This window comes from Tympanuchus pallidicinctus, unplaced genomic scaffold (assembly GCF_026119805.1).
Source record: "Tympanuchus pallidicinctus isolate F22 unplaced genomic scaffold, pur_lepc_1.0 scaffold15, whole genome shotgun sequence".
NCBI lineage: Eukaryota > Metazoa > Chordata > Aves > Galliformes > Phasianidae > Tympanuchus > Tympanuchus pallidicinctus.
In genome coordinates, this window is record NW_026294669.1 from 25,228,800 (window position 1) to 26,244,286 (window position 1,015,487).

The 1,015,487-nt window shown below is 40.0% G+C and overlaps 29 protein-coding genes, 2 long non-coding RNA genes and 4 other non-coding genes across 111 annotated transcripts; 11 read left to right on the forward strand and 24 right to left on the reverse strand.

Moving 5' to 3' along the window:
• Positions 1–9,215: 9,215 nt before the first annotated feature.
• FAM117B (family with sequence similarity 117 member B) lies at positions 9,216–38,468 on the reverse strand. The gene is made up of 8 exons (XM_052675699.1): positions 37,834–38,468; positions 32,000–32,151; positions 26,607–26,699; positions 25,998–26,111; positions 19,624–19,767; positions 18,400–18,622; positions 17,485–17,605; positions 9,216–15,324 (listed from the first exon to the last, which is right to left on the reverse strand). The coding sequence occupies exons 1-8, from the start codon at positions 38,369–38,371 to the stop codon at positions 15,006–15,008; spliced, it is 1,704 nt and encodes a 567-aa protein (XP_052531659.1). The 5' UTR covers positions 38,372–38,468; the 3' UTR covers positions 9,216–15,005.
• Positions 38,469–45,028: 6,560 nt separating this feature from the next.
• On the reverse strand, positions 45,029–147,211 carry BMPR2 (bone morphogenetic protein receptor type 2). 3 transcript variants are annotated; one of them, XM_052676302.1, is made up of 14 exons: positions 146,686–147,211; positions 97,531–97,704; positions 96,104–96,283; positions 71,198–71,308; positions 70,602–70,693; positions 68,492–68,722; positions 64,515–64,629; positions 62,783–62,943; positions 61,219–61,366; positions 60,144–60,280; positions 56,551–56,723; positions 54,193–55,472; positions 52,717–52,797; positions 52,380–52,492 (listed from the first exon to the last, which is right to left on the reverse strand). In XM_052676302.1, the coding sequence occupies exons 1-13, from the start codon at positions 146,765–146,767 to the stop codon at positions 52,748–52,750; spliced, it is 2,934 nt and encodes a 977-aa protein (XP_052532262.1). In that variant the 5' UTR covers positions 146,768–147,211; the 3' UTR covers positions 52,380–52,492; positions 52,717–52,747. The 3 variants fall into 3 exon arrangements, with proteins under 3 accessions (XP_052532260.1, XP_052532262.1, XP_052532261.1); XM_052676301.1 differs by having other exon boundaries at positions 52,383–52,495; XM_052676300.1 differs by lacking the exon at positions 52,717–52,797 and having other exon boundaries at positions 45,029–52,495; positions 146,686–147,209.
• Positions 147,212–166,429: 19,218 nt separating this feature from the next.
• NOP58 (NOP58 ribonucleoprotein) lies at positions 166,430–190,925 on the reverse strand. Its single transcript, XM_052676341.1, has 15 exons — positions 190,764–190,925; positions 187,764–187,840; positions 186,125–186,177; positions 183,856–183,980; positions 182,980–183,116; positions 181,756–181,820; positions 179,801–179,935; positions 178,904–179,049; positions 177,847–177,973; positions 177,067–177,230; positions 176,217–176,351; positions 174,922–174,983; positions 172,432–172,565; positions 167,499–167,620; positions 166,430–166,773 (listed from the first exon to the last, which is right to left on the reverse strand). Exons 1-15 carry the CDS (start codon positions 190,806–190,808, stop codon positions 166,717–166,719), a joined length of 1,584 nt encoding a protein of 527 aa, XP_052532301.1. The 5' UTR covers positions 190,809–190,925; the 3' UTR covers positions 166,430–166,716.
• Positions 177,629–177,713, reverse strand: LOC128077378 (small nucleolar RNA SNORD11). Its single transcript, XR_008204953.1, has one exon. It is a non-coding gene; the product is annotated as a small nucleolar RNA SNORD11 (small nucleolar RNA).
• Positions 178,717–178,800, reverse strand: LOC128077379 (small nucleolar RNA SNORD11B). The gene has a single exon (XR_008204954.1). It is a non-coding gene; the product is annotated as a small nucleolar RNA SNORD11B (small nucleolar RNA).
• LOC128077382 (small nucleolar RNA SNORD70) lies at positions 181,081–181,168 on the reverse strand. Its single transcript, XR_008204957.1, has one exon. It is a non-coding gene; the product is annotated as a small nucleolar RNA SNORD70 (small nucleolar RNA).
• LOC128077381 (small nucleolar RNA SNORD70) lies at positions 185,748–185,836 on the reverse strand. Its single transcript, XR_008204956.1, has one exon. It is a non-coding gene; the product is annotated as a small nucleolar RNA SNORD70 (small nucleolar RNA).
• A 420-nt stretch (positions 190,926–191,345) lies between the features above and the next one.
• On the forward strand, positions 191,346–203,170 carry SUMO1 (small ubiquitin like modifier 1). 3 transcript variants are annotated; one of them, XM_052676372.1, is made up of 6 exons: positions 191,346–191,398; positions 192,116–192,293; positions 198,375–198,449; positions 199,550–199,627; positions 201,280–201,351; positions 202,297–203,170. In XM_052676372.1, the coding sequence occupies exons 1-6, from the start codon at positions 191,361–191,363 to the stop codon at positions 202,363–202,365; spliced, it is 510 nt and encodes a 169-aa protein (XP_052532332.1). In that variant the 5' UTR covers positions 191,346–191,360; the 3' UTR covers positions 202,366–203,170. The 3 variants fall into 3 exon arrangements, with proteins under 3 accessions (XP_052532332.1, XP_052532333.1, XP_052532334.1); XM_052676373.1 differs by lacking the exons at positions 191,346–191,398; positions 192,116–192,293 and adding an exon at positions 192,711–192,847; XM_052676374.1 differs by lacking the exons at positions 191,346–191,398; positions 192,116–192,293 and adding an exon at positions 195,935–195,955.
• A 76,686-nt stretch (positions 203,171–279,856) lies between these two features.
• On the reverse strand, positions 279,857–283,241 carry FZD7 (frizzled class receptor 7). Its single transcript, XM_052676340.1, has one exon. It carries the CDS (start codon positions 283,224–283,226, stop codon positions 281,526–281,528), a length of 1,701 nt encoding a protein of 566 aa, XP_052532300.1. The 5' UTR covers positions 283,227–283,241; the 3' UTR covers positions 279,857–281,525.
• A 22,349-nt stretch (positions 283,242–305,590) lies between these two features.
• On the forward strand, positions 305,591–345,287 carry LOC128077315 (uncharacterized). The gene is made up of 4 exons (XR_008204923.1): positions 305,591–305,701; positions 307,694–307,824; positions 343,017–343,142; positions 345,189–345,287. It is a non-coding gene; the product is annotated as an uncharacterized LOC128077315 (long non-coding RNA).
• Positions 345,288–347,956: 2,669 nt separating this feature from the next.
• Positions 347,957–382,702, reverse strand: CDK15 (cyclin dependent kinase 15). 7 transcript variants are annotated; one of them, XM_052676354.1, is made up of 14 exons: positions 382,640–382,702; positions 380,866–381,015; positions 380,618–380,715; positions 379,919–379,998; positions 375,788–375,882; positions 374,950–375,012; positions 372,866–372,989; positions 372,176–372,299; positions 365,527–365,620; positions 363,266–363,329; positions 356,439–356,487; positions 353,852–353,991; positions 348,896–349,001; positions 347,957–348,790 (listed from the first exon to the last, which is right to left on the reverse strand). In XM_052676354.1, the coding sequence occupies exons 1-14, from the start codon at positions 382,694–382,696 to the stop codon at positions 348,766–348,768; spliced, it is 1,269 nt and encodes a 422-aa protein (XP_052532314.1). In that variant the 5' UTR covers positions 382,697–382,702; the 3' UTR covers positions 347,957–348,765. The 7 variants fall into 7 exon arrangements, 6 of the variants coding, with proteins under 6 accessions (XP_052532314.1, XP_052532312.1, XP_052532313.1 ...); XM_052676352.1 differs by lacking the exon at positions 382,640–382,702 and adding an exon at positions 381,914–382,086; XM_052676353.1 differs by lacking the exon at positions 382,640–382,702 and adding an exon at positions 381,914–382,083 and having other exon boundaries at positions 372,176–372,296.
• On the forward strand, positions 365,533–420,295 carry ALS2 (alsin Rho guanine nucleotide exchange factor ALS2). 5 transcript variants are annotated; one of them, XM_052676297.1, is made up of 35 exons: positions 365,533–365,636; positions 378,756–378,936; positions 386,407–386,493; positions 388,617–388,771; positions 389,320–390,239; positions 392,164–392,524; positions 393,205–393,373; positions 393,803–393,899; positions 394,291–394,368; positions 395,332–395,505; positions 396,484–396,655; positions 397,046–397,226; positions 399,021–399,086; positions 401,665–401,827; positions 402,608–402,739; positions 402,981–403,109; positions 403,471–403,541; positions 403,903–403,969; positions 404,163–404,365; positions 404,510–404,575; positions 406,300–406,398; positions 406,792–406,956; positions 407,821–407,932; positions 408,239–408,316; positions 408,421–408,554; positions 410,366–410,533; positions 411,534–411,651; positions 412,195–412,352; positions 413,070–413,192; positions 414,078–414,254; positions 414,652–414,697; positions 416,454–416,515; positions 417,098–417,247; positions 417,539–417,635; positions 419,018–420,295. In XM_052676297.1, the coding sequence occupies exons 3-35, from the start codon at positions 386,474–386,476 to the stop codon at positions 419,054–419,056; spliced, it is 4,950 nt and encodes a 1,649-aa protein (XP_052532257.1). In that variant the 5' UTR covers positions 365,533–365,636; positions 378,756–378,936; positions 386,407–386,473; the 3' UTR covers positions 419,057–420,295. The 5 variants fall into 5 exon arrangements, 4 of the variants coding, with proteins under 4 accessions (XP_052532257.1, XP_052532255.1, XP_052532259.1 ...); XM_052676295.1 differs by lacking the exons at positions 365,533–365,636; positions 378,756–378,936 and adding an exon at positions 382,800–382,859; XM_052676298.1 differs by lacking the exons at positions 365,533–365,636; positions 378,756–378,936 and adding an exon at positions 383,075–383,176.
• Positions 420,296–420,402: 107 nt separating this feature from the next.
• MPP4 (MAGUK p55 scaffold protein 4) lies at positions 420,403–444,797 on the forward strand. The gene is made up of 21 exons (XM_052676380.1): positions 420,403–425,244; positions 426,307–426,428; positions 427,339–427,416; positions 428,096–428,176; positions 428,727–428,858; positions 429,483–429,564; positions 430,830–430,915; positions 431,705–431,776; positions 432,216–432,412; positions 433,472–433,536; positions 434,251–434,268; positions 435,242–435,280; positions 436,525–436,545; positions 437,516–437,530; positions 438,381–438,422; positions 439,209–439,379; positions 440,438–440,518; positions 441,217–441,310; positions 442,060–442,168; positions 443,260–443,394; positions 444,334–444,797. The coding sequence occupies exons 1-21, from the start codon at positions 425,184–425,186 to the stop codon at positions 444,523–444,525; spliced, it is 1,893 nt and encodes a 630-aa protein (XP_052532340.1). The 5' UTR covers positions 420,403–425,183; the 3' UTR covers positions 444,526–444,797.
• Positions 444,798–446,730: 1,933 nt separating this feature from the next.
• TMEM237 (transmembrane protein 237) lies at positions 446,731–459,813 on the forward strand. Of its 4 annotated transcripts, none has more exons than XM_052676368.1 (13): positions 446,731–446,805; positions 448,199–448,230; positions 449,193–449,203; positions 449,723–449,779; positions 451,173–451,286; positions 451,549–451,663; positions 452,360–452,520; positions 453,110–453,233; positions 454,259–454,450; positions 455,262–455,335; positions 455,658–455,751; positions 456,635–456,756; positions 457,715–459,813. In XM_052676368.1, the coding sequence occupies exons 1-13, from the start codon at positions 446,776–446,778 to the stop codon at positions 457,780–457,782; spliced, it is 1,194 nt and encodes a 397-aa protein (XP_052532328.1). In that variant the 5' UTR covers positions 446,731–446,775; the 3' UTR covers positions 457,783–459,813. The 4 variants fall into 4 exon arrangements, with proteins under 4 accessions (XP_052532328.1, XP_052532327.1, XP_052532329.1 ...); XM_052676369.1 differs by lacking the exon at positions 446,731–446,805 and adding an exon at positions 447,314–447,798; XM_052676370.1 differs by lacking the exons at positions 446,731–446,805; positions 449,193–449,203 and adding an exon at positions 447,314–447,798.
• A 1,538-nt stretch (positions 459,814–461,351) lies between these two features.
• STRADB (STE20 related adaptor beta) lies at positions 461,352–473,094 on the reverse strand. Of its 4 annotated transcripts, none has more exons than XM_052676365.1 (13): positions 472,973–473,094; positions 472,099–472,193; positions 470,981–471,037; positions 470,574–470,654; positions 470,083–470,182; positions 468,615–468,736; positions 468,063–468,141; positions 467,381–467,504; positions 466,772–466,943; positions 466,283–466,387; positions 465,817–466,046; positions 465,173–465,215; positions 461,352–464,720 (listed from the first exon to the last, which is right to left on the reverse strand). In XM_052676365.1, the coding sequence occupies exons 3-13, from the start codon at positions 470,990–470,992 to the stop codon at positions 464,568–464,570; spliced, it is 1,221 nt and encodes a 406-aa protein (XP_052532325.1). In that variant the 5' UTR covers positions 470,993–471,037; positions 472,099–472,193; positions 472,973–473,094; the 3' UTR covers positions 461,352–464,567. The 4 variants fall into 4 exon arrangements, with proteins under 4 accessions (XP_052532325.1, XP_052532323.1, XP_052532324.1 ...); XM_052676363.1 differs by having other exon boundaries at positions 468,063–468,171; XM_052676364.1 differs by having other exon boundaries at positions 468,063–468,171; positions 472,853–472,975.
• Positions 470,578–534,883, forward strand: TRAK2 (trafficking kinesin protein 2). Of its 11 annotated transcripts, none has more exons than XR_008204917.1 (20): positions 470,578–470,671; positions 472,486–472,598; positions 481,947–482,271; positions 483,151–483,345; positions 488,736–488,789; positions 489,323–489,393; positions 489,999–490,115; positions 491,407–491,616; positions 492,152–492,230; positions 493,790–493,920; positions 494,116–494,190; positions 495,040–495,156; positions 496,068–496,147; positions 496,755–496,955; positions 497,090–497,388; positions 497,731–498,006; positions 499,169–499,268; positions 499,780–502,310; positions 505,454–505,562; positions 534,714–534,883. XR_008204917.1 is itself a non-coding variant. In XM_052676312.1 (20 exons), exons 3-19 carry the CDS (start codon positions 482,235–482,237, stop codon positions 501,115–501,117), a joined length of 2,241 nt encoding a protein of 746 aa, XP_052532272.1. In that variant the 5' UTR covers positions 470,578–470,671; positions 472,486–472,598; positions 481,947–482,234; the 3' UTR covers positions 501,118–501,163; positions 502,138–503,687. The 11 variants fall into 11 exon arrangements, 9 of the variants coding, with proteins under 9 accessions (XP_052532272.1, XP_052532271.1, XP_052532263.1 ...); XM_052676312.1 differs by lacking the exons at positions 505,454–505,562; positions 534,714–534,883 and having other exon boundaries at positions 499,780–499,969; positions 501,109–501,163; positions 502,138–503,687; XR_008204918.1 differs by lacking the exons at positions 505,454–505,562; positions 534,714–534,883 and having other exon boundaries at positions 499,780–501,163; positions 502,138–503,687.
• Positions 506,914–513,206, reverse strand: CASP8 (caspase 8). The gene is made up of 8 exons (XM_052676349.1): positions 512,472–513,206; positions 511,600–511,705; positions 510,379–510,517; positions 510,232–510,288; positions 509,968–510,035; positions 509,350–509,485; positions 507,705–508,206; positions 506,914–507,404 (listed from the first exon to the last, which is right to left on the reverse strand). The coding sequence occupies exons 1-8, from the start codon at positions 512,774–512,776 to the stop codon at positions 507,269–507,271; spliced, it is 1,449 nt and encodes a 482-aa protein (XP_052532309.1). The 5' UTR covers positions 512,777–513,206; the 3' UTR covers positions 506,914–507,268.
• On the reverse strand, positions 517,869–527,144 carry LOC128077304 (caspase-8-like). 2 transcript variants are annotated; one of them, XM_052676351.1, is made up of 8 exons: positions 526,353–527,144; positions 524,258–524,587; positions 523,939–524,044; positions 522,774–522,912; positions 521,724–521,800; positions 520,958–521,069; positions 519,376–519,865; positions 517,869–518,817 (listed from the first exon to the last, which is right to left on the reverse strand). In XM_052676351.1, exons 2-8 carry the CDS (start codon positions 524,566–524,568, stop codon positions 518,658–518,660), a joined length of 1,395 nt encoding a protein of 464 aa, XP_052532311.1. In that variant the 5' UTR covers positions 524,569–524,587; positions 526,353–527,144; the 3' UTR covers positions 517,869–518,657. The 2 variants fall into 2 exon arrangements, with proteins under 2 accessions (XP_052532311.1, XP_052532310.1); XM_052676350.1 differs by lacking the exon at positions 526,353–527,144 and adding an exon at positions 525,454–526,313.
• Positions 528,894–540,843, reverse strand: LOC128077294 (caspase-10-like). Of its 3 annotated transcripts, XM_052676324.1 has the most exons (12): positions 540,717–540,843; positions 539,344–539,462; positions 538,082–538,419; positions 537,852–537,951; positions 537,415–537,550; positions 536,540–536,628; positions 535,409–535,445; positions 534,923–534,994; positions 533,420–533,508; positions 531,888–531,996; positions 530,705–531,209; positions 528,894–530,017 (listed from the first exon to the last, which is right to left on the reverse strand). In XM_052676324.1, exons 3-12 carry the CDS (start codon positions 538,393–538,395, stop codon positions 529,861–529,863), a joined length of 1,608 nt encoding a protein of 535 aa, XP_052532284.1. In that variant the 5' UTR covers positions 538,396–538,419; positions 539,344–539,462; positions 540,717–540,843; the 3' UTR covers positions 528,894–529,860. The 3 variants fall into 3 exon arrangements, with proteins under 3 accessions (XP_052532284.1, XP_052532285.1, XP_052532283.1); XM_052676325.1 differs by lacking the exon at positions 539,344–539,462 and having other exon boundaries at positions 540,717–540,840; XM_052676323.1 differs by lacking the exons at positions 539,344–539,462; positions 540,717–540,843 and adding an exon at positions 538,730–538,858.
• A 798-nt stretch (positions 540,844–541,641) lies between these two features.
• Positions 541,642–562,276, reverse strand: CFLAR (CASP8 and FADD like apoptosis regulator). 8 transcript variants are annotated; one of them, XR_008204921.1, is made up of 11 exons: positions 556,882–557,313; positions 555,955–556,060; positions 554,654–554,789; positions 554,390–554,487; positions 553,271–553,322; positions 552,463–552,512; positions 551,581–551,656; positions 547,191–547,701; positions 545,862–546,239; positions 544,607–544,670; positions 541,642–543,532 (listed from the first exon to the last, which is right to left on the reverse strand). XR_008204921.1 is itself a non-coding variant. In XM_052676346.1 (10 exons), exons 2-10 carry the CDS (start codon positions 557,175–557,177, stop codon positions 546,101–546,103), a joined length of 1,464 nt encoding a protein of 487 aa, XP_052532306.1. In that variant the 5' UTR covers positions 557,178–557,313; positions 562,143–562,276; the 3' UTR covers positions 541,642–546,100. The 8 variants fall into 8 exon arrangements, 5 of the variants coding, with proteins under 5 accessions (XP_052532306.1, XP_052532303.1, XP_052532305.1 ...); XR_008204920.1 differs by having other exon boundaries at positions 541,642–544,670; XR_008204919.1 differs by having other exon boundaries at positions 544,607–546,239.
• Positions 562,277–564,736: 2,460 nt separating this feature from the next.
• On the reverse strand, positions 564,737–568,327 carry NDUFB3 (NADH:ubiquinone oxidoreductase subunit B3). 5 transcript variants are annotated; one of them, XM_052676378.1, is made up of 3 exons: positions 568,309–568,327; positions 565,374–565,515; positions 564,737–564,990 (listed from the first exon to the last, which is right to left on the reverse strand). In XM_052676378.1, exons 2-3 carry the CDS (start codon positions 565,511–565,513, stop codon positions 564,834–564,836), a joined length of 297 nt encoding a protein of 98 aa, XP_052532338.1. In that variant the 5' UTR covers positions 565,514–565,515; positions 568,309–568,327; the 3' UTR covers positions 564,737–564,833. The 5 variants fall into 5 exon arrangements, with proteins under 5 accessions (XP_052532338.1, XP_052532335.1, XP_052532336.1 ...); XM_052676375.1 differs by lacking the exon at positions 568,309–568,327 and adding an exon at positions 568,092–568,233; XM_052676376.1 differs by lacking the exon at positions 568,309–568,327 and adding an exon at positions 568,092–568,203 and having other exon boundaries at positions 565,374–565,588.
• A 39-nt stretch (positions 568,328–568,366) lies between these two features.
• Positions 568,367–622,548, forward strand: HYCC2 (hyccin PI4KA lipid kinase complex subunit 2). 9 transcript variants are annotated; one of them, XM_052676316.1, is made up of 14 exons: positions 568,367–568,509; positions 575,360–575,488; positions 587,466–587,570; positions 590,097–590,175; positions 591,107–591,208; positions 596,063–596,242; positions 598,564–598,644; positions 599,569–599,684; positions 600,519–600,638; positions 603,209–603,325; positions 604,001–604,088; positions 608,441–608,600; positions 609,815–609,982; positions 614,682–622,548. In XM_052676316.1, exons 4-14 carry the CDS (start codon positions 590,125–590,127, stop codon positions 615,284–615,286), a joined length of 1,788 nt encoding a protein of 595 aa, XP_052532276.1. In that variant the 5' UTR covers positions 568,367–568,509; positions 575,360–575,488; positions 587,466–587,570; positions 590,097–590,124; the 3' UTR covers positions 615,287–622,548. The 9 variants fall into 9 exon arrangements, with proteins under 9 accessions (XP_052532276.1, XP_052532277.1, XP_052532273.1 ...); XM_052676317.1 differs by lacking the exon at positions 575,360–575,488 and adding an exon at positions 585,661–585,787; XM_052676313.1 differs by lacking the exon at positions 575,360–575,488.
• Positions 622,549–622,661: 113 nt separating this feature from the next.
• ORC2 (origin recognition complex subunit 2) lies at positions 622,662–638,595 on the forward strand. Of its 5 annotated transcripts, none has more exons than XM_052676335.1 (16): positions 622,662–623,163; positions 624,045–624,188; positions 624,485–624,571; positions 626,087–626,176; positions 627,406–627,437; positions 628,050–628,107; positions 629,045–629,226; positions 629,821–629,919; positions 631,509–631,618; positions 632,301–632,433; positions 632,836–632,932; positions 634,609–634,755; positions 635,357–635,528; positions 635,833–635,894; positions 636,653–636,771; positions 637,453–638,595. In XM_052676335.1, the coding sequence occupies exons 1-16, from the start codon at positions 623,073–623,075 to the stop codon at positions 637,537–637,539; spliced, it is 1,710 nt and encodes a 569-aa protein (XP_052532295.1). In that variant the 5' UTR covers positions 622,662–623,072; the 3' UTR covers positions 637,540–638,595. The 5 variants fall into 5 exon arrangements, with proteins under 5 accessions (XP_052532295.1, XP_052532298.1, XP_052532296.1 ...); XM_052676336.1 differs by lacking the exon at positions 622,662–623,163 and adding an exon at positions 623,715–623,787; XM_052676337.1 differs by lacking the exon at positions 622,662–623,163 and adding an exon at positions 623,715–623,751.
• A 3,511-nt stretch (positions 638,596–642,106) lies between these two features.
• Positions 642,107–647,714, reverse strand: NIF3L1 (NGG1 interacting factor 3 like 1). Its single transcript, XM_052676342.1, has 6 exons — positions 646,844–647,714; positions 646,067–646,232; positions 645,499–645,625; positions 644,989–645,127; positions 643,514–643,597; positions 642,107–642,550 (listed from the first exon to the last, which is right to left on the reverse strand). Exons 1-6 carry the CDS (start codon positions 647,712–647,714, stop codon positions 642,366–642,368), a joined length of 1,572 nt encoding a protein of 523 aa, XP_052532302.1. The 3' UTR covers positions 642,107–642,365.
• On the forward strand, positions 643,497–660,787 carry LOC128077296 (peptidyl-prolyl cis-trans isomerase-like 3). Of its 7 annotated transcripts, XM_052676327.1 has the most exons (18): positions 643,497–643,611; positions 646,838–646,903; positions 647,668–647,715; positions 649,865–649,939; positions 651,270–651,363; positions 652,029–652,096; positions 652,706–652,824; positions 656,011–656,245; positions 657,336–657,426; positions 657,852–657,918; positions 658,366–658,482; positions 658,630–658,796; positions 658,880–658,974; positions 659,057–659,186; positions 659,492–659,574; positions 659,980–660,059; positions 660,293–660,383; positions 660,466–660,787. In XM_052676327.1, the coding sequence occupies exons 3-18, from the start codon at positions 647,713–647,715 to the stop codon at positions 660,679–660,681; spliced, it is 1,731 nt and encodes a 576-aa protein (XP_052532287.1). In that variant the 5' UTR covers positions 643,497–643,611; positions 646,838–646,903; positions 647,668–647,712; the 3' UTR covers positions 660,682–660,787. The 7 variants fall into 7 exon arrangements, with proteins under 7 accessions (XP_052532287.1, XP_052532294.1, XP_052532286.1 ...); XM_052676326.1 differs by lacking the exons at positions 643,497–643,611; positions 646,838–646,903 and having other exon boundaries at positions 647,446–647,715; XM_052676328.1 differs by lacking the exons at positions 643,497–643,611; positions 646,838–646,903; positions 647,668–647,715 and adding an exon at positions 647,446–647,636.
• A 193-nt stretch (positions 660,788–660,980) lies between these two features.
• Positions 660,981–681,147, reverse strand: BZW1 (basic leucine zipper and W2 domains 1). 4 transcript variants are annotated; one of them, XM_052676359.1, is made up of 12 exons: positions 680,972–681,147; positions 678,939–679,009; positions 676,136–676,312; positions 673,778–673,872; positions 670,061–670,126; positions 669,701–669,836; positions 668,217–668,326; positions 667,929–668,099; positions 663,815–663,961; positions 663,320–663,458; positions 662,420–662,542; positions 660,981–662,211 (listed from the first exon to the last, which is right to left on the reverse strand). In XM_052676359.1, coding segments are annotated over exons 1-12 (1,269 nt in total). In that variant the 5' UTR covers positions 680,974–681,147; the 3' UTR covers positions 660,981–662,179. The 4 variants fall into 4 exon arrangements, with proteins under 4 accessions (XP_052532319.1, XP_052532320.1, XP_052532321.1 ...); XM_052676360.1 differs by lacking the exon at positions 680,972–681,147 and adding an exon at positions 679,302–679,424; XM_052676361.1 differs by lacking the exon at positions 680,972–681,147 and adding an exon at positions 679,306–679,413.
• Positions 681,148–683,497: 2,350 nt separating this feature from the next.
• LOC128077316 (aldehyde oxidase 2-like) lies at positions 683,498–731,543 on the reverse strand. Of its 3 annotated transcripts, XM_052676381.1 has the most exons (36): positions 731,420–731,543; positions 726,316–726,388; positions 724,535–724,592; positions 722,942–723,038; positions 721,900–722,008; positions 720,809–720,935; positions 719,796–719,857; positions 719,227–719,313; positions 717,180–717,260; positions 714,690–714,834; positions 713,349–713,441; positions 712,012–712,163; positions 710,781–710,874; positions 709,547–709,656; positions 707,550–707,734; positions 707,161–707,323; positions 706,857–706,949; positions 705,260–705,429; positions 704,629–704,743; positions 703,961–704,080; positions 703,307–703,403; positions 702,075–702,199; positions 701,606–701,739; positions 700,811–700,898; positions 697,638–697,724; positions 696,908–697,099; positions 695,744–695,971; positions 694,784–694,879; positions 693,751–693,879; positions 692,879–692,953; positions 692,456–692,508; positions 691,796–691,910; positions 690,749–690,814; positions 689,222–689,410; positions 687,906–688,073; positions 683,498–685,412 (listed from the first exon to the last, which is right to left on the reverse strand). In XM_052676381.1, the coding sequence occupies exons 2-36, from the start codon at positions 726,370–726,372 to the stop codon at positions 685,359–685,361; spliced, it is 4,014 nt and encodes a 1,337-aa protein (XP_052532341.1). In that variant the 5' UTR covers positions 726,373–726,388; positions 731,420–731,543; the 3' UTR covers positions 683,498–685,358. The 3 variants fall into 3 exon arrangements, with proteins under 3 accessions (XP_052532341.1, XP_052532342.1, XP_052532343.1); XM_052676382.1 differs by lacking the exons at positions 722,942–723,038; positions 726,316–726,388; positions 731,420–731,543 and adding an exon at positions 725,155–725,195; XM_052676383.1 differs by lacking the exons at positions 719,796–719,857; positions 721,900–722,008; positions 722,942–723,038; ... (1 more) ...; positions 726,316–726,388; positions 731,420–731,543 and having other exon boundaries at positions 720,809–720,906.
• On the reverse strand, positions 728,741–768,462 carry AOX1 (aldehyde oxidase 1). Its single transcript, XM_052676406.1, has 35 exons — positions 768,321–768,462; positions 767,243–767,296; positions 765,427–765,523; positions 764,129–764,237; positions 763,497–763,623; positions 762,373–762,434; positions 761,591–761,671; positions 760,867–760,947; positions 759,320–759,464; positions 759,072–759,164; positions 757,173–757,324; positions 756,817–756,910; positions 754,437–754,546; positions 753,956–754,140; positions 753,259–753,421; positions 752,319–752,411; positions 750,291–750,460; positions 748,594–748,720; positions 747,446–747,568; positions 746,570–746,666; positions 745,525–745,649; positions 744,348–744,481; positions 743,592–743,679; positions 742,531–742,617; positions 740,096–740,287; positions 739,576–739,803; positions 738,522–738,617; positions 737,705–737,833; positions 737,116–737,190; positions 735,480–735,532; positions 734,786–734,900; positions 734,109–734,174; positions 733,365–733,553; positions 731,427–731,594; positions 728,741–730,373 (listed from the first exon to the last, which is right to left on the reverse strand). The coding sequence occupies exons 1-35, from the start codon at positions 768,382–768,384 to the stop codon at positions 730,317–730,319; spliced, it is 4,029 nt and encodes a 1,342-aa protein (XP_052532366.1). The 5' UTR covers positions 768,385–768,462; the 3' UTR covers positions 728,741–730,316.
• Positions 768,463–771,885: 3,423 nt separating this feature from the next.
• Positions 771,886–784,618, reverse strand: SGO2 (shugoshin 2). Of its 6 annotated transcripts, none has more exons than XM_052676389.1 (10): positions 784,506–784,618; positions 783,622–783,755; positions 781,917–782,102; positions 780,079–780,254; positions 779,624–779,701; positions 779,250–779,332; positions 778,809–778,867; positions 776,125–778,104; positions 773,966–774,113; positions 771,886–772,474 (listed from the first exon to the last, which is right to left on the reverse strand). In XM_052676389.1, the coding sequence occupies exons 3-10, from the start codon at positions 782,053–782,055 to the stop codon at positions 772,369–772,371; spliced, it is 2,769 nt and encodes a 922-aa protein (XP_052532349.1). In that variant the 5' UTR covers positions 782,056–782,102; positions 783,622–783,755; positions 784,506–784,618; the 3' UTR covers positions 771,886–772,368. The 6 variants fall into 6 exon arrangements, with proteins under 6 accessions (XP_052532349.1, XP_052532348.1, XP_052532350.1 ...); XM_052676388.1 differs by having other exon boundaries at positions 783,622–783,758; positions 784,506–784,614; XM_052676390.1 differs by lacking the exon at positions 784,506–784,618 and adding an exon at positions 784,016–784,476.
• A 26-nt stretch (positions 784,619–784,644) lies between these two features.
• KCTD18 (potassium channel tetramerization domain containing 18) lies at positions 784,645–791,683 on the forward strand. Of its 2 annotated transcripts, XM_052676401.1 has the most exons (7): positions 784,645–784,748; positions 785,183–785,379; positions 786,536–786,747; positions 787,356–787,549; positions 788,710–788,804; positions 789,256–789,358; positions 791,156–791,683. In XM_052676401.1, the coding sequence occupies exons 2-7, from the start codon at positions 785,223–785,225 to the stop codon at positions 791,679–791,681; spliced, it is 1,287 nt and encodes a 428-aa protein (XP_052532361.1). In that variant the 5' UTR covers positions 784,645–784,748; positions 785,183–785,222; the 3' UTR covers positions 791,682–791,683. The 2 variants fall into 2 exon arrangements, with proteins under 2 accessions (XP_052532361.1, XP_052532362.1); XM_052676402.1 differs by lacking the exon at positions 784,645–784,748 and having other exon boundaries at positions 785,274–785,379; positions 786,643–786,747.
• A 5,492-nt stretch (positions 791,684–797,175) lies between these two features.
• On the reverse strand, positions 797,176–887,877 carry SPATS2L (spermatogenesis associated serine rich 2 like). Of its 4 annotated transcripts, XM_052676396.1 has the most exons (14): positions 861,192–861,289; positions 860,353–860,466; positions 854,071–854,129; positions 834,148–834,209; positions 823,416–823,524; positions 819,410–819,459; positions 818,255–818,495; positions 815,882–816,082; positions 815,329–815,464; positions 806,619–806,677; positions 803,358–803,467; positions 802,703–802,805; positions 798,951–799,174; positions 797,176–798,619 (listed from the first exon to the last, which is right to left on the reverse strand). In XM_052676396.1, the coding sequence occupies exons 1-14, from the start codon at positions 861,221–861,223 to the stop codon at positions 798,224–798,226; spliced, it is 1,896 nt and encodes a 631-aa protein (XP_052532356.1). In that variant the 5' UTR covers positions 861,224–861,289; the 3' UTR covers positions 797,176–798,223. The 4 variants fall into 4 exon arrangements, with proteins under 4 accessions (XP_052532356.1, XP_052532357.1, XP_052532360.1 ...); XM_052676397.1 differs by lacking the exons at positions 860,353–860,466; positions 861,192–861,289 and adding an exon at positions 887,777–887,877; XM_052676400.1 differs by lacking the exons at positions 860,353–860,466; positions 861,192–861,289 and adding an exon at positions 881,213–881,235.
• Positions 887,878–907,780: 19,903 nt separating this feature from the next.
• On the reverse strand, positions 907,781–917,296 carry LOC128077327 (uncharacterized). The gene is made up of 4 exons (XR_008204925.1): positions 917,207–917,296; positions 910,581–910,666; positions 908,759–908,840; positions 907,781–907,850 (listed from the first exon to the last, which is right to left on the reverse strand). It is a non-coding gene; the product is annotated as an uncharacterized LOC128077327 (long non-coding RNA).
• A 14,195-nt stretch (positions 917,297–931,491) lies between these two features.
• Positions 931,492–935,912, reverse strand: MAIP1 (matrix AAA peptidase interacting protein 1). Its single transcript, XM_052676405.1, has 5 exons — positions 935,577–935,912; positions 934,796–934,867; positions 933,365–933,491; positions 932,032–932,182; positions 931,492–931,752 (listed from the first exon to the last, which is right to left on the reverse strand). The coding sequence occupies exons 1-5, from the start codon at positions 935,895–935,897 to the stop codon at positions 931,674–931,676; spliced, it is 750 nt and encodes a 249-aa protein (XP_052532365.1). The 5' UTR covers positions 935,898–935,912; the 3' UTR covers positions 931,492–931,673.
• Positions 935,913–936,054: 142 nt separating this feature from the next.
• Positions 936,055–942,392, forward strand: TYW5 (tRNA-yW synthesizing protein 5). Its single transcript, XM_052676404.1, has 8 exons — positions 936,055–936,253; positions 937,066–937,220; positions 937,992–938,061; positions 938,899–938,943; positions 939,437–939,574; positions 940,190–940,277; positions 940,786–940,902; positions 941,056–942,392. Exons 1-8 carry the CDS (start codon positions 936,167–936,169, stop codon positions 941,310–941,312), a joined length of 957 nt encoding a protein of 318 aa, XP_052532364.1. The 5' UTR covers positions 936,055–936,166; the 3' UTR covers positions 941,313–942,392.
• Positions 942,393–948,035: 5,643 nt separating this feature from the next.
• On the reverse strand, positions 948,036–953,026 carry CUNH2orf69 (chromosome unknown C2orf69 homolog). Its single transcript, XM_052676403.1, has 2 exons — positions 952,670–953,026; positions 948,036–951,363 (listed from the first exon to the last, which is right to left on the reverse strand). Exons 1-2 carry the CDS (start codon positions 952,985–952,987, stop codon positions 950,524–950,526), a joined length of 1,158 nt encoding a protein of 385 aa, XP_052532363.1. The 5' UTR covers positions 952,988–953,026; the 3' UTR covers positions 948,036–950,523.
• Between the last annotated feature and the right edge of the window lie 62,461 nt (positions 953,027–1,015,487).

Consider the following 1,015,487-nt stretch of genomic DNA (forward strand, 5'->3'; position numbering starts at 1 on the left):
AGTGTGCTCATCCACCCTTGAATCTTCCAGTGTTCCTTCTACACAAAAACACAAACACAATTATCCAGACACAAGTACTATATGCTTAGTACCAACATTCTGGCATATCCTCATCTTCCTGCAGAAATATAACCAGCCTGGTTTTACTCTCAAAGTAACTCTCAGTCTTAGGTCCTCCTCACAGGTGAGCAGCTGCACAGGAGAGGTGACAGCCCCAAAACCAACAACTGAGCAGTGGGGATACAGTTGGCACATGCAAAAAAATGGGTCTGTTTTCACCCATACCATGCCTGGGAGGGAGACAAAACAGTTTTGTTTTTATTCTTGTTTCAATGGCAGCTGTGAGAGAGCAGCTCAGCAGTTTGGAATGTCGCAAACAGTCCCTTTGGAGCTGGATTAGATGGAGAAAGCCAAAAGCACTAAGCAGATAGCTGTGTAACCATGGAGTAAAACTTACTGCACATTTAGAGATATAAAGATCTATATTGTTTGACATATATAGCTCACTGTCAAGCCACACAAGGAGACAAGGAGGCACTGAATTGCCTTTTTTTTTTTTTTTTTTTTTTAAAAGAACTCATATAATCCGCTTTCACCAAGTAACTGTGTAAGATAGATATTGGTAAAAACAACTCTAAAAATAAATCTGCCAGTCCTTCTGGAGGGGAAGCTGCAATTTTCGCAAGACAACATAAATAATTATTTTTCATCTACTTAAAGCCCAGGAAAAATAGCCACATTTGCCAAATAAAAAAAGAAAGAAAACTGATGGGAACGGAAAATGCTTTCATGCCAAAAGAGGATACTATAAACAATGGAGACTCAAAGTCAAATCTCTCATCCTTTTTAAAGGACCTTTCCAAAATTCGTGCAAGAATTGTACAACCTTTAGTAACCTTAATATTACTGCAAATACTTCGTCATCTCACCTCTATGTAATTATTTCTTTAAGAAATAGCAGTGCTACTGACTCACCCCATGCATACACATTTATTTGAGAATTTCTTCTGGCCTGCTGGCTTTAATTTTCAGTTCTTTTAGCAGTATTTTTTCAACTCGGGCCTATTTTTATTTCTGGAGTTATTCCAGAAGTTCAGAAAAGAGAAGTTCAAGGAAGAAACAACGTGCAGATAAGCAAGCTTGACAATTCTCAGCTTTTAAGCACAGAAAAATGTAAGAAAAAAAATAATCAGGTAACCACGAACACTTTAAATACCTGCATTCAAATCACTTTTTGACATTTCTTGTTACTATTATTCAGAACAGTGGGCCCTCTGAAGACCCTTTTTATAGACAGAGCAGTTTCTTTCCATGAGATCAGACTAGATTATACCCTTTGGTTAACGTACACAGCAACACGAGATGCAGAAATCATTACTCCTCACCTGCCGCCCAGATGGTTTGAAAAACTCAACTGTTGCATTCCGAAGCACATGAACTAAACAACATTTTTTAGAGTGCTGCAGGAGGGGGTGTTTCAGTCTGCTGGAATATGAGTCACACCAGCTGAGAAGCCAGGATACATTTTCAAGTGCCTTCCAGTCAGCGGCAACTGCCTTAAACTGTCACAAAAGAGAAACAGTCAACTGTCACCTGCAGGCACACCTAACATTAGGATGAATCCAACTAGGTTTAAAACGTCCCAAAAGCGCTAAAAAGAACATAAACTTTGTTCTGTTCACCACGTAGCAAACTAGTTCTACATCACTTGCAGATTTAGTTAATTCAAAGCATAACAAAATATCTTAAAGACCCTGGATTTCTCAAATGAGAGCGTGCAGGCATTTAAGAAATGCAATCTGAAATCCAGTGCTACAAGCGGACAAAAATTTTGTTATGTATAAGAAACAGTTTTTCTTCCTTAAAGTAGGTTACGTTATAGTTTTTGGAGTAAGTTTACAGATAAAGATGTTACATTCTACTATCCTACTTCAATAATTGTTACATTTTCTAGGATAGAAAACAACTTAAGAATCATAGGAAAATAAGTAAAAATCTGCCACATGTATAAACAATTAGAAAATTGAATGAATAGAAAGTAGTAAATTCTCAGCTTTCCTAAGAGTACTTTAAGAGTCTGGACTTCTAACTAAATCATTGAACATTCCTATTCATAATTTACAGATGAGAATACAATGCGAAGGGCAAGTATTTGCAGACAGCAGGGCTATTATGCTTATTTTGGGGTTTATATTTTTATTTGTTCTTCTTTTTAGAAGTCTGAGAAGCCAGAGAACATAGAAAAAAACATGAATAAGAGATGCTGCAACATGCACAGGTGCAAGCCAGCACAGTCCAGAAAAAATGACTTAAGTTGCCATTACAAGAAATCAACTCCAAGCAGGACACTTTTGAACCTGGAAAAGAGGACAGAAGTGTCTACAGTAAAAGCCAAAATAAGTAGTTTTCCAAACATTCTCAGTTTCTCAGACTCTTAACTTCATAAATTAATTCCATAAATTTAAATTACTGAGTGCTTTACAGCATCCTACTCAGGAAACACAAGCACTTGCATTACAGTAACTCATTTCAGAGACTACCTGACTTTCAGGTGCCATTGAAAACAAGTAGATGTTTTTGTTTTTTGTTTTTTCTTCCCCTGATCTGCTCTTTCTGCAGGGTTATGTGCTTCTACTGAAGAGAAAGATACCAGCATCTCTCAGGATTAAGCAGTAGGAAGGGTGGGAATACCAAGCACAGAACACATTCGCACATCTTCACAGTCAGAACGTAGATATGGTACTCCTTACCACACAGCATATTAACAAGTCACACACAGTGACATTTTCACTGTGAAAAAATGTGATTAGGAAAAAATTTAAACACATCAGAGAAGAAAACAGAATACACAGCTACATTTTTCAGACTTACACAGACTTTCAAGCTCAATTCCAAGTGAAGTTTGCCTTCTTAGATTAACATAATACACTTACATCTATGTTTGCATATCAGTTTTCAAACAAGATAGGAGTCTGGACACCATGCACACAAGAAATGATATTCAGAGCTTTTAGTCTAAATGAACAGAACAAAGTTACCTTTCCCTCCAGACCATTTATTTCCTATCCGGGACAAATATTTCTATGCAGCAGTATAAGTCAAGAGTTCATGTATTCACACAGTGCTGCAATGGGGACAGGGCTTTCTTAATCACGTAATTAAAAACTTAAAAATAAATAAAAACAGGGATAAATATAAGGAACGCAAACTGTATTGCGAACTCAAAAATGAAAATACCTTATTTTCCTCTTTACATTTCCAAAAGATGCCTTATTTCTGGGCCCCTTACCCCTTATCATTTCATTCACTGTTGGAAATACCATCCAAACTGAAAATACACGTTCAAGCTCTTCAAAGTTGGAAGTCATCAGAGAAACACAGCCATTTTTTTCTGGCTTCCTAACTTTACAGTGTACTGAAAATTTCAGGAGCATCTGCAAAACATCATAGGACCACAACTATTTTTTGTACAGAAAAATAAGCCTTATTTTCACCGAAAACAACAGCAAGATTCTCACAGCAAAATGATTTACTCTATAATTAACATTACTTAAGTCAAACCTACATCATCGAGTAAACAATAATACTAGCATCTTTCAGACTATAAAAGCATGTTGAGAAATATTTAGTCTAAATATTTAGAAGTAAATTCAGTTGCTGCAGATGAGGAAGCTACTCAGTCACTATGTAGCCTGACACACAAGTGTCATAGGGGACAGAGGCAAGGAACAATCTGCATCCCTCTGCTGCCTCAGCATCTGCGATTGCACTACTGGCTAATGCAAACAGGAAATATCTTTGTGGACCACCCTCTCCTCCTGGAACAGAACTGTATCCTTTCAAACACTTCTCAAAAAAACACTGTTGGATTCAGAATTTTACAACTCAGATGCACACAGTTCAAACATACATTTTTAAATACTCATCCAGGTTGCTTTTTCCTGGGCTGTTGCAGTACAAGAAAATAGGCACTGGATCTAGTAGCTGTCACACTGCAACATGTTGGGCTTGGAGTCCACCTGCAGCTCATTACTTCTTAGCTGGACATACTGATGGCACCTGTGCAGTCTGTTGCACATTCACTGCTTTCTGATCAGCTCTTTCCTTCACACAGCAGTTCAAACTCATGATCAACATACAGGTTACTTCTGCATCAGTGCTGCAACTACGTTGTTCATAAGGAGTAAAAATACTTTGCCTCACTAGTCCAAGCAGTATTTTGCAGGTGATACACAAATGGACAGGTGATGGCACTATTTCTGCTTCTGAATAGTTAATAAAAAAAGAATTTAAGCACTTGAATCTCTTTATTAAGTCCTTCTAAATTTCTTTCATATTGGTTCCCAGTAGATTCTGCTAGAAATTGGAATACTTCATCATCAGCAGGCCAAATACCCTACCTGTGGTAATAACCAAGGAAAACCTTTCAAAATGGGACTTGAAGAAAGGCATTAGACTTCTAGAACTGCCACACATTTTTATACAGCACCTACAGAATATGCTACGGGTGTTTCACTATTCATGTGCATGTATGCTTTTCTTGTCACACAGAACATTAACAGACTGCAGCACAAAGAGGAAGTTCTTAAGATTCACATCACAGTTTGACTTCATTAGTGATACTTAGAACTTCTTTGACATGTCCTTAAGTCTCATGTATAGCCTATATCTGTATACAATAGCAGGGTTTCACTACCATTAGTAAGCCCACACGTTCTTCAGATATATGTGCATACATACACATAAGCAAGCTGCAGTAGAAGTTTCTATAGGTTTCACATAGCGCTACATAACACACACAAAGACTTGTTGCTCTAACAGAATTTGGATAGCTTAAGGACAGTTTGTTCTCCACTGATAGGCATTCACAAATGTCTATTCAAAGCTAATTGCCACAGCTAACTTCATACTGAGCTGAGAGAACACTTAGGTTTGACCAGCCAGACTAGGCAACAGCACAGTGCATACAACGCCCCTCTACACAGAATGCAGCTGTGCTAGCCAAGCACGTCTCTCACAGATATCTTTGCATCTGACTGAGGGACAGAGAAAATGTTTACGCAGATTGCATTCTACTTTTTTTTTTTTTTTTTTCTTCTCCTTGTAAGCACTGCCAGAGCTTCTATTTCCACAGGTTCTTAACTATAGAAGATCCAGAACATACTTTACATTGTATTCCATTTGTGAAGGAACTTTTTTCTCCCACTTCATTGCATTCACCAATCCAAGTCAGGCCAGTATTTCTAGCTTGTTGAGAGACAGGAAAATACATCAATTATTTATTTGCCTACAGAAATATCCTGAGGTCAACTTGAATAATGTATTCTAAAGTGTCTTATTAGATAAAAATAAGCATCTCATCTTTCTTTCTGTAGCTGTTCAGAATACTATTGAAGCTGTATCAGTACAGCTCAATCTTCTTGCAGATCTGGACATCCTTTCAAAGCCAGCTATAACTGAATATTTAAAACTGCTTAATGTTTTCAGTTATCCAATGGGGAAATTTTTATGCTATTTTGTTACAACGGTCCCTCAAAACAATCTGATTTCATTTTACCATAACAGATAGTGATTGAAATCCTATTCCAAACATACATTGTCACGTGACATGATCTTCCAAGTGGTTAAACTTCAAGGAGAACAGCATTAAAGATACTACTACAAACTTTAAGAGCTATTCAGTCTCTAGCATTTAGAGACTGTTCAAAAGCTTGAAGTCCAAGAAAATCCCCTACAGCAAATAATGGATTCTTTTTTGTTTCCTGTTCAAGGAAATTGTATACTTCAGACTCACACCTCTGGAACAGCTAAACTGCATTCAGGCCATAACAGCAGATACGATGACAGTGTCACTTCATAACACTAAAGCAGCCATGACTTTCCACCCTTCAGTGCACTTCAAAATCTTCATAATTATTTTGCTAGCTATCTGCAATTTCACAGCACTTTTTCTGGGCAATAAATGCAAGACTGAGTACAGGTTCTGTACTCCTACTACAGTTAAAAACTGTACAAACTGTAAAAACTTGATCCAGTACACTAAAACAACAACAACAACAAAAAAAACAAACAACTACAGAACACTGTGGTTAAAATTTTGATTTTGCCAGTGGAAAAAAAAAAAAAAACCCAAGCTGGATCAGGTGCAGCCCATTAGTGAATTTGTTTTGCTCAAGATTACGTTGACACAACGACCGGCCAAATTCTGCCAAGACTTGTAATTAACTTCTTGCAGCTGGAATAACAGCACCAATCCCCTGAACGTTCAAGTAAACTTTAGGGCCATGGAGAATTACACCATAGGACACAGCCTGAACATTTTAGCTTAGCTTATGCAGACCAGCTGCTCTTATTTCAGATTCTGTTAGTTCTGACCCCAAAGCCACGGGTTTTAAAGGCTGCGTACAAAGCAAATAAGAAGGCAGGCAATACTGCTTTAAACAAACAATGCAACTGAAAACACAATTGGCAAACTGTGATCTGTGATTAGCAGTACATATTTGCTGTACAGAAGTCTCAGTTTAAGATTATAGACTCGTAACAGTTGGAAGCGACCACTAAGGTAATCTAGTCCAGCTATCAGCCCATCACCACCTTGCCCACTAAGCGTCTCTCAGTGCCTCATCTACCATTTTCTTGAAAACCCATTTTGTCAGTTCTGAACTAAATTACCTATTGCTCTGAACTAATTTGGCTTAAGTTGTGGATGGATATTGTTTTTTGGAATTTGGCAGCTTTTACACACCTGTAGAAGAATGCTTCCACCTATCCTATTCTCTAGACATACCTTGCAGTTTTATTTAAAAAAAGTGTTGAACTTCAGCAAACAATGCCAAAAAACCAGAAATGCAACTTTTGTGAAGACACAAAAGTTCAACTTGCATAAAAAAAACAGTAAGTCCATTTTCAAGGTGGAAAAAGGCAATTGTTCCACATGTCCTGCAGAAGCTGCTGCTAGCAACTTCTAAAAAGAAGATTAAAATGAACAATTTGGGAAAAGTTGCAAATGGACCAAACTTCTTTTTTAAACTGTTCTATTTAAACAGAGAACTGAAACAAAAACTTAATCTCCAGAGAAATAACTTAATTGTGACGACTTAGATTAGTTTATAGTTTCCCAGTTGATATTAGCTGCATTTACTCTGTCAGTTATGGATAATTTTACCTGCAAACTACAAACCAAACTATTCATCAACTCTATACAGCATTTAACTCTGAACGTGTCTTGCAGCTGAGTAGTAGTTCTGTAAATGCTGTATATAGGAGCAATATTTTAATGCAGGATTTTGAATAAGCCATGCAGAAGATCTGAGTAGATAAGGTGTTAGTCTTTTTGCTAGTTTTCCAAAAGCACAAAGAGTAAAGATTCTTTTCTGCCTAACACACATTCAATTAGACAAATTCTGGCATGCTTCCTTGTTCTGCTCACAAAGAAGCCAAACTGCTTCTGAAAGATTCCCAGTGATACTAGACAAAGTATTTGTAGGTAGGCAGTTGTCATAGAATCACGGAACCACCAAGGTTGGAAGAGACCTACAAGATCCAGGCCAACCATTACCAATAGTTCTCTCTAAACCATGTCCCTCAACAGAACATCTAAACTTTCCTTTAACACCTCCAGGGTCAGTGACTGCACCACCTCCCTGTGCAGCCCATTCCAGTGCCTGACCACTCATTCAAAAAAAGTAGTGTTTCTTAACATCCAGCCTGAATTTCCCCCAGCACAACTTGAGCCCTATTGCTAGCTACACTAGAGAAGAGGGAGACCCCCAGCTCAATAAAATCTCCCTTCAGGTAGTTATAGAGAGCAAGTCTCATACAGAAAGAATAACGGCACTCACCCAACTGGTGAAGGGGCTCCTGGCTGTGCAGCGCTCCTCCTCAAAAGCAATCCGGGTCCAAGAGAGCTCTCCCTTCAGAGGCTGGCCCTTTTATGAGCCCAGGGGGCTCCACCTGCATCCACCACTCCTGGTCAGCTGGGAAGCACAGATGCAAACAATCTGCTGTGCTCCCTGGGCAGACACAGCCCTGCACCAGGTGCTCCATCACCACTTCAAGCCCTGACTTGTTCCCCTACATGCGTATTCACAGAAGTGAGTAAAAGCTCCTGGTAGGAGGATACCTCTCTAATTGCCATATCAATCAATGGTTAAATGTGCTCATATTGATCAGCTACACATACAGCATCAGCAAAAACATCCACAATGTATGGTGTAACAAAATTTCTCAATGAACAGCTTAATCAGACCACATATGTACCCCAACTCAGAAGTGTAGGGATTAACGAAGTATTCTGCTTTCCTTGCAGTAATTAGTTTTCACACTGATAATGATTTCTTTTTCCTTCCTAAAACTAATGTTACCACAGCATGAAAGCATTATTCATTACAGACACGTTCCTGCAGCACAAGCACCAGCCACAGGCCATCATTCAAGGACTCCCTTAAACACAAGTACAGGAAACAGGGTTCCGTAAATGGAAAATGCAGGAGGCAGCAAATAAGGTTTATTTGGAACAAGTAAATATTGGGAAAAGGGTACACATGGTGGCAATGAATCCATCCTATTTCAAGTGTGAGAGAATATCACCTGAATTATTTCCTCCACTATAATCTGTAATTAAGTTTACCTTGCACAGCACTGGACTCCATTCATGTATGATTGCTCAGCAGTGCTTCCGTAAATACCCTAAATAGAAGGAATATGTTAAGAGAGCAGTAACTTGCCAAAAATTGAGAGAAGATTCAACATAAAGTAAAATGACAACAAGGGAACAGGAAAAAAACACAAGCAGCCTTAGTTTATAACTTCTATACTAATTTGTTGTACATTCAAACCTAATTCTAAAGAAAAACTGAGATACCTGAGGAAACCCTTCCAGCAGGTATTCTGCCTGATTCTATCTCACTATGTAAATAAACAATATGAACAGCTTTTTAACTGAAGAACATAACTTCTTACAGTGAAAACAGTGAATTGAAGGATTGTCACTTCTCACTATGCAGTTACTCCTTCGCTTTCATAGATTATCTTCATCTCTTCTTAACATGTCTTGTAGTTTACCTGTATGCAATACATGGTGTGAAAAGAATTTGAAGACTGAAAGTGCATATTTTATTTAAGAGCTACTACACAGTAAATTCTGACACAAATCTTCAAGTTGTCAAAGCACATAAAACTTCACTACTAAAAACAAATACAAAATTAGCCCATGATGGAAGTGATGACTTTTTATTTTAGGCAAAAAATAAAATAAAAATCCCAAAAACATTCCACTATTGCAGTTTGTAAAAATTTTTACTGTTTCTAGTGGAAACAGTTCACAATTCAGTACTCAAGATTTAAAACAACATTGTGCAAAATAGTACTGGCATAACTACACATAGCAAAGACTAGCGAAAATCAAGAATTCCATAGAAATGAGTAGAGCTGCTCCAGTTTTACACCAGTGTACATCACTTCAGAATAGGCCCTTTATGCATATCATCCCCGGAATTCCTCTTGCTTACAAAAATAGCCTTACATGCAACAAGTAACTGATCTGTACAACACACACAAGAAGACCTCCACAAATTAATCACAGTGTAACAGAGGAAAACACATCAGCCAATTTCATATAGAGACCAATCTAATGGCAGTTCTGCACAGCCTTTAACTGTTACTCTCAAAAATTGCACATTTCAGTAAATGAAAGAATAAAGCCAAGCAGTATTCTTTGACTATTAATCTAATGAAAATGAGGGTGACTGAGTCCAAAGAGTGTTGTTTGGTTTCTGCTTTTCAGCTTACTAGATTTATCCAAAGAGTTCTATCAGAATAAATCTGTGTAAGAAACTTCTAGTGTTTTCAGGTCAAGTCCTCTTCTGCAATTCAGATACACCTGTCAACACTACGAAAGTCTCCATAGTCAAATACAAATCCCAGTGAGGAACTAATAAGCCAAGACCATACCTAAGTACTTACTGATGACATGCAATGAATCAAGAAAAAATTAAGAGGACACCATTTCCAGCTGGAGCACTCAGAAAGAATGTTGCAGTCCAGCTGATATACAGGACTGGATTTTCACCAAACACTCCTGAATAGTTAGCATTCTTTCCCAACTTAACAAGTAACACAACAGAATCAAAACAATGCATCTAGATCATTCCTTGCATAAATAAACGTTCAATAGCAAGACTGACTCCCAGCATTGTTGAACACTCAAATTCAAGAAAATATACAGATACATCTTGCAGTGAATGGTCATTTTGTTTTCCTAAATATCCAGATAAAGGAAAACAATTTCATATGAACTCTTCAAACATAAAGAAATCAATTTTCCACAGTGCTTCCCATTCCATAGTTTAAGGGAAAATGAGCTTTCTATTATCTTTCTAAGAGCTAAACTTTTTCTTTTAATGCATCAACTTGCTTGAGACTAAGTCATCACAACATCATTAGGCTCTGACATTTGATGAAGTGCACTTATACTACAAAACCACATGGAAAAAAAGCACAGTCCTGACATTCTCAAGTGTCTGTGTGCTTGTATAGCAAGGATCTTTTTTTTGCAGGTTATATTAATGGTATATTAATTTCATGAGAACAAGAATGACAAACAAGCTTTGCTTTGAAGATATTTTTCTATTAAAATTATGTATCAGTTCTGTATGAGTAAAGTTTTGAAAAACTATCCATAAAAAAAGATTGTCTAAAATACCAAATCCTACAGTTTACAGAAGCAGGCCTACGCAGACTGCGTGTGCGTACACAATGAGACAATGGAAATTAAAATATCTCAGAAGTCACTCAGCAGCAACGATCTTGGTAACTACAAGTTACTGGTGTCTATGTGTTCTCCTCACTCCCCTTTCAGTTTCGTGGAGAAGCTGTCAGATATCCCACAAGAAAACAGATTTCACTAGCAGTGAGTTACTGTAAAGACAGATGGGCAAGAGAGATAGCTCACGTTTCAGCAACAAATTAATAGAATTAATTGGTATGGCAGTAAACTCCATAAGCAAAAAGAAGTTAGGCCTGAGGCAGAAGAAAGGTTAATGGATTTGACTTCTTTGCATTTCCACCCCCCGCGCTATTCAGAAAGTTGCATGTTCCTTGTTTCAAGTCGTAGCAACAGTAATTCTGAGTATCAAGATCAGAAGCAGCAAGCTTTTTATATGGTAGGACAATGAATCTTCAAAGATATTTCCCAGTAGGTTTATGTTAATACTGAAAACATTTCCAGCTATTACAGCAATAAAATGATGCAAGTAGCTATTTTTAGAAGCATTTTTCTTCCCAAAAGGCTCAGACTTCAGTGATCTTAGAAAATCATAAGCTTTCAATTTCAGTAAACTGCATCTTAGAACAAACAAAAGAAAGCCCTGAGAGTAAACATACTTTTTAAGAGCTGATTTACATAATGCAACAGCAAATGCATCAAACACTTCCACAGTACGGTGTATTTAATTTGCACTCCCTTTTTTCTCTCAAGATATGTGCATGCAAGCAAGAATTTCCTCCTAAGCTCTATGTACTCAATATTTTTTATTATTATTTTCTTACTTTTCCATGTACTTAAATTTGTTGCTACATGATTACAGCACCAAGAAAAGAGTGAATAGCTAAATCACGTTACAGTTTAATGAGAAGTCCTCTTCCTCGTGCCTCAGATTTTTAAAGTAAAGAGTCCAGTCATAGCTGCCAGCATAGACCTTCATTAAAACAACAACAACCTCCTTGTGAGTTATGTGAAATTTACAACTGGAGGAACATTAGTTAGAATATCTCAAAAGATCAACTGTCAGTGTCACTGAACACCGCTATCAGCCTTCAAAGTTGGGCTAGAAGTGTAAAATATCAGGAAAACAGTATCAAGTGTGTCAAGTTGTATGTAAAAATAGACCTTTTACATATTTAAGCTACAAAGTAGGTAATCAAGGAACTGACTGGGTCTATGCATAGTTAGGATTTGAAGAATGCCAAAAGAACTAGAAACCTTTCAGTATAACTGTGATTGAGCCATATGTTAACCCCTCATAAAACTGAGTATCTCAACTCTATATACAAATGAGTTGTTTGTTTGTTTTTTTCTTTTAAGTTATATACACCCTCAAACCTACCTTTAATCTGATTTAAATACTTTACCTTGCAGCTCTGCAATGGCACAAGACAGCACATACGAAGTTTAAGGCTAAGTTTTATATGCATACTTGTAAAAGCTGGTCTTGGTACAAGAGCTGTTATATTTTCTTAATTCTGAGTCCTTAGTGTGGATTCACATGAAAGTAGAGCTGCCACAGCAATGAACAGTCCTGTACATTAAAAAAAAAAAGTCATCCTGAATCCAATTTGTTTTGATAAAAACAAATCCCTCATATACTTCTATTTGCATTTTTAACAGATGGGCTCGGTAATACATGCAGTACATTGTCCAATAATATACAATGTGAGCTACTGAAGAGATGCTTGAGTACTACAGCAAGAGGAAAAAAAAAGTTCCAGGTTAAGAAAGCTTGCTACTGTTTGAGAGATCACTCTGATTAAAACAAACATCAGAATGCAGTTTTGGTTAAATCAGTTAAGTCTCAAGGCCATAACAAAGGCTATTTGTTAACTTTAGCCCTTCAGTTCTTAACTATTTAGTTAAGATCTCCTGAAAAAGCACTATGCATTTTGGCACTGATGGAGAAACTCTTTACATGCTACTGCTACAGAAAAAAGTAGATTTACAACAACTTCCTTCACCTGAATGATCCCATCTCTCATGAATCCAGCCACACCAGCTTTAAACAACCTGTCTAAAGCAGTACATACTAGTCTTCAAATTTCACTGGAACTCCTTCAGAAGAAAAAGATTAATACCACAAAGCCTCATTAACTGATCATAGCACAGAAATTTAGTGCACAAAGTCTTCTCCTCTCCAACAACTTTTTCAGTGTAAATCAGAGCTGCCACTCAAAACCAGAGCTTTTTAGTCCCGTCTGTATGATGCTATCTATTTTGATGAGAAGAAAAACGGTATATTAGATTATATTCATTCGCTAATTTAACAGATGAAGTATTTTCAGACTTCCTGGAACATTTTTAATTTGCTGAAGTTCTACATTATGTTTTAAAGAGGGGGCTTAACATACACTCTAAATGCAGGACTTGTGTAGGCCACTGTGATTTACACTTACCTGCTCAGTGAAGTTTATTGCTATCAGACAGTTATTTACTCTGGATTTAGAGGAACAGTATGTGTGCATCAGAACTGTGACTATTATCTGCAAAAGTACGAAGATTATTTTTTTCTCCTAGTGAAATGTCTGCAACCAAATTCAGCATATTAAACACTGAGCAAAGCTGGTATATTTACAGTACAATCTTTAGATAGATGTAATTAGGGAGGGATCTGAGACTGCAACTCAGCCAGGGAAGCAATGCATCTGCAAGTCAGTAGGAATGACTCATGCTTAACAGACCAATATTCAGACCCACAAAATATCCACAATTATATTAATTTGAAATGACTGAATTTACCTCTGTAAAAGAGGCTAGAAGGCAAACATTTTATAGGATGATATGACATTGGCATTCAAGTCACTGCAGGTTTTTTTGCACTTATCTATATTGTATTTACTCAAATACATAAAATGAACCCTTGGAACACAAGAGAAACCTCACTGAAGTCTCTGAATAGCTTTCATTTGAAATAGCCCCTTCCCTTACAACTTCAAAGGAACCATAAACTGCTGCAGATGAGGACAGAATAAGCGTCAAAAAATCCTGTTTTACACACCAGCCTAAGTTGCTAGTCAAAAAGGGAGAACATGTCTGCTGCAGTAAACTGCTGTGTAACAAATACCATGGCTGACAAGCCAACACATTCAACATACGCAGAAAACACCACTATGACAAAAAGAGAGGAAATCATGCACAGGTATTTCAGTATCACATAGCCAGGGTCTATAATACAGTGAAGAGTCACAACAGAGCAGATTTTTGTCAAGAGTGATCAACAATTCATGGCAACTAACTCTGCAAGTAACCAAGCAAACCTGTAAGAGGTAAGCGGCACATTTTCTGGAATAACAGGGAACCAGAACATAACATGTTTTTTCCCCACTCCTGTACAAAAATTCCATGCACAAGTGGAACACTGCTGGGACAAGTGCCTTAAAATACAATTCTCCAGCCAATAAACCATCACTGACAGCAGCCAGGTGAAGGAAGGAGTTTTAAGAATGCGACTTACGGGAAGTACAAACTTACAGTATCAATTTAAAAAATACACTACGCATTAACACTGCTTTCTGGATACTCTACTGTTTTAAAGTTTTCAAACACATTAACTTGTCTTACTTAGGGCTGAGGCTGTTCAGGAAGGTCACATAATTTGAGATTGCTTAAATACTTCAGCAATCCTTTGGTCCCAGCAGCTGTAAAACAGTGAATTAAAATGAATCTTATCTTCTCTACTGTAAAATAAAACAAACAAAAAAAAGAGATGGTGGAACATAGGGGGGAATTGTCACCAGAAATACGTCTTTTAAACACTACCCACTACACATCAGAAAAGGCAAGTCTTTGTTATAAAATTCATGTTTTCATACAAAAGACATTTTGCAAAACCACTTGATTGCCCATCCCCTCTGCAGGTTGCATGGTAAAATGGGGTCAGCTGATTGGTCTCAATATTTTTCTTTTAGTGGGAAACAGTCGAAGGGCACACAGTATCACATCAATTGGTCCTGTAAATGGCAGAGGATTACAACAGTCTTAGCTTTCATCAGTATTTAAAAAAAAAAAAAAGCAGGTGGTAAACAGAACTGAAGTCTTCATAAGTAGGATGTGCAACAGAGTATCAGCTGCTGCATCATCCTGAATTTCTCAATGTACCAAACTGTCATTATACAAACAGTTCAATTATAACAGTGCCATAAGTTGTTAAAACAATGCAAATAGCGCAATCAGAAAGATCCAGTCAACTGGTTGCAATTTTTTTCCCCAGTAGTTGCCCAGAAAAATGCCAAGACATCTATCCTTCAGCTTCCTCAATACGTCCTGTTTGCTGGAGTATAGAGGTCTGTGGTATTACTGTACTTGTTCCACGAGAGATCCTGTCTTGATCTGTGTTCGCAGACAAGGAAGCCATAGAGATGGGCTGTAACAAACTGGGTGTCATGCCAGATGAGACAGTCAGGCTGTGTGTAGTGCCCTTCAACGTAAGATCCTGTGTGGGAAGAAGTGGCTTGAGGATGCTGACAAGGCAGAAAGCAGAGCCACTTTTAGGTATGAAATTCACTTTGTTTTTGTCAGGGCAGTAGAAGGCTGGAATTTCATGCAATGGCTTTGGCCTAGAAATAAAACGCACAAAATTGTTTTAAAACAACATTGAACAACCAAATTCTGTCAATGGCAGGTATGTGTACTGCAGATATGTATCACCAGAGGCAAGATAAGGTTTAAATATGAAATATTTCAGCTAGCCAATGTTGTCCAATCCACATTAAACAGAAACGTTCAAACTCCAACATGCATTGATTCAGCTATTTACTATCAACCATCATCAATTCAACAAATATTAATTTTAAAAAATCCAGTGACAAACCAGCATAGAAGAAAATTTTAGGAAAAATTGTAGGGGCTCAGTCCAGCTCTGATGCCACTCCCTGCAAAAGACAACGCTGGGCATAATCTGATTAGTCTTAATAACAAACTGGGGGAAAGAAAGACTGGGGACAGAAGAGCTAAGTTATATGTTGGTGCCTCACAAAACAAAGAAAGAAACCTTGCCAAAGAAAAGGCTACTCCTTTCTGGAATGGATTTATAAACCGTACAGTTTAGTTTCCAAAATGCACAGTACTTTCAAGTGCTGAGTAGCTTCAGCACGAAACCTGAAGGTTCAAAATCTTATGAAGCATCCACTTAGGTTTTAACACAAATATAATTGGAAATTTGACATTAGGATTATAATTATACTCATGAATGGTTAATGGCCTGTAGCTTCTCAGTTATTTACAAACAAGTAGGATTTTAAGCATACTTATTCCTTCCCTGGCAAGTTCTTTTTTTGTTTGTTTGTTTGCTTTTGTTTTTTGTTATTTGTTTTTTAAAGAAAAGAGTTGGAAACTGTAGGGAAAAAAATACAACAAAAGCCAGTAACCAAATCAGTTAAAAAAAAGAATATGAGGAATCAACCTTCACATTTTGTTTACAGATTTTCTTTATGATGTGAATAAAAGTCAGTCTGAGAGGAAACACATTCTGTCTGTCCAATCAGCAAGAATGAACAGCAATTTGACCTCCCAGGCTTGCTTGGGTATGGATCTGGCAATGCTGAAAGGAGATTCAAATGCAAGGCAAGCATTGATGTGCAAACAAGTCCAGAGCCAGTTACTGGAGCACAGTTCATGGTCTTCTTTTTATAAAGAAGAAACAGGTTCTAATCTGAACCCTACAGCAATGCAAGTAACAAATTCCCTGCCAGTGTCTGAACCGAGCTCAGAGTAGAACTGCAGAGGCAGAGGTCAGGCACCATTATGTAAAGGATAGTCTTGGTAAAGGCAGAGAGACTGTGGAAACAACATCACAGTAGCACAGCACCTGATCAACTTCATAAATTTGGTGGAGAAGGGTAAGATGCAGGAGGAGAGATGGCACTACCCTGCCAAGAATCTAGCATGGAATACTAATAGTCTAAGGATGAAGGCCCATTTCTAATGCATACACAGGCACAGCCTGAGGCCCAGTTGGAATGACAAGGGTTTACGTTAAGGTGGAAGTATCTTCCTGGGGAGTAGCATTGAGATTTCAAGAGGAGATCCCATAATCTAGGTCTACCTCAACCTGATTTTCACCATGAAGGAAACTGTGAGGACTTGCCTCAACTAAGACATCCTTGGTCTTCAGATAGTTGAGTGTAAAAATAGACATTTCTTTCTGCAACAATTTCCTTAGGTTCAGTAAGTTGCCACTGATCCACTACTAACAACCTGTACATAACCTAGTCAACAGGTTATGTTACATCTGCATTAACAGCTTCTACGTAATTCTCTTCGTGAATGATTATTTGAGTTTTTCCCCCACTGATTGCCAAGTAATAATCTTCTCAAGCTATGCTGGTTTTGCCATAAAAAGATGGTTGGAATAAAGCTCACCCTTAAGTTTCCAAGGAGCTAGCATCTAGTAATTTTTTCAGAGAAACTGTGAAAATTAAGAATGGACAAGTCAATGCAGCAGAGTCCTAAGCTACCAGCTTGTAAAGTTATCTTTGAACAAGTCCCTCCACCACCCCCCCTCCCAGACCACATGCCAAAATTCTGATCTTAACACACAGCCTTGGTAATGTAATACTCATGTATATACCAGTACACAGTCGCACAAAACAGAGACCAAGTTATTAGCACAGTTTTAGTAAATGGGTTAATAATTATCACCTGATATTAAAATCAATAAACAAATGAGTAACTCTAAACATTAACTGTTATTTATTATGTAGTATAGATCAACTTACAAGCTTTCCTCAAAGACTTTCACCTTCTCACAGCCCTCTGGTGGTTCCCGTTTGAACATGTAGCTGTTGTTGGGTTTTGGTGAGGTAGCATATTTTGGCAAGGGGGAATTATTCCCATTCTCTGCAGGAACAGAGCATTCTGTTTATTTAGATACATTACACTATAAAAATCACTAAACAAGCTATAATCACTATCCAAAAACATCCCTTAAATTGAATAGAATAATTTTGTTATCAATGCTATAAAATTAAGAAAAATTATCATCCGTTTCCAAATCTTCATTTACAAATAAGCTTTCTTGTGTCAGTCCCTTTCCTCCTTCTCATTTCCTTACATCATATGCAGATAACTCAAATTGTTTATTCCTGGACATTTTCAGTTTGTAACTGCTGACCTCAGTCTATGGCCCTGTACTGTCAATGTCCAGCCAAAAGCATTGAACAGTCACATCCCTTAAAAAACAAAGAGAAAAAAACAAACAGAAACAGAATATATTTCTGTTGTTCTATCTCAGAAGGCTTCTACTAAAAATCAAACTTCTAGAGACCCATGTATGAAAACTTGGATAGTGCTCATTTTGTCCTGGATCATCAAAACAATCTGACAGAACCACCAGGACTAATCTATTTTGCTGTTCCACTCACTGTACATTCTTGCATCCCTAGTTTACTTAAAGTACTTGAAGAATATTTATATGAAGAAAAACTTTTTTGGGAAACATAGTGCTCATCCAGAATCAATTATGGAAGACCAGATGCGTGCATGGTTTTTAAAGCAACCTGGAACAATTAGATCATTTACAAAGAACAAGTCCTACCACTTCTCCATGCTTGCGGGAAATTGTTACAATGCACTCACCTACGTGGAGGTGAGTTAAAGTTTAGCACTGTTGAACGTTTAAAGTTACACAGTACCTTTATCTCTGGAATCAACAAGATCTTCTGCTGAACAAGGACTTTCCTCACTGCTCTCATTACAGATGGTAAGAAATGAGGTTGGAGACACTGACTGAGAACGGCTGCTGTTGTTACTACCCTTCTCTGCTCCACCAGGTGTTTGGGTATCGATGCTGCGAGTACTACTGCTACGCTGAATCAATGGAGGAGGTGCACGGTGCCCATCTGGAATATCTTGAGGCTGTTAAAAATAAAGGGCATTAAGTGGCTGCTCTTATCTGGTTAGCTATTTTGTTAAATCCACAGTGTTAAAAGTTTTTTTTTTTTTTCCTGTTTAATTAAACTGAAAATGAAAGGACAAAACAAGTCGGGTTTTGAAACTAAGCACAATAATTTTCAAGACTTCACAGAATCAAAGAAATCTTGAGGCTGGATGGGACTTCTTGAAACTACCTGGGCCACATGTCCTGTTCAAGCAGAGTCAGCCAGACCAGGCTGCTCAGGATTGTGTCCAGTCACATTTTGAGTGTCTCCACAGACATTAACTCCACAACCTGTATTGGGCAACCTGTTCCAGTTTTGAGCACCATCATGCTAAAGAAAAACTATTATCTTCTTGTGTTCAAATTAAATTTCATGTATTTTAATTTGTGCCCACTGCCTCTTGTCCCGTTAGTGGGAACTACTGAGAAGAGTTTTGCTCCCTCTTCCTCATTTGATATTTATATACATTTATACAGTTTCCAGATTTTCTATAGGCTTAACAGTCTCAATCTCTCCATACAAAATACTGTTCTAGTCCCTTAATTGCATTCATAGCACTTATTTCTGGTACTTTATTTTATTATTAACTTTACCTATAAAAAAAAACAAAACAACAGAACCTAAAAATAAAATCAAAAATTACTAAGTTGCTTCAGCTGGGATGGAGACACTCCTTTAGTGCTGGCAAAGGGAAGAGAAAGTTACTACAGAAGCTCTAAAAACAGGCCTCTTATCTGTTATCTCATTAGTTGAAGTTTCTTATTTTACTGGAAACAACTACATGACAGCCATCACAAAAGAAAAATGTTCAGACTCAAGCTTGAATTCTTCTTTTTGCTTTTCATGAGACTTTTCAAATATATTTATTAGTAAAGCAAAAACCCAGGCAATTTTAAAATTACAAAATGGTGCAAAATAAAGGTAATAACTTCAAAGTAACAATAACGATAGAGAGCAATCTTGGTGGCAGATACATACAACAAGCTGTTCTTCTTTGTCTCCAGTCTCCTTAATTATTATCTCAATTTCTTGATTTAGTCCTTCTACACTGTTTCGGAATCGTGATCCTGTTGATTTGGTAATAGGTATCACAGGAACAAGAGCACTCTTCGGGATTGGAGCCTGAACAGCAAGACAGAGTAACACAGATTTACTGAAGACATTACTGCTACTTGGAAGTGAACCTTTGTATAGAACACATCTACTCCCTTGTCCCAAGGACTTAAAACAAAACTACAGCGGCGGTGTTAAAATGCGTAACTTAAACGAAGACACAGACATCCTAATTTTTGTTCTCATTTCTAGCAGAAAAAGCTTTCAACTGTCTAGCCTCAGAACTTCTTTTCATATGGTCTGCCTTCAGCTCTACATTGCTTTGCAAGTGAAAATCAAGCAGTGAACATTGACATGTAAATAATTTTGACACCTTTAAAAGATATTTCCGTCCCTTTTGATGTGAGCTGTAGCATAATTTCACTTCCCCCTCTGGATCTATTATTTGTAATTTCATTAAAATTGTGTTTTAATCAAAGTGTGCTGTCACATACAGTACCATGACAAATGCAGGAGGAAAAATTATTCTCAAATGCAAGACTTCACTGACCAAGAAATGAAAACCTGAAATAGCCACTTAAGTCTCCCCTTTAGTTCAGATCAGGCAGTCCTCAGAGAGAAAGTACATTCCTAGATTTCTCAAAACATTGATCAAGCAGAGCATACTGTGCTGTGGCCTGCTAATGAAAAACTACTATAATTTTGTTTTTAAACATGAATTAACTTTACTGGGTTTATCTACCTTACACGCAGAAGTGTGGAACACCATCTCAGTCTGTTACATACAGCATGTGTTATTATTTCAATAACAAAGATATTGAATGAGCAGTTGTAAACATACACATTACAAAGCAACCAAAATGGAGTTCTGTGCAATTCAACATATTTGAAAGTACTGTTGGCTTTTACAGTACAAAGTTTCAGTACAAAGTTTAGGAGATTTATGATGCTAGTAGAGACTTATTACAATGTAAGCTTTTTTTTTTTTCTTAATATATGCAAGACTGATCTACAAGTTCGGTAGAAGTACAAGTATTTTGGAAATTACATTTAACCTTCCCAACTTCTCACCAAATATAAGAAACACTGGCAGAGTCTTGTTCTTTTCTGGCTCCAAATGAAAGGATCATCTGTTATTTTTAGATAATTACCGCACACAGTTTTTAAGGTACTCATTGCAGCAGTCACAAAGGCTTCCCACCATGCTCCAGCACAAGTCGCATATGAACACCTAAAACTATGCCACTGTCAAGCTCTTTAACACAGTAACTCATGGTACAAGTGAATTCTCTACCTTCCTGATTATACAAGTCTTGATTCATCCCCCAAGAACACTTTCTGGTATAACTGTAACTCAGAACAGGTTGAACGATGATGAAGATAAAGCACTTGACCAGATTCTCATCTGGTTTTCAAAGCCTTCTCCCTCCCCTTCCTTCTAAGTAACACACACCAAACCACTGTGACATGACAAAAAGCATGTAAAATTTGTATGGCAGGAAGACAATGACTACTTCAGAAAAATGAGTGCAAACAACAGAGTTCTAAATGAAGATATGTACCACAATGCAGACATTCTCACACTGATAGATCCCTAAGCTGGGAAATGTTTACTAATTGTATTGGCTTTGCTTTAAACACTAGGATAGCTATAAAAAGGAACTTGCATAAGGACTGCAAGAACTTATATTCTCAGGAAATTCTCATGACTCACAGTTGATGCCAATGAAATCTCTACATCATTAGAGTAGTCAAACTTGGAAAGACTTTGAAAAGCCTTGCCCAAAGAGAAAACAGAAACCATGGGATACGGGTACAAAAAATTCCCAACCATACTAATTGTGTTCCAAACAAAGTCTTGGATCAACTGTCAGGTGAACTAATACAGGTTAATATATATTCAGAATGCAGGTAAATCAGCACAAGTTGAGACACTAATAAACACTGATTGTGCAACCATTTATTTCATTTGGATGCTCCTATGAGAAACTGATGTAAACAAGTAGAAAGCTGAATGTCTTTATCACTTAATCATAATCACCTACCACAGAAAATCCTAAAGCCACAGCACTACATGAAGATTTCAACATAAAAAGCACTAATTGTCCAAAAATACCTCATTACAGCTTGATACACCACTTCTTACTTGCAAAAGAAATAATATTCTGTACATGATGAAGGTGACTTGCTAACCTGAATGGTGGAAGCAGAAGGAGGCATTGTTATGGGACTGGAACAACCAGCCTCAGAACAGGAACCTATACTGTAGAAACACTGCCTTCAACAAGTGTCTGCACAGAGCTAGCCTGTGACATACAGCTAGAGAATGTTTTTGACTATTCATCAGCAGATTTTCGAATGCACAAAACAAGGTGCCAAATACAGGATAACAACACAGCGCTCACTAATTATCAATATTCTCATTAATATTCTGCCCAGGAGTCTCGGTGCAGAAGAGCTCTGAAACCTATAGAGACAGCATGAGCCCAGGAAATACCAAATACGGGTGGCAAATCCAAACTGTTCACATGTGTTTCAGAAAAATCATCTAAACTTCCAATTTTTCAGAACTTCAAATAAAATCCAATGGTTTTTGATACTTCTGTACATTAACATCAAACTACTCTGTGTTTGAATGCATCACGTTCCACTTAAGAATGTAACATTCTACCTATGTAAGATGCTAAAGCTGAAACAAAAAGAAAATCCACTGCAAACTAGATGCAACTGATCTCAGTATTAATGGCCAGTTAGGATCAACCTATTGGTACGACTATAAGGAAACACACTTCCCAGAAATGTGAGAGAAGGGGGCTTAACATCATCAAGTAACAGCATAACTTCAGCCAAGAACACCAAGAAAATCAAATTATTTTGAAAGACCAAATCAATTTATTCTTCCATCTAGCATCTCCAGTGTCTGTGTTACTTAACACTGAGAATAAAGGACCACTCCACTGATTTGGCTTTTTTTTTTTTTTTAAAAAATAGATTTGCTACCATGTAATAAATTGAAAATCCAGTATCCTCAGAAGCATACTGAGATCACCTGAGGAGGATGCAACTGTTCTGCAAACACCACTTGTAAAAAGAGGCAGTATGAAAAACTGTTGGCATTACGGAAAAAGAACAACTACATACCACAAGAAAAACCAAAACCTATTCAATTGTTTTTGGGGAAAAAAAACAACAACATAACAAAACAACAAAAAATGAAGTAAATCCTTGTTTGCCACTGATTATTTCCCAATTCTGAGTAGAGGGATAGAAATAGCTAACAAGCTCATTCTATAAAAGCAGTACGGTTTTCTTAAAGACATTGTTAAAACTCAAGAAATTGTGGGAAAACTTAAATGATTGTTAATAGGGAAAAGAGACGAAATAGACTGACCACAACTACTACCTTTAGTGTTAACTTGGATAGTTATTTCCAACAGGACACAGAGTTCACGCAATCTCTGAACAGACTACCAACGAGACCTCCCTCTAGTACTGTTTCTCATTCATATCAGGAATTCCATTAGTTGAGCTCAGAAATCTTCACATGACCCTAAAGATTCAACAACTGCAATTCTCCTTCAAGTTGGAAATGTAGAATCTAAATATTCTAATAACTAATAACTAACTTCAAGTGCTCCTATGCAATCCTTGCCACAAAAGCTACAGGAAATGACCCACTGCCAGAAATTCTAGTTTAGTAATTCCCTAGAAAAGAACCAGAAAGCTGACAAATTTCAGCCTTCAAGCCTGCAGTTACAGATTTTTCACTCTGACTCATAAAGTGCCTCTAAATGCCATTAATGCAACCCTTAGCTCACCCTTTCTGAAGCCTTCTGTAAATTCAACCCTTTGCAAGTGGCTCATGACACTGGCACAAAATTTACCAAAGGAAACAATGGTTTGCTCTTCAACACAATGCTGGAAAAGCTGCAGTGTCTCAGTTTGTATTTTATAGCCTATTTCACAAGGCCAAAAACTAATTACCCATTTTGAAATATTTTATTTACATACTTCAAGTTTTGGTAGAATGCGAAAAGCCTCTCCATGCAGAAGATAAAATGTTAAGAAGACTGTCATTATGATACCAAAATTTTCTTTTTTTTTTTGTATTTTTTCAAAGTAAAATCACTGCTCATTTTCAATATTAAAACAGCATAAAATGCATTTACATTAAGCTGAAAATAGCTTAGTAATCTGAAGTTTTCTACCAAGAGAAATCCGTCAGATAACATGTTAGTTCTACACTGCAGTGAAATGCCTACACAAATGTCTCCTGGTTTTAATTTTGTTACTGTTGTGTTTCAGTTAAAATGTTTCAGTTCTCTTAACAAGTACAAAACAAGTATCCAAAGAAATTCCACAGATTTTGATAAAATACCTACAGCAAGTATTGTGACCACCCAGTATTCTGCATTACAGACACACATATAACACATAAGCATATATAACATATGCATACGTATGCATCCACACTTTGAAGCCTCTCACCAATTGTCACGAACTACCTCAGAAATTCCTAACTAGGAACTGGCTCATTTCTTTATCTTCTTTCATCATTTTGTAATGTTCTGGCTTGAGTCACTGTAATCCGTAAGTTTAGCAACATGTTCTAATGCATCCATACTTAAGCAAACTGGATCTAAATGTAGGAATTTGTACAAGACAGCTTGTTTCAAATTCAAACTGTTCTCCTTTCTAATTTACAGGCTAACTGTTTGCTACATCAAAGAGGAGGAGAAAAGCTTTTGTATGGAAATTTGAAGCGCTTGAAGAACTAATATTTAAATTATGTCAAAAATATAAAAAAAATCCTCAATAAAATACTTCCTAGTAGCACAGAATTTGACCTAATAACAAACCGAATTCAAGGTGCACTCACGTCTTGAAAATTCATGACTGTATAGTAAATGAAATACAGCAGAAATAATTTAAGATCTCAGAAATAAGGCATTATCGATTTTTATACAAACTAGGAATTGCGAACAGCACCAGAAACTCAAAACACTGTTCCTCTTTCTTATTTCCAGTACTGGAGCATCACAAGTTCTCTCAGGTACCCAATTCCTAATCACAAAAGAACCTGGATCCTCAAGAATGTACGTGCAGTTCTCCCTTCTCATTTCATCCTTCGTTAGAACCGGTCAGTACCTGTATTTACACAGATGTTGCAACAGTTTCCTTCCTAGACCAAAATTATTTCTGGAAGGATGGAAGGACAGAAGGGAAGCAGTCAACAAATTACTGTATTTATTAAAAACAAAAACAAACAACGCTAACTGCATTTTAGTAGCCATTGGGAATATTAAGTTCAAACAGGAGCTTCAAAGCTGAAGTATTTTCTAAATTTACAGTATTAACAGTTCCACATTGACTTGCATTATTAATTATGAAATACTTGTTCTTTTTGTAACTGTAAAAAAAAAAAATGTTGCATCTTAAATAAACATTGAGATATCAGTGTGGAAAAACTAATCAAACTCTCCTATTGATTTTTTTCTTTAAGTTTACTCAAGCAAAACAGACTGCAAATAATGATTTGTGTGCATAAGGGCAGGCATTTCCTCCCCCTCCTTTCCACCTCTCGCCTTCCCACTCAGCTGCAAACATTACCTCCCTGTGAACGTGATCTCAACAACAGCCTCAACATAAAACTACAACTGCATACCAAACGTGGTATGGTGCAATCATCTCAATTTTTTAAATGATTACTACTGTAAGTCTCAAAGCATAATGAACTGCAGAAAGCAAGCTTAGAAAGGCTGAATGCATCCATTAGGAGCACAAACACTTAATAAAGTACATTTTAAAAGTTTTACAGTCGCTCGTCAGGCCAGTTCTCTAAATCTGTTCATTACAGGATTTAACAAGTGCTACAGTTGAGACAAAACGTCATCAGCATTAACTACAACTTTCAGCCAATAAAATTTTACTGCCAATTTGCTCCACGCTGTATTTATTCCACATGCAAATTCATAATTGATACTGCAACTCTCAATTAAAAAAATAAAAATATATCCCTGGTTTCAGATTAAGCTTACCTGTCTATTTTTTGGAGGCTGCAGAGTACACAGTGTTCCTGAAGGAAAGATCTAACTATCTGAAATTTACAGACTGAGTCCAGAGCTAGCCTAGCCAGATAACAAAAAGATCTGGGACCCTTTCTGCTCCATGCATTCAGAGGAAACGGACCTACTTAATAGAATTCAACAATAGCTACAACATACATAAAGCACATGGTACTTCTAAGTTTGCTTTAAGCTAAGACAGCAGTATCTACCCAACATATACAGAGCACTCACCTGACTATGGTTAATGGCTGCATGGTTACCATGAAAAGGAGAGTGTCTTTCTTTATCCCGATGGTGCCTGCTGCTGTGTTTGCTTCTCTGCAACTGCTGACGCAATTTTGCAATCTAATTAAGAAAAAAAATCACATTAGATTTCACCAGATATGTTCCACTACACGGTGTTTCATTAATTTATTCTAATACCTAGCTAAGATTCTTTACTACCACAACTTTCATAATTACTGGCAGCACAAAATTAGACTCAAGTTCTTAACAAAATTAACGTGTTATTTACCATTTCAACTCAATCCCAGAAAATATCTCTGGAGATTTAATCAAAGCACTTGAAATATACAAAGCAGTTATGCCACTGCTGGATTTCTTCCTCTGACAAAGAATATTATCTGAAAATAATACTCTTCCTCTCTTCAGCTTAAATGTTTTAATGGTTCAACATTTCTACGAGAAATCAGTACCACAAGAATAGATATCACTTTCTATCAAGCCCAAGGATTATACACTAAAGCAGTACAATAGTCACACCTTCCTGAAAATTCGTGTTAACAGTGCATGCCAGCAGCAAGCGTATTCAAATGTATCTCAAATAATTGCACTCCTGACCTCCTTGAGTTGTTCCGTGCTGCCCCATGATGCTGAGCGCTTGTGGGAGCTTCTCTTCTTTTCCAAATATTCTTCAGCCCAGGCACTTTCAGTCTGCGGCAAAAAGATTACAAGATTATTTTTGTGTGTTTAAATACATTGTTTCTATTTTCTGGAAGAATATACATAGAAAAATTACAAGAGAGAACAGTGTTAAAGTCTGCTAGATTTCGAGCTGTGAGTAAAAAGCTATCACTGACTAGGAGCCTTCCTGATAAGTAAAATATGAACATGTGGAGTAAAACTATGTATTTATAAGTTTTCAGACCTACTCCCAGTGCAGGAATATATTCTAGTTCTCCTCCTACTTGACTGAAAATTGATAAGGTGGTATTAACAACCAGATGTACCACAAGCTGCTACAATGCTCTGAAGAACCTGTAGCAACCAATGCAACATGTGGGTGTTCTTTCCTACACAGATGCTGACCTTGTTATTTCTGATGCATCACCAAGATTAGTTTAGAAGTTGGGAAAGCCTGCACCAGCACACCTTCAAAACCATTTTCAAGCTCAGAAGATTGAGAAAAAGGCAGGCACCTTTTCTGAGCACCAGCAGAGCTACTGCAAAGAAGGGAATTCACTAATGCCTCTAAGAGCTTCAGGTTCATAGCTGTCTCAGGTCAAACAGAAACCAACCAACATAAAACCAAGCTAGTTTCACTAAGTCAACAAAGCTATCTATGTTTCATAAGGATGCAAACACATAGTGAAAAGCCTTAACATCACCTGCAACAGGTTTTACGTTTGATATGAACAGCCTGCAAGCTAACCTTACTTACCTCATCTATTCTGAGAACAAAAACTTGCAAGGGCTTTGAAGATGTAGAATAATCCCTATTTTGCAGGGAAAATGGAGGTCTAACTCCAAACATACAGCTTCAATACCCATCAACTTCAGTTATGGTATAAGTGTCACGTACATGCAACCTCCACAACCAGTAATTTTTCACCTTCACCATTCCAACTCAAAAACTAACCAGGATGAATCTGAATAATGAAGTTATTCAGATTCATCCTGGTTAGTTTTTGAGTGAAAATGAATGAATAATGAAGTTAGTGCAGTTGCTTGGGAATTCCTACTTCATAGCAAAGTTAGAAACCACAGTTTTCAGAAATCCCCCATCTTCACCACAAGATCATCCTTTCAGTCTTTTACATTGCATAAACACTTTCAAACTTCAAAAACTAAGATTAAAAGAGAACGACTGACAAACCCAATTTATGAACTCACCATGTTAGCAATTCCCAAACCTCAATCTGGACTGTCATCCTATCCTCTAGCTCCTGGAACAATTAGTTTTGGCCAACTCAGAGTAACTATGACTCTTGTCTACAGGAATCTCATTAACATTCTAATCAGTCTTTGCATTTAGTTTATATTGGATACTTCGCCTTAAGATTCACCACACTTCATACGTTGATGTCTGACTCATTTTAAAGGGCCAAAGGTCTCTTTCCTGCTCATCTTCAAAACCCAGTTAGAAATATTTTTAGAGCAAAAATAAGAAATCGAAGGGCTTCCTATAAATTAATAAGACAGAAATATAATATTATTTTAATAGATCTCCTACATCTTTGTCATACTTTGTTTTTAATACGTATTTTCAAGAAACATAGACCAACAGCCACAGAGGGAGATTTCTGGTTCTCTAAGCTATTAACATACTACACATGCTGGTTACTTGTTATCATTCACAACATTCTTCTGCCCATTCCAGAATTAGGGGGAGAAATAAGCTTAAAGCTAATTTTATTTAAAATTATTACTTTAAATTTGGTTTTCAGTCTTTCCAAGTGCACTTGCAAGCAACCATTCAAGTTAGGTCCAATTTTCAAATTGGATCTAAAATTCAAAATTCAAATAAGTGTTCTTTATTAAGAACACTTAATAAAGTAGTCTTAATTCCAACTACAGAGTTTTGGTTTCCAAGTACTTTTTTAAGAATTCAAAAAATCCAAAACTACTGTCTCACGTTAAGCTGTGCTTTGATGTAGCTTTAATTCGAACAACTACAGGCAAAGCCAAACTGGTCCAATTTAAAGAAAAAGACTTAGAAATACTTGCTCCAGCAGTGTTTAAAACAATACCCATATCTACACATTCTGACCAGAGCCTAAGGTGCTCAATAATACCATACTCATCAGTCAGTAACATTCTACATGTACTTAATTCAGTCTGGTTTTTATAGGTGGGTTTCACCAAAAGCAGTTGAAAACTGTACGGGCTGCTATATAGACAGTCCCTACTTCATCTCTTATACATTTTGCCAGTTATGACCTATGGGCATCTAGAAAGGTCTTCAAGTCCAAAGTATGTTGCTAATTGCTGCCTCCTCCCAGTTTGCCTCCTGAATGACTCTACTTTCAATGCCATAAACCTGCAGAACCAAGATCCATCACTTACTCAAGTTGAAAATCTTTTATATTAGTCAATCCAATTCATACTCCCTGAAGTTTTGCAATCTAAACACAGTGACCATACTGCTGAAAGGCAGTTCCACCAGCAGCACAGTCATATTGTACACACAGAAATAAGCTTTAGCTATCAGTTTTCCCAGATGTGACATTCTTCTTTTGATCTGAACATGAAGGTAATTGCAGTCATTCCCTTCACACACAGTCTGAAACACAAGCGTTTTGAAGTGTTGTATTCTGAACAGTAATTTCCAAACACTTGTAAATGGTATAGAATTGGGTGCATACATTCATCTGTTACATACTGACACACCACCTGTGTTATCAGAACTCAGACTGTGATGCCAGCCAGAATTCAGTAAGTCACACCTAGAAAAGCCACATCAGACACACAGACCTAAAGAAGTAGGTGAAATGAGGGACACATCAGACTTCCTGAAACTCCCCACTGGACCCAAGATATGTTGTAAGTGACACTTCATCCCAACGTCACACCTTCAGAAACTAAATAATACCACTGGATAGCCAATGCCTCCTTGGAAAAATAATAATTGTAAATCATGTTTGAAAATCGGGCCTAACTTGAATGGTTGCTTGTAAGTGCATTAGGAAAGACTGAAAACCAAAAAGCCTCAGTGTCACACCAACAAAAGGTTTGGACATACAGATGTACACCTGTATCCCAGAATTTTCTCCACATTTGCTGTATTTTCAAGAAGAAATGAAAACAGATTGTTATTTCCTTCAACAGTATGCTAACATCAATCACCATTAAATATAATCATTGCAAGGAAATACACAATGCCTGTCCCACAGATCTTTGTTTCCTTTTATATATAAAAACACAATTACTATTTCAGTTAGGTGTGGCAGAATTAGAAGAAAAAAATAAAAAGAAAAATGTATCTAATCTATCTGAAAAAAAAACCCCATATAATAAAAAGCCAACCACAACTCAAATTAAAATGAAACTAAGCAAAAAGAAATGAACTGAATATTGCAAATACTTTGGCAGTAGCATAGAAATAATTATTTTGAGAAAAGTGTTATTCTAAGAATTCAAGTGTGAAAATAAATAGTTAAGACACCACAGAGGTTTGGTTCTGCTGTTTGATGGTGTCTTTTAACAGCTGGGCATGAATAGCCATTTCTTATATATATCATACACCTTCCTGTATCCTCCCCCTCTTACTATGATTTGCTTACCCTTTTAGCCCAGTCTTCCAATCATTTCTCCTGTTCATTTTCAAGAAAACTTGTTTTTCAGCTCTCCTTTTTTTCATCAGTTTCTATTTCCACCTTATCCACACAGACTTACTCCTCTACAAACCACCTTCCTTTACTACTGAACTAGTTTTTGGGTTGTGCAGACTTTAGTTTTTTGCACTAAATGTCAAGAAAGCCATACGGTAACAACCAACACTGTAGACATCTGCTCAACATCCAATACGTTTGAGGACACAGCACACAAATCTATTACAGCTATTCTTCTATTATTGCTACCAAACACAAGGCAGGCTCAGTCTCAAGTATGTCCCAGATGTTGCCAGTTTATCTTCCAACTATCATTCTCTTATATTCTTTGGAACTGGTAGAGACCCATTGTTCAAACCATGCACTAGGATTAGGGATTAAAAACTTGAGATACTTGGCTCTTTCTTTCACTCTAAGATTGGGAAATGCGCTGCCCAAATGCACCCAGAGAACACGGGAAGAAATGCCAATATCTGATGGAAATGCATTTATATATTTTTAAAAAGTGACCTGAATCACTTTTGTATGGATTCTGAATCGATATAAAGCAATAGCTCCCTACAAGGGGAATGATAAGCATCACACCCTTGTAACGGAGCTTCGCTTAATTGTTTGTCTTTACAGATTCCACAGTTACAAACCATTAAAAACTTGTGTATGATTTGTCAAAAAGTTGTAACAGCTTCAGAGAATTTCACATCACTGTTTTGATGCTCTGCAGTTCAGTTAAACACGAGCATCAGTCACGCTTCTGTGAAGCAGGTTCTCAATGCACGTGCTTCTGCTCTATATGCATACATTCCAGGTGAATATTAAAGGCCTTTTGCAATCACAGGATCAACTGTCTATTAAGGAAAAGGCTACAGTAACTTCTATGAAGGCACTAGAGAAGCTTTTTTACTAAGTTTGGAGACAGACAGACATATAAAGAGTCATTTTAAGTTCCTTTGTGTAAATTAAGACACAAAAACATTTAACACCAGAGCATTCCAGTGTCCTGCACACAGTCAGAACAATGAGAAAACAGATCATACAATCATATATTGGCTTGAGTTGGAAGGGACCTCAAAAATCATCTAGTTCCAACCCCCTACTGTGGGCAGCATCGCCACCTGCTCGATCGGGCACCAGCTCAGGCTGCCCAGGATCTCTTCCAACCTGGCCTTGAACACCTCTAGGGATGAGACATCCTCAACTTCCATGGGCAGCCTGTTCCACAACTTCGCCTCCCTTTCAGTGAAAAATATCTCCGACAAATAATCTACATCTCCTCTCTTCTAGCTCAAAACCATTTCCCCTTGTCCTATCACTATCTACTCACATAAAAAGTTGATTTCCCTCCTGCTTATAAGCTGCATTTAAGTGCTGAAAAGCTGCTATCAGGTCTTCCTTGTACCTTCTCCAAGCTAAACAAGCCCAACTCCCTCAGCAGATGTGCAATGCACAAATGCCTTTCTGAGATAATAAAGTGGAACTCATAAAATGTATCACAGTTCACGATTTTAGAGAATGCAAATAACTCAAATACATCATTGCAAAGGCACAATTTCTGCAACTTGAAAGCAAACAGGAGCTTGTGAGCAAGAAAGCCAAAGCGAATGCTCAGAAGGGAATAACCCTCTTACATCTAAACACTGTCCTTATACTTAAATACGCTGACGTAAAATAAATGATCTGACCAACCTGTGTGGCTTTGTCTCTCATACATGGAACAGCTTGTCCATGATTATCACGAGGCCACTGTCCAGCAAGGTAGGGAGCAGCAAGTGTATCCAATGAGGAAGTCCGGCGAATAATACTGGAAGGGCTTGATGAAGGTGGCCTTGATTTGTCTGCTAGAGTAATAACATCTGATTAGAAAGCAAGAAAAAAAGCTTAATTCTTTTAATTGCCTACAATAAGTCATATAAAACTAGATACTATTATATACTCTAGCACTACTAGAACTACAAGATTATTCAAGATACAAAACATAATTTTAGTGGAAGAATTGTTCACTTTTCCAAGTTCTGATCAGTTATAACACGCAGTGAAATGTCACAAACACTGCATCAGTACCCAAGCACCAGCAGTTATTCCCTCAGAGGTGCAACAGCTACTAAGTGACGAAGGCTCAGATGAAAAATGGCTAGGCTCCTCACATCCACCAACAACTAACCAAGTGCCAAACTTCTTCAATTTAATGCTTAAATTAATGCATTAATTCCTTCCCCTGCACCTACGTGAATTCAAGGGATGTTGTGGCTGAAGTGTTTTATTCCCTGCCCAACATATGATACACAGCAGATTTGCAAAGAGTTCTATCTAACTCCCAGTTCCGTAAGTCAGCTTTGATAAGGTAACGATCTACACTTCACAAGATAATCAACACATTTCCTCCCTTTACACACTGCTTGGTAACTATATTCGTATTTGCCTGACACTAGAGCTTCTGCAACTCTTGCATTTTGATGTTTACACCGATATCACTTCTCAGAACAATTTAGACACTAACACGAGCCTCCTCTGAAAGAGATTTAAAATAACAAAGATAGGAAGCAAAATGAGGCATAGGAACATGGTTAAAAGAAATCCGCATCTGCCAACAATATTTTAAAGCTGCAGTTAGAAGACTGTAAGCTAGTAAGTGTCAACTGCACACAGAAAGGTCCCTCAAAATTAAGGGGTGACATTTACCATATTAAACAAAATTACAGATAAGAAAGACACAGGCCTCAGATATACATATATTCTCATATGCTATTTGTTCTAGATGTAAAATTCAAACTCAGAAATCAAAATGATCTAACTAGCACACTCTTTACTGCCCACAGAATTATACCTGAACCTATAGAGAATACAGAGGCCTAAGATGAGTGGTTAAAACACAGCAAGCAGTATAAAGAGATCAGAAGAAAGCTTTAGAAGGGCTCTGGAAAAGCTCAGTCATACATCCTCTTCCTGACTACGTCTCTGGACAAGTTCCATACTAAAAGCAGAAATACCATGGCAATTTGTATTCTACATAAATTCATCCATGTGCAAAAGAAGCTGTGCTCCGATTACTGTCAGACTGCTAGTCATAAGATAAAACCACTGCCATTAAAAGTCCAGAATTCAATTTCTGTGCCGTTTCAATGTATTAAAGATACACAGAGACTAATAAAACCTGTTAGTTACAGAGGTTCAGTGGCGTGGACAACATTCCCAGAATGCCAGTCTTTTAAATGTAAGTCTACCGACATTCTGTATTAATTATCCTCATACAAACACTGCATTAGGAATATACATTAAAACCATGAAGCACTATAATTATCCACATTAACATAAAGCAGTCCGGGAACCTCATCTGTTTTATTATTTCTAATTGCACCAACGAAGATCAAACTCTGTGTACTGAGCCGAGTGCCGATCTGCTCTCAGGGAGTAGCAACAAAGCTCAGTTTTCAAGTTACCATGCACTTGAAGAGTCCTGTATCAAAGCAAGTCTCTACTACTACCATTCAGCACACCAGAGCGTCTCTTTCTATCAGAAGATTTCAAAATGATTCCTTTTGTCTGCACCATGGGAGAATGTGGCGTGCTAATACAACATGCAAGTCCTTACAAATGATTGCTTCCCACGTTACATCAAACACATTATTTCTCTGAGAAAAACCTGCCGTAGTGCTCTTACTTATTTTTCTTCTGAATTATCACTATTCCTCTTCAAGAAGCTTCTCTCTTCTTTACCAAGAGGAAACAGAAAGGATGTGAGAAAAAATAATCAGGAAGCGCATGGAGTCACTCACATCATCTGCAAGGCAACTGCATCAGACAGCTTCACAATTGAAGAAGCAGAAGCTGCTACTGCCTCCCCTCCCCCGCCAAAATGGTGAGGATGGGGCGAACGGCGGGGCAGAAAGCTGCTTATTATTTAAGTTCAAGGGAAGCAGCATATTTCAAGCTACAAAACCTATGAATATCATAAATTAAAAGAAAAAGACTTTCCCTCAGTGAATTTGGATGTCAGAAGACTGCCTTAATTTAGATAGTAAAGGATAATGGCACACGTTTACTTCCTTTCCACTCTCACAACACGTCTGGACATAAATTGCCACAGACTTCAACTCCACGCTGTTTCAAAACACTTCAATGGAAACACATGCAGCGCCTTCATTGCATTTTCCTCTACAGTACTCCAAGTGCTCAGCTGCTATTTTCCCTTGATGTGACCTACATAACAAGAGATCTGCCTCCATAGAGATAACAGTTACAACAGCTGTGGCTGATGAAAAACAATGGAGATGTTTCATCAAACATACAGTTCTTAAATATTAGATCTGTTTTAATTGCCCCGATTACCTCTTTAAACAAATGTCTGTGGAAAGCATCAACCCTCCTACCCGTCCCCTACTGCCCTAAATAAACCCGCTTAGAATCAAAGTCTTTCTGCAAGCTGGTTTCCAACAAAGCAAAATAAGAGAACAAGATATAAACAGGACACACACAGCACAAATCAACAAGGTCCACAACGTGGGAAAATACCCAGTAGTTACTGCATCTTCATGAGCCACTGCAGCACTACTGAGAGACAGCAAGCCACCTATCCATACATCTAACACACGCATCAAGTGAGCATCCTCGGAAGGCCATTTAAGCTAAGGCAGCATGACAGTGAGACTGGAGAGCAAAATTGAGCAGAGATGCGTAGCAATAACCAACTGAAAAGTAGGAAAGATAACACTGCCTTGGGGTGGGTCTTCCTAACATATCAGTCCCACAACTACAGTCACATTGGTTTCCTTTCTCAGTCGTAAGACTGCACACCTTTGCACTGGAGACCTCACAAAGGAATAATGCCGCAGAGAGAAACTTGTTTATGTTGCACTGCAAGCATTCATCAGGCTCAAATGGCACTGAGACACACAGTACAACCATATGTTTTCCCTCTGGAAGGCAGTCTTGGCTGCTACCTTCCCTTAGATGTAGAAGAGCTACTCACTCATTTGCTTCTAGCAACTCAAAACGATGCCTGGGTAGGAGAATGACTCACTGTTTTACAAAATCAAACCTCTGGGAAAAGTATACAAAACCAAGACTCAGAAAGCCCAAGATGCTCACGTTACTTAATTCCAGTGCATGAAAACACTTCTAATTTAAACACTCTCCCTGGCAGTGCTGGCCACAAGAAATCTAAATTATGATGTTGCAAAAAAGGAGTTCACTTTCTGTACACATATCATTTGCTAAACAGCTTACGCAAGCAAAGCAGTCATCTGATGATACACAAAGCCTTTTGTACTCTCTTAACCTACAGTCACGTCTTCTTTAAGTACTGCAACATTCGGCAATTAATGTTGATAGGTCTGCAGCTATTATTTTGCTTTTCACTAAGTTTTAGAAATAAAGAAATTCTACAGTGACATTTAGGTGTGATGGAGTTCCACATCCTCTCCCTCCAGCCAGGACAAGTTCACATCCAAGCTTGATGACTTCCTGATATTACATTCTAACAGTCTCTTTCACTTCCTTTCACACAAGTGGGCTTTAGTGTCACTTTTTCATGTACTACTCTAAATAATTAAAATACAAAGTAGTTTGAGATAGATGTAAAAGGGAAGAAAGTCACCAGGCTTTACAGATGCCAAACTTGTTATGTAGAAAAGGAAGATGTGCTGAGAGAAAGGGAAAAAAACATGACCAAGTTCCTCTAACAGAGGTGTGCAGATGAGTAAAGATGCCTATGAAAGAACGGAACCACAACTGGAGATGGCAGGAGACAGCATAGGAATGAGGGTTAAAAGTTAGTCATCATGCAGGTGACAGGAACTACAGCACAAAATCAGCACTGATTAATATGGAAGCAGAAGCCAAAGCCTGTGAAATCAGTGCTGGAGACTGCAGGGAGAGAGTATCAGAGAACAAAACAGTGTTTTGTGTTGTGAAAAGATCTAAACTCTTGGTCTTACCTTGGGAGGAAGCAGGAAGAAAAACACAGAAATGGAGGGACCGTGCTACCACACCTCCAGCTTATAGTTACCCCATCATCAATAGCAAATTCAGCTAAGTGTTTTGAACATCTAGTTGCAATTCTGCTTGGGTTAGAATACCTAGATCTAAAGCAGACAAACCAAACCAGAAAATACACACCCAGAGAAAGAACCTATTGAATTAACATTTTCTATATCTAACTTGGAGCTCCTATATATTAAGGAAGATGATAAAAAATCCCAGTTCAAAGTTATTCAGAACATTCAGAATTATTCAGGTGTTCAGAAAAGAATGCCTGAAAACCATGAAGTTAAGCCTAAAGCGTACAATCTGAAGAATCAGTAGTGAAGTTCAGAAGCAGCTACCATTCGTCTAACCTTAAGGTTCCTTTCAATCTAAAGAAACAAACAAAAACAGTAATCCAAAACCACAACGTGGGTGCAGCTATAAGAACAAACAGAAGCCACCAAAAACTGAAAACAAGAAGCAGGAAAACCTGTTATTCAGTAGTAGGCTCTGAATGTTACCCTACAGTGTCCTGCACAACTCCAGCCCCACACAAAGCTGAAAGTTCCACTTCCACATTCCAGCATGCTGCTACATTTTCTCAGCTAGATGAGGAAAGTGAAGCTGGCTCAGGGTCTGTCAAGCACTGGACTACACTAGACAAATATTAAGCAGTACGAACCAGCCAATTTGCATTTTGGGTCCACGTGAGCACTGCTCAGAAATGTAATCAGGTGGCAGAAAGTAAACAGACACCACTCATCAATCTCTGCACATCTTGTAAGAAGCCAGAAGTTCTGTAAGCATGTGGGTGATGAAGTTACCCGGTTTCTCTCTGTAAGCTAGTTCTCAGATCTGGTAAAGAAGTTCACTAAGCAGCATGGCTCCAGCAGCCCTGACATCCTGACCTGCAGACAGTACGACTTCCACACCCTCAGCAGCCTGATGCACTTTTGAACCTGGCTGTCAGGAGCGGCCGTCCTCCTCCTTGATTTCCAGGTCAGGAGTCTGTGTCTCAGATGAGAGCTTCAATACCATTTCCAGGAAGAAGATTAATGATTAGCAACAGTCTCCAGTGAAGAATATAGACATTCTTCAATCCAGAGCCTCAGAACGCAACCTTCAGTAAAGCAAATCCTATCCGCAAAGCTGGACATCTAAAGCAGAGCCTAAACGCCTCTGTGGCACTGCTCCATACCATACCATACACCTGCTCCCCCAAAATGCATCAGAAAAGTACCTCTGAAAAGAAAGCAAAACAAAGCTAACGCCTGCTTTGTTGAAGCACAGCACCAAGTGATTACGACCAGGTAATGTGGCAGCACTCCTCCTCAGGGGCCAAGATGGGAAATACACAGAGTCCGCCTATAAACGTGCTTTTAGATGAAGGAAAAGCAACAAAAGGAAAGGCGCACGATTTCCGCACGTTACTCAGTGCCCCGCGACGCCCTCACGGAACGGCTGCCGCGGCTTCGGATCCTCGAGCGCCCCTCAGGCAGCGGCCGCGCGCCCCCCGCCCCCTCAGGCAACGGCCGCCGGGCGCCCGGGGCAGCGCTCACCTTTGCGGCCCGGCGAACCGGGACTCTTCCTCTCCGGCGAGCTCCTGCCTCGCTCCGGGGAGTGCCGCGGGTGCCGGACCCTGCCCGCCGCGGAACCGCCCTCCGGCAGCGGCGAGGAGCACGGCGAGGACCCGCAAGCGGCCGGCGGGGGCGGCGGGGGGGGAGGCGGCGGCGGCAGCTGGTGCGGCCGCGGGGGGCTGCCCCGGGCCCCGCCGCCGCGCGTAGGGCTGCCGCCTCCCCCCGGCGTCTGCGCGGCCGCGGCGGGGCCGGCCCGCCCGCCAGTGGGCGCCGCGCGCGTGGGGCTGATGCTGCGCGAGGCGGCCGCCGCGCGCGCGAGACCCCCGCCCGGGGCGCTGGCGCCGCTCCTCGTGGGGCTGCCATGTTGCTGCTGCTGTTTGAGCTGGAAGGGCACCGTGGCCCGCATGGGCTGCAGACGGCCGCCCGCTCCCGCTCCGCCGCCCGCCGCCGCCGCGCCCCCTCCCCCGGGGGAGGCGGCGGGGGTCGGGGAGCCGCCGCGCCGCACGCGCTGGTGGGACATCGTCCGCCGGGGCCGGCGGCGGGAAGCCGAGAGAAGGGCGAGGGGCGCGGGCGGGTCCTCGCGGGGATTCGACGCCTCGGGCGGCCGCCGTGCCGCGCTCCGCTCGCGCCCGGCCCCGAGCTCCGCACGCTGCCCGCCGCGCCGCCGTGCGCCTCATCAACAATAGTGCCCCGGCCGCCCGCCCCGCCCCGCCCGCCCCGCGAGCACTCCCATTGGCCGCGCCGCCGCTCGGCTCGCGCAGTTACGGCGCGCCCATTGGCTGCGGGGCGCGCTGCGGAGCGGCCGGGCCTGCGCGGGGAGCGGGAGAGGGCCGCGCTTAAAGCGACACGCGGCCCCGCGCCGCCCCGGCACGTGCCGCGGGGCTGTGGCTGCGGGCGATCCCCGCGGGCCGGGCGGCGGGGGCGGCGCAGCGGCTCCGGGCCCCGCGGGGAGAGCCGTCGCGTGGGAGCCCGCGACCCGGCGGGGAACGGTGACCCGCGAGCGGGAGCTCGTCACGGGAGGCGGCCGCGCGGCAGCGGTAGGCTGCCAGCGCGGCGCTGGGAAGGGCGAGGGCTCAGCGGCGGCTTATCCAATCGCCTCGCCACCGGCTTAGCGCTACTGATATGTGGGTAATATCTGGGCAGACTTGGCCCTCCTTCCCCTTAATCGCTGTGTTTACTGCTCTTCGCCAGGTTCGTTGTGTCTTCTCCTCGGTACTTTAAGGGTAGCGGGTGGCTGCAGGCGTTCTCTTAGCCTGATGTGTCCTTTGGCGAAGAGAATGCAGCTTTGTGTCAGGCTGCTGCTCATATGCTGAATCCCTTAGATGCGAGACGAGCGGCCCTCAGCACCTGCAGGCCACGAAGGAATCCATCAGTTCTATTCTTTGTTGTCTGTGCCAGTCCTGTGCTACATATGAGGACTGTCCTGAACCAAACGCCAAGTTCTCGTCAGTATTGCTCTGCAAGATGTGTCCTACAGTTGAGTACCACTGCCATGACACAAATGGTGTGACAACAAATTACGTGCTGCTCTCCCTTGGACAGGTGGCTTATTTCTCCTCTCTCTGGTGCTGTTTCTGATTGAAACCCCCTTCGCTGAAAAGCCCCATCCCCTTTTGCAGAGCTCCATTTGTGTAGCTGACACTTTTGACAAGCTTGAAAAGCAAGTTGCTGTGTGTAGGCCCTTTGTAACAGTGCTTGGGCACAGGTCTAATTCAAGCCTTGGGAGTGGCAATCAATTTTTGCAATGGGAAATCAGACTGGCAGAAGAGAACAGGGTTGATGTGTGACTAGAGGAGGTTGCTATGAAGCTAGTCGGCTCTGGTGCACTGAAATAATTAAACTTTGTTCAAAGCTCATGATGCTTGCTCACAGGCTACATAATGGCAATGTAGACTCCATGACAGCAGATGGGTTAGCCAAAGCTGTGTTCAGCATTGAGAACTGTTCTGGGCTACAGGTTAACCTATGTATACTTGGCTTTGTTGTTGCAATTTTCAATCTAGAGCAGAAAATGTACTCGACTGACCTTCCCGCTGTGCCATCACCCACGGCCAGTGCAGTTGCTCAGCAGGTTTTCATTCCTTGGGTTATTTATCTTCTCCAGAAATACTGGGGTTGTTTGGAAGAGACATGTCATAAAGGTATTCTTAAGGCATTAAATATTATGAACAAATTCTAATTCCTGTTGCTGTTTTGAAGAGGCAAAAAATGAAAGGTATTGATTTATATCTTTTTTGTATGATGTGCTTTTTGGATCCAAGTCACAATATTTGTGACAATTACAGTGCTTCCTGCATTCTTGTCACAACTGCAAACATGGCACTGCCATGCACAGTTCTGTATAAAGCAAAGCATTTACATGTGCTGTTTCTCAGCAGCCGTGTTGCTTTGCGTGTGTTAGAGATGAACATTCGACGTGTAAAATCGTGTACTCAGACCGAATCAGACTGTATGTGCTTCATACATTCATTTGCTTAAACTAACAAATGTGTTGCAACAGGATCTTACTCCTACACCCTATGGAAATAAAAGAAACAGCTAAAGCAGTATTATGAATTACTTGCGAGTAGTTCAGAAACGTTCTTAATAAGACAAAAGTCAAAGTAATGCCCCCCTGCAGTGGTTTGCATCCAGACGTCCCCCCCTGCTGGCAGTGCACATCTCCCCACACCTGGATTTATCCCAGCTGTCACACGGCTTCCCACATTCTGACCTGCTGGATGGTGCCCGGGCTCCGCTCCACACATTTCATTCAGCTTCATGCAGCACCTGTAGGCTGTGCATTCGTCCCATCAGTGGCTCTTACTCTGCCCATAACACCTGATGTGATGGTGCCAACAGGAATCCAAATAAAAAAACAAATGAAAACGATTGTCACAAAGGCTGTGAGCCTTCTTCCATCATCTCCCAAACCAGCCCTTTCATCAGTCAGACAAGGGCCGGGGAGGTATAACTAAGTTCATAAGCCCCAGTCCCGGTGTACTCTCTACAAAGAAAACTAATACTTAAGGAACTTTGCTGTCCTGAGGACCAAAGGTTTATTAGTAGAATCACTCACTGCTCATAATAATGCATATGAAAAACCTACTGTTAAAAATATCAGAACGAGCAAACCTGATGGAAAACAAATGCACTCCAAGTAGCTTCAAATGTGTTCTTGTCTTATTCCGAAATTAAATAAATGCAAAGCAGCACACATAAAGGAGAGCTCTTCTGCCTATAATTGTTACAGCTAAAGTAGTTGCAAGTAATGTTGAGGGTTGAAAGATTAAAGACTCCAGGAGTCTAATCTAAACAGTAAATTATGCCCCAGGATATTTTGCTGCATTTCCCATCTCTCCCCTGCAGAGTGGGTTAGCTTTGTTTGTCTGAGAGTTCAACAGCAACAAGGGAAAAAGACATTTTGAGGTAGGACAAATATAATGGAATTTGCTTCTCACAAAGCCTTTAAGATTCCACTTAATACTGCAGAATATCTGGGGGGATCTGGGAAAGCAGGCAGATTGAAAATAAGGTATTAAGATTAAAACAATAAAAACAACAGATGGGGTCTAGGACATAAGTCAAGCTTCATGTAGTAAGTAAAAGGCAACTCAAAGCAAAATATACATACCACATGTTATAAGGTTACACTCTTTAAGAAAAGTAATATGGTGAGGTGTCAATCCCTCACTGGCATTAAAATAGTACGTTGCACATAACTCCTTCCTTCCAACAACAAAGATTTCCTTCCCTTTAGGTGGTAGTTCTTTAAAAAGTATGCTCCAAAACCTTATTATTTATAGCACAAAAGCACAGAGCTTGCAAAATAATACCAAGGTTTGTGTGCATTTGTACTATGTGTAGAGATGTAACATTTCTGTATTCCTAGTCCATAGGCAGAACAATGCATATGAACTGTAGAAGAAAACTCTTGGCCTAAGAATATCTAACACTGCTCTCACAAGCCACAGACACAATTTCTACTCTATTCTATGAGTATAATGTGTTACTGTTAGTAAAGTGTTTATTTCAATCATCAAAATTGTCAATTAACTAGATAATGGAAATATTTCAATAATGAATGTTTTATGGCCATGTTACAGAATGATAAACATTCCGTATATGTGATTAATAGGCACAGATCTGTAAATGCTATTCACTTAAGAGAACCTAGAAGACAGAAAGGTTCTTCTCATTCATATCTACAAACTTGACTTGCTTCTGTTTGTTTTCATAGCATTTATAAAAGCCCAAGAAGTTGTGAAAAGCATTCTAGCAGCATGGTTTATTGGTTCACTATGAAGGAGAGATGAAATAACATGACTTCTCTCTCCACATACATATAGTAACCTTGCTGTTGCTAGTTTAATTTACTTTAGCAGAGTGTGTGATGCGGTGGGGGCATGGGACTCTGAATTGAGAAAATACCTATTCAGAGAACAAGTATCAAGTAGTGCTCTGAAGCCTCCTTGCATTGAGCCCTGAGAAGTATGGGAGGTTTTAATTAGCCTGGTCACGCCTATCAGTGTGTCTCTGTGCTATCCCATCCTCATGCATCACACCTTGCATTCAGCCTGACTTTGCCTCAAGGATGGCCAGAGAGAGAACATGGTCTTTGAGAAGAAGAAAATAAAGCCAAGCTAGATAAAGCTCCATGTCCCAGTGCAGCTAGCAGCCCCTCATCCAACACGCAGCCAAAATCAGACAAGCTCCATTTAAAGTTTGTGTGCTCATTCTAAAAATGTGCTTGGGCTGTGATGAACTGCCTTAGGAAGATGCTGCCCTTCTCATAGGAATTGAAATGCATCTAGATCTGTTGTTTCCAGACTTTCTCATTATTTGCTTCCTTGAATTTTGCCCCGTGCTCCTGTGATCCCCCATCTAGAAATGCTGCTTACTCAGATGCTGCCCAGTAAATAGAGACATGCTTTCCTTAATCATCTTCCATTGCTCCCTCCCTGCAGACAGGGCTTCCCCAGAGCCTACCAGCTGCATTCAGGCAGAGTTAGCCACTCAGGACCACATTTGTGCATCTCTCCCAGACTTTCCCTATAGTGCTGGAATCTGAAGAGAGGAACATCCTCTGACATAAAAGTGAAAGGCTTAAGAGTACCATTTAAATTCCAGAAATTAAAACATTTTAACTCACTGAAGGGGAATGACAACCTTTTGGGCCAATATGAAAAGGTGATTTTTATACACATGCAAATATTTTGTTATGCTGGATTTTTCCCATCCGTGTAAAATTAACCTTCTTATCCAATAGAATGTGCTTTGTATCACGCCAGAGAGCAGATGTCCATAATCTCTTGCACACGGAGAATTTACATAACATCAGAATTAGCAAGAAGTAAGTGGGGAGGGGGAACCTGAATGGAAACAAGTGGAAGACTGATGTGGCTGTGTTCCACAAAGTACATTCAGCAGCTGCATCGCTGCTCTGGAACAAAAGGGAATACAATTATTGTTGTTTTACTTTCATTTCCCAGCAGCAAAGCAAAAGCTGAATGACAGTGGTTATTTTTGCAGGAGAGCTGGCTCAAGCATGCACATGAGGTCCTGCAGGGAAATCTCTGAGGAGAATATTCCTTAGCACTGAATAGCTCACACGCCCAGTAAAAAATAGATCAGTAAAATTCACCAGTAACACGTTGTTATTGCAGAGCTGACTCAAGGGTTCTTGGATGCCCCGAGGATAAGACTCCGCCACACCTGCTGGGTTAGGGCAGGACTTGGCTGCTCTTGCTGTCTGCAAGGAGTGATAATAGCTGAGGGGGTGGAGGGCATCTACTACTTTCCACACAGCTGCCCCACACACAGGTTCCCAGACTTTCTTGGGAGCAACAGTCCAGCTTTCCAGGGTACTAGCAAAGGTAAAAGAGGCACACAATTCCTGGTTTTGCTGACAATCAGCATTCCCCCAACTTGCTGTAGAGCTGCCACCAGCATCTCCCTCATGCCAGAAGGAGAGGGAAGGGAGCTGCCTGCAACAGGAAATGAGCTGTGTGTGCTTCCCAACATATGAGAGCTCCAGGTGGCCCCAGCCTACAATGACTCTTCCCAACTACAGCCTGATGGGAAAGTGTCAATTTCTTGGAGCTCACCCTGAGAGGACTTAAAAGAGCTCAAGCTCCCATCACTGTCACCAAGACATCTGGATAAAAAAACGAGCCCTGTGAGCCTGTCCTTAAAGCTTTAAACGTAAGTAATAAAATCTGGTTTGCTAGCCTCTCTTCTCCTGTGATCTGGGATTGCTCAGTTATCCTGAGCCAAGAGCAAGCCACAGCATGCAAGCACAGTGCTGTCTTTCAAGGAGGGACCTTCTCCTTGTCAATAACTGTTTTAATCTCCTAATCCTTTTCATGCAGAAACCCCCCAGGGAGCTGCAGATCCAGCCTGGAACATCGTGGGAGGCTGAGGCTGCTTCCTGCTCCCAGGAGAGGTGAGGCTTGTAATGGTCCCTCCCTATAGCCAGGGGTTCATGAATTCATTTGTGATACTGTGTTGATTTACAGTATAGGCAGGAGTTCAACCTGTGCACTACTTGCCTCAGTTTGTTACTTCATCCTTATTTACGATGGCAAGAAAGCTATTCATGCTGTGTCTTTCATTTGCATTTTGGAGGTAGTCCTCTGGCCAAGGAAGTGTCAAACTTGCAACACCATCTCGTTTGCTTGCAAAAATCATTATCACTGTGGGTACAGAAAAATAGACAGGAATTAAGTAAGGAAATGTAAACACCAAAGCAACTGAGGTGTGCAGGATGGGCCCCACCAATCTATGTCTAACAGGAAGAGCTAAAGCCAGTGAGGTCTCACCATACAGTGCTTGGTGCTGTAAGGTGCAAGATGCCTGATGCAGCACTCTCAGATGCACACAAATGCTATTTAGTTGCCAATGCAAGCATCTTAATTGCTGACCAGTGAGAATGGTCAAAACAGCAAGAAGAGACACTGCATTAATGTAGCAAAGGCAAGCTTTGGTTATTTCACAGTCATCTGATAACAGTGCAAAGTACCATCTGTCACATGCCCAAGGTATCCCAAAGTCTTGTTCAGCTCTCAGTGATGATGTAATTCCTCATCCTTCCATCCACCAACAAAACAGATCTGCAATAGTTCCACTCCTCCAATCCTGGGAGTGTGTCTTATTACTCATGGCCAGTAACACCACAGAAACCCACAAAAGACTATGCTTTTTGTCATTAATATGATCTTTAATAAATGGAATAATGCACCATTTTACAGCAAGCCTTTTCTTTTAGACCTAAAGAATAGCCTTTTAAATGTTCTTATCCCATGTCTCTGTATCAATACAATCTCTTTATTTAGGTTTATATATAACAAAGCAATTCTTACAAGTATTCATAGAAAACTCTGTAGTGGCTTTAACAATGTCAGCTTTCATAGTGGCATCCACAGATGATTAAAAAACAAAACTTAGCTTTTATTTCATACTCACACTGTTCCATGAAACACAACTTATACAGCATAGCAAGGGTACTGGGCAGCTTATACAAAAGAAATAACTGAAAGCAATTATTTATAAATTCATACATGATATTTACTCAATCATTTGAGAGAAAAAAACAAAAATACCCGTTAACAAAAGGGTTCTGATGAGAATCCATATTCTAGGGTTTCTCCCCCTCTTCCCCAGAAAAGCTCGCTCAGAAATTAATGCTCTCTTTACCATCCATCATAAGGAAAATGTCAGTTTCACATATCCTTATTTCAGCTTCTACAGAAGACCAAACCCTAGAAATTTGTTTCTGCTGTGTTCATTTTCCTCTGCATTTGGGGGAAAAATAATCGGCAGCAATTGTAAAGTATGATTCCAGCTTATATAAATGTGAATAGAGCACACTCTTCTCTAGAGACAAAAAGCAGACAAGAAACATTATAGACAAACCTTTTTAAATACATTTCAACATTGTGAAAGAGGAGTCACAAAAATAAAGAAATTCAAAAGTGACCAATGAAAGCAGTAACATGGATTTGCCTGTTTGTGTTCCTCTGACCTAAAGATTACAGAAACATCTATTATTTTCTTTCCATTTGAATAAACAAGATGGAAGTGTGATACTTCATGATACAGTTCTGAAGCACAAAAGAAAAAAAGTGAATCAAGTGCTCTAGAAATATAAACCTCACGCATTTTTGTTGCTTTAAAAACTAGTGAATGATTTAAAAAAAATAACTTTTACGGGATCTAAAAACCAGTAAATGATAAGGGTAGTTATTTTTGCTTTAAAATAATTACCAGGCAAGATCTGTGGTCCTGACAGAGGTAATCTATCTGCAGAAGCCTGTAAGAGCTTTGAAGAAATCCTTCCTTGCTGTGACAGTAGGGTGTGACCTGTGCACTGAAGTTAACCAACTGAATGACCTGCAACTTCACACAATTACTGATTAGTAGGGCTTTTAAAACAATCTGACTTCTACACTACAAATTAGCGTAACTCCAATCAGTTCTTGACTGTTATGCACATATGTAATTAAACCATAGTGAAATAAATAGAATTGGCCATAAAAAGTAATTCCATATTACTAACACACCGTAACAGCCACTAAATCAGACCTGCGTTAAGCCCAGATGAACATCAAAGGGGTTTGGTGTGAATGAGGATTTACCTGAAAACCTGGCACTGCCCTCCCACTGGTGCAGTCCCATTTCTCAACAATAACCACAGCTGAACTGGTGCTGACCTGCTGTGGAAGCCTGAACCAAGTCACCAGGTAGCAGCCCTAAGAATACCAGCAGTCAGGGTTAGCCCACGAGGCCCAGCGTTCCACACTGGCTTTCTCACAGCTAATCCTAAGTTTTCAAACCAGCGCCAGCTCTTCTTTGCTCCTAACTGATGGCAGACACCTCTCTCATTTCAATAGCATTTGGCTCAAGCACCAGCTTGTTTGTGGCGTCCGTGTTTGTGATGCATAGATTTCCCTGGATAAGTTTGTGCCAAATGGGACTCCCATTGCGATTCAAAGGAGGGCCTAAATCTCTTCTGCAGAAGCAGAAGTTCCACTACCAGTTTTACTCAGTTCAAAAGAAACCTAAAAATGAGAAATCTGGTTTCTTACTATTTCACATAAAAACTGAACATAATTAGGGGAAAAGAATAAATAAAAAATGAAATGGATGCATGTCTACAGCTTGAGTTTTTCTAGGATAACATAGAAGCCTAAAATGCAATTGGATTTAATGGCCTAAACCTCCCCCCCACAATCAAAGGGTTACCACAGACTTCACTACAGCAGCTACTGCATAAAAAAGCCTTGTAAAAATTATAGTGGATTAAAAATGATGAGGGTTGGTTTGTTGTTGTTTTTTTCCAACTTGAAAGGAGAAATCTTAAATCGGTGACAAAGTGACAAGCATGTCATGAGGGATCTTACACTGCTGGATTATGTCACAGCCTGAGCCCAATTTTATTATAAAGACAATTTAAGAACGATATCTGAAAAAGACCATTATATTTGCTACCAGTGCTACCATCTGATGCCGTAACTCAAGAAGTTAATCCTGGAATTTCTGCATGACATACGTATGCATCTAAATACATACAGAGTTTACAAAAAAATAGATATATTTGGCTCCGCTGCAATAGATTTTTCTTTGAAGAAAGGAATAAAGTTGAACAAAAATTAGTAAGAACATTAAAAAAAAAAAGAGATTAATATATTTACCTGGCAAAATGCATAGTGGGAGACTGTTGAGAAAAGTTCAAATAATGCAAATTTATGCAAAATACAAAGTCATCCACTCTATAACCCAACTTTCATAGACTAATCAAACCTATTTCAATCTTTAGTAAGCTGCCCCAAATTTCATATATACTTGGTCATGCATATATACTACTGTGCTAGGTAATTATTATTTTTATGACTTTAAAAAAGCTAATTTTCAGCATTGAGAACTTCATCATTTTCATACAAGTAAAAACTACAGCATGATACAATTTTTCCCATATTAACTGCAACATGAATTTAAAAAAAATCCTTAATTAGGCTGGAACTTTCCATTATTATGTTTCAGTGGCAGAATGGCTACGATCTTGTGAATATTATTTTAAAGGAAGAAAATTATCACCTGAACACTGACTCAGCAGTATTATAGAGGTCTTCTGTTGCTGTTTTAAACACTTATAAATACTTCAGAGATATCAGAAAAGAAAAATACAGGATGACTGAATACTGAAATTATGGCATATACTGGTGTACAATGTATATGTATTTTCTATGCAGCAATTCATTATTGTTAAATTTTGCCCAATAATCCATTCCAAACAAATACAGGACATCCTTATTTTCCTTTCTGAGGCAGGCAGAATTAATGAATGATTTTTAAGAGAGTTGACAGATGGAAAGATACACACTTCATAAGCGGATTTATAAGGGTTTTTGTTTGATTTTTCTTTTCCAGAAGCCTGACAGCATCCATCTTGTATTGCTTTTTGTACCCTGTACTGGGAAAAAAAATATCTTGATTGCCTGTGGAAATGAGATTATTTTGTAAACGGAAACAAGACTGACATGAATAAAAGTAAGAAAGCACAATATAGAAAAAATGTCAGAGAATTTCTAAACATTTCTAAACAAATTTCAGAGAATATTCTAAACGTGATGATATTAACTGGTCTTCCTTTAAATTAGGAATTTCTTTATCTTTTAGCTGTGCAATTTAAGTGCATCTCAGAGTTAGAAGAAAGACACAATAAATGTTTAGCACATGAAACTATCAAGCTTTATAAGCAAAGTCAGGGAAATGTTTCAGATAACTTTACTTGCAAATTTCCAATTTAGAAGAGAATACAATTGACTATGCTTGCATGTCTGTTCAAATGGTTAGAATTCACATTCTAAAAACCACGTAATATTGGTGAGGAAACATAGGAAGCAGAAAAAGAGATACCTAACTAACTCATTTAACTTCTACTAGCATGTCATTTTTTTAAAAAAACCAATAAGCTTTTGGATTTTGGTTATATATACAAACATCACAAATGTTTGCTATAATATTTTACTTGAATTATACATTATAAATTACCATAGCAAATATTCTACTGTTGCCTATTTGACAGTGGCACAACTCATAGGTATTTACACTATCAGTCTTTTTTTCATTTTTTCTACTTTTAGCTTATCTGCAGTATACATGAGATGTTGATAGAATATTATCAACTGTCATCATTATCCTAAAACAAACAAACAGAACCATTTGTGTCCCTTGATTGCAGTACATTTACCACCTATCTCCACGTGTCTGATCTGTAGAATTCTCTCTTACATGCATTTTATTTGGTTAAGGATGATTCCCCAGGACACGAGATGAGATTCAGTATCATTTAATTTACAGAGAAAGTATTCTGCGGAGACTGGATTATGCACTGTGAGTAAAAAATAAAATTGGACATTAATAAAATAAGCATTAAAAACAAACTAATAATCTGATCTCATCTAGCTGTGCAGAATTACAATATTTTGTTGTGCACTTAAGAGTTTGTTTTGACTGACCTTTACAAATAAATACTTTTTCTCTACGTAATCTATAGGATATTCTGTGATAAAGTACACATTTCTGTTGTGCTACAAATAATATTTATCCATGGTAGGTTACAAATCCAATACCTTTTACTAATTAAAATTCATCCCCAAAAGGTTTTCCAGGAAGTGACAGAAAAAAGATAGAGGAAATGAAATTTTTATGCATGCTTAAAAAATGTTCAACAAAAACTGCACAAGAATCTTCATCTGGTATCAAAATTATTTTGATTGCATTAAGCATAACAAAAGTTGGGTTTCATACAAAGGATTGGTCTGAAAAGAAAGGCTAGAATTTCACAGCAAACCTGTCTTAGCAGAAAGAACTAGTCAGAGCAAATAACTTTTCTATCCCCAGAGTCTGTCACGTTAGATAAGTGTCCTAAATATGCTTTTCAGCCCACATTCTGAAATGCTGATGGATGATACATATGTAAGGCAAACCAGAAAGTCACTGGAAAATGAGTGAAGAGTCTTCAATATGCATGATACAGTAACCATCCCAAGTCAACATACTGTACATCAAATGCAGATTTGAAGAAGTCCAAAAGAGATGAAAAACGTGGCCAACATTATGAACAGAATGCCAAAAATTCTGATTGAGGTCTTGAAACCCAGCTGAGCAACTGGCAGGTTTTCAACATCTGGGATGCAAGATTGTAGCAGATGGGAAGCAGGGGAGTGAATTGAAAGTAAAACCAGAGAAAGGCTGTATTTTCTGAAGAGGGAAAGAATAGCTATATATTTATACATCATGATAACAGAACTGCACCTCAGAGTTATTATTTAAGCTGGTGCTTAAAGAGCACAGGGAGCCCAAACTATATCTCATAGCTTGAATTTCCACAACTACACTGAATCAAAAATTTGGATTTAGAGTTATCTCTTGGAGATACGTACAAGAATATAAGAAAAATGTAGAACCATTGAAGGAGAAAATCATAAAGCACAAGCAAGATTTTGAGAAATAGCAAGAATCAGATGTAGCAAGGTATATATTATACCAGTTATATCAGATGTACAAAACAGACCTAGCAATTTTACCTCATGGGGAAAAATAATACAACAGCAAGGAAACAAACAAGCTTGAGAGCACAGAGCTCCTTTTTCTGGCTGCCACAAGAAGGTAGGTTGGGAGAGGCAAGTGACTGCTGCCAGTATCCTACCACAGGAGTTTGGCAGGATGGCTACATAGAATTTATTTTATTTTTTGAACATCACCAGTTTTCTGAAGTAAAACTTGACCTCATTACCAAAGACTGACATGTGTTTTACACACACACACACACACACACACACACACACACACACAAATATATATATTTAATTTAAACAGTTTTTACTGAAGTATTTTCCATCAGAGTACTTCTCAGGTGGATGAATAATTCTTAAGTGAAAGGAAGGCCTGGCCAGTAAGGAAATTAGTTTGCTTTCAGTAGACAGTAAAAATGATTATTCTAAGAAAAGATCTATATAAGATGGTGAAAAAAATAATCTCAATACATATTAGATTCACATTCACTGACAGCTAAAATCAACGTGTGGAGTGTTACATACAAACTGAAAGAAGTGTTTAACCAGAAAAAAAACAACCTTCCCAGCCAAACACTCATACCCATGAATTTTAAAAGCATGCAGTAGATTCTACCAAGACGAATGAAGGGCTTTGAAAACCTGAGGGGAAGAAACGTTTAAGCTCAGCAACAGCAACCAGTGAGGACGCACCTTCTTGCAAAGGTCATCAGGCTGATTTTACCCAGACTGTCTGGAAGGTGTTCAGTCAGGAAAGATTTGTGCCAGATAAGATTCATACTTGTTCCTCTTTGTTAATAAAAAACGTTCACAACCTATCTTCACTAAAGCTCTTACGAATGACAGTTACTTAGGTTTCTGTTTGAGTTGCATTTTTCAACGTACACTAGTAGTGATCTGGTTTTACATAAATACAAAGGGTGAAACTGTACACAAAATAAAGTACAAAAGTGGCTGACATTGTTTCCTTACATTTGTTCAACAATTGGTTACTCAGAACTTGACAGGCTGGCATCTACCACCATTAACGAAACTCACTTCGGTTGAGAAGGATCAGAGGAAAGGTACTGAACTCAATTTTTGTTCCTTTTAAAGAGCCCTTTCAAGCTGGGGAAAGTTCATACATTGTCACCTCAGAGCACGATGCGATACAGGCAGCAGCTTTGAGCTGGCTACGGTGTGCAAAGTTCATTGTCACAACTGGCTGACTGCTCAACTGTCAGGGAAAACATAATAAAGACAAAAACGGGAACATGTGGCAGTTTTAGAAACACTTTCTCAATAAAGCATACTGTGAACTATAGACTATTGCACATTTCAACATGACACAAGAAAAATGGAGGGGCAAAAGAGAATACACTTTGTAACATAGAAATATACAGACTAGCTCGCGCACAGAAATCAAAACATGGTTACAAGACACCACCGCAGTCAAACCTGTCTTATAGTCTGCTTATGATCTTAGTGACCTTAAGAAACTGGTCCAAACTGATTATCAGCAATACCTTTTTTTGTTTTTTTTTAAAAAAATATTTTGAGACCACATTTTTGATACACATATATATATTCCGTGGTCAAAACAGACAGACTTAACTTTAGCGATACTAAATAAAAGTGCAAAAATGTTCAAAAAATAAATCAAAATAAAAAAATATGGAAGCATAAGCTAAAAATTTTCTGCATAGCTGAAATCTATTTAAAGCGAGTCCTTGATAGGGGTTGCTGACAGGAGGAGAAAGCAGTTTTTTAAAATGTCTTCTGTATGTTTGTTTCAAATAATGGAAAAAAAGAAAAGAACAGAAAAGAAAAAAGTCACTTGTCGGCTTTTAAAGTATTTCACAGGCAGTTCACTCCTGCGTCCTTAGATACCATTGTGGTGGCAGTGCCTCCTTCTGCAAGGTAAACAGCAGTGCTGGATTTGGAGTGCACTGCCCGGTCACCGCCGTTGTTGTTGACCTCGCAGTGCAGCGGCTCAGTGGAGATGACCCACGTGGAAGGACGCCATCGCTTCAGCGAGTAAGGAGTTTTCACACGTTTCTTGATCTTTTCTCCTGAGCCCGATTTGCTGTCCTGTGAGGAGTCACCTACTGAACAACAATAACAAAAAGTAGAAAAATAGTATTACAGGAAAGAATAGACTGGAGAATCCAGGGCTGTTACTCATGCAGAACAGAAGAAAAAGCAGAAAATCCTACTAAGTTAAGCAGCTGTATGGCAGAGACATGGCAGCGGATAGTGCTGTCACTAAAACAAGGGGGCAGATTCTGTTCTCTGTCAGAAATTACTTCAGTGAAGTAATTTGTGTTACCTTGAATGCACATTGGCATCAAACAGCAGAATCAGCATTTGATATTTGAGGGGCTTTTGCAATCATAGTATCTTACATTACCTGTAATGGAAGGTACAAAGAAAAAAAATGTAGCTAATACAGGACACCAAAGGCTAAACATTTAATAGCACAATTAAATCGCAGATCTCTTAATCCTGCTTGGCCTCGCAAAGCAGTTCTTTACATACAAAACCCCAGGCAGAGCTCAGGCCTTTGCCAGGAGGCTAACAGTCCATTTTCTCTATTAGGATCCTGAATCAGGATTTGGGATGTTGCACTGCAAAACTGGAAAAAACGCTTGTCAACTTCAAACACGATAAAAATTCAGCAGTAGAAATCTGATCTTAACCTTCAAATATTTTATTTTCTTCTTAACTTTCGATTAAAGAAAGTTACTCTGATCTTTTTTTTTTTTTCAATAAATTCAATAAAATTTCAACTCCTGTTAATGAGTAAAGACAAAAAATAAGGTTCCCTACTTAAAAGGAAAGCTTAAACATTCAATTGCTGAATACTCAACTACATTTCTTGAAAGATCTGTTCTAGCTCATTTATAAACTTTTTCTTTCCATGCATGCAACACCTGGCACCCCAGGTTAATTTGTTAGTATGACAGGTTCTACCTAAACATAGTCAGAAGTTTGCAAGTATCTTTTGATGATGACAGTGTATTCTGGAGCACATTATCTAGGAAGTCTCTCCAATAGCCCATGGACTCCAAAGAAACATTTTATGTACTCAACTATAACTGCATTCTTACTGAGGAGATTCTCATGTAACCTCTTACATTTTTAGGCTTAAAAATCTAAGTTTTTCTGAGGAAGTCTACTAAAATTCATTCTCTAACTACTTTGGTTATTTTTTAATATGTAAGTGGTAAACTGACAAAGGATTGCTTTATCTGCTGAAGCTCAGAGAGCAAGCTAGAGAATGCCTGACGGCCCATCTAGGCTGGACTAATACAGCAATATCAGTTGCTTTAAAAGTTACGAAGACATATCGTAAGTGTATAATAAAAATAATTTGAACCAATGCATCTTAGAGCCAGTTACTCTTATGAATGATGAAAAATATGGAAAAGAAGACACAGTGTGTCCCTGAAGAAAGAAACAGGAGACATTTCAATAACCTTTGCCACTGCCTCACAACAAATAACAAGAGTAGAAATTGCTCCCTTCCCTGAATCGAAGTAGACAGAATAGAAAGGGACAGATTTTTTCCATGTATGTGGAAAGCAGATAGTGACCTTTTGGACATTATGGAGCTGATGAGAACAGAACGCAGGGCTTTATTGAGAAGACTGAAATAGTTCTGATAGAAATTGAATGTATATGAGATTAGTAGGCATACTTTGAGGAGTGAAAGGGGACACAGGAGTATTTTCAAGCAGATATACGTAGTTATTCAGCAAAAAAACGCATCAGAGAAACTTGTTCAAGTTCTGCTGGCACTTACACTGCATACTACTGCTATCCAAACTATTTGTGGCAGATAGATCCAGCGAATTAGGCCTCTGTGCTCTTCTAGTCTGAGTCTGCCCAGGATTTCTGGCTACATTCTGGATAGTGAGTGTAGCTGTGTCTTGCACTGGACACGGATTACTGTTATTGTTATTAACATTTGTTCGGCCATTATCAAGTTGTCGCTCTCTCCTGTCTACTAGGCGGTCCAGAACACCTTCATCATGGCCAACCTGCTGCTCCCGCCTCAACAAGGGCTCATGCTCATCAGGGCTTGAATTAATATTCAGACGACTATCCTCTCCACTGAACTGGTTCTGAAGCATTTCCTGGGCCCTCTGTGCTACTGAACTGGCTGTCTGGCCAGACGGCACTGCCCCATTGGCATACTGGGTCGTGCCAGTATGAGAGTTTATGCCGTGGGTTCTACCAGCCACTCCATTCATGGTAACGGTCACCACATGAGGTTCTGCGGCATTGATAGTGTTCATCTTGGCAACGCCTGTTTCAACTTGCTTCAAGTTTGATTTGTGCTTGCCACCAAATTTTAACCGTGGCTCCTTTGTTGAATTTTTGGTGTTTAGAGGGAGGCTAGTAGGCCTCTTCGGAAGGTTCTGCTGCTTGGGTAAAGGATAGACCTGAGCAGATGGGACATCTGGAATCAAACATGCTTGACCATTGCTAGCTTGCGTGAAATCCTGTTGTCCTGTCACCTCTACTGCAAGTTTTATCAGTGGATAAAGCAAGCTGGAACTAGTGCTGCTGAGTGGATCTGGCCCACTAAACTGCTTGAGTGAATGTTCCATCAGATTCTCATCAGAACTTTCTTTCAGGTTCTTATCTACTTCTTTTGGATCCAGTTTATTTGTCTCTAGATCCTCCTCTGTTAGCTGCAGACAAACTGGCGTGGGCCCACCTGGCTGCATGACGTTTGTAGTATGTACGTTTGTTTCATCTGAATAAGGTATTTCAGATATGGTGGTCATGCCAGTGCTAGGAGTGAGGCCAGTTGTATTGGTGGTAGTAGTATTGGTGGACAAACTGGTGACACTTGTCTCAGGACTAGGGATGCGAGCTTGTGCTTGTTGCCGCTCATAATTAATGGAGTTTCTATTCTTTTCCCCTGAAGTCAGAGGTGTAGTGGACATTGAATGTTCAGACGAAATGTTCTTCACTATGCTGTCAGTGTGGTGGATTGAATCTTCAATGTAGGAAGAAGAGGAGTAATCTGGATATGGCCTTATTTTTGACACTCGTCTATGATGTGACAGGTTCCTTTAAGAAAAAAATCAGTGATATTAAGATCATATAAGTAAATATTGCTGTATATCATAAAGCCTCTAATTTAAAAGAGCTGAATGTCTATTCCTTTTCATGCATAAACTAAGGACAGATACAATAAAAAAAACTGAGATCCTCTTTGAAAAATCCTGGGAAACAGAACATCATTTTACTAGGACAGCATTTTTGTCACAAACATTATTTATACAAGTATATCACGCAACAGTAATTTTCTTCTATTTGTCCAATACTTGTATTTGTGCAGTTCACTGATAAGATACTGCTGTAGTGGCAAATGATGCTGAAGAAGGCAAACAAGAACTATACTCAAGAGCATAGGATGCAGAAAAGGATGCTAGGAAAGAGTCACAAGCTCCTAAGCCATGAAAAATATATAATAATGTTAACAATTTATGTGTTCCATGCTTGAAACGGAAATTTTTCATGACAATGTGCCAATGCTACCCTGCTTTCAAATCCAGATCTCTGGTGTGTATTATTTTAGCACTAATGTCAGTTCTGCAAATTCTCACTCTTGCATCATTTATAATCAGAAAAGGGATGTGCCCATCACCCCTCTCACTGGACCAAAATAACAATGACTTTAACAAGGGCTCTGTAGTTCTTAAACTGAACAGCTATAAATTCGAGTCCTGGTGAGTTCCTGAACTCTTACTGCCTGAACTCATAGCTTATAGCAGAACATTTTAAACAGAAGTTCAACACATCACTTAGAAAAGAGTCTTTAAACACAATTGATAGTCACTTCATATCTTTTTAAACTTGTTTGGATAGTTTGTCTAAACTCAGCTTAACAGGCCTCACTGTGATAAAAACAATTGTTCACATACAAGGAGCCTGAATCCAGTGCCATAAAAATGCTTATTTTGTGGACTCATGCAACACAAAACAATCAGGATCTTACACAGAATCCATATGCAGACTAGCTCCCAAAACACATTTAAACATTACGCAGAAACATTAAGTGAATAGTGTGCTCTAGCTTCCTTCCTGGAGTGAGCTAAGCATTGGACATTCATTGCCAACTAAAATCAAGTTTTTCTCTTCTTACCGCTCATTTTGCATGGCAGTTGACATTGGATTGACTGTTGGACTAACTGATTTATTTCTCTCCCAAATCATCATGAGTTCTGCCATTCTCTCCTCAGCACATTGGGCAGTTAATCGAGCTTCAGCATCTTGATCCCAACAGTCTTCGATTGTTTCTTTAAGTGACCTCACAGCCTGCCGGGAGACAGACAAAAACACATTTTCTTAAATTATTTTCCCTTTATACTGTGCTTCTAAATTACTGTTCTATGACAGCATTCTGCATAGATGAAAAAAGAAAGACACACAACACAATTTCTCTCAATGCTACTTTATGCTACTAACAATAGTGGTACAGGACTAGTATTATCATAACTCATATGCACAAACTGAAAAAATAATTATTTAGGAAAAATTAGAGTTGTTCATGCAACCTTCTGCCTGCCATTGCTGATGTACATATGCTCATTCTCCCTGCTTTATGAAAGTCCTGTACGAAGGATTGACGGTGGCTCTGGAAACCCTGTCACTGGCATCCTCCCAATTCAGCTAATGGTCCCTGCTTTGCCGCCCTGCACTGTATGCAATTGACACAGCCTTGCCCAGTTCATCAAGCTTTTCATTTTCTGTCAACTAATGTAACATTAAATACCTCATAAATATCAGTGAATTTGTCTGCACTATGAGAGGAGGTTATTGCTGCCCTTGTTTAACAGACGGAGAAATGGAAACAGACACACTTTCCTGGGATCACACTATGGGGTGAATGGGGCAGTCAGGATTAGAGTTCAAGACTATCAAATCATGCTGCCATATGGTCAAAGACCTGGAGAGTAGACAACTGAAATTATGAGCACTGAACATTTGTACTTCTACAGATACTGAGCACAGAAAACAGGCAGACGTTTATGGGCCCCTGCTGCCTGTTGACGGGCCACCGTTTGCCAGGATGTCTCACATCTCAGCTCAGCTTTAATCTCTCCTGCACCAATGACTGTGAACAGTCCCAGCTGGGCACTGAGGCATTCAGTGGGGCCTGCTGATTGTTTTTGTGCCAGAACTGCCTTGTTAGCTTCTGGCAGGAAAAGCCAGGAGTGGCTCTGCCTGCTAGTGAAGAGCTCCTCGCCCACAGAGCAGGCTTCTGGCATCACTTGCATCTGGCAAGTCACTGCTGCTCAGTGATGCAGCTATGGCTGCACAGGTGGGGATGAGCTCCCACACAAGGAAATCTTCTAACTCCCTTCCCACAATCAATCAGAGAGGCTAAGCAGTTAAATCACTTGCAGCTGAGGGATGCAAGTTTGAAAACACCATCAGGGACAATGCCAGGATAGAATAGGGGATATGTTTTCTCTACCAAAATAAAAGGCTTCAATCAGTTTTTAGTATTTCAGTTAGTTGCCATCTAGTTGCATCTTTAAGTTAGTGGACACCCTAATCTCATTTCTTGCCCCTATCTAAAGCTCTGCCCTACAGGTTTCACCAGCTGTAAATGTAATCATTATTAAATTTACTAGACTCTCGTCCAGCAAATCTTCTTCTTTTAATGTTTGAAGGATACTGAAAGGAACAGTGATGACAGATAGTTAATGCAGACAACACAGTACAGATAGTGACCAAGACTGAAGTTCTAAAGCTTCACATTTATCATAGTAATGTATTTTCTATCAATTTCAGATTCAAAGAGATCTACTTTAAAATTCATGATTGAGAAATCCTACAATTCATAAAAAAGATGAAAGACAGAAAAAAGATGAAAGATAGCAAGTTGCATTATTCTTATTCTACTGATATATTTCCATTACAACATTTGAAATCAAGTGTAGTCCCTGGTTTGGGGTTGGCAAGTAAAACAGAAATGCTGGTAACATCCCAACTCACTTTATAGCCCTAGATTATCTTATGCACATCATGTGCTCAAATTGTTGATTCATACCGTGTAAAACAATACCACTAGTCAAGGTCTGTATCATAACGAGTGTTCAAGAAGCAGACTGAGACTGCATATGTAATCATAAAATGGGGATTTCACATCTTTAGAATGCCCTAATTATGTGACCTAAACAATTTTATTTGTATCTCTAAAAGGAAAAGAGTATATACATTTCTCTAATAGATCAATACGCATGGAAGTGTTTTAATCTAACATGTCAACACAGCTTTAAATACTGGAGAGAAGCCTTTTATCTCCATGTGTACCTTACATCTTATGTGTAAGGAGGTAAGGCCCTGGGTCCAGGGTGAGATTATTTTTTTAAGACATCTCTTCTACAGTGCTTACTGAGATATTATCCTAGACTAGCATTGGGTGGAGCTTGTTTTTTAATACCTATTAGAGAACTGCAGGTTACTGTTTTTTATTTCTTCTCTTGTAAAGTGATGATATACATCCATCCTTAAAGCTGAACATTTTATCATTATTTTGGGTTAGTAAAAAAATGTTAGTAACACCACAAAGAATGTGTTAAACAGTTTAAATACAGGGATCATAATACTAGGTCAGTATCTACTAATATTGGAATCTATCAATTTATAAGAACACAATTGGCATTTAAAATGGTAGCCTGCAAAACAAAACAAACCTTAAAATGCTTGTTTCAACTGTCTTCAAAAATAGCTATTAAGCTCAGGTTCTTCCAACACCACATTTGCCAACATGGCTGTAGTTAAAACAGTTGCTGCTTGATTTGCTGTACAGTTTGGGTGTGGATTTTTACTTTTTAGCTTTTGTTAAGACTGGCCCAAACTGTGCAGTAAGAGAAGCTCTCTATGAAACTCCCAACTCAGTTGCAACATGTTTTAAAGCACTGTAATACCAGAGGCTATGCTCCTCTCTGAAAATGGTTTCATACATATTTACGAGTACCAGCAGAGATGAGGCCTTAGGCTCCCCATTATCTGCACAGTAGCTACATACTTATCAACTAGCAAAGTCTCTGAAGATTAAAAGGCTTAATTTCACAGAAAGTGAATTCCTAAAAACTATCTTTTTAGATGAGTCAAATATGTCAACTTCCCTGCTTTCTTAAATAAGCCATCATGCTATCAGATAGAACCCAGAAACTGTTGACATTTCACTTTGCTTGTAATATAAGAAACAACCTTCACTATGCTAAGGGGAGTCATAATTACCTCACCTTTGCTGCAGATGAAAGCAAGCACACAGAGTCTTACCAGAGTTCAGCTGACTTGCAGTAACTTGTCAGCCTGCAGCAGCAAGCAAGGTTCTAAGCTGTAGCAATACTAATTCAAAACAACAAACAGAATTATTCTGCTGTTACTTTTGCAAATAAAAACTGTAGATCAAATGAAGCCACATAAATTTTTGAATGTAGTTATAATTGCTATAAACTGTAGCCACTACAAATTCTGAAGACTATACTTCTGAAGTATATGCTTATGAAAGCTTATGAAATGTCAGTATTGGAGGATTACAATTTGCCTATTAAGTGTGCTACTAGTCTGTAAGATTTAAAAGGCATAAAATGTTTCTCATCCAGCATCCAGAGGAAATGTGGGCACTTGATGCAAGTACAAAGATTGCTTTTAAGAAATGATACCACCGTATAGCCAGCTCGTTTGTTTCTTAGTACACAGTACTTAGTAGTATCTCACCAGGCTGTTCTCTTTCCATGCTTCTGGGAATTTTGGTCTTTGCTTTTCCCTGGACACCAAGACTTGCATATCTTCAAAAGTGGGATGGTTTCCGACTTCTGTCTGGAAAGCCATCTGGTACTCTGGCACAGATTCCCCTGTTAGCACAAGAAAGAATGAAGAAAGTCACAGATTTGGGGGGAGGAAAAAAAAAAAAAAAAAGGCAGGGCAAGGGCTTTCAAGTGATGAAAGGTAGCATCAAAGTCGTTGCCTATCAAGATATTCTGACTCCACCCCTCAAACCCACACTCTTCCGCTTCCCTCCCTCTCCCCAGAAACACTGAATTAACCACAAATGAATTAAGTCTTGTTTGAAAACCTCTCAAAACATTTTCAAATTTTACTGACTGAGGGGCACCTTCAGAATGTCCTGGAGCCTGAGGATGACATCTAATGTCTGTGAAATGTCAACACTAAGCATACTTCAGGAGAAAATCCAAACAGACTACAAGCCACTGCATGTACTGTGCAGCTGTTTAACTACAGAGGGAATACTGCATGTCAGCTTAACTCTGTACGCTACAGCTCAGGAAGAAGATGGAGGTCACTATACTTTTTTTGCTTGTTAACAGTTTATTTCCTCAAGTTATCTGAATTTTTCATGTCACTATCATAAATAAAAGTATGAATGGCTAAACACCTCATTAAATTACAGCACTTTTCCATCCACTTGTTCATGAGGAAGGTCTGAAAGATATTTTGGGCACTATCTCATCAAGTCTAAGCACTGAAAGTAGTGCCTTTGCCACCAACCCAACTACCAGTGATCGTGAGCTCTGGACAATAACAGCAGTGCTCAAACAGCACTGCCATGTGGCCTACAAAATGCTTTAACAGGCAATCTGAAGTCTGCCAGCATGATCCTCGCAGCCCCACTAACACAGCGTATTGTTAACAATAACCATCTCAAACGCTAGATGGCACCAGCTTAACAGCAAAAAACTAATGCTAAATTACTTCCCTTCTTCACTTTAAAAAGCCTTGACTAGGGACTAACATTTCCTCTATTTTTGTTTCTTCTAGTTCCTTTAGTTACCTGGGAAGAGGTCTGTACATCGCATAAATATCTCCCAGTAGATGAGGCCTAGTGCATACATATCTACTTGTTTCAAAGCAGATTCACAGTCCCTTAAGTTCACTGCTCCTTCTAGCACTTCTGGGGCCATGTAGCGGATCGTACCGACCTGGAAAGTCAAAATCAAAGCTTTAAATCAAGAAGTAATTTCCAAATTCAATTTTATTATAAAGGTTTCGAGTTCTTCAGCAATTTCTTTTTGGTGCATACATGGTGTGGTTTTGTTGTCGTCGTTGGTTTTTTGTTTGTTTGTTTGTTTTTTTGTCTTGTTTTTAATTTACTTCAATGTTTTCTAGAAGTTGAGATAGAAATTTCTCTTCTAATCAGTGCCCTCAGCTGCTACTCTTACTGGTGGTCTAGTCTTACTAAAACATATGTTAGATTAGAGCAGTTATTCATCAGTCCTTATGTGACAGTATTTTGTCAAAGGACTATTGCACATGCCTGTATTTTAAATGGTGGTTTCCCCATTCCTTTGTTCAGCAAGAGGGCATCTAAAAAAAGCATTTGTGCACAAGGATGCTGATCAGCACTGTGAAACATTCTGTGAATGAAATGCAAAGACTGTAAAAGCACAGATGACAATTATCCTAAGGCAGTAGTGGGCTTTCAGTCTTCGTTTAAACTGTTTTTTGAGCAGCCTATATTCAGATGTCTGTACATTTACACTTATTAAAAAAATAAGAAAAAGCGAACATTTTCCAAATCATTGCATCATCGAAAACAAAGCTTAAGAACTCAGTTTCCTCTTCCTGCCCAGAAACCATTCTAATCCATTCCTAGCAGATGTTCTTCCACTGTGTTCCTTAAAATCACAGGATGCAAATTCTATAATCTTCCCTGGTAGTCCCTGAATTCTGCAGATTCAAAAGATTTCTTCACAACTAACCTAAACTTTCCCACCTACAAAATAATCCCATTACCTTTCTTCCTATCAAAGCTGAATGCAAACAGTTTGTTCCTTTCTCTTTGTAGCACTTGTTTACATATTTGAAGACTTGCTTCCATCTTTACTTCACTAGACTAAACAACTTTAATTATTTCAATCTCTTCTCATAGGTTACTCTTTCAAGCTTCCCTCATTATTCATTCTCAATTGTTCCATGCCTTTCTACACACGTTTATTTTCCCTGTCGTAACTATTTAAAATCCACCAAATTACAGATGACACCCAGAGAAATAAGTGGTTGTAGGACATGGAAGGGGAGGGAAAAAAAAAAAAAAAAAAAAGAAAAATTTAACTACCTCAGCTTCCAAAGACTGTTTGGGCTTAAGTAATGTTTGCAGTAGAAGACTCATGGGGCTTGCACCCACATCTTTGTAACCTCTGCAACCATACACACCTTGCATACATCATCTCCCACATACAAAGCTTCCACCTCTAAGGCTGCTTCTCTACTGCAGCAATTCCCCATCAAAAGAATTGTACCACCGTAACATTCATCTTAAAACAACTATTTCTCAATGTTATTCCCATACTGATTTTTCATCCTTTACATGCTGGCTTATCTTTATTCGTACTTACCTCACTAATGGCTGCATTATCTTCCTCACCTGGGCGCACCAGCCTGTTTCCAGTTAACTTCATGGAGAGCCCAAAATCGCTAATTACACATGTTCCATCATTCTTTACCAGTACATTGCGGCTGTTCAAGTCACGATGGGATATTGCAGGTTTGTAATGGTCTATTTGGACATACGAAAGTGCTTGTTATTATTTGAGCAGTTCTACTGTTTGACAAAATGAGAGAACCTCATTAAGTCTGCTCACCTATTATAAACAGAAAACCAACTTACCTTGTAGAAAGCTAGTATATTTGCTTCTTTATAAGGAGCTCTGCAGTATGCTATCTACAGAAAACTGACTGTCACTCATAGCTTCACTGCCTTTAAACATTATACTGGGTTACCATTACATACAGCTTCAGTGTTTGCCAGTAAGCTTCTTTCCAAAGGATATTGCAGCATGATTTTGGCAGGGAAGACATTATGTACTTAAGCACAGACCAACTGCCACAGCCCTGACAGCTATTCCAAACGTTCTTTCTCATATGCACAGTCCCCTGTTAAGTTCAATATCAGCTACTGAAATTATAATTGGGATTGGCACCAATTCAGAAGATATGTAGACAATATCACTCCAGAAAATCTGTACATGTTATTCCTGCAAGGGATTTGATCTTTCCCAAAGAGTAATCTCAGTTGTTCCTCACTTATATGCAATTTACCTAGTAAAACAACAAGCACTACAGAACCAGTTTAACTATGCAGTTTATTCTACTTCCGTGAGCTCATATAGTTCAGTCTATGGCTGTCTCTCCTTTATGATAGAGGGCTTACACATTTTCTGGCTGCTAATGCACACACTTGTCTGCACATTTCTAAGTGATGATGTTAAGATGATAGCTGCAGATTCAATCACATGTAGGAATACTGATTTAGGTATTTTCAGCCTCACACTTTTAACAGTATCATTGGTTTCCACTCTTAACATTTGAGATACATGGTTTAGGACTTTAATTTCAACATTAGCACCTTCATTTAGAATTAATACTGTCTTTTTTTTTTTTTTTTTTTTTTTTTTTTTGCCAAAAAGCTAATGCTTCAATGCCAGGCCACGTTCTGCAGCCTGTTACAGCACAGAATACCTGTTATATAATTGTGATACTTTACTGGCTGAAATGGTGGGCTGAAGCAAATGAGCAGAGATAAAATAGATACATCAACATGTTGTCAGATCCAGAGCTCTAATAAATCACTAAAAAATCCAGGGATCTCACCCTTCGACAAAAATCAAGAGATATGGATAAAACTACAGTGGAGTTAAGAAATGTAGTTATTTTTCACATACACAGTTCACACACAAACTAAAAATTGCTTTGCTGGTTTGTGTCGGAACTGCAGTAAACAAACAGAACACTCCATCTGCTCGCTCTCTATTAGACAGACACCAGTGCTTCAGGTCTCCAGTAATCTGTTGCCATGATACAGCAGCACTGCACAGCTCTGCCTCCTCCTCTTGTCTGTCTCTGGGACACTGCTGGCTCTTACTCCCTGTTTTCGTGCAAGCATCACTGGCGCAGCCCATGACAGGGAACTGCTCAAAAGGAAAAGCATATCAGAAGTTGTGAGGAATCTGTATTTGGATTAAACATTTCCTACTCACTGTACTGTCACAAATGAAAAATAAAGGCAGCAATCTTCTATCTGACAGAAATGGCAACATCTTGAACACTGGCATCCCTTCTTGGCCTTACCTCCTCGAGGTAGCTCTGTGTGCAGGTACGCCAAGCCCCTGGTTATAGAATGTGCCAGCCGGCAAGAGCTCACCCAGTCACTTGTGTGGAGACTCAGATATTTGCACAGTGAACCCTATCGAAAATGAAATAACAAATACTAGATTAAAATTATTACCAAGTAGCAAAATGAGCAATCAAGTCAAAATCTTGAAGAAAGATAGTTTTATCCCTTGCTCTTGAAAGTCATATTCCTGCAACTGCTTCTCTGTGTACCCAGACGTTATAAAACACAAGATCGGAGCAAAGTTTCATTAATTTTCAGTGGTGCCATTCAGTTTATGTAAGGAAACTGAAAAGGAAATGTAACATACATAATGATAAATATTGCCTTTATGAGTAAAGTATCACAAACAAAAGCAAAATACTGTTTTCTTTTATTCTTAAAAAATTGTTACTGAATAACAGAAGAAGGGTACCTGCAGCCATAACAGCTGGGATTACTAATTAGTGGACTTTGAACCTTTACAGAAGAACACTGAACATCTCTCACTGGCATCTCACCTGCTGTGATTAGTTCAGTCATTGAAACAAAAAAGCCCAAAGAAGGCTCAGAATAGGAGCGAGTCAACACACACTGAAGAAATGGGAAAAAGAATTTCATACTTTTTTTAAATAGAGAATTTAAACATGAATAAAATGCTGGTTCTTTTTTTTTTTCTTTTCTTTTTAAGAAATAATTATCTTTTGCAGTGATCTTAAAAACAAAGGAAGAGTGTCAACTATGACAGTGAAATATTCTAGAAACACAGACAAAATGACAAGAGGGACAGATCCACAACTATCATGTCTTTGTGCATTTTTATGCACAGTCCTCAGTAACAATATCCTTGGTTTAAACAAAGCAAATCCCCACACATAAAGAACAAGAGGTCCAGGCTTCTCTGCATACACATTATAACGGTTATTCATGACTATGTCTACCATCTTTTGCCTGTTTAAATTTTTAATCATAAAGATGCACTAACATGTAACGTCTTACTATCATAGCTGCAAATAAAAACACTTGATTGACATATCTGTTAAGTAACATTTGGTTAAAAAATAACTGCAGATATTTGCCATTTGAGTCCATTTGGAGTCAGTATTCAGTTAATACATGCACAGCTCAGATGGATGCACACAGATAGCCAACATTTAAAATGACCAAAGACTATTTTTTTAATTCAGTGCTAAAACTAAAAGCCAATTATTGACATTCCTTAATAAAATTACAGAAGTGTTGCAGCTTTTCAAATTTAGACTGTATGGAATAAGGAATCCATAAACAGACAACCTCCTTGGTAAAAACAGACCAAACATCACTATGCAACTTGTAAACTCCAATGAGAATTTTTTTTTTAAGCTGTTTAAAATACTGTCCTACAAACTTCCAATAGATTTTGGTAAAAACAATCTGAGAATTCATTTACAAGTGAGTTACAAAGCTGTAAACAATAAGAAAAATGCAAAATTATTTACAAGAAGGACTCCTACTAACTTCCTGTCAGCTGTACTACAGCAATAAATCCCAAATCCAAAACAAGAGGTTCACAAAAATTCCTGTCACTACGCCAGGCCTAAGTGTCAGGTGCAGTCCTCTCCACATGTGATGGAGTCCACATGTGATAAGGCAAAACTGTAAAATGCGAAATACACAACTGAAATGGTTTGCTTATCTATAGACTTAAATTTTATGAAGGTAAACTGCACAGTCCAATATGGAACACATATCTTATTCTGATATATAAATCTCCACTTTATCCCTAATGCCAGCCCATTCTAAAAAAGATAACAAGACTGTTGTTGTGGCCTAAGTGGGAAACACCATATAATGATCTCAGAGCTTTCTAACTACCACTTATTTTTAAGCTGGCTAAGAGCTGTGATTTTATGCTCTCAGTCAAGTTCAGTATAAATGACAACTAGGAAAAGTTTCAGTTAAGATTTTGAGAGGGAGATTTATACTTGAGCCAACACATATATCCCCCATTTTATTACTTGCTCCCATACATTCATCTGTCTGGTATTCAGATAATATAGTGATTTGGTGTAATTTAAACTGTCTTGCTTTCACCCAAGCAATGCCAAAAACAATTTTCTATGTTAAAATGTTCTGGTTTGTGTATTTCCACTTCCAAGAAGGAAATTTTCTTTCTCAGATGTTTTGGATGTGGAATATTTCAGCTGCACGTCTTGCATGGGTTACCTCTTACTGAAGCAAGTTTTATGACTACAGTTTGAATGGCACCATTCCCTTCTAGTAGCACTTCCACAGCAGGGTTCCTTCCCTGCTGTTAGCTCAGCACACAGCAGAACATCTGCTCACTGAATTAAGGATGGTACTGTGCATTAATTACACCTGCTGTGCACTTTTTCCAATGACTTCCAAATCACTAGTGGATTGATTTCAGGCTAATGTTGCTGTTTTCAACACCATATCGGGAAAGTATCCGATAATATGTTGTAAGCCTCATCTGTGCATTCAAGTAGATTGTTAACAGATCCTGTTTATAGAAGACACAAAACAATTTCCAATCAAATTACATGTCAACCAAATATCTTTCATTCAAGAAAACAGCAAAACCAGATCGCCTGTTAAGACGATTATGCTGTGCCCTCTCAGGAACAGAATTCTTTCTTGACTTCACTTAACTTCGTTGAAAGCAAGCCTGCTCTGTCACAGTAGGTCATACACGCGGTATAGACATGCTTGAGCTTTCCTGCAGTCACTTCTCATCTCTGCAATCTCTTCTTAGATTTTCAATCCTTATGAACTGACAGAATCAAGTGTGTTCTTACTTTAAGAGTTTCAGTCAGGACACTCTTTCTATGTTTGTGAAATGATATGTTGTCTCCTCAAATTTGCATATATATTTAGATATTTATATACATGCATGCATTTAACTTTCAACACAAACATATATAGAGTACCTGAAACATCTTAATAGAGAAGCATCATTACTTTTATTTATTGCTGTTCTATTTCTTTTTGCTACTTAATAAGCTGCTTTTGTCCTACTGTCCCCATAACAAATCAACCTGCAGTCATCACCTTTACACACTGGAATAACTACAATGCCTTTGTTTACTTGAGACCAAAAAGCTCACTGAAGTATGGTTTAATTGAACAGTTAAAGTCCTTTTCTATACAACAGGAAAACAATGCCTCATATGTTACATTTCATGATTTTTCATGATAAGCAGCTCACATTTTGTGTTGTACATTTTCAACATACTTTTGTTTTATGTACACATCCATGTATACACACACACACACAGTACTGAACTCAGAGCAATGAGTTTGAGGGATGTAGCACACAGCTCAGGAGAACTGAAGATATGGTTCTGCAAAGCAACACTGCTTTAAGACTTCTTCAGTATCAATGTACAGTATAACAAAACAAACAGGGTATGCCACAGGAAGCTTTAAAGAAAGTAGCTGTATAAAAACACCTCATGATTTATAGTGCCACAAACAGTAATACTGGATGCCTTATGTTTTCTTGTAGAAAACCCTTGCCATCTGCAGCTATAGAGTGACGTTGCAAGGACCTTGATGGAGGTGTAATGTTTTTAACATCAAGTAGTTTTACGTTTACTGATAATTTTTTTTAAGTAAAAACAATTCTTCAAATATTGCCCTTGATTATTCCACAGCTGATTTAAAAAAACTGCAATATAACCAAGAGCAAAATATTACAGCCAAGAGTTTGTAAGACTACATTTGGTAGCAGTAACTGGGCAACCTTAAAGGGTACTACAGGAAACCAAACCATACTATGGTTCATTAAAATTGTACCATTAAAAATTCATTAAAAATGATATGGATCATTTTTACATTACACCAGTCCAAGGTGACTACTGTGCAAGAATCATCAGAGGCTGAAGTACATCCTTTTTACGTGGTTATTCTTAGGAATCTAACCAAATCCAATTGATTTCTCTGAAGCACTTACATTGGGATAATACTCCATCACCAATAAATATTCCATACGCCCATCTGCAGTGAATCTCTCATCTCCCACAATGAAGCGGGCAATATTGTCGTGTTCCATCAGTGGAATCCTGTAAATATTCCTCTCATTGACAAAGTTCTGACGATTAGCAAAAGAAAATACTTTCACAGCAACGGGGCGTTCATCCAAGGAGCCTTTGTACACTGCTCCGTATCGTCCCCGGCCAATCAACTGCAAAAAAAACAGGAAATAATTAGTTCATTCATAAATAAGTAAAGGCAAAAACCAGAGTTCTCACTCAACAAAGATTATATACCAACTTTAATACTCAATTACACTGTGGGAAATAGCAAATATTTTGTACTGAAGACCGGAATTAGAACACTGTCATAAAACATTTTGAAGCTGGAAATCTTAGGATAAACCCATTTAGATCTATATTACTATATTGACCTATAGTCTGCATACCCATTAAATAAATTGTAAATAACCTATTCAGCCATTTTATATAGAACATTAATAAATCCAGCGCATTATGCTGATAATTCTCCAATTAAACCTTTGACTACTAAACATTTATAGCTTTTATGTGATCAATTCTAATTAACTCCAGCTATACATTTTACCTTTAGGATAGCTTTACAAGCTGTACATTTTAGGTTAATAATGCTCTACATGCATTTGCAGCGCAACACAGATTCCAAAGGAGATAAACAGGTTTTAATAGGAAGACATAATCAACTCTGTGCTACCTGTAAATCTTTATTCTAGCTCCCACAATGTTAGACTGCCTTTACAGAAAAGCCTTTTCCATCTCCATGGCAACTGAAGAAAGATGCAATCTCTGCTCTAAACCAGAGCACTGGACCACCTTCAAAAAGAGTTCTAGTTTGTAAAGCTCAAAACACTCTAACTACATAAGAATTTAAGTCTATTGCATTCAAATAGTTTACAGGTAGACATGAATGTGAAACTGTAAGGTTTTCATGGACAAGTATCTTTTCACTGTTAGAAACACATACATTATAATCTAATGATTCTAAAAATGATAATATTGTCTAGCAGAAAGTATCTTTTAACAGATAATACTTTCCATTTCTCAGTCCTCCAACGTCAGAGAGTCCTCATAGTGGACTGTAAAGTCAGTTCAAGGTACAAACACACAGTATGTTCACATCTCTACCAGAGATGTGGAAAAGCAAACACAGGTGAAGACAATTTGTTCTGTGACACCCTATGACTGAAAGTGAGATGTCAACTCCTTAATGTTTGAGAAAGAAGACAGAAGACCCTGCAGTAGATTTCTCCAACAAAGCTGATGCTTTTTCCAAGACTACCTATCAGTATGAGTATTTCATCTGAGGCTTTACACACTTTTACAATACGTGCCTTCGAACTCTAGTGAATTCTGCCTCCAATACTTTTTGTTGGCAGAGGGCACCCAAGTTTCTTTGCTGGTTAGCTTCCCCATTGCCCGGAGCACACTGCAGTGAGAATACCATGCCTGCAGCCAGCATCTCTGATTGTGATTTCTGACGGGCAACAGGAAGAAAAGTACCTCTCTCTATCTCTTTCACAGCCACTATACTGATTTTTCTAGCAAAAAGCTTTTACAAATTCTATACAAGTTCCACTAAGTATATCAATTGAAAGTATAATCTTTTTCAGGTTTCTGACGATGCATTGGCACTAAGCTCAGTGGAAGGTTCTAGTTAGCCCTAGTTGCCATGGAAATAGAGAGTGCTCCACTGTGATTAATGACAATACCTAAAAGCACTACAATGGAAATACACGGCCCTATCTGCAGTAAATTCTATACTCCAATAGGTGTTACTAAAGCATTTCAAGTGACTATTGTAGGATATTGTACTTAAAGTGACCAGAGTTGAGTAAAAGAAAAGGAGTTTGATGCAGTGCTGAAATGCAGCACATTTAAATTCTCTTCATCCCCATTAATCACTTTCCAGTGTTTAATATTTTCTTTTCAAGATAGAATGTGCTCTAGCTAATGCAATACTGCTAACAAAACCAGGCAAAATAAAACTGCTGTAACATTTTTTTTTTCTTACATTGGAAAAAAAAGAAGATTAAGAAACAGTTGAACATTTACCTCCAGTAACTTAAGATTGTCTAGGTCCAATGAGGGCTCTGATGCTGCTGCCTCCATCATGTTCATACTATGCAATCCTTGTTTACGGTCTCCTGTACAGAAAGGGATGGAAAGGAAATCAGACACTTTCTGATTTTGTGACATAACTGTAAGTGAAAATGCAAACTTGCCTTGAACTTGGCACTAACACATAATGTAGGTAAATAGAAGGGAATCCTCTAAATTCTTCTGAGTTAGTAAAATCAGCAGCGAAGGTGCTGACAGCTACAACCTTAAAGCAACCTGCTACAGACTGTTTTGATAATTAAATATCATTGGTAGCAGCTGTCAAACACGTTTACAACAACACTTATGTGCTGAGTAGAGGATATGTCGAGGAAAAGCAGGCCCCAAAATGCCAACTTGGAAAACGAATCATAAATCTCTCTGAACTGTTATGAAAGGAATATCACCAAAAAATGCTAGAGAGGATAAAGGGGAGCATTACATACAAACTTGTAAGAGAGACTAGGGAAGAAAACTAAACATAAGCATAATTTTGAGAAACAGTATTAACAGTAAGAACAACACTAAAAAAAACGGTCAGCCAACTCTACCTGCAAGCATTCTGTATCCAAAGAACAGAGCAGCAATCAAGACAGCTAGTACAGACACAGATGCAAGGGCAATAACTATCGTCTCATCCCGATGAAAAGAATGAGAAGAATCTGAAAGAAAACAAGATGAAGACTCTAATTGTAAATTTGAAAAAGTCACATTTGTAAAAACATGTTATTACAGTGAGGAAAAAAACCCAACATACACTTGATTATAAGACATTACACTAAACTCTTTTTCTTCTTAAAATCAAAGGATGACAGGGTAGCCGATCATCGCAAGCCCAGCTGATCTGTAGCTTTCCCTACTCCTTCAGTTCCATCAAAGGGCACCACAGAGAGGCACTGAAACCTGAAAGTGAATCTCCTTTCTATCTGCAAAAGCTCAGCACAGGCATCCAAGGTGAAACTAATGCACTCCTGCTCAGCTAACAATTTCTTAATCAAGTTTCCTGTTACAAATCAGGCTTACAAACTTAACCTTATTTTTTATTATTATTCCAACACTGGAATGAAAATCTCACTAAAAAAAAGTAAAATAAAAAGTTAATAATGTTGCAATGTGATGAATAATTAATCTTTTGTATTCAAACATCCCTATGTTCGTTAGATGCAAGATCTTTTGTGCTAGGGCTTCAAAGTTCTTTTGTTTTTTCTGATTTGTGTCAGTGCTCTGATCAGTTTTATCATGATTCTCACTATGTAAACCAAACTAGACAGATGTTTCCAAAAACAACAGCGGAACAGCGAACAACTTGAAACAACAGTAAAACACTGAAAACTAAATGACTGGTTTAATTTAGCCTTTTAAAAACTTTTTTTCTTAACAAAAATCAAATTTGGTTTAAATGCATCTCACTGCTTTCTGAGGAAGGGGGAAAGAGTTTTAATGTAAACATTTGTTATTGTCTTCAGTGGTTACCTTACTGCTTTTCCACATCAGATCCCAATCTTGTTTCTTTCAAGTATGTAAATATTCAGCCACTTTAGCAGAGAAATTTCTTACTGCAGATATTCCTCTGATGTCAGAATCACTGGAATGTGGCATTACAAGACCTCATTTACCTTGGCTTTAAAACCAAGTTTGCAAACTATGTTTAAACTTGTCTCGTATACTGCTAAAAGTACTCCTTAAAAGACTCAAAACAAGACCTAACTATTCTAAAACCACAAAACATATAATGCACACAAGGCTTAAACATTAGGTAAATTCTTAGGTGAGACTGAAATAAAATTTATCCCAGTCTACACTAACTGAATAAACAGACAAATTCACTGCTCAAACTGCATTTACAGTAAGTTAAACACAATTCATTTATTCCAGTTCCCAGCATGGATGAACACTAGAGAAAAAGATAAGAAAAGAAATCAAGTGTGAAAGACATCAGCTTCCATTTTTACAAAATTGTAGTGGTAAGCAGAACTACTAAAAAGTTGGTAAAACAAACAAAACAACATCAACAAAACAAGCAAACAAAAAAGCATTTGAGATGTGGTTATTTACCTGAAAAATTACCCCTCAAAAACAACATGCAGCACATATCAGAGAAAGCCTTCAAATGGTATTCATGACACTATCAAATTTCAAGTTGTTCTGACAAAAGAAATAACCACCACCAATGGTTTTGGTGAGAGTTTCACAGGGAAAATAAACTACTGCCACAGAGCATTGTGCTATGCCATCATAGTTGGGATTTCTATCATTTGGAGACTAAAAACCTGAGATTCCAGTTTTCACCTAGATTATGAATTCTAGCTATGTACCTATACACACCCAGCCACATAATATATGTTTAAAAAAATACAGCATAAAAGAACCTTACATGACACAAAGCAATATAAAATACTGTATAAGTGTATGAAAATGTATAACTGTCGGCAGGAAAGTTGTAATTTTGACTATTCTATTTTTTGAATAGAATATCTTAATGCTTTTTGCTTATCTAGAAAAATACAGACACCAACACACACATATACTTGCATATACATAATGTTGTTTGGTTTCTTTTATATCAGTCCAAGATGGTGCTAGATACCATCTTGATATTAAGAAAGTGCAGGTTTTGAGGGGCTGAGGTTCCTGCTGTAACCTCTGCTGTATTTCCTGGACCACAAAATCGGTGTGTAGTCATTTACAGACTTCCTACTGCCTATATAGTAGTCATGTCCACAACTGTTTCCCGAACGTTATCCAATACCCAAGTCTGATTGCTCCATTCTTGCCACTCTTACAATCCAAGGGCTGACAGCACAACCCTATCCACCATCCTGCTGCCTTCCTGCCTTCTGGAACAGGATTTTGCTGTTCCTCCACTCCTAGCATGGGCCAGAGAAGGCTATTCTGAGCTGCACCAACTACTTAGAGAGTCTGGCAGCATTTCTGCACTGGCTTTCTCTCATTAGAAGCATGTGAGTAAATGTATTATGGGGCCTGGCAGCAACAAAAAGTCCCAAGTAACAGTTTTGTGGAGATCAGTAGTAGAAAAACATGTTGAGAAAAATGATCACAGCATTCTTGGTCCTTGATGGACCATTCCCTCTGGAAACTTTTTATCTTCAGTGGTATCTCTGCATTTGCCAAATAACTGTAAAGAACTTTCCTGCAGCTCAACAGGAAAATAAACTTTCTTTTTTTTTTTTTTTTTTTTAAGCAGAGTTGTTTCTTAACAAAACACAAAACTGGCTTATACTGAACCAGTTTTTACTTCTTATAAACACTTTAAAACAACGTTGTCAACTATTCATGTAGTCATAGTCAGTCCTACAGTAGGAATTACTACTGCCGGGCTGTCAAGCACCTTTTACAAATTTAAGGATAATTTCCTGAATGATGGTAACCAAACATTTCAACAGATTAGTAATATGCAGTTCAACTTAATACGGGTGGGGAAAACACTGCTTTGAACATGCATAACTGCTGCTCAATAATCAGATTCGATCTTTTGGGATCATCATCGATATTTGGGTATTTCTTCAGTGATAAATGGAAGGACATGCATCAACTTTTTTGTCACTATCTTCAAATTTCAGACCAAGAATATTGATATCCCAATATTATTCCCAAACCATTGTATTGCTTAAAAAAATGACAGTCCAAGTTTATAGGATGACACACTGAGAGGATGAACTGCAGTCTGTAGGAAATGTAATGATTGCAGAGTTGACTACGGAGCACAAGTCTACCCGCACTTGTACACAAAACATCAGCAAAACTCCCTCAAGTGCTTCTTCATTGTGAAATTTTTGTTTCTACTGAGCATTCTTTATAGAGAATGAAAAAAATTCCTATTTCAGCTTCCAATCTAAAACAGAACTGCTTGAAACAAGAATAAGTCACCAAAAGCTGCGGTAAGGCCCAAGACACCAGAGCCAACCTGTTTGGGTGGGAAAGGGAGAACAGGGCGACTTCAAGCAGCAGCTTAAAGAAACGAAGTGTGACCAATGCCTGTGCTACTTAGAAGGCATCCAGCTCTTCTGTCTTGAAAAAATTCTACCTGTAACTCCGATGTAATATTTTCTGAAGTGCACCAATTACATCATGAAGAAATATCATGACAAATAGTATCAGCAGCCTTCAAAAAAATAAAAAATAAAAAAGGAGCAGCACAAGTGATTAAAATAGAGATGCCCTCCTCCTGGCTGGGGAGCAGCTGGTAACCCGCAGAGCGCTGCTCCCAGCAGTGCGCCGACCCTGCCAGCAGCACAGAGCTTGTTTCTGTGTTCCAAACCCCAAATACAACAGACCCTGTGTAGGGAGAGAATTTCGTCAAAGGCACTCACCAATAAGGCATTTCAGAGCAACGCTTCCAGTGCTTGGTCAGAAACGAGTTGCTAGGCTGAACCTGGCCCTGCACTTCTGATTCTCCCTACGCACGTTGCTACCACATGAGGCATTTCTCTTTCTTCCCCTAAGACATGTCTGCCATAATAGCTGCCAAACACTGCTACGATATCCTTGGTAAATTAGATTTTAAAATTAAGCTTCCATATTGCCACACACAATTTTCCTACTCCTGCTTTCCTAGCTTTCCTCAGAAATGACAATGAAAGAAAAATGCCGACAGTGCTAATGACATCATGAGGAATAATATTTTTCCTTCCAATTAATTTTTCCACTATAAACATAAGCCTGTAATATTAATCAGTACTGGAGTATTGCGATCTATGCGTCTATGGTTGAAACTGCTTCTTCTTTTATTTTTCTGTAATTTAACTTTCAAAAATGAAAGCCTCTTCTGTATGCTTTTTGTTTCCATATTTTAAAAATCAGCATTTATCATATTACCAAAGAACATTCTGAGGAAAAAAAGGAAATGGGGACAAAATCAGGTAACGATGGCCAGTGGCAAAAGAGCCTGTAAACATCACAGCAGTCCTCCTTTGGAGCCAGAAAAAAGGTGCAGGATTCCTGTGCCTTCCCTTCCCATCAGCAAACTCCATGACACCTCTGGCCATCTGTCCCCCCCTGCCCTTGCCCATCCCTCCAGATAAATTGATCAGATATATGGAAGAAGTTTATTACACTAAGGGTAGTGAGGCACTGGAGCAGGGTGCCCAAAGAGGCAGTGGATGCCCCGTCCCTTTAGGCATGGGGTTCTGAGCAACCTGATCTAGCTGTAGGCGTCCATGTTCATTACAGGGGAGTTGGACCAGATGCTCTTTAAGGGACTCTACCAACTCAAACAATCCAGCATTTCTCTGACAAAGCCTTCGTTATCCACCACCATCTGTGTTACTGTCAGTTCAAGTGCCATAGTTCGTGCTGTGTGAAGGTAAAACATTCCAGTCTTGGTTGGGACCACGGGAATCCACACAGAATTGCCACATTTTCCAATTCATAGTGCATCAGACTCTAAAACTACTACTGAAAGTGCAAGATATCAAAGTGGAAAATCAGGAGAAGAAAGCACCAAAGCTGCTACAGCACTGTAGCCCAAGGGCTCACTGTTGCTTTCTGCAAGATCTTCATCCCCTGGACATCAAACTTGGGACACAGCAGAGATCACTGTTAGGATAAGAAATCTTCAGGAAGCTATAAGAACAGCAAGTGTTTGCCATGTTCAAAAGCCAGGAATCCCATGGGGAAATATTTGGTTATGTAAATAAGACTGAATCACACAAAGCTAAACAAGGAGATGCCCTTAGAACGATGAAAGCAATTACATTGTTTCCTACTCTTTAGATGATTGAATATAAAACTCTAGACTTTGAAATTTTTGCACATTAAGTATAGGGATGTACACACACACGTACACTATATATGAGTATCTACATATGTAGTATGAAAACAACCCCAAATTCCTGGAGAAATTTTTATTCTGGTAACTGTAATTTGGAAATGGAGGTTTCCACGTAATACACGATGGTTGCACATGAAACCACTTTCTGCCAGACCCTTGTATTGCTATTAAAGTTTTTCATTCAAATTTTTAAAAATCAGCTGCCCACTTTTCGAGTAAATGACTCACAGCTGCGTATTTGTCACATCATAGTAAATAACTCTAGTAAATACATGTGTTGTGTTTAAGCTTAGATAAGTATTATGTAACAGCATGTTAGAGAAACACTACAATTACTGCCTATAATGAAAACCAGTTTTTAAAAATTTACCTGTGTTCCCACTGAATTTCTGGTATCAACACGTTGCAGAGGCCAAGTAGTATTCCAATTGGTACCAAAATATTAAACTATCTTAACACCAAGTAACTACCAAGTTCTGGTAGTCACCAAAATATAAGGTGAACACCATCCTTCAACCTTCACAGCATTGTAACATCTGATTCTTCAAAACAACTCCAGCTGCCTGGACTCTGATCAAAGTCAGCACAATTACACAGGGACTCAGAGATCTGCCCATGCAGATCGCTTTAAAAAGAAGTGGAGGCTTAACGCCATCCTACAACTATTTCTTTGATGTGATCAATTCAATATGTTCATTGCCAGTCTGTTACAGAAGTTGCTTTTCTATTTAGGAATGATAATGATTTTAAGGATGAGATCAGAAGCATGAAGGAAGCCTTATATTTAAATCATAAACACAACCCACGAGGAAAGGCTGAAGCATGTAGACAGTATGGCCTTTGGCTGTAGATGACTGCAAACTTACTCTGCAAATTGCAAAAGGGACTCTAAGCATGATTAATTCTACTTGTGTTTCAAGCTTCATTTTTTCTCTCAGTCGCTGTGTATAACTTTTATGACAACAAAGTCTCAGCTTTTTGAAAAAGCATACAATTATCAACTATTCCAAAAGCACATAGGTTTAAATTTCTTTGTATTTTCTGCCAGGTTAAAAATGTCTTGGCAAACATGCTTTATTTCCCACTTTCTGCATTAAAAAAAGAAAAAATACTTATTTGTACTTATATGATTATCAATTTTTTTTATAATTTAAATACTTTGTGGTTGCTTACAAAATTTCTGTGCATAATGTATAAAGAATGATCTGTTTGTCTGCTCAGCCTACATATAGTTATATGAAATGGACCTTACTATGCAAGCCAGGCCAACCATTTTTCATCGAGCACTACCTCATTGCTGATCCACCATCTTGCAGGGTGAGAGCTCAGTCTTCAGCATGTCAGAGTAAATAACAAGAAAACCTCCGATATAAACAACATATCAAAACGACTCAAATTACTTAAGTGAATCTTAAATTTAGTTCAGGGAAGAACATGTAGAAGAAAAAAAATTAAGCAGAGAACTTGTAAGAAAGAAACATACATTAGTGGCCTTTTAGATATTATGGTAGGCTTTTCAACACGCAAAGAAGAAACCCAGCCACACAACTAAATGCATTCAAACCCACATTCTCAGTTAAGCTGATACCACAAGGCTTCAATACGTCTCTTAAGTCACTCTCCACAGATCTCCACACTGAACTCCAGCAGGAGCTATTTCCAGTTTTCCATAAAAATATTCAATCGCAGAACAGCTGAGATTGGAAGTTCCAACCCACCTGCCACAGGCTGGGTTCCCCAAGGCAAACCTTGCTGCCCATATGGCCGGCTGTGAATAATTAAAGGAAAAATAACAGCATTTCCTAAACTTTTCTTTCCCTGCAAATTTTTGCCATGCACCTAAACTTTTATAGGTACATGCTTTAAAACAACTATTACCTTATTTCTGTTTTAAGCATCTGTAAATTTGAGGTGAGACAGTATCCTTCTATCCTTACTTGACAAATTATTAATAAAATTAAATCCCCATCAATATAATAACCATAATAATCTAAGACAATGTAAAATATAATAAAACATATAATACAAATCACCGTGACCACCATCAAAAATCAAAGCAAGGTTCAAGCAGGAAGCAGTATTTTATATCCAAGTGTCTGAGTACGCAATGGCTGAGGTTAGCAAAGAAACTTCTGTGGAAGATGAGTGAGCATGTGGTGCTGGCACAGATGAAAAGCACAATGGGAAGAGTATTTTTGTGTGAGATGGTGCGACATTCCTTAGCAAAACAACCCTGCCAAGCAGTAAACCTAAGGCGATTTTATTTCAAAACTGAAAATGAATGTTTCTTGCCCAGACTCAAGAGCACTTCAGAAACTTGGTTTCTACTGCAGACTGAAAAGCTCAGTGAGAGCATAAAGTTTGCACTATTTCCAGTCATCTCATTATTTGAAGAAAATGTTTAAGCAGTCACCAGTATCTTTCCAGTTTGCATTCAATGTCATATTTTTATATAAAATCATCATTATACTGTTACGAAGTGTCCATCACGGCATCTGTTTGTGTTTTTCTCCACTCTGGATACCTCACATTTCTATTTGTATTTCAGAGGTGAACAGAATCAGACATCCACTCCTGGGCTTTCAGTAATCACCAGATCCCTATAAGTGCCGCAGTAATATCCTGACCTGGCAACAATGCATCACAGATCCCCTGAGTTCCTCAGAGAATGCCTGAACATACAGAATTTACAGCTTAAGCTGTATAATTTTCCATAGCATGCTCCAAAGGAAGTCTGCTACAGCTAAAGTCAGGCAGACATCTTTGGAAACCTGCGGTCAAGTCTGCAGGTCAGATGGGAGTTCTCTGGGCCTTTTCTCAAAGGGAGCTCCCTGTACCTGAGTGGTCAAAGGTAGATTCCCTTCCCGAGTCCCCATCCTCTTCTGCAGGAGCATCTACCAACAGTCCAGGCAGCACATATTGGATTCATTGTCTTTGTTTTGAAAACTGAGGGCTGCACAGATACATGAAATTTAAGAATTAAGTATGTGTGGTAATTTCTTTGGCAGAGAAGTGGGTTATGCAATCTCTAACGGCTCTTCCTTTGATGAGTAGATACAGAGACACAAATTAACAGCCTGTCACCTTCCCGGAGAAATAACTCCTGAGTAGATAAAAACTCAACCCAACTTTGCTTTTTCTTCCATGAGTTTTCAGTGCCATTTCTAACACTGCTTGAATACTCCCTTCAAATAATGACGTAGGTAGATTTAATAGCAACTCAAAACCAATCGCAGATTTAGATTACCTTTCTGAAGTGTCCTAGACACAGCTAAGTATTCACTAACTAAAGAAAGAAAAGAAATATCTTACTTCAAGCAAAAGGCACTTCAGTACAGATCTGAACCCTGCATTCAAGCTTAACCAAATGCTGACTTGGACAATAAATCATGTACTAGAAACATCTTCCATGAAAAAAATATAATAGCTGTGATTTTTTTCAATAATAAAATGGCTGAAAAAACATCTACATTATCCCCTTCTAAGACTTGTGAACCTGACAGCCTTCCTCCTCATCACATCATGTGATGACAGTGGCAGCAACATAATGGCACTGAGCCACGGTCTGTAGAAACTGGAACAAAAAAGCGCATGTGCTGCAACAGAGAAAAAAGCGTGCTTCATAAAGTCTCTTTAAAGTTATTTGAAATCCAGCTGGCTCAATAGCTACATATTTCATATTCTTAATGTTCCCAAGCATATTGCTCTACTAAAAATAAAGCACAAAAATGACATCAAAACACTGAATGTGTATTTTCATATGAGCATGTGAACCCAAAACCACAAATTCCTTTAAAGGAGGCAGCTGCAATCCAGCACTCCCGCACGTTCTGTGTCTTTGATTGCTGTGAGCACAGGATGGCCATCCCCGAGCTGGAGGTGCTGCCTTGCTCCGTCAGCCTGGGGCTGCAGGCAGGAGGGCCGTGCCAGGGCTGAGCAGAGCAGCCGGGCCTGTACAAGCAGGCGCTTCCTGCATGCACACCAGTCAGGCAGCCACTGCCTGCCACGCCGGAGCCTCGGATGTTGCTGTTTACAGAGCGTGGAGCCAGGACGCGGCTGAGGCTGGAGGCACACTGTCTGCTTCCGTGCAATGCTTGCTTTGTCTGGGGCTGCCACTGAGAGCAAGGCCGTGCTGCTTGCGCAGCTGCTCCTGCCCTGCTTGTGGGGCTCCCGGCCTTGTACTGGACCTGGGCACCACTGAGCGAGGAGTCGGGATGTTTTTCCTCTGTCAGCTTTTGTAACACGCAATGAGAACTGAACCGATTTGTCAGACATGACTGCGTGGTGTGGTGTTTCAAAAATCACTGCCCCAACTGTGCACCAAAATCTTAATTAGGGCACAATTGTAGGCAGCTAATCTGTTCAACTGAAAAACCAACATCTACACAAAATGATGTGATAATAAGTTCAACAAAACCCTTCATAACACTTCTGGTTTCTGCCCCAGTCTTTTGGAATTAGTGTCCTAAATCAGCTTAATGTTGTAATCCTTAAGTTTAGTCAGTATTTTGGTATTAAAACTTAGATCTTCTGACTCCAGAACATTTTTCTGTACTTTTGGTACAGTGCACATTCTTGTGTGTACATGGTTCTGCAACTTTAGATTCTGAAGTACCTGTCAAAAGGAGTGAGGTAAACCTGTCTGATATTTCAGCAAGTTACTAAAGATAGCGTTTGTCTGGCTAATGCCAACCCAAACGCCACATGGTATTTCATAGCATGCATCTGCTCCAGCTTCTCCTATCATGATTTACGAGGACAAAGTCTAGAGGAAAGCATGTGCTCTGTTTTCCCCCTAATCCTTACTCATACTCCCTGTTTTTCCCCGTTGTCTTCTCTGTAGGGCCAAATAATTCCTAATATTCACCAGATTCCCCCTCATGTTTCCCAGATGAAATTCCTTTTGGAAGCTATTGAGCGATGAAACAGAAAGCCCCAACTCCCTCTCCTCCTTGCTCTAAGATCCTTGAGAAATGCAATGAACATTCTCTTCTCCTCCTTTACTTGAGACATAGGCACTCTCAGTCAGCATCAGTACATTTTCATCCCTCTTTCATTCCCATTCCTCATTCTGCTGTCATCCAGACACTGGCATTATCCACGTCTATGCCTGTGTGCCTGTAGCCAACAACCCACTGAACCTCCGTGGTTACTGCTGAAGGATGTATTTTCCCCAGCTAAGAGACCTTCACAAGAGCTATTTCCCTCAAATCCTACCCTTGGTTAACACTGAAATTCAGCCAACTCCTGTCAGAAAGAACCACCTTCTCAAAGACATTTCACATACAAGAGATGACAGGTATTTGGGGACATCCTTAAGTAGAAGGAAACTAAGAGAAGAACAGGAGAGGGTGCGGAAACCTGCAAACACAACAGAGCATGGCAGAACTAGGCAAAGGCATACCCACCAAACAGCGGGCAAAAAGGCAATGGGTACAAGGACACAGTGAAGGAACGGCCTTTCCCTCAGGCAGACCCCAGCAAGATCAGTAGTCTCCACTGACACTCAGCTTCTGTTTCCAAGGTGTTGGCTGAAGTGTCCTCCTTCAGATACATAACTACAGCTCAGAAGAGGGCACACAAGTGCACATGTTATGTATTTGTCAATGGAATTTTTTCCCCTTCAAGGAAGGAAGCACTTTCCAGAACTTGAACTATAAAGCTGGCTTTGATACTGAATAACCTGATCTTAGGTAGGTTACTTTGTTTCTCTGTGCTTTCGTTTAGCCAGTTATACAACGTAGAAACAGTAACTTCCCTAACTTCAAAGGACATTCTGATTATTTTAAAATAACATGAAGATGGAAAAGGCAATAATGATAAATAGCAATCTTTAGTTTGCACTTATGCAAAAATTGTTCTACAGATCTAGGTACTTGACTTCAGATGAAATGCAGACATCGTTTGATGTTCATTTCTTCCAGCATGAGTGCCAGCTCAAGCTTTGCTCCCTGCCTCCTGCTCCAGGTGCATGTTCCACCCCAGCAGTGCCACCAGCTGCACAGCACAACCACAGTTATGTTAAGCAGTGAGCTGGGTGAGAAAGCCAGCAGGGAGATCATGAGGAGCTGGATGGAAGGAATATCTGGAAGGCAGCACCCCTGCCAAAGCAAATGCACATCAATCCAGTGCGAAGGCGGCTATCAAAACCATCAATTTGTGTTACACCGTGGGCATATGAGAAATACAGCTGGCCTTACTTGTATAACATGCTCCGTCTGCCCCACAGTAACAAGCTTGTTTCAAACCAGCAATAAATATTTCAACACAAATTCAAATAGGTAATGTGGAGATACTGAACTATCCTATGGAACTGATTTTTTTTTTAGCAGTGTTGGAATCTGTGTGATTTCTAGATTCTTTTCAGAGACTGAACAAAACCCTTCTGCATACTAAACTATACCGTATCCGTAGCTCTTCTGTTTTAAATATGCTTTCAATGTAATTAAAAGAATTCTTAAATCAAACCCTGATGTTGACACAGCCCTGTGTACAGATTTTAACTGTTTTAATGACATTGTACAATTAAATTTTAAGATTGGTAACTTCAGAAGATATGCTTATACAAATGCTTGCTTCAAACGTTATAAAATTAGAATGGGAAACAGCCTCTTTAAAAATGAATATAAAGCAGGCTTCTGTCAATCTAATTTACTCAAGTCCTGAACATACCATGAAATCCTGTTAAATGAATGGCAAAAAACTGAAGTCCCACAAAATGAATAGAAATCTTTTTTGTCAAACAAAACTAATTTAAACTTGAGAATGACTCCTTCCTGACAGGTGTGCTTGCTTTAACACATCACAAGCAGCCATAGCCAAGGTTTTGATATGACTCATTTGGTTCCCAGCTGGGCACCAAAGGACTTTTAGATTTCAAAGTCACTATGAAATTTGCCCACTTTAATACGTATTTGTCACCCAAAATTAAGACAATAGGCTTGTGAATTTTTTTTGCCCACCATTCTCACACTAGTCTTAAATCAGATTTAGCAATATGTAACTCTATAACCCCCACTAACTGACTGTCAATAGAAACAGAGGACTTTAATAGACTTCACACTTTCAGCTTGCACTTTATTTATTTATTTATTTTTCTTTCTAAAACAACTCTTTGCTTAAAACTTCAAATCCACAGGTTTGTGAGAAATCCAGAGCACTGCTATAATGTCCTTTGAAGTTAGGGAAGTTACTGTTTCTACGTTGTATAACTGGCTAGCTATCAAGAACATGTATAGAGACTATGTTCTAATGTAGCTATATTTCAGCAGTAAGTAGACATTGAAACTTGAAAAGTCATTATACTTGCTTCACAATAAGTAAAAAACTGCAGTTAGCAACACTTGTTACTATTTGGCTGTATCATAATCTTGAAAGAATGGAAAAGCTTACCTATCAAATTCAAGAGCTCCATCATAACACAGAACTTCACTGTATCAATAGCACTTTTGGGAATAAGACACTGCTACTGACACAACACAACAGCAATTACAAATACCAATATCACAGAGAACAATCACATTGTGTGCTTTTGACATCACTGTGATAGTGGATATGCTTTAAGTCCTGCTTGAGTAACAACTGTAAATCACTAAACTACATGGATTCTTGAATTCTTACACAGACTGCTAAAAAAATCTCAAAACTTAGCAGTTCATGCTCGCCTTCCAACTGACAAGTTAGCAAGCAAGCAAGCAGTCATAAAATGAGCATGACTTTGATAAACACATAAATGATCCTAGCGCGCTAATTAAATATTTAGCTCAGCACATCCCCTGCTATTGGAAACTTCTATTCCTTAGCATGTATAATGTGATGACCACCCAGCTGGACTCTTACTGAATGCAGGACTGTACACGCTTCTGTTCCCTGCTCTGCAGAGTCTACTACAGCCTCTAAAACCACACAATAATTCAGTGCTGGACCAAGTCCAGCAAAGTTGGGAGTCGCTGTACAGACATACCTTGGTACCTTAGCTCACTTGTCTATTCTGGAATAGTCAGTAAAATATACACGATTTACAATTGATGAGTTTTTTTCCAGTAGCAAAATTTAAACATTATTGTCTTTGTAACAGATATTTAACACTCTGAGCCTACTATGAAAACTTCCTCCCCTCAGCAGAGCTTGGTGGTCTCTGTAAAAACAAAAAAAATTATAAATCACATCTAATTGATCTGTATCAAAATAAGAAAAACAAACATCTGAGCTACAGAAAATCTCAAGTAAAGTTTAAAAACAACTCCTTGATGCAGACTCTCCTACTGCCATTACACACTAAGTACTCTCTATTTAGGGCAGGATGTAAGAAGCCTCCTATTTCCAAAGCTGAGCACGTCTTTCACGGCACTCTGTCACTGAGTGTGCCTGTACAAGAACTCTGCAAGAGCTGCAAGGCCTGAGGACAGCATGCCTCCCCGAGCTCCTGGCACCGCTTTCAGGAGATGCGCAACACTTTTGGTTTACAGTGTGTATTTATTTCACCCACACACATTTTTAGTTTGCTCCGAAGATGCTATGAATGGCTCTGCAGTTGGGAGTGTCCAATGTGGGTGTGTGCAGTGTTCCACACACGAAACCTACACGTGGTGGTGAATGTTTCCCATTTGCACTGCTTGCAAGTGTGTGATTGATCTGCTGTCAGTGTCCGCAAAGGCAGGGAAGCTTGAGTTACTCTGCAGAGTCATTAAAAAACTTGTTCAAAAAACAATTAAGATATTTTCTACATGTTCATCTAGCCATGACTGCTGGTGTTTTTCTGTGTTTTATTTTGCAATATGTTTTCACCAAGCTTTCTCTGCTTCCTCATGCCATCTTGGAGACAGCAGTGTCTCAACCTACACTCAGAGGAAGAACACTGCTACATGTAATTCACAATAGCTCAACCAGCACCATCCATTTTGCCTTACTTGCTGCAATTATATCCATGGAGAACAGAAATGAAGGGAAAAAGAACAACACTTGAAGTATAATCACTTAGCATGCACTGCAGCTTAGATAACTACCTTCCAGAAGTTTGTGCTTATGTTTATGTTTTATAACATTCATACTAATTTGCTGAGTTTTAAAACTACTTTTCTAACTACTCTTATGGTGAGTTGCTTCTTTAACAGGAGAAACAGAACTGTGACAAAGCAACAGTGATCTCACCGGCTCCACACAGAAGGTCTGGCTAGGGCTAGCTAGAGCTAGCTAGAGCACCATGTATTCCTCAGACACACACATCTTGCTTCTGCACACATCAACATACATGGCTATGAGTCACCACTCAGTGATACATGGGAAGATTTTGGTTCTGCATAGGAAAGGGTCATCTAGCACTCTTATTTCTGTTCCAAGTGTTACTATAGTGAAATATGCTTTTATGCAGTCTGCAATGATCCCTCACCCTTGCTCAGAGTATATTTAGCTTAAAGTCAATACAAATGTCTGGAACAAGGAATTTTTTTGCTAGCCTAGGAAAATATTTACAGGCTTGCAGACACTTCTAAATGAGCTTCATGCTACCAACCTAAAGGAAGCCAAAATCCAGGCCAAAATAAAAAGCTGTGTAATATTATCTATACATACTTTAGAAATTTTCATGAAATAACTATTCTGGCACCAAGAAGGATACATGCTTCTTGTTACTAGGATTAAGCTTTAAGATGCATAAAACAACCTTCAAAGGTATTCAAAATTATTAAATGCTTCAGTTCAGTCTCAATGCAATTTTGTATCATGTCTTAGAAAACTAAGACCTCCCTCTTGCCTCTGAAAATGCCAAATCTTACCTTCGATGCTAAAATAAAAAAGCTACAGCAATGTTAAGTCTTTACACTTCCCTCTTCACAATTCACTTGCCCTTTCAAATAGAATTTCTAACTTCCCTGCTTTAGACATATCTGCACAACTAACATACAAAAATGTAATACCCAAATTAACTGAAATAAACTAGAATTTAAGTTAGATTCTAAGACTAACATATTCAGTTCAAACTATCCCATGTTGCAGAATAAATATCTTAATGTCCCAAATGAAAACACAGATGATCAAAAGAGATATATAAACTTTCTACAGAAATCTGATTACACTCACTATTCAAAAGATCCATACCCATTCTGACATGGAAAGTGTGAAAGCCAAAATCACACATTCTGCAATCCCCCAGCAGCTGACATTTAAAACTTTATCTCCTCTCAGAAATTCAGTCACAATGAGAATTGCAACAAAGGAAAGTGCTTCACACACACAAACGCACACCATCGCCCCACTCACATGCAATCATAGAATGGCTTGCGGCGGAAGGACTCTAACGATCATCTAGTCACACACAGCCCTTCCATGAGCAGAGTAGGGTTACCAAACAATACGTTAGGCTGCTTGAAGCCTCATCCAACCTGACCTTGAACACCTACATGGATAGGGTACACCTGCAGGGGTGAGGAAACCTATTTCATTTTGGTGTACCAAAATTATGTAGAGGATTATTGTGGGAGTTACTGAAAAACACCTGAAAGACAACACAGACACTGGTCACTGACAACATGGGTTCACAATGGAAAGGCCCTGTTTAACAAATGTAATTCCCTTTTATTCCAAGGTTACGCACTTTGGCAACCAAGAAAAGCGGGCTGATGAAAGCTTTTTGAATTTCAATACTGTTTCTCACACAATCCTTCTGGACAAAATGTAGACAAATAGACAACATGATGGATGAACAACTGGATGATGGGCTGGGCTCCAATAACTAGAATAAATGGAGCTACAACAGCCTGGTGGCCAGCCACTGGTTGAGTTCCTCTGACTTCATGTTAGGCCCAGTTTTCTAGTGGTTATATAAATGATCTCAATAGAGGACTCGAATGCACACTTAGTAAAGTTGCAGATTACACTAAAACAGGAGTTGTTGATTCCCTCATGCTGAGGAACCAGCGTCGATTATAACGGGGCACTGTTCATTTTATTTATTAAATATGAAGCAGTGAAGATAATAATGCATAGTATATATCAACAACTATTTCAAAAAACACAGAAGTAACATCCCAACTGCAATGTGTCAGGAAAGAGTAATGCACACAAACACTTCAAAACAAAGGAATACAGAAAGTTTCGGTACACATACAGTATACAGGAAAAATTACAGATAGAGGAGCTGTATTCTTCGTATTTCATACATGTCTACTACATGCACTTTAATGAATTTCCTTCACTCTGATTTACTCTACTAGCAACAGTCAGCATTCCTGTTTATAAAACCAACACAAATAGGTTTTTATTATCATCTTGAATCTCTTTCAACAGCATAATTGCATCCACTGGTGCTCTGTGAAGATTTCAATGTCATCATCTCCTGTTTAGATAGCAACAAAACAACAGCACCGAACTGAAAATTTAGGAGCACACTGACATGATGCTTTCCTGTTTGTGTGGCCTCCCCTGGGTGCTCTATGATCTTCTGTCTGTTCTTTTGAGCCCATGGTTCCTGTTAGCCAGAAAGGCAACAGAACACCTCAGGTCTGTGTCTTCAGAATATTCCAGACAGCTCAGTTCCTAAGAACAAAACGGAGATGCCTGTAGTCAGGATGACACATGCATCTTTTCAGGAGCTAGACACCCAGTTATAAAACTCCATGTTCTAATTGTACAGCCAGTCGCTCATTCACAATTCAGTACCTGAGGCACTCACTGGAATTTGCCATTCACTTCATTAATGAAAAGGATGTAAGCCCTTCTTCATAAGGAATAAATAAATAAATGAATAAAATCCTGATTCTCGGTATCCTTCCACATAAAGAGATTTTGCCTGACAAGATGGAAGAAGACAAACTCTAGCTTCCATGAAATACAGCTCCTGCCCTTGGTTATACTCCCAACAGAAGACTTGGGGGGCCTGGACACAGTGCCCCCAGCCCCTGCCTGGCAGGAAGGCAGCCTGCTCCATGCCTGCCTCTGCAGGAGCCCGCTGACATCTGACTGACTGAATTCAAGCTGTTTTAAGAACACTTGGTCTAAAAACAATTCACATGCTCCTACAAGCAGCTTACTATGTTATTAAAAACCTAGAGGATTAATTTACTAGACTCTAAAACACCACTGTTGGTTTACCTCCTGGTAATCTCCCATTTGAAGAGTCACTGCACATCATTTCATAAAGACAGGAGCTAGAAAATAACACATATAGAATTTTCAGGTTCACCATATTTGTCAGATAAAGAAATTGACCAAAAAAGGCCCACAAAAGACCAGTGATAAAAGACCAGTTCTGCAGAGCACACATCCCACTGTACCCACCCTGCAAACCTGTCTCTCCACAGGGGACTGAGCTCCCTGGTGCCAATGTATGCATGTACTGCAGGGGAGCCTGCAAGGCAGCTGAGCTCACAGAGGACTGTTCCAGTCACACTGCATGTGCCAAACTCCTAAAGCTTTCTTTCAAAACTGCATCAGTTCCAGGATCGAGAGTGTAAGTTGTCTTAGACAGAACCATGACATAGGATTAGATACTTTTGTCAGCCAACTGAGCGTATAGTACAGTAATAAGCAAGGCTTAGAGAAAACGTCCAATTAAGGAGTAAGAAAAATACATAGAAGTCTTTTTGTGATCGAAATATTAATCCACACAGATAATTCTATTAGTACTGAACAGCCAACAATAGACTTAATATTTATAAGCAATGTTCAGTTTTGTGCTTAACATTCCCACTCCCAATCCTGCTTCCCACTGTTCTAGCGGCCTGCAGTCACAAACCTTTCTCACTAGCAATCTATCAGGAGCAGACAAAACTGGGAGTGGGAATTTATCAGATGCTGCTGGCAGCACCTAGCGTGCTTTGTAACTGAGCTTTGCTGAGCTCTTGTTCCTTCTCGTCTAAACTCCATTAATTTCAACCTTTAAAAAAGGAACAACAGAGTAGAACCACGGTTGAAATTAATAAATAAATCAAGTATGAGGAATGCAACCAGTCTAACATAACCTTTTACTGAGTAATGCCAACAGAGTACGATATCTTGCTAGTTAAGTCAATATAACTGGCTAGGGCAGCCCACTCTGGTAACGTTTCACTGAGTGCAGTGTCATCAACTTAAAAACACAGAAGACTGGAACAGCAAACTGCTGAACTTGTCACTGATGCTTTCTCATGTTTTGTACTCAAAACTTCAAGGTAATAAACAATTATCTCATACCTTCGCATTAGACACACCAGATATGACTACTCCTGACTGAATTATAATCATATGTAACTCATTCTGATCTTTTAAGATTCACAGCATGCAGTCTTAAAATTTTAGGGGTGCAGAAATAAAAGAGCTAGAAATCAGTAAGTATTCATTATTAATACTTAATCATTGCGGAGAAAGCATTTATTAGAAATCTACTAATGCTACTATATCAGAAAACCCACCAATCACAAACGTCTGCAAAAAGCATCCTGCTATGTCCATTCACCTTCCAGTGAGCTCTCATTCCCCCTCAAGACATACGGGCAGTGCATGGTTTGTTTAGAATTATGTTTATTGTATACTGTAGCATCTGAATAAAGACTAAAAGTACATCAATCTTGCTTGCTCCTCTTCTAACTTTAAGGAGAGAGGAATAAAAATACTACTACCTTTTTCTAGTCTCTGTTATTTACATGTTGAGTTCCACTCTCGTCAGTCTTATCTATTTGTATCTTGCATCTATAAAGTATTCACAATAAAGCTCCAAAATGCATTGTCACAACAGATATAGGCTAATTAAGTCATATTATTAATATCAATATGGAAGTCAGAAAATAGCATTTCAAAATTTCAGCATTTCAAAAAAAATTGGAACACATTATTTGTATTCCAAAGATATTTGCGTATCTTTAAACTTAGAGAAGTGCATGAGACATACCAACTCTAAGCAGCTGACTTCCAGTAGAGATGCAAATGAAGAACTCAAGAACTGCACAATGCAAGAAATGTGAATCACCTGTTTACAGACTCTAGTTAGTCTACTACACATGCTTTCACTAATTCTGAAGAAGGCACAAGATCACTAGTTACGCTTCAGAAACTGATGCTTCTTGACTTCATTCTGGGTCTGAAACTCAAATAAAATATTTGCAATGTGGTACTAGAAATATACAGGAAATGTCAAAGATGACTACAATGCTGTTCAGATGATTTTAAGTTATGCCCACATGTACTTGAAGAGTTGAGCTCTCTATGGATTCTGAAGTACAATGCTTTAAGCCCTCTGAAACAAAGTGCAACTATAGTACAGCACTTCACTAACACATCAGCACAATTGTGTAATATGCACTATTATTGCAATATTTCAAGATAAAAGTTGTGGTTTTTTTAGTTTCTAACATATTTTTAAAAGAAGTTTGCAGAAGCTCTTGTTCTTGAAACTCCTGGTCATAAAATGGTTTGTTAGCACAGCTCTGAAGTTACCTTGTCCAGCTTTCCTACCTGGTGCAGACTGATAAAGCAACAGGAAATACAGTATAAAACTTATGGGTTTTCTGGCAGTAAAAATAATACTTGAAATGTTTCTCTAATTTAAAATAAGAACAAACATTTATTTAGCACAGTTTTCAGTGTTTTGTAGCTTTGTGGTGCATAGTAAAAGCTTTGCAACATTTCCAAACATTTCCAAAATATTTAAATCTCAGCATAAACATTTCAATTTCACCTTCCTGATTAAATGCTTCTGTAAGAGAAAAAAATTTACATGTGCAGCTTTTCTAAGTAGACTTTGCCTTCATATTCAAGTTCCAATTGTACATCAAAGCTTTAATTTTAAATTCAGTAAAGACGCCAGTTTAATCTCAAAAGAATATGATGTCTTAGAAGTTAAAACATTAAGTGCAGCTAACAGCAATCTGTAAGAGATTCTGCTTTTGATATAGCTGTTTGTAATGAGAATCACTGAAGTTACTCAACAAGCATTACCTGTTATCTTCAGTGACTTGTGAAACCTTCTACTGATTGTACAGAAACTAAGGCTTTTGCTTGAATTTCTGCATAACCATCTAGAAAGATCACTAATTGCTATAATACCTCTTGTTTGTTCCCATAGCAACTCTCACTTCTACTTTTTCTCCCCTTGTAATTCCATTTTCTACAATGTCCCAGTAAAATAACTTCCTAGAAGGCATATTATTGTCCTCCTACTCACAATAAAGCTAGGCCCTTAACTACTGCCTTAATATTTACTGCTACTTTCCCACATACATTTCCCTGCCTCATAACATAGTGAAGATACAAAGATGACATACAGCATTGTAACCCTTAGCTGTGTAAGATGTGTTTGATTTACTTCCCACTATTTCAAGGGTGTAAATGTTAGTCCTCATGTGGATCATTCCTGCCTCTGTTTTCAAAATAGAAAGTCAGATATATTGCAATGGTTTGTAATTTTCCATTTCCCACAGATCAAAATCATCAGAAGGACAAGTATTATACAAATAGGGGAGAATGTTCATTTACAGTGTTTTCTTACATGACGCAGAAATGGAAGAACTGCTCAAACAACTGCTAAAAACTTTGCTGACCAAGCTCTGCACTTGCCAAGAAAAATCCAGCTGAAATAAAAGGCATTTCAACTACAAATTAATATTGGATGTTACTCTCTCAGAACAAGCAATCCAAGATAAGAACTGAGAGAGAACAGTGTTACGACTTTGCAAAATTAGCATGACGTGATCTAATTCAACTTCAGTAGAGCTAGGTTGGGCCACATGCCCACAGCAACATGAGTCTAACTGCTACCTCTCAAAAGTAGTAGCTGAATCAAAACTTTCTATTACTACCTTAATTAACCTGACCCAGTCATGCACTTCAATAATTACATGATTTAAAAATGGTAGCTTTCCTTAGCTAAATTTCCACAGAATTCTATGAGCACTTAAAACCGACACATATGTAGCAAGAAGCTGGCCAAGAAAGGCCAAGAGAAGATAAATCAATCTATCAGTGGTTTAGAATAAAGAAACACCAGCTTCTTTTATTGCATGAGGCAGCAGCTTCTTTGTAACCAAATTTCAGTGCTCTTACGTAACATAAGTTTTTAGGTTCTTCAAAAGCACAGCCACCATTTGTTGTTAAGAGGAAAAAAACACCTATATTGTTTCAACAACAGTATGAAACAGCAATGCTCAGCTCTTGCTGCCAGGGAATTTTCCCATGCATCCTGCAAATGCATTACCCGCCATGCAAAGATGTATACTTAACACCCAGTTGCTGTGAGATTAATTTATGCACAGTGCCAGGAATGCAGCCTTGAGGAAAAAAAGAAACCATAATTAAAAATGGCTTTGTTTTTTTGATCCTGATGTTATTTTAACTTCAATGATTAATTACAACAATATATCTATGACCCATGAGGAAGAACACTTACCTCTGTTTAAATGGTCATTACAAATGAATGAAGTTACCTTCAAATTAACTCAGAATTTGGAAAGTATTCTGTAGACACAAGGGGCAGGTAGCTTACAAGAGTCTCAAAATAAATGCTGGACAAAGACAATAGAGTAAATAAATTTCAGAACATTTACCCAAAGAAATAGCTGGCCCTTTTAAAGTGGAGTTAGAGAGTATATACAGATACTTACTGAACGTAAGATGGTGGAGCTCTTTTTGTGAAAACAGATGTAAGAATAACGAATCTACCTGGGGTAATTTCTCAAAGCACGAGAAAGTACTTCCACCCACTCTGACTGAAAAGTGAGAGCTGAGGATGCAAACTAATTCTGAAACTTCTGCATTTAAGTAGCCCTAAACTACACAGGTAAAATCTTCAGATCTGAAACGAATACCAGGCTACTTCTGCTAATTCAGGAATCAGCTAACCGAATCTTTTCATTTTTAATATCTCAAGACTGTGGTCTCTAGACTACACAGCATCCTACAGCATCTGCAAAATTCTATCTGGAGGGACAGCCAATCAATTAATAACTACTTGAATCTTTCCAGGTTACTTTTAAGATAGAACAAAATAATATTATGACTACTCAAATGTATGACTGCCTACCACCTGCAAATTAAGAAGCGGAAAGGATTAAAATTCAGGCTTCAAAAACCAGTTCGACCTCGACCTTATTTGTCATGTTTATAAGTGTTTTCTTACAAGATAGGATGGATCTTCCGTATTTGTGTTCTGACAAAATGAGAATTAACCTACACAAAAAGAACGTACTCCATTCCATGAAGATATGGTTATGATACAAATTTTTTTTATATTCTAAAAGACATAAAAATTAAGCGTAATTTTTGTGAGAAGACTTTGTGAATTTTATGAGAACAATGGTTTGTTGTATTTAACATGTCTAAAAATTCTGATTAACTTCTAGTCTTGAAACATCTATATTCTAGCTACATCTTTCAACGAGCTACTGTTATTTGTCCTATGTAACAACCAAGTGATCATACAAATTCGTATTTTATTCTTTTTCGGGGGATAGCTTTATCTCAAGAGTTTAACAGTTTGCACAGATCCTACAGATTGACTGTTGGCTGAAATCATTAGGCTTCATACAATTAATCACATACTATTCAAACATGCCTTGAAATTTATAGCATCATCAAGATAAATACAGTTCTATCAGTCCAAGAAGCTTATTTTCTGTCATTGAAGATCTTTCCACATGCACTATTTTTAAAATTTTATTAAAGAAATATAGGTGAATATGTATAATTCAGAGGTTATACTGAAATAACAAGAAGATTTTCCATAGCACTTGTGCAATAATTTTGTCCTCAGTATTGAGGACAGCATCAAAATGGGTTTTAGAAAGAGTTAAGAGGGCTGGGAAAGGGACAGTCAAACTCCAGAGAAACTGCAGGAGTTTGTGGAGAAGCCTTTTTCTTTGTTCATACTTCTAACTTTCTAGAACATCTGCCTCCACAGTGCTGAGCGTGTATGGAATTTACACTGCCAGAAGCAGCCCAGTCTCCACAAATGCAGCAGTAGAGTTTTATAAATAAAGTATCAGAATAGTAAATAAGGTCATCCTTCGTGCTGGAACAGCCAATCTCCATCTCTAGCACAGCCAACACAGGCAAACAACTGTGTCAGAAAGCAACCTACTTTGCTTATGTCTAAAACAAAATTTGCATATTATGAAAATGGGAGGCAATACAATAACATAAAACAGTTTCAGTCAGCAGAAATGTATGCTGCAACACTCAATTGCAGCTGGGTGAATTGAGGACTGTGTTACACATTTAATATGTTTTTCCTCTCACTTTGCAAGTCAGGCTAGACTTTTTTTAGTATTAGAAGTTCAATCTAAAAATTATTTGGAAATGTTATCATGAAATAAATTAATTCCGACCGTAATTTTTACCCTTAGAGAAGCACAAACACAAGTTGTTTTATCAAAACTTTATCTCCCTACTGTGGAGGATAGATAGGGAAAAAAAGAACTACATGCTTTTTTTCCTTCCTGTCTGAATTTCCTGCACAGCAGTAACACCAGTCATATTTGAGGAGCTCTATCACACAGCTATTACCAGAGTCAAGCAATGTCTTGTTCTGTACAGTACTGAGCTCTGACAAAAGTTCCAAACAGTGATGCTTACTGTACAAATAGTATTATCAGACAAAAGGTGCCATACATCTTGCCAGCTCACTTTACCCGGTGCATTTTCCCAATAAAAGGTTACTTCTCTTTTTTTCTCATTAACATGCCAGGCCCTCATTTTGCCCATAATTGCTTATAAAAACTCTATCCTACAACTACTTTTGAAGGCATCAACATCATCACTATGCAAATTATTTGAATTATCATTCCTAAATACAAACTGCTTTTTTCTTGCTGTAAATACCATCCCATTAAAGTCATCTTCATTTCACAAACCACTTTCCTATGACAAAGAACTTTCAGTATGCTGAAGCAGTTGCATTACCATTTACAAGCCTGCCACTATTCAATTTTTCCTTCACAGTTTGTATTTAGAAAAGGCTATCCAGAAGTTTACATTAGGTTAAACAACTGTGTTTCTTAATGCTTGGAAGGCAGCATCACAGAGCATCTGTAAGTCATGACCCTCATTCTGAAATACAAGGTTAAGGGGTTAATATATTGATTTGGATAATATATTGATTTGGATCAATGCACTATGTTCACTTTATAATAAATAAAAATATAGATAATCTAATTTGAATGAAAACTAAATTGCTCAAACTAGTACTCTTTGATTGCTAAATCAAAGTTAATCTCAAGGTATACAAAAGAAAAGTCAGATTTCAAAGGACTGTAAGACTGTTAGAATCTATGCGGCCCGATCACTTTCTCTTAGGACTGTTCCATGAAACAGAACTGAATAGATGTGGCAGACTTTTCAAACGTGCCATAACTTTAATGAACTTCCTAGCTCGTTTTTAAGTCAAGTCTGAATTCTTCTGAATATCCCCACAGGCTTCTGCAGTTAGGCACCCAAACACCCAACCACCCAAGATTAGAGAGCATTTTAGTAAACATAATATGCATTCAGCAGTTTCCTAAACAAATACTTGTAAGCATTTAACTCATTCTTTGCAGAGCACCATGGAATAAATAAACACATTAAACTTCACATGGAAAAGATCTGTTTGGTGTTTCTGCTGCGTTAGAAAGGTCACATTTCATATTTTACAGTGCACAAAAGAAAAATCATTCTCTAAATGACTTCAACCATGAAATGACAGAAACTGAAACCTCTGACTTACTGTAAGGTGTTGTATCAGTTGGGTCAGGAGGTGGGAAGTTTTCAGTGAAGTTGACATTACATAAGTCAGTGCTACAACAGCAGAACCGATATGTTCCATTCTGAATCAAGGAAGGGGTGGTTGTAACTATGCACTCCTCAAAGTGACACTCCTGTGGGTCTCCTATATGAGACCAGCATCCTGTAAACAGAGGTAAATTATAATTATTCTTGTATAGGGGGCATTAAATTAATTAAATTAATTAAATTAATTAAATTAATTTTATTGCATGGACAATTTAAGCACATCAGTAAAAATCAGTACCATATAATACTGAATTATACGATGCAATGGAGCAGAAACAGTTACCATAATTTGTTTCATGATTTCACTACTATCTTTTAAACCAACAACTGATAATTTCTTTCAGAATCTGTGATAGACAAGGAGAAGAAACAGAGGCAGTGGTACAGATCAACATTAAAGGTGTTTACCCCAGTATGACAAAACCTGAGTTCTTGAGCATTCTAAGCAGATATATCCTACTCTCCACTTCTCTGATACCAAGACAATACCACTACCACCTGATCCACAGCCAAGACAAAACTGTAACTTAGTTGTCTTCTTACAGCTAGAAAACAAGACCACATCAATAATTTGGTGCTTCTGGCACAACTTCTAACAATTTTGTCCTTCTCATTGTCAACTGGAATCTTACTGGAATCTTCTACCACATCTTATTTCCTGCATAGTGCAGGCTTTGTTTTCCTACAGCAATTGTCCCTTCTCAAATACAGCCAATGACAATTAAGCATTGTTTATGAACAAGTGCCTGGAACAGAAGAAGGCAGAGTAGGGGCAGAAGCAAGCAACCAAACTGAACTGCACATGTTTGGTCACTGGTTTTCATTCTGTTCATACATTATACTACATTAACTTGTACCCAAATAACCTAGCAGAGTCCCTGAAACTGGAAATCAAAGCTCACCTTCAGCAACTGCATGACATTCCTGCCATCATGCTCTCAACAAAAGAATAATGAATTAAGAAACAGTATGGCACAGTTTTGTTCTAGAGCTGCAGTTCCCTTTGTTAACAAACATCCAATCAACCTGAATGTACATTTTTAAAAAGACATTCACTTTTGAATTTATCATAACATCAATAAGTATACTAAAGTACACTCAAGACAGTTATCTTCCTCTGGACGTCCTAAACAACGAGTAATATGAGTTTTATTTCCTTTAACTGTATACTGTGCTCTTTCAGAAATAGTTTATTTCAAAAAACTTCCTGTTCATTTTCAAAATTGCTAAATGGGAAGTCTAATTACATTGCACAAACAAAACAACCAATTTTGCAGAAGAGCATCCTCAGATTTATTTGCTGCATCACAAAAAGCTGAAGAGTAGCAAAAACTAGCGCACTTACCACAAAATACCACATACCTTGCTTTACCAGATGTATGTCTCCTTCCCGTGTTTTTTCCCAAAGTCCATAGCAGGTACTGCCTTTCATGCACAAAATGGTGCCATTCTCTTGGGAGATTCGGCTCTCACTGATCCCATGGTCCTGCTGATACGGGTCCTTAAATGCACACAGCCGCTCCTCACTCTGCGCAGCTTTAGACAAAGAAAGAAAAATATTTTTTGTCACTGACTTCATTCATAAAATTCTAGCTTTAATTACAGGAAGACTACTGTCTTCTGGAAACCTATGTTTCACAACATCATGGACTACAAATTTTCATTCTTTAAACTGTACTCCAACTTCAGGATAAAAATCCTGAAGTTACTTCTATAAAAAGGTCAGAAAAACCTCAGACGCTGTTTCAAAATAGATCTGCAAATGTTTGAAGAAAATTTCATTGCACAGCCTGCATCATTTGTTCACAAGAGTAAGTTATGCAACTGTTAGCTGGTTTCTTCTGCAAACACGAGTTACTTAATTCTTCCCAGGTTGTAAACTAAGCCAACCTTGTTCGGAGTGCCATCCAACCCAGTGCTACCTTACCACAGTGTCATGTTCTCCCTTCACTGATCGCTATTTTTTTTTCCACATTTTTTCCATAAGTTGCACTGACTTCTTTTTCCTCAGCAGCCCACTAATTTGGGCTATTTCATACAACATTTATAACCACCAGCAGAAATACAAACAGCTGAGTGAAATCCATACACTCCAACCAATGAATCTGTGGAACACTGAGTGTATGTAAGAGCAAAGCTGTACAAAGGCTATCCCCACAGAACATCCAGCAGGAAGACCTTACGTACCAAACGAGCACAAAAGTTAATACACATGATCACCTGAGAAAATCCGTGAGTTTTTTATTTAATTTAAAAAAAAAAAAATCACAGAGAGCACACTGATTTTAAGAATATTTGATTGACAAGCTTCAAAAATTGAGTATCCTAAAAAGTCAGATGTTTTACACAAAATTACTGTGGGAATTTTTGTTTATGTTGCCTTCAGTAAAGGACTCAACCAAGTTGATAGGCCTCTATCATCTTTTCTCTAGGGAGAAAAAACACATTCAAATAACAAAGTCTTTAGAAAAACAAGTCCAAGAAAAATAAATCCTACATTTGTAGTGAATATGTTATTTAGACTATTTTCATTCTTCACTAGGATATGATTTTATAAAATGCTTGGAAAATCAGATGTAACACAATAAATGTTATTCAGAAGTACAGCTCTGCAAAGACCCCATCTCAGATGCACTCTGCATCTCAACGAGTAGACTTCATCCTGCTCGTAGACTCACGTGAAAGCATTGGGAGCAGAAAAATACAAGGTTGAGTAGGTAACAAGTGGTATTTTGGGAAAAGTGATTCTGAACTTACAATAAAATTGTAGAATATTATTGTCAATTACTAAAGGTACTGGCTACCTGCAAAATAGCTGAGATTCTGCAAGGCAGACTTACTGCAAAAATGCTGTTTCATTGTACTATTGGTGCAGATGATTTGGTAACAGAAAGACAAAACGAGATCTAGATTCAGATATGTGTCTCACTTGTAAAGCTGCTGCTATTCATTGAAGAGTCAAAACTCAATATTCTCTTTTGCTGAGGCAACTAAAAATAGCTATACTATCGAGAGAAGCCATCTGACAGTGACTCCTAGCTCATTCTGCAGCAGCAGTAATTAAAACAGCACAACTTAGTGTGCTTTTTAATGGTCTGGTGGGGTGTATATGATCAGTTGAGCAGGTCAGCTTAGTAGCAGTACAACCCTCAGCGGACTTGACAGGAACTTCTTAACTCCACTGTAATTCAATCACTTGCAGCTCCACACAGCACTAATCTAGGCTACGCTATTCATCTGCCTTCCTATGCACTGATCAGTGTACAATTTATCCTTTACATCTGCAACCTGAGCTTTGAGGCATTCATTCATTAAAAGCAGGAGCTGCACATTGAGAAACTCAGTTGCACAAATTTCAGATCTAACTCTTTCTTTCTAAACGAGTAGAATTAATTGAGTTACTGAGGACAAGAAGGTCATATTTTAAGATCCAGTATGTGCTGCCTCAAGCAGCCCTTGCCAGTAGCACGCAGTACTTTTATTCTCAGGAACAGCTGAGTATGCCAGGCGTGAAGCATCTGTCCTACATTCCCTGCTCCACGACTCTGGGCTGGACAAGAAATAATGTAGGAAAGGGTAGCAATCCACTACTGCAAGAGAACAGGAGCTGTCTAACTTTGAAAATCAGAAAGGAAAAAGATTACCATTGACATATAATTTTCAAGAAGGGAATAGGACAGAACCACAGGTTCTTATGAAACATGATGCATCTGCTCCAAGGGATACTATGAAGGTTTTTAAATCAGTTGAGTGCAATAGCAGAATGGGACGAAGGTCACTCGTATTGTTGCTTGTTTTACTGACTGCTTAAAATTGCTACAGGATGAGCTTCCATGATTTGCCCTTATTGGGAAAAATAGATTAAAAAGAACTGAATGTACAAAACAGATTTGATTATCAAAATCAGACAGATTTGGTTATCAAGAATCTGTCTTATTTTATGTTTTTGTTTTTTGTTTTTTGTTTTTTTTTAATTATAATTTTTTTGGGGGAAAACTAAAACTCCATGGAATTCCAAGAAAAGACCAGTTTCATAATACCTCAACTGATTAAAAAAAAAAGAAAAAAAGAAAAAAAAAAAAGCTTTCTCTCAGAACTAAGCAGGATGGAGTGGGGAATTATTGCTGTTATCATTATCATTATTTTATTTTCCACAAACAAATTTATACGGTACAGCATGTCCTGAGGCATACACCACTTCAACTACTATTTTTCTGGACTCTTCACTTTACCACTTTTCTAGCTACCTATTAGCATCACGTTTGAGAGGCAAGGGCTTGATGAAGCCACTTGTAAAAACACAAGTTGTTAACTGTTGTGCTTGATGCTGTCCAACTGCACACTACAGAAAACAATCATCACTACTAAAGGTTTTTTCTGATTAGAAGAAAATGTACAACAATATCTGCAGAGGTAAGGAAGAGGTAAGCATGAGAAAACGACAGCATATAAGTGCCTGTCTTTATCAGTTTTCTAGCATGCCAATAAAAATGCAAGTTCACTTGCCACAGTTTAATGCCAGATGATCTCAGCGGGAAACTTTTCCAATGCTAATAAAGGTTACATACCCAAGAACTAGAGTTTTCACCCTGACCTCTGCACATTCATGCATCGATTATAACTGAGAGTAGCACAGCCCCTATGGGAGCAGTACCCACAGCAACACTCTGCTGAACTCTGCCCCTTCCCTGATGGCTTGGAACATCTGGGGAGCAGGAGTTCTTTCTATGGTCTGTGTAGGTTCATTGTTGCAGTTCTAATGCCACGGAGAATTGGGTGGGACATTCAGATCTCGAGAAACCATCCGGAAGAACCACAGAATAGATGAGTCACTTCAATTTCCTTGCACGGTTTCTGCACATTCCTGCTCTGGGAATCTGGTAATACAGTTTCATCTGCCAGTCAGTGGAACAAGTCAGTTCCAAAAACTTTTAGTATCGGAAAACCTGAAGTCAGGCCCTGGAAGCAGTCACTAGCCTACATGAGTTTGCCTAAAACCTTCCTTCACCAAAAATGGAGATGCCACTATGAAAAAACACGAGGGTGCTGGGGTGTCCTAAGTTGTATTCCAACAGAACTCTCAGTCTTCATGCACAATGCTGCTGCTCCTCTGCCTGTAGGCATGCTCCTCGTAGCCGACCTTCTCTGTCAGCTTCAGTCTGCTCAGGGGCCAAGAGCCGAGCCAGGTGCAGGCTGAGCTGGGCCTCAGACACCTCTCTGCATCTTCAAACCAGTGAAAGAGGCCACTTACAGGTTAAGCTAAGCATCTCCTCAGACTGGAAATGCCCAGCACTGCGCTCTGCTAACAAACCCGACACCTAGCACCAGAGCAAGCAGTGGAACATGTTTTCAAGGTGTTGGTAGCACTGCTGAAGCCATTTTTCAGAGCTCTCCTCTTATTAAGAGATATCCTGTAGCAACCCTGTGACAGCCCCCTTCATCTTTTTACTTCTGCACAAGCTAAGCATCATGAAAACAACTGCACTAAAACCATTCATTACAGCAGTTGCTCTAATTAATGTGGAAGTCTGTAGCAACTCTTTCATCGCTAGGGCTAAAACATAACAGAGAAAAAAATGCCAAATATGTGTACGTTCTTCCAAAGATTCCACACCTACTGGATCAAATAAACAACCTTTTTTGGTTGAGAAAGTGGGGTGGCAGGGAAGAGTCCTCTGGAGAGCGTTCACTGTACTTAAATCAAAACTATCTGATCAATCAGTATGCAATCAAAGTAATAATTTCCATATTTCTGAAATTACAAAGAAAAGGAAGAAGACACATTAAATGCTACTGCCAAAATGGGAAAAAAACACTTTTTTTAAAGTATGTAAGAAGAAGGATTTTTGAGGCTTTCATTGTCATTTAAAAAATGTGGGTTTTTTGTCACACAGAACTCATACATTCAGATCTTTTCTAATTCACTTTCAATAACACATGCAGTGAGATTTTCAAACAAATGACAAGGGAGTGCTTACATGTCATAAACCACTGAAAAATTTGCCATTTCAGACAACTGGAAATAGATGGGGCTAATGATGAAAGGGACAAAAGAGTAAAATTTGAACAACTAGTAAAAAAGATTTGAAATGCCTATTTTCCATTTCCCTTGAACTTGTGTGCCAAACTATAACAAAATAATTTAATAAAAATAATGAAGTTAGCTCAAAATTCAGTTCTCTCATCCAGCAGGGTTTTCCAACAAAAACAAGAATGAAAGGCACCATTCCCAAGAAGTGGAGCAAGCGCTTTACCTCCTTATCACAGAAAGGAAAAAAAAAAAAGAAAAAAGTTGGTTTTCCCAGCCCATTTTACATTTCCATTTCATGCAAAAATGAACTTTACAAAGCTAGTTTCAAAGTTTCATGTTTAAAACATGAGCAGCATTAAACCGGGTGCTCAAGTAAGTAACCTAAGGAACACCACGTGCACTCAGCTTTCTTGTCTGGTGTTGTTCCTGCTGCACCTGATGATCACACACACTGTAACAGACTTTTTGAAGACACCAAAACCTTACTGCCATATTCTGACAGAAGAATGGGGAATCAGACCAAGTTAAACTATTTCCCTAAGTTCCTGTAGGAAGTAAGAATTAACAATAGTTTCCCTGGACCATTCTTTTACTCCCACTATGTTCTGTAGAGGGACATAATTCCAGACAGCAAAGAGTTGAAAAAATAAAATAAAAATGAATTTACTAGTGTATCTACTGTGTCAGAAATCTTACATGCTATGAATATGATTCATCTACACTACAATGAATTTATACAGATGTATATGTTGCTACTGCTTATAATATACTAATACGCTCATACTTCTGTGTTTTTGGAGAACATAATTACTGAAAACAATTACAGCAGAAATACCAACAGTTACAGGCACCAACTGCAAATCCTTGAAACATGACTCATGTTTTTATTAATAGCATAGGAAGCCAGTTCCATTAGTATTTAATCAACCTTTCCTGTCCTTACATCTATTCAGTGCTGTACATGGAACTTGCATCAAGTGTAGAGGGAAGGGGAAAGGAAGGAAATGCTACAGAGAATTATTTTACTCTCTGTTCTAATTGTCAGGATAAACACCAGAATTTTCAGCTCTACAATCGATGTCAGCCAATGCATTTCATGATGTAGAAATCATGAATTAAAGAATCTGAGCTTGTTATCAGAAGATAGATTTGCACATAACCTCGGCAAACAGATTTGCTGGCATCAGAGACATATAGATGCCATTTTGTTAATTAAGTCCAACTGCAGTCGTGACCATGTAGGTGTGGAATTGGAAAAAAAAAAAAAAAAAAAAAAAAAAAAGGAAAAGGATTCTGAACATTTGCTTGCCTTTAATAGGATTTATTTAAATATAGGCCACTATGCATTCAACTGGGAACCTCATTAGGCTGCAACAGATTTTTTGAAATGATTAAGATTTTTTTCCTGTAAGTTGTCCTTTTAATTAGTGAGATTTTAATCAGAAGGGCCAAGACATACAAGTTCTTTTATTTCGATCCTGCCAGCTCTCTGTGAAGTTCTTTTATGTGCACAATCCGGGGCAGCATCTTCACCCTAGAGGCTGGGTTATGAGATAGCACGTGTCCTCAGAATGCAAGCTAGCAAAACAAAGGTGATTAAAATACCACCTGAAAGTATATCAGGAGGCTCCTTTGACAATATCTTTTCAACTACTGACAGCTGTGTTCTTACGTGATGTAGGGAGAAAAAGAACCTTGAAGAAATCATTACCTAGCATGTTCTTCACTAATGCCTTTTTCATCTTTTTCTCCTTAGAGAGACTCTAACTACAAATAAATCTGAACGTGTACACGCTTGCAGGAAAATGTCACATGCAGACTTCTTTTGAAACTAGATGTTCTTCTGCACACCATCTTTAATACTCATGAACTGGGATGAAAAAAACTGAATTGATTGTGATCTTCCCCATACTTACGCTTCCAAAATACTGTCTTGTAGCACATTTGATTGAATATGCTGTAGAATTCGGGATTGACTGGTCAGGAAGGGAGGCAAGTTTCCTGCTTGAGAGCTAGGAATGTGAGCGTAAAGGTCTAAAACCCACATAAAATGGCCTGGGGACTTTTTGAGTAACAGGTCATAAGCAGCACCATGTAACACCCAGCCAGGAAAGCACAGACCACTGACTTATGGGGAAGATCTGTTCCAGAGGCTCTCATCATAGGCTGCATAAACACAAATGCTGTATTCATATTCTAAAGAGAAGCAGTAAGAAAGAAGGGAAACTTGGGAGGAGAAAATACAGAAGGAAATCCCAGGAGGGAAGCAGGAAAGTAAAGGTGCCTCAGAAAGTTACACTTGCTGTTACAAACTTTTGTCTCCTTCTAAAAACGTGAGGAAATAAACATCACAATCATTACAATTTCCTCCAATGTCTTACAGGACATAGTATGTACCTCAAGATACACTGAAAAATACATTATGACAACAAACCCCTGACAGTTTATACTTAACGTTAAAATCTGGAATAATCTATTCACAATATTGCACGTTCCTAGTCTTCATTGACAAAAGTTATTTTGGTTTTCTCTGCTTTTGCTGTACAACATATCAGTTTCAAATGCTGGCAATTACATGAAGCCAGGCTTTGATTGAGGACTGGTGCCAAAACTAAAATGACTGCTAGCACTGATATCAATTTTCAAGTGATGAAGTAACTGAGCACACATATGATTAAATCATTTATGCTTGTTGTAAGACCCTTTTCTATTAAAATCATTTGACACTAGAAAATTCCAGTGCCTTTTTTTCTGCACTTTGGTCTTTCATTTTCCTCAATCTAGTCTTTAAGAAAGTAAGCAATTTTAAAATCTCTTTTCCCTTTAGTTGCTTCCTAGCACAGTGTTGTCTGCTGATAAACACTATCAGCAATAACAGCGATGCCAACTTTTCCCTGTTGTATTCTTAATCAGTCCTTGCACAAACTGGTATATCAACTGCATTCAGAAGTACTGGCGGTCTGCTGCCTTCAGGTGACTAAAGGAATAAAACAGAACCAGGTCACTTGGCAGCATAATGTATACAAGCTTCACAGCTTGTTTCCCACTCAGGCACCATCACGGCAGCACACGAATTGTGGCCTCCTCTTGAACTGGGCTGACCCAGAGCAAAGAGCCTCACCGCCAGCCTGCCCCCAACACACATTCTCTTTGCAGCCCACATTCACCATACAAGGGGTTTCATGAATTACAACTGACATAAATAGGGAAGCATGGATTGGCCAAAAAGTACATAATTCAAGTTCTTCAATGAAGGCCTTGCTCTCCCTTGCCTCAAATTTACTCTAAAAGGAAGCGCTACCTTAGAAGGTCCCAGTTTAAGTGAGAGCAGCCCTGAGGGAGAGAGACAGGACAGCAGAGATTTACTGCTAGCAGCTGACATTATGCAGTCCACATACATCGGCAGACTTTAAGCAGCAGGTAGCTGAGCTTACTGTCCATGCACTCTTTCAGGGCATTTTTTCCTCAGCTTTCTAAATGTTTCAGAGGACAACCAGACCACTTTGCCATGCAAACCCCATGTGAGTCATGAACTGCCACAAAATTTGTTTTGATCCACCTAGCATGAGCACAGGATACAGTGATTAAACTGCCTACACAACAGTCGCAAGAAAGCTAAGGATGCCTGTGTTCCAGCATAAAAACTGATGAGGCAAAAATCAATCATCTTAAGCAAATGTGAAGCAGCAGCAGAGTTAATACTGGTTCGTGGTTTACATCATGAGGTTTTGGCATTTTTCATTTGGCGCAAGAACGAGATCAAGCTGAATCTAACAAAGAGATATCACATTGACTCAGCCAGGGTCACAGGAGGATACACTAGAGAATTAAAATCAAGTATCCTAAAGTCTAAATGACAGCCCTATCAACATGTCCTTCTATTACCTCTACTTTGCCCTACCTCCCTTCACAACTTCTTCCAGAAAATACATGTCTGAACAAGAAGCTACAGTCCTAGATGATTCTTTAAGCTTCTGTTGTTATGCACTGCTGGTATACACTGAGGACATACATTTTTACTGTAAGTCTGTTTAGCTCAGTAGGTTCCCCCTTCCATCTTCTTTCCCTATGCTAACTTACCATCAATTTTTCACAAGCCAGTGAAAAGGAAGTGCATGCAACAAACAGGTAGTGGAGGAATGCCATCAGTCTGACCAACATGAAATTCCTAGTGTATCAGTGGCTAGCAGTGAAAAGCTGGCATGCTAAAAAAGATAATGTTATCTTGACTCAATGATGACACAATACTGACCACGTTCAATCACAGTTTTTCACTTAGAGGCTTTGCATGTATTTGCATGCATTTGTTCAGTTTTTCTTTCATACTTCTATTTATTTTTTGCAGTGTTTAAGAAATAAAATAAAAACCATAACATGTTAACATTCGCTTTCATTGCCTCAAAATACTCAGATTGCAACTTACAGGCAGCTTACAACAATTTCCAAAAAACTTCTCATTCCCTATTAAAGCACATTCAGCCAGCACATCCTGTGTGTCAATGCGTGGATCCAAGACTACTCAAACAGCCTTTTGAGAAGTTGTCAAATCTTACAATATTGGAAACTATAAAACTTAAATGATTAGACTATTAGATACTGTGGAAGTATCAAATCAGGGAATACGTTTAACACTCACTTCTGAAGGAGACTAAATATATTAGTGGAGGACAACACAAAAAGAAATTGCTCTGGAGTCCTACTGCTTGCTTTTTGCAATAGTCTTAGAGCTTTAACCGAATTTGAAGAAGCAGATTTGCTGGGAGGTGTTCAAACCAAATGTTTTCACATCGAATTGTCCAATCTGCACAGCCTTCTGCTCTCCCATCACCTTATCTCAAGATGAAGCAGTTGCTTATCTTATGAGCTGATAGGAATCATAGTCTGCGCATGTACATCAATCAGCTCAGAAAGAATCTACTCAAGCACTCACTATGTTGGTCAAAAGAAAATGGTATAAGTAAAAAACAAAAAAAGGTTTTGTAAGCCAGCTTTAATACATAACTTCAACATTATGTAAGTAGGTCTTACAACACAGACTCAAGGCCATTTAAGCCTAGATTTGCAGAAAAAATGGGGAAGTAAGTAGCTGGCTTTCACTGACTCCATGGGATTTTAGACATCCAACTCCTCCAGGCCTCCTGGAAAAATCCCAGCCTACATTAATCTTCTGAAAGCGTGAAACAGCACGTTACAGGATTTAAACAAACCTAGCATTTTTTCCTCATCTTTTTTCCTTTCTTTTTAATATTATTCACTTCCTAAATAACTATGTCTGTATTCAGAGAAAAGTAAGAATACTAATGTTTCTGTTAAGCAATTATGTCAGAACAGAAAACATCACAGACTTAGACACACACAATCTTGTCCACTGGTCAATGTCTACTCACAGAGCTGAAAGAGCCTGGATTCTTTATCTTTGCCCTAGACTGGAGTTCAGGGATTTTTTCTGGGTATGAGTGTCTGGCTTCTGTTTATCTGGGCTGTCAAACTGAAATATTTGCATGGAATAACACAGGAAACTCTGCAGCAAAAGCAACAGTAAAGCAAACTAATGATGTGGTATTTCTCCCCAAAATAAGATGTAACAAACTTTCCAGAGCAAAATCCATTATTTTAAAGTCTATTTCAAATTGCACTGAAAAAAGTCTGTTACTGGGTATTGCTTATGGCCATGTGGCTACATTCACTTTCTTTGTAAGCTCAGATGCCTTTTCCTCTGGGTATATTATGACAAAGATTCTCTAGAATACTTTTCAGTATCTTCAGTTTGGAGCAAGATAATATCCCTACTGTCTGTCCTTCACAGTATGTTACAAAAGTTCTCCTTATAGCATTTGTAGGAAGTTTACACTACTGGTGATACATTGAAACATCTGAAAACAGGGAAACTTTCTGTGATTTGAATGTACAATGAAATTAAGATCCAAAAAAGTAATTGTATTTTGTCCTCAGTAATACAATTTAAGTTACCATTTGGCTGACTACAGAAATGTAGTCTATTTGGCTCTGAAGTCTTAAACCCTGAGACAAATGACAAGAGAGCAGAAGGCAGAAACAAGCTTTCATGCTGCTCTGCTTTCCAAGTGTGCCAAGGCTCTCAGTTTTTTTGGAATTCCACAAAAATATACCTGCCAGTTCAAAAACTCTCAAGCCCTTACCTTCAAGACAACTTGTTGGTGTGTCACAAAACATCCCACAAACCAACAATACAGCACAACTACTCCCCAGGTCCCTTAGACACAGCCAATGTAAGATGAAAGCTGACTTACAGAGCGCTAATGAGGACTAAGGCTGCAGGCTGCTGCAAGAACTGGGACCCACTTCAAACATTTCTGCACCACCTTCCTCACCTGACAGGAGGTACGGAAAGAACTGCGAGCTCAAGATACTTCTGTATCATGTGTTTGTTGAAATGGGCAAAACCAGAAAACAGTGACCTCTGACAAACCCCAAAGTTACCAGCCCCCTGAACAGAGGCATCGTTCATATATTTCTTGATGTTACGTTATGGTGTTAGAAATTCATGGCCACAGCACTAAACCATATAAATAGATTCATGTATTTTCTTTATGCATTGTTTCATATTTAAATCTTCCTTATACCAATAACTACATCAGCCAAGAGGATGATAAAAGCCAACTTTAGCAAACGTTCCACAGAGATAAAAGTCAGCATCAAGTAAAAACAAGCTTTTCCTTAATTTCTGGCTTCTATAGCTATGTAGTTAAAAAGGGAACAGCTGGTACATGCAGACAAACCAGTGCTGAACACACTCATTTCAAGGATTTCCTGTCTATGGAACTGAAGTACTGTGGCTCACACCACAGAAACAAACTTCAGGGCAGAAGGAAACAAAACAAAAAAAGCCACTATTTTTTCACAAAGATAAGTTTGCTTTCAATGATCCTAGTTGACTGCTCTGTCATTTCAGTTTTCTTCCATTTGAAGGTCCTTGCCCTTAGCTGATGGCTTTACGCCTGTCACAACTGTCCCCCGTACCAGCATTCCCAGGCTAATGGCATGTAACATGGAAGAGAGAGTCCTCCAAAACACAGACACCTAAAGAGAAGGCTGCGATCCATCTGTTTCACATTTTCTATTACTGACTACAATTATGCTCTCAAGACCATCCTAAGCCCACACCCCGCTCAGATAGCATGGGTTAAAACATCTTGCAAGATATAAGAGCAGAAAACATCAAGTTTTTGAGGCCATTAGCAAGTGAGGCCACAGCCCAGAATGCACAGGTGGTGAGCACAGAGACCCCTTGTAGGGGCTGCCCCACACACCGCCCAGCTCCCCGCCACAGGCACAGGGAGCACTTGTCCATGACCTCTGGAGTTCACACACGTTCTGAACTAGATGTGGTCTACTGGCAGGAAATAAGCACAAATAGCATCTCGGCTATGGGAAGAAGAAGGAAGCAACAAAGACAAACCTTATCTAACAGAAAAAAATACATATTTTTCCCTTCCAAACTTCTGGCTTTTTTGAAAGACCTTAGCCTTCTGGTATACAGGAACACTGGACAAGTATTATTTGTTTGGTTTAGATGGCTCTAGAAAGAAAACTACAATCAAAAATGTTGTCAGCCACTACGAACGATATTAATAGTTTATGAACTGAGTAAGTCAAACTTTTATATTTAATTTGAAGTAAAAACATTAGAAAGCAATGTAACTTGCAACAAACCTTTAAACAGCAGCTTAAGAAATTCAGATCAGACTTTTTAATTTCTATACTTCCTTTTGAGCAAGCTGGCTCTACTCTGAAAATTAGAGCATAACATGGCAAAACATGCTTTCACATGCATTTTTATGTTCAACTATTTTGTTTATGAAGAAACATTAATACTCTAATATAAGCATCATTTGTATAACGGAAATCCTATTTGCAACATCTAACTAATAGATCCTGATCTGAGTCTGAATTACTTGACATGGTGATTAGCCAGATAAGAACTATTTCTGGTGATTAAGTTACAAATCCTTCCAATGTTAAATGAATTTAAGTCCTCTTTTTTTTTTTTTTTTTTTTTAACAAACATTTTTAGAACATGGCATTAAAAAAAGGTCCACAAGCACAGAGAAAATAAACAGCTCATAACCTGAACATTTTAGAGTCTTAAGACAACAACTAATTTATTCCACTAACTTCACCAAACACATTAACAGGATCAGACAGGTTTTCAGAATCTGAGACAAACTAATACTGCAATCAAAGTATTAAGAAACCAGCTGCCTCCGTCCCATCACAGCTGATTATCATAGACTATAGATGGCTGCCTCATTTGGAAAGTGTTTTCACAAATACGTCATTGTTGAGAAATGGGTACATCAGAATAATATTACACTAACTCTTTAATTATACATTAAAAAAGGAACCTTAAGAATATAAATTACGTGCACTTTTGGAAAGTGTTATGAACTGCATTTACAGTGAAAGATGACAGAATGAACAAGCAAAGAGAAATACTGAATTGTCAGGCTGCACAGTTAAAGTTTGACTTCTCAATCTTTTCCCCAAATCTCACCAAAAATAAAACCAATGCCAAACTCCTACATGCTAGGAGACTCTAGGATACAATAATGGAAAGACTAAAACTGTACTATTTGGAAGATGCAGATTTGTATTCAAAATGTTCTCAAATGGTTTTTCAGTTCAAGTGCAGAAAAAATGGTAAAATTTAAACTCCCAGTACCCCTCAACAAATGAAGTATCTTTAATATTAAGAACTGTTCAAATACTATGACAGCACCTTAATGCCCAAACACCCCTTCAGGTTATGAGAACTAATTATTGTTCTGCCAGGAGACTGTGCTGCTGGTGACCAGGAAAGCAGCAGAACCCAGCATTTAAGATACTCAGGTGTTTATAGCACTGCTAACAAAAACCAGGAAACATCCTTAGATTTCCTGCTAACATCTTACGCTTCAGTGTCATCTTCTTTCAACATTATCTTTATGAGTTGCAACACTGGTAATAGCAGAATGACTGCATCACTCCAACTTAATACAACTATAAAGGAAATTTACAATTTATTAACTATAAAGAAAATTCAGATGTGGAAGGAAATTACATTAGTGATTCATTTGTCCGGTAACTTCCCCCCTTTCAGATGATACCGAAGCAAACCCAAGACCAAGAACCAATTGAATTAATGCCTCCGGTAGGTAATTTTAATGGACCATAAAACTGTATCTTGCTATCAGAAATATAAATGTGCTATTTTTGTTGCTGTGCATGGTTTGCTTTGACTAACACTGGCTTGGTCTACATCATTTGGAATGAGATACTGAATCCTAGGACTCCGGGGGGAAAAACAAAGTCATCTTGATCATATTTCTACCTGTTGATATGGATATGGCCCTCATATCTCAAAAGAAGCAGCTAAAGTCCTAATTTCACAGTCAGATGAGAAAAAATTGACAGCCTTGGGTAACTGCAGGAGTATAAATATGCGCCAGTTACTTATTCAAAGTATGGTTTTCCAGAAATCTCTTAGATTAGATAGCTTATTCTTCCCTTCCTTGTCTCTTCTCTAGCTTGTCTTCTTTCCCTCACCTTCTAAAGATTTAAAAGTCTTTAAACATCTTCCCAGGAGATGAAACAACTGCCATTCACAGTTTGTAAGTGCTCTGCCTCAATGAAGTAGGGTAGTCTAAAGAAGCTTACCAGAGATATTATTATTATTTTTTTTTTTTTTAAGTAAAAACAGTTGAGGATAAAAGTTATTTCTCTAAGTCTTATTGTTGTCTTTATGCTATTTAAAAGGTAAATCTTTCAAGCTTGAATTTTTTTTATTTTTTTTATTTTTTTTTTTTGAACTCCTATGTAAAAGCTTTTGGAACCCTTTGTCTTGATCCGTCTATACAAGTAAAGATTGCCAAGAGGGTCTACAAAAGACTTAATTCTGAGCTTCATTAGCAACTCCACTTTTATAAGCTATTTTACTTCTGTTTTTTATTCTTCTAAATCATAGTTGCATGTCAGTGAGGACAATGAAGACAAGTAAACAGGAAATAATTTGATTCATGTGGGTTGTAATGTTACCTAGTCACTGTATTTTTCAGGGACCAGAAAATACTAACAGAAGTTGAAATGAAGAAACTCACAACAACAAAGTTAGCTTGATTTCAGAAAGAAGAAAAAGCATCTCAAACTCAGCTTCATTATTTTTTCCTAATTAGTGTGACGCAAGTTCCCTTTGAGAACACTGAACTGTGAAGTGCGTATGACATGGGTGCTGATGCAAAACTGGAAGTAAAATAATGAAAATATTGGCAAACAAGTAAATCTGTTCTCTGTAAAAGGAAGAATAAAACACAAAACAAGAAAAAAAAACATAGGTCATGTTTAGGGTGCAACCATTCTCATCTGTGACAGAAGGCGTGAATGCCACTTACAGGGAAACAGGAGCATCTCATGGACAAAACACAAGGAATTCTGTTCAGTACTGGCTACAATTTCTCTACACAGCTAAAGAGTACATAAACTACAGAAAGTCTTTCAGCAGAAGGCCACCATTCCCTTCAGCTGAATTCTTCTCAATCCACTATTAAGCTAAATAAGGGGGGAGAGGGGGAGAAAAAAGAGAGAAGGTAAATAAAGTCCTAAACAAAAATCAATTCTTCTATATCAAAATCAAGTTTGAGGGTATTTTCAACATTACAGAAGAATGTTCACCAAACATGACAGCTCACAGATTTTGCAAAATTACTGATTTGTAACTGAAAAGATACAGACAATATAAATGAAGTACAACAAAACTCAGCAATCTCTGAATACACTCATAGTATACCATCAGAGCAGTATTTGGACTTTGAATGCTACTGAAAACATGAGTGCAGGATCTGTCTCATAACATTTAAATGTACATTCTCCTCTCCAGTGCAGAGTTCATTATTATGTTCCCTTCTATTTTGCCTTCAAAGCCTTTGAACAGTAAGGTGCCCTCTCCATCTTGTCAATCATACGTAATGGGAAAAAGAACATCTTGATCCAAACAGTCAAAACAAAAGTTCTTATCTTATTGTTACTTATTACCTCATAGCACTTTTTCTGTCTCCCTAAAATACGCCATCTACCATTTTCTTTCTGAACAGGTCTCATTTTTTCATCATACTTCCATCTTTGCTTTCAAAGCCCTACCACATTCAGTCTCTCACTTGTTTTTCCATCTGTCATTTCCTTACTGTTCCCCTATGATGCATTTGACAGCAGCTGCCAGTTTCTTCCACAAGTCACCTTTTATAGGTCACTCTCTGCATGTACAGTATGGTTTCTAAGACTGACTGCCAAATCGCCAAGTCACTCGATACCTTTCATTCAATTCTACCACAACTTATATCTATCATGTGGAAATGAGTTCACTCCCTTTTCTAGCCATCAAAGAAAAAGCATCAACAAAGCCCCCTTGCTGATGTGTGTTAAACTGAACACAGCTTCTGTGTTAGTGGCTTTGGCATTCTTCAGCCTGAGACCTCACATCCCCATTTGGGCATTACTGCCCCTGGTCATTACACCATGCCTTTGCTTTGAGTAGAAAAACTGGGACAGGGATCAATTCATGGTTAAAAAATGAGAATGCACTGAAAATGGGAGACAGTTCGGAAAGGTCCTTTTATCATTACATTGCCTATTACTAAGAAGTGTTTATCAGTCCCTATGGTTCTCTCATTTCATGAGTAACACTTCTGTATCTTCAAAATCGGGGAAAGTACGATAAGAATCAGGGCCTGCAAGTATTCACCAAATGAGCACAGTGCTGCACGTCCATCCATGGAGATTTCTCCCACATTGGTTTGTTCCTACCTGCACCGAAATGCAACAATCCCCTCCTTAACCACATTTGCTCTGTAGCTCAGATGGTGAGAGAAAAAAATACTTTTTTTTATGCTCAGTCATACAGAAAAGTATAGCACAGTTGCTATTTTCAACTTGTTTGACAAAAAATGTTAAGACCTCCTGGACACTAATTTCCAAAGAGAAATGAGTGAAGGTAAAAGGCAGCACAATCGCTCCAGCTGACAGCAGAGACTCTTCAGGGGAAAGGAAGATTACCTCTAGGTGCCTCCTATTCAGTACAGCACAAGGGCTTTCAGAGGAGCCCTGGCAAGCAGGCCATACAGAAGCTGGCAAAGCTTCTCCCATCACCGGATTTAATCCCCATTTCTCACCATACAACATTTTAGTATACACCCTTCTACATTTACACTTAGCTTAGACCGTACTGAAGTTAATTAATTCCAGTCAAGTGCCAAATACCAGTGTTACAGTCAGATAACGTCAGGGCAGACACTGGGAAACACTGTGACATTCTGCTCCTTTTTGGAGCAGCCATGCTGGAGTTGCAACAGAGACCACTTGGACAAGGGAACAGGAGAGGAAATGGAAGAAGAAGAACATGAAATGTCTTGCCATGCTGTAATCTAAAATAGGAAATAAGCTCCTTGTAGCAGTGCCTGTTTAGAAAGCATTACAAACAATTGAATTCCCTTGGGATCTATGCACACACCCCTAACACCTTCTTCTGAAGCATAAACTAATCCTACTCCAGCACTAGTAATATCTTAAAGGAATTTAGATTTTTTTTTTTTTTTTTAATTAAAAAGAACTTGCTTTTGGCAGCAGGAGAAACAGAACATTCTTTCCATTTTATACAGTTTTCCCGATATGCATATATTGATTTAAAAGATTCCACACAAGCCACAGTTTAAAGCTAAATGAGTCCTAGGCTGTCAACTTTTATTTTCTTAATCTTTACTTTTAATATGTGTTCAAAGAAAATAAGTTCTGAAAAACATCACTGCAATTACTATAGCAACTAGCTCTTGAAGTCTCCTTGATGCAGTGCTCTCAGATTCCAGATGGAACAAAATGCCATGTCTATCTTGCTTTTTATAAGGTGTCTCTCTCTCCTGCAAAGCCTCCAAAGACTAGCAGAGACAGCTGGTGCAGAATTTTCTCTTGCAAAGACCACACAGACTCAGATATATTCACCTATTTTCACAGTACTGAAACAAAAATACAATATCGTGACATTTGCACCCAAATGCCAGCATGAAGTGCCTCTAAAACAAGGAAAGAATTACAAAGGGTATTTATTCAAGTCCCTTTACAACCAAAGAGTTGCTGACCTCATTAAAGTCAGTGGCAGTTTTGCCACATATTTCAACGGAACCAGAATTGCAGCCTTCACATGAAATTTCTGCAGTAGCCCAGCTCTCTAACTCACAGAACTGCCTTCTAAATAATTCCTAGTGCTTCACAATGCCTGCTGCCTATGAGCTCTGCCTAACTACTTGGATGTAATTTGTAGAAATGGCTGTGCATCACTGAATCAAAGCCTTAAAAAGTAGTGAAATTAGGTATGATGGGAGCAAGAACAACCTAAAGATCTTTGTACTACTACAAACTATAACTGCTATTACAATATTCAGGTAAAAATGAGCACTTCACCAAAATGCATCAGTTCTCCATTTTACTCCCACTGCAAAAAACACATGAAAAAAACAATGAAAATTTGTGACCAATTTCATGGCTTGGCATTCTAACCTGAAAAATAATTAGCAAGATGTACATTCGGTTCTCTGCTTGTAGAAGCCATCTCACAGTTCCAACATGAACTTCTAGCATTTATGCACCCTTAAAAAATGTTTAATTAAAAAAAAAATCTTTTTTTCTTTTTAAATTTCCTTTCTTTTTAGCATGCGGCCTGAATTAAGTGGTGGGAGTATGGTATGAAGAGTGAGGAACCACCTACCATCGCTCACAGCAGGAACAGATGCCAGAGTTTTACATGACTTTTGCAAGCCTCACTTTTCAAATAGGAATATGGTTGTGTGCTAGCAATATGTTTATGCTCCGAAGTTTCAGCACTTCCTCCCTATTTCACAGAAATGAAATAAGTTCTTCTCATGGAAAATTTTCTTCTTATCTCAAATTTCTGTTACAGCTGAGATGGTTCAGTTACTTAGAGTTGAGGCAAAATTTTTAACTAGCACGTCCCCAAATACTTGGAACTTCCTCGGTAAGCCTAATAAGGAATTCAAGAATAGGAAAAATGGGAGCAGTACAAAAAATATTGGAGGAAATCATACAGATCAAGTAATTAATTAGCACAATCATGGTTACAGTTGAAAAATATTAAATGGAATACACCTACGTATTTCCTTCTAGAGTTCTGGGCTTCAATATTGAAATTCACCTTGGTTGACTCATTACGTTTCTGCAATTTCCAATGAATGTCCTGTAACGTGAAGTTCAGGTTTGAGAAACAGCTTAGCATTAGCAAAATCTAATCTGAAAGCAATCACAAGAGACCGATTCATAGCAATACTAACCAAGAACATTTCTTAAAATGTTGTCTAAATTTTTATATCAAAATATCCAAACAAAAAACATTTTCTAAATTACATACATGGAAATTTAGTTACTGAATGCAAATCCAGACATGTAAATTTGATTACATGTTTCTGGCATACCATCAAGGCAGAGAAAAAAATGCTACATATACTTGTCTGGCTAATTTAAACTAGACATGATTCAGATCATAGCTATTCAGAACCTTCAAAACTTCAAGGAAAGCCACAATCTTCTAAACTATCAAATGCGAGGGATATATGTTATTTTGAAGCTACGAAAAAGATGAAGAACCAAAAAATTTCAGGATGTTTTGAATTTTTTTTTTTGTACTTCAGATTATAAAATGCATCTGGATGTAGGAGTTTTTAACAATCATACTGGAAAAAATGAGTATATTTAGCTCTATAATAAAATTCAGACAGACATCAGAAACTCTGATTCAAATAGATATCTTCTTAGGGAAAACAGGTCTTGAAATATTCCAAATTCATTGGACAAAGATGTAACCAATTAAAAAGGACTGCACTTCATCAAGTTTTTCAATCAATGTGAGTTAAAATTTTGTGAAGTACTTCACTTCTTTCCCCTCAATCTTCCATTCTAGCATTAGTAAACAAGCTGCTGCAGTTAGTGATATTTTTCCTACAAATTTTTATCCATAACTGTTGAACATTTCTTCTGTGTGGTATTAACATTGTAAATATTCAAAATAGCATATTTTTTTTTAGACTGGGAGGAAAAATTTGAGGTTTTCAGCTTGGCTAGCAATATTTCCAATTTTTATCTTTTTCCTATGTTGTTTTAGATATTTTCAGAACTAGCTTTTCTTGTGAAAACAAGTACAGGCTTCCTGCTCTAAGGCTGGCAACTCTCCTAAAATTAAACTAGTTCTACAGGACAGTATCAATTCCCCCTGCTCAAAGTATCATATGCTGATGACACATGACTACTGCTTTCATCTCTCTATATTCTTATTTCTTCCCATATCCTAAGATGTATGAACAGAAGACAGTAACATTGCATTTACTCAAAATCAATTTGTGCAATTCTTACAATCTTACTACCAATTTGTTACAATTCTTCTAACTCTAAGTTGCTTTGACAAGGTGAACAAGAAGCACATTTTCTCTCAGACGACACAGAAAATTTGTCTGCACTGAAAAACAAATGCTTTAAAAACTAACTGTAACCACTCATTAAGACTGCAACTTGCATTGCCCCTCTTCGAGAAAACAATTAACAGCATAGTATGGGACAGGATGTTTTCTCTTCCATAATCAGCCCAGCTAAGGACACACACAATTTTCAGACAATATAAGACTATTCAGATTCCCTTTCTGGTCTGGTTCTTTGCATTAAAAAAAAATAACAACAAAACCCAGCAGGCCTCTATTAACTGATCTGCAGCTGAATAAACAGCAGTATTTTACCATTTTACCATTCCACAAGCTCCTTGTCTATAATTTATCTCATTCAGTAGCATTTCCATAAGCCTAAACAAGCCCAACATCTGAAAAACAGCTACAAACACCTTCAAGACATACTCCTCACTATGCAAAAAGATAGGCCTGACACAGAAAACTGCAATATCCATTCATTAAGTGCATGACAGTCTTTCTGCTGCACCTCTAAAAGGTTTTTGACTGAAATTGCAAGTGCTAGGGGAGTTTAAGGAGCCAAGTGTTAGTTTTATGAATATTCAGGCTCATTATCAGGTTCTGTTCTCAAAACAACACTTTAAAGACTTTGGCATGTACTTAGTACAACCAACAACAAAAGTCACAATTTATTTCTGAAGGACAAAGTTGCCCTATGTGATCTGAGAATGCTATCATTTCCCTAGATAAATTATTAAACCAACACGCAGTCTAATTTCTAAAGTGAGCTCTGGAAAAGAGTTGTTTTCTGCAAATTTGCAGCACAAGTCAGCTGACACGAGCAAGTAGTAGTAGTACCTTGCACAGCTGACAGTCCTGGCTGGAACCACGTTGTAACTAATTTTCATGCTTCCCCATACCTCCTCTCCCATTTCTGGGAGCACTTTTGTATATAAAAAAAAAACACAAAAGAGACAAAAGAGACTGATCCAGACACATCCAAGTAACACACTCATCCAATCCACTGCTAAAGCCATTCACATTATAATGGCTCAGCTACTGGAACACTAAATTATCCCGGGTTGCCTTCCTACTGATATCTGAGGGCACAGTTTTGTATTTGAGTTGTTCAAAACATCCAACAGCATAGTACTTAAATGAAAAGCATTTTATTTTGGCATCACCCAGAGCTACCATGTTTTTTGAAAGCCTTATGTCTTACCCAGATCACGGTTAAATACAGAACGAAAAAAGTGGCAGCAAAGTTGCAAATCCTTTGGGTATGACTGCAGAACCTCGTTTCAGAAAGCAATCTTTTTTTTTTTTTTTTTTTAACCTCTCAAGATGCATTTGTATCATTTACAGAATATTTCAGAAAAGTTACAAATCATGTGTCCCTTTTCCCCATATCTGTGACTGATACGCAGAATAACCTTTTAATATTAGCAAAAACTTGCTTTATGCTCTACAGAAATTATGATTTGAGTCACAGTTTAAGAACAAGAATTTATTACAATACCTATTTTTAGGAAAGAATCTGTAGCTTGTAATAAATGAGAACCGTGAAAACTAGAGTACTGGTAACAATTCATGTCTCCTTATTTTTCTAAGGTAGCAACGTTCACCTCTTTAATATACACTGTTTCTCAGTTAATTTAGAAAATGGCACGAGAGAAGTTCATTTTACTAAGAATATCAGAAGACCTTTGAACATCCTGTTGCAATTATTGTCCCATTAACGCAAAAGGAAAAAGGAGAGGGACAGGAGGGAACACATTCAACTTTACAACAGCTTGAGAAAGTTACAGGACAAGCTCACTTCCAAGAATTGAAGTAACCCTTTTAGCACAATAACACACAGCAGACATTTCTTTCTTCCCCTCCCTTTTGGAATGGCTTCTCTTCACTCAGAAGAGAACACAGCGCTCCATGGCCCCAAATGGCTGGCTGTGCTCCCAGCAGCCTGACCCAGGGCCTGCAGCTCCCAGCTCTGCAGATGCCTCCCGGGTATCACAGCAGCCAGCCCCAGGCAGGCACCAACCATGCCAAAGTTGCACCCCACAGCTGGGATTCTCCTTCCCAGCAGAGCCGTACTTGGCACAGGCTGCCCACCGAGCAGGGGAACCACGTTGGCTCAGCACTTCTGGAGGCCGAGCCGGTGCTGACACGCTACAGCAATTAACATTTGCAAGTAGTGCTGTACAAGTCAACTCAGAGTAGATAGAAAAAAAATCTTTCTAACTTAAAATGTTAGGAATCTACATAACTAAAAAATTTCATAATTGAAACGAAAAAAAGAGAAGAAAAAAGTAACTCAACTAGTTCTGATGAATTTTTTAAAATAGGCATGACTGGTAGGGCAAGTTGCGGAAACGGAAACCACCTTCCAGAGGAGATTCTTTTCTTAAACCAGTTGTGTTCTTCTCAGCTAACAAGCAAAGCAGCAGTGACACCAATCTAACTCATTCCAAACTCCACTCATAGTGCCACTTGTTAAATTACAATAATTAATATTCATGCTTCTATCCCTATTTTAGATAATCTCCCTTTATGACTGACTACAAGCTTGATTAAAGAGAGCTGAGAGCACGACCCAGCTATACCACAGATAGCAGTTTCTTTGGTTCCAGCTGCATCAGCATCCAGTTTCAGATTTCAAAAAATGACTAAAGATATTATGAACCACGCACACAAAGCGCTTTTTCTTATCTGCTTATTGAAGATTTTTCCTGTTTAGGTCAGGGGTTTACTCTTTGGAAATAAATACCAGTTTTTTTTTCCTGCAGTAATTTGCAAACTCTTATTAAAATTATCATTTAATTGGTTTTGACCTGCTATCACGTTACAGAGTATAAGCTAAATCCCTGCTAACAAAGCCCAGAACATTTCCTTTCGAGAAGGCTGCTCACACACAAGAGACACGTTGCATGAAGCCGTACGTTCAGATCCCACTGGCAGCCAGGCCCCAGCTGCAAAGTGTAACTTCAGTACCTCAGCAGCAGAGAACCCAGGACAACCCAGCCTCCTTGGGCTCTGCGCTGGTGCTGTCTGTGCTTTGAAGTAACATGCAGGAAGTTTACTTCCTCTACCATCAGTACCTGACCAGTATCTCATTTTGAGAGCAGTTCTCAGCCTAAGTCCTTTGTTTTACGCATACAAATTACATACATACAGTAAGCATACATTATTTAGCAAGAGCAGTTGCTCTTCAAAGCTTACATTAAAAGACAGAGCCACACTCTGTTTGCAATGCCTAATGAACATACCAAGCAAAACATAGGTTAGGACCAGCACTGCCCTCGAGACACATTTGCTCTTTCTTCTCAGACAAGCTCTGTTCAGATGGAGCAAGTTCTTCCAAAGGTAAGGAGGAAGGTTACTGCTTGATCACGTATGACTGAACATGGGAACCAGATTCCTGTGTTTCACATTGTTATTACATAAATATGAAACCGTACCTAATAGAACACGAGGATAAGCTTTAATAAGCACAAAACCAAGTCATAATAAATGCTCTTGACCTAACAACACCCTGCTGCAGGGAGAGGCGGAAGGGCAGTGCAGGCCCCTCCAGCTGACACTTGACAGGAAGGCTTTGCCTCCTATGAAGGGCATTTCATGGCATGTTGTTCAAGGAAGCTCTACATCTGGATAATTCTGCAAAGGTAAACATTTAATTAAATACAGGAGTAAGTGCTGGGAAAGCATGGGAAATCTGAAAACCAAATAAGGGAAAGGACACGTGAAGGGAGGGCATAAAGGTCAAGAAAAAAAATGCCAGAAGATAGCAGATAAGTCCATTTCTCCCCCATAAATTGTAAAGCTCTGCCCTGGCTACCACTGAAGTAGAAATGAAGTTGTCACAGCAATCGCAAATCATATTTCAATTTGTGCACACCACTGCTACCAACTGAAATAAGAAACTACATTTTCACCAAAATAATGACTTTACATATTAGGTATCACTCGTTTTAAATTCAATTAGCAACCTACAGGTACTGAAGAAAAGCTTTGCACAAACATCACCACGCCACTTTGGTAATTTCAGACTATAAAATACATACAAATGAACACCTATGAAATGCAAAAATAAGGACTTATAAGTTAGCATCTCCAAGAAGAGACATCAATTCTGCATAATTAACAGCATGGAGGAGACGGAAATGTTTGCTCTTCTTAACAACATCCAGCAACCCGTAATTTAGCAGGCTGTTATCATGAAAAACCTGTTTTTCTATTTAATATTTTCTTGCCAAACTCGACAAAAATTTTAGTCTGGATTTCATTTAAATCTGCCTTGTAACGGTGCAGTCAAATACAGTTCCATAATCACACCAGCTAATATTTGCAACGCAGACTGTATTTTGAGAGAGAAGGAGGTGGAAGACCTTTTCCTTTAGATAAACTCGAGCAGGCTTTGAATCAGACCAAGGGCCTGAGAACGAAAAGGCACCAGCAATGCACACATCAAGGTAACAAAGCAGGATCAGCAGCAGTACAGCAATGATCTGCAGAGTCTGGATCTCCCCCAATGAAGCAGGAGGGCACCCAGCACCTACATGACCCTGCTGGGCTTGCTGCACTGCACAGTGACTGCTGGGGAAGGCCTTCCGCAAGCGCTCCCTCTTCACAAGGTGATGGCATGCTTCTGGAAGATGCACTCCTTACTTACTTGTACCACCACCCTTCCGTAGCGCCAACACAAACAAGATGGAAAAATCTCACGACGCCGACTCCTCAGCATTCATAACAAACAGGAATGATTTTCCCATAGATATCAGACCCGTTTCTTCAATATTTTCAAAGATTCTTCCTATTGACCTAATGCACATCTTTTACAAGCATTATTATGCAGCTGGTTAAAAGACATCTCAGCTAGCTGACTGTTACATTAATTCCCCCCCAGCTAGTTGTTCCATGCCAGTGACAGTATTTTTTTAAATCCTAAACTTACAGTGCATATGTATTTTGAATGATTTCCAATACTGACTGGTTTCATATGTTAGACACAAACATATGATGTTTTCCAGTGTAGTTTACTGGCCTCAAACCATCTGCAGCTTAGGAATCTCCAAGCTTTTTGTTTAAAAAGGTATATATTGAATGTTTCTCCTTTTTACCATTGTATTCTATTCTGCACATCTACATCTTAAACAAACCATCTGTATCAAATCACAACTTGCACAGAAAAAAATCCTATGAAAGGATTTACTTTTCACAGCATTTACTGAGCTGAAATGCAAATGTGAGATCTGAAGTGCAATTCAGTACTTTTTAATATCATTAATCAGCTTTCTCTTCAGGAAGGAAATGGCATAAAATAGCTTGCATTAAAAACACCGCATTTTGTTAGCAATGATCTCTTTCAATCTTTAAAATGACTTACATCTTTCCCTAGGGTTGAAGAAGCAAACCGCCCCAGTATGTGTAAGCTTTTGCTACTAAAAACATTTGTTTACCAGGTCACATAAAAATATAATAATAATAAAAGAATTATCCAACTGTATAAAACTAGTTATAAAACATTACTTTATTAAAAGCAATTAACACCAAGAAAAGTCCAACTTGCTGTAAATCCAAGCCACTTATTATGAATAGAAGATAAATGTCTTGGTTTGGCTTAACATTCAAAACCAGTATTCAGCAGAACATAAGAACATCCTTATGTTCTCAGTTTTGAGCATAATAGTATGGATTCATTAATTTACCACTGTATGTGCCTCAAGGAAATATGATTTTGAAACTAATATTCATTACAACTGCAGCAGATCACAAATACACTGTGATAAAACCAAACCTTATTTTATTTCCCTGACACTAGTATCTCTCAAACTGCAGAGCTGTCTGTTTGTAGCAGTCTCCTATTATTTTTCCATAAATGCAAAAAAAAAAAAAAAAATTACTTGCAGATTCTTTTTTTTGTGTGATGTTTACAGTCAGTACATACACAAAACTGGAGTAGCAGCTTGTGTCCATTAGGCAGTTATCCTCTTGCAAAATAATCCAAGAAGGAACAAAAGATGAAGTGGAGGAGGAAAAAAGCCTCCTATCAATTGATCAGTAGGAAATCTATAAAGGTTTACAGCTTATTTGTAGTGCAAAGAATTGTATTGATCATTTGTTTTAAGTAAGTAGGGTGGTTTTGTTTTGTTTTTAAGAATCTGTAACAGTATTAACTCCTTTCATCACCTGTCAATTTAGAAGACATCAAAGGTGATTCAGCAGTAGAGCTAGAAACAGTTCCTTAGAGCTTTGTAATTTGGCTATTCAAATGTATCCTCGTATCTCCTCCACTTTATTCTAGGAGTATTTTAAAAGCAAACTAGGTCTGCCATAAGCTTCTTGGCAAATGATTATGCACATCATTTACTTATCTTTATTATTTACATTTTCTTATTATCTAAGCAACCAAGGGCACACAAAACCAAAAAGTTTAAAATGCTCTTATCCTCCTGCTGCCAGGGATTAACATATTTAAGTATTCTACAGAGGCCCCATGAAACAAAAGAGGAGAGCTGGGAAGCACCACAAAGCAGTGCTTCTCAAGTAAAAATGGGTTCTTACTAATAAAAGAAAAACAGAAACTCCCCACTTACACATTCCCACCACTTGCTACTTATGCAGTGACTGAAAGAGTTAAAAATATAAATAAATCACTGCAGAAATTCAAAAAGATAATGAAAGTCAGTGTATCGAACACAAGCTCAAAGCCATTCCGCTCCCTTTGCCCGGCAGAGAAGGGCCACCCCAAAGCTCACTACAAGGCACAATATAGCCAAGTCCCAAGTGAGCCTCCTCCTCCTATAAATTAAGGACAAGACCAATGGGAACAGAGGATGAAAGAAAGAGCTTTTTATCTTCAGACAAGAATTTACCCAAACATCAGCTCTTAAAACTGAGCTTCTAATTGAGGCAATGCAGTTTTGAATTGTTTCATATGGTGTTACACTACTCACTGTCTCACACTCCACAGACCCAGCTCTGGTTAGACAAAGATTTTTTCTCATCAACTGTTCAATAACTCTAGACAACCCTGTTATTCAGTAATCCAAGAATAATACCCTCTTTCTCTCAGGGCCATTAGGCTGCCTCTTAAACCAACCTAAAGTGGGATTAGCCCAATTTTGTCTCCCTCGCCCCCTTCCCCCTCCTCTTCCTCTTTCCCCCCCCCCTTCTCCCCCCCCCTCAAAACTTACTGCTGTTTCTTGAGCCAGCCTTGACACACAACTGCACAGTGAACCAATTCAGAGATGATCTGGGGAAAAACAAGCTGGAGGAGCAGGGAAAGCTAAGTTTTCAAAGGTCAGCTCTGCACACTGAAGCACAGATGCCTGCATGTGAGAGAAGGTGAGTCAAACCACTTATGGAGCACACGGGAAGCAGGTGATGGGAAGCAAGGTGGTACCTGGCAGGTGCACACAGGTTGAGATCAGCTTCAGCTCTCACAGAACTGCAGTGCACCCTCATCTTCACTGCTTCCTTCAAAAGCAAACCAATGTATAGCAGTGCTACAATTGCAAAGTAATCGATATCTTACAGTCACCCATCAGATCACAAAAATCAAAACCTGCACTTATCAAACACTGACCAGAGAGTGTTGCAAGAGGTGTTTGCAAACAACAAGCAGTACATGTCAGCTGATTGTTTCAGTGTCCCGCTATGTGATGTCATGCATACTTCAACTAACTCAGAAGAACATCTTTTAATGAGGAAATTATTCTTAAATCATCCATCAACTCAAATGTTACAGTAGTTTTATGGGAATCTTATTGAAGTTCAACCTGTAATACTGTCCTATATTGTGTAGTCATTGTATAGAATTGTAGGACTAATAAAATATAAAACCTCAGTACAGAACAATGCAAAGGACTTCTTTCTCAGCTTCAGTCCAGTTGAAAGTCTACTCCTCCTTGTTTATAGCAACCCACTACTAAGTACAGCCACCAGTAGATGAAGAAATGCCAAATTTCCTTTTTATGAAGAAATGAAAATAGTTAGAATCTGGTATCACTTCACAACACAAAATCTTTACTTGGTTCAATTCATATAAACTATTTCAATACATTTCTGATAGCTCAGTGAATGGACTTGGGGGAAGTCAGTTTGCATATATCTTGACGAAATATGCAAAGAGGTTCTCTGAAGATCCCTTTATATAAACTACAGAGAAAACAGTCATTATTTCAGCAAGTGCAGATTATAGAAGCTGTCCCAGACAAATAAGAGATGAAATATAACCTCTGTATTGAAATACAATTGGATTATTTATTGGTAGTGTTATTTCCTTCCTAAAAAACATTTCACACTCATCTCCGACAAGCCATTAGAAACCTTCGGAAACCAATTAAAAAGTAATGAAATCTTAAACAGTTGTGTTTTAAACCGAAAACTTGCAGGGGGAAAAAACAAACAAACATAAAACAACCACACAAAAAAATACAAAAAAGTATTGAAAAGTATAGTGATTATATTGATATATATTGATATATTGATATATATTGATATAAATTGATATATATTGAAAAGTATACTAGGTCATTGGGCAATAATCACCCAAAAAATCAGCAGAGGGCCTGCTAGCAACAGGTGTTTGGATTCTCCCCAGATCTTAAAACTCTTTGGTTCTGGCCTTTTCAGACTTCCTATTCCCAAAGAGTTTCCTGCATGTCATTACCTTGCAAAGGCATTTCCGAGACGTTTCTTAGTAGTAAATCCGTCTCTTTCCTCTTTATACTGACCCCAAGTAACTTCACTCTTAATGATCTGGGCAAACACCAGTGGGTATTAGAACACCAAGTGTTGCTTTTCCTTATACACAAGCATCCATGAAATTCAAGACAACTTTGCACTGTATTCCAGTGCAAACATCTCATGTCTTCCCCTAAGATAAGGTAAAAAGAGGGAGAGTTTCACACAGAGCTGACACATGAAGATAGATTACTAAGTCAACTATAGTATCATGCAACAAAGGGAGTCTAAACTAGTTTTATGGGAATTAATTCTGACAACAATAGAAGATAAAAGGTGTTTCATCACTCAACATAATGTTAAATGTTGAAATCAGTCTACATAATGTGAATGGTTATGAAAATATGAAAACAAACAAACAAACAGGCCAACTACCGGAAAAAATACACAGCTACCTACACTCTTTTTTTTCCTGTTAAGTCTTAAAAATGTGTATCTTATGAGCTTAACCAATTAATCACCCAGGTCATACTAAGCATTACCAAGCATTTCTGGTATCTTATAATGCGTGAACTATTTTTCACATCGTACAAATTCTTTATTATTCTACAACACTCTATTCTACAACGTAAGTATTAAATTTCTTCTTTGTTATAATGCCACCTAATTCTGTAATGCTACAGTTGTTCAGCTCATTGTCAGTAGGATCACACTTTAAAACAGACACAAATTATGCCCATCAGTCTGAAGCACTTGTGTTTTACAGTGCAAGCTCAGGTAGCCAGCTATGAAATTTTGGCCTGAGAATGAGAACTAAGTTATGCAATTCATCCTGCAGCAGAGGGAAGTGTCATAGGCTCTTGAAATTTAAAACAGGTTTCAGATGTGTATTATTAAGACACCTAGCCACTCACATAATTTAAGTACATGCACAGATATGGTTCTAATACCAATAATCGTGGAGTTCACGAGTAAATACAGGTGAGATGTAAGGAGGAAATTCTTTGTTCACAGAGTGGTGAGGCACGGGAACAGGTTGCCCTGTTGTGGAACTGTTGCAGATGCCCCATCCCTGGAGGAGTTTCAGGCCAGCACAGAGGCAGCAATCTGACCTGGGGGAAGGATGTCCCTGCCCATTGCAGGGAGTTGGACTAGGTGATCTTCAAAGGTCCCTTCCAATGCAAAACATTCTATGTTTCTATGAAAAACAGCAAGCAGGCAGAACTAAATTTCCTTCTCAGAATAATTGCCAGTAATATTAAACCTTTTAAAGCAAGAACATTAGGGATATAGGCTTTTTTACTGTATCAATTCATTAACTGTCAGAGCTCAGCTTCAGAACTAATGAACTTCCTGTTTTACTGGAAAGAGCAACCACTTTCTTTTCCTTCCCACAGTAAATTTTACCAGAGTCAGCATCCTTTAAACACTAAAACCAAGGTGCCATCATCCTTTTTCCTCTCTTCCCAACAATGCAATAAATCCAGATCCCATTTTTATTTCCGAGAACAACACAATTTGTTAGCATAGCCAGCATTCCTAACAGTAGATTTCATGGCACTATTTCATATCTGAATTGGTAATAATCCTTCAGATAGCACACAAAACCTGAAACAGTGCAGAGTTCCTCAAGCGGGGTGGAAACTTCCTTTGTTACTAAAAGCCAGTGAATCCTATGTGGGATAACACTAACCAATTGAAACATTTAATGTACACTTTTGTTAAATTTAGCAACCAAAGAAATCAATTTTCAACAAAGCTAAGCTCAAAATAAAAAGATCTTGCTGTTATGCTGTCCTAAGCCTGTAACAAACTTCAGGTGTAAAAGTCAGACTTGTCTCCAGTTGAGTCATTGCCTGTTAAAACAGGATATTATACAGATTGCACATTACGTGAATTTTTTAGGCTGAAAGTATCGTCTTCCTTCAAACACTGAAAGCCTTTAGGTAAGCTTCAGCACTGACTGTACCAGAAATTCTCTCTGGTACTCTGAAATTTTCATTGCAGTTTCAACTTCTTTGTTTCATGTGCTAAGTATCCCATAAAATCTTGTACTTTACTAAGATACTGAAAGCACTGAATGCTGAAGCTTAGGTCAAGACCTACACAAGAGTTACAGAAGAAAACTGAAGGTGTCCCTCAAAGCAGCAATCATGTCAGGCCCCCAGCCCCTCTTCCCCCTGCTGCTGCACACTCCCATTGTTTAGCAAGCTGACCCACACCACAGCAGGAGCCCCACGGGCTGTTATAATTTGCAAGTCTAGCAAAAACAGGCCAGTAGTCCCACAAACACACTATTTACATTTCTGTCAGGTTAGTGACTTAAAGTTGCTTAATGAAGAGTTCAGAATGAGTACAAAGTAAAAGATGGAATACAGAGCAAGGAGCAGGAGGGAGGTGGAACAGAAAAATCTATATCCATATTTTCTAAATGAGTTTGATTTGAACCGACCTCAACTCGCCAGGCTTGCTGGCAACACTCAGCCAGAGAGGATCTGTGAATCACTTGCACATTCTTGATAAGCAAAAATGTCAGACCAATTATTAGAAGATGCTATGGCAATCATACATTTCAGCCACCTTATAAACTAAACCAGAAAGCTCCACAAGCTTCCAGGGCTGCAGCATCAGATCATGGAAACAAATGCCAGCAGTACCTCAGACAACCCGATCTGGCCTTCTGGCTGCCTGCCACAAAATCTTTCCTTCATTTAAATTCCGCTCTAATTCTACTCTCCATTGTTTCACTGCTTTAGGGAGCTTTCACTTCACAATAAGGGCATCTCTGCCAATCTAGCCCTGCCTCTGTAAATCATTTACTAGTTACATGATTTCATCATATGCAGTGACAGAAACTGCATTCTGGAATTTCAAACATGAGTGTCAAAGTACATGCCTAACGGCGCCCCGAGCCCCACCAGCAGCCCACAGCAGTGGCTTCAAAGAACCACAGCGAATCAGCTCATCAACACAGGCATGAAACACCACGCCAAGAAGGGTAACTTATAGCCACTGTAAGCTTCAAATGTTGGTTAAGAGAGGGTGAGAGGCACTCTCACTTGTTTTGGTGTTTTTTTCCCCCCTAGTTCACTCCACAATAGTGTTTGGTTTTCAGCCCTGTGTCTTGGAGCCAGTCTCTCACATTCCTTATAAGACCTGTTATGCCTCATACTCAGAAAAAAATAGTCAAGGTCAATTAATAAGCATAAAGCCTCTTTCTGGCTCCCTTAAAATAAACTGCCTCATGCAGGGTCTTAAGAATGTGGAGCGACAAGCACTCAAGCTGGCCAAGGGTACCACCTCACCTGGTTGAACTAGTTAAGAACTGCACCATTGTCTCCGCAAGAGGAATGATGGCAATCTCATGCATCCTGCAACACCTTTGGAACAATCTTTCATGTGCAAAACTACTTGTCAAACACAGTTCCAGAGAGAGGATACAAACTCTCCACAGGGATGTAAGTTTTTGTTATTTGAAAGTGCCCCCCAAAGACCCAGAGCACTGCAGCTCTGAAGAAATCCATGCTCTGCATATGAATGGATCCATTACAAACATTCAGAGAGTAGAAATCTCTCCGCCTACAGAGGAGAAAGTAAGGTGGGGCACAGCCACTGGGATACAAACGTCCCCAGCCAGCAGCTTCTGAGAATGTCCAAAGCGGGAGCAAACTGCAGAGCAAGCGTGCCATGAATTCAGCCTCTATAAGTAATGCCAGCGCTCATCATCTTCACAAACACTTTGCCAGGAGTTAGTGATTTTTCCCTGCAATTCCAGTGAAATCGTTTTACCAAATGCTGCATTTTTAATTACTTTTATATCATTTCAAAAACAAATTCGAACAGAAAGAGTGTTTTCACCAAAACTGCAAAACACTGGAAGGCATTCAGGTTGAACAGTTTATGAATATTTGCAATAACAAATGATTTGTTGTTGGTTTTTTATCATGATTTGGTTTTCTTAAACTGACCATCACCACAGGTATTCCTGTTCCAGTTCATCTTCACTTTATTTCATCTCAGAATGTTTGTATACATAACCTGAAATTCAAGTTTTAGCATCTCTTCTAAACTAATTGCGCTATTAACCATCTTTTTAATATTAGCCCACTAAGGATGGCATTGAAGGACAGTTGGATTGATTTTATTTACATTCACTTACTTTTAAATTTAAATTGAGAGGGGAGAATATTTATTATAACCAAGCCTGGAACTCCACCTGCAATTGAGGTTTCTGACACATCTTCGAAGAACTCTATTTTTCAGCTGCTTAAGACATTTACTAAATTATCATTGTGGTCAACGATTGCACACAGCAGGTGTTTTGCTCTTATTTTACTTAAAAGTCCAAAACAGATTCAGTTAAAATGCTTCTGTCACGTCTGCTAGAGTAAAGCTAGAAAAAAATAGCTTGTGAAGTCCATATTAAAATACTTGTTGCAAGTATTTTGTTGACACATTCTAAAACTGGAAGAGCTGGAGCAGAATTTAAGATGTGGCAGACAGGCCGCCTCATCCCAAGGGTGTGGCCTCTGGTTGGTTTGTGGCTGGCTCTTTTTTTCTTTGGGGGAAGTGGAAGGGGAACAGAGGGAGGATTGCTCACTTTCTTCACCAAGAACCAAAATTATAGGCCTCTGAAAAACTTCAGAAGATGCTGTCAGTTTGGAAACCCAATTTTTCACAAACCGGCAGCACTGGACATGCTTTACAGCCTTTCAGTTGTGCACACGCTGCTTCCATAGCAGGTAAAAATATGCTCAGCTGCATTACAAACAAGATGAGATGAACTCATCCTCCCACAGCCAAGCACCTACTCTGGTAAAACTGGAATAAAAACAAGATTCTCTCCTATGCTCCTTGCTCTTGCTAAGGGAGCACACAAAATAGAAAGAAACAAAAACATTAATACTGATATGTGGAAACCAGAGAGAAGGCAGCCAAGGGAGAAAGCAGCAGTGGTGCTACTGCTCAAAGAAGCAGGCTCAAGTAAGGGAGGCAAGTGAAAAAGAGAAAAGGCACAAATGTGATTCTGGTCATAACATTCTGCTCAGGAAAATAAATACTATAAACAAAATAAATATTACATTAAGAAATTGTAAGAAATAAACAGCTAGGTTCAAAACATGCAAGACAGCTTTTTGTTGCTGTTGTTTGTTTGCTTTCCATTTAATGATAACTAGTTTTCAACATAAGGCTCTTTGTTTTCCCCCTACTCTTTTTTAATTAATTGCTTCCACACTCTTATTGAAGGCAGCTCTCACCATGGTACTTGGAAGAAAGAAAGCCTGTAAAACTGACTTCATAGTATTTTTATTCATCTTCCTTCAGACCCTTTGTGGGCTCTTTCTCAGTACTGAGCAGTATTAGGTCTCAAAACTTTAAAAACCTCAAACGCTCCTCTAATTCATCCAAAGATACCGATGAAGTATTCAACGTGATCTATGGAGAATCAGCATTACAGAGAAGGTGCAACTCTTCAAGAGAAAAAGGCTGTGAAAATGTGGACTCTGAAGTTTCCAGCAGTGCACATTTACAGAACCAAACAATCTCTCATCAAGATCAACAGCATTTTTCAAACTGGAACCAAAAGAAATTCTTGTCCCATAGAGTGAAATCATTTGGGCGGAGCCCAGGAATATAAGAACTACCCAATAGTTACAGTAGTTGAGCACAAGCACAGAACTCAAGTCAGTGTTCCACCAAAGACAGCCAAAGGTGATTTGAGGTAAGCTACCTTCTGTGCCTTTGTTCCTAATCAGAAAAATAAGAAGATAACACAGCCCTATCTCACTGGCATATCACCACTGCAAGTTGTCTGACACTCAGAATAATTCAGACTAAGAACTTTACTATTCTCCAGCATTCACGGGGACAGAAGTAGCAAGAAATATTTGTTTTAAAGAAGACAAAAGTTTACAGACACTTCATTAAAATAAAGTGCCTATCCTCAGCAGGGCTTTATCTTTCAAATGAAAAATGGCAAAATCTGAGTAAACCCATGTAATCTAGTTTTATTGATTCTCACACAACAAATGTTAACAGTGTGTTTATTAACACAGTCACCAGAAGAAAATTACTAAGTATCAGATGGTCCATTAAGGAGAGTTGGTATTACGCACTGTCATGGGAGTGTGGCAAATCAGAGCATTTGAAGTGGAGAAATACCTAATGCATGCCAAGACTCTTCCAAAAGCAGGACAAGCTCACCGTTTACTGTTGGTTAACTGCCACCTTGAACTGAAACACTGCTTGTCTCTAGGGCTTACCTTTCTTTGTCAGAGGGCAGCCACAATGCAGAATAGCAATGGGGAAGAGCTAAGGGAGAAAAGAAGGAAGGAAAAGAAGTGCAAGCAACAAAAATCTCATTGATTCTTCAAGTTCACAGCTGTTCTTCATTAATATTTTTCACTAAGTAATACAACACCAATACTTACAAATGAGTTCTACAACATATACATTGAAGCCCACCAGACTCTCACACATTAAACGATTCACTACTTCAGATGTGAAAAATGAACAGCTTAACAAAATGTTCTCAGGGTTTTGTATGCTTGTTGAAAAGTTCTTTATGCCTAGGCATCTCCTAACAACTTCACTGAAGACATACTGCACATGTACCAGTATTAGACACCAAAACATTCTAGCACCATAATTGAAGGACGCTGAGGCTCAGGTTACCACTTCACTCTCCTACAGACAGAACAGGCACTTGAAGAACATCTGACTGGAAAAAAAGTGAAGAAACATAACGGTAATATAAAAAGATGAAGAAAGGAAATAAGAGTAATGAATTTTCAGCTAAGTGTGCACATCCCTACCCTTCTTCGTTACACTTGCAATGAAAACCAAGGATACTCAGTATCAAAAGGAAAGCAAATAAAAGAATACATAGTAACTTTCTCAGCTTACTGTAGCTTTGAGAACAGAGAAACGAAAGCACGTCTGAGTACAGACACTTGGATTTCCCAATTTAGAAAGAGAAGCAGCTCAATATTAGAAATTCACTTTCATCTAAAATAAGGAACATCTACCACGTGCCTTCCAAATATACACCTTTTTTGCTGCATCATTAAATATAGTTACAGAATTGGACGACTGCACACACTACCAAGAAAACTACTTGGTCATTTGTTCAGTTGTTTACTAAACTTCATGGGAACAGCTCAGTTGACAGAAAATAAATAGATTATAGAAAACAACAGATATTTGGATTCTGTGGACTGCTTGGAATTACAAGTAGATAAAATTGAGAGGTCAGGAATGATCATGACAACTTCAGTTTCACAGCAGAATTCAAAGAGCAGTAACATAAAACAATATATTTCAAATGAAAACATTTTCTGGTTTTGAACTATGTGTATAGAATAGAAACAGAGTAGTTAACAGTGGTAAGAAATTAATAAGTGTGGTTGCAAAATTTCTAAAGCCAAAGTTTCATTTGAAGTTGGTATCTCTAATGGTTGAATGTTTTACAGCTTTTCACTTCTCTCCATAGCTGTAGTTGTAGTAAGTTATTTTTCACAATTGACTTTCAGTTATGAGAAGTATCAAAAACAACCACCAGTTTGGGATCATAATTAAAGAAATCCCAAATGGTGATGTAGATGACAGGGGAGCAGTAGCCAGCAAACCTAAGATATGTCCCTGCAGAATGCTTATCAGATAGGTTCTTCATCTGACTGTGCTCCTCCTTCCACCTTTATCCATACCCTTTTTAAGCACTCTGCTGCTTTTTCAAATTACAGTGACAGTTGAGCCTCAGTGCTTAATACATACCTATATCTGTACTGCAATAGTTGGTGGTATGTGCAGAACAAGTTCTCAAAACACAACTGGCATTTCAGAAAAGAAAATCCAGGGAAGGAGAGTCGCCTCCAACTTCCAAGAAACAACAATGTTTATGTAACGTAGACAATTGCTTACAAAATAAAAGAAGTTATTTTTAACTCTTTAGCTTAGTGGCTGCACTGGAGGGAGGCTCCCAATTCCTTTCTTCATCTGGCTACTATTTCCTTTTCACTCCGCTTTTACGAAGAATCTGGGCTTGCTGGCAACAAGCCATTGCAAAAGCTGAATACTACCTGAAAACCAACTTCTGCCTTAAAGGGCAGCAGTCAGCTTTACTTTTGAATGCATCTATTTCTGTTCCATACAGAAATAGCAATCCTGAATTAGGGAAGGCCTGAGCATGAACCACCAGGCCAGTCAGCTCCTGACAGACTCACACTGCCACTGCTCCTACCAGTATGAACAAAGGAGGTACAGACCTCACACAAACATATCTACCCTTTGCTTAAGCATTGCCACTTGGTGTGATCTCTTACACTTGAGACAACATGAGAATCTGTATGCACCATCATACACAAGTCATAAGCAATACGACTTATCAGTTGATAATCAAAGCCAAATATTTTGTCCATCATGAAAGAGGAATCTAAAAGCTTTTCTCTGTGAATATCATTGCAAGAAACCTAGTTAATGCTGACCATTTATTTTAGCATCAGTAAATTTTATTGTCATGAACTAAAACAAGTCTTCCTCACTTCTGAACAGAGCTGGGTAAATGCTAGTGTGTGGCAGGTATGGAGGGGAGAAAGAATGTCTATGGAATTCTATCTTTGTCTTCAAACAAAGACTTGTGAGATGAAGAGGGTCTTTGTGTTCACATTTGTATACATTTGGTGAATAGAAACCGGAAGGATAGGAAGGGCAGAGCAAGCAAAGGCTGCTCCAGTTCTAAGCTAGCTTCCAAAGCTTGATCTCATTAGTCTTACACAATACACATGTGAAGACAAAGATGGGAACTCAAAACGACTTTAGCAGAGCTATGAAGGAAAGATATCCAGTGCCATTTCAATCTGCCACCTCATTCACGAGTAGACCATCTCCAAAACAAGGTAATTACACTCTTTTTTCTGGAACTGTCACCTTATTTCTCCCACATATTCAGTAGTTAAAAACACTTTTTTTTTTTCCCCTACATATAGCAGAAAAAATAAACTATCAGCTTGCCTTTCAAGTATCCTTGAATGTTCTGATTAATGCACTGCAGGAGAAATTGTTAGGAATTCTATGGCATAGAACCCTTACAATTCCTAATGATCTGAAGAGCACTTCAAAAATTTTTATCCCAGCTGGCTCCCTTCCTCCCCCTGCAATCCTAACCTAAGCTTCACGTGATTCTTTTGAAATCATTGCTTAAATATATGCATCTGAGAGCACTTCCTCAATCACTTACTCAAGCACATGCACCTTTAAAGTTCAGTAGATGAGCCACCTCTCAAAAGATACGAGCCAAGTTAACTTAGGCAACGACTGTCCTATGCTGCCTCTCATCTACCTTCTTTTCTGCACATCACCCCACCGCATCTCCCCCCATCAAACGACGCATTCACAGAGGATCTGTTATCTGTGTTATCTGCTAATCAAGATTCTCATAGTTTGCGCTCTGCTAGATAATAAAAAAGACAGAGAAAGAGAATGACCCACTTTTAGAAAGCATACCAGAAGAGTCAAGGAAGCTGAGCATTCCTTAGGGGAAGAATAAACTTCAGTCTTTTGCACTTCCTTTATGCATCCCTGTTGACCTGAGCACTTATCAAAGATCTCTTTTTACTAACATGATACAGCTTGTTTCTTTTCACTGCAGCAAAGAAAAGCATAAAACTGCAATATTCAATTTTTAAAATGTCTTTCAAAATAATTGAAATAAGGGGAATAAGTGAAAATGAAGAAGAGAGAATACCAGGGAAGAAGCACATGTAAAGAATCACCTCCAAACTGGGGGAAATAGCATCCACGGGTAAGAGACAAGCAAGGTCTATAACTACAAGAGTTTAATTCTCTGCAGGAACCTAAAATTACTTCTTTTCCCACCAAATGAGGCAGAGGACCCATAGAGAAAAACATTTCATAGAACGTATCACACTTACACACCATGCAGCTGAATTAAGGCTAGACAGATAGTTCTAATAACTACTTCTTCATGATTGAGCTCGTTTGTTTTTAAAGCACTGCTTCTAAGTAATTAAGGTTTTGCTACTGAAAACAAACTATAGAGTGATGTTTTTCCTGTTCTAAATGCAGTATTTACCACTCCCCTTCCTTAAGTGCTACACTTGCACCTTAAATTGCAGGGGAATTATCTTTGTTATATAATAACCTTTATTCCAGCAAAACAACTGACAAGGGAGAACAAACAATACGTTCCACACCAGATAAGATAAAACATTAAATTCCAGTGGGTATTTGCAGTATATCAAGTATTCTGCAGCAACTTCGCACACGCACACCTACAACTTCTTTCACGTACTACAAATCAGGAGTGTGTGCAGAGGTGATCAAAGCAAAGCATCTGGCAAATTATTTTGCTTCCATCTTAACTGATCCCATTCCTTGACAACTCTTTGCTCACAACCTCTTAACATTTGTTCTCAGACTGACAAGGTGAATCCCACAGCTCATGCCTCCTTAGTTATCATACAATGGCTTGGGTTGGAAGGGACCTCATCAAAGATCATCAAGCTTCAACCCCCCTGCAGCAGGCAGAGCCACCAACCTCCATATCTAATACCAGACCAGGGCATCTGCTGCTCACTGGATGCCTAAATATCACCGGGCAATGTCTTTCCACACTTTCCTTATAGCTCCACTATGCTCCTTTCCCAAGAGTCCTCCCCAGTAATAGGTTCTATATAGGAGTCAAGTTAACAAGTCCAACAGAACTAATTAAACTGGGTTCAGCTCTGTGCTGCATCACATCTTACCTCCCAGTTTTGATATGTCTTAGAAGTTTATATGCATCCTATTAAAAAAAAAAAAAAAAAAAAAAAAAAGCCATTTCCTTAGAAATCTTGTTATAAAAAGTCAAAGTTCACTCTATACTACACTTCAATTACAAGAGGGAAATGAATCTCTAATACTGTTTCCTGATACCTTTTGCTATAATATTGTACTGTGAACTTCCTGCCACCCAACTAGATATCAACCTTTCCCTTCAATGGAATATAATTAACTCTGCAGCACTTCATTAAATCACTTATTGCAAAAGCCACCAGCTCTATGAAATGGCAAGAAACCAACGGATTACAATCCAAATATCATCTTTTCAAGTCAAGATCCTTAACTGCAGGAAGAACACTTCTGGTGATCACACAGAAATCTTGCCTTTCCACATACCCACCATCACACATTCTTTAGCTGCAAGGTCACTTTTTAAAGGTTATTACTTTTCCTTGTTTGGTACAGAATGAATGATGCCCTCATGCCTGTCTAGACTGAAACTTGATGGAATGCAGTTACCTCTCTCTGTACCTCGTATTCCCACACCTCAACAGAAGTGAAGCAAGCTCTGGTGTTATCAATTAAATGCTGGCAAGTAACAGCTTTATGTAATTGCCACAAAGGAATTTACTATCAGATTCCATTGCATACCTCACTCATTTCTCATTTATGTACTTCAGCTCAAAGTGATAACTATTTGCATGTGGCACTCCTAAATTATTTAAAACTATTTAGTTACAACGTAGTAACATCAGTAACATAAAGGTATATACCCCTATATGCTCATTCTATCTACCTTAAAAAACAAACAAAAAGACAATAAAAACACTGGGGGCAGGGAAGAGTGGGCAAACTTAGGAAAATAATATCAAAGCCATGAACCTTGTCCTGGAATAATGCCATTAAACATCCAGTTAGGACTCATGCCTGGTTTTATCTGGAGAAGCAAGGATACAGCAATAGTTTTACTTCTCAGAGTTTCCTAATAGCTGCAATACAGTGCCTGGTCTCCAAAACTCCTTTCAAGTCCAAAGGACTAGTGGCAAATACAAACGAGGAAAACATTTAGTGCAATCCAGAAAAAGTGGGTGGGATTACCTCAGCATCTTCAGCATCCAAAAACATAAATCAATGTTTCTGAACTGCACTGTCCCAAAGTGATTCTGGTTATCAGCAGGAACGCAAAAATGTCCAAAAAAAGAAGTTGAAAGGTTCTTAACTGACATCACTAGAGCATAAAAAGAGCAACATATATATAAATTTCTGAGTAAACGTAGAACTCAGATGCAGATTTTCAATTTTCCTTCAGTAATCAGATCCATCAGACAAGCTGGCTGATAAAGGTCAGTATTTCTTATTACCTTAACTGGCTTAAATTAGGAGCCTTGCTAAAGGCTGTTGACACTGTTTGATTTGTATTTTGCATCATGTGTGAACATACTGCCAGAAGACTGGGGGATCTAATTCAATATCTCTTGTAATGCATTCCCTCTGATAAGTTCATTGAAGCATCTCCTGCTCAAAATACACTTGCAAGTCCAGTATATCCATAATGAGAAGTGCCTTAATATTTTAGCATCTCACTGTTTTGTTTTTTTTTTTTTACACGCAGGTAAGAGAGGAGAACATATCTGTGCATTCCCAATGTGCAACTATGAAACTGTTCACATCATATTTTTGTACTTTTATTTCTATCCTGCACATCTCGTTTTTAAGATTCATTTAGTCTGTTGTGTCATGTTTGGATTCCATATCCCTCTGCCCTAAGGCTACATCTTCAACTTTAAGTGGTATCATATAGTCCACAGCCAGGGAAATAAAACAATAACCAGAATTCTCTTTATTTATTTTGCACACCAACATTCCACATCACTACTTCTTACAATAAGGGAAGCAAGTTTTGCTGACAGCTTCAATAGCAGAACTACTTCTCTGACAGGAAATAATAGGAATGAAGAAAGTCTACTCCTCGCTTATTCCTATATTTGTACAGAAAAAAAATGAAGGAATAAAAACATTCACTGTGAGATTTTAAACAATTAACTAATGTAAACAATCATGGCCAAATAACTGTGCTCAGCTGCAACATCATTAACTATTGCAAGCTAAATTTCACTAAAACTTAATTAAGCCAGATTCATTTTTGAAGTAAAAGAGAAATTACTTAACAGATCCTTGTACAGAACTCGGATGCAATTATTAAGTGTGAAGTTTACCAGACAGTCACACAAAACAAACTGCTTTTAAGGAATTTTTTGAAATTAGCAATATCAAGCACACAGTTGATTTGCTAATATTAAAATACTAGTTTTGAGCAGTGAAGAGGATTGGAAATTTGACAGCATATGGAGTACTTAAGAACATATATACACATACTAAACACACACGTGCACATTCATGGCACAGGGGGAACGCACACTGCCAACAGCCATTCTTATGCATCGTGCAGAAAAAGTTTACAGAGAGACTCAAATACTGCCGCAGGACATCAGAAACAATTTCCCCCAATTTAAGAGAAATTAAACTCTTTTCTCATCTTTTTCACTTGAGATTCACGGACTCTCATCCCAGCCCCTGAAGCACAGAGCACTGGAACACGTTCTTCCACTTCTCAGCAGCCTCCTGCTGAAGTCCCAGCAGCGAGCGCTGCGAGGCAGGCGCACGGCAGCAGGCCTTTGGCTCCCGCTTCACAAGGCAGACCTGAGCACGTATGTCTATTTCAATCATGGCAGCTGCTCCAGCTACAGATCCCTGGCCTGGGTGATTACCACTAGAAATGAAGAAAAAATTTTAAACATGCAAGCAAAAGAAACCCACACTGTGATGGCATCTAGACAAGCTTCGTTATAGGGTTCCTTTTATCCTTCTCTGTAACGAGAATTATTTTAATGTGGAAAGATTGCTTCTGGTCTAAGTGCCTGCTTTGTGTACATATTTCAGTGCCACAGCGTAACTAAAGTGATACGTGCTACAATTCTCCTGCTACAATCTCAGCTTTCCTCAGCTTACAAATACTGCACTATTGGCTCTACCAATCTTTCAAGTCTCAACTAAATATAATTAAAATTCATATTTGAGAACCAGTAATGATGAATAAATAAAAAAGAAGATTTTTTTAAAGTATCTATAACAATATATAAGTATCTAAAACTCTCTAATATTGGAATTACTTAATACATTCATTAATTAATAAAACAGTTATGCAATAACACGACCAGCTACATTTTCTGGAAAATCTTGGAAATTATTGGAAAATCTAATTAGGGTTCCATAATGCTCCATGAGTTTTGTTCCAAGTATCCAGATCCACGCTGCTTTGGTGGCACAAGTAGAATGTTTTATTTTTAAGAGAAACAGAGTCAAACAGGGAATCTGATAAAGTAGAAGCAACAGAGCATGTCCACTCAGTCCTCTGGTAACTGAACTATGCCAAGGCTGCTCAGGCCAGGTGAACCTGACCTTCATGACAAGCAGACTGAAGTTCACTCAAGGCCAAGAACGAGCAGCTTCTCAGGTGACACCGCCATACTGCCAATCTCCAACACTGCAATATCAATTAAGTGCTGCATTCTCTAATATATAACTTAATGAACCCAATTAATATATATGACCTATGATTATACTTTCAGTCATCTAAAAAAAAAAAAAAAAAAATCTTGCAACTTCAAATAGAATAAGCATATATAGAATAGAGAGAACAAATGCAGTCCCAGTGTTCGGCTAAATGCACCAGCAATTTGCTAGCATCACGTAGCCCACTTGACCAGGACAGTCAGTACCCTGGAGCAAAGGATCACGGTACCACTGGCTTTGTCACTGTTTGCCATTTACTCCAATCGTGTATGTCACACTAAATGCCTTTCAAGTACATCTGCTTAACACAAATAATACAACTATTTCTAATGCTCTTCATAGATTCAAGCAAGTACAATACATAACAAAAGCATCCAAGGAGTCTGCAGGAAAAATATATTACAGTAACATTGAAAAGATGTCGTAATAAGAAACTGTAGTACATTTAATGCATGGAATGTCTGAAACAAGGGTTCTGTATACACAGGACTGTATACACAGGATAATCAAATCTAGTACTGAAAGGGTGAAAAACAATGCACACAATAAACTGCAAGTTACTCACACACACCATGAAGTCATAAATGGATGACAATCGTGCAGTAAAGTGATTTGGGCATTGTTTTGGAAGTTTACTTAAAGTGCTGAGTACACAGTGTCCCAAACACAACTCGTTCTGCTAGCTGTAGACCAAAGACATCTAACTTCTAAAAACATGCCCTTTCTTCCACATTTCTTACCCAACGCACCCCTCCCACAGAAGCGACTGCCAGCTGCCCCTCAGTCCCCCTGTGGCACCCCAAGGGAAGACCAAGCGTGCAGCAACGGCTCCAAAGCACAGCACCGCCAGGTGTGCGGCATCGCTGCGCTGGACTGGACAGCCAATTTTAAGCAGGCGGACTTGCAGGGGCTCAGACAAAATTAAAACACAGAGTACTGAGAGATGCAGAGCACGGACACCTTCACAACCCAAACACAACATGTGATTTGCTACAAACCCAAGGAGGCAATGAACAAAACAGAAAGCCCCTAGTGACTTGGAACAAAATCACCTCCCAGACACCTTGTGGTTTCCAAGCTTATGAGGTTGAGGGAAGGGTAAGAGGATAAAGACAGCATCTAAATGACTAAGTCTCATTCATTCTCTCAACAGCCACCAGAAGACTCCAAAACGGCTACCTACAACTATGCTTTCTTTCTCTCTCCCCAGGGCAAAAACTTCCTTCCCCTACACAACTGCAGGCATGCATTCTCCCAGCAAGTTTGACAAATGCAAGGCATCTCTGTCTGATACACCTTGGTTCTCATCTGTTGCAAAACGAATTCAGCCTTTCATCCTTCCAAACTTCTGCAGCCCTGCCACCTGCTCCTTCCTTTCACTCACACCAACTGACCTGCCTGAGCAGATCCCACCGCTCTCAGCCCAGCTCCCAGTTCTGCAGACCATGAGAATTAACTCTGAGACACTACCCTTTGACATATGAACAACTTACCAGGTCTCTGCTGTTCTCTGGCAATTGATTGCCCGCATGCGTACAGCATGCTGCAGGTTCAGGTACATCACCTATCTTTAAAAATCTTCTATCAGAGCAGGGAAGAGGAATTACTACTGTTGCATTACAAAACACGTGGCAACCAAGTACAGTAATAGGACAGTCTGTGCAATCCCTCCTCGGTGAAGATGCTAGTTAGACAAATGTTATCTATACCAATGCATCCAGACCATGTAGGATACAAGAGTTGCTTCCAGCCTTACACTTCCGTGGGCTCATTTCAAAGGCATAAAAAACTACTAAACCATTTTGAGTACTCAAAGTGTTCTTCTGCTTTGGAGAACTGTTCTTCTATTGCATTATTTTTCAGTTGAAATTGATTGCATTATTTTTCAGTTGAAATTGAAGCAGTCAGTAGCATCACCAAGTCTACAAGCTTAACAAAATTAACACAACTACATGCAAGCTACACACAGATTCCTGTCCTAGTGAATGCACAGCATCATCAGGACTGTTTTATTCAGACATAAACATTCTGTCCTGAATGGAACTTTGTGCCCTGCTTACGCACAGTCTGCTCAGAAAATGAAAGCACACGCTCATGGCATGGCTGGACTTTGAGCCCAAACACAATATAACTCCTGCGACAGGAAACCATCACTCTGTGGTGGGAATAAAGCATTTGTGAAGAACCTAACAAATCACCTCTCTCTCCCCTCTGGTGAGAAATGCAAGGGAAGGGAACATCTGCCAAGGAGACTATGACAGCGACTACTGAGACTGCTGACAAATACATTCTGAGATACGAAAAAGCAATGTAAAAATCAACAGATGATTTTATTATTTTTTTAAAGAGAAGTTTGTAATATGTGCTAAAGAAGGGTCATCAAAACAGCCACTTCACTATGAGAGTATTTCTTATTGGGAATACTTCCATCTTTGTCCCTTGTAAAATAAAGCTTGTCCTCCTGCATCAGAGAACAGGCAGACAATTCAGCCAGCATTTACACAAGGTTTCTTTGAGGGTAAAACATCCGCACTGAAATATTTGTGTAATGGTTCAGGGCTTGAAATTTGGGCTCCTGAGCAATCTGGCCAGCATATCTCCCATTTCCTTACAGGATACGCCTACACCACACAGCACAGTACAGAAATACCCAGGTTTGACCAGGAACTGGAGGCAGCGTAGCTGAAATATTCAAAGAGGTTCACGCAGGCTGATTTGCCTAATGAAAAATGGCTCTTCTCAGATGGACGAAGGGGTTCACGCACGATTCCGCGCTTACACAGCCACACAACTGGAGAGTTATGAAGCCCCAATCTGCCACACAGGCTGTGCTTGTGTGCCTCCATCAAGCACATTACTTGTGTCCTTCACTTTGACAGCCCATGTCCAGCTGCTATGCTAGGACTTGTGAGAAAGCTCCCAAACCAAACAGAAAAGTAAATAAGATTTTCAGATTACAACTGACTGAGCCATTAATGATGGCTATAGCACTAGTCAAGAAGTAGACACTGCAGAACAGATAGATTTAAGAAAACTGTTTAATATGCAAGATAAGTCAGTTACTAATTCAAAGCACTGATAAAGTAACTGAGTTGAATGGCCAAAAGGAATTCTTTCTCATGTCACATAATTCATATTTCAAACAAATTATGTTGATACACTACAGTAGCTCCAACTGGCAAGACAGAACAGGATAAAGCAGCTTTGGTTCACTCATTTTAATTAATAATTAAAACAATCATCTGGGGGAAAAAAAAACACCCCTTCGATCTATGCAATTCTTTTCACTCTGAAAATCTTGATCCACACATATACAAGCACAAGGGAAAGACCCACAAAGATAAAAAGACATTCTACTTGCTTTAATTCTTACTTCATGTTTTCCACAAGTCATTTACACATTAGACAAAGGAATGCTGTCTAGTGTGGCTATGTAGAATGAAGGTATAGTGGTTTAGTACTGTGTATCACATAAGGCAAGCAAATGGAACAAGATTAATATCTAGTTCATATGAACACCCAGATGAAATTCTTCAGCACTATTGTGGAACAGTTCAAAGGTTCACCGGCCACCTCTTAGGCACAACCCTCACAATTAATGCATCCAAACCCTCCTTAATATAAGGGAGCATAAATAAGTCTCACAGCTCTAAACAACAGATTTAGAAAGACAGATTTCAAGTAACTCGATAAATGAAGAATCAAGTGGCGCAAATCTTTTTTTTTTTCCTCAACATAGTTTAAAATCCCTCAGTCTTTTATCTAAAACTAGTGTAAGTAAAATGCACTCCTTTTTAAGAGAATGGCTGCAGTGAAAAATACATAATCTAAATACAAAGCTACCAGGTGCTTGTTAGGATCTGTATTTTCTAGAGAAAGCCAGCAGCATTTTTCTCCTAATAACATCCAAAGGGAAAAAAAGAAGCAAAGAACCCCACCTGAATCTACTTCTTCATTATATGCTTATCTAGCAGTGTGAAGGAAGGACTACCACACTAAGCTCAGGTCTTCACTGAGCTCTCCCAAAGGAGATCTACGTTTTCTCAAGGCAGAAAGCTACAAACCTATTACAGAAATGCTTTCCTTCTGATGTCATGATTTTGCACTTACAAACACTCAGTTCCAAGTACTGTGAAGATACGGTACCCATCGGAAGACCCAATTAATAAAGGGTTCCTAGGCCAGAACCAGCACTGTCACTGATGTGAGCATACAGTTCATGCTCCGGGGGAGGGGAAGAGAAGAAATAATGTTGGCTCTTTCATGAACATAAAAGGGCAGAATTACACATTAGTGTAGCTTCCCCATGTATAGACATTTTTTCCCTGAAATGCAGTGTAAACCTAAAATCAACCATTAGGTACGTTAAGTAAAGCTCAAATCATTGGTGCAATTACTCTTACAGAGGATTACGACCGAACTCTGTATAATGTGGATTGTTAAAATTTCATAATTAAGGAATAAATCACAATGGGAAAATGGGTCTCTATTCAAAAACAGCCAAACAAGCGGACATCATTAATACCCTTATAACAAGGCAAGACCAGAACTGAAATGTAGGAACACTGCTGCCAGGTCAGGACGGAGGTGAACCGGCAGAACCATGCAGACAGGCTCGTACCGCACCTGCCCAGCCCTGGGCCTGCCTCAGAGCCGTGCTTGCTCCTTCACCGCCCTTCTTCCTCACCACGGCAAAGCAGTGAGCAGCCTGACCAAGCTTCGTGACAAGGGGGGGGGGGGGGGGGGGGAAATCCTGCCCTTCTTTTAATCACTGCTATTACATTTGAAAGGTTAGGTAGTGGGCACTCTTGATTCCTGCATGCTTTAAATACCAAGACATCTGACCTTCAGAGGACCCTTCTTCCTGAAGAAAAATCACTCCCAAAAAAACTAACACAGACACTACAGAGATCAATCTAAAATAAGAACAGTCACAGGTAGGGATGATACTGGTAACATCAGTTTTTTCATGCTAGTATCCTTCTGAAAGAGACCTCTTAAGAAGAGGAAGCAAAGAAACCTGGGGCTGTCCAGTCAGAGCAATGAACCAATTGCCTATCCGACATGATTTTCTTATGAGGAAGGATTCATTTGTGAACTACACACAGGCTGTGAAAACAGCATGAGAAGCACCGAGCCCTGCAAAATTGGATTCTGATTAGTAAAATGACAGGAAAGTTGTAGGAGTCTCTCAGAATAGCTGGGAAGTACAGACACCGATTCTGAGGGCATTGATGTCGGTGCCCACTGAGCACTTGAGGAGCTCCAACGTGCTCAGCTGTCACCAGGGCAGAGCCAAAAGTGGGAGACCAATGCACCTCTCTTCCAATATCGGGATCAAACATCTCAGGTATCAAACACGAAACCTCCGAGCAAAGTTAAAAATAGGTCCGAGCGCCCAAAAATATGCCTAAGGACAGCGCTTCCACCTCCTTGTTTAAGACAAGAGTTCTCTTCGAGATCTTCCAGCGTTCCTCATCAGCGCTTTGTGCTGCCGGCCTACAACGAGTGACAATAGGAGCAGCCAGTTTGCTTCAGATCGCCCCCAGGAAACAAACGTACCTAGTGATCTGTCTGTCACGGGGCTGCAGCACACGCTCCAGGCCCTAAGAGCACGGATGCCGATAAAATTAAAAATGGCTGTGCCCAGGGATCTCACAGCACAACCGGCGCAGCTCCGCCGGCGATTAAAATATATATTAAAAACGCCCGCATTGCCTTACCGAGGGCGCGGCATGCAAAACGAGATGATTATTTCAATTTTGGAAAAATACCGAAGCGAGAAGCCGAGAGAAGCGGAGTCGCGCAGAACGCGCACCCCTACCGCGAATGGTTCATTTACACAATAAAGCAGAAATAAAGCAGATTCACGCTGCCGGCCGCCCCGACACGCGGCCCTCCCCGAGCGCCCGGCACGGACCCCGCACGGAGCCGCCGCCGGACCGCGCCCCGCCGCGCCCGAACGCCGTGCACGGTACTTACCGGCCGCAGCGCCGGGCTGCGGGGCGGCGGCGGCGAGCAGGAGCGGGAGCAGCGGCACGAGGCGCCGCAGCGAGGCCGTCATCCTGGGGGCGCGGGGGTCGAGGCGGAGCGGGAAATAAAGACACCGACGAGAGCGATTTCCTCCGTTTTCCGGCGGCCGCGGCGAGCTCTCGGCTCACGGCTCGGTCCGCGAGGGCGGACGGCAGGTGAGGGGCGCCGGCTGCGCTGCTACTCCCTCGCGGCGGCCCGTCCGCATGGCTCCGCGGCGCCGGGGAGGACGCCGGCCGCCGCCGCCCGGCTCCGGGAAAGGCGTCGCGCCGCCGCCCGCCTCGGGAACGCGCTTATTTCCCACGCAGCTTCACGATATCGAAGAAGCAGCCGGGTTGGGAAGGAAACATATCCAGACGGGAAGCGACGGCTGTCACTCGCGGCAGCCCCTCACGCCGCCCGGCTCCGAGGGCCGCGGGCGCAGAGCCGGCCGCCGCCCGGCGGAGGGCCCCGCCGTCTTCACGCGCCCGGGGACGAGACCGGCTGCGCTCCGTGCGCGGGGGCTACGGCCGCCCCCCGGCCCATCCGCCCGCCGCCAGCCGGCTCCGCAGCCCGGCCCCCGCGGCGACGCCACCCCCGGCCGCCCTGACGGAGGTGGGGCGCGGGGCGGCGGGAGCGAGGCCCCTCCTCGGTGGCCCCGGCGCCCGGCTGCGTTCCGCGGAGGTTCTTCCCCTGCGCCGGAGAACGGCTCTTCTCCTCCTCTTCCTTCTCCTCAGCGCTCCGCGAGCCGCTTCAGCGCCGGCCCGGCCGGCCTCTCTCAGCTTCGAGCGGGGCCGGGCGCGGCCGTGCCCGCGGGGCGGGGAGCGGCTCGGTCCCTCCGCGCCGCCGGCGCCTTCCCCGACGCCGGGCTGGCCAGCGAGGGGCGGTCCCGCGCCACCTCCTTCCCGTGCCCTCCGCCGGCCGAGGGCCGCAGAGCCCGCCGCCCCGCTGCGGCTCGCGCCCCCTCCCGCCCGTCGACACCGACGGCCGCGCCTCGCGCCAGACACAAAGGGGACTCGCTCCAACCGCCGGCCCGGGGCGCCGCGCGCCACCCCTCGCGCCCCGCCCCCGCCGCGCCCCTGACCATAGAGGCGGGCCTCCGGGAAGGTAAAGAGGGGCACCGCCGCGAGGAGGGGCGGCGCTGTGCGCGCGGGCCGTTGGGGGCTCCGCCATGTTGGGATGGGGGTGAGGGGCTGAGGCTCTACGTCCGTCTCGAACCTCACGTTTTCCCTTTAACAAACGCTCGCGGATCTGCCCCGTCTCTCGCCACGAGCCCTGCCGCGGTCCCCGCCGAGCTCCAGCAGCGCGGTGGTACCCGAGTGAGATGTGCCCTGCTCACGCCTGACAAAACCATTATCTGCCGCTTAAATTAAAGAGATTTTTTGTTTTCAAAACAAAGATTAAAAAGTCAATCTGATGAGCTGTCGGTATGCTTTAACCTTTGCTACATGACGCAGAACTGAGGAGATAATTAAGGCCAGCAGCTGACTGGAAGGCTGCTGTTCTGGCCCAGCGAGGCTCTTCCAAACAAGTTTAACCGGGTACGGGTTAGAAAAAGGTGCTTAAAAACATCCTGCGTGCAGAGGGTGCCCTGCGAGCCCGGTGCCTTCCTAGCCCTGCTCTTCCAGTGGGTCGTCATGGGAGATGCTTCCCTGTGCCTGTGTTTCTGTGCCAGCTTCAGTAATAAGGGAACAAGGGAGGAATGCGTGTTCAAAAACCCAATTCCACAACTCCAGGTATTAAGTTCTCCTCCATAAAATGGCAGTTGCGAATCAGAGTAGTGTTTTTAATGATAATGAAGAGCCTCTACATTACTTCATTGCTTCCACAAGCTGTAACAGGTGAAACAGCTTTGAACTGATTCTTGCGTCACCAAAAGACATTAAATTCTAATAGGATTTTTATCATTATAAATGCTTAGGCCAGAAACAGGGTTTGACATCCCTAAGGTCAAGTTCAGTTTGTGCGGCTGGTAATTACAAGACTGTTTCCAAAGTTTGTTACAATATTTTTACTTCCAATCTATGCAGATCTAATATGGTATTGGTGAGAGACAATGAAATATAGACTCCCAGACTGTAATTTGTATTGCCACTCTCTTACAGCCATACGTATAATATATCTTCCTTATTAGTTGTGGAATGTGAACTGACAAGAAATAGCCCTGAGAAGAAGAAGAAGAAAAAAAATACAATAGTTTTACCTCTAAGAGAGGGGGAAAGAAAAAAAAAAAAAAAAGAAAAAAAAAAAGCAAACCAACACTAACTATTCTTTGTGGGCCCAAAATCCATTGTTTTTTTCTGTTTTAGTGAAGTCTAACTGCTCAAAATTCTTCCTACCCAGCTGCACCTACCAATAAAATAAGCAGGAGCTGCTTTGCTCACAGAAAACAAGAACCTAACTGTGTGGGCTGCACAGCACTTTCACTGTTTAGATGGTAAAAGAAAATTACAGTAATTATGACGTATATCAAAACCTGCTCAGCCTGAAGTAAATGACAGAAGTCCTGCTTGTGTTAATGGTTCCAGTCTTGGCTCATTAGTTAACATCAGGAGTTCTCCACAAGGATTCATATAAAACAGATATTCTGCCTTAAAACACTTCTATTCTTGCATCAAGATGGACTGGATTTTTGTTATGAGTTTTTTTGCTCTTTTGGTGGGTTGGTTTTTTTTCCTAGAAAGAAGAAACAAGAGTCATGCTGTTTCTAATACTATTATGCCCTCACATTTTCACAAATACCCAAGCCATGTTCTGGCAGACACCCTTGTGAAGGCCACAGAGGCCTGCAAAAGCACCCCCAAGGGTGTGAAGATGCTTTGCTTGAGCTTGTATCAGGACCTTGGACTGACCTCCTGGACAAGCATTCCCAGCAGTTTGCAACAGTTTGTCCTCCTTCCCTGCCACATTTTTAATCCTGCAGAAGCCTGGAGCAGGGGCTGGTCCCTTCTAGCCCAGTGGGGCTGGCAGGGTGTGAAATCCCTGGCACTGCAGCCATGCCATGCTGCAGGGCCAAGGAGGGGCTTGCCCTGCTCCACCACCCAGATGCAGGAAGCAATCATGGCTGCCCAACCACAGGAGCAGCTTCCTTTTCCCACGGTGGTGGAAGGAAACCAGATCTCAACTGTCACTCACAGACTCACTCATTGTTATGTGATCAGACAAGGACATATTTATAGTTCGTGCTGTGACATTGTTTTATCTGTTTAACTGTAAGCTAGAATTTCACCAGCATAATATTTGGCAATTTCAAAGAAGACCAACAGGAAAACATCCAGGACAACAAAGACCTGCAAAGCTGCAGCACTCTAGATCTGGGATGTTGGTCCAAAAAGGCTGGGGGAGAGATAAGAAAAAGCCTATAAAGCTTACCAAGATTTTAGAGGAAAATATTCTGCCTGAAGCACTGTATTTCCACTAAGAAAAACTTAGCTCAGTGAAACAAAAGTATTGAATATAACTAAATTACTGTTAAAAATAGAGAGAAAACAGATGCTCTTCTACAGCTGTTGTTCACTGTTCTCACAGTAAGGACAAGGATGAGGGTGGAAGCATTTGCAGGGCAGGTGCAAGGACAGCGACAGGAGAGCCAAGGCACTGTGGCTGCAAGCTCCTCATAGGCAGCAGCCTAATGTGAACAGCAGGGCATGTCTGCCTTGCCCTAGGGCGAGGAAGCTTTGAATGATGCAGACCCTGGCGGGGCACTGAGGCTGCCCTGTATGCTATGTCTGTACTTAAGTGAGACACTGCAATGAGAAGTACAGCTGATACACATCTCGGGTCTTTCCTGCTGTCCGCCACACTGATGCACATGCAGACATAGTGATGTCACTTGCAAATTCAACATTGCACATAGATGAGACAGAACATGTCCTTGTTAGCAGCATCTCATGTGAACGCTGTGTGGTTTTTTTTATTACTGGGCATATGGAGATTTGTTTTCATGCTTCTAAGGGAATATTCCTATCAGTGGAAAATACATTGTACAAGGCATTAAGGAAACCAAAATGAACTACCAAACAATAGCATTAGCCCTATTTATTTTTAAACAGCACAGTTTTCAGGCACTTTAAAAGGATTTCTCAGGACGGGTTCACTGTTATCCAAGAGTTTTTCAGCACTGACGCCACACAACTGTTATCATTTGTTAGGACTCGGGGGACTGTTCTTTTTGACAGAGCCTTTCAAGAAGTCAACAAATCAGTTTAAAATAAGTCATAAATTATACTTGGCTGCCTGTCGGCTTGGCCAGACCGTTCTCTCAATGCTGTTGTAAGTGTTAAGGAAAAAGGATAACAGCATGGCCCAATGTTTAGGTTTTAGGGAATATTTTGTTCCCATTTTAAAAACAAAGCATCCCCATAGCATTGACTCTGATGACTAAACATGCTAAAATAGTAATCAAGATGTTCACACTTTACTCCAAATAAATACACCCATTCTGAATCCTAAGTAATGCCCTAATAAATAATGGATTTGGTATTGGTCTCTGCTGCAAATGCCTGTCGTTCATGGCTACGTTAGAGAGTTGTCAACAGGATAATCTCCATGATCTCACCTCCTGTACCTGTATGTCAAGGTTCCTGATAGCCAGGATCCAAGCCTTACATAGCCCTCTAGATTATTATTAACAGCCTGAACTGCAGCCAGAATGAACTGAAAAGATGATACTGTCTACTCACAGTCTGCTGAGTTAGCAGCTAAAGCTTGTGCCAATGCAGCCAAACAAGTAATCACATGCAGAAGCTGTTACCATTGGAAGCATTCAGTTACTTATTTTACAGATTTTCCCATCAGTGTTAAACCTGAGGTGTCACACGGAGTCATTAATACACCCCCATGAGCTCAGTAGGAGTTAAAGGTCAGAATAGTGAGAGCAGCTGTGGGAAGTTCGTTGTTATAGTGAAGTGGGCACACAATGTGTAGAAAGAGAAATAGTGAGTCCTCTGGTGATGTTAGCAGTGAGGCTCCTGAAGTACCTCTCTTCAGCAAGAGGCCCTTCGCATGTCTTCCCTTGACCTACCAGAGTCACTCTCATCTCAGCTGAATTGAGTTCTGGAAAACGAGCAGAAACCAGCAATCACCTTTATCTTAGGAAAATGGAGGGACATTCCCTCCACAAAAGAGGGAAAGGTAGACAACAAGCATCACAGCACAAGTCTCGCATACTTGAACAGAGAAAAGACTGACTGAAACTTCGGGCAAGTCCTTTGTGCTGGAAAGTCAATTCCTTTCTGTTCTTTCTGATGGGCAGGAAAAGCACTATCCCCTGCAATCGACAACCAGTCTGGTCTGTCCTGCCAAGATCTGAGACTGATAAAGCCTCTGTAGCACCACAAACCAGAGCCTGCTCTCACTCTCACGATTGCACCAAGAGCTTTAAGGAAATGGCAAATTGAATTCCTTGCCTCAGAGGGAATTTATTTCCCCTTTAGCCCAGTGAAATAATCTGTGCCAGACATTACTTTTGGCCTTTAGACTCATAAAAGCCTGTCTGAAGGCTACTACGGCTTCCTTTTTCTGCATCTCTGAAGCACAGAAAATAGCAATAGCTGTCCAGTATTTGAGGGGGAAAAAAAAAAGTTTTTCTGCATAATGGTTTATAAGGGCTTTTAGTCCTGGATTTTTCTAATTCTACTCTGTCCTTTTTTAACCCTACTCCATCTACTGCAAGACAAACTCTGCAATGAACTCACCAAGGTCTTTGCCATCACCCTGTATCAGTAGATAAATTTTGTTTACCTTTCAACTGGAGATACTTAGTTAATTTAATACAAAAATTAATTGCACTGCTTTACGAGCAGTCCCTGGAAAGAAGTATTTTGATCTTGATCTTCTCTTCTTGTATGCTGGCCTCACATTTCCTGATTTGGGGGATAGCAAATGCTCTCCTTTGCATAACACATAATTGCTTTACAAAAGATGTAAGGCTGAAGCCTGGAAGTGTAAGCAGGTGGGCATGGGACAAGTAAGCTTTCATGTTCAAAGAGGAGGAGGAAATCGTATGTTGTGGGATAGACAAACACAAATGTAATATTTTGTCTCCAGAAGGATTAGCAGTGAAACAGTTAACAGACATTTTTATGTTTCATAATATGCACTACCTCACTGTGATAATGAACTACCAGCCATGCTTGCAGCAGTCACCGTCTTGTTTTAGAGATAACACTGCTTAGTCTGTGGAGACATTATCTCTGTTTTGGGGGTGGAGGTGAGAGAAACTTTTATGCTAGTTCTGAAAAATGCCTCCCACTTTAAATTACGCCTTAAATTGTACACTGAAGGCCCTTTACAGCTTGCCCAAATCCCTTAGCATGCTTATCACAAAATAAAATGGGAAACCGACTGCAGGGTGTTCATCAGTTCGAAACATAACTTATTTATTCATTAAAACCAACAATGGACTTAGTCAGAAACAGGGATACGAGGAGTCTTGTCAGAACCATCTTCTCATCCTTAGCAGGGGAGTATGTCATGGCCACAGACTTGCAGGGCTTCATTCCTGAGAGCTACCTGTGCTTTCTCACACACGACAGGCGGCTAGGAGCAGCACTCACGGCATCTCCGACACTCTCCTCCTCCTCCTCCAACATTCCTGCTTTTATTTTTATTTTTTTAATTACTCACTACATGAGCTACTTGATAGTGCCAGGTTGGCTTTCAGAGGCCAGCTCCTCTTCATTCTCTCACACACAGCTAGACCTGAAAGTACTTCTCTGACCAGTGCAGTGCTTCTAGCAGAAAGCTAACAAAAATACCCCTTGACAACAAACAAGAGCACCTCATGAAGCCTTGGTGGAACTACACTCCCTCTGCTGTGGCAAGTGCCTGGAGAAAGCAATGTGTATGTGCCCGTTACTGGTCGTCCTTGAACACCAATGCCAGTTTGACGAGCACCAGCCGTTCACCTAAAAGAGAAGAGTGACTACAAAATACAGTCATTGTTTACTGTTTAAAATGAAGTACTGTAACGGCAAACCAGCCTCACAATTTGGAAACATCTTTACCTCTAAAGAACACTCCTTCAGATCAAAAATCTGGGTCAATGTCTCTGCACAGCCTGGCTGCCTCTCACAGGTCTATTAGGAAAAATAAAACCCATCTGACTGACTTCATCATTCCATACTTCAGAGAGCTGAAAACCTTGTATTTGCCAGTGAGGAACAGCCTCCAGAGGTTATCTCCAGACCAAAATGAGCTGACCAAGCCCTGCCTGTATGGCCTGGAGAACTCAGGAAGCCCTTGGACACTACAAAACCTCTTCCTGTACCTGCAATTTACAAGTAAGAACACTCAGCATAAATGAGTACAAAGAGGCATAAGTGGTCAGGGACTGCTAAAGGAAGGCAGTCCTGTTTCTATAGCAAAGAGTCAGTAATTTTTCTACTCTTCTTTACTGAGTTCAGTAAAACCTATGCCTAAGAGGGGTTTCCCCTCTTTTTTTTGTTTAACTTTTGTATTCATTCACTACTAGCCATCTTGATAACCTTGGAAGGGACGTGTTCAGCATGAGGAGAAATAGTCCCTATACCATTCCCCCAGGACCTGCCAGAGCTTCCACCTGCTCAAAGGTGTGGAAGGGTGGGGGGGTGCAAAGTGAGAGCAGATAGAAGCACAGCCACCTGACGTGAGAGCAGAGCAAAAATGGGAAGGAAATCTGTGGGCAAGAGGGAGAGCAGCCTGGAAGGGGAAGGAGGAAGGGTTATGGGAATAGTTAAGCAATTCAAAATTTACACTTGCGGTTTTAACAAAAAGGGTGATACTAAATTCAGACCTCTGATATCTACAACTTCTCTGGGCATTAGCATTTTGCCTGGAGGCAGCTATCTGCACAGTAATGCACTGCTCATGGTACTGGCTCCACCAGCAGTGCAAGTAGCTGGAAGCAGAGCAGAGGAGGAACCCATGGGCCTGGAAGAGAGGCAGGCATCCTCAGATCTGCTCTGTCTATGCAGTCAGAGGTGCTGGTTTGCCTCCCCAGAAGTGCTCCCATCTCTGTCCTGGCAGGGAGTGTGAGGGGCTTTGCTGCTCCCACCATCAGGAATTGAAAGTCAGAGCATTAGCAACACCTCAAACCTTCCAGAACTTCCCAGATGTGAGCATGTTGCTGCTGCCAGCAAGGACTAAAGATCAGTACGTGCAGTGGCAGACAGAGACCAGAGGCAGAAACAGGTCGCTACAGAGACAGCACCCCTCACAGTCCCTGTCAGGAACCCTTCGTCCCCTAACGAAGATTTTGGGAACACTGTCCTCTGAGCTCCTAGAAGTAGCACTCAGAGCTGCATCTGATGTGAGGGTGCCCTGCCCTCAGCTTCTACCGATGGTCACAGTTCCCAGGTGAGGCACAGCTCTGAAGGCCACACGCTGCCTTCAGCTGCACGGCGAGGGGACAGCGGAGCATCAGCGACAGCCTGGGAGTGACGGGGAAGCCCTGTCACCAGACACAAGAGGAAAAAGCCCCACAGTTCCTCTGACCCAGCCCCTCAGCTCCCCAAAGAAATTCCTCAGTTTTACAGGAAGCAGCCATTCCCACATTACTCTCAACTCAGCCAAAAGCAGTAAAGCAAATTTCTCCTGCCCTCTGCTAGCATCCAGACCTCCCCTGTATTGTCAATGAAATCTCTCACCCCAATTCAGGAGATAATGGTGTTTGCTAAACACGCTCAGCCTCACTACCAGAAAAGCCCCTGACCTTGTCCTGTCTTCTTACTGCTTGGCAAATCCTTATCAATGACCTCCAACCAGCTGTGCAGGAGCCTTTGGAACTAAACATGCGCACAAGTAATTTCAGGGGCAGCTGCCGCTACTACACTACCTCCTCCTGCAGTCTCCACAGGCGCAAGCAGTGAACGCAGCCAGCCATGCAGGTCTCCCACCCCTGGAAGGCTGAGGCCTCCCCCTGCAGCATGCCACCAAGCACCTCCACAGCCAGGTCTCCAGGCTGGTGCAGGCCCGCATTGCCAAAGGCATCACATGCCCGAGATGTGGCCAGAAACAAGCAGGCCCCTGGACTGCTGGCTGCCGCCTGGAGTGCAGAAGGTCACAATTTAATGACTGTTCCAAAATTAAGGGGAACAGAAGCTGCCTTGTGTATATCCAAACGTACCGCCTGTCTCTCCAGCACCTCCAGCCTCCCACTCCCCCCCCACCCCAGACTGAGGGGCTTCTGTGCTCTGGCACACAGAGGTCCATGCCTGACTGAGTTCATTCAGCCCAACAGCAGCAGTGACCCACGTCCAAAAAAAATGAGGCTGTTGTGACTGCAGAACGTTATAAAAGCTGAGTGAAACTGAGCCAGATGTGTGCTCTGCTTACTCCAGCTATTGCTCCAAGCAACGCCTCGCTTTGTTTTTAAACAAAAGGAGTGACAGGAGTTCAGCTCATCCATATGAGAATTCCTCTGCCATTCCTCCACACTGCAACTGAACGATGGGCTGGCACCTTCTGCAGGAGTTTCTATGAGGGGTGGCTGTGAAGGGCAGAAGAGCATGGGGTGTGGGCGATCCTCTTGCTCCAGTCCTGCTCTGCACAGCAACCTGCTGCCAGCAGGCATAGCTCACGGTTTAGTAGGATGTTGCAGTCCTGCAGCTTGCTCGACAGCTCGCTGTGAACAGAAGAGATTGCTCAACAACAATGATCCTTTGCGTTTACAGCAATCCTTTCATCAGGGATCTCAAAGCAGCCTGCCAGCAGAAGCAAGTCCAGCCTCATGCTGTGCCTGGGAGATAAGCACAGGATGGAGGAGGTTGAGTGCTTCAAAGCACACGGCAGCTCTACAGGATACACACGCATCATGCTAGATGCCATAACACTGTGATGGAACCATGAGGCTCAGATAAAGCTTCAGGGAAAAGAGAGCACACTGAGAGCTGAATGAGGGCACAGAAGGAGTACGTAGCAGCAGGCTGCTACATGAACAGCAATAGGACCATCCCCTTTCAGTACCAAGAAAGGCCAGAGCACTGTGAGACTGCACTGGGCATTCCCCAGGCAGCTGAAGGGCCACCACTGGTCATCAGTAGAGATGGGAGGCTTTATTACCATGCCAACAAAAACAAGCTAGGGCTAGGGTCAAGGAACATGGGATCAGGCTCCGAGCTGTCAGCAGTTGTGTGTATACATCACTGAAAGCAGATGCAGTGCCAGGAAAGTCCAACTCCCAGCATGAAGAAATAACTTCTAGACGATGAGAGAAACCAAAGCAACCATGACTGCAAATCAGTGATTACATAAAGGCTTTTTATCTTAAAGTTAGGTTATGTCAAATTCTGAAGTAGTTTCTTCTGCCAGAACACTCGAGACTGTGTGATTTGGCCACAAATTGCTACATCTGGGGAAAAGAAGGACACCCCCCCCCCCCCTTCCCCCCCAAGCGAAGATTATCTTTCAAAGCAGGCCAACTACTGCACAACAGCAGTGGCCTTGACTTCACACCAAGCGCTTCTCAGGCAGGCGGGGAGCAGAGCACAGCAGGCGCCAGATCCCAGCTCCTCACCACAGCCCAGCACCAGTGGAGCACATGAGGGGCCCCTGCCCATTACCAGAAGCTGCATGCTGCCAGCCTGTAGCTTCTGAAAGGGTGTTGAACAAAACAAGAGACAACAATGGGCATTTGGAAGAGACATGCCCTTCCTGTGCAAGATGATAAAAGGAACATGCTCAAATACCTGCCATGAAGTATGAAGCTGGAATGCTTTCCAGCCAAAATGCTGAGAATAACTCTTTACAGGGCACATAAACACTCAGGGGTTTCTGAAGGGAGAAATAGCTGGAAACAGTTTCAGATAAAACCACCTTTCGTGCCAGCTGGCAAAAGTAAACCTGATGGAGGAGATAGATGGATAGACAAGGCTTAAAGCCACTTCTGTCTCAGCAGTAGACCAGGTTTGTACGCACCATGGCTGAGGGCAGCACATCACAACACCTGGCTGTCAGCTTTGTCAAACTAACACCAGCCCAGACCACAGTGCCTGGAGCAGCCCTGGGTTGGCTCCGAGCTTACAAGGTGCTGCTACGCCCCTTGAGCTTTTTCCTTTGGTTCAGCCATCCTGTCATCATGACAGCTCTGGAAGGTTTGCTGCAGCACAGGCAGCTTCAAGAATACTGAGGCCAAACATTTGTTTTCCATAGCACAACAGTAATGCTGCTACTTCAGATGAACAAGAAAAGGAGAACTGAAAAGGAATGTAAGGGAGATACGCCCTGAAAACACATTCATATATTTTAATAGAGAATTGCTGCAGGACGGGGCTTCAGCAAGACAAAGAGCTGCACTGCAGCACACCTCAGTGGCAATCTCCCTTGCCAAAGCACAGCAGGACACTCTGCAGCACCTCAGCTATGCAAAGAGACCACAGGAACCTGGAAACACTGATGTGAATACCTGGAGTGGAACAAGGAGTAATTTAACTTTGTTCAGTTCTTTTTTTTCCCCTCTGTATTAAGACCACACGTCCCTGGAGATTTCACATCAAAATGGAATTGCGTACTGAGTATTAAATATTTATCAATGAATTCACAGTTGAAAGCAATGATGGATGAAAACCAAAAACACCTCTCCATCACTGCTATCCTCAGATTTATTCTGAAGGAACTCAGCACTGACCTTCACAGATGTTTCTGCTTTTCACATCAGACAGAACTCCTTCCCTTCCTGTCTGGAAAGGCTGAGGAAGCAGCTTGCATCACCAGAATTACCACAGCTGAGCTCCGACGTAGCCAGCAGCCACAGAAATGGGCACAGCTGGAGTTCTTGGTCCCCAATAGAGACCTCTCCCCACTAGGTGATAGCTGGGCAGGATGGCTTGTGGTGGGGGAGCTGCTCCAGCAGCAATTCTGTCTTCTTTACTGTTGGTTTCCATAGGCATCCTAAAGTGGAAAAAAAAGTACTCCTTGACTTTATGTCATCTTCCATATATGATGCAGACTGCGGACTCCAGTTTGAAAAACAGCAGAACTACTACTCTGTGCAAACTGAGCAGCCAAAAATGCATCAGAGAAAGTCAGACTTTTGTCCCTCTTTAGGCAGCAGCTGTAGGAAGAAATCACCAAATTAGTCCCTTTTTCCTGCAGGCATCACCCTGTGATGACTCGCAACACCTGGCAAAGGCCATGTCTAACATAGAGTGACTGTGCAACCCCAAAGCTGCACAAGCCCTGTGCACCAGCACTCCTCAGCAATGTGCAGATGCTCTGCTTTGCAGAGCCAATCTAGCCAAAAATGCGTGGGTTGGGGCCAGCCCTCTCTGCATGGAGCAGAGGTGCCTACTGGGGTCAGGTGGGGTCAAAAACAGATCTGCAGGGCTCCACACTCACACTCTCTTCCCCTTCCTCCCCAGGTGTAGGAAAGCACAGCTCCTGGTGGACAAACCCACCAGCTGCAGCTATTTCTAAAGGTCCGGGCTTTCGTAGGGGAAGGGGATCAACAGCTGACAGCAAACCTGGATTTTACATCACACATTGAGCAAATTTGATTGAGAAATCACAGAAACATCACTAAGTTCTCCTGTTTCACTGACTTTTCCTTTACGTTAAAAGTACATTTAAATATCTTTTTTGTAGCTGTGACCTCAGCACATGGTAGCTGCTCAGCTGTCAGCAGCAGAGTTGCAGTTCCAAAGAATTATTGCAAATTTCATGCTATCTGATACATTTGACAGCACTATAGACTCAAGTGATTAAATTGGGGTTTCAGCTTTTGTCAGCAAGTTTCCCAACTTTATGCTAAAAGAAAGGAAATAAACTCCAAAATGCATATGAAGGGGAACCAGCCGAAAGCAGTGGCATACAACAGGTCCTCAGGCTCGCCCTTAGTGAAGCAATGCACATATGTTGGACTTCGGAAACCAAAGTAAACAGTCTGACAACACAGATGGCTGGCTGCTGAACAAGACTCTAACCATAGAGCTCACCTCCCTACAACACAAGTGATCCTGAGCCCGTGCCCATCAACACAGCATCTATAGGCCATTGAAGAACATCTTGGAAAGCACATGGGAGACTGTCACTTGCTGCAATAGGCCCAGCAGCTCTCCGCCTCCTACAGACATTGCAGGAGATGTGAAGCTCCTACAGCAAAAACCTGTGGAGAATAAAAGTCTTCACTAACAGCTCCATGAAACACATCAGTACTGCTCTAGCAGCTGAGCAGGTGCCATGAGGCTTTCAGGCTTGTTTCTTTCCAATTTTTGCATAAGAAGAGATACTTTCTTGTTGGCAAGGTGGAACTCAGCAAGAGAAATGGTTCATTTTCTTTCAACAGTTCCCGTGCTACTTGTACTTTCTTTAATAGCTTTGGGTGCATTCAGTGATCAGGCATGCTAGCTTCAAAGCACAAGCAATGAAAATTCTTGACCTATATTCCCTGGGGTTTTAAGGCCTCTTCTCCTGAAAGCCACAGAAGTCCCTCTCCCAGATGCCACAGGGCAGGACCATTCTGACCACCAAAATACTAAACCCACAAACCCAAGAAAAAAAAAAGACATACTGTAAAAGGCTCAAGCAAATAAGGAGGAGGGAAATAGACTCTGCCACCCTCCTAGATACAGTGAACACAATGTGGACCTCTCCACATGCCTGCCTGCAGCCGAGCTGCTCTGCGGCTGCCCCTGTGCAGTGCCCCATGGGGACCTCGATGCTGCAGAGAGCAGAGCAGGACGGATTGTGCCACGAGATAAGATTGTCTGCCAGCACTTTGTTGCAGGCAGCTGCCAGAAGGAAAACAATCTGTAAGGATGGTAAACAGAGAAGGGGAAAAAACACCCAGGGAAGCAATGCTGGCACAGGAGATGGGTGGTTCCTTACTGGCGAAGAGCACGGGGGCACACAGCAATTCTCATTTCAGTTCAGCTTAGGCTTGTCCTGTGCAACCCAACCTTCAGAGCCCCAAGAGCTGAAGGTTCAACCCAGTCCTGCCAGCATTCAGACATCTGATGATGAATAAGTCAGCAGAGAACTGAGAGATCACCTGCAGCTTCCTGCTGCACCTCAGCCACCTTTGCTCGGTGTGCCTTGCATCGTTCTCACCAGGCAAGTTGTCCTCCCTGGCATTTGAGCTTTGGGCATATGCAGGAATCTCCTGGCCACGGCAACCTGGTTCTGGGAGCACAGGAAGGCAAGGTGCTACAGCCAAGGCAATGGCTGATTCAGTGCACCCCAAAGGCTAAGGCTTTTTTTCTGATGCAAGGGAGAGAGCTGCATTGGATGCTTCAATTTGTTTAATCCTGAGGGGTTCGAAGCTTTGGTGTTTACTCTATTAGGCTTATTTCTGGACTAAATAAACCATCAGAATCTAAGGCTCCACCAAAAACATGCTAGTTGAAGCTGATGAACAGTTAGCGTTCAGCAGAGACAAAGCACGAATCCATGATTATTAGAAGATGAGTCACCTGGAGAAACTAGAGCAGTAGCCAACTGAAGAAAATCCCTATTGTGTATCAAAGTGAACAAACCTGTCCAGAGCCAGGCCAGCATCAGGACCACAGTGGCTGTGGGGCAGGCAGCACCACCCCAGCATTGGGGCAGACACAGCCACGTCCCTCTGAGTGCCACATGCCCGCCTCACCCAGGGCCTGGCCCTGGACACCAGCACCCTCTGCCATCCACATTCCCTCCATGACTCACAGCACTGCAACAAGCCAGACTTTTGCAGACAACAAAAAAGATAAAAATCATAGTGCTTGGGGGAGCGCCAAGCTATTATTTCATCCAATTACAGTCTCAAGCTGCTAAAAGTTAAAAGGATTTCCTTTGGAAAGAGAATGTTCTCCAGCCACTAAGTCTCCAGCCAGGTAAAGAGAAATAACTTCTGGCATTCAGCATTAGGAAACAAGCGTCTAGACAAAGGTTTCTTTCTCAGCTTGTCGTTGCTGTTATTTTTAAAAAGATGCTACACTAGAGGTCCTGGGAAAGGGATTTCTATTTTTATATTTTTCTTTCACCTGTGACAGACTCACATCCAATACATGCTGGTTTACACATCTCTGGTGATTTAGCTACTACCACCAAAAGGTACCATACCCCTGGGGTAGAAATGCACAGGCAAGTGTTGACGCACCCGTTGGGGAGTGACAGCACACAGCCACAAGGAAAACCAGCTGCCACTTCTCATGGGCACTCAAGCTGCTCCCTGAGGACACAACATCAGCAGCATGCCACACATCAGCCCTGTTCTGTGAGGTGCACGAGGGGTCACCTCCACACAGTGAGGTCTTGGAGAAAGCAGCCAGCACCCCGCTGGGCAGCACAGGAAGCCCTGCTGGTGGTACCCACCCTACCTGGTGAGGCAGCTGCTTGTCCTTCCTGCACTGTCTGCTACCAACATAGCAAAAACACAGAAAATGAATAAAGGGCAAGAACTATTTCCACAGCTTCCTGCCGTGCCCACCCCCATGCAAGCAGGCTGGCTACAAAGGGGAAAGCATGATCCCCTTGCCACAGCACTGCGTGGTATTGCTTCAACATATTGCATAACACCGGTTGGGTAATGGGACATTATCTTTCTTGTATCCCTATCTCCAGCACCAGGGAGTTGCATTGAGTGCTGCACTGCTGAGAGTCTGCCTCTCACCCAGAGTAGCTGCCCTTCTGCACAGCCTCTCTGGTCTCACAGCAGAGTGCCACAACATCCGAGCTCAGCTTTCAGTGTTCTCTCACCAAGTAGTACCAGTCTTAACAAACTACCTTCCAAAGTGATACTACACCATTACAGGAGCAAACCTCGGCTTTGACACTGTGTGACAGGAGGATGTTACATGTACAAACAGCTGGTTTCAGCTCCATCTAGGAGAAAGGTTTTAACGCATCTGCGGTACTGTCAGAGGTTTCATCATGGACTTGGACAACCCTGTCTGCAGGTACTGCATTAGCAGACAGGTTTCCTCCCAGTTCGCCTCAACACTTCCACATTAGGTCCCATTCAGAACTCTCACTGTGTCTCATAAACAATGAGGCAATGAGAGTTCTTGTACACTCGCTGGATGGGAAGCATTAGCTCAGTTTTCAGAGGGGGAATACAAAAAGTAGAGATTAAACATGGCAAACCCAACCAGCTCTGATCTGACTGAGCATTTTTGCACCACATCCACTTTGAATCTGTTGCACTTTCTGCCACAAATGAATACCACTGGAATTACAGTCACTGAATATGGAGATGCTTGTGTCTATAACAGGCATGACCTCACACCTGAGAAACAAATAGCATACAAAGAATAGGTGAGAACGGTTTGGCTTAATGTTGAAGTCATACAATAGGCAGGGCCATGTCACCTCATGCACACATGCACTTGGACTGGCCTACAATGTTATTTGTGTGTGTGCTCAGAGTGCCAACAAACCACTTCTGAAATAATTCAAGGCACAGGATCCCAAAAGTCAGGCTGGCTCTAAGGAGAAGCAGATTGGGGCACCCCAGCCCAGAAGCCAGCCCGCATATTTGACAAAAATCTCCTTGTAGAAGAGAAAATGATACTATCTGCCCAGGTTGAAAAGTCACATCATTACCTCATGAACCTCCAGCAGCTCCCAGAAGGCAGGCTGTCAGCTTGGTGTCCTGCAGGGTGTTTCAGCTGTTCCTGGTGAAGGGGTGTGTATAAGGCCACAGCCATGAGGAATAAAAGTCATCAGATCAGACCTCATTGTCTAAGGCTTGGTCAAGACTGCCCTCCTCTCCAACACTGAAGCAACATCCCTTAAAAGGGAAAGGTCTCTGCAATAAGAAGTGCAGTGAGATGACAGAGCCAGCTATTTTCTCTAAAAAATAACTGTAGGAGAGACACACACCACAGAAGCCACCAGCAGTTTACATTAAGCATCTCTTAGATTGAATGGGTTGGAGATGCTACACTTCTTTCTGCTTCTCAGGCACAGTAGTAACTCTTTGGAAGAGAAGTTAAAGCTGCACGCACCCTTGCAGCCACACATCTCCCCCGTTAAGTAGCTGATATGGAGATGTATCTGGTGGCTTCAGTTAGCATCCAACACTTAACTGCAAAGAATGAAAAATTCCTAATATCTGTAAAATGCAGAAAGCAAAGAAAGTAGGGTGAGCATGGCCCATGTGTCCCAGGATGGCAGGACCTGGAAATACACTGTTGAAGTGCCCAAGTATCCAAGATTGCATTTTTTTCAGCTAGTCTTCTTAAGTAATTTTACCCTCTCCTAGGCTTAAACCCTATCAGCAATTCTTCACTACTGGCTTTACTGTAACCCACACAGGTCAAATGCTCTAAGGATCACAGATCCCACTGGTCCACTTGAAATGTCAATGCCTTTTGCCAGCTATTCTTTCTGGAAATTAAACAAAAAAGATCTATCCTTAACCCAACGTCAGTAATTTTCTTATTAAAGGGCAAAACAAAAGATCCATTTTTGGACAGATCTGCTTCCTCACAAAGATTAGTGAGCAACAGCACTAGGCTCCGCATTAATGTCCTGTTGCACAATTACTCAAAAAGGAGGCCGTACAAACATAAGAATCCAAACTACTTAAATAAGAAGGCTGAAGTCCTAATTAAGGGCCTGTTCTAAATCGTGGCATTCACAGTTACCCATGTAAAGAGGTTACAGTATTTCCCAACTGTAGTTGTAGGCTTCATTATTTCAAAGATGCAAGATAGTACACAAATACCCAGACCTTTGTCTTGTGAAAACCATGCGTAAGCAAGCCAGTTTTATCTGCCTGAGCTGATAAGCAACTTCAAATACAGTGACCCTGGCTTAAAACGACTGCAGTCTATCACCACCAATTATTTTCACTGCTCACATTCAGCATTCGACTTCAATACACTTATCAGTGTTTCAGCAGCTGCCCTTAAGGATACTGAGCACACTGTTCCTAAAATGAGGAGTTTAACAGTCAAACAATTCAAATCAGAACGTAGAGTGACTACTTCCTTACCTGCTAAAAAGAGGTGGTGTTGATAAGCACATGATCTAGCCAGGACTGAAAAGCTTGCAACTTTTTTCCTCACCTAGCATACTTCTATTTCCTGCAAAACAGTTTCATTTTGCAAAAACAAAACACACACTGCATTTCTGAAGTTCTGATGCAGAATAAAGCAGAAGCTGTAGTTACTGTGATATTGAAATCCACACTCAGAACACTGGGACAGGAGAAGAAGCACAGGTTCAGCTGCAATAGCCACCTTGGGACACAGAAGCTTGTTTCTATGGGACACTGGTTTGCAGTAATAAAATGTGTTAAGTATGAAGACTGGCAGGAAGTGAATGTGATTCATCTAAGGAATAAGCAAAAGGGAGGAAAGCAGCTACGCAAAAATAACCTTGTTCCACTTCGATCTCATTCATTAGACTTACTGAGCAACTGATGTTCATACAAGTTTTCTGATTAGGGTATAAATTATATAGGGCAGCTTTTGAACAGCACATACATTATTTATCTGAGACTTTTGAATAAGAGAGTACATTCATAGTTCAGAGGAAACTTAAATCTCACATCAGTAAGGATTTCTGTTTGAAAACGTACTTACAATAAAAAACTAAGTGCACTGAGAGCTAAGCCTTCCAACTCACTATGGATCATTTTTAACATCTTCGTCACCTGCCAAGAGACTGAAGCTGAATTCATCTTGCTTTTCCAGCAAAAAGCAGATGAGCTGAAAGGCCTTAGCACTCCCGTGTAATCCAGAGCCTCGCATGACAGAACATCGACTGCAGACAGAGCAACAACACAAGGACACATTCGTAACACCCAGGATAGCAGATGATTGCAGTACAGCAACACAGCCCTGAATTCAGATACTCCTTGATCCTCCTCGGTTATAGCCGTCAAGCCCAGAGCAATCAGAGAGAAGGCAGTTCATGTTCTTGATATAGGCAGAAATACATGAAGCAAACACCTTACCAACTTTGTTAGGGATTCAATATGCTTCATTTCACTGAAAGATAAGCCAGCTACAGGCTGTTAAATTTCAAGAGCTGGTCAACAAATATATTCCACGGAAAAGCACCAGTGGCAGTGGCTGAAAGGTCACTAAATCCTGCCAACAACACTGCTATTTTGCTTAGCTGGAATGTAGCCTCATAACTACTAGGTGCACTACCATACCTACAATCTTTTTCACATTAATGAATGCAGTGCTGAGCATGGTCGAACATTTTCTTTTCCAACAACGTATGCTCCAAGAATTTTAGTCTTGATTGTATGATGCTACTTCAGTGCAATTGTATTCCCCACAGAGAATGGCAAAATTAGCAAATGACTGATTTCTGTTTCTAATAAATGAAATGCTTTCCTTTTCAAGTCCATTTTCAGATGGCTGAAAAAGTCATTGTGTTCTAGTTTTCCTGTTCCTTTTTTTTTTTTTTTTCTCCCCTCAAGTGAAGAAAGTTGCCATAACCATCACAGAAGCCATTTGGAAACTAACATTCGTTCAAAACATGTGCCTCAATTCTGTCAGACAATGTTACAAAACAAATGTTTAAAAGATGATAAAAAGTCTGATAAGAAATACACTGCAGGCTTGATAACACCTCAGCTGTTCAATGCTTTTTTATGTTACTCACACATATTTGTATCCATTTTATGGAGAACTTAAGAATATTTACAAGGTTTGAATTTCTTAGGGAAGAAACTGCAATGGAATGTTTACACATTGAAAAAATAGTTTTATGCTGATCATTCAATTACAACATTAAATTTTAGGAACAGTCCCAATAATGGTTAGAAAGCCAGCAAATAAATTACAAGACAAAGGCATAAGATCTCCATAAAAATGTTTTTATTCTTTATCAGTGAAGACTGCATATGAAAAAAGGATCTACTGTCAGCTTCTCAACACAAGATACTGCAAAACAACAGAGCAGTCTTCCTAAGTAGCAGGGACAGTGGGGTATCCTGCTTCAGGGCAGAAGACAGCTATCAAATGCACCTCCTTGCCCTCTAGCAATATAGAATGGTAACAGTTTTCAGCTAGAGGTTAAAGAAATTATGTCAAGAAATGCTACTCTGAAGCACTGTCCTATGGCCTGTGTTTCCACCTTTTCTCAGTCTTCATCCTCGTCTTTCACCTTCTTCTTTTTCTTCTTTTTTTTCTCTGTATTCTGGAAACAAACAAACGTTGCTATGAATAAGCTGTAATGGAGAAGCAAAACAACACGTGCAGCTAAGCAACAGAGCTCAAACTCAAAGCATCTCCCCCAGCTGCCACGCTCAGCACAGCACAAGAGATGTTCCCTTGCTCCGCTGCTACTCCACTTGATGGTTAGAACACAGCAAGGGAAGTTGTGCAGTCCGTCGCACACTGCTGGCTGCTCCAAGCTGTGGTCAGTCTGTAACAGGCAGTGTAGCTGCTCTAACGAAAGGGGAATAGATGAAATTCCATGTTAAGAACAGAATTTCAAAACTGAGCAATTAATTTAGTTACAGCATCCAGTCGGCTGCTGCTAGGAGACATCAAGTGATGCTTCATCTATTCAGCATGCACAGACTTCGCTCTACAGGAACCCTGAACAACAGAGATGCCTGTGGATCAGTACCAAGAGATCTCTAGAGAAGTAGTAACAAGAATGGAGACTAAAGCTGGGGGTGAGCTCAGAAAAGGAAGGGAAACACTACTAGTGCACTGAGAAACTACAATTTCTCAGACCTTATTATGTAATACAACTCTTCCTGAAATTTACAGTGATGGATATTACTAAATGAAGTTGCTAAAAACAGTCCCTGCATAACAGGAGTTCAATAGGCAAGAATATTTTCCCCTTGCTCCATATATTTTGGAGGGAGTCCATCCTAAAATGGGTCAGGCAGCCGTGCAGTTCTGCCTCACCTCAACTGTAGAGCTGGTAGGCACTTCTTCTGTCAGTTCCTCCTCTTCTTCAGCCTGTTTTTTCTTCTCCTTTTTCTTTTTCTTCTTTTTGACAGGCTCATCCTCTTCTACATTTGTCTCTTCTGTACCAAAGAAGGAAGAACAATAAAAGGCAAGTTGTTGATAATTACAAGTGTAAAAGGCAGAGGGAAAAAGCTATGAGATTTGAGAGGATGCAACAAGGATATTAAGAAAGCAAAAAATACCACGCTGTCCCCACACTCATCTTTAATCCTCTCCTCCCCTATTTGTATGACTACTGCTTGCTATCACCAAAACTTACAGCTACCTAAGACATAAATGACAATGTGACAGTACTAATCACATCTCACACAAAAAGCACTCCTATATGCCATCCCTAACATTCAAAATAAGCCTGCATGTTTTATTTGCATTTCAGGTGCTCTTTTTGAAAAGAGACTGCCCACAGTTTGGCAAACATTTTCACTGGCATCACAAGAGCCAGGGAAGGACCCAACAACCCACATCAGCAGTGCATTCAGCCAGCAGCAGGTTATTGGCAACTGATTCCCTTATCTTCACACTGGAAAGAAGCAGATTAGCAATCATTCAGACTGGAAAACACAAAGATCTCCTAATGCTGAGCTGACAAAATATTTAATGCAAGAGTAGAAACTCTGTCCTAAAAAACAAGATTTATATTAACCTTGGAGAACTGTTAACTCAAGGAGGGATTTATTCGCATTCTCTTACACTTATTTTTCCAACTATTTGCCAACCACTGGTGTATCTGATCACTGTGTTAGGAGGACTACAATTTACTACTACTCATCTTCAACAATATATGCTACAGTCTAAGGAGTCTCCAGGTAAAGAAAACAAGCAGAAACCATTATCCAGCTGATAACTTTTGCAGTAGCCAGCCTGCTGCTGGAATATATTGAAGTTAAATTTATTTGCACAACTGAGTCAGTGCTAGATAGCAAGTTTCTCAGTATGAAGTACTCATGAGCACATTCATGATGGAGTAACCACTGTCCTTCAGCAGCTACAAAACAAAGATGCTGAAAATGGTAGTACCTGGAATTATGTATAGCTGTTACCCAGAAGCACGACTCAAGATGCTGTTTTCTCACTGTATTTCTCCAAGAAACATTTCAGCCTGAAAGTACACTCACTTATCACTTTCAGAAAGAAAGGCACAAAACTAGTATTACTGCAATAATAATAAAAAAATCACGTTCTAAAATCTTCATTGTACTGCCACAAGTTTAGTACTTCAGAGCAGCAGGACTGAGTCAAAAATAAGCTCCTACCTTTGCCATCAAAAAGCCTTCAGACAAAAAATGGGCTTTAGTACAGAAAATTTCTAGACATTTCTGCAGCAAAATCCAGCCAACCAATACATGCATTTTTATGACGTTTAAAAATGCCAGAATGAAAATAGCAAAAGGATTCCCAACAAAGGAACCTTTTCATTGTATATATGATTTTAAGGGGATTCTGCCATAAACATGCTTTGCAATTAACTGTGTGCAAACATAAGGAGCACAAAGCATGTAACAGTGAGTATACTCACCTTTGTACTACCACTTATATGAGATAGGTAAAATAACCCTTTGCTACATTAAAGCCATACAGTATGACAGGAGTGTACGCATCACATTTTGCTACGATACATGCTTTCACTCAGCAGGATGAGTAAGCTCTGCATTGTCAAGCACAACACTGGGTAGCACATCTCTTGCTGTTACCATGTGTGTCGAGTCTGAAACACCAGGCAGTGGAATCCGCCACAATTTACAGCCACAGATAAAGCACTGAACACTCACAGTCACTTCTCACAGCTGGCAGCAGATGCCTTCAAGAAGATTTAAGTAGTTGCTTTCTAGCAAAGCTCATCACAGGACTTCATACATTTGAACCTAGGCAGAATGAGGATAAAGGCTCCAGGGGGGCTACTCTTCTCCCTCTGGATCCAGTACTTCTAAGTCACTCAAGCCCAGCGGGACTTCTTTGTGATACACAGCAGTTGACAAGAAAGCCACCAGCCGCTGCTTCAGGCACTAAGGCACAAAAAGCAGCACCCAGAAGAAGAGTTTGATCAATGGTCCTGCACAGCACTGAAAATCATTAGTTCCAGTAACTCATTTTCCACCAGTCTTCTCTAAGCTTTTACACACCAGCCTCCAATGCACCCTCCCTTCTCCATTATGATGCCCACACACACCATTAACTCACACAGCCTATCAATAAGGACATCACATCATGACACTCCTGTCATTTAAGGCTTTGGGCCTTGCAGGGCTCATGCCATTAATTTAAGATGTCTCTTGCCAAGAAAAACCTTCACAGGTGACAAGCTGCTACTATAACCTGATGCCTCCACACAACTTGAGTACCTCACCGGGAGCACCGGCTAGCCTCACTGGTGGTACATATTGTTTGGCCACATCTAGCTTCAGACTTGAGGCAACAAAACATCAGTCCTACTTCCCATTCTCCACTATTAACACATTTTGTATTAAAAAGCAACTCCTTAAGTGGATTACAAATTATTCCAGGCACTGACCCTCCCCTTAGTTCCTTTTAGGCGTAACATAAGAGCTGAATGTAGTTTGAGGTCATGCCACCTCCTTAGCCCCTATGCTACTAAATTCCTGTCCAAGTTACTACCACCACACACACGCCTCTAACAGGCAGAGAGAAAACACCACACACCACACTTTGCAGTTGCATTTACATCTCAATCTAGCCCAACACAAAATACTGCTCCCCTTACTACAAATGTTAAAGCAGTAGTCAGACAAAGCACTTTTCAACGCAGCTTTCCACCTCATTCCTATTCCTTACCTTCTTCAGGGGATATGGACTGGATCAAACTTGATCTGGCTGAAGAATTTTTTTTCTCCTGGACTGCTTTTCTACCGTCCCTGCTTATTATGCAGCTGCACAAACAGCAAGGGGAAGGAAGGGGGCAGAGAATTCCTACACAATGTATGTGTAATCTCTGACCAGAGAAAACCCTAAGAGTAGTGCACATGCGAAGAAGAGAGTACTGTACTGAAAAGAATAGAGCCAAGAACAGCAGAAACCGAAATGCTTGTACATATTCAAGCAGATATGCAACATAAATCTTCATGCTGGGACCTCCTCTGTACTCTTCAGTATGTTTCAGAACTTAATGAACTACTCAACAAACTTCTTGGACCAAAACCTCACCAGCATGCTGTTGCAGACGTATCAACTAGAAAAAGAGCAAGGTCATGGTTTGTCTAGCCTATGTCAGGATGCTGAAGGGATGAAATCTATATATAGTTGATATGAGGTAAATAAGCTGTATGCTTCTTCTTCCATAGTCTGTCAAGCATTTGGCACACAGTAGGGCTCTAGTTCCCAAACTGTCTCAAAATTACACACTTGATATAGAGATCTGGGGAAGAAAAATAGGAGCTATGAACATCCAAAGGATGCCCTACTCTTTCAGTTACCTTGGGTATCATTAACTTTTCCAAAAATCAAACAGCACAGATTTCAGTAATTCGTAAGTATTCTTATGAACACTCTCTACAGCTCAAATCAGTCTTGGTAGCTCAAGGGCAACTGTGAGGCTCCAACATTCTCAATTCTCAATAAAGCAAAGGAAGAAAACAGAAACAGTTTACCTCTATAAAAGCACAAATCATTGAGTAACATTTACAAATAGAAATACCATCCTCATACTGGTAAGAGATCAGGCTGGAAATAACTGTAATACTTCACCTGCAAGGAGCTCATGCCTACAAAACATCAATATTTTTGTAACAGAAAGGAGACCCAAGGGAACAACTCTGAGGCTATAGTAAGGGGATTTAGTTGAAAGGACTACCAGAAGCAGTAGCTGTGAAAACACCCACATTCCACAAAAACCAAATGGGCAAAGTTCAAACTTTTAAAGTACTCAAGTGTCCTTGTTTCATTATGATAAGCACACGAGAACAAGCTGGAGCACGTATCTCAGATTTAAAGTACAAAGAATTCCCCCACCCGTGTAATTTCAATTCTCCTAAGTTCAGTTTCCTACAAGTTGCTCCATACATGTACACAGACACCAGGAATCAATTAACAAACCAGTATCTGGAAAAATCACCTTTTTTGAGCGTTAAGAAGAGTCAGCACAATTACTCATAACCAGCCTCTGATTTCTCTACAGCACAGCAGCACAGAGGAAGACAGAAAGAAAAGGCTCTGACAGCCCCAATCTGCAGACACGAGCAGTAGGTAGAACTGGGAGCAGCTCAAGCCCGATCTAGTTCAGGGCTTCACAAGAGGAGCTTAAAGTCATTCCAAGTTACCTACTGGGTACTCTACTGTCATAGCAAGCATTAGGCCAGCCATTTAGGGGTGCTGCAAGTGTACGCACGAAAAGAGGGACAACGTTGCACAAAGTGAACCACAAAACAGAGTGCTTTGAAACCACAGCCCCAAACCTTTCTTCACACAGTATCTCAGAGAAGAAGAGAACAACTGTCGCCACAGTTGTTTTAGCTCTATAGACAATAGCTCCTTGTGTACCATAAATTCAGACTGAATTTTCCAAGGGTCACTTAACCTCAAGTCCTGATGTTCAACTTTTATGTGCCGGAACTCTCCTATACAGAATAAAACAGCATTCATTTAAAGAAAACTCAGGCAAGTTGTTTTTCCCCCCCATAGGAACTTTCTTCTTTCTAGATGCTAAGAGTCACTGAAGATGAGCCTACTATACAGTGCAAGAATAAGTAGAGCTCTTACTTGTTAAAATGTTCAATGCCTACAGCAGTTTTATCAGAAGATTCTTTTTTATTATTAATATACTGCGTCAGACCAAGGAGAGCAACCAGGTCCTGTGGATGGCCGTCAGACTGCACAAAACACACAGCAGCATGCTAGCAGCACAGATGCAGCAACTAACCTTTCATCTCTGCCTTGAACTTCTTCGCTTTCACCACAACCCCTGCCTCCTGCTCCTCCACTTCCTGAATTTTGCGTTTCTTTGAAACAGCAGGAAGCGTCGAGTCACCGGAAGGATCATACACCTTTATTTCACTGTAATGAAGAAAACAAGTCAGTTCAGGCAATGAAGAACTAGCCTCCAGGTAAGATCTTGAAGTTAGCTTTCCAACACAATCTCCTGAAAACATTAGCAAAACAATCCTGCTCAGCTAACAAAACATCTACAGGTAGTTGGCCCTTTCTTCAACGCACGAATGGTTCATCGGTAATTAGGGGTACGGAATATATCCCATGAAGTACAACTGTCTGATCTGAAGAGAAGGATCAGTTCAGCCAAGAGCTCAGTTCTGGTTCATATCTGAGATTCTACAAAGCACTTAAGTTACCTATTTTATCTCTTGCCAGCTTAAAGTCTTCCTATCACTGTTGTATGGTCACAAGTACATAGCTCCCTACAAAGAGGGGAGTTCATAAGTGTACCCCCCTAGGGTTATCAGAAACACAGGACTGGGAGCTTTGTTTCTGCTTTTTCTGTGCTGTTTCTCCACCATCACATTCACAGGGCACAAGTTAGAAGGCAAAGTAATGGCTCATGTCTGTACCACTGACTTCACAAGACAGGAGAATACCTAATCTGTGGCTGAAGCCACCTCTATCTGAATACCAAAAGGTCCTTTGTTCAGTCTTTACCTCTTATAGAGACTGCAGAGAACCAGCTGCCCTTAAACACAGTTCTCTTCCACCATACTTTTTCAAGGACAGTTGAATCACTAATAGCAATAAAGCAGTTTTTTTTTTTTAATTCAGAACAGAATTCCTAGAAGAGAAAGAAGTTCTAAAACAGTAACTCCAAACTATTTTCCATCCAGACATGTGAGCATCTAAACTTCTCTAAAGCAGGAATCTGAAGTAGCTACCTTGCAGAGGTTGCAAATGCAACTGAGACTAGTGATCAGACTGAGAAACACACAGCAATACTAGCAGGTAGCATTATCAACTTCTCCTCTAAGCATCAGACTCTGATGGCTATGATCACAGCATGTTGCTTGTTGGCAGAAACTGACTACACAGCCTCTTAGGAACAGTGGATTCTGTTTCATCTCTGCAAAGTAGTCAGACAACAAACTTCTGAAACATTACTGTGATGTAATTAATGCTGGGTATGTAGTTCCGTACAAGACTAAGAGATTCTTGCCAATATCCTTACAACACTAGTTTGGCCCTTCAACAATATCCACAAAGCTGCAGTAGTATGGCTACTACGAAGATAACTTGAAGGAGACTGACCTGGTGTACAGATCATGGCCAAAGTACTTGTAACTTTTTCAGAAGGTAAACATGCTCCTGAAAATAAAACTTCAGAAATTCCGGAATTCAAATTATTTTGAGTGCATGAAATGAGTATTTTTAATTTCTTTCCCTTTCAGACAGCCAAGCTAGGCTAAACAGCACGAAGTTATCTTCAGCGTCTCTTCCCCCAAGCCTACACGTCTGCAGAACAAGCCTAAGAGTAGAAACATGTCCCAGCAGGACTTGACCACTCCTCACTTCAAGAGGTCATAAACCTACAAGTATGTTGTCTTCTCAACACCTTAAGTTACTGCCTCCTTACACACACTGATGCTTCCTTTATTGACAGTTGTTTTTTCAAAAAGTGCTCCAGAAAACACAACTATCACTACCCTTTGAGACACTTCACAAATGGAAATGCAAGTTACAGCCAGCCTTGAAAAAGATGTGTGGTAAATGCAAATGGATGCAATGCTGCTAGTTTTTCTGACAGAACTAACAGCCTGCTCTACTTCTGCCAAGCACTTGCCCTTTCTACACCAAGGAATCACCAGAATGGGAAGGCCAGGTTAAGCAAAATGCCTGCAAATAAATTAAGTGAAAAATTCAGACATCACAGCTCAAATTAACAGTAATACATTCCAGCCCTTAGATGTTCAGCCAGCAAAGCTGCAATTCACTCATTTCAGGCACCCGAAACCACTCTATCTGTTCCTTAAGACTCTGCTACAGAACCTAAACAAGGAGATCAAGCTTTGCTCAAAACAAGTGGGTTTTTTGTATGTTTACTTTCCTAAAAATAAGATTTCTAGGACAGCTTTCAAACATATCCAAGAAATTCATATAAACACCAATTTTCTCAATTCTAACTTTTTCAGACTTGCATTAAATAAAGCTGCTATGTAGTTATCTGATGATGTCAACAATTTTCTGGTAGAAAATCAGGACTGTTTCACTACTTTACTGGCTTCACTATAACCATACAATGTGGGAACATGGAAATTTGCATTAGTGATGGGGACATGGTATCAATGTTTTAGAGCACAGACTATGTCTTCTGGATTTGAAGGCAAGCCAACCTGCAATGAAAAAACTTCTCAGGAATAAAAGTATGAAGAGTTATTTACCTTCAGTCAAGCTGAAAAGAAAAACTACTCACCTCTTGTTTTGATACTTGTCTGCCCTGGCCAAGGCTTTTCCAGTGCCACTTATTCTTCTTATCTAAAAGAAAATTTAGAAGTGAAAAATAAATTACTCAGAACAGAAACAATTCACAATACAAGAGTCAGAGCCCTTGAAAGGAATCAGAAGTGGACAGATGGGCTTATGTGATTGGCCAGGATCTGGCACAACTGTACAAGTCTTTCTCCTAGGATTAGAATAGCGACAGGGTGACAACTGAGGTGAGAAAGGCCTCACGACATGCTTTTCTAATACTGCTCTTCTAGAAGCCAGCTCAACTGAGGGACATCTAGCATGGGATCAAACATAGCACAGCCACATAAAAAGATCAAAATTGGAAATTCACTGAGCTAGTTCAAATTTGTGCACGCTTTCTTTTTTGTAAGGACAACTGTATGTTAGCGTAGGCATCATTCTACAGCTGGCATAAAGCTGACCTTAAAACCACAACACAGGCTCAAAACTTGATTTGATTAAATCTGTACTTGTCAGATAAGTTGGTACTTTGGTATCAACTAATATAGCTTCTTCCTTCTGTTTCCATGGGAAGTACTGTGTCCCATAAAATACTCAAAGAAGAACTGGCAGGTTTTTCTGGATTTTTCTTTTTTTTATTTTTTGGTACTAGCAGTGCCAGTAGTACTACATAATAGCAGCAGATATAGCTTGGAAGGCTGCAAGCAGTCATAGCTTGCAAGACCACGTGCAAAGGCATACTACCTAAAAGGGGAAAGTGAATCCTATGTTGTCCCAGTATGTTATGCCAATGGCAACAGATGGAACAGCAGGTACAGAGAGGCAAGACGTGTATTAGGTGATGAGAGGGTAATGCAGCAGCTCTTCTGTGATGCAAATAACATCTAGCTCTGGCTCTGAAAGCTCTGAACTCTACACACCATCAGATTTTGGGAAACCACAATGAGAAATGGAGCGGAGGAGGAAAAATAAACAAATTGGCTTCCTTCTTAGGCAAAGCAGCCATGACATAACAAGTATATGTTTACAATTAATAAATAAATGTACTAGAATGTAAGTGCATGATCATTTTCGCTTCTTCAAAGCCAGCATTTTTCAGTATAACATACATAGGGAACCACACAAACAAGAAAAACTGACATCAGCTCACAGGCCCTCCGGATAAGGCTTGGAGATAAGCTACAGAGTAACAATGACAAAGATGCAATGTATCAGAAAACCATGCCAGAAACAGAAGAGGTACAGAAGTCACATTTTCCAAGAAAGTCGGCTTCATGCAGCAATCCAAATGCTTACTCCTCTCTCTTCCAAATGCCTCATTCTTGTCTCTACTTTTAATCTGTTCTCAGCTCCCATTTCAGCACTGGTATCCTCTCCAAGGGCATCGTAACGAATAGTCAAGGCAGTCTTAGCTGCCAGCATTCGAGAAATCTGGGCAAGGCAAAAAGAATATTAAATGCTAAGACTGAACATAAGGCAATGATTCACTCTGATCTGGAAACCATAACCACAAACAGAAGAACAAAGCAACCTTCTCCTAGCAGCATTCAGTCCAGAAAACAATTAGTATGTCATTCTTTAGCACTTACAGACAGTTAAGTAACACCATATTTTCTACATCAGTAGGGGGACACTTCTAAACCTAGCAAATAAGTTAGACATCTCCCACTCTACCTCAAGTTTTATCCCAGATCATTTTGAGGTATAATTTCCAGGTGAATAGCTTTCTTCACAACTCAAGATGTCTCCATCCAGCTGCTTTACAAAAACCTAAGCTCTTTAAATGTAAGCCATGAAAGTTACTACCTTCAGGACACAGTATGAACTTGATTTTCAAATAAGACTAATGCCTGACACAGCTTAGCTTACTATCACATAGAATAAAGCAGTAAAATATCTGAGAAAACTAGCGTTACATCACAACTCAGCAGGAATTGATCTATTACAGAGTTGTGTTGAACAGACCACCCCCCTCCCCTTTGTCAAGAGGAATGGATACCACAAAGATCTGTGGGATACTGGTATAACCACGAAGCAGAACAGGAGACAAGGCCAAGGAAAGAGCCTTAATGTGAAGCTCAAATCATCTCAATGGCACACTTCCACATTCTGAAAAAAGCCAAGATTCAACAGTTCTGATACTCACCTTTCCTTTGTTCTTGGCAGTTGTTTGTCCCACTAAGGAAGCATGATAGATAAGGCCAAATTTAGGTGTGTCCCGCTTAGTCTTCAGTGCTCTGAAGAGTGCTTTCTCAGCACCCAATATCTGAACCGTTGAGGCTGGATGTTTTGCTAGATTCAAGAGAGAACCTAAAAGGAAGTGACACAGGAATATAATCTATCGGAAGAGCAGCTAAACAAGCATAATACTAGATCCCTACAGTATTCAAAAGCAGAATATCTGAGCACTCAATTTCTCTACAAGTTGCTTCATGCCCATTTCCCAAAGAACAAGTAAGCCATTTCAATCTTTCACGCCTAGACTAACTCTGTCTCTGACTTCAGAAACAGGAAAGAAGGGTGAGTCAATAAAACGTTTGGTACAAGAGTCATGTCTACTCCTGACCAGGTCCATCGGCAAGAATACATCATCACACAACTGCAGCAGATAACCAAAATAATGCTGCTACCTTGAGCCAATCTTAATACAAATGCTTGAAGCTAGCTTCTTAGTATTTTATCTGACTGGACTGTCAGAAGGGGGCTCAGTGTCTCAGAAGAGGTAGTGACTTAAGTTGCCCTCATATTCCAAAAGGATTCAGGCCAACCAAGAACTACATCATCACAGACCGGTACCAAGCTCACACTCGTATTCTCAAGAGATGCTCATCACTGCCTTGCATGATGCCTTTAGCCAATTAGCTCCTGACAGACAACTTGTGATGAGGTCAACTAAGCTTTATTTACAATGGACAGTGTGACCCACCTGCATGAGCAATGAGCCTTGCTCCTACCAGTTCACCCACCATGACAGTGAGATTAGGAGCAATGGCCATCATTCTGTTCTTCAGGTAGTCATAAAGCTGTGTCCGATACTCAGAGATCTCAATCACCTGGCATACAAAGTTTAGTTACACAAATCAGAATTGGCTGACAGACAAATCAAAGCCCTAAATGAAAGTGTTGAAAATTCCAACCAAGGAGGCTAACAGCGCAAACTACGCAGTCAAGAGTCAGTTACAGAAAGCTTTATATAGGGCATATTCCCAGAGCAGAGTTCCATCCATGAAGTATATTGGATGTGTATTGTTCATTCTCTCATGCAACCTATTTTCTCAGTAGAGCTCCTGATAAAGGAGCTGACAACATGCCAAAGACAGCGAAGCAGAACAAAAATACTTAGTAAGGACATTTTCTTTAGGACAAAACACTGGAACATTCAGTTTTCACATAAATCTTTGTCACCATTCTCTTTAAATAGGATAAATGGTCTTTACTTGTTCCATACAAATACACTCAATTAAAACACACATAAAAAAGCAGCCCAGTCTAGACTGAGAACAGGAACTGCTATTCCTAACCCTGCCACTCCCTGGTAAAGTCACAAAGGGATTCAGCTGGCACCAAAGTCAGAGGGAGTTCATAAGCAATACAAATGAAAGGAGAGGGCTCCTGATTCTTTTTAGGCCTCAGTGCTAACTTTTAACCCAGGGCTTACCACCCAGCTTCAAAATTGACAGGTTAGAAAGAGGTTGCACAGTACCATTCTCCTAAGGGCTTAAAAGCAGATCGATGCCAGAATTCCATGCAAAAGGACGACACTTGCAGAAGGCTTCAAGTAGACATGGACAGATTGAGATGGCTCAGATGAGGTAGTGACTGTGCACCCTCATGTTTGTACATCAGGAAAACCACAATATAGGAATCATCACTGCCATCATGACTGTTAGAAAAACACTAGGAAAGCCTCTCCTTGGTAGAAGAATCTCTGATATTGTGAGGCAATGTGGAATTTCTACTGCTATTCATATATGTGTACATACCTGATCACAGAGATGGATTATGTTGTTTATATCTTCTTCTGATACTTCTGTTCCCATGGAAATCTCAGCAGCAGCTTTTACGTCTTCCTCAATCTCCTCTGATAGGATGTCAGAAACATCAGAAGATGCAAAATTTCTTCTATCTCCTGCAGGGGACAGATGAAAGCACGTTTGTAGTGGGTGCAAGATGAGCAAGTATGAAAAGAACAGAAACAGACAAAAATAAAGGCTAAAATAACAGTTAGTTAGATCTGCTATCATCCTAACCTAAACCCCCAAAATAAACATTTATGTTCAGGCTTTATTTACGCTACCTGAGAATGGCTAGGAAAATTAAATTTGGAACTAGAAAAAAGTCTTTATTCTGTAACACCAAATACTTCACCTTTCCAGTATTTTCTTGCTGTAAAATTCTCAGTCACAAGATTACAAAGGAAGAATACCAGGAAGCAAGCAATCACTTTTAACTAACCAGGCCTAATTCATTCTTCCTACAATTGGAAGAGAAGGAGAAAAAAAAAAAAAAAAAAAAAGCAGCTGTAGTCAAAGGGAACAGCCACAAACAGGCCATGATTCCCTTTACATCGCATTTGGCAGCTAATATGCAAACTGATCAGCTGATTAATTCTAATTCTATAGTATGCTGGTGGTCTTCATGAAGAATTGGCTGGTCATACGATATTAGCTTTATACTAAGCTTCAGAATTTCAAACTGCATTAGCACACAGAGGCAACTATACACCACTTCTCTTCTGGCCCTATTTACACTGCTCTTGATGGTAGGATTGTACACGACACATGACCTGCTGGAGAGCAAGCAGCTCTGTCTACAGATGTCACAACATTTCACATTAGTACACAGTGCATTCCCCAGGCTCACGCCTCCTCATTACTCACCAACTTTCCGCACGCATTTACAATACGTTAGGTTATCTGTGATGATTTTACCCAGCTCAGGGAAGTGCCAACCGTACCATTCTCTACAGCGCATGATATAATTATTCAGTTCTTTGTCCAAGTCATCAAGAAGTGCTATGAGAAAGAAGAATGGGCATTTGTTTCTTACAAGGAAATTGAGAAATGGTTAACTCTTAAATTGACAAATTTAAACAATGTACAGAGATAAAAGTAGACATGTTGTTCCAAAAGTAATACCTCCGATTTATTTCCATGGAAACTGTAACAGATGCAAAAAGCACAACACCACTATTTGATAAAGCAAATTCCCATCTACCAAACACTTCTTTTTCCTCATCACAGTCACCACCATTAGCTGCTATACATATTCATCAGCAGTGAAAAAGTCTGCATGCTGCATTAGTAAAAGTCTGCACCAGAAGGCGGACCCACTGTCATCACTGCCTTGCTGTGCTGTCATCCACTGTCTGGTCTCCAGAAATGTTCAACAAGTATCACTGAAAGTCACTGGGCACCAATTTTCCCACACAGGTGAATTCAACAACACCTTTGTTTCATATATGCGTCCATGTCAGACGCCATTTTGTAAGACAGCCCCGTTGCTCCCATATGTCACACAGTAACAAAATATAACACAATATTGGTGGGAAGGTTCTACCTCCACTACCATACCACCAATAGTCACCTCTGATGTTGCTGGCCAACATAATAAAATAGGAGGCATTATCTTTGGAGCAGACTTCATATTTTATCAACAAGATTTTATGGAGTGAAACTTAAGCTTCAGTAACATAGCTTTGGTTTTCATAGAACTGCATAATCGTAGGCACAACAGTGCAGAAACATCAGAATTACCACAAACGTGGTCTGAAAGTTTCACCACTGGGACCACCTTGGAGAACAGACTCCTTTAACAGCTGCAAAGGGCATTCTCTTGGATGGGGTACAGGAGCCACTGTGATTCTCCCTGTCTATCAGAGAAGTGCTACACCCACAAGATGGATGTAACAGTTAGCCACCTAGTAAACTTTACAGAAAAAGCCTAACGGTGAGAATGTATCTTGTACTCAGTTACTTCATTACATTAAGCCCTTTAATTGTCTTTATAGTATAAATGCATCCTCCAAATCCAACAGGCTCACCAGCTAGAAGATATGACTGATAACTGGATTTACAACATCAACATGTAACACCCACGGCATATACTGCTACAGAGCCCCGAGGCTAAAATATTTCCCTCTAGTGCAATACCAACATTCCCATCTGTTGTCTCAGTGGTAGTGACGAAGTAACTGAATTAAATCATTATTTTCAGCTTAACTATGTTTCATCATTGACAGCAGTCTGGGAATTAATATTCAAAACAGAATTCCTCGCTACTGCTCACAGCAAGAATGTTGATTATGATGTGGATGCCTACAAAGACAAATGAGGAATGGGTGTCCTTATCTGTGTTCACAGCTGCAGTCTGTTTTCCATTAAGAAAGCACAGGCATGGAAAGCAGCATAAAATACTGCAGTGGTTTTTACACCTCTGAAGTAAGAGCATCTCCAAATCGCTCCCTATGTGAACTACCACGAAAATGGAGATTCAGAAAGCCCTGTTGTGTGGGGCCCAGACACTCTCCCAAAACAACTGAGGTGAGACATGTTGGGAAGTGAAGTCCTCAAAGGACTGAACTTACACTGCCTGTATTTCAGCTGATCTCTATGCTAAGAAAATGGACATTGGCTTACCGCACAACCCTAACAATGTTGCTGTTTGTGGGAAATCCTATTGAGATAACTAACCTTATGCCTAACTGAAACACAATATGATTTACCGTAACGTACTAAGGAAAAAAAAATGACACCAATGCTTTTCTGCAACCAGCATCACGAAGGCAAATAACATAAGCTGAACCATAAATAATTTAGGCTTTAAATATACTTACAAATTGCCTGAACAATCATGGTATCTACTTTGTCTGGGCTGAATTTCAACTTGTATCGAGAAAGGCTGTGGATACAGAAATAACTTCATCAGTACACTGACATCCCACTGCACAGCACATCCCACCCATCCCTATTTTACAGGAACGTGGCTGTCCACGCATTCATTCATACCAGCTCAACTCTGTGGAGCTGACCACTCCCACTTGTGACCACTGAAGAAGCCCTGATGACCCAACCTGTGACATATGATGAACATATGTTGAACAGCTGTGACACATACATGTGCACATGCTGTGAAAAAAGTGAAAGCTAAGGCTAACTGTATCATGTGCATCAGACTGAGCATGAACACTGTGGCAGGAAATAGGTTTCTGGTTTCCTTCTGCATTGCTTCCTGCAAAAATTTGTCAATAGCACTTTCAGTTCTGCAGCAATTGGAAGTGATCCACAAAAGACAAACTACACTGCAACAAGTATCAGCAATGGCAGTGAGAAGTAATAGAAGAAACTTCCCAGAACAGACTCTCACTAACTGAGAATGTCCATTATCATCCGGCTTTCAATATATGTTAAAAATTTCTACAGTAAAACACATGATATCCACTTACATCTTCGTTTTTTGTTTAATATTAATGCCTATGTTCTAGACACCATTAGCAGCAACAAAGGCATTTTTAAAGAATTAGCTACAACAAAGCAGTTCTCTAACTTGCCAATGGCTACAGAACAAGCTCATGTTAGAAAATGAATTAAAAAGTTGCTCATGAGTGTATGCCTGACCCTGTGCTGATCCAGTATTTTTTTTCTATTTAACTACTGCTCCACTAAACCTAGCAAGGCGTGATGGTGAGAAGGAAAAGATCTCTCTGCCTTTAATATTTACATTATATACGTTATATGCGCATGTATGCCAGTGTAAATCAACAAACTATAATTCTCCCATCTCTAAATGGCAATGGAGTTTTACACTAACCACTCAGCTGCGACAGAGACATTACAAACCAAACTAGTTTGGTGAAGGGAAAAGAAGCTACCAACTTTGGGGTGAGGCTGAAGCCTTTCCCCAAGGTGGATGCAAAGTGGAAAATCTCCGCGAAACAAGGCTTCAAGTACACACGTATGTTGATTTATAAAGTGAATACAAAACCATATCACAGCACAAAGCAGCCAAGGACACAGGAGTAGGGTAGTGACAGCATGAGAGAGTTGTGCTAGGAACTCACCTGTGTGCCAGACCCAGACACATAGCTGCCATCTCTCGAGAAGGCAGGCCTGTAATAAGCCCTTCAATCTGTGAACGAATCCCTCTCATCAGCTCTGTCACCATCGGGCTGTGTATACAACTCAAATTCAGCTTATCCTGTAAGATGGAAATTGTTGAGTCCAAGTCAGACATGACAATAATGTTTCTCTAAATCCCTTCTTCCAGAGCTTTATCTCATTACGCCTGGCTTCCCCGTGGCAATTCTGTGGTCACTCAACAGGTTCAAGTCTTTTCTCATGCTTAAGGTAGTGACAACTTCAGTTCACTACACCGTATCCAACAATCCCAGTTTGAAGAGGAGATGCATAATTAAGCCCCTATTTACTACACAGGCACTGGAAGTGCAGAATCACAATTTTGAAGTTTACTGGAAACAGTTTGGTCCCAGAGAGAAAATTCAAAGGCAGAGTATATGAGTTTTCATTTCTTCAGGATTTGGGATCAGAGAACAAGAATGAATAATTAGGTCAGAGTCCTTGGCAGTATTCACTTCAACACTGAAACCTTCTCTGTTTGCATCCCACAACAATCTAACACAGGATGCGAATGTGGCTGAATAAAACTCTCTGAAGCAGGCAGCAATCAGACATGAGATGTGAATCTAGGATTTAACAGCTAGGAGGTACCAGAGAAAGCAGACCACTTCTACAGCACTTGCTCCTCTGGTAGGCAAGAATTGAAGGAGACAACTGATCATAAGGAACAGCGATTCTACACACCACAGACACCATAGTGGCAGCAGGTTCCATTGCTAATAATTTTTATCTTTCTAGAACCTGTTTATAAGATCTCAGCAGTATGAAACAAAGATGAAAACAGGAAAGTCAATAATCACCTTTATGACACCACCAAGTTTAGCATCTGCTACAGCCAACTGTTCATGGGCATCTTTTGCCACTATCTTCTTGAGAATTTTCTTCAAGTTCTTGCTGAGCTTGCCTTCTACAAGAGCTGTAGATGCTGTAGAAAACAAGACCACCAAACATGCAGTTTCATTCCTTTCTTAAAACCTGCATCTATATGACTTCTAACTTGGTATTTTTATTTTGACTGCCACAGTAGCTTTAGTCTGAGCTGCAATACCACTTCACTGCGTGGAAATTACATTCTTGCCCCATTGAAGACCTAGATCAGGAGTCATTTTTCCACCTGTTTTGTCTCGCTTCATGTGCTTTCAATTCAGTTTTTCTGAATTTTGCTTACAGAGTGCTACAAGTACATAATGTCTGTACGATCAATAAGTATACAGAGGTTAGGCTTAGTAAGATTACCGCGGTGGAAAGATAATCAAAATAAATGGAAATGCTCACAGTAAACTCCACAAGGAGCAATCTCCAGAAAAAGACCCTTCCCCAGTGGGGGTCAGCCCTTAAATGGAGTCTAGGAGAGGTGCAGCCAGGCTCCACCCTTCCTGGCAAACAGCTGCATTGCCTTCCCCTGTGCTCCCATGGCTGACTCAGCGCTTGCCTCAGGTGGTCAATCAGAGGTTCAGGTCACGATCCAACAGTCCCCATACATATGTCTTAGATGTAAATTTCACATTTCCAAAAGCAAAGTTTTAAGGGAACATTTTGTATACAATTTACTTAACTAGGTCCCTTTATCCACTTAAATTGAGTAATGGCTTATTTGCATCCTGTGCTGATAGTAACGTACGGTCCTTCCAAGCCCAAGAAAAAACACCCAGCACACCCACGGACCGGGGAGTCAGAAACAGATCCTTTTAGCATACACCACATAGACTGAAGAACTTCAAATGGGTTCTTTTCATACTTAAGTATGACCTGTAAGAGGTTTACAACCCCACACAATATATTTTAAGATGGCACAAATAAAGCCCTCTGTGCAGATCAACTTTGTACTCCACTGAACTTCCGTGATTGATACAACATCTTCAACATAACACACAGAACACAAGCCAGTGATTTTTGACTTCTAGAATCTTCAGGAAATGCAAGAGCAAATTGTGCGCTCACTTACCTTTTTCCTCTCATCCTTTCTAGAACGGAGATAAGTTATGAAACTTTCAAGATAGCCAATAGCTCCTGAGCCTCATAAAACAGGCACTTACATAACAATCTCTTCAAAATAAATGTAACATAGGTAGGTTGAGTAATCTTCTCCATTTTGCAGACAGACTCAGAGCTCTAAATTAGCATTTTCTGTTGGTTTTATTGCTTTGTTGTTCAGGTGTTGGGATTTATTATTTTTTTCCCCGCATATTTTCAAATCAAACTAGCAATACATGATCTGAACATAAACCTAAGCAAAAGCAACATATGCCAAAAAACACACCAGAGAAATATACTGCAGCTTCAGTCTCAACTCTTTCATTTGCATATATGACACCTCCATTTTCACAGTGTTTCCTTACCTTCCTCTAAAAGCTACCCTTACTATCTTAGAATATGAAAATCCATTATTTGGTAGTAAACATGAGGTGTAACATCCACTTACAGAATTTATACACTGCCAATCCATTCAGCACTAACAATCATGCTATCCCTGAACAACTAGCTAGCACTTTCATCTTTTCTGTTCAAACTAATTTGCAGCATTGAGAATTTAAGGGTTTAAATAGTAAAAATTACTGAATATAAGGCTTTCAATTTTGTTTAAGCACCTGAATTTCTCCGAAGTGCAATATCAGCATTTTTTCCACTGCAAAAAAAAAAAAAGTATAACACATCCATAAAACAAGCAGTTATAATAATATGTAGTCTGATATCATCTGTTGTCTCAGTGGTAGTGACAAAATATTGCCTCCAATCAGTTACATTCAGTTCCAACAAGTATCCATCATTGACAACAGACGATGCACAACAAATTTCTACGTGGCGCTCGTTAGCAAATTGCTTGGGCAATGAGTGATACGAAAAAAAGACTTCGTTATGTCTCTACTACACTGTAGAGTGGGTGGATGACCTCATAAAATAACAGAAGCAGATGCCTTTGAAAGATGCATTATTGAAAAACTACGCAAAGAAAAAACAGCAGACAGAGGTAAGCAATGAGTGAACTATTGTCTGACAGGTTGGAGATTGTTGTTGTTTGGCTGGCTTTTGTTTTTTATTTTTCGATGAACAATGCCAACTTTCCCTTACCAGCAAGCGCTTCTGTTGTGTCCTGAAACTTTTCAAAGTGTTTCAGCTTTACTCTGCAAAAGAAAAATGCAAGTATGTAAATGAATGTATAGAAACTAGAAGCTAAAAAAAAACGCTCGCTTGCTTTTTTTCCTGCCCTCACTATTACAGTTCCCCTGTTTGCCCCCGATTGCAAGTGAGCAGAGATGAATATTCAGACCCTCAAAAAGGAAAAGGAGCAATGTATCTGATATTTAAGAACAGACATTAACCACACAAATTTCAAGACTGCACCATGATTGTCACTGCTGTCTGATAACACTATCCTTCTCATCTTCAAGAGAACTTTCTGCCTCCATGGGACACAGCCTGCACAGTGCAGATTTAACACTCTTTTCCACCAAGAATTCTTCAAATCTTTAAGACTGAACTGATTCACTGCCCCTGAATCCTCAAATCCGCCCTTGTAATTACATGTTAGAACAGAAGTTTTGAGCTGAGCTTAAAACAAACAACTAGTAAACAGAAAATTCTTCCATCGCCTAACTGCTCACCAGAGCCAAAAATCATATATGCAGCGTTTAAACACACTGTGCCAACTCCCACAGCTCAAGTTCCTTCTCCCCCTCACATAATCTGTGGTGTTGATATCTAGAGTCCCAGTGAAGAAGCTATCACAATCCAGTAAATTCCTTGTCAAGGGCAGGCATTTAACTAATCCAGTTCTGATTAACCACTGTGCTTTGTGAGTCAAGTATCTGCAAAAGAAGCAAGGTCACAGATAAAGCTGAATGCCTGAATTAAGAACACAAGCCCAACAAAAGCCCCAGGCTTATTCTGATGCCTTTTTAGAATCATTAGAAATACAAGAACTAACTTGATCAGAGAACAGATCCATTAAGAGCCATATGCTGTCTAGCAAGTGGCCAGGATGATGTTTCCAAGACAAGATTAACAACACTTCAAACAGACAAATGTGGAATATTCTGACTTCTCCTCTAAATATTCCTCCAGAGCAGTATAAATCCAACCCACAAGTCATAGCTTGTTCAGAGGTATCTGTTCTAACCAAAGCTGGTTAGAAATGCTCCAATAAAAACACCCTAAGCAGACTTGGCAGGAATTCACCATTGTTCCCAGCCTTAGGACTATTTGCTAGAAAGGCCAGCTTGGTCAGCAGGCACTGCAATCCCAGGCAGCTGCTCAGCAACACTAACAGTCATTGGTGGCATGGGAAGCAACGCTGGCTCTCAACTCACAGAAGGTTTCACATGCTATTAGTTTCAGCTGGATTGAACCACGATGGGTTTTTATTTCAAGAATTTCCTGCGAGCACAAAAACATGTTATGTCAGCCAGTTTCAGCATCATAAACTTGGATGTTCTTGTCAGAACATCCAAAACTCCTTATAATATTGTTCTTTCCTCTCTTCAGTGGCACTGGTAATAACTTCTGCAGCTTAATTATGCAGCTATACATACACACACACATATATATCATTTCAAGATAGTACTTGATTTCGCCTTACTGGTGTTCACAGCTTTTAAGTTTTACAATATTTAAAAGTCAACACTTGTTTCTGAACCTTAGGTTAATAGAGCTATACAGGCAGCTATGTACTTCTAAAGTCAGGCTGTCACCCCCACATCAGGCTGCTTACATTTTGTTTGCTTTTTCAGGAGTTTCAAACTCCTTCCACAAACTGTCAACTTCTTGGAGTTTTTTCTCATTCAGAACCTGCAGACAAAAAAACAAACAAAACATAAGTATATTAAAGCACTCCTGAACAACCTTCAAACCTGCATTCAGTAGAGATGACCCGGCACAGATTCATGGCACATCCTACCACTGGAAGTTACTGCAAATTGAGTCAACAAACACAATTATGGTAATCTCCAGTCTCACCATTCTGTCTCAGCATCTTCATCCCACCCGGAATGCAACTGAATTTACAGAATTACACTTGCTTTCAACTGCATTACAGAAGTTGCTCAACAATGGCTAGGTCCTTTTGAACCTGCACCATCAAAGCAAAGCCCTCTCCTTGTTTATCAAAACTGGTCTTGCTCCACCTCTTAAAGGATTCATTCACAACCCCAGTGACCCAAAACCAAACCTGTCTCTACTCTGGGAAAATACAAACACGTCTGGGACACCTCACAGGAAGGAGTGATCCCACACCTTATTTTCATGAATCCAAATGAGACCAAGGAAGAAAGGACATCACAGTAGGGATGACTTTTCACCACAGCTCAGTAATCATTTGAGTTAAAATTGCTTAAGAGAGAGCAATGGCTTGATCCCATCTCTGGTCAGAGGGGATTCCCTTTCAGTATTTAAACAGGATAAGAATAACAATTATGCCATTAGACCCTGCACACATTTCACAAAATGCTGAGTGTACTGCAAATTCCTAGAAAATTGCTCAGGGGAACAGCACCAGCAAGATCCTTATAACTTTAAGTTCTTTATACCTCAGTAAAAATGCTGGATTTAAGTTGTGACAAGCTCCAGCACAACTACAATTTGACTTGGTCAAAAATTGTTCTTGCACCCTTGCAGATTTTTAAATTGAAGTCAAAGGAGGTTCTTCCTTTATTTTTTTTAATTAATGCTGAGCAAATAAACATGATGACTCATTTCCCACGGGTCTCTCAAGCACAAGACAACCTTTGGGCACATCTCCCCCTCCCCAGCCTATTGATTCTTTGCTTTGGATTGGATTCATCTTTGATATGGAGTGGGTTAGTCCTTCCTACCCTGAAGCTCAGAGAATTCTCTGTCTCTATAAACAGACATCAAGAAAAGCACAAGCATACAAGCTAATAATCAAGGTTGCTAGTACACAGAAATTATGGCTGCCTATGGGCATTTTACGTCCCACCAAATACTGAGATATATTGGAAGAAGACTTCCAAGAACTAGAACACTCGCCTTTACTTCATACACACTCTTCACTCCTCTGATGGGAGCAATACCTACAAGAGAATGCTGAAGAGCCACTCAGCTTGCAAAGGAAGATGGTTCTGTTCACCAAAGCATAAAGGCAGAGCACATTTATGTTGGCTACAGATAGCTTCTGAACACTGCTGAAAAGAGAAGCGGGTGACAATTGTTTCCAAAAGTTCTGAAACCTAAATTCTCTTCAGTTCTCAAGGAATTAAAGAAACAAACTAAACAGTAACTATCTTTAGAAGCTGTCTAAAAAACCCCAAACACTATAGTGAATACTTGGATACAGAACAAACATACAGATATGACAATCACATAAACTTGCAGCTAGTGTGTGGAGGAAAGGAATACTCTTTCTTGTCCTGTACACGTGCAGTGTGCATGGGCAGTTACAAACAGAACAAGCGTGGAAAAACAAAACATGCCTCCAAATACACATCTTAATAAAATGTTAATTATGCTCGGTTCTAACAGACAGCTTCCAGCTCTCTTGCATTCAACCCAGACACAAACGCAGTTTGCTCTACCAGGGTATGTTTAAAGCCTGCAAGGGAATGCTGGAGCTTGCTGCCTGGCGCCCTCTGCTGCCCGGCAGGGACACCACAGCTGGGCCCAGCACGCAGCTGCTGACGTCAGCAGCAACACTTCTGCAGCAGTTTCTTCAGTTCTGTGTCTCTACTACCTTTATTTTAAGCCAACCTTGGTTTCATTGGCTTAAATATGGGCTGTTTACAGCCCCTCCTGACTCCTGCAGAACTACTGAATAGAATCACTGAACCTCCTGAGTCAGAAGGGACCCTCAAAAATCACTGAATTCAATTCCTTGCTCCACAAAGGATCAAAAGTCAAACCCTCTGCCCGCGTGCACTGCCCAAACACGTTCTGAAGTCCCGGCAGTTCAGGGCCGTGCCCACTTCCTTGGGCAGCCTGTTCCATGTCCACTGCTTTCTAGTGCAGAACCTCTCCCTGACCCCCAGCTGCCCATCCCCTGACACAGCTCCATGCCGTTCCCTCGGGTTCTGTCGCTGTCATACAGAGCAGAGCTCAGCGCTGCCCCTCTACTCCCCATAAGGAGCTGCAGCCACCATGAGGCCTCCCCTCAGTTCCGCTGCTCTGGACTGAACAAACCAAGGGACATCAGCGGCTCCTCACACATCTTGTCCTCAACCTCTTCCCCATCTCTGCTGCCCTTCTGCAGATGCTTTTTAATAGCTTTATACCTTTCTTACATTTTGGTGCCCAAACCTGAACGCAGTGTTTGAGTTGAGACCGCACAGCATAGAGCAAAGTGGGACAAAGCCCGCGCTCCACCACCTAGCTAAGCAGGGCTTGACATTCAGCACTACTATGCAAAGACAAAGTGTTACACTAAATTTGACTCACCACCACATTAGTTACTTTTTTTTCACGCTAAAATAAAGCTCTCGTTAACAACAAAGCAGCAGAACGATAGGCCAAAGCCTGGAACCTTGGAGCAGCTACCCACATTCCTCCATACAACCCGCAATGCGGGCTCTCGGCCTCCCCCCCGGCTTCCGCCAACTCGGCTGCCACGGGCAGAAGCCCCAGGTCTGACGAAGAACACTGACCAATACCCGACTCCCCTCCCCAGGACAGACACGCCGCAACTCCGCGCCGCCCACCAGGCCCCAACCGGGCGCGAGGCGCGGCCGCCTCATTAACCTCGCACTGCGCGCCGATGCCTTACCTTGAAGATGGCGTAGCCAGCAGCAGTCTCGAACAGCACCAACATGATGACAGCGGAGCGGAGCGGAGCAGGGCCGGGGGCAGCCGGCGGCAGCACAGCCACGTGCGCGCACGCACGGTACCCCCCCGGTTAAGCACGCGCGCACCGGAAGAGGAAGCGGGCGCAGCGGAAGTGACCTCACCGGTAGGGGAAGCGCTGAGGCCGCCCGTCGCGCGCGCTCCTACAGGCCACGTGGCGGGAGGCGCGCGCGGCGGGCGCGCGCAATGGGCGGGGCTGGGGCTGCCGCATGTATAACCGTTACCCTATGGGGGCGGGCATTTAGTGGGAGTGGCTGCGCGAAGGCAGAGCGCTGAAAGTCTGGCTGTCGCTATGCAAGTTTTTGCCTATAAGTAGTAGCCTAATGGGCTGTGCTGCGACCGAGGGCCGCACAGTGGGTACGAGCTGAGCGTAGTCCCTCTTCTGTTGTGCTCCCGTTGCTGCTTTCGGAGCTGCCTGTGCTGCCGTCGAGCGCGCGGCTCTCTCTGCCCGCCGGGAGGGGGCGCTGTTGCACCCTGGTTGATGCTGCCGTGCCTTACTGCCTTTTATGCAATCATCCCCATGAGTCAGCAGCGCTGCGTTTCCTGCCCTGTGCTTGTGTAAGGGGTGCGCTGGGAGGCCAGCAGCCTGAAATACGGGGATTCGCGTTATTCCAAAGGGTGTTTCTTTTTTTTTGCAGTGGGAGTTCTTTTTTACTTTCGATATTGTAATGGATATTTAAGCCTTGTAACTGATAGCATTATCAAAGAAGCAATGTTCACCTCAGGAGGTCGTTGTCAGATTGATGCGCCTATATTCAAAGCCCTGTTTCAGTGCTGATGGCCCAGGATGTCGTTTGGAACGTTATATTCACCCTTTTTACCAGCATGACCTGCTCCCGAGCAGCTGTGCCAGCGTTAAGAGCCAACTAGGTGCATTTAACGTTAAAAAACCTGGGTTTGGTAGGTTAAAGAGGCTTCTCACAGATTCTGAGCGGGAGTGCTGCAGCCCTTCTCTGCTCGACTGCATCTGTGGCCTTGAGTACAGAGCTACACCTCAACCTGAGGGCATGAAGGGGAGCTCACCAACTCCAGGTGACAGATTAGTTGCAGAGGAGAATCAAGGAAGTTATAACACTTCCCACAATAGTCTCATTTAATTCCTGAGCAGTGGCAGCAGCGATGGCTTTGAGTGTTCTGAGAAGAGCCTTACGTGTACATGTTGTTTTCTTTAAAGCAGTGTGGTAGTGTTTCAACTGTGAATATATAGTATATTGAATTTCTGCAGCTAAAGAAGAGGAGCGTGGGCTTGTTGATGTGTTTCCATCATTCTCACAGGTCAAGGAGCAGCTCCGCAGACAGCGCACGCAGCTCGTGCCCTGGGGCCGCGACTTCTTTAACGAGGCGGAGCGGCGAGTCAGCGCGGTGTGTGCGGCCGTGCACGTGTCAGAGCCGAGCCTTTGTTCTATATGGGGGCAGGCAGCTGTGCGAGCGTGCGCTTTTATTGCAGATCTGTGTAAGAAAATGGGTAACGTTAAGAATTACGCTCAGGTCTTACGCTACAGCCACACCGGTACACGGCTACCCTTCTGCATTTAGAGCTGTGCTTTCGCTTGTGAGTAGCAACGGCCTATAGGGTGAGGTTTGTTTTATTGTTGGTACCGTGCGTCGTTTTGAAGCCGATTTGGGGGAAGGGCGTCGGGAGCGTTACTGAACTGACGCGCTCCCCCCAGCGGCAGTGCCGCCCGGCCTCCTGCCCGGCACACGGGCCGTCGGCGCCGCACCGCCCGCGATATGATTCGCGTCCGCTGCGGGCCTAGCGCGGGGCCGGCCGATAAGCAACAGCGCAGTAGGCCGGGCCCCGCGTCCCAACACGGAACGAGCCAGGGCGGGCAGAGCCGAGCGCCGCTCGGGCGGGGAGGAGCCGGCGGCGGGAAGTGAGCTCAGGCGCACAGGAAATCCCGCCCGCGCCGCGGCCTGTGTTTGCGCTGCGGGCAGAGAAAGGAGCCGAGCCCCGCAGCGGCCCAGCCGAGCTCGCCGCCCGCCCCGCGCCCAGCCATGTCGGACCAGGTACGCGGGGAGCCCCGGCCGCGGGGGGAGCGGCGTCTACGAAGCCCCGCGGCCCGGGCGCGAGGCGGGAGCCGCTCCCTCCGCCCCCCCCCCGCTCCCCCGGCCGCCCCCTGCAGACGGCGGGGCGGGGGTGTCCCGTCGGGGAGCGCGGTGTGTGTGTGTGGGGGGGGGATGCCTCACGCCTCGGTCGAACTCTGCCTTCGACTCCGCTCCCTCCCCGCTAGGGGTGAATCCCTCCATCCCGCCCCGCTCGGGGCACTGGGAGCGGGGCCGGCCCCGGGGCGCGCTCCTGGTGGGGGGGGGGTTGCGGCTCGGGGAGGGGGGCGGCGCGCGCGGCAGCCGCTGCTTTCCTTTCCTTTCGTTGCGGTTGCCCGGCGGTGCGGTGGGATGCTGCTCCATGGAGCGGGCTCTCCGCGGGTTGGGCTGGGCTTGCCGGGGCCCCCGGCTGCCTTAGGAACGCGAAAGGGGGGGGGAGGTGAACTCTGACTTGCCCGGTTCAGCGTTGTTTGCACGTATTAAACATCCGGTCCTTCACCCAGACCCTGTCCTGCCTCCGCTGGTGCGCCGTGATGTTGTCAGTTCTGACCGTCAGCCGGGGACTTCAATAGTTCCTTGTACGGCAAGTTCTTGGCTCGCTCGTCAGGCGCGCACAGAGCCCTTTGCTCGCATCCGTCGCGTTAGGCTGTGTGACCTGCTGGCTGGAAGCTACAACAGCGTTCCAGTTCCAATCTGTGTTCTGTTTGACTTTATCATTTATAGTACTTTCATATGGCAGTGTTTTCTAACTTTGTCAAGATCGTTTGAATTCTGAAAAATCAATGTTAGTATCTGCAAATGTTTCTTGCGATGCTGTGAAGTCAGGAATAGTGCCGGTGCCAGCCAGGGAATTATAGATATTCAAAACTTGATAGGCTGTATTTGCTGTGCAGAATAGCCTCCATAGGTTGTGAATAGAAATTACTGCTGTACGTGCTGGTGGTCATCCGCTGCTTTTCAGCCTTGTGCAGCTGTGTTGGTGAGGATGCTCCTGCCTCTCTGTGTGAGCGCAGCTGTTGCTGGCACCGGTTAGGGCACATCTTCAGTGCAGGGAACTGCAGGAAAGTGGCTGTGTAGACAGAAAGCACAAATTCTGAACTAGATTTTGTAGGCTGCAATTCACGTGACCTGTTCTGTAGTGCTCTGCATTTGTGAATTAAGGCATGTTTTAACACATAGCAGCTTTCATTAAGTAATTCCTTCTCCAGCCCAGTCCTGCTAAAGCACATACATGTTTGGAACTGCTTGAAGTATGTAAAATTTCCTATATGGGATCACCTTTTTGGTCTTTGAATAACAGCCCATTTTGATTTATTGAAAATAGTTAAGCTAAGTATTGTCATATACATGTCGCTGTACTGAAGAGACTGCAGCAAGAGCTCAACAGCTGCCTAAGTAACCATACAGCATGCAGAGCTGTAGACCTTATTCCCTTGTTTATCAAAGTAATCAGTAAAGTAATATCAACTAGAATAATTTGCTTCTGTATGGGAATTGTTGAGTCACAGCTTGAACCTCTGGTTGAGCACCTGGGGAAGGGACCTGGTCAGCCGTGAAAGCACATGTCACATAGCTGAACTGCCTTCACAGGGAAGGGTTGATCCTGGCTGCACCTCCCCTAGACCCATTTAAGGGCTGACTGCCACTGGGGAAAGGTTTCTTTCTGGAGATCTCTCCTTGGTGAAGCTTTCCTCTGTGAACCTGGAATCTTCTTATACAGGGGAGCAATCTTCACTTCCTTTACAGCACCTTTCTATTGCGCTGGTCCTTCCATCATCACACCTTTGTAGTAACACCTTTCCCATTGTATTGATCTGTTCAATTGCTACAGCCTGAAATTGGACATTGTTTACTGTGTCTTCTTTGTGGCTCTGAAATTAAGTTGTTAAGAGGATGGATGCCATTTGGCAGTAGTTATGCTTTTGACCCATCCTTCTAGTATAAATCAAGAAACATGCTTGATTTAGTAACTTTATTCCCAAGGAGATAGGTACTTTCTTATTGTAAAAGTTACTGTAAGATAGGCAAACTGCAAAAAGCACATGGCTGCTTGGTGGGATCCAAGCAGAAGAGAAAATTTGTTTCCTTCTCTGAAGCATCTTGGGTTGTTTTTGCTCTAGTTGAACACAAGTGTCTGTCTCTTCCTGAACCATAAATGGAATGCTGTGGCACAATTTTATACGTTCTCTCACTCCTGTAGCAAATGTCAGAGTTCATTGGCTGGATTATGAAGCGTAGTGCAATTGTATGCATTCTGTAATTTTGATTTTTTAAAAAGGTAGAAGTATCTGGGTATGTTTAGACAGTAAAGTCTAAGCACTTGAGAAAACTGGAAGAGGAAATTTGTAATACACAAGCTTACAATACTTGTTTTGTGGTTCTGCTAGCTATAGCAGCAAATACCTGGCACGCTTAGTACATTTCATCCAAGAAACTTTGGGTGCTTTAAGGTCATGAATTCAGTATTGACACAAATGTGAGACAGTACTAGAGGCCTCACTTCATGCACATTCACATTAGGTGAAAAGGGTTTGACTGTGTTTTTGGCTATGTTTAACTGTGTTATGACCTAGTTATAGGTGAAATAGATTTGACTATGGAAAAAACTCTATAAAACCTTGGAGATCTAATGGAAAGTTAGAACTGGGGTATTCTTCTTTTGTTTGTGTGCTTATTTTTCTTTTAATGTAGAATTTCATGGTGGAAGAGTAACATCATTGCTGTTCACAGTGGAAGTGAAAGTCTGGGGGATAGCTGGTGGGTTGGTGATCCAGGGTTTTGTTAGTAAATGCTAGCTGTTTACTCCTTGCTCTATTTGTTCTTAAGAGGTTTTCTGCTGGGCTTTACCATTTGGCATTGAATAGCAGTGTAGTTAGCACTGACAAGATGCAGAGAGGTGTTTTGCAAGGTCTTGTATTGAATTCAAGCCTTTTGCATTGTTTTATTTATTTATTTTTATTTTTGTGTCAACATAGATTTGACCCTGTTTCTCTTTTCCTGAAGTTCTGTCTCAGCACTGATTTTTGTGATGTGGGTGATAAGCTGCTTGGGCTTTAAACAAGCATCTTAATGGTATGGTGTTTTAGGACTCTAATTCCCTTTTTCTAATTCCTGCTTTCTCTACTGCTTGCTGCTTTCCCTATTAGATTTTAGTACTTGAGTCTTCTTTCCCTGTGAGCAGAAAACAAATAACTTAGGAATCAATGATTTCCAGCTGTATTGGCCAGAGGTGCTGCTACAGTAGTAATAATATTTTGTCATACTTTTTACAGGCTGATTTGGTTATAGGAGCTAAGTAGGTAAATGTTAGAATGAAGTGTTTGAACAAATACAAATACTTATTTTGGGATAATATGCTGCTGTGCAATTCAGTTCTTATGCAGTAGTAAGCTAAGGCAGTGACTGATCTGATCCTTTGAAAGGAGGGGATGTCTTAAATTCTCCTACAAACAGGAGAAATTTGTTACGTGCTTTGTATCTATAGAGAACTGAAACATTTTGTTTCCTTGAGGCTAGTAATCCTGCACATAGGCAATAAAAATGCTGTTTGTGCAAGCAATTAGGACAGGTGTTGGTTCTCATTTTTACTCTGTGAGTCAGGAGTGAAAGCCAGCATATTTTTATTGCTGCAAGTAGTCCATGAGATTAGAATTCAACTGTGTTAGAAAGGGAAAACAGGTGGGAAGCTTGCTTGCTGAGACTGTTACTGGTAAAGACTCTTCACGTGTCCAAAGTGACTTGTTCAGAGACTTGAGAGCATCCAGTTCCTGGAAGGCTTGGTGTTAATCTTTTTTATTTGATCTTTGAGGGTGATATATCAATCCCAGTAGCCTAGATTGGGCCCGGGTGAATATCAAGCCAGGTGGAGTCTATGGCTTTTGATGCTGCAAAAATGGAATGGATTGGGCTTGAGGCAGTATTCAAAATTACACAAAAAGCTGCTCTTTTTCCTTTCATCCAGATTAAGTAGTGCACATAGGGGAGGTAGTTACAGGCTTCCTCCCCTTTTGCAAGTTGTTAAGATAGAGTCATAGAACAGTTTGGGTTGGAAGGGATCTCTAAGATCATCTAGTTCCAACCCCCTGCTAGAGGCAGGGACACTTCCCACTGGACAAGTATGTAGTTGTGCTTGTTTAACCTCTGGGAGGGTGGCAGGAGATGCTCAGAAAGGTTCATCTACCATTTTAATACGGAGTTAGAGGTTTATCTGGATGGCCTTAATATGTAGGTGGTGTAGGTATTTTAAGTTCAGGCATACAAAGGATATTTGTATGTACTGAGTAAAAATCACATTTATGACTGGGGAAACATGTATTAGATAAATGTAAACTTTCTACTCATTTTGTCTACTGTGCTAAGCAGTAGAATGAAAAAGATGGAACACGATCAGCAGGAAGTCTGTATTTCTGATTACTTGGGAAGGCTTTTTGATTGAGTACCAGCTGGACCTGTGGTGGTGTCTGTATGGGATCCCTTGTGTTGTAATGGAACATAACTGAAGCCCTGATCCAAATGTGTAGTGGCAGGCAAAAGAGATAGGGCTAATACTGCCTGCTCTTTGGCTTACTTTATTTATCAGCAGCTAACATGAGAACTTTGATGTCCCTGATTCATGCTTTATAGAATATAGCACGTAAGTTGAAGAGCTTTACTGCTTGAAATGTTGAGTCAAAGTTTCCTGTACAATTAATTCTTATCCTGGAGAAATACCAAAGCAATGTAGTTCTTAGAAGTAAAAGTTAAATTTTTAAGAGTTAGTCTTGTAACAAACATACTGGAAGGAAACTTTTAACCAATGTTGTTTTGTAGTCATAGGAGAAGGTGGCTTACTGTCCTTTGAAAGTAGTAACTGCTGTTGATGCAGTAGAAAGATGGGAAAGTGTTGTGTGGTTCACTGCCTTTACACTGGTAGGGAGTTATGAGTATTTATTTACTCATGCTGTCCTTTTTTTGTCAAGTGTCTGAGTCTGTTGGTATACCTCCTCTTTTTTGTTTTTTTTTGCTATCTGCTTGTTGAGTTAGTGGTACAAAATCATATCTCCCAGATCTTTTCATCTGTCACCTATTTTTAAATCGTAGAATCGAAGGATTGCTCAGGTTGGAAAAGACCTCAAGGTCATCAAGTCTAACTGCAACCTAACCTTGCTACCCTAACTCTAACAACCCTCAGCTAATTCATGTCCCTGAGCACCACATCCAAGTGGTTTTTAAACACATCCAGGGATGGCGACTCAACCACCTCTCTGGGAAGCCTGTTCCAGTGCTCCCCAGTGATCCTTCTTTTGTTCTTCATGGTGTTTCTTTCATCATCAACTTCTCACACATAGCCTATTGTAGTAGCATGCTACTATTTTCACGCATAGAGGATGAAATAAGATACCTTAAATACTGTGCATTTAACATGATGAGAGTATCTGGCATCATATTGTCTAGTGAAAATAAGTGTTGGACTTCAATCATAAGGGGGTTTTTTTGAATGCTTTTCTTGCAGGAAGCAAAGCCTTCAGCTGAGGACTTAGGAGATAAGAAAGAGGGGGAATACATTAAACTCAAAGTCATTGGGCAGGTGAGTTTTTGCTTAATGGATATCTGGGAGATGGTGTGAATTTTTAAACTATTGAAATGAATGGGAGAAAGTTGATACTGTAAGTTGTTCAATGTGAGTCTTCCCCTCCAGACCCCAAATAAACTATTTACTAATTGTCAGCAATGTGTGATAGCATACTCTTAAATTTGGGTCTTTGCATTTCATATACACCAAGTGTGAGATCAGCCCTACTGGATAAGAATAGGAAGAGGATTCTGTTGATTGACTTGTTGGTAATGGGTGCTGGGTTGTAAGTCCGAATTTGTATTGTTTAAATAGATACCTAACTTCTTTCTGAACAGAAGTCTTTCTCCACAGAGAACCATTAGTTCATCTGATTTAACTCATTTGTTGGAATATTAGTGCAGTTGTTTTTTACTGGAGACATGATTTTAACTGGTGGTAACATAAACTCAAATCTTGCTGGTTTAATCACCTATGATGAGAACACATTCAAAAGCTGTGTGACCCATGTACTGTTTGTGCAGAACCTTTTGTGGCCTGCTTTATCTGCAGCCATTTTGACAAATGCAGTGAATTGTACCTTATTGCTTGTAGGAAGGGCTACAGAATAATGAGAGCTGAGATTTTGCTTTACGTTGATGTTATGTTGCCAAGTCAGCCTGTATCCTAAGTTCCAGATAATTGCTCTATTTGAACAAGGTTTTGCATATATTTTGAAATGCAAGCTTTAACTTGTCTCGTGGAATCTTAGAGCAGAAGTCCCCTGCATATGTATGTTTGTATTTTGTAAGTATGTCAGCTGGTTAAAGAGGGAGTACAGACTGAGCTGAGTATGGTATTTAATACTTCTAAATCCAAAAATGTCCATAGTGAGCCAAAGGCTATACTGTGCCATCTGTTTTAAAACAGGGCTTCCTGCAAAAGTGATGAATGTAAGTGCATAAGATGAACCTCCTAAGATGATTTAGCAGTCACTAAATCATGCCCAGTGATAGTTAAATAATGTTCTGTGCTACTTTTTCTGTAAAACTTTCTTAATGAAACCCTTAAAATGAGCGTAGAAAAAGCAAGCAGTTATTAAAATAATCTTTTTTTTCTTTCTTTTCTGTTCTTAGGACAGCAGTGAAATTCACTTCAAGGTGAAAATGACAACACACCTCAAGAAACTCAAAGAATCATACTGTCAAAGACAGGTTTGTGAAACAGTGACACTGGATGTATAGTGGCTGGTCAGAAGGTGTAGAAGTGATCTTTTAAAATGTCCACACTTGCATTTATAGTTACTGTAAAATCTTCTGGGTCCCAATTCCCGTGAAATAGAATACTGCGGCTTGGGATGAGGGCAGCCTTAGACATTGTTACTGTCAAAAGTATGGTAATAAATTTACGCTAGCTATTATACCCTAACCTAAAGAAATATTCAGTATTAATGGTTGGTACATGTAAATAGTAACTACTGTTCCGGGACAGAAAATACATGTTCACTTGCAGGTTCTGTGGCAGATACTGTGGATTCACTGATGCTATTTCTAGTGGCCCTGGCCTACTTCACTCCTAGCTTTGGGAACAGATGCCTTATATGGCCTTTTCTTGAGCAATTGCATGGAAGTTCAATTCAGTGGATAAAATTATTAAATAAAAAAAAAAACCTTTTTAGTGATGAGCTCAATTTGCATCAAAGTATGGCCAGTTCTGTTGAAATGCCTTTATTATACTATGATGCATTAGATTTTCTGTGTCTTTGTACACTAATGTTGCTATATGGCCTCCTATCCTACTAGAGAAGGAGATAAAAGGTTAAACGACAGATATCTTTGTAGCAAAAATGAACAAATTATTAAAATTGGCATTCATCAGAAGACTTAAAAGCAGATTCTGGAAATCATTTGTGCAGTTTGTCGTATTCACTGTTGGAAATGCTTGTGCAGACTTGTTTTCCTGAGAAATCCATGTATCAGCAAACAGAACTATATCCATCTCCTGGCTGAATGCTGGAGAGTCCCACTTCCTTCATCTATAGTCAACACTGGTTTTGGTGTCAAGTAATCTTTCTCTTCTAGAGGGACATCAAGCATTTCTTCCAAGCTGCCCAGAGGGATTGTTGGAGCATTGTGGAAAGCTTTTCCTACTTAAGAGTTGTTCTGCCTAATAATTTGCAAGCAGTATTTCTGAGATGTAATTGATGCACTAAACAGTTCATATTTCACTTACACTTACTTTGCTGATATGCATATGAAAGAAGAGGAAAAGGTTAGATGTTTGTCTTAGTTGCAAAGGTGAAGTGTGGTATTGAGTTTAACAGAGGAATACACTGGACCTCATTTTATTTGCTCTTGGGGTGCACCTTTCTCTGCTCCCTATCCTTCACAGTGTAGAGCTTTTGCAGAGCTTGTAGCTGTAAAGGATACCATCCTTTCTTACAGTGATATACGATTGTGAAAGCACGAGTAGGAGTTCCTGAAATACACACATTCTGTATGTTATGCTAGTCTTTAATAAGGCTGATAAATGGTTCAGAAGAAGGCTGCACCTTCATGTAATGTCTTGGAAGAGAGGGTATAGTTGGTACTTTAGAGGAGGTGAGGGGGGAAATGCTAAGAAAGTTTCCCAGTTCTTGAGCTAGAAGAGCTTTACTGTAACTTTGGAAGAACTATGCAATTCAGAACCATTATTCCCCTCAAGACACTTGGTAGTTGACGTGGGAGTAACAGGATAGCTGAGCTCTCTGTGTAACAAGAAACTACACTTTCTTTTTTGACTTACATGTGTGTGGTTTTTATTAAAAATGTATTATCAATGTGTACATCTCAGTTGAGTTTTTCTTATGCATTTCTTTTTTTTTAAGGGTGTTCCAATGAACTCACTCAGGTTTCTCTTCGAGGGTCAGAGAATTACTGATAATCATACCCCCAAGGAGGTGAGTTTCTTTTCAAAGAGTGTTGCATACAGCATTCAGTGGAGAAACTAAATGCAAAATTTGTTAATCTGTTCCGCTGAACTAATCTGATTTGTTTCTTTAAATATAGCCGACCTCTGAGAATATATCTGACTAAATGTAGTCTGACTGAAGTTTTTAGTAAAGCTGGTACATAGGTCAGGAAAAAGACTGATTGGACCTTCACATGTAATTTTCCCTCAGAAGAAAGATGTAGTCACTGCTCATCAGTGAAAAAAAATCTGAGGGAGCTGATCAGTTGTTGAACTAGATCTTCAGCTTGAATTTGAAACAAATGTGTATTTTGTTCACATTTATTAGATGGAAGTGTAAATAAACAGCAAACAGGTTACTTCTGCTGTACAGTGACTTCCACCAATTGTTATGATAAAGCAGGAAGAAACATTGAAATGTAATGATGACTTTCTAGAAAAAAATCAAACGTTGAATTCCACAATGAGCAGGTTACTTTGAGTCAACAGCTGTGAACAGGCTTTGAGTTGCAAGCTGTCGGTCTTAGTGGTATCATGCTTAGCAGCATGCAGTATATAATCCATATGGCTATACAGCAGATGCATTCACAGTGTTGGTAGTTACATTCCTGTGCATCTGTTGCCTGAGAAGGAGTTCAGAGGAGAGTAAAGCTAGTAATTCCCAAGCTGATGTGTACTGCTTCACAAGTGGATTTAGACTTCACAGATAAGATTATTGCTTTGACTGAGATGTACTGAAAAGTATATGATGGAAGAAAAAATACTTAAGATTGTGAGTGTTGGCTAGTAAGGTACTGAAAATTTTTTCACCCCTTTGTCCTTTGAAAAATTATGGGACAGGAGAACAAAGCATCAGATAGCTTTTCTAGGACCTGCTCTGAATTCAGTGCACCAGATTTATAACAATTGTGCTGTTTTTTCTCTGTTCTCACAGCTGGGGATGGAGGAGGAAGATGTGATTGAAGTTTATCAGGAACAGACGGGGGGTCACTCAACAGTTTAGATCCTTCTGTTTGTTTTATTTCCCCTTAATCCTTTTTTATTTTTAAATAATAGTTCTTTTGTAATGTGGTGTTCAACACTGAATTGAAACTGGCACCCCATCTCTGGGAGTTTATTTTCAAGCGTCTGGTATTTTAAATTCTCGTGCTCATTATACACTATTGTTTCTGTTTCCATTGTGCTGAACTTCTGTGATCCAGCTGCAGCCCTGCTCTCCTTTTCCCTTCCGCCCTCCCCTTTAGAAATACACGTACACACATGCATTTGTATGTTCACTAGGTTCGTGCATTTCAGGCACGAAGGTTGTAAGATCTGCCAGGTGGGCGAGTGTTCTTAATGACTTCCATATCTGCCCTGAAGTTTTGATGTGTGACTGTTTCACTCCTGGACTATAACTTTCAGTGCGAGATGAAGTTTTTCAGAACTAAACTGTGGAGAAATCATGTATCCATAACTCAGAGCTGTTTTGCTTAAATTGTGCTGATGGCCCAACGAAGAAGATCAGAGTTTGAAATGAAAAGGCTAGAACCGTTGTCATCTGTACCTTGCTCCAGAGATGGCTTTGCTGAAGACATAGAATTGAAAACCCTAATGAATCTTAAATCTTGCCAGAAGAGCCCAGAAGCATTTTAACTTCATATAGCAATTAGTACACGCAGGTATTCATGCAAGAATGTTCACAGCAGGCAACTGGTGTTACTTTGACACTCTTGTTTGTACCTTTTGGCCTGGGACATGGGTTTTGAATGGACATTGTCTGTACCAGCTTCATTTAAAATAAACAAGAAAAACGATTTTGTAAACAATTTGCATTTTCTTTTCAAATGTTTGGAAATGAACAAAAATGTGAAAGGAGATAACTGGGGCTTTCCTGTCTAGTGCCTCTACATAGAAGGCAGAAGAAAAGTTGTGGTCTGTAAACATACCTTGTACAAAACCATTTACTTTTTTTTTCATTTGCATAAGCAATATGCTTACTGGTTTGGATAGCAGGTGACTCTTTAAGACTACTAGCTGTTTCTTTCCTGTTAGGGAATGTTCACGTAGTTACATACTGCTTCACTTCATGCACAAAAGTTAGACTGAAGATGCAACTTGGAAGAGAATACAAGGGTTTAATATCTACATTTCATATGACTATGGTACTAATGAGTGATCTATCTATGATGGATGACATGGGAGTGTCGAGATGCTTCAGCTCACTCGAAGGTCATGTTCATGTCGTGGCTAGTTGCAGGTTCCAAGTAGCCTTGAAAACCTTTGATTGGGTGTGAAAGCTCATATGGAAGGTTATAAGCAGGGCAAGATAGCAAAGATTTCTGCATTGTACCTGCTCCAGTTTTTCAGCAGGTGGATAGGACTTGTTCTTGGTTTTGTAAATCAAGTTCATTTATGAATGACAGATTAATTTAAAAGCATTTTAGTGCTTGGAAGAAATTGCAGATGAGCTGTCCGTGATCAGTTTTTATGGCTCTTGCTATAAAGCTGTACAGGAACTTTCCTTCTTGTGGTTTGTGTCTGACTTTATTTATTTACTAATACTTTTGTATGCATAGTAGCACTGAAATTTTTTAAAACATTAAAACTTTTGATTAATAAATGTTAGAATATGGGACTTCAACTTTCAGGTATTCTATATAATTCAGTTCTTCCCACTGTGATGGCTTCTTTGGACTTAGCTCCAGTTGCTTTTTGAGAACAATAAATGTACCCTCTTCAGAATACCAGAAATAAAACAGCCTTGTGATTACTATCAGATCATCTCTAATTTAATTTTTGTAATGCTCTTGTTAGTAGACAAGTTCTCATTATCCCACTTCTGCAAATTAAGAACAGAGGCGCAGGGGACAGTGGTTTACTGAGGTCATTCAGGAAACTGAAGGTGGAGATGAAAAAAGAATCCAGTTCCCCCATGTTTGATGCTAGCACTCTTGCTGCGTCAGCTTGCTTTAGTTCCTGCTGTTCACTTTACTCTTTCAAGTCTGATTTACGTGCTCTTCCATATCAGTTTTCTAGTTTTGAAGCGCTGCCTCACCAGAGGATATGGAGGAGAGCTTCCTGGCAAATGCTATTGCAGCTTCAGTGGTATGAAGCTCAAGGCTAAGATGCTTGGTTTTTTTTCTGTTGCATACCGTTCCCCTGAAACACCTCTGTTTATAGAGTGGACATGATACTAGTGGCAAAATGACTGCTTTTTGATCCGTTATCAAGCATCAAGGATCTAAGGCAATGTCTGTGCAGTTGCAACAGTTTATGGAACAGTAATAATAGGGAAATTGTACTCTGACTATAAGATTAGCACTGCGAGCTCCATGTAAAATGTGAGGATAAACAAGCTACACGTGCATTGGTGCCTTTTTAAGGAACTTCGTTTTCTGAAAGTTGTACTTTGAAATAAGCCGTACTTTTTGAAGTTGAGAGGATGAAGACTTGGTTTTTCTTCTTTCATTTCTTTGGATCAAGTAATTTCCAAAAAACTGTTCTGAGAAGATGATCTGAATTGCTCTTTCTAAATCATTCATGGATTTGAAGCTCATGACTGGACATCAGTCTCCTTTGTATGTTGGAGAAAAATAGACAGAAATCTCTTCCTGCTTGTGAAATTTGGCATCCTCTTCACTGATGTGCTTACCTGTTTATCAGAAAAGCTCAGATCAGCTGTTGATAGCTGCTCCTGCTCAGTGGTTTTTGGCTGTTATTGTTTAGAAAAGTGGTGAATGTTGGAAAAAGAAACAGACTTAACAGCAGGAAGATGTAGAGGCTATTCACTTCAAATATTAAAGCAATTTAAATATTTCTAATTATGAGTTAATGTACTTGATATTCATTATACTGTGTAAAAACTGCATTGGTAAATGCTGTATAAGATATCAGGTTCCATGTGGAGGTCTTTAAAGCTTATATGCTTGAAGTATTTGTATATTTTCTTAAATACGTTTATATCTACATAATCAATTGTAAATTCAAGAAAATGAGATTTAGAAGTTAAATGTTTAAATGCTTGCAGGCTTTTTAGAACCTATGCTTGATGCATATTGAATTCAAGTGAAGTTAAGCTTCAGCTTAGGGAGATCACAGGAGTTGATTACTCTTCTTTGCAGGAGACTCTACAGGAACAGCAATACAATTTGGATCTACAAATGTCATTTTCTTTCACTAGATAATATTAGTCAAGCAGAAAATAAGATGACTGGCAAAGAAAAGTTCTTGTCTTGCTATAGTTTATCTTACTGTTGATACTGAAAACTTGCCTTTTCTGAAACAATAGCACATAAATTGATTGAGTTGGGTGTTTCTTCCAAAAGTCAGCAATAAGGTCTTTATGCCTTTTGAAAAAAGACAATTCTATTTTTGTTTCTTCTTTCTACTGAAGTGGGCCCAAAAATCTATGGTGAAGCTGCGAAAGATAAGCAAAATGTATTCTGGCATCTCAAATGGTTATAAAGGTTATCATGGTCTGTCTAGGTTAATTTTCAATGGCTGATAAAACATGAATGCTTTTACATCCTATCAATGTGATGTGTATACAGACTGTAGTTGCAATCTGGGAAAATAGCTTTGGGAATGAGAACAGCACCAATTTGGTAAAGAGAAAAACAGTGCTCCTCTTTTGAATAAGGTTGGAACCTTTAGCTGAAAGAGCTCACTGCAGTGACCCATACCAAGTATTTATTATTCTGTGTGGTTTTTCAGACCTAGCTTTTCAAGTAGCTGAAAATAACAACGCACCTATGGATGAGAAGTATTTTGTGTTCTAGTCCAGTAGCTTCGATTAGCAGCGCTTACTAGAATTGCAGATGTTGCTTCGGAGTCTCCTCTTTGCCTGCAAACTGTTGATAAAATGGACCAAAAACACAAGTCAGACTTCCTCAGGTTAGAAAGCTGATGTTTTGACTTGAAACCTGTGAACTCAGTAGGCTCATGGCTGGCTAACTGGTGCTTTATGCCAGTATGTAACACTGCCCTTTGAGGCACAACCTGGACAGGAGCCCGGACTTACCTCGGAGTTGGCTTTGAGCGAGCTTTGAAACAGGCTGGGAAAGAAAATTTTTGCTTATGCTTATGCCTTATTGTGAGACAGTATGTTTTCATGTCACAACAAGATGGGTAGAGCAAACAGCTATTCCTGCTCAACTGCAGTCATGATGAATCCTTTCATCCCTTGAAGAGTTCTGTGCTGTTTGCAGTGTTTTGGTATGCAATGTACAAACTCCGTGTGTTGAGGTGCTCATAGGAAAGAGCTCTGGAAGCACGCTGTGCTGGAGTCTGTTCTGATGGACTACATGAAGGTAATTGTAAGTTCATGTATGCGTGGAAACCCAGTTGTGCTTCTTTCTGAAGTATAAACCAATCTGCATCTTTGAACTGCTTTAGAGCATAAGATGTACTTGAATTGCTGCTGGTATTTGGAGAAATGCTGGAAAACTGATTAAATAGCAAAAGAACTGCAGTGCATCTTGAACTGAAGGTAGCTTAAGTCCTAATGCAGCTCTTCAATGCAGACTGCACTAATGGGAGTCCTGATTATTGACATTAGGCATATTGATGTTGTTATTACTAAGGGAAACAATAACTTCAATTTCTGTATAATAGCTATTCACCTAAGTGAAAATTGTGCTTGTCTCTGGCTTTCTTCACAGCTAGTCTAGCATTTTCCTTTGTTCTTGTTCCTTAGCCTCAAGTCTCACATTCTTCTCCTCTGGATTTATTCTTTCATACTTGAAGTGTTCTGCTATCACCACCAGCTGCTGGCGTGACCTCAGTGCTCGTTCTTTGTCAGCAATTGTCTGCCTCTTAAAAAAAAAAAAAAAAAACAAACCCCATCAAACAGATCACCATCTCCTTTTAGTTAATCTCACACTTCCTATTTAGGAAATATTTTTCATCAGTTATATATAGAAAATAATGTTGATATACTGATATCACAAGTATTTAAAATAATCTTTAAAAACATGTTTGTCTTAAATTGTGATTTTTTTTTTAGCATTTATTATTTTTCAAGTCTTTTTCTGCAAATGTATTTTAGAAATAGGATCTTTCTTCAGCTATGCAGTGTCAGGCTTGCAGAGGAGATATCAAATATACTGAAAACATCAAGAAATGAACAAATATAGCATTGATATTGTTGCTAACGCCTTGTGCTGTTATATCAAAGCTAGTTTGTGGAATTTGTCTTTAAGGCAACTGTATAAGAGATGACTATTGTAACCATCTCTAATAAAGGTGCGACAGTTAATGCAAGTTTGGGACCTGGTGTCAGGAATTGCATGGCAGAGACAAACTAAGTCTAGTTACCATCTTTTCAGACGAATTCTGTGTTTAAATAAGCATTAGCCTTTTTATAGGCTACCTGCTCCATATTGTTTCTCTGTCTCTTCTGGAACTGCAGAGGTTTTCACTGATAATCCCCCTTACTGCTAAATATGTTCTTGCATTTTCTCTAACTGTGACTTCTTTGTTGCCACCTCCTCCTGGTGCCTCCACTCTTTTAGTTTGTTTCTGTAACCTAAAACAAAAATGATTATTAATTGCTATAGCAACCTTGAGTTTGCTTGAACAATCTTGGCAGGAGAAGAGGTACTTAGCCTGAAGAGCTAAACAGATTGCCTAAATGAAGGAAAGAGGAATGGGAATAAAGAGAAAACAAGTGCTGGTTAGTGATACTTCACATATGCCTGGTTGGTTCTGCAAATTAGTATTTAAAAAATAATGAAAGTCTACTTTCCCTCCTAACATCTCTAAGGGGATAAAAACCTGAATTACAAGTTTGAGATGTGCTTTTGGGAGGATACAAGACTAAGAGAAAGTTAGGGATACAAGTTAAGTGGTTACTCTGACAGGGAGTCAAGGGATGGAGGACAGCACAAGAGACAGGAGACACTCAGAGAACGAGAGCTGGGAGAAATATTTAAAGTGCATTTTCTTGGTAGAATGCAAATACAAACATGAAACAAGAGTCTAGGAGATGTGACAAACAAGGAGGCAATGAAAAATACTGAATGAAGTTTTAGATGTAAATGGAATGGTGATCTAAATAGGCTATTTTTTTGGAGGAAGATTCATAATGAGAAGAAGGGTTAAGAAAGTCAAGGAGGCTAATATTCTCCTTATTCTGAAATTATGTGGGTAATGTGCATCACTGAATGACACTTAAGGTCATGGTCCAAACTAACTTGCGGTTCTTAGTCCTGCAGTTTCACTTGAATGCCTGCTTTCTTTTCCGCAAACAGAGTCGAATAGGGCATGGTACTAATCTCAGAAAGTAAAACCTTAAGTCAGACGTTCATTTTCAACCATCTGATATAATAAAAGAAGATAAAAAGTAAAAGATGTTACTCCTAAAAACCTGCTTCTCCTACAAATACCCTCCCTTGAGCGTTATTTCTAGGCTGCAGCTCTGCGAAGTCACCCGAGGAGGTCGCTGTTTTCCCCAGTAAATACTATTCTTAAAAAAAAAAAAATACAGCATAGAAACAGCAATGAGATGGTGTCAGAAGAGAATATGCTGTACTGTATAATTAGAACGTTTCAAAAGGTAAACAGAATGCGATGATTAGGATGCACCAGGGCTTGTTTCTCAGAGCTTTGCCTTTATCTTTTCCCTAAATGTCCACAGCAGCAAAGGTAAAGAACAAAATATACTCTAGCCATTGTGTTGTTTTTTTTTTTTAATTTTATTTTATTTGCAGTATAAAAACTCTCACTTCATTAAGAACTCGGATTACTATGAGATGTCTTTGTGTAGTTGCAACCATGCCAAGTTTTCTGTCAAGAAAGCATTCAGTAGTAGTTTTGGTGCTGTCTATAAAGTGTTTGGTCTTCATGAAAATACCACAGGCTAGATGGAATTGGCTGAAAAACTTGAATTTGTGTAATGACCGATAAGCAGTTCACTGTCAGTTTTTCATTAATGACTGGGAAAAAAAGGTAATCTTAGGACTCAAAATTCAGAATAATGGTAAATGGATGGAAGTATTGAGGTGTATTTAGGACAAGCAATGCTAAGCTTAGGAAAAATCTGCTTCTAAAAGATGCAGCTTTATGTATGCACACACTTCAGGTGAAAATGTTTGTTCTCCACCTTGGAATTTGCCTGGGGGTACAAGGTGAGTCTGCTGCACAAGGTTATGAACTGTCAGCAATACAGAACTGAGGATGTGGGATCTGTGGAAAGAGCTTGCATCAGCAGCAAGAAATAAGAAATAAAGCTGGGGTCCCCATAGTCCTCCCACCACAGCCCTAGGTGTTGAGACTCCTCAGAGCAAAGGAAACTGTTCTAGAATTTGCAGCGATTTAAGATGCTGCTCTCTAAGCATGTCTGATATCTGGGGTTGTTTTTGCTTGTTTTTTTTCAACCTCAGTCTGCTCTCACTTTATGAAAAGGGATAGAGGAGTGCTTTGAAAGTTGGTGTAAGATATTTGTGTCTGGGAATTGGAGCTTTTGCTGGGCATTCTGTAATGCAAAACGGGACCAGCTGCCCAGTGCCGCAGAGCAGCTTGAGCCTTTCCGTGCCTGCCTCAGCACCCAGCTTCTCTCTGCTTTGCCTCACTGCATCTCTCAGCTTACGGAGGAGCACCTGCTTCCCGCCAAAATGAGGGGGCTTCTGAGGAGCTCCGCGTTGTGGCCGGAGCAGAGCTTTGTGCCTGCCTGGCTAGAGGAGGCGGCCAGCTGGGTGAGATGAGGCAGCTGAGGATGCGGGCTCCTCGTAGCTGGGGCCCGATTGGGCTCACGTGCTGCCCCTCGTGCGGTACTCACTGCCCTCACCTGCTGCAGCACGCGGGCAGAAGTTGCTCCTGTTTTTGTCGATCTGCTAAAAAGCCGCTACGAGCGGTGGCTTCTCCCCGTGCATGATTGATACTCGGGCAAATAACTAGGAGAATTACGAGAAGGGCTGGAGCCACTTACGCAGCACGGCTGAGGTAAGCCTCCAGCCGGGATGAGGGGGCCGCGCTGAGGGGGCTGTGGGGAAGCGGCCCTGAGGGAGGGGCTGCGGGCACCCTGAGGTGCGGCCGCTGGGGGGAGGCAGCGAGCTGTGCGGCTGTGTGGTCGCGAGTACCGCGCGCCGGGTAAGCCTTTGCTCTTGTTTTCATGCGTTCATCAAGAGGGGGTTGTTTCAATGTATGTTTGCATCCATGAATGCCATTAATTGTCTCTGTGGCCCCGCCTGCCAACCTTCTCCCGCGTGGGTTCTGCTGATTGAGGTGACCTGGGGAGGCAAGTGTTAGGTAGAGGTCATGGCTGGCTGTGGAGGGTTGGTCATCAGGGAAGCCTTCATCCTCCTCATGAGAGATGGACAGGCTGGTGCTGCTGGCTGTTTTGCTGCGAGCAGCTGGACTTGTTCCCCTGTCTCCTCAAATCTGGTTACCTGCCACCCCTTCGTCCATCTTGTGTCATCTCCTCACAGGTATTTTTCATCTGATTTTTTTTTTTTTTTTTTTTTTTTTCTGGTTTTCTTGGAAAAAAAACAAACCTTTCCAAACCTACTATGGCCAAATTGTTGTCAAAGTAGTATGGTGTTGATCTGGCAGTAAGTTTTTGCATACTGTGGTGATTGCTTGCTCAGACTAGAAATGTTTCCATCTAGAGGTAATTATTTTCTACTGAAGTGTTTATTTTTATGTCACGTTATCACACCTTGGGAATGTGTCAAATTTTAAATGAGGCAAAGTTATTGTTTTAATCTCATTCTGGGTAAGGGATTATCTCTGTCGTGTAATATTTTGGCTTTTTGAAGAAAAACTTGGTCTTTCTGTCTCTGTCTTATTCTTTGCTCCACCTGAGTTAATAAAAAACACCAGGAATCTTATTTTCTGTCTTCATTTATGGTGGAAAAAAATAATAGGTACATCATCAGGACTGCAGTAAACTTTGAAACAAAGAAACTAGGTTAAATGTTAAAACTTTTATACAAATAACAGCTTCTAATTAATGATTTGTCCTAATCACCTTAAAGGCTACGCTGACTCCCCTAAAGGCTGAGGCTTACACTTCACAGACAAAATTCTGCATGAGAACTTGAAATATGAAGATATCTTGAAGTTGTGTGAATTTATTGGTGATTAAGAGCTGAGGAAAGATCAACTATTTTCCTCTCTAAATGATAGTTCAGAATTCATGCTAAGACTTAAATCTATGTCTACGGATTGTATAAAGAATTGCCATTTGCCCTGTGGGTTGTTGCTTTTTCTTTTTGTCTTGTAATTATCTGTCAATGCATCTGTTTCTGTGTTGTTCTATTGTTTTTTCTTTTTAATACCAGACAGGCTATTTACTATGCTAAGAGTCCCTACTGTTTCACTTTACCGAAAGACCAGCTATTGGACCAATGAGGGGTAAACAACTGAGACCTCAGGATATGCTTTTCACCCGGACTTAATTATTCTCTACTACTACAGCTGCATTCTTCAGTGCTGCTGCTATGGATTGGTTATAAGGAATAACAGTGTTCTACCAGTAGTCAACACTGTGTGTGAATGAATTCTCCTGTGTGTAGATACAGGTCACTTAGCAGTTGACAACGTATGATTTTATGTGTAAATGAATGACTGTTGAGCTGCCGTAAGTTTATGCTGATGATTCAAAGCAATCTGTAGCTGAAGACTGGCAACTCATAATGTATTGCATTGCGTGTGAAACATGGCTGAAACCAGTTGCTGACATAGATACATATACACATAGTCAAGGTTATTATAGGAGAAAGGACAGAAATTTGCTGCCATAAGACTTACAATGTCAACTTTTGCCAACTGCTTTTTTCTAAATCTTTGATTAGCAAAGCTCCTCTTCTTTTCTTATGTACTGCTTTTTAGAATACTTGTTTTTACTCTGGATTTTGTTACTGCATTTCCTGGCAGAACTCAGAAGACTTGATCCAGATTCAGGCTGTAAAATCCTGCCTTTAGAGTATAAAAATAAAAGAAGTAAACTGAGGGAAACAACAATAAAACTGACTCTCACAATTTGAATTGCAGATGCTAATTTAAAAAAAAAAAAAAAAAGCTCAGAGAAGAAAAAGAAAACCTGGAGGCTTGATTTAACTGCTGCCTTAACCTCTCACTATGTTTTGCACAGCTGCAAGCTCTGAAACTCTTCAGAATAATTTGTCAGTGCTATATGATGAACAGTTCATGTAATTGTAGTGGTCCTTGCAGGTAGCTGCTTCTGTCCTTGGTGATCATTTGTTCTCTCATTACTGAGGGTGGTGTGTTCCATTCTGGCTTATGCTATAATGGAGGTCCAAAGATTTGTTCATTGGTGCTTTGCACAATTAATAATGGTGAATATTCCAATATTGTAGTTTCCTTTCTGTAATTGACACCTTACCATTCAAAGGTCCTAATCTTGGAAACTCGTGGTATGATTTTTATTTTAGGAATTATGTGACTCCATAGATTGTCGTGATTTTAGCAGTAGCAGCAGTAAGTTCTTGGCTTTATGGGAGAATTAACCTAAAAAAATGACATTTCACATTTCAGTGAATAAGTTCAGTATTAATGTTCTGTGAAGACCTATTTGGAAGGGTTGGTGGGGTTTTTTTGGTGTTTTGTTTTTTTTTTTTTTTTTCTTCTGAATATGACTCTAAGAGGTACATTTGCAAACAGAGGCTTTACTTTGCTCCCTGTCTTGAGGTGAATTGATGTAGAGCAGGAAGTTGATTTTAGTACTACTTATTGTCCACTGCTCTTTCTGCCAGATTTCTGGAGTAGTAAAAAAATAAATTAAGATTAAAAAATTACTGTGAACATTGAATATGTGGAATATGGCAATTAGAGTTTAGCATAATTTTTATTTTTTATTTTATTTTTTATTTTTATAACATTTTACTTATTAGAGTGAGGGATAAAGCAAAAAAATATTTTGTGATCCTAATTGGCTATTTTATTTTGTTTTCTTCTATTGACTGATTCTGCTTTGAGGACATTTGCTATAAATTCCACTGAAGCTGCCCTCCTTGAGCACTTCAAGTAAATAGATAACGATAGACGTGTCCAGGCTATATAGCGAGTTGTAGAGAATAAGCTGCGTTATCAGTCTTTCCCCTGTTAGTATGTTATAATCACAAAATAAACAAGAGTGTTAGGCAAAGCAGACTATGGTAACAACAGAGAACCAGAGTTGCTGGTACTCAGCAATACCTCAGTCGGAAACCTGGCTTAACTGGCTGCTAAAGACCAAAGGCCTGGAAAACATAACTATCTGGTTAAGTTTTCTCCGGTGTCGCCATGTATCTTGCTTTAAGTAATGCATTTTCTGCAACTTATTTTATTCTAGAATCCATCCAGCCTGGTGTGTGTGGTTTTGTGTTTAACTTGAAGGAATTGGTATGTACCTGGACAAGGAAATTCATGAAGTGTTTTGTGTTTTTTTTTTGTTTTTTTTTTTTCTCAATTTTAAAAGACCTCAAGTCGAAAGCACTTTGATGACAAAAGTAAAAGAAAGGATGAGTTAGGGAAGTAGGGTGGATGAAGACATTTCTTTCATATGAAGAATACCAATAATTTATTGAAAGCTAGGAGCATTACTTGCGCTTTGACTAGAAAGAAGTGAGTTCACAGTGTCACTCTGCTAGAAGTGTACGAACTCCCATTATAAATAACATTCTTCCTAAGGAAAGAAGAGCAGGCACAGAGCAGAAAGCATCAAGCCCAGCTTAGCTAGGTGGTGGAGGGCAAGCTTTGTCCCACTTTGCTCTGAGTGGCCTCGCCACAAGCACTGCGTGCAGGTTTGGGCATCACAATATAAGAGGGATGTAAAACTATCAAAGAGCATCCGCAGAAGGGCAGCAGAGATGGGGAAGAGGCTGAGGACAAGATGTGCGACCTGAGGTCCCTTGGTTTGTTCAGTCCAGAGCAGCGGAACTGAGGGGAGGCCTCATGGTGGCTGCAGCTCCTTATGGGGAGCAGAGGGGCAGCGCTGAGCTCTGCTCTGTATGACAGCGACAGAACCCGAGGGAACAGCATGGAGCTGTGTCAGGGGATGGGCAGCTGGGGGTCAGGGAGAGGTTCTGCACTTAAGAATGGTGAGTGCGGCCCTGAGTTCAAGAACATTTGGACAGTGCTCTCAGATATAGCGTTTGATTTTTGAGTGTGCTGTGTGAAGCCAGGAGATGGTCCTTATGGGTCCCTTCCAATTTGGAAGACTCAATGATTCAATTCTGTAATTCTATGAATGTGCCTTAAGAATGCTTAGATGCTGTTGTTGTCAGACATTTTAATTGTAATAGAAGAATCTGACAAGGGATTCCTGACAGTATAAGCAGGTGGTGTAATTGTTCTTTTTCACTATTGTACAGGAGCTGCTGAGTCACAGCCTGAACCTCCGATTGATCACCTGAGGTGAGCCATGAGTCAGCCACAGGAGCACAGGTGAAGGCAACTCATCTGTGCTGCAGGAAGGGGTGGAGCCAGGCTCCTCCTAGACCTATTTAAGAGCTGGCTACCAGTGGGGAAGGTGTTTTGTGAGTGAGCCCAGGATAGGGGTAAGCCTTCTATTTATTCTCTTTTGTTATCATAGTCTGCCTTGCCTAACTCTCTTGTTTATTTTGTGATTATAACATACTAATATTCTTTGATTATACAACTATGAATATGGTCTAGAGAAGCCAATATTGTTGGGCTATAATTGTCAAGAATTTTCACTGTGATGGTTACTGTGTAAGACAAAGTAATGGTCAATAATGTAAAATGAAGGTGCCTGACTAAAATAGAAGCAAAGGAAGTGGAAATGTAGTCTTGTTTTCAGAACTTCCCATAAAAGTTAAAAAGAAAAGAATTTTAAGTTTATGCAAAAAAAAAAAAAAAAAAAGTCAAAATTGCAGAGCGGTCGGAGCAGATTTCCATTTGTGTAAGACTGCATTCAGGCTTTCTGGCGGCTTTCTTTGTTCAGATCTCCAAAACTGTAGACCAGATCTTGGTCAGGTTGGGCAGAGCTGTTTTGTTCAGAATAGTTTTCCTCTGAACATCTGTGCTGCAGCTGCGGCTCAGTGCCATTGGTCTCAGCAAAGATGTAGCCAAACCATGGATGAGAGAATAGCTTTAGTTCTGAATTTGATGAAAAAGTGATTATGGTTTTTAAATACCTTGCCACAAGAGAAATTTGCAACTTGTTGTCACAGTCTCTTCTGGCAAGTGTTATAGATTTCTGCTACTCTTACAAAATGTGTTCTTTCTCAATGTCTAGGGTGGTGAAAAGAACGACTTTGCTTCAGCAAGAGCTACTGGCTCCATACTCCAATTGAGGTGCAAGTCAAAATTAATGAAACAACTGTTCGTGCTTAAGACTGGCATTAAAGGCAAAAGTTACGATAATAGGATTATTTTTTTTCCTGAAACCTGTTAGCAGCCAGCAGTAGTAATGGGACTTTCTTAATTAATAAAAGGTTCCAGGTAACCTATGAGCCAGACTGGAGCTGCTAGATCAGCATTGCCCATTTTCTGACCTGTACTCCTAGGAAATTCACGTGTTCTTTTTTTGTTTGTTTTTAAAAAAGAGGGCAAGAGGATCTGTAAAACAGTGCTCTCACTTCCTGACTCAGCCCTAGGAGACATTTTTTTTTTGCTGGTGTCAGCTAAAATGTAAGGTTAAATTGTACAAGAAAGCAGCGGTAGATAATCTTTCCAATATGTATTTCAAGGACTCACCTCCTAAAAGAGGGAACTTCAAATCCAGAGAGGAAGGAGTGGAATTTTCTTTGAAACAAGCGAGCTATTCTGCTGTGGGTGTTCAGTGCTTTTCTCTGCAGAGCTGTCCTGTGGGATGGCACGTTAAGGCACCAGCAGAGAGAGCCATTGTTTCAAGGATGTGTAAAAGCTCTATGGAACGCTATGAATTGCTGTCAGGCCACAACACTGGATTTTGTGTTACTGCAAAAGCTCATGTTACTTCTCAGGCAGAAAAAAAAAAAAATTCTTTAAGGAAGGACTTTCTCTCCCCACCCACAAATATTTGGACAATGTTCCATAAGGATCACCTAACAGTTAGAATGATGTACTTGGTGCTTCTGCTTTTTTACCCATCTTGCAGGGTACAGCCTGCAAGAATGACTTGGCATATATGCAGAGCTTTTTGTCTTAAAGAGTCGGAGAAGTCTCATTTCCCTTGGGATGTTGGGCAGAAAAGGACCGAGGGAAACGTGAATTCCAACAAAATACGCCTGTATGAACCTTGTAACTTATGTGAAACATAGTGGAGATCAAATCCAATGTATCAGTATGAACAGTTCTTTCTAAAGGCGTTAGTGCTGTGAGGCTTAGAACATCGTCAGCTCCTCTGAAAATGCTGCATCTTTTGTGTGGGAGAGTTGTGTTATTCTGTTCTGAGCTTCCTTCTGAGAGGGGACACAAGTCTTGTTCTGCTTGTAAGGATGATAATCCAAGCTCAAGAAGGAACACAGCATTCCCAGCTGTTCTCTTCCCTGTGACTATTTGTAAAGCTAAAGCAGGACACGTGTAGCTGCTTGGCATCTGCTTGGCCTTTGGAGAAAAAAAAAAAAAAAAAAAAAAGGGACTTCAGCATTGGAACAAATTTGAACAGGAAGATTGATTGAAGCTGCAGTTTCACACCTTGCAGCATGCTGGAAGCTTCCTGAACACGGGAACAATTGAGGATGATCTTAGTTGGAGGACAATCTCTTACCTTGCCAAACTTTTGTAGTGTGGGGGTAATGAAATCTGAAACCAGGCAAGTTTTGCATAGTTCTGAATTTCATCACAAATCGCATCTTGCACTTCCCAATTCTTGCCTGGGGGAGAAAAACTCTGCCTCCAGAAAGGAGGCAACGCCTGCATTGTTCCCCTGTGCTGGCTGATTATACTGACTTAATCATAATTGAGGAAGGAGTCAGATACCAGCTTTGTATGTGATACTGGCATGTAGAGCCCTGTACAGGCTAAGGCTGGTCCTGTTCTGATGAGACAGCAAGAAGAAAGTAGTGATGGGAGTATGAAAAAGAGCTTTGCTGATATCTCTGATGTCTCTAAAAATTGTGAAGTGCAGATCAAAGAGCAAGGAAAGCACCTTTTGGCAAATAAACTCAAGAAATAGTGATTCAATAGTGATGCTTGACTTCAAGCATCAAGAAACTACACTATATGCTAAGAGAAGTTGAACTTATGTGGTTCAGACTATGGAATAAAAATATCTAGAGGTAGATGTTCTTTAAATGAGATTGTTTTGTTCCAAAGACAGCCAGAACACAAAAAAGGAAACTTCCCAAGATTGCTTTTGGTTTTTGTGTTTTGTTTTTTGTTTGTTTGTTTTGCATTTGTTTGAGCCTTCAGGAGCTCCTAAGCTGAAATGAATTTTCACTAATATATTTACAGATTTAATTCTTGTTATTTCATGTTGTGGTAAGTTTAAGGGCTTGATGTCACAGGGCTAAACAGGTACAGAAAGAATCAGGAGCACAATCAAGGAATGAATGCTTGCTGCTCTGGATGATATTAAGGTATTACTCTGCTTTCTGCTTTTCCCACTGCTTTGCAGCTTTCCTTTTCCTTTGCCAGAAAAGTAAGTCTCAAAAATAAGGGGAAAGAATTATAATTGCCTCGTTCTGCTTCTATGGCAGTGAATGATAGCGGGAAGCACTCATGAAATTAGAATAATGGGACAGTTTTCAAGTTATCTCAAATCAGCAGTTTTACAAGCACCCCACCAAAAGTACATAGCCTATAATGGAAAGCCCTTTATTTACATTACTGGAATCCTGCATTATTTTTGGCATGTTGGGATGCATCTTATCTTTCTCACCTCTTTTTCAGTTTAAAGACTTTTCACCTTTGTATGACCCTAATGATCAGAGATTTCAAGCCATCAAGAACTTCAGCTCCTTAGCACAGTATCTGCGCTGCAGGAAGTAGTATTTTGCCTTGAAAGATCTAGGGACTTTTTGGTAGGCTGTTGTAAGGAGGAAGAAAAGGAAAAGGAACTAACATAAGAATGAGTTCTGTGGAAACAGCTCTAGAGGGAGTTTTCAGAGCCGAGATGTTCAGTTGTTATGGGCTTACTAACAAGAAATTCCATATGTGTGGAGTTCAGAAAAAGAGAAATCAACTAAGAGATGAAACCCATGCTGTGTGAAAAGGTGTGCTTTAGGAACTTCCCTGGTGTGAGCAATGGGTAGCTGGGAGAGTTAAGAGGTTTAGCTAACAAATGCTGGGGAATAACAGATAAGAGAATGAAACTGCCTCGCTAATGCACTGCGCTGTTTTCTTTAGTGTTAGAAACAGCAGGAGAGAGCTGGTATTGCTCAGTGTTAGCAGTTCTTGTCTGATACGCTCACGAGGGTTTTGTACATGTGAAGTACAGAAAAGAACACACGGATCTTTTCCATCAGTTTTCTTTGTTGAACTGTGCTCCACTGCATTGTCCTCCTCTTGGGCTTCCATACGCCTCAAATTCGGCCGAAGTTACCAAGTGCTGTACTACTGTGAGCGTGGCTTTAGGCATAAGATCTTGGGTGATGACATGCAGAGATTGAGCCTAAAGTGACATCCACAGATGGCCAGCAAAGATGTTATGGCTTACTCCAGTTTTCCAATTAAATCAATTTTGTGACTGGGCCGATGGCAACGTTAGAGTGATGTGGAAGTTACTATAGTGTAAGTAGCTGAGTTGGCTTTTCATGTGATCTGTGTGATGCTGAACTTCTACCAAAACAGTTATTTAGAATAGTAAGCACTGCATTTAAAAGCTGCTTAAAAGAAGAAAGCGCTGGGTTTTGGTACCTAAAGAGTTACAGAATCTTTACTTACTGTGAGCATCTTAGCAAGAAGCAGCTTTCTGGGTTCATTTTAGTGATCTGTGACATGCCCTTGATACTTAAGACTCAGTTAAAGGTGATATGTGTGCCTTGCTCCTGTTTAAACAATGAGGAATTTATTGCTCTGTGACACACAATACCCAACAACAACCAAAAAGATATTAGTCCTGGAAAACGTGTGAGGACATAATTTGATTAGGAGTGACTAGTCTTTTGTTCAGAATAGCCAGCATATATCTAGCTCTTTTTAAATTACTTTTAATCTGAAATTTAGCTTTTGAGCAACAGTTTAAAAAAATGTAGTGTTTTTCCTCAAATTTCTGAACTGACAAAACATACATTAGAGGAAAAAAAAAAGGAGGGATAAACTGGCCATGAGTCAAGACTTGGGGAACTAAATTGAGCATTAAAATAGATTTGTACCATCAGTCTCCTTAGACATGAGCATTGCCAGGCTTAATGAGAAAGTACTGAAGCAGAATGACGGTTTCTTATTAACTCGACAAGACTTGTCTAGCTATTTCCATGCTGCTTTCTCTTGCTCATTAATGATCTCCTACACTATAAAAAGAACAACTCAAACACTCTAAGCCCTTGGGAAGACCTTTTTATATGGTCTATCAGATGCTAAATGGCCTGCTAGAAGTGAAGAAACAACCTTGTGAAATGCTGATCAAATTTTTTCTTGTTCTTGTGCCTAGACAAAAAAAAAATTACAACTGATTAAATTGTCTATGGCAAGATAACAAATGCAGGTGACACACTAAGCCTGAGTCAGTGATGTCTGCGCTTCATTCCAACCAAATCCAAGTTGACTTCAAAGTAATGGAGTCACAGCTGTAAGTAGCTCAGAAAGAAGATAAAGCTGTCAAACTCTCCACTAACACCACTGTGAGTGAACTGCCTAGAAGGAAAATGTTTGTCATTGACCCATTATTCTAAAAAAGCAAGAAGTGTAGCAGGAAGGAAGTTAATATAACATGGATGTAAGTGATTGCTTCCTTCATGTGCTGGCTGGGTATCTCAAGGGGATAAATGAATTCCTTTGTTAGAATCTGAGCAGCTTCTTGCAGATGGAACAGAAAAGCAATTGCTGTCCAGGTCTGCTTTTTTAGTCTAGAGATTGCTGCTGCAATTGCTTCCTTTCAGCTGCGTGGAATTGCATAAATAATTCCTAGTAGTGACTGGCTGTGAGTGGCCAGGTTACCTGTTACAGAGCTGCTTCCTATGGTAGGGGAATTGGTAAATTGTGATTTTTTTTTTTTGAGTGAGTTAACTTCCTTTTCATTGAGTCCAGCGGGCTCTGCTCATCTGTTGGTTTGGGAGATGGCTGTAGGAGGAACAGCTCGTAATGCCTCAAGGATTAAAGCTGTAGAACTCAGCGCAATGGAACCTTCAAACATATGCTGGTTTTTTTGTTGTAAGGGTCCATTAGGCATTTGAAGCTCAGGAAATTTGCACTGAAAGCTGTTTTCTGAAAGACTTTCAGACTTTTTAGCGGTCTTCAGTGTTGTCCCAAATAGATCTGAATGTGTAACAGTTTTCAAAGTGTGATGGAAATTGAATTTTGGCTTTGTTTTCAGTTTATCTGAATTGGGAATTGATAGGCATGAGGAGAGTTCCTACACTTGGGATCAGTGCAAGTCTATTGAATCTACAAGTGTCTAGGCACCTATGTAAAACCAAACTAAATGCCTGCTCAATTCCCTTTGGACTGAGATTAGTGATTTGGCATGATATGAAATCCCTGTCCTCTAACCTGAAAAGCTTGCAGCTGTAAAAGAAATAGTATTTAATAATAGACCAAGACTTGATTTCAATGGAAGCATTGTCTGAGTAGGGACATCAGAGCTTGATTCCAGAGCACCAATAAAAAAATATAATAAAATAGCCTTTTTTATTTATTGGGCACTCAGACTTGAAGACTCCCAGGTGCCTATTAGTCTAAGGGCTTGTCTATTCAGGAAAGTTAGTGTGCAGTAAGTTGGAATATGAATTTACAGTGCACCAATTCCTCTACGTTCCCCCTGTGCTTGAATATTCTTAGTGCACAGTAATGGTGCTTTTCTCTGTGGCAGCTCTCAGCTTTGAAAAGAAAGTAAATCACATTTTACTTTTTACGCCTGTGTGGTGAGTGAATGCTGAGTAGCCAATGCTCTCCAAATCTGAACTCAAATCTGCTGCTAAGGGACTCGGATAATGTTCAGTAGAATCCTGCCACTGTGCAATAAGATAGGAATGATTCTGCTTGATTTTCTAGAAAGGAAAGAAGTAGTGTGTATTTAAAAGTCCTTATGCTTCAGTCTTTGATACAACTTTGGGTATACAGGGGTTTAGGTGAGGGACTTTGGGTATAATTACATGTAGAGAGTCATTTTCTGTGATCTTTTACAACTGACCATTGCTGAAAGAGCTTACATGTTGCTTAGTCCGTTTTGCACAGGATGTCCTTGAGCTTGGCCAAAAGTGGCTGTGGCTGTTTAGTGAATTGCATGGAGGTTCGCTAATATTTTCAACCAGTTTTAAGCCCAGATCTATTCAAACAAATGTTATCCTGACAACAAGAACATGGAGAACAGATAAAGGAGAGAAGGAAGGTGGATACTGCTGTGGAATGTTTGTTTTTGTGGCAGTGCTGAAGTTCACCTATGTATTTTAAACTAAACTAAGATGTAAGATGCTTGCACAATCCTCAATTTGCTCAGAATTCTTGTTTTTGTGAAAGTCTAGCACAAAGAAACCTGATTGCTGGGGGAAAAAAAGAGTTAGTTGATTTTTTCCATCTTCATCTAGAAAGAAAACTGAAACTGACTTGCAAATTCACTGGTTGGGGGAAAAATGGAAGAGGAACAGCCTTGCTATTTCAATCTAGTTCATTCTTGATCTATTTGTGTAATCAAGTAATTTGCCTTACTAAGAACATTATTTTACCCTTGATGCTCTGAAAGTAGATCGCTCATAAAGGGTAGAAATTGATTGTGAATTTTACATCTTTCATAGAGTTGATGTCACCTTGCTGTTCTGCATTGGGTACACGTGGTATCTCATAGCAATGTAGTAGAAAAACAAAATCTGACTTGTGTATTTAACTGCATTAATCCGTAGCTTTTAGAGATACCATCCTGACTGTGTCTCTGAATTCAGAAATAGTGCTTCTGTTTCCTAGCAGAAAAATGAGGGAGGTTCTAGATCTCATAGGGCCCATGTACTCAACAAATGGTGTCACAGGAATTAATCTCATTTTTGTGTAACATACCTTTAACTATCTAATTTCCTGAGAAGGATCTGCATTCTTTTCTGATCCTGCTCTCCTGTGCAGTTAAAAAAAAATACATTAATGCTGAAGTGAGTTATTGATTTATTTTTTTTTTTCTTCTCAGTTGTTATGCATGTAAGAATTATTCTGCCTGATGTAGAACTAAAGGAGCCTGAAAGAAGCATCGCTGCTCAATTGTCATATTATGGTGTGTGGAGAGCAGATTCAGCAATGTGATGAGATGGTGGCGATGCTTGTGGGGATCTGCACCTAGATGTCACGTGCTGTCCATTGCATAGCCCTCTCTGTAGGAAATCCATCGTAATTCCAATGCCATGTGACTGGAGGAGGCAAAAGATAACTGGGCATCAATCACACTGAGTTGTTTTCCTTGGTGGCTGTGGTGAGCCAGTGAGCATTAGCTATTGCTGGAGACTCTTTCTGGAGATGTTTGCAAACATATTTTTGCAGCTAAATCAGGGAGAAAAATAATAAACATACATATTTCAGTCATGCTGGGAGAAGGCTCTCATCCAAGCTGAAATTTGCCTTGACAAACTTATGCAGTATATGGAGCTTGTCCCTGCTTGTGATATTTGCAAACCTGTGCTGAGCACTGATCTGACTGGGGTGTACTCAAACTCATGATCTTCTTTGTTCTAACGGTGCTGAGGATTGTGTGGCTCCAGTACAAGTAGGAATACTGGTGTTAGTGGAGTAAACCTTTCTTCTGTCCTAAGGTATTTGTTCCCTCATGGAAATTCTGGGTATGGGAAGGGAAAGGCATTTTGACCTGAAGTGACTTCCACAAAGACCTAGAGAAACTGTTGGACTAGCTCTTATGAGCATCTTGGCTCCTGATCCTCTGCATAAGTCAGTAGGCCATATGCATCTCTATTCATGCCGAATGAATTCTCAAATTGTGCTACATTTCCTCCTTTGAATAATAATCTTTAATTAAAAGGAAAATGAGAAAACAAGGTGATGACAGAGAGCACAGAGAAAACATTGAAAAGTGAAGAAAGAAATGTCTGGGAGTAACAATGTGCTGATGTTCCCATGTTAAGGAATCAAGAACTTTCTGACTGTCGTAGCAAAAATAGTGGGTGCTGCAATATGCAGAGATCTGGGGACTCTGGGGTCAAGTCTGAAACTGAACAGTAGTGGTCTTGATGTTTATTCTCAGAAGATGCCTCCAGATGATTTCCTCTGCAAGGTGTGCAGTAGTCTCAAGAGAAACCTTTGTAGGTTTAAGCCTGTCATTAATTAAACTGAAATCCTTCCTGTCTGGGCTGGCTAAGAGAACTTGAAGTTACTGAGACATTGATCTCAAAGAAAATAGACAATACTCACAGTTAGATCATTAGCTTTATCTATGCCAAGATTGCATGAATGTGCCCTTACTGTGTCCTCTAGCTCCACTTCTGCTTTCCTTGTTGTCCAAGTACAGCTACCAGTGATTCCAATAGCTTTTATATAACTTTTTCCTTCAGAGCATGTTTTGTTACAACTGCGTTCACCTCCCCTGCTCCCTATTCTGTTTTGAGGTCAGTCATCTGTAGCAGATACTATGTTCTGTCTGGTACATGCAACTAAGGACTGGCGATTTCAGGGAACGTGGCTTTAATTAGCTCTCCTCCTCTCCTCTGGTTGCTGAACGGAGGTGGAATTTTTTAATGGTGCTACTGCTGTGTATGCAAGCTGGAGTTCTGTTTTGTGGAATAAATTGAAACAAAAATGAAACTTCCTCTAGCAGACTTAATAGAACTGGTGAAAACATTTCATGTTTGTGTGAACAGTCATTTTTTACGTGTTGGTAGCAGTATATACAGCAAGAAAATACGGCCCTTGCAGCTTGTCTGATTTCACTACTTTTTTTTTGTTTTTACCAAGTTAATTGCTGATGCTTTTTGCCTATGGCTATGCAGTGATGGTACCTAAGTTGCCTTTTTGTTACCTCTGTAGGAGCTGGTTTCCTGAGAAATGTGAGAGCTTTTTCTTCTCCCTTTTTCTCAGTGGTATCAGTTCTCATGTTTAGCTGACCTTTGACTAAGTACCATTTGCTACTTTGTCAGAATATATTTTTTATTTTACATTTCTTTTTAATTTGAATTTTTATTTTATTTTTATTTATTTTTGCAGAGCTGGTTTCTGACAAGGTGATCAAGCTACTGGACTCCTGGTGGAGTTAGGCAAATGTCAGGCGTGACATAAGGGACGCAGGGAGAGCACTGCATGTGGCAGGCAGGGGAAGAGGGTAGTGTGGGACTGACTGCTTTGGCATGGTCAGATGTTTAGCCTGGCTTAATGAAGTGTGCTTGATGTATGTGAACGGGGTGAGGTTTCTCCCTCCTGTTTAGGAGAATTAATCCTTACCTTGGAAGCAAAGTGAAGAACGTGACTAAAAACAGTACTGGGCCAAGAGGCAGCAGTAACTGAAACATCTAACCACTGGTTTCCTTTCTTGGGCTCTGGATGCCCCTGGAAGGTACCGGCGTGGGAGAGAGCAACTCTCTGTGACTTCACGGGTGTTTTTAAGAGTAAAATGCATTGATGGTAATTGTTTGCTGTATTTTTATTTTTTTTAACTTCAGCCCTTACTTTAAGCTCTTTAAATACGCTCTGGAAAAAGCTATCTCTAGTTTGAATATACCAACCTCTTATCTATACAACCCCCAGAATCTCCCATCTCCAAGGCAGTGGGTTCCTGTAAAGATAAATTGCATCAGAGGCATGACCTTTATCCTTTGAGCTATTTAAATAGCTCAGATATCTATTGACTTTATGCCTTGTGATTTTAGTTGCTGAAAAGTGAGCACCAATGAAAGGAAGAGTTGACCTAGAGTGTATCGGATTGGTGATATCTTCATTTATAGAGCACTGCAAATACAGATGGCATTTTTCTGACAAATTCTTCCCCCAAAACTACTGTATTGTGACTGGATTCATTTAAGGATTCAGTGCATCTATATAGAATCAAGCAAAAGAAAAGAGTAGTGTCTATTGTAAATGCTAAAGATATCTAGGATGACTGTGCAAGGAAAACAACTGGGAACCATCTTTGCCTGGAAATAAATGTTCCCTAATGGTTCTTCAGACTTCTCTTTATATATCTGAGTATTTCTGCATCTTTGTGGAAATTTTCAGTTGGAAGACAGAAACGGGGCCATAATTGATCAAGTCAGGAAGGTGTAATGCAGAGCACCATAGTCAGTACATTTAGTTAAGAAATGTGTTGGTGTTTGTCCCTTAAAGATCAGCAGGCTCAGCATTTACAGAGATACTGAACAAAGTAGATGGGACTCCATGTCATCTTTAGTTAAAAAATGCATACATTCACATGGGACTGTGCTCTGGAAGAATCTAATCAAAGCAGAACCCTGTTTTTATACATTAAAGAGCCGTGGAAAAAATACTTAACATCAGGCAGTGTGATATAATGCCTGCCCGAGTTTGGAAGCAGTGTGAAGCTATAATTTAAGAAGTTATTAACTCTCTCATCAGCACTGATGTGTTAACTCTACGTATTTAATAGGCATTTCAGTGATCGGCACTAAGTGGGGACTATGGGTCAGCACAAGGATTTCAGATGATGTATTCATTTCTTCAGACTTTTTCTCTGTGTGCATATTAACCGTATGTTTAGATTATATAAACTGGTTTTTGTGTTGCTTTTTGCACACAAATACATCCTGAAATGAAAGTGCTGAGTGTTTTTGTTCTGGTTGCAGATGCAACTCTGCAGTTATGTGATGGTGTTATATAATTGTGAGAGAATACTCAGTGCAGGAAGTGCCTTAGTCTTCTTTTCCAGTCCCCTAAATACTTTCTAATTTTGTTTTTGTAGATTTGACTGCTATCTTGGACCTTGCTTCTGCAATAAGATCTGTAAGAGTAGACTTCTGTGTGGAAGTTTTGGTGTGTCCTTGACTGCAGGTTTCCTTGCACAAGGTCTGCAGTTTTGTTAGTCTCAGCATAGAGCAGATTGTTGGTATTAAAATATATATATGCATAATCTTCCTAATGTATTTCAAACCAGCAATACTTCACTTTGGAAGTGAAATACTGGGGTACTGTCTGTGTGTGTCTATCATAATTCTGTGAACAAACTGATTTCTGCCTGTCTGCTCACACCATTGCCTGGTCAGGACGTGAATGGTGACAGAAGACCTGCCTGGTCTCATAAACATAATCTCTTAAACTGTGAGTACTGTTTTATGCAGTTGCTCTTCAGTTTGGAAATGTTACCGAATAATGCAATAATCGGAGGTGTGTCTGTTCTGTCTTTTTGTTTGTTTGTTTTACAACTGAAAGCTTCCCTTTTCTTGAGTTAGCAAGTTGTGTATGACAACACACTGCACATCATGCTCATGGAAATGGTAGTTGCAAAGATTACAACATGTATTAATGTCTCCATATTTGTAAAGTTCAGAGGCTTTCCTTTCTTCCAGACAGCCGCCTTCAGAGACTGCAGATTTTTATGTGTATATATGGTCAGAAGAATATCAGTGATTTATAACAAATGATACACAATACCTGAAATATTTTCAGAAATAGCTCTCATAACTGCAAATATTAAACTTTAGCTGCCCAATGTAGTAGACTGGTTTCATAGCCAGTCCTTTTCTTGGCTTTGGATTGTGGTGTAATGTCAGCTGCACTTCTCTAGAAGTGAAGAGATCCTATCTATAATTTGCTTTTGTCGCTCAGGTTTTATTTTTTAAACAGTGTTTGTAAAGTGTTTTGAATGAAGTGCCATAGAACTTCATATTCTTATGAAATCTGTTCCTTCCTGTGATGATACTGAGTTTGTGTAATCTGGAGGAGCTGCACAGCAGTAAACCAACCATGTGGCATTTGATTTTGTGAAACCCTGAAGAGCTAGAAGTGGATTGGAGTTTCTGTGGTGTTCTGCATTAGGACTTTTGCTCTAAAGCTCCACTTTAACATTAGTGTGGAAGGTCTCCAGAAATAGTGGAAATCTGGAAGCAGTAGATTTCTGATAGTGTTGAAAGGTCTCATGGGTGGCCACAGAGATGCAGGTGATGGAGAGTATTCGGCTTGCATGCTAAGCCAAGGACCCAAATAAAACTTCGGGGCCTTTTGCCTTGTTTTACGGCATGCATAGTCTATCCTTCTGATATTTAACCATCCTACTTCTTGATCCCACTTTTCCTTGTGAAACTTTTCCAAGATGCTTTTTCTTACCAGTTATTTCCACAGATTGTTTCCAAAGCTTTTATCCTGGGTTAATGTAAACTCTCCCTACTCAAAAACAGAATGTGTCTATTCTGTATTTTTAAAAGTACCGTGTACGTTTCTGATACTGTAAAATAATTAGCTTCAATAACATAGGAGCTCATTAGGGTTACAGATTTTAGGTGTTATGATTACATTGCAATGGGATGCAACTTGTGAAAAAATACCTATCCTGCTAGCTGTTGCTTACATTTAACAGTCTCCACTATCTATTATGGTATATTATAGAAGCTCGCTTGTAAATTGCTGCACAGTTTGGGTGCACAGACTGCCTGGCAGGCTTTGTGTAAATCTGACCTGAGGCTGGCACGGTGTGATTGGTGAAGATCAGGACTGAGCTGGATTGGCACAGAGGTGTGGCAAGCTCACGTAATGCAAGTTGTAGCTGGTGGTATTGGTGCTTCACTTTTTATGAACAAGGAGCTTAACTTTGCTGCCAGCCTGGCAACTTCCCACCAGGGTAATGTAACGCAGCTGCAAGGTTGTTTTGGCTCTGTGCTAACTTTTTCCCATACCTTTTTTATAGTCTATCTACTGCCTTTCCTCGTTCAGTCATAAAAGCTTCTAACATTTGCTCTACTTTTAAGAGCTAGTAAGGGCATGGCAGTTGATAAGAGGCAACACCCTTCCATAAAACTGCACTTTTCAGCACTGAAATATGCTGCCTTTTTGTTAATGTCAAGAACTGATTCTAGAGTTAAGAGTTTGTTGGTTTGGTTGGTCTTACTTTTCGGCAAGCCATCCCTCATACCATTGCAGTGCATAAGCTGCAGTTTGTATTTCTGTGACTACTTAAAGCTGGACTGAAACTTTTGCAATGAAATAGCCTATCTTGAATCTTGGTCTATTCAAAGGGATACAAAAAGGTCTGCAACATCTCTTGAAAGACAAGAAAGGCTTCTTCAGGTTCTTGCTCCTGCCATGTTCATCAAATCAAGGCCTAGGCTGACTCTTTAGAGACTAGATGTGTAGCTGTGAATGCTGAGCTTGAAATGGTTGTCACAACTGCTTTGTAACAAAAGTAATTATTGATGTCATAATTCATGTATCAGTTAAGGCAGATTGAGATGTATTTTAATCTGAAAGAGACTCATTTTCTCTTTATGACTCACATTTCCGATTCTCAAATAACAGTACTGTGAAGAATTTGAAAATATTATTATAAGCTCCTTCCTTCCATATCTCCTAACCTAGAAGGACTAATACAGCTTTTCAAATCAGAACAAAGCCTTTCAAGGGCAATGAGGAAAACATTCGAATAAATGTAAATCAAAGCTAGCAGCTAGCTGCACTCAGCCTTTGGCTACGTCCTCCTTGCTTGGAACCTGCAACAAAATCCTCCCAACCCATTCTTCCTTGTATGATGTTTCGTTTCTTTTTCCTGGATTTTGATCTTTAAATGAAAAACTAAATTGTTTTGAATTCTTGGGAGGGAAGCACAAATATGGATGAGTGTAAACCGATTCAGTAACAAATGTTTATGTCAGCAAAGGTAGAAACAGTAGGCCAGGGTGACAAAAACTACTCTTTCCTTCTGCTTAATTAATTCCTTACTGTTTTATGTCATGTGGGCCAAGGTTGCAAATTTCTAAGAATCTGAACTAACCTCTGAGGGAAAGGAGAGGGGCTGATTTTGTGTTTAATTGCCCTCTTTCTTAGTAAGGCAGTGACTATTTCAGCAGTAGTTAATAAGATCTGTTCTCCTCTAGGGCCAAAATGGTAATTTGCTCTTCTAATGGCCTTTGTCTGTCCTGCTCTGGGAAATGTGGAATAGGAAGGCAGCAAGAGGTTAACAAATAGTGTGTATTGCAAATGAGCGGTCAGTGCCGTGCTGGGGGAGGGGAGTGCCAGGGTGCCTCCCCAGCATGTAAAGGCAGATGTCTGCAGGATACTTTGGGTTCCTGAGATATTTTTATGAATGAAAGGTACTTATGGCAGGAATGCATGCCGAAATAGGCAGTGCTAATGGAGTGTCTCTACCACCTCCTTATCTTTTCCAGTAAATCTGCCTCTGAAGATAAATGTTTAATAACATTCCTATTTGGTTGCACTTGTTAAAGGTAGTTGAACTAATGACCCATGATCCAATAGATCCATTTGTAGTGAATAGCACTGAGGGTTCAATCCTATGTTGCTGATTGAGCAAGATGTCTGCTTAATTTATTGCGTTTCACTTTTGCAGCTCTTGCTCACTGCTCAAACCCAGTGATTTACTTAGCACTGAATGTAGCCCACCTTCCAGTTTTTCAGCTATAGAAGGGCAACGATTTGCTCGTATATATTAAATAATAAAACAATCCCACTGCCCTTGGGAGTGAGTAGGTGTGGGAGTGTGAGACAGAAGTTTGAATCATTGCTTCGTTGTGATTTGGTCAGGTAACAGACCTGTGGCAGTAGCTGAGTACACAGACTTTTGCTGCAAGTACCTGTGAATGCGTCTGACATTTCCTTTGGTCGGTAATACTCCTGCACTCAAATAGCTTTTTCCTGCAGACATTACAGAAAGGTGGAAATGTAGCTAAAGTAAATTTGTCTCACACTTCAAACAAATACCTGTGGAATTCTTTCTATTCTGGAAATGAAGTGCTCCTAATCACTTCAATGAGAATCCGTCTGGTTTAAGGAATGCGGTATCCTGACCTAAGACCCCTGATAGCACTTATGTAATGAGACCCACTGAACCATGTGGGACTACTTAACCACATGAGTAATTTTATGGACGTTTGTGCAACATGCAAGTCCACGACAGTGATTTTGACTGCAGTCACTGATTTTTGATTGCAAAAGAACAGACTTAAGAATTAGGCTTGAGTGATGAGGACTCCAGTTGTATTTTCCTGCCATTGCATCAGGGATGGTCTCCTTTGTAATTTACCTCCTGGCAGACAACAACTGTTTTGTTGTCTGCTTTCATAAATCCTGAGAATTCTTCCAGTAGCTATTTACTCACCATTTTTTGTTAGATTGAAATGACTGACTGGCCTACATTCCAGGAACTTCCTGCAATAAAAATTAAATGTATAAATAAATAAGCCCCCTCCTCTTCTGCTGTCACTCAATTATTTGCTTTGTTAGAAGGTCCTGCAGTTCAGAGTAATGATAATTAAAGTGGGTGGAATGGTGTGGGGAAAGAACAAACTGCTTTTGCTAGATGAGTTTCTTAACGCTTTTTTCAAGCACTGCTCACGTTTGCAGTGTTCTACTGACAAGTTAGATGTGAGGCTTTCTTGTTTGCATCTCTTTATAAGAGGAATATGTTGGATGTGGAATCCTCATACTTGTCAGTTTATGCTCTCGTGTTTTGGAACCCTTTCCATTGACACTTTATTGAGGACCCAAACTTAACAGTGTAATAGGAACAATCTTCCCACTGTCACTAAGCAGCCTTTAATTTAGTAATTCAGTGATGCTGCGGGGAAGGAAAGAGCAGAACAGCGAGAGCAAAATATTCCTTTCTTAGCCTGATAGTTTTGTCCTATAATGTGACAATGGCTAGTATATTGGAAGATCTGCTACAGAACTGAATTTATAATGTAAGTAAGTGAAGTAATTTAAAATGAAGTAATTTATATGGTTGATTCCCAAAGCTTCATTTTATATATCTCTGTGCAAAATATATGTGTATACACACAAAAACATATGTAACTGTAAGCATGTAAAGCAAGCCCAAGACAGAGAAGTCAAGTAGCCTAAATAGCAAATATTGATGTTCTGTCTCCTTTTTAACATCCACAATAAAGTTGTTTTTTTTTTTTTTTCCATCTTCTGACTTTATCTAGGATTACGCAGATGTCCCAGTGCAAGCATTCCTATTTAAAGCTATCCCTTAACCTCTTTTATCCTGCCTGGCCTTCTTAATTTCTGTTTAATCTGGCTAGATGCTAATCCATAAGTTTTATTAAGAAAAAGAACCAAAAGCCACCACCCTGCTTTCTCAGATGAGACTCAGTGGTTATTACATGTGTCTTCAGGGCTGTCCATTACAAGTTCACTAAGAATTTCACCTTCTCCAGAATTATAAGACATGGCTTAATCTGTACAGACTGCAAAGGGGATTATCAGGAAGAAGGAAAAAAATAAAGCTCCCCATTTCAGCAGGGAAAACTTGTAGGGAGAACCATGTCTTTTACTAGACTGGCTGAAATAACTGCGAGGAGGCAGAACAGATAAGCTTTGGGGCCTCCAAGCTCTTCTCCGTGTCTGCTAATTCCCCACCCTCTCACTGCAATATATACTTACGTTTTCTCATAAATGTTTTGTGTATTACTTCATAGCAAATTTTACAAGGAGAGATACGGCTTATTGCTAGTTTCTTAAGTCAAAGAAGTTTCATGTGAATATCTGTGAACACTGACTCATTTCAAAAAGTAATTCAGAGTCTCCCATAATGAAATTGAGCGGGTCTTAATCAGGTTCTTGTATAGTTCATCCATGTCTCTAATTTAGAGTTTTATTAGTATTATTATTGTTCTTAAAAGCAAGCTAGACTGACAGCTCTGGAAACAGAAATTTCATCTGTCTGGTTTTTTTTGCTAGAAAGGTGATAGCATAGCTAATTTCTGGCGCACACACAGTATTATGCAAATAATACCCGAGGACAGGATGGGGCTCCATGTAAGTCTTAGCCTGCTTTATTGAAGCAGCTGCAGAGATGACTGATGATATGCTTGAGGATGAGACTGGTCAAGACCTGACTAACTTCTCACTGATGGAATAAAAACTGTGCAGCAGAACTCTACTGGAGATTGGCTCCCTGTCTCCTGTGTATGCAGGCAATGTGGAGGAGGGGTAAATAGGGTGTGTCTTGTGTGTTTCTGCATTAGGAGTCAACCAGAAGATCTGGTTATCAGCTGAGAAAAAGCAGCTGTCTCCAGCTGATTCCTGTTAGTGGCTGCCTGAGCGTACTTAGACAGACAGTCTCCATAGTTAAAATACTGGCTGTGAATACCAGCTGCACCAAGAGCAGGGTCACAGTCACAAGCTCCCCTGGAAATGACTGAAAGCTCTCGATGGCCAATCTTAATGTGACATTCCATGGTCCAGAGCATGCCCTTACCCTTTTCATCTGAGACTTCCTTAGATCTCAAATTCTTGCATAACCTCATTCGTTGCATCTTTTGTGATAATCTTCAAGTGCTGCTATGAAATCCAAGAATAACTTGTGAACTTTGTGTGTGGTTTTAGTTTCTTACTAATGAGCAGCTCCCCATAGCCTCTCAGACTTCCAGCAGGAGACGGTGTAGCTTTTTAATTCTAAGTAGGATTGTATACGTTGTTGCTTTATAATGTGAAATTAAAATAACATCAGTTACCATTTTGTGTCTTTTCAAGTGTCTATAACTGTTCTGCAGTCTGCCAACATGAATGAGAAATGCAAAATGATCATATAAGAAGTCTGTTCTAATTACAAGCATATTTTTATCCATGAGAAGGATTGTTCTAGTCACCTTGAGATTTCCCTCCAGAGAATGGCTGCTAAAAATTTCACGTGCTTTTGCTCTAAAATACTGGAGGGCCCTGTAGCTGGTTGTCCTATAACAATAAATATAAACACTGTCTTGTAAACCAGTACATTTATTTAAATAAGTGAGCAATTTGGTATCTGTGACCTGATGACTCTTACTTGTTTTTCAAAAATCTTCTTAAATCCTCTGTGAATCTCTTGGCTAAAATGAAAAGGTGAAAAAAAAGAAAAAAAAGAAAAAAAGAAAAAAAAAACACAAGTGAAACTGCTGTTTTTCAATACAGTCTGTTTCTGAAAACTGAAAATATATAAATGAAAATGAAAACACTTTCTTTTCCTGCTTGGAAGAAAATCTTTACTTGGGCTGACTGACTTGCAGGGCAGTTGCTTTTTAAACTGTTGACTCTAGTCTGATACTCCCTGTAAAATGTGTTGGAATTTTTTTTTCCAGTTAAAATTGACGTGCATGTTACTTGTATTCATTGCTGGTTTTTGTTTTTTTTTTTTTTAATATATATTTTGTCATTAAAAAAGCAGATTCCTTTCTGCCTTCACTTCTGTATGATTACTCAACTATAAGCAGATCATTCCAAGCATGGAATCACTGTCTTAGGGATGGATCTGATCCTAAATATGATGAAGGCAGGAAGTACTATCTGTCCACTCTTTGTAACTTCTAACGCATGATATTGAAGACTCTTCAGGGTTGGGACCATTGCAGGAAGGGTTTTTTCATTTTCACAAATGGCAATATTGTTTTTGCAGATGGGTTTGAGTCCTGAAGGAGCTGAGTGACCTCTTCCTACAGAGAAACTGCCATCTCACCTTCCATGCAACACCGGACATCTGGCTGTAGGCTGATGTGACTGAGATCTGCAGGCAAACATACCGAGAGGTACCATGCGATAACGTGAATGTCTCACCTTAGGGCTGGGGAGGATGGGATAATACATGCACTAAGTGAGAAAGCCCACTTCAGTTTAACACTTCTCTGGAGGGGAGGTGAAAAAGGAGGGAGATCACACAAGAGTGGGCACTTGTTTGCAAAGAAAAAATCTGCTTAGATGAAGCAAGAATGCTGAATGACAGATGTGTCATTGAGGGATGCAGTATCATCCTGGGGTCCAAACACTAATAAAGCTATCTATATAGCCTGAACAGAGTATGTGCAAAATGAATTGTTAACATGTATTGTTAAGAGAACTCACCAGAGACACAACCGTAAGAGCTGAATTATTTCAGTCCCACAGGTAAGTGAATATTGGCTAGGGCTAATGTTGCTCAAAAAGGAGCATTTCAAAGAGGAACTGATGCATTAGCTGGTGTCAAAATGCCTCCCATGGGCTTCCTGGATTGAACTTTCCTGCACTAGTGGCAGTTTTCTGTGAAGTTCACGGTGACCAGCAGTTTGCACTGGGGGCTGAAATTCAAGATATCTACGTTCTGGTGAACTATCTTAACGCAGTGCTCACAGGTTTTGGATGGTCTTTGTTTGCAGTGCTTGTGGTAACTTGGAGTAAAAGGGGTGTGCTAAGTTGGTAGTAAGTACTACCTATTAGTAGTACTTATTAGCAAAGTAATTTTCTTGCTCTCCGCAAATGGTCTTTATCACTTTGATTTAAAGAATAAGTTACTTGATGAGAAAACAAGCATTTAAATTTTGTCTTATATGTCTACTAGCCGTTCCTGACCTATAATGTTTCCTTTTTGTGTTTTTAATGAGAATATTTGTGTTTTTTTAATAATTGTGCTCAAAAGGATTGAAGGAATGAGATAGTGTGTTAAACTGGGAACATAGGAACATTTGTGGAAAATGTGTTAATTGTTGATTGCAGACTTCCAGTTTTGGATTAGATGCGTGATTTTTTTTAATGTGTAAGATACAGTTTTTCTATTATTAGTGCATTCCATGTTTTTTCTATGGAAAATTCATCAACTTTACTTTAAGCCTTTGAGAAATTTGTTTATATTGTCCAGTGAAGTTTGCAAAGGACAGTTGGAGAAAATCCATTAATCCTTTTTTCCTATCTATTTGGTTTTAATGTTTTTCTCAGGGTTGTTTCTCTCAGAAAGATACTTCATCAAGCCTCGCTGTCGCTAGGAATGTGTACATGGAACTTGTACATAACTACATTAAGCTGTACCTTACACAAAGATGTTTTAGCAAGTGGTCAGAGAACGTATTTTGCTTTTCCTCTTCCTTTCAAAACATCAAAGGTCTAATACAATTCGATTCCATAGCAGTCCATAGTAGTTTTCCTACTTGGGATTACATCCCAGTAGTTTAATAAGGTACACCCTCTTGTAGTTTATTGCTATGGTTTTAAAATATTTTGGTAGTTTTAGGGAACTTTAACTTCTGTGTCTGGATATCCAGCAAAGATGTGTCTTCTTGATTGTGGCAGTGAGCATGCTGCAGCACTAATGCTGTGTGCAAAATAATGTTCCTTATTAATAATCTTAATAAAAGTCAACCAGTGTTCAGTAATAATTCCAAATACTTTAAAAGCTAGCAGAAGCATTACTTCAGCAAACAAGCATTGCTGAAGGTTTATTTTTAGAAGAAATAACTGTACAGTTTCAACTCAAATGCTTTTAAAATGTAGGCATACGATGTTTCTTAGTGAGGGGGATACGTTTAACACTGCTAGAATATTTTCCCAGTTCACATGAGAGAATTATTTAAAACCTTACCTTGTCTCTTGATAAAATGAATGGTTTTCACAGGTGTTGTGCTGCCTAAGTATTGCTGGGAGGGCTTTTATTTCGTATGTATTTTTAGACTATCTTTATAAAACTGTATTACAAAAATAGCAAGTTTTAACTTGGAATATAATGTATTACAACCAAATATTTATATCTTGATCTGAAATCATTTTTGCTCGTACAACTGGGTATTGACTGCATTGCTGCATCAGTAGCCACTAGCTGTATTGCATGGCACTGAATTCTGTTTGCTTGCTGTTTACTCGTAAGAGCAAAAAGCTCTCTGAGATGCAAGTTCTATTTTTTGTTGCTTGTGTTTGTCACTAGCAGACACTGCGTACGTGATGACCCTTCCTTGAAATAAGACTTACTCCTTTCCCATAAACCAGCTCACTGCTTAATGTTTTTGGAAGCTGCATAACTTGTCTCTCAGAGGATGATTCACAGTGACTAGCTGAGGTGCATAGCGGAAAGAGCCGAGCAGATTATAAACCAGCTGCTGCCTCCTTCAAGGTTTGCTGCAGAGGAAGGGAATACATAGTTTACAGCTGGCAAATTCCAGAGCAGTTTTGACAGTCATTAATGTACAGTGTCCCCAGTCTCTCAATAGTTGTGATCTTTTTTTTGCTCAATTATTTCAGCAAGCACTGATGAATGTCAGTGAGAACCATTTTTTCTACATGGAAGAATTCAGGACAAATGAGCTTGCTATGCAGGCATTAGTAGAAGTGCCTGTATGAGCAGGGATTCTGTCTCAGTAAGAAAAATGTTGACTTTGATCCTATCCATTTATTTTTTTAAGGCAGCCTAAAATTCAAGAGCTATTAAAAAAATAATCTTTGGATTGATAGTTTTTATCTTCACGTGGACTAAAGTGAAGCGAACAGGAATGTCTATGTTATGTAAAGACTCCATGAATGACAGGTGAACAGGATCAGGAACTGTGATGAGGCTGCCTGCTATAACAGGCTGGAAACCTTAAAAACAAGCACCATTGGCAATTTCTATCATCAGAGCAGAAACATTTTTAAAGAGAGGCTACTCAAATGCTTTGAACCATTTAAAGTAATTGTTTCTAATTCAGAGAACAATGAGGCTGAAAATTTTTTTGATGTGAGCCGCAAGGCCTACCAAAATGCTGTTCTGCATGTAGCTTGAGTGCTCAGCTCACATATAGGATATTTTCATCTACAATGCATAGGAATGCAGCTTCTGAATATACATACAAATAAAAGTAGTTTACAAGACAGGATCTCTCATTTGAATTTTCAGTGCCTTTCTCTCTTCTCTAAACATCCTGTGTGAACACACAGGAGGTTTTTTATTTTGAGATAGGAGCGGTTTCTGCAGCGGGTGCTGACAGACCGTTGCTTTTGGATGTGACCTGGCATCCAGTTGCTGATTGACAAAAGCATGTATTTTGCGGGTCTGTAACAAAACGACTGCCTGCTGCAGGGAATATGGTGGCTTCACTGCCTGTAATTTTCTTATGGAAAACCTTTGGAGTTTATCAGTTACCACTGATCTTTTTTTCCTGTTATTTTTCCTCAGTGAGGTCTTAGTATTCTTGCCAAGATTTGCCAAGCCTTGCACATTGAGCATTAGGTGTGCAGTCAGCTCATGTGCCAGAATTCTACACAGCTTGCAGGGAACCTGGCAGTTTCCATCAGCCTTCAACCATTATGTGGGGCCGTCGCCCTGCTGATTTCTAGGTTTCCTGCTTGTCAAGCAATGCTCTTCTGTGCCAAAAGCACGCAGCATGCTACCTGGCTCCTCGTGGCCTGTAGCAAAAGGCCTGTGGAGGGGCTCACTGTGCACAAGATGCTGTGTGATCTGTCGATCAGGCAGCTCTGGTGCTTTTGGGCTCTGACATGGAGGGGGCACAGCACTGGGCTGAAGCTGGAGGCTGAAATGCCTTTGTCTTATGCTGTGGAAAAAAAAACAAAACCAGGACAGGTTTGCCCTTCTGTTTCTGTGCTGATAGATGTATGGGACTATATAAAGGTGTATATCTAGGACATATAAAGGAGTTCTATTCCTCCTGCTTTTGTCCTTCTTTTCCTGTAGTATCTGGCACTTGTGATCTAAAAGAAACGAATCCCCACATCCCCTTCTTCTGCTCACAAATGAAAAATAAAAGCAGTTCCTAAAATTCCCAGGACTCCTACTAAAAATACCACGTTAGTCTCCATGGCTTAAAAGCAGTAATTATGGATTCCTTTCAAAGAACAAACATACAGAACTGTCTGTTACCTCTTTGCTCTCCTAGGAGTTCTTTATGCAATCCCTACCTTATGCAATCCCTACAGGGAAACCTTTGGTAATGCTATCTGGGAGATCATAATGGCTGCTAGGAGCTTTAGCACCAGCTCTGCTCTCCTGGCACAATGGATCTTTCTTTACATCTATGGGGGGGCAGGAGATGTAATGCTAGGGTGTTATTTTGGGTACATAGTTTACCAACTTCAGTGGAAATGTCATAGTGGGGAAAATAATGAAATGCTGCATGGAATAGGTACACTTCTAAACAGGAGAAGCAAAAGCCAGCGATTCAAAGAAAGCTATTAGAAATGAGTGCATAAAGGTGTAAGTTAACTTTAATTTTCTACATTGGTAATCTTTATTGATAGCCAACTAATTAATCTTCATTTTTGCAGGCACTTGCTGTTTATGTGTCGGTCTCTCTGAAAGTAATGCCTTCTATTTATTTCCGTAGAAGCAACGACAGCTACAAAGAACATGATAACACTATCTGATAGAGCAAATTCTTAGCTACAGAACATTATTTTTCAACATAGTCACTGCTATTGGCTGATTTGTGTAGATGAGCTGATTGAGACTTCATTTTGTGGTGTTACAGCTATGCATGACCATCTGGAATGTGGCTTGTCTTTCACATCGCTGTTGTCACTGCTGAAACACAATATCCACCACCTCGCTGTGCTCACATCCGCTGTTTGGTCTCCGTAAACGTTCAGCAAGCACTGATGAATGTCAGTGAGAACCATTTTTTTTTCTACATGGAAGAATTCAGTGACACACGTTTGCTTCATCTGCACTTCCATGTCAGAAGCCATTTTGTCAGACTGCCCCTCTGCTGCCATCTGTTGCAGAGCAACAACATGTAATGGAATATTGGTGGGAAGGTTCAGCCTCTACTGCTATACCACCAACATGCACCTCTGACATTGCAGGCCAACATAATAAAATAGTAGGTATAGCAGGCATTACTTTCAGCCCTTGTATTTTTATAGCTATTAGTCTTAATAGAAGACCAATCATAGCAATTTAAAGGAAATGCAGTTAGTGTTAAACAGAAGTATACAAATCATGGTATCTTCTACAAAATTTGAGTAATGGATGCAGTGGTGGATTGATAGTGGCATACAGAAAGGCATTTTTGTGGCATCCTTTTGAGAAATGATGAACACCGTGTTTTTCCTCTGCTTTTAAGAATAACTGCTTTGTCTTACGTTCTATTGGATAGCTGCATGCAGTGTCAAGTACTAAATATTTACTGTTGATTACTGGCTTCTAGAAATCAACTCCTGCCTTACTGACCTCAATATTTGCAAAGTATTATGTGCGCAACCTAATACTCCTGTATGGAGATTCTGAGTCAAAGTTTCAGTTCCAAAAAAACTTACTTGCTATAGAAAACGTTTGAATTAGCATGTGTTAATGGGCTCTTCCATTAATTAGAATACTGGACTATCTCATGTGTTTACAATCAGCGGCTATTTGCTGAGCGCTGAGCTTTCGTGGTTAGTAGGTGGGATCTTGTTAGTTTTATAATTGAATTTCAGTTAGTATGACTAATACATTAAGAAAAGGCAATCTTTTTTAGTTGTAGACTGAATGACCTTTTTGTAGTGGACCTCCATTCCAGCATTCTTCCCTCTTGTTTCTGCCTTCCTCCCTTTCCAGGGCAAATTCTTGATTGCCTGCTGGGGATCCGGTGAAACTACCTTGATGTATGTCTGGATAGCCTCCAATGGCCATCTGGTGTTGCTTAGCTGTACCTTCTGGCCCAGAAATGAGATCATGTAGGGAGGGAGCCAGCAGGTTCTCATGGCCGCTGGTCTTTGGCTTGGATGTGTAACAAAAGGCTTCTGGAGTAAGAGAGGTAAATGAAATGAAGATAGTAGTCAGTGTTTTTTATGACTCATATCCTTAACTGGCTTCTTGGAAAAAAAAAAAAAAAATAGTTTCCAAATGGCTGTGTTCCTGTTGTTCCTTTGTATTTTGAGATTGGACTTGGCAAAGTCAGAGTGCTCTAAGCGGCATCTTTGTATTTTTATTTATGTCAGGAACCTGACAAATATAACTTAATTCCTCATCCTTGTGCAATGCTGGAATAGCAGTCACCAGCTAGGACAGCCCACCAGAGTTTAACTAGGAACATATGCTAGTTGTTTGATTTAGAATTTCTAATCTTAGAAATTGAGGGAAAAGTTGCTTATGCTGCCTATGTGACATAGATATGTACATTCCCAGCTAATTGTGTGGTGAGCTTCTTTACACAGGTTTTTCTTTTCTTCAACTACCTTTGATTACTAAATAGTAGTAGTACAGATTTTTACTCAAATCAGAGGTGTCTAGTGATGAGGCTGTCTTGCTGGTAAATGAATGCAAATCATATAAGGTTGATCAGGAATTGTATGGATGTGGATTCAAGACCTAAAATAATAAGGGCAGTGCTTCAAATTTTTGATCTTTGATATATATTTCACACTGCAGTTATGGTGGGATGAAGAACACCTTTTAAATGTGGGTTTTTTTTTTTATTTCTTAAGAGGCACTGTAGATTTACTGACTGTTAACGTGCATTATACTACTGTGTTTATATCATGTTTTCTGTGTTTTCCTTTCTCCTAATATGTCAATCTGCAGAGATTTTCTAAGAATGCAAATCCTTAACTAAATGGAAATTATTCCTTTGAGGTTGCAAGTTGGCCTGAGCAAACAGGCAGCTGTGGATGATAGTTGTGACAAAGAAAAAGGACAAGTGAAGACTACTGTGGCCTGTGTTACGGATGCAGGCAGAGCAACATACTCCTAGTATTTCTCCTCTGAAACTCTATGAAAGCACAGACAAGAGGAGAAGTAGAGAAACTGAATAACTCAGGTGATAGGACAAGGGGATATTTAAGGGGATATAAGGAAAGTTTTTTGTGGTAAGGGTGGTGAAGCACTGGAACAGGTTGCCCAGAGAGGTATTGGATGCCTTATCCTTAGAGACTTTCAAGGTCAGGCTGTGCCAGACTCTGAGCAACCTGATCTAGTGTAGAAGTTCCAGTTCTCTGCAAGGGAGATGGACTAAATGATCTTTGGGAGTCCCTTCCAACTCAAACAGTTCTGTGATTCTGTAAATCAAAGGCAAAGGTGGAATTGAAGTAAGCATGCTTTGTTTTCAGTTTGCAAATCCTTGTCTTTGAGTGTGAAGTGGTTCAAGAGTTGCATCAACACTAGATACACTGGGAAAAGTCATCGCCTTTTCAAATAAGTGACAGGAGGAACAGTTTCCAAATTTGCATGTTAAGGGAAAAAGCATTTAAGTACTGAACAGTGATTGCTAAGACAAAAACTAAGCTATCCCTCAGTATTTCAGTTTTCTTATTCACAAAACAAGTATGGAGCCCCACACCATCTCAAGTAAGGCATCCTAGAAACTGTCTTGCTATCAATGTAAAATGTAGTTTAACTCTTCAGAAATTTGTTTGAAAAAAAAAAAATCAAAAACAAGAAACAGAACAGAGTTCTGCCAGTTGTTCTTCTGAAGTGATGGGCCTGTTTACTTTGGGAGCCAGCAGCTGAGATGCAAAAACAACCCAGGGGATTGGTTGTTACCAGTCTCCAGTATTCTGGACTAGTGGCATCCAATACTGCTGTGAAAAGGGATGACCAGATGGCTATTAACATCTTATTTTGGTCTTTGAGAACAAAACACAACGATATTTTCCCATGCCTCTTTTTTTTTTTTTTCTTTTTTTTCTTAATACTGTCTCAATATTAATTTAATGACAGACATGGCTACTGGCTTATGACCATTTACAGGGAAAAAACCAAATGTGTAATACCTGCTGGAGGACCTGCTTATGTCAGGTGTTTTCTTTCTCTGCTTTGTTTAAGCTGAGAAATCTGACTTCATAAGATTTCAGCCTTTGTTGCCTTGGCAGCCCAGATTTCAAATCTGATCTCTCTCCTGGCACTGTTATATTGCTAACTAACCATGGGAGGGCCACATGCAATCTGCAGAGTTCTGTGATGTGCCCTGTGGCCCTCTGTCTTTTTATAAGGAGATACGGCCTTCAGAGACTACGGGTCCCTGCAAGCAGAGCTCTGTTTAGATCTGATAAGAGCATACTCAGATCTAGATGTGCACTGCATGTTAGGGCGTGCTGGCTACATGAGCCACACCTCAACATTCACCATAAAGGTGGCTGCAGACTGCTCTAACCAACACAAACTAGATGCAGCTCTGCTGCAGGCAGGATTTTTTCTTAGGCTTAAGGAGGATTGTCTTTTTCTAACCTATCCAGCAATCTTGTATGTATCAGGGTAGCTCTTAATTTTTGATTACATGTTCTGCTTTTCATTCCTGGACTTTCTTATATGCTTCTTTTACCTCCTCTAATATGGCCACTCATACAATGTGTAGGAATGAGCAAAACTTTTCTAAGTGGCAGACTGCTTCAAGGGAGTTGTTGCAAGATGTCCAGCTTAGCTTTTACTTGCCAAAGAGACCTGGCTCATTCAGGCAAGCTTTGGCTAAGCTGTCCAAAATTGGGAGTGGTTCATCTGATGCCATTTTTTTCCCAGTTTGTCCCATGCAGAGACTCTACCCTACTTTGACATGGACAGCTGAGAAAGGAGCTTTGATACATATTCAAATATGAACAACCTGAAAGACAGCTGCCTTTATATTTGAGTGCAAAAGCTGACTCCGCTCGGGGTTCAGGATGGAAACAATCCCTTTGCCTCAGACTAAATAGCTTACGAGATGCTTTGCATGTAGCTTACTTCTCTATAGCAGTTCCCTTCTGATTCCTGGTCTTCAGTTGAGTCTGCATGTGGTCAAGCAAAGGGATGACCAGGAGTTCCTTTGGGCTTTCTTAGGGAGTGTGTAAACCATAGGTAACTCTTCTTGCCAGTCACTTCATTGCTTCTGGTATCTGTTGAAAAATATAAACCCAAGGTTTCAGGTGCCCCAGATTGTCTCATTACATGCAGTTTTACACCTTTCTTGCTTTGTACTCTTGTGAAAGCAAGCTCAGTGGAGTGAATAGATTTTTAAATATTTTAAAATACAGATAACTAATAACAGTTCCTACGCTGAGTAAGAATGGCTGTATTTGGTTCACTAAGAGGGCTTTTAGGTCAGTAATGGCCTTGCAGAAAAAGCGTGGAAGTGACATTGGATTTGAGAAAAGAGCCTCGTTATTGGGATGCTCTCCCACTTTTGGGGATCTTGGGCTTCCTAAGTCAGCATTTGCTTCTGGAACGTGGTTGCAATGAAGTTATTGCTGACATGTGCTCTGTCACCCAGCATCCCTTTTATGCATTATGCATATTTACAATAAAAAAAATAATGTTACTTCTTGGATTTATTTCTTTGTTTAGCTACATGAGTACTACATTAAAAGCTACATGAAGGCAAAGCAGATGCTGTTAATCCTTCTTAGTTGGTGCTTTGTGTATTTTGAAACTTGGAGATAATCTCAAGGCTGCAGTTTGGTCATGTATTAGCTCTATTTATTATTCTTATTGAACCCTGAAATCTAGCTTTTATCTCAACCTGATAAATAATGGAACCTTTGGCTGTTAGAGTGAGGATAAATACATAAATAAAGAAGAGCAGTTAATGAAAAAGTACCTGGTCAACAGAGATGACAGTGAATAAAGATACCTGTCAAACTCTCAGCACCATAAAAGCAAGCACATTTGGCCTGATCCAACATCTGAAGAATATCCTCTGTTTCCAAAGGGGTGCCTTGTTGGCCTGCATAATGTGTATCCTTATCTCTGTGTCCTCCCCCAGTCCTCCCTCCCGCTTTTTCCTTTTGAAGTGCAGCTATGTTATTTGACTTGACTGCTTTCTGCGGCAATGTGTTTTTGCAGCAAGTTTTGAGGAGAACAGTGACATCACAGCATGCTGGGGATAACCTATTGGGTAAAGGCAAGATAAAGTGGATGATCTAGTGCTGTTAAGAGAGTAGCCAGTTATCAAAATGTGTGTTTCTCTAGAGCCATACTGTTGTAGCGAGGGTCAAGAAGCTTCTGATACAGGCTTTTAGAAGCCTCACTAGTCCTCTGCTCTTATTTTAGGGCATGCTTCTCTTGCTTCCACTGCAAGGCATGCTATTTGGTTGATTTTTAACCAGAGCAAGCCTTAGTGAATTTATACCTGCAAGTAAGCCTATCAAATTGCTGCACTGACAAATGTATCGTGGGATTTCTGTCCAAGCCCTGTCTTATTCTGACTTCCTGGCAGATGTGGGTCTTTTCCCTAAGGCACTTCATCTATTCTGGCTTTTCTACTGCTGGATATTCTCTTGCTCTCTCTGACTCCACCTAAAGATGTCAGGATCGCAGTACATGGTTATCCTTGCTGTTGTCCCCTGGTGCAATTACAGCATGATTAAAACGTGCAGTATGGCTGGGACCTTGATCGTGTTCTAACAGGAGTATAGCCTTAGACATACAGCCCAGTTATGGTGTTGTAACCAAATCAAGGAACAGCCCTGCTTGTTTTAGAAGCACGGGGTGTGGCTTTAACTGCTTTTCCTTGGCATATTTCTAGTCACACACTAGCTATTGCTGCATTACAAATGTCATTATCCCAGATACCTAGATGAGCCCCAGGGATGAACTTACAAATACTCCTGCACAACCTTTCCAGCATTTTGCTGCTGTCTGCAGCTCTGGAGGAGTAGCAGTGTGCACTTTTTAGGCTTCTCATATTTTCATAACAAAGTATCTGCAGAGTTACAAAGTGTATTCCCCAAAATATGCATGTGCTTATGAATTAATTATGTAGTTCAGTTTTGGGACTCTGAGCTCAGAGGCCATTTCCAACTTTTTCAACAGTTGATGTTCTAAAAGGGCATTTTCCTGAAGAACAAGCAATCCACCAACAAAGAGCTTTAATTTCTTAATTTATTCACTTATTTCCCTTTTGTACAACCTAGCCAGCCTGAGACAAGATCCTGGACCAAGTGGACCATAGGTGGTCTCAGTTCAGCACATTTTGTGTATCATATTTAAATTATGACTCCCAAAGACCATTTTACAAGCTATTCCAGCTACAAAAGTATTTTTTAAAAGCCCACAAAACTGACCTTTCTGTATTCTGCCTTTAACACATCTAGATCTGAGTCCATGGAAGAGGGAATAGGAGGAAAAAAGCTGTTTTCATTAAGAAGTCTTCTTACTTCAACTTTCTGGCTTTTCATATATCTTTATCTAGCTATGAAGAATGGGATATGACGTACATAAGATAAGCATTTAAAAGACAGGTCAGCATCTCCAACTAAGAGACTTATCCTGCCACTGAATCAACTGTGGAAAAAAGACATTGAACTCCAGGTGCCCAAGCGGAGGAGGAGTGTTTCCTTGTAAGATGTTTTTTAAATATGTTGCATTGCAGCAGTGCTTTCAGCTGAACACTGCTGCACACAGACAAAACCAGGAGTTCAGGTAGACTTTGGAGACATTCCCTGTGCCCTGTAGTCACAACTAACAATGGCAGCAGTGGCCATCAAATTAATGCTTCCTTGTATGCTGTGTCCTTATAAGCTTTGTCATTCTTCAGGAATCTCTGAAGTTCAGGACAAACGCTCCTGCTGTTTTGCAGGGGAGAATTAGACATACTTGTTACCGTTGTAAAACTTCTTTCTTTCATGGAAACAGCCTCCACAGAAAATGGAGCGGGATGTTTCAGTCAGAATATGAGAGTTACTAATAGTGATAGTCCTAGCAAAATCTTCTGTAGTTTTGTTTGGAGTTTCAATATCCCTTGGATTTTCTGTGTAGTTTGGCTAATTCCTGGGCCTATGCTCAGCTATAGCAGCCTTTGCAACTTTTCAGCCGTGTGCTCCAGGAGGCAAGAAAAGGAGAACTTAGTAGAAACACTTAATAGAAATCCTGTCAAGAAGCTGTGCTTGTACGAATACCCAAATTTCAATGAAGTTGATCTTTTAATAGAAGGGTAGGTTGTTGCTATTTGTTTGTTTCCTGGCTGGGCTGTTTTTTTTGTTGGTGGAGTGAGCTGAATCAGCTCTTTGGGAAGGAAATGAATACCACAGCAGGCAGGAAAGGAGCATCACTATTTGGCTAGAGGAAAGAAAGGCCAGCCTTCCTGATGACATGGAGTGCCTTAGTCCTTTTTGAATTGCATCCTAAGAACTTCTGCAGTATGAACTTAAAACTATTTTGGTGCCTAGTTTTCATTTGAAGATCATTTAGAAATCACTCTTAGTCTGTGAGCAAGTTTTAAGTTTGTCTGTATTCTTAGTTTCTAGCTGAGGTGCTGAAATTGATAACCTTTTGTGCCTTTTTTTGTTGTTTTTTCCACACTTTGGTTGACTTTAGCGTTGCAGATGTTTGTAGTCTGTAAGCATGAAATGTGTGCGGAGCAGTGTGACTGCCATCTGTTGTATGCTGAAGCCACAGCTTATGCTGGCACAATTTTTGCTGTGAGTGAAACTATTCTACCCATTCTGGGAATGTCTGAGAAGGTTCAGAGCTGCAGGTCAGGTACTGCCGAGGAGTGGCAAAATGGACTGATGAACAGTGGGTACCCATAAGACTCCTGTATAGGAGGCACTTGGGCTCCAGATAGCAGCTCCTGTTCTCTTGTCAATGTCTGAACAGGTACTTTGGCTTTCTTCCTGCCAGACATTTCTTGACTTCCATCATTTTCTGCAAGCTTTCCTGTGTCCTTAGACTCCTTTAGAAAAAAATAATTCTGTCCTAAAATAATTTGTGAGGTCTGGAGCAGAAGTGCAGCATCTATGGAAGATCAGAAGAAACCCTGATTTTCTCAGTTGAAATTTTGTGGCCTTACTTCCTTGTCTACCACTGGGAGCTATGCAGTCTTGTAAGATAACAGCCCATGCGTCTGGCTGCAGGAATCTACATTACATCCTGATGTATTTAATGACATCTGAATGATGCTGCTTTATGAATTCATGGACAAACTGACATGGTTGGGTTTCAACAGTTTGCAGGGAGAGCAATTGAGATTGGTTCTTGTGTGGAGCATGGAAAGCTCCTTATTCATTCTCTTAATGTGCACAGGCACAAGTTAAGTTATAATCTAATTGAGAATTCATGCTGTATTCCAGGAAGTGGGGTTTTGCCTCAGTGATTTTGTTTTTCTTTAAGGTGTTGACCAGTACTTTGGAATTTAAAACTATGTATCTCGAAGAAGGCATAGAAATGTAATTTGAATGCAAACTGTATTAAGCCTTCACATCCTGTATCCTAGCAGGAATTTCTCCAAACAGGGGAGGTATTCATTGAACTAGGAGCAAAGCAATGTCAAGTTGAGAAGGAAATTACTATGGAAATGAGTTTTAAAAAGCCTGAGGCAGATGTGGGGAGAGGCACATTGTACTGGGAATTTTCCTCACGCTGTCTAGTTTATATGGTCTTTCCATTACTTTAACAGCAGCATGTAAGAAACCCTTGATTTTCAACAAAAACTTCTGAACTTCAGTAATTCTGCGCTGTTGTCACAGAGTGGCTTTCCTTTGAAGGGAAACTAAGCCTAACCTCAGCTGCAACAGGACAGCTGCTTGTATAGGAGTGGCCTTACTTCATGTACACCAAAGGTCCCTTCAGCCCAGTGTTTTGGTCTGTAGTCAGTAATGGATGCTTAGGAATGGGATATTCTTCCAGTCCTTGCCAAGGAACAGCTGAGGGGGTTCAGTAGGTTTGATAGTCTTTGATTATTGTTTTTATTTCCTAGATTTGTCAATATTTATCGTTTTGAACAGTGTGTTTTAGGCATCCGTATCTTTTGTCTCTGAGTTCCACAATTAGACTGCACAGTGTTGGAAAAAAAAACAACTGGTTCTCACATGCTCAGTGATAACATATAATGGTCCTCCCCCCAGCATATTCATTTCCATTTAGTTTAATATCATGTTTTCCGTTTGAAGAGATTTGAGCAATATGGAGGTGGATTTGTTGGTGTGGTTTGTTGCAGAGAGGTGGTGGTACAGGGAGAAAGTGAGACTTTTCAGAAACAGCAGCCAGGCCATTTTGTATCTTTCAGTACATTTGGGATTATCTGTGAAACAATGGCGGATCCCTCATTGGAATGGATAGATTGCAAGTAAAGATACACGTGGCTTAGGGCAGGGGAGCGTATAAAGTTGATTCTGTTGGCAGAAATTGATGAAAAACAATCGTGTGGGAGAGGAAAACAGGTTGCAAGGGTACAAATAAGTATTTACAAACTATTGGAGGACTAACGGAACTTTTAAAAGCTCAGTCCATTCCAGTCCCTCAGTCACTAAAAAGGAGAAAACTACAGTGCCCCACTTTCCTTTTTTTTAATGCTAAAATTTTGAAGAGAAGATAAAGAAAAATCCTTAGAGACTGCAAATCAGGCTTTTGTTAAGCAATTTGAAAAAGTGTAAATTTCTCTCTTTCTTTAATATTGTTCACATTTTAAACACTTTCCTAGGACTGTGGTAATCACTCCTAAAAAGAGCAGAAATTGAGCATCTGTTGCAGTTGTTCATATTTGGCTGTGCCATTGGAGATGGGATTACCTGTGTACAGTTTGAGAAACTTAACAAAAACTGGTTTGAATGCTGTCCGGGGTAAAAAGGTGTAAAGTGTGATTCCAATTAAAGGCTGTCTTCAAGCAAAATATTGCATCTGAATAGCCTAGAAGTTTATCAGTCGCTTATGTATCCAGGCTTTGTGGCTGCTCCCTGTAGCATTAAAATATGAAGCCTACATCCGAAATCTGGGGAACACTGATGTATTCAGAATACAAACAATGTTCTCTTAGTATGTCTTCGTTTGTTACGTCTGGAGTGCATGGAAGACAGAGTTCATGAGCTGCTGCTATCTCTTCACTGATTTTAATGGATATTAGTTTGGATTCCAAATCCTGTGAATCCTGCTATTTGAAAGAAGGATCTACTGTTTCAATTCTGTTCAACTAGGGAGAAATTTTACTTTCCCTTCTTAGCTCCTTTATAATACAGTGGTGGTGTTTGTTTTTTCAAGCCCCCAGTAACTGCAGAACCATCTGCATTATTCTTTAATTATTTAAAAAAAAATCTTAAAATTTACTTTAGTTACCCTTAAATGTCACTAACCTGCACACAGAAGCCTGTCTATTGTGTTGAGTTTCCAGGTTCAAGATAGTCTGAAGAGATACCTCTTGGTGGTTCTGCTGGTCAGTGTGGTTATCAGGTTTGTTCCAGATGGGGGGGATGGGTACCAAGGAGGTGTGTGATCCTGCAGCAATAACGTGGGACAGACAGATGCTGTAATCTTTTCACATCTCCCTGCTGCTGATGAGCTAACAAACTCTAATCAATAAATCTTTTGATTTTGAAGTGCTTTTGAAGTACCTACAGATAAGCCAGTAAGATCTCAATAGAGAACCGTAATAAAGTCGGTTACCTTTTTAGTCTATTGTGATTGTAGCCAACTCTGCTCTTGGCCCCAGTCCCAACTTCTGCCTCTGTGCAGCGTTGCCAATGTTCTGAATGAGTTGCAGTGCCATGCTGTGTAGGAACTGAGAATGAATCAATGAGGTCTCGGTGCTTTATCTGAACTACTTGGAATTGTACCACCAAATTCATTCCTTGATTGAGACCAGTGTGTCTCGTGTCACACCTGTGGCACGTGAGGGATTAGCCTGGAAAGACCTGTTACTCTTCATGGTCTGGAAACATCTGAGTTCCCAACATCTCAGTGAGCAGATGTGCAAACAACTGAAGAGACTCAGACGGATAATCACTGTTGTTCTGGATCACAAATAAATGGAGTGTAGAAGTAACAGCCCTGAACAGCAGTGTCTCTGTAAACTGCAAATACGTTAAAACTTTTTGCCACTTAATTATCTTCTAGTTTGTGTTGATTCATGGAATGTATTTATTGGCAGTTCTCAAAACAGGCCACCCTGTACTTGCCCAAATATTTCACAGTATAGCAGGCATGTTGAAGCCTGTCCATTTTCCTTTACAGTTCAGCCAATTATTGCATCTGATTATTCTTTTCCTACATCTTTGTATATATTTCTCCTCAGCATTTATTAATTTCTTCTAGCATGTGCTGCTTTAATTAGTGGGTTGATCCCATGCAAAAAAAACAATTTGCACTGCTGTCAGAGGTGTTTGTTGCTTTTGAGCCCATCCAGCACTGAGAACCCTCCCAAAATGTGACTCTCAGCTTGAGCTGGAGTCAGGCAGTATGTCAAGCTTTTGCCAACTGATGTGTCTGTGTATGATAATATTGGAAGGCCTAAACTTATGTTGAAAAATATAAACCTTCGAAACTTCCTGTGCAAGCCTTTGTGTTTCACAGCTCCACAGCCAGCTGTAGCTACTGAGGCAGTCAGAGAGCCTGCGTGAGTCAGGTTGTTGTTAAGAGGCTAGGGGGAGCAATGATTGAATGGGGGCACCATGGCCTATGATGTTCAGGTAAAGGCAAGAGCCAGCACAGGCATTTTTGCAGGGCAGTGGGACTGTACTAGCCAGCAGGGCTAGCTCTTACAGCCCTTGTTTTGTTCGTGTTTGTTTGTTTTTAAGTGAAAATCTAGTTCTGACTTTCTGAAATGACAGGTAGGAAAATTTCCATTTTGGTTTTCAGTCTGTCTTACAGCAAGTTTGAGAATGTAGTACTAGGTTCAGCTGACCCACTTTTAAATAAAAGGGTTGAAGAAAATAACGAGTCTTTCCACAATCCTTTCTATGAACATATTATGTGAAATAGGTTGGTCTCTTTTTTTTGTTGTCCAGGTGCCCAGCATTATAATATTCAAATCTACAACTGTATAGTTTGTACCAGTTTTTCATGTGCTGTAGTGCTCAGAAGGGCTTTCTGTTTTCCTTCGCTCACCTTCTAGAATCAGTGAGCATCATATCCAGCCTGTCTTCCTGCAGTGATTTGCTTTCTGCATGAGGACAGGAAGAGTTACGTATGTGGCAGCACGTTGGCATTCAGCGAAGATGCGTTGAGACACCGAGGGACAGAGGGATGAGAGGATCTGCCTTCCCTGGAGACCAGGCCTGTAGCATTTGTATTCCCACTGCTGCCAAATGCCTGCCCTACTCAAAAGAATAGAGAATGAAGCACAGATTTCCCTGTCTCTGTTTCCTTGTATAACAGACTATTCTTCAAATCCTGATCAGAAGGTGAGGTTTTAGGAAAATGAGTTCTTTTCATGATGAAAAATCTTGCAGCTTCTTCCCCATAACATCCTGTTGTTATGACTGAGGACAGCAGGATGGGTTAATCGTGGCCCCATTTCCTGCGGTCTCCTGCAGTTGTGATTTGTGAATGCCTGAGAATGCCCCTGCTGAATTCTAATTGTTTGTGACAGTCGGCACATGATTCCAAGTGTTTGGTCACAGCAGTGTTCGTTTTCTGCTCTTTTAATCTTTGATGGATGTTGCGCCTGGCTTCACTGATGTGGTTCATGACACAGTAGGCAGTGATTTCCTATAAGATGTTTTGTCTCAACTACAGAGGTGTGGAGTCCCTATACGATGGCCAGTATTTATTAATGACATCCCAAGGTTTCTAAAGAGAAGCTCTACCGTAAACCATTAGAACCTAATCTACTCCAAAATGTCAAATACAGTTAAGCAAGAGTTATCTAGACTGCACTGAGACTTTCCTCATTAGTTCAGGCTCAGATTAGGAGACTGATTAAAGGCTTTCTTTCTGTAAAGGTTCACTCTTTATCTTTGCAGATATCGTTACTATGTAAGACCTGATAGAGCTAGCTTAAGGCTCACGTAAATGCTAAAACTGAAAAGCATTTGTGTGTATGCATCTGTGCAGTCATTCAAGCTCTTACAGTACACATGCATGCTTTTTAAAATGCCCTTAACTAGTAACAAGAAAAATGTTCATTTCTGGACATGAATAGGGTTTTCATTTTTCAGACCATTCAGATGGTGCTAATAGAGTGCAATTGTATAAAAGGTCACATTTTCATATCATACGTAAAGATGAAGGATTAAGATTTTAACAGCAATTTGAGGTTGCTGGGATACAAAGTATTTTGTTCAGAATACCCTGTATCTGAGATCATTACAACTAGCCATGTTGCTTCCTGTGATTTAACCGCTGCTCTCTGTTCGTGCTAAGCTATGTAATTGTGACAGTGCTGAAATATTTAAGGCTCCTCCTAATATTTTACCCACGAACAGCATTAAGCTTTGGTGTATGCCTTTAAATTTCTCATCTCAGTGAAGATGGTAATTTAATGAATAAGCTCTTAGGAGGAAGGATTGTCAATTTGCTATGCATTTTATAGTGTTTAGCACAATAGGGGTGAGGCCTCTTGATATTTCTGGAACCTGGATAATAAGTTAACATTGTCAAGAAATAAAAACATCCATGAGGTAAATGTCAGAACTTCCAAATGGTTTTGCAAGATACAGTTCCTGAAGAATTGGAATTTTCATTTTTTATTCTTGAGTATTTTCTAATTAACTGCCTTGTGCATTAATCATTCTTCAGACATTTTGTAGGTTTGTAGGCTAAACCAGAACGTAAAGACTGCTTTAAGGAATTGCATGCAAGTCAGTATTCTTGTAAGAAGGATTTGATTGTTGTTTCCAGTCCAGTCAGATTAATAACTAAACATTGGTGTCATGTGATAGTTTGAGTGTACTTACTTGTGTGTTAAGGGGAAAATGTAGTATTAAGCAGGGATATTAATGCAGTTGCTACTGATTATCTGTTAATTATTGACAAACTTCAGCAGAGAGACCATGTGCTGGATGCCAGTAAGTGTTACCTCATTTCTGTGTGGTTAACTTGTAGACCTGGAAAGAGGTAGGGGGACTAAATACTGTACCCCTTTACATGCCAAAGTATATCTAATTGCTCTTGTTCAATAACATAAAAGAATCCAGCAGCTTCACTGTAAATATCATATAGGACGTACCTTGTATTATAGATGACAGGCAAGGGACCTTAGTTTTGCCTTTTCATGAGTGTTCCTCATGTAAGTGACTGAAATTGCCCTTTGGACTCATGGATTTGATGAATTCTGAAAGCTTTTGAGCTGATCTTTTTTGGGGTAGAGTTTGCTGCCACAGATGGTAGCAGGTTTTCTGTGGGCTTCTAGTTTGCTGTGAAAATAACAGCAAGTCATAGGATTAAGATAAAAACATATCTTTCAGCTGCAGAGCTGTCTTGTAACTAATTTCTAATTAGCTTTGCCAGTTTTATTACGGACTTGCTGTTTGCTGTCAGATCTCCTGCACTAGTGATGCAGTTGTTTGTCAAAATGGCTGCTTTGTTTGTATTTCAGTAGTGGTAACATCTTTTAGTTAAACCAAGTCTTCTCAATTCCAGGCCAATTCCAAGCCATAGAAGTTTTATCCTTTGCTCTGTATGACTTTCAACAAATTAATTAATTTCAGCTAGTGAATATAAGAGGAAGAAAAATTCTCAGACATCCGCCAGCCCTCCATGTATGCATAGGCAGGCACACATTTTGTGAATGCTGTGTACCGTTTTCTTCTAGAACATGGAGACTGTGTTTACTCTTTGTGAATGAAACAGAACAAGTAATAGCGTGGCCAGACAGAAGAGGAAAAGAAAAGGAAAGCCTTAAGTGCTGTGACCACAGGTTGTTATGCTGTTGTGCCATAGACTTGACGAGAAATAATTCTGTTGTAATTTATTTCTGAATCAAAGGTTGAAATTCTTCCTTCCAATTCTTCCTCCTTTTCGGGAGACATCTACTGTGACAGCCAGAGGGCTTTTGAGAACACCTGCAGCTGCTGACAACTTCAGCTGGGCTTCAGAGTGTTTCTGAGCATCAGGTCTGGCAGTTTCAATCTGGTAGGCGTGTCTGCTGGATTCTGCAGAGCTTTTGCTAGTGGCAGGCTCTGCAAGGCAATCTCTCTGCTTCTTCCTCTGTGCCCTCCCAGACCCTTAGGGTATGCTTCCAAATTGTATTTGGCAAGCTTCAACCCACGCCTCATTTAAATTCTAAGAACAAGCTACTGCTATATTATCTACAGAAAATAAGTGCAGAGGCACTCAGCAATCAAGGAAATGTTGACCCTATTGAATGCCTGTGAAGCAGATCCTTAGCTCCATTCTTCTGCTTTTACCGTATTGCAGGAATAAAAAATTGCAGATCTAGATAAATCAATCCCTTCTTTAAGTGACTCTTAAAGTTGGTTGAGTCCTGTGGTGTGCTTCTGGAGTTTGGAAATCCCTGAGTGGAATGTTACAAAGTCAAGACAGGGGTTCCCTGTTCCCCTTCCCAAAGAATAAGGGATTTAGCTAGAAACATGGAGACGTGGCTAGAATCCTCAGCTACCGTAGATTTATTGAGACTGTTGGATAGTGGCATAGCAAGTTGTGCTGGGGATAGTTAAGCTGCTTAATTCCAGGATTAAGGAAGTACAAAGCTGGAATCAAGACAGCTATTTTTATCACTGGTAGCTGTGTCCAAACAGTTGCTCATCAAGCCTGCTGCAGTATCATAAGCCATATAATCTCCATCAGCCCATGTCTGAGTGCCATCACACTGGACTGAACCTAGACCCTGAAGAAGACTGCAGATTATAGAATATCCCAAGTTGGAAATGACCTACAATGATCATTGTGTTCTGCTCCTACGATGATGAGTAGAAAAGACTTCATCTGCTTTCCTCTGCAGACACTTCCAGCACAACTTAGCCTGTTGTCAAATCTTCTGGTTTCTGACAATTAGTCTGAAGCCAGGCTTATAGGAAAGCAAAACAAACAACGACTAGTAAGAGATTGGAAGGAAAACCAACCTGTGCTTGCATTTTCAACTTTTAGATCAGCTCTGATTTGTCTTCCTTTGTGAAAGGAAATAATGTTTAAGAATTTTTCTTAACATGAAAATGTATGATGCTGGATGAGGATCTTTGCCACCTGATATTCATCTTACTAACATCCCGTGCCATCAGGAAAGTGGCACAATATAGGCTTGCTTAGTTTGAGAGTTTACTGTCAAAGACATCTGTGAACCTATCACTGGGTGTATATACAGAACAAATCAAGATGTAGGATGTTGTAAAAAGAAAAATAAAAGTCTTGCCACAAATTTGGGATGAACTCATTACGTCACTGATGATGGAGCCAAGAATGAGTTAAGCAAAGACTTCCCAGACAAATGTGGTAGCAGCTGTACTGTATCTCACACCATCAGAGATTGCTGGATAAGTCTTGTCCTCTTAAAAAGCGTCAGTCTGCTTTCTACCTCTTTTTTCTAAAGTAGATTTGCTGCGCTGCAGAAAAAAAGCTCACGTTGTTGGCATGGGTGTAGCTTATTAGTTTTAATAGCAATGAGTTATGCAGAATACAAAATACTATTATGTAATTGCTTTGAATTTTATACTGTGAATTAAGAAATATGGGAGCCAGGGTGATGAGTATCATGTGGGATGTCTGACATGTTCCTTTCTAATCCAAGGAAGAAAAAAACCTCAGCTAGTTAGCATGAAAGCTTTTTCCACTTGAATAGAAGTTGAGAAGTTTTGTTCCTTGTCAGGGTTCATAGACATGAAATCCACACATGAACTGGCTCCTTCGATGCTGATGGCAAAATTCCAGCAGCCTTTATGAGAGCCAAAATCCGGCTCCATGTGGGCTTCAAAGGAAGCAGCTCAACATACGGCAATGTGTTTGAGAAATAAGTCACCCTGTGTAGAGGCACTGTGACCATGTTGGCACCATTTAAAACCTCAGAACAGGTACAAACTTAGTCATGATAAACGAACTATAGTTGATAACTTTCAAATAAATGAGGGAAGGATTATGGGGAAGATGATGCTAAAAATATATATTTGAGTATCAGGTTAAGTTTATTAGCAGCTTCTTAATATCTGAACTGCAGTAGTTTTTCTGAGGCTTTGTGGAGTCTGTGCAGTTAATATTTAGAGGAACAGAGCTAAGGCCTTCGTGTAGGCTATCAGTTCTTACCTGCTTGCCTCCATGTGCCAAGATGCCTTTTGTCAAGTTTTGGAGGGTATGCCACTCCATCTGTAGTTTTTTTCTGTACCTGTGGCCCATCCTCCTACTGCCCTTTTTTCATGAAGGCTCAACTGGTTTCTCAAGTACAGAGCCAGTGCATCCACCCTTGTACTGTAGGTTTTTGGAAAAGACAGACCAAGCAGTCCTTCATGTTGTACTTTGTATTTGAAGTCTGCCTAACATGGTAGTCATTGTAATGAGACTTCTAGTTCAAGTAATTATGAAACTGAAAAAACGCAGAAGAGGAAAAAGAAAAGAAAAAAAAAAAGCATATCTTAAATCATTTTGCAGCTTGTCAATTGGTGGCTGCATGGCTGACTAACTGTGCAGGAAATTATTCTTTCCTTACATACTTTCACCATTGTATCTTTATCTGCTGTCATCAGCAAATGTATCAAATGAAGCTCTGTTGTCTAAGAATTACTGTGCAGGGCAACTAGGACTTGAGCTGTGGTATTCTCCAACAGACCACCTACAGCAGGAATTATTGAGCAGCCAGAGTTTAGAAACGTATAATGGCTTAGATTGGAAAGAACGTTAAGGATCACCTAGTTCCAGCCTCCCTGCTGTGGGCAGGGTTGCCACCCACCAGATCAGGCTGTCCACTGTCCTCATCCAACTTGGCCTTGAATGCTCCCGGAGATGGGGCATCCACAGCCTCTCTGAGCAATCTTGTTTCAATGTCTCACCATCCTCTGAGTAAAAAATTTCTCCATAACATCTAACCTAAACCTCACCTCTTTTAGTTTAAAGACATTCTCCATTGTCTTATTACTATCAGACCATGTAAAAAGTTGATCCTGCTCCTGCATGTAAGCTCCCTTTGAGTACTGGAAGGCCACAATAAGGTCTTCCCAAAACCTTCTCTTCTCCAAGCTAAACAAGCCCAACTCCTTTAACTTTTCCTCATAGGAGAGATGCTCCATCTCTTTAGCATCTTTGTGGCACTCCTGTGGATCTACTGCATCAGCTCTGCATGCTTTCTGTTCTGGATGCAGCACTCTAGATGAGGTCTCACAAGGGCAGAGTAGAGGGGAACAATCATCTCCCTCTCCCTGCTGCTCCCTCTGTTGATGTGGCCCAGGATACTATTGGCCTTTCAAACTGCAAGTACATGCTGCTGGCTCCTGTCCTGCTTTTTGTCCGCCTAGACCCCCATGTCTTTCTCCGTTGGGCTGCTTTGTTGTTCTCTCAGTCTGTACTCATGTCTGGGATAAGGCCATGAATTAATCATCAAGATTTTTCCCAGTTTTAATCTGGCAACATACTGAGTCTTCAGTGGGGACTTTAATGGGTTTCTCTTGGATTGGCTTTATGGATTAGGTCCAGACAAGCCCTAGACGAAGATACAGTAGGCACTGCTCAGGGTACCTGATGTATCAGGCAGTGACTGTGAGTATGTCCATAGCCACGACTCTGGAAAGGCTGGCTGCTGTTGCTGCTGCCGCCCCAGGGTAGAGTCTCCTCTGAGATGGCATCCTGCCTTTTGTACTTCCCTTTCTCTTAGTGACAGCAGAAGCCTACATCTACAGAGCTTTGCCTTCTCTCTTCCCAGCTCTGCTCTTTTCTGATGCATCTCCCTGCAGCCTTTCAGCTCCCCACAGAAGTGATCCATTTTGCCCAAACAGTGAGGAGCAGGAGGGGCAAATCTGGGTGCAGTCTCTATTTGCAGGCTTACGAAGGATGCCTGTCCTGCTCTGCAGGAGCAGTATTGAGGACATAAAATGTTTCCCTAAGCATTTGTAGATATAAGCAGTGTCATGTGTAGCATATTGCTGTACTAAGAAAGTAGTTCATAAGCCTGTTGAAAAGGTGCCTGCTGAAGCCATATTCCTGTCAGTACTTGGCATGGGATGTATCACACCAGACTGTGGAGTCACATACTGGGGGAGTCATGTTAGTTTGTTTCATCTCATCCATGGCCACTATTACAGCTGAACAGTTTTTCTAAAAACTAGCAAATTAATGGATTTAAAATGCAAAAATACAAGGACCAAATGTCTTAGCAATAAAAGCAATTGCAGCTCACCATCTGTTTCAGTTTAAAGTGTATTTCCCTTTGCCATTTCTCTCTGCATAATTGATTTCTCGTGGAAGGAGGTATGCCATGTTCAGAACCACGGCTCTGGCCTCAGGTGGAAGAGGTATTGCTACCATATAGAGATAGTAATTGTTGCTGTAGCATCCAGAACAGGCAGTGGCTGGATCCTCTGTGAATAGACAAGTCTGACCCCTGCTAGCTTGAGAAAATCTTTCACTTTGTCTGTTCTCATCAGCAGCAGCAAAGAGGAAATTAACATGAGGAAGAGGGAATGTTTCAAAAATGGGGGTTTCCCTCACAAAGCGTAATGCATTTGGCAAAGCAACAGATGTGCATCTCCAACAGGTTATGCTGTCTTACCTGGGGGAGTCCCTCTCAGTCTGAAACGTCTCCCCGAGCACTCAGGGGTCAGAGGGATGGCTGCAGTGTAAAGGCTGCAGATAAGATGGGTGCTTTGAGCTTGGTGTGTCTTGAATGAGGCGAGTGAGAATGGCTCTGATAAACTGGCAATTGTGGATCACTGAGAGAAAATTGTAAGAGGAGAGTGTAACAGTTTATCTATGGAAAATCCCGGATATCTTGAATGCGATTAATAAAGTTTCCAAATTATTTGCAAAATTGGTGTGTTCACATGCTTTCTTCAATGTAAAGTTGGTGTCGTGTTCTGGTTGTCACTGAGCAAAAATTACGTCTTCAAGTAATTGCTAAGGTAGTAATGCTAACCAGAATAAACAGTCACAGTTCTTACGGGATGTGTTGCAGAGATTCAAAATCCATCTCAAGGTAGTGTGAACAATACACAAAATTAATATTTTCTTCCAGCACTGTCTTTAGTAGAGTGGCCGTGATACAGCTGGGAGAAAAGTTTGGGGTAAGATTTGCTCTGTATCCCGCAAGGTTTAGGTTTTTGTATAACTGGAGTCAAAATGTGGTCCTTTCAGATGTAATTCTAACTTCTACTGAGTCAGCGTTAGGGCTGCAGCATGGAGTGCTGTTGATACAAACTCACGGCAGAAAGCCCAGTCTTTGGCTGTGACTCTAATGTATTCACTTTTCATTGCATCGTATAAATAAGTCTGTTCTTTTAGCTGCTGTGAAACTGGTGGTATGTGCTATTCAAACAAAATATTTTAAATCAGTATAACAGATGTAGGCTCAAAAAAAACCTCACACAAACCCTGAAATCGGCAAGTTTACCCATTAATCTGATTTTTAGCAATGCATTGACTTTTCCCTGTAGAAATCTGTATTTTTCTGTGTGTACTGTGGCTTTTGGGACAATAATGTTAAGATTCTGCAGTTTTACCTACGACAGACACATATATCTCATGTAATATTATGCCATCGGTTATTACAGCATTTTAAATTTTCATTGCAGTAAAATAATTTGACATTAAGGTGATTATTTCAATGTAAGTTAACATTCCGAAAAGAAAAATATTTGATCACTGAACGCTACTGTGGTGAATTTTCCTGCAGCCGCTCACCCCTGGTTCACAACACACTTCCGGTTTCTCCTGGTCATTTTTTACCACGTGTCCAACGCCATGGCTTAGCAGGCAGAGATCAGGCATTTTCTCCTGAGCTGCAGAGCTGTCAGCTGGCTCTCCAAATTTGCAGTTAGCCCCTGCAACTGCACGCTTACTCTCGGAGCACTCAGCCAGATTCTTTGTTCAGAAATGCACTAATTCATACCTCTGTGCTCTGCAAATGCACTATTCCAAATAGCAGCAAAGCCAGACTAGCATCCTGTGTTTTTGACAACTGTGAGGGAGATTCAGTGGAGTTACTTTTTTCTCCTCATACAGGAGGAAAAATGCACTTGTTCAATCTGTTCTGTTTGCTTTGCAGCATTTCAGGATCTGTGAAGCATTTCCAGCACCCTCTTTATTGTCATCAGGAGTTGTTTCTTTGTTGCTGTGGTGGTGAACTGAAATGGGTTTCCTTATGTCAGCCACAGAGAGAGTGAGGGGGAGCACAGCAAGTACAGAAATACTAGTTTGGGGGCTTGTTTTGTAGAACAGTCATCTATGTATTATGTAACTTCAATGACTTTGTCTCTGATATTTCAACTCTTTTCATGCAGAAACTTACTGTAAGAGCATTTTACACTTCCTAGGTAATTGCAGAGAAGGTAAGAGTCTCAGCCTCATTTCTGACTCCTGTTGTGGAAGTCTTGCTCTGTAGTCCCTGCACCAACACTGGTTGACAAGACCTATTCAGATATTTGCTTCCCTCTGTGTTCAAGCGTGCAATTCATTGCCTTCCTCATACTCGATCCAAAGGTACAAGTTTTTCTTTCTTTAATTTTCTCACAGAGCTACTCAACTGCTTTGAGCATATTTAGTAGGAGGAAGAGGGGTGGGGAGCCATCATTTGGTGCAGGCATGCCATGCTTTCAGACGTGAGATGTGAGCATGCTGTGTTTTTGCCTGGCCTTGAAACCAGGATAGTCTGTCAGCTGTGTTTCAGCATCATCTTGTGGAAGTGCCCCCTGCTGCCATGTACAAAGACTTGCAGCATGCTACAACACTGCAACTTTTAACTTATTTAACAGTGTCTTTCACTCTACGTGTGCTCAAAGTGCTTTACAATATATCAACAGCAATAGAAAATGTACAGAACAAATATATCTTCAAACAGAAGAGCTGCTTTCTTCAGTTGGCAAAAATGACACATTCCATAACAGAACAGCAATAGCAATGAGCCTGTACTGGCAGGGCAATTCTCAGTTTTCCTCAGCTTATGATATTTTTCTTCCAAGGTAGAAAAATGATTGTACTTCATGACTTTCTGATGAGTTGAACAAGATGTAAATTAAGAAAATAGAGATTTAGGTGAGAAAATGAATCTAAATTTATTTCCAAAGTCTCTGATTGATTCTCTGTTCTGCATTTCTTTAGCAACTCTTCCACAAGGCTGTGCCACGTAGTTTCTGAGCGGTGCTTAATTACATTTCGTTACTGTTGTGGGAAGGGGCTGTAGCAACTGCCTTTTGTCCATTACTTTTTACGATTGTCAGTTTTATTGGTGAGTCTGACTTAGTTTATTTCTAAGGAGGATATATATTTTACAGAAAAAAATCCAGCCCTCTGAGTGCTATATTAGATCTGTTTTAAATGCCATTAAAATAAACTTGTGTAAATTCAGAATAACATATCGTTGAAATAAGCTGTCCAAATCTGTAGGTACGGAACAGCTATGGAAAACAGGAATTTTCAGTGATCAGTGTATATCGAGATAGTGATTGATTGTAATGAGAGGTTTGCTTGGGAAAAGAAGAGTAAATTCAAAGAAGGACCAGATGCAGGTCAGGATGTAGGTGAACTTGAAAGCAAAAGAAGAAATGATTTGAGCGAGGCAAACAGAAGCACAGTCTGCGGAAGGAAGTGGAAAGTAATTGACAGTGCCATGGAGAGGAAGAGGACAAGGGGAGCCCTGAGGAATCTGGGAGTGGAGAGAGGGAAAGGGAAGGACAAGGGATGAGTGGGGATGTTGCCTGGAGCTAATCAGGGGGCTCTGTGCTAGATATGGAGTCTGTGTCATGTTTGGGGACAGAGTCTATTTGCTCAGCACAGCATTTGAGTCCTCAGTTGAGGAGGCTCCCATCTCTTTTCACACCATCTTCTGCCTCGTTGGCTGTTCAGCTTCCACTTACTGCAACAAATGACATATCATAGTCCTACAGGTAGCTGTAGTTGTCATTTTTGTCCCAGAATAGGTGTAATCCTTTTTGTATCCAGAGTGCATGTACTGAAGGAAACGTGCAATTCTGTAAACTGAGACTTGTATTTTGATGTATAAGTGAAGAAAGGAAATATGTTTTGGAAATGGCAGCATTACTTGCACTTCACGTTTCTTGATGGCTCCAGTTTGCAGATTTGATGAAGATCCTTTAACGTGGCAGCACAAATGCTTGAATGAGCATAAATGTAAAAGCTGAGTTTGTTTGGGAGTGAATGTCTTTGGGGAGGAGCTCAGCAATGCATAGCGAGAGGTAGCCAGCAACAGCCAGTATTAAATGTCACTCACCAGCATGGTAACTTCAGTACATCTATGCCTGTTTGTGGTGCAGAGAGTAGATTATTAGTCTCTGTAACAATGCCATCATGCACTGTGGTTCTGTTTGCTCTTGCAAACTGAGCAGGATCACATCTGCCCAGGATCTTGGATGGTGCTTTGCAAAGTTCACTAACATGCCATAGAAGCATGTTTGATCAGTAAGTGACGCTTTCATCCTTATGTCCCACTAAGCCAGCACCCCAGAATGGCTTCCTTTGCCACTGTGCAATATCTAGCTACGTATATGTATGTTTTAGGCTTAAAATACAAAGTGCAGACACTGACTGTTTTTGATCATTGGAGATTTTGTATGGAACTGGTTATAAAACTGGGCTGTTAGCCCTTGTATATTGCCAAAGTTGTGTTTAGATAACTGCTCTGCTTGTAGAAATCTTTTCCAGTTCTTCCACTTATCCAGGGCTAACCTAAGCTGAATTGTAGAGCTGTTTTTCCCTGTTTTATGAGGCTTGCAGAAGTTCTTGTGCTAAGAGAGTATGATGTCCTGCCTGAGAGGGGGTTCTGCAGATAAAACGCAGGAGTCAGATTGTCAGCAGGCAGGCAGCCCCAGTTGTGGTAATACAGCAACTAACATGGGACCTCAGGGCCAAGCCCACAGGAGGTCCAGGGGACCCTCCAGTAGATCTTTTCAGTGTTCAGTGAGACAGGAGCACTCTGTATGAGCATATGGCACATTTTTCTGCACTGTGAGTTGCCATATTTGTGTGTATGTTCTCCCAGTTCTCAGCTATGCAATGCAGCCATGGAATAACTATTAGCTGGAACTCCAAGGGGCTCCGGGGTGATGAACCATAAGTGTCATCTTGAGAGTAAGCAGCTGTGACTGTTTTGATGACCAGTGGACTACCAAGAGTCCAAATTCTCCATCATCAGCCCAGGCAGGAGTTGGCACAGGAGTCATGTGAAGATTTTAAATCAGCTTTGCAATACCTGCTCTTGCCAAACCCCTAGAATAAATTGGAGGGGCCCAAAGTTTATTGTACCTTACGTGCAGGTTGTTAGGACTTACACTGGGACTTTATGGCCACTTAAGCATTATAATTGTATTGCTATCTTCTTCTCCCCAGGCCTTCTACACTGTGGGAGGGGATTAAAAAGGCAGCAGAGCACTGGACCCCAACTCAGGGCTTTCTAGATGGCTGGCATTGCTACAGGATGTAAGAAGGCTGAAACGGAGACTGGCAGGGGGAGTGCTCTATAACATTGCCAGCAACATCTCACTTGCTCAACAGTTAGTGGCTCTGTGGAATCAAAGCAGTTACAGGCAGCCAATACTGGCTATGTGGGAACAGTGGGATTTCCAGTTGAGCTGCAGAATGGGAATGGCTTTTAGGAACTGGAAACCCAGCAGTGAAAATGTCTCGGACAAGTCATCGTCCTTCAAGAAATGCCCCAGTTTTCAAACATTACTGCTTCAAAATGGAGCAGGCAAGCTGCTGTGTTCAAAAAAAGTTTTGGTTACAGCCCCTTGTTAGTTTAATTTTAGTTCTTATGAATTGACATATGGCAGGCATGATTTTTAATTAGAGCTTTAGCTGTGTTTTACTGGTAGGACTGCAGAGCACTGTGGAATTTACATTAGGAAAAAAATGCTCTGTCGGTAGAGTACAAGGCTGTTTAGTAATCAGAGTGGAAAGTTAACTTTGAAACAAATTGGCAGCTGATCAGATAAAATTCAAATCGGTAACATTTGTGTTGGAAACCAGCTCAGATCTGGGAAAAATGGAATCTAAGCTATTCTGTTCCTCTTGCATAGAAACTGACTGGTGAACACACTGTGCACATCAAACTTCATGTGTAACACCCCCTAGAAAAACAAAATTAGTACATTTATAGTGTTATCTGAGCACTTAATCTGATTCTTTTTCACATTAGTGTAAAAATGCTACTTTGAAGAGAAGTTCTCTTGCATACTTTATAAAAATAATAAACAATCCCACTTTACTATTCAAAAACTAAAGGTCAAAAGTTTCCCTCTCTGTTTTACTTCTGGATCAACAGGGTGGAACAGAGAGATATGGGGAGATGTTTTGCTCCTCAGCGCCCATAAGGGATTCCTATCTTCCCCCCTCATTGTGTGAACTCTGTCGGGTTCTGAAAGAGTTAACAGTGTGTTCAGGCTCTAACCAGCAAATGCATTTAAAGCTCAGTCCAGCACTCACATGGTTTGTATTCTTGCGCTGCTGGAGTGGTGTGTTCATGGCATCTGGTTCCCTGGCAACAGCTTTCATTGGCTCAATCAAAGCCTTTTCTTCTTAAGAAAGCTCCCACTGTGACACCCTACCACCACCACTAATCACCATCTTAACCGAGTGTTTAAGATGCAGCTGGTATGAAAAATAACGCTTGTGCATGTGAGAAGATTAAGAGGCTACCTTGCATAGTACACCTGCCCTGGAGAATGCCCTCCCTCACTTGCATTCAGCGTGCTGCAGGCTCTCAGCTTTCCTACTAGAAGAGCTGTACATGAAGGGTTTGCTCAGAAATAATCTTTTGTTAGGCAGAAATCCATAAACCTTTGTGTCTTGTGAATAGTCATTTCCTCTCTGCTGCTGAGATGGCGTTTGGGCCTCTCTGCTATTGACAAGAGGCAGAAGTGGGATGTAGGGTGTGTACAATAAAATCCATATTGTCAAAGCTGTCTCCACTGACAAGGAGGAAGCAGGAAGAAGCCTCCAACATGTAAAGGGGAGAACAATGAGAGCAAAGAATTCACATTAAGCCTCCTCAAGTGTTACATATGGTGGGATTTCTGGAACATCAGAGCTCGTACAAAAGCTGAGACAGCCTCTAGCACTCTTGCCTCCCTGTGCCTGGCAAAGCTTGGTGTCCAGGGTGATCAGCAAGCTTGGGTGTTAACATCATGTTCCACTGTTATAAATGTCCGTTTGTGTTACTGAAGCTCACATTGACTCACCAGATGACAATTGTTCCCTTATTTTCTCCTTCTTGGAGATTGCCTTGGAGGATGCTTTGTAACCCTCAGAGACAGTTGCATTCCAAAGGAGCAGCGCAGCTGGAGCAGAGCTGTAGGTGAGGGTAAGCACGAGGAGACAGTGTGCCTTGTAACTCGTGCACTCCAGCAGTTACTCACCAAAAGAAGCACGAAGGCCAGCCAGCACTCTCCTCTGTTTATCTCTGCATTGCTGGGCAGAAAAGTGAGCACAAATTGAAGAATGTGGCCTGGGGAGCACGTAGCATTTTCAGCAGTGCAACATTCTCAGCAGTGTGGTGTCAGCTATGAGATATCCTGCTAGAAAACATTAGTCTTAATCTGTGCATGCTTTGGTTAGGTGTCAAGTTAGACCATGATCTCCTGATAGAGTCTTTCCCTGGACTCAACCACTGTTTTAAAGCAGTAGGTCAACATATTCTTTTCAAGCTCAGGAGAGAGGAGAAGTATACTTTGTCTTCTGAAATACTGTACGCTTTATTTTACACAGAGAGACTGAGGCAATATGTGCCCTGAGAAAGAAGGCAGGGAAGACAGACTTGTGGTTAAGCTGCTATATTGAGACTTGGGAATTTGGGTGCAGCTTCCCCCTCTGTGTGGCCTGGGGAAGGTCTGGGCGTAGGCAAAACCAGCAGTCCAGAGAGCAGCCAAACCCAAAGTGAGGCTGTGGTGAGTGTTTTGGGGCAGCTGCCCGGGCCAAGCTGAGCAGGCTGGGGAGCACCAGCAGCCGGAGCAGCAAGTGCAACTTGGCAGAGCTCAGCCCAGCTCGCATCCCTAGCTCTGCCCTAGCCTTTCCCTGTGGCTGAAGTGCCACAACATGACCTGACAGCGTAAGAGCAGAGCTACAGTGAGACAAACCAAAGAGGTGATCCTTAGATCGCCTCCAGTGTGGGCTGATAGGAGATGCCAGGAAAGATAATGGGAGCAGGGCAAAGTCATCTCCATAATGCACTTCTCATCTTCCACAATTAGCTCAGTGGATTCCTGGTCCAGCACTGAACCTGTTGTATGCAGGTTTTCTAAGATGGTTTACCATTTTTCCATGCTAACAGAAAAAGGTGTTTTGAATGCCCAGCCCTAGGATGGCAGCAGCCCCATATGCTAGGACAGCAGAACTCGGTTTTGTCCACACAGGGAAGTTCACAACTTGTTCTGACTTGCCTTTGAAGTTTTCAGTTCAGCCTTGAGGTCCAGCTGCAGGCTCTTTCCTTGCTGTACAGTCTTTGCTTCCTTGTGTGAACACTGCAGCAGCCAGGAGCACCTGGCTCCTCCAAACAGCACAGTGCTTCAGGTATGGGGCTGCAGGGCAGGAACAGCCTACAGGAACAGCTGTGGGGGCAGCAGGTAACAGTCACACAACTTGTATGAGGGGAACCATTCCCCCTTTGTTCATAAGGTTCTTGCAAAGATAAATCTCTAATACATAAGAGATGTTCAGTAGTTATGTGGCTGAAAGCCATAATGAAAAGTCTAGGCATATTTTAAAACACAAAATCTATTTTAAGGGAGGAAATTCAGAAGCTAAGAATGGAAATGATAGCAGCAAATAATGGTGTTCTGAAAGTGACAGGTCTGTTTTCTTCAGGAACATGTAACTGTTAATTAAATTAACGTAAGCTTATTAATATCCATTCACTGACAAAGGATCGCGTGGCAAAGAGACAACCTATTTTGAATGCTAAGTATCTGATTTGGTAAACTTGCTTCAGAGGCTGAGCGTGGGGAGTGTTATTCCTTCCTGCTGCCCCCCCTCCAAACATTCCAGAGGATGAGCAAAGCACACGTTCATGCATGAGTGTGAAGAGCTACAGGTTTTGTTGGTTTGTTGGTTTGGTTTTTTTCAGCCTTTTGACTGATTAAAAAGTTCTCAAAGCAAGTCATAAAAATGTGACTTCAGTGGGGAATTGATAGTTGTCACTGTGCCAGTGCCAATCAGGTTTGGTTTGATTTAGATTTCATTTTGGGAAACAACCTTCAGTTGTGCACTGGCTTAAGGTAAAGTCTGGAACACAGGGGCTTTGAGAATCCCTGTGGATAGAAAAGGGAAGGGGACTTGTACTGGTTAGCAGGTTGCACAGGCTTCCACTGGACATGCAGATGGATATCTTAAAATATGTAAACTTGGCAAGGCCCTTAAGGAATGAGACCTGTTGCTGTCTCAGTCCTCTCCTTCACATAACTGAGGAGGTACTTCTGTGAAGAACTCTGAGGCTTTTCTTTTCACATAGTGAAACACACATCTAAGTCAGATAATGCATTCCTTATCTGTAGACTGAAGGTATTCAATGCTATATAGCTGATGACTGAAAGATGGAGATTATTGTGCTCCTTAATTCGTTGGGCAAAGTGAGTTTTAACGTAAAGTTTGTTTTCTTTTTTTAAATTTATTTTCCTACTTTTTAGATGATCAAAGTAATTTCAAGAAGGCTGAGTAACCTTTACTCTGCCCCTTCTAATCCCAGTCTGTACACATGTGCCTCATTAAGTGATCACTGTGCCCAGTGGCTGCTTTTTCTTTTCTGCAGATCAGAGGCGGGGGGAAGCACGAGGAGAAAGGATGTAAGTGCAGGCCCTCTGCACAGGCCTAACTTTCACCTTAAGTAAGCCTGGAGCAGAGTCATGTTATATATTGGTCAGGAGGCATGGGAGTAGATTTATGTTGTATTGGTGAATGGGGCTGTGTCTCTAGATAGAGCTGCTGCCTAACCTGTAGCAGAAATTGCATGGTGTGAATAAAGGCCAGAGGCCTGTTGTAGAAATGATGATTTAAGTGCTTGATTGGGGCTCCAGAGATCTGGTCTCCTTCCCTGACTCCTTTTTATTTTTCTTTAGAAAGTAACTCAGTCTTACTGTCTAAAGTACCAATCGTATTTCCTCACTTTCTGGTCTGGGAATAAATGTGTTAACTAGTTCAAAAGCAGTCAGTATTCTGGTGCTGAAGAGTGAAGTGTAAACTATGTAGAATGGAAAAAGTATTGTTGTTCAAGCAGTGCTGCGACAGTTTAAGGTGGAACTTTTTTTTCAGCCCCATGCTGAAGAACTGAAATTAGAAAGAATATTGAAGAGCTACTTTGTATGCAGAGCACTATGGATCGTTTTCCTGGAGAGAAGCAAGGACTCTTGCCAAAAAAATGATTGTGGGGGCATTACTTGGTCAGAGACCGATGTGATATATTATACCATGCAAGCCAGAGGCAGAAGGAAGGTTACATTAGGCAACCCTTGCTTTGCTGTTTCATGATATTTGAGAGCCTCATTTTTCAGCCTTTGATTGTTTTGTTTTAAACAACATAGTTTTTAGCATGGAGCTGATGATACAGATCTCACAGTGCACCTGGAGTTTTACAGGAAAGCATACAGATAAGGTCTCAGCCCCCTAGATCCTCCAAACTGGGGCCTTATTCTTCTGCCATGGACATTGTTAGAGTAAGTAATGTAAAGAATTCTGTTTTATAGTAGTCACCCATAAGCATTGATTTAGTCATAAATCTGCAGTGTGCTCGGATGGAATTTCAAACTGCAGAAAGGCATCTTTTTTTTTCCTTTCTTATTTTTTATTTTTCTTTTTTTTTCCTTTCTTATTTTTTATTTTTCTTTTTTTTTCCTTTCTTATTTTTTATTTTTCTTTTTTTTTCCTTTCTTATTTTTTATTTTTCTTTTTTTTTCCTTAAGTTTGCATGCTTTAATGTACCACCTCTTACCCAGCAAGAACCATAGGACCTTTTTACCATCTGCTTCTCAACAAATTAGCAGTCAGCAGAAACAGGAGTTGCCAGCCCTACTTTTAAAACTGCTAGTATGCCTTTGTAGGCTCAGTGACATTTCTACACTGTATCCTGATAGTGAAGTGAAATCAATTTCCTCCCTGTCCTTGGGCAAAGAATTATGAATTGAATTTAGTTATAGAAAAAAAAAAATACTTTTGGGGCTTGGGGGAAACGTCGCAGCATCCAAAACCTCTTCTCTTTTAGATACTTTTGGTGCCTTTTTTTTTTTTTTTGTTCTTAAAACACATCCCTTGCAGACTATCCAGCCTGCTGGGAAAGAAACTGTATTTAAGTCCTAGCAATATTATTTATGAGCACGTTGATAGTTTTGCATAGGAATACTTAATAAGCCCACTAGTACTTGAGAATGGCAAAGCTTTGCCTCAGTGCTGTGCCGTGTGCAGAGCAGCCCTGGTCAGCAGCAGGGCTGAGTGGAATGGACAGCAGTGAGAAATGGACTCTGTGGCCTCCAGAACTGGAGCCCATGCTGGAACTTTTCCACCCCACATTTTATAAAACAGCAGGAATCAATGCCTTCACACTAGGAGTCAATTAAAGAAACCCAAATTATTGCCACTTGAATAAACAGTTATTTCTTTTTCACCCTCACAGAAGCTTGTTAGGATGAACTAAAAGCCAGAACTAATTAAATGATCTGATAGCACAAATCGTATTAGAAATATTTCATCTGGTTTAATTAATTCTCACCAGAAATCACTGCTACTCTTAGCATATGCTGAGTGATTTTTTTGTTATTAATTTTTATAACAGTTCCCATTTGTATCTGTTTCCAGTACTGCTGGGATTCTTCCTCTCTGCAGATAAAGTGGAAGTGTTTATAGAAGTGCTTACTACTATGGAGATTCTTAGCCATAGAGACACGCAGTGTGGCAATTAACCAGCAGGTCAAGAAAAGGGATATCTACTGTATCTCAGAGGATGGTTCATTTAAAACAGGATGAGGCAAATAAGAGGTGGATTTTCAGTCCACAAACATACAGCGTGTGCTTTGGCAGACTGACCCTCCAAGTTAACTCTTAATTTACAGGTGATCTGCTTTAAGGAAAGTGCAGTGGCTATCACTTGGAAGGGGCCCAAGAGAGCACTGGGACTCAATACTTTGCAGCATTCACTAAGCTCTTTTCCTCTGCAAGTAAAATGGATTGGGCTGTGCTGGTTATTGCTAGCCAGTTCTGCAGCATGGCATTTGGTTGTCAAGTGGAACAGGCCTCAGCCAACTTTCCTGAGCCAATAGACAGTGTGTTGCACTCAGGGCTTGGGTCTGAGTCCTGAGAGCACTCAGGTCTAAGCATCAGGTCTGCAACACTGAACTCTCACCTGAGTCAGGAGGGAATTTCCAAGGCATGTGAGGATGCTCTTGTCCCTTGCTCTGCTGCAGCACGTGCCCAGGTGACCTATGGCAGCTGAACCCTTCCTCACCCTGCTGCCACTGCAGCCTGCCCCACTGGCTGAGTTGCTGGCTTCAGATGGTGACACTTCTGTGAGAATTTTGCTGACATAATAATCACAATAATGTGAAGCCATTTCTGTAGGATAGCTTCTGTGTTTTGGCTTTTTCTAGATGGGAATGGAAAGTTTCTTCCTTCTGAGATATTTTGGGGAAAAAATCAATCTGTAGGAATGTGCCTGTGTTCTGAGACTGGAGGATGCTAAGATTCAAGACTGGTCCTCTTCTTCGTCTCTTGCTAGAGTACCACCAGTAGTTCGTATTGGTGTCCATACAAAAGTGGGAATAGCCATAGGTATTATTTAGGCTTGTAATCTTTGATCTTTGTATTTTGTGTATTTGTATGTCTCATTTGATACTGCATTCATTGCTCAACCAGAACTCCAAGTTATTGTGATAGAAGAACTAGCCCTCGCATGTTGCAGATGTGCTGTAATGGTAGTACTGCAGTATGCCCTTCTTTATAGTCACAAGTCAGCACTGTGCAAACTGGCTACATAAATTCTTGCCAACAGGACATAGGCTTGCAATAGCAACTGCTACTTTGGATGTAAAGACCAGAAAAAAAAGAAAAAAAACATGAGAATAGCATTATTATCCATCTGACTTTCATGAGGACAAGTGACAGGCTTTAAAGTTTAAAATAGCACTATTAAAGCACCATAAAAATGTACATATTCAAGATCCATCAGTAAGATGGGACATTGTCACAGAATAATGGGTGCTGGCTGCTCAGCTTTCAAAGTAGCACAAAAAGAGGGAGACACTAATGTGATTCTCAGTTTCCTAGGGAGCAAAGAATGAGAAATAAACAGAGGGACAGCACAACACTTCTGAGTGTACTGCTGCCACTGTAAAGAGCGCGTGAGCAGGGCTGCCTGTGCTCATGCATTTAGAGCAGTGGGTGTATCACGGCAGAGGTGGCACTCTGTGCTATCCTGCCTCTGCCACAGTGCCAGCAAAGCTGCCTGCTGGCATCTTACAGTGTCCCACTAAGTGCAGCAAACGCCAAGCAAAGTAGCATGCCTCTTCCTGCCTCTGTCATTCGGGTTCGGGAGTGCGTCTGCTTTTGGTGTTGACTTTGTAAATTGTGGTAATAACGGTGCCTAGAGCTCTTTCTCCCCCGGGGAATTAGCAGAAGTACCCAAGGGCATGGCAGGATGGGCTGCGGGCTCAGTGCTGCAGGGAAGAACTACTAATCCTGCAGCAGTCAGCGAGGATGGGGTTTGTGAAGTGAGGAGGTATTAGTCCTGGGGAAGAGATCACTTCTCTGAGGGGGTACAGTGGTACCAGAGTGCCTCCCCCCCCCCAGCCCATTATTGCTGCTTTGGGAAAGGCAGGCTTTCCCTTGCAAAAAGGTAGCTTTAGACTCTGTCCTGTGGTCATGTGCCCTATTCCCCAAATGTTTGCACTCTGCCTTTGAGATAGCACAGGCTCTGTGTGTTGTGGCCATATTGGGGCATCGCTCAAACAGCAGTTAAGGTTGTGTTTGCTCATACCTTAACTCCTTATTTACTGGTTTCCAAGGTAATAGCTAGGATCGACATTCTGGAAGGGTACTTCTTGCTCCTGGCAACCTTCATGAATTTCTTTGTCAGCAAACTTCTTACTCTTGAAGATTTATGGGAGAGCTATCATTTGACGAGCATTCACATGCATTGAAGCAGCTTACAGTCAGCTGTCAGTATGCCTTGGAGATGCTACTGCAGCTGTGTATGACTAAGTCCTCTTTCACAGCCTGGGCACTTACCCTTAATGGGTGATAGCTTAACAAGTAGCAGTACTTAGCTATGTTTGGAGGCCTGGCCAGGTGACAGAGCTGTGCTGAGGAATCCCAGAGTGATACCTACCTGGACAGGGGCAGACAGTCTGCTTTTGCCTTGTGTGGGCTCTGAGCCGGGTAAGTCTCCATGCCAGCCCTGCATGTTAGCTGGCACACAGGGCCAGTTAGCGTAAGCTGCAGCTCCAAGGCTTCACATGGCAGCTGTTTTCTGGCTAACCAGCCTGAAACACAGGAAAGGCAAATGTGCATGTAGCTATAGCTGTGCATATACACATCTGAAATCTCAGTTGATTTTATTATTCTATCCCTGCTTTCTCTCTCTATGCCATTTCTAATCCCATCAAGTAAAGTAAGAAGTATCTATCTGCTACCTTGTTCCCTTTATCAGAAGGCCTATATGGTATAGGTGAAGTGGACCAGAATCTGTTGGTGATCCAGGGCAGCTGTGCACAACACCAAGGTTGGTGTCTGTTAGACTCTCTGCACGTCCGGAGTTGAGCTGTATGCCTTCACGTATCTGCCTCAACCATCAACTCGGTCCACCCAGTCTGCCCCTTCACTCCAGCTGAGCCTTATAAGGTTGCTTCATGTTTTTCACTCATTTTGGTTACATTTCAAATTCAAACTTGGAACTGATTCATTTAAGAAGCATTTAAACAAAGCATTCAGACTTTTCCAGCCTTATCCCTTTGTTTTTTTTGTTTGGTGGAAGCAATTCAGGGTGAAGTGGGAAATTGTTTTGCTTCATTCGAATCTGCGTTCTGGAAGTGGGTGGGGGAAGTAGCTGGCTGTCTCCTTGGTCTGCTGCTCAATTACTTAATCAGTTCAACAGTGATCATTTAATGAAATATCCAGCAATTTTTTTTCCCATTGCAGATAAATATTTTCCTTTTATGAGCAAGATAGTTTCCTCAGTGTCTGGTTTTCATTTTCAGTAAACAGGCAGCCAACTAACAACCCGACTGGCCAGCACCGATTCCTCTCAGCTGGAGATATTTTGCAGTATGTGCTATCACACAGACCCCACATGGCAACACTTTGTACAACAACCAAAAAAAGACAGGCAGAAGAGGGCATGTGACAGTAAATCCCATCATCTGAAGAGTCCACAGAGACTCTTCAGAGAAACGAACATTCCTTATGCTTGTTACACAAAAGCCCAAAAGGTGATGAGTGACACTTCCCACTTTCATTTCTTTGGGAAGATTGGTGTCATCACACATGTCTCTACTTCACCACTAGTGTTTGACTATTTCCCCATAGACAGTGAAGCACCAGCTCACTCTTCGCCATTCTCTGCCTCTTAATGATCAATTATTTTTAATTGGAACCTCTCGTATTGTGCCGAATCTAGCGAGGCCCTCGTCAAGATCAGGCCTCCAGCAAGATGGGAACAGTATCGGCAAGAACATGTGGACAATAGAGGCATTTTTTGTCCCAGAGAGCATGATCCTATTTAGAGAAGGGCCGAAAAAGAAATGGAGGTAAGGATGATTGGAAGAATTTGCAGACCTTGGGCAAGTTTGGGAAAAGTATGCCAGTCTGCTGACCCCTAGGCTGGAGCCCTGTCTGCTGGCACACACCGCTTCTCATTTAGTAATAAAACTATCACTGTCTGTGCAGGATTGTATTTAAGGACAAATAAAATAGGCTGGTATCTATACGAAGAATTTTACCAGCTAAATAAGATGCACTCAGGGATAACAGGAAAGCTAGAGCTTGTGAAAATAATGGTTATTGTGACACGGTCCTCCGTGGGTTAGATTTTGTACTTAGAACGCATTACTGCAGCTTTAACGTCTGTGTTCAAGTAATGTACTGAATCTGAGAGCAGTGGTGAAAAGTTGGCCAAGGGCCATTTTATTAACAAAATTGTTTTTAATGAAAATTGATGGCAAAATGGAAGAGTTGGTTAAATGAAATTGCTGAGTCTCTAGAGATTTTATGAGAAATGTTTATTTCCAGTTCTCGTGTTGGGAAGCTTTAATTGAGATTTGATTAACTCAGTTCTGTAAATCTGTGCTTGAAGGAAGTGAGAGGCTAGAGTTAAACTGTTACCTCTGTTAGTTAATGGCAGATCTGTTAGTGAAATGGCAGAAACCTGAAAGAATCTCAAGAGGCAGAAAAAGAAGTGCAGGTCTCTTGGAAGTGGTGTAGCGCTCTGCCTTTGTGACAAAGCAGAACTATCCACTGATTAATTCATCTTTGCAGATAAGTGATCCAGATAAACAGTTCTTACCAAAAGTGTGGCTTGTCTTGCAGGAACTGTAAATATGGTCTTTTAGTCTCCTAATGTTCAGGGCCAGGAGTTGAGCTTAGCCTACCATAAAAGCAGAAAGTTGCCCTGGAATTTGGAGCGGGGCTCTGGAATCGGGCCCACCTCTGCCCCAGGCTGGGCTGGGAGACTCCGGGCACTGCCCAGCCCCTGGGCTGTGACTGCCAGCCAGCCCTTGTCCTGGCTGCTGCCGGCCCTCATCCGCCTGCAGCCCAGGTTCTGTAGCCACCATGGAAATTGTTTCTGCAAAGCCCATCGCAGATTTACTGTCTTCAGAGAGCAGTGTGTAAAGAAAAACAGTATGAATAAATCCCCACTCTCCTAATGCCGCTGGGTTCCAGCCTGGTATGCACCGTTGTGCAAGGGTGTCAGATGACATCCTCTCTGCTGGCTGCTGGCCCTCGTGGAATGCTGCTTTGCACATCTCGTAAAGTCAGGATGGGAAGTGCTGCCTGAAACTTTTACATTTTGCCTTTAACTTGGAGGGGAAAAAAAAGGAAAAAAAAAAGGAAAGAGAATCAAGAGGCAAGAGCATTACAAATAAGAAATGCTCTTTTCATCATAGATTAAATAAAAAAGATTCCATCTTCATCTTTACATTTAGTTTTTTACCCTTTCTAAAGGCTGACTCCTGCTTTAGATAATCAAAGCTGGCTTTGAACTAGCTCACACAAAAAATCTTTTTTTCTTTAAAAATAGCCCTATAGATATATATACATATCACAGCCTTTCATTCCTTTTATAGATGGTTTCATTTTCTGTGAGAATGTAAAATGCGGAACTCAATCAGGCACGACAACAAACACAGGGAATGGAGGCCAGGCACAGTACTGCAATTAACACTGGTGTTTAATTAACAGGCAGCTGCAGTGGGCAAGGGTCTTTTGATTTTCCTCTCCTACTGCTCGTTTGATGGTAGCTTTACGTACGGTTGTAACTGACACTTGTTAGACTAGCATGCACTCACACTGCACATCACACACGTGCACACACACAGATGGCTACACACAGCCTTCATGGAGCATTTCTGGAAGGAAGCCGGGCTGGACAACCATCAGATTTCTGCTTTCAGTAAATATTTTTGGAAGTAACTCCATTGTATTCCACAAAAACTTAGTTATGGATATTTTTTGTTTGGGGGGATTTATTATCTAGAGGATGCTTTGGCACATTTAGGAATTTGTTTTGTTTTTATTTATGATACCAACAAAAAACCCAAAGTGTGATGGAGATGAATGGGTGCAGAAGTCATGCAGGGAAAGCTGGCACCGAGGCAACGCACAAACGTTTACCGCAGTCAGTTAGAACCCTCTGTATGTCGGTGGTGAAAGAAGCATAGTAGTTTCATGCTGTTCTCTGTTGTTGTGGCAGGAAAATACTCGAATGGGCAACTAATCCTTCCACTTGGCCACCCTCAGTAAAGAAAAAAATGTTGTTGGAGGTCATGGTAACACAAAGAAATGTTGAGGAGCTGAGCAAATAAGGGAAATAAGGCAGGAAAGGTGAGTTCTTTCTGCTAAGGGCCATCACACCCTTGGACATTTCTAATTTAGGACTACTATGATTTAGTTCCTGCCTAAGGCAGCAAGCTGGAGTGAACTGTAATGAATTAGAGGAACAAGAAGTATCACTGAGTCTGTTGATAGTAACAGTCCTTATGTGAAAGGACATACCAGCACCAGCACTAATGGGCCCAAATCCTTACCTCCATTTTGTTTGATTATAGTAAACGTTTTTTGATTTTCATGCATGCCCCACGCCACTGCAATTTTCTAATTACCTAGCTTGCATCTTTGTACCCTCATATAACTTATGGTTGATCTCTGGCTAGAGCAATACTCCTGTGAAAGCATGTGTTCAGCCTGCCTACGTTTAGATAAGATGTTGGAAAGCACATAAATAATTTCTTCCAGCTGGTGGTCTTAATTCAGTCTTCTCCAGAATGGGACCAACTTGCAAAACATTGGGCTGAAGGATGAAGATCTGACAGCAGTATTTATATAAACTCTGTTATCGTTGTATTAAATTTCTTCTGATCTTAAGAGTGTTTATTCCTACAGCATTCCTACGATACTGGGAAGTGCCACTGTTGCAGTTTTACAGACAAGGAATTTTGAGACAGTGATGAGATTTTTTTAGTCAATTATTAAGACAGGCACCTGGGAGTTTAAGCACTACAAAATGTGCTTTCCATTTACCTGAGTGCATCTTTAGCTGCCTGAGTACTGCTGAAAGTCTGGCCATGAGTGAGCTGCCTAGCATCTATGACAGAACATGCATTCAAGCACTTGTCTTCCAAATTCCAGATTAGTGCCTTCTTCCTGGAGCACCTTTCTGTGTCCATCTGAGCCAGACAACATATTTTTCTTCTGCTGTGGCCCATCAGAATTCCCCATTCACCACAAGCTTTTTGTTAAGTACCTGTGCATGTTACCTTAAGAAAAGGACAGAACTGTGGTAATAATCTTCGCCTTTTTGCCTGTACTGAGAACAGCATTGCCTTTCTGTGTTTTGTTTTAAGAACAGTGCTAGAATTGGCAGAGCTTTCAGTAAAGCTGAAGGTAGTGGAGAAAAATCTTTTTTTATTTCCTTAGTTGTCTTCCTGGTGTTAACTAGCAGGATTCATAGCTACCCTGGTGGCTCCGCAATGGGATTAATGTCAAAGACCTGTGCAGCCAAACCCCGTCCCTGTAGGTTGCTCTCCTAAGCAGCATATATTGATTTTCCACTCATATTTGTAAGAATATAATGCTTAAGCAGAGGGTTTCTTATAAGCAAAGTTGTGGCACAGCTATGGCAGCCAAAATGAACAAGTTGCTGCTAGCAGGATTTTCTGACTAATATGGATAAGTGATACCCACCAGTTTATAATTGCTATTAAAAATGTGCTCTGGTCCTGTCTATTTCTATTCTTTACCCATATATTGATTTATCCCAGTGTCATAATTTCCTTTCATGGTTAGTCAGGCCAGACAGGGAGAGCCAAGCTGTGTAAGGGAGGGAGTGTGTGTTCCATGAGCCTGACCTTTACCTGGTTTAGGAGCAAGTGCTGTGTCCTCCCACCAAGTGAGTTCTTGGATGAGCGGCACCTGGCCCCTCCAAAAGGGGCAGCCTTGGGTCTAAGGGTAAAGCAGCATCAGAGCACTCCCTGTTCTCTGACTGCAAAGCAAACATTGGCTGGGCCCATGTTCTCATTTTTGTTTTGTACTTCGGGCATCGTTTTAGTCAAAATTTGTCAGTTTTAAGTGGGGCATTTGAGAACTTGCCATTCTTCCAGTCCTATATTACCCTGTGCAGTGCTGTAGCTGCCAAAACCACATGCTCACGTTGGCACAAAACAATTATCATGGTTTATATAGAACAGACTTGGCACTGGTCTATCTCAGTGATCACTCACAGCACTGAAAGATTGTCTTTCCCCCTCCAAGCAACAGACTAGATTTCTTTCAGCTGGATTCATGATATTAAATAATTACAGGAATGGAAAGAAATTATGGAGAGCGAGCTAGATAGAATGTACCTGTAAGGTCTGGGAGGGAACAAGAATGAGATGGAGAAAGAAGGGACTGTTTAAGATACAAACTAGTAATTTGGTTTCTAAACCCCTGAGAAATTATAAATAATGCCTACTGTTGCCAGTTACTGAACACAGAGCTGTGTGGTTTTTTACTTGCATGCAGAGCTATTGGTTGTGGGTGAAGTAGTTAGACAAAAACATTCAATGGCTGCTGTGGGTATTCCACCAAAAATAAACCCAAACAAACATTGATGTGTTATACAAGCACTTTTTTTCTGTGTAGACGTTCAGTTGGTGTTGGTGGTTTCTCCAGAACTGCTCAAGCCTCTTGTTTAACTAGCCTGAAGTGATGCTGCTTTCTTACAGAAATCAGCACTGATGTCTCTGAAACATAAGAACCAAACAGGAAGGGATGTAAGGGATGTATTTCCATGGCAATCTGCTGTATGCCCTGAACTCACAGGGATGTTTGGCGGCAATGGCTATTGCTTGCCACACTCTTGTGATGCACAAAGCACTGCATACACGTGGGCCAAAGGTACCTGAACGTGAATCAAAGAAACGGTGTCTGGCAGTGATTCACAGAGGTTAGTAGAGGCCTATGCTTCCTCTTCTTTTGCAGGCAGTTTCACACAGATTCATTTTAATTTTACTCCATAATGAGAGCAACTGTTACTTTGTTATCAAAACAGTGACAGAGATTTTTATTCCAGAAGGCCAGACCTTATCGCTACTTGAAATTCTCCACATTGTTTCCACTGTGAGCAAATTCAGTCTTGATGTGACTTACATATGCTTTAAAGTTAATAGCAGTTGCTTTTACTTTATACCGGCATCAAATTTCACGTATAATCTCCAATTTTAAAAATCAAGTTAAATCCCAGGATTTTCATAGTTTTTTGGAAGTGACTTTAAATTCAGAAGTGCCTAATAGGAAGTCTTGAAACAAAGGCATACATCTTTAGTGGTTTTTCAGTTATGAACAGCAGATAGCCCTCACACCTAAATGCAGTTTCTCACCCATCTAGCAAAGATGAGCAGCAAGTAAGGAAGGGGACAGACTGCATAAATCATAGGCCTGTCTGTGATGCATTAAGAATTAATTGTATGCTTTGCACTGTGGCTGCGGCTGCAGGGCATCAGCCTCGCCACTCTCAGTCCTTCAGCAGCAGCCCTTTGGCTGTGCCATTGCCCCAGCAGGCACTGATGGATTCACGGGAGGAAAGGCTCATAGAAGGGCCTTTGAAAGTAACTCACACTGGTAGTTGGTGAACTTTAAATGCAAGAGGTGGGGTTTTTTTAAACAGTGTCCAAATAAAGCAGTGCCCTGGAAGTGCAACTGTTGTACCCCGTGCTCTGTAAGCTGAAGGAAGTTTCAGGGTAACCAGTTACCTTGGTGGTATGGCTTCTGTGACATCTTACAGCAGTTTTGTAATTAATCTTTTAACATAGATGCAGCTTAAGGTAAAAGCATTGTAATGAACCTAATAAATAGGATGAAGTCATTGCAAGTGAGAAGCTGAAAGTTATCAACAATTCCCAGGTGTGAAAAATGCTGTGATTTAATTTAGAGCACCTGCAGCATCCTCCTTTTCTTCCATCAAAGTCCATTTGAGATGGAAAGAGATTATTATCCCGATTTTATAGATAAGGAAATGGGGATTATCACCTTGCCAAGATGCAGAGCCTAGAATGAAACCTCAAGTGAGGGCAAACCTTTGGAAGAGCCTCAGACCCTGATCTGTTGTTAGGGGCGAGTAGGTGTGAAACGCCCAGTGGAAGTTGCTTTGAGTTTCTGCTCAGTTGTGTATTTACTCAAACGGCTGTGCTCCGCGTGCCCCACAGCAGAGCCCGAGGGGAGGACAAGGCAAGGACGTTCAGCACCGTCCCCTTTCTGGAACAGCTTTCAAAGACTGAAAAAACTTCAGAGCCCTTGTATTAAAAATTATTTATTTGGTGATCTGTACATGGGATGAAGCAGGGCCTCATACAGACCTTCAAAAAAAAAAAAAAAACAAGTAAAAACATAAATACATATTTTCTTACAAAAAGGAGATTTACAAAATATACATACTGCACTTGTCTCACAGTTCATGTCGTTCCCCACGTGCACATAGTAGAAGACAAAACCCCAAGCCCGGGATCAGGTGTCCTGAAGGACGCGGTCGGCGTGCCCCCAGCCTGCAGCCTGCACCTTCAGCCTCAGCCTCCACTCTTCGACTTCCAGACACTCCTTTCCCCACTCAAAAAAAAAAAAAAAAAAAAAAAGCAGCCATGGAGTGGAGACCTGCTGAAAGTCCAGAGTTTTGTCCTTAGACGAGAATACATACACACACACTTAGAAAAAAGGACCCTTCAGTGAATATAAAAGTAGAGCAGTACGTAACACATTAAAAATGAACGTGGCAACATTAAAAATTAATAGAAAAATCTGTCACATTTCAAAACGAAACCGATGGGTTTAATGATCAATTTTTGCACGTCCTTCCGAGGCGCGAGAGCAGCTGTGTTGGAGCCGGAGCGAACGGCTCTCCCCGGGGCCGCCGTGCCGCAGATCGGCGCCGAGAGCCCCAGCGGTACGGCTGCAGCCAGGGGCCAGTTCGGGGCGTTAGCTTCACCTGCGGCAGCCCCGCTGGAAAGCGGGGGAAAAAGCAGCGTTACGGGGGGGGAAAGAATCGTATCTCAGCGTTCCGTACTGTAAGGGCTCGTTTCGGCAGGTGCTCCCAGTTACGCTCTTCTGTCCCTCTCGGTCTCCCCGCTTTTCCTTCCGCGTAGGAAAGCGGGCCGTCCGAGCGGGTAACATCCCGCCTCCTCCGCTCCTCACAAAAGGAATGTTTATTTCTGCGAGCTCCTCACATCCAAGGGTGAACATCAGTGACTTCTTTTTGTTACTTTGCCCATAAAAACCGATCCCATGCTTACGCCTTTCTGTTCAGAAAATACTTTTGTTTCCCCCTTTGTCTCCTAGAACAAAGGCAAGGGGGAAAAGCCTTCTGCTGAAAAGCAACAAGTCATTTCTTTTCAGAAAGGGTGTGGAAAGGCAGCCCCCTCCTTCCCCGCAGCAGCAAAACCAACAGTTTTTTCCTCTCTCTTCGAAATGCGAACACCGGCCATCATTGAGGTAAAACAGGAACGTGTAAGCGACGAAGCGGAGGCGGCTCAGCACCGCGCTGCCCGCGGGGTACTCACGTGCTCGCCCCGGGCTGCACGAGGCGGGAGCCCGGGGGCCGCCTGACCCCAGCGGCTCAGAGCCGGGCGGCCCGCGGGCAGGGGCGGCGCTGCGCCTTCTCCCCGCCCGGGGTTGCCTCGGCCGCGTTGGTTTCCTTCCCGCACACGGAAAAGAGAGGGGGCTGTCTGGAAAGCGAAGGGCTCTCCCGCCCCGGCAGCGGCCTCTTTCTGTGCTTTTCCTCTCAGCCGGGCGTAAGCACCATTGGACACAGCGCACGTAGTCCTTTATGCGATGATCATTTTTTAACCCCGCTGTGAGAAAGCCAAAGTTTTGGAAAGCCTCCCCCCTTCCTCCGTCTTCAGGGAGCCGCTGTTGCCTCCCTTCTGCCGAGTACCTTCTCTTCTGCGTGTGTGCCAGGGCGGGTGGAGGTCTCATACCGCCGTCTCGCCCTTGCTGCCGGTACTCAGTCTGTGGTAGAAGCGCCGCCAGGACTGTAGGGTTTTGCCAGACCAGATCCAGAAGCCTGTTGTGATGCCAACGATCATGGTCATGAGGTACTTGATCATGAAGACTGTGAAGTCCGGGCTCATGGGGGCGAAGTGGCTAGGGCAGGGCACAGCGTAGGTTTTGCACGTCTGGAGGAGCCACGTCTTCTCCCAGGTGCTACGGAAGGCCTGCTCATAGAAGTAGCATGCCAGGACAATGGTGGCAGGAACTGTGTAGAGGACGCTGAAGACCCCAATGCGCACCATCAGCTTTTCCAGCTTCTCCGTCTTGGTGCCATCATGCTTCATGATGGTGCGGATGCGAAACAATGACACAAAGCCGGCCAGCAGGAAGGAGGTGCCAATGAAGAGGTACACAAAGAGCGGCGCCAGCACGAAGCCCCGCAGTGAGTCCACGCTGTAGATGCCCACATAGCACACCCCGCTGAGCACATCGCCGTCCACCTGCCCCATGGCTAGGATGGTGATGGTTTTGACAGCAGGCACGGCCCAGGCAGCCAGGTGGAAGTACTGGGAGTTGGCCTCTATGGCCTCGTGGCCCCACTTCATGCCAGCTGCCAGGAACCAGGTGAGGGACAGTATGACCCACCAGATGGAGCTGGCCATGCCGAAGAAGTAGAGGATCATGAAGAGGATGGTGCAGCCTTCTTTCTTGGTGCCTTGGGCCACGGTACGGTAGCCATCCTCAGAGAAGCGCTCCAGGCATACCACCCGCTCCTCCAGCAGGAATCCCGCCGCATAAGCCACCGCCACCATGAAGTAGCAGCCCGAGAGGAAGATGATGGGTCTCTCCGGGTAGCTGAAGCGGCGCATGTCCACCAGGTAGGTAAGCACAGTAAAGAGGGTGGATGCACAGCAGAGCACGGACCACACGCCCACCCAGAGCCGGGCAAAACGTACCTCGGCCTCCTTGAAGTACATGAGCCCGTTGGGCCGGCCCGGCTCACAGGGGGCTCCACAGTCCCGCTCCCCCAGGAAGCGGTAGCCCAAGTAGGGGGGCACCTTGAGCTGCCGAGGGCAAGAAAAGGAGAAGCCAGCAGCGGGCTGTGGCGGGGTGAGGTCGGGTAGGTAGCCGGCAGTGGGCTGCGCCGTGGCTCCCCGACCTCCCGCGCCACCGGGCCCTGGAGGGGCATCCGATGTGTTCTGCCCCACGCAGATCTCGCCCGCACCGTGCACGGGAAAGTTCTCACAGCGGAGCCGCTCCGGCCACTGGAAACCAAACTTGTTCATGAGCGCCTCGCAACCCTGGCGAGCCCGTTCACATAGGGAGCGGCAGGGTGGGATGGCCTGCTCCAGTACGGTGCAAACCGGTGCATACATGGAGCAGAGAAAGAACTTGAGCTCGGCCGAGCACTGCACCTTGACCAGCGGGTAGAACTGGTGCACCTCTAAGCCGGCGTCCTCCTGGTTGGTGTGGCCCAGCAGGTTGGGCAGGATGGTCTGGTTGTAGGCGATATCCGTGCAGAGCGGGATGGAGATGGGCTGGCAGAAGCCGTGGTCCGGCACGGAAATGGCCTTATCGTCCTGATGCGCCGCCGCGCACGGGGTGCCCAGCAGGGCGGCCAGCAGGGCGGCCAGGCCCAGCCAGCGGAGCCCGGCGCCCGCTCCTCCCGCCGCGGGCCGCATCGCCAGGGCCCGGGGAGTGGCGGGGCGCGAGTCAGAACCGGGCGGCGCCGAGCCCCAGGGGCGCGGGCGCCCGGCGGTGGGGCCCCTTCCGCGGGGCGGGGGTGCTGCGGCGGCTCCGCGGCGTTCCTCTTCGGCTGCGGCGGGTCGGCGCTCCTCGGCGTTAAGTTTCCTGAGTCGGTAGCGCCGGAGAAGGTGGCGGACGGCGGCGACGGCTCTCGGTAGCTCCGCGCAGGGTCCCGCGGCGAGGCGCTGGCGCTGCTCCCCGCCTGGCTGCCGAGCCCCGACGCCGAGGATTTAGGTTACGGCTAAACGGATTATTACCGCGCCCGGCCGAGCCGTGTATTTTACTTGCGGGCTTAAATAACTTTTAAAATCCAATTATTGCGCGATCCTCCCCGCGGGTCCGCTCCCGACGGGCTCCGCCGCCTCGCCTCCCGGCCCGCTCCGCTCCGCCCGCGGCCGTGCACAACCGCACGCCCCGCAACTCCCGGCCCGCGGCCGAGCTGGGCACAAAAAAGACACATATACGCGCGGGCGCGCCGCTGGCCCCGCCCCCGCCGCCGGCCCCATTCACAAACCGCGCAGGGGGCGGGGCCTCACGGCGCCCGCCCGCCAATCCCGTGCCGTGCCGGGGGCGGGGCCGAGGCGGCCCGAGAAGTTGCGCTCAACTTTTTCCCATCCCCGGCAGGGCAGGGCGGGACGGGCCGGGGGCGGGAGGAGCTGCCCCGGGGCCCCGCGCCCCCGCTGCGAGGCACGGCGGGGCGGGGGGCGGCGAGCGCGCTCAGGGTGGCCCGAGCGAACCGAAATTAACTGGCTGCTTTCTGAGCGGACTTTGAAAATGCAAACGGCTGCCCGTACCCGGAGTTATTTAATAAATAATAAAAAGAGCTCCGCCCGGGTACAATTGCGGAATGAGCTGATGGCGTTGTGGGATGTCCGCGCCTGCGAGCCATCGCCTCCCCCAGCGGGGGGGCTGATTTGTTATCGCAGCATGACCGTTGCGTTTTGCTGGCAGAATGAGCGCTTTATTCACGCGGATGTAAGCTTTCGGCAGGGAGGGCAGCTTGTTTTGAAATGTCCACCGCTACCAGTGCTGAGGGGAAAAACGTTAAATCGCCGTGTGTGCGGCTGCAACCCCTTAAAGAGGCCCAAACGGTGTGTAACAAAGCAGCAGCTCCTCTATGGAAGCCCGGCACGTCTGCGAGAGACAAAACGCAGAGAGAGACAAACGTAGGTCAGGGGAGGGACGCTGCTGGCCGGCGGGTGATGCAAGGCGGGCCCAGAGCCAGGCCGGCGTGCGTTCGCCGAGGACAGAAGTGAGCTTTGCTGCACAGCTGTGTTCCAGGGCACGCGGACGCACCGCGGGCTGCTGGAACCTTCGTGCTTCTGGGGCCAGAAGTGCCGGAGCGGCACAGAGGGCGTGCGGCAGCGACCGCGTATCCCTTCATGCTCTGGCCTAGGGGCCAAGTACTATCCAGCCCACCCGTCCCTCCCTTTGAGGACAGGAACTATACTGTTCAAATTGCTGCTTCTGCTCTTGTACTCTCCGTTGTGCTCATATTGTGCCTAAGCAAATACACCGATCTGTGCAGCCTCCGAGGCAGTTCAAGAGATCAGAGTGTGGCTCAGGGAGCTCAAACAGCAATTGGTGGACAAATGTTTCCCATATCCTCTTCTGCTCGTGAACAATGTGTCCTCATACCAACAAGGCCATACAGCTTCAGCTTTTGTTGTATTTGTTAAGAGAAACTGACAGTTATAAATGGGCTTACTAAAATAAATGTGCTCCTCTAAAAGTGGACATGTTTTTAAAACTACTCTTCTGCTCCCTGAGCTGTGTGCCAGGCAGGATGAGCTACTTGTGCTCACAGCAGTTGCTTCTAGACAAGAAGCCTTTTCTTCTTTCCTCAGAGCTGCTGGAGGGCCCTAAGAGGAACTTAAGCGTGTCAGCGTGGTGAGGCTAGCTGTCTGAAGGGCATACTTCTGTGCACCTATAGTCACTCACCTTCAATGGAAAAGTTCTCCATGGAAAAGTTCTCCATCAACTTATTTTTTTTACTGTTGGTTTGTGTGTGTTTTGTGTGCGTGTGTGTGTGTGTGTGTCCAGCTGTTGCTAACCTTCAGAAAGATTTTTTCACTTTTTTTTTCCCATCCCAACTTTTTGTGACACTCCATGAGCTGTGGAGCCATCAATCTTTACTAATCACCTTAGATTTCACTCTGGCTTGTATGTCTGACTTCATCTGTGAGGCATTTTGTGACATTCACTATGAAGAATGTCAGAGGAAAGGAGGTGTTTCAGTGTAGGCAGTGACAATGCAGAGAGAGGAAAGGAACTGCAAACTTTCTGCCCCATGCATGGACTGATCTGATTTTTGTATGGAAGGATACATTTGGAGCTAGTAAAATGATATTGCAGGAAACTCTTTCAGCAGTGTGGAGAGAATGACAGAAACTATTCAGAGTAAGGAATGTCAAATCACGTGGCAAGACCTGAACTGGGTATTTATTTACAAGACAGGGCAGATGGCATCAGTGCTTCCCCCTGTTTTTTGCTGGTCCTATTCATTAGAGTCATTCTTGTGAGCCATGGTCTGAAAGAAAGGATGGCCAGGAACTATAAAAGCTCCATTACGTTTGTGTTGAATGTAACATAGAGTTCAGTGAAGCAAAAGGTGAAGAAAGAAGTAGGCAGAAGGGAAGAAGGAAGGAAAAATGTGCTCCCTGTTACTTCATAGTGAAATAAGAAGACAGTAAACTTATTATGTGGGATGACACTGCTAGGACATTTCAGATGGCAGGAACGTGCAACAGCATTTACTAAGATGGAAGAAGAAAATTTCTTGGACTCATTATCAAATTCCAGTGTTTCTAGTTGTTTTTTTTTCTTAATTAGACCACTGGGAGATGGGAGCAGTCAGTGACACAGGGAGTGGCGGTCTGAGAATGGCAGACTGTGGCCTAGGAAAATCCCAGGCTACTACATTACTCTGAGACATCTTACAGCTTTCAGGGAACAAGAAAAATTGATAACAGAAAAGCCGCAGCAAAAGCCAGGGTTCTGTAAGTTATTCCAAAACATCAGGGCCTCTCTAAGTAGCATCAGCCATGTTTCAAGTGGCTGCAAACTTGTGCTCATCTCCTGCTTTTACCGCAATCTAAATTCACAAGTTTTAACCTGCAAAGTCACTTAAACTTCCTCGGACAGCAGGGATTCTCATCAGCACTAAGCACATGCAGTTGCTGCTGCTGAGATCCTCAGCCCCTCAGAGCAACTGTGCTGCTCAGGGCTTCGCTGCTCCTGGGAAGCTATTGTAACTGTACAGGAGTTTAAAAGGTGTCCTCTGAAAATCTCCCAGCCACTGCTCTTCTGAATATCTGACATTGTCTTGTGGCAGCAAAGGAGGAGCAAAGTCCCGGTAAATCCATGAGACCAGGGCTTGGTACCAGCTCTGAAGCGCTAGGCTTTGCACATAGCGAGGAGCTCTTGGGAACAGAGAATTCTCTGCCTTCATACACATTTAAAAATAGATCCAATTCAACTCCCAAGCTAAGTCTGAGTGAGGCGCAGCAATCCCTACATGATGTCTTTTCCTGCTGTTTTAAAGCCTCCTTAAACGTTGCCAGTATCATTTTCCTTGTTTCCTATCCCGTCTGATAGAAAACTCTTCCCATGGGGGGAAGGAAACCAAAACAAATCCCCCTCCCCACTCTTCCAGGCATCAGTTATTTTGGGTGCCTGAGGGTGAGCATTTTCAGATTATCTGCTGCGAGGTTTCCAGACCTCATTGCCTTCAGAACAATAAAGGACAGCGTTACCACTTCTCCTTCATCGCTGCTGAAACTCTGCTGATGCAGTTATGGTGCCCTGCCACCATCCCAGCTGCAACTGGCTGAAGTGTGAGGCCTTCTTCTTGCACTTAGGCTTACTGAAGGACTTCCAGGACAGTTTTCATCTCATCTCATTTTGAAACACACTCACAAATATTTCTACATGATCGGGCAGGCTATTGAGCTACGAACATCAAAATTTGCCCTCCCTAAAACTTAGTGGGGAGATGCCAGGAGCCTGGGGGGGAAGTGATGCATGCAAATTCTACATAACAGTCTGCATAATAAGTAATAAAATAAGTTCACAGCACCATATCTGCTTGCATTTCTATCAGTCTGACAGACAACTCTAAATTACACATTGTTTGAGCTCATCAATGAAGTCTGGTTTTTCTGTAGTGAGACAGGAGAGCTTGGTTCTTCACAGGCAGGGAGTGGGGAAAGGCAGCCCCTGCCCCCCAACACAGAGCCTGAATTTGAAATTAGATTGAAGGCATCAGAAACTGATTGAAAAGAGAGGATGGGGAGGGCGCAGGTGACAAAAGCAAGGGGATACTGCTGGAGGGGATGTGATTTCCTCAGTGAGAGAGGCAAATGCCAGTTGCATCATGGACTAAGATAATTATTAGCTTATGAAGTAATATCCCAAAGGATATATGGGAGCTCCACTGCCTTCCATATTTACGATCAAATTGGAGAAAACATTAGGAAACATTCACAAAGATGGGCTATCTGGTGATGGCTTTCATTTTTGACATCCCTGAATAAGAAAACAAAACCTGATGTTGATCAGCTCATCCCCACTCAGCACTTCACTGAGGACATCAGTTACACTTTAACCCCTGCGTGACACTTTGAATTCCCTTGTTTCTCTGAAGTGAATTTAATCTGCTCTCGCACAATTTTGGGGTTGCAGAGGCCCTTTGGTATGAAGTGTAGGCAACCCTTCTTTATTTTACTTTCCCAAGCGAGGCGATTTTTAACAAGGCAAATGCTTTTCAGCAGCAGTGGTATCAGCCAGGCCCTGCCATCACTCTGGGTGCAGTGATACCACAGTATGAAGAGGAGAAGCTTCCAGGGGTGGTGGGGAAAATAAATAGAGTCATAGAATCAGTAAGGTTGGAGGAGACCACTAAAATCATCTAGTCCAACAGCCGGCCCATCACTACCATGCCCAGACCCAGACAGGCAGCATACAATTTAGTGAGACACAGCCAACTTTCTCAAGTTTGTTCATCAGTTTCCCATCTCATTGCAGATGGTGCCAGGGTTTTTGTGAATGTGGAGTTATGTTTCTGATGTGGATTCTGATTTTTGATTTTTGATTCTGATGTGGATTTAGTGACTGATGGCTCTGATCTCTCTCCTGTCAATACTCTTTGATTGTGAGGAATGTGATGATGAAATGCTTGCACTATATGTTTGTCATTTATTCCCAACATTGTTTTAGTTTGTCTTTCTATACTCTCATTTATTTGAGATTGAATCTTAATACTTTCTAATGCACAGACAGAAGGCTTGCACTTGTCCTATTTGCGTGAATGGGTAAGGGCTCACTTGTTTCAATGGAAACAGAGCCAAAGCCTCAACTTCTGTTTATATAGGAAGGAGAACTGGATTTAACTCAAAACAAGAGATGGGAAAGATCCATTATATCACTTAGTCTCTGCTTTCATAAATGCCAGCGGTTTAATTAGCTTAATTTTAAATACCTTGAATAATGGGACCATTGCTATTTCTCATGGGACACGGTTCTGCCATCTAAGGATTGTATTGGCAGGAAGCCACTGCCTGATGTTCAAACAAATGGTTTATCTTAGCTTGATTAGGGCCCACTAAAGATGAGTGCAGCCTCTAAGAAATATGCTGTTTCCAAAGCTTAGAAAACAAGGGAAGAAAAGCTGTTACTCAATACAGAATTTGCCAGATGTCTAAATAGGCTAAGGAATTCCTAAGCCTCTGTTTACAAAATCCTCTCCTCCTCCCATGAATGCTTAAATTACAAATCACTGCTACCATCCTATGTTTAGGGTGAAATTTCCTTAACTCACTTCACTTCCAAAATGAGTTTGGGAAAAGAAACAAACATTTTAATTACTTTTATTTTCTCTCTCCCTGATAGGCTTGTGCAAATTAACCCTCATGCTCCTCCACTACAATTAAGCTCTTAGGCAGAATTATTTCTTCCTTTGGTCTCGATCGTGCCCTGGGGACGCGCTTGCTGAGGTGGTTCACTGCCTCAAGGGGACACGAAGGTTTGCTGTGGTGGCTTCTGCAGCCCCCCCAAGCCCCTGGGAAAGAGTCATGCTGCTGTACCAGGAATTTCCCTTCCTACCAGACCCCCGGGGAGCAGTGATTCAAAGCATTTCAGGGGCCATGACCAACATCTCGAGCTCCCCTGCACATGTTGTTTTTTTTTACCCAGTCATTTCCAAGCTGCAGTTTTCCCTTCCTTGCCAGCCTGCACTGACTGAACTTGTTGGAGCTGCTGAGAACTACACGGAATGGCGTTGGAGACATTGAGCTGATTTCCATCTGTGGAGGGAGGAGAACCAGAATGCGGCGCTTTAAATAAGCTCCCTCCTCATGCAGTCTCTGAAGGGAATGAGGGCCCATTTTCTTAATTACATGTTCATTAGTATGTTTAGTGCTCTCCTCCCTCTCTTCCCCCAGCCCTGCCACCTGGGAGTTCCTACTATGTTACTGGAAAGCCACAGAGGTTTATTTAAATACCACATAGTCAGATTGGAATGAAAAGCTATGAAGCTTCCCCTCTTTAATACTTTTTGAAATTATTTATGGGCTATGCTTCTTGCCTACGTAGAAGGTGCCTTCTGAGATTCCTGCAAGTCAATGCAGAAATAGCTGTTTGAATTGAGCAATAATTAGAAGCATATGGAGCAAAGCAAAGCATCAGAGAAATCCCATTCTGCTGAAGAAACACTGCTGTCTGAAATAGATTTCAGCTGCACGTAACGTTTTCTCATATGGGCTGCAAAGAAATAACATCGTATGTCTGGTTTGCACCTACCAAAGCTGGGAAATTCAAAGCAACATCTGAAATTCTGTTCTGTGTTCAGTCCACTGTCGCAAAGCTTTTGCAGCCTCCATGTTTTCCTGGGCTGTGCTTACGGTCTTTTTTTTTGCTAGACTTCAGAACAATGGAGATTCAACTTTTTATGGTGAATATGTGCAGATCCGTATTTAATATTTTTCTCTCAGTCTTTGCATTTTTTAAAAAGGATTTGACACGCTGAGGAAATGTGCATGGCTGAGGACACGGTTACGATCTCCTGTAATCCACAGGCTCAGTCCAGGGAGGCACTCAGAGCTCTCAGATCCCAATTTGCTGCCAAATTCGGAGGCGCTTGATGTGGTAGGCTGTTTCACTCCTCACTTCTAAAAATAGCAGCTCCTGCTCTCCTTGCTCCCACAGATCCTCCCTTCGAGTTCAGAGATAGCTGAGAACTCAGCACCTTGAGGGGGGATGTGCAGAACCCCAGCCCCAGCTGGAATAGTGTATTTCTCACTTGATTCACTCACACAGGTTGAACTGAACTCAGTTTGCTCGAAGACTCTGTACAACCTTGTTATTGGCAGGAGATGAGCTTCTTTTGACAGCTACAACTTGCTGACCGGATACCCAGCCCTAAAGCCGTGTTTTCGTCAGCTGCTACACGTGTACAGTAAAGCCATGGGTTTAATGATGAGCTCACTCATATTTATGCTGTGTTTTTCAAGGGTGAGAAAACCATATCCCAATATAATGAAGCACCCAGGAGCCGTTGTGAAAAACAGTATTGTTTTAAAATTGTAAGAACACAGAATATTTTGGGAAACATCAACATCTAGTACTCCAAGATGTCCCAGGCTTATGCTACTCGAGATTTTTTACAAACAGCTTTGAAGGTTTTGCCTGCAGCAGAAGTTACAACTCCTAGGGAAAAAAAAAAAAAAACAAAAAAAACCAGGTTATGGAGGAAGAGTGAAATGTTGGCAGGTCTCCGTTTCCCCCCAAGGTGAGCAGGCAGCCACGTGTGGGCTCAGCAGGGCCAAGTTTGGAAGCTGGGCTGGTTGGGCTGGGGCCTGCAGCACGGGGAATGATGCTGGGCTGCAGCCGGTGGCTCTCCTCTGCCTGCTGTGCTCCCAGCCAGTGCTGCTGGAGGTGCTGTGTTTTGCCTGGGACGTGAAAACTGAAATTCCAGCTGCTGAATGTGATTGGAGTACAGTTTCAGAGATAGAGATGTTAGTGCTGGTGTCTTTGCCAGGTTCCTACCGGTTTCTTTTTGTAAAGGCTGTTGTGCCACAGAAGTACAGTGTAGGAATAGGTGAGCTATAATGAAAACACTTCTTGGGCAAGTCAAATGTGTCCTCTTGCAGCATCTTGGAAGCAGAGCCAGGGGAGTGTGGGGCGCTCCCAGGCTGCTTTTGAGCTGGGGCTGTGCTGAGGGACAGCACAAGCAAGGGGTCAAAGGGCATGTTTGCTAACAGGGCTGGCTAAAAGCATCCCAGAATCAGCATCATGGCTGTGTGAAACTTCATTACTGCTTTTATCCTTCTTTGAAAGTACTGATTTGACTCTGAATTTTCTTTCAGTACATTTTTATCAAAATCACTTTGGAAAAAAATTGCATGTTCAAGGATTTTAGAGAAAATTCGTTTTATGGGTGGTGTTTAAGGCTGCGTCTTTTTCAAACACGACAACAAATGGTGCTTGGGATACGAGCTCATGTGGGGGAAAACCCCATGTGTAGATCTTCCCAACACTTTCTTCTGAGAAATACTTGAAAAGGATTTTGCAAGAGTATGTGGTGCTCTTTTCCTATTCATGAGCATACATTTAAAAGAAGAATCAAGTCAGTTTTTAAGGCAGAAATTCCAAGTGTTTATAAACAGAAGCAAAAACAAAAGCTGGGTAAACCTGTATCTATGGGCACTGAGCACAAGCACCCCCTTGGCTCAGGGAGGAATTAGTGCCTTGCATAATGAAGCCTGGGGAGCTCATTTTGTCATGCTCAATAGGCCACAGTGGTGCAACAGTAGGGGTGGAGGGATCAGCAGCACCAACAATGAATTCCCTTCATTTTTCCAATTTAAGGCCCGAGCAGAGGAAATGCAAAGCTTTTCTTTTTCTCTCCTTTTTTTTTTTTTTTTTTTTTTAAAGAGTAGATGAAAAGAGTGAGGCAGTAAAGGAGCCAGGTTGACACCTGTATCTGTGACAGCTCAGGCAAGGGAAATAGTGGGAAGGAATCCGCTGGCAGCAATTTGAAACTGTACCCCTTCCTGCCTTGGACGCTTTGACGGATGGCGCAGCTTTGTGCAGCCATATGGTCGAACATCTTGAAGGGCCGCCACGGAGGTGCTGGTGCCAGTGCTGGGAAGGGAACCGAGTCGTTAGCGGAAACCAGAGTTCTGAGAGAGGGGCTATTGATCTGTAGCCCTGTGGGGGAAGGCAAAGCCCGGGCCCGTGGCAGGGCTGAGCCCAGTGGCCAGCAGGGTGGCTCAGCACATGGTGCTGGGAGTCCAGTAGGAGCAGGCAGCCATACACTAAGCTGGGCAGATGCAAAGACTCGCTCGCTGGCCGTTCCCTCTTTATGCACCTCCCCCCTCTCTTTATTCACCCCAAATAAAATCTGGCACCATTACAAGCTGTCACAGGCTTTTCCCCACAGCACAGCATCCCCAGCAGGATGCGGCTTGCCCAGCCCGTGCTGCAGCTGAGAACTGAGATCCCGAGCCTGGGCTCCTGCCAGCACTGTGCCCGTCCCTGCAGAGGAGGACCAGGGCCAGCAAGAGAAGGGTTGTAATGACCGCGGTGGGTTCTGCTTTCCCTTTTATTGCTCAGTTCGTTACGTTTGTTTCCAGCAGAGAAGAGTTTATGTGTGAGTGACTGTGCTGGCTGTGTTGGACCAAGTTCCCTACATGGTTATGTGGATGGACTCCAGGGACAGAGCTACACTTCCCTTAATAAGCTCCTCGCACCACATTAAAGATAAAAGAGGAAGGGAAATATTTATATTCTGACAAAGCAGCTCTTCCCTTCAGGCTCTTGTTTTATTTATTAGCTTGCTCTGTCCCTCTTCTGCAGGTTTTTTTTCTCAGTTTCAGTGCCTGTGCACTCTTCTCCTTTGTTCACTAATTTTGTCCCTGGGAGACAGTGACAGTGAAACTTAAGAATTACTGTCCAAGACATCAGATCCAAACTGTGTAATTCCCGGTTGATAAGTATAGCCCATCCACATTCTTAACACCGAATAATGGTTTATAAGGCTTAAACAATTGAATATACTGCATCTGGTTTACTCCAGTTGCTTTTAGATGAAACTGTAGAAATAGGGTGAGCTGGGTTTTTGATGGTTGTTGTTGGTTGTTTGTTTTTTTACATTGCAGCACAGCTGCTGCTTATCCTCCCTTGTTTGTGTAGGCAATGGAAACCACCATCATTCTTTTCTGTAGAAGCCCTCACCGAGGCATGACACAGCTACACTGAGACCTTTCTAACCTCATTCATCAAACACTTCCTTCCCTCTGAGGCCTCATCCCCGGGGACCATTCATTTCCTTCAACTAATATGTATGCCACGTGAAAGGCATCTTAGTGCCTGGCTCTGGCTCTGCATTTGTGGAAAGGTTCAAGAAGAAATAAGAATGCTACCAGCACATGCAGTACATGATATTCCCTAACTGTTCTGCTTCTTTTGCTGCTTCTCATATATTGCAGGAAATCATGTGCTAGCTTAAAATGTCAGGGGACACCAGTGCCCATGTTATAATTATTTTTAGTGGCGTTTTCTTGTCACAATCAAGTAGCTCCCCTAAGAGTGAAGTTTCAAAAATAAAGAAGTTGGTGCCCAGCATTGTTACCTTGCTGTCATTGTCACGTTGCTGCTTGCTGTCACACAACTGTAAAATGTCTGCAATGTGCTCCGCTGTGCTTCAGGAGCTCACTGCAAACAGATGACTGAATCCTTCCCAGCTGGCCAAGGAAGCGGGCTCGTTTTTACTATTCACAATCGCAAACGAGAAGTGCCATGGCTCTGTTTCCAGACCCATCAAGAAGGCAAAGGAATTTGTTAATTGATTTTTCTCTCTCCCATATCAATTAATGAAGCTCATTGAGAGAGATGCTGTGCTCTCCACATAGTTAATTAATCCTTTTCCTTTATCTTCACAAATAACAGCAATAAAGCAATTAGCAAAGGATTTACAGGGTGTGGAACAGTGAGAGATTCCTCTGGCCCTTCTTCAGCTCAAGCTGTTTGTTCAGGCTCTCACTGAGGGGATTTGTGTCCCCCACCTTCTGTGGTGTGGCTGCTGAAAGCCCGGCCTCCTCAGGATGTGAAATCCCAGTTTCTCTCCCCGAAGGGAGAGTTAACAACTTCGGTGCCAGCCCTTGGCAAAGGGACAACAGTGCCCAGTGCTTCACTGCTGCTGTCTCTGCTGCTAGCCCTCTCCTCCCAGCCTGCCTAACCAGGGGCGCTCAGAAAGCTGATCTGCCCCGCTGTAACCTTGAGGGACGGAGCTGCTGGAGGATGGAGTTGTTCCCTTTGCTCTGTGGTTTTGGATAGATTTTGCCATCTTGCCCAGATGTTCGGGCTCACTCTGACAGCTTTCTCCAAACTGCCCAACATGAATGCCTGGTCGTTGACGCTTTCTGCAGAGATGACTACAACTGCACAACGGGGGGAAGTGCTGGCAGGAAGCAGCTCCACAGTGCAGAACGTGTGCCCTTGATGGGGCATCTGACCCTGTGCTGGGCTGCTCAGGTTACTTTCTGCCAGGATCTCTCCTGGATGGGTCCCTTCAGCACCCCACGCCTGCCCAGGCTTTCCCTCTCTCTGAATGTGCACGTGGACCCTGTCACTTGGCCCATGGCAGGGCTGCTGGTTGGGAACAGCAAAAAGCTGCCAAGCCCATCCTCCAGCAAGGAATAGGACGTTACTGGGAATTGCTGTTCTGCAGTGTTCATATGACGGGTGATTAAGCTCAGTCAAAGCTCAAGGATTCCAAGCATTATTTACATGGGCTTGGGAACTGAGATCAGCAATGCTTTTTCCACATGCCAGTTTCTGTGGTGTGATTGGGTTCTGCCCACTCACCCTCACTTCTCCACCAGGACTCTGGTGAGTAGGCTGTGAACACTCGCCCTGCAGCAGGGATCACAACCCCCTACACTGGTTTTGGCCACTTTGTGGTTCCAAATCTCCATGTCTTGTCATCTGTCCTTAGATGTTATTTCTGGAGAGCAAGTTTGTTGATAATGTCCCGTTTAAGGGCAGCCTTGCAGAGTGTTTCTCTTTTCCTGCTGTTTCAGGAATTTGCCAGCACACAAGAGCAAGCAGCAGTTCCTGAAGTGCTGCAGCGAGAACTGTCTGCATTCAGCTCCTCCTTCTTGCCCACAGCTCCCCTTCTCATCAGCTGCAGCGATGTGCTGCTGGAAGGCCCATCTCCACCCTTCTTCTGGAGGCTCAAAGAGCTGCAAATGAGTGTCTCTCTTTCTGTGCTCTGAGCTATGAAAAGTGAGAGCTCTTCTTGTCCCCAGCAGCCATGGTGGCCTGAGAAGGGAAGCAGATCCCAGTAGCCTGGAGTAGAGCTGGTTCAGTGACAGGATTCCTTCTGAGCCAGAGCCTGAGGAGGGAACAAACCCTGAGTACCCCCAGGCCTTGTTAGTCCTCAAGCTTTGATGATAAAAAAAAAGTCTTATCTGTATGCAGATGGATGCTAGCAGGAAGGTGTGCAGTGCTCCATCAGCCAAGGTGTTCTGCCCCAGTGAAGAGTTGTGATGGGGTGGCACATGTTTGGTTGCCTCACAGCCTCCTGTTCCCACCTCTGGTTGGCTCTGCGCTGGTTTTGTCTGCTCTGCGGGCTTGCCCACCAGCAGTGAGAAAAGAGCTGGAGAGCTCTAGGAAGCATGCAGCTCTTCCAGCACAGGGCTTTTTGAGACGGTGTACATTATCTTAACTACACAGCCCCTGCATATGTTTGGCTTGGGCTGATCCTTCTTTTACTGTAGAGAAGTGTCTTGGTTTTTTTTCTCTGTCTATCCTTTTGCTTGCTTCCTCACCTCTGCCATGCCTATCTCCGTTTTTAAATGTAAACTTGGTGTACTGCTATCAAGTGACAGTGAAGAGATGTGGATGTTCTGTGTGACAGAGTGTGTATAGTAGATGCATATTTGTCCTGAAGGCGAAATGCAATGTTTCATCCCAAGGGAAAGAAGAATGACCTTTGGTCTGTCTGGATATTTTACAATATGTCCTTCCTTTTCTGTTTCCTGTGAGGTTAAAGACCTGCTGGTGATGATTAAAAGTACTGCAGTTTCTTCTCTCTCTAAATAGGTTTTTGAGTTATTTCAAAAGAAAGAAAAAGGCTAGAAAGGCTTAGCTGCATCTTCCTTTTCACCCTGATGTCCACTGAAAATCAAATTTTGCTGCGTTTTACTTTCCAACGAAAGGAAAATGTAATAGCATTTTATTTCTGCTCTTGTCCAACAGCAGAACAACCCACACCCTCTCTTTGACAGATTCACAGAAAGATATTTCTTTCTGTCTTCATACCAGCAGCTCACTTGCACGAAGCCAATGTGGGATCTATAGACTTCTAACCCTTTGGGGTCCACATTCGATGCTGCACCGAGCAACATTGCTGCTAGGTGCCAAGTTCAGAAATTTCTTCCTCATTACTGCAGAAATGGTGGTCACGGTTCATATCAGATCCTTTTCCTTGGGATCTTTTTGTTAGTCCAGAGCTTCTTTCTGGGGAACTATGGGCAGAAATGTGTGCAAAAGTTTGTGGTGAAAAAAAATAGTGAGGTGGTGCTGGTGGTGCACTGCACGGGTGATCTGTGTGCCCCACAAATCTAGTGCTTTGGGAAATGATGCATTTACTCTGCTCCGGCCTCACGGCTGATACCAACATGCACTCTGACACCTCTTGGAAGTGCTGGACTGTATTGCAGGCTGTGCAGCTGATCTGTACAGATGCCATGGAAATGTCTGCGGTTTCTGGACATTGGGTAACCTGGGGATCATTGCCACACAGTACTTCCAGCTGGGCCATTGGGCTCCCAGAATTCCCACATTAAAGTAAAGAAAGTCCTGAGAGTCTCCTTTCCTTCCAGACAAAATCTGTGGGCAGAAGTGGGCATGTCCAATTAAACCCAGACATGTTAGCCTTGCTCTTATCTGTCTGCTGGATGTTTGCAAGATGTGGAGAAATCATGCAGCAGATGGATGGTATGGCAATATAAACCACACTTTGCTGTGACTAATGTTAGCATCTTGAGGCAGCCTTTCATTCCCAGTGTTTTTCAAAAGTAATTAGTGTGAAGTTCTCCACAGGATCAAGATTGGAAGTACTTTTCCCACTCCACATTGTCTTCTTTCCCAGTTGATAATCTCTTAATTTACTGTATTTGCTTAATGGTAAATCTGTGTGTAGCAGTTTCACGTATTTGCATTCAATTCTACCATTCTTTCTGGGACTGCATGAATGTGGCCCATCCCATTCAGCCAGGACATTGGATGAGGCCAACCATCCTGCTCTCAAACTTCCCCAAACAAGACAGATGTTGTCTGTCCAGGGCTGCAGGGTGGGGTTTGCAGCCGCTCGGTCAGAAAGCTCAGAAGGAGATCTGATTGAGCAATGGAGCAGCTGCTGAAATGGTGGCTAGAACAAACAAACAAAAAAATGAATGTTTCCTGCTCTCCATGTATACAGCCTACAGGCCCTGCACAGAAGTTGGATTGCCCAGAGGTGGGTATCTTACTACAGCCTCCCCAGAGCCCTCATGCTGTCTCGGAGGGGTAAACCCCATGTTAGGGCCAAAGGTCTCCAAGTGAAGCCTCTATTGCTGAACCCTCAGATGGCAACATGTCACACAGGTATATGGTACCTTTGACTCTCAAAGACAGGCAAAAAGCATATTTCAAAACTTAGATTAGTCATCAGCCAAGCTGGAAAAAGCAGTCTGCCTTCCCTCCCTCACTTACTTTCACTGCACAGCTCTGTTTAGATTTAAATATTGCATTTTGGGGAACTTTTGGCTGACCTTGTTCAGTACCTGCCTTGCTCACTTACCCTCTGTTTTCCGTCCCTGGCAGACGACTCTTCTCGAACATATACCTGCTGCTTAGCAATTGCATTAAGGCAATGGAAGTAGGGCATTTTGTTTCTCAGTTTTTCCTCTCTGTAAGTAGAGTGGAAGTAACTATGAGCTGGAAGAGATGGAGCAGAAGGTTGCTGTCACTCCTTATGGAACTGTATGGAAGTGGATCAAGGCAAGGCATGCTATTCGCATCAGTGTTTACACAGCTTAACTACACTGTGTGGCAAGGGCAGTCTTTGGTGCAGAAGTCCTATCAGTCTCCAGAAGTCCATTTTCACATGGCATTGCTGCTCAGTGAGTGAGCCCACTGCATGCAAAGCCCTCACTGCCTTCAGTGAAATCAAATGGATTTCTGTATTGAGCAGGGTGAATCAAGACATAAATGTGTGAGTTTCATTTAATCTAGATGATTGCATGCAGCTCAATAAGATAATATCCTGAAACTGGAAGGAAAAGGAGGAGCTGGGGGTCGGCCTCTTCTCTCGTGTCATTAGTGATAGGACCAGGGGGAATGGTTTTAAGCTATGGCAGGGGAGATTCAGGCTGGACATTAGGAAGTATTACTTTTCAGAAAGGGTGGTCAGGCACTGGAATGGACTGCCCAGGGAGGTGGTGGAATCACCGACCCTGGGGGTGTTCAAGGAAAGACTGGATGTTGTGTTGAGGGACATGGTTTAGTAGGAGCTATTGGGAATAGGTGAACGGTTGGACTGGGTGATCTTTTAGGTCTTTTCCAACCTTGGTAATTCTATGATTCTATGATTCTATAGCCTTTTGTCCTTTGGGTAACTCTCTTTTAACATAATTCCCACCTGGTTTCCATTCTGTAGCCCTCTGTCACTGAAATGAAACTGTTGAAATCTGTAATACAAACCTGTAGAATATGCAGAGAGTGTGCAGCATCCTAGGCTCCTGTGAACAGCCTGCTAGGGAAGATGCTGTATAATGCTGCAGTAAATATAGGTCATCTTCAGTAGCATTTAGCTTTTAGCAAGTGGAAAAATCTTATGCACAAAAGAGGAAAGACAATTCTGAATGTGAATGTCAGCTCTTCTGGTCAGATAAACGTGCACGCTTGAGCTGAATAAATGTACAACATACTGAGTGTATGTTGAAAAGTTACATATCAGCTGAAGAAATATTTGCAGTATTTTGTATTCAAGCTATAGAAGATGTCTGAATCTTCCAGGATGTCTTTCTTATCCCACATATGTAATAGTAGTTGAAAAAAATTCACTGCCTTCTAGAAGAATAGTCTGTTTGTGATGCAGAGGCTTTTACTTTTCATCTGTAAAGTCTGATACTGACAAGTGACTTTCTTAAGTCTAGGAGGTGAGACGGAGAAAAAACAGCCTCTTCATCTGAGTGTGGACCTGAATGAACTGTTTTGGGTATCTAAACCCCAACATCATCGCCCATCAAAGAGCTCTCTGCAGATGATTTGGAAATGAACTTTTGAAAACATTTTGAATTTTACCTTTTCCTTCTTATTCTGTGGCAAGATGATGATGTAAACTATCAAACAAATAGAAAATACACAAACAAACAGAAAACAAAACATTATTCAGGATTATCTAGACTTAAAAAGTCACAAAGAGTGCATTAGCTGTTTTCATAATATGACCAGAACCTTGTGGGTTAGTTTAAGTGAAAACTTTTGTATCACATCTGTTCTTTGTTTGGTCCATAGATTGGAAATTAATCTCTAATGAGTGCCTAATCTGCTGCACTGTTCCCTGGGACTTGGCATAAACACTGATTTATTTAGTACAGTTTGGCTGTAATCATTTGCTCGGAGCTGGAATCACAGCTCTGCAGCTCTTCATTAGGGAACAGTAAGCACTCAGCACATTTTGAGTCTGTTAGACACTGTCTAAAGTAATTTACTACAATGTGAGTGGATTAGTAGTTTGGAGATACGTGGTGCTGAGATCTGTACACACACCATGTTGAAGGTTTGGGGATTTACTTTGGGCAAGGTGGTCCGGTTGCTTGAACCAATTGTTCCCACAAAGACATGTTTTGAATCTGCCCAGAGGACTGGGCATTGACTCAGACCTGTTACTGGAGCTCATTAAGTTGCATCCAGAGCAGTTCTGGCTTAGCATGCAGGAGGAGTCAAGCTGGCCCACACCAAAACCAGTCTGGAAAGCAAACCAGTTCCTACAAAGTGTGGATGCTCACTGGATTTATATTTGCTTCACGAATTTACTACTACTCTGGACTGCAATACTAATGTAGACATCACCCACTGGAACAAAAATAAAATAAAGAAATAGGTTTTTCCCCATATCTGTTATTGAAAAGCAGTTTTTGTTTGGGTTATTTTGCTTGTTTTGGTGGCGTTTTTGTGAATTTTTGTTTTGTTTTATTGTGTCTTGAGACAAAGTATTGCAGGTTTTTTATTTCTTTAAATGATTCCTCAGTGACAGGATTTTCCAGTCAGTGATGAAAAATTCGTACATTCCCATGGTCAGATTCACAACGAAGCTTGAGGCCTAATGTTTAAGAATTCAGCATTCCTTTCTGAACCCAAATAGCCAAACAATTCAGTTTTCACCCAGAGCCATACACCCAAGACAGCCCAGCATTCATTGTGCTGAGCTCTTTCATCTCACTGCAGCTCATATTCTGCACTTGTGCACAGCTGCACAGGACCTTTGGCCACGAATTCCATATAAGTACATATATGTGTGTGTGTGTATGAATTTATATTGTTGGTAAGAGTTCAGTCTGCTTTGATGGTGTTCCGTGAGAGATTTTTCCACTGCAGTTGACTTTAAATCAGATTTTCCTGCCTCAGTTTGTGTGACTGCTGGATTTAGCAGCTTGCTTAGGTCAGCCTTGGCTGGGTTAGCTCATCTGTCTTCCTGGACCATCATCTGTTAGGATGGGTTTGGTATCCGATCTCGAGCTGTGTTGCCTATGATGACAAAGAGAGTTCTGAACAATGTTGTTATCTTTTTGTCCTGACTTTTGAGTTGCTTCAGTTCTTTATTGGTGAAAATTCTTGCAGAATACTGCAGGTTTGTTAGACCTGGAAGGAAACTTCCCCGGCAGCATCCCATTTCCCAAGAAGAGTCATGGAAGTGGGGGCAGATGACAGCACTGCAGGATATTTCTTGCAGGTTTCTAAGGCTGCTGTTCTGAACACAAGGGCTGAACCTTTCTTCTGAGACCTCTTTTGTGTGTGGTCACCAAAATCAAGTCCTTTACATTTGTATCCTTTCCCATTCGTCGGAGTTTTCTTTTGCACATGAGAAACTTGCTAGGAAATAAAATCTGCAGCTTTTGTTCGTGCACCTCTAGCAGATGCCAGCCTCCCCAGTCTGTGCTCAGGGCTCTCTTCTGTCTGTCTCATTTTTAGTAATGCACGCTTTCTGTTTCTTCAAGCTCAGCTCACACATCTGATTTTATCTGCTGTTCTCCTAATTGTGTTGCTTTCAGAAATGTCAGCATAAGGTGAGATTTCTTCCCTGGACGTTTTGTAACAGGCCAAAATTGTCAGAACAAGATCTTTACTTCCCCAAGAAAAGGAGGAAAATCCTGTTTGTTTAATAACGAACCCGATACTTTATAAACCTAAAAATGCTTGTGACAGATGCTGATGCACAGGCATTGCTGAGCGGTTCCTTTTGTTCCCACAAGCAGCTGGCTCACTGTTACACCTGAAGAAGTAATTAGGAAGATAAGTTGGAACACTAATTTGCAACATTCAGGCCTTCCCTGGGAAGGTATTGCCATGACAAAGGGAAATAAAGGGACTTGCAGTCAGGAACAGGGGCACTACCCACCATTTTTCACTCTTACTGGCAGCTCTAGGTAACCTTTAACCTCTTCCCACCAGCTCCTCAAAGAAGCTACAAGATGCAGGAGAGTGAAGGAAAAGGGCCCGGTCTCCTCATACAAAATACCCCTCACATTTAGACTTAGAACAAATGCCTTTTATTCCAGTTCCCTCGGGCTCTGTTTCTCTCAGGTACTCAGAAAGGATAACAATAAAGGAAAAAAACCTAAAAATATCACGCATGCAAAGAGTGAATTGCTTTATAATAATATGATTAGGTATCTGAAATCAGTTTTGTAGATTTCTAGTAGTTGGGATGATTTTGTTTGCTGATCTAACCGCCTTGGATAGAACAGTGCTGGAATTTGAACCCACTTTGTGCAGATGAATTAATGAACTTTGCAGCACTGGCTGTGGATGCAGCATGGCTTGCAGGGAGAGCTGCAGCTCCGTGATGCCCGCACAGAGCCGTGACGAGTTCTACGCTCAGCTTTAGAGCTGAAATCTCATCCTGTTAGGGAGCGGGGCTCCTCTGCTACTCATTTAATTCTGGGATCAAAGAAAGCTCGCCTTGTGCGCTCTGTGAGACCCCGTAGCGCTTTCACTGAAGCCGATTATTTCAGTGAGCAGAAGATGAGACCTTAGAAAAGGAAGCTCTATCAATAACCTGGAATCAACCAGTATAAAATTTCCCCTTATCTGGAACTCTACTGGGAGAAATGCTATCAGCAGCCAGGTGCTAGTTGGCAGGAAATTGCCCGCCCTGGGCTGCCTCTCTGTTCCCTCTGCACCCCCGCTCCACCCAAACTCCTCTCTGTGCTGCACTGCACTCCGTCTGACAGTCTGACAGCAGAGATGAATTCCACAAACAGCAAAAACACAACTTTCCGCTCCATCGCAAGGAGCCGGATGGCGGATACTATTTTCAAAGACTTCTTTGTCCATAAGATGGCGTTTGAATTAGGAACTTGTTTAGCCAGATTCTCTTGTTACAATTTACTGATTCATTGGGTGGAGAATGGGAGGGAGAATGACAGAGCCAGACAGATTCAATTAATGATTTTTTCTAAAAGATCTTTTTCAAGTACAAATGCATCTTAAAATACATGCAGAATTAGACAGCAGGAAGAATTATGAATTTTAATCTGCTCGTGCCTTTAAATGGCCTTCTGAAAGGAAATAAGCTATTTTATCAGTACTTTTCAGAGAAAAATTGCTAAGCTGTAGCAGATGAAATCTGTGGCATTTTTCTGAGGAAGCAGAGATGGAGGAGAAAGGCCTGAGAAGAAAAATCTCCAAATCCCTCCTGGTCTCTCAGTACGACCGTAATAAAAATTAAGTGTCAGGATTAGTAACATGGAAATGAATTCATGTTTCAGCAATAGAAGGAGCAAAGAGAAGGATCAGATTCAGTTCTCACACCTTTTCTGTACAGATGCAGATCTTTTGACTTCTCTAAAGTTCTACCTCTGCATCATGTCAGCATGGATAAGTCTGGAACCAGATACAAGGAGATGCTTCCATGTTATACTCCAGCCTGCTGCTTTCTGCAGTCTGACCCATGCCGCTTGGCAACAGGGGCCATTTATGCTGGGATACCCAGCTCTCACAGTGCCAACTCTGCCTCACTTCTTCCTCTGCCCTTCTTCAGCCAGACCTGAGTGGTTTGTACCTGCCTTCATGCGCTCCCAGCTTCCTCTCTGAGATGCTGAACACTGGTGGTTTTCACAGCTTCTACTTTAATTTGTAAAGTTCCTTGGAAACATCCACGGGTGTCTAATCTTTCTCTGGGGGGAAGGGGAAGGGGAAAGGTCTGGGCTGGTCTTGTGTGACTTCAGCCGTTTAATTTGTCTATCATTACTTCATGGGTATAGGTTACCAGGAATGTAATTCTCAAACTTCTTGCTCACAAAAAAGGCAATGGTCTAAGTTTTCATTCATTTCTTTGATTGACACACACACACACACACACACAAAAAAAAAAAAAAAAAAGTAATGTCTTTGGGGGCTTACTTTCCTGGGTCTTTCTTCTTCAGCATGCATACACATGTGATCATTAGAAATGTCACACACACAAACACTGTTTTATCTAGAATTTAAGTAGGAAGAATTCTGGAGCACAGAATAGTGATATAAATAACATATACTTTTATTAAGTCCATTTTCACATTGAAGGTTTATTTAGAAAATTTTTCAACTTTCAAATTCCCCTTTTTTCTCCATTTGCCCCTTTCAAGACAGCATTTGGAATAGGTAGCTGAGTGCAGGGAAGGGAGACTACTTCTGAATGAACTTTAGTCAGTTTAATAAAACTAGAACAAATCAATGAGCCACCCAGGTTTCTAATGCTCTCAGTATTCCCACTGATGGTTCCACAACATCAAACAGTATGGAAAACATTTTCAAAGTAAGTCCTCCGTATTCTGAAACACGTCCCTACAGGCAGAGAGATGGAGGTTTTCTTGGCCTACCTGCTTAAAATAGGTCGTGCTCTGCATTCACAATCGACTTGGAGTCGGGCGTATTTCTTCAAAGCGAAGCCCCAGCGAAGGCTGCTCTGCAAGAGCTGGGATCGCACCACAGCCCAGCTCAGGGAGAGGCACAGAGCCCTCCTCTTCTCGGACCTGTTCAGAAGGGCTCAGCTCTCCCTTAGCCTTGGCTGGCACAGTGAGACCACCTGTTCCTGACTCCGTGCAATGCTCACGCCCCACACCGTCCTGAGGCTAACCTCACTTTTCAGGTTTTAGCAGCCACAGCTCTGCAATCAAGCTGTGATACACAGCTACACGCAGCTTGTAGGAGACAGCCCAACTGAGCAGCATCTGCAGAGCTGCTGTATAAGCACCTGAACGTGAGGCCATGTCTCCACCCCAGCATGCTGCCAGTGCAGCAGGGAGTCATCTCTCCATCTGCTTTATCTGCACCACCAGAGCAGTTTTACTGCCCCAGCAGTGGGAATGTGTCTTCTTGTGATAGTGGATGTCCTGTGCCAAAGGAGCACATTTCTGTTCCCAGGGAGCAAGAACTACACAAGTAAAACTACTTCCATCCATACAGCTACCTCACGGTTTTGCCTCTGTAAAAGTGCAAACCCAGAATGTTTTCACTGGCAAAAGGTTCTGTCTGAGCCTTACGTCAATAGAGGGACATTGCAATAGCACAGGGCCTTTGGGGCAGGGACAACTGCTGTGGGTGAGACAAGTAATTTCTCTCTTTTGTCTCTCCTTCTGCCATTCTTTCCTCTCTTTCCTTCCTTTTCTCCCTCCCCCAGGTGAAGCTAGCCATACCAAACCATTTAATGGCATTTAGGCATCTGTCAAACAGTGAGGCTGTTCTGGGATCACAGACATACAGACCTGGTGTGCCCTGTGTTCTGCCAGCAGGGTAAAGCCGGTTCTCCCAGTGTATCCTTTTTTGCCCTCTGTGGCAGGTGGATCATACAAGGACCACTTGCTCTTCCTTTTTTCTAGCCCACCAGAGCTCTTGTTCTGTGGAGGTAAGAGGAAAAGCTGGAAATTGAAGTGATGTGGTTAGCATCCAGCTGTGGTCACAACAATACACAGCTGTAGGCTGTTTGTGGTTAGCTTGGATCAGTGTATTCAGCTGCATGAGCTTACCTGGCTCATTGTGTCTGGAAAGCGCAGGATGTCCCGGTGCACGCTGCTGTGGTGCCTGGATTCTGTGGCTGTGGTGGCTGAAGCCTGGTTGTGCCAACATGCTTTGTTTCACTCAGCACAGAAGATGTCAAGCGGTAATTCTTGTGGATGCCCCCTCAGCTACTTTGCTTCTACCTTGCTATTAGAGGGCTATGAGCACAGACATAAATTTGCTGCTCCAGGTATTTTAGAGAGGTCTCTCAGTTCCTCCCTTCTGGCATCAGAGATGGAGGTGGGTGCTGCAGCTCTTAAGGCCACTTATCTCTAAGGAGTTAGCAAGTAACAGCTGGCTTTGCCAAATGAGCTGCTGTGTTCTCCTAGTGACAGCACTGAAATTAAGGGGTCCTTTACTCATCCTCTCAAGAGAGGCTTTGGACAGTAAGTGTAATTGGCAGAAATTGCTCGTGGTTCTGGGATCCCCAGATGCAGATGACAGTGTGGATGCCAGAAGGAATGAGGAAGTCAAAGGGGAGACCACGCTCTGTGCTTTTGAAAGCCAGAGGCACCCTGAATTAGCAGCTGAGTTCAAAAAAACTTCTCCTCATTCATGTTTTTTCATTATGGCATCTTTAGGTCAGTATAAAATCACTGACTTCAGCTGGGTTATCCCTAAATTTCTTAGTTTGAGTGCGAAGGAAGCAGTCTGCTTTTCATTGTGCTCCAGTGAATAGCAGCAACGTTTCCCACTGGCAAAGGAGTGTTAGCAGTGACTCTACGAACCAACCAAACAGGGAAATACATTCAATTGTGTTAGTGGTGGAGGGGATTTATAGCACATTGGGAGCTCTCCACTTAGGCTAGAATGTAATTGAGGAGGGGGGTGGGGGTAAAGAGCTGAGGAAAACACAGTTCCCTTGTTAAAATGAAATAATGAGTTTAATATATACGGGCAGAAAGAGGAGGGAAGTCCTTTCCCTGTTAAATATTTACCGTTTGAGCTCTGCTTAGGCTCCTCGCTTTCTGTATCTCTAAAGGTGGTGGCACTGGTGACAGTAGGATATGTTTCTTAATGTATTCCTCCCTCTCAACCCACCTTGCATGGGAAACAGTGGCGGTAACAAAAAGCAGACTGTTCTCTCCTCATGAATATTAATCAGTAAACTCCCCCTGCTATTTTAAATCGAAGGCTGGTGCTAAAGCCCTTTTTTCCCCAACTCAAGCATCCCCTGAGGAAAACCCTGAAAGTCCTGGGAACGCGGTGCACAGAGGCTGCCGTGACTGGAGGCCTTCTCGGCAGTGACATATAAAACTCCGAGGTCAGGGGGCACAGTGAGAGGAGGAATCAGCTTTGTTTCCACTATGTGTTGCTGAAAGCTAAACCTTTATGGAACTTTTCTAGCTGCATTTTTGGCTATTTAGCTTGGAAAACAAAAGATTTATTTATTTTTTCCTATTCATCGCAGTTTTTGTCCTAAGCTGACAGCAGTAACATAAGAAGGACCCTCCCTGCTCTGTGCTGGAGCTGTGCATGCTCCATCGACCATTACTGCTTTGGAACAAATATTGTATGATCTTTAAGGGGAAGGAGAAGAACAGAAAAATGATCGCTGAGAGCCAATGTAAACAGTCATGACATAAATGCATTCTTCTAAATAAGAAAATTAAAAATCTCCCTGGCAAGTAAAATACATTGATCAGAACATATACAGTACTAGATGATGTCCAGAAATCCAGCTGTGTGTCTTCACAATCCACTCAGCTTCACATCAAACCACAGCAATATTCCCAAGGACATGGGGTGATACAGCCGGAGGTTGGCTTGCCTCCTAGATAACCCTGAGCAGTGCTGAATAATTCTTTGAACTCAAAGCAATTTGCGACTGTGTTCAGAAATAACGCACAAACTTGCCAAAATCCAGGAGTGTATCAGCAACCAAAGTGTATTTTTCCAGTGCCTATAATGATAAGGTGATGCAGAGTTCTGTTTTCTCTTTGGAGCAGAGCTAGCACTTGCGGTGTGCTAGAGGATTTCCCATGCCAAAGATGCAATTCAAGAGTTTGCAGTAAAGAATAATGTTTTAAAATCTTTGTCCTTTATCAAAGGATCTGGATAGACTTCAAAGAACATTTTAATCCATATCTTACAGCTGGAAAAGCTCAGGCAAGGAGGAGTGACATGGCTTCCCCAAGGTGATGTGCTGAGTTGGTGTCAAACCAGGAGGAAGATCCTGTGTTTCCTGCCTGCTGTGTGGGTGCTGTGTCTCATCATGTTGGCAAGGTCAGTGCCGTGTGCAGACTGATATGCTGGTTGCAGTGGTTTAAGTGTGAGATGCTGAATAGTGTTAACAAATGTAGGACTTGTTGTGGGGCACAGGACAAATTCAGGCTCAACAGCCCAAACAGTCTTATGGTTGCTGTGAGCCTTTGCAATTCTTCAAACATTTCAGAGTTTGAAGAGTACTACTGCGTGAGATCAGCATCTTAGGTTGGGTGGCTGCAGTGATTTTGATCCAGAGCCCTAAAACTAAATGTAGTTCCATATCCTGGAAGTAATTCTGAGATAAACAGCCAACTGCGCTTAAAGGAAAAGATCTTCAGATAGAACCTGTGCTTGTACTTGCAAGATCTAGTATGTGTATTTCAGCAGCAAGGTCTCAAATAAAAATCTTGGTAGATCACAGAAGGTTTAATAGGTTTCATCCAGCTGCAGTTGTCTTGTTCAGCATTTCTCAGAGGAGATGGCAGCAGTACAATTTTTCCAGGACACAAGAATGAGAAGCAGCTGTAACTAATAACTGCAGGTATGGACATGTATCTGTAATTAGAGGTAGTTCACAGTGTCCTGGCTTTAAGTGCTTGCAACTGATATATATTCTTGATTTTCACCCTTCTTTGGAGGAACTGGAGTACAGCTGAGTGGTCCAATTGGTGGAAGATGGAAATAGCACCAATCAATTTTAATTTAAATGCATAGAATGTAAAAAAACAACCATTTGCTAAAAATCAGGTTACTCATTTCAAATGGAAGTGTTTGGCTATGAATGTATTTTGAATACCATATTGCACGATGGCAAACAACTCCAAAAGAGATCAGAATTACTGTAAATTTGAAAAAAAAAATTATTCAAACTGTACAGAAAGAATGCAGCAATTGTCTGTTCAGGCAGTTGCCCCGAAGGCAGTTTTTTGTGAATATGTAAAATAGTTATGTATTAAATGGGAGGCCCAAGTGCAAATTGAGAAATGTGTTTTGAAATGGACTTGTAGCAGAAACTGGGAGAGATCAGAAGCACATCGTGAGAACTAGTTATTTCCTCTCAGCTGAACACTTTTCAGGAATCCTTTTACCTCCATGCCAAGAGGTCCTATTTATTCTAACAGTTGCAGGTATTCACCACTGCGTTGTCTGTTGTGTATAACCAATAACAGGGAATTTTCAGCAGGTACATGTAGCACACTGGAGATCAGGTGAAGGTGACCCTTGATCTCAAACGTGTGTTTTTGTCTGGGAGCATTACCTAGTCCTGCAAAGTCAGAGCCAGCTGTACTTATCCATTGTACTTCTCCTCCCCGGTTCTTGGGAGGAGAACAGAAGGGGTGCTGAGACATCAGCAGTCAATGCTGTGGACGCAGTACTCCTTTGCCTGGCAGCAGTCAGCTATGACTGTAGATGCCAGAGCGAAGGCTGGTCATGTTTTGGAGATGCTTACTGTCTGAGTACTTTCTTATCGTGCATGTGGGAATCGTTTCTACTTTTTGTTCTGCTTTTTCCCCCAACTGCCTTGTTGACTTCTGCACTCCACAAATTTATCAGGTAACATCTCTTTCTCTGTGGTCTTTTCTCTTTACTTATCTAAGGACTTGAATACCTCCCAGTTATGATTCCTGGCAGAACAATGTATGCCATTGATAGCATAGCTCACAGCCTGCTTGCCTTTTCACTTTCCTGTTTGACCTTTGAAATTTTGCTATTTCACAAATATTCTGTCTTGAAGTTTTACACTCTTAGGGTACTTAAGGAAAATTCTCTCCTGGTACACTTGTCTAAACAAGCTAGCCAAACCTTGAAAGGATATCATTTCCCTTGAAAGTGTATCCGCATATTGATAATTGATAGCGTAGCCATCTTTCCAGCCAGATGGCTTCCTTTTGGATGCTTACACAGAAGAAAGTCTGAGGAGCAAAGTAGCCCTTGCACTCTCAAAACAGAGCCTGTCATTGCTTCTTAGACTAAAATCAACACTCCAGAAGGATACAAGCTAATAAAGAGAATCCGTGCATTTCACCTGATCATAATTTGCTTCATAACAAAAGTAATTTCTATGCATTTATTAGTTCTTTCTCCAATATTTATCATAGAAAGATACAAAATATGGATGCGTATGTATGTATATATGCATATATATGCAAAGAATTTAGTGCTGCATAAGACATAATGTTACACTGCAATGTATACTTGCTTTTATCTCACGCTCTTCTTCACAGAGATCTGTAGAGGAGTAAAATCTGTGAAGTCTTCCACAGAAATGAAGCCACTTCCTCTGGGGAATTAACGTGGTGCTTATAGTCCTTCATAATCATGTCAAATAGCTAAGGTTGAGCTAGTCTCCCTTTCACTTTTGGGACCATCATACAACTTATAGTAGTATCTGACTTCTATGTTGAACATAGAACATGGCAGCAGCCTCTTCTTCCTCCTTTGTGGAGAAGCTCTAGGCACTGAGTTGTTCACAGTACATGGAATGCTGCCATTTACTGCTGCCGTGCGTGCTGTATGCTGCCTGAGTAGAGGTTCCCCCTCTCGTCTGGAAAGGATGTGTGGGAGTGTCTTGAAGGATGGATGGTCTGTGGGTGGATTGTGCTGGTTAGTGTACAGGTAGAAAAAGTGATCATCAGTTTAAGACAGGAGGACTTGGGGGAGGCAGAGAGGAATCAACCACATGGAAGCTTGAATGCAGCAGTACACTTCGACAGTTCTTGCAGAAAAAAAAGCCTCATTTGCTGAGATTATCTGTGTATTATGAAGGGAAAATATCATGTCATGAATCAGTGGGAGCCTAACTGGAAATTGTCTCAGATGTTGCTTGTTTGTGCTTTGATGAGGGCAACCACAGGACTGTACTCTCTTGAACTGATGAGAATAGGGGATTGTAATAGAAAAGAGGGGATAATGGAGCCAAATAGGAAGGAAAACACATATCTTCTTAGGAAATAATACTTGGACATCCAACAGTGGGAATCATGGTGGCCATACAGTTCTGCTTATTGTCACTCTTTGATATGAGCCTAGAGAGTCATAGAATCAGAAGTACAAAGTCTTCGAGATCATCTGGCCATATCTGGCAGAAGGGACTGCAAGACCAGCAATACAGAGATGATAGGAATAGAAAAGCTTAAAGTTTGCAAAAGCTAAACCGCGTAAGAGATTGATCTACTGATGGGGCAAGATTGGCATTAGTATTAAACTGGGGGTTAATATATATAAGCATCATACTTCTCCTTATTTAATTTCTTTTTGGTTCTAAGAAACTGCTTCATCAGAACTAAGCAGTTAGGTAGGTGAGTCATGTAACACTCATCACTATGTCCAACCTGAGTAATATTGTCTGACTCCTGGAAGCCTTATCCTTCCCATCTGTTCTGCCCTTCTCTTACGTTGTGTTCGGTCTGGAAGCAGGCAAGGGACCGAACCTTGCTGGCTCACATTTTTGCAGTTTGTGCAGGAGAGCCCCAGTCCTAATGTTTGAGCCTTTGGGGAACAGTGTCAGTCAAAGTAATTGTATGGCTTCCTGGTGGAGGATGAGAAATTTGCCCTTGGATAAGGAATGCAGAAACAGTGCAGGCTCTTTTATGGCATAGTGTTTGTGGAGGGGCTGCACTCTGCCCAGGGATCCTGGCTATGCTAGCATTTCCCTCCCTGATTCCCACCAGGAATTCCCAAAATACCAACTGCTCTGGTGAGGCTGAGGCCTTACTGTACCTTTGGAAGGGAACAGATGCCCCTCTGTGTGCCCTTTTGGGTCTTGGCGTAGCCAGGCATTGAGAAGGACAGAGAGGAGAAGGTCAGGACATGAAAGGAGCTTTATAGTAAGGGAAATGGAAGGAAGAATGACTTTGTCACTCAATTAGCCTGGACTTTCAAAGCACGGAATGAAGTGTCTGGTGCAGTAATGCAGCCCTTGTAAGCACAGTGTGTGGGAGGCAGCAGTAGAGGGGAAGGAAGTGCAGAGTGTTCAGCAGCTGGCACAGCAGCTGGCCCTGCCCAGCTGCTCATGTACAAGTTGCCTCGTGTCTGTCAGTGACCAGATTCTCTAGCCATGGCACTTGGCAATCTGCTTTGTCTGTTCCTAGTTCTTCCCTGGTGTGAGGTACATTGGCAGGCATGTGCCCAGTGAAAGCAAAGAGCCCAGGGTCAGCACTATGCTTTATGCAGAGGATTTTAAGGCCTGCTTCTATTAAGAGAGAAATACACTAGAGTTAGTGGCTTCAAAACTATCCCTACATACTGACAAAACTACTTCGAAAAGCAAAATAGACTTAAATTATATGATTAAATTTCTATTAACTACTCTGTCCTTGTTAAATGTTTTTGCTTGAAGATTGGTCCATTTCATGCACCCTTCTCTCCTGCTCAGTGAACACTGGACAAACTCCCATCATGAACTTGTGGAGCTCAGAACCAGGATAGAGAAAATAGCTCTCTGACTAGATTCAAAAGCCTCCATAGCTGTGCAGAATGGATGTAAATAGTTGTGAGGATCTTCTTCCAAGGCTTTTCTGTCCCAGGCTGTCCAGTCCTCTTGGCTCAAATATACTCAGGTATCATCTGTATATATAGCTAAGTCTGCATCACTTGCTCTTTTCAGTGCAATATGAACAATGAATGTTGGAGACGTGCACATGATTGCAGAGATTTTCAGGTCACAGGAGTTAAAACTTTTGTAATGGAGTTGGTACCCAAATCTCTGAGACTGCCTAGCAAGTCAGGCACATACAGTGTTACGAGTGCCCTTCATTCTCCATAAGCCTACTGCACCTCCTGGATTACAGCAACTGCTGTAGTGCGCCATCATAAAGATTTCTCACTCTGAAAATGGAAATGTGGCTATGTTCCCACTCTGTGCCAAAGGAAAGCTGAAGCATAGATGAGCATTTTTTGCCATGCTTCTGCTCAAGCAAAGATTGCTTTCACCTCTCTATGTTCTGCTTGTCTCAGACCATCCATACTATTCCACTCCAGGCTTTCATCTCCAAAGAGTTGCATTGGATGCACTGCTTGATCCCAGACTCTGGAAGCAGGCATTTCTCTTGGCTTGGAAATCAAAAAGAGAGTAGAATACAGAGGCTCTGCTCCTTCCAGACAGCCATCACTACATTGCTACATTGTGATGACCCAGACTGCTCCATGATATGGTGAAGAACAAAGACTGTATGGCTGTCACCTAAGTGTCCTGGAAAGGATGCTAAAAACTAACCAGATTGGTGGGATGACTTGATGATACCACCCATACTCATCTTCAGTACCCTTGGTGCTACTGTAGCTAGTGTTGTGTGGCAAAGGGAATTGCACCCACTGCAGCTTCTTGACTGCCCTAAGTCCTGAGTTTCAGCAACTCATTTGTGAATTATCACTGTGCAAAGCAAGGACTTCCTATTATATCTTTTGTCAAGTTTTCCCACACACCACTTGCCACCAGAATCACACCAACATCCATCAGAAAGTGAGAATGCGTGTTAAAAAAGACCATGGGCTGCTTTCAGCAATGAAGAACTGGTACCAATTTACAGTTTCCTGTCAGGGAGCCTGACAAGTATCATGGAGAAAGTGATGGAACAATTGGCATCGGCTGCATGGAGCTCAGCTCCAGCATGAAACTCTGAGTGCACTTGCAGCACCTATGGCTCCCTATGTGGCTGCCTGTGAAACCTGAGCTGCCTTCCTTCCAGCCCCATTCCATCCAGGTTGTCCTTCCTTTCTTTGTTCACTAAATTTCTTGTTGACTAAATCTGCTGGGACAAACGCATAACTGGTGCTTAAATCTTCAGACAAAAGCAAGCACAGATGCATTTGCTGCTTTGAAATATACATCCTCTTTCTCTGTATACCAAGAATCTGTGCTCTGAATGGACTCCGGGAGGGCAGAAAGAGGCTTGCTGTCTGCAAGGCCTGGTTAATATGCCCCTGACTGGCCGGCTTTGTGCCTTCTCTTCAGCTCCTTGTGAATGAGAATGGCCTGCTGGCAGGTAGCCTGAGGGCTAGATATGGCTCGCTGTGAAAGGCTGAATGCGAAACAGAAGCAGGAATAAAAGTAGGGGATAGAAGACCAAGAGAAGAGAACCCTTCTCATTGATGAGCATTTGACTACTGAGACTGCATCTGTGAATACTGTACTATTCTTTTTCTTTTTTTTCTGCAGCAGATCCCTACAGCATCAGTTCTCCTTCTCATTGTTTCTCACCTTCTTGAGGAGTTGCTCAGAGCAATGTCTGAAAGCCAGCTTTGCTTTGCTGAATATTTTTTCAGCTCCCTCAGCACACAAGGCTGAACCACAAGTTCTGTACCTGAAGGCAAGGGTTTCACATGCCATGTGAGAGTGGCACCGATTCTACTTCTTTGTACGTGTTGTTGTTGATGTGTTTTCTAGTTTGGGGAGTTCCCAGTCATTTCATTTGCAAGACACACACTGCAGGCACACCTTTATGACCTGTTATTCGCCTGACTCAGTTTTTTTAGATACTAACAACAATTTTTAGGAGCTGAAGTTTGTTGTTGAATGCTATAAATAAGAAATAGTGTCCTAAAAGGGTTCTCTGCTTCAGCAGGTATCCTGCTTGCAGCTTCTGGAGCTTGCTTCGTAAGTCCAATCACACCAGATTATTTTGTTTCATATTCTTACTGTGAAAGCAAAAGTGTGTGAACTTACAGAAGCTCTGACAAGTATGCAAAATATCAACTCAGTTTTCCAGGTGTCTTCTAAACCTGTATCTAAAAACCTCACAGTGGGGCAGGCCATCCTCCAGGGTCTGGCACTTGGAGCATTCATAGGAGCTGGCAAGGCAATACATTTCCCTCAGCAAAACATGGGGGTCTCTGTCCTTTGGTGGCTCAAGGGAAGTTTGTTCTCCTCTTCTGGGGGGAGCTCAGATCCTTCAAAAAGTGCCTGTGTCCAGGTCGTAGTGCTATTCTTCAGTCCCATGTCCGTAGGAAAAGGGCTACGTGGGAAGGGTGGGAAAAGCTCTTCGTTCTTTTTGTGTGTTGCTGCTATGATTTTTAGCCTGGGAAGCAGTCTCAGGCATTTCATTTACAATAAGCATTTCAGGGAGAGTTTTTGGCACTAATTGTCATGCTTTTTACTGCCAGAGATGCAGGATTTAGTACTTCGTGCACTTTAAAACTGGTGGAGGGTGGCAGGGTTTTAAGATTTAATCTCTAGCAAGTGTCTCTTTTGTTGGGGGTAGGTGAAATGCTACTATCATCTGTTCAAAGGTGGAATGACAGTTTTGTACCAGAACCCAACTAACTGCATCTCAGAAAAATGCTGATACAATCACACATGAGAACTGGATGAGACGAGACACTTTTCTCTGGGTTTCTGCAGCGCACAGTGGAAGCTGCTAGTATTTGATGAGCAGTAACAAGCTGCCCTACTGTGAAACCGCACCAGGGCCAATTGTTAATGCCAAATCTGCTGAGCAACCAACACGCCACAGAGACAGAGTCATGTTTAATACAATGAGATCTAGGGACCTGGATATATTACAGTGTTAATTCCTGATTATTGTTGCTGGTGAGAATTTTTCCAGTTTCACAGGTATGGAAAAGTGCACTCCCAAGATGACAGGAAGAATGGAAAGCTGTTGTTTCTGTATGAATTGGTCCTGTCAGGTCAGATCTCAGCCTCCATATGTGCTGGGTGTGCAGATCCAGCGTGCTAGGTTAGCCTAACCTCAGTGTTGAAACTGCAAATTACACTCAAATCCCCCTCAACCTCATTAGTTTTAATGCATCCATGCTTCTTCCTGTGTGCTCTGAAGTTTCCCTGTTCTCTGCTGTGCTCCAGCCTTGCCTGGATGCAGTGCAGCTCCTGGTCCCCAGCACTGCTCTACCTGGCTCTCCCCAGCAGTGGGGCCCCGAAGGGTCACTCTGAGGAGTGGGCATTGTCCTGGCCCAGTTCTGAATTTGGGCACTGCTTCTTGTACAGGTTGGGAGTACCTGCCCAGAGGGGCACCACAAGGATTGCAGATGTCTGCAGGACTCCAGGCTCTCCTATCTCAAAGCTACGTGTTTGGCCAGGAGAGAGTGATAGACCTAGCTGAAACTGTGGAGCCACAAAAGTAGGTACAAACACCTATTATCCCTGTAACTGCTGCAAAAACATCTGTACAACTCTATATTCCTCCAACAAATCCAGGAGTCCTTCACTACAAGCCTTGGAAAAGCCAATTGACAAATACCTGAGCTAGAAAATGGACTTCTCCTGTAAGGAGTCTGGATACAGTGTTAGAAGGGAGAGAAATTTGGAATCAATAAATAGGAAAGGACAAACTCATCATATGCTGTACACGTCTTAAACACAGCAGGAAAATAGTGTGACTGTGCCTCTCCTTTCCCCACAGAAATGGCTGGAGTCCTTATTTCAGCAAGTGCTGCACAGCACACAGCTATGTGACTCATTTTCATTTTACAAGGCTTCTTTTACAGGTTTTAACTGTGACAAAATTCAGTGCCTGTAAATCTCCTGAATTTTTATTGTTACCTTGAGAAAATGGCACGCCTTCATTTGGCTGTCAGTGGCCTCAGACTTCCTCTTCAGAGCTTTCCTTCTTAGGACACATCGGAAGATGTAAGGGTTGGTCAAACAATTTCCAGATTCTGCTGTCTATGCAGTTCATGAACTGTAACAGTGTAGGTTCAAGGAATATGTTTTGCCATATCAACTTTCTGTGTCCTAAACACAGTCAGGAAGGCTCTAATTCTATTCTGAGTGCTTCTGCAAACCAGTCCAGCTCTCAACATACTCTCTTGCCTTAGGCTTTCTCAAGGGGTAGAGGAATATTCCTCCTCTGTGTCTGTTTAATCCTTTTCTGACCAGCAGTTCTTTGTCCTCTGGCTCTGATGTGGCTTTTACCTTTTCCTAAACTGCAGGTGACCTTGTTTTAGTGTTTACATAGAGGCCCTTCTCACCCCCCATTCATACTCTGGGGAATCTGGTTTTCTTCACAGAATCTCAAGCTCTTTGTGTGGATATGAGTTAGGCACTCTTGAAGCCCAGCCTTAGCAACTGAATTCTGAGCTGGTCGGTCCTTGTGAGACTCCTTGTATCTCAACAGGGTAAATACATACGTCAGCCCTAGAGAACTGAGGGCAGGAACAGCTCACAGGGCTGGGGTGAAAGAGCTCCGAGCGTGTCCCTGCTGCTCTCTGTGCAGGGATTGTGCCAGGGCAGCTGTGGCGTCCAGGGTGGCCCAGCATTGCCCAACCTGCCTCGCTTCATTTAGCAGCAGTGGATTTATCCAGCACTGTTGTCCTTATGCCAACACAGCCCTGGATTCAGAGCACCAGCACAACACTCTCAAAATACATAACGAGAGCATCAGCTTCCTGATGTTGTCCCTCACACTTGCTGTAAGAGGCTGTAGAAGAGCAGTGTTGTCAGCCCTACTGCTGCCAACCATCCCATAGCTCCCTTCTGAAGTGCCCAGGAGAGGGGCAGCTACACCTGGTCATGGCACAGCTGGGGCAAAGCCTATCTGCTGTGAGACCTCACCTGATGAGAAGTGCTCATCTGGTGCAACGCTTCTGGAAAGGTGCCTGGAACTGCATGCATAGTTTGTACAACAAAAATCAGCACCACTGAGGTAACGGTAAATTTGAGCTGGATACATTTTAAGGGGCTACTATTCAATTCATAGTAAGTTTGGGTGAAAGCAGATGTTGGGATCAGCCATCCAAGGATGAAATCCTTCTCTGTGGTCTTTACAGAGAGCAAACTTGTTGACTGAACATTTTCTAATGACCTACTTGGCTCCCCTACTCTCTAGACACAAGAACAGTCTCAAATAAGTCAGTGGATTATTTTTGTTTCAGCTTTGTATTGTGGCAAGCTATCAGCAGTATAGGGAAACTGCATTATTCCCGTAGGAAAAAGTCTCTTTCATCTTCCAGTACACAGTTCATTGTGCAAAAATAACTCAAAAAAAAAAAAAGGGTTTTTTTTTTTGCCCAGATCGTTCAGTGCCTGATTTGCATCACGGCTTATGAAGTCTTCTTTTCAGGCACAACTGAGGAGGCAGTGAGCAGTGACATGGCCTGGGAAGAAACAGCAAGGGAATGGGACAGGAACTTCTTATTCATATAATTGCTAAACCAGTATATTATGTGAGTGTGTATTAAATTCTCTGATTTGTGTCCTCTTCAGATGTGTCTGATCATGCTGTATGACAGCACACAGAGGCAGAAACTGGTTTTTGGAGACTTTAAGCAAGAGGTGGAGAGGGAGTTTCTAAACTGTATACTTCAGTCCATTGTCCCTAGGAGCATGATGATTATTAGCTTCGATGATTTCAACATACTGTCACAGAAGAGGATTTTTTCTGTTGAATAGAAGAAGTATATTCAGGTGGCAAAAACATAATTCTTATCTCAGATGTTCCCAGTGAGCTAAATCCAAGCAAGCCGTGGATGGGACACAGGAGCTACTCTAAGTAACAGAAGATTTTTGATCTGTAGTTTTATCAAAGAGGATCATTTTCTGCAGCAAAGAGTTAAAGAAAAAATGTAATCCAAAGAGTGAAGAGTGATTTTTTTATTGCTGTTGTCTGCTAGAATACAGCAGAATAACAAGTTTCTGGCTGGCATTTTAGAGACAAAAAGCCCTTAGCCTCATCACCTCCAGCAGAAGCTGCTGCACGGCACTATCAGTGCTGGAGCCCACAAGAAGCTGCCCAGCAGTGGCAGGCTAGTTGCTCTCTGCAGCAGCATTCTGTGCCCCAGGCACTGGCCCCAGGCCTCGCTAAGTTTGGACAAGCTCTAGGGAAGGGAGAAAATGGCTGTGGGGAAATGCGGGTGCATGTGTCACTGAAATACAATTTACACTGTTATCTTCAATATGAGCTGTTTTCCCAACACCAGGAACATCTGCTAGCTTTTTCTCCTCTCCTCCTCCCCTGCTACTCTTATTCACCATTTCCATACAGAGTCTGTATCTCCCTATTAATAAAGGAATAAAAATTCATCACTGCAGCTGTCTCACTGCTGCTCTGCTGCTCCACGCTAAATATTCAAGCTGGAAAGCCAGTGATTTTAACTTAGAAACAGGAGAAATATGACTAACACTGCAGATCTGGTGCATCTTCTCTGCTCAGCCTGCCTCCTCTCCTTCTGTGCTGTGTGAATACGGTCTCATATTTCACAGTGGTAATTTTCTGCTCTTAGTGTCAAATCCTGAAGGGCTCAGCTCCTGGAGTTGTCACCAAATCATCAGACACCCACTGGAGATCTTGCTGAGATTTAGTTGTGTGGGTGAGAGGGAAAGAGGGAAGAGTGGATATGATAAGTAAATAATGACCTGGGTGTGAGAACCAAGGGAATTCTCATTTGCTTCCCATCAAATACTATTCATCTTGCCTTAGAGACTGGGTCTGGCGCTGTCATGTTTCACTGAGTTTTTTGGTGCCCAGATGTCATTAAAACTGGGAACATAGGGCAGAAAATTTGCATTGAAATCTCATCATCACGCCTTGGTTCAGCCACATAAATACCTTCCACTTCTGTGGTGTTTTCTCTCCAGTAGTGGAAAGTCCCAGGCTGAACCCAGGGGCAGGAAGATGGCATTGCGGCTGTGTCCACCCTGGGCTCTGGATCATATCCCTAGGTCAGCCACAACCCAGTTACCTTCAAACAAGGATTATGTTCCCCTGTGTTCTCTAATAATTTTTTTGTTACTAATGTAATAATTTTGGTTAGAAACTCCAAGGAGAGGAGTCACTTAAGCTGTAGCACGTTGCTGTACGTGCAAGGAGTCCCTTAGGTTGTGTAAGGAGCCGGTGCTATCAGGTTGTGCTAGTACAATGTTGTGACAGTAGCTGCATTTGTTCTGCAGGACAAAAGGAACATGGCAGCTGTGGCACAGGTTGCAAGTGTCTCACTCTGGTGTCACTCAGCCAGGAGCAAATGAAGCCCGGGTTGTGAGGGCATCATGTCTTTAAAATAACAGCAAAAATGGTGAGGAGGGTTAAGTGAAGACCTATATTAGTCTTACTCTCTGGTGCCCTGCAGCTTTTAATTAATCAAGTTCAATTATTCAGCCTATATCCATTTGAATAGTGGATAATACTGGAAGGAATTCACTTTCAATGGGATTTATGGCTCCCTTCCCTCAAGTCATTTTCAGATAAAAGATTATAAATGTTATAAAGTCTGCACGGATCGGTGTGATCCAAGCAGCAATAATTCATTGCTGTTAATGCTGCAGTGAGTTTATTTAGGAAACAAATTGGCAATCAGGAGAGGAGATGGTTAGCCTTTTAATATGCAGAAAAACAATTGTTTATAATTATTCTGCCTTTAATTCAGAGAACAAACACAGCTGTTGTTTGAGGCTCCTAATCTGATTACAGAAGTGCCACCCTTTCAGATCAGAGTAAGCCAAGGGGACAGGCGCTGCCCTGAGCCAGCAGACAGCAGTTTTCTTTTGCATGGGAGAGTCAGGTGGAAAAAGGACTGGATTTGTTTCCAGCTTATGATTAGACCCATGTGCTTCAGCTTGTTTCAAACATACTAAATTCCATCTTCTATTTCACATATTCTCAGCTTGGCTCATGTACCCAAGATGGACTGGGAACCAGTCAGCTGTGGCTTTGTGCTGCTGAGTGACTACTTCTGATGTGGTGGGAAAGTTTCCAATGGTTTTTCTCACCTCACCTCCACCTCCTGCCTCTTCTGCCAACTGCCAAAACATCACACTTGTGGTAACGACAAAGGAGTTGAGGTAGCATCCCATCTTACACAGCTGATGGTGGTGTCTGGAAGCGACAGCAAAGCTCAGGACACCATCATTAAGGAAGGGCTGTGAGAACGAGCTCCACTCAACTGAAAACCTTGTGCTGTGAGGGATGAGAGGCTCTGAGAGGGAGCAAACATTGCTCTCCCACCTTGCTCTATGTCTCCTCTTCCATTCTGCCCTTCTTGTAGAGATGGCCATGTAAAAAGCTTTGACACCCACAAAGGAACTGCAGAACTGGGTCAGGATGTTTTAGCTCTTACAAATACATGAGCTACTGAAGAATAATTTAAAAACTATTAACTGCCTTTCTGAAATGAGATGGTATCATATTCCTTTTTTTTTCTCGTAATGGAAACTTTAGTGACTGATCAATTCAAATGAACTTCAATCTATGTGTTAATATAATATATATATCCCACAACAGCTGCTGGTTTGGAGAAAATGGAAACAGCCAAACTGTCATTTGGGTATCTGGGGAAGTTTGATAGGATTCAGACTTTTTCTGCTACCCCCATCCTCTGTAGTATACAAAGGGAAACAAATGTCCTTGAGCGCTGGTGACAACTTTCAAGGAGCAGAGGTGGTGAGCAGAAAATAATATAATGAAAAGAGACTGTAGGGAATGGATAAGAGCATATGTCCTATTTTGCTGCAAGGATCCTCTCTTTAAAGCAAATGCTGGATTTTGGATGTAGCATTGTTCTACCTACGCAACTGGTGCAACTGTTGCTTTTTTTTTTTGTCTCTGTGCTTGCTTAGTCTTCAGCAATGGAGATCTCTCAGGTTTCAGAGTCTCTCTGTAATTAGAAAGAACAGCTTAAATCCTGACTTCAAACGAGAAGCCACCAATCTGCTGTGTAAACAGGGAGCTTGAGAGAGCTCCTGGGAAGATCTTTAAAATCTGTTCTCCTAAATCCCTGGGGAACAGGAGCCAGATCGTGCAGGGGATGAAGCCCATTGCTGCTACCAAGTAATCGCATGTGAACATTGTTAGGGAGGGAGGGGGCACTGCCTGGTACAGCAGCACGGTATATAGGTGCCTAGTGTAAAAGCATAGCTCATCCTTCTTTAATGCCAGTTCTCTGCTCTTCTGGGTCCCCAGGCTGCACAACTTTGTCTGTGTTGGGGGAGAGTCCAATGATTTCATGCCAGGTAGTTGAATGGTGCAGTGCATGGTGCAGGCTTCTGTCAACTATGGGGAAGAAGGACGTTTGGAAAATACTGTGATGCCAGATCCAGCATCAAATCTGCAAGGATAAAGTTACCTCTTTAACTTTTTTTTTCCCCCTATATAGTTGAACTACCAAGTGACCTCTCAGGTCCTTGAGATGTACCGTGCTTCAAACAACTGGCACAGGGCTCCTCGCAGTCCTGCCTATTTTCCTGGAAGCCACAGCTCATGTGGATTAAGCATGATGTGTCTGAGTCCAGAAACAACACAGTAGGCTGCAGGGCCTTCCCACCCTGCTGGATGCCTAGCAGGAACACCATGTGCTGCCTTTCCAAGGTACTGAGGGCATGCTGAAGGGTAGGCTGAGGTGTGAAAGACCATCTGCAAGGGATAAGAAAATCTATGGGGCAGATCTCTAGTTCCTCACTGCCCCTCTTATCTGTGCTAATTGTCGTTAAGGGGATTTTAATGTTGCTATAAACAGGAATCTGTGGAATTCCCTGGTATGCGCTTGCTGCTGACTTGCCCTGGAAATGGCAGTAGAGCAAATATAGCTGAGACGCTGCTCAGTTTACAACAGCTCATGGGGACTTCGGCAGGTCAGGAATGAATGAGACCAGTCCCCAGTAGTCTCAGCTCTCGGCAGAGAACAAGAAAGCTCCTGACAGCTTAAGAACTGATCATGGAGCATGTGACTCTGTAAATGCACCTTTATTTCCCCTTACGCTGCCTTATTCTAGTTTAAATTCTTCATGAAGTGCCAGTCTTAGTGTTGCAAACTTGTCTGTACAGACTTCTCTGCTTACTTGCTTTTAAACCTGGTCACTACGAAAATACAAAGAATAGACCTGGAAAAGGGCATTTTGCCTCCTGTGGGCCTTTCATTGCAAAGCCAGCTGACATTCTCCACAGAAACTGCAAGCGGTGAGTGTGGTACATGCAACCTTCATTTTTAAGGAAAAAGCCTGTGGGCAACCTGTCCAACTCTCACATCTGCCCTGTCACCTCATGGGATTCTGATTCTTCTCATTTGCCTACCCCACTTTCACAGAGCCTGCAGGCTTTGTTAAATCTGCACAAGCTGCTGTGCTACATGGATACGTTTTGGAGTTCTTGGGAACAGGGTGTTGCTTTAACATGGGGGTTAAAGCATATCTTTGGCTACTGACACAGGCTAGGAAGGACTTTGCTTCTCAGGGCCAGTACAGTAAGAAGCCAGCCCCCTCTGCCATCCTCCACCATCCTTCCATACTCAGCAGCTCTCCATTTGTGGGATGAACGGTGACAAAGTGGCAGTCGGCAGCACAATGAGTTGGGTCCCCTGGCCTTGCGACCACTTCCCTGAAGCATCATCCCTGCCATTCCTGGTAGGGACATGCAGGCTATAATCAGCTTTATTATCCTGGTCTAAAACCAGATAACCCTTGAGCAACATTTTGTGCAGCTGGAAAAAGACACGTGCACTGCAGGAGCTAGTTCTGGAAGGGCTCTGTAGGAACTCGCCCTGCAGAATGGGACTGAAATCTGAAACCCGGAAAGCCGTGACGCAGACAGCCACAGCTCACAGGTCTCAGCACTGCGCTCCTGGGCCCTGCCTGCCTACCAGAGTTACTGCCACTGAAACCAGAGGTAGGGAAGTGGAAAATCAGGCACAGCATTGTTGGAACTTCACATTTACAGTCATTCTGGAAAGGAATTATCATACCTGGCCTGCTGACTGGAACATGGCATGTGTATACCACGTATGCACTGTTGGAAATTTTAGGTAAATTTAGTATTTTAGGGAATAAAGTGACCAAAGGTGCAAAGCACTCAGTCATCTCATAGACTGCTGCTGGGAATGAGCAAGTGATAGCAGAAAAAGTTACAAACATCCTCGCAGGCAGAAGTCTCCTGAAGCTGCAGAGATCAGCAATATGAGCAGGAAGTGACATGAAATTTGACCTGGTGTAAAGAAGGTTGGTTGGCATAAAAAGGAGGCATTCCAAACAGAAAGCCATATATTTCACTGGTGCAAGTCAGTGTGTGTCATTAGATCAGCTGGGTCATAGGAGCTTATTGAAAGAGGGAGATAGAAAGCAGACAGGGATGGGAGTGTGATCATAGACAGCAAACTGCATATCATGTGAGGCTACAGTGTGTTACTGTAGCAAGAGAAAGCAGGTAATGAGATTCTTATCTACATTTGGAAAGGCATCAAATCACAGCTGAGGGAGGCACCCGTTCCCCACAGTGCCTCTGATGAGAACCCAAGCAAAATATGCTGCTCTCAGTCCTGGGCTGCAGGACTCACAGCAGAAGGTTTTAAATAAATTAGGCAGGGTTCAGGCAAAGGCACCAAGATGGACAGTGGGACTGGGGAGGCTGATTGGTGGGGAAAGAAGAAAAATAAATAAGTGTAACATAGATAATAAGAAGCCTGAGAAAATGAGATTGTGTGTGTCCATGTGCTTGCCAGGTGTGAGTTCCACAAAGGAGGGGAATATAGCTGTAAGAGACTGTAATAGGGAATAATGAGATAAAAATATAAAAGAGAATTGACACTAATATTAGGTCATTCCTCCCTAGGGTACCATACAGAAAAGTCTCCTCCAGAGAAAGGGGCAGGGAAGTGTTTTTGCACAGCATACCCAGCTGGAGAAAAGATGCTTGAGGCTGCTGCTTGGCCCTGATCCTGTCCAGGATAATGGTTCAAGTGGCTGCTGCAATAAGGTTTTGGGTTTCCCTACTCTGTTTTTTTACATCTTTACTTGTATTATGATAGATATTGATAGCTTTGTCCAAAGCTCTTCCCTTCTCCTGACTACTTGGATTCATAGTGTGAGAGCTGTGCAGAAAAGGGTCTTGCTTCAGATGTTCTCTATTGAGAAGTGGCAGTGCTGGGGACGAGTTGCTTCGGAGGGAAGTCTGGGTAGATGACTGCCATTAGCAGTCTGTTGGGAGAAAGTTGCCAGAAGTAGGGAAATAATGGTGTGTTGTGCATGTGATCCTTTGCCCTTTTGGCTGATGAAGGAGCCTCAATCAGGCCTGCCCCTCTGGGTAGGGGAAGGGAGTGCACACTGGGCCCTCTGTTAATAGCTGAGAAGAAATTCAAGCAGTCAGCACTACCTCCAACACAGGCAACCCCTCAGTCAGTGGAATAAGGCGTGAGTTTCTTGACTGTAATGAGCTTGTTTTTCCATGAGACTGCTGCAATAAGCTGTAATGAACAGAGAGCTGCAGGATACAGAGTGAGTGGGTGATAGAATGGCAGATGAAATTCTATGTTGATAAATGTAGAAATAGCATGAAGAGAAACAATGATAAGGAGACGTGTATGTACATTAGCAATTACCACCCAGAAAGGAGATCCGCAGCCATCCTGGGGAGAAAGGCTGTGCAGCATCCGTCAAACTGAAGGTGGGGAAGGAAATGGTTAGGAAAGAGCCGGCAGCAAAATAGAAAACATCATTATACTGCTGTATAAATCTGTGGTGTATATGTATCTTGAATGCTGCATGCAGTCCTGATCCTCTAGAGAGAACATTGTGGAATATTGTGGAATGAGAAGAAGTGTGGCAGTGCTGGCAAGCAGACTTCTGTGTGACAGGGGGCTCTGGCTAGCAGGAGTGGCTGGACAGAGCTGGGAGCAGCCTCGGGTGAAGCACTGAAGAGCTGCAAATCAGGAGTGGCAAGCACAGAGACAACAGACAGTATGGAATGACTCTCTTAGGAAGGGTGGCGGAAGAGGTGAGGGCTCTTCAGCTTGGAAAGGTGACAGCAAAGGGGGTTATGCTACAGTTCCATCAAACCACAAAGTGCACAGAGATGTGAAATAGCAATTATTGTGCACTATTACTCATAGTGCAGGGACTAGGAGGCACCAAAGTTACCAGGCAAAAGTTTTAAGGGAAAATGAAAAGAATTGCTTTCTCATCAATATCACAGAATCATCGAATCATAGAATCACAAGGTTGGAAACGACCTATAAGATCATCTAGTCCCACAGTCTCCTCATCACCATTGCCACCACCAGCACTACATGCTACTACTACCATATCATGCAGTACATCGTCCAGACGCCTCTTGAGCACTGCCAGGGATGGCGACTCTACCACCTCCTTGGGCAGCCATTCCAGTGCCTGACCTCTCTCTGAGAGAAATAGTTCTTCCTTATGTCTATGTCTATTACGTCTAATATGTAGCCAAACCTGGAAATTACTGCCAGAGGTCTCAAACAGTGGCACGATTACAGATGAGTTCATAGTTGATAGTAAAGGGCTGCTAAGATCAAGGGTGTAGATACAACCTCCAGCTCTGGAAGCTCCTGTACTCCAGACTACAGAAAGGTGGGAGAATCTCTGTTCTGTTCCTCTCCTGTGTTTTGTGCCACATTTGCTGCTGCCAGATGGGATGCAGAAAGAGTTGAAGTCCACACCTGGTATTGTCAGATGCACTTACAGGTCTGGTTCTGGGTAGATGAGTGCAGGCGCAGCTTCCTCCAGGAAGCAAGTCCACACTTAGCAATTAACGTACCCGTTCTTGTGACTGGTCCTCTTTCATCACAGCCCTACTCCAGGGAAGGGTTAGCTATTGAGGAGCATGTGAGATTAATTCCTAACAAAGAATGGTTCAACCGTTTCCTTTTGGGGAGCAGTCACAAGAAGACAGACCTTTGTTCTGCATCACTGGACTGCTTTAGGTCATCCCCAGAGATGGATTTAAAGCAAAACCTCTTGAACCCTCTTGAACTTTAAGGAAACTCATTCCTGGATTTTCCATCTGGCTCAAAGGCTCAAAGGCAAGGGGCTGAAATTCAAACACCTCTGAACTGAGGGGAAGTCTGGAGCCAGATCCACAGCTGTAGCTTGAGGCCATTCTGAGCTTTTCATGTCAACTTGCTTTGAGAGCGCCGGCTCCATTCTGCACGGTGCAGCTGGGCCACGGGCAGTGCAGCAGCAGAGAGGAATTCCTCTCACACTGCTCACGCAGGAAATTTACCTTCAGGTAAACTGCACTAAGAAGGCTTCATTATATCGGACAGCTGTTTACTCTGCTGAAGACTGTGAGGAGGCCTTCTTTTCTGCTTTTCCAGGACTTTCATCTCCCCTCTCTTTCAGGAGGAGTAGGTGTAGGAAGATTTAAAGCTCTGCCATGCGATTGTCATGAAGTTTGTATCCCATGATTCCTGTTTGTGAGCAGAAATAAATTAAGCACCTGGACCAGCTCTCTCACACTCCCCTCTTCTGAGTACCAAATACGATGAGAAAACTGCTGAGAAACAACCACAATTAACGATGGGGTCACATTTAGTTCAGCACCATCGGCTGGTTAATTGGCTGACTCCATTACAGTTCCCTTATCTGCGTGCCAGCATTGCTTCTAACAAGCTGCTTGCTGGGTAATTAATCCTGCCTAGGGCTTAGATCCTGAAGCTGGGTCTGCTTCAGGGGGCTGTGCCATTACACAGTGCAGGGCTGGAAGTGCTGCTCCACTCAGAGCTCCTCACAGAGCCTTACCAGGGGTCCATCTGGGAGAGGGGGCATGCAGGGACTTTGCTGGTCTGGAGGAAAGCTGGCCTGCAGTTTTGCGAAAAGAACCCAGACTGTATTCAGCTTCTTGTGCTTGATGCTGCCTGACAAATCAGCAGCAATGCAGTGCCTTGAGAAGTCAGCCCCCCTCTATGAAAATGCAGAACATTTTAATGAGGAAAACCATAATGAGATATAATAATATTTACTAAATACTGGGAATGATAACTTCAGAAAGTAATCAAACGGAGATCTGATCAACAGAAAGAAAGAACAAGATGAAAGTGGAGATGGAGAATCATTCTCCTCAGGTGCGCAGGCTAGACACTGGCATAGGCCAGACGGGAGGGCTCAAGCAGAGAGCAAGTGGGCAGCTGCTGGCCTGGGAGGTCTTCAATCACTGCTATACCTCCTTTTCACAGGCTGGACCTTTTAAGGTGGTCTGTGACCTTATCTCGGCAAATGGATGAGACAGAAGTGCAGATTTTATGCACTCTGATCTAAAAAAGTCCTTTCTGGGATCTCAGATAAGTGAGACAAGGAAGCATTCACCTCAGCCTTGCTTAGGCTGTGCTGGGGTGCATGTCAAAAAGCCAACAGGAAATACGTACAAAGTGATAAAGGGAAGAAAATCCCCATCTGGTGGAGGTGAATTATTGGAAACATTAATTTGTGTAGCCTCCATCTAGTAATGTCTCACATAATTACTTCTAATAATGAGTACATTGGGAAAATAGGCTGCTTTGGAATAATGTCCTTGGAGATAGGGCCATTGGAAGGGCCCATCTGCATCTTGGCCAGAGCAGGAATACCATGCTCCTCCTGAGCTCAGGACCTCCGCACAAGTCCTCTCCGCTGAGCTGGGGTTTGCTCCAGACCAATGAGCCTGAGGATGACCCTAAGCAGTGTGCAGGGCCCAGGATGCCCAGTTCAAAGCAAACTTCAGAGTAAGAAGAGAAGCCATCTACCTCCCAGTCAAACAAGGCATGAAAGGCTTCTTAGCTTGGTTACTTGGGCTACCAGGAGACGGGAAGGACCTAACACAGCTTGCTGATTGTGAAGGTTGGTGGTGGTGCACATCCTGCTTATCCTCCATGAAGCAGGCACACAAAAATCCTTGTTAATCAATCACTTCATAAATCAAAGTTGGACACTGACCTGCAAACTAGTCTTCGCCTAATCACTTCAAGGCAGGTGAAACAAACACACCAGAGGTGTGAGATAACAGAGATACTCATGATGAGAATGGATTGCTTCCAGAAGTGGTGCCCCTGGAGGAGGTGGGGAAGGCTTTGTGGCTCAAAAGTGGGGAGGAGAGATCAGCATGATAAAGACTGGGAGCTGAAAAGACACAAAGGGAGCTAGGGAGCAAGAAGGGGAAGGCTGAGCAGGGCATGGGGTCAGCAGATGAAGTCCTGAAGTGAAGGAAGATGTGACTCTTGTAATGAAGTGGGGGAAGGCAATCACAGGAGAGAGGTTTGGATGAGCTAGAAAGTGGGGACAGGTGAGATTGCATGGCAGCAAAAGGACAAGATGGTCGTGCTTGTTCGGTTCATTTTGCCCATAGTCATTAGGTGAGAAGCCAACTTCAGCCACCCTCAATGAAGAGTTACAAACCAAAGAGGTTTGTAGTATGAAGTACGCCTGATTCTGTATGTTCTCTTTCTCTGTCAGGAAGGACATCTGAGCAACTAGATGGGTTTTGCTCTGTGACCACTGGTGTGAGAAGGGAAAGGAGTTCTAGCCCTTACTGTCAGTGTGGGCTGCCATTTTGTTTCTTTCCTGAAACACATCCAGTAGCAATGCTGGATGTGACTCGCTGTCCACCCTTGAAAAGTGTGCCCATTCGACAAGTTCCCTTTTCACCTAGAGAGCCCTTCTCCTTTTTTCCTGTCCTGAGTCAGGTTACCCAACCACCGTGCTCAGCAGACACACTCCTTTTGGAGCAAAGCTCCCTGATGTGGCCCAGCCTTTAGGCATAGGGCTCCCAACCCCACAGCAAGGACTGCACTGTGCTACTGCCTTCAGTTTTGCTGGCTAACAGAGCTCACATGTGAATATCTCTCAAATTAGTGCATGGATGAGAAGGAGGTTACATCCATTTCTAAGCTGTTCAGCTGTGTAACTTTGCAGCTTCAGTTATGCCTGCACTGGGAATATTCCCATTTCATACAACTTTGGAGCTCAGAATCTGTGAGAGGTGAACAGATTTGAAGAAAACTATCTTCAGAAGGCAAGAGGAACTCCAATATGTCAAAGAACAGACGGGGACTATTGATGTATTTGGTGCTGTGTTTTCAAACTGCTGCCTGCTGGAAGCATATCTGTCATTTGTTTTTAATTCCTCCAGAAGTCTGAACTAAGTACCATCAGATTTACTTAGAAAGAAGGAAGCAACCACTGTTCAAGGGAAAATGTAATGCAATTCAGGTCATCTTAACTTCAACACCTGAAGTCTTTGATATCATTACTGAGAATATTAAAATTGGTGAAGCTTTAAATACTGCATTTAGAGCCTCAGGAAGCTGTTCACTTTGATTGCTAATGGGGGTGATGCAGGAAAATCTTGAGACAGAAGCTAAGAGTTTGTTGCTCTTATTGTTACTATTATGATTGTCTAATGCAGGCTGCCCTTACAAATGTACCAGTGAGAAATCACATTGGTTTTCCTCTGCAACTGCATAGCCCACAAGCATCTTGAATTACAAACGCAATCTGTCGCAATCAATAGTCCTGATGTTCTGCCAGAAAGGAATATATGTATATCTTACAGAAAAAAAATGGTTGGGTGTTTTTTTTTTGTTGTTTTTTTTTTTTCAGAAACTCAATGTTACTCAATGCAATTCTCCGGGGAGGCAAGAATTTTAAGGGGCCAGACACATTCTGTTACCATTGATGGAAACTCACATTTCCAGTGTTCCACTGTTATTAGTATATATGAGTGCACTGTAGCTTTCGGTTGGTCGTTGTTTTGTTGTTCTTGTTTTTCAGTAAGCCTAGCTAACATGCAGTTTCTGTCCATTTGCTGACACTGTGAAAGATCTGAATTTTGTTGATCTGCCCATATGTTGTAAATAACGTGCACACATTTTAACCAGGTACTGTGCTGCCCTGTGAATGTTGTAGAAGCCCCTGACTATCTCAGATGGAGTCATTTGTGTCCTGTGGAATGCAGCATGTAAATCCAGCCAGCAGAAAGATGCATCAGGCCTCCTTTGATGCATCCTTGCCTTTTCCCATAGGTTTGCTCTGTGCATTCCCTCTGAGACAGTCCGAGCTTGCTTACAGATGTGATGTTTTGCTACCAAAACAGTAATGCTAGCACTAGCTCTGTTAGATGCGGTGATACCAATATGACTCATATCGGCAAAAGAGTATTTTCTTCCAAGAAGGAAGTATTTGTGCAAATAAATGTGCTTTGTAAGCAGTGCTCGTGCAGGGAAGGAGGAAGGGATGGAGAGGGCAGAGATGTGTTGCTTTAGCTACCCTAGCCTAGTAAAAGTAGCACCATTTTTGTGTGTAGACGAGCCGAGGAAATGTGCAGGCCCTAGTCTAGGGGACGGGACTTTAAAGCAGTCACTGAAGCCTAGTGTCGGTTTTCAAGGCTGAAGAATATTATTTTATTTAGGCTTCCAGACCAGCCTTGCTTCAGGAATGCACTTAGGTTGTTTTTAAAGCAAACACACAATCAATAGCCTGGTGTTCTGCTCTGCTGTTTCTTGCCAGAGCCCAAGGACCACACATGGGCTTTCCCTCCTCTCCGTCACACTGCCAGGCATGCTCCTGGTAGCGGCAGGCAGGTCTGGGGGATGAACGCAGAGAGCTTCCAAATGGCCAAACAGGCGTCGGACATCTGGGCAGTTTTTGCTGCAAAGTATTTTCCGTGAGGCTTTCCTCCAGGTACCGCAGTGAAAGGACCAACTCACGCCGCCCCATCACGAATGTTATTCAGCCTCTGGCTTCAGTGGGAGTTTTATCTGAGCGAAGCCCAGGCGGGGGCTGCCAGCTTACCTCACCGTCAGTAATATTCCTGGTGGGGCCGAGCGCTGCGGTCTGCCTCCTGACCCCGGCAAATACCAGCGCCGGGAGCAATGGGGCACTGTGCCTCCTGCTCATCGCTGCGGAGATGGGCCCCGGAGCGCACTCGCACAGAGCCTTCCTAGGTGCAAGAAAAAGCCCGTTTACCTCCCTCCCGTGCCGGGCTGCGAACAAGGCCCTCAGTTACAGCACAGGACTCTGAAAGCTCGGTTCGCACGGATCGCCTTGCGGCCGGTGCTGACTGCGAGCAGCCGCCTCACGAGGTAAAAGAGCCCCGTGGCAGCTGCCTGCCCCCGCAGCACGCAGCCCCGGCACGGACTCCCGGGCTCTCGCGGACTCTGCCCGGGGCTTGAAGGCGGCGCTGCGGGGCCCTTGGCTGCCTCCAGCTGCAAACGGAAACCCGCGTTAGCGAAGAGGAGAGAAACAGGCTGAAATTGGAAGTGACCATTCCATGTTTGATGTTATTCAGAGGAGCCTGTTCTTCATTTAGGACATTAACAGTTGTAACAGAAGCTGTAATATTTCAACAACAGCGGTGATTAGGAGCAAAGAGGCAGCTAATCTCCATCTAAAAAGAGCTAACTAGCCCGTCCTTTAGCCCCTACCGCACCGCCACATTTAAATACCATGAATATTCACCGCTTGGCACCCAGCTGGCAGCTGAGCTGTTTTGACACAAAAACCTTCAAACTCAAAGAGTTTTTAATCAGTCTGCAAGAGAGAGAAGAAGAAAGTGAGAGAAAGAAATAGGAACAGAGAAAATGAATCAATGAGTTCAACGGAGGTGGGGGGGGGTACTCGAATCCGGTTAACCCCTTCCCTCCTCTGTGTCCACGAGCGCTCTCTGTAGCTTTGCAGCCCTCCCCAGGACTGCAGGGATGGAGAAGGAGCACCCCATGCCCCTGGCACCCCCTGAGCCACCCATCCCACTGACTCCAACATGCTTGGGATTTAGCACCTCATGCCGCTTTTTGCTAGTTTCCACATGCAGGAAACATTTGAACTCTTAGGCTGGGCTGTGTTTGTGACTGGCTACCAGTCACTTTTATTGCAGGCAGTGCAATTTCGCTCACAGTATGGGATGCGCTTTAGTGCAGTCAGTCTTTGCCTGTGAGAGTGTTCATCTCAGAAGGATGGCTGGCAGTGCTATCTGCTGCCCCCTCCAATGTCCTTAATGGAGTCCCGGAGTTGCCTGCTGTCCACACAACATCCCTTGCTTCAGTTTTTGATGAGATCTTTGCAGCAGGATGAACCACGCAGCTGCAAACACAGAGAATTTTGCTGTGTTCAAGAGGAAAGTGTCCTCCAGTGCTTTGAAGGCCCGTGTTTCACCAGCACTGTGGGTCTGGGCACTAACAGAGCATCCGGCAGACTCCATTTCACTTGGGTTGGTTGTGGACACACAATGGCATCTCTGTCAAAGCAGCCTGAGCACGCAGTGCAGAGTGTGTGCAACACTGTGCTGTTATGTCAGCTATGGACTGGTTGTGATGGGCAGCCCGTACCTGAGCTGGCAGGAAGAGTGGGCTGCCATAGGTGGGTATACATGGCCTGCTGCAGTGCCCTCCTTGTGAAACTGGTCTGAACTTTTTAAGAATATTCAGACTAACATGTCTAGATTTTCTAAATGCATTTTCTAAATGCACTTGGCAAAGCAAGCTCAGGCTGGATCTGTGCTCCATGTCATAAGGCTGTGGCATTTTTGATCTAATATGGGGAACCACTAAGTTAGATTTATTTCATACTCAAACCCCAGCCTAAATGTCAGAGCTCTGTGGCCCAGACTGCATACCTCTACCATACAAGGCAAATGCACATTTGTACCTTGGCTGGCAGAGCATCCAGAGCACAGTAGGGCACCCCTCAAACCTGCTCCTGCTGTGTGCTCATACTACATGGAATGTTGTCTCATCTGTTACACTGAGGTGCACCTCAGAAACCCCTGTCCTTGTTCCTCTCAGAGAAAACCACGGAGATGGTGAAGGATAGAGGCCGGGGACTGATTTAGGCAGATTGTTATGTCCACTGCAAAGAGTGTTTGTACTGAGGAAGGGTCTAGCCAAGGCAGTACTGTTCAGACCTTCACAGACAGGCCTGTCCTGAGGGGTGAAGAAAGCAAGAAGGCAGTTGTGGGGAATGCAAGCAAATGAGGCAAACAGGCATCTAGCCTTGGAGGAGCGTACTACTGGCAGTGGAGAAAAAAATCTGGCAGGTAAATAAGAAGAATCGGGATGAGAGCTTGAAAGTTGTGTGCTGTGGTGTGGTGGAGTGCTGCAGTGAAGGATGTAGAGAAAGCAATGTGGTGGCAGTGCTGCATGAGTCAGATCTGAGCTGCTCTGATCTGTCTGGGCTGGAGGTGGAGCATTATAGATGTCAAGGAATGACCACAAGGAGAAATTAATGTAACCAAGATGGGAGATGAGAGTCTGGGAGCAGGTTTTTCCTGTGTGGGATCCCCAAATCTGGAGCTCTGTAAGATTTATTAGGATTTACTGAAGCTGTGGTGAGTTTTCCCAAATAGAGACTGGGACTCCTCTGGGACGAAGAAGCAAAAAGATTTGGGTTCCACATTTCATTACTGCTCTCCAGATCCTCTGATGGTCTCCAGACTCAGATCTCACCCAGCACTTTAAAATTTACAAGCATGCACACAATAGCCAAATGTGCTTTGTAATCTATTCCCAGGCAGCAGCCAAAGTGGCTTTCGCATAGATTGGTACTTATACTCTATTCAAGATGATAATTATTTTGAATGGAATACTCCCCATGAAGCGCGCCTGGAACAGCATCAAACCCTGCGAGCTGTGGGAGGCACATACATCAGCTGTACTCCAGGATGTATTCTGGAAAGGCTCACAGCTGGGTAGGAGGATCCATTTTCCTATATACTTAAATGAAAAAATAGTATGCGCTTTTCCTCACTCTCTGCTTGCCAACATCTGGCCACTACTTCCAGTGAATGTGCACGGTTGCTAAGAACTGTACCTGGGCATGCTTCCTTTGCCTGTGGAAAAAGTGTAGGAATCTAATCTTCTAGTACAAAACCAAAGTGTTCCAGCTAATGTGTGTCTTTGAGACCCTGAGGACACATATTTGGAATGTTCTGAAGGAGGTGGATTGCATTGTTCTACTCTGCATTCACCTACAGTTTTCTGCTGCCTGTATTTACATGCGGTTACTGTGGTCTTTGCTGGTAGGGAAACCCAGGTGGAGCAGAAGCAGCACTGGGGGCACGCTGCCCTGTCCCAGCATGTTGGGAGGGGACCATGGTGGTGGTGTGGGGGTGATTTGAGGGTGAGGGCTCAGATAGACATAGAACAGAAGCTGTGGCCATCTGTGGTCATTAAAATTCCATTACACCTTTTGGTACTGAAGTGGCGGGTGCTAAAGCTAGCCCGTGTGCGGCATGGCAGCCCAGGCTTCCTCATGAGGTTTTCTGGGTGTGTTCTCAGCCCAGAGTGGAGCGTCGAGCAGGGACTCACACTGCCAGCCTGAAAGTTGGTGTTGACAGAGCCAGGACGCGGCCATAAGGGTGCTGCAACCCTGTGAGCCTTACTGGTGTGGCATCTTGGCACTGAAAAGCAACAGCAGCAGCACTTGATATCCATCCAAGTTATCTTCCAGGGTCATTTATTTTTTGTCCTTCTCCTGTGGAAGAGGACAGAAATCCAGCATCTCTCTTCGTCTCTTCTTTGTCACATCCCATGCACCCAGGAACTTGCTCAGCACCCCACTGTCGTCCCCTCTGTTAGGATACCACTGTGTCTGCACCCTGAGGGAAGAGCTGCTTGGGCTGGCATCATCTGTGACGTCCCCATGGCACCATCCCACCCTCATGTGCACCCTGGATGTTGCACAGCATGCTTGTCAGTGGCTGCTGTATTTCATCTCTCTGTGCTGCTGCCTCCCAGGCAGCATGGGGTGCTCTGTGCTAAGCTCTGGCTATACAGTGAATGGGTTAACACTGTAAAATGGTCTTTTTATGGAACCTCTTGGCAACGCAGAAAACTTTCCCATTGCCAGGGTGTTCTTTTTATTCAACAATTTGTTCCCAGAAAGCAACCCATTTAACCAGATTGTCTCTATTAAGGGGTTTCAGCTGCTTTTTTTTTTTTGTGCTTATTTGGTGTGCTGTAAACTGCAAAGCCTTGTCCTACAGTAGATTTGTCTGAGGGAACTGAAGTGTGTACTGCTGTGATTCTGCCTGCTGTGGGAGCTCCTTCAAAGCCAGATGTCACATTCAGAGAGTAATCTGTTTACAAACACATATAGGGAACACTTTCAACAGACACCAAACCAACATTCAAATCTTGCAGTTTTTCTTCTTTACCTGCCCACCTGCTCTGCATCCAGCCAGAGCAAGAGAATCAAGTTTGCAGAACCTGGACAGGCACATTTCTTTCATTCAGATGAAGAAAAAAACAGCATTGTTTGCAGAGGGCTGAATTTAACTTCCCAACTGGGGCCTCTCCTCTGTAAGTTCTTGGAGACAGAAAAACACCAACTGCTAGCAAGATAATCCAATTTCCTTCCCTCTCTCTCTGAGGAAGGCTGCCTACCCCCATGCCACGCTGGGTTTCAGTCTAGCGAGAACTTCTCCCGTCCACTCTACCCCCGGCAAGATCCATATCAAAGCTTCAGCCCCCCAGGGTTCATTAGAAGGCATTTATTTCTGCATATTCCTGGGGGCGGAGGAGCCAGATAACTTTATTCACAATGCAAATAGGCTGCCCTTACTTTCAACCCTTCCTTCAAACTGGGAGACATTAAAAAAACATGAGCTCTTCTAAAATAATAAATACATTAATTCTGGGTGTTATATTGCTGGTGCCTCCAGAAAAGTGCCCCAGCACCATTTGATGAGAAAGGCAGGAAAATTTGTTAGCTCTGCTCTTGCCCTCACACCCTGAAATACTGTTAAAAGTTCAGTTGAGTGGGCTGAACCTGGGTCAGAGCACTTGGCTCGTTTAAGAGCAATTGTTAGTCAGGAGTTTTGCACAACAGCACTGAGATGCTTCAAGGGATGAGCCCAATTCTCTCTGCAAATCTGAACTGCTGGTCTGTGATTTACTAATGGGGAGCAGTGAGTTGTTAAGCTCATCACAATGCAGCATCCTGCTCCCCGGTCCGGAGGGAGCCAGCTATTAATAAATCAGAACCCAGTGCTAAGCTACAGGGATAAAAGGATCTACATTAATATGAAAATATTAATATCTGGAAGAGCAGATTATCATCTAAATGGGTTAGAATGAGGTAGTGCCATTGTTTAGAAGAAATGGCTTGCTTCAAATCTCATTAGAGCTGCAGTTAGACTGGCAGTGAAGGATACATTCAGACTCCTGAAAGTGCTTTGGATGCTTGGCAAACGGCAGCTTTGCTGAGGGTTTGCACATCTGCCTGAGGCTCGCCTTTCCTCCTCAGTGCCAGCAGCCGGGACTGTGGGTACTGCTGGGGGAAGGGCTGAGAGTGCTCCTGGTTTGTCAGGTGCTCGTAGCACCGTGCTCTTCCCTGCACGAGCATTGCCTGCAGAGACACCAGTGATGGGCTTCTTTGACCCACAGTCCTTCCATCTTCATCCAGAGCCATAGTGGAGGTGGGCAACATGTGCACAATGAGGCCACGTTCCATCTCCCATCTCCCTCACTGATGAAAACTGACAGGTTCTCCATCTAGCCACGCTTGCTGTGCAGGGACAGGGCAGAACAAGTGGGGCCGCATTCAGGGGATGTTTTCCCCTGGCCTGGACTTCGGGGCATCCCTTACGGGTCACCTGCTCCCCAGCTGTCTGAGGCACCATCTGCTCACAGTTTGCTGCCCTCCAGGCCGAGAGTTCTTCCTAGGTGGTACCAACCGGAGGAGAACCTGCCCCCCACGCTGGCTGTGCTGCAGCCTGGCATGAGCAGGCAGCTCTTTGAGAACATAGTGGGGTTCGTGGTCTGTCTGCATTCACTGCCCAAGCAGTGATGGGCCTTTCTCTGCAGGCTGGGCTGCTGCTTTCCTGGGGTCTCAGCTCACTTTCACACCCAGCCCCACAGCAGTCTCCTTGTTCTGCCTGCAGGAGCTTCAGACACAGCCCGGAGCATGGGGCCTCTCCGCTGCCTTCAGGCTTGCCTCCTGGCTCTTTCTGCATAGAATCTGCAGTGGGAACAGCATCTCTTGCAGACTGCATGCTTTCAGCTGAACAAAGTCTTGAATTTCAAGTCTGTGTCCAGCTGACTGGCTTTTGAGATGGCTTTGTGTACGGCAGAGACAGTCAGGTGAGCAGACCTCAGCAGCACCCAGAGCAGCATGGTATAGCTCACCTCACAGCATTTCAGTGCTTGCAGGATGCAGGCTCGTGCCTCTCTCTCATGGCTCTACAACATCCACACAGGCACTACTCAGAGACAGATGTAACAGCACTGCATTTATCTTGCAAGGATTATTCCCAGATTCATTAGGGGGAAAGCTGGCTTTGATAGTACTGTCACATGGCAATGAACTCAGTCATTCTTTTCAGTAGCCATAGAATCTCTTCATCCTCTTGATTTTAATTCCAGTCAAAATGTAAAGTAGCCTCAGATTTCATTAGTGGGGAAAGTTCCACAAAGAAAATAAAACAACTGCTGCCAGTGAGAAGGCTGAAATCAAAGTTAGACCACACTGCTCAAAGCTTTTATTTTCCTTTTGCACCTGTGGCTACCAAACAACAAAACTTTCCAGCACATCCTTCAGGAAATTGCCCAATCAGGCCACCTTTCCAGCTCTCACTTGCTTACATACAGATGCAGGAGGACCCGTGTATCATAAACAAACTGCAGCCCAGCTGTCTAGGGAAGCATGTGATATTTAATCTATAGAAGACATGGAGAACCTTTTCATAATGCATGTTTTTGATTTTCAAAAATATTAAGACTGTTCTCTGCATTAATGATGGATTGGATTAAATGTGCCCATTTCCTAGGTAATGCCCCTCTGGAGTTCCACTGGGAACCCAGCAAATCTGGCATTTAAACTGAAGAAATCCCTGTTTAGACTGCGCGAGTTCCCAGAGGGGCCACAGATCTGCATTGCAGCTGCGAAATGCGGCGTCTTTTCTGTCTCTTATCAGAGATCTGTGCTTCTCCTGGGAAAATTCATCCCAAAGGGTTCAGCCCTTGCCAAATTTTCAACTGGATTTCGTTTGTTTATTTTAAATTTCCTTTTAAACATCTGAAACCATCAAAATTAAAAACAAAAACAAAACACAAACCAACAAAAACCAAAAAAGAAACAAAACCACTATATCTAACTTGAGTGAATCCCTCTCTTTCTGTCTATATATATATTAATTAATTCCTTCAGGCTGCCAGCTTGTATTGCAGGACTTAGTCTAAAATGGATTTAAGTGACCGAAATTCTGAAAAAGTGGAGTTTAATTGAAAAGTATCAATGTTTTTCTTCTCCCTTGTGGTATTGCACTGTCACCTCAGTAATCTTCCTGGCGGCTGATTCACCTGAATTTTAGAATAGTTCATATCGAGCGCTCAGTCACGAGCAAGATGCCGCTCTTCTGGCCCCAGTGCCGCGCTGCAGTGACAGAAAGGCAGTACCCCAGGGCAGGGACCCGAAGGCAAACTGCCCACCCCAGTCCTGCCTTGTCTCCTCCCATCAGCCTTCCAGGGAGCTTTTCCCCACATCTTCCTTGTTCATACTATACTGATATATCACACAGAATATCTAGCTTGGCATGGGGCCAGATATCTTGGGTCCGGAACAACTTCATACATTTTTTCCCCAAGTCTTCTACTGTGCTGCAAGGCAGAATTTTAATATGATGCTACATGGACCCTGGAGGCTGTGTCAAGCTACAAACGCAACTTCATCTCCCTCAGCTTCAGGGGTTCTCTGAGTAAGTGGGAGGGTTGCGCTCTATAAATAGAGTGTACCAATCCATGCTTCATTTTATGGAAAGGGGTGGTACAAAACACACAGATACAGTCTATTCAGGGAATTTGTTAGAACCTCAGGGACCAGCTCTGCTTACTTCTCAGACGTCTGTTTGTTGGAAATACCAGTTTAACTGACAGTTTTCTCAGCCTCAGTATCTTAAAAATACAGGCGTTACAGATGAGAACAACTTTGCAGACTTCTCCAGTCCTCATGTAGGGTTGTTCTCCCCATTACTGAGGTGTAGTCCATATTTTCTCTCACAGATAGCTGCAGCATATGAAGCACTTATTTGGTCATTGGCAATTATAACAAAGCCCACACATGGAAACCTCAAAAGGGCACACTCCTCAAGGAGCCTTGATTCCTCTGGATAAGACCAATCTTCCAGTATATCTCAGCAATAAACATGCCTGTCCTGGAAATAGCTTCAAAATGTGAATGAACTCTCTTTGCTATAGAAAGAGCTGGTAGTTACATATCTGTATGTCCCACACCATTGTCAAGAATGGTGGTAACATATAACTGCACTGTGGAATGTATGTGGAGAATCCCAAATTTCTGCCTGTTTGTCATGGCTATCCAGGCAATATTGTATTAATCGAGGAGAGGAGCAACCCTCCAGCATAAAGTGGATTCTGTGTTTGTATCCCAGCTATTGCAGAGTGCACACTGATTGTTGTCTTTGAACAACTTTGCGACCCATCCTATTACTCTGGAAGAGACATTGGGATATAAACAGAGGACAAACGACCCCCTTGTCAGCAAATATCCCCCTAAGCAGTAAATGTAGTAGAAGAGTTATACTTGTCCTAGCAGATGTTGCTTGTTAATATGATCTCACATACAGACGTTATTGCATTTGACGTTTTTCTGGAACTACTTGGTGAACGTGGCTGTGATGGAGTAAAGGACTGGAATGTGATTTAGCTTTTAAAGATCTGCCCTTGTAACAGTTCATGTCTCTAAAAGATGTGCTTCACTGTAAGACCAGCAGGGCCAATGTTGTGCTGCGATGTGGCAGCATCATTGTACTTTAAGTCCTAAGGGCAGTGCTGCATTCAGAACCTGGCTGCAGCTGACATTTGAGTTGTTGCAATGCACTGTTTGGGGCCAGCTGCTGCGGAGCTGGGCAACAGGAGCAAAGTGAAATGCAAGGCTGGATCCTGACCCAGAGTCCCCATTCTTCCGCTGCTAGGAGCACTAGGTTTACCCTACAAGTCTTACTAGGAATGAATGGAACTGCTTTGGTTTTCTTCCAGTCTGGTTGTGCTTTGCCTCATTATAAACTTCCACATGTCCTGTCCTCTCCCTGTGCTATCTCCCAGTCTCTTTCAAGGGCAACACTGGAATGCAAGAGAGATGCTTTTGTTGAGAGTTGTTCTGAGCCGAGAGGACAGGCAAAAATTAACCTTCCTCCTGCCTGGTGTTTCAAACAGCTTCCACCTGCAGGGAGGGGATGTGTTGAGAATGTGTGAGAGAAAACACTGAAATGGGAGAAAGCGCACAGAAAAGGAGGAAAAAAAAGTACAGCGAGGAAGCTGGAGACAAACTTCAAGTTGTGGATTATTTCTCACCCAGGCTCTAATTAGGAAGCCTCTTATAGAACTGTGAAGCTGTCAGGCTGCCAAATGTCAGCGTGTTTATCGGAGATCAGGCGAGTCTCCTGTCTGCAGCACTTACAGTTTGGTGCCATGATCCTCTGGGTTCCTTCCGCCTGTGTGAGTCACACTCAGCACTGGCACATTTTGGGGTGTGCAGGCAGAGCAGAGAGCTTTTCCTTTTCCCTTAGGAAGCCGGGAATGAACCCTTTCCTGAGATCTGGTCTCTTCATCTGGTTCAGTGCAAAGAGGGTTAATCATACGGCTTGGAGCAGCTTCAGCATTATGTGCCATAGTGACTCAGATTCCCAGGGAAATCCCCTGCTTATCTGATGGAGCCTGTTAGTCTGCTAATTGAATAAGCTCCTATTAAAAGTGCTATGTTTTTTAATGACTGCTAACAAAGGGCCAGATTCGGATCTGATCTTTTTGCTTGATTTTTGCTGATCGTCCAGCCCTGCCTGAGCTCTGAGACGGGGCTCCACAGACCTGGGGCCCAGAGCTGTGCACAGTGTGGAGCTGGAAGCAGAGCACCAGCTCAGGGTGGGACAAGTGAGATGGCAATAGGGCATCAAGCCTTCTGCTCTAATGAGGCAAATCTTCCTGACAAGTGATACGCAGGAAGCTTTTAATGGGGAACTTCACAAAGAGGGAGAACACACCTGTGGGACTCTGTGGCACAGCCTTCAGAGGGAAGCGTTGGTTGGGAGACTACCAAGGCTCCACGTAACGTAATTGCTGCAAATATCTAATACGTGATCCAAGTCATGCTCTGAGTAATTAACTTACCCAGTGTTGAAATCGGGTTGATTTGTTGATTCTGCATTTGAGATGTTGTCTATGTCTGCATAGGAAAAATGCTTTGTATGTCACTGCATATGCACATTCAAACCTTAATTTTAATTAAAATTATGTGCATTATATCCGTATCTCCTGTTCCTTGTGAGAATAAGTTTGAGAAGATACTTGTCTAATAGGAACCAAAATAAAAGTGGTTAACCTGTGAAGTGCACGTAGCTGGGTCCCAGCTGCTCAGGAAGAAGGGTGTAATCTGCACTCTGCCTGCAGCTGGGCCTGGTCAGCCCCGGGCTGCTGGCATCATCCTGGGACCGCATTTCCCTTCTTCATCTCACCTGAAACCTCTGCTGACTTCCCTGAGCTTGTGTGACATCAGACATGAAACATTTTCTAATAGAAGAGGACTTTTTCGTTTTTCCTTGCCGATGGAGGATGGGATCTGGCCGCCTTCACCGCCACGTGTCCCCACGCCTGCTCACTTCTTTGTGCCTCCCGTTTGTTTTTCTCCTCTGAAAGTTTTTATTAAAATGCAGGAGCTTCTTTTAGAAGGTCCCACGTATTCATGCTGCTGCGGTGCCGCTGCTTCAGAAGTTTCAGAAGCAATCCATAAACGATGTTTTTTTCACACGATAACAATAGGGAAGTGTCAGAAATCTCAGGCTGCTGCTATCAGAGGCAGAGTCTAAAAAACATTTTTCAGGCTCTTCTCTATTCCCCGCTCCCGAGCTGTCAGACGCAGTGACACGGCTCCATCACTCTGCCACTCGCAGTCCCAACAAACAGAAAATGATTTCCAACTGGCAAACACGCTGTTTACTTTCCAGAAAAATTGCACTTTCCAATCTGACAGCTGATCAAGGGATCTCCTGCTGCTGTCAGCATGAAGGACTGTTTAAACACAGGGATGGAAGTTTAAACATTTTCTCATTATCACAGAATAAAAAAAAAATTAAAAAATAATAAAAAAATAAAAGCATTGAGACTCTCCGACCACCTGCTGTGAGAGTAATGAAGCGCTGTCACATGACCAGCCGGCGAGGACTTTTATCTCTGCCCCAATATCATTACTGAAGTGACACCTGTCACATGACCCACATCAGGGCTTTCATCTGTGCTCCCCAAATGCAATTCTGGGTTGTGCAGGGGATTTTTTTTCCCCCTTTAAAGAGCATTGCCCACTTGTGCCACTACAGACAGGCTTCTCCCAGTATTAAAGCCCTCTGATTTTTTCTTGGGGATGTGTAATTTGGCCAAGAGACCTTCTCTGACCTGAAGTAAAACAGATTCTTGGCCTGGGAAAGAAGTTATTGCATTTAGTTCAGGATATTTTTAAAGCAAATATTTAAGTCTGCTGTTAAACTCTCTTTACATAAAAGACGATGTTCTCTGAATTAGAGGATTTCTCCAAAATCTCAGATTTGTTTTCAATTTTTTATTAGGTGGTGAGAAGAAACAGCTTGATGACCCTCGAGAGCAAAAATCTCCATTTACTTGCACTTACAAACTCTTACCTGCTTTGCCAAGGCATCCTACATCTGCCAAGAGGAGTTCTGGAAAAAGGAAAGGTCAGTCTTTACCAACGTCTGGGATTTTTTGTGAGGTCTTCACCAGCCGACACAAAGATTTGTGACAAGCCCACATATATCATAGCAGTACTGAGAGCTAACTCACCAGAACCTGTTCAGTCATTACCTCAAAACAGAATGTGAAACATCCAGATGTGTCAGGGGGTGCCCAGCTACATCTCAACTGGATGTGGGCAGGTTGGAGATAAGGTTCAGAACTTCGTGGCCTTTCATTGCTCCTCCTTTCCCACTCCACATTTAGCCATGCATGAGCTGTAGTACTTGTCTGACTCCTTTGTAATCTGATTCAGTTCATTAAAGCAATGAAAGACAAACCCAGCAAAAGAGTGAATCATTTTCCACCTGTTTAGTAAGTTAAGTCAGCTCGTCTAGGGCTTGGGAAAGCACCAAAGAGCAAAAGTGAAAGACTGTGGCAGTACAAGCAGGTAGAGAAATGGGGAATAATGACCACATTTTGGATGGTGCTAACTTGATCCATGGATCCAAGTGTGTTTCTTGTTCTCTCTTCCTGACTTGTTACAACACAACATCCATTTTCTCTGAGAGCTGTTGTGCTTGAGATTGGGCAAGCCAGGGGATGGAGAATCTGCTGAAGTGAACACTCCTGATGTAAACAGTAGACTGTTAGTATGTGAGGCGGATGGTTCTGGGGCAATCGTCTCTCTGGTCTGATGTATTTAAGGCACTGGCCCTCAGATGTTGTTGTTAATGAGCAGATGAAGAGTGCTGGGTTGCAGCGTATCCTTCTGCACTGCCAGCGTCTTCCTGGCTTTCCTGTCCTCCAGATACAAAGGTATCAGGTATCATTTGGCCCTTTGGCAATTTAGCGTAAGAGCTTCGTTTATTATGGGAGTTGCTGCAATGTAAAAACAAAGCCACGCTAGGCACCGTGAGGAAAGTGCATCTGTTCCCATTATTAGACCACTTACTGCCCTTGCAAAACAAAAACATTTCATTTAACGTTTATTGAACTGTTCTTCAGTGTCTCTCAATTTGAAGTAGACATCCAGCCATAACCATGACAGGCATTATAAGTGTTGCATCTTCACTGCTCTTCTCTGCCAACCCCAAAAGAGCAAAAAGAATGCAAATCTCCCTGTCCCAAGCTGGGCATCATTTCTGGACTCTCTGAACATGCGTATTACAGTGCAATGTAACTCAGAATTGGAGAGCTATTTCTTACCAGCACAGATTCGCTTTTAAAAGACATCTTATTTGTAGCATTTTGCAATGCAGCAGCCAGTGCTTATGTGCTTAAGAGTTGTTGCTTTGCTTTGAAAGAGATTCCAGTTGCTCTTCTCTGCACAAATAAACCTGCATGCAGGAAGCTGACACAGAGATACGTGCCCAAGTAGAACTCTATAGGCTCTAGTCAGATTTTGTTTGTACAGCTGTGAGGTCACTGTAATATTCATTGCAAAACAAATAAAATGCATAAGGTCCTGATACTGACACAAAATTCTCTTCAGTGTTTCAAAGTGAGGTCAGGCATCCGTACTCACTTTGAGTGCTTGGTGTTTGGTAGACATGGATCCACACAATCTAGAGCTGGAAGAACTTTTTGAACGTAGCTGGCTTTTTTATCAAAGCACAGACTATTGAGGACTCTAACAATAACATAAGGAATACTAATTGTCTTCTTAACTGAGCAATACCTGCAGCTAGCCCATATGCCTTTTTCCTCTGCAATTATGTATACAGTGAGGGCAGAGGGGGACATAAACAGCTGTGCTGCTTTCTGTTTGTATCTGCAGTGCTTAGTCAGCACTCAGAGGAACTGTAGCTCCTTTAACCCAAAATGACTCTTCCATCTCTTTCTGTGGCTGCCATCTACTTCTCCGGTGCCTTGTCATAGCTCCGTAACAGGTTTCGTCCTAATACCTCAATGCCATGCATAATTCTTGATCAGAGAAGTTGCCCCAGTCCTGCCAGTGACACTATTCAGATGAATAAGAAATACTCAAGAAAGTTTGCATGCCTACACCATAACGATCTGTCTTTGTATTCTTTTTTTTTTGCTCCCAGATCTGCTGTGAGATTACAGTGAGGCATCTGACTTCTAAGGACCGAAAATAAGAGAAAGTATCCCAGATAACTGAGACCAACCACCCCGACCAAGCTCATGAATGCTGTGAGTTGTATTTCTGATTCTTCCAATACAAATTATATGAGGAATTTTACAGTAACTATAGCTGGGAAAGAGCACCTGCACATTTCCCCATGTATCCTGATCAGCACTCACCTCAAATTAGTTTTCCTTCTCATAGCCTGTCAGCACCCCTTGAGATCAAGGAGATTAAAACACCCTGGTAACTCATTAATGAGCCGGGACTCTGCAACAGCTGGACCAAAAATGGCCTGTGTTTGTCTTCATCTTAATTCTTTGCCATCTCCCCTCTGCTCACCAGCACCTGCACACACTTGAGACCCAGTATAAGAAGACCCCTGAATTCAGCTCTAAGCAACCAGTCTGCAATGCATATGTCTAATGCTCTGCTGGTGTGGAACCAGTATGCTGGTAATCCTGTTAGCAGTGGCAGAAGCTCCCTCTAGGAAATTATAACAAATAGTCTTAAACAATTCCTTTTGTTGACAACTTTATCCAAGAAGCCATCTTCCCTGGAGACTTACTCAACTTTTGACTAATCCCCTCCTTCCCTCAGGAGCTCTTTTGTTGAAGTAGATTGTAGGCAAACCCAAAGAATGACAGGTTTCTGTAAGCCTTGGATCAGCCTCTACATTCTTTCAATTGTCAGTCCCCATCTGTCCTGTTTGTACAACGATCTTCGGGTCCAGGGATCTCTCTATTAACTGACACATGGCTGCATTTATTCTGCAAGTCCAGTGTTCAGACTATGCTGTTACATCTTCATTGCCAAGTCAATCTTTCTGACGTTGCTTTCTGAAAAACAACAGGCAGGGCAACTGCACACTTTTGTTCTCTTCTGCTGAAAGGTGATTTTAAGAAATAAGCCACTCTGGACCAGACTCTGCCCTTGTTTTACACCTGCAAAGATTTTGCCTCATTTCATCAATATGAAAAGTTATTTCAAAGGTCTTTGTTGAAATGGAGTATAGAATCTACTCCTGTTGCAAAGGAATTCTGTTAGCATATGGCCTAAGTTCTGAATCAGAAGGACAAATAAGTCCTAATTCCAAATATTCTGCAGGGCCAGTGACTTCAGTTACTTTCCTTTTTCTTTGTATGAGAAAGCAAGCAGATTCCAACAATCCATACATTTCTTCTCAGCAGATAGAGGGGAAAAGGTGGAATAGAGTAGAAGATAGATGATGTATTGGCATGGAGTGTATGTCACCCTGGGATAGATGCCTGGCACTATCTGGTCCCTTCCTGAAACCAGAAGGAGAACAAGGAAGAGACTGTGATGATGTTTTGTCTCTTGCTGTGTGGCTCAGGGCCCATGGATTCAGGATTGAGCCTGGTATGTTTAGTTATTTGGTTTTGTCTATTTTTATAACTTAACTCAGGTTAGCCAATGAAAGAAGGCTAGCCAGTTTCATTATGTTCCCAGGAAATTCCATTCTCTCATGCACCAGCGTGAGGCTGTTGAGCCTTAGATGCCTATCTACCTCTGATTGGATTTGAAAAAGCACACAGAACCCCTGCTTTCCATTGGTAGCCTATTAAAATGACAAAAAAATTATTGTTTCATTTTTAACTTTGCTTGCCTGTCCAAATCCAGAAAAAAAAAGTTTGATAATCTGAAAAACATCACTTACAGAATGTCTTCTTGTAGTTAACTGCAGAAGAAGAAAACTTGAGCTGACATTTAAGCTTGTTTAATATGTTCTGTAAGCAGCTTAAAAAAAAGGACACCATCACTTTGAAGCCAGGTTAATATTAAAAACAAAACAAAAACAAAACCAACCAACCAACCAAATCACTGAAGAGAATCTCCTACTTTTTTCATAGTTTCAGTGTTTTAAATCTTGTGTTTGTGAAGTGTCATCAAAATCAGGTTAAATTGGCCAGAGCTAAGTCAGTAAACACTGAAGCATGTGTGCCCTCCTCAAGTGAGCTGTCCGAGAAGCCTTACCAGAACTGACAGCCATTTTTATGGCAGGATTAGTTTTTCTCTGATCACAGAGAGGGAACAGCCACCCTGTCTGCCCTTAGCCAAGCAGGTGAGCTGGGAATGAATCCAGGCTGCCACCAAAATCCAGTCTGGCCACAATGTTGGCTCCTTCTCAGAAGTACTGAAGGCTGTCCTGTCTGCCGTTGTCCACATGACAAGGACAGATGGGGTTGAGCAAGGTTGTAAGACCAGGCACTGGGGGCTGGGACCTGACCTCACAGCAGTAAATACCATCTACATGCATTTAGAAGCACAGGAGTATAGCTGAGATTTGTCCTGATATCACAGCTAAGTTGCAGACAGTAAGTCAAGTTAATTTGGCCTCAAGACCAGCTTCCATGTCTGCCCTGTAAGCACGGGCTCAGCTGGTGACACTGGCTGGACATTTGCTGCTAGCAAATGCACAAAAAAAGCAAAGAGACAGGATATATGAAAAGGATATTTTTGTGTAATTTCTTTCAGTGATGTTAAGTGATCTTTTGTTAATAGAGGTTTTCTGTAATAAAAAGGAGATAAATGTTGGTGCTGGAACAACATTTTAAATCCTGGATGTCCAGCTTTTTCGTCTGCCTGAGCTGCACTGAGTGAAGAGGAATTGCCTTGGGTGCATATGAAATATACAATATAGTTAATGTACATAAATAACAGAACTTCTTTTATTTTTAAATAATTTTTATTAAAACATAAGAAGAGATGGGCAACAAAGACATAATGTTTTAAACTGACTCATACTAAAGTACATACTAAGGTCAATTAAAACCATGAATGTTACAAACCTGAGGGATTTTTCCTAGGTCGGCTCAGGTTCTGGCACATGCATAGGATTTTGTGTTTTATCACAAAATTAGGCAGATCAATTTTGTGACATTAGTCCAACATTGTGCTCATACAGTGATATAGATGAAATCAAAGTATGACATGTGGCAGAGTAACCAAATCACATCAGAAACACCCAAATGTCTGCTTCAAGCCACAGCGTTATATGGAGTTCTGAGAGAAAAAAGATTCCAATGACAAACTCCAGTTTGCTGATCAGTGGCTTGCTGTGGCAGGATGTGATGACACGGGCTGAACCCAAGAAAGGTGGAGCTATGGTTTCATCACTCCAATGGAAGAATACACATTGCCATAACATCCATTGCGACATTGCTCTTTTGCCCCCTGGGTAGAGCTCTTTGTCATTTCTGGTACTTCAGTGAGCAAATTCCATTGTGTGTTAAATCATAACAAGTAAGCTATAAAATGTGAATTCAATAGACATAGACAAAGGCAAACAAAGCAATTTGGTCAGTTTAAGCAATGTGGAAATGAAACCATATTTTGACTGGGGAGGCATCAGAGGAAAGGGCACTGGTCTGAGATTTGAGAACGTGACAAAACAAACCCAGACCTCCCACGATACCACTGTGCATTGTGCACTGGGGGCCACTGGCTTGCTGACCTCTTCTTTCTGAATTGTGAGAAGATTTGCCATTTTGTCCTCAGCCTGGGATGTGGTGGTCCAGCTATAGATATTGGTCGTTTTTCCACCTTCAATGCATAAAAGAATTCATATGCTAGAGAATGATGGCAGCATCTTTCATAGTGGCAACCACATGCTTACCCAAGAAGTAGCCAGTTATTTCTACTTCTTACCAAAACTTGCTTGAACCTTCTGAGAGATGTCCTTTATGATAAGAAGTAAACAGGTCACAGATTTCAGGTTGCAGTCTCACTGCTGGAACTGAGAGCACTGATTGTTCTTTGGAAAACAAAACAAAACAACAAACAAACAAACAAACAAAAAGAACAGGTTAAGGAGAAAGCTGCAAAATAGTCCTTTTCTTACACTGAGCTACCTTCCTAATACTCTCCTGCAAACTAATTCAGGATCCTGTTGTTCACATCTCCTTTTCTCCTGAATTTTTTGGAAAAGGATTTCTTTAATCTAGGCTTCCTTCTCTGGAAATCTCATCTGTGGTTTCTTTTCTTTTTTCTTTTTGTTTTCATGGAGCAACCAGCAAAATATTACTTGGTAGAACAGTCGTGCAATCCACTAATCAAAAGGATTCAAATGGATCTACCCGCTGCCAAGCTCTCTCCTTCCCACCCAGCAGAGGAGGAAAAAAAAGAAAAAGAAAAAAGAGATAGAGCAAAGGCATGAAGCTTCTCTCCTTCAGCAATCTCACAAATGCAAAACCTTCCACTCCAGTGACTCCTCATTAACTTACCAAATCTGACAGTCTAATTATCGTAGCTGCTTCACGCTTAGAATAAATAAATACTAAAGTGGGTGTTTAAAGAAATTGAGCAGTGAAATTCAGTCATCTAGACAGTCAATAGAGAGAGAGTTTATTTTAAAATTTTATATTCTTACGTATTTATATCATTTTAGGAAAGATAATGAGATAGTTGTCTTTCAGGCTAATTGAGTTCCTATGCTCGTGGCTGCTTGCTGTCACAATCTCAAACTTAGCTTTAACTTTTGTGCCTTAGAAATCTGATCACTGCATCCCCATTTGCTCTTCTCTACTGGTAACTGGCTGAAGGCAGAAGTGCACCTAAGGACGGGAAATAAGTACATGGAACTTCCAGACTGCATGTCTTTGACAACAAAACAACTAAATCTTCTCAGATTTGCATTTAAGAGCATTAAAAGGAAAGTGAAAGAAATCTTAGATATAACTTTGCAATTAGACAAATAACAGAAAAATCTCTACCAACCTCTGATACAGTAGCATCTGCCTCTGTGAAGGGTATTAGTAGTGCTCCCTCCCAGAGCAGTTCATCTCTCTGAACAATAGGACCTTTATAGAGATTCTCTGGCTAGAGATCAATGGGAGTTAGAGCATTTGATCCATGTCTGTAGGACTTTGTTTCCCCAAGTCATGTGGGCCAAACTTGGTGCCAGTTATCCTTTTGCAAGAGCATGAGCTGGGGAGTGAGCAAAGGAAACCCTCCTTTTTGTCCTTTCCATTGCCTCATGCTTCTAAACCTGCAAGCATTGTGGCTGCTTCAGGCCAATGCCCAAGGAAGATCTTAAGCAGGACAATATGTCCAGGGACTTGTGCCTTTGCCATGCTGCTTCCTGGAAACATCTATGAGGTTGCAGTGTCTCTTTCGGAGGATGGTGACTTAATGACATAGCATAAGACCTCAGAGTCCTGTCAGTATTTTCACAAGCCACTACTGTGGAGATCAGGCCACAAGAGCTGAAGTATGTTTTGCCTGAGTTAAGAGAAGATTGGCTTTATCAGCTCACAGAAGACTGCTTCTGGTTCAGAAATGACAGCTGAGTTGCTACTCATCACCAGCTTTGGTTTATTCCCTTATAGACACACTATAAACTGGATTCACACACTTGGTGGAAACGTCAATTTCTAGGTGTCTGTATCTGATTTTCAGTGAAGGATGTCCATTTTCTGTATACAGAGGTGGCAAAGCACACACAAGTGAGTGTAAAAGCCTTTCAGCTATGTAGAACACAGGGAAAGCAGCCAACCCAAACAAGCTGTCTGTGAAAGCCAGCTCTTCTTTATACATGCCTTGTGTTAACAACTACCAGAGTTAGCTGATCCCAGTGGAAATGGGATTTTTGGTAGGCAGCGCTTGCAGCCTTAACATCCCCATGCCTAAACTTGCTTTGTGCAAGTTTAGATGCAGCAAACATTAAAATAACAGTTCTCTGTCACAATCAAAACTATCTCCCCCTCCTTGTCTCTGAAGGCATAAATATGGGGAAGTTTTCGGACAAACAGGGAAGTGTTATCATCACCTGGCACACTGATCTTGAATTGCTTTGGGGAGCCCAAAAGGAGCAAGCCTAGTTTGATCTACAGCTTCATGGCTGGAGCTCTTCTCACAGTATGTTTTGCTGGCAACTCCCTGGTGCTAACTCCAAATTCCACTGTTCACCCTCCCTGCTTACCAGCCTGCTTTAAAGTGTTTGTGGCCAAAACAGATGGAAATAAACCAAGGTTATGACTAAGAATATTGGACTGAAATTGCTATTGTGTCTGACTTGACAACGGAGTAAAATACCTTCTCAGGAAGCCTTTTGCACTTCAGGACTTGACACTGGGTTGAGAGCACAGCTCATGGTTTCTTGATTCAAGAATCTCATATTTCTTCTAGGAGTTATTGGAACAGATCACAATTGGTCAGAAAACATTCTGCTTTAGCAGGTGGAAAAGGTTAGGCTGAAGTTTTATCAGAGATACTGTAGTACAGGGCTAAGCTCCACAGATAATTGTCTCAGGATTGGCTTAGGCCAGAAAAAGGATGTTAAATGCTCTCAGAGGACAAAATCTTTTCTTGCAGCATGAGTTACTCTTTATATTTTTCCTAGCACTTTGCATCCAAATGAGCGTAAGCAACAGCAACTTGTTCCCTACTTTGTGAGCTGACCAGGAAGCACAGAACACCTTGCTCCCCTCCCCATTCCAAGGGCAGCAGCCAGGGTCTGGTCGTTCACGTTCTCCTCAGTAATGAGAAAGATGCTATTCATAAAGGTGCTTTGGAACTCTCATTTCTCCAATTATTTTTTTCCCAGGAACTGACCTTTGAAAAATATCCTCTGGCTTCCAGCTTGTCATAGCAACTTACAAAAAGGACAGTTATGTCTACAATTACTTCATGACAATAGAAAATAATTTCTTATGGGAACGTTATTTTTTTCAAATGTTGTTTCCTGCTTACTCTCACACACCTTGGATCAACCTCCTCCTTTCACCTTTCATCTCCAACTCATTCTTTGCCCTTCTGCTTTAACTTTCTCCTTCAGAGGATGGGAACTAATAGCCAGCATCCTTCAGAACAAAGTAGGAACAGAATATATTTAAAACCTGCACTGTGTTATCATAGCAACCAGAATTTTAAAATGATACAGTTAAATTCTCAAGTAGTGTGACACTAAAATGACACAAGAGAACAAATGTCTTATGGCAGTAGGGATGGCTACATGGGCAATTATTCAGAATTGCCTAATTTTTACAGGCGTAATGAGTCACTCATGAATATGGTCTTGCAGGACCGTACTGCTCTGGTTTCTGCCCTGTGCACTTTGATTCTGCCCTCGGTATGTTGGTTGCTAAGTTATTGCCATGCAGTCGCCTGTCCAAAAGGTATTTCTTGCTGCATTATGGAGGATAATAAATATGGGATTGTGTAGAAACCCAGGTGAAATGAATCTCTGGAAATGTGTCTGAGAGACTGACACATTATGCCAATCTGTTTTCTCATTCCTTCTATTTCTCCTCACTTTCTCCCTTACTCTCACACTGTCTGTCTCTGTACCTGTTTTTTTCCACACTCTCTCTCTCTCGTGGCACTGACACTTTCATCTTCTCCCTTGGGGATTGGAGATGTCACTGCGGGAAGTGCTTGTCCGCCTCTCCGGCAGCAGCAGAGCCCTGTGGCTTTGACAAACCTCATTTAATTGGGAGGAAGCCAGGAGGGTTTGAAAGAACTGAAACATCCACGAAACTCCTTTTATCAGGCATAATTTAAACTCTGCATGGAAAAAACCCTATATGTATAAAGAAAAGTCAACTTCCCTCCTGCTGTGCGTGCTCCCCTCCTCCCCCCCCACCCCCGGCACAGGCAGGCTCCTGCGAGATTCCATCTTTTCATTTTTCTAAAAGTGTCAAAGTAGATTTGTGCTCTGTGGCTGGGTGAACAGAAAAGGAATGCAGATGTCTCTCACTCCTGCTCACGCACACACAGCACCTTCAGAAGGGTGGCAGTTTGGGAGAGATGCTGGCTGGCTGCTCCTTCACTTGGGATATGCCACAGAAGCCAGAAATTAAGTTTTCAAATAGCTTGACAACATAGTCATAGAAGGTTTCTTCTTAATTGCCCCTATCTTTAAAAGAAAAACACCAGAAAACAAACCAGCATAGCTGGTGCCTGGGAGACAACAGAGAACACCAGGGCTCTCTGGCCTGTCTCCCAGTAGGAGGGAGCTCTTCCTGAGAACCAGAACCTGTAACTTGTGAGACTCTCTCTATATATTTATCGTCAGCTGAGGGCAGGAAAGGCAGATGTGTGTGTTGTGTATATGCAACTGCATGCTTAAGAAAAGGCAGCAAGGGGAGAAGAAAATAAGTCAGGTAAATCTGAGGGAGAACTGGTGACAGGGTATGAGGAACAGCTGTTGCTTCCAAACATCAAAGGGAGCAGGAGGAGCAGACCAAGGGAACTGGGGCTAGCACATCATGCTGAGCAGCTGCGAATTCAGGACATCGGGAGGACCAGCATGCCAGTTACACTGAATACACAGCTGGAGCCAGCCTGAGGAAAAGCTCAGGGCCCCTAGGGCTATAGAACGGGGGAGAAACAGCCCATCAAAGCACACAGACCTCAGTTTGAAAGTGCAGCATGGGCATATCCCATCCAGGTCCATTTCTGTTATTAACTCTGCGGTGGAGTGGAAGAAAACGGAAAAACAAGCTGTGGAATTTGCACTGGGATGTAAACTTTGCAGCATATAGGAGTGGGGAGGGAGGGCAGGAGGAAACAAGATGTCCAGGTCCAAAGTACTGAAGAAACTTGTTGCGAATGGCTATTTGAAGTAGGTCTTTGTTGGTGAGGTGAAATCAAGGGTCAGCTTACCAGCGGGCACTTGATAGAGCTGAGGAGGCAGAGGGTTGAAGAAGCCATGAAGAAGGGCATCTTGTGCAGAGATTCGCCCTGGAGGGAAAGCTGTGAGCATTCTGGAGGCCAAGTCCTCTGCAGCTGGCATCCTGCCCAGCCTAGCAAAACAGATGGGAAAAGTAGTCCAGGAGATGAGCACAGGCCAGAAGGCCGGAACAAAATTAGATCCAGCCCTTCTCAGAGCTCGAGGCAGAGATAGTGATCCATGGAAGCTGGATAAGCTCACTGCAGATACATGGCTCCCTCAGACATTTACTTTGCCATGTGAGCTTGGTTATGTTGAGGAATATATCCAGGATCTCAGTTCAGGCTTATCTTTTCAGGGGAGTTTTGAAAATTAGTTGTTATTTTTTTAAAGCAGTTTGTGAGTAAAAGGGAAAATGCTGGTGGGTGAACTGTATCTTACATGGCATAACTGGAAAGTTGGAGGTCAGTGTTAACAATTTACAGGGAGAAGTGCAAGTATACGGAATTACCTGAGTGGTCCACTGAGCAGATCGGAGGTCAAAACTGAAAAACTAAAGGAAATATCTATTCCCCATCTTCTACCCTAGCACCAGTCATGTATCTGGTTGTAAAATGTGTTAGGGATTCAGGGAGATGAGTCTGCTTTCCAGGGTGAGAGATTAAACTAGATGCAACACACATGCTCCAAGCCCAGCAGATGCCAAAGCCAAGCAGCTGCTTCCTAGAGGAGCACGCAGCTGGGGACAAGGAAGTGGAGGAGAGAAAACAAACCAACAAGCAAACAAATAAAAACAGTCATTTAGTTTTACAGCTTTTACTTTGTTTGTTTGCTCTGATCATGTTTCAGCACCAGGAGGCCCATGGAGCCCACTCTGCTGGGCTTCATCCCTCTGCCCCCAGTGCCCCATCCCCATAAGACCATGGCCGGGAACCCCCACCCCTCCGCTTTCCCTCTTTCCATTTGACATGGCAGCAATTTTGTTCTGAGGGTATAAAATGTCTAAGAAGCATTTGTGAAAGGCATCCAGCCTCACCATGGTATTTAAGGGCTGAATTCTCACCTCCTGCAAAACAGTTTACATTTGTGCAGTCAGGGGTGCAGGGACAGACAGGGAGCTGAAGCATCCAGAGGTGCTTACTAGATCCATGCTACCCAGGATATGGTGGGATCTTACCGGAGCCCTGCTGCCCTATAACCCAGCTGCTGCAAGCTGCCACCATGGCAGCCTCCCACCACTGCTCAGGCTTCCTGGTGACAGGCAAGCTCTGCACAGAGCTCCCCTTTGATTTCTTAATTGGCCTCATGGCTGAGCATTCTGTGTGAAGCAGCACTTTCCTTCTCAAGAAGGCCTTGGGATACCTTATAGATCTAGGGTCAGCCCACATGCAGCCAGAGCTCTGCGGTGGCCTGTCAGCATGCAGCACTGAGGGAGCCTGTCAAGGGACCACAGCCAAAAAGCAGAAGTGCAGTATAGCAGAGTTTCAAGGAACATAGTTATTTCTTTGTTCAGACTGAGAGAGGGTCTCTTCTGTTCTAGGATGTATGTTATCAGGGGCTGGGATGTACTGAGCTTTGTGTCTTTCTGAAGATGTGTGTGACAGTGGCTGGCATCTCGGCAACCTGTGCTTTGCTGAAAACTTCAGCAAGTTTGTTCAGCAGCTCAGAAGAGTCTGGGAAACACAGCTCTAAAGGACAGCATATTTCCTTTGAGCAGTGGTGAATCCAAAGTGATGAGCAGAACAGATAATGAACAGCAATGATGAAAAATGTGGCTACATCCACAAAGAATAGTTGATTCTTGACCTGAGTCCTGAGGACAGATCCTATCTATGAAGTTTGTTGTGTGTGAGAGACCTGTCAAAATCAGTATAGGGAGTGCTATGTTAATGACTCTCTGAGTTGTTAGGCACTTTGCCTGCTGATACATTTATTTCACATGTGTATATATATGCATGCATGCATGTATGCTTGTGTGTGCATGCACATCATATATACTTGAAAAATACTCCTTTCCTTTACAGGCTCAGGAGTGTTTGGTGGTGCCTGTTCAAGCTGAGGTATGTAACCAAGGCCCTAGTCTTGTAGATTTTGGCTACTGAAGAATATGAATTTTCCTCTCCTAACTAATCAGGGTATTGTTTCATTGTCTTGTGTAAATGCTGCCCTGGTATGTCTTTCTTACCACTATTGAGCAATGTTCCTACAGCATGTTTCTAGAAATGAAAATTGAGACAGTGCAAAGTCTGTCTTTGGTCTGGGCAAGAGAGCTTGGGAAAGCAGGACCTTCTGAATCAAATTGTGCCCCGCAAAAAGCTGCATCTAATTTTGCTTATCTGAGAATTGCTGCTTATCTGAGAACAATCCCTCTTCCTCATAGCATAATAGCCCCACTATGTGCCTACCTCTACTGCCATCTCTCATAACCAGTTGCATAGCTGATGTTAGATTTACTTTCTACTGCAGAGCCACCCTGCCATTCCTCAGCTTGCCAAAAGAGCTCATTTCAAGCTACATAATTGCATAAAGAAACAAATAAACCCAGCGGCCATTTTGACATTGCCGTTACAGGTTGCTTACCTGTCACAGATTGCTCCAAGTCTCTGAGGTCTCCTGGAAGCAACGAGTTCTAGAAAGTGTAATATGCAATCACATGATGAAACAAAAATCAAGCCAAAACTCATTCTTTGAGCCCTTACAAAAACACGTGCTCAGAATTTCAAAGGGCCCTATAGAATCTGTCATCTTAATATTTATAAATATACATTATTCCTATAGGATTTGAGTACTAGCACTGATGTTAGTAAGACTGTTCCAATTCTGTAACCCTTTCCTTTCGTGCATCAATACAGGCTTTGGGTCTCCATCTGCTACAGTGAAAGTCTTTGCTCTGACTTAATAAATGCAGCATCGTTCCCCAAAACCTTCACAGTGAGGAAGCAGAAAGAGGTTTGCAGGTCTGCATCCCCAACTCACAAGGGCTACTGAGGTTCATATATTCCCATATGGGCACATGGGGCTTTTCTGCATGGATGTGGCAGGACTGTGGACAAAACAAAGGCACTTGGATCCCACTCTGTTTTTGCCCACTGCTCTTGCTGTCAGTTCCTCACTAAGTTCATCATTCATCATGTTAACCATTTTCATGCATGCTTTGTACTTATTGATTCAAGCACCTCTACCAGACTGGAACACTGCAGAGTTTGCAGTTTTGGGAAGCTGTGTTGTTGCTATTCTTCAAGGACAGATTTCTAAACAATCCAGAATATGTGGAGAAACACATTCTTAAAATGTTTTCTTACAACACACGAATTTTCTCAAGCTTAGTTATGAATAAATGGCTTACATGTGGAAGATTCCTCTTGCAGCTGATTAATGAAAACATTTTCTTGCATCAGAAAAGCCATAACATTAACTGGTCTCTTAAGTTTGGCTGGGCCTTTTCCTGCAAAATCCTATGGCATCTGCCCTTCTTTGTGCCAGGGAGCACACCAAGCTGCTCAGCTCAGCCACACTGTTCAGGGACAGAAGTGTCCAGCTGCAGATTAAGCAGGAGGCCCCTTTGCCTTCAACCTGTGCAGCCATTTCCAGAGTAGCAGGCCCTGGGGCTGGGCCACTCTGTGTCTCACTTGATGCACAGACAATTTGAAAAAGTGCAAATGGCTGAACTTTCAGCACTTAACCTTTCCAGCAGCAATCTTTCACCATTAAGCCAGGCAAGCAGGTTGTTAAACCTGTCTATCACAGTGTAAGTAACAGGTCACAGCTGAAGCATTCTCTTACACCCAAATAGTAAGGTAATTTGTAAAGCGGTAAATGGCAATATAATCTGGGGTAGGATTCATGACTGCTTAGGTGCCAGAGCTCTGGAATTATCACCATTATATAGAAGATATATATCTTTAGTAGCCTCTTCCCTGGTCAATCACTGAGATTAATTCTGTCAGAATGCTCCTCTTGGATCGCTATTAACATGTTCTCAGGGTCCTCCTTCCTTCTCCTTTCCCCCTCAACTGTAATAAAAGTGTAGAAATAAATTGTCTGTACCAAGTAGAGATGTAAAGTTTACAGGAAAAAGAGAAGAAAACTGAGTTAAAATAATGATTTGGAATTATTTATTTATTTATTTATTTATTTATTTGTGAGGCAGGTTTTGCCTCTTCACTGAGCTGGCCTAAAACTTGCAGATGCTGCAACACTCTATCAGAAAGTTTTGATTCACTGGAAACATTTCATGGCAATATATCAAATCCCTTTAATATTTAACAAAAGTGCCGAAATTACTTAAATATTATTATTGAAATCTTTTAACTGTAATATTCTTTAAGGAGTTTAATATAGAAGTTAAAAAACGCAAGTTCAGTTGCTAATGGTAGGGGAAAAGGTCTCAGTTAAATCTAACTGGAACATCATTTTGCTTGCGTGAAACACAGAGGAAACTGGACTTTCCTTACCTTACAGATAGTAATACCAGCTCACTTGCTGGGAACTGGGAGGAATACTCAAATTGCTATGTCTTGAGCAAGATTCTTGACTATAATTTAACATTTATATAACTGAGAGATTAATAATTGTCTACAAGGGGTAGTATAAGAGTCAGTAAGCCAACTACTGCTGTTCCAGTCCAAAGAAATCTCCCAGTACAGAATTCTGCTTGAGTGAGGACAGCCAAACTTGCCACTTAGAGTAGACAGAGCTTTGATTATAACTGGAAGATATGGGTAAGAAAACACTGTGTCTCTACTCAAGATTTAATGCAGTTAACTAATCCACTTTAAATCAGTTCAGATTAATCTCCTGACTGACCCCATATAGGCAAACCCACAGAGAATTCTGAGGCCTCATTGTGTTGAGCAGGGTAAGAGCAGAGCAGTAAATATTTTTCCTACTGTAAAGATTAAGACCAATCTAAAACTGTAAAACAGTGTAAACAGCTTCTCCTTGAAGGTGAGAGATACCGCACAAAAAAGTGGATGAACTACTGATTTAATCATCTTACAGTGATGACAGACATACACACGAAATGATGGGATCCTGTAGGGCTGATTGGGTTTTTTTTAATAGTGTGAGCAGATCTGAAAGGTAGTGCCTGGGTTTGTTATTTTCTATCAGTATGCAGTGCAGTGTGTGCTAATGAGGAAATACCTCCCTACATGAAAACCCAGGTGGAAGTGGCTAATGAACTGATAATGAGGCAAGCAAGCCAGAGGACAAAAGTTAAACTTTCCTAATTGATGAAGAGAGAGATGCCTCGTGCTGTTGGATGAAGGCGCTGAGGTTGCAGGCTTGAAGAGAAAATTTCTCTCATTAGTGAAATCTGTGTGGCTGCAGGACAGGACGAGCTCTGCCCGTGTGGCAGGCTGTAAAGTGCAGGCTGTGCCCAGTGCCAGCCAGATAGGGAGTTTCCCTTCAGTCTGGCCAGCATATACTGTGCCTTAGCTGCAGCACAGCTTTTCCCTTTGGGATCAAAGCCGTATGCAGTTTATAATGACAATAAGAATTTCATCATTTTAGAATTCAGTTTCCAACCATCCAATTTATTAAATGAAGCATCAGCATAAAAAAGTGAGATTAAAAAAAAATAATAAAAAATAAAAAAAAAACGCAGAGTTCAGAGTTCAGACTTCATCTGCGTTTTCAAAAATGCCATTTGATGTTTGTGTTTCACTGCCTGCTGCTTGTTGCCTCCATCTGCCGGTGGCATTTTGGAAAAGCAGGAGATACTAAAAATGTTATCAGGAGAAAGAGTTGACTCTTAAATCTCATTCAGCATAGCAAAGCTTACAGACATCTGAAAAACGAGGATTAATATGAAAACTGTTGGTGTACCTGAAAAGGCAAGTGAGCACCATGAGTCTGCAAAGGGAAGTGATACTACTTGGCATAGGAAACGTTATAGTCAGTCTGTGTGATAAATAGAGGAGCAAAGCTTGCTCACAGCAAATTACAGCTCACAGCAAGCTCACTGCATTATAAACAAATAAGCACTGCTTCCTCTCTTTGCAATCCAAATGTCAGAAAAATGAAGCATAAAACAATGCACTGGGTGCTCCAAGTATTCCCAGTTTGGCAAAAGCACTAGCTTAATGTCATGGGCTGTGATTCTTAATCCTTTCCTGCCCTTGACCCCTGCTGTCTAGATTCAAACTTGTAACCATTAATGGGGCTGGATCAAAACACTGGCCTTCTGGTGTCACCAATGGTGTTTAGAGGGGATTTAAACTCCCTGCTTTTCAGTGCAGTGAAATGAACACAGCAGTAGATTAATGCAAGGATTTGAGCTCACACAGCATGAGAGCTTTCAAAAATAGTGTTAACAGAGCTACAACTGCCTCTTTCAGGGAAAGCAAAATGAGGGGAACTGAACAAATGAACAAACACAGGGCAAAGTCTTGTCGCTACGGGCTGGGCTCCTAAGCACAGAGAACTGGGGAGAGGGCCAGTGAGCACACTGGGCATGGGGCTGGAGCTCTCCCAACCTTGCACATGCTGCAGCAGCCAGTTCTGAAGCCAGGGCTGGGGGAATGTCATGCTTTCAGGCTCCAGGTCTGTGTGTAACTCCCTGTCCCAGATCTCCAGTGGAGATCAGAAGCTACAGGGCTGGCCAAGGAGGAGTTTCTCACCTGTCTCCCTGCTCACCTGGGTTTGGACATGGGCTGAGATTTTGTCAAACTTCAGGCAATGGGCATGGGGACCATTTCTGAATTTCTCTGAGCAAGAGGGCATGGGCACAGGTGGACAAGTATTGCCTTGCACAGTTCTCCTACCAATTTTCCATAGAGGATCTAGGGGAGCCACTCTTCCTGCAGCTGCCCTATGTGTGCCTGACTCTCTCACTCTGTCTCCTCTTCAGGGTTTGCAGCAGGATGTGCTCAAGCCCACAGTAGTGACAGGAAAACATCTAAAGGTTTCCAGCTTTCATTTCAAAGATTCCTACTAATCCACCTGGCTCAGGAACCCTTCCAGTAACAACCTCAGTCTGGGGCTGAGCCTACACTGCTGAATCCGGTGGGAGTTTTGCCATCAACTTCAATGAGAATAGGATCACACCTCAGAGCTTTGTTTTGCGCGTGTTCGTGCATTGCCTCAGGCAGGAACCTGTTTGTTTGTTTGCTGCCTGTGCTCACTGCAAACATCAATAGGACTAGCTAAAAGCATTCAAGCCATCAGATCTGGGGAAGCTTCCCAAGTTTGTTTGCTTATCTGAACTGTCCCAGGCACTGGAATTCAGTCCACTGGGCTGGGAAGAACCTCAAGAGGGAAGGTTTCCTCAAGCAGCTCCAGAGCTTTCCCTGGGGGGACAGCAACACTTGTGCCTCGGGGAGAGGGGGGAAGTACTCAAGGCATGTTTAAAGCAGATAGCTTTAAACAAAGAGACTGATTTGCCTTTTTACTGGCAGCCTCATCAAAAACTGACTTGGTTTAGTTCATGACTAGAGCATAGTCTAACCACATATGCACAGCCTTATTCTAAGTGGGCTGGTTTCTACATCCCAGGTTTGAGCCATGTGTGGCTCCACTTTGTGGCTGGAGCATCTTGGATCTCCTTCAGCAGGCTTTGAGGAAGGGAGAGGATGCTGGCTTTCCAGTTGGCAGAGGTATTGCCCCAAGCACTGGTTCAGCAGCCCTCTTCCATGTTCTTGCCAGCACGGTGGGATGCTTCCACAGGATGGTGTCCTCTTCTGCACTGACTCCTGCATTTCTGTCTGCTGCAGCCACAAATACCACCAGCATCATGGCATCATGGCACAGGGCATTTCTGGCCTACTGTAGTCCATTAACAAAGCATTCTACCCAGTTTGAAAGCAATTCAGGTTTGAAAACTGCTTATACTGACTGCAGCTATTTCCATGCTGCCTAGGTGCGTGTCTTCCCCTCCCAGCCCTGTCACTGGCATCCTCCGCAGCGGCAGAGGACAGTGCTGCTGCTCAGGCAAAACAGTGCTTGGAGGAACTGTTGCCCAGGACACTTCTGGGTACCCAGATATTCCATGTTGATTCTACTAATTTCTTCATTAGTTTACCATTTGTGCTCCCACTTTTCAAGTATCGCTCAGTATTGGGAGAGTTTTTGGCATTGTATGCAGAGATGACTGCTGTCAAAAATTGTCATTGGTTTGTCATCCACATGAGCATGTCTTCCCTCCCTTCCAAACATGTAGAGTACCCTACCAAGCTTTCAGCAAGTTAGAGAAGAAAGTGCTTCCTCCAGCTGTCTACTCTGTGCTCTCTCCCTATCCAAATTAAACTTGCTGTGGACAGCGACACATTCCCATTTCACGCTGGTTTGATTAATGTGTCTCAGCTAATTGTGTGAAGGATTCCAGCCCCTTCGACTGTGAGACCAGGTTATTGTTCAGCCAGTCGTGGCTACCATGTGAAAATGGGGGCTGTTTAGTGTTCATGCACCAAAATCAAAGGAGGGGCATCTTGGACTGGGTCACAGAGCAACACCCACTTCTTTGAAAAGATGTTACTATGCTCTACTAAACCTGTAAACCTCTTGCTCAAAGCACGTCTTCTCCCTCCTCCTCTTCCCCCTGCCCTCTTTTTTTCCCCTCAAGAGAGACAGACTCCCCCCACGCTCTCTTAGGGTACAAGAGAGAGAGAATGGCTAGAGTGCAGATGGGTGGATTTCACATTCTAGGGTTTTTAATATTTCACTTTTATATTTCTCTTAGAGAATGATCCTGCTGAGAGGCTGAGAATCAGTGCTCATCATTTCCCCCTCACTGACACTTGAATATATTTTCCCAAGAGAAAACATTAAACAAAAAGAGAGAGAAAGACAGAAAGGGGGAGAGAGAGAGAGAGAGAGGGAGAGTGACTGAGCTAGCTTTTCAAAGCATACTTCTCAACCTGCCCACATCAAAATAAGAGACAACTGGCCCTTTGAAGTCCAGGACACAGACTTCTCTACCAGCCCATGTGGAAATAAAAGAAGCCAGCTTTATAAATCACACAGATTTCTCACCTTGCCCACATCAAAATCAGGGACAGTGACCTTTAAAACCGAGGCTTACGGCCCCCAAACTAATTTCCATAAAAATAAGAAGAGTTCAGATAAACTGTGTCCCCCAGTACCTGTCAGCTTTCCCAGTGTAAAACAGGAGACATTGGTCCTTTGCACTGAGGACTAACTAGATTGGGACTAACTACTTGGGACAATGAAGTCTTCCATCAGCCTAACATGTATCTCAGTGAGGCAGCTTTGCCATGCATGTACTTTTGCTTGTATCTTAGGACACTGTCTTAAAACAACTGCTGTCAAGTAGTTGAAGGGATTTAGTAACTCTTTTTCTTAGTAACTCTTTTTCCTAATATGAAATATGAATTAACGATCCAAAAATTATTAAGTGATCAGCAGCTCTGACCAAAAGCTCCATATTCTTGTGAGTTAAATCCTACCTGGCTTATAGTTGGGGAGTTTGGAGAGTCCTGGCCAGGTGTCTTCTGTTGGGACCCCTAATACCTGTGCAAAACAAAAAAAGAGACTGAGAAGAGCAATAGCCTCACTATATTGTACCCTGCAGAGCAGGATGACTTGGTCTCAATGGAGAGAGACTGCCTTAAATGGTACTGGATCTACCTCTGCACATAAATGACATTCACATTTTAGCACTTGATGTTACAACAGAAGGGTTCCTGCTGAGACTTAATGTTGTCACTCCTGGGAACATCACTGAAGGTGTATGCAGCTTCACTGCCAGGTGCCATTCATGCATACGTTCACCAGCCCAGGGGTCACACTGCTCAGCTGCTTTCGCTGCTGGAGGCGTCCTCCTGTGCCAGCACTGCACCGGGGACTGCCCACTGGCATTGGCACCCACTGATACTTTCAGTGGCAACTTAGGATGCAAGCTGTGATAGAAGCTCCACTAAGTGAGGGGTAACACAGGCAGGAAAGACAGCCAGGAACATAGAGGAGGATGGACACCATTTAGGGTGGTATTTGCCTCTAGAAGAAATGCTGATGAATTCACAGTCAGACTGTCCGATGGTTTGACAGAATGAACACATATTTCACAGCATGGAGATTTTCCAGCTGTATGTCTATATGGTGTTTTAAACAACAATCTGGCATGTAGATAAGTGTCTGGATGGCATAGAGTCCTGCACACAAATGCAAACGGTCTCTAAACCAGTGCCTGATGCCTCTATTATTAGTACATGAAAGGAGCTGACTATTAAAAAACAGTAGGAATCCCCATTCTGAACCTCCGACTATGCCAAATATCTCAAACTAGGCATCGAAAGCCTCGAAGGAGCTTTGAAATCTTGGCCTAACACAGAGCCTCATTCCAGGCTGTATAATAACATAAAACCTACTGTGAAAGGCACTAATTATTTCATGGTTCTTAAAGCTTCCTCATGATTTTTAAATAAGTTTTTGCCTTCTATAGCACAAATCCTATTAATCACGGTATCAGTTCTAATACTGGAGAAATGACGATAGGGCTATAACCCTCCAACTGTAAAACCACAGGAAACGTATCCAGAGATTTCAGCCATATGTGGAAGGGTAGCCTTCATTCACACTGCAATTCACTGAGTCCTGCCCTGATTTTGAACTGCGTTAATTGGCCAAGTCTGGATTTCTTTTTTCCTCAATAATTCTCTCTATTCTCTTTCTATGACAGAGAAATTCAGCATTTATTTCAGTGAACTGAACTCAAGTCTAATAGCTAGACTTACTTGTAAGTCTTTTTAACAAATTCTAGGTAGAAGCAGAGAGGAAAACCCAACCTGACAGGTGTGCTTCTGGATGAAGGAATTAAGAAGTAAAAGTTTGATTTCAACAAACTTGAGGCTATAAAGTCTTCTCTCACCACTTCCCAACTTTAAGTCTTCTCCACTTTCTGCTTTGACACCCCATCATTGGAAAACTGCCTGTGCAGAAGAGTTAATCCCTGGGAGGTGTGAAAGGGCAGATACCTATGGCAAAACCTAACGGGAACCTCTGGGTTGACCTTTCTGGAGAGCCAGTAGTGGGCTCAGCAGCGAGCAGTCAGGATCATACAGAATCCACCAGGGCCAGGAACTATCTCAGTTTTGCCAATAACCACTGAGGGCATAGCAATGTGGTTTTGTTTCCCCTGCAGAAAAGTCATCTTAAGAGGCTTTTAAATCTCTCTGTTCTTATTCACTGCTACCTTTGCAAAGTATTTTTCACGCTTTTCATTATACCAAAGCAGTCCCTAGGGCTGCACCATAATCTGGTTGATAGAAAATGTTCCAAGTCAATATAAAAAGGACCTGCAAAAAAACCCTGGGCCTTGCCATTTTCCAAGATAGCTTACTAGCAGTGTTAGAGCTTCTTTGTGAGATTATAGTATGCTGTATCCTACAATAAGTAAATGAATTAATGAGAAGGAATAGAATTTGCAGTACCTGCACACCTTTTATGCCTACTTCAATTTGATGTCACTTTAATTGGCTTTAAATTTTTGATGAGATGACAAACATCAAAGGAAAGTCATTTGATTTACTCCTGTGTCTGTAAGAAAGTTGCCAAATATAAAGTGGGTTACCAAGTCTGCTATGAACTTGGCAGACCTAACCAAATTATTTCTGCTGTTCACAGGACCTATGCTCCAGACTTCTCAGTCAAGTACAGAGCTGTAACAACAGATTCCTTTCTCTCCCATTTCGGGATGTATTTTACTCACCGTCCAGATCTTCTCCAGCTGTTCAGGAGCACTAGAAGTTCCTGCAAACGTTGGCTGGCCCTGGATCATTTCAACAAAGACACAGCCTGCACTCCTGCAAGAGACCCAAGGTATTAACTCATTCACGTGCTTCATCTGCATTGTGTTTGTGTGGGGTTATCAAGGGAGAGAGAGCAACTGTGGGAATGGAAATGTAAAAATCTTGATCTGCAAATTCTGAAATCCTGACATAAGTAAATACTACATGTTTTGCTTCTCTTGCAAAAAATACAAGTCTGATGTATAGATACCACGCATCCACCTGTTTTTTACCTAGTGCATGTGTATAGGAAGCAAGGCAGGACACGAGGTGTCTGCATACATGTACCTAAGCTTCAGCAAAGGCTGATCTACCTCTATGGTACACTGTTAGGCAGGGTAATTCATTATCAAAAAACTCTACTTCCTATGGGAAGGACCATGCTATACAGCCCTGGGCTTCCAGCACTGTCCTAAGTGCTTGCATCTAGCCCTTGTTCCCAGTTGTTTGCAGTAATCAGCAACTTCATCCAAGGCCTACACATTGAAACGTTTGACCTAAAAACCCAGCAAGCAAAACAAGACCGAAGGAGACTAGCGATTCATCACATTCGCATCCTTCCACGTTAAATGTTTTAGAATAACACGGAGCAGTCGAAGCTGCCTGTGAGTTGTGGTCCCATCTGCTTTTCTCATCAGCCCCGCCAATTAAAAAAAACAACACCCTTCACCAGCAAAACAGCAAAAAGACAGGTGATATCCTTGGAAGAGAAACTCACTAAGTACCATCTTTTTTTTTTTTTTCCTTTTTTTCTTTTTTTTTTTCCCCAGCAGCAAACTGTTTCTTTCAGGTCTCTTTCAACCTATCCTATTAAAAACCCACTTCAATAAAGATAGTCAGGGCAGATGCCTGCACAGCTGTAGGTTGTTTTCTGTGATAAAAAGATACAAAATCTGTGCGATAAGAGTAGAAAAAATAAATGGGGAACTACTAGACAGTTTATGGGCTAGAAGGGTACATTAGATGTAGATAAAACACAGAAGAACTAACCAGTAGAGTGATTTCCCTTCAGAAGCAATTAGCCCTCCTCTAGAAAACTGAAAGCAAGATTTCACAGCATAAAAAATTCAGTGGCAAAGTAATCCTAGTTTTATGTCGTCTTCTGCTTTACACTTTTGCTAAAGCAAACCAGCTTAAAAACAAAAACCAAAAAAACCAAACAAAACAAAAAAAAAGCAAAACCAAAAATCCCAATACACCAAAGCCTGCAAAAAATGCTTAGTTTTATTAAGGTGGATTAGTCCTGTTGGGAAAAATGATTAGATAGTTGTGGTCAGGATAGATTTATCTATTTGCAGGTGTTTCGGTCTTTTCTTATGTGTTGTAAAACTCTGCTCATTTACTTTTTATGTTTACCCTCCAAACATTTTATAGATTTTCTGCCTTTTCATTAAGCCCCAATCCAACTTTTCAAGTTTCATCTTCCTTTTATACCAGATTTGAGTCTTTCAAGCTTAAATGTTGAAACCCCAGGTTTGTCTAACTGACTCTGACAGTATTATTCTCACTCGCAGAGCTACAGCTAGTAATCTCCTCTGGTCATCTGTACTGCTCTCTTACCACTTACATCTTGTTTTTGCAATGCTGCAGGTGCTTTTCCCACCTGGCTGTAGTTGGTTGAAAGCCTGACATGCAGCTCATCTCTGATACTCATTTTGGTCATCCTCCGGTGATGTCAAGCCTGTTTGCAGATCCATATCTAATGCTGTTTTCACAAAAAACTCTGATGCACTTTGGGTCTGGCGAGCTTAGCTCCTTATTCGTCAAATGTGCTTTCACACAATCCAGGCTTGTCATGAAACTTAACCCACACTTTTGCAACACGGATTTTTGTGTTTCACAGTACTACCACATCACTAGATATTATTTTGGAGCCTACTCTGCTGAGACGAGTGCCATAACAACCTTCTGTTTTCACAGCTGATATATGTACTCAGCTGGCTCACCCTATTTTGCAACCACAGGGGCTGCTGCAATCCACTGATGCCATTGCACAAGTCTAACCACATGTGGTCAGTGCAATTTAGGTACTTTTGATTTGTGCCGTGAATAGAATCAACTTTGTATGTTTTTGAAGCAAGAAATCCTGACATTTATCCACAGTTTGGGTTCTGATATCCTAGCTAGAAATGGCCGTTAGACTGCCAACAACAGAAACTTCATATGGATTCAATATAGCCCCCATGTCAGATACCACTAGACATCCTGCAGAGATTAGTTCTGATGTGCTGTGAGGTTTTCTGAACTGAATCTAGACATACACAACACTAAGGAAGAGGGCTAGTAACACTGAAAGTATTCTGTGAATGTGATCTTCATGACTTAAATTGCTCTGATGAAAGATTTGAGGCAACATTGAAGGCAGACCAGATACGTTATTGCTGAGAAGGCATACAATCCAGGCAGAGCAATACATGGAAGTAAGAACTCTTTTTTTTTCAGTCTCTTTTTTTTCCCCTAGATTTTTCTAGATTCTATCTAGCTCTTTCTAATAATTTCTTAAGAGCAAATTGTTCAACTTTCAAATCTAATGAAACAGTCTTTTTGCTACTGGGCAAGCTGTCAGTTTGAGGAGAGGAACAACGTCTGAGTTCTTACAGATTTGCCTTCTGATAGAACTCTTCTTTGTATTCCTGGTTTATTCCAACAATATCTGGATCTCTTTCTACTCCAGTGACTCTTATAAAGACAGAGCTATCAGAGCAACCACAACAGCTGGGAAGGAAGAACTGTTTCCTGTAGTGTGACTCAGCTGATGAGCTTCCTTTAATGCTTACTTGATACTGCATTGATTCACCAGCGACACTTGTAACTGTTGCTACCTCCGTGTGCTTCCAGGCTGATATATGCTTTTCCTTACAGAAAATCCAGAAATAGCTGGAAGTAGTAATGCAGTGACATATGGGCACCCACCTCTTTTCCCAGGTAGATTTTTCTATGGGCTAAGGTAGGACTTTGGGAAAAAAGACCTCTTTGGTGCTAGTCATCTGATTAAACTCTCCAGTTTAATCTCAGTCTCAGCCTCAGTCTTCCAATATATGAGAGCTATAGGCACTACCCTTCCAGCATTATGGAGATCCTTCTGTTAATGAGAATGGTTCAGAAAAAAACCTTTTGTTTTAAGTATTTCTCAAGAGTTAGGCCTAAGTCAGAACTGGTTTGTTTTTCTCCCTCTTCCCCTTAGTGTTCTGGTGTTCATTCCTGAGGTGCCCTTGCCTCTGAAAGCCCACACACTTCTCAAAACATGTCAGTTCCACAGAGCAGTCTAGGGAAGCACTGGGACAGAGCAAGAAGTGCATCATAAACTGCAGAGAATTTAGATGGGGTCCAACAGAAAGTTCTGCCAGGAGGAGGAAATGCAGAGCAGCCCTTCACTGACTGCTTTGTGGCTGTTCAGTAGTCACAGCTACCTTCTTATACTTGCTGTATCCCTCTGAGACTGGTATATTTTCATTAATGGGATCCTAGTAGTGAGAGGGGAAGACAGAAGTGCTGTGCTAGGGCTGCTCTCCCTTGCAGTGGTGTTAGACAGAAGTACCCTGCTGAGATCAGTAGAGTTACATCAGTGCAAATAAGACCAAGGACTTTGTGGTACCTCCTGGATCAGATTGTTTTCTCTTTTGTCTCCTATCTTAAGCAGACATTGTACCATCCTGCATGAGAAAACAACAGGCAGTTTTACCATCTGCAGGCCCTCATGATGTCTTTCAGGAAGGAGCCTGGGCATGATGTTTCAGCATGCACCAGACATGTATGTGAAGCAATACACTGACAGCTAAAGTAGCAGGAGAATTATAACTGGTTGCACATAGTGAACATAAACAGGGTTGGTTCAGACAGCGCTATCACATCAGCCTGCAGTCCCTGGGACAGATTGGATACTTCAGTTAATTCTCAGTCTCCATTACTGCATCACACAACAGAGAAACACCTTCATCGGGATTAAGATCTAAGGATTCTCTGTGGCATCCTGCAGTTTCCTCTCCACAGATTTTCTGTCACTGGGGAATTGCAATTTGGCATTTAGCCACAAGTATATCTTTCTCCTTGTACCTTGCCAGGCATGCTGCACATTGAAGCCCCTGGCCTAAGTCTCCCAGTTTGACAAAATAGGGCAACATGATCCAGATATGGGACAAGTCTGTAGTGGCCTGGCAGATCTATGTCAAATGACTGCATAGGAATTCTTATTCTAGGTGAATCTATGTGGGGAGATTCCTGCAACTACCGTAGAAGAAATTACATGGGAAATCTGTCTGAAAAGAAGACATGACTCATGGGTACTCGTGACATTGAAAACTGAATTTTGAAAACTAGTACTGAACATGCATAAAGCCTTTAGTGTTTAAAAAAAGTCTCCCTCATATGCAGTGTAATCTTGCTGAAACATTGTCAGTCTCCCTGAAATCCCTTAATTGAATTTTCTAAAGTCTTGAAGTGATAGTGAGGGAGAAAGAGAATAAAAAGATACAGAGAGATTAAAGCAGCTTTTCTAGTTAGTCCAAGAGCTAGTGAGACTCCTTCTATATCTCTTTCTTCATCTATTCAAGGCCTCATTCACTTCCCGTGTGCCTCCCACTGACAGTATTGCTGCTTAAGCACACTATGCATGAATTGCCATAATGTTTTATTTTGTTGTAATTGGTTTCTTTAAACCAAGGCTTTAACACCCACTGTCTCATGCCATTAGCAAGGGCATTCTGACCTGCCTTCATGTAAATTGCAGTATCCAAAAGAAATAGTTTTTTTTTTCTTTCTTCCCAATAGACAAGTAACATCTGTGTGAATTCACATTATTTCCTAATAGACAAAAATTGAACTTAAATGCAGTGTACATCAAGATAATAAATGACCCTTGTTAGAGGAAGTTACTGAATAGAGCTCACTGAAGAACTCTCTATTCTCTCAGCGTGACATCTTTCTTTAGGGCCAACACTTGGAATGTTGTTATTACAAGGAGGCATTATAACAAAGGTGCCTATAGTGTGAATGTTGTTCAGTACTCAGTTCAGGGACTGAGTACTCTGCTGTTAGAGCTGGACAGAGTGCTGGATGGGATCTTTGTATTCCAGCCCTCTGTTGCCATTCACTGCTCTAGAGCAGAGTTATGTATTGGGGATGCTGGATTTGCACAGGCAGAAATGCCAGGCTTTATGCATGCAATCAGGACTTTGGACAGGCCCCAGCTTTCAGAAAAAAATACAGGTTACTACCAGCATCTTCTTAATGCAACCCCTCCAGTCTGTTAGGCAGGCATCACAGCAGATGTTCCTGAGAGACTGTCTGGAGAACAGAGGTGACAAGGAGTGGGAGGGAGAAGTCAGGACATTTGGACTGGCTTAGCAGCTGGAAGCCATTAGAATTTAGCAAGGTTTTCTTCCTCAGAGAAATCTTTAAGCAATTAAATTATCATCAGCCCTAGGGAAGTTAACAAACAAATCTCCTATTTTCCTGAACTGCCCTCCAGACTTAGTTCATCAGAGTCTCCAATAAGCCACAGATCTCTGACAGGGGATGCTGGCTGGAGCTTTGCAAACTTACAAACCCTCTTCTTATGCACACTTCAGCCTTCTGTGCTCCCACCCTTTCACAGCCTTCAACTCTGCACAGCAGTAAAGTGTCAGTGTGACATGCACAGGCAGAGGATCTGCTGATCTGAAGAAAGGGCAGAGCTGCAGTACTATCTACAAAGGTAAAATTGGCCTGAATGAAGATGCTCTGCTGCTCCTTCATGAGATGCACATTGTCCATGAGTAATTCAGAACTGCGTTGCTGGGAGCAGGTTCATGGTGATGCAGGAGAGAGCCAGAAAATGGATGCATACTCAGACCCATCCAGGCCAGCTCAAAAGGTCCAGTGAGGGTCCTGTGAAACACTCATTCTCTCCTGCATTTTACCTGCTCTCAGGAGCTTCTCTCCCTTCAGTTTTGCTATTGCATAGCTTCCTTCCTGTGATTCCCAGGCATTTTGTGATTCTGTGATAGGGCTCATAAGAAGCCTTAACAGAAGACGGTTCTTCTCTTATATGAAGTGTAGAGTGCATTTAAGATGTTCTTTAAGATGAATGACAAAGTATTTCAGAAGTAATGAACATCTTAGACACTTTTATACCTCCAGACCTATTCAGAAGTCCTTTACTGCCATCTTTTGTTACAAAGCCCAGAGTCATCATTTGTGTATTCATGCTTGCATTCATTGTTTCTTCACAAAGCCATAGCTGTAGAGAGCTACCACTGACTTAGCCAACCACATATCTACAGAACTGTAAGTGCTTTAAGGAAACACAAGACCTGAAAGTGCTTTATAGATGTCACCAAATGAGATTACATACTTTATAAATATTGCCAGGTCAGATTTATCCAACTGCATAGCTGATACGTACTGACACCATTCCCCAAAATGTCTACGAACCCTGCAGTACAAAACTCCTCCATGCTCACATGCTTTCTACTCACAGGTGTTAATTCCTCTGCTTACAACTGTAACTACCGTAACTTGGTTGAGTTCATTTAATTCAGATAAAGATGGTTTTTCCCAAAAGACCCCAGATGATTTGACATAGGCCAGTACCAGATATCTAGATCAGAAGAATAATCTGTAGCTCCAAGCAAAACATCAGGAGGACGGTACCAGAGTGTCACCACTTCAGAGGAGTATGTCTGACTGGGGATGGACTTGGCACGAGCGAGGCCTGCTAGAATAAAAAATACTGAGTGCTGTGGCAGAACAGTCTTTCTGTGGGTACAATACATAAATGATAACAATAATTGGAAACAGAACATTATTTCCTCTCAGTTCAATAAACACAAGGAGTCCCAGTGCAAATTCCAATCAATTGACAAAAAATTGTGTCTGGAAGATACCTCTAGGGCAGATCAGATCAAGCAATATGCTAAGATGTGCTGGGCTTTACCATTTGTGACTGAAGCAGCCATCACAAACTGATGCCAAGAAAGCCCGTCTGTTCAGTACATTGTTGTGGACTTTACATGTCACTTGATTGTCTGAAGATAAAGGGGTTGATTCTCAGTTCTCTTGAACTGACTTTATGTGGCAGTAATTGCTCTGACTTAAGTGAGGTTACTCCCTGCAACTAGTAGTGCAAAGACAAGAAAGACAAGACTGACCACAGAAATACTTTTCTGAAGTTCAGTAAGAGGTTATGCTTCTGTGCCTTTACTGGCTGTGGATGCAGATCTATATGCATGCTAAAGCTTCAGTCTGAGCAGATATATTAGCAGCAATCAAATTGTGACTCACCGAAGTCAGCTAATTTGAGCTCACCAAGACAGCTGATGAGCAAGTTCTGGGGTTTCAGATCACGGTGAAGAATATGTTGTTGGTGGATGTGTGCCAGGCCTCGCAAAAGCTGGAACATGAAGAGCTTGAAAAAGCCAACAACAACAGAAAAAGAAAGAAATGATTTGGTGTGAATTTGCATTCATACATGAGCTCTGAACTTTGTAAGTCCTGGAACAAAGCAGAGGCAAAGCAACTGAGAAATGAGTAAAAATCTCAAAAATGAATAGAGTTGTCTGAGAAGTAGAAAACTATGGTGGGATATGATTGCTTTCAGGTGGAATATTTCTCCACTAAGGCAATAAAATGCAGTCCCTAATTTTGGAAATTCAGCTTCTCTCTAGAAGTGTGGAGTGTTGACTGCAGGAGCTACGTGCCAAAACACAGTCTAAGCTTTCGGAACAGCAGATATTCTGACCTCAGTGTTGACAACGAAGACATGAAGCTAAGCATGATAAAGGCTTAAGGAGCTGAAGATTTTCCCTGTTGAGCCAGTTATACCAGCAGAGGGAGTTGTGGGGCTGCTTCTCACACCTACACTGCCTCTCCTCGGCCCAAGCTTGACCAGTGAACTGACTCGTTTGGCAATGTGAGCTGTTATCTTCAAGCTGGGAAAATCAAGAAAAGAGAAAGGCAAATAAGAAAGCAAGATAGAAAGAAATATCTAACTCCTACCGCTATGGCAGTATAAATAAGCCTTAAGCAAAATAAGTTGGATAGAAACAAGGTATGAAATTGGATAGTGGCTAGAAAACAAAACACAGTAGAAATACATAAATAGAGTTATCAGAGAAAAGATATTTTTCACAAAAAGCTTAACCTGAAGAGGAAGATAAACAGTGACACCCATAGGTAATTTTTTGTACCAGAAAAGTGTCCCTGTGATATTCTGCACACTTGCATAACACTCAATAGGAATCACTCAGAGGAAAAAAACATTTGCCAGCAAAAAAATGAAATGAACTAGATGAACCCCCTGGAGGACCAGTAAATCATTTTTGTGATTTGATTTCTGCTGACATTGAGGGCTTGAGGCAGGAAAGAAGAGCAGCTGGCTAGTTTTACTCACACAAATGCCAGGGAGTACATGTTGCAGCCGTGTACTCCATGTGCTTTACAAGCCTGCCTGGTAGTAGAGCCCTGGAAGTCTGTGCCCAAACTACAGCACTGCATCTTGGACATATCAGAGCTTTAACGATGTTAAAACTCAGGGCCCCAAGAAACTACATTAGAATTGGTGTTGCTTAACAACTATCCGAAATAAGATGTGAACAAGGTGGCAGCATTTGAAGATGACAGAAGTATTTAGATTAGCCAAGATAAGAAGTGACAGTGAGAAACTTCAGAGAGATCTGACAAAGTCAGATGAATAGGCGGTTTGATAAGGTACAAAGTTACTGTTGACAGCTGTAAGATAAATTAACTGACGCTACTCAGGAAAACGACCCAGGCATTCACCGAGGACATCTGCACTGAAACTGTAAGTCAGTGTGCAGCAAAAAGCCTGAAAGTTAATTAAATGTGAAGATGTGTACAAAGAAGGATCAGAGACTATTATAACATCAATCTACAAAGTAATGGTACATCTTCAGCTCTGCTCAGTTCTAGTCAACCTATCCCAAAAAGCTGTGGCAGAAACAAAAGAGGTTTAAATGACTGAATATGAAGACATTATCAAATAAAGAAAGAGTGACATTTGAGAGCTTTTAAGAAGAGGGATTAATAAAGTATTCTAATTATAAGAAGATACAAATCTGTGTAAAGACAGATTTGCTTGCCACAAGATGTCATTGTCCACAAAAGCTGAACTGGGCTTATGAAATGGAAAGAATTAACTGCAGAAAGACTTTGGAGACCAAGAGGTAGTCTGTTACATCTTTTATCAGTCAGTTTTTCTCCAAAGTGCTTGTCATATATGGAACAAATAGATACTAGTAAGAGCTTAAAGATGTTTGAAGCACTGCAGCAATTTACTGTCACCATATAAGAGAAAAATAACATTCTCGTTCATACTTTAAGGGATGTGAGTCTTTTAAGGAACTCACCATAACATTGCAAGGATGAAGTCCTCCAGGATGCTGGGCCATGTACTGTGCCAGATCTGTGTGCTAAATAACAGCAGATAACTTGAGGCAAAACAGTGAGAGTAAAGTGCTTTTACCAACTGTGTCTCTTCTGTATGTAGAAAAAATGAAGATATCGCTTTGACCTTGGAGAACATTTAATTTGATGCAGCACATAAGGATGTGCCTAAGTGCTTGGTCACATCGGGGAGCTGGCTGACCTGTTATCTCTCCCTAGCAGTTTATGGCCTGAAGTTGATAGTTAACAGAATTCATACTTGTGCCAGAATTAATCATAAAACTGCAGAATGAATAAAACATTCTCATAATTTTGTTGATAGCTGTTAGCAAAAGCAACAGAAGTAGTCTCTGCTCATGCAGAGAACTCAGTTAATTGGCATCCTGCCCTACCCATGATAGTATCCTGCAGCTTGGTCTTGGTGAGCCACATGAGGTCAGGGACAAATTTGATACCAGGATGTGAGCTGGCATCGTTATTCCCTGTCCTTGTGGTGCTCAAGAACAGTACTGTTATTGTATTGTCAAGGCAGAAATGGACGTAAATAGTTTCTTCCACCCTCGTGTAGATGAGATGTGGTATCATTTTTGCATACAGCTGCTGCATACACTGAAAAAACAAAAGCAAAATTGTGTGTGGTAATCAGGAGATCAATAAGGGAAATCAGTCATTGCACTAAAGGATTGCAATTTGTTTCTTTGCCAGTGTCTCATAGTGCAGCAAATTCATTATGCAGCCACTGGTCTTCCCAGTACTTCCCAGTACTAGCTTCACAGGAAGCCAGAAAAAGGAATAACTCACCATGTACTCAAGGACAAATGTTAGGGTCTCCTTGGTCTGGATAATATCATGGAGCAGCACAATGTTGGCATGTTTCAAATGCTTGAGAAGAGAAGCTGGAGAAACATAAAAGTAAGATCAGCTTCAGTACTGCTTCTGCAAGTTCAAGGAGATTGTACGTGCAACAGAAAATAAAATTGGGGGGGAACTATTCCAATCTCAGCATTTCTGTACAGCAGCATATACTGAATGTGGAAGAGGATGGAACAGCTCCTTAGAGAAGCAGGAATTAGTGCTGTGGGCTAGGCAGGAGCCCTTCTTCTCTCAGAGGCACATTGCAGTCCTCAGCTGTCAGCTTCTGAGCCAATGAGAAATCCTTGTTCCAGGAAAACGCTGAGAAGCCGGGGCTGGGAGCTCCCAGTGCCACAGTGTGGCAGACTTGGGTCACCACTGAGCTTCACGTTCAGTCTGCCATCCACCTCCCAGCACATGCCCTCAGAAAGGCCCTTTGTGGACTTACGGGGATACATAGGTTTCCATGGTTTCCATCAGCTTCCAGCTTTTGGTGTAAAAGCTGCCAGAAGAAATCAGTCTATGCTGAATTTAGCTAGGTGCTTTTAGCATATTGGTAACTTTTTCCAGCTTCAGACTCAAAGAACAGAGATGAAGTCATTGAGTGCACAGTGATTTATGCAGCTCTGGCATGTTTTGTCTATTGGCCTGTCAGCCTCAGAGCTGCTCCAGCATTTTGCTTCAACAATGCAAACAAACAATATTTGAAGGTTTTTAGATTGGCAATGCAAACTTTGCATCTTACAACCTAACAATTTAGGCTGGTTCTAGAAGCCTTATAGGCCTAAGTACATGTCAGTAGTGAGACTGCTGAGCAGTAGAGATACTTGGTAAGTGCTGGAAGCAGCAGAGAATGTCAATTAGCTCTTGCACGGAGCTTGGTGCTGCTGGAGCTGAACTGCCACTGGTACTGCCACGAGTGCACTGTGGTATGAACCTTAAATATGCTTCACACTGTACCTAATAGCCTGTGAACTCAGTAATTATACTCTGGCTATATCCCAGCCAGACTCTATCTGCTATCGGAAGAGACTGCCAACCTGGCTGTGTGATACCTTGAAAATCCCACGTGGCCAAACTAATCTGTTGCTCCAGAGGAGCAGTTCAGAGGGTCTGCAGTGAAATGAAGAATTCGGCCCCTGTGCCTGAATCAGGCCCCTGGGAACTGCTCCTTGTTGGTTGCTTCTACAGCCTCCTGCTGCGGTGTCAGGTGCTACAGCTAGAACTGAGCTTAAAATGCATTTCAGCTCTGTGGTGCTTCCTGGGGTGAACTGGCTCTTTGTCAGTGGTGCACCATTCCTCCAGGGTAGATGAGAATGTGCCACATGAATAAATCTTGTGCTTTGTTTGCACTACTGACTTACACTGTAAATTTGAAGTGTCAGATGCTGCAAAGCTGAGCACTACACAAAAGATCTATTTAAAGTAGACTCTTTGTGAAATCACCCTGGTTTTCTCCCATACTGAATGAAGTTAAGACTCTCAACCTGTCCTACAGTAGAGCATGTTAAAGGGGTGCTGATCATTAGAACATCATTAGTTCTACATAGATAAAGCTTTTAAGACTTATTTCTCTAGTGGACAAGTGTAAAACCAGAGCAAAAAACACCACAGCAAGTGGGTGTATGCAAACTGTATAGCACAAACCATTCTGTAAAGAGCTATACTTTGGTATCTCTCTGCTTTCACTCAGAAACCAGCTAAAGAGTTTGTTCACTTTCTTATCTTAATTACACTGGTATAAGCCTGGAGCGAGTCCACTGACATCTCCGTTTTTTTCTGAGCTTCAAATGGAGTTGTCTGATGTGAGAGTCCCTCTGTGCTTGGGCTGCTATGAATGCTGGCACATCCGGCCTCTGACACTCCATCTCATGAGCAACAAAGTCCACCCTAGTTTTGAACTATGTAAGAAGTAGAAAACAAAATACGTGTGGCCTCTTACATGTGTAGCTCTCACTGACACTAGACAACAGGCTGGTGCAAAGGTTACATACTTCTGTGAAAGGAAGAAACTGGATTATGGTCCTCTTGGGATAGTTGCACAGATGAAAATAGAAGCTTAATCAAGCAGGCAGTTTGTGAACTTGTGTCTGTAGGGACACATAAATGCATTCAACCAAAATCAAGCACTTAAACAAAAGCATTTCTTTCTCAAGGAACTTGAGAAAGCAGCAGATACTTTGCCCCGTGCTCTGTGAAGGTGACCGATAGAATTTCTTGCCATGCTGAAAAGGTAAATGTTGTTAAGCACTGGATTTACTCAAAGTATTTCTCTTCAAGCTGGGATGTGTGATCCTCCACGTATCAGCTGTGTTTGTGCTAACACCATGCAGACTTCCAGTTCACAACTGCCCAATGTAAAAACTGCTGTGCTCTGCTAGTTCCTAGCAGACCTAGCTTGTGGAGGTGGCTTTGCATTTGTCAAAACAATAGCAGTATAGCTGTGTCTGAATTTAACCTAGCTCACTCCAGGGTTCATGGAGGCCTCTAGATTAGGGCAACCTTGGCTGAATGTTGAGTGAAAGGAGCACAGGTCAGAGTTCTTCCAGGCAAGCCCAGAGCCTGTGCATCTGTGCACTAAAAACAATTTGCATGTGTATATTTAGATGTTTAAAGCTGAGCATAAGGAATCTGAGCCTGTTTCAGTATTGAACACTGAGACATCAAAAAGACATTTTTTGAAATGGTTAACTCTGAGCTGTGGCCTGTGGATACCTTGTGGATGTGCAATGAGCATTTCTGTCAGCATGCAACTCTGACAGGAGGAGTGAGCTGAGAGACAGAGCAAACACAGGAGAAGCTGCCTGCTGCCCATGTGGCTAACGGTACAAAGACTGTTCTTCTCTTTTAAAGCATGAAATTTGGGAATGAGGGTCAAGCAGTGCACACAACTGACTGACTTCCTCTGTCCCACCAGGAATTCCCTGCATGCCAGGTTCTCTGTCCTTTGACCACTGGATCTGTTAAAGAATTCACTGTGGTGAAGCTGCATGACTTCCATGGAATTACATCCACTCAAGCCCTAGTGTGGAGGTGGGCATGGCACACAGCAGGATTGATGCCAGGGAGGTGAAGTGTGTTGACAGAACAGAAGCCAGGTGAGTCCAGCTCTGCTTAGAGCAGTACATCATTAATGAAGTTTGATCCCAACACAGTCAGTGCTGGAGCATCCAAGGACTGGTCTGGAGAGCAGATTTGACTCATGTTATTATTGATGTCATTTATATTTTTATTTTTAGTGTTCAAAATATGGACAGTGAGGGAAGGCTTCTCTCTTATTACACAGCCATAAAGGGTATAGCATCAGCCAGGCATCATACTTCAAAAAAGATGATGCCCACTAAATAAAATCTTAAATCTCTTCCAAAAACACAGAGATTGAAAACCTAGCCCCTCTTTGATATGCCTTGTATTAAGCTCCTTTATTACATATACTATGTTTGTTCCATTGCTTAGAGCCCAGAGTCTGCAGCTGCAGCCCAAGTTGTTCTTCCTCTGATTCTCCATGTAAGTGGGACAAAACATGTATCCCAAAACATGTATCCAGAAGCTGACAGCTGCAAAAGAAGTTACTTATCTCCTGTCATATCTCCCTCAGCTTTGGAACTTGTATCTGATACATCTTGACAGGCAACATGTCCCACATCCAGTAGCCCCACCTGGCAGATGCAAGTCACTCTGATCTGCCACTGCCAGAGGAATTTAGAAATAGCAGTGAGAAAGCAACCTGGATTGCAGGTAGGAGGTGTGAAGGGGTCCTATACTGCTGGAACAGACAAGCTGTGGCTGCAGCCAGCCCTTTCCTTATCGCAGGCTTGGCTGTATCTGCCTGTCACAATACACAGGCCAGCAGATTCCCCCTCCTTCTATAACATGCTTAGCCCCTACAACACAAAGATCTCCTTCATGAGGGGATAAGGACACTGAGAGTTTTGTGAGAAGCACCTTGTACACTCATTCAGCAAGAAAGGAATTAGGAAGCTGTCACACGGAGTTTTTTTCAGATTAAAACAAGTACTCTTCAAGAATGATGTCCCTCACTCTATACCAGTGTTTGACAAGGTTCAAGAAGGTTCTTACCTTCTCGAATGGCTGTAAAGGGCACTCCCTCCTCTGTCTCCAGGCTGATAACTTTCAGTGCCACCAACTGACCATTGATCCTGTTGGTTCAGAGCAAAAGGTCACACAGAGCACCTCAGTGCTTGGCATGACAACAACATTAACAAACTTCTGAGGTGCTTCACATTCATCCAAGCAAAAGTATTTAGGACTCACTCTCCCTTCCAGGCCAAACTTAGAAACGAGTTACAAATCTCTTGTCTTCTTGAGAAGTGGAATGGAACCAGCCCATCCAGACAGAGCAGGTATTGCTAGTGTGCCTTAGTGCTCCCATTCTTCCCTCTCACAGCTTTCCTGCTCCCATGTGATGGCAGTGTGCCCTCAGCCTCAATTTTGCTGTCATTCAGGAATTCCTCATTCCCAGGAAAACCCTTGCTCCATTTCTGATCTCCCTGGCATGCTGCCATGCAGCAAAATGCACAGGCGGAGAGTTCATTGCTAAATTGGAGGAGTTCTCTGAAAAAATTGGATGGGTCTTTGCAAATATTCCAAATTGGATGGGTTTTTGCAAATATTCCACTTAAAAGCAAACCCAGACATTTGATTAGTCTTTATCTTCCTACAAGTACTCCAAATTGCCCAGCTTCAAGCTTATTCTTCTGGTTTCTGTAACTGATAGGCATTGTGAATGCACTTACAGCGCTGGTGGTCCATGCTCACCTGCTGATCCCCCTGTAAACAGTTGCAGAGGACCCTTCACACAGCTTCTCCAGATGTACATAGGATGTGGCAGCTCCAAATGGGATGCCTTGCCTCTGCTTCATGAAAAAAAATGGTATACATGTTAGGCTGCCATGAAGAACTACAAGCTACCAGCATGTCATTCACCAGTTAAATATGGATTCACAGCTGGAATAATCATAAGATGAAGTATCTTCTGTCTGTCATTGTGGATGCTGCACACTCACCCATTTAAAACTCTCCACAACATCCTGTTCTTGGAAGGGATCAGTGTAAGTCCAAGGCCTCCACATTCTGCACCTTCGACTCTGGAGAGTGTGGAAATGCTGTGGCTGCTCTGAGAGCACAGGAAGGGCTGCTCTTGTTACATCTCTCAGCTGGCACAAGAACAGAAGGCAAACCATATCACTGGTGAACAACCATTTAACTGCAGTGGTTCTTTCCTTTCTCTTTGACTGCACTGGCTTTAAGCACTTCATTTTCAGCTCCCTCCCCATCATTCATGCTTTACAGTGACGATTTCTGAGACATGCAGAAGGGGAAAAACTGTCTGTATGTTTCTGTCTTGGTAAACGGTAGCTATGACAGCACACAGAGATAAAACTGCTGCAACTACTGAAGAAACTTCAATCCGAATCATTCTAAATACATGATATTTTATCTTACCGTTGATTTTTTCCTTTCCAGATAGTAATCTGTTAGGGCAGGGAATAAAAAACAAATGCAGGAGTAAAATTTAGAGAAGTTTAAATTTATGCCATTCTTCTTCTCCTCCCCCCTGCCACATTAAGCCTTTCTCACCACTGTATGCTTTGCACAGCCTGGTAATTTGGCCCACACTTCGTAACAGTGCCATAAACCATAACACCAGCAGTAACGAAGGGCAGGCAGCCTGCAGTCTCCTCATGGGCAGCTACATGGGACAGATGCCTGCATCGTCATTGAATTCAAACACAACAGAACTTGTAATCTAAGGCATGATGCCTCCTTCAGAACACTGATAGATAGATAGATCATTAGCTCCCTGTTTTATAATCTCTCAGTGTCACAGAGCTTACTGGAGTGCAATCTCTTCCCAGATCATCACATCAAAGGAACTTATTTGCTATCTAAGGCATGAAGCGTTCTCTCAGCGGTTTCACAAGCCTGAAGCTGCAATGCTTGATGCTGTCTAGTTAGAAGCTAATGTGAACACCTGCGCTTCCTTACAACAAGGGGAAGAGCCCAGGCGCAGTCTCTCACAGTGCAGAATCATTGCATGGTGATATTAAATACCTCTTCTGTAGGTGCTGCTTCCACGTGCTGAAGGCCTCTGCTGTGCTGGGAGCCCCTTCCCTCAGAGCAGCAACTGCAGCACCGTGCCCTGACAGCACTCACACACAGCATGTCTCCCCTGCTGTCCTGAGTCCTGCTAGCGCTCTCTCTTTTCCCATTTGCTCCCCCCTCTAGCTGGTCTTATGACTTGCGTGAGACCTCTGCCTCGAGCGTTCTTATGACTTCTGCAGTTTTTCTTTTAAAGTGCAATATGCAATGATCCAAACTCATGCTTGCAGTAGCTCTGTTGGCTTAAGCTCATTGGGTACATGTCCTCTAAAAATATCCGACATATTTTCACAAAAAAGGAAGATGGAAGATAGACAATAAATCCAAACCTGCTCATATGAAGCTCTTTTGCTTAAGTAACTCTCAGTGTGATAGATGAGGTAATTAACAGATTAGGTAATTGTAATGTATCGCGCAGGAACGGGCTGTGACTTTACTCATGTCTGTACAACTACAGTTTTGTATGCCGTTAGCTTTAAGCTGAGCTGCCTGAGCGGCGTGGGTGAGCAGCGCACACAGCAGCTGTGCATTGGCTGCCCGTCGCTGCAAGGCTTCCCACGCAGGAAGGCATTTCTGGGCGTTATGATCACGCTTTGAAAATATATTTATAACGGGCTTTGAAAATATATTTAAACACAAACAACGCGCGCGGTTTTGCAGCGGCGCGACCCTCCTGACCCACGCTAACACCACGGCCCGGCACGGAGGGCGGAACGTTGAAGCGCGGCTGCGCATGGCGGCGTTTTGTCTCAGGCGGGGACCCGTCGATGCGGCCGCCCGAGCCCGCCCCCGGGCTCCTCCATCCCGCCCGCTGCGCGGCGCAGGCCCCGCCCCGCGTCCCCCAGCTGATCCGTGCCCCGGCGGCGTGGGCGGGCGGTAGGACAGAGCGCGCGGCCCGGTGAGGCGCGAGGCGGCGCGCGGCGCGTTTTGCTCACCTGAGGCGTCCGCGCGCAGCTGCCGCTCGTTCGCGCTTTCACGCCGACGGTCTCCCCCGGGGGGGGCCGAGGGGCCGCCGTCCTCCGGCAGCCGCCGAGGCGGCGGGACGGGTAACGGGTGCGGAAAGTTCGGGGGAGGCGCGGGGACGCGGCCGGGCCTCTGCAGGAGAGGGGCTGGAGCGCGGCGCCAGGCAGAATCGCGCTGCTGAGGGGCCCCGCGACAGCTCCGTGCGTCGCCCGGGCCGTAGCGCGGGAGGCGGCGAGGGGCCGCGCTGCATAGGTGAGCCTGCTGTGGGCCTCCGCCGGGCCGCACTGACGGGGTGGCGGCTCGCGGGGCTCTGCGGGGCGGGGAGCGGTGCGTTCCTAGGGGTTCCTGAGGAGTTTTCCCTTTCGCCGTGAGGAGGTCACCTGAAGTCACTCTTTATCTCTTTTCACTTTCGCTTTGCGTGACTCGGTTTCTTAGGGCTGAGCGCGCTTTCACCTTTCGGCGTCCCTCAGAGGCAGCCCGGCCCGGCTGTGCGGGCGGTTACTGGCGGTGTGGCGCAACCCGAGTAGTTGTAGAGGGGCCGGTGTTCTCCTGGGTGGGGGCCTCGTCGCCGCTGTCACGGTACGCTGCCTTCATCGAAGGAGCCGTGCTCAGCAGCTGTCTGGCTCGGGAGGGAAAGCATCTGCATGTGTGCTGAATGAGGAAGGTGTGGTTTCAGAAAAGGGGGCTGAGGGATGCTCACAAATCTTGGAGCTTCTTGTCTGTTCGGTAGATCTTAAATTATTAGTTGGCTGTGTAATTTTCATCCCAGTTCTTTTGGCTAATGCTAGGAACTAGGAAGCTTAGAAATAACGTTTTCAGCAGCTGTGTGGATAACTTTGTGCAACAAAGTTGCAGTCCTCTTAGTTACAGCTCTACAGTTCTGTAGCAGTAAGCCAACATAGGGGGATGTTATAGAAGGATTTGTTATTATCTGTCAACTGTAGCAGGTAAATAAACTACCAGACGGTGGTACGTTTTCAAGGCTGATTGGAGTTCCGTTATTTTGGCAAGTCAGAGGTGTACAGGTTCTGTTCAGCCTTGTTTCTGTTCAGCCTTGAATATGAGATTACTTTTATGTCTGCGATACTCAGTACTCAATGTCAGTGAGAGCTGTAGTCCTGTAGTAATCAGATGAATGTTTACGCCAGGTCATTCCTTGCAGTAGCAGTTGTTGCAGTGTGGCAGTGTTTGATTTCTGGAGAATTGGAGTTAGCAATCTGCTCTGCTAGTGGGAGCCATGACATCACTGTCACAGTAGTAACCATCTGTTTGTAACAAAAATCCATTTCATAATTTGGATCCGTTTGGCAGTGTTAGCAGTTCTTCTCTTACAGTGTTGAAAAGAAAAAGTAGAAAGTAAGCATGTGGGCAGAGCAGCGCAGGTGCTGATAACTTGCCAATCCTTCATACCATGAAAGTGATATGCGGTATCTGTTTTTTTCACTTCTGTGATTATTAAACTTTGCTACTTACAACAGTTCAGCTGAAATAATGCAATTGTAAAGCTACAACATTATTGTATACAAATGAAATTAGGTGATAGGCTCAAAAGAAAATGGCGTATTCTGATCGTGAGAAAACAACTTTATAATGAGAACTTGTTACTAGAAGTAAAATAGTAAATTTTTGTGCAGTCGAACTTCATGAGACATATACGTTTTTGAGCCATTAAAAATAAATTCCTCAATGATAGAAGCCAAGCATATTAAGAGTTAATTTCTCTGGTCTTAAATATTTATGGCGTGATACGACTGTTGATACTCTGACAACTCTATCAAAGCTTCATATAGTCCACAAGGAAGTTATATATTTAGCTGCAGTCCTTCACAAAGAAGTGCCAACATCTTCAATAAAGAAATTCTAAGAACTGTATTTAAATGGATTTATTCCAAGCAAGAATGCATCACAAAATCAGAAGTTCTAGGAATGATTCTTTTCTTTTGATGTTTCGTCAACACCTGCATTACTGAAGTGTTGTATGGCAGTTTCTTTATCTTCAGACTTCCTCTGTTAGTGTAAAAATTGACAGTAGTGGGTTTGTTTTAGTTATTTGTTGTTGTTGAGAAAGAAGAGGAAGAAATGTCTTGAAAGCAGTATCTTTCTGATGATGAATGCAACTGTTTCTGATCCTAGAAAGTCTGATCTGACTTGATGTTTCTTAAGTGCAAAGTGTGTATGGCTCATTACAACACTATTTTGTTATGTTAATTTGATTTTTTAATTTTATATTTTGCTTTATATTTTTGTGATTCCTATCTGTTCTTTGCCAGTTCTGAAGTGCAAATCACTATTTTGGTGTCCTGCATCTGGTGTTACAAAGGTCTGAATGGTACCTCATTATTCAGAGCACCCTAGTGCTGGAGAGTACTGGAATTTGTGTGTTACTTCAGTTATTTGTCACCATGATGAGCATTATTTCTAATTGTGAATTGAAACTTTTCTGTATGCAGTTTACAGCTTTGTATATATTATCTCTTGTGATCAAGACTTGTCTTTTTCTGTATGAGGGGTTCAAATATTCCAGATTTTTTTCTTGGAGATGAACTGTCTTTAAAAGGCCACTGTGTTAGAATATTTTTCTGTTTTTGTTACAGCAGATATGAGACAGCAACCATGCTGAGACAAAATGGCCAAAAGAATTTGTCTGAAACTTATTTCAGTCAATGTGATCACGTGTTCCTTAATGTAACTTTGAGTACTTTATCTAGCCAGGTAGTGCATTGAGGAAAATACAGATCTCTCTCTACCCAACAGACTGTAAGAAACAGGTATTCTCTGTAGTATCACTTTTCTTACAAGACAAGTAACACGAAGGTATCTTTGGGAAGATGGAAAGGTGTGAGCGTAGATTTCCAAAGTTCAAAACGGAAAAGGATAAAAGCATTAAATAGAGCAGCTGCTTTTTCCTCGTTGGTTCATGTGGGCTTATCATATAGCTACTCTGCTACCAGATTCTGTGAAGAAATGTTTTGAATTCTTCCATTGGTTTTCTGCATTCCTGCACAAGCTTTAATAGAACTGTACTGTTACATACGGTAATGTGATTTGATATGTGAATTCCTAACTGTTATCTGTTTCTATAAATATATTTGCCTTATACATTTGGTTTCAGTTTAGGATTCTTAAACTGAAAACAAATCAATTACACTGCTTCAATGTTTTTTTGAGTGTGTACTGAGAATTAGAGAGGGTTTTTCTGCCTTTGAACTAGATTTTGATCGGTTTGCCCTTACAATGGGCCTACTGTGAGAAGAGTAGGTAGGACAAGTCTGACTGCTTAGCTTTGTCTGCTGGCTCTGTGTGACTGAACCAAACCATCCTTGTGTCGTGGAAGTAATTATTGATTTCTACGTGTGGGATCTAACACTTTGCTTCTTGTTTCTTGGGGTTCTGGGATTATTATTATCTTGGTTTCATGTTATTTGCAGTTAAATAGCTGTATATATATATATATTTTTTTTTTGTTTTGTTTTGTTTCACAGTTTGTGAAGAGACTGTTCCTTTTGAAAGAGACATGATTTGGTGGTGATGGAGTGCTGCCACTGACAGATGGCCTCACAGGAAAGAAGGTGAGAATGAGTGAGCAGCTAGGTAGAGCCACAGAGGCTCCCAGAAACGTGCCAGCCAATGATTGCTCTGTGAAACTACTGAGTAATGTCAGCATACTCTGTGTGTAACCTAAGGTGGAGGAGGGAGGAGGGAGGAGTAACATAGCTTCAAGTTTCAGTTATGTCTGGAACAGTCAACTTATTAAAACAGCAAATTCTTCTTTATTTATTGAACCTTGTGGACATAGGAACTTAAAAGTAACATTGTCTGGTGAATGGTAAAATCATCTCTGCTGCCTGAGATGGAAAATTAGTATCTTGTAATAAATTCTGGGATATAAGTACCCACACAGTGATCTGAAGGTTATCAAATGAATAATATCTGGAGTATAAGGCTGTAAACTAAATTGAATGCACAGTATGCTGACAAAAGCTCTGTTATCCAAGAACACAACACTGTAACATGTGCTTTGTCCAGCTCAGTTAAATCCATGTTCTTGTTTCTAGCCAGGTATCCTAAATGTGGTGTTGGATTTTTCACAGAATCACACAGTCACAGAATTGTGAGGGTTGGAAGGGAGCTCTGGGGATCATCAAATCCCTAACCTCCTTTTTCTGGCCTGTACGTTACTTGGTTCTTTTTAAATGTACTTGTATTCTAAACTCAGGTTCTCTGCATCTAAAATGTAGGATGGACTCTGCATTTTAATATTGTGTTTGTCATTTGGATTGCATTACTTATCTGAATCATAGAATAGTTCTTGTTTGTCATCATGAAGTTTTTTTTTCTTTACATGGAAGAAGAGATTGAGGATAGGTACTGGAGCTGAGAGAGGCATAATTCAGTCTTGTGTAAGTTCCTCTCAGCTTAAATGTTGCAAAGGCAGACTGTACAAAGGTGTTGTTTGGCTGATGCACCACAATGAGCAAAACTTAGTTTTAAAAAAAATATATATAAATCAATGGTCTTCATGAATAAAGCTTGTAGCTTTTTGAATGTGCTTCTTGGGTGTTAGAAGTTGTCCACAACGTGGCTTCTCAGACTGACTTTTTCTGTGTTTGCTTCAGTAATTGAATACATGTGTTATTTAATGTCTTTATTTTAAACAAACATTGCTATTCCATCAAAGCTCTTTCATTACCTTTTTGTATTTAACTTCAAGTTCATGCAAAGCTGAGAGAACTGTTTTATGTAGGCAGTAAATGACTTGACAGTAGCCAAAGAAAGAGCTAAGCCTACTTTCCTGCAGGGTGGAGAAGTATCTATTGTATATCAATTTGGAAATCTGAAGAAAGCTCTTAATTTGAAAGTCTCTACTGATGTTTGAAAAAACTTTTTTTAAGAATACCAAGTGACTTCACAATTTACTAAAAGTATGCTTGCTGTCAAAGCCCAAAAGAATTTTTTTGCTGAATGAGAAATGTTGCTGGCTGAGCATTCAAACCGGAGTGCAAGTGTTACAGAACCTTTGGATAGCTTCAGCTGTGTCTGTGAGCACAGATACTCCCATGATGTTTCAGGGTTGTTTCTTTTCCTTGGTCCAGTTGATATGAACGACTGGTTCATTTGAACCTGAGAAAGTTGCTAAGAATTGAAAGACCAGAATGTTTTTTTTCTTCTACATCCATATTTCCCCAAATTAAATAGTATAAAATATGAATAGAACTTAACAATCTAGAAGTATTCTTTCTGTTTTCTAAGATGGAAGAGTTCATGTAAATCTCGCTGCAGACAGGAACAGAGTTGCTCGGAAGAACTGATGCAGCTCTCTCCCCCAGCACATCCACAGTGGCAAAATTGTGCATGGATTTTATCTTCTTGCTGTGAGCAACAAGTACAAGATGTAATTAGTTGTATTATTTGCAAATAAATGTGTTTTCAAGGGTTGCTGGTAACAATTGCTTTGAGGGTAGTAAAGGAAAAATGAAAAACTAATAAACTCAAATAAAAGATTTTTGTTTTTAATTTAAAGAGCGTTTAATTTAAGATCACCAAATCGTGAGTTCTGTTGATGCCCTGAATTTAAAACTTAATATAGTAACCTCTAAGTTTTTCCTACATACATGAAAAGCAAGCTTTTGTGATATTGCAGTACCACAGAAGATTTCAAGCCAATTCTGTGCTTCCTTCAATCTTTTTGTAGCTCAGAAGAGGCAGAAGGAGCCAAAGAGAGAGGCCTGGTCTATACCTGGAGGGCTGGTTCCTGCTCTGTAACTCCAGAAAGGCTTCCAGGCCTCTGTGGAAAGACTGTACTGCAGGCAGCCCTTGGTACAAATCACGGCTTACTTCTAACAGAAGGTAATAACTATGTTAATATTTAAGATTTGCATCAGTAACAAACTTTAATTATCGCCAGCCTTTCTTTTAGAATGTTTCATTGATTGCATCTGCAAGTCTCCTGTGCAACTTTCAAACTGTTTTTTAATGTTGCCAGTATTTCCTTTTTAGTTATGAATACCGTAAAACTATGTTGGAGCAGAGTTTAGTGTTTTCTTTCCTATTCTTTTTGTGATGGCTCTGGATTTCCCATTTGAAAATGGTAACATAGTCTAAACTGTCCTAACTCCAAATGATATTTATACGGTGTATTTCATTCAGAAAAGACATTACAGTGAGAAGTTCTCTGGATTTCTAGCAGCCTTGTTTTCCCATCAAAATAGGCATAGAACTCAGCAGTAGTGGAGGGCAAACAGCAGTCTTCCTGTATCAGTAACCACAGTTTTGTTGAGATGGGATTAAGCTAGAAAATGGTATTTATCATAATTTTTTCTCAAACTGCTGTATTGATTTAACTTCAGTAGAATTGTGAATAAAATTTTTGTTCTTTTTTTTTTTTTTTTTAATAGGTGGTGAGGTCTACAGTTTTGGAAAACTGCCCTGGAGATCAGGACCAGAGGAGTTCTGTGCTAATAGTCCCATTTTAGAAAATACCTTGCTTGGGCAGCATGTTATTACAGTGGCAGCTGGCAGCTTCCATAATGGAGCTGTGACAGAAGGTGGTGTGGTGTACATGTGGGGGAACAATTCTTCTGGACAGTGTGCAGTTGCTAATCAACCATATGTGCCAGAACCACAGCCTATCAGTATTTCTGATTCTGAAACCAGTCCTCTGCTATCAGTAAGGATTTTGCAGCTAGCATGTGGAGAAGAACACACGCTGGCACTATCGCTAAGCAGAGAGATATGGGCTTGGGGGAGTGGCTGCCAGCTGGGCCTTATAACAACAACTTTCCCAGTGACAAAGCCACAGAAGGTAGAGCACCTGGCAGGACGTGTTGTGCTCCAGATTGCTTGTGGAGCCTACCACAGCCTGGCTCTGGTACAATGTCTCCCTGTGCAGGAGATGAAGCCTATTCCAGAGAGGTGCAATCATTGCAGCCAACTCCTCATTACCATGACAGACAAGGAAGATCATGTAATCATTTCTGATAGTCACTGTTGCCCACTGGGTGTAGCATTGGCTGATAAACAACCAGAAAACCATGCCTTCTGTTCTTCGTTGGAAAACCTGGAAGGAAAAAGTGTAACAGGCAGTGAGAGTGAAGACTGTAAGAAACCTCTTGTGGAAGAGCATGCATTTGTTGCTTTAGAATCTGATAGAGCAAGTTTACTTTCCAGCAACAATGGACAAGAAGACAGTGGAATTTCTAGCCCTGGAAATATTCTGTGTGCTGACAAAAAAGAAGTGAAAGAGTACTTAATCAGTTTATCTGATCACACGTTAAATGAGAGCCTAGAGAAAAGTATCTGCACAGGATCTGAGCAGGTTGGTAGCCAGTAGATTGCTCTGATGTGCTGCAACTCCTGTTATATATGTTGTGCTTGATGTTACTCATCACAAATGAGATACTCAGTTTAATGGAGCTGTGCTATTCCTATAGTTTCAAAGTGTTTCATCACTCAATTACTCTCAGTTTTGAAGTGTAAGAGTTTTTGTCCCCTATCCTTGTTGAGTTGTAACCCTTTGATGCGAGTAGCAGTGACAGTGCTATAGTCTTAACTCCTCATGCTCCACAGTATCAAAAGCAAGTAAGCTTGTTTGCCTTTCTCCTCTCTAGTCCTTCTGTGTTGTATGGGTTTCACACTTGTGTGGAAATTGTCAAATTTGCCTTCAAGGTAAAGCTTCCTTTATTTTGCATGGAATAGATTCTTCACAAATCTGTTTAATTTCTTGATGTTAAAACATTGAATAAAAGGCTTCTAGTATTAATCAATACACAGTGGCACAAATGGATAAACAGGGATAGGAATTCATAAATACTGCTCTGTTTTGGGCAATGCAGAAAATAGTTCAACAGTACTATTTTGATGCTACAGCAGAGCAGTTAAATAAAACTTCTTAAAAAGGAACAGGTTGTTGTTTGATGTAACTGTTTCCCAGCTCCCTGACAAAATATCACCATTTCTATTGTTTGGAAAAAAAAATGTTGTATATCAAAGGGGGATAAAGTATATATAACCCAAAAGCTCCTAGGCTAAAATCTAATGCAAAACTTGACCGTACAGTCTTGGCAGTACCGACCTGAGTACTAGGTGATGTGTGATAAAGGTAACTTCTGTAAGGTAAACTGCTACTCTAGTCCCATTTGTGAAAGTTAAAGCAGAAATAGGAAAATTTCTTCCATTGTTTCAGAAGTGAGTATATACAATTCTGAAATTCATTTTACAGTTATCTGGGATGTGTTGTTGTCACTGCTCGCTAAAACAAACGTAAGTAGTATTAAGAACAAAAGGCTGTCCTGTAATTTGGTATTTCAACATGTTCTGTTTTCCTATTGAGAGAGATCTATTTAATAAACATTACCTAGACACAACTGTCCTTGCTGGTACAAATGCAGTCTCACACTTGTGAGCTCCTCATAGTCTTGCAAGCACTCCTGCCATTAGGAAATAACTGAAATAGGTAATTTCATGCTCTGTCTTGTTTTCTTGCTTCAGGAATGGTTCTAAAATAGTTTTTCTCACACAGTTCCAGGAATTAGACAAATATGGGATTGATCCACTGAATCTTAACATAACTGAGCATCTTGATCTCTGCTCTTCAAGTTACTCATGGATACTCATGTAATATTTCATCTTAGTTTTGGAAAAACATAAATGACGACAAACCTGGTCTCCCAAATTATAATGTGCAAATGAGTGAGACGATCCCAGCCCTTTAGGCTACTTTTTCACAAAAAAATCAAAGATTCTTTCCTTTCTGATGGGATAAAAATAAGTTATAATGTTTTCCACCAAATGTTGGGTGACAAAATAGGACTTGCTGTCCTGTTTTCACTTTACTATCTTGTGTATCGGCTCTTATTTGATAGGTAAAATTCTTGCTGTTGCAGGCAATGATGCACTGATACTAATAACTGCCTTTTTTTTGTATTTAAAAAAAAAAAAAAACAACAACAAAAAACAAGATTACACCCACAGAAATAGCCTTCAGCCCCTTATGAATGAGCTACAATGTGGCAAGTCCAGAAGACACTGGGAGGTATTTTTGGTCATATCCATAGAGGTGGTGCTCAATTGTAACCTGTGATTCCAAGGATCAGTAGCAGTTTATGACAGACTATTAAGAAAAACCATTTCTTACAATGTCTTGTTCAGTATAGCTCTTAGTTTGGTTAGTGGATCAGCCCACTGTTACGTGCTGTCTTTGTAACACTTTGACTTCTGTTGTTGTTTTTATTTTATTTTAGCCTTCTCAAGGAGAACAAATTGGTGCTTGTATCCCTGGTCCTCCAGGTACAAGTGCATCTGCCTTAAACAGCCTGGTGGCCTCTTGTGCATCAGCAGTCGGTGTGAGAGTAGCTGCTACATATGAGGCTGGAGCATTGTCTCTGAAGAAAGTAATGAACTTCTATGGCACACCTTCAAATGAACCAAGCCCTCAGCCTGCCAGTGGTTCCACAGGGCCTGAAGCTCTGAAAGACAGTCGAGAAGAGCAGGTCAAACTGGAATCAATGCAGGGGAAGAAGAGTTCCAGTTTAGTAGATATTAGAGAGGAGGAATCAGAAGGAGGAAGTAGAAGACTTTCCCTGCCTGGTCTGTTATCACAAGGTAAAAAAAAAAAAAAAAAAAAAAAAAAAAAAGGACTGAAAATATGACACATTTATTGACCATAAAGTCACTCTTCACATGGGCGTACTGTGTTAGTCTAGCCATCTTCTTGCAACGTGATTGTCTATACACATTGTATAGCAGATGAAATATCTGTGGCCTCTGATCCCTCCTGTGCTGAGATGGTTTTGACCAATGGTTTTTTGGGTATTCCAGCTCTCGCCACCAAGATTCAAAGCTGGTGATGTTTCTCCACCATAGGCTCCCGTGATATTAATTACTCTGTATATGTGGTTATGTAGCTTGGTTCTGTATCAGTCTGGTGTCTGTACAGAAATTTCAGAAATTGGAATATTTCTGTTTGCTGCAAGTGTATATTTTCCTTAAAAGTATACTTATTGTACATATAGTTTGTTTTGGCACATCTGCAGTGTAACTGCGTTGTTCTCATATGCTGTTAACTTTGCTAGCTGGTAAAAATTACTTGGGATCCATCTGCCTTTAGTCCATCCGTAGCTGCTTCTTGTCAGTAACTTATCTTCTTGCACATCAGCCTTTGCTCTTAATCTTAATTAAAACTTCTTGCAAAAGCCTTGATTTTGCATAATGCTGAGTAACATGCCTGTGAAGTGATGAATTTAAAATGATGACCTATTTTTTTTCTCTTGGCATGTTTTCAGTTTCTCCTAGGCTCTTACGGAAGGTAGGACGGGCAAAAATGAGGACTGTAGCTCTCACTCCAACCTACAGTGGTGAGGCAGATGCTCTTTTACCATCTCTAAGAACAGAGGTATGGAGCTGGGGAAGGGGGAAGGATGGACAGCTAGGACATGGTGATGTTCTACCAAGGTAAGATTTCTTTGATAAACGTTTCTTTATTCAGTCAATCACTTGAAAATCATAAGTATCCAATTTAATTTCGATCACCTGCCTTGCGTTGTTCGTGTTCTTTGAGGTGTTCTGACTTAAATTCTTCCATGAAACATGTCACATGCTGTGTTGTTACTGATCTTCAGTTAGTCAGAATTTCTCCCTTGCAATTGCTAGGAGTTCTGGTGATATTTTGACCATGATGCCCACGCTAGGGTGGCACTTGTGTCTACTTTTGCACCTTGTGGCCTTTTTGATTAAGCTTATTACTGGATTATGGATTATTGTCAAAAGACTTAATATATGTTTGCTATGTTTGATTTTTCTGATGTTCTGTGGGAGTGGGGTAAAGGGAAGAAGGACCTTTTTTATTTTAAACTCTTCTTTATGGATTCTGGAAATTGACAGGCTTCAGCCACTATGTGTGAAAAGTTTAGATGGTAAAGAAGTGATTCACATCTCTGCTGGTGGTCATCATTCCTTAGCACTCACTGCCAAATCCCAGGTATGTGTTACTGTATCATTTATTGCTCATCTATCACGTTACTGTCACATTGAATGTTTTCTAGGTTTCTGTTTCTTGTAAGCTCTAGTTTCTGTTAGTGGGAGGGGACTTGGAAGCAGTGTGCCTCATGAAATTCTGATTGTATTAAAGTTCTCTATGGGCCATCGGTATTATGTTTGAAGATTGTAGTGACCTGTTGCATTTCTGTTTCTATTCTCAAATTGTCTTCTCACGTTCAGAAAGACGCAAAAAATTAGTGAAGAGCTTCTTAGTACATTTCTTTGTATGCCTTTAGCTTGTATTTGCACACTCAATGCATTGTGCTACTACAATTCAGATTTCATCTGTGTATATTGGTTGTTAAATACTGATATTGAGCTGTTTCTTACAGGTGTATTCATGGGGTAGTAACATCTTTGGTCAGCTTGGTCATACGAGCTCCCCAACAACAGTCCCTCGACTTGCAAAGGTATTTTGTTTTCTGCATTTTTCCTCTTTGAGGTTAGGCCTATTCCTACAAAAGTGAATACAAAGCAGTTTCTGAAAACTGACCTTATTTATGGATCTGCATGCTATATAGTAGCAGAGTCTTTGCTTTCTTTGGTTTATACAGTGACTTATTTTTAAATGAGCTTGTGAAAAAGGTGTTCAAGAAATCATATTATATATACTTATATACTCATATATATACTTGCACTGTTTTTGACTGCTTCAAAGTTCTAATACTGAGAGATAAGACTGTTTTGTCTCCTTAGCAAACCTGCCTAACAGTTCTTCTGATACAGATGTGGAAGTACTGAAACTTTCCTATTTGTATAGAAAAGCTAAACAAATGCTTCTAGCTTTTTCGGGTTTTGCTAGATCATGACCATATTTTTTTCTTGTGTATTTATAGAGCTGTTAGTTAAATCTTACTCCTTTTAATAGGGTTTTCAGTTTGTTTTGAGTTTTTCATTATTTTGAGTGAATAGGTTAATAATGATTTTTTAAGTCAGACCAGATCCTTGCCTGTTTGCCCCTACGACAGGCAAGCGCCAGAAAAATTCTGCAGCTAGTTTTCTGCTTAGGCCGTATCAAGTTAAGGTCCAGCATGTTAGCTTTCCCCCGTATCTGTGGGTTTCACAGCTAAATGGACAGGGAAAACTGGTGCTGTAATTTTCATTAAACCTGCCTGATGCCACTTAAATTATAAACCAATTTTATTTTTAAAGGTTAAAAGAAATATCCACTAGAAAGAAGAGTGAGAAGAGATGATTTTCAGTGAAGGACAGAAAATACACTTGTTATAAAACGCTGATGTTAAAAAATTACCATTCCTGTAATACATTAGCTTGTTATCAGGTGTATTACTTCCATTCTTGTCTAGAAGCTGTGTGTACTCTCCTTCCAGTTGGAGATGACTTCTAATTCTTCCTCTTCTCATGAATTTCAGGTGTGTGGTAATGGTGTTTGGAGTACAGCAGCAGGATCAGATTATTCTCTCTTCTTAGCAGATGAGGAAGACTTCCAACCTGGATTATATTATTGTGGTCAAGAGACAACAACAGATAGTTTGAGTGAAAGTAATTGTAGTAAGAGTCCAGTTTTGTTACTACCCTGTAGTAAGGTGAGTGATATTTCCCCTAAGTTAGTACAAGTCATACTGATTGAAATTGAATCTTACTGTTAACTACCAAGAGGTTGGCTTGAGGTGAGGGAATGTGTACTCTGATTCTGTGTCTTTGTATCATTCAGGCTAATTTGAGTTTAAGATAGCAAAAAGGAGATGCTCTGGGAAGAAGGCTGCTCTTTTGTTTCAGTTAATCTGAGCCTCAATCCTACTTCCCTAGATCTAGTAGAAAAACATTAGGAGAGAGGTTTTGAGGTGGGATGGATTTATACATATGAACAAACCCAGTGTATGTACATGCGTGTTTCCAAGGAATCCTCTTTTTAACAAAAAAAAAAACCAGGGAAGTGGAGTTCAAACACTGAGTTATGATGTAGTGTTGCATATGAACTGAAACTGGTGAGGAACCTCAGTGCATTTAGGTTAGTGGCACACATACTGACTTGAGGGAATTTTTTTCCAAAAACTGTAAGTTGCAAGTAGTATTAGTGCAGATATCAGTATTAGTCCAGTTTGTTAATGCTGTAATATTCCTCTTAGCAATAAATTGACGTCTTTCAGATTGAGAATGCACTGTAGTTCAGAGCACAATTACATTAAGCTCTTGTTATCCTCAGCTCCTAATTATCAGGAAAAAAGAGCTGATGTGGTATTATATTGATATCAACATTGTTTACATAGGCGTGTTCTAAAAGTGACTAAACTGAAGGTAACTGTTTCTTAAACAGGCAATGATTGTTGTCTTTAAAAGCTTTTTTTAGCAGTAGTATAACGAACAACATTGACTATAAATGTTTCCCCTACACTATTAATTTTGTATTAAGCCATTGAATAGACTGCTTGACTTAAAGTTTTAACTATCTGCGGTAACCCTTGGCACTAACGATGATAGCCTTTATTCTGTATCATCCTAATTTTTATTTTTATTTTCAAATGTAAGCTGTTTTTCCTTTTTGTTGTTGTTTTGTCTTTCAGATAGGATATATAAGCAATGTGATAGCTGGTGGAGACAACTGTTTGGTCTTGGTAGACAAAAACATTATGGGGTATATTGCCAGTTTGCATGAGTTGGCTTCTACTGAGAGAAGGTTTTATTTCAGACTGAGTGAGATCAAATCTCAGGTTCTTAGACCTCTTCTAGGTTTAGGTAAAAAATTTTTAATATTTTCTTTAATTTTCTTTTTATTTAGTCTGTGTTCTATAGTAAAGTCCATTATGTGAGACTTAGGTCATTACGTATTTTTAAGTTAAGCCAAGATTGTTTTTGTCTCCCTTGTTTCATTCAACTACTGAAACACAGCTGCAGTTTGATACCTGTGCAATGTTACTGGTATTTGTGCTTTCTTAACTGTTTAATCTGAAATAATTGTTTGAACCATTATGTAATGTAAAGTCATTGAATTCCTGAATGTGGATGATGTTGCTGGGAAGTGAAATGAGCTGATATAACATCCATACAGTGTACTGGGGTAATCCTCTTACTAATGGGTGATCTACTTTTATAACGTAAGCTAAACTTCTTTCTGATTTATTACAGATAATTTGGGCAGTGCAAATACGATCCAGTTGTTGCAAGAAATGGCAAGCAGGTTCAGCAAGCTATGCTATCTCATTGGTCAACATGGGGCTTCCTTAAGTAGCTTCCTTCATGGAGTTAAAGAAGCCAGGAGTTTGGCCATCCTGAAGCATTCCAGTCTCTTTTTGGATAGTTACACTGAGTAAGTGTCTGTCTCATCTTGAGTGTCTGCAGGCTTAATCCACTGACCACAGCAAGCCCTGTATCAGGAGAAAATAGATCATAAAGGAAGTTATATAAGAAACTATAATTCAAGTTACATTCTTGCAATTTAAAATGTATGCAGTTTTTCACAGGCTAGTTCATTTTGTAGTAAGCTTTGTATTTCAAACTTTGCTAGTGTGCACGCTGGACAATTTTGGTGTTGGGAAAGCATTAGGAATGTAAAATTCTGTACAAACACTGAATTGACTGCTGCATGTATAACAGTAAAGCATGACATATTTGTTAGTTAAAGATATCCTAATATAAGGCAATAGAGTTTCTGTTACTTGGCCACTAAGTAAAAATGCCTTTGGAATTTACTGTGGTTACTGTGGTCTTTTGAAAAGTCATTAACTAAAAGTTGTTTCCCAGAAGAACAGTTCTTTTGTCTGGTATCTGCTCATAGCAGACCTTATGCCTAGAAGACACAGTTGTGTTAGCGCTCAAACTGTGGTCGGAATTATCTTTATTATTATTATCTTAATTATTCTGGGAGAGGATGTCTATGCAATTGTTTGCTGTCTTTCCTCTCAGTAAGCTTTGCAGTTGTTGGATAACTTCATCCAAATTCATTTCAGAAATCTCAAATCAGTATCTACAGGCTTTGTGAAAAATACTGGCTTAAGAGGAAAGGGTCTAAAAGTATCTTATCTGAATGTATCTGTCTTACTAGATATCTGAAAATCCCTAAAGGAACAGAACTTTGTGATTGAAAACTTAAAAGCTTCACTTGTTTTGCAGTAGCATTCTGAATGTGCACTTGCACATTTTATTAAACACAAGTTGTCTTTCCTGCTGGGTCAGTGACAAAATTAAGCCATGTCACCCTGAAACAAACTTTTCATCTCTGTTTATCAGATGAGTGATCAACAATTTTCTCCGTTTCATCCATACTGACTGCAGTTTTTATTTTAACTTGGATGCCTGGAAATGGTTCTCATTATTACTAGAATTTCTTCTTTTTATCCTGTCACTAACTGCTGTGCATAAAGTCTGTTCTTGATTATTTGCATGGCTTCTGCTCTTCCTCTTTATTTTCTTAGTTCTTCAAATATTAATCTGTGTATGGTGTCAAACCTATGCATTCTTCTCTGTGTAGTGTCTTTACCATCTTCCAAGGATCCATCAAGCCACATGAAAGACTATCAGTTAATTGGATTAAACCGAGACCTGCTTTTGTTGTGAATGGTATCTCTGTTACAAGGGAAGGGAAGAACCTCTGGAGGCTCTCTGGTCCAGCCCTCTGTTCAAGCAGGGCCATCCAGAGCAGGTTACCCAAATTGTATCCAAATGGTCAATTTTTAATTTTTTTTTTTTTACTAGGGAAGAAATGAAGGGTAAAATGATGAGTACAGGAAAAAGAGAGATTTCTATCTTTAATACTATTAGGAGCTAGTGTTATTAAACTGTTGAAACAGATGACCTATTCTGTACATGTTCAAACTTGGGGAAACAAATACTTCAAGTTTCTGTTGTAAAATAGTTCCTCTGGCAGCAACAGTGTGTAACAGTAATGTATATTCTGTCCTTCATGTGGAAAGTGAGTACTCAGTGTTAATGGTAACACTGAGTATTTCAGTGTTTGATATTTTCTCAAGCCCTTAGGCTTTTGATCACTTGTGTAACAGGTAATGAGGATCTCACTGGTATGCTGATGGAAACTACAATAGATGCCATTTCCAGGATTGTTCCCAGTTTGAAACTAAAGGTTTCTTTTCTTTGACCATTTTAGGTACTGTACTTCAATAACAAATTTCCTTGTAATGGGAGGATTTATGCTTCTCGCAAAGCCTGCAATGTAAGCAAACTTTTACCATGATGTGGAGTTCTTGGTCAGCTTGTAGAGTGTTCTAAAGAACTATTTGTGTGCATGTGTGTGTATAGTAATGAGCATGTAGTGACATTGCCTCAGCATACTTGAGTACAATAATTCATCTTCCATTAGATGAAGAAAAAGGTTTCTTCCTTTAAAGTATGATAATAATTCATGTTAAAATGCTGCTTAATTAGCTCAATTGCCATTATATCTAGGTGTGGAGAGAGGAGGAAAAAGATCATAAGTGATGGCAAATTGTTTAAAAGAAGCGTAAGTGGATTTCGAGTAATTTCCGAAAGCTTAGGAGTGATGTTAAGTTTTCATTATCTATTCAGTGTTTGTCAGTATTTTATGCTTTCAGTTATTGCTCCCTAGATTATACAGAACGGTGAATATTTCTTTAAGAGTTAGTGAGAGTAGATATTGTGAATTCAGTTTTGTTTGAATTCTTTTATGTTTATATTCTTTTAAGTTTGTGGAAGCTCTCTAAAAGGATGGAGAAACAGCACACTTTCTGCATCAGACTTGCTTTACTACTTGTACAGATGCTTTTAAGGTTGAAGAAAGAAACTGTGCTTTTAGATCTTAGAATACAGCCTTTTCTCAGTTAAACAGTATATTTGCCTATGAATTGAAGTAGTGATGCTGTACAGCTCTCGCTCTACTGTTGTGAGGAAATCGTTGTAATGGAGTTTTTTTTCCAAATGTTGTCAGAAAAATTGCCAGTTTTCATTCCTTCCTAAAGTCTCTCATCTGGACGTGATTTTGTTACAGCTGATCATGATACACTTTGAATGTAGCATAAGCAATGGTACTGGAAGTTCTTTGAAATATTGGGGTATCTAACACGGAATTTTCTACACCTGTGGAGTAGTGCCAATGACTGAATACAAAATCCCACTGCAGAGAGACATTGAGAATCTTTCCACAGTGTGCAGGATTCTTAGGGTGACTTGCAAGAAATCAGAGTTCAAGAATAAGCTTGCTTATTATTAGCAGTGACAAATTCTGGATGCTGAAATTGTGTACTAGATTCTTCACACTGGTTGACACTGTTTGGTATCAAAGCTCCTCCTACTGCAGCCAGGGTCTCATAAGGTGAACAGCAATTTTTAAGGGTTCTGAGACTTCAGAGAGCAGATATCATGGAAGTTTTGGCCCTTACCTGTAAAGGGAAGCCAAGAATATCTTTGCTGATAACGATTTTGTTTTTGCAGTGAATTCTGTCTCTGTGAATGGTTAATGGCATCAGTGTGTCTTTTCTGGATGTTCCAGGATATTCCAGAAGATGAACAGTTAGCCTTAACAGTTAGTCTTAACTTTCTTTTAAGCTAGCTGACTTCATTGGGAAGTTTAGTTATATACATCTATAGTATATAGATGTGTATAAGAGTATACAGGTACTTGCTATTATTGTTTGACACTTTCCTATGGAGAGAACTCCCTGTGAGGATCTTGAAGCACTTCAGAAATGCAAGCCACCCATTTAAGTGGTTGGCTTAGTTTAAATTTACAAGTAAGTTAAATAATTTTTAAATGTATAGTTAAAAATACAATCTTGTCTCTAAAGAAGACTCTTCTTGATGCTTATTGAGCAAGAGAGTTCTTAATATCATTAGCAGACCTAGAGAAGATACATAAGATACCATTTCGTGCATCAAATTAATCATGTAGAGCTCTAGGGAGCCTGATGTGCAATTCTCTGATCTGGTTCTTTGTCCCTGGGGCTTACTTTCTCAGCCTCATCTGGTTCTTGAACTTCATGGTTTAAATGCTTCCCAGCTGGATGTGTATTAATGCAGATATGTCCTGTGTGCACATGTGATGGCACAGGTACTGTGAAGGAGAGGGAAAAGCAGATTTGTTTTCACTTTTATGAAGAAATCCTGGTCTTGTGTGCTAATGCATTGTCTTCAGAATCATTTCCCTCTTCTTCTCTGAACTAGATTAGTTCTCCCTCTTGGAAGTCAGACTGAGGATTGAACAGATTTCCTGCCTTTCTTTGAGGTAGGATGTAATTTTTCTAGTTAGGGGAAAAACTGTTCAGCTTTCTTGAGTAACAGGGGTGGGGAAGAGATTATTTGGTTATATTTAGGAAAGTGTACTGGAGCAAAGTTAAGATTCATTTAGGCCTCCTTATATGAGTCAACACTGCTAGAAACTCACTACTTTAACAATAACCATGACAAAGCTAAAACATTCCACCTATTTTTTTCTTTTACTCGCCACGTGTCAAAGGGGAAAAAGGCAATTAATTACTCTTCAAGTGGGGCAACTAAGTCAGCTTTCTTCAGCCAGCATAATGACTGAGCTTGTGCGAGCAGAACTGAACTCCTGTGTTGCAGTTGGTAGAGAGCTACATGATTTTATTACAGTACTTGCTTAAGTTAAATTGGGAATGGATTAATAAGTAGCACATGTTTGCCTTTGTTATTTTTGTTTTATGGAAATCCAAAAAGGTGCATTCTGTGCTAGTACAGTGCTCACTGATGCAAAGTATCACTGATGTCTTACTGTCATTCTTGTTTCCTTCCTGTTCCCCAATGGTCCTATCATTTAGAGACTTCTTGAGTAAAAGTCAGGAGCTGTTACAGAAATTGTCTGAGTACAATGAGGAAAACCTGCAGCTAGTGGATGTTCTAAATGCTCTGTTTTTCATGCCCTTTGGACGACTTCATGATTATGCCAGAACCTTGCTAAAGCTTGCCACGTGTTTTGAAGTGGTAAGCTGTCTTTATCTATATCTCAAAAAATATCACACGAAACTTATTGCTTGGAAATAGCAGTGAGAAGTAGATGCCGGGTAATTAGAAGTAGCTTAGCCCTCACTGAAACTACCTTGGATTCAGCTTTGCTACAGAGAAAGATCGTGTACATTGCAAATTCATAAGCCACACTTGCGTAGATCACACAAGTAAAATGTTGTTACTCTGCCAGAACTTTCTGGTGCTTGAATGCCTAATTGAAAATTTTTCTTGCGTTATTTTGATGTCTGCGTATTGTTTTTCACTTCATGTAGCATTTTTAGAGTGGTGATCCTTGGCTTTAGCACTACTGAAGATAATGTGTAATATTAGATATACGTCTTTATACATAGCAAATGTCTACAACTGCATGCTATTGAAAGAGCAGGTGACTACCCAGCAGTAAAAATTACATGCATGTCTGTCCCAGTGTGCTTATGAGAGGCATTACTCCTGAAGTTGTGATCATTTTTTCTGCTACATCTTGTTAAGCTGCAAGAAAGTGAGCCATGTAATTATGTATGTTAATCATTCTGCCTTTAGTGTTGATGGAACTTCTCTGGTCTAAACTCCTGTCACACCAAGAGAACATGTGACCAGGAAAATTACCTAGCTTCCATTGTTGTTTTTATTAACTAGACCAGCTGTCATACACTTGGTGCTAATTTAATAAAATGGGATACTGTCTTGCAGCTTGGTTATTGTTATTGGTGCAGGCCCTCAGAAACTCTGTCAGGTCTGTCTTGTTTTGTGCCCTAGGCATCTCCAGAATACCAGAAGCTACAAGATTCTAGCTCTTGTTATGAGAGCCTTGCTGTCCATCTTGGCAGAAAAAGGAAAGAAGCGGAGTACACACTTAGCTTCTGGAAGACATTTCCTGGGAAAATGACGGTATGATGACAATTGTCAGCCTGTTAGTAGCTGGTATGTCTGGCTGTGAACTTTATATTGTCTGTTATCTATGCTACTTTCAGTTGCAGATTGTATTTTTTTTGGCTTGTGTTGCTGACGTAATGTAATTTTAGAAAATTTTGGCCTATGAAAGTACACTATGAAAAATAAATAGCACTGATCTTAAGTCATAATCAGTGAGAAGTAAACTTCTGTGACTATTACTAATCTCTACCTGTAGGATTCTTTGCGGAAGCCAGACCGTCGTTTAATCTGTGAAAGCAGCAACAGGGGGTTGTCCCTACAGCATGCTGGAAGATTCTCTGTGAACTGGTTTATCCTCTTTAATGATGCTCTGGTGCACGCTCAGGTAAGCCTGCTTGCATCCAGGAACAAAGCTTTCTTTCAAACAATGTGACTCATTTTTCATACAGCGAAAGTAAGTTTTTGCACTATTCACTACAATATTTCTTAACACAGAGTGATACTTTTTCATGTTTACTAAGGAATTTGAAATGATCTGCTAGTGTTTTCTTTCAGTGTATGTTTGGTGTTGCCTTGTGGTTGGCATGGTTTCTGCTCTCTTTTTTTGAGAGAGGAAAGTGTGCATAAGGAGCCCGTAATACCATTTTCCTTAGTCTGTAGAGGAAGAAATTATGTTCAGAAAAATCATGGGCAGGGGTAATGAATCAGTTAGTACTCAGTGAAGTTTCTCTTTTCCTTTCCTTCAGTTTTCAACACACCATATTTTTGCCTTGTCTACACTGTGGGTAGAAGCTCTTTCAGAAGAAGCTGGTAATGTGTGAGTATGAGTATTTATTGTGTTGTGAGGCTTGGGTGGGAGGATTAGGGCTTTGTAAAACAGTTACTGTAAACTAGGAGCAGAATGAGGTGTAATCATTTTTAGCCCCTTTTCTTTCAGATGATTTTCTTTTATTTCTGTTTTTAAAAAAAAAAAAAAAGTTGTTTAAAAATTAAGAACAACAAGATAGAATCAAGAGATTAGCCAGTAGTCTTTTCTGCTGCTTTTTTACTCATGACCTAATGTAAAAGTGAATTCTAATGAGTTGAGGCAACGGTGATACAATATTCATGCTCTAAGAAACATTGCTCTTTGGATGAAATTTCGCTAGATTACAATGACTCTCTTGCCTTCCTTGTAGGAATGGATTGAAGATTACAACACCAGAAGAACAGTTTGTTCTGCTTTCTTCAACACCACAGGAAAAGGTAGGCGTATCTGCAAGTTTTTCATGGCTTCAGTGACACAAACATTTTTCTCTCCTACTGTAAAAGCAAACAGGGAGAAGTAGCAGTACTGTACTGCAGAGCGCAAAGGAGATAGCTGTAGTTGCTGTAAAGGAGAGAGCTTCTATGCAAAAACAGATGCTAGCTAAATTCTGTGATTAAAACTCTGTTTCAGACTAAGTGGCTGAGGGCAATAAGTCAAGCAGTGGATCAGGCCCTTAAAGGGACTTCTGATATAATTCTATATGGAGCTGGAGGGAATGTTCCAAGACAGGAACCTCCTATTTCTCGCAGTGCCAAATACGTCTTCTATAAGGACCCAAGATTTAAAGATGCTGTTTATGATGGGAGATGGCTCTCAGGAAAACCCCATGGCAGGTAAAAGCATTTGAACGTAACAGTTGAAAACAAAATGAATTGCTAAGTGGGCTTATTCACAGGAGCCTGTTTGTGTAGTGCTGAGTGAACTGATTATCTAGTATGCATCTTTGTATAAGAAGTACAACTTTGTTTATTTTCCAGAGGGATCCTAAAGTGGGCTGATGGAAGAATGTACTCAGGGACCTTCCGAACTGGACTGGAGGATGGGTAAGATCTTCCACTATTTGTGGAGGGAGAGAGCAAGAAATACTTTTGGTGTAAGTTATAGCAAGGATTATAAGAAGATAGTAAATAAATCTTTTAATTAAAAGATTTTGCAGTGAATCTCATTGAGCCAGGGTTGTGAATGTTAGGATATCCGTGTGCATTGATACTTGAATAATCCAGAGCTATGTTAATTGTCTTCAGAGTAGACTCTGTAACTGCAATTAAAAGCTTGCTGTTTAATAAAACTGGAACTAATTGGGGTAATCAGCTGCAGGATGGAGAGAGAGAGAGAGAGAGAGTGGTAAAACAGTTGAGAAAGAATGAGTAGGTGATGTGAACTTCTAAGCAGAGGAACCCAGTTAAAAGCTGTACAGTCAGGTTTTCTTTATATAGGTATCTAATGTTTTGTGTTGCAGCGTTCTTTCAAAATGTCCAGTTGGTGCTTTATTCCAGTTGGTGCTTTCCTTCTAGGAAAGGCTGTGGTTTTCATACAGTGTAGTGATGCAACTTCTTTCTTTTTTTTTTTTTTTTTTTCCCCTCAATGTTTGTTGTGGAGTGGGGGTGTAAGAATTTTGGAAGGAGATGAAGTCTTGAAATATAAGCCTTTTGTCTTAAAATGCATGAATATATGATCCTGGTGACTAAGATAATCATGTCAGAGGAGTTTGAAAATAGGATGCACGGGAGTGAGTCCTGGATATTAATAATTTATCTTATGAAACAAGTGAGACCACTTAAAAGTAAACTAATAGTTGATTATACAGCTTTGAATTAATCCATTGCTAAGAATCTGCTTATGGCATTATTGAGGCTGCAAAGTTAACTTCTTTCCAAACATTCTTATACCAATCTTGTGAGCAGACATGTCTGTGCATGGCAGGGTTAAAATATCTGAAGAGTCCTATTGAATTCCAGTTGTATTTTTGAAGTATCAAGTCAGAGGAGACGCTGAAATGTGATCAGGCTGTGGGCAGATTGTTAGCATGCACCTTAGTTATTGGCATATGTTAAACTGTAAAGCCAGATCAGAGCTTTTCGCACATGTAACTAGTAAATGTAACTAACCACGATCACTTTGGCATTCTTGGAGATTCCTAACATAAACAGATTGATATTTAGCATTATTTACTATGATAATTAAATGCATATTCTTGCGTTTCAACATGCACGCTGTTCTCAACATTTAGCAATAGCATTATGCGGTGGGCTGGATGTGCTCACAGGAGAATCTTTCATAACAGAATTTTAGCCTCTTTATAAGATCAAGTCCTATGAATAAGTTGTCTGTTCAGGTGTGAAAATATGAACAATTTTGTGCATTTGCTTGAGCATAATTAGAAGCTAGCATCTTGTTTTCTTCTTTTAAATGTTGTCACCTTGGAATAATGGTGCATGTGAGTTATCAAGACTTGAAGACAACCAAGGTAGACATAAGATGTGAGAAGTCTTGTGTCCTTTAATAAGTCAAAGAATGCTGCAGCGTAGTAGAGAGGGGAAAGCTTAGAGCAGTGTCAAAATGCAAAACCAGAAGAAGCAGTACAGATTAAATTGACCTAATGATGCTGAAATTTTTGCTTTCTCTCTTTACATCAAAAAAATCTAACTGTTGCAGCTAGAGATCTGCAAAACCATAGAGCATTTTGATTTTAGAATGGGTGTTACATGTTTTTATTGAAATGAGTTAGTATTATAGCTGCTTGTGTTCCATGTCTGTGCACTGACAGGTATGGTGAATACAGAGTGCCAAATAAAGCCTTGAATAAAGATGACCACTACGTGGGGTACTGGAAGGAAGGCAAAATGTGTGGGCATGGAGTCTACAGGTAATTTGTGTTTGTGTTCCCATCACTGCAGAGGGGAGTCCCCTTACCAACCAGCCCCATGTATGTAGGTGTATTGTTAGCTTAGCTTATTTTCTACTTTTACTTTGAATTGCTCAGATTTATACTCATGTTGTGTTCGGTTAATAACATACGTTTTACAGTTGCTACCATCTTTCAAAAATTCATGATATTCTTTTCTTTAGAGATAAGTAAAATATACCAGTGTTGCTTGCTGGGGAGAAGTTGCCTTTAAAACACCAAAGCTCATTTATGTCCCAAAAATACTTTAACTATAGTTTTTATTTGGTATGACTGTGATGTAGCTCTTATAAGGAAAGAAGGGATGGCAAACTGGAGGAATCTTGCTTATTCCTTTTTTTTTTTTCTTCATAGCTATGCTACTGGTGAAGTATATGAAGGCTGCTTTCAGGATAATATGCGTCATGGCCACGGGCTGCTGCGCAGTGGGAAGCTTACCTCTTCCTCTCCCAGTATGTTCATTGGACAGTGGACAATGGATAAGAAGAGTGGTTATGGTGTTTTTGATGATATTACAAGGTAACATTGGAGGTGCTTGAATTCTTAAGCACTAATACAACATACATGTATACGAATATATACATTAAGTAAATGTTTTCTGAGCACAAATCAATATAGTTTTGTCTTTCCAGTCACCAAATCAATGTTTTTTTTCATCCCTGAAAAGAGGGGTTTTAGTTGGAGCTCAAGAAACCAGTTTTGGTTTAAGTGGACTGAAAGCGCACTTAAAAAGCAGAATAATAAGAAGACTGAAAGTGGAAGAAGTATGTGTGTATTTCTTGAAACAGAGCTAATAGTATTTTCAAATGTCAAGTGACTTTGAAGGCCTCCTTCTCACTCCCTGCAAAGAACTTATTTTTTTTTTTTTTTAATTATCCCCTCAATTTGAGTCATCTAGCTTAGGTAAAGAAACCAAAACTTAGGCAGCAAATTGCCTAAAATAAGCATATAGCATCTGTTCTAAGTAACTGTCAAATATATCAAGTAGATGCCTAATGAAGCTGAAGATCTCTTTTCACATACAATTTGTTTGCTGAACTGGATCAGATTCAAGTTTCTGTGTTTATTTGCTGCAGCTACAGCTTGGGTTCCTTTAGGTAGAAATTGATCTTAACTGGGCTTCAACTATTCCAGGCAGTCAGGAACAGTTTGCTTGGATGTAGCCAATCTAATGTGACTTATTAAAGAAAGTTCTTAGAATTCCTTTATATCAAAAAGTCTTATTCTCTTTAATCTAGTGAAACTGGATTGACAGGCTTGTACCGAGTGATACGTAACTTATTTATAATGTTTTTTGTGATGGTCAAATACCAGAATAAAGCCATAGAAAGAGAAAATATATATTAATTAAGCTGCATTATTTCTGCTTCATTTTTTCTTCAGAGGAGAAAAGTATATGGGAATGTGGCAAGATGACCTTTGCCAAGGCAATGGTGTTGTAGTTACTCAATTTGGATTGTATTATGAAGGAGCCTTCAGCACTAATAAAATGATGGTGAGTTGAGTACTAGGATTTGTGCTACAGTAATTTGTCCCTGAGATGTGGTACTCTTGGGGGGTAGATGGTTGGTCATATAAATAATCTGTTAGGTTATGTAAATATTCTGTTCTTCTAACCTTCTGTTGTGCTGTTCTGTTTTTTAAATGTCTATATTGCAGTTTTGTTTTACCTAGGACTGCTGCAGAAGTTGTTTTAAAAAAAAATTAAGAATTAGTAGCAAATATTTCAGTGTATCTTCAGATCTGTAGTCTGGCCTTCTGTTACAATTACAGTGCTGTTTTTTTCTGATTCTCTTTGTAGGGGACTGGCATTCTGCTCTCTGAGGATGATACAGTTTATGAAGGGGAATTTTCGGATAACTGGACTCTGAGCGGAAAGGTTGATATTACAATAATTTGTAAACTGTTATTTTTAAAATAATAATAATCTTGTACTTTGAGTCCTAATAGCTTTCAGTTCAATTTTCATTGTCTTTTTTCAAGGGAACACTGACCTTGCCAAATGGAGATTATATAGAAGGTCTCTTCAGTGGAGAATGGGGATCTGGAATAAAAATCACAGGAACCTACTTCAAACCTAGCTTATATGAGAGTGAGAAGGATAAGCCTAAAGCATTGTGAGTGTTGAGTTGAAATATTTTCTGATGAGGTTCAGTAATGCTGTCAGATGTAACCCTTGGCTTTTTTCAGAGGCTGGTTAAATTATTTTCCAAAGAAAAAAATGAGATGTTGAGAAGATGCTTCCTCCTTTTTTTATTCCTTTTCTCTCCTCTCTAAAAAATAAGATAAACCCCTATTTCATAGCTGTTGTGGTATTCACTACTACTTGAGTAATGATATAAAAATTACAGGATACTTGATGCGTTGCTACTGACCTATAGCAGTCCCAGAACTACTTGTTTGTACCTGGACTGGCTGTTAGAACCTGAATTCGTATCTAATGATTTATGATTATATTTGTGAGAGAGACTAAGTTGCATTTGAGGGATTAAATCATTCAAGGAGTGTTCTACCTTCTGCTAATGACTCTGATGGTAATTTAATGTCAGTAAGGGTGTGTTTTAGCTAACAGAATTAGCTAACTACTACAACTTTTCCAAACAGCAGAGTACTTGAACTGCTGAATTGCCAAAAATGAAACAAGGCATTTTAACAAATTATTTTGCAAAGCATATATAATAGTAACAGCTGTATAATCTCTGGAAAGAAACAGTGTGTTTGTTCTAGTTAAATCATAACTGAGATCTTTAAGTAGAATAAATTTAAGTAAATTTTAAGAAGAGTGGTAGATGAAAGTTCAGTGTTTAGTAGTGCTGTATATTGGTCTGCAATACTAATAATAGTTGTACAGAATTCAGTGTCTTTGAAGCTTACTCTGAAATTTCAGATTAAAATGGGAAACACAACTGTTTTAACCCAGATTACTTCTTGCTATGCTTCCAGAACCGTTCACTGCTGATTTCTTTTGACAGTGCTGACACCCACAATGGGATGTGGAGTTACGCAGACCTCCCTGCTGTACTGCATACTTAAAATCTTAGCAACTGCCTGTTTTTACCCCAGTAGGGAGTCTATGAATAAATGTATGTACATATTTGTGAAGACAGCTTGTGAAATAAGGGTTTCACCAACCCTTTTCAGTCTCTTGAGACTGAAAATCTTCTGATATCAGTTGTGGAAAAAGCTTGAAAGCCTTCTTTTTCTGCTTTGTGAGACTGAAAGCGTGGAGAAATGTCAGTGTTTCTAGTTCTCATCTAAGTTTGGTGGGGAAAAAATATTTATGAAAGATCTGGCAGTTTCTGAAACTTGATTGAAATCAACAAAAGCACTGCCAGACTTAACAGTTCTATTTGCTTTCTGAAAGCTTTTTGAAGCCCCGAATTCAATTTTATGTCTTATGAATATGGATGGGCAGCAGTTCTTGGTTTTGTGTATAGAGAATCCCTGAGCAATGGCTGTCAGGGAAAGGATGCCTGCACTTGTTTTGCTTGCTACAACCTCATACCTAATGTGATGCAGCATTATCTGTAGATGATACTTTTGGGCCAGAGACCATAGATGGATGTTTTTTGTCTGTGTACGTAGACTATTTGTACATTCTAAGATCGTGAGATGCTTGGGATATCTCTGTACAATGTTCTTTATTATGTTAACATGTACAATCTTCTGAATCAACGCCAGTGATGTAAATAAGCCTCATCAATCACAGTATGTCCTATTTGATTGGAAAAAAGAATGGTGCTTTTATGTTTAAACAAGTACTGGGTTTATTCTCAGTGATGAACAGTAAGAAACTATTAAGTATATGAGGTTTTGGTAAAGTTCTTTGAGATGTTAGGTTGACATTAGCTATGAAAAACCACTTATGTCTAAATGTGTTGTTTCAAGTGTGTTTGATTTTTAACAGACTAACTGATCACTTTATTAGGCGGAAACTTGGAATCCTGGCAGTGCCTCCTGATGAAAAATGGAAGGCTGTATTTGAAGAATGCTGGAACCAGCTTGGCTGTGATAGCCCAGGCCAGGGTGATAGGTGGAAGGCTTGGGACAACATTGCAGTGGCTCTGACCACCAACCGACGGCAACACAAGGACAGGTTGGTTCCTAGAGAATGTAGTGTGCAAGATGAAGAAAGTATTGACAGAAACTGGAACTGTGCTCTACTCTAGAAACTGATTCTGGTAAAAATCATTTGTGTTCTGTAAGCAACAATAACAAAGCATCAAAACAGAACTCCTAATACAAACATTTCTTTCAGGGACATGGTGTCTAGGGTTAGTTCAGATGTTACAGTCTGTTAGATTATTCAGTGTGTATTAATAAGATGCTAGCTAATTACTACTGAAAGATCTTTAACAGATAAGAGAATGTTCAGTTGTCACAACTGAAATTAGTGAAGAAAAATCAGGAGAATATAGGGAACAGAAATTCAAGGGGTGGGAAGAAAAAGTTTCTTGGATAATTTTTTGTGAGATTAAAAAATAAATAACAAACCACCAACAAAAGCCACAAAACAAACACAAAGAGGCTTAGACTTTTCAGGGTATTGCACAAGAGACTCATTTAGCAGACTTTGCTAATTAAGAGAAAAATAGCTGTAAATGAGCTCAGAAGATTAACACAGGAAGCTGGCTTCTAACATCAAGAAACTTATGGTAAAAACAGTAGTGTGACACTTAGTTAAATACTGCTAATGTCCAGGAAATGTGTAGTGGCAAGTTGCTGGTGGTTCCTGAATGTCTGTCAGAGTGGGAATTGGTATCTTCCATGTTCCTGATTTTACAGACTTGGGATTTTATAGTAAAACAAGTCTGTGGTTGTGTATTTCCACAATGTTATTTCAAATTAAATTTGCTAAAGGGAAGTTGCGGAATTTTTGTGCAACCAGTATGGAAGATGAAGTTCAGGCTGAAGGATTCATTAAGACTTTGAAAGTTCAAGGGCATAAAAGATTGACTAGTTTCCTATGTATATTTCTACCATCTTTTTCTTTCTGGCTTATCGCTTTCTTGTTGAAACTTCCATGTTTTGCTTCAGTTTTTATTCCTTCTCTGTCTCCAATAATCTGTATGTATTTGTCCTTTTTATGACTGCAGTCCAGAATTACTGAGCCGTTCTCATACTCAGACACTGGAAAGTCTAGAATTCATTCCGCAACACATTGGTGCCTTCACCTTGGAAAAATATGAAAATATAAAAAAATATTTGATTAAGGTATTGTGACTATCAAATGCTCATATAGCTTGTTGGCAAGGCATTATGTTAAATTCATTTGAGTTGTAACTTGTGTAAGAGCTTCCTTGAATCCCTTTAGTATTTGCATGTTTATAGTCCATGTTGAATTCATTCATATTTACTTAAAACTTTCTAAGTCATTGAGTTCAACAACCATTAACTAAGACTAAAATCACTGAGTATCTAACAAATATTTCTTTAAAGTCAGTTTTTTCTCAGTTGCTGTTTTGATTTTTATGTAGTGGATCCCAGCAGAACATTCTGTAGTACTTACTATATCATGTTAAATTTGATATTTATCCAAGCATGTTCTTGAGCTGTCTTGACCACTGTATGAGTCTGTATTCAGCAATACATGAATTTCTTAATTTAAATGGTCATTTGTTAATGTATCTGCAATATTTTTGTTTCAAATTGTGTTGTTGTTTTTCTGATCCATCTCTAGTTCCACATTTTTTTTTTTCTTCAACCTGCCTAGCAGGTTGATCTATTTGACCAGGCAATTGGTATCTTTCACATCAGGCATGTGATACTCCTCTCCATCCGTTGGGCAAGCTTGTGGAAACATTAGTAGCTGTCTACAGAATGACTTACGTTGGAGTGGGAGCTAATCGACGGTTACTGCAGGAGGCAGTAAGAGAGATCAAGTCCTACCTCAAACGCATCTTCCAATTGGTTAGGTAATGAGATTCCAGTGTTCAAGTCAAACTACTGCTTACTTATTTCTATGTCCAATACTGAAACAGTGTAGTGTTTATGTAGTCCAAGCATACCAGTATTTTTACTCTGTTTTGGGTGTTGATTGTATTTCTTTAAACTTTCTAAAAGGTTTTCAATATTCTGTCAAAATAATAAAAAAAATCAGACTTCAACCCAATGACTTACATCCCACATTGCACTTCAAAATGCCAATCAGAAGAGTTCAGTACAGATTTCCAATTTCACGTCTTTGGATATTCATGCTGTGAGAGAACAGTGTCCAAAGGGTTTAGAAGAGTAGCAAGAATAATGGAATATGCTACAATTCCCTAAAGTTCTAGGAATCAACCATAGCTCATCCATGTTGATGTGAAGTCTTTACTTGAATTCTCAGTGCAATTGCAGCTTTCAATGGAGTGTTTTTGCTTTCAGTTTGGCGGGATCCAAATCAGTAACCACTAGAAGCCTTATCTGTAGGGAGGTAATGTCAGATTGGCCAAGGTCTCTTTGACATATAAGGATATGGCCTTTCTAAGTTTTCTTCCAGGTGGGTGGCACTGTACATATATTATCTGTGCTGTCTTAGTTATGCCTCGTTGTAATTAAGGAGACTTTTCTTTCTTCTCCAATCATCTCTTATGCTGTTTCGTGGAAATTTCTATGGATTTTCATACATTACTCTGTGTGTTGCCACTTAGGTTCTTGTTCCCTGATCTTCCGGAAGAGGGCAGCACAATTCCATTTCAGCCGACGGAAGTGAAAGGAAGGCGTTCATTCTGCAGTGGGAAATCTGATTCCAGATCAGAATCGCCTGAGCCAGGGTACATGAAGCAGAACATGAACTAATGAAGGCCTTGCTTTATTTTCTGTTAATTTTCGGGTTTTCTGTTATTTTCAGGTTTTCCTTGAGAAGGTTTAAAAAAAAAAAAAGCAAAACAAAAACAGAACAACAAAATAAGCCCTGTGTTTTGCTGGTGGACATAAGCAGTTATTTTTTTCCTTTGGTTTTGATGATGGTTTTAGAAACAAGTTCAGACTTAGGCCTGGATTTCAGAAGGACGTTTGGAATATGGGTATTGGGCTAATACAGATCAAGTGCAAATGTCATGTGGAGCTCAGCCTTGATTCCACCATTGTCCTGTCCATAAGCACTTCAGGTGTGGACAACAGAAGGAAAGAGGGATCAGCAGGGAGAACCTTCTGTGAAAGGCCCCATTTATCTGTATAGATGATATTAGTGGGTACCTTACATTCAGCTTTCCCTGTTAAGGTTATGGCTTGATGCGAAGAGACTCGTGTCTTCACGATGCCTTATGGTATGAGTATGTGGAGCTAGGTCAGCTAACTTGCTGGGGCGTTGCCTGTTTTTCAGCTTGTGCTTAAAAGGTAAAGTTACATTATCAGTGGAGTGGCTAAGAATGGGTGCCAAATAATAGCCTTGAATATGCAGGTAAAACTTGAACTACAATATAGTATACAGCTCCCCAGGGAGTGTTCTTTGTGTGGGTGCAAAAGAAAGTAATTGCTAAGCATTTCTTAGCACAGATTTTTTCTTGTACTTTCTATATTGTTAATTCCTCACAGAATAAATCCATATTAAATTAAAAATTTGTTTTCCAATCAGTATTTTTTTTATTCTGCTTTTATAGTTGTCTCTCTTTTTAAATATCTTTTCTTCACCCCATTTTCTATTTTTTGTGTTATAGCTATGTGGTAACCAGTTTTGGCTTGCTACTCCCTGTACTACTGCCAAGACTCTATCCACCTCTATTCATGTTATATGCCTTAGACAATGAGCGTGAGGAAGATGTTTACTGGGAGTGTGTCTTACGTCTAAACAAACAAACAGATATGGCACTTCTAAGTTTTCTTGGAGTGCAAGTGTAAGTATGCTTCAACCTTAAGTACTTAAAGAAAGATTTTGGTATCTAATTAGATAAAGCAAGTCAATGATTGTCCAGAGTGCATTTCTCTGATTAAAATACACGTAAATATATTTTCAAACTAATTACTATGGTTGAGAGAATGAATCAAAACTTCTCTTAAAATAAATTAAAAAATGCGGATAGAATGGGAAAGAAGGTAGGTATCACTACAAAACCAGAGGGAGGTATTTCAAATCTGAGTATTTTTCACTTATCTGTGCTAGATATAGTTCCACCTGTTGGAACAGATACTCTGACTCAGAAAAGAACACAATAATTTCATTTTCATAAGGAAAACAATACTTTAAACTAATAGGCTCTGTTATCTGAATAGATTGTTTTGGCTTTCTTGCAGGAAATTTTGGCCAGCAACTGTATCCATCCTTGGTGAGAGTAGAAAGGTATGTTCATTGGGTCTTGACTTACAGTGTACTTTGTTCAGTTTTCTTTAGAGAAGTCAGTCATAAAGAATAGGTAGGAGAACTTTTGACAAACCTTTTTGCTGAAGAGATGCTGCATTATCTTGATTCCTAGAAAATTCTGCTACTTACAAGCAACATCAGTGATTTCTTAGAATAGCTCTTTGTCCAGCTTTGTCACTTACTGTTTTACTCTGTAAGAAGTTCTAGTTCAGGAAGAAATTTGAAACCATTTTGCTTGGTCTCCAGTTATGAAAACATATGAGGGGAAAATACCAAATAAATTTTCAAGACGTTTGAAAGTTGTGCTACTGTATGCACTGAATTATTTTTATTCTTAGTCAGAATGTTTACAGAGCCTGAATACTGGTCTTAAATAGTGGTAATATAGTGCTCAGTCTCTATGCTCCACTAATAATTAATTCAATAATCATGATTTTGAACAATTTCAACTTTTACAATATATTTTACATCACGTTTGTTTATGAGCCAGTGGATTTTTATTTGAAACTTTTGATTTCTTGCAGCCATTTAGATCCCACTGCCTTCAAAATTACCTTTTCTGTGTTATAACTGTGGCTTGGCCAAAATTTTAAATATACGAAGTGTGGTTTTGGTAATGCTAGTTGCTGAACATAAGCAATGTGCTATTAATAGAATCTTAGAATCACCAAGGTTGGAAAAGATCCACAGGATCACCTAGTCCAACCATTCCTTGATAGATGTGAAATGTTACAGATTTATAGTAATAAGCAAAGCTGCTGCTTATCTTTCCCCCCTTTTTCCCCCCCTCCTTTCCCTGAGGCTGTGGGTTCCCAGCAAGGCATCTTCCCTCTTTCCCAAAACATGAATGGTGGGACACTTCAGAGTTCAAGATTCACCTAAGGAAACATAATGCAGACTTCCACTTATACTTGAAACATTCCAAAATCCAGCAATAATATGTTGAGTTGCTGCAAATCTTTTGTGTTTTTAGGTACTGAGCAAAATTCTTATTAGCTGCCTGAAATTTTTTACCCAACTGTATGTTTGGAGCTGTATTTTTTTTCTGTTGTAGAGCAGAACCCTTCCACTACATACATGTACTATGCAACATGTCTTTGAATTACATGGTGTCTGATGCTGTCTGCAACTATTTATTTGCTGTGGTCATCCATCTATTAAACAGGATGTGTTCAGCGAGGCGTCATGTTTATCTTGCTTCTCTCATTGTTTTCTTATTTCTTTGAATTTCTGTGCGTCTTTCTGCATCCATCTATTCTTTCTCTCCTTCATTCAGAAAGTTGTAGGCTCAGCTGCTTATTAAGAGCTCACAGAGCTCACAATTATACCAGATCTTTTCTGTTTTCTCCAATCATATGGATCTGTGATTTTTAACTGGTATGACCTTTCTGGATTTGAACTATTTCAGTCTTAAGTTTCCCTCTAGCCATTAGGATTCTAACCATGTTAACCATTAAGATTCACTGATTCTCAGTCTTCCTTGACCTGGAAGATATCCAAAAAGTCTCTGATTCTCGTAACTTAACCACTTGTTCAGTATAGGCTTTTCTGAATTTTAAAGAAACTCAGTAATACGTGGACAGCTTCCTAAATGACTTTATCTTCTGGGCACGTTCCCTTCTCTTTGCACTGGAAATCTGGAAGTCTTTTATGACAGTGTTGCACGATATGCTGCTTCTTTCCCTGAGTAGTGTGTTGTGAAACTTGAATGACAAATCTTCTCATGTTTACACAGGTATCATCGAATACAAAAGATGCCTGCTTTGCCTCTGCAGTTGAATGTTTACAGCAAATCAGGTAATTCTCTGAAACTTGTCTGTTAGTTTTTTACTGGTTCTGCTCTAATGGCATCTACTTAATATGATTGTTCTTGCCTTATCTTTGTTCACCTTGTTAGGCAAGGTATATTTTCAGGTAAGCTAGAAGTTTCAGAGTTCCTATTATAAACATTAAAAATTGTCTTGGTGGGGAATGACATGTAGCCTTGTAAAGGCGACTGTTGGGAAATTTGCCTGTAGACACTTAAATTCAAAAGCAAAAGGATATCTAATCAAGTATGCATGTGAATTTTTAAGCAGTTAGGATAAAGTGACCTGTTATATCAGCGTAGTTTTGTTTCCGTCAGCTGGCACAAGGAATTCTGTTGTAAGAACTTGAGTTCTTTTTTTCCTCTCCCTTCCACAATATTTAACTAGCTTTAAACTGTGAAGCTAGTCTTGTTCAAAGCACACTGCTGCAAACTAGTAATTATAGACCAGGGTGTACTGCAATTAATGATCTAGCTTCTTGCATGGAGGGAAGGCTAGCTTGTCTCTCAAATTTATGTGCAGATACATTGCTTCTTATTGTTACGCTGTTTTGCTTTTGCTCTCCAACCAGCACCACATTTACACCAGCTGACAAACTGAAGGTAATCCAGCAGACTTTTGAAGAGATATCTCAGAATGTGCTTGAGAGTCTTCAGGAAGATTTTCTGTGGTCCATGGATGACCTTTTTCCCGTTTTTCTCTATGTGGTGCTACGAGCCAGGTGGGTGCTAGCATTGGCATCAGGCACAGATTGAGCGTGGGCTGTTTGAGAACTCATGCCTGTATTAAACTTTCAAGCTTTTCATTACATGACTAATTCTTAGTTTTTTGGTTTTTTTTGTAGTTTAGTCCAACTTGTGGTTTAGTTGTTTGCTTTGACCTGGATAAATATTAGAGAGTCAAAATTGAGATGACTGCTCTCAGAATGGGAATAGGAAAAAGGCTGTTTCTTGCCCAGTATCTTATGTACCATGTCATCATCACTTGTCCTCTTTTGTCCCTCATGTGACAGGATAAGGAATTTGGGTTCTGAGGTGCACTTAATTGAAGACCTGATGGATCCTTACCTGCAACATGGGGAACAAGGCATCATGTTTACCACTTTGAAGGTATGAAAATTATCCAACATTATTAAAAAAAAAAAAAAAAGGAAATTAATCAGCTTTAAGCAGTGATGACTGATTTATGTCAATTGTGTGAATGTTAGGATTTAATTTTAAGTTTTTGTCTTATTTTTATCCAGGATGACCAAGGAAACTTAACCTAAAGTTTAGGATAGCCTAACAATTATGGAAACTGCTAAGAAAATGTTGCAATGTGCAACTGTACTTTATTCAAATATAAAAACAAGTTGCTCTTGACTATTGTGTATGCACAGATGTACCATGTCTTTCTCCTGCAACTTAAGAAACCTTACTCCTTTTATAAACATTGGAAAGAGGTGTTGGTTTTTTTGGGGGGGACTAAATTCTGATAATGCTTAAGTCAAGGATTCCATCAAGGTGGCTTAAGAATTCAGTATTGTGAAATAAATAAGTTGTCTTCATTTTCCATATGCTAGTTAGTATCCTCTTTGTAAGTATTGGGGAGGGGAGAGTCTGTCCTCACAATAACCCACTATGCAGCTAGGATCTCCATAGGAAAAATTGTTTCATCAAAACTGTTGAAACAAGTGGGTTTCATGACAAGTCAGGTGTGTAGAGCTTTTCTGTGGAGTTTGGGGGATGCTGTTAATCTGAAAAATAAAAATCTCAAGCTGATCTCTAAATTGAGTATGATTGGTTTTTTTTTTTCCTGTCTGTGCAAATTGGAGAAAGAGTTGGGTGCAGAGTTTTTTGAAATCTATTGTAGTACTGTAAAAAGGAAGGCTTCAGTTGCTTAAACTTTCTTCATGAATCTATTTAGTATTGATCTGTTTCAGTAAACTAAGTAGTTTAAGTTGCTGGTAATGGCTGATCCGAGGCATGTTTGAGGCAGCATTAAGGAGTGAATAGCAGCAGATCATGTGTGAAAGTTAAGGTCTGAGTATTTCTTCAGGAGACAAACTTTGCTCTTCAGTCTGCGTGCTTTTGAAATGCATTAATATCTACATTCTAGTGTAAGGAAATGCTTTCATTTTGAGCTCCTTCTGTCAAAGGACAAAGAAAGACTTGTGAGCAAAAAAAAGTACGTTGTCTTTGCAAAGTGGAGAAACAAATTTATTCGGAGAACCAAGTCATATCATGCTATCTTTTTTAAGAAAAAAAGTTGAACATAATTTATATCTTAAAAGCTCCTGTTCTTTCTGATAGTTTACTGTATCAGAGGATTGTTGTGTGTTGCAGTTTTGCTGTATCATACCTGCTTGCTGAAAGCCTACTCCTGTTTTTTTGTACAGGAAGCAAGGGTTGGGGCGGGTTGGAGGAAATCAACCTCTTTGTATATATATGATTTTTTTACCAGCTTGCTGAGAGCTGGTACATATGCTAAAATGACCTTTGTTTTAATTTAGGCGTGCTACTACCAGATTCAACATGAAAAGCTTACCTAGACCACCATTTACGACGTGTCTGGGATTATCTACTGAGTGAAACTTCAGTGATACCACTTTATTTCCTGACATGACACTTAAAATTGGGAATACTCTGATATTTCAGTTCTGTTGTTACAGATGAAAACATCTCAATTTTAATATCGGAAAACTGCAGCCAGAGGTTATCTGCGAAGTGCTGATGGAGAGCAGAACTTGATTTGTTGAATATTTGCCAAGAGGAAATAATTTCCTATTCTAACAGATCTCTTAATTTTAAATTAAAAATACTACAAAAAGGCATGGCATCTACATAGAGTACATGTAAAAGTCTGGATCGCATGGCTTCTAAAGCAGTAGGTTTCTTTTTTTTATTCCTGATTTGTCAACAGAAGTGTTTAAACAGGATGAGTTGCACCATAGAACCATTCAATCTTCCTGAATTAATCCATTAGATTTGTTTACTTAATAGAAATGTTAGTATTTATAATGGATATCCTATAGTGTGTTTTGGCTGTATAAGTTCTGAGGCATCTTCGTAAAAGAGAGTTACTGAATGCAGTATTAATGTGCTATTTTAGAACTAATCACTCTATTATGGACTTGCCTGTTTACCAGAATTATGTACAGGCATTCACCATGCTTTCTGTTTATGAAATGATTAAAATGGCACTGACCAATTCAAACTCTGGCACTAAATTAATTATTAAATCTGAAGAGTGTTAAGTTTCATTAACCAGGGGTCTAAGGACAAACTTTCTTTAGAAGCCCATGTGATAAGACAATGGGATCATGCTATTGAGCAACCTGACACTGAATTAGATTTGAGACTTCTGCTTGTTAACTTATTTGGTCACTTACATATCAGGATTAACAACAACAACAAAAAAAGACCACCTTGGTGCATTTTTGATCATTCAGAGAACAAATAATTACCCTGGGGGATTTGTGTGAGTGTATTCTTCTGTGGTTTATGGTTAATTTAATTTATATGAATAACACTAATGGATAATTTGGGTATTGTAGAAGCTGTTCTTCACCGTGGCTGGCACAAAAAATGAGGAAGGGGGAACTGGTAATAGAATGTTATAACGGTTTGAGATATGTCAAACTACCATAGATAATGCTAATAATATTTTTGAAACAGTAATCATGGCTTGTGTATTGGCACTTAAATGGAAAGAAACCCAATGTCAAAATACTGTTTTGAACAGTGACTATAATGTAGCAATTTTCATAATAAAGTGAAAAAAGATTGGTCTTTCTGAAATAATTTTTAGCATTATCAGCAAAAGGGTGAGAGTCATTCTGGCAGGGCAGTGCTTAAAAGTATTGTTATACTTGTTCTCCTTGCAACCAAGAATAGAGATAGACTTCTTCATGTTCATGAACAAATTCTTTTTATTTCAATCCTATGTGTAAATTATACTGAATAATACGATAGATGAACAAAAACATGTTCAGAAGGTAAGCTATCAAATATTTGGGTTTTTCTGGAAAAAAAAAGTGTGACTAAGGGTGGAGAGTGTATTGAAGTATAACACACCAGCTCTAACGCTTGATCTTTTGTGCTTAGTATCTTTCCATGCAGTCATCTTTTAGAACTCAATGTACAAAAACGTTTAAATGAAAACTGCAGGAGTAGGATTTCTTCTTGAATAGGAGTTACAGTGAACAGCCAGGTAAACTAATTTTCATCTGCACACATTAACTTGTTATTTATTTAGCTTTTTGTAGGAGTGTGAATGATTAAAAGCATTCTTTTTCCTTGTAACTGTTCAGCATCAGTGATCCTCATCTTTAGGTATTTCAGAAGAATAAACAATTTCAATCATAAGCTTTGACACGTGAAGAACCCTTTTCTGTATGACTTTAATTCCATATTGCTTCTCTGCCTTAAGCTGAGAATGCACCTGCAAACGGAAATGTTTTTCTATTCTCTTCCTACCATTGAAAAAAGATGGTGTAGCTACAAATATGTAATAACTTCAAATGTTTAACTTCATTTACTGTGAATGAAACAAACTTGAGTATTAAAAAATCTGCCTTTTCTACCTATATACAAAATACTGTAAAAATAGTAATGAGATCACTTGTGAATTTAGTTTGCTGATTATTAGAAGCCTGGGCTGGATTTTTTTTTTTTTTGCCTTTCTGGCAAAGCTAACTGATAGCTTAGTTATTGGCTGAAGTGAATCCTCGGATTAAATGCGTTTCTGACACAGATTCCAGTTTACAGCCTACGTGGGCTTGATGCATTGGGCAAGTAATGCACAGCAGCTTTGATTTTCATATTTCTGTAGCTACCCAAGGAACGAGTTAACCTGCAGGACTTCCGTCTCTATTGCATCATGGTAATTAATTTATTTTCTTCATCTTTTTATTTTTCTGAAGTTGAAAGCTGGTTGTTTGTTGTGTTGCAGTGGAAATCCTGTAAGGAACAGTGGAAGATGGAGGCTGAAGTATAACACATTGTAATTTGTAGGCATGGTAGTTGAAGACAGACCTGAAAAGCTGCGTATCCTACTAAGTGGGGAAAGTTGCTGAGAATGAGAAACTACTTAAGTGAGAGACAAAGTATGCTTTTCATGCAAGAAAAGGGTTAAGGGGATTTGTTCTTCGTGGTAATGAGTAGTTCTAAGGTTAGGTTTCTGCGGATTAGAAAGGAGGGGATGTCCATAGATTAGCTAGGGCAGTGAGGATACTTGCTCTGCTAACATCCAACAAATATTCTTTCTCTCCAGAAATTCTACGAGAGCTGAACATGGTGTATTCTGCACTATTTGCAGGTAAGAAATTATGTACTGTACTGAAACCATTATGCTACACAGATGCATTTCCCCCATGCAGTTGTAAAATTAATGTCTTTTGATAGTTATGGCAAAGCTAATTAAACTTGTGTTAGGTGTTCAGTTCCCACCAGCCAAATACTAGAGATGAGTATGAATGGGGGGTAGGAACTAAAAAGATAATTTTTCCTCATTCCCAATCTTCACAGAGTAGTCTGACTTGAATGTCAGGTGCTATGTTGACCCTTTTTGCTGAAAGTAAATTGACTTCACAACCATCCCTGTTGTAATAACAGTCTAGGAAACTACCTCGTGTGTAGTGAGAGATACTGTAGAAGATGGATGTGAATGGAAAATTTTACCTTTGAACTCCCTAACCTTGTAGTGTTTAAGTTGATTTAGTGATCAGTTTTGTCTTCAGTCCAGGTGGTTGGCAATAAACAGCTGGAAGTAAAGCTGCCTGCTTCACATGACTATGGTTTGCTGCACTCAAGTATTTGAATGTGCTGCTCTTCTAGGAGGTGATGCTTTAGAGGTGTTACCACCATATAAACAAGATAATAGCACCATCAGTGTAGCAATATGCTTTTATTTTAGAAGAAAGGAGGATGAATCGAATCATCAGATATATCTAGTTACAGTTATAACATACTTTTAATCAGCAACTTTACATATGCAAGTGTGAGTATCTAAATACTGTAGAATGGCTTACTGAATGAATGTTCTTTTAAAAAAACAAACAAAAAAACCCAACACCTGTGCCACCTCAGACTTGCAGTAGTTATCCTTGTATATATGGTTTTAAACAAAGTCTCAGCCGTTGCTTAAAATGTATGTTCTGCTTATGTTTCAGATGGCAATTTAAATTCAAGCACTTCTTGCTTTGAAGTTTTTTACACTCACTTGAGAGTGACCTATGTCAATGGGAGGACTAATTAAGTTTTTAGTGTGGGACAAAAAAAAGTTCTGCATGGGCATATCATTAGAAGAAGCTTATTCTTCTTTATTTGCCTTTGCAATTTACTGACATTTGGTGGCTTACTTAGGACAAAAGCTCAAGGATATTCTCTGCCCTCAAACTAGTTTACTGTCTTCAGTAATCCAAACAATTCTGACAAATTTAAATTGAGTGGTTTTCCTTTTTAAAAATGCTCAGTAACCTTGCAAAGGAAACCCTAAGTATGACCCTTACAGTGTGTGTATATGTCTCAGGGAAGGAAGGAAGGTGCAATGTTTTTAATTAGCTTTCCCGTTAAGTAAGCAATTTGGTAACTGATAAGCTTGCAGTCTTCTCTTTCATGCTGAAAAGGTAGTCAGAGCAATGAAGCTATTTGTATTTCTAAATTAATACTCAGTGAAAACCAGGGTACGATGTTCTGAATGTAGTTTGCAATGTATTTGCTTGTCTAAACCATCCCACAGTAAAGATTTCTGGCCTACTCCTAATGTCTTCAGTAATTAAGAAACAGGTATTCATGGCTAGATTTATATGGCCTGCTTCCTTGATCTGCCTAATGATGGATTTAAGGAAGCTTAACAAAGGAGAAGGAAAACCCTTAAAGGAACAGAACTCAAGAATATTGAGGGATAAAAAATACTAATTGTGGCTCAACCCAGTTGCCAGTGAGCATGTGGTAGGAGGATTCAGTGTTACATAAACTATTACATAGATAAAATATAGAAAAACAGTTTTTCCTCAGTGGAAAAACGGTTATGCAGTATAATGCAGCAATTCAATGGAAATGTTGTGTTGGGTGGGGGAGGGAGATCAAACTATGTATTGCTGGTCTCTGAAAGGAGAAATCAGAATTGTAAAAGTGGTCTTTGGGTTAGAATTTCTGCAAGACATAGAACTGAACATCCTGTGGAGGTAGCTTGTAATGAATTAGTATTACTCAGCAATAAAATGTTTGAATCAGAATTTCCTAACTTCTGTTCATTTTTTCCTCCTTTCATTTCCACTGCCTTCTGAAAACAGTTCTGTGATTTAACAGGAGAGAGGAAAAATGATCTAAAAAATAAGTATTAGGATGTGCAGTAAAAAGTGGCAGTAATGCCTTCTGCTTTTATAAGCAGATCAAGGTAATACATTTCCTGCTTTTGCCTTTGGTATGTTCTGTCCATAGAACAATTTAGAGGAAAATGGCTGCATTTTTGCTTTACTAATCTAGGACATGAGCTACCGTATATTTAACAATTTGATGAGGCATTCTCTGTGCATACAGTGTCATAGAGGTGTTCACTGCTGGCTGATGTACTCAGATATTTGGTGTTGCAGACTTCTTAACTCGTTAACTTTTTAAGCCGTGTGACCTGTTCAAATACGTAGTTCTTCAAGAGTAATCTTACAATAACAGCAGTCTGGACAATATCTTCATATTTGTATCAAACGTGATTTGAAGTTGGCTTAACTGAGAGGTGTAGTAATTCAGCATCTTTGTTACATCTCTCATACATGGGTTTTTGATACTTTGGTGTGGAAGTACACCAAGTTATTTCACAAGTCTAGGGAAAAGCACAAGTAAGCACAGGACCATGTAAGTGAGAGAAAACAGTGTGTTACCTGAGGAATTCCCATCTTGTTGGAACTTTTAAGTGAAGAATTGTGAGTATTCTCTAAGGCAATCCCCTACTACATTGTTTCTTGCTAGAAATAGATGGAGATCTTCCTCCACTTCTAGTCTAACGTATCACTTAGTGCAATCAGCTGTAAACGCCTGAGTCAGATGAGGTAAGGTGTGGGATTTTTTGTTTGTTTAATTCATTTTGAGGGAATACGGAGGAAATTATGAAATCCTTTCAAAGATGTTGCATTTAATTTAAACAGAGATCCTTTCTTTGCAAAATTATGCCTTCAATTGTTTCAATTTTAATAATGTCAATGACAACAAGAATAAATATAATTTGTTTTTTGAATATGATTATTTTTCAGCTATGTAAAATGTATTTGTTTTATGTAAAACAAGCTTTTAAAATCTTGGGGAAAATAACTTTCTGTGATAGCACACTTAGAGGTGGGGAACACGTTATATAAGTAGATTGTTATTTTAGACAGCTTAGTAAAGCAAGCTACTGACAATTTCGTGAAGAAATAAAATGATATTTTGTAGCTTAGGTTTATCTCTGTGTTTTGGGTGGTGGTGGGTAACTGACTTTACATTTGTGGCTCACGTGTCTTCAATTTATGCTTGCGACCTATTGTTGCAGGTATAAAAATGATTGTCATTGCTTTTTTTTGTTGTTTTAATTTTGTATCAATTTAATATACTTCATTTTTCAGTATGAACATGCTCTTTTCCCTATCTCAACGTCTGTCTGTGAAAACCTACTTGGTGTGAATGCTGTAGTCAAAAGCATAGATGGAATCTCCTGGAATGAAAGAAAAAATGGAGGTGCCAGCAGTCTGCGGTCAAGATAATGGTACTTGTAACTCTTGCATTTCTCTTGCCAAGAAAACTGGCAAAAAGTTTTGTTCCATGCATGTGTGACTTTGACTTGTGAGAAAGAGTAGTTACATTTAGAAGTTTTACTACTTAATAATGGGAAAGACTTTTGGTCTCTAATGTTGTTAGGTAGTTTATAGGGTTTCGGAAGAGAATTACTGCCATTTGTTTCTGGCTTAAAGTCAAGTTTCTTTAGCTGTACGAAAACATTCTAATTTGTAATGGGACTTTTTTCTTCTGAAGTAAATGATTCTTTTTATTTAAAAAACTTATGCTCCTATGAAGAGTATATTGTATTATTTGAGCTTAGTTGTGTAGGGATTGCATTCTTGGAGATACTTAGTGCAAGTTCTTTCAGAGGAAGGCAATGAATAAAGAGGAAGAGATCTCAAAAAGCCACGTTCTCTTGGGTGATAGGAAGTTCTTGCAGCAGATAATCCTTTAAAGTTAGCTGTGTTTTGAAAGACAGATTTCCCTGTGGGGCTTTTACAGTCATGGTTCACAGAATTCATAGATCATTATTCTTACAAGTGTTTAGACATCTGCTATCCTGAAAGAGATGGTTTCTTTGGTAATGAGGTACATTTCCAGGCTTCACAATTGGGATATTCAATAATTCTGCCTGATGGTTGAGGTAAGAGTCCCATCTGGAGAAGCGTAGTGAGGAAGTACCTGTATAAATGATCGTATAAGAAAAATAGCTGATTGAAACTAAAGTTGATTGAATATAAGTGTAGTCATCATTACAGTGTAGAGTTGGTATAGGAAATAGGGAACAGTTAACTGTCAGTGACTAAAAAATCTTGTTCAGGAGAGAAGTAAGAGCTGGTTTCTGTGTTCAATTAGCTGTGGTAACTGGATAATGGCAGCTGGTTATACAGTCCATTGCAGAAAACAAGTAAAGCAGACAGTGGAAATCAGTGCATGTTTCTTGCAAGTATAAAGATGTTGCTTTTCAAGGAATGGGTCACTGATTAGCTTTGGTTGATCTTCTATTTGTGCTGAAATTGTGTTGCACTTTTCTGTTTCTTGGGCTCAGGTTTATCTCATGTTCTGACTCTAGTGCTACAAGAACTGAGTTTGCTCTGTAAAAGAGATGTCAATGGTGTTGGCGTGTTGTATGACCTGCTCAGATCTCGCTGGCTGCAAGCACTTTTAAAGGTAAAATAATATTCAGCTGTGAAGACAGCTGTTTCCAGGTGATAGCTACTTTAGCTACTTTATTTTGCTGTGTAAAGACGTGTAAAGAATAATTCACGCTAAGTTCTCCTAGTCCTTGTATTAGAACTAACATCAGCAGTCCAGGTGAACAAAACTACCTTAGCTTTATGGAAAAAAAAATATTTTTATGAGACAGGCTCTTTTACTTGATGCATCCATATTAAGGTTAGGGGTGTAGAGGCACGAGTTGAATGTGGCATTGCTCAGCTGTCTTTTTCCACTCTTCAGTGTCAGTTTGGCTGTATATCTTGCTTGGCATAGATAAATAATGATTAAATAATACTTTTTGGTTTCTTTGATCTGATATGCAGCTGGATGCTGTGTGTTGTTATAGAACAGAGTTTTGGCTGCTATTTCTGTCTGAATCAACTATATCTCTTTATAAAACAATGTTTGTACAAATTTTGTTTTTCTTTTGTGAGGATTCTAAAAATCTTTAAAATTTAAGTGAGGAAAAAAATGCCCTTAAGGCTGTTTTAAATATGGCTACTTGGTTTTATTAAATTTGTTTTGTTAATCAGGCCTTCAACTAGGGTAAGAAAGCAAGCCACAAGTCAAAATTGACACTGTCTTGCTACTGTCCTGTGTAATCAGCTTTCCTTGTTGGAAAACTAAACACTAAAGCATAACTGGCTAGCTGAATGACCATATGGAAAAACAATTACTTATAGAATGAATTCTAGATGCAATAGGCATTAAAGATTGAGATTACAAGCTCTCTGGCTCTGGTTGAAATGACAAATTCCTAGAAATGCAGTATTGTCTTTGCTATGTTGTGTATGTATCTATATAGTCAAGAAAACAGATGATGCTCTCATTGCATTGTCTTGTCTATTGTGGCATGCAATAGATTTATGAATGCCTCCAAAACTACCTCGGAAAAAGACCAGTTCCTGTCATGCTGCAGGCACATGCATTGAATTGTGAGGTAAGACCATGTATTTCTTTACTTACTAATACCATATCAGTCAACTTAACTGCAGAAAATAATGTTCTAGTATATGTTTTGTGTCTCAGGTCTGAATATACTATATAAACTGGAAGGATTCTTTATCTATTGAATAGCTGATTACTTACTGTGTTAAGAGAGGGAAAGAAAATATATACAGCTGTAATCATTAGACTGCACAAGCTCTGGCTATATGAGATCAGTAATTGTTTGCTTTAACCATTGACTGTGTGTGTGTGTATATATATATATATATATAATTTCTTATCTCACTGTAGTTCAGTGTTGTGGATATTATAAAGCACTCTGACATGGGGTTTTTGAAAAGCTTTTTAGATGTTTGTTTCTAATAGCTGATTATTAAATAGTAATAATAAACGTTTAAGTGGAGAAACTGACAGTAGTGATGATATTGGTTGAGGCATAGAAAAAAGTAATTTAGAGCACATGGCCTGAACCAAACTAAGTGTTACACAGTTGCACAACATGCAACCAGACTTATTTTGGTCCAGTTTTAGAGCAAACAGTATAGATATGCTTTTAGTCATATAACATGCAGGACTTAAAAGTTTTATAATGTTGTATTCCTCAACTTATTGTAGAACTTCCTTTTAATTAATTGGCCTTCAGAATCAGTCTCTGTGCTTATTTTTATCAGGTGGTAGAGTTGCTGCATGAAGCTCCTCCGTCTGGAGAGATCAAAGAGCTAAGACGATTGCTGAGGGCTCCTCACTTAAGGGTAAGTAATGCTTAAGAAAATAGAAAATTTGCTCATAGCAGTGTGTGCAATGGGGATGGAAATAGATGACCAGCTGCTCACAGGAACCAGGAAAGAAATAGGAAGAGGCTTAGTTTCCTAGTCATGGGCTAACCTAGTTGAGAATTCATTTCGGTACTGTGTATCTGCAGTACCTGCACTGGGCTGTGTTTTATTAACAGCTACTTTTTAGAGTTTTTTTTAAAAGGTAAATTCTGAGCAGTTGATGCAGACATGTGAAATCAGAGTTTATTTGATATTGTGTGTAAAGCCTGCGTTCTTATCTTCCAAATAGAAATATTTCAACTTCTGTAAGACTTCCTGAGGAAACACAGAGAGAAACTGTTCTTAATCTTTTACAGTTGGAATTGCCAAATGGGAAGAAGAAAAAGTCTATGTGAAGGAAACCTATGTCCACTTAAGAACTTACCCTCTGATTTCTGTTTCCTGACCAGTCACTGTTAAAAGTAAAATCTGTTCTGATGTATGTTATTTGCTGATGGGTTGATTTCTTTGTTTTCGCTTGTAACAGGCCTTGCTATCTGCTCATGATACTGTGGCCCAGAAAGATTTTGAACCTACGCTTCCACCACTGCCAGACAACATACCTGAGAATGAGGAAGCCATGAGGATTGTCTGCTTAGTGAAAAACAACCAGCCTCTGGTTGGAGAGTTTACTGATATGTGTCAAATCACTTCAGCTTACACGAGTATTGGATAATGCATCGGATGCATTTTGGTTTATTTCCAGGAATATCGCACAGATTGTGTGTGTTCTGGAGGCTCTTACAGAATTGGAGATTCGCAAGAATTATTAAGATTGGAAAGGGCCCTAAGGGATCATCTGATCCTGCTCTGTGCAGGGACAGCTAGAGAATGGCCATGTCCATTCAGGCTGTGAACATCTGGCAGATGCTTTTATCCCATTAAATTTAAAATGTAAATAGGACTGAGAGCTGTTCCCTTAGTCAAAACAGTGAAGATAGGAAGGAGGATAGAATGAAAGGTTCATTTGTGCTTATATGCTGAAAACATTGTAATCTGACTAATCATCTTGGGAGAAGATTTCTAGGAGTCAGATGCTGAGGTTAATTTAGTGTGATATTGGATGATTTAGTATTATGGAATAGTGCTGCTAGTGATACATTCTTCCTGGATCCATGTGGTGTTTAAAAAAATATATTTATCCTTTAATGCCTTTTTGTCATTGCAAAAGAGATCAGGCCTGTAATTTGAAAGAAAACTTTTAAGATCTTAAGTGATGAATGTGGTTTTTTCTGTTTGCCAGGGTGCCACTATTAAACGGCACGAGATAACAGGTGACATAACAGTTGCCCGTGTGATCCATGGTGGTCTAGCAGACAGAAGTGGTAGGTATAACTTGAAACAAGGTACTAACAAAAATCCAAGGTAAAATAAGGTATTTTTCAAGTATATTTTATAAGTATATTTTTCAAGATAATGGCTTTACTTCTACAATTAGCCTTCCCTTGTGAATAAGCAAGTGTATACACCATACTGTATGCTGTGATGCATTGGAATGAGTTTGATTCTGCTTTAATTTTTGTATGAACATGATATGTTTGAGAGAGTTGAGGTACAAATCGAGTTTTTCATTATTCAGATGTTAAAAGTCACACAAATCTACTATGAGATTGGTCATAAACAATCAAAACTGATGTATTATAAAGCTAGCAGCTTATTCTCTGATGGAGAAATAGAATTATAGATAACTTTGTGTAAGATAAAGGGCACTAAGGAATGTGTAGTAATACTTTTCGGCAGTAGTCTATTAAACACTTTGGTATTATTAGTTGCTAAGCAAAATTAAAAGACTTTCCTTGGAAACATTACTGCTTTGTCATCCTAGAATTATATGCCATTTGTGTTCCTTGGGAAATGTAACTAAAATGTAGAACATAAGAAATGACATTTATCTGTAATCATTGTAAAGTTTCTATTAGTAGTTCTGGATTCTGCGTAGAGAAGAAAACCCATACTGTAGGTAGTAGCTGAATATATTCCTAGTTTGATTAATATTATAAGTTGAAGGAAATGAAGGAAAATGTGATATTCTTAATTTTTCAGCACCCAAGCAAATTAGGAATTTCTTAAGGTTTGGTTCCAAGTTTCATGGTTTATTAAGATGCTCAGAAATGATTTTAGGAAAGGAAGCTATATTAAAATGTTTAAGTAAACTTTTAAGGCTAATTACCAGTAGATTGCATGTTGTGTAGGGGAGGTGAAACAGGCTGCCCAGAAGAGTGCTGGAGTCATTGTCCATGGAGGTTTTCAAGGAGAGATTCACGTGGCACTGAGGGACATGATTTAGCAGGCATGGTGGTGTTAGGTTGGTGGTTGGACTTGGATGATCTTAGAGGTCATTTTCAACCTTAGTGTTTCTAAGATTCTAAATAAGGAAACTGAAGTGTTCAAAGTTCTCATGTCTCACAGAATCTGGGTCTTATCCAGGGACAATATAGCATATTCTTGTGTACCTAGTGTATGGGAACTTACACAGCTGACATCTAAACCTGTGATATATCTCTGTTTACCCCCCTCCCTGCCCCCTGCCAAGATCATCCATGCTGTGATAAAGCTTCTGCTGCTGCTTTCATACTTGTTTTTACTGTAGGGTTGCTGTATGCTGGAGACAAATTAGTGGAAGTAAATGGAGTTTCCGTTGATGGACTCGAGCCTGAGCAAGTTATTAATATTTTGGTACTGAATCTCTTTTAAATTTTATTTGGACTTTGAGGGTAACAGTATACTGCTCTATTTCCCTACCTGTGCTGCCTTCCACTCCCTAGAAAGATTGTTTCATTGCTGTGGATGAAATTCACAGCTGCTTATAAAATCGAAGTCTTGTGCAAATTCAAGCCTGAAAGTCCAACATGGATATAACAGAATCAAATCTAACTTAATTGTGGCCTTTCCATCCCCAAATTCTGTGGGGAAAAAAGAAAGGTAAATTATTAATTTATTCAAACTTCACTGATGCTTAATTTTCTTGGAAAATCTTCCATATGAATGAAGTGGCAAGGTGGTATTCTAATAAAATTCCATCTTATGAAATGAACTAAAGCAGAGTGAAGTGAATAAACTTGAGTTACATCCCTTCACATTCATGAAAGCACAGTAGTAATCTCTTGTCAAAATCTTTTGAAGAAAGATCTGTCTCTTTTATATATGAATCTTGCACACAGTCTTTCAGGTTTTTTTACTGCAGAGTAATAGTGCCAGTTAGGAATGGCATATGGTCATGCTATGCTAATGTCAAGTCTTCTGAACATGGAAGGAAGAACATGGTTTTTCATTGAATTAAAACTATTCAGTGACATTTGGAAGCTTCCTTCTTGATTTTACTTTTGGAAAAAACATAATAGTCGTATTAACTCAGTCTACCTAGTTCTGTTTGTAATAACATAAAAGCCATGTTAAGTCTGTGTGACAAAGTTTGGTCGTTTGTGTTGAATGCCAGTCGTATTTTATTCCTCTTTAATCATTTAGGCTCTTTCTCAAGGAACAATTATGTTCAAGTTGATTCCAGTTTCTGATCGTCCTGTTAGCAACCAAACAACAGTAAGAGTTGGTCTTTTTTCTATGTTGCTACTGCAAAGAATTGCTACAATTGCCTGTCCAGTAGTGTGATGCAAAGATGTGGCATTGCTTCGAATTTTACTGCAGTCCCTAAAATGTTACTTGCCATATTGGCTACCTCTCAGCTAATATGCTGTTGCTGAAGCAGTAGACTAAGCTGAAATATAGTTGTGTCTCAGATAATGAAGACATTTTTAGAGCTATGTAGAGGTTAAACTCTATTTTTATCATAATTTACAAGTCTTCTCTCTTCTCTACTTTTTCTCCTCCTTAATGAATTGATAGGATTCAGAGTTTGATCTCGTTCTTAAAGCTCAACTTAATCATGAACAGACTTAACTAGCAGATATGCTTGGCTTTGTGATTATAAAGGTTATGTAGTATCTTGTTGGGTTTTTTTCATTTGCTTGTTTTTTACCAGCTGTATGTGCGAGCAATGGCAGATTACTGGCCATTACAAGATCCTGCCATACCATGTGCTGATGCAGGTTTGCCTTTTAAGAAAGGTGAAATACTCCAGATTGTGGACCAGAATGATGCTCTGTGGTGGCAGGCTAGGAAATTATCAGATCTTAGTGCCTGTGCTGGACTGATACCCTCAAACCATCTTCTGAAAAGGTAAAGTAATCTTAATTTTTACAATTTCTAGTCCAGTCTTGCTACATAAACTTTTGTCATTCATAGCAGTGATATTCAGTTACATCTGACAAGTGTCTCTCCTTTTACTGTTCTCAGGCTTATTTCTCTCCTTCTTTCCCAGTGTGTGTGAGAAAATGCTTTTCAGAACACCTGTGTAATCTGAAATTAAATCTTATGTTCATAGCAGTTATCTAATCTCTGTAGTAAAAGCCCTCTAGTAGTTAGAGTATAGAAGCTACAGTTTTAGTGAAAGTGAAGAGCTCTGTTTGGAATCATAATTCATGGTGTTTAAATATATGTATTGGATGAGGGATATTAAAATGTAATATGTGAGGGTAGGCTGTATCTAACACAGATGCATGTGGTTTTTTGTTTCTTTTTTTATAAGGTGTCTTATGAGCCATTACTGACTTTTCAGTTTTGGTGAAAACTTATTTCACCAAATAAATGGAACTGCTTCAGAAGAGGACAAGGATCTTTTGCCTGTTCTCTACATACATAACCCACTGTTTGTTTCTGAAAGCATAAACTGTAAAGAAAATTTAAGCTGCTATAGCACACTTATTCAGTTTGATCCTCTAACCATGTGTCCTATCTGTGTTGCCTCAGGAAAATGTAAGGCCAAGCAATCATAGATGAACTTTGATTTATGCTCTGTATAAACCTACCTGTGTTTTTATAATAGAAGTCGAAATCATACTAGGTTGTGACTGAGGCTGGAAGCAAAAGGCTTTCTTCTAATTCTACAGGTCCGTAGACTAGAATGGCTAATGCTTGTCCTTATACATTAACTTGAAATATTTTTGTGCTGCTGATTTGCAAATTACATTTGAACAGTTCTGATAGCATGTAGTTTTCCTTCAGTATTCTGCATTGGGCTGAAACATTGCTAATATTTCCATTTTTTGATGTTTTGCATTGACTCAGTAGTGATTAATATTAAACATTCTGTGAATATGGTTAAAGCATCATGCCCTTGTGGACTGGTTTCTTTTTTTCTTTTATTAATTTAACTGTGCTATATTTCTTTCTATGCAGGAAGCAGCGAGAATTCTGGTGGTCTCAGCCCTTTCAGCCCCATCTCTGTCTCAAGTCATCAATGTGTGAGTGAAAAGTTATTTGAGTGGTAGAGCAGGAAGGAAAAGTCTTGTTGCTGCTTCCAGGAATACTGAAATTACAAGCTCATACAAATTCAGTTTAAGTCAAAGACATTATTTCTAGAGCCATGTTGTAACTTCAGCAGTGTTTTAAGTGTTCTCTTGAAAATAATTACTTAGTGCTAGTTGTGTTTGGAGGATTGGTGGTGATTGCAGTCATCTCTAGAGTACTTGATACCTGAGAGAATCTGTGAATTCAGTTCCTTCTGTAATCTTAGTGAGTCAGGAGCACTTTGTGCCCTCAGGGTCAGGTCAGAAGTGACGGTGGTACGAGCCCCATAACTTTACAGGGGCATAGACAGCAGTTCTGCACTGGAAGGTGATACAGTACTTTTAGAATAGAATGGAGTATTTTTTCCTCAAGGTACAGTTATGCTACATTACCCATGGGAGATCCAGAAACATCACCTTCCAGCTACATAACCTAACTTTCCATAAACTTGTAGTTATTCCTAGACACAAGGAACGTTCATCCTATTTTCTCTTTCCATTTTTTCTATGGTTCTTTTTACTTATATAATACTCTTTTTCTTTTGCGATAACTTCTAGATTAAGTGCTTCGTTGCATAGGATTCTTCTGACTCAAAATGGTTTGTTAGAACTCTCTTTTACCATAATTTTATTGTGTTTTAACTGCTTCAATGGATATACTGTGGATAGTAAGCACTGTGGAAGAAGGTAGGAGATGGTGTCTGGGCTATACTGCATTTTGGTACTTAGAATCACTATAGCACTTGTTTTTTTTAGGCTTTGTGAACATTGCCAGAAATAAGGTAGTTTGAGTTCATTTTCCGTGTATTTGCTAAGTTCTTACATTTTGCATGCAAGTCTTTGGTTTGCTTGAAGTGATGGAAACTTAATTATCCAAAAGTGGAAGTTTAAGCTATGCACTATCTGATGGGGAACTGAGAGTTTGGGTGGGGTGCTTAGAAGAGGGAAAGACAGCTTTTTGCTTCCTCTCTTCTGTCTTCAGCAGATGATGTGAGCAACTCTGGGAGAGTATCTCTCGCAAGGATATCTTTGGGCAAATACTTAAGATGGAAGCAGGAGTTTATTGGGATTGAAACGTGGTCAGCTGGAAAATAGTTCCTACTGGGCCTATCTATAGAACACAGAAGAGCAGAACACAAACCTGAGGTTGCCCAAATCCGTGACATTGGATTTCAAGGACATAAATTGATGTGATCTGGGCATAAAGAGGAAGCTGAATCAATCTTTCATTTTTCTTTCTTTGTGAAATTAATATCAACCAAATAAAACCACTTCTGTGAGCAAAACATAATGGAAAGATGGACCTAAATGCGATGAGAAAACAGAGTGAGTGGAACATTGCACTCTGTAATTATAATATTTAATAAGTAAGTTTTCCCAAGCTAAGCAGAGCGGTTACCATGTTAAACCTTTTGTTATTTCAAAAAGATCATTCAACTTGGGCGTGTTCAGAGCAGGAGCTAAAGAACAATATTCTGCTTACTAAAGATGGAGAACATCAGGAAGATGTGGTTGCAGTGCTTGAAATCCATAAATGTCTGAAGCTTCAGATCTCTTCTTTCAGTTGTCTGAGTTCAGTCTTGTTATGTGTAAAGCTTTTTCCCTCCTTTTTTTTTCCTGATTTGGATAATTTTTTTTGTGTGTGTTGATCTGTCTGCAGAGGACGACATGCAAATTGATGAGAAGTGTGTGGAAACAGGTAACTGAATTGACTTCAGACTACTGTTTCCTTCAAGGTAATAGCTAGTCAAAGCAGATTTTATTTTCTACTTAAAGATAATAATTCTCCAAGTGAACTGAACTGTAGAAAATTCTTGTTTTCATAATCTGGTAACATATGTCACTGTAAAAAAATGAGCTGTCTGCAATTCTAGTGAACAGTGCGTGACTGCTTACAGTGAAATGTGCTGAAAGGAGGGACCACCCAAAAAACATCTGAATGAGAACCAACATCTTTGATTCAGGTTTTGAATTGTGTAACAACATCAGTTTTGCATATTTAATGCCAGAGATGATTGGAATTTTTGAGAACCCACACAATTCATTGTCAAGAGACTGAACTGATGTGAATATATTTCTAGGCAGTGAGCAACAATAGGGTTTGACAGGTAAATAGTATATATGAAGAATGTGAACTTGACATGCTTCTTGAAGTGGCACAGCTCATTCTCCTTCTACTGAGGTATTTAAGAAAGTTCTCAAGAGGGGATGTGATCCTGTAAGTACCTGCTGCGGAACTTTTTCCAGTTTTCTGAAACAGTTGGTACCATTCACATCTGGATTGCATGAAAAACTGCTAGCACATTACTTGTATCACGTCAGATTTGCTAAATGGAAGTTTAAGAATCTGAGACACTGCCCTCAAGCAGTATTGTTTATAAAGGCAATGCGACACCTAAGTGCTTGTAGATGTATTGCTTTCAGGTGCCTGGTGCATCACAGGATTAGTGTGTGCATGCAGAATGCCTTGAATGTTGTGACCAAAGTCCCCTAATCTCACATACTATGCTGTCGCATCCTTAGCTGGAAACCCAGGTCCTTGCTTAGGTTACTTCTGGCTTCATGGGAGGGTTTGAAAATGTCTTTGCCTCAAACACAAATAGGAACTGTAGATCTGCTGTCACATCATAACAAACATAACAAAAAAAAAAGCAACAGCCTGTATACAAAGAATCTTCCAATTCCTATGCCAATCCACTTTCTGCACGTATTGCTATTGGGGAAGAAATGTTTTCTAAGCATATTTCCAGAAGAATGACTGTGTGGAGAGAGGTTAGGCAGTTAATTCAGGCATGGCCTCAAATTAGGAGGAAGTGAAGAATATGTGTATGAAGCAGACTGATGGGAGCTGGAAAATTCAGTTATAATTCCAAAATTCTGTAAGAGGAAAATAATTTATTTTCTATTTCTTTTAATATCTTTGCTATCCGGATTATTAAAAAGATGAAGAAACATTTGAGTCTGGTAAGTTCTTCTGAGCTAACTCTGAATTCCTTGATATTGTTTTGCTTTGAGATGACTGTCCACAAAAAAAGCAAGTGGCTTAAAAACAAGCAGTTGACAAAAACAGGAATACTGTTCTAGCTTTAAAGCCATTCTGAGTCTACGGTGCCTGTAGGAGCTGCTGATGTATGAAGAGAGAAGATGTTCTATACTCTTGGTTGTGTGCATAGTCAAGAATATATAGAAAGAAAAATGTTTTTATAAAAAATGAATGTGTTATGTATAAGTCAATCAGTGAGGGTGTTTCTTTGTTTTTGGTTTTGTTTTTTAAACCAGGCAAATCGTTATAGCTAACAGCTCCCTATCTATTGCATATTGAGAGTTCTGCAAAAATGTTAAGTCTTCTGAAATAAATGTTTTCCAATAACAGAAGTCATCTACTATTAAATTTCTTTTGAGGTGTTTGGCAGGGGAAAAAAGTCATTCCAGCTCCCTTTCCTGCAGCTCTTCTGCATTTCATTTGCCAGTAGGATCATCTTTTATCACAGTTTTCTTTCACTCTCAATCGGAGCCCAAATATCTTAAGATGGGTCTACATAGCTGTTTTTTGTTTTCAGGCTAGGCCACTTGGTAACTGCATTTGGGATTTACTGTTGCAAATCCTGCTCCTTACTCACCACTGAGTCTGCTCTCTGCTGTAGCTAAGCAGTTAGAACAATGATGAAGCAAATATTTCCTATCCTATGTCTTACTAAACAATTAGCTGGCTGTTTTTATGATTTATTTTGCAAGTACAATACTGAAATAGATGCTGTAGATGAGACTCCTTCTGAACATTCATGCTCTGTGCTTCATAGGGTGTATTTTGGGGTCAGAGCCTACAATACCCATTTCCTAAATTCAGTTGGCCATGCTGGTTGATTTTCTTCATTTTAGTTTTGAGAAAACAGTCCGTACTAATTGTTCTGTTTGTCTTTGTCTGAACCCTCAGAGGAGCTTAAAGAAGGTAACACTAACTTTTTTTTTTCTCAAACTCTGTAAGCAGCAGTCTATTATAATTTATCAGGATATATTGTATGATGATAAACTATACTCCTGTTATAATATCTGATAGCTGTTATGTTTGCTCACCGTAAATTACCATGCTGCACTCTGTACCATGGAAGGACAGGGTAGATAAAGCAGGTAAACTCAAAGATTTGAATGACATCTCAAAATTAATGAGGATAGAAAGGATGTAAGCATAGGTGGAATATTTTCTGGAATATTGGAGCACAGATATATCTGATCCAAAGATGATTTAAAAAAAAAAAAAAAAGGTGCTGAGTGGTCTAACTAGATGTGCATTGCATATTCCAGGCATGCTGTTGGGCAGAAATTGACCTGCGTGGTTACTCTAAATTGGTTATTTTTGACTTTGAGCTATTGTGTTGTTGGTCGTTGTAATGTTGTAACTGAAGAATTCTTGTAAGCTAGGTTTTACCTGCAAAGCTTAAATTAGGTGGACTTCTTTTTTTGCACTTGAAGTATTTCGAAACATTGTCTGGTGTGTAGTTATCATAGAAACAGAACAAACAAAACACTGAGGTTTCTGATCTCACTTAGAAAAAAACATGACTTTCTAAGCTTTATTCAACTAGTTTAAGCTTAATTTCCAGGCTCTTACAGAAAACGTCATCTTGTTCAAATATTTCATATTACTGTGTAGCGTGCTTTTTAAACTAGATTAGTTGTAATACTAGCTTGTGTTTTCTGCAACGCTTTTCTTACAGGATCAGAAATAATTGCTAACAGTGTAGCTTTGAAACTTTCACTTTTTTTTTTTTTCCTTTCATGAGTATTTGTTCTTATTCTAGAAGAGGAAGAATTCGGTGAATTTGGTCAACGAGTCTTCATTGGTACGCAGTGACTAAAGATAAGATGTTTAGGGCTTGATCTAGATTAAATGTTTGTGTGGAGTTTAAATCAAATGCTCTGGTCTTCACCTAAAGAGTTACTGAACTGAATTTTGCTCACTTCTTTTTCAGACTTCAGGAAGCCATTTTCTTTGTATTAGTACTTGCTCTCTCCGTTTAAACCTCTGTTCTTGATAGATTTCTAATGAGACATGGCCACCTTTTAAATTGACTTTGTTAGATTTGTTATATTTCCCTTCAGGATTATCTTTATTAGAACATTGTTCTGCTATCTGTCATGCATCAAGAATAATGATGAGGGTTTTAATTAGAGAAGCAAATGTAAGAATGAAGTTCTCAGAGTTGGATAGTAAAGTGAAGCAATAAGCGTATCCTTGGTACTCAACCATAACAATCTCTATAAAGTATTTGTATTCGTTTTGTAGGCTGAAGCAAAAGTTCAATATCTGTTTCAGCAGAGTAGACCTTAAAAATAAAATCTGTTGGCATGTTCCTGTTGATACTTTATATGATTATAAACTTCTGTTTTGGGCAAGTTGTTGTGCTCTTTAATTATGGGCTAATTTTCAGGTAGCTTTTTAATGAGACTTCATTCATCTAACACTCAGAGGTCCTACCAAGCTAATTTGCCAAGAATGCTAGTGAGATCCCTTACCTTGCTAAAAAATGCAGCAGATATTTAGGTTAAAAAGAGACACTCTAGGCTCCAGAACTACCTGCTTGCATTTTAGTTGTGGTCTCTAGTGCTGATGCCTTTGTCCCTTACAGCTGGCTTCCGCAGAAGTATGCGCCTGTGTCGGAGGAAGTCCCGGGCCAACCAGCAGTCATGTTACGCTCGGTGCCCCAGCAGCTGCTGTAGCACTTTTGCAGCTCCATATGAGGAGGTGGTTAGGTACCAGCGGCACCCAGGAGATCGGAACAGACTGATTGTACTAGTGGGTAAGCTGTAATGACTTTCTGATGAAACATCAACAGCCTGTAATGGAGAGGAGGAAATGGTCAGTTTGTGTCCGATCGATGGAGATTTACTGCTGCTAATTGTGACAGGCGGTGGCTGAGGACAGCAGAAGTAGCTCTGAAAGCAACATTCAGGAATGATTTCTTGTAGTTTTTCTCCATTGTTGATTTTAAATTCTGCTGTATGTATCATCTTCGCTTGAGACAATTTTCTAAAAAAGAAAGAAACAACAAAAAGGCATAATCTTCAGAAGAAACCGTATGGTTGTGAATTCTGGTTGAATATACATTTTATTAGGGAAATGGTTCAGTTTTACATTCAGGTAGGACTGATGCAAAAAAGCGATGAAAAACATTTGTATTTTACTAGGAAAACATAAATACATGCAAGCATTTCTACTACTGGAATTAAAAAATGCACAGGTATGGCAGCAGGAAAAAAAACTTTGAACTAGAAAATCTCTATCTGGGTGGAAGGGAAAACTAAAAAGATATCCTTAATCATGGTTACTGTAGTAAATATTGTATTAACAAGCTGCTGTTCATCAAGTTCTCTTCACCCATTATGACTGAAAGAAGTCTGGTTTTCTGTAGTGTTCCATAATCCTGAAAAAGCAGACTGAGTAAAAGCAGGTTATTTTCCTTTCCAAGTTTGGAGGTTTATTTAGAGTTTTGTTTTAAAATGATTCTGCTGAGTTACTTCCTAGGAGTGACCATATTGCTAGGAAGTTATTTGTACCCTCATCCATCAAGATACCTCAGTCACATTTAGTATATTTTTTCAGGAAGTTCGCAAAATCAAACTTACAGAGTGATTACTTGCTGCCAAATAATCCTTCAACATGAGTAGCAATAGGGTTTCTATTCTGATGATAGGTCATTGCCTATTACCTAAAAATATAAGTTTATCATATTTACAATTCATTTGTGTATGTGCAAAATATTAGAAAATGGTTGTCTTTTCCAACCTTAATGATTCTGTGAAAATGTGGGGGGTGGGGTGCAAAAAGTGCCTCTAACTCGTTTTTTCAACTGTTCAGGTCCTGCAGGAGTGGGAGTGAATGAGCTAAGGAGAAGGCTTATTGCAAGCAACCCACGAGAGTTTCAAAGCGCTGTGCCTCGTATGTAATATTCTTCTTTCCCCCACTGCCTTCAAAAATAGTGATAAGGAAATGTGAAGTACCTACCTCTTGCCTTTGTGTACTCATGCTCTTTGTTGTGTGACTGTTTTGTACTGCAAGCCGTAGTCATTTGTGTTTAGGAAAGTTGGCTTAAAATAGTACCTTTCTGTATTGGCAAATTGGCCAAAGGCTCTTTCCAGTTACACCTTTTGAAAGCTTAAAACTTTATGTAGCAATAAATCTGTATGACTCTCTAATCTTTGCCATTTTCTTTTCATAGATAAAGTATAAGAGTATTTCTTAGGCGTGTTTTAATTTCATAGCATTTAGGTGATCAGGTATGAGAGAGGAGGCAACTGAAGATGGTGCTTAATAGGCTTTGCAGCTTTCCTTATTAGCCTTCTGGTCTTGAATGAGCCTAATACAGATTAATTTCTGACTTAATCATAGAAATTTTCTATACCTTTGCTTATTGGGTTCTTGTGATTTGGATAACTAAAGAGGGAATGTATCAATCTGAAACTTGTTGAAAACTTAGGAATTCCATTATATTTAAGGTTCCAAATATGAGGAAAGTGCAGATGTGAAAGTACTTGCAGAATGTTTCACAATGAACATAAATCAGCTTTACCTCAGAGGAGGAAAAGCAATTATGCAACTAGTTCCAAAGAACTGATTTCTACTGTCTCTACTTTCAGACACCACTCGAGTTCAGAAGAGTTATGAAATGAATGGTCGTGAATATCACTATGTATCAAAGGAAACTTTTGAAAACATGGTGTATAGCCACAGGTAAACTGTAACACTATCCGATAGCCGGTGATTTTGTAGTTAGGATTTAAGTCTGGGTTCCTCTCCTTACACTTGCTATGTAAGTTGGGTGTGTATTTGGGTCAAATTACTTGAGCCCATTGTTTCAAAAACCATTTGTGCAATTGCAAATAAGCTCCTCTACAATTAATCTTGGCATTCTTCTCAAAGTGTGGCCTCTAGCACCGAGCTTGTCTGGTGTGATTGGTAAATTAGGAATATAAGCCCTCTTAGGAACTGACCTGGTTTCAGGTCAGGCCTGTCCCTAATCTGTATCACTGTTGTGGAACCTCTGCAGTGATGACATCTCCATGTAAGCACCTCAGGTATAAGGCCCAAACTTTAAGAACTGTTCCTTTCTCTGCCTCAATAGGCTCTCTGCTAAAATAGACCAGCTTAGCAGCAGAAGCTATACTCCTTAAGCGTATACTCCGTAAGCTATACTCCAAAGTGCTTTGAAATCATCTCATCTGTGAAGTTATTAGTACTGAGTATATAACTGACAAGCTTTTTGTTGCTAGACAACACATTATTTGTAATAGTAAAATAAGTAGAAGATAAGTCAAGTATACATTCATTATAGCTGTAGTAGTCCTTGAGTTGTGTTCATTATGTTTTACAATTTCTCAATCTTAATCACTGGATTAGTTTGGAAAGTTTCACACTTAGATGGAACCTTTTTGAGACTGAAGCTCTTGTTTTGTTTTCCTTCTTTCTCACCACTGTTACAGAATGCTGGAATATGGGGAATACAAAGGGTACATGTATGGTACCAGTGTTGATGCAGTGAGAACAGTCCTCGATGAAGGGAAGATCTGTGTAATAGATTTGGAACCACACGTGAGTTGTAAAGGGGCAGGGAATCTACAACTGGTATCTCCTGGAAGGAAAAGTAATTCTGTATACATTCATGAACTACTGGAACACTGTTAGATGCTTTGTCTTGTATTTCCTGTTATAGTGTTTTATTAATAGTAGATTTGTCTTTGTGTGGGTCTTAAGGGAAAAAGCACTACAGCAACAAGTACATGCAGATCAGTATTATTCTCTTGTTCATCTGTTTCCAAGTAAGCAGCTGCGTTGTCAGGTGGAATGATGCAGAAAGGAGTTTTCATACTTGTGTACAGCAAGGACTATTCTTTCATGTGGAAGCTGTGATTACAGTGAGCTAGACTGAGCCTTAGTTTTGCAGTGGTTTGTTATTTTTTAAGTTACATACCTGTGGAGCACTACTCAATCCAAGCAGATAAGTAGAAGCAGATAAGGCTACACTTTAGTATTTGTTCTGCGTCTGAAAACATCCATAGGTTTATTCTGCTGCCCTTTTCCTGAATAAGAGGGAGGAGGAGGGAAGAAATTTAATCTCGCTGCTTCTACATTATATGCCACCATGAGTTTCTAGAATGCGAGTTTGTGGGCAGGTTTTAGTAAGGGTATGAAGTAATGGTACATAACCATTCTTTAGTGGTCACTAGGAGGTAGGAGAATTGCAGTGTATTTGCATACTTATATTTTAAATGAGGTAGCTTGGCCAACTTTACATGCTGCAATTTTTATCTTCTTTATTTTTTTTTCTTTTCCAAAAATACTTCTCCAAAAGTAGCTCAATAGGTTTTTTTGGTGGTTGTTTATTTAAAATCAGAGACCTCTTTAATGTTGTCGGTTTGTTAAAGGCAGTGTCCAGATACTCAGTGACATTCAAAGCATCTTCTAATAAGGTTGTCAAGCAGAATTAAGTGACTGGTATGCTATGCTTGCTTTAATAATGTCTGGTCCAGGGATTATCAGTGAGGTCATTCTAAAGTAGGTGTTTGTGGAAAAGATTACTGCTCGGTCTGGAGGTAACGGTACACTGTAAGCAATTGGTCTTCTATTGAAATACAACTGGGATGAATACACCTGAAATAGTTGTTTTTACTCCTACTTTGCAGGGAATCCAAATAGCCCGGACTCATGAATTAAAGCCCTATATTATATTCATCAAGCCATCCAGCATAAGCTGCATGAGGCAAACACGTAAAAATGCCAGAATCATTACAGATTATTATGTGAACATGAAATTCAAGGTGAGATGTGGGAATGGAAGAGACACGACTTGCTACACTGGGGTTGTGTGTTTAGAACATAATGCCTTCTACTGTGCTATTTGGTTACATCTTTACAACTTTGTGTCCTGAGGTTCAGATCTAAATTCTTTTTTTTTCTCATTTTATTTTTGTATTTTCCCCCTCTAAATTTGCTTTGAAGTAGGAGGGTTGTGATTTGTACATAAGGAATTGAAGCATTTGGTCCAATGTCTTCATGCAAAGAGACTATTTGGGATACTTCAGTTTTAACTAACTGCCTTGTGACAAGATTTGAGCCAACACACACATTTACTGTTTGTACTGAAATGTATGGATCAAATGTGCTTCATTCAGTCATGTAACAAAATATTTTTCATGCAGTTTTAAGTGTGTAATGTACTGCATTGTGTATAAATGCTGTATAATGTATTACTGACAGTACTGATATCTGTTCCATAGTGACTTTTATAGATAGAACACAAATCCTGCTTGTGGGAAACACATAGCTTGCATTTGCAATGTGTGTAGTGTATTTATCACCACTGGTTTCCATGCAAATCATAATCAAGCTTAACATCTTAAAGTTTTAGAGACCTCAGTGCACAACCATACATGGAAATAAATCATATTTGCTATGACACAAAGAAACATGAAAATGGAGAAGGTAATGCAGAGTAAGAATGTGTGCAAGAGAGCAAGTGGAGCATACTGAGACTCAAGGTCCTTCTGTGAGAAGCATATGGCAATCAGCTGTTTCAGAATTCAGAATGATTGTAGCCAACATTTTTCAGTTGTTATAGCAACTGTAAATTGAAATGGTGTACAATGGCATTGTCTTGGCTACTCACTTGTTTTCGTAGCGCAGGGTGTTCTGCAGGTGCCATGCTGACTGTTTCACTCTAGAGTACTAGAGCTTTAGAGATTTGTTGTGTCTCACAGGAAGAAGATCTACAGGAAATGGAGGATTCTGCTAAGAAAATGGAAGCTCAGTTTGGTCAGTTCTTTGATCAAGTGATTGTGAATGACAACTTACAAGAAGCATCCGCTCAGCTGTTGTCTGCAGTCCATCATGCACAAGACGAGCCCCAGTGGGTCCCTGCAATATGGATATGCTCAGATACTGAGACATAATTCAGAGTGGCAGGCAGCTCCGTGAAGATTACAGATTGTTTTACTTCAAGAATAATCCTCATGTCAGGATTGTGAGAATTTGTCTTCGTATGCAAGGGATTTGGAAGAGGATTAGGAAAGAAGCCGCTGTAGGAGATATTATCATACTGTGTTCTGTGTGACTGTACAGCTTTTATGCTACAATTGCACCTTTTTTTGGTACAAAAAGGAAACACTGTGAGCAATCCACTACAAGAATAAATAAAGATCTATTTTGCTGCATGTATAATTTACTCATGGGTGTCCAACCTTTTGGCTTGCTTGGGCCACACTGAGTGAAGAGGAATTGTCTTCAGCCACATATACAGAGGCTGCTCTGAAAGTAATTACTCCTATTTTAATTTCACGGAAACTACAGCAGATAAAAAGAGCACAACATTATTTAATAGTGTTTTGTAGCTGAGAATCTGCTCTCTTTTTCACTGTGATCACCACCATTAGTTATGCATTTTGTCAGCGACGAACAAGAGCTTACATGTCATGCTCATCAAAACCTGCACCAGCAAAGGTGGCCCACTGTGTTTGCATCCTGTTTGGTCTCCATTAATGTTCAGAAAGTGTCAATGAATGGTGGCATTTTTTCCACATGGAGGAATTCAGTGACAGAATTTTGTCTCAGATGCCAATTTGTCGGACTGTCCCTCTGCTGCCATTTGTCACATGGCAACAAAATGGAATGGAATATTAGTGGGAAGGTTCACCTCCACTCCATATCACCAACATTTGTTTCTGACATTGCAGGCCAACATAATAAAATAAAGGGTGTTACTTTCAGAGCAGCCTTCATAAAATATGCAATACAGCTACTATGTAAAGAGCAACAAAAACATCAAACTAGAGGGATATGTGACCTTATTTTTATGAAACTTAACACGCTGGCCTGGTTTGATGGCAGTGGTTACAATTCTCAGGGAGGTCTCAGTGTTTTGGTTTTAGGTGAAGTTTTACTTGTACTTCATCCTTGACAACCGTTCACAAATGTGTGTACTGCCAAAAAGGGATGATGTGAATAAGGTGTGATTGTGAAGTGAGATTTTTTTCTCTTGCAAGAGAGGGCTTATAAAAGTCTGGTAAAGAGATATGACCAAACTTTGAAGTGAATGCCTGATTGCAACTTTTGAAAATTCACAGGTTATTCATTTGTGTCGACTGCATTCATAAATATAAAAAAAAATTTTTTTTTTTGCAATCTATTCTCAAATTCCTGTATCAGAGTGGACAGTATGGCTGCATGGTTTTTTGTTGTTCATCAATCTGTGTACAGCTAATGTATCAAAATGTACACAGTTATTTGTCATAACTTGAGTTACCACTGCCCTGCACCCTCTTTCCCAGACAGTGCTGATCACACACTGACATGTAGTGGTTGTGAGCAATGAGTGTACACCTGAGGCCACTCGGTGGGGCAGAGCTGCTGCCATGATCTAGCAGGGCTTGGCTTGTCCTCCATCAACTCAAGTGAATGAAAACTGACGAAACATGGATTTATTAACGAGGAAAATCAAATCCAAAGCCCCTTGTCCTGTTGCTTTGAGGCAAGGCAGCATGTTCTCTTCATAGAGAGTACAGTGATTACAGCTGACAAGTTCCTCACTCTCTTCATCTCGCATTACAGGTGCATTGGATGCTGAGGAAACAGCTCATTCTGTCAGCCCAACTTCCCCGGAGAAAATGAACTGGTGAAGGCTGTGCTGCCTACAAGAGGTGATTCCTGTACTAAGGCTGCTCCTGTAGCTAGCGCTTCTTGTGAAGTCAGAGCCGGTGTCCTGGGTGAGAAACGCGCTGGAAAGCAGAGCCCACCATGGCCCTGGAACGGGGTGAGTAGGAGCAGTGGGAGAGGGACCGGTGCACGGGCTGGTACTGTGCCCCTCACAGCAGTGGGACATAAATTGAAAGGCAGCTGGCAGAAAAGCACAGCATCGGGTGTTCGTTCCCTTTGCGGTTTAATTTTCTTCCCGTTTAGAGCTTATCGCTTCATTTGCGAATAGTGTCAGTGATAACTAGACGAAGGAAGCCTGAATCCCAGTTTGGAAAAGGCCTGACTTCCGCCCCCCCCCCCCCCCCCCAGCCCACGGGCCTGAGAATCTGTGCGGGCAGCTCCGCTCTGCGGCCGGCCGTGCAGCCGAGGATCGCGCCCGTAGCGGCGGGGCGGGGCGGAAGCGAGCGGCGGCTCCTCCCTGCGGGGCCCGGGACGGCGGCGGCGGGCGCGGCATGGCGGAGCCGCGGGCGGGCCCCGAGCGGGTGAGGGCGCGGCGGGCCTCCCCAGAAAAGGGCGGTGGGGGGCCGGGCCTTCAGCCTTCTCCGGCCTCGGCCGCGGTGCGGGCGTTGGCGGCGGTTCGGTGCGGCCGGGGAGGGCCTGCCCTGGCGGAGGGAGCGGGGCCGGGGCTGAGCCCACGTTGCGTTCGCGTTGCCGTCCCCGTGCGTTCGCAGGATAACGAGTATGATTAGTGCGAAGCCAGTAAAGAGTATGTGTTAGAGTTTGAAGAACCGACCCCCGCTGGGGCAGCTCGGTCACCGCACTGGCAGGGCAAACGCGTTGCTGGTACCGCGTTACCGGAGCCGCACCTCTCGCTCTGCTTCCCTGAACAGACGCCCGGCCGCGGGTGTATTTCCTCCTCGGAGAGTTCCTAGGCGCGTTCCCGCGGCCCTGCGGCTGCTCACGGAACGGTAATGGTGCCGGGAGTGCGCGGTGTGCGGGGCTGGTGGCTCCGAACGGCCCCTTCTGCAGCCGGCACTGCTCTCTGGGTCTGCGGCGTGCTCCTACGGGCCCTGGGGAGCTACAACTAAGGGCTGCGGATCTTGGACCTGTCCTAAATAGTTAACGATAGATTCCTCCCCAACGTAGGAATCGATGAAAGCAACGAGCCCTGAGCTAAACTTAGGTTGATTTTTTTTTCTCCCTTCCTCACTCAGGGTGTTTCATCTGTCAGGTGAAAATCCCCGAGTAGTGCTCACCTGAACTTCTAACGGCGCATGGAGCGATGCGGTTTTGGGGCGGGTGCCATTTAGGACGAGCTTTGCTGCCAGAGCAAACTACCATTGATTCCAGCAGGAGTAGCACTGGGCCCTGGCCCAGGGGCAGGGAGGTTCATAGCCAGCTAATCCGGGCTACCAGAAGCTTATTTTTAGTTCAGAATTAGCAGGGGTTCAGCATGAGCGACGTCAGGAGTGGAGAACTGTTCACAGTGCCTCTTCCAGGGAACTGCTTCCAATGATATGGGGAAAAAACAAGTGGTGAGTTGGGGACCCTTGAGCCTTACTGGTCAAGCAGCCTTTTGTGTTGCTGGTATCGACTGAATTCTTGGAACATGGGAAATGTTTCATGCTGTACTTCTTAAATATAATTATGTAATGCAGAATCAGCAAGTGAATTGCTCACCTGTATCTGGAGGGGAATCATCCAGTGCAAGAATTGCATTTCAGATTGGTAATGGGAGATAACTTGTTTCTTACTATTTATGTATTTGGTTATGTATGAGATGTTTAGAATCTGGTTTCAGAAGCATAGGTGGCAAAACATAGTGTGAGTTCTTACTGCCTGTGGAAGCAGCTGTCCTCTGTGGAGTGATTTAACAGACCTCTGGATGGTTTTGCACTGGGAGAAACTGACTTCTGTCTCTCTGTTATGTTTCAGTGCCCCCCACGTGCCCTCCCTCCAGTGCCAAGGTAAGATCAGTTCATTCTACAGGATTGATTGTGTTTTTACCGCTGTGTTTTTAAAAGAAATGAAATGAAGAAAAATCAGTTTGATAAGTACCTGCATAGTTACAGTAGCTTTTAAAACATTGCTTTTCTTGCTACTTTGTTATTCTAGAATGCCTTACAAAATGTATAAAGCACATAATGTTTTTAGAGGCTGAGAAAACTTACCTCATTTTTAATATTCAGGTAGATTAAACCTTTTAAAGTCTTGGACAAAGAGCAGCATGAGTTCTATTAGCATTTATTTCAGTCTTGCTGATGTTTCTCTTTTCACTGTCTTCTCCCTTAACTCTTTGTTGCTGTTGTTGTTTTTTCCACATTCTTTGATATATTTAAATTGCAAATCCTTCAGGACAGGGATTTTTCAAATCAAGCTAGATATTATCAAATGGAGACATAGGTGTTTATCAGTTTGATGCTATATTACATTTGGGCTTTTTTTCCCCCAGCATTTTAATGATCAATGTGGAAGGAAAAGCAACTCTACAGATTTTTATGGCGTATGGATATGTCAGAATTCCTTCAAAGTACCTTAGAGAAAATGGGGTGTTCGTGATTGGCAACACATAAAGATAGTGTGTTTTTAGTAAGGTATATATTCTAATGTTTCGTAACTTCTGTTAGTTTGTTATATGTCAGGCAAGTTTTAATTAGCCAGGTGATTATAGCTTTTAATCTGATCTACAGCTGGCCAATCAAGAAACTGCATAGTCACTAGCAAAGTGTTGAGTCTGGTTGATTGCTTTGTACACTTAACCCTTTTGTGTACAGTTGCCAATAAAAAGACATGGGAATGAAATAAGGGAATTTATCAAATAAAAAAGTAGAGAGAATGTCACTGTTGTGAGTTGATTAAAAACTAACTCTCTTCTTACCTTTGTTCCTTTTGTGCTGCTCTTCAACGCCTTTTCTCATTAAATGTGAAGTGGAAACCAGGGTGAGTTATTCTGTCATCAAAGAGAATCGTAAACATGGATAGTTCCTTTTGGTGTCGCTTCATTTTCTCTTGAAGGATTGGTCCTTACAGTTTTCCTAAATGTAGGCTGATAATTGTTTAAATTGCATGGGTATTAGGGCTGCTATTGTGAGAACTATCTGGTATTTTCCTCTGTTCTTTTTACCAATTGGTAGTTCCATAATAAATCAGGGTAACTGGAATGTTGTCACTATGATCTAAAGAAGCAGTTTATTCTTCAGAGCATCATTTGGTTTTTTGCTTAACATGCATTAGCCTTTGTTGCACACGAGACAGGTTTGTTGTCTTGCTTTCCTGTTTTCAACTGCACTTTTCCTGCTTGTGCAAATCAGTTAATTGTCACCTTATCTTTAAAAGCTGAAGGATGTCTTCGTTTGTAAAAAGGACTCTATTTCTTAATTTGGAACAGTATGGTTGTTAAAAAAGAAAAATGAAGATTTTTCCATGCTGTGCACATTGACTTATGTTTCTGTTCTGCAGATGACATTCCACTCAGTCGTCCCAAAAAAAGAAAGCCCAAAGGAAAGACTCCTTTAGGTAAGGTCCCACCTGTGTTTGTAATCCTGAGTGATACCTACACTGTAGCCAAGCTCCTGACAAATACGTTTTTTTCAGTCTTGTACTCTGTTTTGGAATAATATTCTTCTCAGTTTCTTTATTAAAATTGATTTTGTGTCAAGTGCTTTCCCCAGCACACACCACCACCAGAATACAGTCTGTGTGTTTAGAGCAAGTCTGTAGTACTACCTTAAAGTAACTTCTGTCTTCTCTTTTTCCCTGGATCCATTCCCAGTACTGGTAATAGAGCAAATTTTAATATTGAACTGCAAAAAATGCTTTAATGTTTATTCCTGCTATTTTTTTCCTTTCTCAATTTTGTTAATACTTAATTAAATAGTCACTTCCATCTGTAAGCTGCTTGCAATGTTGAGTGTGTTAAGTGCTTGAATTTTTGAATGAACTAAGATACAACTAGTTTAACAAATTGGCTCAACTTAAATCCTCGGCCCAATAAATCACAAGTTAACTGTTCCACTGTCACCTGAGAGTTAAGAGCATGAAGCATGGCTGACACCAGAGCCTTGCATTTTTACAAGAAGTGCATCTGCTGAATAAACATATCCTTTTAAGCAAAATTACAAGTCTGATCTGCTTTGATAAAGAATTGATGTTGATAGAATCTACTGGATTTCTGTAAATCAGCTGATTTGGGACTGATGGTTTGATGAGTAAATCTCCTTTATTTGATTAAAAGAGTGCAAAATATCAGGCTTTAAAAGCACTCTAAAAAGATTTGTCCTCCTGTATGAAAAGATGCCAATTGATGCTAGAATGTTTGATGAGATTTCATGTTTACCTGCCATGAAAAGCTGGTTCCTCCAAGGCTTAGCCCTTTTTCTCTCAGATTGGAGTAAGCTTTCTTCAGAATTGTTTTTTTTTCTGCTCCTCCTGGATTCTTGTGCTGTTTGTTCAGCAATTAATTTAAATTTCCCTTTGTTATTACACCGTTTTGCCTTAACACATTTATCTGTCAGTCTGAATCAACTTGTTACTGTTAATTTTTCTGTCCATTGCATTATTGTCTCTGCACATAGAAAGGAAAAATACAGAGCTATTGTTCCTTGCTGTAGTAGATTCCATTCTGTCAGTCCTCTGTCGTACACCCGAATGGGAATCCTGCTACTTCCTGCATACCTACATTTCCTCCCAGATGTGAAACTGTTATGATGAAACAGAGACCGTATGTTTTCATCTTGTGTATTCTTATTACCGTATTTGCTTCCCATCTCTTATGTATTCTAGCCAGTATGTTTTCACCTCAGCTGGGCAAATACAGATATTCTACACTGTGTAACAGGTAGCAGCATTTTCTTGCCTTTTTCTCAGCAGCTTTGATTGAAGTTGCTGGAGGTTTTTCTCTGGTTTTTAGATGACATTGTCCAAGCGACTGTTCGTCGGCAGTCTGAAAGCAGTGAGCCCCTAACTCCTGAACCTCAGGATGTCCCTCCTCAGCGGAAACGCAAGAAGAAGAAAGTACCTCCTGGTACGTGAATAACAGTAGGCTGCAAAGAAGGCTGAATAAAACCTGGTGACAAAAATATGACTGGCCAGTTTGTGTTTTGGTTTAAAGTGTTTCAAATCGAGTGCCCTTTTAATAAGTGGAATTAATCTCTGGGTGAATGATAGCTTAGAGTTGCCATTTCTGCCATGTTTATGTAGTAACTATTTCTGTATTTAAGTGAACGTGTCTCTAATCCCATAAAAGCTATACAATGTTCATGTGGCTTGTTTTTTCAAATCTCCAGATTCTGAGACCTCCTTTACCCAGCAGAACATTGCATCCTTATTTCAGAATGGAAATGGCGTGGATGTTCCTGAAGCTGAAGAACCAGTGGTCCGCAAACAGAGAAAAAGAACCAAGTGAGATGAATAGCTCATAATTTGGAATATCTGTGGCAGTAAAAGTAACCGAATAACATTTTAGTGTCACTTTACAAAGACACAGGATCTTGGAAGTTCACAATACCATTTACGTTGCTTAGCAAATTGTATGCACGCAGTCCTGTCCAGGGCTAAGATCTCACTTTCTTCACATGTTTGTTTTGTGTGTATCTGGATGCATTTCAGTTCAGAGTATGGTAGCATGAGCCTACTGTTTCAGTACATAAAAAATTAAAACGCATAACTGCTTTCTTTCATTTTTCCTGTATTTTTCTTAACTTTCTGAGAAACAGCTGCTTTCTTATCCGCCTTTTCTCCAAGAGCTATGCCTTTACACCACTCTAGTTGCCTTTCCAACCACAAGCATCCATTCTCTTGGCCTTGTATTTAATTAGTACGTATTTTTTCTGGTTGTTAATCTCTTGCTCTGTACTTTTCCCAAATTATTGTTTTGACATAAGAAGGTATCTAAATTGAAAGAAAGGCCCCCAAATCAAGGCTTAGTGTTAGTGCTTTAGTGAGAATAATAGCTTTAAGTTTATGTGGGGGTAATATACTGGTCAGTAGCTTAATCTGTTTGTATCAGTGAGGTTAGGAATGGTAAGTGTTCATTGAAATCTTCAAGTTTTAAATTTTTCTTCTTCTTCTGCCCCATTGTATGACTTGTGATAATAGGAAGGCTCGGCCGGCAGAAACACACTGTTCCAATGAGCTGGAGGTAGAGGAGGATGACATCATTGAAGATGAACACAGAAGGAGCCCAGATCAGCAGCCTGTGTTTGCTGCTCCCAGTGGAATTAGCCAGCCTGTTAGCAAAGTGTTTGTAGAAAAAAATCGTAAGTGCATTGTGTGATTTTTTTTTTTAACTTAAGTTCTTGCATGAACACATAATTGTATTTAAAATCCAAATATTTTGCTATTGGGCAGAATTTTAAAAGGGAGTTTGCCAGCAAAAAAAAATACTTTGGAAGAAATGTATGTTGTAATCTTTCAGCAGTGAATGCTAGTGTTGCAGTGTTACTGATTTGTTGGATTTTTTAGTTCTGTGGTTCTGTGGGTGAAAAAAACCTGGTAGTACAGAACTGAGCTCACTTGACCTAATACTGTCACAACAGGTTGAGAAGTATTTACTATATTGCAAAAAATCATGCATGTGGAAGGTTATTTTTTTGTTGTTGGTGGTTTTTTTTAGTACAGAACACTGAGTACTTACCCAGTTGTGCTGTACATTCATAAATCCTGGTCTGTCAGGGTACACCACGCTGACAGAGGCATCATGATACGAATGGAAGCTGACAGGGAAGAAAAGGGGGCACAAGAGAGAAGAAAATTGATGGAAATTTTGATAGGAAGTTCAAGCATTAATGTAAAAATATTGAGTGAAGTTAATGGCTCTCTCTGAAATAAATTTTCTCATCCTTTTAGGGCGCTTTCAAGCAGCTGATCGTGCAGAATTGATTAAAACCACTGAAAATATCAACGTGCTTTTGGATGTGAAGTCGTCTTGGACCACCAGAGATGTTGCCCTCTCAGTGCACCGAAGTTTCAGGTGATGGATTAATGTTTTGATGTAAAGAAACTGAAATCATTGTGTGGATTTTTATTTTTTTTTCTTTCTTATCTGTAAGACTTTAGCATCTCTTCTCTATCGCTGGATGTATCTTTACTTCATGTGGATACTTATAGGTGGTGGTTGGGTATGCAGGTGGCATAAGTGCTCCAGCTTTTTTCTGTTGACGGTAATATCTATTTCTACTCAAGACATCCATTTGAAATGCAACCTCTAAAAAGAACAAAAAGCTGAGGCTAATTAAGGAAGCTGTATTGTTAAGATTCAGAAGAAAGATGAATAGAAAGAGATATGTATGATAACAGAAATACTAGGGACCTACAGGAAAAAAAAAACAAAACAAAAAGAGATTTACCTGTCAGCTGTGATATGAGCAGAGTTAAAATGTCTGAACTCTTTCCAGTAAAAAAGGAGGAGTAAAGTTGGACTGGGCATAAATTGCAGAAAATAAATACACAGAAGTAAAAAATGATATATATTTTTTTCCATCTGTGGTTGTATGATGTTTCAGAATGGGAAGATGACAACTTTTTCATGTCTCTGTATTTTACCTGGAAACCCATGCTTGATCCTAGCTTTTTGTTAGCAAGGAAGGCAATTACAGATTGAAGAAATTCTGAAAAGACTGACTTTCTCTCAGGGGTGGATTAAAGAGTCTTGCATAGATGAAAGGGGCAGTGGTCTTGGGGAGCTACAGATAAAATGGGGAAACAGGCAGAGTGAAAGTATTTGAATCCAGTAGCATTAGTAAAGGGATGTAGCAACAGGATCAGACAGAACGCCTGCAATTTCCTGGTTGTGTGCTCACGCTCTTGTGCAGTCTGTCAGGGGAGGAAGCAGAAGTCTTACTGCTTAGGATTTTTGAAACTAGATCAGAATAAAGCACTTGAAAACAATCTATCACAGCAGCAGGATTGAAGGGGTGAATTTGTAGGCCTTTTCATCTGTAGTTTAATGCCTAATTAAAGGCATTAAACTTCTCAAATGTTCTGTTATTCTTTCAGGGTAATCGGACTCTTTACCCATGGCTTTCTTGCTGGCTATGCTGTATGGAACATCGTTGTTATCTACATTTTGGCAGGAAATCAGCTTTCCACGGTTTCTAACCTGCTCCAGCAGTATAAGATGCTAGCCTACCCTGCTCAAAGTTTGTTCTACTTGTTGCTGTCTATCAGCACGGTCTCAGCCTTTGATAGGTAAATTGTTGATGATTTAATGATACTCTTGGTGAATGATTTTGCACGTAGCTGATGTATAGTTAAAAGGTGTACTTGTATATTCAGGCTTTTGTTACTCGTTTGTGTCCATTACCTGCTGCCTTGTTTCAGCGTACGAGTGCTGTTTGTGTAATCAAGAAGTAAACCAAATGGGAGAGCTGTGGTGGAGGGGAGTAGAGAACAGCTGTTTCTGTTAGGTTACTTTTCATGTGAATTCCTTATTCAGTTAAGTTTGCAACGTAACTATATAAACAGTTTACCTGGCTCACCTGCTGCTTCTGCATTATGTCTCAAAGAGTGGTTTCACTGAAGTTTATTTTAATGATGCGTTGTTTCCTTGGCAGCATGGTAAGACAGGGGAGGAGTCTATTTCGTGGAAGGAATTGTGTCTTTTTTTCAATAAGTGGTGTCAGGAAGGAATCTTGAGTTTATTCTTAATTATTCCTGTGCCGATGTGAGCTTTGTAAGTAGTTTTATTAACATTAATTCTGTTGGTGGTGCAGACACTGAAATGAATGGGAAGGACTGGGGGGAGCAGATCGCTCCCCACTCTCCCTGACTGCAGTGTGAAAGCTACAAAATTTATGGAACATCATCCTTAATTTCAAACTTTCTGGAGCTTGGCATAGTGAGGATCGTTGCTTGTGTGTGCAGCATAGTGGCTTATTAAGGCACTATAACACAGACAGGAAAAGGTATCTTGAAAAAAGCAAAAGCAACAGAACACTGCTAGAAGAACAATATTATTATCTTATTGAGCTGTGTTAATGACTCCTGTTTTTCTAATCAGGATTGATTTGGCAAAAGCATCAGTTGCACTGAGGGGTTTTCTTACCCTAGACCCAGCGGCATTGGCTTCATTCTGTAAGTATCCTGAAGTGAATAGGATGAGGAAAAATAGATGATTTTTCAAAAAATAAAGTAAATGGAAAAAATCCTGCGTTCTGTTTTCAGTGGATTTTTCTTCCACGGTTATTGTCTACCTTAAAATAAGTGACTTGGGGAGCAGTTGAAAATAGCATTCAAGGATCACGGATGCTTCGCGCATTTTTAAAGTATTTGCAGTAGTAGCATTAATGACACTACTGCTGGGATGGTTGTTTCCCCTCCTATGAATGCAGAGCACAAAAGATGAGAAAGCATTTTCTACTTGCTTTATACCTGACACTAATTTCATTTCTTCCAGTGTACTTCACTGCTCTTATCTTATCCTTAAGTCAGCAGATGACATGTGACAGAATTAACCTCTACACACCACCTTCAGAAAATGGCAGCATCTGGTAGGAAACCTAAGAAAGGTCTTCCGTAAATTGTAACGTCACTCACTTATGAACCTTAGTCAAACTGTTGGATTCAAAAGGTTATGTAAGATGCATAAGAAAGTATTAACGAAGAATTCCATTACTGCATTTGCCTTTGTCTGAGTGTGCCTTGAACCTCTGAAACCTTCACTCAGAAATGAGAAGTCATATTTGGTCTCAGTCATGTTGGTCACGAATGCATCGTAACTTGAACATCTTGTTAGAACGATGCTGAGAGATCATGAAGGGTGACAGAAACTTTAAGTATCTCTTTTGCTGCGTGCAGTTAGCTATTTTTTTCCTTTTTTAGAGCTTTTATAAGTGTTTATTGAAAAATCTGGATTCTAGTAACAAGACCTCAACCTGCTGCTATTAATGACAGTATAAAACGTATCAGCCAACTTAAATCCTAACCTTTTACCTAAACCCCCATCTTATCTGGCCTCTGTCTACAAGTTCTTGCACTGGTTTCCAGGCAGATTTCAATGACTTGCTGCTCATTTGCCTGCTGCCCTACAAAGAAGTGATGAAAATAAGATCTGCTGATGACTTCATATGATATCTTTCCTCATAGTGAAGTTTGACAGTGCGTTTTGGTTTTGTTTTCTATTTCTTAGCCAGGGAAAGGAATGCACTGCTGAAATCTGCAAGTGAATGTTCTCTGTGAGATAAGTTGCTGTCTTTGGTGTACAATCTCTTTACCAGATCTTCGTAAAGCCAGACCATTAGGATGATAGTGATATTATTACATCTGACTTAGCAAGCTTTTTATTTGTATTTTATGATATACTGCTGATGTTATTATTGTAATATGTGCATACTGGTGTGTAACCTGACTAATTGGTTGATGTGCTTTTGCCAGGACTGCAGGTATGGAGGAAGAAATTCTTCAGCCATGGATTGTGGTGAATCTGGTAGTATCTATTCTAGTTGGAGCAAGTTGGATCTTCTTGTCTTACCGACCAGAGCTAGACCACAGTGAAGGTAGGAAATGTTCATTGGCAAAAACTTATTTGTTCAGACTTTTACCTACTATGGTCTGCACTGGGTGCTTGAGTTTAGTACTGAGAAATGTTATGACTGAGGAACAGATTTGTGTTTGGGAGACCAAAGAAGGTTGGTTAAATATGCTTCTTTGAATTAATCTAGTATGTTAATTTACAGCTTTCTATATTTCAGCTGCTGCCAGTTATCCTAATTGATTCTAGTAACTCAATTAGTTTAAAAAACAAACAAACAAACAACTGGTTGGCAGCTTTTACAATTATTGAAAGTAAAACTTACAGTAGATGTCTAAATTGTAATTAGAAGTCATTTTTGAAGTAATAAAAGGCTTATTCAAGGAAGACAGAGGTGTGATCTAGCTCAGGTTTTGATGAGATTATAGATATTTACAGATGTCAACTAGAATTAGGTAACGTGCTTCAGCAATTTCAATACAAAAATTCTGTTAGGATTTATCCCAAGTAGTAAGGAAGTATTAATAGAATGGCAAAACAAAAAGAAGTGTGGGATTTCAAAACTTGAGTGGATAAAATTACAGTGCTGCACGTTCAGATTGTGTAATTTTGCCACATTGACGAATTGTTGGCAAACAGTAAATGATCAGGTCTCTAAATGGAAATCTTCAGTCTTGATTCTGACACTTTCTAAACTGGGACAATTTATCAGTCTACTTTCAGATACACATTTAAATGTCCAGGCTGAAACCTACTTCCTATGATCAGTTGCTAATGTCAGTACTAGTTGTGTTAATGTGGGAGGACAAATGCAGTTTTCTAAAGACAGTGGTGGGTCTTCCCATTACTGAATTGCTGATACGAGGGCTGCAAAGAAAAGCAGGAGGATTGGGGAAATTCCATAGAACTTTTCTGGAATAATGTAATAATATTCAGGTGAAACTTTCTTCAGTAAAAGCAGTATTGTTTTCTCTTTTTTTCAGAACTGATGTTTCATACTGAAATTGAGGAATTTCCTCAGGGAGTCATCATACCCAGAGTCCAGCCATAGAGTGGAACATGCACCTTGTAGCTATAACTGATGGCTCAAAGCTTTCTGTATTTTAACCATATATTATAACTTTCATAAAGAAAAAAAAAAAAAAAGTATTTTTATATTGTATATATTTCATGGATCTTTTATGTATGCTAATTTTTAATTATTCAAATGTGACTGAAATCTTTTATATATCTTCTTTTTATTTTGTAATCTATGTTATCTTTAATACGTAAAGTCAAGGTACTTCTGTAAACATTGCTACCTAGACAGGCAGAGGAAATGGGTGAATTCTGAAGATCTGCTATTCAGTGCTTTTTTGACAGCAGTGCTATTGTCATCATCAATCTGTGTTTCGTTACTGACGCTGCTAGCAGTTGAGCTATATCTTTTTTCTAAGATATTCCATAGAGATGAGAGATGAAAACAAATCTTAGGAAGAAAGCAGTTTAAGTGAATAAATGCAGATGTCTTGCAGGATAAAACTATCTCCTTAGCAGACGTAGGCGAGAGCTAGTCTGAAATAGATTTCTCATGCAAGTATCACACAAGACTAGATTTAAATTTTATTTAATATGTATTGAGTTTTGCATTATTTAATGTATCTGAGGGTGGTTTTAAAAGGTGTGCAGTGTCAAAATTCCCTGGAGGCTACTGTGTTTTATAAAAGTAGTGGTGAGTTTAGCTAGATGAATGAGTGGAAGGGAGATGTGAAAGAGCCAGTAAGTTTCTACACTGTTGCCTAAGTTGCTTTAAAACAAGAATGGGAACGTGAATAACTAGGACAGCTTCTGCTCTGTCAAGAACTTGAGTTCTAGTGTGCTTATTTAGCAAATTTAAGTAATTATGTAATTCCAGTGAGGGGAGAAAAAAGAAAGTTCTACTGGAATTGAAACATCTTCTGTAACTGCTGGCTCTATTTTAGGGCATTCACTTGTTTGTGGGAAGGAACTGCTTAACCTTTTTGTCAATTGTTATGAGGTATATGTATTCTTGTAATACCGTGGAGCTCGATTACAGCCGGTGCTGCATTGTACATTATAACAAAGAGATTCAGGATGCTGCTCCCCATCAGTGTTACTTTGGAGGTCCTTGTGATTTGCTATAGGAGATGAGAGATGAGGCCACTACTTAGTGTTCCCACATAGGTTTCTACACAGTAATTTCCTTGCAAAGTGGGAAATGCACATCACAGATTCTTCAAGCATCGTGTGTTTGGTTTACAGAATTGCTGAGCTTCTGAAGATGAGATTAGTAATGGATTCTATTTGCTATTTCATGCTTCTGTTATCTTGGCATATATATAAAAAGTATAACTTCTCTCATAAGGTATGGAGCTCTGACACAACAGTGTGAAGGCATCCAATCAGTATAGAGAAACATGAGGAACGTCACTGCTTGATTTCATTTCTGAAATTATTCCTAGGAATTGGCCTTCTAAGTATCCCACAAACAAAGCAATGCTAGCCAGGAGCCAGATTTTGCTCTCGTTGTGAGATGGTTGAGCAGTGATTTTTTGACTTAATTAATGGCATCAGTAGTTCGAGCCAGACTTGCCTTCCTAGTTTATACTTTTTTTGGAGGACCTGAGTATAACCTAGATGAATGAAAGAGGTTTGAGGTTTGCCATTTAAAATCACGGTTAGATAAACAATTTCATGGCTTATTACCTCTTTTACAAGGTAGTTTTCATTCTGTTGAGCCTCACAGTGGAATTTAGCTGCTTTTTATGTGTGTGTGCATTTAGTTACTTGGAAAACTTTAGAACATCTTGAAGTTTACAGAATAGATGTTTAATTGCAGAACATGCAGTATATGTAGAAGCCTTAATTGAAATGCCTTTGTGCATTTCCATTACCATTGTTTTCGATGCGGTATTTTGTGTTGAAGAAAAAAATGCAGAGAAGTTGGTGCCAATTTTTTGTTTTTAAGTATCTGAAACGAGTGAGGAAGTGGTCAGAATGAGTATCAGCTTGTACTATTTTGTACTGTCTCCAAAAGCTTACTTTGTTTAAAATAAATCAGGCTAAGTTGTTTCTTTCTCAACGCTAACGTTCTGTTGCTGTATACAAGCTGATTCTGTGATGAAGTGCTGCTCGGCGTCTTTGCAGCAAAGCTCCGTGGGATGCTCGACGGGACGAAACGCGGAGCCGCGGCCCGCCGCCAACACGCCTTCCCGCCAGCAGGGGGCGCCCTGCGCGCGCTTAACGGCCGGTGCAACTGCACGGCCGCCATTTTGGGCTCTGCCTAAAGGAGGCGGTGCGGCCACTTCAGTACCGCCTTTCCTTCCTTCTCCGGGCAATCGGCGCTGGAGCATCACGAAGGGGCCGAGCCAAAGAAACGTGTAGGCTTCTGAGGTACGGGCGGTGCTACGGAAGGGGAGGAGCCGGGGAGACGAGCGGGTTGGGCCCGGGGGGGTTTGGCTTAGAGCGTGTCTGCAAGTGGTTGCAGAAAATGGAGGGAGTTGTGGTGGTTTAGTGGCCTGAGGGACGCGCTTAAAAAAGCTTATAAAAGTTCACATTGCAAAGACTTTCAGAACGAAGTTGATGCAAGGAATGTGCTCATAAAATCTATCACTAGAGGCCAGAGCCATAACACTGATGGATGTGGAGGCATTGGTGCCCAGGGCAGGGCAAGATCACCACCAGCAGAAACCAGCAGTAAAGTACATTTCAGCCAGAACTGCTCATATACTCTTACAGCGAGAGTTTTGGAAACAATCTAAAGCCTCTTTTATATAATTTCCTTCAAGACAATCTTGAAATCCAGCTAAATGATGTAATAACATGAAAATCTGCATTAAGCAATGGTATGCAAAACTTTAATGAAAAGTAAGTCAAATACAATTGCAGCTAATTTGTGTAATTTGCATTTTGCAGAAATTTGTGGGGCTTTTTGATAACTAGCATGTTTAAGTAACTGATCTGCGGAGTAAGATCAGTTGCTTGCTTTTGGGAATCGTGGTGGTTTCCATAGCAACCAGTTTAAATCTAATATTTATTCCTTCATTGAATCTTGAGTTTCTGGACAGATTTAATTATTTTAATTACCGAAAGTTATTCTGCTACATATTAGTAGACCTCTTTTTCAGTGCTTTCTTTTCTAAGTCGTTAAGTCTCTGCTGCACTGTTGCACCAACTAAATTGATTTTGCAGTGTGGTTCATATTCCTGTTCTTTGGACATTAGTCTCACAGGATGTGTTGTGCAGGATCTCTGAATTATAGTATTTCTTCATCAGTCAGAGAAGACCATCATTGGGACAAGTCATTACAGCTAGCTTAGGTGTTTTAGTGGTTTATTAGACAACCTAATGTACTTTAGCAGAACTACTTGCTAGTATTAAAGACAAGATACATAAGTCACCTACTTTTGGTACCTCCCTCTTGTCAGACACATTGAGAACAGTCTTTTTTAAACATTTTTCCATTATTTCGCAGGCTAAAAACTGCTTACATCACTTTTGAGTAGAAAAAGGAGGTAGGGAAAAGAGAGATGTAAGGTAAAAGTAGGTAATTTTTTGGTAATGCTTGCTTTTGTTCATTGATATCAGTTGGAAGAAACAATCATTTCTCCATACTGGATTCTTATTGACGTACTTTATATAGAGAATCAAGTTTATTGTGACTAAATCATATTTTTATCCTATGTTCATCCATTCAGACATTCACAAGCTGCTGCATCTGTCATTAGACCAAGACAGTAGGAAACATAATAACATGGTTGTGTTAAGGATGATATATAGCAGAAGTTTTCTTTTGTGACAAGTTTTTAATTACATTACATAGTGTTAAATGCTAAATAAGAGAAAGATGGCAGCAAAAAAAAAAAAAAGAGAGAGAAAGAAAAGAAAGAAAAAGAAAAAGAAAAAACAAAACCAACAACAAAAAAAACAACCCAGACCACTTGTGATCTTCTGTTTCTACAAATGTCAAAATTGCAGAAGCAATCCATCTATTAATTTCTGTTTCATAGGGCATGAGAACATTTTGTAAATGTATGAAAATTCTTACAATGTCTCCCATTGAGCTTACGTGCGAGATTCTTTGAAAATTTTAAGTCTGACTTCAGCACTAGTTCATATGCTAATGACATGTAATTGGTTTGAGTAAGGGTTAATACATGGATGTTCTGAGAAATTAGAGCTTCATTGTGCTTGGAAGCATGTCAGTTTGGAATAGGAAGTCCGTCAACCTGCATTTATCAGTGCAGATCACTTATGTCAGGTTTTGAAAATACAAATTGTATGCAAAAACTTCTTTACAGCACTGTATCTAATTTTCAGTGTATCTTGTTTTCAGTGCCATGCAGCTGTGTCTAGTTCAACAGTATGATGGTTACACATTTGCTGTTGTATGGGAACTGCTGAGTCACGGCCTGAACCTCTGATTGATCACCTGAGGCGAGCCATGAGTCAGCCACAGGAGCACAGGTGAAGGCAATTCAGCTGTGCTGCTGGAAGAGGTGAAGCCAGGCTCCACCCCTCCTAGATCCATTTAAGAGCTGGCTACCAGTGGGGAAGGATCTCGTCTGGAGATCCACTCTGCTGGAGTTTTGTAAGCGAGCCCAGGATATGGGTATGCTTTCAATCTGTTTTCTTTTTGTTATTATAATCTGCTTTGCCTAACTCTCGTTTATTTTGTAATTATAACCTTAATATTCATTGATTATACAACCGTGTTAACTGATGCATTAACACACGTTTGTGTTAACACGTTTTGTGTTATTCCTTAGAAGAAAGTATCACAGTTAATGAGCAGAACTGCAAAAAATCTCTCTGTAAACTTAATCCAGAGACTGGAATATTTGTCTGTTTAAGTCAGTCTATGCTTTACTTCACTTTGCTATGAGTATTCAGGCTCATTGTTACAGAGAGTGTAGAGTGCTGTTATTTCAAGTGAAGCTTGCAAACCTAGCTCTTCAGCTGCCTGAGATGTTTGGCATCAGGCTTTCTTGAAACAAACAAAAGTGAACTAATGTTTGTTCAGACATCTCTAATTTAAGTATGTGCAAAATATCCGTTTTCACTTACTTGACTTGGGGCTTATGTGTACAGTTACACAAAAATACTTGTAAGTGCTACATAGTTTATTTTAAAACAATCAAGATTTGCAGTGGTTAGGGATAAAGAACCCTGTGGGGTTTATGTGAGTCTAATGTCTTCTCTGAAGAGCCCACAAGCTAATATTGGTATGATTAACAGGAGTAACTTAGTGGTTTAACAACTATTTTCTTAACTGATGACTGACATAAATCTGAAACATTTCTTGCAGTAACAAGAAGCTGTTAGTATGATTGAATTGTGGTGAAAACAGGAGTACAAGAATTATAGAAATATATGGAGGCAGACAGGGCAAGTTTATTGACAGGCTCTTAAGCTTAGTTGTACCTATTATGTTCTGAACTATGAGTTCCCTTCACAGCATAATGAGTAGTGTCAAGTATTTTGTTAATATTTCAGTGTGATTGTTTAGAATTGTTTGTGCCTTCCAGTGCATTCAAGACTTTGAAGAGAAGCTGCTGGCAAAGCAGAAGTATTTGCGGGGCTGGTTACACATAGGCCCAGCTATGTCAGATTTGAGCACTTCACAGTGGAATTTCCGTGTGTTGAAAAACTGAAATGTATCCATTCACTATTTATACATTTTCACTATTGTTAGAACCTATGTCAGCAAGTAGTAGTGGCTTGGGACACAGCTTTTTCTAAAACATGATGAGGTTGCAGTTTTAATTTTAAAAAAAATAAATAAATAATGCTGCTTTTGTTCAGCTTGAGTTGCTTGGTGTAGTGTGGGAGATGAGAAGTTAGTGATTTTTGTGGGCACAAGGGCAGTTTTTCCTCAGGGAAGAGACAACGAAACTTCCCAGATTCTTGTGAATTTGTGCTCTGAATTGAATCGTGGGAATCTGACTGCAGAAGATGTTTGCAAGCAGTAACACGGATGAAGCTTAATGTGTCTTGTAACTTATTTTGAGAAAACAATATTAGGTCCAGATAATTCTTGGTACACAGTATAAACAAAAACACAGTGACTTCAGATCATTTAACAAGTCTTCAAAATTAACCTATATGTGTTATAACTTAAGACTTCCTTTACATTATCGGAGGTTCTCAAATTGCTAGTTAAGATGATGCAAGACTAAATGAAGATGCAAAAGCACGGATCTGTATTAAGGATGCAGAAAAATGCAACAGCGTTTTCAACTAGCTTCTTTGGTCAATATACAGTATTGAAACTGCAGGAAAGACTTGCTAGCTAATTCAGGGCAAACACTGACAGCATGTCAACTGGCCAACACACCTTCTGAGAGGCAGGAAAAAGAAACGCGATTTGTATAAGAAATTCATTTCTGCAGTTTCAAATTTAGGCTTGGAAATGGAAGATTCCTCTTCACTAAGATAATTTAGGCAACAATGAAAGATAAATAGATTACTGAAGAAAAGCTGTAGACAAAAGACAAAGCCTGAATTCAGAAAGGCACTTGGACTGCAGTAATATGAGCTAAAAAGTGCAGTAAAAAGTAAAGATACAGCAGGAACCCTCATGTTAAGTATTTCGAAAGAGGAGAACAACTGAATTCTTATCTCCTACATGCAGTTTTGCTTGAGATCTGACAAAATGAGGCATACTGCACTTCCTGATGCAAACATATGATGAAGTTAATGGAATATGGCCACTTTAACTGCATTTTCAAGTGTACAGTGTCTAACCGTATTTTAACCATACAAACTAAAGCAGCAAGTAGAAATCACATTTTCCTTCTTTGAAGCACAAGAGAGGTATGATCGTTTGGTATCTACTTAGAATTCCCAGGCTGTATCATGTTGAGTTGCAGCAATACGTCCAGGTTCAGCCTCTGCTGCTGCCGAGGGCAGCGTCAAGAACTCTGATCTGTTGTTTTGAACAGGGGGCGGTAATAGGGACAGGAGCGAGCTCTGTGTTTGTTCTTTTACCTATGAAGAAGAAAAGTTAATCAAAAGAGGCCTGCAAAAAAATCTGTATGAACTTGCACCTGACTTAATTAAAAACACATAAAAGTCGTAGAGCCAACTTCTTGCATGTTACAGTATTGAAAACAGGGTAGGAGGTTTATCTTTCCTCACTCCACAGAAAGTTGAATTAATCTTTCATGAATTAGCTATGGAATTCTTCTGCTTGAAATCCTGAATACTTACCAATTTTCTCATCAGTTAGGCTGACCTAAGTTATAGCAACATTATCAAAGGGAAAATAGATTATTCTAATGATGTGTCTTTTTACAAAAGTTGTCTGAAGCAGATGAGCTGTTACAGGATGGTTTTGCTTCCAGCTGACCTAAATATTTTGTAATCCACTCCAATATTTTAGGACTTATTTTGATTATTTTTGATAAATGTGTCATTTAATAAAAATTTAGTGAACTCACCTGTTTGAAGAACGTATGAGAAAGCAAACTGCTTGCTGATGGCCTGCATTGTAAAATGAACAATATGATTATATTCTGCAAAGTTAAATTAGTCGTCTTGGGAAAGGGCCTAGTCTGACAAAGCAGTTCAAGGTGTGTCGTTATTGATGCATGTGATCAAATGTGAATCATGAGAAAGGCAGCATAGGATTCCTATGTTCTGTGTCACAATTTGTAACGAGGGCGCTACTAAAGAGATGAGATTTCTTTTAAAGATTTTATTTTTACTTTTCTGCTTAACAAGGGATTTTGGCTCATTCAGAAGAGGTGTTATACTGAAAACATATACTTAAGTTTGCCATTGTTTCTTGAACAAAGTGTGTGTTTAAAATTAATTTTACTTGTCTAACTGCAATACGAGACAGATTCATACCGTAAGAAAATCAGGCCTAAATGGAGTCAAACAAAACTTTAAAAGCATGATTCCTTTGTCAGATAAGACAGTTTTTAAATAACAAGACTAAAGGTAAGTGTAGGGTTTTGTGTAGTAATTCTGGTCTGAAATTCTGATTGTAACAGTATTCAACTAATTGCTGCATCCTAAGCCCTACTAGACCTGGTCTAAGACTAAAATGACACAAAATTAGTTTTCACCAGAGCGTTACCTTTTCTCAGGGTCCTGTTGCAAGCAAAGTTCTACCAAGTTGTAGAATGCAGGGGAAAATGTTTTGGAAACAGGACTTTGTAGTCTTTCGCTTGTCATTGTGCGTGTCAGACTCTCACTAATTCCAGAATCAACACCTGATTGGGAATTCTTCATTCTGGATTCCCCATGGGGGAAGGCATTTATATCCCAGGGATAGTATGTGGGACCTTTCAGCTTCTGCAGCAGCATCTAGTAGAAAGGAAGAGCGGTTCTACAAGTGTACCACCCACAGACCTATTCAGGCTATGCTGTGAGTCTATGAGAAAGGATTATTTACTCTAGCAAGAAACATGCATGTTTGAAATAACTAAAAGCGGCCACCATTTCATCAGCGAAAGCACTGCTTTATCTCAGTAATGCTTTATGTAAAAACAAAAAAAAATAATCTGTGTCCTTTGAAGTAGAAATGGAGGCTAGCATCATACCTGAGTGCGAGACATATCTTGAAATGGAACATGTCCATTGGCTAATTCACATGCTGTTATTCCCACACTGTAGATGTCAGACTTCATATTATACCCAGACAAATCCTGTGGGAGAAATAAAACTGTTCTGGAGCGCAGAAGCCGTTGATGGGTGCAAACAGAAACACAAATACCAGTGTCAAGACACAATTCTAAAATTCTGTAATCTAAATGGGATTGAGGCAATCAACAACTTGAAACAGGCTTTTTTTTTTTTTTTTTGTGATGTTGCACTGAAGACAGTGCTCTAGTTTTCAGGAAGAGAATCAGGCAGATTCAGCTGTAAGTACCACCTCACCAACAGATGTAAAACCTGTTCTTTTTAGGAGAATGAAACTTTTAAGTTGCAGTTCAACAGCTTCTATTGCACTTGTACAAGCAGATGTAAGATGGAAGTTGAGTACTTCATGTTAACTTGGAATAAGAAGAGTGAAGTGTATTTTAACTGACCTGTCTCAGTAGCTCAGGGCTCAGCCAAGGAAGTACAGATGTACTAAACTGAGGAAAGTCATACACCACCTTTGACTTTTGTCCATTGTTAACTAAACTGTAGAGGTTGTTTAAGCCAGAGAGAGAAACCAGTCCATCCCCTGAAATCAGAATGTGGCTAGCTTTAATATTCCTGTAACAAAAAGTGGTAAATTTTAGTTAGACAAATTACTCAAAACACTATTAAAGTAGAAATACGAAAATCTTTAATTTATACTGGGCAGTTTACATGCGGTTTTGTTTAACAGATTATTTTCATGAGCTGTCTTTTGAATACACCCTGAGAGATGGTTAGCAAGAAAAACTGACTGCCAGACATCAGAGAAGGGTCGTCTTTCCTTCCCTGCAAAGAGGGTAAAGTAAGGAAGGATTTACTTATCCTGCTGCATTATTCAAAAACAAACTAACAAAATGAAACAGCCAGTACTGTCTGCATCTGCCATAAGAAATATATGGAAAAAAGAAAGAAGATGACAGTTGAACCGAGTATGGGTTTTGTAGCAAAACTAAATTCCTAATCAAGTAGATCCTGTAATCTGATTCTTACCTATGGCACTGATGTTGTCCTACCTGTGAATGTAGCCATTCTGGTGCATGTAATTTAATCCTCTGATTGCACCAAACAGGATGTTCCCTATCAAAGCTTCACTCATTCCTTCAGGAAAGTAAGTCTTCAGCAGGTGTCTAGCAGAACCTGGAAGCAGCGGGGAAAAAATACCCTAAACCTAACAAGCCACCTTGAAGTTATTTCTATGCCTCTTTCGTGGTATGCATTTGCCAAGAGTGATATTCTCACCTTTGTATTGACTATGGTATGTCAGGAACACTTAACGAATGCAACTGAAGCATCCATCAGTCATAAGGATTGCACTCATGTCATGCTTGCAAACTGAAAGCCTGTGCCAGACCTGCACTGAAACCAACAAGTTTTCTACTCTGTAAGATCAAATGCATCTCCCACTTACTACTCAGTACTTTGTGGGGGTTAGGACTAAGTGAAATTTAATGCAGTTCAAATGTCAATCTTTTCTGGGGAGGAAGGCGATATACAGAAGACTTATCTAAACAAGTGCTTTGGGAAAGTGTGTCTATTAGGGTTTTTTTTCTTTTCCCACCTTCCCCCTCCCCCCCTTTTTTTTTTTCCTCCCTTTTTTATGAGTAGTTTCTTACAGAAAAAAACACTTCTCAACTGCATAGCCCAAATTTCATCAGTCCGTTTGCTTACTCCAAAATAGCAGTTAACAGTTCTTACCATAGGCCATGAATGGAGAAATGACCCAAAGCCAACTACCAGCTGTAAACACTGTCCAAAGTGTCATTATGTTGGGATGCTGGAAAAAGTGGGATAAAACCACCTCATTCTATGGAATTAAATGAAAATGGATGTATTAATCATAAAACAACTGTCTTACTAAAAGCATTAATTGTCAATAATCAGTAGAAAAAAAACCGTTCAGTGTATTTATTCTAAATTGCATATGATGAGCATAGCTGCAATAGATATGCAAATAGCTTGGATGTGATTGCATTTTTCTGAAGTCTAGTTTGTTCACAGTTGTAAGTTTTGCTGTTAAATGCAGAGCACAAAATGTGTTTCAAAGGAAGAGTTGTAAAGTTCCATGATGATTTCTAAACCATTTGTCAATGGTTTCTTCAGAAAGCAATCTTTCAAACTTGCGCATGCCTTTTCTATTCCTTTGAAGAGAAAATTTGAATTCAACTGCCCAGTAAAAGCACGAAGGCTGCATTGGTTTACTAAACCTTTAAATGTTCCAAAGTGGCTTCAGAAGTGCTGTTGCTTTACCTGTAAGGCTTTCAAATGCTCTTCTGAGCAGCTTTCTAGGTCTGTGATTCTTATGGCAACTTGTGTGCCTGTAGGGGTATGCCGTGCAAGGTAGATTGAAGTTAAGTTGTTGAATCTCCTTCCTGAAACCAAAAGTTGATACCTTAATATTAGAAAACGTAGTAAATCACCACATAATTTTCTTTGCAGTTAAAGAACTTTACAGTTCTGAATTGTAGTGGATAGCAGCATGATGTTTTCTTTAAGCACACCAACAACTTAAGTAGTTGGGGCAAAATATATACACAAATTAGATCTTGATTCTGCTGTTTTTAGAATTTTAGAATGTCTTTAGAACAAAGAACATTTAAACATTTGTCAGCATCAGTAATGCATCTACAGGGGAGATTCAGGCTGGACATTAGGAAGTATTACTTTTCAGAAAGGGTGGTCAGGCACTGGAATGGACTGCCCAGGGAGGTGGTGGAATCACTGACCCTGGGGGTGTTCAAGGAAAGACTGGATGTTGTGTTGAGGGACATGGTTTAGTGGGAGCTATTGGGAATAGGTGAACGGTTGGACTGGGTGATCTTTTAGGTCTTTTCCAACCTTGGTCATTCTATGATACATTAGCAGCCCTTTAAACACAAGCATTAGAACAAGCAGGAGAGACGTGGACCTGTTAGAGAGCATCCGGAGGGGGGCCACAAAAATAGTCCAAGTGATGGAACGCCTCCCCTGCAAGAGGAGCAAGAGCTGCAGTTCTGCCTAGAGAAGAGAATACTCCAGGGATACTCGATAGCAGCCTTTCAATATCTAAAGGGGAGCTACAAGAAGAAGGGGACAGACTCTTCAGCAGGTCTGCTGTGATGGAAAAGGGGAAATGGTTTCAAGCTTAAAAAGGGGAGATTTTGATTGAACATAAGAAGTTTTTTTTAAAGTAGGGGTGGTGAGGCAGTAGCACAGGTTGCCCAGAGAGGTGGTGGATGCTCCATCCTTGGAGACATTCAAGGTCAGGCTGGATGGGGCTCTGAGCAACCTGGTGTAGGTGTCCCTGATCATTGCAGTGAATATGGACTAAGTGACCTTTAAATGTCCTTTCCAAATCAAATAACTCTATGATTTTAAGCTTGCACAGTGCGATTCAGTGCTGCCATCATTAAGACAATCAAATCAACTAGCCAAATGACAAGCTATGATGTTACTTAACGTTGTATTTATTGTTTGCATGCCACAGATTTTAGGCAATGGCATCCAAATGCACAAATACCAAAAGAAAAATTTGTTAATTTGTCTTATGTTTTAAAGCAAGTGCTAACTGAAACAAGATGATCTATGTTTTTCTCAAGAATAAGGGCAGTAGAAACAAGAATAGTTTTAGTCAGCTGATCATACGTTTTCCAAACTTAATATTTATTGCGGTTAGCAATAGCTACAGAGAGAATGCATCTTCAAGAACAAGAATTATTTTAAGCTACAGTTGTGTTACCTATTTCCACCTGGAGTTCATAATGAGAGACGTTGGAAGAGCAAAATATCGTTTCATTCCCTCCTTTAGATGGTGGAATCCAGGCTAGCTCAGAATCAGCCTAATGGTGGAGAGAAACATAGTTCTCAGAATTACTATGTGCATTTATGTTTAAAATTAATGCATAAATAACATCAACTGGAATGCTAAAATAAAGTACTGAAGTCGGAATATTCAAGCTGGTGCTTGAGATTTACTACACTGAGACTTGCACAAATAAGCTACTGGGTTTTTTGTTTTGTTTTTAAACTAGTAAAAGATTATGAGTAATGCTTAGTCTATAGCAGTCATCTTCTGAAGTGGAAGCCCCAGAGTACTCCAGTTATTTTTCCTCTTAGTATTTTATTAAGTGCTCGCTAATGAGATCACTCTTTTTTTCCACATGTGCAACTTCATACTGAACTTTGTCAGTTAATGCTTTTTTGTTATTATTATTTTGTTTTTTTTCTTACCAGGGATTCATGGCTGCTGCTCTGAGATTCCTTTTCTGGTCTGATTGACTCAACTGGTGTACGTAGAATACAGGAACAGTCCTTGAGAAAAGAAACAAGTGAGTTATTAGCGGTCTGGCTGCAATTTATTAAACAAGGCAGTGGAAAAATAACAGAAGTAATCCAAATAAGCTGTAGTTCAGAAAGTTTTCAGCTACAAGTCAGACATACAAGAGGTTAAAAAACAGTATAGAGCATACGGTAGGCTGGGAACTAAACAGCCTGCATCAAAAGTTGATACAAGAAAGTTTCAATATCTCAGAACTGTGGAAAGCCCCCTAAGCAAAACATTTCACCAGGATGTTTAACTTAAGGTGTCGCTGGCTAACAAGGTTGCAACCATTGAGGGTTACCAAATACAAACTTACCAAACAAGACATGGAACCACTTTAGATGAGGTGAAAAGTCATATACACCCATTGATCCTAGAACAATTAAAGTAGCAATGTCACATTGTGCATGAACCCATGATAAAAGTCTTCTCATAAAGGACACTGAGAGATTCCTCTTAGTTATGTCACACTAGAACTTCTACAGAGCTGGGAAGGCCTGCTTTTCTATTAAGCCTTTAAGCAGCTTATGGATGTCAAACTCCATAACCAATGATATGCCATGTATATTCCAACTTAAAGATTTCCTTTTTAATTCATGACTTTAGACATCTTATTACCATTTCTGAACAAACAATTTAACTGCAAGTCAACTGCATAAGTGCAGAAAATAAAACAGAAATAGATTTGTGTATCATCAGCAGTTCATAAGAAAGAGGAAAAAACAGCTTATTTTAAAGAAGCACAGCTGAACTAGCTCACAAACCCAGCCAGAAGCTATTGCACTTCACATTTCACAACTGAAAGAAGAAATACTATTGTAGGGAACTTGAATAAGAAAAATCAAATCACTGATCACAGAATCAGCACTCAAACTCCCTCACGGATCAGAATCACTACAAGTTTTCCAGCAGACTTTTCCATCCAACACACTGAAAGCTTACACAGAGAGGACAAAGAGAGATGGTTATGTGTAATAAGCACATTGCAGCTTCTAGCATACAGTGGGACTACCTCACTTACTTTAAGCTACCTGATGATTCACAGGGAAGTCTTCTACTGTGTTGAATCAATCCTACTTGACAGCTGACATGAAGTCAATTGCTGGGGGTTGTTCCATGTTAACATGTAATTATTGCTTGAAAGTTAACTTCAAAAGGTGAACTACTACATCCAAACCCAATAATTTTATAAATCAGGGACCTAAGCTTGATTATATCCTTCATGGATATTATGAATACTCTTTAATCTAGGCAACACTGAAAAGTGAACAAGCACCAACCATCTCCTGCCAAATAACTAAGCCACCAGTAGTCCTTACTATTCTTACTCTAAACAAAATGCTTGAAGATATGTGCGATTCCTTTTCAAATATGAAAAATGGAGAGATCCTTAGTAGGTATTTGGCTCTGTTAAAAGGTAAGGGCTTGACTTACCCGCTTCACCAAAGAATTCTGTGGTAGGGTAGGAAAAAAATGCAGATACCTCAAGACCAGTTGGCCAGTTCAGTGCTACAGTATCCTTGTTATACCTGGAAAAAGAAACCTTGTTTCATTATACAAATTTAGTTACTCTGTTGCTTGAGACAGTAAGCCACAAAAGGCAAGGCAAAGATGTCTTAGTAACTCGGGTATGCTAAGGTGAAATCTTCGCAGAACTTGTACAGAGCTGTGCAGGAGTATCATCAGGCAGCAGAGGTGTCCCTAATCTGCATTTGTTCTAATAATGTTGTTTCTTAATTTTTTTTTAAATTCCACTATTTAATATGTCCATTTTCATTATGGCTTTGGGTCCCTAACCTAAGCCTTTTTTTCCTACTGCAGGTTGTGACAGCGGCTCACAGCTGAGCTGACCATCATCACAGCTCAGCTGAAGCTTAGGATGTAAGTTCCATCTATTTCCAGAAAGACGTGAGTTGCGGAGGCCTAAAGCTCAGGTACATCAATGTTACTGCTGTTCTTCTGACGCGGGGCTGCAGCTCTTACTTGTGGGTTTGAGTGGCTGAAGAGGTTGGAGTTAAGCGATCTCTGACAGATACCGACTCGAAGTCCTCGACAAAAGGAGCGGAACGCGAAAAGCTCTTCCAGCCTCCCTTAGCTCAGCTCCCTTCAGCTCACACCTTTCCCCCGCGGCGCCCAGCCGCCCCGCCTCCCTCAGCCCCGCGGCGACCGGCACAGCGCTACCCCGCACCCCGCTCCCGGCCCGCCAGGCTCCCCGACTCCAATTCCGAAGGCGCGGCCGGCTTGGAGCCTCTCGGTCCCCAGTGCGGCCGGGAAGCCCCACGGGGGTGAGGAAGCGCCGCGCTCGTACCCGCCGCCGCAAGCCCGGAACCCTGCGGAGCTGCGAGGGTTGGCGGGGCCTCGGCAACGAGCGACCCGGTGTGCCGCGAGCCGGCCCCTGGCGGCGGGTGGCCCGGCCGCACCGCGAGGCGTGCCGGGGCCTGTAGTTCCGCGACGGCCGGGCGGAAGTCATCGTCGCGCTTCCTCGGTCGCCGGCTGATTGCACGGCGGGCGGCTGCCCGTCAGCCGCGGGCGCAGGGCGGTGGCGGGGAGGCGGAGCTCTGGAAGGAGCGCGGGTAAGGCGCTGCTTGGCGCTGATTTGGGGTGTCTGTGCCGCTTATGGGCGCACTGTGAGTTCTCAGTACAAGCTGCTGAGATGCAGCGGGCGCGTGTCGAGAAGCGCGAGAGCTGACCGTGGCATGGCCTGGCCCCGGCTGCGGGCCTGTGGCTGCGGGTGGGCTGCGCTGTTTCGAGCGGGAGGCAAGCGGCAGCCCTCGTCCGTTCTTGCGGTGAGGCTGGCGGAGATCTTTTCGGGTGGTAACGTAGATATATGTGATGCTAAGCTTTATTTTCGGGCGATAGCGTCGATACGTATGATGTCAAGCTTTGTGCCTACAGTATATACGTGTCTGACTGCGGTCGAATGGCAGACTTTTGCTGCGGCGATGGCAGTGACCGCAGGCTGTGCGTGGCGTGACCTTCAGCGTGCCGCCAAGTTCGTTCCATGGTAACAGTGTCCTTACCTACACGGGCTCCGTATGGGGGGGCTGCGCCTCTGCTCACAGAAGGCAAAGTTTGGCGAAATATCAGTTGTGTCTCAGGTTTTGTATGGACTTTAGGGCAAGGTGACTCTGGGTTCCATCAGCTTCTTAATTACAGCGTTGCATTCTGAGCTTCTGAGTAAAATGCAGTAATTGCTTTTTTCCTGTTGGCCACCCAGTGAAAAAATGCTGCATGGTGCTGCACTCTTGTATTATTATTATTATTATTATTATTATTATTATTATTGAAAGTAATCTTCAACTGTAAGCTGTTGAAAACAGCTTTTGTTATGTTTCAGAGTTATTGTTGTCTGTCAGTGAGAATGTGGGTCAGATACATCAGATACTATGAAATAATTCTTAACACAATGTTACAAGACATGGTGAATTTTAGGTTAGCTTTCACATACTTTCTATTTTAAAAGTATGCATTTTATTAGCATTTATTTGGATTTTTATCTTTGCTGTTGGCTAAGAATACTATGTAGAAAGTATTGAAGTTAATCTGTTGTCTTTACACGTATTTCCAGCACTAATCTTAACATCCCTAGAGTTTGATGTGATGGACAAATGAGGAAGGAGAACAGTAGAACAAATGCATGGGAAGCTAGATCTCATTAATTCCGAAGCTTTTTTTCCCTTCCCTTCCAGTTCCCACTCACACATAATACAGCCTGACTAGATGTGCATACAGTTGGTGTGATACCTCAGATGTTGATGTGATTCCTCAGAGGTGAAAGCGTTCGGCACTCTGTACTGATAGAGTGAGGCATCAATTTGTCTGTTTGGAGGAAGGCTGGTAAGGAGGAATTGAAGGAACAAAAAGGAAATGTGCCTCCAACAATTAGTACATAATGCTTTTCAACCAGGCTAAATGAACTCAGCGCTCGTTTTTCCTCCTCTGTGTCTTGTCTACATTGCCTGTGCTTTGAATGTCTATTTTCTTGCAGTTGGTATAAATACATTTCAGGGCAGTTAAGTAGGCTGTTGACCTTATTCTTGTATTGAAGGTATGCATCCTCAAGGTTTTTTCTTTTAATTGTACTTCTAACACTAAAGGTAACTTTAAAAAAAAAAAAAATTGCATATACCTGAAACTTAAGAGCTCTTTAGTGATGGCGTCCTCTATTAGATCTGTATCAGTTCATCAAATTTGGGATGAGGATTTGAAATTATGATTTAAGAAGAAGAATGCTGGAAAATCTGAATGTTCTGTTGTTAGTTTGCATCTAATATAGTAGAGGGCTGACTGGGGTGAATATCACCCTGTTGAAAGGCAGTGTTTCAGGAAGGATGAACATGTGATTCATTGATATATTTTCCAGGAAGCTACCAAAATAGCATTTTTGCAGAGATGTTAACAAAAGAGATGACAGATCCTTTTATCTAGTTAGGTTGCTAGCAATATTCTGATGGCCGGGTCACATTGATCAGACTAGTTTGTTTTAATAAATTTAGAATTGTAGCAATTAAAATTCTGAGTAGTGATTAGAGTATATATTAAGAAATTTAAACTGCTTACTTGGCTGAATTCAACTATGCATCAACCTGAAAATGTTAGTGATCTTAGTGGAAAATATTATTTAAGTTCATCTGAAGTATAGGCAGTAAGCTTCGATTTTTAAGGTAGCCTCCAACAAACCTTTAATGAAATACAAGTGCAGCTCTTGCTTCAAGAGTGTGTGTGATGTTTTCATACTTTCTGACTAACAAATAGAGGATAGTTCTTTTTTTTTTTTTTTTTTTCCTATCTGAAGAAAGAGAATAATTAAAAAAGCCACCGGAGGTCTACCTGGAAGAATGTGTACATTTGAATGTTATGGCTGTGCTTTTAGGAAGTTTTATTGATTCCCAGTTCTTTTCCGTATGGTTATTTCATGTAGTTAGCCCCCACAGTTTCTGCCAAAGATAGAATTAATTTAAGCATGTATTTCTACATTGTGTGGTAGGGATGATATAGACAGCCTCCAAGCATGTAAACACAATTGAGTTTGTGGTCTCAAGCTGTGAAATTTAGCAATTTCATTTAGCAACAATTCATACATGCGTAAGCGTAAAACATATACGTGTGTACTGAACGGCTGGTTTTGCTGTGTATGGAGATACAGGGCTGACAAGGAGCAAAAGTGTCCAGCTTGGCTTAAGGCCAAACAAAGATCACAAGAGAACTGTTAGGGTCCATGTTGTGGCTTCCTTGATACACATCAGCTTCTGAAAGATGCTGCTACCCCAAGTTTGAAAAACATCCAGGAGATGCATATGGAATTCTGGTTTTGTTCTATTTTTTTGTGTTAGTTTCTGGAAGTTGTTACCCCCTATATTTGATGGTCTGATACAGGATTGCTTATGATGATTTGGTAGTGTTGAGTATCCTATCATTTGGATTACATTTGCCTATTTTTTTTAAATGATACCATTTCTTACATGAGAGGAAAAACAAGCATTAAGTAGGCTTCTGTGGGGATAGTAATGGCTGCACAATAATATAGGTGTGAGGTACACAGCAAGTGGTAATTGTGATTGAAAAAGTTCCCTTTCACAGATCCTTGTTTTTCAGTGTGTGTGTTCCTTTGTCTTCCATAGTCTACTATATACTGTTGGAAGATTTGGCTTCTGCTTCTGAGCAGGAGTCCCAGGAATGCTTTGGCTGCAATTCAGTGTGGTCATGTTTACTACAAGAATAGAACTGTTTCGTTAACCTTGACATGCAAAATATTTTTCTCGTTATTAGCTGACTTGATAGAATTCCAATTGTGGTAATAAAAAGCAGTGTGTTTAATACTTGATACAATTATTTTCTTAACATATTAATGTAATAATAAAGTATGGCATTCTAGGATAACTGGCTTGTTCATTTGGCTTCTTTTTGGAAAGGTAGTGTTGCTTTGGCATTGCTTTCTTGTTGTCAAAATCTCCTTTGAGTTAGTTGTGGCCTGTTGTCTCAAGTCCTATAACTACACAGAGGAACAGATCTCATTTACTCCTTCCAGATGCTGGTGAGAAGACAGTTGCTCACAACAAACAGAAAACAGAGAAAATAACAGGATGTTTCTGTTTGAGTTTGGATGTTGTCAAAATAGATGCTAGTATTTTGAAAGCGTTTTTTTTTATGCAGGAAGAAATGAGCGCCTACGTTGTTTATGTAGTCTTTCCTGCTGTAAAAGCAGCTCATCTCTGCTTTCAGATCATTGTAATTTGAAGTAACAGAGTTCTCTAGTGGTAGAAAGTCTTTAGAATTAAGTTCTGAAATAAGATGGCACAACTGCCATTTTACATTTGTCTTGTTCAGAGCGGCAGTTACAAAGAGCAGAATAACTCATTTGTATAATATGTCACGGCTATTTCAACTTTTCTAAGACTTCCATCTATCCTGCTTTTGCAAGTTAATCTTGGTTCAGATTTTTTGACTTGCTGAAGAAAAAATTAGTGTGATCTCCTGCTAGGTTCTCGAGGAAATTGTTTTTGTCTCCTTGTTTCTAAGATGGAATGATATTGAAATAGCAGTGCTTTAATGGAATGTGTGGTTGTGATAGCTGAATGCTGTGATGGAGAGTTTAGTTTGGAGAGCATGGAAATATACACACATGTGTATCTCATGTTTGTGTGTATAATGCTGTCTGATGTGTTAGCTTCTCTTCAGAGGGCATCACTTCTGCATGTAAACTGTTCTTCAATATTTGAATTCGACTTGGTTTTTCTCATATTCAATTATTACTAAGATACTTCAACATCAATGGGAAATAGGTGTATGAGGGATATGGGGGTAAAACTGATGGCAAGTACACTTTTGTAAAAACAGTGTAGTACACTAACAATAGAAATGGTATTTTGTTATAAAATCTTTTAACAATTATGTAAAATAGGAAAAAAGGAAGTAATGAAAGTACTAAATCAGTAGTTTTTGTGCAGTGTGGTTGCACTCACGTTCTGCTCTTGATAGTTTATAGCACAAGTCCTTCACATTTTTTACTGTTCAGTGGTTAATAAAGGAATGCGTGGCTGTGAAAGAGGGAACAGAGAAAGGAAGAAGTTCTAGGGCTGTCATTTTTGTGCAGTAAAATAAGAACAGAAGGTGTCTTTAATTCGTAACTAATGTCTTTGAATGTCTTTACTGTTAATAAATTGTCTAACAGGAAACTGAAACCTCTGTTCCTTTTTATAAGGGGAAAATGGGATGGCTGTTAGCTCTAACTTTAACTCTTTCTGACAAAATTCATATATGCCAACTAAATTAATCCTCTTTTATAGTGAGTTGTGTGAGGCTATGTGATGAAGATCATAAAATATACAGAGAGGCACTTAGCATTCAAAATTTAAAATAATTAAAGAAATCTGCAGCAAGAACACACTTAGTGTGTGCATTTTGACACTACAATGTAGTACTGGAGCCAGAGGCGACTGCAGGTCTTTCAGAGCAGTTCTAAGGATAAATGGCCCAGAAGGCCAGGTGGTATCAGCGAAGTATTACAGTGCTTCAAGTTTTGTCATGTAGTTGTGAGGCAGAAGATAAAAAAGGCAGAGCTGTGGTTACACACTGTACAAACATCTTTTTAGACAATTCGTTTTCAAATCTGAACAAAAAATAAATTGTATTTGTGAAGAGAACAGCATCTAGGTTTAACTCGGGCAACAAGAAGTGTTTTCTTCCTTGTCTCTGGTAGCATTATTTCCTCTGAGCCCTCAGTGGACATTAGACAAAGTGGAAAGAACTGCACAGATCATTTTAAGTAGGTTAATGTAAGTTTCTGCTTTTCTGTAACTTGCTGTTGTGTATTGCAAAATACCAAAGAAAAGTTTATGGTCTTATTTTACTTTTCAGGTGCATAGATGCTTCAGTCAAGCTTCAGTCAAGTTATAAAGGAGTTAGCAGTTATTTCCCCAAATTAACAACTTTACTTTTTTTTTCCTTTTTGATACATTTTTCAGTTTAAATAAGTAACCTTATGTAGTGTTTTGCCCTTTAATTTGTTTCTATACACAAGAAGAATTTTCAAATTATTTTCATTTGTGTTGTGATTTTAGTCAATGCCACACTTGACTTTTAATTCCTGATTTGGTTTCTAAATGTCTGGCAGAACTAGTTCAAATTTAGTGTTTAGATGTTAGCAAAGGCATTAAAAGTTTAGTGTTTTAGTCATTTTCACTATAAATATCGGACCTAAGTTGTGTGATACTTTTTCATATTCGCTCTTTCCAACTTGTGTGGGATTTTTATTTTTATTTTTTATTCAGACTATATATATAAGAATACCTGAGAAAGTCTCTGGCTCCTGTTTTGGGCATATCTCTGTACAACTTAACTACTTAATTTGAATTTCTAACCATCTTATAGTAGAGCTGTGTGTATTAAAGCTACATTATAGATGCTGAGGGTGTTATCCATGTGGATGTAAGTACGGTTGTAACTTGCTATGCTTCAGGAATAATTCTGTAATTGCACTAATTCTGTAGTTGCACTGTGGCAGACTAACAGGGTCGGGGAACCTCCTTCAGGCTTTTATTGTGCAGTGTATTGGCTGGTTGAATTTCCAGAGAAGTTATCCCATGGTACACTGGAATAAAGCTATCAGAAACTTTGAAAGTGGTGATATTGATTTCTGCGGTGTTTGCTTCTCAAGGGTGTTGCAAATGAGGTTGCCCTTTGAAGTCAGTAGGTTGTTATTGGCATGGTGCTCTAGAAACTTCGACTCAATATTTACTTTTTTCCCCGTGATTGGCTGAACTGAGACTGACCTGCTAGAAATGCTGTTTCTGCTTTGGACTACATAAAAGAGAGATTAGCCTCAGTCTTGAGAGGAAATGACATTCATTTTTAGACTATTAAAACTCAAGGGTAGATTCAATCAGACTTGTGAAGAATCAAATGAGTTCTGAGTTTTTTCTTGCTCTACAGTGACTTGTGTGTTTCTAAACTCATCCCAGCTGCACACATCTGAACTTCTCATCATTCACTATCATGAACTTCTACAGTTACGGCAAATAACTGTAGCAAACCTAGCATGGTGCTTTTTGCTTAGTTCTTTCTTTTAATTTCTTTGGTTCCTTTTGACTACCAAGTTTTTAGTTTAAAATAAATATAGAGGATGTATTTTGTTATAGGATTAACCAAATACAAATAACACATTGACTTAAATAAATATCATCCGGTGTTATGTAGTTATGAAGTGAATATACTTTTCAGAAAAACAAGTATTATTGAGATGTATTATTGTAATAAATCCAGTTTCTCCTGGGATGCTTAAGAAATCTTTGAAACTCAAGGCAGATGAGTTACAAATACACATACAGTCCTACTCTCACATTTGCTTATAGGAAATGTTGAGAATAGTAGCTGCAAAAGTGCCAGATTAAGGAAGGATTCCGCCTTATAATATTTTTAAAATTGGATAAGAATATGAGTTTTGTCAGAGGGTTGGGGAGAAAAAAAAAAGGCAAAAAAAATCAGTTGTTAATATGTGCAGGTGGCACAGCCCGCTGTGTCTACTTTATCAGGCACATATGCCCCTGACCTTATTATGGGTCATTGGTATTATGGGTGTACAATGGTTCCATGAGATGTCTGTGTAAAAGGAATATAAGATTAAGTTATTTATTGGAGAATTGTAGCTTAAAAGTTCAGCTTAGAAATAGGATTGATTTGATGTGTCCTGTTGTGACTATTTTCTGGGACGCCTTCCAGCTGTTTTGTACTGCTTTTAGTACCTTGTGTAACTGCACTGTATACATTAGTAATGCAACACGTGATGTTGAGGTAAGCCATCTGTATGGACGCTGGCATATCCCATATGTGAGGCAGGATTGCCATTGCAAACTGATTTATTACTGGCCTCAGGCTCCTAACTGTAGTCACAACTGTTGTAACCCTTTATTGTCTTGTAACTGCCTCTGATCATTTCTCCTTTAGAGTGATTTTTATTTTCTAATTGGCAGCTTTTTAATATGGTTTAGAGTAGATATCATAACCATTGTTTATACAGCAATCTAACAGTATCTGGATTGAAGCTTGAATAACCAGAAGCAACAATAATTTTTCATTTTTATGCAGTTTTAGGCTGTTTGCAAGCATCTCCCTATTAACATTATCTGCTAATATGAACTATTAAACATTTGGGTCTCTATTTTTTTCTTCCTTCTGATTAATGTCTAATAGTGTATTGAAGTCCTTAAGAAGGACTTGCAAGGAAAGGAATGTAACATTGGCATGTCTGGTGGAAAACAGAGCACAAAATCACCTTGCCTTGTGAGGAGATTGTTTCTTTTATCAATCATGGTTGCATTATAAGCACAGTTAGAACTGCTCTGAGGCTTTTAGTTTTTAAGCACTTGCTAAACTGAGAAGTAAAACTTAAAGAATCTGATGACATGAAGCACTTCTTATGAACCTGCATTGTTATCTTAAGTGACTCACAGAATGGTTGAGATTAGAAGGGAACTCTGGAGGCCATCTAGTCCAACAAACCTGCTCAAAGCAGAGCTGTGTGGAGCTGCTTGCTTAGGACCATTTCCTACAAAAAAGATGACTTTTGAATATCTCCACAGTCTGTCTGGACAGCCTTTTCCAGTTCTCAGTTACCCTCACAACAAAACAAACCACAACAAAAAAACGCTTCCAATGTTCAGACAGGATCTCCTGCATTTCAGTTTTTGTCTACTGCCTCTTGTTCAGTAAAGGCAAATGCCAAGTCCTACACCTCAGAATAAAACTATGTAAGCAGGACATGCTGGGAGGTGACAGCCTGGAAAGAACCTTTGCCAAAAAGGAATAGGGAGTTCTGGTAAACAATAAGTAGACCATTAGCCAGCAGTATTGCCTTGTAAGAAGGAAAGTTAACAGCCATCTTGGATGACATTAGGAGGATCACAAGCTGGTTAAGGGTTGTGATCTTTCCCCTCTGCTCAGTCATGGTGAGAAACATGTACAGCTGTGTGTTTAATTCTGGGGCTCTTAGTACAAGAGACAGTACAAATTGTGTGTCCTGCAGAGGTTAAAGAACTGGAGCATCTATCGCATGAGAAGAGCTGAGTAGAAAGCTCAGAGCAGAATCTTATCAGTGTGTGGAGAAGACATTTTTTTAACGCTACACTTAACATATGATGATGAAGTGTGTAAGCTAAGGATTAAAATGATTGTTTATTTTTTTGAGTTAAATGGTGATACAGAGAAGAAATAGACTGAAAAAAATGAGGTCATATTAATCTCATTTGAAATGTGTTAAATTCTTGCACTCTTTGTTTTATTTTTAGGTTATGGCTGAGCTGAGGATCTTATGCAGCTTTTATGAAATAGCCTATAGATGTTCCTGCTGATGAGTAGTACCTCAGATGAAATGAGCATGTCCTAAGAGATTTGGAATAAGAACCAGTCAACAGAAGGGAACTGATGCCAGATTTGTTAGCATCTCGGTAGCTTGATGGCTGTCAATTACTCTGTCTCTAAACCAAAGCCATCTTTCTACCAAAGCAATAAAGGGACAGTGCACAATCTGACTACAGAATGCAGTTTCCAAAGAAGTGAACTGTAAAGAAAGACTCATGAATTTTGATCACAGGATCTTGGAGAGCATCTCTGGTGAGTTGGAGAAATAATTCTGGTACAAATCTTGAATGTATCTAATGTTTTACAGATCGCCAACTTGAAAACAGCCTTGCATTTCATATTAATCATTACTGGCATTCTCTTCTATTGGAAGTTATTGAAGATAGCCTTCATCTTTAGCGGGCATGTTCAAATGATAATAATTATATACCTTTGAGATGCAGTATTTTAGCAACTTAATGTGTTTTTTTTTGTTTGTTTGTTTTTTGTGTTGTTTTGTTTTTCAATAATATCAAAGAGGAGGAAAATCAGGATGAGTTAAATTTCCTGTTCAGAATTTTTAGGTACTGTGTTTTCATAAATCGTGATTCCAGATGTATGATAACAGAATTGTTGTCATTGTTATCACATATCAAGTTGCCCAATTTCAAGGCAGCATTCAGTTGCTATTTCTAGTCACTTTTTAAAAATTTATATTAATTGGCAAACAAAAGCATAAACAGAAGAAACAGAAAAATATGAATTTCCTTCAGGAAAGAGAACTGTAATCTTGCTAAAGCCAATGAAACCTTACAAAATTTATCAGTAAAATGTTTTAGTTCAATAAGCAGGAAAAGATAGAAACTGAAACTCATTACACGTATTGAAGAAATCAGAGGGAGTAATGGATAAAACAGCTTTGCAGGAAGCTTTGCAGTAACTCAGAAATGAGAAACTTGTAAATACTGTAATATCAATTAAGTATTAAATCAATAAGTATTCTGCTCATTTGTTCTGTACAGAATAATTATTTTCAAATCTACTGAAGATTTATGAAAGTATAGTAAATAGAATCTGTACTACTATAGCATATATGAAATACATGGCGTATTTTATAGTTATGTTCTCTTACTGGCATTTAATCATTTTTAGATGTCTGCTCCAGTGAGGACCTCCCTGAGGTAGAGTTGGTGAGCATGCTAGAGGAACAGTTGCCAGATTACAAACTACGAGTGGACTCTCTGTATCTTTATGAAAATCACGACTGGATTCAGTCTCCTACCCACCGTGGTCATCTTCCTGAAATCTCTTCTCCGGTTCATGATGAGGAGACCTTCCGTTACATGAGTGAGTATATCCAGGCCATAGGATTTTTTTTTCTTCTTTTTCTTACATTTATTTAAGAGAAAAATGTAAATGTAAACTGATTAATGTTAAAAGTGTAATGTTCAAATTTGAACGTTTCAGCACAAGTGAAACAAAAAGCTGAGTTGAGAGGAAGTGCTTTTAGTGTGACTGCCATCCTTAGAGCTGAGCTGGCATGTCACATATCTGCCTGATCATTAGGTTTCATTTAGAAACAAGGTCAGAAACATAATGAAGGGGGAAGAAGAGGGGGGAAAAATTGTGCTAGATTATATGAGATGTGAACAGTATGGCATATGCAGCAATTCTGTTTTCAGAAGCATTAATGATGCTATGATTTTTTTTTTTTTTTTTAATGATGTTTGCCCTGATGCATTTTGTCACTGTTGCTTGTAAGATGCTGTTAGATGTTTCTTCTGCAGATATAAATTGTGTGAAAGCCAGGTAGGTGAATATTAGATCAATGTTGATCACTGCCTTCTGGTTCTGAAAATAATAACTATTTTTTGCTACCAGTCAATTGTGATTACAGCAGTCCTTAAAGCTAGCAGATCTTGAAGAAAACAATTGATAGCATCAGATCATGTGGAGAAACCATTAATATGTTAAAAATCAAATGGTATAGAAAGGTTGAAGAAAAAAAAAAACCTAAATGCTTACATGTCATAATTTCAAGTGTTTTTCATGTAAAAAGAGGAAAACACTGTAAGAGCTTTTAGATAAATCTACCCTCTTTGAACAAGGGGAAACGGCTTCAAGCTCAAAGAGGGTAGGTTTAAGTTGAACACAAGGAAAAAGTCTTCTACAGTTAGGGTGGTAAAGCACTGGAATAGGTTGCCCAGAGATGTGTTTGATGCCCTGTCCATGGAGACTTTCAAGGCGAGGCTGGATCAGGCCCTTGGCGACCAGACCTAGCTGTGTATGTCCGTGTTTACTGCAGGGGATTTGGTCTAGATGGCCTTAAAAGATCTCTTCCAACTCTAAGGATTCTATGATTCTGCAAATGGCTAAGTCCTCTTTCTTCCACAGAATCATAGAATCACTCAGGTGGGAGAAGACCTTAAGATCATTGAGTCCAACCACGACCTAACCATACTACCCTAACTCTAACAACCTTCCACTAAATCATGTCCCTGAGCACCACATCCAAACAGTTTTTAAACACATCCAGGGCTGGTGACTCCCTGGGGAGCCTATTCCAGTGCTTAACAACCTTTTCTTTTAAAGTTTTTCCCGATATCCAACCTAAACCCACCCTGGCACAACTTGAGTCCATTTCCTCTCATCCTGTCACCAGTGAGAAGAGAGCAACGCCACTTTCGCTGTAAGCACCTTTCAGATACTGGAAGAGAGCAATAAAGTCTCCCCATTCAGGCTCCTCTTCCCCAGATTAAATAGCACCAGTTCCTTCAGTCTCTCCTTGTAGGGTGCATTCTTCAAGCCCTTCACAAGCTTTGTTGCCTTTCTTTGGACCTGCTCCAGCACCTCAGTGTCCCCTTTGTACTGAGGTGCCCAAAACTGAACACCCGGGGGAATGAACTTGGTATTTGGATTACTGTTTCTCTGTAATGATTACCTCTTCCACATACTTGCCACCTCTGATCAGAGATTTTTTGTCGTTTGTGCTTTCAGCCTCCACCCAGGGCGTATAGCAAATGATTAAATAAAAGTAACATATTGCCTTCTGCAAATACAGTATTCCATAATTTAAAGCAATCTTGTTATCAGTTGAACTTTCATTCTTGGAATTTTTTTAAACTGTGGAAAGTATATTCAAAGCCTTAATGATTATTGCTCAGCCTGTTTCTGATAACAGAACTGCAAAAACAAATGAATTTTGAGTTGAATGAACGCTTTCATAGTTCGTTTGAATTGATTGTGTGTAGTCAGTGGGGTGTGTACTATCCTCAAAGTTTTTTTTTATAAAGAGGTGGAATCAAAGTCTGTTAGTGCTGGTAGCAACTTGACATCAAATGTGTCTCTGGTCTATGCATGCATTTCCAGTGTGATAAAGCACAGAGCTCCAAGAGAAGGTTCTTCAGTGAACGTGAACCTGCATTTCCAATCAGTGAGAGGCAGGGGTTTTAAGCCATATATTATTTGGCAGTCAAGGTATTACAAAACTGGTGTTTTCCTCCTTCACCCAGCAAAAAGTTATTTTTAGCTATAAAAATGTGTTCTGTGAAAATAGTGAGCTGCTTGTGAGAATTCTTTGGAATTGCTGCCATAGTTTTCCTGGCATTCTCAAAAGTGTTCAGTAACTATGACTGTAAATTTCTGTCTAAAACTGAATCTTCTGAATGAGTCCATCTTAAAATTTTGCATTTTAGGATTATGTAGACACTTCTATATGTAAGATTCAAGTGTGGTTACCCAATCTGGATGTGAAATGCATCACATTAGTTTAAAACATTTGTAGTTAGAGTTAATTCTGTATGTTAAATCTATCATTTAATTGGCTAGGTAGTGATAGAATAAGGGGTAATGGTTTTAAACTAAAAGAGTGCAGATTTAGGTTAGATTTTGGGGGGAAATTCTTTACTTAGAGAGTGAAGTGCTGGAGCAGGCTGCAAAGAGACTCTGTGGATGCTCCATCCCTGGAGGTTCAAGGCCAGGTTGGGCTCTGGACAGCTTGAACTAATTGCTGGCAACCCTGCCCATGGCAGGGTGTTGGAATTGGACCCAAGCCATTCATCATCATCGTGATGATTTATGTACACTGTTGTAACTGCCAAATCATAATATTCAAGATAAGTACAGTTTATTTTATGTTTGTCTGAGAAACTGTCCAAAGAGGAGTCATCAAATGAGATTTTTTGAGCCTAATAACTTACAGGAAGATGCTGAGGTGGTCCCAGACAGACATACAGAAACGCAAATCAGGATGTAGTTACAGTCACATCCGAATCACTTGTCAGCTGAAGTTTGCATCTTTCTTATAATTGACTGAAATTGGGAGTAAGTATGATGATCATATTCTTGAAGCATAACTAGGGATTTTTATCGGTATCTGTCTCCCTCTCTCTATACGTGTATGAAAACATTATGGAAACTTTTTCCTAAAAAGAATGGTGAAGATATGATTTGCTTCAATTTGTAGTTGATATCTAAGGAAAAAAATAGAAGTGCACTGCTTACTTCGCTTTAACTCCTCCTCCTTTTATGGCTGCTGCTGCCTATTAGAAGGTTGATCCAGTGACTGGGTGACTGCCACTTACCTAGTTTCCAGTGAAGTGGAGGAATGCTTTCTTTGAGACAGAAGAATACTTTTGCTTCATCTGTGGTAGCATAAGAAACCTAGAATTAGAAAATGTCTGTCCTTAGAACTACTTTGTGTATGTGAATATGGCACTGCATAACAAGAATATTAACCAAAGTGAAGAGTTGTTTGCAGCCTTCACATGGCAAGGTGAGTGAACAGATACGTGTGCTCATAAGAAAGTGGTGCAACAAACTTATGCGTAACTTTGATTCTGTACTGAAGGAAATTAACGAAGGTTGTGTGGAGATGAGTTTCAAAACTGTTAGTTCTGAGATTTCATTTGCCAGAGGAGATGGATATCTTTGTTTTTAGGAACCTATGTATCTGAGTAACTCTGCATGCACTTAGCATAGATTCTTCATTAAGTTGATTTAGCAATGGGTAGAAACTTCCATCTGAAGTCGTCTGGTGGAACACTTAACCACAGGAGAGCTGGCTGTAATATTCTACCTATAAGGGCTAATAGTTATTTTTGTGTGCAGTTGAATTTTCAAAATATTAATAAGCAAGGTAAGTGCTTTCTTGGCAAACTGTGGAAATGACACAGTAAAACTTTCCTACAAAATGCATGTCTTGCCACAGGTAAGTACTTCACATTTTGAGGAGTTAGTTTTCTATTTTCACCCCACTTTAAAATAGGATTAGTAAATATCACTGCTTGAAGTTCAAAGCTTGTTAATATTTGAATGGTGTTTGTTGTTTTTTTATGCTCACTAATCTACTTAGTAAAAAGTATTTGACTTGTTAGTTTCATTCTCTTCCCTGTTAAACTATTACAGAAACAGTTCAGTAAATCTTATTCTTCTATATTGCTCTTTCCGTTTTCCTCTTAAAAGACTAAGTTTCTTCATATGCTAAAATGCAACTTATTTTTTTTCTGAAGAACAGACTTAGTGATATGTTTTGTGAGGTTAATTGTAAGCATTACCTTTGTAAAGGATATATATAGCTTACATAAAATACATTAATAAAATTACTGTGCACTTCAGTGTAGCTGTATTGTCTCATAACTGCATCAGCAGCCCTCAATAAGAACTAAGACAAAAACACTCTGAACCAGCACCACAACATACTTGGAGTACGAATCAGGTTTAAACAAGGCATACAATTATCAGAAATAGATGTAGACCATAATGATCTTATTTCACGATGCAGTGGTGATGGAATTAGTTTCAAAAGATGTTAATTTACACCTTCGGCTGAAGCAGTTACTTCTGTATTTATTCATTTTATATTGCTGCATTTGTTTTGCTTTCTTGATCACTATTCCAAGTGAAAATAGCAAATTTCTGTTGAAGTTTAAGAGGCATAAACATCCTTCACCTGTAAGATATCCTCATTTTGAAGAGAATCATATTTAGGTGGTTCCTTAAAATTTCCACAGAAGTTTTAGGAATAAAAAAGATACGCTTTACACATCTCTACTTTTTTTGTGGTGGAGGATATATGCAAGTAACTATTCCATTTGCAGTGGTTGCTTTCTATACCGCACCACACCACTCTCTCACTCCCCCTCGCCAAAAGGATGGAGGAAAAATATGATGGAAGAAAAGAGACTTGGGTTGAGATAAGGACACTGTAATTAAAGGGGAAAAAAACAAACCCAAACCCAGCAGGCTGAAGAAACATAGGGTAAAAATAATTGTTATCTGCTTCCCATCAGCAAACAATGTTCAGCTGTGTCTTGGAAAGCAGGGTTTCAGTATGTGTAGTGATTGCTCAGGAAAATACTTTCATAACAAAAGTCCCCCTTCTCCTTCCATTTCCTCGGCTTTTTTTACAGTACAGAATATCCCTTTGTTTTGGATAGTTCAGTACAGCTGCCTTGGTGGTGTCCCTTCCCCACCTCTTTTCCACCCCCCTGCCTACTGGGCTTTTTTTCAGGTTGGGAAGAAAGTCTTGATGCTGTGCCAGCGCCACTTAGCAATGGATAAAATATTGGTGTGTTATCAGTGCTGTTCTAGCTACAAGTGCAAAGCGCAGCAGTGTGTGGTCTGCTGTGGGGAAAGTCAACTCCGTCCCAGCCAGACCCAGTAGACTGTTTCCTTAAATTTTAACTCTTTTTCATCTTCTTTTTCTTTCTTCTGTCTTTCATTTTCTGTTACTATAGCTCTTATTGAACTTCCTCCCTCCTCCTTGTCTGGATCTTGCAAATTTTCACAAGGTAATTAAGAGTTTTCTTACTAGTGTCTTTTGTTTCTCAGGACAAGAACTAGAACAGGATAGGGATTTATGTTTTAGCACTGAGTTTTGTTCAGAATTGTCTTATGTTCTTCATGCCCTTACATCCCATTTTCAAGTCCTGCTTGTTGTGGATGAAGTCTTCAAGTGTTTTCAGCTATATTTGGATCGCATTACTCTCCCTTTGTCCCCACCCTGGTGGATGATTTAATAACTTAGCTATATTGAAGAAGTTGATCTAAAGATTCTTCACCATTTTCTAATTTTACAGGATATGTAAACACCTCAGCTTCTAGCTAATATTGCTGAGAGCTGCAAATACTCAATGCCTCATTGAGATCAGCCTCTCAAATAAGCATTGTTTCAAATTTCTGAAGTTAAAATGCATTTTCATAAGTCACTGCAAGTTTTCTCAACTGATTGCTGTATTTCTGCTGTGTTTTAGTTCTCTGCCTTCCCAGCAGTCCTCTTATAAATTAAGGTACTTCAGTAAGTGTGTTTTTTTTCTCTTGTCAGTTCTAGGTACAGATAATATGGAGCAGAAAACCTACAGTGATGCTGATATGGTCAGACATCTGCTAGCTGAGGTATGTTCACCTCTGTAATGCTGTGTTAATGCATTTGAGGACATGTATTTGAAGAGGTTATTCAGCTACTGGAATCCTGCCTGATTCAGTTGTCTTCATGAGCTGCTTATCAAACACATGGGTCCTGAGAAGCTGTCTAGTCAGTTGCATCATCGCAGGAACAGAATTTAGCTAAACTATGGATGCCTCACAGGGGCTGGCAAGTAACAATGAAGAAATAGCTTTCTTCTTAGCTTTTACCCTCTCATCACTATTCCATTTAAGCAGTTTGTTCTGAAGAAGTTGTTACTTGAAAGACAACAGAATTGGGCATATGTGAATTCTTAGAATAATACAACAGAGCCTTCAACCTCATCAAAACTATACCTAGATTAGGTGCTGTCCCCCTCTTATTGAAAATGACTATGCAAGGGAAGCACAGTTAGGGATGTGTTCTGGATCAAAATGAAGTATTAATCATTTTGACAATGTTGAAGAACCAATGCATTTGACAGTGGAGCTGTCAAAGCGGTGGTGCATTAAACAGTAACTAAGAAAATCAAAATTACTATGAATTTACACTTTATCTGATCGAAAGTAGACATTCATTCGCTTTTCATGTGCAGAAAGATCGGGACCTGGAACTGGCAGCACGAATTGGACAAGCCCTGCTTAAGCGAAACCATCTGTTGACGGAACAGAATGAAGCACTAGAAGAACAGTTAGGACAAACTCTAGATCAAGTGAGTGATTCTTTTTCTTTTGTTTCCTTTTTTTCTTCTTTATATGATGATGGAAATGGGATTCATAGAAATATGTTATTCCATTGTGAACACACAAAATTGCTACTTTCAAACTATGTAGTGTACTTCGATATCATCCTCCTCATTGTCATAGTTCAGTCAGCTTTCTTGGGCTAAGGGTCAACTATAAAGTCTGCACATGGTGGTTACTGAAAAATTGTTAGGTGCAGGAACGTTAGGTTAGGAACGTTAGGTGCTATTTGTGATATACTTAGAGCAAAATTGCGCTTTTAAAGTGTTTCTTTTGACATCAGTCTGATATTTTGGTTTTAAACTAAGAGTATAATAATATAAATAAAAATAGACTATGTAGTTGACATCTGTTGTGACCTTTTACGTAGCAACTTCTGAAGAGAAGAAACAGTCAGAAAATGAGTTGACTTAATGGAGTGCTTCCATTTAAATATAAAACAAAAAAAAAACATGCAAAGGGAGTTTTGTTCCATATCTTCATTCCCTTTTTTCCTTATTCTTTATTTAATCTTTTCTTGATTATTCTTGCTTAAAAAATATGTATGTATAGTTGTCAACCTAGAAAGTATCCCAAGTTTTTTTTTGTATTTTTTATCTTTGGGGACAATACGTGTAGGCTGAGTAATAGTGAAATAGTTTCAGCTGCTTGTGTTAAACAGTATGCTGGTAATAAATACATACAGTCAGCTGTAGGCCAGCATAGCTTATTTATTCACATAAAAATATCAATAAGCAAAATTGAATCTGTCTTAACTTGAGATTTGTCTCATCTCTTTTTTCCTTTGTCCTACAGTTCATTTATTATATAGACTGGTGGGGACCATTCTGTGCACACAGATATCTACTGGTTCTTTTCTCCAGGAAGTTACAGTGCAGAAAAAGTCATAAACAAAAAGATACTAGCTTGTTAAAATGTAAGATATAACAAGGCAGCTGGAAAATTATTTTAAAGTAAATTGTTCTTAAAAAAAAGAAGAAAAACAATAGTAAGCTGTGTTGTCCATTCCTATATTACCTTAAATTTTCAGTTTCCTTTACAGTGCTGAAACCATGATTTTGTGTACTTTGTATAGGATACACAGGGCCTGGATCTTCTGTGCAAGTATATACAAATTGATCGTGACCAGTGAGCAGTTTTTAATCTCATGTTAGAGTAGAGCAGTGATATGCAGCCTCTCAATTCTTGGGATAAATAATATAATGTAATACTGTTTAGCTAAACAGTAGTTCACAAGCTGGTAATCTTCTTTTGTGCTAGGTTAACCAGCTCCAGCATGAACTGTCGAAGAAGGATGACCTGCTTCGTATTGTTTCAATTGCTTCTGAGGAAAGCGAAACAGATTCTAGTTGTTCCACACCACTACGTTTCAATGAGTCTTTCAATGTATCACAAGGTCTCTTGCAGCTGGATATCTTGCAAGATAAACTCAGGGAGTTGGAGGAAGAGAACCTTGCTCTCCGATCGAAGGTATAGCTGAGTTATAGTATGTGCTGTGGATGCTGGATATGAGATAAATTAGAACTGTTTAAACATCTAGCATCTGGGTTTCTCTTTAAACATACAGGTGTTTTGTTTCATTGCATACACGTCATATCCAACCACGTTTCCTCCACTCTCCACATCCTTCTCTTTCCTTCACTACTATTATGTTCAAAGCCTCTACTCCTATCACAGTGCCTTTATGTTGTATGTGAATCCATGTGAGCATATAGCTGAAGAATGTAGATGTATCAGACCCTCGAGTGTTTGTGACATGTTCTGGTGTAAATCTAACTGCAATTAATAGCAGTATTTTGGAAATTTCTATGTGTTGAGATGACATCTTAGTTTGGCGTTAGGGATTGAATAAACAAATCCTTAAGAAGACAAAGAGAGGGCAGATTCTTCACTTGCAGCAATGTCCAAAATAAAATTTGTATATAATATATATATGTATATGTATATACATATATATATATATATAAACTGAAATGGGAAGACTAATTTTTTTTTTTTTTTTAAGGCCTGTCATCTGAAGACAGAAACCATTACGTATGAAGAGAAGGAACAGCAGTTAGTTAATGACTGTGTCAGAGAGCTCCGTGAGTATCCAAGTTGTATCTTACAATAGCAAAACAGTACTTGAACACCTGCTGCCTAAATTTTCTCTTGTTCATCCTTGAATTAAAAAATGAGCTTCAGTAATTTCTGCCAATTTTTTGAGTTTTGCTCTTTTACCAAGTGCAAACGTCTTTTGTTCTGTATTCCATGAAGTTTCATTGTGGTATTCAACTTCAGCACTAAACCTCGTGTTTATAAACCTAAACTGAAGACTACAGACACTGAAAAACAGACGAATTTGAATTGGCAAGTGTTTTGATGTATCTGGAACAGTTGTTTAAATTTGCTTTGAGGACTACTTACTTGCAGGGAATGGCAGCTGTTCTGTTACTTAGGGTTTTTTTTTATGATTGTGTGTGTGTGTGTATATATATATATATTTTTTTTTAATCAGTAGTCATTTTATATGGTCTGATTCTTTTGTGCATAATAACCCCCATATTTTAAGTTTGCTTTTTTGTTTTTGTATGCAACCGCCATGAAGAAGACTGGCTGTTTCTTCTTTTTTAAGATAACCATCAGTTTATAAGTATAAACTGATACCTGGGTAATTGTTAATTTACTATTTTGTCTGTAGAAACTTATATCCATTGCAAATAAATGTTAATTTCTTAAAACCTCTCCATTTTTCCTTCAGTGAGAATGTTCATGAGTTCTGTTTTGTCTAACTTCATAGAGTATACAGACTTACTAGCCAGTTTAGGCTCTCAGAATCTTCTTCCACACAGTGCCTACTGCACAGCTTTAAAATTTGTGTCTTCAGGGAAGTGATCCTAACTATTGACATCAGATGCCTATAGGCCCTCAGACAGGATTTTATCCTGTAGCAAACCTGTGAGATACAATAATCACTATCAATTAAAGATAATTTACACTGCTTTAAAAGATAAATATTTAGCACTTCTAGAGAATCATTTTTTTAAACTCAAATTCCATTAAGACTGATTTTTTTTTTTTTTTTTTTTTTTTTTTTTTTTTTAAGAAATAAGATTTTTCTTGCTCTAAGGTTATCTTCTTAATCTGTAGTCTGACCTTTTATGCAAGGTAGATCATACTTTATTATGACTTTGTACACGTGCCCTGAAAGCATAGCAAGAAGCTATCTGTATAAAATACTTCAGCCTTTTGAGGTGCTTTGTCACTTTTCTTCAGGAAACATTCAAGGAAAATAAGAATAACCACTGGAAATTGTGTGCACTGGGTCCTTGGGGAACAGACAGTTGTTAGAATCAAAAGATAGATTAAGAGGTGTATGCTGTATTGAGAAAGTGTGAAAAAATCTTTGTATACAGAAAATGGTAGACTTGGAGCCTGCTTTCCTCAGCGTATTCCAATAAATCTAGCGTTGACTATGGATCCGTGTGTCACTTGAAATAATTTGTAGTGGCTTGTCTTGGTTATGTTATGGTCATTGATCCTATCTTTGCTATGCATATCAGTTTCTGCATACTCAATTTTCAGCACGTTACACCTACATTTGAAGTTAACTTTTTCTTTTAATTCCTTAAAGCCATTGATTGAGTTGCTTTTATATTTGTAGGGCAAACAAATGCGCAAATTTCCAAAATAACAGAGGAGTTGTCAGAGAAGAGTGAGGAACTGGTCCGCTACCAAGAAGAGATTTCATCCCTTTTGTTTCAGATTGTTGATCTTCAGCATAAACTCAAAGAAGTAAGGGACTGCTGATGAAGTGTGCATGCATGTGTGTATGTGCACACAAGGAGATGTGTGTACTTGCAGTGGGTGAAAACAGACTTGCAAGGTGGGGGTTACATCACTGTGACTGTTTCAGGAAAGTATGGCAGAGAATCAACTCTCTCAACGAAATCAGCCTAGAAAATAATAGACACCTTTTTGTGCTTTCAGCATGTGATTGAGAAGGAAGAGCTGAAACTTCACTTACAAGCTTCCAAAGATGCTCAGAGACAACTGACAGCGGAGGTACTTACAGTGCATGTGCACGTTTGTGTGTATAACAGAATACAAGAGAAATAAAACTAAATGACAGCTTTCTTCTTTTTAATTATTATTTATTTATTTTAAACTTTATTTATTCATTTTCTTTATTATGGGAGAAGCCAAATGATAGGAGGAAAAGAATAATTGCTTTGACCCATGCTTTCGTGATTCATAAGACTCTGAAAGGCAAAGAGGATGTTCCAAGTAGATAGATCTTACTTATTTTTCTTAGTTGTTATGAAAAAGAATGCATTAATATGAATATTACTGATTACATCAACAGTGCTGTAGCTTGCTGTAGCTGAAGGAAATTCTCTTCCTTCTTTTCATTTGTAATTATGGTATTTGCAGGTGTTTTTATGTACTTTTGGTTTTAATTCTGTACTCTTTTGAGTCTTAATTTGGGCTTTGTCCCTCACCACTGAAATTAGTGTGAGTGTTATGCTGAATGTAGTCATAGAATCATTGAATGGTTTTGGTTGGAAGGGACTTTTTAGATCATCTGATTCCAACCCCCTGCTATAGTCAGGGATGCCTCCACTATACCAGATTGCTCATAGCCCATCATCCAGCCTGCCTTACGTGCTTCCCCTGTAGAGGTGCTCCAGCCCTCTGGTCATCTTCACGGCCCTTGACTGGACCCACTCGTAGAGCTCCATGTCTTTCTTGTGTCTATTATTGCTTTCAATTTTAGATGTTAGCATGTGCTGTGTAATAGTAGAAACATGGTACTGAATCCATCTCATCTGTACAAGTTACTCAGTTTCACTGTGTCTTTTTGTTTTGCTTCTGTTGGAGCTTAATGGTATCGTGTCATCTTTTCTCTTTCAGTTACATGAGTTGCAAGATCGCAATGCAGAGTGTTTGGGGATGCTGCATGAATCTCAAGAAGAAGTGAAGTTGCTGCGCAGCAGAGCCAGCTCTGTTGCTTGTCTCTGCCACCCTCAGGCATGTGGAACATTTCCAGTGGTAACAAATACTGCTGCTATGGTGTATACCTACTGGCACAAATGGCCTGGAGTAAACAGCTGTTACCTGCAGTGCAGAGGGAACCATTTTGTTATAGGCAAAGAAGCTGAGTTTTTCATTTTTTTAAGGTGTACACTTCTGAGTGTACACCTTTCATATTTAGTAAATGAATCATTCACTTGCCATTTTATGATATTAGGATGGCTTCTCCTTTTTATGTGACTTTTATTAGTACAGGAATTGATACGTTCAGTTGTTAGCTGGGTTGTGCAAATATATTGTTAAATTTTATAATTTGACAATACTGAAGAAACCATTTTTTTTTGAGAGTTCAAACAGCGTTTTTTTCCTTTAAGTATCTTATGATGTGCTTTTATGTCCTTATCTCCTTATCTTGTGAAATTGAACTTTAAGCATAATCAGAAATGTGTTAGATTAATTGAAGATAAGTAAATCAATGGGAAAAAAATGTTAAAAGCTTTTATTTTCTTCTTAGTATCAGGAATATTCTGAATAGTGTATCACAAATTTCTGGGCTGTGCTGGGATTTTGTCAAGTTTTGATTTTTCATTCTGCTTATACAGAAACCCTCGTGTGTGTTTGGGCCTGGTAAGAAGTGCTCTTACCAAGTGTTGTTTAATTTAAGAAGCCAAGAGTACCAAGAAAGTACATTTTGCTAATGAAAGCTGAACAGTTTTATGTAGATGTTATGATGGTGTAAAACTTACTTCTCTCCACCTTCAGAGACTGGAAGGTCTATGCATTATACTCTGTGTGAAACATATCTATGAGGAAAAAAATTGAAAATTTTCAAGTATTTTGAGAGATGTTTTCTGCTAAAATTATTGTATTTAATTTGTCAACTCTTCTGGTTCTCTTTTTTTCCTTAGGATTCCCTTGCAGCAGAAATTGAAGGGACAATGCGGAAAGAACTGAGTCAGGTTGATGAATCTCTCCTATCCAAGCAAAAGTATGTTTTCAGATATTTTGTGATGTTTCAGTACTTTTCCATATGCTTATATTAGGTAAGGTGAGCTATCGGGAAGTCTGTAAGTGTGAACTTTCATTCTACAGTAAGTTTTCTATATAGCTTTAAAAAAAATAAATAATTAGCTGGTAGACTTTTCAACTTTGAAATCTGTTATTCTTAATTGTTTCCATGAAGAAGCTGGAAATTTGCTAGAAGAATGTTATCTCATTCTTTGATTTCTGAAATATTTTTATGCAGATCCTCTGACAAGCAGCACTAGTTTTGTCATTTTGACTACTTACAGAAAAATGATCTGGCAAATGATATTAGAGCTTAAACATTGATAACAATTTCTAAAACTCTGAAGATTTATTTCTGAAGACCACATTTCTGAGCAAGAGTTAAATATAAGCTTCTAAAATTTCTCAGATAGTTATCAGTAGAATGTTTTGTTCTTCCAGGTCAAAGTAAGCAGTAATTCTGATATTAATAGAGGAACGTTTTAGGTAATTCTGTTCTTCTGTAGCAAATTTGTTGCACAAAGCTTTATTATCCTTTTAGAAATGTTTCCAAAACCCATATTTGTTTTCTTGCTTTTTTTCTGCAGGAGTCAACAGAAACGAGTATTTGACACTGTCAGGGTTGCTAACGTTACTCGTAGCCGCTCTTCTTCTTTTCCTGCTCCATTACCAATCCCTGGATCTAATAGGTCAAGTGTTGTTATGACAGCAAAGCCTTTTCAGTCTGGCTTACAGATGGAAAGCCATGCACAGATGATCCAGAGGAGCAGCTCTGAGAAGAATTTGAAGTAGGAAACAGTTTATTATTGTCTTTCTAAACTGATTTGCTTAAAACTGAATCCACACTGGACCCTTGCTATGTAAGAGAAAAATATTGAATTTAGTGGTCTCCATATCTGTTATTATTTCTTGTTTCACACAGGGGCAGACATAAGCCTGGCCAGCCAGGAACTCCTGGAGACAATGACTTAGTCACAGCTCTGCACAGGCTCTCTCTCCGTCACCAGAACTATCTGAGTGAAAAGCAGTTCTTTGAGGAAGAGTGGGAGCGCAAAATGCATTTGCTGAATGAGCAGAAAGAAGGGGCTAGTGGTTATAGTACACCAACAGAAAGTTGTTTTTCCTTGGGTACAAACTCAGAATTCACCGATCTCTCTGCCAGCTCCAGTAACCTCCGTGTCCTCCTACCAGAAAAACTGCAAATTGTCAAGCCCATCGAAGGTAAGCAGAAGATCTTCCTTCTTCTGTCAGCAAAAAAAGATTTGATATTCATTTGCCAACTAACTCATTGTGTGTATAGACAGACATGATGATAATTAATGAGGAGAAAAAAGCATTCTTGTTGGCTTTGTGCCAACTAGCTCATCAGTATCACTTTGTATTTGGCTTTTTTACATGGTGCTAAATGTTAGGCTTTTTCTGGCTCTTGGTGTCACCATCCAAGTGCACTGTGTGCTTCAGCAACGGCACCAGATGGCTGAAATTGTTGCTATCAAGTGTTCTTGTAACTTGATGTAATAGTAGGTGTTGGCTCTCTGAAACAATTCTCTTTTGTCGCACCAGGATCTCAGACCCTGTTTCACTGGCAGCAGCTTGCTCGACCCAACCTAGGCACCATACTTGACCCAAGACCAGGTGTTGTTACAAAAGGTTTTACCCCTCTGACCGATGATTCTGTGCACCGCATCTCTGACTTGGAGGAGGATGATGAAGAAGGGGAAGGAGGTATAACATTTCAAGTGCAACAGTCCTTCCCGGAGAAAAATAAGTCTGCAGTGGCAAAACCAGTGTCAGGGATTTTCCTGTCACCTATTACTTCAGTAGCAGTACCACTCACTGGTAAGAAGCACAGTTACTGATTTTTTTCCTCCTTTTGTATGCTGATTTCTGAGGTTTTAATGCATACTTGATGCCTTGATAATTGTAGCAGTTTACAAACTGTCCACCCTCTGCATTCGAGTCTGCAGTAAATTTGTTAGGGAGACACTGTCAATTTCATCTACATGCTACAAAATATAGTGCAGGGGGTTGTAGAAGGTGATGTTTGTCTTCTATATCAGTTTTTTAATTAGGTGGTACAAGGCTGCTGGAAAACTTAGCTGGGATAAGGTTACATCTGAATAACTATATGCTAGGCAGTTATCTTACAAAAGCAATTGAAGATGACCAGTATCTTGCATTTAATTATCAAAAAATGTGCTACTTTTGTTAGTAAAAGGTGTGAAGCTTAGATTCTGTAGAAAACAGGGCCTTAAAAGGTGATGATGGATATCTTAGCATTAAATTTGTATCAAACCCCTCATGGGAAAATTCGTGTTGCAAACACTGATCTTATTTTTGTCAAAATACAAATCCCTAAGGAAGGCTGAGGTCAAAGAATGGGAAAAACATCCCTGCTTTTTCTTGGCACATGGGCTTCATCACTGTTTATGTGCTGAGCTCTCTGATTGCAGTGTGGGCTTACAGACCAACATTTTTTATCAGGACTCTACTATTTGTTAGGTTTTATTTAGTTTAGGAATGTATCTCCAATAACTTAGTTTTCTGCAGAATTCTATACTACACTAGTTCAAAGTGCTAGTTCAAATGCAACTTAATACACATGGAATAGTTTCTTCTAATTCTTTTCATCTTCAGAGCATTTTATAAAGGCTAGATAGAAACTTGTGCCTTGTTTTTTGATTTAAGTTGAACGTCCGTATTTCTTGTACTGCTAGTTAGCTTCTGTGGTTATTGATGTTACTAACATTTGAAAAGCATTATTTCAGCTCATCTCAAATGAGAAAAAACATAAAGCAAGAAAGTTAAATGGATTTTAAAATAAACTAATGGTAGAATCTTTTTCTCAACTGAAATAGCTGACTTTGAGACAATACTGTCTTTGTTATCCTTTAAAAAAGATAAAAATTAGCAGTGACAACATCATCTCAAACATTGCTTTCATTAATTATGATTTGTCTCTACTTTTAACCTCATGGGATGTGAATTCTCCACATTGCAGCCTTGAATCCTGGCAAGTGTCTGTCTTCAACAAATTCCACGTTTACTTTCACTACCTGTAGAATCCTTCACCCGTCCGATGTCACCCAAGTTACTCCCAGGTATGGTGACTGCTGACATCCTAAGAGTTGCTGCATAGAATTAAATGGTTGCATTCTGGCTTTTGATATATAGACAGGTTTTTTTAAAAATACCAGGATATTTAGGCAATGCATAAAATGTTATTCATTATAGGGGTTGCAATTACAAAGGGGAAACTTGAAATTCTCCAGAATAAACAAGGAGTGGGTTTTTTTTTTTTTCCTTTGGTCCTTTTTAAAAAAACTAAGCTATTGCTTAGTGTTGTAACAATTATTTTTGTTTCCTTTCTCCATGTTCAGACATTAAAAATTATACATGAAAGATAAATGCTTTGGTACATTAAAACCCTTTTGTCAATCAATACCTTCCAGATATTTTGCAGAACACTAATAGTGAATCCACTAATGCTGAAACTGTCAAAAATATCAAGTTTACTTTTTCGTGAACCTTTCGTATACTAAAAAGCAAATACAGAGCCAAGCTGTCTAATGCATATATCTGTGTATCTTCTTTGTTTCACTTTTGTTTCAGCTCTACGTCTGCCCCACTTTCACTTGGAAATAGTGGCAAGAGCTTTGGAAACCATGTAGTGAGCACTCCAGCCATGTCTTACAGGCTTAGTATTGGAGAATTTCTCACCAACAGAGGAGATTCAACTACTACCCTCAGCAGTACCAGCAGTCTGGCTCAACTCTTGCAAGAGCGTGGCATCTCTGCCAAGGTTTATGATAGTCCCCTATTAGATAAACTGCCTCTGCTTCAGCCCCCTCGTACAGTCCCCGTTCCTTCTACTCCACCGAATTCTCCTTCACATTCACCTTGTCCTTCCCCTCCACCCTTTGAGTCTCGAGTGCATCACTCAGAAAATTTCCTGGCTTCAAGACCAGCAGAAACATTCTTGCAGGAAATGTATGGCCTAAAGCCCTCCCGTAACGCTCCAGAAGTAGGCCAGCTGAAGATGAACCTGGTGGACAGGCTGAAGAGGCTGGGTATTGCCAGGGTCGTCAAGCCCCCTGATACACAGGACCACAAGAAGAATCAGGGGGCAGAGGTTAGCTTGCCAAGGCCAGACTCAGCTGTGTTTTTAAATGCAGGTAGCAACTTAATGGCAGGACTGAGAAGAAACCAGAGTCTTCCAGCCATGATTGGAGCATTAGGAGCCCCAGTCTGCACACAGTCAACAAAAATGGATATCCTAAAAGAGGACTGATTGCTCTGGACACTGGCTTAGTAAATAATTCAAGAGGGATAAGCATCCAGTACAGAAAAGGTTAGGTGTGTTACAGAAGAGTTGGAGAAGGCATGTGCATGTTAAAAGGGGTGGAGAGAGAAGTGATAGGGTCAAGGAGAAAAGAACATTGCTTGGGTCTGGGAAAGAAGGCTTTTGTGGAAGATAAGAAAATAAACAAGAAACCAAAGCTTAGTTTTGAGATCTCTCCAGCATCTGTCTTAGCTTAAGTAAAAGTCCCACTGTAGACGTTTTCAGTATTTTAACCTTTTAAACTGTACTTGTAGAACTGTCTTGCAGGTGCTGTTCTATTTTTTCTACCATATGGCTATAGTATTTATAATTTGTTAGCAGTCAGGCTGTATCATTTAAATACGATATTAAGATAATAATCAGTCTGACCAGCACCATTTGTCCAAGTTCTTCTCTGTAGCAAATACAAAAACTTGGAAATACTTTAATTCTAGTATTTTCTAGCTCAGAAACTGCTCTTTTGAACTCCCCATGTTGAGAAGCAGAAGTGAGAACCTTTAATTTGACATTTGAGCACAAAAATAAATGATCAGGATTTGTTTTTTTGAAAGAGTGCAATTGTGCTAGTGAGTTACTCACGGAAGTTAATTTCTTTCTAGAGCTTCTGAAGCATACAGTGGAAAGTGCAATGAATGAGAACTAAGAAGAATAAAAGTATGTATTAGGGTAAAAATTTCAAGCTAAGAGATCTTTTTTTTTTCACATACAAAGAAAAATCTCAGGCATGTTTCAATATTGCAAAAGGAAATAAAAACTAGGTGCTTGATTCAGAGTTTATTTTATTTATTTGGCATAAGCAGAGAGCATTTACCTAAATGCTTGAAAAATAAGTAATCTGAATCTTGACAGCTAGGCATTCTGTATATTGGAGACTTTGGCAGCAACATCATGCCTTTTGTTCAGATATTTCTGATTTTAGGCAGGATCTTGTTTGAAAGGTTTCATTAAGATCAAAATTTATCATTCTGTATTCAGAAAATGGAAGATGAAAGCCAGTGTTCTTTTGTAGCATTTTATGAATGCAGATCAATTTGGCCTGTGTTGAAATCATGTTTGAATGATGAAAAGTGGCTCTGACCTTCCTTCTGAATTAACATTGAGGCAAACTTTTTGTCTCAAAAGAAAACACCACTGGAGAAATCTGGTTCCAGAGTGACATTCAGCAAAGTATTATTGCCTGTCCTGCTTTTTTAATTCCTTCCTGACCAAGCTTCTAGTCATAACTGAATAATCTACAATAGATTTAAAATGTATCTTAAGAATAAATATTTGTCCCACATTCCTTGGAGGAATAGATCTTTGGCAGTGATCAGAATGGAAACAGGTTCTTAAATCTGTTTGTGATTTTTTTTTTTTTCAGTGCACCTGACCTATTTGAATGATTTTAAGGTTTGTTTCCATATAGTTAGTTAGAACAGCCAGTGTTTGTTTACCTTGGCTGTTAGAGTGTATGTGGGACATAGGTGGCATCTTTCTGGATGTATGGTGTGAAGCACTGGCATAATTACACTGATTTGCATTTGGCATGTGGCACATCCACACCTTTGTTGCTGCAGGATTGATTAGAGTAGGGCAGGAAAAGAAAGCTTCTTAAACTGATTTATTATGTGGCCTTTCTGCTTTTACAGCCCTATGGATCTCATGATGACTCTGATATAGCAGTCTTTTTTTGTAAAAGGAAAAGGACTAACCACTTCAAACTTGCACAGGGACTCTCAGCAGAAATCTGTCTGTCAGCAGCGCACAGAAGTATTCAGGAACTCCTGGAGTTGCCTTTTGCTCTCTAAGAATCTTATGAAAGGTGAATTTTATTTGAAATGCTATATACGGGTTAATTTGTTTTTTAAATGAAAAATATTTAATTCCTTCTTGTAAATATTTATGTTTGTACTTCCTTAAGCGTTCACTGGGCCTCACCTAGCTAAATAAGGTAAGAATGAAAGAGCTGGGGGGAGATATTCTTGCTCTCCAGTTAACTAAGGAACGAGTTGACAGACGATTAGTTTGATATAAACAGGGAAGTATATGACATGTCAGAAGTCTGTCTGTTTTATGTGCGCTTATTGTAGGAATGCATCTAAGAGACAGATAATTTTTAAAGATATTTCACTGTTTCTAATTAGCTTCATTACATAACTCCAGATCATTGCGTGTGTTATCAGCAGAAAAAGGAAAATAAATTAAATCCAAATTCCTCCACGTTTTCATTAAAAGCTATGTAATAGCACATTAATTAAATGCATGTTTCTTTTCAGGACAATTCCATTTTCTGTAGCCTAGCAATAGGGACTGATTCCGTTCAAATGATATGATAGATGCTGCGAGGTCTGTTGGTTGCTTTCTGTAGGATCATCGGATACTTACACAAGCAGGAAGATGATCAATGAGTTTGAATACTGTTGTGTTTGTATCCAGTTTTTTGATGCCACGGTACAGTACTTTTGAAATTCTGTTCTGCGTTTTGAATACGTGTGCCTAGCTTGCAGCAACAGGGAAAGTTGCTACATCTTCCAAGTTTACTTCTTGGTGCCAAAATCAAGCAGACAAACACATGTATTTCTGATAATATACTAAAGTTGCCATTATTCTAAGAACTCATTTGGATTCCATTGTCTCCTGCAAGAGGGGAAATGAACTTGGATGACTTAGGTAGCTGAGATCTTTCTCAAGACCTTTTTGTCCTGCACAGATGTGATTTGGTTGAGTGAATTGATGGAGAATTGCACTTGTAAAACATTCTGCTACCTTGCAAATTTGAGACAAAAAATAGATGCTGCAAAGAAAAGAAGTGCCACGTTTGTGAAATTTCAAGACACTGGAAAATTTTGTGGTGTCTACATTTATTCAAGTTGGCTTAAATCAAGTACAAGTTTATAACTTTCTAGTTGTACAGGCATACGGTTCAAGCTTCACGTGTTTGATAAACTTGGAGATACCTGCACACTCGAAATACCTGTGGGCTGATGAAGTCAAAAGTGTACTGCTGTCAAAGAGCATTACAGAGGGAATGAGGATAATAGGTTTGAGCCTCTTTTGGCTGCTACACAAAGGGATTACACATAATGTTTGAACGGTCTGGGAACGTTTGTTTTTTTCCATCTGCTTTTTGCACCTACTGTTGTTTCATGGTGGAATGTAAATTTCATAATAAACATGTATAACATGTCCTTTTTCAGTATGTTGGTCATCTTGTGTGGTTTCTTCCAGATGTCATCATCTGTTCTGCATTGTTATTTAGTGAAATTGAAATTAGAGCTTTTTGACAGTTGGCTAGAATTTAGTGATTGGTGTACAGACTTAGTGAATTGGTATCTGCATAAGTATTGCATATAAAAGCTGTCTTAGAAATTGATTCCAAAACTTGATCAGGCTGTGCTAGTCTGTTAGCAGTTGTGCTCATACTTAAGCAATTAAAGGAAATATAGATGTGCAATACAAGTTGTGGTCAGACTTTGACTGCAGTTTAGATGTGTTGGTTAAATCTAGAAAACACCCCTTAGTATGCTGCTTTTTGAAAAACATTTTACTTAGGAGTGATAAAACTTCACATCAAATCACAAAATGCTCGTTAGCTTCTAAGCAGAATATTTGAATGTGAGCCTCAATTGAAATCAACATGCTTATGCTTTCTGGTACTACAGCAGCTAATGCTGCATTCTTCTAGCAATATTGTGACAAGTAAGAAAGAAGCAGAAAAGAGAATAGACTACTCTGCTACAATTAAGTATCTATCTAGGTCAGTGGCTTTGTTTGCATTTATTTTATGTGCTCCTATTTGGACATATATATTCTTCCCTTGTTTTTTCTTCAGACCTCCAAGGGAGGATTGCTTGAGCTTTTTACAGGAAAGTGTGTGATTTCCTATCTCAGTTAACTGTATTTTTATTAGGCTTCCTCTGTGTTTGTGATAAAGTGGGAGCAGAGACTGAAACCAAGCTACTTATCCTTGAAGAGTACTCCCTCTGTGCACGTCTCATGAAATTCCATATGCACAGGGGTGCCCAATTTTTGCCTGCAGCTGTGTGTACCTCCAACACATGTCCTTGCACCTGCTTTTGTGGCAGAAAGGCTCAGATTGTTTTCCTAAATTACTTCCATGGTACAGACTGGGAACAGTATTTATTACAATTAATAGGTTTTTACTAAAATTTGTCTAATTTAATAACTGATAGCAGAACACCACAAGAAATTAGGAACCACCATTATCCTACGGTAAGTATCTTGTATTTATTTAGCTTGCTATCTTTTCTGACATGAGAGGGTGGCAAAGGACTGGAACCCTCGTCTGACTGAAGCTGACTTTTCAGCTCAGCATTTCATATGCAGAAGATTGAGTTGGACGTCCTGAGGAGAGATTCTTCTCCTACAAGTCTCTGCAACTGTTGTACCTACAGGTGGTTAGGCAGGGTCAAGCCAAAAGATAGAATGCCTGCATCTGCATTGTAAAAGAAGTTCCCCAAGTTTGCTTCACCAACAAGTATGCAACTTAGATTGTTGCCTAATATTCACCATATCTATGCAGTTACAAAACTGTACATCTGTGTAAGAAATGGTGATCTATGTAGAGCTGCACTACTAGAGTAATACTACTGCGAATACACATGAGGATTAAAGAATGGCGTAACTCTCTGTGAAATTTAGGCTATTTCAAACTAGTCCTGGGTGATGGTTCTAACAGTCTTCTCAATTAAAACAAAACAACCAAACAAAAAAAAAAAAACAAGGGAAGCAAGGAGGGAGTGAAGAAAGCTGTTCTTGGCAATTGGTAGTACTTGTTTGTCACGAGTCACCTTAACAATTTACTGTTGTTTGTATTTACTAGTTGTGATGTTGATATACAAAGAAAAAAATTTACAATGAAAAAGATTTACAAAGATTTACAAAAAAAAAAACAAAAAAAAAACAAAAAAAGAAAACAGAATTTTTCTTCTTTTCTTTGCAAAGAAAGCAAAATATCTGCTGCGGAGAGAAGCATCAAGAAGAAAATTACATCAGTTGAAGAAAACCACCAGCTCACTGCAGTTTATCTCTGTGATGAAAATGTTACCCTAAGGTAAGCAGTGCAGAATTAGTGCTAGCAAACAACTGATACCAATGAGAGTTAGTCTAAAATGTGCAAATGTTTACCTCACTGTGTGTGCTGTGGCCTCTATGGCTGTCCACTTGTAACTTATTGGTGCACTGTCCCACTGGCAGGGGTGCTTGTACAGGTAACTGCAATACATGTGCCTCAGCAGCACACACAGACCCTTCAAAACCTTACTGGTGGTTGTTGTTGCTTTACATATCTGTTACAAGACCAAGAGCAGTAGAGGTAGAGGGAATTTCCTTTTTTCTTCATATGCATGAGTGTAATTAGTCTGCAGAGCTGCTGGGATTCCTTGTGAATCAGTGAGATAGTTGCTTTATAAGAGGAAACCAATTATAAAAGAGTTTGAAAGGGCACACATTTAATTCCTATTTGAAAAAGAGTTGCCAAACTGATTGAGGAGATTCCTAGTAAGACCTTGCTTATGAGATGCATTTATCTTGCTGGAAAATTCCCCCAGATTTTTTATACCATGTTCTCCTGGGGAAATTATTTCCTTCAGAATAGGTAACTGTAGTTGCTGTAGTTTTTTTCCTTTAACTCTTAAGAGTTGCCTATACAAGCATGCTGTCAGATTCTTCTGATTTCAAATCTCTGGGCTCACTTAAATTTTGTCAGCAATACAAGCTTAAAAGACATTCCAGTCTCTACCCAAAGGAAAGGGAACTGTGCAACTTGTCATTTGGCTGTAACTGGTCCCAAGCTGGCTGATCGGCAGTGTGACAAGCAGGACAGTTAGAATAGCAGGAGCCCAGGGTGTATGTACAGAACAGAACGTTGCTGAAGAGTACAGGTGTGACGTAAAAGGTAAAGTACTGAACAGTATGCGTGGAGAGAGAATCTTGGATGAAAATCCAAAGTAAAAAAGATCACACTGGTAGCAAAGAGTGAAGAAATATTCAGCAGAGGAATCTAGGGAATTACTTACATTCCAAAAATGGTTCAACTGAAGACTGACCTAAAATCAGCTATATAGTCACCTACATTAATATCGTTACTGTGCAAATAGTAATCAGAGGAGGTAATATATTATAATATGTAATATAAGCTGTTCACTTATCTAGTAAAATCTTTTTTTGCTATGTCTGCAACAGAGACTTAAAGTCAGCAAGGTGAGTGAACATAAGCGTAATGCTGCACCTATGCAATTGATTGGAATGTTAAGAGTACTGTAGGTAAAGGATACTGTGAAATGCAGGTCACAGCTCAGGATGCTGGAGGACAAGTTCTTGACTTGTTTTTGAGAAAGACTGAGACTAAGTCTGAATGATTTAAAGCAGAGGGGTGTGTAAGAAAATACTGATGAGATGATGCATTCTATAAAATTTGCAGTCCCACGTCTTTTATGAAAAGTTAAACATAAAGTACACAAGGCTTTATATGAATTTGTATTTGAAAAGTATCTTAACAAAACAACAGCAACGGTAGGTACAGCTGGAAGGGCCTTCAATCTATTGTAAGGTTCCAAACTGGAGACCAGCTTTCAAGTATAAAAAGCATCACCTAAATTAACTCTTACATTCATAAAGCTTTTATTCCTTATCTGTTACCAATAAAAACATTCATATATATATATATATTCTGCTGGGAGCAGACTGATGTTTTACTGAATTCTCAGCTGAGATAAGTGGTTTTCAGGTTTCTGCAGTGCTTTCTGCCTCTGCTCCCATTTAGTTTACAGGAAATATAAGTTTTTTCCTCAGTGTGAAACTGGGCTGTGGCATTTGCTTTCCTGCATTCTGCTTGTCAATCTTGCTGCCCACCTCTTGATTCACTGCTGTCAGTATGGTGAGAATATCTTCTCCTCTGCAAAAAATACAAGCAGTTTTGTATTAGAGTATTTGTATGTAACATCAGAAAAGTTACTGTGTTCTTATATATCATCTTGACCTGTGCGCCACTGCTAATGGCTCTTCCTTTAAACCATCTTTAAAGCAGTTGGGTGAACTGCTTCAAACAATCAGTGTTGCTATTCTACATTGCTCTTTTCACTTCGAGTGATCACTCCCAGTGCACGTTATCTACCTCTGCATTCAAATCAAACTTGTGTCCTCCAAAAGGAAGATAAAAGGTGTTGCTAAAAAGTATCTTAGGAAGTATAGTTACCGAGGACAGCTGTTCTCCAAGTGTTGGCATAGTGACTGTATGTACCAGGTCCCCTGGCTTGGGCTTCTGTAGGAGACGTAATCTTGCAGGGTAGCCATGCCCAAGAGGAAGTCTGCCTCTGAGGGGATGCAGTCCAGCTGAAATCTTGCATCCGTTTCTAAAGAATGATCTTGCTGCCCGGAATCTGTTTCAATGGTTACACCTTTCTGATAAGCATCACCTTGGCAAGCCTGAACGAAGAAGACTTTTGGTTTTCCAGCAAGTGATTGGCAATTTTGCCCAGTGAAAGAAGTGGTCAGTTCCTGGATAGGTACTTCCTGCCCATCAACACCGTATATGATGCCTTTTTTTCCATGAGAGAGAATACAGCAAACAAAACAGTCTTTGTTGTTGTGGTCCATGCACCGATAGTTGTTCACTATCTTACGGATTTCCTCTGCAGTGCAGTCTTTGTATTCTGCTACTGTAAAATGAAGGTTGCTAAAGACTTTTCTCAGAGCATCTGGAAAGTAAACCAAGGAGTATTTAAAGCAGTTTTCTAAAATTACAAATAAACTTTTTTTTTTTTTTTTTTTTAATCCTGTTATCCAGGTATTTACAGTTTTTATCTGAAAATAATGCAGTAGTCTGATCACTAATCATATTTGTTTTACATTCCCTTCTCTCTCAATAAAAGAATTCCTTGTGATCTTGCTGTTTAGTATTATCTGCAACCTAGCTGCTAGTTCTCACACAACTTTACAGCTAGTCTCTGTGTCTTGCAACACATGTCAAACAGTGCCACTCCTTTCCCCAGGAGTGAAGGACATTAACTATTTGTCTAATTCTACATAGATGGGAGTGATTTCTCTTAGAATCATCTAGGTTGGAAAAGACCTTCAAGATCATAGAATCCAATTATCAACCAGACCTACCACATCCCATCACTAAATCCTGCACCTTAGGGCCGTACCCACACAGCTCTTAAATACCTCCAGGGGTAGATACTCTACCACCTCCCAGATAGCCCATTCTGGTGTTTGACCATCCTCACCCTTATGAAATTCTTCCTAACATCTATCTAAGCCTCCCCTAGGACAACTTGATCATGCATTCAGTAAAAACAAAGTTAGCATATTGATTAAAATATTACAAAATAAAAATACTGACATGCATTTACCTCTAAGTTTTCCTTTGATAATACATCCTTTGATAAAATATATATAAAATATTTCTGTCAATATATTTGGGTAGTACGTGCATCTCAAGAATATAACCTGCACTCTGCTAATGGATTTTTCTCTCCTGGTCAATGTAGTGCAAATATATCCATTTCATAGACCCTAGGATCTCCAACAAGCAGCGCTGCTGCTCTGCAGGACAGCCTACTGAAATGATTCCCTTGAATAGCAATATAATAGTGCCTGAATTCCATATCCCCATCCATTCTTAAGTTAGAAGTGAAGTAAAATTCTGGTTCTCCAGCAAATCTGCTTTTGATTCTGTGTATTTTAGTAGTATGTAAGTCTACCACTACAAGAAACATAGCCTTGACGTGGAAGATTGAACTTTAGACTCCTAGTCCAGAACACAAAATGGTTCCTGTTTTTATGTACGGTCCACTTTCCCTGACCATATGTAAACTCATTTGTAATGTTCACTGTACCTGCATCCACATCTGTCCCATTCCGATTTTTCATCTTTCTGAGTTCTGGCACTGCTTCCCTGGCTTTTGCAAAATTGTGATTATTCAGGATCAGGCAAACTCCACGGGGTCGGCTGGTCATTTTATAAACTTCAAGCTGTTAGAAAGAAAGATTTCTTGTGACTGCTTCTCAGCCCTTGTAGTGGCACAGAGGGTAAAAAGCCAGCTAGCTTTCCATCTGGGCAGCTCTTCCCGTACAGCTCTGCTACCAGGACTTGGCCATGTGCTGCCTCACAGCAAGACAGAACCCATCTTTTGCAGCCTCCACCATTACACTCCACCCACAAGGGGTGTTACATTCATTCACTTCTCTGTGCCTATTTATCTACCTGCTGCCTGTCTCCTGGTGTTAAAATTAGGGGTATCTTCTACTCTTAAAAACATTTCTTAAGCTTAATGCTTCTGCTGCTTCTGCCTGGTACATAGTTTCAAAATAAACAACGTTAAAGAGTAGTATATCTTTGTTTTTCTAGACAGTGCCTTTAGCAGCTGTGCTTATGATAGTTCATGTGCACTTCATAAAGGAATGGTCTCTTCTGAGACAAAATTGTGACATTTCTAAGACACAAACTGACTTACCTGTGAAGGCTGATCACAGTTGCCGAGAGAATCAGGTGCCACAGATGATGCCAGCCATATGGCACTGTCTGAATACACACACAGAACATATGTATAAGTAAACAATTAAAAGGGAGTTTAAAATGCTGCAGTCAGTTAGTAAGCAACAAGATACTTGATCACTTCTCAGATAGGCGCATGTTTAAAGGCCAGATGCAGGTAGAGGTCAAAAGCTGGAAAAAAGCCAAAGATCTAAATGTTCATTTTGGAAGAAGTTTCAGTTACCTTCAGGGGCTCCTGTGCTGCTTCTTTGCCCCTCTGTTACAAGCATCTCTCCTTCACCTGTAAAGCATTCATTATTAGTCCTTTAAGACACCTTACATATCACTTCAAAAATAAAAAGTATGGGAAAGAGGCCTTGTTTTGTTTTACCAAATGAGTTTAATCCATACTCTTCAATTTTCTTCAACAGGCTCTTGTCCACTTTTCCACAAATAGTCTTCAGGACAGTTAAGTTGTCTTCTCTCAAAATCCCCTTCTTCTCCATCTCAATGAAAACGTCGAGCATTGTCTGAGCAATCAGAAAAGTAGTTTGCTCTTAGGGCAGATCCATGCTGCTACTGAGAAGGAAGCTGCAGCATGTTTAGGGCACCCAAGCTGGCTTTAATGTACTGACAACATAAGTGACCCACTATCAGTCTCAGTGTCTCAGTTGATACCTCAAGCTGATTCAGTTAAATGTAGGTTGACAAAAGCTAGAAGTACAATGACGAAAAATATCTTCCCAAAACAAGCTTATTTCCCTCCCACTGCTCAGAGATGCTGAGAGCTAATGGTGATCACATAGGAACAAATGATGTCATTTTTAATGACATTTATCTGACTTGCAGCAGCAACTTTGTGCACTTGACTGAAACACAAACATCACTGGAGCAAAAATGGGTATAACCATGCAAATATAAAGAGTTCTCTGAAGAGGGAACCCAAGGGACAGAAGCTGTTGCCAAAGAGAGTGGCAGAGCACAGCGGTCACCCATGGATTTTACTAGAACAGCCACCACTGAACAGGCACAGTTGATCCTCTAAGAAAAGAGGAAAGATTTTAAAAAAGATTTCATTAGGCAGAACAAAGTACCTAGCAGTCTAAAGGGCAGGATGACATAGTGTAAAGAACAGCTGTATCTCTTGCAATGATGTAAGTTAACTCCAAGCTCTTGGGCCTTAGCTCTCTGCCTGGATCTGTTTGAGGTTTTCTTCTAGGTTTGGAAATAAATAGAACCAGAACATTACAGGAATAGCTCTAGTGGGTGATTCTTCATTCGCTAATGACTTACTTAGCAACCAAAAGAAAACCAGCTGGAAAAGATGAATGAAAGTGCTCAGCCCTCTACTGAATAAAACCAGTCAACCCTACACAGAGCTTGGGTGTGCAGGCATCATGCCTGGCCCAGGGCTGAACCGTGCTTTCTGGGCCGGAGCAGTACATGTCACACTGGCACACAACAAGTCCTCTATGCACCATTCCCAGTCTTCCCTTTTCCTTACGGAAAAGTGACTCTCATTCCCCTCAGAGCAACCTAAATATTGCTATGTATTATAGCAGTTATTTAAAAGAAAGAAAACAAAAGAAAAACAAAACAAAATAATTCTTACAGTTTCAGGACTTAGCTTGCATTTTGGTAATTCTTTTCCCAAAAGAAACTTGAAACATTTCATGTCATCTTTGGTGATGTTTTCTGACAGCTGAAAGAGCAGATATCTAGAAAGAACAGGAGAGGACAGTTTCATTATGTTTTCTAGCATTCACCTTAGCACAGTTTAATGCTGTACCATTGAACCATCCCCTCTGCACCCCCAGCTGCCTTCCCAGGGCAGCTTTTTTTTCTTTTTAATCTGAGGACATTAGTCCCAGAACAGACAGAAGTCAAACCATTTTCAGCTGCAACCAAAAATATGTTTTTTCCCAAAATCAGAATTGCACAGAAAGTTTCTGCACTGGGACATGAGGGTAAAGGCAGTCACACCCAGTCACTGACTGCAGCCCACAACAAAGGCGGGGAGGCCTTTGTAGCCTGTAAATTATCTCCGAATCGTAGAATCACCAAGGTTGGAAAGAAGCTCTGAGATCACATAGACCAACTGTCCACCTACTGCCAGCATTTTCCCACTAAACCATGTCACTTAGTACTACATCCACATGTTTCTTGAACACCTCCAGGCACAGTGACACAACCACCTCCCTGGACAGTCCATTACAGTGCCTCACGACTCTTTCAGAGAAGAAAGCTTGATCTTCTCTCCTTTACTGGACAAAAATTTTCTCTACTGCTTGTACCTGCTTTTCCTAGGAAAGACGGAGATGCTTATGTTCTGCCAAACCTTACCTTGGTGTTAACTCATCAGTAAAAATCTTGCACCTACCCACCCAAGAAGGATAACTGATCCCCAGAGAACAACTCCGGGGTCAGGCTCTGCCAGACTTTCGCCTCCAGGACCCTGGTGAACCCACATTGCCAGCCGCTCACCTGAATGGAGACACCCGTGCCCTGCCTGGGACCTGGAGCTCCCTCTCCATCTCCTCTCGGCTGGAGCCCAGGTGGGAAGCCAGAAGGTCCATCCGATTGATGCGGTAGAGCAGCTCCTTCAAGAAGAACAGGTCTCCCACCTCAATCATCCCTTTCTCTTGTAATGCTTGGAAGAAGGCCTTGGGCTCCTCAATATCTTCCCGCCTCCTTACAGTGACGTGCTCCAGGCTGAGAAACTTCAGAGATGCCAGCTCAGTCCTGTCCAGCGCCTCGCTGATCACGAAGAGCAGCTGGGAGAACTCCATCTCCCCGCAGCAGCTCCAGCCCTGGGGCGGGATGGACGCCACTTCCTCGTGCACCCGCGCTTCTGCGCTTCCGTCCGCCTCCCGGCGGGCGGGGCAGCGCCCAGGCTCCTGGGAGCTGTAGTTCCGTCTGGATTTCTTACTTGAAAACCCACAGTTCAACTCAGAGACTGCTTGTCTGCCAGAAGGGGAGCTTTCTGACAGAGCTGAGGCTGTCTCCGTTCACAGTTACGGAGCGCTGTTTTTAAAAAAATAGAAAGAGGCCGGAGAAGTCGAAAATCCCTGCTATGCGCTTGGCACGATCGGGGGGAGAGCGCAGGGGCCGGTCAGCGCTCACCAGCGCCCACCTCCCATACGCCTATCTCCACAGGCGTCACTGCTGTCCAAATGCTGAGCTCCTTCCTTCAGCCTGAGCGGCACTGTGCTTCATATTTCCTTTTCTTCTCTTACCATGAAATACCAATACATCTCTCTTTACTGCTTAAAAAAAAAAAAAGCGTCCAATAGCACATCAGTGCTCTTTTTCCAGCGGACAGATTTCTCATTTCACTTCAAACACGCATACTACTGACAGAAAGAAGTGAATTTTACACATGTGAGTGGTTTTGTAACACATGCAAAACACAGCATTCTGTGCCGTTTTACATTAACACTGCTCCCTGCTTTTTTGAATTCTTTCCTTTTTGCTTCATAAAATTCATACACTCACTAAGCAAAACCAGTAAGTGGAAACGTGGGGGAAGCAGAAGGAATAGCTTTGCCTCTGTGCTGAAGTATTTCAGAAGAAACACACACACAGACACATGAAAATCAATTGCCAGAGTGGCACTTCAGTGGTTAAGCAAAGTAAATTAGAGGACTTCAGAGTTCTCCAATAAGAGTTTGAGCTCAAATCACAGCACTATCTTCACATGCATCCCAAGGATATTTCCAGCACAAAAAGGAGTCTTGAGAAAACTGAACTTATTTGAGCAGGTCAGGAGCTCTCCCTCTGCCTACTGCAGTCACACCTCCACGGTCTAAGGGCACTAACAATTCATCGCTATTTTAATACAAGTGAAAAAAATCTCAGAACACATTTCCTCCTCGCAAGCCACCCCCATGCTGCTGACAGGAAGCACAGCACACTCAGTCGAGGTATTCAACCCCATTCCCCAATAACAGGCACAAGCCACTGAACCAACTTCCTTCCCAGCCCTTGGGATTTGCTGGAAGCTTTCAGCAGCAGCAGCAAGCCCACAGGAAGCAACACGATGGGGTGAGAACTTGGAATGGTGCATAACCTCTGTTATAAATTCTAACAAAGAGATGGTATTTTACAGCAACAGGAGGAAGGAGGGAGGTGTTTTTACTGGTTAGAGTTTCATGGTTCTGAAGCTGAACATTAACAGCACGGAGAGCTGCACTCGGCACTGATTTTAAAACAACCTCTTCCTACCAGTACTCCCTTTGAAAAAAAAAAAAAAAAAAAGTATACAGTAATCTGTGAGCATACTCTCCCCGCCCCAACCTCATCCTTTGGCCTGGCTGTTACACCCAAGGCTGTGTTCAGGGCTGATAACAGTTTCATCACGTACTGTGACTGTGCTAATCATCTTACCCCATAAATAGTGAAAGCCCCGGAGCCCCTTGAGCTCTAATCCTCATAACAAGGCTGCACGTGTCCTCTCAGTTCCTCCTAAATATTGTGAGTCTTGAGCATCTGTAGTCACAGGATAAATTATGTGGAGTAATCACTGGAAGTCGCTTATTGGGATATTCCCCTCTCAAAAGAAAAAAAGTATTGTAGACAATTCCAGGATGGAATGCAGTAAATATGCACAGAGTGTATTCCATGACAGTTCCTTAAGCCCAGGGATGGGAACTTTGTGGTACTATAGAACAGATAACTGCATAGCAGTCAATGATGGTACTATGAAACAGGTAAATGGAACAGATAAGTGCATAGCAGTCAAAATGAGTTAGTTTTCAGTTTTCTGTTGCACCGATTGCAACAAAGATAAGTAATATTAGTCATTCAAGCTCCACATGAAAGTAAGAAAATAGTATAAAAAAGGGAGGAGGAATTTTTGGGAAAGATACTATTGCAGACAAGTTGGGAGGACATGCTGACTTCTGGAACCAGTCAATGGGCTGAGCCGCCTCTCTTCCCACCCCCACAGGGATACCTATCGGGTGAGATTTGCACACTCAGTTACACCAAGTGCTTTCTTGGGAAACACAGAAATCTCTATGGAGGTATTCCATAGTTCAGAGCTGCATTATTCACATTACTGGTATTCAAAAGAATCTGCCATATTTACCCTTTAATACAGCAATTAACCAGAAATATTTACATTATTATCATACAAGTTACTAATGTTCAAAGCCCTAAGCAAGATATTTGATTACTGCCTGCATATAGATTGGGTCAAAGGTGGAAGTAATCTGAATGCAGTGAGACTTTTTTTTTCCCCTTTTTAAACAGCGTATGAGTTAACATCCCTCAAGTCCTGTTAAAACAAACTCCTACTGAATAGACTGCAGGAGCTATGGATCTGTTTTTTTTTTTTTTTTTTTTGCACTAACATGTCTGGACAAAACAGCTTAAACACAAAGTTGATATTTGATATATAAAATAGCCAGGCGAAGCTCCAAAGATACGTGCAGAATAACTTTGTGTCTAGCTAGGAATGTGTTACAGTTGAGAACTGCAGAAGTCAGTCACATCATGTGACTGGGGAATTCCCGCCGTTGTCAAACATAGAACAAACACAGCAGTAAGCAAAGGCACAGCTTCAGAAAGGAAACACAAATGAGTACTTGGGAATTCCCAAAGATCTCAACTATCTTTTAGAACACTGCACAGAAACCATTGTAAACTAAACATGTTTTCTGTAAGTTTGCATCTCTTTATCAGAAAAAGATAGATCTGAATAATTCCAGAAAAGATGTGCCCGTGTAAGTTAGGGGTCAAAATAAAAAGGATGGCCATCAAGGACTTAACATTAAAAATTTCATGAGAACATTCTAGCTCTGAACTCCCTGCTGCACAACTGGTTCTCCTAAAGAATGTGGAGTTTGTTTCCACTTTTCATGAGTTTCCATGATTTCCCGTGTGAGATGTAGATGGCAGACATAGCCAACAATTAAATAGAAGTAAGTAATTAAATAAAAAGTCTCCTGTAGACAAAATTTTCAATGCTCTAAAAACTTTGAAAAGAGTGAACCCTTACCAAGTTAGTGGATACTTAAACAGCAACCCGTGCTGAGAGAAAGCAGCAGCGAGCAGGCAGGCTCCTAATACGTGCCAAAAACCCACCCTGGCAGCAGCAGATTACCAGTTGTCATAAAGACTGAATGATAAATTTCCCAGGGAAGACTGGCATCAACAACTCTCTGGGACACTGACTTTAAACTGATGTTCAACTGAAGAAATAAGAAGATTCAAATCAAAGAGCAGACATTCATGGCTCTGAATGAACGCTGTTTCCGCCTAAGCAGATAATGGCCCTCCCTCGGTCTTCTCAGCATTTTCTTTCCCAAACAGCCTCCCTTTGACTGCTTGCTTTCTAGCTTATCTCTGCAGGACCTAACTGAGCCTTGCCTTCCTGCCAATCTTGTGATTCACTAACCACTGGTAGTGCTTCCATTGGCTGAAAGCATAACAGACTCAAGTGCCAGCATTGCTTCAGTGCAAAGTTCTGCCTCCCAGACATGAGTTGAAGAAAAGGGAAGGCAGGCTGACTAACTATAGCCTTCTGAACAGAGAGGCAGTCGCCCCTCCCCCTTTCCCCGACTTGTGCTACAGAGAAGAAACAGTCAGGAAATTGTACAGTCTTCAAGTTTCCTTCATACCTCTCAGCTCTGGTAGAGGGCAACAAATATGGTTGGAAACATTGCAGCCACTCTGCCATGGGGCTGCGCATATTTATTTTGCTCAGAACCACAAAAAATGAAAGTGCATTTTCTCCTTCATTGAGTCACATATCAACTCACAGTATGATTTCTTCCTGAAATTACTTGTAAGTGACAAGAGTTTCTCCAAAAGTCATGCCTCCTATTATATGATAATATGTTTATTATTACTATATAAAAAACCCAAGTAACACCAAACAACTAAATTTGATATTAGACATTAAATTCTCCTCATGTGGAATAAAAGAACCTAATCTGAGAGGACAGAACTCTGACACAGAGACACTGAAAGAAACAGAAGTGCTGTAGATTCACCACTTCACTAATACCAGTAATATTTTCTCTAAATTCTACTGGAGCAGCTGCTGCCTGCCAGCAAGCTTCTCCCAGAGGAAGCTACATGCTGATTTCATTTAAACCATATTTCCAGAAAGTTTAAAAGAAAAAAAAAAAAATTAACTTCTACATTTACAGCAAGGTCTCACTTATGAAAATGCTATAGAAATGTGAATTGTGATGTTTCCTCAACAGTTAACCAAACATCAGCTATAGAAATGCATCATAACCTGTAACACCTGCTAACATCTGCCACAAATAGCATTCTCATTTATATAACACTTGTAATATCTATTTATTATTTATGAAACCTGTATGAATAGAGCTGTGATTCTAAGAACAGACATTCTCTCTTTTACTTGGAAAGTAAAAATGGTAAGCAGAGCAACTGTCAACAACTGTGAAGAATTAGGAGTAAAAGGCCTCACTTCAGGAAGACAAACAGGGCTGAATTAAGAATCCCTGCGTTACAGCTTGACACAGATCTATTAAGAAAAAAGCATGACTTATAAAGTGTTTCACATTGATCCTTTATCTTGCTACAAAGCTTAAAAGAGATGTAGCCATTAGAATTTCAGATGGCTCCCAGATACTACATACATATTGCTGAAAATACAAGGTAAGAGCAGTTTCACTGGCATCAGCTCCCGTTATCAGGAATGTCTTAACTTTAAGTTTATTCTTTTCTACCATGTCTCCATCTGCTAATGAAAGAATATCAATGCGCCACCTCTCCGTCAGAGTGTCTGCCATAGAATACTTCAGTGAAAGCAAAAATAACTTCTTTAGCTGAAGCAAAGGAGGTTCATTGTGCTGACTGTCCCTCAGTTAGCTCCTGAGAGGAAAACACCACAAACAAGGGTGATGTGACAACAAACAGTGTTTATTACAACAGAGATTAGGAGCCCCTAGAACCTACAGCCAGGAGGCGACAGTATCTCAGAATTGTGTCTCATGGAATGGAACCTTACTTGCAGTGGTCAACAGCCTTTCAAAAGATAATGCTTCCCAAGCATTCTGAGGAAGAGCACAATTGGAACTTATTATTAAAAATTCTAACCAGCAATGCTGCCCAACCATGCAAATCAATACATAAGGCAAACAAACAAACAAACAAAGAAATGCGAAGGAAAAGAACCAGATATATAACAATCATTTTTCTTTTGCCCTTCTGGATGGAGATATTATTTTCTGTGAAAAACTACATAGCTTCCAGAGATACTCAGTCACTCACTTCAGTGTAAATCAGTTATAACCTTACACAGGTTCTCTGGGAAGGGATCTGGTGCTCTGAATCTTCTTGTTCTTTCCTTCAGATTTCAAGGACTTACTCTCCTAACAGACAGAAATTATAATTCCATTAACATATAATACTTAAAAATCATACTGCTTGGAGGTGCTTCCTCACTTAAGACCAGGACTGAACAGATTTCAGTGCTTCTGCACGACAGGAAAGCAACTCTTTACTCCTCCATTGCCTACTGATTTAAGTTTGGGCACACTCATCACACATGGCATTTGAAAAATTTAGGTCAGATGGCTCCTTGCAGGACAGCAAAGAACTACACAGACCCAGACCATTTCTCTTGCAATTTCTCTTAAATTCCCTGTGGAAGTCCATTCCAGAAGCAATTCCTAATCGAGGACATTCTTATTTTTCCTGCTTTTCAATTGACTGGCATTGTGGAATTTGGAAGATAAATTGTTTCCGTAGGGTTGATGTTATCTTTGGCATCTGTTTCCACCCATTTAATATTAGTCTTCCCACTTCCTTGTTCACTTCTGTCAGGATGGTTATGAGATCCTTGCGACTTGAACAAAAATTAAGAAAAGTTACATTAAAATACACAGTATGTGCTGCTAGGGCAGAAACTGATCTATTTTTGCTCCAATAAAGTGAGATCTCAGAAAGTTATTATCTATCCTTCACCTTGCCCACAACTAAAATTGCACATCCCATTTTTTAACCAAAGAATTCCATATGTTTTGGGGAATAAAAGCAACCTCCATGTAGGATCACCTTACAAATTAACACAGCTTTCCACTTCAGTTGTGGTCACAGTAGCACAATAAAATGAAACAGAACCAATCTAAGCATTCACCAAGCTGCCCTTTGAACATCATAAGAAGGTAGAGCCTGGAGGAAAAATTCCATTTTCTAAATTAAGTTTATGAGGGAGGCAATGATGAGAATTATGAGTAAAGAATACTGATTTTCTGCCTGTGTACTAGCCCAACAAATTTGCCTCTCATCAGGTGTCATTTATCAGTCAATAAAATGTTGAGTGTGCACACATAAACACACCTGCCTATATGTAATGTTCCAGCATTACAACCCCAAATCTGTACTGGGTTAAAAATAGACTTACAGTGGGCAAAGTAACTCCATCTTGTCACAGAGGCATTGAATGTAAACACTGCCCGTCTCTATACAACGGTAGCATTCAAAATCTTCCACAGTAGCCATGCCAACCAGAACATCAGCCTGGTCAGGAATAGAAAGCAGAGGGATAGCATCCGTCTCAAGATGACCAGAACAGTCTTCCTTTACTGCAACAGCTGGATGACCTACGTAGCCCTGGCAGGCCTGTATGAAAAACAGCTTGGGCTTGCCAGCAAGAGAAGGACAATTAGATCCACTGAAGCAGGAGAGTAAATCTTTAATATCTACAAGTTCATGATCAACGCCTTTTATTTTGTTCTTCTCACCATGTGAAAGAATGAAGCAAACAAAACAGTCCATGTTGCTGTGATCTTTCTTGCTGTATTCTTTAACTTTTGCAAAGATTTGCTTTGCTTCTAGATCCATGTACTCAACTGTGTCAAACTGAAGCCACTTAAATACTCTCTTCAGAGCTCCTGGGGAAAAAAAAGTCAGAAGGTACTTATTAAACATAAACATCAGGCTATCCGCAGCAGAACAGTTCACCTGTCTCTTAGCCTGCCAAGTCTAATTAGAGAATGGCCTAATTTTCTTTTATTTTTTTAAAGGTAAACAAAAACCAGAAAAACCCTATGCAATCAGGTTGAACACTACTATTTAAAACAAAATGCATGTTTCAGACTGCCCTAAAATTTATCTGTACAATTTAGTGAAATGTACTTTTTTTTTAAAACAAGGCTTTCACTGTTTGCATAGCCATCTCAGATGCTTAACAGAACAACACTTGGCTAGTTAAGGAAGAAACAACTCTTTACAATAACAACTACCATTCTTAAACGAATTTGATCCCTCATTCTGTGAGAATGATTTATGCAGCAAGAAGGAATACAGAGTAACCTGCTAAAGTGCTAGCAAGGACAGAGTGCTCCATAGACTTCCCAGCAAATGTTGACTTGTTCAGGGAGAGATCAAATAGCTGGGAAGAAAGAAGCATGTAAACAGGCAGGGTGGAGTTAAAACATCATTGTTGTGTGCTTTCAAGAAACTGATTTTAGTTTATTAAGTTAAAGAAGTGATTCCTGCAAGAAAACATGCATTAAGGACAATTATAAAACAAGAAAATAACTGCATTTATTTGAGCATTATTGCAAACGGGTGTCCATACTGACTAAATTGGAATGCTTTCTCAGCTTGCAGCATGGCCAAGCTGTAAAGCAAATGAACACTGAAAGATTTAAAGGACCTCAGAAGTGCTACTCTATGATAGGTAAAAATTAAAAGCAATCAGAAAGTGAAAGAGCAGATTAGTAACCTCTCCTTCACTTTTTGTTACATATGACCAGTTAAGATGATGCTTTTTACTGACAACATAAACACCTTCCTTCTTAAAGTCATCAGCCAAACTGCTGGACATGGTGTATTTCAAAATTCTACAGTGATTGTCACTGCAGTTAATTTGGAGGCAAAGGAGCTCAGTGGAAGCAATCATTTTTCACAGTAAAAATTACTCTTTCAGAGGGTAATACAAGAGACTAAACTAGTCATTGGATTAAAAAAAAAGTACACACTTCCATCTTCCACTGTTCCTTCTCTGGTTTCATCTGGATTTTTGAAACGATAGTTGTTCAGAATCACGCAGTAACCATGGGGGTTATTTTCCATCTTATATGATTCCACATGCTGTAGAACAAAGAAACCATGTAAGAAAGCAGTGCCAATCACCCAAAAAAGAAATATGCTATGTATAGATTGGTGCTCCTCCATGTCCAAACACACACACACACAAATGTCTTGAGGGCAAAGCTACAAGAAAAATAGCTTAAGAGTACAAGTCAGCTCCAGGTACAGGTGAGAGGAAGTTGCTTGCTCTTCTGGAAACCCTCCTCCTCTTTCTCTTTGGTTAGGATATGATTTTGGAATGGGAGAGAGTATTCATTAAGTAAATTCTGCACACATGGAGGAAAAGTTCCTGCACTATACCATTCACTGAGAGTCCTGGCTTTCCAGCAAGGTAACAAATGCTTCTGGGCCCTTCCCAGCTGTCCAGGATATTCCTGGACAGGACTTTACTGTCCTAGTCTCTTTAACATTGCTTTTCTTCCCATGACAAATAGGAAAATGACCTTTATTGTCTTGTAAGGTTGCTGACAGCCAGGTCCTTACTAATGGATAAGGCTCAGGTCTTGTTTTGAAAACAGGAACTCTTCCACAGCCAACATAAAAACCAGAAGCCCTCTCTTTTAGCTCTTCCACTCACTTAGCCTTAAAAATTTATTCCCCCTGCTCCCAAGAGTTAGATGAATACTTCAAAGGTAATCTTGAGACATTTCTCACCCCACCCTCCGCTCCTTGTCCTGGTGGACGTGTAGACACACACACTGGAAAGCTCAGATTTTCGTTAGAATCATTTTCTAAGAAGGAGATAAACAGAATATTTTAGGATAAATATTCCACTTTGCATATTTCAACACCAAATAAACAAAAACCAACACAAAGAGATGAAGCTGTGCAAAGTTTGGAACAAATTATACAGTTGTGTTAAGACTGTACAGCCCTAATCAGATATTCTTAGTATAATAGTTATTAAGCAGAAGTGAACTTCTGGGCCTGTGCACGTACAGCAACCTGAGGCAGGAGATGGCAGGCACTGCATTCTCACAACAGCTGTACCTTGATCAATTTCTTTGTTCTTTTATTGGCAGCAAGGTCCAAATAATAGCAGCATGAATGTGATAGTCACCCCAGGAAAGCCATTCACTAGCATCTCCACTATGGGATACATAGGTAAAAGAATAAACCCATTTTTATAATGGTACACCGCAGCCAACTCATTTACTTCTGAAGTTACTGTCCCTTCCCTAGAGGGTTTATGTTGGTAGACACACCAGGCAAGCAGAACACTAGCATAACGGAAGATCTCTTCAAAGCAAGAAAACACTGCTCTAAGTACAGCTGCCAGGAATAAGTGAATAAATCATCACCCAGGATTCTACACAAGGAAATAAATGACAATACTTGTTTTAAATTGAGTTTAATTGTCAGAAAAGCAAGATCTACCAACATGCTCCTTTCCTGCATTATCAAGGGGGAAAAACTATACCAATAATACTAAAAAGCTATTCTCCTGACAAGGGGTTTGTTTATCCTGACCTTCCTTAGCCCAGGACAGAACAGAACATGTTTCAGGGAGAGGTACAAGAAAATATAATGCAACAGTGAAATAGCAGAGAACATTAGAAAGCAAGGGTAACAAAAGCTGTTCTGCTCATCTTAATATACTTTAAGAGGTCTCTCTTATCTCCAGATTCTAATATCCCAAAGATAGAGCTATGAAAGTCACACACACAAAAAAAAGTTATCCTCCTAAACAGCTGGTTAATTTACCTTTTGTTCTTTCTTCATAGTTATCAATTTTGTTCTTTAAGTCAGGTCTAAATGCCTTTAATATACTCTTCAACATTGTTAGGTCATCTTCCTTAATTATCCCATTTCTTTCCATTTCCACTAACACCTTCAACATTGACTGGTAAAAAAAAAAATAGGACAACAAACAAAAAGCATAACCCAAAATCATATAGTGACTCTCAATAACAGCATTATCAGACACTTCTGGAGAAATCAGCATCCTCGGTTCCCGAAGACTGATCAACTTGAAGATCGATTTATTTTTCCCCCAAACTTTATTAAAACAAAGGTCAGGATGCAATGTGAATGAAGAAACAAACCACTAACATAAAGACCATATTGTAGAAATTGCCTATGGCTAGGTTATCCTGCTTTGCTTCAGCAGTGCAAAACACTTAAGCAGATAATAACACAGCATCTTCTTGTGCTTCTGCATTCAGATGAACTGCTGTGAGCCATTCAGCTGCATGACTCTACATTTCCTAACACAGGAAATACCTTCAGCGATGACTTTATTATTTAAAGTGGATTTGTCCACCAAGTTGGAGGTAAATCTGCTCATTTTGCAATAGTTGCTACAACACAAATAGGACTTTTTAGGAAGCTTCTTTGTAATACCAAATACTTTTAAAGCACTATACATTATTTACAAAACAGGTGTGAGACCAGCTCACCAAACCTCCTAATATGATTGTGAGGGAATTAACAGAGTAGTTACCTCAGATTACAATGAAAAAGAAAACGTACCCAGTAACACACAAAAATTTGTGGTGGAACTCACTTGAGAGCTCATTTTATGATGTCTGAAAGATTGCCTTTTTTTTTTTTTTTTAAAGCAAACGTCACTTTTATTAGATACACCATGTGCACAAATGCCTTACAAAAAGTCAAGCAAAGATGAAAGACAGAGCATGACAAATATCGCAAGAAGATGAAAAGGCATGTAGTGCAGACAGAATGAGAACAGGAGAGTAAAAAGCAGTGAGAAAAAAGGGTCCATGCTGTCACAGCACCTGTTGGCTACCATCACAAATCTTTGAAGAACAGAAATTTAATGAGCGCACTAGTCTCTCCCTACTCCTGTCCTAAAATAGGCAGACTCTGAGATAGTTTTCAAGAAACTTCTCAAGATCATTTTGCTTACAGCATTATCCCGGAGCTTGTTCTTTGGTAATTTTTCTTGCAGCAGGAATTTTACACTCTTGACATCTTCTGGAGTTAAGTTCTCAGCAATTCCATATAGCAGTTGTCTGGCATTAAAGGTCAGAGAAAGACTGATTAAGTTATGAGAAGTGTAGCAAAATGTAAAACACAGTCTCCAAATTCACAGCATCAAGTAGTCACGCTGTAATAAATACAATTTTGCCGAACAATTCATAAAATAACACTATAGACAGAAAACAAGAAAGACAACAGAACTGTTGTACGTTTTGCTTGCAAAAGTATACTACTCTTGTGCCTACCTATAGGCTGACACCTTTGCCTTCCCTGGGACCTGGAGCTCCCTCTCCATCTCCTCTCGGCTGGAGCCCAGGTGGGAAGCCAGAAGGTCCATCCGATTGATGCGGTAGAGCAGCTCCTTCAAGAAGAACAGGTCCCCCACCTCAATCATCCCTTTCTCCTTCAGCACTTCAAAGAAAGCTTTAGGCTCCTTAGTATCTTCCTGCTTCCTCACAGGGACATGCTCCAAGCTGAGAAACTTTAGAGCTGCCAGTTCTTCTGTGACCAAAGCCTCAGAAATGTCAAAAAGGAGTTTCCAGAAGTCTGAACTCATTTCACATTAAGATTTTGATCTAAACACAGACAGAATTTGATTTGGTTTGTCAGTAATGGTAGTGCAACCACATGATTATAAAAGGTATCATGCCATACAGAATAGTCTGAGATAAATATATGTAATCAAACACGCTTCAATAGACAGAAGCTGTCCCGCAAACATAGCTTTGATACTTAGCCCTTTTGGTTCTCTGAACTCACTTCCTGTGGCGTATTTCAATAACCGGATGTACTGATATGTAAGACATACTATCCTGGCAAGTCAGTGGTTTTTCTTTTGTCACTCAAAATCTGAAATATAGACTACACAATAAATAAGACTGACAGATTTTGTACTATGACAAAGATAAAGGTTTTACATCCTGACAAAGGTAAGGGCCCATATGAGCATGTTTCTAAGCTATTTAGCTGCTTCAGTATACTGCTTCTGACCTTGGTCAGTGTAAACAAAGCACTTTGTCCTGTTTTGGTTCATCTGGAGAAAGTAAAATTCAGTCCCCGTTTCTCAGTAATATTCAGATCATGTCGACCTCTTCAAAAAGACCAGGAGAATTCTTGTCAAAGCAGTTCTGTTTCACTAATCATCAAATATCATCCTCCTCCTCCATCACTTACCACCTCTATCAGCTTCACCAATATTAAATTTGACTTGCGCATCCAGCCTTTGAGCACAATAGAAAGTCAGAAAACAAGTTTCAAATCTACAACTTACTGCAACTAGAACAGATGTGCCATCTACACGCTGTATTTAAGCCTGTCTGTAAATACAGGAGCACACTAAAACAATATTTAACTGCATCTGTCTTCTACTTCACTAAAACAAAACCGATACAACGGCAAACTATTTCTTCTGTACCATAAATAGCCACTTTAACACACTTACTTGGGAAGGTGGGCTGGAAGACTGCTGAGACAACTCTGAAAAATGAAAGTAATTGTCCTGGAAGTTTCGGGAAAAGTACTGGATGTACTATGGCCTGTGTTGTCATGTGACTTACAAAATGAAAGTTGTATCGAAGCTGTGATAATTTTGCAGCAATTTCCTTCTCCACTTATCACTCTTCTGGAATCAGGAAATTGTTACACTGGCCGTGAGAAAAATTAGTAAACCTACAAAAGTAACCGAAGCTTTTGAGAGTACACACTGAATAGCATAGCAAGGACTTGCTAGCATATGGTACTGCTCATTAAATGGTGATTAAATATGAATCCTAATTAAAAGATAGCAGTAAAGACGTGCATTAATTACATCTTCCCATTTAAAAATATCTCAGTTCCATCATCCTGTTGTGTCACCAGATCTTCCACATCCTACCTCCATTCTTTGAAGTCCCACTTGAACTCACCTAGCCTACTTTTAACAAGCATATTTATGGAAGATTATTTCCTAAAATGAAATATCAGCACTATATTCAGTAGCAGTACTTGGTGCATACAGGAAACTGAAAGGCTAAACATCTCCTTGAAATTATTTCATATTTCCCCATTTGCAAAAGAATTTAAACAGTATGTAAGTTTTGGCATTTACATCTTTTTCCATGCATAGAACTCTGCCTTTTGTGATGAAGTTCCAAGAATGATCTGTTGGTCACTGGTACACTTCATGCATTGAGAAACATATGAACAACAATCAGTACAGCTACCAACCCCTCCATCTACATCTGAAACTCAGTTCAATATCATGAAAAGAGACAGGAGAACAGAAATTCAGATTTCACAATGGAAGCTACCTTTCATTGATTTCAACATACCTGCCTTTAAGAACTCAAAATTATAACATACCCTTCAATAGAACGAGGCCCACAAACTTCTTCCAAAGGTCATACTCTTGTAAGAACTCAGAAAATTTGTCTAATGTTCAATTGCATGAGTCTTCCTTTTATCCAAAGGTTAGAAATTACACCAAGGAACAGAACAAGCACTCTCTGATCTTCAGGTCCAAAACAGCTCTGTCTCACGTCTTCCTATGCCTCACTGTCTCTCTTCCTTCATCAGTCACTCTGTGTCTTAAATGAATCAAGATTCCAGTTGCAGATTTAAAGAGGCAAAATACCGTGATTAGTAAAGCATGAAAAATATTTGCAGACAAGTCCAATCCTAAGATAGCTCTTTCCAGACAGAGATCTCTCCCATCATGCAGTTGTTCCAGGGAACACCCCTTCTGGTACTGTTCTTCCTGTTTTTATGATTTCACTTCTTATTTCTCTTTCATCTTTCTCCAAAATATCCCTGCTCTTTTATTAACCTGTAGTCACTCCAATTTCCCTCAGCTTTTCTGCAGCTCTATTTGGTCCCTCTGGCTTCACCAAGAACAATCTCGATGATCCAATTAATTCCGTGTACAGCAGACCACAAAAAATTCAGCTCTCCCAGAAAGGCTGGTCTCAAGGAAGCAAAAAATGCTGACGGAAATTGGTGACTGGCCTCTACTGGCAAAAGCCAGGATAAACCACTCCTACACAAAAAACTGCCAGTGTGGAAGGACTTGTCAATTATACAAATCTCACTTTAAAGATCTTCTGAGTAAATTATATGCAATTATAAATAAATTGTAACAAATCTTCCACACGCCCAATCTAAATCTCCCCCTTTTTAGCTTGAAACTGTTTCCCCTTGTCCTACTGCAACAAACCTGCTAGACTCTCCCCTTCCTTCTTATAGCCCTCTTCAGATGCCAAAAGGCTGCTGTAAGGTCTTCCCGGAGCCTTCTCTTCTGGACAGCCCCAGCTCTCAGTCTGTCCTTACAGGAGAAGTGCTCCATCCCTTGGATCATTTCTGTGGGCCTCCCCTCGATGTACTCTAATAGGCCTGCATCTCATCTCTCTTGTACTGAAGACTCCACACCTGGATGCAGTATTCCAGGTGAGATCTCACCAGTACAGACCAAAGAAGCAGGATCACCTCCCTCAACCAGCTGACCACATTTCTTTTGATACAACCCAGGATACAGTCGGCTTTCTAGGCTGCAAGGGCACACTGCTGTCTCATGTCCAGCTTACCAACCATCAGTACCCCACACCCTTTTTGACAGGGCTACGTCCTATCCTTTCATCTCCCAGCTTGCATTGATAGTAGGGTTTGTCCACTAATGCAGTTACACCATGAATGTCATTAAGGTCTCTTCTGCAGCATCTGATGCACAGACTCAGATGAGAACAACCCAAATCGTCTATTACAAGTTCTCACATCACTCGTGTACCTTCAGAAGTTTCCTTTTTCTAGCTTTCCCATCCACCTTCACAGGTCAACAGAACATTCTACAAACACTCTTCAACCGTTCACGCAGGTGCTTATCCAATCAGCCATGAGACATTCTTTCTTCTTCTAGGTGTCCTTGGTTCTCATGCTGTTTATCTTGCTCCACAGCTGCTGCTCTGAACAGTTTTTCTTGTATTCCCAAACTCTTCCAACCCGAATCACTCTTACGATTCTAAGATTCTTGTTAGTGCTTGTACTGATAAAATTCAATTGTTATCTGAACATATGAAAGAGGAGTGCACCAAATCTGAACACTAATTTTGAGCCAGATACTTGGTGATTCTATTATAGTGAATATATATATGGTGATATATATATATGCACTATACATATATATACTGATTCTAATATAAAATATATATATTCTGTATAGAATATTATATATTCTACTAGCAAAGAAAATACTTTCTACCTGTGGCATAAACGAAACCCCAAGAGTAGGACCTACACTAATTCAGAAGCCTTAGAATGCAGTCATGAATTGACTTAGAATATAGTTCAATTCATAACGACGAAAAGTAAAAGATGTTTTGGCAGATTGACTGCATTTTAATGTTTTGAGTGATACAAAAATCATGTATACTGCAAGCAAAAATTGGTTCCAAGAGCATCACTCCATGCTCTCTCACATTTACACCCCAAGTCTTGAGCTATTTTACAGCTAGTAATTATAGATAATAATCACTGTTTTGTTGAAATAAACTAAGCTTCACTTTCAGTTTAAGTCCTGAAGTAGTAAAAATCCCATCAATTGATGAGACCCAACAAGGATATAACACAAAGGAATGGCAGAAATCTGTGCCAGAGTAGGTTCAAACGGAATATTAGGAAAAATTTCTTTACCATGAGGATGGTCAAGTACTGGAAGGGGCTTCCTAGAGATGCCCCATGCCTGTCAGTGTCTAAGAGGCATTTGGATAATGCTAAATGCCCTCAATTACACGCGTTATCTTTTGATTTGCCTTGAAGTAGTCAGGCAGTTGGACAAGTTGATCTTCAAAGGCCTCTTTCATCTGAATTATTCCATTCCATGCTATTCTACAGGTAGGCAAGCAGAAGCAATGATAAGCTTTAGCCCTGTACAAAATTTTTATTACTACTTTCTTCCCCCACTCCCATGTTCTTAAAAAGAAGTATAAATTAAACTCAGCAACAAACAGGAAGGACACAGATACACATAGTAAACACCTCTAACAAAATAACATCACCTTATTTTGGTTAACTCTAAAACATACTCTGCTAGAAGCTTAATAAAGAGCCTTCTGTCCCATATGAATGCATTTTGTATCTTAAAATAAGAAATCAGAAAATTTAATGTTTCCAGTTAATCAGACTGATCAATGTATGCAGATACAATGCTGAATATTATCATTTCGTAGTGCTCAGCTGTTCCACGCTAACTTGCCTGTGGAAATGAGGGTTAACAAGGTTTCACAGAGGGAATACTGTAGCATTTTGTCTATACTGAGTCTTGGAAACATCCTGTATGCGAGTTGATGTTAGCTATTAGAGGGTATCAGTGTGTACAGCAAAAAAAAAAAAAAAAAAAAAAATGAAGTGATTTTCAGTAGTTATAAGTGATCTAAGTTAGGAATGAAAGAAAAAATTCTCCTCCACCTTCTACTCGAACTTTCTCTTCCTCATTCCTACCTTTGCCTTTCTCCATGAACACAGCTTATGGTTTTAGAAGTAGGTTTAAGCATTATTAGTATGCAAAATAAAATTTTATGAGTCTAAACCAGACTGTTAACATCCTTATTTAGATAAAAATGCTTAACATCATAGAAACTTGCTTCTCCCATCCTTGAAAATTCTGAATATACAGATGATGTAAATAGCTGGCACAGTGATTGTGTTAACTGCATCTCTTCCAACTCAGCTTCAAAGTTTCTCTGGAAGAAAAAAAAAAAAAAAGAGAGGCCTTGCCTTGACACCAACAGTTCCTGAGGAGTCAGTAACTACCTTAAAAAATGTTGTGAATTGCATTTAGAGAGACATACTGACAAAAGGATGTATTAAAAAAGTCTCAATGTCACTGTGAAGGAGGAGGGTCTCTAGGTATTGGGAATATAAGTTTTCTTCTTAAGGTATATGCTGGCTGCGGCATTTGCTTCCTTGTCCCACAACGGTCAACACGCTTGCTAACATCTTCATTAACTTCCGTAAGGATGGACAAAATATCTTCACCCCTGCAGCCAAAAAGAAAACAAAAATAAAAAGTGACTTATTAATGAGCAGATGGTACAGTTTGTCCATGTAACGCCTCTCAGATAATCTAGAAGCTACAGTATAAACACTTAAAGCCAAAAAAAGGTAAAACAAAGCACACCCTTTTTTCCAAATTCCCCTTCTTTTGATATTCACTTGAGTCATACTAGAAATACAAAACTTTTTCTCTCTTTGACTTCTCGTGCTTGATCTATTGGCTGGCAACCCTGCCTATGGCAGGGGATTGGAACTTCATGATTTTGAGGTCCCTTTCAATCCAAGCCATTCTATAATTCTATGACTAACATTCAGTAATGAAAGAGAAGGGAACAAAATATTTTCATCTAAATCCACTAAAGAAACGGATAGCTTCATCTAATATAACAGAGATTGGAAGTTCAGAGGTTTTTAGGTGTTTGTTTTTTTTTTTTTTTTTTTTTTTGAGGGGTAGTTCCCCAATAAACTTCACAGTGACCTGATTGACACTAAGCTACTACTGGTGTTAATGTAAATTTATCAAAGATGAATTATCAAACCAGTAGTTTCACTGATTTTGCCTATTTCAGAGCATGGATTAATGTTACTACTTGAGTTTGCCTTCAGAGAAAAATAAAAGAAGGGGAAATTCCTCCCATTTTTTCATAAAAGCTACCTAAATAATTATTTACCTCGGTACCAACGACTGTAGCTTGCTGCACAAGGCCTGAATATACCAAGTACCCTCTTGAACATGTCGGAAAGAAGCATATCCATCAATTGTGGCCATGCCTAGAAGGAAATCAGCCTCTTCAGGAATACTTTCAGAAGGAGAAATGCTCTGTTGTACAGAAGAGAAGTCAGGAACTCGTGCATCAGTTTCAACATAGACAGGACGCTGTATCTCTTTACCCTGGCATGCTTGGATAAAGAATAGTTTGGGTTTTTCAGTCAACTGTGGACATTGTTTGGCAGTGAAGTAGGTCATGATAGTGCGGATTGATACAAGCTTCCCATCTCTCCCATAGACTGCTCCTGACTCTCCATGAGACAGAATGCAACAAACAAAACAGTCCCTATCCTTGTGGTCTTCTGAACGCTGCCATGCTTGCATCAGTTCTTTAATCTGATCAGATGTCTGATTTTTGTAAGTCCTCACATCCAGACCAAGCCATTTGAATACTTTCTCCAGTTCCCCTGTAATTAAAGATAAGAAAGAAAAATTGAGGCAGTAGAAAACCATTTTACGGTCATTGTGCAAGCTAATTTTAAGTGTAAAAGACATTATATGCTGATCCTTCTGTAAATTCATCCATATACTATTATCAAATAAAAATTAATGGAATAAAGGTAGCATCAGCTCAAACACAGTAACTGATTCCTTCTAGACAAGTTTCAGAAAATACAATGACATTGTACAGTGTACAATCACAAACTGAGTTCAAAATTACATATGGAAATTAAGGTGATCTCTTTTGAAACCTTCTTAGAACGTTGTTTTCCAACTGCAGTTTTGACTATTACAGAGTTCTATCAAAAAGAGACAAACAGAATAGAGAGTACACATGGAACTGTTTGCTTAAGGAGTTACGCATTATATAAAATGACAGTCTATATCTATAATAAAGAATTAAAACTAACTAAAAAGGAATTCTCAAGATGTTTAAAGAACAATCTAACTTTATGAAAAACTCAGTGGTTACTCAGTCGTTAGTCCTTCCTGCAAGGATACATAAGTGACGTAATATCTCAAAAATTTTACTGTTTAAAAATATTTACTGGAACACATACAAAAAATATAGACAATACAGGAAAATCAAAGGAAATAGAGGAAATAGAGATCAACCCTTCCAAAATCTTACTTCAAGAACTTACAGGCATCTTTATAAGAACCCTTTCTCTCTTGAAGAATCCCATCAAATTTAACATTATTAATAACAAGACAAATTCCTCTCTGTGGCCCATCCATTTTGTAAGTTGACACCTGTAAAAAGCATAAGAAAAACAGCTTACAGCTTCAGAGAACTTATTCAGCACGGATGTGTGATCTCTAGAAATCATATTTCCTTAACATGTTTAAAAACTGGCAACCAGAACACCAGAGGTGCCCAAGACTCCAGGATATTTCCAACAAAGTGGAACTCATAATGCCTCCTTGTGTGAAGTGGCATGGATGAAGTCTCAAGCACACTATCACCAAACCATCAAAGTGCAGAAGAAGGGTTTAACAACTGAGTTGGTGATCTGTATGCAATCTGAATTGGCGTTAGGGTTAGCAGTATTTCACTGTCAGGAAAAGATTATAACTTTAAGTGTCAGAGGGCTTACCCTCAATCTTGACAATGTCAGACACCTCATTTCATTCTGTGAGGACTGTTGAGTGCCTACTGGTGGTTTTGGAAAGGGATGCAATGAGAACAGAGATCTCACACAGGAACAAACCTGCCACACTAGCAGTTTCACTGAGACTTAAAAATTACCACCCTCTTAAGAAAAAATGCTTTAAAAATTGAGAAGTCACCAAAACTTCAAATATTATCCCTAATTTTAACCTCAGGTAAAAATTAGAGTTCCACCATTCCTGTTCCTCTCTGCTAGCTGGAAAGAACAATAAAAAACACCCGATTTTGTGCATTATAGTTGAAGGAAATCAAGACATCACCCCAAAACCTCTTTCAAGAGTAGCAGACAGTGTTTGCTTGAGCATTCTGAACATCAGTTGATAGCACAGAACTTCGAGAAATTAAAAAGGCATAAACAAATGCAGCAACATGCTCTCTCAATATCCGTGCTTATCACAAGGAAAAAGACATGGGGGGAATTAATGGTTACACTGCTGTGCAAGCTTAAAGAACACATACAAGACTTGTAAAAAGGTACCTCACAGAAGGCACGTTTTCCCCTGAACCAAGACGCCTGGTGCATTACACGCCCATGATTACTGAACACACTTGCCTTTCCTTCTCTTACCCTTCTTCCATAGTGGGTAGAGTGTGAAGGCAATATTATTAATTTCATGGCACCCTGAAGCTTTTTCTAAGCCACATCCAGAGAGGGAGAGAACTGTGAAGGTATGTTTGCCTCTGCTTCTACCTGCACATTCTGCTGCCATCTCCAAAATTTGCAACTCAAGATTATGCCAGATGATTTGCCTCTATCAGGGAGATAACAATGTGTGTATAGCACCAAAGGCAATATGCCTGTTTTGCCTCACTATGTCTTTCAATATGGTGAAGTTCCTGACCTCCAAGGTTAGAATACCCTCCAAAATATTCTGGATTATCAGACTGCTCAACCACCTTCACGAGACACAGAAAAATCTCACATGCTGTTGCATGCCAGTGCAGGGATAGAGACCTTACATACCTACATATTCACAAATAATCATTTAAGAGATTATCTCAAACCTTGGATTCATTTTCTACACCACTGAATCCTCCAGACAGCTGCAGGTTTGTTTCAGAGAAGACTTGTGTAAGATTAGGCACTCTGTTATCTAGGAAAAAACAGCATAAATATTTGTGAGGATTAATCTAGTATTGGTGTATGTAGCAAAAAGGAGTTTAGCTACAGTACAGCCCTTCTTATATTTAAAATGGCTATACATTGAAAGGAATAATTCTTTCCATGTGAGATAGCTACTATCACTTACATGGCACAACATGCCTGAACATGTCTCCAGTTATTTTAAGTATTTTCATGCCTAAGGCAAGGCTTCTGCTTGCGCTGGTTTTAGGGAACAAAGACATTTGTGGTACAATGATAGAGTCTACCTGCAACAGCCAAATTAATTTTTCAACTGGAAATATTTAGAAATAAACTGCACTGTAAGAAGAATCTGTGACTTACTAGTGAAGCTTCCATTACATAATACTTTCAGTTCCTGAGTGATTCACAATAGCTCTGAGACAAAACTTTCAAACAGTATTCAAAGAAGTTCAAAGTGGAAAACCACAGGTTATACTGCGATACTTTTTAACAGGCCAATATGTAGTGGAGTCTCAAAGATAGCTGTATACATACCAGCCACTGTTATTTGCACATAATCCTTTAGAGATCTGATCCAAATTGTAATTTATTGCCATATAGTCAATGAATATACAGATGTTATAATTAAGAAATATACAAGAGAGTTTGGCTAAGCAGGTTATTACACCAAAAAAGAATAGATGAAGGGCTTACCCTCGTCCTGGGCTCGCTGGAAAACTCCAAAAGGAGGGACCTCCAGAAGGAGATCCTTCCCCACTGGTAGTCAGCTCTTATATGGGGTCTAGAAGAGATGGAGCCAAGCTCCACCCCTTCCGGCAGCACAGGTGAATTGCCTTCACCTGTGCTCCCAGGACTGACTCAGCACTCATCTCAGGTGATCAATCAGAGGTTCAGGCTGTGATTCAGCAGTTCCCATACAACTGTTAATTTATTTATGTTTCCTTCTGAACCTGAAACTCTCCCCTCCTTCTCATGTCTATCTCAGGCTACTCAATGCATTCAAAACATCCATTTCCACTATATAACACCTGGTGACTTCCTCGACTGGTAATCTTTCTAACTTCACTTTTCCAGGAAGCCGTAGAAGATGTGCAAACATTAACTGTACACGTTATGCTCTCTCTAGTGTATAAAGGTGCCAGGAACTAAACCAATTTTTGCCTGTTTGCTTATTTCTGTTCTCAGACCTTTTATTTTCTGCCATTTTAACAGCTGTTCAGCAAATGTCTGAGAAGAACTGGCATTCCAGAACTGGACTGGAGAGACAAAGTCAGCGCATCTTCTCATTTCCTCTATAAGGATCCCAGAGGTATGGCAGAAAGGGCTACAAGAATTGGTGTGGTCCTTTTAAATAACACATTAAATTTCAGGCAGCACAGAATAAAAATTGCTTAACAATTAAACACTAAGAGAATACAATCCTTGCCTGCCAGGTACAGAGCTCACATTTCCAGCAGATTCCCATGGGCTCCCAGGTTCTTCAACATAATGATCTATATAGCAAAAGAAGTCTGAGCTAAAGTCTCACACACGGTTTTATAAACAGTCACAGAGATCTATTCCTTCCAGGCATATTTAAATGGAGCACTTGTTTTTTCTTCTCAAGAAGAACAAACTATCTTTTTACTACTAATCTTTATTCCACTTCCAAAAGAAAAACAAACTATGCTAGTTAGTTTCTAGTGAATGACTAACAAAATGCATGGGATTTGCCAATTTTCTCCCATTTACATAAGAGCGGAAATCCTTCAAATCTTTTTGAGTAGAAAGCAAAAGTCCCTTACAGGTAGGACAGCAAGGTAAGTGTGTTGCATTAAACCAAATGCTAGAAATTTACTACAGTAAATAATCATATGCAATATTAAACATAAAAGTAACAAACTGAGTGTATTTTTGGAAAGTCTTACCACGGATATTGGAACTGACAAATTTGATTGAGGTCTCCTATTTTTTGAGTGGAGGAAGGAACATGTTAAAATTATAAAATTATACACACACCTCATAGTGGTTTTAGCAAAACAGGCTTAATAAACACCAAAGCTTTCTAAGTAGCAGATAACAAGGTAACGAAAATACCAAATTCCTAAGAGCAGGAAGCATAATGAAACTACAAAAGACTTTTTCACTTACTGCAAATGTCACGGAACTGCAAACAAACATTTTTTCATACAAGTAAAAGAAACAGCAATTTTTTTCTTTTCAGTTTCAAATTATCTTTCAGTATAGGGGTGGGCAATCACTAAAAACAAAGAAAGTAGTCTGACACTGCCCCCTATGAATTCTCTTGGATAGTATAATTTCTTTTTTCTATCTATGTTTTTGTACTCTGACATTAATTTTCTTACCATGCCAAATGTCATGCATGAAAGCAGAGCAAAGCTCAAAGCTGCAGTAATGCAAGCCCTTTTGATACTGAATAGCACATTTTCCTCAGCTCTTGTCTACCACGACTGCACTTCTTGGGAAGTATCATCAAAAAGACCATTGCTTCCCTCATTCAGAACTGGAATAAAACTCCCTCCCCTAAAAAAGAAATCTGTCATAAGCCATGCAGGTTAGGTTTCTTAATCTGCTTCATCATTCAGCTGCAGAAATGACTTAACTGAGCAAGGACTGCTACGCTGGAGAAATGGGAACACTCCTTCAGAAGCAGCCTTTTGAACCGGTTGTCAGTACACGGTGTTAATCCTTGGAGATAGATAGTTTTGTGATGATCAGACAAAACTTTAGAAGTCTGCAATTCATGTCTCATTCTCTAGAAGGCCCTCTTATACCTCTCTCTCACATTTCTCCTCCTAGTGTTATCTTTTCCTCCAATTGCACACGACCAACAGTAGTTTTTCAGTTGAAACTATTTGATGCTACATAGAGCTGTATTTCTTATATGCAGAACAAACATGCATGTCACCTTATTAAATCAAGTGGAAAGAATCAGTGAAACAGAGAGCCAACCAAGTATGGTTTCAAAGTGAAGGCAAAGAAAAAACAAACCCCAAAAACTAAAACCCTTGACCCAGACAGCATGTGTTCCAGTGTACCTGAGGGGAACTGGAAACTCTGATGCCTACAGCGTAAGATGGTGAAGATTCCTTGACTGGAAGAGCATTCTCCTGCTCAGACAGAGACACTAAGAAAAGGAAAAACAGAAAATAAGTGAGAGACATCGTGTGCGTTTTAGTTAAATCCCTATGAACCTGCACATTAGGGCAAATGCAGATCTATACTTAATGAAAGGTGCATTAAAATAAAAAACAATTTTGAAACACACAAAGGAAGCACATGGGACTGGACCCCTTGGAGGTACTGAATGCCCTCACACCTGTTTAAAACATAGCTTTGGACTTCCCAGAATTTGCTTCCCATTGTTAAAATAAGTAGTTGGAAGTAGAACCTTCTCTCCAGCATGCTTATAGTCACTCCATAGGACATTAAGAGTAGCAGTGTCACAAACTGCAGTACAACACCCCTGAGAACACCAATCACACATTCTAAAATTAAAGTTACCATGTATCAGACAAACACACATTGCCGTTCCAGCTTACTAGCAAGCAACTGCTTTGTAGATGTATACGTTTATGAATCACAGAGCGTCTTTTATAGGATAGTCATCATCAACTCAGTGCTACCCACATAGAAACTGAGGACTGTGGCATAACTATAAATGGATTTTTAGTTTCTCAGGCAGTTCGTATGTGCTGGACTGCTCTGCGTAGCCTCAAGTATTGAAACACATTCCTACTGGGGAATAATGATGTAATACAAGTTTGGGACAGTTATGCTGAACTTGCGTGTGAAGATACTGAACAAACCCAGTCTAGTAAAGCACACATAGATCTTTCAAGTTCAGTTGCCCAGACCCTCATAGAGCTTCCTGCATTTTAGCAAGTGTATTCTCTAACTCTGAATTTCTCACCATTTGCCATTCTGTAGCAGTTCACTGTTTCCAGGAGATCAGGTGAAACATTTCTAAAGACTTCCTCCAGTGTCTGCACATTGTTTTCAGTTAAAAGACCCTGTTTTTCCAATAAAATCAGCAACTCCAAAGCAGACTGATAAAGAAGACAATAAAATATATTTATTGTTCTTTAGAACTTAAAACCATTTGTTTCAGCCCTGTCTGTCTCAAATAATCCCACGATCACCTGCTTTGCCTCCTATCAATAAAATCCAAACAGTCAATTTTACATCACAGGGAGAGGGAGCTTCCTCCTTGCTCACCCTATGAACATTGACCAGCTTAGTCACACAGCATCTTTTCTGCCAAAGACTTCTCACACTTCTCCCATTTCACTCCCACTCCGATCTTCTTCCCTCCCCGCCATAGGCATATTTGCCACTCTCCCCACATACAATAGTTCTGTGTCGCTTTGGAAGATGGTTTCTCAGGAAGAATACAATTTCCTGCAACATCTCATTGGTAATGTTCTCTGACAATTCATACAGCATCTGCCTGTAAGAGAGACTCAGTGAGACAAAGGTAGAACAGAGAGTGGAGAAAGCTAAAAGCAATACAAGAAATTAAAGGAAAGGGAAACAGAAAGTTATAGATGGCAGATAGCAGAATCTCGTTTCATACTTACCTGTACACAGACACTTTTCCCTTCTCACGCAGACATGCTTGCACTTTCTCCTTGGTATAGCCCAGGAGACTGAGCAGGGAGTGGTATTTAATTCTGTATAACAGTTCAGCTAGCAGGAAAGTATCTTTCTCATTCAGATAATCTTCATCCATAAGAAGCTGAAAAATGTCCATTGCTGACTGCACGCTTTCCAGTTTTCTGAAGGGGATCAAGTCAGTACAGAGAAATTTTAATGCTGCTACATCCTCAGCCCCCAGTTTTTCATCAATGAGCAGGAGCAGCTGACGAAACTGCAAGCTGTCAACATCCTCCATGTTGTTGGCACTGATGATCTCTGCCTAAAAGTCAAATTAAATGTTGGTAACAGTCAAATCTCCAGCAATCCTCATAACTATAAATAATAATAAGATATAATCCAAGGAGGTTTGAAAGACTTGAATTCTGTGCAAAAGAGAAGTTTCCTTTTAAACCAATCCGAAACATACTTTCTTCTCCAAGTGCAAAACAACAAAGGATAAATTTGGCAGTGTACAATCAACAAATATACAATTAGCAGAGTGGCATGATAAGGCTGGTATTGTATAGATCATATAACTAGAAGGATTATCATGGTGGAAAGAGACAATCTAAAACAAAAGAAAGGCTCACACATATCTTACGCTTGCAGAAAAACTCCAAAGGGAGCAACCTCCAGAAAGAGACCCTTCCCCAGTGGGGGTCAGCCCTTAAATGGGGTCTAGGAGAGGTGGAGCCAGGCTGCATCCCTTTCTGTCACACTGCTGAATTGCCTTCACCTGTGCGCCCAGGGCTGGCTCAGCGCTTGCCTCAGCTGATCAATCAGAGGCTCAGACTGTGATTCAACAGTTCCCATACAGGCAGGTGTTCTATACAACCCTGTCTAACTTTGATATCAGCCCTGTGCTGATCAGAAATCTGTGCTTGATGACCTCAAGAGATCCCTTCCAACCTAAATTCTTTTATTTCTTTGTATCATCTTTAACGTTCAGAGCTTCACTTCTTCACACTGTTGGTGGGTGGGAAGAGTCCCTTTGTAACTCTCAGTGGGGAGAATGTAGCAAAATCATTTATTCCTTTATCTTCTACTAAACTCTTTTGCATTTAGTGCAGGAAAGCCTCTGTGCAAGCAAATTAATCCTACTGAAGTTTCCAATAGAGAGCAATTATCCTTTTATGCACTAGCTTCTTCAGTGTAGCTTATGCAGTTATTATTTGCCTGTGCAATGCTTTATAGGGACGCTTACTTAAGAAAGAGCTTTAGTGCCTTCCTTCAGGCACTTCCTTCAGACAGGCAGGTAGGTATGTTCTTAGTCTTTTGTTCAGGGCAGTTGGGATGAGCAAAGCTTTCTACATAAGAGAGCACCTAGGAGAAAAAAAAAAAAAAAAAAAAAAAAAAGCCAGGGAAGCAGAGCAAACAAAGAAGCATTATCTACATTTCAAGTAAGAGAGCTGACAAGTTCCAGGAGTCCTGCACTCTCTTCTGTCCCTTTGTCATGAGTGAAAAACCACATGAAAACACACTAGCCCTCAGATCACTTTTTCCTGTATTCAAAATGTAATAGCTCGTTAACTATTGTTTACAATCTCTCCTCAATTTGAACTCCATGTTGTGAAACTTTCTTCATTTAAGAAACCAGTTACTATCAAAAAGGTCTGGAATCAATTCAAATCAGTTTAGCCAAGCTACTTCTAAACCTTGTTCTTGCTTTAATCAAGTAAATTTAGCAGAATAACTTAGGTTAAATTGATTCCTGCCTATGCCAGTAAGCCCATATAAACCAGGTTCAAACTGAATAGTGACTATCTGTAATTTGGAGCCGATTATTTGAATTAAATCTGATAATAAATCATAGCTTTAGGAGAAGAGGGTCGTGCATAGCCTAAGCATACATAATTGTTTCATCAGCAAATCGAACTGAAGCAAGACCCAGAACAGATTCCTTCATCTACCCTTAAAACAGTTTTCAAGTCGTGCTGCTGCCGCTCCTGGAATGCCCTTCACTCCAAACACTTTCTGCTTGAGTTCAGAATATCCTCACAGCCACCAAACCTGTGCTGAATTTACCAGTTGTCCTGAAGTCTTTTTCCGCCCACAGTAAGGCCCAGCCCTCCCTCCTAGCAACGCTGGGAGAGGAGACACCACCACTTCGTTGCTTGAAATCCCCCGCTCGGTTTACAGCTATGGTATTTCTGGAGCCCTCTAGCACTTACGCATTTTATAAGCGACACTCGATGGCCAGGACCTCCTCACCCCCCAGGTCTGCCACGGCTCACGGCTAGGCCAGCAGGGCACTAACAAGCACAAACCGACGCACGCAGAAAGGTGGTGGAACTGCCGCTCCAATCTACGTTTTGCATAATATCCATAGGGAAGGAAAATCACATAAAATAAGCGATGAAGATTATCAAATTACTTTTTCCTCTAACGTTTCACAGAACGGAACAATGCCTAACAACGATTTTAAAAGAAGGCAAAACCACGAACGCAGAAGAACGGCAAAGCTCAGCCCGCGGCCCCGCAAACAACGGAATCAACTGGCCGCCGGGGGCAGCGGCGCAACGTGGGAAGGAGGCGCGTTCTTTTGTTCCCCTTCGGTCCCAGACCCTCCTTTCTTACCTTCGAAAGAAATCCGCGCCCGCCTCCGCTCCCGCCGGCCGCTGTGCGCGTGGTGCGCCGCGCTGCCTGCTCTGCGCCCCGCCACCAGGCGCGGCCCCACGTGCTGAGTCACAGCGCCGGCGCCACCCTGCAGGAGGGGCGGAATTCCCAGGAACGGGACTGCAAAGCGGGACAAAGCCGACAGATGGAAGCCCCTAGGGACGCGCCTCCCAGCGCGACGAGCTGCTAATGGGCGGCTCTGCTCCGCGGGGTTCGGCCGAGCGCCGGGCCGCCCTTTCTCCTCCCCGCAGGGTGCGGAGTCACGCGGGCAGCGCCCTCCGCCCGGTGCCGCGCCACAGTCGGCCTCGGGACTTTTGGAACTCCCCGCCCTTGCCCCAGCCCAGGAATTTCGCTAAATAATCTGGAAAAAAAATATGGGGACTCTTGCAAGGCGGAGCGTAAGAAGCGAGAGGTAACTCTTCTACTACTTTCACTTTCGGTATCAAGCCCCATTTAAAGCACTTTACATTAAAAAAAAGGAAAAGAAAAAGAAAAAAAAAAAGCAAAGGCCGAGTTTATCACACTCGTGCAGCTTGAGATCAGTGCTTGTGGGAGACGCCTTCAATGGAGCTTTCACGCACGGCCGTCCTTCCGGCCCTTTTCTGCGCCCTGCCCAACGCAGCCTCATACGTAACGCAGTGCCAACTCCACGCCTCCGGGATGAGCCCTTCGCGCACGTACTGCTGCCCAGCACACAGCCACGGGGTGAATTCTCTGTGAAACGAGCAGGTTCTCTGACCGTCATGCTCTCATTTCGCTTTTACAGAACCGTGGTAACTCCACAGCCACCTTTAGCAAGCACTAAAGAGATCCACCGGCCAACAGTTCCAAGGGGTACTCTGTGCTGAAGGGAGACCGACAAAGCTCATGCATTTTACTAATGACATTAGCTGAAATCACATTTATTTTGACATTATTTATATAAGTTAAAAACTGAAAATACATTCTCAGAGTGACGCAAATGAAAAAATAATGCACACAAAGACGCACAATCCTGAAAATGCCCAGAAACACTTTCAACTTCTTTTTGACTAACACAGAAACTGAGAAAACATCCTTCAGTAATAGCTACAGAGCTGTCAAATAATTTAGACAGAAGATACAGTTTAAGTGGAACATAATCACATACACAGCAGACAGGCTGCACATCATCCGCCACAGCCAGCATCTTCTCAGCAACATCGTGCTGCGTGTCAGAAATTAAAAGCCGTGCGTATCACAAAAACATTCTCAGGAAGCATCATGTAAAGATTCTCTGACTCAACCATACGTAACGGGAGTCACTGTTATTTCTTCAACTACAGAGTTGAAGAGGTATCAGACAGAGTAGGGCATCAACTGCGAGCACTGTAAAGTTCCTCTTCAATGCAACTTCTGAATCATGAGCTGGCACTGATTGTAATTCAGGACACAAATAGATAACGGTATAAAGTAAACTAGATTTAAGGTAAACTAGATTTAAAGCTCAGAAAAATCATGCTAATTAAGACTGGAGTAAAACACCAAAGAATCTCCTGCTGCAGGGTTACATCTTCTGAGCCAATGGGAAAGCATCATCTACATTTGACAATTCTTTTCCCCATTCCATATTTACAACACATACAGAAGTACACTACATTTGTTTTTCAGCTCTCAGAAACCAGAACTGAAGCTATGCCATGGAGCCATGAGTCCAACAGCCTTGCTCTGAGCAGGAACAATGCAGAAGCAGGAGGTACAGCTTGCATATCCTTGTTCAACAGCAGGTTCAGAAAACTATATGTTTTGGCAGCCCATTAAACTCTACCAGCACCTGCCACTTTCTATGGTCCTATGTTAACACAGTTATGATGGATCCAGAATTGTACTCCCTCTTTTCTCCTAGCTGCTGAATGGAATTCAGCTAGACCATGTCAAACGCATGTAGGGCTTGATCCCAGCATTCAATTTCCAGACCCAAATTTTAGATGGACAATGCAGCAAGAATAAGTAGTCCCTACCACATACATGGAGGGACACAAAAATCTACTGGAGAGGTTACAGACAACTTCTGCCACTGCAAAATTCCTGCACATCAGTCCAGGAAATCAAACTCTTGACTCCTGAAGGAGAAGCAAAAGCAATAAATGCTGCTTAGATGAATGACTCCAGAATGAGTACTAGTGTCAGTTAAGAATCTGCAGAGGGTCAAGGCTTCAGGGTAGAAATCCAGTATCTGATGCCCATGAATGCTGCTCCACACAGGACATGTCCCCCCAAACACCCTGGTCATTAGAGGACTGCGATCAATTCTGATCTAAGCAGCCAAACACAAAGCAACTCCTTTCCTTTCTTTACTACAAGGGTTATTTACAGGCATCTTCACTGTTTTCAAAACAGTGCTTCTTCCTTTATTTCCTAAGGGAATACAGATTACACTACAGCACAGAATACACCTCAACCTTCAACACAAACCCATGTCACAAACTCGTAAGAAACAGAATATATCCTATTGCTAACATTCTACTAAATAGTTGGACTTAGCATCACTCAAAAAAAAGTTTTCAGATCTCTTAATAATATCCACTGTTATTCTTACTTCCTATCTTTTCTCCTTCCTCCTTCCGATATTGATGTTGTACATCTCCACATCTTCTTTTCCTTATGTGTTCTTCTCTTGGTTCTTCCCTACCACTTCCCTTTTCATTTCTGCTTGAATTTTCACTATTTCTTTCCCTCATCTCTCTGCCCTCTCTTGGTTCCATTTTCCCTGCATTTGGTGTCTATATGGCAGCAGAAGTACTCATCACATGTAAAAGCTAGTAAGGAAAATGGGAGAATGATTAAGTTAATTTGTGAAGGAATGGCATTTATTAAGATCACATATTTATATAGGCAATTATGAATCAAACCTGATTTACACAGCCACAGAAGAGTCTATATTTTTTGCCACACCATTTGCTTCCCTTACCAGTCGCAATAGGAACTAGTAAGACTCCAAATTTGTCATTTTATAATCCTTCTCTCACCCTATGGAAGGAACATCAGCAAGGTGGAAGTTCAAAATTACACTTGTGCTATATTTTATTATAAGCTAGTCAGTTATGAAATGTTCAGAGTCAAAAGTGAAGGCTATTTTTATTAACCATCACATACAACATAGATCCTTCTGTTAATGCAAAACTCTGAAGCTTTCTACTTTTGTGTGTGAAATACATCAGATCATATTTTTAAAGACATTATCTATCATTAAAGACAGAAGCAATACGCAATTAGTGTATGAAAAGAGCCAGTTTGACAGGCCCTTTCTTATAATGTAGAAACTGAAAGGAAGAATTGACCTTCCCACTCAAAAGTATAAATGTATTTATTTCCAGACCTACAGCATAATGAAATTCAATTTAGTATTTTTTACATTAATGCTTACTGAGAACAAGTTGCTACTATCTTTGTCTTCCTATACCTGGACCTACATAAAATTACAGTAACACTGACAATACACACACCCCTAATTTAAGATACAATTAGGAGTCACATTTTTCAATTCAAAGCTATTAGAAAAAGTTTTCATTTTTTTTTTAAAGGGAAACTACCTTATTAAGTGAAAAGACAGATGTTATACATAGGTCTGTAATGTAGCAAAATATTTTTCTAATTTGTGCAAACATTCTTCATCACAATTATGCATTTCATTTTCTACAGTTAACACAAAAAAGATACAAAAACAAATTTTTAAAATTTACAAAATTAAAAAGGCATAACTGAAGACTTCAGTTAATGATATAAAATGTACTTTATATATATTACATAAAATTGTATATTAATATAAATAAATAGATATTGTGATCTTAACATCACATATAGATAGCTAAGGAAAGACTGTAAGGCAAAACCTGTTCAGTGGATTTCTCCTCAATCAGCAGTTTAGGAACCTCTCAAGCCAGGAAGAAACTGGACCTATACCACGTAACAAGGAAGGACTTCCGTGAGCTTAATGGAGTTAGACATCTGCTACACCAGATAAACGTGACTTTACTTACAATTATAGAAGCTACTTGAAAACTCATTTGCTATTTATCTGAGTTAATATATAAAAAGATTGTTTTACAAGAAAAAATAAAACTTGGGGTTACCAAAAACAATGTCAATCCAACATCTAGAAGTACAACATAATACTGAGGAATGAAAAAGCATTTTTTCCTGATCAGCAAACTATAGCAGTATTAAAAGTTTGCAAGTAGACTATATAAGGAGGGAAGAGAACACAATAAACTCATTAAATTTCAATACAAGTCCTCCAGATTATACTGTTACATAACAAGCAGGTCAGCTGAACTTTCTATGTTAGTTATATGTTGTATTGGAGGGGGAAAAAAGCTACAACTTTCACTACTGCCTTTTCTTGACAGATTAGAGAAACTTAAAACAAAACAAAACCAAACCAGTTAGTAAACTGATAAACCTTTTTCATATTCAAAAGAGGTATGTGTGGGAAGGTGTTGGATTAATTTTATTTGGTCTTAAGAAGCAGTGGTTGCTACATTTTGGTGCAAATGTGTTAAACAGCATACTTATACTTTGCCTGGTACCACACAGTGAAGTGCATTTCAGCATCCCTGAAACACCTGCCAAAATCCCACTATTTATTTATAATTTGCACAGACTGCTACAAAGCGCTGCCACACGTAGTCATTTTTCATCAGTGGTGAACACAGCACAAAACATGCCAGACTGCCTGATTTATTAGCATACAATCCTGGTGTGCTATGGATAGTACTGACAGTACGAGTTCTGGGTGAATTAGAACTTCCAATATACAAGGCAGATGGAATCAAAATTATTTAAAAAGACCATCCCTCTCTTGCTTCTGTTTTGTTTAATTCTGTGGAGGTATGCTGAGTAAGCATCTTCTCCTGACATGTTTTAAGTGATGAGAAAGTACTCGGTGAATTTTAATGGTTTACATACTAGATTTCAATGATTTGTGCTGGCCTGTCTTTTTTTTTAAGCAGCAAAAGAAAAGCCTAGTTCAATGCATTCACATCAAGATCACTAAAATACAAACAACCAATCAAAAAAAAAAAAAAAGCACAGAACCCTGGAAAATCCAACAACCATACAGTTTAGAATTCTTTCCCCACTGTTTACCTGTTGCACTTGCTTGTAAGATCTGTTGCCGTTCTGTACAACAGCTGCTGTTACCATCCAGGCTTTCAGTCTTTCATATTAAAATCTATAGTGCCTAAACAACCTAAAATGCTTCTAAATACCTGTGTTTGGAAGCAATAGGCACATGTGCAGTAATAAAGTCTAAGTAAAAGCGTGGTTGAAACCGAGTCAGAGGAAGCACTCTTCAGCTACTTCAGACATGTCCTTTCCAATAGCAGTTAACTGGGAGAAAGAAAAAGTTTTTTCCTCAGTGTGTGCTGGAGCAGAAGTGAGTATTGCTGGCTTGGGTCAGTTGTCTGATTCCAATCATAGACTCTTTTGTTCAGTTCCGTATGGATATCTAATATAGAGAGCTTCCTGCAGCAACAGAAGTAAAAGATTTTTATTAGACAAAGAAGGAAGACACTATTTAACAATCCACAGATGGAAGATAACTGTAGGCTCAGCGAGGAGAAAGTTTCAAATTTCAGCCTTTATTGCAGAAGTTATGTCTTTAAAACCCAAAGCTGAATATGCATTCTGTAAATTCATTACATCCCAAATCACTGTCATGATATTGATTTTAACAAAATGATCAGTGCTTTCTTTGCAAGATTTCAGGGTTTGTGAAAACTACTAAATATGAACCCACAAGTACACTGAAAAATGCTTGCTAGCTCTTGTAGATCAGCTGTACAATGAAAATCTTTGCTGGTAAATTTATATATGCAAACATTTGATTTTTGCTTAGATCTCTTTTGATAATCTCTTTGGACGGACAAACATCTTTGATAGTTTTCCTTCAACATCATAAATTGGAAAAACTCATGGCTTCCTGAAGAGTGGGTGAATTATACCTAAATGAAGAACAAAATCCTTCCCTCTCAATTGACTTTTTCCCTGAGTAAACTCAGGCACTGGCATTTTATTTGCAAGCAAGGCCTTTCTTAATAATTTAAGAGGCAATCTTCAATTTGACAAGAAGCCAGGTGTGCACTTCATAAGCTGAAGAAGAACAATTTCAAGTCCTGTCTAAAGCCCTCAACTTTGTAGCACTAATATACATTACACCCAGATGCTTCCTTTTTTAATCTACAAATCCCAGTGCCATAACACACTTATCTTACCCTCTAGAATCTGAAGCTTCACTTTCACTCTAGACTGCATTCCTGTGACATTGTTCCAGGACCACATACACTTGTATTTTAACTTACAACATAGCATGAAGGCACTTCTCAGGACCAGAAAGGATGAAATCTAGCAGAACTCTTTCTCTAAGACTGTAAGTTATCCTAGAAAAATGGTTCATCTTTCCTGATTTTCATTCACCTTTTATGAGGATTGCGGAGCAGCTCAGCCAGACAACGCAGATAATACGAGGATGGGACCGGAGATTTTTCTAGTGTAGACACATCCACCTTGCACTGACTCCAAAAGACATCTGCTACCTGGGGAATAGTGTCTTTCAAGGGCATTTTTGCATTAGAGATGATTTTCTTATCATTTCCATCTATTTCCAGACTAGTAAATTCTTGCTCATCTTCTGGCACGATGTAGCTCTGAATAAAGAAAAGCTTTGGTTTTCCTCGGAGTTCAGGACACGAATCTGCCATAAAGTATTTCTTTATTTGCTCCAAAGGGAATCCAGTAGAGATGGGGTCTGTGCAGAAGATGCTCTGAGCATTTCCACGGCTGACCAATACGCATATGAAGCTGTCACAACTCCTGTGCTTCTGTAACCTTGCAACTTCAAGCAATGTTTCATTCATGGTAGTCATATTTAAGTGCTTGTGACAATGAACATCATAGTCCAAGCCTCTGAAAGTCTCTTCCAACATGTCTGAAGAAAGAAAGATGTAATTAAGTCACAATACCTCAGTCTGTCTTTAAGGGTTACAGAATTTATAATATTTCCTTACAAGAAATAGGGTGTTTATCTCATCACACTAATTAAAAAAATCAGGAGTACTCGGTATTGATCAAACAGTACATGGCATACATCCTATGTGTATACTGTCTTTCAACATGATTTATGCACTTCTGACAAAGGCATTATTTTGTAGCATGCAATTTTTTCCTAATTTCACAGACTTCAGCGTGCTTTCATTTAGAACCAGGATCCCAAGTTTCCAGGACTTAAAACATGAGGCAAGAGGGCATTAAAAAAAATGCTTCACAGAGAAGATTCTTGATATGAAAAGGAATGTGCTGGGAAGTCTGTTTCAACTATTTAACTTTTCAAAATTACTCTGAATGTTTATTAGAGAAGTATATAATCCAGAGACTTGCTTTCACTAGTTAAAAGTCAATCTACCGCATTTATGCTTACTATTATACAAAATTACTTAAAAATTACTTAAAAATTACTTAAAAGTGATAAGCTCCAGGTAGAGAACTGTGGCAAGCCAGAGGACAAAATGGCGTTTTCAGAAATAAAATGCTGAACAATATCCTAAAAGTTAAAACTGTAGACAGCCTATACATATCTGTTACCTGTATTAACTTTAGCTGCAGGAAAGCATGCTATGTTCTGAAAAAGTTGGGATGTTTATTAGTATAGAAGTGAAACCAGATCCATGTTGGTTAAGTTCACATGTATTTAAGCATTCAGAGAACCAGCTTATTATTACTACAAATTATAACTGTAGCATTGTACCCTTGGTAGAAATAATGTATACATTGCCCACATGCAGTATCTAATAACTGTGACAGAAGATAACAAGTACCACTTCAGTATAAAACGCCTTACAGTCCCAAGAAGCTAGGCTGTCCCCTGACTTCAGAAATTTAACAATTCCTAATTAGCAAAGGCCAATTAGCAAAAGCTAATTTCAGAGGTAACCAGCAGCAAAGCAGGAGTTTCACTAGCCTCACCTAAAAAAGCACATAGTGAAAACAGATTTAATCAATTTAATCAACAAAACACAGGGTAGAAATACACTCTGCACTATAGCGAGGTGATGAACAGGAGCCACATATAGGGTTCTGTTCCAGTCCACTTTGTTTGATTAAATTTTGTACAATATTTCAAATACTCAAGACTTGCTTGTTTGTAAGTAGAAAGCAAAGTAGTCTTTATTTTAGACAATAAAATATGCTCTGAAAATTCAAGGTGGAAGACATGAACAATTCAAAAGGTGCTTTTACGCAGGAGTAGCTCAGCACCATTCAGAAGTCATATACTTGATGAAGCACTTCATCCATTAGAGGGCAGTAGTGCCTATGCAAAATTACAGTTACAGCAACAGGAGAGCTCTTAGAATTTCTTCATCTCACTAGCATGTGTGTAAACAAAGATACAAAACTTGGTAGCACCTTAGATCATACACACAAATTAAGTGTCACGATTAAAAATAATAAACCCAAACTATTGGAGCTGATACTATTGCTTAAAAATGAATCAGAACTTACACATGGCAAGTTTGAGATACAGCATTTTCACTTTGAGGCAAGATAAAACAAGAGATTACATGCAGCATCCTAGAGCAGCAATAATTCCTCAACAAACCACCACTTCCTCTGTTTACAACACAAGAATAAATCCTGACTTTCAAATGGAAATGAAAAAGTTAAGAGCAGCCAATCACTGCTTGAATAACAACAAAAGCAACTTCAGTTTGAACTTTATCACCATCTGATGAATCCACACTGTTTGTACCGAGCATTTTTAATCATTGTGATACTTGATCTTGCAGCATTTATCACTGATTCAGCTTCCTCATATTAAATGTTGGGATAGCTGCAGACTCAAATGCATGCCACAGATGTAATTCCTAACTTCTTCCTTGTCTTTTTCTCTCTCTTTGGTATCTTCAGACTTCACAAGTCTGTCGGCACGAGAACTCTCAAGTAGTCAACACATTTCTAAAACATTCCCTGAAATAGTGTCATATGCCCTGCACCTCTCCTAAACAGTAATCTACATCAGTGCAAGTCTTGCTTTCTATCATGTTAAAATGCTTGTTTTAATGCTGATAACATTAGAAATCTGAGGCATAAACATGGCTTAATTCCTTCTGTGTGCTATACAGATGAATGGAGACAGAGGCACACTAAGACTTGCTTTGGGTACTTTTGGCACAACAGCAGAAAATCCATAATTTGCGGGTAAATCTGCTGAAAACATAATCCATTTGTGTTCTTTCAAATGAGCAGGATTTTCTTATTCATATTTCCTGTTCTTGTGCAAATACTGAAGTGCTTACATGAGCACAAGAACAGCACATCGTAAGTTTTGTGCATATATTTGTATTTCACTGTAATATTAAGGGGGTCTACACTGCCAGTAAAAAAGATCTGTGCCTTCAAATGATGAGTAAATGTAAATTTATGCACCTCTGATTGTGAACTGACATAGTAGTTCCTTCTTTATTACCGGTTTTCTGAAGTATACGTGCCTTCCATCAAAGTCTGTTCACTAAAGCTACCGTAAAAGAGAGAAGAAAGCAGAAATGAAGAAGTAGGCCTCCTCACAGAGCAGAATTTACTTATTTGTTTATTTAAATTCTCAAAAGCCCTTGCCCTGACCCTGTCCTTCCCATCTTGGCAGGCTCTGTTTTCTTGGGGCAAAGTTGGCATAACACTTTTTGAGTAGAAATGATGTACATTAGATCAAAGAACTTAGTTTCTATACACAGTAATTGCATTTTTGGGGGCTTTTTAAAATTTATTTAATTTTGCTACAAAAGTAGTTCATAAATTTTCTGCCTATCCCAGCAAGACAGATTCCAAAGGATGTTTTCCAGTCGCATGTGAGTTCAGTGTTTTCCCTGTCCTTCATCCACACCTGGCAGGATCCTGAATTAGTTTTAGTTTCTTGTACCCAAGTGGCAAACTGCATTGTTTTATACTATTTACCTAAAATATTATCAAGCAGACAGCAAGGTTTTACTTTGTGTCTGTGCTCTGCACTCACTTCTCTTCACTAACTGCATCAGTAATTGATCTGTCTGCTAATGGTCCCTATAAGAAAGAAAAAAGATATCTCACTGATCTTCTCCTTTATCTCCCAGCCTAATAAAAATTGGCTGCAAACATCCCATTTTAATTTTAGCCCATATGTTCCAGTGATTTTTTCTTGGGTGATAGGAAGGGTGGGATTGTTTTTTTTCCTCTGGGTTTGTTTTTTTTTGCTTACGTAAAGACTGTATTTTTGGATTCTTATTTTTGATGAGGGGATCAGAAAAATTCACATTTTAACCACAGGACTTGTTACTTTGAATTCTAGGTAGTATTTTTTCCTTTTACTACAACAGTTTCAGTTAAACTGCGTAACACACAACTTGGACTAGAAGTATTATTAACAAAGGACCATTTGCTTTCAGCAATTCAAAATCCGTGGTGTCCAATATTTTTACACTTCTGGTCTGTAACAGATTCATTTTTATGGAATGGTGGCAATGTTTTCTTTACCATTTCTGCCAATAATCTACTGCGCAGCTGTAGCATAAATACTCTGTTGGTCTCTCTGGATGTAATTTCCTTCCCCCTGACATCAGCCTTTCCCCTTTTAAGTTCTTTCACACAGAGCCTCAGGTTGGCCCTCCCAACTTCTTTCTTTAGACAATTAACTGTAATTGACAGAAAGCTGACTAAGACAACATGACTCTAGTTTGGTTGGAAAATATGCATCATATTCTTTATGTTCTAATCACCCGAAAAAAAAACAAAAACAAAAACAAACCAACAAGAAAAGGAGCTTTAATTTCCAGAGACTTACCCGTGTCATTACCAATACAGTCTATAATCAGGCATACTCCCAAAGGGTGACTTTGCATTCTGTACGCATGAGGAAACTGAAAGATAAATACCAAATTGTTATGTCATTCTCTTATCTTACAGACTTGATTCTTTTGTCCAGTTTAATCACTTTAGACCTTTTAATCATATTCTGTTGCTTTTCCATTGAGTGACTAGTAGAAGCATATCTTCTGGAATTCACTATGTTTTTCCTGTGTAACAAAACTTCAGGACACATGGATTCACAATTTTTTTTCCTTATTTCCTGTATGGCCTTAACTTTCATCTGCTGTTATTCTATCGTATTACATTAATGATCCGTAAACTAAGACTGGACCAGGAATGGGAGAAGGAAGTTTGAGAGTGCAGACGGGATAGAGAGGCTTTCTAAAGACCTGACCCATGTGCACAGTGATCCTGTGTTTTTTCCTGGAGTGTGACTGCTAACATGATGTTGGGAACTTTAAGTTTCACACTGTCAACGTAAGTAGATAACGTCTGTGATTTGTAGGGATGCAGTGGACTCTGCTTATCAAGACAACATTCATTTCCTCATTTAGTGCAACAGTGTAAAGCCCCTTCATCCAATAATCTGCAATGACTCTGCACAATCCCTTTAATGAGCTAAGGAACAATTTGCTATAGGCAATTCCCTATACATTTAATTTACATTAGAACTGCATAGAGCAATTCACAGAATCTATTTATTGCTGATGAAGCTATGAATGTACATACAGTTCTTGTTGCGTGCAGCTAAAGGAAGTGTTAAAACAAAACCTAAGGAAAACTAAGGCAAATATCTACTTTTTTTTTTTTTTTAAACTTACATGTATACATGCATCATAAGTGCTAAAGCACTTACCTTATGTGATGCTGGTCCCGATTCTTGAATAGACATGTGGACTGGTTCTTCTGTGGTTAAAGCATACAGAAGTAATCTCAGTGTGTAGGTATTGGTGCTATTTCTTTGACAGCAACACAGATAAAAAGAACCTATATAGTTTGGTCAAGTTCTCTCTCACCTAGTCCTCCTAGTTCCTACGTATATTACTGAAGGAGAAAATAAAAATGCTCACACTAAATATTATTTGGATTGCACTCTACATTACTTATGATTAGAAAAGGAAAACAGTACAACAATAAGCAGTAAAAACAATCTGTTCCCTACTCTGAATTCAGTCAGCTAGTCTCTTTAAAACCATCGTATTTGAGAGGTATTGCGAGTTTCCAAAAAGAATACAGCACACACAGTGAGAACCTGGTACTCACTGGAAAACTTCCTAGATGGCCTGGTGGAGGATCCACAATCAAACTGATGCAAAAACTTCCTAGTCAAGACCTAACGGGAATAGATGCACTACACTGCTCTCCAGAGCTGGATAGTTATCCTCTTTCACTATTTTATTAATATTTATTCTATTTAAAAGTTGTCTGACTGGAAGGCACCAGCAATTCCAAGAAAGTTTGAAGCTCTGGCAATACAAGCCAAACAAATAATAAGACAAGGCTCAGTTTTCAGAGGCACCAAATACTCTCTGCTCCTGTGACATTAAACAGGCTTAGCCATAAACATGGCCATCAAAAAATTGTTCTTTCAATAGATGAAATTCATGGTACAGTTCTAAACCAGCCAATCTTTAGACAGCAAATATTAGATAAAATTTTCTTACCTTGAAAGAAGATTTCTCCATTTTGTGATTTTCCTTTGTTCACATTCTGAAACTAAAATGAAGAAAAGTCTATTTTCCCTTTCTCTTTCAAAACTAGTAATCATGCTTTAAAAATACCATGTGATAATACTTCTTTTCCTCAACAAAAGGATTACATCTTTTGGATTCAAACCTATCCAACTACTTAGAATTTTTTTTTTTAATTATTGTTTTAAAAAAGAGAAAAATTCTTTCCTCCCCACAAAGTAATCAGTTTTCCAAGAACAACAAAGGAAAGCTTATTTCCTATGCTAGTAAAAGAAAAAGTCTCTCTAAAGATACAAGTATTGTTACCTATACAAAGGTAAGTAGAAACTTTCATAAAATTCAAAAGGAAGCTAAAACAATATTATCACAATATGGAAAGTCAGTACAAATTCTTTCCCATTAGTAGTTTGGAAAAGAAGCCTGTTGCTTTGTTCATAAGAGCTAATTGTGGTGTTCTGTACGTAAGCTTGATAGATATTTATTAAATACATATCAGAAAACATCTCTACGCAAGATTAAAGATTTCAAGAAAGGTCAATATTATTACAACATCAGACCTAAGTCAAACATAAACAATGTTGCACACAATAGGGTTTGACTGGAAGTAACTGAGTGGGTGACTTTTGACATATTGAGATATCTCGGTTAAAATCAGATTAAAATAAATACAAGTGAAGAAAACAGCTGAAGCAAGCCACAACTTTTTGCTTCTAAGGTTTAAAAGCTATTTTCCCTGTGTTCTGCAAAGTCCACAAATATAAGAAGAACACTGTGTTTTGCAAAAAACACTCAAAACTTTCCACTCTGCAGAATAGTAGAAGAACACTTTTAAGAGAAAGGATTTTATATTTTTCATTAATAAGAAAAAAATATATACATAAAAATCACAGGAGCTACTGAAAGGAGACCTGACTGTCAGAAAATTTCTATCAGGCCTCAGACATACTACATAACAGAAGCAAAAAATATAACCCAAACAGTATTCTTGTTACTAGCCATTTCTCACTCCTCAGGCTTTGCAAAGATGAATCCTCTTTCAATTTCTTGTAATATTTAGATATAAAGGATCTGTCTGAGTTACTATATACTTACCCCTGAATTGTAGGGAGGATCAATCAGACTGAGATTAGGGAGAGATGCCTGAAGGGCATTTACATACACAGGCTGAGAATGAACGGAGGACATGAAAGCTGGAAATTGAACAGAAACACACAGAGAAATACACTGTGATATAGGACCTGCTTGAAAAGACCAGCTCCTGGGAGCATGCTAATACTCTGACTTGTAACTTTGTCTTTAGTTAAAGACTGCATTGTATCCTTACTATCAAAACTAAGCAGTGCAAAAGCATTTTACCTTCTTGCTTATACTTCTCAATCTTCTTAATTAGGTCTATCCTGTGAATATTTCGGAAACAGTTTTCTATCAAATCCAGCTGATTTGGAGCCACCAAATTCAGTTTCTCCAGTTCAATAACCAGACGTAGAAAACTCTGTAACAGCAACAGAAAACCAAATTGTTACCATAGAATATCCTGGGTTCCTGAGTTCAATTTCTGTCTCCACACAAAACCACTTAAAAAACCCCAAACCATATTTCTGAAAGCAATGTCCAAATGCTTCATGAACTCTGGCAGCTGTTGCCATGACCACTGCCCTGGGGAGTGTGTTCCAGTGCCCACCTTCCAGTGAACAACTTTCTCCTAACACGTAGCCTGAGCCTTCATCAACACAGCTTCATGCTGTTCTCTCAAGTCCTAACATATATCAGTCATTTGTTCTTTATCACTAAAAAACAGACTTGAAATAGTATGTTCAGGTGCTTGATGTTGTATTTTCAGGAACTGGGCATGTTGTTGCTGAAACACTAAGAAGAGATTACCTGGAAAATATTAGAGGTCTTAGCATTATTATTATTATTATTATTATTATTATTATTATTATTATTATTATTATGGTGTGATAGACTTAAAAACAATTCAAAGGTTTTGAGGAAACAGCCTTGCATTTTGTTGTTACTACATAGCCAGCCACATGAAACATCACTTCATATGTCACAAAGCAGTAGATAATAAAAGCTTTAGGAAATTTGCAGGATTTCTCCCCTCCTTTGGTTAAAATTAAAAATTCAAAAGAAGCCTTCAGTGTTCTGTGTGCAGAGTGGCCAAGCTTTTTGAATCTGCGCTTTCTTTGGCACTTGGAACAAATATTCAGAATGCAAATATACAAAGAATGACATTATTAAGAAAACCCTATTATTTTGTAAATGGAAGAGCACAAACGTGAAAAGTGATCTTGTACATCAAGACGTGTTTAATACTATCAGTGGTTTGAGATCCCACAGATATGAATTTTCAGATCAGCAACACTGAAGAGAGGTTTTATTTGGTGTCTTCTGCCTGTGAGATTCACACCAATCCTGTTTTCTCCAGAAACTCTTCAGAGTTCTCTCCAACTATTTCTTTAGCTTCTTTTCTTGCATTAAAAACAAGAACATCAACAAAATAATGAAATACAAGCCACTTCTCCTTTCACACTTGACTTCTCCCTACTCCTGCCTTGCCATCCATTATGGTACAACCTCTTCTCCTTGTAGCCACCTCCCTTTTTACTTTAATCTCCTTGCTCTAGAGGAAAAGAAGAGAATAAAAGTATTACCTTATCTTTTGCCATTTTTATTCGAGGAGCAAAATCTCTGAGTAGAAAAACAAGAGAACTCACTTCTTCTTTTTCCAGATTCTCATTAATCTCCACCATTAGTACCCTGAAATAAAAGTGAGGCATTTCTAAAGGACTGGTTTTTAGCAAGATCCTACCGCTGTTCAACTACCCAATTTTTCCCACATTCCAGTCTTCACACAACATTCCCAGTTCAACAACATAAAGAAACAACAGCAACAAACACACAACTACTCTGCTCTAATCTAATTACAAAATATCTCATCATGCTTGTCAGCACCAGTATTTCTTCAGACTGACTGCTGGAGAAATAGTTTCCTTAATATTTCAGTACAGATTAAGAGAAAGAATACAAGACAGTATAACACACCTTTGACTTTTAACCTAATAGTGATAGGGTTTTTATTTCAGTGACATGTCACCACAGGAAAATCTTCCTTATGATTGTATGCACTTATTTCTGAAATCCCTTAGGGAAGATCACTCTATTCTCTTAATTTAAGCTTCTTAAAGCTAAAGAAAAAAGAGCAGTAAGGGATAGGTCACCAGAGAAAAGCTACAATGAGGCTATGTGCCCAAAGCAAGCAAGAAAAGACTATCTAATTAATGATACTTCTATAAAGCATAATTTCTATCTGCTAATATAGAACTACACAATCATCACAGTTTTAATAAATTAAGATGAACAAACTCTTTGAAGATAGATGCTTCCAATGCCATGACTGTCAAGAAGTCATTAAGGTTTATTTTAGGGATTAAACTTGACAATCTTTTCACTATAACTCTTGCATGACATTCTTTTCTGTTTTTCTTTCACTCTCAAGACAAGTTAAACAAACAATTTAAAAATTAAACAAAGAAAACATGAATTTTGAAGAAAACACAAAACATTTCTGAAATAGATACCTGTAATCAGGGACAAGTCTGGGATTCCTGCTAAGGTTAGCTTCCACTGTTGTCTTCTCAGTCTTCAAGATCCTCCTCAGCAAATCAAACCTCTTAACTCTGTACAACAGCTCAGACAAACCAAGAAGAGATAGTTTATCCCTGTCATTCAAAGCCACCAAAAGCTCTCTAAGGCCAGCAGTAGCCAAGTCAGGGGCAAGGTCTCGGCACAGGAAAATCATCATCTCATCTTCTTCTTTATCCAATTCTTCTTCAATCTGGTGAATAAGGACAGCTGGTACTTGGCACTTGGTCATCACTTTCTCGGTGTCCCTTTAAAATTGCCAGCCTTCCTTCTTTTAAACAGGAGGCCAACATGACATGAAGTCTGTATCTGCTACAGCACGTCTCTGGCCTTCAGTTGTAACTATATCCATTTCGACGTAAAGAATTCTGTGGAAGAGGAATAATAGGTTCTAAATCACAAGATCACAGCTAACTCTCCCATTTGTCATACCTCCCTTACAACTAAAATGCCAACTTAGTTTACATGGACCTCCTGTTCTGAAGGGGTTCTCCCAGATGTTCATTACAGAACAAGAAATCTTTGGTAGGTCATACTGATCAGAAAAAAAATGGAAGTTCTTTTAAAGTAAAATTACCTTAATACAAGCCTGTGAATTCCATAGGAAGTGAAACAAGAGTCATCAGCTCGCTGATAAGAAGTCTGTATTTCAAGGGTTTCTGGTAATAAGAGATTAAGTTCCACTGCAATTGAAGTCTAAAGCCCTGATCTCTTTCCAGCAACCCACCACTCAGTCTCCTGCCCAAATGTCTTAAGACATTTTAAAGGAAGCATTTTCAGATTTAAGAGATAGTGTAACCACACACCATAGACAAAACAACAAAAACAACAACAAACTAAATACAGAAACACTTATCAGGTATCCATTTCAAAGTTTAAAAAAAAAAAACAAAACAACGTAGTTATTTTTACATATTAGTTACCTTCAAATTCAGGAACGTAGATTGCCTTATTTATTAGTACCACTGTAAGTGATTCCACTGAGTTACCAGGGTTTGAAGGGTTCCTCCCCCACACTCTCCACGCTCAATAAGGTCAAAGAACCGCTCAAAAGAAAAAACTCCAACCTTCAATATGTTAACTCTGAAGGCACAGATAAGCCACAGACCACCTCTTTTTTCACGTGATACCCATACTGAAAACCGAAAGAATTCAAAACTAGAAAGAAAAAAATCCCTCACGATTAACAAAGTAACTAGGGTGCTATGATCAATTTCTGTTGCCACTATGGAAATTCTATCTGTCCCTCTCTGATCCCCATTACGTACACTGGGAAAGATGAAATGAGCAATCTGAAGACAAATCTTAGCCCTTAGAAGCAGTTCAGTTAATACACTGCATATGGTCTTGAGTAAACCACGCTGTAAAACAAAACCCAATAGAGCATCAAAGACTAATACGTAGTAACACTGTAAGATCAGGGTAACATGTTTTTAAAATCAGTTTCAGCCCTGGAAGTCACATTCAACAACGCATACTATGTCTGTGCGCTAAGCAGCTAAGGAGAACTCATCTAAAAGCTTTTTTTTAAAAATCAATCAATTATCATTTCAGAGCTGTTTAAATGAAAAATAATTCTCTACACTTAACTGACTTTACACAGAGAATTGTAAGAGTTGGATCAGAGTAAACCATAGGCTAAGTTCTACTACTCACGAAAAGAGGAAATCAAATTCAAGTTCCTGTGGCAAAGTCTCTTTTTATCGACAGCTACCCTTGTGAACCATATTTTCTATGGAGTCAAAGACTGCAGTGGATTTTTCCTCCACTTTATGACAACCACAATAGCAGGAAAAGACATCACTATTTAAAGAACAAAACAACAAAAACAAAACAAAACAACAAAAAAAAAAAAAAAAAAAAAAAGAAAGCAAAAAAGAATAATCTTTCTGGTAACATGACTAAACTGCTAGGGGATTTTAACACAAGCAGCTTATGACCCCAAGGTGCCACCTTCAGAAACAAAACAGAAGTTTCTGTTGTAAAATATAAATTCACCACATTAGAAGACCCAAGTATTACTTAGCTTAAAAACTCCTACACTTCTGTACCACCATGCAAATGAGACCAAATGTATTTGCAAAACTCAAAATGTCATCAAGGCCACTTAAGCTCATTTTCAGTACCACAGAGTATTCAAAAGCACCTGACAGTAACAAGGCTGTGGATAACCTTTGCTTATCAGTCTCCTAAACAGTCAGCTCTACACGTACCACATACCACGTGTGTTCAACACATACTTCTAAGCACATAGAGATGGTGAATGATTATGGTACTCCTGCTACAGCACAGAACCAGGAAAAAGCAGCACTCAGATGCAGTTCTGTTCTTCAGAACCCAAAAGAGGCAGGCACAGTGTTCTTCTTCACATCACATCATTTGGGAACAAGCTGAAAAGTGTTTCCAACAAAAATGAACTGTGAAGACAAAATGAAGTACTTTTGAACATGCTGTTTCACACAAGGGTCTGCTTGGTACAACTGGAGAAGCACAGCTGTAGTGGAAATGCTAAGTCATGGCCGGAAGCAGTGATAGAGCACCTGGTGGAAGGCAAGGCCAACCCAGGGAAGGTCAGGTGCACTCAGTGCAATGCAATGGAATGCACCTGAGTGACCGGAAGGAATGGAGCCAGGATCCATAAGCAGGAATTCCACTACCATGAACTGTAATCTGTACTGTGCAGTGTCCTATCAGGGGAAAAGCATTTTTGCTGTTAACTTCTGATTTCCAAACTAGCATCAAGTATTATTTGTGAGAAATACAGAAAAACAAACTTTTTTGTGAGACGGAATTCATTCCAGAAGGGGGAGACAGAAAATGCTCCCATAGGAAAGCACCCCCAGGTACTTACAGCCAGGATTTTCAAAAGCACTTGAGGAAGTGAAATGTGTGACTTAAATGCACTCCCTCCCTGAGGGTTCTCAGTGGGCAGCGACTAAGAGCAACATGAAGATCTTCAGTATCTGAAACAGCATTTTTATCTTTACTTCCAAAAACATGAGTTGAGAAAAAAACAGTATATCTTCTCAACACAGAAAACAAAAGTTCATAGTCGTCAGAGTTAAAGCTGCCCCAGCAGGTTGTGTGCTCTTGTGCACATGTGATTTGCCAACATTGCCACAACAAAGTACTGAGCATTTTTCTGTTCAGTGCAGTGTTAAATAAGAAAATATTTCAATGCAAAGCTTCTGGAACAGGAAGATGGTTAATCATTTCAAATATCTCAAGTCTGACATCACCACTGACACTGAAAGGTCATATTAGGGCTGGTAAATGAAAGACATGGCCTACACAGAGCACAAAAATAATTTTCCTTCCTCCTGGTAAAAGAGCTAGGAAACCCCCAGGCACAGTAAGGGAAAACAAGCCACGGAGGGGGCAGTTTTCTGTAAGTCTGGCTATTTTAGTTCACAATCACTCCAAATTTTCTCAGAAAAGGGGCTATTCTAATACTTGTAGTATCTCCAGAAACAAAACCATAAATTCTAGGACTCATCAGTCCTCTTGTCTCCTAAAAAGGCTGAGAGAAAAACTCAAGGAGGTTAAGATCAAAGAGCACCTGAATACTAATTTCTGGTCTTCATTAACTTTCAAGCTTCCCTGAAAAAACGTAAGATTTTAAAGCTGATTTGACACCTACCGGTTAATTTCTCACCTACTGCATGGGAAACTACCTTTCTGACAATTCTATTTGCCTAAGCCTAGGCTGACCTGTGACTGTGCCAACAAAGTCCAAAAGATTTTTATTTTTTAGAATAAACATCTGAGAGTATAAGCAAACATATTTACTCCTAAAAGCACAAGTCATTTCTATTTCACACCAGAGAAGCAGACAGAAACCCACCACTATATTAATCAGTTTCTCTGATGCTAACTTCGTCATACTCCTATTTTTGAGCTTTTTCATGCTTTGAACAGTCCATACAGCATAGAACCAAAATCAAGGACACCTTTTTTTATGCAGCAAGTAACAGCATACTAGAAGTTCACACTCAAGCACACACAAGGCTATTGTAACTCCCTGTCAGCATTAACAAGAGGAGTCTGTACAAGGTTCAAACAATTTTACTCTTTGATACTTAACACCATGCTGAAACCTTTGCTCCCATGACTGCAATGCAGACGTTGTGCAACATTCAAATGTCTGTGTGATTAGCAAGGCAAATAGAATGCTGTACTAATCAGGATACGGTCGTATCTCAAGCCTTGCATTAAAAAAGCCTTTCAAAAGAGACGAAGAAACATTTCACGCTCTAAACTAGGTCTAAGCAAGCCTGTCATTTTGGACAGCATTTGTTTCTTTAACATTTCGTAACTGTTTCTGCAGCAACAAAAACAGGATATAACATCAGTGCCGTAGTTATTTGGAAAGTGCTCTTTGCTTCCTTCGCATGATGAGCTCATGCAGAAGCCCTTGCATTTCAGATCTGCAATCTGACTTTGTTCAGCGTTAAAAATTACTCAGCGTGCTTCCCAGCTTTCAAATTTCCCTGTAAAAGAACGAGCAGGGAAAGCAGAAGTCTCAGAAAGGACCTTTCACGCTTCTTGTTCCTCTGCCAGGCTTGAGTAACTTCCCACGTACGTTACCAGCGACCACACGAACTGCCATTTAAAGATGGCAAGAACCCCAGTCTTCCGCATCAAAACAAGTAAAGTTCGCTTTTACTCCAAGGAGTTTACGCAGACTTGCACTCCACTTTCTCACTAGGCACTTTAAATCACACACGGAAAAGCCAAGCGAAAGGGCTCTCCAAATCTCCGAGGCAAACCCCGCCAGAGAAGGCAGTGTCGGGTTTCACGTCTCCCGGCAGCGCGGGCAGCCGCGCACCCACATCCGGCTCAGCTCGGCCCGTTCCCGGACAGCCGGGCCGGGCAGGGTCCGCTCTCGGAGCGCGCAGGGCGTGCGGAAAGCAGGCGCGGGGAAGGGAAGAGCGGGAGGTATAACGCACCCGAGCCCGCCGGGAAGGTCTCGTCTACAGCAGCGTGGCCGAGTCCGGCGTGGGAACGGGCGAGGCTTCGAGCAGGGCGGTGACGGACGCCCTTCTATGTTTCAGAGAGTGACTTAAGTGCTTTTCCCTCATACTTCCCAAGGCTGCTGGAGACCTCAGCCGCCCCTGCGCGTGGGTAGCAGCAGTCGCTGTGCAAGGTCGAGATCCCTCTCGCTGAGGGACGAGGGCGGTGCTCGTGGTTGCCTTACCCTCCGTTATTCTCTGCCGCGCCACGTTCGTCAGCCCTTACGGTTTATCGTGACTCCGGCTGTTGGGTATTTCGGAGCGAGGTGAGGCGAGAACTACGCTTCTGGTTCCGTCACCTCCTTCAGGAGAGCGAACCGAACTGCGCAAACTCACCCAAGATGGCGGCGCGGCTTTACGAGAGGACGGGGCGCCTCCTGCCGGCCGCCGCGCGCGGCATGGCTACCGGCTCCTAGTAAATCTCCGGCGATGGAGATTCACCTTCGTGGTTCTTCGACCGGGAGGCTGGCAGGTAGGACTGCGCTCTCAGGAAAGCTTAGTGTATGATAAAGATTTTATTTCGTATCTGTCATAGGAGTTGTATAATATTTTTATATTGCACAATGTTGACAAAATATGTTCGTTGTAAATCAAGGCACAGCTAAGGGGTGAGGCCGAAATGCTGCCTGGCTATTCTGTCCCTCAATGATCCCACGGTGATTCATAAATTCAGGAACTTTACTGATGCTAGTCCAGCTTGACAGCTGATATAGCTAATATGCCTATGTGAAATTGTGGTTGTCTATGATAAACTCTCGATAAACCAAATGATCCCTTAAAAAAAGGTACTGAAGAACACACACGTTAGTTTGTTTCTTTGTATTTTACAATCTTTCTGCCCAATTAAACTAAGCAGCACACCAATGTTATGCATTCTGAAAATGTGCTTACTGTAACTTCTAAGTGTGCTTCCATCTGCTAGTGATAGGAAAAGAAAAACTTATCTCTTCAGCTGCTGTAAATCAGAGTAGAATCAATTGAGTTGGAAGAGGCCTTTAAAGGTTAATTTGCTTGTAATAGTCAATGAAGCGGCAGGACTGATGGTTTGAAAGATTCATCCCAAGGGACTTGCAGCAACCTCACTTCAGACTCAAGCATTCAACATAGAACAGAGACCAATAAAATGTGAACCTGTAGACTAGTATGAAAACAAGCTTTACCAACAAGAAACTAAAACCAAGAGCAACTATTGCTTAGAGTTCCAGAAGCATTATGCAGTGTGGCAGGATGGCTGGGAGGCAGTGTGTGGGCACACGCATCAAGTATGGGAACAGCTGAAATGAGAAATGTGCATCCAAAGCTAAGCTTCACTGATAGCACATGTAATGCTGGCTCTTAACAGTTAACTGAATTTTAGGTTGTTGTTCAGAAGAAATTTAACAGTTTAGTCTTAGGCTGACATAGAGGGAGACAAAAGCGAGCATTAGCTTTTGCAAATGTGTATGCTTTTTGGGAGTACCTAAGGGACAACGTGGAAATTCTTGGTGCAGTGGATTTCACACAGGATGTTCTTGATTTGCCTTTTCACAGACTGATTGAACTGTGTGGAGATGTTTCAAAAAGACTTTAGGCAAAAAAAGGAGTTCAGTAAAGCTGTTGTGTGCCCTATGAACAGAGCTTTGAGCAATGTCATGCAGAGATGTAAAGCTCCACTGAACACTACTGCTGCCCTCTCACAGCAACAGATGGTTACTGGCTCTAAAAATAAAGCCCCATTGTAATTCCACTTTAAAATGTTGTGTAAATATATGTTTTAAAGATACTTTTAAGCCATTTGGTAGGAGCTTCAATTTTATTTTAATAAACCTGCATCTGTGACATGGCTACCCCAAGAAACTTTCCACTTTATTCACAGTGGATGTACACTGTATAATTATCTACTGGTATGTAGCATCAGTTTTGCTTTCTTTTTAGTGATAGGCACCCTATTATCTGAATTGAGAACTTAGTATAACTGCCTTTTCTTTCCTTACTGAGGGCATAACAAAGATTTAAAATAGGATATCCAGACAGTGCTAATTCCTAGCTCTGCAAAGGCTCTTTTTTTACTATGTGTCCTCACCCCAGGCATCCAAAAAGCACTCTAAGAAGAATAATGCAAAGAGAAATAATATATTTAAAAAATAGTATAAGAAAGCTGTATTAATGCAAAATTATAACTGGAATTGTATACCAGAAAAAACAACTGTTCTCTATTTTCAGTTTTTTTTATTTACACTCAAGTGTATTGGAGGTCATACTGAGATAAGGTACAGCTATTGCTGAATGAAATGTACACTACTTTGCTTAGTAAATGTGGTAGAAACATGAGTTTTAATTTCTGGATGTTACAAAGAACAGATTATGTTGGTGCATAGTATCTGTAAGTTAGTGTATTCAATATGATTAAGCAAAAGGTTTGGTATTTTCACACATTTCTAGGCAGTTTTGGATACTTTTTAAAGCTTTAAGGTAGCATTTTTTCTTACTGAAAGACGAAAGTGGGTAAGTTATACATTTAAAAAATAACTACTGCAGGATCCCTTACCTGCAAATAACAGCTATTAAATCTGTAAGGAGTAAAATAGAATTTTTCACTCAAAAGCATCACACTTTCTCAATTTCATTCAGTAGGATGTTGGCAGGATTTGAAAGAGCTGGGCCGTTTCCCTTTAAAAGATGGTACAGCAAGCCCAAGAATATATATATTCCTTATTTTCCTTCCCTAGACCGAAGTCAGGGAAATAGCTCTGGCTTCTTGATCCTTTTACAAAAGTGTAATAAAAGCAAGGCAACACGCTTTTACCTGTGATAGACTTTAATATGCGCATTATAAGCACAGTGGGCAGCAGGCTTTCGTACATTTTAGTAATGAAAAGAACTGTTATATTTGATCTTCAGTGATGTCCTCCATTCTTCTTCGGTGGAAACAGGGCATACTCAATGCCAAGAGCAACAACAAAAGCTGCAAATCCCCACTTGAGTCCCCTGGTAAAGACTTCTGTTAAAGTGGCAGGTTTTGCATAGCCACCCATGTACCTCCAGGCTTCATTACTAAAAGGAAAAGAAAACCAAAAGAATAAAACAGGATCAATGGAGCCAGTGTGATAAACATGGCAAAAGGTCTTCGGAAAAACATTGATTTTTTTTCTGGATATGCAGTGAGATGGTTACATTTCTATCATGTAGGCATTCAAGTAACTGTAGCAGCTCTTAATTCTTCATAGAGGTACAGTTTACAGGAGATGCAAGTAACACTAATGTAGTATCAGACTCACTTCCCTAAACTAGTTACACAATTCTTACATCTTCTGATTTTACTCTGAAACCATGATTGAAGAGTACTTGAGCAAAGTTCATACAGTTCATAATGGGGGGGGGGGGGGAAACTATGTTAAGCAACATATCAATACTACTTTTGAAGCTCCTGCACTTACCGAGCCCATGGATCCCTGAGACCCCGTTTGGCCAACCTCCTTTGGACCTCCTCAAGTGGAGTACCCTCTATCTTCCACTGCCTGTAGTCGGGCAGTTCTGTTCGGCCATGGCCATGGCCATGTTCACCTCCATGCCCCATACCTACAACCAAAGATGAATTTCAGTTCTCAGGGAGCATCAGCTTGTTCTCCAAATGCTCGGAAGTACAGATATCCTAGGAAGAGCAAGGTGGTTACAAAAAGTACTCCAAAACAGTAATGTTGCACACAAAGAATTCTGCTTTCTGAAAAGTGCACCTTTGAAAAAAGTACTAGGAGACTTTATACTGCATTTCAGAAGCTGGTGATAAAGAAGCAAACTGTGCTAGATTTTTTAATCATTTTCCCATATATTACAACAGTTGGTATTTGGTCTGAAATTACACATGCTTACTTTAACGTGCCGTATGTCTAAAGGCAAGAGTCTCCACATAAAACTATTTCCAAAGAAACAATAACATTATCTTATCTATGGAACGAAAAAAAAAATGGAATTTTTGCTAATAAAAAAAGACCATTAACACAGACCTTGAAATACACAGCATTAACATAACACAAACATTGCCCAGGAACAGAAGAATCTGTGTTATTAAACAACAGAAAATCACACGACCCAGGAAACAAATAATAATTCACCCAGGTTTGATATCATAGTGTTACACAAATATCTCTGATTAATAGTTTAAATACTCCACACTGTAGGTTTTGCTTTTTTTAAATATGCCAACTAAGAAACCACATTACAAGTTTTTCCTCATCTTAAGCCAGTAAAATATCCCTAATTGCATATTTAGAATTCGAAAATAGTGATGTGGCTTGAGAAGGAGAGACAACTTCACAACTACAAGTCACTTATACAATGTAAAAAAAATGTAATCTCATGTTAGTGACCTATGTACACCTTTATTGAATATTATTATGCTTAAACCAGCACCCTCAAATAACTGGAATTCAAAGACATGAAAACCTGGGAATTACCCAATTTAACTGAACCTACGTTTACTCTCCACAGTTTACTATCAAATTAAAAAGAAAAACAACAGGATAATCTAAATGTAAATATAAAAGAGTAGTGCATTACGTTAGATGTTAAAATTCTTATGGAATGGTAGCCTGTTAAAAACATTAATGCACATACAAACATATTAAAAATGACAAAATAACTAGCTTTAAAGCATCCATAATAGCATTGGACACTTTATAGGTGAGCATTATTATATCATTGACTCATAAAATTGTAATACATCCAGCAGAAGGATAATCAGCTAAACTTCTCTCTGACAAAGCAATCTTGTTTCCTTGTACAAGGCAAATAAGCTGGAAGCCGTTAAAAGACACATTTCTTAAAGCATTACCTTCATTTATGCTGTAAGAAAATGGGTCATTTTCTTTAAACAGTAAGCAAGAGGTTTTTTTTGTTTTGGTATTTGCCTAAAGAGCTGCTATTTCTCGCTGTCACTAATAATGTTTTAAAACATAAGTTCTAAAATTTCAGGATGCAGTAAGTATAAAGTCCTTAAAATTATTCTACTGGATGCAGGTACTACTACATTTGGAATTGTGTTGAACATTAAGAGGTTTTAGGGTTGTAGAATCACCAAGGTTGGAAAAGTCCAACCATCCACTTATCTCCAGTATTACCCATTAAATGTCCCTCAGTACAACATCTAAACACCTCTTCAACACCTCCAGGGTCAGTGACTCCACCACCTCCCTGCAGCCCATTGCAGGGCCTGACTGCTTTCTCAGAGAAGCATTTCCTAATCCCCAACCTGAATCTCCCCTGGCACAACTGAAGGCCATTCCCTCTAGTCCTACCACTACTTACATGGGAGAAGAGGCTGACCCCCACCTCAGCACAGCTTCCCTTCAGGCAGCTGTAGGGAGCACTAAGGTCTCCCCTGGGCCTCTTCTTCTCCAGACCATTCTCCAGGGTTGCCTCTGAAAAAACCAACTCTGTACAACACTACAGCCTCTGTTTTGTATATTTCTAGCGTAATTACAGTTTTATTCAGCAACTGCTTTAAAGTCTTTATTTCCACAGTGTAGTAAGACTTCTTTCAACACAAGTTTCCCATTTGAGCATGCATCTGGTAGCAAAGAGCAGCCTTCATGCCCTAGTTTGTAGGAGAATTGTCTGCAATGAAACCGTGCCAAGATGACAGCTTCAAAGCCTGCAGCCCTGTATGAGCCTTGGCTGTGGGGGCCCAAAGGGATAGAAGAGCATATCTGAACAAGATAACTAACACTGTGATTACCTGAAAAACATCTGCTCCTAAAATAAATAAATAAGTTTTAAAAAGGAACACACACACACAAAAAAAAAAAAAAAAAAAAAAAAAAAAAAAAAAAAAACAACCACCACCACCATCTGTCTGTCTATAACCTTGCCACGCAAATCCACAACCTTGCTCTCCTATCAGTATTTACCTCCCCACCGGCAGGGTTACGAGCAGCCCCCCACTGCCCCACGCACCAGCAGCGAGCCGCAGTGCGGCATAGCCGGATGCCCTCTGCCCCGAGAAGGGCCGCGGCCTAGGGTTGGTGCAATTAGCGGCCTAACGGAACGCGACAGGCCAGGCAGCACGGCAGGGCACGGCGCAGGGCAGCCCCGCTCTCCCCGACTGAGCGGGCCGGGCCTGCCTCCTCCCCACGCTCCCCGCTCCAGGCGCTCAGTACCTGCCCGCTCCGCGACCCTCCGCCAGGACACCGCGGCTGCCCGGAAGCGGAAGTCAGCGGACGGAGCCTCTAACGGAAGCGCGGCTGGACACGAGCGTTCCGCGTAGCTTCTGTTCCGCTTCGTTCCCCCCTCCCTCCCAGCGCCACATGCAGGTGGAAACTCTGAGGCTGCTCTCAGACCCCCGGTTCCCGCAGTGCTGCCGCCACGGAGATTCACCGAGGCAGCTCACGGGCACGCAACGGCACCACCGACCCGAGCGCGGGTGAGGGGGGATGATTTAAGGACGAGGAAGCAGACGATTGGAGGAGCCAATCGGCGTGGGGCTTGTTAGGGCGGGAACGGCCCAATAGGCGGGCGCGTTGTTGGGCTGCGGGCTGGCAGCGGCTGGAGGTGGCGGCAGCGGCGCTGGAGGAAAGGGTGAGGGGGTGTTGGCGGGAAGGGTGCGCGCCGGTACTGTGGGATGGTGAGGCTTGGACAGGAGCTGCAGCGAGGTCTCTCTCCTGCTTCCTTCTCTCCTCTCTCGGTACGGTCATTGCCCGTCGGCTCTTGCGAGGACGGACGCCCGCAGGGTCTCCGTGTGCGGGGGCGCGAACCGCTGCTGCCTCTCGTTGAGGCGCAGAGCCTCCTCTCGGCCTCCTTCTCTCAGGCGGCGGCTTCCGGCCACCCGATGGGCGACAGCGTCCCCGCACCCCGCGCTTATGTAAGCCTCGGGCCCGGCCGCCCCCGGCCCGGCTGCCGCCTGCCCCCGGGGCTGCCTTCGTCAGGGGAGGGAGAGCTGAAGCGGTCCGCTAGGCTGAGCTGAGGGGGGGACCGTCAGCGGGGGCGTCCTGAGAGGGCACTGCTGTTTGTTTCCGTAGGAGAGGTGGGGAGACGGTGTGAAATCCTGCAGCTGAGCTGAAAGGTGACTGAAAGTTAAAGGTTTTCTCAAGACCTGCTTCTCTTGTGAAGCTGCTCCTTTCTTCTATGGAGTGCTCGATCCTGGAGCTTGGAGTTTTGCATGCCGTTGATATATGATTATGAAGCATCGATTGTTTTGCTGTTTTGTTTTTTTTTTGGATTTTTTTTTTTTTGTGTGTGTGTGTGTGTGTGTGTGTGTGTGTGTGTGTGTGTGTTCTTCAGACTGAGTATGTAGTACCATTTCTCTGGAAAGAAACTTGGAAGGACAGCCACTCAGTAACTTGGCCTTAAATCATTTCTTAATGCTGTGGTAATGCTGTTTCTTTGTAGCTGAATGCAAACTCTAGGTTGTTCATTTCAGATATACAGATAGGAATAAGAATAAATATTGGTTTATAGTGTGGTACTGGCGGAACATTAGGACTGACTGCAGGCTTGGTTTCTTAATACCTCATGAAAGCTTATTCTAGTTTCCAAGCTTTTACAGTGATATTAGGAGATCATGAGAAGCGTTCCAGAAAGAGTGCCATTATCGTGTTATTAACAGTGAAATTGTTCTAAATAGAGTGCCATCTGTTTAATCCAGACTGCCTCTGTCTGGTTTCAACACTGAATGTCTTTCCCTGTGAGGCAGTCTGTGAGATCCTGTGTCAGGAGGGGAGAAGACGTGTTGGTTTTTCAGTAAAGTAGGGAGGTGAAATTGGGGATGGATTCTTTATTTGTTGAATACCAAGGTTTTCAGTTTCTGTTTCGCCCATAATTACGTTCTGTCTGATACCTGTGAAATATTTCTTGTTTCTTATTGTGGTGGAAGGCTACAGAATATGTGTTCAGCATCAGTTTGCTGTGGAATGCTGATATTCTTCTCAGAATATGTTTTTTCAGTGAGCTGTGAACATGTTAGATACCAGGCAAGATGATTTCCTTTTTTTGAAGGAAAAAAAAAAATGATCTCCTAGATTTGTGTTTTATTTTGTTTGCTTGGTTTTTTTTTTTTTTTTTTGTGCTTAAGGAAAAAAAGTAAAAACATTCATGGTGATTTGCACTATAGCCTGGTGATCTATCTATGAAGCCATACTGATATTACGAGTCTATCAGCTTCAGTGTTCAGTGCTGATCACAGAAGATTGACTCTGTGGGACCCATAGTGATCAAATGGAGTTGTAGCAGAAGAGTACACTGCAAATGTCAGGATTGAACAAGGGTAGGGGGAAACAGCTGAACTAAGTACATGAAACCTCTTAATAGGACAAACTTCTTGCACTTTATAGATTTGCTCTGCAATGAGGTTGCTTAACATCTTGCTTTCTAAATTGCTTTGTATTTCAGCATGGACTTTTCTCTTTCCAAAATAAAAGATTGCAAATATGGGGAATGTGTTGTTGTAGTAAGATAGGAAGCTTTTTTGAAGCTGTATTTTCACCAAATAAGTAAGTCTGGATGATTTTAAATGGCCTTATGGCCTTGTTGTAGCCTGCTGTTTTTGAGAAGGAAACTTTGCCTTGCTGAGTTACAATTTTTTTTTTTTAATGGACTGTAACAATAATATACACAAGGAGCTAAAATACAAGAAGTTTTCATCTTGTGTAGAACATACTGTATGTCCTTTGGGAAGAGAAGGTCATCGGGATTCTGTGTAAAAATAATCAGTGCTCTTTATGGTTTATTCAGTTGCTTTTTTTTTTTTTTGTACTATTTGTGGTGGTGATAATTTCTGAAAAGTAAGCATTCTGGGATACAGTTACATTAACATCTGTTTAGCCACGCTACTTACGGTTCGTTGGGATTCCTGCTTATGGTTACCAAGTTAGAGGAAGGTGGCAGGGCTTTCCTGAAAGCATTCAGAAACCTGTGTCTCCAGAAATTTTAGTCAGTATATATTGTAACTTACCAGATGCGTTGCTGTTACTGTTCTTCTGTATGTGCACCAGTAGTACCAGTGATCTGTGTTTAGTGGTATGTTCTTCATGATTATTTTCTGGCTTAGAGAGCTGCAAGACTGACAACTTGAAGTACTCAATTTTGAGGGTGCTTCTGTTTTTTCTTTGGCTTAATATTTTAATACATATTTGAGCCACTTAAAGTGAAACGCTGCATGTTTTCGTCCTGAAATTGCGTGTTACTTTCTCAGGCTTTTTGTCAGTAGTTAATTATACTTCACTAGAAGCCTGTTGTCATTTGAATGGTCAATCCTGTTTTAATTGCAATAATGATGAAAAGATCTTTCCTTAAGCTGCTTAGGTTTCTTTAGAAATTTTTTTTTTTTCCTAAGAAATGCTATGGAAGGTGGGGAAGCAAGTTATCTTCTCAAACTGTGCTTGAGCTAAATTTTCTGTGGGTTGTATCACAGTCTCAAACCACTGTTTCACCTCTATTTAGGAGAAGTGGTGTGCTGGAGCAACACTGTTCCTTTCTGTGTTTTTGGCAGAGATCGTTTTTCACAGGAAGATCTATACTGCTGGGCTCATCTGCCATCCTATCCTGAAGCCCACTAAAGCTCTTTGATCCTAGTATATGACAGAACCATTGTTTCAATCCTGCTTGTGCTGCACAACTAAGCAGCAGTTGACAGCAGATGCTCTATTCTTGTGCTCTTTTCTAGGGAAGCATATTGGGTTACTCCTTAGGTCAGCTCTGCCAGTCCCTCTGTGGGGATGATGTTTTGTATGGCTTTTTATTCCATGGATGTACGGAATTTTTAAAAACTCTTGAGTCCGTGTATTGTTTTGGAATCTACCACCGTTCTGGCAGCAAGCACCACTAGACTTCTCGTGTTGTGTGAATAAGTCATTCCTCTGTTCTGTTCTGAACTTGTTATCTGAGAACTTCATATGATACTCCCTGTTTTCTGCAGGAGAAGGAACGGAACTGTTTGGCTCTTTCCTGAGCAGACTGATATGAGTTCAGAATCAGGCTAATGTGTTCAGTCAAACACTGGTATGGGCATGAGAGTAACTGTAGGTTTTGTTCCTTTATATTAACTTATGAACTAGTATTTGGCAATGAAGCTGGACGCTTCCCCAGCTGACTTGTAGCGAAGGCCACCTGCCATAGGAATTATTTTTTAGGTAGAAGTCTTGTGACTCTTGCAAAGAAAGTGATCTGAGCACGTGCAGTCATCAGTCGTAGCTTGACTTGCTTCTGTCAGGTACTTTCATTTACGAATGGTACGCTTACAGGGAGTAATTCTTATTTAATGCTGTTTTTCACTGTTTCCTTTGCAATTATTTCCTTATGATAGATAAAACTTCATGCAGATTTGTGTTCAAGGAAGCATTCGCTTCTGAGTTGTGTAGGCTTGTTCAGACATTTCAGGTAGGGTGTAAAGGAAGGGTGAAATAGAGACAAATGACTTCAGGAAAGATCTGTGGCAGTCATGTATTATCTGAATAATCCGTTACCTTTTTCTGCCCCTTTCTTCTGTCACCTTATTTGGCAGAAGTGTAGATCCATAAATAAAGGAATCATTGGATGGTTACGGTGGGAAGGGGCCTTGAAATCATATACATCAACTCCTTTGTTCAATACAGGGTTAGCTAGGACAGGTTCCTTAGATTTTTGAGTATCTCCAAAGGAAGAGGGTGCACAACCTCTTTGGGTGACACGTCCTAGTGTTTAAATGCTCCCATCCTGCAGGAGTTTTTTCTTATGTTTCAATATGCATCCAGATAAATTCAGTTTCTTTGGATAGCAGGACAGTGTTTTGAGTTTGTGCTTGCATCATTAACTGAAAATTAACTATTGAAATAGTTGCATTTCCTAATAAGACAGATAGTTTTGTTGTTGTTGTTTTGTTTTATAGTAATAATAATTATTATTTTTAAAAAAGCATCTTTAATCAGAGGACATACTTCTGGGAGTGACTTTCCCTCTCCAATGGAATTCTGACCTTTTATTTTTAAATTTGGAATCCGAAGAGGCAGAGGGGCACTTCTGATGAAATAAAATGTTGTTGCGTGGTAGAACAGAAGTCTCTATTGGCAACAGTATGACAGAGAGGAGAAGGTAGAAACCTGGATCAGGATCGGGTGCCGGGTAAGATAACGCACAGTTTGCAAACTGTTCCAACACGTGCTGCAGGTTATCAATAATTAATAGAAGTTTTGTGTTGTAAGAAGAATTGCAGTGTGGCCCTCAGTCATTCTTGTGATAGCATAGTTTGCTCCCTTGGTATCATCCTGTAGAGTAATATGAATGTTACACTTCCAATTTATGATCTTCCTTCTGAGTGGAAAAGAAAGAACCATAGATATTTGGAAGGAGATCTCACTGGGGTAGTGAACTAAAATGTCAGATGAATGTCTGTTGTAAATGCTGAACTCCCTTGTCTGTCTGTCTGTCTTTCTGTCTCCCGGAGTTGAATGATGGGCCTTGCCAAATCCCCTTGCTGCATAATACTGTTCAGCAGAGGTCCTGATGGATGCAGTTGCAACAGTTCAGCCCTGTTAAAGTTCCAGGAATGTTCTCTTCCTGCTTATTTTGGAAGGTCTTACTGCAGGACGGGGTGCTTATCAATAATATTATTTGTATACAATCAAGTTGGCTCACTGATATCTGCAGTCCAGAAATGTCAAGTCAGTGTTCTTCTGTGTAATCTCAGTAATTTGACTGCTCTTGCTATGCTTTTATTTTACTGTGATTCTTCAGTAAATTGAAGTAGTTAGGTCGTTTTTATCAGTATTGTGTGTGGTTCATGAGTTCTTTAAATATTAGACACTACTATTCCAGAGAAATATTTCAGTGAGGTATGAGATGGACATGTGTGCAGGCTGCATGACGGTGGTTTGCTGATTCATACAGGGCAATGCTGGAACATTTGGGATTTTTTTTTTTTCTATTTCCATTCTCTTTTTTTTTAGCAGTTTATGAACTTTCAATTGTAGGAGTAAGGGTCAACTTCAATTCTTCTGCCATGCATTGGTAACTGTTGAGGCTAGAGGGAATTATTCTGTATCTTTTTGGAAGGACTGTAAGGTTTAAATGACTGTTCACATTTTTCATGGCCATTCAGTTGAGGTGATGATGTGTTGAAGGAGAATGAGGTGAAATATGTGCGAAATCTGTTCTCGGCCCACCCACAATTAATTTATTTCCTTATTTTCTCTTTCCATCTCCTCCTGTCTCCTTTGATTTTGAGCATACCCTGAGCTTGAGGAGAGGCTGGAGAGCAGCCCCCTGCATGTCTGCCTGTGTTCTTGCTGGGAATTGGACTGCAGAGTTGGAAACTTGATATACAAAAAAATCTGAAGATCCTCTTCAGCGAGGATTCTTCTTCACGCGACCCTCCTCGATATCCTAAGCACTCATTTGTGGAGAGCTGAGCATAAGCCTAGCAGATTTTGTTTCAGAGGTGGTTTAAGTTGATTTGTTCCCACCAGATTTCTTTTGATTAAAAAAGGCACTGCATGGACAGGTATGTTTGAGACAGTTTTGCCTGTGCCTTCCTGCTTGTTTTTTTGGACAGGTGAGACAAAGTGCATGCAAGCATTGGTCAGGGGCTCTGTGTGTGTAATTCAGATCTGTGGGAAGGATTTCTCGTCTCAAATTGGACTAATCTTGGGAAGTGGGTGGTTGTGAAAACAGTAATTTAAAGTCAGTTGTTCCTGCATGTGAAGAACCAATTCTGTTAATTCGTGTTTTGTAATTAGAAAAGCAGTATCTGGGTAGAGCTGCTGTTCATTCTGTAGGCAGCTGGGCGCTGTGCTGTGCTGTGTACAGCTGTATCAGTTGCTGCAAGGATGATTTGCAATACCTGGGGTTTATTTTGTTCTTTTTAGCCTGTGTCTCCTGTCTTGATTTACCTTTGTTGCAAGCGGACTTATGACAGGTGACTCTTTTAAAGACAGTTTGTGCAAGGCTGAGTTTGTAAGCCTTAACTCGGTTTCTAATTGCTATTAATACTCTCTTTTGTTGTGTGTGTAGTTTTTTTTTTTCCCCCTTTAATTATTGAGTGACAGAATATAGTGAAGAAGGCTTAATGTCTGATGTGCTCTTGTCCATGGAGCTTCTCTCTTGGAAAGATGGCTGCTAGTAGTATTGCACTGGATTAGCATTTAATGTGCCATAGCTGTGCTGGCCTTTCCTACCTTGCATGTAACTTAATGAGTGATGTCAAACCTCTTGGTGAGTTTGGATAGCAGCTTTCCAGGTCTTGCAGATGAAAATTCTTTATGCTTCTGCCTCTGCTGAAGTCAGTGCTAGATTTACATTTATTTCTATGGGGTTAAGGTCGTGTTCTTAACTTTCCAGGCTTCTGTTGTATTTTATTTCGCTACAAATCTGTAAAACCAAATTTCAGCAGGCAAAACTAATGCCTGTGTTTGTAGATGGAGCTCAGTCTTGATAGTACAAATCTTTCTTTGTCCAACAGGAATAGTAGAAGAACCCTTCTACAAGGGGAGGAGTAGTCAATATCATTTCTAACTCTTCCTATGTCTATCTCACTGCTGTTATTAGCATGTAAATGGATTGGTACCAACCACGTGAGTGAAATTACACAGTAAGTTTTTGAGGCATCTGTTATTAACAGTGTGTCCTTTTGCATGGAAATGTCAACGTATCAAAGTATCTGACAAAGACTTTATCGTAGCAAAAGTTCTTGTTTTTCTGCATGTGACAGTGGAGAACTTTCCATTGCTTTTTTTTTTCCTTTTAAGATATTCAGCTGAGCCGGAACAGCATAGAGATATGAGCTAAATATGGGCGCAGAGGAGAGCGAGAGTTTAGATCTGCAATGGGAAAATGAGTAGTTCCTTACGTGTGAGCATTTTTAATGCTTTTTTTTCTTGAAGCTGCTTGCTTCTTGTTCTTGGCATAGAGCAGGTCTGAGTCAAAACTGCTGGTCTTCAAACTCTTCTTCTAGATTGTTAATTATGTGCCCATTCTGTTTAGTAAATTGTGTAACTGACAGAGCATGGTATGTGGTAAGCTGCTCTTGTCGATGATACCTCTGTGCAATAGTTGCAAATAGTAACATCCTTATGTTTCTGGAAGTTACTAAACTACATTGCTGGTAATTTCTCGGGTAGGTAACGGAATGTGGTGCTGCGGTTGTCAGGCTTTGTGTGAGCTGTTCTCGTAATTGAATACATGTTAATGAACTGCAGCAGATAGCAGCACAAACCTCTGCCGTGCCAGAGTAGTGGTGGCTTCATGAAAATCTGAAACAGCTCAGTGTGACCTTTGGAAACACAAGTAGGGGTGGGAGTCCTGGGGTGAAGGCTCAGTTGAACAAAGGAAAAAAAGAAGTACCTGGAATACTGAGGTAATTTAAGTTAAGGGCTCATGACTGTATTTCTGGGCTGTTTTATTTCACAGAGGTTCTGTGACAGCATCCTTTCAGTCAGAAGTGTGGCTTGCATTTCCCAGCATGCAGGATATATAGAAGCAAGCTGCTGCCTCTTCTGTTTGCTTAGTTTTATACACTGCTGCATTTCATTTTGTCTGCTGTGATTCTTCAGCTTTGCCTTCACCCAGGTAACTGTAAACACCGGATCAGTTTGAGCAACTTCTGTTTACCTAGGGAAGAGGAGACTTCCTGGCTTTTTTTTTTTTTGAGGGGGGGGATTTCTTTCATTATCTTCTCACCAGAACCAATGTTAGAACTTGAGACAATCAAACTTGGAAAATGGTTTGCCCCAGCTGTTAGCTCTGTCTGCTCATCTGATTGCTGCAGTGCAGCCGGCTCAGACACAGCCTATAGTCCACAAATCTCCAAAGAACAGCTTGGAGAAATACATCAGATCCCCTTTCTGTGTGGATATTGAGTTGACTACTGATGCACATGGTAATCTGTGTGACCTGCTACTTCTCACCCGAAGTCTGCTTTTTCTGCATCAGTAGTGAAAAATACATCTGCAGTCGTTCTTTGTGCGTACAAAAATAAAACTGTTGGATTCTTAGTCGCTTCAGCCAGAGAAAAAGGAAAATGTGTTTGATACAAAATCGCAGATACGTCTGGGTGTTGAAGTCATTCAGGTGGCAGCAGCATTACACATGCATACCTTGTGTTCCAGGAGTCACTGCATGAACTCTTTGCCTAGCAGTGTTTTTTTTTTCCACCCTTTTGTATAGGTGAAATACTTTCGCCCAGCTACAGGTCTGCTGTGGTTTTTAGCAGTTAATTTTTACAGGTTACATGAAGAAAAATTACAAGGACTGCACTAGTAGTTTTCAGTTGTAGTTAGAGTTAAAATGTTGCCATTTTATACCTAGTTTTTTAATTTGTCAAGCTAGCTCAAATTTAAAGTCCAGAATGTAGAAGACAACCAACTAAACAAAAAACTGTCAATTCCATAATAATAATAAACCTTTACTTTCTTTTTCCTAGCTACTTCGGTATTTAATTGCATAAAGCTGGTGATGCTCGGGCAGAAAAATAAATGTGCAACCATGGGATTTCACAACTGTTGTGCTCAAATTCCTAATCGGGTTAAGGTTTGTGCACAGATTCCAGGCTGAGTTAGGGGTCACTGGTTGGCACTGCTGCTGAAATGGGGCAGTCATTGTTGTGCTGATTATCATAGGGTGCCCTCTGTCCTACCCACACACCTTTAGTTAGCAACATTTAATTAACCGAGTGCGCCAAGGTGGGTTTGGGTCTGTTCTGTCTGTGCCCTTCTTTTCCGAGTGGCTGTCAGTGCTAAAGACCAAAGCACTGGACTGGAGGTAAGAAAAACAGGAGGACGTTCAGAGAAATATAGGGAGGGGGATGGCTCTAGATGTTTGTGTCCTCTGAAAAGCTAAGGTTTGAAATCTGCTGCAGAAAGCAGAAAGCTGGAAAATGATCTGTTGGTCAGTGAGCATGCCTGCTTTTCTTGCCGGCTGCTGAAAAATGACTCTTTAGCACTGCTGTGTGCCATTTTAGTGAAGCATTTTGTAGGAGCAGTACCGTGTTTGGCTGCTGGAGGTAGGTGTGGGTGTGACAGTCAACTGCTCATCTCTACCCAGATGCTCCCATCGCTGTAACGTGTCAGAAGCTGTGTTTGCTAACTTCTTTTAATACGGAATTTTTGTCTTGTGAGAGGTGGGAGAAAGCAGTTAACGGATGTTAAATGAAGGATGCTATTGTGCTAATGAGGAAACCTTAATCACAATTTAGAGAGTTTTTATCTTTAGCAAATGTTGAGGTATTTCAAATTTGAATTCCATTGGGTAGATTGAGATGGACAAAAATATTTTTCCTGCATCATCCAGCTTTACGCAGGATTCTAGTAATAGTTATTGCTATTTCTGTGAACTATTGGGAAATTCTGCTTTAGCAGTGTGTGTGGGCTTTGGACAGATTCGTAGATTGTGGTGATTATCTTTTTGTCTCTGTGAATGCAGGCGTTTCAGCTTTCTGAAATGCAAAACGTTGCAATTAGTAAATTTTGCGTATGCCTCACATCTATGAGAAATGAAAAAAGCTTTTATTAGCATTTACTTTTTTTATTGCCTGAAAAATGTTTGAAATTAGAATCTTATTTTTTGGTTTTAATTGTTCAAAATAGGCAGGGCAGATCAGGGAACAAAATAATTAAAATACAGTTACGAAAGTCTTCTTAATACATCAGTTGGATAGCTGGCAGGTAATGCAAAAAGCATGAGAGCTTTCTCTGCCCTAAGTATGAAACTCCTGCTGCTCACTGATAAGAAATAATTATTGAATAATTGTCTTAAGTACCAATGTGCAGATAAGTGCAAGTACCAGGATCTGGGTTTGCATTTTATTCAGAATGGTTTTCTTGCATGCTGAAAGTGTCACACTTCCAGTGTGTGGGTTTCTTTTTGGTGCTGGTGTCCATGTGTGTGCAGCTGGTCAACCTTACGTTTCAGGAGGTTATTTCATGCTGTGCAGGTCTGCTGCCTGCGTGCCAGCAACCTCAACAGTCCTAAACTTTCTGTCAAAGTTGCCCTTGAAACACCATCTGCATTTGTTTTCTGAAGCACGGTGTGGTATTAGAAGAGTACAATTCCTTACACCACAAGTGCAGAAACAAAAAATCTGAAGTGCCTGCTGCTTGCGTTTCAGTAAATACTCCTGATTGCTGTTGGCACGAATCCATAGGGAAGCAATGAGTGGGACATTTAAAAGACTTTCATTAAAGTCAGACTCTGATTAATTTCTTTCTTTGCTGATGCATTTGAAGAGAATGAACTGAGTTTGCTGTATTGCCAATATAATTTTTTTCAAGAAGAAAATGGAAGTTCAGCAATAGTTAGTATTATTAAAAAAAAACAAAAACAAAACGAAACAAAAACGAACCCTAAAAACAAAGGAACCTGCCTTGTATATGTTGAGTGCATATTGAGTATTTCATGTGAATGAAGGAGGGCTGCTCTGAAAGTGACCCCTCCTATGTTATTCTGTTGTCCCACATTGTGGGATATTTGTACGGCTGTAGAGGTTGAACCTTTCCACCAATATCCCATTGCTACTTTCAGAACAGAATAGAATTTCTGAAGGAAGTTTCTTTTTGATTAATGTTGGAAAAAGCAGGAGTAAAACTCTGTGATATGTTTGCATTTAAGGCCATCTTTGGTCTTTTTCCAAAGGTAAGTTTACTCAGGAGACTTGAGGGAAAGAAAAACACAGTCCTATTAACTGCTTTTGAAGCTGGTTTTAATCAAGAAAGCCATTTAGTATTACAAACAAAGTCCCAGAGCTTCTCTGTCTGTGGGTGAGGTTATGCAAAAAATGGCTTAAGTTTAGAACACGGAGTACTCAGTGGTTTTTTTTTTTTTTTTTTTTTTTTTTTTGAGGGGTGGATGGGAGAAGTTACTATGAGAAAATGTACATATGAAGTTGTAGAGCGTTGTAAAATTCATTTCTCCCTCCATACCAACCATAACTGGAAGAAGGAAGGGTACCCATGAAGCTGTGTGGATTTTTCAGTTAAACCTGTAGCTATTAGTAATCTTGAAAGACCTCCTACCTTCTGGAAGTAAATTAGGACAGTATTTAACAAAAACTTAATTTTGTTCAGGCCGTGAGTAGAAGATGTACATAAAAACAGTAGTATGCAGTCATGCCCCTTTTCTCTATTTCACCATCACTCCTATATGAAATTCAGCAATGGCTGATGTGGGGAATGCAGTGGTGTGTTTCGGTTGACATCACTGAGGCTTTGGGTGCTCGGCATTCCATCAGAAAAGCCCATGGAAGTCCCATTTCCCCCCTCTGCTCCTCTAGGTATTGATCTAGCTTAGATAAATGGAAAGCATTGTGGAAAGTCTTGCCTAACAGAGCACACAGAAGGTCTGGCTGGTTTAAGTCATGCTGGGTTTAAATTGCATTCCTAAAGACATTGCATGCAAAAATTCGCCTTGAAAAAGATAAGTTTCAGGTTTAAACCCAAGTAAATAAATAAACAAGTAGCCCTGGAATACTTTGTGTTCCTCACTATTAAAAAAAATGAATAAATGAGATGTTTCACGCTAAGATGTGAACTCATCCTTTCTTCGGAGCAGTCAGTGTCTCATGTTCTAATGGTAGCTTGAGAGTAAAAGAGTAACAGCTGTGTAAACAACATGCATTGTGCTGAACTAGTCAGCAATGAAGATTAATAATTAAACTCATACCAAAGCAAAATAGGAAACTTCTGTAGATCTTGCACTAGTTTATGCTTACAAATGTTGTAGTTCTCATCAAGTTATTTCTCAGGGGATTAACCTGTAGTTCCATGAGATAGGCTGCAGAATGGTCTCAGTAAGCTGAGCTTCAGTTTAATGAGGATTTTGAATACGGTGATTAAAAAGAGTTCAGTTTTCTGTAGAGGCATTGTTTCTTTGCCAGGTTTCCATGGAGGGGAGTCCAACAAAAAACAAACTTCATTTCTGGAGGAATCTTGTTGTAGTTAATAGGATTGGTCAATTAGGACAAGACAGTCACCTTAACCAGCTGGGTCAATTGCATGGATTGTTCATGTCAAAGTAGCAATTGATGGATCTATGTTGCACAGGATTTAGATAAGATCTTGTTTGTTTGTTTCAGACTGCATCTTTACTATGTCTGCTCTGCCTTTAGAGAACACTTCCTTGATGTAATTGACTTCATCAAGCAAAACTACGAACCAAGGTGGTCAGAAAAGAAATTTGCATGAAACGTTTTCACGTGTGAAGAAATTCATGAGTTGCAGACAAACTGGCATGGGAAGAGTTACTGCATATGAGCTGATGCTAATAGAGGAGAAGTCTATATGGTTTAGCGTGGGGTGGGTTATCACACAGGGTCCTGACAGGAGGATTTAGTGTAGGATGACTATAGCAAATAGTTTCTAAGGAAACTACTGCTGAGAGGATGTACGAGGTAAAATTTCTATGGCAAGCCTACGTTTGTGTGTATATTTAAGTGAGTTCAATCTTCGTAATAGAAAAATTAATGTGTTGCTATATTTAAGAGTGCAGGATAATTCCTTTGGTGTGTTGTTGTCACCAAAATCACATAGATGAAGTAGAATAGTATTGTCAATGTCTCTTTCCACAACCTGGATTGTATTAACTCTTTTCTGCTACATTCGTTGCATGAATTCCTAGGAGAGAGATGTAGCTATAAGTGCATAAGGTATGGCTGGTAGTTTTTATTTTTTCCTTTGGGTCTTTAGACCCTAAATAATTTATTTGGGTCTTCAGACCCAAATAAAACAGAGGCAAATAAATTTCTTTTTCTTTCTCTAAAGTTACTTTTGCAGCTTTCCATAACTGCTCTATGCAATACAGTGTGAATATCAGCTTTATAGTTAAGGGTTTTTTTTTTAAACTCTGCTATGAAATGCTGTATTAGCCTGGATATTGCTAATGTGTCAAAGCAAGCATGGAATTCATGTATTGTCTGAGTGTTTTGAGTGATTGAGGCTCGTCTAACAAGGCTGGCAGTGTAAATCCTACATGTAGAATACATCAGTGTTTATATTTTAATGTTGGAATGCACGTCTGTCAGCTAAGCTGAGAAATTACCTAAGAAGTGGAGTTGGAAGAGGGGCTCTGTCCAGCAAAAAGAAGACTTGAGCTGATGGAATCTGTCCTGTGAACATTCTTCTTGCTGCCTTTATCCATTTTCCACCTTGTTGAATTGTTTCTGTGCTCTGTGCTATGGAGCTGTTACAACCGAGAGAGTCCTGCGCTGTTTCCAACACAGCGATGAGGTTGTGGTTCTCATTTGTTGATTATAATGGGCTTTGAATTTGTTTTTTGATGCCTTTATCAAAATGGCAGCTTATATAATTGTCTGTTAAATATGACTGCTATAGAGTAGCCTATTTATGTAGGTGGGTTGAAGGCAATCATAATGCTATTTTTATGTCTATTATAATCATACATACTCTTCAAAATCAATACAAGAAGTAATCCATGAACTTTTCTCATTGTAGAGGCCTGTGCTAATGGCATCAAACACTACCAAATTGGCATTTCAGCTCCTCTTTGTAAAGGATGTTCTTGTTTCTTTTGGGATCATACTGTCCCTTTTCCATTGTGGAAATAAGAGCATTCTGTGGCTGTTCAGTACAGTCCAACAGCAGCTGGATGCAGATGCTCATAGGGGCATAGAGGTTCAGAAGGAGATGCTCATAGAACTTTTTGTGAAGCAAATTGATTAAATACCAGCTCACACCATTATGTTTTCTACTTTTTTCTTATTTATATTTTTAAGAAGTAATCACATAGAACAGGTATTGTAAATATTTATATAAAATCTCTTCTTGTTGCATTCATGGTACTTTATCATGAATCCCTGCTCGTAGCATAGGAAACTGTATACTGTTAGAAGCCTTGATTTTTTTTACCTTGTTATGTTCTAGTGTTTGTTTTGTATCATTCTCTTACAGAATTCCATTCTGCCTTCTCTGCCACTTAATTCTGAGAGCTTTTAAGGCATGGGGTTTTTTTTGTTTGAATTTGAAATTAATCCTACATCTTTAATTCCAGGTTAGAAGTTATTTTTCACTGTCATTACCTTCATTACTTACTTCTTAAACACTTTTGCCCAATATATGTAGGTTTTTTTCAGGTTTCTTGAATCAAATGTGGGCCAGTATTTCAAATAAGACCATGTTATTGATTTTGTGTGCTCTACTTATGTATTTTCAGAATTACTTTGTACCACTTGTGTTGTTAAAGAGCTCGAGTGTTTTTCCAGCTGCTTTTAAATTCCTCAGCAGATGTTTTCAGTAAGTAGTTGAATGTATTATCTGTTCTTTTCCATTCAGACTTTTAAACTTCTGCACTCGAGTAACTCTATGTGAGAAGTTCAAATTGGTTTCTGTTATCTGTATTTGTCAACGCGTTGCCTTGCTTCCTTTCTCAGGAGTTCAATATAGCTTTGTAGTGGGGGGAAGGAGGAATGGAGGACACTTGCTATTTAGTTCTGAAATTATTCTGAATCCAAGGAATTTAATGCTGATTTACTTCAGACTAATGGTGCTGTGTTGATGCTTTAAAAATCGTTCTTTAAGTACACTTCTTTCCATGTTTAATAATGGATTGTATATATGAGAGGAGTAAATATATAGCTTGGAACAGCAAGCTGTATTGATATTTGTTTTCCTTTCTTCTAGGCCTACTATGAGGCAGTAGTGTTCTCTTGCATAAGCGTCACTGGCGAGGGATCATAATGCTGGAAGCTTTGCTGTTGTTCAGATTTCTCCCTGCTCCAGATTTTCATTGCATAATCTTCTTGCCATAGACCTTGAGGCCAAAATACGCAGTTTTCTTATTCATCATGCGGCTGTGACTCAATTACATGCATTGTGACATCTGGCATATAAATGTCAAGAAATATGCTCATTTCTGAGATGCATGTCCAGTTTATGAAAATGTCCCCCTTTGTTTTGAAGCTAATATAAAATCCAGGTTCCTTTTAAAATAAGTAAAAACAACAGCAACAGGAAAACCTACATGCTGCCTTTCCCAAATCTTCCACGCTTGAGTAGTCACATCTTCTTGGATGGCAGCAATTACTGGTATCTGCACTTCTGAAAATTATTTTCTTCAGCATTGCTGGTGCCATTGGCTCTGATTACTTGAGTAATTGTTCTTCTGTTGCAAATAGATCGTGGTTAGTGTTTTAGTGGACCTGTAAGTAATGTAGTCAGAGTTGGTGCATTTTTGTTTCAAATGTAAGTGAAGCACATGCTCTGTGATGACAGAAGTTGATTAAACTCTTTCTCATTTCCATCACAGTACAATTAAAAAGTTTTTCAGTAGTTACCTATGTGGATTCTTATTTTTAAGTTATTTGTGCACAGTATGAGCTAATTTGGAGAATGCTTTAGCTTAGTATAATGCTGTTTAGATCCCAGCTGTAATTGCAGAGGTGACTTCTTTTGAGAGCAGAATGTTGTAGCTTCAGTGTTGAAGGTTCCAGGTCTGATGATTAAGAAGCCATAGTCTCATCCTGAGTCTTTTTATGCTGAATAAACCAATTCAGGAGAAGATGATAACAACCATAAGTGCTTTTATGGGAAGCTTTCCAGTAATTAATTTTTATATTTGGTTTTAGCATTGAGTGACTGTGTTCCCATCTAGAACTTTTCTGCTTTAATGGGATTTCAGACTTGCTTGTTTGTGTGATATTAAAGGAATGTGAACAGTCAGTCTCTGTATCAAAATATTTGAGTGTATTCAGTTACTGCTGTTACTAACAACTAAATCTGTGATTAATTGTTATGATTCCTGCTTAAGAACTTTTGAGTGATAGTAGGAGAAGAACTAGTTCTTTTAAAGTAAATACGTTTGCTTTGGGAGAGACGTGAACACTTTGGAAATGAAATTCAGTACTCTTAGTTGAGGCTGCTTACCTTTGAATAAATATGCACTGGATTTAATGCAGTTGAACCAGTTTATTTTAGAGACATACCCCCGTGGTGTCTGATATATTTATTTTTCTGCAAATCTTAGATGGTGCACGGCAAGCCTAGAAGTGAATATAACTATGAGGCAGGCTTTACAGATATTGGTGTGAAAATCCCAAAGCATGTCTGCATGTCAGGTGGAGACAGCCACACAACTGCTCTGCATGTGTTCTTTTCTGGACAGTGGCAGAGTGTGCCTGGTGCAGCCTGGCTGGTGCCTGAGCAGAATGGGGAAGTTCCTGCTGCTCCACCAGGGCAATTTGGCTCTAGGCTGGGGACAGTGGGGGGAGGGATGGCCACTGGGCACTGAGCTTATGCTCATTGCTCGTGGAGGGAGTCAGAGCTGTAAATGTGTCCTGATTAACTTGAATTTTTGTACAAGTTCTTACAATTGTTTGTAACATCCAGGTCATTTGAAGGGAAAAGCTAGTTTGTCCTAAAGCTGAACTAGCATAGTAATCCTAGCTGAAACAGGTGTGGACTATGTCTGAAATGATACAGCAGAACTGCTTGTCTGCATCCGTTTTAAGCCATATGAGCAAAGCAAGTCTTAACATCTGAAGAAGTCTTCTGAGAGAAATGCATATGTAGCTTTGGAGAAACAAATGGTATCATATAAGAACCATGTTGAGGTAATGTAGGAAATTTTCAGTGAGTAAAAAAGGATAGACCATACAGTAGAAATGGCACAAAAAAAAAAAAAGTTATGTAAAGCTATTTTTTTCCCCTTCTTTTAGGACAAACAAATACACAAAACACGCTGTACTTTTATACTTAATGTAAAACTGTTAAAATCTTACCCTATTGCATATAGAGTTTCATACTGACATTATTTTTGCAGGACATGGCGTAAGCTCTGTTTCAGCAGTCACTTTCAAGACAGCTCCTGCCTTCAGGCAGCAGGCATGGCCGTGGTTGTAAAGCTGATGTACACTGAAATAGTTCCTCCAAACAGGGCTTGCTTAAAGGTCAAACTCTGGAGCAAAAGTATGTATGATACTGATGGGGAAGATGGACATTTCCTTTTTCATAGAATCTAGCCACTAGATGAGCTTAGGCTATCATATGAGGTTGCACCTGAATTTTGACCCTTGCAGAGCTTACAAAGCTTTTCAGCTTAATGCGAGCTGTTTTGCAAAAAAGCTATTGTGGGATTTTCTGTTAGGCTAAATAGACATGGAATGAATCATGCAATGGTTTAGGTTAGAAGAGGCCCTAAAGACCATCTGGTTTGTACTTGTCTATTGCAGGCAAGAACACCTTCCACTAGATCAGGTTGTCCAGGGCCTCAACCAACATGGTCTTGGATACTTCCCGTTATGGAACATCTACAGCTTCTCTGGACAGCCTGTTCCAGTGTTTCACCACTCTCTGAGTAAAGAATTTCTTCCTAATATCCAATGTAAATATCCCCTCTTTTAGTTTAAAGCCACCTCCCTTTGTTCTATCACTACATTCCCTGATAAAGAGTTCCTTTCCAGATTTCCTGTAGGCTCCCTCTAAGTACTGGAAGGCCACAGTGTGTTCTCCCAGAAGCCTTCTGTTCTCCAGGCTGAACATCCCCAGTTCTCTGTCTCTTTCTAGGAGAGGTGCTCATATGGTCATCCTCGTATCTGTACTCTGAACTTACTCCAGTGGTCCACAGCTTTCTTACGTTGAGGATCCCAGAGTTGAACACAGTACTTCTGATGAGACCTCACAAGGGCACAGTAGAGGGGAACAATCACCTCCCTCACCCTGCTGGCCACCCCTCTTTTGATGCAGCCCAGAATCTGAATTACATATGAATTGCAATTTAGTCTGAAAAGAAAGGCTAACAGGAAGTACCAATCTCTAGCTAGCATGGAAGACAAATTAGAGGAAGAAGGGAGACCTTTTTCATAGCTGGAAAGTAATTAATTGGAAAAGCAGTATGGAATGGAATATACTCATTGTTCATTTACTTTAGTTTTCTATTAGAGGTCTCTGGATACTGAAATCCTGTAATTTAGGCTATGCTCATCTCTGTGCTCTTCACCTTTTGCTCAGCTTGAAGAGATCTTGCAGTGAAATGTGAATGTGAGTGTAATGTAAGATTTTTTTTTGCAATGAAATTGGAGTTTTAGCTCTGTAGGGAATACGTATTAAGAGCAGTGGCAGTAAGGAAGAGTCCTTAATATATTCTAGTTATGATTTGGACCTTTTTAATAGGCATATGTTCTCCCAAGTCATAAAACTGATTCCATTCACTTTTTAGAAATGTCATTCTCTTTTCATTTATCTTGAATCTTTCTTGCACTGTTCTTTGTATGAAGTAATGTTTCAGTTTTCCTTTTGTATATGCTTGTACTACTATAGCACTGAGGTGTAAAGGTTATCCACATAGAGAAGATGTCTAATAATTCAAGTAGGCAATCCTTGCTTTCTTTCCTCCTGCTCAAAAGTTGAGGGCTTGTTGTTGTCTTTTCTTTGGTTTTTGTTCTTAGGAACAAACTGCTTTGTTACAGGAAGGCCTACGTGTTTTTCACAGACTTGATAAAAAATGTTTCAAAAAAAAATTTTTAAAGACTGAAAAAAAACATAGAATCATGTTTACACATTGCTGTTTCTTTATTGTATTTTTCCTTCCTTTGTGATAATCATTAATAATTTATTTTCATCTTTCAGGAAACAGGACAGTATTTGAAGGCTTGACAAATGCATCCCAGGCTGAAAAACTGCTGCGTTTCTCCTCCTCTTCCCCCTTTAGAGAACTGACTTCTTGAAAGAGAGGTAACGTTGGATGTTGCATTTTAGGTAGAATTTTTTTCCAGAGCAAGTAAGCTAAAATTGAACTAAATGTGAGCTTCTTCAGCTTTTCCTGTGATGTTTTAAATTAAGTTTTATCCCATTCTGATGTCTGATACCTGTTCCTGTATCTATTGAAAATGATGTCTTCAGAAAACTGTTTGCAGAGAGATGTTTAGTTGTACTGTGTTATTTTATGGTATTATTTAGCAGTGCTACTGTTAAAGTGAGTTGTCTGAGAGTTAATTGAATTTGAATTGCTCTATATTACATCTGAGTCTGATATCTCTTAGGATATTTAAACATGCTTTGGGAATTTAATGTTGTTCCTTAGTTACCAGGAGTTTGTATTCTCTGAAGGATTTGCTCACTGCCAAAGGCTGTGCTACACTGCGTGTGCAGCCTCATTTATACAAAGATGCCTGACATGCTTCCCCACACAATTCTGATATTGTATTTCATGTCATTTTCTATTTAAAAAGCACTGACCTGTTCTTAAATGCACTTCTTTCTTCAGAAATCAGAGGAAAAATGTTCTAAGACCAAGATAGATGATTCCAATCATGTAAGCTGGCTATTTGAAAGCCACTTATCAGGGGCATCCGTGATGTAACTGTTATATATCAAAACTGTAGCTTTTGTTTGAGCTTAAATAGTTTCCAAAATGCAGCTGGGGGAAAATTGTAGAAAGTAAAGATTTCACTTCATCTTTACCTGCCTTTTTTCTGTAAAATTAACAACAAAATCTACCAATAGTAGCACTTTAGTTATTTATGACGTTGTATGTATTTATGGGACTAAAGTTGACAGTTATCATTGGGTTTTAGGAGTGTTTCTTCCCATCTCAGGCTGAAAGAACTTCAGAGAAGGGTGACCATATTAAAGGCAAAAAAAAAAAAAAGTTTATTATTATTGATTGTTTTTTTTTCTTTTTTAAAGGAATACTTTGTATCAGGTGGTTATTTATAGATTTTTTTTTTTTTTTTTTTTTTTTTGAAAGTATGATAAATATATCTGACAATGTGGGACAGCTTTATTGCACCTAACTGTTATGTACCTCGGTCATCTTCTAACAAAGAACACAAAAAAAGTAACTAAAATATGTCTTAAAATACAGTATCCCTTCACTTGTTTCTGTTCAGGCTGCTGTTAAATTGCTGGTCCTGTGAAAGCCAGACTTTTGATGACCCTTAACTAAGAATCACTGCATCGTGTTTGATATGGCTCCAAGAAGTTCTTACGTTTTATTGTCTCCTTAGTTTATCCCTTTTCAGGACATTCTTCATGAAGTTTTCCTTCTGGTTGATGTTCTTGCAAGTTTCTGTGCTGCCATTAGTGGTTAAGTTGCAACTAGAGACTTTAGTTCTCCGTAACTTTTTTTGTGGATGAAAGTTTGCCCAAATAAATATGTTGAGTTGTGTTGTCAGAGGAATTTAAAATGCCTCAGAACATTCTGAATAGCAATTCGTTCAACTCTCCTTTATCCCTTGGCTAGCAAATCAAAGCTTCTCTCTGAAGAATAAGGCAATAATTAATTGAGAGCAGGGAGAATAGTTGTAGTTTTGTTTGTTTGTTTTTTCCCTCATAGTTCAGTAGATTGGAGATGTAATCGAAGTCCATCTGAATTCCTTACTGCTTCAATCCCCTCAAGATTTTTTTTTTCCCCCTGTCACTTCATACTCAGGGTAAGAGCTTTATCCCAATCTCTTTGTTGTGACCCACAAACAGTGGTTGAAAGGAGACTGTTTAATATATACAGAACAAACTCAAAACCCTGGTAGGTTCTTTGTGTGTTAGTAAAGCCAGGAATGTGATTTAAATGTTTTTAAAATTTCCAGTATGTAACCAGTAGCATTAACTATATGATTAGAAATGTACTACAGTGTTCAAAAAACTGAAACAAACAGAAAACCCTGCTAGCTCATAGGCGCGTACACAAGATAGTTCTCTTCTCCTGTAACAGTGGTTATGTCAGACCCAAATCTTTCCTTTCTGTCTTTCCTTTCCCTCTTTCCTTTTCATCAGAACGTTAAGGTCTGTGTATGCCACGTAAAAATCTAAGATCTAATCAGTAATCTAAAGGAGCTGGGAGAACTCTTTATTATATAACTGGGATTGCCAAATAAATCACCCAGCACGGTATGCTGGACGGGGACTGTGTGTACAGAGAGAATAACATCATCTTTGTTACACTTCATTTTTCTTTATCTGCTCTGTTTGCTGCTTGTTAGGTCTGTGCATTTTAGCCCGAAGCACCAAGTCCCTCTTTTTCCTTCTCCTTTGTTATCGTGCAGTAGTTTAAAAGAAGAATCTGAAGACAGCAGTTTTTTGTTGTTGTTTGAAAATGGGGCCAGTTGTCAGGATTGCCACTTTTCATCTTGCTGGATATTATATAAATCTCTTGGGAATTTATTAATACACTTTCATTGGGTTAGGATTTTACAGAACCAAATTTTTCTACCAGAACTCTTCCTTACTTTCTCTTTTTTTTCCTCTCTTTTTCTTGTAAAGGTAAGGGAGAAGATACAGACGTGAGAAAATGCTGGGATCAGAACGGGGTGTGGTGGAAGAATGGCTGTCGGAGTTCAAGGTGCGCTGAGAGGAATGATAGCTGTACCATTGGTAACATTTTCAATGTGATTACTTCATCTTTCAAGCTCTTATAATTAGTGACACATGCAAAGGTCTATGTAAATTAGTCAACTGGTACCTCATATACAATGCATAGTCCCAATAGCAATTCTTTTTTTTTTTTTAATTGTATCATACAACCAAACATAGCCTGTTGTAACAATGGAATTTTTAAGGTGTATCTTACATTCTGTTAACTTGATTTACACAGTAGCTGATAGCTGGATAATGCTACCTGCATTCCTGATTGAGCAACTTCTTTAATTTTCCTTTAGAATACCAAAGAAAATGTTTGGCTGCTTATTCGATTAGTCTACATAAAATGAGTTGTTTTATAAAGAAGAATCTGAAGTATTTTTAAGCTGGTTTGCTTGTTTATATTTATGGTGGATGAAACAGCAGATAATGCATAAGCAGGCAGATGAGATTTCATGATTGATAGAATATTAATCTGTTATTTAAATTAATAATAATTCCTCTAATCACTGATATCTAAAAATTCATTACGTAGTGTTATTAGGAACTTGTTGAGGAGCCAGAGATACAAAATGTACAGACATAATTCAGTGGTGGACTTTAGGATATAGTTGACTAATCAAGTCTTTGGAAAGTGTCCATTAAATAAGGAATATTGAGAGAACAAAGTGTCTTAATTTCAAGTTGGATCAAATAATTTTACAAAAGATGCATCTGAAACTGCTTTTGAAGATAACTCTGAATGTTGCTATGTTGCCCCCAAATGCAGTTATATGGAGCAGAGCTGGTACTGAATGAACTAGATAACAAGTCCTAAAATTTACTCAACTTCAGGAATTGGGATAAGGATGAATGCATTTGTACTTGTGAACACTGATTCATCAGAGTAACTTCTTAAAATTATTATTATTTAGGCATTACCTGAAACACAAATTTCCAGCTATGCAGCTACGTTGCACCGAAAAAAAACACTGGTACCAGCTCTTTATAAAGTCATTCAAGACCCGAATAATGAGGTAAGAGACTTAAAAAAAAAAAAAAAAAAAAAAAACCAACAAAACAAAACACAAAAAACATTTGTTTGCAGTTGTGTTGCTTCCACCTCTATAACTAAATGTAGAGAAGTTGGAGAGGATGAATGTCCTTTCTGATGTGGTCTGACAGGGGTACTATCCCTCTTATTATTCTCTTCAATTTTGGCATTCACTTCAGTGCTTTTCTGATAAGGCACAACCTCATTTTCTCCCCAGAATACAGTTTATACTGTCTGCTCAATTTTTCCTGTCACATCTGACAGTTGCAGTTGACTTCGAGTTGCTTCTTTGGAAAATAAGCTCCTTTCAGGTGCAACAGAGTAGGACTTACAGTGAGAACCTGATAAGTCTGATGTGCATCTTACCTGGTGGCTCATTACGGTGGAGGAAAGAATTGGTGTATAACTCACTATATGCAGTTAAAATAAGCAGACTTTTGCTTATACTAGTATGATGTTTGTGGAATTTGTTTTTAACTACTATGAACAAGTGCAGGAAGAGGACCCCAAAACATAAATATGTATGATTAAAATTAGCTTACCCTTGTCTAGAATTAATTTTGCGAATAATGCTAAAGCTGTGCTTTCCACTCCAATGGCTTTTATTATGATCATTTCTGGAAAAGTGTCTGAAATGTGCCTTCTAAATGAATTAAGGAAGTGTACTGCTCTGCAGTGTGAACTGTTTCAGATAGAATGCTTCAAAATATTTGATTTATCATCTGTGATCTCTTGTGTATTTATAGATTTAATGGCAAGCACGCACACTAAGGAAGCTTTTTATTTTCCTAAATGCAGCTCAGCTGCTTTCAGAAGCTGGATGCTTGATTGAGCTTAGAGGAGATTACATAATTCTCATGCAAAAAGAGCCCCACTTCCTATGTGTTAAGGTCATTTCTGTGTTATTTACAAACCACTTGCATAGTGACGTTTTTCTTTGTACTGAAGCTACTGTTACTCTCTGACCTGTAGCCACCACTGCTACTGTTACTTTTGAGCATACTGTTACTTAAGAGCATAGATGCACTTCTGTGTGTCGGTAGACTTCAGAGTATGTAAGTGCTGTCCTTTGCTCTGAGAATAAGCATTTGGTTTACTTTTTATGATACAAAGAACCAGACTTGTCAAAAGAGCATGTTCTTAAGGGTCTGAGAGTGATTTTAAGTTACTGCACATTGATGCTTTCTTATTCTACTCTTTGGAGCTGCTCGTGCTGTTTAACAGGGCCTGATTCTGATCTCAAGTATAAGATGCATGATCCTAAATTTGAGACGAACTTCAAGTTCTGGTTGTTAAGGTTGTAAGGTTAAGTATGTATCTCTGAACTTAGATATAAGGGGTGCAACCACACAGAAACCTCTCACAAAAGTATAAAATAAATTACTTTGTGTAATTCTGTATATTCTCAATATTTTGCTTTAAGTGAGATTTTTTTTTTTCAAGTGCCTTATGGGGTTCTGGTGGTTTTTGTTTTTGTTTTTTCTTTTTTTCTTTTTTTTTTTTTTTTTAGAAAGGTAACTGATTGCTTATGAAGCAAAAGCTTGTGTTGTAAACCACTACTAAAACTTTTAAAAGGGAGGTTACTGTTTGGGGCAAATACTAATTTTGCCAAAATCAGTACTCTCTTGGTAAGACTAGGGCTGTTGATTTGTTGATTTAGCATGAAACCAGCATGTTTAAGAACCAAACCAAGCAACTAAGGTGTTTTTCTTGTTTGCCACCTGTCTACCAATTTCAGAGCTAACAATTGAAGGCAAGCAAACTGTCAAGTTAAATACAACTGTTATTTGTACTTGTTAGGAAATTCCTTGAGTTTCTTAATATGATAAAGATATCGGCTGGAACAGTAGGTTAGATAGAGATGTTTTTTTTGTTTTTTTTTTGCTCATGAGTGGCTTGTTTAACTGAGTAGTGTATTTTTTATTTTATTTTTTGCTTAATATTTACTTTCTAAGATAAAGTAGTTTTGAAGTACTGTTACTTTCATATAGTTTCTTAATTTTTTAAATTGGTTTATAGTTATAGAAATGTTTTATAAATCTTAAATCAATGTAGTAATGAAATCTAAATACTGACTGTTCATGTGTGGCTGTTTCAGTTTAACCTGGAAAGCTCAGCCCTGAAACGAGATGATGACCTTTGCAATGCCAAGCATTTTCCAGACATAGTACTTTTCAAATAATAACTAGTTTCATTCATTGTCTTATACTTAAGCCTAAAATAAGCGTGTTATTTTTTGTTGTGCATTAATTAATCTGAAAAGCAAGCATTTCCAGTCTTTGTCATGCAATTTATACTGGGTTTTGAACTTTAAGATATGGCAGTGACTATTTAAGATGTGACAACCTCGTAAAACAGGCCAAATGTGAAAGCAAACAGTCAGCTTCCTTAAAACATGACTAATGTGCATCTCCCTGAGGTGCAAAAATGAGATCTGCAAATCACCTATTGTATTTATGTTAGTAAAAATACTGGTTTTGTTTGTTACGCTAATTGCTCTCTGTGCCAATAGGAGAGCTCTTCTAATGGAAGCTTTAGGTTTGCCAGAAAAGAGAGATGATTCTAAAAGACTTTTTAGCTTGTTTAGCTATTCTACTCGGTTTACTTTTAATATTGTACAGAAAGATCTTCTGGAATTGAAGAAGTTTATGCCTGCTTGTTTATACATTCATTACTGTTGATAAATGTTCTATTTCTTCTGTTTATCCAATGTCTTCTGAACACTGGACTAGGAGAATTTGCTGAAAACAGCTTGCTGCAGTTGTTAACTCTTTTGCACAATTAATATCACAGTGATGAGATATGAAGAGTATTTACAGGCTTGCAGTACCACTGACTGGATGTTCCTGTATCTCTCTAGGCAGTACAGTCTAAATTAAAATTAATTCTACAAAACTTCCATTTGAAGGGCAGTAGAATTATCTCAGTAACTAAGTAGAATTAACTCTGGTCAAGTCTGGTCTGACTTCAGCTAAAATAAATTATTCTTTTCCACTGTTTTTAATGAGATTTGGATTAGACTGACTAATTTCAAATAGGAAACAGCTTAGGGCTACTGTCATCTCTAATCTAATACAAGTACTATTAGTAGCAATGCTACTGTATATGTATCTAGTTTCTGATAATGTTTGTTTAGCTCATCTTGTACCTGTTATCTCCTCACAGATGCATTTGTATTTCTTATTTCCTTAGAGATTCCTCTTTTATTTTTAACACCAGCTTCCTGTTTGTGTTTTCTTTTAAAGTAAACATAAACATGTTTGGTGATCTCTGAATTATTTACTAACCTCTCTTTTTTGTTTGGTTGAGCGTTTAAACAGTGCTAGACTTTTCATAAAATGAGAATACAGTTCAGTCTCTAAGGACTAAAACATCTACTGCAACAAATGTTTTTAATAATTAGTGTTACTTATAGATAGCATTTGCACTGAGTAAATATTAGGACAATTTACTTGTAAGTCATTGAAACATAAGGTGCTATGCATTTGTGAAATGTTAGAGTAAGTACACTAAATAAACTGATTTATACTTACTAAGAATGCTTGGGCTTTTTCTGCCAAAATGGTTGCAGTAGAAGGTTTATATTTTCATTGGATTCTAAATTAAAAAAAAAAAAAAGTAGTAGTATTGAGGTATTTTATATTCATAGCTAATAAAAATCTACGTGCTTCAGACTATTGAACTTTGCTGTCAGCAGTTTTAGTGTCAGCTTTCTTCCTTCCCCCGTTGATGGAGTCTGCCTTTGTTTCTGCTGTAAAAACAGGCTTTTAGCTTAGAGCATCTAGGCTGTCCATCAGAAGCCTTGTTACACAAGGTGCTTACACCAAGCCTAGCATAAGAAGAGATTTGACTGTTAGCAAAGTTTTATTTTGCACAGATATGATATTATGAGTTATGTAATCAGTGGTGTAATTAGCCTGCTTCATTGGCCAGGGTACTGCGTGTTAGAAATGGAACTGTGTTCACCTTTTCTTGGGGATTGTAAAATTGGTACTCTCTTAAAGCAGCTATCTCAATAGAAATCCTGTCAAAACTTATGCTGTCTGTGGTGTATTGGAGTAAAATATTGAAGTCAAATAGGTATATGTTAAGCTTTATAGTCGTATAGATTTATGGCATTGTATGTTTATCCAAAATTCAAATCAAGTAGAAAGGTCTCTCCCTTTCCTCTGCTGGTGGCAAGGGACTCGTTAAAAGGGTTTTAGGAGATAGTTCACAACAAGCCAGAGAAGCTCTTCTTCATCCAACACAGCTGAGCAGTGATGGTTAATTCTACATGAAATTCTGGGTGCTAAGATCCTGATGACTAGACAAATTATTGTGTTGTTTGTATCATATTGAGCAAATACGCACTTGTTGGGCTTGAGACTAAAAAGGAGTAGGTAAGAAATCAATTTGTGCTCCTATCAATAGACTTGTCTTCAGCAGTTTCTACTGATCTTCACCTTTTTCTACTTTTCTAAACAACGTAACAGCACTGTTGAACTTCTGTGTTCCATGTAGTTCAAGCCATTAATCTGTCACATATCTTAAATTAGTATCTGAATACAAATCTCATACTGGCCGTCCTAGAAGACAGTATTCTTAAAGAGCAAGATGGTTGTTTAGTAAGGCCACATTTCCCAGTTCTGTACACCAGTTCCACTCAAGTCCGTGCTTATAGACCTCCTTAAAAAGAACACAAATACTGTTTTGGTTCATTCATTTACTTGACGTTGAGGGATGTCATCTTTACTGACTACAGTGGCTGCACTGTATAGCCCATATATTTGATATTGAGTTCTCTTTCATTAGGGAAGCCCAGGAGTAATTCATTACCATTTTTGTCTTTTCACAGCTCCTGGAGCCTGTTTGCCACCAGCTCTTTGAACTGTATCGTAGTTCTGAGGTTCGGCTGAAGAGATTCACACTGCAGTTTTTGCCAGAACTGATCTGGGTGTATCTGCGTCTTACTGCCAGCAGGGATAGGCAAAGTAATGGTTGCATTGAAGCACTGCTGCTTGGCATTTACAACTTGGTAAGTGAGGTGAGGGGGGTTGGCTGAGGAAAGCTTTGATCTGAAGTTTTGCATTGCTGACTGGTAGGAAAAAATTATTAGAACAATGTGTATATATGAAATTATAATATGACTGCATGAAAGCATGTTTAGAAAAAAAGTGTATTGTGGTGAAGGTTTAGTAAAAGCAGTTTTGCATAAATATTTGCTATTGATTATAAAACCACTTGGAGCAAACATTTTAACTCGAAAGGATCATTTCATACATTTTCTTAGAGTTGGGTAATTGTGTGCGCAAGATGATGAAGTAGCCCTCTTTAATGTTGAAACATACAACTTTTACACATGTATCACTATGTGACTGGTCAGACTTCCTGTACCACTCTCTCTTCCCTCTGAATAGTTTATTTTTTAATGGCAGTTTGAAGCTAAAGCTACTGAGCATTTTAGTGTTTAGATGCATGTGTGCTCCTGAGGCACTGTGTTGAGTGGAACTGTGATTTTAAGAGTAAGTGAAAGAAACTGTAGATGATTGGGTTTGGCTGTTGGAGTTAACAGTTGTTTGTTCTGTCCTTTCTCTTAAGCCCTTTTCCTGAAAATTTTTCTTCTTGTATTAGGAGGTTGTTTGACAAATTTAGCAATAAGGCGAAGAAAGGCATTCCTTGATAGGAGTTTCCATATTATGTAACTATAAACCATATAATACCAAAGTATTGTCCCTCACTCTACATATTTTAATGAACTTCTTCCTTTAACTGTTATTGCTGTAGCTATGATGAGGCTGATGAGACACTGTGATTCTCTAAAAATTTAAGAAAATAAATTAAAAAAATTTCTGCTATTTGTCTAGATCACCTCTAACATATTTATGCTGATAGAAATGAAGAGGGTACTACTTGCTGATTTTTGGTATTGTTTGCTAGGTTGAATATTTATCTCTGGCATTAATTTTCTCATAGGAGTCCTATTAGTGGTTCCTTTGAAACTCGTGATTCTTGTTCTTTAGGGATGCTAAAGAAAGAGACCTCAAAATGGACAATAACTAGCTCCATTTCTTTCTTTGGTTCTGTTGATATTTTTTACTACAAGAGTGAAGTTATTTTCTCAATCTTTGGAAGGACAACAGTAGATTTTTTTGCATTCTGTTAAATTCCATCAGTTCTCTTCCCTTTCTGACCATTAAAGTACATTCATACATTTAAGTACTGTGCTACCTTGGACTAGGATTTCATATAAACCTGGTTGGTTCAAGTTATTGCTTAAAAAATTACAGTACAAAATGGAAAGGCACGTGTCATGGTTTTATCTCTAGATCTGTGTCTGTGATGAGGACAGTGAACCCCACAAGCCCACTCTCCCTAAAGGGGGAAGGGAAAGAAATGAAAGGGGGGGGGGGGAGGGGAAGCAAAAAACAGCAGCAACAGTCTGAGCAGGAAAACAAACTTAGTTTACTAATCACAGTAGTAAAGTATAGTATAGTGGGCAAGATGTCCAGCGAGTGCTCAGAGCTGAGGCAGGCAAAAAGAGGGAAAGTCTTGTGAGTTGCAGTCAGTTTTATCTTCCTCACCAACCAGAAAATGGAAATGGGATAGTTAAGTCTTCTGGGATCTGTAGATTGCTGTTCTCTTCCGAGGCTGGAGCTGCAGTGTTAAAGAATTAACTCTGCATGGTGTTCTGATACTGGCTGCAGATTGTAAAACCCACCACAGCATGACTTTAGACTGCTTTCTGGTACGTTGCTGTGTAATTGCTTTTAGTTTATTGGCTTTAAAAACTGCTGGTTTTGCTTATGTAGTAAGTATCCTGTCAACTATAAAATCTAATTGGTTTGAAAGTCTTTTGAGAAAACACTGTGTATTTCTTACTGATAGAATTCCTGAGTCTTCACCAGTCTCCTTGATTTCACCTTTTTTCTGTACTACATTTATTTTGAAGTACTGCCCTTTGGCAGCAAGTGACTCATCAGCCCTCATGCATCTGTATATTTAGGTTTCAAGTTTAGCGTTGCTCCGCTGTGCAGTTCTGCTATACCTAAATGTTGTAATGTGATGGGCTAGAGAAGCTTTCACTTCTTGGTTTTGAACAAAGCCAGAAAGATCAAGGAGCCAATGATTTTTTTTCTAAGCGCAGTCAATGATGAAGGTCTTTCCCATCAGGTCTTCTCAGATCAGAGCACCTAACTTCTTACTTTCTAAATACATATTAGAAATTCTGTAAGTTTTCCAGATCCTGTCTTAGTTCTGTTGTGTTTTTTCGTTGTTTTGTTTTTTTGGTGAATTTTTTTCATTGTTGGTTTTTTTATTTGCTGTCCTGTTGTTTATTTTTGTTTGTTTTAAATTCAGGAAATTGCTGACAAAGATGGAAACAACAAAGTTTTATCTTTCACCATCCCTTCGTTATCTAAACCCTCGATATATCATGAGGTAAGAGAGCTGGTATGGTAAATTAGGTCTAACTTGGGTCTAACAGAGCAATGCATCCATTTAGAGCAACAGGCTGTTTCGGTGCATCCTGTTTTCCTTTCTTGGAGCAATTGGTGTGATCTAAATCAGTAACAATAATAGAAATATAGATGTTGTAAAATGATTGCTGACAGTGCCCATTTTATATAGAGATGAGTTATGTTAGTTATGTTGTAGTTGCAAATGGGTTGCCTCTTAAGTGTTAGGATAAAAGTAATCGATTTCCTTTTGTAACTCCTTGTTAACACAAGTTGAACTTCAGATTCATTTTTCTTTCTCCATAGTTGCTGTACGAAAGGCCTGTGCAATTAGAACAAACCTACTTTAGATGAATATGCAACAATCAAAATTGAAAATGACTTTCATTTGCTTTTTATGATAACAAAATCATGTCATGTTTTTAGGATTTGTAATTATTTTCATTTTTTAAAGACAACTGTATATTTTGACTTGGACGATTGTCACGCGTGGCATCCTGGTTGCCAGATTGGAGAAAAATAGATTTGATGGGTGGACCACTCACAGGTTAAGGGATTGGCTGGATGGCTGCGCTCAGAAAGTCGTGGTCAATGGCTCAGTGTCTGGAGATGGATGATGAGGGGCGTTCCTCAGGGATTGGTGCTGAGACCGGTGTTATCTGACATTTTTGTAGGTGATGTGGACATTGGGATCGAGTGCACCCTCAGCAAATTTGCAGGTGACACCAAGCTGAATGGTGCAGCTGGCGCCCTAGAGACCTATAGCAGCAGGGGGTTGGAACCAGATGATCTTAACAGTCTCTTCCAACCCAAACCATTCTATGATATTATTATTAGGAATTTCAGTGTGTTTGCAGACCTTTTACTTCTGATTTGTTTTCTCCTCCCTCCCACTCTGTACTTCCAGCCCTCTACTATTGGATCCATGGCTTTAACTGAAGGAGCTCTCTGTCAGCATGATCTCATCAGAGTAGTTTACAGTGATCTTCATCCTCAAAGAGAAACCTTCACGGCACAGAACAGGTAGGTTGGATGCATTGTAATGTTTGCGGTCCTTCACTAAACAGTCAAAAAGTCATTAAACGTTAAGACCAAATAGATTGTGGTCAGTCCTTTCTGTGCTTGGAAGTAAAGAGAGACTGCAAATCAGTAAACGGTAAAATATCAGTAAACAGAATATTTTTGGTTTTGCTTCCAACTCTGTGTGTTACTGGTTCATTTAGATGAGAATGACTTTTCTGTCATCTCCGTGTCTGTCAGAAATATCTTTTGAGTTCATGCCTGTCAACTCAAATTTTACTGGAAGCGTAACAAAAGTCTGGTATTGCCTTTACCACAGGAAAGAAAGGGATGGAGCCAAGTGCATAGAAAGAAGTGAAAATGAAAAACCTTGGGAGTGAGGTTTCCTGGTTCTGCTGCATGAGGACATGTAGACTGGGACTCTACTCATTATTAGTAACTGTATCCAGCCTTTCTGGTGAAGGCTGGCTGAAGAGCAGATTCTGAACTGGTTCTAGTGACTCTCAGCTTTACATGTGTTTAAAAGTAGCTCTAGGAAACCTAATAATAAAATTTTAAAAATGTTGCAGGCTTGTCCAGCTCTGTAGCAACCTGGACAGATTTTATGACATGTCATTTCCTCGATAATTCCTGCATATGCTAATGGTTTTCAGTAATACTTTAAAGTGAACCTTTAATATCCTGTTTCAAGTTAATGAGTTATAGTGGAAGAGGGTTTTGGGATTTGTGTGTTTATTTATGACACTTTTTCCTTTGAGGTGACTTTCAAACTGAGTTGTAGGAATTTTTTAGATTTTTTAAACTTTGGGTGGAATATTAAGAATTTAAACCATGCAGGATCTTGATCTTGTCTCTTTTCAGGTTTGAGGTGCTGAGCTTTCTCATGCTGTGCTACAATTCTGCTATTGTCTATATGCCTGCCTCTTCTTACCAATCACTTTGTAGGATGGGTTCCAGGTGAGACACTTGCCTTTGAAAGTCTTTCAGGGTACATCTAGATTTCTAAATATTCATCCAGCAGAAAAGAGTAAATGAACCTATTATATGCTTTAAGTTACTAAATGCAACATTTGGTCACTTCTGCAACTTAATTGAAAATTTGATGCTATGCTTGGATTATCTTACTCCTGCGTTGGATTTTGTTCCACTTATTTAACCTTTTGTTATCTGGAGGGGAAAAAAAATGGGGCAAAATTTTCTGAACCTAATTAGATTGATCTGTATTGATTGAATTTACATATCATTCAGGCACTTTTCAGTATGGCTAGATGCAAAATATTGTGAGGGTTACCTTTAGTTTCTTCTGCTTCCAAATATTGACCCTCTTGTTCCTCAGGATAGTTTGTATAAAGTGCTAGTACAGTGTTCCATGCTTTAGGTTATGCATTTTGTTTTGTTTTGTCCTCCTCAGTAATGGTATCTCCTATTTTCTAGAGAATTCAGTACTGTGATTTAAAGTACATCCTTTATATAATCTTCTGCTTAAACAGTCTTAAAAGCATCTGGTTGGCAAAGATCCCTGCTTTATGCTCTGAAAAATCTGAAGTATTTCTGATATTTCCATCTGCCAGTTTCTATCAGCAATTTTGTTTGAAATGAAGTCAGTTCACTCCAATATCCAAACAGACGGAGCTCTTTAAAAATGTTTAATTTAGCTTTTTTTCTGCAACACAATACTGCCATGAAAGAAATTAATTACATGCAATTCAGTTACATAACTATAAAGGATCAGACGAGCTTCTGACAAATGTGTATTCTGTACTAATACGCATTCAGGTAGGATGATAGGCTGTTTCTCTCATCACATTCATTATGGGAACCAGTCACTTCTCAGTGTGCTTCCATCATTTTCATTTGAGGTATAACTATGCTGGATTTAATTAATATGCTGAATGTTCCTTTGAAAATTAGGGCTACTCTTCAGTTAGAGAGGAGAGAAACAACGTAGGAATTGTTTTGGTTTTTTTGAAACAATGCAGCAACAGTAATAATTTGGGTGTAGCAAACTATTTCCAACAATAAGGTTATTTTATTATGAGCTGAGTAAAAGTTGCATGTTTTTGTCTTGTGTTATGACATTTTAGTGTGTAATATGCATAGTACAACAATATTGTTTCAACTTTAATTATAAATTGCTGTCATTTTCCTTAACCTTCTAAATTTAACTTTCCACAACTGTTTTCTTTCAGTTAAAATAAGTAATGATGTTGCTCACTTGAGCACATGTTAATGGAACTGTACAGTGAACTCCATTCTGAGTATTACAGTCACTAGTTTTGTAGTAGTTTATAATCTAAGTCATGGACAATTACAGCAGGAATCATTTTGTTCCACAAAGAGTGGAGTGATCTTGAAAAGGAAGCATCCTGGATCCTCCTTGTGTAACAGTATGCAAGCTTTACCTTGTGGTTTCTTCTCAAAGCTGTTGTGCTCCTGGTCTGCAGCGCAGCCTAAAAAGCCATTATTATACTGACTTGGGTCTGTGTACCTTGCCTTGTTGGAAAGACTGGACATGGTCAGCAGATAATTCCTACCATGGTACTGTCTGCTTTCCAGGATGAACTTGGACCACAGTTTTTGTTACTGAGGCAACAGATCGTATTACAAAACAGTGGATTGCATGGGTTTCAGTTTAAAGCTGATAGCTGGGAGACCTTTTAGATAATAGCTTTCATTTTTTGTCATTTTCTGATAAGAGCATTAATACAGTGAGATACTTCTTTGTGTTGTGGTTTTGTTTTTCTCTTGAAGGGTTTGGATTGTTTTCTTTTCTTTTGGTGGCTAATTGATAATTTCATTCCTTTTCTCTGTTTTGCCTAGTGTCAGTATGTGCTCATGGAGTCCATGCAATAATCTTCCCAGTTTTAAAGGAAAAAATTAATGTACACAGTACTGGATTACTAGATTAGAGAAACAGGCAATACATTTACATTGACTGCATTAATATCCATGCATTGTTTCTATGTTCTACGTATGTCAGAACGTCAGAGTTCTGAATAAATGTATCTGGTGTGTTGTTTTTTTTAACAGCAGAGTCAATGCAGTTGTGACAAGGCAGGCCCTTTGTCAAGGGCCGTAACTGATTTTGGTTTTATTTGTAGTAAAACAGCAGCTGAAAGTAATTCTCAAGAACAAGGTATCTTTGTTAACCAATAGTGTACATAAAGTGGGAGATGGTACGTCTCTGTTCTATGCCACTGAAATGTTTCCTGTGTAGAAAATTGGGTTTGTTAACTGAATTTCTGGGAGAGTCTTGTACTGGTATCTTAGCAGTTTTGCCACTCTAATTCTTTAGAGATTATGATTGGAAGAAAACAGAATTAATGGCTTTATGGGAATTATCTCTGGATTATCAACAAGTTACATGTCAAAGCACTATTGTTAAACCGCTTTAATGATTGGAAGAGCAACAACGTGAGAATATTCTATGTTGTGAGCTTATGTTTTGAAAAACAGGTTTTAAAATCATTTTTAGTTTGAAGTAATTGTGGGGTTAACATTGTGGTGCAATGGTATATTTTTTTCAGGCTGTGTGTGAGTGGATTTCCACGGCAGCATGAGAAACGCTGGAAAGAACACTGTGGTAGGGTGGTGTTAGACCCTGACTTCATGGTGCAGCTGCTCACAGGTGTCTATTATGCTATGTAAGTAGACTTTTTTTTTTTTTTTTTGTAATAGGAGTGACTGGTTTTACATGAGTTAAAATATCAATGCTTGTTGTTCTAAAAATTGGAATAAATGAATTTAACCCAATATGACACAAAGATCTAACTTGGTTAGCGTATTTCCTGTTACTTACTCAGCCAACTGATAATTTGAAAATATCTTTGTCAGCACTGGAGTAGGTGGTGAAGGACCAGCACCAGGTACTGGAGAGAAGGAAGCTCTTGGCTTCATCTTTTCCTGAGTTTTTACTACCGTCAGATAACCTGTTAACAAGCATGATGAGCTTGGATGCCAAGATAACCTGATGAAATGCAGTCCTCTTGAATGCCAGTAACTACTGAGGTAGCAAAAATCCATTTCTGATAAGAACTAAGTAAACCATGACCCCATTTTTCATTCTTTAAATTTATCCTGATGATAGTGTCAGCTTTGTCTCACTTTGCTGTGACAGGGAGCATCTTTTTCCATTATACCAAAAAGAGTAATATAAGAGAAACTTACCTGTTTATATTACAAAATAGAGTACATTCTGGGTGTGTATGCAACTGATAAACATTCCACATAAAGAAAGAAAGAGCTGAATTTGGATAGGAAAAAAAAAGCTAATCTGAGTTCCTAAGATACATAAGATAAATCTGTTTCTTTACATTTAGATATAATGGTCAATGGGATCTCGGCCAGGAGGTTTTGGAGGACATAATTTACAGAGCACAGCTTGAACTCTACTCACAACCTCTGTTGGTAAGAAAAAAATCTACTGAAATCTATGAACTTCATTATGAAGAATATGGAACTGTTTCTGAAATGGACTCTTAAGGCCTTTGTGGCCATTTACTGCATTCCCAAATGCAAGTGGTTGTTAACAGCTGGTATTTTCAACATAGTTATTTGCACCATGCTTTTTCTGCATGAATGTTGGGATCTCCTAGTACTTAATGATGCAGAAAGCTAGTATTTTCTAATGTAGTACAGTTGGATCAAATGTTTGTTGTTTTGGCACCAGCTACTGATGACTTCTTCAAAAAAGCTTAACTGAATGATTATGTGTTGCAGGACAAAGATTGTAAAAAGGTGTATTTTCTGCATCTAGACCTTCAGAAGACTTTAGAGTATGCTGTGTGGTTTAACTAATAACGCAATAGAAAAACAGCAACAGGGTAGAGCTGTAAAAGAGGAGGAGCTTTATCTACACTCAGTGTCAGATTTTAATTAAGTTACACAAATCTTAATCTTCATCTTCTTCAGTTGACCATCAATAGAGTGGTTTTCTTACAATCGTGTTTTTTTTGTTTTTTTGTTTTTTTGTTTTTTTTTTCCAGTTCCCATTAGAATCATTTAGGAAAAAAATCAATTTAGAATCAATTCAGGAAAAAAAAAAGAAAAGAAAAGAAATGGGGAAAGAGGTAAAACTGTGCAGGATACAGATGGAGGGTACAGACAAAGGATAAGGAGGAATGGAAGATTTTTATTTTGTGTGAAATGTAGGAGCAAGGCTCAAAATAAGAAGAGAATGTTAATGAAAATAAAGTAAGTAGAATAGAACATTATCTCAATTTCTCTGAATTGTGGCCAGAAACCTTCAGTGCTCTTCTGAAATAACAAAAGTAAATGTAATTACTTTTATGTAACTGAAGGAAAAAAAATTGATTGGGAAAAGTTTTTTTCTGTGTCAATCTGACATCACTCTCTCCTCCAATAAATTAAATAAAATTATTCTCTTGGTGAATTAATATTGGCTACAAAACTTATCTACAGGCTTTCTGAGAGTCCTGCATTTGAAATGGTCGGTATCCATTGAATTATTATAATAGCTGGTTCCTTTTCAAAATGACTCACTGCTCCATCAGATTGAATGTTTTAAATTAAGTATTGAACCTGCAGAAATAGACCACCTTATCAAAATACAACATTGAAAAGTGGTGTGGGAGGATCTGGAACGTAATTCAATTGATGATAGGACAATTTTCAGTCCTGATTATTCATTTTTAATCATTTTGTCTTTTCGGATGACTTTTAAGAATCTTCTAGAATATCTGTTTTGTCAACATTCATTTTGCTGCTCCAACCCATTGTTTGATGCTGTCATCCCTGTTTTTTTTTTGGTTTTTTTTTGTTTTTTTTCTTCTTCTCTCCCCCCCATTTTCTAATTGTCAGTTTTTCATGCATGTATCCTTGCCTTGTTTCACAGCTTGTTTCACAGCAGTTTTTGAAAAGCACCTTTCAAGAAATCAGCAGATTTATGAAAAGATAACCTTTGTATCTTTGGCCTCACACTGTATATTCGAACCACCAGACCTTTTCAAAGGTTGAAGTCCTTTCACCTAGTTGCAGTTTCCAGGAGATGTAAATAATTTAGCAGCATAAAACTGTATTTTTTTAAACACTTCAAACTACTGCACCAAATAAAATATCATCTGTGCATCTAGTTTGATCAAGTTCAAGTCTCTGCTTACAATTGCCTAGCAGTAGCAAATTCTTTGAAATCTATTTAATATTTAGGTGATCTTCCATAGTAGGATTCTTTTTATATCTTTCTATACAGGCTGTTTGTTTAATTATGGATATACTGATCAGTCATCATAATGATGAGACATACCACACCTTTTAGTGCAGGATTAGTAATACCTCTTGGTATTAAGAACAGTGAAGGCAGAAGGTTTTTTTTCATCTTCCTTCTCTTTTGGTTTCCCATCTGATGGAGAAGGAATGTGTTTTATTCCTTCTGGTTGTTTGGATTATTTCCAGGTTTTACTGTTGCTTAATTTTATTTTCACATGGTTCTCCTTGATCCCCACAAGTACAATTTGTGCTGCTAAAAAGGGCCAGTTGTTAATATGCTCCACAAGAAAAAGTGCTGTGTCACTTTCTGGTCCTACTGCAAAAGCCTTTTACTACTAATTTTCAGATTTTAATCCTGTGTACTGAGAAAGGGTACATATTCAGAGAGGCTGGAACTCTAGCGAAGTAGAGGATTGGAAGGCAAACCACTATGTGATTGAGCTTGATGTACACTGAGTCAGCACAGCAGAAATGAGCTTCAAAGTCTCTAATGAGATCAAGGATATGAGCACAGTGAGGTTTAAAGATGCCAGCATGGAAGAAGGACTACATAAGAATAAAAGAGCAATTTGCAAACAAGCAATGAATCTGAGAGAATTAAGTAGCAAAGGCCATATCAGAAGTGGACAAGTGGTAGAATGATGAAGAGTATTTTCTGTAATGGTGCCAAGAATCTTTAGGCTACTTTGAAGTCAGACACAAACTCAGCAGAGGTGTTTTGTGTGGAGTTAAAAAGAAGCTGGAGAAGTTCAGGATCAGCTATGTGGCAGCCGCTGTAGCTTCCTAAGAAGTGAAGAGTCTTAGAGTTAGTTAACATCTTGTCATCTCTGACTTTACTGTTTGAATGAGTTTCATGTCCTCACATGGCTGCTGGATGGCTTGTGTATTAGAATTTGTAGGAAAGTTTTATTTTGTTGTGATACTACTAAATGCTTATAATTCATGTAAATTATATGGCATAGTAGATGCACTGATATATTTATTTTTTATTAAGCATTATTTGAGATCTTCACAGGACAGATCATACGAACGTGGTTCTGCTGAATCATGTTCTAGTGGTTTAATAAATCTCTTCTTGCTTGTGTTTTGGTAAATACTAATCAAAGATGACTTCATTAAGTAAGAAGATTTATTGCACATGGGCTTGCAGAGTTTTAGGGAATTAATAGAATGTCTCTTACATTTATGACACCTCTGGCAACCTCAGAATATCAAGACAACTCGGATGAAATTTAAATCTTAATTCTTTTATTATGTAGAGAGGAGTGTATGAAAATGTTACTTCCAGCATAAAACTAGGAGATGCTGGATTGCATCACTGTGTAGAATATTGCTACAATTCCATCAGCTAAGCACAATGTTTTATAGAATTAAAAAGAAAAAAGCTTGTCTCTGTGCTGTAGAACAGAAAAACAAAATGGTTGAAGGTGGAGGGGGATATGTGTGCCTTGCTAGAAAAGTAGAAAAAGTGGGGTAATTTCCAAACTTGTGTATTCTAAAGCAGATCTGTATTTCATGAGTCGACAGAACTGTCACCTTGTAGTTGTATCATAAAGAGTTTAAATGCCCACTGTCCTGGGTTAACAGGTAGGCTGCATATATTTAAGACTTGCAGAGCACATATATTTGTTTCTCTTCATACAGTGCATTCTGATCTCTGAAGTTGCACCACTACAAAATTATTTTATTTTTTAAATTTTGTTTTCTAATTCAAGGGAGTATTCATTAGGAGAAAATGTACTTTTCATAGTGATGACTATATGCTGTAATGGGAACAACCTAAATTACTGTAAGAACAATTGATAAGTAAGATTTTATAGCGATTAACTAGATACATTTTCCATGCTTATTTTATTTTTTGTCTAGTTATCTGTGGTCTCCTTAGTTTACTTATTCAGCTTCATTAGGTAAGGACTAAGAGCCATGCGGGAGGTCAGATACTTGTGAAACAAGAGATACACAAAAGAAGCTGTAATGTTAGGTTTAAAATGTTTGTTTATTGCTGCATGGCTGTGTAAATTCAATGGGATTATGGAAAATCAAGGCAAATTCACTTTGATTTTTTCTGAAGTTTTAAAACATTGTGCACTACAGCTTTATTTTTGCTAAATACTCCACATACTGTAGAGATCTATGGAGGTGGAAAGTGGAAATGGTCTTGTCTCCTATGTTGTGACCATTCTTGTCATACAGCTTGAACAGTTTTCTTGTTATCTTGCTTCCATTATGATGGAGAATTTATTGTGTAGATTGTTACCACTCTTGGTACAGATGTCAAATGTAGAACAAAATGGCTTACATGGGAAAAGTAAGAAGAGAGAAAATTGGGCTATAAATTTGGGAATAGGCTTGTGATGGTCTTTTCAACTTAGCTAAAGGCTATGAGTCTTGGGGATGGGACTGTCCATCTGGATGGGATCTGGCATAATAAACAGTTCTTGGTTGTTTCTCCATCTGGATCCAGCAAAGAGATTTAATACTGCCATTAACGTGGTCAGTGGTGGTAGTAGTATAGCATTTTACTTTCATCTTAGGTTGCAAATGCCATGAAGAACTCACTGCCCTTTGATGCTCCTGATGCATCCCAAGAAGGCCAGAAGGTTCTGAAAGTAGAAGTTACTCCAACAGTGCCGAGGATTTCTCGAACTGCCATTACAACAGCTTCTATCCGTCGTCACCGCTGGAGAAGAGAAGGTGAGCTTTCTTTTCCAACGGCAAGTACTGTAATGTTCTGTATTCATCACCATCATTGTTACCTGGCTTCTGAGTTTGAATGTTTGCAGAACAGTTGGTCATGGTTGTTTTGTTTTTTCCTTTTGAAAAATGATTCTCCATAACAATGTATAGTATTTACATCTTCAGAGCACTGCATGAACATGAACATTTGGAATATTTGTTTTGTTTTTTTGGAAAAAACATGAGGTATGTTTGAAGGAGAAAAAAGAAAATTTAGAAAAAGGAGAAAAAAGAGAGTGGAAATTGTTTACTAAGGCTTTTTTCCCTCTATTATAACAGAGCATAAAATTGTTGTGGCAGAGTTTAGTGTAGAATTTCAGTCATTTCTGTGATGCACTCTGAAATTCAGTTGCTCTCTCATCAAAAATAGCTTAGGAAATGAGTATTGTTATTCAGACCTTGCTAGGGTTCCAGTTACCCACAGCCACTGAAGACAGTGGGAGATGGAAGAGTTGAACATCATATTCCTAGCATCATGTGGCCCAACTTATAGAGGGAACGTGTCATAAAGTAGTTGTGGGTAGCTTAAAATTATTCTGTTTTTCCTTATTCCTTAATGAATACTTATTACGCATGGAAACATGCTGGACCATATGAAGAACAACAGTAATGAAAACAGTAATAATGTTTTCCTTCATATGGTTAAATTTTTGTTGTAGTTGTAGCAAAAATTGCTTTAAAATCATTTTTTCAAACTTAAAGTTTTTTCCTGCATGTGTGAAACACAACTTTAAAAAAGCTGCATAATGACTGAAGGCAAAATGTAGAATAACCTAAAAATGAACTGAGGTTACAAGAGTCTGAAAACAAGTATTACATTTTTCCTTTTTTTTTTTTTTTTTTCTTTCCTATACCATGTGCCAAAACATTTAATGACCTCTGGTCCTCAGCTGACTCAGGATGTCCAGGACAAGAAGCAACTGTCTTCTATTTTCAGGACTTTGGGCCATGTTTGTCTTTACTGTAGCTGCCATTATATTCATTTTCTAGTCTCTGGTATGGAGTATAGCCCACCTGTCCCTTTCTGTGGATGTTCTCACAAAGTTTTAACTAAGCATGAGTAGTGTTTCGTGTTTGTTCTATGTCCACATAAATTTTCTATTCTCCCTGCCTGGGTTGGAATGCCAAGAAAGGAACAGAAAAGCACTAAAATGTTATATGTTGAATCCCAGATGGCTTTGACTTCTCAAACGAGGCTGACTCAAGCATACCTGGCTCACCGATCCAACACGGCTCCACAGACCTAGGGATCAAACGTGAGCAAGAGGGGGAGGTGCTGATGCGCAGGACCCCTGAGCATGGCTTCCCGGAGCCCACCTTGGCAGCAGCCACAACAGAGGGTAGGACAGAGATGAGGAGGCAGAAGTCAGTGAGGCAATTGCTGGAGGAGGATCCCGGCTCCCTATCCCCAAGCAGAACTTCTTTCCATTCTAGTGTGTGTTTCCGCTATCCCAGGGTGTATTAGCTTCTCTTTGCAATACACGCATCCCCTATATACCTAACATCAGGTCAGGTACTACCTTTTGTTATCACATGGGCTGGCCTGGGGCTTGCATCTGTATGGTGAAAGGCTGCTTGGCATGGCAAGCAATAAAATAAAAATGACAAGAATAATAGCCAAGAGCTTTGGGATTGCTTGGACACTTTCTATTACTGAGCATGTTTAATATTCAGAGGAAAAAATGCACCTGGTGAACACGAATCCAGTCCTGAAAAATAGATAGTATAGAGTATAAATGGATTTGGTTGGCAGCAGCTTAGTTCCAGTAATGTCTTATTTTAAATTTCCAAGAACAAAGTAAGCCTGTCTAAGACAGATTCACAACTATTAATGTTTATTTGATGGTCAGCCTTTAATTGAAGACTCAAAGTCTTACAACTAGTGTAGCTGAACGATCTGACTGCTGTAAAAACAAGTACCAAAATGGAAAAACTTGTGTTTCTAAACACTTTAGAAACAATAATTGCTTCTTTATTCAGTTGTGCTGTCCACGCAAGTGCTGTAGGGCTTCATATTCCCACACTATAATCAGGAATAGCAGACACAGTAGTTAGTAGAAATTTATTTTGCTTCAGTTCATCTGTTTATTTTGTCATCTTTATTCCATGAAAGGTATTGTTTTGAGCACTTATTTTGAAATGTGATTTCTCATCAGGAATGAGAATTTCTTATAAATTTAGCTAAACATAATTTAAGTGTTCACATATTTTAAAGCTCCAATCTGAACAGGCTTCTGGTATTTCTAAAATTTGTAAGCATAACAGCTGATAGTAAATGAGATTTATTTCTAGATTCTACATAGGCTTCAGATTTGTTCTTCTGGAAACAACCATCTAGAGAATTTGAAGATTTAATGTAGTGTCACCACAATCCTTATCAGAGTTGCTATCAAGCATGGGATTATAATCTATTCCTTGGTGCATAGTGGGTTTGAGCATGCTCAGTAAATGAGTATGGCCTTCTCCTAACTTCACTGGTTCACTCAATCTTACTCCTTTGCATGTGCATGACCTGAAGGATATGGAGAAGTCCTCAGATGCAGAGAACATTCTGGAAGAGATAGGAAATGGGAAAGAAGTTGAAAAAGATATGGCCTTCTAGTCTTAATTGTTTCCAGATGCTTTTGTCATTTGAGATATTACTGGAGAAGTGATCATTCCACATGCTTCTGTTAAAGTTGGTTTAATACACTTCTTTAAATGTTGACAGTATAAAATTACATGCTTGGGCAATTGGAATTCTGCTAGTTAAGACTAACTAGGAAAAGGTACAGGAATGGAGCTTGGCTTGATTATCAGTATAGAATTGTTTGTGTATATATGGGTCTTTTATTGATACTTATTTCACAGAAAGTTTCGGTTAGTGAATATCCTCTCATAAGTTTTTTTAATATAAAAAAATATAATGAGAGACTGATTATTTTCAGTTACTTTTCACCCTTCAGATGTGGAAAGGATAAATAGAATTAACGTTATTTTTTAAAAAACAAAATCCTTTTCAGATCAGTGTTTTGACCCAATAATTACCAAAAGGCAGAAGACTTCAAAAATGACTCAGAAAATACCTTAAGAGGTATTCTGCTTCTGAGTGGTAGCAGCTACCGCGCTGGACTGTGTCCAGTCAGTAGAGAATGCTGTATCTGCATTTACAGAATTACATACTGATATTAATAATGTATTCTTTAGAGAAAGATTTATCCTGATCACAAACAGTAGGAATCCCAAAGACATGCTATAGGGCAATTGATGTGATTTCTGTTAGGCTGGGCTGTCTTTTTTCTTCTGGCCTTATAGTAAAGAGTGCTTGGCTTTTGAAGTCTTGTTTTCCTTTCAAAATCATCTTATTGGTCTCTTGGTAAACAAATGAACAAATCCTTTGTGACTTCATCCTCTTTTACCTCCAAACACAGTGTGTAAAGAATGGAACATTTTTTGTTTGTTCCTGTGGACAAGTTTTAGAGGAAAAATAGATGTACTGGGAAAAGATTACGTTTACGGAGTTATTTCAGTCCTACTGAGAACATCTGTAGCTATATGGATCTGACTAGAAAGTAATTCTCGTGCATGTTGTCTTCTCTATCTTCTTCATTTTTTAGCACTGCTGAGCTGCTTGGGCCTCTGTCTAGTTGCAGCATCGAAAAGCTTGCAACAACCCCTCTCAGTCTGGTCTTTTAAATTTTGTGGATGAAATGACACTTCTTTTGTGTGATCCCTTTGCTTCACTGTCCCTGAATAGGAACCATATGCTTTAGTATTTTATTCCTAAGAAATGTTTTGACATGAACTGTGAGGAAGCAGTAATGTTCTCATGCTAATAAAAAGCTTAGCAGTATTGTCTGGAGACAGCATTTCGCAAGTTACGTGTCTTTTCTAAAATAAAAGGGATTGAGAGGGGTCTTCTGCTGCTATTACTGCTGCTTGTAACCAAACATGCTTTCATCCAGCTTTGCATGATTATAAAGAAAGATTCACTTGGTTTATTGAAATAATTATCTTTCTTTTAATAGGTTCCAGTCACATCATACTTTTCTTAGCATCTTTGTTTACGAGTGGGAATGTTGGGGTGGGGGAGGTGGGGGAGAGATGAGGTGAATGGTAAATAGAATTTCTTGCTGTGTAATGTAAGAAGATACTTGTATGTCTTGGTGAGAAGAAAAGGATGTAGTTAGACTAAACAAGAAGTAAGAGTGTTTGTATTTTAAATATGGATGCAGGAAGTTAAAGCATGTAAAGCATTCTTGATTTTAATGATAGCCTTTGAAGCCTAATTTTTCCTCTAAGAAGGCCGGAGACTTTACCACTGAAGAAAGACTGCCGTAACATGAACTACGGTATTTTTATGCTTCTTAAAAGGCTTAACAAATCAAGTTAGAACTATATAAAACAACAGAATAGTCTCACGTTGCATTGCTGAGAGAGGCCTGACCGTGATCTGCTTTGGAGAAGGCTAAATGTTGTTTATAAGCTGATACACAATAATCGTAATTCTGAGGCAAAACTTCCTAAAAAGTGAAAATAGGTTTAAAAGAAATTGAGTAATAAAACCGTCCTATGAAGTTCATTTTTGCTTTACATTTCGGAAAGGTGAAGTTGGATCAGGCTTATGTTTCTTCTATGCAGGGCAAGCAATGCTGAATTAAGGCTTTCCGACTGGTTTGCTTGCCATAACAAAGTATTCTGCAGTGCTGTGCTACCAGTCAGTATGAAAGGATGGGGTTCTACACAAATATTGTAATCTCTGAGATCTTTACCACCTCATTCCATGAAAGAAATTTAAACACATTTCCTTGGTGGCACACTGAGCTGGACAAACTGCCAGTGTAGCAGTAAGTGGTTTTAGCTGTTAGAGAGGCTTTGCAGTTTTCTCACACACACACACAAAAAAAAGTAAAAATTCAGACTTCACAGCTTTTATAAAGCAAAGCAAAATTCTTATAGCCTGAATGTCTTTTTTTCTTTCTTTTTTTTTTCTTTTCCTGTAGCTGTAGTTAAACTTCATGGGCTTTTCCCATTGAAACAAGATATCAAGCTCCGTTTTCGATTATGAAACTTAAATGCTGTTTAATACTGAATCAATAACTTGTTATAACTTGTTTCAAGTACATGGAGTTTAGAAAAAGGATTGGAATAAGATTTAAGAAAACAAGAAATCTTCATGTGTAGCCCTAATCTATAATCTATAAACCCTGGGACTGAAAACAAGGATTTAAGAAGCTTGACAAGCTTTAAAATCCCATTCCAAAGCACAAAGCTTCTTGTACAACGTGAAATGTTTCAGATGTTAAATTTCTATTATATTTTTCTCGAAAATCTTGATGCTGAGATTAAAGCAAATATGATGTGGAAGTACCTAAGTAGGTTTGCTGGAAATGCAGGGAGGATTGAACTCTCAGAGAACTAGGAATTAGGTTACTCTCCAGCAGAAGCCATAGTCACATTGTTTGAAGAGCCAGCTACATACAACAGAAGCCTTTTGCCTCTTGTTGGAGCATTGTTGCTGGCCGAGGAAGTAACCTAATTATGAAGCTTACCAAACACGTGCCAGAAAAGTTCTTGAACTTGCTCAGATCTTGCCTCAAACTAGGACAAAAGAGTCTAAAAGCCTTTTTCTTTCTCTTTTTTAAAATTAAATGATGATAATAACAATACCCACATATAGTAGGAGGATGGGTACTATTAGCTGCAGACAAAAAAAAAAATTAGCCATTGGGCAAGGCCTAATTCTTCTGTGTTGGTAGACATAGTTTTTGATATTATCTGGATAAAAGTAATCTGATAAAAGTAATGCGGAGGAAGAGCAAATCAAGTTCAGTTGTCAGATGTCAGTTTATTGTCAGATTCCACTATGCTGTATTTAACAAGAAGGTTATTGGCAGATAATCAGGAATTTTTAGGCAGATGGAAAACAGGTGAATCAGCAAATGAGAGTTTGTTTTGGTGGTCTGTGTGCATCTCTATATTCACGTAACTTGAATGCTTATTGTGTGTTCTGATTGGTTTGGGTTGTTTTTTTTTGGTTGTTCCTTTTTTCATTAATAGATACTGAAGGTGTAAATGGAAGAGAGGAATCTGTGAACCTTAATGATGCTGATGAAGGATTTTCATCAGGAGCATCTCTCAGCAGCCAGCCAGTTGGGACCAAACCTCAATCATCTGTATCCCAGAAGGGCAGCTTAAGAAAAACAGCAAGTGGACGTTCTGCTAAGGATAAAGAAACCTCTTCTGCAGCAAGATCCAATGACAGCCCTCGAGATTCAGTAGCTCGGAAGCAGTACGTGCACCAATCCACTGACCTTGGTGCAGATATAATTGAGATGACACCTACTAAGAAACACCTCAGCCTGCCTGCTGGGCAAGTGGTGCCAAAAGCCAACAGTTTGAGTTTGATCAGGACTGCCAGTGCTTCCTCCAGTAAATCGTTCGACTATGTGAATGGTAGTCAAGCAGGCTCCAGTGTTGGAGTTGGTACAGAGGGTGTTACCAATCTAGGTGCTGGCAACACCAATCGGTTTTCAACTATCAGCCTACAGGAGGACCGGCTAGGCCACGCTGGGGAAGGTAAAGATCTTCTTCCTCCAGGAGCTCCCCTAACCAAACAGTCTCGATCTCCAAGTTTCAATATGCAGCTGATATCCCAGGTGTAACATTTAACTCCCTTTGTTAGGACTCCCTCTTTGCCCTAGGCAAGTTCATTCTTAGGCAGAACAAGAACCATCATCCTGCAGTGTGAAAATACTGTTGTGATCTTGTTTGATTTGGTTTAGCTATCATACTGTATTCCTGAAACAGCAATAATTCTTCCTTCACCTTCATTCTGCCCCCTTGTAAACATGGTTGTGAAGCAGTATATAATGTACTGTATGCCTTTTTCCATGCCTTCCTTTCTCCTTGGGTGATGTGCAATCCATCGTAGGCTGATCAGTCCCATTTCAACACTGTGAGACTGGAGACACCGTTGGAAATGGTGAATGTGATCCCTATGAGATGATGCTTTGGCTTTGTTAAGAAATAGAAACGGGTTTGTTTTCTCGGTGTACAGTACTGCAAAGACTACTGGATCATGACTTTTCTTTCTCAGAACCAGGAGTGCCTCAGAGATTCTAATGTGACTTTGGACCTCTCTGAGTCTGTGCAATCAATTCTGGGGAGGGAATTGTCATTGCTGCTCCTGGCTGCTTGCAGCACTTTCATTAAAATGAGGGTGGTTTTTTCTTGCCTGCCCCTAGTCTCTCATCCCAGAAGCTTTTGATGTTCAGCAACTGAGACCTTATTACCAAGTTGTTTTCCTTCAAAGAGAGGATTGTAAGTAGATAATGTAGGTTACAATGCACTTCTGATGGCATTGTAGCCATGTGTAATGTTATATGTCTTCCCCTCCAGGACACAGGGTCATTCTGCATGTAGACTAAAATTTAGACAAGACCATGCTGTTAAAGAAATTGGATTTGTAAGTGGGAGGGAAACACTATGTTCCAAGGAACTAATGGCTAGCTCTGCTCCATTTTTGTTGTGGGTGGTGGTGTTGTTTGTTTTTGTTCTTGTGAGGTGGTGATCACTGAGTTGAAAGGTGTATTTGGGTGAAAGAGTATTTCTCAGGCTGCTTTCTACAGTATCATGGATGTTAGACATCCCCACCCCTTTCAGCTTCTTCCTCAGTGTCCCTAAAGTCAGTCATGGAATCATTTTGAGAATCTTGCAGTCCAAACAGACCATCCTCTTAAGGGACTGTCTCAGGGATAGAGACATATATTTTTTTTTTTTGCTAGAAACATGGAAGCTTTAATGTGAAATGCTTTTCTAGAAACACCATTTACACAAAGGGGTACTGACAGTCCTATTTTTTCCCCAGAAGAATCACAGTTCATTGCCTTGGTATTTATCACCTACTATGTTTTTCATCATTTCAGTGTATAGACCCCTACTCTAGAAAATGCAGAACTCATGCCATTGAGCCAAGCCTTGAATGTATATGACTGGTGTGAATGGTGGGCACTGGCTGGTACTTATGCTGGAGAACATTGCTTAGAAGCACACTTCTGATTGTGTAGGAAAATGTTTGTCATCCTATCTCTCTCTCTGTCCTATTGCTAGAGAGAAAAGGAGAAAGTTCATCCTGTATTCTTAAGTAATGTATGATATCCTGGAAGTTTACAAATTGTAAATCCACAGAAAAGAGTTATGATCTTCATGTGAGCACTTTGGTTTCATTGTCACTGTGAAGAGTAAACATAAGCTGTTAGACATAGCAGGTTATCTTTGAATGACAGAGAATCTTTAAGAAATTCAGGACAATAACATGGTGTTACTTTCGTCGTTAGGTTTTATAATGTTTTTTTTTAACTTTTTTTTTTGAGCCTCTATTCCAAACAGAACTTTCAAATTTACTTTAAAACTCATTTAAATATTTGAAATCTTTCTGTAACTTGATAAATCACTTTGTCTTCAAATCAATCATCTAGTCTTCAGATTTTACTTTAATAGAAAAGTGAATTAAATGGCATCTGGACTGATGAAGAAATTCAGTTAAAAAAATAGAATCTTCAGAAAGAAAGCCCAGCTGTTTCAGAACTTAGATTAGTTTTTAGGGGTCACTAGAGATAGAGCTAATGCATAGTTGAGATTAAACTGTGGGAGATTTTGTTTGTTTGTTTTAAAAAAAAAAAAAGCTTCTTATGATTAGACTCTTCTTGATTTATTTTGTCAAGTTTTGTGGAGGTGATTGACAAGTTATGGTTTGCTTGGTAGTAGTTTCTCCCCTGAAAGTACAAATCTATATTTTGTAGAGGTAATCACTATGAGAATTCTATTCTATTGAAGTGCCATCGCCGTGAACTGATAAGGACCAAATGATGATTGCTTAAATCTTTGGGACATAAAAGGTCAGGAATGTCAGCCTTTTGAGGAATTACTTTAATATTTCTCCACCTTTAAAACCTAGGGTTGCTTGTTAGTAAGGTTCTCTTGTTTCTGCTTTTGCTATTACAAACATTCCCATAAAAGTTTTATGATGTGATTTGGCATTGGGCCGAATTTTAGAAACAAATATTTTATACTCTGAAGAGAGGAACTCCATGCAGTTACACTATTTCAGGAAAGCAAGACAGCCCAGTGACTTCAGATAGGGAAATCAAATGTGCATGCCTCAATTTGAAGTAGTTAAAAGGTCAACTAAACTACAAATCAAGATGGTTTTTTGCAGTCCTCATTTTGATGATGTGCCTTTTGTTATAGCTCAGTTCATTTTATTGTGGTTTGTTCGTGTGTGTGTGTGTGTGTGTGTGTGTGTGTGTGTGTGTGTGTGTGTGTGTGGATACACATATACACATAAGAACAAACCATATGTATATATATCTACCCCATTTAGAGCTTTAAAAAGGGTTCAATTTCATCTCTACTAAAAAAAAAAAAAAAAACTTTTTGCTGTGTGCTGATGTGCAGCATCTGTAACTTACCAAAATTATCCCCTGAGTGCATTGTTTCATTAGTGAGAAGCTTTGTCATTTTCCAGACTGATGGATGTTTTAGAAAGTGACTTGTCACTGTGACCTGCAAACCAGCTACAATAGCAGTCTCTGCCAGTGCTGTGTATCACACTTACCTGTAATCCTCCTTGGTATCTCAGACTATACCAAGGTGTGTGAAGATTGTAGCAAAATCTCGTATAGTGACACTCAGTACGCTTCAAAGTACTGTGGTGGTAATTAAATAAGAAATGTCCAGGATGTGGGCTGAGAGAATAATCTTCTGGTTTTCTGATTGTGTGTTAAATATTAACAAAAAGCATGCTCTAATTTTCTGATACCAGTGACAGATATCTAAACTTAAACCTCTTTATCCTGAATTCACTTGGCTGTGTCATGTTTCGGAACATTTGGTACTTTATATAAGGCACTAGACTGAAATTTCTGCAATATTTCAGTGCAGCTGCATAGTTGAAAAAAGAAGGTTGAAAAGCAGAACACTACATGTGTGCATGCATATGTGTGTGCAGATGTTTTTAATGCTTAGGTGAGGAAGTGCGGGTACTATATGTAGATGTCTGTGCACATGTGAGTAGGGTTACATGAATTATCCCTTAATACAGTTTTTACCACGTTACGCTATGTTGCCATTTTACAACTCATTTTTCTTGGGCTTTATAATTTTAAAAAGATTGGTAAAATCAGACTTTGATTCTCCTTTTCAGGAGGTTTTTATTATCAGCTTTTTGGTTGAGTGTTGATCCCTTTTGTTTTTCATCCTGCAGGCGGCAAAGTGATGAAGTGAAAGTATCTGTTACAATGAATGTGGCAAGATGAAGTTTTAAGTTGCTTTGTTATTCTTGCTAGTTTTAACTTGGAGAATTTTTATCTCGCTTTCTTATCTTTCACTGTTTGTTTTAAATGCAAATTTCTTTGAATACAACTTTCTGATGTGTTTGAAGAAGTTTTAACATCATACTTCATTCTGTAATGCTGAACATCATGTTGCAGCCAGTAAGCATTAGACGTAGTTATTTGTAGATTGCAAGTGTGTTGGTCTCAATTACCTGAATCTAACATTTCCAACACACTCCTGCTAGCTTGAACATAGCTAGTCATCTGTTCTGACAGCAAAATTACGAGGGAAAAAAACTGTTTTCTGACAACTTATTTATTTGCACTACTTATGAATACTGGAGTTTACTGGGACAGGGTTTTTTCTCACCATGTGAGGTTTACTTGTGTGTGGGTAGGTACATACATTTGTCACGTGTTGACAATCAATTGCCTCAACTGTGTGTATACTGTATGTAAATATGAACATATTTTTCAAGATTAAGGGGGAAACCTGCACCTTAATGGTGGTAAAGCTGCTCTGAAGAAAGGTGGCCCCAACTTTTACCCCTTTCTGTCTCCAGATAGATGTGGCTTGTTTTACTTCTGTAATGAACATAATTAATTTTCCTGGAAAATTTTGGTTCCAGGGAGATTTTCCTCAATGTTTAATGTATAGCATGTTCAGAGAATTATATTTTCAAAAATTATTTTTGGTGTAGATTATTCTATGCTATGGCTTATTTTAATCTAAATTTTAAATTTGTCCTATTTTATCATGAAACAGTTGCTCTCTTTTAAGTGTTGAAGTGTTTTAATTTCGGTCACAGGCCGGGAATTTTTGTTGGACTTGGCTTACAAATTAACTTAAATTTGAAGACCAGGTAGTAACCAAGAATAACTTTTTGAGTAAAATTCATGATCAGTACAAACTTGATACTGAACTTGTAATCCTGGAGGAGGTGTGGAAAGCAAAATGGAACTTACTTGAATGGAATGTATGTGCTGCATACAGAACAAAAAGATGTTTCTGTTATTTGTAGATCTATAAGTCTTATCCTTAAATTCTGCAATTCTGTCACTGCCAAAGATATTGTTACCTTGGCATGTTTCATATGGGATGTTAGCTAGGTCTCATTTGCAACATTCATTTCCATCATTGGAATAGTTTGTACCAGAACTATAAACGTGCTTTTTTTTTTTTTTTTTTTTTTTTTTTTAAATGGCTTGTTTAGGACTGAACTAAAGTTATAAATTATCAGTCCTTTTCAAGCATCAAAAGTGGAGGGCTAATCCTCTGTACTTGCATTGCATTTTTGGCGTAAATAAAATTGATCAATATTTTGTATTTTCTCTGGTATGTTAATGCTGCTTATTGCTGATATACGGGCCTTAATTTCTCTTTCTCTTACTAAATTCAGATAAATTTCTCTTAATTTCTTAAACTAGTATTAGTCTGTTTTCCCACTGGCTCTTGAATAAATTTCATTTCTGGAAAGCTGTTCTGTAGGGATTTGGGGGAACAGAACCCAGCATGGATATTGTATTTGTGAATATATACATCAGTCTGTCAAAATGTGCATGTTGTGATCAGCTGAAGAGCTGAAATACTCACCTGCTTCTTAAACAATGATGGACAACAGCAGAGAGCTGTGAGCAACTTGGTTCATCAATAGTTTATGAAGGCAAGCAGTAAATGGATTTTGCAAGACTGATCTGCATAATGATTTCCACTTAGTCATTAAAAAAAATTATTTTAAAATTTAACCAAATCATGGAACAGATTTTCAAAACATAACGGGTAGCCATTTCTGAGAAACTTAGCTTGTGGCAAGTGTCAAGGCCTGCTATCATGTGATACATTAGAAGTTCAAAAGCAAGCTCTAGAAGCCTGAAGGTATCTCACAGCTGCCAGGAATGGATTTAGTAAAAATCTAGTTAAAATTTAGTCTCGTGTTATGTGACTTTATTTGAGATTTTTTTGAAGAAAAAAAAAAATCAAAAGTGATTTCCACCTCTGTTATTTATTTTCTTTAGAATCAAAAAACCGAACACTTCTGATTTTATTTTAACTGTATTGATCAGATTTTTCAGAATAGTGTTAGGGATAAAATGAATTTTAAAATAAGTCCGTAAATTATTTGTTCTGTCATAAAGGATTACTAAGCTACTCCTGTGAGGAGCTGATGTGTGAGAACACTTGTACAGTAAAACTTTGTGTCTGTACAGTAAAACCTTGGCCTACGTTTTAGCTTGTGCACAATGGGGAGAGCTGATAAAGCTGTATTAAGAAGTTATTGGGTTGTGAGCTCCCAGTGTTTTATAGTCCTCACCCTCCCCAGAACTGATCTGGAAACAGAAAAATTAGTATGAATGAAGCAACCTTTTCGAAGAGAGATGGACTTTGTTCAAAAATAGGTGGGACTTGGGAGTGACAAGTACTGGCTTCTGACACTGTCCTTTTTGTTCACGTGGTTCCTGTTGTTGTGCTAGACTTTCATGCTGTTTATGAAAAAATTGAGTATTAGAAACTTTATGGCTTGAAGTATACAGTAGATGTGAGTTAGCAATCACTAACTAGATAAACCACTTCTCAAAGCTTTTTAGTAGATAGTACTGGGGTGTGTCTGTGTGTTTTGTGTGCCAGTGTTTGATGAATACTTTGAAACAAGACTTCTTACTGTTTACTTGCAGAAAGTGCATACTTTTAGGATGGATATAACTGGCTGGTTTATTTATGAAGAAACGATGTACGATTAAATAAAATTGAGTTATTTAACGTTTTTTCCATATCGAGGATTCCAGGAAAAAAAAAGCTAATAAAGATTTTTTAATAATTAAATCAGATACTCTTAATACATTTTAGATTTACTAGGGTAGCTTTTCTTTGCTATACAAACCTGAATCGAGGTACCCCGTGCTGCATTTTTTAAATTTGTAATTCTTCTATTTTACAACAAATCTTTTGCTCTGTACTGTCCTTGTAAGAACGCAGGATACGCCATTGATTTTACTAGCAAAAAGAAATGCTCTGCAAGGGTTAAAAGATTATTTTCCTACTTTTTCTGTCATACCAGGTTTGTTTCTCTGAAATAAGCTTTCTGAGGATTTTTACTACTCTTAACATGGTGTGCTCTGATCTCTGTCATAGAAGGAGCATAAGCAGCACGTCCGTCCCACGTGTGCAGACAGCTGGGCTAGGCCCGAGGGCAGGGATAGGGCCTGTGTGGGCAGGAGGTGCTGGGAGGGATGGAAACACGTGGGCTTCGAGAGGCCGTGAGCTGTGCTGTGTGATGTCCTTTATCGTGGGACCAGGGAAATCCTCATTCTTAGAGCTGAAGATGGCACGGAGCGAAGATCGTGTTATTGATGCATGTAAGCCATTATCTTACTGTCTTACTGAACTGGGTAATGCTGTTGACTGTTGTTGAAATGTGAAACGTAGTTACTGTTGACTCTGTAAATAAATGCCAGAGATGAAATATAATTATTTTAAATCATTGTAAATAGAGATGTATAAAACTCGACACAATCTGCAATGCAGAAAAAAAATTATATATATATAAATATATAAAGATGTTAAATAAATATTGTGCTGTTTCTGAACAGAACTGGAGCTGCTCGGAGTTGGTTTTGTTTTTATACTTTGAGTGGCGTCGATCAGGGCCCCAGCCTTCCTCAGGCAGCTTCGCGTCGCCTCGGCAACCGCTGGCGGCCGCACGCATGGCTGCCAGCGGAAGTCCCGCCCCCTCGTGTCTCCCGCCGACAGGCGGCGGGAAGCAGGGTCCTGGGTCGCGGATTGGCTGAGGCGCGCGTCAGTCAAAGGCAGGCGGCGGTCCTCACAGCGTGGGCGCCCCGCACCCTCTCAGCGAGGGCGCCTGATTTGGTGGTCGGCTGGCACGCTAACCCACTTCGCGCTCCTGCCACCGACTCAAGGAGCGCTCTGGAGCCCGTGCTGAACCGCCAGTGGTGAGGGCGAGAAGAGGCAGGCGCCCGAGGCCTAAAGGCCGGACCCGGGCCCTGCGACGGGTGGTCGTTGCCGCTTACCCTCGTGGGCACCTGGCGGCAGCGCCCCCTGGCGGCCGGGCGGCTCCGCCCACGTGTGTGAGGTGGGGGTGCTCGCCGGGCGCACACCATGAGCTTGGCGGAGTGTCGGAGCGGCGGCGCTCTGCAGGTGAAGTTCGTGCCCGACGAAGACGTCCTGAGGCACATCGCTGACGACGCAGGTACGGCCGGGCCGGCGCTCCCCGAGAAGGGGCGGTCGGCCCTTCTCCAGCACTTGCGGCGGCCGCCGGCGAGGTGAGGCCTTCGGCCGCCCTCCCCCAGCCTGTCTGCTCCGCTCTGTGCCCGCGCCCCGCCCGGAGCACAGAACGGGTCGCTGCGGCGCGTGCCCTCAGCTGAGGGTGACGCCAAGTTCTGATGGCAGCTGCCTGGTGGGGGCCTGGCTGCGGGGAACCGCCCGCCCGCCTCTCCGTGGCGCGAACGCACGGACAGAATCAAAGCAGCAGCGGGGCCGGGCCGGGCGCTGCAGGAGCCGCGTGCCGCAGTTCTGGCTCCTTGTAACGTCTGGAATTGCGGTCTGCAGAAATCCTCAGAATGCATCTGCGTCAGGTGCGGAGTACCCGATCCGCGTTGTTGTTCGTCCTGCTCTGAGCGGGGATCAGACAGGTGGTTTACAGAGGTCTCTCAGCCTAAATTTGTCTGTGGGCGTGCTGGCAGTTGGTACCTAGCGCTAATTAGTTTGCGTCCCACCCCTAGGCAAGGCAGGGGATGCTAAACGCACCCTATTTGCATGCAGTTTGGATCTTGTGTGGGTGAGTTGCTGCCGTTTCTTCCCAAAGTGGAAGCAGGTGTGTCCTGAAATGAGGCCCTTGTCTTCCCTTTACCTGCAGTATCAGCTTCCTTACTAAAGGACGGACTGATGCAGCCGACTGCCCTGATACAGACCAGCTATTCCATTAGCAGCAAACCTTTTCTATTTTGCATTTGAACAGCATTTTGCACAACAGTATCTTGGTTTGTGAAGGGGGGTAGCTGCATAGTTCTGCAGTGGAAGTAATGAAATAACAGCTTTCATTTAAAAAAAAATCTTTTATTGTAATTGTAGGTGTTAAAGTTCAGAAAGGCAAAAACCAGCTGATAGTCGATACGAAGAGATTTGTAAAGAAGCTTGAGGCTGTCTCAGATGATAAAGCTCAGGAAATCCTGGAGGAGAAGAACTATGTTGCTGTTTTAGGCGTATGTGGCGAAGGTACCTGGGGCAAAGGGAACGTACCGCAGATATTACTTTGGGAGATTATTTTTGTCTCAACAAGTTGCATAGTGTTTATGAAAGTGCTGTTGTGGGCTGGCTAGCTTGAGCTGCGCGTGTGGTGACAGAGGGAGAGGATAATGATTTCTAGAATTTGTTTCATGATACTGATTTCATAGCACCTACAGTGCGAAGAGTCATTTGAGCCCAACAGTAAATCATCACCTTTCCTATTCTATGGGTTGGGAGTATACTTGTACTTCTAAAGCGGTTACAAGTAACATTTCTGTTCACAGAATCAATGACAAATGGCTCAAGTGTAGGTGGTGGTGAAGTTTACACATTCCAGACTCCCAAACGCTCCAACAAAATGGCAGAGCTGGGTACGTTTTCCTCTTTCTTCTTCCATCTTGCTCTGGCTATGATCTTTTTGTGTATCCCTGTTAATGTGATCTGTATCTTCTTTTCATTCAAGTTATGTGTTTGTTACTATTCCAGTAGCTTTTATCCAGCTCTGAATTGGTTTTCCTCAGAAACAGAAGCTCAGCACTAGGGCAAAGCAAAGGCATGGTGGGAATAAGAGATACTTAAAATAAATGTGTAAAAACTGGAAGTCTGTTAATGCTGTGAGAAGAGCTTATGTGTATGTGCCCAAGGATGGCAGGACTTTTATTTTCGTATCTTCAAAGGATATGTGAGAATAACTAGTTATGTAACAAAGAGTTTAAACCAACAAACAAGCAACCCAAAGGGCAGTGTTAGCTTTGTGGAAGGGGATTTCTCCTGCACAAAGTGTCTGTCAATGTACTTGCTAGGCTAGTTGTTAGAAGAAACAGGCTGTGCTGAAGAGTGGGCTCTTCTGGACAAATAAGATGCTTGGACCATCGTGCCACTACATTTCTTCTTTTCAAGTGAAGAGTCCTTTGTTTGCCCAATACCACTTGAACTCCAGTGGTGTTTGGTTTCCACAGCTACTGTTGTACTCTGCAGAGGAGGAGGAATTTCCTTCCATATCGTGATACAGAATCTGTTGTTTCCATCTCTCTTTATCTTCCTCTGGGCTTCTGCTGTGTGAAAGGAAAGTTTGTTTCTCGCACCTCTGCAGCAGTGTACATTTCCCTGGTTCCTTCAGTTTGAAAACTGCTTCCCAGAGTTCTTCACCAATACCACTGAAAGCTCCTGGTATGTGGTGATGGGTCAATGCCTTCCCTTTTCAGCAGACACCCTGCAGTTGAGCTGTTGATTATTTTAGTCTTGCAGGCTAGAATTGGAACTTGGGGTTGACTAAAGAGATGGATGGGTTTTGAACATCAGAGATGACTAAACACTGTCGAAACTGAGCTTAGACAGATATAAAGATAAGTAATAGTAACTTGTTAGGCAAGTAGTACAGTAAGAGGCTGTATTTGTTGGTGATCTCTTAGGCGGGGCATTCCATATTCAGGTCAATGATTCAACTTCAGCTTGAGCTGATAAGTAGTTGAAAGAGGTAAGCAGAATACAAGAACCTGCCTCCTGGGGGACTGATGTGTTTGTTTTACCTGCTGCTCCAGTGTGTTCAGTCACTCAGTGTTAAAGAACTGAGTGGGCATAACAGAGCATTTCTCTAATTTTGAAGATATACAGTACCCTAGGGAGCAAAGCTTGCCCTGTCGTTGCTAAGCAGAACTTTGAAATGAATTAACTGAGGAATTTGAGTTTTGAAAATTTTTGTCTAGTGTTACATTAATCTCTAGGGTTAGGAAAAATAATAAAAAATAAAGCATCTTAGGCACTTTCTGAAATAGATAGGAAATTAAAATTTAGACTTTTTTGTGGTGTATGACTTCACTGCTGACAAATCCAAGTTGGAAGTTTTCTATCTGACATGAAATTTCTTTTCCTTCTATGTCCTATAGCCTCTGAATTAGCACAGACACCGGGACAGAGTGTTGTACCTGATCCCTCTGAGTGCCCTGAGAAAACAGCCAGAACCCCTCAAAGCAGCAGTAAGTATATGATGCTACGAGGAACTGAAGCTGAGTGAACAGGTTCCTCTTTGCGTTGTTCCTCATCTTTGCAGATGCTCAAGTATTCTGGTCAGTTTAACGTTGTAGGCTGAATTTGCATGGCCTTTTGATCACTTGTCTGCTGCATCTTATATTCTGTCCTGCTGGTGCAGAGAAAATGAACTTCTCACTCATCTGTTGCTGTCACACATGACAATTCATGTTCAACACAGATGATTGGACTTGAATTAATGAGCTGGACTGATGTGTTGAGCACCAAATGAGTTGTGAGTGGGATTGTGTGCATGTTCATGTGCAACTTCTGTTGTGGCTTAACTTGGCAGGCCTCTAAGGCACTACACATCCATTTGTTCACTCCCCCTCAGTGGGATGGGGAAGAGAAGCTAAAACCTGTGGGCTGTGTTAAAGACAATTAGGATAGAAAAATAAGGGAAAAAAATAATGAGGATGATGATGATAAAAGAATATACAGACTAAGTGATGCCCAGTGCAATTACTTGCACCTGCTGACCAATGCCCACCCCAGCCATCTCTTCCCTCTGCCCAAGCTTTATTATCTGGCATGGCATCATGTGGTGTGGAATATCCCTGTGGCCTGTTTGGATCAGCTGTACTGGTACTGTTTCCTCCTTGTGTGCTCCTTGCTGGCAATGTAGTGTGAGAAGCTAAGAAGTCATTAGTGTAAGCACTGCTCAGCAACAGCCAAAACTTCAGTGTGCTGTCCACATTATTTTCATCTTAAATCAAGAGCATGGTGCCATACCAGCTACTAGGAAGAAAGCTAATCATCTCAACTGAAAACAGGGCACTTCATAATTTATTATAGTTTTCTCCCTGCCATTATTGAGTGCTTTAAATGAAGGTGGAAAAAGTCAGGGCAGGTGAAGATTGGCAAGAGTGTGTTGCTTTGTGCTCACAGTCTGCCCTCAGCACTGGGGCATTTAGTTCCTTTTTCAGTGTCTGTCAGTCCCCTCCTGCCGAGGGCCTCCCACAGCTGTGACTAAATTAAGAGCTGCCTTCTATGATAATAACATTCACTGTCTTTGTTCTCTCATTGCTTGCCTGTGGGGAGCTAATAACTTCCCCTGTACTGCTCAGGGAGTTGATATTCTGGTGTAGCATACCTTTGAACAGTGTTTCTCTAATAGAGCATCTTGTGCCTCTGAAAATATGCAGTACTCTTAACTATGCTGTTTCTTGCCTTGCAGAACGTTCAAGTTCAAACAAAGTTCAGCAGAAGGTGAGTGTTGATATTCTGTTGATTTATTATTATATTCCTTCTCAACACTTTTAAAACTTGAGCTGACAAATTGCTGCAGTTCTGGAAATCCTCACCCACCTTATAGATGTCTCCTAATCTAAGAGGGCAGGGGTAGCTTAAGTGAGAACCAGAACTGCCACTCATCAGAGCTATGGAATTGAGGGTCTGTGCTAGTCAGTGAATTTGACAGCTTGATTAGCATGGGTGGAGACTTTCCTTCCATCGCACAAATGAGGATGTTAAACAGTCTCTTCACATGCAATTAAACTCATAGCTTTCCACTTTCTTATCAAAGGAAGAAACAACATTAGTAATAAAGATTTCATGTCTTTCCACTCCTTATCCAAGGATGTTAGTTAAAAGAATTAAGCCCTTTTTGGAACCTGATCCTGTCTCTCTCTAGCTGTGAATGGGAACTCTCCAGACTTATTGATTCTGCTTTCCGAGTTTCCTGTGGGCTGAAATAGCTTGGAAATTAAACCTGATTAAATCTGATTTCACTTGGTGAAAGGCTATTTTGGGGAGCTATGTGTGATTTCTTCTAATGCATGTGTGTTTTTTTTTTTGTCTTTCTTTTTTCTGCTAATACAGACCAAGAAGAACGAATTTGTGTCTACCACACCTTATAGGCTCCGAAGGAGACTAGCAGGTAATCACAGAATCACAGAATTGTAGGGGTTGGAAGGGACCTCCAGAGATCATCGAGTCCAACCCCCCTGCCAAAGCAGGTTCCCTACACCAGCTGCAGGGATGATGAAGCTTTGTAATTAGCTTCCATAGTCAGTGAGGCACCGTGTTCAGAGGAGGTTGTTTCACCTGCTTATGGGCTTTGCCCTGTAGCAGCAGTCTGGTTAGTCTTACAGTGCACAGAAACATCCCTCGGGCAGGTCTGCATAGACCTTTTCCATATGCTTTGCTGTGTAAGAATAGGGTAGAAGGGTTAGAAGCACCCAATTGCTGAGCTGCAGAGATGTGATCAGAAGAGGCAAAGCTCTGAGTAATCCTACCTGTATTGATGCTTCACTTTGGAACAATAGCTTATGGTAATTTCTTTCTGTAACTGGTTAGCTACACAGGCTCAGGCTGAGGGCAGAGGAGAGATCAGTGTGTGACATTTCATGTTCTGTTTCTTCTGTGTTGAGAGACCAAGACTCAGCCAGGTTCTGTCTGTGCACTTGAATCGGCATTGTTCACATAGATATTTTCAAAACCTCTTTGTGCAGAGTGTGAACTAGAAGATACCTGGATTGCATGATTGGCATTTGTAGAAAGCTGATGTAGAGTTGCTAAGAGAAATAAGAAAAATGATTGTCCGTGTTCATTCACTTTTTTAGGATGGGATTATGTTTCTTAGTTGATATAAATGGGCAGAGCTGTACTAAATAATTTCTGAGTTGAAAACTAGGAACCAGATGGTTGTGTTTGCTGTCCTCTTCAGCTTTGTTTTCACTTTTCTCTGAAATACTCTTAGTAATCGTGCGCTTGAAAGCCATCTAGAGAATGTATGATGGAGACAGAGAGTTTGTGCAAAGTGTGTTCTGTGTAAGAATTCACTGATTGCTTTTACCATTAAATTTCTCCCCTAGCTCCAGATGCTCAGTTGGAAAGCGAGAGTGAATATTCTGCTTCCTGCTCAGAAGAGGAGGAGGTAGAAGAAGCCCAGAAAGAAGTCAGTGCTGTTTTATCACATCAGAAGACCCCAACAAAAACTAAGGCCGTATCTACGCCTCCTTCTAGAAAAACCCTAACCAAAAAAAAAGACAACATGGTGAGTGTGCAGAGAACACCTCGGAGCCAGAAGACTGAAGGGATGTTCAGTTATAATGTGCTGTTAGTGAACACACTTGGTAGTAGTGTGCAGAGTAGAAGTAAAATAGATAGTAACTGCAGATCAAACCAGCTGTGTTGGCTTTTGCTGTACTTGTGAGCAGTCTCTACTAGAATGGACATCATGTGAGCCTGTGGGCTAATATGGTCTCCGCAGCTATAAAATGAGAAAGTCTTAAAATTTTTGTGAAGGAGGAGACCTTGTACTGAGAAATGATGAGGAAATTGACTCCTGTAATGCCAGAAGAATCATGCTTTGCTTTCTGGCTTGGCATTCAGCTTTATTTCCTTCTAGCACAAAGGATCCTCCCGCAGTGTGTTCTATTCTGTTTTTATGTCTGGGAAAGATCTATCTGAATGGGTCAGCTTTGCAGAATGCTACTTGTATACTTGCATTTTTTGCAAATATAGAGTAAGGACTAATAGAAATCCAGAAGATAACTCATACTGGTCATCTTCAGGCATGCTCGTAGATGCAAGGGGAGAAGGGTAAATTGTTAGTAAAGGGGTAGCTGATCTTCCTGTCCCTTTTTAGAACAACCTCGTAGAGGAATACTTTGAAGCTCACAGTAGTTCCAAAGTGCTCACTTCGGACCGAACGCTGCAGAAGTTACGGAGAAAAAGATTGAATCAGGTACACTTAAGAGTGAATCACACAAATAACAGAGCTTTTGATTCCTTTGAAGATTTCCCCCATCAAAGCTACCTAATATTGCTATTTTCAGTCTAACTGCTGATGAAATTCTCAGTGATTTAGGCAGGGGTTAGGTAGCATTTCAAGCATCATACTTCCCTTATGTCTCCATGCCGTGGGTTATTGCCCAGCTGAGTGGGTTTGAGGCAGAAGGGGAAATGCAGGGAGAAGGTGTTATCAGGTGAGCAGATAGTTGAAAGCTGAGGTTACTAGAACAGGTTAAAATTTGATCTTGGAGAAGAAGCAGAGTTGTAGAGACCTGCTGTAAAAATTATTACCAAACCAGCATTTTTTCAATTGAATAATTGGTCTTGATCATATGTTGAGCAGATGGAGTCCTTTTTGTCTGTGTATTTTGGAGTCGAGCACTGTGCAGGATAGGGACAGCTCTAAACGTGATTCAAAACTAAGTGATAACCACTTTATTTCCTTTCAGTTCCTTGAAGAAATGAACTATTGAAATGTGACTGAACTACTGATCTGTTGTTCCTTCCCCCCATATATGCCACTTCTACAGGCAGTTCAAAGTAGGCAATTGTACTTTAGAGAGATGAGTACATACAGATGCCAAGGAAGCTTGCAAAATATATGGATTATGATTGTTTCTTTGTGCCTATCTTGTTTTTCAAACATGGTGATTGGTATGTAGAGATTGCCTAATGCTTGTTGCCATCTAGAGTTGCTACCCAGGGTAAATGTTGGATTCTTAACAAGTTCTGTCAAAACAGCTCCGGAGCAAAATCAAGGCTTTCAGTATTAGATCTCTTGATGGCACTAAATAAAGGTGTAGCAGTTCTGTCTCTCAGTGTTTTATGTTTGATAGATACACTGCAGCTGCCTATTGTGTTCTTTCCAGAGTAAGCTATCTACTGCTTGAAAAGCAAAGCTGTTACAATTGAAGAGAAAGAGAGGCCAGTGTAGATACGATATCATTTGTTATGTTACTGTGCTGTTCAAACAGCAACATCTTGGCACATTTTTAAAGCTGAGTTAATCCTTAGATTGTTGATATTTGCTATTGGCTTCAAATTATTTCCTTTCTGCTATGTTTATTTTCTCTGATGATATTTATGAACATTCTTTTGCAGACACAAACATATGAACCGTTGCTAAGCATGTTGACTGGAGCCCTTGTTCCTGTGAACAAGGTTGTGGTGTTGGTATTTTCCTAGTGCAGTGTTTGATGCTCTTTTAAGTTCTGAGCATGTCGTGAGCATGAGTTTCCATAGTGGTTTTCCTATACTCAGCAGGAAGAGGTAAAACATGGTGCAGTAATGGCACAGATCTCATTTCTAGTCCTAGTCTGGTTATTACTGTTTCCCATAATAAGGTAATTTACTCTCTGCTTTTTTTTTTTTTTCCAGTAGCAAAACTATACTTAGTCCTCTCAGGAAAGTACATAGAGAAACATGAATTGTGTGTACCATTGGTGAAAGCCCTAGCTAGAGAGCATATTAGAGGGGTATTTATAAAGACTCCAAGCATACATCCTGTTTTTCTCAGCTTTGAATTACTCTTTTTCAACACAGCAAACATTGCATGACCTTCTGCAAAAATCTCCCCTTGCCTATGCTGCTGAAATTAAAGAGTTAAACCAGCAATATGAGTCCCAGTTTTCAAAGTGGATGCTGCAATTACAGTAAGTATCCAGTGAGAACCACTGAAGATGCCTAGCAAACAGACACTGCCAGTAAATTTACCCTCATGTCAGCAGCATCCTGTGGATGTATGCATCAGGTTGGAGAAACACATCCATATGTGATATTGAAATCAGTGACAGTTCAACACCTTACCTTTGTTCAGCACTTTTTGAGTGACCCGACTCTTACTTCTAGTCAAGATGATGCTTTTCCTATTCCTCAAAAAGATCTTGTAGTGACTGTAAGGCATGGTAAACATTTAATGTAATCACGTGTTGAAGGACTTAATGTTTGTTAGCCTTCATTATGTTGAAGATGCAGTTCTAGTATCGCTCTTGGACGATCCTGTTGTTCTGTATAGACACCTCACTAAATTTTTGGGCCTCTAGTCTGCTAAAAGACTACTTTAACTAGAATGTGTGTGCCATACATCAGATTTCTTGCAGCTAGCCTTACAGAATGATAGAATAAAATCATAGAATTGTTAGAGTTGGAAAAGACCGCTAGGATCATTTAGTTCAGCCCTTGTTATGTGTCTGCTGTGAGCTGAAGTTAAGCCTGAAGCTGACATTCCCTAGAAATGTGACTTTTAGAGGCAAGATTGCAATGGATCATTTTGCTTAATGATAACCAGGATGTATAGACTTGTACTTTTTTTATTCAGTATGTTTTTCTCTTCAGCTTAGGTTTTAATATCGTGCTTTATGGACTTGGCTCGAAGCATGATTTGTTAGAGAAGTTTCGTACATCTATGCTCCAGGATTCTGTTCACCTTGTGGTTAATGGATACTTCCCCAGCATCACTGTGAAATCTGTAAGTGTGAGAAAAGCTCATTTTTATCTAACCACTATGTCTTATAGATACCTCTAAAGTAAAATGTTAAGGAAAGCTTCCTACGTCCTGTATCTCCCGAATGAAGAACAAATCCCATCTCTTTTTTTAAGAGTTCAAAGAAATGAACCGTTGCATTTTCAGAAGAAATGCTGTGATTCTTATCAGTAAAGTATTCATCAGTCTAAAGTGTTATTTTATGTCATAGTTTTGAGAAGGAACAGCAGTTTTGTGTTTATTTTGACTGTTTGAGGAAACTGATGGTAAAAATCACAGTATCTCTGTCATGACAGTCAAGGACTAACTTACAGATTTTCTGCACTAGGTCCTTCAGTGCCAGCACCCTTCATAAGGGGCAGTGGTGACTCCTATTTTCTGTTTTAGGTTCTCAACTCTATCACAGAGGAAGTATTGGACCATATAGGAACTTTCCGCAGCCCGCTCGATCAACTTGAATTCATCATGAAAAGATTTAAAGAAGGTAAAATGACTTTTTAAAAACAAACAAACAAACATGTGAACAGTAGACATTGTTTAATGTTAGGAAAACCTGAACATTTTCTTTGGTCATTATTTTTTTTCGGTATTGTTACAGTTTCTTAGTCTGTTGTAGCTACTGTTTTCTTGTCTCGTAGTTTATGCCACTACTGATGACCAGGAATAAATGTCTATGTTGATTCCAAGCTGTCAGTGTTTAACGCACAATTCTGTAGAAAAGGATGGAGGAGAGTGTGAATATTCTGGTAAGCCAGAGGCTATTCAGCCCCTTGGCAAACAGAAATACTCATCTCTTTTGCATTTAGCATGGTGCCTCTGTGCTTACATGGTATTTCCGTACCATGTTTCACGATGGAACATGGGATAGCTAAATTGCAGTTACACGAGGGAAGATGGTTCTGAGTCACTGCTTGAGGACCTGATAGAAATCTCTCTGAAATTAGCAGCATGGAGAACTTGCGTACAGTTTGAATGACATTTACTGATTGATCCCAAGTCCCTTGGGCTCCTCTGGAAGATTATGGTGTTGGGGAAGGGTCTTTCTAAAAATATTAGAATAGGCTCAGTTAAGGCTTGCCACATTTATTGTTAAGAGGAGTAGTAGTGTAATTTTAACATATGTAAATGCTGATGTTAAAATGAAATAAAAGACAGAAGTGTCAGTTTAGAAGTGGCTTCATAATCAAAGGTAAATGGGTACAGACACACTGAAAGGCTGCTGAATTCTCTTTGTGTATAGGTTGTACTGCTTATGCATACATGGGTTATTGCTGTGGAATCCTGGTTTTGTAGGACAAAAATGTTAAAAAGCATAGACTTCGTTCTCCATCCCTAACAATGTTTCTGGTGGAACTAAATGAAGAATGATTAGCAGTTGTACACACTTGAATCTGCGTAGATCAGTCTCATGTATTTATTACAGTTGATCTGACAGGGAGTCTGAGGAACTCTTGGTTTCCATTGGCAGCCAAGTCTCTATTGATGTGCACAAGAACTGGCTATTTTTCCAGAATTCTTTCTGTAAAAACAGGAAAAAGCTGTTTCCTGGGAATGAGTGTAGCAGCAACAAGCTAAGTTGGAAATCTTAACATCTACTATTTGCGTTATCTAAGCTAAATCTTTATAAGTGTCTTTGAGTGCTCAAAGGGAAAGATTTCTAATTGAGTTAGTGTGCTGCAGGTCCAGTCCTGAATAGGTGTATTTCGATTTTATGAGGGCTTAAGGATCCTAGTTCTGTAACTCAAAAGCAGCTGAACAAACTGTGCTTAGATTTCTCTCCTGAAGTACATTTGAATGACCTGAATCACAGAGCTAAAGACCATAGTGAAAAGGACAATCCCTGGTAATACTCTGAGCAAGTGAAAAGGTTTGTTCGTTTGTGTTTGTTTGGCTTTTTTTAAATAAAAACTTCAGTTGAAGGAAGAACAGCACCTGTGATAAAAACTGAAATATAATGAATTGAGAGAAAGCCTTTTAGCTACTCAGAAATACAGTGTGGTACAGAATCAAAGTAAGCTGTACAAGGAAAGTCATTTGATACTGGAGTGGTGAATGTCGAGCCTGATGGAATGGACTTGTCCTAGACTGCACTGGGAATGGGAAACTGCTTTGTGTACAGTTTCTTTGATTGGTTCTGTGCTGTTTTTTCTGACCTTGCAGATTCATCTTTAGAGCTCTATGTCCTCATTCATAACCTGGACAGCCAGATGTTGAGAGGAGAAAGAAGTCAGCAGATCCTTGCACAGTTATCCTCTCTGCCTAGCATTTACCTCATTGCTTCTATCGATCACATCAATGCTCCTCTCAGTGAGTCCCCCTGGGCCTGATGTAGAATCTGCATTCTACTTCGGGCCCGCTGAGCATGTTTCGTAAGCTCATGTATTACTCTTGGTGTGCAAAACAGACCTGGTGATGTATGTATGGCTGAAGTGGCTGGAAGCCCTGATTGGAACTGTGGCCTTGTGCAACCCAAACTGTATAAACATGCTAAGAACTACCAGTCTCTGATTATAAGAAAAAAAACACTACAGAAGCAGGGAGAAACAACAATGTTTACAAGACAAGCAAAAAAAACCTCCTGTGACACCCTATTATTTAGTGACTTACTGAAATGGAGATTGGATGCTACATTTGTCTCTACATCTTAACAATTTTATCAAAAATTCTTTTTGCACTACTGATTGTGGAATGATTTACAGTATATCCGTGAAGCTGGTATGAAAAGGGGATGCGTGCAACTTTTCCATTGCAGAGGATTGTCTTGTCTGAACTGCAGCATCTGGGTGCATGTACTGTGAATTTCACAAGCTTTTTTTTTTCCTCAAATACTACAGTAGATTTAAGTACATTATAATATTGCTTATTTAATAGCTAACCCTCCAATCTGTCCTTTTTCCTCTCTGTCTAGTGTGGGATCAGGCAAAGCAAAGCCTCTACAATTGGCTTTGGTATGAGACGACCACATTTAGTCCTTATGTAGAAGAAACATCTTATGAAAACTCATTGTTAGTACAGCAATCTGGATCTTTGGCTTTGAGCTCCTTAACACATGTCTTGCACAGCCTCACTCCCAATGCCAGGTAAGACGCTGGTAGCCTTCACAGTAGCACCTACTGAGAATCCAGTCTTCACTAAGGTTACTCTGGACTTCTGTGTTAACTGTTAGGCATACGCCAACCAGGAGGCAATCCCTGTTTTCTGACAGCAGTTTTCAAGGTGAAAATGATGGGACTTAGTTTTCATTTGATTGATTACTTTAAGTGGAAGCAAGCTTTAGCCAGCAACTACATGTGTGCGCAGAGTGCTTGTGATGAGAGAAAAATAAATTAATATTTGCTAATGCCTTTTTTTCTTTGGATTTCCTCTTCTCATCCCTTTGCTTAGGGGAATATTCAGACTGCTTGCTCAGTACCAGCTGGAGAACAAGGACAACGCATCTTACCCAGGTGCATACCTACTGTTTCCTCACCTGGTTGGGGTGGCATTGCTAGCTCAGCTAAAGTGGCACTGTCTTTTAGTGTACAGGTTACATGAGCAGCAACAGAAGACCTGTATTTGTTGGTTCAATGTGTCTCAGTAGTATAGACAGTCTTTCTATTGGTGCTGGATAGACTAGCTGGATTCTAGCGTCCTCTTACTATTGTTTGCTTTCATGTTTAGGCGTTAATGGGACTGCTGGGGGCACTGTGTGGCTATAGAATTAAAATCAAGGGAGAATATGAGCTTGCACAACAGTAGTGCTTAATGAGCCAGGGAAAAACAGGAGATTTGGTTTCCATGCTATTCCTAAGTAATCTCCAGTGTGTCCCTACTTCCTAGGATCCATGTGGAATATACTATCATGGTCTTAACAGATGCAGCAGAGGGTGAGCAGTGTGTTAATGGTGCAGAAAGATGGAAGTGAGGTGAAGGAGTTGCAGATTGAGAGATTCATTATATTGGGAATTACTATTAAAATTCTATTAGGCAGACAGGGTGTCTGGAATGTTAAATCAACTGTTTTCTGTTGATTACTGAAATATTAACTTGGCTGTGTACTCGAAGTGATGTTGCTGCTGTAAACATAATGGTGTAAGCTGAAGCGATGTTTTTAGGTGGGGAAAACGTAGTTTTTAGGTGGGGAAAACGTAGTTTTTAGTGGGGAAAACATAGTTAGACACACTTAGCATTTCAGATCCTTGTTCTCACCTTTCTCTGTCTCCAGGCCTCTCTTTCCAAGACTTCTACCAGCAGTGTCGAGAGGCCTTCCTTGTAAACAGTGACCTAACGCTGAGGGCACAGCTGACAGAATTCAGGGACCACAAGCTCATTCGGACCAAGCGGGTGAGTTGTGGGAAGACAGTAATTCTGGGGATTTGATTATCTTAAACAAAAAGCTGCTTTATTCCTTACAAGTATACCTAAGACGTAAGTGTGTGGCTCACAGTGAGGCTTTGCAGTTTGAAGCACCTGGATGCTAGCAAAGCACTGAGATTTTGTAATTGCAGCTCTTTCCATAACTTCAATTAGTCAGCACCCTTCATATGGATAGGGACTTATAAAAGCAAACAAAAAACCCACAACAAAACAAAAAAACCAGTGTGGTTTAGTTAATTCAGCAACTTACAGGTCTCTGTGGAACATAACTTCCTGAAGACCTTGAGAAGTAATGAACATTGGAGCTTGACTGTGTGATTCAAATGGTTGCCCGTATTTGCATGGCAGAAGAGTGCAGAGTCCTAATAATGAGGCAGTGTAGCAATGCTAGATGTGGAAATATGGTGTTGAGGAGGTGTGTAGTGATAAACTAGCACAGCCCACCAAAAGCTTTGCATTTTTTCAATATTTGTGCTTTTCCAGTGTTGCTCTAAGGAAATATTCCTGGTTTTAGCAGTGTAGTCATTCACAGTGCTTGCCAGCTCTCACCCTAGCTGCAAGTATTCAAAGTGTTGCAGTGCTATCTAATGGCTTGCATTGCATTATGCACTGATGTTAACAGAATGTGTATTGCATGTCTGTTCTCAGGGAGCTGATGGTGTGGAGTACTTATTAATACCTGTAGATGACAGTACCTTGACCGACTTCTTAGAGAAAGAGGATGAAGATGTATAACGTCTGTTCCCAAAACAACTACGGCAATTGCTCTCAAGGGCTGATGGAGAGGGGCCTATACTCAGGTCTTTCTCTTCAGCCTCAAAGCTGCTGGACTACTTACTGAAATGTATTAGCTGTAATGAACAGCGTTTCTTGTTCATCTGCTTCAGGTAGTTTGGAATGATAACTTCTTCAAGCAAGCTGTCTCTTGCTTTGAAGTTAAATTTATCTGCTTTGTCTCTTAGCTCAGATGATGCTCTCTTCATATCTACATAGCCAACTATCAAGTCAGGAAAACTAACTCATTGAGATTGTGCCTTCTGCTCTTTACCAGAAAAAGGTTTGGTTGGAGCAGTTCATGTGATGTGCAAACCACTAGATGGTCAGAGCTTTAGTTTGTACCACTGATGGATTTTTTTTTTCCCCTCAACTGAGTGTTTTCTGGCACTCCTTTACCATCTAGACAAGATTGGCTTCCAACATATGAACAAGCCAAGATTTATAATGCTAAGAGACCTATATTGACTGCACAAGGAATATGAGCAAGCTTGGGATACTGTGGGTAACTTATTAAATTCTGACAGTGGAACTGAAAGACTTTTCTCCAAGATAGAATTCTTTTATGGGAGGATTTAGGTAACAACTTGAGTCCATCACAATTTTTTATTACCTCTTGATGAGGGTGAGATGTTCCAGCTTCTTTCATCTACTTTCCTGTTTATAATCAGGAAATATGAAGAGGCTGTGAAGTTTAGTTTACTTAAAAAAAATAATAATAATAATACAAAAATCAATTGTTTATATGTATTTTTTTACATTGATTGTGGAGGAGGCCTTAAATGCCACTTAGCAAGCTCTCCCTTTTTGTAGCCCTCAGAGGTTGGGAGAGTGCTGAAGTTTCACAGGTTTTCTTCGCTTTGTTTCTCAGGTATGTGAGAGTAAGCCCTAGTTTCATCAACTGTAGTCTGCTAATCAGACTTCAGGGATTCCGATGTCTAACTTGGTAGCTGTGTTACAGCTTGATGTTGTAATAGTTCAAATCAATCAAATAAAGTTCTTCATTAATTTTCATTAGCTTATCTCATCTTCCACATGTTTTTTTATGTTATAGGAAGATAGAGATCTTTCTGGAAGTTATGTGAAAGTCTCATTTTCATTGTTATGTCAAATATCTGTGCAAATCCTTGTGCAGGGGGCAGAAGACTTCAAACTAATTAAGAAAGGTATTTCATATTTTTTTAAGGTATCAAAAATAGACGTTTTGTATGCCTTGTAATGCCAGTATATAGATTTAGAAAAGAACCAAAACATCACATGGAACAATACTGTTACCTCTCAGTGGTATGCTCCTGGTATGCCCCTTGCTGGTATACCCCTTACTGGCAGAATCAACAGGACAGAGGTTTACAGCCTGACTTTCATTTGTATTGAAAACACGGGATATCTACTTATCCCACTGTCAAATTGATTCTTCAAATATAGGAGCTATTTAACTTTGCTGAAATGTGATAGGAGGGGAAACTGGTACTTGCCAGCAGTGCTCTCCAGCTTCCTTCCCCAGAACATCTGAGACAACAGGAAAAGGCAACAAGGAGATTTGAGGAAAATACTTAAAGGAATGAAGGAGTTAGCCTCCAGGGAGGCGCCAAGGCTGGCTGCCCAGGTGAAGTGCCTCTACACCAACACACACAGCTTGGGAAACAAACAGGAGGAGCTGGAAGGCACTGTGCTGCTAGAAAACCATGACGTGGTTGCCGTCACTGAAGCCTAGTGGGATTGTTCCCAAGACAGGAGTGTAGCTGTCAACACTTAGAAGTTGTTCAGAAGGAACTGGCATGGAAGGAGGGGAGGAAGCATTGCCCTCTACATCAAGAAGGAATAGTGTGAAGAGTTGTCCCAGAAGAATGGCCACAAGCAAGTCGAAAATCTATGCTTAAGTTAGAGACTGAGGCAGCAAAGGAAATCTTGTAGTTGGAGTCTGCTACAGGCTGCCTGATCATGCAGAGCCTGTTGATGATGCCTTCTTTTTCTAAATACAAGAGACATCACAATTGCAGGCTCTTATCCTGCTGGGGGGCTTCAACCATCCTGACATCTGCTGGAAAAGTAGCATGGCGAGCTGTTGGCAGTCCACCTGGATCGTGGCAGTCCCCACTATCGAGAAGCTGGGGGATGAAAGGATAGAGCACAGCCCTTCTGAAATGGACTTGGGGTACTGGTGGAATGGTAAACTGGACTTGAGACAGCAATGTGCCCTCGTGACCCAGAAAGCCAGTTGGATCCTGAGCTGCAACAAAAGAAGCATGGTCAGCCCATCAACGGAGGTGATCCTGCCCCTCTACTCTGTGGTGTTGAGACCTCACCTGGAGTACTGCATCCAGATGTGGAGTCCTCAGTGTAGAAGAGACATAGACCTGTTAGACCACATCCAGAGGAGGCCCACAAAAATGATCAAAGGTATGGAACTCCTTATGGGGACAGGCTAAGAGAGCTGCAGCTTTTCTGCCTGGAGAAGGCTCTGGGGAGAACTGAGAGCAGCCTTTCAGTAATTAGAGGGGCTATAAGAAGAAAGGGGACAGACTAGCAGGGTCTGTGCTGACAGGACAAGGCAAATGATTTCAATGTAAAAGAGGGGAGATTTAAAGTGGGTATAGGGAAAAAGCTTTTTTGCAATAAGGGTGGTGAGGCACTGTAACTGGTTGCCTGGAGGTGGTGGATGCCTCGTTCTTAGAGAAGTTCAACATCAGGCGGGACCGGGTGCCATGCAGCCTGATCTAACTGTAGATGTTTCTGTTCATTACAGGGGAGTTGGCCCTCCAACTTGACTGATTCTATCACTTTCTACTTTGGAGGCATGTGCATCTGTGTTTTACAGGCTGCAATTCTAAAAGTCTGCAAAACACGTTGGATCCTTCCTATTGCTGCTTAGGCTACCGTTGGATCCACTAAAACTGTCCAGTGCTACGTTAGCTGCAGAGTTCAAAAACAAATGCTCTGACAGCCCCTTTTTATTTGGAAAGGAAGAAATCTTCTCTCACTTTGATCTTTAGCTGTCTTTGTGGCGTTGATAAGAATGATTGTCTTTATGTCACCTTAGCGGTTTCAGATAATAGTGAATTTAGCCATCTTTTTTCATTTGTATTTAAATGGAGGTAGACATGCAATTACTCTTAAAGCATCACCTCCATTATGCCTAAGAATTCAATTTTTATTCTGGTAGAAAAAACTGAAATGTAAGCACTTGTTTCAGGCTGCAGAGATGCTGCCTTCTACCGAGGTTTTATTTAATTAATTGATGCCAGTCAGTTTGAAGAAGTATGACTAGTTCCCTTGTACTGTGTGGGTTGAGATTTCCCTGTAAATCACATCACTTTGCTAAGTACGCCTGCAAGGTTGAACACCTTGAAGTGAAGCAGGCTGGTGGTGTCATGGTTTGAAGTTGTTTTATTGAAGGAGAGAGCAAAGGAAGGTATGAAAGAGGGGGGTTAAAATGCTTGACAGTGTGATTAAGTTGTATTGAAGTACAGCTTGTGGTGGCAAGCGTTTGGTCACAGCCTCACATCAAAGTTCTGGAGAGATTTGCCTCCAAGGCAGTGTCTGTGTGTAAGACCACTAGGAAAGTCTAGGTAGCACAGCATCTTGACATTTTATTAGGGTACTTCTAGCAGTGCTCCACTGAGGAAAGGCATGGTCTTCTCTTCGACCCTCTGCTGAGAGAGTCGAAGTTACGGAAAAATATTTCCTAGAATCCTGATGATTTTAACTACTGCAGTTAAATCTTCATGCAGTTTTCAGTCTAAGTTGCAGGTTCACACAGGACTCAAATGCACTGAGTTGCTGTATGCAACACAGAAAAGACCTAGCTAAATCAGCCAGTTTTATTAACTAAATTTAAAAAGATGCCACTCAGATGTTTATTAATTTGCTATGGAAGTATTTTCAGCCTGTTTAAATATTCTAGTGTGCATGTAATGCAGAGATAGTAAGATACTTAACAGGGAGATTTTTTTTCTTAAAAAAAAAAAAAAAAAAAAGGAAGCAAATGAAACATCAAACCCTTCCAATCATTACTGATAACGGAAATCTACTTGTTCAGTTGTAGTAATCCTGTAATTGAGAGTCACAACTATAGGAATTGTTTTTAAAAGAAAGCAAAAACATATTTAATTAATCTGCCTGAGAATGGGAAGTGTTATAGCATATTTAAAAAAAATACTTCCAAAGTTTTTCAATAGAGGGACCCTCCACTGAAAAACAAATAAATAAAAAAAAAACAAAGCAACCACCACCCTTACTTTTGTATCAATGGTAGGTTTTGCAATTGAATACTAGCACCAAATGCCTGAATTGTGCTCTGCATATACTTATGAGCTATGTCTTATTAAAACTGTTAATGCAAACCATGGTCAATACTGCTTTAGCTATTATTGAGAGCTTTATTGGCTAAAATTTGAGAGGCTTGTGTTGACACAACCACAGTAAGGGAGAACTGCTGTGTATGCTTGAAAGTGGAGCTAAGTCAGATTTTTATATTTTGCCCCTCTAAGCCTTGAGTGGTGTGGTTATTAAATATATGTAACAATAGTATATTGTAACAGTAAATTTATTCAAGTAAGAGCCCATTTATTGAGTAAATCATCTTTCAGTAGCCTGAAACAAGCATTTATTATGTATCTGATAGATGACTATTTATAGTCCAACCATCGGGTGAACACAGAATGCAATGCTATACTGACCAATTCAGAGCATCTTCATTCAGCTTGCATGTGGATAGCTCTGTGTGGGATACTATTGAACTCTTGACTCTGCTCTCTCACTTCATTTTTTTTTCCCTCTCCTCTCTCTTAAACCACCTGGAGGGGATCTCTGTCCTTCTCAGACAGAATGATGTTGATTTTGTTCTGTAGGTGGATCGTTAGCATGTCACGCAGCTCTGACAAGAAGCCTCGCTCAGTGTTACTGTGTTCACACAGAATAACACTTATACCATTGGCAACTGCATCCAGAACGTCATGGTGGGACATCTCTCCTGCCATGTGAAGAAAGAAACATCATGTAAATTTCTTGCAGTTGAGGTGAATAATGTATTTGTGTAACGTGTTCAGAATCTCAGCTAGAAGCTGGGAAGAAGTCCATAAGGGAAAAAGCAATGCCATCTGCTCAGTGTCAGAGTACAGCATGCTCCTATTATGGTGTCCCTTGAAGGACATTCAGCTGATATCCCCAATGTACTTCTGAGACAAAACCACAGAAGTTCTGTGCTGTCTTTGAATAGTGGTGTATTTTGCTACTTAGGGCAGGAAATGGTGTGCAGAGAGTGGTTTTGGAAGTGTCATGCATCTGCTCAACTGGGTTGCTACGACGAAGGTCAGCAACTGAGGAAGCTGTGCAAAGAACTGTCTGAGGGTCAGCTCTGTAGTGCTGTATATTAGAGGGGAGACCAGATGTGCCTTGCCAAAGAACTTGACTGAATTAAGCACACAATGCAAGGCATTCTTCAGGTTGTGGAGCAGGCTGTGGAAAGTATCCTCTGCCCTGTCAGAAAGAGGATAATGGACTGTGTCCTTTTGGGCAGATACAGTGGCTGTTGTTACACATCTTCCTTGGAAAGATTCTGTAGACAACATTGTTTCCCACTTTCTATTTGAGAATTCTGTAGGGAACTGGGGAAACAACTTGTATCTTGCCAAAGAAGAAACACTGAAATTTGCAAGAGATTCTGCCATCAATCACTGATTTTGTGTTGGGGGGGGGAAAAAAACAAAAAAGAATGTATAGTACCGTTTACTTCAAATAACCATCACTATGTGATACAGCCATCTGACCCATGTTACCTCTACCCTAATGTTATTTTTCTGTTATTCCAGTAATTGACTGTTTCTCAGTTCTAACAAGTAATGCTTCTTGCCAAATCTTTCAACAGCCAGACAACCCTCTCTTTTCTCTTTTCCTAGTGCCTATTTTTATAAAGATAACAAAACAAGTCTCTTACCTGTGAGATAGAGGTCAGCTTCCATTCCCTTCAGGACACTGCTCCCAGAACCAGCACACAGAGCAGCTTTCTTCACTGGAGAATCTGCAGGATACAAGGTGCCATAATTAACTACTTTTCCTCTGTTTAGCCCTCATATCAATACCAATATCAATACCTTAATTTTAAGGTCAGTGTAAATTTATTGGAGGAAAAGACACAAAAGTCAGTTTGTAAGAGTCAAAGGCCCAGAGCATCTGTAATAATAAGCAAAATCTTCTGTGTACCAAAAAGATGGGTAGGAATTTTTCTACAAGAGGTGGGAGAGTTGGCAGAGAACTCCAACACCATGGCTGGTTGTTGGCTACTGCAGATTAGTTCTTTTTAGTGAGGTGTTGTTACTTAGGTATTTGAACTGGAAGGAGCAGCTAATTGGCTGCTGCTCCTTCCAGGACTCTGAAGCTCCACTGTATTTGTTTTCCAAACTAACAATGCCACTAAGGCAGCATTTTCATTCTGAGATGTACTGCCTCCTAACTGCTTTCAGAAGGCTGATTTCAGTGCAAAGCTGAGTGCTCCTCCATTCCATTAAAAATATGTTTTTGCTATGACTGCTGATTCTAAGCTATGGCATACTGACAAAATTTAATTTTCCATATATATGTTATGTTCCTGACAAAGGGGTAGGGAGGAAGGCACATGATTTTCAAATTCAATTAAGATTTTACAGTGTGTTGCCAAATAACTACTGTTGGTATAGGCAAAACCATATGCTGCAATCCCATATCGTAACAAGGAACTTCAAAAAAGATAAAAATGCAATTGATAGTGCTAAGAGGCTTGCAACAAGGTTTCTGTCCCATAAGATGCAAAGATCTCTCAACAAATTTGCTCTCAAGAATTCTAACAGCTGTGTTTCTTGGAAATTAAGATTCATAGCTAGGCTGACAGGATACTTGCTCCAAGTTGTAGTAGTGACCCACAGTTTGACACAGATGGCTTACCTTCTCTGTTGCTATTTTTCTCTCATAAAAACATTGATGGTTGTTTGTTCAGGATACCACAAAGCATCTTTACAGTTTTAAGGTGCTGGTAAATTTAACAGTCAGTTGCAAAAGGGGTCATATTATGAGGCAGTACACACTTAAGTCTAATATAATGGAGGAAAATATCTTCAGTCATTGTGTGAATAATGAAAAGTGGTATTTCATATTCAGCTCATGCTGTGCCTGCTTCACAATGATGACCACCATAAAACATTTTCCAGTCAAAAATGACGTTCCAGACAATGTTATTTCTGCATGATTTTATCACCAACATTCTGAAAGGCTGCCTCTTGTCTTTGACAGCCCTTTATACTGTTTGCAAGTAAAGCTGTCCAAGGCAGCAGTATCTCACACACCTACACACACACACACTGCTTGAATTCCTGGAATACAAGCAATGTGTGTTTTTTTCCCGCTCAGATGGGCAGTGTTACTGGCAGGTTTGATTACCAAGTGTCTTGCCTGCCCCCACGGCGAGGCGGACGTGGGGTAATTTTAGGTGGCTTTTGATGCGCTCAGTTATGTCTGACAAGGAGGCTGGCTCACTCAGTGTGCAGAGACGTCCCATTCCACTATGCGGAAGAAGAGGCTGAAGAGAAAAATTCAAATTACTGTGAGAAAGCTGACTCCAGAAGTTCACCTTACTTTCCGTAGTGTACAAAAATAAGTATATTGGGCATTAAGGAGAAACAATTCTCAACATTTTGGAAAAAATATGTATGTTACTGAATGTAACATACTAACTACACTGGCTGTTAGAGCCAATTTTAGAATTAGTTCAGGCCATGTAGTTATTTCCATTGTTTTGGAAAATGGACATGGCTTTAAATGCCCACGGGCCATATTTCAGAGAACTGATAGGCAGCAAAGGAAACCTGTAATGCCAGCAGTTGCTGGAAATTTTAGGGCACTCAGCTCACACAAACTATATTCACTGGAAGCAATATACAATTTTATTACCTTCTGTAATAAGAGAATCTCAGTCCTGCGATAAAGAAGGCTGTTCTGGGACAATAACGCCACCACTTCCAGCAGTGCTTTCTGAGAGCAGTTCAGACTGACTCGTGTTTGCTCCTCCCCATCAACCCTGAGGAAAGATGTGTTTGGTACTTGCTAAGAGATAGATAAAATTTCAGCATCATATTCATAGAAAATAAAGGTGTTCTGTTGCAGAAGCCTGCTGCAGAGACAAAGGGGAAAAAAAGACGTAACAGTCTAGCTTAGTCTGCTCTCCTGGAGGAAACATACTTGGGAATTTAACTCAACTGTTCTTATTTTGTATTTACTGTTAACATTCTTCACCACTTTAATCCCTGTGATGCTACACGAAGTTGATAGTTACTATTTAGTATAACATGGATTGATCAGAAGGAGATAATTGTCCTTTGAATATATGGATCTGTTGCTGAAGAAGAATGGCAGCACTGCACAGAGGACTGAAGTGCTTACAAATGTTAAAACACAGTTCCAGCAACTTCATATTTTCTAGCAACAGAAAGAACACAACATTAGAGAGTGAAGCAGATACCTGACAGGGAGAGTGGTGAGACAGAAGATCTCTGGGATGTCTTTGATTTTGGACAGCACTGTCTCTAGATGCTCCACAGTGTCTGCACAGAACTCCACCCGGTGAGTGCCCTCAGTCGGATAGCTTGGAGCGGTTGATGGGTGCAGTGGAACAGAAGTACAGGCACCTTAGAAAACAGAGCAAGGACTGGTTTTAGAAAGCTGAATGCTGTGGCTGATACTGATTTATGCACCAAAAGAGGTGCAGTTTTAGACAGATTTTGCACTTGAATCCATTTTCCCTGACTAGAACTCAGGACTCTTGTCCTGTTAAGTGCAAATAAGTTGAATGATACGTCTAATTTGTTACTCTTCATACCATTCAAGTTTTATCCTAACAATTGTACCAAAAAATCATTTCTGGTTTGTAAAGCAGGCTGGAAAAAGCACACCTGTTCTCGTTTATAAGCCACAGCAGAAGATAAAAGTCTAAAAGAATTTCAGATACTTTGTCCTGTAGGAACAATGCGATTATCTATAAGTTTATGAATTACAGGCAGTGATTTAAACTCAGCAGCCTAACCTCTTTAACCAGGATAGACAGTAAATGCACTGCACCTGTTCTGTGTCCAATAGCATCCAGGCACCTGGAAATGTCCTCTGGTGTTCATAGCTGGTTTGTAGCACACCGAGGAAAGGAAAGCAGGGAGGCAAGGCTCCCACCTGGGATAATTTGATGGATGTGCCGAATACCGCTGAGTAACTGCACCCAGTGTCGTTTTGTTTTGACCAGCCTCACCGAGTCCTTTGGACAGCCAGTTGTTGACTCCGTGCGGTACGGCATCGTACGCTGTGTGTGGTGAGTAGATCCCGATCCTGTGCTCCAGAGCGCGGACCACCAGCCGCTCCTTCCAGGTCCTCCACGTAACCCGCTTGAGCGGAGCGAAGATGGGAGGGTGATAGGAGAGAATGAGGTCTGCGTTCTTCTGCACGGCCTCCTCCATCACCTGCTCGGTGAGGTCGTTGGTGAGGAGCAGGGTGCGCACGGCGTGGGGAGGGCTGGGTTCCACCAGCAGCCCCACGTTGTCCCAGCTCTCAGCCAGGGAGAGGGAAGCGAAGTCATTCAGGGCGGGAACGAGCTCGCTGAGGTTCATGATGGAGCGGGAGGGCGGGCGGCCCGCAGCGCGGATGAGACGGAGGGGCCGGCAGAGCAGCAGCATGCGGAACCTGCGGGGAGGGGAAGAGGACGGGAGTCGGGCCAGCAAGAGCTCCGCCCGGAACTCCGCGCTGAGCGGAGCGTGGCGGGCGGAAGGCCCAGGGCCGCCAGGAGCAGCGCTCGGCTCTGGCCGAAGCGGGCAGTTGGGCGGGGCGGAGCTCCTCACGGCTCCGCCGCTTCCGCCGGGCCCAGGGGCGGCCTTTGTGCGGCGCCGGGCGTGCGGAGCCCATGCTAGGCTGGGGGGCGCCCGCGTGGTACCGGCGGAGCGCGGCTCAACCCGCGGTTGCTTGCGGTCGCTGCCCGTGACGCTGTAGTGAAAAAGCGCGGAGTCGCACGGGCGCTTCGGAATCGAGAAGAACTGGCGGCTGGGGGAAGGGTGAGCCGAGCATTGTGTGTTTCGTTTGCAGGCGTTTGCAGTATATGCATCAACCTCAGCTTTTTGATGAGCAGGCATGGTAAGAACTATAGCACTTCTTACATCTGTGCTTTCGGAAATGTTCGCGTCTTGGAAAGCGAATGGCTGCTTCTCAGATGATGCGTTGTGCACTGAGCTGTGTAGAATTTGCAGTGATAAGTGCAGGTTTCCATTTTAGACTTCCGAAAGATAAGGTCGAAAAGAAAACGGGTCAACTTACCGTTGTATCAGCCTGAAATACAGTCAGACTCTCAGTTCTAAGACAGCCGATTTCAAACCTTGTTTGGCTAATACCGGTTTGCTTCTTTTCCTACCAAAGCTTTGTTGGAGATGCAGGCACGAGGCCCTCTGCGTGTACACTCCACGGTATGCTTAGAGGCTTCTGAGTTCGGCAAGCTACAGCTCGAGACAGGAGTGTGTCTTAAACTGTGTGTACTGCTACTCTTCGTGGCCATTACAGATGCTTCTCCTGTGCAACAAAATCTTTTTAAAAAGTTACAGGTTAAGCAGACTCTATAATAAAAGCTAGTTACGTGGGTTGAAAAAAAAAAAACTCGGAGCTGTTTTTTGATGAGTTTATTAAGTAGTTATGCTAATTATGGCAGATATAATTTGTCCAGACAAAAAAAAAATAAATTGATTTTTCTGAAATCGGTTTGTCTCACTAGCCTGGCAAATGGAGGAAGCAGGAAAATCTATCAAAAGAATTTTTTTTTTTTCTATTTGACAATAGATGAAAGTACTGATGGTACAGCTACAACTCAGCTTGCATTTGTGTTAGAGCTATTGATGACGAATATAATGTTATTGAATAAATGGGTTATGTGGTGCCACTAATTAAATCTTTTGATTTGTATGAAGCAGTAAAAAAACCACATTAAAGTGATATTCTTTAACCTATGTTAGCATGTCTGGTATAGGTACTGATGGTGCCCTGGTGATGGTTGGTCAAAGAGAGGGATTTAGAAAGTTAATAGAAGATGATGCAGTGGTCACTGGCAACTCAGTTTGGTGAAATATCAATGCATCATACATCAAGAAAATTCACGTGTGAAAGCTTTAAAAATGGTGACGACATGCCAGTCGTCATCAAAGCTGTGAATTTCAGAGTCCAATCGTTCTCAATTCTGGGAGTTCTTTAAAAGCGTTGGTGCTGATTTATGGGGACATCGTTTACTTTTCTGAAGGAAGGTGGCTAAGTCAGAGCAAAATGCTAAGAAGACTTTATGATTTGAAATAAGTCCTTTATTGAATCAAAATGAAAATTTGTGTCAGACTTGAAGATGAAAAATAGCTCACACGTTTAGCATTTTTGGTGGATTTGACCACTCATTTAAATGAGTTAAATGTATGTCTTCAAGGTGAAAATCAACTTACCTGTGCTGTTTCAAACCAAAACATCATTTGAAATTTAAACTTAAATTATGCTTGAGAAAAACAGGGTCAAATATCCCACTGGTTTTATGTTTTTATTGCTATTTTTTTAAATAATAAAAATGTATTTGTAAAAAGGTTCTCTTATTTATATACTTTAATATATTATATATATAAAATATTATATATTTTATATGCAACTCAAGACAATTTCTGTTTGCCGATGTGCCCAGGCATGCCAAAAGGTTGGAGACCCATGCCTTAGTGGCTGGGTAGGTGGCGTTTAAAATGTTGTGAAGATTGTTTATAAATTTTCAAGAGAAATGTGAAGTTTTGTAGAGTTACTTGTCTGTGGGGGCACGCTGTGTGTAGTGCCGTTCAGAGTTAGCCTGATCACTCAGAATGCTCTAGTCTAATAATGCCCATCACTTCTTCTCCTGGTTGTAAACCAGTAGGGTATATGCACCTCCCAAAGTAAATATTACCTTGATTCTTCAAATTTGCAGTGAAATGGCAGTGTAGGTCTAATTCACAGATGAACAATTTGTCTCTGAAGTGTAACAGCACAAATTGGAGCTTCTGCATTGTTATGGCAAACTTGGTTTGGCCTGGAAGTAACTGACAGCAATGCATTCTGGTAATTTCAGTGGAAATGTGGAAGCTTTGTGACAGTAGGTTGCCTGTGGCCAAATACTGACACAACAGTTGTATGTAATGGGAACTTGTTCCTATTCATGATAGGAGCAGGAAATAAATCTGATCTGCAGCTCCTAGCACTTCATTGCTGGCTTAATTATGTTTTGTGACTTTCTCAGGCTGTCACGCTGCACACTGATGTAGGAGACATTAAAATTGAACTGTTCTGTGAGCGAACGCCAAAAACATGTGAAGTAAGTTGAAAAACAGGAGTGGGATTGTGTAGTATTGAAGCAAAGCAGTAATGGTGGAGACTATAGAATGGAAGAAGTGGCTGTTCCAACATTTTCAAATAGTGGAATATTCCATTTTAAGTTGGCATGGAACCTGTTGGAGAGTGTATTCTTGTGTGCTGTGTCATAGAGCCTAAAGCTCTGCTGCCTGTTTCTCACCAAGAAGTATTTACTTGAGAGTTGTTTCTTTCTAATTTCTCGTGCATTTCAAAGTGTCCTTTGCCCTTAGGATGAAACATGGGACGTGGTCTGGGATTCCCACGTTTGCCTTGGTTTGCTCACACTCAAACAGATGGGACTTCTTAAAAAGAATTAAGAATCACTCCAAGTCTGTCAGAGACCCCAAGTTTTCTTTTCTGCAGTAAAATTAAGCTTGCACTGAAATTGGCTACTTTTTAACTAAACAAAAATATGAGGCTTGAAGTTATTTATTACAAAACGCATTTTACAAAATAAAAATGTGAATGCAAATGATGCTTGTGGACATGCCTCAGTCCTCTTATTTGTTCAGGTGAGACGGCTTTGTGCAGTCAACCTTATTTAAATCCTTTTTGTCTGTGACAGTGTCAAAGGAGCAACTTAACCATAATTCTGTATGTCCGTTCTATTGCATTACTCAGTGGGTTTCACCAAAGAGTGATTCTTCAACCCATCTTAACTTTATTCTTTGGGAAACCAAGGAAACAGGAGCTGGAAAGACAAACTGCAGTGTCTTAAAAATATAGCTTGTAAAAAAGACTTGTGGTTTTAGAGCTGTTTCTCTTTTGATGATAGATCACAAAATGATAAAATCTTTTTCATTGAAAGGGACCCTTAGAGGTCATCTATCCAGTGCCCCTGCCCAGTACTCCCAAGTCCATTTTGGCTGGGCTTGGCTCTGTCCTTTCATCCCCCATTTTGTGCTGATAAGCAGGGGTTGCCACAACCCAGGTGCAAGAGCTTGCACTTGGATTTGTTTTACCTCATGATGTCCACCTGTGTGCACTGCAGGGGAGTTAGAACAAGATGATCTTTAACCCTTCCAACCCAAGCTACTCTATGACTAGTGAAGCCCCATCAGACCTGTTTCTGACCTCGTCTTATCTGTTGATGTTATGTGCAAATGACTTCACTGTTGCCTAATTTTCATATAACCTATAGATGTTTTTTATTGTGTTTGGTACTGTTTATAGCAGTGGCAAAAACCTAAAGCCAAGCAAAGGCAGAAGTGTTTTTTCTGTTTTTTCTTGCCATTTTAGTATGGGGGAATGTTACTTCTATTTTATTGATGTGGTTTGTTTCATATCCTTAGAATTTCCTGGCTCTTTGTGCTAGTAACTACTACAACGGCTGTGTGTTTCACCGGAATATAAAGGGCTTCATGGTTCAGACAGGGGATCCATTAGGTAAATTCTTTTGTCGCAGTCTCGCTATAGAAAAATATACATAAATATCAAAGTAAAACGTAACTAAAATATCAAGAAATACAAAGAAATTGTAAGCATCGGTAATAATTATAAAAACAAAATGTAAATAAAGTTAATTTAAAATATCTTCTATTGCTAATAGAGGTTTTAATGATGTGAGCTTACAGAGAAGCAGCCATTATCTGGTTCTAAATGATCTATTGCAGTAGTAGAGCATTCTGTAAATTTTAGTTTTCCTGCTCTTTCCATTGATTATGATGGCTCTGCTGATTCACCAGCAGTTGAACAGTAAAAGTTGCTGCTATGGTTTCTCTGTTTTCTGCCTGGAGAGCTACATTGCCTCTAAAGCAATTGGGAAAATGAGCTAGGCAGCATCAGCTGTTTGGGAGAGTGTCTAATTCAAATATGCGTCTGTTTGTACTGAGTTTAATTTGAGGATATATCAGGTTTTTTTGTTTTGCTTCTGGAAATGCAATTACACAGAATTATGGCTCTTCTTGTTATTAAGACACAAGAACCTGGTTCCTGGCTCAAGCACATTAGGATGTATCTGGGGCCTTTATTGTAAAATTTTACAATGTTATATTATTGCTGCATTTTCCAATCTCAAAATCCAGTAGTGTATTGTGATATTTCTTTGTCAGGCACTGGGAAAGGAGGAACCAGCATCTGGGGCAAGAAATTTGAAGATGAATTCAGTGAATACCTAAAGGTATTTTTGTGCTCTCAATGTGCCGTTGTTTTCAGATTAATTTTTTTCTACAGGTTGGCGTATGCTCAGTGTTGTGCTGGATTAAATACTCATTTTGTAATTGCAAAATGAAGTATAATCAAGGAGGAGTTATTAAAACAGAAATAGGCATCTTATTAATTGGTGTTAGTTTTGAGGGTTCTCATCAGGGAAAACAGAAGTAGAAACAATTTGTAATATAGTATTTTTAATGCATCAGAGGCAGAAAAAGTGTCTTTTAATTGCGGAAGTAGATTTGAGGAGCTAGTGAGTTGTGATACCATAATTATGTTGCCATGTTGTTGGTTGAAACCAACTAGATAAGTTTTTAATAGTAATGATGATGCTGAGGAAGAGTATCACTTGGATGCTCCATCCCTGGAGGTGCTCAGGGCCAGGTTAGATGGGCCATGAGCAGCCTGATCTGATGGGTGGCAGCCAGCCTACAGCACAGCGTGGTACTGGGTGAGCTTTTAAGTTCTATTCCAAGCCATTCTGTGATTTGGTGGTCATGTCGCTGAACACATTGTACGTGTTGCAGTTCTGCTTTCATGGGAGATTGGTTATTCGAGTTTTTTTTCTGTCTTTCAGCATAGTGTCCGTGGGGTGGTTTCAATGGCAAACAATGGTCCAAATACCAATGGGTCACAGTTCTTCATCACTTATGGCAAGCAACCACACCTGGATATGAAGTACACTGTTTTTGGGAAGTGAGTGACCCTCCTGTATGCCTCCTTGTCATAGTGTTTAATTGACATGTATATGTAGAAGTACATGCAATGCAAATTTAGATGCTTCAGATCTGAAGTTCTTCAAAATATTGGATGTGTATATTTGAAAGTGTGCTTTCTACTGTCACCAGGATCAGTCATTGCAAAATGCTGCTCCATTTGTCATGAGGGTAGGGAAATCAGTGGAAATTGGCATATTAAAAATTACCTTAAGAATAGAGCTGAGTTGGTGGTGGGTTTTTTCTTTCTTTAAGCTCACTGTTGCTGCTTGCTGTCTTGTACCATGCCCAAATGGGTGTAGCCTGGTCTACATAAACTCCAAAACAACTAGGCACACTGATTAGGGTTTGCTGAGAAGCAAGGGTCTGCTGTGGAACTGGAAATGTGAATGGTCATCGTGTTTCTGCGTAGTTGGAACTGGCAATTCATGAGATGGGATTAAGAAGCATTGTTAGTCTAAAATATTCTCATGTTAATAGAAGCTGCTAGTAATATACCATCTTTAAAGCACATTTAGGTTGTCTTTCAAATACTGCTTTTTTGATCTCAAAATCAGGGTAATATTTTTTCTTTTGTTTGTTTTTAAGTCTGTGAATCTTACTGAGCAAAAGTGGGTTCTTTTGGGGGGGACTTAGATATTCAAAGGAAATGGGTGAAAATTGAAAATGCTGTTCCCTTCCACTTGCATTGTTCATAGGCACCTGGGCACCGATGTTTCTTTCATTGTTGAGTTTGTTTAGAGGTGTGATCAAAAGTTGGGTTTTTTTTGACATCTTAGAGATGAGTAGACACTCTGACAGGAACTTTGCTGGCCTATCTGTGCAGTGATGAATGTGGCAATGAACGCCATTGTGCCATTAGATTTACGCAATTATGGATGGTTCTTACTAATCTTGTCTTTGAGTGAGAAGTTAGTGATTATAATCACGGGTTTGGAAATTGATTTTCCAGCCATGGATTTCAATAATGCACAGAGAAGTTTGGTGTGGCCAGTACCTGGCTGCTGCTATGGTTAGTCATAGGTTATGTGCCATATGCAGTGTTTGGCTGCCTTATTTGTATCGTTTACTTGTGGAATCCTTGCACTACGACACTTAGCTAACTGTAAGGTGTTCTGAGATGCCTCTGTTGTGGAAGTTAAGTTGATTGATAGGAGATTCCGAGCGGTTCTGCTTTTCTTCCAGAGTGATTGATGGCTTGGAGACCTTGGATGAGCTGGAGAAGCTGCCTGTGAATGAGAAAACCTATCGACCTCTGAATGATGTTCGCATCAAAGATATCACCATTCATGCCAACCCTTTTGCTCTGTAGCCACCAAGTTGTGACACATTCTTTAGAGGCTGGTCAGACCAACTGCTGGATGGGGTGTTTGGTGTGCCATCAGACGGGGCTACGGAGCTGGGCTGTACCTTGGTGTGCTGAGCGCGGGGCTCTGGGAGCTGTGATGTTGTTTATGAATTGTCATAGGGGAGCCTTGGGTTCCTCAAACCTGTGTTTCCAGGGTGTGCGTTGACTTTTATTGACTTGATTTTGACTTCCAAGTGTTGCCTGCTTGTAAAATAAGACTTTCAAATATATATAGATATATATATATATTTTTGCAAATCTCTCTTTTCTGCCATTTTTCATAGCAGTACGATGTTGAAGCAATGGCCTTTGCAGACTGCCAGCTTTCTGAAACCTTCCCGTGTCAACACTAACATGCCTTACTTTATCATTTTTGCAGAAAGAGTAGTACCCTGTCTAATTTTTCCCCCTAGGTGAAAGCAGCGTACCAGACAGAGAAAACTCTCTGCCGGTGGGCTGAACACGACGTTTTGATTTGTCTTTGCACAGTGGGTTCGCGCAGCGGGGCGGCGGTGGGCGGGCGGGGCGGCGGTGGGCGGGCGGGGCACCGAGGAAGCTCCGCCCACTTTATGGCTCCGCCTCCGCCCTGCCCCGTTGTGTGACGCACGGCTCGCGCCATAAGGCTCCGCCATTTTGTCGCGGCCGAGAGCTGAGAGTGGCTGAGTTGCGGCGGTAGCGATTGCTCGAGAGAGCGAGCGACGGCTCAAGAGAGCGTAGCGGCGGCAGTCGGAGAGCGCGGCGGCAACCCGGGCTGCTGAGGTACGGGAGCGAGTCGCGCTGCCCGGCGGCGGGGCTGGGGCCGCCTCCTTGCCCGTCGGCGAGGCCCCGGTGGAGAGCCTCTAGGCCCCCGCCTCCCCGGTCCGCCATGTTGCGTGTCCGTCCCGCGGCAGAGAAAATGGCTTCGGCCGCCGCAGTGGGGGGGGAACGGGGCTCGGCGTGGGGCTGGGCTGGGCTGTGGGGAGCTGGGGCTGCGACCGTTTGAGGGGGGGAGGAGGGAGGAGGAAGGTGGGTGCGCTGGACGTGTGGGCTCTGCGCTCCGTGGGGACGCCCCGTCTAGGCGTGCGGTGCGAAGGACAAAATGTTGTGTGGGTTTCAGATGGGAAATTACGAGCGCAGCGACCAGCCCGGGTGGGGTCGGCGGCGCGGCGGCAGTGAGCGCCATGGGAAGCGCAAATCGCCCAGCGGTGCCCAGGAGGGCAGGCACTACAAGCACGAGGTGGCCAAGAGGCCTCACAGGTGAGGGCTGCGGCACTCCGGTACCTGCGGGCCTGTGCGTGCGGCTGACTGTACTCGTATGGCTTTTGGAGAACACAGCGGCAGCTTGTGGTGGACGTGTTTGAGAAATGGCTTGATTAGGACTACCCGAGATAGGGAACTCCTATCCTACCAGGGCAGGCTGAGAGCTGGGGCTGTTCTGCTTGGAGGAGGCTCCGGAGACACCTGAAGTTGGCCTTGTGGTACCCAAAAAGGGGCTCTAAGAAGGAAAGGGACAGGCTTTATCAGGGTTTGTGGTGAACAGAAAAAGGGGAAATGGTTTTAAACTAAAGGAAGAGAGATCTAGGCAGGGTATAAGGAAAAAGCTTTTTACAGTAAGGGTGGTGAGATGCTGTCACAGGTTCTCCAGGGAGGCCGTGGATGCCTTGGAGACAGTTGAGATTAGACTGAACAGGGCTCCGAGCGCCTGATGGAGCTGTAGGAGTCTATTCATTGCAGAGGCATTGGCCTAGGTGATCTTTAAGGGACCCTTCCAAATCGGTCAACTCTTTATGGGGATGCAGGAATTGATTTAATTGGGTTTACGTGTTCTTTTGCTTGTAGTAAATGTTCAGAAACCAAATCCATAAATGACCGGGAGCACCACAAGCGGAGGCGCTATGTGGAGGAGTACAGGACTGAGCACACACAGGGCTGTGACAGCGGGCAGCAGCACCGCGAGCACAAGAGCGCCCACCGCCAACACGGCAGCAGGTCCTTGGGCCGCAGCGGGAAGGGCAGCTACAAGCAGTTGCACAGGACGCAGCACAGCGCCTGCCACCACCACCATCACTCACAGGTGGTTTGTCCAGTTATAACTGAGGGGGTCGTGTCTTAGGGAGATAAGTTCCCAGCTGGGCAGCAGTAACTGGGGAGTTTGGGGAAGTCTGTGAATGATGTTAGTAGATTAGCCCTTTTGTTCATATTGATTGATAATTCTTTTTGTTAGTTTGTGTTGGTTTTTTGTTTTGTTTTGTTTTGTTTTTTGATCTTTTAGAGAACATATGCTGTTTAGTTATGCTTGTAACACTATGGAATATAGCTTGCCTTTTGTTCGCTGGCTGTAATTTGAGCCAGTTAATGAGTAGAAACCATCAAATGGAATATTTCTGCAGGCATCACTTTCGTGCCTTAGAAATGCATTATGATGTCAAATATTTATTTCTGCCCTACTCAAAAGTCCAAATGCGAACTTTCAGACTTGCTTTTGAGTACGTATCACTGAAATAGCAAGGAGATAATGTTAGGTTTTCACACAATTTTTGGTACCGATTAAATAAAATGCTTTAGGTCTGAATGAAATCTGTAGAATTAGATAAGTACAGTGACTGTCAGGGCAGTTTTTCTAATCGTTATCGTATATTTAACTTGAAAAAGCTAAAGACAGGGTTTATAGTTTAATATCTTCAGCTGGGACAGCCTGAAGTAAATATATATGGTATTTTTGTGATTAAAAAAAAAAAAGCTGTTAATGAATATTCAAAGCAGTAATTTTAAACTCACTTAAGAGGGGTATTTTCACTTAGCCATGAGGCTGTCCTATATGACGTAATTATTAAATCCTTTTGCTATAAGAAATAAGGGCACTGAAAACATAAATGAAAATTCAGTGAACCAATCTTTTAAAAGAAAAAACAATGTTGTATTTATTGCCTTGCCACTTTGAGTATCTCATCTGAAAATTTGTTCCTTGCCATGTTTTTCTCCTGTAACATAAACTATGTGCCCTGTGAATTTCCGGGGACTGAATTTGAAATTGCTCCTGCCAACCGTTTGTGGCCTGGCGTGTATCTGAATGCCTGAATATCTCCCCGCTGAATGAATTTCGTATTCTGACCTGAATTGACTCGGGTTTATTGATTGGCCTGACCATCTCGGTGCCGTTCCAGAGGAGTCTTCGAAGGAAAAGATCCAGGAGTGTAGAGGATGATGAGGAGGGTCACCTGATCTGTCAGAGTGGAGACGTACTAAGTGCAAGATGTATAGAATATTTTTCAAAATTTATTAACATTCAGATATAGTAATTTCTTTTAGCATAAGATGCCAGGGGGCTTTGGCAGCCTTTTCTTTCTTTCTTTTTGTTCTGTTTTATTTGGGGGAGGGGGGATCGTTAATTTTCTTCTGGAGAACTTAAATGTATTTCTTTTTCCTTTTCCCCCTTTTTTTTTTTAATCCCAAATTAGTAAATGAAATTAATGTGTTAGAATGAGATACCTGTAAATGTGCATTGATGAGAGTTGTCCGATAACATCTCTCAACCTAGTTATTGATATTTTTAAAGAAGCACAGTCTAGAATAACCTTCAGTGATAGATTTAGCCTTTTCTGTTTATTTTTATTTGCTTGGTTTTTTTAATGGCTGAGTAACTTAACGACTTCTGGAGCTGACGGTTGTTTTCTTTATAGATGAGATTGTTGCTACTTTGGGTGAAGGAGCTTTTGGAAAGGTGGTGGAATGCATTGATCACAAAGCGTAAGTCTTTCTTCTAGAAACCTGTCAGTTGTTGGACTGATGGAATCACAGTTCATTAAGTGCTCTCAGAAAGATTTTATTTTTATCCTTACTGGCTCGTATGTTGCTCTGTGTATTTCTTAACGTTTTGGCATAACAGATTTGTTTTGGGGAAGGTTTCTTGCGTGTTCTTTGGATCATACGCCGTTTGATGTTGGAGAGTTTTTGCTGCGCCCCTGGAGGTGAACTAAGCACACGTTTGTGCTTAAATATAAAAGGATATAAATGAGCAACGCATTGGGCAGTCTGTAAGGACTTTAAAGTTACTTCTTGCCTAAGCTGTTCTCTGAAAATGCTTTATCTGCTAAGGTTCATAGGTTACATTTGTTTTTATACAATGTATATGGTGGTAATTAAGGAACAATTGAAACTACTCCTTCTAATGACTGTTTAACCTGTTTATTTCAGGGGAGGTAGACATGTAGCTGTGAAAATAGTAAAAAATGTGGACAGGTACTCTGACGCAGCACGTTCAGAAGTACAAGTCTTGGAACATTTAAATGCATCAGACCCCAGCAATACGTAGTAAGTACCTTACTTTGTCTTCAAGATTGCTCTGATGTCACTTTCTGTAACACCAGTGATCGTGAAGCTCTCCATGTCATGTGATGTACACCTCTCAGCATTATGTATTACTTACTGTTGAAATTTCTATTTTCCTGCTTTCTGCAGTCGCTGTGTCCAGATGTTGGAATGGTTCGAGCATCACGGCCATGTCTGCATTGTTTTTGAGTTACTGGGACTCAGTACTTACGACTTTATTAAGGAGAATGGCTTTTTGCCATTTAGGTTGGACCAAATTAGACAAATGGCATATCAGATCTGCAAATCTGTGAACTGTAAGTATATGTATGTATGTTATTTTCATTTTTGCTTCATTTTCTCCATGGGACTGCTAACTTATCTATTTCTTACCTTGTAGTTTTACATTTGAACAAACTGACACATACGGATCTGAAACCAGAAAACATTTTATTCGTCCAGTCTGATTATGTAGAAGAATATAACCCCAGACTGGTAAGTCACTGTCATCTTCCCTTCTTCCCTGTAGCCTTCTGGGTTTGTCATCGTTTACATCTCACGGTATGTTTCACTTCAGAAACGTGATGAGCGCACACTAAAAAATCCAGACATCAAAGTGGTGGATTTTGGGAGTGCAACATACGATGACGAACATCACAGCACTCTGGTGTCTACAAGACATTACAGGGCTCCTGAAGTTATTTTAGGTCAGTATTCTTTTTGGTCCAAGAGAGATAGCATGCTTTTCTGTTCAGTGCTGATAAATTAAGCAGTGATCACAGTTGGAAAACTGGAAAAAAAAGTCTTGTTCAGGACTGTGCCTGGCTGGGCAGAATACTTCATGTTTTCATAGTAGTAATGAGCTTTTTGAAGTGTGTTACGCAGATCTCTTTCACCTGGAAGATTTTTTATCCTGTTCAGCTGTGCTACAGAAATACATGCGCTTTCCTTGAGCTGTCGGATTGCTTGTAGCCTGGTCTAACCCTGATGTTTCCGGGCTTTTTTCTCACAGCACTGGGATGGGCACAGCCATGTGATGTTTGGAGCATCGGCTGTATTCTCATAGAATACTACCTTGGCTTCACGGTATTTCCGGTACGTAACAGAGCCTTGGAGACGCAGTGCGTGTAGTGTACTGCAGCTTGGTAAAAACCCCAGGCAAAATGGGGTTGCAAAACACTGTGCTCTCCTTCTCTGCCTTGCCCCACTGAAGGGATAAGAGGCAGCTTCATCTCTCACTGGCAGCAGATGTTATTCAAGTATGTGAATGTTTTGATAGCAGTACTTGAAGGTGAAATTTAAGACCAAAGAGAAGGCAAGGCAGGATTGGGAGGGGAAAAAAAATATCTATTTTAAGTTACTGTTGGAAGAAGATGACTACAGGCTCTTTCTTCATGTGAGAGTCATTACTGTTTTGCAGTGTACAATCCAGAAATCAGGTTAGTGTGTACATCGTGGTAATTTACTTTAAGGATAAGAGAAATGTTTATTTTCCTTCAGACTCATGACAGCAAAGAGCACCTGGCAATGATGGAACGGATACTGGGGCCTTTGCCTAATCACATGATACAGAAAACCAGGTAATTACACTTGTTTTTCTCTGCCTTGATTCCTTCATTTTTAAATGCAGTATTTCCAGGTTTGGTTTAACAAGAAGGAAAAAAGTGAATTCATCTTCTTACTTTGTTTAACAACCTACCTTTGCTTTAGTGGGATATTGTCAGATCATTTCCCTGTGGGAGGAAACATGCTAGTAAAGACGTTTTAAGGGGACAGATGGGTTTTAAATAACAAGTTGTGCTGTTTGTTGAAGGAAACGGAAATATTTCCATCGGGACCAGCTGGACTGGGACGAGCACAGTTCTGCAGGCAGATATGTTGCAAGGCGCTGCAAACCACTGAAGGTAAAATGATAGAAGGGAAAAGGGCTCAGGGGGACAGAACTGTAATTAGGATATGAATAAAACAGTGTTTGTGGTGTTGTAGGAATTCATGACATGCAGGGATGCTGACCACGAGAACCTGTTTGACCTCATTCAAAAAATGTTGGAGTATGATCCAGCTAAACGTATTACACTTGAAGAAGCACTAAAACATCCTTTCTTCTTCCCCTTGAAAAAAGAGAAAAGGAAGCTGTCGCCTGTAGCAGAGCAGTCCTGTCCAGATGATATTAGCCCACCAAAGAAATATAGGAGATTTTAAGTAATAAATTATTATGTATAGTTCTTCTTTGTAAATGTCTTATTTTGTATTGTGACTCTTTGGATATTGATGCAGCTGCTGAAATAAAAGTTATTTAAGAAAAAAAGAGATGATTCCTGATTGTTTGCTTATTATTAAAATCTCTGCACTTTTTTTTTTTTTTTTACCTGGACTTAGGGAAAGAGCACCCTTATGAACTAGGCCTCATCCTAAAAGGGAAAAAGATAAATGATTATTAAAGAGTCACAGAAATGGTAAAATACTTGGGAACTAAAGATGCTTACAGACACCACTCTGCATTAAGTGTAAGAATGGCCTTTATTTGCTTGAAAAAAAAATTACAAAGTAAGGAAGATCACTGTAGTTTTCAACAGATAGCACTGTGATCATCACTTTCTTTTTCCATGTTAGTGGGTATACTCAGGTTATGAGTATTTCAGCTAGTGCTCATTGTTAGCTTACAACAGCAGCCTGTCTTTTACCAGCTCTCCTGAATTACCTGCTGTCCTGAGAACTGCCCTCAAGAATTCAAAGTTTTGGTGAACAGATAATCTGGTTTCGTGTAACAACTGCCAGCATAAAGTAATCCCATGTAAGGGCAGGGGTAGGGTTTTGCTCAGCTTACCTTCCAGCAGTCCCGTATGTAACAGACAGCAAGGCACAGCCCTGCCCAGGCACTGAGCAGCTTCAGTCAGGGCTCTAGAAAGCTGCTGGGCAGCTGCATGCAGAACAGCACTATTTGCTTGGGAGAGAAGCTGCAAACTGATCCTTGGCTGCATATCAGCCTGAGCAGTAAGTGGTGCAGTCCCTTAGGAACTTGGGCCACCAGCTGTGACAGCAGGCTCAGAGAGGCCACTCTTCATACCCCACCTTAGCTACAGAGGTCACTACCACCACCACAGGAGCTCCCAGCAGTGGCGCAGGTGCCCCGTGCAACAGCTGGACGCTAAGATTACTTTATGCTGGAAGTACAGGAAAAGAGATGACAAAGATTTTACAAAGATGGACAATCAACAAGGTTATCTGGAGCAAGTAGTATGGATTAAAGTGTCACACCAAGTTACCACGCAAGCCACGGCCTCGTCAAATCAGAGGCTTTTTACAATTTAATTTGCAAACAGAACTGCCATGAATCTCATTTACCAAATCATGTCTACTCAAATGCAGATAGAAAACCCAAGGAGGTAAAATGAATTTAATTGTGGAAGGCCTTAAATTACATTATTACAGTAGAAAATACAGGAGGTAGAATATAACTGAAAGGACAAATGCAGGTTAGAGTCAAATCTATAGCTCCTGTAAACTACCTACTTAAAACATGGTTTTAAAAACTAAACCCGGTATTTCAATAACTATAGAAAACAGTTAAAATAAATTTGCCATGAGAGCCCTTATATCATGCTTGATACAGGGAGGTAGGATGTAAGAATCAGAAGGACACATGAGACATGACACTTATCTACAGCTCCTGTTTGCTTTACTGAGGACTGTTCAGAGGTCAGTCACCCTCCTCCGCTTCAGACTCTGACTCTGCAAGAGAGAACCCTGATCAGCTGCTGCCATGAGGCCAGCCCCCCTGCAGCCCCCGCCCAGCAGCCCCAAACCACAGGGATTGCTTTTCCAGCCAGGACTGGGGGCAATCCCGGACTCAGAAAATCCATTAGTGCCTCCAGCTGACAAAAAAAAGCATCAGGCATCTCAAAGTGAAGAGGAACTTGTGAGCTAAGCTTTTGCTTACCTTCTTCAGCATTCTTGAGCCATTCAACAAACTTCTTCATTTGCTCCAGGAAGACACTCTTTCCTTTTGCAAGATGTGCATCTTTATACCACTTCAGGATGGGTTCTTCGCTCAGAACTTCAGCTGTAAGGTGTACAAGAGTGATGTCAACAGGGCAAAACACCAAATAGCAGTCAGCAAGGAACCCTGCCTAGCAGGCTTGGCTTCCTTGCCTAGAAATTTCAACACATATTTGTTGGTTGTTCCTTGGGGATGGCTGGACATAAGTGTGGAAAAGAGAACCACACTTTTCAGGTTGGTGACTGTGGGTTTTCTGAGCGTTGCCTCCAGAAGCTGCACTTTTACTCCTAATGGTAACACAGCCTTGAATATTTCACAGCTATTTGAGTTCACGTACTCTGAGTCAGTCAACCACTAAGAACAAATGTCAGGACACCACACCAGCTGTTATCAATTGTTACCATTCACAAATACAATGTAATCTTCACATCATCAATTTTCCTTACGTTCCTATGGCGTTTCTACAGGCCCACAAGCATGTCTTTAATACCTTTTAAACAGCCATTTAGCAGAAGCCCTAGAGCACCTTGTCACCTTGGTGGTCTCAATCTCTGCCTGTTCAGACCAAGAACTTAGGAAAAGACTGTAGTAAAGTGCCTGAAAGTCTTATTGCTTTGCTGCAGGAGACAAGAAGCATCCTTCCTTGTCCAGAGTACTTATCCATGTGCCAAAGACTGCAGTACCTCCACTTGTATTTTAGAGTTCTAAGTTTGCAAACTGAGGGTAGAAAATTATTCAGTTATGGAAAAGCACTGAGCTCCCCTGAAGGCCTTATCAGGACCAAACCATTCTGCAATCCAGACTTAAACAGAAAATGAAATCAAGCCCACAGAGATTTACCTTTATAGAAGAGCACCACTATTTTCTGGAAGGCCTTCATGAAGTGAATGTTGTCATAACAATACTCCTGAATCTTCAACAGAAGAGTCAGCTCTGACTGACCTTGGGTAGTAAAGGCAGCAAGTAGAGGGCTGTATTGCTGTAATAAGGAAAAACAAGTTGACATGCAGACACAACTTTTCTTAACAGTTACTGCCCATCTACGCTGGCTTTGCGCAGTTTTTATCAGCCACAGCTTAGAAATTTACAACCCACATATTGGGGAAGCAATTTCCACACATCTGTGGGAGCATTTCTGCCAAAACTGTACTGCTTTTACCTCAACAACTGGAACAGCAATCAATACTAAAGTTGCAAGGGGAAGAGCTCCCCATCTAATGCTGTCTCTGCATTATGGTACTTATAGGTTCCAATTCACTTGAAAAGAGAGCTGGAGACAAAAGGAAGCCCAAGCCCTACCCCAGGAGATGCAAAAGCCTCAACTTGGTTACATACCTTCAAGTGCTTAATGGCTTGCTCTGCTACCAGCTCCTCCTTTTTGTTCCACTCCACAGTGCTCATCACACTTGACCAGATTATGGCTATGACAGTCTGCTCTGAGATGTTGTTTTTCTTCATCTCCTCCTTTACATACAAGATTATCTGTCAGAGAGAATAAAAACAATCATCACATAGGTCACATATGACAAAAACCTAAACTGAAACTTCTATTCTAAAGACACCTTAGAAGCCTTAAGTACAGCCAAGACTCAGAGCATTAAGGAAAGACCACAAAGCTGAAACTGGTAAAGCTGGTACTTATTGCAATTGCTAGTGGGAACTAGGTGCCTGAGCTCAGTAATTGGACGTGTATCCTCTCCAGATTAGCATTAAATACTATTGCACTTCAGATAATTTGAGCTACATTCCCACAGAGGAAAAACAAAAATAAACAGCTGCATATACACCTTGCCCACAGACTGTCACGGTTCTATGTTCTTTGTTTTTTGGGTTCCAGTATTCCACATCAAAACATCATGTAGTGTACGGGGCATTAAAGTGTCACTGCCCCAGTCCCAGGTACCTATCCCTGTACATTACAGCAGTCACGGGATCTGGCCCTGCCGGGTGGGGGGGGCGCTCTCTTGCTGCCTGGCAGTGGGTGCTGGAGGTGCTTTCCTGGCCGTTCCAAGCTTTTCAGGTTTGAATCGGTCCCGGGAACTCTCTCTCTCTCATCTTGTCTCATTTATTAATCTCAATTTCAATTAAATTGTATATATTGTGTTATCTTGTATTCCGGTATCATAGTAAAATAAGTTTTCCTCCATAGATTGTTGCCCCTGTTCTTTTCCTCCCTTCCTTCCTTCCTTCCCATTTTTGTGGGACTGGGAGGAGTGGGGGCGGGCAGAGGCCTGTTGCCCCTGTCATGGACGTAGATTGATCTGGTCAACTCCGTGACAGATTTTGGCGCCCAACGTGGGGCTGCTGCTTTTTAGCTTTTAGAGCGAATCTTTTTTTCTCTCTGCTCTTAGAGAGCTTCGTTAGGGAGCATTATCAGTAGTTCAAGTGTCTGTGCTGAAAAACCTGACCTTGAAAGATTAGGCGTGCTGCCAGTGTTCTGGGATATTTGTAAACTTTGAGCACTACTTCATCTGTGTAGTGCCTTTTTTCCTTTTTTTTTTTTCCCTCCTCTTGTTAGCTACAATTCATTAACCCCTTTTTAGCAGGCACCAGCAATGAGCTCACTCGTTATCATGGTGGTGCTGTGTAAAGGATTAAAAGCAATGGTATTACTCACAACCTACTGGCCAATAATCCATCTCATAAATACTTGTTGTGGAATTGCATTCATATATAACTACCTAATGGCACTGATGGAGACACCTATATTTTACCTATATGCAATGTGGTATGATTTGAATTCTGATGTTTACATCCCAGAAGGAATGGCTAATTTCTAAACAGCTACATCCCAAAAGAATAGCTAATTTTACAAACAACACAATGTTCAGACCAGTCTCTGGGTTTTCTTCTTGGTTTGTCAAACATTTTTGAATCTGAATTAATACTCACGTTGGTGTGCGTGTCATTAATTTTCCTGAATGCATTCCAACGCATTCGTAATAAGGGGAAGGAGTCTCCTCCAAAACTAGAGAATGATGACTGGCAGGGAATATGGAGAGGTTTAGGAAAGGTCTTAGAAGCATGGGGACCCGCAGTGTATGGGATTTTACTCTTGAACACCTGTGGGATCCTGAGAAACCAAGCCAGTATTTGACTCAGGGATGATGTAGCTTGCATAAATCTAAGGAGGTACAAATTATTCGGGGTTTGTCTTGTGCTTATCGTGCCCTATAAATACCATTCTGGAGAGTTTCTGAGCTGAGGTTCAAGCCAAAGGGGAAAATCTCCAAGTCAAATCTAGTCAATTACAGGAGACACCAGTAACAATACCAGCTGCTCCTGTGGAGGGCAAGAAATGGAAATGAGTCTCTTCGTGTCTTGAACGAAAAAAAGAAGAAGAGGAGGAGGAGGAGGAGGAGGTGGAGGAAGATCCAGGTGAGGGGCCCTCCTAAGAACCACCACCATCGCAAAAGGCAAAAGGAAAAACTAGGAGACATGCAGAAGAGAGTGATGAAGAGGAAGTCTCTATTACTACTCGCCGGCCTCTAATGACCGAAATCCAAGGTTCAAGAAAGGAGTTTACATGGCGCCCGAATGAAACTCTTGTTTCCTGGTTGGTTCGCTGTTGGGACAGTGGGGCCCATAGCTTGTCTCTGGATGGTAATGAAGCTCACCAACTAGGTGCCATTGCCAGAGATCCAGCTATTAATAGAGGAAATAGTTGATGCTCGGATGAGGCTGCCTCCCTCTGGGAACGAGTGTTAACAGCCGTGAAGGAAAAGTATCCCTTCAAAAATGGCTTGAAGACTGTGATGAAAAATTGGGATACAGTTGAAAAGGGTATCCAGCATTTGAGGGAAATTGGTGTGGTGGAAATGTTGTACATCCCCAGCTTAGTTCCTAACCACCCACACCAAGACCACAACCCTGAAAAAGTGAGGACGAAGCCTGAGGTATGGCAGAAACTTGTGACAACAGCACCAGACAAATATGCCACTACACTGATGTCAGCGTGTGACAGATACAAGGCTGAATTATTTCTGGCTCAGTGGGCCCACAAGACCTCAGGTCACCAAGGGAGAGATGCAACAGACATATGGGCCAGAGACCGAGGGGTGGACTTAACTATGGATGCCATTGCACAGGTTATTCATGACTGTGAAACGTGTGCCATCATCAAACAAGCCAAGAGGATGAAACCTCTCTGGGAGGAAGGGCGATGGCAAAAGTACAAACATGGGGAGGCATGGCAGGTTGATTAAATCACCTTGCCACGATCTCGCAATGGTAAGCATTATGTGCTTATTATGGTGGAGGCAACCACTGGGTGGCTTGAAACATATGCAGTACCCCATGCTACCACCCGAAACACCATACTGGGTCTCGAGAAACAAGTCCTGTGGCGACATGGCACCCCAGAAAGGATTGAGTCAGATAATGGGACTCATTTCAAAAATTCTCTTGTAAATACTTGGGCCAAAGATCATGGCATTGAGTGGATTTACCATATTCCCTATCATGCACCAGCCTCTGGTAAAATTGAACGATACAATGGATTGTTAAAATCGATGCTAAAAGCACTGGGTGGTGGAACATTTAAGCACTGGGAGAAGTATCAGGCAGAAGCCACCTGGTTAGTCAATACCAGAGGATCTATCAATCGTGATGGTCCTAACCAATCCAGTTCCCTACATACCATAGAGGGAGATAAAGTCTCTGTTGTACATGTAAAGAACATGTTAGGAAAGGCAGTTTGGGTTCTTCCAGCTTCTGGAAAGGGCAAACCTCTCTGTGGTACAGTTTTTGCCCAGGGACCAGGATCCACTTGATGGGTAATGCAGAAGAATGGGGATGTCCAATGTGTACCACAAGGAAACTCGATGCCGGGGGAGTACAGTTACTAATTCTATGTATATGCATATAGCCATGTGTGTGTAATGCATTTCAATCATTTTTCGTCTGTTTGTATATATGTATATATATTTTAAGCATGATGTAACAATGTAGAATAAGGGGTGGAATGTCATGGTTCTATGTTCTTTGTTTTTTGGGTTCCAGTATTCCACATCAAAACATCATGTAGTGTACGGGGCATTAAAGTGTCACTGCCCCAGTCCCAGGTACCTATCCCTGTACATTACAGCAGTCACGGGATCTGGCCCTGCCGGGTGGGGGGGGGGGGCGCTCTCTTGCTGCCTGGCAGTGGGTGCTGGAGGTGCTTTCCTGGCCGTTCCAAGCTTTTCAGGTTTGACTCAGTCCCAGGAACTCTCTCTCTCTCATCTTGTCTCATTTATTAATCTCAATTTCAATTAAATTGTATATATTGTGTTATCTTGTATTCCGGTATTACAGTAAAATAAGTTTTCCTAGATTGTTGGCTGCTCTTTTCCTCCCTTCCTTCCTTCCCATTTTTGTGGGACGGCGGTGGCGGGAGGGCAGAGGCCTGTTGCCCCTGTCACGGACATAGATTGATCTGGTCAACTCTGTGACACAGACAAATACTTACATCCTTAAATGGATCTCCCCGTGACATCTGCTCCTGAAGTTCTTTCTGCAGTTCTTTTCGAGCTCCTATAGTTTGCTGGTTCCGAACATACTCAGAAAGTTCTTTCAGTCCTGCTTCAGTGAAGTACTTGGAGAAGTGTTCTACGCTTTGTTTGTTGGCTGGGAAGAGTTCCTGAAAACAAAGTATACAACAACTCTTTCAAAAGAGAAAAGTGTCAAGTACTTTGCTGGTAAGAGCTATTTTCCAAGCTGCCTTCAGAAGTGAATCAGTAGCAGCAGCGAGGCTCACCATTAGTCTGTTATCCATGTTTACTTTACGAAGACTGATAGCCACTGCATTAATGTCCTTCTCATTTATCCATGATTTGAAAAGCTTGACTGCAAAAGCTGCAGAAACACCTGGGAAACACAAACAGTATATTACTGAGTTCAAAACAAAGGGAACCCAGTAAGAGACACATAAATTGTCACCCCCTGCCCCAAGTGACAGCTGTGCTCAGAAGTGGCCCAGTCAGCCTGCAATACTTTCGGCTGCTGCTGACCTGTTGGACTCCTCTCACAGCTCAGCATCATGAGAGCTTCTCAGCACTAAGCCCAACTCTCACTTCTGCAATTTAAGAAGGAGCCCAATCATAGAACCACAGAATCACAAGGCTGGAAATGACCTATAAGATCGTCCAGTCCATCTCCTCATCACCATTGCCACCACCAGCACTACACCATATCATGCAGCACGTCGTCCAGACACCTCTTGAGCACTGCCAGAGACGGCGACTCCACCACCTCCCTGGGCAGCCATTCCAGTGCCTGACCACTCTCTGAGAGAAAAAGTTCTTCCTTATGTCTAATCTAAACCTCCTCTGACACAACTTGCAGCCATTTCCCTGTGCCCTGCTCGTTGCCTGGGAGAGGAGGCCAAATCCCTCTTCACCACAACCTCCCTTCAGGAAGTTGTACAGTGCAATGAGGTCTCCCCTGAGCCTCCTCTTTTCCAGACTGAACAATCCCAGCTCCCTCAGCCGCTCCTCGTAAGACTTGTGCTCCAGACCCCTCACCAGTTCCATTGCCCTTCTCTGGACATGCTCCAGGACCTCAACATCTTTCCTGCAGTGAGGGGCCCCAAACTGAACACAGTACTCGAGGTGCAGCCTCACCAGAGCTGAGTACAGGGGGATGATCACCTCCCTGCTCCTGCTGGACATCCTGCTATTTCTAATGCAGGCCAGGATGCCGTTGGCCCTCTTGGCCACCTGGGCACACTGTCAGCTCATGTTCAGCTGAGCATCAACCAACACCCCCAGGTCCTTCACACTCACCCAGCCACTCATCCCCAAGCCTATAACGCTGCATGGGGTTGTTGTGCCCAAAGTGCAGGACCTGGCACTTGGCCCTGTTGAACCTCATCCCATTCACCTCAGCCCAGCGATCCAGCTTATCTAAATCCCTCTGAAGTGCCTCCCTACCCTCAGGCAGATCGACACCACCTCCCAGCTTGGTGCTCCCAAGCACCTTCTGCTCCAAGAGGTCCTTTTCCAGAACACAGTAGTCACTTGTGGGGCAACTCTAGTGACTACAGCCCCCAGCACTGTGCAGAGAAGCCCTATGCACAAGTTTCCTAAACGACAAGTTTCTACAGACCTTTCAAGGAAGTTATCCAACACGTTTACCTTTGCTAAGGGGCACACTGTCATCATGGTTTCCTTCTACTGACAGTATAGCTTTGCATTCTGTTCACATCATCGTTCCTCTTACAGAAGAGCCAGCAACACTTACCTTCTTTTACCAAGTTCTCATTATAAAGACTGTTGAGAATCGATGCATTAAGTGTTCCATTGGCTAGCAGAATACCCGTCAACATGGCCAGTTTGTTCCTCTCAGACTCTGAGAACCCTTTCAGGAACAGCAGCAACTGCAAGCGGAAGAAGAGTTTTGACATCCATGGTAGATGCTTACTTTTATTACTCAACCAGCAGCACTGCTAGGGTACTGTCAGTCTTCTCCATGTCATACAAGCTTGTTCTTCAATTAACAAGATTCTGTTCTACTATAATAATCAATTATATAACTCTTCCATATCATGACTAATTAGAAGGATATGAAAGCCCATCTCTCTGCCAAAATAAATCTTCATACCTTTTTGACTTCATCTTCAAAGCCTTTCTCCAGGTACTTGTAACGCCTGATGAGCTTGTTAAAAACCTGAAAAGAGACAGTGTGTCTGAAATGCTTTGAATTATCATTGAATTTGAATTAGGAATCAAGTTCAGTACAGTTGGTCTGAATTCCTTTAGAGCACTTCCAGCTTAGAAGAGTACCATTCCACAGTGCCCAAAGCCAAGAGGTTCCCAGGAGGCTTCTTCAAGTCATATGCTTTCTTTTAACCTGAAGTTTCAACTACACTGTCACGGCTTTGTCATTTTTGGCTTTTTGGTATTCCACATCATAACATCATGTGGGGCACTGGGACTTTAACTGTCAATGCTCAAGTCCTGGGTACCCGCCCAGAAGAGAAGGAGAACTACACTCCCCAGGGGACTTTGCAGTCACGGAGAGGAGGTTTAAATCCTAGCAAGGTCACCTGATGCGCTCTTTTTCGTCTGCCCTTCGTCGTGGGCGCTGCTCCGGTCTCCCTGCAGCTCAACTGGACTGCACATCTCACCTCAGCGTTGTGGTGAGGCCTATCCACCTTTCGGACATTCTCTCATTATATTTATTAGCTTCAATTGTGATTATATTGTATTATAGTGTGTTATCATGCATTCCGACAATACACTTAGTAAATTAGTTTGTTTCTCCTCAGATCATTGCTGCTGTTTTCAATTATTTTGGGTTCCCTGTTTGTTTGTATTTTTCCAGAGTCACGGATCCGCAGATCCCTCCGCCCCGCTCGTCACGGAACCAGGCCCAACCAGCCTGTAAACCATTGACATTCTTGGTGGAGAATGCGGGCAAGGTGTTGTTTTTTAGCTCTTTAGAACGAATCTCTCTGCTCTCGGAGAGCTTCGTTGGGAAAGTTTATCTTTTTCACCGGTGCTCACTGAAAACTTGACCTTCAAAGTCCAGGCGGACTGCCAGTGTTCTGGGATATTTGTAAACTTTGAGCACTGCTACCTTGCTCCCGTACAGAGAGAAAAAAAATGATTCTGCTTTCTCTTTTAAACCTGTTTGCAGAGGGAGCTGCTAATTTCACAGAACTTGGGATTTTTAAACAGGTTCCCAGTCTCTCCTTTTTATCCTTGATGCAGTTTTTGAATGCTCACCTGATCGCATTGTTAATCTCCCTGAATTCACTGTTCATCATTTCAGTCAGTTTTTGTATTTATTATATTTTGAAGAAGCCTTCCCCAAAACCAGAGAATACTGAATGGCAGGGAGTGTGGAGAGGCTTGGGAGAGACTTTAGAGAGATGGACATCTTCGGTGTCACGGAACTTTACTCCTGAACACCTGAAAGACCCTGAGAGCTTAAACATTTATTTGAGACATTCCAGGCAGATCTGAGGAGGCACAAATGATCTGGGGCCTGGCTAATACTTATTGAACCTTATTCAATTGTATCCCAAAAAGGGAGAGAGTTTGTGAAATTGAGAGAGGGTGTCTGAGAGCTGAGATGGAGAATCTCTGGGCTGAGCGAGAGTCTCCTGGTTGAGAGAAAAGACCTCCAATCTGAGAGGGATATCCTCAAGTCCGAGAGAGATGCCCTCCAAATTGAGAGAGACTCCCTGCAATCCCAACTAGCGCCTCCAGGCTGAAAAGGAGAGTTTCCAGGAGAGACTCCGAGCCGAGAGGGAGAACTCCAGGTCCAGAGAGAGAGTCTCCTAGTTGAGAAACAGTGTCTCCAAACCCAAAGAGAGATGGATCGTGTCGTATTGTGGGGAAACATCGCAGATGGAAATCTGCTGTGTGGAGCCCCACACAACAGATTTGCAGAGGCCACTGAAGGGAAAGGAGAATCAAGCCAATTTGCAGAGGTAAAGGCTGTCCAACTGGCCTTAGACGTTGCTGAATGGGAGAGGTGGCCAATGCTCTATCTTTACACTGACTCATGGATGGTGGCAAATGCCTTAAGGGGGTGGTTACAGCAGTGGGAGCAAAATAACTGGCAAAGAAGGGGTAAACCTATTTGGGCTGCTGAGCTGTGGAGGACGTTTCTGCCTGAATAAAGAATATGGTTGTGAAGGTGCGCCATGTAGATGCTCATGTGCCCAAGAGTCAGGCTACTGAAGAACAGCAAAATCAGGTAGACCGAGCTGCCAGAATTGAGGTGGCTCAAATAGACCTGGACTGGCAGAAAAAGGGTGAATTATTTCTGGCTCGGTGAGCCCACGAGACCTCAGGTCACCAAGGGAGAGATGCAACAGACATATGGGCCAGAGACCGAGGGGTGGACTTAACTATGGATGCCATTGCACAGGTTATTCATGACTGTGAAACATGTGCCATCATCAAACAAGCCAAGAGGATGAAACCTCTCTGGGAGGAAGGGCGATGGCAAAAGTGCAAACATGGGGAGGCATGGCAGGTTGATTAAATCACCTTGCCACGATCTCGCAATGGTAAGCATTATGTGCTTACTATGGTGGAGGCAACCACTGGGTGGCTTGAAACATATGCAGTACCCCATGCTACCACCCGAAACACCCTACTGGGCCTGGAGAAACAAGTCCTGTGGCGACATGGCACCCCAGAAAGGATTGAGTCAGATAATGGGACTCATTTCAAAAATTCTCTTGTAAATACTTGGGCCAAAGATCATGGCATTGAGTGGATTTACCATATTCCCTATCATGCACCAGTCTCTGGTAAAATTGAACGATACAATGGATTGTTAAAATCGATGCTAAAAGCACTGGGTGGCACAACATTTAAGCACTGGGAGAAGTATTTAGTAGAAGCCACCTGGATAGTCAATACCAGAGGATCTATCAATCGTGATGGTCCTAACCAATCCAGTTCTCTACATACCATAGAGGGAGATAAAGTCCCTGTTGTACATGTAAAGAACATGTTAGGAAAGGCAGTTTGGGTTCTTCCAGCTTCTGGAAAGGGAAAACCTCGCTGTGGTACAGTTTTTGCCCAGGGACCAGGATCCACTTGATGGGTGATGCAGAAAAACAGAGATGTTCATTGGGTACCACAAGGGAAGTCACTAATTCCATACATATATATATATATAGGTTTGTGTGTGCATGTGTTTAATGTTTGGTAATTACTGTTTGTTCGTATATATTTTAAGCATGATGTAGTGACGTAGAATAAGAGGTGGAATGTCATGGTTTTGTGATTTTTGTTTTTCGGTATTCCACATCATAACATCATGTGGGGCACTGGGACTTTAACTGTTAACGCTCAAGTCCTGGGTACCTGCCCAGAAAAGAAGGAGAACTACATTCCCCAGGGGACTTTGCAGTCAGGGAGAGGAGGCTGAACTCCTGCAAGGTCACCTGATGCGCTCTTTTTCATGGGTGCTGCTCCGGTCTCCCTGGTGCTCAACTGGACTGCGCATCTCACCTCAGCATTGTGGTGAGGCCTATCCACCTTTCGGACATTGTCTCTCTCATTATATTTGATTTATTAGCTTCAATTCTGATTATATTGTATTATAGTGTGTTATCTTGCATTCCGATAATATACTTAGTAAACTAGTTTGTTTCTCCTCAGATCGGTGCCGTTGTTTTCAATTCTTTTGGGGTCCCCTGTTTTTTTTTCCAGAGGCGTGGATCCGCAGATCTCTCCGTCCCGCTCGTCACGGAACCGGGCCCAACCAGCCCGTAAAGCGCTGACATACACAAACATTTCATTTTTGACTACAGAATGGTTTAAGTAAAATTATATTCATTTCAGGACTCACCTGAGCAAATGCTTGCATGGTTTCTAGGTCTTCCTGTGCTGCAAATACACAGACATCTGTGCGTGTCATGTCATCTGCCAGGGTACCACCTGGGGCTAAGGAAGGGTTTCAGTATTAGTGCTGTGACTATTCAGTAAAAATCAAATACTCATAACATGAAAAATATGTTGTCTTTTCATGGTAAAGAGAGGAACCACATCACTAGAGACACCCTGCATTTCTATGTGCTCTGTTGCTGTAGATGCACTAAACTTTAGATTGGTAACTCAGATAGGAACACCTAAATATTCCAACTCCCTACACCTAAAATGACCGACAACACATCTTGTTCATGTCCAAGCAAGTTAATATAATTATACATGCTCTTCTTCTCTTAAAGGAAAACACTGAAGCTGCTTAATCATAACAACTTCTTACTATCCTCTGCCATCATGCTGCTTTCTACATCAGTCTTAAATAACCAAACAAGTCACCACAGGAGATTAAACACCTAGAAATGCATATTCACAATTCAATGCCTTTGAGATGAGCTGAAAACTTGAGCCTGTGAAGCTCATTTCAGCTTTTCAGACTAAAAAAACAACAACAAAAAAACAAAAACAAAAAACCAGAAGATTCTTCTTCAACATACGCCTTCAGTTTAATACAGACATTTGACTGGCACCCAGTCTGATTCATAACTGAATTCCAGTCACCAACTTCAGCATCAGAACAACCTGTGATCCAATTCTATACCAGCCTACATAGAAGGGAGATCCTTTTGTTTTGCAGTAGACAGAAACAAGACTTCAAGATGAAAATAAGCACTAGCTTAAGAATTTTAAGAGGCAGCGTGTTCTTCTTTCGTCCGTTTCTGATTAAAGACCAAAATTAATCCACTCTGCTGCTTCTGCTTGTTATACAGAGCAAGCTGAACACAGGTCCCTTCTATCACCACTAATGCAGTAATGCATTTTTTCTCATTCTGAGAAAAAACATTTCCTAACATAGCACACAATGGTCTTAAGATTGAATGCAATCTCCCTCAATTTGTACATTAAGATTTCCAAGCAGTGAAGCTCCATGTGGCAGACAAACCTACTCTCTCAGGCAACCAGCTCTTGTAACACCAGCAAGAGAGGCTTTTTCCAAAACAAACATTGCACAGTAACTTCTGCCTACATAACACTGTTCCAACACACAGCCTTCAGATAAGCACGCTTTGTTACATTGCACCATTCTGAAAGCCTTGTTTTTGGCATTTCTTTGAGCAAGTCACCTGACAGTTCTCCAATATCAGTGGCAGAGCTACGCACATGCAGCAGAGGTGCCCTCCCAAACCAGCCGCCCCACCGCAGGACTGCCACACAGTCAGGCTGGAGCCCAGAATCTGACATTCCCTCTTCCTCCCCTCTGCATTTAGGTTATTTGTATTCCATCATATTACAGAAAGTCTTCTATTACTGCCAAGTTTCGCAGTGAAGTCCTTATCCCCACCACAATATACAGGGCAACCAATGTCACAATCTGAGATGGACTGTTTCTGTCTAGATAGACAACAGAGCGCCCTTTTCACACCCTCTATTTTAAACAGTTCCCTGCCACTTGAATCCCTTCTCACTGAACAGCAGTCAAACATACAGTCTAAATCTAGAACTGCATCTTTCTTAACATTTTCAACTTCATTTATCTTTATCTACATCTTGCCTGGTTGGTCAGCATCCCTTCCATTCTTTGCACTTCACACACAAGTATGAGTTTACAGTACCTTCAGTCATCACATTTCACTTGCTCAGTTCACGTGTTTTCTGATGACTTGGCAACAGCCTCATCTCTCGCTCCCACACAAAAACTAGGAGTCCACCATGCCCTCACTGCTGCTAGCCACAAACAAAACAGCACTTCCAAGGCACAGCAGTTTCTTCTGCAAACAATGTTACTTTGCAGAACAACAGGGAAGGGTGCACAAAACACAGGATCAAGTCAGAATTCTCCAGGGCAACTCCATTGGCTCTGTGACCACAGACAACGAGTAGGAACCAAGCATTTGTTTCCCACTAGCAGAAATGCACTTCATTACACAAATTCTACTGTTGGTTTAAAAAAAAAAATTCAAAATCCAGTATGCCTCTCCTTAATCTAAATTTGTATAGCCTACGCTTTCAAGAAGGCAAACTATCTCAAGCAAAAGCATGGTGTGGTATACAGAGTATACAGGCCAATTTAGGCCTGGGACACTCGTAGTTTGCTGCAGGTAACAAACCCTGTTCTACACACCAGCATGCTTCCTGAGAGAGTTTGCATAGTGACAGAAAACAGCAAGTCTCTGTCAAAGGTCAAGTAAATGAAATCAGACAGCAGCTCTGTCAGAGTACTTACCCAGCATTCCACCAGCCACCAGGATGTCAAAAAGTGTTTCTGCATAGCGGCGATAGTCAAGTTTTGCACCAGAAGCATCAAGAAACTTTGCTACCGCCTCCAAGTCAGTGCCAGTTTCAGTTAAACCTTGAATAATGCAGTCCTGGAACTGGGTAGGGTCAAACCTCTCTTTTTCATCTGCAAAGACAAGTGTTTGTTGAAGTAAAGTTGTCACACTCATTTATTTGGTCTCCAAACATGTGAAAAGTTTTTTTTTTTCTCTTTTTGTCTTAGAAAAACAAAAGGAAATCTACACACTGACAGTTCTGAAGTGAAACAGAACTGTGAACATTCCAGCCTCCCAAGACAACCGGGGCCACTAGCACAAATAGTGACATAACAGTGTAGCCTAGAACAAATTTCAATGGCCATAGTAACAAATTTTGGTGTTATCATCTGTACACTCAAGCTAAAACATACCTTATTTACCTTTCAATGATTTTCTGAGTCCTTTCACTAAGCAGAACAGTCATTTATGGAGATCTGAACCTAAGAAAACCTATTCGATTTCTGAGTTTGATTCTTACACCCCTGCTCACACATGATCACCACCTCTTCCCCCAAAACAAAGGCTTAGCCACACACCAGAAGATAATTCCTAACACATACCCTACGGCTTCTTATGTTTGACCCTGCTACTCAAGCTCCATTTCAGTCCTTTGGGACTCTCACTGTTTCAGATGAAATACTTTGACTGAGACACTGCATCCTGTTAACACACGCAGGCTGTGCTCCCTGGCCAAATTTAGACCACCTCTTCTTCAGCTGGAGGTAAACAGAAAGCTACCGCCTTTTGAGTGCCTGGGGGAAATGCAGAAATCTGAGCTAGCCTCTTCGTCTTTAATACACGTTAAATAATTAACTCGTTTCTATTGTTTCAAGGCAGAACACATTTTTACATTTGAGATAAATAATTTGATCATGGCCTTTTCACTCAGTTATAAGAGCTGATCTGAAAGTAATGCCTCCTATTTTATTATGTTGTCTCACAACACCAGATGTGGATATGTTGGTGGTACAGCAGTAGAGGCTGAACCTCTCCACCAGTATCCCATCACGTATTGTTGCCATGCGACAGATGGCAGCAGTGGGGCAGTCTGACAAAACGGTGTCTCACATGGAAGTGTGGATGAAGCAAAGATGTGCCACTGAATTCCTCCATGTGGAAATAATGGCACCCACTGACATTCATCAATACTTGCTGAACATTCAAGGAGACAAAACAGTGGATGAGAGAACAGAGAGGTGGAAGGTGCTGCATTTCAGCAGTAGTGACAGTAGTCACCTCCACTGGTGCAGGTTTTTATGAGTGCAACATGCAGGTTCTTGTTCATTGCTGGCAAAAAAAAAAAAAAAAAGCATAACTAATGGTGGTAACTGTGTTGGAAAATAGCATTTTGTAGCTGAGAACGTTCTCTATCAAATAGTGTTATTGTGCTCTTTGTATCTGCTGTAGCTTACATGGAAATACACAGGAGGCACTACTTTTGGAGCAACCTGCACAATACACAGCATTCACGTAAATAATAGGCAGCCTTACACGAAGAGGTCTTCACCTCTATTCAATTCAGTTTGTCCTCAGATTATGCAAGCCACGGGAAGAAAAGCCTTCAAATAATATAAGTGCTCTCCTGTAAGCCTTTACTAAAGCACCAACAGCTGAGGTAGCACTGTTAACACCTGAATAAGTGATTTTCTAAAGGGGCATGTCAGTGTCCTTACATCTAGTGCAAGTTACGAAACAGCCCTAACAGCAGGGTGGAGATCTGAAAATGGCGAAGCAGTTATTTTCCAGTACAGATCTATGAAACTCATTGTTACTGCAGGATCGCTTGGAAGCCAAACAATGGTTAAAGGACACAAAGTTCCACGTGCAACCAGGTACTTCTGTGCCCCCCATTACGTCTTCTGTGGCTACCACACCCTCACTGTCCTCAGCGTGACCCAGAACACCACGAGGACACCAGTGGGTGTTTGATGGAGTAAGGATAGAAGGCAGCAGATACAGCTGCCTTAAACCAGTTTCAGATTGCTCAAGAAAGGCAGTTATTTAAATCTGGTAATAAAGAAGGAATTGCTGATCCCTTTCCGAGGATCAGGGCTCCCTGAGCACTCTGAAGCCGGTGATGTCCAAGAAGAGATCCTTCCCTTGTGACTGTCAGCCCTTACATGGTGTTAGGGAGGGCTGGACCCAGGGTCCACATTACTTCCACCTGTGCTCCCAGGGCCAGCTACACCACTTCACCAGGTGCTCAATCACCGCTTCAGGCCGTGCCCTAACGGTTCCCCCACAGATGTGAATCACAGCGCGCCCCGCCAGCTCTTCAACATCCAATAACCACATCCCACATCGCTTCTCACGTTTCCTCAGCCATTAGCTCTGCCTGCAGCGTCCCCGACAAGATACGGGCACCGCGCAGCCCTCGGCCGGTTCGCCGCTTTGTTTCGAACCGGATCCCCGTACGGCACTGCAGGGCAGCGCGGCTCCCAGCGGCCCACACCGTCCCGTTCAGAAGCCGTTCCCTAAGCACGCCCCGCAGCAGGCCGCGCCGGAGCCGCCCGCGACCTTGGAGCACCGCGCGGCCGCTTCAGGCCAAAAACACGCGGCGCGGCCCACGGGCCCCTTTCCTCCAGCCAAGGTCACGGCAACCACCACGGCCCCGCTCGCCGCTTCTCTTCCCCACACGGCGCTCGCGGCACCCGGCGCCACGCTCGCGGCGCTCTCGCGCAAGAGGCAGTGCGGCGCCAGGCCGCGGCCCCTTACCTCTCTTCCTGGTCTTGAAGCGCTGCCCCGATAGCGTCGGCTTCTGCTGCTTTTGATTCATAAAAGACGCCCTGCGCGGGAGCACAGCACATCACAGCACATCGCACCTCAGCGCCACCCGGACTCCCCCCGCCGCCGCTCCCGACGCGCCCCGCCGCTCCGCTCCTCCTCCCGCCACATCCATTTTCCGCCCCGCGCTCCCCCCGCCGCACGGCGGTCCCGTCCCGCCGCGCGACCCGCCGGCCCCGTGGCGTTCGGCCGCCGCCCGCTTGGGGGCACGGAGCGATCCCCCACGCCCCACCCCGTCGCGATCAGCGCGGCCGCCGCCGCCGCCACCCCGGCCCGGCGCCCGCCGCCGCTCACCGACTTTAAGGTAGAGAGAAATCGCCCGAGGGCCCGGAGCGGAGACGAACGCGAGCGACGAAGAGGAGCGGCGGCGGCAGAAACCTGCAGGCGGAACCGACGTGAGAGGAGGGGGAGGGCGCGCCCCGCCCGGGACAGACCATCGCGTCGCGCCGCAGGGGGCGCCGGGCCGGGAACGAGGCCGAGCTCCACGGGACCGCCCGCCCGCGGCAGCCCCGGCGCTGCGGACCCCCGGCACCCGGCCGCGCCCCCCACCCGTCCGCGGGGCCGTCTGCTCGAGGACCCCCGGGGGGCGAACGCGCCAGCTTGCCCCTCGACGGCGTCACACGCGGCAGCCCCTGCCGCCTCCCCCCGCGCGGCGCTGCGCGTGGAACGGTCCGCGGGCGGCAGCGCCCCTGGCGGCGCGGTGTGAGCGCGGGCATCGCCGCCCCGACTGCGCTGCAGCGGCCCCTGCAGCACTGCCGCGAAACGCAGCCAGGCGTCAGCGAGCGGCGAGAGCCCCATCCGGCCGGTCGGTAAACGCCTCTTTCCCATCGAGCCCGAAACGCCGCGGCTTGTGGTTAGCGGCATGGCGGCGGCTGCGCCGCACAAACGTAGCGGCAACAGCGTGCAGCCTGTTCCCGAGGCCACTAGAAAAATGTTATTTGCTTTGGCGCTTTCTGAGTTAAATAAGCAACAGCAGATGGGTTGGATCGTGAAGCCATAACAGTATAGCAGTTAAGGAAGACGGCCCAGACCGACACCTTCCCTAGGACTGCTCTGTTGTGCAGAAACATGGCTTTGGAAAGGGAAAGCATCAGTCCATACATGCTACCTTTCTTCCCCACCCACAGAATCACAGAGGTTGGAAGAGACTTCTAGAGATGGAGTCCAACCCCGCTCTTAAACAGGTTCCCTATGCAAGCCACACAGGCAGGTGTGTCCACACAGGTCCTGAGTATCTCAAGAGAAAGAGACTCCACAACCTCTCTGGGCAGCCTGTTCCAGTGCTCCACCACACTGACAGTAAAGTTCCTCCTCATGCCAGCATGAAACTTTCTGTGCTCCATTTTCTACCTATTACGCCTTGTTCTACTGCAGCACACCACCAAAAGAAGTCCACCCACACAACAGTTATGAGATCCCCTCTCAGCCATCTCTTCTCCAGACTGAACGGTCACAGGTCCCTCACAGCACCCAGCCTTCCCTCACTTGGGAAATGCTCCAGGCCCTTATTTATCTCTGTGGCCCTCTGCTAGACTCCTTCTAGAGAGATTCCTGTCTTTTTGAAGCTGGGAGCCCAAACTGGACAAAGTATTCCACATGTGGCCTCACCACAATAGAAGGTAGAGATCACCTCTCTCTACCTTTACATGCTGGCCAGACTCCCAGCTTTGTATCATCATCAAACTTGCTCGGTATGGACTCTATCCCTTCATCTAGGTCACCAATGAAAATGTTGAACAAGACCAGACCCAGCATCGACCTCTGGGGATCAGCGCTAGCTGAAGGCCTCCAACCAGACACTGCACTGCTACCCACAATCCTCTGATTATTAAGAACTTAAAACTATTAGTTCCTAAATTTGTATCAGAATTGCAATTTCTTTTCCTCCAAACTTAGTTATAGTTATAAAGGCTCCATGTATTCTGGTTACAGACAAACAAACTTATGGGTTAAAAACTACTTACATCTGGCGTAGAATCACGTTCCTGAGTTCCAGGAGCACAGGCCTTCTCTTCCTTCAGATAACACACAGCTTCTTTTACCAGCAGTTGTAGCAATAGCACTCATCCTATCTGCAGGCTGTAGAGCAGTACTTCCATTAGAAGACAGCATAAACAGAACCAGTACGGTTGTATGAGTCTAAAAGTCATCTAAACATCAGCGCTTAGATGGACACATTTGCAAGACTAGCTAACAACACACAACGTGCTGGTAGAGGACAGGAGAGGCAATTGCTGCTGAGTTCCTTGCTCCCCAAAAGGGCAAACTACTTATTAACCCAGAGCTCACACAGCTGCCAAACTTCCACCAGGTGTAAAGCATAATGTTCCTTTGGCTAAAACTCTTGAGCTGTTATCAGGTGTGCAAACAAAGCAAGTCATTATGCTTTATGAAGAGAAAATGGGATCACCTGCACAACCATGGCTCCCAACCTTTTTTTATTCTTTTATCTTTTTAACTCCAACAAACCATTTCCTTGGCTGTGAATCTTATGGCTTGTTTGGCCCAGTAAAAACTGTAAATATTCAAAAGAATGCCAGGAGATGCCCGTCTGACAGCACCAAAGGACAGTAAAGTGAGCTGCATCTGCTGCTCTCTATCTGAGGAGTACACCAAATATGTTATTTTTCAGTGGAGGCTGGTCCTCTGAAACCTTATTCTGGAATACATGTTTAAGAAAGCATATATGAATTTGTTAGCGAATAGCTGAAGAATTATATATTTTACAAGAGAGTACACTTAAAGCCTGAAAAAGAATAATTTTAATCTATGATATTCTTTCACCAAGCACAACTGGTTAACTTGTGCTCGATCCTGCTGCTTTACACAACTGATTATCTTGAATCTTGTTCACCCTCTGAACACCCTCCACTGTCTGTGTTTACCTATACTACAGGCATTGTGCTGTCATCCAACCTGGCATTCACTTATTTACACTCCCACACATGTAAAAAGGAGGATAAAACTTGAAAGAAACAAAATCAATGTTTTGTTCATTCTACAGGGCAAATGTACCGAAGGTATACAGTACGGACCCCTCTGGTAGCTGGCCTTAGACATTTGGTTCATCCATTCCAGATCTACCCCTCCGGTGGCATCTGCAGATATGAACCCAAGGCCTGAAACCTCACACCAGTTGCTGGCACCCAGCCGTCCCCACACACAGCAACCCATACAGCCACATACTGAGTCGCACTCAGTCAGCTGATCAGCACATCCTGGTATTTGCTAGAGATCACATTGATATACATACCCTCTCTTGCTCCAGTTTTGGGTGCCACGTGCTCTCCTGTTGGTCAGAGCCCAGTTTCTGGCACTTATACACGCACAGGTATGCAGAATGGAGTCCTTTACCCAGAAAAATGGTCAGACATGGAGTTTAATTAGATAGGACAGGCTATGCTGATCAGACACAGGGTACAACCAGACAAGTGTGCTAACAATCAGCCTGGACTTCCTATTTGTCACTCTTCCTATGCTTGTTCCTCCCTAAAAAAAAAAACAACACAACCTGTCCCTTTTCCTGCCTTTGGTTTCTCACCTAATCACAGTAATTACAGTAGACCCCAATTGATTTTTTCCCTCCGTCCCATAAATTACACACCACCTCCCCAGTCTGGACAGGGCTCTAGACACCCTCTTCTGCTGAGTGTCCCCATGGCCCACGGAGGTGATGGCCCCGTTGTGACAGCCCCAGCACGAGTTTGGGTAAAAGCTGAGGGGCTGCTTTCTCTAGCTGGGTTATTGCGGTTCCCCTGCCATCCCTTGTGCCCCAGGGCTCCTTGGTGCTCACAGAGACAAGACCTGTCACACAGCCTGAGCAAATACTCTGCAAATAGTATGTTTCAAGTATGTCTTGCACTTTGGAATTGAGACAACTCTATTTTACAGATTTAGGATAAGAGGACTACCAAATCCCCCGAGTTCATTTGTTACTACAAAATTCATTACCACAGCAGATTAATGGGTGTCCTGGTTTCAGCTGGGACAGTTACTGTTTCACTTCATAGTGTCTGGTGTTGTGCTTTGTTTCTGCTCTGGGAGAAAAACAAATCTGATAACACACAAAGGTTTTAGTTGTAGCTGAGCAGTGGCTGCACAGAGCCAAGGATGTTTCAACTTTCCATATTGTCTCTCCAGTGAGGGGGCTGAAGGGGAAAAGGAGCTGGGAGGGGACAGTTGACTGGGCTGGGCATCTGTTGGTGAGTGGTGTGCAACTGCATTGTGCGTAAATATATATCATTACTTTATTTTCCTTTTTTTTCCTTTTCTACCTTAGAAAACAGTTCTCAATCCACATGTTCTACTTTGTCATTTTTTTTCCCCGTTTCTCTTCCCCATTCCACTGGGAGTGTGGAATGAGTGACCACGTGGTGCTGAGCTGCTGCTGGGTTAAACTACAATGATGGGAAAACACAAGGCTTGCCAAATCACTTACTTTGAATTGTACGACCAAACACTGGCCATTCTTATTGTCTGTAGGAGCCAGATTTCATTTCTCACATTGTATTCATTGCTGTTGTTTGTTTTTCTCCTCGAAACTGTACCGGTTGTAGATCAGCATCACAAATAGCAGGACAGTGCCCTACAAGTATGCTTTTATTGAAGACTTATATAAGAAAACTCCAGTTAACAGCCCAATGCAATCTAGAAAATACATCATCCAAAATACCCCAAGCAAGATCACATTCAGACATAGAGTTTTGCAAGTACTTTTCATTCATATTAAACCCTAGGCAGAGGTTGCTTTGATACGCATTCTAAAATGATAACATTTGTCTAAATCACAACTAAAAGCCAAAAAGATAAATCGCAACTGCGGAAATCTCATTTTAAGGAAAAGAACACAGACATATTAAGGAACTGACTGCAGGAATTAATAAAAGTCTCAGACTGCAAAGTATATTGCCAGCTGAGCTGTAGTGCCTGACAATTTATCCAGGGGAAGATAAAAGGAAAAAAAATTAAAATGAAAAATTTACCAAAATAAGCTATCAAGTTTCTAATTACCTGCAATATTAATTTATTTGTAAAGGCATATAATCTTCTTGTGCTGCTACAGACGTAGATAAAATGATTTATTTGATGCTCTGTGCAGATCACTCTCTCTTCTATATTAACTAATTTAAACCCGCAGACTCACCATTAAAATAAATGAAATAAGCTTAGACGTGTTTATGTAACTGACAGCAAGATAGGAAATAAAACTTGTTGAGTTTCTGCAAGTGTTTTAGTAAATAATGACAATGTTAAACGTGTTCCTACTATTACTTTCATTATCTGAACTATGAAAGGTGAAAGCTGAATATTCATTTGTATGGATATCTGTACTGACTCAATTTAGCCCAGCCATTTTCTTTGTTTTCTCTGAAGCACCTTTAAACTTGCTTTTCAGTCTCCTATCCTCCTGAGGACGTACTCCATCGAGATTCATATAGCTGTCACGACATCGCTTTAAAACCTCCTTTCTAGTATGTTTGGCACAGCTGAGTCAAACAGGGAGCTGACACATTTGGTTTTGATGACAAACTGCTCTATTGCCATTGTTAGCCCTGCTCCTCTATATTTTTCAGCTCAGTCACCTGCTGCACGTCTGCTACTCGGTATCTACTTATCATTGCAAGGAGTGACCCCATTTCAAAACCAAATATTTCAGAATTAGTAAGAGTTCAGTCCTTTTATCTGAAATAGAACATCTCCTGTACCTCACGCTCTCAGTTCACCTACAGACGAATGCATCGGCTGGGACCTACTTCACCTTTTCACTGGAATGAGGGAGCAAAACTGGATAAGGCAAAGGAGAGGTGGAGTGAACGCTGACAGCGTGGCAAATAGCAGTGGTTTTATTTCAGCTCTGAGAGGTCAAAGTCAACAGTGGTTTAGAGAGGTCTAATGGGTATGGAGTAGATGTGAGATGGGTTGTCAGGAAATAGAAAATTACACTGGACTATTACTTATTTACCATGGTAAATATCATTGTCTGGAAAATATTTGGTAGTATGTACTCTTAGAATCTTGGTTCTTCTACAATACTGGTGCACGTCTGTCACTATCTTGTACAGTATCTAACTCTGATTTATTGCAGATACTTTCAAAATTGCATGCAAATTCTTCAAAGTTTAAGGAGTAATTCCAGAATTATCCCACTATAGCATGGAGAACAACTCAGTTAATAAAGAAATACATTTTTCCAAATGAGAGGTGTGTCAGTTGGCAGCACATTAGGGCTGATACTTATACCTTGTTGTACAACTACATGTGTGTGTATGTATTACAGTTATACTTCTTTCTTGCAGGAATGCTTTCTTTCAGTCAGTAAGTTCCTGAAAGTACCACCTGGTTATTCCACACTTAAGATATATCAATGGCCCACGGCTTGTAGGTTCCAGGTTTATCCTTCGGAATCTGAAAGAATGTAAAGAAAACATGATTTTGATAAGTGGAAAGAAAACCTTATGTAATTCACAAATGCATGTTCCTTTTTATCCATTTCAATGTCATTGCATGAACAAATCCACCCTTTTTCACATAATAAAGATTTATGAAATCAACCAAGTTGCCTCTAGTCAACTGTGAACAGTTAATTAAGGACATCTCTCTATAACACAGGTGAGCTCGTTGCCTGAAAGTTTCAAGTTACTCATTGGAGGAACTGATATATGAAGTTCAGTTGTACAACATGGTTTAATGGAACTGCATTAAGTCCTAGAGGCCATGAAGTCTGCAAGGAAATCCTAAATTTCAGAGGGCAGAGATAGAATGTCAGCTCCTGATGACAAGATAGAACGGTCACCTTCATTTAAACTCTAAGTAGTTAACAAGTGTATGCACAACACCTAGAGGACAAAGGTTCTTGATTGTGGTTATGATTTCTATAAATAGGAGAAATTTTATCAATGCAAAATACTTGATCACTGTGTATTGTGTGCAGAAGGAAGCAGAAGTGAATGGATGTGGAATTTACAGTTCCAACCTCTGGTCAGGATGAGGTCAGAATGTCTTCAGCTGGCCGCCACTGAAAGAGAGAACAGCCTGCAGGTTTGCCTAAGCCAACTTCTGTCCCTTTTCATAGAGAAATTTGCAGCCTATGTTAGAACACAGTTGTTCAAACCCAGCTTTGTGGGGCTTTTGATTAGACTTCCACCATTGAAATGTAGTCTTAGTGTGTGGTACCTCTTTTTTTAACTTGAAAACTGTATTGGAAATAGTGTGTGATTTCTGGAATGCCAGAAGATTTGCAGATACCCAGAGAAGATCTGAAAGCAGCCCTGTTTAGATTTTATACCAGAAATGTGTCCCTGATGTTCTGCACAGACTAACGACTTTTGGCTCCTCAGATATTAAAAATATAAATTAAAAATAACTTGGGTCAAAACACAGCAGCTCTTGTTCTCAACAGGGTAGTAATTTAAGTTGAATGCTAAATTAAAGTATCTTGGCACAGTCTGGTCTGGTATTTCTCTACTTCCCTGTCTGCAAGATATTCGTCTAGTTCACTTTCTGACTGGACACAGATTGATGATAATGGCTGCAAAACCTTAATCTCATGATTGTTCCCATGCTTTATTCCTTTCATTTTTTTAAATTCTTTTTTTTTTTCTTCAACTTACAAATAAACAGAAATTTGGGGCAAGTGACAACGTATTACACAACACCTGGAAAACCTGCTGAAGTGGCCTAAAAGTATTAAGTCAGAAAACAATGTGGTCATTTCCCTTTTCTCCTTTGTGAATAATTTTTTTTGTGTGATCATCATTGGCTTGGACAGACAGGGGGTTTTAAGTTGGCTCCTGCCTCAGTCTCACAAAAAGAAGCACACCAACAGCTACTGCTCTGTTCTGCCAACTCCTAGTGAGAAAAGGGCAAGATGAAAGAAGAGTGGATTAAAGGTTCTACTCTGGAAAGAAAGCAGAGAGCATAGATGGCTATCCAAATAATTTCAGTGACCAGGGAAATTTTTGATAGAAGTACACAATCAATCCTTTTGGTTGCCTGCTCTATTAGAGAAAATACTAGAAGATAAGATTATGTCAAAAACAGCCAGAGCTGGATTTATGCTGCAGTTGCAGACTGGGAAGCTCTATGGTTCTCAAACCTAGACATCAAATCTACAAGAAATTATAGTACCTGAGATAGGCAGAAAATAGGTCTCAGGAATACTTACCAGATCATGACACAGAGAAGGAGCTCATATGATGTAACAGGGACTTAGACAGTTTAGGCCTCTGCAGTGAACACTTTAAATCTGCACCCTCAGATTCTGTGCATGCCAGTGTCACTGGTGTTGCTTGCATGAAACCATACCTAGAACTCAAATGTCGTATTTGGGAGTGTTCTTGTGCAATTAGTCTATATTCTAACTCCATGTTTTTACAAGACCTGAATGCATATCAGCCCATATTTCTGTCTTCCTGTTCTTCCTGTTTTTTAAGGAAGAAAGGTAGGAAACTGGGATATAAGGCTTAGTGTGGAACTAGCATAGGTTGGGAACTTTGAACTAGTGGTGAAGCACACCTACTCTGTGTTTAGACATAGTCATATTTCCTCATAGAGATGCAAATCAAGTGATACTAAAGACAAACTCAGACAGTAATCTCAGACGTATTTTAAAGGGCCCTTAAATTAATTACATTGGAGTTTTCACTTTTGCAGAAAAGGGACAGATACTTCAGAGTTCTGGAGTGTTGCTAACTCTGGCCAACCATTCATATTACAGCTGAGAAAAGTGTCACTGATGAAATAAAATGCATAACTCTGCTAAGTGTGGCATGCTGAAGGATAGAGCACTAATCAGGCACTGATCTGACACTGATCAGACTATGTGCACTATGTCTATCCAGGTTAAAGAGGAGTGCTGAGGAGGTAGCTAGCTCATGAAAGGAATGAAAATACTGTTACCATCTTAGTAAAGATATCATCACAGGCCATACGAATCCGCTCAACGGTCAAGGGGCTGTTCAGAGTGAAGTCCAGGGGTAGTCCTCTTTCTTTCCGTGCAGCAGCCACTGCATCACGTATTGCAAAAAACACTGAACTGCTCAGGAAGAATCCAGCCTCACCCACGCCCTGGTAGAGGAGAGAGACAACTGGAGAGATGGGCTTAAAAACTAACAGCAGAGTTGAATCGTATATTCGCTGCAGTTATCCAAACTACAGTGACTTGCACTAGCTTTGTATTTGGTCAAGTCCAGCATATACACATGCAGCAGCTTTACTCATACCTCTGAGAACTTGCAGTTTAGAAAAACATCGAGGTCCAGGATTTGGCTGGTGAGGACAATTTTAAAATTTACAGGATAGCTACACTATCAAAAAAGCTTTATGGTGTAACTTCAGTTGTCACATTATAAAGCCATGAAATAACTTACAACTGCTCACATAAACTACTTGTTCTATATTCAAGTGGTCATATTGAGGAATAAAGCCCCCTTTAGCTTCCTCCTGCACAGATAAAGTCTGTGCCATCTGTGCCTGATATTGTGTTCTTTGTCTCTCTGTTTTCTTCATGTGGAACAGTTTGTTTACCCGTTTATACCAGGTAAGAATATAAGCATCTGGAGTGGACTTTCTTCTGGAAATTCCTATTCCTTTGTCATATCTGCTCTACATTCAAGGCTGTAACAGTGGGCACTCCTGTCTTCCAGAGGCCAGAGCCATCCTCCAGTTTTCCCTTTTATTTTAAGTGCTTTTGTTTTGAGGCTACAAACTGGATGCTTCCTCAGAGGATAATATTCCCTTAAAACACAAAGGCTGGTGCTCTGCAATGCCTAATGGAAGAACTAGGCTATATTCCCATATCTATGAGATTTCCCATACGATTCTAGAAATTCATTTAACCTCTCATCTCATGACTTCTCCACTTTTAAAAAGGATCACAGTATTTCCTTCTTCCATCCTTTCTCCTGTTAGGCACTTTAAATTCTTCAGGATGGATTCTTTTGCTTTCAATGCATTGCACAACAACAAGGCACAAAAAAGGGTTTCAATTTTGATTAGTGTGTCTAAGCGCTACTGTAATATCAAAAAATCATAGGAGGAAAATAAATAAAAAAGCTCAGAACAACAGTGCTTCATCATTTAGATCATCTTTAAGCACCGAATCTGAAAAGTGGAATTACTTCAAGGAAAAAAAGCATCTACCATACTATACAGCCACTGAAGGTTCTGCAGCAGAATCATCTCGTTTGCTTGCAAACAAGGTTTGGTATACCTACCTTGGAAGAATAGATAGCAATTGAGTTGCATGAATTTGGCAGTAAATAGACATGGAATTGCTCAGGAATGTCACAAACCGCAGGGATCTTGTATGTATCCGGGCTAAGAGTGAGCTGCTCTCCTTCTGGGGAAAAGTAGATTTCTTCTAATGTATAAAGACCAACCCCCTGAATGAAGGCCCCTTCAATCTGAATGAAGAAAAAAAAGTTAAACACCTACAACTCATTCAGGCATTTTAAAAAGACATAAACAACATAAAAAAACATACACAGAATTAGACCTTCTGGAATCTTTCCTTCCAGAATTAGAGGTTAGCCAATGTAGACTGAAATAGGACCAATCTGTCCTCGTCTGACTTACACAAATATTTTCATTGGCTCAAGTTCTTCTCTTCCTTATTCCTGACTAAATTCACTGTGACTAGTGCAGTTACCTCTGATTTGCTTTGGCAAAACTGAGTTTAGTGAAATCTGTTGACTTAAAGCTTATTGTTCACAGGAATGCCATGAGGAGATATTTGCTCACGGTCTATGACATAAATAGTCTGCCCAGTCTGCTATTTTCTTATAAAGATTTGTGGATAGCTAAGGAATTCATTATAGAGTAACAATCTGTCAGACACAAATAGCAGATAAATTGGATATGAAGGGAAAGCCACAAAGAAAGCCAACCTAAAGTAGGAGAGAACAGCCATTGAGAAAACCTCTGGGCCATCACAGTACTTGATATAAATAAACACTGGTGAAAGATGAACATAGCATTGAACTGGTAGGAAAGAATTATTTTATTTATTTGATAATCCTTGAGTGTGCAGAATGAGAGTAATCATTTAGACAAAGAACATGTAAGGATGAGCCTGTAATAGGATAAACAAACAGGATATGAAAGGATTTTTAAATTTAAGTCAGATTCTTAGGAGTGTTTTCTTTGATTCTGCAAAGAAATGACTATTTTTTTTTACATTTCTGAGTTCACCACTGCTTTCTTATTTATAAACTATTAGTGCCACTGTTTTTGTTATTCAGTTTATATTTTGTTATTCAGTTTATTTGCAGGTGTAGATAATTGAATCCATAAGGCTACGGATACGGGACCTTTCAAGAAAGGTCTGTTCCATGTCCACAACTTTTTCCATGAAGCTGAAGTCAGCAGTACCCTGCAGGTGGCTGAGATTTAGCCCTCTGTCAATAATTCCAGGGCACAGTAAACTGATCAGGAAAAAGTCACAAGTTGGTTCAGGGTGCTAATCCTACAACACATTTCCAAATGAGGTCTGACGGTTCTCCTTCTCTTAACACTTCTCAAATATAAGAAAAAATAAGACATAGAAAACTTAACGTAGTATTTTTTATAGCTGCAAATAAAAACAAGCAGTACATCTATTTAGTCCAGCCTCCTTGATCACTAAAGCATAGCATGTCTTAGGCTCTGGTGGACATTAAGATAACCAGCAGTAGCAATTTTTTAGATATAAAGAGGGATGCGCACTAATATTTGATAAAGAGCAGAACTGTAAAAGTACATACCTGTCCTATATCTATAGCTGGATTTATGCTAAAAGAGGCATCCATCACAATGTCTGTCCTAATGTTCTGTTAAACAAATAAAAGTTTTAAAAAGTTATACTTAAAATAGACAACAAGAAAGGGATGCTAAGTAATATATATTCTCACTCATTATAGATATGTAATGACAGGTGGTATTACAAATTTACTCTGAAACACGAGAGCCACTTGAGACAGGCTATGCTGATAGAGAGATCATCTCTATGATTCATTTTTTATGACCACCTGAAACTTGCAATATAATGTGCACATCCAGTGCATAACAAGATAATGAATAAGATGATGAATTCAAGAACAAATCTGTCGCTTGCTCTCTGATAGAAACTTAATTGCTTGAAGTGACATTTAGCCATTTTCCATGCTTTGCCATGAGTGTGGAAGCACTGACACCTGTGAGGAAGTTCCATATGTAGAGAATGGCACAGAGAAGAACGCTTTCTTACATGAAGACTAGTGGTTTCTGCTTCTAAATGCTAGCTAGCGTAGTTCGACCAGGTTCAGAGATTCCAGTGACTTTGGTGTCTAGTTCCACTTGGGGTACTACACAGATGAGTTACTGCAGACAAATGTGGTTCCCCAGTAGACATGAAGACATTGGACTGTGGCTCCACACCAAACTGCTGAAAGCTGTACGTGGACTAAATCCTCACTGCAACAAGTCACATTATGTGATAGTGACTTTTCCTGTTTTAATGCAGCTCCGTTAAAAATGGGCTGCAACTAATGATTTGGACTTGTGCTACTGAAAAGCTAACTTGTAGGAAGATTTCCATAGGGTCTAATTGAATTTCAAAGCCATCACAGATAATGGAAACATTAAATCTTTCTTATTTTGTGCTGTTCTCATATACTTCCTTATTCTTCTTTCAACAACAGATTTTATCAAAGATAGGATGAACAAATTATAAAGGATTCTGCAGCCATTTATTGTCATGCTGTTTCTCTATTCTTAGTCAAAAGAGCAAGAGGAAAAAAAAGTCATGTGAATGTAATGACAGTGACCATTACCTTGTGTGCTCCTGTAAGGCAGTCAATTTCTACTTCAGAACAGGCAGCTCCATAGAGAAAATACGGGAATGCATGGCCTTTCTTTGTTTCCCAGTTCATGTTTGTCACATAACCTCTAGAGGAAACAAAAACATCCCTCAGATAATATGAATTTGATCAAGACACCCTCCTTCCACTGTCCTCATTCTCGTGAATAATGCTGGTTGAGATAACTATGGGAACCACTTCACATGAGAAGCAAACTCCCTAAATGACCTATTTTCATAGGAACCTCATAGTCAAAGACAATCTGGGGTATCGTACACTGATAAATATTTGTTGCATTGAATACTTTGGGAGATTAAGAACGTTGCAGTCATGATGGTTATCAAGTCAAATCCTTGTAGGCTTCCTGTTTTCTACTGCAGTTGGCCTCGGAGAAGACCCTGTGCACCCACCTTCAAATCTTTTATATCCTTGCCTAGCTAGCCAAGGTTGAAAAGATGACTTCCTGTTGCGTAAACAATGCAGTTTGACCCAGGCAACTCCCTCATGATTTGTGTGCTGCATCTGATACGGCCTTGAGAAGGCTGAGTGGGGACAGTTTTATCCTGTCTGTAACATATCGCCAAAATGGCATCTCTGATGACAAGAGATCAAAAGACTAACAGCTTTCCTTACTTGAAATAGCCAGTAGCTGAAAGGCTGATGCTCTTCTTGTGAGCTTCACTGATCTGCAAAAGGCATACTTATTATTAGCGAGAAAATTTTAAAAATCTTTCTGATATTCTTTACCATATTTAAAGAAAAAAATGAAAATTTTAAAAAAATCATTTAAAGAAAATGGAAGTCTAAATAAAAGCTTTACATTTCCTAGTGTCCTGAACAGGTCTTTAGGAAGGGACATATTGCAAAAGACAATCTAAAGCTGGCCAGATTTACTAGGGCATTGTATTACACCACTTGCTATTCTACGGTTTATTCTCTCTCTTCCAGTTTACTTTGCAGAGAGGCTCCTTTCTACCTCCAGAACAATGGCAGGTGTCACACTGGATCCATGGTTTCATCATAATTTAATAGCAAGAAACAAAGAGAGACACTTACCCAGTCTTCCCATTTGCCTTTAGGATTCTTCCTTCGGATAGGGTCTAGACGCTTCCAAAGGATTTGACAAGCATCCTAGAGAAGAAGTTAAGCACCAGAAAGCCAAATCTATCTGGTGTTTTCAAAGAAATACAAGTGTTTTCTTGGTGAAGTTGGTTTGTTAAATGCTCCTTCAACATGTTCTGTTTTTATTCTCACTTGATAATTGCTCAAAGAAAGACTGATTTGGATTAGCAAATTCATTCTGTAGTTCAGATTTCTCTTCATTTAGTAACAATTTCTTTCCTCTACTAACAGCCAGCTACAAAGCAGCACTTGTTCACACACTAGGCAGCTGTTGAAACCATAAACAAATAGAAGACAGAGAATCTGATTCCCCTTCTGTCCTGATTCACTAGATCTACCAGTGTGAATGATTTCTTCTGAAATAAATGAAAGAAGAATTGATCCCAAAGTATCTAAGTGGATAAGAGTGATTAATTTAAGTTTAAGTTTAAATTTAAACTAATTTAGGCACTATTTTAAAAGTGCCTAATGTGTATCTTACGATAAATTTTCCTTTAATTTTTGTTCACATGTTCAGAATAAATTGAAAATCCATAATTTTCTCTAGATTAAACCTGAGAAAAACTGAAGTTTGTATATCCGATACAGTAAAGCTTTAAAGCTATTCTTTTTAACAGTGTTCTATGATTTGCCTTACTCTAAACTGTGCACATAAATTAAACTAGCAACAGAAGCTTTGAAGAGGTAAAAGAACTGATGCTTTTTGAAAGCTGCTCAAAAATAAAGATGAAATTATGAATTGTCAAAGGGAATTCATTATTTAACAGAATGGATGATCATGGGAAAAAAATAGTAGTAAGTCTAACCTGTACTGCTCTTGCATTGATTTCTGTCCCAACTGATCCCGCTGTGTATTTGCCATTAGGTACAGTTGTTGAGCTTGTTTCACAGAAGTGTATATATGACAGTGGTATCCTCAGTTCACGGCTGGCAATCTGTAATAAAATTAAATAAAAGGATATCCAGTCCTACTTGAAGAGACAGTCTCAAATTAGGGAAAATAAGGCACTGTCATTCATGTCTCTCTATATATGCGCATAGAGAAATGACCTAATTCCAAGTGATGCTGTAAGGAGGACAATGCTGAAGTCTGCTTTAGCAATTATTCTGTAATACAAATAATTTATTAATTAATTCAGATACTAGAAGATAGGATAAAATAATACAATGCAATATCATATCTTTTGCCATTAATTAATTGCTCTATTTAATCAGGTTTTGGTTTTATATATTTATATATATATATTTCAACCAAGATTTAACAATAAATCATTAATCCTCATGGATTTTCAAATCTTCTTTTTATATTTTCCTTTCTATCTCGTTTCAAATAGCTTTCCTAGTTTGTTTTCACACTTCAGTGTTTTTCAGCATTCTAACATTTCAATATCATTAACTCATTTTGAAGGAATGGACTCATTTTCGCTCCAAAAGTAACTATTTAGCACATGGTTTTGTGCATAACTGTTTGCACCTGAATGCATAACAATGGACTGATGCTGCCATCAGTTGCAAAGTTACAATTTCTCAGCAGTTTAGCTCCTTCTGCAAAAAAAACTGCTGAATCCTTTGTGCATGTTCTCTATGTGCCTTAGCCATCCCGGTATCAGTGAGGAATATCACAAAGATGTTCAGCTACTATCCTCACCTTGAAAGATTATGTTGATTATAGCTTATATTTTCCCTAAGATTTGTTTTCACCAGTAACTCTGAAGCAACAACTCAAAGTTAAACCTAGCTCTCTTACTGAAACAAAATTTGTTGCACATCTGAGTATCACACATCTTTTTGGCTCAGTTATCTTGTTGCATTTACTCTCAGATGGTAACTCTTACTCACCTGTAACATCTTAGTGTGAATTCCTTGTCCAAGTTCAATGCCACCATGAGTCACTAGCACAGACCCATCTAAGTAGATATGGACAAGAGCTCCAGCCTAAAGAGAAGATATGGAAATGCAGTAATTCTCTTACTGTATTGAAACAAGAAGGTGCATAAGAAGGAGAATGAGGCAAAGATTTATTTCACAAGAATCAGTATATTACCAAGAACAAGGATAAATTCTCCAGTAGTCTGACAATAAACTTCACCACCCAAGAGCAAGAGCAGGGTGGTTCTAAATGAGCTAGCAGTTACTAACAGGAGTTCTGTAGGGATCACAGTAATTGGTTTATATTACAGAAAATCGTATCTGTTTTCTTGTGAAACTGAGAACGTAAATATACTCTATAGGCTCTAGTTGTATGTGAAGCCTCAGATCCACAGAAACAAAGAACTTTCAAAGGAGTTGTGATGAAAGAAATCACACAAGCCACTCCCTCTTATGAAGGAATAATTGGATAGAAAAGAAAAATTCTGCAAAATTGCATTCTGCAGCATGCAAACAGCTCCCAGCAGTTAGAGAGCAAACAGCAGAGCCTACGAGGTATTGTGAAATACAGTGTCTCCAAAACTTGGAGTTTTTTGCATGTTATTAGTTTTACATTGAGAAATCATGGTCACGTCATCTCTTTGGTGTCAACTTGTGACATTTGCAACCAGGTAACATTTTGCTCATGTCAGTCAGTCTCAGTGCCAGAGATTGCAGCAAATAATAAAGCTATTCTCTATGACTTAAATCTAGACTCTCAATCAGCACAACGCCTGACCTTTACTTTGAATGGTTTGGTGAACTGTAATTGTTATTTATGCCTTTTACTGATCTTTTTATCAGTAAAATGCCTGCCTGTCAAGACTACACTTCTCCTGTGGAGAAAAATAGAGACTTCAGACAACAAAAGCACCATTTTGAAACAGTTACCTGATGGAAATAGGTTGCATTAAATCCAACAGAAAATTTCATGGGAATGATGGCAATGCCTTTCTTTTTCCAGTAATTCTTCCTGTTAAACTCTTCCACCTTTGCGTTCCGGCTGTGGTAGTCAGACTTAACCAAACATTCTTTCCAACATTTCCACAGATTCTCTGCATCAAATTCTTCTTTGAAGGCTGTTCGGTTTACTCCTTTGTACATGTTTATTTCCCTAACCTAAATAGCAAGCAAATTTATAAATGCTGAAAATAAATGTGGCTTTATAATGTAATGACATTCTACACAATACATAATGGCATGCCATGCAATTGCTTTAAGAAGGAAATCACTGCCACATAAGAAAACCATTATGCCTTGTCTAGAGCTGCTTTAAGCTGACATGAGGAAATCAAAAGTGTGGAACAAGTGTGGGCTGGGAGATAAGCAGTTGGATAAGTGAAAGCAGAAGTTAAGTTTAAAAAGCAGTCTGGTCTTTAAAGCTACACCTGAATCCTCTCCTGGAATATGAAAAAGGACATAAAGCAAATGGGACAGGAAAGAGATTCAAAAAAATAAGGAAAAGACATGATGGCTGGCATCTTAGGAAAGGAAAAGTTATTTATGAACCACAGTTTTGTTACACAAGTGCATGTGAAGAAGGAAAAGGTTGCACCAGGCTGGGCAATGTATAAGGAAAGGCTAAATCTCACAGATGAGAGAAAAATGTTAGGAAACTGTCTCTTCAGGGGGGAGAAGAGAGAAGTGGCCACACAACCCAGAGACTTAGCTGACGTGATCCAGCTAACTAGACTGGTGGTAGATGATAGAATGAAGTTCTGACAAGCTGAGATTTAGGTGACAGCTGAATGTACACAAATTGGTAAGAAACTAGTCACAGAATGCAAGAGATTATACCATTTTGATTGAAGCAGGACATACTAATAGCAATCATCAAATATTTTCCAACAGATCCTGGGCCAGCTTTATCCACTGTTACCTCTACTACATCAAGTATTGTTCCATGGAAGAAAAGGTCTTGGATAATGTACCATTCAAGTAAAGTTGGTAGATCTGGCCCTATAAGAACTGACTTAAGAATGAGGAATTTCCAAAAGTCAAGGTCCTAGAATTCTTTTTATTCCATATTTTATTTGGCAGTCTTAGTTGTTATACCTTCTCATGTGGTAGTCCAGTCTTGGTTGCCACAGCCACAATACAGGTCTCCACAAACAGACCTGCCTGAGGAAACCCAAATCCTCGAAAGGCAGTATTAGAAGGCAAATTAGTCTTGCAGGCATGGCCCCTGACTCGGAGATTAGGGATATTATATGCATTGTCCACTTTCAGCACAATGTATTCAATCACCTGTAATAAGAAATTATAGAGATTTAAATGGTTCAATTTCCTTTAAAGAAAATGGTGAGACTCTCAAAGAGGCCAATAAGATGCAATTGTTTTAAGGTGGAACAGTATTATACTTAGGTGTACTGTTCTCTGCTGTTTTTACACTGATGTATATAAACCGCATTTAAGTCATAGGAATTAGAATAGCATGAAAAGCATCAGTGGGGGGAAAAACGCAGATTTTCAATTTGGGGAAAATCAATGAATAATTTCATGATAATTGGGTACCTAATAAAACTTCTTGCATCTCTGTCCTCATTCAACAGATCTGATTTTTTTATGTCCCAAGTTTTCTGAAATCTAAATTTTCAATGTCTAATATCACCTGCCAAGAACTACTGCACTGCCTTAATGACTGCATTTCTACTTTATGCAGGCAAGAGTTGCACTTAGCAAGAACAGGCATATTCTTAAGAGAAATAAATTCAAACAAGGAGCTGTTATTTTCTTTTGTGACCAGTTTAGCCTGTGCATGTAGTATCAGTGAAGAAGGACTTACCAACTCAGATTCATCTTTTGTACAGCCACCATTTATATAGCATTGAAAATCTGCGGCCATTATTCTACCATCCTTCATGAATCCAACCTGTAATATTGCAACCAATACATTAGTGGTCTTTCCTCTGACGCATTTCAAACTTCTCTTTAGAAATAAGCTAACCACTTAACAAATACAGCTTGAGAATACAGAATGCAATGGGATTTCTTTCCACTGAATTGGAAAAAAAAAAACTTTGTGGATTTCTGTTTATAGGATGGTACGTATTTGGATCCAAATACTCAAACCAAGACCAAAATAGCACATAAAAGCTATAAATTATCAGAATGCCTCAGTTTCCCACAAAACTATTCTCCCACCTAGCCACTGACCATCCCTTATTCATGCAGAATCTGAAAAAACTGTTCACCCCCATTTTCCATTTGAAGAGACACTAGAAGGAAGATGACAAGATAACTAAAAAAAAACAACCTAATTATGATTCTGCTTATTCTATTTCCTGAAGAATTTCTTTTGTAATCATCTTCCATTCTGATTATTTCATTGCCTAAACAACAAAATAAAGTGAGCAAATAGTGCATATATCTGGCATATCAGATGTTCAGAAACATATATTAAATTTAATTTTAGTTTTGGTTTCTTCTCTAAAAAAAAAAATAGGTTCTATATTTAGTTTGTCTTGTAATATTTAAATGGGAAAAATTACAGAAAGCTTTAAAATAACTAGAGATCAAATTCTTAACTGATGGAAAGTGATGCAGCTCCACCAGGAATTAAGAATAGGAAAGTGAATGCTGTTGCTGGTTAAATTCTGCTTAGTTGCAAGGGTAAGATAAGAGATGGGATCAATGGGGCAAGTCCTGTTTGCTTAACATAGTTTAGTTTCATGCAGTTTGGGCAGTTCTTCCAATTAGGTAAAACAAAAGGTAGGGCGAGTGTTAGATTTAGGATTTGAGAGATCAAGGTCAACATTCTTACTCCTTCTAACTTGTTCCCATTATCCCAATTTTAGGAAAAAACAGGGAAATTGTAACTACATCAAAATAAAATATGAACTCTATGTCTGTGTAAGCTATTGAAAATTCAGTGAGAAGTATAACTATTCCTCCTTTTTTATCCAAAAACAGAATATTGGTCATAAATCACAATATTTGTTTTAGCTTCAAGATTGTTACTGAGTAACTGCACCAGGGTCAATATGATTAATCAATGGTTTCTTCTGCTCTAAGGCCATACCTAAGTACTGGGCTCCATTTAAGATTCAGCACAAAAATGAGCTCTCGGTTATCTCTTTTCCTTATGGTTTAGCCCTGCTTCTAACACCTTACCTGGGACACTTAGAGGTAACCAGTGTCTGAAACTGAAGTAAACACAAGCTTTTGCTACTAGCACTAACTTTGAGACTCATAAATGATTTAAGGAGAAAATAAGCTCTCTACATCTATTTCAGCCCCTCTAGCAGTAACCATAATCTCAGAGATCTCTGGTTGGGAATGATCCCTGTGGAAATGAAACATGAACCCTTTCAACATCACCTCAACAAAGCTTGGGGCCTATTTTGTAAGTAACATTCCTCTCATCAATTTCTTTGTGAATCCCAACTGTCACAATTGCAAAAATAGCCTTAACTCTTAAGCAAACAACGTTTGCTTCAAAATTACATCTAAAGCACACATCCCATCCAATATTGATAATTATTCTAGTCTTACATGGCGTGATTATTGATGGGTGACTTGATAATCAAAAGTTTGAAACGCACATCAAATATAAGGCATGACCCAGTACTCATCATAGCTTAAATACCTACATAAGATTCAGAAGAAGCCACAGTCCTCTTGCTTTTACTTCCCAAAGGGTATATATGGGTTTCCTAATACAAGTCTAAACCTATAATGGCGATTCTCATTAAAAGGTAACTGAAGTTAAATAAAACATAAGCCAAATGCTGCTTTTCTAAGAGAGCTATCTTAGTACCTCAAGGCTTTCATGGAAATACAAGAAATCACAAATTTTATTCAAATCCTAATCCAAATTCTGGTCTTAGAAATACTGAGACACTGTTTTCCTTCAGCAAAGCTAATTAGAAGTCAAAAGGAGAGATGATCAATTTTTGCTACAGCACCTATTTCCTCATCAGGACTAGCCCTCATCTTGCTTCCTGAAGTACATTAGAAAGTCCATGCATCAAAGTTATGTCAGGAAACCAAGTGCTTGACCCCTTTTCCCCAAATCCTACCCCTCTACACATATTTTTTTATCTTAGTTTCTATTATAATTAGGTAATAGATACCTAGAAGAGTATGAAATATGTATGCTATTGACATCTCAGTCTCAGTTCCATTTTTCTCCCATGGTTAATACAAGATCTAACAAAAAAAACAAAAAACAAAAAACAAAAACCAACAAAAGAAATCTTTTCTTTTCCCAAGCCAGTTCTAAACCTAGCCTAAACATAACCAATACCATCTTTGAAAGCAATATCTTCAGCAAAATGAAAAATAACACCTAATCTCTCTCAGAAATAAAGAAAATGAAAAATACACCCCCCTCTTCTTAGCTAAGCTCTATATCTCATCTAAGAATCAGTAGGAAAGAAACTCCTTGGACCTTCTTTATCCAAACCATACTGATTCATAAGCCCTGTCCTGGAGGGTTTTAGTGTCCTCAAATCATACACTAATAACTAAAAGAAGGGCTTTGCACTTGCTAACAGCAGTTGCCTAAATGGCTTCAGTGCTGGTTTCATTTACTCAATTATTCTTAATGTTAAGGATTTTTAAAAAAGCCAAAAGGAAGAGTTTTCCTAGTAGTTGAACTTTCCATTGAGTTGAAGAGCTGCCTTCATTTCTCAGAAGAGGCTTGCATTCAATTCTAATCTAAGTACTTTTCAAATGAGGATGTGGTAGAGCTGATGTTAGCAGTGTTTTGAATGAAAAGGGATGGATAGTTTTGCTTAATAATGGATATTGTATGGACTGTAGGATTAGGAGGATAGCTGTTGTTTTTATTCATAGTATTAGTCAGGATATTTTTAGGACTGGGGCAAGGTTGGTGCGGGTTAGTATTTCAGAAGAGGTGGAGTTTGTTTCTTGCTGCCTTTTGCCAGTCAATAAAAAGATGCTAACTTATCCCAGCTGAAATAACTGAGAAACATAACCTCTCCTGTCACTCACTTTATATTTTCCAAAGAAAGGGTGACGTCCACCAGTGATTAACATGTCCATGTCTCTTTCAAGGGCAAAGCGGATTGGGCGCCCGGTCCTAAAGTAAACGTAAGTCATCTTTAATTACAGTTTATCTATGAAGATTGAAAAGACATTATATTTATATGGCCAAACTTCTAGTGGCAGCTGTAAAACAATCCATTCTATGTTTTAGTTTCTTATTGACCATCATTTTACTGACCATGCCTGCTGATACTAATACTGCTAATTCAGCAGATAAAATGTAGATTTTCTGCTACAGAGACAAGGCACAGAAAAAGAGCTTTCCAGTGACTTTCCTTTAGTGTTTTAAACTGGGAGGTACAAGAAAAGCACACATGACATGGCAAAGACACTTGAGTAGTGAAAACCTGCGGCACAAAGGGCTGACTTGAGCACACCTTAGGATTTAACAAGGATTTCAGGATGAAAAACATTTTCACTAAATACATAGAATGGAGATTCAATCCATTATACCTGAGAAAGGCCTAGTTTGTTGGGATTTGTGCAGATGAACCCTAGGAAAAACTGCATGAAGGCTTTTTTTCCACTGTCAGATGGACAGTAAGTGAATTCTATTGTCAGAATTCAAGATAATTTTCAAGCTTCTATCCAGGATTTACTGATATGGAAGATAAGCAAGATCATGTCTTCAAGCCAACACCACAAACAGGGTTCAGGTTCAAAGTTTCTTTCTATTTCAGTCTCATAATTTCTAATCTGATTTAGTTAAATCATTCATTTTATTTAGTTAGATCAACTTACTTGTTGGCTGCCACTGCTGCAATTACAGCAAAGAACGAAGGCTTAGTTATCTTCCCACCAAAAGCTCCACCAACACGTTTTGTGTGACACATAATCTTGTTGGACTGAAGGTTTAAAGCTGAAGCCACTAATTTCTGCAGAAGTAAAATCTGTGATTTTACTGAGAATTATCACATATCAAAATACATTACAATTACCTATTTTCCATGGCTAACTATGTATTAGAAGCGAACAAGCTTATGTACAAATTTTCTATTCCCATAACAATCTGCTCATTTTTATCTTTGTTCAGTTTCAACATTAGCCTCTTATTTTTATTAAAAAATACATTCAAATCAATTAATCTGAATTGGGAACAGCATAAAAGTTTCAAGAGAAGCACAGGAGAATGAAAGGAACTCTAGGTCTTATCGTTTCGGTTTCAAAATAATTTAGGAAGGTAAGAAACAGGTAAACAGGTTTATTTTACCTGTACATCTGTTGCATGCTGAGTTGATACATACACATCCATTTCTTTATCTTCCATTCTTGGAATAACAAGTACACTATTTGTTTCCAGGTAGAAATGTTCCTGTCCTCCCATATGCAATTCACCTAGTATGTGTATTATTATAGGAAAAATCTAAGCATGGTTTCAAGTGAACTGGGAGGGAATTTATATTTGCATAAATATATATGTCAGAAAAAAAAGTTCTGTTACAGAAAGCAAATATAATCAGTTATTTCTCATTTCTTTATATCTCGTGTTTACACTTCTGGAAATATATGTTTGTTTAGAAGAAAGATGCTCAATCACCCCATATAGCTGTATTTATTTATTTCTCTGGTATAAGATCAGATTCTATTTACTATCTAATGCTTTTTCTTCCTTAGGAGGTTACATCTGGGCTGTTACAATAGCATTGTAATATATTATCTTCTAAATCACTCTGTGAGAGAAGAAGTTCTCTTTTCCTTTCTTTTTTATTCTCTCTCCATCAGTATATGCCCTTATCCTGTTTCACTTTTCCTACCCATTTCTGCCCAACACATTCTTTTTGCACAATTTTCCTTTCAGGAAGAGAAATCTGTCAGTACATCACAACATAAAAGCCAATTCTTTCAGATTTGTGTTGTGACCTTTACTTTATGCCATCCTTAGATCTGATTAGTTATGCTTAAAACACATTTATGCAGCAGCAGTAGGAATCAGAACTGATTCCTTGAGCGGATGACATGAAGTGATAGGGAACAGCTGGGAAAAGTCCACAGGAGAGCAGAAAAAAAAAAAAAAGTCATAAAGAAGTCATAAACTTTATGTATAGAGAGATTGACAGAACTGAGGAGGCTCAGCCACAAGAAGTGCAGGAAAACATCTTGAAGTCTGTAGAAGAATGTTGCAAAGAGGTAGAGAATAGTCAGTGTTGTATACTCTCAGAAATAAGAACAGTGTAGTAGTGCTTAAGTTACAGCAAATCAGGAAGGCATAAGAATACCCTTGCATTCAAAGGAATGGTAAAGCACAGGGAAAAATCGCTAACAGGGCTTAGTTAATCTTCATTTCATCTTGATTATTGGTGAAGGGGGAAAAAAATTAACAACTGTGTTGTTCTCATTAAATTCTGGAGACATAGCAAAAATCCGAGTTCAAGCACCAGCTGGTGATAGATTCTGAACAGCACAACTCCCCTCCTCTCCTGATGCACCGCACACACAAACTACCTTCTATGATTTTATCAGCAGACTTAAATCCTTTCTCAATGTCTCCTTTTTCTAGTTTCCTTTCTTTAGTAATGTACGAATTATGCTTTATTGCATCCTGCAGCAAGAAAAAAAGAACATGTTAATAATTCACTCAGATTATTTTTATATGGTAAAATCTTCAATTATCAATACGATCCTTTATTCAGATTGACAGATGGTTGCAGCTGAGTATTAGAAAGAGCAGGACAACTGTTCCCATTCCACCAGTAGAGAGCTTCTGTTTTTATTTTTCACAGTTCATACCATTCTGTCCTTCCCCTACATTAGAAATACCTAATGACTGTTAATGGCACTCAGAGTCATTGAAAATATTTCAAAGTCAGATTCCTTTCTACTGAAGATGAACCAGTCCTGATTTTCAGAACATGGGTGTAGGATGTGTGACTCTAGAACTTCTGCAAAGCAAACTCTCTAATTTAATTCTATACTGGCCGACTCCTGCCAGAAATATGGCTCCCACAAGCAAAGAAATTTTCCCTTAACATTTTCTGAATATTTTAAAAACTATTTTGAACAAGTCCAAAGCCTGACAAAGACCTGCACAAGGAGATGAATAGTGAACAAGGTGACTTAAGCGTTCTGTCAGACAAGGAAGAGGAGATGCATTGTTACCTTAATGGTGAGGACTGGCTGCAGATCTTCATACACTATCTTCACCTTTTTAGCTCCACACTTCGCCTGGGTCAATGTCTCTGCAACCACGGCACAGATTATCTGTCCAACACAAATGACCTGCAACACACCACCATACATTACCCAATGGAAAAACACAGGAACAGTTACAACTCTCTACAAAGAGTGTTCTGTGGGAAGAGGTTATGCACCAGTGCCATTATTTAAGTTCTGTTCCTCTAATAATGCTATTCCACTGCAGACTTAACGTCAGTAGATGAGAAATACCATTGGCATCCTTCATCATCCGCAACACCTGCTGCTGTCAGTGATCACAGACATTTTCCCTATGGCCATCCTGAAGTGGCCAGATACTGTATCAAGTAAAACCTGATATAGGGCAGACTGCTTTCCTTCTCAGAGAGGAAGGAAATCCAGATAAAAAGGAAAGAGAGGGATAACATACTAGGAATTACACCTGTCCCACTGCAAATGCCAACCTGCAGTATCATTTGTGATGGAGACAGCTCGGGACCTCGGACATTCTATATAGTCACATTGGCTGTGCATATACTCTATGTTTCAGCATATGAAAAACTGCCCTTATTTTTTATTTTTCATATGACTGAAGCAAAACACCCAGGCACTCCTCTAAGAGCAAGAAATACCTTGTCTTTTGCAAATGCTTCCTCTTCATCATTGCCATTTTTCCCTGGAACATCTTTTGCTGTAACCACATTAATCACTCCTGGCACCTGAAGGGCTTCTGAAATGTCAATTGATCTGGAACGTAGAGCATGCACATAAATGAGTACAGTACATAGTACAAATATTTTTAGCGTAAACTAATTCCATTATTTTCAGGACAGAAATCTATTCCATAGGTCTCATACTCTCACATATGAGATTATCTTCAGACAGAGAAGAAACTGGAAGTGTTGATTCACATATTGAGAAAAACAAAACAAAGCATGAGCAGCTGTGCATGCAGTACAAAAACACCTCTTTAAATTTTAGTTCCAGTACATTCAAAACCTAAACAACTTTACTTCCTACATTTTCTGTACTAAAAGGGATGAATGTATTAGCATGAACTCTTCTGCCCTTATCTGACAATGCTTGAAGCGCATAGTAAGGACATCCTTACTTATGCGTAATTGCATACCTCATTATATAGACAAATCATATAATGGGAAGAGAGAAAGTGCTTAACATACTTACATGGATATACTTTTCCTCTTACTTAATCTTTGCACGGGCTTATCTTTCTTATATGGATATACTTTCCTTCTTACTTACTTAATCTTTGCATGGGCTTTAATGCTAGTGACCACAGCCAATGAAAGTTCTCCATCCACTGGACGAATGTCATCAATGTAAATTGCTTCACCAGTGGTGTGCTTAATTCCAGACTGGTGCATGATGGGACGTCCCACGGGGTCTTGTGGAGACTGTCCTGGGTCAACATCCTGCAAACAGGAACGTGTCTTCAAGTCAGAACAGTAATTAGAGAAAGCCTTAATCACACATTTTATCTGAGATCATTGTCTGATGATAAAATCCACACAGACACAATTTAGATTTTATGAAAATATTCTTGGGAAGTATTATGAAGGGCTAATTTGTGCTCCATTACTACCATGATGCCTGGATTGAGGTTGGAGAAATATATTTCACTAGATACCAATCACAACTCCAGTAAACATCAGTCTTCTGCAGAAAGACTGCAACAATTAAACAAGCAAAAAGCCAAATCCTAAACAAGACACAATGACTTCTTCATACTGAGGATCCATGGCTGAAAAGATTCAAAACTTTCTGGACCTTATCTAGCCCGTTTGCTGGGTCCGCACTTTCTGACAGCACCCTTTGCAAGTCACACTTTACAGACTTCAGATTATGTTTCATGTTGTTTACTTTGGAGAAAACACATCTGAAATTAGGGATATACACACATACACACACACACACATATATATATATAATCAGAGATTATTCTAAATCCTTCTTGCTCATCTTCCTATAGAGATAGGTAAATTTGTATTCTGCTGAGCGCTAACCAGACCAAGAAAAATGGTTTCACTCATGTTTCTGCTAATTAAATCCCCATCAAATCCTTCTAACACTGTAAAGAGCATGGAGTTGAGCACACTTCAGACACACCTAATGAAAGTACACCTTTGGTGCTCTCAGTTGTTGAGTTTCTGATAAGTTACATAACTATGGTGAGGGACAGTGAAAAACTTCCAACATTTGTGTTTTGTTTGCTTTTACTCAGAAAAGGATTCTTCTCCTTAAAAAAGTCAGTGTCTGAAAAGAACAAAAACAAAAGAACAGTCTGAAGTTAAGGCCTTTTCTGGCAAACTGACACTAAGCAGTTAATGCTTGCTTTTTAAAATTTCTCAGTTCTGCAACAAAGCAAAGATATGGGTGAAAATTCTTGATTTTTTTTTTCCAATTTCCAATTAAATTTATATTTTCTGAACAAAGTTTTTATTCCCTAGCTGCCTCTTCCCCTGATATTGTAGTTTTGCAAATAAACGTCTTAGGCTTGAACAATCAGAGAGATACTGCAGCAGGTGATTCCATTTACTGAAATTTCATTTACTGAAATCCACTGAACAATGTAAATTCTCTGCTGAGCTCACACAGAGCTGAAAGCTTTGCCCCTGTTCCAGCTGTCAGGATATCCTGATGCTGCACAACACCTTGAGAACCAGGATTACATTTGTGCCCTGATAGACTACAAAATCTGTAAAAGAAAATGTTTACCACAGGATCAACTGTTCCAGCAGCTTCATAGTACAATTAACAGAGACTTAGGAATAAAAACTGAGAAGGGCACAATATTCATTAAGACAGAGTTTGTGGCAATCCCAGCTGCAAACAACCTCACCTGATAGACTTGGACACCCTGGGGAACACCACTTTGCAGCATTCCCAAAGCACTCATCTTATCCTGTGAGAGTTCAGCATACCTGAAGGGATACTGAAAGGAAGATGATGTCAGAGTAGTATTGTCAGATCCTTATTTAAAAAAACAAAATAAAACAAAACAAAATGGTTTTTCCCTAATATATTTTGAAATAGATCATAACACTTTTACTCTCCCCTCTCCTATCCCCAAATATTTAGAAAACCAGAAATGTCTTGCAGCCTGTCTTGCTGATGCAGATATGCAGTTCTTGTCCAGTCCTTACCATCTGATGTAAGCCACGTAACACTTCCAGGTAAAATCTGAATAAGAAGCTGACAAGCAGAGTTCTTCTATACTCTACTTTTCCACCTGAAGCTGATGGAGGAAGAGAAATTTCCTCCAGCACCAGTTTGCAAGCTTCACTCAGCATCTGATCATTCCACTGTCTGGTAGAAGGATAGGTTAGCATACACTTTATTAAGACAGCTGAAGCTATTGCGAAGTATGTGGGAAGTATTAAGCAAACAGCATAAGTTATATATCAAATAATAGCATACTAAGGAAGACTACAAAAAGAGACTGTGAGAATCTGATGATGACAGAATCCAACAGGCCCCATGCATCACATCATACTTCCTGCTTTTTCCATAAATGCATTAGGACATCCACTACCTTCCAATGAGCTTCTCACAAGATTTTCTTGCACTGAGTGTGGTTGAGCCAATGCCTCCATATAAAATACTCAGATCTACAATTGTGTCTGTGCCTGGTCTGAAGAGGACTCGCAATCCAGCATTCACTACGGAAAAAGCATTTTTCTGACGGTCAGCTTGTCTGAAGGCTGAAATAAACTCATCCTAATGGAATAAAAGACAATAGAAATGCCATAAATGGTAGAAATTGGTCTTGTTAAAATAAAGCAAATCTACAACTCTCTGTACGTTGATTATCGTTGTCCAAAGAAAATATTACTTTTAACAAATGTCTGCTGGAATTACTGTTTCAGTTAATTTTTAAATTCTTCTTGAAGTACTAAGCTAATCGTAGGCAGACATACTAAGACAGTATTTGACACTGTCTGCAAGTAAGGAAACATGCCAAAAGTTTTTCAGAGTACAGGAAAAGCCGTCCTGGTATAAGCCACTTCATGTATGGATGGTGTGTTCTTTAAATCAAATCTCAGCTTACAAAACAGTGGTTTCTCTTCCAGAACATGGAAATCCCACTGTGCCAAATAACCTGATCTTGCGAAGATTTTACACTCATAGATTCTATGTGTTATTCTAGCTACCACAATGGCATTTACAGAGGGAGGCACTCAAAACAACAGCACTTTCAGTTGTCAGAAATCTCCTTTAGTTCTGGAGATGATTAAAAGTATTTTTAAAAAACGCATAATAGCAGCTTCTTTCATGATCAGGCACAGAACTGATCCCTTTGTAAAGAAAACGTAAAGTGCCCTTTTTCTCTAGCCTCAGAAAAAAACCTTCAAATTCAAAGCCACTGAGCCTGCTAGAGGTTAGCAGGTTAGTTTCTCTCACCGTGTCTGATTGTAAAAGTCAGGATTGTATGATCAACAATGAGTTTTATCAGAGATGGGAAAACTCCTTACCAGGATCTAAATTCACTCACTTAAGCATAATTCACATCAAGCTACACAAAATCAAAACTAGGAACTGCCGGGAACAGAGTGAGAACTGTCAGACAGATTCCTTCAGCCTTTGTTCTCTCACTTTCTGTTGACAGGTTTTGCAAAAAAAAGTTTCCATATGCATTTTTGTTATCTCAGCAGAATCAGTGGAGGAGACATTTCAGCATTAAAACAAATGTCAGGAGCAGACACCCCACAGAAATGGGGTTAATTTTATGTGCTGAAGCTGCTGCATATCACATGTTGTCCATGTGACTGCTGACAGATAGTTTTCCACGTCTTTGAAGTGAGCTTTTGAGTACACCAGTAGTGCTACTGTCAGGAATATGCTGCACAGCTGCTTTATTTCTCATATAATGATGCAGATGGGATTTCCCTCTTTTACTCTGTGGAGGGAACTAAACCCTTCCATTTTTTCCTCCAGCCTGTTTGTCCCTCTAATTACTACTGAGGCTCAAAGTTTCTGTGCAGTGCAAACACTGTTGCACTGTTGCTGCTCACAGATTATCCTACTGCAGTTTTCTGCTTGTGGAATTTTTTTTTTTTTTTTCCATAGCTGGCAGCCTCTAAAGGGCTGGAGAACTTTTCCAACATGAGGCCACATGTGTTTCTTATGTGGTGTTGCAATGGGCAGCTACTCTGATGTCAGGGTTGGCAGCTACTCCTGTGGTTACTTTGTTGCTAACTTCAATCACAGAATATATGCTTTGAGTTCTGTCTCCTGCTTGTCTCATACTTCTCCTCACATCCACTAGAGGGAAATCTAAGAACACAGTAACAATGACATCATTTCCCCCTCCACTAACTTCAGAAAGCCACGCGCTGACACCATTGCTCACAGCAGTTTGGGTTTTATTATTAAGATTTTGCTTTAATTAATGGCTGCACCAAATGCTTCTATCATCCATTATTTAGACTGAAATATACAATGATTCTGGTCTTTTATCTGGCTCTATTTACCCATAAGTCAAAGAGACATCACAAAACAGCAATTCGGAGAGAACATCAATGATTTTACCTTTGTAGAATATGGGATAAGAACAGAAACAACAACCTCCTTGGGCTCTATGTCTGCATGTTTATGGCCGGCAAGAAACTGGTCATTTAAAAAAATCTGTCGCTTGCCACCTGTCACAGAAAAATGTATTGAATGTGCATTAAGAACAAAACATCCAAATTTTACTTAATCTGTGCAAAAGCATACACTTGGCCAGATCACGTATATAGGTTGAACTGTTTTCATTTGGAGTGAAAATTATGCAAACATGCAGCTGTGAAAATGAAATGAAGATGCTCAAAGAAGTGCTGACATTTTCAGTGAGCATTGTTTTCAGCAGAAAATAATAGCTCCAAAGTGCTGCAATAGCCTTAAAGCATACAGCTACCTTCACTCAGAAACTGGCCTTAGACTTTCAAAGTCCTTCAAGTGGAAAGTTTAATCTTTATCATATATAGTTTAAGTGCATTTTTTTTCCGCTATGTGAATGCTGTAGTCCACCATCAAAAATATCAAGTTTTTTTCTGGAAAATTTTCTGGAAAATTGAACTCCTACAAAAGCTAATAATAATGATAATAATCAGAAAATCAGCAATTTGGGTTTAAGTACAGCTATTCTCTTTCTGCTCTCTTTCAAAAACTCTTAGACCATTAAATAATTAAAGCACTGCAATGAGAATGAGCTCTGCACATGTTTAGCACAGAGCTATAAATAATTGCCAAGATTTTCCAAAGAACCTACAGATTTTATATGACAAGGATGGAATTTGCTCAGGCTTGATTACTGTGTTATTCAAACATTTACACACACACACACACACACACACACACACACACAAGTACCAGTGATTTCAACAGAAGCTTGAAGGTGCTAAGACATGATGAGAATGAACCATTTTTTCTTAAAATAAGAAAGACACGAGCAACAACAGCAAATACCCGTCTGATAAATGGAGCAGCGCATCCAGAGACCTGTCACACCTGACTGTTTTTCTTTCATGAAATCAACAGATGTTTCCTTTTGTCTTGTGAAACCCACAGGCAGTGCCTTCTACTGGTAGACATTTGTTGATAGTTATAACGAGAGGCAAAAGCCAGGTCAATGTTGTCTTCCATTCAGCAAAAGTACCAATCTAATTCATTAGGGGGACGTGCAGTAATGTTTCATTTGAAAATGAATGACCTATAGTTACATTCTCTCTTACACTGTTGTGTCCATACGGCAAAGATACCTGGGAGGAAGTTCAAAGCTTACCATCTGATGCCAAGTTGAGAACAGATTTGCCAGCAGATAAGATTGGGTTCAAGTCCCAGGCTGATCCCCTGCTTACAATGTGTCCTCCTAAAGACTTGAACAAACAATTAGGTATTTTTAGGCTTAAACAATTAGGTTATTTTTAGGCTTGTTCTTTCATGTGTAACAGGGATCTGCATCATAAACACATTTAATTCATTTAAACAGGCCTGTTGTTTTATTTTATTTAATCTTAACTGGCAATTTTCAAGGTGATTTAATTTATTGTTCCCTTCGAAAGTTCTGTGTCATCATCATGAGAAAGACCACGTTTACTTTTTTGCCCAATAAATTAAGCGATGGCCAATTTTCTTAATTAGAGACATAAATGCAAGGTATTAAGCTAAAGGAATTCCCTAATTAGGGAAAATATCAGAGATGCCTCACATATAAACAGCTATGTGTGCATAGTCAAACCAAAGTATGATTCGCTGCAAGGAGTGTAGTACCTTCCCAAATAATCTCACTTTTCTTCTCTGCTCAGTCTCTTTCTGTTTTCTGCTCAGACAGCAGGGAAAACAAGAGAGTTTTGTTTACAGCTCTCAAGATATTTGACCCTGCTGACAACTTCCCATTTATTCCATATTACTTCATACATCTTTTGTGATGGTATTAAATACTTAGCTTTATGAAGCTTATCATAGATTCATCCAGTTTTTCTCCATGTAAGTGACATTCATACAGATATGTCACAGAATAGGAGAATGACCAGGGTTGGAAGGGACCTCAAAGATCATGAATCTCCAACTCCCCTGTCACATGCAGGGCCACCAACCTCCACATTCAATACTAGACCAGGCTGCCCAGGGCCCCATCCAATCTGGCCTTGAACACTTCTAGGGATGGGGCATCCACAACCTCTCTGGGCAGCCTGTTCCAGCACCTCACCACTCTTTTTGTACAGGACTTCCCCTTGACATCCAACCTAAATCTTCCCTCCCTCAACTTAAAACCATTTCCCCTTGTCCTGCAGTTAGCAACCTTTTCAAAGAGTTGATTTCTATCCTATTCGTAGGCTCCCTTTAGGTACTGAAAGGTTGCAATAAGGCTCGCCCCACAGCCTTCTTTTCTCCAGGCTGAACAAGCCCAGCTCCCTCAGCCTGTCCTAATAGGGGAGGTGCTCCAGTCCCCTGATCATTTTCGTAACATGTCTGTATTGTTGACTTATTTCCCATCACAGCTGAATACATACCGCCATGCTCCTGATCTGTTCTCCAGCTAGAGTTCTCAGCTGTTGCAAGAGAGCTTGGTAGATTTTTGTTTTCTCCTCTGGGAGTTTTGGGATAGTCTCCAGGAGAATCTCTCTGAGCTGGGCAAGGCAACAGGCAGCTCCTATTACTATCCCTGAAACCAAATAAGTTTAGATAGTGAAATCATAACTCCACACTGAATGCAATGCCTGTAAGGCCTCTAAAGACTTGCTATCGTAGGCAGCTTTTGTCAGCAGTAAAACAGAAATAAGAGTAAGATAAATTTCATATTCTAAGCAACAAGAACTTCAAATACCGTTTGCTTATTCAGAAAATTTTACTACTATACGTATATCTGAAAAATATTACATTCAGTATTTGCACACATAAATGCACATCATGTTTTTATGCACTGTATCCCCAAAGACACACATAAACATTAGTTGATTAATCAGGATGAATGATGACAAATTTATTGGAACCCTTCAAGAGTGAGCCCCAAACACTTGATCACATTTCCACTGGTAGCAGAGAAGCCACTGCCATGTACTTCACTGAACTCTGATGTACACAGAAATCTTCAAGTGTTGTGAAAAACTTTTTACTAATAATGGGGCCACAATCTATGGAAGTGGGCTTAAATGCAGAGTTGTTTTTGTAATTCAGTAGTTGCGGGGAACATAAGGAGATAAAGAGGCCATTATTAAACAGATTAATTCCTCTAATTTTAATAGTAAGATTTCCCATGGAGAAGATGCTGTATTTCATATTTTGCTATAGATGTAATTTCTTCATTCAGCAGCATGATGTGCCTACTGCATTGGACTCTTAACTCAGTTCTTTTCACATCAGTGCATCTATGATTCGTTCTACTAGCTGAGAATCAAGCCCAACCACTCTAAAGAAAATACTCTGCTATTTTGGGTTGCAAATCTATCGTGTTTAAAATCTAATCCTAGCCTAATTCAAGTTCTGCAAACTTTATCAGACAAATGGCTGTGACTAAAAGGTAAATGACAGGTTAAAACAAAGAAATAAGGCTGACATAGGGCCTTCCCCTACGTTTGCAGTTTGCAGAAATTTGAGATTTGAACAAATACGCTTTTGCAGAACAGTCTCATTAATTGCCCCATCTATCATCATCTCCAGACCATAAATAAGCTGACATATTGACTAAAAGGCTTAGTAAAATGACTGCGACAGGGGAGAAAACAAAAACAAACAACCCAAAACATTCAGCAGAAATAAGAGGCAATGGTTCTTATTCCTTCTGGTGTCAAAATACAAAACTCAATTTAGTCATCACTGTACCATTAGTAGAGGTAACTTGGAGACTCACCATCATCTGTGATACTCACAACTTGCATTTCTGGAATCCTCAAAGGATGGAGAATGATTGGATGATAGGCATCACAGTCATTTTTGTTGAGTCCTGTAAGAGAAAGTACAATACTGTAGTTAGAGACCTGTTGAAAAAGTTGAACATATTCTTTGATGCAGAGACTGCAAAGCTCAAAAGCATTGTAACTAAGTAGTTGCAAAGTCTTCTGAATTTTGTTATGTAGTACCTTGAATGCCACATTTTATTGCTTTTCCTTGGTCCACTTCATCTGACCCCCACTGTGCTTACTCCTCATACAGTCTTTTCAGATCAGTTTGAAGGCTGGTCTGAAGTCCAAAGTTCAATATGCTCTTTCCAGATTTTTGCTCCATGTTCCTCTAAACTGGTTTCTGGCCCTTTCCTATATCACATTAGATTTCACCTCTCACCTCAGAGCTGTATACAATTCCACCTTCATATATGAGCAACAACATTTCTGTGCTTCTCTTGTTTTCCCCTAATGCAGCACCTTTAATATATATGTATATTCCCAAAATTGTGTGTGTATGTATGTAGTAATTAGATTACCCCATGGTCTCTATTGTAAACCTCATGCTTTGTGTAAAGTCCTATTTGTTCTGCAGTAGCTGCCAGAGCCTTACATAAAGAAACTTAAATTTTTTAGACTGAAGAGATTTACCATTCTGGTGTTATGTGAAGTATTACATCATGGTGAGGGAGAAGCTGGGAGGGAGAGATGAGCTGGTACATTATTAGAAAAATGCCACAATTAAATTTATAGTGCAACTATAACAGAGAATTGACTTATGTCTCTATTTACAGTGAGAAATGCCCCCTGGTTGATTATTCCCTCAAAACAAAACAAAACAAAACAAAACAAAAGCAACAAAACAAACAAAGAAAAAAACCAGAAAACAAAAACAAAAACAAAAAACAAAACAATCCTACAAACTCTCAACCCTGTCTATAGTACACAGAAACTAGCCACTGCCTAGATGGCATATGAGGTTACTGTGCTCTTTTCCTTTGTTACATTCAGGCCAATGTAGATAGGAAATGTTTGACCCTTCGACTTGAGCGATTCCTCCCTTATTCACATAATTTTTGCTCTGAGGTTACTAGGAGAAGCTAGTGCAGACCCTGTGCTCAGTTATGGTGGTACTTAGTTTCTGACATACTGTAAAAAATCAGAGAAAATGACCATGGCCTAAATATAGAAGCACAGTCACTAGGGTGAGAGAATGCTTTCAGGATCCTCAGAAGATAAAATGAGGGCTCAGTTACATGCCCACTGGATAAAGAAATCCCTGTGCCAAAAGGTCTTTTGCCATTCCATACCTAAGCTGGTGTTACCCACAACCAGAGGTGCCTTTGGATACTTGGCTTTCAGCTCCAGAAGCTCCTTCAGGCTGGAGGGAGAAATCCATGTTGTTCTCTTACTGCAGAAAATAAGGGTCTTTCTTTGCTGTTCTTGAGCCATTCTCTGTGGTGGAAATGATAAAGACTTGTCAGTTTTGAGAAATGTCAATATAAGCAATTTTATTACTACCTAGGACATTGTCATGATGAATGATGAGACACAAATGGAGTTCTTCATCTTGTGCTTATATAGTGCTGTACAATGCTGAGTTTTTATAACTGCTATTGCTAAAGGCCAACTAGACAACTATGCAAGAGACACTAGACTAGCAGTAGATTAGTCTTCTGTTTTCCTTTATCTTGCTCTGAAAGTTTCCCTTTGTATACAATGTAATAAATAAGAGTGCAATGTGATCTGATTTTGAAGGAAATCAGGATGCCAAAAGCTCACTGCATATGTGAGAGAATACAAGGAGCATATTCTGTCAGTCAGGGAGAATCACTGTATCACCATCTGTCGGATGTCTCTATTTGCCTTGCTAGACCCTGATTAGTTTCTATGATATAGAATTCATTAATTTTTTAAAATGAAAGCAGTTACTTCTTCATTTATCTGAAAAAAACGTGGAAATACAGTCTCCTTGGGTTGGTTGATCAGTATTTCCAATTAATTTATTTATAAATTAAAGGGTTGCTAAGGCACCTCTAGTCTTACAAGGCTAATTCCCTTTACTCCACTGAGAATGCCATGTACACTCGCACCATATTCAGCAAGTACCATGTGGAATCATGCCTTCAAAATATTCAAAAGGACCACTGAGAAACATCTTTTTTGCAAACAAAGTAACGAACACATAGAACAGTCGGCAAATGGAAGAACAATTGCAATTAGGAACTGGTTTTCTATGTAATACACTTGCCTGAAACACAAGTAAATAGGAGCATGTGGACTCAGTCATAATTAGCAGTTAGGCACTCCTTTGCCAGAGAAGAATCTGTCACTATTATTGCTCTCCACATCTTTGCAGCTGTGTTTTATGTGCTTTTTCCAGTATCCACGCTTTTAATGCATATTATAGAATCACAGAACAGCTTGGGTTGAAAAGGACCTTGCAGATCTTCTATTTTCATCACCCCTGCCAAGGGCAGAGTTGCCATCCACTGAATCAGGTAATAGACCAGATTGCCCAGGGCTCCAGTTCATCAAGTAGACTTATTTCACATAGAGCTTATGGCCAACCTACTTAAATTGGCTGAGAGCTTGCAACAGACTTCAAGAGAACTTGAACAAACTCAGCATTATCATTCTAGGTCACGCTATAGATCTTACATCGCTTGAAGAGACAGATCACTCCTCTTGGCAGCACAATGTGAACAACAGATGACAGTATCTCCTTTCTTAATGAACAGCCTTTGAGTTAAGAGCAATTTGGCAAAGATGCTTAATCCAAGTACAGGAGTTGCAAAATATCCATTAATGCCTGCATTCTTACAGCATGAGTCTGACAATGGCAAGTCAAGTAGCAGAAAGGTAAATTTGCCTTCCACTTCAGGACAACATGAAGAAGCTTATACCTTAGTATGCAAGTTCAGCACTGAGAGACAATCCTTATAAACAGAACTTGTATTCTTAAACTGAAGTGTTTACAAAGTTAACTGCTGTAAAATAACATGCTGTAACACTGTAACAAATCAAAGAATTAGGCCTTGGCTTCCCAGGACACAAATGAACTTTCGAGTCCCTGAGGTAGTTGCATAATAGCAGTGAGAAGTACACAGTAATATTTGCAACAAGAGTACAAATAAGGAATTTCGCAAGAAGCTGTTGAAACATGAGGATTAAATAAAAAATCAGCCTGAGCCTGCCTGTTTGGACTCTACTTGACCTGGTCTGGTAACACCCTATTCTATCATTTTCACAGCTCTCTTCTCTTGCCACAGACCATGCAGCACTTTACACATTCTCCTTTCAAGTTTCCATCTGTCCTTCCTTTCTAATAACCACTGTCATAAATGCTCTTTTTCCTCTCCATCCTTTCTTATGCATCAGTCCAGCCTTGGCTTGCCAGCTGGAAGGAAACAGTGGGTCCTGTAGACCTTTAAATCCAACAGAGAATGACAAGATCGAAAAGACTGAGCAGTTCACCTGGGAACTTTCCAACAAAATGCTGTGCGTCACAAAAAGCTCTGAAATTAAACAGTTCTCAGCAAGGAGATGTTTCAGGAAAACACCGGGAACAACATTTTTGTTATGGAGAGGCAAACCATTTCTTTCTTGAAAATATAATTTAGAACAATGATTACATACAAATTATCCACATAAAAATTCCTCAGTATGTCTGATAAAAAATGTGGGTTTTTTTTTTCTGTTTATCTGAGGATAGAGTCATCATGACTACAGTATTTGCAGGAACTCAGTCATGCTTGCATTACAATGAAAGTCAAAAATAAAAGATGAGTACTTCCTACCATTAGTTCAGGAGGAAATATAAACTCTTGTGTTGGATCCACAGGTAGGAATTCTGCTGGGTTGCAAAGACCTGAGCGAATCTGCAAAGAAATTGGGGTTAAAATGGTGAGTGAATATTTTCAGAGTAAGCTGAAAGTCTTTGCCAAAACATGAGATTTTTTGCCGATGTGACATTGAGTTTTGACACTCTACGGGTTAAATCCCGTTCAAAAATTTGAGATAGACAAATTGATTTTTAATGTTAAGTTATACCTATTCACAAACTGCTGTAAGACAGGAGACTATCAGAATAAGCATTCTCAAGCCTTTGCCTAAATGACATCAAGAGTCGATAAAGATCTTACAGTATTTCCTGAAACCAGTCACAGCAAATATGCAACAAGAATGGGTGAAATATCTACTGTGGGAGAATGCAGTGCTGGATGCTATAGCTAGGTTCTTTTCACAGACTGTGACTTTGAATGAGACGACAGAGTCTGAGATGACAACAAACAATATAGCAGTCCACCTGAGCTGATTTTCTGCTAAAGTCTCTCTACCTAACTGAATTGCTGGCAGCACGTCAGAAGAAACAGATCTTTCTCTACTTGTATACAGGTACCTCTTTTCTGCTGAGGCCACTCATAAGGCTATGCATCCTCAGAGCTTTCAGTAATTTACATGGAAAGAGACTAATCCCAGCACTGTTTAGGATTTTCTGCCTTGTTGATTTATCTTCAGAATTAAAATTCTTGTCAGACTAGGAAGCAACAGCTGTCAAGCATATCAAGGAAAGGAAGAGACTGACATATGCTAGTCTTATCCCTTCCCCAAGCAGTCATTACCTCTTGTCACTCTGAACAAATCATGATCACAGTAACTACAAGACCTGCCTCTGAATGACATAGTTTAGTCTGACTGACTCCACTGATCAAATGGCAAAAAATTCCAGATCTTCCTTCATAATAACTAAGCAACAGCTATTTAATTTGAATGAAAGCAATCAAAAGGAATAGAAATCAGTGAAAGCCAAGTAAGGGACAAAGAAAGAAGTGCTGTTCTATAACCAGCAACTACCACATTGCTAGATTTGTGCTTCAAACAACTGTGGCAGAAGCTGGCCAACAATTTAAGTACTTACACAGGCAGAGACAATACATTTAGGTGCACAAACACACATGCAGATACAGTTTGCTTGCCTAAGGTTTTTCACTGACAAAATACGTATGACATTTTACTTCAGAGAGTTGCTTTAGAGTTCCTTAAATTTTTGCAGCCAGAATAATTACATCTGTGGAATCCAACTTCCCATCACGAAACAAGGAAGTGTTATATTAGGGCACTGTCATCTCTTCTTGCAGGTGGATAAACACAACAAATTCTGATATGCACACAAAGAATTGCCTGTCTGTACTTTTATTGATCCCTTGGATTTTTACCAGAAGAATCATGGGTGATTTTTAAAGTGTGCCATATACAGAGTAAGAATAAAACAATATATTTTTCTTCTTTCTTGCTGTTTTCAAGCAATTCCAATATATCAATTACAGTAGAATGTAAAAGACACATCCTCCTTAAGGATCTTGCATACACTAACACATAATAAGGTTTATGAAAATCTTCAGAAGCACAAACTAATATCACACAGGGACAGCTTTGTTTCCTCAGAGTTGGTGTCTCAAGAACACACAAACAAGCCATGCTGATGGTTGCAGAACTTCTGTTACAGGCATCCAACCTCATGTTAAAACCAGCTTTTTTAAGGGAAGTGTCTCTTTTCAAAAGTTTTCTTCTCCACAGAACTCAGTAGACTTAAATGTGCAATAGTGAGATCCACACTCACTAAAAAAAGTCACTAAATAAGTCACGCCACTCTGCACTGTAATTTTCATTCTGACAGTGCAGAAATGCAAATATGTTTATGCTACTATTCCCTAACAGCCAAAGCATGAAATTCAGTCTGGGTTAAACATTCAAGGACAGGAAAAATAATCCATGTTCTCCAAATTTTGTAATGCAAATAGGAGATAATGAAAACAAACAAAAAAAACATTCAATGTATCTTACCCGAACTCCTGCAGAAGATGAGCACCCAAGTTCTTCCTGATCCAAGCAACATTTTCCAGTTCCTCTCAGCTGGCAGCATGTTTGCTCCTAAAGAAATCATATCCTGTTCTATAAAACCAACAAAGCAACTTTATATTTATCTGTAAATTACCACCTTGATTTTTCCTGTTTTAAAGCAGACTTAATCATTCAGACGATAAGTTCATCCAGGAGATCTCGTGAACCTTGGGGCCCCTACGAGTGAGTTCCTTTTGGGTACCTGAATGTCTTTACTCATACGGTGAATGGAAAAAGCTCACAATTGTTTCAATGGCACCTGGATCAAAGTGGCTGAAGCTGATGTAAAGGATTCTTAAGTTCATTGCAAGAGTACATGCAAAAGTTAAAGTCAGCAGCAACTGCAAGTACTTAGCACATTTGAAAACAAAGTGTCAGATTTTCCAAAGGCTCAACCAAAAAGGATTTCCAAATTAAGATAGATTTCAGGCAGGTTCTTCAGGAAGCCTCAGACTTTTCAGATCCCATCAACGGTCTCAAAATAACAAACACATTCACAAACACTGACCCACCTTAGCAAAAGATGCATAGCTGTCTATAATTGGCCTGTATCCTGTGCAACGGCATAAATTACCTGAAATAAAGCACATAATGAAACATAAGAAATTGTAATAATGTTCGGAAGCACTGACAGAATTTGAAATGGTGTGGGTTGAAATCTGTAGATATGAAATGTTGAAAATTATGTCCCTAACTCCCTAATGGGAAAAACCATATCTGCAAAAATAAGAAATATTACTTTAATAGTGATTATGATATATGATTGAAATTCCTTGTTTTAGGAAGGAATTGTTCTAATAATAATATGAAATACTTTTTATAAATATATGTCAAAAATATATGACAAAAAGCACCCAAGAGGTAATACTAGTATTACTCTACTACTATTGCTACTACTATCACTATAATCTTTGGGTTTTATAATCCAATCAAAAATCTACTGCCATTGGCCAGTATCATCGTTTTCACATACAGTTAAAAGCAGTAGGAAAATCTCTGCTGAAATTTCTGGTGCTTCTTTCATGAAGTTAAAACTGTTTAATGGGAGGGGTCAAATATTTTCGGGAACTGTGGGATTGTTAGCAAACTTGGGATAGAAAGTGAATTCAAGTTGCTTCATCTGTTATAGTAAATTTGAAGAGTCGACATACAATGTCATGTCTTGTATCTTCCCTGCAGCTGTCTGTTAAAATTTTTAATAGGGATTTTATGTTATTGGTAGGTGAAGTACTTACACCGAAGACAAAAAAGAATCTATCTTTGATTATATAGATTGTAACACTGAAATAATATTGCATTATATTGAGGCTGCTGATGTAGGAGTACTATAAAAACAGTTCTAAATGATTTTCAGAAATACATAGTCAGGACTCAATGAATTTTAAGATGTTCTTAAGACTACAGTAGTTAGAACAAAACACACTTTCAAACATCATCTACTGCTTTTGTGTCAAATCATACTTGCTATCCCAGTTAATATTTATTGTCTCATCTTACTTTTTAAAATTTACTGTCTGAGACATACCATCCAGAGCAGAAATTATCTGTTCCATGGAAGGTTTCACATGGCTTCTCAGTAAAGCATATATGGACATCACCATTCCAGGGGTGCAGAAGCCACACTGGGAGCCGTGGCATTTGGCAAGTCTTTCCTAGGACAAAACATATGGCTTCACTGGCTTTCTGAATAACCGTTTTCAAATTTGTTATCAACAGACATTAGACTAGTAGCAGCTTTTTTGCTATCCCACCATGACCATTCATGAGAAAATTCTCAGAGCAAACATCTTGTAAAAGATAATGCTGTCTCACAGTATTATACTTTGACATTCATGACCTAAATTCCTTGACATGAGATCAGAATGAGAACCCAAGACTTCGAGTTTAAATATCCACCACGATCATGAAGGCCAGAACATAACAACTCATCAGTCAAAGCTTCACTGCAGACCAATCCCAGAGACAATATCCTTAGAAAATGATACTGAGAAAAAAAAATACAGAAAATTCTTAAATCAATGTGTCCGGACCATGCTTTTCAGGGATGAGGTAGACTGAAGGAAGTACAGAGCTGATCTAATCTAAGGGAAATTTCTGGCACACAGGAAAGATGCATCTACTTGAATATTGGTCAATCTAATTGCCACCTGGGGTAACTCCTCATGTATTGCAACATAAGCATTATGTTGTCCCCAGTGAGCTGGCTAGACGCCATACTGGTGTAATAACTGAAACTGAGCAGTGCTCTTTGTTCTTCTTCCTAATCCTTGCTGAAAATTGCCATGCTACAAAACACAGGAATGGACAGGCCTGTGTCGTGGAGATTGTGATATAATCCCTGCATGGCAGTACATTAGGGAAAACTCCTTGCATGCTCCTTATTTCATTTCCTGTACCCACACCAGACCAACAACAACACAGCAATTATTATCCGAATTCCCAATAACTCCTGTTCATCTAAAAAGATCAGACAAAACTCAGAGTTTCTAGAATTCTTTCAGAGATTCTGCATTGTACAAACTTACAGTACCTTTTCACAACTCCCATCTCCATTACAGACATAAGACAAGAAAATCTCATTATCTGTCTGTATTACACAGTCCAGCATGTTCTCACCTGAATTGGATTAATCCTGTCTTTTATGCTTCCAACCCCTTCCACAGTAGTAACAGCAGCACCATGCAGTGAGCATATGGGGAGCAGGCAGGAATTAGCAGGATGGTGCCTTTGAGGAGTAAAGGAGAACTTTGGTGTTAAACAGCCTTATCATATGGGTTATGGAGGAAGAAATAAAGGGTATATACTTCAGCTACTGGGCTATAAAAAGACACTGTGGCACAAGAATACAAAATCCTTCACTTGAACTGTGAGAGCATGCACAGTTCCCACTGGTGGGATTTCTTTCTACACAAAGCAATAAGCTTTCTTAATTAAAAAAGAGAAAGGTTAAGTTAAAAAACAAACAAACAAAAAAAAAAACAACCCAAAAACCCAAATATATGCTTTATTAAAACCTGAGGAGAGTAGGATGTGAGAAAGTCAGACACAACATTTATAAATGTAAGTTTCAAGAGCCAGGGAGAGAAAGAAATTAAAACATCTAACTTGGCTGCAGACAAAACTGTACAATGACAATAGAACGTGTTCAATGCTGAAGCCCACGGAGATTTTAGCAATGGTTATGGGAAATATGGGACATTTCATTGTGTTGTCTAGTAAAGACTCACTAAAATGATACATATTCAAATAAGCACAAAAGAGTCAGGAGAAGCAGGTGATTAGAAGGCTGGAGAAATATCAGATTATAAAGAACACAATTTTAAAATATCAGTTCTCCAGAAAGCTGGGGTGGAAGTTTTTGTTTGTTTTTTTGTCTGCTTTTTTATTGGTGGTGGTGGGTTATTTTTTGTTTTTTGTTTTGTTTGGCTGTTTTTTGTTTTGTTGGATTTTTTTTTTTTTTTTTTGACAAAGATTTGAGACTTGGGATCTCATTGTTATTGCATCACAGTGGGACCAACTCTGGAATCTCTTTTGTGGAGAAAGTCTATAGGTAAAGCTTTTAGATATGTACCAGAATTACCCAAGATCTGTCTAGATGGAAAGAAACCAAGCATTTCCAACTGAACATGAGTTTTTTCAAATATCAGTGTGAGCATACCGAATCTTCTTGGCAACTGGGTCATACGTAGATAACATCACAGTGCATGCACCACAGCCTCCTACTCCACAGCCATACTTTGTTCCTGAGAGACGGACTGCAAAAGGAGACTGTTAAAGAAATAAAATATAAGATGAAGAAGTCCTCTTTTCTTTACATTCTGCTGAGTTTCCCTTGTTTTACGTACACGAGCAAAACCGGAGGGATCTTTGAACCAGATAGCTCCAGACACACACAAAAAAGTGTACAAGATAGATGAAAGTAAAACACATAAAGAGATAAGAAGGGTAAGAATGGAGAGAAATGAGGGCAAGGCAAACTTCTAACACAGAAGTTTTCAGTCTTGATAGTCAATACCTGGTGAAGCCCCAAAATACTGAAAATCAGTACCCTGTAATTGGAACATGTTGAAGAAATCCAGCAATAGGTTCTCTGATGAGCCTTATTTGTAACACTTTCTTAAGCTTTATACATAATTATCTGTATCCTCTGTTTCAGATTTCAGTATGTCTCCACTGCTGCTTCATGAAAGGAGTACAGTACCCAAAATGGAGCACAATACCCATGCACAAGACAAAGTTCTGTAAGAATGGACTTTGTCCATTATCTGCAGCATAGAAGTTCCACCTTTTTTTTTTCCATCTAATTCACAGTCTATCCCTCTGTTGTCATGGTGCCATGAAGACCATGGAACCTACTAACTCATTTCATCTTAACTCCTCCATTCATCAGAATGATAGACAGTCGTATTGCTCTTCCCACTGGGTAAGCACATTTTCATCCATTTTGCTTATTGGTACTAGATCATGTTTACAAATTAATTTCATCATGTTTCCAGATGTTCCTGCACTCAGTGCAATTTTTGTACTCCCATGCATTCTTACTAGTAATCATTATGTAATCATACTTGTAATCATTATAGTAATCATACTGTGCTTTACTGTTAAAAAGATGCTAATTATTCCACCGAATTCCTGAACAATGCAAGTTAATAAAAAAGCTACAGCTTGTAAAGTATTTTCCACTACTGCCCTTCTCCACTTACTCCTTACATTAATGTTGTTTTGCTTTCTCAAAAAGGACCTCAAATGCTAACACAGATGCTTAATTTTGCAACATGCATGGCATCTTTTTATTTAGAATAACTGTCACTGAAGTCTATAAGTTTAGGAACTTGAAAATTCCCAACTGACAAAAAATAAAGATAAGAAGATAGTAAGAAAATATGCTTATACAGAATTCTTTAAGGGACTGGGGTCTAAATAAATGGTTTACTATAAAGGAAATTGTGTATTTATTTCTTTAGTTATAATTTTAATGGCAAATGAACTGAAAGATTTTTCTGTTGTTTGAGAAGCTGTAGAGAAGCATTTGGGTAGGACCTAGAAGAGTTACACTCAGAATTCATGATGTTAAACACACGGAACCAAACAAATAATGCACATAAAGAACTGGATTGCACTGCCAAGAACAAATGCAACATGAGATGTCTTAGTTCTACTTATTGTTCTGTTCCCAAAGTCAAACAAATCCTCAATTATGGTAGTTCACAGAATTGCAGAATTCAAAGGCAGAGCTCAAACAAAAGGATACGTTCCTTTCTTAGATAGTACAGAAGTAATTCTTCAGGATCTGCCTGCCTCTCAATTACCTGCATCATAGGGAAAAAAAAAAAGAGTGATTATGTGTTAGGGAGTGGACATAACCTTCTCACAAGGATTAACTGACACCGAAATGCTGTGATTGTGCATTAAGGAGGTCTGTTTGTTCAGCAACAGGATCCTGACACTTGATCACAATCTGTAGATATATCAACAAATGTGTCAGGTAGTATTGGTGAAATATGTATTTAAAGTATTAGAAATCATGGCTTATTCAGAAAAATGAGAAGGAAAAGAGGCTAAGTACACACTGGGTGGAAAAGAATAGACCCCCTCTTTTTACTAGACCCTTTGTCGACTCATAGCAGCATGAATCAGAAATCCCTTAGTTTTAAAGCCATGAATTTGTGTGTATGATACTATACTAACCCAGAAAGCATGAAAACATATTTTAAGACCTATCAATGCAGAATGAAGAGAGATCTCACTTCAGGCTTCTCTCAACAGTTTTCCTATATCAGCAGCATGTCCCAGTTTACCAGCTTCAGCTAGTTCAGGAACACTGTTCAGTGGAATTCAGAAATTACTAAAAGCACTACAGTAACCTCTCACCTTCACCAAAGAAGGGAACAACCAGCATAGGAAAAGGAAATGTTCTGAGCTTCAAAAATATTTTCACCTAAGATAAAGGGATGGTAATAACATAGGCTATTCAGGATCATATCTTTTTCAACTGGTTAAATAGCAACAAGTAATATGTGAAACTTCTATAGAAAATATAAAAGAGTTCAACAATTCAGTTTTGGTGTCTTTTTCCCCGCAAAAAGAATGCATTTAAGCATTGTTGGCACATACAAAGAGATTTTTAAAAAGACAAAAATTTGAACCACTTTTCCACAATCCACCTGAAACCTTTATATATTTATTTATTTTTATGCCAGTACTCTTGCTCGAGAATATAAAAATATTGACCAAACAAGAGAAAAATCTATGGCAACTTAAAAAAAACAAAAAAAACCAAAACAACAACAACAACAACAAAACAAACAAAAAACCCACATAGTAGTCAAATTATTTTATTCCAGCTTTTAATATATATTGGGTGATATCTTTTTTAATAGGAACTCACTTTTTATTAAACTGGAAAATCAGAAAAGATGACAATATATTTGAAAATGAAATGTGAGCTTTTGACATTAAGAACAGAAAAAGCAACCTCTTATATTCTTTTTGTAAATTTCTGAAATTATATTAGCAAACAGCATATCCTTTGTACTAGCGGTGTTCGCTCCAATTATCAACATGAGGAGTATGTTACTGTAAGGTTTTAGTAAATAATAACTAGTTATAATTCTAAAAATTCCAGGTAATGAAGTATAAAGTCACTAATGCAACAAATAGACTGCCTAATTTTTATGAGTGCACAGAAAATACTGAGCTAATGTAAGCAAAAATAACAGTTACAGAGATGAGATCTTGAAATTTCTCTCAGATTAATTAATGCTCAAGTTTGTTTCCTTACAGTGGCAATTTAAAAATTCTCAGCTTTGAATTGAAACCATAAAGAAATCCAACTACCCAGTTCACAGCAAAGACAGGAAAAGCCCACAAACTCCTTCAGGAGAAAACAGGATGCTGTAAGGAAGATCAAATCCACAAGAAGCTTACCTATGAATGAAATATTGCTCCAGAATAACAGCTTTGCAGTATAAAATAAACAGTAAATATTGCAGCAATTTTCCAAAGGGAAAAAAACAGCCTTTAAAAACTTACCTTCTTGCCATTCACAAAAAAGACAAGGTCATCTGGTTGTTTGTCATGGCAAGCCATGCTGCTGCATTAATATCTGAAAAATGAAGTTTTATATACTGTGAGAAATTAATGAAATACTACATGCTCCTCATCTAGGTCATATGACTCTGACTCAAGTCAACTAAACTTGCTCTATGTCCCACAGAAGTTATTTTCAGACTGAGCATCAAATCAAGTAGATAAGGGAGGAGTCAGCGTAAGCTATGCACTTTCACAGCAAGTAATGCATTTTAAGGTGCTGGCTCACCAGACTTTCTACTTGCGCTCTGCACAATAACTCTTCTCTGATGAGCAATAATTTGAAAAGAATAAGATCCCCTCTAACTCTAACTTTGCAACCTAAGCGGTAAGCTATCTGTTGGAGGGGATTCCTGGGTTTGAACTATAACTTGGAGGCCTCTTTTTAATGCTCTGAACTTTAGATTAGGTAGGAACGCCTAAAGCTAAAACCTGTGCTTCTCATTTAGTATATCACTGATGGGCGTTATAGCTACTGTCTTCCTATAACCAGGTTTCAACAGTCAGGATTACTACTGCATAAACTTCAAAATTTCCTACTGATTATCTATATGCCACTCCAACTCAATAGCCTGACTGCTGCAGTTGACACGAGTTGATCACACCCTATATGATATACCATATGTGCTAAGTTCATAGAGAAAGATACTCCAAATCCTGATCTGGTATTCTAGTGTCTTATCTATTTACTCCAGATTCACATTTAGTAAACTAGGTCATTAATCTTAAAATGCTTTATTACAGCTAGCTTTTTTTTTTTTTTTAATTGAGAATTTATGTGCATGACTTTTTTAAATGTACATATCACTTTTTTTATATTATACGGCAAAAGCGTCTCTCATTTAGAAACAGTTTAGTATTGTAAGACAAAGTAGTCAGTTCCCCACTTTTTTTCCCATTAGAAGGAAATCATTCTCAGCAGAGCTACGTGCTGATTGTTTTAGCCCCTCAAGTATGTCATGAGAATTACGAACAACGAAAAAGTGAAGTCATAAGGTACTGCAGGCAAAAGCCCTATTGAATTCTGCCAAATGCAGCACTACTGTGGTATTCCTAATGTGTTGCACATACCACATGCAGGATTAAAAGACGAGAAATAAGCAGACGTAATACTGGACTTTGGCTATGCAATATCTACATTTTAGAGCAACAGACTCCAAATCAGAATTTAGTACCTATATGTTAGGTGCTTAAGATTCTCCAGCCATAGCTTGGGAGTGAGTGAAGATAGATATTTACAGAAATAATTCTCTACCACAAAAACAAGAAAAAAGTTTCTAACAGCCATTTCCAGTTGGGGTGTTTCTGCACAACATATATTAATGTGTCGACAGCCATCCAATGCACCATGCCTTTGGAGACCTAACGCTTTGCTTGCGCAGCTCCTTGAGTCTGCAAATCTTTAATACTAAAAACATAACAAGAGCACAGAAAATACCCACCTCCTCAACACTCTTCTGTTCAAAAAAAAATTCATTTCACAATTTCCCTCATAGGCATAGCGTCAACAAAAGGATGTTTAATAGCTGATATTTCTAGCTTTCATGCAGTTTTTCAAAATCTTAAAGCCAAAAGATTAGTATCTTTCTATTAAAAACAAACATCCACAAAACATGTTTAGCACATAGCTGGATTTCACTGAGACAAATAGAAAACGGTGTCACTTGTAAAGAGGCAGGAAGGAATCTTTGCTAATAGTAGCTGAGAAATACTGATAAGCAGATGTGATCTGTACTGCAGATAGCAAAGCATAGGACTAGAACACAATGAATCCCAAGTGTATAAACAGCTCAGCATGGCAGGTGGGGTGACATCATTGTGTGTAAGAGTTGGGCCACAATTTGTACAATAATTGACTTGTCTGGAATTTACCAGCATGCATTATGAAAAATAGGTACATAGGAGAGCCACAGACAGTGACCTTTCCACAATACATTGATTTCATATGCTCTCTATTTCAGCATATCCTGGGATTTACCCTTAGTTTGGAGCTATTACTGACACATGGAGTTGCAAATTGTCACTAACAAGCCCACACAGCAAAAGATCTCTGCAAACAGAAAGGCCAATAATGTCAGCAGCACATACATTCATTTATTTTTTACTTTTCTTAACATATATAAGACCCAAAGCAATACAATGAAAATGAAGAAAAAGAAGTTAAAAAACAAGAAGGCTTCAGCTGCCTAACCCACACTTCTAGTGTCCTTTCAGATGACCTACTATAAGCATTTTGGTCTCCAGTTACAATGTCATTTCTTTTAACTGCTCTCCTATTTCTCTGCTGTCTTATCATGCCTAAAATAGCACTCAATCCCCAAGTTTAAGCAGACGAATTTCACCCACTCAGAGACCACAGAGTCACAAATTGCAGTAAATATTTATATTTTAATAGGCAAAACAAAAGAAGTCCAACCAGCTATCTTGGTTTCCCTCACAAATACAATACCAGGTTATAAAAGGAAAGAAGAGAAAATAGTTGGTGGTAAACTAAGAAGTGAAATGAGAGACCACAAACCAATGTGTGAAACAATTAGAGCCACTAATTTTCATCATAAACAGCAGTCAGGAACAAATGATGCAGAGGTTCACAGAAATCACATGTTCAACGTGTGACTGTTCGACTTCATGAAATAACATGTCGAGGGACACGGGTTAGTGAGAGCTATTGGTGATGGGTACATGGTTGGACTGCGTGATCTTGCGAGTCTTTTCCAACCTTGGTGATTCTATGATTCTATGAATCTAGTACAATTTTTTCAAGTGTTACTTTCTGAAACATACATACATACACTGAAAACGTAATGATTTCTCTGTTATGATGCATCTTACATCAAAGCCCTAAATCCCAATGCCAGAGACTTTTGGTTATCTGTGGGTACGTGTGAATACATTCAGAATTGAAATTTCCACTTTGCACTTTAACAAGAAGAAAGGCTGAAGTTTTCCATGAGCTCAATTCTATGGATTCTAACGCTGAAATGAGAAAACGGTGACTGGAGCTTCCATAATATATTCATTTCAATATATTCTATACAATTTCTTGAACTTGTCTTATATTACAAATAAATACATTCTTCAAATTTATTATCACCAGAATTTGTTACCATTTTAAACAGTGCTGCTTTATATTTTCCTGTCTCCAGCTGCTACTACTTGTCTGCTGCCTAGGCAGCATCAGATGATCAATATTTGCAGATATCTTTTGCAGTTTTTAAACTGTTTTCTGTTATTTTGTTTTTGTCTTTTTTATCACGGTAATGCTCAAGAGCGAAAGAAAAGCTCTTAACTTACTCTCACGACTCAGTACAGCGCAGAGAACAGGATTAAGCACTGTTTAAGAATCCTTTCCAGAGACAGGTTCATCCAGGCCTCTATTTAAAAGTACACTGAACTCCACATGAATTTTCCCACTAAATTCAGAGGCTTTTGAACTGTTCCACGACAAAAAGAAAGCCTTAATGGGAAACTACATCTAAGTGACTCTTCCAGTTTTGAAGACAAAATCAATGTCCTATCTGTATAGGTCATACCAATTTGCCTGGCATAGCAAAAGAAAATCATACTACTAGTTCCGCGTATATTCTTAACACAAAGATGTCTGTACCAAGACAAATCTAAAATCACTTTACTACAAATCACTTGCTATCAGAAAGATATTTAATTTAATAAACAAAGTTCCAATTTTTCAACCAAGATGTCTGCAAAGACCTGCACTGCATGACATGTGGACTAAGTATGTTTGGAGATGTATTTCTAATAATTAAATGCTATAACTCGAGTGGTGTAGTAAGTATACCAGACCAAAGATGAAGACTGACAGAAGAGTAATGTGCTTTTTTTTAAATGTATATATGCTTCTATTCTGAAAATGCGAAAATACTTTATTTTATGTGAGTTGATTAGTGTGCTTTGGAGCAGGAAATCAATAGTTGGAATTCTGTTCAGGTCTGATGCACTCTGGCCCAAGGAGTGAAGAAAGCAGATTCATCATTTGTCATCTAAGAAAACAAACAAGATATGAAAAGAATTACATGTTAATATTATTTGACTGACAAACTCTGAATACTGTCCTTATCAGGTGCCTTTAAGTTGCCCAGCAGGGTGTTCCACAGGAGATACCTAGAGATGATGTCTAGAAGGAAGGTAAAACTGAGCTCAGGATGAAAAAGGGACAGAGAAGCATAGCTTCTGCATTTGTGGACCTCACCTCCTTCAAATTCTTGTAATGATAGCAAGTCCATATACCTACTGATCTGGGGGTCAGTGACATCTACCACAACCAAAGAAAAGTAATTTGTAAGCGAGAGCTCATAAGTTTCTGCGCCAAAGCCGCAAAGGTTTGGGACACAGCCTGGATGTGCCAAAGCATAGACTGGCCAGAACTTTGCTTCACAGATTTTATAGACTAAATCTAAATCTAAGTAGAAAAAGAATGGCCACAGCAGAGGGAATAAGATAACAGTGAACAGCTGCAGAAAACAGTGAATCTGAAGGGTTAGAATTATTGAAAGTGTATCACTTCATTTGTTTTTCTTCTGTATTCTTTTGTTAGCTCTCTTTTCTCCAACAGAGCTCTGGACATAGCAAGGAGTACCACAAAGAAGTAACAGTGCCAGAGTGAAGTTGGTGGGAAACTTCGAAGGAGGATGGAACTGCTCAGAGACTGATCTACTATTTAGCACACACTGGTAATACAAGTTATTTAAGGAACGGCTATGGAATTTGCCATGCAGAAGAAAAGAGGAGGCTTCAGGAAGAGAAGGGGAAAAAAAAAATGTTTTAAAGGGAAAGAAAGATTATTCAAAATCAGATAATTCCAGAACAATGCTTGAAATGAATTTGCTGGAATAACTTAGTTGTGTGGGACCTGTTACCAGATATTTCAGTTTTGAAGGAGCCTTCAGTGGAAAGGGCTCTATGGTATTGCTCTATATAACGCATTCCCAGCTGGAACATCATTAGGCACCTCACCACTCAGGGATGCCAAAAGCTTATTTTGTTACATTTACTCAGACATAATTAAACAGATCACCCCCCCACCTACCTATTACCATCTTCGTAAAGTCATCTGTGCAGGCTGCTCGTATTTGTTCAGCAGTCAGAGGGCTGTTCAGGGCAAAGGTCTTTTTTAGTCCTCTTTCATTCCTCACACGAGTTATTGCATCCCTCAATGCGAAGAACACAGAGCATCCCAAGAAAAGTCCTGCCTCACCTAACCCCTGGGAAAATAAAGGTTGAGCAAATGAGAAATACATGTCACAGCAATATCAATTGAAAAGCTCAGATGATAGCGACTCAAAGCACTTCATTCTTTAGTATGCTTTTCTTCAATTTATTATAAGCAGACTTAGGTGATGTCAAGTCTGCTGCTGCTGGATGCTTCCAGGGACCTAAAAAGGTTGGCTTCAGATACTGGCTTCTGATTTTAAAATATTTTTGCCTTCTTGCTGAATGGAAATTTATAATAAGTGACAGATTAAATTAAAGCACTCTCAATCCAGTAGCAGGAACAGATTAGAAAAAAGTCAGAACTCACACTAATTCACCATAGAAAAGGAAACACCTTAGTGGTCTTTACATTCTCTTACTGATTCAGACATGAGTCACATTTGTTCCTTATCGCAAAAGTAGGTAAAATCTACGTTTCCTCTGGATACTTTCTTCTGAAATACTGAATATCTTAACCTGAGTTTGACTGAGATATTGCAATTGCAATCTGCTTGCTACGATTAGAGAAACAAACGTCTTCCCCAAACACGCTGCATGAAGACAGAATCACACTTCCTTAAGACAGTGAATTCTTAGGGTAATTATAGATGTTCACAGGAAAGGGTAAAAAGTGTTTGAAGAGGGATACTAGCATCAGTTTTATAGAACCAACTATGTAACTACATAACGTAGACAATATTAAAAAAATAAATCTAATTATGTGTCACAAAAACAGCTTTAAATAATTTTAAAGGACTTACTTGTTCTTTAATAACTTTTACTTTAAAAACATGTTTCCTACTCCTGTCATGCTATTCTACTGAATTCTAAAAGCATAACTAATATCTGAAACAGCTGAAATTTTGCACAATTGCCTTCATCTTGATATGCTGTTACTACTTGCAACTGACAAGAATATTTACCGGTGTAAATTGAAGCAATGATTCTACCAGTTAAATAGTTCAGCTTATCTCATATATAAGTACACATACACATTCCTATATCTCATTGCTTAACACAATGCACATACTCTCATAGTCATTATCATTCTCTATTAATTTCTTGATTATTTTCATTCTAACCCATCAGTCTATCACTGATGTAAAAATTTTAAATTTACGTTGCAACTTCTGTGAACAGCTTGTTAACAAAACCCTATGATTACTACTTGTAAGCCATGAAAGCTATGCTGAGAAAAGTTCTGGCTGCGACTTGCCAACCAATTCCAAATCCAATAAACAAACAATCCACCCTTCAAATCAGTATCTCTCCAATTTACAGATAAGGGCATCATAGGGGAACCATGTCAAACCTTGCAGAAATCCAGGTAGATGGCATCAGTTGCCTTCCCTTTGTCCACCAATGCCATCACTCCATCATAGAAGATCACTACATAGGTCAAGAATGACCTTATGTTGGTAATCTTGCCTGTCTCAGATTACCTGACTTGTACCTCATGTGCTTCAACACGTCTTCCAGGAGGATCTGTTGCATGATCTTCCCAGAAACTGAGGTGAGACTCACCAGCCTGTAGTTCCCTGAGTTCTCCTTCCTCCCTTTCTTATAAATGGGAGTGATTGCTTCCTGTTTTCTAGTCATCGGTGACTTCACCTAACAGCTGTGAATTTTCAAGTATGATGAAGAGAGGTTTGGCAATCATACAAGCCAGCTCTCTTAGGATCCTGGAACACACGTCATCCAACCTCATATCTTGCATATATAGACATACGTTTCTGTATTTATTTCTCTGATTGTCCTGAGATCTAAGATGATTTGCTTACCTTGGATGAATAGATGGCATACGGATTTTGGGAAGATGACAGCAGGGAAACATTAAACTGTTCTGGAATATCACAAACAGCAGGGATCTTATACTGATCTGGACCCCGAGTACGCAGGACTCCTTCTGGAGAGTACTTCAATTCTTCCATTGTGTAAAGTCCAATGCCTTGAACAAAGGCACCTTCAATCTTAAAATAAGAAAAGACATAATATTTGTGTACTCATGTTTGTTAAGATGGGTAAAACTGTAGCAAGAACTGATTTGTATCTCCGGCTCTTAGAAGATCAATTTATTTCCTGTTTGCCTAAGGGGATTTTTCAACATTTTGTGGCTATCATGATGGGAAAAGCTTTCATACTTTTCTCTCACATCAGAGACAAGTGCATTTATGATGAATGATGAAGTCTGTGGACCAGCCTGCAATGAAGAAAGGTGTTTCTCTGTTAACAGGTAGGAAGGTAGATTAAACAACATGAGAAATCAGAGAATGCAGGTCACAAACAAGATTTAAGTCCGGCAGACAGTGAGCAAATATACATGAAGGAAGTTCTACAGGTTGACATTAGAGATCATGGGTAAAATCCAGGCCTCACTGACACAAATGGGAAAAGACTGCAAGTAAAGAACTTAGTAATATCATATATGACATATTAATGTTTTCTAAATTAATAGAGAAATATTCATTTCAGATAAGACTATCAGCTTAACAGAAATCAGACAGCAGGAAACTCTTGGAACATACCTGTCCTATATCCACAGCTGGATTTATGCTGCATCCAATGTCCATAACTATGTCTGTTCTGAGGTTCTGTTAATAAAATTCAGTGTCATATCACTGATAGAGATGGATAGGGTAGAGGCATAAGAACACAATATGGGTTAGAGTTGGTATTCAGTGGAACAATATATGCTGAAATGCATGTTCTTCCACACGTACACAATATCAAAGTAATTCCCCATACCTCATTACAAGCAAAATGAGCTTGTCTCAGCTCTAATGGAATTTTAGCCAGAGCTAGCCATCACAGACCTTTTCCATTTACACGAGGAAATAAGTACATATAGTGGGCATATGATCAGTAGTCTACAACACCTACCTGTATATTTAATTTTGCTGTAATTTGTTTGCTGACTAACGGGAAAGGACAGGCAGAGAATATGCCAGATGTCCGCCATAATCCAAAAGTGAACTGGTATGACATTGATACAGATTTGCCAGATGTGCAGTCAAGACTGCACAGATATCATTCTGCACTCCTCCAATTTGCATTCACTCTACGAATACACTTATTATCAAGTGAAAACAGGTGATTTATTCATGCAAAGCCCGATAAGCTGTTGGAATGTTGAGTGACAAAAAAAGTCTAGAGGAAGATCATCCACATTATTTACAAAATTAACATGATGCTCAGTTATTACCTTGTGATCTCCCGTTAAACAGTTAATTTCAACCTCTGAACAAGCAGTTCCATAAAGAAAGTACGTGAATGGCTGTCCTTCCCCTTTCTCCCAGTCCATATTTTCATCATAGCCTCTGATGTAAGAAAAAGCTCACAATGAATAATCAATGTTTGTATCATGAAAAAGCACACAAGCACAAAAGTTTGAAAATACTTCATGTGAAATCTAAAATAACAAGTGTACTTGGTTGCTGATTCCAGATGTGTGTCCTAGAGCTGCCATATATTTTTTTCCCTTTTGTAAAATGCAGTGTAATCATGTTTAAGGTGAAAAATGTAAAGAACATATAGCACAACTTATAGTATATGGTAATACAGCTTTCAGTAAATAAACTGTATCCTGCTTTGTGTATTTGCCATTATGGGCAGCAGTCACTTTCTCAGTGTTTCCTGATTTTCTAATGGAAGAATTAAGGAGCAAGTACAAGTTGAAATATTCTCTTGATGCTTTCTAGAGAATCTGCACAGAGCCAGCTACAAATTAGCTCCTGAACATTATAATCCAACCTCCTCACATATCAAAGACTTACATAAAATATAAGCTGAGCCATTAAGAACAGTTGGACAGGGTCTCACACCCACTGAATTGGCATCGTCAGAAATCAGTCCTGGTGTTTAAGACCATGCATTTTAAAGGAACAAAAATACTTCACCTGAAGTAGCCAGTAGCTGAAAGACTCACACTTTGTTTAAAGGCTTCTTTAATCTGTAAAATACAGCGAGTTTTGTTGTAAGCCAAGGAACCAGTAAGGAAGGAATGCAGCATGCATCCATTTACTTAAAAAGAAACTATAAGCATGTTTAGCTGCACATGGTGCCTTAGCACTCCACCACACTTGAAGGAGTAACCTGAACTCTTGGTAATACAATAGGGAATGGACCTGCAAACAGCAGTGTTCTTAAAAAAACCTTTACTGCTGGTAACACCAGAGTCAGAAAGGGTCCTGCTTGACTTTCCTGTTCAGATTCAATAGAAATGAGTCCCTCTTTGTCAGCTGAATAGATCTGGTTGATACATCCCTGAGACAAAAGATCTGCATGACGTATCAGCATAAAAATGACAGTTAACAAGAGAAATGCTCCCTGCACTGATCTTCAGCCAGTGGCGTAAAAATGGATATAACACCTTATATTTCATTTCAGCGACATTCACGTCAGAAGTATGTGATTCACAAGTCAGAAGTTTTGGGTTTTTTAATATATTAAATTTACTTTCTCTGCAAGTCATAAAATTGTTTCTCTGCATGGTTTAACAGTATTTATTAGGTTAGCTATTGCTGCTACTGCTTTAGGTGTGTCTGAATTATCCACATGGATTTGGCACTAGATTTTATTTTTTTTGCATAGATAGCTGTCAGTTATCAAGTTACCACATGTATCCCAACATTAATTGCTGTTGCCAAAAATTAATACTGACAAGATAATACTTTTATTTTTTGTAGTTACTACAGTATTTAATCCCATAAGAAGAAACACCCTAGTGTACTAATCTCTAAATGTCTCAGTGTAGGGATTGTCATTGCCATCAGGCTGTAGATAACAAGTAATATTGGGTCATCAGAAATAACATGCTTTCCTTTAACATAACAACACAGCCAGGTTCGCAGACGTATCTTCATGGAAATAGCTGATGTAGCAGAAGCAATTTAATTAAGACAATGCCTTGCCTAAAATTCTGTTGCTACTTCAAGTGGACACCAGATACAGGCCATTAATATGAACAGCTTTAGCATTAATTCTGTACTAACTTACAGCAAATGTAACTAATATTATAATGAATTACATATCAGAGCAATAGAAGCAAGTATTCTTGCTCTTTTTTTTTTTTTTTTGCAGTTCTGTAATACACCACACATGGCAGATATAAGTATGAGGTTGAGAAGGTTTCCATTTATTTGTGAATTTGTGATTACTGAAAAATAAAGAACAGCCTTGTAGAAAAACAGGTATACGTACACATACACCTTGAAAATCTTCTTGCAACAGCCTGTTTGAGAGTAAGTTGAGGACAGTCCCACTACTGCACAAGCTAACATTTTATCTGAATAAAAAACTCAAGAACCTCCAAATGTGACTCCACAGATAGCTTTCCTTCCTTTCCAACCCAGATATGATCTAGAGATTATTTTGCATGCACCCAAAGCACCTACATTCCAAATATTCTGTGAATCAACATGTTCTAAAGCTTTTAGCTTTAGGATTATCAGGCTTAAAAGACTAACAGATGACAAAACGTGTCACAGGTTCTGCAAGCACACAAACACACTTAGTAGGTTTCACATCTCTTACCCAATCGTTCCAGTTGCCTTTTGGGTTCTTGTTAATGATAGGCTGCAGGCGTTTCAGAAGAGTTTGGCAAGCATCCTGGTTACGGAGAGAAATCAGAAGAAAGCAATGCAAGATTAACAAACATAAATTTGGCAAATAAAGTACTACTCAAGATACATTTACTCAAGATACACTGTAGTTAGTGCCTCATTAATATGTCCTTTATTGTAATTTAGAAAAAGCATGGAAGGAGTTAACTGCATATGCACAAACCTTATAAAGGCTTGATTTAAAAGGGCAGGAATTGTTACTAATAAGTAGATAAAAAACAGGAATAAAATACAGAATGAGTATAGGACTAGTTTGCTTCTGTCTGAAGAGGCGAGGGTTTGGTCAAATGTAAGCTTTCTGAAAAAAAGCTCAGATCATATTCTGAAATTTCATAAGCACCATTGCTGGGTTACTATCAACAATTAATATTTTTTTCTTGGCAATCCTTAGTGGTGCTACTAATAACCTCAAATAATTTCCATGGAGTCACAACACCAAAAGTTTTGCAGACATTAGATACCATGAGGGACAGTGTGTTTTGTTAAGCTAAATACTTTACCTTCACAGCCATGCCATTGACATCTGTCCCTGCAGATCCTGCTGAAGCACACGCATTAGGAACAGTTGTTGTGCTTGTTTCACAGAAGTGAATGTATGACATTGGGATGTTTAATTCCCGACTAGCAACCTGTTTCAGGAAGCAGAACATGTTCTTCATTTCAGAAACATTCCAAACATTTCAACTGTTCCCCAATACTTGCTAGAAGTCTGTACTACTAGGAAAGATACTGTTTTAGCAAGTCTTTTTCTAACCTCCAGATAATCATTCTGCTGAGTTTGTGAGCACAAAGAGACAGCACAGAAGAATAATGTTTTAGCTGCACTGAAACTCTGGATTGAGGTTCTGAAGTCCAACATTCAGATCCTGATTTTGCTGATTATGACAGAGGACAAATTATGCATGCCCAGATCCCAAGCTTTCATTAGCTCACTAATTATCTTTAGAGATTATGTCTCAATTATTCCAATTATCCAGTAAACAAAGATGATGGCAATATCATCTCTTTGGACAGTACACTTATGTGATTACTGACTTCTTTTGTAGTAGAATAGGGATTATAGAACCATCTCCTAAAGATCAAAAGATCTTATTTCTAATGAGTCTCCTCACATATCACTGGAAAAATAATAAACATATTTTCTGTCTTTTTGTTGTCCCTATCACCTTTGCTTCCCAACTCTATCAATTCAAAGCAGCAAGAACAATGATAACGAAGAAACGGTTAATCTGGCACACTAAATAAGCAAGAAGAAAAATTTCCCATTGTTTATTTGTAACAGGCAAAATGTACGTTAATATTTGGATCATTTATTACCTGGATCATTTTTGTATGAATACCCTGTCCCAATTCAATTCCACCATGTGTCAAAAGCACAGATCCATCCGTATAAATATGAACCAGAGCAGCAGCCTAAAAGAAAAGTGAATGAATAAATAAATAAAGATCATTTAAGTGAGAAATTGTTATATATGTTGATGGATCAAAAAAACGAAAGGAGTTTTCTGCCTAATGTTTTTGAACAGGTGACATTTTGAATTCTAGTCCCTTAACAAGCTTCAAAAGAAAATGACACAAATCCTTGGAGGTCTGTTTTTTGCTGCTGTTAGATCTTGAAATATAGCCAGACTTAGAAATAGACTCTCAATAGCTTCAAAAAAAGCTGTAAGAACCTCCATCATTATCTAACTGATATCTGAGTGTCTTTGGACTCACGAGTTTTGAAAGGCTGTCAGTTCTAGACACAGTAGGAAGGCTCTGAATGAGATATTCCTCATGTAATCAGTGGGAAGTAGGTGCTGTAGACTACAGACGTTGTGTATAGAGACAGGCCAATTCGATCTGATTCAATGAAGTCAAATGACTAATTTTCAACTTCTAAAATGTTATTCATTCTTCAAATTATTGAACACCAATGTAAAACAAACATACTGACTAAAAATACTGCTGTTCTCCTTTTCATCCTTAAATTTACTCTTTGATGACTTCAAAGGGTTAAGCCTAAGAAAAACCTCTCATATTAACCCATGGTCAGAAAGAGTAAGTCCAGAACTATTTCTAAAATTGACAACTTATCCAATTACACTTTGCAATCATTCTTAAAATACTCTTAATTGCTCCCTTTTCTATATCACATCCTAAGAGACAAAGCTGACTTCTAAATAGGAAGTCTATGCTGCCTGGGTACTGAAGATCAAACAACTGTGATCCCAACTTGCAGATAACTGGAACCTAATCTCCCAGCAACAACTCTTAGAAGAAAGATAACTTACCAGAAGTTGAAAGATGACTTTTCCTTTATTGTTATAAGGTAACTATAATTGTCTACAAACGAAAAATTCAGCTTGTTTATTCTTTAAAAAAAACTAACCTGAGAAAGGTAACGTGAGCCTAGTCCAAATGGAAACTTCATTGGAACAATGGCAATGCCTTTTTTCTTCCAGTAATTTTGTTTGTTAAATTCCTCGATAGCCGTTTTCCTACTGTAGTATGCAGATTTCTCCAAACATTCATTCCAACAACGTACTAAGTTTTGTGGATCAAGTTTTTGTTTGAAGTGTGTTTGCTCATCCTCCTTATACATATTTATTTCCCTAACCTGAAATAATAAAATTAGCAGACACCACAATCACATTAAAGGTAGACTGACCATATGGGAGAACCAGTAGACAACTAGTCTAGTGTATTATGGGTTTTTTTTATGAGCAATTACCATTTTCGTTCAGTTGTAAAGAGCATGCTATTCTTCAATAATCAGACACCGTTAAAAAGAAACAATTACAGTACAAATCATGCTTGACATTAAAAAGATTTGTTCAAACATTTGAGCTAATCCAAATAATTTTAACTTAATAGATTTCATTTCATAAGAGATGTCTTTGTATTCTCACCTTTTCTGGTGATAAACCTGTTTTCTCTGCAACTCCTGTTATCCAAGTTTCTGTCACCAGTCCTGACTGAGGAAAACCAAACCCTCGAAATGCTGTGTTTGATGGCAAGTTTGTTTTGCAAGCAGAAGCCCAGCACCTCAAGTTGGGAATCTTATACACATTGTCCATTTTTAATAAGGACACTTCTGCTACCTGAAGTAGGGAACAAACAAGGAGAGTTAGATTTCAGAACAGTAATTCTTTCAGATTCACATTTAAATATTTTTCTTCTCATAGAAAGACCTTCAGTTTTCTGACAATCATTAATCATTAAGCACACACACAAATATTTTCAGTCATTTCTCAAGCAACATATTAGATTTCAGTTGTTTTCACCTGCTATTCACAGAAAACAGATGTTACTAGTTGTTCAGTCATTAGATAAAGATATAATGGATTATTCATTTTAAGATTGGTTTTGCTCCTGCTTCATTCTCCTGCAGAATTAAAAGGAGAATGAGATTGAAAGCAACAGAAGCTGTGAAAGGAACTGATGAAAGAATTCTGAATTATCACATCCTATCAAAATTCACAGTTAAGGTTTGGTTCCTGTAGAAAACCTATGTACTGCTCTCTTCTGGTTCTTCTGTGATTTTTGTTGCTGTTGGGATGTTTGTTTCTTAGAGGTTTCACCTGACATAGAAACACAAGAAAAGGAAAATCCCACAGTAGGTATCTCTAGTTAGACTTTGGGACTCAATATCAAAATAAATAATTTTTTTTAATGTCTCATGGTCAGGCCATTAGATCTCTTTAGTGTTAAGTACATTTCTTAGAGCAATAAATCTAACCTTAAATACCTACAAGTTCTACTGTGCTTTAAACAATAAACTTCAAAACATTTATGTATACAGACAATTGAATAATACTGCTGTAATAACTATGTATATGGATAATGTCATATAATGCTACCTTTCCACTTAGGAAATTTAAGTTGAAATGTTATTAGTGGAATGAAAACAGGGGACATATTTTTCTTGCTACAATCACAACTTTTATGGACTTCAGAGAAAATGTGTGTCAGAAGCTCAACAGTCTTAAGAGGATTATTGATATACCAGAGTGAACATAACACAGTTATACTACAATGCTAAGTTATGCTCAAGTTTCTTCCTAGAAATGTCTGCTTTAATCTTGATGCTTTAAACATGGATTATTTTGCTAAGCCAGATCAATTTTTAGAAACAGCAATAGTACGGACAATTGCACTGACAGATTTCAGTGCACAGAAAATACCTTCAGGCAGGATAGTAACCCATATAGACAGTAATCTCAAAAAATATTTCACTTACAGGTAGAACTGAAAGGTGAGACGGGCCCCATAAGTGACAGTAAAAAGGCAAGAAGGCTTCACAGTGACTGAGAATAAGGGGCGTGAAGGGGAATAGTTAGAGATAGTTTACAGAAGCAAGAATGTACAGCTTGCTAGAAAATAAGGGATGGCAGACACTGTGTCTGGGATAGTGAGGGGGAGGAAGGCCACAAAAATAAGGGTTTGAGAACAGCCCGAGGACATTTGGCAGGGAGGTGATTAGATGTCCACAGGGCAAGAAGAAACCACTTTTGAGGGATGCCCCCCCGAAAGGCCAGGAGTTTACAGCGAAAATGGTCAGAAGCCTTTGTGAGGAAAACAACAAATCTTCATCCCATGACCCACTACGCATGTGCAAGAGGGGAGGGTCTGCATGCTAACAAACTCAGGGGTGTAATGACTGTGTATCCGAATTCCGGGAAAACTACTGATGATGAATCCGTTCCGCCTATATGTGTAGCACCATTTTTCTAGACGGTGTGCAAGTTAGGCAGATTTATCCCCCTTGCACCTAGGTGTCTGCGCAGCACTGAATAAAGTGTACCTGCTTTGCAATCTTACTTGGGTTACAGAGTTTGATTCCGCACGTCAGAATAACCTAAACAAGTGCAGAGAGATAGCAACATTTTGTACTATGTAGAACTATAAGCAAGGAACTGTTGTACACAGCACAGTAAGTGCAGATTTGGGACAGAAATGCACAGAGCTGATAGCAGAACAATTATCACTACATTTATATTCTGAAGGCTAGGAAGATCTGCTCAGCTTTGCAGACACAAAGCTTTATTGCTGGTACAAACATAGATACTATGTATTTTTAAATGAACACACTGCTGACATGTTTGTAATGGGAAAACAAGCCCGAGAGCCCACATATGAAGCAAATGTGTAAGGAAAACATCAAGAAGCTGACATAACTAAATAAGGAAAGGTAAACTGCTAGGTGTAGATTTTTCAGTAAGAACACAGTCCTTACACTGCATGATTATATGATTAATACCTGTGCAAGTGAGTTTGACATTAATAATTTTCCAGCTAATAATTTCTCCATGTTATAAGATTTACCAGCTTATGAAATCCTTACCAGGACAGATTCATCAGGGGTGCATCCGCCATTAATGTAATATCTGGCATCCACAGCTCTGACTCTACCATCATTCATGAAGCCAACCTACAACAAATCACCAATTACCTTAGATTTTTGACATTCATTTCTTCACTGTTTGTATATTTTGCAAATGAACGTAAGCCACATAAGGCTCCTACTGCACTGTTAATTCCTGAGCAGCATTACTGAAACTGTAAAAAGGACAAGAGAAAATTTAAGAAGTATAGATACAGGAAACAAGCCTATCGATAAAGGAAGAAACAGGGAAGCCCAGTGGTTTTTTGTGTGCTGCCTAACAGATGGCTTAAATGTCATCTAGGAATGCCCACAGCAGGCAGAGTCAAATTTCTTCCTAACTGTAAGAACAGATAGCAGATGCAGTATGACATTTGCTTGTATTTATGAAGAAACGTTATGTTTATCTTGCATCTCTTTTCACCTGTTGCCATTAAAGATAGTTGCTGAGTTCTCAACATGAGCTACAAATATTTTTTTCTTCAGGGATACATCTTAGACAATTCCTTCTGCTTTATCTATGTATTCGAGATTGAAATGTAGACCGCATTTTCCCTAATAAACTGTTACAAGTAATGACAATGCATGAACAAGGAAGCCGTAAGTTTCCTCCAGAAAGTGCCTTTTCATGAATCACACTATTTCTGAGAAAAAAACAGCATTTCCTTCATGTAAATTTAACTGCATGCAGGGTTTAAAAACACCTGCTCAAGTCTGAGCTAGCCTGCCTTCCAAGTCCCAGGAAGAAAGACAGAGATACAAAAGGAGATTATTCAGCAATTCAGAGATACAAAAGGAGATTATTCAGCAATGAACTAGAAAACAAAACAAAAAACTCTGCAGAGATAGAGAAAGAAGCAGTCTGCAAAGCAACTATACCTCTTTGTTTCCGAGAAAGTAGTTTGTTTTTAAACTCTTTATTATTACTCTAATGAATAGAAAAAGTATTAACCAGTGACACTGAACTCCTTATTCAAGGACAACGAGCAGATGTTTTTTCACTAAATTCTTATGGTACTCACTTTGTATTTGCCAATAAAAGGATGTCGGCCACCAGTGATCAACATATCATCTCCCCGGCTCAGAATAAGACGGACTGCTCTGTTGGTTCTAAATCAAGAAAAGAAAAGTAAGAATTTCAGATAAACTAATAGTTATCATTAACAGTGTTAGTGTATTCTATTAATTAGGAATCCAGATTTGCAACGTATAAAAGTATGCACTAAGCTTTAGTACAAAACTGAATGTTAATAGGCTTAAATACGTGCATAATGCTATATCCAGAGTTCATTTTCTTTTGCAGTTACAATCAAGTCAGAATTTTTAACTTCACCTCTTGAAAGTCAATGAAAATTTCAGTTTTAAGACTGAACTCCGTTAATTGTGCTAAGAACAGTTCCACTCATAAACTCATCCACTGACACGGCAGGATCCAGTTCACTTCCGGACGGCTAATGTCATGGTTTGAATGCGTTTCAGCGTTTAGGGACTGGACTTTTACAAATGTTCAATCATTTCAAGACTACTTCAAACTTACACTACTCACATTCTCTTCAAATCCCTTCAATTCAGATGAGGTGAAGCTGCTTAACACAACTTAAGCAGTCTAACAAAGTGAACAAAGAAAAGCATTGAAAAATCTTACCAAATGTATACAGATAGGATTTTATGACATTTTGGCTAGCAACCTTCAGAAGGGAAGAGACAATTTTGCCAAGATGTAAAACTTGTTTACTCAGTTATCTCTTCATATCCCAGTACACACACATCACACTTACTTGTTTGCTGCCACTGAAGCAACTGATGCCAGTAAACCAGCTTTCAGGAGTTTCCCACCAAAAGCTCCACCAACTCGTTTAACATGGCACATGATCCTGTTTGCTGGAACGCCTAGACTTGCAGCTACCATCTCCTGTAGAAAGAGTTTTACACCAGTATCAGGGCCTGCTTTTAGCTCTAAAATCAGTATTTGAATTAAGAACCTTTTGCAGAGAATGGCTATAAAGATATTCTGTTCATATGTTTGTTGTTAAATTGGCTTACAAAACTTTTTTCCTTAATCTCAACTTTAAGAGCAAGCAAAAGAGAACAAGAAACACTCAGCAGTGTTTTCATTCAATATCTCTGTCATGGAGACTGTGAAAGGGTCATGAACAGAAGTAAAGAATATACATACCAAAAAGTACATAATTTATGCATGAAAAACTGAAAAGCTTCATGTATAACTAAATAAATATTAGAATACAGTATACATTTTTATTAACTAAAGCATTTATATTATTTTAACTTCTAATTAAAATTTAAATTTGTTTTTTAATAATCTAAAGCCTTATTAATACCAGGTATATCCTTTCTTCAAATCTCTAATATACATCATTTTCTCAAAGTTTGTCATGCTTCTTGGCTCTTGCCAATAAGGTAATGGAAACTGAAAAGCTCAGTTGAACTGGGTGCTGAACACAAAATGCCAGCATTTGTTGTGAAATAGTATCAGTTTCATGTACCATAGCCAATGCTATGCAGACAATATGTTGCATCAGTTTGCTTTACCATTATGACATGGAGCAGCAGTCTCCCCTACAGCTAATAAGAGTAGCTCCGTCTGTCAGCACAACGACTGCAGAATGCTGATTGCTCTTCACCTCAACAGAAGCTAAGGGAGAAACTCCACACGAAGTTTCTCAAAAACACAACAGTGGGGGCAAGATACTCTTTTTTCAAAGTGACATTTCAAAGTGTCTCAAAGAGACATTTTCTTCCTCCTTACTGTCAAAGCAGAGTGGTCAGTGTACATCAGGATACAGCAGTACTACAAAGCAGATCCCACTGGATAATCCAGATGTGCAAATTCACATTCCCAATATTTCTAAATTGCTAAGATGGGATTTTCAAACCACACTTAAGGAGCCCTCTGTCACAAGTTCAATCACATCCTCTGAAAATCCTCTATATTACCTGGATAAATGCTGGATGTTGTGTTGAAACAAACACATCCATTTCTTTATCCTCTCCTTTTGGAATAGCAAGGACACTCTGAGTCTCCATATAAAAGTGTTCCTGTCCCCCAATGTGAATCTCCCCTGTTCCAAAGAAAAAACACAACTATTACTGAAGGAAAAGGACAGGAAAATGTGAGCCAGAAAAAAAAAATACTGCTCATCATCATGCAAATCATGATAGTCAATGTCAAATCTTCTGATGCATCCTGTACAAAAGGAGCAACATTTAAAATAAAAACATAAGTCAAACTTTGCACAGATTTAAATTGGTCTTGTTCCAGTGACATCAACAGAACTTGGTTAACAGCACACTAATATTGCCTACAAATGTTGGCAATATTAAATAAAACACAGATTAATTAAGCAAAGCATAGACATACTGAAGGCCAGCAAGAAGGTGACAGCATTAGAGAACAGAATGTGTAACAAGAGACTGAAAAAACAGATTTTACTCAGGCATAAGAAGAAGAAGGTTAATGGCAAATTTTACTGTCGTCAACAACTACCGAATGAGAGGGGATAGACAAGACAGATCCAGATTGCTCTCAGAGGTGTGAAGCAGAAGGATGAGAGTCAAAGTACACAAGAAACTGCAACTTGACATATGGAAAAAAAAATCATCATGAAGATGGTCAAACATTGAAAGATGTAGAAAGTTGTAGAATCCCCATCCTGGAAGATTGTTAAAATTTGATTGGATGTAGCCCTGGGTATCCTGCTCTAATTGGAACTCTTTGAGGGTGAGGATGGACCAGACAACTCCCTTTCAACCTAAATTATCCTGTGATTCTACCTCAAGGGCAGAGGGCACAGAAAACTTGAATGAAACAGGATCTCAAATCTACTAGGTTTGATCACACTTTTATTCCAGACAGCCTAGAGCTTTCTCAGGGTTTATGGCCACGTGACATCACTGAAAAAAAGGCCAAAATGACACTTCAGGAACAAACAGGGAAGACCAAAAACTGACAACTTCTTATCAAATATATTCTGCAATGTACCTTCAAGTATATGATCGACAGTTTCAAATGCCTTATCAACATCTCCACGTTCTAATTTTCTTTTTGGCTCAAAGAATGAATTGTGCTTTATAGCATCCTGCAGCAGAGAAAAACAGAAACATTTTTTTTAGTGTATTTTGCAGGTTCACAGTTTGTCATGGCATTTTATCTCAGGAAGAATATCGTTCTCTTCAGAGATACGATTATTTGCCAACCTTTCAAAAGAAATCACTTCTATTTTTATATCAGAATGAGTATTCTGTTACTCCATACACATTATGTAAATAAGTGATTGACAGAACTAATTTTAGCTCCCTGCAAACATGTCCTTTGCTCCTTATTTCCACCCATCCCTGTGAGTTCCACATCACATTTCCAAGATGTTCCATATCCCTAATATACTTTCCCACACATTCCTCTAACAGTTCCTGCATCTCCAGCCTAACTTTGTCTGCTTTCTAACTAGTCAACAAGTAAGTATTAAGAAATTGATTGTTCAGCCAATAATATATAATTGATTAACATGCTGGTTGTCAAGTTGGTAGCTCCCAATAGAATTAGAAATAATCAGATTGCTCATTGCTTTTTACTCCCCAGGAACAACAGGAAAAAATCTTTGTTCCTCCTCTTATGTTGATTATTACAAAACTTCTGAGATCTTAATACTTTTGAGACTACCATATATATATTACAAGTGGCCAAAATTAGTCAGAAGTTATTTAGAGAGTTACTGACAAACTATTTAATTGCATATTCAGTTTCACTGTTTTTGCTTAGAAAAACATGTTAAAAAAGGCAAGTGAGAAGCACAGACTTCTGCTTCCATTACCTAAATAGATAAAACAGTGAAAAAGCAAGAGAAAAGAAGATTAGCACCTCAATTGTCAAGATCACAGGTTCCAGCGCTTCATACTCTATCTTCACTTTTGCAGCAGCTTGTTTGGCATGAGCATATGAATCTGCAGCTACAGCACATACAATCTGACCAACACAAATTACCTGTGAAATACATATAATAGAATAGTGGATTAAATTACTCCTGTATGTGTTTCTGAAATTCCTCCTTCATATAACAATTACTAATGCTTCCTTTTTTTTTGAATTTTGTTTTCACTTTTTAGATCATCCGTGAAGCTAACAAATCACCAGGAAGACGTGTACTGTTGGGGAACCAAAAAATATAAGGTTTTCAAAAATCTGCAAGCAATTTGGTAGTCTCAACGAAATACACCCTCCCAACAACTCAGATGATTTTGTGAGATTTCATATGTCTTCCTCTGATTTATACATATTTCTCTTGCCAGATTATAACACACATCAGCTGTTTTAAGAGTCCAAAAAAAGAGTGAGAAAATATAAGAATGTGTCATACTGGTCCCACTCTTCTCTACCCATGGTTGCAGCCTCACCTTGAGTACAATATACAACTTTGCATGACACAACTTAAAGGACAGAACTATTAGACTGTGTCCAAAGGAGGGCAAAAAAAATGGTGAAAGGTCTAGATGGGAAGACGTATGAAGAGCAGTCGAGGTCACTTGATTTCTTCAGCTTGGAGAAGATGAGATACAGCTTCTTCATGAGGGGTAACAGAGGGGCAGGCACTTTTCTCTGGTGACAATAACAGGACCCAAGGGAAGGGCGTGGAACTGCACGAGGGAAGGTTTAGGCTGTGTCTTTGGAAAATGTTCTGCAGCAAGCGGGCATTTGGGTTCTGTAACAGGCTCCCCAGGGCTGTGGTCACAGCACCAAGCCTTCTCAAGTTCAAGAAACGTTTGGACAACACCTTCAGCTGTATTATTTAATTTTTAGGTAATCGTATGCAGAGCTACAGGCTTGATGGCTCCCTTCCAACTCTAGACATTCTTTGAATCTGTGTCATATGCCTAACATGATTCCCTGACATACCCACTATACAGAAATACAAGAGACAGCAGGCAAAATTTCATTATAAAGACTACAAGAAAAAGTTGTAGAAATTAACAAAATAAATTTTAAAAATTTTAAAAAGATTGCTTTCAAACCTTGTTTCTTGCAAATATAATCTCTGGATCATCAGAGTAGTGAAACTCATTTGTAGCTGGTACATCATTAGCTGTTATGACATCAAACACACCTGGTTCCTTCAGAGCCTCTGAGGTATCTACAGCTCTAATTGGTACATGGAAAGACAGAAGTGTAATTCATTAGTTTTATAGTTACACATAGGGAGTGAACACAATCAGAAGTATATTTCTTGTACAGTCAGAATCTGCACATGCTGCCAGAATTAGATACGTCTCTTTTTTCTATCTGTGGTACGTAAATAAATGATCAAAGGGAATTAAAAATTCCAGTAACTTGCTGTGATTCTAGAAAATGTTCTAAACATGACAGAGAAATCATCTGTTCATTAGGCTGCTAAAATTCATTAATTTCATAAAAATCTGCATAATTGCAACTCATTAAGACTTTACAGCATACATAGATATCAAATACATTAATAAACTTTCTACAAATTGAGATTTCAGGTGAAGAATTATGACAGAATTGGCAAGACTGGTACGAATGAGAACACGTGTGTGGAAAGACCAGAAAGAATTGCAGAAGGTCTGTAAGAACAGCATTTTTGCAGCATCTACTTTAGCAGATCATCAAGATCCCAGCATATCTACAAGCACCCTTCCTGGATACTGAAATCAAAAGACAAAAAAGAATGAATAAATCCTACCGACTGCTGCAAATCTAGGGGGTAGAAAGGATGTCAGCTCCTAGATGGTACCAAAAAGAATATATCCAAACCCAGCATACTATTGCCAACTTGAGAATAAGACAGGATGTATTACAAAGACTCTATAGCTAGCAACTCCAGTTCTCTGTCTTCATAAGTAACCTTGACAACAGCACAGAAACATATGTCTTGATGCTTGAACACAGGGCATACAACTTGTGTATTTTTGTACCTTAACAATGGAAAAACTTTCATATATCACTACTCAAGCATAGGTGAAAATAGTTCCCTTTCCAAATAAGATCATCTTCAAACTGTCTTCTCTTACAAGGCCTCATACGAGCTTTTCTACCTTGTTGCAATGTGACAATGTTATTTCCTACATTTTGAACAATTTTCCTCTTTCATAACTGAGTTGAGATTTCAAAACTATGTTCATGAACGTTCAGGTGCCTCTCTGCATTGCACAGCTCAGCACTATGTGTAGGTATCTAGGTAAGGATTAAGTACGCTAGCTTACCGAACAGAAGTAGTTCAATCACAGCAATATGAAGTGATATATGTAAATCCAATTAGAGCCTTCTACTAGAGTGACAATAGGGGGCCTACTGGAAAGATGGGGGGAGAATTTTTATAAGGGCAGGTAGCAACAGGATTAAGGGGAAATGGTTTTAAACTGGAAGAGGGTAGATTCAGACTAAATACTAGAAGGAAATTCTTTATTGTGTGTGTGGGGAGATGCTAGAACAGGTTGCCCGGAGAGGTTGTGAATGCAATCTGGTCTAGTGGGAGGTGACCCTGCCTACAGCAGGGGGTTGGATACAGATGATCTTAAAGCTCCCTTCCAACTCAAACCATTCAGTGATTCTATGATTATATTGCTTCCAACACCTGAGCCATTGTGGGTATCAGATGTGTTATTCTGTATACACATAATCCAACTTCATTAATCTGTTCTAAAAACAGCAGACTTCAAAGTAAACTTTCTTCAGATACTCTTGGAACACTTACATAATCTTAGCATGAGCTCTGGAACTAGTGACAACAGCCAGGAAGAGCTCTCCATCGACAGAAGGAATATCATCAACGTAAACTGCTTCACCAGTGGCATGCTTAATTCCAGACTGGTGCATAATAGGCCGTCCCACAGGATCCTGGGGAGACTGACTCAGCTCTACATTCTATATCATAAAAAAAAAAAAAAAAAAAAAAAAAAAAAAAAAAAAAACATGCAGAAAGTTAAAAAATAATGCTATATTGCATTAAATAGAAAATCACATAAAGATTAATTGTCTTTATTATCATCTTCTGGTTCTATACTGAAAACAGATGCAGAACTGGACTGCTGCTCCTGAGGTTTTCGACAATCACTTCTCCTAGGGAGTCTTCCAAGAATCTTGTATAGTTTTACCTAAATGCATGTTTTCCAGAATCACTTACATCGAAGTTATATAAAGAACAGCTAGTTTTCAGAAGGCCAGTTTTCCCCTTACTGATTGGTATCATGAGACTCTGATAATTTTCTGAATTATTCTCACATTTTTCTGTTCTGTATTCTGTCAGTCTGTGGTGTTCTAGTTTCAACAATTTGCAATGGCTTGTAGGATTTATCTTCCTCAACGAAAGACTGCAATCAGTGCAAATCAGAGAGAACATGTTAAAGTATTTCCTTCTCAATTTTATTCCCTTACAATAGTGTATGAATGTCATGTCTTATTAACCTTATTTTTCTAGGTTTTCCTGAAAATTAATTTAGTATTACTAAATAATTCTAGTTGAATTATAGCCAAATCAACTAGTTGATGTTCACTTCCAAACCAATTATCTAGTTTCTGGGTCAGTGATCACACCTTTTCACTTTCTGCATTTAGAGCTAGTGATTTGCTCAGGTCCCAAAGTCTTTTCTTCTCCTACAGCCTCCAGCACACAAGTGCTCTCTCTATGTATTTCTCTCTCTTGCGCTTTCTGGTACATTCTCTGTTATTAGACCAAAGACATTTTTCACTTGACTGACTGAAGTTACTCAGCAAGTCCATCTAAACTTTATCTCATGTTTATCTTGAAAGATACGTATTCTTTTTTTCCCTACTTTAAAAATAAATAAATAACAGATCCATATGAAATATTCCAGGTAGAAGATAAGAATTTGCAAAAGTCAGCAATTTAAAGTGATGAAACAGACTGGGTTTCTGTATCTTCTGTGTTTCTCAGTTCTGGCTGATCAGAAAAATAAACATTGCCCATTTCTGTTGTTAAGTCACTCTCTGTGGCAGCTCAGGAATAAATTGTAGAAAAAACACAGAAAACTAATTTCCTTAACCCTGGATCCTGTGTTAATTTTGTACTGCCATTACTTTTAAGGTAAGTCTGCAGAAGCTGTAGATAATTACTTCAATTTGAAGCAACAAGTTATTCTAAAGAATATCTAAAATTGAAACAAAAATGTTTCCCAATATTTCATTTGAATTTTCTTCAGGTTTCTAACAACTTGATTTTTATAAACCGTACTCTTATCAATGACATGAAAAGATCAAAAGCCTTTCCTTGCTGGATTTCCCAGTCAGATCTAGCCACTAGGTCTCAAAGAGCTCAGAAAATCTAAGATGTGTTCTTTGCTGCCATCTACTGCTGACTTCTCATTTAACACTCTGAGCAGATCGCTATCACAAACGTCATCGTTTCCTAAATCTACATTAAGAACTAAGAACCCTCTTAAAGCCTAGGAAAAGTGCAACTCGATACAAGAATATTACTGTATCCTTGGACTTGTCAATGCTTTTTATTTTTGTCTAAGATTTTTCAGATTAGATTGAACACAGTCATGTAACAGCTTTAAGCAGGCTGACAATAGGGCTTATTTGGAATATTTATCTTTGGTGAGCCATTTATAATTCAGTATATCCAGAAGGCAAGGTTTTTATTAATTAGATACACTTAAAACCAAACACTCCATGCCTGTTGCTCTCAGTTCTTGCTTGAACCTTTACTTTTAACCAAGTCTCACAAAGCACAGAACAATCTTAGAATGAAATTGCTTGCCTGGAATATTTGGATACTCTGGGGCATTTTGGTTTGGAAGTTTTCTAGAACACTCTCATACTCCGCAGGTATGCCAGGATAGCGACAAGGGTCCTGAAAAAGAAGTAAATTACTAAAATCACTATTAAAGCTCATGTTTTAAATAGTAAAGCTAACAACAGAAATCTCCCAATTCAAGCTCTTTATACAGAAAATTATTTCCAGATTCCCACAGTTTAGGCTCTAAAATGACAATGTGAAAAGAATTTAGAGCTTTAAGATTTCACTAAATAATATTTATACGTGTGTTTCAAGTAAGCAACATAATGTAGAGACAGTCAGAGGAGATTTGTTTTGAGATCTGATCAAAACTGGTACAGAATAACTCCTGGTTAGAATAAATTTAGAAAATTATCTAAGCAACGGAAATGGGGGAAATAGCTTAAGGTAATTCTGAAAAGAAATGCAAAAGGGATGTTTTTCCTCAGAACAGATTATAGGCAAAAATAAATAAATCACAGCTAAAATGTATTAAGCCAGTGAAATTCTCCCACTCAACAACTCGTACAAGAAGCATTGGTTTAATGCATACAGTTACTTTTCAAAGCCTTTATACTTTTGGTTGTTTTTTTTGTTGTTTTTTTTTCGGTTTTTTTTTTTTTGAACTGCAGACAGATAGAGTAAGAAGATCTTAATACTGATATACTTTTGCAATATCCTTGCTAAGTTTTTATTTTTGTTTTATAGCCCAATATCCAAGGGAAAGACATTCGGGCATCTAAAAGTTAAGCAGGCACCTCTCCATAAATCTCTTTGAGATTTAAGTGCTTGCATTTCTCTGTAGATCTTAACTCTATAAGAAAATATTTAGCATGCTCTACAGACTGCAAACCTTGACATAGGAAAAAGCCTTTCATTTAACTAGAAAAAAAGGAATCCCATGAGAATTGAAGACAATTACCATTGTCTTCAAGGACTGTAATACTTCCAGGAAAAATTTGTAGAAGAAACTAACTATCAGAATTTTTTTATATTCTACTTTCCCATCCCAGGCTGAGTCTGGAAGAACTATTTCATTGAGGATTAGCCTGGAAGCTTCATCCAACATCTCTTCATTCCAGTATCTGTCAGAAGGAATAATACAGATATAATCAGACGAAGGCTCAAGATATATAAGTAAACAAATACGGATGTATATCAGTAATACCTTTGTACCATTCTGCTTACAATGAAACCTAAATGTTCACTGTAACGACAGCCTGCATTTTTTAAAACAGTGTTGGTCAATGTCACTCACAGAAGTGAGGTATCTTAAGTCAGTGAAATGGAGCCCTATGTCACAAGAAAACTGATTTAAAACTTATACACTATCATCACTCTGGAGATACTGTCCCATATGTAGAGAAAAGAAAATGACAATACTGTTGCAAACTGGAGATGCTTTTAAGTGATCTGATTAATGTTTTCAATTATTGTTCCATATTTTCCGATAAGGCCTTCTTTGAAGTATCTCAAACAGATAATCCCACATAGTTAATTACACAATGCTAGATATCAGGGTATAAATATATTAGAATAAATTTAAGCACATAAAGCGTCAAAAAAAAGCTATCAAAATGCCTTTATTCTGAGACACAGAAAACACTGAAGAATTTTACCTTCCAACAAGAGTCTGACAAGTTTGCTTTGCACAGATTGTTGTTGAAGCAACACCTCCATAGAAAATGCTCAAATCCTTTATTTTGTCTGTACCTTCTTCAAAAAGGACTCTCATTCCAGCACTAATTATTGGGAGAGCATTTTCTCTTCTAGGTGCTTGTCTAAATGCAGAGATATACTCTCCCTGAACAAGATCAGACAGAAGTGAATAAGTGGCAGATATGTAAGCAAAAGAAAGCAAAACATACTTTGGCACCACAAGAAGCAAGTGAATAAAACCAGACAGCACAAATTCAGCTCCCTGAGCATTCAGTACATGCTTCCTTATGTTGAACTTTCAGTAAAAAATATGAAATGTAAGGAATCCAGAAACTAAGCAGTAATAATATTACCTGAAACACAGGCATTATGCCCCACTCCTGCTGTTTATATAAGTCTCTAAATCTTCATGAAGCAAATCTAAACACACCAGTGACTCACCTTCCTAGAATGGGGAATACGGACAGAGACTAAAACCTCTTCCGGCATTATAGCATTGTTACCAACTCCATTTGCAAAAATATCACTCAAAGGAATCCATCTCTTTCCTCCTAAAAAAAACCAAAACAAAACAAAACCCAGAAGCTTTTGCACAACTGTGCTAAAAATAAACATTAAACAGTTTTAGTTGGCAAGAAAAACATGCAAATTTCATAAGTAAATACAAACTTTAGAGTTTACGTAACATCTACCAGTGCTATACTCTATAAATGTACGAGTGTTCAGTATTACATAGTATCATGACACCAGAGTTCTAAAAAATGGAGAACTACCCCTGTTCTGTAATCTTCTCTACTGATGCTACGGCTTTTCTTCTCCTGCTTCTGTCAGTGTGTTGCACCAAATCTCTATAGCTACTGTCATCAGTGCCTTCTCTGCTAAAGTAAAGGGAACGAGTAAGACTACTGAATGAGGGAGAACTGCTGTAAAAATATAAACTGACTTAATTTTATTATCTGTTTGAGTCATCTCAAGACTTTCTAGAACCAGATAATCTTTGGTGTCATTTGTAAGAGCTTCATGTATCCCCTCGTATATTCAATGAGCCTGATACTGCAACACTGGTTGCATTGAAGGAAAACTACTTTCCTCATGTTTTTCCATGCTACATGTAATGACAACACATTCACTCCAGAATATCATTTAGCGTTCAAACTGCATTCCTAAAACACAACTACTGTAACAGTAAGTTTTAGTACAGAAAGGTGATTTTTTTGAGTTTTGAATCTGAAAAGCAATACTGTCAATATAGCAGCACTGGTGTTTTTAGGGTTTTGCCTATGCAATTTCATATGGAATAAAATCTGTATAGATATATTGTCCAATTCCACTTAGAGCCAGCCAGAATGTGGGAAGATGCATTTTCTGCTACACTGTTACTTTTACACTGTTACTTTTACTTTTTTACACTGTTAGTTTACTAAGGTAAAAAATAATGAAGACTGTTTCTGCAACCTCTTTTTCCTGAGCAATCCACTTTTCCTAGGTTTCGCTAACTACTACTTGGTGAAGAAATATGTTAAAAACCTGTGAAAATACCTGAAAACTTAGCAGTAAAATTCTACCAGGCTAACAGAAAGAGATACCAGTCAGTGATTCTATTCATCACTCAAACAGGCATATCACTGGAGCTTTTCAACGAGGGGATGCAAATATTTGTGCTTTCACTTGTCAGAAGACCTTCTGACAGGTATTCTGATTTCCAATGGTAAACTATGCAGAAAGAAGTCATGGAAATCATATGGCTTTTTTTTTTTTTTCTGCATCTGTTCAAAGAAACCCTGGCGCAGAAGCAAAACCATAAAGAATATTTATTTCATGCTACTGAATTAAATATTACGTGGTCTGAAATGGCAGTATATGCTCAGTCTAGATCAAGGGCAAAAACAGGCATTAGAATCACAGAATCAAAAAAAAAAAAAAAAGGACATAAGACATCTGGAGGAGAGCATACAGTTTCAAGCCACAAGATACCTGATGCTTACCAATAATTTTATCACTCTTTTAATGGTAAGGAGTACACAGGGACACGAGCTAACAGAGGAAAGTACGCAGTGATGGAAGAAAAATGATGAAAATGAAAGAAAGTGCTGGACTAGAAACTCCTGTATTGAAAGTTCATGTAAGGAACAAAAAGCTAGACTTCCTCTCAGGGCCATGGGATAATTTTAAAGATAGCACGAAGTACCCGCCACAGGGAAAACTATCAGTAGGGTGGGCTACTCAAATAATAAGGTTTAAGGAATGCTTTTGGCAATTCACTGCCCATGAAAGGACATAAGATCCAGTTGGTTCAAATGCTTACCTTCACATGGAAATCTGTGATGTTCTTAGTTTGTAAATTGCTTCTCTAACAGATATGAAAACAGTTCCTTAACAAACACTCAACATCCATTTACTACCCAACCTCGCACCTTGTACAGTGTCATCCTGCACTTCTGGCACTAACACAGAATCATGGAATCGTGAGGGTTGGAACGGACCTCCAGAGATCATCTGAGATCATCGAGTCCAACCCCCCCTGCCAGAGAAGGTTCCCTACACCAGGTCACACAAGTAGGCGTCTTGAACAGGTGGGTCTTGAACATCTCCAAAGAAGGAGACTCCAAACCTCCCTGGGCAGCCTGTTCCAGTGCTCCGTCACCCTCACCTATGGAAGTTCCTGCACACATTTGTGCGGAACTTCCTATGCTCCAGTTTCTGGCCATTTCCCCTTGTCCTGTCTCCACAAACTGCTGAAGAGTCTGGCCTTGCCACTCTGCCCCTCACACCTTAGATATTTATAGATACACTAGTACAGAAAAAGAAAAATATCTCTTACCTTGCGAAGCCAGATTAAGCATACAATTGCCAGCTGCCAGAATAGGGTTCAAGTCTGAGGTTGATTTTCGACTTACAATGTTTCCACCTAATGACTTGAGAAAAAAAAAAAAAAAGAATGTTATTTCTCTTTATCACCTTCATATTTTCATTGTAACAATATACCAAAAGATCACTTGAAAGTTTAAGTGCAATAAAAACTCTAAAAGATGTACTGAGAGAAAAATAACAGCTAAAATTTTTTTAAAAAATTTAAATATAAAAATTCTAAAAATTTAAAATGCAAGTTTTTCAAGCAATTTTGCATAGTTTCTGTTCCACACATGCAACTGTTACTGAAAATAATGTACAACATACAGCAACATTTCTTATCTGTTCTCCACCCAGTGTTCTTAACTGCTGCAAGACCGCATAGAAAATCTTTGTCTTCTCTTCAGGTAACTCCAAAACTGCATTTCTCAAGACGTCTTTCATTAGAGACAGGCTGCAGGCAGCTCCTATAGTTAATCCTGTAACCAAAATATTATGAAAGCCTAATGTAATGGCTTTACTGCCAGTGTTTTAAACTACATTCAAACTACAGCCAGGACTGCTCACACGCAGTACATTATATTTAAGGCAAAGAGCTTTCACATTTTAGAGGGACCAGTTTAGGAGACTGAGGATAGAGTTTCATGAAATGATGAAACTGAGCTAAAGATTCAACACATACACTAAAAAAGAATATTATTCTCTCCTACCTGCTTTCCTTGCACCACCTTTGACTAAGTAAGCGCTTAAGTGAGGTTTCACCCAAAGGTGAATTTCAACAGGCTTTTTCTCTTCTCAAGCACTTACATAGTTACTATCCTAAGGTAGCATTTGCAACAAAATAAGTAATTCTCACACTGTATATGGTATTATTCTTTTTCCCACTAGAAAGATAACCTATAGCTAAAAACATTCACTTCAGTAGTGATAAATTATTATATCAAGATTATACTTTTTAATTTTTTTCAATACTATAAAATGGCAGAAAGTGCTTTTCAATTCAAAATTTTTAATAGGTTTTAGTTATGAAAAGTGAGAACATTCTGAATGGGCACTAGAATTCAATCAAAAATATAAATCAAAGGACATATCATTTCAAAATGACTCTTAATTGAGTAACATATTGAGTATTTAAAACAAAATAAAATTGATCCAAACATCCTTTGCATTGAAATCTAATTAAAGAGAGAAAATAAAATTCCTTGTCAAACTAAATTGCATCTCTATCATGTTAGAACCAGTATGTCTCACTCTCTCATAACTAGAATTTTTTTTTCAGAATAAAAGATACAGCAAACATTCTCTCCACATTCTCTTTTCCCAATTCCCAGCCACTTCTCATCTAAGAACAAGTCAGTCATCAACTTGAACCAGCTGACTAAAATGAACTGAAAAAGATATTCACTCGAGATGCAATATCAAATACTAGTTACCATTTCAAAGAAAGCTGCTTTAGGCATTTAGGAAGTGACTGACATTAGATATGGAACCTAATTTTCCTTAGAACATGCACAACATAATTTAAACTTCATTATGTTATTACCATACTTTTAAATCCATTTCTAGTTACTATTTCAAATTTCAATAGAGCTTATTTTGAACTAAAACCTAGGTTTACTTCAATTTTAAAAAAATCTCTGTACTGATCTTAAATACATACACTGAGGTACAAAAGTATCAATTAGCAATATGTAATGCTCTTATGTTTGACATCAGGATTAGTTAATGCATATTATCATTCATGTTGAATCACATAAGAAATATTTTTTTTCTAACTTAGGAAAAAAAAAACACATTATGCATAGTTGCATAATTTTGCTTAAACTCTCTGTGATTCTACAACATATTGTGGTACAGAGATCAAAACTCATATATTACATGAATTAGCACCAGAACTGGTATTACCAGGATAATGGCCCTGTACTACTACACAAAATATTTCTGATCAGTTCTCCACTGTGTTATGAAGACAGAAGTCTGTATCACGCACAGTGGCCACAGCCACCTTGATACAGGAAATAACCAAGCATGCTTTGGCACAGGTGAAAAGCCAGGATTGTTGTACAGCAACTTAACACCTTCAGAGCCATGGAAAACAGTAATATCTCTTGCTGCAGAGGAATCTCTCAAGTCTCAACAAAGAAAAGTCTACTGACCATCGCTCATGCATTTCACCACATTCAGATCTGGGATCTCTCAAGTCTCAACAAAGAAAAGTCTACTGACCATCGCTCATGCATTTCACCACATTCAGATCTGGGATCCTGGCAGGAGCAATGACAATTGGATGGAACACGCCTCTAAATTTCATATCAGGTCCTACCAAACAGAAATACACTTTAGACAAAAAAAACACATTCCATAACCACAATTCCAAAATAGTGATGAAAATGCAAAATAAACTGTAAGCTTAGCCCCACTCCATGGATGCACACTGAAAATATGGTAATAGAAGACATTCTGACTGTACATACCCACACCAGTGTTTCCAACAACAAGAGGTGCTTTGGGGTGGGCAGCTTTCAGATCCTGTAATTCATCTAAGGTTACAGGAGAAATCCACATCATTCGTTCCCCATGAAAAACCAGAGTCCTTTTCGGTTGATTTTCAGCCATTCTCTGATGTGGAAACACAGCAGATTAACACACTTAAACATTGCCTTCAAGTATCTGAAGGGCTTACTGGAAAGCTGAGGAGATAACTTTTACAAGGGCAGGTAGCAACAGGATGAGTGGAAATGGTTTCAATCTGGAAGAGGGTAGATTTAGACTACACATTAGGAAGAAATTCTTTACTGTGAGGGTGGGAAGATGCTGGAACGGGTTGCTCAGAGAGGTTGTGAATATCCCCTCTGTGGAAGCATTCAAGGCCAGGCTGGATGGGGCTGTGAGCAACCTTGTCTAGAGGAAGGTATCCAGGGGGTTGGAACCAGATGATCTTAAAGGTCCCTTCCAACTCAAACCATTCTATGAATGTATGGTACATACAGTTGGCAAGGTCTAACAGACACTGATGAGATCAGAAGTAAAAAGATCTTAAAATAGGGCAGTTCTACTCAATCCTTCAAAACTGCATAGAAATTGAACTGCCAAGTTGATTCTTTGCACAGTGGTAAATTTTTAGAATTCACAAGTGAACAACCTTTGATTCATTCCAATGTGTAAACTGACTGGATTAATAGTAAGTACAAGAAATAGCCCCCAAATAAAAAATGCACAAATAGGGTCTGCAATTGGTGAAATTAATAGAAAAGTTATTTGTACACTTAGTTTGTTTGAGATTACCAGTGATACCAGCAGCTGCATCCCTTTATACATCCATATGGATGCCTGGACTGGCACTGATCACTTGGATATAGCTTGTGAATTAGTGTTGGTACCAATACATAGTCAGAAATGTTTACCTCCCTGTTGACAACTTCTTCCTGTAAGGAGATAACTAATCATATATAATTTGGCTTTGAATCTAACAGTAATGCAAAGCAATGAGTTTTTGTAGTTTCTAGGGCAAATACTGCTGTCGGTAATGAAGGATTATTAGCATTTTCCATTCCAGTTTTAGACGCCTGTGACTTTGCCACAAACTGGGGCTAAACACTCACCTGTCTAAGTGCCATCTGAGGCTGACACTTTGACAGAAAAAAATAGAACAAACTATTAAATGACAAAATAGGGAAAAGGCATTATTAAAAAGCGTTTGTCATTCAGATTGCTGGGAACATCTGTACATTCACGTGCTGCTCTGAACGCCTGCTTTTTTTTTTTTTTTTTTTTTTACTTAGTATTCTCTCCTAATGATTAATTCTGCATCTTCAGTTTTCCAATGTGATATTTTAAAAATGTAATTAATCAAGGAGATAACTGGAACACCATCATATCAATCCAGAATTATATCTAAGATTATATGACATTTCTTCTGATAAATCATTGCTAAATAGGAATTCAAAATGAGTCTTGAACTATGGACCACCATAAAGGAAAAGGCAGAGCTTAAGAGCAGACAGTAAGCCACAAAAATTACCATTAGTTCTGGAGGAAATATAAACTCTTGGGTGGGATCTAAGGGCTGGAATTCATCTGGTGAAAACAGTCTGGCAGATTCCTTGAAAGAGAAAGAAAACAAGACCGAGATTTTTTTCTCCTTATTAGTTTCACACAAAACCAGAAATAAACTGAAAGGGTTCCACTGAGGTCAGTATAAAATCAGTAACTCTATTACCTTTTGGTTTAATGCTAAATTGCCCAAATGAGGGGAGATGGTTGTAGTGGCAGAGGCTGGACACTGTTTGCTATGTGGTGTGGTTGGGCATCAGTCAGTAAGGGGTGAACAACTGTGTTGTGTATCACTTGTTTTGTGTATTCTTTTATCATCATTACTATTACTATCCCTTTTTTTATCCTATTAAACTGTCTTTATCACAATCCACAAGTATTAACTTCTTTTAACTTTCTCATACAATGCAATGATTACAATATAAGTAAAGCTGAGAATATCTGCTACATCATCTCCTCTACATAAAAGTACACAAATAACTCAATGTTTGTAAGAATTTTTAAATTAATTGTGAGGAATAATAAAATATCTTATTTCACATATTACAAATGTAATAGTATGGAAGGAATAAGGTAGATCAAAATGACAGAGTATGCATATATCTTGAATACTTCAACAACAAGAACTAATGCAAAATACTTTCTCTAAGTTCTATATCCAACCAGGACAGTTACAATACTTAAAATATTACCTTCTCTTTTCTGTCAAATAAATCCTCTTCTTGATCCAAGCAACAGCTCCCATTTGCTTTACTTTGACAACAAACAGAATCCTAAAGTAAGAATATTCCATCACTAAAATATTTCCCATAATGGCAGTGATTTAAAGTCTGCTTAAGCCCTTCTCTCTTTATATTACAGGTCATTTAAGAGTATCTCCTAACATTTCAATGAAGAATGTCTGGATGACATTTAATAATACATTTAATTGGAAGTACATGTGTGTTAAAGAAACAATATCCAATAATATCTTAAAATCATATGATATCAAAGTCCTTAGCAGAAAATAATTTCTAGTATATCAAATTTGGTGGAATTGTGAGAGTACACATTCTGTATTATTTCCTTTATCCACAGTCAGTTCGGTCTCCTTCTTTCACTTTGACATGTTACTTTTGTCGGCACTGACTAATGGAAAAAAAGCACATCAGGGAGTTACTTTGGATTACCCTTCATAAACCAGGCTAGTTCATTTGTGGCAATCCCAAAAAACCCTTTACTTTTACACAGGTTAGGCCACTAGATACCTTACTCAGACTTAAGAAAAGATAGATATGATATTAATAAAAATCTTTGTGACTTGTATATGCATAGATACTGTATTTCAGAATAATTCTTGCTCCTCATACACCTACCTCAACAGGAAAAACATTAGTTTATAAACATAGCAACAGGCATAAACTATTAATACACTAGAGAGTACTAATAATCACAACACAGTGATGAAAGTACTCCTATAATCACTAGTTCTTACCTTACAAAAGGTTTTACAGGCATCTAGGATGGGCCTGTACCCAGTACAGCGGCACAAGTTCCCTGGATAAAGGAAATCATTAAGAAACATCTTAATGATGTTTCTGAAGTACACTGTACTTCAGAACATGAGATTTGTGTTTTTGAAGCTCAAGGGAAAGTGTTAGCCTTCTGAAAGACATAAAAACATCACATCACTAGACTTAAGAACTAGCAGCTCGAGAGAAAAAATGGCTTTTGTTTTAAAGTAGAGTTAGATATTAGGAGGAAGTTCTTCAAAAAGATGGTGGTGACACACTGGAACAGGTTGCCCAAGGAGGTTGTGGATGCCCCATCCCTGGAGGCATTCAAGGCCAGGCTGGATGTGGCTCTGGGCAGCCTGGTCTGCCAGTTGGCGACTCTGCACATTGCAGTGGGGGTTGAAACTCAATGATCATTGTGGTCCTTTTCAACCCAGACCATTCTATGATTCTATGATTCACTAGAGGGAATGCTGACTACAGCTTAGTATTCAGGAGATAAGAGAATGTAAAAGGTTCCTCACCCACTCCAAATGTTTTTCCATCCCTTCAATCTGTTCTTAATAGTGGAGGAGCCGAGCATTATGCCTCCACCTAGTTCCTCTCATTGTAACAGGAAATGCCTTTGTCTCCATTATGACTTCATGGCATAATGGATAACAGGATATTTTACCTGCAAATGATGTTTCAATTTGCAATTTAGATGGCCTGCACGTGCCTTTACCTCATTTGACTGATTAATTCCTACCACAAAGGGGCCTTCCTCCATAAGGCTTATGATACTCTCAACTCCAGATGTAACAGGATCTCAGAAACTTCCAGGTACAGCTACACATCCAACCTGCTGTTATATTTTGCAAATTGGATTTAAAGCACTTCAAAAGAGGACATTTTTAACACCTGAACACCTGTCCCTGAAACAATCCACGGTTTCTTAATTTTTCAAGAGAAAAGAATGACAGGGAATAACAGTAATTCTGTTGGGAAACACAATTTAGAGCACATACATGCACGTGTGCTTGCACAGACTTACACTCACATGCATAAAGCATCAGAAGAAAATGGTTTGATGAAATAACTACAAATTAAAAGTGACAATACTTACCAGCCAGAGCTGCAGTCATCTGCTCATAAGTTGGTTCTGGGTGGTTTCTTAACAAAGTGTATATGGACATCACCATTCCAGGGGTACAGAAACCACACTGGGAGCCATGGCACTTAGCAAGCCTTTCCTAAAACGAAACACCACAAACAGCACTGTTTTCAGTGTACTTTGCCTTTCTATCAAATTTTCATAAACAAGAAAGCCATAGTAAATGCTGTCTTGAAACTAATTGTGAACTAAGGAAAACGATTTAAACATTGTCAAATAATTATTTGGGGTATGATGCCCCAGCACATATTACCAAGGAAATTAACTAACCTTCAGTAGTCTTCCGTCTCTTTTACATCACAGAAAGGGCATTGTCCAAGATGCGCCATTAGCCCAAGTGGCACAGATCTTAAGTACTATTTGATCAGGATGTCAGTATTACAACAAGGGCTATCACCAGCCACAAATCATCACTCTTGATGAAACAACCAACAATTAGAAATTTGTGTTGCCTTCTGTTATCATTTAGCAGGAAGAATAATCGAAACACGAAACTCCCATGCCCAAAAAACACTGTCACTACAGACAGTCTATACAAAGAAAGAAATCAATCCTCTTCTTACATAGTGATACTGTATTCTCACCTGAACTGGATGAATTCTGGTTCTTGTACTTCCAACACCTTCCACTGTGGTGACTGCCATACCATGCAAGGAGCAAATGGGAAGCAAGCATGCATTTGCTGAGTAGTGTCTTTGGAACATTAAGGTGAATAAAGGCGAATATTATTTTGCAGTAAATCAAGATTTTATACTTACTAGGCAATCATTGCCATCATTTGGAAAGAGAGGAGACTAAGGCATTATAGAAGAGTTTCCTTACTAGCTGCATCTCTCGTCCCCAAGCTGAATAAACAAGGGCATAATATTGATAGCTGTGGAGAATTTTTTTCTTCCTTAATACTTCAGTCTTTTTCTAATGGTCCTCTCATCAATCCTACCCATAAGCACCTTTCAAGTGTGTTTTGGAAGAGGAAAGTGGGGAAAGTTGGTGTAGTTCTCTGTAGGAAGCAAGTCCCCTGCTGATAAACTGAAATTCAAATTTCTGATCCAAAGGAATTCTAATTTAAGACGAAAAAAAATATATATATATATCATTCTAAGTAGGAACAATGTGTCAAAAAGAAAATTCTGGAAAGCTTCTCATCGTTAACAATAAAATGTTTTGTTTCACAAGAGTTTAAAAGTTTACTTTTGGCTGAGTCATTCTGGTTCTTCTAATGTCAACTCTTATAATAACATTAAACATTTAATTTCTATTGTACTCCGATGGAATGCAATTGTCTAAAGGAACAACTAGCACATTTTGATCTCCCCCCCCTCTAAAAAACATTCAATTAGCAATGACGTTACCATTTAACAATTTCACTGAACTTTTCCCAATTTAAAAGTAACTTATTCCCACATTCAGTTTAATGACAAAACTAGCAGACATAATCTATTAGCACTGCAAGGCTCAAAGTCCTTTTTCGGAAAGGACAGAAAGCAGTGTTAGAAGGCTGGGTTGATCCACCTCCTGCTTTTGGCTACCCTATCCTCACACAGTGAGACAAAACTGCTAAGAGAAGCAATGTTCCAGTGTAAATACAAAAGATGTTAAATTAATTCTCCTAAAGAGAGAACTTCTCACTGCAGCTATCAGCATATATGAGTAAACAAAGCATTTCAGCGTAACATATTAGCAAACAAATGGCACAGTTGAATTAATAGAATTTTTTACAGTAACCTTCTTCAGATTAAATTAACTCTTCCTTGGGAGTACTTTACTAATTAGTGCAGGTTTTACAACTGCATTTTTACAGTTCCATATGTTCATGCCTGGAAACTGTATCCACAGTCATAAACCACAGCATAGAGCTTTCCAGACTTTTTGTTAAGGATACCGTATCTTCTTAGCAGCTGGCTCGTAAGTTGATATCATCACTGTGCAGGCACCACAGCCACCTCCTCCACAGCCATACTTAGTTCCTGTAAGACGGACTGAAATTCCACTATTAGGGAAAAAAAGTTTTATTTCTGCTTTTATTCTGTTATAAAGACTGAGGACCATCTTTTTTCATAAATTTTGATGAAATACATAATTGGTTACGTTCAATAGCACAAATATTGTGTTGCTTTCTTTACTGGAATATAATTTTTAGCAAAAAAAAAAAAAAAAGACTGAAGCTAAGGAATGATGCAATCAAAATCCAGTTTTCAAGGAAGCAGGAAACTCAATTCTTTTTGGCAAAGAGTAAGCTGGGACAGAAACAAGAATTAAACAAGTTTCACAATAATTTTACCTCAGGAGACTGAAACTAATGCTTCAATTTTTCCCCAGAAGTGCCACTGGAAAAGGAAGGCCCATTTATAGTCAAAATTAGCTGTCCTCCTACCCATTTTATCTCATGCATGGAAATTTGTTGTGAAAAAAATCAGTACCTCAATCTGGCTGAGTGGTTTTAGACACAATTGTGCAGGCACATCTCAGGGAATGGCACACTATCGTACAGACATAAGCAACAAAATGCAGGAATACTCTAAGTTGATATCTGAACTGTAAAGTAAAACCATCAACTAGGTCCTGAAAACAAATTAATCTTACCCCCATTTTAAAGACAGACTACAAAGATATAACAAGGTCAGATGAGTCTTCGAAGAGCCAGATAAAGTCAGCGCAATATTGTATATGGGACACTCACCAATGTGCTTTAACCAATGAAGTACAACTCTTGTGGTAAAGTTGATATGGAGCTACGTTTTTTAGTTCAACAGAGTCTGAACTTGCTCAGATTACTGAAGAATAATTTCTTAAGTACCAGAACTACAGAAACTTACTCTTCTTCAGGCTCTCCCCACAACTGAGAAGTAATGAAATGTTCCAATTCAAGTTTTTCTTTTGAGACATTTATAAAAACTCTCTGTCGTGTGAATTCTCTAGTGTATGGTATCTATCATTTTGTTCTTCAGGGATGTGTTTGATGAGACAGCCTAGGAAGCTAACAGCTGAGAGCAGACACAGTCAAACCTCTGAAGAGGTGAACAGAAAGAGAGGGAAAGATCAGAGAAAGTACTTCAGAATTTGTAACACAGAAAGCCACTGAACTGTGGACTGAAACCAAGACAGAAGACAAAATTGTCTGCAAAAAGAAAACTGGCAAATGTGAGTTCTAGTTCTTTCAAATTCTGTTTTGTTAATTATTATATTGTTTTTTTTCTGTTTTAAAAACATACTCGTTCATATTTACTTGCTATTAAAACCTGTTTGTTTTTTTGTTTGTTTGTTTTGAGTTTAGAAATCTGTTTGGAACACTTAGAAGAAAATTTATTACAAAATTGGAACAGATTTAGGCCATCATCACAAGGTATTTCTTCTTTCTAGGGAGAGAGACTTTTTACAAAACTTGGAGACAAATATGTTGTTAAATTTTATTCATACTGGCCAAAAGTTTTTTAGGAACAGACAGATAGATAAACACATGTAACTTGTGCCTAATAGGATAGCTTGTTTGTTTAGGAAACTAGGCTGAAAACACAGCAGCTCATTGAAGAGCATTTGACTTAAGAACATCATACTGTTTAATACAGCTATTTTACCTTAAGGAAGTCACAGGTTCTTTAACCTGGAAAACAGCGCTTTAATTATCACTTACAAGAATTCTACTTGAAGAAGGCTTTCAACTAAGTGACTGGAAGGAAAAATGATCAAGAAAAGGATACGTCTCTTTCGCAGATAAAACAGCAGCATCTGTTCAGGATCGGCATTTTTCTCTACTATCTGCAGTAAAAAAAGACAAGCATACTTCAAGAAAGTAGAGCTTTTCAAAATTCAGGACATGAGTTACACTCCTACAAAACCAGAACAAAAACATTCTCTGGTTCACTCTCATAGGACTACTTGTATTGCCAAAGCCCACAGATTCCTTCATAGACAGATACGTATTCTGTCAGGTTGTACTAAAAATAAATGCTGCTCACTGAAAGGTCGTACTGAGGGAACTAAACTTCAATCACATTAGAAATAAAAATGCAACAGGATTTTGCCACAATAGAGATAGCACAGCATAACAAATTAATCATTTGCAGATTTTAGAGTCTCTCTGGCACTTTAACCCACTAGGATGAACACCAGAGGAAGCCTCTAAGGCTGCCAAGAGGAATTTTTCTCTAGTTTTGTTTATAGAAATTTTCACTTATCTTACTAGGCTAACAACTAGAGCAATAAAAATGCCCACATTTATGTCTCCGTTACAGAGAGTCTTATTCCTTAGGATTTCTTATTGCTTAGAATCAGCTAGTTCCTCGCAGTTGCGTTTAATCAGTAACAAGCTTTGGTTTGCTCTTGCAGTATTATCTTTAGAACAGCCCAGATTTTGGCACTTGAACCTTGCTAACAACTTTCGTTCCTACGTAATTTTCTTCTCCAATAACCACTGAAGATGAGAAGCCAGACACATACAAGCAAAAAAACTAGTTAATTCATCAGCCAACTGAAAGTTCACTTCATTTTGATACTCCCCCTCCCAAACTCAGCAGAACTAGCTAAAACAGGATGATTTAAGAAACAGTTGTCTTCCTCCGATGCTTCTCCCTTTCTTACAGTACTTGTAATGCAAGAGAACTAACTAACCGTAACAATACTAGCTGACTGATTCACATTCCAAAGACTTTCGAAGGATTCAATTACGGGTTCCCAAGGACGAAATCTAAGAAAACTAGATCCTATCTGTGCCCACGCCTTTCGGGGCTACTTGTGAAACAGCAGTTACCCTTCCTTCAAACTCCCTCCCAGCGACACTTACCTTTCTGCCATTGACATAGAAAACCAACTCCGCAGCCCCTACCGCCCCTTGCAGAGACATCGCGTCCCAACGCGGAACCCTCAGGGCAGCAAACCGCAGGCAGCGGCAGCAGCAGCCGGAAAGGCCCTGCGCGAGGAGGGCGGGGCCGGGCGGCAGCGGGCAGACACCGGGCAGCGTGAGAGGCGGCTTGCGGGGCTGTGCGCTGTCAAACTCGAACAGAACCGGGTGGGTGCCCGGTGGGTTAATACTACGTGTGATTTAAATTTCCTACAGCAATGCAATTCACACGCAAGCTCCGGAATACTTTATCCTGATTAATTTCAATGTTTTGCGTTGTTTATGTGTTAAAAAATACTCGTACGTGGAGGATGCAGAAGAGGTTCTAAGGCTGCAACTGCATCCGGATTGTTCTTCCCTGAACTGTTTGGGGTCCTTCTGAGTTGCAGCATACGTACCCACAGCAGTCTGGGTTCAGGACAGATGATTGTATATAATGGTCAGATAAGAGATGGCTGTTGCAGTTACTGAACCTGTTGTACCTTTTGTTGAAGTACAAAGCTTTGTTGTTTAACAAAACAGAGCAAAACCTCTCAGGAAAATCCAGCTATTTCAGACTAATGTGAGAAGTAGAACACATTTCAGGTGTTTTAAGGATGGAGAGCTTACTGATTCCTCGGAGTTGACATACTCATCTATGAATGGCAGAAGAGCTGAGTAGCTTTACTTAATTAACGTTGCTTATATGACCCTGAAAGTTACAAGACACTTTTTTTCTTAATATGTGAGCTGACCGTATAATTTTTTTTTACTTTGTTCTGTTAAGGTAGCTTAAAATATTAAGACAAACCTCCCACTTTCACAAAGAGCATGTGTTCCCATAGAGCAAAATGAACTGAGTGAACTGCTAGTACTTTCTATGAGGCCTGCTCTGAAAAATAATGCCTCCTATTTTCTCATGATGGCTCACAGTGTCAGAGGTGGATGTTAGCAGTATGGCAGTAGAGGTTGAACCTCCCCACCAGTATCCCATCTCACACTGTTGTGTGTGACAGAGGCAGCAGAGGGGCAGTCTGACAAAATGGTGTCTCATGTGGAAGTGTGGATGAAGCAAAGGTGTGTCACTGGATTCCTCTATGTGGAGAAAATGGCACCCACTGACATTCATCGATGCTTGCTGAAAGTTTAGAGAGACCAAGCAGAGGAACTGAGCACAGCAAGGCAAGGGTGACACATTCCAGTGGTGGCAACAGTGGGTCACCTCTGCTGTTGCAAGCTTTCATGAGCACAGCATGCAGCCTCTTGCTGGAAAATAATGTTTTGTAGCTGAGAATTTCCTCTATTAAATAGTATTGTTGTGCTTTTTGTTAGAGTTCTGAAAGAATTAAACTGGAAGCATTAATTTTGGAGCCACCTATGTAACAGTTTAGTCTCCAAAGTAATTCTGAATTGTGGTTAAACTCAGCAAATTAATGATCGTAGGCCCTGTGGAAATTTTGCATAAATTTCTGCTCACAAAATATTCTTCATTAGCTTCAAGACAAATTCTAAGCATTTATAAGGACTACTTAAACAGTGATTCTATAACCCATAGCTGTGCAAGCATATTGTGTTAAAGTTTTAAAGAAAATTACTTCAAACTAAATATTTCAGTGATAAATGAAAATATTAAATATATATTTAAAAGTAATTGCATAAATATGAGGAAAAAAAAAACCAACTTTGATGCCACAAAAAGAAGTCCAAAGTACCTTATCCTCAAAAAAAAAAAAAAAAAAAAAAAAAATCTTAATCCCTGTGACAGCCGTGCAATTTTATCTGGAATATTCTGAGCTGTTTTTACATCAGTTTTTCCTTGCAAGAGCTTCCAGTGTACTAGTAGATCTGGTGAACAAACCACACTTAGTGAAGATTCAGCACTAAGCAGGTGTTCCAGCTTTTCTTACGCAGTGCTTCAAGTGGCCATTTTATAGAATAAGCAAAATAAGTAGACCTTAGATATTAAGAGTAAATGTTATCTCTGTGTGTAGCATCATCTTGAGCATCTTGAGCAACAAAAGTAAGGATGGATAACAATGGAACATGTGCTGTAATAACAGTGATGTGATTTCAGAGGTACATAAATTAACTTCTCCCTTCTCTCAGGTCACATTCTTTATCCTTTCATACTCTGAAAGATATCTATACTTAATGCAAGTTGAAGAAGGTAAGGCATAAAGTCCAGGTTTTACAGCTTGATTTAAAACTGCCTGAAACACAACAGCAGCCTAACTGGTAGTAACAGAGGCAGTGTTGAACAGCAGGAACGTCACTGAAAAAATAACTAAGACTATCTCCAAAAAATCCTTTTTTTTCCCCCCAAGAAAAGAAACCTCGACTTCTGTTTTTAGTTTTCAAACCATAGGCAATAGAGAGAAATAGCCATTTAGGACAAGCAAATGAAATTACTGTGTTTCGCTGCTGCAGTGCCAGTATGGGGAATACAAGTTGTAACAGATGCTTCTTTTGGATTTCTAATGATGCAGCTAGCGATGTTGATACGTGAAGAAGTGTATAGCAGTGTATGTAGTTTTTTTTTTTAAATAGTATTGGATCAAGATAGAATCTATGTTTCCATCCATTACCTCACCTCTTCATAATGATTTTACCAGTGTAGCGACATGCAAAGTGCACTTCAGAAAGAAAAAGACTGCTGAGAATCCTGCCAAGAACCTTACTGAAGGAGAGGTAAAAAAACATTCACTGCTGTCCCCTCACTCACCACGCTAATGGTCACATTGTAGAAGGTTATCAGCTCAATCAGGTATGATCTTCCCTTTGTAAATCCATGCTGACTATTCTCAAACACTTTGTCTTTCAAATATACAGAAACCAGGATTTTCTCACTTACCCAGGTTACTGTGCTAGAAGAGCTACAATGAAGTACAAAGGGTACTGATTTTTGGGTTTTTTTCAACTTTATAAATACAAGAGTACCAATTACATATCAAAGGTTACCAGATCAAAGGTCTAGCTTACTGTAGAACTGCTCAGTCTGTGAAGGGTTTCAAGAGTGAATAACCTTAAAAACAGCATTTCCAGTAATTCCTCATGGATTTTTCTTCCATTAATTTGTCTGATTAATACTGTGTTAAGAATCACTTTATTTGTGTCTCATTAAAAATGAGATAAAATGATCTTGGTTCCAAAACGAATCTGAACCCTACCCAAAATAATCCATAGAGATTATGGGGGTTGTGAGCTACAGTTTGCAGCTGGCAGCATTTAGAACTTAGATATCACCGAAAAGTTGTTTGTCTCATGACAAGGCACAACAGAATGCAGAAGTGACTGATGAGGGTACAGAGGGGAAATGGTCTAAAAACTGATAGCTGAGTGCTATGGCATGGTTGTAGTATTTGTCACAGTAGCACAGTTTCAACTGGAAACTCAAAGCATTGCTACGAGCATTGCCTATGAGCCATATGTATGATACTGGGTTTCTTTCAACAATTCCTAAAAATGAGATCTCCTCATATATTGCTATAATATTGCTATAGCAACAATAGCAATATTTGCAATAAACAAAAAACCAACCAAAACAAACCAAAGAAAAATGAACCACACCCAAGGCTCTCTGCACCTATATTTAGGATGCTTATATCTGCTCCAGCTAGCACTGATAAATTACTCTGCTCATAGTATATACAAAGAAATCACAGTAATTCCCAAACGTGATTGTTTTTAATTCTCATTAAAACTTACACTTTTCTTACAAGTTAATAAGTGCTGCAAATACTTTGAAAAGATTATGAACTACTGAGCAAAAATTCAGAACACGAGACTGGATCCTAACCTGAATTTGCTTTCTCTAGTGAAGAGTTCTATGTCCTTTGTGTTGTGGGTCTTTTCTGAGAAATTCCATTTTGCAGTCTTTGTTTTCTGTTTATCTATTGAAGAACAATAAGCATCCTATACTACTAAACTATAGTTTTTTGGAAAAAAAAAAAAAAAAAAAAAAGTACCATTTCAGAAGCGCTGTTCATAAAGGCAATTCTCTTGTCTTCTTCAAATAAATTTTGATTTACTTTTAAAGCTTCTTTTCTTTTTTACTTTATAGACTGGGGAATGCAGGAACTGTGTATCTGTAAACTGATCCCCACGTCTTAATTTTCTGTGAATAAAAGAAATAGAAAATATCATGTGAATGCCACCATATGTCTATATAATTATAATAACAATTGCAAGTGCTAAATAATCCCGCTGAAAGTTAGATACATTAAAGAACTTAATTTTATGGAAAACAAATATGATTGAATTAGCAAAGCATAGATAACATTCTTTTTGAAAATAATGCTACAAATCATAGTCATGTAATTGAAATTCTCAAGTGAATTCCAATTTTTTTTTCCTATTTTTGCTTTATTGTCTCTCTCCAGAAATACAAAACGTAATCATCCAAAGGAGAATGTGTCAGTGGCCATATTATCACAGCATCAATTTAGCATCCAATTAAAATCAGTAAAGCAAAAATGCAACTATAGTCCCCCCCCTTTTTTCTTTCTTTTTTTTTTTTTTTTTGTAATTTTACAAACACAATTTCATAAATACTTCTGAAAAACAAACAAGCAAATGTTGATAAAATTATAGACAGTTCTTACTTTGCTTTTAGCTTCTATCTGTCTTCAACCTCAGTGCCTCAGTTAATTATTTGCTTGTTTACCAAGGGAAACAAAAATATTTTGAGGGTGTATGGAAATACTGTGTGAAATATTCAGTTTGTGGTTTTATTTTCTTCTCCCCTCATTTTCACCAACATATTCCCTTCTGCACCTGACTTGTAAAATAAGTACCTATAACCCTTTAATTCTCCAGACCATAATGGGAAAATCTCAATAGTCTTTAGCTCCTGAGTATGCAGTCTATCAATACACATATAATAGAAGATATTTTTTCCTTAGATTAGGATTGAAAAAAACAACAACAACCAAAAAGTGGTGGCTAAAGCTGTCTGAATATGTTCAGGAGTTATCTTCAACTTAACGGTCCATTGAGATTTAGGTCTACAGGTACACCATTTGTACAAATATGCTGATTTTATTAATGGATGTTTGAAATCCTCTTTTAATTTTTAATAGCTATGGCAATCTCTGCCATATCTTTAAAAAATCTTGGAAATCTTGTGCTAGTGAATTGAGCAAGAACACTGAGCTAGATAACTAATTATTAAATTAAAACATCTTAAACTCAAATGATTTATTATGTTAGATATATCTAGCTAAAGGAAGATTACAGAATTCTGTAATATCATTACAGAAATTATCTTGTCATTTGGCAATATTACAAGGGCATTTTTATGGCAAAAGTATAACATTTAAATATAATGTTTACAATTATACACCTCCAAAGGGGTTTATGTCATGACAAATATTAAGAACTCATCATTATTATACTGGCATAAAAAGTTTAACTGTAGGCTACATATGTCTGACTCTGGCACCTGGAAATCCTGCCACACTAACAGGAAACATGAACACTGAGGTATCATTCCACTCCAGTTTGCAAAATAAATAGTTAATTTCTTAGGAATTTGGGGGTTTTAATAGCAAATCTTTATTAAATTGTGTACTATAAACAAAACCAGCCCTCTCCATCTGATACCTACCGGTTTAGAGGGGGTTCTTTGTAGCAAATAGCAGCTCTTCCTCGTCTCACCGGTTCTGCTGAGTCTTCTTCTAAAATCTGGGAGGATTTGGGTAAGGAAGTGTGAGAAAACTCACTAGTATTTGTCACATCTTGCAAAGCTGTTTTCCCTGTGAAAAAAATATTTTATGATTCATTTTAAATATTTTCTGAACTGTTAAGTAAAATTTCAATTCATAATTATCTGTCATTAGTATATATGTCACTCCAAAAGTAATGCTTCCTATTTATTTCCATGGAAACTGCAACAGATACAAAGAGCACGATAACAGTATTTGATAGAGCAAATTCTCAGTGACAAAACCGTATTTTTCATCATAGTCATCACTATCAGATGATTTGCACAGATGAGTTGATTGAGACAGCCTTCATTTTGTGGTGTGACCGCTGTGCATGGCCATTTGGAATGTGGCTTGTCTTTCACGTTCACTGTCACCACTTCTGAAACGCACCACCTATCACCTCACTGTGCTCACGTCCACTGTTTGGTCTCTATAAGCATTCAGCAAGTGTCAATGAACATCAGTGGGTGCCATTTTTTCCCATGGAGGAATTCAGTGACGCACCTTCACTTTATATGCATGGCTATGGCAGATGGCATTCTGTCAGAACATACAGCCAGCATCGCCTCTGATGTCGTGTGCTGAAATAATAAAATGCTACTTTCAGAGCAGCCCTTGTATTTCTTATAATTCAGGCACTTTGGATGCTATTCCTGTGCTTAAGGTGCTCTACAAATAATGGAATGTGATCAAAGGGAAGGATATTACAACAGCTTTCAACCTAACCTAGTTTGGAGCTGTTTGAGGTCTATCATGCTCTTGAGACACAATCAAATCCCAGAGGTACCCTAACCTGCAGCTAACAGGTATAATGTTACAGTAAAAAAAACCCAAAACTGCGGGCAGATCATGGCCTAAGATGCAGGAGGGAGGGCACACGTGCCTAATGTGGAGGGATCAAACTGTACAAGAGTTGTCTACAACTGATAACATCTTTCAACTTTGCACCTGCTCTATGAGCATGCACACACAAAACACAGCAAGGTGATTAAGTGAACCTCCTTATCTTCAAAACTTATACTACAGGGCTATTTGAGATGTCTTGTATTTTCAGTCACTGCAAATGTGAAAGTTCAATACCCTACTAAGATGCAACCAGCCTCAGAAGTAGCACTATCAATATTGCAAGATTTTTTAAGATCAAATGCAGAATGCCAGACTAAACCTCAATACTTAGTTTGGAGAGAAAGATTTTGCTAAGTTGGGAGAAATAGTGAAATTATTAAGTTACCCCAAATTTCAAAAAAAAAAATCTAAGGTGGATCACAGGCTCTCCGGAAAGCACAGAGATTTAATAGAGGTACCAATCCAAGATAAAATAAACACAGCCTTAGTCTGTATTCTTGTCAGTGTCTTCCAGGAGCATACATTCCCTGCTGATATAGGTCAAGTCTTGGATTTACTGCATCCAGATGAGAACATATGGGAAGCAGTTTTTCAACAAAACAGAAACCCTCATATTTTCACATTTGGAGAACGAAGTCTTTACCCACCTTAAATTGCCTGAGGCAGAAAATACTTTCTTTTGATCACACAGAGGAAACTCATATTTGCCAGATGAATGATGGCTTGCCTTTGCACCTATTTTGATAATACTACATTGTGACACTGAATATGGAATTTGTAAGCCTACTGTATGAGAACTACTCTTGTTTCTGTTTCCCGTCTATAGAGGGAACAGTGTACACCGACATTTCTCTTGTATAAAACTTAAAGTTACTTTATCTTTTTAACCCCACTTTTCTGAATTGTACAACATTCTTGTGCAAAATGAACACAGGTTCCAATTATAACTGCTCCTCAAGAACAGGGACTGCTTAACCTGTGTGACAAAATGTCTTTTTGGAACACTTTACACAGTAGCAGGTGTATTAGTTATCACAATTGCGAGACTGATACATGAATCATTTTAGTGATTTTGAGCCTTACCTTTCCACTTCTATTTCATTCACTGTAAGCAAGGAACCAGTGGAATACTTTTGAGAGAACATATTTTTATCATTACTCCATACAAAAATTAATTAAAAATGCTTTTTCCCCCCCATTCTCATACACTTACCATGACCATGTGTCAAAGTTTTTTCAGAAATCTCTTTAGAAATACGATCTGATTTTTGCTTTGCGTTTCCAGAAACCAGTGCTTTATCTTGACCGGTTTTTCCTGAAATTTCTGAATTTTCCAGTATAGAGTTCGTGGAAGCATTAAGATTATCAAGAGCTGTGGGCTTCATTTCAGAAAAATCTTTATGGAAAAAGCTACCTGTACTGACTGTTATATTCTTAGAACAATCAACAGGTAAGGATTCTAAAATTTCTAATTTTTGCACTGTGGGTTTTAACTTGTTCATAAAGGAATCCATCTCCTGAGAGACTTCCTGGTCATCCAAAAAAGTCAGCTGTCCCTGATCAATATGCCTGAAATAATTCTTTTTTTGTCTGCTCTCCATGATACCAGAACTAAGGCTCCCTTTTTCTTTCACTTGATTGTCACAAGAATTACTAATGTTAGATTCTTCACATGCTGCTGATGAGGAATCTGCTCTCTTTAACTTATCAGCATTGCTGTCAACATTTCCTGTGGAGGCTTTAGCTTGTGGTATATTCATTGCCATGCCATTCTGAGCAACTAAAGCTCCTTGAGATTGCTGGGTTTCAGTTATTTTATTTCCATGAACAGCCTGTGTGCACAATGCATTCTTATTTTCTAATTCTTTCCTTCTGCAAAGCGAGAACGTAGTAAGATCTTTAGTTGGTACTACATATGCTTTACGTGCAGCCTTTGCCAACGTGTGTTTTAATCTGCCTGGTGAAAAATTACCACTCTTTTGATCTACTTTTTGAATAATATTATTAACACTGTCACTTTCAGTTTCTCTTTGTCTGTAACCACCCTCTTTGTTGCATTTGCTTTTTATAATATTCTTCTGGTATTGTTTTCTCTTGCTGTCACATTTGCACCTGTCTGTTTGAGACTTTTTTGAACCATATTCTTCATACTTCCCATTATCAACTTTACAGTGTTCAGCTGTATTCATTTTTGAAGGGTTTTGAAAGGTCTTCCCATTTCTTAGCAGTCTGACACTGTTCTTGTTTTCATGCGGAAAGTCCTGCTGTAAAGGTGGTACAGTAGAGCTGTTATCCTGGAACGCCAAGCTTTCAGCACAGCAAACTTGAGGTGGAATCTCACTACTAGATAAGCTTGATGATGCTTTTATTATTTTGTTTTCCACATCTTCCAGTGTTTCTGAGGAATTTTCTTTATTTGATTCTTGTTCTTGATGCACTAAGCTAACTAGGTATGTTCTTCTAGTATCTTTATCCTTACTTAGACAATTTTGGTTTTGATTACAGTTACTGGTATTCAGTAAATTCTGTTTCACTGTAGAATTCTGTGTAGATAGCTGTTCTGTCTGACTTTGGAATAGCTGAGTTTGTGGGTCAGTCATATTTGAAATGTTACTGTCAGCCCTAACACGGTTTTCTTCTGCATAAAAATTTGAATTGACTTCAGTCTTGTTTTTAATTTTCTCTTTCTCACTTTTAGAATATTTTACTTTTCTGAAATTTGCCAGTACTTTACCAGAATTGGCATTATTATTTTTATGTAATTTGTCTTTTGATGCAACTGTGAGCAGTTCACCTTCATCGCTGGCCGTCAACTCCATATCAGCATCATAAATAGTTTCTTCAGATTTTATCCCATCAAAAGGAAGCATCTCCTTACATTCACTGCTAAAATCAAGTTGTGAAGGAATAACGTGAAGCAAATCACTTGGACTTTCCTTCACATTCACCTCATTGCTGCTGCTACCATGAGGAGGAAGATTTGAGCTACATTTTCTACCAGAATCCTTTACAGTAAGTTGTATTTTTGACCCATAATGTGTTGCACATTTCTTTCTTTCAGTCACATTTCCACAGAATGGCAATGAACTATCATCTTGTCTTGAGAACTCCTCAGACTGTCTTACAGGTTGTACATTATTGACGTGAGCTAGGAACGTGCTATTACTGCTTAGTTCTGTGCAAGACTGATTTTCTGGAAGGAAAAAAAAAAAAAAAAAACTTTTAGCAGCTTGTCAGAATAAGATGCCTTACTGAAAGTTGGATGGGAAGCTTGGAAAACAACATTCTTGTACTGTGAGGGTGGTGAGACACTGGAACAGGTTGCCTAGTGATGTGGTTCATGCTTCATCTCTGGAGACTTTCAAGGTGAGTCTGGATCAGGCCCTGGGCACGTCCCTGTTCACTGCAGAGGAATTGGACTAGATGGCCTTCCGTGCCTCCCAACTCTAAGAATTCTATGATTCTGTGAAATAAAAATCTATTTGTTTTGACCTCTGCAGCTATTTAACTACCACAATGCCATTCTGTTCACATTAATTTTCTTACACTTTTAGGTGTTATTTGAATGAACAACAGTCTACATGTTATCGTTGAGACACGTGTGCTTATGGGTGGTCGCCGCTTCTGAGAAGCGTATTACAATTTAGCAATCTCACCATATCTTCTGTATTACACATCAAATAATGAACTATTTCATACCAACCCTCTAGCTCTGAAAAACAGGTATTTTCTGTACAGAAAAAATACATCTTGCATCCTAAAAAATAAAATTTAACTTTTGATTACTTTTACCAGAAAGCAACGATGATGCAAACTGGACTTGATCTGAACATGTTTCCTTTGACAAAATAGTAGTACTTCTAAAATAACTTGCTATGGCACACACAGAAGGGCTACCTTGCTGTTTTCCAGCAGATGTTGCAAGTAAAGGAAGCTTCACCGGCAATTCTACAGATCTGAAAAGAGAAAAGTATACTGTGAAGATTTTATGTTTTATACCATAATATTCAACTGTTTAAAACATTTCTTTAGTAGTATATAAGAAGAGAAAATTTCTGGTATGAAATGCACTTTACTTCGGATTCTGTCTTAGGGGCAGTGGTATTTATGACACTACATCTGCTTTGTGCTGGTGAGATCTCATGTAGAAAGAAGCAAGTTACTCAAACACGTTTACTCTCACTATCATCCTGATCATTAAAAGTTGCAGATAGTTTCTGAATTAGGTAGGAAATTGTTTCTAGTTACTTCAAAAATATCTAGATCATAAAAAGATTAATTGTAAGAAAAAAAAAAATCTACACATACTTAGCAGCTTCCAGATTTAATACAACTTACCTTGCTGACTGACACATACTCTTCACCCGGTCATCAATACAGCTACGTGGACTGTCTGACAGAGGAAAAGAACTCTGAAGATTCTTTCAAAAGAAGAACAGTGGGGAAGAAGTATTTTGTTAAAGTCATGTAACTGCATTTCATCTGATACAAAACTTTCAGACTTTTTGTAAACAAGATTAAATCCTCTATTTTTACTGCCTGTAGCAGTGAAATGCCACTGACTTCACTGGACTAGGGATTCACCTCTACATTAAACAATAGGGGTAGATGTTTTTAAATGCACATATGATTTCAACATTTTACATTTTGAAAATATTATCCTGGAGCTATTACATAGATTTTGATACAGCAATAGTTAGAAAAAGTCTTACCTCAGAAAGACTGCTTATTTCTATTGCATTTAACAGGTTATCACTCAAAAATGCTCCTATTTCTCTAAGAGTTTTATTCTGCATACAAAGGAAGAAAAAATATAAAAGTATCTTTTAAATTTATTTTTTTTCTAAGGAAGACAAGATATAAAGGTATTTGTTGTAATTTTTCACCCAGCTGAGGACGAACTAAATTTTCAATACCTTTTAACACAGAAATGAAGCTGACACTGAAATAACCATGGTTATACAGATACAGTCTTGAATAAACTGGTTAGTGTAAAAATTCCTAAGAAAGGAAAATTAAAAAACCAATGATTTGCTATGAGATGACAGCTCCAAAAATCTGAGATGCGAGTGTTTGAAATCACCGTTTTGAAAGGCAATATTATGTTTCAATTAAAGACAAAAGCTTGGTTTAGCTGATCTAGGCTTAAACATTATTGGCAATATACCAAACAGCTTAGTTTTCGACGAAGCAGGATATTATGAAGCTGCAGCTTTTCGACTTCTTTCTGAAGAAAAATCCTCTCATTCTTCAGCTTCCGAGAACTTTCTTTCTCCACGCTCAAAGCCAGAGCTAATGCTTTATTATTTTGTTTTAAAGATACTTTCAACACTGATGAATTATCTATAGGAGACAAAATCATACCGTTTTATTTTCAATAGCTCCAATTCCAGGCCCTCTCTATATGCAGTCTCACTACATAATAATACTTTTTATCTATATTTTTTTGGCAGAACAGTAGCCTGACATAAAACTGTTCCTTGTTGGCTGCCGTTCTGAAGTCTTCTATTAGCTTTGAGTCTCATGCAAGGATTCTGCTCGTCTGGATTTTATTATTTTTTTTAAACAAAGGTATTTCAAGAATTTTAAATATATCATTTTAAAGTGTATGGTTTTGTAGGCATAACAATGGTTCCTGCCTTTTAACAAAGAAAAAATAAAATACGTTTCACAAATAGAAAGTTTAAACATTTTGTGCAAGAATGTACATTTCAGCAAATGAAAGAAGTTTAGAAATATATCGTCAACTGTTGTAATGAAAACTTGCCTACTCACATCTGCTACCAAACCTTTTAACTACTATTCCCCTTTTTCCTCAGTGATGGAGTATTACGGAGATAAACATTTTGCCTCATATTCATAGTGCACACAGAGCTAGCTTTAACTCAGATGAGCCTGGCCATGCTCTTCTGCAAAACCAGAAGGAGCAAGATCAGCATGAAGTGCTATTGCTGTATTTATTCATTGTCCTAAGCTATTACTTCTGTGACCTGTCATCCAGAAATCAGGAGGGCTTCTTTTCTTTGCTTAGGGAAACATGCAACAACAGCGGCACCTTATGAATCCAAACATTATGCTTTTAAATTACTATTTGGCTTTGTGAATTATTTGCATTATTTTGGAACATGGGGATCCCTAAGGGACATGGATATTACTCATCAACATTACTGACTTACTTTTCACTGAAATTAATATTCTTGGCATAAATCACATTAAAAGCCTTGCTGCATCATTCACAGAAAGAGAAGTAGAAATCAAGATTTAGTTAGCTGGGCTGCTTGAATCAGAGATCTCTGAAATAGTGTTTTGCTATATTTGCACTTTCCCTATCTTCTGCAGAAGATTTGAAATTGCTGTGGACTTAAATATCTAGCATTAATAATAATAATAATAATAAGTGTTTTAACATAACCGTGGCTGACTGGGAAAGCAAAGTATGTTCTGACAAATGCTTAAATCAGCCTGTTAACATCTGCAGGATTCTTTGATTCTCTACGTGTCTCAATGAAGAATTTGTTATGAATGCCACTTTGCAACTGGGAATTGAACATGTAATGCTATAACAACTGTATCATAAACTGCTACTGATTTAACTCATTTTGGTACCTCAGGTTTTAGATGCTCAAGATAAAGCATGGATGTTAGAGATGTATTTGAGCATGTTTTTCAAAAACACTAGCACACCAAAGAGAAAGCACTGGAACTATGTAGACAATTAGATTAATAATCAAATTAGAACCACGTGTTTTAACTTTCAGTCTCTCCGAATGTACTGAATACACCACATTTTTTAACAGCAACCATTCAGCAAATCACATTAGATACAACTGTTCTTCACTTTGAAGTCATACATTCTAAGCAGCATTCTAAGTTCTAAAGCAGCATTCTAAGTTCTAAAGCAGCATTCTAAGTTCTAAAGCAGCATTCTAAGTTCTAAAGCAGCATTCTAAGTTCTAAAGCAGCATTCTAAGCTCTAAGCACAGTAAAAGGCTTCATGGGACTTACTTATTAATTTAGATTTGATTTTAGATGCCAAAGAAGCGTTCAGTTTTGCAGTTTGTAACGCTCTGTCCCTCTTCCTGTGTCCTCTGACAGCACCCGAAGAAAAAGCAGTGGATAATTTAGCAGTTGCTTGTTTATCCATCACCAAAAAGAACCTTGTCAGGTGGAATGCACACTGGCAAGAGGAATCTGCAAATGACACATGATTTCGCTCACAAATTTTGAGCTTAGGCCGCATTATCTCTTCATGAGGAGATTATCTAAGATTTAGGTCACATTATCATATTTTACTAACAAATATGAAGACTACATGGATGAGAGATTTTACCTTCATACATTCCATCAAGTTACCTCTTCAGATTTACCCTTAAAAGTGAAGGGGGCAGGGGAGAGATGAAAAAAGCAAAAGTTTACATCACTTGACAGTGCAACCGAATCAGCTTCGTCAGGCCAAATTTTAAAAGTAAGTTTTTAAAATAAAGCTCGTTACGGGTGTTAAGTACCGAAGCACACAGCAAGAAAGACCAGGCTGCAAAGTCCGTCGGAGCAGTGAACGATGCTCCGCAAGCGGCTCCGAGGAGGCGCGTCCCGCCGCGCCGCCCTGCCCTCAGCCGCTCTCGTCCTCGCCGCCGGGGGGCAGCGCTCCCGCCTCGCGTCAGGGGCGGCCAACGGCTGCGCGAGCCCAACGGCCGCCGGCGGGTAACCCTCGCGCCCGCCCTCGAGCCCGCGGGCTGAGGCAGTCAGTTCAGGAAAGCAGACTGCCTCCGCGATCTGACTGTGCGCGAATGGAGCACATTTGCAGCACAAACGGCCCTGCCGGGGTGGTTCCCGCCCATCACAGCTTTTTGTTTTGAAGCAAAGAATTACATTAGATCTTGAAATGCCAGCCTTTACATTACAGAGTAGCGTTTCATACAAGAGAGGCCTTTATGTATAGGTTTTTGTTTTTTTTTTTTGGTGAAATAGTCCCTTTAAAAGGAGTTGCAATAGAAGAAGCAACAACCCAAGTATCAAGGCAGTTATCAAAGTGACATCAACAAATTTGCAAACGAAAGATGACACTGAGTGTGCACACTCCTTGCACGTATAGGAGGCTCCTGTGTTACAACTGGAGCAAGGCTCATCTCATTCATTTCAGGCAGTTAGGTTTGGCAGATGGAAGGAAGTACTTGAGCCCAACAAGATGTTTTCCTCCAAAGTCTGCTCTGATCCCAAAGGCACAGCCCACACGCTTTAATATTCCCTCACATGCATTCTCTTCCCCCACGTGAGCCTAGTTCAGCCCTCAGTTCAGGCAGACACACTGATTGCTGCAGTTGGCCTAAGCATTAATACACACATAGTAAACAGTTTTGGGGGAAAAGGAGAAAAGGGGGGAAAAAATTACTGTTTTCATTTACTTGAAAGTTTACAGAGACATGGAAAGGTGAAACTGTAATAACAATAATAAACCATGCATTTTTTTCCCCTCATTTCCAAATGAGATTTGGCACAGTTTCTCAGCGTGGTCCTGAAGCTGCATAACTTCATGCTTCTATACAATCCTTTTAAAACACAGACTTGACCCAGCGCACCTTACATACCTGTGGTATGTTTCCCCTCACAAAGCAGCTTCGAGTAACTGCAGCCACTGTAAATTCTGAGAAAATAACAGAATAACATCATGCAACTGTAACAACAGAAAGTCAGGCAAGTTGCTGTGACTCACCTCCCTCTGCTCTCAAGCAGGCAGCATTTTCACCCAGCTCCAGTCATGAGATTTCATTTCCTTCGCTTTTACAGCAGTCCCATCTCCTGAGGGAGCAATCCCCAATCTGCCTCCAGCTAACGTTTATGTCACAACTGCTGATAATAAGCAAAATAAGTGTTGTGTTAGCACCTGGGTGCTACTTTCCTTTGCATTCAGCTGAGGAACTTTTCACACGTGAACAATCCTCAGTTAGCTACCAGCTGCTTAAAGGGGGGAAGAGCCTTAAAGGCTGGGAGGCTTTACACTTTGCATGCACTAAATAGAGAAGGAGTCTGGTTTGCAATCACTTGAGATCCCATTATCAGCCTTTAAACTGAGTAGAGATGAGAGGGAAAGAGAGGGAAAGACGGACCTGTTATAACAGCTCTCAAAGCTTAAAAATGATATGGGTGTGTTCCTGCATGTGCAGTGGGAAGCTAACTGCATTCTTAATGGGCTTCGGGTCCCAATTAGAAGAATCGTTAATGTTCTAGGTTTTATCTCTTTTCTACACATACAGGCAGCTCGAGTACTTTCCAGAAAGTTTGTGGAAACCAGCAGTTTGGCACTACAACATTTTGTACAATTATTAATTTGGCATTTACAAATATCAGGCTCTTATCATGAGAACCTGACGCTGTTTGTCTGTTCATGCAGAATTTCGGTCAGCAAGCAACTGCACCGCAGCCATGAACCACTTTGAGCAGGGCACTCTCTGTAAGCTGTTGTGCATGAGAGTGCACGGGAAGCACCTAGCAGTCTGCACTTGTCCAGGATGTTTGAAATATATTAAAGCGTTAACAACGTGCTCTAAGATTAAAAAAGAAAAAGAAAAAGAAAAAGAAAAAATGTTTCTGCCTTACAGAGCAGCCGAGTTTACGCATGCACGCCTCCCTTCGGAGGCCGAAGGCACCGAAGCCGCGCCCGGCGGGCCGCCTGCTGCCCGCAGGCTCGGGTCGGGGCTGCCGGCGGTGCCCCCGGTCGGGAGATGCCGCGGTGGCTCCGCTCGCACGCCCCCGGCCCGGCCCTTCCTGCCGCCATTTTGCGGAGCCGAGGAGGCCCGGAGGCGCCCGGCCCGCTCCGGCCGCGGGGAGGCGGCGGCGCAGGTAACGCGCGATGGCGGCCGCCCCGCGCGCGGCTGGAAGGCGCAGTCCCGGCGTGTGCGCGCCCGCGGCTGCGGAGGGCTGGGTGGGCTGTGCCTCTCCCGCGGAGCGGCTCCGGCGCAGGAGGGAGCGCTCGGGCCTGCGCGGGGCGGCTCTCCGAGAGTTCCTAGGATGCGTTTTGTTGCTGTCCGTCTAGCGCGTCTTTCACACGTACTAACCACAAATCTGCCCCCCCGTATGCCTCAAAAGAGTAACTGCGTGTTTTCCGGCAAAATAAATGTCATCGTTGTTTATAGTGAAGGTGTAAGCATCATTTCGAATTTTGTGATTCTGATTACAGTACTATGCAACAGGCGTGTTAGCTGAGCTAATGCTTGGATCTCTGTGCAATATTTCGGCCTCAGCATTAGGCTGACACTTCTTTGTATCTGTTACAGTGTGGAATAGCTCGTAATTAACATCTCATTTGCAAATGCGATGGAAGAGGACAAGGCTGCAGAGGAGCAGGGCATCCTACGGCTGAACGTGCGAGGATGTCTGTACACCGCCAGGCGCCAGTCCCTGTGCCGCTTTAAGGACTCCATGCTAGCTTCTATGTTTAGTGGACGTTTTCCTCTAAAAATGGATGAGTCTGGTAAATATGTTAAAGCTGCACCTAAAACATTCCGCCTAGGGAGCTCTGTGGTAAATACATGCTTTTACGTATCCACTTTATTGCGTCTCCTTTCTTCCAACTTGCTGAGCTTCTTGAATACATGAATTATGCGTGCATGACTTATGAGTACTTCATCAGAATTCCACAGGACGTTTCTGTTTGCAAACATACATGTTTGTACAGCACGTAGCCCTGCTTTGCTACAACCAAAATTGTCGAATACACTACTACAGTATGAGTGTTAACTTGGGTCCTATTTATGCCTTCCTATATTCTCCCAAGGCATCCGACTCCATCTGTTCATTATGTAGGGAGATTGAGGTTTTATCTTTGTTTCAGAATGCCTGAGTACCCATTAAAGATTGCAATTTTGACCAGCATGGTTTGATATGAAAACTTGAATAAAACTTTTCATGAGTCAGATTTCACCCCTGTTTGTGACTTGGAAGTGACTGCCAAAGTATGCCCAGTTCTAAAACTATGCTGGATGGACAGTAGTGACTTCTTGTTGCCCACTTCCGGAAGTTTAAAATATCTGAAATGCTTGAAACTTTTTACAAGCAGGGTTTTACTATCATCCTTCAGCTGCAGTGAATAGCATATTATATACAGCAGTGTACAGCTTGAGTGGCTATTTTGTGTGGCCATTGAGCCCAGCATCAAAAGAGAGAAAGAAACAAACAGAATTGTAAAACTTAAGCAAGATCCAGATTAGTTGAGGCTGGATACATACAAAAGCTGGTGCTACTTTTTACACCTAGATCCAAAATTGAAAAAAAAATCTCTCCAATAGCAATAAATAAATAAAAAAAAAAATTCTAGAAATGCTCCTAGAATAAGATTTTAGCATTTAAGCACTTAGCTGAGATTTATACTGGCATGGTCCTGTGCACATCAGTGATATCACTGACATTCCAAACAAGCAAAAAATTCTTCACTATGAGTTTTATCTTCAAATATCTATTATTCCATGGAAACAAAGTAGCAGTTTTAAAATAACAGAAAAAATATACTTAGTTACTTCTCCTACGTATGTAAAGAGAGTAAGTTTCATACAAAAGCTTTACTTGATGATTTGGTATAATTGAGAAATCTTAGAAGCAGCATCTTAAGTTCATTATGTGTATGTTTTCAGGAGCCTGTCTGATTGATCGAGATGGAAGCTTGTTTAAATATCTTTTGGATTATCTTCATGGAGAAGTTCGGATTCCTGAGGATAAACAGATTCAAATTGCATTGCAGGAGGAAGCAGATTATTTTGGCATCCCTTATCCATACAGTCTGTCTGACCATTTGGCCAATGAAATGGAGACATATTCTTTAAGGTCAAATGTAGAGCTTAAGAAGGTCAGTATATTTCTTATATTTTAAAAGATGCACTCTTCTAAAGATGTATCACACCATTTGTTAGCAGCAGATACTAAAACTATGCCTGTACAAGTTAGCACTTTTTTTTTTTTTTTTTTTACCTCTCCAAATAATTCTGAGATTTAGGATAAGAAATTCTAGAACTGATAACACAGTCATAGCCATCAAGTACTCAACTTTTCCACCACTACATTACAGAAGCAGTTTAAAGTTGACTCTTATGTGCAAGTCTTCTTTGAAAACTTGTGTAGTAGGAAAGACATTGTGTAGTTCTCTGTAGTTCTTTAGTTTCTCCCTTATTCTTCTTTTGAAAAGCATAAAGCAGTTCCAGACTTTTGAGGTTTTTTTTAAAAAGGGCCATCTTCAAGTATTCCTGTTGCCTGTCTGTGCATTTCTCCTACTTGGAGGACATTCTCTGCTATCATCCGATAAGATATAGTGCTCACAATAGTCTAGATAAACTACATCCTTGATATACTTAAAAGAGGTCACCAGTACAGTTAAGAAAATTTCAGAATGAAAGCTTATAACACTGAACTTAATTAGTATTAATATTTTTGCATCTTTGTTTTATTTTTTTTTTCCAGGCTTTGTTGGATTTCTGTGATTCTTATAATTTAATCTGCACCAAGCCTACAGTTTGGGTCCTGCACTATCTTGGCACTTCTGGGGCAAGCTGTGAGAGTAAAATTATTGGTGTGTATGCCACAAGGGCTGATGGGACTGATGCAATTAAAAAGGAGCTAGGAACAAAAATTCACAGTAAAAGCATCTACAAAAGGTAAGCTGACTTTCAAACTCATGAAAACACTATCGGAAGACTATGAAGACTTCCATATCATAATAATACCTAAATATTATTTTATTTGGCTAATATAGCATTATTACACTATAAATCACTGGCAGGAATGAGATTATTCCCTGCTTTGAAAACACCCAGCTAATATAATATTCAGATTTAACAAAATAAAGACTAAGCACAACGGAAAAGAATTCAAGAGATCTACAGAAGGTCACTGGCATGCAATTGCTCTAAGATCTCAGTTGCTATTTTTAAAATATCTCAACCATTTACAATTATATTATAATTTAGGATGATGATTACATCAAGTGTTATCAGTGATATTTACACCAAGAATCATCACTGAATCCTGAAAATGTCCCCCCAAATATTCACAAAGCTGGCAGTGATTTAAGGGGTTCTATTTTGTAGTCTGCTATGACAGCAGTTAAAAATATTAAACGCAGCCTTTCTGAAGATGAAATTGTTAAATTCTTTAAAGGATGTGTACATTTCAACAAATATGAATGCATTTTACAGTAGAAATTTTAAGATATTAGTAGACCTGTAGTACTTCCAAGTGCCTGGAAGCTGTTTGTCTTTCCCTTGTACAGAATCAGAAGTGTAATTCACTGTATACCTTCTGAATAATTATTTAGAGCTTTTGATATTGCATCATGTTTATAATTAAGATACATATTCTCCTAAATTTAGGCTGGGAAAATGAATATCTACTCTGAGATGTTTTGGATACATAGTAATTCAGGTATTTGTCCTACTGTGTTTTCCCTTTGAAAATATGTAGTTAGAAGAATAAATTTTACACCATTAGTTCTGTAATTATGTTTTTCATGGACATCTGTTCTTTCCTGAATACCTTTTCCAGCAACAGGCATTCACAGGTGTGCAGACAGTAGGGAGTGGCAATTTGGATCTCTGATAGAAATGACAATGAAATCTAAGTAACTTTTTTTTACCCACTTTAAAAAACATTCACTACTAGGTCCTTTCATAGTTGGAATTTGGTAGAAGAATAATAGCTGTAACACTACTTCATCAGTGTTAAATTTTTGAGATCCTAGGTAGATCTACCATGTAACTTGTAACAACTTGTAACTTGTAACAAGGTAACATGTTTACCTTGCAAACAATGTTTCTAGAGAAGCTGGAAACAATGTCCAATACATCTGGAGCTATTACTCTGAAGCTGAACTGAAAAAGATGATGGATGCTTTCGGCACCTGGGAAGGAAGAGGTACAGTATTAATTCTTTGCTTCTATTTTAGTATTTTTCTACAGAAAAAAAAAAAAAAAAAAAATTGCCAAATAATTATACAATAATAAAATCCGTGGATGTTTCCACTAATTCAGTATGTGACACATACAAACTCCAATAGAGCAGTTATTTGAAGGGAAAACACAAAAAGTCTTGATTGATGTTCTAATGAGCAGATGTGAGCTAACATACATGAATAGACGTAGTGAGAATCATTGCATGCAAGAGATGATGGAGACCCTGAGCACTCTGGTGGAAACCCTAAAGGCATGCTGGCTGTAAGCACAGGTTACTTGTCAGCATAGTTTCAAAGCTGAAATTCTGCACAATAAAATAAATGCATTCATTTAATCTGGGGGAGGTACACACAATATTGTGTTCTCTCAGCTCAGTGATACAATCAGTGATGCAATGTCTCGTTGAAATGAAGGTGTCAGCTACTGGAGAGTGCCGCAGGAGCTCATCGAATGCTGGACTCTTGAAGAGCGTTCTCTGAAAGGCAGTTTGCATCATATGCCTCCAGTTCATAAAAGGTATGTTGACCTGCATAGGTGGCTTAGCATGAAATGGAAAACAGCACAAACATTTTGTGTGTGTGTGTGTGTATGTGTAGTTTCAGGTTCTTTGAATAGTTTTCTTAGTTGTTCCTCTTAACATTTTCATGTAATATATTCACTGAGAGCTCATAAGCAGAACTGACCTTGCTATAAGGAAATTACCTTTTCTAGGTTGCTGAAATTCTATTCTACAGCCTTTACAGCATCATGTGAGGGTGGAAATGAGTCATTTCAAAAAGTAGAGAACAGCATTAGCTAAATGGACTAGCTAATTGAAAATTTGAAAAGATTAGGTGATTTTCATGTTTCTAAAAAGCTCTACTTTTACACTAGAATATTTTCTTTCCAATTCTGTGGTCATACTTCTGACAACACTTCCATTTGCAATACATTACCTAAAAGCAGCATTCGCAGATGCATCTACAGTTACCTGAGCCACTCAACAGCATCTTCCTGCTATCTAAGGAGGAGGATCCTGCTTACCTTGTCTCTCTGGCCATGCTGTCATTTCAGCAGCAGCCACAGAGCCATGACAGCACAGTGATCCAACTGAAAATCCCCATCTCCCCATCATTTTGGGATACTGTATTCTTTGCTTTTCATAGCTCATTAAGGAAGAAGCATGACTACTGGACTGACTGCCAAACGCATATATTCCTGAATGCTCCACTGCAACCTTTGCCTTTTTATCTCCCATTTCTCTGCTTTGTCTTCTCTATTTTTTCTGTACCCAAAGAGCTGTATTAATTACCTGCAGTAATCCTTGTGAGAGCATATACCATCTTGAAATATTATTGTAAATTAATCTAGTTACTGATTACATTTTACCTGTACTACACTGTAGCTGTTAAAACACCCAGTCTCTGAATGCTTAAATTTTCCTTTTTGTTCTAATGGTTCTTTTGGTCTAGGATGTACAGATTTCAAGAATACATTCTTACCTTAGAGCTCTGAGGAAAACCTTCCTAGATTCATTATGAGCACTCGGTTATTTGCAGGCTTTCTGCTTGAAGCGTCACCATCTACCACTTTTCTAAGAGTAACAATAAGAAATATTACACTTTTACATTTTTTCTCTCTTGATATGGATTCCTGTGGCATTTAATCTTTTGAAATCCAAAATGCAAGCATCCTGAAGAATGTCAGTGCTTTAGTAGTGTCCCTCACTCTGTTCTTTAATGGTTCTCTGAGTTACTTAAGAATTACTCTCTACTTTAGACAGTTAGAGTTGCCATGAGATTCTACAGGCTTTCTTACACAGATTTTTTATTTTTTTATTTTTGGCAAAACAGGTTATCTTTAATTACTTAGAAAGGGAGGGGGAAGGGAGAAAGGGATATTCTTCTTTTCTCAAATTACATAATGTAGAACTATAAGTATTTTGTTTCTGTGCAATTGGGTCTTGACACTTTGGTAGATAACTCAAAACATATCTGATTAACTTTTACTGAATTTTCTATTTGGTGAAAACTGTAGTACTTCAATATTTTCTTTCTGTAACTCCTCCTGCCTTTTTCCTCATTTTCAAACAGCAGTTTGTGCACCATTTCTTACCAATTTTAGCATGTAACATGACTTACAGAGGTAGAAGAGATTGCTGCATTATTGATGCAAAGGCAAGCCTGACTGCTGTGATCAACAGTTGAGAACAATATGTGATAACCAGCAAAAATTAATAGAACAGTAGATTTGTGCATTGCTGATTTTGTAACTATAAAAAAAAAAACTCAAATACATAGTTTGTTTCTTCAATTAAGATCCTTTGTTTTACAGACGCCTAATTGATTTCTCTGAAGTGGAAGACTACATACCATGCAAAGTGGGCCCCAAGCCAATTAGATTCTCAGGTCCTTCAACAAGTACACATATCAAAGTCAAGAATTCAGCTTCATTAAAGGTAGCTGCTTGCAACACTTCACATTCTGCAGTAACTCTTAAACGACCGAATAGTGAAAGTTTGATACTGCACAAAGCAGCTTCTGTGTCCAAAGCATGCAAGCCAGAGCCCAGCAATTCCCAGGTGCCCCATGGAAAGCAGAGTGCTGATGATGAAGCATCATGTCAAATGACTTTCAACACCTCAGCGCCTAGAAAACCCATACGCAGCCGTGCAGTAAAGCTGAAGCGAACTCCACTGTTTCTCATGACACCTTCTCAGTCATCATCTGTGTCCAGTAAAACAAGTGAACAGGACAAAGCTGCTGCTGAAATTCCTACTACTTCAACAGTACTAAACAAGAAAGAACCAGCTGCGTTAGCAGAGAGCAACAAGCTTAAGAGTAATAAAGTGGATGGATAACATTGGACTCAGCCTGATAGGCTGTGTAGCTTGGGAACATCTGGCCTAAGAACAGCTCGTCATCTCATATTGTTAGTTATTCAAGGATTTGGTAGGAAATCATGGTGAAGATAGTGAAGAGTTAGTGAAGAGCAGAGGGAGAAATGAAGTGTATTTTCTGATTTTATTTCTAAGTACTTTTAAGAAGTTGGGAGGAAGAAACATGGCTAAAAAAACCCTAAAACACACAGCATGCTCAATATTATGGTGTCTCATTCATATTTGTGTCAGGCTGTACTACTGGCCTTTTAAAAGGAATACATGCACAGCACAGAAGACTACAGCTTATCAAATTCAGTTACAGTTAATTTCCTTAATCCATATATTTCAAGTAGGGGAAAAATAGTAACAATGAATATCAGTTATTAGATTCAAATTTGTCACAAGTGTGCAATATACAGAGTACTGTAAAGATTTTATTTTAAGCTGAATGCACAAATTCTGGTACTTGCAGTGAGGAGAAGTTACCATTTTATTATTGGTAGCAATTAAAGGGACCATCTTTACATGTAGAAAACTGATAAACAGGAAGGAAGAGCATGACTAGGGAATAAGGCAGTTTTTCCTTAGACCTGAGACATGTACACTAGTTTCCTACTTGTCCTTCTTGTCCTCCCTTGTACTAGGGTGCATTATGAGCAATGATACTGAAGAGCTCCTGTATGCTTCTACTAGCAAAGAAAAGCAGAATTTGGCTCACTTTTTAAGAAGTCCTTTTGGACTTGGTTGGTTGTTTAAACCATTGCTGTTTAATTTCCCCACATTTGGCTTCATTTTGTGCAATTGTTTGTGTATGGCTGGGTACTGCTTTGTTGTTGCTAATAATTTTGCAACACAGTAAATACACCTGGCTTTAGATGTTGCAAAGTCCTATGGCATTGCCAAAATGAAGTATTCTTACAACTTGCTTCTTAAAGTCTTTTGTTTTCTAGGTTATTTAGAAGAAATCACATTTTTAGGCTTTTCGTCGTAACTGCAAGGACTTGAAATTTCATTTGCAAAGTAAAAAAGAGAAACAGCAAAATTTCAGGTACTAACATACTGTTTGAAGAGATGTTTTTTGCCATGAATTATAGTTATGTAAAGCTGAGCAGTAGTGCAATTTTCTGTTATTTACACATATAGTAAAGACCAGCCTATCTTTAAAATTCTTAAACTTCTGTAATAAGCCTAAAAAGCCACAAAAAAGCCAAGACTCTCCCCATCCCACAGAAGAGATTCACTGGAGACCAGAAAAAGCAGAAATTAAGGGAGATACTAAAATGAAACTTATTATTTGAGCGTGCAATTCATTGACACAATGTATACCAGTCTGATTGAAAAGCAGTTTTTAAATAACTACTTTCTGTGTGACTTTTATTTTAGTACTTACTGAACAGCTGAGCCCTTTACTGTATCCATTTAGGTCCTCTTACAATGATTCCTCTTTGACTTTGGGTGCATTTGTAGGCTTCTTTCAACATCATACAAAAGCTCACAAGTCTGGATTCTTGCAGATAAGGCTGACTGATCCCTTTGGACTTCCTAAGCCTGTGCTAGTTCAGGGTTTGTCTAGTCATTCTGGTAGTATTTTTCACATAACATTCATATCATTTGCATTCCAGTGGCTTCAGTCTCATCTTTGTCCTAGACACACTGACTTGTAGTTAAAAAAAAAAAAAATTACAAAATCATTCCCTTTAATTTCAGCATATGAAATTGTGAATGAAAGTGGCTGTGGTGAGGAGGTAGAGCAAGTTTAGAGACTTGATTTTTTTTATTGGATGAGAAACAAACATGGCTTTTTAAATAAGCACTTTTGTCTTTTTATTTTTAATCCCCGTGAAGCTTGTTAACAGTCTGTTGTAATGGATGGACTGATTTTAAACAGCTTTATAAGAGCTGAACCTTCAAGATGACTATTACAGCTTTGTCTATATCCACCCAAAGCCTTTTAAAGTGTAAAATTAAACAGCATTTAATCTTCTGCCTGGGAGGCAGAGAGCTGAAAACTTGCCCATCCAAGGATTAGTCAGCTCCTAACCTGGCTAACAGACTGTTCTTTTGAGGCCTGGAACAAAGAGCAGAAATTCTGCAAGTCTGAGAGTTTCTTGCAGGTTCTACTTTCCTTAAATCTGTATGATCCCAAGTTTCTTCAAAGTCCACAATTTTCTTAATGTGTCACTCATCCAACTCAAAGACTTACCAGCTGGTACAGTCAACTGAAGTGATTATGGCTCGTTTTGCATCTTTGTACAATTGTTATAAAAGAGACCACAGTTAGAAAGCTTCTTTGACCTAGCAATTTAATAGCTGTGCTCTGAAGAGTAATGTGCATCACGCTAGTGAACTTTGATGCTTTTCTCTTTCCCCTCACAAACACAAAGTCAATTTTCCAGTTGTTTAGCCCTCACTTTCACACTATTTCCAAACCATCTATGATATGGCATAATGTAGAAAAATGCAATTCCAAATTAATTTCCAGAAAATTACTTCTCCATGATTAAATGTGTATTATCACCGGGATATGCTTCAAATAGATGTAATTCTATCTGTATGCTTCAGAGTATGGAGAACTCATACTTGCCATAACCAAGCAGACGTTGTTTCACCTGCTAGGGGCACATGTTAACACTGATTCTCAGAGAGACTTTTCATCAGGCTTGTTTTCAGCTTAAGAGCCACGGAAACAACGCAATCAAATGAGCTCTGAACTAGGCATTAATTCAGAGATGCTTCTGTATGAAATATAGCTCAAGTTCCTTGCAAGAAAAAAAAACTGATGATTCTCTCAAGACAGTATTGACTGTAAACACACTGACTGCTCCTAAGGAAGCTACCTCTTTCCTTCTTTCAAGCTGTTCATTCACTTCTTTAAATCCACTTAAATGTTCAGATAATAAACATTATGTAGTACAAGTCTTAGTATGGCCAAACGGAAATGGCAGCATTATCCAGGAGATAAGATGATTTTGTCTGTTTAATTCTCAATCTGTGAAGGACAAATTCTCACTTAGCAACAACAGGAGGCAAGCTGTACCATCGAAAACTTGAGAGTGAAGCTGTCTATTCCATAGCTGCAATTAGAGTGAGAGTGTGGCTAGAAGTAAAGCTCTGTAAATATGTGGAGGAAAAGCCCCCAAGAGATCTAGATTCATTTTGGGCAACAGCTTTTAGCAGAATGTCAAGCAGCAGAAACAGACATAGCTGGTGTTACAGACCTCTGCTCTTCTCTGAGTTTCTGAGTACTTTCTACAGAATACTACTTTTGCAGGAATAAATAAATAAATAAAATCTTCCTGCTTATACAGCATTTATCACTTAGCTGAGTAATACTTTGCAAATTCACTGGACCACACACATCAGTAATTAGACCGTTTTCAAAGTCGTCCCTTTCCTATATGCATCTCTTAGCTCATCCTAATTTCTGGTACAACATCCATAAACATTTCTAGTACAGGTTGTTTAGTTGCTTTTCATACATCCCAGTCACTGCACGGGGAAACAGACTCACCATAGGAAATGCCATCCATCCATCCAAGCTCAGACCACGTTGCTTTCCTACAGCAGCAGGATCCAGGAAAGGAATATACAAACTAGAGTACAAACTTATCCTTTCCAAAATTACTAGTTTCAGTTCTAGAGCAACATTTCCAATGACTTTAAGTAGTTTAAATGATTTTTTTTTCAAACATCTTAAATTTTTTTTAAGTTTTGCTTAATATAGCTTGGCTATATTAAATTATATTATCTTTCTAGTTTTCAGCTATACATCTCTATATATCTGGTCCTTTGTTTTGCTGAGTTCTGACGTTAATCTCAACTTGACTGTACACAAAAGACAAAAAGATTGAACCTGTTTTAAAATACCAGACCTTAGGGTGTGTATTTACTTTCAAAACAGTGGAAATTCCACATTTCAATGATGCAAAAAAAACCTGTACTTGTTTTGCAAATTAGGGGGAACTATTTTTCTCTCAAAAGACTTGCTGGCCTTAAAGCCAAGGCTTGTCCAGCCCTTAATTCTCTCACTGACCCCTGTACAAAATCTGTATGTTGAACGTATCACACGTAGCTAGATCTGTAATTTGAAAATAGAAAGTTCTGATTAATTAAATAATTCTATGTACAGTGAGTAGTAAAACAAGCCAGGAAAATGGCAAATAAAATTCTAGCAGAAACATAAAAAGATAAAGGGATACCATTCTGACACAGCAATGTTTCAGAGCCAGCCATGTAACAGTCACAATGTGTACTGCAATACCAAAGCACATTTGCTGCATCAAGACTGCAGAGTCCCCAGAACCAGCCAAATCCACACTTTTATCTCTCATCCAAGAATGTGTGTTTGCCTCACAGCCTGAGGATAAATGCTTCCTCTCACCTGTTATTTCTGATCTGTCATGTGCTAAGCCTCCAGCACAGCAAAGAGAAGCTGGTACTGAAGAGCACAAGGTCGCCCTTTGTGCCGAGTTATGATTTACGTTAGATTTGACTTGTTTTGAGGAAGCCTGCTTGTAAGGAAGCTGACTTGTAGAATAAAATAACTTCTTCCAATAATCCTGTTAAGTGGAAAAGCTATAAGGCAGGAGTAAAAGTCATTATAGATACATCAGATATTATTAGGAGGAGATACAAGAAAAGGTATAAGTAACTTTCAGAAATTGTGTAAAAGCAATATAATATTGTTCTGGGGCACTACCCATACAGATACTGTGATTACATCTCTAACTGTGAAGTTACAGTATGGCAGTATGGCAAATTTTGAAAATAGACTTTTCTGGTGGGTGTGCACAGCACAGAGATTCTGGAATTTCAGCTCCATTTACTTAAAACGTTCAGCCTAAAAGCCTGATAGGAGAAGGGTCCACAATGCTAAAAAAAAGCCTATGTTTACCTACGAATACTTATTTTATCACCACTATTCCAGAAGAAGATGAGCTACTTGCCTTGTAAAATCAGGTTTTACCATCATTCACATGTAGAAAACTGTACAGATATCAAGAGCAATAATCAAAATCCTTCATAGGCAATGCACTTTATACTTTATGAATCAAAAGCGTGTAGTCAGCTCATGGAAATTTGGCAGAGGTAACTGGTAAAAAGCCATAACCAACAATAAACATTCAAAGTGCCCAGCTCTTACTGACCTCAGTGGGAAAGAGACCCTTTTATATTTCTCTGATTCTGACCCCCAGCCCTCTAGTTCACTTGATGTCAGGTCTGGATTCTTTACTGATTATTCTGATACCTTAATATTTTCAATAACAACTTTTAACATAGGTTTGTCCAAGATTAGCTCTTGATGGGAAGGTGCTGTCCTGTGCACTTGTGGCATTGGAATTTAGCCAAAAGCAAAAGCCTGCTCCAAGCCAAACTCAAACCAAAGCCTCCCACTGACACCAGCTGAATTAAGCAAATCTAGTTTGAATATGATCACAACTGGTTAGATACTGCAAGGCAGCAAACAACAGAATGTTTTAGAAAGCAGATTTTAATTTTTTTGGAAGAAACAAGTTTTCTGAAATACATAATCAGAACATTAACACTAAGATTTTATTTTAATAGAAAACTCACAAGGATGTAGTATCTGCCCAAATATGTATCTCCATATTCTGCTGCACGTTGCTGTAACAAGTTTATTAGTCATAGCTCTCATTACGGACAGATGGTTCCTAGAGCAAAAAATATAGAAAAATAATCTGGATTCAAGTCTAGAACACCTGTGACTTTTCATATGCAAAAAAATAAATCCAACTAGTCATAGAAAAATGGCTGATAAGGATGGAGAATAGGGCTGTGCATCTGAATAGCCATGACTATATATACTCTAAACTTGAACGAAATGAGCATTTTCATAAAAATAGTTTGTCAATGAAAAATACCAGTATGTAATACATTCAGTACAATTTATAGGCAAGTCTAAAGATCTCAGTTTATGGAATAATAAGCTAAAATCAAACGTGCTGCTTTTTGAAATGTTCTTGTATGTAACAATACTGTGTGCATACAGTGTGCATGCATGTGTATGTATGTGTGCGTACACATGCACATACAGATACATGCACAGAAATAAAGAGGTGTATAATAAAGACTGCAGAAAAATTCTAAAAGATTATCTGATTGCATTGCAGACCACAGCACAGAGGTGCTCCGGGATCTTTCTAACACAGGCTGCTCTAAAGAACAATACTGTTGATTGTATAACCACATATCTACAACAAACCTTTTGCTATTGTGAATTTAATTCTGAGTTTATTTTTCCAATCTAATTTCATTCTTCTAAGTAGTATATGCTGCTTTGGTAAGATTCTGTATTGTCACGACAAAACAACTGTGAACATATTGGGCAAAGCTTTGAAAGTATCATTAATTTTGATAATTAGTAAATAATGAAGATACCAATAACTTTTAAGCAGCAACAGATTTAAAATGACTGTTCCGATTTATTTTCTTCACCAACAAGCATCTTGAGGAAGAAGATAAAATGAGAATATTTTTCTGCCTGCCTTCACTGTGACATTTTAAGCCACCAAAGTCACAGCTGGCACTGAAAGAACAGTGGTATCAGCAGAGACCTCCATTCTTGCAGGGCACAAATTGCATTGCGACACCCTGCTGACACCGCCTCGGAAAGGCCTGTGATCTGTGGTGTCTGGTGCATGATGCTTCCGCCGGCTCTTTTCTGGATGCGTCACATTCTCTGTGGTCCTTGCAGTTGCAGACTCCTGATTTTTCATAGCTCCTTTATTTTTAGGTCTGAAATTGTTGTGCTGCTGTCTTCTGTGTTCAGACCTGGAGCCACTCCTTACATTATTTTGATCTGCCTCATTAGTGGCACCTTGTGGCTTAAGAGATCCATTGAGACGGGCGTTTTGGTGCTGTGGGTTGAATCTTCGTCTTTGACTAGAAGGCCCATTCTACCCAGAAAGAAATTGGATAATTGTTAGGCTATCTGAATTCTTCCAGTAATAAAATACAGCCACCGGAATTAACAAAAATTGCAGAAAATCATTATCAGTGTAACTAGAGAGAGAAAATAGTATTGAAATAGTTTTGATATAACACAAAGACTGATCTATGGCTAATACGTTGCATTAAGTAGCCTGTAAACCTTTCCACGTTTTTTAAAATTGTGAATTAAATATGGACTAAAAACAAGTATTTGATTTTGCAGTGAAGACTTTCAATAATGAAAGTTGTCCTGATATTTTTGACGCCATTTAGTTCAGTTTATAGCTCATTTCTTACCTGCTTATTTGTTGGAATTCCCTGGGGAGAAGATTCTGTAGGATTGGAAGAATGATGACTTTGTATTTTAGTAGTGCTGGCTGTTTTATTATCAGAGTTCTTGGCATTGCTAGAGGACTTCCGAGTGTGTGTATTTTGTTTGCCAGTTGTTGCATGCGAGGTCAATGAAGACAGCACCAAACTACATGGTGTTCTTGAGGAATAATTGTTCTTTGGGTGAGAAACTATAAAAATAAAAGAAGTATTCTCTATTACCTGTTAAATGATCAATATCTGAGGCTGAATTCTTACCCTGCTCACAGTTAATTTCTGTAGCATCATTCAAGTCTTTAGATAACGAAGTAAGCTAGATAACTAGATCAGAATTAAATCATATTGTTTTACTTCTTTGATACTGCCTCATCATTAAGGATTGCTTTTGACAAAAAAACCCATGTGGAGGAAGTGCACTAAAAACTGGAATGAGACTGGCAGAAGGCCAGAACACCCTGGATCCGGGGGACTCGTGCTTGTGCTATGGGTTATACTTCTTCGTCCATTTGTATTGTAAATGTGAGAAATTATTTTCCTTGGTGCAGCTACCTGAAGATTGACCAGGATAAGGAGACCCTAGAGAGCTACCTTGCTAGCTAGAAGACAGTTCAGCCTGTGATTACACCTGGGAGCTCTTGAGACTGCAAGTTGGTTTAGCACTATTTAAGAATAAAAAAATGTGCTGTGCAAAAGTTGGAATTGTTTCAAAGCCCACAAAGCAAACAGCTAAAATAGACCCATTGCCTATTTCACTAAAGCAGAAAACACTGTAGTTCATCAAACTTTTTCACCAACAGTAAGTACAAAAGCCCTGCTTTCTGCCAAGACTGTCAGCCTTGGGCTTTGGTCGTCTGAGAAAATTTCTCAAACTTCCTGGTACCTATGGGTTAGCTTGTGAAATTATAACCAGTTAAGGTAAATCCACGTGTTGTCAGGACTGCCCCCTCACACCACTGTTCTATCAATAATGCCTCCAATAGGAGTCTTCAGGCAACAAAGGAAGAAACACAGGAAGGAAGAAAATGGAATGACAGTAACTCTCTAATGCCTGAGGTCAAAGGAAGTCGTGCCTGAAGATGCCATATAAAAATCTGATTCCAAATCATTCACTGATCATGGAAGCTGAAGAGCGTGGAGCTTGCAGTTTACATACATACCAACCACAACTCGACTAATGGCTACAAAAGCTTCTTCAGTATTTTTTAATAGTTTTCAAAAAAGAAAAGATAGTAAAGAGCAATAGACTCTCCAAAGAAATGGTTAAGAAAGATACTTCTGTACCATGGCTATCGATCAAACAGGAACCAAATTCATACGCCAGTCCCTTTCATGCAGACCATGGCAAAGTCAGCACTATCAAGAACCATTTAGTGTTCATCTCAGTATATTCCTGCTTTCTACTTCTTAGTATTTTAAAATCAGAGGATTTCTTAAGCAATTCCATATACGAATGTGAAGTACACCAAACAAACCTTCGATTCCTACCTCTGCATTTCCACAAGCTCTTTGAGCTGTTTGCTTCTGTGCAATGTGCCTCAAAAAGGAGCCTGAGGCTACTGAAGTAAACATCTTGATCTTAATTTGTGGTTTTGATTTTCCTGATTATGTAATTTCTCTGTTTTCTTCTGGCACAGATGACGAACTAGAAAAAGACACCTTTCTTTTATCTAGTAGGTACTTCAATTTTTCAACTTTTAGGTCAGAGAAGGAAGACATGGAGTAATTTTAGCAATTGAGCATCATCTGCTGTTTTGTTGGGTGGCTTTTTGAGGCTCCTACTAACTTAAGCTAACATCAGAGATTCTCCCACTAGGTGTCTTCTTCACAAGGACAATGCAATGACCTGCACAAGAAACTGCACTTTCTGTCACAAGATCTATAAGGTATGCTGTTACTGAATGTTATTGCTCTCTCTTCCCTAAAACAGATTGCCTTACACAGAAGCCCATATAAAAATTGAAGTGCTTAATATAAAAGCATATTCTTAAAGGAAAAGATGTACAATCCACCAGCAAGCGTTCTGGATAAATGTCAGTCCAATTACTTCTGTACCTCTTTGTCCTTCATCGTGATTTTATGCCTCTAATTCACTCCTGCTCCTCAGGCTAGAACATGCCTACCTTTGCATAGGACTGGGGGTTTTGGTTATTGCTGGCGTCAAAGCTTTCAATAATGGCTATTTTTAGCTACAGGCCTGGTATCATCTCTGTTTGAAGGGTACTTGCACTTCCTAAGTATGGTATAAATATCACTGTAGGATGCTTCAAACAGAAACACTTGAAAAGCCCCCAGCAAAGACATGCGAATAGCATTTAAGTTATCTCTTCTAAGATCACTAAGAGCAGATTAGAGGATCTCCAGTCACCCAGTTCTCTCACTGTCAGCTGAAAGATAGCACTGCTTCCCTGCTAACAACTGTTCTTTGAACTTCATTGACTTGATTTCTACAGGTCTATATCTGAATATGCTTAAACAATGCTCTGCTACGATCAGGTACAAATAATTAATTTCCTGCATTAACTACAGCAGTTATTCAGAAGAGTAGCTGAATGAGAACAGACTGTAGCATTAACAGCAGCTGTGGTTATATTCTTGGTTAGGATAAGCTATGCAGAATTTTCAAACTCTTAAGCCTCAGGGTTTGAGGTAGGTGCAATGAAGTCACTGTGAGCATTTAGGTGCATTACCAGGAAGTTTATGCCCTCCTTTGGAACATCCTGCGTTGGCAAGAATGAGAGAGGACACAGGCCTAGTGGATCTGCAAAAATCAATCCTTATGGTCTAACAAACTAAATCAGTTATGCCTCACAGGAGTCAGCTGTGCAATCACAAGACTGTATTGACAGACTGTTTTTTTTTCCTTTTTTTTTCCTCTTATTTTTGTTTCTAGTCACCAAAAGTCCTTCCCAAGAAGGACTGTATTTATGTTTTCATTAGTGCATTGAAATGGAAACACTAGAAACACTACTTATTTCATCCCTAAAATTTTCCTTTCACCAAAACGCACTAGTTTGGTATTGTGTTAATAGCTTTTCTCCTGATTGATGGTGCTGATGGAATATCATACAGCAGGATGACATGGAGCAAAGCATCATAGCATTTACTTTTTGGGGAGGATAAAAGCTTGACAAATATGAGAAAGAGTCTATTTCACATTTTACATCAGGAACATGAGATATGGAGCAGAAGATGAATACAAATTTCCAAGCAGAAAGGCAGATGATTTCATAAAAGTAGTATTTGGGATTACTTTTGCTCCTGGAAAACCCATTGAATATTCTTGTACAGATGGGAACTTGCTTCCGAGCAGGAGACAGATTAACTGATCTCATAATACTATGCTCACACAAAGAAGTTTCCAATTTACTAATTATTCATAATTAGCTATTGAATTTGAGAGTTCTCTACAGTTGACTTTTCATTTGGATGGAAAACTCCAACTGACCTCAGTAATATCTGAAAATGTCTGACAAAGAAGGCAACTGTACACACGCAGATGGTCTGTGCAACACATGTACACTGTGTATAGTATGGTGTAAATTGTAAAAGCAATGTGTGCCTGCTCAACAAACCTCCTGTGTTGATGTACCATTCACATCAGACTTGCTACACACTCACTCGGCAAGAGACATACCATTACCTCTGCCCAGCATTTCCTGGACAAGTATTTGGAACACTACGTTCTGAGATCGTAGGTATGATAAACCACCAACACTTACTCTCTCCACAGAGCTGAATTTGGGTCTTCAGCTGTTCTGTGTCACAGGAAAATCGGGCAGACCTGCCTAGCTCTTCGTCATATTTCCGTTCACTCACAAAGTGCTGCAGAAATACAGACAAATTAGGGGTAATTGGCATTCTGATTGGAAGACTATATAGATGGTCAAGAGACCAACCAATACTTATCTTAAGTCCGCTTTAAGGCTGTGCAATCTCCTGACACTGTCCTGCTGGCAGGATCTTTATGCAGAATCAAAAATTTTTACATCCTTACCAAACAACACTTCTCACAGCCCAATGGTAGGTGGATCTGTCCCGTGTTTTGGAAGTGGGTCACTCCACTGGGGCGCGTGCATTTGATCAACTCAACCTGAAGCTATCAGGTTTACTTGTGAACTGGGTCTGATAAATGATACACAAATAGCAAAACTCCCCACTGCTCTGCCTCTGAAGGGATAGCTTACACTTCTCTGATAGCATATCCAGATTGCTCAGAGGCCCTTTAATTCTTTAATAAGGTATGACTTCCCCACAGAAAGCTAGTTACCCTCTGGTCCACAGGAGGAATGAGCAGCCTGGACATGTTAGCATGATAGCACTTTCCTCGCTTTTGTGCAGACAGCTCACATGCTTGAGAAAAAGTGAATGCCTGACCTTAATTTCAGCCCTGAGTTCAGACAGTTGTGCTTCAGCCATCTGACTGGCTAGGTCCGTCAGCCTCTTCAGCTCTTCTGCTTTCTTCTGCCGAGCAGTCAGGATTTCCACTGCCAAATACCAATAATCAATAATTAATGCTACAAAGCTGAATTTATCTGTAATTCATTATTCTTCAGGTTTCAATACTGTACCATGAGAGACACACACACACTCCACACTTCAACTGGACAGAATATGCTGTGCTGCCTGCACAGACAATCAGTGTATTTAATCAAACAGCCTGACATTTGAAAACTATCTCAAAACAGGATAGCTTCCACAAAATCAAAGTTAAACCAACCCTTCAATGTTTAGACAAACAGGGCAGAGACATGCTTTTCTGAGTCTTCCAGTGCCTTATTCTTTAGCACAAATTCAGGCATCCTTTCATTTAGATATGTTACATTCCCTGAGCCAGCAGCCTGTTTCCAAAGAAATGTTCTGTTTTATGTATACAGGGCCTTACAGCTCCTCTGAAAGAAAAAATCTGTATATATTTGGTTTATGTTCAAATCACTGGCACTGCAATTTTGCTTTCAAGTACAGAATATGCACAACTGCCACTTCTAGGGCAAAGCAGTATTATAAACACCACCACTTCTAGGACAAAGCAGTCTTACAATGGCCAACAGTTCTTATGGAAAAAAACACTAATTATTCACTACCGCCCATATATTTTGTATAAGAAGTGATGAATATTTACACTTTGACAGGAAAAGATTAACCAGGAGTCACAAAGCAAGTCCACTTAAGTTCAGAATAATCTGACATATAACAATTTTGGTGGAAAACTGTGAATTCTGCTACCTACATGGTGACTTAATGTAAGAGACTGATTCATGGCTGGTGGGATCAACAGCTATGGCAGAGAGGAAAGACAGCATCTACATATAAAACATTAGCAGTCGTAGCCTTTTCAACTGTAGCCTCCTGTCTACAGGTTATGTCTATGGATATGGTAAGGGGGTGGCAGCTGCTGTAAAGTACCATAAAGCCAGAGATTTCATTACGGATACTAAGACTTTCCTGCCTTCATTTGCCATAGAATGCCAGAGCAGTCCTGGGAAGTCTCAACCAGTTTATACTTAATGATGTCATTTTTGCAGGGTAAGAATTTATTTCTCAACCCAGTAGCATTTATTTACTGGATGGCAGCTTCCTCTGGAAGTATAGAATGGTCCAGTAGGTGCAGGGAAGACAAGAGTAGTGGCTGTACAGCTGTATGGGAGCAACCCCACTGTGCAATAGAGGAGTGTGCATCACACAAGGTAGAGCTTATAGGAAGGGAAGAGGTTGCTACAGCTCCCTTCAACCTGCTGATAAACCTCTGCCTACATTACTACTTTTGCTGAGAACAGGCATTTATCTGTCTTTCCAGCTGATCTTTAATTTCCTTTTTTGTGGAATGCAAACGACAAGAATGATAAATGTTTGTTAGATTACACGAAGAATTCACTACTTGTTTTTCTTTGCCCAATAGTTTCACTGTTTATTCTAGGTACTGATGCTACTGTTTCTCTCAAAGGTCAGTGCTGCCTTTGCTTAAGTGACTGCTCAAACCATACAATCTCATTTCCTACTGACACTTGGAGTGAGATGCCAGCCAAATACCCATTTGCACGAAAACTGGAATTATCTTGTTTGGAAATTTTCTCAGTATTGACAGTAAGTGTACAATTACCCACATTACAATAGTCCTCCAGTGCAGCAAAGGGATGTGAAAGTAACAATGTTGGTTAGAAAGTTACAGTCCTACAAGAACTTTCTGCCTAAAGTTCTGATGTCACTTTATAGGCCTATAATAGCCTTGAGAGACAACTACACAGTTACAGAAGCCACCCAATGTCACGTGTTGAGTCAGCATGAACGCAGGGAAACTAAACCTACCATACATGAATATAGCACTTACATGCCTGTAGATAAAAATTACATTTACTTTCCACAAAAATGGCTACTGTCCCTTACCAAGATTAATGAAGTGGCCATCATGATATCATCATCCCTGGACTGTGGATTTTCAAAATGTGTTTTTGTTTATGCAGTTGGATCCATGTCTGCTGATATCAATAGGAATTTTGCCATTGGTTTTCCTGGAATTGTGCACATGCTCTGCAGCTGATTACGGCAGTCTTTACAGGTAAACAGCACGTTTCCACCCACAACTCCTCCACAGGTCAGCATCAGAAAAGCTAGTATACAAAATTCCAAACCTAAACTAAAGCCAATTGCTGCAGCAGCAACTTGTTCTTTTTAGTCTCCATATGTATAAAACTGTAAGAGACTTAAAGTAGCAACAGAGGATTTTAATTTTTTTTTTTTTTTTTTAAATGTAACTAGCATACATTCGTGAACTCAGTAAGAGTTCTAAATACATGTGAAGCATTCAGGAACACTACCCTTGAAAGGGCCTTACATTCACAAACAAATGAAAGAATTATATGCATACACGTCAGCAAGGTTTTAATCCATTAGGCAAAGTATCATTCTAACAACACTTGGGTTATTCTTTAGTTCCATGCTTAACCTTCTGTACAGAAACATATTCCCTTGTTTTCTTGTCCATGAATGCTATGTCTCTGGTGGGTATAAGAAAGATAATAATGATATGCTAATACATGTCAAATTGTTTTTCTCCCCTTCAAACCATATACATACCATACCTATGTAAGAAATAGAGGTGACATGTAAGCCTGGAGTCAGAACAACTCCCACAGTTAAGAAAACAAATTCCAGTAAACATCTGGGTTTTGATTTATTGCTCTAACTCATGAGCATGATTGCTATCTCCTAAAAGGCATGCAAAATCAGAATAAGCTGTTCCTCTAGCAACTTCCAGCACTGTAACATATATAAGATGACAACCAAGCAAAAACAATGGTTAAAAAAAATCAAGAAACCAAAATAAAGTAGTCAACAAATCACATAAATAAGGGAGAAACAAGAGTACCAAAAATCTGTATTAAGTCAGTAGAAGAAATATAATTTTAATCTAACTTCATGTAAATTTTTGGTTTACCTTAATATTAAAATACTGAAGCTTTGCTATACAGACTTCATAAGTAGAAACTACTTATCTCTCCCTAATCACTCAAGAATATGCATATAATGAAAAATAAGAGAATGCTGAGAATAGAATTGATACAGTGTTCGGTTTCCTGCCAAACAAAACATGTTTTTACATGACTATACCAGAACTTCCCTGACATGCTGTGTACTTACTGGCTTCTTCTTTAACTTTGTCAATTTCTGCCATTAACGACACTTCTTTGTCTATGATGCTGAAGGAAAAAAAAAAAAAAAAGGAAACCACCATTTAATCCATGCCAGAACTCCATCAAGATCAAAAGCAAAACTATACAAAGACTTCAGACCTTAGTTATGGGAAGTAATAAATAAAAAAGATTTTAAAAGTAGAAGCTGAAGATAGCACACTCACTACAAAAATTAGTTATTATCAGTGCATGTTAATTTAACCCTGGTCTGCCTGTGTGCCTGCACAGATGTGGAGGTCACTCCGATTTACCTCTTCAGCATTGCCTGGGCACCAGCAGTCATCAAATGACAAAACAGTCCCTTTTCTAATTTAGTCAGATACACCTCTGCTGCTGTTCAGGTTAACACAGCTTAGATTTCAGTGCTGTACTGACAATAAAACAGAAATAAAAGCATATGGAAAGGGCTATTTCTCTTCCCATAGAGATATTTTTGCAAAGTATGACAGAGTAAGCAAGAAAATAGTTTGTGATATGAATAAGCCTAGAAGTATTTCTATGAGAGACGTCAACTTCCTCACCCACTAAAGACTGGGAAGGAATGGTTCCCCTTTTACAGGGCCTTCTGAAGATCTCATAAGCTTTTCCTTTCACATGCCCCTAGTGTGCAACTCCAGACAGCACTTCTGGTCATCAAACTGCAAACTGATTAGGTGGGACTACCGAGAGTAGAGCAGGCCTGCTAAAACGTTTGTATCACCATTCCAGCAACATCATTTGGTGGAGTATCAACTGTTTTCCAGTGGGTACCACACTGGTACGCCCCAGAAGTTTCCCCTCACAGGATTATTCTTAGCCATATTCATGACTAAAAAACGACTAAAAAACACTTCTAACGTTAATGGCTCTGATGCCTAGGTGAGTAAACTCAGGCAGCTGGGGAGAAACTGCAAGTATTTGATAAAAAAATCCAGGCTCACACACAAAGGATTAGTGGAGTTCTCAGCTCAATAAAATCACCCTTGAATGCAAACTTGTGCACCCAGCTGAGGATACCAGAACTTCAAGACCTAAAAACAGCCACTTGAAATTTGCTTGCTTTCAGAGACAAACTACACAGTATCTCCAGAATATAACATACTGAAATATACATACCTACAGAAAATAATATACTGACACAGGCATGCCAGGAAGAGCCAGCCCACGATCTCTCAACAACATGTCACAAAAATCTTCCATTCCACATGTGCTTTCAGCACCTAATCTGTATTTCAAAATGGCACAGTGTATACTGGTGAAAACAGAGGGCTTCTTAAGATCAAGAAAGCAAAGATCCTATGGAGTTTAGTGGGCAGCAATCAAGGACAAAAGGCTTGTAAACAGAAGGATGCAAAGGCTGTTGACTGAAACAGGGCAAGATTAAGGAGCAGGAAGCGTAGACAACACACAGCAGATACACAACTGACTCAGCCAGAAATTCACCAGATAGATCATGTTTAAGTGCTATGCAGCCTTCTCGAACACCTTCCCATAAATTAACCAAGTTCATGCAGGAGGTTTGCAACCAAGGTTCTGCAGAGTTCTATCCTCAGGTTTTACCAATCAACTATGCCACCTTCACAGTGACTCCCAAAAGCCAACAGCATTCTCCAGTCATAAGCATTAATCTTGAACTCCAAAAAGTCAGGTGATAATTCAGCATTTTAATCTGAATGGAGATAGTATTTTCAGTTAATCTTTTGTAACCACACACTACAATAAACTTCCTTAGCTTCCCACAGCAGGTGACTGAGGTGAGTTGTGCAAGTTCTCACTTGGTATCTATCCTTCACAAGGACTGTTACGGTCTTCATTACTTTCCTCCATCTTGAAGAAATCTGCACATTCTTGCTTTTGCTATTTCTGTTACAAAAGTGCTTCCCTAATGTACCTCCACAGGTCATATAAAATTTTGGCTGGAAAAAATATTCAAGCAGCAAGCTCACAATAGCAGAGCTCATCAGAATTGTATTTTGGCCCAGGTCATTCCCTGATTGTCCTCCTCTGACTCCAACAACACATCCTGGTTAAACAGTTTGGCCACTAACATTTTATTTGGACTCCAAGTAAAAACACTTTTAATACCACAATAAAAGCAATACAACTGCTATGATATCTCCCATACTTTATAGTCAGACTTCATCTGTTACTAGACAGCTTTCCAGTCCTAATGTTTCAGTGTGGTCTCTGATGAACATTTCAGGAAAGCATTTGGAAGTTTAAGCAGGAGAGGTTAGGACTGTGATGACTAACAGTGCAACGAAATCTGTAGTTACAAACAGACAGAAAAAAAATACAAAGAAATAAAGAAAAAAAGAAAAGTCTGGTGCCTTTGTCAGTATCAGACTTATTAATGTAGTAAATAAAGTTTCTTCAGACAGATCTTCATAGGATTGCCTTCCCTGAAGAAAAGACAGCTGTATTAACTCGTTCCAGCTAAGGACACAGAGTCTCACTCCACATTATGAATGGAATATACTAATTCTCATCTGGAAGCGTACAGCTACATTTCTCAGCATGGAAGTCAAACTATCATATATCATGGAATGGAGGAAATTAAAGTTTCCTTTGAAAAGTCATAAGCCAACCAGCTCTACGAAATGCCACATTTCTTTTTAGTTCACAGAAGGGTCAATTATTAAGAAAATTGAGTAGAAATCAATTTGATTCCTTTTCTATCCACAGAGCATCTTGCAAATTGTTCACCAGGGGTGAGCATCTATAGCTTGGAGCACAGGTTTGATTTTAGCAACTAGATGATTTTGACATGAGTTCAAGAAAAAGACAACACTACCAAAGGAGCATTGCAACAAAGAGTCTTAGCACAGAGAACATTCCAATGTGGCAAACTGGGCCAGAATCAGGAATTGTTTGTGCTTTAAAGATATGAGATGCTACTGAAGAGATAGCTCTGATTATGAATCACTTCACATAAGGGATTCTAAAAGTAAGAGCCTAAGCGTCCTGCTCTTCGTTAAATGGACACTGATCGTGCCTGGGCTTACATGGGCTGTCAGTAGTCACCCTAGCATGCCACAGTGGAAGAGCTGCAAACATCTCACTGTGGTAAGTTGTCAGCTCAGCAATGATTGGGGTAAATCATGCTGACAGCTGCCTCATTCCACACTCATACTCAGAATAAATTCTAAATTTATTCTGACATTAGTGGAAACAAATTAATCTCTCTCTAGTTTGCAGCATGAAATTTACAGCATGTATAGTGAAAGAGATATTCGCTTGTGGGTTTTCAGTCAGCTGCAACGCCACAATTTCAATCATTTTAGTGGAATTTTAATAGTCTTCTTCAAAAGTAACTGTTTCAGACTGCCAGATTTATAGCCTCATTGATGAGAATCAGGAGGCTTCACGATACCCAGAATACCCTTTTCCTCTTCCCTCTTCCCGACATCATGCTAAACCCAAGTGCACCTCAACAGTTAGGAAAATAAAAAGGCTGAGCAGGCTTGGAGGCAAACATGTTGATGCAACTCCTAATAGCAGACAGAGATGAATGGCATAGCAGTTGTTTGTTATAGGCGCAATTCACATTATCCTTTCAAAACTCTTTTAAGCCCCAGAAATTTGTAAGTTTTCTCCTAGAGGTGCTTACTAAGCTCCACTGCTTCCTTAAAATAAGCATCTTTGTACACAGCTTGAGAATTTTTTTTTTTTGAGACTGAGAAAAACATAGCTGTCACCTTCCGAAGGACTGAAGTAGGGGTCTTCATCTGGAAGGACCCACTGGTGGTCTAGCAGGTGAGGAGCTCAAATCACAACACAGAATTCAAATCATCTTTTCTTGAGGGAGAGAATGTGACACACTGTTCTCCAGTGACTTTGCTCTGGCAGTGGGCTTTGGAACAGAGCCCAATAGCACCCTTAAAGATGAGTTGGCTAACAATCTGCTGACAACTCAAGCAAGTTGTAAAATAGTATGAGAGAAGTTAGTGCTGTCACGGACTCAGCTATATCTGAGATTACACATGAATTCAAGCAATACTCAACTCCATCCAGGAGATCTGATTAGCTTATGGTTCATCACTGCCCTTTATTTCATGTATCCATTTCCCTTGTAGCAGAACACACCTGATCCATAGGTGGAGTGAAAAGACAACCACAAAACAATCCCTACTCGAACTGCATATTTTACAGAAGAACTCACATTTCAATCAGCAACCCAGAACTGTGCCTGTCAAATGTTAGCACAAAGAACTAGAACAACGTGATAAGAATGTAAATATAAAAACAACATGATGAAAAGAAACAGAAAACCGTTCAGGACCTGTAGCAGGTGATTACAGGCTTCATGGGAATATTGAATGGCCATGTTTCACGACAGCGGAAATGATACATGAAGTTTCCTCCATAGCACTAAACACTGTAAGAAAAGGTGTTCTTATAATACAAGGTGTTTTGCAATGTCTCAGTAAGCAATATTCTTCCAACATTAGTTCAATTGTGTTTGAATGTTCACAGTCCTTCAAGGTTATTTGATCTCTGTATTAGAACAAGCACAATGTTTACACAGCAAATCACATTACATGAATTTTCATTCTGATCACAAACACGATCTGTAAGCAGCTAAACAAAAGACAGTAAATCAATTTCACTAGAATTGTTCCTCTCCATATGCACCATCTGGTCATAGAAAAAGAACCCCAACGGATTTCAGTTCTTCAAGTTTGTTATATATTGCTCTATATCTATCTTTGCTAATATTATTCTCTCCAGCAGCCAGCTACTATAGTGGTTACCAATAAAGCCATTATAATTATATCTCTATTTTAATTTTGCTTTGTAGATCTCTTTACAATCAGTTAAGAATTTATTATCATAAAAACTTATTTTAACTTATACAGTTAGCCAAAAAGCATTCTGGGATGGCAGAAGGCTGTGGTTTCTGTACTTGTGCTCCTGATATTCAGGAGAGGTAACTTTCCCATCCTGGAAAGTCGCAAAAAAGAGAGAGGCGTTTTGCTCTTGGAATCTATTAACGTTTTTGAGATTATTCCCTTCATGTATTTATTAAGTCAGATTTCTCCTTAACACAACACTGAGATCAGAAAGGGCATATTCACTTCCTTTTTTTTTTTTCCCCAAAATAACACGCACAAAAACAACAGTTAATGCACACAGCCCAAAAAACCACGTGCTCGCATTCTGCAGAAAAACACACACCTAAAAATGACTAGGTAAGAAAAAAAGTAAGAAAAGACATGAGGCCACACAGTATGATGGGACAGTGAAATCTACCTTCCCAAGTATAGTAAAAAATACATATACATGAGAATTAAGCAAGTATTTGTGAAAGACTAAGGAGGCCAGGAAGGGGATGAATCTCATTGTTTCAAGAGATCCATCTGTTCTCTCCACTAATACTAAGCCAAAGAAAGTAATCCCAAATTGCTGGAGACGGCAAGAAAAAAGCAAGCACAAGCTCCAGCTGCTGTAGCTCTGCAGGCAAGTGGCCAGCCTCAGGCCAGAGCTACTCTCCTGTCCTTCCAGACCCCCCAGGAAGTGAGAGTAAGGCTGGGGGGCTTCGCTAGAAGCGCTGCTCTTTAAAGGTACCTGAAAACAAAGCTGGGCTCCAGGAAAAATGAACTTTTGGTAGAATATTTTTCCTCTCTGCTGACAAGGTTACAAGACTGGATTGCATGACTGATGAGCAAATGAACTGCAAGAGGATTTGAAAATCTCTTTAGACACATAAGGACTACAAAGCATCAGCTGAAGGACAGACACGTAGACAGAAAACTAATGAGGACCGCCTGGAAACACAGGGACTAGCACAGAAACTCAACTCACTGTAAAACAATACCAGCCCTGGCCTTCCCAGGCATCTGCCCATACTCTATGCTACAACACTTCTAATCAGGAAAGGTCTTCATCCAGCACCATTGAATCTGGACTATAGGAAGCACAAAACCATAATCTTTACAGTTCACCAAGTAGGGGTCCCAGTAAGAGGATGACACTGTTCTGCATTTGTGAGCACCAGCAGTATTGCTTATCACTTGGCACTGAATTGTTATGTCCTTTTAAATGACACATTTCCTCCATTTAACTGCTACTCTGCTTTTATTCTAAATTAGCAGCAGCAAACATGCTTTATCTTCTCCAGACATACAGCATATGCTTCCTTGAATGCATCTGAATATATTTTTAAATTGTTAGCAGTGCCAGAGCCCATTTTTCTTTTCCAGTATTATACCAGAGATAATTTTTTACCCAGACTATGGTGAAGCTTTCAAGCCCTTTTTGCTCTTTCTTGGTGCTGGTTTTCTTGCTTATTATAAACCACTGGACATACCACAGTGTTTGAGATGCAACAAGCAGAATAGGCTTGTCTTTCTTTGTTCGGGTTCTGCACACAGAGCAATTAGATCTGCCCCTCTCTACACTACAGAGTGCTTTCCATTTGTGGTTGGAAGCAGACTGTATGGACGAGCAGCAGATGTTTCTTTTCAGTCCTCCATACGACTGTGTGGATGCCCAATATGTACAGATTTGCTGGCAAAAGGTGCTATGAAGAATAGTGGCTCCATTTGTGCTTTACTCATTTCACTCAAATTTCCTGGGGCTCTCTTTCTATCCCCAAGGTGACTGCTCAGACTCTCTGTAGAAGAGTGAGAACACAATTAACAGCATGAGAGTTTTAACCTCGGCAACAAATGCCTCAAACACGATTGAGAGAGGAGTTGACAGAGTTTTACTGATCCTCCCTGCAACTTCAATAGCTTGTTGTTCTTCTCTTCCTTGTCCTACCCTACTGTATGATGGGGCTGTGCTTCGATACATTTTGCCTTCAAACAGTAACCAGGGCAGCTTATATTCTCACTCATACAGAGGTGCACCTGATGCCCACACCCCTCAGACTGATTGCATGGAGTAGAAAAATTGACCCAGGCAGGACTGTCAGAAGGATGATCTTCATAACTTTCAGGTACAAGTCCAAGAAAGAGTGCCCATTCAGGCTGTGTTGCCTATCTCTTTCTTAGCCTTAGGGAAAGCAACACCACAGTAGTCCTTGCAAAAATGGTGAGGAAGAGTGCCAGGTCACAGAAGCACACCAGCCAGGCACATGCACATGGGTACATAAAAGATCTCAGGGACAGGCAAACTGTCCCTGCCTGGTCGTGTCCATGTAAAATGCTGTGGTATTTTATGCTGTGAGTTGCAGGATTCCCCAAGAACTTTCAAAAAGCTTTGTAATCACTACCAGAAAAAAGATCAGATATCACTGTCATGCTTACATACTTCCCTATCCTTTACCTATCCTTGTTTTTGGTTACTGCATAACATTCTGGGAGCACAGTCAGCTGAATTGCTTCATTTTCCCTTGACAGACAAATTGACTGTGCCACAGTGAAACTCCCATGCCTAAGGAGGGTTACAAATACGCAAGTGGCTGAATACTCAATCTTATTCTCACACTACCACTAATGATGTACTGTTGAGCTTTTAAGTAGGGAAACTGTCACGTGCCCATGAATACCTTATTGAATATATGAAGTCTGAAGCTAAATGTATCATTGAATCTAGTGATTTTTTCCTGAATGTAGTGAGTTTATAGCAAGTGGAAGCAAGTTTTGATAAATTAGGTGCTGTAGACAGCTCTTCCCATCTTTTTCAGATATTTGTTTCACAAGGTCACATTAAATATCCAAGAACTGTTTTTAATTTTCACCAAAAATTAAGTAACACATTTTGCTGCTTAAACCATTTTTCCCTTCATGTATTTGAACAAAAACTTGAATACTAGACCTCTATGCAGCTAAAATCAACAAAATCCACACTGAAATTTCCATAAGCATGCCCTCACATCACATTCTCCTTGTTGTACGTAATGTGCTCCACACATAAGATGACTGCGTAAGGCCTGAATATTTGGAGCACAGCTCTGTTACATTCTAGAGCTTCTGACAGACTCCACCACAGCAATTTTAGTACTAGATCTGGTAGAAGGCAGAACTAAATGAAGAGTTTTTGCTTTTTTTTTTTATCATTTTGAGTCAACTTGATTTTACATGGTCCTTTTGAATCATTTTGTCGCTTCTTCTATTAAGCTCACCTACTAAGATAACAAATTTCAGTACTAGGTGATACGTTATAATATTTTTTCAGGCTAAAACATGAATGTATACAAAATGAGTAATTTCAGTTCTGAATCTAATAACAAATCCCCATGCAATATTAGATCAGGAGAATGCCTATTCCACAACCAGAATAACTACTTCTTAAAGCTCCAATTAACTGTGAGTACATGCAAACAAGATTAGGCATATGACACACTATGATTTTAACACTGTTGAAAAAAAAAAATAAAAAAAATTGAGGGCAAGAGAAACTACACAGCTAACGAGACCCAAATGTCAGATTACTAAGATAAAATGTCAGAGCCATCTGAGCATAAGCAGTGAATGTTTTCTAAAATCCTGAGAGAGCACATCAACAAATGCAAATGGACAATGAAATTCACTTAATTATTGTACGTTAACAGTGTAATTTTGGAGCAATCCTGACAACACTAGCCAGTTTTGTACAACTGCCAATTACAGTCCATGCTCATTTAGCTCAGAGATAAGAACAAAGTTATTTCTGTTAGACAATGAGGTACACCAACAGCTTGGTCCCTTACTCTTAGGTGGTGCTGAGGGACCTTAAACTGAGTTACCTACCAGCTGTGTAATTCTGCAAAAGCAGCTTTGATCTTCTTCACTGAATTATCTACTTCCTCTTTGATCATCATACGATATCTAGTTAGAGAAACGGTGCAACGCTGTAAGTCTTTTACTGATTTTTCAATGTTTGGCCCTAAAACAAAACAAAACAAAAAAACAACAAACAAAAATAGCAGAAAAGTCAGAAAGCTCGTTTTGGCTTTTCTGAATGAGGGAGCAGGAACAATATAACATTATTTGCCCACTGAAGTCCACACGCCCATATTTTCCATAGTTCTTCTATGATATTCTTAAATTCCTAAATATACACACTCAAATTAATTCCTCAAATTAGATAACTGTCAAAGTAGCCCTAAGAGTTCAAATTATTCATTTCAAGTTCAATATAATTTTAAAACAACTATAAATTGTTCTGCTCATTTTTATTAGACTGAATGTGATTTTACTCCCACTTTCCAAGGCATCTCTCCTTCACATTCTTTTTATTGTAGAGGCACCAGATTTCTGATCATTTTATTACACAGTGACCACATGAACAGACTTGCTTTACCTCTTTTTTTCACTGAATCATCTGGTTTTGTTTCAAGTTGGCTTGTAGCATTGGATGATTTAACTGAGGAAGATTTTGACTTTGGCCTGCCTAGGTTACCCTGGAATTGAACTGATGACTGAAGAGGCTCGTGCTGTTCTACTCCATTCACAGTCTTTGGGCTTAACTCCACAGACACTCTCTGACGCTTACGTTCTTTGCCTGCAAGAAAACAGTAAGGTACAAGACACAGAGTTACAAGATTCTCTAGCAGGTCTTGGATTCCTTGAATGAAAACGTTAAACAAAAAAAAAAAGTGTACTGAAGACATCTAATACAAAGAGAGACAGAATAACATCAATAAATAGGCAGACGTAAATTAAATGTAATATCCACACATCCTCTCATATCATACTGTGGCAAATCACAGGGAAACACCAACCTTACTTAACAATCTTGTCCCTGCAAACTCTTTCAGGCAGTCACACTTTTATGGCTCTGAAGGACCTAATCTCAGTCTGCGAAATGATATAAGCAAGGCTTCAGCCTGCTATTTCTCATGGGGAGGAGAACATAAGGAGCTGTCAGCAGACACCTGTGGTAATTCTATGGTGTCAGTTGTCTGAAGGTGAGACTGAAATGTCTACAGTAACATTAAACTGATAGGAAAGGAACAAAACCAAACAAGACTGACAGTGACAAAACATAAGAGATTGCAACACCAAAGGAAAAAATGTGAGACGATTGCTCACTGGACAAGCTTCAGCACAGTCTGACTTCCCCAAAAACCAAGAAGGGACAGTTTGCAAATTGAAAGATGCTGTTCACTCTTCTCTTCAGTTCCACACACTTCAGCACACATTTAGTAATACTCTTGTGCCTTTCGACCTCAAGAAAGTAGCTACTAAACTGACTGCAAGACCAGAATTCTAATGCATCTGGTAGTGTTCAAGAATCTCCTAACTTCTCTGTAGTACACAAGTTACCAGGAATTTATTTTACCACATAAAGTAAGCTTTAATATTTCTGAAGTTTCATCTTTCTTTTCTCTCCACTTCCTTTCCATTCTCTCCTCCCACCTCCCTCCTCTTCCACCATTTCTCTCTCTTCTTAGAAAGACCAGTTACTAGGTCAGGACATGACTAAAAGTTCATAAAAATCTTATAAATTCTTTATAAAAAGCTGGGATAGTAGGTATCATCTTTGACATTCATAAAAACAAGAAAAAAAATCTGAGATCCTTCTTGCCCTTAATATGTACAAATCTAAATGGCATCATGTCAAAGAGAAAAAAAAGATGACTCAACCCCACTGTCACATAAAAAGATCACTGACAGCTCAGCTATGTGAGTTCCTGAATTCAGGTTGTTCCCTGCTAGAAAACACTTCAGGGATGATTCAAATTTGACACGACAGATTGATTATATGTACCATATAATTTGGAGGAAAAGAATAAACAAATGTATGCATGTTGCAGAATTAGCAGTAAAAATTCTTTTAATATCATGGAACTGCAGGGTTTTCTGGCTTGTGGCATATCGTATCCAAAATAAGCATGAGTCCCCAGCAAGGGCAAGGATTATCTCTGACCTCCCAAACACTTCTTCAGACAAAATGTCTTGATAAGTAGTTCCGCAATTTGGCTGCTATGCATTGCAGAGATTTTATTTAATTGACCTTTCATAGAGCTGCTCCTGCAGAGGTTTGTTTTCATTGGTATTATCATAAACAGTAATTCTGTGCCTACTAGAACTCAGCAAGGAAGAACTTTGTGTTACTGCTCCCCAGAGCTTCTGATTCAGTATCTGCACCCTAGCAGAAATGCATGCATACTCAGCAACTATCAGATCATGCTCCTTCAACACTAAGGCCCTCCTTTCTCTATAAGGGAAAATCAGTGGAGATCCATGTTGACTAACCTATTGAGGGGAGATGAGATAAAAAAAAAGGACGAGTCTGGACTAGGCAATAAAGAAATTTCACAACGTGCAGCGGGCCCATAATGCCTGGATTACTTTGTCCCACATGAAGAACCTGATTACTTCTGTCACCATCTTATACCAAAGCCATTTTCAAACCCTGTATTCTCCTGTATTTTCATCTGTCATACTCTGCATCAGCTGTACCTCTCTGATTACAGTTTAAACTTTTGGCTCCAAAGAAGAAAAAAAAAAAAAAAAAAAAGATATTTTGCAAGGATACTTGTTGCAAGACAAACCATGCCCAGACACAGATCTACAGGCACAGATTGAACAAATACATATATTTTCCACAAACATCACTCTCTGATATCCATTTATTATGTTCACTTGGTAGCAGCAAAAATTATGATCCTTATGTAAATAGGCTTATCTGTTGCCAATTAAAAGGTGCCTTTGTCCCAGATGAACTGACCTGTGGTTTCTGGACAGCCTGGTGCTGATGCTACAAATTGTGAACTTTTGTTCTCCAGAGAAGAGGTTTCCAGTTTCTCATTGGCAGAATCACCACAACGGTTATCCTTAGAGCATCCATTCAGATGGCAGACAGGTGGTCTCTGGGGCTCTTGAGATGCCTTCTCAGACTCATCACTCTTATTTTTAGCATCCTTGTTGCCTTGGTGCTGTTTAGATTTGCTTCTTTTTCTCCTATTATTCTAAATTGAGAAATATTGAAAGAACAGACATTAGAGCAGCTCAAAAACTCAATATATAACAGAGACCATATAAATACCAAATGGTCAATATTCTTAAAATGCCATGTAAGTGTCACTCGCTACAATGCGATTTACATACAGTGCATTATATAGCACACCACTGCATCTGTTCAGCTGAAAATATAGTTTCAAATACGAACAGAAGACCCATACTGTTTTTCCTCTTTCTTCTAAACAGAACAGTTACACTGCAAAATGGTAAAAGAGCCTGGGCTTCAATGATGCTCAAATAGTTCCTAACCACCCTGGGGACACCCACTAAGTAACATGGACAATCCCTGAAGGCATCCCTCTTATCTGGAAGAATAGGAGCAGAAGACAGAGGTTAGCCTCTGCAGCTGTAACTGTCCAACCCATAAAGTGGAGCCTCCAGAACAGTGACTCCCTGGGCTTAGCATACTGTATATGTATCTTAAACATTTTCTTGAAATGTCTGACCTGGGAGCAGCCCTAGTGCACACTCCTAATTGATTACTCCTATGCATATGTTACTCTTACATCCAGGAGCAAAACCTCTAGCACCAAGTGGCTGCGACTCTCCAGGACACAACTGCACATTAAAAGTAGGTTGCTTGGGAATTTATTCTGTACTTGACTAGAGTCTGGCTTCTACAAACGCTTACAAATGTGCTGTTCCAGAAACTCAGAACTCTGCACTACAGAAACAGCAACAGATGAACAAGACGAAAAACAACACACACGTTTGCTCTCAGGTATTCTGAACGGAAGCATAGATGAAGTCACCTATGTTAGCAAAGGCAGAAAAAGTACTGGCCAAAATGAAACTATTACATTCACTTACAAACAGCTTGTAAATGGTCTGAGTGCTCTGATTTTCCAGAGCAAGTCTTTACCTTCTTTTTCCCTGTCATATTCCATTCTTTCAGAACCTGAGTTGCACTACCTAGAGAAAAGAGAGAGAAATCATTTCAACAAAAGTTCAGATCTGAGAAAGAAAATTTGTATTTGGAAACAGTTACCAGTTTCCTAGCCAGGCAGCACTTGTTTGTTTCTGTGAATTTACTAATGTTGGGAAAACAAAAGGAGAACTGCTGCCTCCCTCCTTTTCACTTTCATCTTAGCTGATTACACTGTGGATAAGCTATTTGGCACTGCTGCTGTTTATGCTCTTCCTTACTCGAAGTAATTAAGTGGGTGCTTAACTTAATGCAATAGCACAAGCTTCAGAAAATAATTTTTTGAAAATCAATATTTTGTCTGAAAGAAAAGTATCTCAGCACCCCACAAAACACTGCATAAACTCGGTTCCCCTGCTTCTCAAGCTTCTTCACAGTTTTACATCTTTTGGCGTTCTGGCAGATGTTTCCTGCACATTATCTGCCATATTCAGGAAGCCCAAGAGCATAAAACTGAAGATTTAATTAGCATATAAAAACATAATCTTGTAGTCAGCTGCAGAAACCGTGCATCCTTTGGTCGTGGCAGTAAAGGCCTGGCACAGGCCTGGCAGTAAAAGTCATTAATCATACTGAAAACAAATATGATTTTGTATACCTGAAGTTTTGTCTGCCAGTCCCAGTGTTCGGTTAGATAAAATTTTCAGAACAAAGTGAAAACAGCCTTGGTCAGATCAGCTGCAGTTGGCACTTGGGAAGAAAACTTCTACATCCTGTTGCCACTGGTGCGTTTTCCTTGATTCTAAAGCTAAAAACCCACTCATGGAAGCACGCAGCCTGCCCTGGCATCCAGCATGTTACAGGCAGTGTCAACAATCTTAATCACACCAAGCTAGAACTTTTCTGTGTGAATTTGAGAATCCATTTTTCTAGTAAATACTTATTTACCATTCTGTGCAAATTGGTTTATATACTGCTATTCTTTTGCTCGTTTCAGGTGACATCAATGTTAAGAAGATAAGTGATAAGTTGCCATAAGTGGTCAACTTGTATTCTGACAAAAATATGCAAGGTTTTCAAATGCATCAAAATTATTTTTCTATTCAAATAATCCAGTTGTAAGATTATTTGGTGAGTCCCTCATACACATGGGAAGTGGTTGTATCTGTTTGCAGCAGTGCTAAGTCTGGTTTGTTAAACTGTGAACACACACACACATATGGAATCCAAAGTCAAACTTCACTTCCCAAACGACACAACAGTGCAGACAGAAGGTTAAGAAAGTTTCCATTGTATATGTAGTTATTTATCTATATTTAGTTATATATAATTATATATTATTATTATAATAAATATATATTTAGTTATATGTAATTATATATATGTGTATGCATACATATATATACACACACACACACAGTATATACACATACACAAATCCCTTGGTCCTTTCTTAAAAGTATGCTATCTTTAACAGAAGCTGTTCCACTACGATGAAATAAAACCACAGTTGCTGCCTTCATAACTCCACGCTGCTGAACACGCGCAGTTTCACTTGACAGCTTTGTTAGCTGTTTCCACAGTAGCATCCAGTGCTTTTTGTGTTGGCTGGCATTGCCTTCGTCCTACTTCTCTCAGTTGCCCTGTGAGTACTGAGCACAGTTAGCATTACTTCAGGGACTGGCACAACCAACTCCAATGCTCTCCCTGTTGGAAATGCACTATCCTTTCAAGTCCCAAAACCTTTACTGCAATGCATAAGAATAACATACTTGAATACGTCTGCAATGGAGCTGAACATAACTTCTGTTTAAGCCCATTTAGGTAAATGCTTACACAACAAAGATGACATTTTAACTACTGCTTTAAAACTCACATTTCACATAAATATGCAAATTCATAATATACAATATACATATGTCACTCCAGACACAAAGAATGATAGGAGATGACCTCAGAAAACTAAATTTGAACACTGATTCAGCATGCAGCATCAAATGGCTGTCCCCACGTCATATGCTGTATGTACCAGTAGGTTCCCTGTGATTGTGAGATATTTAAATCTCGGCATTTTGTCATTCACATGAAAATATGACTTAAAGAGCTATCTATATTCATGCTATTCACAGTAGCAGCTGAATGGACACACTTCCCTGGTGCCATTTGGTGCTTAAACAAATCCAGACTTCTGTCTTTGAAATGAGGGCACTGTTTCCAGTGGCAAACATAGTCTGTTTCCAAACGCTCAACTTGAAAAGACTTCTCAACTCAAGACATAATGATGATCAACTAATAAAATTCAAAGGAAGGCCATTTAGAGGTGAGTTACATCACCTTAGTAGTTCTTTTTCAAGAATTTTTTGTTTTAAATCTCTCTTAGAAGGTTTACTTTTACCATTTGTTCCTCATAGCTAGGACAACGTGTGGATAGGAAAGCACTTATTTTCCCTCAATACACATAAGATATTTGTGTTGACAAAAAAGGGAGAAATATGCAGGTCACTCCAAAAGTAATGCTTCCTATTTATTTCCATGGAAACTCCAACAGCTATAAAGAGTACAGTAACACTATTTGATAGTGCAAATTCTCAGCTGCAAAACTATTTTTCAACAGTTGCAACCATCATCTATGCATTTTCACCAGCAATGAACAAGAGCCCACCGTGCTCATAAAAATCTGCACCAGCAGACGTGGCTCACTGTTTCCCAACTGCTACAACAGCATTTCTGTGAGGAAAACTTTGTCTACACAGTCCAACTTCCACTGTTGTCACAACCACTGTTTGGTCTTCATAAATGTTCAGCAAGTGTCACTGAATGTCAGCGGGTGCCATTTTCTCCACATGGAGGAATTCAGTGACACACCTTTGCTTCATCCACACTTCCATTCAGACACCACCATTTTGTCAGATTGCTCCTCTGCTGCCACCCGTCACATAGCAACCAAGTGTAATGGGATACTGGTGGGAAGATTCAACCTCTAATGTCATACCACCAAGATTTGCCTCTGACACTATGGGCGAACACCGTAAAACAGGAAGCATTAACTTTTGGAATAGGATTTTGATGCATTTATGATTAGTTTGCTCACATCTGCTTTCTACATATTTATATATAATACTTAGTACATGATACTTTTTGACAGATACATTCCAGTAAATTAATTCAAACTAAATTCAAAACTACTCTGAACCAAAATAGCTCTGAAATAAGCAGCTTGGTGAGATAACTCATAATGATTCCCTAATGTTTTGGTATCACCAGGCCACATATAAGCAGCCTCACAGTGTTGTTTTTTAAGATGTATAGAGCTTTTGAAACTCTGATCTTCAAAAAGCACCCTCAAGCCACAGAATTTTGAGAGGATTTCCTCACGTTACACCAGTATTCCTACAAAGGGTTTCTTACAGACTCTGGGGAAGTTCAAAATTCTTGCCATTATGTACTTACCAGAAAAGTGTTATTTAAATACAAGTGACCTTTCACTACAGATAGCGTCATGATGCAAAATACAAAGCCAGATAAAGATTTTGAGCACCTCAAACTTTCAATGGAGTCTTGGTTCAGCCAGTACAAATATCAAAACCATTTGCAAAATTTAGATTGAGGCTTGAATGTCAAGGTATGCATCAAGTTCAGGCGTTTGTGGGCCCAGTTATCTGCTTCAGAACTATCCTCAATTTCCATTAGCAGCCTGTCTCCAGCAGTGAATCATCTTACGACACACACACATTACAGAGCATTAATTTTCATCAGAAAAAGAAGGTCTGCAACAAGAATTACACTAAAAAAAACCTCCAGGACAACAGATGAACAACCAGGTCAAGCTCATGCTGTGAAGAAACAAACATGCAGACAGCAGGATGAACTATAAAAAAGGAACTGGCAGAGTCACAATCATATGAATTTCAGAAGAACAACAAATATACACACTACAGGCAATGAATATTTCAGCTTGTAGTTAAATCCCTCATGCCTTAGCGGAGAAAAGTACTGTACTTACCATCTATGAAAGCCTGGACAGCCTTGTCTACATTGTTATCAAACTGCTGCAGCACCAGAACTATTTCATTATTGCTTTTGTTTGGAACAACTGATCGGATTGCATTGATCTGGAAAGAAAAGAAGGAAGGTAATAATACACAGGTTTATCATATTTTTTAAGAAAACACAGTATTGTGCAAGTGTCCATTTATATAAATGCTTACAATATACAATAATATACCCATATAAAGCAGTGTCAATCTCTTCACCTGCCTCCTGCAACAAATGGAAGCAATTTCTTGAAGAGACCAAAGTAGAGAAATAAAATCTGAAATCAGTACAGTTGCTCCAAATCAGCTGAGCGTCTCTTTTCTGACTATCCAGCACACATTTACTATTAAAAAACCTGCTACACTGCAGAAACTGAACTAGTAGCTTTCTTTGCCCCCTCTCTGAGGACTACACCTTCGTTTATTTTAATTATCAAATCACAATGTCATCATGCTAATTTCTGTTTGAGAAACACTGTGGTCTTTTCACAACACTATGAACACACTGAAATGTGAAAATATAAACACATGAAGATAAGTCTGTTGTGTGTAATAGAGCAAGGCTGGATTACATACTGAGAGTATTCACATCAGCTTGACTTAGCTGTCCAGGTAAATAGTGAAAAAGGAGCAATCTAAATTTTATGGCATCTTTACCAGTAGAAGCACCAGAAGGCAATTCAGATTTATGCTAAGATTTATTGCTAAAATGTTACTTTGCTGCTTTACATCAACATCTATCCTCAGTCACTCTATTTTCTGTATACTAATATAAGCCATGATTTATTTCAAATTCTGTAATTGACAACGACTGAAGGCTCTGACTCATGATTCTTGCTGGATTTAGCTTCAGCACAGCAGATGGTAGGTACTTGCGATGGATCAAGATTTCCAGATAAGTTAATCCAGAAGGTCACTTTCTAACTTCAGCACACAAATTTAGTGACTCTGCTTTGGTAGAATTGACTTCACTCCTGTCCACCATCCTATCAATTACCTGTCTGCAAGTTCACATTTGTCCACAACATCTTTCAAGTAACAAGTTTAGCCTTGAACAACTCAGGCCAAAACTATTATTTATATAGTCTCAAAATTAGCAACTAGAGCGTGGTACAGGAGTCATTGCTTCTCTCATTTTCCAAGGACCCTTCCCGAAGGCCCATCTAATCATGTGTCCACTGTTCTTAGCCCACGGCTCAGCAAGGTCTGCCCACAAGCCAGGGTCCCAGCCCAACAGCTAGCTGCACTGGAGATTCTAGCAAACAAAAATATCATCATGTTGGAAGTTGAGACAGTCTAGGTGATCAAATGAGCTTCTGGCATTTCCAGGAACTATCTAGAAAAATCGGTCTGGTCAACCTTCTCTCTTCAGTTAGTATGCATATGAGAGTGGGAGGGAGAAAACAAAACAAAAAACAACAAACAAGCAAGCAACTGTGAGCACAGCTCTTTATGCACTGCGGGCATTCTAGGTGAAAACCATCTGAAGTTAATAGAATGCAATGAGAAAACCCAAGAAAAATGAGCTTTATTCATTCCCTGATTGTGGGCACTAGTATGCTATTATTTATTGATAAAGCTGCAACAAGCATGAGCTGAGTTGGCTCCATACCAATAGAAGTTGGTGGATACACAAGAGTTACAGCAGGCCACAAGCTGCTGTCCACTTTAGGCTCAAGTTGGCAGTTGCCAAACATTCCCATCACGTGGACTACACATTCTCACAAAAACCTCCCCTCTCCTTTCACAGTCTTATGGTTCATCTCTCTACCCACTCAGAACTGCTTAAGCTGCCTGTGGCAACTACTTACAGAAAAATAGCAAAAGGAAATATTTAGTGTACTCCAGCCATTCCCATAAGCAAGGGAATTCCACATGGCTGCTAGGTCCTTCTTGGCCATGAGAGGTCTGGAAGCCTTAAGAAGCATCTGGAAACTACAAAGTGAGGCCAAGACCACAGGACGGATCAGGCAACTTGCCACACCCTGCAGTTTGGAATTTTTTGATTAATAGAAAATCAAAAATTAAAAGCTAATTTGTTCTTGATTCCCCTAGTATTACAACCAAGCACTGAAAATGTGTGAACACGTTCTAGTTATGGAGATAATTCCCAAAAAGTCAAATGAGTCTGTTAAGGAAGAACATTCACTAATACAGAGTGAAGATATTATGCCCATGACCAACTCCGCGGACACAATTCTGTTTTAGTTGGACATCATAAAAATTCCATTTAGGGGAACATTTAAGTACAGCAGAGCTCTATGGTTTTACTGCCAAAAAAGCAATTGCCTTTGTTGAAGAACTTTGTTGAAGTTTTCCTGTTGGAAAGGATATACATTTATTTTTCTCTCTAGAAAATAAGAACTTTCATAAGACGACTCTTTAGCAAATGAGTATCAGATTGTATAGTAAAGCATTCTGGACTTTGGAAAACCCAAACCAGAAGGTGATTAACACACAGTTAATCAGCTTCCCTTGAGTATGTATGGATATTCACTTGATTATTAATGATTCTGCTTTCCAGATTTCTGCATTGACTTATCTGATAAGAGAGATGAAAACTAGAATTTCTAATCTGTAGGATATGCTATTAAGAAAATGGTACATCTACTGTTCTGTTCTGAAACAACAAAAGCAGATACAAAACCAGAATTCCAACAGCAGAGAAATCACAGAAGGTTTTGCTCTGAAATATTTTGTCTCAAAATTTTTTTAATAAAATGAAATGAACTAGGCATGTTTTCTTTTCAAAGTCAGCCAGATGTGTGTCAGACATTATGTCTCCAACATATGCACTGAATACTTCATCCAGAATAAACTGGAATTGTGGAACACTTGCAACGAAAAGAGTCGGTGGTTTCTGAATATCCAAAAAATAACGGATAAATGGCTGCAAGTAGCAAATTCTAACAGAGTTGTAACTTAACAGCCTACTTGACAGGAGGACAAGGACAAGCTGAGGAAGACAAGGTCAAATGACAGCCTTAACTTTACGGTCCCTAATATTTTATGTTTAGTTTCTCTTACTCCATCTTCAAAATCTGTGTAGATTTCTATGTTCAAACTTGAGGTCTGTTTCTACATGCAAAATGTGTCCTATACATTTCTGGAAAGGAACATGGAGATATACAAGAAAACACTGAAGGGGAGATCGACAGCCTTTCCGAAAGTGTAAGTCTAGCATAAATGCACTTACACAGCTGAAGGTCATAAAAGCCCCATTGCAATCTGCAATGAAAGGCAGCTAAGCTGCAGGAATACTTGACAAATACAAGCTGACAAGAAGGAGATGCAGAGTGGGGCTGAATGTGAGCTGGAGCCATGCAATGCAGTATGCCAGGTTCTGCTGATACACCTGTCTTTTTGGCAATACAGCTACACAACTGCTTACAAGTCTCCAACTGCCTGAGAAAAGTCTGTCACTCTTCAATCCACATAGCTGTGTGTAGTTCATTTTTATTAATGGTTTGATAGGTTAATAATACCAGGCTGGGTATACATCCAAATTATATCTCCCTAAACTTACAGTAAACTTACCAAGAACATCTATCTTTTCAACACATAAACAGCACAGACTGAAACTGGAATAACCAAATACATTATGACTGCTCATCAAAAAACAAATTCCTTTTAAAAAACATATACCAATCTCATGAAAAAGAAGAACCAAAGAACCTCATCCTATCAGTATTAAGAACCTCATCCTATACGGTATTAATACCGTATCAATACTTAACAGTCTGCAAGAACAAACTCTGAACGTTCAATTTATTTCCCTGTATATGTGGGAGAACAGAGAGCTTTTTCATACTCACTGAAACCAGATCTTAGAAAAAATAACGTTAACAGACTACAGGAAAGTCAATTGTTCTAACAATCATGAATCATCATGTCTTTATCTAGTGTGGATTTTCAGAAAATCTGTGTCACCATTTTGGGTGCTAGACAAGCATCCTGGGACGTATATCCTGAATCACAAATAATTGCATGGTTAACATCAGCATTAGCTGAGATGCTGTCTCTGACAATAGTCACACTCCTGAGCTTTTTCCTTCAGTGGTCTGACCAGATAATTCATTTCCCTCTTGGTTTAATGCTCAGAAGGCTCATTCAACATTCTAGTTTACAAAAGCTACTCTGAAGCTACCACAGATCTAAAATACAAAGCCCTTATCCTGAAAACTGCCATGTATGCTCAAACGTGTGGAAAGCAGAACTTCATTCCTTTTGGTCAGACATATTTGACTGTTTTTCTGAGGATTACTGCTCAACCACGTGAAATTTAACCGGGCATTCATTTGCTTAAAAAAAAAAAAAATTTCATTGAAATTTTAACTGCTCATGCTATTATCTTACCTGAAGTCCTTGTGAGCACTTATCTCATGAGAGGGCCCTGACAAAGCAAGCCCGAAAAGAGATACAGCCTGCTTCAAAGCTGTGAGAAGTTGTGACAACACCTACTCTACACCCAGAGCCAAGCTGATGTTACTGCGTACTCATCCAAATCCTTTAGGTTTTCTGTCAAGTTTCAGATGGTTCCCAGGCAACTGTAACAACACGGAATCAAGCATTGCCTGCTGGCTGCTCTACTCCATCTGCTCCCCTTTGGCATCATCTCAAAGAGGATGTTTTCAGTGAATAAGTAATATATCCGGGGTTCAGAGAATTTGTTTAAATATTTGTGACATAGTGACAAACTAAACTTCTTTGCTGAAAGCTCATGGCTGTTCTGAAACCCTTGAACACATCTGCTGCAATCCCTTTGAAGTGATCTACTATTATGGTCACATACTCATTTAAAATACTTCTACTCACACTTGGTTACAAACACTAACACACATCTACCTTCACTGGGTATGAACTATTAAGCTCAGCAGATTTTCTCTAAGTAGGAGCTAAATTCATTTTTCAAGTACAGTTATCAAAGAATACACAAATGTTTTCTGATCCTGCTTATTCTTACTGTGTCAGTAGAATATGAGTACATAAATGGTACATATAGTCACTGCAACTGGAGACAGGTAGCAGTGTAAGCTCTGTCTAGATTACAGTTCTGGCTGGGACTGACCCAAACCCTGGATGGGGACAAGAGAAGGAGAGCTGTCTACAGCACTCTGTTGGTTTCTGTAATTTATGAAGCATTAGCAGACACCCTGACAACATTAAACAGGAAAATGTATTTTCAGAACACCTCATGGCAGAAATAGTTTAGGTTTGAAAAACTCCTACAGAAAAAAAATTTTCATAAACACAGTTTGAATTTTCTGCATTAACAGAATATTATTTATTAGCACCCATTCTTCTAGAAGCTTCGCTGACTAGATTAGCTCATTGTGACACACTGAGCACATGTTTTTAACTTGCCTTTTGAGCAAAATAACAGCTTTGATCCAGTCTGCACCTCTCTATTTGCTATATGCCCCATTTATCATGTCAGATCACTTACCCCTGATAAGCACAAAACAAATTCTACTTGCTGCAGTAATCTAGTGTGGGCAAACATCCTGGATTTACAATGTCCTGCATCCTCCTCTGCTCTAATTTTTAAACTAATGAAATGGAAATTGGTTTTGAGAAGACACATATTTAAAAGAAAAAGTATATATAAAGAGGGTCTGGCTCAGTAAGACCTGTTACACTTGAATCATGGCAGCATTATTTAGAAACCTAATTCTATAATACTCTTAGCCCAAGTTAAATAGCTCATCAAATGACAGAAGTGCATTTTAACCAACTCTGCTGCTCTTTGGACTAAGTCCTTTCACATCAACACGTGTGTATGAAACAGCTGCGAAGGTCAGCCTTAAAGAGACCTAGTGAACTCAGATTGGAAACTGTCTGCTTCTTGTAATGTGAGTTTTAAGATACTATGTTCTTTCCACAACAAATCCTATCATTTCCTTGTATGCAGCCCATCACTTATGAAGGCTACAGTTATGGTACTGAAATCCACCAAAGTATATCTGAACAAGATATTCTTCTTGCAGCTAATAGAACAAATCTGTTTGTTCCTACAGCTCTGATGTTTGAAATGAAAATAAAATGAAACAGCAAACTTCTCTGTGAAACTGCAGCAAAACTCTACTTCTAATAGAATCCCAAGAAGAATATTTTCATTTGGCTATTTTGCTTACACCAGTTGACACCAGATCTTGTTCAAACATGACCAGACACAGTAAAAAAAGACGGCCCCAACAGCAAGTTCAGAAGTTTGGACAACTCCCAATATTTTGTTGAATCAAAACTAAAAGCCACATGCGAGACCTGAATGGTTGTTCTGGGGAATGCCTTGTATTCACTCTCCTCTTGTTGGACGAAAACATTCCACCTGCTGCAGGAAATAAGCTGTTCATATTCTTCACTGTAATTGCTTCTTATCTGAAAGCCCCCATCATTCTGATTTTAGGCACCTTTTCTGGTGGTGTACTTCATTAATGTTTGAATAATTCCATTAATTTTATGGAATCATTTCGAATTTAAGCCAATGAGTTTGGCCAATTTCATCCTTCAATCCACAGAAAGTTTCAAGTTGTACATACATGATCGGAACAATTTATAATTCAGTACTTAAGGACCCTGAGAGCAGAAAAAAGACCTTAGATATACAGTATTTTTTTGGTACAAAGGAAGATAACCAGGAGCAAGAGAGATAATGGTATAGTCAGGGAAGGGTCATGACAAAAGGAATTATTCTGAGAGAGATCTTGATGGTAAACTCCTTGCACTAAGTACATTGACACTGTAACCCTAGCTGCTGCTGCTAAAGTGCAGGGCTTGTATTATTTCAGAAAATCTGTGGACTATGTGCATGGAAATACGGTAATCAGAACTGCCCTGGCTCCACACATGAGCATCACAGCTGCAGAAGTCTCTGCCAACTGTGCAAACACTCATTAGGTTGACATCACAGGTGAATATTTATGTTACTCTCTTGGGGAAAAAGTGGAGAAAGAGATAAAATACAACGCTTAACCTATTGACTTTATGAACTATTCCAACTGAAAAGTTATGAGTAAATTACACAAGTGTCAGTACGATACTAACATTCTTTTAAGACTCAATTTAGGGTAGGGTTTTATAAACTCTGCAGATGTGAGTATTCTAACTTCAGTCAATATTACTTGAAATGTCTACCTCATCCATACGTCTCCTTTAAAGCAGTGGCAGAAGTTATGCTTCCCTAATAACTAGAGGCTGATCATGGAAAGTACATGGGGAAATGCCACCATTTAAACAAGAAAAACAAACATTAATCAATCAACCAAACATTATGCCAAAATTTTGTGGACTCTCTACATTGTCATCTTATGTTATCTGCAATGATCAACTTAGAGAAGGTTCTATTTTCACAAAAAAGGAAAAATATTTGTGTGCAGACACACAGTTCCTCAGATTTCAGTCAAGCCCTAGCAGGAACAAAATCTTATGTATACTAGCATTCACAAGCACTGAGGTAGGAAAGAGGAAGGCTTGGGAAGGAATTGTATTCTTTTAAACGATAACTGATTGTATTTGTACTAATAGTGATGGAGCTCAGAGAAATAATTTATAAATTTCATTTTTGTTTCCCAAAAATATCCACCAAAAGGATGAATAACAATAAACACCAAACTCGCTGCCATTATGCTTTGCAGCATGACTGCTTTGCTCTGTCCATGTAAGTTATTTAAGTGAGAAAGGGATCTGATTTACACTCTCTTGCCAGGATACCGCAAACATGTCTGCCCAGAAGTGCATGAGGTCTGTACATTTTAGCACTTTATAGGCAAATACAATTAAAGCCAACTCAGAAAGGTGCATCAGTTCACCCCTGTGCTCGAATTTCTATGGCGCAGCTCTGCAATAACATGAATGTGGCTTTAGAAGCCTCTAATTGAAAGACCCTGCACAATGCAAATCAAATTGGATTTGTGAAATGGATGTTTTATGTCCTGCCATGCCAATCTCACTTCAGAATGAGTCAGGACTGTCCAGTTGCAATGGCAGACTGACTGTGCTAGCTCTTCGGACAGGTATATGTAGATTATGAAGTTCATGCTGTTCTATTGCTAAGTCTCTAATCAGTAGCTTATTAGACTGTATTTTTCAGAATAAAACCCAGTGATTTTGCAGTAAGATTTAACTGCTGGTAACTTAGATTTTAAGTTTGGCATAGGGATTTAGGGACATTAAATGCTGGTGGAAAAAAGCAATTAAAAGAGAAACTATTATAAATAAGTAGGTATTGATTCCATTATCTACCTGCTTTGAGATGTGTGTGCTCATAAACGTTCAGTCTTAAGATACAATCAAGAAATACCAGACTTTGCACAGCAAATATTACATGGTGCACAAAAATCCTGCTGCAGTTCTGCATTCTAAAACTAGCAAAAGACAAACAGGCAATTTATAAGATCCCACATTTGTATAACTGACTAAATTAACGAAAGGAATTAAGCTAGATAGTAAATAAGCATAACTTGATAATTGATTTACTGAGTGGCAGTTTAAGTTTTACAGTAATTTACTCTGGCACTAGAGAACGAGTGCAAAAATCCATCATGCTACTCAATACTTAAATCCTGTCTATTATTAAAGACTAAGGAATATTCTCTTCACCAAAGTACACGTTGACATGCAAATCCTCAGCCACAATAATTCACTCAGCAGCTCACAACAAATACAAATAGAAAAGGACTCAAAAACCCGCAGGTGGCAGTGCAGCAGGTCAGGGACTGCTTCCTGTCAAGGAACATAAAAGCAAAAAGGTTCTACAATCTTTTGAAAGCAAAGTGAATAATTAGGAAAAGATGGACACAACAATACGGACTATTCCCACCTGAACTACTTATAAATCATCATTTGCTATTCTGTTTCCTTGGCAACTTCTTTCCTGTGGCAGGTAACAACAGTGTGTAACTTCTCTCCTGGGAAACATGATTAATCTGAAGCTTGAGGAAACCTTGTTTCAGGATCAATAACAGTCACAGTTCTCGAGGTCTTTATTAACTAAATGCAGTGTCTAAGCCATTAAGTCATGATCAATTCTGAGAAATATGTTCCCCGACTGAGGAATTCCTTGTTTTATTCTGAACTTGGAGTGAAATAGTAAATTAATTAAAATCCAATTACTGACCTCTAGAGTTCAGGGCTATGTCTTTGAGAGGCTGTGGTGTGTTACATGTTATCTTAATTCTCTATCACTTACTGAGACTTCTCTAGTCCAGAAAGCCACATTTACAATATTTTGCAGGTCTTCCTCATTACTTTCCCTACTACTGGTCTACTGAATTGCGAAACTACAGTTTTGAATTGCAAAACCGAAGTTCGGGAAGTCTTTTATCTGCTGAACAATATTGTCTCACAGTTGGGAAAAGGTTTAATAGAAGAAACTATGCTTTTTTTTTTCTTGTCTTTTCCATTGACAGGCCTACAGAGAACATTTCACATGCCTGACACGCAGCAGGATGCATGCAGGTCTTATGATACAGTGGAAGATGACTACATTTCTCACTTTCACACTGCCTTCAATTTTCTGTTTTCCTTTCAAGTAGGGTACTTTGTAAAACACACTTGATCCTTTCTTCTTGTGGAATTCCATGATGTGAACACACCCAATCAATTTTATATCGATATCTGAATAAATTTGGGCTTACTAACAGAATTAAGTTCTGGCCCTTCACATACATCACACTATCTTAGAATCTGTCACTGAGAGCCAGATCATGCTTAATAAAGCAATTCAAGGAGTCTATTAGCTTTTTTCTGAGCTTCCTAAATGTAAAGGTCCACATCTATTCAAACATGAGACAAAACAAAATCTGATTTTATAAATATCCCAAAACCTTAGCTTCTTTTAAAATACAACATTGTGTTGTACTCCTACACTCTCCCTACTTCCTTCTTCTCCTGTTCTTGACAAATTCCCTTGTTTCCCATCTGCATTGGTGAGGAATATCACTGAGGCAGATTAACTCTATACAAGCTGCCTGCTGGGAGTTAAAAAAAGATTCCTTGACCTATCTGTAAACTAAATAGCACAGGAGAAAAACTATTCTAGAAACCCAAGGCGCTTTTTAGATGGTTATGCTACTTATCTATGGTGGCTACAGCAACAGTGGGGTTCATGTGAGAATACATGCCCTGCACTGCAGCACTTCACATACAAGTGGCCTGCAAAACTGCAGTCCTAACTGCTTTAGGACTAACTCCTTAATGCTTCTGAAAGGTCAAGCAAGGCTCTAGCAGTAGCCATGTTAGGAGAGGATATACCCATACACAAAGAATGCAGTTAGAAGCAGAGTTACTCAGGTAGGAAAGAAATTCTCCTCTTTTCAGGCTCTGTAATTTGAGGAATTGCCTCTGAGTATTACAAGTACAACATTCTTGGTTGGAAAACATTATTTCATAAGGCTGTGTTTCTTCAATTTTGTACCACAGCAACCAGCACAAAATGCCACTCTCCACAGTATCAGCATGTAAAAGGACCACAAGAGAATAAAAAATATGTACCTGACAAAACATTGTCTCCTTACAGAAAAGCAAAATGTGTTTCTCATTAGCCAAAATTAATATTCTAATCCTAGCAATATCTGTCTGTGTACTTAACTTCACGCACAGAGTTAATTTTAAATTAACCATGTGAACAGACCTTGAAGGAGCAGGGATGAAATGTGTATGCAACACCATTTTGGTTTGCACTGTACTGATACTTGTGCCTACCTTCTCCTTGATATTTACTGGAGAACTGATTTCTGCCATCTCTCCTCTTAAGAGAATGCTGTCTGTGAAAAGAAGAAAAAAGCAAATAAGATGATGTTTAATCCCAACCTGCCAAAGGTACACACATGTAAATTGTATTTAAGAATTGGAGAACCTTGAGAAAACTTACCTTTCCTGCTCAATCTTGTAAAAACAATCAAAAAACAACAAACAAAAAATAACATAGAACAACAAACCCCAAACAAGTTCAAATCTCATACTTTCTCCAGATTAGTTCTACGCATTCTAAAAATGCTTCACAAGTATGAATCAGGATGGGAGGTGTATCATACTTCTCCCATCCATGTTTATTGGAACCCATTCGTTATTACTTGACACCTTTGAGGTTCAAGGAAGAGGAATACCTTAGATGACTTCAACATCTGTTCTCCCATTCACCAGAAATCCTACTTTTGCCAGAAAACTTTTCTGAAGATCCCATCTTAAAAAGCTAAAAGTGCCATAAGGCAGAAAAGTACTGCATAGTTGATTTTTTTTTTTTCAAAACTAAATTAAAGGATTTAACCACGTGCTTCCTTATTAAAGCTAAAAAGGTCTGAATGGTTAAATCCCCAAGTCTGTTCTGAAAATTCAGGCACATAATGGAATTTGCATGTGATTAAGAAACCCTGCGATATCCTATTTCCAGTTACTCAGCCACATAACTGAGAGATATTACACCACATGATGAAGAATTAACAGAGAAAGGAGTCCACTTGCCTAACCCCGTTTCCATCAAAACCAATTACTTTAGATTTCAATAAGAAACAAAACTTGAATCTTCACATTTTTAAATGAAGTCACACATGAAGAATCACAGAGAAGATTAAGCCAAATGATACAAAGGAGGCTTAGTTGCTAAGCTCAATTCCTTTGCACACAGATAAGAAAATACTGTCATACATAAATGACAGAGAATGAAATCTTAATTCTTTTCAACTTTTTAAGCTGAAACACTTCTTCCTTTTTACCACTGAAGTCCTCTGCTGCTATGTAGACTGATAAGACTTCCCACAATTAATCTAGATCTCTTAAAGCACTTTAAAAAAAACCAACACCTCCTCTAAGTCCAGCTTTGGAACACAGCACTCTGGGGGTGTTCAAACTCCAAATGTTTCTATTACAGAACTTTATAACATGACATAAGTATTTTCACTTATTTTTCTATGCACATGTTTTCTAATTAAAATTACGAGGCTCAAGGAATCACATTTTCAAACACAGCAAGACTTCATGGTAAGCAGGAAAGGGAAAGCATTTTTGAGTTTCAGTCTGATGGAGAGTAGACATCACAAAAAGGGTGCCAGAAGAAAACAAAGGAACAAAAAAGAAGCCTTTATTAAAGTGCTATTGAAAAAACCCTGAAATTAAGGTTCCTTCTGCCCTCTGTGTCATGAACACATCTTACCTGTCTATATAAAGCACATACCTTTCATCTCAATGAAAGGTATGATGAAAGGTGGCTCAACGAGCTTACAAAAAAACGGCCCAGGTCTCACTACATATCTGGTAAGATTTCTTCCTGGCAACTGGGTCACTAATGCCTTAACACACTGAATAAAGCATTTCAGATTAGAAGACCCCCCACACTTCACTGTTGTTTTGTTGTTTTTGTTTTTAAAATCAAGAATCAAAGAGCTCAAATTAGTTTCTTTGTCAAGACCATCCAATGACAGCAGAATCACAAAATGTCAGGAGAAAGCAGGCAGGAAGACTATGTAGAACATGACCTTGGGATAACTTCATTTCCAATATTTAACATGTTAACTTAATGCAGTCTATTGTACCTATAACTTTTTGGGCTGGAGCACCTCTCCTGCGAGGAAAAGTTGAGGGAACTGGGCTTGTTTAGCTTGGAGAAGAGCAGCTCTGGGGAATCCTCACTGTGGCCTTCCAGTACTTGAAGAGAGCATATAAACAGGAGGGAGGAACGACTGCTCATGAGGGTAGATAGTGACAGGACAAGGGAGAATGGCTTTAAACTGAGACAGGGGAGGTTTAGGTTAGATATTAGTAAACTTTTCACATAGATGGTGGAGATACATTGGAACAGGTTGCCCAAGGAGGTTGTGGATGCCCCATCCCTGGAGGCACTCAAGGCCAGGCTGGATTTGGCTTTGGGCAGCCTGGTCTGGTGGTTGGTGACCCTGCCCTGGCAAGGGGGTGAAACTAGATGGTCATTATAGTCCTTTTCAGCCAAGGCCATTCTATGATTTTCCTGCTTCTCTTTTACTTCTGCTGTCAGCTGTTTCTTAAGCCAGGTGGGCAAGGCAAAGAGCATGAGAAATAGGCCACCAAATTTCAGATTGAAAAACCTAGCTCTAAAATCACTCTAACTCTTCATTATCCCTCATAGCTTTTCAGAAAACCATACTTTCTGTTTATCAACATCAAGCTCTGTTTTGCACTGGTATTATTTGCTGATAATATGTTAATGAATAGTTATTTTACTTGCTCACCCTCATACCTATTATCTATCAGCTCCAGCAATACTACAGACAAATGAATGGAAGCCTGTTCTCTTGCGTGCACTCAAACCAACACATACATTATGAGAACAATAATTAAAAAAAACACAGTATCAAGAGAAACAACAGATAAAAATAGGAAAACTTGGGATGAACGGATGTATCACAAAAAAAGAACAAACCAAATAAAACAAGGTTAATATCTAACAAATCCCTCTGATCCTAAGAACTATATTATATAAAACAAACACATAATGGGAAAATATCCATCACCTTAAATCTTCATGTTCTACTTTTCCAGCATACTGTACCAATTTTGAACCAAAACTGTACGTTGCAAAACTGTATCATGTATGAAGCAAATTAATTAGTGATATTACTTAGTGAAAAACCCAAACCTGTCAGTTCATGTTAGTTTGAAGGCAGAGCTAAATTATGCATCCAATTTAAATTAAATGTGCTGATTAAACCATGCAAGAGCAACACTTAGCCAAATTTAATCTTTGTAGCAATGCTCTGACCCACTTTAAAACAAGTCACACAACACCTTGCCAGAGTTGACTTGCCTCTCCTTTGCTGCGTGCTCCAGGTATTACTAGTTGTAGCTTTCCACTGACAAATGTGATGTTGGTTCAGCTGGCTTACAATTGCAAGCTGTATCAGAACTGGGCAAGCCACGCAAAACATACCCTCAAAAAAGAGGTATGTTTCTTTCCCTCTTCTTGCCACCACTCATCCTCCACAAGATTGTGAACCAAGAAGGCATCAGCTTTTTGCAAATGGAGTCATTGCTCTACAGTTCAAACTTTTCATTAATATGCATATTATGACTGTCAAGATGAAGATGCTAAAATTGAGCTGGAGCTACTTTTCATTCACCCTCTACAAGGGCAGATATTGAAATAACCTGCATCAAACACTTGCTCCTTTATATAACTCACAGTCCAGCACTACAAGTTACATAAAATTCAAACTAATGCATTGAAATCTCAGTATAGCATTGATTTTTTAAAAGTATCTTCTACCACTGTATTTAATAGCTAATTGGTTTTCTCATTGCAGCAAATCAGTTTATTGAATTGACTTCTCCCCCCAATTTTTTTAATCCCACATTGAAAAATTGCTGCATTACTAAATCCTATGAGGAAAGATTATAGTGCATGAATAATTTCATGCACAAAAATGGTCCCAATTAATTTTTAAAGCTTTTGCTGGAGGCTTGGATCTAAATTTGAACAGCTCCATTCTGATCTGCAATACTTTAGAGGAGGTTCTTCGTGCCTGAGCTATGCAACATCAGAATATGGCCCACAATTGCATTCTAAAGCTAGTGCAGTGCTGTGCATGTCAACAGGTGCACAAAAACATGGCTGCAGAAGTCTTTGCAGAAGATTTTCTGTTGTGCCTTAATTTGTCAGTTAGCACAAGCATTGAACATATTATGTATAAAACATACTGTATCAAGGGTTTTCAAATGCTTTGTCTTGTGCTGTATCTCTTGCATGTATTTGTGTTCTTGAAAAGTTAATGTACATCACAACAAGGCTTTTGTGAGGAAGGAATGACGAAAGAAACAGGATTCTGTAGTGTATTTAAACAGGTTGTTAATTTCTGACTGCAATTTCCAGATGTTTTCCCAGAATAGGAGAGAACTCTCAGTTACTCGTTACATCCTGAACTCAAATACTGATGGAAGTACATTATTTTATATCTATTACATACTTGCAGAGGAGACGGCATACCTTGCCTTGTAAACTGAAGCATTTCAATATAAGAAGAGAAAAATACAGTAGTGGCGTTTTAAGGGAGTGCTGCAGAGAAGACTAGATTAAGTCTGCCAGAGCTTATTTCTCTGCTCTACCAAATTAAGCAATTCATATTGCTCCTCACAGGTTTAAGCTAGGTTAAACTGAACTGCAGCTAGCTGAAGTGCTGGCACATGCTCTGTCCTCCTGACATTACTGCAAGCAACAACCCCAGGGCAAGCAGTCAGGTACGGCCTTTAACCACTGCAGCACATGCTTGAGCTCACCTGTCACAGCCTGCTGGGTACACGGCTGCTTGCCCAGCCTCTATAGCCATTCCTTTTCTGCCCTCAAGCAGCTCCGAAGTCCCACTGTTGCTGTATTCAGCCTCCAAAGAACACCTGCCATCTTTCAGCCAGTACTGCCTCCTGGGATTTGTCACTCACAAAGCCAGGAAGGCCTTGGGGCAAAGCTGCCAGACTCCTTTCATGAAACATCCTGCATAGGTGGGGTTGCCTGCAATTCAGGCATCATAGAATTGGGAAACAAGACAAGTGCCCTGTCCTGCTGCACAATTCCACTATTATCATCTGCTGCATTTAAACTTCAGATTTACAAACAGCATCAGAAAAAGCAAAAATATACTTTTCTCTCCTTCAACAAAGCCAAATAAAAGGAATAAGACTACAAATACATAGAAGGAAAGGGAAAATGAGCTTATGAAAGTGTCAGTGTTGCCAGATAGATAAAATCTGTAAAAACAACCTGGCAGTGAGCTCTACAGAACAGAGGAGTGTGACAGCTGTTCACTGCTTCCAACACTGAAGACGTAACTTATCTTCCGCAATAAGGAAGAGAAATCTCCCCATAAAATATCACAGAATAAGCTAGTTTGAGGTTTTCCCATGTCTACATTTACAGAAAAGCAAAGTCTCCTACACCACCAAAATGATATATGTCCTCATCTGCCCGCCACAAGTCTTTCCTATATTAGTGCTACCCCCACACAACAGTAATCCCAGGTCTCAAGGACCTGACTCTTCTCTACATTTAAATCTCTACCTACTTTTGCATCCATCTGCTGCATCTTGTGCAAACCCAATCCTTCTCTTCATTATGCTGATTTCCTACAAACATCCCATTTCTAAACAGTACCCCAAAAAAGCCTCTATCAGTTTTCTTTCTGTACTGTCTTCCTCTCCTTTTCACTAGTCAGGCAACTCCACAACTACATACCCTTTGGGGTACATCAAGCAGGAGACAGCCTTACTGCTGTTAACTTATCAGCCCTACCAAACATGACTACACACAATCATTGAGAAAGTTTTCACATTAACACAGAAACTGGAATTTATAAACATTTTTAAGAGACAAAATTGTGAAGTCTATCAATGCTAGAATGTAGATTTTTTATTATTATTAACTACTCATTTCCAAGTAGTTTGGTTAAAACCTTCCAGATCCAAAAGGCTGACATATAAAGCACAGTGCAATCAGAATTTTAGAACCAACTTCAAAAAAGATGTAATTGCAATTGTATCTAATGAGATTGTGGCAGCCTGCAGTACGCTTTCATCTTCTGCTCTCCTACTTCCTCTACAAAATTAGATCTCATTTTTAAGTGGGATCCCTATCTATCCCATATGTGCTATATTACACTGGCTTGTCTGCAGACTTCCCCATGCCCTTGGTAAAGACAAAATCAACGCAGTCAGACACACATAGCCTTCATTCTTCATTTGACTTTGTCTGACTTTATTACATAGGTGCTATTCAAGAATGGCAGATGAGTGCTGGGATAAGCACGTTTTTCAAATGCATTTTTAAATTTAAGAAAGACTAGCAAAAGTGAGAGAAAGTAAAATGCCGGAGTTCAAGTATTCCAGAAAGCAATTACTGTTGGGTTTTTTTTCTTTTTTAATTTGGTTTAAATAGTAGAAGATAAAAAAAAACTCTCTTACCACATCAAAGGTCAAACATTAATGCACTCACAACTGTCAGTAACAAAACCTTAGTGTCCTTAGTTGTGCCAAAAGCTATGCCACTGTTGTGTCAAAACTACAGAAAACATGACTGAGATTTCAGTACTTGCTTCTACTAGCTTGAAACCAGCAACAGATATGATTTTCTATTTTCTATAGTCTAGTTTCTAAAGATAAAATGAATCGTTAAAAAATAAATATATCAAGAGCATCTAGAACATATTAACAAGCAAGCCCTGGCAGCTTTTAGCTTTCTGTGCTACTCAAAGTGAAGATACTTACAAAAAAGAACAAAGTATAATTAACACAGCTGATATTTTTCCAGTACTGTTTTCAGCCTTTCTAAAGGCTGCACTCAGAAACAGACTACGCATTCATTTTGCATTTCTTGTTTTACAGGAGTTTAGTTTAGCTACTTCAGGCTGCTTACGTGTTTGAGTAAATTTGTTTTCTGAGGACTTCAGTATCCTGTCCTTAGATACATAAGTGCAGAGGTCGTGCTCACCTCAATGCAGCAGCTTTCCCTTCTGCTCAGCTAAGGCAGCCTGATTGCCTGACAGTACCACACTGCCTGAAATCCACTGGCTTCAGAGTTGTAAACAGGATGCAGGAAATAAGACGTCTCACTGATTCCACATGTAAGTCTGGATTCCAAGAGAAAACAGGTTTGTGCTCCCCCACTGTTTATCGCCACTTCCCTGAGGATTTCTGAGATGACTGACATGACAGTCTGAGAAACGACCAGATGTCTCAAAGATACAACAGCCATATAAACTGTTTGCTTGGAAATAGGTAGCAAGATATTAAAGTTTATAAAGTATGCAAAGGTGTATCAGGAACTCAATTACATCATTTAACACCATAAAAATCCATGGTCCTGTCTGCTGTAATGAGGAACAACACAGAGGTGAGAGTGGTACTGGAAAGGTATGATTTCATGGGTGAACTATTTCACAGAATCACAGAATTGTAGGGGTTGGAAGGGACCTCCAGAGATCATCGAGTCCAACCCCCCTGCCAAAGCAGGTTCTCTACACCAGGATGGACATGGAACCAGTTGTGAGATTGCAACATGAGAATGGTGGTCAATGGCTCAGTGTCTGAATGGATATCAGTGACAAGCAGCGTTTCTCAAGGTTCAGCTCTGGAAGCTGTGCTCTTTAGTATCTTCATCAATGACACAGATAATGGGATAGAGAGTGCACCCCCAGCAAGTTTGCAGATGACACCAAACTGTGTGGTACTGCTGACACACCACAAGGATGAGATGTCATTTAGGGAGACCTAGACAGTCTCCAGTTATAAATAGGCCCAGGTAAATCTCATGAGAGAAAGGTCAAGCCACCTGAGTCATGACAATCCCCACTATCAATACAAGTCTTGCCAAGAAGGACCTGGGGGTACTGATGGATGGCAAGCTGAATATGAGCCAGCAACGTGCCTCCACAGCCCAGTAAGTCAGCCATATCCTGACATATCCCATGGGATGGGACAAAAGAAGCATGGTCAGCAGGTCGAGGAAAGTGATCCTGCTCCTCTACTTTGCGCTGGTGAGACCTCACCTGGAGTACTGCATTCAGATTTGTAGTCCTCAGAACAGGAGAGATGAGGACCCATTGCAGCATGTCCAGAGAAAGGCCAGAAAAATGATCCACAGGATGGAACAGCTTCCCTACAAGGACAGCTGAGAGAACTGGGGCTGTTCTGCCTGAAGAACAGAAGGCTCTGGGAAGACCTTAGAGCAGCCTTTCAGGATCTAAAGGGAGACTGTAAGAACAACGGGGACAGATTCTTCAGCATAGTCTGTTAGGACAGGGTGAGGGAAAATGGTTTCAAACTAAAAGAGGGGAGATTTAGATTGGATACAAAGAAGGTGGTTTTTTTTTTGTTTTTGTTTTTTTTTTTTTTAAATAAGGCTGGTGAGACACTGGAGTAGGTTGCCCAGAGACAAGATGGAAGCTCCACCCTTGAAGACATTCAAGGTCAGGCTGGATGGGGCTCAGAGCAACCTGATCTAGCTGTGAATGTCCCTGTTCAGTGCAGGGGAGTTGAATTAGACAACCTTTAAGGGGTCATTCCAACTCAAAAGTTTCTATCATTCTATGATTCCTTCATGCCTAGGTTGCCTTTCTTAGAACTATCTCCCATCCTTCCCAGATTTGCTCCAAAGGCAGGAATGGTTCTAAGTAGATATCAAAGCAACTGTTCAACTGTTGAATTGCTGTTCAACAAAGCAACCGATCCAACTGTTGTCACAACAGAATGGTTAAAGATTAGCAAGTCCTGTGACCTACTACACTGATCTTACTGGACAGGCTTTGAATGCTGTGCCCATCCTACCACAGAATGGCTCAAATTGGAGGGAACCTTAAAGAACCATCTAGTTCCAGCTCCCCTGCCCTGGGTAGGGTTGACCCATCCATCCGAGCCTTGAATGCCTCCAGCAATAGGGCATCCTCAGACTCTCTGGGCAACCTGCCTCAGTGCCCTACCACTCATTCAGTAAAAAATTCTTCCTAATATCTAACCTAAATCTCCCCTCCTTTAATTTAAAGCCATTCCCCCTTGTCCTATCATTATCAGACAGTGTAAAAAGTTGGTCCCCCTCCCGCCTGTAAGCTCCCTTCAAGTACAGGAAGGTTGCTATGAGATACTGTGCTCTCCCTGGACCTTCTGTGTTCCAAGCTAAACAAGCCCATCAGTGCTATCCAAGCTGAGCTCTCCCTTCACACAAGTTTCAGTGTGACTTCCCCAAAATATCAGTGTCACTGCACTAGCTGCAACTAATGCATCGTGGCTGATACCACGTGATTATTAAAATTAGAGCTGCCATCCCAGAAAACGTGGATGTTAGAATCTGCTAACTTTGTAAAATGTATCTTGAGCTGAAAAATATCTAGACCAGCTGCTTATATTTAGGTTATTAAAACCATCTTGCATCTGCCCAGAGATTATTTTTCTCTGAACAAAAAAACAAACAAACAAACAAAAAAACTTAAGAAACTGTGGTAACTTTAGGATCAGTCTTTAAACATCAAATATTTTGTTTGGGTGTAAATACAGTGCAGACAACACTATACCACTGCGAAATCCATCAAAGAGGTTCTTACAGCCTCTGGCTCATGAGAGCAGAAAATTCAAGAGAACTGCTGAATTCAGACAGCTGTAAAATAGATGTCTGCAATTGTGATAACAGGAAAAGAAAGGTAAGTGATAACATTTTACTCATCTTCTCTTGTACTTGTGAGTAATTCATTCAAGAAGAAATTTAGTCTAATTTTTGGAGTCTATGGTTACTATGCTCTAGAATACCAACGAATAGAAGATATTTTTCTTTTTACTGATACTTCAAGCTCAATTCTAAATTTATCTCTTCCATGCATTGCAAAATGTTGGCCTCTGTTCTTATCATTTTTGTAATGAAACAAATAAAAGCTCTGCCCTTTGAGATAGCTGAATCAAAACACAGACAAAAGGTCAGCTCTACATTAGATACAGCAAATTACAGCGATGGAGAATCAGGCTACAGAAGAGGACACATGAAATTCCTGTACATAGCAAAGTATCCATGCTGCAACAGATGTGTACCAGTACAAAGTTGATATTCTCTAACTGCTGAGAGATAGGAGAGACAGGAACATATGTATTCCTAGAAAAGGTAATTAGAAAAAATAAATCTGCTAGAATCATCATAGCATCATCAGTTGACACTAGCCTTTCCTATCTAGCTACCCTCTAAGCGGAATAGAACTGTTTTTTCTTCTACTGGCACATACATGTATTTCATAGCTACACATATACATTTTTACACCTACAGTCATCTCCTGTACCAAACACAGGAGCAAACAACTACTCACATTCACGAGATATGAACACTGCTCTTTCCTGATGGACACATGCCTTTCATTCATCCAAAGATGTTTGATTTGTTACCTCACATTTTATATCTGTGTGTTAAAAAGTACACAACAAATAATCTGCCTGATTTTTTTGTGGCCTGTTACAACCTCTCACCCAGACCAGAGGATGGCAGCCAACTACTCTGGGAGCGGTAACTAGCTCTTGATCCACATCTCTTTGCACGCTGGGTGAATATAACAAGTCCGTAGACCTACAAAGTTCTCATCACATTCACTTTCCCTACTCTGTCACTTGATAAACTTGAATTCAATTGCTTTCAAATTAAATCTAGTAGTTCTAATGCTATCAATAATAATAATAAAAAAAGATTATGTTGCACTGCTGGCAAAAACAGAGATGAAGACACACAGCTGATCTCCCACTCCTTACTCTAGTTCAGACAAAACAGCGAGGAAGAAGGAATGTTTAAGCTCATAAAATATTCTGCTACAGAAAAATTAAACAAGTCTTTGTTAAATGGCAGACACCAAAGGTTTAGTTCATTTTGACTGTTCTTCTAAGAAAAGTCATGTTAGTTCAGTAGTGTGTGGAAACCATGAATACAATATAATGCTTCTAATTAATTTCACTTTAAAGTATGATTAATTCATCAAGTAAAATAACAGGCACAATTAATTAACAAATAAGTAGCATTCTAAACTCCTGGAAACATCAAAAAACACATTCAACACTGTTGAAGAAAAAACTGGGAATTCATATTTTAAAAAACATTGATTTCTGGAATGGAGTCTTATTACACGATACCACATCCTCTGTGGAAAGATATTTACATAATATGAAAGCCGTGTTCAGCTTTGTATCTTGTGAACTGCCAAGCAACTTTGGCACAAACTTCTTCCACCTTGCAGGCCTTTCACTAAAGCTGCATGACTGTATGCCATTTGAAGCAGAGTGCCAGGAATCTGAAGCCCAGAGTTTTCTCCTTTGACTCTCGGCAGTACACACACCATCACATATTTTACTGGTTTGCTTTAGTGTCCTAGCTGAGGGATGCAATCTGATTTGACCTGAACCATCTTCAGGTTTACACTGACTACCAAGGATGTGTGGTGGTGGAATGAAGTTGTAGTGCGAAACTGAGGTGACAGAGCTTCCATTAGCCTTCTTTTCTGACACCACTCTGTTACCTAAGAAAACACTGACCAGTAGGTTACAATAAACTACAAACAAAAAATAAATACTAAGAATGTTGGAAAACAGTAAGCTGGGACATCACCCACCAAATTTTTGTTTCAAAGCAGGAAATCACCAATTCATTGAAATTGGAACTTCTGAAAGAATGATTCTTGTTCTGTAAGTACTTCAGATAAACTTTTATTTAAGCAAAGGGAAACAGCTCAAATGGAAGAGACTGTGACAACTCATCCAGCAATCCAGTGATAGAAGAATGCTACCTGCCTACAGGTATAGAAGATCTAGTGCCTGTTCCAAATCAGCCTGCAGCAACACTAGAAATGTGCTTTGCGCTAAAACTCCTTGATCATATGTTAAGAGGGGAAAAGGAATTACTTTCCATATTTTTCATCTTCTTCTCAAACCTACCTATTGGTTTCCTAGCACCAGTCAAGAGCCAGCAAAGGCATTTCCCCACTCCAGGGCTTCAAAGGAAAGAATGCCAGCATCACTCATCGGTAGCACAACTGCCATGACTGCTCAGGAGGATGCAATGACTTGCTTGGCTCCTACAGCTCCACGCTGCAGGTACTGTACCAAGGGACTCCATTCCTCCTTGTCCCACAACAGTAGTGAATTTATCGCACCACTATGGTGTTTTAACACTGCTGAGGGCCTAAAGCCTGTGTTCTTCTGGCTGGCATCCTAGAGGAGCATCTGAAAAGCAACTCTCTGGTCCAGCAGAAACTGAACACATGTAAAATTCGTGGGCTTATTACATGCATCTCACTAGCATAGACAAGCCTAGTTTTATCTGGATTCAACTTACACGGCCAGTAAAACGTTCCTCTCCAAAATGCACGGTAGAGGGGTGGGGGGAATCTGGGAAGACAATTTCAGATTGAGAAAACTCACTTTCCACAGCAATACTAGCCAAAATAAACGTTACGGTCTTGCTCTTCCTCAAATGCCTGAATAAATCTTGCCAAATACACTGATGAAGTGAAGTTGTAAAATATGATCTGCTTGAACTCTACATTGACATAAACCTCCTGCAATCCCTCTCCTCCCAAAAGGATCATTTTAGTCCTTGCAAACTGCATATTATCTAAGTCATTCTTGCCAGGTACTTGAATCATAGGAAGTTGTTTATGTCAGCTCATATTTCAGCTCAGAATGACTTTCCAAGAGACAGTGTTAGCTACTTTGCATCTGTGGTTGCCCAAATGTGAACTGCTAGAATGATAACACTGGAGTATCGTAACACCAGAGTATCTAATGTAGTAGCGTACCTTTCCTCAGTCACAAACCTTTGTCTAAACAGTACAAACAGAGGAACAAATGTGAATGCTAAGAAGCTTCCAGACCTACACTAACCTATGTAGTGTGATCATTAGAGTAAAGTGCTGTCAACTTCAAATAGATCCTAAGTTCAAAGGAAGTCCCAGAGGTACTCACCTTTCAGCTTTCTTTCTACTGAGAATTCTAAGTTCATGCTCTTTCCTCTCTCCAGTTCAGATGTCTCTGAAGAGCCAGTTCACCATTACTAAACGTGCAGGGCTGATGCTCAAACACATGTTGGAGCAACTCCTTTAAATTCAAGGATTTATGTAGACTTCAGTCCACTGCTTGCACAGCAAATGCAGGACACCACAGCAGAGCTCATGCTCAGAGAAAGATTCTCTGGGCAGAGTGCTTTGGATACAGTTGCTGGAGCTGTACTGGCTGAGCATGCAAGGAAGCACAATGACAGCCAGCAAGTTTACAGTGAGGTCTGGGAAAGAATGAACTCTAGAAGAGCACTGAAAGTACTCCCTAATGTTTCAATGAATTCAGATAAAGCCAGATACTCAAAGGGAGGCAAGAAAGCCCTAAAGAAATCTAATGCAGTTAGGTGTTGGGTGACTAAAGAATGTTTGAAGCGTATGTAAACTTTTGGAATTATGCATGTGCTTGAAGGTAAGTACTTACTTAAGTGTGTCAAAGCTATCTGAATCTTGCAAGACTGAATCCTAAAATTAAATGCAGCCTTTCATTTTTGTACCATACAGGCCCTCTGAAGACAACGCAAGTTCTCTCTTAAACACTGTTTTAAATTAAATTGTGCACACAGAGATTCATGCAGGTAAGAAACACTAAAAAAAAAATCCTTATAAAATCTTCTCTACTACAGTGACTTGATGCACACATGAAATCAGATGCAGACCCAGCAGTGTTCCCCTGTTTACAGTACCCACAGTCACACCCTATACTGGCAGCAATACCACCGGTATTTGGCTGCTCCTAAACTTACAGACAGCTTGCTTCTCCTCCCTCACTTTCCCACCCTCGTGGAAAGTCTTGATTTCCTATGTTAACGAAAGGTATTCCTGGAAACAGCAACAACAACAGAAGCATTAAATAATCCAACCTATAATTACTTACTGTCTAAACAGGCCCTTCATCTACTTGCTACTGTACAATAAATAAGTGGCTAGTACAGTGTAACGGACCTTGCAGTGTACTTTTTTTTGAAGAAAGAAAAAAGAAACCAGTTATTCTTTCCATTTGAAACCAATGATACTCAGGTATTACTGCTCACAGACATAGCAAAATTAATGTAAAAGTAAAGTCAGTGAATGCAGATAGAATATCAGTAAAAAGAAGCCAAGACACATTAAACAGTCTCCCATGATGATCAGAGACAGTCAGAGAACTTCTCTGCATCTAAAGGTCAGTGTCATATGAGGTCCTGTTTGACATGCACGGTCTAAGGCCCTGATTTAGACAGTCATAGAAGAGGCTTTAAAAAAAACTGAAGTAGAAAAAACATACAGACTTCTAAATTGGCCAGAGACAATCCTGATGGACAAATAATATCAGACAGACCTCTACTTTGCATCTGTCCAGAACTTCTATAAAGGAATAATTAAGAGACGTTGGTAAAGTAACATACTTGCTCTGTGGGATTGAGCATTCAAAATCATCCAGTTAAGTTACTACTTGCAGTTCCCAGCTGTGCCCTATCTGTTGGAACTGCCAGTGTACTGATGGGTACCACACCAAAATTGCTGGAGCAAACATGTATCAGCACACTTCTGATGAGCAGCACACAGGAAAGCCCAATCTCCTTCATCTCTGTTGCCACTGCTGTTAATTATCAATGCTGCAATAGAACTTATAACCTCCTGTATGCTGCAAGTAGGCATTGTCAAAGAAATGGTGGCAGATCACAGAGTTAACTCACTAAGCAAACTGCGTTTTCAGCTTTTCAACTTGCTCTAACTATTCTGTAAGCAGTAAGAACTGACATACAATAAATTGAGTTGGCTGGGAATTTTCCAATCAAATGGGGCTTTTGTTGGAAAAAAGTATTACTTCATCACAACTGGAACATTTCTCAGAAACATCTGCTGAAGAAAGCTTCTCCAAAAAAGCCATTTGAATTCCCCATGAGCCAGTTATTCCTCCCCACACAGCTGATATCACAGTAAAACTTAAGATGAGAGAAGTTCATCATATCAAAGTAGGAAATTACTGTGGTTTATGCACCCAGAGAATAGACAATGACAGTGCTTACTGTCAAGTAAGGCCTTGTATCAGTTATGCCTTTCCTTCATTCCCCTGGAGTTTCCTCAAGAAATGGCAAAGGTGACTCATGAAGAGTTTTTGTTTTAAAACAGCTGACAATATACACTTTCATGAAGCCTTGCATAAGGCAGGCATCTTCATTTACAAAGAGCAGTCATGCTCATCATTCAGACTGGCCTCTTACTGTAAACAAGCCAAGCAGTCAGAACTACAGACTAACACCTCTGATTTAGCCACACCAAAATGAGCAGGTCTGGCCCTGCAGGCAACAGAAATTACCTGCTATTAGATTCTGAAGTTAACAGAGCTCTACCGCTGGCATCCACACAACCAAGGAATTGGGTAGAGAGTGCTGGCTCTATAGTAACTCAATATTTGGACTCCCCTCTCCAAAAATGAAAGTGAGACAAGTATGAGAAGCAGCTCACACAGGGTTTTTTTTAAGAATATGTTCACTCATCCCAAGTGTTTGTAGAAACTTTCATTCAAATCAGTGTTTCAATTGAAAAGCCAAGAACAATTGTATAGCAGCTTTTAAGGAAACACTGGAGATTCACTGTGTTGTGTGCTTACTGTGCAACTGTCCAAGCCTTACAATGCTACATTTCTCTTTTGAGTGAAAAATCCACTAAGAATCACGATGGCCACCTTCAACTTTTACATTCAGACATACCACATACATTTGCCCAATGCTAGCCCCCAGTGACTGAAAAAAGGGAAACATCACTTCCATTTTCAAGAAGAGGGAAAAAGACGACCCAGGGAACTACAGGCCAGAGAGCCCCACATCTTTGCCTTCAAAGACCACGGAGCAGAGCCTCCTGGAGAATCTTATGATACACATGAGATATAGAGGTGATCTGAGACAGCCAGCACAGCTTTACAGAGGGCACATCCTGCCTGACCGATCTGGCAGCCTTCTACAATGGAGTGATGACACAGGTGGAAAAGTAGAAAAAGAAGGACAACTACAGCCACCTACCCGGACTTGTGCAAGGCCTTTGACATAGCCTGGAACGCATCTCCTCTGAAGAAAGGTTGAGGGATTTGAGCTTGTTAGCTTGGACAACTTAAAGCTCCAGGGAGACTTCATTGCGGCCTTTAAGTACTTGAAAACGAATTACAAGCAGGAGGGGAATGACTTTTTACATGGTCTGATAGCGATAGGACAAGAGGGAATGGTTTTAAACTAAAAGAGGGGAGATTCAGGTTAGATATTAAGAAGAAATTTTTTCTCAGTGAGTGGTAAGGTGCTAGAACAGGTTGACCCGAGAGGTCGTGGACGCCCCATTGCTGGAGGCAGCCTCATCTACTGGTTGTCAACCCTGGCCATGGCTGGGTGGTAGGAACTAGATGATCTTCAACCTAAACCATTTTATAATTCTATGATTTTGTTTTTTGATTCTATGATGATGTTTTTCACCATCTGTAACAAATGTTCATCCGTCTTAATTTTATCAGAAGTGGAATAAAGGGCTTTCACTTTAATACACAGTATTTCACAGTAATACAAATCCAAAAAATAAAGAACATCTCCAAGAACTCAAGTCTCCTTTAACCCTTACGATTTCCTCAGAAAATACTGTGAATGCTCAACCTGTTTTCAGTCTCAGACTTTGATCTGAAGTACTGCTTGAGCTGTTTCCATCAAACAGCTACTTGTTACTTTTGACAATGGTGTATGAGATCAAAAATAACAGGTTGCAGGGAAGAACAGGGCCGCTGACAGTAAAGTGATTCACTTACATTTTTCCATCAGAATTGAATAAAGATTCCATTCTTCAGATTTTTTCTCTTGCATTTTCCTGGGATAATTACATAACTCTAACTCTTAACACGCTAATTTTGAAAGCATTTTATGTCTAGCATCATTACAATCTCAGAAAACTTGAAAAGTTATTTTAAGGCAGAAAAATCACATATTTTCTGTCCTACAGACAGTGCCAAGATGCACCTACAGGCAATTCCATAACTACCTGCATCTGAGACCGCTTGCCCAATGCAAACACCAAAACTTTCTTCAGAACTGCTCTTGCAGAACACCAGAACGGTCAAGTCAAACATGCAGCATCAATTCAGAAAAGTTCTTAAGCACTCCTGAACTTTGTGAAATTTAAATAAATGTTTTCAAACATTCTTCAGAGAAAGATGAACATTAGCACACACTTCGTGAACTGTTTCAGAAGTTCTTGTGATATTAACATGAAATTTCACATCTGTAGATTACAAGATAATTTTAATCAAGAGAATTGTTTTCTGGACATCTTACAACAGGATTTTTGTTCTTTGGGTAATTGTTTAGGACTACATTCCATTAAAAAATGTACTGAGTTTCACTGGGATGGAGTCAACTTTCTTAACAGCAGCCTATATAGTGCTGCACGTTGGATCTGCAGCTGCAATAGTGCTGATAACACATCAGTGTTTTGGCTATCATTGAGTAGCGCCTGCAGCGTGTCAAGGCTCTCTCTTCCTCCTCACCCACACTGTCCCCACAGCAAACAGGCAAGAGGTTAGAAGGGTGGGCTGGAACAGCTCACCTGGCCTGATTGAAGGGATAATTTCATGCCATCCACCATCAAGCTTAGCAATAAAAACCGGGGTAGAGGCTTTTTTGTTGTTGTTTACAAGGTTGCTGTCGTTCAAGATAGGCTGGGCCAACTTTCCGCACGTGGAAAGTGGTGAGCCAATTCCCTTTGCATTCCTTGTGTCATTTCCCCTCCTTCTCCCAACCTTCCTTCACCTATTATACCATTTTTATCTCAAACCATGAATCTTCTCACTTTCACCCTTATTTTTGCACTCTGTCCCAACAGTGTGGGGTGGAAGAGACGCTGAGCCACTCTGAGTGCTTGGCTGCTGCACAGGGTGAACCTACACCAAGTCATACAGAAAACCCATGCCAGGTTACTGTACCACATACTTCTGGGTTTCTGATGTAAAACCTGCCACCAGTATTCAGCGTCTACAAGATTCCATCATTTCTGTACTTATTCATATGGCACTTTAAATCCAAGTAGCTAAGCTGTAAATAGATAAGGAGTATTTTTACTAAATTATTTTACTGATGGGTATTGAGGAAGAAAGAAACCATAGGAAAACATTTTCAGAATTGATTAGAAGTGTTGGCCTTACTTCTAGAAGGAACATTTGCACACACCTGCTGCCTTTTAATATGGACCTGGAGGTTTCTGAGAGCCAGAAAATCAGCTCTCTATCAGCCTGAGGGATACTGACCTCCTTACCACTGTCTCTCCAATTGCACAACTGCTTCTCCAGTGGCTTGCCAGCAACAACTTCCTTATTTTCAGAGCCACAGACCATTATTCTGATGTGAAACGCCAAGCACAGCTGAGAAATTACCATCTTTAATTGAAATCACTGAAAGCCAAATCTGCTCTTCTGAGAAATTCCTGTGTTGTGTAACACTTCAGACAAGGGGAAAAATGCTTCCAAGGTATACTGCTCTCTAGACAGGTCATTTGTTTCTGGCAGTTCAAGGTCTGGCCAGGACCTAATCCAATGATTCACTTAGTTGTAGTAAGTAGTCAGACAAGCAATATTTCAGCACATACTTGGCCACACTCGGGATCAGCAGAAGTGTGGGAAAAACTTTGAGCACCCGTACCTAACTTCTTCCTTTTGAGGAAGTCACACTGCTCACAGCTACCATGTTTGAAATGCTAAATGATTAACTAAAAGACGATCTATTCAGCAACTCCCACTAAGCCTTCTATCACCAAATGCTTTGGCATTTTGTCATGTAGAAACTACATTAGAAAAAGTTAAAAAGAAATTCTTAAAGGAGAAGTACTGCAGAAATATGGTATATGCAGGACATGTAAGGACATGTGCAAATGAGTCCTCCTTCTGCCTTTTATAATAACATCTGAGCATTTCACAAAGCTCAGTACAAGATCTATTTATGCTCCCAACATCCATGCTCAAGTACGAAAGAATAGTATTGTTATGTCATTTTACTAATATAAAAATGAGGTATTAAGTGGCTCACTGAAGATTTCTCAGTAAGTTATTGATTAGGAACACAATCCAGATGTCCTAGGTTGCAAGTAAACTGGAGAACCTTGAGGACATCTGATGAACAGAAAGGCAAGGTGACTAGCCCACTTATCAGGCTCAGAACTGCAGCTTATGCTTTCATAACATGCTGGACAGAGACACACTGATTCCTTTCTAACACAGTAACAGAAGGAATCACCCCATACCGTTAAACAAAGTGTTTTCTTCAAAACAAGTGTCAAGATGTATTGGGTTCAGGCTACCTCTGAACTGAGACGGTTGCAGAGTCTCAATTTCTCCCCTCCTACACCACTCCTGCCCCCTCCTCCCCCTTTTTTTTTTTTCCCTATATCTATGAAGCTGTCTTTTTCTCACCACCCTCTGAACATGATCTTGGACAGAATTAAGTGAGGGATTATTTCCAAATACCAATTGAGCAGAACCTTCTGCTGCAAATCATGCTACATCTTCACAATAGTTCAATTCCAAAAGGATGAGAAGAAGCAGTGGGACATTAATTATACTAAGAGATTATTAACTTAGTGACACACAGGGAGAAGCTAAAGGAAAGAAATTTAACTGAAGAGGTGAAAGATAGGCTCCACAAATAAAATAGGAACCAAAGCACCTTCTGTGATGTTTAAATAGTCTGCATTCCCATGATGAAAGTAACCCCTAAAGTTCCTGGCTTGTTGTTTCTGAACTGATAGAATATATGCATAAATAAACTTTATATTTGTTACTCATCACATAAACGTGCAATACAAAAGTGAGCACACTTAGCCACTAATCTGTATCATTGTAAGGAGTCAAAGCTACAAAGTAAGAAATTAAAATATAAGTTTCCCAGTTGCTGCATTTGTCTTTTCTCCTTTTTGTTTCTTCTTCTGTCATTGCTGTGGTATGTGGCACATTGCACTATGATCAGCTTTAGTAGATCAGGTCAAGAAAGCTGATGAACTCAGCTGTAAAGGATAGGTTGAAAGTGTGACATGAGTTTCTGGCATGTGACTAGGTAACCTCAGTCACAATCATTTGCGAAGAGAAATATGAAAGGTATCTTACCACTGTGAATGCCTCCAGTTTCTGTTCTTATTTGTCTCTTCTCCAGGGGTTTGAATCTCCTGCAAAGACAGATGGAAGACAAAGAAACTTAGTAACTAACTTGATTTTTGTTTACTTCAGTGATCTCTCCTTACAGGGGATGATTTCTTAGGACAGATTTGTTTTAATTGAGAGCATTGCAAGTGTAGTCAAGAATGGATTTAATAAGAAGTCTTAGGCAATTGTCTAAGCTTGTATGGCAGTGAAAATAAACCCTGTAAGAACTGGTGTGGGCATCTGTCAGCATTCACACACGTTGACCAAAGCAGCAAATGGATGAAGGATGCCTATTTTCACAGAACACATATTTTAAATTCAATCTAGTCAGCACACTAGAGTAGTACCTTACACTCAAGTACCTGAGCTGTAAATACAGACCTTGGACAATGCAAACTGTTCTACCTAGGAAAGCAAGAGTGCTGTAGGTGCAACAGATAAAGTAACTCACGAGTCACTAATTCAATCTCTCTAAACAACACCAGCATAGTTTCAGCATGACCATCCTCTAATAAGCAACATCATTAACTCAAGAGCACTAAGTGAGCTGAAACAAAGGGAAGTCCAAAGAGCGACACCACATTTCACCCACATGACAAGGCCTTTGCTGATTTCCATAGGAATTTTAGAGTAATTCTCCCCCAAGTTAAGAACATACAATGACACAGCTGCATGCCCATATGCTGATGGATAAAAACCGATTTCCTCGTTTCATTGGTGGGGAAAAAAATAAAGAAACAGAATTAATAGCTACATTTTGTCCTCTTTTCTGTAGAAAGGAGAAGTCAGCCTGCAAACTCAACTACATGAGCAGGATGTTATTCCTAGTTGCCACTTAAGGCACACTGGTCCTTGTTTGCTCGGGAGTAAAATCTGTTCAGCAGCCTCAACCTCACCCCAGAATTATCATGTCACAGTTCTGAACAACCAATCACTGAAACCAGCCTCTCCTAAGCCAGTACAAATGGCTTCCCTTTGCAAGTTGAGTTCTTCCTTCTGCATTCAAAGATATGTGACTATTTCTGTTTGTGCATTTTGAAATCACATTTTCCCAAAGATTACAGCAAAGCAAGGAAGTCCTATCAGAATCACAGGTTTTATTTTAAAATGTAGAAAGTTCTTAGTTGCTTCTGGAAGAGCCAGATGTTTCCTGAAGCACTTCACCCAGCAAAACCCCCCAGAACAAAGGCTCTGACAACCTAGGTCCTAAAGTTCACTGCAATCTAAACACATATTATTGCACGGCTTGCTGAGTCACAGTTACGTTCAAAATAAAAGAGATGGATGGAGCAATTTAAAACACGATGCTTCACTGGAGAAATACAAGTATTCACACACGTCATGATGCTAAAGAGCTGCTCTGGGTGTTGAATCTACACAACGAGCACAGATTTGAGAGCTGAAAATGGAGGGGCAGGAAATTTAGGAGGGAAGCATACTCACATGCTTTTGGCAGAATATTCATCCCACGGGCCCTATTGGCAATTTGTTCTTTGATGCAAAAAAAAAAAACAAGACTTGAGCCTTTGTTAAATAAAGACATAAGAAAGGGCCGAAACAAGATTGCGAGCATCTCTCTTGTCTAGTGAGCACTTAAATTGAGACTGGACAGTAAAAGGTCTGGTAGTTATTGCATTTCTTATGCAAAAGAATGGGTCTATCTCCTTCCATTAAAATCTGTAGTCTGCAGGTGATATTTTTAGGATTTTAAAAGATCAAAGCATGCATATTATTGTACTAAGAAATCACAGCTATTCTTTTTTCCCCAGGATAGCACACTCCCTGCTAAACATCAGTTTTCTCCTTCAAGCCACGGTGAGGGAGAGATTCCTTTCCAACTTCAGTGGAAAATTAAAATCTGGAAATCAAACAAGTGGAAGTCTACAACTTCAGATATAGACACACAGATTTTCTTCCCTGATCAGTGACTTCTGACTATTTCCACCCTTGTGAACTTCACAAAATACCGATGACTAAAGTGACAGATAAACATAGAAGTCTACCCTTAATGCGGCCTCAGGTATGAAATATGATCACTGCATGAAATTATGTAAGTTAGAATTACACTTCTAGTACTTTGAAGGCTGTTACTTTTGAAGACTATTTTAAAAGACAAAAACACAAGCAAAAAATTGAAGTCGAAAGTCTTTGTTTTGCACTACTGTACCATAAAAAAGACAAAGTAACCAAGACAGCTACATAACATATGTGAAATTTACAAAAAAACTAACCCACAATGTTTTAGCAGATGTTGGAAAGGTTCTTTCTCCAAACATTGTATCTATTAAGTTTGACCAAATGAGATGCAATACCTTTAAGAAAAAAAATTTATAAGGGATATCTCTCCATAATTCATTATCTTCTGATCCACCATTTTGTCCTCATTCTGTGTTCCATGACATATTACTAAAGAAAACATTATGTGGGAAATAATGACTCTAGGGAGACAAAAGAAAATTAAGAGTAAACGTACAACAGTTAAAAGGAACCCTATTTTCTTTGATAATATAAAAGTGAAATACTATAGCTTGAAGTCTGCAAATGTTTAAGGTAATTTCTCAAAAGGAAAAGGTCAATTCTTGTATTTGTAGGTTAAAGTGATTTTATATTTTCAGACAAAAATAAGACCCTCAAGTAGGAAACAATGACGTAACTTTGCAGATGAAACAGACACTTCAGGAACAGTGCCTCATATCCCTTAGTAGCAAATCCATACACATGACAAAGGCCACACGTGTGGAAGAAATACCATTAAATTCCCTCTCAGAACCTAAAAAAAAAAAAAAAAAAAAAAAAAAAAAACCAGAGAAAAGAAATACAGAAATCACGGAAGAAATAAGTAGATATTCAGATATCACACCCCCAGACCTCATATCAGTGAGGAGTAAAAGCGCCAACACCAAACATAAGCCAAAAGAAAAGCAGCAGGAGTTGGCGCTCGCCACAGTTTTACAACTTTGGAGAATATACAAATAAATCATAAATCACTTAAATCTTTTCCACATTGAACTCTGATCTCTTTAACAGTTGCTCAATCCTAGTACTAATGTGACACATCACACACACGAACACCAGAACCAATTACAAATACAACGTAGACCAAAATGGTGGTCTATAGAGATGTGCACCTCGATAGTTCAAGAGAGCAGACCCAAAAAGTTCACAAGCTACATAACACTCTGAACAGGAGTCTTTATCCTTGATCAGCTTTCTCCCCACTTCTGAAGACAAAAAACAACAACAACAACCAATTTATCACTCCTCTACTGATGCCTAGTTCTGACCCCTCAACCTGAGGTTTCATAACACACCTGCAACACAGGAGAGCTCAAACACCAAACACGGCACTCAGTTGATTCCACTGTAGCCCTATGAGCCTTCTAGATCCTAACAGTAAACACAGCATTCAGCACCTCTGATTCTGAGTAAATATCCTAAAGGCAGGTCAGAAGGTGTTAAGTACAGCAGAGTGACAAAGGTCAGCGCTGAAAGAACACGCAGCGTGAGGAATGAGTCCACAGAAGGCAGGGAACCTTCCACCACATGCTGACGTGACCAAGTACAGAGATTATTTACAGTCTACTGTTACAAAAAAAAGAGCAAGACTTGCTTGAGAATTTTGGCATTACATTTTTTTTGGACATTTTTTGGTTTTAGGTTTTGGTCTGAGCTAGTGAGCCAAATACACTTCCCTAACTACCAGCACTCAATTGTTTAGCACCTGGAAAGCAAACTTAGATATCCTTCACAATTGGCCAAGTCTTAAGATGTTTAGTTCCAGTCTTTTGCCCAACAAAGAGTGCCAGCTATGACGTAGCTGATGTGAGTGGTGCTCCTTGTCTCAACACAACTGCAAAACTGCTGCTTTACACCTCAGTACTTTATCATTTAATAACATTCCTCAAAGTCAAACTGGCTGCCGTGATGGTTCATTTTGTGTGCTGAAGTTTCTAGCTCCTGCCAGGGAATGCAGTCTTAAAGATACTCAGCAGGATCCAGCTGCTGAAGACAATTCATCTTAATGCTTAAAATCTGCATTTCTTACAAAAACAAAACTTGCATATGATTATAACACAGCATGAGCTCCAGGAGTAAAACTGTCTTCTATCTGGTATTTGCCAAAAGATTTTACAGCAAAAGGAATCTGCAGGAATTGGGAAACAAGAAAATAAAAGCTTTAGGACTGGACCGGCTCCTGCACCAGATCTCTGTCCAGTGACACAAGTATGACAATAACACCTCAGTAGGGCAAAGGATAGGATCCACATTCAGCACTGATCCAATCCAGGCAGGAACTACAGTAAATGAAGAACAGCTGGAAGAAAACCTATAAATGTTGTGTGGTCTTGCTCTTGAAGGCTCTCAGAGCAGAAAGCAGGCAACACAATCAGAGATACAGCTGGCATAGTCTCAGTTCCAGCCAATACAAGATAGCATGGTTTAAAAAACAGATGAGCTCTGCTGCTCACTATTAGCTTTACGTTCGAAAGGACTCAAACATAAAGAATTCTGTCGTTTTTCCCCTCATACAATACTTTGCTTGGTTCTGTGGGAGCTTTGAGTTGAACTAAAGCTCAAATGTTTTTGGTTTTTTTTTTTAATTTAAAAAGAAGTCCACACGTAAAAAGCCTGCAAATACCTTTATCCCCCTAACAGTGATCTGTTATTATTTTACTCAATTATTCCTACTAACCCAACAGCAGTCAACATTTTTCTCTCAAAGGCCTAAGCGTTTTCCTACTGACCAAAATGGAACTGGAATGGACCTGGAATACAGAAATACATGAGCCTCATGACCCTAGAAAAACCAACACCATACAGTTACTACACCTGGTATCTCACTACATGTGAAACCTCTCTTAGAAGTTCCCTGTCAAAAGTACCCTGTAAACACAACTGTTAGAGGAGTGGACTGTGGGAACTGCTAAAGCACCTTCACTTGGACAATTAGTGTAAGGCAACGCTCGGAATTTCTACTGCCTATGAGAATTGCTGCCTGCTTCCTACAGCAGCCATGCTTCTGACAGATCCTTCCACAGTTGGGAATGTTTACGTAGATGTGGGTTTTTTCTCACTTCAATCTCTTGCTGACTTACAGATATCTCCAATTATTACTAATTCTCTGCCCTCAGAAACACTAAGAGAACTTCTGTAACCCACTCTTAGGCAAGCACTTGATGACTCCAGCAGATTTACAGAAAGCTCTCTTTTCACTACTTACTAATAAACTCACCTACATGTAAGAATTCCCAAGATGAGATTTTTTTGGGAACAACTACATTTAAAAAGAAAAAAAAAAAAATCCTTTGCAGCATATCAATATAATGTCATCTCAGATTTGTAACATCTTTCAGCCCAAAGATGATTTTTCACTTGACAGAGATTCTTCTGTGGGACAGAGGTAGCAAAAGAAAAACTACCCATGCACCTCTGCTACACTGAGCTCTCAGTGCCTGCATGCTTTGTCAGGATCAGCTAGCTGAACTGGAGATGAGAATTCTCACTGAAACAGATGAGCCCATGCATCAAAATTACTACCTTGGGGGCATGGGGCTGAAGCTATATTCTCAAGTACTCAAAATGACACAAAATCCTCAGTCAAACAGTTACACCAGTTCTTTATTATTATCATTACTAAATAAAATAGTTTCTCAGGCATTCCACGCAAAGCTTTGCCCTTTTTCCTACCCTCAGAGGATGCACAGAGTATACCTAAAAGACAACCTCCTAGCCATACGTAGCAGATTGCCTGACAGCAAAAACCATTATTTGTTATGCCTTACTTTTAGCCAGGATCCTAGTTTCTGAATTTAATGAGTTTGTGCAGAATCCTAGAAGTAGTCCAACATACTGAAAAAACATATTTAAAATAGAAAACCTTTACAAGCAGCCAAATGGAATACTTGAGACAAAACAACAAAAAAAAAGATCATTAAAGAAGCTGCAGAGGATTTACAGTCCTGTTTTGTTTGGATCTGTACAGTAGACCAGTCCATAAACAGAAACTTACAAAAAAAAAAAAAAACCACCAACATTTGCTTTGTTTTATTTGAGAGTTGTGGGAATGCCAGTAACCAAGCAACATCACAAAGCTGGAGAACCCTGGTTAAGACAATCACTGATACCCTGATGAGCCAGGATACATTCGGTGCCAAAAGGGAACTCAATTTTTACAGACTTCAGTGGCCATAAGAACACTGAGAAAAACATTCTGTACAGTTTGTGGACTCTACGGATCCCCCATACCTCTGTGTGAAAACCACCAACTCTTGGCTGAGTTCTGCTGTCACTTCAAGTCCATTGTGAGTTTTACTTGCCAATTTTGTACACTGAGAGGCCAATCTGTAAGAGGAAGCTTTTCTGGCAGAGGTTGGAGAAGTCAAAAAAGAAAAGAAAAAAAAAAAAAAAAAAAAGAATTGCCTCAGTGTTGACAAGCTGAAAATAACTGCCACAGATTTATTAGAAAATTCAGCCCAGACTTGTCTAAATATACGTATGTTAGCTTACACAAAATAATCTTAGAATTAATCTTAGAATTAAAAAAGATCAGGAAAAAAAAAAATGCAACCGCTAAAAAAATAACAATGTCATTTTCTGGGCAGAAACTATCCTCCATTCATTTCCAGTAAATCAAAACAATTAAGAATTTTACAGCTCATAGATTAATGACAGCTGGAATATCTCATTTCCAATTAACGTGCAATCACCACTGTTTTCAAACTGGCACGTCCTCCACGTAATCTGTCTTCAGCCTCCTAGCAGAAGGACAGAAGCTGTACTTCATACTTTGCACGCAGAAAATAAATTAGTCACACTGTCTCTATCTAATATTTTCTCCCAGCATTTTTATGTAGGAATTGATTTTTTTCAGTGAACAAAAACAAAATAGACATTTTCTTAGTGATGCCACCCATGTATATATTTCTAGACAGTCGCAGTCTGACAAAGAAAGAAGTATTTTCATGACACTTTTCAAAAGAAATTGATGAATTGCTTACGTAAATAAACAGCAGACAGAAAACATCTGAACGGACCTGCTTTTAATTGAGTGAAGTGCGGTTTTAGGAGAAGAAAAAGGTACCTACTGAACATAATCAGTGGGTGGTGGGTAATGCATCAAGGCTGTGGATGCTGAGTTCACAATGCAGTTCAGCAGACAGCAACCAGCAGCTAGCACCACATCACACCCTGAGAGCACCTATTCAGCCCAGGAGCTAATGGGATCTTCCCTTCTTCCAGGAAGAACGAGGGCCAAGAACTCCCAGCCAGTTGCTTCACACTTCTCTTCCTCTCCAGGTACGTCACATTTGGACAGGTAAATAGAATGGGAAAGGCATTACAACACAGGTGTGACGACAGAAGGACTGGCACAATAGAGAGATACTACAAAGGAAGGAAAGAAGATTGCTCACCTGTATCAGAAGATTCCAGGTTTGCGGGGGAAAGCATCACCAAGGAGAGATCTCCAACCAGAGATCCTTCCCCAGTGGCAGTCAGCCCTTAAATGGAGTCTAAGAGAGGTGCAGCCAGGCTCCTCCCCTTCCTGTCACACAGCTGAATTGCCTTCACCCGTGCTCCCAGGGCTGAGCAGGTCCTTTCCCCTGGTGCTCATCTGGGGCCACGATACAAGAGCTCCCATACAAGGTACAAGAGCAGAAAAGAGCCACAGAGCACATGCTCTGGATTGTATATTTCAAAGTGCTTGGGATGAAGCACACTCTAACACAGAAGTCAAATCTTAACCTCCCTCCATGTTTAATGGGAAAATACCCTTATGTTGTTACACACAAACTCTTAAGAACGAAATCATAATGAAGATGTCTAATGAAATCAATTTACAAATACAAATATAGCTCAAGACTTTGAAGTTTTAATAGGATGGAGGAGCAAATTACCCAGGGAACCTTGGTTAGATTCAGTCATGACATAATGAGATCCCATTCCCATGTGGAATCTCACATCATAGAGGAAAGCATGCAGACTTTTCTCATAGTCTCCTCAAAAAAGAATCCACAAAGCACTAATTTATATGTCAAAGCAGACACTTCATGGCGATGACATATGAATAACAAAATAACCCCCAAGGATTTGGGGCAAGCTTCTCATACAGGCGCTTATTGCTTCTCTAACTATTTAAAGCTCAACTAGGGCTTCAGATAAAATGTTTGTGTCAATCTTGCATCAAAGATGATTTTTTGCCAAGTTATTTTTGATGCATTACAAACATTTTATGTGAAAGAAGCATTTTACATGGGATGCAGTTGGAAAAGGAACAATTGTTTTAATCCCCCATGTTTAAATATGGTAGCAGATGAAGGCAAAACTGTTGTTCTTCATTGTGTTAAGCCTTCTTTTAAAAAGAAAACCAACCCTGGTTCCCAACAATCAAAGTCAGTACTTCCAAAAAAACCTCGAAGTGCAGACTTTTGGTCAAAACTGATCAGTTGCTCCCCACCCTTGAAAACAAATACACTCTAAATGCAAGAGAGAAACATGAGCTATGAAAGAGTGTGGTACATAACACTGGGCCTCAAAGGAACAAATGTGAAGCTACTGGTAGGTCTTCCTTCAGCACTGAAGCCTTATGGTTAAGTATTAGAAATCAAAAGGAGACAATGAAGTTTTAGGTATATCTGAATATATTAATATACATAGTTATTTGTATATATTTGTCATATTAAAAAAAAAAAGTCAGCACACTTAACAGGAAGGCTCCTAAAGCATACTGGCTGCCAGCTGGCAACAGCTCCAGTAGTTTCGCTGTGCCATCTACAGAGCTGCCTAAAGAAACACACGTCTGCAAGTGCCTTGCTCTCATGCATGACCGTAGAGTCCTACTTTATGAGTTCAAGATATCAAAATGAGTCACCCACATTAGGACTTCTGGCACTCCAAGAAATGGCCTATGAGTCTATGATGCCATTTGGCCACTGCCCTCTACAACATCGCTTCTGAATAGCAGGACTCTAAATTCCCCGGCAGTACTTTGAGGAAACAGAGCCTGATAGGCAGAGCTGAGCTTGGACTAAGCACCGTACTGGGATACAAAATATCCTGGCTTCCTTTGTCTTTAGTAACAGTAATCTGTAGGTTTGTCTTTTTTCTAGTTCACAGCACATTTAATCAGTCTCAGCTAGCGTCTAAAAAGAAGATACTATTTTCAACTTCAAGACAGTACAACTAAAATAGTGAATGTTTCGACAGTGTGATATTCAGTGTAATTGCATCTACATTACTTTGTTCCTTTGATATGATTCAATGCAGTAATAACTAACCTTTTACAGTTTAATATTGCAACCACAAAACAATCCCTCTTCCACTTAACAAACCACTTGCAATAGCTTCATTAATCTGGTTTCACTCTTCAGCAACTCCCATTTAAAAGCATTGAAAGCTACCATTCACTTGCAGTCTGATCTTCACAGAACCTGACTGCATACAATTCCAATTAAAACTTTCTGTAGTTATTACCTCCAAAAACCCAGCATGAGGATGGCAATTAGAACTTTCCCACCTTTCCCCATCTGTAGGATAAATTGCAAAGTATATGATTAGGGCTAGAAAGAACGTAACTTAAGGAAATTGTGTTAAAATGCTAACATGGGAATATCAGCTCCTCCCATTAGCCAAGAGAAAGATAAGCTCATCATTCTTTGTCAATGAATGGCAGTATAATGGATGAATTTACATCCACGACCATCTGTTGCGAGATCAGGCAACAGCAGAGTGACTTTCCAGAATGCCCAACTGTCTGCCCTAGCTCAGAATTTCCTTATTTTTGTAAACTTTCGTAAGCTTATTTTGTTACAAAATAAACTAAAATGCTTCACAGTATTGAGCACTTTTCATCTCAACTCGCTCTGCGGACTGTGAGCAGGGTCAGAGCTGCCAGGAATTTCAGGACTGTGCACTACAGGAGCACCTGAACACTCACTCCAGTGAAAGGCAGCAGGCTGCTCCACAGCTGCTTCCCATGAGGTATTCCCACACAGAGCCAAACTTCCATTCACATCAGAAGTGCTGCAAAACTGCTAACATAGCTAAAGAGCTGACAGGGCCTTGGAGGGAAATATCCCTTCCTCAGGAACTGAGCTACAGAGGACCAAGATCTTTCAGACACACAAAGGGTTTATACCTCCAAGAGGAAAAAACTGCGAGGTCACACGCCATGTGGTGTTGCAGACTCAATGTCACATCAGTGACACTTCAATGGTTAGAGTTACCTCGTACCAAAAATAGCAGTACAATGAGAGCAGAATTATAATATATAGAAATTAATAGAATAATAAACAGAAATATTAAAAAGGTCATAAGACAAGATGCAGAATTAACAACAGTATCACAAAAGTACAACTTCACTGCTGATTTCCTGCATGAAGCATTTGACACATAACATAGAACGCTATCCACAGACCTTTTTCACACACAGATAAATACCAGAGAATTGAAGTTCTGCTATAAAGCTCAGCGTCCGCTCAGCAAAAGGCTTCCTCCAACACACCCAGCCCTGATCTTGTATTACCACCACACAAAAGACACTTTTGCTGTAATCCCCCACTATTACCACCTCACAAGCACCCATTCCCACAGGAGAACCTCAAAAGCCACAGATGAGAACCTGGTGCCTTCTGGCTGACAGTGCTCCTTCCAGCCCCCAGGAGCTTCCACTCTCATTACAGATCTTTCCAACCACAGCCACAGCAGCTGCTCTAGTTCATTTGTATTTGCCCCACTTTGTGGACACCCAGGAAAGTGTACCAAGCTGAAGAACAGTCAGCCATAAGATGCACCTGATATTAGAGCCCATCTTCCAAACGCTTTCTGCTCATCTTGCCTTCACACTCCTCTCTGTTAGCCTGATGCATCATGCCACCCTTTCTAGCTTCTGCCATGCTTACATACAATGTAACTTGGCTGCAGAGGAGAAAGCTCTCAAATTCTTTAGGGACTTTCATGAGAAATAGATTCCCTTTTCCCAGTGCAGTAGCAAAGCAGCTACACGGAAAGCCACAGGAGTTGTGAAAGAATTTCCATCTGAGTGCTGTGCAATCACTCTGCTTCCATGCTATCACTCTCCTCATCAGCTCCAGAGTAAGGAATGCATGCTCTGATCCTAATACTGAAGCACAAATTCACGCCAACAGCTTAAACTAGCCAGCTCAAAACAATTTACAGTCAGCAGTAAGTTATTAATGGAAAGCAGCATTACAAAAAGGCAACACTTTATTCAGATCAAGTCTGAAAGTTCTAAATCAAATCTCATACAGACTAGCATGAATGCATAAGGCAGTTATTCCCTCTGTCAACACAGTGTGGCGATTCCTGCAGCGATGGCATTTTGACACTTGCAGGTTCTTCCATGGCTACTACAAACCACACTCTCTGAACACAGCCCCACTTGGTCTGAGTGCCACATACCCAGACTGCCATGTAAGGCTTTTGATACATTTAATTAGGCACCAACCATCACACAAGAAATTCATTTAAACATTGGAAGTAAATAGTTTAAGAGAAATAGAAGGCATACGTGGGAAATATACATAAACCAGTACAATCCGAAAAACGTTATTTACATGTTACGAAGAAGTAATTCAGTCTGAAGTGACCATCTGAACATATGTTTGAGAGTCACCTGAAGCCCAAATGCTCCTTATTGGCACATGCACCCAACCTCGGAAGATCTCAAGTCCCAGTGTCCTACACAATTAGCTGTAATAAAACTCAAGAAGAATTACCATCACTGAGAATCTCATGGCGCTGTATAATCAATGGATATATGGATATTATAATTAAGAAATATACAAGAAAGTTAGGTTAAACAGGTTATCATGCTAAAGGAAGAACAGATAGAAAGCTTACCCTTGTCCTGGGCTCACTGAGAAGACACCAAGAGGAGCAATCTCCAAAAAAAGATCCTTCCCCAGAGGCAGTCAGCTCCTGAATGGGGAGCAAGGCTCCACCCCTTCCAGTAGCACAGGTGAACTGCCTTCACCTGTGCTCCCAGGGCTGACTCACTGCTCACCTCAGGTGGTCAATCAGAGGTTCAGGCTGTGATTCAACAGTTCCCATACAAGCACAAATACTATCTTTTGATGTTGTTCCAGGCAAGGTTCAGCAAACACCATGAATTCTTGCACAGACTTTGCACAAGGCTGGGGCAATGGCCACCTGCCTACCTGCCCTGAAGCAGAGGGTGTTTATTCTGAAGCACTGCCAGGCAGGCAGGCCTCACCAGCACCAAAGGATAACTCAGTGACACTGCACTGCTGACACGACAGTTGTAGCAGCTCCCTTAATGCTAACTCAGAACATAGCCGTGACTTTACAGGACAGTCACACCTTCAGGAAATCATGTTCACTGTCCGCTCAGCCATGCACAGCACAATCAGATAACACTGCTTGCCACCATGCCAGCCAGCTTACAGGAACACAGCTCATGGAAACATCAGGTTTGAGTTACCTACTACTTAATAAAATAATAATAATAACTTTAAAAACCCACAACAACAGAACAAAACCAAGCAGGCCTTTAGCCAACGAACATCAAAATAAATAAAACTACACCAGTTTACACAGACCAAAATCTGTCTCCAGTTCTGAGCTGGTATGTACTGGTATTCACACATGAGTGAAGCTTTTTTTTTTTTTTTTTTGCTCTTTCAGCTCTCACCTCAGTAGTTGGATGATTAGATCCACCAGTAATTTAAAGGCTGATACAGTACCCAGCCATGGGCATCTTTTCAGTCAGCAAGCCACTAGAGAGGGTGCTGAAAGGCCTATTATGAAGGCCAATAGCTATCCTTTTCTTGAATGACCACATGAAAATCAGTAACCATTCCACAACACATTGAAAGGACCTTTTGTCTGAAGGAAAAGGACTAGAAGTCACAAAGTATTGCAGATTCATTTGTAACTCATGCCTTTGGGAGAAACTGTATAGCTCCAGTTAAGAGCAAACCAAGAAAAGAATAAGCTTTGAAAATGTTACATTACAACCCTTTCCTAATGTGGGTATACCAAGTGTATTTTTAGATTAATCTCTCTGTATTCCCAAAGGATGGACAGGCATTCTATATTAGTTCTTTTACAAGATGAGTTGAAAATACATACAGAACTTGGACTTTATTCCAAAACCCTATTTAGGGTCTGCAGCACTGTTTGCCTCATCGAAGTGAAAAATCGTTGGAAGCATTTTAATTACAAAGTCTAAGAAAAGTATAATTGCTCCAGGATAATAACAAAGCATTGTGACTGCTGTTTAACAATCACTTGGTAATACAAAGTTCCTATGGGGACCTCCTCACTAAAAAAGATTTTTTCTAACTGAGAAACCGGGATTTGACTCAACTAATTTTGAAGCCTATTTGTGAAGTCCATCACAAAAACAGGGGTCAGTTATGTCTGATTACTTCTCATGAGTAGGGAAACATTCTCTTCCCCTTCCACTCCAATCGCACTTCAGTTGTGACGCCTTACATGTAAATGCACGCACGCTCCAGATGGAATTCACACAGAATTTCATTATGGAGTTTCAAAACAAGTCTCACACAGACAAACTTTCGGCAGGAAAGACAGTGGAGGCTCATAAGCGAAAACAGATTTCTTCTCATCCATATATACAGAACTAGGGGAATTACCACACTTCCACTCAGAACCAAAAGTCCCAGCTGTCAGACCTGCCCTCTTCACCCATCTGTTCCACCCACGTGCTGTGAAATGAAATGGTCAGAAATAATGGTTTTCAGTCCACAGCATTCCAAATTTTCCATTCCTCATTCTCTCACAACCCCTCCTGAAACTAAGCAATACGTTTTGTGCACACTGCTGGTGAAGACTGCATCTGTGAGCTGGATGCAGCCTTCCCTGCCACCCTATCAACTCACACCAAGAGAGGAGACAGGCTTTGCTGTGATACCTTATGGCAACAGCAGAGCCAAAGGCTCGGCTGTGAGAGTCACACACAAACATGCCAAATAGAATAGGTTAGTTGGAAGGATCCTCCCAAGATCATCTAGTCCAACTGTGAAGTATACATACAATGGAAACAGAAGTCCTGGCGTGCCAAATATACCAGCAATTAAGTACATCATCATTTATCATCCCCAGGATGGCAAACACAGAGACAGAACAGTCCTGCACTGTCTTCCAGAAGATCGAGGTGCTCAGAATCAAACAGGTGGGAGCTCTGCAGCCCCCTGCTAATCTCAGTGAAGTTCAGGGTCAAGTTATTTGATATAACAACCCTTCCAAATAACTATGAGCAGGAAGAAGGTGGCAGAACTTCCCAGCAGAAGTCTAGACTAAAACAAAGCCACTTTGCTACTGAAGTTAACCATTTTACATCTTTCCTACAGGAAGGAGAAAACTTAAGGAGAAAATTAGTGAAGCACCTGAGAAAGGCAGAAAGGACAGGAGGGTGGAGAAGCACAAGGATGGGGACAGAACACAAAACCAGGGAGGATGGAGGAGATAACAGCAATAGCTGTGGGAAAGCATATTTCTCCAGATCAGCACAGACAGCAAATCCTTAATGTTATCTGCAAGTTAATTACAATCAACAACTAGTTGTTTTTCTTCCCTTGTTCTCTGTGCAAAGCCTCATTGCCTCCTGCTCCTAATAGTTACACACTTTCCTTTTGAAACCCTCCAGTTTACAGTGAGGAGTTTGGCCTTTCCTCTGGATACATAGAGCACCACTTCAGACTGGTTTTAGGTGATGCCTGAGCATTTCCTTCTATCCTGGATGACTAACACCATTTAACAGCGTTCAAAGACCTCTAAGACCTGGGCACTGAAAACACACAGTTAAATGCAGGGCCTAGAATGACAACAGAAATAACACATGGGTGAAATGGAACACAAATACAATGAGGTGGGGGAATTAATAGCTGTAACTACTGACAAGGCACAACTTTGTTAATTCCACTATTGCTACAAGAGAGCTCAAAGAACACGTGAAACCCAGTTCAAGACATTGTAGTCTTGCATTCCCTCTTAAAAACTGTCCCAAACCATAGGATTTGTTCCCAGCTACAGATTTTCTTAAAACTTAGAAAACAACAAGTCAGTGATTTGCTACAGCTTTGTTACCATTTCCTTGAATAAAACCAGGAAAGAAAAACTGATCTAGAATGAAAAGCAAACCTACTCCAACACAGACTGCACTCGGAGGCATTGCACTGAATGCTTAGGCGCTTTACTAAATGTCAGACAACACAAAGACCCTCACGCACACGCTCCTTCACCGGGCAAATGAAGTTCAGAACAGCTGCCGTGCTCACGGCTGTGGAAGCAGACCCTTTGGCGAGGAGCAGTCCTGAAAACATTTCAAAGGGTATTTCATTTCCTTCATCTTAATCACAACACTTGCCTAAGCGGTTAATTTTCCAGAGCAGTGACCTTGCCCTCTTATATGTTTATACAGCACCCGACACAGTATAATCATTATCTCGACTGGCATCTCCTTACATTTAACAGAGCTTGCTGTTCTTCTAAAAGGCCAAATCTCTTCAGCTCCCATACCACAATCTGCTGCAGAATGCTCACCCTAGCAGCAGCATTCAGCTCCAGCAGGCTGAGATGAAGCCTCACAAAGCTCAACCTGTTCCAACCTGGAAACCATTACATGTTTACACGTTTTGACCACATCCACAGAAACAATGGTGGCCGGGTTGCAGTGCCCTGCTCAGGGCAACCGGAAGGCTCCATTCAGCTAGTGACATTCAACAGGTCACTGCCCACAGGGCTCCTCTCACCACCAGCGCAGATCCGTCCCCGGTTAGCCTTGACATTTGGCAAACAACGTTCTTTTCCACTCTATTTGTAAAGTTTTTAGTTTAGTCTCCTTGAATAATTGCATTTTGGAGAAAAGGGAGAAAGATGCTCTATAACATACACAGGGAATTCAGATAAAAAAGTTACCAGAAAAGAATTCCCACAAGAAAAACCACAGTTCCCTCCACGCACAAAAAGCTTTACGCGTTTCGAAGCTAGAATCAACCAAACCGATCCGGGGAACGTGGCCTGCAACGAAACAGAAGGATTACCGGCGGCACCTCTCAGCTCTGCCAGGGAAAGCAGCCCGCTAGTGATTCACACCGCAGGGTGGTGGGGCAGAGGCGTACGCCGCTGGCTTACAGCTCAGCAAAGGCAGCGCCGCACCGCGCCCGAGGTAACACACAGCCAGCCCTCCTGCTACCAGCGAGCCGCGCAACGCGTCGTGCAGGCACTGTAAGGGAGACAGCAGACGTTAAGAATAAACGGCCCTAGCACCTCAGGGCACCGATCGCGGCGCAGACGAGTAAAAGCCTTCGGCGGCTGTGCAGGGACGGCGGCGAGGGCGCAGCGACCTCCGTCCGTCCGCCGCCGTGTCAGCCCTCGCCGCGACACTCCCCGGTCCGCGCGGAAGCGCAAAGCAGCGCTACAGAAGCGAACGCGGCGGCGCCGCCTCAGCGCGTTCGGCCGCCAGGCAGCCGGGGCTGCGGCCGGCAGGAGCCGGCGCCGCGCTCCCGGGCGCGGTTTATCATCGACGGCCGGGGCCGCCGCCGAACGGCCCGGAACGGCGCGGCTCCGCTCCGTACACGCCCGCCGGGGCCGCGGGAGGGCGGGCGGCTGCGGGCAGAGCGGGGCCGGGCAGAGCCCCGCCGCGTCCCCGTGCCGCCGGCCGAGCGGCCCCAGAGTACCCGCCTCTCCGGCCCGGCGGCAAGAAACTCCGGGCGGCGGGCGGGCCTCCTCGGCGCCGCTCCCGGGTCCCGCCGCGCCGCGCAGGTGCCGGGTGGAGAGCGGGACGCCGCCTTACCTCGCTGCGGCCGGGCTGTGCCGGAGAGCGGGACGAAGGGAGAAAGGGGCGAAGGCTGCAGGCGGCGGCGACCGCGGGACGCTGCGGTGGCGCGGCGGCTCGTCGGGATACGCCTCGCGCCCCTCCCCGCACGCGCGCGCCGCCCCACGCCCGCCCCGCTAACGGCCGCCGCCCCCGGCAACGGCCGCGCCGCGTTCCCCGGCCCGCGCGCGCCCCTGTGGCACCGCACGTGCACTCCTTGAACGGCGGGCAGAGCCGGCCCCGCTGCCGGCAGCTCGAGCGCTTCTCGTTGAGCGGAGCAGAGCGGAGCGCGCGACGTCAATCAGTGCGGGCGCGTGGCTCTTCCGATCCGCGAGCGCTCCTGGAGAGCGTCGGGACGTGAGAGCGTGCCTCAACCCTTTCAGTTATCAGTGCCTAAATGCTCCACAGAAAAGCAGTCTGGATTGTCAGCACAAAGGTGAAGGAGCAGTACGTTGCGATCCCCTCGCGGCCAAACACTGGAACGCGCAGGAGCTACGGGAAATCGCAGCAAATTTCCTGTAAACAACTGAATCTGGATTTCCTATCACCATCGGTGTCCCACGCCGCCATTGGCAGTACCCTTAACCCACGCACACAGTAGATCTCATTCGTGCAGGCGTCGAGCTGGGCAGTCCCAGCATTTCTTCCCAGAGCCTTACCTTACCTCCCCCTTGCTGCCCATGGCCAGTGAGCTCCCTGGGCAGTAGCAAAATGGCACCAGAGTGCCTCCCAACACAGCTGAGAGGCAGCGTCAGCCCTCGCTGCTTTCAGCCAACTCCCCAGATTGCAATGTGGAAATGCCACAGGCTGGGATCTCCCTCCTGGCTCTGGTGCCCCAGCAGACCACCCTCGGCCCCTCCTGCCCTACTGGGCTGCAAAGGGTTCTCCCACCTCCTGCAGAAAGCTGGGCGCAAAGCAGATGCTCAGGTGCAGCCAACAAGCTCGGAATTTACATTTCTTTGGAAAGCAAAGTATTTTCAAAATCTTATCTTCAAAAGTATTCAGATCCTTGGTAAACATAGGCTTGTTTTAAACAGCATCATTTTGAACTTCCAGCCTCGCATTTGCACTCCAAGAGTGCTCCTGCTCGCACTGCTGACACCTATCCGTAAGCTGCATGAATTTTGCCTGGGAGTTCTGGAAACCATTCTGAAGTTCAAGAGAGCAGAGCATTATGTCCATAAATCAAGGATGCTGCCGAACTTCCTGCACGGGAGAACAGATGTGAACCATGGGCCTGAGACGCATCCAAAGGAATGCAGTGGAAACACACAGGATGGAGGCTCTGAGGGCTTTACAAATTGCATTTGGATGGGGGAGAGCAGAGAGAAAGAGAATGTGGGAAAAAGAAAAGTGAAAAAGAATCCTGCTGTTTAGCTCATGCATAAACTGTGTGTGCTCAGCCAAAGGTCACTCCTTTTATTTTCTCATTAATTTCAGTGACAGTGAATGGTATATGAAGAATGACCTAAAAAATGAGAACTGCCAGGAATAGCTCAGGTTTTTCTGCGACAAAGCAGAGGAAGAAAAACCTGTGTGGCAACTTTGCTCTTTATCTTTAGAGTCCTTAAAAAGTAGTGACTGAGAGAAAGTTATTTTAGCTGAACCATAAGTTTATTTAGGAAAGTTAAAAATTCAGCCATCTACTTTTTATGTATTTGCCAGTAAAGGTTTTATACCCTCTGTGCATTGAAATCACTTAATTCCTAATTTCCTTTTTGTAATCCAAGAAATAGTACTTGTTTCGAGGTTGAGCACTGAGGTACTAAACTCAAGTGAAGGAAAAAAAAGAAAAGGGAAAGGAAGGAACAAAAGCTTTGGGAAGCCCACAGGTGTCCAAAAGCTGGCAGAAAGAAACTGCTCATATGGGCAACCTTGGGGAAACCATCAGGAAAGAGTGGAACTGGCACCTGGTGATGCTTTATAATAAACGCATATTCAGATGCCCTGTGCTGGTTCCAGCAGCTCTGCACCAGACAAAACAGCCCCCCTGTGTGTCAAACACAAGGCAGTTGGAGAAGGTTCTGCTGCCTCTGCACGAACACATTTGAGGAGGAGGAGACACGCAGAAGATGCAAGAGACACCAGGACAGGAGGGTCGAGAGCAGGAGAAGCACTGAGGGAAACAAACACCATGCACTGACCTTGCTCTCCCACACTGCCCATTGCCTCATCAGAGGGACCGGGAGTCACATGCTGTGGGGGAACAGAGTGCAGGAAGGGCAGAGGAAAGGTACCTGGAATCGTGTCTACAAGGGAGCATGTGTTTTTTTGTACTAGAATCAGTAATTTAAAGTTTTTAATTGGGACTAAATGAAATCACTTGAAATTCCCCTGGCACACAACCATTCCTGGCTTGCAACAGGGAGAAACTGATTCAACACAGAAATTTGCAAACAAACTGGTGCAGTCACAGTGGTCTGGCAAAGGATCTAAGGGTGAAGATAGGGAAAACAGCAAATTACATTGCTTGTGTTGTAAGACAGTTGCTAATCTGGGGTATAAAAGAAACATGGCTCTTTTAAGCCCGGAGAAGGGCTGATGATAACATTTTATCCTGGCATTTGTTAACTGCAGTGAAAAACTGCAATGTAAGTGGAAAAAAAAAGTTCAAAGAGAGGCACCAGAAGCGATGAACAGAGATATATCTTCAGGAGATAGATGTTTATATGCGCAGCTCAGGAGAGCACTGCCAAGCAGTGGAAAGGCAGAAGGTCCTTTCAAGGACCTGTGTGGATCATAGGGAGTGTTATGTGGAGTGACACCATGGAAAGACAAAGAAGATTTATGATAGCCACAGAGAATTCTGACAGTCAGTCAGAAAGGACTAAAAACTATAGAGGCTGCTTTTCTACATGGTATCAGCAGGTAGCTATATTCAACATTCAGAAGGGAAAAAAAAAAAAAGTATATAAATATAAATAGAAAAGCTCCTGCATTTGGATGTATGAAAGGGAAAAAAAAAAGATCTTTTGGCTCCAAAATGTACGGGTCAAATTTAGAAAGAGTAATTCGCAAGCCATAGCTAGTGGCTATTCATTTACTGAGACAAGGCCTGAATTTGATTAAATGGTTATGAGCACGCAGACTGTATGCTATGGAAACAAAAATCTGTTTTGCAGTGAGGTTATTTATATCGCAGATAATTAAAACTGCTGCTCTGAGATCTCACATTTCTCTGAAAATGCAATGTCCTCAAACGAGAGTGACAGACGAAGAACAATTTCTAAGAAAGTTTATTTTCTTTTAAAAATTGGGAAACAGTCTGTTAAAATCACAGAAACACGAAGGTGAAAAAAGAACCCAACACGACCATTCTCTGCCTCCAGAAACAATGCCACTGTATCTCATGGTGTTGGGGGTTTCAGAGTGAGTGTACTTGAGTGGGGTCGTAAACACTCATGAATGACTGAAGTTCAAACAAACAAAAAGAAGCCTTGAGCTCGCTCTGGTATAAAATGGGAAAGAAATGAGGGAAGGCTTGGCAAAAATCAGCATAATAGTAGCCTTATTGTTGGATCTGAAAGCTTCATTTTCCAACAGTGTCCCTTTTCTGAGAAGCTGCAGAATCACTCTGAAAGTGCTTTCTATAGGGATGATAAATCTGTGGTGGAGATTTATGCACATTCAGATTAAGTCAGGAAATCAGTCATGAAAAGGATAATTAAATAGCAAAGGACAAAAACCTAGAAGAAAAATTACCAGAACCCCCCAAACAAACACAGCTAACAATGCACTACGATGCACCAGGTCCTGGGATTCTGACTCTGACTTTGGCACCTATTGCTGGAGCAATGCACAGCGAGCAACCTCAGCTTGTTCCTGACTGTGGTTCCCAGGGCTCCAGAGAGAGGCACTCTGCACAGCAGCAATTCAGAGCTGGAGCCGTGCGTGAACAAACCTTGCTCAGTATCTTTGGTCTTTCCTTACTTTTTTGCACTAGGTCTTCATGCATCGTAAAGGTGAAAGCCACAAGAACAGAAGGGGTTCCACAGCTGTATACGGAATTGTTTGAGACCACAGACTCACACTGTGTTCATATGCTAGATGAGAGCTCTCGAACATTACAGTCTCCATTTTAGAGCAAACAGCTCAGCCTGCCCAGGCACAAATTACCAAGGTGCTGTGAGAGAGCTGGCTCTTTTGACACAGAGGTGTCAGAACACCTTCTCCTTTCAGCTTTACAAGATGTGCAGCAGACTCAGGGCGTTAATGGTAAAGCAAACAAGTTGACTGAAGAAAATTTAGTTTAAAAAAAAGCCCTTCTGTTTTGCATCACTGCAATTCCAAAACATGCAAACTCAGTACTGTGTCACAGCCCACTGAGCAAACCACTCTAGCTTTGAAGGCATGGTATATAAATACTGCAGTTCTGTGAAAACCTTTAATTATGTACCGTGAGTTTTAAATTAATGCATTTATTTATTAAATCCTGTCCTACTTCTCCAAAGTGAATTCAGTCCGGAGTCTGATTGGCCTCACGTGGGAGCTCAGTACAGAAGAAACTAACAGAGACTGAAAAGACAAGAGGAAACAAGGTTTGATCAGTTGACAACAATATATGTAAGCACCATGATCATGACAGAAAATGTCAGCAGTGTGATCCAAAAACAACCAAGATAACTTGCTTTAATTCAGAATGATGCCAAGCACATATGGAGGAGGCTCAAGCGAAGCTCAACACAGTAGAATACAAATTCCTCCAAAGCAAAAGGAAAGCATTTCCGTGACTCTGAGCACTACGTAAGAGCAAAGCCACTTAACTGCACACATGTACACTATAAAAGTAAAACTTTGGGGTCATTCCTCATGCAAGAGTCCTACTTCATGTAACAGGGTTCACACAGCATTTCTGTAGTCCTGTTACGTGTTCATTATGTAGAAGGTAATGAACACATCCCCTACTTATGACACATCTCATTGTACAAGAATATAATTCTTTATTAATTAAAATGTTTAGACTAACTTCAAAATTTTAGGAGAAAGACACTGTTATTATACTCCAGACTATTTCTCCCTGAAGGATATGTAAGGAGTAAACTCAGACAGACGTACACACTACATCAGCACTTTGTTGCCATTACTGCTGCAGAGATAGCGAGGCAAAGACAATTTTGTTCCGCCCCATCCTTTCATCTGCCAGCAGAACTGCCAGTCAGCTTCCAAAGTCACAATCCTATTAGATACCAATGTTTGAGGCCAAATTTTGTACTGTCTCATACAAGCTAAATCTGATATTAAATTTAATGAAAAGGAAAAGCAGAAAAACACCCTGTTCTTTTGTAAGGCTACCTGAACACTAATATTACGCTAGCAGCAATACAACATGCATCAAAAGAATCAAATGATTCAGAACAACCAGCAAAACGTGGCTATAGCAAAGCAGATATGTCTCAGCCCCAGAGAAAAATTGAGTCATTTGGAGGAAAAAGGAGTAATTGTGAGTGGAAAGAAAAGGGGCTCCTTGCCCCATACACACACACACACACACACACCCTCCCGCAAGGTTTAGTGTGTGCAGGTGTGAGCATCATGAAAGACATGGATGTTTTTTTCCATTCATGCTGGTGAAGGCCTTCAAGGAAACAGTTACTTGAATGACCTGATCCCTCTTATACAACTTGTCATATTGCCTGAATTTACCCTACTGAGTTCATCACACCACAGCAAAGCACTTTGCATTCTCTCCATTACATCACAAACACTAGATAAGCTGTATTATGTCTACAGCAAAGTAAGAGTTAATTACCCAGCACAAACAGAGGGAGACGGAGAAAGAAGAGCCAGGAGGAGACAGAAAGAAGCTGCAAGCTTTGTTAACCAATTCCCAGCTTTAAATACATCACTAGAAGTGAAACAGATTTTTTGTGTTAAAATACACTGCTTTTCAATATGCATCAGTGCTCATGGTCACAAAAAAGACTCCACTTGAACTCTAAACTATCTATTCAGTATTGGAAAAAAAAAAAAAAAAACATCAGAAAATGTACGTGCAATCCCCCACCATTCCCACACCCCTCAGCACTGTGCTGCTGCACTCAGCACTTACTGCAGCAGCAATAAGCATTCCAGTAACAGCCAGCATTGTTTTACAGACACAGAACAGAAAGTTTATCTTGATCTCTACAAACGATGGGCCCAGTGGTACAACTCTACAACTGACAAGGCTGAATTCACTACGGAAAAAAAAGTAATGTACTGCTTTTGTGAACCTCACTTGTCAACAAGATCTTTAAGAAGAGAATATTCCATTGTGAACAAATAAATGCTGGGGCTGTCAAGCTGAGTTTCAAGGACTCTCCTTTCTTCTGCCTCCTACACCTCATGGAATTAGACTAAAAATATCAAGCAGAAGCACAAATAACTTTCTCATCAGAAAGCAAGTTTACATAAATTCCATACTAGGGACACCTGAGGAAGGTTGGCAATTATACAAATCAAACTCACCTTGCCTATTACTTGGTTAAAAAAATGGAAATAGAAGAGGAGGGGGCATTTCTAACTGACCTCTCAAAATGATGAGTAATGCCCATGGAAACAAAGAAAGTACTTCAGTGAACTTTTCTACTGTGTAAATCTTGCTTCAGTATTTAAAGGGTTTACACTTGTTGCTTACGAGATCTCCAGAACTCTGTAAACTTGTTAAATTTGTGTCAGAATTGTCAAAGATTTATCTTCCAAATGATAAATAAGAGGTCTGTGTGTACCCTACATTAACAAATGATGAAGAGCACCTCACAAAATGCTTGCTATGCACTTGTATGTCTGTAAGCAACAGCTATAAATTATGGAATGCAAACTTAACTTAGTATGATATGAAGACCCAAGTTCAGAAGTAATGAACTGTAATGACACAGACTAGGAAGCAGTCATTAATTTTAACCTAATTATAGAATAAGCTGGTTTTTTCCAAGAACAAAAGCCCAAATTGCAAAAGCAATGAAAAAAGTCAGGTGTATACGTATTTCCTCAAAAATAGATTTATGAAGGGAGAAAACAACAGAGTTAGAATAAAATCTAAGTTAAGACTTCAAGGCACAGTAAAATGCAGTTCTGATATTGTTCCAGCGATACCAACAACTGGCTACAATCACCTTATCAAAGTGTTGTGATTAACAAGATAGAAAGCTGCATAGTGGTCAAGTAAGAAGAAATGATAGGAGCTTGCCAGAGTATGGGTTCAGGAAGATATCATTTGTCACTCTCAGCATTGCTATTGCAAAGCTGCTCTGAGATCAAAATCCTGATTGTAATCCATCAAACCCATAACCACAGTGAGTTGAATGGCTGAGCAACTGTGATGACACAGTTGGCTGCTGCTAAGAATACATGAAGCTGGTATCAGTGTGTACACGTCTCTAGATGAAGGGAAAAGCAGCATTATTGCTGCTAATAACAATAACACAGGAATGACATCAAAAGAGATATTAAAAGCAAACCCAATTGTGTCACACTGATTTTTGAAGCAGAAATATTTGGGCTTTCTGTTCAAAGGTTAAACAACAGGTGTATGGGGCCCTGCACATCTCTTCAACTGGTATAGGCACAGATAAAGTCTTGTTCCCAGCCCATACTGAACAGCGTGACTTCTCATCACTGCTCCTGCCATTTCTTTGGCAGGAACTAGCCACCAGCAGCTACAGCCACAAGGTGATGTTCAGGACAAGAGAGCTGGGCAGAAGAGTCAGGGTGCTGGACAATTCCAACAAACTGAAAACTGTTTTTGTAAGCAGACAGTAAGAATACTGCTGTAGCGCAAAAGTGATTTTGCCTGGGGCCACTGCTAGCATTGTGGCTCCATCTCACCGATGAGACGTGGTGTGTGAAAACTATCCAAAGTGTCCGTGCAAAAGCATCTGGCACTTTTGCCTCCACTCACCGAGCTCTACCCAAATGCTTCTTAGCTGAGCCCCAGCAGGTCCACTTCAGTAAGACTTCAATATGACAGAAATCCAAAACCAGCATTCTCCCTTCTTTGGTTTCTACTTTCTCTTCCCTTTGTTATCTTGATCCTTCATCTCCACTCCATTAGATTCTTACTCTAGTGCACCTTCTTTTTCCCCATCTAAATACAGTGGCTCTTCATCCTTCTTGTCTCTCTCCTACAGCCATGGCTGCCTTTAATGGATCCTGCAGGAAATTAGGCCTAGTCTCCATTCTAATCAACTTCAGAGACTTACGCTTTTAATTAGACCTTTAACATTCCTCCTGTTTGCACAGTGCATTCTAAAGTGGCCTTCCTAAGCACCATTGTGGTTTCAACTTCAGAGGAAAAATCGTGGTATTCTAACAAGTGAAAATATAAGCAATCTATGATAAGCCATTATGATTTTATTTTCTCCAGCTGCAGCAGCAGATGTGTTAGTATATTTTTCCAGCTGAAAAAGTACCATGTGATTTTTTTATTCCACGAGGAGTAAAGGTCCATCAAGTCCCCTACTTGGACACAGCCTCTATGGGATTCTCAACATAATGTAAATTGCTGAATCTGTAAGCAAGCCCTCTCCAAAAACCACAGCGGGCCTCTGACTGCCTTGCAAGCAAAGATTTAACGTGTTAATTGAGCAAATTATGCTCACTTCAATAGCCCCTTTGTGTTCAAGAAGAGCTCTGGTAGTTTAAAGCGCCACATAAGTGGTAAGTATTACTGGGTCACATTCTGAGGTTCAGGATCAGTTGTACTTAATGTTTATTCAGGCAAACTTCCACTGAAGTAGAGCACTGAATTTTAAAAGGAAAAGTACAAACCTCCAAATTTCATCCATTATTAATCATTTAAAGTATCAATTAAACATAACGTTCTCTGATGTTTTTTACTCTTAGCTGATTAAATATGACTTCAAATAAAAGACATTCAACTCTCACTTATGGGGTGAGATTTATTGCCAGCCAGCTGCTCACATATAGTGAGTTTCTGTGAGGGTTCTCGAAACTATTTTTCATTACAGTTACAACTGCTGCCAGTTCTTGTCTGTATTTCATAGTAATTACTGTGATCACTCCAGAAATGAACTCTGAAAAAAACACACATGCTAAGAATGTTAACAGTGCATATACCAGCAGTATTTGTAAGATGTCAGTGAGACCCTTTTCCATCATACCAGACACGGTAATGCCATTATTTCACAGTGGTTCAGAGCAGTGGGAGATTTCTGACGAAGTGGTTCCCTTACTACATCACACCTCCTACATAATTTGTTTTATTAATGTATTTATTTCCCTCTTGTTATTCAGAATAGATGAGCTTAAAGATAAACAAGGCACTAAAATTTTGAACCTATCTTGAACACTTTGTCCCCTGAAAATAATACAGATAGATCTATAGGTCAGTGGGCATATCAGTGCCACCAGGATTTCACCCTGTACCCTTGCAACTGGGCAGTTTGCCACACCAGGACTAAAGGTGCAGTTTTCAGCCTTGTGGCTTATAGAAGTTATTCGCTTGGTAATGGCAAGCATGATACATACTTATGTATAGAATGTAAAGATGAAGAGTCGACTCCTGTCATCTGAGGAAGTGACATTTCAGCCAGAAGAGAGCACCTGAAGTTTTTAACATCAGTGTACAGCGTCAGATCACAGGTCCATCTCTCACACACAGTCACTGATGCTTAGGAAAGTGCAAGAGAGCAAACGTACACCAATGCTTCTCCAGCAAACTTTCCCAGTTTCCAGACATTTTCACCTTGATCTCCTTTCTATCTCAGTGTTCGAGATCTTAATGTTTCAGGGTTTGAACACAGGAAGTGCCAAACCATAACTGAGTGTTTAACCTGATAAAAGTCACAACTCCCTAAGACCAAACAGCCACTGGGTAAAGGCCAGACCCCGTACCTGCGGCAGAACTGAAACATTACAGCCTGAGAGACAATTGGAGTAGAGGAAGTTGTTCTTTTTATTTTATTTCTTTTTAGCCTTGGCTGAGCTTACCCTGAGCTTGAGAGAGTTTGAAAGAAGGCAGGCCTGTGTTGCATTAAGTTCTCAGTGCTCACGAAAGCCTTCTTACCAAACAGTGTACTATGGAGAAATATCAAGCTAGACTCTGCAGATCTTGCTCATTCTACTTCTGCAGACTTCAGAAGAACTTTAACAAGGCTTTATGCAGATTTTTCAGCCTAAGATAAATAAATCACTCAGGGAAAAATTATTCTGTCCTATCCTTGGAGAGAAAACAACCCAACAACTTAGATCAAATATATCTCCGTGAAAGCAACTGACTTCAATAGAGGAGAATTTTATCCCCAGTTGCTGAAAACACTAAGTATTTAGTAATTAGTGAAAACTTACCTGTTGCATTGTTGGAATGCAAGTTTTGAGGGACAAGAAGTCTGGGATTCAGACTCCCTGCACACAGGAAAATACACATTTTTAAAACCACCACTAAAACAAATCAAAAACTATTGTCCTGAGCGTGACATAAATGAAGGGAAGAAACACATTCCTATAATTTTCTATATAAACCCAGAATATGTGCATACAAAATAAAAGGGGGAAAAAAAGAAATTATGACTATGTATCCAAAATTTAGGGAAAGAGCTGAAGTTTGGCTTTCCTAACATAGTACTTCCTAGCATTTTGCAATGTACATATAAAATATGGTATTATTCCATTTTTTTCTCCCCTAAAATGCAACCTCAACATAGCACGTATGGTTCTAGCCAAGTGTGCTACTTGGCACTCAGAATGCCCCTTAGAAGGGACAGTATGCTGAACAGTACTCTGCAAACAGTCCAACTTAAAAAAATCAAATACAGAGCAGCTTTCAGCAAGATCAGTTACCCAGAGAATTCAATGAAAGCAACATGTATCAGTATAAATTTCTTTCCATCTACCAGATCCTTCTCCAGACAATCTTTTGTTTGCTGTAACAAAAGCTGACAAATTTGTCATTTGCACAAACTAGAGAATTTCCTGTTTGTTGCATAGAAGCATTGAATCATGCAAGGGCCCATTAGCTCTACTTGTCTGAAGCACTGGGAAACACATCAGAATAACTTAGCACAGCCTAAACAGGCTCAGGACAGTCTACCTCAAGATTTATGATGTATGCAAAATCAGAACTGGGAGACTGCCTCCAACCCATGCCATCTTTTTAAAATAATTTATTTTTGACCTTGGTTCTCAGTACCACCACAACGGATAAAAATACTACTTTAGGAAAATCAGAAATAATATTTTTATTTGATCTTATGCTGTCAGGTGCTGGAAAAGGAAGAAAAATACACTGCAGAAGTCAAAATAAATTGTGAAAGAATATAAACATACTTACTTAGCTGAACAACTACAAGAAACCCACAAAAGTATCCCTAAGCTGAGCATCCAAACAATTAGAAAAAGAAACAGGGAAATTAGAAAAACAAAAGTTTTATATTGTTCTTGTTTGAATAATAATTGTTAAGAATCAGCTTTTTCTAAGAGCAAAAACCAACTGGGATATCTTTGCCTATAGCAGTCCATTACAAATTAGGTTTGCACAAGAAGAGAACAGAGGCCTCAGAGACATAGGAGGCAGAACTGATCTGCTCTATCCTGGCAGGTGCTTGCCCAGCACCTGTGAGGGAAATTCCTCAGCCTCCAGCTTTTTGGAGCTGGAATAATTAGCAGATCTTTTCTCATCCCAATCTTCCATTTTCCTTCCTGAACCTTAAGCTGATTTCCCCACATCTGGTAGACAAGGACAATTTATCACTGCTTTGCTTAGAACTATTTTAACTTTTTATCCTCACTCAGCCTTTTTTTTTTTTCCTGACTAATAAGTCCTCTTCTCCCCACTTATCTCATAAGCAGCATTTTCTTTGCTTTCATTATTATCTCAGCTTCTACAGGCTCAAGCTCTTTGTAGAGTTCTCACAAAAACTCGCGCTCTGCTTTGTACTTGAATACCCAAAGGAGAACATACACAAAGAGCTCCACAACATTAATTACATGGAAAAAATATTTTACAGTGTAACATGTTTATATTAACTTGCCAGGCGACAACCTCACTATTGCCAAAAAATTCATGATCCCTCCACAATTGTTTTCCTGTCCCACAGTACTTTTCCAATTGGATTTGGGTAAGAACTTCATGAAGTCTGTTCCGTAACGCACCTTCCATACTTAAGACTGTACACTAAAGATTGTGCACAGATCAATAGCAGTTTTTAATTTTAAACATTTAAAAGTGACTGGAATGTTTCATTTTCTTATAAAGATGATGAAAATTGGCAAATGTTTTCTCTCCGAGAGAAGTCGAGAGAGCAGCTCAAAAAAAATCACAGGTGCCAAGGAAAGGAAAACATTAAAGTTTGCCTTTTTTACAAATCCACTGAGTACAGGAAAGGTTAAAGGTGCAAACTGTATGACTAATTTCAATTCATGTAAAATGGGACACAAATCTTTTAAACCTAAAACTATGCAAAGAAAGTGAAAGGCAGAAAAGCTGCAGGGGAATCTGTAACTGACCTGAGAAAAAGGAATGAACCGTTTCTCCAAGAGTGATGAAGAAATTGAGTGACCTGAAACTGGGCAAGGACAACCTGATGAAGCAGTAGGTATGAGTAGGTCAGTGCAAGGCTGTTCCCACAAGAAAATAAGGGTTACAGAGATTCCTTGCTATTATAGAGTGAAATTGGTATCCAGTTGCTCAAACCACTAATCTGAAACAAATGCTGTGCAAAGATAACCGTGGATGTTGGCTGTCTATTTTTATAAAGACATGGAGAAACCAAAGGAATTAAGTGGCTTCCAGCCATGAAGAAGTATAACAGCAAAGGCAAAAGTTACTCACAAAAACCTAAAGAAAAACAGGAAGGATATCCAAACCACACAATGAAAAGAAGTCTAGAGCTAGATATTATACATGAAAACCTGATTAAAAAGACACAACTCATCAGGCAGCAAACTAGAATGATGATGCAGAATAGCCACAGAACATAATAATGATGATCTTGACTTTTTAGTCCAGTGTGAGCATATCCTCCATGCCTCTAAGTCCATTATCTGGCAAGAGATGGGGTGGGGTCTGACTTAAAGGAGATCATTTGGAGATGCTGGACAGATAAGTAACCATAAGGGACAGAGATTTAAGAGATATTTGGAGACTGAATAAATCTAAGGGAAGTACAAATAACCTTTCTCACTGGCCCTAAATGAATAGCTTTGAAGCAGCTGAGAAGAGCTACCACATACTTCAAGAGGGAGGCAAACCAGACTGAGCATAATAGACTCTGTGCTTTTTCTCATTAGCACTTGGCTTTAATTGAGTTTACATGACCTTAAAAAAAAATAAAAATAAAAATAATAATAAAAAAAATCAAACCACAGTGTTTACAACTACTCCTATGTGAGTCTTGCAACCACTGCTCTAGGCAGATGGGAAACTCTGTCTCGTTTTTTCTTCACCTATTTCCAAAAATCCTTTAACATCCAATACTTGGCAGTTCACTTCCTACTTCACCTACACATATGCCTATTATAAAACCTGAGAACATAAATCAAAAAAAAACAATCTCAAGTGGTGTATCTAGTTCTATATATCCTCTGTAAAAGGAATAAACGTATCACTCACGTAGATTGGAATTATGGGAATTCACAAATTCAAAAAGACTAATAAAATATCTCACCAACTATTCTCACATCACTGACATGCAATCAATAAAGTTCTTTATAATGACCCAGTTGAAGGAATAACACTTAGAACTGTGATAACAATATTGCATGGTTGAGAGCAGACAGAGATGCTTTATTTTGTGCTGAGAAGGAAGAAATAAGTGTTTATACATCAAACTATTTGACAACAGAAGGAGGAAGAAATATTTGACAACAGAAAGGGGAAGAAAGCAAGACAATACAGAAGATTTAAAGAAGGGAGGGATTTATATTAAACATTAATAAATCCTTGAAATGACACGAGACAGAATTGTTCCACAATTTTTCTGTCTATATACATGGGTTGCTCTGAAAATAATACCTCCTATTTTATTATGTTGGCCCACGACACCAGAGGTGGTGGCATGGCAGTAGAGGTTGAACCTTTCCATTGATATTCCATTCAATTTTGTTGCCATGCAACAGAAGGCAGCAGAGGGGCAGGCTGACAAAATGGCATCTGACATGGAAGTGAAAATAAAGTGAAGGTGTGGAATTTAATTCCTCTACGTGGAAAAAATGGCACCCACTGACATTTATTGACACTTGCTGAACATTTATGACCCCGAACAGTGGATATGAGCACAGTGAGGCAGTGGGTAGTATGTTTCAGCAGTGGCAACAGCGAGTCACCTCCACTAGTGCCAAGCACAGTATGCAGGCTCCTGTTCATCACTGGCAAAAATGCAGAGCTAATGGTAGTGACTGTATTAGAAATAGAGTTTTGAAGATGAAAATTTGCTCTATCAAATAGCGTTATTGTGGTCTTTGTAGCTGTTGTGATTTCCATGGAAATAAATAGGAAGCATTATTTTTGGAGTATCTATGCATTACTCTTGAAGAAATCCAAGTGAAAAGAATCGATGCCTTAGATTTTATTCCAGCAAATGCCCTCAAACTGTAAATACAGGTCACATAGTCTTGGCCCCATGGGCCAGCCTCCAGCTGTGTGCTAATGCAGTAAATGGAGGCTGTTGTTTAGTTCTACAGCACATTAGAGAGCACATTTCCACGTTCAGATTGTAATTTGTCAACTCCTGAAGCAGAAACCAACTCTGCCATTTCTAGTATATTTAGGTAGCAGTTGTTTTTACTGGACACCTAACACATGATACTTTTTCCTCAGATCCTCCAGGTATGGGATTCAGGACTGTAAATCCTCATCTTAAAAGCTTACATAACAGTACTAATGACTCCTAAATCTCATTAATCTCTGGGACTTAAACTGATAGAACTCAATGCTAAAGGACACCATGTAGTATACAGAAGCATACTTATATTCATGGCTGAAAATGTGTTTTTCTCATTTATAGTTCTGTTTTGAGTTTAAACAAAAAGTTAAATACCTGAAAATTATAAGATTTAATATTCCAGTAGCATGCAGAATGTCTTGGCTTAAGAAAAAATTCTGATGCTACCCCGGGCTCTGTCCAAAGCAGTAGGAAACTGCATCTGCAACTCAGCCATACTTTCTTCTGGCACACTGGATTTCAATCTCATTTCCAAAGTTAAAACTACAAAGCTGAGCAGACTGCGTACATCTCAGCCCTATCCTGATCTTTCCTCTTCAAGGCATTATTTCTGCAGAAAAGCAAAATCAAATATACCAGCAAAATCTAATTGATCTATTCCTCAAACATAATCTTAATGCAATAGAATTTCTCACTGAATTAGCGACTGTCTTCTAAGCAGCCTAATGGGCACAAGGAAATCATCCCTATCAATACTAAACACAGTAGAGCTTGTGTTAATGTACTTTCTAGGGAAACAAGGTTTGCTTCATCTGTGACGTTACCTGACAGAGTTGGCATGATACTATCCATTTATAACACGTGGTGGAGTTTTTACTATTTTCTTTTAGTTTCAAAGGTTCCTCTCTCACCTGATTTGACTTGCAAAGTTATATTTTGAATAGATCGAACTGAGAACAGATCTGATTAGAAGAGGATGCAGAACTGGGTAAGCATTGGTCTGCTTCTGGGAGGTGGTGAGCAACTCCCCTTGTCTTGCTTTTTAATCCTCTTCACTTACTAAGCTGTTTTTATCTCAACCCAAATTTTCTTGAATTTCTTCTTCTAATTTTCACCACCCATCCCACTGAGGTTAAAAGGACTGAGTGAATGAGCAGCTGTGTGGGTGTCTGGCCATCAGCTGGGTGAACAAACCTGTATGTGCGCTTGTTTTTCTATCACATCCTATGAAAGGGCAAAGGCAAGAGATTTAACATATTGTCCCAAAGATCCTCTGTTAATTCTTATTATCAATTCATGAAGTCTGGTATTGTTCAACTTGATTTTTTTCTTCTTCTTATTTAGAAGTTAGAGCATAATTGCTTACATTATGCCACTTGTGACACTATGAGCTGATTAGCTCGTAAAGCTCTGATTAGTTCGAGGTTATCTTAGTGGAAGGCTATGAATTAAATAGGGATATTCAGACATGCCTACAGAGATACTTAAATAGAATTCATTTTGTTCATGCCATATTAAAAAAGATTATTCAAAATGAAAATATTCCATAATTGCAATCTACTGCAGATAGAACACAGCACCATGAATGATTATGGAAATCATCTCCTAACCAAGCAACTCACATCATTTAATAGCCAGAACATCTTTCTACTTTGTGGTACAGTAACCTGCTTCTCACAAAGCGTCACTCCTGCATTCTCCTCTTCTAGAGATGGAGTCACTACTTATCTGGCTGATGGGAAAACACCGTCATGTTTGTGAACATCTAGCAGAACTGCTTACCACTGGATTACCTTACAGCACACACATCCCTCCCACCAACACAGACCTAACACAGAACAGGAAAGTTTTGCATTTTACAGCTGACTGCTTTGCTCACTGAACCACTGGTTTTCACAGGCCAGGACACAGTGGGTGGGCTACCTACAGCTCAGTGAGATATTTTCTACAAGTCCTACTGGATAATGAAATTTTAAAACAGAAAATGTAGTTGTAACAAATGTTTTTAGTTCCTTTTCAGCAAAGTTAATACTCTACTACAGTGCTTCAGTTTGTAGTTGCGGCTTGCTTGTTTTGACTGTTGCAACATGGCATGTAACGTGCAGGAAGGAAAAGAGCACTGAAAATTACTTTCAGCCTAACATCACAAAGTCACTCAAGATTAGCTTTAAGTGATCAAAGTGATTAAAAAAATGATTTAAAAACATTAGTTGTTCAAAGTACAGCTTGGGCAAGAGAAACTAAAGCATACCTTAAAATTCCTCAGTGAAAAAAATCACTAGCAAGGAATCAGCTTTGGAAGAAGTCAGAGGGCTCTTCACCTGGCTGAAATCTGCTGTTGAAAGAACCAGTATCACTGCCAGTCCGTTGCAGCAAAGAGCTCTGAATCCCATTCGAAAAGATTCAGAGCTGCTTATACAACGCTCCCTTTTATGGCAGAATCAGAAGTACTTTGACTGCAGAATAAACAATCCATTGCTCAATGTTTTCCCAGTAACTCCTGCTTCAGATATCAGATTCAGATTCACAGGCTGCAGTTCATAACAGTGTAAGACACTTGGCATTTCTTGTAGAATTGCTTGTTACTTCCTGTGAATGAGCAGCGACTTCACACCATGCCTAATCCTGGTAGAACAGGAATACGCAGTACCTGAATGATGCTCTGCCATACAGTTCCCACAGCACAGACTGAAATTATTCATAGTACAACATCAGGGCACAAAAACCACTGAGGAAGAAGGGAGAGCTCACTGGGGAAAGTCTGTCTCTTCAGTAAGCCAAGCATTGTCCTATTATTATTCTTGAAATGAATAAAAGTTGATGTCAGAGCAAGGTCCAGACGGCTGTGTAAAACATCAAGCTGTGCCTCTGATGTACTACTGGGCAGATCCTACAGTGTGACAATAGATTTTGTCCGTATGGAAAAGCATGTAGGAAACCACATGACCTCAATGGTGTAAACCAGTCAGGAGAATGAGCCACCCTGAACTTAAGAAATTACACAGACTGAGAGAGTCCAGCTCTGTTTCCTTGAAAGCCATTTTTTAAAATTTTTTTCTTTGACAGAAACCAGTGAATCACAGAAAGAAGATCTTGACAACTGGATTCATAGAGATACCCAAAACTGAACATCAGAATCTACTGCTAAACCCCCATTTCAGCAGTGATCTATTTCTTCCTGCTTAAACAATTCCTTTTACAGAATGTGATCCAACCATTTTTTAACAAGTCTACTCCCCTTCATAAACTGACTTACATACTTTTGCTATTAGTATTAAGATAAGAGGATACAATATCCTGAGTTCCAGCTTGTGCAAAAGAATGTAGTCCCACTGACCGTTGTAGAACACAGTGAATTTACAGCAGCTGAACAACTCGCTGTCCTCCAGCAGAACTGTTGCAAAGGTCACAGCCACATGTATCCAGTACGACATCAAACAATGCTTGCGCTTCTATTTTAAGCTGGATTCCTCATAGCTGCTAAATTCACACTAATTCACATTGCATTGTAGCACAGATTACTACGAACCCAGAGCCTATGTGCACACACAACGTAACCTTGGTTACGTTACTACTAAATCAGACTGTCAACTGGGCCTAAGATTAGTTGCAAACTGAAGTTGAAAAACATGCCATGAAACAGCTGGTTTACATTTACAGAACTCCGATTTGTTTTAGCCGCCTTTTCCAACTATAGCTCACAATGTAGACTAGAAACAATACACTTCTAAGCTGCTCTCCATCCACTATTTATTATTTTTCCATCAACAGTATCGCCTTTAAATTTAACAGCCAGCAAATTATCTTCAGAATTGCCTTACTTTCTAAACACATGAATGGCACTTCTCCTATGGAAAACATTTAGTAATTTCAAAGGACAACATAGCATTATGGATTTAGAATTTAACATGTAATCTTCCTCCCTCCCCCATATGAGTAATCCAATGAGATCAGTTTGCAGCTCTGCTGGAAAAATCTACTACTCCATGAGAAACTCAGTACAAAAACCAGTGTGCTGATCCTTTACAAACTTAAGTTGCTTAATTTGGGGTCTGATACTTAATCACGATTTTGAATTCAGTGGACTCTGGATGACCACTTTGTTTAGTATTCTACTGACTTAAAGTTATTCTCTATTTCACATGAAATCTTTGCCACTAACTACAGCCAAACAGAAACAAATGGATTTCTTTCACAGCACTATGCTGCACAGAGTTGTGGAAGAGGTTTTATAGAGTAATGCAATCACATGATAACCATTCAGGCATAATAAGTCAGACTCTCTGTCAGCACAGTTAGCCCTGTTTCGAAGTAGAAATTCCTCCTATTTTCTTATATGCTCAAATGGATTCCTGCTAAATGCCTTCTGTTTTCACTTCCCTAAATGGAAAAATATTTTTCTTGCTATACTCAGTGACATAATATTCACAGCAGAGTGAGTGAAGTGCTTTGTTTTTTATTGTATTTTTTCCAAAGAAAAGTCCTTAGTTTAAAATCCTTCTTGAAATACCTAAAAAAACACCAAAACAACACTTCTGCCAAGCCCAGCAACGGGAGGAGAACAAAAGTTTTGGGGATGAAGAAACGAAGGTTTAGGCTCAATGGTCCTAGTTTTCCAGTGAATTCCCTTATGGCCAGAGAGGTAGCCAACAGCTCTGAAGGAGCCTCAATCTATTTTACTTCATCATGAGGAATTCTGTGTGATGGACAAATTAAAATAAACACTCAAGGGGAAAGTACAGTATATAAATCAGGAGAAGGACAAAATCAGCAAGTATCCTACAGAGCTGTACAGCACAGAGCAGTGGAAGCAGCTATGATGGAAAGTATTATCCATGGAATTCAATATTCCAGCCTTGGTATGCTAAAGGGCTCTTTGTCCTTCAGCAAGTTTTGAGGGTTATCTGAAGAATACATTATTCTCTGGTATTTTTAAGAATCCTGTACAAGTTTACCATGTAATACTTGTACAGGGAAGCACTTGCAAATACAGCCCCATAGTTCAAAGAACACACTAAGCCCCCCAGTAAATAGAGATATAGTAGGCTGGACAGAATTTTGTAAAAAAACTCACATTACTGCCAGAGGAAACAATCCTAGTGAAATGCATTCTCAGCTCCGTGGGTAATTCTTGCATGCTTCTGTGGTCATCATTACACTCATATTTACTTGCAATAGCACCCATGCACCTCAGTATATACCTTCCATGAGCCTAGGAAATTCAGAAAGGGGAAGTTAAGTACTGACTTGTACTCCTATTTGTTCCCATAACTCTTCTTTCATATCCTAAAAAAGAAATCCCACCAATTTGAGGGTAAAACAAGAAGAGTTCACACAAAGATCCTGTGATGTAAGCAACAAGGTCTGCATGTGCAGATAATTCTGGTGAATCACCAGAAGAGAAGCCAGACATTTTGGAAACCTTCACAAAACCCACGTGTACCGGGGTTGCACGGTTCATGTCCCCTGGGCATTACATAATGCACAGAGTAAACCACTGTTACGATGCAGGGTGAGGTTCCTGTACCTCACCCCCAAAATTTTTGTTGAAAGCAGGGAAAGATCATGACAGTATTTTCTTACCACGATATTTTTCATTTTAATCCATGCTACTCTGTTACAGAGTTGCACGGCTAATTTCCTCCACTCCATATCTGCTCAGTCTTATCCACAACCCGATGCTTTTCTGCAGTTCCACTCATATCCTGCAATTTAACCTAAAAGCTACAGCAAGCACACTGAACATTTCTACAGAAAAGAAACCTCTGCCAGGTCCCTGGAACCACAGTCGCCAAATTACTTGACAGTCCTGGAGCGGGATAGCTGGAAATGTTTTATGCTCCTCAGCCTTAGCAACAGAGCTGTCATCACCAGACCTCAGAAAACACCGGTGTGATTCACTCTAATTTGAACACCATGCCTCCTCTGGCAGGAAGACACAAAGCCCATTCAGCACCATCCTGAAATTTTCTTCCATAAAGGCTGCTTAACCATCAAGACTCTCTGACCTATTTTCTCCTAGAATCACCGTCTAAGCAGGGCTTCACAAAGGCACTGCTGCCCAATTTAGAAATGCTGGGTCTATGTGTGCTCCAGTTACACCATATCAGGATCTCCCATCAGTACCATTCGCTGCAGGGCTTCAGATTTATGAATTCACCATACCTTGGCTGGGCAGAACCTTCCGTTTACTTGCTTTATGCTACTACGTAAAAAGATTTACTTCTTCTCAATCTGAGCTTTTTCCCTCCTTTCTCCTTGTACACTCAACTTCTGAAGCAATGCATGTTGATCTGTTTTCACTTATTTAAAAGAAGTGTCATACAGTACGGAATCAGAGCAGTTATGGTTTACATCTGTGAACATATGTGACTACATTCTTTCACTTTAAGTAAACAACGACCGGCAGTATAGTTCATGACCTTCTGGAAAAACAAAGTCACCACTGGAAAAAATTAGCTAGTAGATAGCTTCATGTGATTGTGGCTACAATTCATTATGTCAACGATGGAAAAAAAAATCTAACAAAAAAAAAAAAAAAAAAAAAAGAAGAGCTTGTCAGACCCTGCTGAGAAGAACACACAGGAATTATCACACAATCATATATACTCCTAAAATAATCTGAGTCTAGCTTCTGGGAGTGGAGGTGGTAAACTCAAATTAAGGCTGAATCCCTGGACAAAGTCCATTTCTGATGTAACTCACCAGAGGCTGCTGAAACTGCCAGAGCCCGCTCAGCAGAAGAGCGGCACACGTGGAAGACGTGGCTCTGTGGCCAGTCAGCACATGCAGTCAGCACACAGCACAGCACCTCAGCACACACACAGAGAAATCCAGCACTGAAATGAAGACAAGCTTTTGAGAGGCTGCATACTATGCATACACATTTCCAACTATCTTCCAATCTCTGCCAGATACTAGGCTGAGCAGAATAAGGCATAGCTGCAGATAGTGGCTGGCAGCCTCCTATCTAAATTTCTTTCGTAGTAGGATTTAGTTAGGGCTTTGACAGAACTTCTACTGCCTTGCTTAGAGTTACAATTTTGCCCATCAAGATAGAATAAAAGATTTATCAAATATCAACTCCACCATTTTCTCTGAATACCTTCTTTCAAATACTTCTGAAATGGAAGGAAAACTCAGACCAGTATCTATTTAAAGTACTCTTCTCCACATCTATGCATTTTCTAGGAAGGAAACCAGAGAGCTGGGTAAATTCTCAGGAGTTCCAAAGTGAAGGATATGTCCTTGCCAAGGTTCTACTTGCCTACACAAGGAAGCTGCACAGAAATAGAGAACAAATGATCAAGTTTCCTTTGAAACTACAGACAAACCCCCTCCCTGAGGTACACAGGATCAGGCCTTTTGGGAAGAAGCACATTGAAAATCCACCCTTCATCTTGTATTGCTCGTTTCCTTTCACAGAAAAGTTAAGGGATTAAAGTTAAGCTGACAGACACAAAAGAGGTGTTGGAAATATTACTGGGATGTATCAGCAAGCCAGGTAAGTGCCACATGTGAAGGTTCTCAGGTTTCATTGGTGATAAAAGTGACACCATCTTCCATTCTGCCACGGAAAGTATAGTGGATGGAGACTGTTCTCAGCCAGCTGACACTTTCATCCAAGGAAAATGCTTTGATAGGGAAAACAGATGCTAACATGGATTTCTGCAGCATTCATTGTACCAAGAACACTATCAATAGTGAGGGTTGAAAGGACTACTGTGGATGCAAAACTATACAGCTCTTCCTTTTCCTTTGATGTTTTCCTTGCAGACATGGAGAAGTAGCAGAAGGACCTACAGCTCTGACATGACACTGCTAATGCCAGCTTGCAGGAAGGCAAAGAGCAGAGCTGCTGCAGCTCGGTGATATGCTTCGGTTGCAAGCTCATCCAAGTCCTCTAATGGAAAAGGGGAATGGTTTTGCTTTTGCTATTATAGAGCCCTGGCTTCTTCTCTGATGGTTGCTTAGTTTTTGGAGATAATGAAAGTACATAAAGTTTATCAACAGGCTCAAAGAAGCTAGGCGAGCAATGATGGCCGACTCTAACACAGAAAGGGGAGAGGGTTTGTCCTTCTGTCACCTCTGAAAGCAAACAATCTACAACAGCAAAAAACACCTACATAACTTTTTTCTTGTCACCTGTAATTTCATCCAGATGCCTCAACATTGTCATAAAGAGATAGTATACAAACTCACTACATCTGAGAAAACTGAACTGATGTACAAAAAAGACAAAAATGGAACCTTTAAACATTCTAGACAATAAATAAATAGAAATCTAACATACGCAAACATACATTTTCTAATTTTGAATTTGGCAGATATTCCATTTCCAGCACTCTTTTTCTATTATTCATCTCTAAACCCAAACAACTTTCCCTCGTTTCAGTCAGCACTGCTGAATGCTGTAGGACCCACTAGCCTTGCCTTATTATTTTTAGTTTTCCTGCCCAGGCAACAGGTAGCCCAAACTCCAGTCCTTGCCTTCTGGCCTGCCCACAGCCCCACACACTCCCCCCCTTACTAACAGCTGTCCCAGGTACCTCTGGCCATGCATAGTTATAATATGGCAGCTCTGCTACAGACAGTCCAGGTGGCTGCAGCCTTCACAGCGCAGCCTACACATCTGCCTTGTTCTAGAGGCAGCCCCCTCCCATACATTGCTCTGGTACTTGGTAGCCTCTGACACTTCAAGTTTGCTCCTGTCAGCCTCTAAAACCCAAGCATAGCTGCACACTGAGGTGCAGGGAGAAAGCCAGTGCAAGCTACTTCTCTTAACCACACCTACTTTCTCAAGGAGATTGAGAGATTAATAATATATCCAATCAAAAGCTAAGCACAAAAATAATGCTTTTGGCATAGGAAATTCTTGACATGCAAACTGCTGAAGGATGGGAGGAACAAACAGGAGAGCAGTGCTTTGCTTGCCTTCTTTTCCTCCTCCGCTCTACCGCTACGTGTCACTGACAGGTTTCAGTGCACATGACAGAGGTCTACAGAGCTATTCAGTAGGAAGCCCTCACAGCAAAGGCCTGTCAGATATTAAAGAGAGACAAACAGTCCTGACAATCATAGCCAATAATAATAGGCAGTATGGACTTAGTCAGATGCAGCAGATTGTTCTGCTTTGCTCCAAGGCCTCTGCACCTTCTCCGTTACAAAGTATAGCAGATCTGGTGATGTCTTCCTCTGTTCATTGTGTTTGTGACTTCATGGTTTCTACTGAAGTTCTGTCATCCCAAACCATTTCTGAGCCTAGAACTTCCACAAGCAAACTTTATCCAGAGGTCTAAAACCCATCTGAGCTCCTCTACTGTGCAGTCAATGTCAGGTGTCCATCCTATTTGTTTGCTCATCCTTGCGGAGCATCACTGCAGCAAGACAAACAGTCATACCTATTTATTCCTAGCACTCAACAAATAAATGTCTAACACTTTCATTAATCACTCAAATTCAGTTTAGTTTTGCTGAGTGACTCTTCCTCACTGCAACACTTCCTAAGGCAAAAAGCTCTTCAAGTTATTCACTTGACTTTTAGAAAAGAGATGTGCGAGATGGCTGACACTCTTAACAAAAAAGCAATATCTCAGTCTAAGGATATTTCTGATATTTTCATCATACAGACCTTCTATGAACAGTGAATTCCTACAGGTTAGGTGTCTGACCCTCTGCATCTTTTCTTTTTCAATTGTGACCCAGGTTGCCATTGGCAGAACCTGGTAGGAGGAATATGCAAGATACTGAAAGCTAAAATTAAAATCAGTGAATCCTCCAACTAAATTACAAGCATATTAAATACAGTGCTGCTAACTCTAAAGGTCAGATTGTGGTTTCATGAGAATTTGCTCAACGCAACAGGAACTGCACATGTAAGCACTTTCTATTGCATGCCTTTAACTTCCAGGTGCAGAAAAGCCTTTCTGTTCCAGGGAGCTGACACGACACTTTAAAACACGGGTAGAAATATTGTAAAAACAAAACTAATCAATTTGTGTTCGCCAGAAGGCAACCATCATTCAAAAGTAGAGTTGAGCCCAGCAGACAGGACTACATTAGAAATCACTGAAATTCAGGACAGGAACATACATTAGCTCTCCGGCTTGCTAGCCACTAGATGGTACTTTTAAAAGGTGTAACCTGTAAACAGCCAGACTTTTAAACTGTAAAGATGCATTGAGTATATATAAGATTTTTTCACAAGAGCATCAGAGTTCAACAGATGTCAACAGGAAGCAAGCACTTTCCAAGAAGCGGCAGTGAGGAATTTATCTGCCACTTGTAAGTGCTTGTGTAACTTGTGAACTTCAACAGCCTCATTTATGAAAACAGATTTTCAGAATGAATTGTGGGTTGGGAACCACACTTCAGTTACAGAACACTTCAGAAATCAAAGTTAGTCACACATCAATAGAGGATTGTTTCACATAATGGGATTTGTACAAGCTAGGATGCTGATGCGCCGCCTGAGCCTGATCTTTAGGTGAAGTCAGTCAGCACCAGTTGGACATCCTCAATGTCTAATTTTATACCTAAACCTAATATAATGGAACCCAAAAAGCACCAAATTTGAAAGCCACATTCTAGTAACAACTTTACGTAACATGAGGCTTGAGGGATTCATTCTTCTCTTAGAACCCACTGAAAGAGAAAGTAGAAACTAAAGTTCCTCTCAAAGTTCACCTAGCGGCACCTTTTGCCATATGTTAACCTTCAAGCTTGATACTACCTAAACAGTTTGAATTGAATCATAAACTGATGTGCAATGCTCACATGCTTAAAACACAGGGTAGACACATGATTTCATGTAAAGCACATCTGCATATGTAAAAAGATGGAAAGGAAAAAGTGACAAGACACTATTTTGTGGTGGATGTATCAGTTCTTCCCTTCATTCAGCACAACACTATACATTTCTTAGCAGAGAGCATCATAGTAGGTAAAATAGCTTATATGTAAGAATATAGGCAAATATTCCCTCTACAGACATCAACCACTGGTCAAGTGGCCAGCAACTTGGCTGAAACGGAGAGGAATTTTTCAACAGATGTATTTGTTCTTCTCCCATTCCCATCCTAAACTGAACTCACTTAAAACCTCACTGCAAAGCAACTACATATAATGTAAATAAAACACATTAGGTGCTTGAACTGAACATGAAACTTAAAGCTCATCTTGCAGATGAAACATGCTCACATTAAAAAGAAAAAAAAATACCACCAAGTGGAGGCTTACGCAATGCCCAGCCTTGCTTTGTGCTACAAACACTCAGTGTTTCTCTCCACAGTACCAGCAGGATGCACACTTCCCATCTCACCTAGTCAAAACTCTTCCTTATGTTTATTGAAGTCCAGTCCCTGCTTACATGGATGAAAAGTTCCTTCTAACTATTGATAGAAGTGAGCTGTATCATGGAAGCACCTATGCCAGCTGCTATATGCACACTGAGTAGAAAGAAGGAAGCTTTGCCTGAGAGGATTTATCTTCATAGAACAACTGAACTAACAAATGTAGGAAAGCGATCAGCCTTTTAAACAAAATGCCCTGAGGTACAGAGAGATCTAGGAAAAAATACCCGAAACCATAAAGAAAGGCTCTTCAAATCCAAAGTCAGCTACTCTTTGCCAAGAGCACTCACATCACAACTGCACAGGATGAACAACTTTTAGTGTTTGACTCTGTTGAAAGCTGCCCCAATGAATTCACCTCCGGCACTGTCCCAAAAGGTGCTGTTTGATCAGTCTTGCAGTAATTAAAATTAGATGAAGTTGTGATGCCAGGCTGCAAATTAAAGCAGCTATAACAAGATTTAAATAAATGACATCATTTATGACAATTTATTGCAAATGTCCTCTTTTCAGTCCAACTTTACCAATTACTCAAATTCCTCTGATTATTTGAAACAAGAATCTTTTTCAATCACAGGCATCCCAGCTCCTAGTCTTCAAATGAGACAGGGTGGCTAAAGGCGCTGAACAAACTGAGATGACCATAAATTCAAGCAGAATCTAGGACATTTTCTGCCAAGATTTGATTTAAAGATCATAAAATACTTACAATTGTTTTTTTTGTTTTTTTTTTTTTGTTTGTTTGTTTGTTTGTTTTTTGAGTCAGCAGCAGCATCCACATACTGTATTTTTCAGAGTATTTCTTCTTGTGATTTAATGTCTGAATGAATTCATCATGAATTCAGGAGTCATTAACATTCACCCCAAACGAAAGAACAGCCCTGAGAGCATGCATACACATTTGTTCCACACCAGCCACAGTTCACTATATTGCATACTCTTTCAACCAGACTATTTGGTCCTGGTAAACGCCAGACAAGTTTTCCTGGCTCCAGTAGTTACTTAAAGCAAAGGAACATTTTCCTGACAAGTGAGTACCTGCTGTATTTCAGAACACCAGAAAGCATTCACAGGCTTTATCTTTGAAAAAGTCTCTTTCATATGTGTTCATAAACCAAGTCTGTACAGTAAGGAACAGTACCTTAAACTATACAGAGCCTTCCAATAAACCAGGGAAACATTCTGATGATGGAAGACGTGAATCCCTGAGAACTTCTCAAAAGCTACACAGCTCAGAGCGTGCAGTGAAATTCTCCTTTCTACTACCACCTTACATCCATGTCTCACATTGAGGCATCATTTCAAACAAAAAAACAGATGTATAATTGAGACATTTTCATGAAATTAAGTCCAGTGTGCCCATTTCTCCCATACGTCAAGCTAATTTTGTTACCATCCAAAAAAAAGATCAGCAAAAAATCTGTTCTCCATTGTGTGCAGATTCTTCCAGATGCTTCTTAGCTCTCTCTATAAAATGTAATGTCAATAGCATACAGATTAATTCCATTTGCAAAATGCTCAGTGAAGAGTGACAGAAGAGTCCTGTTATTCCTGTTCTGCAACTTAAAAAAAAAAAAAAAACAAAAACAACAGGCAAGCCTCACTGCAAAAGTTACCTTTTATTTCAAACCTACATTAAACATTTGCTAGATTCAGAATAACGCATGCACATGCCCCAGTCTATGAGCTGACTTATTAGAAAGGTAGAATCTGCTACTCTGATGGCAACTAAAGGTGGAAAAAGTTGGTTCCTTAAGGTATTAAGATGTAGCTAGATGGATTCCAATGATACAGTTTTTTCTTCCTGCATACAACAGGCAGAAGCTTTCCATGAGTTTTGCTGGGGGGAACTGGCGTGGAATTCTTCCTTCTCTCCCCTACCTACCTACCACTAAGCAGGTCAATGCCTCTGGCCCAGTAATCTCCACAGATGAACCCACAGTCACAAGCCAGGAAAAATCTGTGCTGATCTCCCTCTCCCACACTTCTTTCCATATCAGAGACCTGCACTGTGGAAGATCAGTCACAGCCCCCTCATTAAATGATATAAGACAAAGCTCTAAATATTTTATGATGTGCCCTATAATAAGTTAATACTTTATGCAGCGTACAAAAAACTTACTGTACAGTAGAAGCAAGAGGAGCACTCTCAGATGACTGCATGAATGAATAATTTGAACTTCCACTGCATAAATGTGAATAAAGAGGCTGTATGGCAGATCCATAACCTTTTAAAGGAAACTAGTATCAATCCCAAACTATGAATACCTCAAGTATGAAACTATTCTGTGTAAGAGTTTAAAACTACTGGCTATTTGCAGCTAGATTCTTTTCCAGAAAAGTAAAAATCCTCCTTTACAACAAGATTTCATACTTGAACATGGTGGGTTTAAACCTCTCAGCAGTTTAATTGCATGGATTTTCAGAGCTCATTTCATTAGCTGCTCATTTTACAAAGCTGTACCACAGCACACTGCAAAAACTCAGCCGCACTGCATAAGGCCATGCAAGGAAAGAATTTCTCCTGTGAAGATTTTGCAGGAAACAGCAGTTTATTTGGTGACATGGTCAGCACATCCTGTGCCCTAGCAACTCCCTGCTGATTTCAACAGTGCTTCTGATGCTTCAGATTTGCCAGTAGCTCTCACATCAGGAAAACCATTGCTATGTTTGAAGCATTAATCACTTGGGTCATAAAAAAATCATTCAATTCTAGCTGTTGTCAGTATCAGCAATTTTGTTTTTAATCTACTCAGATAAATCATAGTAATTTTATATTATATCACCAATTTCAAATTTCACTAATTTGCATGAGAAAAAAAAAATCTTTCTTCATGTGAATCTACAATGATTATTAAAACTTTAACGATTTTCACATCTTGGTGCTGCCTGTTTAAAACAAGCAACATTTACTAGGTAACACACATCAGAGTTCACTGCACAGATGACATTAAGAGGATCCCAGCTATCTTAAGCCTCATAAACAACACTTTCTGTAATTTTAAGACAACTGCATGCAAAAGTCATGCTAAAATCTCACTAGACTTTGACCTATATTTCTCATGAAAATTATTAAAAGTCACACTGCTTAAGGCAATACTATATGAAGACCTGGGAAAATGAAGATAAAAAAACATTGATTCAAAAAGCATCAGTCTGAGTTACTTCCTGCATTAGTAAGATGCCAGGGTCTCAAGACGCAACCTATGCTACACTATTCCAGGAAAAGCAAACACAGGGTCTGATGAGATTCAGTTTCAAGGAATCCCTAGCCATTATCGTGAGAGGTTCCAGGAAAAGTAGGTATTGATTTCAAAATAAGTGAGTTTACGGATCCAAGTGCTTTTGCTACCATTACTCAATTCTTTTGTAAAGGTTAGAGGTTAATTTCAACACAAGTAGAAATCCACTGCAGATGCAGTATGTAGCCACAGTTCCATCTCAAGAATAGACTTACTAGATTAGATTTGAGAAGGTTGCCCCTTCCCTTTCAATTTTTGTCACAGAGGGCAACATACTCCTAGTACATTTGATGGGCATGACACTGTGACACTGCACAGCTCTTCTGCATCTGCATCCACATCACAGTCATGTCTACAAATGTAGCTACGTGAGGGAAGCGGCCTGATAGATGGAGATCACTGTAGTAGCAGCACTGTTACAGCTACACAGATGTCCTATCCATCATCAACAGATTTATATCCTAGTTTTATCAGGTGATGAGTATCCCCTCCTAAAAAATTGCCCAGCAGGTATTCATGGCCACTAGATCTTTCATTCAGGAGTAGGACATCAACAACCATCTCAGAGCTAAGTCTGATGTATCCCAGCACCACAGCGTGCATGGAGGTGTTCACCACCACACAGCAGTGTGCAAAAGCAGAACATCTCTCCTGTGCATAAGCAGAGCCCTGCTACAAACAGAGTGCTGACACTGCTACTCAGCGAGAAAGCATTTTGTAGAACAGAACTGAAAGCAGTGCCTGTGTGACCTTGGGAGAGTCTGGTGCCCCTGAGGACACAGCAGCAGCACGTCTTCCAAGGAGACCATAATGAGATATATTTCAAACTCTAAATAGAATTTAATGTGAAGACATTATAATGCATTTCTTACTTCAGCTAACAGCAACTAGCTTCTATCTCTGAAGTCTCATGGGTCTGTTCTGTCAGCCTTGCAGAATGTCTAGGAATACCTTCTTAAATTACAAGAAATGCAGCAGGAGCAAAATAAACAGAAAGAGGGTTTTGATATAGAACATTTGTTAATTTCTCCATCATATGAAGCATTTGAAGAAAGCTTCATAGGAAAGATGTTTGTTAGGAAGCATTGTTGGCCTTTGATGTTCGTTATCTGAAAAGGTTTTATTCTTCCAAATTGTATCTTGATGCTAATTTTGTTGCCCTCACCTCCAGAAATATAATCATTTAATATAAAGCAACAATAGTGGTTACAAATAATAATAAAAATACAAGAAATTAAGAGTGCACTTAAACACTATTTTGTAACTACAGTATTCAATATCACATAGCCAACAAGTAGGTTTGGAAGAGATGCCACGACTACCCTGGAATAAATACTTTCCACCTTGTACATCTCTAGCCATTCCAATCTATCCTTCCTAAGATGATGGCATTTCTAAAAAATATATCAAAACTTTTGTTTTGCACCACAATTAATAAGAATACAATAGTTCCTCTGAAGTCTTCCTCCCAGTAGTAGATCATCAGGCCAGAAGGGCATGCAAGCATGAGTCTTTCCAAGGTGGGAACTAAGGCAAAAGAATAAGACAAAATGACACAGAAATGGACTTCAGCTGTGGGAAGATGATGAGCAGCTCCCTCCAGCAGAGTTGTTCCATTAGAATGAAAGGATATGTTAGGGGGGGAACTGACCCCCTGTGCAAGTATAGGTTCTGGCCAACAGATAAATGCTTGCCCAGAGCAGTGATGGATGCCCTGTCCTTGGAGACTTCCAAAGTCACGCTGGACAGCAGCTCTGAACAACCTTATCTAGACGTCCCTGTTCACTGCAGGTGAGTTGGACTAGGTGGCTTTTAAAGGCCCCTTCCAACTCAAACAATTCTATGATTCCATGCTACGTAATCAACCCTGTTGATATTGCCATTACATGAAGAAAATAAAACTCTCAGTAACTCTCACAGAAGCAGTCACACAGGCTAAATATCAGCAACCGTAGGACCAGATGTATCCAGTGCTTGACAATCTTAATCTTTGGATATAATAATGTAGTACAATATAGCTCATGCATAGTAATTGATATAACATACCTCATGCTACGAAGGGAATAAAGCCAGCAAACAAAGACATCTTTTGACAGAGTTCTACCACTAAAGTTAAAACAAATTCTTCCTTTCAGCTGTTTCATTTTGCAGTGCACCACCATGTAATAGTTTCAGATAATAAGCACAAAAAAGAAGGTCTTTAGAGGGGCAGATATGTTGGTTACAAGCTTTGTCAGAAACATTTATGTCTGGCAGATGCTGTGAATTGAGCATTAATTACGTACTAAGCTGAGATAATCACTCAGTCAAAGCAACTTACACTAAGCCTAGGTAGCGTGATTTGGTGATGCCACCTTGCAAGTTCCCTTCTGTTACTGACTTGGACTCACTGTACATTGATGCATCTAGAAATTCAGCTCCTAACTTTCAGCTGCAATCTACTTTTTCTGCCAGTTAAAAAGACCCAGAGTTAGACTTTAGGGATAGTACATTTGAAAAGATAAATGTTTAGATATTTAGGCCATGACTATCTATGAATATATATATATTTTTTTAATTCAGTGGCTGAACTGCCCTTATCACTGTTTATGTTTCTAGAAAAGAATTAAAACTGTTAACCAATGATTTCATTTACACTATATCCTCTGCACCAGATCAGCATAGATACCTCCACATTAACTTCAAACAAGACCATTTCTGTATGGCCTGTACTGACCATTTCAGTAAATTGCCCATCAGCCGGTCAGTCCTCATCTGGCTGCTCCTTCCTACTACGCTGTTTGAGCCCCTATCAGTCTCTAGTTACCTTAAAGCTAAGGGCACACAAAATTCCCCTTGCTTGTAGGAACTCGCTGCATAAAGATTTTGGTTTCAAGTCACTGAATATATCAGTCCATCAGGAACAAATTCATCAAAATGAATGCATCCTGGAAGTCTTGCACTTCTTGCAAGATACCTTGAACCTACTTTAAGGTAGATTTCTTTTTTTTTTTTTCACCCACATACTCAAAAATCACGTCAAAACTTAAAAAATAATAATAATAAATTGAAAAGACGTTTTACACTATTAGTACCTGCTTCTAAAGAAAAAGAGCTGGACTGAAAGATTTCCTCTAACAGCATGCCAGGCCAAGTCCCATGATTAAGCTAAAGGCATCTAGGAGAATTAAAATAATCTGAATTCCTTGGGCTTAAAAAAAAATTACCTTTAACTTTGACTCCAGAAGGAAGAAACAAAAAGATAGCAACATAAAAGCACTCTGGAAACAATTTGTGACACTCAAATCTCATTTCTTCTCTAATGGGAAAAAAAAACTGCACTAGAGGATCAAGTTCCTCCCTGAGCCCTGTTCTGAACCCCAGGGCCTCTCAGGCACTCACTGCAATCTTCAGCAGCTGAGGTCGAAAACTTCGTGGTAGCTTCAGGCATAGTACTTCCTGCTGTGAAAGATATGCCCTTGAGAGAAATCCTGGACATTAGCTATCCCTAGCACACACCTTGACCTGCATTAACTTTAGACTGAGGATTGGGATACGCTCTGAACTTTAGATTGGAATAAGGGTAAGGAAATCTAAAGCTTCTGAAAGTTAAATGACTGCTGGTTTTGGCAGAGCCTGAGATCAAATGAGGTATCAGTAGAGGGTAATGCAATGTTTTCTACAACTGTAACTTTCACTGACAGGACTAACCTTGTCAGAAAAGTTCCCCAAGACATTTTGCAGCGTTACTTTAAAATAGCAAATCTCTAACTGTCAAAGTGTTAACATCTCAGATTATTGATCTTTTATACATAAATCTATGATTTTTTTTCTGAGCTGCAGAGATGGTTTGAAGAGATTTCTGTATTTGGCAAGTCATCCTTATCTCAAGACCTCCATACTTTCAGATCTCTGCTGCTCGCTTCAATTTTTCCTATTTTCCAGCTTCATTTTCCAAATGCACTCTTGGAATTGTCACCAGGAGGGAGGATTGAGGAAAGAAAAAAATCATAACTAAGTGCTGAGCTCACTTTACCATATGTGAAATTGCAACTAGAAGCCAAGGTTGTTGGGAGTTTTTTCGTGTTTTTTTTTTTTTTTTTTTTTTTTGTATCTAAACTATTGCAGAAAATTGAGGAGCTGAGGACTTAGCAGGGCCAATACATGTGCACTGAAGGTCTATTCCAGCTGTCAGCAAAACCACTGGAAAGCCTGGCTCAAGGCCTAAGGCTTTATAAATCTGAAGCTGAAAGAGCCTCGCCACGAGAAGAAAAATCTAGTTCACGCTACACAGTAATCAACATTATTTCAACACTAAGAGTAACCTTTTTGAATTACTCCCAGTGCAAACAGTGTCTTGAAACAGTGATACTTGGTACAAATGGACAACAGTTGTGATAAAGGGATAAAGCCTAAAAACATGAAACATGAGTATGTGTGTGCACACCATGTCCATCAGCTCGCAAAGATAATTAAAAATCTACTAGAAGTAGGTTGAAAAATAGACCAGAGAGGTTAGTTGTCAGTATATGCTCCAGAACAATTACCTATGCACAGGCTGGGTTAGGTACCTCAGGCTTGCATAGGTCAAACAGTAAGAAGCACCCAATGATGATATACAGAGAAAACAATCTCTGCAGAACACTGCTCCTTCCATGCTGAAAAAGCCTTTGCTAGAATTTCCTGCTTGTTTTTTCATCTTTATTCCCCCCCTCTTTGCAACTTCTTTTCTCCATCTATGTGCCCAACTATCACAAGAGTTAGAGAAGTATTTGGGAAATCTAGTTTGGAACACCAGATACTTCATTTCTGAAGACAATGACATGCAAAGGAATTTGGTCCAACTTTCACAACTAAAATCCCATGATACTCTCCTGAATTTGTCTAGCTTTAGTTTCCAGCCATCAGATCCTACACAACACCCTCCTCTAAACTTAAGGCTACCAGAAGTACTTTTAAAATTACATAATTGTTAGTAGAGAAAAGATCTCTCTTAAGACTGAAATAAACTATCTTAAATCCCTCACCAAGTTATCCTTTCCAGCTCTGAAACCATTTTCTTTCTTATTGTGTTCCAAATGCTTAATGTGCTTCTGAATGCATGGACACCAAAGACCCACACAAGTTATAACTAGAATGGTTTTACTAATGCAAGATTTCCTTCAGGTACTCACCCATTTTTGGGAACAGCTTTTGCTTTGTTCTGCAGCATAGGTTGTCTCCATGGATTTAACTATTAGGAATGAATACAAGACTTCAGGTAAGCTTGACAGTATGGCAAACAATATATTATTAGTTTTATGGGCTCTCTCTGCAGTGCTCTATGTCTGTGCTACAGCTGAAGTTTTAAAATGCCTCAGTATTTCTTTTCTGTTCCCCTACTGTCCCCTAAATGTCAGTGGACTCAACCCTATCTGCCTCAACACGTGGCCTTTTAGCTCTGGATGCCGAAGCTGTGCATCTTAAGACAATCAGCCACAATAGCTGTAGACCTGCACCCCTCCGACCTCTCTGGTGGGTGAGGATGGGTGAACTCTGAAGTCTTATGCATCTGGAAGCAAGAAGGAAAGCAGGACCCTTCTTCCCTTTCTTCCCCTTCCAAAGGCTACTGGACTAGTACTTAATCAACCATAACATCATGGTACCCAATCTGCTGTTACACATTTAAATAAAAGGACAGAAGCTTTCCACTTGGAAAAATGAAAGCTGTGATTCTCTTAACAGAAAGATGAGCTAAAAAGCACAAGCAGAAAATCCATGTGGTGGCTGCTGCTCACACCTGTCAGCACCACTGCAGTAACATTTGTTTCACACATGCCTGGTTTGGCAGGCACCTGATTTACATTTTCACACTTTGTATCAGCTTTCTACACACTTGTTCTCTAGCATATTGTTCATACGTTAGATACCACCATATTGTTTTCCAGTGCTGCATGACATAACTAGGTTATTACACAGGACAGAGCTCTGGCTCCAAAATCAACTGCATGAAAACAGTGACCTTGAGACAACATACGAATTAATGATACGACAATTTTAAAAAGCCATTAGCCTGTTAATAACTAGTAGCCTGTTGCACTTCCAGATTTCTTCCTGCTGCACTATAATAATGAACTCAGCCTGTTTAATTAAAAATGGTAACAGGTAACCATGACCCCACTTGTCTCAGCAGAATTACACTCATTTCCAGCAGTCCTAGATTCAGCCCGGAAGCTACCAGATCCATTGCCCCATTTTCTGAGATGACAAGGTAGGAAAGACCTATATTAGAATCCTCTTTTTAGTAAATGACCTTACAGTGAGCTGGCCTCCATCTCCAAGGAATCAAAACTCATTTTTCTAAGGCATCTGCTCACACATTCTAAGGGACGCAGAGCAGAGAAACACTTTGTTTCTTTTGCAGTGATGTATGTAAGAATGATGAACTGACAAAGTAGCAATGATTCTTCTGGCTAGTGTCTTAACCGATGAAGTTAACTTTGATTTTCTGAGACCAGTATAAATACATTACTGAAGGACTGTCAGTAAGCACTAACAGACTTGTGCTTACTTACAAAGATGCTGAAAAGTTATTATTTAACTCCATTATGGCAGAGGGTCGAACCAGCTAACACATAGCATGGGACTACATTCCTCAAAAGATGGCAACCTTAACAGACAAAAAGTAAAAGGAAACAGAATGCTGGGGGAGCAAAACTGTGTAAGTCTCTTGCAGAATCTGCAACAAGACCTAGGTGTTCAGCTCTTGCTCCTCTATGCGAATTCATGCTTTTCTCCAGAATTAGAAGTTTTACACAGCAACAAGGCAGGAATTTAATAGTTTTCCAGAGGCATCTGTCTAGTGCTATAACAAGGGCCTTCCCAGATATCACTTAAGCTATAAATTAGATAGCAAGAACCGATTTACGATAACTGATAACACAACACAGGACTACCAGCAGTGTTTGTAAGGATTCCTTTCTTCACCAACTAGTTCCCAGCAGCAGAGGCTCCTGCGTACACAGGGGTGGCCAGCTGAGCAGTGCAGGGATGCAGAAAAATCACAGGAGCAGCAGCTGCTACGTGCCTCGAGCATACGAACACTGATGACCCCTGTAAATGAAAAGATACGGAAAAGAATATTCAGTAACATCCAGATATACTCCCAGAGCATGATGTAGGCAGCAAATTCCAGAAGATTTTCAGCTGTAAGAATTTCTGCAGATCAGTTAGCTAATGGGCATGCACAGATGCGGCAGCAGACAACTCCCTGGCTTCAGTGAGCAGCCTGAGCTCAGCTCTAGGGAAGCACTCTGGGGAGAGCTTATCACTGAAAGCAATGCCTCCCAACAGCAGGACAGTCTGTCAGGGTTAGCAGGAAATGTTTCTCACGTTTCTGCCCACGTGCAATGAAAGGTCTGGAAATTCAGAAAGAGCTGGCACCACTGTGAATATGTATCTCCAGCAGAAGGAATAGCCCAGAAGGTTAAGGCATTTGTGAAGAGTTTGTAGTAGATGTTTATAACAGATTTTGCTGCTTTCAGCTTTCTTGCCTGAGGTTATAGCTGAGGCATTTTTGTGGAGAAGGCAGAATAATCTCAAGTAGGAGAGAAATGAGGGAGGTATTTATTGTGCCATTTTCACAAGTTAGTGGATTTCTTGCAAAGTTTGTGCTCACTGCAGATACCTTTAAAAAAGGTATGTAGTCATACCTTAATCATTAGCCCTCTCATTTTGTTACAGCTATGGAGCTCCATGAATAAAAGTGCTGGCACTGCTGAAAGAAAGGGAATGAGTACACAGTGAAAAACAGGTGAGGGAAAAGGGGATTCAGCTTGACAAATAAGCAGGCAGAAGAGCCTATCACTGTCCATGCCCCTCCAGAGGAATAGAACCAGGAGTGCAGAGCAGAAGCACAGGCCTCATAACAGAGGAGGAATATATACGTGCCTTTCTAGGATGGTGTATATTAGTAGATTAAATGTAGTTTGTAAGTTAATACTTTATATCTTCATCTATGACGCTGAAAGCAACAGACTCTTACTTGGATATAACTGACAGAAATGCTTGCAACTTTCACATGTCTGCAAATTACTAGCAAGATTTTCTAGCAACAGTACAGAAGTTCTGAAAATACCTTAGCTAGGGAGATAACTGCATTATTTGAGAACAAGGCAAGCAGATACAAAAACAATGATATGAGCATATATCCACCCACAGTGAGGTGGGAGGAACCGCCTGGCAGACTCCGAAGGTCGCCTGAAGACCTGCTTTCTCATGACTCTGCTATAGGATACATCTCTGTTTCCACATCACGCACACTACCACACAACCCAATTCTCAGAGGAAAAAAAAGGAAAACAAACAAAAAAAAGAGATTGACTTGACTCAGTCATTGAATTAGTATGAGACAGGTACAAGACATTAATTTGCCAAACACTGTGACAAAGTTTTGCCCACTGGACTACAAGGCACCTCTAAAGAACTCAGATTTCTCTGTTCTGGGTTAATCAGCCGGTTGCCTAGGGAATTAGACTGTGATGGTCACAATGTTTTTGGACACTAAGGTCACATCTCGTGCAGTTTACAAATTTGCTAGCAAATTCCAAATCCAGTTGCCAAAGGAATTAACAATTCAGAAATAATTAAGACAGAAGAGGCAGTTAGGTGGAAGACACTGACTGTCTTCAGCATCTGGCTAAGGGAAAGGATTCTTTGGACATCAGAGAACACAGCTGGAAGGTCTCTCTTATAAAGTTTGCCACTGGAGAAAAGTAAAGTTCGCATAAATCATGAAGTAGAAATATATAGAAATCACATTTGTTACTTCAGTTGCTCATTTTGTCCCACAGGAAGAAAGAAATTCAAGGCTTTTTTGATGGAATACTATTCCCATATTTGTTTATCAGCAGCACACAAATCCCATTACTATATCACAGCACACGTGACACAGCACTAAATGCTTCCTGACCGCATGACTGAACAGCAAGCAGCAAACAGAACTGTTTGCTTAAGAAGCTAAGAGGTAACTGCAAACACTGAGGTGAGTAGAAGTTACTTAAGCATGATTGGTACCAGTTTCCCTCCCTCTCAAATTCTTGTTTTAACTCAGTTTCCATTAACTTTGCCCTTTTCACCCTTATGGAAATTCATTTACTTAATAAAAACAAGGCAATATTTTCTTTGCTGCCTGCAGTAATGAAACATTTTGGCATTGCTTGCCATGAGACACGTGCACATCACTAAGAGAGGAGTTCGGTGCCAGCATGACAGTTGATGTCATTATCAGTATAACTAGAATCATGTTCCATAAATGCATGACCCTAGACCATAAAAGGTATGTAATTTGAACAGAGGGAAGTGTGTTTTAAAGAAATAATACAGCTCCGCAAGCAAGAGGAAAACAGCATTTTGCATTTTACAAAGAGCTGGGTCTGATTTTCACTTGACATTGTGCATTTTCACTGCTGAAAGTGCCTCGTAATCTTCAGATTAGAGATACACATGCTAGGGTTGACTAAAAAGGTGTCAGAGCCCTGCTGGCTTCTGTCTGACTGAGGTGCTCAGGGTGTTGTTGTTCTCCAAATGAAAGATTAGTTGCTCCACAAGTGGAAGATCATTGTTCTACATTTATTCTCTGTCATTTATATAACACTTCAATGTTGTAATAAAAACACTGAGGAAAAGCTTTCAGGTTTCAAACTAGAGTACATAGACCTGATGCACAGTTCACTGTCACTCTTTCAGTGTCAGAGTAAAGCCTCTAAATGATGCTTAAAAGCATAAACATTATGCTTTCTCATAGTATCCATAGACCTCCACTTTCCTTTGGAAGTTAAATGTCAATCACAACCTCCGCCTACAAAGTCTTAGTGGAGAATTTCCAGGGAGGGATGGGTGTCAGGAGGATACTGAATGCAAAGGTCCAGAAATTACATTGTCTTTGCAGAATCTGTGTTCAGCAGTTAATGAGATGAAATTGGACAAACAGTAATGCAGGTCACTAGAGAAAACAAAAACACTTTTTCTCACCAAGATACCAGAGCTGTGATGTGTTTCCATTGGACACTTTTGAATCAAACATCTGTTATTTCTCCTCTTCCAAAGATCTGATGAATCTAAAACAGCCATATATTGCACACTCCTTTTATAATTAAATTCTTTTAAGAAAGGCTCATGAAGCAGATGTTTTGCAGAAAAATAGAATGCTCTGACACAGGTGAAGAGAGGACGGAGCACAGGCAGGTAGCTGTTCCCTTAGTAGGTAGTTCCCTATAGGTAGCTGTTTGTACTTGGCAAATCTGATTCAACAGACACTTGAAAAAAAAAATAAAAAATCAGTGTTCTTTGTTGTGGGGGGAAAAAGAGAAAGGGGGAGTGGGGGAGAAGAAAGATCTTAACATTTTCAATTCTCATCTGATTTAGACTACAGGAATTTCTGCTGCTGATACTAAAATTAACTCCAAATAACACAAAAGATAACCCCACATTGAAAAGCACTTACATCACCTCATCCAAGTGGTGCATGGCATTAGAGGATAGAAGCACTTCTGGAGGCCGAGTCATAGGAGGAACTTCACAGAATCCAAACTGTAAGCCACTTAGAAAGAAGAGTTCACAAACTTAGGTTCTCCAGCACACCCCTTCTCAGAAAGCAGCCTTCATCCAGGAGACATCCTCCCTTTGGAGGCTAGCTCTTAAATGAGGCAAGGGGAAATTAATTAAAAATTCTACTGAATTTTCACATATGTTATCGTACATATGCTGAAGTGTCTCAGCATACGTACAACACAATATTTCCTGTCAAGTGATTTCCATCTAGTTTGACTTCTTGAACTGACATGACTAATTGTGTTCTAATCTGAATGTACGAGCTTTTGAAGAACTGATATTATCTTGCTATTAAAAAATGTCTTAAAAGCTATCTAAACATAATTATCCTAATGTTGTAATGTTGACAGTAGAAACATTAACCCTTTTGCTTCAACCAGGAATTACAATGAACATCTGGCCTGCAGTTTCATCTCCTAAATTTCTTCACCATATTTTTTACTTACGTGTTGCAGCTAATTGAAATTCTTCCTGATCTGCTAGGCAGATAATTATCTCAAACAATTCACAGACAGAATACACATGCTCCCTGTTTTATGCTAAGCTGTACCATCATTATTTGCATTACTGTAATGTTTAAATGTCCTAAATGCCACTCCGATTTTCATCTTCTATGTGCTGCACCAATGTATAGTTAGCAGTACTGTATCAAGAAAGCTATTTTTAATGTTTAAGTGCTCTGCTGCTTGGAGCTAAGTACACACACACGAAGCATTGGATGAAAAGCAGAATAGCCAATCCTTCCAAAGGAGGAACATAAAATTGAACCAATTTCATCCAAGAACACATACAATTATTCAAAGGAAAGAACCAATTCAAACGCCATTTTTTGTTTCTTCAAAAGCAGCTTAGCAGCTTCAGCTTAGTAAGTTCTCATCAATCCTTCTCTGAATCTCCCACTGCTCTGCAGTAACATTACAGCCTCAAGAGATCGGGTTGCTGAGGAGAGGAGATACCTGCTTGTTCATTACCCCATTACCTCTGCAACTTGTGAACACAAACTTTCAGGCAAGAAGACTTTCTTCATAACCACCAGCCTTCTTTCCACCCTCGTTCCTAGCCCCGTACCACCTACAAGTCTACAACTCATGCGATACCAGTGCACAGGAAGGTAAAGATGATGGTGATTTATAATAAAAGAAAATTTTGCAGGTAATTTGTTGATTGGCACAGGTGAACAGTCTTCAAACAAGAACTTATTGAATAATTGTACTGCAATAGTCAAAACATGTTCTCATTTATTCATACCGGTTGATCTGTCAGTAAATGAGCAACAGTGACATTATTTCCTGTCTGCCCTTGGTTAACAACTGTGGAACTGGCCACAGCCATTGTAGGTACTTTATGCTCAAACAATGCCATGTTACGAAGTAGCGCTTTAGGATGAAAGCTACTGATATCTACTCCTAATGAACAGCCAACTCAAAAGGTTTTCTGCCTGTAGATTTATATAATTAATAATGTTATCCTCATGTTTTTATTTCAGTGGACCACAGAGCTCTTGCCAATTCATAGATCAGCTTCAAGATCTGTTCACGGTGGAAGATATTCAAGACGTAAGAAAAGGGAAATACTCACTTAAGGTCAATGATATGTCACATTAAATATACATCAAAATGCATCAATCACATTACATACTCTGAGAAACTGTATTGGTTATGCTCAACATTTATGCATACATACTATACAGATATGTATATACACACATACACATTACTTCCCAGCTATTCTTCAATCGTCTGGCAGTATAACTGTGAAATCATTAATATACTGTATGAGCCTCATTCTTGAGTCTGATTGATATTACATGAGCTTGGAAAGAAACAGAAACCTGTTTCTAATTAATAAAGACATGAAAGTGTTTACGTAGCAGGAAAACCTAGATATTATACCCAGTCCTGTTCAGAGCCAGTGTGATTTTGTCATCTCTATGTTAAACTGGCATGGCCAAGTTTGATTACACACGAGCACAGTATCTGCAAGCCATTTACATACTTCCAAATGTCACAGTGATAAACACACACTGCTCTGTGACAATCTGAGGGCTATGTCAGACGAATGAAGAGAAAGCATTCACAAAGGAGTACATCTATTTATGAAGGAAACAATCATAGAATTCTTTAGACTGAAATTATGGAGAGGTAGGAATGGAAGAAGCCCAAAACATATTCCTAAGGGCTTAGGCAGAAATTATATTTTGCTCTCTTTATCTCAAAAATATCCCTGCCACATGCTTACTGTTGCTACATGTACTGCTCAGACAGTATTGCTTGTCCATGGAAATGCATTTTGCTTTGAAGGTAAGTATCTCTTCTTCTTACTTTAGATATCCCCTAAGGAGCAAGAAAAGCATCCACTCCCAGATCTACATTCACACACTGCGGCCAACTCCAATCTAGAGTTCTCACAGTAAAATTACAGTTTGAAGTATTTTGGAGTAAGCTTAGGATACTGGAAGCCTCTAATCTGCTTTTGTACACTCATATAAGCTCTAGGAAGGGACTAAAAGGATGTGGTGTAATTTATGAGGAATGTGTTTGGACAAGCAGTCTACATTATGCACTTGGCTATCGTCAGCCTCTTTATATTATTCTTAAAGAGCAGAGTAGTCAGTGCACATAAAAATACAGCAACTGTCTCCTTTGAAATAGAAAAATATGTATACTTGGAAGAAAAACATTAATCTGTCAGGCTACAGGTTATATCGATATTCCTAACTTTCACATCAATGGGAACTGTAAACTGACTCTTCACTGATGACACCTCTTGCAAAACAGTCAAGTGATCTCTGGACAGTTGCTATTTACTCAAAAGTTATAAGCGTATTTTTAGAGCTGAATTTACAGAACCTACACTCTTCAATTCAAAAAATCTTCAGTCAGACCCAAAAGAGAAAAGTCAACCATAACCAGATATGCAGCCCACAGGTAGGTAGCAACTGTACATTCCAGCCAAGCTCAGACATGTGCTAATTTGGAGTGAAGGAAGTAGGGATGAAAGAAAGCCCTGACTAGCTTGAAGATTATGTGAACAAAAACAGCTGCAACTCCTTGCCACAAAATCTTCAGCAATTACAGCGTTTAGGCTTGGTCTAAATGTTGCAGAACAACCATGATAAAAGGGATGCACTGCCTTCAAGCTTTTATGGGACTGGAAAAAGCAAAGGTATCATTTTTGTTCCTTCTGCTCTCTCATCTCTTTAATAGTCATGTATTACTATAAATTGAATGTCACAGTGAATTGGAATGTAGGCCCTACTTTCAACATTTCTCTCACTTCTTAGAGAAGGCCAAAACCTATCTGAGCAGTTTGCTGAAATGCTTCTGGGCACAAAGCATCTGGATGAAAAAAGAGCAACATAAACAGCAACAAAACAGGTTAAACGTTGCATATATGAGCAAGGACAAGCAATATGAATGTCTCCCTCGAAGTCCTGCAAATTATAACTACTCATTCTCTCAAATGACAAACTTCCAGGCACTTGGCCATATGACCAAATACAGGGATGAGTCAATCAAGCCTTGAGATGCTCATGGAGCTAAGCAACCAAAGGTTTTACGTGTTAGTGAGCACTGATAAACACATTCAAGAATCATCTACGTATGTTTCATATGTGTAGGACTTTTAACAATTCAGCGAGGCAAATTGAAAGAGGATCTTGAGAACTATAATTTGTCTCCTTGTTAGGAGTAAAAAATCAGCTCTAAAGACAAAGCAAACACAGAGCCCTTAGACCAAGAGGGTCAGAACTGAATTCAGAGTAGTATCACTGTTCCAGTGCACCTCCATAATACGTCCACCATCAGCTTGAGCCTGCATTACTAACTTCTGTTTTGTTTAACTACTTATAACGGATTGGAAGGGAAAACCTCCCAGCAGGGATATAAACTAATTTACTGAAAACCTGCAGGGTCTCAGTAAAAACTGCAATACAATAAAACATGCTCTGGAATTTTCAGAAGACAAGCAGGATTTGATAGAAAACAGGTACTCTCAAGCCATCACTGTTCCTCTTCGCAGAGGTTCAAGCTCTGTGGAAAAAGGCAACGTTCTCATTTGTGAAGTGGATCCAACTTTTCAACTGGGCTGCGGTCCAAAGTCATGTAACTTCCTCAATTAATTTCCCCATTTCAGCTTTGTGGAAGTGGATTTTCTCCACTGACCAAATTTATTTTGGTTATTCACCATTTCCAAAAGTAATGAAACATTATTCATTATATGGTGGAGGCTTTAAACCATGATTCGTCACAGCACTGAGTTTACTTCATTTGCAACTGATCAAATTCTGTCAGCAGTGTGGAATTTCGTTCAGTTCCCAGTTCACTATTATGCAGCAATGGTTAAATTAATCATTGATGTGAACTTGAAAGCTTCAGAATTTTATTTTTTAAATGCTGTTCCCAGCTACAGTCAATTCAGCTTTTTGCACATGGCAGAATTCAGATAGCAGCTTTTAAAGTCTTTTTTCATACAGAGTCCCTCAGTCCTCTCTGCTACTCTTCTTGGACCAGACATATTTCCCTGGGTAATCACTAGATACACAACAATCTCAGTCACCATCAAGAACTAAAATAATTGAGCGAATAATTGAGCTAGCTGATATGCATAGATCATTTTCAGAAATCAGATGAAGCTTAACAGCATTCTTTGCTGAGAAGTAATAGAAAACATAGCCTGACAGGTTGTGTGGCATTGTAAAGTTACTGCAGCATTTACAGAACTGACCTAACGAACCTAACAGTTCAACCAAACAATACAGAAGTAACAAAAACCAGCACAGCAATTCTAAATCAACTTCTTATGAAAAGTTAAGCTACTTGCCACTTCACAAAAGCAACATTGAGGTCTCAGATAGCATCATTTAAAGATCAGAATAACACAGCATTGTATTTTTAAAGAGACATTATTAATGATATAGAATACGTAACGTATCTCTAAGAAGCTTGCTTGCACCTCTAAATCCTTCTTTGGGTCTTAAACTGGGAGATTCTTTCCCGCTTTAAGCACATTTCCTCTGCATTTCCTGAGGTAGGGGCTCTCTGCTGCTTGAAGAGGTTCCCTTTACAGAATGTTGAACAATGAGTTTGGAAAAGTTTTGACTGATAATAGCTTACACATGGTGTTACAGAGGAGTCTATTTTAAGTATCCTTCTTCTCTGAGAAGGGATTTTAAAGAGGTGCCATGTGTTCCAAACTTGCTGGCAACGCGTTGAGCTTTCTCAAAGCCTTTGGATCTTGCTCTTGAGCTTGCTGTGGAAACATACAAGCCCACCCTAGCCCTTACTAACATTCAAAGACTGGTGGGAGTACATTTTATTTCTAACACATGTGAGGTTTGGAGAGCGCTCCAGTACTGGAACATAACGAGCAATTCTAAAGAGGAATGCCAAAGAATATTTGTTGTTAGGTATATGGATGATAGAGCGCACTAGATAAATTTCATCCGCATAGAAGTATAAAAAACAAAACTGTCATCGTTTCTGACTACTTCCCTCCTGAGCGTAGGAGTTTTTACAACTTACCACACATTATTACAAGGAAATAGCAATTAGCTAGAGATATTCTGGAAAGGATTTGATCAATTATCAGGGAAAAGAAGGAGCACGAAACCTTTTTATTAAGATGAGTCTTCATGTTTTCCTCACTCTTCATCAAGTCCTAATCTAAAAGATAACTTTAAAGGCATTATACTGAAACATTGACTTTCAGATAAGAAGTTCACATTTCCAAACATCACCTAGGATTCCAGGAATTATTCTTTCAGCAAATAGCAAGCAGGGAGGACATAATGACCTTGCAACATTTCAGCCTTCATGAGAGCTATCTGCCAACTTCAATTTTACCTGAGATTTCTAAGATGTTGAAACATTTCTATTTAATTTCCTTCTCTAAATGGTTGCACTAAATTCATGAAACCGTTTCTAATATTTGTCACACAGAAAGGTGAAATAAACCTCACCAATTTTAGTGATCACAAAAATTTCTGGGATCAAACTAAGATTATCCTTATCAAATGTTGTAAGAAAAGAAGCATTCATTTGTAAACATCTACAGCTATGACAAATTGCTTGAAACAACAACAACAAAAAGCATGCAGATGATTTTTTTCTTTTGTTTATGAATTTTCTCTGAAGTAAATGTTTTCAACAAATACATTACCAACACTGATCATGTGCAAAATTAAGTTCTCACAATAACAAAATCACTACTATCTGCCATATGTGACTGACCACTCCACACACCAGACAGCAGCACTCCTGATTTCTGCACATCTACAACTTCAGTAAAGGAAGCAACCTAAAGGAGTTCTAAGTGGCTGGAGAGGGAAGGAAACAATGAACCAATCTACCTTCCTCTAATCATAAACCAGGCGCTTTGTTTTCACGTACTGAGAAACAGACATACACAAAAATAACTTTATGATATTATCTGATTGACATTTTTCCTTTATAGACACACATGCTGATAGCTTTTTTGTAGTATTTGCTCACTTGTAAGTCATCTATTTGTTTTACTTACCCCGCAGGGCTTTTGACATCATGATCAAACATCAGTGTTTCATTAGACAACTCTTCGCTATGATGGAAAAAAAAGCCAACAACGGTGATCACCAAAACAGCAAATTATATAAGTTACTAATTTTATTTATTTATTTAACTTCTTCAGTCTTCGCATGCTTTTTCCAAACATCCATCATGAATGAACTACAGGCTAATTCTGTAAATACGCCGGGCCAAAGTTATCTCTAAGATAAATTAAATCCACCTGAATTTTAATGCAAAATAATGAAAAACTCATGTGCATATCTATCTATCCCAAGGTCAGTATTTTTGAAACTTCAGGACAAAGGAAGCATTGGTGGTGCCCTCTGTCTGATACAAATAGATGTTTTACCAAAGAATTTAACATCTGTGAATTCCTAATGCCAGTAAGCAAACAAATGAACAAACCCTAACAATTAAGCACTGAACAATTCATAATATTAGCATCATTGTTTGCATTTATCACTCCAGACAATCATGCTCCTCAGTCTTTTATGTTACGGGTGACTGTACTGCATTCATAGCAGTAGCTTGCACTGAGAGCATCAAAACTCCTAGTTAAGGCAGGAACTTTGGTAGAATAGACTTGAGCTTTACATCATGGTCATGACATTACAATGGACAAACATCTCAGTGTCTCACTGCTAGGTCCATGCTTTATTTTGTAAATAAGCATTTTTGCATTGTGATATTACCCATACACTCGTGGGAACTCCTGCTTGCTTCTCAGTAAAACTTTCATGTTATCTCCTGAGAAAGAATGTGCCTGCAATTCTTTTTAGTGTGGGGAAAAATGGTATTTTGCAGACTTGGGGAATATCGAAGAGCCCACCCACTAATCCCTTTGCTCTGATACTTTCATCTCCAGGAATTATGTTTACAAAGAAGGCCATTCTTTTCTCTGGAAGAAAGCAGGGACTGGATAAATGTTACCACCAGCGAGCATTTCATATTCTTTCTAAACAGCCCATTCAAGCCAGTGCATGCAGACTCACAAAACGTAACTGCTAAGCTAAGGAAAAACATATGCTTTCCATACAGAAAGAATAAAAATGTTCCAAAATTGTCCTTCAAGATTCTTTCTTTTTTTGTTCAGGAGAACCACGCAGAACACATCTGCCCCAACTGGTGCTGCATTGCTCCTTGCAGCAATCCAAAGCAGAACCCTTCTCAGAGAGCTATTACATCCTATCCCTCTTTTCTTTCCCAGGAAATGCTCCCTAATCCACAAAACCAGTTTCAAACACACCATTGCTCTGTTCCTTGTCCCTACTGCTCCGCCATATGAAATAGGAGCACTTCAGGGAGCAGTCACACACCACATATCCTGAGCCCCTTTGTTACAAACCAGACAAGCTTGTGGCCCAGCTGAGTCACGTTGGAAGACAGCTGGGGTCTTGCACAGCTGGAAACATTGCACCTCAAAACCCAGCACCGCAAATGATTAATTATCTTCAAATCAACAACATCCTTCCCCTAAACATACGAAACAGACAATTCTAAAACTAGCGCTCAGAAAAACCTGTGACTGCCTTCTAGGAAAAAAAAAAAAAAAAAAGGTTTATTGTTGTGCATGCACTTTTTGTTTGTTTTTTAAATGAATAAAGATAAGTGACAATCAAATGGAAGAATCAACAAGTGGATTTACCAACTGAAAGTTGATCTGTAACTAAAATGACCGTGCATGGATCTTAATATATGAATGCTTACTTAGGAAGCTGGGATTACAGCCTGTAATACAATAGATATAAAAATTACAGATAACGTTCAGCTTACATTCTGCTGTATAGAACACAAACTGAACACTTTAAACACAAAGGCATCCATCCTGATCTTGTTTCTGCACAAGAGAATGCTATGCATATCTTTTGAACGATATAATTTCAGTATCTTGTGAGGAGTTTTGTTAATAGTCATACATAAATTAAAAAAAAACCCACACATATTTAAGTGGAATACTGAGATTGCCAGTGATCCCAGTGTATTCAAATTTTCCTGGGTTGGAAGGAGAAATATTTTGCCTTCCTAAAAGGAAAGAAGAAAGCCCAAAGATTTGACTCTTTGCAGTACTTTAAAATCTTCCTTTCCCACAGACGGCAGAAAAGCATAAGCCTCAGGTGACAGCAGCAGGCACAACTGCATTTAAAAGGCTTTGATTAATGAAGTACAGCTTGGGCAAGGCTGCTACCCACTCCTTAAAGTAAAGTACATTGCCCTGATGGAAAAATGAGTCTTAACTGCCATTGCAGATGGAAAGATACAAAGTCCTTCCTTCCTTCCACATGGAGAGTCAGCTAGCTCAGGCACGTATATTATCTCCATCTGCAAACAAGCTTCAGCTACGTTACTGAATCCTGTTACCAATTGTTATGCCTCACATAGGAAACCCCCCCATTTCCTAGAAGCATATGGATTAATTAGTCTCAGCAGCACTGGATAACACACAGCCCTAACCTCCAAACACACAAGAAAACTTCAGAAAGATGCCTTCAATGAAAGTACGTACTCAAAGCAAGAACGACACAAAATAGTTTGGAGAGCTCTGTGCTTTTGTTGTTGTTGTTGTTCTTCCACAAATATTAAGCAATTTCCACAATTTTTGACTGCATGAGATAATCTTTTAATTTCTTGCATTTCTCAAAGCCAACAACTGCTGGGCCAGGCTGACATGTGAGCAAAGGATCCAAAGATTTTTGAGCAGTCCATACTCTCTTTTGAATCAGTTCTAAGCCGTGCTCTTTTAAACAAAAAAGAAAGAACAGAGGGAATAAGTAGCCAGGGGAAAAAAAAAAAAAAAAAAAAGGACATGAGTACACCTTACTTTTTTGTTCAGCTTGTTTCTGGTGCGGGGCAGTAAGCAGCACTATGCTAACTGTTGCCACATGTGGATCCAGAGAAGCATCACATCCTGCAGCAGTACTCCAATCACGAGGATGAGCACAGAGAGTTTTTGTCACCACTGGTTATTCTCTGTTTTCTGCAAAAGAGGAACAGTGCTCTTTTGTTAACCAGAGACCTACATGAAGCTGAAAGTATCTTCTGCTTCCTTCTTCTAATGTTTCAGAAACATTAACAAGAAGGTTGGGTTTTAGTGTATAAGAAAAAGCTTTGAGGTAAATTAACAAAGAAGAGAGCTTACAAGAGACACCAGGGCTGCATTTCTCCTATTTTAGAACGTAGAACAGTGCATAAATCTCTGAACCAAAATGCTGTGTTGCACTATTTCAAAGTCTGCCACTTTATATCAGTGTCCTGCAGTGACCTTTTCTTCTTCCCCCATCTCGACTGCCAAGAAGTCTGAATTTGGCCTTTTGCACATCCCAGAGGACTGTTATACAGGAAAAATAACTATAGTGTAGAAAAACAGGCCACTGACACTTAAGTCGTAAGTCAACATTAGAAAAGGAAGCTTTAGTCTGGTATATAGGTCAGCACAGTACTTGAAGCACGAACATTGGGCAATTTGATTCATGGAGAGGGCTGGCTCAGAGAGTAGAGCTGCTCTCAAGAAACCGCAACACACAACTGTTCTGAGCAGCCAGGCTGCTCTGCATGTAACACTTTAGAACCATTTACTGTTCCAAAGTCAGGCAAGGATAGAACAGATGTGGTTTCACAGCAAGCAGAGCTTTGAGCTGCATCCAGTGATAAGAGATAAGTCATTGCTTCCATTCTGAGACAAAGCAACACAATAAGACTCAAGAACACATTCCAAGCAGTTCTTACAACACACCAAACTGGGGAACAGTCAGAAAACCTGCAGTATGATAGGCCTTCTGGTCAGAATTCTAAAGAAAAAAAAATCCTATATTCAAAACGTAATGAGCAAAAGGATGCAACTCATGGTACTTCTATTGAATATCTGGTAGGACACCTTGTATTGGGGAGTGCTCCAGCTCCCTGCTAAAGCTTGTCCTAAAGCACAACAAAATCAAAGCCAGTCATTTACAAGACTCTGAATTGGTTTTGAGTCATGTCCTACGTGAGCCGACTTAAGCAGCTGTAGCAATGTGACAGACGAACATAAAGGGAAAGGCATTACAACAGAGGTACACTGACAGAAGGACCAGCACAACAGGAAGGTGCTACAAAGGAAGGGAAGAAGATTGCTCACCTGTATCAGAAGATTCCAGGTTTGCAGGGGAAAGCATCACCAAGGAGGGGTCTCCAGAAAGAGATCCTTCCCCTGTGGCAGCCAGCCAAGACCTTCAGTGAGGTCTAAGAGAGGTGCAGCCAGGCTGCATCCCTTCCAGTCACACAGCTGAATTGCTTCCACCTGTGCTCCCACGTTCCTATAAACTTGCTTTCAAAAACTAGAATTTGACTTATTGTGTGACAACACTATAGAAAAAAAATATAGCTTATGTCCTACAGAAAAATTGAGACTTCTTAAAAATGAAAATTAAGATTTTCACCTATGTTGCCATACACGCTAAAAGTACAAGAGAGGTGAAAAATAATGAAAACTCATAACTCAGTATGATCAGACTTCCACTGCGTGCAGCACATAAAATAATGTTTCCCAGAATACAGCACGTTAACTCATTTCTACCCTGTAAGAGCACTACCTGAAATTATATCTGTTCCAGTACAGAACTGTGACTCTGCTCTGCAGAAACTTAAGGGTTGGTTCTTCAATGTTGCTCACCAACAGCACGAGTTTCTCTTTTATCACCTCTCTTCATCAAAACCAGAAAACACTGGTCTGAAAGCCAAGCTTGAGAGAGCGCACATCTAGACCTGAAACAGCTCAAAGAGCTGTGTCTTCATTGCAGTGTCAACATCAGTCTTCAAACACGACTGACATCTTGGTATAACAACTTACAACTAAATTACATTGCCTGCTTCCTTTGCCAGGAGGTACTATGTGATTCAGGGTTTGAGTTTGCTGTATCTTGTTTATATCACATATATTTCAATCCTCTTCATTGAAGGAAGTCCAGCTAGGAATGCTTGACTTGAATGGACTAATTCAGGAATAGTTATGATTTGTTTGCTTGATTAGGACTGAATCCCACCTGTGAAATACAGCTGGCATTCATTAAAATAAAAAAAACCTTTCCTTCAGCACATAATGCCATCTCCCCCCAGCCTACTGCATTTGAGCAGCTGATCAGACAAGAACTACGTGTCTAAGAACGCCAAGTATGTTGAAAAAAAATACCTATTTACAATTATTGCCTTTTCTGCAGTACAACCTCACAAACTACTTACTGGGAATTGTGGATGTTACTCTGAAAAAATCCTTCCATAGGATTCTTTACTATGCATCATCTCAACCACAGTATTAAGTGAAAATCGCAGCTAAAAGGTTAGTTAGAGCTTCATTAGATAGCATAGAAACAACCAGATCCCAAAAAACCCAAATACATGCCTTTAAAGCATGTACCAAGGCAGTACCAATACTGAAGGCAGATTGTGGACAAACAGAAAATATGAAGCAATACACAATCATAACAACATACAGCTGTTCTTCAGGAATTTCATTGTAGCCAAGAGCTACGCATAAAGAAGGTAGGCAAAGTGAAACAAAACTTAAAACGGTCTGATTATTTTGCCATGTCATGCATTTACACATGCCTTCTGGCCTTTCTGAAGAATTCATGCCTTTTGACACAAGGATTTCTTCTGGCATCCAATTCAAAAAAATCACGTAACAAAAACCTGCCTAACGATGCCTGCACACAGCTCTACAGTGCAGTTTAAGAATTCCAGCAGGTCCACCTCAGTACAACATCACTCACTCAGTAGCTTGCACACTGTCTGAAGATACTCCATACAGCACACTCTGCTCTTGCCTTGGAGGACAAAAAAAAAAAAAAAGGATTACAAATCCAAATCTCTCTCTTCCCAAGGAAAAGGCATGCAAATAAAACATGACTCAAAATAATTCATGCTAAAATGACAGGATATGTGTGACTTCATACCCCGTGAATATCAATCAGGAAGCACTGCAACATTTAGAACTGTGAGGGCAGAAGTCACAAGGTTATACAGTGATTTACTTTGTGAATTATGTTGGATGCAGCATTTAGAAAAAAAATACAGGAAAACATTTTCAGATGTCTTCACCAATAACCTGGACTATCAGCTTCAGAACATCTGAAGTGACACGACCAAGTCACTTCCCTTCAGTACCCCATGTGCAATTACTATGCACTCAGTCAAGGCACACTGCAATACGATGTTAAGACTTCAAGAAAAAAAATGAAAGAGAAACATGGGCAAAGAAAATGGAAACATATGGAGATGTGTGTACAGATTTCACACCAGTCCCATTCAGGACTGAGGAACACGGAGATGTGACACACCTGGGAGAGGCATATATATTCTGGATAAAACCTTCAAAATGGTTTGTCAAATGACAAACAAGAGAATGTGAAAATGACAAAACTATTCCATATGATGCTGTTCACAAAGAACACAGGAAATGTAGTCCACTAGGGGGAAATACAGACGATTACTAAAACAGGCAGCCTGTTGTGCATGTAAACAAGGATTTGAAAGAGATGAGAAAAGGATTTCAAATTCCCCCACACTATCTCTTACAAACAACAAAGTGCAGCAAACCAGCTAGACAAAGCAAGCAACAAATCCAATCAAATCCTTGGTTTTGTACATCATATTACACCCAAAAGGAACAGACAAGGCTAAGCACATGTCCAGCAACAGTTCAGAAAAGTTTAGCAGTAAGGAAAAATCAAATTTCAGGGCCACCATCTTCATAAGGCAGCACAGAAGCTAAAGGAAAAAAAGTAAGCATTTGTGCTCACAAAATTGGCTAGATGAGTGCTTTTGAATGGACAGAAATTCTACATATCAGACCTTGAATTAGCCACAGTTCAAATCAGATTGCAAACTGAGAGAATGCACTGACTGTGGCTAAAAAGAGAACAAAGGTCTTGGACCACAGATTCTGTTGTTTATTTAGGTTGTCAATCTATTAGTTGAAAGAATAATGTCTCATATAATTTCTGATATGATTTGTCACATATCCAAACAAGTACAACAGTGAAATTTTGGAAAATATTTAACATTTAAATTACTTTTAACAGAGGTTAGCAGAAAGCAACATCCAGCCAGACCACTGGAGAGGGTCTCCATGATTTTATTTTGCTCAGTTTTTCAAAACATATTCCTGGGTTGTTACAGCTTCTGTTCTGAAAAGTCAGAGTTTCCTCTTTATTTGAATCTCACATTACCAACAACCTTTGGTCCCCTTCCTCTATTCCTGCTATTATAATTTCAGTTTTTGCCAGAAGCAGCCATTAGATGACTTAAGGGAATCTCCAGTACAATGCAAAGACTATGTTTCATGCAGCTGACCCTGCCTGAAACCCACGCGCTTCAGTGAAATAAAAGCAAGAAGCTGCAAAACACATCATGGTTGAGGTATCAGGGTCTCCTGTGCCCAAAGACACCGTACTGGAAGAAAACTGATTGGGAGAATGTACAATCAATGGATATTAAGATGTTACAACCACAACATAAACAAGAGAGTTAGGAGAAGTAGATTATGATAACAAAAGAGAATAAATAGAAGGCTTACCCTTAGTTGGGCTCACCATAAAACACCAGAAGGAGGGATCTCCAGACAAGATCCTTCCCCACTGGTAGCCAGCTCTTAAATAGGTCTAGGAGGGGTGAAGCCTGGCTCCTCCCCTTCCGGCAGCACAGGTGAGTTGCCTTCAGCACAGGTGAGTTGCTGACTCCTGGCTCACCTCAGGTGATCAATCAGAGGTTCAGGCCGTGACTCAGTAGTTCCCATAAAGGAGAGACACACTGATGATTTCATGAGGAATGACAGCCTTCACTGCAGAGAAAGATAATGAACCTTACCAATGTGGCATTCAGAAGAAATCTCCTTTACAATCCAGGAACTGGAACTGTAACCCAAACCATGTGAGAATGATTTATCAGAAAGAATCTGGCTTTTTTTTCCTCAGAAGTCTATAATATCAGCAGTGGAAAAACTTTTCCATCCCTAACTCCGGGTGAAAGAATGAAAAACAAGAAAACAAAAAAAGAACACCACAATGTGAAGGGTAGCAAAAAAACCACCCTCCCTTAGAACGCAAATCACAATACCAAAAGTTTTATTATAATTACTGCTTTAATGCAGAGCTCTCTGTTGAGACAAAGATGAAGGCCGACATGAATTTGGACTTAAAATATCACCCATTAATTTGCTTCTAAAAATGCACTACAGTGTTAAGTTCTAAGCATATCCTCAATGTAATAGCTTGGAATCCAAGCCGCAGTGAGTTTACCACCTTTACAAGTACTTGTACAAATGTTTTACCCTCCTCTGAGACCAAGAGCTGGAACATGATAGCAAGAGTGCAGTCACGCAGCTTAATTCTTTCAATGCTGGGTTGCACCATGCTTGAATGACAGCAGCAGGAATTATGTCTTTTGAAAGCACTTCTCAGCAGAAGTCAAACGGAAATCCTAACCCTTGCCAACAAACACTGCACACTACACCCAGAGGACTAGTGATTTCTTATGGTTTTCTAAGGCAGAAGCTGCGGGAGGAAAAAATAAGATAAGGCTTTTAAAAACATTTTGTTCTACCTATGAAAATACCTGCTACCTCAGAAAACAGCTGGCTTAATGCTAATGACACAAGCATAGGGAACAGGCTATCGGCTCAGAGGGTTCTGCTACAGGGGCTTTGGCCTCAAGTGGAGATAGACGTTACACCAATAGTAATTAAAAAGCACAAGGTGCCTGCAGAGCTCATTATGGATTTTAATAATATATGTACTTTGAACATAAAAGAAATGAGATTTCAATCTGTCAATCCAGGACAGACCACTTTATGATTCAGTTTCTACCCTGATCAAGCAAGCAGCGATTAAATGTTCATTTGTTCAATGGTCAATGCCTTGCATGACATGAGTTATGGGCTACACAAATTCACTTCCATTAACTTGTTCTTCATTTCATATTGCAGTTCCTCAACTCTCTTTCCTCCAAAAAAGAAATAAAAATCCCAAATCATTACTCAGATTCTCGATTTGGAAGACCATATATACATTAAATTAAAAAAAACAAAAAACATCAGAAGTACTGATCTGGCAGTACTATAGGTAGGAGGGTAGAAGATTCCAAACCAGCATAACACCAGGGTGCACAAACTACCATGCTAACAGACCCATGGGCTTTAACAAGAATGCTCACATGCTCAAATTGCACCACGGAAGCTTTAGGTCTCCAGATTGAGCAGCTGGTACTTAAGGTAAGGATGTTGCACGTGCCAAATGGTTTCAGAAAATTCAAAAGAGGGATTGTCAAGATATTCCTTCTCCTCCTCCCAACCTTTTTCATTCCTGATTTCTAAGTTTCTGCTAGTTTCTAATTATCATAAGGCAGAGACAACCCACAGCTGCTCTGATTTACTGTAACTTTACCTGGGCAGTTTGACAAACATACTGTGAAATCTCTGCAACCTTACATTCGGACTTCAGTTCCTATTTTGGAAATCCAGATAGTTCCCTCATGCACAAATCAGAGTACAAGAGTAGCTTGTTATGTAAAAGGTTACTGTCAAATGTAACATATAATCTAGACAAATGTTTAAGTCAACACTTGCTTCCTACACACACTAAATCTCATCCTTGAGGCAAAGGGCCAAGTCCTTGCTGAAACACCATGTCCTCTGCCAGGTGCAACGGTTAGCAGATCGGAGACAGAAAATTTCTAACACCAAAACATTAGATTTGTCTGTGTGGACACACTTGACCTGACAGCTCTGTGATCTAACCTTGCTTACATGTGTATTTTGCTTGCTTGTCCTGTTCACATCGCTCAGTTCCTGAACACTGTGAAACAAAAGTCGCTATGAAGAGTCCTGTTCTGTGACAGAAGAGGGACAAAGTGGCACACAGGGAAACTACAACACATCTAACTTTAACTCTCCTGTACTTCTGAGGGAATCACTTCAAAGGTAGCAAAAAAGCTACACTCCGCCCCTCCCATTACAGCTCACTGACAATCTTCCCACCAACTTCAATAGGAGCTTACTATGAAAAAGCATACATCATTTAAATATGTTTAAGAGACAGAGAGTTGAGGAGTGTTTTCAACAGCGCTACAGCTGTACAGCTATTCAACAACCCTATATAGCAGGATTGTAAGAAAAATGAAAGAATAGCACATCAACAGTGGAAAAGGTGAAAGATAAGGAAGCATATCCCTACAACTTCTTGTGCGCAGTACTCACTGTGCAACTCCATTTAGGCCAGCTGCTCCTCCCTTAGAAGAATGAAAGCACAGCTATATAAGCAACGCTCAGTTTGCTAGCAGCTAAATGCCTCTTCCTGTGCTTGGTGCAGTGCTTATAAGCTGAGGCTTCAGATCCACACGTGAAAGAGGAATAAAAACAAAAACACTTCTCTAGCACACATGCTTGTATCCCAACCCATGCAAGCCAGAGACATGATGAGCACACAGCCTGCAAGGAACCTAAAAGGCCCCCAACATGCAGCCAATGTGGCTGGAGCACATCAGACAAAAAACAAGTTTAACCACAACACAGCTAAAGGGAAATACTAAACTCACTCACTTTTGAAGGGCAAACAATTGATTTTTTACTTCTGAGCAATTTTGCACTGATAAGACTTGAAAATAACCAAGTATAACTGCCTGTAAAGGCCAGGTTACACTTGAACATGCCTCGTAGACTGAAAAAAGCTGAATGTAGACTCCAAATTAATCAGAACAACACTAGGAAAAGAATAAAAATCAACACGACAAACATACTTTAAAATGTGAATACAAAACTATGGTGTGCTGTGTCAGACACTGAGGTGCCTGAATGAATTCACATCTACAACTCATCTTTTGTGCTGTGAAATCACCACTTCCAAATAGGTTGGCACTGCACAGAGAGATGACGCTATGGCTGACTCAGGATGAACGCCCGTAAGAACATCAAGACTAATGTTCTTAAATCTAAATGACTTAAACAGCTCTGAAATGGGAGCAAGCACCTCTACCATTTTATCCTTTATCCTGCTTACATTCATTAACGTTAGCCACTTCCCAGCTGTGTAACCAAGGCCATCTACTGGTGAGATGTGCAAATTAATGGGGCTTTCTTAGCCAGAATTGACACTCATCGAAACCTAGCTGGATTTGAACTGAAAATGCACCAAGCAGCTGTTTACAGTTGAGCAGTGACAGTAACAGGAAACATGTCCACAGTTTCTGATGAATGTATAGTCTTCCCAAACCCTGTACGAACCTAAAGAAGCACATTTTTCTCAATGAGAAGGATGTGGTATTTTACATCTCACAGTTCAGTCCTAGTCCAGACGCCTTGTAACCTCAATGCTCTGTGTAAAACGAATCAGTAACTTCAACCCGACTAACAGGCATGGATATTACCCTAAAACTCACTAACAAACCTAGTAACAAGAATTGTTTTCAAGAATCACTACAGCCTGTTTGAAAAAGTCTGCAAATATTCTAGATTTGTATGTATGGGATGCATAGACTGTAAAGCACAACTACAATTACCCGTGACTTACAGCAGCAAAAGTGGAAAAAAGTGGAAGTCAGAAAAGGAGATGGAAGGCAAATAAAACACACTCAAATCCAAACATATTTCTCAAGTGAAGTCTAAGACAAGGTAAGCAAGATAATTTAGGAGCAAGAATGCATGCTGTGACACAGAAGCCCACACTGTTCTAGTGATCCCTTTCAGCAGTTTTGGGGCAGTACATTCATTCTTCAACATATATTTATTCTTTTTAAGTCGAGAACTAACCCTGGATTTACTTTATTTTCCCCTTATTTTTGGCAGGAAGCACAGCAAAACCACACACAGCATGGTACATGCACTTCTTTAGAATGTCTATTGCTTATTTCTAAATCAGGAAAATATCTCTAGCAAAGCATCTTTTGCTCTTTTTAAAGCTTTGTAACACAAATTATTTGTATCAGTTTTGGGTAAGTTGTTTGAGTGACATCACTGGAAATCGCTGAAGTAAAAGGACAATATTCTTCCCCAACTTTGACTGTAAATCTTGGATGAGAACTATGTAAAACAACTCCATATCCTTTTAGCCACGAGAACTTGGGACAGTCTTCATAGTATCTACCAATATATTCACTAGGAGTTAGCTTGAATACACTAAACCCATTTTGTACCTTAGAGTGGTTGGAGCAGCTACATTTAGGCTGGCAATGCAAAGCCAGGAGGTTTATTTATTTATTTATTTTCACCTTGAAGAACATCAAAGAGAAGTATTTCCACACCACCCTATGAATAATACTAGTTTAAGTTTTGCAATTAACATGCTCTTATCAGAGATTTTCAGACAAGAAGAAAAAATTTAGAAGGTTAAGATAATTGCAGTATTGGATACCAATATATTCAAAATGACTGGAGATAACGTTAAAGCATATTTCAAAACCAGCTATAGTTAAAAGAGTGGAAAAATCCCCACGGATAACTAAAAGAATTAAAGAGCTCAAACTCTAAGACCACTGGCATTCTCCCCATCACATTACCACAGATCTCTATCTCAGTTCTGATTAGAAAGAAATGTAAAAGCTTGATATAGTCAGAATATTCACTGCTATCTGTTCCACGCACAACCAACGTTCTTCACATACAACTCATGCAATTCACTGTAACTCAGGCAATAATAAGCACTGAAAGTCCAGACAAGTGTCTGTACTTTTTTTTAGCACAGTACTATGGCAGCAAACAGGTCTTATCACTGCAGTTCTGACACTGACCAATTCATTCTTCTATGAAAAAGGAATGTTTACTTCCGGAACGAGAGCCATGGAACAGAGGCTACAGACTATGACTTGCATTACAAACTCATCTCACATCATTTGATTAATTCTGTAAGAAATGGTCATCTTGCTTGACCTTAGTTGTGATCTATAAGAAAATTACATTCATCAAATCCTCAGTCCCTCCAAATGTACTCGGTTTCATCTCACAGCTACAGAAAACCAACCGAGAAGTCAGTTCTTTGTTATGCCAAAACATGGAGAAAGTCTTAGCAAAAAGAGTATTGCGTTACATATATAGCATGTAATATATATAATTAGTAATATAGCCCAATTCTGAGAACCAGTTTTGCCATAGTGCAAAGTAGGGTCAGGAAGTCCAGTTCATCAGATCCTTGTAGATGTGATCAACAAAATAACCTCTACATCTCCACCAACTAGCAAAAAGGAAACACAAGCTTTTTTATGTGTTGTGGATTTCTGGACAATGCATGCACTGGATTACAGTCTGACTGTAACCTCCTTCTACCAAGTGACCCAGAAAAATGATTTTACATAAGGCCCTGAGCAACAACAAGCCTTTGTACAAATTAAACAGGAGATAGTTCATGCAGTAGCCCTAGAGCCAACCTGGACAAGGTGAGATGTAAAAAATGTGCTCTACACCAAAGCCGTGGAGAATGGCCCCACCTGGAGCTGCTGGGAGAAAGCACCAGAAGGGAAACTCAAGGTCAACCCATAGGGTTTTGGAGCTGGAACACAATACAGTCTAACTGAAAAAGAGATATTGACAGCATATGAAGGGGTTTGAACTGCTTCAGAAGTGGCCAGTACTGAAATACAGCTCCCTTCTGCACCCTGACCACCTGTGCTGTGCTTATGCCCACTACCATCTAACAACTGTACAAGAGATCTAAAATGGATTTTAGATTTTCTATGTCTTCATATAATGATTTGCTCATTTCTTCTACAAGCAGTTTCAGGAATTCATTTAGCTATGTTATCAAGTCCTCTTAAATTCAAGTTTTAGACTGATCATTCTAACACAAACTTCTGAACTTGGAATTATCTGTGAGTTACTGAATTGAAAGGAACATCATTTTTATTATAAAAAAAAAATCTACAATCCACTTTCCCAGGGTGATGTTAACGAGATTTTTTTAATTCCAATCTCACACCAAACACTAATAATGGCTCTAAGTTTCCTAATCTCAAATACATTCAATAATGACATTACCTCAAACTGAACTGTTGAAGATAGACAATCTAAGAAGTCCATCTACTGCTATTTCATCTTGCATATTATTCAGTTACATACTGCACAGTCCCTGGGGAAAAAAATATATGAAGGTAATTTAGAAGGGTCAGCAGCCATGAAAGTGTTGTAGTACCATTTCTTTCTTCTCAGAATACAAGAAGTAAGCATCCCCATTATACTGGCCTTTGTGAAAATGTGCCATCTAAATGCCTTGGATGAGCACAAGTACCAATTAAATCTGTACCAGCCTGTTCCATGGAAAAGGCTTTATTGCAAAGTTTCAGCATAGTGTAAACTTCAGAAACAATTTTGGGAAAATCAAACATACAAAGTTCTTCCCTCCTTTTGGAAAAGAGAGAAAAAAAAATAGACCAAAACGTCTGATATTTGTAACAACAGAACATTTATAACATAAAGATTCTGCAGAAGGCATTTATTCTAATAGCTTTGGATGTTCAATTCGTGTAATTGTCCAGTCCGGTTTTGCTCCTTCTGTGAATTCCCTTTGGAACCTGGAAAAGACAACAAAGTAATCAAAGTGTCATTAAATTTACTTAATCTTTAAAGAGATACTAATATCAACAAGGAAGAAACTCAGGAAAGAAATACTTCACTTCTGTATTATTCCTATGAAACCTCACAGAACGATGCTTATGCACCAAAGAGGAAAAAATATATTAATAGCTTACACGCTTTAGGTACTTACTACGTGTTCTGCACTGACACAACACACATTTTCAATTCCAAACTAGTTTCCACACAGCTAGCATACAAGGGGCAAGGAAACTTACTCATAGTTTGCTGTTAAAATATGTCTTTTTTCCTTTGTGCTTTCATCTCCAAACACAATCTGGAAGACTTTGGTTTCACCTGGTACTTCATCAGGTAGGTTAGCACTATTCAGATACCAGAAACGCATCAGGATACTAACAAACTTTCTTCCTGTTGGAAATAAAGCATAACGTAGACTTCATGTTTATGAATAAATGTATAACAGAATAATTAACAATAAAGCTGTTTAAAGCAGTATTTGTGTTGTTAAGCAGTAACAAAAATACAATCAGGAGAAAGGTATGCAATTTATGAGCTTTACTTACCTCTTGAGAACGTATACAATCTAACTGTATAAAAAAGTTGGCTATCACAAGGTCAAAAGCCAACTATTCATACTACAAAAAAAGTAAGAGAGTTAAATTTCAGAAGTGAACAGGGAAAAAAAAAATCTTTACCTTCAAAAGCAAGAAAAAAAGCTCACTTGGTTTGAAAATCTGAAATTCTGATTCCAAGTCTCACCTCAACTGCGTTTGACAGAAGATAGCATGCAATATTAGTATTTAAACAAAAGAAAACTTGTTTGAGGTTAACACCAGCTTAAAAAAATAACCAGTGTTCTATAACTATACCCCCATGCATATGGGAGCTGCTGAGTCACAGCCTAAACCTCTGATTGATCACCTGAGGTGAGCCATAAGTCAGCCACAGGAGCACAGGTGAAGGCAATTCACCTGTGCTGCAGGAAGGGGAGGAGCCAGGCTCCACTCCTCCTAGACCTATTTAAGAGCTGGCTACCAGTGGGGAAGGATCTTGTCTGGAGATCCCTTCTTCTGGTGTTTTGTGCTGAGCCCAGCATAAAGGTAAGCCTTCTGTTTATTCTCTTTTGTTATCATAGTCCACTCTGTTTAACTCTCTTGTTTATTTTGTGATTGTAACATCTTGATATCCATTGATTATACACCCATGAAAGCAGAATAGTAGCGAAGACAGTAAAATGTCTTTCATTTTTCAGCTTTAATTACTATTCCTGGAATGTATGTATTTTCATTGCTAAAGCAATCAGTCTTCTGCATATAGAACAGTCACTGCTCGAGTGGTTTGAGATTAAGGACTAACAACATGAAGTCAAAATCATGAAAAAGGAATGAACAAAACCTACAAAGAAGTCAAAACAATACCATAATTTATGAACAGTATTGAGTTCTGGTTTAAAAGGAAATTAGGGAACTATGTACAGAAGTACAAGCAAAAGAGTAAGAAAGGAAAAACATTAAGAAAACCCACTTGTACAGAGAGCAAAGCCAGGAAAAAGACCACCCATTGCAAAAATGTTTTAGAATTGTAGCATACCATCATCATCATAGTAAATGCGAACATCTCCTTCTGTTGTGTACATGATTGCATCCATGTCAGCTGCTAAAGCATCCCTATGGTTCTCAGAAAGTGAAGAAATCTTTTCCTTCAACATCTGAAGTACCTAAGTTCAGAAAAACTTATGCTTAGTTCTTCATTAGGAAGCTGAAATAGCAACCTTATTATCTATAACAGTTAATAAAATGAGCTATATTGGAATAACATTTGTTTAACATTGTAAAACATACAGCAAGAATGAGCAAAGCACTGGGCACTCCCAAGCCCTATTTAACCATACTAAACAAGATCCATTTAATACTCAATTTGATGAAAATGTTTAGAAAAAATACTGTCAAAGCAGGAGCTGCATAGCAATGCATAAGTCCAGAAAATACCAGTTCAGTTTGCTTCCACAAAGATACTTACTCTGCCTTCGCACTGCTGACTTCGCTATATGCACATTCCTTACGTTTTGATTCAATCATTTCTCAGTTCTCACCAATTTCTTTGTAAATCAGTTCCATTACCACTAAGTTTAACTTTGCCATTTCAGGATCCACATTCCCACTGGAAAATGTTTAGACATTTGCCAATCAGTAAAGAGTGGAAAACCATTCCTTTAGGACTTAACTTACAGATTGCAGTCACAGTTGTAGCTTCTGAGCATCGTAAGATGTACACAGCTGTGTTACGTAGAAAGGATGTGGTGCACTAGCAGAACAGAAGCATCACCTCAAGCACCACAAAAGGAGGCATCACAAGGAAAGACTAAGTCATGTAGCACACCTTTAACTCATATTCAGTTTTTAATCCTAACCTGAACTACCACTTTTGAAAATCAAATTCAGAGATTGCATGGAAGTATGTGCATCTTTACCAGAGAACATTAGCTTCCAGTGCATGGCAAGTATGAATTTCACCGGGCAGAGCAAGACAGTAGTGCAGTATCAGTCTTGACTCCTGCACACTCTGATCATGAGCTACCCCAATCACCTGAAGAATTTAAGATGAACAGAGGTAAAGGAGATGCTTTTTCAAAGTATCAGTAGAAAAAAAATTACAGCCTATTGCCAACTCTGCTCAGAGAGGAGGTAAGATATGTGGTGCATCCAGCAGGGATGCACTATAACTGTGCCAAAAATTGTGTAGCAAAGGCATTGGTGGTAATAGCACAAACCAAGCTGAAATCCAGGAACAGGGCACATGCAGCCCTGAAGCACCTCCTCCTCTTGACTGATGCATATGCTACCTCTGTCCCTGGGGAAGGCCAAGACAACATCAGCAATTTGGAATTCATAAATGACAGGTACACCAGAAATCCTTTTGGCAACTGGTCCCTATGTTTAGTGGCAAGAACGTTTTTTTCATCATAATTTTATTTCATAATAGAAAACATCAACTGGCAGAAATAGAGATGGAAGTATTTACCTCTGTTGAAACCAGGCCATCCAGCAGGTCAAGTTTTCGCTGAGACAGCAGCTGTGAAACAACGGAAAAGGCCTGCAGAAATAAAAGAGAAATACATAAATAATTTGGGGTTTGCTTACTCTTTGGGCAAATACAGTGTTATAGGACAAGCTACCTAAACATTGTACAATTTAAGACTTCAACGTTTACAGGGTATATCACCACTGGAACAAAACCATTCCAGCATTAAAAAAGGGATTCTGTTAACTGGTAAAAGACTAAGAGTTCTTCCCATTCTCATTTAAAGCACAAGTTTTGGTAACAGGCAAACAAGTGCCCTTCTGTGAAAACATCACAATGGCCTGCAGCTGTTTTTACTCTTTTTTTGAGCAATTCAAACAATCCATGTTCTCTGCCCTGACTGCCTCATTGCCCAACCCCTTCCAAGGCCACCTCCCAGTCCCACTCAAAACAGATGCTCGGGACTAAAATAATTTGGTTTTGAATCTACTGTAGTCCCAAAACCACGGAGGCACACAGCTTCCTATCTTCCTGAGTTCTGTAGGCAGCGCCACATGCAGCGGCCCTTCAGCGTGTCCAAACGGCGCACACGCGAAATGCTGACAGCGTGCTTTGAGCTTTTTACCGCGCGTAAAAATTAACGAGAAAAGAAGGGCAAAGTAAAACAGCGCAGTGTGCTTCTGCCCGGCTCCCTCTCGCGTCCCCAGGCACTTGAACGCCCTCCGCTCTGCGCCGCTGTTTAATTAAACCCAGAGCCACCGGCCGGCGCGCCGGGTCTCACCTGCTTGGCGCCGCGCGTGAACTCTTCGATGCTGAACTCCGAGTCGAAGTAGAGGCGGATGAGCAGGTAGTAGAAGCGGGTACGGAGCCAGGCCAGGGGGTTGGTGATGCGCACCACCACCACCCGCCGCTGCGGCCCCTCTCCCTCGGTCCCCTGCGTCCCGCTGCTGGCGAAACGCACGGCGGGGAGCGCGGGGAGGGGGCCCGGCGGCAACGGATCCGGGACGCGCGCTGCGAGTGGGGCTGCGCGGGCCGCCCCTGGCGCCAGGAGCGCGCCCGCCAGCCACCGTGCGCGCCGGGGAGCAGCGCGCAGCGCCATCATGGCGGCGGTGCCCCCCGACCCCGGCACGTCCGCTGGAGCGTCGCTCCGCCGGAAACACGCCCCGCGCCTCCGGTTCCGCCGTGCTGCGGAGGGCAGCGGCACCGCGCCGTACCGGCTCGCCGGGCCGTCCGTCGTCTCCCCGCAGAGCCGACCTCCCGGAGCGGAAAAGAGGGCTCCGTCTCCTGGCCCTCGCCGGGCGGCAGGAGGCGGGGAACGCTTCCGCTCGGTTCTCGTTTCCCGGCGGAGCGGCGGACGACGGGGCAGGGGTTATGGAGCGGTGCGAGCAGGCCGTGGTGCGGGTGCCGAGCCTGGACGGCGTGACGCGGGAGCGCTTCCTGCGGGACGTCTATCCTCGGGTACGGACTCGGGCGCGGCGGGAGCGGGATGCCGGGGGCGCGGCTGGGGTTCCAGCGAAGCCTTCTCAGGCGGCGGGCGTCGTGCAGCCCTCCTGAACACGGATGCCTGAGTCAAGGCTCAGTCCCGCGTTGCTGCAGAGGTCTGACACGCCGCTGGTGGCTGGATTGTATTTATTGCCGGTTATAAACTGTGCGATTGCTTTCTGTCGTATTGTCACTACGACTCCTTTTTTTTCTTTCTTCTTTCTTTTCCCTCTGAGGTTCTGACTGAATGAAAAAGACCCTCTCTATTGGGCTTTATGTGTACAATGGACCAAATCTATTTGTGGGTATCGGCATCGAGGAGCCTCAGTGCGAGAGGGAAGAGTTGCTTTCACGAGAACATACACCGCTATTACGGATTGCAGTCCATACCTCCAATGCACGGGAATGAGTGCAGCTGTTCTTTAGGCCAGCTAGATTCCTCAGTGGTCTCAGAACACACCGGCTGTTAATGCTGTTGTTGCCTCTCCATAACCTTCCTGATCCAGCTGGGAAAACAGGAACTACAGAAGCAGTCCTGTGATCTCCCACATTTTGCTGAGCGTTCAGCATTCACGTTGTTCAGTTGCAAGCAGTTTGTTTGTGACACTGTTGCAGGTCCTGATACTCACAGCTGTTCACGTGTACTTAGTTTACCTGACACTAGGTTGGAGTAAGACTGTTTTCTTCCCAGATTTCAGATGGCAAATTGAAAAAATTCTGTTCCCCATCAGCACCATTGGATGCAAACATCATTCTCTGCTATTGTTTCTCTTTCTCTCCCTCCTTAGAGAGAGCCAGTTGTGCTGAAGGGAATGGAGCTGGGCCCTTGCACAACCAAATGGACAGTAGATTACCTGAGCCAAGCTGCAGGATCTAAGGAAGTAAAGATCCATGTTTCTGCAGTACCACAGATGGATTTCCTCAGTAAGAACTTTGTGTATAGGTACTTCCATCCCAAATCTCTTGTATTTAGAGGCAGATGTTTGTCACTTTCAGAAGCAACTGTGAAAACTTGAAATGACGTAGAACTAAACAAGTAGAATTAAAATGAAATAAGTAGAACTCAAAAAACCAGAAACACTAAAGTCTTAATGTGAAGTTCCACAATTCAGAACTGATGCTACAAGTGTTACTGCAGTTCCATTGTCAGCATCATGCTGCTGCCTTGCCTTTGTATTGGATCTGGAAGTGCAGAAATCTGGATGTTCTTCTGCTGTTTTGACTTTATGAGCAGGTTCGCCATAGCTCAGAGGAGTGCTGGTGCTAGTGTAGTGTAGGGGATGAGAAGACGATGGTCAGCAAGGGCAGCACCAGTGTGCTTCCAGTATGCTTTAATCTGTTCCAGAGCTGTGCTCTCATTTTTCCGCAGTGAATTTGTAAGTGGACAGGATACAGATGTTCAACCAAAGTCAGAACTTGTGTTTTTCTTGTTGACTTCAGTGGCTGTTGGATTTGCTTGCTTGGGGCTGTACTGGGGACAGTTTACTAAAGCAGAGAAGTTTGTAAATGCAGGATTTCTGTCTCAGCAGAATTCTTCAAACATTCACTGCAAATACTGGTTAGTCACTTTGTTAAATAACATAAATTAATAAATAAAAGACATGTTGCACTTTCAGTTACACTAGATAAGGTGAGAAAGCTTATGATTTTACGACTTGCACTTAGATCACGTGTTGTTACGTTGACTGTATGAATTTCCATGTTTATATTTCAGAACTCTGCCTTTTGATGTATTTGTACGAAGGGCAGCTGAAGTCAAACACAAAGACTACTTTCTTTCTGAGGTAACTTCCTTGGTGTCACAGCTTCTTCTCTGTTTTGTACTTGGAGGGGAAAAAATAAATTAATTTGAAGTCTTAGTCCACTAAAGCACTGGATTGTAGAGTTAACTATTTTGAGTGGCTTGGAGCCAAGGGAAAAATGTGAGGGAAGAGAATTCTTTCCGTGGAAATTATTCTGCGTGCATATGGTATGGTTAACTCCGCTGGTCCTTTTTCTGCTATCAGAACCTAACTGACAGCAGCAAAAGCTCCATCAAGAAATTGAGAAATCTAGCCTTGCTTTAGAATACTTGTGTACTTCAGGTGTTTAATAAGAAAACATCAAGATGCGTGAGTTTGATTACATCTGCTATCAAAATACAAACACAGATTTATTGTAATAAATTTTTTGAGTAGCAAACTTATGGCAATCTTTGTGCAACAATGTTCAAATTGGATTTTTCAGATAATTATAATTAGCAAGCAAACAGTTCTAAATGCAAATTTGCTTTTCACTGCTTATGCTACATAGGATGCCATATGATTTGAAGCCAATTGAAATAGCTTCCAACATCAATGTTCTGAAGAATGTAAGTTGTAATCTGCGTTTCCTTTGAATTCAGAAAAGCAATGCTGAAGCAGCTGACAAGTCTCCCACTTTACTCCTCACTTAATTTACATTTCCCATTTGTTGAGATGAACTGCAGGGAGCAGTAAAGTATAACAAAGTAGCTGAATTTGTGAATCTATTTGTATATTTTACTACAGGCCTACATTGGATTAATGAAAAAACGTAGGCTCTTAAGTGTATTTCTAACTCATATTAAAACCAGAACAATTATCTTTGTGTATTATCTACAGGATGAGAAGTACTATTTGCGATCAGTGGGTGAAGATGTTAGGAAGGTGAGTTACTTGAGACTGCAGTTCTGATATTGAGGCTGCAATTTTTATTGTCACCTGGCTGTGTGGTATAGCTATAACATTTGTTTACGGTCACTTGGTCCAGGAATCTGAGTGGATTTACATCAGAATATTTAAACCTAAGTGTCCAAAACAGTTGCTGTTACAAAAACTTGGCTGATCAATGAAAAGTATATCCTTTATATTCTATTCTCTAGCCATTGCTGTAATCTAATATAAAAGCATTTCTGATCACTTTTTCAGTGTGATTGCTAGCAGTCATGGTTCACAGCAGCTCTGTCTGTTTTTATTACCACTGGTGGCTGAGTCTGAGCTGAAAGAATGACAACTGAAAAGCATAGTTTTCTGAACTTATTTGCTAATGCTGAAAAAAGTTCTGACCCCATGTTCCTCATGACAGGAAATGATGCTAAGGTGCCACCTTATTTTAGCATGCATAAATGATTCTCTGAGAGTTTTGTCTTTTTTTACTCAGGATATTGCAGATATCAGAAAACAGTTTCCTGTTTTGGCAGAAGATGTTCAGATTCCAGAGTATTTTGAGAAGGAACAGTTTTTCTCTAGTGTCTTCCGCATCAGCTCAGCAGGATTGCAGCTATGGACACATTATGATGTAGGTAATAATATCGTTAGCATCAAATGTTGCAGATGGCATTGTGGGGTTGGGATACTAAATTACACATCTCTGTTGACGAGGTTCTGTTAATGACAAACTTCTCATAGGTAACTGTACAGTGATTTGGGCAGTCTGTTGCTGCAGTGTGGTAGATTCCAAATAAGATGGTCCTCTGATGTCATACAGTGCAATTCCAGATAAATGTATTTGTAAGAAAAATAGGTTTTTTTGCATTGTGAATAAGATTTTAAAAAATCTTTATCAGCAGAAGCTCAGCAAAATGTTGTAGAGGTAATACTGAAAAAGAACTCAAAATGTATTTCGCATTATATTTTGCTGTTTTCTGTATCTAAAGAGTGGTAAACCTTGTGGTTTAAGATGGAAGAACTTGATTCCTGTACAAGGGAAAAAGGTAAAGTTGTTGGAAAGCAATGTTGTTTTATTTCAAATGCACTATTTTTAAAGACTCTGCAGCTAAGGGATGAGGTTGCTCACATTCTTACGTTTTTTAGATTAACTATGTGGAAACTTTTAGCTAGTCCTTATATATGAGGGATTTAATACTCTTCATTCTTAACTTTTGGCTGACATCTCTTTCTATGCTCATTTCAGGTAATGGATAACTTCTTAATCCAAGTAACAGGTAGAAAACGAGTTGTTCTGTATAGTCCTCGAGATGTACCTTATTTATATTTATCAGGTATGCATGCCACGCACATCTCATTCAGAGTTTGCTCTGTTTGCTCATAGTTGCCCTTCCACTTTGTAAGTGTTGCACTGTAGGAAAACAATCTGTAACTGATAACTTTAATTGTGAGAAGCGATTTGGTCCCTCCGATGCAGTTTGCTTTGATCAAAGCCAAGAATTTTAGTGATGCAAGTTAGGAAACCTGCAAATGAGCCCTGCAGCTTTACTTGGTTCTGTCTTCAACGCTTAACTGTGGAGTACTGCGCTCTGTTCAGCTTTGAAATGATGTTATATATGTCAGTGGAAGTGTCGTTTAGTGTTAATAAGGCTGCAGTTGCAGGAGAAATACAGACAAGAGAATATTCGTCTTCAGTAAATGAGAGGTGCCAGCAGATTTGCCTGGCTTTTAGACGAGCTACAGAACAACAAACAATACTAAACTGGACTCAAGAACTGCCATTTCCAGCAGTGTATTAATGCTTTGTTTCTGTTTTTTTGTTACTTCTGAAAATTTCTCTAGGTACCAAATCAGAGGTGCTAGATGTTGATAACCCAGACTTTGAGAAATACCCACTTTTTGTGAAAGCCAAGCGCTATCAATGTTATCTGGAAGCAGGAGATGTGTTATTTATCCCAGGTAAGTAACAAATAGTTCCTGGCTGTAATATAGTAAATACAGTAGTGGAAGCTTTCCCTCAGGTAGGATTAATTTGGGTGATTCTGACACTTGTCATGAGTCACAGGGAAGTTTTACATTGCAATTTTCATTTTAGACATTTTTCTTTCACAGCTATGTGGTTCCACAATGTAATTTCTGAGGAATTTGGAGTGGCACTGAATGTCTTCTGGAAACACCTTCCTGCTGAATGCTACGACAAGAGTGACACTTATGGAAATAAAGACCCCACAGCAGCCTCTAGGGCAATACAGATCTTGGACAGGGCCTTGAAAACACTTGAAGAACTACCTGAAGAATACAGGGATTTCTATGCTCGAAGAATGGTGTTACGGATCCAAGAAAAAGCCTATAGGAATGATTATGGATAAAATAACACTTTGTAAGTCACAATCTCCTGTGGGAGTACTATATGTTAATATAGGAACTATCCATGTCTACACAAATTCTCTTTCTGTAAGGGTAAAAAGCATTGTTGATAAACTTTGTTATACGTAACTGTTGACCTTGTAGGATGTTTTGCTTTTTCCTCATATGATGTGCCCAATCCCACTTCTGCAGTGAAGCACGTATCTGCAGTGGCTGCACTTCTAAATCTAATTTTGAAATTATTTATGTACATTTTCCTGAAAGGAAGTTTTGGTATCTGGACAGATCTAGCAGAATGTACGCTTAGAAATAACTGCACGTCTTCCTGAATGCCTCCTTTATACTGAAGTTAAGGAAAGCTGTAGAAATTTATATGGGATTCAATAGAGCCATTGGTTGTAACGATTATGGTTTCTTTCTGTCATACAGCCTGCGTGGAGAGCTTCTGCTCCCTCTTGTGGTGAAACTCCATATAATTTTGAGCACAATTTAAGGCTGAGATGGGAACAGTGCAGGAGCTTGACCACGAGGTAGATGATGTATCCCTTTCCAAGCTGAATAAGGCATTATGCAGGAAACTCTGTTGCAACCACAGTCCCTGCCTCAGTGCACTTAGGCAGCACTTCTGCTTCTGCAGCTAAAACACTTGCAACTAGCTTTCCCACAAATCCATCAATCTACAGCAGGAAAATCTGAAATGATTGTAATGCTGGAGGAGATATAGGAGCTGTTGGGAGCAGTATATGAGAAGCATTATGTTACCATATGAAAGGAGGCTGCAATCTTACATTTGCAGGTGATATTTTTGGCAGCCAAACGTATCTGTGCTTACAGAAGCCATGTAGAAGAAGGTGGACATGTCACAGAAAGGGTTTCTATTGCCCCTTTAAAATGTCTGTTATTTGTGCAGTTTTGGGGATGCAGTATTTATCTGACATCCAGATAAATACTGGTCACTCTGTGACTTTCAGCAGTGTGTCTATTTTCAGGAAAATGGTATCTTTTCAAAATCTCTTAGACAAGATAGGTAGGGCTAATAAAGCACTGCAAAATCAAAAAACAAAAAAATAAAACCACCAAAACTCTACAGAGAAGCTGGGGCTTGCTACACTGTGCCCATTATTTCTCTAAACCTATTCTCCTTGGCAGTTTAACTCAGCGAAAATAGCTTGCTGCCGTGTGAATGGGCACCCAGCCAGCGGAATGAATAGACTTGAATTGACTCAGTCAAGCGATTCTGATGGGCATCATTGTGCACGCTGTGGGGAGAATTTAAATCTAGGATCACAAACAGGTCTCCCGAATTTTTTTTTTTTTTAAAGGATTGCCTGTACAATACTGCTCAGATGGAACCTGTGTCTGTTAGGCTGGGAAAGCTTCTTGGCTTTGGCAAAGTTGTAATGTCAAGGGCAACACATGGATTGTTTTTGTATGTTAAGAGTAAATGGAAAGGCTCAAAGAGCCTGCAGGATACAGAAAGCTGTTCCAGCATTGTGCCTTTGCAGCTCTGTTAACTCTAACCATCAGCAGCTTCTCATTATGTTAGTACAGAGGCAGTACTGTGCTGAGCCCTCATTCTATCATTTCTTGATTCTCTGTTGCCAAAAGAGGCGCAAAGTAGCTTGGTGTTCTCAGGCCCTCTCAACACTCGGGTATAAAAAGGGAAACTCTGGGTTTTTTGGAGGTAGTTTCTAGTGTGGAGGTAGCCCAGCAGAAAAGCTGCAATTCACTTGTTGGGCTAGTGTGAAGTTTGGATTGGAAAATACATATCTGGCTGGGCAGAGATAATCATGAATTAAATGTCAGCCAAGAGCCATAGGAAGTGCAGCTACTTGTGCTTCATATTACCAACTTTAATTTTATTTTTATATGACAGCAAATGAGGTCACCTCACTGTGACCACCAGCCGGTGGTAACCCAGCCCTGCTCATGCTTCTCTTCCAGTGTGCTATGAGAAATGTGGGTGAGGATAGGTTTTTTTCCCCCTCCCCAGGACTCTTCTTGTTTTCACATCTCTGAGAAGATAGTAAATCCATAGTGATCTATGCACGTGTTTGAGAAAGACAAATAGTATTCCATGCAGACCAGTGAGAAGATCAGCACAGCGGTTATTTTGTCAGTAGCATCCATTTTTATCCCTTTGAACCAATTTCTTGAATTTCTTCAACAATTCATATGGAACACATGGCTCTGAAATGCTATTAAATTAGTAACCAAGCAGTTTAAAAGTGTAGTTTCTTAATCTGAGCATAATGTCTCTAGTGACAAAAATACTGAAGTTTGTGTTAAAAAATAAAATATTACAAAACAAAATAAAAAGCCCTTGGTGCTTTCTAACCACTGTGGTAGATGTTATGAAGTAAGCAGTAGTGATGAGTGAATGGTGAAAGTATCAAACAAATAATCTCCAGCTAACACAGTGAGAGAATACTTGTAGCCACACTAAAAATCAGTGACTAAAATAACATGTTACAGCCACTAATGTTCTGTGGAAGTTCGTTCTTTAGGGAGCTACAGCAAAATGGGATCATTCCACAATAAAACACATGAAGTTGTGGCAATTATAACCGCTGACAATCTTAGACATCCAAAACAGTCACTCTAGCAGTGCACACAGCAGGTTAGTTACCCATGCAGACTGCTCTGGACAAAATACTTACAGTATCTGCAGTCAGTAGTAACCGAATTTTTAGAGTGAATTTCAACTAATGCTTTTAGAGTGTAATCCAGTACATGACAACAAAATAGCTGGAAAAAATACTTATCCTTGATTGCATGATATCAAGGATGACACACAACTTCAGAAGAAACACTTCTTCAGCACTTTTCTTAGTGTTTCTGGTAGTAAGAATCAAATGCCAAAACTGATGTCAATATATTCTTTTAGCATCAAGATTCTGCCCACCACATGCATGCTGAAGATTTGATGAACTTCACTCGACAACCTGGTTCTCTCCAGGAGTGATGTAGAGTCTACGTTAAATGCCTAATTTAAAAAGACTAGGCTTTCACAAAGCATCAGAAGTACTTGCAATTGCTTTCAAATATGCAGTATGAAACTATTTGCCTCATTCACATTGTTAGTCTCATAATGAGTTTATCAGCTTGACAAAGGCAAGGATGATTTTACCATACCAAAGGTTATATTATGTATATATTACATATATATCTATGTCTTACTTTACAGCTTTAAAAGATTCTTTCCTCCTGTTGCCAAAGTGTCCCCTTACACATCTGGGACACTTGGATGTTTCTATGCAGACAATCCAGGTGTTGGGGATGTATGCTCAAAGACAGTAATTTCTATTAGAAATTCTCTATAATATCATTCCATTACCAAGGACTCTAGTGTTATTCAAATCATTGTTACGTGTTTATTTTTTTGGTGTTTAAAAAAACCATATTTTATTTGGGCTTGACTCAGACTGTAGCACCAGGGACTGATTCTGATCTCTGCAGCTATGAAATTCTGAGAGCAATTATCTCTTTATTTGGTGATTGCTATGAGAACCAGGAGCAAATTGAAAAGATTAAAAGAACTGCTCAACCATGCAAAATGAGCAGCTCACATGTGATGCTATGTTTGGCCAGAAATGCTCAGAAGCTACTGCTTGTGGCAGATCACAGCACTGTACAATTTTTGCTGTGAAAGCACTTACATTTCAGATGTCAAGCAATACATGAATTGCTTAAAACTTCCATCACAAAACTCAACGCAGTTCTAAAGAAGACAAATGAGAAAGAAGAACTACACAGATGTTCTGTAAGGGATGCAAGTTTCTCCTGATGTCAGGCTAGAGTATTCTTCATAACTGAAGGCTGTTGTGGGACATGTGAAGAGCCCCATTTTGCACTTCACCGCTGGTACCTTTCATGGCAGTCTTTCTGTCTTGCAGCAGCACTTTCACTAGAAACAACTCAGCTCTCAAGTGCCAAGTCTAACAGAGGAAACAACCCTGACTAAAAGTGCTCTTCGAGAACCTACTGAAAAGGGAATTTTCATAAAAATTTATATGAAAATTGGAGTAGTAGCATTCTGCTGCTTTTTAAATATATTAGATGCTCATAGAAGTTTAGAAAAAAAATATTTTTCCCTTTTTTCTAGCAGATGTTTTTCTGATCATTCGCTTAAAAAGAATCTGGCACTTCCTGAGTCACTTAAGAAACAAGTTTAATGAAACCCCAAAGGCAGGAAACTACTTCAGAGCCATCACTATTTTAGAACCTGAAGTACTCCAAGCAAAATGCCTGCCTTAATCAGTTTTTCCATGGTGAATCTCAGTGATGTGGAGCAGCCAGTACTGTATAAATCTTTGTGGGCTTCTTTTTTCTTTTTTTTTGTCAGTGGGAGGAGTTGAAATATGCTGTTAATGCTGCTAAAATGAGTTCAGTCAGGAGTGTCTATCTGGCACTGGGAAAGGCAGCATCTGTCTCCTCCACACAGGTGTTGTATGATCTTACATTGAAAGAAAGATTGCAAAGACTGCAGACTGCAGTGTGAGACGTGAGCCTTTGCTTTTTGTTTTGTACAGGGACACCCCTCACAAAATTTACATTTGTAGATTCTGCTAGGCAGTACCTAAAAGTAGGGCACACAAGAGAGCACAGAGGTTACCAGTTATGTTGCTACAAGAAGGGCTGTGAAGTCCTTGGCTTCTATGGCACAAGGAATCCAAAGCACCGCTCAACACAGGGTTTCTGCTAAAGCAACTACAAAAGCATAGAGTCACCGAGGTTGGAAAAGACCTCTAAGATCATCCAGGCCAACCACCCACCTGTCATCAACATTTTCACTAAACCATGTCCCTCAGTATAACATCTTTGCTGACTGTTACTCTCTGTAGCTTATCTGCTACCGATTACATTGCCATATATCCTGTATTAAAACACATGTGGCACTATAGATTATTTCAGTGTTATCAAGAAATAATGCAACAAATACCTCAAGCTACAGTTATGATTAATATATTATACAGTTATGTCAGTCCTGTATGGAAACTCAGTAAAAACAATACAAAACCAGTTGAGTCATTCATAATTTTTCACGGAACATCTGTCGTCCATCTTTCCAATATTTTTTTAAATCAGTGTTATTGCAGAATCACATTTACAAAACAGCTTAAGTTACCCGGACAGAGAATATTATACACGTCTGAACTATTTTTATAATTGAATGAATTATTTGGAAGAGACCCGGCGGGGAGGATTTTCCTCAAAAGTACAAAATTCAAAACCAACAAGACCTCCCAACAGGGGTGAGATGGACATCAGCAAAGGCAAGATGAAAAGTAATCAGCTGATAAAGTTTAAAGATAACTTGGAGGGTTTGATTTTACCCACATCCTTCCTGCTGTGTTTCCATGGGATACCAGATAAGTCAATTCAGTCTGGTTTTTAGCAGACTTTCAGCTAGTTTGTTTATTTGATGGATACCTGCTTTGAGACCCTAGAACCAGACCTCAAGAAGCAGTGAATATACATCATTCCACTGTTGCACTGAGCATATGTGAAAAATAAGGCCCTAGTATAATTTAAGATATGCACTTAAAGAAAACGGATGGATGTGGTATAAACTCAGTACTTCAACTTACGGTCTCTAAGACAGGATAAACACCACGGATAGCAAACTGTCCACACAGACAGCAAACTGTCACTTAGAGAAAGGACAACACTGTTACAAGCGCCGTAAGAGGGAGGGGGGGAAAAAGTGACTTTCTTTCTTCAAATAGCTCCAAAAGACTCTTCTGGGAAAGCTTAAGTGCATGATCAGATGCAATCAATTTATCCACAAATATCCACATAAAACACTCTAATTTCTGAAGTGACTTTGCAGTAACTTCTATGACTATTTAAATACATGTCACTCCTATTAGTTATCTCTGTATCAGCAATTAATGTGAATTTAGCAAGCTAGAACAGCTTACTATAAAGTGCTAGTGCTAACTTACACTAGGAGTCAGAAAGATGTTAACACCGGGAGAACAAAAGATTTCAGTAACATTTTAAGTCTTGGACCCTCAATCACCTTTCAGACTTTGGGGTCCAATTCATTACAGAAGCATCTATAGAAATGCGACTACATCACCCCTTAGCCTTTGGTAGGAAAAAAGTTAGCTAAGTTTCTAGTATGTAAGACGCACTCAAAGTAGAATCATTTATGTTATGTGTAATCTGGACAATCTCACAGAACTGAGCACTGTCTTAAAGGGATTTTTAACAGCTGTGACTTAAAACGTATTAGCATTCCTCAAAATCTGAAGAACATCTTTCCTACTGCCCAAAAACAAGCAAGTAATATGAAGAATGCCAGCTATTACATACCTAGTTGACTAAGGACGGTGTAACGTTCCTTACCCCACTCAGACATGTAAGTGCAAGCAAGCATGAAAACCACTCAACTTTAGGCATTTACATCCAAGCATATTAAAAAACTGCCTTTACAGTTAACCTTGAGAAACAAGCACACACATACTATGACCCATTTCATCCTAACATACAAATGTTCAGCCCTTGGGTACTTCACAACAGCTTTCCTACATATGCAAGTTTCCAGGAAGCTCTTTTAGAATTATGGATGCCAACTATGCTAATGCAAAGCCTGCTCTGAAAAGAAAAAAAAAGGTGCTTTGAAACAAATCACTTTTTAAACTAGGTCACCACAAACACCTGGCAAAGCATAATGCACAGAACTCAACAGCTTTAATCATTTTACACTCACATTGAAGTGTTTTCACCCATTATAAATAGTTTATTTTCTACATTCTTTGCATATCATTTTTAGCATGCATTGTAATAAATGAGGCACATCCAACAGAGCATTACAACTATTAGAGAATGAAGAAAGCAGGCAGTTTTCCCTCCACAACATGAAGTCATACACTTACATAACAGTAAGGTTAGCTTTACAACAAAGTGCTTATTTTCCAAACTAATACAGCAATGCTTGAGCTGATTTTGCTTACCAAATTATTGTAAGCCACCTCCACCAAAAGGACAACTGCTCAGGAACTTCTGAAGATGATGCCAATATTTTAATAGCTGTTTTCAAAAGCTTGTACCAACCCTCTCCCGCTGTTTTGGCTGGCACCGAATTGTCTACAAATGGGTCTGTGATCTGCACTGCTACTGGGTAGGGCAAGTCTCACCATATCTAAACTAGTCTGGTTAATTTGGCAGATAAGCTGAACTGACAGGGAACAAGGTCAGTGATACGTTTGTTTATTTCAATTTAAAAGATATTTCAAGCACTCTGCAGGCATGTGGAGGCCATTAAAACCATTTTTAAGGTGGTCCACATTTCCTTTAGAGAAAAGAGTCCTAACATATGATGCAAGGGTCATTGAAAGGACCAAAACAGTTCTTCTTCACAACAGGTAAGTATTTAGAATCTCACTAAAATGGTAATAAATAGAGTTGAACAAAATCTCCAAGAAAACCAAACATAGATACAACTAGTTGTCAGATTCCTTTACGTTAATTGGTTTACATGTTGCTCTTTTCTTCAGCAATTAAAATAGCTTATTTCTAGTTTTGATCAAAGTGGTACACATGGCCTCATAATTACTGACAGCTCCTTTCCATGAGTGTAAAGTATGCACAATTCTTTCTTGCTCTTGATATTTTGAGTTTTTAAAAAAGTTTTCTGAATTCAACAATGTTTTCTCATTCTTCAGTGGTCATTAATATGTGCATCAACATTGCAAGAGATGTCAGAATACGTCTCCAGTGAAACCTGCATATTCAAAATATCCCAGTAGAGGAAAGACGACCCGGGTCTTTCCTTCCACAGCTTAAGAGTAACAAGAAGCAAGAAATAAGGGGGAAGGATATGGGAGCAATGTTGAATAAAAAAATATTTTTCAGAACTGAATTTGTCTCTACAATTTTCACTAACTTGCTTTTATATTTCTACCCTTCAAGAAATCCAAAGCCATTTTATGTCAAGGTTCATCAGTAAAAGCTGCAATTGTCTTTAAGGATTCACAAACATTTATTTGTAGATAAATAGAAAAAGTTGTTTACAACTGAAAAAATCCTGCATTACTTCCATCTTTCATGTTGAAAAATACTCAGGCTCAAGGCAAGAGCAAGATTTGTCCGGCTTTGTTTTTAGTTAGAATTGGGTGTTGGGTTTGTTTGTTTTTCATTTTTAATTTCTAGATGTGTAGAACATTGAGCTTTGAATATAGATTTTTGGGTGGCTCTACAAGCAGCTGCTGCAATACATGGAAAGGAGAGAACAGTTCTACAAACAGAAGAACTACAAAATAGCTACAGGCAACAGCCTAAAATTTTTAACACAACTTCTCATACATTACGTACTTACAGCTTGATTTAGATGAACGCTAATGCTGCAGTTTGTAACAAAAACTTCCACCAGTCCCAGATCAGAAGGGCTAAGGATACCCCTTGAGCTGAAAATGCAGATATGACTGCTGGTCCTTACAGAAGTCAATCAAAACAATAGCAAGGTACGTTTAAACAGCAATAAACTACACCCTTACAAACATTCTTGGTCACTCAACACAGCTAGGTCTAAATCTTCAAGCTCCCAGGCGAAATGGCTATTCACAAGCAGATGCTGTGCAATGAGTTAAGGAAACTTTGTAGCCACAGAAAAGGCAAGGCGCTCACAAAGAAGAAAAACAGATTGGCACTATTGTTCCAAAGGTAAATACTCGTGATTTCTTTTCAATTAGGAGAAACACTATAAAACTGGAAGATTTAGATAACTAAAGAAAACAATTTCCAACAAAACAGAGAGCTGAGATTGCTCTAACAATCATTATCTTACACCAAAAAAATAAAGAAAATAATGGACAGAGACCAAAGTTTTTAGTCCTGGAAGCTACTAAGTTGACCCATCCAGACACATGAAAGTCTCAAGTACTTAAAATTCCCCTTGAAGGCAGCATATGACTGTAGACATCCAGGACTAAAAATTCTGTCAATAATTTAACAATAAATGCTCACACAACAGAAAACATTTATAGAATAACTCTTCATAGCATTTTTTCTTTTCAGGTATCAAATGATGACGTCTTGCAGATGTCCTCCTTTTGAAGCTACTTGAAATGGTATATGACAGCTATTAGTAACTCAGGCCTGATTTAGTATTCTCTTCAGAAAGCATCTGCTCAAAGCTTTAAACCTAGATAACAGGATTTACCACATCAAAAGTGCTTTTGCAATGAATATACTATTTAGACAGTCTCAAAATACTTCATGAACTCTGAAATGGTTATCTAAGGAGGGAACTTCGTCAGCAAAATGTAGTTGATCATTTATTTCCACACCAAATTCTTCAAGTATCTGTACAAATTTCTCATGCTCTCTCCCAATCCATGACCTCATTGTGTCAAACACTTGATATGGTGTAACGTGAGAATGAACTTCAATTCCTGTCTGTGCAAGCTCTTTCAGCACTTCAGGATAAGTAACCCAAGTGTTGCTTCCTCCCGAGTGACCACCATCCAACCAGTAAATGGCTTTTATGTTTTTTAGGAAGGCATTGGTATTCTTGTCTTTCTTAGCTTCTTTCAGCTCGTAAAGCAGCTGGTTCAAAACCACACAACCTTTACTGAAGCCGATCAAAGTAAACGACACTGCACCTACAGCAGATGGTATAATGAAGTTCATGGCGGAATTATTAGAGCATTCACAATCTTTCTCTCTTTCTGTGGATGAGCAGCCATTTGCTGTAGGAACAGACTGCGGCTCTGATTTACGAGCAGATACTTTTGCATCCTTGCTGAAACCGTGCGCGGTTGTCTGGGACTGCAGAATATTCTGAGAGAGTCTGAATGCATTAACTAGCAACGCGTGGAGATGCTTGAAAGCTCCAAAGTCGGTGCTGTGCTCTGGTGCTCCAAACATGTTGCTAGCCACAAAGTTGTCATAACAACTGAATTTGTGCAAGTGCATTCGAGAACACTTTACGACCCAAATAAAACTATCAGGGAATCGGTGAGCAAGTATGGTAGCAACATTTTCGAAACTCCAGTGCTCCCACTGAAAGTTTTCTGGGTGGCAAGACATGATGTCATAATAGTTCTGAAAAATTAAAAATAGAAAAGACGCATTACTACATTGAAAAAACAGCTCAGCTCCATCTAGTATATTCACAAGAAGGGATCATGACCAAGGGAACTGTTTTGCAGTACAAAGATGCTTTCTTGCTAGGCTCTGAGAACAAGAAACATGCTACAGAAACTGCTACATTTAAATTTACTTCTTCTACTTCAATATTTTTACCACACATTTTTACATCCCCAAAATCGACATAATAAAGGTAAGTATCTTGAAGTACACATCATTTCTGTAATATTACTCCAAAAGAAGACTAAAGTATTACTCATTTTAGTATGACACGGAAGCAGAATTGCTAACGTCGGAAGGAACTTAAAAGCCCATCTAGATCGAACCCCCTGCCAGGGCAGGGTTGACAGCCACTAGATCAGTCTGCCCAAGGCCCCATCCAACCAGAGGCTGCCTGCAAAGACGGGACATCCACAGCTTTCCTGGGCAGCCCATGCCAGCACCTCACTACTCTCTGAATCAAGATTTCTTCCTTAAATCTAACCTAAATCTCTCATCTTTCAGTTTAAAGCCATTCCCCCTTGCCTTATCACTATCAGACCATGTAAAAAGTCAATCCCCCTCCTGCTTGTAAGCTCCCTTTGACTACTGGAAGGTCACAGTGAGTTGTCCCTGGAGACTTCTTATTTCCAAGCTAAACAAGCTCAGCTCCTTTAAACTTTATTTACAGGAAAAGTGCTCCAAAACACATAATTATAATGTATTTACTCCACTTGCAGAAATACTGTTCGTCCTACTACATGCAAACAATAGACTTGAATCTTCAAGAATCGGTTTTCTCATGCATGATCCTCACCCTGAATCCCCAGCATTAGAGAACACGGATCAGTTACACGTACTGAGGACAACACAAGCTCTGGACAAGGCGCAAGCAGCAGCGGCAGCCCAAAGGGTTTTCTGACCCTTGAAATGGAAATTACGTGCTACCGGTGACTGCTGCGTACACTGCGGCGCCCCTCCGACGTCTGTCACCTTAGGGACAACACGTGCCCCCTTACAGGCACGGTCTTTAATACCTAGGAAACACCCGGGTCTCCCTGCTAACCACAGATCTGCTCAGGAAAGCTCTCGCTTTTCCAATTCCCTCACCTCTGCGAAGGCACGCTTTACACAGCCCCAGACGCAGCCGCCAGCAGCGTCGCCCCGAGCGCCGTTTACAGACGCTTCCCCTCAGCTCTACGCGGCCGGCAGAGCCGGCTCCCTCAGCCGCGGGATTCCCGCCGCGGACTCCCAGCTCCCGGCCCCGCACCCCGCCCCGTACCTGCACGTCCCCCGGGAAGTACACGACGTGATGCTGAGGCGGCGCCGGGCCGCGCGGGGCCGGGGGCAGCAGCAGCAGCAGCTCGTTGGCCCGCTGCGGCTCCGCGCCCGTCACCTCCGGCAGCCGCAGCCACGGCGGGCTCAGCCGCGCCGAGGAGAAGCCGCCGCCACCGCCGCCGCCGCCGCCGCCGCTCGCGGGCCCCGCGGCGCAGGCGGCCGGCGTCCCGCAAAGGCTCATGCTCCCGCCCAGGCCGAGGGCAGCGGGGCCGATCAGCCCCCGCAGCAGCGAAGCTGCACCCGCCCGGCAGCGCCCGCTCATCAGGCCGCCGACCGTCGCCCGCAGCCCAGCCCACAGCGCGCCTGCGCGCCACCCCCACGGCCCGCCCATCGGAGCCACCGCCCCCTGAGGGAGCCCTCAAAGGGCGGTGCACGTGCGCCTGTAACGGCCGCGCCTCAGCGGTGACGTCACGAACTTTGAAAAAGAGCGGGAAGGGAAGCGAGGGGCGGCTGCGCGGCGGCGCAGGGCCGGGTTGGTGGGAACGCCTGCGTTCTTCTTCACCATGCCTCTGCGCGCCGGTGCCTGTCAGCAGGGCTCTGAAGGGAGTATTTGCTGACATGCCCTGCTCACGGCCCCTCGGCCTCGTCCTGTGTTTGCTAAGTGAGGCTGGGCTGGCAGTACACGCTTTGTGTTCTTTGCGGCCTTGCTTGAAAATAATGGGCTAAAAAATTCTGAGGAAAAATGGGGCAGCATTTGCCTCCAAATTTGCTCCTGTGACCAAGGAGTCCTCCGAGTGAAGTAGGCCCCTGAGTGTGCTGCTGTGGGCTTCCTTAAGTTCTGTGAGAGCAGTCCATGTCAAAACAGGTGTGTGAGCCCTTACCTTCCTTAAAGGTACTGCTGATTTATTACAGCACCTTAGGTGAATCTGTTTCATTTTAGTTATATTGACTTGAATATGGGAGGGCAGACATTGGAGGAAAAGTTTTGTATGTGTTTTGCATTAAGAAAGTGCATTCACTGCATTATTTGGGAATGGAATGGAAATGGGGGCCTTTCCGTTCTTCCCTGGCATTCTGGAAGGAGTAAGAATTCTCCTCTTTTTGTATATTCGTTTATTTCTTCTGATATTTCTACCTTGAACTACATGGTTTTTTGCATACTGAAATCAGAAACAAGATTAATGCCAGGTGCTTTTGATGAAGGCTGGCCCTTCATCCAAGGCTTGAGATATTTTAAAGGCTGTTTTTCTACTTTGCATTTCTAGGAGAAACCGAGATTTATAAACTTTTTTTTCGTGATTTATGTGAATTGTAGAATTTTAAATTTAAAATAACTATCTTAAAACTCATCTTTACTATTTCTCACGTAGAAATTGTGTTTGATAGTTTTCTCGGATCTTGAAAGAAAATTGCGCTTTTTCCTGTTCACCAGGAGACGGCGCTATGCAATGCGAAAGCCCGTGCTGGAGCAGCCTCTGCTTATAATCACAGCCATGACTCGGGAGCTTGGCGTTGAAGGTGTGTTTCAGTAATAGCTAGTGTACTTTCAGTAGATCTAGTAGTCAGTTCCAAATTATGCCTTTAGAGCTGGAGTCCCTCTGGAAACTCAAATAATGTATTCTGTCTGTGCTTCCAAGAGATTAAAGCTCTGAGCAATCTAGAGCTGTGGAGTGGTTGTGATTGGAAGACATCTGTGCAAGTTGTTAGTCCAACTCACCTGCTCAAAGCAAAGTCATCAAGAACAGGTTGCTCAGGATTTTGGGGAGTCCACAATCTCTCTGCACAATGTGTTTTAGTGTTTGATTATGCTCTTCAGATATAAAGTTGTTTTAATGGCAGGACTGAATTTCCAGTTTCAACATGTGCTCAGATGCTCCTTTCCCTTAATCATGCTGTCAGCCTTTCATTGGGCTTGCTTGGGTACATCGGTGTTTCTCCTAGTAGAAAATCTAGAACTGAACCCAGCTCAGCAGGCAGCTGTGCTCTTACCAGTGTGAGCAGAGTGGAAGGACCACCTCTTTTAATCTATATGTGGAATTTTTCATAACACCAGCTGGGATGCTGTTTGGCTTTGCTGTGATGGTACATTGCATATTGTGTGCTTTTAAGTTATGTGTAATACCATATATAGTATATATAACAGTAATATAAGCTATTGTGTATTTATCCCTCTCCTATGTGTATAATCTAGGAAGTGTCAGTGTTTAAACTGTTCACATGGGCATTAGGATAACAGATGCCAAATATCCTGTTACAAGAATCACAGAATAAGAGAGGTATAAGAACTTAAAGAGCTTTTTGATGAAATTCTAGGCCTGTTTAAAAAGTAAAACTGGATGCATAAATTAGCTCCGAAACATAGGCACCTCAGCCAGAGTTTGATTTTCAAAAAAGTCGTAATTAAGTAACATAACACACTATCCATATGTATTAGAGATTAAACTGCAAATGCCCAAGTCTGTCACATATTTGGAAAGATGCTTGACTTTCCTGTATCGGACAGCAGTAGTAAAGTTAGATGATAGACATCAAGTAAATGCTTGTAAGTGTTGAATCTTATTTCACCCTTGCTTCTGCACAGACTATGCAGCAGCACTGTTTCAGGGAGGAAGGGTTGCACTAGGCTTAGTGGAACTCTGTATGGACAAAGATTTGTTTAGGATGAAGGATTAGGGCTGAGTTTCCTAAAAATTTCACTTGACATTTGTGCATGTTAGAGGTCTAACATATCATGCTTAGGGCCAGCTAGAAATATTCAGGTGCTCACTTTGAGAATTCCCCAAGCAAGTCCTCTTTCATTACTTTTTTTTTTTTTTTAAGAGAATAGTTATAGGGTTTTAGATTTTTCTCTGTGAGCATGCCCCAGGGTTAGAGTCTTAAAATGGAAACTTTCAGAACCTGTGCTAGTGAAGCAAAATTATGAAGGGAAAGAAAACCCTCTAGCTCTCATTGTATAGCTGCTTATTCCAGTTCATGCAGACAGTTTTTCTTAATCCAATTGGAGCAGTTCTGGTCCACACTGACATAAAAAATTTTTAATTGACAGGGCTAATAAAATGAGGTCACTTCTATGCTTTATTAGGTACTGTGTGAAGGAAATACAAATTAAGACCTGCTCAATATATAAGCACGTGAAAAAGCACAAGTGGTTTGGCTTTCTCATGGATACGTTTGTAAAATTGGCCAGTTGTCCAAATAGCAACAATAACACTCCTGTGCTCCTAAGTCTGGTTACTTGGACTTTGATTGTTAAGTTTTGTTTACACAAGGAGAGCTCTGTTATGACTACTGAAATTCCACAAGTAGTAAGGATCCATCTAAGAGAACAGGCTAGGGGAACGGGAGCTTCCATTTTATTAAATACTCTCACGTAACATGAAAGATCATGATTAGTAGCATGAAAAATCTGTGCTCTTGGCCACATCTTGCCTATGTCATTTTCTCCAGATGAGCATTAGCTTTTCCTTAATTTCTGTACAGATGTTATTAACGTTTTAATGAATGTTACTCTAACCAAAGGTGGCACTGGTACTTCTGCCCAGTAACACATTGATATGTTTATGATGAACTTTAAAGGTAACAGGTTAATGCATGAGGGAGTATACAGGGCATTTGTCTTCATGCCAAATGTTACATGAGCTTTATAGAAGAGAGTGAAGACTAGTCTGTATATTAGGCAGAGATCAGGTGCACAAAACCACCCAAATGATGGAATGGGCTCCTTTATTTGTAGGAAATAATGGTTTATGTAACATGTTCATACTTAAAATGGAAGACACCAATCTATTCATAACTCTAAGAGGATGAAAGCAATTTCACTTGATGGTGTAAGATAAATTTTAGTGAGAGTGAACTCTCTGAGTTTGCTTGGTATGTTTGTGATGCGGCTTTTGCAATACACAGGTATCTTCAATGAATCTCAATACAATTCCTCAGTGTGAGCATAGAGATGGTGATTTATGCAGCTTTGGTTTCTTAGTTGCTAAATTTATTAGATATATATATATATGGATTAAAAAGTGGAAAATAGGAGTAAATGTGATGCCAGAAGATGAAACTCATTACTTTTTTTTAGAGCGCAATTGTTTTTGTAAGGAGTTGATTTTGGTTTGGTTATGTGTTTACAAAGCATTTCAAAAGCCAAAAAAAAGATGCTGAGTAAATGTGATGATAATCCTGAGTATATTAGACTATTAAGTTGAAGTGACAGCACTTCAGTATGCGTTAAATAGAATACAGGCTCTTTTGTTTCATAGGCAGGTCAGCGTAATTGTGCTTTTTTGCTGATACTCTTTGCAGTTGTCTTTGTTTCTTACTCTCACCTCCCTTCTTTCCAATTCCTTCCAGTACACTATTTCTGCAAAAGTAAGTATTTAAGCCTACTACTGTACTTATTTTTTTCTTATGAGATGTGTGTATATACGTGCTTATCTTTGTATTGTATTTTGTTTTCAGCTGCATGTGTGTTCAGATTGATAGTTTGCAGGTTGGTAGAGGACTGGAAGAGCTCTGAAAATACCTGTAAAATACTGGTAGAAAACTCCTTTTTAGATGGTATGCAGCTGTGTCTTTCATTGTTAAGAAAATGCACCAGGTGTAGCATATCATTCTTTTCAGGTGTAGTAACACTCAGAGGTCAGAATTATGCTTCTCTGTGGCAGAGCATGCAGAGAGGAATTTCCAGCAGCTACACAGTGGTGGGTGGTGAGGTCTTGACTCATAGTTTTCTTACTGTATTAGTGGCAGCAGTTCCATCAGAATTATGTCTATATGCTTCATTACAAGCACTAAACAATTCTGATGAAATTCCTACTGACAACCATGCCTGCCAACATCCGTCTTCTGTGTAAGGATATTCAGGAGAGCATTAGGAGGGAATCATTTTGTTCTCAACAATTTACTGAGTTGTATGAAAGTGCGAGTAAAAGCTGTTCAGGATGAAAAACAAATCTGTTCTTTTTCTGTCAGAGTTCTATTGGGAACCTACTGAAATAGCAGGATGTGATCTCATTTCTATCCTTTTCACTGCTGAAAAATTATCAGGGAGTATAAAGAATCAAATACTACTGATGCTGTTTCTCTTGTGCTATTTTTCTGTGGAAGTTTTTCTTCTATCAGTCCGTCTCGTACTACAGTTTATCTACATAATCTGTCAGTCCTTCCCAATGGCCCTTTTGGCCACTGTCAGTGAAGAATAAGTGTTTTAGAGCAAATAACCTGCGAGTATTGGGAAAACTGCTAGGTGAATAGATGAGGATGATTCAAATGAATACCTTCACTGAGGGAAAGTTGGAAGAAAGTTGGCCTTTGTACTTCATGTTTGGAAGCAATTAGCTGATAATTCTGCCTGTACTGGATTCACATGTGCTATCTGATGTCTGATCTGGCTCTTAGAGGCTATAGTGTATAAAAAGGGCTGGAATTATTTAATAGAGAAGTTTAGGACAGAGGGCGTGAGTCTATTGAAAATCAAAACCTGAGACTTCGGTACTTGTGCTATTCATGGAATGCTTAGTTAAATACCAAGCAAAGAGCTTCTGCTGCAATTTGTCTAAGAATATGGGAACAGCTTGTAGCTTAAACTGTAAACCGTCTGGTATAAATCAATGTAAATTGGAAACCTGGTCAGGATATAAATGAGCATGTGGTGGCCCTAGAATTGGAAATGGAAGGAGACTTTTATTGTTTAAAAAAAAGTGTGCCAAAGCACAGCCCCTAACCGTTCCTGTGGTCTGAGATGAACCTGGCAGTGAAATTATGAAAATCTGGCTTGTGCATGTCTGCATCTCAATTTCCCTTCTCTCATTCTTTGCTTAGCTACTGCAAGTATCAACCCTTCCATGTTGAGCTTCAACATATCGATGATAGCCTTAATTTTTTTTTTTTCTAATCTACCCTGGATACCTTTGAGTTTGCTCGTAATTCTGCAGAGCTGACTGGAGTTTTCCTGAAAAAATCAGGAGTTAGAAGTCCATACTCTGATAATTTCCCAAGTTTTAAAGACATGAGTTTTAGTGGGAGTTAGATATTACTGAATGATGACATGAAATCTGATGGAAGATGTTTGAAGAGGTGAAATTTGAACTTCTGGTGGAAAGCAGCTAATTCATATGTAGTGTTTGAATACTGCTGCTAAGGTGTTAAGGCAGTCATCTCACTGAAAGACACTTACTGGGTGATGTTAGTCCACCAAACGCTTCTTCCACTTGCAGTTATTCCTGTTAATGAAGAGAATGCTTACCTCTTATTATGGTTATCTGAGACTGATACTGTCATAAAACTAGAAATCAGATTTCCTAATAGCTGTTTTAGTCTAGATATTACTTAAATGTTCAGTAGATAGATGTTCTACCACAGTCACTAGAATACTGATATCTAAGCATCTAGTCAACAAGAAAAATGGCCTGGTTCTTATGCTGAGGTATTTAGATACAGAGAAGATACGTTTACAGTGGTGTAAATCTGGTTTCAGATGCACAGCACTTTGGTTAGAGGAAACATAGGAATGGTGCAAAGATGAGTGGAAATGAGGTGAGATTCTTTTTGTAGCATATACTAAATTATGGTGAAAATGTGAAATGATTTTCCTTACTATAAATTCCTTGTTAAAATACTTGAGTTTAGCAATGAATATAAGCGCATTTTTGTTGTGTATCAACTCTTTTGATAAAGAAGTAAGATTTGTCTTTTCCCTTTAAATGGCACTGTTACTGTTTTAACGTGTGCAGTTAGAGGTACTGATATTTATGCGATGTGTGAATGTCACAAACTATCAAATACTAACATTCAGTGCCCAGAAGGAGTTATTATTGAGCTTTGCTCAGCACCAAAAACAGCAGCATAAATGTTAATTGTTTTGAAAATGACTTATTTCATATTAAATCTTTTTGAGTGCCATTCTCAGTATATTATGGGTTTTCTTTAAACACATTTTTTAGAGTTATAAGACCTTGTAAATTTCTTAAAAACTTCTTATTCAAGATCAGTTGGTAGATTAAGGATCAAGTTACTGATTAGAGTGAATTGGAGATTAAGTGTTATAATGTAGGAGTAATCTAATTAATATATATAAAATAATATATAAGTAATATATAAAAGAATTTCAGTTTTGCAGTCTTTCTAGAAAGTTTGTTTCTAAATGAGTTGTTTAAAATTGACTTTGCTGTTTATGTGGCCCTTAGAGAGGAAGTATTACTGTACCCAGGTCATAGTCTTTTGTTTAAATTCTGTGGAAACAAAACTGCACATTTGTATTTAGCGACTGCCTGCATTGACTTTCAAATCAACTGAGATGGCAGTGCAGGCAGGAGTCCATCCTTATGTTGCTGCTTTGGCTTTAATTCCTATTCTTTTGCTCTTGGCTAATGCGGGATATGGAGGAACGAAAAGTGGTTTGGAAATGTGTAATTGGAGATCTTGAACTGACATTTAAATTTGTTGTCACTGATAAATTGACATTTTTTTCTTAAATCCATCTCTTATATGATTTAGAATAGGATTCAGCATTTAAAGTGTCCTAATAGGCATTTCTGGACGGCTATGTCTCCAGTTAAGAAGTGAAGGATGTGACAGACTAGAGAAGTATGTATGCATCAGTTACTTAGTATTTCAACATAAGCTCTTCTTCAGAAAGCATGTGAAGCCCCAGTCTAGAAAAGGATGTAAACAGGTGATTAAGTGTTTTCCTATATTGAAGTCAAACCTAAGAGTAGTTATGAATATTTGGCTAACAGATGTGCAAATTCATCTTGGGTGCCAAGCCTTGAGCTTTTGTAAATGTTGTTCCAACAATGTTCTTCTACATTATTGCTTGCTCGGTTGTTTTTTCTTCTTTGTGGGGGAAGAAAAGAGAAAACTTTTCAAGGTTTTATTCAGGTCTTGATTAAGTGGGAGACTAAAAAGCTGTAGATGCTCACAAGAAACAGCTGGTTTGAAAACAGTTCTGATCTTGATATGTATATAGCTGTACAACCTCTTCTCCCTTTCCTCCCTCATTACAAAGATATGATGTAATAGCAGGTAATGTCAGAATACCCTGAGCACGTTTAACTTTTATGACGTGTTCTGCCACTGTATTATGCTGACTTGAAAAATGCTTCCTGTTTCTTAGTGAGTACTTTAACAACATCTGCATTTCCCATTGCATTTGCATTATGTTGAAATATTTCTTTTCTTTACCAACTGGACCTTTAATTCAAACAATTACAGGACGTATTACCCAAATATTGAAAGCTAAGAGAACCATTTTTCAAATCAGTGGCTTCAAATGAGTTAAAAGTCAGTTTAGTAGGTCAGCTCCTTTGGGCTCCTTTGGGACCTTTAATCCTTCTTGAGGAAAAAAAGCATTGAGAAGATTTTATAAGTATTTCAATTATTTTCCTCATGGCTGGGTACAAGTATGTAGAGAATTCTGGTTAAGCCACCACTATTGGTTTTGTTTTCATTTAAAATTTCTTTGCATTTCTGTTAATTTGTCTTTTTGTGCTGAATACTTAATGGGAAAGACAGATATGCTTTCCATCCAACAGGCTGAATGTCTGTGCTTCGGCACGCTGCGTTTAGAAATTGCACAGAGGGTTCTTTGTGTACTAAAACATAGCACTAAGCAGACTTGTAAACATAACAGATTAAATTCAAATTTCATTATTTTGCTGTTAAACCAGAGGACAGAATTTCATAAAGTATGTTTCGTGTATGGAATTCCACGAAGTTGATTGCAAATGAAAATCAGATGAGCAAAGATGGCAATCTTCTATTGAAGTCCTCTTTAAACCTGAGTTACAGCTTAACTGTGAGTGAAGTTCTGTTGGTGTAGCTTAATACCGAAGTAAATTCCACAGGATGGCTCTGCACTGTGATAGCTGTGATATCTGCCTGTATTGCAGCTGATGTTATTTGCCTGCTGATACAGGATTTTCAGTCCTAGCTATGAATCTTCCATGATCCATTTATAAGAAACATGTATTATCAATTATCTCACTCTTTACCTCTTTCAATATCATATTTATGAATGAGCTATTGATAACAGTCCTTTAAATTAGAATGGCTTCTAAGGCATGAGATGAAAAGTAATGCTTGAAGGTGAATAAAATTATGACATCATTTTAGAAGTATACACAACTAACTAAGCTGGTCAAGATATACTTGCCAGACTTGGCTAGCCTGACTTGTAAAGATATTCTAGCAAGGTGTAGCATTTAAGTTGTTTGAGTCATGGTCCCTCTTACACCGGTATCTTCCAGATGAGTCTCGAGGATGGTGTTCCCACCAGTGACTGAGACAGTAAGCAGAGCTGAAATAGTGTGGATAAATTTTCCCTACAAAGAGCTTTCTTTTTGCAAGTAACATGTATTCAGGATTTTTTGTTTGGGGGTTTTGAGAGGAGAGGAAGAAGAAATGAATTGAAGGAGATAAAGGGAGAAGAAGGAATTAAGAGTTAAATCTGTAAGGAGGCTTTGAAATATTTCTTGATAATACTTATGGTTAAGAAGGAATTTGTCATTACCACAATTAACAAAATGGATCCCTCTAAAAGGCGGTTTTTATTATTACTCCAAAATTAAGCTGTTAAAAAGCAATAGCAACACTTGCAAGGTGGTAAGGAGGTGGCTGTAAGAGACTGAAATTATTCAGAAGTAAAACTTCAGAATCCAGAACTGGAGGCAAATATACTTTTTTTCAGAACGTTTAACTTTAAGCCTCTAATGAAATCTTGTTAGAAAAGCTAGAAAAGCATTATCTTTAACAATGATATGAAGCTTCATGTTCTTTGTGGTTTTCATCTCTGTTTTGTAGCTTTCAGTTGCCGGACAAGCTAACATTTGATTGAAAAAAAAGCTGTTGGGTTTTTTGATGACTTTGGCTGAAGCAGATGAAAAGCAGCATAACTCATCTGAACAGCTTACAGAGAGACTTGAAGTGTTTCACAGGTCTTACAAACAGCTGATCTCAAAACTTGTGTACCCTAACTTTAAGGGTTTGCTGCTTTTTGTCAGACCTCATTCTAGAAATAACGCGTGTTAGTGGAGTTCTTGTCAGAAGATGTAAAATTGAAGAGGAAAGAAATGGGAGCTTCTTCTATGTGAACATTTGTAATGCTTGCCTCTTAATGTCTAATCCAATGCAATCTCTGAAAGTGCCAATCCTTTCTGACAGTGCTGGATTTTGTGAAGCTTAATTTCTGGATGAAATTATCTCATTTGCAGGTCATCTTAATAGCTTTCAGTTTAATACTTGCAGCATTACTATCTGTAGTGGCTTTTAACTGTTCTTTTAAATAAAGCAATCCAATTGAGAGCTTAACTATTGTAATGTCCTGAACACTTGAACTCTTCTGTTATTTCAGAAGAGAAGCAGTGTGAGGCTTTTATTCTCTTGTTCTTTAGTGTAACCAGATATAGAAAGGAAATCCACAAAGTGAGCTGTCACACCCACCTGAAGCACATGCTGCTAAGCACTCCAGTACTTTTCCCAGTATCCTCTCAAGCTGCATTGCCAGAGTATGAGTCACCAAAAATTCCTTGGGCTTTCGCAGTTTGCACTGCAGGACATGGTTGCATACAGTATGTGCCTTAGTGTTACCCTTTCCTGAGAGAGTTTGATGCTGGCCTTTGTTTGATGCTGGCCTGAGTTTATTTCACCCAGGACCAGTCACTTATCTATTTTTCCAATGTGCTTCTCCACTAAAGCAGAGTGTGAGCACGTTGCTTGGAATGAAATGCACGGGTCAGCTGCAACTGCAGTTGGTTTTGAATTGATATGGGGCCTTTCTCTTGAGGATGTGCTAAATGGATAACGGTAAGAGAAGCTATTTCCTGTCTGTTGCAGGGTGGTATGGCTCAAACTTCAGATGTTTTATACCAGCACATTTCTAACTTACTGAAAAGGACTCCAAAATAAATGTAGTCAGCAATTAAGACTTTCCAAATTCTACTGAATGAAAAGTAAAAAGAACAGCATGCAAGATATGCAGATGGCAAGCAGGCAATTTGGAGCAAGCAATTCAGATTTTCCCTCTCTTTCCACAGAGAACAATCTGATCTTTTCCCTCTAGCTTACTCATTATTCAGATAGCTGTGGGCATTTCTTCATGGTGTCTTTTAGCAGCCAAGTGATTACGTATACTTGACAACTCAAATTCTGATATATTACTTTTAATTGGATGTTCAGGTCATGCAATTTGCTTTCTCTGACTTAAAGACCTTTATTTCTATTAAGATTTCCCAAGTAAATGTTCAGTTCTTAAATTAGCAGCAAATAATAGCTTGTATTTGTACAGTTCCTGGTTCTCGCCATTTCTGTTGGTAGCTTTGGGTACTGTAGTATCTGCAAACAATGGCTGTGACCTGAGACTGAAATAAAAATCCAAGTGGATGTTTTGGGGACAGAAACATTAAACCATTTTCCAGTTGTTTCCATGCGAATTTGAGAGTTAATGCTGATCAGTGAGAGTGGAGCACAGCATCATATTTATGCTGTTTTAGAATATCCCCTCTAGCTGAAACTGAAAAAAAAAGTTGATCATTTTATGTTTAGACAGATATGGTACTTCTAACTCTTCATAGTATTCTGAAGAGAGAAATGCTTTCTTTACTTGTGGAGCATGTTGCAGTCCTGTGAAACATTGTTACGCAAGCAAAATGTCGTCTAGTACAGAATCCTTTCCTGTCAAATACCTGTAAGCTAGAATAACTTCATCTGAGTATGCAATATCAAAATATGTCTGCAGGATGTGGTTCAAATGTTGCAGTTACACAGTCTGTTATGTACATGATGTCTGTGCTCTTCATATCTGCCCATGTACAGTTCTCTGCAAAAGTACCAAGAGATGTTAAAAGTGAGGAATACTCCTAGTCCTTCTGGACTTCAACTGGTAATAAAGGCACTCATGCATTTGTAGAGTGCTGGAGAATGGGAAGTGCCTTGCAGATATCATTCTGTGACTAGTTGAAAATGGTTACTGTTTCACTGAATTTGTAGGCTTTGAAACCTTAAAATTTCAGTAAAGTGTATGATTGTCGTGTGTTGTCTTTGAAAAAAGAATCAACTTGGTTAGAGCTTTGTATGGTAGGTCAGTGGGATAAATAATCTTTTATATAAGTGCCAAAATGAGTTGCATGAGAATACAGCAGACTCTTATTTTCTATCATACATACAAGAACAAATGCTTGTTTTGATATGGTACTTGATTTTGCTTTAAATGTTACTGTCTGTCAATACTGAACTGTGCACTTTGATACTACGTGCGTAGCTACAGTGGCTTAATGAGGAAACTTTCTGGTGGAAAGACGAACATTTAGGACCAGAAAAGCTTAGCAAAAAAAAAAAAAAGATTTTTCTTAACCTTGAACTTCTGAGGGTTTTATCACCTGTTTTCTTTTTCCTGTCCTTGTTTCATTCACGTTAATGAATTGACTTGAATTCCTTCTGATATAACTACATACAAATGAATGTTTTGTTGACCTATGGATTATTTTTAAATATATCAGACTTTGCTGAGCTCTTGGAAATCGGAATCTGCTGCTTTTCATTTTGATCAGTAGTTACATTTTTCTCTCTACGCTAAGTAACATTGCCGCTGTTTTGGAGTCTCAGCTTTGAAGAAGCTGTTGATTTTTCTTTGCTACGTTAGAGGGCAGCAGTAGGTTAATAATGAGGGAAATTCTCGGCGTTCCTTTGCTGTCATCTTGCCACCTGGTGGCAAAATGTGGAAGGCTGTAGCATGTGAAAAGTAAAGACTGCTCTCAGAGAGGGACTTTCTTCTGCTTATATTCGCACAGTGGAATAAATTCGGACTGTTTACCCGAGAATCTAGGTTCTTCATATTCAAGTGAACTTTATTTCAAATAACCACAATAATTTTCACACAAATCCAGTGTTGAGCACTCTACTTGAAAGAGGGAGGAGAAAAAGACATTCATAGCTTCTTTACTCAATACCAGCTTAAAGTGCTTGTCTTTGTACTCTGTCTTAAATGTTTAAGCCTAACTCCGCTTTTGCTGAAGTAAACAGTGAAACTTCTATTGAATTAAGCTTTTGTGCATGTTGTGTGTATTAGAAATACAATACAATTTGTTTACTTGCAGTTAATGTCTTTGATGTTGTTTCAAAGTGATCAAATTCAGTCTTTATTTTTTAAACAGGTACCATGCAGTAGTGGCTGGAACACTCCTGGAACAGTTTCTCCAAGCAGTCCTGTGTGTTGAGCAGCACATGGTGAGTTTGCTGAGTTTTTTTTTAATGGTTGCCTGTAATTATTATTATATTTTTATTTTATCATAACTAGGTTGTGTTCTTAAAACACAACTTTCAAATCTTTCAAATACAGTAGTGAATTAGTCTCATCAAACTTAATAAATCAAAGCAAATACGGAGTTGATGACAAGAATTCTCTAAGTCTAGGACAACTCTTCCAGGTACTCATCTGACTTCTATTAAAAAACAAACAAAGAAATAAAAAAAAAAAAACAAAACACCAAAACCACAAAGAAACTCTTAATGTTTGCAATATCTTGTTTGTTAGCGTTTAAGGATACTTTTACTACAGGATCCTAATTTTATGTAATTTTCATCTTTTACTTAATCAGTAAAATGTGTACATTCGAGGAGAGAGAGAGAGATCTCCCCTCAGTTTTAAACGACTTCTTAATGCATTACTATTTGATGAATTGTGAGCCTTAACCGTTCCCTGTGGGCTTCATTACTGAGGCAGTTGTCTTACAAGTTACAAAGATCTAGAAGTATGTATTAAGTAGATACTTATCTATTGCAATTTTGAAATAGTGTTATGCAGATTTTTTTCCAATATTTTTGTAAGTGATGTAGTGGTCTTCAAAAGTGTACTGCAATGAAATGCTTCATGAAATAGTTGCTGGACTTCTATTTTTATGTATAAATATAAAGCATATGGATATGCATGCAAATATTTAAACATGCATTTTTCAGTGAAAATGACTGCTTCACCGTATGCTCAAAAATGCTGCTTTTAGTTAATGCTGTTTTGCTGTTGGTTCTGTCAAGATGCTTAATTTTTAATGAAATTAAAATGTAGTTCTTCTCTGATTCTTGGACTGTTTCACATTCAATTCCTTAAGGAACAACGCAAGGGCAGCATTAGGTTTGCATTAGTGTTATTTTTCAGATCAGATCATGCACATTTTGCAGTCATTGAGGGTTCAAAACCCATGACAGTTTAAATAAGGTGGCTATTTAAATTGCAGACCTGAGAGCTTTTCAATTTTTAATGTTAGTTCTCTGAATAAGATGATGCTGGTATAATTTAAGGTTCTATATTGAATGGAACACGGTGACCTGTTCATGATGAAATAGGCTTACTGAGGTAACCTTGGCAGTGGTTTAATGCTGCAACTTCTTGATGTTGGTATGGTAAGTCAGTGCCTGTGTATTGGGCTCTGCCACCTAAATAATCTAATTACTCCTTACTAGCAGAGTACATCATTTCTTGACCTCACCAATGAACAAAAGCAAACATGATTTTTTTTTTCTCATTTCTTCAAGGAGCATGTGTGTACATAGGTCACTCTGAAAGTAATACCTCTTTATTTCTGTGGAAACTACAGCAGGCAGAAAGAAAACAGTAATGCTATTTGGTAGAGCAAATGCTCAACTACTAAACGGTTTTTCAACATAGTCACCACCATTATGTATGCACTTCTGCCAGCAATGAACAAGAGCCTGCATGCTGTACTTGTAAAAAAATTTTTCTAGCAGAGGTGACTGTATCAGATCCTGGTAAATTTGAGTGGAATTAAAAATTGTATCAGTCAGACTGGATCTGCAACTTAACATCCCCCCCATTCTGTATTGCTAAATGACTAATTTTGAGTGCTACAATATGACACAAATAGAAAATTCAAGTTAAATGCAATTAACTCCTAAATGTGTTAATACAACACGTTAAATGACCAATTCTTTAAATTTTAGTGTTTAACATATTTGTTTTGATAGTACATAAGGGAACTGCTAGAACCACTATGTAAAACTGCTTTACAAGTTGCCATAGTGATTACATTGTAGAATTCAAGTGTTCTTTCCCTTCTCGTTTCTTATTTCTCTTGTACGATTTTGAAAAAACAAGCCAATATTTCTTTAGCTAAATGGGAAGTCCAAACTGACCTAAACTGTTTTGAATTTGTGCTCCTTGCCTTGGCTGTGCTTAAATATCAGCTGCCTTAATTTTCCCATGATTTGAGTTCTTTCTGCCTGCCTTGCTCGCTCACGCAGGATGCAGACCATACAGGGTGAAGTCAATTTCAAAAGATCTCTGATCTGTTTCTGTTCTTGTGTTTTAAGCGTTGTCCCTCTGGGTGGCTCCATTCAATACTTCTAAGCTGTATATCTGCTTAACTGGGAGGGTCTTTTTTTCTCCCCCAGTCTTTGACGTTAATCTTTAAAATTACGAACTGAGGCAGAACTTAAGGATGGTATATTTAGAGTCTCTTCCTATTAGCTCCTTCCAGAGGCTGTAAATTAGTACATGCAAACATTGTTGCATGAAGTGTTATCAAAGATGTGTAAGAGAGGGAGAAGTGATTAAATGTTGTTTAACAGTTGGTGGGGAGCCTGAACACCAATGGTAGTATTCAGTAATCATGCTAAAGTGACCATGGCAAAGAGCTTTTTCTCAGCTCACCTTCTGCAGTGGTCAGTGCACCCCTATCAGTGGAGATGTGTCGATTTGGAGAGAGTGATTGTGGTGTGAGTGGGACAAAAGTTATTTCAATGAAATACCTCCTCTGAACAATGTATAAGTTCTGCCTAAACTTCATTTCTGTAAGGATCTTATATACATGAAGAGCATAGTCAACATTTAACATCTAAGCACTATTTTACATGTAGAACATACTGTATGTTTATGCATACCAGGGGGATGATCATCCTCCTGTACTCAACTCCGGTGAGGCCACACTTTGAGTACTGTGTTCAGATTTGGGCCTCACACTGCAAGGCATCGAGGCCCTGGAGAGTGCCCAAAAGAAGGGCAGCAAAGTTGGTGAAGAATGTGGAACATAAGCCTTATGAGGAGTGGCTGAGGGAACAGGAATTGTCCAGTCTGGAGGAGAGGGGGCTCGGGAGACCTTATCACTCTCTACCTGAAAGGAGATTGTGGTGAAGGGGGAGGTCAGCTTCTCCTCACAGGTAACTAGTGATAGAATGACAGGGAATGGCCTCAAGTTGTTCCAAGGGAGATTCAGATTGGATACTAGGAATAATTTCTTCTTAGAGTGGTTAGACATTGAAGCCCAAAGAAGTGGTGAACTCCTTGTCCCTGGAGATGTTTAAGGGAAGAGTGGTGTAGTACTTCAGCATGTGGTTTAGAAGGCAATATTGGTGGTATGTGGACAATTGGACTAGATGATCTTAGTGGTCTTTTCCAACCTTAATGGTTCTATGATTCTATATATATACATACTTATGTGACTCTATATATGCATGCATGCTCATGATGACACATGTGCATGTACTTCTGAATCTTCTCAATCTGTTTTCTGGCTTTTACTGGGAAGGAATGGAAACTGGGTATGAGTCAATCACAACTGGCTTCAAGAAAGACTGAAGCAACATCAAAGGGATGATGTGGCAGTTATCACAAAGTGAGGAAACAACTTGTTTTACAGCTTGAGCCTAAGAATGTCTCAATTTCTATCCTTCTGTAAGAGGAAAAAGTGTCACAGTGACATGTTTTTCTTTTCAGAGGGCTTTATTCAGTATTTTTAAAGCCTGGATGAGCAAACCAGTTGATGCAGTTAGAGCCCTAAGTGCTAATAACTACACTTACTAAATAAAGATGGCGTTCTTTTAGAAGGCTATTTTCAGAGGTACTGTTTCTCAGTTCAGGTTATTTTCCACCCTTACCCCCCCCCCCCCCCCCCCAAAAAAAAAAAAAAAAAGGTACACCTAATAATTTTTTCATTACAGTATTTTTGTCAATTCTGCAAAGCTGAAAAGCTTTCAATATAGAGAATGCCTTTTGTGTGAAATTGGGAAAGAGACTGGTATCATGAAGCTTGCTGTTGGTGTGATTCAAGGACTTTTCCGAAGCTGACTAGCATGTGGGAGGAACACTGCAGGGAACCCACTTATATTGTCTGGTGTGATAACACAGGCCTGGCCCCTCCTGGTGGTTTACCTCCCCCGTGACTATTCGTTTGCTTTTTCACTTGCAAATTTAGTTTGTAACCTGCACCTTTTCCATTATATTGCATTACAAGTGGCAAAACTTAAGCAGCCCGGATCCTTACACAATTTGTGCTGGAGTGGTAGAATCCTAGATGGGTTTATGAAATGTAACTTAGTAAACAATGAAGAAGGCTGGACTTCTCAAGTCTTTTCATGTATTTGGGTTATGTAAGGCTTAATTGCGATCAGGAGCAACATCAGCTTTTTTCAATGCATGAATAAAGCATTCAGCATCTAAGGACTCTTTGGATAAAAGTTGCTTCAGCCTTGTTGGGTGCAAGTCCCTAAATAAATATCTTTAGAAGTCACTTTGATACAGGTTTATTCATTTTGTTATATTATAAATAATGCAAATGTGATGTCCATCTGGACAGCAGGTTTTTGCTGGCACCTGCCACCAGCTGCAGAATTCACTGACTACAAGCTGTGCAGCTGCATTGTACAGTCAGTGCCAAGAGGGAGCACACTGCTAACACACCCCCAAGTGCTTGGCTGGTATGTGGTACAGAAAACTTCAAGCAGGACATGAACCTTTCGTTTTAAGAAAGTCACTTGGAGAAAACACTGAAATTGAATCACATTTGCTTAGGTTGGCATTGGCCCTCAGGACTTGTGTTGTCTTGTCTTCTAGTCTATCGTAACACAAGTTGCAGTGTTTAAGGTGATGCAGTAATAAGAGCTGTGTAACTGCATAAAATCTCTACGTATGTATGATTTTGATGTCTACATCTGAATGCTACAGTTTTTCACTTCTCTCATTTATTGACTTATCTGAATAAAACAGCAGACTTTCTTTAGTTTGATCTCATTAACATTTCCCGGATATTTTGTCCACCATAGTCTTGGATCTGCTTGTTAGTCTTTAAACATTGGGGATCTTCATTTCTTTAGGCAACCTATCTATTTTATTTTTCGTCCAGGATTTTGCTGATGCTTTTCCAGCAGCTCACTCTCTTGGAAATGCATGTCCTGAAGATGCCTGTTGAGGAGCCTAGGGCTAACACTTGGTAAATTGAAACTGAGAGTTCAGAGCAAAGGCAATTGAAACTGACGATGGAAGTAAATACAAGGCTTAAATTGGAGGTGGATATAAGTTTATTGCAAGTTTTTTCCATTAAAAAAAGTGTTCTTTAACTTCAGGGAAAGATCCATGCTTTTTGGCTATTTATATTTATTAAGTTAGCTAATATATTTAGATCTCTCTCTCTAAACATAAACCCTGTGCTTTGGGCATGCACCTGTATACATTAGCAGCGCTTAGTTAGAAAGGAATATTGCTTTCTAACAGGGACTTCAGCTAGACAAAAGTATTTACCTTTAACTGAAGGTGTCAAATAATCAGTCATGTCCTTCAGCAGCAGATTTTAAGCTGGCAAAAATCACTGTCAGCTCTTTGAATGTGTTGGGAGCTATGTAGGCTAGCACAAGCTGATAAGCCAGGTATTACTTTGTCTTGGCAATTGCGTGTCTGGCTGATTATGCTATTCTGCTCATGTTATTTGCCAGTGTTAGAACTGCACTTTAGCAGGTATCAATTTTTTTTTTGTCTTTCACACTGTAGTGGGTAATCTGATGGGAATTAGTTTTCCCTACTACAAAGAATGGTATCACTGCACTGTAGAGAGGCATACATACACGTATTTAACAGCTGTGAAATGCGGAGTAAACAAATCAGCAGTAAACATTTTAAGAGTCCAGCTTTGGGGGGACTGGCGTGTTGTTGGTAAGTAATTCAGAATTTACTGAATATCAGTCACACTGCACTTCGTGAAAATGGCACATGATCTTTCATGTAATAAAAGAGCAAAATAAATAATTTCTTCCACCCTCGTATCCAAAGAAAGATTCTGATCTGATTGTGCTGTCTGCTATGACAGTGTGACTGTCCTTGATTTTAAAGTTTGGGATGTGTTTTCCTGTTGTGCTGAATGAGAGCTATGGTTCTGTCTTGCTGCCTTGACTTCAGTGTATTGGCTGTTTATGTAAGCTCAGTAAGGATTATAAAGTATAATCTGGGTAATTCAAAACATGTCAAAATGGAAACCACCAGATGCAAGCAGAAATTATCTCTTGGTATTTAAAACAATAGAGTATTGAGACACAGAGTAATTGATCTCTAATAGTCTCCTGTTCAAAACCGAAGTGAAAGCAGTGTCAAATTCAAATACAAAATCACCTGCAGCATCATATCAGATAGGTCTGGGTCATAGTCCTTCAAGTTCTGAGTAACTTCAAGGCTGAAGATGCTACAGACTCTCCTGGCTAGTACAAAGGCACTCACTGGGTTCTTACCTGTTACAGGTGTCTGCAGTGAGACTTGCTTTTTTACATTTCAGTGTAAAAATACTTGACAGAATATTTTGAAAAATGTGCCCCTATTAGTGTCTAGTCATGGTTACCACTATGTGTCTCCAGGCAGTTCCACAGCAGGTTACAATGGTAAATACGTACAGGTAGCAAATAGGAGCTGAATCCATGCTGAAAGTGATTTCTGTATATCAGATCAGAAACCTTTGTCATGTACAGTATCTTCACAAGAATTTTAGTTTTGAGAACCAATTCCTTGAAGTGGATCTGTGCTCCAATTCATTTTAGAAGAACGAACTACTGAAGTACTTCATAATCTTATTCCAAAATTAGGAGCTCTCTTAATGAAGAGGAGGATAAAAAGCAGGGGAACTTCTCCTCCTATACATTTTTTAAGCAAGCCCTGTCAAGCACTTCTATGATGAATCTTGCCTTTCCTTATTCCTCAGATTAGCACATCTAGGGTTGCTGTGCTCTGGCTGTCCTGAAAAGGGACATGCTGGAAAGATTAGAAATATGGAATGAAGTAATTAGAGATGGGAACCAGTGAAAAGGCTTACCAGATATTGGAGCATGTGTGTGTCTGACACTTTCTTTCTAGTCCTTGCTCTGCCCTCTTTGTCTGCTAAGTGCACTCAACTAAGGTTGCTTTTTGAGGCAGCATATTTAAGGGTATTAGATTCTCTCTAAAAATACTGTGATGGTCAAATTGGTATTCAGTAAGAAAGGAAGCTGTTAATGTGGATTCTGCCTCCCAGACATTGGCTCCTGTAAAAATGTATAGAAATCAGCAGAATTATTTCAAAACAGAACTCAGCCTGGGATTGTATTTATCCTAAGTCCTGAATATCTACTTTTAAATTAAGGCTCAGAACTTCAGCTATCTCCAGTTTTCTGGCTTTCATGTTTAGCTTTCCAGTGTATACATAAAATGAATTGTGCCTTGCAATGGCCATTCTAGTAGCTTGTTTACTCCAACATCAAAACTAGTAACCTCAGTATCTGTTCACAGTGAGATTTTAGAAAACCTCCATGTGTTTATGATGGGCTCAGGCAACTCTCAAAAATTGATCTTACCCAGACACATTCAGCTTAGCCCATTCCTATGAAAATCCATTTAGTAATAACAGGCTGCTGCTATCAGCTTGTTTCCAGGAAAAACTAATGAACTGGACACATCTGCCATGATGACAGGCTGGGTGTTGATGTCTAATAATGATTTTGATCTTTGGTGTACTGCTTACTGCCAAAATGTGTCATAGTAAGTGTCCTGGAAGATTTTATTGCAGTATTAAAATATGACTTACAAATATGAAACATTTGTAAGAATTTACAATTAGTAAAAGATTGCTTTTCAAGAATATATGGCAGTATAAAGCAGCTAATTGAACAATGTAAGCCATAAAGACCTTAGAACTCTTAAATGAGGACACTTTTAATGCTGAGTTTAGAAATCTGCTGGCTTTGGTGTTCGTTTTGTTGTTTTGTTTTGCATTCCTGCCTCCAGCAACACTTCTTTCAAAGGCTGACTAGCACTAAGGAGGCTGGATATAGCAGTTTGCTTCCATGAAGGGAAGCGGTAGATTCCCATCAATGCACACTACCAGTCTTTCACAAAGTGAGGAGACAGAGAGAGATAGAGAGAGATGACACACATTGATGCAGTAGAGATCAGTTTCTACTGCCTCAGGAGATTTCTTTTCTACGTTTTCATGAAGCTATGAGGGGGGAAAAAAAAGAATATCATCATTTTTCACTGCTTACTTTTGGATCCAGGCTTGTGTGGCAATAGGAATGAAGACAGTTGTGAGATGAATGCATAAATTTGTGGAAATCTTGGTTATAGTGCAGCCAGGGCTAAGTCTAAGTAGGACTAAGGCTTCTTGTTCATGCAGACTCAGCGTTTGTACCTTTTGTCAACTGATGAAATCTCTAACTGTTTAACCTGCAAAATGGAACAACGTGTAGTTCCCAGAATCCAGTTATTGTTGCAAAGTTCTCTGCAGGCCAAGGATGTTATGTAGGTTGAAGACACCTTGCTTCCATGTGGGAGTTTCTGTTAAGATTCAAATGAACTTTTTATCTGTTTGGTGAATACTAAAGCTGCTCAAAATTACCCACTCTTTTCCTCAGTTTCTCGGAGTATGTCTCATTAGAGTATGTTTAAAGAAGTGGGGAAAAAAGGTGTTCAACGTGTATGTGTTTGAAGTCCTTCATATTGACACCTTCTAAATAATGCTTCCTAAAACTTTGTACTCTTTTCATGGGATTATTCTTTAAAGTTTGCTATTCATATGTTAATTACTGTAGGATTTTTAAAGTGCATTTCAGATTTTCTTAAAAACTTCATTTTAAGGTTTTTTTTTTGCTCTGAAAATATTGACCAAGCTGTTCTTAAAGGAAAATATTTTTTGCTGTAGTTTGTCACATTAGTTACTTGGCCCTAACTTATTTTGGCATGGTTAGCATAGCTGCTCACAGGTACTTTAATGATCATGACTTTCCCTGGTGAAGCAATTATTCTGATAATGATTGTGATAGTTCTTAAGGTTGAGAGATCTATAAATCGCCCAATCTGAATTCTTCCAGTCTTTGCTTAGTACAGGAATGCAAGGAAGGTCTCCATGGAAATTGTTATTCACGCTCTAACAGCTGCAGTGGACATATTCAGAACGTAAATAGAAGTTTTTGAAGCTCTGTGATATGCTGGCTCTCCTGTATGGTGGTTAAATAATTCACCATCAGATTAAAGAGCTGATATGACAGACCTGAGCAGCTAGAGGGAATTGCCAAGATATTGCTAGTGCAATTTTACCTGTATAGTAGGATTAATGAATCCCAGTTAAGCTCCCTTTGGAGGCAACAGAAGTTTCAAATAAGCCCAAAATAAGTCTAGAGTGGAGAAGAAGCTTCAAACGCTACTCAAAGTTTAATAGAAATTAATAGAAGCTAAACATCAAACGCTGTAGGTAGCTTGCACACAAGCCTTGAATTTTAACAATGATCTCTTTTAAGTCTTATTGAGACATCTAGTAGGGGAGCTAAACAGGACCTCTGACCTGAGCCTGGCCTCTTTGTGAAGATGGGCTTCACCGGAACACGTGCAAGTTTGCAGGCATGTCGACATACACAGGCTAATGGGCCAGGCTGTTTGACAGCCAGTGCTGTACTGTCTTTATTACAAAATTACTAACTGAGCAAGGATCTTTAATGTATTAATACTGGTGCCTTAGGCCAGGTATCAGGTGGTTTGAATGATGGCAAATTATGTGGTCCCACACTTCAATCTATGGATATAGCAGATAAGAAAACACTACTATCCTCATTTATTTTTCATATCACACAGCAGAACAAATGTTACTTTTCAGGTCTCTACCCCATTTATTTTGCTAAGCAATTCAATTTTATATTGTTTCAACAAATAAGATCTTAAGATGTTTCTGGCCACAGCTGGTTAACTATTTGCACATGGATTATTCTGTTGTTATCAAAAGTGATTGTGATCATTCTTCCTTTTTTCTCATTTTTCTACTCAGTGTAACAAGTCCTTCACAAGCAGCTCAGCACTTTTTGATTTTCAGTGCCTGTTAACAATAGAATGGATTTTAAGTTTGGCGTCAATTATCACTATATATATATATATATATATATATATATATATATATATATATATATATATATATATATCATGATGAATTTACATATTGAAAGAAAATGTCTCATTTTAAAGGAATATTTAATTAGAAAAACTAGGAAACAAAACTGGAAGTGATGCTCAGTCTTTACATTAATACAGAACAGAAGAGCTGATCTATTTCATTACATTCCTCAAGAGCAAGTTGTGTGGTGTTGAGGCAAACAAAGGTCATTAAAACATTTAACATAATACTTAGTTTAATACCACTAAAATAAGACAAGCAGAAGAACCTCATTTTTCTTTTAGAGAAGAGTCTAGTTCTCAAGATAAACCAAATAAATCCTGAAAGTTCACACAACACTCAGATGAATGAACGGAAGCTGATTTCTTACTTTTATGATTCTCTTGACTTGGGTGGTTAGGCTTACGATCCACTAATTTTTGGTGTAGGCAGTGCAGTACTCCCTGATACTAAGTTTTTTTCTTGAGCCTGGATGTGCCATTAATCTTTTCTTCCAGGGTCTGGTGTGAATTAGCTAACTGATAGATAGAAAACTGAGGTAAAAGCCAAATGATTTGCTGAAGTGTTGGTGCCCAGATGATGGAAGAAGAATTTAGTGCCCTGCTTAGAATTGCAGTTATTCTAGGTTCGAGATAACTTGTTTCTTAGCAGTAAGAACTTTCCCCTTCTCTTTTTCATCTGATTTTCAGGATTTGAATAGGTCTGGTTCTTTTCTCTCTAGGTATATTTTACTTTCGCTTCTTTATGACATAAGGAAGTCCTTTGAAGAATCCCATTACTTCTTAAGCACAAGGAGGTATTTACAGTTCTCAAAACATGTTTTACAGTCCTTAAAGTCTCTGAAACATGTTTGCTGGAAGTGCTGAGCTTGAGCTGAATTTGTGAATAGACAACAAAAGCAACTCTTAAAAATCAAGCTTATTTACTTAAGAAGATGCTTAGTTACTTAGTTTTATTGAAAATGTTCACTTTAACTTTCAAGATGAAAAATATTACAATGCCCACAGAAGCCTTTTGTGCTCCCTGTAGTGCAAGTTCTAGCCAAGGCAGCCATTTCCTTTTCAACAGACAAGGTAAGTTGCAGGATAACATGTGCTCCTAAAACTGCCCTGTTTGATTAGAAGTTACGTTTGTCTTTACAAAGAAAACCATATTCCAAGCATGTGCTCGCCCAACTCTTCTAGCACTGCTTCACATGAACACAAAGAAGTGTTCTTTGGGGGATTATGGTAAGATCTGGACCTCTGTACTAGTCTAAACACTCTTTGTTCTAGATAACCTCAGAGTTCACTACTGCCTATGATATTCAACTTCAAAGATTACTTGAGCTGTGTAGTAAAAGGTATTAGTATCTCTGTAGCACAACGGCTTATTTTCAAATGATCATAATTATTGGTTTACTTAAACTACCTTTCATATCTTCACATTGTCTTTTTACTGTGATTACCAGTAACTAAGCTTGAAATAACTGATGTTGCTGCAGGCACAAATTCTGACAGGTCTGGGCAGGCACTTGGTCCTGTGAACTGCACTTAGCTATCTTTTTACTGCTCAACAGATACCATCTTCTAAAGCTGGCAGGTGAGAGGTGAGCCCTGTATGCGCTCTATATGAAGCAATTGTTAGCTCTGAACAGGTTAGTAAGCATCAGAATCGTGTGGGACTGGTGAAGATGAGCCCACAAAAAAGGAAACCGTTGTGTTACTTAGGAATACGCCCATGCTAGTATGGCCAAACGCACAGCAAACTTGGTTTGGGTGGATTATCAGTTCATTTGAATGTGAAATTCAAAGCAAACCTTAGGTGGTGTGAACACAGATGTGAACCAAGGCCAGAAGTACCAAGAGAACTGAAACTCATTTTTTGTACTGATCTCATCTGAAAGTGAAATGCATCAAGAAATGAAACCTTCGTAGTACCACCTTAGTGAAGAAAGATGCAGATATTTTTAGACTTCCGGAAATATAATTATCTGCTTTGAGTGGATGATCTGCATCCTTGACTGCATGATCACTAAAGAAGAAATAGAAATCAAGCTTGGGGGCTGGTAGAGTGAGAGACTCAAATTTCTACTCAGATTTGTACTAGACTGCTACACTTTGATTTCTTGTTCTAACTGAATAAGAAATTGAGGTTCTGGAGGCTCCAAAGGTTGGCATTCCAACCAGATCCTGGATCAACTTGTCCTCAATTGACAGAGTAAGAGCCCAATTCTATCACTTAATTTTTTTTTTTTTTTTAAGGGAATGTTATCATACCCTGTTCTTTCTTCTGTTGTATTTTTTTTTTTTTCCATTTGTATTTATCAAATCTTCAAACATATTTAGGACCAGACTGCAAACTATAGTGAAGGTGGATGCTTATTAGTCATATGAGGAATCAGTAAGCCTATTCAGGTAAGCCCATAATCTACTGCACAAGACTTATGAAATATGCCCATAGCAACTTAATTATGGAAGATATTAATCTGTGACTGGCATAATTTCTTTTTGGTACAAGTCTAATAAGTATATTATAACAACGAAGGACCTCTAGTGAAGAATGTACTCTACTAAGGGCTGATTAGAATCAGGAAAAAGGAGACTCCCTGCTCCGAAAGGCGTATAGTCAGTATATAAACTGCAGCACATGGACAGAAAAGCACAATAAAGTACTGAATGCAGGTATCTCCCAGGCATTACAGAAAAGAGTATGAAGTGATGTGGAAGAGAATGATGAAATAGTTTTATAGTTACCTCCTCTCATTTGCAAAAGGCCTCATGAGACGCAAAAGGCCTCATGAGACAAAGAAGGCTTCTTTGAAACCGTAAGAAGTAGGTAATGAATACTTGTGTTATTGTGGAATGGGAAGCGGAAAGCTGTCATGATGGAATATGAAATGAAAGAAGCAGAGCGAGATTTGTCCTTGATGGCTTTGAGATAAAAATGTCTTACTCTGCTTCTTTCTAATAAAATCAGATAAAAGTTGAAGAGCATGTGTCCAGTTCTGGGCTCCCCAGTACAAAAAAGACAAGGATCTCTTGGAAAGAGTCCAGCGGAGGGCCACGAAGATGGTGAAGGGCCTGGAGCATCTCTGCTATGAGGAAAGGCTGAGTGATCTGGGTCTGTTCAGCCTTGAGAAAAGAAGACTGAGAGGGGACCTGATCCAGGTCTATAAATATCTAAGGTGTGGGGGGCAGAATGGCGAGGCCGGACTGTTTTCAGTGGTGAGTGGAGACAGGACAAGGGGAAACGACTGGAAACTGCAGCACAGGAAGTTCTGCACCAATGTGCGCAAGAACTTCTTTACAGTGAGGTGACGGAGCACTGGAACAGGCTGCCCAGGGAGGTGGTGGAGTCTCCTTCTCTGGAGATGTTCAAGACCTGCCTGGATGCCTACCTGTGCGACCTGCTGTAGGGAACCTGCTTTGGCAGGGGGGTTGGACTCGATGATCTCTGGAGGTCCCTTCCAACCCCTACAATTCTGTGATTCTGTGATGTGAGATTAAAAAGAAAATCTTTGGGTTTTTTTTTTTTTTTTTTTGGTGATTGCTCTATGAAATAATTGCCTCTCTAAGTGTCCTGAAATACCCGTGGAGTGACTGTCATAATACAATACTCTCAGAAGAGGGCAGCATCAGCCTGAACAAGTCAGGAAAGCAAATTCTGAAGATTTCAGTCCAGCTGGGAGATACTGCGAGATGTAGCGCAAATGCAATTATTAGCTTGTTAAGATTAAGGTCCGTATTCTGATGTTAAAACAAATTAATCCAAAATTACAGGATCATTATAGTGTCTCTATCGTGACTTGGTAATGTTTTGTTATCCTGCAATAGTAATGCATTCCTAAGAGTACTGGTTACAGGACATTATGGCTCTGATATCTACAGCCCTCTAGTTATGGGCCTTTTGAAATGTAAAAATGGATTCAACATGAGAAAAGAACCGAATCCTATGCATTTGATGCGGAAATGCTACTGAAGTCATAGCCAAGCTAATGTAAACTAGGTATCTATACAAGTAGTAGTATTTGCACTGGTCCTGAAAAAAGCTGTCAAGGACTGCAGTTTGGCTTGGGACCAGGAATTGAGTTAGATGGTTTTGGTCTAAAGAAGGCAAATATTCATGTAATTATTTTATGGTTTTAGTGTTAAGTGAACTTACTAGAAGTTTTTACTGAACAAGTACTGGACTGAATCCAGTGTTACTTGGTGAGCCATCCTTTTCCAGCATCTGATGACAAATAATGCCTTATGCAATGGGTTAAATTCTGTTCCTGTTCAAAGAGCCAGTATGAGAGTAACAGATTTTACTTTAATGAAGTACCTAGAAATATGGTGAAGTCATACTGATGTCAGTAGTGCTTACATATATGTGGAGTGTCTTTAAGAGGACTCCAAAACAAATTCCAGATCCTTAGGTGATTAGTATAGCTAGACTGTCAGCCTGCACAGTGGCGATAGGTGACTTGGGAAAAAGTGTAGAAGCTGTTGTTGCAAGAGCTGTCTAACTATATTCTTAATCAGGATACAGGGAGATAACGATCTACATTGAGAACTTCTGCTGCCTTTGTTTTTGAAGCGTTTGGGTAATTACAGCTATTCTGCTGAATGTACTTAGAGTCCTCTGACTGAGGAAGATGCATCATATTTCACTTGATTCCTTTCTTACTAAAAGAAAGCTAAAAGAACTGAAATGTAAGCTGTTCTGTTTTTGGAATCTCAAGGTAGGTTATTTAACCTTCCATTATGAGTTAAAATCCTGTTTGAGTAGAAAGACTGTATGTATGTGCACTTAATGAACAAGACCCTAGAGTTTTGTATGTTCCATTAAATATCATCTTCACAAGCTAATTAGTTAGAAATTTCACCCTTGCTTATAGTATACATTGTTTTATGGTCAATAACACTAAAATCTGTGTAAACTATGTTCTTTATTAATAAGCATTATGTGCTTCTGGCTTTCAAATAAGGAAATGGATTACTTGTTTTTCTCTTGTGTCTGATCTGCTGGCACTGTAAAATTCAAGGAATTAGAATGATAGATTGACAAATTCATGTGAAATATGAAAGCTGTACAGATAATTTAGTTTTATAAAAGTGAGATTCTAACAAGAGCACCAGTACAGTAAACCTACATCAGCAGAATCCTTGCCTCTGGAAGGGCACAAAGTCTCTGGGGATCAGTACAGAGTAGCTTGATTGTCTCCTCGATACTACAGGTTTAGATTAAACAAAGATAAGTATTTGCTAAAACTGATTGTTAGCTACTTCTTGGTGGATAACTTCTGTTCCATTTCTACCATATAATGCATATAATTCTAAAACCTTCTCCATATATGGCACTATTGGCTTTCTAACTGGAAACTGGATGATTCTGGATGTGTACCACCATCCCCATTCCTGCAGAGGCCTCTGTGGGTTAGCATTTGAAGCAAAATGGTGAAATAAAGGTTCCCTGTGGAGCTGTAAATTTCTGTGATAAACTTCTGTTCTGCCAAGGCATGCAGACATGATCATTCTTCCAGTCCAAGGGGGCTCCAGATGATATGTACCTGGGGATATATATAAACAATCAACTAATTTTAGCTTGTCAACTGATAGGATTTCCAGTTTACGACAGCAGAAGATACCTGCAGCCTATTGTTTTTACCCCTTACTTCCCCAGAAAGAGGAAAGTATTGAAACAAAATGGCCACTTACCCTAGAGTGGCAGATTTGCTATGTACAGTTAGCCATGTATGCATGTATGAAGACCTAAAATGCATTGCAGCCCAGATATATTAATTAAATCTCTTGTGGTAACAATCTCTTCTTTAGCCACATTTTATAAACAGATGCTGCAAATATTTTAATGATTTAATTAGAGAAATCAACCTAGTAGTTACTGTGGCAATGAATAAAAATGTAGATTGTCTTTGTATTTTGCAAACATAGTTATTAGCAGCTTAAAGCCAAAGACAGACTTTGGGCTAAGTGAAGATAAATTGCTTTTGTGTTGTAGTAGCCCTGTCTGAAGTAAACTATGTTCATTTGATTAGGAGTATGATTTTGTTTTAAACAGTGATGCTACCACATACTGCATCTGCCCTATCTCTCCAAGGATGTTTCTTCAACATCTAACATTGTTCTGAGATGCGTGGAGAAGCATGTGAGCCAGTATCCACTGGACAACTGCTCACTTCTACAAAAGTAATTGTTAGACACCTGACATAGACTTCCCTTCCTCTTATATATTCCATTTTTTCATTTCCTTTTTTCCCAAGTACAAAGTATGTTTAGAAGGTAATCATTTAGAACACATTCAGAAGAAGCATTTCCTAACTTTTCCTGTCCAATAGTAGTTCCTCTGAAAACATGATGTTGAATTAAATTTATGGGTCACGATTATTGCCAAGTTCAGAATCCCCAGGAAATATGAAGGATTAGTTAATCTTTTAAATGAGTGCATTTCTCTGAGCAACTTTACGGTCCCTGGAGCATCTATGGATGCATTGCTTCTTTACCAAGCAATACAATGGCCAGTTCAAAGGAAATCTGAATCATGTAGAATTAAATAGTTCAATCCTGTGTTCTAGGGCAGGGCCTATTCATTAAGCTCTTTTGTTTGTTTTCAAAGTTTAGGTCTGATTCTTGTTTGAACAATTCTCAAACGAGCATTAAATATGTATTATTCCCAGCAATGCAAATACTACTGGTAGGGTTCTATGTGATGGTTGGATGGATTACATTTTACAAATGAAGGTCAAATCCTGTGCTCCTCATGTCCTCTTTTCTGTGTGTTTTGGAGGATTTTACTTGCTCCCAAATAATCTTCTGACTGTACATATTTTTACAGACTCTCGAAGAGATGATGTTTGTTTTTACAAACTGTCATGGCTGTTCCTGACCCCTTATTCTCACAAGTTACAGATCCTTCTTCAAGTTCTTCCCCAGGCCATGGCATCTAAGCACTGCAGTCCTGTTGTATTCCAAGTACTATTAAAGCTACATAGTTCAAAGAATTTAGGAATGTAGTACACACAAATTCAGAATGTAGCTTTTATCAAAATACAGACTTGGAACTGGTCATTAACCAAAGCTGATTTATGAGCCTACATTTTAAAGGAGAACTTTTTCTTCTGAGAATATTTCCAAAAGTAAATCAATTTTTCTCTGGAGAAACAGAGGGAGGTGTTCAGATCGCAGAGCTGAATTTCCATCTATTACAAAAATTGTCTTAGTATGCTAAAAAGTAGAGGGTCTGTGGGCTTGAGCGGATGCTCTTCTTGCTGCACATGAAAGCCAAATCATATTGTTACTTGGATGATGGAATTCCCTTAGTAGGCAGCCACCATCTTATTTACAAGGAAATCTCAACTGCTAGTGTGCATGCAAACTGCTTATGGTCGGCTAGTTGGCTTTTAGCAGAAATGATACAAAGAAGAAATGAGACATCTATTGGGTTGGAGTAAGCAGTCTCTATTACCACATCCATATTACTAACTTATGTTTAATTGCTCAGCATTTATGGGATTCATAGTTTATTGTCTTTCTTGCCACACAGTAGTCTGAGCAAGTTTAAAAAGCTCCAGGTTTCAAAGGCTAGAGTTTTGGGTGCCTGCCAGCACTGATCTGTTTAACAAACAGGCAGCAGGGTGCTTATTAGTAGGTTGTGGTTTGCAAACTCTGAAGCCTGTGGGGCCAGGAGCACTGATCAAATACTGGATCTATAGATCACTAAACCCATTAGATGAAAAAGGGGAGTACCACTGAGTATAAATATATTTTTCATAGGCTTCAATTAGGCTGGCATAAATGACTCTTGTAACTTTCTGTTGACCCAGCAGTCTAAATATTAAGTGTTAGTATAAGCAACGTTTGTTCTAAATTGCTTGTTTCAGAATTTCCCAGTGACTTATAATTATATAGTACTTGGTACTAACAGAACAAGTGCCAAATTCCTCTTATTATTTCTTTTTATTTCAGTAACAAACAGCGCCTACATACAACTGGAGGTACTTGTATATTATTCATAAAAGCGTAACAAAAATTGGCAGTGAATCAACCACTGCAACCACCAGGTGATTAGCTGGCTTCAATCAGCACAGTTCTATGAAAGTCAGCATCAGTTTGAGTTCCCTGAAGTCGCTGAGGCTATGAAAATTTCTAGTTGTTCAGCATCCAACCAAAGGACTCTGCAAATGACACTTCCTTCACCCCTCTAATTCTGAGCTTCAGAGCTGCACGCAGCAGCTTCAGCCATGAAGTTTCTGAGTGGAGGTTTTACTGAGTTAATTACTTTAACTTCTCTGACAATAGGGTTTTTTTTCCCAATTGTTTCAGCCTGTGAATCTCTTGTGAATTACTTGTAATGACAACTGCTACAATAGTTGTCCAAGTTGTACCTCATTACTTAGGTCAGGTGGCAAGATTCCTCTCATTTTTCCTGATTGTGTACCTGCTGAACCCATGACACTTCTAAGACTGAAGCATTCCCAGTCCTGCTCCTTTCCATAATTGTTCCTGTGGACATACTTTTACTGTTATTAATGCTTGCAAGGAGAAAGTGAAAGAGGTTGTAAGTGAAAGAGGCTAAAGCCATCTTTTTTTAATGCAAAAATTTGTGAATTCTTTCTGCAGCGTATGCTTGATTATAGTTACAGTTTCTTTCGAGGAAGAATTGGTAAAAAAAAAGAAAAATCTTTTCTTTCTCAGAGTATTCTGAGGGTTTATCCAGATTTATTTAGATAACAAAAAGGAAAAATAAATGACTTTCTGCAGCTGAGAATCTTCTGTTGAAAACACTCAGAATAAAAACAAAGAACTCTCCTCTCATCCTCTTTCTACTCTGTTGTCAGCATCTCTTTTTTGTTTTCTTTCTGTTGTGTAACTCAGGGCTGCCCCAAATTTTGAGGAAAAAAATACCACAAAAGAAAACGTGTTGGCAGTTTTCATTCAGTGGTTGTCTCAAACTTTGCATGGTTGATATGAATTAATGTCAAGAAGGTACAAGTTGTTGGTAAATGAATCTTCCTACTAAGCCTAACGAAAGTGATGTATTGCATCAGTTTGTAAGGAATTCATTGCAAATGGCATTATCAGAATGACGTTTAGTTTTGGGGCCTCTGCAGGCTACCAGAGAAACATATATCTACATAATATAAAAGATAATCAAAACCCAACTCATTTAATCTTATTGACATGCAGCTTTGTTTTAGGTCTCGTATTGGCAAGATACTTAAGTGCTACATAGGTCAGCAGTTCCACACTGACAGGCTACAGAGACTTATGTGTTTAAAATTCAGTGTCTTTATATTGCTTAGGCTGGTGCAAGCTGGGACTACATCACTTCTCACGTCATCAGTTCAGCAGAATTAAAATACATATATATGATCAGGTTGGCATTTTGTGCATGTGTGATTTACTTGCATGTTTTTTAGTCTTCAGTTACAAGTCTAAATCAGATCAGTCACTGGCTCCATTAGCTCTTTCAGGTAGGAAACCAGAGTCTATTGCTCTGAGACTAAATTAGGACTAGAGGCCAGATTAATAAATAATATGATTCACATTCCAGAATTCTTAAATGTCGCTCTGCAAGTATACATATCAGAGGTTTATTAGCCTCATTATTCCTGTGCAGAAACGACATCTAAGAGCATAAACAGGAACAAAGACTAACTGAAAAAGAGCCAAATGCTAATACAGAATACCTATGTACTCTTGTATATAGGGCAACCTAAAACCTAGCAATTTATCTTGTAAGCGTATTTATTTTTCAAGTTCTAGCACTCTTATTACAAGGGAAATGCAATTACTCTGTGACCTTTGTGTCAAGCTGATCCTTAAATTAAGATGTTTTGGTTCCCATTTTCTCTCTGGGGGCCAATGACTATAACTCAGCCAAAGCAGCTCCTCACTCCTCCTTGTGCGTGAGGACTGATAACATTTTCTCCCAGTCCAGTTGACAATAAATCTGTTTTTGAAGCCTATGAAGTTTCAGATGTATTGCATGGGAGAAGGGTAAGAGCCAGCAGGCCCTGCTGTATTGTCATCTTTTTCTGTAATATTCCCTATGGCTGGAGAAACTTTTGTCTTTTGGTACAGCTGGAGTAATACAAAATCCTTACAAAATAGCTATGTGGGAGTTAATGCTTTCCAGTACTGACCTGGGCCACTAAAAGGGATCCTAAATAAAAAGCAGTAGTTGGTTTTCCCTGCTTGATTGCCAATTCAGAACAAACGAAACAACATTACTCCCACACTCTTTGTGCTAATCTTGAAACTTCTGTCTGTGGCCAGCAGTTGGTACTGTGTGAGGAAAACCTCTTGCTGGAGCACAGCAGTATTGCTGTGATACACAGGTGCAGTAAGGAAAGATGTAGAAATTAGCTTCACCCATCTTTCTCCCATTTCAGCTCTTTTTTACATGACCTCACACCAGACGAAAGCCCGGAACTTTTTGGATTGCTCAGATGGAAAAGTCTTTTGCTCTGGCAAAAAATGCTGCAGTGTGTTAGCTGAGCCTGGCTAAGCCAAGTTAGCTACCTTTGTTTAAAATACAAAACAGGAAAGGCACCTTGAATTTCAAGTTGTGATGGTACTTGCCATGAACTCCAGATTCCTCAATTATCTGTTCAGCCAATAATTTGTGTTAGAATCTTAGCTTTCTTGGTTTTGTTGCAACCTAAGGTATCGCTCCCCACACCCCCTGTTCTCTTTTTCTTGATGCTTGCACTTGTAGTTTAAACCTGTATTACTAAGGGATAAGTTTTACAGCTCCCAAGGATTTTTGCTGTGTTGCAAATGCTCAGGACTTCTAAACTTTGGAATCTTTAATGATGCATTGAAAAAAAAAACCCAAAAAAAAACACGCCAAGAGTAACACATGCTTCATGTCTGTAGAGAAATATGGAAACTCTTTTCTTCTATTAAACCAATGGATTATGGATAACGCCATGAAACTGGACCAATGTTTTCATGAAAACAAGTCAACTTTTTTGAATTCAGGCCATCTTGCTTTGTCTCAGATTCTCTATTTGGCTGAAGTTCAGCAGGGGCATTAGGAGTTGCTACTAGCTGAATGCAAAACAAACTCTAACAGCCAAAATTAAGAACAGTGCTGTCTTCTGCAGGGTTTTTTTGAAACCTAATTAAAGCAAATAGTTGGGAATGATTAAAAGGCGTACACCATTTTAAGATAAAAGTTTATTATAGTTACAAAAGGAAGCTCTGTAATTTAAAAGTTTGGAAAGTTTGTGAAGCTTCAGGATAAACTTCAGCTAGGAAAAATAACAGGTTTCAGATGTTCCAAATATCATGCATTAACTCCAAATGATTGTTCTATAATGCCAGCTTCCTTAGTCCACAGCAGTCAATATCAGAACACGCACTGCTTAAAGGCACAACGCTCCCTGTAGTCAGCAGCTGGTCACCTCCGGCCTGTCGCACTCCAAGGCTGCAAGCTTCGTGATTGAAAAGGAGAGAATGACTGTGTGTCTACTTCCACTAAATCTAATTTCATCATATCTGAACATGCTTTGAACAGGAAGTTGGGCTAGAGTCCTCCTGAGGTCTTTTCCAACCTAAATGGTCCTACCAGTTTATTAAAACACATGAGTGGTAGAACCAAGATATAATAAGATCAAATAGCCAGGAGATAGTATGTTTTCAAGGGTTTTGGTATTTCAAGTTATCACTTTGTATCAGAGAGAAAGAGAGAGAATATTGAAATGTTATTTAATTGAGAGTAGCTGTTATTTAATCTACAGAGTCAGATTTATTTGGATAGTTACTATAATTAAATTCCAACTGACTACCAGAAACATATTGAAAGTTAACAACTATGTAATAAACTTTCTAAGAAACAATCAAGTGTGTTGGAGAGACAAGTCTGCAGATCTTTTAAAGGTGCTTTCAAAAAGGAGACAAATTAGTATCTGACAGCAGCATACTTAAAAGTATGGTATTACATTAAAAAAATTAGCCTTTGTTTTGCTGTTTTGGGAGCACCTATCCAACAGTGAGCCATAAAATGCTGTGTATTAAATTTATAATGGTAGAACCTGCAGCCCACTCTTTGAGGCTGTCAGTGCTCTGTAACTGAAATCAACCAGAACACATGAGCTACAGTCTTCTTGCTGTAAGAAAATGAGAAGCTAAGAGAAAAATTCTTTGAGGTGTGCTACTCAGGGTATTTCCTGATTCTGAATGTATGACTTCAACGTGGACCATTCTTGCCAGGCATTTTAAGGTTGTGGCGAAGTGCAAAGCCCATTTTTCTTTCTTTCCCGCTTTTCCCTTCCTCCTCTCTTACCCTCCAATTATTTTTCTTTGTTAAATTGGTATGTACTTTCCAATTAATAATTTCATCATAAAAGTAAAGTAGGCAGAAGCACGGGAAATGCAGTAGAACATATCCTGAGCAGTGCATGTGATTAACTGGGTGATAGTCTCAAGATTATTTTGCTGTTTGCTATCTTACCACTTCTTTGATTTCCTACCAAAACTGTGGATTTTCACTGCAGCAGTAATAGTCCTTTTGTCCAAATCACGTTTTGAGACCTAGTTTGAACGATATCAAGAGTTTCTATTATTATATATAATATAACATGCATTTGTATTATTACATGTAATCATTCCAGCAAAATTATTAAATATTTTTAAATTAACTTCAGATATACTGTGAGATAAATATTGAACACTTTTTCATAAAATTGGTTGTTGAACTGGAATGGAAAATCAGTAACCGAAAATCCTAAAACCAGAAGACTTTCTCACAAAAAAAAAGAACATAACTAAATTAGATTCTTTTTAAGTGGTTCCTAGAAGCACTAAGAAAATCCAATACTTAGCAAGGTACACAGTGCCTTCAGCAGGCAGATACAGAGTTCCCTTGGAAGCTCATAGGCAGATGCTTGAAATACACAGCTTTTTTGCAAATTAGGCTGAAAAGATTGGCGTGATGCTTCATAGTCTAATCAAGATTTTAACACTTTAGACATGGTCTCGTGGAAAAATAATCTACATAGGTATTTTCATAAAACCTGGAAGGAATTTCATGCTACTACTGGATGCATGTGCTCCCAAAATGGGAAGCATGTGAAGAATTGTCATGTACAGCCATGATGGTGTTTTTGTTAATCAAAGAGAACAAATAGTTCAACAGAAATGGAATAACTGGACATTATTCCTTCAAATTAAAAAATAAAATACAGGAAAATAGGAAATGCTCATGATACCTTGCACGAAAGTAATGAAATGTATGTTGCATGAGTGAAAACCACCTCTCACTCTGTAGCATGATACCTGCTGTGCAATTAGGCCTAAACTATTACATTTTCACTAGTGATAAACAATGAAAAGCTCTAACTTCCAGTAGTAGCCACTTGGCTTGTTTACTTTGGCTTTTTTCTATAATACTGTGGAAGTTATTGCACAATTTGTTCTTCTATCCCTTTGCTGGGATAATGTTTGTCTGCCTTGATAATGTCTTACTTGGAAACAACTGGTGTTTTTTTACAGTCTTTTGGTTGCCAGGTGTTTTTTTTCCTTCTTTCCCTTTGGAGCTCAGAAATGTCCTAAAAAGTCCTACTTACATTACAAGAAGTTTTTTCAAGAGTGAGCCAACAGGATAGATGGACAGCTGGTGAAAACAGTACATTGCCTGTTTGAAATTAAATCATTAGAAAATAAATGGTTGAGCAAAAATACCTTTGCAGAAACAGTCAGTCACACATGATGCTAACTCACTGAGGGACCTCTAAATTAGAGTGGAAGTCAGGAACCACCTTGTCACTCTGGAGGAGCTCCAAGAAATATTTGAGGATAGAAAGAATCCATCTATGGAAGCAGACCTTTCAATCTTGTTGGGAAACTTGATTACCTGAGCATTCTTTTGAAGATCAAATTTTTAATACAAAACACTCTGCTTTCCCTTATATTGTAACCGGTTTCTCAGTCACAGGCCAAAAATAAAAAAAAAAAGAGCAGCGCTCTGATCCTGGAAATAAGCTGTTAGTTTCATTCATGAACAACCACCTCACAGCAATGCAAAGAGTATGAGAGATTCCATGTTGGCTGATTTTCACAGGGCTTTATCCACAGCAAACCTCCATGCCATTTCCTGGAGTTTGTAGCTGCACAGCTAGGAACACACGCGCACGAAAGGACCTTTGTGACCTTTCTCCTTACTCACCCTGTCTGATGATCTCTATCTTGGCATACAGGAAGAACTCAAATATGGGCTGCTAAATCCAAAAGCCTTAGTTTGAGATAAAGAGAGACTGGGAGCTGTAATGTCACATCCTCTGGATGTTACACTTGTATGTCAGAGTCATTGTACACAGACACAGAACGGCCCTTGAACCTGTCATGAAGCATTTTATTTCTTTGGGTATTCCGTTTAATATAATTTAGTTGTTGGTTTCATCAATACACAGGGCATGATGTAGAGCTTTGTCTCAATGTATAGCAGTGTGTGAGTTTACTGCGGGATTTAAATCCTAAATAAATGACTAAAATCTAAGATGACAGTCATATTTCGTGAAGTGTTTGACAGCAAGACACAGTGCTTGCTGGCAGAACTGTTTAGGTCTCTCTGTCTGGCAGAGCCTTTAACAGGAGCCCAGTGAACCCCACTGAAGTTTAAGAGGGCTTGAATTCATACCCTCAGTGGGCAGAGTAGCAATGTGTGTAACCTGAGAGCATCAAAATTAAAGCTGTATAAACAAGGAGGTGTTGAACTCTTTAGTATATTCAATTCCACTGTGATTAAGCCTGATGGATTTGTTGGTGGAGACAATATCATTTAATTTGTTTATCAGGTCCAAAGTGAGGGAGTTTCTTTTCTGTCACTGTGGGATACAGTGACCCTCCATGCTTAATGTCAGTATGTGATTCCAGCTCCTACTCTAAGTTCAGCTTTGTTTAGCTTCCACTTATAAGTGGGATTTATTGTTGTGGCAGAACCAGGCATTCATCTGGATCTTTGTACATGTGCGATGTTAACAGGTATGATAAAGAGGAGCTTGGTTTTGTATTTCTTACTCAAGCAAAACTCCCACTGACTTACTGAATCTGACTTGGAAGTGCTGTTAATTGATTTTTCAATAGAGCTTTTACTGTAGTGCCCTGAGAACCAGTACAGGTTTTTACAAGATTGTATAATACATGTGTTTTGTTCTTGCTTTTGTAAAGGAATACTACTGCTTTTGTGATAATAGAAACATAGTGCTTCTTATGCCTCGATAGAAGGCCAGACTCTCTCACTGCTCAGTATATGGAGAGGCAAATCTCACACAGTTATATTAAGTAGGACTTACTGCCATTTTTTTCTGCACTTTTATTTGCATTCCTTTTCTATTGCTCCTCACTATCAGTTGTTCTGCTAGCTATGCATACCTTAATACTGCGACTGCTCGTCACCAAACGTATTTACTGAGGAGAGGAACATCACAGTAGTGAGCACCTGTATGATTTGGCCTTCAACATATGATGTCCTTCTGGTTGTGATGCTGCCATTCAGTTTTTTGCTTCACGTTCCACTGTTTTTACTCTGGGTTAAGCAATAATCCAGAGCAACTCTGTAGCCACAGAATTCAATATTATGTTGTCAGCAATCAATTACAGAAACAGACAATATTCAGATGCACCATTTGCTTCATTATTAAAATACAATAAACTCTCTTGCTAAAAGGATAATCCAATTTTTACAAAAGATAGGTTGAATTACTAGGTTCCAATCAAGACAACCTCATTTCTTTCATTTTCCTGTTGTAAAAATGTTCTCTGCTCATTTGAAAGAGCTTTTATTCTTCTTTAGAGAATGCCAGCTCCTGGAGAATGCCTGAGTTTTAAAATCACTAGGGTAGCTTCTCGTCACCCATATTTTATATTCTGACCCATAACACAAGAGAGAAAGTTCTTCACCTGCTAAGTCTTGACTGGTAGTTAGCTCCCTAGTTTTTTTCTAGTCTACTCACTGTGTTCCTGTTTGGTTTCTTTTTGCATAGCTGTCCTAAGAAATTTTGCTGCAAAACCATAGTCTTGAAGTAAGAATATGCATTGTGACACTATGAGCTTCATTTCAGGACCAAAGCTCAGTCACCTGAAATTTCATATTCAAACTTTTAAATAAATGAATGTAACCCATTTCTGGGCACGCTGTTTTAAGCAGGTAGTTAATGAACACCCTTAAGCCAGCACGTCCTGTATCCAAATCCCAAATGGACTTTATGATCCATATCCCCTCTTTACTAGCCACAGTGAGTATTTATTAAAAGTAGGTACTGAAATGCTCTTTAGCAGAAGGAACTTGCATGACTGTATGGGAACTGTTAAGTCACGGCCTGACTACTGATTGATCAGCTGAGGGAAGAACTGTGAGCCATGGGAGCACAGGTGAAGGCAATTCAGATGTGACTGGAAGGAGCCAGGCTCCACCCCTTCTAGACCACTTTGGAGGGGTGACTGGCCTTGAGGAAGGTTCTCTTTCTGCAGATCCCTTCTCTGTGGAGTCTTTCCTCCAAACCTGGATCTTTGGATACAGGTGAGCGTTCCTTTCTTGGTTGTTTCTTTTCCCATTTTTACCGTGATAATCTTTCCAGCTGTAACACCAACTGTAAGCCATGATGAACCCTGGAGATGTTATGATGCACTTCTCAGTCAATTCCCTTAATCTGATGAAGTCATCTATTGAATGTACAGTCAAACACTAGCATTTCTTGTCTAATAGTGATGACTAGCTTAAGATTTTTAAGCTAATATAAATAGCTGCTACAGACTTTATGATTATCTGTTTAAGTTACCCATCATTTACTATTGGAAATCTCCAAACTCAAAGAAGTTCTTAATCTTATAAATCAAACAAGCAAGTAGGTTATCAGATCCCTTTTAATGCTTTTATGGCTGATTTATTTTACAAATTTTTCTTAATTGTTTTTTTTCTTAAATTTGACAACTATTGAACCTTGGGATGGTGTGTTTTGTCATTGCTAGTAAACAAAATGAATATGATAATGGTATAATAAGGGATAGTGCTACGTAAATCAAACTGTATGAACTAGAGGAGTAAAAGGGCAATCTGCTTTGGCTTCAGTTAGAATCAGTTCCTAGTCAGTCAGAGAAACCTGGAAGCTTCTTGTATTCTTTCGTTTCACAACTGGCATATCTTAAAAGGTTACATGTAGTACACCTAAAGATTTCAGGGTGATATTGGTATCACAGTACGAACATTCCTGTCAGAAGAAATGACACCGAGGAACCTTTTAAAAATACATATTTTCTCTATTTGACTGTCTGCAATTAAAAAGGATTCTTTGGGAAGCCGCCTGCTTGTCGCTCAGCTACATTTCTCAGCAGGGAAAGTTCAAATAATTTTCATAACCATGGTAAGCTCCATTTTGAGGCTGTGCAGGAGTACTTTCAGATGCCTGGAAGTTTAGGCAGAACTTGGAAGCAGCATCCAATCTCTCTCCATTTCACTGAAAACAGGAGAAATTCACACAGAAGGACTCTGCTCTTCACTAAATGTGGTCATATTCCTGTTCCAAGCTTTCACTACATTTTTTTCTAAGATTCTTACTTCAAATTTTCTTGTCCTCAAAATAAGTCCTTGTATCTTGAAAATCCAAATGCAAACATAGAGTCTCTTAGTCTGTATTTCAAGAGGAGCTGCTGTACAGTACTCAAAGAGCTGCCTAACAGCTAGAGGAAAAGGTCTATAGCTAGCCAAGCTCCAGTTAGCTTGCAAGCCAGGTTCTTTCTATGGCTGCTGGCGTACCAAGTAGGTTATGTATGGAGTCATGAGTCTGTAGTTTATCAAAAATGTAAGGAACACAATTTCATTACAAACTGTTTAGAAAGCAAGTGATGATGATCAAAAGTTAGCACAACAGTTATAAATGTTTCCTTTCATTATTGAATAAATTTCTGCCTATCCTGATAAATTCTTTGCTTAAAGTTGATGGTGCTTTAGCTTTGTCTACAACTTTTTTTTGTTTAAAGTAAGTAGCCTACCCAAGTAGAAGTCAGTTCTAATCAGCAGATGCCACGTGAGGGTGCTATGTTACTTGTCCATCAGATTCTCTTGAATAACATTTAATTTTGGCACTTTCACACTGCAGTGAATCTTTGCTGAACAAGCCTAATAAATACGATACAAATAAATGAAGTGGATATGAAGAACATTAACATTTGTGATGACAGAATTTATCTTAATACTTACTTGAGGTGGACTGCATGGACTTTTTGAACTACCACAACAGTAGCTTTGTCTGGGAATTACCTATCTGTGCATTTTCAGATAATTTCTGCTGAATTAACTAAACAAGTGTAATTTTCTCTGCATGTAATTTTGTATAATCTGATAATACTCACAGTTTTAAAAAAAAAAGGTACATGAATCATGTTTTATGGGATGCAGTATAGTTTTAAAAACATTTCATGACCTGATGTGAATTAGTGTGTGTCTGAATGGGACTGAGAACTGTTGTATCCATTGGATCTCAAAGCATTTTATAGTGCACTACATTTTTTCAAGCAACTTGATATGAACTGGGAGCCGAACACTCATCAATGGCTTCTGAGTACTCAGCTTTATCTGCTTGACTCGTATACCTCTCATGCTCAGAAGAATAAAGAGGTTTATTGATTTCTTGCTAATGGCTTTTATACAGTTCATATTATTTGTATATGAACTGTATAAAAGCTGTATATGAACTGTATAACTGAATATAAATATATATTGTATATGTATATATATTGCTATATTTGGGGTGGATATCACAGTATTTGTCTTATATAATTTCCCATGTTGACTTCATGATTCCGAATAGAATAACGTAGCAGAGAAGAGTACACTGAAAGTGTACCCAGCTTGGCATGTAGTGTTGTGCTGCTGACTTTGATTTGTAGAAGAGCTCATTAACTGGCCTTAAAAAACAATCACAAGTTTGCAACCATGGAAGCCTAAGAAGTCTTGCCTAATTTCCTTGTTGATAACTGGTGGTGGCTTATCAATAATTGTTTCTGTTTCTTGTGAACCTGGAAGCTTGTGAATTTTAATAAGTGAATAGCTATGTTATCCAAATTAACAGAATAGAATAGAATAGGTTATTATTTCATTCTACACATGTGCAAAGCCCAGAAGCGCTGATATTCATACTGTGGGATCCTCGGCAGTGTGATCATACAAATGAGCAGCCAGTTAGCTTGCATTTGAAATTAGTAATTCAGACTGAGTACCTGGGTGTTAGTATGTATATGTGTCTGAGTGAAAATACATGTCAGGCAAGACAGAAGGGTGTTCAGACTATATTTACAGGCAGTACTTGAGTGATCTTAGATATGAAGACATAAGAAGACTGAAAAATGGTGTATATTAAAACTTCTTATGAAAGAATTCATGCAACTCACCTACACTTCCTGTATGTTATAGTATTTGGGATTTCCATTTGGGAATGTTCATAATTCATTCAAAGGAGTAGTTCTTAACTGTGCTGTTGAATCCTTTGAGTTGTTTTTCTTACTAAATTCTGGTATATAACTGCTAATCTGGGTGAAAAAGAAACTCAGTGTACAGTCCACTTGTTCTTGTTGGAAACCCTCAGAAATCCAGGCTCACAGCTTCTTCAGGCCTTCAGGCTACTAATGAACCAGTGCTTGCATGAAAACATACCTGAGAACACACATGTTGTAGCAGTCCTTAATATCCTGATCCTGCAGACTTTTTCTGCATAAATAAATGCAAGGAGAGCAAATATGTAAAGATTATAGAGAGATTATAACATACAAGGACTAAGTGTTCCCCAGATCACTTCCTGCTTCACATCTGGAAATAATAGGACAGCTACTCAGGTGCTGTACACCGCAGCTCCATTGAAATAAACTGTGCTTTGACTGTCCTTCTAGCTGTGTCTTTGCTCCGGTATCAGCTACATTCTGCTGTCTGTACATGAGCAGCTTTGATGCATGTGCTGTGAGCAGTGGAATAAACATGCTCTCCACATTGTTGGTAAACACAGAAATTTTCAGAAGCGTTGCAGGGTTTGGGAGGGAGCATGGAGCGGATTCCTTATGTTCCTTTGCTAGAGAAAGATCGTTCTGTAAGCTCAGAAAGTGTTCTGTTTCTCTCTGATGAGTCAGGGTCAGCCGATGAATTTGAAAAGAAAAACTTTCTCAGTGTCCTCTGCGTAAGGTGTCCTCAGACTTAAGAGGGCAGTGTGATTTGACAGAGTGGGCTTGCTGTGTGTTGCTGAACTACGCGGTTGCCCCTCTTTTACCTGCTGAGTGACAAAGTCATTGTAGTTTTAAAGCGCTTTGAGGCAAATTAGGTTACTTCCACATGGTAAGAATTTGCTTACTTCATAGGAGAGCCATTGTTAACAGTGCATGCTAGCCACAGGTGCAGCCACAAACTATGTAGTTGCAAACTTAGGCAGGTTCAGCCCTACTCGCTCCTGCATCTTTGTGTCAGTAAGGATTTTATTACAGATCAGTGCTTGCGCTTCTCAGCCTTTGATGGACCCTCAGTAGTCTCTAAAATGCAAAGAAATTCTGCGCATACACCTTTGCCCCAAGCAAGGAGGCATACCACCAGAAGAGGTGAAGAGTGAACTCATTCAAGTTTGTACTGATTTGTATACTGGGTAACTTGGGACAGAATGACACTTGTTTCTCTCTTCTCCCCTGTCCAAAGCAAAAAAGTTGAAAAAGATTTATAAACTTTTGTGGCACTTTGTAGCAGAGTTTGCTGTATCTAGACAGCCTTTTCTAGCTGCTGATGCTTGGTGGGAGGTATGACGCTTGGAAACAGGTGACTGTCTCACAGGCTGCGCAGATGACCAAGACCATCTTGCTGCTCAGTAGCAAAGAGAGATTTCCTGAAACTTGCTACTGAAAGGCATGATAGTTCTCTGATTCTTGACTGATTATTGCCCGCTGGGACTTTAAACTCTCAGGGTACTGGATAGTGAAAGAAATCTTAGTTCACTGCCTGTCTCCATAGATACGTGAAATCTCCTACCCTCAGCTGATGCCTTGAGCCATGAAGTGGAGGGGCCATTAAGGGCAATTCAGCACACATTGTGCATTTGACTTCTGGTTTCTCAGATGAGGCTGCCAAGGCAAGGAACAGTTAATGCCAATTACAGTTAATGCCAATTACAGTTGTGGCTTTTGTGTGAAGAACACTAGTCCAGTAAAAGCTGTCCTGGGACCACCGTGCTCTTTAACAACAACAACAAAAAAGATGGAAATAATTTTCAGTCTTGAAAGTACAGTATCTTGCCAAGGTCTTTGGAAAAACCTTTGCAAATGCTTTCTTCACGTCAGAACCAACAAATTCCTTTTATGGCATTAGTGATGTCTCTACCTTGACATTTTTTTAATTCTTTATAATCACTTCTGTTTTTTCACAAATGCTTTAAAACTATCTTCTGCATGTGATTAAATTCTGTATGTGCTTGAGGCTTTCATGAACGGAACGAGATTTGAACTAACTTTCCATTTTACGTAAAGTTACATGTAACTGAGAGGCTGTGCCAGAATATACTGTGCAAAAGCCTCTGTGCCAGGTAGGTTCCCATTTCATCAGGGTAGCACTGATTTCTTTTCAGTCCTTGGTTAACATTTCCATACATCTAAGTATACAAGTCCTGGAGGATTAATTTTACTTCTTGTAGAGAAGTTGGCGCTGTTCGTGATACTGCACAGCCTTTGTTACAATTACCGCGAGTCATGGGAAGGTTCAACTATTTCATTAGCTGGCTAAAAACAGCAGAGTCTAAAGTTTCATTAAAATCAGATGTAATGTTTGCATTCCAAGATCATTTAGAAACTAATAGGAATCTAAACCATAGCATCCCAACAAAGTTTGAGCTGTGCTAATCACTTTGAGAGTCATTCTGTGTTATGCAGTACTGTAGTCCCAGCCTTTAGAGGTAATCTCCAGGTGATGTGGGAAGTTAAGATAAGGTGAAGCATGCTTTGCTTAGGGAGCATGTTTTGTGGGGCACTTTCCTGCAAACAGGTACTAGATTAAGAGGCTGATGTGGGTACATTGCATTCTTCTCGCAGGTTAAACTGTCTCAAATAACGGCTGGAGGGTATGAAAAGTTGCCTGAAGAGACACCTGCAGTATGTAGGCTCCTCAGTCTGGAGGTTGTGCAAAGCTTATGTAGGGATTCCCTCTCAGATTATTCTTTCCAGGAAATTGCGGTGGTATATGGTAGTGAAATGCAGCAGGCTGATTATTACTAACGGTCATATTTGGTTTCCCATTTCCCTTTGTCCAAAGAAACCAAGCTGGGCTTGCTTGTACTTTACATTTAAAAGCAGGTCCTAATGGTAAAGCAAAAAGAGAGTGGGATTTGAATGCAGTTGGCCTGAAGAATGCAAGACAGTTTTAACAGCAGCAGTGCTTCCTCCTGAGCTTTACAGCTCCTCTTGATGGATCAAGAATTGTGCCCTTCACACTACAGTGGACAAAAGGGATGCACAACTAAAGGGTTATGATGGACTCTTCTAACTGGATTTCTCCTGCACTGGTTTCTACTTAACTGAAACATGAAGTGTTGTTACGGTTAAGCCAAAAAAGTGTAAAAAGGTCACTACCTGTAATAGGAAAAAAAGAAGGGGAAGTTCCAGTTTCCTCTTCCCCATAGTCCACACAGTATTAATTCTTGTTATTCTTTCGTCGCCATTACAGATGGCTTGATCTGTGCAGGGTGCTCTCTCCCATGAGGGTCACCAACCGGCATAAGCACTGGTGTGCTGACCAAACTCCCCCTTTTAGGTTGGAAATGAGAAACATTCTGGAGATGTAGCAGCATAAGTGCCAACACTTTTTTTCATTATACCCAGGTCGCTTTTATGGCTGCTCCTATCAAAGAGAAAGACAAATACCTTTCCCTCCACATTTGTTAGCTTATTCCTACATGACACTCTTCCCACTCGTTTTCCAAAATCTTTTTCATTTGCAAAACTCTCCACTCTGGACTTTGTAACCAGGTTGTGTCCAATGTCTCTTTCAGAGGTCCTTCTTGGGGCACAGGGCCTTGGCCCTATCTTCAAAAACAAACAAACAAGAACAACCAAACAACACCTGGACAGCTGATGACAGCCTCACTCTGTTCGTACACAGAGGTGACAGTTTTCAGGAGAGCAGCTAACCACTGGCACTGGGAAGGTGGACACTTATCGAGCGTTTAGGAAATACCACATCTTAAGCAGCTCCAGTAAGATGTGGAAAAATATTGGAAATGTCTTCTGAAGTCTGAATATTATTAGTGTGACCAAATATGCCAGAGACTGTGACTGAACTACTTTGAAAACTAACAAAATTTTAATGCATGCTGAGTGCAGAGGAAAGGCTGACTTAGTCACCCTCATCTTCTAAAAGTCGGATTATTGCCTTGAAATCTGTGGCATGGGAGCTGGCCTGAGTTATGTGGTCTGGCTTCAGAAAACACTAAGAGAACTTTGCTCTAAGGTGTCTCAGCAGTACTCGTATGGCTCTTTTGCCTCAGCCTGCTTAGAATAGATATTTTAATCCTGCTTTACAGGTCACCAGGGTTTGAATGAAAAAGGAAGGGGTGTGCATTATGTCTTATTATATCTTGTCATGCTGCCAGTAAGGTAAAATTCTGAGTTTGTGGTGGGGACACGGGAAGGCCAAAGAAAGGCAGAGCTTATCTTTTTTGGTACTACTTTATGGCAAATGAAGAACAGAAAGGCAGGGTTTCAAAATAAAGGAAGCAGAAGGTTTTGGCTTGTTCCTTACACAAAAAGGTAATACCCAGCCTGAAAGGCTGTAATTGTGGAACAAATAAAATAATTGTACAGAATCTAAGAAATAATAAAGGAGTTCAACATAGCAAAGTGCAAGGTTTTGCACTTGGGTCAGAATAATCCCGGATTCATATACAGACTGGGAGAAGATCTCCTTGAGAGTAGCCCTGCAGAGAAGGACGTGGGGGTCCTGGTGGATGAAAAATGGAACATGAGTCAGCAGTGTGCTCTTGCAGCTTAGAAAGCGAATGGTATCCATCAGAGAGGGGTGGCCAGCAGGGACAGGGAGACGATTGTTTCTCTCTACTCCGCCCTTGTGAGGCCCCATCTGGAGTATTGCATCCAGGTCTGGGGCCCTCTGTACAGGAAAGATGTGGAGCTGTTGGAGAGGGTCCAGAGGAGGGCCATGAAGGTGATCAGGAGCACCTCTCCTGTGAAGACAGGTTGATGGATCTGGGCTTGTTCATCCTGGAGAAGAGAAGGCTGCAAGGAGATCTCATTTAAAAGGGGATTATAAAAAGGAGGAAATCAACTTTTTACTCATGTAGATAGTGATAGGACACAGGGGGACAGTTTTAAGCTTGAGGAGAGAAGGTTTATGTTGGTTGTCAGGGAGAAGTTCTTCACAGAGAGAGTGGAGAGGTGCTGGAAAAGGCTGCCTAGAGAGGCTGTGGATGCTTCGTCTCTGGGGGTGTTAAAGACCAGGTTGGATGGGGCAGCCTGTTCTAGTACCAGTTCTGAATGTTGGTGACCCTGCCTGCAACAGGGAGTTGGAACCTGATGTTCCTTGGTGTCCCTTCTAACCCAAGCCATTCTATGATTCTGCAGTCCTATGATTGTATTTTGTTTGTTTGTTTTTTTTTAATATCTGTTTATCTTCAGTAGTTAACATAGTAAAGGATAGAAGCCTCTGTTAGAAAGTAAACAATTGTGTCTGTGAAGTGAAACTGTGGAAGTTCTCACTGTATGTGTTCTGAAGAAATCTAAGGAAACAAGGAAGTTAGTTCACCATGATGTGTTTATAATCAAAGGGCATTTTGATAGAAAACAACTGCAGCAACAGCAAAACGTTTGTGTTAGAGCTATAACAAAAATCAAGATGCTTACGACCAGTTCTCAGTGCTTAATCTTACAAGAGGTGTTTAGCCTTACTATCTGTTTTATGTCAGTAAGCCTCAAACACTAAAGCAACGGAGGTTTGTCGATTCCCAATCCATTATCTTTAGAAATAGATTGAGAGCTCAGTGGAAAACTTACTGAAATAAAGAGAAAATTTCCCAGAAACTTTAATCCCCCCAGCAGTGGGATTAAATCAGATAAGGAGTCCTTTGTCCCAAGACTTCAGAGCTGGAATCCTTGTCTTTCTATGATTTGCATGATGAAAATATCAGTGGTGAGATGGAATTAAATACAATAGAGCAAACTGTCTGAACTTTAGCTGGGCAATGCATATGCCTGTGGATAAATGCAAAATAGGCTGTAAGTGAAGAAGAGATAGTAAAGTCAAACAGTTCTTCCATTGATAGAAAATTGTTTGCAGTGCAAGAAGAGAGAGTTCAGGTTGGGGAGCTTGAGAGACTAATCAGCGTAGTAACAATGTCTTCTATGAGTTGCTGGACTGGTTTCTTAACCTGCAGAGTTCTGAATTCCAAGCGAATCCCAAGGGAATGCTGATGGAAAAGTGATTTGTTAGAAGATGTGCCTGTAATAAGGACACCCACATAATGAAGGAGGCCTGATTGGGTTAGAACAGAGCTGGGAATGTGAAAGTGATGCAGTATAACCTAGCCCGTGTTTTGATTCACTAACACTCTCATGGAATGAGCTGAAGTAATTAAATTTCACGTAGTTTTACAGCCTTGCTTGTGTCTTGTCTTCATCACACAAAATTATTTCAGCCCAGAGATAAAACATTAAATCAGAGAAAAAACGAAAAATAAGAAGCAGAATACATGACTTTTGACTAGATTAACTGGCTGTAATAACTGGGGTGAAGATGTTGAGGTTTACAATTGTCAAAGCTCTCTTTGCATTTTTTTTTGCAGCACTTTCTCAGCCACAAATATGCATTCCCACATAAGACAGTAACAGTGCTTCTTTATGCAGGTATCGTTAAGTACAGCAGAATGCCAAGGGAATATCAAAGCTTTGAATGCAAACTGTTAGTGTTTTTTTTTCCTTCCTCCCTATGGAAAAGAAAATGAGAGGTTTACTTGAGTTATTTAACACATTCAGATTACAAAATAATATATTGTACACACACATTGCTGAGAATTTCTGTCACTAAGATTTTTCTGTGAGATCTTCTTTTACATGGAGTGTGTATCTGAGACCTTCGGAAAGCTGAAGAATGTTTTCAGCATAGATACAGTGATCTTACCTGAATTTCTCTTTGCCTGACTGAACTTTATTACTCACCTGAGGTGGCAGGAACACACACAAAAGCATACTAACTCACAGGGCTGAGGCAGTGATAGTTGATTGAGAACTAATATTGCATATGAGGCGTGTTTCAGTCTTTGCATTTTTGGAGGTCTGTTAAGTTCCTTCTGCGTAATTAGATTGTTACAAGCACATGGTGGATGAAATGTAAGCATCACAACTCCATGTAGGACTGAGGTTACATTACAAGACAAGTTAGTTATGTCTACATGGCACAATGCGGCGTTGTGTTGCTGCACCAAGCTAGCACTGAGGACCAGAAGTGTAGTCTTGTGAGCAAATACAGTATGCGACAGAGGAAGCTTAGTAATGCAGGCTGGTGCAAAGCAGGCACACTGAGAGTTTGTGTAGCCATGATTCTCCTTCCTACTGTTTGACTCGTACTGTTTACTTCATTGCCTTTAATCACAGAAGATAGTAGATGTGCATATGTTCTTTCTACACTACTTGTAGACTCCAGTGCTGGAATTGTACAGGAGTGCTTCAGGAACGTTATTCTCTGGATTCATGGCCTGTGTTCCTCAAGGTTACAATGCGTGGCCCTGGCCTCTATGAATAGGCCTGCTAATTGGTCTTTCTTTCCCTCTTCACCCAGCTGCAAAGTTCAGAAAAATATTATCTGTTTCAAACAGTGTCTGCTTCTGCTTTATCATTGGGGTGCACATGCAGTCAGATCTAAATCTTTATTCTTTTTTGAAGTAATAGTCTACTGATGCTAAAAAGGAAAGAAGAGAACAGACTTTGTAGCAGGGCCTGTGGTAATAGAGCAAGGGGAAATGGCTTCAAACTCAAAGAGAGTAGATTTAGCTTAGATATAAAGAAAAACTCTATTAGAGTGAAGGTGGTGAGGCGCTGGGACAGGTTGCCTAGTGATGTGGTTGATGCCCTGTCCCTGAAGGCTTTCATGGTAAGGCTGGATCAGGCTCTGGGCATGTCTCTGCTCACTGCAGGGGAGTTGGACCAGATGGCCATCAGAAGTCCCTTCTAGCTAAGGATTCTATGATTCTATGAAAAACCTGAGTGCTTTGTGTACTGACCCCTGTGCGGTTTTATCCAGTTAAACAGTGAACTGCCTTACAGGAAAGTAACCATTTGAGGGATTTTTTTTTTATTTTTTTTAAGTGTCAGCTCTCATCTGGAAGATTTTAGAATAGGATTAATCACTTCCCAATTCTGTTGAACCTGAAACAAGACTTTCTGACTGAAATGCACGTAACTTAATTTTCTTGTGGCTGAATGTGAAAACCACCAAGAAATCATGCCATGCAGTCAGGATAATTTTATTTCATTTTAGGGAGAATAGGCAGTGGAAATGCTCATGCAAAAATAAGGCAGTCTCTACCCTTGATGCAGCAGGCATATTTTAATGTCAGGAACCATGGATTCTTTTGCAGAGGTTCTGAGAGAAGATGAGATCTGTTGGCAACAATTGGAATCTTGTTTTGTCAGTTTTGTGTTGCTTGCAAGGAGAGCAAAGGCAACAACACAGCTTGAGCACTGGAGTGAAGTAAATTATGTAATTGCAAAAATAGGTATAAAATAAGAAAATTAGCTTTTACATTTAGGATTAGGACAAGCAGAACATGTTGAAATGTCCCAGCTACCTTTCATCTTACTGGCTGGGCAGCAGAGAACTTCGCTTCTCCCACTGCTCTGAGGATGTCATAGGAAAAACACCAGAAACGTTAAAACAATCTTCACTGCTGAAATTCTCAGCTTGAGGTGGCACACGTTGCTGAAATGTGCTGAGGTAATACTTATGCTGCAAAGCACACTGCAAGCCACTGGGAGCTCTGAGAGCAAATTTTTCAGCAATAGAAAGTCAAGAAGCTTCTAAGAGTAAAGCTGGCCAACAGTTTCCTATCAAAAGGTTTTTAAAACTAACATAGACTATGTTTCTAAGCAAGTTTTTTGTAGCTTCTGTTAAATGCTTCTGCTTTTTCCAAAGCGGTTTTGAGGGAAAAAATAATCCAGGTTTTCTAAAACATTGAATACATAATGTGAGAACATCTTCATTAAAAAAAGAAAAAAAAAAGAAATGGAGGGTTTTAATTTCTCCAAAAGACTAGCAGTGAAAATCATGATAAAATTGATTTTACATATCAAATTAAAAATCATTTCAGTATTTGAGCTTTTTCTGTTACTGTGTTCTGAGAGTAGGTCTTTGTTTCATCATAATCACAGTGAATGGCCCATGTGTGATGAAGTGCCTTAGAAGCAAATAAGAAATAGTTTGTATCTCCGGATAACATTCACAAAGCAGCATTTTAAATAGGAAACTTTCAACATTTTTATGCAGTGTAGCTGCTTCCATAAGACCCCAGTAAGATGTCAGTAGCTCAATTTCCACTTCTTAAAGTACTGCTGGGACCTCTGTTTTTAGCATTCATATTATTATGGATGTAAAACTTTGACTCAAGCAACGTATCATGTTAAAGTATTTGTGCATGTAGTGTCGTGTCAAGTGCAGATATTGGCATCTGAGCCTAACGTTTTCCAAACTGCCAGCCAAATGTCTGTTTGGGATGTCTGGCCACAAACACATAAATAGCTGTTCTTTTTCCTATTCTTCTGTTGTTGCAGGTTGCTTTCTGTGATGATTGTTCAGCTTATTTGGTCAGCGAGAGTGTTACTTATAAAAAGTTAAATATTTGAAATAATTTATTTGTTTTATCCAAGTAAGAATTCGAATATCTGAAAGAAGTGGCTTCACAATGTGTTGTGTATGAGAATAATTTCAAGTGCCATAAAATTCATGCCTAGTTTGAGATGTTTGAGGGAACTTATACCAAGTGAAAATGTTGAAAATGAGAGGCCACCACAAAGCTGAAAACCAACAAAATCATTTCAGAATCTCCCCGTGTAAACCTTTCCTTTGGTTTTCTATGTCTTAGCACTGAAAAGTCCAACTGCAAAAAGATTAATCTGTGCTCTGGGATATTCTATGCAGTAAGTGTGTCAATCAAATTGCACTTTTCAAACATAAATGAACTTCTATTGCTCAGAATAATCATGGTTGAAACAGGAACAGGGTGCGTGTATGCAGGGCTTATAACTTGCAAACTGTTCCCCAGGTGTAACAAACATGTCAGTGAATGAGTCAGTGCTAATTGCCACATTTTTATCAATTCTAATTCCCTTTTTTAATGTATTTTGCATTCAGGGATGTAGCAACTTCAAACAGTCCAAGCAGATGAGGCTCTTAAAATAAGATGCATTTCTTGGTCTCCTTTATTGCCCAGAACAATGCAGCGTATTGTCAGTGGTCATGTTCAGTGCACATTTAAAAGGTTTGATGACTGAGCTCTCAGTCAGTTTGTCACTGTAGGTCAAATAGATTGTGCTGTCCAGGATGTTGAGTCACTTCTCAGCTTCTGTGTTAATGTGCACCTGCTGGGTTTGTTCTGACTCTGTACAAAGGCATTTGCTATGTTTCTGCTCAAGTCTCTAGATGGTGTTGGCTCTTCATTTCAAGGATGCAGTAGATGATCACAGAATTATAAAATGATACGTAGAAGAAAAAAAAAAAAAAAGCATTCTGAATACCCAGGCATCTCAGCTGAGTATGTGGATGCAAATAGATAGACATCAATTTGCTTGCTCGCTGAACCTTTTCCAGAGTGATGTACATACTGGTATTTTTTGTAAGTGTGGTATGAGTATTATTGTAAATAAAAACCAACATTTAAAAGGAGGGTTGTTTATCTTATTATATGATACATGATGAACAGAAGTCTCAGATACCTTCGTGTAGAACATTTGTGTGTGGCTTCCTCGCTGTGTTAAGACAAAGCCCTTGCATTTCTAAGCACTTTACAGACATAAGCAGGAGGGAGTATTATGTGTCTGCCTAATTGCCTGAAGGAGGATGATTACAGCCACTATAAAGAGGTGAGGAAATACCATTGAAATGTTCTCTGCTGCAATAGCAGAAGCATGAAGTTGCTCATCAAATTTCTTCTACAGTTGGTCCCTAGGGGAAGTGTGGTCACTTCCCAAATCTGCTAGTTCTGACACATATGCTTGGAGAGAGACAAATTAAAACATCTGCAGGGAGTGGAGACTGCTGCTGACAGTGCACGTGGCTTGCATGTGAACCTGTGGTCTTGTTGGGATTTCAGAGCATTCCCCACAGGGCACTGAGATGAGCCAGACCTCTTTAGGAGGGAGCTGAAAATCTTTGTCAGACAGTTAAAAGACTACAGAACAACAAAAACTGTGGATTACAGAATTGTAGGAGTTGGAAGGGATCCCTAGAGATCACTGAGTCCAACTCCCCGTTAAAGCAGGCTCCCTATGGCAGGTCAAGCAGATAGATACCCAGATGGGCCTTGAGTATCTCCAGAGAAGGAGACTCCACAACCTCTATGAGCAGCCTGTAAAAGTTTTCCTGTAATATTTTCTTCATATGCCCTAGTAGGTTTGACAACCTTCAGTCAGTCCGCAGGAGGAATGGCAACATTCTCCTAGGTGTTGTCTGCCTCTGTGTTTGTAAACTTGTGCTACAGCCGTTAGCTGAAGGTGAGGCCTCTAAAAATGGCAAAAAAAAAAAAAAAAAAGGCAAAGAAAAAAAAAGCCATAATAAATAAATTCCATTCATTGCAGATACTGCAGTATCCTGACGGGGGAAAAAAAATGGAGCGTTAATTAGGTAATACAAAATTACTTCAACACCTAGAAAATATCTATGTCTTTTCTTTGCTGGAAGCATGTTTAACATCACATTAAATGTTCATGGCAGTTCACCGCAAGTTATTATATGTTATTTGCTACCACTGCTACATTGCAAAAAGCCTCAGTGGTGGCAGAGTAGTATGAATTCATAGCATTTGATAAAAAGAGTCTCTCAGAATAAAGACATGCAAAGATCTTTAGCTTTTAGTTATTTATTTCCTGTCTTCCTCTAAAGAGATATATGAAATGAATTAACCCATTGATCCTCATCAAATCATTTCTTGCTGCTCAGCTTTGGAATTTTAGGATATTAAGAAGGTTATGAGACAGAGGTGTTGATTTCCAAGTCAGTGGAAACTTTAGAAGGCTGTGTCAAAACTAAACTTATTTGACGTGTGGAACCAAAATATTTGAATTTGTATAATGATGAGAAGTCTTTGGGTTTTGGTTTTATTTTGGTTTTAGTAGTTCTGGAATAGCAGTTGATGTCCTGTTTCGCAAGACAAAGATAATAGAGCATTCTGATGTGGAGAGGAAACTGCGTGACTTCTTGCGTTGTAAGAATGTAAGAGGTGGTTGTTTCATGGTGATGCACAAACAGTACTGCCAGCTGTTCCAGTGCGACTGTTGGCATGGAGGTCTCAGGCACACATTGCTCACAAATGCGTATGTGCAGCTTTGACTGTAGATATCCCACTGCTGGCTGTAGTGCGTGTGCTGCGTGTCTATGACTGGCACGTTCCCGTGCCTGCAGAACTACTGCCTGATAGCTGCAAGCTGGGACTAACTTAGCTACGTGCCAGTTCTTCAAATGGATTGCCTAGCCTCTATATTTGTAATAGTTACTGTGTAAGTCTTTATTGATATGCTAAGTCTTAAGGATTATTTGAGACTGACCTGTCATCAGGAAGGCTTGAAGCTAGACTGGTGTTGGCACGATAAGTTCAGTCTTGGAAATTTTGGCCTATTTGGTTCAATTTTAAAATGCATGCTGCTTATTCAATGGAAGATAGTAAGAAATTAGCTATTGTAACTGCTACTGTGTACGTTCTTGTACTATCTGTAACAACGATGCAGACCTAATACTTACTCCAGGTGACTCATGCATGTATTCCCAGGGAAAGATGCTCTGGGTGAGGGAAATGAGCAGTGCTAGGTTTTTGTTACCTTGTTTTCATTGTTTCAAGCTATGTTTAGAGATGTGTGATTAGTCAGATCGTGCTGCTGTCTCCTGCAGCAACCTCCCCTTCCTCCCACCTCCTAATGAGCCTTCTCTTGGTGAGAGACTTGTGTGAGAGAACAGACAAAGCTATACACAGCATTTGTTCCTCTTGGCAGCAATCAGCCGTCAATCTGCAGTGGTGATAGGAACAGAGGATCCTGCATACAGTCTTTGAAACATTAGCTGCAGCCCCATGGATTCTCAGAAAGGAGTCCTGTGCTATTCTAGAGAGGAGTAAATCCCATCACTGTCAGCATCAAACTGATTAGAAATCTGCAATATAAGGTGGTAAGAGGCCTCCAGAAGTGGTATTTCAGCCAGCTGAAAATGTGTGGTCAAAAGCGCTTCAGATAGTTTGAATAAAGAAAACAGGAGTCTTAATTTAAGCCAGTTTAACTGCTTTCAGTCAGGTAAACAGAAGAAAAGCTTGTGCTCAGAAACCCTGTGTTCATTTTGCTCTCCTGCAGAATTCCTAAGTGACCTGGAAAAATAATTTAATCTCTGTTTCCATCTAAGAAGATCCAGTTATACGACTCCTTTCCTCCGTTTTTAAATTACGAAGTTTGAAAACAGGGATTGTCTTTTCCTATTGGGAATACAAGGTATTCAGTAGGAGGGAACCTCATTTCAGCTGAGTCTTTGTTGTTACACAGGTAATAACAGTACCTCTGAAATACAACAATCCAATTATTTAAGTTAAGATTAAAGGAAGAAGTTACATATAGGCTCTGAGGTTTTTCAGGTTGCCAGGGGATTTCTTATACCTCCTAGAAAACTGTGTTGTTATGGAACTGGCTGGAGGGAGAAACTGAGAATCTGGAACTGCCCAAAGAGGAAAGCGAGATCATAGACTCTTACATTGATAGAAATCCTGTCAGAGCCCATGGGAGAGTAAGGGAACTGCTGTGCACACCAGAGCTGGTGAACTACTGAATTTGGGGCTCATCGAGTGAAGTTATGGGTAGGTCAAAGCTGCCTTCCTTTCATGTTTTTCGTGGTGAAGGCAGCCATGATCTGAGTGTCACTGCACGCCTTTTGAATGAATACAAAGGAGCAGACGAACAGCTCCACTTAGTTCTGAAATGAGATGCAATCATATCTGTGAATCAAGCAGTGGCAAATCGCAGTAATCTGCATTACAATGCATCGTACTGCTGCACTACCAGACTGCAATGCACTGCAAAAGCCCTCCTGGCTGACCTGGGCTGTGTGTGCGTAAGGCATAGTGCCATCCTGACACAGGAAGACACAAGGAGAAATGCTTTTTGCCACAGCCAAGAGCAGTCTTAACAGGAACCAAGTCTCACTAATCCAGGACTGGTATTATTTGTTACTATTTGCATGATTGCTTCTCATGAATAGTTAGTACCATTGTTAGCTTTTTCCTGAAAATAGCCCAGTGTTCTGTAAGTTAGCTATTTGAACATGACTTTACTACCAGTTCAATGAGCATAGGGTGTGAAAAGATGCTACCTGAGAGCTAACACTTTCAAAATAAGTTCAGTGTCTCCAGTATTAGTTGCTACTTCTATTTCTGCTGTCCTGAGACACTATGAGAACAACAGGTTAGGAGATTTTGCTTGATCAGCAGTAGGAATAGGATCAGGAATCCTCTGGCCCTTTCCTCTCCTCAGAGCATTTATTCTTATTCATATAAGGAAAACAGCATATTCAAATCCTTTAAGAGGAATGCAGCTTTCACGAAAGCTAAGTTAGTAGCTCATGATCACAGCCTGACCAGTTAAGAAGTATGTGCTCTTCTCATCAGTACTTCTCCTTGTCCTTTAAAATAAGGTGGTATGTAAGTATTCGGGCACAGGCAAGAAGCAAACAAAATATCCAGCTGGTAGCAAAATCTTGAACTCTATAAATAAAGAAATTCAAGTGCTAATAGATAGGGAATCAGTTATAGAAATCTAGAAGAAATCTGTTCCTTTCTTATCCTTAAAAGAAAGATACTTTTATGTTTGATTTTTCTCCACACTGAAGACTGGATGGAGATTTTTAGTTTATTTTATTTTAAAATTAAAATAAAATTTGAGAATTTTACGTGATTAAATTTATTGGAACCTCAGGATTTGTAATTCTCTAGATTTTTTTACTAACTAGAATGGAAAAATAGCCTTTGTGCTGAAGGATTCTCATTCTAAAGAGAAGCAGGTAAGGGAAAATTACGTATAGAAAAAAATTCTGAATAAAATAGCATATGCATTTATTTTTAGAGATTTTAAATTTAACTCTTTGCTGTGAAGCAGCTATAGAAGTTGTTGCATTTGTAGGCGGTGGCTAGTTAAAGCAAGGGAAGCGTGGTTAATGAAGCTGTTCCTGTGGCAAAGAGTGCAAAAAATTTACTTGACTGTGAGTAGCAGCCCTTCTGGGCTTGGGTGTGAAGTAAAAGGCTAATATTTTTAGAAATACACTTGTATTCACTGATTGGTGATAACTAGCTCTTGATCTCTTGCCTTCAAAAACTCCTATTTAAACAAAAGCAGATGTTGCTGTCGAGTCTGGAGTCTTTGTGGTCTTTAGTCCTAATGCAGCAGCTGAGTACAGGTTCACATTTTCAGTGTCCTGTGTTAGACCATACTGAGCCCAACACGGAGCAGCCAAGGCCTCCAGTACACGTGCCCTTTCATGTTCTAGGCACAAATAAAATGTGTTTCAGTCTAGAGATATGAAGGATGTTTATTTCAATATTACTTGTTCATTATATTAAAAAGTTTCAGGCTTGCTAGTTTTAGAAGCTTTAGGAAGCAGATATTCTGTTTAAATAAAATAGGAAGCAATCCAAACCTGCAAATAGATACGAGAGGTTTGAAGGATTGAGGACACATTTATATCAGCTTTTCATCTACTGTAATTCCCTCAGTTTCTTAAAGGACTTCGTTTCATAGTGGGGAAAAGTATAAAACAGCCCAGCAGGGCCCAGCCAGGAAGACTGTTTGCTGTCAGCACCCTGAGGTCCCGGGAAAGTAGGGAAGTGGGGAAAAAAGCTGGGAAGGACAGGGCAGGAGATGAGAGCTTTTGCATTGGTACGGCAACACCTCCCACTTGAGGGTGGAGAGTTTAAGGGAGGGACTGTGCAGTGGGGTTTTAAAGGATATCTGCAGGACTGGTTGCTTACCCCGAAGCTGAAAAAAAGAGGTCTAAGGAGCTGATTCTGAGAGTGTAGAGCCTGAGGAATGGTCTGCTCTCTGCAATGTCTGAATAAAACCAGCTTTATGAAGACGTGAGGAATAAGAAGTAAATGAGAGAGACTTGACTGGAATCAAACACGTTAAACGAAGATCTTTCAAAGAGGAAGGTTTGTGTGGCAGATCATGGAAATATACTCTTCTAGAAGGGGTTTTGAAGGCTGTGCCAGAGACCGAGGGAGTCTTTGGCTCTAGGATGTTTGCTGAGAATCAGACAACCACACTGTCATTCTCTGGTCAAGTTCATTCTTATTGTTTCTAAATTACTGACTGGGATGAGTACAGGCAGCAGTTTTAGCACTGTGAATTTCTTTGTCCTTTCTTCCTGTTCTTGAATGTTGACAAGCATTTTTAGGGTGTGTGAGCTGTGTTGCTTCAAGATGTTGTGGTGACATGGAGCACTGATCTTGAAAGCAGTAGGAAGGAATACCAGGCCAGCTGTGCTGGATGAACTTTAGATGCATGCTCTTCACTTAGGTCAAGTGAATAGTCTGTGCCAAAAGAGAGTAGATGGTGACAGCCAACAGCGTGTGACTTTATGGCTTTTGGTATCTATTAATACAGCACCTCAAGCTTGTACACAGTTGTGTCAGACTGTTACAATTCCTGTTCCGTTTTGTCACAGTGATTCAGTGCTGTAGATGTTTGAGTAGCACTCTGGTGTAGAGCAGTTGTCAGCTGACAAGGGCACACACTTCTACCACTGAGTACTTTTGTGTAACAAAGCAAACAACTATTTTATCTGTTTAACTACACAATGCAAATGCCTCTTGCCCAGAGCCTGTCTTCTCAGTTTAAATGTGTGTTAATTGAATAACAGACAATATTTGTCACAAGGGAGCAATATATCTCAAGGATGTCTGCCACTGGATCCTGACAAATTTTGCAGAGCAGTATTTTTTAAGCATCTCATCCTTGCTGCACCATGTGGGTTCTGCTGCGGCTATCGTTCCAGACAGGACTGGCCGTAACCTCTGGAATAGATCAGCAGTGTGAGCTTTGTTTTGTTATTGTGGTAACTCTTGTAACTTGAGAAGTCAATAGCTGGCTTCTTTCATTTAACTTATCTTATAATACAGAAATGGCAATGTGCTTCTGGTAAGGAAACCCAATTCTGTTTACTTTTTTTCCCAATTCATAAAGAAACATTGTGTTCACCAAGTCTTACTGGTGCAATCATTTTGAGACTGCAGTCTTGAGATCATGCCCCTGAAATGCCTAGGAAGGATTTTCTGTCTAAATATTCTTAGGAGCCAAGGTAATTATTACATATTTTAGGTGCTTGCCTTCATCTAGGATATCAAGTCACTAATCTTCAAGACCTTTTGGAATCTGATTGTAAGACCATCCTGAGATCTATTAAACAAGTTTGCCACTCAGAGGATGGATATTCTAACTTACTAAAATGAGCTCCTTTCAGATAGATCAGATACTCAAAGTCACTAGTCAGTTTTAAATGCTAGGAACCATCACACAGTGCTTTTCAATGATGTATCGTGTTGACATATGACTTGTTTTTTAAAAATCATAACCACTTACGACATCTAGAATTATATGAAGAAGTTGGGGCTGAAATTAGAATCAGACTACTCCCATTTTCTGGGACACATTTTAAAAGCATTGTATCAAATGTGTATCAGCAATGGCTCTGTTGATTTTTATGTTAACTCTTTAGGTACTGGCTAAGAATGCTGAGGTGAATCCACACTAAAATAGACTGTATTTGGCCTTGGTAGCAAACTATTCACAAGGCAGTTGACTGACACAAACAGGACACACAGGCACAGTTCTTAGGATCCACCAAACAGAGAAAGCAAAATGCCAGAGTTATACAGGCTTTCTCTACAGCAGGAAGTTCTTGCTCAAATTTACCAACTACTGTCACCATATCACTCGTGAGAAAGCTTGTGATGGAGAGACCTTGTTACTTGAATTGCCTTAATAATTACCGCAGGGATGTGTCCCTTCACCTTTAATAAAGTGTGATGATAGAGACATCCAAATAGAATCACGTTCCTGTGTGCTTTGGTGGTTATGACAGGAGATAGAAGCCTTAGGAAACCATCCTTGTGTAAATGCAACAGTATCCTCCTGATTTTCATCCACCTGCTCTGAATAATTCTCCCTTTTGCTTAAAATAACTCGCCACTTGCGCTGAAATTTGACTTTTAAGTGAGAATATCTTGAAGTACAGCTGTAATTACCGTAAGGCTTCAGTATTAACTTCTGCACAGATCAATATTTGCATAGGAATTGGAAACTGTAGGGTTTTTGGGGAAGGTCACCTTTCCAGAACACACTGAAATAGTTTTTTCAAACCCCGATTTTATCCAAGGGTGCAAGACTGGGAAGTCTTCGTTGTACTGTTATTTTATTGCAAGCATGTTTGTAACTAGTGATAGGCAAAATTCTTTACTTAAAATCCAAACTTATTTTCACAAGGTTGGTTCTAAAATTGGTTTGCACTTACGTACCTTTGGTTTTACTTTTTGCTTAAAGCACTTACTGGGGACTGGAAAAAGTGGGCATAAAATCAGAATTGATCTTAAGAACAGTAGAGTAGAGAATGGGGAAAGGCGAGTACATTGAGAACAGTAATGGTGTTGGAGATACAAGGTCAGAGAAGACCTAGAATAGGGAAATTGGTGTCTGAAAAGGAAGGAATGTGGATATTGTCCTAAAGAACATAAGGCACTCTCTTTTCTGCTTTTGTGATATCCATAAGAGAGAAGAGTTTTGATTTGGTATTTAAAAATTGTTTTCCATGGGCAAATCAATTCACTGAATCAAAAAGCTTGAGCACAGTTTGTGGCTTTTAAAACGCAGGAGAAGAAAATGATATTCCTATTTAGTTGTGAGCACTGCAAAACATGTCTTAAGAGTTTTCTCAAATCAGAAACTCAGAGAAGTTCACCCTTCTCTAACACTAAGCCTCCGGTTTGGCCCCAACTGATCATTGCTTCTGGTTGCCTGGGAGTTGTGGTTTTATTTTGTCTGATAAACTGAGCAAGGGCTTCACAGGAAAAGCGCAGTGTTAGATAGCAGTTTACAATCCATCTTCATGCTGCATATTTTATGTTGCTTCTTTTTGAGACACTATTTTTCCTATAGCGTTTCTAAAGACCTTAAATATTTACTTAAAGTAATTAAAATATTTCTAGGAAGTGTTATTATTTCTACTGTTTGTATCTGGCCCACTCAGTGAAAGAAATGTACATTTTAAATTGTGTAACCTCTGCCTTTTAAGTGTGTATTGGCCCTACTAGCAGTAACTACAGACTGGTTATTTGCCTTTACCTTCCATGTGGCTTTGACTGAATACCACCATCAGTAACATTTTATAGCACTAGGAAATATGAAATAGCATCAGAAATGCATTAAAGCACTTTTCCAGAATGTTCATTTTCTGAGACTCATCCTGAAGGCATCTATTGTAGCTCTAGCTGTTTTATCCATAATGTATTTGCTTTGATTTAGGAAAGAAGCAGTCATTTTTCAAGTTGCCCTGTAATAGTTGATATAAAGAGGAGAGGAATGGTATTATCTAGGAAAAAAAAAAAAAGGGTGGGGGGGGGAAACCCACCCAAACTTTATTATTTTTGTTTAATGTTTTCTTTAATCCTCATTAAGCTTTTCAGATGGAAAGAATAGATACTGTAAATCAATTCTGTGATTAAGTCCACGTAAAATTCCTTATAACCCAAGAAAAATTTTACTGGAGCCATCTGTGCATTTGGTGCAACAGCACGTATTAATTGTCTTTCAAGGGGAATTTCCATTTGAGACCTATCTGACTTTATGTAAAACCATATTCTCCAATGAATGACCAAAAAAAGGATTGGGAGCAGGGGGTTGTTTCTCCCAGATTACAGTCACCTAGCTGTAATGTGAAATTTGACTTTGGAAAAAAAAGATTGTGATTTGGTATTTCAGTCTGGTATGCGCTCTTCATGTGTATTTTGGATCCAACTGGAACTAGATGCATTAAAATCCAAGGATGTTGCATCCACGGTAGCCATAGGGATGTAAACTGAGAAGGACCCTTTGGAATAGTTGACATCAAATTCTAGAAGTTCTATTATGTTTGGACTTGCAGAGAAGCATCAAAAGTGCTACTGCAGCCCTGAAAGTGTGTCATTGTTTCTTCAAAGCAGACTGCTGGAGGAGATGGAACAGGTGAGAGCTGAAGGGTGTGAAAGCTGAATTCCCCAAATCCTTGTGCTGTGTGCATACGAGGAAAGGAAAAAACACTGTGAAGTAGCTTTTAACATTGTCAGCAGGATGAAGTTCAACAAGACCAAGTGCCAGGTCCTGCACATTGGTTACAGCAATCCCATGCCCCAGGCTTGGGGCAGAATGGCTGGAAGACTGTGTAGAG

Excerpts from the sequence above, each read along its gene's own strand:
- FAM117B (XM_052675699.1), bottom strand. The coding sequence starts at position 38,371 with ATGTCCCACCAGCGCGTGCGGCGCGGCGGCTCCCCGACCCCCGCCGCC. Across the intron at positions 32,152-37,833 it reads CGGTTCGCCGGGCCGCAAAG|CAGACAAATCAAGGCCACCT; the intron begins GTGAGCGCTGCC and ends TTATTACTCTAG. Across the intron at positions 17,606-18,399 it reads TGTTGATTCCAGAGATAAAG|AGAATGGGAATAATTCCCCC; the intron begins GTACTGTGTAAC and ends CTGTTCCTGCAG.
- BMPR2 (XM_052676300.1), bottom strand. The coding sequence starts at position 146,767 with ATGACGGCCTCGCTGCGGCGCCTCGTGCCGCTGCTCCCGCTCCTGCTC. Across the intron at positions 61,367-62,782 it reads ATAATGCAGCCATTAGTGAG|GTCGGTACGATCCGCTACAT; the intron begins GTAAGTACGAAT and ends TTGACTTTCCAG. Across the intron at positions 60,281-61,218 it reads ATGTACAGACCTCTTCCCAG|GGGAATCTGTGCCAGAGTAC; the intron begins GTAACTAAAGGA and ends TTGTGCTAACAG.
- NOP58 (XM_052676341.1), bottom strand. The coding sequence starts at position 190,808 with ATGTTGGTGCTGTTCGAGACTGCTGCTGGCTACGCCATCTTCAAG. Across the intron at positions 186,178-187,763 it reads CCTGAAAAAGCAAACAAAAT|AGTAAAGCTGAAACACTTTG; the intron begins GTAAGCAGCCTG and ends TTTCTTTTGCAG. Across the intron at positions 177,974-178,903 it reads TAATCCATCTCTGTGATCAG|GTGATTGAGATCTCTGAGTA; the intron begins GTATGTACACAT and ends TTTGTATGCCAG.
- SUMO1 (XM_052676372.1), top strand. The coding sequence starts at position 191,361 with ATGAGTCAGCAGCGCTGCGTTTCCTGCCCTGTGCTTGT. Across the intron at positions 191,399-192,115 it reads GTTTCCTGCCCTGTGCTTGT|GTCAAGGAGCAGCTCCGCAG; the intron begins GTAAGGGGTGCG and ends TCATTCTCACAG. Across the intron at positions 198,450-199,549 it reads AACTCAAAGTCATTGGGCAG|GACAGCAGTGAAATTCACTT; the intron begins GTGAGTTTTTGC and ends TTCTGTTCTTAG.
- FZD7 (XM_052676340.1), bottom strand. The coding sequence starts at position 283,226 with ATGCGGCCCGCGGCGGGAGGAGCGGGCGCCGGGCTCCGCTGGCTGGGC.
- CDK15 (XM_052676352.1), bottom strand. The coding sequence starts at position 382,024 with ATGCTGTGTGTGAGTGCTGTCAGGGCACGGTGCTGCAGTTGCTGCTCT. Across the intron at positions 381,016-381,913 it reads AAGCAGCACCTACAGAAGAG|CTGAGAGATGTAACAAGAGC; the intron begins GTATTTAATATC and ends TTCTTGTGCCAG. Across the intron at positions 375,013-375,787 it reads CATTTGTCCTTGAGTACATG|CACACAGATCTGGCACAGTA; the intron begins GTGAGTTATTCC and ends GCTGTTATTTAG.
- ALS2 (XM_052676297.1), top strand. The coding sequence starts at position 386,474 with ATGGCCTCACAGGAAAGAAG. Across the intron at positions 392,525-393,204 it reads GCCTGGTCTGTTATCACAAG|TTTCTCCTAGGCTCTTACGG; the intron begins GTAAAAAAAAAA and ends GCATGTTTTCAG. Across the intron at positions 406,399-406,791 it reads TGTGGGCATGGAGTCTACAG|CTATGCTACTGGTGAAGTAT; the intron begins GTAATTTGTGTT and ends TTTTCTTCATAG.
- MPP4 (XM_052676380.1), top strand. The coding sequence starts at position 425,184 with ATGGAATCTCCTGGAATGAAAGAAAAAATGGAGGTGCCAGCAGTCTGC. Across the intron at positions 426,429-427,338 it reads GGCTGCAAGCACTTTTAAAG|ATTTATGAATGCCTCCAAAA; the intron begins GTAAAATAATAT and ends GGCATGCAATAG. Across the intron at positions 443,395-444,333 it reads ATGTGAACATGAAATTCAAG|GAAGAAGATCTACAGGAAAT; the intron begins GTGAGATGTGGG and ends TGTGTCTCACAG.
- TMEM237 (XM_052676367.1), top strand. The coding sequence starts at position 448,149 with ATGGTTTTGCACTGGGAGAAACTGACTTCTGTCTCTCTGTTATGTTTC. Across the intron at positions 448,231-449,722 it reads GCCCTCCCTCCAGTGCCAAG|ATGACATTCCACTCAGTCGT; the intron begins GTAAGATCAGTT and ends TCTGTTCTGCAG. Across the intron at positions 453,234-454,258 it reads TCAGTGCACCGAAGTTTCAG|GGTAATCGGACTCTTTACCC; the intron begins GTGATGGATTAA and ends TTATTCTTTCAG.
- STRADB (XM_052676363.1), bottom strand. Across the intron at positions 470,183-470,573 it reads GCAGCAGCCATGAATCCCTG|GCTGATTCTGAGCTAGCCTG; the intron begins GTAAGAAAAAAA and ends CTCCACCATTAG. Across the intron at positions 466,047-466,282 it reads AAGATATGTCTCGCACTCAG|ATGCTGCTGCAGAAGCTGAA; the intron begins GTATGATGCTAG and ends CCTTTCTACTAG.
- TRAK2 (XM_052676303.1), top strand. The coding sequence starts at position 482,235 with ATGAATTTTGATCACAGGATCTTGGAGAGCATCTCTG. Across the intron at positions 488,790-489,322 it reads ATCTTGCAAATTTTCACAAG|TTCTAGGTACAGATAATATG; the intron begins GTAATTAAGAGT and ends TTCTCTTGTCAG. Across the intron at positions 494,191-495,039 it reads AGAGACAACTGACAGCGGAG|TTACATGAGTTGCAAGATCG; the intron begins GTACTTACAGTG and ends TTTCTCTTTCAG.
- CASP8 (XM_052676349.1), bottom strand. The coding sequence starts at position 512,776 with ATGGAGTTCTCCCAGCTGCTCTTCGTGATCAGCGAGGCGCTGGACAGG. Across the intron at positions 510,036-510,231 it reads CAGCACAGGAGCCCCTGAAG|ACAGTGCCATATGGCTGGCA; the intron begins GTAACTGAAACT and ends GTGTGTATTCAG. Across the intron at positions 507,405-507,704 it reads TTGGAGAACAGCTGTCCTCG|AGGAGAAGATATTCTCACCA; the intron begins GTAACTATACTT and ends TATTTTTTGCAG.
- LOC128077304 (XM_052676351.1), bottom strand. The coding sequence starts at position 524,568 with ATGAGTTCAGACTTCTGGAAACTCCTTTTTGACATTTCTGAGGCTTTG. Across the intron at positions 521,070-521,723 it reads GACAAGGAGCGGAGGGTGGG|CATGTGGAATCATATAAGAT; the intron begins GTGAGAAATGTC and ends TTTGTTCTACAG. Across the intron at positions 519,866-520,957 it reads AGGAACAGTGGAAGATGGAA|GAGCTCTGAAGAGAGTATTT; the intron begins GTGTGTACTTTT and ends TTTTTTCCCCAG.
- LOC128077294 (XM_052676323.1), bottom strand. The coding sequence starts at position 538,843 with ATGCAGCCTGGCTCCACCTCTCCTAGACCCCATTTAAGGGCTGACCCC. Across the intron at positions 537,551-537,851 it reads CAAAGCGACACAGAACTATT|TCTGCTTTGGAGTTGCTGAT; the intron begins GTATGTGGGGAG and ends CTTCTTTATCAG. Across the intron at positions 534,995-535,408 it reads TGTCAGTTCCAATATCCGTG|ATCATTATGTTGAAGAACCT; the intron begins GTAAGACTTTCC and ends TTTGCTATATAG.
- CFLAR (XM_052676346.1), bottom strand. The coding sequence starts at position 557,177 with ATGACCAAGTGCCAAGTACCAGCTGTCCTTATTCACCAGATTGAAGAA. Across the intron at positions 552,513-553,270 it reads TGGAGAAATCTTCTTTCAAG|AAGAACCAGTCCACATGTCT; the intron begins GTAAGAAAATTT and ends CTTTAACCACAG. Across the intron at positions 546,240-547,190 it reads CTCCGCAATCCTCATAAAAG|GAAGCTCTCTATATTAGATA; the intron begins GTGAATGAAAAT and ends CTGTTGCTGCAG.
- NDUFB3 (XM_052676378.1), bottom strand. The coding sequence starts at position 565,513 with ATGGGGCATGGAGGTGAACATGGCCATGGCCATGGCCGAACAGAACTG. Across the intron at positions 564,991-565,373 it reads CTCAGGGATCCATGGGCTCG|TAATGAAGCCTGGAGGTACA; the intron begins GTAAGTGCAGGA and ends TTTTCCTTTTAG.
- HYCC2 (XM_052676316.1), top strand. The coding sequence starts at position 590,125 with ATGCTGGGATCAGAACGGGGTGTGGTGGAAGAATGGCTGTCGGAGTTC. Across the intron at positions 608,601-609,814 it reads TCACCGCTGGAGAAGAGAAG|ATGGCTTTGACTTCTCAAAC; the intron begins GTGAGCTTTCTT and ends GTTGAATCCCAG. Across the intron at positions 609,983-614,681 it reads GGCAGCAGCCACAACAGAGG|ATACTGAAGGTGTAAATGGA; the intron begins GTAGGACAGAGA and ends TTTCATTAATAG.
- ORC2 (XM_052676335.1), top strand. The coding sequence starts at position 623,073 with ATGAGCTTGGCGGAGTGTCGGAGCGGCGGCGCTCTGCAGGTGAAGTTC. Across the intron at positions 634,756-635,356 it reads TCACATCAATGCTCCTCTCA|TGTGGGATCAGGCAAAGCAA; the intron begins GTGAGTCCCCCT and ends CTCTCTGTCTAG. Across the intron at positions 635,895-636,652 it reads GGACAACGCATCTTACCCAG|GCCTCTCTTTCCAAGACTTC; the intron begins GTGCATACCTAC and ends CTCTGTCTCCAG.
- LOC128077296 (XM_052676327.1), top strand. Across the intron at positions 658,797-658,879 it reads GATCTGCAAATCTGTGAACT|TTTTACATTTGAACAAACTG; the intron begins GTAAGTATATGT and ends CTTACCTTGTAG. Across the intron at positions 660,384-660,465 it reads GGCGCTGCAAACCACTGAAG|GAATTCATGACATGCAGGGA; the intron begins GTAAAATGATAG and ends GTGGTGTTGTAG.
- NIF3L1 (XM_052676342.1), bottom strand. The coding sequence starts at position 647,714 with ATGCCTGCTCATCAAAAAGCTGAGGTTGATGCATATACTGCAAACGCC. Across the intron at positions 645,128-645,498 it reads AGATTCTCTTATTACAGAAG|CCTCTTCTTCCGCATAGTGG; the intron begins GTAATAAAATTG and ends TTTTCTCTTCAG. Across the intron at positions 642,551-643,513 it reads AGCTGACCTCTATCTCACAG|GAGAGATGTCCCACCATGAC; the intron begins GTAAGAGACTTG and ends TTCACATGGCAG.
- BZW1 (XM_052676359.1), bottom strand. Across the intron at positions 663,459-663,814 it reads AAGCCATTAAGCACTTGAAG|CAATACAGCCCTCTACTTGC; the intron begins GTATGTAACCAA and ends TCCTTATTACAG. Across the intron at positions 662,543-663,319 it reads AGTGGTGCTCTTCTATAAAG|CTGAAGTTCTGAGCGAAGAA; the intron begins GTAAATCTCTGT and ends TACACCTTACAG.
- LOC128077316 (XM_052676381.1), bottom strand. The coding sequence starts at position 726,372 with ATGGCTTGCCATGACAAACAACCAGATGACCTTGTCTTTTTTGTGAAT. Across the intron at positions 717,261-719,226 it reads CATCTTCTGCAGGAGTTCGG|ATTCGCTCAGGTCTTTGCAA; the intron begins GTAAGATACATT and ends ATTTCTTTGCAG. Across the intron at positions 702,200-703,306 it reads TGCTGATAAAATCATAGAAG|GTGAATTGCATATGGGAGGA; the intron begins GTAGTTTGTGTG and ends TACACATACTAG.
- AOX1 (XM_052676406.1), bottom strand. The coding sequence starts at position 768,384 with ATGTCTCTGCAAGGGGCGGTAGGGGCTGCGGAGTTGGTTTTCTATGTC. Across the intron at positions 748,721-750,290 it reads AGAGCTCATGCTAAGATTAT|AGCTGTAGATACCTCAGAGG; the intron begins GTAAGTGTTCCA and ends TGTACCAATTAG. Across the intron at positions 731,595-733,364 it reads ATGCCATCTATTCATCCAAG|GGGTTAGGTGAGGCAGGACT; the intron begins GTAAGCAAATCA and ends TTATTTTCCCAG.
- SGO2 (XM_052676385.1), bottom strand. The coding sequence starts at position 783,578 with ATGATGTTATTCTGTTATTTTCTCAGAATTTACAGTGGCTGCAGTTAC. Across the intron at positions 780,255-781,916 it reads AATCAAATCTAAATTAATAA|ATAATTCATCAGTGTTGAAA; the intron begins GTAAGTCCCATG and ends TGTCTCCTATAG. Across the intron at positions 779,333-779,623 it reads AAATAAGCAGTCTTTCTGAG|AATCTTCAGAGTTCTTTTCC; the intron begins GTAAGACTTTTT and ends TTCTTTTGAAAG.
- KCTD18 (XM_052676401.1), top strand. The coding sequence starts at position 785,223 with ATGGAAGAGGACAAGGCTGCAGAGGAGCAGGGCATCCTACGGCTGAAC. Across the intron at positions 786,748-787,355 it reads CAAATGTAGAGCTTAAGAAG|GCTTTGTTGGATTTCTGTGA; the intron begins GTCAGTATATTT and ends TTTTTTTTCCAG. Across the intron at positions 789,359-791,155 it reads ATGCCTCCAGTTCATAAAAG|ACGCCTAATTGATTTCTCTG; the intron begins GTATGTTGACCT and ends TTTGTTTTACAG.
- SPATS2L (XM_052676396.1), bottom strand. The coding sequence starts at position 861,223 with ATGCATTACCCACCACCCACTGATTATGTTCA. Across the intron at positions 854,130-860,352 it reads TTGGTGGTTTTCACACAGAG|GAGATTCAAACCCCTGGAGA; the intron begins GTATGGGGGATC and ends CTGTCTTTGCAG. Across the intron at positions 799,175-802,702 it reads AATTCAGCTCTGTGGAGAGA|TTTCTCACCCAAAGAACAAT; the intron begins GTAAGTGTTGGT and ends TTATTTTTATAG.
- MAIP1 (XM_052676405.1), bottom strand. The coding sequence starts at position 935,897 with ATGATGGCGCTGCGCGCTGCTCCCCGGCGCGCACGGTGGCTGGCGGGC. Across the intron at positions 934,868-935,576 it reads TCACGCGCGGCGCCAAGCAG|GCCTTTTCCGTTGTTTCACA; the intron begins GTGAGACCCGGC and ends TTATTTCTGCAG. Across the intron at positions 933,492-934,795 it reads ATGGCCTGGTTTCAACAGAG|GTACTTCAGATGTTGAAGGA; the intron begins GTAAATACTTCC and ends TTCTGAACTTAG.
- TYW5 (XM_052676404.1), top strand. The coding sequence starts at position 936,167 with ATGGAGCGGTGCGAGCAGGCCGTGGTGCGGGTGCCGAGCCTGGACGGC. Across the intron at positions 936,254-937,065 it reads TGCGGGACGTCTATCCTCGG|AGAGAGCCAGTTGTGCTGAA; the intron begins GTACGGACTCGG and ends CTCCCTCCTTAG. Across the intron at positions 939,575-940,189 it reads AGCTATGGACACATTATGAT|GTAATGGATAACTTCTTAAT; the intron begins GTAGGTAATAAT and ends TGCTCATTTCAG.
- CUNH2orf69 (XM_052676403.1), bottom strand. The coding sequence starts at position 952,987 with ATGAGCGGGCGCTGCCGGGCGGGTGCAGCTTCGCTGCTGCGGGGGCTG. Across the intron at positions 951,364-952,669 it reads ACTTCCCGGGGGACGTGCAG|AACTATTATGACATCATGTC; the intron begins GTACGGGGCGGG and ends TTAATTTTTCAG.